This window comes from Zalophus californianus, chromosome 9 (genome assembly GCF_009762305.2).
Source record: "Zalophus californianus isolate mZalCal1 chromosome 9, mZalCal1.pri.v2, whole genome shotgun sequence".
Taxonomy (NCBI): Eukaryota; Metazoa; Chordata; class Mammalia; order Carnivora; family Otariidae; genus Zalophus; species Zalophus californianus.
In genome coordinates this window covers 108284808-109438240 of record NC_045603.1, presented here as the reverse complement: position 1 = coordinate 109438240, position 1153433 = coordinate 108284808, and the positions used below count along the sequence as shown (strand labels likewise).

General features: G+C 40.1%; 2 protein-coding genes, 1 long non-coding RNA gene, 1 other non-coding gene and 2 pseudogenes across 13 annotated transcripts; 3 read left to right on the top strand and 3 right to left on the bottom strand.

The window, feature by feature from the left end:
• Positions 1-189856: 189856 nt before the first annotated feature.
• On the bottom strand, positions 189857-198964 carry LOC113921382. 2 transcript variants are annotated; one of them, XR_003519662.1, is made up of 4 exons: positions 198792-198964; positions 198226-198314; positions 196531-196631; positions 189857-189991 (listed from the first exon to the last, which is right to left on the bottom strand). It is a non-coding gene; the product is annotated as an uncharacterized LOC113921382 (long non-coding RNA). The 2 variants fall into 2 exon arrangements; XR_003519663.1 differs by having other exon boundaries at positions 198226-198311.
• A 116493-nt stretch (positions 198965-315457) lies between these two features.
• Positions 315458-346336, top strand: LOC113922249 (annotated as a pseudogene).
• Positions 346337-434084: 87748 nt separating this feature from the next.
• Positions 434085-1081011, bottom strand: PARD3 (par-3 family cell polarity regulator). Of its 9 annotated transcripts, none has more exons than XM_027592712.2 (25): positions 1080591-1081011; positions 968692-968793; positions 818797-818977; positions 779674-779852; positions 758274-758405; positions 716711-716802; positions 714332-714415; positions 698167-698292; positions 696668-697053; positions 692430-692569; positions 689957-690085; positions 687636-687674; positions 673106-673294; positions 671635-671805; positions 662745-662904; positions 656182-656371; positions 651001-651152; positions 649904-649948; positions 644566-644793; positions 630490-630721; positions 600991-601101; positions 586752-586994; positions 453933-454053; positions 442296-442423; positions 434085-436155 (listed from the first exon to the last, which is right to left on the bottom strand). In XM_027592712.2, exons 1-25 carry the CDS (start codon positions 1080708-1080710, stop codon positions 435759-435761), a joined length of 4077 nt encoding a protein of 1358 aa, XP_027448513.2. In that variant the 5' UTR covers positions 1080711-1081011; the 3' UTR covers positions 434085-435758. The 9 variants fall into 9 exon arrangements, with proteins under 9 accessions (XP_027448513.2, XP_027448514.2, XP_027448517.2 ...); XM_027592713.2 differs by having other exon boundaries at positions 662754-662904; positions 1080591-1081010; XM_027592716.2 differs by lacking the exon at positions 600991-601101.
• On the bottom strand, positions 448511-448614 carry LOC113923239. The gene has a single exon (XR_003520241.1). It is a non-coding gene; the product is annotated as a U6 spliceosomal RNA (small nuclear RNA).
• Positions 575570-581858, top strand: LOC118357327 (ubiquitin-conjugating enzyme E2 E3-like). Its single transcript, XM_035729154.1, has 2 exons — positions 575570-575856; positions 581824-581858. The coding sequence occupies exons 1-2, from the start codon at positions 575601-575603 to the stop codon at positions 581856-581858; spliced, it is 291 nt and encodes a 96-aa protein (XP_035585047.1). The 5' UTR covers positions 575570-575600.
• Positions 1081012-1122508: 41497 nt separating the features above from the next.
• Positions 1122509-1128399, top strand: LOC113922248 (annotated as a pseudogene).
• Positions 1128400-1153433: the final 25034 nt, after the last annotated feature.

The window sequence follows — 1153433 nt, the reverse complement described above, 5'->3', positions numbered from 1 at the left end:
CAGCAATCTGGTGGAAATACTCTATAGAAAGCATGGAAAAGCCAAACCAACAAAGCCAGACTGAAAGGTTTTTAATTAGATCAAAAGGGTTGAATGTGGTCTGGGTTTCACATGAAACATATTCTTTTTCATCTATTTCTCACTCAAATACTATTGTGTTCGTAATCTCTGGGATACATTCAGCCTGGTTTATTTAATTTAATATGATTTTGTTACTTTATTTTATGTTTTATGATATGAATGTGACTCCTTACAAGACTTCCAGATTATTTCCTGGGAGTTTGAAAAGGAAGCTGTCAGGGTCCTTCACCTAAGTTCACTTCACGCACAAAAAAAGTCCTCGATTTTTCATTCAAGTAAAGAAAGACAAAAGAACCGAAAGGGGCTAGGAAACTGGGCCACCCTTTTGTTCGTGGTCAGTACTTTGGATCCCGAGACTTCCTGAGAAGAGAGACAGGGCACAAACTGTCCAAGCAGCAAAAGCAGAGTGCAGCCAATTTTATAATGCTCCAGTGTCCTCAGGAGGACCCCCTGGTGTGACCACTCCGCTTTTCACAGGAGACATGGGGACCCTGGTGTCACTGTTTCAATAGTTAGATACTACCAAAGCCCTCTGATTGCATGCTATGAAGCCTTTCCTCCACGGAAGGAAGGTTGTCCCTGGGAACCTTCCTCCCCCCTACACACACTTGGAGCCTTCGGGACCTCAGGTGTCTTCCTCACCCAGCTGAATCAGGTGAATGTTGTACAGCTTCCTATCCCTCAGCTTGCTTCATCCCCTCAAAGCACCTGTGCGCAGAGAGGAAACAAAGTTGCTCCTTTGGGCTAAAGCTCATTAGTCCAAAAGAACCGTTCTCCTTCCAAGAGTTTTACTCTTCTTCTTTGTTACTCAGTAATGGGCATGGAATCTAATGAAGTTATCACATTTGATGTATTAATGAGGCCACTGAAATTAGACTAAAAGTTCCTAACCGCTCAACTTACATCATCTTCTGTATTTTGCCTTCTGACAACCATGTGAAAATCTCAAGGATGTCAGAATTTATGCATCTATTATTAGGCCTGGGCATGATTCTTCCCATGGAATTATATCCCACTAGGAGGAGGGGCACCAGGAATGCAGCTTCCAAATTGCATCAAAAATCTGTGAAGGGAAAGGCTGTATCAAACCTGCTATTTGCTAAAAGACCAGGACCACGTTTTCTGAGCATTTACTGAGTCTCTGAAATCTGGCCAAAGTTGCTCTCATGCTGAAAAATCCAAAGCTTGGAAAATCATTGTCTTTTTCAGGCTAATGTCCATTTCCTTAGCTCTAGGGTAAGGAAAAGTCCATCATTATATATTTCCACTCTCTTCTTTGTCAATTACCAACATCTGTCTCTTCAACAATTTTTAAAATGTAAATTACTGTATACGCTGTCATAAAATTCCAATTTAATTTACACACATCAGAAGAAAAGGACTGGGAGTTTTTAGGGGCCGTAATGTAGGCGGGGAGAGGGCAGGTATGGTAATGAGGGAAGGAAATTATGGTATTCTGGCCTTTTCTATGCAGTATGGCTTAGATTGCGTGTAAGAGCCTCTCACTGAGCCCAGGTTACTAAGTGAGCTCTAAAACAGCCATAATCCAGAGCATCCTATGAAGCTTCGCTCTTTACAAAATATTTCCTTCCCAAACTCGCAGCTATTTGTCCACAGCTATGAATCCTCGGTCACTGGGAAGAGCTTTTACCACTGGAACTATTTTGTATTAAGACCAAAAAACATGAACAGGTACATGTGCTTTCAACCAGAGTCCCTTACGATTCTTTCATTCTATGACCCTGTACTTCATCACCTATATTCAGAAAGAAGTTCCTATACAGTTCTAAATAGGATTCTTAAGCTATAAGAGAAGTAACAATAATGACCTTTTTTTTTAAAAAAAAAAAAGACTGCTGTCTTATCAGTGTACTGGAATACTAGAATAATAATTGGAGTCTTTCTACTCCCTCCCAACTTGTGGAGTGAGAAGTTCAAAAGCAACAGTGCTTGTTGGCAAGAGAGTTTATTGGGTAGGATTTCACCATCAAAAGTGCTCTGATGCATTTACCTCTCTCTCCGGTATGTAACTCTGCAATTTGTTCTCTGCATCTTTTATTGTCTTCTAAGGAATTGATAAGCCTCTCACTTTTAGTTTAATCTCTAAGGCCTCTTTTCTAGTTACTATATCTCTTTAGATGTTCAACAAAGCAGGATCAACCAAATTCTCCAAGGAAACATGTCAGAGTAATTGTATGAGAACAGAGGATGATCTTTCTCATAGTGTCGTCTATTATTATTAGTGCATGCATAAAAATGCTTAATATTGTAATTCAGAGTGAAGTAAGGTTTTGGAAATAGTCGATTCTCTGGCGGGAGGGGAATGGGAGAGGGGAGGAGAGAGAAACATCTCATCAGAACTTACCGAAAACATTATCACTGGAAGCAGGCTTGAAATGGGGAAGGGAGAGTAGGCCAATAAGATTACCAGGCTTCCAACTGAAAAGGAAGTCTTCTGCTACTTTATGACCAGAAAATGTTATGTGCTAGTCCTCGGGGAAGGTAGAGCCACTATTAAAACCACATCATCATTTTTTTTTAAAAGCCATATCTTGATTAATAGAATCAGGCCCAGATGCTAACTTTCAAGACAGATAAAGAAATCCAGCTTCTCAAACCTAATGTAATTACTCATAAGGGAGAATGGTAATAATTGCACATGCCCAAGATCCTTGCGGGTATAGTTTGAAATTACCTGCTATAAACCAGAAATTTCTCCATAGTTTCTTGTTTTCACTTTAAAAACCTCTGTGAATTGTGCATTCTACCCCATAACATACCCAGGTTCGTTTTAATATAAAAATAATGTTTTCAACTGCCATTTATGTTTCCCTGGCACATTACTGGTATATAAGTGCCTCGATTTAATAAGTACGAAGCGGAGGACATAATTTTGATCTGCATAAAGCACTTGAAAACCTTATTAAAATGCAGGTTCTGGGGCACCTGGGTGGTTCAGTTGATTAAGTGTCTGCCTTTGGCTGGGGTCATGATCCCAGGGTCCTGGGATTGAGTCCCATGTCGGGCTCCCGGCTCAAGGGGGAGCCTGCTTCTCCCTTTCTGTCTGCCCCTCCCCCTGCTCATGCTCTCTTTCTCTCTCTCTCTCCTTCAAACAAATAAATTTCAAAAATCTTTTTAAAAATGCAGGTTCTGATTCTCTATGTCTAGTATGGGATCCCAGTTTCTACATATCTAAAAAACTCCCACGTTATTCCTATACAGCTGGTCCCAAAGCTGCACTCAGAGGATTGAAGCTACAGATCAGCAGGTTATGCAGTGTGATCTCTGATCAGCAGCTTCAGCATCTCCTAGGAACTTGCTAAAAATATAGACTCAGCCCCCATTCAGATTTACTGAGTCTGAAGCTCTGGGGGTGGGGCTCAGGAATCTGGGGTTTTTAATAAGCCCTCCAAGAGATTCTGATTTAAGCTAATTTACCAAAGTAGTAAGAATTTAGTCAGCCAAGAGCAGAGATTATAGGTGTTTAGGTCCTTATAAACCTGTAATACACAGATGGCTTCAAGACCCATGCAGATGACTTAAAACCAAGAAAAGAAATTTCCTGGACCTGGTTTAGGCGTCAAGAATCAGAGCTGGACTCGCTGCGACCAAGGCTGTTGCAACACAAATATACCGCAAGGTAAGGAACCAGAGGGATGATTAGGAGCTGTATCCAGAGAGGAGATCAGGAAGAAGGCTCTAAGAGGAGATGAAAGTTCACCAGAACAATTTCATCCACATGAGTCTGGACTGCCAGTGTCTGAGTTGAGCCTTCAAGCCTGAGAAGTGGAGGTCGGGGGCAGATATTCCTATGGAATTAACGTGCCATCAGATTATAATGAACCTGGCATACAGAACCTTGATCTCTACACATCTGCAGTTGCTCTTTGGGAAAGTTTTGTTTTATGGACTTTAGGGTCTTCATCAGTTTCTTAAGGAAAATTCCCGACCTTGTCCTTTTTTATCTTCTAAAAAATGTGTATGAACTTTCACTTTGAACAGGAAAAGAGATATGTTCAGGTCGAGATATAAATAGCTATATAGAGAGAGGACCAGAGGTCAGGCCTGGGGGGGCTACCATCCAGTGGGGGCAGCAGGGGCTTCTGGTGGTGGACAATCAGAAAAATCCTAAGCCAGCCTCTGGAGGCAGCTGGGATGCTGCTCCCCTCTTGCCCAGAGGGGCCTGCACATGGACCCCGTGCTGCTGAAGATGAGCTGCTTTGCTGCAAGAAAAACCTGGAGTTTCCTCCAGCTTGGGTTAAAGTCCAAGCCTGGAGTCCCAAAATGAACTTGGTATTGGTGCTCACAAATGAGGTGTTTTCTGTGGAGATATAAGGGGCCGCTTGAGGTTTTATCACCAGGTTTTATCATCATTCCAGAGGGTAAGTGACAGAGTTATTGCTCCAGCAAAGGATTGCTTTTTGTCCTGCTCTTTTTGGTGTTGTATTTCCTAAAGGTTTAGGGAGAGCCTTTAATTCATAAGCAGTCTCTATCTTGCATGAGCTTTGAGGGATATCCTGACTGCCCTCCTTTCCCCATCACCCACCCCCCGCCATGGCCCACAGCTCCCCCTCATCCTCTGCCCCGCTGCAGATCATCCCTACTTCCCCTCCAGAGGGTATCAGCTAACCCTGGCCAGCTGGCATGACCAGACTCTGCTGCTCTGTATGAGCAGCCCTAGCCTAAGGGCCCTTGAGGGAGTAGGTCATGGAAAGCACGTCATGGGACTGTCAGAGGCCCCTGTAGGGGGCTTTCTTTCTGCCCCAGTCCCATTTCTGCTCACCATCCTCTCTCAAGAGCCCTTTATCTTCTTCACCAGCTGTCCCCACCCCCCAAAACAATACTTTGGGCAGAGAAAGGTGAGGTTAAAGACAATTGCTCTGAGAGAATTTTGGGGAAAAATATTTATGTAGAAACATACATATAAACAGGTTGTGTCATTGCCCTGACGCTGAAAGGCTCCATTGACAGAATATAAAGATTTAAGTCAAAGAGGTTAACCCCTAAGACCCAACAGGACATTCAGAATGAGAACATTCAATAAGTAGACATACACCTATCAAATTGTTAACAGGCACTAGATACTACAGTCTGTAAGGAGACCGTACGGCACATATGCACGAGGTCCCTTTCTCAACAGCTGTTTCTAGTTATGTTAAGTTTTTCTACATTCTATACACTTTACATAGAGAGACAAGGCCTTTAGCTATAATGAAGAACTTGAATTGAAGCATGAATCAGACTCCCAAAGGAGCTGACCTGGTTTGCCAAATACAAATATTATGAGGATAAAAACTGAACCAAACAGTTTGTCTTATTGTTGTGTTTTCAAAAGAAAAACTCATTAGCCAGAATAGAATGTGTTTCCTAATAATTACAATGCAATGCATAACATTTATTGAACAGTTACTGAGGGAAAGGCACTGAGCTAGTTTTGAGTATAATTCAATCCTTGCAAAGTACTACAGGGCGGAGGTGGAAAGAGGACAGGAACTGCTTCACTATCAGTCAAGTCCACTGGAATGAATGAACTGAAACCAGTTAATTTCCGTTTTTACATCACCCCCTTGCATCCCCTGAGTGAGTTTTTTGATAGGTCAAGCCAAGGGTATGTGCCTGCTCCTTGGTTGTGCTGTGGTGGTGGTGGACTTGGGGGGACGTCTCTAGGGCCATGGTTGTCTTCCCAGCAGGAAGGCAGTGTTCCTGCTCTGCACCACCAATGCTGAGCCCGATGGAAAGGAGGTAACTTCCCAGGGAAAATCAGAGCACCATTAAAAAGGTAAAATGTTGGGTACTCAAGAAAGGAAAAATGTCTGCTTCTGAAACCCCAAAATACACTCAAAGAGGTGAAATGAGTTGTCCAAGTCTACATGACTACAAAAAGTTCACCCCTGGACAAGAAGACAGAATATCTGAAGCTGGGGCACCTGGATGGCTCAGTGGGTTAAGCATCTGCCTTTGGCTCAGGTCATGATCCTGGAGTCCTGGAATCGAGCCTCACATCGGGCTCCCTGCTCAGCGGGGAGCCTGCTTCTCCCTCTCCCTCTGCTTGCTGTTCCCCCTGCTTGTGTGCCTTCTCTGTGTGTGTGTGTGTCAAATAAATAAATAAAATCTTAAAAAAAAAAAAAATCTGAAGCCCAGGGCAGGTTCTACTTGAAATTCTGAAATGACTTTGAAATCTCCGTACAGAAACTAAAAGAAAAAAAGGAACGTCAATGTGTTTTTGGAGACGAACTGATTAATTTCAAACACAGCGGCCCCCTTTCCCCTGCCTTATTAAGACCAAAAATACTTTAAACCAGCCAGAATCCCAAAATGACAAGTGTGTGTCATGAAGGTAATAAGTAAATAATAATAAATGGTGGAGATTTTGAAAGGCTCATATAGATCTGATTTTAAATCCCCCTCTGGGACACAGCACCTTGTGAGTTTGAATTATGCCATTAAGGCAGCGATAGCATGGTGCTTTCCCCTTAGTAATTGTTCAATAAACGTTATCATTTGAACACATATTCTATTCAGATGAACGGGTATTTCTTTTGAAAATGCAGCAATTAAGATGATATTCATGATTTTGGGGTAAGGAAAAATTTCTTAAAATTTCTTTAGTTGGACACATTGGCCCTCGTCATAAAATAAAAGTACAATAAATTGAACTACATGAAAAATTAAGAACCTATGCTTAGCCAAAGAATCAATAATGAGAAGGGAAGCCAAGAGTGGGAGATTTTATAATATATATACATGGCAAAGCCCAAGAGTATTCTAGATGCAAATCTAGAACCTGTAAAGAACTTCTTATATTTTTTAGCTACGGCTGCATTACCCCAAAACTAGTCGCCTGAAACAACAAACATGTACTATCAGTTTCTGCGGGTCAGGAATCCAAGCATGGTTAAGCTGGGAGCTTCCGACGCAGGTTCTCTCGTGAGACCACAGTGGAACTGTCAGCTGGGGCTGCTGTTCTCTCAAGGTTTGACAGAGGGAGGATGTTTCCACACTCACTCACGTGGCTGTTGCAGGCATCGGGTGGTTTCTGGCTGTCACCTGGACACATCAGTCTGGCTTTCAGTAACTCACAACATGGCAGCTGGCTTCCCCTAAACAAGGCTCCGAGACAGAGAAAGAGAGAGAGATCCAGCAAGACAGAAGTCACCATCTTAGGAGTGACATCTCGTAACTTTTGCCGTTTTCTATTCATTAGGAGCGAGTCACTAGGTTCGGTCCACACTCAAGGGAGGGGCACACAGGACATGAATACAGAGCTGAGGCTCATTGGAGGTCATTTTAGAGGCCATCTACCGTACTCTTACAAATCAAGAAGAAGAAGGAAACGGCGATAGAGAAATGGACACAGAATTGAACATGTTACACATTAAAGTATCCAAATTGTCAGTAAACATAGGAAAATGTGCTCATCAGTCATGAGCGAAATAAAAATTAAAACCAAGATGAAATACTTCCATTCAACCAACAGAATAGCTAGTGATAAAAAGACAGAATATCCCAAGCTTTGGCAAGCATGTGAAACAATTGGAATTCTCATATACTTCTGGTGGGAGTGTCAATCTCTACAACTACCTTAAAAAACTGGCAGTATTTATTAAAACTGAGCTATACAGGGGCCCCTGGGTGTCTCCGTCAGTTAAGCGTCTAGAGCCTTAGGCGCAGGTCATGATTCCGGGGTCTTGGGATAGAGTCCCGCATCGGGCTCCCTGCTCAGTGTAGAGTCTGCTTCTCCCTCTCCCTCTGCCATTCCCCCTGCTTGTCCTTGAGCACTCTTTCTCTCTCACTCTCTGTCAAATAAATAAATAAAATCTTAAAAAAAAACCAAAACAACCTATACTTATTCTACGACCCAGCATTTCCATTCCTAGTAAAATGCCGAAGGAAACCGTATATAGTGTGTACCAAAAGACATGTATAAGAACATTCATAGAAGCTTTATTATAATAATCAAGAAACTGGAAACCACCCAAATACCTATCAATAGAATGGATACTATCAGTTGTGATATACACATACAATTGATCATGATGAAGTAATGAGAAGGGGATCAACTGCTATGGTTTGACAATACAAATGAACCTCATGAAATAATTTTAGGCAAAAGAAATAATAAGGAAGATATATATACTGTGCAATTTTATTTATATAAAACTCAGAACCTTGCCAAACTAATCCATGCTGAGGAAATTTTGGAGAACAGTTACTTTTGGTAGGACTTGACTGAAGGGGCAAGTTTTGGGAGTCTAGGGGCCTGGCAATGTCCTATTTTCTTGACCTGGTGGTAAAGATCATTAACTCTAAAAATTCAAAATACTATACCTTTATGATTCATGCACTCTTCTGTATGAATGTATAAAATTTTTACTTAAAAATAATAAGCTCTCTTCCTGCTATGCTTTGCAGAATGGTGACTGTGAGTGAAATTTATGAATAAATAAATTTATTGAAATTTATTGAAAATTGAAAGTCTGTGTCCACTGGAGCTATGTCCTGAGTCCTGGTCCCTAAGGTCTTAAATACCAAGAATTAGCTTTTAATTTAATTCTTGGAAACTAAAAAGATTACTAATATTGTTTGCTTTTCTGTTTCCTACCTCTCCCAGGAGGAACATTAGAAATGTTCTCCAGTTTGGAGGATCAAAAGCTGATCTCCTTCCCATCCTTAATGAGTCCACAAAGCCCTGCTCTCATACCTCAGTCTTAAAATGAAGAACAGAAGAAATGGAGGAAGGGTACAGAGATAAGGAAAATTCAAAAGGAAAAAAATTGATGAAAATGTGTGTGCATGTGTGTGTGTGTGATTGTGAGATCAGAAGAAACTTGAAAAGGAGTGTCAAAATAGGAATAGATGAAGGAGGTAAGAAGAACAGCCAGAAAAGGAAAGACTTAGGAGAAAGGGAGAGAGTTGAGAGATTGATTAGCCATATATTGACATTTCAAATACGCTATCCTATTTTTTTAAAGATTTTATTTATGTATTTGACAGAGAGAGACACAGCGAGAGAGGGAACACAAGCAGGGGGAGTGGGAGAGGGAGAAGCAGGCTCCCCACTGAGCAGGGAGCCCGATGTGGGACTCGATCCCAGGACCCGGGATCATGACCTGAGCCGAAGGCAGATGCCCAATGACTGAGCCACCCAGGCGCCCCACAAATGTGCTATTCTATTGATACCACTATTTAGAACACATAGCTTGATCCTTTAGGTTTGGAAAATAAAGTCCTGGCTGAGGAGTTCCAAATTCTTCCATGTGAAATAATTTGCATGTAATAAATGATAATGAAGAAAATAAAACCATGTAAGTTTGATAAAACTTTGTGTTTTTTCTATGAAAAGATGAAAGTGGCATAAAAGGACATGGCAGCAAAGAGTATAACAAAAATTTGGCCATATGCCACATTTTTAATGCCTTTATAGAACTTAAGACTTAGAATTGACCTTAAAATCCATATAACCTTACCCCAAAGTTGAATTTTGTAACTGTCAAATGGAAGAAACATGATGGGGGAACTTCACATGCAAACTGGATAAATCCATGCATTCATAATAGGACACTTGGTCCTTTGAGAATCTATATTGGCCATTTCCATCAACTGCCACCTTTCCCTACCCCAGTCTGAGACTGATTTTTCCATGAGATTTGAGTGTCCATGTTCTTTTATAGCTTCAACACTGCAGGAAGGTAAACGAGTGTGCACGCACAATGAATGAGCTTTATTCAATATATTTAGGGGCTGTAAATATTTTTTATTTTAAGCAACTTTCACTTATAGCTATTGAAGAGTAAATATCCCATTGGCCAAGCCATTGAGGCTAGTGCTGTTTTAAAAAGCAAACTTTAAAAAGGCCTTTCACCAATGCCATCACCCTTCTTTCCCTCACCCCCCCGCCCTCCCTTTCCATCATAAATGTTTATCCCTAGCTTCCAAGCCATGGTAACACACAAATGACAAAGAGGAAGCTAAATTGTTATCTTTACCTTTGTTCCCCTTCTTTCAACTTGGTAGAAAACTGCTTCAGAATGGAAGCTTTGCACATGCATTCGACATAATTCATTTAAAAATCCACCATATAACTGACTCTTGGTGAGAAGTATTTGCTTTGGTTTAAGATTTGAAATCACTGCTTTTAAATTAGAATTAATGTTTTATATTGAGTCATAGGCATTCATGGCAGAAAATTAATCTGTCCAGGAAGATACTAAATAGTGAAATAAATCCATAGATGGTATGTGCTGTGTATTCCATAGCATATCTTATACATGTGTCTTGGGAATTATACAGAGATGGTGGTTTTTTTTTTTTCCACAAACTATCTGTGGCAAGGACTTGCTTTCTACAAATATGAAGGGCGTACACGCATGAATGCCATATTTGAATATAAACCTCATAGACCAGCCTGCTGGATTCTCAGTGGTGTATCCAGGAAATATTCAGTTGGTTGGGCCTTTTGTAATACTTTCCATTTTTATCAAAAGCAAAATCAAAGCCATTTTCAGTGCAAAACCAAACTCTAAACAACACCCACTAGAATTAGCAAAGCAACATTTCATCAGAAAATCACCTGCAGAATTTAGAATGCAATTTGGAATTACTAATTGGTGTGTTAAATGGATATATTCAGAAAGTACTGAGGAGATGAGTCAACACTTCTGAAAGAACCACAGTTTCAGGATTTCCTGAGTGAGGGCTCCAAATTATAAGCCTACCTACACATTAGTGCAAGGGTTAGAGAAGTCAGTTCACCCAGACACTGGTTGTGTGCATAACTTTAAAAAGAATAAATACTACTTTGGAAATTGCTCTGGCTCATTTTGCCAAAAGTAACACCCTTTCTGGGCACATAGCCACTAGATATTTGCCCTGCTTTCTTTGTGACTATGGAACCCTGAAACATTATTTGCAATTTTATCAAAGGATTCATTGAGTCAGAGTATAATCAGGGAGAACATATTGGCTATTAAAACGTTAGCAAGGTGAGCCTGAGATTCCTCAGAAGAAAGTTAGCTTTTATCTTAATACAGTCTTTTAGTTATTTATTTAAACTCGAATCCTATCATCTCACTACCTTTACTAACCACACCACCTTTGCTTCTTACCACCTCTCATCTGCCCTACTGCAAAAGCCCCCCGAATGGTCTCCTTGCCTCAGACTTGCTCAGTCCAGTCTGTCTTCCACACAATGGCCAGCATGAGCCTTCAAGAGCTGCTTAAACAGCAGAGGCTCCAACGGAAGGAGAGACAAATCCACATCGAGAGCAAGTATTCATCCCCATGAGGACAAACCTCTGCCCACCCCAGATGGGAAGGGCCTCATATAGTCAACTTGCCTCTACAGGAGCTGTCGGTCCCTCTGTACCACCCAGGGGCTCAACATTGGAGTCTGTTGCTGACAAGCTGGGCACTCAGAGCCCGTAGGAGTGAAAGGGGCCTGGGGAAGTGGGAGTTCATGATACTGGACCCATCTGTAGTCTGTCTGTGCCACCATGGCCACTCTTCATGGGCCTGTTGTGCAAGTTCTGGGTGGCTGATGACAAAGCTGGCCAACTGCCCAAGTCATTTTTGTCTACCTAGTTACTTGGTGCCTTTTCTGGGGTGGTCAGGGACTTTATGGTGGGCATGAATGTGTGATACAAACATCTTCACACTTTGTGCCTCTCTGATTTGTCCAGCCACATGCCCCTCCCTCAGAACAACTTGATTCAACCTCCCAGTCCTTTCCCTTCTAGGCAACTGCCCAGTAACCTCTGTGTATTCTCATCTCAGGCAATGTCAGGTTCACCACTGAGTGCTCCACCCATTGGAAAATTGTTCCCTTTCTACTGCTTTTAGTCACCCAGGAATGTGGCTGCATTGCAGCCCTTGTTCATTTTTGGCTGGTACCCACATACTGAGCCAACTCTCTGCAAACCAACCTTGAACATTCTCTGCCTCCTTGAGCTGGTCCTATGTAGTAGGTACACTGGTATAGCCACAGTGGGTGACAGGGGGGTTAATTTAGCCCTGAATGAAAACTATAAGAGGATATTGCACTTCTCACATGAAATGTTTCTGATCCTTTTTCATAATCAGAATAGAAAGAATACATCTTCCAAACCAATGGCTATATCCCATGTGTCTGAGGCCTTATGAATCTGCCTTATTATAATAGCATAATAGTAGCTGCAATGGGGCTGCAAATTGATCAGGCAGTGTATGGTCAACTGAATAAATGGCCGTAGGGGCCTTTGGGGAAGAACTAGGGGACGGTCACAGAATAGACGAGTCATGATATTATAGGAGCCTAGAGGACCTGGCTGCCTCTTCGGTCAAAGGGCTCCAGATCTGAAAATGGGCTCAGGTGTGGGGACTGAGCACCAAATGGTGAGTTTTATTGGGGTGACGTCTCTCAGACTTTTACTCCTTCATTCTTTTTTTTTTTCTTTTGAAATTATAGATATTAAGCAATGCTTTGGTTGACTGCTGTCTAAGGCAATGCTAGGAAAACCATAGCCGAATCTACTTCTGGCCTACCACCTGTTTTTGTAAATAAAGTTTTATTGGAACATAGTCAGGTTTAGGCTTTTTATTCTTTTCCCCTACCATCTGCCAGGGAAACTCAGGCATTTCTACTTTACTAAGCATTGGCCACCATTTCTTGTAGGCTTTTAAAATCCACCCCAGCAATAAGTTTGTCCCATCCCCTGAGTCTTTACTAGGGTGATAAATCCCACATCCTGAGAAAATGTCCCTAAATCAATAAATAATTGTTTATCCAGCTTTACGTTCTATCCTCCTTGATCAAATATCTTCAAAACCTAATCCCAGGAGCACTTTCCTGGCTCTTGACAGTACTGGTGGATAGTTGCCTTAATTCTTTAGGTGTATAGTTTCTTTCTTACCTTATCAGGCCCTACCTGACCACAGCTGGATTATCCTGGTATTTAACCCTAATTACCTGTCTGGCAGCAAGAGGGAAGATGGGAACAGCTCCTAGGAGGAGTGCGGAGCACTTGTATCTTGTGGGGAGAAGGATTCTGCAGCGTCTTTCAGCCTGGCTTAAGTGTTAGCCCTTACTGGGGAAAGGTAGGGCCCCTGTGCATGCCCAGAAGGTGGGGGTGGGAGTGTTGTAGGGTCGATATCAAGGACATCCATCCAGGTTTCTTTGCCTTAAAGAAGTATTTGACTGTCTTTGGAGCGCTGCTATTCTCAAAATTAAGTCTTAACCTCGCCTGTTGTTTATGCCTGCCCTTCAGCTACAGGTGATAAGGATCTCCTATAAGCTACCACCATTACCACTGGAAGCGTTATGGTTCTCACACTTGCCTATTAAGGGCGTGTTAACAGCTCTGTCTCCTTTGCAGAGAGTCAACACACCCAGTGTATCAACCCAGCCAATCGGGCTGTCTTTGTAGGCACTGTTCTCCTATTCCAAATGCTGTATCATTATACCTAACATGGCATTTGCCTCCATAGGGACATTTTCAGGAGTGACCATCAGTGAAATTTTTAGCAACTGAGCTGCATCTTATGCCAGGGAGCAGACATGTGCCCCCTTCTTGCCAAAGAGTAGCTGAGCTAATTCTCTGCCTTCATCTTGCTGTTTTCTCTGACCACTCTTGGTACGACTTGCGTTAATCCAGACCCTCTGAGAAACAGACATAAAAAAAGGGTTACAAGTGCAAGGATTTTATTAAGGAGGAAGCCTGTGAGAAAAGGATTAAGGAGACAGCCAGAAAAGTCTAGGAGAGACGTCAGAGTCCGAGGCAAGTGTGAACCTAAGTGAAGGACAGAGAAAAGGTTGGGTGGATTGTTCTGGGGGGCTAAGCAGTCTAAGCGAGCTCAACAAAGATGACAAGGATTACTTGACTTTAAAATGACCAAAAGAGGAGTTCTGCATCTCCCAGAAATGAGTCTCCTTCAATATCTCTACCACTCTCTGTCCTTGACTGGGGAGCTGCCTGTGACAGGCATCCTCTGGCCCAAATGAAATAATGGATTCCAAAGGACAGCATCTGGGGCCCTGGGTCAATTATTCCCCCAGGAGCAGGAGGTCCATAAGGCATATTTTCCTGTTTGCCACATAGATTTAACATAATTTCAATTAAAATCTTATGAGGAATTTTTTTTGTGTACAAATTGATGAGCTGATTCTAAAATGTACATGGAACTGTAAAAGACTTAGAATATCTAAAAGAATTTGGGGAGGGGGGAACAAAGCTGAAGGACACACACAACCTAATTTCAAGACTTACTATAAAGATACAACAACCACACATACATATAAATCAGTGAAAGAGTATAGAGTCCAGAAATGAATGCATGGTCTTTTTTTTTGAAGGTGCAAAGATAAAGTGGAAAGGATGTCCCTTTTAATAAATTATGCTGGAACAATTGGATATTGATATGCAAAAAATAAACTTGGACTCTTACCTCAAACCACAGACCAAAATTAACTCAAAATGGATCATGGATCTAAATGTAAGATCAAAAAAATATAAAATTTCTAGAAGAGAACTGAGACAATCTTTATAACCTTGGGTCCAGCAAAGATTTCTGAAGATATAAAAATCATGAAGTATAAAATAAAATTTTAATAAATCAGACGTCACCCAAACTACAACTTTTACATTTGAAAATACATTGTAAAGAAAATGAAAAGGCAAGAAACAGATTGGGAAAAAAATATTTGCAAAACATGTATCTGGAATACATGCAGAATATATAAAGAGCTCTTACAACTCAATGATAAGAAGGCAAAAGTTCAATTTTAGAAGAGGGGAGGGTGCAAAAGTTTTGAGCAGACGCTTCACCAAAAAAGACATAGATAGGAAATAACATGAAAATATGCTTAATTTCATAAAACCATTGAAAAATACAAATTAAAACAATAGTATACTGATATACACTAGAATACCTAAAATGAAAAAGACTGACGATACCACATGTTGCCAAGGGTATAAAACCACTGGAATGCTCATATATTGCTGATAAAATTCAGAAGGCTGCAACCAAATGGAAAAATAACTTGGCCATTTTTATAGTTAAACATGCATTTAACATGTGATACAATATCCCACTCTTACATATTTGATAAGATAATGGAAAATATATGTTAACACAAAGACATAAATTAATGTGTGTAGCTGGTTTATTTAGAATGGCCCCAAACTGGAATCAATTTATGTTTTAGCATATCTATTATCTTCACACAATGGACATGCTACTTAGCAATAGAAAGGAATGAACTGCTGATATACTCAACAACATAGATAAATCTCAAAAAGAGTATGCAAAGTGAAAGAGGCCAAATACAAAAGACTATGATTCTATTTATATGAAATTCTAGAAAAGGCAAAACTACAGTAACTGACCAGTGGTTTCTAAGGCCCAGGGAAGGTAGATTGGTGGGAAATGAGAACCAGGGAACTTTTTAATGTTCTATATGCCATCAGTGTGGTACAGCTCCACATATTTGTCAAAACTCACTGGATTTTGCACTTAAAATTGGCCAGTTTTGTTGTATATAAATAATACCTCAATAAGTCTGATTTTAAAAAGTAAAAGAAAAGAAAATAACAGCAGGGAAATGGACCCTAGAATTAAGAATAAGAAAAACTGACTTATTTAATAGAGCATAAATTTGGTCCTAAGGTTTCTAACTGCTATCTTGAAAATGGAAATTCAGTCAATTTACAAATTTGCTGCTCTTGTTTCCAAGACCAAACAGGAATTTTCCTCTACGCATAAAGTGGACACCATTTGGAATCCAAACAATATTATTGTAGTAAAATCAACAGAGTCTGAACTGAACTGTCTCTCATACAGGCAATCTAGTAAAGCAATTTGTGGGAACAGTCATTAAAATGCCATGTAAATACACAGTTCTTTATTGAGTTGTCTTAATTCAAGGTAAGATTTTAGAAGATCTAAATTTATGGAGTACTGTATGACCTCTGATTATCTTTTCCTAAATATTTATTTTTTCAATAGGACATTTTTGAAACACTGGCAATGAGCTCAAGGTTGCATCTCTTGTCATGGGCAGTGATGCAAGCTCCTCAGTGGAGGCAGTGACCACAGTCCCCCACCCAGCACTTGAACATGGCATTGGACTGTAAGTGGAGGTAACCTCTTTGTGCAACCCAATGGCGCTAAAAAAGAGGGACTTTTTATACCTTAAGCAATATTCTTTTTCTGTATTTCACATAAGAAATATGTAGGAGTTAGTGGCTTTTAGCTGTTACCTTCTCTGCAGAGCCTGAGAAGATTAAGTCAATTGTATGTCTTTATGAGGTTCAAATACATTGAAAAATGAAGATATGCCAAAACAAGTCTCTAAATATTGTGATAAATTTCAGTGTTAATAATTAATACCTTACTATGAATGAATAGTAATTTGTAAATCTTGTCTATGTCTGTGTGACTGTATGTTTACCTTCACTTGGAGATACCGTCAGAAATTTACAATGAAGCCCTTTTTGAACAGAAAGTCCTAGACAAATGTCCCTCTTGCAGCCATCCACCCCACCCCACATATCTTCTGTCCTTCTAGAATAAGATATTTAATTACGACCAGCAAAATCCTATGATAAGGGAATGAATAATTTTCTCTAAATGCCAAGAACTCTTCTAGATGCTTTACATGTATTAGCCTCTTCTTTCTTTTTTCATAAACGTTGTGAAAATGAGATTATAATTATGAAATAAATATTACTGAGATGAGGAAATTAAGGTACAGAGTCGTTAGTAACTTGTCGAAGATCACAGCTACTGAATGGGAGAAGGAACTCTAAAATCTGCATTCTTAACCATTATGTTACAGGTTGAATCATGTAAAGTGGCCAGTTGTCAATCATTTGTGGTCTATAAAATGAGCAATTTCATATGGGTCAGCTTAGTATAGTGCTGAAATGGACTCCAGCCATGTTCAAGTGAGCATGCATAGATGGGACACATTTGCTTTGATAGCCACTCAAGAGTACACATCGACTTTTTATCTGAATTTGGCAAATACAGTATTTATATGAGTGCTTTTTGCTCCAGGGCAAAGACATTTTAAAATTCATGTCTCATTTGTGAAGAGGTGGGAGGCATAATAAAACTGATGAGGGCTTAACAAAAAGAAAAACTTTCTAATGACTAGTGCTGTCAAAGATGGGTTGATGGCCACTGTAGGCAGTGGTGGGAGCTTCTTGCTCGAGAGGCACACTCTGAGGTGGAGCGCATGATCATCGACAATGTTTACGAAGGTTTGCTTTCTTGTTACAGCTCAGCCACGGCAGGAGTTGAGCAGCCAGCCCTCCTTGCTCGGGCTGTGGCAAGCTTGCTCTGCTGGCCATGGTGCGATGGATGATCTGATTTTCATCCCAGATGTCAGCCCCCAGAAATCAAAGGCAAGGGGTTCTATTGGAAAACAGGGAGGTTTCTTTCACTCCTGTTGAAAATTTTTGTAATCTATAAAAGATTTAGAGAGAAGTAATGCTATGTCTTTAAGAAGCCCCCATTGAGAGTCCTTAAATTGTGTAGCATCGTCTTGTGGAAAAGAAGTTCCTTTCTTGCCTCCAACAGCTTACTAACTACCTCTGATTTCTTTCTTCTGGACAGAGCCCACGGAGTTCTTTAGACACTCAGCATTGAGATTGAGTAGCACTGGAATTGCTATAAATTGACTTCGCAGGGTAATCTGATCATGCCCATCCCTTGATCTGCATTTTATTGATTGACAGTGCTTACCTGTGTTTACCCTCATAGAAGGGACAAACCCAGACCTGCTCTCGGCAGCCAGCTGAAGACTGTATGACCCTGACTTAAGTTGGAAGCCACAGTAAAGTCCAGATTCCACAAACAGGCTCAACTGACTCATCCCGACTAATAGGTTCACCAGTATGAAAAATGCCTGAAAAAAAAAACAAAATCAAACTGTCCTTGAAGCTGCATAAGAAAAACACGGAGCATTTCTGCAGGGTAGAGTTTTTTTCTTTCTTCCACACCATGGCCACACACAGTTCCCCTGAGCCAGGCGAGGACTGCAAGTGTCCCATTTGCTGTGAAATTTGGTTTTACTGATTACAGCTTGTAATGATCATTCAGCTCAGTGGATCAGATCTTACTTTTTCCAAAAGCCATTTTATATGGGCACTAATGTGTTTGTCCCTCGCTTATCCTGATCAGTGGGGCATTCAGTTATAAGAACCAAATTGAAAATAATGTCTTTGATTTTCCTTTGATGTTTCCAAAGGGAGGAGAGATTGTCTGCATCCCTCTGAGTGCTCCTGATGGCATGGGGAGCCCTGGGACAGCTTGGGTAGGGGTGTCTTATTTTTGACAACTGATCCCTTGATTGACGAGCCAAGATGCTCTGCATGCCCAGGCCTTTTAAAAAGGTGTCTCGGCCACGAGTCACGTGACTTATCCCTCCAGAAAGTCATCCTGTTTTCAAGCTGGTCTTGGATCCCTGGAGCCAGGATAAGAGTTAGATGCCCATCACTGCCTGCCTAGTTCATTCCTAGCAGAGGCTGATAGACCCATTACTTTCCACTCATTACCTTTCCTCAGTGTCTATGGATCCTGAACAGAAGCAGCAGCCAAATGACCCCCACCCATCAAAATGACTGAGAGCAGGACAGTAGGGCCTCTGTCTATCTTGCACTCTTCCTGGGGCATGGCTCCGTGCTGGCCATGTTCTCACTTCCACGGCTGGAGAAGGGCTGCTCTTCTTGCCTGCCAGGCCCAGCCCCCAGGGCCCATGCAAGGTGTCCCCATTCCCCTTGTGTCACCCTACTCCTCCACCCCTAGGGTTTGGAATAATAATAATTTCTGGTTCCCTGGATTGGCTCTACTTTGCAATTTATTATGCACTCTCTTCTCCTTCAAGTTTTCCCTTAATATAGTCCATGCTCAAGGCTGCTGTCAAGTCTTTATCACAGGAGAATTTTCAGGTGTTAAGAGAAGAAAAGACTCATGGAAAATTCCTTTCTCTTCTCCCAGTTAGATCAGAGTTCTTGATAGGAAAAAATAGGAAATATTAAATTGATGCCTGCCATCATCTTAAAATAAAGGCCAAGAAGCAATAATTCCTTTGTGTTAGTGCATGTATTTATTTTAGTCAACAAGGGAAACTTCCATGTCTCAAACACCCTGCCTTTGTATGTATGCAACTGGTCCAGCCTGGAGGCAGGATCTGAGATTACATTCCAAGAGATTGCACCAATACCTTCAATAACCACATCTTCTTTTCACATCCTGATCACATTAGAAACCCATTTACTTTATTCAAAAGAAGTGTGAGATATTCAGTCTTGAGTCCTCGGTTATTATTGGCATTCGTACATGACTGAGCATAGGAACTTAAGCCCTTGCTCTTGTCATCACACATTTATGCACATTTTGAACTGTGATTTTTACTTTTTAACCTGGGGCTCTTCAACTTTCCTAAAGGGAGGAATCCAGATGATAACACCAGACCTGATGCTATCATATTAGCTACATAAAGGAAACAATGGGGAGCAAGAATAAATGAAATAACCAAAGCCAGGTGAGATAATTAAAACCATCTTAATCCTTTCACACTGAGAAAAGGATGTCAGCCCATTTCTTTTTCTTCTTTTTGTTTTTTTTTAACTTTGTAAGCTTCAGCTCTTATTTCATTTCAAATAGCTCTCCCCCTCAGTGCTTGTTTTACAGATGTGAATCCGTGGAATGAATTAAATTTTGCTCAAGGCATTTAGTATAGTAATAATGTACTTCTCAGAGGAAGGAAAATAAAGGGGAAAAAATTAGCAAGGAGCATCCAACCTACAATGCCAGGTCTGTAATGAAATCTACAGATGCTGAGAGAAAAGCACTCCCTCACTAAAGCACATCTCATAACCACGTTTCAAAATTATCACTGAGCCCTACTGGAAAGGGGACGAAGAATCACTGTCAAAAATCACTTGATGTATGAAAGAGAAATGAAAGTCATCTTCTCATGATTGTTCTTCAGTGTGGAAGAAGAATAGAAGGGTAAAGGGCAGTCATTAAGGGACACTGATAGAGAAAGTCTCCAAAAAGGTGTGAGGTGCCGGGCACATGACACCATAGAAGGCCTATCATGAAGAAAGCAAGCCACATGGCTCAGAGTCCCAGGTGGATGATAGTGCATTTATCTTTAATGGCCCTGTGGTGTAGTGGAAGAGCAACCCAAATCAGAATATATCGGGTGGAGCCCAGGCTCCACCACCTCATTTATACAATGAGAAGAGTTAGCCCTGCTCCAGTGGTTACAGTTGATTATGCCAACCAGCCAATGACACGGAGAATCTGAGTCAGCTTTGCCAAGGGTGAAGATGTAGTGCACTAAGGTAGCCTAAAGTTGTGCTCAAGCAACTGTGATTTTACATTAAGTTTGGACAGTCTTTCTTGGCACACTCTCCAAGAGCAGAAAATAGAAGATAGAAAATCGTGCTTTCCGTAGCACATACCCTCAAAAAAAAAAAAAAAAAAAAAAAAAAAACAGAAAAGAAAATCGTGCTTTATTGAAGAGTAGCAGAAGGGGGGGCGAGAAGAGATTTTTGTTGTTTTGGCTCTCGCAAATTTTAGAATACTTTGATAGAATTTTTTAAATGAAAAGTTTTTTTTAAATGAAAAGTTCAAAGAGAAGCAGTTAGAGTCATTTTTCAAAAGGACATCTGGTCACATTATTCCTCTGTGTAAAATCTCCCAGTGGTTTCCCCAATATCTTCAGGAAAAGAATGGAATTCCTTAGAACAGCATACATGGCACACAGTAGGTATCCAACTGTGATGAAATGGGTAAGTGAAAAACCAGTACCATTGGCCACTAATACATGGTAACAACAATAATTAATATGAGAAATGAAAGAATATTGATAATACTATAGTCTGCCCTGAGCCTAAGACAGCCTTCTTCGTTTAAATGAGAGATTAACATGGGTTACAGAGGTGCTAAGGACTCTTCAGAACAAAAATGAGAATTTCTCTTTGATTAATGAACAGGATTGAAAGAGAATTTACAAGACCAGCCTCCACACTCAGGGCCTCCATCTTATTTCATACACAATCCTTCAAAAATCATCAAAAGTCATCTGCGATCTCCCAGATGAAGCCAGTTTTTCTAATTACAGAGTCATATATACATATATATATATATAATTATATACTGTCATGCAACTGCGTACCCTTTATAGCTCTTACCTCACATTAATTTTATGTTCTCTTGCATTATATTTGATTAGACTGCAAGTTTCATGAAGGTACAGAATATGATGGGTTGGTCACCTATTGCATTCCCAGCACTGAACACCATACTTAGTACAGAGTACGTGTTTGATGTATAATTATTGAATAGGTAAATGAATAGTAATTACGATCTTGTGTAATCAGCTGCATAATGTCTACCTTCTCTCCAAAGTCTTTTTCACCAATGCATCCTCAGGACAGAGTGCTAAGCAAACGGTCTTCAATATATCTCTGCTGAATGAATGAATAAACATAAATGATGCATATCTGGAAGCTGTGGAAAGGGTAAAAAGGTAGTTCAGGCAGTAGACTTAGGTTGAGACATGGTCATGGCAGGGCCCACTTGCACTTTAACAGGGCATTTAGTACTTCAGTCCAAAGTTGAGTAAGTTCATCATTTAGGCCCCATGACAAAATCAAGAGGAGACACATCTGGGAAAGGCAGAGATCTCTTCATTCTGCCTTCCCCCCCAGTTACACACCTTTCAGGCAGCTGCTTTCCCCATCCAGCAATAAGGTCAGTCCAGATGGGGGGAGGGCTGGCACAGACTCCACCGCTGCCCCTCTCTACACATTGGAACCTATTCAGTTGAACACAGAAACTAACCTGGAAAGGAAAAATAAAGGGGAACAAATAGAGAAAGATTAAAGCAGACATTGATTAAGAGAGGGAGTTTGGAGGGAATGTGCGGAAGGCAGCCCCATCTGCCATGTCTGGTTAATGGGGGAGAATAGGCTTTAAGATCTAATTGTACATGGATCTCTGTGTTTTGTTTTGTTTTGTTTTTTATGTATTTGCTTTGTTGTTATTGTTTTTTGTTTTGTTATTAGCAGATCACAGAAAGGTTTCCTTGAGGAAGCGACTGGGCTGAGAATCTGACAGAGCTATGTCCAAGGCGGAAGGTTGTTACAGTTAGAAGAGATTGCTTGTGCAGGGTCCCACTTAGGAAGGAACGTGGTAGGCAGCGAGCCAGTGTGGGGATGGAAGCAAAGAGAATTGGATGTATACAAGAGATGTTTAAGAGGTAAAATTCCAAAGAACTTGGTGGTTTGGGTTGGATACCCAGATGAAAAGGATGACTCAAGTTCCTCACTGTGACAACTGGGAGGGTGCTGGTGCCATTCACACAGATAACAAACACTGGAAGAAGAGTGGGTTGGATGGAGATGTACGTGTTAGGCTTCATACCTCACATTCTGGGTTTGGCAGATGAGGTGGCGAATACTGGAGGAGGTCTGGCTTTGGAATGTTGGAGATCAACACAGTTCTGAAAACATTGAATTTGAGGCATCTATAGAGTTCACCTGTACCTGTAAGATATTTCAGGTAAAAACCCCAATACACAGATCTGAAACCTGCAGGGTAATGTCTTCTCCATGGCGCACATGTCCATATAGGCCACACAGACAAAGGCACACAGGCAAAGCCAGAGCTAATCTGAATCTTGGCAGGACTCCTTATAATCCTCTGAGAACAATAGAGGGTGGGGGGCTGCTCTGAGTCCATCTCCTGTTTCCATCCCCCCACTCGCCTCCTTCTCTTCTCCTAGAGACTGTCATGAGATAGTTTCCCATTACCTCCAAGGTTCTGTCGAGGTAGGAGTCTTCCTGTCTTGCCCCCTCAGAATAGAGCCCCAGAATACAAACCTACTTAGCTGGAGTCTAGAGTTGGCTCCTCAGCAACGAGTAGCCCATGACTCATGGTGCTGGCATCAGCCCCTTTTATTTCAGTGTTGGCCTCTTTGGTGTGTTGGACGAGGATTACAGGAAGCTAGCACCTTTGGCTGCTCTTTCTTTTCTGTAATAAACTGTCTCCGTCTAAAAGTAGCTCATTGTATATTTACTGGTTCAATCAGTGAGGCCTTGGCTTTCCCATTGCCTTTTGAAAAAACCAAGAAGACATAAGGGTGAATAGATTTCGAAGACATCAGTGTGTTGTTAGGATTTTTGTTTCTGATGTATAACCCAAATATGATAAAGTGCACAAATCTTAAACGTATAGGGTGGTGATTTTTTTCCATATGTGTGTACCTGCACCCACTCTGCAGGTCATGACATGGGGGACTTCCAGCGCCTGGCTGATACTCCACACTCAGCTGTAACTTCTTATCTCTGTCACCCCAGATTACCTGTGCTTGGTTTGGGAACTTTATACAAATAGAATCCTACAGTATCTAATCTTTTGTGTCTATATTCTTTCAGTCTACATTATATCAGTGAGGTTTATCCATCTTGTTCCTTGTAGAAGTAAGTTGTTCTTTCTCATCTTTCATTGTATTCCACTGTATTTAATATATCACAATTTTTTATCCATTCAAGTGTGATGGATGTTTTGCTTCCAGCTTTTAGCGATTAAAAACATCACTGTTATAAAGATTCCAGTACGTGTATTTGGTGGGCACAAGTATACATTGCTGTTGGATATATGTCAAGGAGTGTAATTGGGTAACTAGATTACTAGGTAAAAGGATAGATGATAGATAGCAGGTAGGTAGGTAGGTAGATAGATAGATAGATAAATAGATAGATAGATAGATAGATAGATAGATAGATAGATAGATAGATATCCTTACTAGGGGCTGTCAGTTTCTCCAAGTAATTGCTTTAATTTACACTTTTATCAGCTAAATGTATGAGAGCGCCAGTTATTCCACATTCTTTCCAACACTTGGGATTGTCAGTCTTTTAATTTAAGCCACTCTGATATGAGCATCATAGTATTTTTTTAATTTTAATTTTATTATGTTATGTTAGTCACCATACAATACATCATTAGTTTTTGATGTGGTGGTCCACAATCCATTGTTTTCGTATAACATCCAGTGCTACGTGCAGTACGTGCCCTCCTTAATATCCATCGCCAGGCTAACCCATCCCCCACCCCCCTCCCCTCTAAAACCCTTTTTGTTTCTCAGAGTCCATAGTCTCTCATGGTTCATCTCTCCCTCCAATTCCGCCCCCCTCACTTTTCCCTTCCTTCTCCTAGTGCCCTCCACACTATTCCTTATGTTCCACAAATAAGTGAAACCATATGATAATTGACTTTCTCTGCTTGACTTATTTCACTTAGCATAATCTCCTCCAGTCCCATCCATGTTGATGTAAAAGTTGGGTATTCATCCTTTCTGATGGCTGAGTAATATTCCATTGTATATATGGACCACATCTTCTTTATCCATTCATCTGTTGAAGGGCATCTCGGCTCTTTCCACAGTTTGGCTATTGCGGACATTGCTGCTATGAACATTGGGGTGCATATGGCCCTTCTTTTCACTACATCTGTGTCTTTGGGGTAAATACCCAATAGTGCAATTGCTGGGTCATAGGGTAGCTCTATTTTTAAAATTCTGAGGCACCTCCACACTGTTTTCCAAAGTGGCTGTACCAACTTGCATTCCCACCAACAGTGTAAGAGGGTTCCCCTTTCTCCACAACCTCTCCAACATTTGATGTTTCTTTCCCTGTCCATTTTTGCCATTCTAACTGGTATAAGGTGGTATCTCAATGTGGTTTTGATTTGAATTTCCCTCATGGCTAATGATGATGAACATTTTTCATGTGTCTGTCAGCCATTTCTATGTCTTCTTCAGAGAAGTGTCTTTTCATATCTTCTGCCCACTTTTTGACTTGATTATTTGTTTTTTGGGTGTTGAGTTTGAGAAGTTCTTTATAGATCTTGGATACCAGCCCTTTATCTGTAGTGTCATTTGCAAATATCTTCTTCCATTCTGTAGGTTACCTCTTTGTTTTGTTGACTGTTTCCTTTGCTGTGCAGAAGCTTTTTATCTTGATGAAGTCCCAAAAGTTCGTTTTTGCTTTTGTTTCACTAGCTTTTGGAGATGTATCTGGAGAGAAGTTGCTGTGGGCAATGTCAAAGAGGTTACTGCCTATGTTCTCCTCTAGGATTTTGATGGATTCCTGTCTCACATTGAGGTCTTTCATCCACTTTGAGTTTATCTTTGTGTATGGTGTTAGAGAATGGTTGAGTTTCATTCTTCTGCATGCGGCTGTCCAATCTTCCCAGCACCATTTATTGAAGAGACTGTCTTTTTTCCATTGCACATTTTTTCCTGCATTGTCGAAGATTATTTGACCATAGAGTTGAGGGTCCATATCTGGGCTCTCTATTCTGTTCCATTGATCTATCTGTCTGTTTTTGTGCCAGTACCATGTTGTCTTGGTGATCACTGCTTTGTAATATAGCTTGAAATCGGGCAACGTGATGCCCCCAGCTTTGTTTTTCTTTTTCAACATTTCCTTGGCGATTCAGGGTCTTTTCTACTCCATACAAATTTTAGGATTGTTTGTTCCAACACTTGGAAAAATGTCATTGGAATTTTGATCGGGATGGCATTGAAGGTATAGATGGCTCTCGGTAGCATAGACATTTTAACAATGTTTATTCTTCCGATCCATGAGCATGGAATATTTTTCCATCTTTTTGTGTCTTCTTCATTTCTTTCATGAGTGTTCTATAGTTCCTAGAGTATAGATACTTTACCTCTTTGGTTAGCTTTATTCTGAGGTATCTTATGGTTTTTGGTGCTATTGTAAATGGAATCGTTTCTCTAATTTCTCTTTCTACAGTTGCGTTGTTAGTGTATAAGAAAGCAACTGATTTTTGTGCATTGATTTTGTATCCTGCCACATTACTGAATTGCTGTATGAGTTCTAGTAATTCGGGGGTGGAGTCTTTTGGGTTTTCCACATAAAGTATCATGTTGTCTCCAAAAAGAGAGAGTTTGACTTCTTCTTTGCCAATTTGAATACATTTTATTTCTTTCTGTTGTCTGATTGCTGTTGCTAGGACTTCTAGTACTATGTTGAACAATAGTGGTGAGAGTGGGCATCCTTGACATATTCCTGATCTTAAGGGAAAGGCTCTCAGCTTTTCCCCATTGAGGATGATATTCGCTCTGGGTTTTTCATAGATGGATTTTATGAACTTGAGGAATGTTCCCTCTATCCCTATACTCTGAAGAGTTTTAATCAGGAAAGGATGTTGTATTTTGTCAAATGCCTTTTCTGCATCAATTGAAAGGACCATATGGTTCTTCTCCCTCCTCTTATTAATGTGTTCTATCACATTGATTGATTTGCGAATGTTGAACCACCATGCGTCCTGGGGATAAATCCTGCTTGGTCATGGTGGATGATCTTTTAATGTATTGTTGGATCCTATTAGCTAGGATTTTGTTGAGGATTTTGGAATCCATATTCTTCAGGGATATCAGTCTGAAATTCTCCTTTTTGATGGGGTCTTTGCTGGGTTTGGGGATTAAGGTAATGCTGGCCTCATAGAATGAGTTTGGAAGTTTTCCTTCTGTTTCTATTTTTTGAAACAGCTTCAGTAGAATAGGTATTATTTCTTCTTTGAATGTTTGGTAGAATTCCTCTGGGAATCCATCAGGCCCTGGACTCTTGTTTTTTGGGAGGTTTTTGATCACTGCTTCCATCTCGTTACTGGTTATTGGCCTATTCAGGTTGTCAATTTCTTCCTGTTTCAGTCTTGGCAGCTTATAGGTTTCCAGGAAGGCCTCCATTTCATCCAGATTGCTCAGTTTATTGGTGTATAGTTGTTGATAATAATTTCTAATAATTGTTTCTATTTCCTTGGTGTTAGTCGTGATCTTTCCCCTTTCATTCATAATTTTATTAATTTGGGTCCTTTTTCTTTTCTTTTGGGTAAGTCTGGCCAGTGGTTTATCGATCTTATTAATTCTTTCAAAGAACCAACTTCTAGTTTCGTCGATCTGATCTACTGTGTTTCTGGTTTCTAATTCATTGATTTCTGCTTTCATTTTAATTATTTCTCTTCTAATGCATGGCTTAGGCATTGTTTGTTGCTTTTTCTCTAGTTCTTTAAGGTGTAGAGTTAGTTGGTGAATTAGGGATTTTTCTATTTTTTTGAGTGAGGCTTGGATGGCTATGTATTTCCCCCTTAGGCCCGCCTTTGCAGTATCCCATAGGTTTTGGACCAATGTGTTTTCGTTCTCATTGATTTCCATGAATTGTTTAAGTTCTTCTTTGATTTCCTGGTTGACCCAAACATTCTTGAGCAGAGTGGTCTTTAGTTTCCAAGTGTTTGAACTTCTGCCAAATTTTTTCTTGTGATTGAGTTCCAGTTTTAAAGCATTGTGGTCTGAGAATATGCAGGGAATAATCTCAATCTTTTGGTATCAGTTGAGACCTGATTTGTGACTCAGTATGTGGTCTATTCTGGAGAAAGTTCCATGTGCGCTCGAGAAGAATGAGTATTCTGTTGTTTTAGAGTGGAATGTTCTGTAAATATCTATGAGGTCCATCTGATCCAGTGTATCATTCAAAGCTCTTGTTTCCTTGTTGATTTTCTGCTTAGATGATCTGTCCATTGCTGAGAGTGGAGTACTGAGGTCTCCTACAATTAACATATTGTTATCAATATGACTCTTTATTTTGGTTAACAGTTGGCTTATGTAGATGGCTGCTCCCATGTTGGGGCATAGATATTTACAACTGTTAGATCTTCTTGTTGGATAGACCCTTTGAGAATGACATAGTGTCCTTCTGTGTCTCTAATTACAGACTGTAGTTTAAAATCTAATTTGTCTGATATAAGAATTGCTACCCCAGCTTTATTTTGAGGTCTGCTGGCATGGAAGATGGATCTCCATCCCTTCACTTTCAGTCTGGATGTATCTTTAGGTTCAAAATGAGTCTGTTGTAGGCAGCATATGGATGGGTCCTGTCTTTTTATCCAATCTTCAACCCTATGCCATTTTATGGGAGCATTTAGGCCATTCACGTTGAGAGTGATTATTGAAAGATATGAATTAATTGTCATCATGTTGCCTGTGAAGACGTTGTTTTTATAAATTGTCCCTGTAAATTTCTGTTGTATATCACTCTTGGGGTCTTTTTCCTTTTATAGAACCCCCCTTAATATTTCTTGCAGGGCTGGCTTAGTGGTCACATATTCTTTCAGTTTCTGCTGGTCTTGGAAGCTCTGCATCTCTCCATCCATTCTACATGACAGCCTTGCTGGATAAAGTATTCTTGGCTGCATGTTCCTCTCGTTTAGTACCCTGAATATGTCTTGCCAGGCCTTTCTGGCTTGCCAGGTCTCTGTGGATAGGTCTGATGTTATTCTGAGGTTCCTCCCTCTGTACGTAAGGAATCTCTTCCCCCTAACTGCCCTTAAGATGGTTTCCTTGGTTCTAAGAATTGCGAGTTTTACTATTACATGCCGGGGTGTTGGCCTGTTTTCCTTGATCTTGGGAGGGGTCCTCTCTGCCTCTAGGACGCGAATGTTTGTTTCATTCCCCAAATTAGGGAAGTTCTCAGCTACAATTTGCTCAAATACATCTTCTAGTCCTCTCTCTCTCTCCACTCCCTCCGGGATTCCAATTATTCTGACATTGGTACGCTTCATGGTGTCACTTATTTCTCTGATTCTATTTTCATGGATCCTGAGTTGTTTTTCCCTGGCTTCCTCTTTTCCCTTTCTGTTATATTGTCTTCCAGGTCGTTTATCGTTCTTCTGCCTCACTTACCCTAGCTGTCAGATTATCTAGATTGGATTGGATCTCATTGATAGCATTTTTAAGTTCTGCCAATTCAGCTTTCGTTTCTGCCCTTAGAGACTCTATGTTGCCATTAATTGATTTCTCCATTCTAGCCATTGTCTTCACAATTGCTACCCTGAATTCCATCTCCGACATCTTGGTTATATCGGCATCCATTTGTAAATCTGCAGCATAAGTCATGATCTCTGAGTCTTTTCTATTTTGGGGGCTCCTCCTCCTAGTCATTCTGTTGATGCATGTTTGAGGGAATGTATAGAGTCCAAATTATTGACCAGAACCCAAGTAAGATGCACCTGCTTTCTTGGGACCTTAGGGTTGCTGGCCTCTTGTTTTCCCAGCCTGTCTTCTGCAGGAGGGGCCTGCCGCGCTGTTACTCAGGCAACCCTGTTTGGGCAGAGTTGCCTTGCCCCCCTGTGGTGGGGGATGGGCTCAGCGGGAATCAGTTTTGGGGGCTTTTGTTCTCTGGTGGCTTTCCCTGTCTCTTCCGTGAGTCAGAGCAGAAAAGACCATTTCCAACCCTCTGCCTCAGAACAGAGAGACCGCAGTCTGTTCTTCAGCGAGCTCTCCAGGCCACACTGTGTCCATTTCTGTCCGTGCTGCTATAACCTGCAGCAGCCTGGGTTGTGCGCCCCTCCACAGTGCCCCCAGTCCCGCCTCCAGGTTGGGGCACGTCTCTGCCCTTTGTGCTTCTAAAACCGCCAGCCGCCCCCAGTTTGCACGTGCGACCCTGCTGCTCTGGGTGTCTGCCGCGGGGGCTGCCCTAAAGTCCTTTCCCGCCGTTACCGGTCTGCGAGGCTGTCGCTCACCGGCAGTGTAGGATCCCCACGGACAGGCACCCTCCCGCTGCCATTTATCCTCCAATATCTGCCCACAGAATCACGGCTCCCCGCTTTGTACCTCGAAACCAACCGCCTGCGATATTCTGTTTGTAGAGATCCAGATCTTCTTACATCTCAGGCTGGTTTCGTGGGTGCTCAGAGTGGTCTGGTAGATATCCAGCTCAATTCCGGGGACCAGTTGAAATGGGGTCCCCTACTCCTCCGCCATCTTTCCTTCCAAAAATCGAGCATCATGGTATTTTATTGTGGTCTTAATTTGTATTTTTCTGAGGAGTAAACACCTTTTCATATATATTTTTTTTTAATTTGGGTATTCTCTTTTATGAAGTGCCTGTTCAAAGTATTTTGCTCATTTTTCAATTAGATTGCCAATCTTTATCTTATTAATCAGTGGAAGTTATATACATACGATAGACACCTGTCTTTTGTTCGATATGCTCGTCCACTCAGTGGTTTACTTCTTTCCTTCTTAATGGCATCATTTTCTGAATAGAAGCTTTTATTTTTAATAAAGTACAACTCACCAATTTCCATTTGTTAAATTGTTTTCTATTTAAGAAATCTTTGCCTACTTGAAAGTGAAGATATTAGCTTATGTTTTCTTCCATAAGATTCATGATTTAATCTTTTGTGTAATAAGTCTATAATCCACTTCTAATTTATTTATGTGTATGGTATGCAGATGGGATCAGAGTCCATTTTTCCTCCTCTATGGATATCCAACCAACCTTCCTATTTAAAAAGACCATTCTTTTTTTTTACAGAATTGTTTCTTCTTCATTATTTGGAAATATTCATCAGTAAAATAACTGTGGCCTGGAATTTTCTTTGTCTGAAGTTTTTAATTACACATCCGCTAGATACAGAACTATTTAGTTTTTAAATTTTCTTCTTGTGTCACTTTTGATAAGTTGTGTTTTTTAGGAATTTGTGCATTTATCTAATTTTAAAAATTAAAAATTGTTTATAATAGCCACATACTAGTTTTTAACATCTGTAGAATCTGTATTTTTGTCCCTCTTTGAGTCCTAATATTATTAATTTGTGTTTTTTGTCTGTGATTTTTGAAATCAATCTTCCCAGGGGTTTGTCAGTTTTATTAAACTTTACAAAGAACCATTTAAAAAAAAAATCTGCCTTCATTTGTGGGTTTTGTTTTGGTTTGGGTTTGGGGTTTTTTTGGATATAATACACCCCTCTTTTTCCTAGTTGGTATAGAAACTTAGGTTTCCAACTTTATTTCTAAAATGTGAACTTAGGGTACCTGAGCGGTTCAGTCGGTTAAGCGTCTACCTTCAGATCAGGTCATGATCCCAGAGTCCTGGGATCGAGTCCCGCATTGGGCTCCCCACTCAGCGGGGAGTCTGCTTCTCTCTCTCTCCCTCTACTCCTCCGCCCTGGTCATGCTCACTCTCTCTCTCTCAAATAAATAAATAAAATTTTAAAAAAATAAATAAAATGTGGATTTAGAGCTAGAAAACTTCTTCTGAGTACTGCTTTAACTGCACTCACAAGTTCTCATAGTTTTACTATCATTCAGCTGAAACACTGTCATTCTCCCCTGGGTTTTTCATTGCCCATGAGTTGTTTAGAAATGTGTTAATTTTTAAACATTTGGTGATTTTCTAATTATCTTTTTATTACTTATATTTAAATCACCATTATGTAGTCCAAGACTATTCTATATGATTTATGTGTTTTGTGTTCTTTTGTGTTTTGAAGAACTTTTTTTATGGCCAAGCACATGGTTCATTGTGGTCAGTGTTTCATGCATCATAGAAAAGAATGATTTTGCTGTTGTTACATAATCTTTATCTTTTTTTCTGTCTTAAGTAATCATTTTGCTCAAATCTCTCTATATCCTTATGATATTTTTGTTTACTGGATTCTATCAGTTATAGAGAGGAGAGTGTTAAAATATTCAACTATGATTGAGAATGTGTCCACTTCTTTTTTAAAATTCTGTTGATATTTGCATTATATGCTTTGAACTTTGTTATTGGGGAAACAAAGTAGAATTGTAATATCTTACTCTTGAACTGAGTTTTTAATCATCACCTCTAGTAAAATGTCTTAAGCCTTCTTTACATATCAATATAGGTACATTAATTTTCATTTGGTTGGTAACTGTATGATGTACCTTTTATTGATATAATTTTTTTCAACCTTTCTATGCCCTTACATTTAAAGTGTTGTATTGTGAAGAGTTTATAGTGCTTTTCCTATCCTGTCTGATAATCTCTACTTTAATGTAATTACTGACATAATTGGATTTAAGTTTACCATCTTGTTTATTTTGTTTGTTTGTGTTATCATGCCACTCTTGACTGATGCCAGGCATTCTGCTCCCTCCCCTTTTTAAGGTGTTGAATGTCAATATTTACTATACACATGACAGCAGTCACAATAATTTAAATGTCTATGACTCAGTCAAGTATATATAAAGCAAGAGGAATCCCTGGGTAAGGAACAAGGGCACAGCAAAAGTGATTTTTTAAAGACTGCCTGAGGAAGAGAGAGAGAACACATAGTTTAGGTCAAGAGCCCAACAAAGGGATTTTTGAATGATGCTAGGGGAGGTCTAATTTTCAGGTAGCCTGTTCTAGTCTGGGGAGATTCATATGGCATGCCTGGGTGCTATGCCTGCACCTTATAAAGATACAGCAGAAGTGAATGCAAGTTGCATTTACTGGTCTCCACCGGTAAATTCAGGTGACCATCTAACAGTTTTCACATTCACTCTGACAGGTATTCAATGGCTTAATTAAATGATTTGATTTAATAGTTTAAGTGTGATTTTTCTGGGGGTGACTCAATTCTATTTCTTTATAATTGGTATTTTCTGTTTTTTCTACTCCTTTATCACTCTCTTTTTTGTTTTAGGTTAATTATATTTTAATGTTTTTTCCTTTATTATTTGTTCAGTTCTACATAATTGGAGCCTTACATTTGTAACCTTAACTTATTATAGGTCACCTTAAGTTAGCATCCTTACTACTTCCCCAAAATTCAAGAACTTTATAACCATGTATCTCCATTTACCTCCTTACCATTTATGTAGTATAATTTACTTCTATATGTCATTAAGCCACGGATATTATTTTTAATTTTGCTATAAATCTTTGCTATTCTATATGTACCCCTATATTCACATTTTTTTGTGTTCTTAATCTTCCTCCAGTTCTGTGTTTCCATCTGGAGTCATTTTTCTCTGACAAGAAGAATTTTCTTTAATATTTCTTAGAGATCCAGTTGTCTGGAAAAAAGTTTCTCATTTTTTTCTTTTCTGAGAATGCCTTTGTTTTTGTCTTCAATTTTGATCTCCATTTCACTGCCATTTTCCCATAGAATTTTATTTATTTCTTTTCTTTTTTTTTTTTTTTTTTTTACTTTAGCACTTTAAAGGTGTCATCATTCCATTGTCTTCTGGGTTTCATGATTCCCATTGGAATGTCAACCATAAATTTCATTGTTCCTCATTTGAATGTAATATCTTTCTTTCTCAGGCTACTCTGAAGATTTTTTCTTCGTTTTTGGTTTTTTAGAAGTTTGACCACAATGTGCCTAAGGGTGACTTCTTTATATATATTCTCCTTAGGACTCACTAAATTTTTGGAATTTATTGGTTTGTGTCTTCAATCATTTTGAAAACCTCAGAAATTATCACTTCAAATGTTTCTTTGAACCTGTTCATTCTCTATCTCCTCCTGGAATTCTACTCACACATATGCTAGACCTTTGACTGAGCCCCACATTTCTACTATGCTTTATCTGTTTTCTCCATCCATTCTCCCCACCTCCACACTGCTGACTTTGTGTTTCACTTTATTTTTTATTGATTCATCTTTGAGTTCATTAATCTTGTATTTTACTGTCTTTGGTCTTAATTTAAATCCATCCAAGAAGATCTTAAATTTGAATATTGAACTTTACATTTCTAGGCCATCCATTTGATTCTTTTTTATGAATTACAATCCTCTGTTGAAATTCTTCATTTTCATCCATTTTTGTACATGTGTTTCTATATTTTCTTTAACACATTAATCATAATGATTTTTAAATTAAATTTAAATATTCATTTTTAATGTCCATGTCTGGTTTTCTGTGGGTATCCTATTGTCTTTTATTCTCTACTGAATATGGGTTATATATTCTTATAACTTCAGTAGTCTAGTAAGTTTTGGTAATATGGACAATATGTATTTAAAAAGTCACTAAAGCTCCAGATGTCATCTTTAACCAGGAAGTATATCCTCCTGTTTTCCTGCTAGGTAGATGAGGCAATGGGATAATCACCTTGATATAGTCATGAGCTCACACAGGGCTGCTTAGTAGTCTTAGCATGACTAACTTCATCTTTTATCCAACTTTTTTTTAGGGAGGGAGTGGTAAATGGCCCTTCTGAGGTTTTTATTAAGAGCCTGACAGATTTCTGCCTCCTCAGCCCTGGATTATTGCAAAGAATTCAGTTCATCACTTCAAAAGTTGTGGACTTAGCTCTTTTGTCTCTTGCTTCCCTCTCCAATACCCTAATTTCCCTCCAATTCTTCCTAATAGCTCTGAAATCTACAACATTAGTAAATATCTTGAGGCAGAGATGACCTGTTTCCCCCTAGCAGAACTTCCTCCCTTAAACCTCCTAAGATTATGGAAGATTTTACTGAGTCTTTGAGAAGAATTTGACATTGTTTTAAGTCTTCTATATGCTATTCCACTTATCTGTTGCTGCCTAACAACCAGCCCCAAAAGTTAGTTGCTTAAAACAGCAACATTTATCTTGATCGTGAATCTACAATTTGGGCAGGCCTTGATGGAATTGCCTCTTCTCTGTCCCATGGAACATCAAGTGAGGGTGCCCCAACTGGGTTTGGAAGGACCTAGTTCAATGATGGCTTACTCACATGTCTGACAAGTTTGTGCTGTTGGCTGGGAGTTTAGCTGGGACTATTGACAGATTTCTCTCCACATAGGCTTTTCCATGGATCTGTTTGGATATTCTCACAGCATGGAGTCTGGGTTCTAAGAGGCAGGAAATGGAGCTGCAAATTTCTTAAAGTCTGGCTTGGAATTTGTTATAACATCATTTCCATACTATTTTATTTGTCAAACAGGCACATAACTTGCCCAGACTCAAGGGTGGGGGACACAAATTCCAACTCTCAATCTCTAAGAAACTGTGACCATCTTTAGTTCATCATGCTCATGCCATCCCATAATTTAATAAATATCCTGTAAGGAAAAAAGTCCACGCTTTTGGATCTCTTAAATTTCTAATAAGGTATTTCAGTATTTCACCAACATCGGAAGCCTTAGTAGTTTCTCTTTCCTTTAAGAGAGTGCCCCTGAGTGAGTCACTTCAAGTGTAACCCTCAGCCTGGGCCCCAAGACTGAAAATATTCCCAGAGATGAGATTACTAAGGATCATCACTCACCTCTGAACGGTATCCCCTTGGCTGGAATTCAAGCCCATCTTTGCTGCATCCATAGTTCTTCAACAACTTGAAACCATGCAATTACTGAGACTGCCTAGTAAAAATATATAGAGTAAGTAGAGAATAAGGTCTAAGAGAGAATTCCAAGAACTTCCAAAATTAAAGGAACAGAGATAAAATTTAGAATGAGAAACAACCGCCAGAGAGATAAGAAGAAGACCAGAAGAGTGCAGTGTCACAGAAGCTAAGGTTGAGTTGAACAGGTGAGAGTGGTCTACAGTATCACAGAGAGGATGGCAAGATAAGGAATGAAATCCTGCGTTGGATTTAGGCACAGGAAGACAAGCTGCAGGAGCTGTTTTGGGGCAAGGATGGGTGTAGCAGCCTGAAGGCCATGGATAAGGAGTGAATAGGAGGTGATTGATTAAGTGAAAACAATGTGAGTGGACAACTCTTTCAATGGATCTTGTTGTGAAGATAAGGAGACAGGGTGATAGGAAGAAATGGATGAGATTAAGTGGGAGTTGAATTTTTATTTAATTGTAGGATAAACTTGAGTGTGTTCAAATGCTAGTGGAAAGATGCCAATAGAAAGTGGATGAATATAGGAGACAAAAGGGATAATTGATGAATAACAAAGCCTCTTGAAAAGCAATGAGAGAGCTGATCCAGAGCAGAGGTGGAGAAATTAGCCCCAGGCTAGGATTAGCATGATGGGAGTGATGAGTGATTTCTATTCAATCAAGAAGCAACAAGTGATGGGCGCCTGGGTGGCTCAGTTGGTTGAGCGACTGCCTTCGGCTCAGGTCATGATCCTGGAGTCCCGGGATCGAGTCCCACATCGGGCTCCCTGCTCAGCAGTGAGTCTGCTTCTCCCTCTGACCCTCTTCCCTCTCGTGCTCTCTATCTCTCAGTCTCTCTCAAATAAATAAATAAAATCTTTAAAAAAAAAAAAAAAGAAGAAGCAACAAGTGAAGAATAGATCCCTATGCAGCTAAGTTTTAGGCAGGGTAGCAGAAAATGGAGGGAATTTCTGTAAAATGGATTCCATTTTCTTAGTGAAATGGGAGCTTAGTTCCTTGCTAAAAGTATAAGAAGTTATGCCAGGGTAGAATATTTGAGGTTAGATGAGGTTTGACATAACCACTGTGGGGAATGAGAGAGAGAGAGAAAGATTGCTGGGCAGCTTTAACTCTAATTGAGGTTATAAATCAACATTAGCAGTCTGAGAGGTTTGTGATATGAGAAAACATAGAAGTCAAACAGTTAAGTTGATTTGGAGTTGGAGCTTTATGGGGCATATGTAACACAGAAGAACAATAGATCATAGGAACCAAGAATGTTGGCAAGTGAGCCATTGGAACAATGGTCCAAGAAGTCTAGGACAGAATGATGTAACATTGAGATAAAGTGGTTGAATGGAATAAATTAGAGCAATCACAGATGTTTGGGTGAGGTCAAAGATCTGAGGTACTGTTAGTAAAGGTTTATGGTGAGAGAGTAAAATGTGGGAAGTTAAGCTTTTCAGAGTTGGAAGAGCTCTGCGTGATGGCAAGATGCACACAGCAATCAGCTGAGTAGACGGCTGAGTGAAGGGGTGGGGAAAAAGCCATTGATGCTGAGTCTCAAAACTTCAAGGTTGGGTAGCAGTATGAGTGAAATCATATAAAATGCTGATAGGATTAGAGTGTTGATAAAGACCTGGCACCAGATTCCCAAGTATATTATTGGGACCCTGTCCAGGGAGTGGATAACTTCAGCAGCAGAAAGAGCAGATGAATACTGGCATAGGTGAGGCATGTACTTACTTTAACAGAGCAGGGGAGAGCACCAGCATGGTGTTGGACAAGGCACTAGGCCTCCAGAAGGAAGGAGGACTCCATCTTCTGAGAATATGGCCCATGGAGTGAGGACCAATGAGCACCATCCTTTTATAAGGGCCACAGACAATAGGAATCTTCATGGAAAAACCAAGTGTATTTGCCACAAAGAGAAGTTCTTCCTGATACTGTTGTGTGCCCTCTGCTATTACGGGGTATAGATGGGCCTTTGCTGAGACAATAGGTTGTTTTCAGATGTGTGCTTGTGACGGCTTACCTGACCAAGAGGAAGCATGACTGGCATCATTCCCTCTCCAAACCCCTCACCCCTTCTGAAGATTGCATAGAGCCCCCAGATCCTGGAGCCTGGAGCTTGTTCATTCAGACAGAGCTGCATTCAGGGGAATGGTCCCCTAGTCTGGACAACAGCTTCTCCCACCTGCTGTTCTCATTCTCTGCTAAAGCATCATGACATTAATTGTCACCGGCTGGTGCAGAAGAATAGACAAACACTTTATACATGTATAGACATTCACATCATGGAAGACCAATGATTCACTGGCATTGTCAGTGTCAAAAATTCATTTTGACCCAGACACACAAAAATGAGGCAGAGACTGAGTCATCCATTGCTTCCCCTGATAACTTCACTGGGGCAAACTGTCCAGAGCATGGTAGCAGTGGTCTTGACCAATTCATACATAGGTGATGTGGTTTCCTCAAAATCGGATTGGACATCTCTTTAAATTAACAATGTTCATTTGAATACCATTGGCTTGATGGGTTTGTTTCTATTTTATTTGCAGATTTTTTTTAAGCCATACATATACTAGCGTTTCTACATATTTAAGTGGCACTATATTTCAACACTGGAATGTGGATTATTTTTCTGGAAAGAGGGTCTGTCTACACATTATTCTATTTTGAAAAACAGTAGTAGAAAGAAAGCCCAACTGCACAGAAGTCTCAGTTGAAGTTCAATGACAGCGATCGTACTAAGCCAAGCCTTGCAGTTGCTCTACATTTGCCTGTGAGGCTTGAAGATGAGATCATAGGTCTTTCAAATCTTTGCTCCAAATGCTTGGGAAAGAAGAGCTCAGCTTTGCAAACATTGTATTGTTCATGTGCTGCTTTAGCTTACTAAAGAAGGAGGTAGGGGAGGGTGGAAGAGATACTTTCATCTGTGTCAGGGGGTACCCTAGGGAACATGTGTATGGAATTACACTGTCTCTTACAAGCACTTTTAGTTTGCTATGCCTGCAATTCAAGGATGGCAGAATGCAAGATACCCTATACTATCAAGATGGCCTCAACTCAAAAGTGCCTGGAAATGCCACTTGTAATCTTAAAACAAAACCCACCTTCCCTCTTCAAGAGCAGTCAGCAGTTTAATTATGCTAAGTACTTTTCACCCCAGGAGGCTTAAGGTTGCTGTATTAAGCAGCAGAACAGCATTCTTCTGAGGCTTAAGGCTATACATTTAGAAAGCTGATGACTGTCTCACATCAGAAAGCCTAAAGTCTTTTAGGTAATTTTCAAGGACTGCATTTTACAAACTCACCTTCCAATTCAAGCGAAGAGATGTGGGAACACCCTAGCTCTTTACAAGAGATCCTTGGCTTTGCTAAGTTGTCCTAGGTAAATATGGATGGAGACTTTTCGAAGCAACAAAGACAAACATTTGGTTCAACATGTAAATGCAATTATTCAAGCTGTAAATTAAATTCAATTACGTACAGTGAGTAGTATCTTAAGCCTCATGCTAATTATACTTGTGAGTTTCAACTCATTAAACTCGGATAATGCTCAGAAAGAAGGAATCTGGCAGCAGCAAGCCATGCATCCCACCGGCCTGACCCCTCTGTGGCTTTCATCACTGTGGTTCGGCATGTTGGCAAAACCAACTCACATCCAAAGAGTCTAAGAAAAAGTAGAGAGACATCCAGGGTGTGACAGTGGTAAGTGTAGCCAAGAATAGAGGGCTAATGTGCACCCTACAAAGGTATTGAAAACATGTTGCTTTGGGGTCCAAGGGAAATGCTGGTACTGGGAGGTGATGAATCTTTCCCCATGGCTAACCATCCCCGCCCCCAGGGCAAGAGTCCAGACCCAGGCAGATTCCATTCCTTCTCTCCTTGGAGGGGGCAATTCATTCAACTCATAGCTGGAGCTCTCCTCAGGAAGCAAAGCCAACTCAGCCACAGTGGGAAGTGTGTTCAGCCCCCTGTTTGGCAACTGGGACCTTGTCACCCCTCAGCATTGCTCCTCATTTTTGCTGTTTACTCTCACCCCAACTTTGACCCCTTGGTGACCGAGATATCTGATAAGTGCATTCACAGGAAGAGGATGACAGTATGCTAACCCAGCCAGGAATGTTTGCATTTTTTAAAAGCCTCATGGGGAGCACAACTTCAGCACAGAGAACAAATTGCTGATTCTGAAATTTCAACTGTTAATCAAGGAGATGTGCAGAGAGAGGAAGCCTTTCCTACAACCTTCAAATCACATTCAGTGGGCCATTCTTGACACCAGGCCAGCCCCGATCACAGACATTGGATTTGTTCAAAAGAGGTTGATCAAGTGGCTCCTGAAAACCAGGCATTGTCCTAGGTTCCTGCCCTGGAGAAGATCTTGTAAGAGAAAGACAGGGCTGTAAGTCTCGAAGACTTACTTTAGCCAATGGTTGTTGTCCCGTCCTTATATGTCTGAGAGAATCTCAGAGATTCTTCACAGTGCTTTGAAGACTTGGCACCGTGTCACTTTATCACGTATCTATTGCCACATAGCAAATCACGTCAAAACATAGTACCTTAAAATAACAACCACTTTGTTTGCTCATTATTCTGCTGAACAGTTCTTATATGGGCCCTAATGGTCTCTGCTTGGTTTGCTCATGTGTCTGTCCTCACTTGGTAAGTTGTCAGGAAGCTGGCTAGTACCAGTGGTCTTACTCACATGGTTGGCAGTTGGCCGGATGTTGACTGGGGCAACGGGAGTGACTAGGCCACGTGCCTCTCACCATTGATCAGGCTAGCTTGGGCTCTTTAGTGTGGTAGAAGAAGGGTTCCAAGAATACCTAGAGGGCAAGTCTAATGTGAAAAAAAAAAAGAAAAAAAAAAACTCTTTTCAAATGTCTGCTTGTGTCAGATTTGCTGCCGACCCATTGGCTCAAGCAAATCACACAGCCCAGCCTAATTCATAGTCAGAGGGTCTACCCAAAGATGTAGATACTTGTGCGTTTCTATTCATTAAACTGACATAATGCTCCGAGGGGAGGAATCTGGCAGCAGCAATAGGGACCATTACTAGAAAATCAACCCAAGGGACATACTATATATACAAGGTTTTAAATAAAAAAACACAGAAATTACAAGTTCTGCCTTCTACAGCAGGGTTTTCCAGACTTTTCAATTCTGTGGACTAACAATATTTAAGAAGAAATAGGAGTGGGAAAACCTATGTTTTACTTGTGAAATTTTTATCTTGTTGACTAAGAATATTAAATAACAAAGAGGTAATTACCATCTACTCTCACCATTATTTTGATAAAAGAAAAGACATTTTAATACCAAAGTAGGAGCAAGACATAATTTTAAAATACTCTAGTTCTCTAAATAAAATAAATTAGGTTTTATGAGAAGCTGTCTACATTGCCTTCATTTTTCTCGTTTCACTGAAGATCAATGGAAACATCAATTAGAATGCCCCTAGTCAGGTGACTGACATCTCAGAGCCACTTGGCTAGAGAAAGATAACAGAGTAAGGCAGGGTTTGCTGATGAGTAGTCATCAAGAGTGTACTGAGTGTGCGTGCTAGCACGGCCTCGCGTGCCTTTAGGAGTGAGACAAGGGTAAGACAGCAATTTTCCTCAAGACCGCTGTAGTCCAGCCTGGAAGTGAAGACTGGGCACTAACATAAATGGTCAAAAATTGGAAAGCAGAAATTCCAAGTGCAGAAAAGAATTGCAAAAATAATAGAGATGAGGCTGGACTATGAGTGTGGTGCCAGCCATCAGAGAAAAGGCAAGAGAAAAGAATCATCTTGTTACTTCACCTAATACTTAATTCATTAATCCCAGTTTAAATGAAGGCTTCCACCAATCACCTCGAAGACTATTTTCTTCCGTATCTCCAGTATTCTAGCTTGTCAGTTTAGATCGTAGATCTCCAGGGCAGAAATATGTCTGCTTCTGAGCTGGGGACAGCAGTGGCCTGGATTGCTCTGGTTACATTAGCCCCGCTGTCCTCCAAAGAAGTGTCATTTTTACATATGTGGATTTGCTGATCACACTGAAATGAAGAATGAGGAAATGGATTTTCCAAGTCCATTGCTCTTTAAGATTCTTAGAATCTTTCTGCAGAAGTTATGCCAGTCGAGAGGGCACATCTATGCAAGAAAGTCACCATTCTTCCTCTTTTTAAGATCCTCTAGTTATTTTTTTTTTTCTAGTGAAATGAAGAGTAGGTGAGCCCAGAGTGGTTTTGCCTAAGTTGGGGAGGTTTTTCCTCATTTCTTGCCTGTGTTTCTGCTCCCCATCACAGCAGACTGGGGCGGGGGTGGGAGGCAGCCTTCCCTTGAACATCAGCCCACCGGAAGCTAAGGGCAACCACTGCTAAATTTTGACCACTAAATTATTACTCAGGGTCATCCTACACTCAAATCAGATGCCTTCTCCCACCTTTTGGGAGAAATCGAGTTTTAGAATGACAATAATACAAAAAATATTCAGTGCACAAGTAGAACCTCAGATCCCATTATTTTGTTCCTTACAAAAATAGCATTCTTTTTCAACCCTTGTCTCTTAATCAAAAGAACAGCACAGCTGCTAAACTCCTTCACTCTTTCTAAGCCAATGGGTCTTTGCTACTCAGAACGCTTTTGATTGCAGCATCATGGATTTGAGAGTCTGGAAAGATCTAGCAAGTTCCAAATCATGCTTCCTTAAGTCTCATCACTGATTAAATATATATATATATACACATATATATATGTGTATATATATATATATGTCCATTTGAACTGCGATGATCTAGTCCAAGTTTGCCACTTCTCAGACTAGGAAACTCAGATGCTAATATCTAACGCGAGAATTGGAATCCAGGTCTTACCAACATCAATGCATTATTCTTTGAAACCTCCTCTCAGTACTAGGCTCCGCCTGAGGAGAAAGCGGTGGCAGAAATCACATGATGTGTTTCCACTTATTCTGAAAGCCTCAGAAAACACTCAGAAACAGAGCCATCTGCCTCCATAAACTGTGCATCTTGTTCACCTCTCCATTCACCCAGAAGCAACTTGTCCCCACAATCATGGAGAAACAAAACCTGACTCCCGGTAGCACTATTTCAATTCATAAACTCAGGATTCTATTAGGAAGAGTCATGAATTTCACCAACACGCTACCTCAGTAATTTGAGAACCTAATCAAAGGGATTTCCCTTTCAAAGTACTCTCTGCTGAGATGCATTCCTCTGGCCCCGTGTGTCGGTCACTCCTGTGAGTGAAGTCGCCCACCTGTCTAGCTCTTTGAAACCACTACCAAATACCATTTTCAGATAAGGAGAGAATACTCACTGCCAGAGGCTTGCATTAAACATCAAAAGATCATTTAGTCCCTGTCAGCCTTTAGCAGGAATACCGTAGACACTAACAGATGGCCTTTGTTATTCTTCAGAGTGACTAACTTTCTGTAGAGGTCACCGTGCTCAGAAGGTATAAGAACAGTCTCTTCTCACATGATTACTGACCTTCTTCTTCCACTGGGCTCCTAGAGTACTCAAATCACACTTCAGTTTCAACACCAAGAAAACTTCACACGAACACATTTTTTTATGAGGATATTGGATCAGAATCCAAATTTCTCGTTACATAAAATTTTTTGCGATGGTGATCAAGTAAAGCTGTTACTTTCAATTCTGGAATGAGTGTCCAGTTTTCCCACATTTGTCTGTAATTAGTACATCAAAACTTGAGTCTATGGGAAGTCAGGCATAGATCAGTGGGACCCGAGGGCTTCATGGTGCGCACTGAAAGAGAGTGATTCTGTGAGTTGCTTTTTAACACTTGTAAGAAACATTAGCCATTGCTTCCTGTGAGTCCATTACCACTCTGTCTTGTGTGAGATCTGGCCATGGTTCAAGGGAACTTCAGGTTTCCACTTGTGGGGATTTGCTTATCAGTTTAAAACCCAGAATAATCGAAAGACTCTCCTTTGAAAACAAATCCAAATCCACTGCATTCTGAAATAGAGCCACTTTTACTACACGATTGCATTTAAAAACAGATTTGCCGGTATCTCAGTCACATGGCTCATCTACAGTGGCTTTTGTGGATCTTCCATATAATTGGGGGAAATTGAGGGAAGAGAAGGGTTTCTCCTCCATTATTAGGTGCGCACCAGTGACAGCTGTCTCCTTTTTCCTTTGGCCACTCCTGCTCCCAAGATTACCTGTGGCAGATAGGTAACATAGGCGACACACATATTTCACCTCTTAGTTAAATGCCCCGACCGAGTCTAGAAGTCCAGAAATGACTGCTTAGCATTTTAGGAGATCAGCCAATCCTAACTGGCTGTGCTGGGTCAGAATGTGAATTAGACATATGTGACAGGGCATCTATTAAAAAGGGGAAGCATGGAAGTGAACCTTTTTGTGAGGAGATACAGAATGTGTAAAGGCATTTGCAGCGTGGTAAATGGAGCTGAGATGGATGGGATGGATCTGAGGAGGAATTTTCCAAGGGAAGAAAATACCATTAGGTTAAGAAAACTGGGCCTTGGAAGAGGTCTTGTATGTGATCCTATGTTTCTTATGCTTTGTTAGTAGAAAAAATAATTTATTGAATAAGTGAAATTAGGCAAACACAGTTTTGTCAGCAAAAAAATACATGCCTCAGTCAGCAAGACACTTGGAGTCTCAGGAATAGTAAAGAGGAAGGAACCATAGAGTTTTGATGTCTTTGCAAAGAGGAACTGGAGTGGGGTTTGGTAGGAGATTTGTATAGCAGGCATAAAATGAAATCACTGGAGGAGAATGTGCGCAGTGGACCAGAGGGACATACTCAAGTCTTCATGCCAGAAAGCATTGTAGCTTGTTACCTCACTAGTGGTCCTTGAGGGCGTGTTTACCACCACCGTAAATAAACCAAGTCTTTGCAGCTCTCATTGGCTCAACTGTTTGCCTGACAGGTCCTCTGATTAAGGGACAGCAAAACTCATGTCCAGGAAGCTTCCAGAGTTGGCCTGAGTTGCTGAAGAGCCAGAGGAGGCAGCCTGCTCCCTGACCACTGTTTTTCATCTCTCTTCCTTCATATAGAGTCTTGGATTGCCTTACCCAAGAGGGCATCAGTGACTGTGCTCAGTCGTTTTTGTTTGCTTATTTTATTGAAGTATAGTTGACATACTATATTAGTTTTGATTCAACAGTTTTATACATTATGAAACGCTGACTACATTAAGTATAGTTATCATGAGTAGAAATAACAAGTGTTGGGGAGGATGGGGAGAACAGAGAACTCTTATGCACCAATGGTGGATATATAGTTGGTGTACCCACTATGGAAAAGACTATGGAGTTTCCTCAAAAAGTTAAAATAGAAACACCATACAATCCATTATTTCCACTTCTTGGTATTTATCCTAAGAAAATGAAAACATTAATTCAAAAAGTCACATGCACCTCTATGTTTATTGCAGCATTATTTACAATAGCCAAGATATGGAAACAATCTAAATGTCTATCAGTAGATGAATGGATAAAGAAGATGTGGTGGGTATATACAATGGGATAGTACTCCACCAGAAAAGAGAATGAAATCTTGTCAGTCATGACAACATGGATAGCCTAGAGGGTATTATGCGAAGTGAAATAAGTCAGACATAAAACAACAAACACCATATGATTCACTTATATGTGCAACCTAAAAAAACAAGACAAATGAACAAACTAACTAGAAAACAGAAGCAGACTCATAAATGCGGAGAATAAGCTGGTAGTTGCGGGAGGGGAGGGATTCAGGGGTGGTAATGGGAGAAAAAGGTGAAGGGGATTAAGTGGTACACTTTCATTCTTGGTTTTTGAACCAAAAGACCCACCTTTCTCCCAACCCATCTCTCATACCAAACCAAGTAAAGAAATGAAATAACAAACCCAGAATAAATGCCCAAGTGATTTAAATCTCAGATGTGTTTCTGACATCATAAGGATCTCTTAGTATGCCATTCACATTCTTGGCTAGCGTGGGATCTGTGTTTGAGGCAACAAACCAGTTCGAGCAATTGTATTTTCAGTTACCTGCAATTGCTAAGCCTGGAGATAAAGAAGGTGCCTGGTCCCAGACCTGCTGGGCCATATGACCGACAATGGCCATGCCTTGGGGCTTTACAGTGGCCACCCTTTTACTTTATGAATGCCTTCCCCTGGGATATGAATCTTCAAGCTAATGTCTTCCTCCCCCCTTTTTTTTTCTCATAAGGCAAATGCCTGCCTTAAACATAGTAGAAAGAGTGCTCAGAGGTGGGACTTCCTAAAGCTTAGAACTGTTGCATGCAAAATAATCTCCTCCAAGTCCTGCATTGGTGCCTGCCATACTCCCATTAGAGTTGCCCACTGGGCAGTTACTTTGCCCTCAGAAGACACTACCGGGGCAAATATGCCACTCAGGAGGCATAAATACCAATCCTCTTACAACTATTAATCTATTCATGCTCATCTTATGTTCTCACATTAGCTGGCAAAGCCAAGGGGAGAATACTCATCAGAATTTCTAACATTTGGGGGTATTTCTTAGTTTACATACATTTTCTAAAACATTATTTTAGCTGATCTTCACAACCCCCCAAGAGATAAAACAAATAAGATTTCTCCTTGCTGATGAGAAATCGAATACGTAAAAGAGTAATAAAGTAAGTATGTGGCAGCCAGCCGGGTATCCTGACTCTGGATGCTCTTTCCACATACATCATGCACAGCTAAGTGTAGATGAATGTGGAAGGACATAGAAAAGAGCAAGGGGGTCTGTGGGTGAGAGAGACCGGATGGGACATTGAGGAAGTGGTGGGGGTAAGACTAATGAATCCTGAGTCCTGAATCGGCAGGTGGTGGGAGGGCAGAGGGGGAAAGGGGAGCTCACCAGAGATGAGGGAAGGAGTCGTGGCCAACATTAGGAGACACAGTCACCAAGAGATTTTGGGGAAAATCTGTGTATTTGGGCTTAAAGGAATGTGGTATAGGACAGAGGATGCTGGGCTAGGGGTAAGAGAGCTCATGTTGGCCTGGCTCTGCGACAGACAAGCCTGGGCATGTGACTAACCACCCTGGCCTCGATGTCTTCAGGCATAAAACAAATGACTTCACTAGGATCATCTCTGAAGTCCTGGGAGGTTGTGACCTTGGCACGTGCACACACATATGACGTGAGCGTGAGGGAGGTGGGTGCTGAGAGTGGCATAGGGCTAACATGGGCCCTGAATAGATCTTCGCAGTTACTCATTTCATGGTTTGTTTCCAGCCAGCCTGGGTGGGCCTAGCCTCTGGTCTGTGGGATCTAGGGATGAGATCCCAGTGACAGTACTTGAATGACATTGGTGATAGGCAGTGACACTTTCACCAAATGGGGACTAAACTTAAACCATTTTCTCAAAGTGAAGTGTCTTTATTCGCCTCTTCCAGATGCTTCAAGGAGGAGGACAAAGATAAAGGGAATTCTGAGAACGTGAGTTAAGAGCAGCCTGGAAGCCCTGGGGAATTTGTCTGTCTGGGCTGTGCTGTGGGGTGGAGACATTTCAACATTCATCCAGCTTTCCATCAGCCACCTTTGACCAACACTAAAAGCCCGTTACCAAGAAGGGAGTGAGAAAAATTTCTCTCCTATTAGTCCTTTCTCCTTCCCAAATGTGGTGCTAGCCACTGGGAGTTGTAATTGCAGACATCACCAAGGACTATGGATATAAATTTCACAAAGGGCAAGACCTTCCATTATGAGTGGGAAGATGGCTTTAATTAAAAAAAAAAAATCAATATATTGTTTCCAATCATTAGAATCCCATGTCAGTGGCAAAAATCAATCCTTTTCATATTAAAATGCTTACATTCACACTCAGATGTTATATTACACATGAGTCATTGAGGGAGGTGAGGGGTGGGGTGGTGTGGGGTGGGGTGGGGGGGTCTGCTTGAGGCCCAGAATGAGCCCCAGCCATCTTCAGGCTAAAGTCATGGGCAGTTGGTGAGAGTCCAATCTCAGGAGACCTGTGAACTGAGAAATTCTACACAATACCACAGAGATTTGAACTTCTGTGCAGTGGAAAGGGTGTCTCATCTTGACAGAGTCTCTCCTCGTTCTTCCAAATCCTCAAATGAAAGCAAAAAGAAAAAGAAAAGCTGGAATCGCATCTTAAAGAGTGGGTGCATTTTCATTTTGCAGTGATTCCCCCTCACTCTGCCATGTTGGCATTTTTACCGCAGGGTTCAACCAAAAGGCAGCAGGGGATTCTAATGTTAATGAAGGGCTCCACTTTTAAAAGATAATTCATCTATTCATGCAAGAAAATGCCTTTGATTTTAATCAGCGGCACGGATTTGGTTCTCTCCTCTCGTTTCCTGCGAAGTAGGAGCAAATGGAGACAAGGCGGATCTCCTGGAGAACGTCACATATTACTGAAACAGACTCTTGACAGCATTAAATTCCCAGAGGTGCTATTCCATTTCCCACACAACATAATAGTAATGATCTTACGGAGAAATTTTGCCTTTATGGAAACTGTTTATTTCTAAGAACATTCTAATGTCAGGCTAAGTGTGAAGCTTCCCTAATAAAGAAGTAAAGGAAAACAAGGGTCCTAATTAAAAACATTGTTTAAGAAGACACTTGTGAGATAAAAGAAAATCACACTTTACATGGAAAACTTAATCATGTATATTGCTAGAACGCACTGCTGAGTATTCAAGCCAATTTCGCAGACTCTGTTCCTTGTCACTATTTATACTCTTCAAGCCCAATTCTTCTGGGCCCAGTTTCCCCCCCTCTCCAATTCAGCAGTTCCTCCCTTTGAAGTCAGTGTGAACCTGATGCCCAAAGGGGAGCTATATGCTCCAGGAATATCTAACCTACTGGTGTCTTTTTCTCATTTCACTGGGTCTGGAAAATGATGGAACAGTCTTGCTGTCAGTCAAGCACTGCCCAGGTTGATTTCCCATCTGTGGAAACAAAGCAGACATGCCTGTGTGCTACCTAGGCACTCATCAGTTAGGGGAATGAAAATGTTTTTATTAGCATTCTAGGAAATCATGGGGCTGGCTGCAAAAGCTCATCTATTTGCCACTTCGTGATTTTGTTCCTGCCTCGGGAAACTGGACTCCACCCGAGTTATTCCTTGCTGCCAACAGGAGCCTGGACTCAGCCAGACTGGATTTGATTAAGAGTATTATTATGCCATTCTTCCACCTTGGAAAGTGACTTTACCTCCCTCTGCCTTATTGCTTCTTCTATACCTTGAGGATAATTCTAACACCTATCAGATAAAGGCTTTTTCGGTAGTAAATCATCAGATTCATATGAAAAGGTATTAATATTATCCCCATGTCACAGAGGAGGAAACTGAGGCTCAGAGAGGTAACTCGGTTGCCCAACACAGAGGGTTTTGTACGAATTTGATGGCACATGGTAGGGTGCCTCCTACATAGGAAGAGTGTGATACGTGTTAGCCATTATCATAATTGTCTTAGATCATCCCAGGAATATTTTAAAATAGTGACCAGAAAGGTGACTACAGAAATACTGCTGGGGAACACCAACCATTAGGGGGCAGGTGAAAGAAGAGGGAAAAGAGCAATCAGTAATATGGACACAAGAACCAGCATCTGTGGTTTGTTTACTGTGCATAACCCACAAATCCAAGTGCCTCACATGTTTTAAGCCATTTAATCTCCATAACGCTTTGGGGGAGGGAGGCATCATATCTGCCATTTAGAGATGAGAAGATGGAGACAGAGAGGCTTGGGAAATTTCCCGAGGTTACACTGCTGCTCGGTGGCCCAGCCTTATGGGCGGTCTGGTTCGGGAGCCCATCCCCTTCAGCATCCCGCTCAGCTGCTGCCCAAAGGGAACTGCTAGGCAGAGCTGAAGGGTTAGCAGAAGAACAAGAGACACCATCACGAGACCCAGGAGGGACTGAGGGCTCGGTGGTATTGTATTACCTGATACAGGTCCTGGTCCTGGTGGGAAAGAAAGGATACCCCTGAAATTGGGAAATTTATGGGAAGTTTAATAAAGGGACTATTTAAGTGTGGGCAGGGGTAGGGAACCCAAAAGTACTAATGGAATACCCAGGGGCAGGTAACAGCAGAGAGTAGGGTCAGTACCTCTAGGCCTAAATAGCTGAGAAGAGAGAGTAGATTCTGGGAGCCTGAGAAAAACAGAGAGCAAGCGTGAAAGTGAGAAAGAGAGAGAACAAGAGAGCGAGATGTGCTATATGGAAATCATAAGGATTTCTGTAAAGAGCAGCTGCCTCCCCTTGCATGTCCATTAGAAAGAAGTGGTATATATACACCTGGCTGTGACCCTTCTCCTCCTCCCACTGTCTGCTGCAGCTTCCGCACTGGCCAAACCCAACTCGCAGCCACAGGACAAGGAAGTCCACTGAAGCCACTGGTACAGTCCAGCTTCCCAGCATACAGAGCAGGGTGCAGAAGCAGGAGAGGAGATTTAAAGGAGTGCACGGATGACATCCAGCAGTGACCCAGAAAAGTTAAGCAAAATAGGGATCAAAAGTTTGCTACTGAGTTCAGCAACTCAAACACTACTGGTAACTTCGTTGAGAACATTTTTCAGTGGAGACATGGGGTGTTGGCGAAGCCCACAGGCCGTGAGCTGAACAGTCCACAGAAAGTGACATGGTACAGGCAGTAAACAGAGGCTGTTTTCAAGACCCAGTGGCTGTGCAGGGAAAGAGAGAAATCAGGGAAAAAGGGTAATGGAGGGAAAGAGGACAGAAGTGACGGCTGGAATACAGACGATGGGCAAGGTCCTTGGGAAGCTGAAGGAGCTGTGAACAGGACACTTGTTCTCGTGAAGTAGAAGGACGAGGGGAAAGAGAAAAAGGGTTTATATGGGAGCAGAGAGATGTGTTCTCCCGGGGTGCAGGAGACAGATGTTGTTGACATTAATTATTTTCCTATATGAGACTGGAAATCAAGGCATCCCCTGGGATTGATGGAGAAGGCATTATGGAAAGTACATGAGTGGAGGGTAGTGCTTGAGGGAACCTTGCAAGAAACAGGAGAAGGAATTAATCACAATCAAACAGAAGGATTACCTGGCTCAGGTAGGAGCAGATAGAATTGCAGGAACATGGATTTACTGCTGTGTTTTTCCTCCAGGGAATCTCATGGGCCTAGACGTAGGAGAGGCGAAGGCAGACAGTCGGTTTGGCATTTTCTCAGTCTGGGACCGAAGAATGAGGGAAAAAGAATGGAGGGCATTGGTGAGAAGTAGCATAAGGGATAGATCCTGGCTTCTAGCCTGAATGGGGAAAGAAAAAACCAGAGGCTGATTAGAGAAACCAGCTAAGGTGACCTGTTAAAATTGAGGGGATGCAAGTGTGCACCTGACCAGAGTGTGGTTGAGAGGGATTGAGGTGGAAGGACAGAAGGCCATGATTAGAAAGTGGGATGCTAGAATTTTTGATTTGAAGGGATGATAACTTCTTAGGTGTGGCTGTGAGTTCATGGTCCTGTTTATTTTAGTCTATTTTCCACAGCTTATCAGTGCTGTAGATGAAGATTGAGAGAAGAAGGTCATCCAACTAAAGAGTGGGGTGGGGAGGAGGAGTGCCCAGCACAGTCTTCCTGGGGCACTAGGATCTGGAGACGGCACTGGGCCCACAGTGCTTAGCCGTGCCCCCACTGGGAGCGTGGAGAGTCTCAGAGTAGCTGGGAGCAGGGTCTGCCCGTGGTAGTGGAGGCAGAGCCAGACAAGGGCAGACAGGGCGGGGTCGGGGTGGGGGGCGCAGGTGCATGGTGAGTGTCTCGGAGGCACTAGTTCAGCTCCAAGACCTTTAAGATGACGGGATTTGGGCCAGAGGCTGTGCACTCAGGGCAGCCCATGGGGAGCATGCCTGCAGAGAAGGCAACACTGCACCACGTGTGAGCTTCCGAAGAGCTGGTGCTGCAGGGGGGCAGGCAAGGCGAAGACCAGTCCCAGAAGCTGCAGAACAACTCCAATCTGGATTTTCGTTCTCTGAGAAAAAAAAAAAAATAGTCTCCTTCATGACACATAGGATAGAATTGGACCATGTCTCAACTCCAGACTTGCAAAGAAGAATTTACCCCAGAGTATTTGGGATGTCACCACTTATTTTAAAGTTTCTCCTTGGCTTGAGGGGTTAGTGGGGAAAGTAATCAAAACATTTCTTTAATTAGAAGAAGCCTAACATAAAGAAGGGGGATCAAGACTTAATTGCTATTTTTTGTTTGTTTGTTTAGCAAAATGTGTACCCAATTAAATGCAGTTGGGCAGTTCTGGGAAGAAATTAATAAATGGGGGGTGGGGGAGACGAGGAAGATGCAGAGGGGAGAGACTGTTCCCAAGCTGAGATTTTGTTTGCCAAGTTTCAACAAAGAGCAAAGCTTAGCTTCGAAGGAGAAGCCCTTGAGAGACGGGGTTTAGAATAGTAATGCAAAGAGAAACCCCAAATGAGGCAAGGTGAGGAGACACTTCTCTAATGCAGTTCATCCTCAACAGGTGCTGGCAACATCTGTAACGAGCCTATCCATGATAAAAATCTTCTCATACCTTAATCCACACTATATTACATTCACAAACACATCGCCACCCTCTTCTATCCTCCTTCCCCTGAGATGCAGGAATAAATAATGTACTATTAAACTCACATTTCGGTTTTCTGCCTAAGAACATTAAAAGTAAAAAGAAAAAAAAAATAGCTTCCACCATCCCATTATTCCCAAGGGAATGCAAGTGGTAAACATGAAGATGTATTCAGGGTGATCCAACAGAAGAAGCCCTCATATAACCAGCCACACTAGCCTATTAAAAAACCTGAAGATTTTATATTGAGCGGATCCTATGAAAGATACAAATAAATGAGGAATCTTAATTTAATTCAAATGCTATTACTGTAATACAAATGCCCATGTTTGGAAAATGGAATCCATTTCTTCCTAAGAGATGCATGACAACATCAGAGCCTGCCTGCCTTCCTTCCTTCCTTCCTTCCTTCCTTCCTTCCTTCCTTCCTTCCTTCCTTCTACAACAAATATGTACTAACCATTTACTATGTGCAAGACACAAAAGTACAGGAGTTCAAAATCTAGAAAAACTCAAGGAAGCCCTGTGTGTCACTTAAGTTTTATGGTCTGTGAAAAAAAAGTGGCTAGTAATCAGAGATTCTCCTACCTCTCCACCTTAATTTACCTACCTTTACTATGGACTTACTGTAAAATTGAGTTAACTAGTTTACAATGTATCTGAAGGTAGAACTTTACAGCCTGGCACATAGGTGCTCTTCTAAAGAAGATGTGCCTGAATTGGTTTCCTTACCTATACCTTGCTTTTGATCCATTCATTCATACATTCATCAAATGTATATTCCTCATCTACAGAACAGCAGAAAAGTCTTGGTGCTGGCAATACAAGCATGAATAAGATAGAGTCTCCCCTTTAGGGGAGCTGATCATAAGTGGGATGTAAGAGGACAGACACATCTCTGCACCAATTCTTACAGGTGCTGGGAGAGCCTAGGCACAGTGGGACCCAAGAGACAAGAGACCATGGGAAGGGGTGCCTGGGTGGCTCAGTTGGTTAAGCGACTGCCTTCAGCTCAGGTCATGATCCTGGAGTCCCAGGATCGAGTCCCGCATCGGGCTCCCTGCTCAGCGGGGAGTCTGCTTCTTCCTCTGACCTTCCCTCCTCTCATGTGCTTTCTCTCTCTCAAATAAATAAATAAAATCTTTTTAAAAAAAAAAGAGAGAGACCATGGGAAGGTCAGGAAAGTTTCAGAAAATGCTTCATCAAGTTCATGGCTTATGCACTGAATTTCAACGACAAGTAGAAATATGGGATGAGCAAGGGGAAAGACATTTTAGGTGAAGGGAATTATGGGAGCCATGGCATAAATGTGTGAAGAAATAGCCTGGCATGCCTGCAGAAAGGTAAACATCTGTTCAGCCAAATAGATGGGTCTAGAGTGGGTGGCAGAGGACTGGAGAACTATGAGACAGGAGGATCCAACAGGTGATGATATTGGGTGATGGGTGTGGGTGGAAGGAGGTGACCCTTGTTCAGTGACAGTTCCTTTCAGCTACAATAGCAGGGATGCCTTTACTCTACATAATTCAAGCCTACTTTCTTGAAGCTTTTTAAAAAATTAATATAGATTTATAAAGAAATATGGAGGACCGGAAAGATAAGATTATTCTGGGATTATTATTTAAAATGATTCTACAGTTTAATGACTGGAACATTTTGAGAAATTGCTGAAATAAAAAGCCTATTGTTTCAAAACAATTGACCTAAATCTGGCAAAATAGAGTTTATTTACCAAAGCAACATGAAGTTTTTTAAAAAATTAGGGGTTGGGCGCCTGGGTGGCTCAGTTGGTTGGGCGACTGCCTTTGGCTCAGGTCATGATCCTGGAGTCCTGGGATCGAGTCCCACATCGGGCTCCCTTCTCAGCAGGGAGTCTGCTTCTCCCTCTGACCCTCTTCCCTCTCATGCTCTCTATCTCTCATTCTCTCTCTCTCAGATAAATAAATAAATCTTTGAAAAAAAATAAAAAAAATAAAAAATTAGGAGTTGATTGCTCTGTAAGAAGTAATATAGAAAATATTTTTTGAATATTGAAAAAAAGGATATGAATAAATGTACACAGAAGAATAAACAAAACTGTATAAATCTCATAGATCTCTGTGAGAGAGAATGTACATACTATGTATACATATATATATTTATTAGTCTATTTTTATACTCACTGGTCTCCTTTGAAGACTAATAATGCTACCTAAACTGACAAAATACACAAGCTTTATAACTCAGTCCCAATTTACACAAAAAACAGCAACAGCAAACTTGGATCAAGCCTGAGTCAAGCAAAGCTCTATTTACGTATCATGCACAGAAAGAGTGCCGGAAGTCCCTATCCCCGGTACATATACGCACACGTTTGGTGATACAACTACGTATTAGCCCTGCTCTGGGTGTTTTCATAACCAAATGAACTTGAAACATTGAGTCTGAATCTATACCACAGTCAAGCGTTTCATAGGAGAGCCATGGATAGCAACTCAGATTTGAGCTGCCATTTTGTTTCACTATGGCTTCCTATGTGAGTCTCTGCTAAGGAAGAGTCAGAAAAATACTTCAGACCAACATCTCCAGATTTCATGAGCTAAGTACTTTTTTACATTTACATGTTTTAAATGTCCCTTTTGTTGTTTTCAAATATGCATCTTCTGTGTCACCAGCTACACTCTGAGCTCTGAGCATGGTATCTGGATCAGGTCTTGGAACATACCAGGCCTATGACAGTCACCAAGTGACCGGCTGATTTTCAATCAGGTCTGAAGCCTGAAACTTCATGTGTGGTGAACTGAAGACAAAGGATAACCTGATATCATTTCATTGTTGTTTATAGAAGACTTCCCAAAGTACTAAACAACTTCATCTAGCAGATCAATTTGCTGAGGTGACCTGAGAGAACATTTTGTAGTTAAAAAGTTGAGCAGGCCTACTGGGGGGCAGTGCTGATCAAAATCAGATACACCACAGGATGAAGCTCTTTAACCAAAAGGCAAAAAACTAGAGATACCTGTCTCAAATCTTCTCAAGCTATAATCGTGTTTGCTTAGTTTTGGCAACATCTCTGGGATCATTTGTATTAGAGTCACCTGGGTGTTGATTAAAAAAAAAAGGCAAAATTCTAAGGTCAAACCTAGACTGCCCCAAATAGACTCTCTAGAGGGGGGCCCTGGAATCTGGACTTATGGGAAATTTTCTAAGAGGTTTTTTTTGTTCACTAAAGTTTGAGGGTGACTAATTCACAGCACCCAAAGAATGTCGTTCTAGACATGAGGACAGACCCATTCTCTACAGAAAATGGCGTCCCTGTCTGCAGAAACCCCTGTAGTCCACCTCACTGGAAGTGTGGGTGCCCTCCCCATGTCACAGCATGCACGAACCTGTCAACCACTCTGCTTTCTCAGATGTCTTCCACCACATCAGTGGTGGTCTTCGGAGAGGCTCTCAGTTCTCCCAGAAAGTCACCATCCAGTCTCTCACATCACAAAGCTGAACATTTCCAGTCCTCTGACCACTTTGAAAATACACCACATTGTTCATCTCCTTCCATCCAAATGATCTTTCCTCAACTTTTCAGTAATTCCCAGTTACCAGGCTTGACATTCTAAAATACGGTGATGCATTTACCAAGGTGACAGCATGTTTGTGAGGTTTAATTAATTAAGGCTTGGAGAGTGCCTGGAGAAGGCTCTTGTATCAGCATTCAATATTATTATTTATTTGCAATACAATTTAGAACTTTCTCCATAATGGGGAAAAATTACAAACATCCATTTAATTTCTCAGGCTACTTGAGAGTAAAAAGCTGGCTATAGGAGAGCAGGGAATTACTGCAGTCTCTACTATAATAACCACCAGCATGGAAATGAAATAAGAATATATTACTCCAGGTGGAAGGTTATCTGAAGCCCCAAATGGGCCTGTTGCTGATATACTTATGGCTGGCACCAGCAGAAAACCAGGCACTCAAACCCCTCCCCTGTTTCCCCTTAAGAGGTCAGCACTGAAGCCCAGAAACACCGAGTGCGTGAAGATGTCAGTGACAATAAATATTTTTTTTTCAGTTAATGGGCTTCATGAATACATAGATTTCAAGTTAAGGCAATTATCTAATTTCAACTCACCAGTTGCTAATTTACTAATTCATTAAATCGAGGAAACGGCCATCCTGTGTGATGCTGGCCTCCTGATGATAGAGCTGAGTCTTGGCAGGGATTTATTTCCAACAACACCAGGGACAAAAAGCATGAGCTATTTTTGAAGAATAATAAAAAATGGATTAAAGGGAACAGAAATAATTTATCACGTGCAGATGTGCAGCACAAAAAGATGGTGGCTTTGCAGCCTGATTCTATAAAAGCACAATTACAGTGAAGGTGTCTCACCCAATCAACAATTTGCTAACACGGGGATCTCGATGTCTGATGAGCTATCAGGTGTACTAGCTTTCCTAAAAATCACCTCATCAAAGGAATAGTCAGCAAATTTCCCCTCTTCTGACTAACTAACCCCAGACCTTGCAGCCTTGATGAGAAGGAAAAGCAACACAAGTTTGGCAGATTCTTTGTTGAAATCCAAAGGCTGTGTGTGCATGTCAGGGCCTCCCTAAGGAGGTTCGCGTCCGCTGAATGACTTGAAAGTCCTATTCAAGTTCTACTCTGTAGGAAAGGATGAAAAAGATACATCCAAGAAAGGAAGGAAATATGGATTGAGATATGACTTGCTGCTTCTAGAATCTTCTAAGGAGGGGAGCACTTCCAAAAAAAACACTTTACAGGTACTTTTCTGCATCTGAGAAGTAAATGAATTACCCAATGAGTCTTATTTTCATACAGGGCTAAAATATTTTATTCAGGCCTTTTCTTTAAAGAAAAAAAGAAAAGGAAAAGTATCATGGTTTCTAGAAAGATTTACAATCACAATAGCTGCAGCATTTTTCAACTTTGTGACTTGCTTTTTATACTCTTAGAGATGCCCTTTGATGAATAATTTGTTAACCTGTTTTCTTTTTACTTAGAGCTTTTCTATCTGTTTTAAAAATATTTCCATACCTAAGGTCATGAGTATATCCTCTTATATTATCTTCCAAAAGCTCTGCTCTTTTGACTTTTACCTTTAGGTCAAGAATCTACTTGGAACTGATTCTTCCAATATGGAGGTTCATTTGTGCCAGCACTGTTTAGTCCTTTCTCTGTGACTCTGCGGGGTCACCTTTGCTGTACATAAGTCTCCATACGTACGTGGATCTGTCTCTGGGTTTTATATTCTGTTCCACTGATTTATCTGCTTATCCTTGCCCCAGTATCACACTGCCTTATCTGCTGCAGTTTCCAGCGAACCTCAATATCTGATAGAGAAAGTACTCCTCTTCCTCTTTCTTCTTCTTCAGAAACATCTTGGCTTTTATCTTTGCTTTTTACTTTTCCATATAAACTTTATTATAAGTCTGCCAAATTCCACAAAAGAAGGGAAAAATATTCTACCTGGAATTGCCTTGCATCTATGGAACATTTCAGGGGGGAATTTAGGTCTTTGCAATATTATTCTTCCAAGACATGAATATTCTGTATCTCTCTATTCATTTAGGTGTTCTCTAATTCTTTTCAATTATGTGTCATGGTTTCCTACAAAGAGATACTGCACATTTTTTTGTGAGATAATTTTTCTTAGATCATTTTTTATACTGTTGTAAAAGAAACGTATATATAGCAAACTATATGTTATGTCTTCAGAATATATTTCTTTTAAAAATCAAACCAAAATCAAAGAGATAAAAAGTCTAGTAGCCAAGACCTCGAGGAGTCCTTATAAGAAAGGCTACCCAAAGGATGAATAAAATCACAGAAGGCCCTCAATCTCATTATCACCAGGAAAATGCAAATTAAAATGACAATGCAGTACCACCCCTACCCCCAAATTGCTACGGTTAGAAAGATTGACAATAGCAAATGTTGGCAAGGATGTGAAGCAAGGGAGAACTGTCACACACTGCTGGTGGGAGTGTCAAACTACTTTGGAAAATAGTTTGGTATTTTTACTAAAGTTGATGATACTTCTACCCTATGACCATTCAATTCTACCTTAAAGAATGTCCTAGAGAAATCTGTGTATTTGTCCACCAGATTATGTATATAGGAACATTCATGGAAACACTCTTTATAATAGCCAGCTAGCAGAAAAAGCTGAAGTGTCTATGGACAGGATGGATAAATTGTGGTAAGTTCATTCGATAGATTATTATGCCAGAATTGAAATGAACAACATTCAGGTACACATAAAAGCCAGGTAAATCTCACAAACATAATGTTGATTGTAAGAGCCAGACAGAAAGTAATAAATATTGTATGATTCCATTTATATCAAATTTAAAAACAGACAAACAGCATAAAGAAAGGCAAGGAGCTAATTACCACAAAAGTCAGCTCAAAGCAGGAGGAACCTGTGGCTGAAAAGAAGAACCAGAGGGTTTTGAGGGGTTGGCAATGGTCTCTTTCTTTGAATTGGGTGATAATTACAAGGGTGTTGGTTCTGTAATAATTGAATAAAATGTACATTTATGTTTCATGTAATTTTCTATATAGGACTGCATTATAAAATATGACAATAAATAAGATTTTTACAATTGAAAATTACACACACACACATTGTACCTCATTGTTTAAAGTTTGTGGGTTATTTCTGTGGGAGTATAAATACAATATGGAGATTGCATGTTGGCACATTACATCCTCAATTGCTCATTTACCAATTCAATAATGAATAACCTTTATGATGTGAACCTCTTGATTATAATACTCAGCTTCTTAAAAAAATTGTTTTAGCACCATATTATATATGTCAACATAACTTTAATTATAAATATATGCCCATAAAAATATTTAAGGTTCATACTTTTTTGTACAAAGGTTAATAAATAGGTAGTTTTGATAATGAGACTTTCTCCTGGAAGAAGCATGTGTCCAATTACATTCTATTTTGCATTTTCAGTTGGGTACTCATCTGGTTTTTTAATTTATAAGCATTTAGATGATATGAATATAATCTCCCATAAAGCTGTTGAATAACTTTTGTATGGTTAGGAACCAGCAGAAATAATTTTATTTCCTTGGTGGCTAAAATAAGACTTCTTGTAGTCTTCATAAATAACAGAAACAACAAAAATGATTGAACAGAGTGGATATCTATTAGATATACACAATGCTGGGGGTGCCCATGTTGCTCAGTCAGTTAAGCACTGGACTCTTGGTTTCTGCTCAGGTTATGATCTCAAGATCGTGAGATGAAGCCTGCTTAGGATTCTCTCCCTCTGTTCTTCTGCTACCCTGCCTGTGCATGCGCTCTATCTCTCTCTCTAACAAAGAAAGAAAAGAAAAAGAAAGAAGAAAGAAGAAAGAAAGAAAGAAAGAAAGAAAGAAAGAAAGAAAGAAAGAAAAGAAAGGACAATGCTACCTGAATTTGGAACACATATTTTCCTTATTTATTTCCTTATTTATTTATTTCCTTATTTATTCATTTATTTATTTATTTTTAAAGATTTTATTTATTTATTGGGGATATATATATAGAGAGAGTATGAGGTGGGGAGAGGCAGAGGGAGAAGCAGACTCCCCACTCAGCGGGGAGCCTGATGCAGGGCTTGATCCCAGGACTCTGGGATCATGACCTGAGCAGATGCTTAACTGACTGAGCCACCTAGGTGCCCCCATTTTCCCCATTTATAGTGTGTGGGGAACACACTATTCTTACCCTCACCTATCTCTTAGAGTGTGTCTTTGATTCACAGAAGCAATTACTCACAAAGCAGCATTATTTCAAATAATAGTAGATTACAGGTTGGTCCTTAAGCAGGTTCTCAGCAACCATTTGAAGGAAGAAAGCAGAGAGAGGAAGAAAGAGATACAGAAGAAAGAAAAGAAAGGAAGGAAGGAAGAGTACAAGAAGATCTGTATGACAAATTATAGCATAAAGAATGAATGTATGAAATACTAAAGAATGAAAGAAAAAAATGAATGAATAAAAAATTACTGATTGATGAAAAATGAATAGATGAGTAAAAGAGTTAGTGTCTGCCTTAAAATCAGTGGATAAATGAATAAATGAAGAAAGAAAATATAGAAGAATAGAAGTAAATGAATGAAAAAATGGATAGATCGGTGAATAAATAAAAATGATTGAATGACAGGGGTGCCTGGGTGACTCAGTCGGTTAAGCATCCAACTGCTGATTTCGGTTCAGGTCATGATCTCAGGATCCCTGATCGAGCCTCACATAGGGCCCCATGCCCAGCATGGAGCCTGCTTGCAATTCTCTCTTTCCCTCTGCCTGCCCACCTGCTCACACATGTGGGTGCTCTCTTTCTCTACCAAAAAAAAAAAAAAATGAATGACAGAAAGTGGAGTGGCTAAATGAATTAAGAATGAAAATAAGTCAATGAAAAAAGAGTGAATAAAAAATGAGAGAATGGGTGACTATTTGAAAGAATAAGAACCAAAGAGATTAGTCTAATGCCTTCATTTTGCATAAGTGGAAACAAGGGGTCAGTGTGAATAAGTGAGCTGTTTCTAATGGTGACCAGAGAGCAACTAGAACCTAGGTTGGCCGAATATGAGTCTTATACACTTCTCATGGAATACTTTAGCTTGGTGTTCCCTAAGATCGGAGCCTGAGCGAGGACTTTGTACAGGCAGTGGAGTGAGGATGCATCACTAAGAACTCCCCTCCCAGAATTGCCTACCCAAGGGATAAGAGGTGGAGCATTCACCCATCAGTGTCCACTCTCCTGCGGTTGAGAGTGGCCCCCAGGGGTGTTAACTCCAGCACACGTGCACCAGACAGAGCGATCCCCCGCAGGTGTGGTGGATCCCAGGGGACAGAAATGAAGGAGGAAGTCTATTTTGAGGCAAAGGTTCATGGTGGGAAGTGAATGAGAGCCCACAATGAACTGTCTACCCAGAGGTGCCTAAAATCAGAGATGAGCTTGTGAGGATATGAGTTATGGGACCAGAAGTTTCAGGAGCACTCTAGCACACTGATTTGTTCTAGGAAAGTTCTAGAAGATTTTAGAAAAATGTTAGGGAAAGGAAGATGACAAAACAATCATGATTTAGTTGTGTGATTAATTAATACATACCCAGCCACAAAAATACAATCAGGTTGAAGTCTGTGTTTCCTTCAAGCTCCAGGCACCTTATAATTCTATGATAAATCATAGTAGTAGTAGTAGATTATTATAATAAAAGTTCTTTTTCTTTTTCTTTCAACTCATAGCAATTATTAAATTTGAAATAAAAAAGAGAAGACTTTTTAAAAGGTAAGACTACATATAGAAACATTAAAAATATAGGGTAACTATTTGCCCTGCTGAAAAACCCTATAACGTCGAATAACAATGTACAGATCATATAGGTGTATGGAAAAGAACTTTCCCTCTATCTTATATTTGTGCCTGGGGCTTGCAAAATAAACTGACAAAAGACAAATTCGCTGGAGAAAAGGCATACAGATCTTATTTGACGGTAATATTTTAATTTTACATGCATGGAAGCCTTCATAAAAAAAAAAAAAAGATGAAGATCCAAAGGGGTGGTTTTACCTGGGGGTTTCTATACCGTTTTAACAAAGGGTGACAACTTTGTGGAGAAGTGACAAGAGAAAAGAAAAGGAGTTTGGGCTTCTGGGAGCAGTGACTTGTGGGAAGATAAACCTATAGGGAAAGTAACAGAAGCTAAAGATGATTTTTATAAGGTTTGTTTGTGTAGACCCATCTCAGCGCTGACTTTACATCTCTAGTGATAATGGTTGCTTTCCCTCTTCCTGGTATGGGAGAGGAGAGGGAGAAAACCTTCCCAAAGGGAAATTCATGTTCCACTTTTAGACAGACGGGAGAGGGACAAGAGCTCTTTTTGAGTTTGCTGTTTCTTATTTACCTTCAGCTCAAAACAATCCTCATGCCAACGTAGCAGATTTGGGGGAGATTTCTGATTCCCCTTCATAGGGAAAGCCCGCTCTCTATGCATTGTTACTTGTCTTACCTCTTATCACAGGTTAGGGCAATTCGCCCGAGGTAACCTTAAACTTTGCATTGGCCATTGTTCTAATCCCAGGACTGATAATGCCAAGCTCAGGACCCTGTCCATTTGCACATGCTCAGAGTAGAAAATGAATACAGCCATTTACTTTCTTTGAGATGCGTTCCTTCAGGCTCCCGCCACCCCTTCTTGTTAGGGCTTCCCCAATCATGCCTTCATGATCCCTGCTTGAACCCCCAATGTGTTCTCAACTGTCTTCACTGGTAAGGGCCAGTGCAGAACTCTGGTCCTCCCTCGGGAAATAGTAACGGCTTTCCTTCCACCCTCAAGGGCTCCCCTTGCCGGACGGCTAAGCTGATAGTCTCTTTCAAACTAAAACATTTAAGGCTGGACCAGACAAATCAGGCCTCCTTCTGAAGTCATGTTTATATTTTAACATGAACTTTGGAGTGATCCCAAATAACTAAGACTACGGAAGTTGCTGTACCTGGCAGGGCCAGAGAGGGAGATCCTGGAGGTCCTGAAAGACTTTTTTTCCCCAAATGCCCATCCATGAATAAGCTTTGCCTGGGCCGATAATTTTGCTCTGAAATGCCTGTTCTGCTGGAAGCCTTCTCCTTTTTTCCTGACTTCAGGAATGAGCATCATCACCAGCTCGGTTCTGAATCCAGAGGCATGGAAATCAGTGTCCACGCGTCTCTTTTCCTAACTTTTCCCCATTCAAATCCTCAGTTTTCCTGCCTATTCACCTTGTGGGATTTTACATTTCTCTCTCTTTCCACTGCTTTAATTCAGTCTTCCGGAGAGGGCCTCGTGGAACTCCTACCTGACCAGGACACCGTCTGCTGAGGTCCACTGCTTCTCCTCACTGTCCTCCAAGCCTGCATTCCCTTCCACAGCACACCTCCGCCGGTCAGCATGATCTCCCACCACCCTCTCCCCACTCTGGAGACCACACCATGTTCTCTCGCAGCTCCCGGTTTCTCACAGACTTTTACTCTGGCATAGACTACTTCCTTTCCTTCCCCTCCTCCTAAATATGGTCAAAGCTTATTCTGAAGTCTGGAAGCTTTTCCTGACCCTCATCCCCTAGGATTTGGTCGGGTGCGCCTACTGCATACTCCCACTGCCCTGTTGTGTTAGTCTCCTGTAGCTGCTCTAACACATTACCACAACCTGGGGGCTTAAGACAACTGAAGCGTATTCTGCCACGGTTCTAGGGGCTAAGAGCCCCAAACTGAAGTGTTAGCAGGGCTGCCGTCCCTCCGGAGGCTCTGGGGGAGAATCTGCTCCTTGTCTCCAACAGTGTCGCTCAGCTTGTGGCTGCATCTCTGCCCCACCTTCACATCGCCTTCTCCTCTGTGGGTCTGACTTCTCCTCTCTTACAAGAATACTTTTCATGGCATTTAGGCCCCACCTATATAAACCAGGATTATCTCCTCATCTCAAGATCCTAAACTGAATCATGTATGCAAAGATGGCCTTTTCCAAATAACGGGACGCTCACCAGTTCCAGGGATTTGATGTGGATATACTGGGGAGGGGACATTTTCAAACTACCACTTCAGTTTAACTCCAATGGACCAGTCATTGTGCCTTCTAATTAGTGCTTATTAAATTAGTTGCCACTCTATTAGACCTGTCAACCTTGTTTGTCTCTGATCTCCATTTGAGAAGAGCTGCTCAAATCTTTTTAGGAGGTCAAGTGCACTAAATATTTAACTTCAGCAGACCCCCCCCAAAACTGATTCTCTGCATGGTCAGCCTCCAACCCTACCCTCAAGACACCCCAAATATCTGCTTTCCCAACAGATTCTTCCCAGGGCAGAAGGTAAAGAAAATTTCCTCTCTAGTCAGGGAAATTCTGCTCTAGCAGATGATCCCTCCTGAACAACCAGTAGGAGCAGGGAAGTGTCTATTTCTCATGGGGTTGATTCAGCCTAGCCCAGCTTGTTTCTTCTCCTGAAGAACTACCCCAAAGGAGTCTGCATCCCTCTAAGGACCATCATGAGAGAGTACAGGTCACCCGTGATTCCAAAGTGGTCCCATTTTCTACCCCATTGGGACCAATGGTGGCCTCCTCCTTCTTCCTTGGCTTCAAAAGGAGGGACTCCATAGAGGTACTACCATGCTTGCCATTGCTGGCCTCACTCAAGGCATCTGACATATACCCTCTCTCAAAATTTCCCAGGTACCTCACCTCACTTCCCAATCCTCACCAGCAGACAAAATTCAAACTCTCTTCAGTCTCCGTAGGCACTCTGTGGAAAAATTCGTGATTTCAGCCTTGGGTTCAAGTGTTTATTCCAAGACTCTCTTCCTCCTTTCCACATCTCAACAAAGCAACCAACCGGTGTCTTGCACTTTATTGGTGGAGATCAGCAGCTGCAGGGATCCTGAATCTGTGACATCTTTAAGAAGTCTCCCTCACACTTTTAGGGCCCAAAAGATGTATGCTCCTGATTTGGGGCATAGAGTCAAGACTCCCCAATGTCCAGATCTAGAGAGTGCAAACACCCTCAGTCACATCCTGTAGGTCCTGTAGATTTTAGCTACATAAGACACAGTGTAGCATAGTGGTTAAGCCAGCAGTCTGGGAAATCACTCAGAGCCGGAGTTTCCTCTAGCTCCACAATAATCCAGCTGTGGCATCTTCAGTACATTTATTTAAGGCTCAGTCTCCTCTTCTATTAAATGGAACAATACCCATTCATAGGGTTACTCTGAGTTTTGAATGAAAACATGATTGCTTAACCAAGAGGAATTTCTCCAAGATACTTAGAATGCACACGATGTTTTGGTCCTCTCTACCGACTACAGGCTTTGCCAAACGGACATTTTTCTTGGCACTTAATGGCTATTTCTCCCTGGTTCTCACCCAGAGCACCTTTGGGAGCTGCAAGCAAATGGAGTTTTCATGTAGCAGTCTTCTGAGTGGGATTTTTTTTTTTTTCTGTTACACAGGTATTGGAGAATAAAACCCACCAGTAAGTGTCAAGAAGTATTAAGTGCTCCATTTTCTTAAAAAAATCCAACCATATTTGTGACTTGTTAGAGACTGAGATTGCCTGCGAGGAAGAGAGACAGGCATCTTCTTTCTTTACTAGATGCTTGCTGAGCTATTAAACTTTGAACCCACTCTGCTACTGCCAAGGGACTGGAGAGGAGTGAGTTAGGGGATTTCTTGAGAAAGCTTGACACGGGTCCTCAGGCATTTAGACATGCAGGTGAACAGAAAGAGAGATCTCCAGAACACCTGGAGATTTCCAAAGAGAGTAGGCTTGCTGCTATACACTGAGAAAACAGTTTGAGAAGGAATAATAGGGTGATGGGCCTTCAGTTCTCCAAGGCCCTTGGAAAAAAGAAGACCTTAGAGGTTCTAGAGCTCCACAGGAAGTAAGATGGCAAGAAGAGAAGATTAGGCTGGAAGTGAGAACTGGTTAGTGTGCTGGTGAGGAGGCCAGGTGAAGAGGGACACAGCCACCCATCCTGACATGGGTCTTCAGCACAGAGAATAAAACTGAGTTCCCACAGTAGACACCTCTATTTCAGCGGAAATAGAAGCCAATCAACCAGAGAGGATCCAGACATTTCCCCACCACGACTATTCTAGCAGTCATAAAAGATGTCACTCTGTCCCTCTATTGCCCTTTTCCTCTCCACCTTCAACTTTTCAAGGGGGCAGGAAGGAGGTGTGGGTATATATCTCAGGGTAATGGTGCCGGAGGGGGAGGAGAAAGGAAAGAACAGATGAAGCTCCTCCTCACTCCATGTGCCACCAGCCTCCTGCTGAACCTACCTTAGGGGAGGGGCACCTGGGATTTAAATTGAGTTTGAGGTTGGCACATTAAGCTGAATAGGCTTTTTTATTATTATATATTTTTAATCGTAATAAACTGTACATAACATAAGATGTATCAATTTAACGAAAGTGTACGGTTCGGTGGCATTAAGTACATTCACATTGTTGTGCAACCATCACCAAAACATTTTTCTCATCCCAAACTGAAACTCTGTCCCCATTAAACAATTACTCCCTATTCCTTCCTCCCCCCTCTCCTGGCCCTGGGAACCTCTATTCTATTTTTTTTTTTCTCTCTGAATTTGTCTATTCTAGGTCCTTCATATAAGTGAAATCATACAATTTTTGTGTTTTTGTGTCTGGCTTATTTCAGTTAGTATAATGTTTTCAAGGCTTATGCATTTTGGAACATGTATCAGAACTTGATTCCTTTTCAAGACTGAATAAATTATATACATATGCTATGTTTTGTTTACCCATTCATGTTTTGGTGGACATTTGGGTTTTGGTAAATAATGCTGTTCTGAATATTGGTGTATAAATATGTGTTTGAAGCCCTGCTTTCGATTATTCTGGGTAATGCTTAGAAGGAGCATTGCTAACTCCTATGATAATTCTATGCTTAACTTTTTGAGGAACTGTCAAGCAGTTTCCACAGTGGCTGCACCATCTTACATTCCTAAATGTGCCAAAGTTCCAATTTCTTCACCATCTTCCCCAACACCTGTCATCTTCCATTTTGGGATAATAGTCACCTAATTTTGACAAAGACTCTCTCTTTGACCTAATTTCAGTCAGATTCCTCTGAGCCCTCTTTTCAACTGGGCCTCATCCTTGGGTCTTGTTTGGCCTGGAATGCCTAGTCCAGTTGTAGCAAGAATCCCCTACCCTTGGTGTCCCCTTCTAGTGATTTCCCATCCATTGATCATCGACGCCTCCAACTCTGCTGGATGGCTAAGTGTCCCCAGCTGTCTTTCTATATTTGAAATGGAGCAGATCTCTCTCCTCCCATTGCAATAGTCTGGACCCCTATGGCAATAGTCCTGAATAAATTCTTCCTTCCCATTTTAACAAGTGTCAGAACAGTTTTTTCTATAACAATGGGTGTGAAGTGGTATCTCCTTGTGGTTTTGATTCCCTAATGGCTAGTGATGAGCAACTGAATGGGCTTTAAATACCTGAAAATATATGGAAATGATGGTATCTGCCCTAAATTTAAGGGACAAGAAAGATTTTTGACAGAATATGGTTGAAGTCAACATACTGAAAAAAAAAAAAGAGAGAGAGAGAGAAAGAGAGACGGATTTATGTTCTCCTTCCACTAAGGTTAGACTTCTCAACAACCACCTCCACAAACTGCCCCTCTCCTCACCTACAGACAAACACTGTGGGGATCACCTCTCTCCTCCTTAATTCTCAAAGCCTGAAGTCTCCATCTAACTGCTCCTTCCCCCTCCCTAAATTCCAAGTAGTCCCTGTTTGGACCTACATTTTTAAAAAGGTCAGGCCAGTTAACTGTTCTTTGTGGGCAAGAAAAACATAGGCTTTCAGCACCCAGCTCACCTCTTTAGGACATGGACCCACCACAAGAAAACTGGATGACAAGTGAGCTGCATGGTGACACGGCTTCTTCCTGACTCCTTCCCCAGGACCTAACCTGAAAACCCTTTTTTCTTTTCATTCAAATAACAGCACCTTCCCCTGGCAGGCAGGAAGACTAGGGAGACACAACTGGTGGGGAAACCCCAAAGAAAAAGCCAATGCAGGTCTAGTTTTATTGCTGGTAAAGATGAGAATGGCTCACCAAGAAGGCCAGGCAGTGTTGGCTATTGGAATTGCAGACGTAAGAACTCTCTTCAAAGAAAGCTACTTCATAATCCCCTATGGGACTAATGTCTGCAAAGTGGCATTGGCCTTTTATGAATTGTATTAATTACACTCTTAAGCCCCATGCAAATTGCAAAATCATTTTTTCCAATTGAGTTAATGAAGCCCGTTTAGTACAGGCACACTGTCTGTCAGCAGAAAATTAGCCAGGCACATTGTTTGTAGATAAGAGAAATTTGGTGGAGGGTTTTCCTGGGTTATGATTGCAATATGTTCTGGGATGCCTGCTTTGCAATTTTCTTTTCTGTGAGTGTGATCCATTTCCTTCTGACGGAGCTGGATGTGCAGGGGACTGTCACACTTTCTGATGGTGTTTTATCTACCACTGGGGAGCTGCAAATTCATTCTCAAAGTCTCAATACTGAGAGATGTTATTATCACTTGGAAACTTTCACTAAAAATAAGGCAGTCTTTGAAGGTGGTTGGCTGCTTCTTGACTGCTCTGACCTTCTGACACCCTGGGCCACCTTTCCTCTTGAACTCCAGGCTGCGAAAGAGAAAGTACCCCTCTCTTACCTTCCAGCTCACCGCAAAGGGACCCCAACTCTGTGAGAAGCAGATTTCCTCCACATTCTTCTGACCTAGCAGTCTGGAAAGCAGTGGACCTGAACTCATGGGCCTGTGCTTCCCTGATGTTTCCAAGTATTTAGGTTGCCTTGGTGAGGCTTAGAAAAAGATGTGTCCCCCAGGCAGGGAGCTGGAATTAGCCACAGTTCTGGGAAGCACCTTTCTCTGCATGGCGGCCAGTAGGATATCTACTGAAGGCTTGTGTAGTACGCAACCCACACGTCTGTTCCTGGAAGCCTTTCCTCACAAAGACTAGTCACAGCATGCAAATAGGTGAAGTTTGTCATTAGTGCTTTATAAACTCCCTATTCTCTATTTCATTTCCTCAGGGATGTCATGGTGGGGAAGCAGATAACCTGATGAAGTAAATTCACATTAAAGCAAGAATGGCTATTGATGGTTTAATATGCTAGCTCCCAGATGATTTATCTCTTCTTGAGAAGCTCTCAGAAACATTCAAATGTTTCTGATAAAAAAAAAAAGATTAAAAATTTGGAACTATCCCCCCGAAGGGCAGCCAGTGAGGGAACTGTATTTGAGTGAAGAGCTTTCTCTTCCAGCCTCTCACACAACTCTGACCACTCCAATCAAAGCAGGAACATGTCACTCGCTTCAACTCACCACCAGATGGGATTTGAGGTTGACTTTGCTGCTGTCCAGTCCCTGACACCAAGGTGACTCACAAACCACAGCTTTTCCCTCTTTCCCCTACTTGGCGACCATGCTGATGCGTCCTTCTCTGCCCCGAGTTTGGGGTCTCAGAATTTTTTGCTTCACTTTGGTCTGATACTTACCCACATCCTCTCTCAAAAAAGTAGAGTTCTCTACTCCTTCGCCCCTGCTGCTGACTGGAGCCCCCTTGCGAGAAAGCTGGTTCTTCTCCCTTCCAGATCCCTAAGTACTGACCCACTGGAAAGGGCCTGTGTTCAGTCAGCATGAGATCTGGCATCCCTAGAGCACCCAGCCTGCATCTTGGCTAACTTTCCAGCTCCTTGTACAGTCTATCTGTACAGTCTATCTTCCACATTCCAGAATGCCCAGTATCTTGAATCTGCCTAAATCAATATCAAACAAGCCTTCTCAGTATGGTTCCTCAAATCACATATGGTTAACTCCTGAACTAAGTTCCAGGTTAGTTCAGGTCATTACACAAAAATTTATTTATTTGATTTATTTTTTGAAAGCTTTTATTTATCCACTTTAGAGATAGAGATAGAAAAAGAGAGGGAGAGAGGGAGTGGGGGCAGGGAGGAGCAGAGGGAGAGGGACAAGCAGACTTTCGCTGAGCGCAGAGCCTGCACGGGGCTCCATCCCACGACCCTGAGATCACAACCTGAGCCGAAATCAAGAGCCAGATGCTTAACCGACTGAGCCACTCAGGATCCCCTACACAAAAATTTATGATTACCAACTCATTTTATCCTCACAATAATCTGAGTGTGGTAGGGTATTCTAGATGAGAAATAATTACTGATAAGCAAATGGAAGTTCAAAGTGACCTGCCCACAGTCACACAGCCAACCAGTGATGACGCAGGGAAGAGAAGCTAAGTTTCCTGGCTTTTGTCCCAATGTCATAACTCTACTCCTTCTCACAATGCCAACCTCATCTCATTGTCTATCAAGGTCGATTTTCATCTAGAGAGATTGTCCCCACAGGAGAGCACGGCACCCTGAATTCCTGGCTCTACTGCTTAAATAATACCTAACATTTAAAGATTTCTTCCAATTTCACAAAACAGAACCAGTTTTACTGGCCAAAGTACCAGTTTCCAGAAAACATAGGAGGTGCCATGTTGGCAGATAATTTAGAATTTGAATTTAGAGGTAAGAAAGACTGTGCTTTAGAGAACCCACGGTGCTCCATGTACTCGGTAGCTGGTGAAAGGCCACTACCCACTAAACTGGGGTTTAGTGGGTAGTGCACACTCATCTATCTGCCTGCCAGTTTCCTCCATGACATCTTAAAGGACATGAGACAGAGCACTCAGGACTGACCCAGGGAAGCACATATTTTTAAATCTATGAATTGCGTGATCGTGAGAGGGACCAGGTATCCCAACAGTCGATGAGTAAAGATCTGAACCTTGTGGAAACTAGAATTTTTTTAACTACATTTCCCTTCCAAGTCCCAAGATAAATGTGATTTGTTTGGTTAATGTTGGTCTTATTTTACCTAAGGGACTAGTTAGTAAATGTATTAGCCTTTGCAGGCCATAGGGTTTTGTAAGTGAAAGGGCGTGGCTCTGCTCCAATAAAACTTTATTTACAAAAACAGGTGGTGGGCCAAATTTGGCCTGGGGACATAGTTTGTCGACTCCTGGTTTAGAATGAGACTATCTATGCATTTCTAAATTTAAAAACATTACAACATTCATTACCAGCAAGGAGCATTTTTATAAACTCCTTCCATGCTTGCTCAGAACCATTATTACAGGCATAAGGGTCTCACAAGAAATGAAAATCCACCGACATCCAGCAAGAAAATTCTCTTACCGAATTCAGAAATAAAATCTGTTTATCATTCCACTCCCAAAATCAATTTATTGCTTGATTAAGAGGGTGTACCTCCATCAAAGATGAAATTAATGGAAACAATTTGCATTATACAAGAATTTTAGAATGTTTGAAGCTTCACCTTCTATAGGGAAAGTGAAAGGGTTTTCATTCACTGACAAACGTTACCTTAGCTCAGCAACCCAATAAAGACAACTGTGACAAAAAAACATGCAATTAATAAATTTTAATTAACTTTTCCAAATTAGCTGCAATTTCTTTTATATTATAAAAATGCCAAGTCATAGATAAAATATAAAAATATCCAAATTTTATAAGAATATAAATAAATAAGGATATATAATCTATACTAAGGATATACATACATATAATATAAAAATATACAATATTTCTCAGTGATTTTTGGAAATGTTCTTTATAGGACAGTAAGCACTTGAGTTGGGTTTAAATGGTCTGAACAGTTCCCCACATTTCCACCTCCTATGGCGGAGAGGAACCTGACTCCTGACCTTTCCGTTATACTGCCTCCCAGAAGTGAGGAAATGTTATTAATGGGAATATGTCACTCAGGTAAATGGTGTCAAGAATGCAGAAAGTTTTAGAAGCTCTGACTAAAGCAATTAGCTCCTGTGCATCAGTGATCATGGGCGGACTTCCTACGTGTTTGGGTTTCCTAGCAGAGGATCTGACCCAGAGCACGTTCAGGTACCGCGGCATCTCTTTTCACTCCAGGAGTTCCCAGTGGCCACATCTTAATGTAGGCTGGGAACAAAGGACATGTTAGAACTGCAAAGCACCACGCTCAGCCTCTCAAAGGCTACCGGCTTTGCTTGCGTCAGACATCAGTGAGGAGACAAAAACACGTGCAGAAAGGCAAAGGTCTGTAACACGCAAGGCTTTAGTAGGCAGCACGGAGTGAACTACGAACAAAAGGAAATGGGGCACAAAAGATGAGGCATCCTGGAAGGACACCTCGAATCCAGTCAGTGTGCCTTTGTGAAGCTCTGCGTCACAAAGGAAACAGAAAACCGAGTCCAGACTGGGAAAGGGGTTCATCTTCTGCCGGTAGAACGTTCTTACTCCCTACAAATTTCCCAAATCTCTAAATGTGGTCTGAAGTTAAGCTCCTCCCAAGACCAGATTCAATGAAAGCCCTGGTTCCGTGCATTGAATTAACTATCTCTGTAAGTATTTGAAATACCGAAGTGTATTGCCCATGCTGGGCATTTCTGCAGGCATACAGAGATCACCAACTTTAGGCAGGGAAGGCGCCCCTTTCTGGTTTCACCCGCAGTAGTTTCGGCAAGTTCTGTAAATGCACACCCTGGCATAGGAAGAAAAGGGCCAGGTTCCCCAACTCCTTTCAAGGTTTTCAGCAGTCTTCATTGAAATAAATGTACTGGAAACAGCAGAAGTGGGAAATGGCACAAAGGCGATAACGTTTGCATAAAGAAGCCATTAGGAAGGTGTGCCAATGGAACAATTGTGTGATGTTGCATAACAAATGCACACTTCCTTTTAGTTATTTTAAAGATTGTTTATCTAGTAGTTTTTTGCATTTAAAGAGCATGATGCTGGATGATTCTCCATTGCTGAGATGCCAGGAGTTCTTGAAAAAACATTCGCAGAATGATTAAAAGCATAATAAAAGAGTAAATCCAATGTAATATTTATCCAGCCTGAATTTTCAGCTTTAATACATCTAAAGGCATCCCATCCCCCAATCTGCGCAATCACAGCTTAATAAAGGACATATTTTAAACGCAGGCTGTTAGAAATCAGTGAGAGAAACCAGAAACAGAGCCTCAGAACTCCCGCAAATGCCTCCAAGATGGAGACTACATAGACTAGAAACTGGACAGAACTTTCTAGGTGCTGCCTTTTAAGACCCTCTCTAAGGTAGGAGCAGAAAGGTCTCCATCCCACCGAAGGCAGAGCAGGTGGTCCTGGAGAGGGCTAAAGTCAGTCCGCTGCTCACAGAAGGCTTCACGAAAATGCTCAATAGGTCTATGGAAAAGGCAGCCTCACAAGTAATCAAGAACACAGATGAAGAGGAGAAATATGTTTCTTGTCTATCAAATTAGCAACTAGTACATGGCCTGCTAACAGGTTTTGCTTCCATACTTGCCACCCTACAGTCTCAGCTAAGATGCATACAGCAGCCTGAGTAATGCTGATAAAATTTGAAAAGCACAGAGTCTGCCTTCTGGTTAGAAGCTTCTCGGGCTTGATTTCCCACTAGGAACAACCCTCCATCACCTCCTGCCCACTGGTTGCCACTCCAAGTACCTACTCAGCTCCTTCCCCCTCTCAGCCAGCCCTTGAAACTGCAGAGCTGTGCCAACCCCAGGACCCTTGTACTTGCTCTCCCGGCTGTCCTTGAATCCTCACAAGGCTTCCTTCTGCTCTGTTCTGGGCTCAGATGTTTCCTACCTCAACTAGTCAGAGAGCACCTTCCCTGAAACAGCATCTCCCCACCAGCCCCTCGCCCTGCTTTACTTTCTTCATAGAACTTATCCCTGAATAACAGTCTACTATTATATATTTATTTATTTTCTCTGTCTTCCCACAGGAGCTGAGTGTCTGGAGGACAGGAAATTATTTTTGTTGCTGTTTGTGGCTGTATCTCAAGCGCCCAAACGGTACCTAGCCCACAGTAAATCTGTGCCAGTGGAATGAATTTAAGTGGCTCACCTCAGGATCATCATGGCTAGCCTGCGTGGGCAGGGATGTCGGCAGAGTCACGATGGGAAATCATCAGGCAGTGCTATCCAACACCTGCAAAAAGTTTTTCTTTTTTGATTCAGTGTACCCACTTCTAGAAATTTCCCCGAGAGAAATAATCAGAGATTCAAAGATTTACACATGAAGATATTTATTCAAGAGTTATTTGTAACTGTGAAAAATGGAAATGATCAGATAAAGAGGAATACTAACTATTTAGAGTGGCTACCTCTTCTTCAGAAGCAATTAAGTGTTGGATAAAAGGCTACGTTTTTAAAATATTCTGCGAACTAGCTATATCCAATATACAGATGCCGGCACTGAGGTTACCTGCCCAAGGCGTGATTTGGTCAGCTTTGTGAGGAAGAGGGCATCAAGTTCTCGCTGCCTGGACTGAGCTGAGAAACAGTAAACTGTGCCCGACTTCGCCCAACAATGCCAAGCATTCGGTCTTACTCGGGGGCAGGCTGCGAGGACCAGGGGCGAGGCAGGGGAATGCTTGAGCAGCAGGGATCATGGCTGCTCTTTTAGCTCTAAACAATCCCAGAGCCCCTGGGCCCCTGCGCAGGGAGCTCGATCCCCACAGCCCTCTGAAGTTCTATGTGTGCAGCACGAGGAGCCTTGCAAACATTTGTCACTGACCTTTAAGAGATCAACATGAAGCAAACAAACTCTTTCCTCTACCCCCGCCTTCCCTTCTTCCTATTGTTGCCAGGGTGGAGGGCTTCCTCTCGAATCCGCGGAGCCTCACTCATTTCCTGTCTGGGGAGCCTTGGCATCCGATCTGCAGGCCAGAAGCGGGCCTAGGCAGCCGCAGCCCCGGAGTCTGTTTCTCCTTATTCATGGGGCTTCTCCGCTCTCCTCCCACCCCACGCACTGTCACGAGAACCAAGCCCTCGGGTAGGAGGCCATCTGGCCCCGCTGCCGGACCTGTCGTTGGGTTGACTTCCACCCCTTGCTCCTGCCTCCCACCATACCCCGCCGTGCCCTCATCCACAAGAGGAAACTTAACATCCCATATGCTTGCAGCTTCGTGGACTCCTCTAGTCCCCAGCTCCAGATGGTCTGGATTCACTTTTCCAAATGGCTCTGCCTCTAATTCCCCATTTACTGTTCCTGTGCTCATTTTAAGATTGTGTCCCATTCAAAAAAAAAAAAAAAATTGCATCCCATTCCATGTTTTCTCCTTCTGCATTTGAAATTATTTTAATTTAAAGCTGATGCTGCTAGCTAATTAATCAAACTTCTGCCAGCCACATGCCCAGATACATCCTCTGTTGAATTTTAGTGTATGTGGACATATGTGTGTATGTGAGTGTGTGAGAGTATGTGTGTGAGTGTGTGTGAGTGAGTGTGTGTGAGAGCGTATGTGTGTGAGAGTGTGAGCGAGTGTGTGTGAGTGTGTGTGAGTGTGTGTGTGTGAGACTGTGAGTGTGTGTGTGAAAGGGAAAATTCCTTTCACATGGCCTCTTGTCCCCAGAAATCTAAAAGTTTCTTTGTCTTGGCGTTGTCCCAGCAACACCACTCTCTGCCCTTTTCTTTGGCCTATTCTCAGGGTATTTTGAAAAAAGCCCAAGGGTTCTCTCAGGGCTGATTTTCACAACAGCGACAAGAAACAGGACCAGGGAGGCCCAGTTAGGGAAACCCGAGTTTACCCAACCAAGGCTTCGCCGGCAGATAAACTGCGAATGCTTCCCATAATGTTCCTCTACTCCCTTTCCTTGCTCCTTTTCGGCAACCCCCTTCCCACGTTCCCCTTACTTCAGACAGTGAAGGACCCCTGACAGAAGGCAGAGGGTACAGACCATTTCTCCTTCATCCCCCTTAAGTTTAATTCCATGGGGTCTTTGTGGGAAAAAAAAAATGGGATTAGTTAATTCAATGAGCGTTCATTCAGAGTTGATGCGCAATAGTAACCTCAGGCAATAACCCTAGCATTTTACATTTTACTGTAGCGTCAGCAATATCTTAGCCAAAAAGTCATTCAGATGGATCCTTCAGTCTGACAGAGTGGGGAAATATGTTTGAGTCACCTCGCTTCTCTTTATCTTTTGGCCTCTCTCTTCTGAGTCTTGACCAGGCCACACCGCCTTCCCAGGCATGAGGTTGCAGCACTGGGCTGGCTGCGCTCTTGGAGACCGCGGACCTTTTCCTGCTACCGTGCACGTTCCGATGAACAGTTGAAAGGTCAAATGAGAATATGGATTTCATTTCTTAGAGTGAGAATCAAGCATGAATCTCCTCCTTAGTCTTCGACTTCAACTGAGGTTTCCCTTTCTCTTTGTTTTACTCAAACCAGGATGAAGCAGCAGAGAGGGAAAGATGGTGAGGCTAGAGGACAGGGCCTCCTTCTTAACACCATTTTTGTTGATGAATTTCCTGGCTCTCTCCTCGGCTGCAGTACACTCAGTTATATTTTCAGGATTGTGTGCGACAGAGACCATCCTGCCTTACTCTTTTTAAAAACTGGTTGGGATTTCAAACAAAGGGGAATGTGTTTTTAAGGAGGAGGGAAAACAAAACTGTTGTGTCTTTCTGATTGCAGGCGAATGACTGGTAAGCTTGCGAAATCTGCCTGGCTGGTATCTTTGTCCGAGTTTCCATTTCTCCAGCACGGAAGGATGCCTGGCCTCTCTGCTAGAGCAGCTTCTGCTCTGAGGACAGGCTCCCCCGGTTACTAGAAAGACAGAAGTCTCCATGTGGACAGGTGTTCAAGGCAGACTGGAGGGTGACCAGGCCCCCATGGTTCTCCCCCACCAGGACAAGCATCAACTCACACAGAAAAACAAAACCCAGCCAAACTAATCTGCCAAGGCCAATAAGTGAAGAAGCCTGGTTGATTCATGTGACTTCAGCGTGGTAGAGTGGGTAGAATGGTCAGTAGACCAGAGACCTAGGTTTAATTTGTAGCTCTGCCATTTGCTACCTGCCCGTCAGGAAACACACCTTTAGTATCCCCTGGAGTCTTCATTTCCTAGTGAGTGGAGTAAGGATGGGAAAATCCTGCCCCACTGGAACCATCAGGAGGATCAGGGAAAATGTCACTTGTGAAACACTAGTTTTAACTGTAAACATTGGGATATATAACTAGTCCATCTGTGTAATAGGAAGTAGTTCAGACTTCAGAGAATGTCCCCCATGCCCATCCCACAAAAGGGAAGGCAGCCTGTTGGGCTCCCCCGTTTGCAGGGGAGAAGAAGATAGCACACAAAATTGGATGACTTTGGGAGTAGCGGGACCATTTCTAACTTTAAAGGAAACCACACATTTCCTGTATACTTTCGTAGATGTTCTAGAATCATCGTGAGGTCCATTCTGAGTCAGAGATTCAGTCTCAGCATTGACCACGTTTCTCAGTGATGCAATGTCTCTGAGAAGAACAATCTCTCTCATACACACAGGGCTTCCCACAGGGCTTCGGTAGATGGAGCATCAAGCTACTCCTTCTCCTGTGAGGAGAAAGGAACACACATGGTTTACGGTAACATGGAGTGTGATCCACTTGCTGGTGCATCAGCTTCTGGCAAAATAGTATTAGCTCTCATAACTACTAGCTAAGCATTTCTCAAGCTAAAATTCATAGGCCTATGAACCAGCTGCTACCTGAGGGATTAGCTAACACACAAGGCTGAGTGGCCCCATCCAAAATTAGTTCCAAAGATATACCTTGGGGATTCATAGTGGCAGTTTCTTAAATTTTAAAATATAGCACCAGTTTTCTGTACTTGAGTCCTTTTATGTTTTCTTGTTACTGAATGCTCCTTTGAAACCAAAGGTATTGATATATTCTACCCTGCAGGGAAATCAATAAAAACTTTAATCACAAAATTAAATAAAAACCAAAGCTACTGACATTACATGGTAACACTCACTGAAGCAACAACTTGAAGTTTTATGGTTCTCCTACGGCTGGACTTATTATTTGTAGGAAAATCAATATCATCTTTAGAGTAATTTGGGATGCATCTTGTCATCATAGAAAACAAGTGACTGGTAGACTTGACTAAAAAGGTAAGAATGGAGCATCAAAATGTGTTTGCCCATGCAGCAAGTGATTATTACTTGATGGCAGGAAAAACACAGGTAGGATGGCCACAAATGACATCTCCAACAGTGTCTCGAAGCACATCATCATGCTGGGCGCTGGGCCACCTTCCACAAACACACTCTGCTCTTGTCGGTGGGTCACAGGCCGTGCCTGGGATGATTAAAAGCCTGGGGTAGCCCATGAGCTAAAATGTCCCCAGAAATACAGCACATGCTTCATAGAACATATAGTAATACGACCTTCGTGATGTTAGATAATGAAGGACACTATTTCGCATTTGGAAAAATAATAAATAAATAAATAAATAAATAAATAATAAATAAATAAATAAATAAGCTTTTGCAAGTCACGGGATCGTAGAATCAGATGAAACCTTAAGAGGCATTAAGTCCAATAAGTCCAACCTCTCTCTGATGCAGAGAGTCTTCTAGAGGGTCCCTGAAGGATACAATTCCTCTTAACTGTTATGTTTTCTTTCTCATCATTTGTGGTAATGCATATCCCGAAATATGTCTATGTATACAACCTTTTATCTTCATGAGCTCTGCGTTTTCCAGTTCTAATGAATTATTAGGCTGCAAGCTTGTTCTTTTCCCCCATAACTGTCTGTGTGGTAAGCCACAGAGTGTAAAGTGAAACCATTGGCAGCCTGAGCCATCAAGGGCTTTCCAGACAGTGATGTGGTAACACACTTTCAATGAACTTTTAAGAGAACTCCAAGTTGCAGCAAAAGCTTACTGGAGTCTCACTCAATATGCTTTAGTCCCCTGTGCTCTTGTGTTAGATCTTCAAAATGACTTCCTTCAGGACTTGGGACTGCTTGCTCGGAACAGAAAGCAGAACCTGAGGATGGGGCCAGTTTACTCCATGGCAGGAACCAGCTGAATTAAGAGCAGAGGTTTTGGAAAGTCAGGAAATGAAAACCAAAAGATTTTGCAAGGGTGAGGCCAATACTAAATCTAGCCAAGGTCAGCATTTAGAGGCTTGGAGTCATCAAGCTTGAATCAACAAATCAGGGCTTAGAATCCAGACACTAGATATTAGGACTATTTTGGAAGGCAAGAGTCAAAGTCTACCGCTGATGATGCCATTCTTGAAAAGCAGTAGCGCTCCTCACATAAGACCATGAGCTCTAAGGTGCTCCATGTGTTTACTGCTTATTGCAGGGATTTCTGATCAGGAAACCAGCTCCAGGAATTAAGGTGGCAGGTAGGTGAATAGAGGGTGTGGAACACTCCAGGTCAGTAAAAGCAAAGAAATCAGGGGTCAATTAGCTACTTGTTGGCTTCTGAGTCAGTACCGTAGGGCATCAGCACTTCTGACCTAATGTTCTTCTTTTTTTGAACAACTTCCCCGATTAAATAACTAAGGCCACTTCAGGATAATTTTCTAAAGGCAACCTGTTCCAGAAGTTTCTCTCAAATGTATAATCCACAACTTCTTCATCTATTGTAACCAGGTGTCCCCCAGCAAACCCACCCAAATATGCTCATCCCCACTCTCCAATCCACAGTCTCCAGCCCAAATTTCCTTTTCTTGTGCTACACACAAACAAGCAAACAACAAGGAAAACTCTATGCATATTTCTGTCACTGAGCTTAACAAAATGCATTAAAAAGGTTGTACCACATGAAATTGCCAATATTAATCATTTTTGACATTAAAAATGGTAATTTCACATGGGGGTTCAAACTAATAATTATCTGTTTCTGTGGCTGTCTCCTCAGCCAGATCATTTTTTGATTTTCTGTTTATATAACCAAATTTAGCATGTCTTCGCACATCACTGGTTCTCAGTCATTGGCAAATGAATGAATGAATGAAGATCCTGGGCTTCAGGACCTGGGCCATCTTCTTGAGGAAGACTGCTGGGGCTGCGTATTTGACAATAAAGAAGTTATGTGACCTAGAAACAACCCTTGCATCTGACAGAACTATAAACAGTACACATTTCTGGATAATCTATTTCCTCAATAAAAACATGACCACACTGACCAATAAACATACTATTTTATGCTCCAGCCAAATGATTTTTCTCTCAGATTAGCAGTTCTTCTAACACCTCATGGAATGGGAGCCAGGCTGTGGGTCTTGCTCTTTCATCTGGTATTTACATGTGGTCCACTGACAACCAAGGCCAGGCATTTTGGTCAAAGACATTGGGTTTAAAAACTTTTGCACAGCGGGCGCCTGGGTGGCTCAGTTGGTTAAGCGACTGCCTTCAGCCCAGGTCATGATCCTGGAGTCCCGGGATCGAGTCCCGCATCGGGCTCCCTGCTCAGCAGGGAGTCTGCTTCTCCCTCTGACCCTTTTCCCTCTCATGCTCTCTATCTCTCATTCTCTCTCTCTCAAATAAATAAATAAAATCTTAAAAAAAAAAAAAACTTTTGCACAGCATCATGTGGGGCAAATCTGGTTCCTGGTTAGATGCTGACATGTGCGCAATTCTTATTTCCTTCCCTAAGTGTTCTCTATATCGAACTCACTATCATGCTATTTTCTCTTCCGTACCTGATTCAGTGAGCCCTGGCTAATTTGGTATTTGTGATCAGGTTGCCTTCATCACTAGCTAGCAAAATTTCTGAAGAATCTTGCAGAAATGTCTTTAAGTCAAGAAATTTTCTTTATGATTATATTCAAACTTTTTCAAAATCAGATGGAGACACTCTTGTAACAAAACATATGATAATTTCTAGTACAAAACCTTATCATGAGCAAAGTCAAATGACCTCAAATTTAAGATCAGCAAACTCTTGGGAAGAAGTCGGAGACAGACAAGGAAGAGAAGTAAAGTCTGAGGTGAAATTAGCAAATTTGTTTTTCTTTCTGGTTGTCATCACTTTGTTTTTCTTTTTGGTAGGTGTTGTGGGAGTGGATTGAAAAATCCAGCAACTTTGGAAAAAGTAAACAAAAGTTCTTGTTCTTAATGTTGAATTTCACTCTAAAGTTGACAATTGTTCTGACTGGGCATCTTTACATCACCAGCAATGAGTCCTGTTCAGAGTTTAAGAGCCAGACACTGTCCAGAGCAGGGGCCATGGAGAGCGGGTGATACGTGTATGTGTTGGGGTGGGGGGTGCTCAGTTACTGCTTCTGAGGCTCAGGGCCATAACCATTCCAGATTGAATATCAGTATTCACACTGCTTTGATTCAAAATGCCAGAGAGAAAAATAATTTTAGAGATAAAGCTCCATATGTTTGTATAGGCATATTTCACACCAACCAGCTGACTTGCACTTGACATTCTCATCTTCAGCACCTTTCCATTAGGAATCAAATCAGATTAGCAGTTTATTAGTACTGAGAGCTATGAGTGGGTTAAGTAATAAAACATTCAGCCCACTTGAAAGTTTCAAGTGGACAGTGAAAAACAGAGTTCTGTTTAGGGACAACAGAATTTTGTCTTCCCCTGCCCCTCTGCGTATGCCTGACTTAGGGGATCAAGAATAACAGGTGGTGAGATCTGGGATAATGTGCATATTTGTGTTATATTTATGGTTGGATTTAGATAACATTGTATAAACCTAAATCTTGGGTTCTCAGGCCCTATAAGTCTGTGGATCATCCAGGGCTTGGGTGACAATCACAGTGGTGTTTGGTGCTGAGACCCCTTCCTGCTTTGTTACTGAATTCCAAGTCCCTCTATGGAGAGAACACTGAGACCTGGGCTGCTTTGTCCTCCTGGGTTGTTGTCACCATATCACTGCTCATACCAGCAGGTGTACCTGCACACTCAGCACTCAGCATTTGTTCTGAGGACAGAAAGACTGGAATCACACTGAATCACACCAACAGCATTCCCTCCAACCACATGCCAACATCTTGGAAAGGGATGTATGCTCTTCAAGTGTCTCTACCATATGGCAAGTTCTTGGCCTTCTAGAGACAATCTGATTCATCTTCCTCAGACCCATTTCATTGAACCATTTAATGCTTCTCTTTTTGTTCAAGCATCTTAGAGTCTTAATTGAGTGTCCTGAGGGCCTTATGAGACATCTCAAAATTCCTTTCACCATTTCTCTCTGGGATGGTGGGAGCACAGGTATTTTATGCATAGAAAATCTTCCTTCTCTATGCTGGAGTTCTTGAATACAGGTGACTTTCCCCTCTCCATATATCTAACATGATCCTCAAAACCATTTCACATCTCAAAACACCCAGTAGAACTCTTCCAGGAATAAAAACCAATAGCTCTGTTTTATAGAAAAGGAAATGGAAACCAAATGCTGTAGTTATATAAATAGGGAACAGTTTGTAAGGATTGGTCATTCATAGAAACTGTCTGCTTAGGAAAGAAGGCAACATGAGTTGCCTGTCATTTGCCTGACACACACGTGCCTGAGAGGAAGAGGCCGTCTCTAAGATTGGATAATATCATCTGCAATGGAAGTAAGGCAAGATTGTCACTTAATGTTCTCTAAGGAAAACTAGGATTTCCTTTAAAAGATGTTCCAACTTTAAAGAACAGGTTCAGACTTAAGTGACCATCAACTTAATAGAGACTGCTATCTGTAGAAGATGTTATATACACATTGAATGGAAACTATAAATCAAAAACCAATAAGAGATATGCAAAGAATAAAGAAAAAGGAATCCAAATATATTACTAAAGAAAGCCAGCCAACAATGAAAGAGAGCAAGAGAAGAAAGGATCAGAGAAAAACTACAAAAACAGCCACAAAACAAGTGACAAAATGAAAACAAATACATATCTATACATAATTACTTTGAATGTAAATGGACTAAATACTCCAATGAAAAGACATAGGGTGACAGAGGGGATAAAAAACCAAGACCCATCTATATGATGCCTACAAGAGACTCATTTCAAGCCTAAAGACACCTGCAGATTGAAAGTGAAGGGAAGGAGAAACATTTATCATGCAAAAAGATATATAAAAAAAAAGCTGGCTTGGCAATACTTATATTGAACAAAATAGACTATTTTTTATTTAAATTTTGTTAGTTAACATACAGTGCAATATTGGTTTCAGGAGTAGAGTTCAACGATTCATCATTTACATGCAACACCCAGTGCTCATCACAACAAGTGCCCTCTTTAATACCCGTCACCCATCTAGCCTATCCCCCAACCACCTCCCTCCATCAACCTTCAGTTTATTCTCTATTGTTTAGAGTCAATTATGGTTTGTTTCCCTCTCTCTTTTTTTCTTTTTTGCAGCTATTCTGGAGAACAGTGTGGAGGTTCCTCAAAAAGGTTAAAGATAGAACTACTCTATGATCCAGCAATTACACTACTAAGCATTTTCCCAAAGGATACAAAAATACAGAATCAAAGGAGTACAGGTACCCCAATATTTATCGCAGCATTATCAACAATAGCCAAACTATGGAGAGAGCCCAAATGTCCATCGACTGATGAATGGATAAAGATGTGGTGTATTTATATCTACATATACAGATATCAATATAGATACACACACACAATGGAATATCACTCAGCCATCAAAAAGAAAGAAATCTTGCCATTTGCAACGACATGGATGAAGCTATAGTGTATTATGCTAAGAGAACAAAATAGACTTTAAAACAAAGACTGTAACAAGAGGAAAAGGAGGACAGTATTTAATCATAAAGGAGACAATCTATCAAGAAGATATAACAATTGTAAATATTTATTCACCCAACATGGGAGCATCCAAATACATAAAGCAGTTAATGGCAGACATAAAGGAACTAATCAATAGTAATACAATAATGCACCATTTACATCAATAGACAGATCATGTAAACAGAAAATCGACAAGGAAACAGTGGCTTTGAATGACACACTGGACCACATGGGTTTAACAGATATATTAAGAACATTCCATCCTAAAACAGAAGAATACACATTCTTTTCAAATACACATGGAACATTATCCAGAATAATCATATATTGGGCCGCAAAACAAGTCTCAACAAATTAAAAAAGATCAAAGTCATATATGCATCTTTTCTGATCACAATGTCACAAGAAAAAAGTCTAGACAGACCAAAATACATGGAGATTTTAAACAACATGCTACTAGACAATGAATGGGTCACCCAAGAAATCAAAGAAGAAATAAAAAATTACATGGAGAGAAATGAAAATGAAAACACAATGGTCCAAAATCTTTGGGATATGGCAAAAGCTGTTCTAAGAGGGAAGTTTATAGCAATACAGGCGTACCTCATGAAGCAAGAAAAATGTCAAATAAACAATCCAAATTTACACCTAAAGGAGCCAGAAAAAGAACAAGAAACAAAACCCCAGACCAGCAGAAGGAAGGAAATGATAAAGATTAGAGCAGAAATAAATGATAGAGAAACTAAAAGAACAAGAGATCAATGAAACCAGCAGCTAGTTCTTTGAAAAGTTCAACAAAATTGATAAACCTTTAGCCAGACTCATCAAAAAAAGAGAGAGAATTCAAATAAACAAAATCAGAAATAAAAGAGGAGAAAAAACAGCTGATACCATAGAAATACAAAGGATTATAAAAAACTATATGCCAACAAACTGGACAACCTAGGAGAAATGGATAAATTTCTAGAAACCTATAACCTCCCAAAATTAAAGCAGGAAGAAATAGAATATTTGAACAGACTGATTACTAGCAATGAAATTGAATCAGTAATCATAAAACTCCCAAAAAGGAAAACTCCAGGACCAGACGGTTTCACAGACAAATTCTACCCAACATTTAATGACAAGTTAATAACTATTCTTCTCAAAATATTCCATAAAATAGAAGAGGAAGGAAAACTTCCAAACTCATTTTATGAGACCAGCATTACCCTGATACCAAAACCAGATAAAGTCACCACAAAAAAAGAGAACTACAGGCCAATATCTCTGATGAACTTAGATGCAAAAATCCTCAACAAAATGCTAGCAAACCAAATCTGACATTACATTAAAAAAATTATTCATGATTATCAAGTGGGATTTATTCTCAAGATGCAAGGGTGATTCAGTGTGTCTCATCTAACCTGTGTGTTTTTACTCTAAGGTCAGGAATAAGACAAAGGTGTCCACTCTCACCACTTTAATTCAACATAGTACTGGAAGCCCTAGCCACAGCAATCAGACAACAACAACAAAAAAATAAAAGGCATCCAAATTGGTAAGGAAGGAATAAAACTTTCACTATTTGAAGACAACATACTTTTTATAGAAAACTCTAAAGACCACCAAAAGATTATTAGAACTGATAAATGAATTTATTAAAGTTGCAGGATATGAAGTCAAAGTATAGAAATCTGTTGCATTTCTATACACTAATAATGAAGCAGCAGAAAGAGAAATTAAGAAAATAATCCCATTCACAATTGCATCAAAAACAATAAAATACCTAGGAATAAATTTAATCAAGGAGATGAAAGACCCGTACTCTGAAAACTAGGAAACATTGACGAAAGAAATTGAAGACAACACAAAGAAATGGAAAAACATTCCACGCTCATGGATTGGAAGAACAAATGTTGTTAAAATGTCTATGCTACCCAAAGCAATCTACACATTTAGTGCAATCCTTATCAAAATACCAACAGCATTTTTCACAGAACTAGAACAAACAATTCTAAAATTTATATGGAATTACAAAAGACCCCGAATAGCCAAAACAATCTTGAAAAAGAAAAGCAAAGCTGGCAGCATCACAATTCTGGACTTAAGTTACATTACAAAGCTGTAGTAATCAAAATAGTATGGTACTGGCACAAAAATAGACACATAGATCAATGGAATTGAATAGAAAACCCAGAAATGGACCCACAACTATATGTTCAACTAACCTTCGACAAAGCAGGAAAGAATTTCCAATGGAAAAAAGACAGTCCCTTCAATTAGTGGTGTTGGGAAAACAGGAGAGCAATATGCAGGAGAATGAAACTGGACCACTTTCTTACATCAGACACAAAAATAAATTCAACATGGATGAAAGACCTAGATGTGAAACAGGAAACCATCAAAAATCCTAGAGAAGGACACAGGCAGTAACCTCTTTGACATCAGCTGTAGCAACTTCTTTCTAGATGTCTTCTGAGGCAAGGGAAACAAAGGCAAAAATAAACTATTGGGACTTCATCAAAATAAAAATTTCTGCACAGTGAAGTGTGCACAATCAACAAAACTAAAAGGCAACCTACAGACTGGGAGAAGATATTTGCAAATGACCTATCCTATAAAGGGTTAGTATCCAAAATACATAAAGAACTTATCAAACTCAAATACATAAAGAACTTATCAAACTCAACCCCCCCAAAACAAATAATCCAATTAAAAATGGGGAGAAGACATGAACAGACATTTCTCCAAAGAAGACGTCCAGATGGCCAACAGACACATGAAAGATGCTCAACATCACTGATCATCAGGGAAATACAAATCAAACCCACAATGAGATATACCTCACACCTGTCGGAATGGCTAAAACCAATAATACGAGAAACAACAGGTGTTGGTGAGGATGCGGAGAAAGAGGAACCCTCTTACACTGTTGGTGGGAATGCAAACTGGTGGCGCCACTGTGGAAAGCAGTATGGGGTTTCCTCAAAAACTTAAAAATAAAACATCCCTACAATTAAGCAATTGCACTGCTAGGTATTTACCCAAAGAATACAAAAATACTAATTCAAAGGCATACATACACCCCAATATTTGTAGCAGCATTATTTATAACACAGAATCAGCTGACACCCAAGACTGATAACAAGCAGAACCAGAGATCCTTCACTGCTTGAACCTAAGAGGCAGTAAATGCCAAGAGCTGACTGGGACAGCACTGGGGCCTTATCTCGACTGCGCACCCATAGGCTGACTTCACGTTTGGTTCGTTAACTTCCTACACCCTTCTTTTATCTTGTTTATTGTGTGGTTTGTCTTATATTCTGCTCTATATGCTGTGTAAGAAGCCAAGTTTAATCACATGGTGAAATGTCATTGAGTTTGGAATCCTGAACCTGCTGTATGATTGTGATTAACTTTGCTTTGTGATTGAATAAAGCTGACATTGTAGAAAGACACAACTCATGTGTGCAACTTCATAGTGTGCTCATGACATAGATATGTATATAATATATATAATACATATATATTTTATATGTGTCTTATATCCACAACACGATGGAATATTCCTCAGCTGTAAAAAAAAAAAAAGAATGAAATCTTGTCATTTGCAATGACGTGGATAGAACTAGAGGGTATTATGCTAAGCAAAATAAGTCAGTCAGAGAAAGACAAATACTATATGATTTTACTCATATGTGGAATTTAAGAAACAAAACAAATGAGCAAAGGATAAAAGGAAACAAACCGAAAATCAGACTCTGAACTACAGAGAACAAACTGATGGTTACGAGGAGGGGGCGATGGGTGAAGTAGATGAAGGGGATTAAAAGTACACTTATCTGGATGAGCACTGAGTAATATATGGAACTTTTGAATCTCTATTTTGTACACCTGCAACAAATACAACAGTGTATGTTAACCACACTGAAGTTAAAATTTAGAAATTAAAAAAAAAAGATGTTCCAGCTTTCTTTAAGTAGAAAAGATAACTGGTCAATAGGCAATTATGTTTTAAAACATCTACTTGGTTGTAATATCATATGGTTTTTAATAGATACATCACCTGAGGCTAAGATAACATTTACAATAAAACTTTGGACAATGTGTAAATGTTCAGTAGGTCATATAAATGCATGGGCTTTTTATATATTTGACTTCATTTGACTTCTCAGCATGTGAAAAGTTATAGTTGCCAACCATACTTCACAGTATCCCAGAAATATTTCGCTTGGGCTTGACTTTTAATTTTTTTTAAATATTTTATTTATTTATTTGACAGACAGACTGCGAGAGAGGGAATACATGGGGAGGGGCAAAGGGAGAGGGAGAAGTGGGCTCCCTGCTGAGCAAGAAGCCCGATTCGGGGCTTGATCCAGGACTCCGGGATCATGACCCGAGCAGAAGGCAGATGCTTAATGACTGAGCCACCTACGCGTCCCTTGATTTTTAATTTTGAAAAATTTTCTTACAGAATCCAGACATTTATGCAGAAGTAAGGGCCATGTTGCATCAGGGGTGATAAAGTATCTTCCTAGAAATCATATGGGTATTTAAAGTCAGGCTTTCAGTATTTTAGCGGGCTTGCCAGGAGCTAGAAGAAGCCACACCAGATGGACTGGCATGAGGCAGTGTAAGGGCCTTCAGCTTTGAAAAAGCATAGGCTAAGAGGTTCGAAATTTTCCCCTACTCTTGGAGCCAACCTGTTGGGAATGATAGAGCTCATCTAGTAAGTTGGAACCAAGACTGGCCTTTAGCACGATTATGGAGTAGACAGAAATTGTCCTTAGCACTTCCTTTCTTCATCTTCTTGGTTCACCTGATACCATGAAGCTATCGATATTTACACGTGCTCTCTTCTTATCACTGAGAATAAAGAATAAAGGTTCTCCTGCAGCTGTCCTCCCCAACCACGTTTTTCATTCTCATGCATCCCTGCCTCATTGCTGTCCGCAGATCCACCCATGCTCCTGGATTGTCTCCTTTGAGAATGTATGTTCATTTAAACAAGGGCCCCTTGAAAGAGCTATTTGCCTTCATCCAAAATGAGTCCAGTCTCAAACATGTGACATGCTGGAAACAAGAGTGGGGCCCTATTTGGGGCAAGTTGAACCCCTGAACCCACGTAAGTGGCTCTCCCTCTGTGACCTGCTTTCACACTCTGAGGAGGTCATTTCTAAATCCCTAAGACACCAGGGATCAACGTCAGTGTGATCTCTAAGAGCTGTTTTTGCTCCAAGAGCAAACAAAACCCTTTCTCACCCAGACTGTCAAAAAGAACAATCTGAATTAGTGAAGGGTGAACAGTGGAATGTGTTCCTACTTTCAAATGTATACAATTTATATATCTAGATTTTTTAAAAGTCAAATAGAGGTCCTGGGGAGCTTGTTTTAATGAACAGATAAGAATGATTTGTAATTCAGGCATTAATTGCTTATATGTAAATAGCTGCTTCTGAATGCTTAAGGGTCTGTTTGAAGCCAGTTTGTTCTCTTTAAACCTTGGCCTGCAATTTAATTTGCATTCTCAATTTACTCCCAAACCCCTTATTTTGTAGATAATGTAAAGGTAAATTTCAGCTAACTCATCTACACATGAGATCCACATTTCTGTGGTTTTTACAGAGTTGCTGGGTTTGAATCCTGGGGTATCTGGTGTTTTATTATGACTAATGCTCAGTTTTAAGGCATATTTAAAATAAGCAATTTTGCTGTCCTTGCTTCACAATGCTAATTTTAGCCAAGGCTGCAGTGATAAAAATCTACATAAATAAATACATAAATAAATAAAACCTACAAGGCTTCCTGGAACTACCATTTTCTTGAAACAATAGTTTCCAGAAATGATTCTAATTAGTGAGTGTTCCATTGGCTCCAGTGAACAGTTTTATAGATGGTTTTCATTTGCGGGAACTTGTTCACAATGCACATCCCACTTTCATAAACACACACACACACACACATGTGTGTGTGTGTGTGTGTGTGTATGCTTTTTGTTAGTTTGTTGGCTTCAGTATGTGCCATGCACTGTTCCAGTTATCGTGAAATGAAATATTAAATATGGGTTCAGTAGGGTCCTGCTGACACTCTAGCACATATCATGGTGGAAATAACACAGAGCTCTCTTTAAGAGTTCTGGTTCTTGATAAATCTGTAATCCTTTTTATAACATTTCTCATACATTGAAAAATAGGGATCCAAGATCTCAGCAATACACACAATGGAAATCCCAATGGCAACGAAGGGGATATTTTGCAGGTGGCCCCCTTTCGTCTTGGGAAAGAGTCGACTTCCCATGTAGCTCTTCCAAACAGCTGGAGAAATCCAACCCCAATGTCAATCAGATTCCAGTGAGTGGAGGTCAGCACTAACATCTGGTCAGCCTGTCTTACTGCAGCATATCCTCACACTCTGCTCTTTCCTGCACGTGTTCGCTCTTCAGGAAATATTTTATTTATTCCACCGTCTGCAAAACAATATGGCCTCTGGAGCATAGATGAGAATTGGACCTCTTCTTCAAATTTATCTTAGGTCAGTGAACAACTGTGCGGCAAAAAGCATTCTTTTTGCACTGACAGAGTGATTAACAATGTTCACCTCTCTTTTTTTGGAGTTATAGCTTTTATTACGTCTCCTATGAGCAAAGATTAAGCCATGAACTTGTAGTGATTTTCTTTTACAGGGTGAGAGAATGACAGCATCATATCAATTAATGTTGGCATATTACCCAGCACAAGAAAAATGAAACTCAATAGCTTTCTACATTAAAGCCTCAGGAAAGCGCTCGCTGTCAGAGTTATCCACAAGACTCATGACAAGCAGCAGTATCACAAAAGGTCCACACAACTGAGACTTCCCGTCACAAGCCCTCTTCTGATACAGAGAGAGGGGCTGCCAGGGGAGCTTGGGCAGTGGATGGGCTCCAGGCGTGAGGGACTCTCTAAAGATGTAAATTTCTGTTTGTTTTGGAGGAGTACCCTAGAAATATTGGCGGATCATGTAAGGATTTTTCTTTTGTTTTGGAACTTGCTTGAATTGAACCAAACTCTGCTGGAATTCTCGTTAGAACAGGCGCTCTCTCATGGTTTCTAGAATTTCCTGTCTCTGGCCAGGCTGCGGCAATCCCAACAAAGCTTCTCATGGTATTTTATCCTGTTTGGACTCCATTCCAGTACAAACCTTAGATCAAGTGGAGGCAATGGAAAACAGAAATGAAAAATTGTCGAGAAGAAGATTGGACCGGCAGGTTGATCCCTGCTAAAAGAGCGAGAAAGTGTATTATTGTGGTTGATTTTAGCGACAGGTCCGAGGAGGGGGACGGACGCCATCTTAAGAGCTGGAGCCCCAAGTCCCGGCTCTTACTCTTGCTGCCCGAGGTTGAATCTGCAAAGCGATTCTGCCTCATCTGTAAAGTACACTGGGATTTCTCTGAAAGTTCTTCCAGCTCTAATGGAGCATATTCCGAGGGCCTAGGCATTTCATTCTGAAAATGCTTAAATATTTGGAAAGGCTGTTTTTCTCACCTGGTTCTCGACCTTACGTCAGAGACTTAATCATGCATGGAGACTACATGACTAGGCATTTTCACTTTGCCACCAATAGTAATATTTCAAGCAGGTACCCTGGGGATTAGTTACAAACACATTGTTTCTAACAATGACAGTTTCGGTGATACAGAAAGATATACAGTTTTTGTCTTTTTAATAATGAGCAAATCTGATGTCAGTTCCCCCTTCAAATCTTTTCCTACATAACATAAAAAGAGAAAAAATAGTATGGATGCCCCTTCCCAAAGTTACTTAGCCAGGGCCTCTCTACTCAGCTCGGGCTGTGCACTAGACAACTCCAGAAGATTCTGTTCACCTGAAAGACAATGAAATGTTGCCTTTTGGCATCATGCAGAATGATGGCCTTGACCCTCACACCTTCCTGCTCCAATCACAGTGTATTACTTACTGTTCCTGCAACAATTTCCCTGCCTCTATATCTTTGTCTACAAGGCTCCCTTTGCCTGAAATACCTCCACTATTGCATTAAAATTATTGCTTTAGTCTACTTCCTCAAACACAATGAAATTCTCACAGGCTGAAGCTCTGCACCATGCCTCACAGCACAGATAAATAAAAGTCTCTGGAAAGCATGCCATCTTGCTATGTTTTGCCCAGTTTACATTACTCAGAAATAACAACTAATGAAGAGAGGGAGAGATTAAAGATTAAACATTTAGTGACATACAATTAAAAATGCCTTGTGGGAATCTACCCAAACACATTTTAACCTGTCTCTTCTTGCTTCTGATTTAACATTCCCAATCCAGTCAGTTTGTCTCTCTTCATTGTCATTACACTAGCTTTTCATCAGGGCCAGAATTTTGAGAAATTCTAAAGGCTCAGTAGCAAGTCCCCATTATCTCTTTTGGTTTCATCTTCCTTCTATCATTCTACATATTTGCATTTTAAGTGCATTACAATACCAAAACAAAACAAAACAAAAAATGAAAAACAAAAAAACAAATACCATAAAAGAAGACCCACAGAACACTAAAACTCAGGAAAGTTGGATAACTGGGTGGTTCAGTCGGTTAAGCATCTGCCTTTGGCTTAGGTCGTGGTCTTGGGGTCCTGGGATCCAGGCCCGCATTGGGCTCCCTGCTCAGCAGGGAGTCTGCTTCTCCCTCTCCCTCTGCCCCTGCCCCCGCCCCCACTCTTGTGCATACACGCTTTCTCTCTCTCTCTCAAATAAATAAATAAAATCTTTAAAAAAAAGACATAACATATAAGGGAGTAAGTGAAGATCAAAGGCACCAGGAGAAACCTAATATAAGCAGAGCCTTTGCAGGGACACAATATAGAGCAGCTGCTGGGGCACCTGACCCACCAATGCCCCAGTTCTCTGTGCCTCGGAATTCTCACCTCTAAAATGGGAATAATAGGGTTGTTCTAGGATTGAATGCTTTAATATACACAGTTGATTCTCATCATCTGCAGTTATCTGCAGTATTTATGTGGCAACTATAAAGTTGCCCAGAACTCTGAATTAGCAAATCCTGGGCGATGGATCCTAGGAGACACAGGGGTAGTTTCCTGTGGGACTCTGGTCACACCTTTTCATCAACTGGCCAATACATAACTTTGTTTTATGTGTGTTTCTATTTAAGGACACCTTATTTCATATATATTGTTGACTTATTAAAACTGAGCTTATGCCAACAGCACTATATCTCATGTCTGAACAAAGCCTGTCGCCACATGTATATTCTCTGTAAGGCACGTCACAGTTATCTTGTACTCAGGAACACTAGGCGGTACTCAACCCTATGCTCTGGGGGTGTGCATGGGGGCATTTTCAACAGCAAAACCACCCAACAAAAAGCATAAAATTACCAAAAAAAGCCTGGCACTACAGAGACAGCAAAAAGGACACTTGTTTATGGTATGAGAGCTGAAACAAGAAGGCAGAATATCACTTTGCTCAACCTTAGCTGAAAATGTGTGGATCAGGTGACTCAAATTTTTATCTGTGTCCTCAAATGATCACCAGAGCACTGCAAGTATTCATCTTGGGGTTCCGAACAAACTTGAGCGAGTAGGTGAATTTGCATAGACAGAGTCCACGAACGATGAGGATCAACTATCTATTTTTAAAGTTAGAATAGTTTCCTGTACATGGAAATCTCTACATACATGTTTGCTTTTATTAAACAAGGTGTATTATAAAAGGTAGGTACATGTGTGATTGCTCTGATGGTTAATTTTATATATCCACTTGGCTAGGTTGTGGTACCTAGATTATTTAATGAAACACTAACCTAAATGTTGCTGTGGAGGTATTTTGTAGATGTGATTAACATCTACAATTAGTTGACTTCACATAAAAGAGATTACTCTCAATAATGCAGGTAGGCCTTGTCCAATCAGTTGAAGGCCCTAAAAGCAAATGCTGAGGTTTCCTGGAGTAGAAATTCTGTTTCAAGATTGCAGCATCAACTCCTGTCTGAGGTTCTAGCCTGTTAGCTTGTCCTATGATTTTGGACTTGCCAGTCCTCCTGGTCACATGAGTTCTTAAAATAAATTTCTTAAAATATCTCCTATTGGTTCTGTTTCTCTGGAGAAGCCTAACTGATACATTTACTTTTGATCGTTTTTCTCTCTTGTGGTGATGCCATCAAGTGGGAGAGACACCTGATTGCAATCAAGAGGTCCAGATCTTTGTCTCATCTTATCAGGGATTTCACCAGCTACATGGTTGGACTGGTCTTGCTCTGTGGGCCTTTCTAGCTTCACGCATCCACAGGCAGAGCAAATGGTGTGAGCAAAGCCTTGCCCTCTCCCCACCCTGTCTTCTAGCTCTCTCATAGAATCATGGAGTGTGAGAGTTGGATAGAACCTTTAAAATTATATCATCCAAGCTCTTTGTTTCTCTATCCTCAAGTACAAATGTAAAAACCCAGGCTCACATTCCCTTTTTTCCTCCTAAAACTGGGCATAAACTCTCATAAGACTTGCTCAGTCTCTTGCCAGATACTCTGAATCTTTGGAAGCCCTGCCAAGTGCAGCCTCAACAACAAAAAATTAGAAGAAATGAGTGGTGGGGGTGGGAGGGGGTGGGGGAGATAGGATTCTTCTAAAGTCCTGAAGTGCTAGCAGAAAATTGATCAAAGCCGAGATGAATTTCTCCCATCTCCTCTAACGAGCTGCTAATATTGTAGTGGCAGCCCTGTCAGGATAATTTGTCACACATGTCCCTGTGTGGGCTGAAGCCCCTGCAGAGGCATCCCCCCAACCCACTGCCACAGGCAACTTGTCTGAAACAAAGCTCTGAGACCTAATGGAGAGGGAAATGCAGGGGGCAGGGGGCAGGGGACAGCTAATGGCCACTGACAAGTCATCTGGGCCCACTCTCCCAGATCTTGTAACCTCACCCAGATCCACCTTCATTATGCTTGAAGAGCCTGCTGCCATTTCCGTCACATTCGTGTTGCTGTCACGACTGCAGTGCCCACTGTCACACACATGCTGTCCAGAAAGAAATACCACCTCCTGAAAAATAACACGGTGTCAACACGAGTTACCAGACCAGTGAAAATGGTGACAAGTGAGACTCCTTGCTGAGACAGGCTCGGCAGTGGTCCCTCAGCCAGGGCAAAGTTCTCTCAGGCAGAATGACTGCCTGTGACCCCAGAGGGACCTGTGTCCAAGCATCCGCTGTGGGGGGCACGGCTCACACAGTGAGTCCATCCATCAGATGAGGACCCTGGCACTTGCTTAAGTGGCTCTTGGGCTTACCATCAATTGGCCAACACTGTTGTCACCATCGAGCTTCACAAAGATCCCATTCTTTCTCTATGCTTTTAACATAAAAACACCAACAAAACATCTGTTGTGGGTAGGCCAGAGAATGTGCAGTGGGTATTGGGGGCAGAAATAATGCCCATGTCATAGGCCAGGTTATACAAAGTCTCTTCTGGACTAAGCCTTTCAATGTGGAAAAGAAAAGACATGATTTCCCCTTATTTTTCCGTATCTTTAACCACATGCCAAATTATAGAGGAATTGTACTTTTTTTTCAAGGAAGATTTCTAAATTACCTATATGTTTATATATCTATTTATATACACCCTACCCAAACCAAGATGCCTTTGAAGATGCATCATTTCTATAACAATGTTAATTGCATAACCTCTTTATGTGGAAGCCACCTGTCTAATGCAAGTTGAAGGCTAGTCACACTCACCCTGGGATGTTGCAGCTAGAAAGTACCTTAACTACCATCCACCAAGCCAGTTCCATCTTTCATCAGAGAAGTGATTTGCCCAGATTGGGGAAGTGACTTTTCGAACTCGTATGCCTAGTGTAGGCGGAACTGTGTTTCAAACCTTGATGTCCTCAAAACCCGGTGTTTTCCCTAGCACTACCAGGTTAATTTTATAAGAGTTAAGAAGAAATGAAAGTCCAAGAAGAGCTCTCTGTAGATAGGGAGGAGTATCTCAGGTTCAAATCCTTATTCAGAGCTCAAAAAGTTATGCCACTTGGGCTAGAAAGGCAGCTAGGGAGTTCAGCTTAAAGCCAGGAGGGAAAGGAAAGAGGACCCCAACTGGAAGGAGAAGTGAAAATAGGAGCAACCAGGAGATAAGATCAACTGAAATAGTTTAGCAGAGAAGGAGCTAGGCTAATGTGGAGTAGTACTTGAAAACTTGAAAAAAAGAATTATTCAGGATATGAAATCACTAATTCCAACTTAAATTTTACACTGGGGAAAGCTGATTCCATACCCATGTTGCCTGTCCTTAAATTTCAAGCTTCTTCTGATAAATCTGCTCAATTTCTTCCCTGTTAGTCAAGGAGGTCCATAACCTGCAGACATGAAAACGTACATATTGCTCATGACCAGCGACCTAGAAGTGAGAGAACATGACATACAGAAGTCCCCACCCAAAGGTGGGTGGTGACAATGTAAGTGAAGAGAGAAGAAAAAAACTCTGATAAAGCTGTAAATAATCTTCCAGAAGGCACAGCAAGTCCACAGCAAGTCTATAGTCCATGGCTATAGAAACAGCAAAGAGTGAACAAATGTTTCCTTGCCCCCTTTACTCTGTTCCCTGCCTTTTCCTCTTCTGTAGTCCCCTGTCTTTTTTCCATTTGGGTTCTATAAGGGAAGGAAGGGAGAATGGGACCTTTGTGAAGCTCAGTGGTGACAACAGTGTTGGTCAATTGACGGCCTGCCCGAGAGCTGCTTAAGCAAGGCAAGAGCAGGGAATGTATGGCAAGTTAATTTGGCAGGTAAGTTTTGGAGGAAAAAGTTGGAGAGCAATATTCCTCTAACCAGATGTTGGAAGTCAATTTACCCATTTTTCTTCTATAGTACGTTTTCCCCCTTGTTCTTCCTCCCTAGTCAGCCAAAGTAAACAGAATCTGGATGTAAAAGATCTATGTGAGGCAGAGTTTTAAAGAGGCCCATTTATCATACACCTTAAAAGCAACTGGGAAGTGGAGGAGTAAAGGGCTCAAATGCATGACCCCAGCAGCTGTGGGCCTCCATGTGCTGCAACTTTCCCGGACAAAAGAATAGTTGCAGAGGTTCTCACCTCTTCTTGACCCTGCTGCTCACTTGCTGAATTCACCTGCCACTTTCACTGACCTAAGAATGACCCACATCCTCAACTGCAGAGCACACAGAGAGAGTCCAAACAGATAAATAAGATAATGATTATAAAGCCCTGAGCACAGGGCCTCACTCGTTGTAAGCACTCAGTAAATGTTCACTGCTGTTGTGGCCATTCTTGTCACCATTTCTGTACTCCTCCTCTTCCTCTTGCCCTTCCTCCTCTCTTTGTCATCATCTCCAACCAGCAATCTGGCTGCTAGGTCACATTCTGTGTTCCAGTTTTGTTATCAAGAATGAATGAATGAAACAAATAATGCAACATATTTTAAGAAAAAAGAAAAAGAAGAAGATAACAGGAGAGGAAGAAAAGGGGAGTATGTCAGAGGGGGAGACGAACCATGAGAGATGATGGACTCTGAAAAACAAACTGAGGGTTCTAGAGGGGAGGGGGGTAGGGGGATGGGTTAGCCTGGTGATGGGTATTGAGGAGGGCACGTTCTGCATGGAGCACTGGGTGTTATGAACAAACAATGAATCATGGAACACTGCACCAAAAACTAATGATGTAATATATGGTGATTAACATAACAATAAAAAATTAAAAAAAAAAAAGAATGAATGAATGAATGGATGGATGGATGAATGAGTGAATGAATGTTAAATCCTATTATAGTCATTCAAATAGTTCTAGGGTCTTTGATGAGTAGGTAGAATGAATTTGGGGAGTAGTTCAGTGTTCCACAGACCCACAGTGATCTCTTTCTCTAACCAAACTTATTTTCTGGGAAGATACAGTGTACTGAATATTTTGAACCGATATATGACTATTTGAAATCACACATCTTAATGATAAATTTTCACTTTCATGGTGTATATTATTGTTTTAGTGACCACTTTTGACAAGTAAAAGTATGAATTACCTTGCACTTAATATCTTTTTATACTATTTTAACTTTCTAACATTATGCAAGTAATATTTAACCGCATTCTCCACTGTTTTTTGCATTCCCTTTCTCTTGGGCTGGAGATTATCTCCTTGTAATTTTTTTCAGAGGTCTAGGAATGGTTAAACTTTTTGCATTTTTTTCCTGAAAATGTTTTTATTCTACCTCTTGAATGACAGTTTAGCTAGGTATAGAATTCTAGCTTTTATAAGTTAGGAATGGCCTTTGGCTACATGAATAGCAATTTGGTCCACAAGGCTGGCATGGGAGGCAAGCCTCCCAAATATCTCTTTTTTTTGTTTTTTGTTTTGTTTTGTTTCATTTTGTTTTTCATGTAATAATAAGCTGGCGATGGGAAGTCTTAGGTTATTGCAGTTGCTCAGGAAAGTCATCAAAAATTCCTTCTACTTTACTAGTCTACCAAGCTCGCCGTGTGGTTTTAGTTTTCATTGTCACAAATGGTTCATATATCTGTAGTCATTAGGTCTAGGTTCTAGGCAGGAAGAAGGGGATAGGATGAAGGACAAGGACAACATGGACAAGTCGGCCATATCTGCCCCTTTTTTACTAGGAACACAGTATACTTCCATGGACTACCACACAAATAACATTCTGCTTGTATTTTTGTGTCTTATGGCCAATCCTAGTTGGGGAGTTTGGGGAGGTGAGTATTTTAAGTGGGTGCATTGATGGTTTTAAGTAATTTTGGAGTTTTGTTAGTTAGCAAGAAGTTAGACTAACATAGAGACTATGCAGAAAACTAGCAGTGTTTACCCCACAGATTCACAATTATTTCCTTTCTGTATAAGATATTGCTCCATATTTTTCTTTTATCTAGTATTTGTAGATGGGAAATCTAATGTTGGTCTTTTTCTTTAAGTTCTCTTCTAATTGTTCTATTGACTCGGTAGTCTTTTATAAATTCTTCCATTTGTTGATGTTATTGCTTCTCTTTCATAATGTTGACTATGTCAAATATTGGGCGATTCTCACTTGAGTGCCTATTTCTGTATTGAGATCCCTGGTTAGTCCGTTGGTTGTGCTGCTGCTTGATTTGAACTTCCATGATAATTTAGGGATCAGGAAGGCCTGCTCTAACAGAGGCACCTTCCATAAAGTGAAAACCTGCACTTTCCGGAAGTTGCAAGCCAGCTGAGGCTCTGTAAATTATCTTTTTCCTAAGATCCTACAGTCACTTCTCATTTATGAGTCAATACATCTGTTACTACTTGTGGAGTAGAGGAGCAAAGTGTAGGTGTAAGCCCACCTGGCCCCTCCTCCTGATGTCTTGTAACTAACTACTCTCCCGGTAGCTCTTGGTTACATTCTATTCCCAGCTTCTGTCACCTCCAGGCAGGGAACCAGTACATTGCAGCTTTGTCCTATGCTCGTCCTGGCCTCCAGCCTCTCTTTCTGGCTGATGTGCCCTCTGCTGTTTTCCATTTGCATTCTTTTAGGATTTGTCACTTTCTGATTCCCTGATAGTTTTGTCTCTTTTATTCCAAGGAAGAGAATGCATATGCATTTATTTCCATGAATTTGGTGTGAGAAGAGGGAGTCTACATTTTATATTTCTCCTGCCAACTCAAAAACTAAAGACTTTTTAAATGTATTATGAAACACATTTATATTTATTCTTTTACAAAACTTTCTCTGCTATCCTATAAAGTAGGTTGTGCAGTTATTCTGAGACCCAATTCACAGATGGGGAAACTAGAGAGTAAGGCAGGAAGAATAATCCCCTGCATCTAAGAAATACTTTTCTGTTTACAAAGCACTTTTGTTTTTATAATTTCATTGCTATATCTCCTTCTGATTAGATTTTCACTCCTGAATTCTACTTGTTGCACCATTAGGGCAACTTGAAAGGCAAAAAATCAATTCTTTCTTTCCTGAGTGATAAATCTGGGGTAACTAACCAGCACTTTAAACCATGTGGTATACCAGACCAAGTCTGGCTCACAGCCTTCTGTTAGGCATGGTGTTCTTGCTTCTGCATGGAAATTTCTACCTTGATCACTCCAGTGTCCTCTAAACCCTCTAATTTTACTTCTCCTGTGTTTCCAGTCCCTCTCTCCCAACTAAAAAGAGTTCAGAAATGTAAGTGGTCTTTGGGTTTGGTACATGGAACCAGAGTTTTAATAGCACAAAATTCATGACCTAACTAATAAAGATAGAGTCAGAAATGAATATAATCCTATCCTTTAAAAAGTTAAAAGGAAGAAATTCAGAAATTCAAGGAAACTAATAACTGTTGTTAATCCCAAGGGATTAAAAGTGATGTTAGAGAATTAAAATCAGAGCCAAAGAGTGAAAAGCTAGCAGAACAGGAATTAACAAAGAGCAACAAAGAGAAGAAGAAGAAGAAGAAGAAGAAGAAGAAGAAGAAGAAGAAGAAGAAGAAGAAGAAGAAGAAGGAGGAGGAGGAGGAGGAGGAGGAGGAGGAGGAGGAGGAGGAGGAGGAGGAGGAGGAGGAGGAGGAGGAGGAGAAGGAGGAGGAGGAGGAGGAGGAGGAGGAGGAGGAGGAGTTGGAGAAGGAGAAGGAGGAGAAGGAGGAGAAGGAGAACAACAACAACAACAGGAAGAAGAGGAGGAGGAGCAGGAGCAAGAGGAGGGGAAGGACACAACCACCACCACCATCACTGTGACCATGGAGTAAGGGCCCTAAGGAATTTTCTCAAAGTGGATTGTAGTACATGAGGCTCATATGTTCTGGCTCCTGGTGACCTGGTCTGTGGGTGGGTTATGTCCGTGTGAAGGTGCAGGGTTAGGGTGAGCACTCCTCTCCTTTTCTCATGCCCTCTCTCTCCATCAGACAAAATAAGCTACTCTGATGAATTCAAGAGAAGATTAATACACTGTCCTCTTCTAGGTAGTATTACCTAGAAGATCTGAAATTTGAGCTAATTTCAGGTCCTAGAAACATCTCTTTAATTCACCAATGAAATTTGGGGGTTGTGTAAGACTGCTGAAGTAGGTCTTTTGGAAGATGTAATAGATAACAGCCCATATTCTTTAGAAATTTGGAATTACTTTGTCCAAGGTGAAACTAGCCAAGACCAACAGTGATTATTTCCAACTATGCTAGGTCCCCCACAACTAAGTGAAGATGATGTGTGTTTAGGCTCACAATAAATTAATGGAAGATATATGTCTACTTGGCTATAAATACCTGTTTCAACATAGGAAAACCAATATCACACGTAATAATGATTAGTGGGAAGAAAGATATTAGCCCATTAGATGCTTTGATAATATTATGAGGTAGATACTGACAGGCAGAGCATATTTTCCCAGTTTTACTGTGAGGGCTGTTTCATCTTAATTATTACAGACAAAAGCCTAATGAACCCAAGGGGTAGAAGACTAACATAACATGCTGTGTTCCTAGCATATTCTCTACTAATGATGCCTACTCATAAATCTTGCCATCTTTCCTGGTACCCATGGCTCTTACCTTCAACCAGACCTAGCAAAAAAGTTTATCTCCTAAGAGCTTGTTTTTCTAACCCCTAAGTCTTAATATGCCTGTGGCGTCCTGAGCTGCAGAGCAAGCAAATGGAAATTAAGGTGACAAAAACACCCCAAAGTAGAAAACTCTATTCTCTAGAACCCTGCAAAATACCCAGGTGCGATCCAGAGAGATGCCCATTTTGCATATTTCTTCAGTAAATTCCTCAGGTGTACTCTAGCACCACCAGCTTTATTATGAAATGACCCCATTTTTCCTGCAGGTTCCGGAGAAGAGAGCCTGAAATGACCCAAGGGATAGACTAATGGTCCCAGGAAGAATGTTTAAAGGGATTGAGGTTGCTCCAAGCTTACTTAAATTTCATTTTCTTCATAAAAATTTATCTGACTACCCAACTGAGGATGCTTTTCCAGTTCTCTGAATTCCTAAAATCTTTAGAATATATTGCATATTCTGATTTTTAGCTTATATCCCTAAGCACTTTTTTTCTTTGGTGTTGGCCTGGAACCTTTCTCTCCCCACTCCCAGAGGATCTTTCCATGCTTAGGGACCATGAGCCCCAGCTCTCAGGGCTGCAGAGTACCCAGAACACTGGGCAGAGGGACTTAGTAAACACTGGTTCACCTGACCTCAGAAAAACGATCTTAATGGTCCTCAAGCCAATAAGCTTTTATTTAAAGGAAATGGAACCATTTTTAAAGTCCACAGAATACTAAACAAAAGGAGTTTGCCATAAATCCAAGCAGGTCCAGACTACATGCAAAAGACTTCCGCAACTGTGGATGGTGCAAATCGGAATGCTGTGTTCCACAGCATGCTGGTGAATAATGGGATATTAACTGAAGGTTTCTGGGGGAGGTAGGAAGCTATTCCCTAATTCTGTTGATATAAACCTACCTAAATCACAGCGTGGAAGTATAAAGGGGACATTAAAATAAATGTTTAGCAAACAAATTCAGCAGAAAGTTTATATATATAGCAAAATTACTGAGGTTGCTTTACAATAAAATGGACCTACAATAAAATGTACTCATTTAAAGTAAGTTCAGTAAGTTTGGACAAATGTAAGCATTCACGTATCCAACACCGCAATTAAGATATAGAACATTTTTGAAGTTCTCAAAGATCTCTGTTCTTTTGCAGTCAACTCAAACTTGCCCTTTACCTCCAGCTGCAGGCAACAACTGAGGTGTTTTCTGTCTCTATAGGTTAGTCTGCTTTTTTCTAGAATTTCATATGAATTGAATCATATAGTACATGCTTTTTTGTGCAAGACTTTGTTCATTCAGCACAATGTTTCTGAGACTTACCCATATCATCGTATATATCAGTAGTCTGTGCCTTTTTATAGCTGAGTGGTATACCATTGCATGAATGTACCACATTCTTTTTATCTCTTCACAATTGATGAGCATTTGAGTGGTTTAGTTTTTGTCTATTAGGAATAAAGCTGTGATGAACATATGTGTTCAAGTCTCTGTTTCATTTGTCTTGGATAAATACCTAGGATACAACTGCTGGGTGCTTGGTAAGTATATTTGCAACTATCAATCTGTTTTTCAAAGTGGTTAGACAATTTAGATCTAGCTCTACTATCAATATATGAGCATTTCATTTGCTCCACATTCTCACTTATATTTAGTATTGCCAATCTTTTTAATGTTAGCCATTCTAGTATGTATGCAGTGGTATCTCATTGTGTTTTACTTTTTGTTTACTGATGACTAGCAATGTTGAACATATTTCATATATTTGTTGACCACTTATTTATCTTATTTTTTAAGTGTCTGTTCAAGTCTTTGCCCCTTTTTAAGTTTGATCACTTGCTTTGTTATTATTGTATTGTATAAGTACTTTATATATTTTGAATGCAACTTGTTTAAGAAATATAGGCATTGCGGACATTTTCTCCCAGTATCCTTGCTTTTTCATTTGCTTAGTAGTGTCTTTTGAAGCATAAATATTTTTTAATGAATTTTAATGAATTCCAGTTATTTATTTTTAATAGTTAGTGTCTCTTTGTATCCTATCTAAAAAAATCTTTTCTTAGTCCAAATTCACAAAAATACTTACATGTTCTTTTGGGTCAGCGGACAACAAAATTTTTCTGTAAATGGTGCAAAAAATATTTTGGGCTTTAAGAAACAAATGGTTGCTATTACAACTATTCAGTTCTGCCTTGTACCATAAAAACATCCTTTCACTATATCTAACAAATGGGAATGGGTGGATTTGGCCAGTGGGCAACAGTTTGTCAACCCCTATTTTAGAAATTGTATAGATTTACCTTTTATATTTAGGTCTATGATCCACTTCCAATTAGCTTTGGAGTATGATGTGAGTCAAGGATTGAGAATTTTTTTTTTTTTTACATTTTACCATACATATATCCAAACATTCCAGCAGCATTTTTTGAGAAGACTATTCTTTCCATTAAAAGAATCATAAATCATGATCAAGATGGATTTATCTCTTGGATGCAAGGATGGCTCAGCATATGCAAATCAAAAAATGTGATACATTGCTTTAACAGAATCAAGAATAAAAATAACATCATTATCTCAATATATGCAGAAAGAGAATTTGACAAAATTCAACATTCTTTCATGATAAAAATTCTCAACAATTAGGTATAGAAGGAAACTTCTGCAATATTTTAAAGGTCATATATGACAAGCCCACAGCTAACATCATATTCAATGATGAAAAGCTGAAAGCTCTTTTTCTAAGATCAGGAACAAGACAAGGATATCCACCCTCACCACCTCCATTTAACACAGTACTAGAAGTTCTAGCCAAGGCAATTGGGAAAGGAAAGGAAATAAAATATATCCAAATAGGAAAGGAAGAAGTAAAATTGTCTGTTTGCAGCTGATGATCTTATATATCGAAAACCTTAAAGACTCCACCAAAAGAATGTTAGAACTAATAAACAAACAAACAGAAATTAAATATACAAAATTAATACATAAAAATCATTTGCATTTCTGTATTATAAAAAGAAAAATAAATCAATATTTGATGATAACAAAAAAATCATTTGCATTTCTATACACGAACAATGAACTATATTTGAAGGAGAAATAAAGAAAAAAGCAATCCCATTTACAATACCATCAAACACAATAAAATACTTAGGAATAAATTTAACCAAGGTGAAAGACCTGTATACTGAAACCTATAAAACACTCATGAAAGTACCTGAGGAAGACAGAACTAAATGGAAAGATATCCCAGGACTATGAATTGAAGAACTAATATTGTCAAAGTGTCTATACTATCCAAAATGGTCTATAGAATCAATGCAATCTCTATCAAAATTCCATTGGCATTTTTCACAAAAATAGAAAAAAAATCCTTAAAGTCTTATCCACACAAGACCCTAAATAACCAAAACAATTTTGAGAAAGAACAAGGCTGGAGGCATCATAGTTTCTGATTTCAAATTACACTACAAAGTTACAGTAATCAAAATATTATAGTATTGACATTTAAAGAAGACACAAAGACCAATGGAATAGAATAGAATCCAAATACAAACCCACATTACAGCCAACTAATCTTTGATGAGCGTGCCAAGAATATACAATGGGGAAAGGATGGTCTCTTCACTACGTGCTATTGAGAAAACTGAATAGTCACAAGCAAAAGGATGAAACTGGACCCTTATTTTACATGATTGTGTTGGAGGAGGGCTGTAGGTGGTGTATTAAATTAAGAATATGCAGATTATGACCTCCTAAATAAGGAAGCACAAGCCATCCACATGGGGTCAACAGGTAGCTCTCTCAGCATCTGAGAACCCTGTGATGGTTTTGATTGAAGGCATAGTTTCAATAAACTCACACAAAGGAAGTAATGCCACAAGATTTATTACTTACAGATTCCAGAAACGGGGTGGAGGGATTGGGGGGGGCACAGTGAACCAGGGAAAGGGCAATCTTCCATCCCAGGTAACCAGTAAGCAGGAGAGAGCAGGCTAGTACACGCCTATTACTTATGAGGTGGTTGGGGCAAAGGTCACTAATTTTTCATGGGCTCAGTTCTAAGTGGTTATTTTAAAAAGGTAACCTGGGAAAATCAAAGCGAGAACTTGGGGCAGGAATTCTAGGCTCAGGTCTTTATCTAAATGTTTGTGGCCTCTGGGTGTGAGTTGGGTTTTCATATTGTAAAATGCCTTGGCAGCAACTCAAAATAGCTGTTTTTTCATTACAACTAATCACAAAAAATAACTCAAAATGTATTAAAGACTTAAATGTAAGACCTAAAATCATAAAACTCCTAGAAGAAAACATAGAGAAAAAGCTCCTTGACCTTGGTCTTGACAATGATTTTCTTGGATATGACTCTGAAGCAGAAGCAACAAAAGTGAAAATAAAGTAGGACTATATCAAACTAAAGTGCTTCAGCACAGCAAAGGAAACAATCAACAAAATGAAAAGGAAACCCACAGAATGGGAGAATATATTTGCAAACAATATATCTGATAAAGGGTTAATATCTAAAATATATAAGGAACTTTTATAACTCCATAGCAAAAAACAAACAACCTGATTTAAAAATGGGCAAAGGACTTGAATAGACATTTTTTGCAGAAGACATACAAAGACCAATAGGCACATGAAAGATGCTCAATATCACTAATCATCAAAGTAGTCATGAGATATCATCTCAGACCTGTTAGTGTGACTTTTATAAAAAAGACAAGAGACAATGTGTTGGTGAGAATGTGGAGGAAAGGGAACCCTTGTGCCTTGTTGGTAGAAAGTAAATTGGCACGGCCATTAAGAAAAACAGTGTGGAGGACCTCAAAAAATTAAAAATAGAACTACCATATGATCCAGCAATCCCACTTCTGGGTACATATCTGAAGGAAATAAAATGATTATCTCAAAGAGATATCTTCACTCCCATATTTGTTGCAGCATTATTCACAATAGCCAAGATATGGAAACAACCTGTGTCTGCTAGTGGATGAATGAATAAAGATAATGTGATATGGATTTTGATTCAGTCATGAGAAAGAAGGAATCTTGACATTTGCAACAACATAGATGGACCTAGAGGACAGTATGGTAAGTAAAATTAGCCGGAAAAGACAAATTCTGTATGATGTCACTTTTTTGTGGAATCTAAAACAAAAAACAAAAACAACTCAAACTCATATAGAAACCAAGTGTAATGGTGGTTTCCAGGGGTGGGGGTGGGAGTGTAAGGGAAATGGGGAGATGCTGATCAAAAGGTATAAACTTTCGGTTATAAGATGAATAAGCTCTGGGGCTCTAACATACAGCATGGTGAGTATAGTTAATAATACTGTACTGTGTACTTGAAATTTGCTAGAGAGTAAACCTTAAACATTCTCACCCCCTGTTCCCCCACACACCAATGGTAATTATGTGAGGTAACAGATGTGTTTACTTGATCGTAGCAATCATTTCACAAACTATACATATCAAATCATGTTGTATACTTTAAATATATACAGTTTTGTCAGTTATAACTCAATAAAGCTGGAAAACAAATTTTAAAATGCGTGAATACACAATAAATATGTTTTTATAACAGACTCCTTTCCCCATTGAATGACCTTGACACCTCTTTCAAAATCAGTTAACCACAGAAGGGTGGATATATTTCTGGAATTTCTATTCTGTTCCAAAGCACATGTCTATTTTTATGTCAATACCCCACTGTCTTGATGACTGTAGCTTTACAGTAACTCTTGAAATCTGGTAGTATACGTTCTTCAACTTATTCTTTTTTTAACTATTTTGGCCTTCATACTTACTTTGCTTTTATAATATTTTATATAATATTAGAACCAGCTTGCCTACTGGGATTTTGATTGAGATTGCATGGAATCTATTGAAAAATATAGAGAGAATTGTCATTTAGACAATACTAAATCTTCCAATTCATGAACATAGTATATCTCTCTGTTTAGATTTTGTTTACTTTCTCTCAGGCTTGTTTTATAGTATTTAATCTATAGGTCTTAAGCATATTTGTTAAATTTGCCTCTAAATATTTCATATTTTGGATACTATTATAATGTATTTTCTTATTTCAATTTCCAGTTGTTCAATCCAATTGCTTATGATACAGAAATAAATTTGTTTTTTTATGTTGATCTTATTTTCTGTGAACATAATAAATTCACCTTTTTAATTCTATTAGTTTTTTTTAGATTCATAAGGATATTTCACATACACAGTTATATTTTCTATAAATTAAAAGTTTACTTCTTCCTTTTTACCTTGTCAACTTTTTTTTCTTGCCTTATAACTCTGGCTAGGATATTTATTATATAGTGTTCAAAAGAAGTTGTGAGTGGACATTCTTATCTTATTCTTGATCCTAGGTGGAAGACATTCAGCTTTTTCCAAAAAGTATTATGTTAACTCTAGATTTTTCATAGACGCCATTTGTCAGGTTTTGAAGTATGTTTCTGTTCCTAGTTTGCTGAAAGATTTTATTCTTTTTAATCATGAATTGTTTTGTTGGATGAATCTTGTACATTTATTAAGATGATAATATCTTTTAAAATCTTTCAATTTGGTAAATTATATCAATTGATTTCCAAATGTTAAATCAGTCTTGCCTTCATGGAGTAAATCCCACATAGTCATAGAATATTATGCCTTTTTAAATTGTGCTAGAATCTAGTTACTAATATTTCCTAAGGGTTTTTGCATTTATGTATGAGGGACATTGATCTATAGTTCTCTTTTCTTGTAATACCATCTATTTTAGGTCTTAGGATAATTCTGAGTTCATAAAATGAGTTTTGACAAATTTTCTCCTCTTCTATTTTCTGAATGATTTTTGTGTAGGATGGATATTATTTCTCCCTTAAATGTTGCATAGATTCCAGTAAAACCATCTCCCTGGAGTTTATCTTGTGGAAAATGTATAAATATGACATTAATTTATTTAATAGATATGAGGACATTCAGATGTTTCTACCTTTTTAAAATTAGTTTTGTTAATTTGTATTTTTCAAGGCATTTTTCCATTACATCTTGGTCAGAAGCGAGCAAAGAGACAGATAGTAAATATTTTAGGCTTTCTTGGCCATACAGTCTGTCACAATAAATCAACTCTGCCACTGTAACATGAAAGCAATCATAGACAATACATATGCAAATGGGTATGGGTGTGTTCCAATAAAACTTTATTTAGTAGTAGGTCAGATTTGGCATATTGCTGTAGTTTGCCAACACATTTCAAATTTTAGCAAGAGTTTTATGTAATATTCCCTCATTATTCTCTTAATGTCTGTAGTATCTGGAATGATGTCCCGTCTTTATTCATAATATTGGTAATTCTCCTTTTATCTTCAATAGTCAAGCTAGTCAACCAATCAATTTTATTGATTTTTTTTTATTGTTTTTTACAAATAACTATCTTTGGATCTCATTGATTTCATTGATTTTTTTTTTCTGTTTTTATTTTTTATTTCACTGGAATCTGCTCTTTTCTTTATTCTGTCATTGCTTCCTTCTATTTGCCCTGGACTTAACTTGCTCTTCTTTTTCTAGCATATTAAGGTGAAAGTTTCAATCATTGACTTTGTTCTTGTTTAATATCAGTATTTAAACCTTTAAGTCTTCTTCTAAACACTGATTTAGTTGCATTCTACATTTTTTTTGTTTTTATTTCAATCTAATTAAAAATATTTTCTATCTTCTTTTGTAATTTTTTCTTTGATTTATTAGTTATTTCAAAGTTTGTTGTTTAATTTTCAAATATTTAGAGAATACTTTAGATGTCTTTCTAATACAGAGTTCTGATTTAATTCTAATGTGGTCAAATACATACTCTGTACGATCCCAATCCTTTAAATTTATTGAGAAATTTTGGTCCAGCCTTTGGTTAGCCACTGAGGAATATTCCACATGCACTTAAAAAAAAAATGTATATTCTGCTCTACATGGGCAGAGTGTGCTTAAAATATAAAATGGGTCAAGTTAATTGGCATTAATCCTTACAGATTTTTTTGTGTATTTGTTATAGAACAAGCAGGGCAAAATCCCCAACTGTATTTACCAATTTGTCCATTATTCTTTTTAGCTCAGTAAAAATTTGCTATATCTACTCAAAGCTGTCATTAGGTAAATACACAGCTATAATGATTGTATTTTCTTTTATTTTTTTAAGTTTATTAAGTTATAGTACAGAGCTTCCAAAGAGGGAGGGACCTCAAGAGGGTTGCCCTAATGATTATATTTTCTTAAAGAATTTTTTTATCATTACGAAATGTCACTCTTTATCCTTGGTAATATTCTTTCTTTTGAAGTTCATTTTATCTAATATTAATATATCCATTAAGTATTATGATTATTGTTTGAGTTGTCTTCCATTTTCTGTCATTTTACATTTATCCAATTGTGAAGCGTGTTTCTTATTGACAGCATAGAGTTGGGTTTTGCTTTTTAATCTAGGCTGATACTCTCTACATTTTAATTTGAATACTTTATACCATTTACATTTTATATAACATAGATCTAGCCTGATTTAAGTACACCATATGGCTATATATTTTCTATTTATTGTATTTGTTTTATTATCCCTTTTACTCTTTTCCTGCCTTTTTCTGAATTGAGTATTTTTAGCATTTCATTACATCTCCACTATTGGCTTTTTGGCTATGTTTTATGTATTTTTTTTTTTGTAATTCCTTTATACAACTTTATTCTCACTCTATCTTGAGATAATAACATATACATTTTACTTCTACATACGTTATAAACCCTACCTTTTTTGCTTTTTTTTTCTTTTTTCCTTTAACCAATCATCTTTTTGAATGGCAGGACAGCTTTTCATTCCTAACATAAATTCCAACTGTCATAATATACAATGATTTTTATATTTTGTTATATCCAGCTTGCTAAAATAGTAAATATATTATTAGAATTTTTATAGTAAAATAGCATAATCAAACAGACTATAATGACAGAGAATAATTAGGGAACCTATATCAAATTAGGTCATCAGGATATTTTTGGAGGAGATAATATAGAAATTGCATCCTACAAGAAAAAAGGAAGCAGTTATGAATACAGTTACCCTTGAACAATGCAGGTTTGAACTGTGCAGGTCAGCTTAAACACAGATTTTTTTTTTTTTTTTTACAAATACACTACAGTACTGTAAAATACGTGTTAATCAACTATTTATGTTATGTAAGGCCTCTTGTCAACTGAAGGCTATCAGAAGTTAAGTTTTGGGGGAGTCAAAAGTTTTACATGGAGTTTTGACTGCACAGGGGTTCAGCACCCCAGACCTCCATGTTGTTCAGGGTCAGCTGTATATTCATCTCAACTCTATCATTCAGTGATTCTGTGATTCTAGTAGAATTAGAAAAGTCTAGTGAAACTTAGGCCAGACCTCTTACTTAATAAGTGAGGATATAAAGCCTAGAGAAAGTAAAGGAGTTAAGTGACTTGCCTAAAGTTTCCCAGTGACCTATTTGTAGACATGGGACAAGTCAGTTAGTCTCCTAACTTTTAAGTCTAGTGATAGATCCATTATACATATGTTCTTATCAAAAAGCTGGTTTCACCCTGCAGTGTCTGTGGTCATTAAAAAAGGATATTGCATTAACATTTGGCATGGTACAGACTGGTTTGCTTCCACACTTCAGCGAGGACTTCAGCATTAGCTAGAGTTTTTAAAATGTTAAAAAATAGTTCCTGACAGAAGAGGAATCTTATATTTTAGGGGAAGAAGAGTAGCTCCAGGAGTTTATTATGTCCCTTCATTTTTTAATTGAGCTATAACTTCCCTGCAGTAAAAAGCACAGATCTTCAGTGAACAGTTTCATCACTGTTAGGAACTAAATATTTGTGTCCACCAAAAATTCGTATGTTGAAATCCTGACTCCCAAAGTGATGGTATTAGAAGGTGGGGTCTTTGGAAAGTAATTAAGTCATGAGGGTGGTACCCACATAAGTGGGATTAGTGCCCCTATGAAAAGAAACATGAGAGAGCTTGCTTCCTCTCAGCTCTCTGCCAGATGAGGATGCAGCAAAAAGATGGCCAGCTGCAAATCAAAAAGCAGCCTCTCACCAGAACTGAATCTGTTGGCAGCATGATCTTGAGCTACCCAGCCTCCAGAACTTGGAGAAATAATTCTCTGTTGTTTAAGCCATCCATCCTATGGCAATTTGTTACAGCAGCCGAAACTGACAAAGAGAGTTCTGATGAATGTGTATGTTCATGTAACTCACAGTCCTATCTCTCTATTGTACATTTCTAATACTCCAGAAAATTCCTTCATGATCCTTTTCAGTTAATTCTCTCTCCCCAGAAGTAACCACTTTTTGGACTTCTGTCACCATGTATTTGTTTCACCTGCCCTAGAACTTCATGTAAAGGAAACTAGGCAGTAAGTACTTTTTTGTGTCTGGCATCTTTCACTCAGCATTGTTTCTTTCTTTTTTTTTTTTAATTCTACCATTTTTTAATTTAAATTCAATTGACATATAGTGTATTATTAGTTTCAGGGATAGAGTCAGTGAATAATCAGTCTTATATAATACCCAGTGCTCATTAAATCATGTGCCCTCCATAATGTCCATCCCACAGTTACCCCATCCCCTCACCCCCCTGCCCTCCAGCAACGCTCACTTTGTTCCTATGATTAAGAGTCTCTTATGGTTTGTCTCCCTCTATGATTTCGTCTTGTTTTATTCCCCCCCCCTTTTCCCTTATGGTATTCTGTTTTGTTTCTTAAATTCCACATATAAGTGAGCTCACATGATAATTGTCTTTCTCTGATTGATTTATTTCACTTAGCATAATACCTTCTAGTTCCATCCACATCATTGCAAATGGCAAGATTTTTTTTTTTTTTTTTTGATGGCTGAGTAATATCCCATTGCGTATATATACCACATCTTCTTTATCCATTCATCTGTCGATGGACATCTGGGCTCTTTCCACAGTTTGGCTGTTGTGGACACTGCTGCTATAAACATTGCGGTACACATGCCCCTTCAGATCACTACATTTGTATCTTTGGGATAAATACCTAGTAGTGCAATTGTCAGCATGTTTCTGACATACATTCATGTTGTTACTTGGATCAGTTTGTTCCTGTCTATTGCTGAGTAATACTTCATTATAATACTATACCAAAGCTTGTTCACCCATTCTCATGCTGATGGACACCTGTGTGCTTTCTAGGTTTACTTCTTCTTTTTTTTTTTATTATTATGCTATGTTAATCACCATACATTACATCATTAGTTTTTGATGTAGTCTTCCATGATTCATTGTTTGCACATAACACCTGGTGCTCCATGCAGAACGTGCCCCCCTTAATACCCACCACCAGGCTAACCCATCCCCCCACCCCCCTCCCCTCTAAAATGCTCAGTTTGTTTTTCAGAGTCCATAGTCTCTCATGGTTCGTCTCCTCCTCCAATTTCCCCCACTTCATTCTTCCACTCCTGCTACCTTCGTTTTTTTTTTTTTTTTTAACATATAATGTACTATTTGTTTCAGAGGTACAGGTCTGTGTTTCAAGAGACTTACACAATTCACAGCACTCACCATAGCACATACCCCCCCCATTGTCTATCGCCCAGGCACCCCATCCCTCCCACCCCCCCACCACTCCAGCAACCCTCAGTTTGTTTCCTGAGATTAAGAATTCCTCATATCAGTGAGGTCATATGATATATGTCTTTCTCTGATTGACTTATTTTGCTCAGCATAATACCCTCCAGTTCTACCCACATCGTTGCAAATGGCAAGATTTCATTCCTTTTGATGGCTGCATAATATTCCATTTTGTGTGTGTGTGTGCGTGTGCGTGTGTGCGTGTGTGTGTGTGTGCGTGTGTGTGTGTGTGTACCACATCTTTATCTATTCGTCTGTCAATGGACATCTTGACTCTCTCCACAGTTTGGCTATTCTGGACATTGCTGCTATAAATATCGGGGTGCATGTACCCCTTCAGATCCCTACATTTGTATCTTTGGGGTAAATACCCAGTAGTGCAATTGTTGGATCATATGGTAGCTCTATTTTCAGCTTTTTGAGGATCCTCCATATTGTTTTCCAGAGTTGCTGAACCAGCTTGCATTCCCACCAAAAGTGTAGGAGGGTCCCCCTTTCTCTGCATCCCTGCCAACATCTGTCATTTCCTGACTTGTTAATTTTAGCCATTCTGACTGGTGTGAGGTGATATCTCATTGAGGTTTTGATTTGGATTTCCCTGATGCCAAGCAATGCTGAACACTTTTTCATGTGTCTGTTGGTCATTTGGATGTCTTCTTTGGAAAAATCTCTGTTCATGTCTTCTGCCCATTTCTTCATTGGATCATTTGTTCCTCAGGTGTTGAGTTTAAGGAGTTCTTTATAGATTTTGGATACTAGCCCTTTATCTGATATGTCATTTGTAAATATCTTCTCCCTTTCTGTTGGTTGTCTTTTGGTTTTGTGGACTGTTTCCTTTGCTGTGCAAAAGCTTTTTATCTTGATGAAGTCCCAATAGTTCATTTTTGACCTTGCTTCCCTTGCCTTTGGCGATGTTTATAGGAAGAAGCTGCAGCTGATGTTGAAGACGTTGCTGCCTGTGTTCTCCTCTAGGATTTTGATGGACTCGTGTCTCACATTGAGGTCTTTCAACCATTTGGAGTCTATTTTTGTGTCTGGTGTAAGGAAATGGTCCAGTTTCATTTTTCTGCATGTGGTTGTCCAGTTTTCCCAACACCATTTGTCGAAGAGACTCTCTTTTTTCCATTGGACATTCTTTCCTGCTTTGTCGAAGATTAGGTGACAATAAAGTTGAGGGTCCATTTCTGGGCTCTCTATTCTGTTCCATTGATCTATGTGTCAGTTCTTGTGCTAGTACCAAACTGTCTTGATGATGACAGCTTTGTAATAGAGCTGGAAGTCTGGAATTGTGATGCTGCCAGCTTTGCTTTGCTTTTTCAACATTCCTCTGGCTATTCGGGGTCTTTTCTGGTTCCATACAAATTTTAGGATTATTTGTTCCATTTCTTTGAAAAAAGTTGATCGTATTTTGATAGGGATTGCATTGAATGTGTAGATTGCTCTAGGCAGAATTGACATCTTCACAATATTTGTTCTTCCAATCCATGAGCATGGAACATTTTTCCATTTCTTTGCACCTTCCTCAACTTCTTTCATGAGTATTTTATAGTTTTCTGAGTACAGATTCTTTGCCTCTTTGGTTAGATTTATTCCTAGGTATCTTATAGTTTTGCATGCAGTTGTAAATGGGATTGACTCCTTCATTTCTCTTTCTTCTGTCTTGTTCTTGGAATGTTCAGGAATGCCACCGATTTCTGTGCATTGATTTTATATCCTGCCACTTTACTGAATTCCTGAATGAGTTCTAGCAGTTTTGGGGTGGAGTCTTTTGGGTTTTCCACATAAAGTATCATATCATCTGCAAACAGTGAGAGTTTGACTTCTTCTTTGCCAATTTGGATGCATTTTATTTCTTTTTGTTGCCTGATTGCTGTGGCCAGGACTTCTAATACTATGTTGAATACCAGTGGTGATAGTGGACATCCCTGCCGCGTTCCTGACTTTAGGGGGAAAGCTCTCAGTTTTTCCCCATTGAGAATGATATTCACTGTGGGTTTTTCATAGAGGGCTTTTATGATATTGAGGTACGTACCCTCTATCCCTATATTCTGAAGAGTTTTGATCAAGAAAGGATGCTGTACTTTGTCAAATGCTTTTTCTGCATCTATTGAGAGGATCATATGGTTCTTGTTCTTTCTTTTATTAATGTATTGTATCACAATGATTTGCAGATGTTGAACCAACCTTGCAGCCCAGGGATAAATCCCACTTGGTGGTGGTGAATAATCCTTTTAATGTACTGTTGGATCCCATTGGCTAGTATTTTGGTGAGAATTGTTGCATCCATGTTCATCAAGGATATTGGTCTGTAATTCTCCTTTTTGATGGGGTCTTTGTCTGGTTTGGGGATCAAGGTAATGGTGGCCTCATAAAACCAAGTTTGGAAGTTTTCCTTCCATTTCTATTTTTTGGAACAGTTTCAGAAGAATAGGTATTAATTCTTCTTTCAATGTTTGGTAGAATTCCCCTGGGAAGCCTTCTGGCCCTGGGCTTTTGTTTGTTGGGAGATTTTTGATGACTGATTCAATTTCCTTAGTGGTTATAGGTCTGTTCAGGTTTCTTATTTCTTCCTGGTTCCGTTTTGGTAGTTGAGACATCTCTAGGAATGCATACATTTCTTCCAGATTATCTAATTTGCTGGCATAGAGTTGCTCATCATATGTTCTTATAATTGTTTGTATTTCTTTGGTGTTGGTTGTGATCTCTCCTCTTTCATTCATGATTTTGTTGATTTGGGTCATTTCTCTTTCCTTTTTGATAAGTCTGGCCAGGGGTTTATCGATCTTGTTAATTCTTTCAAAGAACCGGCTCCTCATTCCGTTGATCTGTTCTACTGTTCTTTTGGTTTCTATTTCATTGATTTCTGCTCTGATCTTTATTATTTCTCTTCTCCTGCTGGGTTTAGGCTTTATTTGCTGTTCTTTCTCCAGCTCCTTTAGGTGTAGGGTTAGGTTGTGTATTTGAGACCTTCCTTGTTTCTTGAGAAAGGCTTGTATTGCTATATTCTTTCCTCTTAGGACAGCCTTTGCTGCATCCCAAAGATTTTGAACAGCTGTGTTTTCATTTTCATTGGTTTCCATGATTTTTTTAAATTCTTCTTTAATTTCCTGGTTGCCCCATTCATTCTTTAGTAGGATGCTCTTTAGCCTCCACATACTTGAGTTCTTTCTGACTTTCCTCTTGTGATTGAGCTCTAGTTTCAAAGCACTGTGGTCTGAAAAGATGCAGGGAGTGATCCCAGTCTTTTGGTACCAGTTGAGACCTGACTTGTGACCTAGGATGTGATCTGTTCTGGAGATTGTTCCATGGGCACTAGAGAAGAATGTGTATTCTGTTGCTTTGGGATGGAATGTTCTGAATATATCTGTGAAGTCCATTTGGTCCAGGGTGTCATTTAAAGTCTTTATTTCCTTGTTGATCTTTTGCTTAGATGATCTGTCCATTTCAGTGAGGGGGGTGTTAAAGTCCCCCACTATTATTGTATTATTGTCAATGTGTTTCTTTGCTTTTGTTATTAATTGGTTTATATAAGTGGCTGCTCCCATGTTAGGGGCATAGATATTTACTATTGTTAGATCTTCTTGTTGGATAGGCCCTTTAAGTAGGATATAGTGTCCTTCCTCATCTCTTATTATAGTCTTTGGCTTAAAATCTAATTTGTCTGATATAAGGATTGCCACCCCAGCTTTCTTTTGGTGTCCATTAGCATGGTAAATGGTTTTCCACCCCCTTTCAATCTGGGGGTGTTTTGGGGTCTAAAAATGAGTCTCTTGCAGACAGCATATCAGTGGGTCTTGTTTTTTAACCCAATCTGATATCCTGTGTCTTTTGATTGGGGCATTTAGCCCATTTACATTCAAGGTAACTATTGAAAGATATGAATTTAGTGCCATTGTATTGCCTGTAAGGTGACTGTTACTGTATATTGTCTGTGTTCCTTTCTGGCCTATGTTGCTTTTAGGCTCTCTCTTTGCTTAGAGGACCCCTTTCAATGTTTCTTGTAGGGCTGGTTTCGTGTTTCCAAATTCTTTCAGTTTTTGTTTGTCCTGGAAGCTTTTTATCTCTCCTTCTATTTTCAATGACAGCCTAGCTGGATATAGTGTTCTTGGCTGCGTATTTTTCTTATTTAATACTCTGAATATATCATGCCAGTCCTTTCTGGCCTGCCAGGTCTCTGTGGATAGGTCTGTTGCCAATCTAATGTTTCTACCATTGTAGGTTACAGATCTCTTCTCCCGAGCTGCTTTCAGGACTTTCTCTTTGTCTCTGAGACTCGGAAGTTTTACTATTAGATGTCGGGGTGTTGACCTATTTTTATTGATTTTGAGAGGGGTTCTCTGTGCCTCCTGGATTTTGATGCCTGTTTCCTTCCCCAAATTAGGGAAGTTCTCTGCTATAATTTGCTCCAGTATATCTTCTGCCCCTCTCTCTCTTCCTTCTTCTTCTGGGATCCCAATTATTCTAATGTTTCATCTTATGGTATCACTTATCTCTCGAATTCTGCCCTCATGATCCAGTAGTTGTTTATCTCTCTTTTTATCAGCTTCTTTATTTTCCATCATTTGGTCTTCTATATCACTAATTCTCTCTTCTGCCTCATTTATCCTAGCAGTTAGAGCCTCCATTTTTTATTGCACTTCATTAATAGCCTTTTTGATTTCAACTTGGTTAGATTTTAGTTCTTTTATTTCTCCAGAAAGGGTTTCTCTAATTTTTTTTTTTCAAGGGTTTTTTTCAAGCCCAGCTAGTATCTTTAAAATCATCATTCTGAACTCTAGTTCTGACATCTTACTAATGTCCGTATTGATTAGGTCCCTGGCAGTCAGTACTGCCTCTTGTTCTTTTTGTTGAGGTGATTTTTTTCCATCTTGTCATTTTGTCCAGAGGAGAAGAGATGAATGAGAGAACGAAATGCTAACAGGGTAACAATGTCCCCAGAAAATATACACTAAATAAATCAGAAAAGACCTGACACCGGGGGAAAAGAAAGGGAAAGAAAGAAAAAAGAAAAAAAGATAAAAACAAACAAAAACGAGACAAAACAGAAAAACAGAATATGATCAAATATGATCAGGCTGTTGCATAGATCAGTGCCACACACTAGATTTTGGGCGTATTTTGGTTAGAAGAAAGTGCCTCCCAAAATTTTAAAGAAAGAAAAACTTATATATGTACAAAAATAAGGGTTAATACAATGAAGGGATGGAATATGAATGTAAAGATGAAAATTATAAAAGATTTTATAAAAGGAATTGATAAGAAGTTGGGTGAAAAAAGAAAGAAGAGGATTTTTTTAAAAAAGGGGAAAGAACGTGATTAGGCAGGAGACTAGAACAAAGCCATACACTAGAGATTTAGGGTATATTTTATCTGTTAGAAGAAACTGTATCCCAAAACCTTAGAGAGAGAACTTATATATATATATATATATACCAAAAATAAGGGTAACTACTATGAAGGGATAGAATATGACTCTAAAAATGAAAAATAAAAAAGATTTTTTTCAAAAAGGGATGGATAAGATGTTGGTTGAAAAAGGGAAAAAGAAAAATTCAAAAAAAAGAGTTAAAAAAAATTAACTTTGAAAGACTAAAGAATCATGGGAAAAAAGCCATGATTTCTATGTGCAGTATTCCCCTAGCGCTGGAGTTCTCCTGTTCTCATTGATCGGTAAACTTGGTCTTGGCTGGCTGTTCACGCTGATCTTCTGGGGGAGGGGCCTGTTGCCGTGGTTCCCAAATGTCTTTGCCGGAGGCTGAATTGCTCCGCCCTTGTCGGTCCGGGCTAAGCAAGCTGCTCGGGTTTGCTCTCAGGAGCTTTTGTTCCCTGCAAGCTCTCGGTACAGCTTTGCAGGACCAGGGTGAAAATGGTGGCCTCCCAATCTCCACCCGGAGGAGCTGAGAACTCGGGGCCCTGCTCCTCAGTGCGCCCCCAGAGAAAAGCAGTCACTCCCTTGTCCCTGGTCTCTGGCCGCACTCCGTGCTCACCTGGCCTGTGACCGAGCGTTTCTATCTCCCACACCCGACCCCATGTGGAGTCTCCAAACCCAGCAGATCCGTGCGGTGCGCTCCCGCGCCGCTCCTCCCGGGGGAGGAAGGGGAGTCTCCCCGGATCTGCTGGTTGTTGGGTCCTTGCTGGAAGAGCAGTGACCTGACTCTGTCGCCGATCACAGTTTATGGCGACCCCAAGCTGAGAGCCCACGCCTCGGCTCCGTCTCTGCAGCTAGCTTCCCCGCTCCGATACCTGGGAGCTCTGCCGCACTCAGGCACCCCCAGTCTTCCTGTGACCCCGAGGGTCCTGAGACCACACTGTCCCACGAGGGTTCCACGGCCCGCTTAGTCACTGGAGCGACGGTCCCTCAGCGGAGCCGACTTCTCAAAGTTCCGATTTTGTGCTCCCAGCTCTATCACTTGCCAGAAGCGACCGGCAGAGGCCCCCTCCCCCGCCGTCTATCCTCCCGAATATCGCCTCGGATTCACTTCTCTGCACGTCCTACCTTCCAGAAAGTGGTCGCTTTTCTGTTCAGAGTTGTTGCTATTCTTTTCTTTGATCTCCTGTTGAGTTCATAGGTGTTCAGAATGGTTTGATCCCTATCTAGGTGAATTCCTGGGACCAGACAAAATCCAGGTCTCCTACTCCTCTGCCATCTTGCTCCGCCCTCCCGCTTTCTAGGTTTTCTTATTGATAATGTTATTTGAATAAATTGCTATGACATTCTTGCATAAGGTTTTTTTTTGATGTCTGTTTTTGCTTGTTTGGATAAACTTCAGGAGTAGAATTGCAGGGTCATAAATAGATGTATGATTAATTTTTTTGAGTGACTATCAACAATTTTACAAAGTAGGCATAGCATTTTACACACCTGCCAGCAATGTAGGAGAGTTCTGGTAGCTCCATATCCTCACCAATATTCAGGGTTGTCAGTATTTCTTTTTTTTTTTTCATTTTAGACATTCCAGGAGGTGGGTTCTGATAACTCATTGTGGATTTAATTTGCCTTCCCATAATAATTCCTAATATTGAGCACATTTTCATGTGTTTATTTGACTTTGTATAGCTTCTTTTGTGAAGTATTTGTTCAAATATTTGCCCATCTTTTTTTTAAAGATTGATTTTAGAGAGAAAGAGCACAAGCAGAGGGAAGGGCAGAGGGAGAGAGAATCCTCTCTCTCTCTCTCTCTCTCTAAAATAAATAAATAAATCTTTTTTTTTTTAAGAATATTTTAGGGGCTAGCTAAAATAGCTACTCCCTGGAACTTTTCCATCGTTACCACCATATTCTCTCTTTGATGGGCTTCTTGATGAAAATGAAGCAAAGCCGGGCTCCCCTGGGAATGCCTATCAGGGTACTACATCTGTCTCTCTGTTGCTTGAGTGTCAGAGTACTCCAGTGTAAAAGCAGAGAGGAATTTACAAAGGACTTGAGTCAATGAGAAGGTGTAGTTTTTACTGTCTCAACTTCCTTGCTCCAAAAGCTGTCTCACAAACTTGACCCTCACACCAGCTTACTACTCTCCTTCCCCATGTTATTTCTTCTAGAACAGTTGCCTCCTCATACCATCTTGTCACCATGGACCACTTGTTCCTCCTTGCTTGACCTTGAACCAGTCTTTCCCCTCAGAATTACCCTATCAGATCAGAACTTTCAAAGGGAATTTTCAAAAGGAAATTTGAAAAAAGGTCACAAACTTAAAATCAAATGTTCTCTATGTGAGAAAGATCCTTCCCTAAACTGACGTCAGTATCCCATTTTGGGGCTTTCCCAGCCTTTCCTGCCCTTTGGAGAAACTCCTCAAGTTCAGGCCTAGGGATGTTCTTCTCCTGCTCCTGTCTCATTCCCCCTTCTCTGTTGGCACTGGCCTGTGCATGATGAAGTTAGGTTCCCCCACTCCTGCTTCTAATACCAGCTCTCATACTTCTTAGCATGAGCTCCGGGTATGTATAATCCAGCTGTGAGTACAAGATGCTGAATATAAATGTGCCTTCAGAAGCCCAGCTGCCTGACCACCCTCTCCCACTGAACATTGATCCGCAGGCTTCTTCCTCCTGCCTAAGGTTTTCAATTGCTCAGACAATTAAGAAGATATTTATTAAAGAGGTCTGCAGTGTCTAGATTCAAGTTGTTGTTTTCTAAGCAGTGGCCACTAAATGAGCAGCTGTGCTCGTTTGGATCTGATTGCTCCACACATTTCCTATTCTATTCATTAAGGGGTGAATCATGTGTTTATTAGTTGAAGCACACCCCCTGAAGTGTGTTCATATTATTAGTCCCATCTGAGAGAAAAGGAAACTGACAGTTAAGTGAAAGGATGTCATAAAAAGGCCTCCTATTTGCGCAATACTCTACACTCACTCACGCATTGCCTTATCTCTTTTCATGTAGACCCTACTTGCTAGGTGAGTCCCTTGCTATTCCCTCCACTACAACAGATGAAGAGACAGGGAAGGCCTGGGCTAAGCAATCCACCCAAGGTTCCCTGGAAGGTCAGCTGTGGGGCAGAAACCAGGATGCTGGCCTCCTGCTTCCTGGCTCAGCCATCCCTCCACCCCCACAGGCTCTTAAATCAGAGTGAATCAGTGGGATGGCAGGGTAAGAACAGATTTTGGAGAGAAGACAAGGAGGCACTGACATCAGTGGACTGAAAGGAAGCCAAACGAAGGACACGTCCTAATTGCCCAGAAGGGGATGCGGACTCCATTGAAGGTTCTTCCTAACTTGAAGGCATGTCTTTCACTGCTGAGGCACAGATCCCAGCCCCAGGGCTTCTCCAACCCTAAAAGATCAGGGGCTATAGAGCCTGTGGCTCAAGCTCTCCTTTCCCACTAGCATCGAAGTTTTGCTGGCAGGAAAGCTGCTCCTCTGTGATTTAATATTCTTCCTCCAGCTTCTCTTCTCATTTCCGCCTATTGAGTATATTTAGTGGAGCTCATCATGAGAAGAACTCACTGGAATGCAAAATGGCATCAGATAGGTTGTTCCCTTGGGGAAAGGAATGTCTCTCCTGTTGCTCTTGTACCAACCTAGGTTTTCAGGGAGGGGCTGGTGCCCATTGCTCAAGAGGAGAAAACTAGACTTTTTTTTTTCCTAATGCTTTTTCAAGCACTGAGAGAAAACTATTTCTCTAGAGAGGAAAAGGGTGATTGTTAGTAGGAAGAAAAAAGTGATAGAGAAGCAAGTCCATACATGTCTTGCAGGAAACTGGCTCAGTATTTCCCCTTATTTGCTCCAGTGGGGAGAAAGTTCCGAAGTGGTTCCAGGATCAGCAACCTACAGCCCCCTCCTCAACTACTTTGAATGAGATTTTGCAGTTCCTCTTGTTTTGGGATTATGGGCAAAAGGGAAATTGGCATTTAAAACTGACATGGGTGGAATTACATTTCAGGATAGGCTCAATTAATACTTGTTTCAGGACTAAGATACAAACAGCAAAGGGTTCCCAATAATAGTAATAATATTTATAAAAATTATTATTAATAAAGTGACCAATTTGTACTAGGTATTTTACCATATCCATTAAGTAGGTATAAATATTCCTCTTTTACAGATCAAAACAAACACACAAACAAACCCAGAAACAATTGCTCAAGCTCAGCAAGGCAAAATGACTTGCCCAAGGCCTAAGGTTGTAAGTAGAGTAACTGGAGTTTTGAATTGACTCTGGCTGGCTCCGCAGACCACAGCCTTTGCTAAATGTTTACATTTTTAGTCCTGTGATCAAAACACATATTATTCTAGCATGACAATTTCAAGGGACCATTGTCCCAGACTAAGGCTCATATGACTATTGCACCTCAGTGGGGTCACCATGTATTTCACACATTGAGCCCTCAGAAACTCAGCTATAGCCATTTATCCAAGGCTGACAAAGCACTGGTGAGTTGATTTGCAGTAGCCAAGTTTACAAAAACCTGTTTTTCATATCAGTATACTGGCTGCTTAGTTTTAGCAGGATGACTTCTTCCTTCTGAACATATTTAGATAAATCCCTTAGAAAGATGAATCTAGCACTTGGAGGTAGGTGGTTTTGGAGTGGTTAGAAATGGAATATGGGGAAAACAGTTTGGGATAAAAATACAAGAACTGGCAGAATGGAGCTGGAAATAGAAGAGGAGGTATTGATAGTAGTCAGACCCTGTGGGTGAAAAAGCCACCTGACTTGGCAACTATCTGATCTTAGGGGGAAAGAGAAAGAGGAATCAAAGATCTTTGAGGTTCCAGCCTGGCAATGACAAGACAGGTGATTCACTTCAGGAAAGAAACTAATTAGGGCATGAGGTGCATTTGGATTTGAAATGGAGACTTTAAAGTTCAAGTAAATCCAAAAGAAGATCCCAACTTAGCACCTAAAATTGCAGGATTAACTAGGGTAAAAAAACCAAGGTTTTTTTTAGGGTTTTGGGGGAGCACTGTAAATATGTAAACTAAAATTTTACTGGGGGCAGGAATTATGGCCATCCTGTTATCCTACTATGCAGACCCTGTGCCAACCCCATTCTCAGCTCCCTAGATGCTGCTGTGACCTCATGTGATGGAAATTGAACAAGCTTTGGTTGATTGATATAGTAAAGCAGCTTTACTGTGGTCCCTTCGCAGTACTAAAGAAGCACTGTCTATTTAGGACTGTCATTTTGTTCTTTTTGAGAGGATGTTTCCCTACTCAGCTTGGATACTGAGCAGTTGCTCTAGGGCCCACCTATAGGCTTCTTTCTATCCCATCAGGGCCGGGAAAAGAAACCCTCAAAGAGGTGGATGCAGCCAGCTGATATATTTGGTTGGAATTCCAGGGACTATAACTTTAGGCACAGCTGGGAGAAGAAAAGAGTTTTAAATACTGTGGGAAGAAGAGAGGACTCTTTTCCCACACTGGAGCTTCCAAACAACCTGGAAATGTCCGTAGGCCAGGCATCTTGCCATAGACAGTATGAGTCAGGTTCCCTGAGGCTCTCAGACTACACATCCAAAAGCCTTGTTTGGCCCATTCTCCTTTCTAATCCACTTGAGATGCCTTAGAGCAAAATCTCACCAGGGTGGAAAACAATAAGGATTCAGTAGGTGCTTCTACCTAGAAGAGAACTAGAAGTCTTTCTCATTACCATAATTTCTAAAGACCATTGCTTAGGCAGAAATGCTCCCGGGACCTCCAAACACATTGTTCTTTCTCCTTGTTAAAAAATTATTGTTATAAGTAATAATATTATTATTATGTCTTATTAATAATAGTTATCTAACAATAGCAATAGTTCACACTTAATACGTGCCAGGCACTTTACAGTCATCATCAAATTTAAACTTCATGACACTTTTCCATAGTTATTTTCACTAGGTATTTTTTATCCCTATTTTGTTTACTATTTTGTAATCCTAGACTCTCAGAAGGGAGAGCTATTTAGAGACTAACCAGGCTAGATTGAGTCATGAACTTGGCTGTCCATGTTATTCCAAGAATAGGCCTGTCTGATTTCCACTTTTTCTAACTTCCTTTAACTTCTTTCTCAGTTATACCTTGGATTCTTTATCTCTTGGAATGCCTGCCACTATCTTCATCTCCTCTACTGCCAAGTGACACCTAAATCCTGCATCCCAAAGGCCACAAGATTCTGAGTCCTTTTTGTCCAGGTAAAAACATTAAACTTATGTATTTCTATTAATCTTATCCAGTGTGCACCACAAACCACCGCTTTATTATAATGAGTGAGCTAATGGTTCCTCCAGATTATTTTGAATTAAAAACAACTTTGTGTGCTCACACAAGCACCCTCTTTTGCTCTACCTGGACATCACTGTTGAGCTCTGGAAGTTCATATTCGGCTCCATCAATCTCTACCTTGCAAGGGTCAGTGATAATCTAGCCACTCAACAAAGAACAAATGCTGGCATTGAAAAGTATACTGCATGAAAGTACTCAAACTCTAGACTCAGAATCTCTTCCAGAATTATAAGGACTCTATTAAATAACGTAAGAACAAAGAATTTGAAATTTCACCTCAAAAATGTTTGCTTAGACCAGATCTGTGTATTTCCTAATATAGGTGGAGTTGGTAATTCTGGATTGTGAGTTTAATGTGATCCAGGTGGGCTTTTACCTGCAAACACTTGGCCCATAGGCAGCTGGGTCTTGGCTTATGTAACCTGAGTAGGTAATCTGTGTTAAAGGATTAATTGGCAGGTGGCATGAGCAGCCCCCTGCTCATGTGGGTACCACTGTGGAACTTCTTGAAATGGAAAGCAAAGAACAAACCTCCATGAGCATGAACTATATACCTTCTTTTGCAAGTTGACCCTCCACAGTGGGTCCACAGTGGGTACCACTGTGGGTACCACTGTGGAACTTCTTGAAATGGAAAGCAAAGAACAAACCTCCATGAGCATGAACTATATACCTTCTTTTGCAAGTTGACCCTAAAGAGGCTATTGTGTCATGCATCACGTGACAGCTCTTCACCTGCGCTGAGTGAGTCAAGAATGGCCGCAACCCACACTGGCAGTGAACTTCTGTTTCTCGAGCACTGAATCCAAAAACTCTGATAGGCATTGCTTTTACTCCCAAATTCCTTGCCAATCCTGGTCTGTTGAACCACACTGATCTATTTAGTGTCTGGCCCTTTTTCTACTAGACTGCTGGAACTTGCAGAGGTAACTGAAGAATGTTATAACTAATTTTATGTTGGTTTTCGTGCATTTTAGTTGAAGAAATGTGAAGTCCTACTGCAGATATTATATTCTGTACTTGGAAATCACAGGGGAGTCCACTAATATGCAAATCACCATGGCCAACTTTGTGTCCTAAAGCCATGTGACCTACGAGAAGAAGGGCAAACTACCCAGGCGTAATTTTCTAAGAGGCATTAACTTAACCTCATCCCAGACCCTGAGGGTTAGGAGTAACATTAAGAGTGTCCAGCTTTCTGGAAAAACTAGTCCCTGTCTCGCAACAAGATGCGCTCATGCTTAGCTTATTTACATCTGACTTTTATTTTTTCAAGTATTCACAATTAAACCACTTTTAAGGGCATTATTCAAATAGTTTTCAATCTATGGTGGTTTCCGTGTTTTTCATCTCCATTTTGCCCATTTTCTCCGCTGCAGAACAAAGGGAGACTTGAAGGGAGACAGATGGGGCAAACATGTGGAAGGTGGGGGCTGCTTTAAATGACAGCTCTGGGGAAGGACAAAAATGGGCTCTCCTCATTATGTTCATGGAACACTAACTATGAAGAAATCAAGCTGCTTTAGGACTCAAACACTTATGGTAGCTCATATTGCATTGGGAGAAAATGTTAACATTAATAGGTTACATAAGAAAAGTGTCCAAGATCAACATATTCGAGGCCAGTATAAATACTAGCATATACATTCAGATATGCAATTACACCATCCTCATGAACACACAGGAAAAGAAAATTCCAATTTGCACAGCTGTGAGGTTTCTTTCGGTTGCCAGCAATTTTGAGAGTGTATTGAAATTTTCAAATTAACTGGGGACATTTTACTCAATTTTATCTCCCAGTGCCTTTGTGTCACTTTTTCTTCAAGGTCTGTGCCTTTTACTGATTGAAATGCTCAAACACTTATTCATTTATCCATTTCAAAGGAGCAGATCATCATTATGAATTTTTTTTGAAAGAAGAGTATCGGAACTTTCTAATATTCCTTTCTGTTTCTTCTCTCCATGTCCTTTGCCTCTTCATAACCCTTCATTCCCTTTATCTCCACGCTCTTCCCCTCCTGGCCCTTGCCTATTACTTCTATGGGAAATTTGCTCAACATCTGGAGGGTCTCTTCTTATTCCGAAAGCATTCGATGGAGAATCAGCTTCCTGAAGTTAGAGCAAAATTCCCTGTGCATGCCTGGGCCTGGGACAGGGTTCAGGAAAAGAGGAAACTTTGGTATATGATCTTAAAATTCAAATGCCGTTCAGTAGCGCCATACCATCTGAGCTAGTTGCAAACGGTAAATAAACCCAGCTTGTAACTTAATGATCCTTGTGTTTGTGTCTGTGAATACATTAAGAGCTCTCAAAGAAGAAATTGTGTAATCATAAATAAAAGATAGCAGTGACTCATAAGCAGTCACACAGAAACAGGACTCAATTCTCCCAATCTATCAGTGTGGATATTAACATGGGTTCTTTCCCCTTTCAGCTTGCTTGGCAGCATGAAACCCACTCTCGATGCAGTAGCACCAGGAGAGGTTTGAAGGCCTTCATTACATATTGTCTCCCCTGCAAAAATCATCTGCTTTACTTGGAATTGATTTCCAAACCAGACTCATGTGGTGCCTGCTATACCACAATAAACAAATAAATTAGCTGCTGTGATATGGAAATTTACATGATTCCGTGTACTTAAAAACTGTTAACTGTGAACTTATTAATTGAAAACCACAGGACAATAATCAGCATGACCTTCAGTGGAAAAGCGAATCTCTTGTTAAAGTGAATTTGTAAGGCAATAAAGATGTATTTTTCAACTAAACCTATGCCTCAAGCCGCTTGATGTGATATTTTTAACTTTATCTTTCGGCAGCCCATGCTTTGTTTGTGGACTACATATTGATTTGTTTCCTGAAAACGTGTAGTATAACTCTACATCCCCACATGGGTTTTTTTTTCACTGCTCCATGCAGGTTATATTCATTCAGTCAATCTTGTTTTTCTGCCTCCTGTCTAGAGAACTTTAATTAAAATGGTCTGCTAAAACTTGAATCTCTTAAAGGGAGAGCTTGGAATCCCAAACTGCGTTTTCATCACAGAACTCCCAAGGAACATACGCCTTCCCCCTCAAACATATGTTCCAAGGGGAATGTTTGTCTAGAAGCTACTAGGTGCCCTGAGGACCGAAACATAACAAACTCTTCAGTGATTTTTATATCCAAGCAATTAATCAGGCAGATTCCTGAGGTTCGGCCAGTCAGAGCCGGCCAGCCCACAATCCTTTATATCACCCATTTGATCTCAAAGAAGAGGTCAGGCTAAGAATGATGTGTCTGTTCACTGTACAATGGACAGATCCCATGGCCTCTTGGAGCTCATCTTCTAAAACTGTCATGCTATCACTGAGCTGTTGGACCAACTGAGCTGTTGGACATCATGATGGTGTTCTGTCTCCTTTGAGAACAAGGGGTCCTGAATGGCAATGTCATGTGATGATAAAAAACATGAAATCTGGCTTAGACTATTTAGATAAAAATTTAGATTTAAGATTTTTAAAACGTCTTTGTTTTACCAACGTTACTGTTTCCTCTAAGTATCATATGGAAATCTTCTCCTTAAGGCTCAGTCTTTTCCTCTGTATTTTACTTTCCTGGTTGACTTATCACGAGCCACTTGTGAAGTGGAAAAGCCATCTGTTGTTCTTGATATCTTCCTTCCCACAGAATTAATCCAGAGAGTGTGTGAGTGTTTCAGAAAGGCCTTGGTGCCATGAGCCCTCAGATCTCTCCTGGGACGAAGTAGTACATTTCCCCCACCTGTAGTCTTCCTGTTAGCTACAGTTTCTGGCTTCAACAGCAACTCCGCATGAATGGCAATGTTCAGGGTTGAAAACCAAACCGCTTTTTAAAGAAGGCATTAATGAAGTACCGCAATCACGTGCATGGCTCATTAGAGCCTTGAATATCACAAGAGACTATAATATACTCAACCCATCAAAGACAATGCTTTTAAATATTCTACTGATTTTGAAATATGCCTCCCACACTCACATGCTAAAACAAACAAAAACTCCATATGGACTGAGCATTACAAATATATAACTCTTATGTGTGTTCATTCTCGCTTTCCCTCTCTGAAGAAAACCTTAACAAAAATATATTTTCATATTATAAGACTGAATAGAAAGAATGGAAAGTTCTCTTTCAGATGCCAGTCAGATACGGTTTTTTGTTAAAATGACCCCAACTTCTTTGACACTACTTCAATTGAGAGATGGGATGTAAATCATCTTCCCTTGAATCTGGGGTAGGCTTGGAACTGTTTCAATCAATAGAGTGGAGTGACACGCTGTGACTTCGGGGCCAGGTTGGAGAAGGCCATGCAACTTCCCTCCTGGTGCTCTTGGAACTTTCTCTCCCTGGATGCTTTATCTTGGACCCAGCCCCATGCTGTGAGAAGCCAGAGCTACACAGAGATGCCACATGTCAGTGCTTTGGGGATTGCCCCAGCTGAGCCCATGTGTCTGACGTGTGAGTGAGGAAGCCTCCAGATGATTTCAGCCCCCAGCTTTTGAGTCACCGGCAGCCATTCGCATCTTCCCAGCTGAGGCCCCCAACACCGCAGAGCAGAAACAAGCCACCCTGCTGTGCCCTGTCCAAATTCCCGAGCCATCATCAGTGAACATCGATAAAATGTTGCTGTTTGGGGTCACTACTTTTATAGATAACCGGAATATAAGAAATAACAGAGGACCATTTTATACATAACAAAAATGACAAGAAATAGATGGCTTAATATATTCCAGCCAAATGATTTGGAAAGGGAGAAAAAGACTCAGAATCCATTGTCATATGCTGAATGGTAGATTCAGTGACTTAGGTGAAGACATGGAAGGTGGCTTTATTTGCACTGCAGCTCACACAAGGTTTAGCAGGATAGAAAAATGTAGGATTATGGAACCAGCTCAGTAAGTTCTTGACAGACTGATGTGATGAACCAAATCTCACAAGATGAAATATAACAGAGATAAATGTAGAATTTCCCATCTCTGTTAAAAAATAAATAACATGAACAATGTGGTATGAGGAAGACGTCACTTAGTACCAGCAAAAAAATAAAAGGTTTGTATGTTGAGAATAAGCTTCATATGAATCAAGAGCACAAGGAGGTTGCCTTGAAAAATAAAGTGGTATGAGGCCACATTAACAGGAAGGGAGTAACCAGTATAAAGGACTGGTTGGGGCACCAGATGGTCCTCCTCTGCTTTCTGGAATCTGGGAGTTCATTCTGGCCATTTCTCTTCAAGACCAACTATGGCATGCACCACGGTGTTGGGGGTACTTGTGGAAACATGTTTCAAGGGGACTGGATGAAGAATCTGGGGTATATACTTGGAAAGGAGAAGGTACGTGGGTTTCCTAACGACCATCTTCAATTTTATGGGAGCAAGTAAAGGAGCAGAGGGTGAGAATCCTTCTGTGCAACCCTGAGGATAGGACCAGGAACATTATGGGTGGAAAGCCTAGGGAGCTTCACTGTATCAACATAAAGAACTTGACATAGTCAAAGTCATCCAAAGCTGGAACTAAGTGCCAAGAATGGCAGTGACTACCTCAAAATAAAAATGTATTCTTGGCAGAGATGGTAGAGAGGGAATTAAAGAACCAAATAATTTTAATAGTCATTTAACTATTGAGATTCTCGGATTCTTTTGACGATCATTTATAGTTCAACTCATTTGAACAAAATGTCATTTATTCACTCACACTTGTCCACTTACTCAACAATGGTTAGATGCCCATGACTCAGGTACTGGGGTTGGGCCATGTAGGGGATGGAAGAATGACTAAAATCTCACCCTACCCTCCAAAATCTCCTGGTATGGTGAATAGCTTGAGACAAATACGGGAGTTAAAAATTGAAAATGACACCTGCAAAGAGGGAGAATCAAACTGCTTTTGGTCGCATGTAGGGTACAGGGCAATGATACCGAAATTTTTTTACTGCTGCATTTTAATGGGACGCTGAGATAGACACTGATAGACTACATAAATATGAGTCTCCCATCACTACCTTATTTGCATCACTTTCAGGCTCAATGTTTGGGTTCTGTTTGAGAAACATATGAAATCTATGTTGACATTTTGTTTTCGAGGCCCTCCTTCAGAGTTCCCCAATTCCCAAATTTTCTGATTCTGATCCCTCGAACAGGAGACCTCAGCAATAGGAGGTAGTAATGAATTGGAAAGGTTATTTAGCGTGTGCGTAGTAAGGAGACATGAATAGAAAAGTAGGGCGGCCTCCGGGGCGTTCAAACCAAACACAAAGATGACAACATTTATTACCACGCTAACAATGTGCCATTAATCGTAACCATCACCTTAATGATAATTATGTCGGTTTGCCCACAAGAACTCTCAGGATCATATAAATTTAGGAAACTTATTTAAGTTTAGTTTAGTTTTGAATATATTGTCTGCTTTCTTATTGCTGAAGCGAAATCTCATTTTCCCCACTCTCAAGGGCAGACTACTGGGTGCTTTGACAGTTGACGTCAGGGCTCTCCGTTGGCTGGTTGTCAGAGGTGCCTCTCCCCCGGAGGCAGCATGCATTATGGAAGTGACACATCTGTGCTACTCTTCATAGCACTGCAACCAAGGCAGGCAGAACTGCGAGTCAGCCGCCTGGGCTTTCCAGTGCAACCAGCTGCTGCACACTGAGCACCCCAGCTCTTCATCTGAAAGAAGAACAAAGAGTGGCAGGGAGGATTCTGGGGCCATCTTAGTTCTGGGTTCAGACATTTTCGGGGTTAGTTCGTTCCACTCCTCAGCCACAGTTGGAATCAGCTACTAAACATTGCTGAAAGGTGACCATGCGGACCACAGAGAGATCACTCCTTCTGGGAGACTCGGAATTCTTTCTATGAACGAGTTGTCTGTATATTGAGTAAGTTTGGAATCCCCATAACAGCTCAGGAGTCAGTCAGAGCCCTGCCCTCTGCAGTCTATTTAGAACATTCGGGAAGAAGCTCGTTTGTCCATTCCCTCACCTCCAGTCTTCTCCATTGAGGCTAAACACCCCTAGCCTCTTTTATCATCTCTTACATGGCCTGATTTCCATCTTCTCTTTCTCCCTGTTGCCCACTTGAGCACTTCCTGATTTCTCACGTGCCCCTGCATGTGGTTTCCGGACTTCGGCCCAATACTGCAGCTGAATTTAACCTCCTCGGGGAACGACCTCCTTCCATGGGGCCCATCCTTCCTAGCTGTGACATATTTATCTTCTATGTCTCTATCCCATGCCTACTTAAGGCCAAGACCGGGTCCCTACAGGGCCGAGGCAGACACATAGGTAAACACCTTCCTCCCTGTACGCACAGACCCATTGTTCAAATGGCATCATTCCACCTAATTTTATTGTCTAAGTCATTAGTTTTCTATCTTCTTCCTAATATTCTTATTTACACATTAACCACTATTAACTGAGTACTAATTCTGTGCCCAGCATGGTGCTACACTTTGTTAAAATCTTTGGTGAAACAAATTTACGTCAAGGCTGTGGGACTTTCCCCCTCAAAGGGGAAGTGAGCTGGGTCTGATATGGGGGAAACCATGCTGCTCCACAGGCAGACCACTTCTCAAGGTTCTCCCAAGCCTTTGCCCCTGAGATGCCATGGACCCCTATGAGCTGACCAAATGGGTTGCCATTACCGGCCTTTCTCATGGTGTTTACCCATCTCTAGCCTCCTGATTCTCAATCTGTAAGTTCTCATGAACTCTGGGATGTGATTCACCTGAGCCTAGGGGTTGGGACCCATTGGAAAGATTACGTGATCTCCTTGGCGAACTACCTTTTCATCTTCCTAGTTCTTGAAGGAAAATATGGAAGCAAATGGGGCTGGGAGGCTCTGTTCCCTCTGACAGCTGGTAACTTCACCCCATCTGCTTCAATCACGGGGCCTCCTTCCTTTCTGCCTCTCCTCTGAACAGAAGGAAAAGTTGTTTCTGATGCCTTTGGTTTCAGCTTTTCCTGACACATGATGCTCTTTGATAATTTTATTGGGTCTCTCCTGGCTCCCATATTTTGTACATGTCCTGTTATCAGAGAATACTGTGAACAGCAGCAAGGATTTCTTTGGACACTGACTCCCTCCTCTTCTTCCTCAATGTAGTCATTTCTGACTTTGTTCTTCGAATTTGGTTTCCTCTTAGACCCTGCCCTCGTAATGAGCCATAAATACATTTATAGTCTGTAACCAGAAGGCCATTACATATTTTCTGTTTTTTAATTTTAATTTCAGTGTAGTTAACATAGAGTGTTATATTAGTTTCAGGTGTACAATATAGTGATTCAACACTTCCATACAGCACCCGGTGCTCATCAAGATAAGTGCACTCTTTCGTCCCCATCCCCTATTCACCCATCGTCCTATCATATGGTAACCACCAGTTTCTCCTCTATAGTTAAGAGTCCGTTTCTTAGTGTGTCTCTCTTTTTTTTCTTTGTTCACTTGTTTTGTTTCTTAAACTCCATATATGAGTGAAATCATACCTATCTTTCTCTGACTGGCTTATTTTGCTTAGCATTATACTCTCTAGCTCCACCCATGTCATTGCAAATGGCAAGATTTCATTCTTTTTTTGTGGCTGAATAATATTCCATTATGTATATCATATATATGATATATGATATATATATATACATATATATGTATACACATATCTCACATCTTCCTTATCCATTCGTCTATTAATGGACACTTGGGACCCTTCCATAGTTTGGCCATTGCAAACAATGCTGTAGTAAACACAGAGGTACATATATCCCTTTGATTTAGTGTTTTCATATTCTTTGGGTAGATACCCAGTAGTATGATTCCTGGATTATAGGTAGTTCTGTTCTTAATTTTTTGTGGACCCACCATGCTGTCTCCCACAGGGGCACAGGTTTGCGTTCCCACCAACAATGCACGAGGGTTCCTTCTCCACACCCTCGCCAGCACTTGTTGTTTCGTTGTTTCTTGAGGTTTTGATTTTAGCCATTCTGACAGGTGTGAGGTGGTACTTCATTGTGGCTTTGATTTGTATTCCCCAGGTGATCAGTGATGTTGAGCATCTTTTCATGTTGGCCATCTGGGATGTCTTCTTTGGAGAAATGTCTCTTCATGTCTTCTATCCATTCTTTAACTGGATTATTTGGTTTTTTTGGTGTTGAGTTGTATAGTTCTTTATATATCACATATTTTCTTGAAGTCTTTGAAATCTGCTTTCCTAAAATCCAATGACTATGCCTAACTGTTGAATATTTAATTTCCTTGCTCCTCTGGATTCCTTCATGATACGTTCACTTAATTCCAGTGTCTCTGTCTTCATTCTCAATAAGATTAGAATAATTCTTGAATAGACTGTATCTTCTGAACCAGGGAATTATCAGCTAGGAAAATCTAGACTTTATCAAACCCCTCCATTGCAGTAATAATAATGGTTAGGTAATTTAATTCTAAAAACCTATTGATGGTGCAAGTAGAAGCATTCCCATTTTATAGATAAAGAACTGAAGTTAGCAAGATTAAATTACTTGCACGGACTCAGGCAGGTTGTTTGGTAGAGACCTGTTCACCAAACCTCTCCCTCTTCTTTCTGGGATTGGCCACATTTCTCAGCCTTCCTTCAAGTTCAAACCATGGAATGTGCATGGAAGCAATGCATGCCATTCTAGGTCTGACCCATTAAAAAATCTCCCCTCATCAAATCTCCCATGTTCTTTCTTCTTCCACTGGTGTGATGCAGATGGTCCTGGAAGCCAGATGTGGAATATGGCAGAGCTATGAGAATAAGGAAGTTAGGTTACTAAAGCTGTGCTTGAAAAAGAGCCTCCCATTAATTAGGAACACCCTTTTGAACTTAACATAAGTAAGAATGAATTTTTCATAAGCCATTGAGATTTGAGATTTTATCTGCTACTGTCACCAATGTTACCCTAATTAAAGGAGTAAGAGCAATTAGAACTATCTGGAATGACTATCCACGTTTAGTTATTTAACCTCCAATGCTCAGGTCCTCCCCCCTTAAAGTAGGGATGATAGCAACATCTACCTCATAGGGTTGCTATGGGTATCGCATGAGATGATGCTGGGAAGGGCAGAGCAGAGGGCCTGACATTCACTGTCCACTCAGTAAACACACTGCAGTGACTAGGATTATCACTACAGTGTACCTCCATGAAACCATATCAGCCAAACTACTTTGTCATCTCTTTATAGTGACATTATCTATGCCATTTTCCTGGCTGAGTGGTCTACATCATAATCCCAAATTCTTTTCTAATTCTCTTTCCTTTTCCTACACCTAGATGTTCTTCTCTCTGTGATTCCAGCCTTTGGATAGTATAGTCCTATATAGAAGCATGAGAGTTTTGAATTGATTACTATGTGTGTCATTTGTTTATTTCAAGATAAAGTATACTCTTCCTTCTTTGTCACCATCAAAACTCATGTTACCAAATATAATGATAATCTTGAAGAAAAAAAAAATCTGACTGCTTGGCTAAAATTTTCCAGTAACTTTAGTCCAACTTCTAAAACAATCATTCCATTTAAGGGCTGAGATATTCTTTTAATAGCAGTGCATCTCGGACTGTAATTTGTACATTAAACACCTAGAGATTTTGCCAGGATGCAGATTCTAATTCTGTGGAGCTGGGATGGAGAGAGATTTTGCAGAACCAGCCAGATCCCAGGGATGCTGATGCTGATGCTGCTGAACCAGGGCCCCACCTGAAGTAGCAAGACTCCAGAGTTTTATAAAAATATTCATCAGCCACCTATTAGGTTGCATTTCATTTAATTCATGCCAGGTGATAAACTTATTCTGTGAGAAATCCAGAGAAAAAGAAAACTAAGCTCTTCAATAAAGAAGAGAAATTAATAGACCTTTTAGGGCCAGAATAAGAAGTCAATACAGAAAATAGAAATCCATTTTCAAAAGGTTTAAGGAGAAACAACCTCATAGTCTTCTATGTATCACATAAGGAAATAGGGAGATATATTAAGAATGAGAAGGGCAAGAGGAAAATGTCTTTTATTAGAACAGTAGTTCTCAAAATCTCAAATTTAGCACACATCAGAATCTCCTTAAGGCTTATTAAAGCACACACTGATTATTCTGTGGTCTGGGACTGATAATTTGCATTTCTAACAAGTTCCCAGATAATGCTGCTGGTCGGGGCACCACACATGGAGGATCTCCACATGAAGGGATGGGGAAAATGGCTGGCAGATGACACCACAAAGTCAGTATATTCTATTTTAGTCTACATGCTGTGAAGCCTTGTGATAGGAGGAAGGAAAATGAGGCAAAAGTAAGAGAAACCCTTAAAATCCATTCCAGGCCCTGACAACTTGAACTACAAATGCTTAAGAACATGTCTAAAGTGATTTCAGGATCATCAGCTATCATTTTAAAGATTTTTTGAAGGGTAAACGATTTGATCGAAGCAGGAATGGAACAACTTAGTTTCTTTTTCTAAATGGAAAAAGGAATGACCCTGAAAAACCCTGGACTTCTAAGTTTAACTCCTCTACATAGGAATCTAAGGGGAAAAGACAGAGGAAATAATCACAAAATCTATTGTCAAGCACCTTGAAGAAAACAGGGCACTGAGTAATAACAAGGATAGCTTTCCAAAGAAAACGTTTTCTTATACGGTTTTAGATTGGGAAAGGATCTTAGAATCACATGACCCGAGCAGCTGATTTTAAAGATAAGAAAACTGATGTACAAAGAGGTCTTTTGAGTCCAAGGTCATACAGCTAGTTAACAGCAGATAAATGACCTGGGTCATTCCTGAAGCTGCTGTGGGTTCTGCTGCCTTTAATCTGTAGGCTCCATTGTACCTAGTTTTTAAGCCAGTCTGATGAGGGAAGGCAGCATTTTGGGAGCCCCAACCTGCATCATGGCCAAGTTCGACTGAGGTACAGTGTGCTGAGTCCTGTTCCCGAGCTTTGTCCTAAGATGCCACGTGGCCACTCAGACCGTTCTAGTCACATGGGACAGAGGTGGCAGAGAGGGGGCTGGCTGGCTGGCCTGGAGAAACACTGGATCGGACTGCCCTGACTTTAATAAGCCTGCTCCTTCTGTCTATAAAATTGACTCATCAATACCTGCAGGAAGAATAGTCTAAAGTACACCGTCATCCAGCTGCCAGTATTAAATGCCTAGTATGTACAGAGGCATTGCATTGGGCACCATGAAGCATCCAAGAGAAAAGACCTCCTTATTCTCAAATGCTTAGTGGGGACACAGCTACCCCATCAAAGGGACGTCCTCACGTCCATAGAACTGGGCATTTAGGACAGTCTTAGGCACTCAGCGTACAAGGCAAGGGATGGTAGAGGTCTTCAAGTCCAAAACCTCCAGGTTCCAGGTGAGGAAATGCCAGCGCAGAGAGGTGAGGTGGCCCGCATAAGGTAACAGCTTCTCGGCGAAGAGCTTAGACTGAACTCTGAAGTCCTGGCTCCAGATTCAGAGTTCTTTCTACTTTACTGTCAAGACAGATCTGCTGACTATAAATTAAAGGCCATCCTATTATTGTCAAACCTAGGGAAGGAAAAGGTTGTGGAATATGTGTTTAGATCATTCTGGTCTACGAGTAAAAGAGGTTCTCTAGGGGAAGCACGGTTTCTCAACCCTTAGCTGGACTTTAGCATCACCTGGAGAGTCTAAAACAACACCGATGCCCAACATCAACCCCAGAGATTTGTATTCAGTTAGGTGCAGTCTGAGTATTGGCAGCTTTGAAAGATTCCAGATTTTAATATACACTCAAAGTTGAAAGAATCCTTGTTCCCTAGGAATTACCCTGAGCCCATTTTAACCTAAGAGAGTCCAGGAGCTTCAGAGGTGATGGTGATGTGGCTTCTTCCAAAGAGAACACAGAATCCACAAAAGGCTGAGATCCAGAATCTCCGGGTTCCACTCCTGAGGGGGACTGCCAGCTAAGGGCAAGTACAGGCAGACCGAGAGTCCTCCTTCTAATCCCTGAAGTTTCACCTCCCCCTACTATCATTACTAGATACTCAAATCCAGCTGCGGCGCAAAGCCCCTTTCCTTGGTTCCTGTGTGTGTGGCTGATAAAAGGCTCTAACTTCCCAAAGGCATGAGTAATATCACAGAGAAGGACAGGAGCACAGAGAGTGCCTGGGATATAAATATTCTGGCTTCCGAAGTACCATCTTCACAGCCTACCTGAGCTAGCTTGCTCCCCGAGATATACAAACACCTTGCTAGTCTAGCTGCGTGTAGAGGAAAAAGGCCTTGTCTAGGGAAGCCCCCCTTCAACTTTGCCTCTTCTTCCCAGTTGAGACCAAGCTGTCCCTGTGACTCTTCAGAGAGCTTTCTGGGCCCGATGGAAATTCCCTGAATCTGCCTTTAAGTAGTTTAAATGTAAATAGTTGCATCTGCCCAGTGGCCAACATATTGGACCACAAAGATGCCACCCAAGACACATTTTGCTATGTGCTATCTTACAGGGTCACTCATGTCAAATTCTGTTCTCAGTACTGAAATGAAAAAAAAAATAGTGCTCTCTTGTAGAATATGTATCAGAAAGATGGGACAGCAAAATACAATCCATGATTGCAACATAAGCTACAGGCTCTACAGCCTGGCGCAGCCACTGCCCGGGTAAAAAAAAGCCTCCCTAGTTTCGTCATTGACAATAACCTCTTACAAACCAACACTTTAATTGGACTGGGGGGAAAAGTCAAGTAAAAACATTGCAACAACCACCTTTTATCAACAGTTCCCAGGTCTTCCTGATTGCTTTTGTATCAAATTACTCTGACCATCACATTCCTGTTACATTAGCAATTCCTGGTTCCACAAATGCTAGAAATAGACATTCGGGATCCCCAAAACCAAACAAAGCAAAATGCCACGGCTTTGTTTTTAGTAACTTAACCTTTTGAACCTCCTGTAGCTTTCATTCAAATGGGTAACATTAAATCCTCAGCTAATCTGAAAGACAAGGTAAGCAGCATTTAATGCAGAGAGTTCAAAAGTAAAGGATTTCTTAAAATCTGCAATTAATATCTGAGCTCCTCGAGCCCCTCACAGTTGCCTTGGCCTGAACTGACTTGTCCCCACTCTTCTGTTTCTTCTTTGTGCCTTCCCTCCTCTCAGTCTGGGAACCTGGACACGGTGGTGCAGAAGTGAGTAAAGCAAGCATGGCCTCTGGCCTCAAATGGCCTGGAGTGCAAAATTCCTTTCACCAGTAACAGTGTGACCCTAGGCAAGGGACTTAGTTCCCTGGTTGCATTTTGTTCTCCTGCTAAACAGGGCTAATAACAGCCTCGTCCATGGAGCTATTTAAGAAATAGATGAGTTCATGCCTATAAAAGGCTTAGAAAAATGCCTAGTACATACTTATTTCTAATACATTTAAGCTACGGTTACCAGCAATATTAAATTTTTAGCCAAATGCCCTGACTTCAAGACCCTCCTCTGCAACCCACTAGTTCTGCAACTTTGGTCTCTCTTAAGTTCCTCCTCTGACTTTCAGTTTATATCTATTGAAAAATGAGAATACAGTCGTCGTTTTCAGAGGATTGTTGTGAAGATCAAATGCAAAAGCATTTAGGAGAGTGACATTAGACAGGAAGTAGAAGTAACTTCCCAAAGGCAAAGAGGAATACTCATATCCATAGGGAAACAGTAGCTCAGCTTTCCAAGAGTCTCCGCGGTGTCAGGATATCAAGGTCCACACTCTGGCCCCCAGATTGGCAGACTCAGAAGTCTGAGTGGTCTGTTCGTGAGAGCAGATCCCCATCACAGGGGGTCAACTGACTGCAGTCAAGTTCCTGGGACTAGAGAGTACAGCAGAACACCAACTTGCTCATTTGTCATTGTAAATATAAGCACCCTCTCAGACAAAAGAGGTCACCTCAGAACATTCTTGCTTTGCACGCGCACAGTGAATAAAGCCAGGTCAGACTGAGACCTGCTTGAAGATCGTGTACTCGAAACAAGGGGGTTTTATGGGAGCGGGAGGTGACCCCAGTGTCCCTCTGTAACAGGATGCCAAGCAGGTGATCAAATTGGTTCCTTCCGTGGGCCTGAGCACTCTCCCTCCCATTCGTGCTAAAATAAGCACTGCCAAAATCATGCCTCCGAGACTCCTACCCTCTTCTGTGTTTCTAGAACATTGCACCGATAAGCGCTGACCAGCATAATGCTTCCGTAGAGACACAGGTGCCCATTTATATTGTTCTGGTCCTGATGACCGGGAAGACATTTGGTCCCTTTTCACTTAACCCCACCCTCATCCATTAGATGTTGATGTCATTTTGTGATGCTCATCGGATAATCTCTTTTCCCTTGTGGCTCTTAGGGACTAATTCTTGAGTCCATTATGACAACAGCCTAACCAAATATGTTATGTTCCTATGTAACTGGTATTTTCATGTTTTAGTTACCTAATGAAAGAATTTGAAACCAGTTTGCTTCCGAGTTGTGTCTGTTTGTTTGCTTTGTGTGCTGGATGTGTTCTCTTTGATCCCCCACATCTACCCTCCATCCTTCTCCACCCTTTAGCCTGCCTCAGAAGGCTGATGTATATGGATCATCAATGGACTACCCTATCCTTGGCTTCCAGTTGGGTTTAGCCAGGGAAGAGCCTTAGCAGAAGATAAAAGGGAGGGAGGAGAATATGCTCAGGTTATTTATTCTCCTCGGCTCCCTTTCTGAGATATTGGCTTGAGCTATTTCTTTTGCTAAGCAAATGCCACCTCTCTCCTCCAGAAAGTTTCCCCTTAAAGAGTCTTAAAAATTCCGGACACCAGACATACTAATGGCTAACAGACACATGAAAAAATGTTCATCATCATTAGCCATCAGGGAAATTCAAATCAAAACCATATTGAGATACCACCTTATACCAGTTAGAATGGCAAAAATTGACAAGGCAAGAAACAACAAATGTGGAGGGGTTGTGGAGAAAGGGGAACCCTCTTACGCTGTTGGTGGGAATGCAAGTTGGTATAGCTACTTCAGAAAACAGTGTGGAAGTACCTCAAAAATTTAAAAATAGGGCGCCTGGGTGGCTCAGTTGGTTAAGCGACTGCCTTCGGCTCAGGTCATGATCCTGGAGTCCCGGGATCGAGTCCCGCATCGGGCTCCCTGCTTGGCAGGGAGTCTGCTTCTCCCTCTGACCCTCCCCCTTCTCATGTGCTCTCTCTATCTCATTCTCTCTCTCAAATAAATAAATAAATAAAATATTAAAAAAAAATTTAAAAATAGAGCTACCCTATGACCCAGCAATTGCACTACTGGGTATTTACCCCAAAGACACAGATGCAGTGAAAAGAAGGGCCATATGCACCCCAGTGTTCATAGCAGCAATGTCCGCAATAGCCAAACTGTGGAAAGAGCCGAGATGCCCTTCAACAGACGAATGGATTAAGAAAATGTGGTCCATATATACAAAGGAGTATTACTCAGCCATCAGAAAGGATAAATACCCAACTTTCGCATCAACATGGATGGGACTGGAGGAGATGATGCTAAGTGGAATAAGTCAAGCAGAGAAAGTCAATTATCATATGGTTTCACTTATTTGTGGCACATAAGGAATAGCAGGGAGGACATTAGGAGAAGGAAGGGAAAAACGAAGGGGGGGAATCGGAGGGAGAGACGAACCATGAAAGACTATGGACTCCGAGAAACAGACTGAGGGTTCTAGAGGGGAGGGGGTGAGGGGATGGGTTAGCCTGGTGATGGGTATTAAGGAGAGCACATACTGCATGGAGCACTGGGTGTTATATGCAAACAACGAATCATGGAACACTACATCAAAAACTAATGATATACTGTATGGGGACTAACATAACATAATAAAATTAAATAATAAATAAATAAATACATAAATAAATAAATAAAATAAAATAAAATAAAATAAAGAATCCCGGACACCACTCCCTCCCCTTGTCTCCTCAGCCTTAGTCATGGTAGCTGCTCCCGGCCTATTAACCCCAGGTTACTACAGTATTCCTTGTCCTTCCCCACATTTTCACAGAGTCCCTTTGTAAATAAACCTTTGAAATTTCCTAATTTGAATGAGCCATCTGTTCCTTGTTGGTGTCCTGAATGAAACACTTTGTTTTGGCTCTTAGTGTTGGTGATTTTCCATGTAGGTGTGTGGAATGTTAGCATTTCGAGTGGGGAGGGAAGGACCTTCCGTGGCCGAAACACTTCAGTGGCACTGGAGGCGTGGAGTCTGGGTTGCCTGGTTCAGACCTTGATGGCGCCGCCCACCACCCGGATGCTCCACCTGCAGCCCTGTACTTTCCCGCCTGCCCCGGGCAGCAGCTGCGTGGGGCGTGAGCCGCAGGGCTGGCCGCGCAGGGGAAAGGCTCCGGTACGTAGTGGGCACGGCCCCTCCCTGGACCAGGAAAGAGCCAGTCGGTTGCACCACCACAGCGGCAGAAGAATTCACATCCAGTGCATTTGCAGAGACCATAGACTCATTTCTAGAGCCAGGAAGTTTATTAGGAGACCCCAATCCCTCATTCCCTGTGTGAGGAAACAAGCCCAGTTCCTTCAAGTCATTGAGCTAAGAGCTTTCAGAGAACCTGGCCAGGGACTCGGCTTCTTTGCTTCCAGTCCAGTGGCTTTCAGGGGAACACGGCTGCTCCCTCAAATTTAAGAAGCAAGACTTCCCTCGGGAGTTTTTAAACATTTAAGACATTTTATTTGCCTAATGCCGACATTGTATCAGCTCGCTCCCACCTTAAGTTCCACTAAAACTCATCAGAAAAGCGTGGAACTATTTTGTTATTTGTGCCTATTATAGATGCACATGTATGTACATACGCGCATGTGTATCCATCTGCATCTATGTGCGTACATATGTACATGTGTGTATAATTCCCTTTCAGCCATATTCTTGGTTCTCATTAGTTTAGCTTGCTTGCTCTAGCCCTGGGCATGTGCTTCTCCTCATGGCTGGCTTAGCATTAACATTTTGGGAATTGTGACAGGCTCTTTCAAACTATGAGGACAGAGCTGGATATTCGATAGAAAAATCACCTATCAAATCACATTTTTCCTGATGTGAGTTAACTCACAAAAAGAAATAAAAAGGGCCATTTCTTAAATTTGCTATCTGAGGGTAAAAAGGAACTTCAGGCGATGCCGGAACATTGAAAGTCAGGCAAAATCGGGAGGGTTGGGTTGACCAAAGCCTTGTCAGACATATTTTGACTTTTTATTCAAATTCTGTATGGAATGATTTTTACAAATTTTAAGTGGCATTTTGTCACTTGAGAATGTCAAAAGTAAACATTTTCCATTTTATAATTTTCCTATTTGGACAAAATCAAGCCTAAAAAGCCAGGTCGAGTTACAAAAGCATATTGTATTTAAACCCCGGGTCTTCAGCTAAATTCAAACCCAGCCACCTGGGGATCTAAGCTCCAGGAGTTGAGGAGTGATTGCCTCATGGGTGACGTGGGATACTCCACACTGCCCGCAGGCAGAAGATGGCTGGCTTTTGCTTCAGCAACAGAAAAAGTGGCTCTTAAGGAAAAAAAAAGCCAGGAAGGGAATTCTCTGGAAGAATGTGACGCCCCTGGAGCTGGGGGCAGCCGAAGGAGCCAACATGGAGGACAGGAACTGGGGCAGCCTGGGAAGTTCACAAAGCAGGAGGCGTCCGGGGTGCCTCTCAACAGAAATTGCCTAGCAGGCTGCCCCAGCCACTTCTTGCCTTAACAGTTCCCATCCACCTTTCGTCATGTGACGGTAGCTTTATTTCTAATTGACCAGACCAAGACCACACGCATGCTTACAGCTCAGCCTTCAGGGAGGGAGAAGTTCTTCCACCTGCTCTGAACTTCCTCAAGAAGAGGCAGCACTAGGTCCCACCAAAAATGCACGCGAGGGAGGACTTCCCCTGAACAGGCAGGGTGGTTAGGTGCTGAACAGCACAAAAAAACCCTCGAAACATGAGCTGAAACAACATCTACTCTACCTCCTAAGGAGGGGATACTAGGTTCAGTGTATGCCACCCAAGGCATACGGAGTAAATGGTTAGTCTGCCAGCCCTGCTGGTATCAGCCATGTCTCCATCAACAAATCAGCCATGGTTCCATCAGCACCAGCCATGCCTCCATCAACAAATCAGCCATGGTTCCATCAGCACCAACCATTCCTCCATCAACGAATCCTTTCACTTGGCTGATCCCAGTTTCCTCCTCTGTACATAGGGCTGACAAATAGTGCCCACCTCTGGGTTGGTGTGAGGATTAAACAAAGTCATCCCCAACCGTCCTTGGCATAGAGTTTAGTCTCGTTGCTGTAGCTCTTTTCATTAACATGAGCCTCCAAAGTGGGGTATATACTGAGTTCAGAATCCCCCAAAGCAGCCTTTCACTGAATCACATTACCACTTCCTAGACCTGTCAGTTATAAATGTCTGAGTCTTCACCCTGGGTAAATGTGGTCACTGACCTCACCTACTAATACTAGAAGCAGCTGATCTCCTGTTCTGTTGCTCCCTCACTGTGCTACCCAAATCATTCCCCAGTAGATGACTTAGGTCTGGTCTTACCACAGTGACACCAGGATCAGTCCCCATGCTCCACAATATTGTCATATATGTTTGGCTGAACTTCTTTGAAACTGAAATTTGGAATGTAGTCAGTTTCTGTAACAAAATTTTTTACCGACCACTCGGTTCTAGAAAAGTTCTTGTCTTTGGATTGAAAGTACGGCTTTGAGATTTGGGGAGGACTGCTACAGGATGGTTTGGCTGTTCTCTGATCTTGCTGCCCTGTGCAGAGAGGAAAGCTCAAGCGTCTGGCTGGATGAGAGTGTGACTGTGGCACCCGGAGAGGGAGAACATTAAGAAATCAACCCAACAATGGGGGGTGTCCAGTGAGCTCATGAGTGAAGGGCAGAGGCCACAAGAAGCTAAGAGGTAACTTTATAACAATACCCTGAGCTTTTATCAATGTTTCCAGGATGATTTCCAGCACCTTCTTCCTGTTGATAAACCCTGACATCTTGGTTCATGCAAAGAAAATAAAACCTGACCTTGATGTACGTTTTTCCAACTTCCCTCCCAGAGCAGCAGTTGCTGGGCTGGGATCTCAAGGCCTGACTCGGTGTGTAGAATGGCTTTGGAAGGGGCAGCAACATTGATCCAGGGGTCGGCGGGGGGTGGGGTTGGGGGGTGCCTGTCTGGAGAATGCAACTCTTGATCCTCAGGTCATGAGTTCAAGTCCCACACTGGGTGTAGAGATTACTTAAATAAATAACTAAATAAACCTTAAAAAATAAATAAAGATAAATTTTAAAAATTTTAAAAAATTTAAAAAGATTCATCCAGAGACAGCATGCAGGCCGAAGCAGTGACTAAAACCCCACTGAACCGTCCAGAAGAAGCATCATTCAGAAGGGGCCATTAAAGGCAGGTCCAGGTGCAAAGCTACAGGACACAAAGCAGACCCAAAGCACGAGTAAAAGGTTGTAACAGGGACAGGAGGTGGCTTCTGGAAGGGCCTCCCGAGCCATTGGAACACAGCAGCAAGGAGGTTTTATGGAGTGCTTAGCATGGGGCTGCAAGACACCTGCTGCCTCAGAGACAGAGGGCCTTGCTTTATGAAGAGTCTTTCTCTGCCTGGCAATTTGTCTTTCTCTCAGCTAAACTTGGGAGCCTACCTACTTAGAAAGCCAAACTGAAAACAAAAGCACAAAGGAAAGTCTAATGCTCTCTCATAAAATTCATTTGCAAGTGTTCGGGTCGCATCTGGAATGTGAGGGCAACATGAATTCAGACTCTGGAACAGCACTGCTGGGGGTGCCCGAGCTTGTCCTCTTCAGCTCCTTCTCACAGAAAATTCTGTGACCTTCTCACGTGGGGCCAGGGCAGGCCCACCTGAACTGCAGTGGCCTTGAGGCATCATAAAGAGTGCCACTGAAAAACTCAGGGATCTTCAGAGGCCAGAGACATCTAAATCTGTGGAAGTTTTATCACATAGACTTTCCCCACCGCTATGCGCAGTGGCCATGAGACTCTCACTGGGAGGAAGGCACCTTATCCTACAGGCACTTGGGGCATAAAATGGATGCAGATGTGGCCTTCATCAGTTATATTCCTGACTTCGTGGTTCCCTGAACTTACCTACCCTCCAATCACATCCCCAGATGGATGTGGCATCTGCTGGGCATCTGCTGACCCTGAGACCTTGGTGAGCTTCACACACATAAACACACATACACCCAGGCCTCTGTTCTTTAACACTGACCACAACCTGCCCTCCTGCGTTTTCCTCTTTTCCCTTTTTATGTGTATTTGTTACACAGCTGCCATATTTATTTCACTTACAGATAAAGATTCTATCAGTTTGATTTTTTTTTCCCCACAAAATTAGACATTTTGGAAGAGGACAGATGACAACAGATTATTTCATGTTGAACTGCCCAAAGGATAAGACCTGGGTATGTTGAAACAGCATGAGGTGCCTGCCCGCCCGGCTCTCAGGATGCTGGTTCTGGTACTGAGAGCCAACCAGCTGAATTTATGTCCCATCTCCACCATGGACTGGCTGTGAGAACTTCTTCCACAAGTTACTAAGCCTCTCGGGGCCTCAGTTTCTGCCTCTGTACAATGGGGACAATGACAGTATCTACTGATGAGTCTAGGGGCAATCAAAGGTGTCTGTATCTGTAAACACTCAGGAGGGAGCATGGTCTAGAGTACTGGTTGGGGATAATAACAGTGATTACACTCCATTTGGTGCAAAGACTTGCCTCTGTTCCAGGAGCTCTGAGTTACAAAACCAAACAGGCATGGAATAAAGGGGATGTTTTCCCTAACACGGAGAAGTCCCTCACGAAGCCTCTCAAGCTTGAAGACTTGTCCCGCTACTGGACTAGTGCATGCTGGAGAGTTTAAAACAAATACTGATGGTTCTGAGGGCTCTGCACTGACCACTGAATGATGCTCTGAATTTCCTAGGGACAGTGTTGAATATCAGCGCCTCCTCCTGACTTACGTGCTGACATTTTTCCCTGAGATGTTGAGACCCCTCACCAAACAGACCGACAAGTAATCACCAAGGATTCTTCCAGGAACCTGTGTTTATTAATGCACCTTCATCTCCAGTTCAGAATGTTTTTAATCTTGTAAATCAGTAACCAACCAAGGTGATTGCTGCTGATTTTAAATACTTCATGTTGTTTTTAATGGGTTTTACAGAGCTGGGATCTGATGAGCATACATGTAATAAAAACACATCCTCCTATCATTTTTTTTTCTCAAACACATTTTCCTTGTACAATTTGGCAAAAAGACAGATACTTATAGAGTAAGTTCTTTTGCTGTTTATATTTCTCCTGGCAGAGCTCCAAGAGCATTTAGCAGTGTATTAATCAGCCAGAATGTGAGCTCAACAGACCACTGCATTTTCCTACGGCACCTGAGAACCCAGTTGAATACTCAGCACTCTTGTTGAACCAGGAATACGTGTTCAATGTATACTGAATCCACAGATTGCATATTATCACTCTCCTTTCCAGGTGATGGTGGGGATCACCAGCAGGACCTCCTAGCCCCAGGAGTGGGGCAAACAGGGAACCATTTTGTCCCTCTGGACATCAGGAAAAAACATGGCGAATTCTCTCCGACTCATATTACATCTTAGAAATGTCCACCAGAACCGCCAATAGGTTTGTAAAATGAGTATGGCAATGAAAATGGCACGGTGTGACTAGTTATCTTGTCATGGTGATGAATTTTAACGGAGGTGGCAGGGGCAAGCCAGACTTGAATGAAACTGAGCTGCTAAAATTTCAAAAAAAAGGAAAATGGAATAAAAGGATGAAATGGATTTTAGATATTTTTGTATAAGAAAATCCAAAAAGTCAATTTATCTTCCTTTATTAGATTTGATGCAGATCTAGGAACTATCATAAATTTAAAGTAATCTAGCAGCTTTTCTCCCTGTCAGGGTGCTGTGGTTTTAGGTCTTCTGAGGAAAGGGCTGATTCTTGCCTTGCCTGTTCTTCTTAAAGTCTTTTTATATAATAAGCGAAACGTGTGAGTTGCCAGCTCTCAATTACACAAAAATAAGGGAACGCTGATCTCAGAGGCACTGGGAGCAGAAGCAATTGCTTCAAAGAATATGAAGTCAACAGCTTTGCCTTCACGAGGGCACTTATCTAGCACACACTGTATGGTGCGCCCGGCTCTGGCAGACACTATTCTAGAAGGACGATCCCCCTTCTGACAATCTTGAGATATCAGCAAAATTAAACCTCTGAACATGAGCATTTTTTTTAATTGGCCTCACTGCCTCTTGCTTGCAAAGTGTGTGTGTGTGTGTGTGTGTGTGTGTGTGTGTGTGTGTGTGTGTGTGTGTTTTAAGGGCATTTGCATGCAAACAAAGCTATGCAGTGAGAACCTGGCTTGGTTTACAAACTGCCCCCAAACAAACTCCCGAGCATAATATTACCTTAAGGATATGTCTTACATACAAGAAAGGCTCATATGTTTGTATATTTTCTCTGACTTTGTTTTATTCTCAGAAATCTGAGGAGTTTATTCCCCGGAGCCTATTTATAATGATGCTTCAGGTTCAGCTGTGTGTCCCCTTTGGCTTTCCTCCTGAAGCGGAGAAGCATTTGCACAGAGCACACCAGGTGTTACTTTCATATTCTCAGACATACTAGAATACATTAACACAAACACTAAATCAAAACATAGCAAAATTAGTGATCATTGCCAGGGTATCTAGACCAAACTCCTTATTACTGCACAGGATCTGCGTACATTGTGTCTCTTCTCGTCGTCCACACGATCGGACAATGTGATGCTGATATTAATCGGTATTTTAAGTGTTAGTTGATGTTCACATAAATTATAGACCGAAATCCATCTCATTTACTCAGCATCATGTCATCCATTTCCTTTGGCTTGTTAGATAATGACATATCCAAAGACTGGGTTCTTGAGGTTTCATTTTGCTGGCCTAAACCCAAAGAAAACTCACTCCTCTGGCCTGAGCCCCAATTTCATGCTTGGGAGCTAAAGCCCATGACAACCATTCATTATTCCCATCTTTTTCTTTCTCTTTTTTTCCTACTATCTGGAAACCGATTCACCAAAGGAAACTAGTAAAACTCTTTTGTAAAACATTAAAGAAAGTGAAGTGTGTGGGTGTAGCTTTCCTACAGACGTCAAACTGCTAAGGACACAGGGTTCCTGGGCATTCTGTAGACCTTTTTAATGGTACCCACACCAGCCATGCTATGTCTGTGCACAGTCCTCTCAGAGTTAGACTGCCATCCCATGCAGCTAAAGCAAAACCATTAATTACCTGCCACCTCTCTATTCTTCTGTAGCATTCTTTCATTAGCACTGATGCCAATGTTTCTATATAAAAAATGTTATTTTTCTAATTGCACTTTCTGAGTTCATGCATGGTAACCAAGCAAAAGGGAATGTATATATTTCTAAAAATCTATCAACTAGCAAAACAAAGTTCCTCTAAGGCACCTCGACTTTATCAAGCACGCGAACTCTACAGAAGCGAGCATGACTGGTTGCCATGAAGAGAGGAACACAAAGGAATCGCATTAGGATTTCTCAGTAACTATGTATTTTCCCTTCCCTGCACAGGAATGGCCACTTTTCCTCTAACAGTGGCAATTCAGGAGGGAAGAAGATCCTGTTTATCCACTTGAAAAAGTCCTGGGGAAGAATTTGATCAACAAGATCCTTGGGAGACTACTTTTCCAGAATCCAGGTGCATCTGTCCATCCAAAGTAAACCCAAATGACATTCCTGAGAAAGTGACTGAGAAGACAGGAGAGTATACTGAATGACGAGTGACCAAAGGAGATAGGGAATTCCCAAAATAAAGCAGAGGAAGATTTACTTATCAACAGGGGAGGTAGATACTGCTAAAATTATTGAGTTAAAACTGTGCCCTTTACTTCACAAAGGAAGCTGGGGAGAGATCTCAGAAGCAGGTGGTAATTTCCCAAATGAGGACGGAGGAAACCCTGGGTGAAAGAATAACAAATGTTCTGGTCTTACAGTCAGTCAAGGACCTAGAAATCTTAGGAAATGTGCGGTTTCATTGCCTGCCTCTAAGTTTCAAAGTAAAAAAGGAGAGGAAATGAAAATAATTAGCCTATTTAAGCTGTAATGTGCACCTATCAGCTTGAGAAAATATTTGGATGGTCTGGATGGTAAGACAAAAGGAATGCCAGGTCATTAGATTATTCTGGGGTCAGCCAGTTGCACTCAACTTCCCGTTCTCTTTCTCTCTTCAACACGTCCTCCGAGGCAATAACCTGCAAAGGAATTGATGGTTGGTTCATGTTCTGGGCTCCCAGGATCCTGACAAAGAGAAGCCTACCACAAACCTGTCTGCATCAGAAATTGCTACAGGTGTTTCATTCTTACTCTGTTTTCAATTTGATTTACTGCAATTCAAACCAAAAATGGACTGGCATGCTCTAGTGCGTGTTAAGCCCCGTGCAGGACTCAAGAGAGGGGCAAGACCAAATCCTGACCATAGGGTGCTCAGAAGGAAGGGGGCAAGAGACAGAGAAACCATCATACAACACGGTGATTTGTGCGATTTAGTGATTAAGAGGAAGAGGAGCGGGGGAAAGGTGGATTCTTAGTCTGCATGAGGGGGTCAGGGAAGGCTTCCCAGAATACATCAGAGATGCATCTCCAAAAAGGCGGGGAAGTTTGTAAGGGAGGGCAGGTTGGAGAATGCATTCCAGAGAAGGGAGCTGCAGGAAAGGCACTGACGCTGTATTGGGAACGTATGGTGTTCCAGAAGCTACAGAATGTTTGATGCGGGTAGGCTTTTGTCTATGGGGATGAGGAGGGAAAAAGAGACTGGAAAGGAAGGAAGAGCGCAGATGGCGCCAGGGCTCACATGCCAGCCTAAGGAGCTTACATGTATCCATTGATAATGAGGAGCCCTTAAAGGACTGTCGGCCGGGAAGCGACGTAGTCAGCTCTGTGTCCCAGTGTAACGTACAAACTGGAATGGGGCAAAACTAGCCAGGTGAGTAGATACAAGGCTACCGCAGTACTCCAGGTAGGGAAGCAAAGCTGCAACTGACCAACCCCCAAAAGTCCTTCTGTTGACCAAACCAGAACAGACTGAAGCGAATGCTCTGCTTTGTCACAGGCCCTGCTCTCTCTCTCATGGGATGGTGCTGGGGTTCTCCACATTCATGCAGGTTACATAGGCAGGTAGACAACCCCTGATAATAAGGAAAGAGCAATGAGCAGCTAATCTGGACTGCAAATGACCTCCAAGGCAAATGATGGAATACTGTCCCCATTAATGGTACCTGCTGCATCGTTCCACTGGTGGCAGCCCTGGAGGTGACCAAAGGCCTCGGCAGCCCTTCGCCAGAGACTGACACTCGAGCAGCTCAGGCACGGGACTCCACATCCTGCCATGGTGCTGGCCAGTGCAAACACTCGCCCTCGAAGGCCCCCTGAGTAAGGGCAGTATTTTGAACACTGGCCAATTTACATCTATAATTCAACTAAAGAGTGACAAGGAACAGTTTTTAGAAATTTTCTTCTAACGTGATTTTCCAAGGTTCAAAATCTCCTCCCCCATCAGCTTCGCCACCAAAGTTAAGACCTAAAACAATATAAAAAAAAAAAATTAGTTTTCCTGATCGCTTAAATAATGTTGTTTTTATCTACCAGAATTTGCTGACTCTCCTAGTCAACGTGTAGACCTTTAGTTCACCAATATACCATGAATTATAGCAGGTTTCGCCAGTCAGAAAGTTAACAATATTTTTGGCATGCCTCCTGGATCAGGACACTTTCAGTTATGAGAATTAAGACCCAATTAAAAGTGGCTTAAACAACTATGCAAATGAATTATCCCACACAAAATGTCTTGCAGAAGGGGAAGTTCCAAGTCTGGTTAATCAGGAGAACTCAACAACCTTGTCGAGGCCCCAGAGTCTTTCTTCTTTCCACTCTGCCATCCCTGGGGTGTTAGCCTGTGGTCTTGAGCTAGCTCCCCTCGGGATGCCAAGATGGCTACTACAAATTCACGCATCGCATTGTCCTTTCCTGGGAAAAAAGATGGTTGTTGCAAAAGCACAGAACATTCTCATTGCTAACAATAACCGGCAACAAGAATAGGAAAACTTAGGATTGACTTAGGATGATTACAATACACCCTCTGGGCCAGAGTGAGGGCCCAGCCTTTCCTGAAGCACATGGTTACAAGATACGAGACAAAATCAGGCTTGTGTTGATAAAGAAGCAAGGGCGGTGGCTGATAGATTGGCACCTAACAATGGCTACCAGTCCCCTAGTCTGAGTGCCGGAGACACATCAGCACACAAGCCCCCCAAGATTCTCTGGCTCTCAAGAAACATCTTCTAGTTGAGGGATGGGAATGCTGGTGGTGAACTTAGAAGAAAAGAGAGGAGCTTAGCTGTAGAGGCAATCAGACTCAAAAAATAAAGTAGTATGATGCATGTGTGTCTCTCTGTGGGTGAATTTTAGTATCATGAAGAGTATATTAAATATATTAAGTATTGTAGAATTGGCTTGGTAATTGCGAGGGGTAAACATTTTAGACATGAGAATGTAATGGGCAAGTAGAATGAGAACAAATCCATCCCCATTTAATTTCCAAACATTTACTGCATGCAAAGCATTGCCCAGGACTCAGAAAAGGTATAAGATATAAAGCTCGGCTCTGAGAATGTCCATGTAGTTGGGCAATGACGTATTCGTGATGGATGTGAAGTGCCGACAGAAGTTCCAAAGAGGACTAGAGATAATGAGCTTGTCACTGAAATAATTCTTGTCAGCTCTGTATTTTGAAAATAATTCAGGAGAAAAAAATGTAAAAGGAGTCCTTTTTTTTAACTATATAAATTGAGGAGTAGCTAAGAGGGAAGGTAGCAAACTTAAAACTGGAAGGACAAAGGGTAAGGGCATAAACTTGAAAATAATCCCGATGCATGTTATTGACTAATATATTTAGGAAAATTAGTTATGTAAGAAAATGTTCTACATATCTCTAGTAGGATCCCACTCAGCGTCACTACTGGATAAATAATACTGACAGGAATAATAGCAGTAGTTAGCGCATGGCACTTCCACATACCAAGTCCTGTGCTAAGCACTTTATGGATTAGCCCACCTAATCATTACATCAAGCCTGAGAAGAGTTGCTACTTTATCCTTATTTTAAGACGAGGGAGGTTAAGTAACTTGCTCAGGGCCACACCAGTAAGCAGCCAGTAAGTGGCAGAACCGCTGGGCTCCCCAGACTCTGAGTTCAACTACTGTGTTAGGACAGAAACAAACCCTGAAAGAGCATGATCAGTAGGGGGAAAATAAAGCACACCTGGAAGGCTTTCTTCTCAAGATGTAGAAGCCAGAGGGAATTTGAAATGCTATTCTTTGTGATGCTGGCCATCTATGTACAAGCTGTTTTGAAAGTGGGGTGCTCCCAGAGGGGTCCCCCTGCTACAGGGACCATGGGGAGGGAAGCAGACTAGTCCTACAGAGGATCTGGTGAGGCTGAGAGACTAACAGGTGGTCCTGCACCTGAGCGGTGGGGAGGGGGAGGCCATCTTGTGGGGTTGCGGGAGCCCCTAAGGGGAGAGTGAAAGGAACAGGCACTTTCGAATAGACCATAGGCCTTAGAGGATGATGCATCCTGTTCCCTCTTACAGAGGATCACAGAATGAAAAGCCAAAGTGGGTCATCGCAGAAAGCTGCAAAGCAGAACAGTCTATAACACAGTCAGGAGGGCATGCTGGAGGATGTCCTGGAGGCTCGAGCCAGAGGCTTAGCCTTCCTCATCTTGCAGTTTTCCCCTCTATTTGGTTGCTCCAGGCTTACTTTTTTGGCATCCGTGTCGCCATTTCCTGTAGTTATCATCTTGTCCTCGGCTGCGTAAAATGACCCCACTGAGCCCTTCGAAAGCTTCTCAACGGCAATTCTGTGACTGCGAATTGGGGCACATTGCCAATATACAGATGCTGAAAAACACACACAAAAAAATCCTTAAATTTTGCCATCCGGATATAAGTCCTTTGGACTAATCTGCTTAGAGACTCTTGCATAGTGACAAGAACACTGGGTTAGTATTTCAGTAGTCCTAGAGTACAAACGCTCAGGGTGATTTCAGACAAATTACATAAATTACATAGCCTTTTAAGTACCTCAGTTTCATCAGCTGTAGTATGACAATAAAATGCCCTGCCTCTTGCAAAGGGTCATAAAGGTACTATGAGAACAAAATGGAATATCATGCATGAAAGCCATTTGAAAGGGACAAGGGCCAGAGGATATTATTCCTTTACTCCTATTACTACCATGCTGTGAGAAAATCCACCTGCCTGCAACAAGGACCCCAGGTCTGCCCCTTCCACCTACCCAGTACCACTCACCAACAACTAAGGATTGAACTGTCTTGGTCAGCTCAGGCTGCTGTCCCAAGATAGCTGGGACTAGGTGGCTGACGCAGCACAAACTTACTTTCTCACAGTGTGGAAGTCCAAGATCAATGTGCCAGCCGATTGGTGGCTGGTGAGCCCTCTCCTGGATTGTAGACGGCTGGCTGCCTTCCTGGTGTGTCCTCACGTGGCTTTCATCTGTGTTGGAGCAAGATGAGAGAGAGAGAGAGAGAGAGAGAGATCTGATGTCTCTACCTCTTATAAAAACACCCATCCTCTCAGATTAAAGCCCCACTCTAGGACCTTGTTTAGCCTTAATTAGTTCCTTAATTGCTCTATCTTCAAATACAGTCACATTAGGGGTTAGGGATTCAACATATGAATTGTAGGGAACCCAATTCAATTTTTAACAAACACCCAGAGAGAGGATCAGGCTTGGTTGAGTCTGCTCAAGTCTTTTTAAGTCAGAAAATCTCTGCCCTGTACAGTAGGGAGTTACCTGGAACAGAGTATCCTAGCCAAGCCCGTGGTGGATTCTATTTTGGCTGTTTCTAGAACTGCAGGATTGGTGACCATTTTGGTATCCATTAACATAAATTAATACGTAGGAGGATGTCACGGCTTTAGATGGAAAGAGGAGGTTTTTGTTAATGTTGCTGTTGTATTTAGTCTGCACAGGACTATCTGAGAACAAGGTAGAATGACATCTGCCCCAAACTAAACTTCATGGTTGGCTTTTGTCCTCTGTAGGGGGTTAAAGGCATGCGTTGAAGGAGGGCTCAGCGCCCAACACTCCCGGTATTTCATAGATCAGAAGTGTGGGTATCCTTGAACTTCAGCACCACTGGCACACACGACTTCTCAGCACAGAGGCTCCTTTGAGCAGGTTCACAACCAGACGGCATAGGTAAAGAAAGAGTTACCTGAATAGGTCAGGTGTAGAGTGGTTTGCTTGCATATGTGACGATCCCAGACTCAAGGGACAAGTGACAGGGGACGGAGATGGAACAGTGATTGGCTCTACAGGGGCAAAAGCAAGAATATTTAAATATCAGTATTTATTTATCAATCTACCAATATATCAAACCTCCCTAAGCTGGTGAGGCCTGGAGCCTTTGGGTTAAGTGCTCACAGTGCTAGATCTCAGGGCACAGAGGAAGGAGATGAGGAAGGAGATGAGGAAAAAGCGGAGGGGAGGAATTTCTAAAGGTGATTGAGGATTATTCCCCGTATATGTAAGATTAATCTTGTGGGTACAATGGAGATAGGTTTCAGGTGGATTCCCCTGGCTCCACATCTGCTAGGATAAGATCCCCTGAAGTGCCTAATCAAGGCACAAGTTGCCAATTCAAGAGTTGTGGCTAAATCAAGGATCCGGGGTCTAAGGGTTCTCTCTCCCTCTTGCCCCTTTGAACCAAGTCAGCAGAGTCAGAATCCCTGTTCTAATCTTGGCCTTTTTCATCTGACCAGGGTAGTTATTATTTGCTCTATCAAGGAACTAGCCACCCTCCCTATCTCCCAGATAGAGTGCTTGGTATAGGGACACTCTTAGTATTTAGTAATGTTTTAACAAGGGCAATGATCACCGTGGATCACTCACCTGTTCATGTGAACACCATCCGAACAAAGCCTATAGGCTCACTGTAGGGGACGAGTGCCAGGAACAGAGCAGCCTATGTGCCAGGGATGGGGCCTCAGGAATACAACTGTGTCATAGGCTCAGCAGTCTCCCTATGCAGGACTCTGTCACCAAAGGAGACAGCCTGAATGTGCAATGACTTAATTAGAACCCAGTACTGCAGCCAACAGGGCAGGTGGGAGCAGCTAAAGAGAATAAGCGGCCACCTCCAGTTTGCTGGAGGATCGTAGGTGGACAGGCAGGGAGGCTGGACCCTGAATGACGCTCATAATCTCAAAAGAAAAGACTCTCCATTAAGATCTCATGCGCACAATCTCTGAATGAGTTCAGATTTATTTCAAGAACATATTTTCCCCCAGCCCTGAAATAAGTGTGAACCGAACTGTGAAAAATAGACCTTGACCATATTGTTGTCACTCCCAATTCACAGCAACAATCTTCAGTTTGGAATTATCGCCCTCTATTTCTTTTTTGCATTGAAGGATTTGGAGATTAAAAAAAAAAAAATCTCTAGCCAAGATGACTCAAAAGATTTCCATTTTTGAAACCTTGATCATTCTTCTCCCAGCCTACAGATCCACGTACATCACACCCTGCGATCGCTGGTGCTCACTGGGACGTGCCTAATGAGAGGAGGCCTTCCCCTGGGCTTCTGGAGAGGTCTCTGCAACATAACTGTGCCCTACATAATGAGAGAGCACTACCTGGGGAATTCTAGTCCTTAGCAAACCTCAAGTACAAACCAAGCTTGTTCTTTTCCATCATGTTCTAAGTCAATCTGAATGCATTACAAACCACAGAGTTGCAAATTGTATTTGATTATTTATAACCAGAAAATAAATGGAATAATGTAAGTCTTGTGATTTTTTTTTCAATGACGGATAAGGCGAGGAACAGAAAATTCCCTGGTGGGGCTAAATGATTAATGTCTGATGAATTCATAACAGTCTTGCATTTGACAACCTTTCTTGAAGGAGTGGAAACCAGTTTCCAGGGTACAATATCTACAGTTTCCACAACTTTTAAGTTTCCTAGCCCTGAGCTCATTCATAAACCACCAGAGTTCAGAGAATTACATAAATTTTGAGGAAGAATACATATTTCTTTTCTCTGGGCAACTCATCTTCTCGTGGCAAAGGCCACAAAATAGCATCCTTTCACCTGCTTCTAATTTGGTATAAAGGCAAAAATAATATGCCTAGGTATTTACTTCTAAGATCATGCTATAAGAATACTTCGAGATGAAAGCAAGTCCAGCGAGTTACTGTCATTCGCTTCCCATGATTAAAGGTAGGTACATATGCAACCTGGGCGAACCACATCAAAGACTTCATTAGGCCGGCAGGTACAGCACCGAGGGTCCAACTGCTGTGGGGCTCTCACGTTAATATGCTTTCATTTGATTAAAGTCTGGACTCCTAACAAAACAGCAACATGGGGACAGTGATGCCGTCTCTCTGTGTTTCCTCCTCTGGATATGTCTCTTGTGAAGCTTCAGATAACTGGACAACAAGACTCTGTTGTTGTCATTATTGCTGCTAATGGCCGACATTTGTTAAGTATGTTTCTGGCCCTGCACCAGATCCTTCAGACAAGTTATCTCATTGAATCTTCACACTGCAACTGGGAGATAAGGAAGGTGTCTAATGTCCCACAGCAATGCAGGGGCATAGCCAGGGCCCCTAGGCAGCAGCGTGAGACTGTGGAGCCCCACTCAGCTAGACTGCTTCCTACTGTCCACTCAGTGAGGGAGGGAGGGAGGGAATCCCAGAGCAGACTGGCCAGTGAGTCCGTTCAAGTCGATGGCCTCAAAGACCCCCCCTGTCTTGTTAACCTGAGAAATGATAGTTCCTTTGGTTTGGAGTAGAAGCCAAGGGGGGAGAAAATGACTGATTCGCTTCTTCTTTCTGCTCCTAAATCTCAAAATCCTCACAAAGCAGCCTACATGAGCCCAAGCCCCACCCTACCCCCCCAAAACCCCCTATTATTCCCTTAAGGGTCACGACAACCAAGATCTTATACTCCATAGAGGGGCAGGGGGAAGAAGTAAATACGAGAAGCTTCCACCCCCACAGTGCAAGAACCCTTTTTGAGAACACCTGCGTTTCCACAGGCGGACATGGAAGCTGTAAGTAATTGCCTATAGAGCAGACATTAAGGCCGAGAGCCCTCCCAACTCTCCCATCTAACATGTGCAAATAGGTTACACATAGGATGCATGGAACGATTCCATTGAGAGAAGTCTGTTCCATCAGCCATAGAAGTACAGCCCAGCACATCTTCTCCCCTGAGCCGGGTTAATGGCAAAAACTCCCCCCACCTTGAAAGAGGATGCTAGAAACTTAGGCACTGCATCTAGACTTAGGAACAGAATATCCACCAGGCCTACACAAACAGCAGTGCAGTCCGAACTCAGACCGCAAATTGCCATGGCCTTTGCTGATGAAAGGAGCATGCTTCCCACAGAGGAGGATCATGCTCACGACACTCTAAGTCGTCACCAAACTCCCGGCCTCACCACCACACAGGCACTGTTTGTAGCCCATCTGCATCTTCAGGTCTCATGGCATTCCCTGACATCGGTCTAGAGTAAACGGTCTGCATTTCAATCGTCTATTCATACTCTTTATTTTCCAGAGTGGAGCAAGATTAAGCAATCTTTGCCCAGTACAAAATGAAATCGGCAGGTATCAAAACACCCCAGTGCTTTCCTCTGACCGACGGTTTGCGTGGTTGGAAGACAGGAAGGTATGCAAAAAAACAGCCAGGACTGCAAGGATGCTGATGTCTCTGAAATTCGGACATTTTTTTTCCCTTCTTTTATTGCTAACTTTCAGAAGTAATTAGGGCACTCATTTCTAAGCTAATGCCTTCTAATGGTCACTTAATTCTGGACAAACTGCAGAGTAGAATGCTTTTGAAACTAAAATTAATTGTTTAAAAGACATTATTGGGATTAGTCTGGTAAATGCGGAGAGAAAAAAAGATCTTTTACTGAGACATTAAAAATAATGAAGTTCCCTCCAGTCCCAGACCCTAATACATTATGTGGGTTTCTTTCTTTCCTTCTTTCGCATTTTTTTGTGAAAGTAATTGGTCGAAAGAGTGAAGCAGTACCAGAGACCTTTACACCTGTTTATGGGAGTTCAGTGATGTTTCCTATCCTCATATCAGATAGTCAGGCTAAGGAAGGAAATACACATGGCCAGAATATGCCAGGCTGCAATTACCATTCTCTCTTTTGCTCTCTCATTTCAAAGGCATCCAGCTAATCACTGCTGTGCTCAGAGTCTCAAGAAAACCTGTAAAAGCACAAAGGGGAATAAGTTTCAGTCCTCTAAACCTACAGTCTACTGAGGGTCAAAGGCATATAAACAGCAAAGAACACTGAATCAAATACTATGATAGGAATACACGCAAGATTCTAGAAGAGTCAGTCAAGAGAGGGAATTTTGAGTGGAAAGGGGCTGGGAAGTCTTGAAAACTTTGAAGTGTGTGTCAGCCGCCAGTGGTTGGATATGGAAAGGAAGGGGATACCAGGCAGAAGGAGCAGTAGGAACAAAGTAGTAGGAAGCTCACCATGGAGCACAGGGGCGTGTGAACGGAAGAGAGGTTGTGGTGGGATAGGAGGTGAAACAGTGGCCATATCTGGGAGAACGCCGAATGAAACGGAGAGAGTCAGGACTTTGGTGTGTAGACAATCATGAATCCTTAGTGGTGTTTTGAGTAGGAAGCTGCCATAATCCAAGTTGTAGGCTCAAGTGGGTGTGGTGCTTCTTTTCTCCCCATAAGAAAGATAAGACGGCTATAAATGAAACTTGATGAGGAAAAAGGAAGAACCACGGGGGAAACAATAGAAGAGCAGAACCAAGAACATCCATGATCCACAGGTTTCTACTCTGTCATTTTGGTTAGGGCAGACCTGTTTGTTCTCTTAACAGACCATGTCCTGTTAAGGGTCGACATTCTCCTCTTTAACTTCATTTCATTATTTCAGTATCACTGTCAAACTCTATCACCAGAGTGGACTTCCATCCTGTGCTTTCGTTCCAAACGTTCACAAGCCTGCTTAGCATATAAAGATAGATACCCTACTGATCTTCAAACATACTGATCTTCAATATAGCCAAATGAAGTTTATCTTCCACTAGATCCATGATTTTCTTCTGCATTCCCATCACTTAACATCACCTCCATCCTCCAAAGTACCCAGACTGGAACTACGAGGGTTACTCTACACGGCGCTTTCTCTCAGTCCATCAGCATATAATACATGGTCAAATCCTGTTCTAAAATCTCTCTTAATATCTATGCATCAACCCCCTTCACTTTATTCCCTCTGGCATGAGTCTATTCCAAGTCCACTGGCTTCATTTCAGCCCTGGACTATCAGATTAATCTCCTAATTGGTTTCCTTGTCTCTAGTCTCTTCCCTTACTAATCTGTTTCTCACTATGCAGCCTAAAACATAGATTAGATGGTGTTAAGCCCTTCCTCACAAATATTTGCTCTTCCCACCACCTATACGATGAAGTGGACCACCTGAGTGTGACATCCAAAGTTTCGAATGATCTGGCCAAAACCTCCAACCACTCTCTCTCTCTCTGTGCTTTCTGGTCCCCCCTTCTCCACACACACCATTGCATGTCTGACCGCCGCCTCCATCTCATTCTCCAGATTTGTCTGTTCAAGGCCTAGCTCGTACATTGCCTCTTACACAAAACCTTTCTGATTTCTCCATCTCAGCTGAATAAATGTCTACTTCTTGTTTGCACACACACACACACGCACACACACACACACACACAAGTCCTCAAGTGTCTTATTTCTGTCATTTATTATTTTCTCTTTGTTTCTCTTCTCAGTTATAAATTCCTTGAGTACAGAGTCATGTGACATTCATCAGTATATTCCCTACTATCTAGCATAGTGCTTCACAAGCAATGGGCTTTAATAGAATGAATGCAGATTTGATCTATTTTTAAATTTGCTCCCAGGTATTAAAATGATTATTTCCTGACCAGGAATCCAATCAGCCAATCAAAAACGGACGCTATGTTCTTACTCATTTGTTAAGTGATTTGGGCCCTAAGTTTCCAGTGGTTAATTAAATCTGTATTGGGTCCTAACTACCCATTCTAATTCATGATTTATTCATTTACTCATTAAACAAATATTTATTAAACATTTACTTTGTTCCTAGGAATGTTCTAGGTGTTATAGATATGGTGATGAATGCGTGGTTCAGTTTCATCATCTCGTTTACAATCTACTGGGGAAACTCACTTCTTTTAAATTAAAATTCTTTTAAAACAAATTAAAACAAAAGTTGGATAAAGACACATGGTAGGCCAAAGATAAAACAGAGTGATAGGATAGTTACGTGGGTGGTCGGGAAAAGCCTTTCTAAGGCGTTGACATTTGAGCTGATAGGCATTTTGTCATTCTGTAAAACCAGGTGCTTGCAGGAGATGGAGGTACACATAAAACTAGTGACTCCAAGGAACCTCAGGCTTTGTGTGTGTGTGTGTGTGTGTGTGTAAGTGGCTTCCTGGATCAGAAGCAATGCTGTTCATTAGACTCTGAGGACACTTTGTTCTCCAAGATGGAAAGCCTGCCACCAGATTACAACTGTCTGCCTACACCCACCAGGGATTCAAGTTTGCTTACTAATGCTAATTACGCTTTTTAGGGTTGGCAGTATCCAGATACACTTTACTGACAAAAGGCCCCGTTGTTGAAGTTATGCTCTGCCTCCCTCCTTGCCACCGTGGTCATTCTGGTCATAAGCCCATTGAGAAGCCTGAAAGAGCTGGGCAATAAGGTTAACTAATACCCACAAGGATACTCATCTTGGCACCCTAAGAGTTGAGATATATTTCCATTGTGGAATCCTTTTCATGAGCACATAATATGAGAAATGAGTATCTCGCTCTGAACCTATTCTAATAGGTCCATCCACACGCTGCCATCCAAACCTCACCGTCCCTAGTCTCCTGATATTTTCCCTTCCGAGTGTCCAACAATAGAGCCACACCATTATCCAACCACTGAGCATAAGCAGATATAGATTCTTAGCTCAGGTTCCTTCTCCTTTCTGACAGTATAGTTGTGAGATCTTTTATTCAGGTATTTGTGCTGGAAAAATACCCTCTTTCTAGTCCCCCATAGGACCACCTGTGATAAATGCAGCTATAATAACACAGCAGTCCAGTTCCGGTGAGACTTACACACCCACACTTAGCATAACCATCTGGAAACCAGGCCTAAAAATGACTCCTCTGTCACCATGTACATGAGGCCTCAGACAAGCTCTTAAGGCAGATTAAAGAGGGTGTGACAGTGAGGTAGTGGGTACACTGGGAGTGTGGGCGTGGCAATGAGGTAGGAGTAGGTACGCTGGGCTGCACAGTGAGCTGCATACTTATGTATGACTTATGCTTTCACAGCCTGCTTAGTCCCTATTTCAAAGATTATTTTCATGTGACGAAGACATGCTGGACATGCCTGATTTTATGGCAATGGGATCAGAAAATCCTTGGTCCATCATAGGCAACGTGGTCACATGGTCACTTGGTGATTGTGACCAGGCATCCGGACTATAAAGAAGCTTTTTTTTTTTTTCAAAAAGAGTAGTATTTTCTAAAGAAGTCATGGTTTTGCTCCAAAATGCTCGTGATTTCCCATCAGGTGTTGCCAGTGTTCTGTGTGATATTCCTATTTTCCAAGGTACTTAAAGCACCAGGATTCTGCTGGGTCATGAGGACTTAAGAGGTGATCTGTTTACCCCCATATCCCCTAGCTGCAGGTGATCAGAGAGCAGCCTCTTTGCTCTAGCTTCCACTCAAGTCTTTTAGTTCACATTGTAAATGGATTAGAATGGTACCTACAAACATTGTATGTATCACCTCCAAAATCCAAGGTGGCCCCCTCTTAGTGATATGAAGCATAGGGTGCACTGCTTTGTCAAGAGCACCTGAAAGTCAGCAGTCCCCAAAATGTTGCCAAGGTGGTCATGCCTGTATTTTCATGGGATTTATCTGAGACCCTCAGATTTGCGTGTTTCTTATTGATGCATCTATATGTCTTACTTTCAGTTCTCTAGGTCACAGCAGCAAAATACTAAAAATTAATGGACTGGCGTGATACTGTGTAGGACAGAGAGAAGATCCATATGTCTTTGGACCATATGTGGCCCAGAGTCAGAGTTAAAGTATAACACTGAGGCAAATTTGGGGAGTTGTATTATAATCTCTGCCAGATGAAAGCAAATGAATTCTGGTGTTCTTTGTTTAATGAGACTGAGATAAAATATTCCTTAACTTAAGACTGTATACCACATATCAGGGGTGCAATCATTTGTTTCTGCAAAGAAAACATTTTTATCTTCCTTTTATTCTCCAATCATCAACATGTGGAGAGTTCCAGCACTCTGTTTGGTGCTTCTCCCTCTTCCCTCTTCAACATATACTTTCTCCTTAAGTGACCTTCCCCAATCCATGACTCCAAATACTACATACACACATATATGTGTGTATGTACATACCCATACACATAAATTTTCACATAAACATATATGCTTCATCTTCCTCCCTGAATTCATATATTCTCCTACTCTCTATCTCCATTTGGATATTAATAAGCATCTTAAATTAATAAGACATTAGTTGATTTCTGCTCCCCACTAGGCAAAGTGGGTCTTTCCCAAGCAATTGCTTCCACCATCTACCTAGTTCTCAGACTAAAAATCTTGATACTATTTTTTATTCCACTCCCATCTCCACATTCACTGTATCCATCAGTTCTTCCTACAAATGGACCCCAAATCTGATCACATTACACAATCACTGCTGTCACATTTGTCTCTACCACTATCATCCTTCCTTTGATTAATGTAACAGACTCCAAAGAAGTTTTCATAATTTCACCCTTGTCTAGCTACAGTCCACACCCTACCTCCCATAATCGAGGGTAATTTTTCTAGACATGAATCAAATCATGTCCCTGCAATGCTTAAAATTCTCAAATGGCTTTCAAATCCAAACACTTCATAGCCTACAAGTGTCTTTGGCTCCTACCTCCTCCTCTCATTTCACCTTTTCCCATTCTCCCCCATCTTCACTTTATTGCAATCCACTCTAACCTTATCTCTCACCCTGGAGGTTGTGACATACTTGTTCTATCTCAGCATTCTTGAGCATCTGTTTTCTTTGTTTGGAACTCTATTCCATGACTGGGTTCTCTTCATAATTCAGGATACAATTCAAATATCACTTCACGGGGCACCTGGGTGGCTCAATCAGTTAATTGTCCAACTCCTGGTATCAGCTCAGGTCATGACCTCAGGGTTGTGAGATGGAGTCCTGCATGGGGCTCTGCGCTCAGTGGGTAGTGCCTGCTTGAAGATTCTCTCCCTCTGCCCCTCCCCCCACTCACGCCCTCTTGTGCCCTCTCTCTAAAATAAATAAATAAATCTTTAAAAAAAAATGATCACTCCTTAGTAACTACCCACACATCACTCTTTAGTATCTTCCATCTTTTATCCTTTTCAGAGCATCTATCCGTTCCAAAAATTAACTTATTTATTTATTACCTCTTTCCTCCACTATAATATAAGCTTCTTGAGGACTCTATCTTTCTCACCATTGTATTTCCTGCATAGAAGAGCACTGATCACATAGTACGTGTTCAATAAATATTTGTTGACTGAATTACTGACCACCAACAATTCCTTACTTTGCCTGGTACACCGTAGTGTTGTTTTGGGCTCCAGAAATTAACGTTAGTTCAGTCCAAGATCTAATGACCCCTGGAATGGTTGGATATTTCCTCTCCCTCAGTGCACAGTTACCCTGGTTAATACCCCCGTGCTGACAAAAACTAGGAGGATGTTTCATCGTCCCTACTTGTGATTTCATTGCACAGTCTCCAGTATTCTGTCTCTTCCCCTCACTTAAAGGGCTCTAGCACTAGCAAAGCTCTGGGAATAAAATGAAGGATTTTTACTCTCTCAATGTGGCTCAATTCAGGACCCTCTTCATGAGTCCCAGAGTTTTGTTTTCTACTTAATATAAATAGGGTCTTTAATATAAAGTAGGACCTTAAAGGAATGCCTATCTCTCTCACTCTTAGGATCTACCATCAATTAACTATTATTCCATATCCCTGTTGGTCAAACCGCTCTGCTTACCAGCGAGGACCTGCAGCTTATCAGGGTTACCTTTCCCACTTTGCCTCCAGCTGTTATTCACTCTTGCTTAATTTCTGTCACCCGGGATCCTTCTGGTCACGTTGAAACGAGGTATTCTCTGTAGAGCTCACAGAAAACAGGCACTAACATGTTTTTCAAAGGTGATGGTAGTTTTTCACCAATGTATTTTTCAAAGTCTTCATGAATAATGTCTTCTAGGCCTTCTCAAGGGGAAAAAAGTGGGACAAGTTACAATAATAATTCACTCCAGCATTTCTAATTCTGAAGAATTTGAGTTCCTTACTTTTTATTTTACCCAAGAATATCCCATCTCAACCCCATTTAACATAATTGAACATGGGTTCAGTCATCTAACTGAGAAAGCAGTTAAGCAACTACTGGGTCTCAAGTTAACTCACTAGAAGAGCATTGTCCCATCCCTCACTACGTTTCCTACAGTGATGGCTTCTCACCCAAGTAGAAAGGGGATTCAGATTCTAGGCAGCTAAAAGAAAAAAAATGTCAAATATAGACTATGAACCTTTTAATTTTATTCTGATCATAAAGAAAAGCTACGGGGTGTTTTTTTAATAGGAGTGGAGAGAGAGGTTGTATGCTATGCAGAGGGTGGATGATGTGGGAAATGAACAAAAACAGGAAGCCAGTTAGGGGAATATGGCAGCTGTCTAGGTGAGAGAAAATGGTGGCGTGGTCTAGGGACATAAAAGGCAATGGGATGGTGGAAAGAGGTAAGACTGGAAATATATTTTGGTCACAGAACTGTGTGGATTTACTGGTTGGATATAAATAGGTAACAAAGAGAGAATAGTCTAGAATGGTGTCTAGATTATTGACTTGGTGCCCGTAACTAAGATGGAGAAAACTTATGCATTACTGGCAAGTGGGAAGGGTATTCTGACTCTGCCTTGTTGCTTCTGATCAATCTGTCAAAAGACACATGTAAACAACTAGCAGAACATAATCTGTGCTGAAGTAGCGACTGAGGTAACCACAGAATCCAGAGGAGTTATGGCTAGCTTTGTTTAGAGAGGTTTCACAAAAGAGCTGAAACGAGAGGATGAACAAGACTTCAACTGAGAAGGATGGAGAGCAGGTACCTGGCACGGGAGAGGAGAGATGACTCATATAGGTCACTGCCTCCAGTTATGCACTGCACACCTCCAGGGGGTGCTGGTCACATGGGCTGTGGGTAAGTTCAGCCTTTAGGTGGGAAAAAGCCAGGCACAAGGCTGGCATGGTAAATAAACCAATGTAGCTAAAGCAAAAGGTAGAGTTAAGGAAGCTTAGTGGAGTTAAGATGTTAAATGAATTCACGATTCAGCCACTATAGGATTCATTTTTAGGCATATTTGAATAATTGTAATGCCACTGAACGCAACAGGCATGGGAAGTGTTAGCAGGCATTCTAAGTTTCCCAAATCCTCTGTTAACTAATTATCAAATATTAGCTCATCCAAGCTCCAGCAGCAAAGGAGCCATAAACATTTTTTATGAGAAGCTTTTCTTTCATCCGTTAAGGTGAGACAGATGAATCCTCTAGTCCCCGTTCCAAGAAAGCACTCTAACTGCTGAGACTAGACTTGGTTTCATCAATAAATGAGCTGTTAAAATTGATTTCTCCTCATTGAAAGGCACTTCATTCACAAATACGCTCTGCCACATGGAGACCATTTTAGCCACAATCTGGGCTGTTCCAAATGGAACTCTTTCATTGCAAGTGTGCCTTTCAGGACTCTTATTGGTGTTGTCACTGTGTAAAATCCCATTTTTCCACATATTCACAGTACCTCGAACTTGAATGTCAGTCAGGGTTTCAGGGCTTTTTCATCCTTAGAAACAATACTTCTGTAGATAGAAACTATTTTATTCCTGTCACGGCCCCCACGGAACTATTTGGGAAGGATAAATATCACTTAAGGAAAGATGGCTTGTGATTGCCTTCTCTATATCTTGTAATAGCATTATTCTATGTGGCACATGGCGACAGAACATTTACTATATTACTGCCATTTTCAGGGAAAGAAAATACCTCTACCAGAATAACATGGGTCGTATTTTTGGAAATCAGGAAAACGTATAAAAATATTGTGTTAGAAAAATAACTAGCCTGTCGAATAATGTCTTCCTGGTTTGATAGACAAGCTATAACAATAAATTAACAAGCTAGCACAGGGTTGGGAGACCTCTGGAGTGGGAAATGCCTTGTGGACAACATGTCCATATCCCATTTTGTCTGCCTGTCTATTTTGTTTCACTTTGAGAGAGAGAACATATAACAATGCACACATTCAGTGGCAAGCACATTAAAAAGATGTCTGGGATCAATCCATTGTGAAATAGATGTAATTATGGATAGTGTCCTGAAGCTGCGTAAGAGGAACTATTTAAATGACTGAGTCACGACGGTAACACTGTTTCACTGGGGCAAGATTCTGGACTCCACAAACTCCTCAACTGAAATCCTGGCGCGTGCTGATTCACTGTTCTCCAGGACAGTCCAAGTCCAAGTCCAGAGGGCATCCCCTTTGCCCTCACTCCGTACACAAAAAGTACTCTCTATTTGTCTGCAGCTAGCTCCATATGTTTCTTCAACATCTGCTAGTATTTCCATCTAAAACAAAAAAAGATTGTTTTAATTCCCAGCCATATCTATTCCCTTTTGGGGTTGTAAGCCATTTTGCAAAGACTTATCCTTGAAGATTGTGATTTAAGTTCCACGTGCAACATCTTGTTTTGTTTCTGTTTTTGTTTTAATGCCTTTTTTGCAGAAATATTTGAAAACAGTCAGGGGAGGGGCACCAGGGTAGAGACATTCCACAATGCAAGGCACTCGTTCTTCAGCTTTTGCTTTTTCTCAGACTGTTGGCAAAAAGGAAGGGGAGTGGGGGCGGGTTTTGTTCCTTAGAAACTAAGAAGGAAAGAAAAAAACGGATTGCCCTTTACAGATAATGGGTGGTCAGCAAGCACATAAAAATGGGGCACATTCAGACGGTCCAAACTACCCCAGCAGCTCAGCTGTACAATGACAACCATATGCTCTGGCCTGAGGGGTTAACTCTTACACTGAAGCTGATTAGCGTAGTCAATCTTCACAGAAAACAACTCCATCCGAACTGATCATTCCCAGCAATAGGTAAACATCGATGGGGTGAGAGTTTGCTTTCCATACCTCCAGCTACTTTCACAACAATATCCAGGCTAAAGGAATCAATTGTCCAATCAGACCTAAATGCACATGCTAACCTTAAGTGACTGTGTTAATAGCACAGGGTTCTAGGGACCTAAAAGGAATCAGGAAAAATCAGAAGGCAGGAGACTGTCCATGAGAGGTGCCCATTCGGTTAGCACATTGTATTCGAGAGGTAGAGCCCTTAAATGTTAGACCAGTGGTTCTCACTGGATCTGAGAGTCACAGAGTTTTCTGGATAACCTTTTCAAACTCTGCCCTCCAGTCTTCTTCCTTGCCCTCTTCGATTCTGATAGGTATCCGTATGATCCAGCTAACTTGTCTGCGTGTGTGTGTGTGTGTGTGTGTGTGTGTGTGTGTGTGTGTGTGTCAGTGCTCCTTGCACTGTTTTTATTTTTTTCTCCAGAATTAGAAAATACACGTGTGCACCCAAATGAAAGCCTGCTTCTTTTTGCGTGGACTGACTAACTGATTTATCCATTCATTCAATGCTGTTTATTGAGACATTGTTTTAGGTGTTGGGATGTAGTGATAAACAAGACATATATAGGAACTAAATAAATGAAGGATATTTCATTCTGGTCTAAATGTAGACTTATCTGGAATGTAAGCTAAGACATAAAGAAGGATGGAGATAATGCCTAAAATAATCTAGATGATGGGGAGGGGGTAAATGATGATACCGCTTATCACTAATAATGACATCTTATTAGTAAATCTAATGTTTATAAGATTTCAATTGTTGTGAACTATTATCATGATGAATGCCATCTGCCTCCATTACATGCATCAGTTTATAATGACATGAATGACTAAGTATCTCACATACTCTTCCCGTGCAGGTGATAAATCCTACGAAGGCAGGTACTGTGTCTTTCATTTCGTCATCTTTCATAATGCCCATCAGTGTGCTCAGGTCAGAGCATGTCCTAAAATATTGCCTCCCATTTACGTAGGTCTTAATAGCTTCCAAATACTTTTTATCTCATTTGATTTTTATAATATTTATATCAATAAAATAATAATGTTTTGTTTATGGATTTTAATGGTGAGAAATGGGAGATCCAAAAAGGTCACATTATTTATTTATGCAAGATCACAAAATTAGTTAGAAGCAAAGTCCGACACCTTTTTGCTTTTCTTTTCTTCTTTTTGTCTAATGCTTTTTATTTTTCATTGTACCATGTGGCCCCTCATACGCTGTGTGTATGTATCAGATTTTTCAGGCATATGATATGTCAGATGTATATCAAATATCTATTTATATACTGTGAGGAATGAACTCATTTTGGGGAATTAGGGATGCAACCAGAGATTAGGTTGCTTGATACACATATCAAGCTGCTTATCTCTGGGTATCCAAGATGGTCTGAGAATTGTAGGAGCAGAGGCAGAGATGTGACTGCACCCCTGCTACGGTTAGGAAGGCACAGTGAACTGAGGGCGTCCTTAGAACTAGTCATGGGGACCCAGCATTGGAGACATCATTCTCCCACCAAAGGCTGCAGCTGAGGGTGTGTCAACTTAGCACCGTGGAAGATGATAACAGAGCTGAAGTAAAAAAAGTGACCTGGGGCACCTGGCTGGCTCAGTCGGTAGAGCATGCAACTCTTGATCTAGGGGTTGTAAATTCGAGCCCCACCCTGGGTATAGAGATTACTAAAAAATGAAATCTTAAAAAAAAAAAAAAAAAAGAAGTTACTGCAGCCTGCATCCCAATTATGCTTTTTTTTTTTTTTTCCTTCTCCTTGTTTTTCTGAAAATGAAATGCCAATACCAGTCTGGGGCTTTCTTCTTAGTTCATGCTGGAAACCCCCAAGGCTTGACAGAATACGTCAGTATATCTACAGAACACATTGTGTGTGTCTGATTATCAAGCAAGAGATGTATAAACAGTTAAAGCTACCACCGACTCTAGAACTCACAATGGGGGACAGAACACAAACAGACTGTTTCTATTGCTTCTGAACACATCACAGTTCCAGCTAGACTGAGCCTTATTTGTTGGTGAATGCACACACCGGAAATCACTCAGGGATTCATGTCTTGCTTTTCTACAATTTGACAGCAAGCATCAGACAGCAGCAATGTCAGCCATGGGACATAACTTTTATGCCAATTTCAGCTATGCCCTGTAAAGTTGCTTTCCCCCCCCCCCAAATCAATAAGGTCACAAAGACCTTCGCCTTCAATAGCATAGCTTAGATGTACAAATTAAAATTCCATTTCCTGTATTCCCTCCATTCATAAGGAGCAATTAAAGTAAAATGTCTAATATACTCTAGGATGCTGGCAAGGGTATTATTTTTCATCTGCCTCAATGGACTATGCCAAAATGCCTCTTTCATTTATTAAAGCCATTTGAGATTGCCACCAACTTTGAGCTGAATGGCATCCCAAGGCCAAATTTGTTCATTCATCCACTTGTTTAAAGAAATAAAAACCACAAAAAAAAAAAAAAAAGAAATAAAAACCACTAGAGGAGCCACCGATTGCTAAACTGGTGGCAGTTCCTTATATAAAGCATCTTTACCTACCTATTGAAACACAATATAGGGTGAGCCTCTGGAAAACATACAAAGCTGTGCCCGAGGCTGCAGGGACATTGTTCCGTAGTTTTAGCCTGTGTTTAGGATACCGAGAGTGTGACTGCCCCTCCTGGCCATACACCCCCAGGAGTCACTGGAGAGCATCAAGAGGGTGACGTCGGAAGTACTAGGAGCCCACTCCCCCAGCCCCCTGGGCTGCTTGTTATTGCAAGCTCGGAGACCAATGAAACAAGCTGGCCCAGGGAAGAGGGCTCGTGGTTTTACCTTGTGGGACACAAGGACATGTACACTCCTCGGTCTGTTTGTCAAGCCCTTTCACATATAGGATCTCATTTATTTCCCATGACAACTACGTCAAGGAGGCATTATTACCCCATTTTGCAGATGAAGAGACCAAGACTCAGAAAGTAACTTGCCCGAAGTCCTAAAGCTAGTAAGCTATAAAACCAAGCTTTCAACCTAAGTCTGGCTTACTCCAGAGTCTGTTTCTACTGTAACAGTTTTCATGTAAACTCAGTAAGATCTCTGAGTCATAGAAACCCGCTTATATACAAGGTACCAGAGTAGCATGACGACTCTAGACTAACACCTAGGAGCGCAATGCAGAAATGTGGACAACAAAGTAGAGAAATATACATGATTTTCCAATGTTATCTTGGATAGTGGAAGAGAAAAAATAACATTTCTTTTGTGTATTTCTTTCAGCTCCAAAGGGCAGTTTTGGTGGATGATAACCAAACACACTATTTTAAGGATAGAAGCTGGGAAAGATAGTCCATCAGAAACTTGAACTTTATGGTAATTTTCTAAATGCTTGTCTGAAGTGAAATCCACGTGATAAACCAGATAGAAACTGCCCAACTTCTGAGAACCCTCAAAATGGGCCTGATAATGATTTGTTTAAAGTATTTGTTTATTTAAATCATATAGAAAATCTACTAGAGGGGTACCTGGGTGGCTCAGTCAGTTAAGCATCTGCCTTCAGCTCAGGTCACAATCTCGAGGTCCTGGGATCGAGTCCCATGTCGGGCTCCCCACTCAGTGGGAAGTCTCCTTGTCCCTCTGCCTCTGCCCTTCCCCCTGCTCATGCTCTCTTTCTTTCTCTCTCAAATAAATAAAATAAAATAAAATAAAATAAATCTTTAAAACAATAAAGAAAATATACTAGATTATATGTCTTAAGTGGTCATGTCCAATTTATCTTTACTCAATGCCTCTCAGGCACCTTGGTGTGTATTGGGTGTTTATTAAGTATTAGGTTTGAGGAAGGAATACCAGCCAAGTAAAACTTACCATCTGAGAGTTGGCATGCTCTTAGTTGGTTTGGCTCGTCAGGCCTCTACTGGAAGCTCACCAGTTCAATAGGATGAGAAACAAGGACACACAGACAGACCTATTTCACCATGGAAGAGCTTAACATCCTAGCCCAGGAAGGACACTTTTTTTTTTTAATGTATACTACAAAAAGCAGAAAACAAAAAAGGGTGACTGTGATCTAGCTGTATAAAGAACTTATACTGGGAGTATCTTCTTAGTTCACAATGATTTCTCTTTCTCAGAGAATTAAGTCTGATGCCCGGACCCTTCTGTAGAGAAAACAGAGAAGTCTCTACGATACGCCCTGTCCTCTTGGCTATATGTACTTCATGCAGGATCCAGCAGTTGGGTGACCAAAGCCAAACTGGGCCAGTCAGATGCCTCTCTGTGGGAAATGAGAATTTTCAGTCAAGTCTCTGTTGGGGTGCGAATCCTTGCATCTCAATAATATTGGTGGCACTCCAGTGAGGACACATATGTTGTCTTATCTCTGAAGTCACTGGAGTTGCACTTCTTTCTTCCCTTCTGAAGTTTTCCTGTTCAGTTCTTCCTGGAATTCTATGATAAATCCCATTATCTTTCCAATGCATTCCTTCTATCACTTGAGCTACTCAGAGGTGGTTTCTATGACTTGCAAAAGAAACGTAATGATTCAGAAGTGCAGATAGATGGCTATAAGGATTGGTGTGGCCAGAACCAAGTTAGTCGACACTGGAAAGAAAATAATATGCAAAGTTGGGCACAAGAAGGAACATTTCTGAAGTACAATAGATTCAAGAAAGCAAGCCACGGTGGACCAAGTGGCATGGACTTTATAGCACAGAGTCACCTGGGAGTAAGAAGCAGAGGTCCCTTGCCAGGAGGAACATAGAGCATCCATGCCAGTATTTGAGAGAAGGTAAAAGTGATGGAGGAGGCTGGCCAGGTATTCAAGGTAAATTAGGTTTTGTTGTTGTTGTTGTTGTTTGTTTGTTTTTGGTTTTGTGTTTTTGTGTTTTTGGTCTGGGGCTTTATGAAGTAACATTCTATTTCTACAGGTAGAGACCATGGCAACTTTACCCTATAGCTTGATACCTCAGAATATTGCTAGTTTTGCTATGTGGATGGATATTTGATGAGGAAAGTCTTGAATACTACTTTAAATTCACTAGACTTGGAGGGATGAGTGGCCCTGGGGGCTGTCACTGGGCAGCTGAACTCCACCTGCAGCCTGGGTCAGCTTGGTGCTCTGACAAGGTCTTCCATGCCATGGCCCTGGACCTCCAGATCCTCCGGGGGCCTGGAATTGGTCAAGGACTGGATGGGGCAGTTATGCTCAGAGCCAACACCTACCCAGGCAAGAGAGGTCACCTTGAGCTACACTCCAACAACATGGGGGAATGACTTGATGTTCAGTTTTCTTTTGAAAGGTACAGACTGAGCATCTGCGCACCCTGAGTGAGTGATGGGTCAGTCCAGGCCGTTTCGGCATTGGGGTGAGGGAGTGGCCCACGCACAGCCTAGTGGGAGTCTAGCTTCTTGAGGTCTTCATCCACCACTACAGCTTTTGGTTTCAGCTCTCTAGTGCCGTGAGCTGAGAGGAGTAGGAGGATTTTGTTACTTTTACCTATGAAACCTCATGGAAGCAAAGTTAAATCTATTTCACATAAGACAAATTTAGTTCCAAGGCCCGTTTTTCATGAACCAAGTTAGTACATATCACAAGCCCAAGAAGTCGGAATATAGTGTGACTCTTTTATCATATCTGTTCCTAGCATATTTTCTATCCGATGAAGTCTTCCAACATGTCCTTTGAACTCTGCTAGGAAACTTTCTTAATCTCAGGAGGACAGAAGGGAATTTTGAGATTGACAGCTGAGTACATTTGACCAGTTGTATCTCATGCAATTAAAAGTTGAGGTCGATATAGAATACTGCTCACCACATTAAAAGCACTAAAAGAAATGGTAACTACTCTTCAAATGACGAGCAATTGTTTTCCTTTCATTTTTTTTCTATGAGCATAAGTTTTGCCAAGGACTACAGTTTTGTTCTATAAATTTAAGTGCTAAATAAACCATATACCCTAAACTCCAGTCCAGGCTCTGTTCTGGCCCAAGGGAATTTGATCAACACATTTTTATTTACACAAATCTTTACATTTTTGAGGGGAGGGGCTTGTTTTTTGCTTTTGTTCTTTGTCGGAATCAGAGGTAGAGCACAGAACTATCCCCAGAAGGCATCTTGTCTTGGCATTTGCAAGCTGGCAGGAAGCTCTGAAAGTCTCCTGAGAGAAGGTCCAATACATTCCTTGAGATTTCCAGTGTACAGTGTACTTATTTATCCCAACCTAAGTCTTATTTTTTAAAAAAGATTCATTTATTCCTAGTCTCAAGTTTCATGCTAGGCTTTTCCATTGACCACAGAAATGTAGTAATAATCTTTGCCTAAGCCTCTGAAGAAAATATTGGGCATCTGAAGGAGGACCATGAATAATAATAGCTCCTAAGCAACAAGTTCATCTTCATAACACATCTTCCTCCCATCAGCTTTCCCAAACCATTCCAAGGCATTTGGAGCCTGTCTTTTATAATTGTTGCTCTGAGAAACAAAATTCATCTGAGTTCCTCCTGTAAGATTAATTAAAATGGACATGCTGTGGAAGCAGAGACAAGACTAGAATTTATTTAATATAAATGCTTGTCATGATAACATTTTCTATCATGTCATTATGACATCTTGCTTTTCTTCTTTAAATATTAAAAAATAAATAAAGGAAGTAGGCTTTTAGTGCGAAAAAAAGAAATCTTACCAGTTACGTTTCTTATCACTAAGATAAAGGACTGGTGAGCTGAAAATCTCTCACCTTTCTCTGATGGGATAAAAATAGCACTAAATAGAAAAGACAAATCTGGTATTAATAAAAGAGGATTATTAGTAGTAATCAATACAAAAGAAATTATTTCTGAAGACCAATGTTCGGCAAATCATTGTGTGAGTAAGCACTTCTGTTAACTTACCCGGGGAGTAAGAGCTAAGAACATGGGAACATTAATTATGAAATTAAAAAACAAACAAACACACAAGTAATACTTTCTGAAAATGGACTTTATTCTTTAGGTTAAGATAATTGGAATAGGATTAGGGAAAGAAAGAAATAGGTCTTCAAATCTGAATATTATATGCAAAGTCAGGGAGACATGGAAGGGACATTCAAGAAAAGTGCAAGGCCCATTTAGTAAAGTGTGAATAAACCATATGGATTCAACTGTTCATTCCATGAATATTTACATAAATGCCAGCCTCCCACCAGTATTGAGCTAAGCCCACAATAATGAGGACAGTCCTAAGCTTCAAGTAGCCCCCAGTTTAATGGTGAGAAACACACATGCACAGAAATTTACAAAATAATGTAGAAGATGCTGATATAACAGAAGCACAGCTAGGGCCTTAGGGGAGCACAGAGCAGGGGAAGAGTGAGGCTATTTCAGGCAGAGGGAACCACACAGCAAAGGTAATTCCATCTTCCCGGAGCAAGGGGCAGACTGGGAGAAATGAGACACTTCCAATCACAAAGGGTCTTGTATGTCAAACTAAAGACATAGCTCTAGTGGGCTATGATGAAACAGGAACATTGTGGAAAGAAGGGGGCTTGATGACATTTCATCTTGCAGAGATGGTGCTGGCCACAGGAAGGAAGGACGTAGATGTGGGCAGCCTCCCTCAAGGCAGAGAGACTGGCTGGGAGACGTGACAGTGGCCTGTACCAGGGTGTTCACGCTGGGGCTGGGGAAGAGACCACAGAGTCGTGGTCAGGGCTGAGCTCATTCAAGAAACTGAGGGAAGGGGATGCTGGGGACACTTCCATCGACTCTGAAGGGTGGAATAGAGGAAGGATTACCTGACAAAGAGACAAAGAGTAAGCATCAGAGTAACAGAAAATTAGGTGAGAGCCACATCATGAAAGTCAAGAGAAGAACGTATCTAAAGTGAGAGTGTAGTCAACAGCATAGAACACTAGGGAGAAGCCGGAGTCTCAGTGCATGGCATCTCAGAAATCACAGCTAATTAGGCGAGAGCTGAGCCCAGAACTCAGGAGTCCTGACACTTGCTGTGTTGTTTCTGCTCATCAGGCTACATCTCTGGTTTGATTGAGCCCAGTCCTCACTGAGGGGAGATAAGGTTTAGAAAGAGAAGTCAAGGCTATGCTGGAAAGATGTTGAAGAGGGAGCTTACATATTATTCTGAGGAATGGGACTCACTAAAGAGTTCTGAGCAGGAGAGGCTTCATAATGAAAGAGGTATTGGAGGAAATTTTATGTGGTAGTGTTTAGGTCCACGGTCAACATTTTGCCATTCCCAGTCACAGCTTAGGCAATTATGAAATAATTGCTTTCCTAAATAATCCACAATAATCCTTAAGTGTATCAGAAATTAATAACCAGTAAATAAGTAGACTCACAATTATGAATTAAGTCATCCCTCACTTCGGTCCATCATACCATCTTAAAAATATCTGCGGGGGAGGTGCCTGGGTGGCTCAGTGGATTAAGTGTCTGCCTTCGGCTCAGGTCATGATCCCAGAGTCCTGGGATCGAGCCCCATACCAGGATCCCTGCTCAGTGGGGAGTCTGCTTCTCCCTCTCCCTCTGCCTCTCCCCCAATTATGCTCTTTCTCTCTCTCGCTCACTCTCTCTCAAATAAATAAACAAAATCTTTAAAAAATACATCTGGAAATAGATCCAATGATATTTGGAACCACCCAGGCCTTAGGTCCAGCCCTGGTGTGGCCTGAGTACACTAACGGCCCATCCATCCATACTTCAGTAATTCTATTTAGACCAGTGATTAGTGCCATGTGGAGATGCATTATTTTATGCGATTCCTTCCTTTTCCTCTTTTTCTTCTTTACATATACATGTGTTAGAAAGATGAAAAAAGAACGATTCCTGTGTCTGAGGAAGAATGCCTTAGGAGAAATGCCCATCACTCAGGGCAGGTCTTCTGTAAGGCTGTTGTCACTGCATGGGCCCCTTGCACTCGGTCCAGCCAAAGCCACAGGGTGAGTGACATCAGGGCCCGGGGGGATGGCACAGGAGCCCCAGCAGCTCTGTCCACTCTCTCGGCTCACAGCATCACAGTTTTGAGATTCTCGAGAGCCTAGATAATGGTCTGCCTCATTCCTGGCGGGTGGAAATTGACCCGACACCACTGGAACCCAAAGGTCCCCTGGTCTCCAAGGTCTGATTAGGTGGTTCATTGCAAGACTAACATCAAGTGATAGAACACAGAACAAATGTCATTCTTAGTGCTTGAAATTGATTTTAGGGTCCCAGCAACCTGCCCTTGTGACCCTGACTTTTAACCTCTTTGCATCTCAATCCCCATGCCTGCCGTTAGTGCGCTCATGCTTGTGCAGACTTGGAGCGGAAGAGACAGCCCCACTTTCCGTGTGCCCAGGCAGAATACTACTGTGGGGCTGTTGCCGGGCAACAGGAGCCAGAACAATTTGTTTGGGGAGCATTTTGAGAATGATTACACTTGCAGGGGTGGGGTGGGTTGGTCGTGTGTCATCTTTTTTTTTTCTTCCTGTGCTACCTATTCCTGGATGTCGTAAATATTCATCCGAATTTTGCATATATGACGGGAAAACATTATTTAAATGAGTTTGGGAGGGTAATTTGCTTGGGTGCATCACTACACTCCCTTATGTTTTGCAGGCAGTCTGCTGCAGAAGGAGAAAAAGCAATTTTGTGACCGTTATTGACATAGATGACAAGGCTATGCTGGTTTGTTTCAGTTAGGTAGAACAATGGGAGCAGAAAAAGATGCGGTGTAGCAAAGGCATTTAGTCAATTGTTGGTAAATGGTGAGGACAAAAGCCCCAGCTAAGTCATCAGGTACATTTCCTCTCTAAGGTGGCTGCAGTTAGTCCCCTGGCCTCCTCTATCCCCATTCAGAGAGGCAAACTTCCTCTTCCTCTCTTTTAGTGATAGCAACACATTGAAATACAGCACTTGGCTAAACCCGGGAGAGCTGACTCTGAAAGGTAATGGGAAGAAACATTTCCTTTCAAAAGGAATCTGGCAGCCTTGAAGGATTTGCTGCGTGCCAATTTCAGATGAGTCAGAGTCGGGTAGGAATTGCAAATACTTAAAAAAATTGTCGGTGTCAATATTGCCCACACCCCTGGAATATTAATATATATACACACCCACGCACCCCCCTGGAGATGTGTTTATTTCACAATTCACAAATGGTAAGGGGACCTTTTCTGAATTGTTTCCTAGGGACTTGGGAGCCAGTATTAAAACTGTGGTTCTTCCAAATGCTTTCCCATATGCCTTAAATACTTTCATTAAAGTCAATTTCCTCAGTGCTCACACATTCTCTGGGTCTTAGTGACCACCTCTGTGCCTCACTAAAGGGAAGCTTTTCTTGAGGCTGCCGTGTCCTCTCTTAGCCATGGTTTGGTCAGGAGCCTCTGGTACCATATGGCAGAAATCGAGGCTGTATTGCCAGCCAAACACAACAGTTGTTTATAGGGCACAGTCAGTTATGGTTTCTATCTCTTCACCCTCAGGGAGATGTCTATGGATATAAAAGAGGTATTTGGGCCATCTGACAATATGGGCCCCAAAGCTGTTGGACTTCTTGTCCAAAATTGCTTTCGAGTAGATACCCGATCCAAAGGATTCCCATCCCTGGTCTGTAATCCCAGAACCTCAGGCTAATTTTGTAGGCTCTCTCGCACAGGAGGCAGCCTTTGGCACAGAACCCAGTAAAGCTCTTTCTGTTTCCTGGTTTGACTCAGGGACACGAGCTAATTACACAGTTTCATTTTCCATGAGGCCACTTAAATATCCAGGATTAAAATCTGGGCAGGAGGGTAGACTGTAAGGAGGCTAGAGACATACAGGAGAAGGAATTCAAAAGTGAACCCATTCTTCACTTTTTATCATTGGAGCTGGTACTGGGTTAGAACAATAAGCCCCTCCCCATTTCAGTCTGGACACGCCCATCAGGATGGCCTTGGAGCCCACACCAGACGAATTTCCATCAGACATCTTTCTGTTTATTGAGACCGTCATGGGCCAGGCACTCTCCTAGGTCTTGCGTGTGCTGTGGAGAGCAAAAAAGGCAGACTCCTTCCTCACGACTGCAGGGCACAGGCCTTCTCTTGGCTCAGGGGAGAGAAAGGCTGCCTCAGGCGTGCATCTGCACTCATCCAAACACTGTAACAGCGGCCCCAGCCCCAGTAATGAGAAAAGGCACTTCAGATTGGAGAGAATATCTGACTCCGTGGAAAACACGCAGCCCCATTTGCTTTTCCTTTCCTTTGAAAAATGCCCTGTGTCTTCTGATTCAAAGTTTACATCCAAGAACAACCCTTTTCTTTTGCTACACCTCTAGGCAAAGAACATATGTCACAAATGCCACAGCCATATTTAGATGTTGTCTGTCGTTCAGCTTCACTGAGCCCGCAGCCAAGTTACCTTTTACATGGCAATTACTCAGGAAATCTGAACACTTCTGCAAATTAGTGTTAGGTTGCTTTCATTTCCCAATTAACTGCCCACCTGCTATTATAAGATTCAAGTTAGTCATAGTCAGCCTTTTCCCCTTCAGCCTTTAGGAAGAAGAAGGAGAAAAAAAAAGTACCCAACTTCTTTATGCAGAGAATAATTAATGTGTGAAATGGTCCACCAAAGGCAACAATGAAACATGCAACTGTGAGTATATTCAAAGAAGAGCCAGACAAGGAAGAAAAAAATTCCATGATACAAACATTAGACAGACAGGTGGATGGGTTTGGATAGACCATATGGCCTCCTTCTGTTTTGAAATGTACTGTGAGCTTATATTTTGCAAAATCCCTTCAAGAACCAAGTTGATTTCTACACAGTGAATTATGGCAATGAAAATGCTTATGACACCTTAGCTATGTCCGTTATTTCAATGTCAGTTTTGTATTTCTGAGGTTGTGTTTTCGAGACCGAACTCACACACTTGTCATACCATAAATGAGGTGGCAGAGGGTAAGGTGGAAAGACAGGGAAGAAGAATTTAGTCTTGTTTTCTTTTCTCAAGAGAAATGGAGACATACTTTCCAAACTCACAGCAGAGGAAAACACCGGTGCCCCACTGCAGCCTGTGGAGACAACCACCGTGATGCGAATCCAACGCATTGAGCTGAACAACAAGACATGAAATGCACCAGATAATGAAAAACAGTGTCATTTCTGGAAAACATTACAGAATAGTTTTCTCCCCCTCAGGAAGGGAGAGCATATGATTCCCATTCTCACATTATGACAGAAATGCTATGTGCACTGTATGGATTGCTGTCTGAAATTCCAGAAACCATACATGACGGGGAGCTACAAACATGCTTCTTCAAGCCCAGTGTAATTGACACCCTGGTTGACAAGATAACACAGTTTCGACAGCATCTCTGCACTGAAAGAGTTTCTCTTCGAATTTTCAAAAAGCCAATTCTTGCCAACAGGTTGGGATACAAGAAATTCACAGCCTTTCAGAGCAACTTAGTCTAAGCCTTTGAAGCACAGCCCATGTTCAGCGACACCACACCAGCCTAGGAACAATAGGGTCACTAATTGTAACAAAATGGTATTGCTCTGTCTCTACCCTCCTCTGGCCGCCCACAGCTACAGACTGGACTGCCCCCACAAACACTCACTCAGAGTTCCCGATTAGGGGACTCTGGAGGTTATTTCCCAGATGTTGAGCCCTCCCAGTACTATGTAGCACCTGCCTTTGTCCTTTACTCTGACTGTTTGCTGACACACCGTCACTTGCTCTAGATGAAGAAGTCACCAATGCCACAGTGGTGCAGGGGGACTGATCCTTCCACCACTGACACCATGCCACTTCGGACCTGGTACCAAAGACTGCAGTGGTCAACGGAAGTGCATCTAACTAAAGGTACCCACAAGGTGCTGCAGTGCCGTAGCAAAGGCACAGCAAAGGCCCTTTTGCCAAGCTGGGGCCCAACGTCACAGCTTGAACAGTTGAACAGAATAATAATTCTACAGTCCTTTGAATTCCAGTGTTATCTGAGCCAATACTAAGTGTCCAATGAGATAATTTAGTAGGTGTTTAGATGACCATCCTGCAAGTGCAAACAGAATTCATGCATCTGTAAAGTGGGATGATTTCACTTTTTCTCTATTCTCTTCTTGTCGTAAATGAGATTACTGAAGAGTGTTGGGAGGTAACATTCCTCCTGAGCTTGGGAGAATCACATTGTCCTCGGCAGAGAAAAAAGCAAGTAACATGATACTAAACGTAGAAAAAAACAAGGAGCTAGTCAGATAGTCTTTTCAATCCTTTGTCTACTCCCCACCCAAAACTAATTTGGACCACAGCTACGTCACGACAACGTATTGGCCAGCAAAAAATTGGGTCATTCAACCAATCATTTTAGCTATATAAGGCCAAACAATTGGTTTGACCCCCTTTTTTTTCCCCACCACTAAATGACTGATACATAGATTTGCTTGGTTGGTTGGCATGTGATAAACACACAGCAACAGTAGATTCCAGAAGGAAGTCATCACCAGTCTCAGTTTAAAAATATCCTCTTGCTTTTTTTAATGCATCAAATACAATATAAATAATTTTGTAGGCACTGTTATATGTTTTCTCAGTTCATTTAATCATACATTCCATATGGCTCAAGAAAGAGGAAGCATGTTTATAATCTCTCAATGAATATGATATTCTTCTAAAGTTATAAAAAAATTTCCTCTAAACTTATAAAAGCAAGTTCAGATCTGGATGAAAGACAAAGCTCTTCAACTATATGCCATTATGAAAATGCCAACAGTATAAACCTTCTTGTTTTACTTTATAACTTAGAGTTACTGAAGCTACTCAAGATGATTGCAATCAATATTTGCTAGAACACCAACACAAGAAAGCCAGCCGTCCTTCAGACCTTGAAAACTGAAGAGAGGGGCTACGTACCCACCCCCCACCCCACACACACACCCACCGCCAAAACAATCTAAAGTCTGACACTTTTGAGTTCATCCTGAGGTTAGAAACCTGGAGATAAGCAACTCTTCTGAAGTATTTTATAGCCTTTTCAACCTTTCCTTGCATCGCTTTACAAACCAAATACAATAACCGATACACCCCCAGACAGAATATCTATGTATTGCTTTTTCAGTTTCTTGTGAATTCCAGGCCATTAAGGATATAATTAAAACACTTCCACAAAAAGAAAGCCCGAACTGGGGTGGCTTCAATCCACAGCGGCCTGTCTCCTCGGAACCTATAATTACTCTGTTTAGCTCAGAGCGTTAAATAACAGCCGCCTGTTATCGGGGGACCGTACTGTTTGGTGTATGTACAAAGAAGCACCTGTATTAAACAATACCCCGTTTCAGGGAATAACAGCTCTTCCTGCACGACACACAGACGACAGATCAGCGCCTCGCCACCTTGGTGTAGTCCCAGGGATTGGGACACAGAAAACTCCCACATTTGTATAAACTACCTCAAGAGATAACAGTGATTTTTAACTCACTTAGCACTCTAGCTCATGGGTCTAAAATATGAGCTCTTAGAAAACCGGGAGAGCTGACGCTAGCACAATCCTAGCGTCACTAAAGTGTGGCGATTGCCACAAGGTTGGGGATTCCAGAGATGAGACATCTATGGAAAAGTAGCAACTTTATTTGGGAGGCCAGCATGAAACCGTGGTCTCTCAAATTTCCCATCATTTCTGATTGACCCAGAGATATGGGCTGCCCTGGGTTATGGAATGTAGTTCAAGTGTTTCTGCCGGGGGCCTGGCGAAGCCCAGAGGTTGTGGGGATGGATTTCACGTAGAGATCCCTCCGTGTGCATCCTGACAGAACGAAGGGGCGGGAGGAGAAAATAATTGTGCTGAAACAGAAGCATTTGCCTGTATCCACTCCCCTTAAAACAAAGCACCAACCAGCACGCTCTCTTCGTGCTACACACTGCGAGAGACACTTGAGATGAGAAGCCTTCAAATGTGCATTACAACCAGGGGCTGGCACATATCCATCATTGGTTGAATCTTTCATTTCTCAGCTACTCTCTGATGCCTAAGTGTGAAAAAGTCAGTATGCCTGAATTGAATTTTTAGATTGCTTTACGTCAATACACATTTGTTTGTTTTCCAAATCAACAACAAATGCAGCACTAAACACTTCTGGCTGCTCAATTGTGCAGCTTTGCCTACTGCCTTGTGCTGAAACAGGGTTCACTCCCCTGCGATCAGGCGCCTTCCAGGTAGAGCCAACGGCGCATGGAGAATTCGAATCCAACGAAGTGAATTAAACAATAAAATGATCCTGCCTTCCAGTGACTTATCATTTTCCCTATAGGATTATAAGCACCCATGTCTGTACGTGCCTCTGTGTGTGCCCACGTGTGTAGGTACACGTAGGCGAGTGTTTCCACATAGCTCAGAACTAGATATGGACACAGGGCCGGGGCACCCAGGTCCGTCCAGGGCTGCCAACTGAAACCCAGCATTTCGTTCTGATTTTGAAGCGAAGTTGTAGTGTGTACTGCCCACAGCTGGAGAAAGTTCTAATCCCCCTGACAAAGCAAGCATGTGGGGAAAGGCTTGACTGGATTGAATATCAGAATTTTGTTTCCAATTAGTTCCACAAATCCCATGGATATAACCTAGAGTTGGAAAAAAAAAAAAAACCTAGAAATATGCAAATGTAAAAAAGATCTATAACTTAATGAAGACAAAAATTCTTCATGATTTCTGAAAAGAATTTCTTCCTAACCAAATAGTGAAAGAAGAACCAGCTGTTCTTACTGAGTGAGGAAAAGTTGCTGTCCTCAAATCCTGGGGAGGCTGCCTACTCCCACGGGAGCACCATCACGGATGCCCCGGGAAATATATCAGGTTGACAACCTTCAGCATATTATTTTAGGTTTTAAAGACTTCATTCGCTCCGGGCGCCTGGGTGGCTCAGTCGGTTAAGCGTCTGCCTTCGGCTCGGGTCATGATCCCAGGGTTCTGGGATCGAGCCCTGCATGGGGCTTTCTGCTCAGCAGGGAGCCTGCTTCTCCCTCTGCCTCTGCTCCTCCCCCTGCTTGCGCTCTCTCACTCTCTCTGTCACATAAATACATAAAATCTTAAAAAAAAAAGTAAAGATTTCATTCGCTCACTCAGTCAACTGTTCTCTCTTTCCCTGTGTACGTATCTACAGATGTCTCCTAAGTGTCACCAGCGCTACAAATAAGGGAAGGGGGGAGATTTAAGAAACCTTACATCATTTTCTCGAACTAAAGTCAAGGAACGTCCTGCCTATGGATAGTTGAAGAGTGAAAAGAGAAAGAAACTAAAAGCAGAAATGGAAATGTATTCCAATTTCCTGTAGTTTCATTACAGCTAGAAAGATCTGACCTTGCAGGTTGAAGCCCTAATGGACTTGGTCATAGTCCACGGTAGAACCGTGAGCAGTCACCTAACATGAGTGTTTCCTGTGGCCTGGATGTCGATGGTTCCACTTCTAGAAAACCTGACTAAAGACAGTCTTCCCCTGAGGACACCTTTCCTCTGGGGCACCCAACTTTACTATACTCACACCTTCTGATTGTGCCTGCATTCAATATTGACCACAAACATTTAAATCCTATGGGGAAAGACTATATGGATGTCATGTTAGATAATCTGCGCTTACCTATTTTCTAGTCAAGATTTTTTACCTGACCAGCTAAGTTTCTCCACCCAGGAAGTAAATGCCTCATTAGTCAGAGGTCATCATGGTCTAAGACAATCTGACTGTCTTTTTTTCTGAGCGTACATTCTCTGTGGTCTCCAGTGTTAGATCATGAACATACAAAAACTCCCATTGAGACTCAGGTCACCGATGAGAGGCTGGTGTGTGCAGAGGACAGTGCAGCATTCTGATGGGTTCAGGGTGGGGAAGGAGGTAGAGGCGGGGCTTGGGTGCAGTATTTCCTATGACAAATTACCACAAACCACAGAAATGTATCTCCTCACAGTTCTGGAAGTCAGAAGTCCAAAATCAAAGTGTCAGCAGGGTTAATTCCTTCTGGAGGCTCTGAGGAAGAATCTGCTCCATGTAGTCTCCTAGCTTCCAGTGGCTCCTGGGGGCTCCTGGTAATCTCAAGTGTCCCTTCATTTGTAGCTGCATCATACCAATCTCTGTCTCTGTTGTCACGTGGCCTTCCTCCCTCTGAGTGAGTGTTCCTGTGACTCTTCCTGTCACAAGACTACCGGTCATGTTGGATTAGGGTTAGGGGCCAGCCCTACTGTCCAGTAAGACCTCATCTCAGCTAATCACATCTGCAAGGACCTTATTTCCAAATAAGATCGTATTCACAGGTATCAGAAATAGGACCTGAATCTTTTTGGAGGACACAACTCGTCCTATGGCAGGTGGCAAGGCAGATTGTAGTAAAGGATCTCTGTTTACTAGTATTAGGTCTAATTTTAGTACTATTGAGGAGGCAACACAAGAAAACTGGGGAGAGACATGGGCCAGCTAACAAGAGAGGAGAAATCCAGAGACCTAGAAGGAGGCCACTGAGGCGGTCCGGCAGAGGAGGTGTGGTCGAAGCAGGGGCCCACCATGGCGGGTGGAGGAGAGGCTGTTCCAGCCACAGATGCACTTCTGTTCGCCCATTCTGTAGACAGAACATTCCACACAGAGCCACTGTTGATAATTTGGACGTAATGGTCTGCTCACCTCACTTCCAAAGTGTAAAGTTGGGGCCTCCTTAACTCTCCTCTCCGATGTATAGTTTCACAAGATCACTGGGGGCATTGAACCTACAACTGGCTACATGTTTATAATGCAGCATCTTAAAAGACACAGACAAAATAACAGTAACATTTCTAACTAACAGCAGGAGGAATCTGACTTATTGGTAACTTTGGGACCTTGAAAAACTCAAGGCGAAGGGGTCCTTCAGAGCTCACATGACCCTGACCCGGGAAAAGGTGCGCTTGTGTCTTCTCAAGGCTAGCCTGGGATGGAGGAAGGCATAGGGAGTGAGGAAGGGGACCCCATCTGGCCAGTCCCAGTCTGCAGGTGGCCTTTGCTCTCAGCACGAACAAGGAAACCGTATCCAGCCGGGGCCCTCGGGGTGGGGGGAGGATGGAGCTTCCAGAGGAGACTCTCGAAGCTGCAGCTTATAGAGAGGCCGGGGGCTGCCTGTCCGAGACGAAGGGCCAGACGATGGAATGTTTTAGTCACAAGAACTCCTGTCTCCTGTGGTGTGCTCTGGTACTGCAGTCTGTTCAGCGTATGCTTTTCATCAATTCGTGTGGGTGGAAACCACCTAAGAAAGACATTTTTTAAAAGTTAGGAAATTACCCGAGAAGGGAAAGCTAGAACTTGTCGGTGCTGGCTTTCATTTGAACATCATGCTGTGGTTCAGTTGGCGGGGACAGGGGTGAGACTAACATCATTATTTGACGTGAGGAACCCAACAGGGCCACATAGTGGAATTAAAAACCAGAGCCCCTTACGTTCGCTCTGAGGACTGTCCCATAGATTCTTCCGGCTCCCCGGCCCTCTTGCCACCAATAGAGATGGAGTCTTCTATTTGTCCCTCAGCATAAAACACATTGTTTTTCTTTTAATTGTGTTAAATTTCACTCAGGTAATAGAATTCTGCAGGCTGCTGACTTGTGAGAAAAGTAAGACAGCTGTTTTTACGTGTTTAAAAAGAAGTTGGATCGACAGTTAACATAATGTACTGTGAACATTTTTCCCCACTGTGGGTAGATAAATATGTTTGGATTCAGTCATTAAATCTCCAAATTTGCACATATGTATTGATATGCAATGAGCTGCAGAGAACTAATTGTCCTCAGACTAGTTTGGCAGCTCACTTTCAGTAGGACACTCTTCCTCTGGGTCAGTCACCTTCAAAAAGAAAAACAAATCTTATTTTTTTCCCCTTTCAGCCAACAGGGACCACTCCTGTGTTCTTTTGATGAGATGTGGACAGACCTGTCCATGAGGGCTCATGTTGAGACAGAGCAGGAGTCAATGCCCCTGTTCCCCAGAGAGAGCAACCCTGGTCCAACAGCAGTGAGATCCAGACACACCATGGGAGAAGCAGAAGCTCAGAGAAGGGAAAGCAGGCATGTCGGTGGGCTGGCAATAGGCAGGAAACTCACCAGACTCTTCGAAGTTTCAAAATGCCCAATAGGAGGGCAAAACCAGAAAAAAATAAGCATATGCTAAAGCTAAGGTGGGGAAAAAAACTTCAGCTTGACAACAAGGATGGAGGTCTGTGATTCCAGGATGCAACAAACTGAACGGTGAGCTGCAGAAGAAACTCTCACCCATTTAACAGTGTCTTTTCTTTTTTGGCAAAGATTTTCTTTATTTATTTTAGAGGAGAGAGAGCACGGGAGTGGTGGGGAGGGTCCGAGGGAGAGGGAGAATCTCCAGCAGACTCCCTGCTGAGTGAAGCCGGAGCTTAGGCTCGATCCCACGACCCCAAGGTCATGACCTGAACTGAAATCAAAAGTGGTCCCGACTGAGCCACCGGGCACCACGACTTAACGGTAGTTTTAACTACATATATTGATCACTTGTTGTCTGCCTTGCTCTGGAGAGCTTTTCTTTACCTTTTTAAAATAGATAAATAAATAATATAATGAAGTAATAAAGTAATATCAAAAAGTAATAAAAATTAAAAGTTCTAAAATGAAAAGCAAGACATACAGAAATAAAATACGTAAGTAATCAATAAATGTTAGTTATCCAAATTAAAAACATCACAACTAAAGCTAAAGTTCCCCTAGACCCACCCTCCCCCACTACACCTAATTTGTTTCAAAAAAGTGTGCAACACACTAGTCAATTTTCTCTGTATTTTTCCGGAACTCCTCCTTACACACCCATATACACATACCACCAATACGGATAACTGGTGGGTAGCATTCTGTTCATATATGATAGACACTATCCTACTATACCTATTATTCTATACTTACAATTTCTCATTCCAAAAATATACATCTTACCCATCTTTCCATGTCAGTATACATTGATCTACCTTTTGCAAAGTATTCCATAATGTGGATTTTAATAGCGTATTCAAGTATTCCTTTATTGTAGTTTTTAGGCTGTTTGTACCTTTTGCTATCACAGGCAATTCTGAAAGCGCCGACTTACAGCTGCAGCTTATTAGAGGCCCATTTCCCCCACGCTTGCCAATACTTGATACCGTCACAGGGCACTTTAAGAACAAACTAGACAGCCTCATCTGTGCTGGGTGATTTGGTCATTCACTTACTGAAAGAAGAACAGAAAAGATCTCTCCAGGGGCACCCGGGAGCCTCAGTCGGTAAAGGGCTCAGTCGGTTAAGCAGCTGCCTTCGGCTCAGGTCATGATCTCAGGGTCCTGGGATCGAGTCCCTGCATCGGGCTCCCTGCTTGGCAGTGAGGCCGCTCCTCCCTCCTGCTTGTGCTCTCTCTCGCTCTCTCTCTCTCTCAAACAAATGCATAAAATCTTTAAAAGAACAAAAAGAAGGAAAGAAAGGAAAGATCTCTCCAGGTCCATGCAACTGTGACTCGATGACAAAGAATAAAAGCATTCTATGTGATGTTTTACAGAAAGATCACATGGGATGGGCATATTTTTAGAAACGATATTCTCACTTTAATTTTAATACGTACTCTCACTAGAGGAAAAAAAATTGGCTTGAGGGATCAGTGTTCTGCTTCAGAATTAGTTGGGGAAGCCCCTCTTCCCAGATTTTTGTCTAGCGCAAATCTGGGTGCCATGGGAAACGCCTGTTATTTTAAGGCTATTTCCCATGGACCCCTGGTCACAGTGTGGCGGGGACAAGTGCTGGGCTCTGGGGAGAGGGAGATAAAGGAGACATTGGTGGTCCCGTTGCATAGTCAGAATGCACTATCTTCCAACATAAGCCACAAAGAGAGACACAATGGAGTCCATCTTGCTGAGGAGAAACAGGGCTGTTTGTGTGGATGCCTCCCATGCAAGTTCTGAGTGCAATTGTATTACTAAATGCCTGATAGTTTTTTATCATTGACATTGTCAACTGCTTCACCCCCAGACACATCCTCTTCTTAGTCTGTGTTGTCAAGTATACCTGGATTCCACATCAGCCACCTTATTAGATATGCTGTTTGAGGGCAGCCTGGGGAACCAGCAGCTGTTGGAGCAGGGATTCCCTCCCACCCTGAGAATATCGTAATCATTGAAAACAGAGAGGCTACGCATCTTTGTGACCCAGGGGAAAATAGATGTACGCACAAAGTGACCAACAACCCCAGGTCACTGCCCTCCTTTACGCTTTAAACTAGCCTAGACTAAGAAATCCACTGTTTAAATTTTGAAAACCAGAAGAAAACCACTATCTCTTGTTGTGAGGATAAATCACAGGCACCAACTTTATAAACGAGCATATTACTTAAATTGGTACTTAGGTACTGACTCAATTAAATTCACAGGTGGTAAAATCTGGATGTACTGTAGACAGAGCAATTTATCTATAGATGTTCACATTTTGCCAAAAATAGAACACAGCATCTTCTACTGACGCCCTTCCTGTGTTAGTTCTTATTTTTCTAAAGATTAATTGCTTCATCTAGTAGACATTCATTATCCTTCTCCCCCATCCAGATAAGAAGGACATTTGAGGGGAGAGCAAGCAGTTCACCTGGATCTCCAGGGGCAGCTGGGGAACTGAATGAGAGACACAGCCGTCTGCCCAAAGTTGACATATCCAGCCAGCATCTCAACTGCCACCATTGTTTCTTTTGCTCATTGTAGATGAATGGGCCTTTCTCCAGGGTCCATAATGAACTCTGGGCAGGTGGAGGTAGAATAAGCCCTGGATGGAACCCACTGCTGCCAAACTCACACAGAGGCTTGTATGTGCCAATTGGGATGATACCCATCATAAGTTGGAATTGCCCATTATGATGGTCCACCCTTGCCAAAGGAAACTGGCCACAAATCAGCAGCTCCTGGCATCGATGACTTTGGAAAAACTGACCTAGGATCCAAACTTGGATTGCAAAAATGCTCGTAATCTTTGACCTAGTAATTCTGCTGCTATACAATATTCCAAGAAAATGGTCTATTTATCTACACACCAAAACCTATACTAACGTAAAGATAAATAAAGATAAGTTTGCTCATTAAGGGCTATTTTACACTAACTAAAAATTGGGAAACCCTAAGTGTCATATAATGGAGTATTAATAACATTAATTTTGGGATATCCATAAGAATAATAATTTGCTCAGTCCCCAGAAATCATGTTTCTTATATATAATTAATATACAGTAAATGCTCAAGATAGAAACTAAGTGGAAGAAGGTGGGCATATAATTGTACTTTTAATAGGATGCTAACATACTTTGTTTATGTGGATGTGTATTTCTCAGCCAGCTGCCGGAAATATTTAAAGCTGGTAGGATTATAAAAATTCTCTCAAAATGTTCTTCTCTATATTCTTCTGTATTTTTCCATTTTTACAATGAACATATATTACAGGTAGAAAATAAATATGTCTTTAGAAAAGATTTCAGTTTTATAGATGAAGACTTGCTTTTATCACTTGGCATCCCTTGAAGACATTTACTCAACTCCTAATTGTATTATTTTAAAAAGTGCAAACCTCAATGGTAGCAAACTAGCCCTTTGTGAGTCTATCATAAAGATACTTCAAGTTCTACAGAATTTTAAATTTTACTTTATTAATCCCATAATACTACCTTTAAAACATTTAGCAGTTTCAAATATCCCTCTACCTAGAAGGCCAGCAAATGAAAACAATCTGGTTCTCTCAAGTTCAGAAAGTAAAAGTAGCAGTCTCAGCGAGTCAGAGTCCTCAAATGTTTTACTTATGTCCACTTATCTGTATTCTTCACAAAAATACCTGCAAAGCGAACAAAAGGAACATCTTAAAACAGGAGGAGTTGCTTTAAAGTTACACAAAATTGGGAGAAATTCATCTGCAGACTTTTGCAAACATACCCATGGGCCATTGACTATATTTGCAAAGATTAGTTGCTGTTCAGTTTAATAAATTAATGCATATTTTAAAACTGCCTCTGTGATGTACAACATTAATTAATTAGTTAACTAATAATATGTAAATTGCAGGACAACACAGTTAGAAAATCGTTAAAAAAAAAAAACAAACCTGTCATTTCCGAAGGAAAAGGCAGTTACCAAATTTATTATCCAAATGATCTCTGGTTTTTGGGGGTTTTTTTTGTTTTTTTTCCCCTTTCCTTGTTTTTACCTCTCAAATATCAGTGTTAAGTTCAATAGTGGATCCGGGAGAAAGTATTCCCTTGGTTAGGAACAAAGCTGCCCTCGACAGAATGGGGAAAGGCCAAACACTTTCCCTTCAGAGTTCCGGGTTCTACACCTCCTTCCCACCCATTAGTCCCTCTGGCCCTGCTTCATTCAAGCTTCTAGCTTTTACCATTTCTTCCCTCAAAACAGTATGAAACTCTGTTTTCAAAGAAACAAAAGCAAACAAACAAAACCCGGAAACAAATTCACTGTGAGTACAGTGGAGGGACAGTTAAATTCAAGAATCAACCAATGAGTAGGAGTCAGTTTTGGGGGAAAGACAGGTGAGTCAGGAGAGAAGGGTAGGCAATGGGGCTGTCTTAACACCTCACTATCTCATGGGGGCAGCCCCCAGGTGAGGCCAGCAGCGGGGTGCTTGGGCTCCCATGCCCAGAGCCCTAGTTTGACCCTTTGGGGACCTTGAATAAATGAAACAATTTGAGCCTCTGTTTCCTCATCTGTAAAATGGGAAGATGAAGCAGAATTCTGTACCAAAGGCCCTTGCCCAGGGCCTGGCATGTAAATAAGTGCTCAGAATGGCTAGTGTCATGACGATGCTAATTAGGGTTATTTCATACTTGCAATTACAAAGGGAAAAAAGGAATTTTCTCTATTCCTACAGAGAAAGTGAATTCTAAACCCCAGGCCACTGCTTTGAAAGTTAGGAGAAAATTAAATATTTTTATGTTTGCAAATAAACCTTTCTTGCTACAAGAAAACTTTTATTAATAAAATAAAAAGCATGCATATCTATTACCTTCTAAGGGAAAAGCCTACACAAAAGAATGAAAATAAAAACAGGATCATTCCCAAGAAAAGTACTGTGATTCTTCTTTTCTCTTTTGCCCAATATCTGCCACTGCTAACTAATCTTAGCTTGTTGTGCACTTGGAGCCACTGCCTAATTTTCTGTCATCATATTTTTTAAATTCCACAGAATGTGGCCTTGATCTCTTCTGAACACCCACAGCTTTGTCTTCATGCATAATTTATGACAATTCCCACATTCAGCCTGGACCTGGGGTTGTCGTCTTATGGCTCCGCTCCCAGCCCCTGACCAGGCCACCCTGGCTCCGCCTCATGGGCCATAGTCCGAACCAGACTTTGGTCCCCTGAGAGTCTTTCATACCTAGACGGGGCTTTGGTCCACAAGGTAAGTAGATAAGAAGGGATGGAGGAGGGTGGCAAGAGGAAGTGATGAAAAGAAAGAAAGTAAAGAGCAGATATTTGACATCTAACTTCCCATTTATAGATCTAAAAATCAGCTTTCTGGCTGGTTAGAGCCTACAAAGAGGAAACAGTGCCAGATGACCCTGAGTTTTATTCGCACTGTAGGTGACACCAGGACTCTACTCATTTCATTCCATTCCCTTCTCTCCTCAGACCCTTTGGAAGCAAAGGAGTGAGGCCTGAAGAGGGCCTCTCCTGGTCTTTGATACGAGCTGGGAGCTCCTCAGCTCAGACACTGCCCAAAGCCCACAGCCGATGAGTTCAGGTCCAACAGGCAGTTTACTCTGGGGTTAATACAGCATTTGCAGTGACTCTGAACATTTACAATAGGCTGGAGGCCTTCATATAAAGCACCTTGTCATTTTTATTGCCTCTCTTTAAAAAAATATTTGCACGACAATTTTTATTTTATAAATAGATATATTTTGCTTGTAGCAAGAAAGGATTATTTGCAGACACTAAAGTATTTATTTTTCCCATAACCTTCAAAGTGTTGGCCTCGGGTTTGGAATTCACTTTCCCTATCAGGAAAGTGGGATAGAGAGAATTCCTCAGGCTCCACCCGTAAAGATAAACAGGCCAGGTTGGGAGCTTGCTTTTAGCACCACCAGTCATGGTCACGTCCCTGGCTTGCCAGAGTGGAAAGGGCACATTCTTCCTTCTGTACACTACCCTCTCTCATCACCATGCTTCCTTTTTGAAGGAGCCCAGGATGCCCACATACACTGAGAGTCAGAAACGACTCAGAAGAGGCTAGCTGAAAAATCTCCTAAGTTAATGAACAAAGATAAGGCAAATCAAAAGGAATCAACAAGCCAAGCATGTTCCTGTTAAATTAGACTTTTAAATATGCTATTGATATCAGAGGGGTTTTATTGCAATTGTCTGCTTAAACTTGGCAGAGAAATCATTAATCATTTGATGTTAAATGTATACAGATTGTTGAGTAAGTGAGTGACATGAGACCCTCATGGTGGTACATCAAAAAGGAAAAAGAGAGAATTGGGGCGAAGGAAAGAGAAGAAAAGGACTGGAAAGTCCTCCTCGCAGGCCACTCGGAAAGCAAATCCAGTAGTCCCGGCTGTTTCAAGCCTCAATCTTGGGACTCCTGCCTACGTAAATGGCAAGTAGTTTTAAGAGCTTAAAAGAGTTTGTCAGGCCCAAAGATAGAACTTAACTCTGGTATCAGGCAGCTTTTAATAGATGTCAACTCAGGGGAGATCTTGAGCGTTGCATAACGTCCGGACTCACGGCATCCACATGGTTGTCATTTGATGAGCTGCCGCCTTTCCTGTCATCACTGGGCCACAGTGAGCACCGTCCAGATGCGGAATGGTGTGCAGGGGACATGGGGGCTCTGCTTTAATGGGGTTTCATGAGTGACACTTTACAATTTTTGACCCATGTGGTTCCCAGGTGAAATTGTTTCTCTCTGGCCTCCTAACACAGCCATACAAACCCAGCTTTAGAGACACCGTGCTCTGCTTTCTCTTGCTGTTAGCCTAAACGGTGGAGTGAGGGAAAGCCAGCCACCCATACACATACAGACAGGCAGATCGGGTAAGCCAGAGAAAGAGAAGTCTGTTGGAGAAAAACGTTCCTTGGAACAGGCTGTTTTTGCCTATCTTCTAGAATCTGGCCATCTTACATAGTTAACATTGTCACTTTGTCTAAATCTTTAAGAGCAAAATCCTGAACCTGCCATCCTGGGCCTGCTTTGCCTTATGATTATATTGTCCAAAGGTTCCGCTGCCCCTCAGTCAATTGCCCACCAAATTTTTTATTGAACACCCATGCACTCAGGTCAAAAGACTGTAAAGAATACTAGAGGGCACACAAGGATGGATGATATACGGTCCCTGCCATCACGGACCATGTCCTTACCAAGCTTACTGTTCATTCTCCAGCAGGAATCCCTAAATTCCCTCTCCCTCCAGTTGAAGACCACCTGCGTTATTTTCTTAGGCATCTGAGACTCTTGCAGGCATCTTACTTGGCGTATTAAGCCATCACCAACCTTCTTTATCCCCCCACTACCCCCCCCGAGAGGGGTTTTCCTTCCAGATCTCCAGGCCATCCCTCCCAGCCCACACACTCACTGCTTCAATGACAATGGCCTCCTCACCTGTCTCAGGACCTCAGCATCCACCAATCGTCCTGCCTCGCCCTAGCAGCTTCATTGTGCAAAAACCCCAATTCCATCATATCACCTTCCCGAAGGACTCACCAAAGTTCTCCATTGCCTACAAGATCAAATCTATATTCCTCCGTGGACGCTCAGAAGAGAACCCCATCATGGCACTGATGTAAAATTAAGAGATGCGGCGTAACTAAAATAATTTAGCCAGCAGAAATCCCGGCCAGGTCTGAACGTGTTAAGTGAGAATCACATTTGAACTGGCCTCACCTGCGGTATTTGGGGCTGCATTAATTTTTGTGAGTGGCAGCCCACCTTTGTGCATATAAATTGGGTAATTACACTAGTAAATTGGAATTTTTGCATTTAGAATCAGCACCTGTAAATAACAGAAGGATGGAAAAAGAAGGCCAACTGAATCTTTGGCCCTTAATATTTGAAAGCAGCATTTTGTAGACAGCTTGAAGACTGAGAGGTTTGAAGGGACCTCACAGGAAAAGAGTGGGGAAAAAAGAGTACCTAACCATTTTGTTTGTACATTATTTTCTATTTAAAGATAATAATGTGGTGCAGAAAAGTTGAAACAGGAAAATTATATATTTGGTTGTCTCATCTCAACTTCCAGCAGAGTAACAATTGTCACAAAATTACCACACTTGTGTTGGACATAATTTGTTAGAAGTTGACGGCCTGAAAGCTCACTTCTACCCCGGGACCCGAGAAGAACGCGAGAACGCGTTGTAGAGCGAACCAAGCTTTCTGTCTCTCTGGAAGGAGCATGGATGGCAAATGGACTTTGTTGAGAATCAACTTTGTCGATGAGCCATAATTTGTAAAACGCTGTCAACTGATCTACAGAAATATCTTTGTGTTGATCTGGAGTTAATTGCTTAGCCTCCCAGAAACTCCTCTCTGCCATGAAGAAATTAACTATGTGGGTGATGAACTGACATGGCCAGAGTGTGCCTACCCTGCACCAGCGATTTCCCCCACTGGCGTCATCTTGGCCTGATGACATTGCAAGCTAGATACTATTATCCCTGTTTCACAGATTCAGGAGCCTAAGAGAGATTAAATTACCTATCCAAACTCCCGCAGCTGGTGAGTGGCTTAACTGGGGCTCAAAGCCAGTTGGTCTAGGTAAATGATCCCTAACCAGAGATGGAGAGCTAGAAGGAGGCCTAGGATGTCTTCAGACTACTTCCCTGGGCTGGATGCCTGGGGGAGGGGGGGAGCGGCACCGCCACCATTGCTTCGAGGAACACTCCTCAGGGATGTCACTGTACAAAGAAGGCAGGGAGCCCTTCAAATTTCTGACACTATGTGTCTCCCCACCATCTTTGAGGTCTCTTCCAACAATAAATTGTTTTAATCAACAGTCATGAAGCTTAGGTCATTCAGGACCTTTGGACTTGGGACATGCATCATTGGATCTCTAATGTTATTTCCAAAGCCAACACTCACAGCAGTATCCCCGGACTGAGAGACAGGAGAAACAACTTCTTGAACAAGTTTCCCCTAGTCATCTGGACACTGTGCCGCTCCCCATGATTCTCTTTTTTGGATTAAGGCATCACTGACATTTGATAAAATGTAAGTTCAATCTGGGAGCTTAATGAGTTCAACCATTCACATCCTCTGCGCCCTCCATGCTTGTGCTTCTACACACACACACACACACACACACACACACGTAACACATGCACACACACACAGTCTGTGGCAACTAGATTTAGCTGATTGGATTATTTTTAATGCATGCAGAGTCTTAAGGGGGCAGGCAAGAAAGCAAGTTGGTTTTGATGAAAAATCAGATGAGAAGAGAAACAGCACCCTGGGCCCTTCCTATGATGCCATCAGGGTGAGGGCCACCGAGCAGGCCAAGAATGGGGGGAGCTGGAGCCAGGAGTCCTGAGGGAGAGAGCAAATCCTCCTGCTTCTCAGCCCTCCCCAGAGCTGCCTCTGAGGAAGCTCTGGTCACCTACGCTGTGACCTGACAGACTGAGCTTTCAGGAGTTGGGCTTTTTATAATCCATCTTCTAGACAGCTGGTTCTTTGCCAAGAAAGAAGGAATGTGGTCACCATAGCACCTATGTGAGGGCGCAGGTGCACTCGTGGTGGCTTGTGATCCAATTGCTTGAGAGAGTTTACTTAGACACTCTTCCAGCTCTTAGAAGCCATCACCCACATGTGAGTGGGGCTGAGTGTGTTTACACAAATATCCGACCCTGCCTTAGCCATGTTTTATCAGTGAAATTCTTAGTAATGATTTTGAAGAGCCAAATTTGGCCCTGGCAGGGGAATTTGACCAACTATTCATTGGAATAGTGAACGCTACAAATGAACAGCTCTTTGTAGGCCTTGTGGTATCTTTAATTTCAATAGCCACACTTATATTCTTCACAACACATACTCCTAAGGAAAATAAAGCAAGCCATAGGCCAAAAAGCTACTCCAGAGCTCCAGAAAATTACTGGAATAGATGCTGTCGATATAAATCAGTAGTTAAGTGAGACATTAATGGTATTTAAAATTATGACAGAGATTGCAGTGAACTCCTCCAAGCGAGTACCATGCACTTGCTAACTCGTTCAACTCTCCCAACAACCAAAGGGGAGAGGCACCAATATTATCCCTGTCGTATGGATGAAGACACTATGGTACAGCAAGAGTAAGTCAGTAAGTTTACACTCACACAGTGAGTCAGAGGTGGAACCGAAATTCAGACCCAGGCAGCTGGTCTTTACCTTCTTGAGGTCCGAGTGACACATGGCCATTCTGGGCTACATCATCTCTTTGGGGTCTTGGAACTCTGAGATTCCACAGGAGAACATCTATTCCAGTGGGGCTGGGGATAGAGGTATAAAATTAGAAGATAATGCAAATGGCCTGAATCTGTGTTATTACGTGTCAAATAACGATGTTGAAAACTTCTGGAAGATCTAATTTTTCACTTTTCTTCCTCTTGTTTGGCATTTTATCGGAAAGGGCTCTCAAATAGTGGGCTTATAGATGATGGAAGCCCTTTTGTCAAAAAGAGCCTACAGTGCAACAAAAAGGGACAAAAACATGAAGATAAAAACTAATGAATGGTTTTAAGGTTTATCTCTAGGAATGGAATTTTAATATATGCAAGATTTCTGTTATCTCTGGCATATTTTTACAACAACAAGAGATCTTCTTTCTTCTCCCCAGAGATCAGATGAGTACTGGGAGGACCAGCTGTCTTGGGAGAGGTTCAGTTTTACTAAGGATCTACATTCCTATAAAGGTGAGTTACTGTCACTTCTGAGAACTAGTATTGACCCTGAATGTCCATGACAGGCTTTCTGAGATGGGCCAAGCAGGTAGTCACTTAATACAGATCTCAAGATATGTTATTCATATAGAATTGTAGATAGGGTATGAGTTGGGAAAGATGAGAAGCCTAAACTGTATCTGAAGACTAATTTAAAATAATAAAAATGCTATCTTCTTTTCTAATCAGGCAGTACTATTTTCTAAAGAGGTTTTGGAATAATGATCTTGTCTTGATTCTATGTAAAGTTTGTGCTCAAAAATGACCATAACATTTAGTTACTGTGGTACCGCTAAATTGAATCCAATTTTGACAATAACCCTTACTGGCATAGTGGCCTTTCCATAAACCATTAACGCTGCCCCAGGTTTCCATGGACTAAAAGGCATCATTTGTTCTTTTAAGCACTGGCACTTTGCCATATTTTCTCTCTCAACTTCCACATTCACATGCCTGTCTGGTGATGGGCTTTCCTGTTTTCTTCTCCTTGCTCCACACTGATGTGCCTTGTCCTATGGCAAGCTTTTTTTAATTGACTCTCAAATGATCTTTAAGGTAGCTTATGAAATGAGATCCCGGGGCTCCACATGTGACCTCCATCTCTTACAGCTGTGTATGAATTTTTAAACAGCTTTGGAAAAGATGTGTGTAGGTACGCGCACGTGCGTGCATGTATGTGTGTGTGTGTACAAGCTAATTCAAACATCACCCAGAGACCTTGTATTCCCCAGGCCTCCAGTAGCCTCAAGGTATGTTCCCTATTACGGATTTATTTTCCTCTAAGAAGTGATCTTTCTGGCCCCCGAAAGAGGTTTTATTTCCATTAATGCCTGTTAGACGCTCTCTAAGACTGGGTTGAGCAGGTGGTCTCAGAATACAGGTTTCAGTGCACATTATTCATACTGAAAACAAGATCAGGGCTGAGAAAATCCAGTTTTTAAGATAGGTAAGAAGTCTAGTTGTCATTCTTGTTTGATCTTCGACAATTCACTTACCCTATGTCTTCACCCCTCAAGATAATATAGGGAAATAGTTCCTGACACCTTCCTACCTCATCAGAACATTGTGTAGGTTTTTGGAGCTTTTCTGTACACTTGCCTTGGAAATGTAAGAATTACCGGTATTATCATGATCCAGCACTTACCAGTGGCCCTGTGTGAGATGGGCATTCTCTGGCGCACATGCAAATAATAATGGGTCCAATTTGTTCCACGTGCACCAAGGCGCAGCCTGCTGATAAACAGAAATCCGGGAGTCACACACAAGCTAGCCTCAGGTAAACCATGGTTTGGACTCTATTTTCAGCAAATGGAACTCTGCTGAAATATGTCATCGAGTGCAAATCTCTTACACACTTTCTCACCCATGGCTCAGTCTCGATCACACACGGTAGGTCACATTAAGCCATGTTGAGTCATAAAAGAAAACTCGAGCCCACGTTGCCAATAGCCATACAAATCCAAAGAAGTCATTGTGCCTTTCTGGGCAGCAATCTATCCAACTGTCTCCCGGGCCTTCTCATCAGGAGGCCTCACCAGCTGCCCAGAGCTAACACAGGGAGGCCAGAGCTCATGCTTCTTTCTGCTAAGAACCTCACTTTCCCCGCACAGGCACACACTCAATCTGAGGTAATTATTGGCCATTTCACTTTCCTCAGCAAATTGTCTCAATTTGGTTGTTTCATGTTTCCTGCCACAGCCAAGCTCCTACCTATTGATTCTGATATGTCTTTCACAGAGCCTCCTTTTCATCCCTGCCACTAGAGTCAAAATCCAACAGACAGATTCTTCTCACGGTGACAAAGACAGTGTCTCTTCAGCAGTCTCTTCAGGTCTCAATCTCCTGAGAAAACAGCCCCCTCTCTCCAGACTGCTTGCAAAGATCACTACCATCCCCTTTCAATCCCTCCACGAGCTCATCCTGGACATCTTTCATATGAGCTCTGAAAGGGCATCTTTCACCTGTTGCCTGCCTGTGTGTCTCTGGGCAGCCTCTCTGTCAGTTGGACAAAGCCTTCTGCCCCCGTAGGCTGCCACCAAGTTTAATTTTAGTGCTTCACAAATTACAGTAAGTCCTGCTAAGCATATCAAAGCATTCATCCCTGCATGCTGGCCAGACTTGGGATGATTCTTTTCGACATAGCAAAGAACCTCGAAAATTTCTTATGAGTCAGCTAAGGAGCGCTCAGGCATGCGAAATCATAGGACAAGTTCACACATCCAAACATAACGACTCGGGAGGATCATTTAACATGAAAGTCATGCTCACACTCTTGCTGCCACCTCGGGCAGGGCTGAAGGACAGACTTTTGCAGAAATGCCTTTTCAGAGAGTCTCATATTTAGGACATCCCTAAACATTTTCGATTGGGCAAATGTGGCCTTTGTCATGTTAGTATATTTGATGTCCTTTTGATAAAGAAGCCCAGCATCTCCAAAGCCCAGAATGCCTGGTCAGTCCCTGTCACCTGTTAGTACAGGAATTTCTTTCTCAAGCTCTTGGATTGAAAAACAATCAATTGAATTTTTCTGTAAATATTATAATTTTATTCATGCCCACCAAACTCTTTAGCAAGGAAGTGATTTCTTTGTATCACCTTGTTATTGGCCTATTTTGCTATTTAAAAATGGCTGAGAAGTCTTCTTGCCTCTGCCCAATAGCATTTGGGAAAGTAACGTGAACACACAGTCCACTCCTGGCTCTTCTCTTAGAGTATCTCTGGTATCCCAAGAATTTAAATGTTAGGGATGTTGACAAGAGGGCTGACATTTCCCATCTGAAGTCTGGAAGGAGATCAGTCCTGTGAAATAGACAGGTTGATCTTGAAATAAAGTTCACTGGAGTATGATTAAGGGAAAGACTCAGAGGCCAAGTATTATCAGGTAACAGAGGTGACCCCAAGGCCCACTATGAGCAGCGAAAAAAATCAGAGAAGTTGGTTTTTGTTCCTTTTTCCACATTCCCTTCCTTCATGTGGAAATGTGATGAAGGCAGATCATTTGCTTTTCTCCTTCCACTCTATCTTCTACATATTTTATTTATTATCTTCTTATATTTTAACTTTATTACAGAAATACTTTAAAGCTCCAAATTAATTAAAATTGGATTAAAGTCATATGAATGATGAAATACACAAGACTATAAGATCTGAGAAAGCAAAGACCACCGCGTTCCAGCACTTTGCACAGTGCTCGGTATGTAGTCACTAAATATTTGTGTAATAAATGAATAAACAAAGGAATGGAAGAAATCCACTTCATAAGCTTGGGGTAAGTATTAAATGGGACGACTGTTCCCAGCACAGAGTAAGTATTCAATATTTTCTCCCTTTTTCTCCACCAAACAGCTGGAGACAATTCTCTCTATTCCATACCACCAAGAAGTTTTGATAGATAGCAGGTCAAAGTGTTCAATTCATTACTCTACTGGTCCACCAAAAATATCCGGGTCAGCAAGCAAGACCCAGAATGCCCCGGAGGAGAGTCTGAACTCCGATTACAAAATCAGATAGTGCTCCATCCCTAGCTCTGGAAGCCCCCTGAGAGGTCTTAGCAAATACCTCCCAGTAGGAAGGATGTGTTCAAGAGAGGCCTCCCTCCCTGAAGTGAGGGCTCACAGCTCAGCCCTACTCAGTGTCACTGCCCATGGCTTCTCTTGTCCTCACGGTGTCATGCTCCAGGGGAAACTCTGAGGAAAGAATGCAGTTCCGGTTTACTTGGCTGGCGACAGAAGCTGAGCCACACAAGGATATGGGAGAACTCCAGACTTCACTGCACTTTTTTTTTATTGTATATGAATTATATTTATTAAAATGCAAACAACACAATAATAAGCATTCAATAAGATGAACTGATAAGATACATATATTAAAGATTAATTACAATTATAATTTCTTATTCATGCGATATTAGAGTTTTGAATTTAAGTAGGTAAAATAAGACATCAAATAGTGTGGCATCTTTCTCTGGGCAATATTCTTATGAATTAGTGTCTTATTTTCATAACATGTTATTTATTTATTTATTTTTAAATTTTATTATGTTATGTTTGTCACCATACAATACATCATTAGTTTTTGATGTGGTGATCCATGATCCATTGTTTTCATATAACACCCAGTGCTCCATGCGGTACGTGCCCTCCTTAATACCCATTCCCGGGCTAACCAATCCCCCCTCCCCCCTCCCCTCTAAAACCCTGTTTGTTTCTCAGAGTCCATAGTCTCTCATGGTTCATCTCCCCCTCCGATTCCCCCCCTTCGTTTTTCCCTTCCTTCTCCTAATGTCCTCCATGCTATTCCTTATGTGCCACAAATAAGTGAAACCATATGATAATTCACTTTGCTTGACTTATTTCACTTAGCATAATCTCCTCCAGTCCCATCCATGTTGATGTAAAAGTTGGGTATTCATCCTTTCTGATGGCTGAGTGATATTCCATTGTATATATGGACCACATCTTCTTTATCCATTCATCTGTTGAAGGGCATCTCTGCTCTTTCCACAGATCGGCTATTGCAGACATTGCTGCTATGAACATTGGGGTGCCTATGGCCCTTCTTTTCACTACATCTGTGTCTTTGGGGTAAATACCCAGGAGTGCAATTGCTGGGTCATAAGGTAGCTCTATTTTTAAATTTTTGAGGAACCTCCACGCTGTTTTCCAAAGTGGCTGTACCAACTTGCATTCCCACCAACAGTGTAAGAGGGTTCCCCTTTCTCCACAACCTCTCCAACATTTGTTGTTTCTTGCCTTGTCCATTTTTGCCATTCTAACTGGTGAAAGGTGGTATCTCAATGTGGTTTTGATTTGAATTTCCCTGATGGTTAATGATAATGAACATTTTTTCATGTGTCTGTTAGCCATTTCTATGTCTTCTTCAGAGAAGCGTCTTTTCATATCTTCTGCCCATTTTTTGACTTGATTGTTTGTTTTTTGGGTGTTGAGTTTGAGAAGTTCTTTATAGAGCTTGGATACCAGCCCTTTATCTGTAGTGTCATTTGCAAATACCTTCTCCCATTCTGTGGGTTATCTCTTTGTATTGTTGACTGTTTCCTTTGCTTTTTATGTGAACTATAAACTGACATCTTTCTCAGATGGTTTGAGTATAATCCCTTTCAAAGATATGGCAACAAACTTCAGACCTTTTGAGTTTTTTTCATCCCTAGAAATCTTTGAACAACTTTTTTAAATGCTCACGTATTGACCTAAGGCAGGGAGGGGGGGAATGTGTAGACGGGCCTACTTCATTCCTCCACTGGAAAGCTTTCTCATTCGGTAGGACCCAGATTATTACCTAGCATGCATGAATACAATTTGGGCCAAAGGAAACCATTGTTAAACAAAGTTTTCCATCAAAATCCTTAAAATAATTCCTACCAACCACTCATCACTTTCCTCAAGTAAAATGCCAAGACCAACTGTAAATTTTACTTAAGTAAATGACAATTCGTTAAAAAGTAAACACGGAAGATTCAATATTTCTACTCTAACCTTGGATCAGTATTTGCACCCAGGAACTAAAAAGAAATGAAACTATTATGTAACAACTTTATTTTTTCCACTTAACGTTTCATTGATGGATTATATTTGTAGTACACACATATATATAATTCATATCTGTATATATAATACACACAATTCATTTTATATGTACAAATGTGAACATGCATAATTGAAACTTTGTTATGAGATTAAACTTTCATTAGAAAGTATATGTCCCATCTTTCTATGAGTCTATTCTGATACCGATTGCTATATTACAATGCAATTCTGGCACTAACCACCTGGACTTAAAGGGCAGAATACACAAGATTTCCCTCATTTCAGATGCCAGCTACAAGTGGTATCCCCGGGCCACCTGCTCTTTTGTCCAGCTGACTACAAATCCGGGGGAGGGGTGTCCCATGACTCCCTCAGGTGTGATAAGTTACCAGAACGATTCACAGAACTCAAAAAAGCACAGCATTTACAATTAACAGTTTTGCTATAAAGGACACAAATCAGGACCAGCCAGATGAAGAATCACACAGGGAAAAGTCTGAGAGAGTCTTGACTGCAGAACTGCTATGTCCTTTCCCTGTGGAATTTGGGAGTGTTACCAATCTAGCACATTAATGTATTCACCAACCAGGAAGCTCTACTGAGCTTCAGTGTCCAAAGTTTGTACTTAAGGTTTTATTACATAGGTATGATTGAGAACCTGATCTCCTGCCTCTCTTCCCTCCCTGGAGGTCAGGCTGCCTCAAAGCCCCAACCATCTAATCACATGGTTGGTCTTGCTGGTGACCAGCCCTCATCCTGAACCATCTCATTAGCATAAATTCAGGTGTGATCCAAGGGAGTCATGAATAACAAAGATACTCCTATCTAATGGGAAATTCCAAGAGTTTTAGATGCTCTGTGTCATGATCCATGGACAAAGACCAAACAAATACTTTATTATACAAAGCACAAACCAAACACAGTCAAGTAAAGCAATTCTTTTTAAATATATATATATGTATATATATTTATTATTTATCTATTGGGGGGACAGACAGAGGGAGAAGGAGAGAGAGTCCCAAGCAGACTGTGCTGAGCACAGAGCCAAATGCAGGGCTTGATCCCATGACCCTGAGACCATGACCTGAGCTAAAACAAAGAGTCGGACACTTAACTGACTGTGCCACCCAGGCGACCCTCAACTAAAGCAATTCTATACATAGCCAGCCTATCTTGGTCCAGGTACATGATTTTCTTATGGTCTGGCTTGAGAAGTGTTAATTTTAGAGCATCAACAAGGGTGAAATGACTTACTTATCTTTCCAGCTGTCCTTCATAATTATTGACTCCCTCAGCTATATCTTTAAAATTTATATTATCTAATTAAGACCCCTAAAAAGTTACATGTGAGGAGAAACCTGGCCGGCATTGGCAGAGCCAGGTCATCCAAGTTACCATCACTACCACTGGGACAACAGACATCATGTGCCTCCTTATACAATGCACTAAGAAGGATATGACATCACTTCTGTAGTATTACCACCTAAAATTTATAACTTGAATCTATTCATGAGGAAACAGATAAACATACACTGAGGAATGTTTTACAATATAACTAGCCTGTACTCAATGTCAAGGTCATGAAAAACAGACCAAAAAAAAAAAAAAAAAAAAATAAAGGCTGAGGAATGCTTCCAGAAAAAGGAGACTAGAGAGATAAGACAACTAAAGAAAAAGTAGTCCTGTGACTATCAGGTCAATTGATGCAATTAGTATATGGACTGTGAATCAAATATTATTATGCCGGTGTCGTATTTCCTGGTTTTGATCACTGTATTGTACATTGAGATGTATACACGTAAGAGAATTTCCTTGTTCTTATGAAACATACACCGACATATCGAAGAGTTACCATGATCCATCTGTACCTCAGTCTGAAATGATTCTCCTTGAGAAATAGAAGGGGGGATATGGTGAATGATAAGGCAAAGGGGGTAAAATGTAAGCAATAGTGATATTCTTGGTGTAGGGCATACAGAAGTTCTTGGGATCATATTTATAACATTTTATTAAGCTTAAAATTATATTAAAGTAAAAAGCTAAAAAAAAAAAAAAAAAGCCATGTATGAAAAGGGAAGAAATATGTAATGTTGCAGAGAAAATACATAACTGGCCTAAAAGAAGTACAGACAGAAATGCTGTGATTTTGATAACCACTCTTTATTTTAACTTTGGAGATCTTAATAAAAAGATGTTCTCAGATACTATCTTAATTCTTAAGATTTTTTTGAAACTTTTCTCAACTTGAATCTCTGTTTCCCCCATTCTCATTGAATGGGGAATTTTCTTTCTTTTCTTCTTTATTTTTTCTTTTTTATTGGTTTGCATTTAGAATCCTGTACTTTGCACTTCAGGAAACACAGCATTGAACAAAGTATGTTTCCTACTCAATGAGCTTATAATTTTATAGAGCAGATAAGCCCTCTCATATTGGGTTGTTTACATGTGGTAAGAATTGAAAAACTAATAGTGATACAAAAGTGCTATAAGAGCACATGAGTCTGAGGTCCTGCTGAGTTTTGAGATGAAAGGAATTGATAAGGGAAGAAGAAGATGGAAAGCCATCCCAAGACATCTGGTCTTCCCCAGCTCTGGGCAGCCCTAACAAACCCTATCACTACCTTTTATTACAAAGGAATGTTTATGTCATTTCCTCCATATTTCTTTCTGAATCAGTTTTTGATGACTTAAAGTTGAAAGAAAGTTTCATAATAATTTCTTCTTCTATTTTTCCTCTTAGGCTCTTCTTTCTTCTCTGTCCCCCAGTGCCTTGGCAGAGTAAATTCATGCCTAATCATTCATTCAGCAATCAGTGGGCAAGAATTGGAATTTAGCTTTGACCTCCTATGAGCCTGGGCAATATAATCCAGGGTTCGGTTTGGCTAGAATCATAAGCAAAGATAAATGAATCCTGACTCAGGTAAGAATGAAATTTGGTTAATGACTTTTTGACAGAATCAAGAGGAGATTCTTGACTGGTTTGGTTGCAGAAATTTTCACACACTAAAAGTGAACACCATCTGCTGTCTTTCCTTATATCAAAGCAGAGATACTGGAAATGAACTGAGAAGTCAGAGATGGTCAGAATAATTCTTGACATACATGTTTTAATGCTACTAAATTTGACCCATTGAAAAATGTTACATTAGTTATACCAAGTTTAAATAGGAGACACCAAATGGATTCCCATAATATACAGTTTACAAATCCACCCTAATCCTCACACTTCCTGTCTTTGAGAAACTACAGAGAAGCAATAAATGACTGTGACATATCAAAAGAGCGCTTGTTCATCCTATTAGAAGAGCTTGAGAAGAGCCACATTTTTTTCAATAGTAGGTGTGATCTTTAGAAATCATGGCGTCTCTCTATGATTTTTCCACACCCATTGAGATAGCTCAGACCAACTGAAATAGATGACTTCAAAAAATATAAAAGAAGTAGAAGTAGTACTTTTATTTTGTCAAGATGGATGAAATCAGACTCCTGACATTTGGTACTATCATGACACAATAGGAACAATTTCAGCTTCACTATACTGCAGATTTATGTCTGGAAAGCATTCTTCCTTCCCTTGGGCAAGAACACTTGGCATTATTAACAACAATGCTGTGACTATTTCTTGGCCAGAAGTTTTTGTAATACTATTGGTCTGGTTCAATTGACTAGGTGGAAAAAAGGCACTTTGGTTTAATAATAGATAGATGATAGATAGATCAATAGATATACAGATACAGATACCCAGACACTGAGGGAGGGAAGAAGAGAGAAACACATGGATTGGAAGATCAAATATTGTGAAAATGTCTATGCTACCTAGAGCAATCTACACATTTAATGCAATCCCTATCAAAATACCATCCACTTTTTTCAAAGAAATGGAACAAATAATCCTAAATTTTGTATGGAACCAGAAAAGACTGCAAATAGCCAAAGGAATGTTGAAAAAAGCAAAGTAAAGCTGGTGGCATCACAATTCTGGACTTCAAGCTCTATTACAAAGCTGTCATCATCAAGACAGTATGGTACCAGCACAAAAACAGACACATAGATCAATGGAACAGAATAGAGAACCCAGAAATGGACCCTCAACTCTATGGTCAACTAATCTTCGACAAAGCAGGAAAGAATGTCCAATGGAAAAAAGACAGTCTCTTCAACAAATGGTGTTGGGAAAATTGGACAGCCATATGCAGAAGAATGAAACTGGACCATTCTCTTCCACCACACACAAAAATAGACTCAAAATGGATGAAAGACCTCAATGTGAGACAGGAGTCCATCAAAATCCTTGAGGAGAACACAGGCAGCAACCTCTTCGACTTCAGTCACAGCAACTTCTTCCTAGAAACATTGCCAAAGGCAAGGGAAGCAAGGGCAAAAATGAACTATTGGGACTTCATCAAGATAAAAAGCTTTTGCACAGCAAAGGAAACAGTCGGCAAAACCAAAAGACAACTGACAGAATGGGAGAAGATATTTGCAAATGACATATCAGATAAAGGGCTAGTATCCAAAATCTATAAAGAACTTCTTAAACTCAACACCCAAAGAACAAATAATCCAATCAAGAAATGGGCAGAAGACATGAACAGACATTTTTCCAAAGAAGACATCCAAATGGCCAACAGACACATGAAAAAGTGCTCAGCATTGCTTGGCATCAGGGAAATCTAAATCAAAACCTCAATGAGATACCACCTCACACCACTCAGAATGGCTGAAATTAACAAGTTAGGAAATGACAGATGTTGGTGAGGATGTGGAGAAAGGGGAACCCTCCTACACTTTTGGTGGGAATGCAAGCTGGTACAGCGACTCTGGAAAACAGTATGGAGGTTCCTCAAAAAGTTGAACATAGAGCTACCCTACGACCCAGCAATTGCACTACTGGGTATTTACCCCAAAGATGCAAATGTGATTCAGTGGCCACGTGTACCCCAATGTTTATAGCAGCAATGTCCACAATAGCCAAACAATGGAAAGAGCCTAGATGTCCATCAACAGATGAATGGATAAAGAAGATGTGGTATATATATACATTGGGATATTATGCAGCCATCAAAAAAATGAAATCTAGCCATTTGCAACGACATGGATGGAACTAGAGGGTATTATGCTAAGTGAAGTAAGTCAATTAGAGAAAGACAATTATATGATCTCACTGATATGAGGAATTTGAGAAACAAGACAGAGGATCATAGGGGAAGGGAGGGAAAAATGAAACAAGACGAAACTGGAGGGGGAGACAAACCATAAGAGACTCTTAATCTCAGGAAACAAACTGAGAGTTGCTGGAGTGGAGGGGCGTGGGAGGGATGGAGTGGCTGGGTGATGGACATTGGGGAGGGCATGTGCTATGGTGAGCACTGTGAATTGTGTAAGACTGATGAATCACAGACCTATACCCCTGAAACAAATAATACATTAGGTTAAAAATAAATAAATAAATAAATAAATAAATAAATAAATAGAAGAGAGAGAGAGAGAGAGAGAGAGACAGAGAAAGGAGAGTTTTATAATTTAACCCCAAAAGGGCTTTACATGCACAGTATTGTGCATTTTGTCTTATATGTTTTGAGTAATTAAAAAAAGACAATTTCTTGGGGTGCCTGGGTGGCTCAGTCAGTTCAGCATCTGCCTTAGGCTCGGGTCATAATCCCGGAGACCCAGGATTGAGCACCGCATCAGACTCCCTGTCCTTCTCCCTCTCCCCCTGCCCCTCCCCCACTCATTCTCTCTCACTTGCTCACTCTCTAATATAAATAAATAAAGCCTTTAAAAATAAATAAGATAATTTCTCATTATAAATATTGCGAAGTTCCAATTTAGTTCGGAGCACTTGGAAATTGTGTACTTACAGCTCTCCAAGAAAGACCTCTAAAGTTAATATCAGCAGGGGGACTGTGTTTATCTGTAGTTAAGATGACCACAAAAATTGAGGTAAGATATTAATCATACTCTTTTGACATACAGTAAATTCAGTTAGAGTGTAGTCGAGCATTCAAGAGATTATGTTGGTGAGCTGTAGGCCTAAATATATTCTTTTTCATGGGAGTCTTCAAAGGATACTAATTATCTGTGTTCAACTGGCTTGGAACCTCCTTTTTACAGTTCCTTTCTTTCCCTTTTTCCATCTAAAGCCAAATGAAAAGGGAGATGAAGGAAGTTGCGCACGTTAATCCAGGTTAGCGGCCCTAAAATCAATGAAGGAAATCATTAAGCAAAAAATAAAGTCCTTGGGGGCATACCAGAGGTGCTACTTAAATATATAAATTGAACTAAATAAGAACTTGTGCTTCTGGGCTTACATCTTCACCTAAGGAATGCCCATGTCGATCATCAACATCCTGTTGCCTCTTGTCTGATTCAAGTGTTCTCTCCATCCCTTTGTTTTGTTTTGTTTTTCTTACCTCTTAATGTTTGACTTTTTCAAACCCTATTTTTTAAAAAATATTTTTATTTATTTATTTATTTGACAGACAGAGAGAGTGAGAGAGCACAAGCAAGGGGAGAGGCAGAGGGAGAGGGGGAAGCCGGCTTCCCGCAGAGCAGGGAGCCCGATGCCAGACTCGATCCCAGGACCCTGGGACCATGACCTGAGCCGAAGGCAGACGCTTAACTGACTGAGCCACCCAGGCGCCCCTGTTTGACCTTTTCAAGACCCTGTATGATAAGACATATCACCTCTAATACAGTTGATTCTTGAGCCATGCAGGGATTTAGGGTGCTGACCTCCCACCACAGTCAAAAATCTATGGTATAACTTTGAACTCTCCAAAAACTTAACCCACTAATATCCTACTGTTGACCAGAAGCCTGACTGATAACATAAGCAATTGATTAACACACATTTTGTATGTTATATGTCTTATATCCTGTATTTTTACAATAAAGTAAGTAAGAAAAAAGAAAATGTTATTAAGAAAATCATAAGGAAAAGAAAACACATTTACAGGACCGTACTGTATTTATCAAAAAAGAAAAAAGAAAATCTGGGTCTAAGTGAGCCCGCACAGTTCAAACCCACATTATTTGAGGGTCATCTGTACTTGAACCTTCTTGGTTTCTTCCCCTAAAAGCCTCACAGTGCTTTTCTTGCCTTTTTGGTTTTGCTTCAACTATCGTTACCTACATGTCAGTGCTGTCCTCCTCTTATACTATTTTCCATTTCCCTTTTTCTCATCTGCTGTGACTTTTAACTATATTGCAAACCATGATGCACTTGGATGCAGGTTGTACGGAGAGACCATGTTTACTCTCCCCCATGGGCTGGCTTGAAAGAGGCATTTCCTTATTCTACCATTCCCCTCACTTGCTTAGTTTATTCTGAGCCCAAAACCACAAAGTTGATGAGACACACTCCGGAGAGAAATTTTATAAATTATTACAGTTTTAAAAACCCAAAGTTTCATGTTTGTTTTTTACAGGATAGTGAAAGATAATAAACTTTAAATTAAAGATCATTAAAAAATGATTTCTCTAATTAGGCAAATCTGTGGTGGCTATTCCTGTTAAATACTCTTTGGGTCCCAACTTTAGCAGTATTACATGCGACAGCAAAATGGAGAACGGCTTTTCCACCCGCTTAAGCTGAGAGCCGGAAGAATGCATTTTGTTCGTAGAACTTGTTGTAACTCACTGCCAAAGGGAGAAACTTTGTGGAAGTTTGTCATGGTAAATCAATGTATTTGTCATGGGTTAAATAATGGCAGAAGATACATGAAAACCTGATGCTGATCTCTGAGTTACAAATGACTTGCAGATGTTAAAATGTGTTTCCCAGTAAAAAATAAGACAAAACGCCAGGCTGCCTGGCAAGAAGGGGCCAGACACCTGCCTGAAAACAATGAGAATCAAAATAAGCAGCAACAAGCGAGATATTCCTGAAACTTCCTTCCTAAAAGCTAACAATAGCCCCTTCCATATTCTTTTTTTCACATGAACTACAGATTCCTAGACTGAATGCACATACAGTGTGTAATTGTAGTTTCTTTCTCAGCACATAGGAGATGTACTTGTTTGTGCAACTTTTATGACATTGTGATTTATAAGGGGCCTGATTCTAATTCTCTCATGTCCATACCAGTGGCAAGGCCTTCCTTCAGAGCAGCCTTGAAGGGCCTAGCGTCAGGCTCCATATGACTAGCGGCTGCCTGTTGGCTCTTCAAGATCATCGTAGAGATTCAGGAGTATTTCCATAACGTGACAAATGGTATTGTGATTGACCCTCTGGTTCTCTTCCAGTTTGAGATACAGATCAACTTTTAAATGGATTTATTTCTCAAAAACAGGCCAAGCAAATTCTTAGGAGGCATCTAGCTTGAGATTAAGGAGGTACAGGTCATCCACTGCAAAAATTAAGTTTATTTCTCAGGTCAAGAGGCAAATACCAATTACCTTCCAGAATAATCAGACCTCTCTGAGACCCAAGTTTCGTATTTATAAGCAAGCCTAATGAATGGATTAGTAAAAGGATTTGCAGACTCCAGGAGCACACACAGGAGAGAAAATGGATTATGAAAATCCACAAGGATTAATCAAATATTCTGAACTTCTTATTTTACTGCGGAATGTTGTAAAGACATCACTATGACATGGTTCAAGATACGTTGTAGTTAGGCTATGTGAATATGTAAGACCAAAACAAAGAATCTTTTTTAAAATCCTTTTAAAATAAATGTAGGAAAATACCAGTGTCAGTAAACTATCCAGAGAAGAAGATTATGGCTAAGCATTACTGTTAAAACAAATAGCCCCTCTCCCCCCCACACACACAAATAATGGAAAGTGTTGTTTCTTTATTCACATGCTTATACCATATTTGTGTTTTGAGAGGATTTCAATTTCCAGTAGCAATTGGTGGGGGATATCTGTAGTTTGGGTTAATGTTTATTCTTCAAAGATTTGTTTGGGTTAAATGTGAGTTAACTGTATTTAAACCTACTTAAAAGATATAATTAAAATAGCTAGGATGTTGAGGCCAAACATTTTTAGAGTCTATTGCTTTGGTCATTTAATTTCATGCAAAAAACCTCACAAAAACCAAAAAACAAAAATGAAGCCCACTTAAATAAACACCTGCTCAAAGAAGAGCCTTGTAGAAAAGATCATGTCTGAAATCAAGTAGAAGTTTTAAAAAAACTACATATGATAAAATGATACATCATTACTCTTGATAAGCCTATAATGAAATAATGAATATTTATACAATACAATGATGAAACAGAATCTAGATAACCACGTGGTCATTTTTACTTCCAGTCTCAATTAATCACAATCATTCTTAGTAAAGCAATTTTCAGGTGAAAATATAAACAGATATAAAAACCGTTAAAATGAAGATATTCATAAATTTATTCATATTCTCATATGGTTCACAATGCATAATAAAAGTGCACATGCAAAAATCAAACCAGCAACTGAAAATGTTCTAGAGAACTGCCTTATTGAAATACTTTTCATTTACCACATTTTCAAAGTTCAGTTAAAGGGTAGGCTGTTTATTTTTTTTATATCATTTCTAAGGAATTCTGTAAATGTCATTTGCTTTTATCAACTTAAAAAATAAGAAAAGCTATGGCTCGTCTGGGATGTTATTTAGACACATTTCCTCAAATCCCATTCTCTAATAGCTATTCAAAATATTTTCATTTTAAGATTATCTGTTTTACATTATTTTTGCATAACGTAAGGCTACAAATCATATTTAAGACACTAAGGTAAGAAAAGATTTTACCTTCTCCTTATGTATAATGATTGGACCATACTTGAAACATTTCTCAAAATAGAACCAAAATGTTTTGGGCAGAGTCCATGCATGAAAATTGGTATTTATTTCATTACAGCAATGTTTTATCTGATGTAGAACATGTAAGCAAAATCACTGTTGTGTGGCCCTTGACTCTATTTTGTTTTTAACTCTTAGCAGAAGATTCCTGAGTTGGCATCCAAGTTAGCAAACACATCACATGAAAACTGTAGAAGCATTCTGACCAACATTTTCAGGAGTCCTATCAACTATGATTTCTACAGAGCAGTGTTATTGGGAAATGTGCTCTTGGAACATGCTTATAGTCTTAAAGAGCTGGCATGGCTCCTGAGGTGACTTCCAGAGTTTATGGCCCAACCTTACAGAAGAGGAAGTCTTGATAAGATTTTGGTATTAGAGGAATAAAGAGCAAAACAGGCTTTTCCTGTGATTAGTCCAATGGAAACATAGGACTATTTTTATTTATTCCATGTTATTAACAAAGACTTTAAAAGGCTTTGTGTACTCGAATTCCCCTAGAAACACGGTGAGATTGATAAGAATTTCCATTAGGTTTTATAAATACCGAAGCGGAAGTGGAATGTCTGGCCTAGGGGGTCCACTCACATTTAAAGGATCCTCATGAACTAGAACGGCCCCAGAGATACACGTGCTAACCCAATGGCCACATTCTCACAGGAACACACTGAACAGAAGGAAAGGCAGCTCGAGAGCCATAGGCAGCGGTTTCTCCTGTAATCCGTGCAGTTCCTTGCTGCCTGGAAGGAGACAAATTTGCCCAGAGAAGGGACTGGCTCCTGAAAAGTTGAAGAAATTGAGAGGGGGAAATCCATCATCAGAAAACAGAAGTGCTCCTAGTCCCCACAGCTGGTTAGTTACTAACGACTAATCCTGACCAAGGTGTTAATCAAGGCTCAAACACTGACCTCTCTTAAACCTTTTAATATGACCTTTGTGGAAAAAATGGTCATCAAAGCTCAAGGCAATAAATTAATAACAACAATAACAATATGTGTTGAGAGGCCACCATAGGTCAGAAACTCCACATACTGTCTCCCTTAAATTTCATAATAACCCTACTGTCAGGGAGGAAGACCTTCTTCTGTCCGTTCATCCTTCTAGCTGGACTTAGAATCAAATTGATATGAGACAGATTAATGGGAGAAAATCACATTTAACAGGTGGATGTACATATGGAGAGTCCACACAGACAAGATTCCAAAGACAATGAGGCCCAGGAGCTAAGGAGAGGGGTAGGGTCTGAGGACACACAGGGGAGGAAGGCCATTAGCAGGAAGGTGAAAGGAGATGTTTGAAAAACAGAGCTTGCCCTATTATGCAGACCAGTTTCTTAGGTACAGGGGAGTCTCTGTTAATAGGTCTTTTCCTGGTACAGGCTCTCCTTTCCAAAGTAAATTTAGGCAGTTGAGGGTTAAGCAGAGAGCTTTTCCTGCATCCACTGGTTTCGGGTTACCATCCACTGGTTTTTGAGCTAAAGCTCAAAATAATCTTTGTGCCAAAGTGGCCCATCCTGGGGCAGCCCGCCCTGGACTCCTACACTACTAACTAGGAATTATTCTTAAATGTTCCAGGTTAAGGTTTAGAGAGGTAAGGAATTTGTCCAAGGTCACACAGCTCATAAGTGGCAAATCTGGGATTTGGACTTAGGGCTGATGCCAAATCCAATGTTCATTCGACTTCACTACACTATTCCATGATGAACTTTCAGAATATATGTGACAGAAGATGGGGGAGACATTTTTTCATAAAGGGATCCTCTTAGTACCCCTTTGTTCCCCTCACGTAAATGAGAGCCTACCTACACAGCTGTGGGGCCCAATTTCTTACAAGTGTTAGTCTATTTTCATATTGCTTTACCAAATCCAAGTACAGGTGGTTAAACCATATGTGACCTGGATCCTATCCTTGGATAAAAACAACTTTATAAATCACCACTAGAATCGGGTGAGAATTTATGTCACTCAAGTTGCCCCGAACAGAGAATTTCATTTTGGGGATCAATTTGGTAATGCAGGGACTTGCTGCACTACAATAGCTCTGTAAGTCCTCTGACCCGGATTGGCTATGATCAGGAAGCCATTTATGGCTTTTCCCCTCACAGTATAGTGTATGAGAGACTCCCCATAGGAGATGAGCTTTGTCTCATTACTGCATTGTATGAGTTTCTGTTCCCTTCATTGTCTATTCTGCTCCACTACCCCCACAATCTTCTTGTGTACTTGCTGGGTAATACTCTTGTGTGTCCATTAATTCATCCAACGAATATTTATTTTCTAATAAGTACTTGACACGAGGGATACAGGCAATGATGAAGACTTCGTTCTGCCCTGAGTTCTTATCTTACTCCTGACCAACTTGGATGGTCAAAATCTGACATAGAGCCCGTTTACACATAACTAGCTTTATAGGTTCCCATGAGTCATAGGCTTGGATGTGGGTTTAGATGTGTGAATTGATTAAGGGTTAGTGGTCATTTCCAAAGCTGTAAAGTGCTATAGGAAAAAACAGTCTTCTTATTGCAAGAAAGGCCAGTCTCTCTTGAAGAGTGGTTTCTTCTAAACATCTGGGCTTAGATGATTAAAGAACTTCTCTAATCTTGATAAATTGTTGCTTGGTCCTGGATATTCTATACATGGGTTTGATAACATCTTTTTATCTGACAGTAGAAGGGCTGCTGATCCAGAATGGCTTCAATTCACATGGTGGATGATTTTCTCTGGAAAATGAAGAAAGGTGATCTGCTTGGTTTCCTTTGATGCTTTTGGACAAAACAGATGATTATCCTGGGTCCATGATTCACAGGTATGAGAGGCTTTCCTTTGTAGTGAGGAGTTTCTTCCAGTGTCTTCCCTGGAATGAAGTTTTATCTTGTAGTTCCATCTCTAATTTGAAATTCCTTGTGAATGAAATGAATAAATCCATGGCTCCTGAACTGTATGATCTTCTTGGCTACTTCAATATTGAAATTAATTCTTGAGTAAGATCTCTCAGATGACAATTTGCATTAATTATGATCATATCTGAAATTCTTGTCTTGACCATTCACTAAAGTCTAATTATTCCCATTTTTGTATTCAACTTAAAACAGAAGGAAATGAGATCATAGATATGAAGATTTGCATAGAAGGTATTTGGACCAGATAAATTATTTTTAAAATGATTTTTTTTTTTTAGCAGTATAATTCCTTCTTCCAATAATATTAAAAATCGGTATATAAAACACATAATAGAAATGTTTTTATTGAAATGGAGAACAGAGGGGTGCCTGGGTGGCTCAGTCAGTTAATGTCTGCCTTTGGCTCAGGTCATGATCCTGGGGTCCTGGGATGGAGCCCCATGTCAGGTTTCCTGCTCAGAAGGAAGCCTGCTTCTCCCTCTACCTCTGTGCCTTCCCCCTGCTCATGCTCTCTCTCTCTCTCAAATAAGTAAATAAAATCTTTAAAAGAAAAGAAATGGAGAACAGATCTTTCTTCCATTGGTCCCTGTTTTCTTTCCCTCATCTATGTTTCCTCCCTCATCATGTGAGACACCTAGCAGGGCATGTATGGACATCCACAAGTAGAGTTTGAAAATCACAGCGCTAGCCTATCTACCTCTATAACTGGTTTTAGCTCTAAAATTAATGCACTGATTCCTAGGTCTGCACAGCCTTTTTACAATCATGTTTTTCCAATTCTGCTATTTCAAGATATTTGGAATGTGGGTTTTTGTACAGATTATAATTACCATGCCCTACACAATGTTAGCTGTTCTTTCGTGGTACCATGTTATGTGTCCTGTCCCCTGACCTGTCCCAATAAGATTTTATCTTTCGTAGAACCAAGCATAGAATTAGATACATCATATATTTTTTTCGACTTATAGATACTTGGACCCTTACAGTTGAAATGCTTGTAAAGTCTAGGAGGGCAAAAACCATGTCTGTCTCCCTCACCTTTGGAGTCCCAATGGCATAGTAGGTGCTCAATAAATGTTCATTAAAAGAATAAAATTAGTTTACATTAATGTACCAAAAATGTTCATTGTACCTAGCTATTTTTCTAATGTATGTCACTTTATGCTTTGATATTTTCATCTGCAAAACAGTGTCTAGTCCACGAGTTTACTGGAGGAGATTAAATGTGAGTGATGCATGGCATTTGGCACAAAGTAGGCGTTTAGTCAATATTTGTAAATAAGTGAAGAAAGCTACCTTTTACATAGGCTAAGTGTTTGAATTTACTGATTTAGTCATTTGCTTTGTTATCTTAATGTGGTAGAGTTGTTCTGTTTTCTTTTACCTAGAAACCAAAATAATCAGAAAATAGTAAGAAATTTGCCTTTTACATGATTTTAAGTGTTATGAGGGTTTCTTGGGATAACTTTTATTTGTTGAGCTTTGCAGAGATTATAAAATAAAGTATTTTACAATGGAAATAGCCTTTTTGATTTAATTCACCAATAACTCAGAAGCAGCTGCAGGCAATCTTCTTATGTTCCAAAAAGAAAAAAAAAAATTTCTGGCCTCAAAAGAAGCAAGGAAAATTTTAACCCCAAAAGATAATGTTTTGAAAAGTTTCAATGGAGTGAGACTTGGAGTTACAATAGAAATTTCATAGAAACCTAACTACAGCTTACATTAAAGTGAATAACATAATGTATACTGTGGTACTCAACTTAATTTACTCTGTAATTGTATGAGACAGAGAACAGGATACAAACAAAAAGAACAGTGATGCCTTTTTAAAATGAACAGCTGGTAAGAGAATATTGACAAAGGGTATTTGTCAGCAAAACCTAGAAGTGGGACCTATATGTATCTAGTTCTTTCCTCTATTCCTTTACAAGGTATTCATTTAAAAGGAATTTGCTATTCTCTCATGTAGTTGACTTGTCAGATGGTACAATTACAGTTATTTCGCAGAGTCGATTTTCTGTTACATAATCACATAGACTTGTGTCTAATGCAACAGAAAATTGCCTGTGTGGAATAACTTTCAGGTGTTGGTTGACTCCAGGGGTTTTGAGTTTGCTTTTCGGTCACAAAGTTTTACTTTGGTTCAAATCTCAACCAGAAGTCTTCTGTCCCAGCACCACTCGGGAGAAGCAGTCTACACAGCTGTTCAGAGAGTCGGCATTACGGTCAATTATAAAGCTGGGGTGGCATTACCCGTTCTGCCACTTACCTGTCATTTATTTGTGTGCACATCTCCAGCTGCTAATGCACGTCGTGAAGAGACAGAGCTGAGTTCATTGTTTACTGAGGTGAGGAAGAACACCACCTTTGAAGGGCTCTATCTGATAGGGTTTGGGAAGGAAAAGGGCAAGATTGGATGTTACTGAGAATCTGAAGTTTGGTTTAGAATGCTTTTTTCAAAGCTGGTCCTTGAGAAGAAGCGGGAAAGACCACAACACAACAGTCCAGAATTAGTGAAAATCATGAAATGAACATTTCAAGATCAAGAACTCAAAGGATCTTATGGCACAAACCGTCGATACTTGCCATTGAAGGGGTAATAGATCTTGTTGGTAAATTCCTGAAATGAACCACCCAACCCCTTGCCTGACAAGAGACGCCTCGGAAGAGTCAAGTAGTGCTAACTCTACCCTGTTGATAAACTTCTTGAAAATAAGCATCATGCTTCTACAGTGGTCTGTGCCACCGAACCAAACACACTGTGTGAACTCAAGGAGGAGCTGTTGAACAGAATGGGCTCCCCTCCCCTACCCCTCCCCCACTCTATTCACAGACAGAGGGTAGAGCAGCAGCTTAGAAGATGCCGTGTTTCCAAGGACACGCTTGAGCTGTATCTGCTTGACATTTAAACAATTTAGTCAAATTCAATCTAAAATCGAATCAGTCCAGATGTCTTTAATTGGGGAGACAATGCCTAAGCCTTCTAACAATATGGCTTTGGGAAACATGCCTTCAAGACTGTTTTCCTTCTTTCAGTCGACTAAAATAGCCGGGAGTTGGGGGAGGGGCATTAAAGTTAACACCAAGTACAGAAGACTCAGGTTGTCCTGCCCAGAAACGGGCCTCACAGTGGGATCTTGGGAATTTCGGCAAGAGTCAAATTGACTGCCCATTGGACTTATTTGCAAAAGATGTCCTGTCATTGCACATTCTCCTTGAAAGTCACATCCCTGGCTGGGCCATGGTGTGAGCAGGATTGAGTTGTTCCCCTCATTAGAATCTCAAATGTCCTGGGCGAAGAAAAGAGCCATTGTGTCCAGCACACCTTGGTGCTATCTGGTCTCTGTTCATGTCTGCCTATTTATTTCTCATGCTTTCTTTTTCTTTTTTTGAGGTTCCTTGGTATTATTCCAGCTCTTAATAGGCTACCTTTTGATGTTTTCCCAAACAAAGCATCCTTTGTGTCAACTGTCAAATACTTACATTTGACTTTGCTTTTTGGACAAATATGAAGAGGTTGTTTGAAATTTTTTTTCATTCTTTTCATTATTTTAAAACAGCAATTAAGACACCAACCAGAACTCTCTTGTGCTCTATTGGAAACAAACCCATCATATTCAGCCTTCCCTATAATTGAATTATTGAAGCTTGATGTCATTTTGGTTTCCATGCAAGGACAACCCCTTAAGAGCAATTTCATCATTTCTTAGGCCTGATAACCAGTCCTAGTGCCAATTCTCCAAGGTACCTGAGATCAAATCTTACAAGGCCATAATTTCATTTTCCTTATCTGTATTATATCATTTCTTGCCACATAACTGCTCTTAACATTGTGTGTATTGTCTTTATTATATCTGTGAGTGAAGTTAATAAAACTTATGCCATTTAAAATTCTTGGAAGATTTCAAAATCATTTTTATAAAATAATTTGAGCATGCCTAGTGGAGTTGACCTGGCTCTTCCAAATGATACTGTAATCATGCCGTTCCAAAACATAACATTAGTTCTTTACATGTTTCTTGTTAATTAGTTTGTCTTGTGATCTAATGTGTTACTTGCTCTATACATTTCTGTAAATCTAAGACTACCAACACCATGTTCTTTACATATTTTCTGTATGAACCCTTTGAAAGAGTCCTCAGAGTTGAAAAATCAGTCTGTTTTCTTCTAGATAACCAATTTTCATTATAATGGAAAAATACCAATTATTTTAATTGTACTGTTCCTCCGATGGAATCACCAATCAGTGGCTCTGGAAGTGGTCTGACCTTCTTGGCTGCCTGTTGAAATAACAGTCCTATTATTACAGAGAAGAACAGAATCTGGGCTATCATTTTAACTCAATCTAAAAGGCAGAAAAATGTTCTACAAATTATTGTCACAGAATGGAAGAAGATTGTACTGCCTTGTGACTAGTTTCCAGGAAACCAAGATGCACATCTGTTCCTGAAGACTTGCCCTTTAACTTTCACTGAGCGCTCAGGAGCCCTTTGGAAGGGACAGGGGCAGGACCCTCGCATTATGCACAAGCTGCCTCTGTAATCTGTCACTGTATTAGCATTCAGGGGAGCCAATTAAGTGACGGTTGAGCTATGGCAAATTATTGAATGAACTCTGCTATAGCCACAAGTGTTTTATGAATTGAATTCAGGCAATATGTTGTGATCCGAGTTTGTGAAGGATGAGCTATACCCTGTCTTCAAACTAATTGTTTAAGTGCAGAATTAATAACTTGTGGGACATTCAGTGCCTTGCAAATCAAATCACAGCACTCCATCTCTATTTGAGATTTAATGAAAAATTCTATCCCTTTCTGCCAATGCACTCAACTTCCAACAGTTTTCACATATCACAAATGAACCTTTTTTATTTCTGGAACAAATCTGTTTCAAATATTTTTCAGACTTGTCTTCTGACAAAAAGAAATTTCTCTGTGATTTTCAGTGGAAGAGTAATATTCCAACTGAGTAGAAGTCTTTCTGTTATATAAGAAGAGGTCTCTCACCACTTTCTGAAATGCAGAGTCAAGTGCTAGTTCTCCAGATATCACCAATACCATGTTAAAAGGACAAAGCTGAGTTTATTGCTGGGGAGAGAGAACACCACCGCCACAGATCTTCGATAGCTTCTTGGAGTGGGAGAGACAAGGTTGGATTTTCCTGAGATTTTTGAGTTTGGTTTTGTCAGGGAGGAAAAACTTCTCTATGCTCTTCAGTTTAGAAATAGAGGTATGCAAATTAAACTGATAAAAGATAGATTAGCGAGTAAAAAGACAGATTTTTATTCACATAAGTATGTAGGAGTTCAAAAAAATTTGCACTTCAAAAGGTGATTAGAATTTGGGGCTTATATAACCATCTTAATAGGGGACAAGGAAGGAGAGAAAAGGTGCTTACAGGCAAACAAATATCTATTAGGAGAGAAAAATGAGCCCTTAGGGGAACAGATGTGAGATATGATAGTTTTGTGACTGTCTATCTAGGTGATTTCTTATACTAGCACCAATTTCTGATTTCTTGTGTCCAGTGATAAGAGTCAATCTCTTAGTTGCAAAACTCCCAGGGAAGGGATTTATGACAGTTGAATTATTTGGGGAGGCTCTGCTTTTAGACAGATAAGGAGAGTTCAGGAAAAACAAAACAAAACAAAACTCTCTACAGTGGTATATTCTGGATCCCATCAGGCTTAAGGTAGGTCTTTCTTGGAGGGAGCGGCAAAAGGAGATGCGGGATGATTGCCTAAAGCTCGTGATGTTTAGGGTTAATGGGTAACACAAGGAGAGGAGTTTTAGGCAAAAGTTTTAAACTTGGTATGAAAACTATACTTTCTGTAGAAGAACTGCCAAGTCCTGTAAATTGTTCCTATAGCGGACAAACGTATTATGTGCCTGGGAAAGGGTATCCCAGAATAGTGAAGTTATGCTAATGAATACAATGAAATATCAAACTGAGGCTAATGTGGACTGTAGGCTGCACTGGAGTAGATGGCTTCAGTTCTCATCAGCGGGCACACTGGACTCCTGCTATTTCTTTGGCTTACAAAACAGCTGGTGTAGCCTTTTTGTCTGCCTGCCTTTGGCAAGACCCTTTCAATCGGTATTAATTGCTTTTGATAATAATTCCATTTATACTTTGAAAAAGTTGACCTTTCGTCTCTTTATTCTGCTTTGGAAATGTTCTGACATCCAGACCACTGAAGCTACTTTTTACACCAAACCTTAATGATTCTATCAAGATGCATCACATAAAATATAAAAACACCTCAACGTGTGCGGTCTCACCGATCTGGGACTCTGTCACTTTCAGTTATGTCACTTGGTGAGTACCCCAGAAATATTTGAATAATTTCCATTTCGTGTATTTCTAAAGCCCAAGAGCCTTTCCCTTTCCAGTTTATAAAACTTCTAACCATATTAACATTCCATCAGAAGAACTCTAATGAGGTACAGTCCTCTGGAAAGAGTAGAGAAGAACAGGCTGGACATGGCTGGCTCACAGGACCCAGGCCAAATTCTGAAAGAAGGAAGTCTGATTCTAGCAAACTAAAGTATGTCCTTCTCCCTCCTCTGACTTCTCCCATCTGTTGCTTGATCCGTGTTATCCTTCGTCTCCCCAAGCTCTTTCAACCTGAGGCCAGATTTAGATCTGCACTTCTCAGCTTGATTTTAGCTCCTTCAGAAGCAAAATTAACTTGTCCCCAACTTCCATGATTCAGGATTTTGCTCGAGGATAACAGTTACTAATAAGTTAGTGGGCTATCCCTCCAAGAGAATACATTCATACTGTGTTGGGGGGAAAAAAAGCCCATTTTCCCTCTTGTGTTTCTCCTTTACTCTCATACGACCACCATACACTTAGAGCGCCTTGACACCATGTCTGGGGCACGTCGCCAAGCAACTTTGTGCCACCAGGGTGTCCTACAATTTAACTCAGTTCTGACACTAAATGCCTTGAGATACTATCAGATCCCACAGGTTAAGGGCTCAGGCCCACTTCAGGTGCCAATTGCAAATAGTAGGTCCCCAGATTCCCTGCAACTCTGTCCGCTTGGCTACAAATAAGAGATTCCCACAACCCCCGCCGTGAGTTCCAGTAATTTACTAGAGCACCTGACAGAACTCAGGGAAACACTCACTTAAGTTTACCAGTTTATTAAAAGGCATGCTAAAGGTTACAGACGAGCAGCCAGATGAAGAGAAACGTAGGGCAGGGTCTGCTGGGCAGGCAAAATGCAAGAGTTTCTGTCCCTGTGGAGTTGGGGTACACCATCCTCCTGCTACATGGATGTGTTCACCAACCTGGAAACTCCTAAAACCCCATACCATTCAGATTTCACGGAGGCTTCCTCATGTAGGGTATGATCAATGACTAACTCCTTTCTCCCCTCTCTGGAGAATGGGTAGGGCTGAAAATTCCAAGCTTCTAATCATGGCTTGGCCTCTCTGGTGACCTACCCCCACCCAGGAGCCATCCAAGATCCCACCCAGAGTTGCCTCATTAGAACAAAAGACAGTCCTATCCCCCAGGAAATGCTAAGGGATTTAGGGGCTCTGTGTCAGGAATTAGCGTCAAAGAGCAAAGAACAGAAGGTGTGCCTAGTGCTCTTATCACTTAGGAAATAACAGGGGTTTTAGAGCTCTGTGCCAGGAAGCGGGGGCAGAGGTCAATATATATATTTTCTATTATCTCACATATATGGAAACAAACACCCTCAGGATCCTCATCATAAGGGACAGAAGCTCTCAGAGCCCTGAGCTGGAGCTAAGGTAAGTGCAAGCAGGACCGCTATATACAGGTGTAGACATTCTGCACTGCACAACATAAATTGAGTGGTACCCCACAAGAGTTGCACAGAGACTCTGTCCCAAACAACCTTTTGGTGGTCCCTCAAATGACGTGGTACAGATGCTACCATGTAGCCTTGAATTCACCATAAAAAGAACACATGCTTTGCTTTTCTGCTAGTGATGCTGGATGCAAACCTACTGATTTCCACTCCCTTTGTCACTTTGAAAGATAACTGGCTGGGTTTTAGGGCTCCGAACCAAAATCTTCTCTATGCAATGCTCATATGAGGGAGAAGGAACTTTTCATCTCATATTATCTGTTATCTTCCATTATGAATAATATACTTTATATGTCGCAATTAATATGAATTGTGAGTAGGCAAGAGAGGCTTATCAAAATTCTATGTAGAATGGGAAATTATGTGTGATTTCAAAAAGCTATAACATATATAGCTTTTTATATTTTGGGAAACTTATTTTTGGCAACATAATGTGAAGAGAGCAAAGGTTGACAAAATCTTCCCTGAGGGTGATGGATAGAGGTGATTCTCAGGCAGGTGGGATGTTACTTCTTCAGAGAACATATTGGAAACCCTCATAGGAGAAAAAGACAGCACTTTTTTTTTTTAACAAAAGGGCTTACAGAAGAAACACTCTGTAAACTCTCATGGGTAAATAACCTCCAGTAGGACTAGATCTCATATTTGCAAACATGTCAAGATTCTATCAGAACATAGTAATAAATAATAGGAAAGAAAGCAGACTTGCAATCAGACAGACGTTTGACCCTACCATTCTTCAGCTGTGTGATCTTGGACAAATAATTTAACCTTTCTGAGACTCAGTTTTATCATATTAAACTGGGATTAATTAGTCTTCATTATCTCGGAGGGAAAATGCTAGAAAACACGATGCATGGAAAAAGCAAATCCCAGAAAGCACTCACTAGATGGTAGCTATTATTTTGACGGCCATCCTGAACATTCTAAACCATCTTTTGATTTCATAACTGTTACCCAAACTGTTCCCATTCTAAAAGAAATCGGAGATGCTGAATCTGTCTTATGTGTTTAAGTATTTTAATTTGAAATGCAAGGGACATTTGCCTATATCCATGGTGAGAGAAAAATGACCAGGGGCTTAGCCTTCCACCAACCCAGCCAAAAGAGACAAGTAAGAATCTCTGGGCCTCCAGGACCCCCTCATGGTCTTTGTAGGCCAGAGAACAAATTTCTGGAGAGAGAAATTACTGGAAACCCTGGAGTAGAGAAAAATCACTGGGCAGAAGAACCAACAGGGTGCAGTTAAGACCATACTCAAGGTGCTGCTTGCAGAACACAGCTCTGAGGGGTGCCTGGGTGGCTCAGTCGGTTAAGCGTCTGCCTTCAGCTCAGGTCATGATCCCAGGGTCCTGGGGTCAAGCCCCGCATCGGGCTCCCTGCTCAGCGCGGAGCCTGCTTCTCCCTCTTTCTCTGCTGCTCCCCCTGCTTCTGTTCTATCCCTCTCTCTCTCACAAATAAATAATAAAATCTTAAAAAAAAAAAAAAAAAAACACAGCTCTGGATTCTTTTCCAAATCCAGATAAAAGGGAGAGATACTAAGCCAGCTCAGGCTCTATCTAGTTGACTCACAACGCCCACCCGTATTCAAAGACAGCCAAAAATCTGGGTATTTTGGCACCGTAGAGATAAAATACTCATTTTTAAATTGAATATTTCATATTTTTATTTGGATGTGTGACAGCGTGTACTTATTTATTTATGTATGCCTTACCTAATTCCCCAAAGGGTTTGAGATGGCAGCATCATAAAGACAGCCTTAGGTTATAATTTGCTCTACAAAACCTCCAGCACAAGCCTTACAAAAACAGGGTTTGGAGAGGCGGAGATGTGGGCTTATGTAAACATAATGGCATTAATTTAAGTAGTAAACTAAAATAATAAACAATATATTAGGCGTAAAATTGTATCTGCAATTGTATCTTAAAGTACCAGCATAAAAACAATAATTTTAACCAGATGAGAACACTCTTCATTATAATAAACTTAATCTGTAAGCCTATCTGCATGATTCTCCATGTTTGATACCAACACAATTTCCAAAGTGAGCTTCCTAAAAACTGAGGTTATTGCCACACTACTCGGGTCAAATTTGGCCAGAACAAAAACTCAGTGTGTCCTTCGTAGGAAGAGAAAGAACACATTTTATGCCATGATAGGACTAAGGCTTTGCTCATTCATACAGGCAACCATAAAAGGAAATCACCGACTAAGAGACAGCAGCCGCAGCAGAGACGGCAACCATGTCCTGCCCGGTCCCCACAGTCCAGGAGCTTTAAATACACGGACTGTGGGGGGCGCCTGGGTGGCTCAGTCGGTGAAGCGTCTGCCTTCTGCAGAGGCCCTGATCTCAGGGTCCTGGGGTTGAGCCCTATGTCCAGCTCCCTGCTCTGCGGGAAGTCTGCTTCTCCCTCTGCCCTCCCCTCTGTGCTCTCTCTCGCTCTGTCTCTCTCTAATAAATAAGTAAAATCTTCTAAAAAAGTTAAAAATAAATAAATAAATAAATACACAGACTACGGTGGCACCAAACGAGGGTCTGCCCCTGAGTTTGGGTCTGGGACTTAGTATCGCCAGATTTTCACGGTCATTATTATCTTTTATTAATAATAAAAACAAAGGGGTGGGTGAGGTTGCAAATTACACGAGCATTAAATCCCAGTCGGCAGTGTAAGCAGCACTTTGCCAAGAAGGCATTTTCTGAGGCTGACAGACGTAACCCTTCATCTGAGTGCGGGCGTGCGCACAGGGCCAGCCGCCTGGCCACCATTCCAGCACTCTCACCACTCACGTATCTCTAGCTGCCTTTCCAGAATGCTTCTCGGGACACACCAGGCACAGGAGGAGCTCTTCTGGCCTTTACCACAAGCCTGTGAGGGAGACATTAGTGAGTGTGCTTGCCTTGAAGGGGAAGAAGCTGAGGCTCCAAGACGAGAGCCGAGTCCTGTCGGCTGGTCCCCAGAGGCCATGCTCATCATCACCCCACTGCCCCACCCTGTCATAACACTCTTATCCTTTCATTCTTCTTATTTCTTCATGTGGCTTCTTATTCCCAATACCAAGAGTATATAATGAAGTAAAACTCACTGTCAGATTTTATTGTTTTCGTCATTTGTCTTGTAAGCAAAATGAAAACCCTAAAATCTTGGGCCTGATGTTCAGCTCTCTAGTATGCACGCCTGTAGGTCTGACCACACTCAAGGAGGCCAATCCAGTCACTACCAAAACGACTCAGGGAAATCATCTGACAATTGCCATGTCAGTTTTTGGCGACCAGAATGTGAAGCCCCCCTTTCATTCACAGGTAGGCCCCATTATGCTTCCAAGAGATTATCAGTTAATGGAGAATAAAGACAGTGTCTTATACCTTAATTCTTCCAACAGATGCTAAAACATGCAGCATATCCCTGTGCTTTGATATAGTGGGTTGTATATTATTATGTGGTATGTCTAATAAATATAAGCTGAACTGACTCTATCCTGATTGCATCAAGTCTGTGAGAATCTCGTCCACAGCCTTCCTCTTCATCGCAAGCCAGCTCAGTGCCTCATGAAATGGGGAGTGAGTGACAACAGATATAAGCTCCAGAGTCACTTGAATTTAACCTCTATTATACTTCAGAAGCCCATGCTCATCACCACACTCAGTCTTTTTTAATAATCACACAGAACTGCTTCAGTGTTAAACCGCCTCCTGATCTTCCCACTATCTCTCCAAATTCCTCTGTATTAATACAGTCAATCATTCAGCAGAACTTTAAGGAGCTGCAAATGCTGGGCCACGTGGTAGGGAGAGAGAATATGGAGATGCAAAAAGACTGTGCCCACCTTCAAGGGCCACACCATCTGGTGGGGGAAAAGATGAGAAAAATATCCATCGTGATCTGAGAAGGAATGAACCAGGTGCCGCGGGGACCACAGTGAGGGGGGCCTTTCTGAGAAAGTCAGCATGGCCCCTCCCCACCCCACAAACAACCTGAGCCAGCCCAGCCATCTGCCTCCTCCCCTTCCGTCCTGTGTGCCAGGAGCAACACCGAGGGGACTGGTGCCCCCGCACTCAGAGCATCTACGTCCCTGTCTGTCCCCTCACACTTGGCACTTGGCTCAGCCCCCTCAATGCCAGAAAAGAGAGGCCACAAGACACAGAGCCCTACACTTCTTACACCTTGCAAATACGTTTGTCACAGCGTGTACTCTTCCTCCCCTTGGGCACCTCCATGGAGCTCTGGGTGGGCCCACTCTCCTGCCTCCTCAGGGCACTCTCTGCATTCATGATACCCCATCCCAGTTACCCGAGCCAGAAGCCAGTCCCCCAGGGCCCTCGCTTTCACAACCTCCCCTTGAATCAACTATAATATTTGGTTAAATTCATCTCTTTCCAGAGATTTTTCTTGAATACCTCTTGAAACTGCCCCCCTTCGTCTTCAAAGAAATAACAACATGAAGTCAGATCATGTGACTCTTCTTAACATATTTCAGTGACCCCCGTTGCTTTTGCATTGGCATTCAAGGCTTTATATCCCTTAAGTCCTGCCTCTTTCCAAGGCTTCAAGGCTGCCTAACTTTCATTCAAGGTCTTTCATTTGACCTGGCCTTCTTTCTCACCACTTCCCTTTCTAAAAGCTACGTTCCAGAAACCCCAAAACTCTACTGGTCTCCTCTTATCCGTGGTCTCACGTTCCACAGTTTCGGTTACTGTGGCCAACGCCAACAGGAGGCAGAAGCTCTTCCTTCTGACGAATCAGGTCAGTAACCTAACGCTTTGTCACCCACCTCACTTCACCTCTTCGTGGGGGCATGTGGGCATCTCACATTATTGCAAGAAGGAGAAGGGTAAGGACAATGAGATATTTTGAGAGAGACAGAGACCATATTCGCATAGCTTTTCTTACAGTATATGGTTACAATTGTTCCATTTTATTCATAGTTGCTGTTAATCTCTTACTGTGCCTAATTTATAAACTCAGCTTTATCATAGGTATGCATGCAAGGGGAAAGACCTAGTATATACAGGGTTCGGTACTGTCTGAGGTTTCAGGCACCCACTGGGGGTCTTGGAAGGATCACCTGTGAATAAAAGGGGACCACTGTACTTACAGTTCCTTAGATACATCATGCTTTTCCACATCCTTGAATCGTTGTTTGAGATTTTTGTCTGGATTATCTTAGACTTCCCCTGTCTCCTTCCCTTTCATGACCCCTTAGTCACCACATCCTGCTAATTCCATCTTAGGTGGTTCTGACCAAGTCCTGTTTGCCTGCAAAATTTCCCTTGAAGTACCCACTCGTCTGGGAACCCTTCCCTGGAAGCCTTCTTACAAAGGCTGCCTTAGGTGGCTCTCCTTGGTCCTCATTTCACAAAGGATGACCTCGGCCTGGTTAAATCAGGTGGTGGTGGATCTTTTGAGGAAGCAGTAGCCTTTCTGATCTGCAATCTCAGTGTCTGCTGTGGTGTCTGGGACATAGTTAAGCTTCAGATTGTTGCAGAGTGGCTGGGCGAGGTAGAATAAGGAGAAAGAATGGAATAAAATGGGGGAAATTTGGTTCTGCTGGCTCTCTGTCCACTGCCAGCTAACTTTTGGGGTTTTAGCGTCTGTTCTCAGGCAGGAAATGTAAAAGGCCCACATTCACCCAGGGTCTCGTCCAATCTCTCCTTGCCTTCTTTAGCAGTTTGTTGTGTGTCGCATACTGACCACCGAAAAACTACTAAACTCAAAAATATTGGATGGGGGGAGGCAGAAAAACCATATATGGTTGAGAGAAACCAACACGGTTTCATGTACTCAGTGTGATAATTTCAGGTTTGAAGTAAGCCACTTACCTCCTGATGCTGGTTGCCTCTCCTTCCCCTAGGTTCTGGAGGTGTCTGGGCTACTGACAAAATCTCTCCATAGTCTTGTCCATCCTGTAAGCGTGGTTCCTCAGCTTTTCTCCTTTCGCTCTGCTCTCCTTCTGGAACTTCTCCACCTCATACCACATCTGTACCTTGCTTGCAACTTTGTAATTCTTTTAATCCTGATGCCTTTCTATCATTTTCCTTCCCAGGCCCTGGATATCAAATCATATTCCTGTGCATCATCTCTTTAAGGTCTTCAAAATGCATGTCTCCTTTTAAAACATGACTAACCGTGATATTGGCTATTTCCTTTAAAAAGTTCATGCTCTCCTATTTACATTTTATTTAAGATAATTGTGTGTAAGGATGGAGGAGACCACTTCTAAATTCAATCTCCTTTTAAGGAAGTTGTTTGAATCGTCTCTTCACTCCATTGGTGAGGGTGGGGTTCTCACCCAGGGTCATGGGGATGACCAAGCCCACCACACCTGAAAGGGGACAGATGCGATCAATAGCAGCTCATTGGTCACATATCCTCACATCCCAGAGGAAGAGAACACTGCACGGCACCCGGGAACACACAGGGCTTGCACTTGGGAACCCAGCGAACCACCAGGGGGCTGTGGGAGACAGGCCTTGAAATATCAAGAGGGTGAGGTGAGCCCTGGTTCCTACAAGAGGATGTGATTGGCTGGCTAGAATATTTCCTCAGGCCACCGGGGAACTGAAACTCACTATTCAGGGAGAAGCAGGACCTTGCCTCACCCCATAATGAGGAGGTTTGTTTGGCTAGGAGGCCTTAGCCCCAGGAGCAGCGTGAGGAAAGGACTCTGACGTTAGGTTTCCCCAGATGACAAGGTAACATAATATCGGGCCCTCATTTTAGGCCTTGCACACAGGAATGGACATGCTACCTAAAGAGAAGAGGAAATTCTCTTTTCTCGCATATCCAATAGAATATAATCACGTATTAAGTGTGAAAAGCTACTCGAGAGCATTGTTTATAATGAGTGGGGGGCAGAGGACCCCTGTGGGGCCTGGAAAACTGAATCCAAGTGTGTGAAGACAGGGGCTCATCTCCTGGAGTCTCTTAAAGACCGGTGCTCTCAGCATCCAGCGTCCGCAGAGCTGGCAATAGGAGGGATGCCGACCGTCCCCCGAGAGAGATGGGACCGCATGCAGCCAGGAGCCCTGCCCTCCCCGTCTCCCTTATCTCCAGAAGTGCTGTGAGAACATGATATGGGGGATTCTCTGTGGTGAAGCTGATGTGTCTAATTGTAGCTAGGCACCAATTATTCTGCTCTGTTTGTACGAGAACAGCCAGGGAGGCATTTTTACCACAAGGAACCAGACAGAAATGGCAAGTCGGTAATATCTCACTCTCCACGGCCCATGTGTTCTCTCAAACTACTCCAGAATTTATTGTTCAGATATTTCTACTGCCTGGAAGACACAGGTCCTTCATATTGACAGTGAGCATCCTCATGGCTTTTCTCCCTTCTTTCTCACCTCTTCGATGTGCTGGCCTTGCCTTTGCCAGCAGTGGGTGAATGTGAGCCAGGGGCTACTGTGTGAATTGAGGAGGGAGCAGCGGGTTCCACTCAACCGGGCTGATTTGTGTTCTCAGGTATGGTGGTGTGCATTTCTTTCCCGTTCAAAGAATACCGACTTTTTTAAGCATGAATCTTTTTCAATGGATTTTTCTTTGAGAATCTCGAAGAGACAATGAAAAGCTGCTGCTAGGGCACCTGGGTGGCTCAGTTGGCTAAGCGACTGCCTTCGGTTCAGGTCATGATGCTGGAGTCCCGGGATCGAGTCCCGCATCGGGCTCCCTGCTCAGCGGGGAGTCTGCTTCTCCCTCTGACCCTCCCCCTCTCGTGCTCTCTGTCTCTCCTTCTCTCTCTCTCAAATAAATAAACAAAATCTTTAAAAAAAAAAAAAAAAAAGAAAAGCGAAGAAAAACCCCTGCTAAACTGTGGGAACAGGTAGGTTATCCCATAGGAACATGTGCTGTTTCCTTCCTGCCATTCTCCCCACTTCTCAAGAATAGCAGGTTTTCCCATTGTTTTTGAACACGGTTGAAAGGGTTATCTCGAAGTACCATTTGTGGTGGCCTCCTCGCCGAAGGTTTATAGTAACCACTATTCTTACAGGCCATATCCTGTCATTGATTTTTACATAGAACTCCCCATTGATTTCAGTAGGGAGTTTTTCCCCGAGATTGATGTCAGGGTACAGCTAGTAACATTAAGCATAGATAAAAGACCCTTGAGTTAACTGTCAACAGAGTTAAAATTTAGATGTAAACTCATTTAACAAAAACGGGCTTTCAAAGATTCATCAGAAAAGAAAGCTTTCCAAAATGGTTTTTTTTCCCTCCTTAAGGCATTGTAAATAAGATTTCTTATTCCCAAATGATTCTGTCCTTAGAGTTGTCTTTTTGCTTTTCATGTTTATCAAAAGCCCATTCTCATTAGTACCTGTAATTGATTTAAAAAAAATTTTTTAAGCAATGTTTGGCCTCAAACAATACAAGATGTAGGAAGGAGGAAAGATGGGTATACATATAACTCTAATACAAAGTGGGAGGGAAAAAAAGTACAGAGAAGGGAGAGAGTGTTTCAAACCCCAGGGTGTTAAGAGCAATTTTATTATGGATACACATTCTCAAATAATGGAAGTTAAAAATTAAAAATTTGACCATCCAAATTTTCTGAAAGTAGGTGATACTATCCATTTCTTAGCCCTATTGGTATTACCTATATTTCAAGCCAAAAGTAGGAAATCACCTGCAGCAGAATGGGGCCATTAGTAGGATAACCCCACTCACCCAGAATTCCTGGGACAGCACAGTTGCCCCTGAGGTCCCATAGTAATTATCAAGGGCACCGCCTTACACTCTCGGAAGTGAGCCTGTTTAGCTGATGAACTCCACAAACACACTCTAAGCAATGCTGATGTCAAGAATCGATCTTAGGGGGCCCCTGGGTGGCTCAGTCATTAAGCATCTGCCCTCGGCTCAGGCCATGATCCCAGGGTCCTGGGATCGAGCCCCGCATCAGGCTCCCTGCTCGACGGGTACCCTGCTTCTCCCTCTCCCACTCCCCCTGCTTGTGTTCTCGCCCTCGCTGTGTCTCTCTCTGTCAAATAAATTTTTTAAAAAATCTTAAAAAAAAAAAAAAAGAATCAATCTTAGTTGTGGCAAGTCAATGAATGAGAAGGGAAAAGGGCACCTATGTGCCCATCTCGGGTTCAGAGCCGTGGGGGTCCGAGCTGAGTCCAGGGTTAGGCTGGGCAGGCAGTGCCTGGCAGTGCGACACCCAACACCATGGGAGGCTGTGCACATGGGCACTCCGCTAGGCTCCACGATCCTGGGTTCTTTCCATTCCTTTCTCTCCCTTTCTTTCTTTCTTCTTTTGTTTTGTCTGTCACGGTCTTTTTTCCCCCCATTCTGTTTTTCCTTCTATCCTAGAGTCATCAGCTGCCGGATAGTTATTCCTTAAGACATCTGCTCTGCTGCCCTGAGGCCCAGGAGCGTTGGGAATCTCTTCCTGATTGTCGGAAAGCCCCCTTTCAGATCTGCTAGCTAGTCAGTCCACCCAGGTTTTACCGAACAACTGTTCTGCGCCAGGCAGAGGGCTAAGTACTAGGGTTATAATGGTAAAAAGGTCAACCAGAGCTGTGACCATTTACAGATTGGGATTTTTACATAGGTCACCATGCAGGACAGATACCGCATAAATGCGATTTCAAATGCACTGGCAAACATCCGTTTTTCAGTCTGGCAGGTAACAAGTTTGAAAGAGGCCACTCCAGCCCCGCAACAACTAAAAAGCCGAAGTGAAAAATCAACACTTCTTCTTAGATCCCTTAGAGGAGTGAGGCCCCAGGACAGAGCCCTGCCCGCACCTCCCCCCCCCCCCCCCCCCACGCTCCAGACTGGAGGTACTGACAGGCAAATACAGTGAAGCCCAAGGCCCGGGCGCAGAAAGCCACAATGAGCCAGCCCCGAGGGAACCAGCACCTGCTTAGGAAAACCTGAGCTGCAGTTGACTGGTGCTGAACTGAATTGCTGGAGGCTCAGTGTGGACAAGTCTGAGTCACGAACTCCAGGGAGGCCCGGCCAGAGAGGGGCCGCCACACTTTTGTGAGTTTTACCTCCTGGAGCTCTCACAGGTTCTCACAGTGAAAGGCAGAGTAAAGTCCCCTTGTGCTTCCACCACGGAGAGGGGGTAAAAGAAAAGAACCGTTTTGAAATATGCCAGACCACTCTGTTCTAGTGACAAGGCCTGCCCTCTGGAGAGCCTACCGGCTGGGGCTTTAGCCGAACCAAACCAACCCCCACCCCCACCCCCACCCCCACCCCCAGCCTATCCCATCTAAGGGGCGGGGGTGGAGAGTGAGAGGCACCTGTGAAGGTCACAGTCCGGACGCAAAGGTAAGGTTCACTACAAGACAAGACCTAATCATAGCTTCCAGGACTGCTTCCCCTCCCCACACCTCACCACCACATGACTAAAGGCGGACTTAGAGCAGTTCCTTCTACTTAGTACTCCACCGGTCAAGCAACACAGTACACATTTGCTGACAAATTTCTGAAGGTAACCATGTAATATTGTCTTGAAGTTTTCATCAGTCCGAACAACGCAGGTTGTAACCAGCAACTCTGAAACATTTTTCTAATTAGTGGGGGATCGTATGAGGTTGACTCATGCATATTTGAAATTGACATTAATCTCATTCAAACATGTTTAATGAACAATCATTAAAATTTGATATAAGTAGACTTCACACATCTATTTCATTTTTTGGAAAGGAATTGTGTGGCTAAAATGTAACTCAATAGAGTAGCTTTGCTCTTTGGACCTAACAACATCTGATTGACAGATTAAAAAGATTCTATCAGCCTAATGTGTAGAATTTTTTTTTTTTTTTTTAGTTTTAGGTTGTTTCTTTATTTTCCCCATGTTCAGATGTCCAAGTAATGAATCTCAGATTTTACGCAAGATAAGCTGCTTATGTTGATACTGTGGAAGTGAAATCTTAAGTTTGAGGAAATGACTATGAACACAGGCAAACTTCTACTTAATATATTTCAGACGTTTGGCTTCCAGAAACTTCAGCTAGTAAAAGGAAGTGTATATAGCTTTTGAAGTTATCTGACAAGAAACCGAGTTGTATAGCTCTTCCATCTCATTATACTCACCAAGTCTGCCCACTCTTTCGAGCATCCAGCAATTACAAATGGGCCTGGATCTGGACATTCAGATGCAAGAGTGGCATTTGGATTTAGCCTTATTTGTAAACAGCATGATGCACAAAAACCCATGTGAATAACAAAAGGAAGCAGACAGAGCTGTGTGAAGCTTTAATTAATGTGAAGCTAACCCGAGGATGTGCAAACTGTCAATTTCTTCCTGGCTACATGGGAAGCAGTGGCTAATGTGTCAGCCCTGATTCAAGAACAGTTTGCAATCTCAATAAAGCAATAATCATGCATAAGATTGGTAGATCTGAGAAGAGGTATCACAAATGATCACTCTCTTCTTAAGGATTACCCTCTGGGTGAAGAGTGAAGAAAACACGCTCATTTCCCCCAATTCCTTCTGTGCCAGATAAAATCATTAGACAAGATTAAAAACCCAGAGGGTGGGAATTGCTTCCCTACAAGAAAAGTCTTTCCATTTCTCTCCAAGCCTCGGTGCTTCCTGCTGCTGTCCTGAGCAGACAGCCGCCTTCCTGCCTCCTGAATAAGACAGTTCGATTCCTCTCTGCTTCTTTCTGGCTCAGAAATCTCTTCAGTCATATCCAGTAGCCGCCCCAGCTTGTCTTCAGCCCAGCAGACAGGGGTCCATAGAACATGAATTAAACAATTCTATTACAAGTAAGCCTCTAGATGCATAAGCGCTTTATTTGGGTGCTGGGGTGGGGAGGGTATAGGTTTTTATCTTTCCTTAGAGTTGTCTGTATTCAGCCTTAGCGCCTCACTTTCACATGCACACACACAACACGCAAGAAATTAGAAAAGGCTATCTGGAGTTTTGTCGTCCCCTCAATTGGTTGCTTGTACACATTATTTCCATCTGTGAAAGTCCTAGGTGCTACCTAGCCTGGTAGCATATCTTCCTGGATTTTCTTCAGGGCGTAAGGTAGGACTGCAATTCCTTGCCCTCCTAGCCAGGTGTGGCCCTGTGATTTGCTGTGGCCGGTTAAGAGAACAGGAGTGCTGTGCATCCCTTCCCGAGAGGAGCTTTAAAAGCCAGTGTGTCGGGCACCTGGGTGGCTCAGATGGTTAAGCGTCTGCCTTAGGCTCAGGTCATGATCCCAGGGTCCTGGGATCGAGTCCCGCATCGGGCTCCCTGCTCAGCGGGGAGCCTGCTTCTCCCTCTGCTTCTCTCTCTCTCTCTCTCTCTGTCTCTCATGAATAAATAAATAAAATCTTTAAAAAAAAAAAAAAAGCCAGTGTGTGAACTGCCATTCTCTCTTTTTTTTTTTTCAGCAATGTTTTAGCTGGTGGTTCTTCTATCAGATGGGGTTCCTGGAGATAGGACAATGCAGAAGGGAAAATGGACAAGCGCATGGACAGGAAATACACCTTGTTTTTCTAAACTACTGAGATTTAGGGGTCACTTGTCACCATAGTTTAACCTCGCCTCTATGGCTGATAGACAAACCTCAAAAATCCCATGGACTTCTAAGAAATTCTCATGTTTACACAGCCTATCTTGGAACAGACTCCCAGAGACCAACACTTTATCTGTGTTCTCTCTTTGAACGGGATCGATGGAAGTATCCTGTCATGCAAGAGCCAGCACACACTCCCGCTGGTTCCCATACCAGCGAACTGCTTTGCAAAACCTGCCCAAAACTTTTGACATAAGATCTAGACTGCGCACTCTGCAAAGAAAACAGGTCACTTTAAAAGTCCATGCCTTTTGTTTTTTTTGAAACCAGCTCTTGGTGTTTACCCCTTTCCTACCTGAACTTACTGCCTCATAAATTCAAACGAAATAACTAGCCCAGCGGCCATTAATAAAGATGTAAGGTGGCCTATCCATTTTAGGAAATACCCACTTAGTCCTCCATTTCTCCACCTAACTATTCATCTGCCCCCACTTCCAGGAATTATTTCTGTTGAGAAAAGCAATTATTCATTCCCCACCTCCCGATCTTCCTTGGCTGAGCCATCTCTCAGCTCATAATAGGGCGACTTGAAACACAAACGCACTCAGGAAGTGGACGGGCTCGAAGCAGGTGCATGGCTGCTTGGTTTCGGCCACGTGCCCTCTGCTGGGGCATCAGCGGCTGGCTTAGGATTCTCGCCTTCCATCAGCTCACAAATAATAAGGATAGCATCTCCAAATGCAGCTTCCCGCAAACTTTAGATTTATTAGCCCAAAGTTTAAAAAAAAAAAAAAATCCAATCGACGATATCAGAACCTACCCTCTCCCACAGGCTATAGAAGAAAAGAAACTTAAGGGTAAAAAAATATAGTGATATGGAAATATTTAAATATGGGATTTGCATGATAATGGGGGAATAGATTACATTTTTCACCATTCTACCTGCAAATGATTACAGAGCAGGATAATCGTTTGCACAGCAAAAGCAAATCATATTTAGATTAAATCCGGAGGTTCAAAAGATTGATGGAAATCTTTTGCTCATTTCCAAAACAAAGGCAACAAAAGATACCAGAACACGGCCTTAATAACTGGTGTACATTTCCGACCTAAATACCTGAGCTTTTCATCTTATGTCAGGGCCCTCTCTGCTGAGACAATCTGTCAAACAGATTTATGCCACCTTGACCCGAAGACATTTCTGTTCAGGAGAAGTCACACCTCCCTTCTGGTTAGGCACCCCTTCTTTAAGCTTCTTTATGCTTTATAGTAAGTAAATACTCACTGCATGCATCCGTCTCTTATATGCTGCTCACGAGGCATGGGGCCCGTCTGACACCCTTATCAGACCGCACATTCCTTAAGGGAGGGGGCCACAGAGGATTTCATTGCTACGTCCTTGGCAGCGAGCATCATGCCTGACACAGAGCGGATACTCAATGAATACTGAATGTTTAGGGCTTCTTCATGATACCCCTTTTGAGCATCTCAGGCTCTCCTGCTATAGGACAGGAGTCTGGGGAGGCCCAGAGTCCCCTCACTGAGCTCTCCTCCCGAAAGGAACATGTCAGGAATGGGGAAGAAACCTGCCCCTTGGCTCAGCCTTCTCACCACCATTTAGGGGAAAATCAGGAGAACAGCCTATCCACTAATCATCTTAAAGGCCTATAGTAATCACAGTGAGGAGCGCCATTTCTTAATCTTTTTTTTTTTTTTAAGATTTTATTTATTCATTTGACAGAGAGAGACACAGCGAGAGAGGGAACACAGGCAGGGGGAGTGGGAGAGGGAGAGGCAGGCTTCCCGCCGAGCAGGGAGCCCGATGCGGGGCTCGATCCCAGGACCCTGGGACCGTGACCTGAGCCGAAGGCAGACACCTAACAACTGAGTCACCCAGGCGCCCCGCCATTTCTTTATCTTAAAGCTTGACCTCTAGGGAAAAAAAAAAAAAAGAAAAGAATATATATATACACACACACACACACACACACACACACACACACACACACACACACACACATATAAATGCAAACATTTAATTCTGCATTTGACAGATTAGAATCACAAATACACATACACATCATTTATCAAAGGCTTCCCATCACCTCCTTACTATAAGTGATAAGACCCTCATGATCTGAGCTTTAGGGCCCGCTCTCTGAACCCATCCTCTGTCCCCTCTCCCCTCCCCCATCCTACCCCCACTTGCTCATTCTATTCCAGCCCATTCCATTCCAGCTTCCCAGACTTTTTTCTACTCTGGGCTCACACTAAGCACATTCCCATGCCGAGGCCTTGAAAACATGATGTTTCCTCTGCCTGGCACACACTTCCACTAGAACTTGGCATGGCTCACTCCTTCCCCACATTCTCATGGCTTCCTCAGAGAGGCCTTTCCAAACCACCCGATCTCTCCCTCTCTTTCACTCTTGATCCCTGTCCTGGTCTGCTTTCACGCACAATACTCATGACTTCAGATGTGCGGGGGTTTTCCCTCATATCAGTCAAACCTCCAATTCTCTGTTCACCAACCGGGTGTCCTACGTACAACTCAATTCATTTCAGACACTAACGACCCAGAGTTAGCAGCGGATCCCACAGGCTTAGTTCTGCAAGACCGCCCTCACTTCAGGTGCAAGTCTTGTGTTCCCAGGTTGCCCACATGCCTACCCAACCTGCCGACAAAGTCTGGGGGTTCCCACAACCCCCCCAGGTTTGATAATTTGCTAGAATGGCTCACAGGGCTCAGGAAGGCAATTTACTTCCTATCACCAGTGGATTATCAAGGATACAACTCAGGAACAGCCAAATGGAAGACACGCATAGGGCAAGTCATTGACGGAGAGGTAGAAGAGTTTCCATGCCTTTTTCAGGTGCATTACCTTCCCACAACCTCAGTGTGTTCACCAGGCTGTAGGGAGACTAATGGGGGTGGGGAAGGGGTTATCATGTAGGCATGATTGATTAAATCATTGGCCACTGGTGATTAACTCAATCACCAACCCTCTCCCTTCCCCAGTTAGGAATTGGAGCTAAAAGTTCCAACCCTCTAATCACTCCTTGGTCTTTGGGGATCAGCCCCCATCCTAAAGCTATCTCTAGGGCTTCTCAGCCACTAGTCATCTCATGAACATACAAACATATGTAAGAGGTACTCTTACTCCGAAGAGCCCAAAATTTTAGAAGCTACACCAGAAACCAGGGACACTATTTTCTTTCTGACACTGAATGCAATGACATTTTTTTTTACCCGTTTCCCTGTTATTTTTCAGTCTTCCCCTCCTAGAATGAAAGTTCATAAAGGGCCAGGACTTGGGCATACTCAGCAGAACACTGGGTGAGGAGCGTGTGAGCAAGTGAGGGAGTAAATAAACCCGAGGCCCACAGAATAAGCGATTGCTCAGAGCCACGAGACCTGGATATTTTGACTCTTCCTTCCAGGCTCTGCCTCTAATATGGAAGGCAGGCAAACAGGAGTTCCAAGTTACTGCCTCTTTAGTCCAAGGAAACAGAACGTCCTTTGCAAGCTCTGTATTCGTTTCCTAGGACTGCCACATAACAAAGCACCACAACTTGGTGGTTTCTTTTATTCTTTTTTTTTTATTTATTTATTCATTTGACAGAGAGAGACACAGCAAGAGAAGGAACACAAGCAGGGGGAGTGGGAGAGGGAGAAGCAGGCTTCCCAAGGAGCAGGGAGCCCAATGCGGGGCTCGATCCCAGGACCCTGGGATCATGACCCAAGCCGAAGGCAGACACCTAACAACTGAGCCACCCAGGCGCCCCCAACTTGGTGGTTTCACACAACAGATTATTCTCCCACAGTTATGGAGGCTGGAAGTCCAAAATCAAGGTGTCGACAAGACCATGCTCCCTTGGAAGGCTCTGAGGAAGAAGGCTTTCCCAAATTTTCTAGCTTTTGGTGGTATCAGCATCCTTGATGTCCTTCCGCTTAAATCTGCCTCACCCCAATCTCTGCCTCCATCTTCATGTGGACTTCTCCCCATGCATGTCTCTTCTTTTCCTCTTGTAAGGACAGCGGTCATTAGATTACGGCCCGTGTCATAAAACAATATGTCCAGTTTAACCTCATCTTAACCTGACCACATCTGTAAATGTATCTATTTCCAATAAGGTCATATTCACAGATACGGGGGTTAGCACTTGAAATCTCTATTTGAGGAAGACAGTTCAACCCAAAAGTGTTGATTAGATCATTTCACATAGAGCATGTGGGCACCACTTTCGGAATTAACTAGTCCTGGGTACCTGGCTGGCTCAGTTGGTTAAGTGTCTGACTCTTGGTTTCCACTCAGGTTATGACCTCAGGGTCATGAGATCGAGCCCCTCATCTAGCTCCACGCTCAGCACGGAGTCTGCTGGTGATTCTCTCCTTCTCCCTCTGCTTCTCCCCTGATTACTTGATCACTCTCTTACTCTCTCTCAAATAAAATAAATAAATAAAATCTTAAAAAAAGAAAAAAGAATTAAATATTCCTTCTGACTTGGTCACAAAGTGTCTCCCAGGGCCACAGGCAAAGGAGCCTCTGTATCACATCTTTTTATCAAGAAGCTCATCAACCTCATACACCTGGAGTTTTGGAAGGAACTGCAGTAGAGACACTCTGTGAAATCTTTACTAAGTATCAGGGAAGGGGATAAACAGAATACAAAGAAGTATTAGGTAACGGAAAACTGTAAACATTAGAAAGGAAACTAGTGTTTTTAAGAAGGCTAAGATTTTAGAAAAGTGATGGGTCCAAATTTTTAACAGAAAAACAAGCAAGTTTAGGGCGCCTGGGTGGCTCAGATGGTTAAGCATCTGCCTTCGGCTCAGGTCATGATCCCAGGGTCCTGGGATCGAGTCCCGCTTCGGGCTCCCTGCTCCTTGGGAGCCTGCTTCTCCCTCTGCTTCTCTCTCTCTCTCTCTCCCTCTGTCTCTCATGAATAAATAAATAAAATCTAACAAAAAAAAAAGAAAGAAAAACAAGCAAGTTTAGTCTTAGCAATAAAAATCTATTTACCAAGTGCACACATTTCTGGAGCAGAAATGTGAGAAATGACCCCAGAAGCTCAGACAGCAAGTGGCTATTCTCTAAAAACAAAACGAAACAAAAAACAAATAAAAATAAAAACTAAAACTTCATCCTAGTAATGCCAAAACCACCAGATGATAGTGCATTTGTTCTATATGACACGAAATGTCCAACTGTCATGCGTTTGTTGTTGCTGTTTTTCCATGGAACTCATAGGCTGACCTGGTGTCGTGCAGAGTATATGAGAAATTAAGGTTGTCGCCATGCCTTCTGGCTGTCCCACAGGATGACCGGGATCATCTTTAGTGCAAGCAGACTTTGAGGTTCTCCCTTGACCCTGCTGAGGATGGCAGAAGGCTCACTTTTTCCCCTCCCTGCCCTGACTGCCATGGAAGGGTCATGCGACCAGCACCACGAAGAGTGTTCAATTATCAGGGGAGTTGTGGATCTGCTGGAAAATCAAATTCAGCAAAGAGTGTAAAGTCCGTGATTATTAAATGTGAATGTGTTCCACTCCTAAGTAAACTGGCAGCTTGATTTGAGGCTCATGAGAAGTTACTGAGAGGGGACATGCCGTCTATCTCTAAGATTCCTGTAACTGGAAGACCTTAGGAAGAGAAATGCATTTCATTTGGCTCAAATGTGCATTCTCCAAAAATAAAGTGTGCTTCCACATAAGGTAATGGGTGCCTAATTTTTTAAAATATACGAACAGCAACTGTCTAGGATACTGTAAAATGAATTCCTGTAAAATTGTGGGAAACAATCTCTCATGCTCCTTCCAACTCTAAAAACTGTGTAACGTTGAAGATTTATTTCAGTCCCAGAAGATTTCAGATACACAGATATTTCAAGTTCATTGAAAGAGAGATCAGAAAAGAATAACGTTATAAATGATATGGAGGGAATTTAATCATATATAGAGCACACAAAATGAGCAGCTGATTCTCTAAAGCAAGGGTCTGAGGGAAGAAGGAGTGGTTGTCTTCACCTTCAGAGGCCCATCTGTCCAAGCAGATCAATTTCAGAGGGTTGCCATAGGATGGTGTATCAAAGAAAGTAAGACATACTCTCCCTCTAAAAGAGCAATAGAAGTTGTCCTTTCTTCAAGAGTTTATATATATTATAGCCCTGGTTCTAAAATTGAGGAAGAGGGTGTCAGAATGGGATGGAGAGAGCAAACTGGATTTAACTCAGGAGTCTTTTCAGATGACATGTGCCAATCCCATGGAATAGGAAGCCGGCAGGCAGATGGTAGGAAGTGGTGATGGGGCAGCAGCGTGTTTGAAAAGGCTCCTCAGGTGACTCTAATTATCTTACCTGTTTCAGAATCATGTCATATGAACTAGAGTAAAAATAATTCTCATTCTTTTCCATCTACTTTGTTAATGACTTTTCCTCCAAATTTGGCTTTACTTTTTGTATGGCCTGACTTTTCTTCTGTGTGGTAGGCTATTATGGAAATCACAGCAACAATTTACTCAGTAAAACTGTCTTAGCCAAGTAGAAAGATTTTTTTTCCCCCCTCAAAAACTCTACTAATTTGTGGTGATAACAATCTTTCACATCTTGAGAGTTTGGAGAAGAAATGCAAAAATATATGATTGCCAAAAAACATGGTAAATTCCCTTTTGTGTTGCTGCACAAATATGAATTTACCCCAACCAGACCTCCCATGTTTAGGGACTTTCCTCAAACCCCTTGACTTTTTAAGATTATGAAATGTGTTCTGGGTACAACTCCCATAAGTATCCACACCCTCCCACTCCATGAAAGAGACAGAACATCTGCTCCTCAGCTCTCTGGGAAAGTATATTTAATTATTGGATACTTTCCTTTTCAAAATGGGGCTTGCTTCCTTTCTTTCTTTCTTTTTTTCTTTCTTTCTTTCTTTCTTCTCCTGGGCAAAAGCAAAATAAAATCAGCCCTTTGATGTTTAAATCAGGTAATAGCATCTGTATCAACACAAATAACAGCTAAGAGCATAAAAGTGTGTCTTCTCTACTTGCTGAGAAGCAGAAGTCAGCATCAGGCATTGGTTTTCTCAATATCCGTGCAATGACACTAACTTAGGAGACTTCTAGAAGCAAGGGATGCTGAAAATGGGACAGTGGGGGAGTAACGGAAGATTATGAAATCTTGCAAACTTGATTATGGAAACTTGCAGAATCTTACCCATAATGATCAGCTTTTGTTTCTCAATCCTAGCAGAATCTATCAGAAAATTGAGTGTGTGTGTGTGAGAGAGAGAGAGAGAGAGAGAGAGAGGAGACATGATATTGAGGGAGACAGGGAAAGAAACTAAGCATGTGAGTCTTCTTCCTAAAAAAACTTAATGCCTTCCACATCATGGTATAAAAGACTGATAAAATGAGAAGCAGAGATTTCACTGGAGTAAATCTTTACCAAAAAAGAAAAAAAAAAAAAAAGTCAAGCAAGTGTGGGTCTGGCATCATTCACACTTAAACAACCAAGGAACAAACAATATTACAGATTTTTGTAAGAAAAAATTTTTTTGCAGTTTTGTAGTTTCCTAGTGTCTTATTTGTTTTAAATCTTCCTTCTTCAAAAACAAACAAAAACGAGCCAAAAAGAAGTTTGCTTTTGTTTTAGCAGGAGCAGGAGAGGACAAAGGTTTCAACTGAGTTCAATCAAATGAGTATCTTGTGAACCACTTCAAAGCCCGACAGAGTTCCTGCCCTCACGAAGTGGACGTTTCCTGGGGAGACGTACAATTAAAGACACTGCACTTCAGCTGTCACCAGAACGACTCAGAATCGGAGGCACAGGTCAGGTGGGTCCCCGAGAAGGGATACCCACGCGGGTTTCCCAAACTCCGCTGCCCTGCACAGGGAATCTCTAAGACAGGACTTATGCTCACAAGTTTCCCTGGGGGAGAGCGCAGCCAGCGGCGCACCCCTGCCCCCAACCCACCCCCCGCGGGCTCCGGCGGGAGGAAGGCCGCCCAGCCCGTAGCGCAGGGGGGAGGTGAGAGGGGCACAGGTTTGGAACCGCGGCGGCGGGCAGGTGACTAGCACTGAGGGACGGAGATGAGGCAGCCAAAGCAGGAGGGGCGCGGTGCGTTCCCCTGCGGGGGCCGTACTTTCCCCACAAGGCCGCTGCGGGGCCAGGAAAGGGAAGGAGCCGCGGGGGCGGTGGTTGGAACACGGCAAGGGAGGGAGGTGTCCCGGAGCCCTCCTCCCGGAACCACGGCCCTCTCCAGGGGTTCTCAACCGCCCAAAACCAGTTCTGTGGCCCTTGTTGCATTTTTTTTTATCTCCCCCACACTTTCCCTTTTATCTGTGCCCCCGCCCCCTCCATTCACCACTGGGGAAAAGAGATGAGGTGTTAATATGCTTATCGTTAGGGTCAGCTGGGACACTCCCACTTGTTCACCCGCACAAAAGACATGGACGCAGCTTCACCAAAGAGGAAAGTGATGCAGCCCTAAACTCCTTCCACTGGGCCCCTCTCAGGCTTCCCCGTATGACTCTTAACTCTACCTAAGGCTACTCTAGATGCTGGCACTTGTAAGTAAATATTATGGTTTGTTTGAGCCCTCTCCCTCGGACAATGGTGGTACCCATGTGCCTAAAACATGCCACATGACAATATACATACTGCCCTCCCTTTGTCGTAGGACCATATCCTCATGCTGCAAATCTCCGTGGCTTTATTAGAGTTGAAAGGTAACAATTTGAGTGCCCATGACAATAAAGGCTGAACTCTAGGTCCTCAGGAGCCCTCTTGACTTCTCAACCACAAGAGAGGAAAGGTAGGGTCTTTGGTCTTCGGGTTCTAGCCAGCCTCACCTCCCTGCTAAGATTCATGATGCTAGCCCACCTAGCGAAACTGGCCGTCGGGAACAGACGTCAGATGGAAGATTTAATAAGAACATTTAGTGGTAACAGGTCAAGAGATAGATCTTTTGAAAACCACAAATTTCTCCCCAAGCCTCTGTTTAAGTGAATACACTTGCGCTAATAAGAAGTGAGGTTTCACTGAGCAGAGAAGTAAGTGCAAGAAAACCAACCTCTGGATAACAAAGGTTATTGTCTATACCAGTCACCTCATATAAACTAAACTGCACTGGGGGGACGATGTAAAGACATTTCCCTCTGTCCAGAAGGTTTTTAAACAGGACCATTGTTAAAAGAATTATTCAGGGTAGAGAATCCCAACTTAAACATACCTCTGGACGTTGGCCAGAAGGTCACTCATTATCCACACAGATTCTTGTAGCTCTATCTGGTGTTCCCGATCTTTTTTTAAAGATTTATTTATTTATTTATTTATTTTAGAAAGAGAGCACAAGTGTAGGGGGGAAGAAAGAAACTCAAGCAGACTCCATGCTGGGTACAGAGCCCAACATGGGGCTCTATCCCAGGACCGTGACATCATGACCTGAGCTGAAACCAAGAGTCAGATGCTTAACCGACTGAGCCACCCAGGTGCCCTGGTGTTCCTGATTTTAATAAGCCTCCATACGTTTCTCCAGAGAGAGCTGGGGACCCAAGATGAAGAGGAGAGTGATCAAAGAATGACCCAAAACTTTGTTTTCTACTCTAAGTCTATCCCAAACAAAAAATTTGAACCCAAAATCGAAAGATAGTCTCCTCTACCCAGAAGTATTTTCTCTTAAAGCCATGTCAGTATGTTGGAAAGAGTGTTCATAGTTTGAAAACATTTCATAAAGTTCATTATTAAGATCTAGAAATGTATTTTGGTGAAAGAAAGCTTTCATACAACAACTGATCCCAAGGGGTATGTAGAAGTATCTTTGCATTAGAATCTTGTTGTGGGAAGAAAAAAAAAAAAAAATCCCTCAGTGTGAATTGAGTTACTGTTCTATGGCTGTAGTTTAATTTGTTGAATGAAGCCCGATCCAGATTAAAAGTAAAGCAATTCAAAATACAAATCTAAAAGATGAGCTCCTGCCTGAACTCTCTAAAAAAGAGAAAACCTAACACATAACCAAAGCACCACAGTTTCAAGCTATTCTTCCCAGGAGATGGAAAGAAAAATGGAGCAATAAACAGAAACAGAGAAATACAGGAGAGAGTAGGAAGTCAGAATATTCTGTTATCCATGGGCTGAGAGCTTGTCTATGTCTCACACTTCAATTGAATCCGAATTCTGAATATAAGTGAGATAGAATAATAACTCTTTACTTGGGTGTTTGATACAGTCTAAAGCTGGTGAATATGGATTCAGAAACATCTGTCTTCAACATCATCTGTCTATGGCTTGCCTTAGACTAAAATCTTGGGTGGAACTAACTAATAGCTCCAGTCATGCAAGCCAATGCCTCCAGGGATAGGAGGTGAGAACACAGAAATATTAATACAGCCATCAGAGAAACGACTCGAAGCCAGCAGCTGACACTGTTTAGTCTCACTGACTTATGAGGACTGGGTAGTTTTAAAAGTGAATTATGAAAGTGGTTAAGGGCTAGCTTGAGGAAAATGTTGGCAGGTATCAAAACCAGACTGCTTGTGGCCACTTCTAAGATTTCAGTTGACATGAGTTTGTGGTTGAGAAGTCAAGAGGGCTCCTGAGGAGCGAGAGTTCAGCCTTTTCTAGTCTGGTGCCAAATCCAAGCAAGGCATGAAAACCAATTTTTATAGTCAAAGACACCGCCAGTATATAAAGTTTTATAATCTGATGTGTACTACATGATCCTTGCTGTTTAAATTTCCATCATGCTGAGAATGCAGAATGGAAGTCACCGAATGAGGCGGGCAAGTCTAGACCTGCTCAGGGCCCAGGGGTTAAAAAGTTTATATGAGTAATTACTTAGGCTTTCAGCCTGAATAATTCAATATCAGAATCAGGGTTGGTCCTAAAGAGAGAAGCCAGGGCATGAGAAAAGCTGGAGAGAGAGGAAGGCATGTGGCTATATATGTATATATATATATATAAAATTGCCTCAGCTGAGTTGGTTGGTTCGTTTGATTTGTTTTTTTTTAAGATTTTATTTATTTATTTTGACAGAGACGGAACACAAGCAGAGGGAGTAGGAAGGGGAGAAGCAGGCTTCCCGCTGAGCAGGGAGCCCAGGACCCTGGGATCATGGCCTGAGTCGAAGGCAGATGCTTAACAACTGAGCCACCCACGCGCCCCTGGTTTGATTTGTTTTCTATACCTTATCACTAAATTGTTCTTTGGAAGGAATGGAGGGGAGCTTCCTAATACGGCCAACTACATCAAGAATACTAACATATTGTTGAGTCATCTCTCTGTCTCTTCCGCACTAATCGGTTTCAGTTTTACTCTATGCACAATTGCAGTTTTGTGCCTTCTCTTCATCAACCTGGGAACTTATTTTTTCTCTTTTTCTGAACCCGATGCACAGTTTCCTGATCTCCTTTTTCTTTATCTCTTTGTCTTATTAGACCAATCCTTCAGTAACTTTTGTAGAAAAGATGCATGTTTTGAAACTTCAGTATGTCTTTAAGCATCCTCACTTATGAGGTGCCTGGGTGGCTCAGTTGGTTAAGTGTCTGACTCTTGATTTCGGCTCAGGTCTTGAGATCAAGCTCCAAGTCGGGCTCTGCTCTCAGCAGGGAATCTGCTTGAGATTTTCTTTTTCCCTATCCCTCTGCCCCTCCGCCCACAGCATATGTGTGTGCTCTCTCTCTAAAAAACAAACAAAAAATCCTCTTTTATTTGCTAATTTGACTTGATAAAGAATTCCAGGTTGGAAAACATTCCTTCAGAATTTTAAAGACATCGTTATATTTTTTCCAGCTTCCACTGTTATAACTAAGATGTTTGGTTCACTTCTAAAACTCAGTTGTGTGTATCTGTGTATATGTGTGTGTGTGTGTGTGTGTGTGTGTGTGTGTGTTTGGTTTGGTTTGGTTTTTAATCTATAGAAGCTTGTGGGGTTTTCTTTCCTTCCTCTTGCTCTGAAATTTCATAATAATGAATGTTGGGTGTTTTGTTGTTTGCCGGTGTTTGTAATTTATTACTTTGGAAACTCAGTGTAGAAACTCATGTTCTTCAGCTTTGAAACTTTTTCTTGAATTATATCTTTGATAATTTTCTCCTTTTTTCTCTGTCTCTCTGGAATTCCTATTAATTCAATATTTTATTTACTGGATTGAGCCTCTACTTATCTTCTTTTATGAGAATAAAAGTTGTCTTTTTTTTCTTTCTTATACATTTTGAACAATTTTCAACCTTATCTTTTTGCCTTTCTATTAAATATCTTATTTTAATTTTGCTGTATTTAATTTCTAACAGCTCCTTCCTGTTGGAGACTACTCTTATTTGGTAAATGCAGTATCTTCCTTTTCTTGCTGAGGATAATACTTATTGAGGCATTTGTTTTGCTTTAGTTTGAGTTTCCTTTCTTTGAAACTCCTTTTTTTCTTTCTCTGGGTTTGTTTTACCTTTCCTGTTGGAGTCCCTTCTAAGGAACTGGTGATGCTTGGCTGTCACTCATATTTAAGGGAGAGGAACTAGAGCACTAATTTTAACCTCAGTGTGCCTCAGTGGGGTTTATGAGCTTTGCATTCGGGAGTGCCAAACAGGGACCAGTCTTTTCACTGGATGGTCCCAAATATCAGTATCAACAAGTCTTTTTTTTTTTTGCTTTTGTGGGCCAGTTTCTCCAGAGAGAACTCTTCCGATGTCCAGTTACTGCCAGGGTGCTGGGGACCTCTTCAGGGAAGTAAGACATACTCACTGAATGCCCTCCTGGCGCTACTGCAACATACTGCATGTTTAGCTGCCCCTGGTGAGCGAGAATCCAGGTTCTCTGCTCCAGTTTCTACAGAGATTATGCTGGCCTCTTGCTCAGGTTGCCAGGAATAGTCACCCAGCTGGGTGTGAGAAAGGGGAGACAGGGTTCTAACTGCTCCATAAACAGAATTTCCAGCCTGCTGAAATACCTTTCCTGCCAACTCTTGAGCCTGTCCCAGATTCTATGCAATAATAAAAGGACTCCTCATTGTCATTCCTCTCTGATAAGTCTCTTTCTGAGTCCTCTCTGCTTCCCATCTTCCAGAACTTCATTGATACTTCTAGTCCACTCTTTGCCCTCTCTTACTCTGCTTGTCCTTTGGTCTTAAGCCTTTTAAAATTACTCATGGTCAGCTTTGAAAAACTTGGGAAGGAAAAGAGGCAGCCATGTGCATTCAGTCTACCATGGCATTTAATAATGTTACATATTTTACTATCCTTGTTCTTAATACATAATAATATTATTAGCTAACATTGCTGTTATAATAACCATTGCTCATGTCCTCCAGTCACTGTGAGTATAAAGAAGTTAAAATAAGGAAGTACTACTGGGGAAAAGTAAAAACATGGGCATGTTTTGTGTAACTCAGCCTGGCTCTGAATAGCTCAGCAATGGAACATTCTTTCTCCTCACTCTCAACTAAATGGTACCTCTTCCGTGGCTTTCCCCAAGCTTTTTGGGTTCCTTTCCTATGGTAACTTTTCAGTAGGGCCCCTGACTACATTTTGACCTCCCGGTGGCCCTCTGGCTCCTTGCAAGTCCTTCTCTCACAACCAATCTCAGCATTTCCACATTTCCTTCATGTCTTACTGTTTCCACGTGCTCTGGTTGGCTTTCCCCTTGTCAGGTCATCGGCAGGTCTCGATAATTCGGCTCACTGATCACTGACCCAGCAAGGCAGACTTGAACTTCAAATTAAGTCCTTTAATTGTGGCATGTTCTCCCAAGCTCCCCAGAGAAAATTCTCCATGTGGGAGTGAAATAGTAAAAGAAGTAAGAACAAACCATTGTTTTTCAAAACATTTCCAACAATTCCACGAGCAAGCATTGAAGGAAAAATTGGCATGTTAACCCTGGAGGGGTGAGAACCCAGAGTGTTCTACAACCTGAGGTTGTAGATGAAGTCCTGCGCGGGGGTGTCATGGAGCTCAGTGGAGACCTCGAGTGTCTCCTGGATTGTATGAATGGGGAGGAATAAGGATGACCTCTCCCCTTCTTAACTTGGAGTTGTTCGATGGGACAGGCCAAAATCCTTTCTTTGCCTGGAATATGAATTACTGGCCGTTCCCCCATAAACCAAAGGGGCTTTGGTTTATGGGGGGTTTGATACAGGGGCTCAAATTCCTGAAGAAATCTTCAATTTCCATTCCTGTTTCTGTCCATCTTTCTCTCTGAGTACTGCATAATCATCTTGAGAACTGGAATTCTGACTGCAAGTGAGATCTCTGCTCTGCAGAACATTTCCCTTGACTTAGGATCCGTCAGCTTATTTGTGTATATACTACCGAGATGGAAGTGTCCTGAAAAAACAATGCTATGCACTAAAACCACTGGTTTTATGCAGAAGCTCTCAGCCCTCGAGTGAAAGGGTAGAGGAAAAAAAAAAATGTAAGGAAATGACAAAGTGACACCACCACCACAAAGCAAAGGCGCAGAGCCTTGAGGTGACATGTGCAAAGGGGTAATTGTTTGGCAACTTCCTTTCTACCAAGAAACAATATACTGTAAGATCAAGCTAGGGAAACTATACAGTTAATCATCCAGCATGTGAATAAGGTTAAATAATGGAATAACTTAGGTAAAGATGCAATAGTTGGCTGAAAACCTCTGAATGGCAATTGTTTAATACAAAAGAAACACTGGCAACATCTCAAGTCAGAAATCCCTGGTTGATTGAACTCTCCATTCCCACCGTCCCTTAGCAAACCTCCCAGTAAGCTGAGGAGGTTTGCCAGTGCCACAAAATATTTTGGTTTCATGGAAGATTGTTTATCTTGGCTGCTACAGTTCCACATGTCATCCCTTACCTTCTCTTGGGTTGAAAAATACTCAACTCACAGACGAGATAAGAGAAGTTGCCCTTTGGAATAAAATAAAGAAAATACGTTTTGATTTACCAGATATTTCATAGAACGAGTGAAGACTTGCATGTTCCTTAAATGTCCCCTCACCGTCTGTTGCTTTCCCCAACTTTTACCTCCCCCAAAATAGGCCTTAGTAAGCCCAAATAGTGGGAATTTATACCAGCCTTGGACCATTCAGGATATGACCCCCCCTTTTTTTTTTAAATAGAACGGCCTCTTTTCCCAGTCACAATACTGAGTTAATTGTAATTTCCACCATCAATACCCAATTGCGAGTAAAGTAATAAAAATAACAGAGTAGTTTATCACAGAACTGACTTTCGAATAATTCTTTCGTCCACATTTTTTTTCTGGTAAATACAGGACCTTTGTAATTTCTGTAGGAAAACTGAAGTGATTTATGTAAAAGAAAATATGAGAGGTTTAATAAGTTAGGGGAAATCATAACCAATGAAACAAAAAAGGGACAATGTGGGGAGAGGTATTTAACTAACTAGCCCTCGTTAAAAATGCCAACATGGCCGAAGGTTCCATATCTTTCTGTAAGTGGTGATTGTAAGATATTTTAAAGCTTGCACCACCCTCGCAAAGATGCAGCTGCTGTGCTGTTTTTCTTGGCAAACGTCAGGATCCTTTGTGGGTACTGAATAAACTTGAGCTTCGAAGCTAAGCAACTCTAGAACCAGACTGCTGGATAGTTCTCCCGAGAGTTCAAATATTTGAGTAAAAAAATGTGTGTAAAACTCACTTCTTGTTTGGATGCAAGGAAATATGGACACTTAACCAGGTGTGAAAACATGGCTGAGCTTCTGTAAATGTAGTGTTGGGTATCCCTCGTCTCAAGGGATGATGGGAAATGAGCCTTCCCAGGCCACAGACTCTTGGCAGAAAAACTCAGCTCCCCAACATGCACGAAGAAGTGTCCATCTCTACTTTGTTGACCCGGTTTCCTTGGGGCTTTCAATTAGGAGCACATTCCTTTTCTCCCTTTACTGTTTTCAGGTTTACTCCAGGTCAATAAGCACCTGAAGCTTTTTGGACAGCAAATAATAAGCTTAATCAGCCTCCTGATGAGTGAAAATGCTCTCGGAGTCTTGCAGCACTTGAGCCTTTGGCATTTTCCTATTCAAGATAAGCCTAGATAATATCTGGGATCAAATGTAGTTGATGAGGTTTGAAGTGCCCAAAAGCTTACTCCTTTTTTTTCTTTTAAAGAGAACTTAGCCCTATTACACTCAAAAAATTAGACTATTAAGTACATGGTTTCCTCACTAAAAACTTCTTTTTTTAAACAAGTTTTCTTTAGAACCAAAATATAAAAGTGGCAAAAAAAATTTCTGCAGTAAAGTTAGTTGCTCATGGGATGCAAAGAGGCTAGGAAGAGAATATTTTAACCTGGCAAACAGCCAAAGTACACACTCTTAATATCTGTAGAAGTTACTAAAATCTTTAATTTGAGGAAGACTGATTAAAAAAGAATAGTTTTATAGAGATAAACAATCCATAAACAATGCAAGGGGGCCCTCTCAGATATACAGCACCCATGACTTTCTTTGGTAAATTAACCTAGTTCAAGTTACTCTTTGTAAATAAAAGAATGCCTTAACCATTTTATTTTTACTTATAGTTGATAAAATTAAATCCATATTTCTAGGGTTCTTCTTTCTATCTATCCTTCTGTCTACTAGGTAGTCCCAGGCACTCTGCATGATTCCTCACTCAGATGGCTTGCAGGAGACCATCACTTTTCCTGATTACTACAGCATCGTTCAGTGCACTGAAGTCATCGGCCTTTCGAGACGTATTTTACGCTATCACTCATTGTTAATGGATAGATGAAAACATGCACAAGTCAAATATATTCCTCGTGAAAGAGCTAAGAGCCTCCTTTTTCTAGACAGGGTCTCGAAGGCCCTGGATGGAACAAAAGAGGAAGATCTGAGTCAGCCCATTAAAGGGGGAACTTGTTTCAGTAAACCTGGCAACGAAGCCATCTGCCTAGAAGAAACACTTTCTGAGGCACCTGAATTGCATTGTCCTTGGCTAGCTACTGCTTTCAACTTCTGCTGCAGACTTGCAAGCATGACTTCCTCCCGAGCCGGTTTCCTTTGCCTGCCTCTGATCCCCCACAGCCCAAGATCCACTGTCTGCTCTGCACATGGCTGAGGCTCGCCCAGGGGCATGCCAGAGAATGGTTGCCTCCTCGCTACTTCATAATGATGATGAAAGTGTATAGCCATAAAGTAAGCGTTAATTGGGACAAAGTGGAAATCATCTCTGTGGTACCATGGGGAAACTGAGGAATGATGCATATCCTTGTCAAAATTCACCTGCCAACAGACCTTGGAGATAAATATAAAGCGAGTTGGGGTTTTAGACAAAGCCAGGGAGTGTCGGTTTGAAAAACAAAGCAGTGTCATGAAGGCTGAAGTCCCCACCAAATAATAATGTTTCAATTCAAGTAAATTTAACTTACTCAATATTAGATGTTATAGGAACCCAGAGAGAAAAAGATGACTTCTGATTAGAACGTTGGGAAGACGTATGAAGAAGGTAGCGCTAGAGCAAGATTTTGAAGATGAGGCTGAACGTGGGCTCCTCACAAAAGGATGTGAGAAGGAACTCGTGTGGGACAGAAGGACCAGTGGCAGCAAAGGCAGAGGCAGAAAGAGGAATTGGTGTAGCACGGAAGGGAGGAGAGAAGCTGGAAAAGCAGTTTGAAGGCCCTACCTTGGTTGGTCTGACTTCCACGCTTCTTCTGTAGACAAAGGAAAGTCTTTGACGGTTTCTGAGCAGGAGATTGTCAGAATCAGAGCAGCGTTCTCAAAAAGTGAATCTGGCCATGCAGGTGGATTGGGGTGGAGAGAGGAAGGACAGCAGCTAGGTGGCTGGTACAGTAATCCTCAAGTGAGGTGAGGGTCTGAGTCACAGATGATGTGGGGCTGGAAGTGGGGGGCAGACAGGAGAAACAGAACAAAGGATCGGTCACAAAGACCTGGACATGAGCTGGCCCTGAGTGGGGAAGAAGGAGGCAACTACAAGGTCACACTGAGGTTGCAAGCCCACGTGACCAGGATGGCTCCATCACTAAGCATGGTCACAAGAACTTGTCTGAGATATATTTCACCTAAAGGAACATCCAGGCATCTAAGTCCAGCCTTGAAAATAGGGGACTGTGGGAGGAAAAAGGGCTAAGAGCCAGAAGTGGTGGTGGGGCAGGGGTCTGCCATAAGGTGGGACCCCAAGACAACTAACATAGTGTTGCTCACTTAATCAGTATCAATTGATAAATATTAATTAATTAAATGAAAGAGAGTAGAGAAGGGGAGAAATATATCAATATATATTTACAAGCCCCACTTGTAGCAAAGATTGAACTCAGTGAAATGCAGATACAGGTAAAGGTTGAAAAGTATAAGAGACCTGAGGAAGTAGGTACTCTAAAAAGCTTAAATCGAGAGTATTTCTGCCATCTAGAACTTACTTAATAAGATAGACATACCATGATGTAATTGTATCACAGAGCATAACTTGCATTAATGAACTATGGCAACCACTCACAGAATCCAAGAATATTTTTTAAAGTACCAAGAGTACTGCTTTGCTCAATAAATTATGTAATCAAAATGAACCTATGGCATTCTTCTAAAGTAGTGGAATTTCTGAATCTGAGAATCCGGGCACCCTGCTGCCAGACATGGCTCATTACACAGGAAGTCCAATAGTTTGAGTCTCTCACTGAGAACGATGCTTCTGTTCACCAATTGTTGTAAATAGTTTTGTTTTGTTTTGTTTTTTCTTCCTCCTAAACAGCTAAGTTGGAGACAATGGTTATTTCTCCAAGCACTTGATTTTTTTCTCTCTCATTTCTTAAGAGGTTGGGTGCTAGTGGAAGATAAGCGTGTGTACTTGTCCAAAAAATTGTCAGTAGCAGAAAAGAAGTGGGGAATGGTGATAATATTACCAATTTGTATTTAAATAGCATCCTTTCATGGAAGAGCTGAGAATGATCTTAGAACTATTTCATTACACCAGCATACATGGAAAATATTATGGTATTCATGTTATAGATTTTTTAGCTTAGTCAATAAAACTTCCTGTACACTACCCATAAAGAGCATTACTAGGGTGTCAACTTTTAAACCCAAGCCCTCTTTGGTCAGTTCTTTCTAAACCTCCAGAGTAAATACATCATCTGAAATGATTTTCACCAAAGTTCCCTTGGCTGCAGAACTAAACAGGATTAATAATTTGAAGAATCATGGTTTTTCATTTTCGAAGAAAATAATTTCGCTACAGGAGTGACAGTGGGAAATCGAGGTACAAAAGAGGGAGTGAGCTGGGTAAGCAGAGATGGGAGTTACATGACCATATGCAAAATTTAGTTCTTACCTATAAATAAACAAACAAAAAGAAAAAGGGCATTCCAATTCTGTCAGTGAAGTCCGGAAATTTCTGAGTTACTCCTCACCTCTACTCAAGCCAGCTGCCAAGGATAAGGTAAAATGAGTTCCAACTAATGGAATTCATAAATCATTTGTTAAAGTGTGAGCATCTTTCAATTTCAACATTCTTTTGTGTGATTCTCAAACAACTTGGCAGCTAAGGCATTTAAAATACCTCTCAGCCACTGTCACCTCACTGCCACAAATCTTCAAAGGAAGGAGGAGATGGGGGCACTAACCATTCTGCCTTGCCGGGCTACTGAGGGATTTCCCCAAAGGCAGATGGTAGCAGAGTCAGGATCAGTCCCTGTTTTGAAAAAGGAGTCAGTAAAGGTGAAAAAGCACAGCTCAGACAGCCTTCCATTTAGTCCTCAGATATTCATAGAGGAGCTACTTTGATGAGGGATTCAAAAATGAGTAAAACAGAACTCCTCTCCTCAGAAGACTAGCTCAAGGGAGGAACTAGGGAAACTGCCCATTTGTTGCCACCATTGGAAATAGTGGGCCAAGGGACTCTGCTCAAGGCCACCTGGGCTATTGTAATCCTCCTACTACAGCTTCTTCTCAACCTACGTGAAGTGACAGAGCAAAAGTATGAATTATTTAGTTCATCTTGGCCCCACTCCTTTCTCTCCTTCCAATGCTGCTTGCTGTCCTTGCCCTAGCCACGTCAGAAGCACTGGCACCTAGCTCACACCTCCCTCTCTCTCTCCCAGGAGAGGGTCTGAAGTCAGTCATTCAACAAGAACTGCCGTGTGGTTCTCTTGTGATTAGCGCACAGCAATGCATCTTGAACAAGGGGTAGTCACTCTAAAGTAAGGAGGCTGATTTTCTTGCATGACTTATGGAAAGCCAGGTCCTCCATTACTTTAGAGCAACCACTGCCTCCAACCTTAGCAAGAACTTAAGTCCCAGGGATGCTTGCACTCAAAACTTTGGTCTTAGTCAGCCTGGGCTGCTATAACAACTCACCACACTGAGTTGTTTAAACAACAAACATTGATTTCTCATGGTTCCCAACATTGGAAAGTCTGAGATCAAGGTGCCTGCATGGTCAGGTTCTGGTGAGGGCCCTTACTGGTTTATACTTCAGCCATCTTCGTGCTGTGTCCTCCCGTGGTAGACAGCAGAGAGAGAAAGGAAGCTCTCTCCTGTGTCTTCTTATGAGGGCACTAATCCATTACATGAGGGCTCCACCCTCATGACCTGCTGACCTCCCAAAGGCCCCACCTTCCCATCACATGGGGGTTAGGATTTCAACTTATGAATTTGGAGAGAATATATTCAGTCCATAAGCAGCTTTGTTGCCACTGAAGCTATTTCACGAATTGTGAGCTGGTGGGTGGGGTGGCAAGTTTGGGGAGAGGGCCCTTCTTAATCCTTGGAAAATCACTCCATTCACTTGAGCACATCCATTGTTCTACCTTTGAGCCTGCACTCTCCCTCACTATGATTACGGTACCCGGTAGCCACCATGGCTGTTTGTATTTAAATTAATTAAAATTAAATGAAATTTAAAATGTAGAGTTTCAATCACTTTAGCCATATTCCAAGGGCTTGCTGCCTTAGGCAACAAAGAACATTTCCATCTTTGCAGAAATTTCTATTGGACAGCACTGCTCTGAACCCACATTCAAACAATGGCTGAGGATCACTTTCAGATGTGAAAGTGTGAAGTGTGTGAAGTTCACACAGCAGCAATTTAACTATTTATATAAAAAATCAGCCACAATAAAAAAATTTTAAGCCATAATTATACAAGACAGTTTATTCACCCACACATAAAAAGACCAGAGACAACATTTTTCATTATACACCAAAGAAAGAACATAAAGACTTCCTAGAGACAGTAAGAACTGAACTGAAATGAGTTAGGAAAGAAAACAACTTATCTTTTCAACAGGCTTAGTCTCTGGAGATCTATGTAAAGAGGTACTTCATAATTATAATAGTCCTCACACAGTACTCTAAAATGCACATAAATATTTTAATCCATATATTGTTGCTTCAGTGTCTAATAAAAACACATATGGGATGCCTGCAGAGTTAAAATTTGGTACATCATACATAAAGCACGAGACAATCCCAGCCAATCAGTTATGGGGCCATGAAGTACAATACCCAGAAGCAAAATGCGTAGCCCTTAGTAAAAAGAAATGTCATGTGACAGCGCTCATAAAGACTCTCCTCGTGTTCTAGCAGTGGGGGAGCCTTGTCTTGCCTCTTAAAGCCCTGGTTGGTGCTCTCTTGTTGGCAGCAGAATAGCGGCTCTTCCAGACCCGGGACGCTCTTGGCCTTTTGCTTTCTGTGGGTCTTCTCTGCAGCTTGCCAACAGCCTGGCCAGCGTGGGCTGAAGAGGCTACAAAGGTGGCAGCGAGGTAGAGCTGTGAACTGCAAGACAATGAGATTTTGAGAATAACCAGCTTGGAGGCTGAACTTCAGAAAGAAACCTATTTCCATTTCTGAAACTCCTCACCCCAACCCCAGTGTGGATTCCCTCTCTATTTCGAAACCATCACTGAACAGAATGATGAAATTCAGAAGTGCAGAAGGGAGGAAGCCAAGCATGAATTCTATAGGAGATCCCTCCCGCTTCCTCGCTTCTTCACCAGATTCCCAAAGCTAACTCCCCTTTCCCAGGGTAATTCACACCAAGGGCAGCTTACCACTCCTTGGCACACTGAGTCAGTTTCTCCATTTTAGGTATGAGCTAAAATCCATCCCAAAGATCCTTGGTCTGCCCTACCTGCACCCCCACATCACACTAACTCTCCCGGCAGCCCATCATGAGACCTGAAGAGTAAGCATTTACAACTGCAGCAATCAGTCAACACATATTTATGGGCACCCCTTAAAGACCCAAGCTCCTTGCCCTTCATGAAGGCTCCAGACAAAAGAACTCTCTTCTTAAAAACGCAAAAATCTGAGAAAGGAGACTGGCATATAGTCACTAAGGCCTTAGCCATTGATGACTGAGTATCTAAAGTTGACAGTGTGGGGAGGGGGTTTGAGGGGCCCAAGGAGGCCATATTCGGTTGGAATGGCCGTGGTAAGACACTGAAAGGAGGAGGAGAAGGATCATGAAGGTCCCACCTGGCATAGCTGTGGTTATGTGTGTGGCTTGGGCCCCCCTCCATTTCACCAACAAGAAGCTTCTGGGGGTCAGTCACATGCATCTTTTCCTTTGTTTTCTCCTTCAGTTTTGTTCATGGTTTCCTCAAATATTTAAACACATTTCTACCTAAAAATTACACTTAGAGCATCCATTAATTCTCTATAATTCATATTAAGACACAGCTGCTATAGGTGCAATATTTGTGCCTCTCCAAATTTCATTTAAAACCTAACCCCCAGTGTGATGCTTTAGGAGGTGGGGTCTCTGAGAGGTGGAGTAGGGCCTGAGGGTGGAGTCATAATGAACGGGAGAAGTTGCCTTATAAAAAAGGCCTCAGGGAACAGCTCCCTTGCCGCTTCTGCCATGTGAGGCACCAAGAAAGCGGTCATCTATGAACCAGGAAGCAGACTTTCACCAGACACCAAATCTGTCAACACCTTGATCTTGGACTTTCCAGCCTCCAGAACTGTGAGAAATAAATTTCTGTTGTTTAGAAGCAACCCAGTCTCTGGCATTTTACTACAATAACCTGAACAGACTAAGACAAGAGCCCTAAAACAGTAAACCTTCCTCTTTATCGTCCTCTACTCATGACAATAAGTAGCATATCATCTGTGGTATCCGCTCTAAGATGGCTCTCATGCTCAAAGGGAGAGGTGTCAAGACAAAGCTGATTGGTTGGGAGATACCTCCAAGCACTTGCTTGTCTTCCAGACTGGATAGGAACACTGTACTGAAAAAGATTACACAGGGCTGAGCATGTTTTAAAGCTCACAGGCAGAGGTAGGTAAGATCAGCTACAGAGCTGCTCTGTGACTCCAGTAAGATGACAATTTTAATTGCACTTGGCAGATGAGCTAATTATGGTCAGAGAAAGTTAGCACTGGGCTTGCGATGAACGACACATTTTTTTTCTGGGAAACACAGCACACAGGTGACCTCCTTATGCAATTCAAGTGTTTCTTCAAGAGTTTGGAAAGATATTTAAACCAAAAGAGTTCAAGATAAAGGGGAAGGGGGGAAAAAAGAATATCTGTGTGCGACTGTGAAGGTTGAGTGGTGAGCAGGAAGTGGAGTTCAAAAGAGGTAGAATAATGGCTCACAAAAGGCAGCAATAAGTGGGAAGAAGCAATTAATTGGATCAGTCTGTTAAGGCTCAAAACAGTCTGATAGAAAGACGACGTAATATCCTGATTCCCGAGTTAGGATCCCAAATCTCCCATATGACTAATAATTAAGGCCAGCTCTTGGGAAATAAATTCTTGTATTTGTATATTCAAAAGGGGGAATGCAGTTAGCCCTTTGACCTTACTCCAAACTTTTTTAGGGAGTAAATTCTTTAAGATCCTCCAGAAACTGTTTGGAAGCACTCTATATAACCATGACGAATGTAAGGTCCTCATGAAAGGTCCAGGAAACAGCCTTTGCTTCCAAATGTCCAGCCACATCCTATACAACCCCCAGAGTTCGCTTTTGAAGACTCAACTGCTAGCCTCAGCATGTACATCAGGAAGGCTTACCGACGATATTGTTGGGTTTTCTATTTCTTTCTCCATTTTGTGACCCAATATTTATACTTGCAGGCACAGACACACATACACTAAAGCCACCAGGAATGTTAGCAGGAGCAGGAAAACTAGTTCCGCCACTAGTTCCGAGCAGTGGCGAAGACCAGACCAGTGGTTTGGATCTCAGAATGGAAAACATGCACCTCGTCTAGTTCCCTTCCCCACTCTCACCTGGGCAGAAGCCAGAGGAAGAATGACCCCGGTCTCTGTCAAGAGTTACTAGCACAACTGTGCTCAGTGTAGAAGGTTCTTTTCATGCAGTTTTTAAACTGGAAAATGACCCTGCCTTCACCTTTGGGGAGGCGAGTTATCCAATTCTGTGACTAGGAACGAAATAAATGACAAAAGGTCATTGAAGTGGGTGGCACGGACAGCTTGAGAAATAAAAAGAAAGAAGTCAAGGGTTCTTCTCGGCCCTCAGTAGCAAAAAGGGAACCATGAAGTGTTCCCAGTGTTAGGGAGAGACAGTGGAGGATGCAGTGCACTGTGGGTAGGGTGGGAGAAGTCGGCCAGTGGGAGTCAAGAGCTGAATGACATCACCAGGGGCGGTCTGTGAAGGAGGGTTCCGTGTGGAGAACAGCTGGAAGCAAGGCACTGGCAGAGACCAAACCAAAGGTTTAAAGAGCCCAGGGAATAAAAGGCAGCTTCTGGTCGGTATTCAACATCCTTCAGAATCGGCTGTCATCACGCATAGGGCAGTAGGGGTGGGGGAGGGCCTCAAGCCCCAGAAACTGATTTAGTAGGTCTGGGCTGGGGGCAACAAATGTGTATGTCTAACAAACTCCGAGGTGGTGTCCGTGCTGCCGGTGCTGGAGATAGACACATTTTTGCAAGAAAGCTTGGCTGATATTAAAGACGGAAATATTAGAGGAAACTCAGCCTCCGTGTCCCTTTACCAGGCAGTGCAATGGCATATTCCATTAAGCCACGTGATAGAAAATAATGTTGACTTGCTAGCAGGTGAGAAGCATCGTTCTGTCCAGGGGAGCCCATGTTCCCAGGAACTAGCAGAGAGGGCTAACTGCCAGGTGTTGGCTCTCTGTGATAGAGCCATCTCTGTCATAAGGGTCCTATTGGGAAAAGCTTGGTTCAAATATATACACAGCTTTTTGAACACTTCCCTAAATTAATGGAAACCCATGTTATTCTGTTATCCCACTTCTTCATGTTCTCAGCCTTTAAGACAAATCAAGATATCCCTGCGTATAATACCAGAAATTTTTGTCTCCCCTTCGTTGTAAGCCATGGCTTATAGCTAGGCCTATTAAAAGTCCTTGGAGACTTTTGCCCACCTGTCAAGAGAACCAAGAATCACATTAGCTCTGGAAAGAGAGCTGAGATTGTTCCACACATTGGCTTTGTTGGGTGTTGAACTTGATTTGGTGGTGATGGGCTCAGGTGCTCTCAAAGGGAAATTGCAGGGATATACACAATACTTTCAACTGAAAAAGTCAATGACTCCCAGACAGGTATATTCTGATTGGCCATCGAAAAATTGTGTCCCCAGGTGATCTGAGCGGAACAGCCACTTTAGCTATTGGTTGAAAAGCCTCACTTCCACTGTAAAACCATTTCAGCACTTGTTCATTAAATGTAAAACATCAAAGAGGATTTGCAAATCTGGAAAACATTTATGAAAAATTTAAATGGGGTGTCACTTTGGCAGTGTAAGTGGCATGAACTGTTTGGTTTTCAACTATTTACAGATGTATCTGACTCTGGGATTAATGCCTATATTTTCCAGGAGAAATTGTGTATGCAAAGTTTTGACCAAATTTGCCTGTAAGAGGAAAATTAGTTTAAATATATATAATATGGACCTATTCTCCTGGATGTAGCATGTCTCTCTGTGTGTATGTGAGAAAGGAGACACACCTTTTTTCAAATTTGTATTATTTTATAGCTCTTGATATCAGAAATTCTGCATCAGAAAATTTAAGAACGTAATGTTCTATCCCCATTTTTGTTTGGAATGCCTAAGTTCCAAAGTTGCCAAATCCTTTCTTCCCTTGTTGATATTTATGTTTGGGAACTTTCTTTAAATAACTATCTGGAAACTGGTCACATAAGACAATGCCAAGAGACAATATGAACTGGGAACATATCTGGTTTTCTACAAGTCTAGAAGTTTTCTTAAATATTGTTTTTCTGCTGGATATTGCAGTAAATCAATGATGCTATGACTCAGAGCTTCAACCCTTGGGGAAAAAAAGAGAGACAATTCAACTCTTAACCTAGAATCTTTTGAAAGACTAAGTGTTTTCTGAATTTCCTATTTTAGGTATTATTTATGTCACTTCTTACCCCTACAATGATTTGATGTGACTTACATAAGTATATATAATACTTTTAAAATGAAGCCAAGAAAATGAGGAAAAAGAAAAAATAATTGCCATAAATATACTTCACTAAAAGTCTACTGCATATTGGAATCTGCATTTTCTAGCAGCCAACCCAGAGAAAGAAACACTCTCTGAAAGTATTTTTAAAAAAGCAATTGCTCAGGAAAAGTGTAGTTGGTCCTGGTATTGGTACTAGTAAGATCTTGTGAAAAAATTTTACATGGGTCAATATAGGGAAAACACTCTATAATTTTCTCAATAGCTTTATGATATATTGACTTTTTACTTGAGTTTTATACATTCCTCAGTGTAGGTCAATGGCTGAACCCTAGAGAAGAGCTCAACAGAGAACGGCACGAGGTGGTAGAATAATGCCTTCCAGAAAATCAGGGCACACTAGCCTGGTTTTAGCTAAGAAGAAAATTTTGTGTATCTAGCAAAACGAAAGTCCTCCCTAGAAACTATTATCTCAAAAACAAGCCTTTGAAAAATGTGGAACGATGTCGCACAATCCTCCTCCTGCATACCACTTGGGGAGCTTTCTAAAAATGCAGTCCTCTTAATGATATTTCTGAAATCTTAATCCCCTTTCTCAGTCTTCACGAAGCTTCTCCCTGTCATGGCCCTCGGTCAGGTCATCGTTGCTTCTCTATCTCCTTCAGTCTGGGAATACCTTGGGAAGACATCTCAGGACAACTTGGAATAGTTTAGATAGAATTAAGATTTAGATTCCTAAAGCACACCTCTGACTTTAAAAGTCTTGCTTTCTGGGCACCTTGGGTGGCTCAGTTGGTTAAGCGACTGCCTTCGGCTCAGGTCATGATCTTGGAGTCCCGGGATCGAGTCCCACATCGGGCTCCCTGCTGAGCAGGGAGTCTGCTTCTCCCTCTGACCCTCTTCCCTCTTGTGCTCGCTGTCTCTCATTCTCTCCCTCTCAAATAAATAAATAAAATCTTTTAAAAAATAAATAAATAAATAAAAGTCTTGCTTTCTTTTACCTACCGGAATAAATGATGACATCTTTGGATCTCAGTCTGCTTTCTCAAACATCCCTGTCCCTCACAAATTCTGCACTTTCCCGTAGCTTTGTCAATGCTCACACTGTTTCCTCTGGGGAACCCTCTCTGGGATCCCACCTCGCGTTCAAGACCAATCCACTGTGTATTCCTCACCTCAATTAGAACAATGTCTTTACCAAAGTTGGAGATCAATTAATATTGAATGAATGAAAAACAAATGAGTGGATAAATGTTCATCTCAGTATCTTCTCTTGGCTTCATTATGCAGGAAAGTAAGTTTTTTTTTCATTATTTTCCATTTGTTTAACTCAATCCTTTCAGAGGAAAACAGACTTTTTGGCCTGCTTTGTCACTCCTTAAAAACCAAAGAGAAAAGCTTTCATATCTGACCCTTCACAGGAAGCAGAAAACCTTTCACATTGTATCCTCTTAAGGAGACCTTGCTTCACACCACGACTCGGAGCCTCTGCGAGGGCAAGTCTAGTCATGACACAGGGAAATCCACAGGATAGGTATTTGCTCAAGATCTCAAGACCAGGCAGCTTCAGCATAAGAGCAATAGCTCAGTGAGGAAAGAGGCATGGGGGTTCAGGAACATCATTCACTCTTCACCTGCCTGCTATTACAGGTGCAGTGACACCACAAGACACTGTGATTTATCAGAGGAAAATAGCCTGGTAATAGGAGTAGAACTAGACCTCATTAAGATGAAGCAGTGTCTGATATCCTTGAGTCAGACAAAAGAGAATATGAAATTGATGTGGTCAGCATTACTGCCAAGCTGCATTTGAAAAGAATCAAATGAAGTGGCAATTGACGGCACTTCAGGAGGAAAATACCCACAAATGAAACAGAACCTTGTTGAATGTAAACCTCTAGTCTTAAATGCATTAAAATATGACTTTGCATTTGATTTCCTTCCAAAGTGAGATCATTTAGAACAAATCTATAAAAGGAACAGGGTGTGTACATTTAATATGCTCTTGTCAAAGCCCTACAGCAAAGGGTGGTGGTAGGATTAATTTAATTACCAAACTCTCATCTTCTTAAAATAAGTGTGGGCATGTTTCTGGTGCTGGGAAGACAAAAGTGCTTCGTGAAAGGGGGACAGGGGAGTAAGCCTCGTGACTCCTGATTCAGAGAACATTTCTGGCACTGGCCATAGCCCTCAAAGATCCTCAGCTATTGAATAAAGGGGATATCGGTTACCCAAAGTTACTTCACTTTCTGCCACCTCCCAAACGGTAGGTAAGATGGAGGCGTTTGTTTGCAGTGCCCCTTAGCTAGTGAGCTACGTGGTCTGTAAATATGAATAGCCTTTATTCAGGTGAAAGTCTATTCTTGAGTTGCTTCAAAAGAAGATGGTCAACATGACTTTGAGAAGCAAATAGCAACTGGTGGCCTTTCCTCCATGTAAGGTTTGGTATTGCTTGCTGTTGTTCAGTGTTATTTACTGATTAACAGGAGAAAACTTGGTGATCATTTTTTTCCAGCAAAATTATCTTTTTTCATGTTTTCCATGCAAATCTTCCAAAGATACTATACCTCATCTCCCACCCAGGGGATCATCTCTAGTCTTTTAAATTCCATTTTTTTTTTTTTTTAAGTAGGCTCCACACCCAGCCTGGAGCCCAACGCAGGGCTTGAACTCACGATCCTGAGATCAAGTGGGACACTTAACCAAGTGAGCCACCCAGGCGCTCCTAAATTCCAGTCTTTGATGTATGCCGCCACCGCTACCATATTTCTAAAATAGCCAAGGAGCAGCATCGGGCTAAGGAAGGCCTTCAGGCTCCTTGGGTTGCCTCAGGGGTCCAATCTATTCCAGAGACCCAACCTTGAGGGACTGCCACAAAGAAGGGAGGGGCCACTGCTCCCTCCTGGCTACTATGTTCCTTCTTCCTTCTTCTGGTTGTTAATTTTTTTTAAAGTAAGAAATTTATGGATTTGAAATAAAGTGAGACCATATTTTAAAAAGCATGAACACATAGCCTACTCCTTAAATTTAAAAACCTCAAGTTAGATATATCTATATGTGATAGATATTATAGTTTTTAAAAATAACTTTCTTAAAAAAATAAAAATGACTTTCTTATTGTTAGACTATTTCTCTAAAACAGAATGTTTTTGTATAGAATAAATCTTCAGAGAGCATCATCTTATTGGACATACAACTCTTCATCAGTCAACTGTGACAATAATAATAAAGGGTGAAGTTCTGTGCTGTGGGAAAAGACAGAGTAAACCAAAAAGTGCAATATGTTCCTGGTAGAGATTTGCTTTGAAACACAACCTATAATAATTGCAAAAGAGGGATCTACTTTCCCATAATTCTTTAGAAACCTAGCTCATCTGAACAGTTGATTTAAAATTAAGAAACAATGGTTTTTTCTAATTTTAATCCTACTTCTTTAAAATAAATAAATTCTTCCAACAGGGGATAGGGGCAATGTGGTTAAGGACAAAACAATGAACTGGCCATGTACATGCAGTTTCAGTTCTGTCTCTGGGTGCCCAGAACTCCAGGATCAGTTGCTGAATCTTTCTGATCATTGACAAGGTAAGATTCAACAACTGACTTCTCATGGATTGAGAAAATTTCACAATAATAAGAAGAAGAAAAAGAAAAGTTCTTTTGAAAGATTCTGAATTTTTGTGAATACTGAATTCAAATCATAGCATTTGTACTGTTTTAAGGAACTTTCTTAAGGGATTTACCTTCCTAGGTTTGACTGTCCTGGTAATTTTTTCTAAGGAGAATTATAATAAGCAAGAGGGTTAAAATTTTTTTCCAGATCCTAGAGACAAAATAAATATGGTATATGTGACATACAACAACAGGATGAGAGGAAAAGAGCAAAGAACCCCATGTTGACCTGCTCCAGACCCCTCTGCAAACGCACCCCTGTAAGATGATATTACCAGGCCAGGCAAAATGGTAGTTTACTGCAAAAGCGAAGCTGGGCTTAGAAAACAAGCAAGCACGGCAAAAAATCATAGCCCTTTAATTTTCACTGTGAAATATGAACATTCCTTTTTCTCTCTGCTTAGCATGCAGTGAAGACTTATTTGTTAATGAGTTCTGTTTGTGAAGGAGTTTTTGTATGTGATTTAGGGAAAAAAATGTGAAAACCCCACAAATAGAAGAACCATCATTTCAACATTAATATAATTCCCTTTCCCACCCATTTCTCACAATCATGTACTCTTGATATATTTAATCTTTTGCAATGGTTCCCATAGCAACTCCTCCTGGTAGTGGCTGAGCTGAAGGCTACTGGAGTCTTGAAACCCAGCCCTGCCCTGGGCAGGTTTTTTTTTTTGTTTTTTTTTTTTTTCTTTTCTCTCTCTCTTTTCATTTATTTGTTTATATTAAACCTTGGGTATCTTAGAACTCTCCTTGTGTTGGCCATCAGAATCCTGCCGGAAATAAGAACATGAGATCCTTTTAAGGACAAAAGATGTGTTATTTTTGTTTTGTTTCTTTTTTTTTTTTTTTTTTGGTTTTCAAAGCAGGGGCCCTGATTCCTTTAAATCTGCTCTCCATCACCACTTGCAAATTTCTTAACAGCATTTCCAAATAGGAGGAGGGGCTCCTTAAAGAGGTATTAATTAAAATGTTTCCCTAAAGAGTGAAAACATCAACTCTCCTCTACCCTCAGTTTTAGGGTGACCAGGAAAACAAGATGCTGAAAATCCTGTGTAAAAATTCATGGGGTGACACAAACAGAGTTTGCAATGGCAGCTCTGGGACTATGTAATGCTTAAGAATTCAAATGGTAGGACATACTTCTCATTTCCTTCCTGCAATTTGTTTCTCTGCCCCCAGATAATACCAGCTCTGAGGAGTGGGCTCAGGGACTTGAAAATCAAATATTATTATTAATCACTGTAATTACTTTTCTTGGCCCAACTGTGGGGCTGGAAAGCAAATGAAATTCTCTTGAGTGCCGTCTTAACTAAAACATGTTGCTGAGCCACGATTACCTCATCCTTAGTCATCTTAAACTAGAAAGAGTATTGCTGCAAAAAAAAATTTCTAAAATATAATTGAGCCTGTTTATTTACATACTCAACTTTTTCCTAAAGATGAAGGTAAGTCTTGTCTCTAACTCCCAAACATCCAAAAGAATTCAGTGTAAATAAAATGAGTTTAAAAGGTACTTACACACATCCACAGGAGAATACACTTTTGTTTACCAGTTGAGCAAGATTAAAATTTCAAAGTTAATAATACTGAAATATCTTGCTTGAAATTATAGCAGTTATACATCTAATAACTTAGTGGTAAATTCTCTTTTCTGATAAATGTACATCTGGGCCTCGATCGTTGCAAAACTCTGTAGGGTGCCATTCACGTTGAAAAAGTCTTGGTATTTCTTACGACCATTCTCCAGCAGATGGAATTAAAGTCTTTTGATCTTAAACAAACCAAAAACAGCTTATTGTGACAATTTTCTGCAAGTGGAAAGTAAAGAATCCTGAGGAAAGTATGCCTTTTTCTAATTTACACAGAAGCAAATACTAAATATATTAAACGCATTCCATTTAAAGCCATCAATATGGACTACAGGATGTACCACAAAATTTTGATTGAGATTTATGGTCAGATGAAACTATTGGTTATTTTGTGCTATACTCAACAATGATTAGAAATTGTTTAAATTTTTCAACCAGTGGGTTTACTAGTAGCCAGTCAGGTTTGAGACCACATGGATGCAACATTTTGACCATTTATTAAAATGTCACTGTGACTTAGCTTCATGGGTGGCAGGAAACCCAAACTTTCATTTTGTGAGCTAGTTTAGACACCCTGCATTCTTACATAAGTTGGAGCACATCATTTTACCCAACCAGTCTTGTTTCTTCACCTAAAAAAAAAATTATTACAGAATTCCTAAGGTCTCTTTGATTGTATATTTTATAAGATTATAAATTTGGTCCATTGATACTTTCAGGAATATATAATTGTATCATAGTCAAAGACACACAGCCTAAAAAAAATAAGAAGTTTTATATGTTGTAGGTCAAATGGCAGCACATGAAACATTCAAATAAGTCAAATCCTATTTTCCTTTTTTTATAAAATATATATTGAGGTATAATTGACATATAATAAACTACATATAATTAAAATGCACAATTTGATAAGTTGTGACTTATGTAATACCCATCATCACCACAATCAAGATAATGAACATATTCATGACCCTGGATCAATTCCTTATGTTCCTTTGTAATCTCTTCTTCCTACCCCACCCCTCCCCCAATCCCATTCCAATCCCCAGGCAAACACTGATCTGCTTTATTTCACTATAGATTAGTTTGTATTTTCTAGAATCTTATATAAATACAATTATATAATATAAATTCTTTTTTTGTTGAGCTTTTTCCACTCAGCATATTTTTTCTATTTCTGAGAGAAACTCCTTTACTAGAAATGTTGTATTTGAATCCATAAAGACCAACATGGAGCTGTCTTAAGACATCTGAAACATACCTTTATTGGTAATCAGCAATATATTTTCTTGTTGATTTTGAGAAACATAAAATAAAAATTGTCTGAATTTTAATAAAGAACCATATTATGAAGTGAGAAGACCTCAGCTCCGGAAGGCAAGGAATCTTAGATTTCTAGTTCTGTCTCTAATGCCATAGTGTTCATTTTACTTAGCAAGTAACAGTAACTGTTTGGGTTTTTTTAATTAAATCTTTTAGTTTAATCCCAGCATAGTTAACATACAGTGTTTTGGGTGTACAATATAGTGATCCAACGGTTCTATACATTACTCAGTGCTCATCATGATAAGTGCCCTCCTTAATCCCCATCACCTGTTTCACCCATCCCCTACCTCCCCTCTGGTAACCATCAGTTTGTTCTCTATAGTTAAGAGTCTGTTTCTTGATTTGTCTCTTTTTTCCCTTTGCTCATTTGTTTTGTTTTCTTAAATTCCACAAGTGAGTGAAATCATATGGTGTTTGTCTTTCTCTGACTTCTTTCATGTAGCATAGTACTCTCCAGCTCCATCCATGTCATTGCGAATGGCAAGAGTTCATTCTTTTTATGGCTGAATAATATTCCATTGTGTATGTATACCTCATCTTCTTTATCCATTCATCTATCAGTGGACACTTGGGCTGCTTCCATAATTTGGCTTTTGTAAATAATGCTGTAATAAACATAGGGGTGCACATATCTCTTTGAATTAATGTTTTTGTATTTTTTAGGTAAATACCTGCTACTGTGATTACTGGATCAGAGGGTATTCCATTTTTAACTTTTTGAGGAACCTCCTTACTGTTTTCCACAGTGGCTGCACCAGCTTGCATTCCTACCAACAGTGCATGAGGGTTCATTTTTCTCCACACCCTCGCCGACATTTGTCATTTCTCGTGTTTTTGATTTTACCCATTCTGACAAGTGTGAGGTGGTATCTCATTGTAGTTTTGATTTGCATTTCCGTGGTGATGAGTCATGTTGAGCATCTTTTCATGTCTGTTGGCCATCTGGATGTCTTTGGAGAAATGCTGGTGCATGTCTTCTGCCCATTTTTTAATTGGATTATTTGTTTTGGGGGGTGTTGAGTTACATCACTTCTTTATATATTTTGGATACTAGCCCTTTATTGGCTATGTCATTTGCAAATATCTTCTCTCATTCAGTAGGTTGCGTTTTAGTTTTGTTGATTGTTTCCTTCACTGTGTAGGAGTTTTTATTTTGATGTAGACCAAATAGTTTATTTTTGCTTTAATTTCCCTTGCCTCAGGAGACAAATCTAGGAAAATCTTGCTACTGCCGATGTCAAAGAAGTTACTGCTTGTGCTCTATCCTAGGATTTTTAGGGCTTTGGGTGTCACATTTAGGTCTTTAATCCATTTGAATTTATTTTTGTGTATGGTATAACAAAGTGGTTCAGTTTCTTTCTTTTGCATGTAACTGTCCAGTTTTCCCAGCACCATTTTTTGAAGAGGCTGTCTTTTCCCCATTGGATATTCTTTCCTGTTTTGTTGAAAATTAATTGACAATATAATTGGGTTTATTTCTGGATTTTCTATTCTGTTCTATTGATCTGTATGTCTGTTTTTGTGCCAGTACCATACTATTTTGATTACTACAGCTTTGTAATATAACTTGAAGTCTGGAATTGTGATACCTCCAGTTTTGTTTTTCTTTTCCAAGATTACTTTGGCTATTTGGGATCTTCTGTGGTTTCATACAAATTTTAGGACTGTTTGTTCCAGTTCTGTGAAAAATGATGTTGATATTTTGGTAAGAATTATATTAAATCTGTAGATTGCTTTGGGTAGTATAGACATTTTAACAACATTTGTTCTTCCAATCCGTGAGCATGGAATATTTTTCCATTTCTTTGTGTCATCCTCAATTTCTCTCATCAGTGTTTCATAGTTTTCACAGTACAGGTCTTTCACCTCTTTGGTTAAGTCAATTCCAATTTATTTTTTTATTTTAATGGTGCAGTTGTAAATGGGATTGGATTCTTAATTTCTCTTCATGCTGATTCCTTATTAGTAGATAGAAATGCAACAGATTTCTATACATTGATTGTGTAGCCTGTGACTTTACTAAATTCATTTCATCAGTTCTGGCAGGTTCCTGGTGGAGTCTTTAGGGCTTTTATATAAATAGTATCATGTTGTCTACAAATACTGAAAGTTTTACTTCTTCCTTACTAATTTAGATGCCTTTTTTTTTTTCTTTTTCTTGTCTGATGCTGTGGCGAGGACTTACAGTAGTATGTTGAATAAAAGTGGTGGGAGTGGACATCCTTGTCTTTTTTCTTTGTATGATTTTTGGTCTTTATTAGGTTAAGGTATGTTCCCTCAAAACCTACTTTGCTGAGGGTTTTTATCATGAATAGATATTGTACTTTGTCAAATGTTTTTCCTGCATCTATTGAAATGATCACACGGTTTTAATCCTGTCTCTTATTGATGTGATGCATCACCGTGATCAATTTGCAAATATTGAATCACCCTTGCATCTGGGGAATAAATCCCACTTGATCATGGTGAATGATTTTTCTTAATGTATTGTTGGATTCAGTTTGCTAGTATTTTGTTGAGGATTTTTACACCTATGTTCATCAGAGATATTGGCCTCTTTTTTGTTGTGTCTTCATCTGGTTTTGGTACCAGTGTAATGCTGACCTCATAGAGTGAATTTGGAAGTTTTCCTTCCTCTTCTATTTTTTGGAATTGTTTGAGAATAGGTATTAACTTTTCTTTAAATGTTTGGTAGAATTTGCCTGTGTAGCCATCTGCCCCTGGACTTTTGTTTGTTGGGAGCTTTTGATACTGATTCAATTTCATTGCTGGTTATCAGTCTGTTCAAATGTTCTATTTCCTCCTGTTTCAGTTTTGGTAGGCTATTTATTTCTAGGAATTTATCCATTTCTTCTAGGTTGGCCAATTATTGGCATATAATTTTTCATAATATTCTTACAATTGTTAGTATTTCTGTGGTGTTTGTTTTTATTTCTCCTCTCTTTTGTGATTTTCTTTTTTTAATTTTATTTATTTATTTGAGAGAGAGAGAGAGAGAATGAGAGAGCAGGGGGGAGGGGCAGAGGGAGAAGCAGACTTCTCCCTGAGTGGGGAGCCCTACTTGGGGCTTGATCTCAGGACCCAGGATCTCAACCTGAGCTAAAGGCAGACGCCCAACCAACTGAGCCATGCAGGCGCCCCTGTGATTTTATTTATTTGGGTCCTTTCTCTTTTTTTCTTGATGAGTCTAGCTAGAGGCTTATCAATTTTATTGATTTTTTTTAAAGAACCAGCCCCCAGTTTCATTGATCTGTTCTGTTTTTTGGGGGTTTTTTGTTTTGTTTTTGTTTTTGTGTTTTAGTTTCTATATCTTTTATTTCTGCTCTAATCTTTATTATTTTTTTTCCTTCTGCTGGTCTGGGATTTTGTTCTTCTTTTTCTAGCTCCTTTAGGTGTTAGATTAAGTTGTTTATTTGACATTTTTCTTGCTTCTTGAGGTAGGCCTGTGTTGCTATAAACTTCCTTCTTAGAACAGCTTTTGCTGCATCCCAAAGATTTTGGATCATTGTGTTTTCATTTTCATTTGTTTACATGTAATTTTTGATTTCTTCTTTGATTTCTGGTTGACCCACTCATTGTTTAGTAGCATGTTATTTGTGCTCCTTCCAGATTTTTTTCTTGTGGTTTATTTTTAGTTTCATAGTGTTGTGGTCAGAAAAGATGCGTGGTATGACTTTGATCTTTTTTAATTTGTTGAGACTAATATGTGATCTTTTCTGGAGAATATTCCATGTGCACTAGAAAATTATGTGTATTTTGCTGTTTTAGGGTGGGATGTTCTGAATATATGTTAAATCCATCTGGTCCAGTGTGTAACTCAAAGCCACTGTTACCTTCTTGATTTTCTGTTTGGATGATCTGTCCGTTGATATAAATGGGGTTTTAAAAGTCCCTTACTATTATTGTATTACTATAAATTAATTCTTTTATGCTTGTTATCAACTGTTTTATGCATTTAGGTGCTTCCATGTTGGGTGCATAAGTATTTACAATTGTTATATCTTCTTTTGGATTGCCTCCTTTATTATTATATAGTGCCTTTTTGTCTCCTGTTACAGTCCTTGTTTTAAGTGTCTTTTGTCCAATATAAGTATTTCAGCATAATTACATTGAGATTTATCCATGTTCTCACAAATATTGATGAACTATTTTTTTTTTTATTGCTGAGCAGCATTCTATTGAATGGAGATATCAGTGTTTATTTACTTATTCACCTGTTGAGGAACACTGCAGTTGTTTCCAGTTTGACATTATTACAAATAAAGCTGCCAGGAACATTTGTGTATAAGTCTGTATCTGACATATTTTCATTTCTAGGAGAAGAGTGGCTGGATCATTTAATAAGTGTGTCTTTAACTTTTTAAGAAACAGACAGATTTTTTCCAAAGGGGTATGCACCTACATTCTCACCTGCAGAATGTGAGCATTCCAACATTGGGCCAACATTGGTATTATCAGTCTCTTTCATTTTGGACATCCTAATCAGTGTGTAATGATATGTCACTGTGGTTTTAATTTTCATTTCCCTGCGTTCAGTGTATTTCCACGAGCTTATCTACCACCCATTTCCTTTGGTGCAATGTCTATTCACATCTTTTCTCCATTTTGCTTTTGGCTCTTTATCTCCTTATCACTGAGTCTTGAAACTTCTTTATATATTCCAAATATAAGCATCCTAGCTGATAAGTGATTTACAAATATTTTTCCCCATCAATGGCTTTTTCCTTTTCTTTACAGTTCTTTTAAAGAGCAGAGTTCTTAAATTGATTAAATCTAATTTATCAAAATACTTTCTTGTATGGATTGTATTTTTGATGTTATATGTAAGAATTTTTTTTCTTTGAATGGGAGAGGGAGGGCATTGAAACAGAGGGAGAGGGAGAGAAAGAATCTTAAGCAGGCTCCACATTCAGCACAGAGCCCAACACAGAGCTTACTCTCACAACCCTGAGATCATGACCTGAGCAGAAACCAGGAGCTGGACACTTAACTGACTGAGCCACCCGGGTGCTCCAAGAAATCTTTGCCTAATCAAACATCACTAAGATTTTCTTCTATGAAGATAATAATTTTCTTCTAGCAGTTTTATAATTTTATGTTTTATATTTAGGTTATATGATGCATTTAGAGTTGACTTTTGTACATGATGTAAGATGTGAACTAATATTCATTTTTGCACATGAGGTTATCCAATTGTTCCAGTAAAATTAGTTGGAAAGACTATCCTTTTTTTCACTGACTTGTCTTTGCAACCTTGTCAAAACTTCATTGACCATATATGTGTGAGTCTGTTTATGGACACTTCAAAATTTATTTATCCTTGTAGTTCTATTAGTTTTTGCTTCCTGTATTTTGAAGTTCTGTTATTAAATGGATTAGCACTTACATCGTTATGTTCTATAATAAACTGGCCCTGTTATCATTATGAAATGAACTTCTCTATCACTGCTAATATCCTTTGCTCTAAAACTGCTTTGCCTAATATTAATATAGCCGTTGAAACTTTCTTATGATTAGTGTTAGCATGATATATCTTTTTCCATACTTTTACATTTAACCTAATTGCACCTTTATAGTTAAACTGCATTTCTTGCACACAGCATGTAGTGATTCTTATTTTTTGCTTGTTTGTTTGTCTTTCCATCCAACAGTTTCTGCCTTTCAATTGGAGTGTTAATCCATTGTGATTTAATGTAATTATAGATATGGTTAAATTGTATCTACCATCTCATTATTTTTATTTGTCCCATCTATTTTTTCTTCCCTTGTCCCCTTTTCTCTGCTTTCCTTTGGAGTCAGTATTTTTAAAATTTACTCATTTATTTAAGAACAATTAATTGACACCTACTTTGTGTCAGGCATTATGCTAGGCTTTGAAAATACAATAGTAAGTAAAACAGAAGAGATCCCTGCCCTCCGCCTGGGTGGCTCAGTTGGTTAAGCGACTGCCTTCGGCTCAGGTCATAATCCTGGAGTCCCGGGATCGAGTCCCACATCGGGCTCCCTGCTCGGCAGGGAGTCTGCTTCTCCCTCTGACCCTCTTCCCTCTCGTGCTCTCTATCTCTCATTCTCTCTCTCTCAAATAAATAAATAAAATCTTTAAAAAAAAAAAGAAAGAAAAGAAATCCCTGCCCTCTGAGGTCCCTCTTTTGGGTGGAGAGGTAACAAGGTAACCAGCATGGCTGGACAAGGTATGCAGGGAGGAGAGTGGATGACACTGAAGTGAAAGTTTCAGTCAAGGGTCAGATCACACTGGGCCTTGTAGATCATGGTAGCATCTTTGGATTTTATTTTTTGGTGTGATGAGAAGCTACTGACAGGTTTTGAGCATTAAAGTAGCATGGTCTGGTTTACATTTTAAGATAATCACTCTGGCTGCCATGTGGCAAAGCTAGAGTAGAAGCAGAAAGTGTAATTAGGAGGCTATTGCAGTTTTCTAAGGGAGAGACAAGGGTGGTTTCGAGGAGGATAAAGTGGTTCAGATGGTGAGTGGTTGGATTCTGGCTATGTTTTTAAGGTAGAACTGATAGAACTTACTGAGCAATTGGATTTGGGAAAGTAAGAAGAGAAATCAGACATGTTTCCTAGAGTTTTATCTCAGCAACTACATGAAAGTTGGTGCCATTTGCTGCAGAAGATTAGGTTTTGTTTTGGACATATTAGGTTTGAGATGTTTATTAGATATTCGGATGGAGAGATCGAGTAGGAATTTGGATAGGAGCCTGGAAGAGGAGGGGAGAGGTCATGCTAGAGAGGAAATTTTCTGAGTCGCCAGTGCGCTTGTGTAAACTTTTAAGAAAATATCTCAATTGTGGGGCGGGGCAGGGTGGAGGGGGAATTCATATTCTCACGTTACGAATGTGGATGTTTCTTTGCACTCAAGTCCAACACACATCCTCTCTTAGTGAAGGTTATTTTGACCACATGCAACAGAAACTAACTCTGGATAGCTACAGCAAAAAAGAAAGAAATTAATGGGAAGGGATTTTTCAGTACAATCTCAGAATTGAAAGAATATTAAAAACTATAACGCGGGAAAGGCAGCAACCAAGGCTAGAGCAGAGATCTCTGTGACAAGTATTTGAAGGATTGTTATCAATAGAACTCAGATCCAATGGCTTCCGGCCTTCTAGAGTCATTGCAATGCTCTAAAAAGTCAGGAGAAGGGCCATCTATTCCTCATCTGTTAGAAAGAGCGATTGAAACAAATTCTTGCTATTGAAAACATGGTCCTTGGATCAGTAGCTTTTTGGAACACAGGACCTTAGGGCCCATGTAAGACCTAATCAGTCAGAATTTGCATTGCAACAAGATCAGCAAGTGATTAAAATACATGATAATTGGATGCCTGGGTGGCTCAGTTGGTTGAGCATCTGCCTTTGGCTCAGGTCATGATCCCAGGGTCCTGGGATTGAGTTCCACATCGGGCTCCTTGCTCAGCAGGGAGTCTGCTTCTCCCTCTGCCTGCCACTCCCCTGCTTTGTGCTCTCTCCCTGACAAATAAGTAACTAAATATTTAACAAATATTTATTTATTTAATAAATAACTAATAAATAAATAAAATACATGTTAATGATTGGGAAACACTGAACTAAATGATCTTCCAACCATAAAATTCTCTGATTGTCTGAATTGGGCATGTTTTTATATAGCAGCTATATCATAGAAGCTTCTTTTGGATTCTTACCCAAATTAACTTTAGGATTTCTTGTTGATTTGTTTATAGTGGGTTTTTTTTTTTAAGATTTTATCTATTCATTAGAGAGAGAGACAGAGAGAGCGCAAGTGGGGGTGTGGGGGGAAGGCAGAGGGAGAAGCAGATTCCCCGTTGGACAGGGAGCCTGATGCAGGGCTTGATTATGTCAAGATCAAGATCATGATCATGACCTGAGCTGAAGGCAGATGCTTAACCAACTGAGCCACCCAGGTGCCCCTGTTTATAGTGTTTTTGAGTGCTTTCTGTATAGTTTTCTTGTTAGTTGCTCTGTGTGGATATATCTCTCTTATTCTCATTTTTCCTGTCAACATTTTTATCCACTTCCAGTGAAATTTAGAAACTTTAGGTCCCTTGACCTTACTGGCTTTTAAGTGTCATTATCTTAAGTATCAGGTGATGTGACAGTTTTTGTTTAAGTCATTAAATTTGATTTATAAAAGTCATGAACAGAAGGATCGTCTATTGTATGTCCATCTATTTCTGCTCTTCCCATTCTTTCATCATTTCCTTTCTGTTTGTAGAACTTCCTTTAGTCATTCCTTAAGGGTAGGTCTGCTAGTGACAAATTCTTTTAGTTTTTCTTCATTTGAGAATGTGTTTATTGCCCCTTCATTCCTGAAAGATAGTTTCACCCACAAAGTATTCATGGTTGACAGTTCTCTTCTTTCAGCACTTGAAAAATATGGGCTGCTTCTTTTGGGCCTCCATGGTTTCAGATTACAAATCCATTGTCATTCAAATCAGCATTTCCCTGTAGGTAACGTGTTTTTTCTCTCAAGTGGGTTTTCAAAAAAAATTTTTTTGAAATATGTCTTACATGGCTTTTTTGGGTTTTGTTTTGTTTTTTTTGTTTTTTTGTTTTAGTTTATACTATTTACAGTTTGCTCAGCTTCTTGAACCCGTAGTTTTATTTCTTTTGCCAAAACTTTTAGCCATTATTTGCTCAAATATTCTTTTGGTCGCACTCACTTTTTCTTCTCCTTCTGAATTTCCACTAATATGAATGTTAGATCTTCTTTTATTGTCCCATGAAGTCCCTGAAGTTCTATTCATTTTTCTTAGTCTATTTTCCCTCTATTGTTCAAATTCAATAAATTCTATTGACCTGTCCCCAACTTCCCTGATCCTACTTTCTGTCATATCCACTCTGCTATTGAGCTCATCCAGCTCTTTTTGATTTCTCTTTTTGCATTATGTAGCTCTACATAATGGTTCTTTTTTTGTTTTATCACTTTAATTTTTTTTTTCTCAGATTTTCCTATTTTTTTCATTTGGTTCAAGAGAATTTATAATACCTTGGTGAAGCATTTTTATGATGCCTGTCTTAAAATTCCTAACTCTTGGTATACAGGTGATTTTTTATTATATCTTGGACATTTTGGTTTTATGTTAGCAGACTCTGGGCCTTTTTTAGATCTTTTATGATAGCAGGCAGTCGCTATATTAAGGTTTAGCACACAGGTCCTGGTCTGATTTTGTAAGCTATGGTTCCAATGATAACATAATTATCAGAGCCATGGAGTGCTGTTTTCCTTCTGCTGGTACTGCTTAGGGTGATGGGGTGTATTTTACTCAAGCCAGAGTAGCTAGTATTTCTGGGTGGAGAAAGGGATTATCTGTCCAGGAGGACAAGGAGACTTCCTGAACCAGGTCCCTATTGTGGTGTGTCTCCTTTCTTAGTGCCACCCAGCCACTCAATGTCTTTGGTGAAAGGTGGGAGGGAGTCTCAGGTCTAGAGGGGAATGAGAATGCCTCCTGCACCAGCCACTTTTTGGAGTGGGATCCCCCTTGCTAATGTCTTCCAGTGTCTTTGGTTAGAGAAAGGAGTCTTGGGTTCCCACTGAGGAGAAGGTGAATACTTTCCCTAAACACTTATCATTAGCAGGGCTCTCAATCAATCCCCTTTGCTGTGTTGCTGAGCTTGCCTGTTGTTGCTGGCAGGATTCTCATTCAATCCAGGAGACAAATGAGCCTACCTAAAGCTACCTATCTGAGGTTGGGGGTCAGAAAAGGCCAAGCCTGAGTCACCATCTTCTGTTAGGCAGGGGGATTATAAGACAACCTGATGCTATTTTTCCCATAGTGCTGAGGTCCCTAATCCATTGCTTTCCTTTTTCTACCATTCAGAGTTCTCCTTTGGTTGCCTCTTGCCTTATCTCCAGGGTTTACAGTTGTACCTAACAGGGATAAATGAGTCTATACCAATTTGCCAAACCAGAAGTCCCTGGATTGAATAATTTTTTATTGATTCTATTTACCCCCTGTGTTTTCTTATTGACTATAACTCTCTGTGGCATTATTTTTATAATTGTTTTAGGGTTCATAGTATAGTATACATCATACATCATTACCTTATCAGAATCTAATCTACCCTTCCCATATAGTATAAGAACGTTACAACAGTATACTTCCATTTCTCTCTCCCAGCCTTCATGCTATTGCCATCATACATTTTGTTCCTATATATTACGTACCCTCCACAATACACTGTTATTGCTTTAAGCAGTTGATTCTTTTCAAGAGATTTAATTAGAAGAAAAAACTCTTTATAGTATCCACAGAGTTGCCATTTCCTGGACTCTTCATTTCTTTGTGTGGACACAGATCTCCATGTGGAGTCACTTTGCTCTGCTTAAAGAACTTCCTTTATCATTTCTTCCAGTGTAGGTGTGTTGCTAATAAATGCTTTTAGCTTTGATTGTCTGAATAAGTTTTATGTGCCTTTATCTTTCAAAGATGGTGTTTTCACTGGTAAATACTCCATTTTAGTTTTTGTCCTTGAGAACTTTAAGGATGTTGCCCCTCTGTCTTCTCACTTGTTTTGTTTCTGGGGAGAAAACAGCTTTCCTTTGTTCTTCACATTTAATTTGGCCTTTTACTCTGGCTGTTTTTAATATATTCTCTTTTTCACTGGTTTTAAACAATTTGATTATGATGGGACTCGCTGTAGTTCTCTTCGTGTTTCTTGTTTTTAAGGTTGCTTGGATCCATTTGTTTATATTTTTCATCAAATTTGGAAATATTTTGGCCATTATTTCTACAAATAACTTTTCTGTGCTACACCAATTACACAATATTAGGCCTACTAAAATAGTTCCAGAGCTCACTGATGCTCACTGTTTTCTCTTTGTTTCATTTTAAATAATTTCTATTGCCATGTTTCCAAGTTCACCAATCTTTTATTATGCAATGTCTGATCTGCTGCTAGCCACATCCTGTGTATTTTTCATCTCAGACATTGTAGGCTTCATCTCTAGAAGTTTGATTTTGTTCTTTTTTTTTTCTTACAGATTGTATTTATTTATTTGACAGAGACAGAGATGGTGAGAGCAAGAACACAAGCAGCAGGAGTGGGAGAGGGAGAGCAGGCTTCCTGCTCAGCAGGGAGCCCAATGTGGGACTCGATCCCAGCACCCTGGGATCATGACCTGAGCCGAAGACAGACACTTAACGACTGAGCCACCCAGGTGCCCTGATTTCGTTCTTTTTAAGAATATTTTCTGTATCCCTAGATAACACATTTATTTTCTAGCTTTTCCATCACATTAAATAGAGTTATGATAACTATTTTATTATCCTTGCCTACTAATTCTATCATAAGTATCAATTCTGAGTCAGTTTTGATTTTTAATCTCATTATGTTTTGTACTCCCCTGTTTGGTGGTGGTAGTGCTGTTTTTTTTCCTAATGCCTGGTAATTTGTGATTGGATACCAGACATTGTGATTCTTATGTTATCGGCTGCTGAATTTTTCTATAATCTTATATGTTTTCTTGTTTGTTTGTTTGTTTTTCCTGGGATATGGTCAAATTACTCAGAATAGTTTGATTCTCTTGGGTCTTGCTTTTAAGCAGTTAGGCAGGACCAGTTCTTACAAAACCAGAACCACAGAAGCACTATGCCTAGGGAGAATTTTCCTCACTACTTAGACAATACCCTTCTGGTACTCTATTCAATGAAGCATAAATTATGAGGTTTTCCACTCTGACTGCAGGGAATGGGCATTATTGTAGGTCCTAATTGAACTCTGGGTATTTTTCATTCTCATCCTTTTGACTAGATCTTCCCCAAGCATGGGTAGTTTCCTTGCAGACATACACTCATCGCTATTCAGCTGAACACTTGGGGAGAACACCCAGCAACTCTCCAGAGCTTTCTCTCTCTGCAGTTCTCTCTTCTCTAACACTGTTGTATGAAATCCAACTCCCTCGATCTTCCTGTGCTCCCAGCTCCCCTTCACTTAATTCAGAAAGACTACAAGGCTCCATGTGGCTTCCCCTGCCTGCATCATGCTAGTAAGTTAGGTCATTCTGAGACTCATCTTATTTGTTTCCTGTGTCTCAATTGTCTCTTATCTTTTATTGTCTGGTGGCCTGATGTCCAATTCTTCACAAACTTCTGTTTCATATATTCTTTATGTAGAACAGTAACTAGAAATTAACAAGAGTAAAGGAGGGGATAACATTTAGGAGGCTATGTCCAGGAAGACTAGGATAATGCAGTAAAGATGGAAAGAAGTGGATAGATTTGAGAGATTTAGGAAGTTGGTGACTGATGGGCTGTGCAGGAAAGGCAGAGGAGGGAGAAGAAAGTGTTCCCAGGCGCCATTGGATGCATGGTGACACTGCTCACCGATGTAGGAAACTCTGGAGGGGAAGCTGGTTGGGGGTGAGACAAGATCAATTTGGGAGATGTCCAACTTCATTGTGATGGCCGGAGTGTTTAGAAAGTGAGGAGGGACTAAATAAAATATAAGGCGAGGAGAAGAAATAGTAAGAAAGAAACCAGTTTATAAAGGACAGAAATAGAAGAAGAAAAGAATCATTATCATGCCTTTCTATGGGATTTTATGGATCATTTCTACTCTCATTTGTAAGGGCCACTTATTTGGCACTTAGAAACATAGAAGTTTCACTGACAATACTGACTACTTCTAATATGTCAGAAAATAAATAAAAATGGCTTCAACTTCTGGTTTTAGAGTTAAGAATGTTAAAGATTTTTATTGATGGAGATATTTTATAGTGAATTCTTTGCATGTTGCTGCTTTTACATAATTGAAAATTCTTGATTCACACCCTCCGGTTTTTGTGTTATAAGCTGCTACATTCTATCAAGAACACACTGACTTCAAATGTAGATGGCAGACTAATGTCCAGAGAGGGGAGAGCACTGAGCCAGATTGACAAAGTAAGGTACAAGAATTCACCACAACACTCAGAGAAGATGGTGGGCTTGGTCGTAACCCATCAAAGAGAAAAAAGGAACTTTTTTCAGATAGGTAAAAATAATAATGTATACAGAATTCATTATAAAATATTTACTCCATGAATAATAATAGCAAAACTAACATCCCTAATTCTAAAATCAGAAGTTGAAACCATTTTTATTTTTTATTGACATGTTAAAAGCAGACAGAATTGTTTCAGGCTGCATCTAAATGATCTGATTATGAGCCAACATCAAAAGTGTAGACAGTTCTAGGCAGGAATAGCAAACACCTGTTGAACTCACCATCACGTTTAATGTTGTACTGAATTTTGAGATATAAGATCAGTTTAAACACTTGTCTCACAAAACATCGGGCTTAAGACACTGACCTTTATTTGTCTAAAACACATAGAACACTCTCTCCTGTTGATGAGCATAGCTGTCAAATGCTCTGTGTGCAGCCACTAAATACTTTCAAGATTGCAAGTTGAGGCATGGATATTAAGTATACATTTAATCAGCTGGAGAAGGTGAGAAGAAGCATTATACTGACTAATTTCAGTTGTAACTGTAATGGGCTCGTAATTATATTTAGTGTCTGGTAGATTCATTTAGTTGCTGATTGCAAGACATAGTGGCAAATATTGAGCAGTTTACCTCTCTTTCTAGACAGTGCACATTTTAAAAAGAAACCCACATTCTCAAATCACGTTTCTGTGGATGTAACTTGAGGAAACATCTTTGGAGGGCAATTTGGCAACACCTATCAAAACTGAAGCATGTTTCTATTTCTTTTGACCAAGCGATCTGACTCTGAGACTTTATCTTAGAGATAATTTCACCTGTGTGCACAAAGACATATGAACATATGAACAAAGACATATGAAGATAGTCATTGCAGAATGGAAGACAATAGCAAAATATTAGAAACAGCCTCGATGTTTATCAGCAGGGAATTGGTTGGATAAAGTATGGTATTTCTATGGAATAAAGTGCAGCTATAAAAATGAGACTGTACTTATTTATATAATGATTTGGAACATCTTCTGAGATATATAGATATGTGAGGAAAACCAAATAGAAGGCAGTGTGGAAAGTACTACTGTTTGTGTGAAGGGGAGGAGCAAGCATCAATACTATGCAATATACGTGTCTGTTTATCTGCAAGGATACACAAGGAGTGAGGAATCCTGGTCCATGGAAAGGAGAAGTGGAAACCGAGGGCCAAGGATGGGGAAAGGTTTGTTTCTCATGTATATCCGTATCTCCTTTATATGCTTCGAATATTTTACTACATAATATATAAACTATTGAAAAATGAAAAATTAAAAATCCATCAAATATTTAAAATTATATCAAGCTCCATTATAAATTCTGACATAGCTTCAGGAAAAAATGCTTGGTAGAAGATGGAGTAGAGGTATTTAAGAATGTGCCAAATCCTGTAAAGATTACATATTTAAAGGAAATTAGAAGTTTCTGTTAAAACTAAAGATCATTAAAAAGAAGTCGGAAATATAGAAACAAAGGAGTTAGGATATTTTCCTTGCCAGGCACATTAGATTCAAATTCTGAAAGAAAAATCTTGACAGCTTCCTGACAAGGAAAGACAAACCTGAAAGTCATGTTTCCTCTCTCAGGGTAGCTCAGACCCTGTGGCTACCCAGCTTTCAGTAGGCTTTTATCAATAAACACATTGGCCTAACCAACAAGGGAAGGAGAATCAGGAAAATGAGAAAAGAAACCATATGAAATGAAATTGTGCATGAACAAAGAGCACGTTTACTGAGATAAAATGTTTTACTGGAACAAAAATACTAGTATAAAAATAGTTTTTCGAATTTCTATGGAGCAAACTATAAATATCTGTGTATCAAAAATGACCTTCATTTGCATTCCTTGTAAGTTTGTGGAAGAACAAAGGCTATATACAAGTGTTTACAATAAAATAGGTTGTGGGTGTAGTCACTCCCTAAGCAGCCATACAGAACTTGGTAGCCAAGGAGAAGAACAGGTAGGCCACAGTGAGTACTTGTTTGTAAATTTTATTTGAAGATATAAAATCTAAACTTATAATTAGTGTTTCGCATTTATAAATATTAGAAACTCTATTAATATGTCACTTTCTATCTCAGAAAGTGTTTTTTTAATGATCCTGGTTGAAAGTCTTAATATATCAAGGGAGCATTTTTTTTTTAATTAAACCCAAAAAATGGTGTTTTGTTTTCCCTTTTTGGCCAGTTTTAACAATTATGGGCTGCTGGGCTACAAGGCCTGAGGAGAGCAGCCATCAGTTAAAGAAGCAAAACACCAGGGGACGCCTGGGTGGCTCAGTCAGTTAAGCCGTCTGCCTTTGGCTCAGGTCATGATCCCAGGATCCTGGAATTGAGTCCCGTATCAGGTTCCTTGCTCAGCGGGGAGTCCGCTTCTCCGCATCCCTCTGCCTGCCATTTCCCCTGCTTGTGCTCTCCCTCTCTCTGACAAATAAATAATTTAAGCTTAAAAAAAAAAAAAAGAAGCGAATCACCAGGTCAAGGACATGCTTCAAACATCAAATTGGCCTGATCACGAATTGTCAGGGAGAAAAGTCACTTCTCAGTTCAACAACTGTCTTCATCGAAGTTTGATCATATTCCACAAGTTGTTGGATGTTTTCTTGGGCAGATTCCACTCTGGTAGAACTTAACTCATTCTGAATGCAACTGGTGAGAAGTTTAAAAGCATATGCTCCCTAACACTCACGAATGGAATGGATGCCAAAGACATCTTCACGAATGGAATGGATGCCAAAGACAAACAGCAATTTCTATGGGAGAAACACAAAGAGAAAAGAAAAGGAAAAGCAAGAAATAATGAAAAGAGAGCACACATCAGAGAATAAAAAATGTTCATGTCCTCTGGAGGAACCCAGTCCTTTCCTTCCCGCCTGCCTCCCCAGCCCCGAGCAGGACAGCCCCACTGCAGACTACAGACTCCAGTCCCCCTTCCCGTCGCCTAATAAAAGCCACTCTTCACCACTTCGCTCCCCACTTGAGTATGTCTCAGGCATTCTACCTGATCTTGAGAAATTCTTCTCACCCCACTTGGTAGCCATTTATGGAACATCTCCATACATGTGGTTTGTAAGATGGAAGATAAGTAATACATGATTCAACATCAAGCTCACAATCGAGCAAATGTTTTGTAGCTCTTAACTCTGAAGCTTGAACTCAGTTAAGTAGAACAGGCTTCAACACAATCCTCTTTACGCAAAGGTCCTGCCTGTTCTACTAACTAGCGTCTAGACAGACTGCTGAACTGAAATATCTCGCCTTATTTTAGTTATTATTATTTCTGTTCACAGATTTCCTGCAGCTCCAAATAGTGGGTATCTGGTATTTGTGTTCCTTTCTGTGATTCAACGAGGAAATGCCTCATCAGTGACATGGGGAGTTAGAAGTTGTCTTGCAAAACTCTCTCAGCCCTCCAGCTGCATACAGCTATGATTCTGGCTATTGGGGAACCAAAAGTCAGCATGGAGCCTCAGTAAATTAATCATTCATTGATTCTACAACATAGTTATTGAATGTTTACTGTATGTCAGATGCTGTACACGGCCCTACAGATAAAAATGTGAATAAAAAATGGATCCTGCATTAAAATTGCAAAGGACTTTGAACATGAGTGGAATGCTGAACGGAATCAAAGGGTAGAGAAAATCAGCAACTCAGTAAAGACTGTTGCTGTGGCTTTCAGGGGTGGAGGAACCCAACGGAAGGAAACCTAAGACTCAGGGTCAGGGAAGATTTCCGGGAGCAAGTGCATCTCCAGAGAAATCATGTAGGACATATGCGAGTCTTCGTCGGAGAAGGGAGAGCAGCTAACAGAGCAATCAGAAGGAGTGTGCCCATTCTAGAGAGAACAGAACAATATGACCAGTTTGTTCACTGCTTTGCCCCACTTTTCACACATCGTCTGCCATATCCTGTGCCATCAATGAACACTTATCAAATGAATAAATGTCTGATGAATCATGGAATTTGTTCTATACACCTGTAACATAGAGTCAGGGAGCAGGGAGTGTTAAAGGATGAGGTTTTGTAATAGGAAGGTCAGAAAGAGACCTACGTATCTCTTGGAAAGAATTTGTAGTTTCTTCTACAGGCAGCATGAAGCTATAAAGAATTATCTGCAGAAAGAGACATAGCAACAAGCATCATCCTTTTTCCTAAACGTTAAATGCCGCATAGTGCCTGTTCCTGCTTCAGTCCTCAAGAGCGTGTGTGACAGCACCTGGATCCCAACAATTAGTTGGGATTCCTAAAACCCAACTGCGCTGGCACATCCTTCTTTGATGGAAGCTTTCCGGAAGGAAGCTCAAAAGAATGAGGATCAGATTATATGGATCGGTACTGAGTGCAGACATATTCTTGATATAACCCTAACACCTTGCAAAAGGAGAGGTGTTGGGGGGATCTTACCTTACTTGCACACCAGTCAATTAGCTTATCACATGGATGTTCACAGAAACCACTTCTCTGGGTCGGAGACAACAGACCTTGTTGCTCACAGCACAGCAAGCAGCATTCATACCACGTGTTTTCACTGGTTCCTTTGCCCTCCTCAGTCTCATGGACCCCCAATGGCTACTGTGCACACAGCAGGTTTATCACGACCGAGGAACACCGAGTTTGGAGAACCCACTGCTTTTAAAACAGTAAGCCAGCCTGCTCAGAGTCTGGTGACAGATGCGACCTTAGGACTAAAGTTGTCAGCCTCAAACACAACCCTGAGAACTGGCCCAGGTAAGGAGCCACTAGAGTCTTACGCCCAGGATAAGATGTATTAGAGCACAAGAAACCCAAGAAGGGCGGTCTTTCTTGACAGGAGGCATATATTTCCTATGTTGGGGGGGAAATGAAAACGATTTAATTAATATTACTATTTTGGGGTTTTGTTATGCCTTCGGCCTCTGCCATTCCAGTGTGCTCCTCTCTTCAACGACAGGCTCCCTGAGGGAGCAGCATGGCCTGCTGCCGTATTTTGTGCTTCAGGACTTGGTAAGAGTAAAGATATAATAACGTATTTTATTTACGGCGCACTGTGCTAGTACTCACATGAATTGTCTCATTTACTCCTCACAGCCCCACGTGGTAAGTTCTATTGACTGTCATTCTCATTTTACAGATGAGGTAAGTGAGGTGCAGAAACACTGAGTGCTTGTCTAAGGTCACTTCCATGCCAAAGCTGGGTGCTTAATGCTGTTCTGACTCACTTCAGAGCCCACTCATTGCTGGGAAAATGTTCTAAAGTACCAAATTGTTATTTCAGGACCCGTAAGCACATGCTTATCATTCTGTTAATTTTAACACATCTAATGCTCAAAAAAAAAAAAAAAAAAAAAAAAAACCTTCTTCTGGTAATCAAGGTGGTCCTGAGGATATTCATGGGTTTGCCACAGAGGAATTGCAAGTCAGGTTCTCATGGTGGAGAACTCTGGGCGGTAAGCAAGACAGGGATTCTCAGAATGGAGAGGTGAGAGCCATGAGCAGATGAGAAAGTCTAAGAATGAGCGTTATCAGAGGCTATGTTCAAAGAATCGACTGAACATATCTCACAATAAGGATGTGCCTAGACCAAGGACGCGACTCGGCTGTCTAGGCCTACCTGTGAGCGGGGCCTGGCCTGAGTGTCGCGGGTCTTCATGAGAGTGGTTCACAGGTGAGGGAGGCTTGACCAGTACGAGTCAAGAGGGATTCCTCAAATGGTTGTGCACGGAATACCTGGTATGGGAATTGGATTAGAAATCAAAAAATGGGATTGGCAGAAAAGACAAGGAAGTAGCAGCTTGGTGCTTTGCCCTACAGGGGTGGATTGGGGGTGTTATGAAAGGATCTTGGGGACAGCCACAGAGTAAGATGGTACAAAATGTCCGTTGGAGGGGTTCAGCATCTGTGTGTCCAGGTGTGTGTGCAAGGGCAGGCCTGCAAGGGCTGAGCTGCTCTCCTCCCCATGTGGATTCCTCAAACCCAGTAATACCACACTTGGCAAAATAGAAAGACCCAAAGCAGGAAAACACTCAGTGATCAGAGAGCCTGAGGGAGATAGACTTTTAAAAGACCAAGACTGCTCACCAACGTTATGAGTTTCCATACCCAATCCACAGATTTATCATTATTCACATCTTTGTTCAATAACTCTGTCCCGCTGCATTTAGGAGGATGCACACAGTGTGTGCGCCCTGGAGGGGGGTAACCGGCACTGTCCGCAGCAAGTACATGAAGAAGTCATGCTCAGCGACAAGGCTCTGATTCCAACTACACATGGCTTCTCCCGGAAGGCTGTAATCAAAACCATGAGTATACAGATGGCTGTTTAGGCACAGAGACACATGCAGGTCAGAAACAACACACATGTACCTACTGATGTCCAACCATGTGAAGTCTCTGGAAAGTTCCAGATAAACTTCCTCATCTCGGGTGAAGCCACCGTCTGTCCTATCACTTCTTCACCACCCCGCCATAATTGTGAAACCTTTCCTGTCTGGATGCTTGATTCAATCGGCATTGTAGTTCTCTGGTTTCTTAGGCAGAAGACCTTGACAGTCTCCAGTTACTTTAGAAGTAGTATTACAATATTACAGGGAACAAAGCTCAAGTATGAAGCCACTTAGATCTCTGGGGGGAAATTGCTAGTTGCTTTCTCTTCGTCCTTTTTATATTTTATGACATTAGAAGTAGATCGGGTTCTTTGTTTCAAGTATTCAGGACCAAAATAGAAGATAGATATCTTTCCTCACCTTTATTTCGACTCACTGCCACTAGTGGATAGTACTTTAGGGTTAAGAATCAGTAAATTCTGTAGTTAACTAGAGGAAAGCACTTTTATGGTTGAGAGGAGTCCCAGTGTATGGAACCCCACATATCTGTAGGGGTTCACATGCACAGGTCAGTTATTAAACAGAACACTGACTGGGGAACATACCCCAGGACAGCTCAAGGGCAAATCATAAACAGTAACAGAGGTGCGGGAATTTATAACCAGGGGCTGTCACCCCACTGTTAGTCATACATGTTTCTGCCTACCAGAGGATCCACTTCCAGGACTTTATTCCAAATTCTACAGTATAATTAGCCAATTATTTGTCACCTGGTTCAGGGATTATCAGCAAAGAAACTTTGGATGATGAAAAAAACCTGGAACACCTGTCTTAAAATTTTACTTTTTACGATTTAAGAGAAAAAAAAATATCTTCAATTATGAAGGGGAGAGAACCCAGAAGATGTTAATGACTAGCTTCCAAGTCAAATCACTTAATTCGGTGTTATGTGCTAAGCTAATTTCAGTTTTCTTGTGGAAGAATAAGGCTAATTGAAGGTTTATCTGACGTGTCTTCCCTCGGTGCTGTGAGTTCTTTCCCTTGCCATTTCTCTCTGGCAAACCGATGCACACCGTCACTTTCTGAGCACACTTGGAGGCAGCTGCTTCAGCACAAGCTACATTTTGCTGAATTCCACAGACTGAAGCAGCTATCCATTAGAGAAGACAGCTTTGGCCCTGCGACTGGGGGGAGAGGCTTCTAGTCTCAGCTCCTCTAGCAGCTTGCTGTGTGACCTTGAAGAACTCATCCCTTCTCTGGGGCCTGATTCTTCAGATCTAATTTAAGGGGGTTGCCCAGGATGGTCTCACCCCCCAGCCCCATCCTAATATTATGTTCTGTGGTTAGAGGAGAGAAACCGCCATGGGGAGAAGAGACAACAAAGATAAGAGGCAGTGGCCAGAAATGAAACGCATTTGAGCTAAAAACCCAGGCCAGCAATTTGATCCAAACAAATGGCAGGTGGTAGGATTGCAGGAGCCTGTTTTTCAGCTTCACAGTTCCCATCCCAGATCTTGGAAAGCCAGCAGCTCTAGTCTTCTCTCCCTGTTGGCGTCCCTGACTCCAAATCAGCCCTGAGACCCACCATTCGCTCCTGTGCCCTTAGTGGGAGGCTCTGCTAGGCCACACTCCATCTTTCTTCCCGCGTTGTTGCTTGCTCATGTTGACATCTCAAGAGCACGATGAGTGAAGGAGCCCAGGAAAAGAAATGAAGATAATTGATGCGCACGCAGCAGTGAAATAATGAGGGGGAAGGAGAACTCATGTCACAAAAGAATCCAAAGCAGACAGCGTTTAGATGAAGCAGAAATAGAAGATGCCCCCCCATCTACCTGGTCTGTAAATCTCAGAAAATACCAATAGGAGAATGAGTGAGGATGCACTAAGCGCAGCACCAGCCCAGGCACTCCCAAGAACGATTGAAAAAAATCCAGAAATGGGAGAGGGGGAGGAAATGCCAAATCAAGAAGAGAATATATTACCACCTCCCCGGGGAAGATGCTGACGTCCTGGTGCTGGCATCATTCAAATGTAGGCAAGTCCGGGCCTCAGAAAGACACACCAGAGGGAATATCCACCGGGGTCAGATTACCAGGCTGCATGACTCAGCGAGTCTTTCCTTGTTTGTCTCTTTGGTGCATAGATTAAAGCCGGGGCCAGGGTCCTCGGAGCTCCAAGAACAAGAACAACGTTGGTGAAATCATTTCAGTTGCTAGAGATTGCACCTTGGTTTATGGGGCTGGGGTAACAAATTGCTAGTTTGGGCAAACACTATTGTCAGATGTGAGTGTATTTTGTCTGCGGGCACTCGAGTTCTTCACTGCGGGAAAAGCAAATGGCATCTTCACAACCAACACAAATTTCGTAAGAATGCTTGGGCCCTTGTGGGTGAAGGGTATGTTTGGAGAAGGAAAGCATTTTACATCCGATCCATCTAGCTAAATGTAAACAGCATTTTTCCAAGCTCGATAACATGAGGAGGCTATTCTGACAAAGCCCACAGCTCAGTGCTGCTGGGGGTCGGGAGGGTCTGTGGACGGAGCAGCCTGAGTCCCCTCCACTGCAAACAGCTCCCGAGTGCCTGGCCACGAAAGGACACTGGTAGCTTCATTCATGGTATCGAAGACCAGCGATGCGCACTGGAGCGCATCCAAATGTAGTCCTGTTTCCCCAGAGGACAGTACTCTATGACAGGAGAGCCTCTGCTTCTAGAGACAGGGAGCTCCCACAGTGCTACAAAACAGGTCTGCCAGTGAACTCTGCTTTGAAACTGAAGCACCAAAGAAAATAGGTACCAGAGCAAAACCACACAGACAGCAACCCTGAGCCCTAGGTCCCCTGCTCCCCACTCCCCAGAATGGATTTTTCTGCAGCTGTTACGAAACAAGTCAGTTGCTAGCTAACAAGAATTCTGGATTCACTTTCCTTGGGGCAGGTTCTAACCAAGCTCCACTGGATGGAGTTCTTAAAATCTAACAACTTTTCTCCAGGAATGTGGTGTCCTCCAGGATAAAACCTGACCTCCTTCTTAAACAGCGTGGATCCTAATGAAAGCTTATAAGAGACTATAAAAATAAAGTTCCCTCCCTAGAAATCTAAACTTTTTTGCCCAGTAATAAAATCCAAAGGAATCAGACTGGCTATTTAAAGTTTTCCCTGGGTTCATTAGAGCTTCGATATCATACCTACTGCTGAGCTGATGACAGGTGGGGATTTTACAGAAATCGGTGGATCCAATTAGCACCAGGGGTCCACAAGTCAAGCACTTCCAGGCTACAAATTATTGGTGACATTTCTAAACACAGATTGACAGCTGAAGCCAGGACAGTCTTCTCTACACCTTTGGAACATGATTAGGAGCAAATACCTTACCCGACTTTTCTAATCTACTATACAAAAAAAGAGCTTCTTATAAATTTTGTTGTCACACTGACTCATATGCTCAGAAGACTGGGGTATGCTTACTCTAATGAACCCACAACAGGTTTGTTAGTGATGTTTACATTTTGCACTTTCGGGAACATACATAGCCAGGCACCCAGACTGTATAAAATGCCCCATCGTGTTAAAATTATGTAGTTGTTTGTTGATGACAGAGTCCCTTCTCGACTCTTCTCGCCCTGTAAAATTTCAGACATCAGTCTTGCAATAAAGGAGTTAGCATCCACTTCTGTTTTAGACTTGTCATTCTCAAGGTGTTTCCATAAAATAATAGTGCTCCATAAGCTGGGGTAAATATCTCACAAGTAATACCAATAATGTCCTACCCAAACAACCCCTAGAAAAACGTTGTAGGGAATGATTGTCAAGTTAATGATAGTCAAGGTTTTCTCACATATATTTTTCTGAAACCTTTGGTGCTTGCTCCCCACATGTCCATTAAGAAAACATTGGCAGCTGACAAAATGGATGAACAAAGAGCAAATAGACAGAGGGAAACTCAGTAATGGCTGACCCTGCTGGTTCGACACTTTCATTTCACATGTGTATGCGTGTTCATAGTTGTGGCTTTATATCACAAACGTATAACATGCTCCCATGAAGCCTTCCAACTTTCACAAGAGGGGTGACATCGTAAGATGTCTCTGCCCACAGCTCAACCGTTTGAAAATATATGTCTACCTTAATAGGAAGAAAAACCGCATATGCACACTCTACATACTCAGCAGGGACTTGAACTTGGAACTCACTGCCTCTCTGAGGTAAGCAAAACTCACCTGAGAAAAACAAGACTGAAAAGATATGTAGTCCATCCCTTTCTCAAGAATCTAAAGCAGGGGCAAGCTTTATCTGTAAAGACTGGCTAGTAAATATTTTAGGCTTCATGGGCTGTATAGTCTCTGTCACAACAGTGGAACTCTGCTGTTGTAGCACATTTCAATTAGTAGCTCATCGTTTCACAAGGCTTTACTCACATATAGCACCTTCAGGAAACAAAATGTAATATTTACTTGGTAGTGCATATTTTTGTACATGTTTGGGGGACTGATATTGCCCCAAGGTGATAAAAATTGGTTTTTGGGAGGTAAAACCATCTTAGCTATTACAGTGGTTTGCTGTCAGACGGAGGGCCACAGTATAAAAACAGATATATGGTATATCTGAGGTATTACAATTTCATGAGGAAAGGGCGCGATTAAGAAAAAATATGTCTAAAAAGGCTCAAGGGAGGGAAGAGAGGCTATTAATGAGAAAAAAGTTGAGAAACACTATTTCAGTGGACTAAGCTGATACTAACTCGGTGGCAGAAAAAGCTCAGGATACTCAGATTAAAGAGATTTTAAGGCAGAGCCATTAGAATAATACTGATGCCCACTAAAGGATTCTGGAAGGCCTCAGAGCTTCTGGAAAACATCATAATTGGCAAAAGTTTCAAGATTAGCTGCAGGATGGGCTTAAATTAAATCAATGCATAGTTAAGTGTACTCCGTTGTGTTCTCTGTTAGATCAAGGCCTTAAAAAGCCTTATTGCTGAAAGCGGAGGGATCATTTTTTAAAAGAGAGAAATCCACTCTGTATTCTTGAATTAAAAATGATGCCCCATGAATTCTAAACTATAACAATAGCTACAATAAAATGATTGAGCTGCCCAAATTCATCTAATCACACATTCTGCCGGGTCTATTCAAGCACACACGCTACACAAAAGAGTGAGTCAAAGCCTTACTTCTCTCTGCTATCCGTAAATAGGAAAGAACGTACGAAAGGTTGTGATCGAGTTCCGTCATGAATTTTTGCCTGTTTCATATTTTCACAAAATGTACATTGCCTTCTGAAGCCATCAGCTTGAAATTTAGTTTGTTAAAACAAGGTGAAAATAAAACGCCAGAAGTTTAAAGGAACAATATTAATATTCTGTTCAAATCGTCTCTTGATTTCTATTTTGAAGGGTACCACAAGACAGCTTGATTTTTATTATGGTAAGGAAAAATAAAATGACTCCCTCCCATTAATCAAAAAGAAACGTAAAAATAGGTTTCACTAAAAGCTACGGGAAAGTTTGATTTTGCGAAAAGATAAAGAATATCTTCAGAAGTCTTACAATCAATTCTGAAAAACTTAATTCTTTTTTCTTCCCTAGCTTTCCAGCTATCGTGATCTTCCATCCCAACTGCTTCTTTGAGTGATTTTATTCCATCCCGAAGAAGAAAATGAACTATTTAGCTCCACACTTAATGGCAAACTCCATTTCAGCATACGCATTAGGTCCAGCAGGCCCTGATCAATACATTTGGTTATGAACCAGAGGCCCTTGTGCAGCTGGAGATCCTCGCTGGAGATAAAGGACTGAGAGCTGTCACTGATTTATGCTCTCTCGGCAGGACACTGACAAGCGATGCCCTAGGAAACAGAGTAGAAAACCATATGAAACCACCGACGGGTCCTTGGGGAGATGCTGAGCAGCACAGACCATGGAGCGCCCCTAAAAGCCAACAGGGCTACGCCCGGGTGCAGGGCATGGCGCCCCAGCTGAATATGCACGCTACATCTGGTCCAAGCTCTCCTGTGAACCGCCGCTTCTCTGGGCCTCAGGCTGAGGAGCTGGCGCCCGAGGCGGGACCGCGGAGGTGCTCATCAAGTAGGCTGCTGGCCTTGAGCCGCGTACTCACACCCTGCAGCTTGCTTGGACTGGCCCCTGTGATGTGAAGAGTCACTGCAGCCCCCTCCTCTCAAGTCTTCGGGCACAGCCTAAGATAGCCTGCAGATCAAACCCTTAGCAGGATAGGTGACAACAGAGAATAATCGAAGGTGGCGTCCTTAATCACAGGCAGTGCTCCAATGTGACAATTCTGCTGGTTAAGAAGCAGTTTTATTTCACCAGACAGGTACGGCATAATGCAGAAACACGTCCTTCTTCCGAACAGCAAAGAAAACAGGCTTTTCACATACTGTGCCATTTTGCTGGAGAATGGAAAGTCCTTTCCAAGTTTTGCATGGAGTGAGAGCCGATCAACCAGATAGCTAGCAAGCCCTGGGGAAGAACAGTGAGAGAAAGTAGCAGTCAGTAACATTTTAGCATCTGGACAGGGATGACCCACTCCGGTCCAGAGAGTGAAGGAATCAGAGGTCCTGAACTTAGACTTTTGTATCTTCTGAAGAGAAACCACAAATGGTTTTTAAAAATCCCCATATATGCGTAATACTTCAAATCGAGGGTCGAAACAGCTAAGTCAAACATCCCAAAGCTTTCAACTAATACCGGGCTGTTAAACAGAAAGAAAATAATTAGGGGGCAAAACATGTCTCCAGGAAGAGCGGACGTGGAAAACCGACATTATAATTCAGAAGGATCCATTTGGACAGACTTGGACAGGGAGCACCTGAGAGGATCACCACTCGCCAGAGCAGCTACCCATCACAGTGGTTAATAATGTAAGCACACAGATGCCATCTTTCTCTTAGCAACTTCACTCGATATAAACGCTCAGTGGAAAAAAAAAAAAATGCTGTCTAAATTAGATAATCCAGGGGCGCCTGGGTGGCTCAGTCGTTAAGCATCTGCCTTCGGCTCAGGTCGTGATCCCAGAGTCCTGGGATCGAGCCCCGCATCCGGCTCCCTGCTCCGCGGGGAAGCCTGCTTCTCCCTCTCCCACTCCCCCGGCTTGTGTTCCCTCTCTCGCTGTGTCTCTCTCTGTCAAATAAATAAATAAAATCTTTAAAACAAACAAAAACAACAACAATGTATATGTATAGTGAAACATTACATTGAAAAAAATCTTAAAAAATAAATAAACAAATAAATAAGATAATCCATATGAGAGTGGCCGGCACACAGAGTAGGCAACTGATCAAAGTTCGTTCCTTTCCTGATCCCGGAGAGGTCAGCTTGCTTATTTAGAGTACATCCGCCCAGCACACACAGGCCCTATTCTACAGGGAAAAAAGATGACCAATAACAACATCGCCCTTAGCTCTCCCAGGAGACCCGTATATATTTATTCCAACACAGGGGCCCAAAGATTGCCCCTCCAGTTTTGAGGTGAATTCTGAGCAGAAGCATTATCCATTTGCCACTGTTCCAGATAAACCATTTGAGATGATATTTCTCAGAGTTTTTCCTTGCCTTGTTGTTCTGGTTTTGTTTTTAATAACAACAGCTGCGCTCTGAATCAGCGTCTTTTTGCTCCTTTTAAAGTGACTGAAATCTGGGGGGTTTGAAAGATTCTTCTTCATACCATTGATCAAAGATTCTTTTCCCTGAGAACTGGTTTACTCCCTCACTGTACATTAATCAAATCCTCCCTTTTTCTCAAGCGCCAAAAGTGTTTTTCTTCCCTCCCTCCAGCTTTAAGTCTGATTCCACATTAGGAAAGTTGATGAAGTGGCTCTGTTGTGAGGGAGACCCAGAGGGGCTTTCATCTCAAAGACCATAGATCCCATGTCCTCAGTCAGACCCTCTTACTAAAAGTCAGGCTGCGCCTCATCTGCTGCCTTCCAGCCCCTCCACCGTGGGGCTGGAACCAGCACCTGGGACCGGGCAGCGACCGGGCAGCGACCAGCCTTGTGTGTCTGTGAAGTGAAGACCTATAAGGGACAGCCTCCTGTGGGACGTGACCCTTGAACACAGATCCGGGATCTTTTACCAAATGGCAACCCTTCGCTCTTGGCTGTCAGCCTCTCTGCCATTTGTCTTCAGCGAGTCATTTTATCTTTTGTGATAAATTTTTATTGGTCATCTATAATTCTCTCAGACTTGAAGCTCTAATTAGGAATCATCTTGGCCTCATAAAGCTTTCTCTATCTGAATAGCCTTAGGTAGCCATTATTCCACCTACACAGCGAATGCCTCATTGTATGCCCAGCATTCCGCTTCCTCATCACACTCGAATTGCCGGCATTTGTGCCCTTCCTGGCTTAGCCAGTCTCATTCTGAGAGCAGTCATTCTAATTCACAATGAATAAGTAAATAAATAGCTAGTATTTGTCAAACCAAAACAGTGCTCCGGTCCTTTAAGAAGTGAGAAGAACTCAGCTCTGAAGTCTGTTGCCTAGCAACACGGAACTAACTTTGCTTTCCATTTTCCAAACCAGTTGATAGCCTCCTCTTGGTTTGTCAGCCTTCCAATGTAAAACTTTCCCCTCCTTTTTAAAATTAGGAAGGAATGTTTGGCTGTTTAGTTTTCAGGGAATTGACTTGCACCATCACGACTTGTTTCTGAATTTCACAGTAATCCCGATTTCCTGGTTCTCAGTAGGTTCCAATTTGTTATCCCTCCCTGATAGGAACTACTTATTCTCCAATTAAGCACTTTAGCTAAGAACAATTTGCATATTTCCCATGAAAGGACACAAGCCTCAAATAGAAGTTTAATTGATTTTAATTAATAATAATCACACCAGGCAATTAAACGGCACTTTATGCTCTGCAAAGTTCTTTCATGGCCACCAACTCATTTAATTAAAATGTTAGATGCTTATCCAAACTTCTTTGGCTTATGACAACAGCCTCAAAATCTTTCGAACTATGGTCGAGAGGTTTGTGTTGCTGTCTTTTGTTGTTTTGCTTTTAATGAGGAGACAGTATCTGGTGACTAGGCTTTCACGTGGTCATTCTGGTTCCTCAGTCCGCGGTCTGGTCAAAAATCTAGAGGAAAAGCAAAATCAGATCTTTCATCTGTTCCTTTTTTTTCCCTCCAACGCAGAGCTCCCTTTCACAGGTGATAAGCCTTGCTCAGAAGACCCGCATTTCTCTCTCTTCTTCCAGCCCCACCCCCTCTGGGTCTTTGCAGGGAAGCCATGACCCTCCTGTGCTCACACTTATCTTGATACCTTTTTCTGGCTATTCAAGGTCTTTGAAATTTTCTCCAAACAGAAAGTAAAGAGATTCTGACAAAGCATCACTCTGTATTTTATAGCACAACTGTTTTCAGTGCCACTACCTCGTCAGCTGTGTTAGAAGGTTCACGAGGTTTACTTTTGACTCTGGCCCTTCTCCGCAACACTCACTTCACGTTGGCTTCCACGTCAGCTCCCAAATCAGGGGCTAGTGTTAGGACTTCAAAAGCCCTGTGATTTCCAGTGTTTGTTAGATGAGTCAGGAAACGCTTTTCTACAAGGCTGGCCCAGGTAAGGCAAAAGAAATGGCCAGGTGTAGCGAAATCACCCGTGTCTCGTCTCTTCAGGAAAAGTACAGAGTACTTTGCTTTTAGAAATTGGAAACAACTTCAGCATCACCCATCATAAAAACCACTCAAATAGTCAATGTAAAAATGTGAATAAATTAAATTAGATGAGGGAATTTTCACTTCGAAGTACTGTGTTTAGACATCAACAAAATGTAAGAGAAACAAATGTGTCCTAAAATATCTACATCCTTTGGCAGCTGTATTATTTGGTTTGCATTTAAGGATATGTGAATATGTAATTTTGAGGCTACAAATATGGAATATAAAGAAGTAGAGAAGGAATATACCTAAATATGAATCCTGACTTCCCACAATGCTTTCACTGACCAAGTAAATCTTAAGAGAAAGTATGTTTCTTTCATTTGCTTTTTTTTAATTCTTTCACACCAGAAAAAGGATTTCCCAAGAGTCTTTCTCATCCTCTTCTCTCATTTTCACTACAACAGGCCACTAGTCTAGTCTCACCTCTGAGCGGCTCATGTCTTTGGAAATCGAAGGCAGAAAGCGCTCACACAGGTATAGAGGACAAGACTACGCCACTGAGGGAACGTTTTCTGACCAGAACATAATGTGCCAGCAGGGGGCGGGGGGGTGGCAGACTAACATGAAAAACTGGGTCCTGATTTCAAAAATTATTAAGAATTTCCAGGTGACAATGGTAGAGCATGAAACCCAGCCCAGGGCTCATGTCCGAACGGAGCCCTGGGTGACTGCTCAGGTCACACACCCGTGAAGTGCTCTTTGCCTCTGGCAGAAACCCCTGTTATATGGGGCTGGAAACTCAAGAAACACACAGACAAGGCAGCCAAGGAGAGGCTTTTCGGTGGGAACAGAAGTGAGAAAAGGGAGCGGCTACTCCCCCTCAGCCTCCTCACGTGCTCCTCTTTGTTAGTAGAGAAGACTGTTTGGGGCCAAAGGGAAAGGAGAAGAACATTGATCAGCATCAAGCACGATACAGGGCGGTTGTATTTAGGGCCTACTATTGTATTTAACTCTGTAACAACATTCTGTGGAAGGTTTATCAATTTAACAGATAGAAGAACCGAAAGAACATGCACAACATTCCCAAATTTTGCAACTTGAAGATGATAGGGATTGTATGTGAAGCCCAGGCTGGCTTCTCCCACAGCTTGCCCCCACTGTTGTCTTCTGTACGCTCAGGACAGCTCATTCTTAGTCACCCTTCTCAGCACTAGAGACAAACCCTTTCCACAGAGTGAAGGAGGAAAACTAATGAGCTGATGAGTATGTTGGCTGAAATAGTGTGTCCGCGCTGCCCTAACCCCTTGCCTGCATGGTCCTGTCTTGGGCATCCACTCTCTCTCTCCAGGAGCCCAGTATCCTCTCGGTCTCCCAGTTCCTCCACACTTTCCCCGTGGTGCATGCCCTTCTAGATAACATCCCAAACCCTGGACCTTTCCCAAACTTTCTTTCCATCACAATATCACTATCCCACATCCCACTCATGGAAGGAAATATTGTCTGCCACGTTAACTAATCATATCAACACACTGATGAATCAATTCCTTCACTTGACCCTTCCCCCCAAAAACGTTAATAATGTGTGAATTTCAAGGCTTTACAGCTAGCTCAGTGAGGTGAACTTTTTCCCCTGAAGGATCGTTTTATGAATCCCTCAAATTATATCTCCTAGCCATAGTGCACCTGTAGTCAACAGCATTTTTATCCATATAATACAAGATAAATGATTTAGCCATGATTGTCAGGTTTATAGGTTAGGTAACAGGTTGTAGAAAGTAACCTCAGGTACCACAGAGCTTTCCCAGGCAGTGGCGATAACACACTTTACATCTGATCTGTAATATCCTCTATCCTGTTAATGCTAGCCCTGCAGTGAACAAAATTGCCACTTCTGCCAAATTTCATGGTCAGTGATTCTGTGATATAGAGAAATGTTCCGTATAGATTAAAATGAAATCATCAAAGGCCTTGCACTGATGACCTATGACAGACTTGAACCATCTCTCCCAAAAAGTACATTCATAACTGAAACCACTTCACCATGGAGTCCACTAAAACAGTGTAAAATTACTTGAGAAAATGTTCATATAAAAACATACATAGTCTCTTCAAACCCTCAATTTTGTCCTTATTGGATACCATGTACTTTTATCATAGGGGTTCCTGATCTTAATATTCAAATGTTCATCTTGGACAAGAAAGAAGCTATACCGTGCATTCGATCTGGTACATGCACAAATTTCCAACCATTTAAAAGAATAAGCCATTCATTTATCATTTGGATTGGGAATTTGGATTTATATTTGGGTTGGGAATATAACCTAATCCTCATATTTAAACATGGTTGTGTGGTGTATTCTAGGAAATGACTTCTAACTAGATGACCAAGTCATACTCTGAAGATCTGATCCAGAGGAATCTGGGAGGAGTTTTCTGGGCATATTCCTTCGCTTGTCCTCTGTAGGATTTGCCATTATTTGCTCTCTTTTGAAACTTTTTTCCTGACTTCCATGACACTGTACTTTATACACAGTAATTAAGTTTTTCTTCCCTTTGTCTCTTCCTCCTTTGCAGTTCCTTTTCCATCCTTCCCTCTTCCAAAGGCCCACCATAGGTCTCTCCCCACCTCTACTCTCCCCTCACCATGGACTAGCTAGCTACGTGTCACAATGTCACCTCATCTCCTTGGCTCCAAATCTTTCTTTCCAACTGTAATCTCTACTGACTTAAAATCCTATACATTTCCAATAATCTGAACAGCTTCTCTCCACCATGAACTCAGGAAATCTGAAGCAAAACTCCAAAGGTAGAACACACTGTTTAGGAGATAGAATGTTCCCTATTATTGGAGACGTCTGTCCTCATGTGAACATTCTTTTGGCAAGATGACGTAGAGCGAACTTGAACACTAGCATAGGGTTGAACTAAATAAGCTTTAGTTAAGGTCCCATTAACAACGAGACTCTATCATTTATTACTTTTTTTCTCTAAACCAGTTTATACTCTTGAAGTTTTTTCTGTTGTCCCATACTCAAAATCATGGCATCACCATTGTACCTTATTTTCCTTTTCCTCCCACGTGGAATTAGTAGCCAAGTTCTGTTGATTCTCCTACACAATCTTGTTGGATCCCCCCTGCTCTCCATTCTCCTCAACCCCAGCCTCATATAGCAGCAAACTTAAGCTGATGCTGAATCTGGGATGACGCTGGAGCCAGAACCTCTGTAAGCGATTTTTTTTTTTTTTTACCAGCAGGTAAAGACTCTCAGAGTGAGTTTGGATAAAATGAACATTAAAAAGGAGGAGAAAAGATGGGGAAGGGGAACAAGGGGGTAGGTGAGCTCACAGCCTCTCCTCAGTCCCCAGCCGGCTGCTCTGTCTTCAGAATAAGGGACTAAACCCTCTGCTGCCCTGAGTCTACAGAGCCCTCCTCCCCAGTCTCAGAGTGTCTGCTTTGGTAAGTCTATCCCCTAGGAAAACTAAACTCTCCCACTTTCCCTTGCTATCCCAAAACTTCTCACATACTTAACTAGATCCAGTTTCCCTACTCCCCAGAAAGAAAGGGATTATCTTTTCATCATACTTGGGAGTCTCACATGAGACTCTACATCAGATTCCATTTCCACTCCTTATCCCACCAGACTGTTTATCTCAGTCTTAAGATACTGCAACTGCCTTCCAGTCTCTTGGAATTCTTAGCCATTGTGTATGCTGATACCAGATTAATCTTCATAAAATATTTATTTGTTTGTGCTTGTTTTCAACTCAGAAATGCTCATCGCACAGAGTCCAAAGTCTTCAGCCTCCTAGTTAAAGCCCTCCAAAATATCTCCCACTGCATTTCCCCAACAAACTCTCCGCCTAGTGTGGTCTCTTTCATGGTCCCTGACTACCATGATATTTCACTCACTCTAACTTGGCCCCCATCCATCTCACTGAATTGAAGGCCTACTGCTACCTCCAGTTATCAAGATTCTGTGCATTCTTAAAGACCCAACCAAATATATCCTTCTTTTCTAAGCTTCTTCCCCAGTTTTAATCAGAAATAGTCCCTTCCTCTTTGTTTACCTCCTAAGATTGTTGTATCAGGTATGTGATGGTGTTTCACACCCACAGTACTATAATTACCAGATTTGTGTGATTTTTGCACATATCTTAGCTTTTCCAGTAGTTCACTTCCTGGAGCTCTAGCTAGTATTTCTTTGTGTACATCACAGTGTTAAATAGTATCTCACATGCAGTAGGCATTTGAAAGTTTCTTTGGTGAACTAAATTAATGAATGAATAAATCTTCCCTGGCAACAACTCTTGCTAATAGTAGACTTTTTTCCTAAATAGCTACAAATTTTGTTCTCTCAATATTCCTAGAGGGAGGTAAGTATTTTGGTTTCAAAAGACTTCTATGCATAAACAAACAGAGTTGAGATGTGGTAATTAATTATAATTATAATTAATATTAGTTACTATCAATGGTGAGTATACAGTTCTTTGGTTTATTAAGTGCAGTACTTACGTAGAGTGGGTGAAAGCAAGGTTTTCCTTAGATAAATTAATTCACAATTATCTAGAGTTACCAGGGTAGCTATATGTGTATACTCCTATCCTGTCATTTCTAGATGCAATTAGCAAGCTTCTCTCCAACAAAATTATTATACCACCACTAAGTTTAAAATGTCAGCTAAGTCTAGGCAAAACAAGACAACTGAAAACACATAAAATATAAATGAGACAAGATCTCCACGATCAACTCTGACAAATGCTCATGTAAGTTTCACACCACTCTCCAAAGATTTACCATTTTTGTTTTTTTGCTCTGGCACAGTTGCTGGCTGAGCAATTCCTTGTCTCCTCTCTCAGAGACATGGAAGTTTATCCACTGTGATAATATCAATTGGAAAAGAGATTTTATTAGGTGCTACTTGTGCTTGATGAGTAAAGAACCATCTATCTGGCATCAAAGCTGGTATGTTCAAAATGCCAAAAAGCTTCTACATATTTAAGACCCAAAGGACATACAGACCAATGATATTGCTTGAGTTTTTAGAACAACACTGTGGGTAATGCCATTCCAGCAGCACTTCAGCCAAGGCTGTAGACTGCTAGTGTCTATACAACGATACCAGTTATTTGTCTAAACAGTTGACAACTGCCAGATATTGAGGTAAGTTTTAAGAATAAAAACATGGACAAGACATGGCCCTAAAGCAACTCTCATTCTAAGCTGAGAAAGAGACATCTAAACTAGCTCCTAGCATGAGGGAGGTGCTTCACAGAGGCATGCTCCAGATGTGATGGCAAGACACGAAGGAGGTAACCCTAAACTCTGCCAGGGAAGCAGGGAGAGAGAGAAAGAGATGGAGAAGGGAGAAGAAGTTACAGGATGCTTCACCTAAGAAGGAGCACAGAATTGGGTTGTGAAAATGAGTAAGATTTTGTCAAATGAAAGGAAAGCTATTACAGGTCAAGTGACTAATAAGTCTAAGGCATGGAGAACAAGAGCATGCTTTAGTATGTACTTTCTAAATCATCCAAAGTTAAATCATGTTTAGTATACTGGTAACATCAAATGAATTGTATTTTAATTATGTAGAATTTTTAAATAGTAGTATTCCCAGATAAAGAGATTTTTTTTTAATTTGTTGTTTTGTTGTTTGTTTAGTTTGTTGTGTTGTTGTTGTCGTTGTTTTAACCAGAAAGCTCTAGCAGTTTTCTATGAAGACATAGATTCACTATGATCTGGCAAGTCACTAGTACAACCTTTACTTATTCGTATCTAGAGCAATCATAAGATTGCTGGGGAAGACATGAGCCAGTGTCCATATACACTGGAGCATAGGCATTGTGTGTGTTAACTGAAGGAGCTCTATCCGTGGAGATGCCAGGAGGCTGTACTTACTTTACAGGGAGAACCCTGGCTGTGTCTGACCCTGGGGAGAGCACCTGCTGCAGCATTAGTCACTCTGAACACAGCTGCAAAGAATATACCTTGGTACAACCTCTCAGGAAAGAAATCTGGCAAGGTGTATCAGAAGCCCAAAAAAGAGGGGTTCATTTCCTTTGACCCAACAATCCAATTTCCATGTTCAAAATGATTCTCGTGGACTAAGATATCAACAAAAAGATTATTAATGAGGAATTATTTATTATAACAAAACAATATAAAAACAATTAGGAGAAACTCTATGGTTCAACTGTTAGGTTATGACTGTATAAATCCTGCAACATCTAGAAAATAAGCCTTATTTTAAAGGGGTGCCTGGGAAGAGCTTAAGACAAGAGAAAATGTTAATGATATCATGCTGAATTAAGAAACAAGAAGCCTCTGATTGTGTGTGCAGAGCATGATCTCCACTGGCCAGCGATGGCTCCTGCTGGCTCTGCTTATCTCTCCCTTCTCTCATTCTACACCCTCTATGCCATACGGTCTTGTCTGTGTGTCAGTGACAAGTGACTCGTGTGGAGTAAGCACTACATGAGTATTTTTTGATGAACAAAATAACTCTGTAAGCAGCACATATGTATTCTCTTACTAAGCATTTAACATGTGAATGAATTAAAGGCCTAACCCATTAAGAGATAGCTCTGACTATTAGTTTCACAAGCACACGGTAGAGTTCAGAGAATGATGCACACAGGATTTTTTTCTTTCCCTCACCACCTACAAGTCCCTACAAAGAACTCCTAGGAGCAGGGAATGTGAGCACAAGCCAGGTTTCCCTCTCTTCCCCCACCACACGCTCCTGACTCCCCTGGGGAGTCCTGAAACAGAGCACCATTCCCCAGGCTCTCTTCCTTCCACTTGGGTTTTCCCATTCCAATCAAGCCCGAGAGGAAAATATTTACAAGGTAAAAAACAAACAACAACAAAAAAACCTTCTATTACGAAGTGAACCATCTTTTACAACTCCAATGGGCTAAAGGTCACTGTCTTATTTTTCTCAGCCTTATGAAAGATCTCTTTTTGTGTGTAACTTATAACCTATATGGGCCAGTGCCCATATAGGATTGAGTAGGTGAAGAGGGAAGAAAACCCTTCACTGTCTGGCATGCAAAAGCCTTGTGAAATGACTAGGAGAGTTCTATACCAAAATACCAAGAGTGTTCTTCTCTGGGCAGTAACGTTACAAATTATTTTCTATTGTATTTACACATGCACTTTTTTTTCCATTTCCTACAGCGGGCATATAAAAACTTTAAAAACAATAAACATTTTAAAGCTACTCAACTACATTCACTAATAGTTTTCAACATCTTTCTTTATCGGTCCACAGGCCATAATTGAAAGAAGAAAATTAAGGTGCAATTAAGACAAGCCCTACAGAGCAGTGTTTTGTTGGAAACCACACCAAACCTGAATGGAATATCACATCACACTATTCTGTGTGCTTCAATCAGATCAAACCTCCCGGATTATTTGGAGGCAGCACACAATTTGTACACAGTTTATCAAGCATTCACTTTCTAAAGATTCCTCCCAAACCTCCTTGATTTCCTGCAAATCAATTCCTCTGGAACAGTGAGTCTGAAAGCACGCCACAGCCCTTCGGCTTGAAATTCTAGTTCAGTATTTCTTAAGAGATCTGGATCTCCACACGGGGCGAGGAAATCAGAATCTCAGCATCAGTGATGAAAGTGAAAATTACTATGGTAGACAAGGCTCGATCTTCATGCATTTTGCTCGTTTGACTACTCATTGAATACATACCATTTGTGGAAACCAGAAACACTTGGGGGGGCATTTATATATTTGTTTATTTACTTTAGTTAGTTATTTATATTACCAAATACAAGTCAGTTAAGCTTCATTCATGCTGCTGACTGTTAGGAGACAACCAACAAATAAATGCAAAGACAAGTCACTGCCTACTCCCCCCAGTGTACAGTTCTTTACATCTCCTGCGAGGCGGTCGCACACTATCAATCATAACCATCTTCCCTAGCAACTTCCACCCCTTCTGAGGCTCATTTCGCCCCAATACCCACATTCTCTGGTTCCTGAGAACAGATTCATCGAGAGAGTGAGTTGTGTTAGAAAGTACGATTTGCCTAAAAATGAGATTGCCATCTCACTCATTAATTTTACATTACCATACTGTGCTTCTAGTGATGTTATCACAATGCTTTCTAGAGCTACTTACTGTCATTGCAAAAATACACAGATTGCTCTGTCATTAAGAAGAGTAAACGGTTTTTTGAGTGATGCAAGGAAAGGAAAACTTTGAGGATGATTTTCTCTGGCTATAGCAAACCGTTCCATGCGTACAGTATGTGTTTGCATGTAAAGAGTCGTGTGCAATATACATCAATGTGGTCGAGCTACTTCATTGCTCTTTTACTATCAAACTGTTGAAGATGTCTTCCTGTCATGCAGAATGTTGGCTTAATGGCACATAAACAAAAGAGGCTATTGACTTTGTTATCAAGAGGGGACTCCATCTCAATTTGCCCTCTTATTCTTAAATCATTTAAAAATGGGTGAGAAACGATGGCCATGGTATACCTACTAGCATAGTTGTTTTCCTGTAGGACTTATTAAATCTGTAAATGTCAATATACAAAAAAAAAAATCACGATGGAACAAATTTTGGAAACAAAAATACTAATTTTCTGTGGAAAAACATTGGACTGAAAAATCAGAAAAAGGGTCTCAGATCCCAATCTGTCACTTACTTACAAAACTCTATAGGCAAGGATAACGTGTTCAGTTTTTATTAATAAATAAGGCAGGCTTTTGTTTGACCAGAGACTCTACCACTTACACCCGTGTGACCTTGAGTATATTACTCCCTCAGTGTACTTTCATCTATAAAAGAGAGACAATAATAGCCTCTCATAGCCACTTATGAGGCAGTTGTAAATATTAATGCAATAATGCATGCAACATGATTAGCGTGGTGTCTAGTGGATAATAATATACACTACAAAATCAGTATCATTATTATTATTGTTATTAATTATTATTATTATTATTTTAAAGATTGTTTATTTATTTTAGAGAGAGTGTGAGTCGGGGGAGGGACAAAGGGCAAGGGAAAGAAAGAATCCTCAAGAAGACTCTCCACTGAGCACAGAGCCTGACACTGGGCTTGATCCCAGGACCCTGAGATCATGACCTGAGCCAAAACCGAGAGTAAGCTGTTCAACAGACAGCCACCCAGACATGCCCACTGTTATTATTAAGGCATTATTTCTGGGCAGCAAATTCCTCAGATCTGTAAGATAGCTGTATGAAGCTATATCTGAGGGTTCATCCACTATAAGACTCTATGATTGAACTAGAGAATGATTATGCTTTACAAGAGAATTCCTCACAAAAAAATTCAAATGATAAAAATACCATCACTTTAGTCCCTATGATATTAACCTCTATTTTAGAAGTCTTATCTGAGGTAAAGATCTTATAGTAGGGGTAGTGTGTGCAAATTGAGATCATGCTTCTCTGTATTTATTTGTTACTCTTTTCCAGTAGACTGTAAAATTTCTGGAAGCAGGGATTGTGTCTTACTCATCTTTGGAATCCCATGTTCAGCTTATTGAGTGATTTAAAACCAATAAGTAAGTGAATGAATGAATTTGATGAAAAGAACAAGCAGCCTAACAGCTCTACCTTTGTGGAGAATATAGTCAAATACAGGTGCTTTAAAAAAGATATGGAAGAGGTTTAAAAAAAAAACAAAACAACCTTGGGCTGAAATTTGTAATTTTAGTTAGAATGGCCCAAGAAAGCCTCACTAAAGATACGATATATGAATAAAGAAAAGAATGCAAGGGAGTGACCCACTTTGATGTCTGAGGGAAGAACTTTACAGAGGGAAAGCAGGTGCAAAGGCTCAGATCCAGGAGTCTGGTCAGTGTATTAAAGGAGTGAGAAGAAACTGGTGTGGTTGAAATGGGAAAGCAGCAGGGAGAGAGGCAGGAGAAAAGTCAAAGAGATAACAGGGAGGAGGGGGACATGTGGTCTTCCAGGGCCTTTCCAACACTTGGGCTTTTACTCTGCATGAACAGCAAAGATTGGGGAGCTTGAGCAGAGAGGTGGTGTGAGTGGATTTGTTGATTACTTTGGCTGCTCTGTTGAGTGTAGTTGGGGCATGCAAGTAGAGGAGGAATATAAAGGGCATCAGTTAGAAAGCTACTGCTTCTTGGATAGAAAAAAGATAATGGTGGCCTGGACCATCATAGTAGAACTGATGAAAACTAGTCACAACCAGGATCAATGGTAAAAATAGAGATGTAAGATTTTCTTGCAGAACTGGTGCAGCCACTTTGGAGAACAGTATGGAGGTTGCCCAAAAAACTAAAAATAGGACTACCCTACAAACCAGCAATTGCACTACCAGGTATTTACCCAAAGGATACAAAAATAGAGATTCGAAGGGGTACATGTACCCTGATGTTTATAGCAGCATTATCAACAATGGCCAAATTGGAGAGAGCCCAAATGTCCATCAAGTGATGAATGGAAAAAGATGTGGTATATATGATGGAATATTAGTCATCAAAAAGAATGAAATCTTGCCATTTGCAATGACGTAGATGAAGCTAGAATGTATTATGCTAAGCAAAATAAGTCAATCAGAGAAAAACAAATACCATATGATTTCACTCATATGTGGAATTTAAGAAACAAAACAGAAAGAACATATGGGAAGGGGCGAGGGGGAGGAAAGAGGGAAACAAACCATAAGAGACTCTTAAAGATAGAAAACAAACTGAGGGTTGATGGAGAGAAGTGGTTAGGGAATGGGCTAGATGAGGGCACTTGTTGTAATGAGCACTGGATGCTGTATGTAAGTGATGAATCACTAAATTCTACTCCTGAAACCAATATTGCACTGTATGTTAACTAACTAAAATTTAAACAAAAATTTTTAAAAATATTTTCTTGCAGATAAAATTTGGAATAAGAGAGGAAGAGAAGAATTAAAAAGGAGCAACTGGAAGGAAGCAGTGTCTATTGGTTGGGATGTGAAGATGGTGAGGAGAACAAGTTTGAAGGGAAATAGTGAGAACTCTGTTTTTCATTTGCTTGGTTTATGTACACCACAGACGTCTAAGTAGAGTGCTACATAGAGAGCCAGATAGAGAGTCTGGAGTTCAGGGTGGAAGTTACAGCCAAAGATATAAATTGGGAATGATCAGTGAATAGATGATGCTTAAAGCTATGGAACTGAATGAGATTAGAAAGGCAATGTACACAGGTAGAAAAAGAATGATCTGGGATCTGAGCCTGGAAATACTTGAACATTTAGACCTAGCAATGTTTGTACCTAAAAAGAAACCAGCAAAAGAGTCCCAAGAAGAATTGGCTAGTAAGGAAGGAGGAAAACCAGTAAAGTGTGGAACATGAAAATCTGGTCACAAAAAACCTCAAGGAAAAGAGTGTAGGCAACTGTGTCAAATGCTGCTGGTTGGTCAGGTAAAATGATGACCAAGAAGTGACCGTTGGGATTAGCAATGTGGAGGTCTTTGGTGACCTTGAAAATGGAAGCTTTGGTAAAATGTTTTGAACAAAAGCCCGATGAAGAGAGTAAAAGAGAGAATGAGTGGAGGGAAATTGGAACGTGTATGGGAAACTCTTGGTTTCTTTTTTAAAGAAAAGGAGAGAAGCAGAGTGGTCCAATAGAGGAAGTGGTCTCTAAAGAAAGACTTATTGTTTGTTTATCTGTTTTCTGTTTTGTTTTGTTTTGCTTTTTCTAAGATGAGAGAAATAATCACATATTTGTGTGCTGATAAGAATAATCCACTGGACAGGAGAAAATGATGAGGAGGAGAGAAAAAAAATTCTTAGAGTAATTTCCTAGTTTGAGAGAGGATAAGATCTAGGGAGACAAGTGGAGAAGTTGGCTTTAGCTAAAGATCAGGGACAGTTCCTCCATAATCTTCAGCCATAAAGAAAAAAGAGAAATGGGCAAGTTTAACCTTGGTTCTATATTTTCATTCTTCTCTAATGATGACAATAGATTGGCTTCTTTCTTAAGTTCACATATGACTACCCCAGAATAGCCCTGGAGTTATTATTCTAAATTGATGATGTTATGGAAATAATTTTAATTCAACAAATAACACTTTAACCTGACTTTTTAGGAATGCATCTATTGCCTGAAGTAAATTACTCCTAGACAATATAGCTCACTTCCAGAACCAGCCATGGAACAGTGATTTTTGAGAATAGACATTTAAATATAGATTTAGTATATAGCTTATGCTCTGCTTATAATAGAAATCTGTATTATCTTTCTATATTACGAAACAATAGTCTTCGAAATTCCTTTTAATTACTCTCCATCTTCTCAGAATGCTATTAGTCATTATCATATATGTCATTTATTTCACACTTTACCAACTAGAACCTTGTATTGTTTATTTCATTTTTGTATGATATATCTGAGTGTGTGCACACATATCAAGGACCATATTATTATAACTAAGTGTGGAATATGGGTCACATTTGCCTATATATCTGCTTTAGTGATAATGACCGAAAGAGTGACCTAAAAATAAGCAAAACCAGAGAAACATCCATTGTCATATAGTTATAAAATCAGAGGTAGAAAATAAATATAAGCATGAGTCCATGGACAAATAAGTCTCTTGGACTCACAGGAACAGATTGTCAACAGTTTGTCTCATTCTTCAAAAGAGAAGGAAATTTCCCAAAACTTGTATCAGATCATTTTTTAAAAGAGTATCTTGCTTTTAAAAATTGGTCAAAAAATGTTTCCTGGGGAAGAGAGAACTGGAAAATAAAAATTTTAGAACTATAGGTCTTTCATTATAAACCTCGTGTAGAGAAGTTGTCTGCCTGCGTACACCAACAATGAAAGGTTAAATATAATCCCACACCTATAGGTTTTCATTGGTCTACCACCGGAGGTAAAACTTCTATCAAGTCTTCTTTTCCCTGAGGTTGATCTGCCTCTGCATCGTAGATCTTACCTCTCTGTTGTGGGTTTCTCCAGGGAGTCAAATACCATCTTATATCATGGTATCAGGCACAAGAAAGCACTTGAAAAAATCCTTGTTAAATTCAATCTTCACATAGAAATCTAGGGATAACAAGTATTTTTATGGATTGCAATTCCTAATTACTGGAGAGTGCATGTTAAAGCAAAACTGTGACCAGTGCTATTTGTATTAATAAACTATACAGTAAAAACTACTATGTTAATCAATAGCTCCTTAAAATGTACTAAAAGTGATACATTTTATTAACATTTATTAGGCTTTGCTTTGTTGGCAAAAGTTACAATTCATTATAGAACAGTTGAGAAATATAGAAAAACACAAAGAATAAATTTGATATCATCATCCAAAATCCATAACCCAAAATAAATTCATTATCATTTTAGTATATCATCAGAATAAATAACTTTCAATCTAGCTGGGATTTTATAGTACCTCTTTTATAACATAGTTTTTTGACATAATTAATAATATAAGGAAACGGTCTTCCATGTCATTAAATAGTTTCCTAAAACACCATTTCTAATGGCTGCATCAGTATATTGATAAACCGTAAGTTATTTTTCCAATTCTCTATCATTGGTCATTAATGTTATTCCTAATTTTTCATTATTATAAGTGATGCTGAAATAAACATTTCTATGAATAAATTGCCCAAATCTAAGTCTATTTCCTTAGGTGAAAATATCACAGTGGAATAAAGAGCCTAGGCATCATTACATATCTATATATACTGAATATATGTGCTGCCAAATGGTTCTATAGGGAGAGTGAATAATTTACACTCATCACAGAATATGAGAAAAATATTGTTTTCTCTGTCATCTGATTATAGTCAGAAAAAGTTTCCTCCTTTAAAAAACCAGAACAGTATTAATTTTGAAAAATTTGACAGCTAAAAAATACCTCATTGTTTGAATTCACATTTCTTTGAATGCTGGTGAATTAAACTTTTTTTTCAAATTTTCTGGCTGTTTACTGTTCATATTTTGGAAAAAAAGTTTTTTGAGAGAGAATGAGCACATGTGTGTGAGGGAGGAGGGTGGGGGGAGGGGCAAAGGGAGAGTGAGAGAAAGAATCCTCAACAGGTTCCATGGCCACCCTGTAGCCCAGGGTGGGGCTCCTGTGCGGCTGGATCTCACAGCCCTGAGCTCACGACCTGAGGAGAAATCAAGAGTCAGATGCTTAACCGACTGTGCCACCCAGGTGCACTCATATTTTGGAAATTCTTGTTTCTATCTTTTGCTTTGGTATGGTTCTTTTTTCTACTAATAGTCTCCTTTTACTTTTCATTTGTGTATTTATATTTTTAGGGTATCAGCCTTTTGCTCTCACACATGTCCTAAATAATTTTTATTTTCTCTTTAATTGTATGAAAAGGTGTTTTTTGATGTTTTGGTTTTTAGATTAGCAAACATTTGTATCTTGACTTCCTAGCATCCATTTCCTTGCTTGGCAACATTCCAATTGCCTTTCTTCCCCAGTGGACCTAGTCTAGTGGGACTGTCATTAGAAGCTGCACTGCTCCTAGCCAGACAATGGATATGTGATTTAAATTTAAATTTAAATATGTGAAATAAAACTTAAGTTTAGTGTCCTGATTCTACTGCTTTCTGCTACAAAATCATTCCTGTAATATTGATTTCCTAGTCTCCAAAGTTCTTATGATAACCACCATCTACCAAGCCAGCCTATTTGCAAGCATCCACTCTTGTGAGCTCCTGATACTAACTCAATGACTACCTTTTTCCTTAATGAACCTGTCAGCCTAAGCAGGGCTATGCCAAGGTAACAAAGAAGCCGACAAACCTCACCCAGTTCACGTCTCACTCAAGTTCTATGCTGGCAAGAAAGTTCTGTTTCTCAGAGCCACTTAGGACCCAGCTGACAGAACTTAAATATTTATCCATACTTCCAGGGATGGGAAAATGATTACTTAAACCCCTCTGAAATATTCTGCCCAGACGTGGCACACCATAACTTTTTCTTAATTTTCATTGGTCAAAGCAAGTCCCATGGCCAAGCCAGATGTTACAGAGGCAAAGAAGTACAAACTTTCCCCAAGGAGAGATAGAAAATACTTGGAAACAAAATTGGAGTCTGCTCTACTCAGTTAATCAGAGAGGTTTCCTGTTGTAATCAAAGGACCCTTAATAATACATTTCAAAGTTCTACCTTTGATACAATGTTCAGAAATACCTTCTTACTACCAAAGTTATAAAAATGTTTATGAAATTGTATTCTAGTTTTTTGAGAAATTTTAATCCAAATTTCCCAAATCAGTGCTTTATTTGAAAATAAAAATAGTTCTACATAATTATGCCAAATGTTGCATTATAATATAGCTTGTGAATTCACAGCACACATTAACATCATTTTTAGAATTTTTGCAGTAAAGAAACCAGTTTAATTTCATTTAATTTGACACTTCCCAAACTTATGCAGCCAGAGAACTATTTTTTTTCATGTTAACCTTATTAACAGCCCACAGGTTGGTATAGTGTTTCTTTGAACACATTTAGAAAATGTTATCTTCTCTTATTTGGAATTTATTTTGTTATCCAGAACGTAGAGTCCTACATTTTTAATCCAAAGAGTTAAGCAACTGTTCTAGCATCTTCTAGCATCATATATATTAAATAAATCTCACTTTACCTAGTAGTATGTTAACTTTATCAGACACCAAATTTACCCAATACTAGGGTTTGTTTCTGTGGTTCATACTCTGTTTCAATGATCTTTCTTTCAGTTCTGATTCAAGCATGATAGTTGTAATCTCCCCAGTTTTGCTGTGTTTACCTGTTACTGCAGGTCCTCTGCTACTCTTTAATGATGTTTTTCCCTTATCATCATTCAATATTCCACAAAACTAGAGTACTTGCTAATGTGAGGAATTGTGATAAGCAAAATAACATACAGGTAAGACAAAAGTGTCAGCACCCTTGAGGCTTATATTCTAGCAGGACGTAGAGTCAATAAATGTTTAATTACACCAAATTATTAACTAGAATTCTGATACATTCCAAAAAGGAGTATGCGGCCATTAAATTAAACAAGAGGAGTGTACCGAAATCTTCCTTGAAATACATGACGTTGAACTGGTTCTTCGAGGAGAAAGAAGACATAAGAGATTCAAGCAGAAGGAATAGCAAAGACCTTGAGGTGCAAACACACTAGCCTTCAGTAAACTAAAACCGCCATCCCTGCAGGGTAGAATATGTCAGGGAGGGAAAGGAGCCCAGATGCGACTATCATGTCAGACAGAGGGCGCCATATTCCAGCCCCCTGAGGATGGCGCTTCTGTTTTAATAGTAATAAGCTATGGAAGAATTGTAAGCAACAGAGTTACAAGATCAGATATTACTCTTACTATTGTTTAAGAAAGAATAAAGAATGGAGACTGTCGTAGACAGTAGTCGAAACGTAGACCATTTAGGAGGAAATCCACGAGATAGCAGTTGCCCTGGTGACTGAAGAGATGTTGTGATGTGGAGAGACCCAGAAAATATTTAGGAGAGAAAATCAATTGGATTTGATAACTTATGGGATTTTCCCAGATCAATTCAGAATCGAAAACCCATTTGGATTTGATTAGGATTGAGTGCAATCTCTAAGTAGATTTGTGGACAAGTCATATTTTATACAAACTCTCTCTCTAAACAGGAACATGGTTTGTTTTTTCATTGATTCACACCTGCCTTTCTGTTCCCTCAGCAATATTTGCTTGTCTTCTTCAGGTAAATCACACATATTTCTTGCAAGGCTAACTTTTAGAAGTTGGGGGGTTTTGTTGCTATTATGAATTAGAATCTTTTTCCAAATGTGTATTTTTTCACCTGATTGTCACTTTGGTATACAAGGAAGATTTAGACTTTGGTGATTACTTTGTAACTCACCACCGTACAATAGTTTTCACTATTACATCTAATTTTTTTCCAGTTGATTATCTTCAGGTTTCTGCAGATAATGATTATTTAATTTCTCCTTTCCAGTGGCTATACCTCCCTCTGCCAAACTCCTTCTCCAACTTACTGCATAGGGAAGAAGTTCTAGAGATGATAGCAAATATTCTTGTCTTATTCCTGGCATTAATTGAAATACAAAGTGCAGTCCTTTCCAAAGAACACTCCATAGGATCTAATATATGGTTACAGAAATATAGGATTCCAGGGTCAAATAAGCTTGAAAAATAACATCTTGAGCAAAATAAAACTGATTCCTTGACTGTATTTGATTTCTCAGAAGCTTTCTTATGTTAGTGTTCTTTTTGAGTTTCAAAAAAAGAACCCAGTAGAGAGCTGTTCCCAAATTTATTTGGACACTGTTACCCCCCACTCCTTTTCTCCCCTTTTTAGTATCCTTCAGGCCTCATAGTTTATAGGACACAGATTTGAAAATGCTGCCCAAATATTTCACCACTGCTTTTTTCTAGACTGCTCAACATAGTTCTTTTCCCAGTCTTGGCCCCAAATTCCTGGGATGGGGCCATCTATTGGCCCAACTAAGGCCAAGGATTCACTTCACCCCCAGGCCTGGGACAGGTCCTATACTCCTGTTCCATAGACCCATCCTGAGATTGAGAAGGGTCAATTCTCAGTCCTCCAAACTCTGTGAAGTCAGGCCACCAGGCAAATCATCAATGTTCTGTCCTCCCATCATGGACATATGAGGGTTACTCAAGAGATGTCTAGAAAAATCCCCAATGGATTACCTGCATATGCCCTTGGATACCTCCAAACCACTATATGTGCTTTAAAACTAAGGAGTAAGTAATTTGCCCTCCATTTCACCCAGTGATCTATGCCTCTAGCATTACCTAACCACTTGATACATGTCTCGGGCTGAGTGGCAATTGCGTAAATGGGAATAATAAATATTTAGTCTTTTTAGTGATGGCACAATTTTAGCGTTGTCCTTGTCCACTTATGACAGTTTTCCAAAAATTCAACCTACTCTTTCAGAATTAAACAGAAACACATTATCATCCTTCAGTTAACATGGCATTAAAAAAAAAATCTATCAAAGCCATCCATTCACAGTACCAAATGTAACACAAGTTGAATGGATGTGTTCAGAGAAAAATGCACACCTCCACTACTGGCTGATGAGGAAACCTACAGGTAAGTTCTCTGGACTGGTACCACAGTGCTTCAAAAATGCAACCTTCATCTACAAAGGGGTGTGCTTTTTAAGACATTAGCCGTCTGTAGCAGTGTTCCTACAGCAGCCCTGGTCTTTTCTTCCTAGCTCCTAGCAACTTCTCCATGGTGCATGTTCCCGCAATTACGCTCAGAACTCAAATTGTTTCGCATCCAGAAAGCCACAAAATATGAATACACATATATACTATAAGAATAACCAAAGACATCGCTTGAATAAAGATATTTTTATTGCCACTCATTAAATTGCTATGTTTGAAATGTCTCAAACAAATGCTTTGGAACAGTGTCATGCCAAACGTTACCCACACAAACAGAAAGGCAACTCAGCTTAAAAAAAACAAAGTGCTAACAGCCACCATGCTCTGATTGGAGTCACGTGGTACTCTGGGAAGCCTTGTGCTGCCTTTTCCACCCAAATTAACTTGGAACATTTCCTCCTGAGGGCCCCTCGCTCCCATTTCCTTCCCCCTCTGGTTTAGAACACATTCCAAGAAACTTGAATGCTCTTTATCCTTTACCGAAGCGTAAAGGACAATGCAAAATGATTATGTTCAAATATAAAAAGCTGGTTTATTTTGAATCCCTGAGCTGTCAAGACTACATTTTACCTGTTCAAATAAAGACCCACCCAGCTACCAGTCGTCATCAGTATAAAGTTAGTTTTCAGGAGGATTATGTGCCCACCTGAGGGCAGATAGCCCTGGTGGCTGCCTGGAGCCCTGGGTGTGGGGATGCAGTCCTCAGTATGAATGCTCAGGCTGCCTGGGGCTTCCAGGGGCTGCCGAGGCAGGAAGCCTGGGTACACTTCTAACTGGGAACAAGGTTTGGCACAGCACAGCCCCAGCCCCTGGGGAAAAAAGATGGAATGATGAAAACACATTTTACAGAGGAAGCAACTGAGATGTGAAGTTGATTTAGCTTGTCTGGGATCTCACAGCTCCCAAGAGGTGGAAGGAAGCCTAGGACTGAGGCTTAACTGACCCAGAAGCCCCGACTGTGTCGGCTCAACCACTGGGGATCCTGAGGGCTGCTCACAGTGAGGTTTCACTTGAGCAAAAGAAAATAGTATATTTCAAGCACAAAACAATAAACCATTGATTTCATTGGATGTCAAAGTTGCAATATTTAATAGTTGAAAAGCAGAGTTTTACTTTAAAAACCTAAATCCCTTTGCTTCCGACCTGATTTGGACAAAGCGTCTGTTTCACTACACCAGTACTTCCTAAGTGCCACTGCACGGACCTTCGAGACTTCCCCCGAGGGTATTGTCCCCATGTAATCGATGAAAACACTGTCTGAGGACAACCAGGACACCCAGTTGAATGCCCTGTAGCTTGGTAACATTCGCTGCAAATGAGAATCCTGTAAAGATGGTGCCCCGTTCCTGCAGCTCATGCATGCAGATCGCAGAGCCCTGAGACGCAGTAAGTCAGGGCCATACACTGAGCACTTGCAGGAACACGCGTGACATTTGCACGTCAATTCTCACCATATTGCCTCCCTGCCCCTTGGCCTCCTGCAAATGCCTGGACCTTTCCTGCACTTCAAGCAAAGTTAGAAGCTGCTCATCTGTTGCAAAAGAGAACTCAAGGATAGCTAGTCCAAGCCAAGAGAACATATGGTCTAATTTCCTGGAAGAAAGAATGGAAGGAAAGGGTTCAAAGGGTTCTCAATTTATTTTTAGAGGAAAAATGTATTGAACAGGGTAGTGAGTTGGCCAAATTGTTTTAAAGAATAATTTTAAAAGACAGGTGTGCTGGACCAGGTGCGATGTTTCCGGAAAACAAATCACATCATCAAAAAAAAAAAATCTTAAAAAAGAAATGCAGGTCAGTGTGTCATTCCCTTGACATTGGAAGCAATAAGGTTAACCATTCGCCTCACCACCTCCTATTCCTTACCCACCTCCATCCCCCGCTACTACAACCAGGCAGGAGGTAGGACAGAGGTCTACAAGATAAAGAACACTTCTCCCATCCACCCAAAGGTATGAGCTTTCAAACCCTTCCCATTACCAAAGCTTAACATAAAAACACAAAAGCTGTTGGTAAAAACCTAGAGAATACTCAGAGGGAAAAAGCAAGCTGCAGGATGGAGAAAATAGAGAAAGAATTTCCCAGGCCATAATCACTGATGGCTGGAGTATGGAGAGTGGATGGGGAAAGCAAAGCCTCCTTGAGAGCGTGTTTGTTAAAGATCTGGTCCTTAAGGCGAAATTGGAAAAAGAGCAGAGGCAAAGGATGAAGATTTCCTCCAGCTTGTTCTAAGGACCCCGTTATATGAAGCATGCACCCCAGGGCCAAAAGCAAAATTGTGAGAGACCCACAAAAAAACAAATTGGGGGGGCTGAAACAGGAGCAATATGGGTTGGATTCTAACAGAACATGTTCTCATACCCAAACTAGGTTCAGTATTCCCACCAATTCAAGCTAAGAAGAAATTGAATGGGGAGGGGGCAAAAATCCTGATAAATGGTAGTATCAGGACTGGAACACAGACCAATCCATTTGTTGCATAATGACACTTGATTGGCTATATAGAAACTGCATAGGATCCTCATTCCATTAGTGGGTTCAGTCATCAATTGTTGCTGCTATTGTTGTCTGGTGTCAAGATGGCTATCTCACTTGGGAGGTCTGGCTCTCCCAACAGAGATGCTATGGCCCCAGTGGGGGAAACCAGGTGGGTAGCTCTGCTGATGAATGGCCCAGGCTGGCTTTAGTCAGCATGTGCTACACCTGACGTATAGACAAATGGGAAATGTGCATTTTTAATAACTACATTACATGTTTATTGCATTTTTAAACACAGTCTTAGATCATGGCCTTTCTGTCTCCGTTGTCACCCCACAAGGGCCCGACGCCCTCTGCTATGACCACTACATGCCAAGCACAGTTCTCAGAAAGAGACCTCTCTGGGGGCAGAGACCATGGCTTGTTCATCTTTGTAGCTCATACCGCCCTCCCTCCCCGGGCTACTCCCCCAATTCCCACAACAGTGGCTCCCACAAGGCTGGCGCTCAATAAATATTTATTGAAGTCAATCTGCCATAACCTTCCTCATGCTAGCACTTTGACAGTGCTAAACATCTAAGCCAGTCATCTTGAGAATAACAAAACTGTTTTTCTAAGGAGGAAGCATATTTTCAAATGACACTTGTGAGTTGTTTTTTTTTCTGATTATAAAAGCAATACATATTCATTATAGAAATTTGGAAAATTCAGAAAAGCATAAATAAAAAGTAAAATAATTAATAATCCTGTCATCTACAAAAGAATGACTGTTAACATTTTGGTGCTTATTCTTCCAGGTTTCTTAATATTATGCCTCTATACATATATATTACAAAACTGAAATCATAAGGATTACTATTTTTAATCTTTTTAACATAACTTATGAGCTTTATCATGCATGTCCTTAAATATTCTTGAAGAACGTGATTTCTAATGTTTGCAATGTGTTCTACCATATGGATGTTCCAGTATTCTGTAATTTAACCAATTTCCTTTGTTAGGTATTTTGGTTGTTTTTAATTTTCCACTATTATAAATAAAGCTTCAGTGAACATCCTAGTACATAAATCTTTGCATCCATTTTAATTATTTCCATACGTGAAATTTCTGCAAGTGGAATTGTTCAGTCAAAGACAAAAAGCAAGTCTATTTTGGAAGATGAAAAATGATACACAGGCCAGAATCTAACTTCACCCATTTAAGGAGATGAGGACCGGGTAACAACCTCTTGGCCTCATGGCATGACCCCTTTGAACCCTGATTTTTTTGGTTTGTGGACCTACCATCTGCCACTTTATGAGAAAACTGTCTTCTATTGAGAGTCCTTACCACATGACGAAGAGACTTGGCCCTGAAGCCAGCCAGGCCTCTGTCTTAATCCTGATATCTCCATTTGTTAGCCACATGACTTTGGTCAATGCACTGACAATGAAGACTCAAAGAATGCTAGTTATCGTCCCAATATTTGTATTCTCCTTCATTCTTCTGTCAGAGCCCTGTTTTTTATTTGAGGAGGCATTGCATTGTACTCTAGTGAATTTATGACAAATTTCCCTTGCCTCTGGGCGTGGCTTTATGTATTAGTGCTTAATCACAAGAGGTAAGGGAAAATTGTTTGGGGACTCCTGAAAAGACTTCTTTTTTTCCCGCTTTATTGATATATAATTGTCCTATAATGATGTATAAGTTGAAGATGCACCGCTGATGATTTGATACAGGTAACTATTGTAAAATAATTACCACAATAAGCGTAGTTAGCACATTCATCACTTACCTTTCTTTGAATTTGTGGTAAGAACAACTAAGATCTACTCTCTTAGCAACTTTCAACTCTACACTACAGTATTTTAAAGATTTTACTTATTTATTTGACAGAGAGACACAGCGAGAGAGGGAACACAAGCAGGGGGAGTGGGAGAGGGAGAAGCAGGCTTCCCGGGGAGCAGGGAGCCCGATGCGGGGCTCGATCCCAGGACCCCGGGACCATGACCTGAGCCAAAGGCAGACGTTTAATGACTGAGCCACCCAGGCGCCCCTACACTACAATATTTTAACTATAGTCCCCATGCTATCTGTACTACCCCCAGAATTATTCATCTGATAACCGGGAGTTTGTGCCTTTTGACCAACATCCCTTTCCCACCCCCATCCTCTACTCCCCAGCTCTGGCAACCCCCAACCTGTTCTCTATTTCAATGAGTTTGGAACTGTTAGATTCTACATATAAGTGATATCATACATATTTGTCATTCTATATCTAACTTATTTTACTTAACATAATGCCTTCAATTTCCTCCATGATGTTGTACATGGTAGGATTTCTTTTTTTTATCCATTCATCCGTGGATGTATACTTAGGCTGTTTCTGTGTCTTGGCTATTGTAAATAACGCTGCAATATTTTTTAATGGCTCAATAATATTTCTCTGTGTGTGTACACACAAATGTGGCATTTGTATAAATTATATATATAATTTTCTTTATCCATTCATCCATGGATGTACACTTAGACTGTTTCTGTGTTGTGGCTATCATGAATAATACTGCAATGAACACGAGAATGCACATCTGTCTCTCTCTCTCTCTCTCTCTTTCACTTTTTTGGTTGAGGTATAATCAACATACAACATTATATTAGTTTCAGGTGTACCACCAAATGATTCAGTATTTGTGTATATTATAAAATGATCACCACAATAAGTCTAGTTAACATCTGTCACCATACAGAATTTTTTTTCTTGTGATGAGAACTGTGAAGATCTACTCTCTTAACACCTTTCAGATTTGTAACAATATTAATATTAACTATAGTTACCATGCTGTATGTACATCATATCCCCATGACTTAAATATTTTATAACTAGAAGTTTGTACTTTTTGACTCCCTTCACCCATTTCACCCACCCCCACCTCCCAGATACCTCTTTGAGACAGTGATTCCATTTTCTTCAGCTGTATATTCAGAAGTGGGATTGTTGGATTTGTATGGTAGTTCCACTTTTAATTTTTTAAGGAAATTCCATACTGTTTTCCATAGTGGCTAAACCAAATTATATTCTGGGAAGATTTCTTAAAAGCAGGAATAGTTGGAGAAAACCCCTTTTGCATCCCTTTTTTCTGATGCTTGAAACTCAGGTGTGATGGCTGGAGCTCCAACAGTCATCCTAGAATCTTAAAAATGAAGCCACACTCTAAAAATATTAGCGAAGAAAAGCTGATGCCTGACTCACTTGTGATACCAAGGAGTTGCTACACCTGTCCTGGACTGACTCATTCACATGCTTGAACTGAGAGAATAAACCCTGTTTGGTTAAGTCAGCATTGTTTTGAGCTCTTTCTTACAGGCAGCCAAGCCTAATGCTAATTGATGAGAGTATCTCTATTACATAGTCACTGTAAGATTAAAACAAAGTAATTTACTAATATGCCTGACATATAGCAGGCTCTCGGTAAAGATTAGGCCCCTTTTTATATAGTAATATCCAGTTTCTGTTCCTGGAATATGCTAACCTTCTGCTGACCCTCTCTCCTCTTCCCTCTTCCCTCCCCATGTGAAACCACCAAAGGACCTCCTCCTCTGACTTCCCAGTTGGGAATTTCTCCCTGGTAATCTCAGCAGTCTAGCTTCTGACATAAATTTCTCTTTCTCTCACCACTTTCTGCCTCCCTCCCTAAAGCCTAGCTTTCCACTAATTTACTGGGATTTCTGGACTCACTTGCCTCTCTTAGAAATACAGAACCAACTCTGATTTTCCAGCAAGTAACTCAAAAATTTACTTAATATTTCTCATCAAAACATAATCATTAATCATACATTGCTCCAAAAAGCTATCACATACTCGGATATATTTGTGCCTGAAGTTCTAATTTATAGTTGGGTTACTTCACTGATCAGATCTGACCAATTCCCTGGTCAGAACAAAGTCAGAAAATTTTCTCCTCAATTTGGAAACCAGAAAAATAACTAATTGTGCCTTTTTGAGATCCATCTACCTATCTATCTACAACTTTCTCTTAGTGGACTGGGGATTTGAAACTATAACCCGGGCAGGGCTTATATGTTCTTGAATGATTGAAATTAAATTATTTTAACCAGTCAACAAAGTGATTGGACCAAACTTGACCAGTTGTTAAACAAAAAGCAAAACAATTGTTTGAATTCAAAGACTTCAAGTCTGTTTGCAAATGTGTATGCAATTAGAAAAAGTACTAAATTGTATTTACCATAGCATTAGTTTTAATAGTGAAAAATTGGAAACAATTTAAATGCAGCAAGGGATAAATAAATTACGTTGCAGCCATAGATATCACCACCAGTTATAAAAGTTACATTTATAGGATAGATAATAACAAGGATGACGTTTGTAATATTAGGAGAAAATGAAATACACAGATGACATAAGCAATGTGACCATTTTGTCCATCCTCATCACTGTTATCTGCCGATTTTTCAGTTAGTCTCACACATTCATGGAGCATGTTGGCAGCCCTCATTCTACTCAGTCTTCCTGGATGACATGATTGCCCTAGGATAACATACATCCACTAGTCTGGTCTATGGTACTTTGATTTCCGGAATTCCAATGACCCTCTGTCCTACTTAGCAATGTACTTTCATCATCACTCTGGGATCGTATTTACAATAACTTTTTTGTCTTCTAAATATGATATCCCATTTATCGACTAAAATCTCCTATCATTATGATTTTCTTATATTCTTACTACCCACACATCTATTCTTTGAACTGATTTCTCCTCTGATCCCCTAACCACTCCATTTTAGCCCCTGATCAATTCTTCTCCATCCTCTCCTTTCTCTCTCCAGCTACTATACCCATTATTCTCCAGCGATCCTTCAGGTTTCTGATCCTTTGTCCACCATCCCTTCTCTCCTAGGAAACTCCAGCCTTGGACTAAGCCAAACATTAGAGTCCTTTGATTCTACTCCTGGGCTGTGAAGCACTACTGGAGAGATCTGCCCAGTCATACAGACTTGTACTGATTTCTGGTTTCCAAACTCCCCTGAACCCAGTGCTCCCTGTTCATTCCAAAATGCTTCTACTCCTAATTCCCTCAGTAAAAAAAAAAAAGCTCCTACATTATTGGTGCTCTCTTTTTCTCCCTCCCTTGCTGGCTTCAGTGAAAGAAGAGTCCTTCCTCTGTCTCAAGCTCATCCCTCCCTCTTTTCAGCCATCTTGTTTCACTCCATGGGACACTTCTCTATCGATTACTACCCATCTTTGGAGCTTTTGCCTTTTTTGTCGGCATCAAAACTACTCAGTCTCTTCCATCTCAACAAAGATGTTTTATATTTCATATCCATTGTGGCTGCCATCCTTTGCTTCCTTTCAGAGCCAAGCTTTTTTAAAAAAATGATCAACACTTGGCCCCAGTTTTTGCTCTTTTTTTGCTTATCAACATCTCAAGTCTGCTTTCTCCTCCCCAAAACTGCTCTTTCCAAGATGACTAAGTAAACACCTTGTTGCTAAACTCAATGGAAAAATTCTCATTTTATTAACTACCATGTAGACATTGATTATTTTTTGGTTGGTTGTTTTCTTGGTTTTTTGCTTGTTTGTTTGTTTCTTTTGGTAAGAGCTTTATTGAGATATAATTCACATATCATATAATTTGCCCATTTAAAGTGTACAATTCAATGGTTTTTGGTTTGCTCTGAGTTGTGTAATCCATCACCACAATCAATTTTGGTACATTTTCATCAGCCCCAAAAGAAGGCCCAGACCCTGTGGCTGTCACCCCTTTCCCTTTCATCTCTCCTCCTCAGCCCAAGGCAACCATTTATCCACTTTCCATCTCTATAGATTTGCCTTTTCTGGACACTGCACATACATGAAACAATAAATCATACAATGTGTATTTTTTTGTAACTAGCTACTTTCATTAGCCCAAGGTTTCCTATATTCATCCATGTGGTAGTATGAATCAGTATTTCTTTGCTTTTTAACGGCAAGTAATATTTCATTGTGTGAATATCCCACGTTCTTGGATGGAATGTGGATTCTCTTTATCCATTCAACAGTTGATATACATTTGGGTTGTTTCACTTTTCAACTATTATGAATAATGCTGCTATGAATGTTTGTGTACAAATTTTTGTGTGGACTTATGTTTTCTTTTATCTTGGGTATATACCTAGGAGTGTAATTGCTGAGTCATATGGTAACTCTATGTCCAACCTTTGGCGGAACTGACAGACCCTTTTCCAAAGTGGCTGCACCATTTTACATTCTAACTAGAAGCATAGAAGATTCCTGTTTCTCCACATTCTCACTAACACTCACTATTATCCTATTTATTACAGCCATCCTAGTGGGGTTGAAGTGGTATCTCTTTGTGGTTTTGGTTTGCATTTCCCTAATGACTAATGATGCTGAGTACCTTTTTTGGTACATCTTTCTTTATTGAGTTGTAAGATTCTTTATACATTCGAGAACCAAATCTCCTATCAAATATATCATTTGCAATTTTTCTCTCCTGTTCTGTGGGTTCTGTCTTCACTGTTTTCATGATACCATTTTAAGGACAAAAGTGTCTAATTTTGACAAAGTCCAACAGATCTTTTTTTATTTAGTTGTTTGTGCTTTGGTATCCTAAGAAACTATTACTTCATCCAATGCCGAAGATTTTCCTCCATATTTTCTTCTTAGAGTTTATACTTTTAGCTCTTACATTTGAGGTTTTGATTCATTTTGAGTTAATTTTTATAAATGGTGTGAGGTAGGGGTTGATCTTGACACTCTCAGTCTTGAACTTTCTTTGCTCTTGGCTCTCAACATTAGCTTTCTCCTAGTTTCCACCCTACCTCACACTGAATGTGAATTCATTGTTTCTATTAAAAAAAGTTTTCTTTCTTTTCCAGAAGTCTGCATTATAATTATCGAGTCAATTTGGACTCCCTTACTTGGTGTAAGTTTGAAACAGAAAATTCCTTATTTGACTTTATATATACCAAAACTTCTGACAGCACCTGGAACTCTGTGTGTATTGATCCTTGTTTCTGTAAAAAAAAACAAAGATGGCATCAGGACAGAGTCCTGAAAGTAAAATAAATATAGAATGTGTGTATGTGTATGTGTGTGTGTGTGTGTGTGTGTGTGTGTATCTTGCCTTAGTTTCTATTCCTTGTTTTCTATAATAAAGATACATGGAAATAATAGGAAAACATCTGTATTTAAGGAAAAGAGAGAAAGGAGTTAAAACTTTTGACAAGCAAACAAGCAAAAATTTAAGTCACTGTACTGACAACCTCACTAGATTATGAGATCCAATGAAACCATGTCACTGAAAGCAGCTTTTATGAAAAGCACTATGCAAATATAAAGTAAAGCTCTGCACAAACCTCATCTATTGAAGCCCTGGTCATTATCTGCCAAGTCTGAATTCCTTTAGGGCAGGATCCATTTCATGCATATCTCCAGCCCTAGTTTATTTAACTAATATGTCTTGAGTAGCCACCATGTGCTACAAACTGTGAGCTGTGCTGGAGAATATAAAAACAAGGGAAGCATAGTCTCTGATGGTGTAGCCTATTGTGCAGTTAAAACAGGGAATAGATTTATATCCAGCAAAATTAAACCTGCTTGTGTTCTTCACGTGTTGTCTTAAAAATTTTAATTACAATGACAACATATTCAAATAATTTTTAAGAAAGTTGAAGAAAAAACAAGGAAATACTAGTGCACTGAAACCTAGTAGGCATTTATAGAGTGCCTAATCGAGGTGAACCACCCTAGAGTCGGTAAGGAATAAAAAAACATGAATGATAGTCAGCTCCTGCCCTGTGAAAGTGCAGTTGATAGAGGGGTAGACAGATGTATACACAGAGAGCTCTAACCCATAGCCATCTGTGAGAAATGCTGTGATGGAGGGCCGAACAAAATACTGTGGTAACTTAGTGTAAGACAGGATTACAAGGAGAACATCATGTTATCCTCAAGAGGTTTCTGCTCATGTCTGCCCATCTGACAACTTAGGCTGGAGCAGTTTCACTCACAGATTTGAGTATCTGTGCACCCACAAAGCGTGTTCACCTCCCTGCCCACACTGATGGGAAGATGCCAGCTTTAGGAGTGATTAAAATGGTGGGCTCCTGTGAATGTGCAAGGCCTGGAGATGGATGGGCTTCCCATTTCTGGTGAGGGGTGGGTTTTCTAATTCTTCTAGAATATATGAGATCAGAACCATAGGGCAGGAAAAGAAGCTGGAGACCATCTATTCCAACCTTCCCCTCCAAGCATCATTATTTGTTTGGTTGTTCAATCTCTGAGCCTATGTCAGTGCTCAAGGACAAGTGTCCTTTCAACTCCTCCTTCCAGGAGATCCTTGGATTTTTGAAGTTACCCACACTTAAAGTAGAAGTAGAAGAAATGAGCATTCAATTAAATATAACTCAAACAATCTGTTTTATCAAAGCAAGTTGATCATAAATCAGAAGAATAGGTGCAGTCAAAATTACATAAACGAGACAGTAACTTGGCAGTGGCCCCATCTTGGCAAGCTGTCATCCCAGGTCTACACAAGGTCAACATGGTAATTCATTTCCTGAAATTACTTAATTCCGCTGTCTGTAACCAAACTGTTATTTATCTTCAAGTACAGAAGCATGTCATTTCAGGTAAAATTGATACTTGGAAATCCAAGTTTACACTCGGGTGAATTATTACTATACCATAAGACTGACTCCTTTGCAGAAGAACATTTCTTAAACATTCTAAAATAAGATTCCATTTACAAAAAAAAAAAAATTATTTTACACCACCTTTCCTGGAACATAGTAATTACATGGAGTTGGATATACCTCCATAGAAAAACTTCCCACTACGGTCGACAGATAATATTTGTGCTGAGGCAAGTTCCAAAATTTTGAGTCGTAAAAGTCTTGATGCTGCCAAGTCACATTGCTGGAGGTCAATTTTAACTTCCTTTCAAATTATAGTAATTAATAACAGATTTTTTTTCCCGTTATTGACCCAGGCATAAATGCAGGCTTGAAAAATAGCCAAAACAGATCTACACGATGCCCTAAAAGAAAGCTTTCCTCTATGGCACCGATATAAGCCTTATTCCAGATTTCTGGCAAAGCTTGTCTCAGTTGCCTTCCTCCAGCAAAGTGGGCCTACGCATACTATAAAATAAACTCAGAGAATGTTCAGCAATCTGCTGGTGGAGGTGCTTGTGAAGTGAGCATCTCTCCCCTCTGCAAGCTGAAGTGTGATCATTTCTCTGTTCACCTCGTTTGCATTATCTAATGAAACATGCACAACATCGGACTATATTTGAAGCTACAAATTTATTAGACCTTTGCAACAAAAAGCTAGACCCAGTCTGGATGTCTTCAACCGTATATGTGTTAAATGAAACAGTAGAGCATATACATTATTTGAAGATGTTGAAATCCTTTATCTACTTCTAAAAGTCCATGCGCTTATTCAATAAACACTTAACAAACACTAAGAAGACAACTTAAGGACCTTACACTTTGTAAAAAGATATAAACTTGGACTAAAATGGAGGGCCAGACATGCTCTAAGACAAATGGATGTGCCCTCAGGAAAGAGATCGATTCTATCTTGGGCCAGAGGCTGGACGGACTCTTCATATATTTAATATAAAAAGTTGGAAAGATCACCTAACCAGGAGACTCTATGAACGCCGTGCCTTCCTTATTCAAACACGAAAGCTTTCAAATGATGGTGTCTGTAGCAGAGATACAAATATGTTTTTTTCCCTAAAATTGAAAGTATGTTTGGAATAACTCAAGGGATGAGTTACACTGAAAAGTCATTTTTCCAAAAAAGAAAAGGAGATTTTATTTTATGCTGATGCATTACATGGGACAGACTTCCTTCCTATCTGCATTGTGCTCACCTTTCTAATGTAAGTTATATGCTGCAGGTGAGCTGACGATACTTTCCCCTTTTCTCTTTTGAGGATGAAAATGACAGCTGTACCTAGCACAAGGCATTGCCATCTGTATGCATTAAACTAAGCCAATTTAATTTTTAGGATAATAGGACTTTCCAAGCCTTCAAAGCTAAAGACAAGAAGAGGAAAAAGACCATCTCAGGCTTGCTCAGATTCTGGAAGTGATTTTTCTCTCTTATGTGAACTATTAAGGTAATGGAAACTATCAGTATCACTGTATTTACTCCATAGATCCTGTCTTGTAATAGTATTTGAATACATATTATAACAAAGGAACAATAAAAGGTAAGGTGGGATGATCTGTCAGTGTTGGAGCTAAAGAAAAAACACACTTCACTGCAGACTGGGCTTCTGTGTGGAGGGTTGTGAACGTCAGGACATATCAAAGGGATCAGGAACAGTCAGCAAATCCAACATGTTGCAAATGTGGGAAGTCGTTCTGTTTCCTATGGAAAGGCACAAGTAGAATCAATCAAATTGGGCTTTAATTAGGACACGAGTCAATCAGGAGACTAAATTCTAAGGCTAATTCTAGCACGGTCCAAAACAAAAACAACAACAACAACAAAAAGGCTCAATTAGACATTGTCTTCTGGTCCTCAGCTAAAACGAAAGCATCTGCCTAATTAGAAAAAGACATCATTCATCCAACACAAATTAGGAGATTCATCCATGAAGGTTGCATGCAAAATTATGGGAAGATGGGTAAGAATTTCTGTAACTCCCAAGAACATATTTACAAAATTATACAGCCTTTGATGAAATTCTCATCGCATCCTGCTTGCAGAGCTGTGTGAAGGCAGTTATCCTTATCTTTAAATGAACAAATGCCAAGAATATCCCACCCCAATAGCCTCTCTCAGCAGAGCAAGAAAATGTGCATTTTTTTTGACTGAATGCACATTTAGCTTCCTTTTTCTGAGTTGATTATATTTTCAAAATTCATTTTTATTGAATTGGTCCAACTTAAAATTTAATTGGCTTCATATAAGACAAAAATAGGTCTTATAACAGTTGTGCTGAATTTTAAAAATGCAAAATTAGAAAAATAAAATAATCTGAGCACATTTATGCAAGGGTGCCAGTTCTTCCCCCACATTCTACCCTACATGTATGTGGTTTGGTCCACACTGCACATCGATCATTTGAAGGTGCCCAGAAAATTATTACACACATGACCATATTAAACAACTTACCATTTGCTTTAGAGGGAGTAAGATTATCTACGTTACAACTCTGCATTTTAATATGAAGAAGGCCAGTCAGTGCATACAGTTACACATTTAGCAAGAGTTCCTCATGTAAGAACACCTATGAAGAACCCACCTGCATCCATTTTTTTTTCAGCTCAGATTGCACTCTTCTATTAAGATCTTAGGGCTTTATATTTAATAGAATGACTATGTGAGCAGTTATGTCTCTAGTTACCTGTGATGGGTTGGTTAAAGTTCTTGTACTCTTTAATTATGAAAGATGTGTCCTCATTTGATAGGAAGTCAGGATAGTTCATGTGAATCACAGCCCCAACCTAGAGAATGGCCCAGTGGGTGAATGGCCATGGAATGACTCAATCCCCCCCACACAAAGGAAAATGGTAAAAATGGTCCCCCCATAAAATCTCTCCTGCCTCTTGCCCAATTTCCTTTATAGAACAGATGTAAGCTCTCGAGATACTTAGAAGGGAAAATATTCTCTCTCCAATATTTCTGTGGAAGATTGTTACAAGGCAAGAAATCACCTGCACTCAGAGGTGCTCATGGCAGGGAATTCGGTATAGACCAAATTCTCCATGAGCACTCCAAAGAGTAGGTGGCACCCTCCTTTGCTTCTGCTCTCCAAGCCTCCTTCTTGCCCTAAGGGCCTCTTTTTTCTTGGCCTCTAAAACATCCCTCAAATCCCCTCCTCCAGCATGGTCTAAATTCCCCTTTCCCTAATGTAAAATGTGATTCAACCATTCCAACCAACTATCTTTACTTCTTCCAGAATATGTCTCAATAGAATTCCTCACCTCTTTCATTGCCAAAACTTCCAGTGTTTGCTCCTTTGACAAAAATACCTCAACGCCTGAATTCTCTCTCTTCTTTGGTTTGTGTGATACATTGAACATCCACACTGAATTGGACAGGGTTGAGGTATTGATAAAGCCAGTCAAGGCTGTATTTCACCTGCAATTAACTGCCCTGCCCTCTGCTACTGCTCAGCAGCACAGCCCTTGGGCTGCTTTTTATCCAGAGATGTCTAGTGATAGGACAAATGGAGATACCCCACAGATACTCCATCCAGAGCTCAGCACGGTGTCATGAATAGCCCTGACCAACAGGGTCTATGGTAAATAATGTAGCCAGACTGGCTTGGGGGATTAGGGCTGGACATATAAGAAATGTTGAATTGGTATGGATAGTAGAACAGAACGGGAAGGAGACATCATGACAAAAATATTGTGCATACCTCAAGAGAGCACCTCACCTGATCTATCTCCATTTCCATAGCTTCAGTATGAGCCAACATCCATCCAGAGTGAGTCTGTTGCTTAAAATAGAAAATGCTAATTAAATATGTACTAACCCAACCACTTTGCTTCACACTTTATCTCCTTCTCCCCTCCCCCTACATCCGAAAATCCCAACACTGTTGCTAATGATTCTAGAAACTTCTCCCCCTCGCGCTACCCCTGCTCCTTCAGCAATGCTCCCCCCTCACCAACCATGGAGGTTGTCAGAGAAAGCTAAAGGCAACAGTTGTATTCCATCTGCTGAGTACAAGAAATGTTCTAAAGACAGTTTAGTTAAAAAGCATTGGCTAGCTGAATATATGTGAGAACAGTTGGGAAAGTTGTGTATGAAAGATAGCAAAGAAGCAGTTTGTGGGGGAGGCTGTACCTAGGAATGCAGTGAGGACCAGAATGAGCAGACATGTATTAGCTCAACCAGTTTCAGAAGGCAGTCTAAGCAAATGAAGAAGATTGGAGGTAAGAACCAATAGTTAAAATCTGGTTCAAAGTAGTCTTTGGAGGCCTTTAAACAGGAATGATCATTGAAGAAGTACCATTTGAGAAATGTGACATGTACCTGAATGAAGATGGCTTTAAATGATGACAATTTTCACCTCACTGAGTATAATTGGCAGATATTTCTTTCCTGGAAATCTTATTTTTATGTTTATTCTTGGTTCCTGATATCTGATTAAGAGCAGTGGAATCAACCAATCTTAAGTTGTGGGAAGGACTGTTTAGCACTATGCTGGTGTGCAATTTGTTATCTGGGCCCTGTTTGCCACACCAGTGACAGAAACACAGCTTGCTCTGCTGTTCGCAGTAGTCTAGTCCATTTTGACAAAGGATAGAGCCTGTAATGAACTCAAAAAAGGAATGAAATTTGTGTTTTTATGGTAAAATAAATGCCTGTTTATCTTTTCCAGCCAAAAAGACTCTTTCCTAAAAACCTTTTAATTTGATTCAACTCTGAAAAATTAGCCCATTTCCTTGTTCTCCCTGGAAGATGGTATTTTTATTTAATATGTAGGCACTTTGATATCTCAACTAAGTCCTTATATCCTGTGTCCCAGCAAGCAATACAGTAGAGTTCCAACGGATTATGGGGCTGCTCTTCTCTTTCTCATCTACTGCAGGACCCATTGTCAGCTCCTCCAAACAGCTCTCGTCCGCAAAATTCATGGATACCAGGAAGATCCCACAGATAAAAATTCAGTATAGAATGCAAATATGTGAGCTGAAGGGAACCAATCAAAGTGGATTTGGCATTAAAATCCCCATAAAGGAAAAAACCCTATCTCTTGACATTTACTTTGTGGTTGGAAATTATTCCTTAAAATCAATCAAACAACAACAGTAACTACTTGATGGTGCTTGAACTAAATGAAAACATCATTGGCTCTGCTCAAATTTTGTAATTACCTCAACTCTCTCAGGACAAATTAATTTTAATTTATGTGTGTCTGTGTGTATGTGCATGTACAACTATAAGTTTCACAAAGCACCTGCCAATAAACGAGTGGCATGAAAAGCATCACAAAGCCAAAGAATACTAGAAACTTTATTAAAATTTGGAAAAGACTGGACTCGACAATGGGCAAAACTTTTGTCTTACTTTTTAAACAAAATGCCACTCTATCCACATAATACCCAGTTCTCACGCTATCACCTCACACTTAACAGAGGACAACTTCAATATGAAATAGAGCAAATCAAGATGCAGATCATTCTGGCTCTCTTTAAAGATCGCTGCGAGCACAGGACTTTAGGGTCAATGCCTGGTCGGGAAGGAGGAGTCTCCTCAGGCTCAGACATCAGGCCACAGCGGGTGGCCCTGCTGCGTCCCTGGCCACTCTTCAATCCCTCTGAAATAGAGTTATCCTGGAGAGTGACAGATTACCGGCCCTAGAGGCTACAGCCCAATGCTGCCTCCAACAGACAGCCGGGACTGCGCAGAAGGACGCCACAGCACCTAAGCTGTGACCCAGAGAAGCTACTCTAGGGAAAAGGAGTGGCCACATTTCAACTGGATCAATATTTGGTCTTTGTTTTCAAAGGTTCCCTGAGGCTACAACAGTTTTACCCATCTTTACTTTTGTGTGGGCTTTGGAAGATTAAAAAGCGTGGCCATTTCCTACAAATTGGCTTAAAATGATAGGCAGTTTCAAACCATCTCAGCTGACATCCGTTGAATAAATATTTCCCTGATAAGAAACTATTGCCTTGGCATTCCAAACCGTGAGTGGGGTTCACTTTAAAATTGAATCCCTTTTAAGGAATACAGTCTCTGTTCTTGGCTCCATTTACCCTAACATAAAAATGATAGAAAAATATTAGTAGAAGTATGTTACTTTCTCCAATCGTGTGTTTTGGGTGTCTGAAGTATGAAGTGTTCTGATATCTGATACATTATAATGATTATTTATAAGGAGAACAGGATCTGGCTCCCGGGTACAAGTAGCACATACAAAATTAGTTGACTTTATCAGTTATTTGCATTAGAATCAACAGCTCTCCCAGATGGCCCTCCTTCCCAGTCTGGTTACCTGGCCTGTTACTTTACAGACGATGTCAACATCAGCATCTCCATGTTAATATCCTGCCTTCAACATATAAAATGTAACAAGGTGGTCTTTTTTAATTCTTACTGCTCTGAAGCAATCCATGCACTTGTGTCTCAGCTAAAACTGTCTCCCAAAACACCCATCTAAAGAATCTTCTTCCCACTTAGATCCTAATATGTTAAAAAACAAAAAAATCAAAACTTTGCAACAAATATTTATCTGAGTTCCACTATGTGAATCACTGAGGCATGACACCATACATTATTCATCGATCGCATGCAACTTGGGAAGACAAAGACACGATTTGTCACAAAGACAAATTGTGAATTTTATTTAGGAAAGAAAAGCGATATGTACCTAAATAAATATTTAGGACATAAAAAATACCTCGTAAAATGTTCCTTTGTATGCCGATTTCTCTCCTAATTTTAACCCAGTAAAGTTGATTTACTGAGTAAAGAACAAAGCAGCTTGCCACTTTCCTCCCACCCAATGGATAAATAAGCGTAGAGACAATTACTTTGTGGTTTTCAAGTTTTGTACATTTTGGCAAATGGATCACAGAAAACCCTTATTTACACCATTTCCATTATCTAGTTAGCTAGTGCCAGGTCTTTTCAGGAAAAGAAATGTTGAGAAAGAAGTCATACATAGAAAATGGGCACTGCCAGGGAGAATATTTGGCTATCTGACTATTAAATTGCATTTCACGTGAACTTAAAAAAAAAAAAAAAAAAGAAGGGAGGGAGGGAGGGAAGGAAAAAAAAAGAGAGAGAAGAAAAACATGTCCGGTATTTTTGCGGTAGACATCTTTGTCACAGACATTTTCACCGCATAACTAATTGGCCATTTTGCCAGTCAGTGAAAGATAAAAAAATAACTGGTTGTCAGTTCAATTTGATAGTTTCATTTCATCAAACTGGTTGACATTTTGGTTCCATTTGTCCATTGATTATGTACTCCCATTTTCATATTATATAAATCCTAGCCCTCACAATGGTCTATATGGTGGCTCAGAGGTTTGAGCCCACATTTCCCAGAGAACTTTGGAACATCAGTCAACAAACACACCATGATATGCCCTTCTACAGTGTAGAAGGGTTTCACAACACAATACAAAGCACAGTTACAATTATGCATCTTAGTATTTGGGAACTGATACCTCCCTTCATGAAGAAAATTTTAGCCAAAAAAGAAAAAGTGCAATGCCGAATGAGGGGACAAATCAACAAAAAAAAAAAAAAAAGAAAGAAAGAAAGAAAGAAAAGTATGATACTATGATGAAAGACTGAAAACAAGAGCTTATGTATGTACAATCCACAAAATGAAATCAGTCATCTGCCCAGGATTGCCATGAGTCTACACTATACATTTTGAATGTCTTCAAACACCTCACAGCAAAGTCTTGTTATTAATTTCTCACATTTCATCATGTCCTTTTTAATGAATGTCCCTCTTTTATTTTCCGTGATTTTACCTTTTACAGCAAAATTGCCGTACAGCCAATTAGTTATGCAGCAAAAACGTCTGCGGCAAAAATGCCTGTGGCCCAGATGCTTATGGTACAACTCCTTGCAACCGAAATAAACACCTTTGAATGAAATAAGCCACTTCCAATATGTCAGACAAACATAATGCATTTTGTTCACACCTTTTCTTGTAACAGGTTTCTTTCAAAGGTAAGGTATATTTTTACACGAGCGATTCTTTTTAAGATCAGTAAATGCTGAGTTAAAAAAAAAAAATCTGCAAAGTACCTAATTCACATATGGACATTTTAGGAGGGGATGGAGTTGGTTAGACTCAGAAGACATTCAGCATTTTCTAAGTGCATACCAGTTCATCACTTTCCTCAGGAGGAAAGGTGAAAGCTGGCTTGCATTTTCCCTTGCTGTAAACATTGGTGTATTCATTTTCTGAACATAAAATAATAATGATTTATAATAGCATCCCCTCCTGGTGTAGAATCTACTGGCTAGAATCATGTTACTAATGGAATTTAAGCTCTTTTCACTTATTATTCATAGTAATACTCAGGTTCAGCTCCAGGCAAAATTGTTAAGTAGGCAAAACTTATCTTTGGTGCCTTCCTCTTCAGTAGAAATTTCCCCCAGTGAAGAAAGCTGGACCCATACTTACTAAAGTGTTTATAACTAATGCAGCAAAATATTCAAGATTACTTCCTCTGGGAATATTTGTACACTAATAAGGGATTTTTAACATTCTGGGAAAACAAAGTGACTGTAAGTTTGAGGTGTTAAGTCCTAATGGCCAGCGAGAAGTATTTGGTCCAAAAGAGCTCCTTGGAAACACCTTTCATTGTCCACCATGCTTTCCTGTCAATATGGAGGCTGACTCTTGTAAAAATAGCAAAGCCCTCAATTTCAAACATAAATCTAGCTATTACTTACAGGTACATTCAACATTGTAGAATAGCGCTTTGCAAAATGTTATGCAATCTGGGGGCACCTGGGTGGCTCAGTTAGTTAAGCATCTGACTCTTGATTTTGGCTCAGGTCATGATCTCAGGGTCATGGGATAGAACCCCACGTCGAGCTCCACACTCAGTGAGGAATCTGCTTGAGGACTCTCTCTCTCCCTCTGCCCCCGCTCACACTCCCTCTTTCTCTAAAATAAATAAATAAATATTTTTAAAAATGTTACGCCGTCTGGTTATGAATGTGCATTCCTATTCTCTATGCTTTTTCAAAGTACAGAAAACAAAGCAATTACCATATTTTGTTCTTTATTTATCTTAAAGGAAACTTCCATGAACTCAGGAAGAGAAAAAACTGTAGACTACAAACAATCTCCCTGGCCTCTTACTTACCTATCTACAGATATCTCATTGATTGAGAAAGAGCAATACAATTTCCACAGACCTGATTGCCAAGTCAACTTTCCACTTTCAGAATCACTCCTGGAGAAAGAAGACAGTAGAATGGAATAAACTGGGACTGAGAAGGAGAGTTCCAAGTTCAAATCATGGAACCAGCACTGTGAGATCTTGAGCACATCACATCTTCCTGGGCTTTAGATTCTCTTCTAGATGAAGGACTAGCTTTCAAAAATTCCTGCCAGCACTGGAAAGCATCTGGAGTTTAAGAACACAGTAATGGACAAACATGAACAAGAGTCCACTTGAAACCCCAACGTGGACTTACAAAGTGTGACTTTAGGTTTTTGAATCACTTGAAATAATGAATGGCATTCTTACTTCCTCATCCACATGTTCACCTTGCACCTAATACAGCCTTCCAATTATGATTCATTCAGAAGGGGAAAAAAAACTCTTTCTTCCTGATTTCGTGAAAGGCTCATCTTAAATGTAATTCAGGTCAAAGTTTCCTTTTCTGTGTCGGGTAAAATTACATAACTAACTCAGAAATAGGATTATAGAAGGGTCAGATAATAGCATTTCCAATAATTAATGAGTCTGGTTGTCTTGGTCTACACAGTGAACATGTCATACAGATCTGTATTTATTCTCTAGTCAAATATAGGCCAAAATGAGACAGATAGATAGCTGAATACCAATTTTGGTTTGTACATCAGAGTGGGGGGGGGGAAAGCCCTGCCAACAGCACTGCTTTGCCTTATTTCCATGAATTGCTTAATAACACTTAAGTGGCTTTTGAGAAATTGGATTTTCCCCACTTCTTCTTGGGCAGGAACCAGAAACAGGAAGAGCTCTAAATACAGTTAACAGGACCCTTTCCTCCAGACTATTTCCTGAAGCTGAATACAGATCATAGGCCATATTGGTCCCTTTATTGTCATTTAACATCATCTTCAGATGAACACTTTTTAATAATAGACTACTCTTTGAGTCTCTGATTTAAGTAGTGACTATTGATTGACTAGTTAGAACTTCCGTGCTTTATGAATTGTTCTCTAGAGGTGATGAAATGAGGAAATCAATGCTTTTATTTGCGTTTATAGTCAGGCTACAGAGTGAATTGGATTTTCAAACCAAAGGATATTTTAGAATGCCATTAGTTAAGGAATACAATTTTTTAAAAAGCTAATTATATCGAAGTAAATGTTGTTCAAAATATCCCTAAATGTTCTGAAATGGGTGATTAATGTGAAGAAAGCCAACCCTCAACCACTTAGATATAACTTTCTTTAAGACAGAAATTGTCATATTCATCATTTTCCCCTTGCTACTTAACATTTGCAAAGCAAAAACATCTGATGAGTAAGAGCATGGGCTTGGAGCCATATAGAACTAGTTTGGTCCTGGCTCTGTGGTCTTAGGCAGGTGGCTTAGTTTATCTAAATCTTAGTTCCTCATTATATCAGATGGAATAATAACAGTTCTTCTTCCTAGGACTGTAAGGAAGCTTAAATAAGGTAATGTACAACACGATGTCTGGCTTACAAAAAGCAACATCTCTTCCATTTGGACCTTTGGTGTTCATTAATGGTATATGTTCCTCCAACTAGATTCACCTGAGCCCTTTATACTCATCCCATAAAACCAACACTTCTCAGCTGATCATGACCATCAATGCCCTAGGTTTAAACCCTACTTTGATGTGAACTTCTTTTGTGCTTAAATCCTAACCATGCTCAGCTTTAATTCCCTGCAGGCTCACTCCATCCCTATTGGCTGCCCTGGGATCCACTTCTACGTTTGACTTTCTGGCTCACAATCCTCCCTTCAGTTCCTCCAATACAGCCAGTGACAATTCCTCAGTTCTTCAACATTCTTAACCCTAGAAATATTTGTTCACACTCCACTATGCAGATTAGGACCGCATCAATACTCTGAACCCATTTCTCCCATTTCTTCAAGTCTCTGATTATGAAATTCCTATATCTTCCTGTCCTTCCATATACCTCATTCCTTTAGTTACACTAAATTGACTTTTACTCATGAATACTGGTATCTAGATTCCTCCCTTTTCTTCCTGGCCATTCGCTCCTGCTATCCTCCCTTACCTCCTTCTCCTCTTCCCTCTCCCATCATTTCAATGAATTTCTTTGCAGAATCTTCAACTCACTTATTTGTCCTTCTATCTTCTCATGTTGTGAATTCCTAAGTTTAGACAAACCCCCATAACCCTGTTTTTTTTTTTTCTTTTCAGATCAGAGGAATCTACTGAGTGAAGCATTGAAAACACATATGATTTCCCTTTATTTGGCACTCTGCTTTGTTTGGCAATGTTTTTATTTATCTTTAATTTATTTCTTATCACCTTTCCCAAAGTTCCCATTCACGACCCTTCTGTTGTCCTCAAACCCTACTCTGGTCCTGACGTTTGTAGAAATACTTGGGCCTCTCCTTAACACACATGCACGCACACACACACACACACACATACACACGCACACACAAGAACACACACACATTTCTTTAATGTTTCTTATTTCAAAAGAAGTATTTCTTCTTTGCAAAACCAACTCCATCTCTCACGACCCTAACCAATCCTTTCTGCTTGTTGTTGGTTCTATCTAAATTCATTATTTTCTTTCCATTTTCTATAATTTTTTTCTCTTGCCAGAATCAGTTTCCTTACTTTTTGCAAAATATGGTCATATCTGCCTGTTACACATAGCTTTTCAAAAGTTTAACAAATTATCTCATTTGACTACTTTATTTATCTGCCATCATCAACATCTACCAATTACTCATTCTTCTACTCTTCCTAAAACTGCCTACGCCTACCATTCCCAAATCACCTTCTGTCTCAGAGATAATCAATGAGCCATGAGTTCTCCAATGTCCAACTCCCATCACCTTGATTTCTCTGCAGCATTTAAAAATATATATCCTTCCTCCATGAAACATTCTCTGCCCCTTGCTTCCAAGGTGCTTCTTTTTTCTCCACATTCTTCTCTGCCCCCATTTAGTTGATTTTTATTTTTTGGCTGTCTCCCAAAATTTTATTCTTGCTCCTCTTATCTTTCTTATTTCTCTCCTTTGGCCATTTTATCTACTTCTGTCAGATCTTTGAGGGTAAGCCCAAACACAAGCCCCTGACCATAAGGCATATCCACAGGGGTGTCCCCAAACCTTATTCACAACAAATCCAACAGCTTTATTCATATATCTATTTATTTGGAAAAGCTGGTAAGAAAGCCCAGATGTTTCTCCTTTGGTGCCAGTGAGAAGTTCAAACCCCCACACAAAAATCCTTTCCACTGTCCTACCTCTTAATCGCCATAAAAACTTCAGGCCAGGTTCACATGACCTTTAGAGCTGCCCTGCTCTCCCTCATAGCGCCTCATTACGTGAGTAATGGAATTTCTTATACCTCTTGGTGTGTGTGTGTCAGTATCCATATTGACATCAAAACCAAATTTTGGGGGAAGGTCCATCCTGGTCCTGCAGAGTGGTCACATTTACTTTATTAACCTTCTATGTCTCATTACAAATGTGTAATTACTCGGCCCACCCCCAAGTATTGCCTCATTAAATCCATCCAACATTCTCCATGAAGCTCAGATACATTTTCTTCTCACTTACAATATTTCACTTTTGTCTATTGCCTCCCAAATAAAATTTCTGATCAAGAATTCAAAACTTTCCATGACTAAATTCCAACCAAAAGATCTATATTTTCTATTCTCCTTCAGGTATCCTAAAATTCCACTAAATTATACCATCTACCTTTCCTCAACAATGCCTGCATTTCCTAGAGTTGGCACTTGGTTTTCATTCTGTTCCTTTAGATTAGATTGTCTTTGTCCCCTTGCTTCCTGTCCAAATCCTACCTGGATAGATTAGCTAGGACATTTTTTAGTTGCAAGAGACGTGGAATCCATCCCAGACGGGCAAAATGATAACATAATTTATTGGCTCAGATGACTTTAAAAATCCAGGAGGATTTCAGGCTTTGGATGAGGCTTGATGTCGAGGCTCATACAATACCCTTAGGACCCAGTTTGGTCCCTCCAACTCCAAGTTCTGTAACAATTCCAGCCTTACGACTGCAATATTCAGACCAATAAGAAGGTGGATGGTCTTTTCCCCAAGTTCCTGAAAAACTCTTGAATTCATTCTGATTGGATCATCATAGGTGACATGTTATCCTGGAGCCAATAACAGCTAAGAGGAAGCAAAGTACTGAATGGCTCTAGCTGGGGTTACATGTTCCATCTGTGGAACAGGAGGCAGAAGGCCACCCGGAACACAAGGCCCAAAAGAAGAAAAAAGCTGGATTCCCACAAGAATTCAGAGATGTTACAGGAACAAAGGGAAATGGATGCTGGGAAGGAAAACGATAAATGTCCACTAGATTATCTGTCGTGACCCAGCTCACACACAAGGGAAAAAAAATCCAACTATGTAGGATGATGGATATTAACTAGACTTATTATGATGATTATTTTGCAATATATGCATGTATCAAATCATTATGTTGTACACCTGAAACTAATATAATATATAACTAATATAATGTTAGGTATTATATATATTTCTAATTTTCTAATTATACCTCAATAAAAAAAGACACAGCTCAAATTTCACTTCCTTAATGTATAATTAAATTCATCAATATTGAAAATAATTTCTTTCTCCTCTAAACTCTCATCATATCTTGTACCTACCTTTCTGATAATATTTGATAAACTGTGTTTTGTAGAGTATCATTTCTACAAACTCCCAGGGCAGAGACCACCTTATACTATTCTTTGTATTTGCCTCTTAGTGTCCCATTAAAAATAGTGTTTCATAATGAAAGTATTAAAATCAATCATAATTTTCATTATACTAATGGTTATTCCATTTTCATCCTATCATTTTTATTAGTCATTCAACTTTTTCATTAGCCACTCCCTCTGAGAAAAGAATAAATAATGACTTGCAAAAGCTTGAATGGCTAGATTAAAGTGCAGGTGAGTTTATAATATTCTCACCTTTGGGTATATATCAAACTAGAAGTGGTTTTCTTTCTCTTTTTCTCACTGTATTCTCTGAAGGAAAATGGAGTCATTTTAATGTTCATGTTCATCAATGAAGGAATACTGCTATAGATTTACAAATAACAGTAACTGCAAATACACTCTTAAAAACTCTCTTGGTCATCCTCTGATCTTAATGGAAGTGAGAAGCAGGAGAATGTTAACAAGAAATTAGCTGTATAGTATTTCCAGGGGGCAAAATTTCTTCCTGGGAACAAAATCTCTCCAACACTCCAAAGTCTACTGAGTGTAGGGCAGACCAGGGAGAGAAGTAGGGAAAGATGGCATCAGGGGAAGGCTGAGGGAGCGCCAAGGAACTGAGGCTGGATGTGCTGTCTTCCAATTCACTGCTGTTCCTCTTTCCACTGGGGGAAGACATGTCCCAAATGGTTGGGCCAGCAAGAACTGAAGTGGGAAAGAATGAAGGGTGTGTGGAAGAGAGATGACCAAAAGAAATAAGTGTGTGTAACTAAAGGTTATCTTCTTTAATTATCATTACAATTAAAGGTATGAAACATGCCAAATTAAACTATAAAACATCCAAAAGATCTAGGAAATCATTGGTGTATCTCCCCATCCAATGCTAAAATAGCCAATAAACCTTTATACTTCTCTGTAAAATAAACATCATTACTATACTCATTAACAGGATCTTTTAAGTGGCTGGTTTTAGCTCTCGAGGTAAGTATTTAATCACAAAGGTGTATTTCCCATTCCATCTTGCCTTGTAATAAGTTGATCAGAGTAATACTGCTTAAAAGTGTGTTCGAATTACCCATTTGACACACTAACACATTTTGTAATTTTCATTACAAACATTTTGAATGACTTTTCTCCACAACCAAAAACTCCACATATTGTATTTTACAGGTCCTTCCCTTACATCTACTAGCCCAGGAGCCACTTCTAAACCACCTGAGCAAGAACAGACTAATCAAAACCTTTAAACAGTTACTGTTTCAGGTAACAACCTGTGTCCACTTACGTTATCACAACAGATCCTCCAGATCCCTGATGACATTTGTTATTCTTTGAATTACTGGGAGTATAAGACAGCATTCTGTTAATATTTTCTATGAACTATTTTGGTCTCATAAGTGTTACCAGTTTAAATGACTAAGTAAGTTCCAGCGAGGCGAGAAGAGTTTTAGGGGCAGTTTTGTGGTGTTATTTTTTTTAATTATTTATAAGGCTAGTAAAATCTATGCTCAATGTTCTGATTTCAATCAGAAATACAAGTTTCCTCTCATCACTGCATGTCAGTATTTCTTAGTACAGTCAGCTTTACAGAATTTCATTCCATTTAAAATAATCTTATCTTACAAGTAAAAGTGACAGGTCTGAGTGAAATAAAGACATTTCCTTCAGTAGAAGCAGTGATTATTTCCATTTTTCATTAAAGTAACCCATTCAGTAATAAGGATCAGAGGAAATAATTTAAATTATAAAATAAAATTGCCATTAAAGCAGAAATGAGCTAACAAAAGGAAATATATAAATAAGATGAATACTTCTGAAAATTAAAAAAACAAGCAATGATAAACATTAATAACAAACACTTTGCATTTCTAAAATACCTTATATCTAGAAACCTTAAGGATCAAAGGCAAATGAACAAATATTTATAATACGTAGGAAGAAAGGCGAAAGAAGATAGCATTCCCTCCAACCTTTAGCAAAGGGAAATACAATCAAAAAGGAAAACAAAAACTCAAGGAGTTTTTTTTTGGTTTTTTTTTTTGCTGCTGCACTCTTCAAACTTGAACATTTTTCTGAGAAGTGAGTTTTCTTTGAAGATATTTTTCTCTCAGTGGGTTTTCTATACCCCACCAGCTCCCTTGGATCTCAGAATAAGATAGGCTTCGTGTGTTGGGGCCAAGATGGAAATGTGTGTGTATTTTGGAAGAAATACACTCTTTTTTGCTTTGTGTCATTTTTCCTCTTGCTATGGTGTTTCTGAGTGGAGGGCAAAGACAGAATGGGAAGGCAGGAACTAAAATCTCTCCAGGCTAGCTATGAGTTCTGTGGAAACCTCCCATGAGTGACTTAGGCCCATGCCAAGCTTATCTGAAAATGGACAGCAGATCTAGAAACTACAGCATTGATTGGCTGTGCCAGGTGGTAGCTCTATATTAACCCAGTCTTCTGGTGGCATTTTCTCTACATATGCCAAGACGTACCTTTACCCCCAGAATAAACTGTGGCTGTACTTTTTCCCACAAACTAGAAATTCTGGAAAGATCTTAATCCCAGTTTAATTTAAAAACAAAACAAAAGAGGAATCTCTTTGTTTGTTTGTTTAATCTCAAAATCCTTACTCAAGATGGTAGAAATTTTATCTATTCTTCTGGGTATCTACACTTTTAAGGGAAAAAAATGTTAAAGAAAACAGTTCCCAAAACAAAAATAAATGCTGACTTTTGAGCATTCCCACCATATATGGCACGTGCTCCTTCACCATCATAAAGCACTGCCTCAGCCGAGCAAGCTAGAGCTGCCGCTGAGAGGCTCTGTCAGGCTTGAGGGTCAGATTTCTCACAGGCGAGCTTGGGAAAGTCACTTCCCTTCTCTAGGCTTCAAGTTCCTCAACTGTAAAGTGGAAATTAAATTAGATAATGTGGCCTGACACATAGTCAGTGCTCCGCAACTGTTCTGTATTATCAGTCCTAGCCAGCGACCATTTAAGAAAAATGGGGAACACCAGACGTGACCCAGGCCCTGCGGGAGCCGAGATGCGGGTTCCAGCTCCTGGAGTCGGAGGGGGCCTGGCGCGCCCAGCCCCCAGCCCACCGCGACCATGCTGTCCCGCGGCTGAAAGAACACCTGGCCAAGCCGAACGAACGCAAGGAGCTGCAGGAGAAGAGGAAGCGAGAGGCCATCGCTGCAGCGACCTGCCTGACAGAAGCTTTGGTGGATCACCTCAATGTGGGTGTGGCCAGGGCCTACCTGAACCAGAGAAAGCTGGACCATGAGGTGATGACCCTACAGGTCCAGGCCACCCAGTTGGCCAAGCAAACAGGCCAGTGGATCGGGAGGGTGGAGAACTTCAATCAGGCACTCAAGGAAATCGGGGATGTGGGGAACTGGGCTCGGAGCGTTGAGCTGGACATGCACACCATTGCCGCCGCACGGGACTATGTATCCAAAGGGCACCTGCAGTCTGCCCCCTCCTGGCCTCCCTTCCCTTCCCTCTACCCCGCCCCCCCACCTCCCCCTGGGGGAAGCTGACAGGCCAAGAATAAAACACAAGCCTCCAAAAAAAAAAAAAAAGAAAAAGAAAAGAAAAATGGGGAACACTGTATGTTAACTATACTGGAATTAAAATATAAAACTTAATCTAAAAAAGAAAGAAAAAAAGAAAAATGGAGGAAAGAGGGACATATTAGTAATAAAGAGGCAAGTCTGTCTTAGAAACAGTTTTTAGCTCACAACAAATTTAAATTTTATAATGAAGAGTTGTTATCCCTCAGCTCAAAGGGGAACCAAATGTAATCATTCTACTGCAGTATTAAGTAAAAGGGGGCGTGATAACAAGCATAGGTTCAAATGCTTTCTTGACCCCATTATGAATTCCCCCAGATTCTCAAAAACCTATGAGTCTTCTGCACAGCAAAAGAAACAGTCAACAAAAGGAAAAGGCAATCTACAGAATGGGAGAAAATATTTACAAATCATATATCTGATAAGGGGTCAATATCCAAAATGTATAAAGAACTCATACAACTCAATTTCCAAAATAGAAAAAAAATGAAAAAGAAAATCCAATTAAAAATGGCAGAGGAACTGAATAAACATTTTTCTGAAGACATACAAACAGTCAGTGGGTACATGAAAAGGTGCTTAACATCATTAACCATCAGGAAAAGGCAAATCAAAACCACAATGAGAGATCACCTCACACACGTTAGAATGACTGTCAAAAAAAAAAACAAGAGATAACAAGTGTTGGTGAGGATGTGGAGAAAAGGGAACCTCGTGTGCTATTGGTGGGAATGCAAATTGGTACGGCCATACAGAAAGTGGTATGGATGTTCTTCAAAAAATTAAAAATAGAACTAACATATACTCCAGCAATCCCACTTCTGGGTATACATCCAAAGAGAGTGAAAATAGGATCTCAGAGAGACATCTGCACCCCCATGTTCATTGCAGTTTTATTTATAACAGTCAAGATATGGAAACAACGTGTCTACCAACAGATGAATAAATAAAGAAGATATTGTATATACGTATATCTATCTATCTATACACACACACACACACACACACACACACACACACCATATAATGGAATATTATCCAGTGATTAAAGAAGGAAATCCTGCCATTTGCAACAACATGGATGGACCTTGCGGGCATTAGGCTAAGTGCATGAAGGCAGATAAAGAAAGATAAATACTGTGATATAACTTATAAGTAGGATATAAAAAAGCCAAACTCACAGAAACAGGGAGTCAGCTGGTGATTACCAGGAGTTGGGGCAATGGTGGGGCGAGTGGAGAGAGATGAGTCAAAAAGGACACACTTCTAGTTAGAAGATGAGTAAGTCCCGGCGATCTGAGGTACAGCATGGTGACTACAGTTAATAATAACACAGCAAGTCACACAGACAAAGGTAAATACCAGACGATTTCACTTTTATGTGGAATCTAAAAAACAAAAATGAACAAACAAACAAAGCAGAAACAGACCCATAAATACAGAGAACAAAATTGATGGAAGGGGGTAGGAGGATGGGCAAAATGAGTAAAGGGAAGTGGGAAGTACAGACTTCCAGTTGCGGAATGACGAAGGCACGGGGGTGAAAGGTACAGCATGGGGAATATAGTCAGTGGTGTTGTGAGAGCGTCATATGATGATAGATGGTGGCTACCCTTGTGCTGAGCATAGCAGCGAGTTGTCCAATCACTGTGTTGTACACCTGAAACTAATGTAACGTTGTGTGTTGAAGCTACTTCAACCACAACAACAAAAGTACTGTATGTACATTTGAAAATTGAGTAGATCTGCAATGTTCTCAACACACAAAAGAAATGGCAATTATGTGATGTGAAGGTGTTAGATAATGCTATGGTGGTGATCATTTTACAATATGTAAGTGTATTAATGTATACCTTAAACCTACACAGTGTTATATGTCAATTATATATCAATAAAGCTGGGAGGGGGGAGCCCCGTGAGTCATTCCCCCAGATTCCGCTAATGGCCGTGGAAAGCTGTGGACAGGAGTGACATTATGTCTTCTGGACAGGAACGATACCCTAAGAGACACCCACTGAGAAAAGCTTGAGGATTGCAGGCATTCCGCTCATGTCTCTCATACATCTCTGCAGCCTTGGGCATGTCACGTAAATTTTTAAACAAGCCTCTGCTTCATCATCTATAAAATGGTGATTTTAGCAGGATCTCCTTCATTGGTTATTTCAAAGGGTAATGTAAACTCCAATGCTTGGCAAATAGTGGGCTTTCAATAAGTATCAGATGCTGTTTATTAATATTATTCCTTCCCTCCTAAATTTAAAAAGTTAGACAGACTTAAAAAATATTTTCCTACTGAGGTCATTTCAAAGATGCTGCTCTTGGCCCCAAGCCTCTCCATTCCTGGACCTACCACAGCACAAGCTCTATGGTAGAATGGCCAGGTTAGTACCACTTTCAAGTGAGAGATCAGTTGCCTTCTCTGAAATCTGAACAAGGAGTGAGCTCCTGGCTTTTGGTTATAAAAACAGGGGTGCCTGGGTGGCTCAGTTGGGTAAGCCACTGACTCTTAGCTTCAGCTTGGGGTCGTGAGATCGAACCCTGCATGGGCTCAGGCTCAGTGAGGAGTCTGAGATTCTCTCTCCCTCTCCCTCTGCCCCTCCCACTCATGCTCTCTCTCTCTCTCTCAAATAAATAAATCAATCTTAAAAAAAAATGCACACACACACACACACACACACACAGTACTCGCCCTGTTCATTTTCATACCACTCTGACCCCTCCCACAGATCCTTTCCTTTCTTGCTTGCCCTGTAACAAGGATGTCCCACCGGCCGGTAATACCTGGAGCCACCATGACTTCAAAGTGAGGAGGAAAGTGCGGTCAGTAGTTGGCAGCTGCGTTATCTTTTAGCAGATGCCTAGAGTCCAGAGGCGATAATCATTTCAAACTAGCCAGGAGAGGGAGAGCGAGAGAACTATAATAATGTAGTCAGGTAGCGGTTTCCACCTTATCAGCCCCAGCAGATGCAAACCTGCGCCAACAAATACTACACCAGAGGGTAGGATAAAAGCAGAATTAGAAAACAACTACCTTCAGGAGATACCGGGCTCCCAAATTCGATATGCAATTGTAATATAGATAACATGGAAAACCAGATAATAAATACAACTTTTAATTCAAACATGACCTTCAAAGAGCTTTTCCCTTAGAAACACAAATGAAAGGCCCCCAGACCTTTGAAAGAGAAGATCCTGACAATAAGCATCTTCCCTTGCCCCCCCCCACCCCCTGAATGCAGGGCACAGGGACCACTCTTCTCAATAATGGCCTTGCAGCATGCTTTTATCACATTTTATCACATATTCAAAAGTTCTTTATCACATTGGAAAGATATGCTTCCTTTACCACAGTTTATCTCATTCCAAAGGTATCTTATCAATATTCACTGGGTGAGCCTGTGAGTATTTCTAAATGACAGCCCAGAACAGTATATGATAAAATGGGAACATTGCTGCCACTCTGATCAGCAGGCAAGATAAAGAGAATGTGGCCAGCCGGAAAAATCAGCTGGGCTTGGCTGAAGTGTCAGGATCATCTGTAATGTGGCAGGGAATGATGCATCACTGAGGCCGGAGACCCTCCTCAAAATGAAGAGGACCAAGCAGTACAAGGTCAGAATGGTCCAAGTTTCCTGGAGAAGTGGCTTCTGACTGCAGCCAAGTGGGTGCCACCTATTGTCCTTGAGAGGTGAGTGAGTCTCCGCATTAAACTCTTTCTCTCCTAATGCCATATTTTATGGGGACCGGAGTGTTTTATTTGAGCTGAACTACGGAGCACCAGCCTCTCAAGGATCATGCAGTCTCTTCCCACCATGACATTGAAACAGAAACTGTTTCTGCTCCTAACAGTTTGTAAATCACAGAGAAAATCCTGAAAGGATGGAGACCCCCCAGGGTCCTTGATATCTCAATCGCTCCCTCTTCTGGGCCCCATCTCTGGTTTTCATTCTGAAATGGAGCATTGGTGTCTCGTGTAGAAAGCTTTCCATGTTGATAAGAGGGATAAATATGCAGCTTGCTTTCTCAAACAAGCATTCAAACATTCAACTGCTTTACGAATTTCCAACAGTATTATCAAATATAATTTTTAAACAAAATCATGTGAATTGTCTGGTTAAGAGACAATTACACAAAGGACTTAAATTCCACCAAATATAACAAGATACACATTCTCATTTCTGATATGTTAGGACCTAAAGAGCATTCTCTGATTAATCAAAAGGCATGAACTCAATCGCTAAAGGGAATTTGATAGTAATAATGAATATGTCAGTTGAGCCAAATGCAGATGAAGTGGTACTGTTCAGAAAACTTCCTGATCTTACCAGTCCAGTGCTTGCAGACCAGGTGCAAAACCAGCCAAAAAGTTGTAATGTTACAGATGACCTAGAAGGCAGGTCAACGACCCTAAAAGACACCAGGATCCCTTTTGCTGGACAGAGGAATAGCAATTCACAAGCAATTGAGCGGAAATTATTTCCTCTCTGGGGCAGTTGAACTAGCATAACAAAATCACAAATGCTGTGACTGGGTTAGCTTAGATGTTTCAAAAACAATGCTAATGATGTCAGGGTTGCAGGGTCAAACCCCATATGGGCTCATTGTCTTTGGAGAAGGAGAAATGATGTTCCATGGCCAGAGTGGCATGGCAAATGTCTCTGGTCAAATGGTGACCCAACACCACGACTTCACCACAACCCATCAGTACTACTAGAAAAGCAAGTAGTTCAAAGTACAGTGTCTCTCTACCTAATTATGCCCAGTAAGTATGATCTCTGAAAGGAAGACACAGGTCATGATAGATTCGTGTCAACAAGAATACAAAAGAACAGGGCGCCTGGGTGGCTCAGTTGGTTAAGCGACTGCCTTCGGCTCAGGTTATGATCCTGGAGTCCCGGGATCGAGTCCCACATCAGGCTCCCTGCTCAGCAGGGAGTCTGCTTCTCCCTCTGACCCTCTTCCCTCTCGTGCTCTCTGTCTCTCATTCTCTCTCTCAAATAAATAAATGAAAAATCTTAAAAAAAAAGAATACAAAAGGACGGGGCAATGATATCATTTTACCTTACATTATCGAAGAAATTAGAGAGCAGAAAATTGAAAAATCAGGACCTGATCAGGCCTGATTGCTTTAGGAAAAGGTTCTCTCGAAAATAAAAATCTGATAGAATGATCACAAATGATCCCAAAGGGGAGAACAAGAAGGACAATTTTAAAAGGCCAACATGGCCACACAATTTGCTCCAAAGAAAGGAGAGTCTCTCACAGCAGCTCCGGACACTCAATGAAACGCTCACTGTAAGGGGCCCAGCCCCTAACCCCACAATCGCAACACAGTCTCCCCACTCCACCACTGAATCACACCACCACTTTGCAGGTAAAACCATTTTAAGAGACATGGCTCTTTCCCTCTGGCTATGATGCATTCTAAGTTTAAAGCACAACTGCAATTCAACATACGACTAAACATTTATGAATAAATGCTACATTCTAAAATAATTTACTTATCCTCTTTTTCAGTTTTGTTTTTGCATCATTGCTAATTAAAGATTAACTACCACTTCTAAACAGAAGTTTGGTGAGTCAGCTCCTGGAAAATAAATTATTCCAACAGCGGCAACATCAAAGAGCTGACAGATAAGAATCACCGCCAGTTCAGAATTCAACCCTTCTCTATAAATATGTTTAGACCCTGCCTTCCTGCCAGGCTGCTGGATGTGCCAAAAACAATCCTCAATTCCATTTAAAAAATGAAAAGATGGAAAGGGACGAGTTGGCTGGCGCACCACTAGAAAAACTTAGGTTGGATCCTGAGCGCTAGCATTCCTCCAAGACAACATTTACCAGCAGAAGGCCATTCTTAAAAATGTAACATACAAATGGTGGGAATGTCAGAAAACAAGCAGTGGATATAAGGCCACGGGACTGAGATTTGATAGCTAAGCATGAGATATCTGTTGGGTGTGTCTGTGAAAAAGTCAGTAATTCAAATCTCAATTTCCCTCCAGGATTCCCCCCATCTTCAGACCTACAAATAAACTCTCTGATAGCTGGCATAGACTTTATGATCAAGATGTATGACTATGGGAAACAACACAAGCCCTTCTCTCCATCCTGGACCATTTCATGGCATCACCATCAGAAACAAGTGGGGGAAAATTACTTCCAAATCATTCAGACCTTTAGGACAGATTCACAGAAAGCAAAACCAACAGAGAAATCCAGACAACATACCCTTATATATGGAAACTATGATTCGATGAATATTCTTCAAATTGCTTTCCTTGAGAACATATTTCTAGCTCTAACTGGATGAGGAGAGAAAAGGTCAACAGCCAAAAAGATAGTGCTGACATGTTAGAGGTTCCAAATAATCAACTTAAAAAAGCCTGGGTTTAATAAAGAAAATGAGAAAGATGTAATTAAGCTTTTTCTGTTTTATTGTAAACAGAACAATTTACTCTCTCTGCATCTTACTGATGGCCTGCTACATACCTGGACAAAGTGAGGCTTTCTACAAATGGCTCAACCCCAGGAAACCTTATTTCATGCACGTTGTCACACCTTGTCCGTCAAATGCTTCTTCTGACTTATTGTGTCCCCACCATCTGACTTCTGCCTCAGCCTTAACTCCAGTACCTCCTAGGAACGTGTGATTATTGACTTGATGCTCGGGAAAGACAGATAAGGAGCAGAGGGGTTGATTCTGGGGCTGGCCTCCTACACAATGAAGTCTCCTACTAATCTTCAAGCTCTTTCCTGACCATCCCAGCCCAAAGTCACTGCTCTCTTCCTTCCTTCCCACCAGCTCTTATCTCTAACATTCACTTGTACTTACCCTAACTGGTAAACTTAGTTGTCTGCTTACGTAAACCTATCATTCTTTCAGTGTGGACAATAAACTAGTTGACACAGGAACCATTAAAATGAGATAACACAAGTGATTAATGTCACTCCCCCAACTCCACCTAGCACAATACCTCATATAGTAAGGAATCAATAAATATCTGCTGATTAAGTCGATATAAGCAAGGCATTTTGTTAGATAAGCAGAACTTCATTACTCAACTAAAAAAGTCAGGTATTTAAATTAGGTGATCTTTAAATTCCTTTTGAGCTTTAACAGTCTATGATTGTTATTCATTAACTTGCAATCAAACATTATACTAAAGTTTACCTTTGCACAGTCTATAAGAAAATAGTGTTTGCTGACAAACTAATAGAATCTAACAAACAACACTCTAAAAATAATTAAGTGAAAGTTTTGTTTTTGTTTTTGTACTTCTGGTCCATCTATTTGGTTCAAATTGATAAGTTAATTATAAATCCTTCTTATTCACTTTGATAATTGTTTCCTATGATGCTTTAAAACAATAAAACAATATTTTTAAAAAATATAATCTGTGATTCTGTGTCTTGATTCCTGAAATAAATTTCACCCCACCTAGTTAGTGGCAAAATCAAGCTTCAGTCACTGATTCATTCCTCCAAGACCCACAGCCTTTTAAAAATACTCCAGGGGGAAATATCCAAGCCACCCCCTTAAATTGGCTATTGAAGTCACCATTTTGTATCTGTAAAATCTAATAGTTCATTGATAGCCAATTTAATAAATAATAACTAAGAAGCTATTATCTTTCAGGCAATGTATAACACGTTAGATTCAAGAAAAATTAGGCAGAATTATATAGGCAACTATGACTCAGTGACCACATGCTAGAGAAGAGCAGAATGCTTTCCTGGCCTCAGGAAAATTTCCCAAAAGAGAAGCTATGCCAGGGATGCCTGGGTGGCTCAGTTGGTTAAGCATCTGCCTTTGGCTCAGGTCATGATCCCAGGGTCCTGGGATTGAGTCCTGCTTCAGGCTCCTTGCTCAGCAGGGAGCCTGCTTCTCTCCCTCTGCCTGCTCTGCCCGCCACTCCCCCTGCTTGTGCTCTCTCTTTCTCTCTGACAAATAAATAAATAAAATCTTTTAAAAAGAGAGAGAGAGAAGCTATCCCAGCTGAAATCAGAAGGAGTAGTGGCATCTAGCAAGAAGTGATGGTTTTGTCAAGGCATACTTTCTACACAGGAGGAACTGGTCATAAAGAAGTGAGGAGTTAGGAAAAAGTCTGTTGTTAGAGGAACAGTTTTAAGTTTAAGCCAACCTGGGGTACAGGGGTATAGAAAGGGGAGACGTGAGGGGGGAAAAAAGAAACAAATGAACCAGAGAGATGAGTAGTTGCAAGATCATGCCAAGATCTTGTAAGCTATATTAAGAAGCTTAGACTTTATCTTTTGGGTAATGGAAAAACCCACTAAAGTAAAATGATCAACTGGTATAAAGTCATAGTGTGGAGAATAAGTGGAAGACAGTCAAGACTTGGCATCAGGAAGAAATTAGAGCATGAAAAGATGGTGATCTGGGCCAGAACAGTTATCAAAATAGACAGAAGTGGTTGGACATTCCAGACATTGAAGAAACATCTGCAGGCATCAGTGATTGGTTGAATAGGGAGTGAGCAAGTGGAGAAGTTGAGGATGACGGCCAGGGTTTTGCCTTAGGTAACTGAGTAAATAGCAACAACCACTAAATGAGAAGAAAGGAGGTGGTAGTTTTGTAGGGGCATGAAGAAGATGAGTAGGGAGGGCAAGGAGATAATAAACTGAGGTTCCATGTTGTTGAGTTTCATACACTTGTGGAACAACCATTTGGAGATGTCCAACAATTGACCATGTATGTGTGTGTACAGATCAGACAAGAGCTCTGACTTGGAGAAAGGATCTAGGATTCATTAACTTATAAATGGCAGTGGAAGTTTTTGGAGGACAGAAACAGGAAACTCGAGGAGAACAGAAACAAAAATCTAATTAACAATAATATTTAGTAATGGTTGGAGGAAGAGGAAATCAGAAAGAGGACAGAGTGGGAAGAGTTTGAGAAGCAGAAGGAAAACCAAGTGAATATGATCCCATAAAAGCAAATGAAAAGAATGTTTCAAGAAGGAGAAAACTATTGATAGTACTGAGTGTTACTGATAGATAAAGATTAAAATATGACCATTGGGTTTCAGGACAAAGAGATCATGGGCAGCCTGGTTGAAAACAATTTAGTAGAATGAGGATTAAAGATCAGGTTGTAGCATTCACCTTCCAGACCTCTACGCAGTGCTAGCAGCAGCCGACCACTGTCACCACACTGATTTCCGTTGGCATCTGGGTTCTGGCATTCTGTTGGCTTCCTTCCTCCAACCCACAGGGATCATTTATTCCATCCTTTTGCTTCTGCTCCCATCCACTGAGCACGAGCACCCTCCAAAGTCTATCTAGCACCAGGCTGTTCTCCTCTCCCCCACCTTTCCTCTCCTTTCCTCAACCCTAGTCAGGAACGGCATCTTCATACCTCCGTGGCTTCCATGGCCAAATTTTATCTCCTATTGCTGCCCTCCAAGCCTCTGGGTCTCCCTTTCTCCCTTCCTCCCTTTCCTCTCCCTCCCTCTCTGTCTCTGACGCAACCTCTGTGCCTCACACCACAACTCCAGCTACCTGTGTACTTTGCTTCCATACCTTCATCAACTGAAAGCATCTGAAACTCGAGATAGCCCAACTGAACTCTTCACTAGCCTACTTCTCCCCACCTCCCAGTTCCTCTGTTCCCCACTTTCCCTATTTCAAAACAGGGGAATCATTTTTAACTTACCTTTTGGTCCCTGCAACCAGTCTTTTGAGAAATCACATCTATCTTATCTTCCCAATTCTATTCACATCTTTCCTTCCTTCTGTCACACATCTCCCAACCTAGTTCAAGCCATTCTTACCCTTTCCAATACTAAAATAGATTTCAATTCAATCTTTTTCATTCTGCCTCTTGAATATGCTGTACATTTTGGCCTGAGGTCCAGCTCCAATCATGTTTATCCTGCTTAGATGTTTAATGTCTCCCCATTGCCTGTTGAATTAAGTACGCACTTCTCTGATGTGCCTTCAGAACTCTCCACAATTTGACATTTTATATCCTAACTTTCCATTTACTATTCTGCTACCTGCTCTTTAAGTCCCAAGCCATGAGAGTACTCACGCTTCAACCAATTAAACCCCCATTTCTCACCTGGATTCTGTCCATTGTTCCTCCCTAGAAGTCCTTCCATTCCATGAGGCCCATCTTCAATCCAATCCACATCCACCATGCACCCCCTTCCAACAACACTCCAAAAAACTCCCTCACCAAAAAAAAAAAAAATTCCTCATAGCATATTTATTGTACATTTCTTGTGGCACCCATTATTTCTACCTTAATTACAATCATTTGTGTCTTGAAATTATCACCCTCTACTCAATCCAAAATTCCTGTAGGTCAAATCCATGTCTGCTAACCTGGGGCTTTGGGTGGCCAGTGACTGTTTGTTGGCAGTAATTAATGGGATTCCACTGCATATGTGTAAGCATTTGTTAATAAGAATTAATTTTTCCTTTTCTAGTGGCATCTAAAACAGAGGTCCCAATTTGGCAGCTGGAGGCTGAATCTGGCCCACAGATGTGTTTTGTTGAATCTACAGTTATTTTTTTAATTGAGTCAACATTTTTAAATGGAATATTTAACATAAAATGCCAGATTTTCAGCTTCTCTGAAAGCAGACTCTTCTGGCAACAGTGGGCCTGTATTCACTTCTGACTAAGCAACTGAAACACGGGCCTGCTTGCTCCCTTTAGACAGAGTGTATACGGGTTCGCTTCATTTTGCTCCCCCGCCCTCCCTGGTCCAAACTCCTCATTGATGTTGCCAATGTGTCCCGTGTAGACATTAGAAATGGCAACTCCTGGTCTAAAGTCCTTCCAAGGGCAATCTGTAGAACCTATGTTGACCCATGTCTCTAGTTGAGGACTGTTTCTGGAATCAGATTTGCGTGGTAAATGAATAGAATCATGGCATTCATTTTCCTTTCTGTGAAAGTTCTCGGGTGTCCAGCTGGAAAACCCTTCTTGTGTAATGTGTTATGCTCCTTTCGCATCAAAATGTACCTGCTTTCTAATGCAAGGTGGATGATTAATATGTGTTCCAATGTTAATGAATTAATAATGATATTTCCTGCATGAGTATAAGTATGACAAATCTGTGTCAAGAAAGATGTAGTGCACATGCACACACACACGTGCTCATACACACACACAAACCATGGCAGATATCACAAATCACAGTGCTCTTTCCAGCTATTCCAGACAGCCCTCGGAAATCATGTCAGTACAGCACTTCAGGAAGCTGCCACCAATGGCTTGGAGCTTGCACTAAAACAGGCACCCTGCATCCTTCACGTAGATCACAGCTTGACTTGCACAGCAGGAATGTGTGGTGGACAGAAGAGGTATTATCATTTTCATTTTGGAGATTAAAAAAAAAAAATGATTCCAAGAAATCTGTTGCTTGTTCAACATGAAGTAAGATAAAGGTATTTGAGATAAATTTAAAATCCTGCCCTAGGAGGATTTTTCACAATCAGCTCCCCTGCAGGAAAGGAGGAGAATGACATCATCTTACCAGGAAAAGATTTAGAGCCTTTAAGTTGATTTTAACTCAAAAAGAATAAAATTATGATGTGGCTCCCCAAAATTTCATGCAAATTTAGACACTTACATATCAAGAGTAGTGATGTGCCTGCCCTCTCCATGCTTCTCAGGGCACCTATGACGAGCACTGTAAACATCCTGGTTGCTTCCATTTAGCAGAAATAAATATGTCAGGGACAGACAGCAGTGTGTGAGAAGTGTTGAAGGGATTGAGGGTGTCTCAGAAAAGAGAAGGGGCAGTAATCATATAAAAGATACGAGAAAGCTGACCTGGAATCCATAAAAAAAGAACATTTAAATGAACAATGTTCCTCGCTTTGTGATCCTAATTATTGGAAATATTCAAGGTTTTAGGAAAATTTCATACACTGGTTACAAGCCTCTAAGATTCCTTGCATTGCTAGTATTCTGGGCTTCCATGTAAAGGTCACTTAGCTGGGAAGGGCTGAAGCCAAATTTGCTGATTCTTGGTCTGGCACGCTTTCGTCCATATACTATAAACCTTCTCAGATAATATATTTGCATTTTAATGGAGAACATCAATGCCTCAGAGCAAAGGAATGTATAATGTGGTGACTTTGAACAACATGACATGCCAGAGCCGTACAATTTCTGCTCCTTTATTGTACAGGGTAAGTTATCTTTCGTCCCCTACCCTACCTCATAGCATTCTGTCTTACGTCTAACTTACTAGACATAAGCTCCATCCTGCCAACAAAACTATAAAATGCTCAGGGATATTTGCCTTCCAAAGGACTCGCAAAATATCAGGCCACTAATTGCAATTTTGGGGTGCCTGGTCCTGAATTTTGCGTCAATAAATAATCCACTTGGTGGCTCTGCTCTACCTTTGTGGTACCTAGGGTTCAGAGGCGTGAACCCACGAACTAGATGGGCTGTGCAGGGTGGGGGCGAAGCAGCTAACAGAGAGTTATTACTGAGAGTGGGGCCTGCAGACAGAGAAGCAAGATCAGGCCTCCCTAACTTATAACTTGTATGGTGTTAAGACGGGGGTCCGGATTCATTGTTTTTGCATGTGACTGCTGGTTTTCCCAATACCATTTATTGAAGAGACTATCATTTCCCCATTGTATTTTCAGGCCTCTCCACAGGTGGACAGGCCTGGATCTGAAAAGAGCTCAGCCAGAGGGCAAGCAAAAGAGCACATTACCAGAAGCAATCGTGAGCATACACAGTTGCTTGTTTTACTACAATTTGTTCCAGTTGGCCTTTTATTGAGGTATAATTGACATATAACATTGTTTTACACAGCATAACAATACACATATATATTGCAAAAAGATTACCTCAATTACTCAACATCCATCTCGGTAGTTACAGTTCTTTTTTCTCGTGATGAGAACTTTTAAGTTCTACTCTCTTAGCAACTTTCAAATATACAATACAGCATTGTTAACTATAGTCACCATGCTGTACTTAACATCCCTAGAACTTACTTATCTTACAATTGGAAGTTTGTAGCTTTTAACCATTATGACCCATTTCCCCCACCCCACCCAAAACCTCGGGCATCCACCCATCTGTTCTCTGTTTCTATGAGTTTGGTTTTTTTTAGATTCCACATATTAGTGAGATCATACAGTACTTGTCTTTTTCTGACTTATTTCACTTAGCATAATGTCCTCAGGGTCCACCCATACTATCACAAATGACAGGATTTCCTTCTTTTTATGGCTGAATAATATTCCTTTTTTTAAAATACATATTTTTTCTTCTGTTTTCTTCTAGAATTTTTATGGTTTCAGGTCTTTTTTTTTAAGATTTTTATTTATTTATTTGACAGAGAGAGACAGCGAGAGAGGAAACACAAGCAGGGGGAGTGGGAGAGGGAGAAGCAAGCTTCCCGCCGAGCAGGGAGCCCGATGCGGGGCTCCATCCCAGCACTCTGGGATCATGACCCAAGCCGAAGGAAGACGCTTAATGAATGAGCCACCCAGGCGCCCCTATGGTTTCAGGTCTCATGTACAGGTATTGTGTCCATTTTGAGTTGACTTTTACGTATGGTGTAAGATAGGGGTCCAGATTCTTTTTTCTTTTTTGCATGTGACTGCTGGTTTTCCCAATGCCATTTATTAAAGAGACTATCATTTTCCCATTGTATATTCTTGGCTCCTTTGTCATAAGTTAATCAACCATATATACATGGGTTTACTTCTGGGGTCTCTATTCTGTTCCATTGATCTCTGTATCAGTTTTTATGCCAATACAATACTGTTTTGATTACTATAGGTTTGTAATATAGTTTGAAACCAAGAAGTGTGATGCCTCCAGCTTACTTCTTCTTCAAGAATGCTTTGGTTGTTTGTGGTCTTTTATAGTACAGAAAAATTTGGAATTATTCTTTTCTGTATCTCTGAAAAATGCCCTTGGAATGTTGATAGGATTGCTTGGAAACTGTATATCACTTTGGGCAATGTGGACATTTTAACAGTATTAATTCTTCCAATCCATGAATACAAAATATCTTTCCATTTATTTCTGTTTTCTTCAGTTTCTTCCGTCAATAGCTTATGATTCCCAGTGTACAGATCTTTCACCTCCTTGATTAAATTTATTCCCAGTTATTGTATTTTTTTAAGAGAGAGAGAGAATGAGAAAGAGTGCAAGCAGTGGGAGAGGGGCAAAGGGAGAGGGAGAGAGAGAATCCTAAGCAGGCCCTATGCCCAGCTTAGAGCCTGACCCAGGATTCAGTCTCACGACACTGAGATCATGACCTGAGCTGAAATCAAGAGTCAGATGCTTAACCTACTGAGCCAGTTATTTTATTATTGGATTGTTTTCTTAAATTTCTCTTTCTGATAGTTCATTTTTAGTGTATAAAAATCAACTGATTTTTGTATGTTGATTTTGTATCCTGCAACTTAATTAAATTCGTTTATTAGTTCTAACAGTTTTTTTGTGTAGAACCTTTAGGGTTTTCTATATATACTACTTTGTCACCTGCAAATAGAGACTATTTTACTTCTTCTAATTCAACTTGGATGCCTTTTATTTCTTTTTCTTGTCTAATTGCTCTGACAAGGAATTTCAGTTCTATGTTGAATATAAGTGGTGAGAGTATTTCTGATTTGAGAAAAAAAGCTTTCAGCTTTTCAGTAATGAGTATATTTGTTGTGGACTTGTCATATATGGACTTTATTATGTTGAGGTATTTTCCCTCTATAGCCAGTTTGTTGAGAGTTTTTATCATGAAAGGAGGTTGAATTTTGTCAAATGCTTTTTCTACACATATTAAAATGATCATAGGATTTTATTCTTCATTTTGTTGATGTGGTGTATCACATTGATTTGTGGATGTTGCACCATCCTTGTATCCATCAAATAAGTCCCACTTGATTGTGTACAATCTTTTTAATATATCACTGAATTCAGTTTCTAATATTTTTTCATCCATATTCATGAAAATATTGGCCCACAATTTTCTTTCCTTGTAGTTTTCTTGTCTGATTCTGGTATCAAGGTAATGCTGGCCTTGTAAAAATGAGTTTGGAAGTGTTCCTTCCTTATATATTTTTTGGAAGAGCTTAAGAAAAATTGGTATTAATTCTTTAAATGTTTAGTATCTGGTCCTGAACTTTTCTTTGTTAGGAGATTTTTGATTACTGATTCAATCTCATTATCAGTCATTGGTCTGTTCAGATTTTCCTTTTCTTTGTGATTTGGTCTTGGTAGATTGTATGTTTCTAGACATCAATTTCTTCTAGGTTCCAATTTTTGGCATGTAATTTTTCATAGTAACTTCTTACGATCTTTTGTGTATATGTGGTATTAGTTATAATGTCTTCTCTTTCATTTCTCATTATATTCATTTGAGTTTTCTCTCTTTTTGCTTGGCAAATCTACCTAAAGCTTTGTATATTTTGTTTAGCTTTTCAAAAAATCAGTTCTTAGTTTCATTGATCTTTTCTGTTATCTTTTTAGTCTTTATTTGATTTATTTCCACTGTGATCTTTGTCATTTCCTTCCCTCTACTAACTTTGGGCTTATGTTGTTTCTCTTTTTTCTAGTTCTTTGAGGCATGAAGTTGTTTATTTGAGCTCTTTCTTTTACTTAATGTAGGTAGTTATCACTATGAACTTCCCTCTTCGAACTGCTCTTGCTGCATCCCATAAGTTTCAGTATGTTGGATTTTCATCTTCATTTGACTTGTTATTTTTTTTATTTCTCTTTTGATTGTCATTTGACCCAATGGTTGTTCAGAAACATGTTGTTTATCCTCTACATAATTGTTAATTTTTCCAGTGTTTTCTTGTAATTTATTTCTAACTTTATACCTTTGTAGTCAGAAAGATGCCTGATATGATTTCAATCTTCTTATAGTTATTAAGAGTTGTTTTTTGGCCTAACAAAGGATCTCTTCTGGAGAATGTTCACATTTACTTCAGAAGAATGTGTATTCTGCTGCAGTTGGCTAGAATGTTCTGTAAACATCTGTTAAATCCATTTTAAGTCCAATTTTTCCTTATTTATTTTCTGTCTAGATGATCTATTGCTGAAAGTAGTGTGTAGACGTCCCCTACTGTTATTGCATTGCTGTCTATTTCTCCCTTCAGGTCTGCTTATACTTACTTCATATGTTTAGGCAGTCCTGGGTTGGGTGCTTAAATGTTTACAAATGTTATGACCAGTTTATCATTATAATGACCTGGCTTTCTCTCTTACTATAGTCTTTGTCTTAAAGTCTATTTTATCTGATATAAGTATAGCAAACCCCATTTTATTTTGGTTTCTGTTTGCATGGAATATCCCTTTACATGCCTACACTTTCTGTGTGTATCCTTGCATCTGAAGGGAGTCTGTTATATACAGTTCCCTTATACTTAACAAGTTGTTTTTCTTTTGCTGTTTTTAAGATTCTCTCCTTGTCTTAAACTTTTAACAATGTAATTATATTGTGTCTCACTTTGAGTCTGGAGCCATCTTTTTTTAATTATTATTTTTTGAAGTAAAATTAACAGTGTTATATGAGTTTCAGGTGTACAATATAATGATTCAACAATTCTATAAATTGCCTAGTGTTCATCAATATAAGTGTACTCTTAGTGTTCATCAATATAAGTATACTTTTAATCTACTTTATCTATTTCACCCACTCCCTCTCCTCTCACCTCCCCTGTGGCAACCACCAGTTTGTTCTCTGTATTTAAGCATCTATTTGTTTGTTTCTTTTTTTCTTTGCTTAGTTTCTTAAATTCCACATATGAACAAACTCATATGGTATTTGTCTTTCTCTGAGTGACTTAATTCACTTAATATTATACTTTCTAGATCCATCCATGTAGTTGCAAATGACAAGATCTCATTCTTTTTCTGTCCCTTTCTCTCTCCTCCTTCTGGACCCCTATAATACAAATTTTGGTTGACTTGCTAGTGTCCCATAAGTTCCTCAGGCTGTCTTCACTCTTTTTCATTCCTTGTTCTTTTTTTTTTTTCTCCCCTCTGATTGGAGAAATTCCATGACCCTGTCTTCAAGTTCATTGATCCTTTCTTCCATTTGATCTAGTTTGATATAGATCTGCTCCATTGAATTTTTCATTTCAGTTATATTCTTCAGCTCTGTGACTTCTGTTTGATACTTTCTTATATTTTCTATCTCTTTATTGAAATTCTCACTTTGTTCATGCATTGTTTTCCTGATCTCAGTGAGCATCGTTATGACCATTATTTTGAACTCTTTATCAGTTAAATCACCTATCTCCATTTCATTAAGATTTATTTCTGGAGTTTTATCTTGTTCTTTTTTTGGAACATATTCCTCTTTTTCTTCCTTTTCCTTGACTCTCTGTGTAGGTTTTTGGGCATTAAGTAAAACATTCACTTCCCCTAGTCTTGACTCATCTACTGAGATGAACCTTATTGTTCAGCCCAGCCCTAGCTTTTAGTTGTCTCTACACATTTGTGATTGTCCAAGCTTCCTTCTTTGTGGTTCCCAGTTGTTGCGGGTATGCCAAAACAGGGCAGTGTCCCAAAGGGAAGATTCTCAGCCAGTACTTGGATGTAGGCTAATTAGAAAACAGACCCTCAGGCAACAACATTTAAAATATGCAATTATACCTCTTTCAGACTGGGAGATTGCTGTTCTGTCTGCTCACTCCGCATTAAGCCCTGATTGAGAGTGGCATTAGCCAGTTAAGAACTCTTTCTTTGTTTCATACAGTCCTGTGGGACCCATGAATACGAGTCCCACTGGTCACCAGAACCAGTGTACTCAAGGGTTGTGTCCCTTGGATGACAGTCAGCCAGGGCACCAAGCATGCACAAACTCCTTGCAGAGAGATATCAGCTACCTGGAGCAGGGAAAAGGGAGAACATGGAGATGGCTCTCACTGGCCTCCTTTATCTTCACAGTTGGCCCCTAGATGTGTACTGAAAATAGGAATCTGACCTTCAAGTCACAGGTTTTTGGGTATACAAATGGGCCTCATTCAAGGAAAGACTGCCAGATGGGCATTTCTTTTTGCTCCCTCTGCACTGCATCCTGAAAAGACAGCCATGGCAAGAACTCACAAGCCTATTAAGAACTAGTTCTTTGTTTGCTATAGTCTGGTGGGTTTCTTGGATGCAAGGTTTTCACATCTAGGTTCATTGGGGGCCTATCCTTTAGGTGGAAGTCTTAAAACTAATGCCTAAACAGGTCCTAGATGTTGGGTCCAAACCTTCCATTCTTTAGGGAGAAGCTGAGAGATGTAACTTTGCTTCAAACTGTATGTCACTATGTCAGGGGTGGAGTTTATGGTGAGAGTTGCGTTTCAGCTTTTTCTATTCATTTCAATGTGGGTTTGTTTGGTTTTGTTTTTTTTTTTCTCACTCAGCTGATGTGTAGGAGTCACTTAGCTAGTTTCTGGATTTCTTTCAGAGAAAATTCTTCCATGTATGGCCATAGATTTGGTTTGTTCATGGGAAGAGGGGAGTTCAGAAGCCTCCTGTTTCCATCTTGAACCAGAGCCCACAAGCATGTTTTAGAAACCATGGTCCTGAAGTCATTTTATTATCTTAGAGGAATATAATTATTCCATTTAAAATATGTTGTTTCAGTCGCCTGTGGCAGTCCTATACCATCCTTGTACTGCTTGGTCCTTCCTCACAGCCAAGGTACATAATGGTATATAAATGTTGAAGCTGGGGCCTAGGAAGGCTCAGAAGGGCTTTAGATAGATTATCACTCAGGTTGCACCTGCAGCCTAAAAGGGGACTCCAAGAAATCAGACACTAAATAATGGGACATGCTATTTAGTAAGGCCCAGAAAAAGACACCTCACAGAAACAAGATAACTAACTCTAGTCCAAAAGGAGCATAACCAGGGGACTACAGAAAGGAAGTTTCAGAGAAGCAAGGCAGTCAGCAAAGAAGGAAACATTAATGGTATATTATTGCCTTTCTATTAACACTGGGAATGGAGTGAGGGGATGGTTGAGAGTACAGAGTTTTCTGAAATAAGATATATCAGGCAGACCTGACAGTAATTCTGAGGAACCAGCACTGATCTGTGTATGGAGGCAAAGTTCTGAGTCAGCCAGGAGCTTTGGGTGTGCTTCCTGTAAGGTCAGGAGCCAAACCCACAGCCATTGTAGCCCAGAGTTTAAAGGGAGCAATAAGAGAATATGTTTGCCAAAAAAAGAAAGAATGTGACAGCTCTAGAACAATTCTAACCCGCCATAATGGAAACCATCCCTCAGATTCAGGACCTTCTTTGCAAATTCCTGGTCATACAATGTGTTGTCTAAGGTCTCTAGAACTTAGTTTGGAGAATAGCAATTACTTTTCCAAAGCTGAGATATAGTAAGTACGTCATGGCCAGTGTATATGCACATGTTCACGTGGATCCCCACACACCTGCATGCACACAGATAGAAAGACTTACACACACATCAATACATTTTTTGCTCTCTGGTACTCTAAGCCAAAATATGGCTCAACTACATAGCTTGACAGAAACACAAATAGGGGACATTAGAAACAGAATATTCCCCCATGTCATGATCTGGCAATACTAATCTTACTCCAGTCTACCTTTCCGGTGGCCTCACCTTCTGCTAGATTTTCAGTAGTGGTAAAAAATACACATTCCCAGGAAGCAAACACTTGTCTGCTTCCTATGTGGCCGTGTCCTACAAAGAACAATATGCAGGTGATTGCCTATTAATACCTTTTAATGATTCTGGTGAGATACCAAGGATCATACAATCAGTGAAGAGATAGTAGGTCTTCTGGTCTGTATTCCAAGCTGTGCTGAATCCTTTTAGCACTTTAGGTTTAATCCATGGGAGAGAATGGGTTAATAGCATCTACTTTCACTTGAATAGTTAACCAAATGGCTTTGTTCAAAGGCAAACTATAACAAAAAAATTAAAGAAAAAATTTTGCTTGTAGAAAATTTTAAAAATAGTGATTAATGGATATACTTAACAGGGTATTGCCTACATTCATCTCTGTCAAAAGTTGCCTTGATAGCTTTTGGAGACCTTTATCTGTGTTAATTTTGAAAGAGATTATCATGAGAAGTATGTTTTGAGACGTCACCTTTCATTTCTTAGGACTGGGTGGTAAGCTCTCCAGGAGTGTAGCCTGAAGCTTAATGAGGATGCCACCTCTGTGCCACCATAGCACAGAGGATTGGAAAACATTGCCTGCTCTTCTCTGAGCAGAAAATGCCACTATTTCTTCCAGGCCCACATTCAGGGGCAGGATCAATGTCTATTTCTAAGTCAGGCTTGAGTAATAACTCAATATTAAATGCTTGACTGAATGGGGTTCTTTCTAATCAGCTGTAGTATATAATCTAAATCCCCTTTCTAGGAATACAGAGGCAAAAAAAAAAAGAACAGAGTCCCAAACAGTACATACCTGTATAAGGAAGGGACATGAGGTCAGCTGTTAATAATCTGGTTGGATTAGGTTGGCATGACCCTAGAGCCCTATAACTCTAATGAAGCTCTGTCATAATTTGAGGAACTGCTATGAGGTGACAGAGAACTCAGGTTTAGAAGCTGGAAATCTTGATTTTCTTTCTGAGTGTCTTCTAAAGTAATGCAGATTTTGGTATACCACAATTAAACTTATCTTATAGAAGTAATCTTATGGACCAAAATATTCAACTGAGATTCACTGACCCACTACAACCTACAAGGAAGTTATGGGAAACAAGATAAAATTTTAAAGAAAGAACTAAAAAGAAAAGGAAAGGCCAAGCATGTCCAGTACCCTTCCTGAAGCTTGGCATCAGTGTCTGCTTCCACTGTGCTCTTTGGTTGATGGATGTAGGCCTACCCACACACATTCATCACCACACTTACAGTCACCATGCTGCTCAGTCCAAATTCGTAGGTCATCATCTGAGGCTGGCTTTATAGAAACAGAGACTGATCCTTTCCCTAAATGGGACATTTAGGAAATGGTAGCATTTTCCATCCAAACAATAAATAGCTATTATACAAATCTTGATATAATGTGAACAACATCACAGTTATCTTTTCACTGTTGGTTCATAGATTCATGCCTGTAATGACATTTTACCAATTACTGACCCAGTCCCCTGATGGAAAGGCATGGTCATGTGTTGCTCATTACATGTAAAATGCATCTATGAGCACTATGACAGAGCTAAGGTTTTTGTGACTTTACCTATGAAAGAACTGGGCTCAGATGGGGATAAGTAACTTATCTAGTGCCCAGGGCAAGGAAGTGGCTGAACTAGGATTCAAACCCAGGTCTGCATGATTGCAGCGTTCATGCTGTTTCCACACAATACTCATTGCCTTCAACTGGTTCACTCTAACTTGCTCTCTCTGAATGGGGAAAGGCCAGAAAAAGAGAATGAGAAGGGGAAAAAAGATCAGGCAGCAATGTGTCTAAGACTGAACAAGCAAACAATGTTCAAGATGGCAGTTAGGAAATTCAAGTCAAGTCAAGAAATCCAGAATCCAAACAAAGATTGCCAGGGATTGCTGAGCAGGGTCGGTCATGGAGAAACATGGCAGATAAAGTGTCGACAGCCCACATCCCTACAAGGGTGAGCAAGGGCAAGTATAGCTGGAAACTGGACACACAGCACAAGGGAGAGACATAACTCTGATGCCAAGACAACAGACTGCCCCTGAGACCAGATGCTTTTATTCTTTTCTCACCTTGGTCACACCAATCCTCAGTAAGTCTGGCCTAAAGCCCTACAGGTGAGAAAAATGGGAAACAGCTGATGGATTAGAGCGTGAGTGAACAGGGAGCAGACCCTCTTCTCTGGCAAAGCCATTCCCCTGACAGGTGGCAAGAGAAAAGCCTGTTCCCAATCAAACCGAGTTGGATGGAAATAGCTAAGATGAAAAACAAACTCGATGCCATCCCTTCAAAATCTCCACATGCAGTGGGAAGTGGCTGCTGAGCTGGACCTTGGTGGGAGAGAAGCAGACCTTCCCAGTGGGGAACTGACACATAAACACCTGTGGCCAGCTCCCTGCGGGCAGGAGAGTCCTAGATCCAGATGAAATCCTGACTCATAGAATAGTCCTGATAATAATAGCCACAACACATACTGAAATCTCCTTATGGCCAAACACTTGGCACACATGTCTTTGTTTTGTCCCCCCAACAATGCCGGGGTTTCCCCATTTTCCAGGTAAAGATCCAGTGGTCCTCAATGGTTCAGTGACTCACCCACTGTACGCAGGAGCATACACTCCTGTAGAAGAATGTCCCCAAGTGTGACTAGAAAGTCAGATTCCAAAGCTTATGCCCTTTCAACTGCCGCCTATGAAGGTATTCTTCCTGAACAAGATAGTAGAACCTGGGGCGCAGGGTGAGAGGGCAACGGACCCACAAGAAGCCTCTGTCTCCTCCTGGGAAGCCCTTCCCCCCTCAAACACACACACACACATTTTACATCAAACTTTACAAGTTTCAAAGGCATTTCCAAATCTTCTTTTCATTTTTAAAATGACCATACCCATCACTTTTCCTCCCAAAAGATATATGTTAAAACAAATTTAATTAGAAACACAATTTTTGAACAGGAATATAAAGTAGTTCCTTCCCTTTCCCCTTAAGGAAAATTTGCTTAATAATCTTTTCTCAGAATTTCACATTTTTAAAAATGGAAATCTTTTTTTTAACTTCAAAAGAATAATACATCCATTTTTTAAAGATTTTAGACTAAATTATTTACAAGTTTCTAGATCCAAATTTTTGAACCAATATTTCTTAATTATTCTAGCTGAATTCTATAATAGTTAAGGGACTTGGGAGTATTTTACAGAAATATTCCCAGCTAGCAAATTAAACCCCTGATTTGGGGCTAGAAATTGTGGGATCTACCAGTCAAGATAGAAGTTACTTCTGCACAAGAAAAAAATTTAAAAGACATTTTCCCCATACCATTAACTAAAATGTAGACTATTTAGCACTTTTGGCATATCAACAGGACAAGAACTAGAAAGCTTCACATGAAAAAATAAATGTATTTCATTCGTTGATCTGAAAGCTCCATTTCTAATTTTAAGCACACTGCATCTTTAGAAAATCTGTTTCATGGAAGTTGCTTAAATGGCAACATACACATTAGTTGGTTGCCCTTATCTCTAATTTTACTACCAGAACCAACAAGACCCTTCAAAGAAACTCCCAGGGACCACTGTGCCTAAAAGAGCTTCATTTACTCGATTGCACTGTCTTTGTTCCCAAATGCTCTTCCTAACAAGCACAGAAGCTGAAAACAGCATCAGAAAAATATCCTGGAAAATGGTTCACAACATTGTAATGGCTTACAGATGGGTTGGGAACCTTCCTGCCATTTTTATTGTTTGCTAGCTTCCTTTCTTCTGTCCGGAGTTTTATTGCTTGCTTTCCTTGTTAGCTCCCTTGATGCTTGAATTAACCCACTGAATCTTTCCACACCAGTGGACAGGGCCAACAACCCTTTGCCCTCCAGCCAACTGAGAGGGTCCTCAGGCTTCGGATTGTATTTCCACAATATGGAACAGAGGATACTCATATTAGTCAGGCCCAGCATGGTGGTGAGAAAGTATATTTCTGTAAAGATATTAAACTTACTTTAACAAAAAAAAAAAAATTTTTTTTTTTAAATCCCCACAGTTAGAATAATGTCCTTGGAGACCAGGGAAGCTTATCCAGATCAGCTTTATTAGGTCGAATATCAATCAGCACAGCTCAGGCTGCCAGAGGATTATTATGTTAGGAAAGTAAGTCAGCATGTTAATGGTTCTGCCTGCTAGCAGTGTTAACTGGTTCATAAGACTGGGAAGGATTATTACCCGACACTTGTATATCCTTACCGAATTTGGAATGCAACAGCTCAAATCCAACCAAAATTAACTACGTCAGATGTCGTGGTCATGGAAATAAAAACTGATGAAGCCAAACAAGAGGAGACAAGATGGAACTTGGGACATGTGCTGGATCAGGAATCAGAAAACTTGAATTCAGTCTCAGTGATCATACTCCGGTCTGCAGGAGGCACCTCCATGGTGTTTGCCCAGCCTCCACCCCAGTTTCTGCTAGGAAATGCTCCTCTCTCCCACCCCACCAAGTGCTCCCAGTGGGACTGGGGGTCAGATGCTCACTGCACATGGCACAAACCACCAGAGCTCTGCCCTCGGATTTCTTGCTTTGAACTAAAAGAAGTTGGCTCTCTGTGCTCTGCAGCAGGATCTGAGAGCCCCCCATGGTCCTGTTTCCTCCATGTGAAAGCCCCAGTTCTATAGAAGGGAAATAGGTGGCTGATGCACCAAGAGCCACAGAGACAAGAATCAGAATATCCAGCAACTGCCCAGTTCCAATCCCATCATTCTGAGGCCTCGATCCAGTGTGACGCTTCCCATAGTTTGAGTCCATGAGCCATTCCATTCCCCTCACACCTGAGCCCACTTAATGTGGGATTCTCTCACTTGAAATAAAAAATGCCTGATGGACAAGAATGCCATGAATTAATCTCTCAGGGCCTTGGTGTCTTTGAAAAAACTTTAAAAGCGCTGTATTACTGGGGAGGTCAGTCTCTCTTCTGTCAAAAGGACCTGAAATAACAGTTTCTTACTCACAGGTAAAACTTCAAAGCTGGCTTGCCAGTCTGCTCTGTGAATTTGGCAGGGGCCCAGGCTCTTTCTCTCTGGGGATGCTGACCAAGGAAATGACTGCCCAGCCAGGGCAGGGACTTGTTGCTATTTCTACCTGACAGGATTTGATCATAGTTAGGGACCAATGACCATGCATGTTTCCTCTTCTTCCCTCTTGTGAATGGGAGTTTTTACTGTCATTAATCTAATCCCGCACTATCGCTGCATGCTGAGTCTAAGGAAGAAACAGATGACTTGTTTTTACTATGGAGAGGAACCTCATCTAGATGTGACAGAGATGACAACACATCCCCCAGAGATCCTGGACTCTGAGCTGGGTGCAGGGACTCAATGGAAGGTTAAGATGGTCTCTTCTGGGCAAGGGCTGGGTATGGTCTACGAGCGAAGAAGAATGCATGTGGATATTTGAGTGGCCAAAATGGGTATGTTGACAGAGACTGCTACTTGTTCCCAAATATCTCCTTTTTAATAGAATACCCAGCTTTTAGCCGAATAAAGAGTGCATATCCCAAACTCCATGCAGCTAGGATGGCCATGTGACCAAGTTCTTGTTAATGGGATACAGCAGAAATGACATGCTCACCTATGTATCATGCTCCAAAAGGGAGAATCACGCCCCCTCTCCCTCTTACCCTCACTCCTGATAGCTGATATGCCAACTGGGTGGTAAACCATCTAGGACAGTGCAGATGCGACCAATCCCTTAGGGGTGGTGAACAACTAGACAAGAGGATCCTGGGCCCCCAACACATATCAACCCTGGACTCTTACATAGGGGAGAGAAATACTTCTGTCTGGTTTAAACCACTTTACATCGGTCTCTGTAAGGGCAGCTTGATGTTATTTCCTAATGTCACAAGTACTATGTAAATGCATATCCAAGTAGGTACTCATTTCAAATTGAAGTTCCTAGAAGTCAAGGACTAGGGCCACTCGATTTCCAATGTGAATGGGAAACTGTGATACATGCTGAAGACAAGAATTTAAGACGATTAAGATGGGTAGCAATGCTTTCATCTGGTCCTCCTTCCCTGGTTCTTTGGGGCAGCCATATGCTTGCCTTCTTCTTGGAAGTAATTCCTGCCCAGGATCCCCCTCTCTCTTGCCAGGGCATGAAAGGCACTGGCTGCCTTGGTCTCCTGAGGCCAGGCAAAATTTGAAGTGAGCTTTCTTCCATAGAATCAGATTGTGAAAGACACAGGTATGGCTGCTGGGACATAGCAAAATGGTAGGGCCTCTGTGCCACTGTGGTGGGAGTGAGCCTGGGGCAGTCCTGAGAGCAGGACTGATCCTTGTGCTCCTTACCCCCATCTTACCCCATAACCCCATTCTACCACAACTAAAGGATTAGCACCTGACTCACCTGGTTAGCAAGGCTTGCCAGGACCTTGCTTCAAGGCTAAATCTAGTGTCTGTTTTCATTTATTGGACCCCAGGTATGTGAATAATTAGATAGTTTGAATCATCCTTACCTGTGTGTACCAGGCTATATTTTTCCATCCACCTGTATGATCAGGCCATTCAAATGAGTTTCCACAACTGGATGTCCACTTAGTTCCCCTGCCTGTTATTCCTTATTCACATTGGAACTAGAGCTCTGTCTTCAAACCCATGTCCCGATACTCTGCCGTATTCTTGAAAATTCCCTTTTTCTTTGGGTATAGTTGGGTCCTGCCATGAACGGAAGAGACTTTTAATGCCCTTCCTACCTGCCACCTTGACTCCTATGGCCATGTGTAGCTCCCCATATGGGAACCCCTTCACAGATACCTACCTAACCACACTTGGGGGTGTTGTATAGATTGTAGTTGAAAGCCTTGAAATCAGGAGACCTGGGTTCAAATCCTAGTTCCAACACTTAAAGTAATGAATGTGGCCCTGGGAAAATTAATCTTTCTAAACTTCAGTAGTTTTATCTTCAAAGTGAAAAGTGGCTGTCAGTTAAGCGTCTCTTGATTTTGGTTCAGGTCATGATCTCAGGGTCATGAAATCGAGCCCTGTGTTAGCTCCACTCTGAACATGGAGCCTGCTTGGGATTCCCTCCCCCTGCCACCGTCTGCCCCTCCCCCCACCCGCGCTCATGCATGTGCATGCACTCTCTCTATCAAAAAACAAATAAATAGGGTCACTTGGGTGGTTCAGTTGCTTAGGCTGCTGGCTCTTGATTTTAGCTCAAGTCATGATCTCAGCATCCTGGGATGGAGCCCCAGGTCAGGCTCCATGCTCAGCTAGGAGTCTGCTTCAGGATCTTCTCTCTCCCTCTGCCCCTACCCACCCCCTTTCTAAAATAAGTAAATAAATCTTAAATAAATAAATAAATAAATAAACAAAAGGAAAAGTATAATGCTTACTTCATAAGCTTGTAATTAAGAATTGAATGGGCATGCCTGGGTGGCTCAGTCAGTTAAGTGACCAACTCTTGATTTCAGCTCAGGTCACAATCTCAGGGTCCTGAGATCAAGTCCCATGTCAGGCTCTGCATTCAGTGGTGAGTCTGCTTGAGATTCTTTCTCCCTCTCCTTCTGCCGCTCCCCCTGCTCACATGCGCATGCTCTCTCTCTTTCTCTCTCTCTCTCTCAAATAAATAAATCTTAAAAAAAAGAATTGAATGATACATAGTAAGTAGTCAAGAAATGGTAACTGATCCATGTGCCATCGTAGCTGAGTTCACCATCCACCGGGCTATTACTCAGCCGTCAGGCTGTCTCTCAGCAGTCAGCGTCCACAGGTGAGATATTCTCCTTGATCCATCTGGTCCTGGATTATGTCCCCTATCCTATGTGATAGTGTTGCCAATCCCCAGGTGAATGTGCTCAATCCCACCCAAAGCATGATGACCTTGTTCATGGCAGGCCCTCAGCACATGTTTACAGAATCAATGAATGACCGAGCACATGAATTAAATATGGTGCTGATATCTATTGTTTTCTAAATACACATGAAATATCTACTGTAAGTAAAGACCTGTTCTAATTGCTGTGGGGAGTGCATGAAGTTGATAAACATGGTGGCTTCTCCCAAGGTGTTCAGCATCCTTTGTCCCTCAGTGTCACTGTCAGGAAGGACAAGATGAGTCAGTTGACATATCATCTCTTCATTCTCCACACTTCCACCAACATCCCAGAACTCACAGGAAGAGAACCACCACAAAGGGCGTTCATATCTGCTTCTGAGTTCCGGGGATTAACCTAACTCTTATGCTCTGGTGGCTTCTGTGGTAGACATGAGTCAGTCAGAGCAATCTGTTCCCTCTCCTACAGAGGAACTGCCTCACTGAATGCATTCATGGAGGCCTGGCCTACTGAGGGGCCAATCAGCGGGGAAGAAGGAGGTAACAAGGATGTGAGTGTCACTGCGAGTTCCCCTGCAAGGAAGGAATTTCCAGGCTCTGGCACAAAATCCAAGAGCAGCTGCTCCTGCCCTGGGAACAGTGCAAGCCTCTGGTACTGATAAAACTGAGAAAATGTCAGAAGGAGTAAACTTCCCTGCTTTTGGACATACAAATATGCCACCTGTTCCATGAACTGGGACAGGTCCCCATACCATCACCTCAGAGCCTCACCCCTCAGCACAGCCCTAGCATTTAGAACAAATAAAAATGTTTATTTGGCTTTGCTCCAATGATTATCTCAACCTTGCCTTGAGGATCTGTATGCATAGATAAAAACCATCTCTTTCCCTTTGTTCTCCATTCTCGAGTGTAAGTATCAAGTTCGAAAAAATATTTCCATCATTTTAGAAGGAAGTGGGAACAAAAATAATGTTAGGAAGGACCAGAGTAACAAAGGAAGAGAAAGCAATTTGATGAAAGAAGAGTGAAGATTGGGATAAATGGAAGAAATGGAAGAATTAATCCTGAAGGAACCAGTTGGTGCTTTTACATAATCAGGAAAACACAGGCCAAGGGCACACTGTTGGGCTTATGGTTGCAAGAACCATCTACCTGTAGACATACAGATGACTGAACTTGGGGTCTGAGTCCATCAGGGAAAAGTCAGAAATGCCATCAAACTATTTGCACAATGATTTTCCTCCTCCGTGGCTACAAGCACAAGCAGCGTCCATGAAGAGATTCCAACCTATTAGGCCTGTGGCTGCTAGTTCAGACTTTCCCTGTGGATACTCTCTCCCCTCTTCCTGCTCACACAGCCTCCAGCCACTGGGTTGGCTCCAGGCAGAGCCATGTTCTGCAGACCATGTCCTGCGACGTGGCCCTCCAGTCTGGCCTAGAAGGCAAGCATGTCTGGTGGGCAGAAAGGAGATTAGTGGTGCCTAAGGAATCAAGGCATCCTGTGGGCTCTGTCCACGTTGGGCCCAGACCTGCATTTCCGTATAGTCTTTAAGCCAACTGAGTGATAAAACAGGAGAGACAGCCATTCATTCCGGCACTTCACTTTATTGATTGCAATAATTGATTAATTGCTGTTGCATAGTAGCCTTTTTCTCTGCATCAGTTAGATGGACTCTTAAAGGATAAGGACCATGTCCTAGTCATGGGTGTACAGTGGTGAGCAGGGTAGCAGCTGTGTGTTGGAATGTGAGTTTAAATGTAGACACGTGGACTTTGATTCTCTTTTCAGGCCTAGTTCCCCATCCTAACTGTCCTCTATGTGTGGAAATATGACTTCCATCTGTGGCAAAGGAGCATGAAAGTTTGCCAAAATTGTCCCTGCTGCAGAGCTTCTCTCTGGCCAAAAATGACTCAATCAGGTCTTAAGCAAAAGACCTGGAACGTCTGTCACTTCTAGGGGCCGCATGCCAAGCACAGGATGTAAAAGCTCGCTTCTTACTCTTGCTGCCCACTTCTTATTCTATCCAGCATAAATCTCCTTTCCACCCTCAGATGACCTTCCTTTCAGAAGTACAAAGGCACTAGCTCACTTTGGGCTCAGCTTTGCCAACAGTCACAGATTTCTGCACCATGGTGTCTCCTCTCTTTCCCTGAAGAGCATCCCAAACTTCCTCTCACCTTGGAATATTTTGGGCATTGGGAACTGGATAGGGATAACAAAAAGAAGGGCTCAAAGTAGCTGAGCTTCCTACATTCCCTTCTTTGGCACAGTGAAAGTAGAACCAAGGGTAATCGTGGGCAGCATCTAGCACATAGAAGATGCTCTATAAATAGCTAGTGAAGTATTTGGCACAAAAACACAAACTGTGTTGGATTTTCAAGCATCACTGAAAGAGTGTTAGGGAAGTACCTTCCCTACAAGATACCTCCTGGAATCTTGTTAATTAGATTACTCTTGAAACATGTGAAAGACGACAGTAAGTACCTCGTATGGGACATACATTCATATAAGTCAGTAGTCATCAAAGAATTATTGCCCTATTATTTCAATTAAACTCAGCAAACATCAAGGGGGGACCACCACATACAAACCCCTGTGCTGGGTGTAACACCAGAATGAGAAGGACACAGTGTTTGACCTCACAGAGCACAACTCTATTAGAAAGATGTGTTGAGACCCAAGTACTGTAACGCCCAGTGCCATGATTCTCCATGGAGGTGGGGTTGGTGGGTGGAGGCAGAGCAAAGTTGGTTTAAAAAGTGATGTTTCCCTGGGCTTGAGTGAGGGCTAAGATTTTCCTAACCCTCAGAGGTGCGCACTGCATGGCTAGGGGTGCTGCGGTGGGGAGGTTGGTGCAGGCTGAGTAGGGTAAGTGAGAGGAAGAAAGAAACAGTGCTCCTGGCAGAGGAATACCATGAGCAAAGGCATGGGGGGTGGAGACACATGGACTGTTGGGGAGCAGTGGCTACTCTAACATGCCTTCAGGGGAGGGTGTGTGGACGGTGAGGAGTGGCCAAAAGAGCAGAAGTGATACAGTGGGTTGGACAGTAAAAGGCATTGCACTCTGCACTTGGGAGACATCCTAGAGGCCCCTAAATAATTTGACATTGGAAGTGACCTGATTACAACTGTGCTACAGAAAAGCTAACCCTAGCAGAGGGGTTGATATCCCCTATTAATGAACTACAAGAGATTATCTACTCTCACCTCCAACACCAACGTATTGGCACACAGATGGCCCCATGGCAAGGAAAATTAAGGTGCCATCAGTGTGCCTCTGTAAGGGGGTGTGTTTTATACTGTCTTGGCTCAGGGGCCACCCCCACCCCCCCGCCAAGTACAGGTGTAAGGAGTGCCCTTTTCCCTTTCATTGCCCAGCTACGTGTCCAGAGCCCCACATCTTTTTCTTCAACATGTCCAGGGACATCTTAGGGAAGCACTCCACCTGGGGTTAACCAGCGTGGAAGGCACTGGTGAGGACACAGGTTAGCCCGCCGTCAGCCAAACAGCTGTGAGAGGGCAGCGGCTGGGGCTTGTCCCAGAGGACGCTGGGCCATGCGTGCACTGCTTTCGCTGCTGTCTGCCTTCTCTCTCCTGCTCCTCGTGGGCCCTCCAGCCCTTCATCCATCCATCCCTGCTCTGGGCCTGGACATCTGTCCTGGTGCAGGAGGCTGACGGACAGGGAGGTTGAGGCAGTGACCTTGCTCTTACTCACGAGGTTTTCGCACACTCTTGTCTAGGTCACTTCCTTGCTTTGCCCATTTTTCTCTGCTTCCTACTTTTTTAAAAAGATTTTATTTATTTTTGCACAGGCACGCACAAGGGAGAGAGAGCATGAGCGAACATGAGGGAGGGGCAGAGAGAGAGGGAGAAGCACACTCCCTGCTGGGCAAAGGGACCCTGGGATCCCAGGACCCTGGGATCATGACATGAGCAGAAGGCAGATACTTAACCTGCTGAGCCACCCAGGCGCCCTCTGTTTTCTACTTTTATTTCCCCTTCAAGAGCTAACGGCCACAGAATAGTCCAATAGCTTGAATGGGGCACAGGACAAAGTAGAAAAAGGAACGACTGGAGAAAAATTGTTTCATTGTCACATCTCAAACATATTAACCTACAGCAAAGAGACTTTTTTAATGTTATTAGTTTTTATGAATATGTTTATTGTATTCATGAAATGCAAAATTCTTGAAGTGCATCAAATACCATCCTATAGGCTTGTAAAGTACCCAAGTTACTGGAGCATAGGTATTTATAGACCAGTAGATACTAGTAAATCCATGTGAATCTTAATTAATACAGTTATATTTTCATGCAGACAAAACTTCAGAGTGCTTATTATAATCATTCAACTAGCTGGCTGGTTCCTCCTCAACATCATCACTACTCTGAGTAATTGTGCATAGAAAATATTTTAACAAATCATTAAAAAAAGAAAATATCTCAAGATACAGAGATAATTCACTTCATCCCTCATCTGTAAATCCTAATCCAGTCTAAGTATATTCACATCTTTTTTAAATAGTCTCTGTAGGCCCCTTAAGCTTTCCAATCTCTTCTTTCAAAAAACTGCTCAGTTGTGAAAAATGTTTCTCCTGGCATAATACCTGGTCCCGTGATTTCTGCCCTGGACTCCTACCAATTCTGAAGGCCCCACCACTAGAAACCACGTCCCTGAGGAGCCAAATCTGTTGGTAAAGTCTCTGGGATGCCATAATACTGTTCTCGCACCATATTTCACCCCCTGAAAAAGTGCCAGAAGGTTTTATTTCTGTTCTGCTAAATGACATGGTCCAAAATGTTTGAACAGGATCACCCTAAGTGTGGTCCACCCAGGAACTCACCCCACACAGTGACACAAATGCATTCACAGCACGACAGAGGTGGGTTTTTTTCATCTTTAGATAGATCATTTTTAGATAGATTTTGGATCCTCTCCAGGTTCAGAAGAAATTTTCCAGGAGTAAATGGGAGCCAGTGAAGTAATCCATTGAAAACTCTTGCCCTGGCTTTATTTTTCTAGAACTAATACATATATTTTTGAAAACTTATCCTTCTGCTTGGTCGCCTAATCCAGGCTTTTTTTCTGGTGATAAGAAGAGAATAGTCTGAGAAAGATGTCCTTCCTTGCCTTGGTCTCTTTTCATTAACTGAAATTAAAGAATGCTGTATCTCTTGCTATTTTTTAGTATGCTTGATTTTCATCTTACAGTGGTCTTTCCAAAATGATATGTAAGTGGAGTAGTTATTCACATGGTATGGTGACAGGTAAGAAAGCCCATAATCACTTCAAAACATTATTTATGCACGAGTAAGTGACTGTGTGTGTGTGTATGTGTGTGAGCAATTTTTTTGCTTAAAAGCCCATCATTAATGAATCACTCACTTGGAATTAAAAAATGTATATTCTTGACTGTGAAAGAAAATTTTTTAAAGTATACCTCTAATAGGCCTAACTGATTAAGTCATTCTGTCTTCAAGTATCAGACTTCCCCGGAATGTTCTTTAAAATTACAGCTTTAGGAAAACAAACAAACAAACAACAACAACAACAAAACCCTACAGCTTTGGGGCCCTACTCAGGCCGACAAAAGCAGAATGTCTGGTGAGAGAGGCCAAGGATCTATGCTTTTAACAAATATTCCAAGTATTTTTAAGAACCCTAAAGTCTGAGAATCACAGAATTAAATATTAAGAATAGCTACTCCATGGCTAAAATTAACAACTCAGGAAACTGGCTTTTTCTTCGCTTCCCCAATGTTCATCTGTTTTGTTTCCACATATGAGTGAAATCGTATATTTGTCTTTTTCTGACTGACTTACTTTGCTTAGCATAATACTCTCTAGTTCCATCCACATCATTGCAAATGGCAAGATTCATTCATTCTTTCTGATGGCTGAGGAATAGTCCATTGTGTATATACACCACATCTTTATCCATTCACCTGTTGATGCACAGGTGTTGGCAAGGACGTGGAGAAAGGGGAACCCTCCTACACTGTTGGTGGGAATGCAAGCTGGTGCAGCCACTCGGGAAAACAGTATGGAGGTTCCTCAAAAAGTTGAAAATAGAGCTACCCTACAACCCAGCAATTGCACTACTAGGTATTTATCCAAAGGATACAAACAGTCTGATTTGAAGGGGCACGTGCATCCCCATGTTTATAGCAGCAAAGTCCACAATAGCCAAAATATAGAAAAAGCTCAGATGTCCATCAACAGATGAATGGATAAAGAAGATGTGGTGTATATATACAATGGAATATTATGCAGCCATCAAAAGGAATGAAATCTTGTCATTTGCAACGATGTGGATGGAACTAGAGGGTATTATGCTAAGCAAAGTAAGTCAGAGAGAGACAAATACACGATTTCACTCATATGTGGAAACAAAACAGATGAACATAGGGGAAGGGAAGAAAAAATAAAATAAGATAAAATCAGAGAGGGAGACAAACCATAAGAGAATCTTAACTGTAGGAAAGAAACTGAGGGTTGCTGGAGGGGAGGGAAGGGGGAAGATAGGGTAACTGGGCGATGGGCGTTAAGGAGGGCACTAGAGGTAATGAGCACTGGGTGTTATATGCAACTGATGAATCACTAAACTCTACCTCTGAAACTAAAAATACACTATATGTTAGTCAATTTATTTTAAATTTTAAAAAAAGAATAGCTATTTTTATCCTAGCCTATGTAATCTCTCCACACACACACACACACACACACACACACACACACGCACACACACACAAAAGTCCTGGGGTCTCCCAAGATTTAGTCTTCATGTGGACTTGCATTCAAAGAAACAGTCTGATACCAGATTCCACAAAAATATTTTACAACAGATCTCATGATAATGGGATAATGGCAGGGTGTGAGTCTCACAGAATAATTTACACCAGAAACATTCCCAACTACCCTCTTCAGACATCTCTCCCTTTCCTCCAATTTTTCTACTCTCAAAAAAATATATATATCCATTAAAAATCTTTCCCTCTTATTCACTCAGAAACAAAAGCTACAAAAGAAATCTCTGGATAGTTGAAGAAATATGAACATGAGCTCTACGTAGCTCATACTATGTTATTATAGAATTGTTAGTTTAGTTAGGTGTGAAAATAGTCTGGTAATGTAAGTGATGTCTGTAGTCTTAGGAGATGTATTTGGGGCTGAGGTACCATGACATCTTCAATTTACTTTCAAATGTTCAGAAAGAAAAGTATAAATATGTGTATTTGTGTGTATATACACATATATATGCATATATACACACATATGCAAATACATACATGTGTATGTGTGTGTGAGTGAAAGCACATACGGCTAAATGTTAATGATTGGGTTAATCCAGGGTAATTATATTACCTTCTAACTATTTTGTAGATTTAAAATTTTTCAAAATAAAAAGTTGGGGAAAAACAAATCTCCTTCTATTTGTCTTGCTGCTCTGTCCCACCTCCCATGTCCCATCACATTCTGCCCACCTTCCACCCAGACATGACTACCACATCGTGACCACACCAAACTACAAACCCCATACCTTCCAGGCTTCCCTTGCAAGCAATGGAAGCAACTTGAAGGATATTTGTCTGCTCTCACTCTAATGCTCTTCCCAAGAAATTTCAGCATATAAAATTCTCCACCTACCAAAGCATGGGTATGTTTCTCACTTAGTCACCAATTAGTAGCTAACTGAAAAACGTGGAGAAAGGGGAACCCTCCTACACTGTTGGTGGCAATCAGGCCCTTAGGACCTGGAGAAATAAAATCCTGCACATAATCCAGGATCCTATTGGCCTGATTGCATTTTTAGGTGCATGTGTAGAGGGCACATTGGTATCTCTGGTCTAGACGGGCCATGAGAATTCTCAAGAACAAATAGCTTCCATTTTCCACCAAACCTACTCATCACTGAAATCCTTTCTCCTCCAACCACTGCTCTCTAGTACATTCTCAGTCCTCAATTAGCTCACGAAATCCTTAGCATGATATGGCTAAGTATGACCACCCTTGAATGGCGAGAGGGATGGTTTCACAGTGTGCTAGGCAGTGGCTTGTTATTTGCCTCTGTCAATTGCAGCCCTGGAGAGATCTCAGGGACGACAGGCCCAGCACCCTCAAAATCAAGGGAGAAGTGAGATGCCACATCCAGCAGCCATCGTGGGGTATCCCATTAAGTAGGCTGCTGGAAGCCAAGCCTCATTAGCAATACTGTGATAAATGTCACTGTGGTTAAAGGCACTCTGATTATGTGTGTGATCCCAGAAAGCAACACCTCAAAGGAGAACCTCATCGGAGGAGTTGGGCTAGGGGAAGGGGGACTGGGAGCCCCCACGAGACGCTAGGGAGCAAGAATTAAGATGAGACACAAAACCTAAAAGAGACGCTGCCCCTGGGAGAACAGATACTGCCCTGAGCCATCCCACGGGGGGCATTTTGTGATTCCTTAGTGAGTAGGAGTTTAGAAATAAATACCAGAAACCAACTGTGGTGGTGTGAAAAATTGGCCCCCGAAGATATCCCAGAATCTGTGAAAATTACTTTTCACGGCTGACAAGACTTTGAAGGTGTTAAAAATCAAGGATCTTGAGATGGGAGGATTATCCTGGATTATCTTGGTGGGCCCTAAATGTGGTCACATGAGTCCTTCTAAGAGAAAGGCAAGAAGATCAAAAGAGAGAGAAGGCCCCCGTGATGATGGTAGCAAACGTTGGAGTGTTGCAGCCCCCAGCCCAGGCCAAGGAATGCCAGCAGCCTCTAGAAGCTGGAAGTGACAAGGGACAGATCCTCCCCTGGAGCCTCCAGAAGGAACCAGCCCTGCTCACACCTTGATCTTCGATTTCTGACCTCCAAAACTGTAAGAGAGTAAATTTGTGTTGTCACTAAATTTGTGGTTAATCCGTTACCATGGCATCAGGAAGCTGATACACCAATCACACAGATGTTTACTGTATGTGGTAATGCTGAAGGCAGCTAAGCAGCAAACCGTAGCTCTCATTTCCCAGCATAGGTTCAGTATTTCTCATTAGCTCCCACTTTCTGGATCTTCATAAAATTGTGCGTTAAGGGATTCTGTCAAGAACTGGTATAGACTACAGGGAGTTCTCTGGAGGGGGTGGACCCTACCCACTCTGGCAGTCAAGGCGGACAGACTCCCGCAGCAGCAGGAAGAGGCAAGGGCTCTATCAGAGCTCTCTCCTGGAGCCGTCCCCATCCTCACAGCTGAGCCCACTTCCTTTTCCGGCTCCCGTCTGGCCACAGCACGTAGGCCATCATGGGCTCCTGGAACCGGGTGGGGGCGGGCGGGAGCCTTAGGGTTGTTTGACAGCAGGGCCCCAAACAGACCAGTGAGAGACAGTCCACGTGCTAGAAACGGAACAGCCACCCGTACATTTGAATCCTAGCCCCACAGCGACGAGCTACAAATTCTGAGCTTCTCTTTTAGCTGAAAATCAGATAATAATAATACTTCTTACTGACTAGCTTTCTTGTGCAGATGAAGCCAGATTACAGAAGTAAAGGCCCTGCCCTAGCATGGTAGCTGTTCAGAGTGTTGTTATTAATAACAGGAAATGACTTGCCCACGCTCCCACAGAGCGTGACGCCAGGGGCGGGACCGCCTCCCACAACCCTGGACAATGGCCCTCTGGCTCACTGAGCATGACACCATTTCAGCAGTCTCGGGTTGCCTTGGACTCCTCTGGAGCAACTATGCACGCTGCTTTCCGGCCGTTTTGCTGGCCCACGGCCGCTGCCCAGACAGCCCTCTGCTCGCTGAGGCAACATGGGCAGTGCAAGCGGCGTGACACAGGAGCACAATTCACGCTGGGCCGGGGCCCACCGGCACTTGGATGAGCCGAACAATGCTCCTTCCTCAAGGAAGTTCCACTTGAGAGTGTCTGGACAAGAACAGAAATAGCATTTATGGGGTAGAGTGAGCAGAAAGCCAGAAGAGGGGCAGCGCGAGGTACCATGATCAGCTCGTGGGCAGATGAAAGGCTTCAGGAGGGCTGTGATTTACGTGGGCCCCGGAATCGGGCAGGACTGTGACAGATGGTAGAGGGACAAGGAAGGGGTGGGAACATCTGAGGCCCGCTTAGACAATGGCAAGCAGTCTGCTACGGGTGGCATTTAGGGACAGTAGACACGCTTCTACCCACTGCACTCCAAATGCAAACACCATTCCTCGGTCAGGAGAGTTCTGCTTGATTCTTTACGGTCACTGCAGGGCATTGAGAAGGGCAGAGTGCTTAAACCAATGCTCAGCTGCTTCCCTTTCTCTAGGTATAGCCCACAGGTACATTTGGGGCTGATTTTCACTCTTTGGGGAGAAACAACTTTGTCTGCTTCTCTGAAACAATCATAGAGCCAGCAGGTAACCCCTGGCAGGAGGAAAATCCTCAAGAGACATGTGTGGCTGGAAGAAGGCATCTCCAGGGACTCTTTGATGAAGAGCTCTGCAGAGGGACTGTGCCAGTTTCTGGGGAGATCCTAGGCCCTCGTTTCCCAATTCTGGGAATCAGAGAAGCTGGCTGACACGGGCTAGGGGCCTCTGGCTGTTGTCTGAGGCCACAACAGAAGCCAAGGATGCCAACAGGAAGTTTACAAGAGGGAAGGGGGTCTGTGGTGGTGATGGAAGTTCAGTCAAGTGCCTAAGGGTCATGGGAGATGACTAGTCCTGGCAAGGCAGGGGCCTAATGCTCAAGGCCTTTTCAACCCAAGAGGCTAGCACAGTTCAGCGTTCTGGAACAAATGCCTGGGAATGTAGGAACGAAAAGGGCAGTGATCCTGGAGCCCAGTCACTGTGGCATAATCAGGGATCCACGCTGGGGAGGCCACCCCCCAACCCCCACCAGCAAAAGAGAAGCATCCACCAGACAGGGCAGGACTATTCTGGGCGCCAACTACTTCCTTCTGAGCAGGGAAGAAGCTGTGCTGGGCTAGTTAGAAAAAGACAAAGGTGTTGATTACATCCGTACTGGCTGGTCAGAAGGGTCCTGCCATTTCCACAGGTGTTCGGTGTGCAATTTGGTGCGCAGATTTCAGCACGCCACTATTTACGTGCAGTCCTGTATCAATGCCATGGCTTCCACGAGCTAGACTCCCAGCAGGGACTCTGGCTGTTAAGCAGGCATGTTCAGCATGGAGGGTGGCAGCCACCCAGGTGCCGGGATGCTTTCTGATGAGGACATTGACGAGCCAGTACTTGTTAAACATCTTAAAAGTCTTTCCTAGAACAGGTTCCGCGTAGATGATATTAAATTCATAAGTAAAATCCTTGTCAATTTGTCTCATTTATATTCAATCCAGATAAAGGTCCCTTTTCTCCACAGCTTCCTGTCACATATTATTTTTTAATCAGATAATTTAACATCAAACTACACTGGTGTGGAAGAAAGCAGATGACTAGAAGGGAGACTGGGCTAATTTCAGTCAGTCTTCAGAAGTTCATAACAGGGTGTTGGATGGAGCATCTGGTCACATTCCTCGGAGTCTCAAATTCACCCAGATCAATAACTATACTTTCTCTCTAGCCCTCCTTATCTTCAATCTGTCTCCCGAACTGCACCACTTAGTGTGATCACAGAGTGAAGGATGGCTTCCCGGGCCCTTCAAGTCAGGTCCTTGTGGGACTTCTACCTTGAAAGTTGCTATCACAAGGAACTGCAGGGGAAGAGTGACCATGGCCCGGGGCTGTTGACCTAGGGGGCCCTGGTTCCCCATTTTGCCAGGGAGACACAAGGACAAACAGCTGCTCTGGGCATGTCTGTGTATATGTAAATATCTACATACTCACTCTGAAGTCTGAGAGCAGTCTGGCCATCTGCCACCAATTCAATGTGTGTCTCAACTCTACGGTCAGGGTCGCAGATGGAGATGAGGTAAGCAGTGGGCATCTCCACCCCAGTCTCAAGCATGCAGACAATCCCAGAGCTGAATTTCTGAGCCTTTGAGGTTTTCCCATCATACTATTACAATAAACAGCACAATTCAAATGAAATGTTGTCTTACTGTTCCATTGTTCTGAACGGGGCAGAGAAGTGCAAAAGTGTTATTAAGAAGACAAGGTTGAAAATGCCCAGACAATGAGACATCCAGATACCCTTTCCCTGTCTTATCCAAAGCTGTTCTCTAAACACAACCACTAACTCTCCCTCTCAGATCCAAATCAACAGCCCATTGAAAAAAGTTCCTACTTCATATCTCAGAGACAAAAGTAAAGAGCCACGTACAGTCCCAAATAAATCCTATTATACCTCCTCCTGCTCTCCCTCCCTCCCTCCCCCACCTCAAAGCTTCACCATCTTAGCTGTTCTGTCTTTCACTGGATTCTCAGCACTGCTGCCTTGTTTCCATAGAATCACAGAAGTCAAAGCTAAAGAAGACTTTACATGATTTTTCCCTTTACACAAACCTCCAAGGGCAAGATGTTACCAAACTCCTACTCCTAGATCCACAACAGACTTTCCTGTGGGAGTTGGGCCTGAGCACAGAGTCACACGTGATTGAGTCTTGTCATACACGTTGGAGAAAGGCATCAGGCTTGGCAGGTTTAAGATGGCCATGGTAATGTTTTCCCCTTCCAAAGGAGCTTTCATGCCTCTATTCGGCTCTCATTTTCTGCTCAGGATTAGAAACCTCAAGTTCATGCACGGTTCTGAGCACTCTCATGATATACTCTATCTTTTACTAGTACACACGCATACTCCAAGCCAAGAAGCACTCAGAGAGCTGGATGGGGCAGAAGACAGGGAAGCAGGAAAACTCCAGGAAACTTTGGCCTGTCTGTTCCATAAGGTGATCTCAGAAGGGGGCTCTATGTGTACTTCCCAGGCGCATGCAAGCAAGCAGAAAGCCAACTGTTTAGAAGACGATGATACTTCAGAACACCTGCCTTGGAGGGTTGACCTCCCGTGATCCAGTTATAGGCCCTACCTTCCTTTCTCCAGACCAAAGAGGACCTGCCTCTTGTACCATTCTTTTGGGGTCTGCCTTGGATGGTTTTACAGTATTAGAAAAATTCAGGTTGCATCTTAACACCTTTAATATCTTAACAATAAAAAAATTGCCCAATGATAGAAATGTAGGGCATTGAAAGCTGGCCAGTGCAAAAAATATTTAAAAACCCCCAATCATGATGGTAGATGACCATCAACTGCATGGGGGGGGGGGTTCTTGTGTTTATTCTTAAACAATAGAGGGAATATTACATTGATTTTTCAAATGTCCTCCCATTGCATTATTTTTCCATCACAGTTTGGGAGGTACATCAAGTAGGTAGGCAAGAACAATAAGAAAATATCTCCAGACCTTTCTGTCTATCAGTCTAGCAATGTGGGTATGTCACACGGCCAAGGACAAGTCTTTCCTTCTGGACCAGCTCACCAGGGCAGCTTGGCCCACTGACCCTGTCCACCAAGAGGGAGCAGGTTTACACACAAAGAAGGAGCACTTTATCATGAGCTGTCCATTTTTGAAACTAGGAGTTTGCTCTCCACACCTATCCAAAAATTGGCCCTTGTAAGAATCATGATCAGACTATATTGATCACTTCTCTAAGCATCTCTTCAAGTGATTCTCTAGACACACTTGACTGAGCTGGATTTAATTTAAACACTTTGCTATCTACAGATTCTATCAGCTTAGCTTTGTGAAAATTATGACATTAAGGACCCAGCTTCCCTAAAGAGGTTTGAGTGCTGATGTTCCTGATGTCTTGAATTTCCTCAGCTCAAGGAAAGATTTGGGTAAGTCTGCCCCTCCTTTTGAGGCGAACCCTGCATTGTTGTCACCTTCCTCACATTATCAGCCATGCTGTCTTGCCACCCAGATTTCTCTTCTTGACAAGCAGTAGGCTGAGACCACATACCCAACACCAACACATTCTATTCAACTGAGAAGCAACTTCCCTGTCTACAGAGAGAAAAGAATGAAGCAATGTGAAAGAGCCAGATCCCCTTCCTACCCTTTTTTAAAAAATCATCTTTGACACCTCTGGAGAAGGTCATTGTAGCTAACATCTGCTGGCCCGGTTCTTTGATTCGTTGACAGTGGGGCAGAGTGGGAATTACGGGTGTGCAGAGGAGATAGATTTTCAACCCCTTTATTTTCTTGAAACTATTTCCTCTCATAGTGTGAATGGAATTTTAAAAATGATATCTGAAGCACAGCAGGAAAATAATGTAAATCTAGTGCTGGGAAATTCTTCCCTCCAGGCACCATTCAAAAACCAGGCTCTTCTGAGAGAAGTTCCAGGGGTTCAGGACAGTTGAGAAGGTTCTTTCTTTGCCTTGTCCGATGGCAACAAGGAGAGAGAAGAGAGTGTGTGGGGAATGAGCCCTGAGATCCTGAGCTCAGAGCATGGAGCGGTGAGTCAGCCCTGGAGCTACCACTGAAAACAAGCATTCAGCCTTGTTGAGATGAGATCTGGAGGCGTGTGTAGGTGGATCTTGTGTTTCAGATGCTTTCAGAGTATTTTGTCATATCATTTGTTCCATTAAGATTTGCTTCAGGGAAAAAAAATCCAGGAAGCTAACGTCAACAACTCAGAGGATTTTGTAAATACCCTTCCTCCCACTTCAAGCGGCAGTGCCTACATCAACACTTACCATATATCAGTAATGCTTTTGAGAGGAATTATGCAAAAACAACAGTCAAAAGTTCCTATTATTTCAGGAAGCTTTTACCAAACATCTACTTTGATTTCACACTTCTGAACACAAGTAGCCATGACTGTACTCTTAAGTGGCAACCCTGTCCTGACATGGATGAGTAATATCGCCATGACACAAACGCTGGTAAACAGGGAAGCACAAATGGGACTTGGGAAAGTGACTTCTGTAAGAGGCCATCCTCACTCTAATATAATATGTAATGTGGGGCAAGCCTGGGTGATTATATAACCTGAAAAGGATGTAAAGCTTTTAAGTAGCAATAGGGGCTGAAAGTTCCCCCAAGGATGGGATGGTTGTAGTAAGACACAGAAAACACCAGAGGTGAAAATGAGGTTGAATGAAATGGTAGTCTTTGGGGTAACACTTCGACTTTTGTTCTTGCTTTGTTTTTCTCATCAAAAACTGTAGTGTTATAATCCTTCCCCACTGCATCAGCAGGAAGCATTGAAGGTTGTGAAAGTTCTATTTGTTTGTTGGATTTGGGAAGTGTAAGCAAAGACCAGAGAACAGTAACAAGCAGTAACAATGCAACTGATGAACGATGTGAAGCTGGGAAAAGAAATCTTTGCCCCTGATGGTCAACTCAGAGAAAAATGCAGAGGGTGCTCATCCACTAGTACCAAAGCAAGAGCATCCTAGTGTTACTCTGGGGTTTCTATCTTATCCTAGGGATGGGGTTGAAGCCGGCTAACAGTTGGGGCTTATTCAAACTAATTGGGACAATCTTTCAAACTAAAGAAAGATTTGTATTCCACATCATAAAAAGCTTGTATGGTCCTTCCTATCCCTCCCTTTTCCTGAACGATCCAGTACTAGAGCTAATAGATGAGGCAGAGCAAAAGATGGAAAGAAGGAACCACAGGGGCCCAGCGTGGGGTGAGGAAGGCAAAAAGGACAAGGGGCGTATTTGCATACAAGAATCACCTGCAAGGGATGTTGGACTGCAAGCAGGGCAAGGAGGTCATCCAGATGGGGGTGGGGCAGAGGAAGCAACAGTGGTCCGGCTTAGGGGATTAGAGCTCTAGTGGGGTGAAGGGTATCCATGTGGGGATGGCATCAGTGGGGACTGGATACATACAAAGAGATTGATCCAATAAGCAAATGTGCTAAGGACAATAGGATTCAGGTTTCTCATTGTCTGAGAAGGCAGTTACAAATAAGGAAAGAGAGGAAACCAGAATAAACCCCACAGTCTTGGTTTGAAATTGGAGGTACTGATGTTATTCCTTGGGATTTTCAAAACATATGGATAGATAAATACATGTAAAGACATATGAGGTTATAGGGATAAAAGTGTCTTACATATATATATGTATTTTTATATATGTATGTGTGTGTGTGTACATACATATATTTCCTGCAGACATATATACTCTATCTCTGTCCACTGAGAAAGCAATATTCGAGGAGCAATGAGTACACCTAGAACCCAGATGTTGGCTTCTAAATACCCTTCTCCGCTAAAAAGAACCAGAGCTCCTTTGAGAAACAGATGATTCCACGGCCAGGGAAGGAAAAGTAGTAATGAGTCAGGAACATCTAAATACAAGGAAGTGTTCCAATGATGATTGGGGACACATCAAAGTGTAACAGAAATTAGTTGGAAGGAACACCTCCTGGCCAAATCCAGGACAATTAGAGAATCTAAATAATGTTAGTAATGGATCATATCCCAATAAATAGCAAAGAAAAACATGAGTCCATATTGATACAAATAGGCATAAACCGGAACTTAATAGAACAAGAAGATATTTACACAGTTTAAAATTGCTCCCTTCACAATACTTATTAATTACAAAGAGTAAAGGAACAAATTTGGTGTGGAGAAGACTGGCAGACACCATAATCAAGTATCTAAGTGAATAGTATCATTAATGGGACAAATGGACTTTGTGTACCTCCTGATAGGATGCATTGAGAAAAACACAGCATCACCTCTGATATTTCTGCCGAAAATGCATGACCAAAATCTAATTATGAGGACACATCAGACAAACCCGAATTGAGGGGCATTGTACATTACACTAGGCCATCATCTTCAAAAATGTCAAGATCCTGAATGTCAGGCAAAGACTGAGAATCTATTTGAGACCAGGAAATTAATGTGGCATGACAACTAAATGCAGTACGTGATTTTGGGTTGGATTATCTTGCTACACAGGCCATTATTGGGACAATTGATGAGACCGGAATGAGGTCAGAGGATTAAATTGTAGAAATGTAATATATGCTAATTTTAATGATTATATTGCGGTTATACAAAAGAATGTCCTTCTTTGTAGGAAACACACACTAAAATATTTAGAAATGATAGAGTATTAAGATAGAGTATTAAGTTGGCAACTTGATCTCAAATAGTTCCAGGGAAAAAAAGATTTGGCATTTGCAACTTTTCTCTGTTTGAGATTTTTTTCAAAAAAAAATGTTTTTAAAGACTCTTGTAGGAAAAATAAGTTCTACAAAGATCTTTGCTTCAATTAATACAGCACTGGGGTTTTCTGAATAGTAATTCTAAGCCAACAATCATAACAGAATTATCTAAGGAATTTTTCAAAACATACACATACACACACAAATATACACAAATGCACGCACACACACACAGAAAATTACTCAAATTTAGCCACTGATCCTAGCTGAGTGAATGCTAGTAAGGAGACATTGATACTGAACCAAAGAACTGGCCTGTGGTTATGTGTGCCTATTATTGCAACACAAATAAAGGGTTCAAAGACCTTTTGAGTCACTGAAGAAAAGCAATGACTATATTTTCTTATTGATATGGTACCCAGATTAGCACATAAGAATGATAACTTCTTTTATAATCTACATGGTTAATTCTCAAAGTTTAGGTCAGCAAATAGCAGGTGCTTAATAAATGGCAACAATAACCCTTACTGTATGCCAGAGGCTGTTGTCCCAACTCTGCACAACACAGCAAGGCATATATTAAGGGAAATATAATTACCCCCTATGTGAAAATAACCTGTCCACTTGAAGTTCAGTGAGGCTGAGGCTCTTGCTCAATATCACATAGCTAGGAATGTCTTTGGTACTTTCTCTTCTTGACTCTGGTTGGAGGCCAGATTGCCCTCCCTCTCAGATACCCTTCACTCAGTTGGGTAAGCCCCACTCCCTGGGTAGGAAAGACCTAGAGAAAAAACATAGAGGGATTCTCAGTGTCCCAAGGGCCAAAAAAAAGAATCCTTTCTCCCATCAGAGCACCTCTGAATTGAGTAAAGTCCCTTCAGTGTCAAGACACATTGTTGCTACCCAACCTGGGAAAGGGACTGAGGGTATAGCTCTTCACTTCCCTGCTAATGGAGTCACACCACAGCACTGGGTGGGAACCTGAGATTTGTCTGCTTCCCAGTCTGTGTGCAATAGGTAGAGACACACTTGTCCCCACTGCCCATTCTGGATTCACTCTACCTTTCCTCTAACTAGTGCCATCAGCTGCAGTCACTGCTTGGCTTCAGAGTAAACATGACTGGGCAGATTTTGAGGACCTTACTCTCATATGGCTTCTTTATCCAAGCAATTCTAAAGCCTTAACACATCAGGTCCTTCTGCAGCACCTGAGCAGTGCTGCCTAGCTAGGTTAAATTCTTTGCAATTTTATGAGATAGACTTACATTAGCTCTCAGCAAATTTCCAAAGGAAAATCCCAATAGCTGTTAGTCAAAAAAATCTGGAAACTGGATTTCAGCCCCTATCCCTGACCTGATTTGATAGACAAGCAATTTCCCTTAAGAAAGCAGTTCTTGGATCTTCTCGGGTTTTAGAGGATCCCATCAAGTAAAGAGAGGAAAGCAGTATCGGGACTTTATAGGCAATGTGAAACGGGAAGAAGTGCAAAAGTTTAAGTGAGGCAAAATGGATTCCGTTTCAGCAGTTACCTCCCAGGGGGTGAATAGTCCAATTCATATATTCGACAAATATGAATCAAGAATCTGCTACATATCTGACACTGGTCTTGCTTCTGTGTATCTAGAGATGAACATGACCAAACAAATCTCTGTCTTATGGGGAATCAATCGTTCAGTCATTCACTCAACAAATGGTTATTTGCTCGTACAATATTCCATGCCCTGGGCTAGTATAGTTTGCTTACTTCTGTCTCCCCAGCTACAGTTCCATCCAGCTACTTCGCTTTTTAGGCTGCGGTGGCCACCAGTGATCACCTCCTCCTGTGTGATATAGTCATCAATACAGAAGCAACAATACAGAAGTCAGGAGTTGACAATCTTGACTTCTAGCTCAAAGAGAAGCATGGTGATACCAGATGCCACCGTCATGCAAAGCTTTCGAGGATTTCTTTCATGAAGAGCAACTATAGAGGAGTTGTACAGGGTCACTTATGAAAATCAGGCAGTCTTGTTTACTCTATATGGATACTAGCATCATCCAAATGTAAAGATTTTAATGCTCTGGTAAGCAAAGCTAAGATTGGATGCCCTTCTGCAGTTTGAATAGAGTGAAACCCACCACCAGCTGGCTCCCATGGCCAATTCACTGGCCAGCCTGTATCCTGTCTGGGTGCAATGAGACAGCTCTCAATGAATTCCACTATTTTTATGGCAAAGACAAACTTCGAGAGTTGTCTGGGATTTATTTCAGACCTTCTTTATGATGGGAAAGTAAAGCCTCCCTATTTGTACAAGCTACTGCGTGTTTACAGAGGGATTCTAAACATACTGCCAACTGGATAGCATGGGGTTGGCCTAGTTTCGAAGAGAATCTTAATTAGTAACACCAGCAAAAATCCCATTTGGACCAAAATTTCATGTTCCAAAAGTTTTCATCTCAACTCCCCTTAGGCTTATGGATGACTATTTCTAGAACGGTTTAGTGAAGAGAGAGTAAGAGAATCCAACACCATATATTTATCTCATTATATCAAAGTAAAAAACTCAGGCAATTCCAAATTCACAAGTTGGAGCATGAGAATGAATTCATATAATCACTGTTGATCCAGAGCTTTGTGTTTCCTTGAGCGGTCCTTCTATCTAAGGAAAAAATTTTCCAAGGACCCCTCAGCTTCCCCCTCCCCAGGCCACACGATCATTTCTCCAAACTTGGCTGAGGAAGGGCATCTTCAGTTAGAACAACCTATCTGCTTTCTAGGTCAGCATTTCTCAAACATTAATGTGTATCTGAACTACTAGAGGATCCTGTTAAATTTCACATTTTGATTCAGGAGGCCTGGGATGAGGCCTGAAAACCTACATTCATAAAAAGTCCCAAATGATGTTGATGCTGCTGGTCCATGGAATAGGGAGGTTCTAGGTAATGACTATGAGTGTGAAAATTTGGTACCACTTCACTCAGAAGAGGCTCCTAGACAAGTTAGAGGGAGGATGCGGTGATGGAGAGCAGAGTGATTAGACTGAGCAGACCGAAAGAAGAATGTACTCTGATTCCTGGAGCACATAGCCTTCTTGTATGGCTTCTCCCAGCCTCTCATGAGAGATGTCCACCAACAGCATGTCACCTGCTCCCCAGCAGTAATGCTTCCAACATCTTTTCCCATACCCATCCAGGCCTGCTCAAACCTATGCTGCCAGAGGACAGGGGATCCAATGTGTGGCTTAGCTTTACTATTTAGAGCCTTATTTGGGGGATTTTCTCCACTAGTACAAACTGGCTGACTTGCCTTACTCTTCATTGAACTGAGCTGCTTTGAGGAAGGGACCCCGCCTGTTCTACTTAGCAGGGCCTGTATGAAGAGTCCTCACCTAAGACTTGAAGCTATCGGTATCTCTGGTTTGAGGATTTCCAGTATCTTTTCTGTTCCCCACGTCTCCCTGACCTGCAGGTTGTTGCTTGGGTAAGCCTGCAAATGGCAGATCTGACTTTATACAGGAAGGAATTGCTCTCACCCACACACCTGATTCTTCTCCCATCTAACAATTTACCTAACTAAAAGATGAAGCTTTTCAAATAAATGTGTTTTCTTAAAGGGAGCAAGGATTAATATAAGGAAGGTTGATTAAAACAAAAACAAAATGATTGATCTTGAAAAAAGAAAAGAAAAGAAAAACAATTCATTAGTTGTGTTCAATGAAAGTAAAATGCAAAACTGCTGACTGATTTTGGTTTGGGGTTCTGCTTTCATAGAAGATCATGATGCCTTTTGCTTTACTCACATTTCTGGGCACCAGGGAGATAATTCCAGTTGTGAGGACATGGGCCTGCTGTGCAGCTATAAACAATTGCATTGCCAGTTGAGATGGTTCCTTTCTCGATATTCCAGTTCTTGTTATATTCAAAAAATTTTCCATGTGTGAGAAAGCTTGATATGGAGAAAGAATGCTGATCCATGTTCACTGTGAAATGTTCTGAGCTATAGACCTTGCTACTCAAAGTGTAGTTTGGGGACCAGCAGCACTGAGGTAATCAGGGAACTTCATAAACAATAAAAATTTCTAGCTTCACCCCACACCTACTGAATCACAACCTTCATGTTAACAAGTTCTCCATGTGATTGATAAATGCATTAGTCTTTGAGAAACACTGCTGTGGAGTTCCTGTGCTTATGTAATATAACATTTCCTGGAGCACCTGAGTGGTTCAGTTAGTTAAGTGTCCAACTCTTGATTTCAGCTCAGGTCATGATCTCAGGGTCGTGGGATCAAATCCCGCATCAGGCTCCTCACTCAATGGGGAGAGTCTTTTAGAGATTCTCTCTCTCCCTCTCCCTCTGCCCCCACCCCTCTAAAATAAATAAATAAATCTTTATTAAAAAAAAACATATGGGCAACTCTCATGTGAGGCAAATTTTTTTGCTCAAGGAAGCAATTCTGTAATTGCAAATGAACTGGCCACGTACCTTGCAACTCCAGCCCACAATTTCCAGTGTAGGAAATAAGACCCAGATGCCCCATTTCAGACAGATTCTTCTAAAGAAAATGAAGATTTTGTTTTAACTGGCATAGATATTCTAAATTATCTTTTAAAATACTTTCTAGAACAGACTGAAAAATGTCCACAAATTCTACTGGATAGACCATACCTAATGGATTGAATTTTACCCAAACTCATATTATAATTGTGGCATTCTGTATGCCCTAGTGACACAAAGATTTGAAATATGGGATTCGTTTTGTGTCATGGCACAACAAAGTGTAAGAAAAATCTTTCTTTCACATGATTGCCTCTGGTCATACTGCAATGGTCTGTCTCTCTTGCTAACTGTTCCTAAAGCACTTCTTACATTAGTCCTTTCCCTGCTCCAAACGATAAAAACAGAGGTGCATTCCTATTTCAAGGAATGGTAAGGCAGGTTATTTGGGTCAATCATTCTGCTGAAACCAACCAGAATTTGCTAAAATTTACTAAAATAAAGAAACTGTCTTCTTAACAGTTAAGATAGAAAGAAATATGCCCAAAGAGGTAAGTAAACACAAAAACACTTTTTCCTGGAGAGCCTTTGCCAATCTGGGCAGATAATTTTTATTTTGGTAAGTCTGTGATAGAGGAGAACACAAATCATAGTTCCAACTTCACAAAAGGTGTGGTGGCCCCCAAATGGTGGCCAAAAGAGGTATGATCTTAGTGTAAGAGTGTACCAGAAGTAAACAAAACCTAAAGATTTGCATCCAGGTTCATAGTACCTCAAGTTTTACCCTTGGTTTAAATGTCAGAGTACTTTGCAGAAGCAAACATAAACTCTTTGTGGAGGAAGATATCTTCATACTAAACCTCAAATGATTCAAAAAACAATTTTCATAGGCAATGACTAGCACTCAGTCAAAGATAACCAGGGGAACAGGGAAGCAAGACACCATGTACAGAAACCAAGAGAAGCAAGAGACTTCAGATATTGGAATCACCAAATCATAATTATGACAACAGCATTAATTATATTAAAAATCAGAAAATGTTACCTAGATTGCAGCACAGGGAAACAAAAGATGGGGAAAAAACAGAAGTAAGGTTAAGAGGCATAGAAAACAGACTGATAGTATCTAATATATATTTTATTTGATATTTCAGAATGGTAAAAGCAAGAGAAGGGGGAAGAACAAATTTTAGAAGAAAAAATAACCAAAATGTTTCCAGAATAATATAAGATGCCAAATCACAGCTTTAAGAAGAACAATAGATCCCAAGTAGAGTAAATAAAAAAGACTCACACCAGTAAACATTACAGTAAAACTTCAGAAAATTAAAGGCAAAGAGAAATCTGAGAACAATTAAACAATGAAAAGGAGACAGACTGATGGCTGATTTCTCAAAAGTACCACTAAAACCTGAAAGCTAATGGAAAATATGTTCATATACCCAAGGAAATTACTGTCAATGTGGAATTCTATAGCCAGTGCAACAATCTTCCAAATATGCAGGTAAAGTAAAAACAAAAATCTTGTCACCAGCATACCTTCGTTAAAGGACATCCTAAAGCAGTACTTCTCAAGTTTTCTGTGGCAAAGGACCAGGTTTTTGATTTTGTCTTTTTTTAAATTTCTGATTGGTCGTGGACTTGGACCTTTGGTTTCTACCTTGATCAAAAAGTCCAGTACACTGATCATGCACTTGGATATTGCAGCAATGTCCAATTGCTATATAAACTTTAGATTCCCACGTTCTGTACTTATCTGTGATGGACTTGTAACTAAGAGTTTGCAGACTGATAACCATCCTGTGGACCACACTTTCAGCAGTACAGTTTTAAAGAATGAGCTGTAGGCAGAAAGAAAATGTTCCCATATGGGTTGTCTGAGATACAAGAAAGAATAAAGAGCCAAGAAAGTGACTGATCTGGTTGAGGACACACTCGTAAGAAATCTGAATGTCAAGTTTTACATGGGAACAATTTTACATCTCCTTTTAAGTTAAATGAAGCTGAGCTATCTGAGGTGGCTCATTAAAGCAGTTTTCACCCTGCTTTTCCTATATGGCAGGAAAGAGTGAATCTCATTGCAAAGAGAAAGGGGTGGGGAGATTTTCTTTCTCTTTTTAAAATCAAATACATTATATAATGATGCAGCCTTTTAAGGATTATTACATTTCCCTGATGATATAGGTAATTGCAAAAAACCACTTGAGAAAATTACTCCAGAAAAGCCTACTAAAACAAATTCTAAAATCAACTATATTTTCTCTCATATTGTCAGGAACAGCAAGCTCAAATAAACTGTGGCTGTAGTGCTGCAGGCTATGGAGTGTTCAGGTAGGGATCCAGTTGGGACATGGCTGGATCAGGAGAAAAGCTTCTATTTTGATTGCTTTAATAAATAATAATGTCAACATGTAAAAGAAACATTTACATCCAAGTCTGCTATACTTCAAAATGAGAGTTTAAAAATAAGATTCCTACCGTTGACTACTGAGGAGTTCATTCTACCACCTAAATCAGAAACTGGCATTCCACTATTTCATGTCTTTTTATATAAGAATACCAAAAATATATATATTTGGATCTCATCTTTTTCTTTTCCCTGTCTCAACTAATTAATTAATTAATTCCATTTTATCCTCATATGCCACTCCCACTTCTCTACTACTCCACACTGAAAGCCATTCAATTGTGTTTAATGTGTGTATAATCTTATAAAATATATAGTCTTACAAAATGCATATTGTTTTTTTGTGCACTAGTATTTTTATTACATGCAAATGGTGTTGTATTATGTATTTTAAAAATCTGGATGCCTCCTAATTTCATTGACTCACAGATCCACAAAAGTTAAGTCGACCTTTGAAGTCAAATGCATCCTTCCTCCCGAGTCAAATGCATCCTTCCTCCCAGGATGCCCTTGCCCTTACATCATCCATATGACAGACAGGATGGATGTCCAGCCAGGCTGAAACACTCTGAGTAGTAGGAATTTCCACTTTGTAAGGAGGCCAATTCCACGGTGACAGTCAAATCCACGAGAGGTCTCTTCCTTCTCCTGAGCTAACATGCCAACCTAAAAGCCGCCCGTCTTACTGACTCTGCACAAGACCCACTACAGCACCGTAACAGTGGCTATCTAACCAGGTCATCATTCTGCCATCTAGTTTCCCAGGCTGAGACTTAGGGATTGGTTTTTTAAAGACCTAGTGCCTGACCTATCTTTATTAGCTTTATTTCCCCTCACATCATCTCCCCGTTCAGAACTCTTCCTCGGCTCCTCTGTTTCTGCTGTGCTGTAGTGCCATTTCGATTCTGGCCCCTTACACACCCTCCCTCACTCTCACACCTCCCCTGTGCATACCTGCTGCTAGACTTGGGCGCTCTCCTCCCTGTGTCACATGCGCATTTTGCTTGTTCCCGCCATCACAGCTTTGTTCACACTGCTTGTTTCTCCTGACACCTTTTTTTCTCTCTCCTCCAAGACTCAGGGCAACTTCCATTTCCCCCGTGAAGTGTTAGAGACACACACTGAGGGAGGAAAAAAATCCACAGAGAAAAGCAGCTAAAAAAATTGCCCAAATTTAAGAAGCCTAATGTAGTATGTGCCCGTGATTGCTCTTTGCTACAAATAACAGACTCCAACTTAAGTTAACTCAAACTATAAAAAAAGTTGTTATAAGGCTACCAAGTAGCTCTTGTTCAAAACTAGAAAACACAGTTTGACAAATGAACTAGAAGGCAGAGTGGGGAACAGAGCTAAGACTGACCATGAAGCCATCTCATTAGATGCCACCATCACCACCACATCACCGCCACTGGTAGGTACTCGGCACCATTGCTGGCTCCCAAGTGAGACTGGTGCCACTGGACTCCTGCTGCTGTAGGTAATTTTTCAACTGTCAGTCCTGTTTTTGACTGACTTCCTTGAAGTTCAGGATCCAGGCAAGAGAATCTGATTCCCAGGCCTGGGTCTTCTACCTACACCCCATTTGTCAGGAAACTCTCTTAGTTCGAAGTGAGGTTCTACCTCCCACCAAACTTCACACAGTTGGGATGCTAGATAGCCAGAAACTAAATGTTCACAACAGGTAGTTAGAAATTTTACTCATTTTTTTGAGGTAGGTCCCCTTTTCCCAGCCCGATGTGTAATACACATTTTGGGGAACTTGTGAAAACAACCTCAGATAGGATTCTTGGTCACAGAAGGAAAGTCAAAGATTTGCAGCTTCTTGAAAACATCTTACTTCCCTCAAAAAGGAACCTAAGATATTATTAACATTTGATGACTATAAAAAAGGAGTATCAGCAGCTATGTGAGAATAGGGACTGTAGCTAGTGCTTCTGTTGTGTTTATTGACGCCAGATGAGAGTGGAACACATAGAGGATGTCAATTACACGGAAGCTTCTGTTGCAAAGATCGTTTCTTATTTTTCCAGTTTGACCCACATGAATACTTATTGTCATTTCAGACCTTTTACACGATCCTCTCCAGGAACCTAGCTAGATAATTAAAACCCACTTGCTGTTTCTAGTGAGGTCAAGTCTCAAGGCCCTCCTTGAATAGACACAAATGTCACTCTTGGGAGTACACCCAGAAATACCTCCTGCCACTGTTCACACAGTCAGGTGCTAGTAAAGCCTAGAATGCTCACGGCTCTGTCTTGTTCAAAAGGCTGGAGGCAGCCCAAAAAGCTGTTATTGGAGGTGTCGTTTAGGAGGAGCTGGACCCTGGAACTAGTTCTTCCCACCGCTCTGTGGCAGGCTCCAGGGGCCACATTATCAGCTGCAAGTGTGGAGGAGAAAGGAAAGCAGACTGGCACAGGGCCCACAAGGAGCACACAGTTCTCTGGCCAGTGGTCAGCCTCCATCTCAACAAGTGAGAAGAGTAAGATGCTACAGAGAATGCTGCATGCTGAACCAGCACCCAGCTCCCTACTTCCCTGGTACCAGCACACCTGCCCTAGTCAGTGCAGCCACGTGCCCAGGTGAGTGTCTATATGGTCTCACCACTCTTGCAGTTAAGAGTGGACAAAGGAGATGTAAATGGAGAGCACTGGATTTCTGGGAGAGCCCCTCTTATAGCTGCTTGCCCTTTCCTTTCTTGTTTAGAATACGGACATAATGGCTGGAGTTCCTGCAGCCATCTTTTAAAGCTGAAGATTTCAGAGTCATCTTAAAGTAAGCCACACAGAAAGATTAAGGGAGCTTGAGCCTTCGATGACTTGGAACCCACCACAGGTGTCCTGGACTGCTTACCTCCAAACTGGTTTGTTTTTTTCTTTGTTTGTTTGTGTTCTGTGAATGAATGAACTCTTAGTTTTCTTATGTCATGTATTTGGGTCTCTGTTAGCCCAGCAATCATGAAGATTGAAGGATTGAATCATACTCTGGACAAAAAGAAGCAGAGGGACAAGAGAAATTCAGAAGCTCAAGCAGGGCAGCAGTTGCAAATGGCAGAGAAGAAGGTCAGTAAGAAGCAGGGCTTTAGCCACCACCCTCTGTGAAATGAAGGGCTCTCTCCTCAGGCTCCCAGGGAACTGGGCTGCTGGTCATTTCAGCCAGATGCAACTTAATCTAAGGGGCTAAACAACATCCAGTTTCCAGAATTTGTATACACAATCAGAACTGAGTTCCCGGAACAAAGACAAGCACAGTTATGGGGACCAGATGTGGCCCATGGTGAAAGTTGCATGAGTAGCAAAAGGGATTTGATGCCAAGTTCTTAAACCCCTCCTGTCTGAAGACTGGTCCAGAGATTAGAGTGAGGGTCAGTGTGAGGACAGATGACAAGTGTCTTCACTCACAGTAAGGCCCAGAGGGTGTTCCTTTCAGGTTTGGTTAATTCGTCAGGGCAGTAAGTCACCAAGGACTGAAGTCCTTCCTGCCCAGCTCAGGGACCCTCCACCTCAGCCTTGTCCCCATGGCCCCAAAATGGCTGCCACAGTTTGTAGCCTCATGTTTGTATTAGAGCCTTTCTCAGACTACCCTTGTATCAATTGGCCAAAATTAGGTCAAATGACCTGGCTGCAGGAGAAAATGTCAAAATAAATATTTGACATTTTTTGAGCCTTTTGTGAGAAGTGGCTTCTGCCAGCGAAGGAGGGGTGGGAAATGAATATTGAGCAGATAAGCAATGGTATTCCCATGAGGAGAGTAGGCACTGCTCTAGGAAAAAGGAACAGCTATAATTTAAGGCCTGAGAAACTGTTCAGAGACCTAAGTCATGAGAATTTCCCAGTATGTTTAAAAACGGTGGGATAGAAAGAATCTGATGTCTTCCTTTTCCCAGTCCTGAAAGAATCATTAATCAAGGTGCCCTCTGCTCTCATTAGCCAAGAGCTGGGCACATAGTCTTGGCACTTGGAAGTGACTTCAGGTATTACAAGTCACTCAAAAAATCTTTTGTCAGTCCCCTTTCATCTCCCCCTCCACAAAATGGCCCCTAAAATGTGTTTGCTGTAATACATTCTGACAATATCAGCCCCATAAGTCTCTCCTACAAAGAAATTCTGGAGCTGCCACTTTACAGCAATTGAACAAATTATTCTCTCCTAATGTTTGAATCTCAAATAATAAAAATTGAGCACATGGTCAAAGTTACTATATTCAGATTTAGGTGTCTTTTAGGCACCTTAGCACATGTTCTTCTGGATCCTTGGTTGTTCAGACATTTTTTTAAGATAGATGAGTCACTCAATATCACTTTAGTAAACTCCTTTTCAGTTTAAGGTCAGCAGAGTTGCTGTTGCTTGCAATAAAGCATCTTTACTGTCACAGATGGAATACCACCTGCTAGCAGGGGAACAGAGAAGGGGATATAACTCTCCTTTTTTCAAAAAACAACTCTAGTTCTAGCCACTAAAAGATTTTTAAAAGCCAACTTTTGAACTACTTTCATGTTATTCAAGCCACACCTTTAACACTAAAATCAGCCCATCAAGGTGAGAAACAAAACATCTACTTAAGGTTTTGTACTAATCGACATCCTCAACTTGATTGTGCTTATATCTGATTTCTTAGCAAAAAGATAGGTGCCCAACTTTGCAGCCCACTATACCTGTGTGCTAGAAAATTGCCTGGTGAACAATGCATGAACCCTCTTCTGTCTCTAAAGTAAAAGAACCCATTAATTTATCAGGGCATTCCGAGCCAAGATTATTTGCCTGCTTCTCTCCCCTCCCCTTAGAGATTTGGCCACTGTCTCTCAGTTGTGAAAAACAAAAGAGAGAACAATTACTGTTAGGAATATTAAACTTTAATCTTCGCTTTTTAAATGACACTAAAATCCTTTCTCCAAAGAGATCTTCAATCAGGTACTCATTCTACTACAAAAAGAATCAAGGATGCCTCTGTTAAGCAGGGATTATGAGATAAGGTCCACAATAGACCACCAGCCCTGTTGAGGTAACAATTTTTCATTACCCTGCATCAAACTAATGCACCATTATAATGATCTGATCATTAGGATAGTGGCTCATTCAGACTAATAGCCCACAAAATATCAGTCTATAAAACAAAGCCAAGGTTGGTTATGGGCACAGAGGCAGCAGGGCCATGTCCCAGCTATGAGGAAGGAATCTGGCATTTGCAATCTGCAAATCAATGCCTCAGCACCTTGGGAGGAAAATCTGGAAAGATACTCGTGTATTATGACTCCCTCGTTGTGAGAAATGGTCTGATTGTCACGTGGGCACTGTGCTCTCCTCCCAACATCTGCATGGTCTATTATCATACTAGAGACACTCAACCCAAGGTTCAGTTAAAAGGGGGTTTCTTAGCAACCAAAACAATATTATTGTGCAGCCAGAGGAAAAGCATCAGATTAGCAGAAAATCCAGATTTCAAGTTCTGAATCAGGACTTCCTTTCCCGCCAAACACGGGTTCTGCCCTTGATGTGAAGAGTTCTCCACCATTCTACATGAGACTTTCCTCCCTGGGCACAGCATGGCTGGCATTCTACAGTGGGTGGGAGCCAGTGGAGCACCAGTTACCAATGCTGGAAAAGAGCCTAAGGCCCATAAGTGACCAGATGGCAAGGGTGGTGGAGGAGGTGGCCCAGAACTCACTGTCCCAGAAGGACCTGAAGGACACTCACTGTCACAGAGCAAGCTGCAAGGTCCAGATTGTCCCAGCACAATCCCAGGCCTCCTTGTACTTTCTATTTCTGGAGCCACCTCCCTCCTGTGTTTCTTGACACCATTTTGGTGGGTGTAACATGATGTCCTCAGAGCTCTGCTCTTTCCACAGCTTGAATCCCTCCCCCAGGGAGCTGGCAGCTGCCCTAATCCCAAGGGAAATTTGCTGGAACTGAATTAGGAATGAGTCTCTCTGGGAGGAGGGAGTTGGCTCACTGGAATTCTTCTGCATGAGGCCCTGTGGAGGCTCTGAGGAGGCTCTGGGTGTAGGAAAAGGATGGAAAGTAGTCCTCATATCCCACCTCCCTCTGCCACTCTAGACTCAAGGGAGGGGGGCAAAATAGCACAGAGACACTCCTGGACCCTTCCCTGAGCCCCAGGTTTGGTGAGATGGCCCCCCACCACATGTTTTCAGAACAACCTGTGCTTTTTTTTGTTATTTCTTACTGTGGTAGCACCACCGCATCTCTGGGTATTGAAAATGCCCAGAATCTCTGCTTTATGAGAATGAAAATTGGTCTTAGTCACTGCCTATCCCCTCTGCGTAATATAAGCAATACCTGTCAGGAAAAAGAAAAAAAAAGAAAAGAAGAAAAGCAAAGCAGGAAAGAAAGAATGAAAGAAAGAAACAAAGAAAGAGGAAGGGAGGGAGGGAGGGAAGAAGGAAGGGAGGGAGGGAGGAAGGAAGGAAGGAAGGGAGGGAGGGAGGAAGGAAGGAAGGAAGGAAGGAAATAGAATTCACGTCACACACAGCACAGTAAAGCTGTGTTGAGGAGGACACAATGGTGTCCTTGCCCTCTAAGAGCTTGCAATCTAGGAGAAAGCGGGTTGTGCCTGAGTACAGAAATAAGGACTCAGGTACCCACCATGCAGTGCCAGACATGCCAAGGCCAAGGAGGAAAGGAGTTGGCAGAGACACTGAGCAGCTGTTTGCAGGTACTCACAAGTTGGGGAAAGGAAACAAAGCCTCCCAAAGAGGGAAAAACAAAGTGTGTTCCTTTCTTCGCTCCAGAGGAGCCCTGTAAACACTGATTGGTTAAATTTTCACTTCTAACATTTTATGTCTTTCTCCCCAGGATGCTTTTGAAAACCAAAACTCAAACTGAATTAACAAATGAGGAAATCTGCCATTCCACTTGGCAAGGGGTAGAACAGTGCAGGCACCTCAGGCCTCTGGCTTTATGGCTCTGCTCTTTCCCCTTCAGTCTTGGGCTCATCCTTGGGCTGCTGTAAGATGGCTGGTGCAGTTGCCCGCTTCTTATCAGACAGGGTGTGTGGGCTGAATTGTGTCCCCCACATTCAAATGTTGAAGTCTTTACTCCTAATACCTCAGAATGTGACCATATTTGGAGATAGGTCTTTAAAGAGGTACTTAAGGCAAAACAAGGTCATTATGGGTTGGCCCTAACCAAACTAGTGTCCATGTAAGAAGATGAGACTGGGACAAAGACACAGGAAGGAGACCATGTGAAGATACAAAGAGAACCATGACCAGTGACAAGCCAAGGAGAGGGGCCTCAGGAAAAAAAAAAAAAAAAAAAAAAAACCCTGCTGACACCTTGATCTTGGACTTCTGGCCTCCAGAATTGTGAGACAATAAATTTCTGTTGTTTAGGCCATTCAGTCTGGTACTTTGTTATGGTTGCCCTAGCGAACCAATACACAGGGCTACATCCAGAAACACAAAGGACACACTCTCTCTTCCTTGGGATTCTACCCCCAGCAGACTTTGCTTCACGTTTCATTGGCCAGAATCAAGTCTCAGACTCCTTCCTGCCCAATCTGACAAGATGAATGGGATGGCCATCATCTGAGATGGAACGGATGCAGGGACATAAACCCCCGGGGTCACTGCCCAGACCCAGGAAGAACAGTTCTCTCTCTGCTTCTCTGTCCTTTACCACTTACACCTAGGATATAGCAGGATAGACAGACCCCGAATGTGAGAAATATTGCTTATTATGGCTAATTTTGTTTCCCTTTTAAGTTCTTAAAGTATGCAGGTCTATTTGATTTGTATGGCAACCAACAATTATTTACCTTTTGAAATCAAATCTTATTGTAAAGAAAGATGCAGACTCTATGAAAAGAAGAATCACTCAACATTTGTCCTTTGAGATTACATGGCAAAATTTGTTCTTTGTCATCTGTTTAAGATCATCTGGGCAGTTCACAGTGTCTTAAACATAGTTGATACTCCATAGTTGAATGAAGATTCCTGGTTTCTTTAAGAACCTTTGTTTTATGAGAAAAATGGAGAATTGAATGAAAATCTGGGCTATGTTTGGGAACCAAAGAGAATCAACCAAAGCCAACCAACAGAATGAAACATTCCATTTTATCCCTCAGCAATGACTATAACCAGAATTTTGTTGGTCCCTCTGCCCAGAGATGACTATATAGTACCTTTGCAAACAGGTTGGGAATTTTGTAAATTTGGGGGAAGACATCAGATATATTGTCCTGCTATCACCACATACCTCAGTGCTGGAGTTATCTACCCCAGAGCCTACCTCACCTACAGCACCCACTGAAAGGAAGTCCATAAGTAACTACCTTTTAAGTAACACATCCCTTCTCCACAGCTGCATTATACGGGATTATCAGTAGACAACCAATCCACAGGCAAACCAATGTCTCTGCTGGTCAATGATGTCTACCTCAAAAAAATATGGATGTGCTAATCAGTTTTTTTTTTTGATTGAGAAATCTGAACTGTGAAGCTGAATCAAGTCAGCAGCAAAAACAAAGAGAATGCTCCCAGAACAGGGGGAGCTCTACATATTCATTGAAAGGGTGAAAGGAGCTGGGAGGTAAAGTTGGGCTCATGGCAAACGTAGTTCTGAAGAAGCAGAAACTAAAATATTCAGAGTGGGTGGACAACATGGCTGCCCCCTTCCAAAGTCAGCTCAAAATGCCGTACTCTGACAAATATGTTGCTGCAGCTTACACTGTTGCTGGAAACTTCAGGGTCTTTCTTTAGGGCAGAGTGTTCTTTTGGGTAGCCCCAAATGTGTCATGTTTTTTTCTTGATGCTAGATTTGCCTTTATCCCAGAGTTAAATATGGCCAAGTTTTATGCACATCATTCCTGAATCAACCAGCTAGAGAAAATGATTGAGCCTTTCCCTGGGCTTCAGTTTTCAGATCTGTAGATCAGGAGTGTGGACATAAGTCATCGAGGTCTATTCAAGTGCTAACATTCTGTCACCATGATTTTCGCCATTGCTTTCTCTTCCTCCCTGTTCCTAGATATGAAAAAATACAGGAAAATCTTCCAGGAGGATGTGATCTTTTAAAAGGTAGATATTGGGAAACTTGGTGAAAAACACAAAATATAGAAATCACAGCTATTCCCACCAATATCAGCCAGACTATTTTCTTCCTCGGCTTCCCTGAGCTTCCCCACCCCTGAGTTTCTGGTCTTGATCCAGCATCACAGGCCACCCTTCTCTCATGTCCCTGGCTTTCTTCCGGGCAAGGGATGGTTGGAGTTACTTTCCTTAATATCTCCAAGGCAGGGCAGTGGGATAACATACCACATTTCCAAAGGACATCTCACCACGGGAATGTGTGATTGCAAACATCAACTTTCAATTTTCTGATTTCCTCTGTTAACATATTTCCCATAAACCTAATCCCATGAGTACAAAGACAAAAACACAAATTGAACCAAAATTCTCCAGAAGAAGGAATCCAGGGAGCTGTGGAGAGAAAAACAAAGACACTAATTCGGGTTGCTCTGGGTGGTTGTGAAAAGAGAAAGCAGAATACTGCTCCTGGTTCAGTGCTTAGAAAACTCGTGCCCAGTTCCTTGGCAAATCAGACCACAGCATTTTCTGGACTCATCTGGCATTCTAGTGTTTTCTTCCTAATCTTCTTTGGTATTGGCCCGTCTTGTCATTTGGGTCCAAAGCTGAGGGTAGAGATTAGACATGACAATCTCCCCTGTTATGGAGGCATGCTGTGGGGCACACGTTTGCTCTCTCCATCACCGCACTTTCAAATGCCTCTAGAAAATGTCAGGAAAAATGAGGTGTAAAAGATCTCAGAAGTAAAGACTGGTCAAAGGGAAATAGCAGGAGTTCTTTATTTGCCTGTCTGCTCCGACGGGCCACTGGAGAGTGATTCTGCAGTCAGATTCAGGACAAAGCAAGGTGGATGGCTGGCCAGCTTGAAGGGGAAAATGTATGCAAGGCAGGCTTTGGGACATCGTGTGAGCTGTTTTCTATGATCCTCCTCACTGACAGATGCATACAGTTGGGAAGGATTTTGTCTTGCAAGGTAGATAGAATTGAAAACCCTTAGGAGGAAAAAAATGATAAAGGAACAGTGTCTATAGCTCAGTAGCTTTTCCAGGAAGAGCTGTTTAACAAAAACACCAGGCTGACCTCCACGTTACGTGATGGCATTGCTGCCAGTGGGTGAGCGAAGCTTCCCAGCACGAGCCATTAAGGCTGCTCTCACTCGAAACATGACCATGCTGAGCTGGTGGCCTGGTAGCTGGGCAGAGGCGGTGGTCAGAGGCTTCTGTGACTGACCGCTCCAGTCACTCAGCTCTCAAAACCTTGGGGTCCCTCCTACTCAATGGCAGACAAAAAACATATACCTTTTATGAGGATGTAGAACTGGAACTCTCCTCCACTGCTGGTAGGGATGTAAAACGGTGCAATCCCTCTGGAAACAGTAGGCAGTTTCTTAAAAAGTTAAACACCCACTTACCATAACATCCAGCCACGCCACTCCCAGATATTTACTCAAGAGAACAAGAAAGCTACTTCCATGCCAAGACATGAATGTTCATAGCAGTTCCAGTTATAATAGCCAAACCTGGAAACATCCCAAATTTCCAACAACAGGGGAATAAACAAATGGTATATCCATACAATGGAATAGTACTCAGCCAAAAAAAAGGAATGCGGCATTCGTACATACTACAATAGGGATGAATCTCAAAATGACGATGCTGAGTGAAAGAAGCCAGACCAAAAAAAGAAGACATGCTATATAATTTCACTTATATAAATTTTAGAAAATGCAAACTCATCTATATTGACAGAAAGTATGTCAGTGGTTGGCTGGAGACAGAGTGGACAGCAGGAAGAGGTTACCAAAGGGTGGGAGGAAATTTGGGGGTGATGGGGGTATTCATGATATTTATTGTGATGGTGATTTCACAGATGTGAAATTTACACATGACAAAACTTATCAACTATATCCTTTTAATATGTGCAATTTATCATACATCAATTATGCCTCAATGAAGCTTTTTTTAAAAATATGTGTCTTTTACATTTATCTGTGACCACTTTGTGTTTATCTTAAGCAGCCATCAGCTTCTCCAGGAAGGTTTCTTGACTACTGCCCCTCTTCTCTTCCCCACACACACTCTGTTGAGGCCCACACTGTGCTCCCTCTCCTTCTATAGTAACACTCATTACAGTGTTTTTAATAAGGATTGATTGGTTGGTGTGGTACTAAATGTCAGGGTTCCATCTTTCATATTTGTGTCTGTGGCACCTATCATGATATCAGGCACATAGACACTCAGTGAGTGTTGAATTATGAATAAATAAAAGAATTTTAAATATTTACTTTGTATCTTCTAAAACACTAAATATCAAAGTTGGAACATAATACATACTTAACATTCAATAAAGAATAGATGGAAGGATGGAAGGATGGATGGATGGATGGATGGGTGGGTGAGTGGATGGATGATATACTGGCCTGATGACCCCCGAGCCGCTAGCTTCTGAGGCTATATTTCTCCGTGACCTAGAGTTAGCTTCTGAAATTTCCCCTTGAAACCTTCTCAGTAGACACAGTGCCCCCAGCCCAGCCGCAGTCCAGATTCCCTGCTTCCTCCATATCAGGCTTCAGTAGATCCAGTCCACCCCAGAGCCTTGGTTCGATCTCTCTTGTGACATCAAGACTTTTTCCAGGCTTTTCCAAATCAATACTTCACCTGGAGAATGTTCTACTTTGTGATGGTGCTGAGTAGGAGGAAAATGGAGTAAATTATTCCAGTCTGATGCCTTATTTTCTTTCTAATAAACCCCAACTTCCCAAATTATAATTAAAAGGAAAATATTAGAGCACAAACAGAATTATAACATTGAATTGCTGTATTTGATGGCGTTTCCTCTCTAAATCCACATCAATAGGCAATTTAACAATAGGAGAAATCTCAATGGGAGTTCAACAGATGAAATTAACACAGCACACAGCTCTGGACTAAAATATTTCTTTGCCCATGTAATTGCTTGCAGCCACCCTTGTGTAAAAGCCCCCATCAGATTACAGGATTTGTTGTATGTAAATTGAAGACTAAATGGTTGGTGGCACCTTTCAGCTCTGCAATGCTGGAAATGAGTTTTTTAATAGGAAATTAGATTAGTAATATTTTAGTCAACAAAAATGTGGAAAAATTCTGCATAAAGATGAGAAAATCATTCATGCAAAGAGACTTTTAAAATCAAGAGTGAACAATTGTTGAAATTTGTGAATGGTTATTCACAAAAGAATTCCTCTATACTTCTTCTGGCCGAAGTCCAGGGCAGGGAAAAAATGATTTTCTTCAAACCTTTATCACAAGATTCCAGTACAATTAGCGTTCTAGATAATTACAGTATGTTCCCTTCCTCCACAGATCCTTACAGTTTGCCTATAACCTGGGAACTTAAATCAACTGCAGGGCAAATAGTGTATGCCTTTTGCATCCTAAAGTATGGGAGGTCAGCAGGGATGTATCCTAGAAACATTAGGTTGTGGTCCCTGGAAGGCTAAGGGTGGGGGACACAGAGTAGGGAGGGTGACAGGGGTAGGGAAGGGGTACCTGGCTGTCTGGCTTCCTTGCTCCAGCAAATGGACCTGGCTGGGAATAGCCCCGGTCCTAGGAACCAGGCCTAGGCAGGCCTTCCCTCTTGTTCTAGGCCAAAAGTAAAGGAAATTTGATACATGGGTCTCTCTCTCACCACAGGAAAAGTGGACATGGGAATTTAGTACAAAGCCTGCAGTCCCAGTGAGGAGAACAAAACCAAGGCAGAGAATAGTACTTAAAGGTCAGTCACAGAGGCCCCAAGTGCCTTGCCAAGGAGGAACATGAGAGGTTTCATTTTTGGAGACAATGTCTAGAAGGAGCACTTGAGCAGGGGCAAATCTAGGTTTTGTGGAGTATGCAACTCATACAATTAGGGGAGCTCTCTCTATAAAAAGAATAGAAAATTATGAACATCCCATTGGGCAGAAGGTCTTGGAAGGGGCCTTGCTAGGGAGTGGCTCTGGAACTTAAGCTTCATGAGCTCTCCTGTGAACCTGCCTCTGCCCACAAACCATACTTGCAAAGAAGGGAGAAACTTTATGAGCCTGTGACCCATGGCTAGAGAGCAAACCACAGCAAGACACGGGTTGTTTTTCCTTACTGAGGTTGGGTGATGGGGAGTGAGTGGGCAAAACACTGGTGTCTGGGCCTGGTCCCAGACAAGGAACATTAAACTGGCTGGAGGTGGCCTGTCCAGCCCTCCTCTGCTAGAAACAGAGAACAGATGGTGTGTGTGCTGCCAACAGGCACAGGCCTGAGAAAAGCTGCGACTCTCCCATCAAAATGGCCATTCAGAGAGCTGCGCGGAGGCAGTAGGACAGCCGAGGACTAGGTAGAACCAAAGGGCCAGAGGAGCTTGAGAAAGCGTATTTTGGTTCCCTCCTGCTGCAACTGGGCAACTCTTTAGGGATTATTCTGTCCTGTGTCCAAGGCTGACATGACCGAAAGGGAGGGAGAAGGGCCCAGTGGAACAGCCACGTGAGAGGGAACTTTAGCAACCAGAGCCAGTGATAAGACCACGCCAGCCACTTCATGGAGCTATCTTTCAGACCATCCTAGCTCACTATCTAGTTTTGTCATGGAGGAGAGCATTGACTTTCCGTAGAGCTACACTGCCCAGGTCTGAATCTCAGCTCCAGCACTCGTGAGCTGTGTAAACTTGAACAAATAATAAACCTTTCACATCTGTAAAATGGGTACTATGATAGCATCTACCTCTTGTAGAAACCATCTACTTAAAGCACTTAGAACAGTGTAATAATAAATATAAGGTATTATTATTACCTATTCCTTTAAATGACAATTATGCAGACTGACTGATGTATCTCAAATGTGGTATATCTTTGCAGCAACTGGCAACACCTTTTTTAAGTAAACCTTTTATTGAAACGTGATATGCTTATAGAAAAGCACAAACATGATAACTATACAGCTTTATACATTCTCATGAAGTAACTACCATCCAGACCAAAATAGAACATTGCGGCAGGTGATGGGCTTTTTAGAAATGCAGACTTTCTAGCAATTTCCCAGAATTTCTGATAGTAGAGAGTAGCTTTAGAATTTCCAGTCTCCCAAACTTAAGCACCTGCTGGAGACCAGGCATGATAAGGAGGTACTACAAATATAGATGGGTCAATCAGTCAGGTAATATTTTTTAAATTGTCTAATTCACTTGAAGTGAATAATGTTTGAGGCATCTAATAACAGGTCAGATTTCGGCCATAGGAGAGACCACATTTGAAAGGGATCTTACATTATTTAAATAGTGCTCCAAAACAAATGACTCCCCAAACAGAATTTGCTGTCTCAGACCTTCTGTGAGTCAGGAATCTAGGGAAGACTTAGCTGGTCTCTCTGTCTCAGGCTCTCTCAAGGCTGCCATCGCAATGTCAACTGAGCTAGGATATCATCTGAAAGCTCACCTGGGGAAGACCTCTCCCTCACCTGGTTGCTGGCAGCATTCAGCTCCTCACGTGCTGGACAGCGGAGGCCCTTGGTTTCTTGTTGGATGAGCCTCTCCTTATGGTAGCTTGTCTTCTCAGAGGGAGCATGCAAGACAGCCAGAGAGAGAGTGTCAGCATGATGGAAGTCACAGGCTGTGATAACTCAGTTGTGGAATAGACAACCCAACACTTTTGCTGTAATTTATTCACAGCAAACAGGTAGGTGGGGATCATGGGAAGCCATTGTAGAAGCTGCCTAGAACAGCTCTCTTTTCTAACTTAAACCTTTCTTCCCTATTTTTTTTAAGATTTTATTTATTTATTTGAGAGAGAGAGTGAGCAGAAGGGAGAGGGAGAGAGAGAATCTAAAGCAGGCTGCCCGCTGAGCTCAGAGCTGGACGCAGGGCTCAATCCCATGACCACAAGATCATGACCTGAGCTAAAATCAAGAGTTGGATGCTTAATCGTTTGAGCCACTCAGGCACTCCCACTTCTTCCCTTCTAGACTGCTTCTTAGGAGAGGAGAAAAGTGGTCCCTGGCTACCTGGGGGCTGCTCCAGTAAAGACCTTCTCTGCTCTGGTGCACCGGCCAACCTGGTGACTAGATGGACTGGAGCTCTGGCTGGGCTGGGAACCATCTGTGAGCAAGTACTTAACTTCTCTTAGTGAATCTTCCTCTGTGATAGGAAAATAAGGTATGCCTTGCAAAAACCATAAGGATAAAATAAGTTGGCATCTACATAATGCCTCATCAGTAACTAGTATTCAATCATTTTATTTCCCTTACGTGTTTTGAGGTATTTCTTGTCCCTCTGACAGAAAAGACTGTTCATCCTGTCCTTTTCCCTAAAGCTTTTCTGTGACCTTATAGCCCCCTGAGGCTTTTCCCTGTGCCTCCCTCCCTGATCTCCCCACATCTTGGAACCCACCCCACTTTCCACCTATTCCATACATCTCAACTTTAGAGTTCAATCAATTAGCACTTTAAAGGAATATAGTGTTTTATTTTTGGCTAATAATGTTTCCTAATTCTTCCCTGTTGGAAATGACATCTCCTCCTAAACAGTTGGCTGTTTGAAGGTAGAGACTGTCCCCAAGATATTTGCTTGGTTAATATTTGGCACAGTGTTCAGTCCATGGTACCTGCCCAAATGCTGAACTGACTTGAACTAGTTCTTATCCCTCAATCAGAATGAAATTGATCCTATCATGTTGACTTTCTGCACTGGTATTAGGCAGGGAATTATGGGACTGACAAGCTGACAAGTCCCCCAAAGAGTCTGGACTTGCTTTAAATTAATCAGTGAATCAAGACCACGTCAGGAAAGCCACCCCAAGGAAAGCACCATGGGGAATAGAGAAACACACAAATATAGTCTTCTCCTCCAGAAAGCCAATAGACCAAAGACCAATAAGATGTGAGCACACAAACGCATTAACAAGAATAAAGAACCAAGCATAAGAAGTGCTCAGTGGGTAGAATATGTAATCGAATATGTAATTCTCTGTGTGGAGAGAAATCATGTGGCTGGAGCAGGCAGAGGGAGTTTTTTATAGGAGATAGAAATGGTGTTGGACTTTGAGGGGTGAAAAGGATTTGGGAAGGAGATTGGCTGATGGTTAGGGGTGGGGTGGGAGACCTTCCAGTCCAGAGTGATGTCATAGACCCAAGAATCAGACAGGAATACAGAATGCCATCTGATAGGAGGGCTGGTTTAGAGATGGGATGTAACGGGAGAAAAGGCTAGAAAGGTAAGTCTGGGTCATAGCCTCAAAGCCAGGCTAAGGAAGGTGGACATCTTGTCATACACCATGAAGATTGAGCCACAGAATGCCTTGATAATATTGGCTCTGAGGAAGGATGGTCTGGCTCCAAGGTATAGCCCAAACTGGAAAGTCTAAGTGTAGCTAGCACTGAAGAGTCTAGAAAGTCACCCCTTGGTCAGCCTGGCCCTGACCACCAGGGACTATTCAGGGTCAGAATGCTTGTGTTCCTCAGTGCTTGGTGTGTCCACCTAAGCCGGACACTGCTTGTTCACAGTTGGGCGTCACTGCTATATGCTGGCCTGTTTTCATGCACAGAGTCCTTCTCGTTGCAAAAGAAACAAAACAAAAACAAAAGCAAGAAAGAGTCATTTGAGAATTCTTGCAACATCTGTGCAAGCTGGGTAATGGACAAATATTCTCTTACCTGAGACCATATCTTCACTGAGCTGCAGAATCAGGAAAATTAAGGAATGAGTAGACTTAATAGGTTTTTTTAGTGTGTCCCCCCAGACAGTACCCAATTGTTCCCCACAGTATAGAATTAAATTACTCTGAAACACAGCTACTTCCCAAGAAACCAGATAATTTTAAATAATTTAAGAAACTTAAGGAGAATAATAAGCTTCAAAAAACAAATTACAGTTTTGTAGTTATTTATGCAACCATCATATAAACATGTGGGGAAATTCCCTCAGAAGCATAACAAACCCAAAAAGGAGTCAGAGTAAATATCCTGAATGCATTCACCTAATCCTCAGGAAGCAACAGTGCTATCAGTCATCAGCAGGCCTGGCAAGACGAGCAGGTTCTTCTGGGAATGAGAGTTTCTGCTCATGGAGTAAAAGTCAAATCCTTAATCCTGGAAAGATGATTGGGAACCAGGTCCCAGCCTGGGTGCAGGTGCTCTGAGCACATGATGAACTGCGACCCAAAGCTTCCACCAGTCAGTTTATATCAAAATCTGCTGGAGGAGAGGAGGGAACAGGAAAGAGGGACCAGTGGATGGGGGATGAAGAGCAGAGAGATTGTCTGTTCTTGATATAGTTTTCTGAGCATCCCTGTACAAATCCCTTCTGAGCCCCTTAGACAGAAGGGGACCACCCTGGGAAAAACCTAAGGAGATACTTTCACAAAGGAATGATCTGTGAAGAATAAAAACAAACATTGGGGGGGGCACTTGTTATGTTCTAAGCATGGAACTAAGCAGTTGTATTATCAGGTAATCCTTTAAACAACCCTGTGAAGTAAGTACTATTGCTGTCCCCATTTCACAGATGAGGATACTGAGGCTTGGAGAGGTTAAAACCGAAGATCATCTAGTGAGTAAGTGGCAAAGCTGGGATTCAAACCCGGGTCAGCTGACTCAAGCCCATGCTCCTTGACATTGCAGTAAATTGTGTCACAAGCAAGGCTAAGGACAATTCTACCCGCAACAGGGCAATCAGAGGGGAACTGTGAGCCCCAGTGGGGCATTGAGGGCTCCAGGAAAGCAGGCCTCAGGCATAGGCATTGGTGAATTCAAAAAGGCCCCAGCAGCAGAGGCAGGATCTCCCTGGGCCTCAGGCAAGAGCAAGGCAGGCCAAGTGCAGACCCTGAGAGAGCTGAGGGTCACAGAGATACTGGGGCTGGGAGCCCTTGACATGAGATGGCACAGGAAGAGGCTGTGCAGGGAAGGGACAGAGTGAGAGAAGGCGGCCCTGGACAGATGCCAGAGGAGGACAATAAACAAAGGGATCTCAAATCAAAACTGAGAAGGAGAGGGTCAAAATTCCATCAACCCAATTTTATGAAAATGTGTTGAATTTCATTAGGGATAGCTCACAAATACAGTCACTCAAGTCCAAGAGCATTTGTCTTAAGTTTCTCTTTAGAGTCACACCAATATCTCTTTTCCTATAACTTCTATTCCCTATTATTGTTTACAGAAACACCACATGATCGTTTTAATTGCAAAAAGGAAAATTGGCCCCAAAGGAGAAACATTTTTTTAATTCCTTTAAGTAAAATTTCATACAAAGCATTCACTTGACAAACATTTATTGAGTGCCTACTATGAGAAGAAAACCAGGAGCAGCCAGGTTAATTTCACAGTCAATTAATTTCCTAAAGTCAACCTATCGGAAGTGATAGATGTAGTGCCCTTGGCTGCTATCTGGGGACAACAGAGTGTCATCCAAGCCTGGGGTACATTTGGAGAGAGTTTGAACCATTTGGTCAAACCAAAAGATAGCAGAGCATGGGTCACCAAAGAAGGACCTGCTCAGTATAGAAGTAAAGCCAAAGCCAGAAATAAGCCTACAACCCATACTAGAATTAAACAAATCCTGAGGTTAACTGGGTGAAAAGAACAATATGGAGACCAAGGCATCAGAATCATGCCTTAGAGCCAGCCTGAGATCAAGAACATAGGATGCACTAATGGGGTATCAAAGGGCTCCAACTATTTTTAAAACAGTGGCCCAAGGTATCGGCATTTAGTTGGACCTGAGTCCTGTGGCATGCAGATGAATCACTTCATAAGGTGTTGCTACAAGTCCTTGGGAATTTCACCTTCAGATTCCCAAAATGGGATTTAACATGTGGATCCCTAAAAATCCTAGTTTTCATGTTTTTTTTTTTTCCCCAGCTGATGGTCCCATTTTCACAGGAAAAAACCACAGATCTTAGTAAGGTTTATTTTCCAAAAAATGGGCGAAGAGAAGTTGCATGATGATTAAGTCAGACTAAATAAGGATACAGCATCTGAGGGCACCTGGGTGGCTCAGTCAGTTAAGCGTCCGACTCTTGATTTCAGTTCAGGTCATGATCTCAGGGTTGTGAGATCAAGGTCTGCGTTGGGCTCCACACTGGGCATGGAGCCTTCTTAAGATTCTTTCTCTCCCTCTCCCTCTGCCACCACCCTATGCTTTCTCGCTCTCTCTCTCTCTCTAAAAAAAGGAAATACAGCATCTGAAATGAAAAAAGAACAATAACGGGTCCATTAAAGTTACACTGTGGCAACAATCAGAATGTAGATTTGGGCGACAGATACTCCTTAATGTAGAGATTTCTTTAATGTAGGCTATTAAGCGTGCCAACCACCTTAGGCCTTTGTTCTCCTTCATAAGAAACTTTTAATCAGAGAGGGAGTCGCATTTCCTACCACTCAAGTGTGATCAATACTCCCACCTGTGCCAAGAGGCCATCTGCCAAAGCCAGCATTTTTGCCAGTCTCTTCTCCAAGACTCGAGAGGAAAGTTGGCACTCCTAACCAGAACATGAATCTTTGACGGTCTCCTAATGGCCAACATTATTAAATAGTAATCATGTGGCTTGAGACTCCTCAGCTTTTTGTTATCTCAGGATTCAAATTGCCATGTGCTCGTTCCTTGTCCTCCCAGGGATGAGCTGGGAAACTTCTACCCCAAATGCCCATTGTGCTACATGAGTTCTCTATATCTCTGGCTCACTCTCCATTTGAGCTCTCGTGAAAAATAGTCATCGTGTGGACATATTCTGGAAAGGTTGTGACTTGGACCATAAATAGGAGGAGAGAGATCCTGGGGTGATCTTTGCCCTGTGGAGAACATGTGTATCCCACAGGAAGCTCCAAGTTCCTCCTCTACTAGAGTGTGACTCTGTCCTGGAAATCACTCAACAGCTAAGTGAGAACTCTTCTTTCTGGTATTTGCAAAAGCTGAACCTTTAAACAGTTCTTTTTTTCTGATTAAACTTTAAAATCTTTCAGTAAAGGCCACTCAGAAAAGATCAAGCCAAAAGTTCATCATTGCAAGAGAACTTTTGCTTGCTCTGGCTACTGAATCCATGATTAAGGAAAGGGGCGAAGAGGATGTTTTGTTTCTGAAACAGCCTGAGGGTGGTTAGAAACCCTCTGGGGCCTTTTGCACTTAGCTTTTTTCAAAAAAAAAAAGGGGGAAGGAACCTCTCCCACACATGCTGAATGGCAGGTAGTTTCTCTATTCCTCCCACAGTCTAGGTCACTGGTCAATACCAACAAATCCCCGCTGAGCAAGTGGGTTTGGAGAGCAGCCAAACTCATTTTGATCAGTTATGCTTACCCACAGAACATGGAATGGTTACCAGTTAAGAAGAGATAGTTATTCCCAGACAGGAGCCAATCTAAACATTAAAGGGCTTTGAGTTGGCAATAACCTGGGGGTGGGGAGGAGCAGCCGTCTCAGATACAGAGTAGAATATTTGCTGCCCCCAGCCTATAGGTTAGCACACTCAACGTTTTGTCCACTGGAAATGGTATTAGAGCACATCTTCTTTCTCTGAGGCATCTTGTAACATAGACTCATGAAGAGAGACTGCTTGAAATGTGGCACTTTTTATCATTCTACGTGGACAATATTTCCAACTTCAGTTACCAATCTTAATAGTAAGCAATATATTTCAGTGTATCAGAGAAAAGATCTTCACTTCTTAGAACTTTCATGATCTGCATGGGTGTTTTACTGAGGAAAAATTAACCTCCTATACAAAAGTACATTTATTATATTATTGAGGTATTGTTACACTGTAACATTGATAATAAAAATAATGATTTTGAGCTATTTTGAGGAAAAGAAGATAAACCTGAAGACACCTGTGGTAAGACAGTACCCCTCTGTCCTGCCATTTGGTCTCAACTATGTTCTAAGATATGTGACAGGTGGGAAGGTATCCCAGGCAAGAGGGGCTTATATCAACACAAAGTCTATTGGATGATAGATGGAATGCAGATGATTCAGGAAATCATCATGAATGGAGAGTTACCACCATGGACCTGGCTACCATGAAGGTGAGCCTCTGGGATTCTCTACTAGACCCCCAATGTAGTTGACTGAGGGTCCTTGTTCCAGTCCCCTTAAAATCCACCCATGCCTTTGTATCGAGGCCACACTTTCCGGGAGCTTCTCCCAGCCAAGAGTGTAGCACAGATACTAATGCACACTTGCTTTGACTCTCCTCTGACAGTTGATTTTGGCACAAGGACTCCGCATAGGCCTTATGAAACTTTCCTAGAACTTCACCATAGTCTATGGCCTTTCTTCCTCCCCTCTCTTCCTCACAGCACTTGGAATTGCATCACGGTCAGATGACTCTCCCAGGTTTCTCTGGTTCCCTCCGGTCACCCCCCACCAGCATTCCCCGCAACTCATCTATCATACATCCAAGCTCATCTTGGTGACTGCTCCTCAAAGACCCAGACTAAGGCACACAGTACTCCACTGAAAGAGAATCATGTCAATATGTCCAAGACAAAATCCCTAAACATCATCACTGCCACCAAATATCTTAAGTGGGTCGCTCATTAAATCTCCATTGCACTACTGGGTATTTACCCCAAAGATACAGATGTAGTGAAAAGAAGGGTCACATGCACCCCGATGTTCATAGCAGCAATGTCCGCAATGTCCAAGCTGTGGAAGGAGTCGAGATGTCCACTGACAGATGAATGGATAAAGAAGATGTGGTCCATATATACAATGGAATATTACTCAGCCATCAGAAAGGATGAATACCCAGCTTTTACATCAACATGGATGGGACTGGAGGGTATTATGCTAAGTGAAATAAGTCAAACAGAGAAAGACAATTGTCATATGGTTTCACTCATATGTGGAATTTAAGGAATAGTGCAGAGGACCATAGGGGAAGGGAGGGAAAACTGAAGGGGAAGAAATCAGAGAGGGAGACAAACCATATGAAACAAACTGAAGGTTGTGGAAAAGGACGTGGGTGGAGGGATGGGGTAACTGGGTGATGGGCGTTAAGGAGGGCACGTGAGGTGATGAGCGCTGGGTGTTATACGCAACTAATAAATCATTGAACATTACATTAAAAACTAATGATGTACTACTATATGTTGGCTAATTGAATTTAAATCAATCAATCAATCAAATCGATCAATCTCTTGATAAACCAAGTTGCCCTCCAAGAAATTCAGTTGCATTTCTTTGGGTTTCTGCAAGTACTGATACTGTACTGTGTGGCCTTCCATCTTTTAGCTAATCTTTCTATCCATCTACCTGTACATGTTACGCAGTTAATTTTCCTGAAATGTTGCCCTTATCCAAACTATTCCGCAGCTTGCTCCTCAGGATGGCTTCCCCAGACATCTTCAAATCAACCCAGTGGGGGCATGAGGGAGCCATGGATGTTCCTCATGAGTCAACAGTGAGCCCAGCATCCTCGTGTGAAGACAGGCCTTCTTTCCTTCTACGGGAGTCAAGAGGAGGCCTAGGCTCAGCGTGTGCCGTAGCTTCACCAGATCACTTCACTGACTCCCCTAGTCATGGCCCTGCCACCATGAAGCCCATTTTTACTGTTTATGACAGTCATTGCCAGAAGCCCCAGATTCCCAGGGCATGCCTCATCCCTCACATTCTAAACCTGAGAAAGCTCTGTACATCTGCCATTTTGTTTTCAATTCCTGCCAATTTCTTTTTTTTTTTATTTTATTTATTTTTTTTAAAGATTTTATTTATTTATTTGAGAGAGAGAGAATGAGAGACAGCATGAGAGGGAGGAGAGTCAGAGGGAGAAGCAGACTCCCTGCTGAGCAGGGAGCCTGATGTAGGACTCGATCCCAGGACTCCAGGATCATGACCTGAGTCGAAGGCAGTCGCTTAACCAACTGAGCCACCCAGGTGCCCCAATTTCTTTTTTTTTTAATTTAATTTAATTTTATTATGTTAGTCACCTTACAGTACATCATTAGTTTTGATGTAGTGTTCCATGATTCATTGTTTGCGTATAACACCCAGTGCTCCATGCGGTACATGCCCTCCTTAATACCCATCACCAGGCTAATCCATCCCCCCACCCCCTTCCCTCTAAAACCCTCAGTTTGTTTCTCAGAGTCCATAGTCTCTCATGGTTCGTCTCCCCCTCCGATCCCCCCCCCTCACTTTTCCCTTCCTTCTCCTAATGTCCTCCACGCTATTCCTTATGTTCCACAAATAAGTGAAACCATATGATAATCGACTTTCTCTGCTGGACTTATTTCACTTAGCATAATCCCCTCCAGTTCCATCCATGTTGATGCAAATGGTGGATAGTTATCCTTTCTGATGGCTGAAAAATATTCCATTGTATATATGGACCACATCTTCTTTATCCATTCATCTGTTGAAGGGCATCTCGGCTCTTTCCACAGTTTGGCTATTGCGGACATTGCTGCTATGAACACTGGGGTGCATATGGCCCTTCTTTTCACTACATCTGTGTCTTTGGGGTAAATACCCAGGAGTGCAATTGCTGGGTCATAGGGTAGTTCTATTTTTAATTTTTTGAGGTAACTCCACACTGTTTTCCAAAGTGGCTGTACCAACTTGCATTCCCATCAACAGTGTAAGAGGGTTCCCCTTTCTCCACAACCTCTCCAACATTTGTTGTTTCTTGCCTTGTCAATTTTTGCCATTCTAACTGGTGTAAGGTGGTATCTCAATGTGGTTTTGATTTGAATTTCCCTGATGGCTAATGATGATGAACATTTTTTCATGTGTCTGTTAGCCATTTGTATGTCTTTTTTGGAGAAGTGTCTGTTCATGTCTTCTGCCCATTTTTGGACTTGATCATTTGTTTTTTGGGTGTTAAGTTTGAGAAGTTCTTTATAGACCTTGGAAATAAGCACTTTGTCTGTAGTGTCATTTGCAAATATCTTCTCCCATTCTGTGGGTTGCCTCTTTGTTTTGTTGACTATTTTCTTGGCTGTGCAGAGGCTTTTTATCTTGATGAAGTCCCAAAAGTTCATTTTTGCTTTTGCTTCACTAGCCTTTGGAGAAGTATCTTGAAAGAAGTTGCTGTGGCCAATGTCAAAGAGGTTACTGCCTATGTTCTCCTCTAGGATTTTGATGGAATCCTGTATCACATTGATGTCTTTCATCTATTTTGAGTTTATCTTTGTGTATGGTGTTAGAGAATGGTCGAGTTTCTTTCTTCTGCATGTGGCTGTCCAATTTTCCCAGCACCATTTATTGAAGAGACTGTCTTTTTTCCATTGCATATTTTTTCCTGCTTTGTTGAAGATTATTTGACCATAGAGTTGAGGGTCCATATCTGGGCTCTCTATTCTGTTCCATTGGTCTATATGTCTGTTTTTGTGCCAGTACCATGCTGTCTTGGTGATCGCTGCTTTGTAATATAGCTTGAAATCGGGCAACATGATGCTCCCCACTTTGTTTTTCTTTTTCAACATTTCCTTGGTGATTCAGGGTCTTTCCTGATTCCATACAAATTTTAGGATTGTTTGTTCCAACACTTGGAAAAATGTCATTGGAATTTTGATCAGGATGGCATTGAAGGCATAGATTGCTCTGGGTAGCATAGACATTTTAACAATGTTTATTCTTCCGATCCATGAGCATGGAATGTTTTTCCATCTTTCTGTGTCTTCTTCAATTTCTTTCATGAGTGTTCTGTAGTTCCTAGAGTATAGATCATTTACCTCTTTGGTTAGATTTATTCCGAGGTATCTTATGGTTTTTGGTGCTATAATAAATGGAATCGTTTTTCTAATTTCTCTTTCTACAGTTGCACTGTTATTGTATAAGAAAGCGACTGACTTCTGTGCATTGATTTTGTATCCTGCCACATTACTGAATTGCTGTATGAGTTCTAGTAATTCGGGGGTGGAGCCTTTTGGATTTTCCACATAAAGTATCATGTCATCTGTGAAGAGAGAGAGAGTTTGACTTCTTCTTTGCCAATTTGAATACTTTTGTTTCTTTTTGTTGTCTGATTGCTGTTACTAGGACTTCTAGTACTATGTTGAACTATAGTGGTGAGAGTGGGCATCCTTGACGTGTTCCTGATCTTAAGGGAAAGGCTCGCATCTTTTCCCCATTGAGGATGATATTTGCTGTGGGTTTTTCATAGATGGATTTTATGAACTTGAGGAATGTTCCCTCTATCCCTATACTCTGAAGAGTTTTAATCAGGAAAGGATGCTGTATTTTGTGAAATGCCTTTTCTGCATCAATTGAGAGGACCATATGGTTCTTTTCTCTCCTCTTATTAATGTGTTCTATCACAATGATTGATTTGTGAATGTTGAACCACCCTTGTATCCCGGGGATAAATCCCACTTGGTCGTAGAGGATTATCCTTTTAATGTATTGATGGATCCTATTAGCTAGGATTTTGGTGAGAATTTTGGAATCCATATTCATCGGGGATACTGGTCTGAAATTCTCCTTTTTGATGGGGTCTTTGCCTGGCTTGGGGGTTAAGGGAATTCTGGCCTCACAGAATGAGTCTGGAAGCTTTCCTTCTGTTTCTATTTTTTGAAACAGCTTCAGGAGAATAGGTATTATTTCTTCTTTGAATGTTTGGTAGAATGCCACAGGGAATCCATCAGGCCCTGGACTCTTGTTTTTTGGGAGGTTTTTAATCACTGCTTCCATCTCGTTACTGGTTATTGGCTTATTCAGGTTGTCAATTTCGTCCTGTTTCAGTCTTGGCAGTTTATAGGTTTCCAGGAAGGCCTCCATTTCTTCCAGGTTGCTTAATTTATTGGCATACAGTTGTTGATAATAATTTCTAATAATTGTTTCTATTTCCTTAGTGTTAGTCGTGATCTCTCCCCTTTCATTCATAATTTTATTAATTTGGGTCCTTTCTCTTTTCTTTTGGATAAGTCTGGCCAGTGGTTTATAGATCTTATTAATTCTTTCAAAGAACCAGCTTCTAGTTTTGTTGATCTGATCTACTATGTTTCTGGTTTCTAATTCGTTGATCTCTATTCTCAATTATTTCTCTTCTAGTGCATGGCTTAGGCTTTGTTTGTTGCTTTTTCTCTAGTTTTTTAAGATGTAAAGTTAGTTGGTGAATTCAGGATTTTCCTATTTTTTTTGAGTGAGGCTTGGATGGCTGTGTATTTCCCCCTTAGGACCACCTTTGCAGTATCCCATAGGTTTTGGACTGATGAGTTTTTGTTCTCACTGGTTTCCATGAATTGTTTAAGTACTTCTTTGATTTCCTGGTTGACCAAAACATTCTTGAGCAGAGTGGTCTTTAGCTTCCAAGTGTTTGAATTTCTTACAAATTTTTTCTTGTGATTGAGTTCCAGTTTTAAAGCAGGTCTGAGAAGATGCAGGGAATAATCTCAGTCTTTTGGTATCAGTTGAGACCTGATCTGTGACCCAGTATGTTGTCTATTCTGGAGAAAGTTCTGTGTGTGCTCGAGAAGAATGAGTATTCTGTTGTTTTAGGGTGGAATGTTCTGTATATATCCTCGAGGTCCATCTGATCCAGTGTGTCACTCAAAGCTCTTGTTTCTTTGTTGATTTTCTGCTTAGAGGATCTGTCTATTTGCAAGAGTGAAGTATTGAGGTCTCCTACAATTAACATATTATTATCAATATGACTCTTTATTTTGTTTAACAGTTGGCTTATGTAGATGGCTGCTCCCAAGTTGGGGAAGTAGATATTTACAATTGTTAGATCTTCTTGTTGGATTAGACCCTTTAAGAATGATATAGTGTCCTTCTGTGTCTCTAACCACAGTCTTTAGCTTAAAATCTAATTTGTCTGTTATAAGAATTGCTACCCCAGCTTTCTTTTGAGGTCTGTTGGCATGGAAGTTGGCTCTTCATCCCTTCACTTTCAGTCTGGATGTATCTTTAGTTTCAAAATGAGTCTCTTGTAGACAGCATATAGATGGGTCCTGCCTTTTTATCCAATCTGCAACCCTGTGACATTTTATGGGAGCATTTAGGCTGTTCATGTTGAGAGTGATTATTGAAAGATATGAATTTATTGTCATCATGTTGCCTATGAAGTCCTTGTTTCTATAGATTGTCCCTGTAAATTTCTGTTCTATATCACTCTTGGGGTCTTTCTCCCTTTATAGAACCCCCCATAATATTTCTTGCAGGGCCGGCTTAGTGGTCACATATTCTTTCAGTTTCTGCTGGTCTTGGAAGCTCTGCATCTCTCCATCCATTCTAAATGACAGCCTTGCTGGATAAAGTATTCTTGGCTGCATGTTCTTCTGGTTTAGTGCCCTGAATATGTCTTGCCAGCCCTTTCTGGCTTGCCAGGTCTCTGTGGATAGGTCTGACGTTATTCTGATGTTCCTCCCTCTGTACGTAAGGAATCTCTTCTCCCTAACTGCCCTTAAGATGGTTTCCTTGGTTCTAAGAATTGCGAGTTTTACTATTACATGCCGGGATGTTGGCCTGTTTTCCTTGATCTTGGGAGGGGTCCTCTCTGCCTCTAGGACATGAATGTTTGTTTCATTCCTCAAATTAGGGAAGTTCTCAGCTACAATTTGCTCAAATATATCTTCTAGTCCTCTCTCTCTCTCCCACCCCCTCAGGGATCCCAATAATTCTGACATTGAAATGTTTCATGGTGTCACTTATTTCTCTGATTGTATTTTCATGGATTTTGAGTTGTTTTTCCCTGGCCTCCTCTGTTTCCTTCTTGTCTATGAATTGGTCTTCTAGATCACTAATTCGTTCTTCTGCCTCACTTACCCTAGCTGTTAGATTATCTAGATTAGATTGGATCTCACTGATAGCATTTTTAAGTTCTGCCAGTTCAGCTTTCATTTCTGCCCTTAGAGACTCTATGTTGCCATTAATCGATTTCTCCATTCTAGCTATTGTCTTCACAATTGCTACCCTGAATTCCATCTCTGACATCTTGGTTATATCTGTATCCATTTGTAAATCTGTGGCAGAAGTAGTCACAGTCTTTGAGTCTTTCCTATTTTGGGGGTTCCTCCTCCTAGTCGTTCTGCTAAGGGGTGGCTTAGGGAATGTACAGAGTCCAAATTATTGACCACAACCCAAGCAAGATGCACCTCTTTTATAGGGACCTTACGGTTGCTGGCCTCTTTTTCTCCCAGCCTGTTTTCTGGGGGAGGGGCCTGCTGTGTTGTTACTCAGGCAACCCTGTTTGGGCAGAGCTGCCCTGCCCCCTGTGGCGGGGGATGGGCTCAGTGAAAACCGGTTTGGGGGTGCTTTTGTTCTCTGGCGGCTTTCCCTGGCTGCTTTCAGGGTCTCTTCCGAGAGTCAGAGCAGAAGAGATCATATCCAACCCTCTGCCTCAGAGCAGAGAGATCGCAGTCTGTTCTTCAGTGAGCTTCCCAGGCCACACTGTCTCCATTTCTGTCTGTGCTGCTAAAAACTGCAGCTCCTGGGCTGTGTGGCCCTCAGCCCCGGTCCTTGCCTCCAGGTCAGGGCATGGGGGCACATTTCTGCCCTTTGTGCTTCTAAAATCGCCAGCTGCCCCCAGTTCACATGTGAGCCCCTGCAGCTCCAGGTTTCAAGCCGGGGGGCTGCCCTAAAGTCCTTTCCCAGTTGCTACTACTCTGCGAGTCTGTGCCCCATCCCCAGCGTGGGAGGCTATCGCTCATCGGTGGTGCAGGATCCCCATGGCTCCCTCCTCCCTCCATTTATCTTTGGATATGTGCCCACGGAATCATGGCTCCCCGCTTCATACCTCGAAACCAACCACCTGTGATATTCTGTTTGTAAGATCCAGATCTATCTTCTTACATCTCAGGCTGATTTCATGGGTGTTCAGAATGGTCTGGTAGATATCCAACTCAATTCCAGGGACTGGTTGGAATAGGGTCTCCTACTCCTCCACCATCTTTTCCTTTCCCTGCCAATTCCTGCCTATTTCATTTCAGAGACCAGCCCCAGTCTTAGGAATTCACTGAATGCAAAGTCTGCATTCTCAACCTCCTCTCTGAACCCCAGGTGTGTGAGGCCTGGCTTCCCTCCATAAAGGGGAGCAGTTGGCCTCCTGTACCTCACAATCCTGGGCCTGGAGTGTGAGTAGGCCTCTTCCTTTACCCCCATGATGGCTCCAAACCTACCTTCTCTCCTCAAAACTCTCCTCATCTTTGAATCTCATTCCATTGGACCCCACCCCACCCCAATCACCCTACACGGGTCTCATTGTATCCCACCTCAATGCCACTTTCACTGGTGTGGCTCCTGCCTTCCTTTGTGGTGATGTTGGTATTCATGGTGACAACATCTCTCCCTTACACAGCAGTCTTCCAGTTATCATTCGCGTACCTTAGCCACTCACTCTAGGACTCGTCACTACCAGCAACTTCAGCCCAACCTTCATCTGTCCTTACACGGCTCAGAACCTATTTTCCAGCCTTTGCGTGAGTGAGGCCTCATGATGCTTGCTGTGACCCCCCCCCCATTCAGTACTGCAACCAGCCCCCACCCTCCACAAATGTGCCTGCTTGCTTTTTCCCGACTATGCAGCACTCTTCCTACGCTGTAACATTTACTTATTGAGTCAGTTGCTTATGGTCTTCCTCCCCCCAGTGCCCAACTCCTCCAACACATACTCAAATGTCAGCCAGATGAGGGCAGGGATTTTTATTTGACCTGTTCACTAATATATCCCAAGCTCCTCAAACAGTGCCTGACACACTCAACAAGAATGTGGTGAATTCATGAGTAAGCGAATGCTCAAGAGCCTGCTATTTCTCCCCCAGTGGGCCCCTGGTGTCTAAGCGCCTATGCAGCTCGCTCCGCTCCCCCTCCCCTCCGCCTAGTCCAGCCCAGGTGCCCACATCTGTCTCCACACAGCTGTTGACACTCACACGGGTTGTTAAGCCCCACTTCTGCGAGTTGCACATGGTGGTTTTCCTCACAGGAGGGCTCCTCCCTCCTCTTCCCTCCCCAATGCCACCCTTTCGTGAAAGCACAAACCCATGACTCAGCTCCTCCCCGAGTCACCCTGGATCACCTCAAGCCAGATGAGCCTCCCTGTTCTGACCTTAGACGTTTTCCCCCAGCAGCCAGCAGGCCCGGCACCCTGGGTGTTCAGTAAACCCTCGATGACTGACTACTGCCATCCCATGTGACCAGCTCCAATGCCAAGGAGGGAGTGAAAAGACAAAAGGTAACTACAAAGTTTAAATTATTTTTTAATTTAAGAAAAACTGTTAAATAAAGTGACCGTCTTTATTTCAATGGAGACACAGAAAGAAGTAAATACCAATCCCAGTGCAAACACTCAGTGCAAACTCTTGTTAGTATCAGGGGTACTTGTTCCCTTCCTTCACCCGTACACATATGCACACACATGTGCATACATGCATGCATGCTGGGGCACAATCTCATATCCCCTTTTTAAAAACATTTTTTATTTAAATCCAATTTAGTTAACATATAATGTATTATTAACTTCGGGGTAGAATTCAGTGAATCATCAGTTGCATATAATACCCAGTGTTCATTACATCACGTGCCCTCCTTAATTTCCATCACCCACCTACCCCACCCCCCCAACTCTCTTCCCCTCCAGCAACCCTCAGATTGTTTCCTAGAGTTCAGCATCTCTTATGGTTTGTATCCCTCTATTTTTACCTTATTTTTCCTTCCCTTCCCCTATGTTCATCTGTTTTGTTTCTTAAATTCCACATATGAGTGAAATTATATGGTATTTGTCTTTCTCTGACTGACTTATTTCGCTTAGCATCATACCCTCCAGTTCCATCCACATCGTTGCAAATGGCAAGAGTTCATTTTTTTTTTTATGGCTGAGTAATATTCCATTGCCTATATATATATACCACATCTTCTTTATCCATTCATTTGTTGATGGACATCTGGGCTCATTCCATAGTTTGGCAATGGTGGACATTGCTGCCATAATTTTTTAATTGAACCTTATATTGCCATTTTATTTCTGTGTCAGTGAAATGTATTTATCAGCATTGATAATGACTGACAACACAGTGCTACATTTTATACCATAATTTACTTAGCTAGTTCCCTATTTTTGCATGTTTAGGTTCCAATTTTTCTTTTATAAGCAATGTTTTTGTTTTTGTTTTAGTTTTTTTAACAGCTTTGGGTATAAACCTCTGTCCACCTTTTGGGTTGTTTCATTAGGTACATTCCAGAAAACGCACCCTCCGTTCATCCTCAAAGGGGATGAGGTTTCCAAGTTCTTGATATATTGTCAAATTCCTGTTGGGTTTCCCGAATTCACCCTACACATCCTTCCTCCCAAACTTTCACCGTCCTCAGCCTGATTATGTGCCCTCCTCCTGCTCCTTGCTTACAGCAACTTCACTTTGAGAGACTTTGTCACAGTTTAACATACTACATTTATTAATGTGTTTATTTAATTAATGTTGGCTTCTGCCTTTGAACTGCAGTTTTTATGAGAACATCAATATCTCTTTAGTTCAGCAGTGAATGCGCAGTGACACACTTTGTCTGGTATCCATTAGCCCCTGAACGAGTGAGTGACTAAATGTGCAAATACGTCTATCGTCAAGACACAGGCACACGTGGCATGAAGCAGGTTTGGAGATTTGGGGAGTTACAGCACTCTGCCCCAACGCAAGGGGCCCCTATAGTCCTTGCAAGACTCCTGACTCTCAGCACCTGAGAAGTAAGCAATGATTAGAACTGAATTTCTACCACCCCTCAGAGACCACAGAACTCGATCTTGCTCTGTGTCCCTTTTACCTCAGACCTCAGAAGCAGCCCAAGACCTCGAGGGGACACTTGTTATGAGGTCTGATGCCCCTAAAGGGCTTTGCCCATCCCCCACCTGCTTCTTGCCCTAATCAACACCCCCAGGCTTTCCAGGGGTGGCTGGTTTTTGCTCACACAGCACATATTTGGGGTTTAGAAATGGGATAGGTGTCTCTGTCACTCCTTATTGACACTGCCAGGTCCTGAGTCCTCCTTTCTCCCTAACCGCCCACCCCACCCCTACCCCCACACGCCTTTGAAGCTCTTAATTCGGTACAATATGTTTTACTTCACTCTTGGTGGCGGTCTTCTATCAATCTTCACTCTGTGAGGATTTTAGCACCTGAATCGCTGTCTTGCAACCATATTTTTGCCGTTGCTGTTGATTTCAAAACCCACAAAGAAGATCCTCCTAACGTACTGGTTTCTCTGTTGCCTGCCTCACCTCCATTGATCTTGGCTTCTGCCTCCTGGTCACACCTATCACTATTCCCTCCCTAATCTCTGCTCGAAGTGTCCACTCACTGAAGACTCTAATTCCCCAACTCCAACCATCCCTTGACCAGAATCCGTTGACAAACATTGTTGTGTGTCTTCGCCTGACTCTTGTCCTGACTTTTCTCCTTGTCCAGCTCTGCTCATTATCATAAAAACCCTCCTGCCCCTGTCTCCCTCAGCCACCGTCCTGGGAGAGAACACGAAGCCCGGCCCCCATACTGTGCTGTGAGTGTCCCAGGCACTCTGCTGCCTCAGGTATTTGCACTGGCAGTTCCTTCTGGGCATGCTCTTCCTTCAAGTAGCCACGTGATTCCCTCACCTCCTCAGATCTCCGCTCAACTGAGATCTTTGTCTACTGGCTCCTTTTCATTTTCTATCCAATAATCCCCCTTTATTTTCTTTCTGCCAAGTATCACCCTGTGACTGTTACAGAGCTTTTCCCCTCTACAATATGACTGTAACATTCTCTGGTGGATTCTCAGCATCTAGCACAGCACTTAGCATATAGCAGGAGCTATAAATGAATGAATGAATGAATGAATGAATGAATATGAGATAATTATCTTTCCTAAACTGACTCCACATTCTACATCGTACATTTCAGGCCATATAAAGTGGCATCTTCCTTAAAAATCAATATTGGCCTCTCCGTGGCCTTACAATTACCTTGAACAAATCACACAAACAGGATATCCATGATTTTCAATTAATCCAGAGGGAACACCTAAAAGGACCGAAAGATACTAGCATAGTATATGAAGTAACCAATCAGAGATTAGAAGTCCCTGAGGAGCCATCCCCTACTGAATGGAGAGAACATTTCCTGGCTTACGGGAAGGAGAGCCGGAGCCAAGGGAAGTGCCTGGTTCAGCTGGATTAGTTATTGGAAAACTCGTTTCCTTAGGCCAGCCAGTTCTTCCAGACACTGAGTCTGTGGCTGTCTATGTCTCTTCTCTAGGGACACGGGATCAGAGGAGAGGGGCCTGGAGCACCAGCTACTGGCTCCGGCCTCACAGTCCCGCAGTTCATTTAAAGGAGCAAGGAACCAAGGGTAGACATGACCCTCCTCGCAGAACCCCAGGGAGCGCCCCAGGCAGGGCTGGTCCTGGGAGCTGCCCACACTCAGCCCGCTGCTCTGAAGCATCGCAGGAACGGCCCCCACTTGCTCTCTGAGACACTGAACTGGGTTTGATTAGGGTCTTGAGTGAAATAAGCCGCTTGTTTCACTGGGAATATTTCAGAGCTAGAAGTTTCTTTCTATGCATAATTAATATTCTGCCTCTTTGAAGATAAATTTTATCTATCCAACTCTAGAAATGGATCATTTCCCCTTGGCTATTACTATGTCGTCTCCTTACCAAAAATAAAATAAAATACAAAGAATAATGATATGTAAAGAAAAAATCATCACTAAAAGTGATTTACATTTTTATTCCCAATGAGAAAAGCTTAAGAATGTTTTTAATGTGTGTCCAGCTTGAAACCCGCTGCAAATGTCTTACGACGTTTCATAACAGGCTTTTCCCATCTGTGCTGAAAACAGCTGATGATTTAATGCAAATTGTGATTGTTTCACAATCTCCCAGCCATCTTGTCTATTTTGTTACAGGAGTTGGGGTCTCTTCTGCATCTGCTTCAGAAACCCGGCCGTGAGGATTGGTTTTTTGTTGTGGCCACTCTCTGTTCTATTGCCTCCTATTTTCCTCATGTTTCAGATCCTACTCATTTAATTTTTTTTTTTTTAATTTCCACTGTCTTCAATCTCATGTGACTCTTTTCTGAACGTGAAAACCTGGCTTAGACATGAATACCTTCCGGTCAAAGAGATTTAAATAGTGAAGCAAAGGATCCAAAGCATGGAACAGTGGTTACCAACAAGGGACCCGGTGGGGTCTGCAAACCCACATGGAAACCCGGCATTGTCTATTTCAATAGGTATTTGAAATTCATAAACACTGGGCCTAAAGTGTGAACAAGCCATTATATTTGAATCATATAACGTGTATATTTACAACAGGTAATATGCATTTGTGATTTTCAAGTGTATGTAAATGGTATTGTGATTAATAAAATTTATTTTAAGGCATTGCTAACTTCATAACTCCTTGGACATTATGTCGTGTTTCTTTACCCAATCAATGAGTTATCATCAAGTAAGGAACTTAACACTGCTAAAAACAAAAAGCTTCTCTTTTGATAAAAACTTTACACTGCAAAGCTGGCTGTAGTCAGGACAATGGGTTTTGTGTTCTGATGGAGCTGCTCACTGCTGGTAAGCACAGACTCAGGGAGGCTCGATTTCCTCATGTGTAAAATTGGACTATCACTTCTCTAACCTGCTTCATGGGGTTTGGAGGCTCAAAGAGAAAAGAAGAGAATGTTGTGCACATTGTAAAGGGCTACATGACTAAATCAAGCAAACAGAGTGGGAACCAGGGGCAGCTTATGTACTCTGATTGCAGCTTCAGATTTTGTAGAAATGCTTGGGTTGCCTGGACCAGAGCAGAGGCTCCTTGGGCTCAGATGGGAGTCAAGCCAAGCAGATAAAAGGAAGGAAAGTTTGGAAATGGAGTTGAAGGTTGGGGCATGTGTAGGGCAAATTCATTTTGAGGCTTCACAAGGCAAGTTCAAAGGTTCGCATTATTCCAAAATACCCAGCATTCATTGGCGAGCCCTAATCTGACCCGTCTCTGGGTTCTTAGGTTAATGTTTTCACCCATTTCGTCCCAGTATAAACAACTGTGATAAGTATGTTGCCACTGACAGCTAGAGCTGAATAAAAGCAAGTCAGATACGAATTGAACCCTGAAACCAGATCATTAGCCAAGGTCACGATTGGTTTAGAAATTTGTGTTGTTTTCCTTCCTGTCACTTGCCAGCAATATATGGCACTTTTCCCCCTTGTAGTTTGCAGTCGGCTGGGCCCTGAGCCATGGAGACTGTTTTTAATGGCAAAATCTTCAAAGTTGTACTTAAAATATTTTCATCATAAAATCCCTCGTGGAAGCCAAACTTCAGCTTCAGGAGGAGCCTTCTAGCAAGTGGCAAACTTGCCTTTGGAGGCAGGAGAAGGGCTCCTGTCACCAGTACCCCCTTCCCACCGTTGATCCGCTGAGGCTGATGACACCCTGGGGAAGAGCGTCGGATCATTGTGAGACATCCGCACTGTCTGGGAACAAACTCCAAATGGCGTTTCTAAGCCAACAACAGTGTGAGGTGACTCAGCAGTTAGTTGAGCAATTCAGAAAAACGTGTTTTTCACACATTTAATTGATCCTGTGAGCAAATAAGCACTGAGGATGAAAGATGAGTAATTGTTCAGACTCACTGTGGAAGAGCTTCGCCCTTATTTCTTGCACTTTTCTCCTGCGTCCAGTATGGAACAGACCTATCTGGGCAGTGACGGGCTAGTGCGCATAGGATTTGCTTTAAAAAATTCAAAGTCAGAAAACAAAAACCGATCACTTAAATCTGAATTCAGAAAGGAAAAAAGAAAACAACCTGTCTTTAGCAAAGGATGCTTGATCTTAAAGGACTCATAATGGAATCCTTTAAAAATGAAATTCTGTACTATGGGGTTTAACCCAAAGAAACAACAAGTATGGACAAAGGATACCCATATATTTTGTTCTTGGCTGCATCGGATGTGGAAGCTGGAGGAAGAGGAAGATCAGGGGAGATGAGTGCTGGCTGGGAAGATGGTGAATTTTGGAGAAAAGAACCCATCTAATGGGAAATAAGTCCCTTCTATGCGGAGTGCAAGGACACTCTTCCCTCTTCCCCATGAGATCTAATGTAAAATATCGGTTTCTTGTTAAAAAAAAAAGAAAAAGAAAACCTTATGCTCGGAATTACAACCCTCATCCTCCATACATTTAAAAAAAAAGTCAATTTAGCTCAGCCAGCTCTGTGATCTTGTCATTATTCAGAGCTGAAGGGGGTTTCCCATTAAATCACCCATCACTCGCACTTCTGACCTGTGAACGTTCTTATTAGCTGCCTTATTAAGATGATATCCTGTCTCTGAAGTAAGAAAGGAAGATTGTCTCCTTACCTGACATGTCATCGGTGGAATAATCTTTGTTTAAAAAAAAAAAAAAAAGACAAAGAAGAAGGAAAAGAAGAAGAAGAAGAAAGAATTGAGTTACATAGACATTGAAATTCCTGGCACACTGTGTTACCCAAGGAAGCCTTCCAGGATAGGATATACTCAGAGGTAGTTCGTTGGACCTTACTGACTTACTCTTCCATGACGAGCCACCAAAACCAGAAACAAAGTACTCTCTGCTTCATCTTGGGTTGATTTCAACTAGGGCAAGGCCTGTGTGTGTGTCAAGGACTCACAGGATGAAATAAGAAACACATTAAACTAACCAGACTAATAGAGACAAATATAGAATTACATGTGCCTTTTGCACATGCTACGTATGCCTGTTCCACGATATACGTGGAAACGTGTACTTTCTGAGAAAAACTATTGGAGAAAGGGGAGCAGTCTGGAAGACGGTGGCCGTATTTGGGCAAATCGCGAGCAATGATGTGGACAGAGGAGCCTGGTCTCTTACCACTGGCCTTGTTTTCAGTCTCACGTGGGCACATGATCTCGAAGCTCGCTGCTGGCAAAGTGGTCTGTTTACTTATTTGCTGCCCTTCCTCAACACGGGGTTGCAGTTTAATCAATTGCCCCCACACAAAGAAACAGAAAATTCATTTGGTTTACGGTCTCTGATTTGATGTATTTGACTTCTTTGGCAGGAGAAGTGAGAAGCCAAGGTCCCACTTTCCTTCCTATCAGGGGGACAGCCCTGTCAACTGTGGGATGCTTTGACATCCGAGCTATCTCTGGTCTAACCAGCCACAGGGAGAAGAGATGGTGGTGGTGTTTAACTTACATATGATACAGATACATTATATGATAGTATTTGATAATTTATATTTGTAAGACTTTCTAGAGTCCTAAGGGACCGAGAGTGGTGATAATGTGACTGTGGGACCATCTTTTCTAAGGGACAGCTGACTCACTCCACTTCTATCCTCACCTGAGTGTGGGCCATGGTGGGGTCGCCTGCCCCCTCGCATGGATTGGGACTCCTCCCGGAGGGAGCAGAGTCCAGTGTGCCTGCTGACCACAGCCGGCCTGGCTCTTGCTATGGATACACTTTGCCTGTGATCCCAGAGAGTCCTTGGAAAGTGCTCTGGAGCCAGAGGGCAGTCATGTAGACAAGACTGCTGGTAGAGCATATTCCCACTTCTGTGCTGACTCATTTTGAGTCCTACTTCTCCTACCAGTGTGGCTCAAATTGTCAGTTTTATTTGTGATTTGGGTCCCCACAACATTCAGTATTACCTCTCTTGTTCCACCTCTCACTGTCAGTTGAGACAAACAACCTGCGAGTTTTGGCATTTGCAAAGGCCTCCTGGTCAGTAAGAAAATTAACAGATCTGTCCATCTTCTCTTCGCTACTTTCCCACACCTTGCATGCAAGAACCCAAGCCGTGTTATTTTCTTGGCTTGCTATACACCTCTCGTTACTAATCCTGAGGTGACAGAATAGGATTTAGTGACAGGCTGAAGGCTACTATGACAACCAGCTGATGCAGGCACTCCACACGGAGGGCATTTTCCACAGGTCTGTGCAAAGCTTGCCCTCTCGGTGGGGGCCACGTGGGTATTTGTGCACGAGACATACCTAGGGATGTAGTGCCCTTTATGCCTTCAGAACACCAAACACATGTTAATGAATCTAAAAGAAATAGCAAAGCCTTATTTTGTAATTTGGGAAATAAGAACCGGTTGGTTTTGGAAGCGGAAAAGAATCTGGACCTTTCTCCGGGCTCACAGTATGCAAGGCTAGGACTCCCTCAAAACGCTTGGCTCGCTGAAGTGATCCAGAGGGAGCAAGGGACAATAATGGGAATATGATGTGGCTCTCTGTATAATTTTTCTCTTATGTAGCTCTAGAGTATTGGCTCCTTCAATTCTGAACTCCCTGGGCTCCTTTTGGCAGCCTGGGTCTTCCAGTAAACTCATTAAGAAGGTCCCTTTTTCTTTCTTTCCCCCTCTCCCCTCAGGTGTTCAAGTAAGCAGTCAATCACCCACCTCCACGTCTGCACACAGACAGATAGAAGGAAACTTTCAACTTTTTCTAAATATGAAAAAAAAAATCACATCTGCTAATACACTTAAAAACAAAAACAAAAACCACCCAGCGAGGAGTTTCCACAGGAATACTACAGACACCACAAAGAACAGGAAGAAATATGCCTTTTATTAAAAGTCTCATATGTACAGGGAAAGCTGTTTCTCACAGCTCAGGGAAGGCTGGGAGAAAGAGCCACTGTCATCCAAGGTCACCGTGCTGACATTGGTAACACCGTTGAGTATTGCCACACATTGGGAGCACATAGAACCGTTACACAGAAATGCGAGAGACAGTAGGTACATGTGGACACTTGACATATTTTCTAAAAACAAGTGGACACAAAAATACAATGTGCCAGTAAAAAAAAAAAAAATATATATATATATATATATAGGCATATCAGTACATGTCTTTTTTTTTGTTTGTTTTCTTTTCTTTTTTGTTAATACACGGTATGCTGAGCTTTCATCTCAAGCTTTTCTCACACCAGGATGTGCAGGCACTTTAGCAACCCAGCCATGGTTTACACGCGATGTTCAGACCGACCGCTGAAAACACCGGAGCATCCGAGGTCCTCGTGACCCACACACACCTTACAATATTGTAAAATATTGTAAGGTGTGTGTGCTTTTGTTACCACTGTCTGGGGACACCAGAATGTTCGCTGTGTGAGAGAACAGCTTTTCCCTATTTGTCTTGTTTCCGGGCAGAATTACTTAGGAGCTCGGATGGCATCACCAGGCAGAGATACAGCATGTGGGTGCACTAGACAAATGTCATTTCCAACTGACTTTAAAAACTGTAGAGAGCAGATGAGTTTTGAGAATCCCAAAACGACTGTCTGATTTATCTTTGTCCCACTCTATGCCCTTCCTGCCAACCTGTCAAACGAAAACTAATTAAAATAATTACTGGGATGTTGTGGGCCAGAAGCTCATCCTGGGAGAATTCTTTTCTTAGCTCCCACCTCCCACATCACGATACACACAGGGCCGGTGGGCAGGCTCCATCGTTCCCCAACCAGGAGTCACTCCCTCCCCTACGCCCCCCACACAGAGCCGCGCTGACTCAACACATGTGTCAGGAACATGACTGAACAAGTGTATTTATAAACACAGACTAGAATGATCGCTTTCTTGGTAATGTCGAGTTATAAGGCAGTTGCAAAAGGACCCCCATGGTAACCAGACAGTGTTGGATATGGCTTAGCTTCTTTCAGAGGATGAAGGAACTTTCCTGTGGTGAGGAGCTGAGAGAGAACAGGGAAAACCATGCTGATTACAAAATACTATCAATGACTGTGCTGTGAAGTACCATAAGGCCCCAATTTCTGGTGTCTGTCACCCACTTGGATCCACCAGAGATTGGGACGTCGCCTCACATTACAGAAAACTGAAAGGGGGGAAAGAGGGATCAGTATCACCCTCAACTTCAAGGTAATTTGTCACCACAGATTGTCAGGGGCTGTAACACAAAGCCACGGACAGCTCACAGTGGGGGGTGGGGGCCCACGGTCCTGGAACTTCAGAGAGATGCAGAGCACATGAATGCCTTGAACAGATGATTGTCGGATGGCGGCAAATCCTTCCATGAAACAGACACTTGAGACATAGTGGCAAAGACATTAAGGCCTTCCATTTCTTTGCCCATACTGCTTAAAGGCACTGATACCAACAACAGAAATATTATTCCATAGTACCATCGAGGTTTTAAAAAAACTCCCAAGATACAAGTCTTCGTAAGAAAATGTCCTTTATTGCATGACATGAAGCCTCCACTCTTCTCCTGCTCAGGAATAGAAGGGCTTCCCTTTCTCAGGAGTCTGGAGTCTGTTCAGCCTGGCGACCTGAGAAGGGGAGGGGGGCACATCCTGCCGGAAGGGCCCCTTGGGAGGGGTGTAACTGGGGTCCTGGACTTTCTTGTATGAGTCATAGTTGTTGAGCCCCTCCGGAGGAGGGGGCTGCTTCTTCATCTGCTGCTCTTTCCTCCTCTGCTCCTGGCGAAGGAGCTCCTGGGTCTCCAGCATCACCCTGGCGTTGAAGCCGTGCCCGCCCAGGTAGCCGTTCCTGGAGCCTTGGTAGCTGGAGTACCTGGGGTTCTCCTTGGCACTCTGGAAACCTTCCCCAGGGGGGTAGTTCTGCTCCCAGGAATCCTGGGACACAGAGCTGGCGTTTTTCCTGCTTTGCCTAGAAAGCAAATCCCAAAGGTTAGTGTATGAGGGTTGGGAGAAGGGGAGAGAGAGACAGGAAGAAAGGAGGGAGAGGGCTGGGGGTGGGGTGGGGGGTGAGAGGTGGGGGAAGTAGAATATGCATTTGAATCTCTCAACCAATGTTGAGTTGCCGTGCTGCAACTGTGCATCAGCCACAGTGACCCGGGGCCCCGGAGGATTAAAACAGGACTGTCCTTGACAAACAATGGCGAGACGGGAGAGAGAGCTATGGGATTCGGTGGCATCCAGCAGAAGGGTCCTCTGACTGTGTCTGGGTAGGCACTGCTTGTTCTGCTTAGGGTAACCGTATCTCCTCCCATTTAGACATGTTGGCAAGACACTGTACGGGAGTATTAGAGATCTGGCAGCTCCCGCCCCAGCCATAATTGCTTGTTTTAGAACGTTACAATTCAATCCTAAACAAGCAAAACAAATATTTTACACAGCTGCCTCCATAATGCCCGAGACTCGAGCTAATACAAAGTGACTATAATGGATTACAGTATGGGTTCAGTTATGAAAGATTTAAGTCTAGATGCCCTATATGATTAAACACGCAACAGGCAGTCCCTTAAAGCCCCGGCTTTTGAGATGTATATGTCAGCAACCGACACTCTTCAGAAAACATGCCCATCACACTGGTAAAACCTGGAAGGCTGGAGAGTAAGCACTATTTTCCTATACACCGTACCCTCACCGAAGGCTGGGATCACCTACTTCACTTGCTTTCTGTCACCCCAGGATAGGGAAATAGATCAGAGTCATACAGAAATTTCAAAGTCTTATCACTTCTGCAATAAAGTTGCACATCATTTTCAGGAAACATTGTTTTGAAACATCTTTAATTTACTATCAAGTCTCTAGATGTTTTTATGAATTTACAATAAGATTGGCTATGATAAAGTAAGACAATTTTGTGCCAGAAAGGAAGACATGTCCTAATTTTTCGCCTTAAAAATGGAAGAGAGGAAGAGAGAATTGAGTAATAAAACAAAATATATTGCTCCATTTATCAATAAGAAAATCATTTGGCGACAGTATGTACTGCTCAGCCTTTCACATCCACACACACGACATGACGGAATGTTCAGGAAGACTCGTGTGCAGGGAAAATAAGGTCTAGGCAGCCATGGGGCTCCCACGGGGATGGAGCAATTTGCATTTTTGAACATTCAGAAGTGCCATCAATATGGTTCGGGATGAAATCTGCCCATTTTCCACATGGTCTAAAATGCAGCTGGGGATGTTTTCAATAAGGAGAATGAACTAATGTCCAGCATCATCTCTGGATATGACTATGATTAATTGAGCAGTCCCCAGTATCTCTATCTGGCTCTCTTTTAATGGGAATCGGACCATTTGTACCATCAGCCCAGGCAAGAATTCTTAGATTTGATGGAATAGTTTATTTGCCTAAAGCACTGATTATCTTCACTTAAAAAGTCATAAATTAATCTGCCCAGGGACATGAATGATGGAAAGGGCCGGCATGAAACCAGGGATTTGACATTAATCATGAAAGTTTAATTAAAACAACGAACTTGTTACCGATGTTCCAGCAACAAAAGTGGAATTCCTTCATGGGTTAGTTATCAATTTAAAGATAACCAGAAGTGGGCTGCAGAAATGTCAACTCTTTTTCATCCTTAGCCTACTGAGATCCACTAACCCTGTCCATCCCCCAACCCCTGACTCTATAAAGCCCGAGGCTTCGCTCTATGGCACTCACGCACCAGAAGTTGAATTCTGAATCATTTCAGGAAGAGAGTCTTTTTTATTTAAATACATTGAGAAGTCACTAAAGGTCTGTTAGGGATAGAAATGATGATGATGTGAGAGAAGGAATTTCTTGTAGCTAAAGTATTCTTCAAATTAGGCAGGCCAGAGGGAAGAAAGCAGACCCGCCTGAGGTATGAAGTAAGATATGTGGGGAAAATACATACGCATAGATACATGCACACGCACACACACGCACGTGCACATGCACGCACACGCACGCTTCCTTGGTAACTTGGTAAGGAAACCAGTAGTATCAATGAGCCCTTGATTAAAGAGAGGACGAGAAATGAGAAGCTCATTGAGAAACTCGAGAAAACAGCAGACAATGAGAGTTTTCTACACTAGGCTCAGGACCAAGTAGACAGATTCCAATCCTGTCTTCCACTCACCAACTGTGTGACCCTAGGAGGATTATGCTGTTTGGGCCCAAACTGTCTCATCTGTGAAACAGGCAAGATACCTAACCTCATAGGATAGGGGGAGAAATCAAGGAAAGAGGACGTGTCAAATGCTTACAAAAGTGTGGCACACAGTGAATGGCTGACTAATGGGTGTTGGAAGTGTAGTCTGAAGGCCAAGTCACTTTACCCTCAAAGATGAGCCTCCGGGTTTTGGGGGGCATCTTTGTGACCAATGGGAAAAAAATAAGCAAAAATACTAGCTTTCTGTCCTTTGTCAGAAGAATTGGGCCGAGGTCAGGAAGCAGGAAGAGGCAACAAATAACTGAGGAAGCTTCACTAAGTGAAGGCACCCCCACTTCCTCAGAAAGCTTTCGACTGTCCCATGACTGCTTAGTCAAAAGCCACAAATTAACAACAACAGCAACAAAATATCAATCTCCTTTCAATGAATTCCTTTACAACCAACACACAGGCTTGTTTGGTCCTAGAATGAGCCCACTAGAGTTTTCTGAATCCACTCAAAAAGCAAATGCCCGGGTTTGGCAATAACGAACACTTAATGATTACAACCACTTTCAATATGGCCTGAAGACCACCATCCTCTAGAGGGCTTACACCAGAGACCCAATGCCTTAGGAAAGCCATTTAGTCACTGAGGTGACACGGCGGTGAGGAGGACATAGAAAGATGAACGGTATAAAGACCAAGGCGGACATGTTGACAAGCAGCTTAGAGACATAACGAACGGGCCTGGTGGGGACACCGTGTCCGGGTGTGGAAGACAGAAGGGAAGTGAGGTGTGCGGAGCAGGGAAGTCAGTCACCAACAGATGTGAAGCCACGGGAGAAGGAAAGATGACGAGGAAATGGAGGGACAGCAGGAAAAGAAAAAAATATATATTTAATAAAGGAGCTTAAATAAGTCTTTCTATCCGTGACTATAACTGAACATATCTCTACTCAGTTTTAGAGTTGCCTTTTGAACCCTAAGAAACTAATCTAGAAATGTTAAAAGGATTTAAAAAAGAAAGTAAAAAAGGAAACAAAAGAACTAATTTAGGAATAAAAAAATTAAAAAAGAAATCCTCGTCTGATTGTGAATTAAGTGTGAGTCCACTCAGGTCTTCTTACTACCTGACTAGTTTCTTACTGACATTTCAAAATGTAACTTGAATTCTGTCTAGAGTTTTGTTAATTACAGTTAGAATTTACAAACCACTCCAGCTTGTATACATCCCTCTAATTCAAACCACCTTACCTAGTGCTACTGATACAAAGAATGACCATTTGTTTTATTTTATGCTCCACTTTGCAAGAGAACTTCTGCTGTGTGTGAAGTCTTTTTGGTATCAAATCCCACACCAACTTGTTTAGATGAAACTCTGCTAATTGTCAACATCTGAAAGGCAGAGGTCAAGCGTCTTTGAGGAATCTCACATGTCAGAAATGTGGGTTTGACTCAAGCCCATGGAGGTTGTTACAGTCTCCCTCTAAGCTCCTGTTTGGTTTCTTCACCTTCCTCCAGATCTGCACACAGCCTTTGTCAAGTGGCGCCACCCTCCAGGGATCCAAGCTGTGGGCAAGGTTCTACATTCCTGAATCTTCCTCACAATAGCCACTCCCATTGAGAAACTTCTCTGACAGAAGAGAACAGGCTGTAAGAGGCCCACCAGCCCTCTTGCCTGAAACTGCAACTCGTTCTTTTTGGAATTTCTGCTTTTCTCATACTGACACAGAATACAATGCCTGGTCATAAGGGGGCTTTGGTGAACACAGAGGGGGCTTTTGTTAACTGCCAGCAGGGGTACCGGCAGCAGCCCTCTCCGTGAATCAGATCCTTCTGCCAGGTGCTTCAGAAAGGAGAGGGACAGCAAGGAAGGCAGCTCAGAGGTCCAGGAGGTGAGCAGAGGCTCAGTCTGGAATAGTGGGCTACCTGGGAGCACGACCAGGAGAAAGTCGGAAGAAGCACCCCATCCGTCTTTGTCCTCTTGCCCAGGACGGGGACCCGATGGGCTCTTCTTCCACCGTGTGTCCTTCCAGGCGCTCGGCCACCATCTCTCCCACTTCCTTTCCTCAGCCCCGTGCATTTCCCAACTCACCCCACCCCTTACATTACGCTTTCTGATACTTCTCCTTCATCTCCTATACTCTTGAACACAACATTTATGAAGCCAAACAACTTGCCAGTAAAATCAGATCACAGCCCCTGCACAGGCAATGGCATTCCCATGGACCGCAATGTGCTACTGACCACCACCAGGCAGGTCAACTGATCCACAGGGTCGCACTCATCTTTCTGATGGAAAGCAAGCCACACAGGCGGGCGGGTAGGGCTTTGACACAGAAGAACCTTTATGTAGAATCCTTGAACTGTTTCGCATTTGATGCATTGAGCTGATTCATACAGGGGCCTTCTTCCAAATGCTAAGGGCAGTAGAGCACAGAGAGAACCTTTACACCTACACCTGTTAGAATTCCAGACTTGGGAACCAAAACCTTTGGTAGCAATGAGCCTTATGAAATTAGGGTTTAGGGCATGGGCAGGTTTGGGTTTGAATGTTGGCAGAATTACGTACTGGCTGTGAGACCTTGGGGGGAAGGTACCTAATTTCACTGAGCTGCTTCCTTGTAGGACAACATGATTTCCAAGGCCCTGTCCAGACTCAAATTTCAATGAGACTCTTGCCTAGAGTGGGCTAAATAAATATTCTCCCATTTAAAAGAAAAAGCAATTCTCCCATTTAAAAGAAAAAATAATTTCGTTTTCTAAGGAGATACAGCTTTATAGATTAAAAAAGAACAACTAAATGAACAATACTACAATACTAGTAATACTACGATTACAATGACTGTAATAACGGTACTCAGCCTGGTACAGATTTTCATTCATATCCTCATTCCCTTGTCTGATCTACAGCAATGAAGCCAAGTCCCTCATGGTTATTATAGTGATTATTTAACATTTAAAGGGGACTCCTCATTAATAAAAATTAGAAGCAAATCAAGACTACTTTTATGTCGGTCAGTCAGGCTGACAGCGATAAGCACTTGCCGCCCCCCACACTGCTCTGCTCGCTTTCCAAGCGATCCACCTGATACAAACACGGTAAGTGTATTTTCTTTCGCACGCAAAATGTTTTTGTCACCTGGTTTTGAAATAGAACAAATGCCTGTAATAATTGTGATTATAGGAGTGCCTCGTGGGAAGTTTGGGAAGATGAATGTTTTTAAATACTGTTATTCTTTACTGTGCATGGAGGAAATACTTAGATGGAAAAATGGCTATCATTGCAGTGTATTAGGGCTCAGTAACCTGAGCACTCTCCAGGCCTCGGGCAGAGAATCCACGGGGGGAGCCCAGCTGATAGACCCTTCCAGCTTGTCAGCTAATGAGGTGGGCATCCCTGGGGCTCTGAGGACCAGCACCCAGCAAAAGCAAGGATGGCAGGAGAGTAAGAGAGATCCCACCTGAGCCGAGACCATGGGGCATTCACCCCCACCCTTTCACAGAGCCCTACATCTACACAGTACCCGACAGGCCAGTTAGCCCAGCAGCCAGGCAAAGTAAGAGTTAGCTTTCCATTTTTCAGAGGAAGAAACCGTCTGGTCCACGGCTCCCCCGGGGAAGTAGCAGAGCGAATACCGGATCCCAGGTGTGACCCCCTCAGCCCAGTACTCCTGCATCCGATCATCTTGCTCTCGGCTGGGGAGCTCTGGGGTAAGAGTACTGGCATCTCCTGCAGCGCCTCCCTTTCCAGTCGTCTTGCCACACGGTAAGGGGGCCACGCAGGCTGAGCAATGCCTCCCCCACCCGGCCGGCGACGGCTTCCCGAAGGGCTGCAGTGGGTGAACGGGTGAGCGGGAGAAGCCGGGGCGGTGTTGCAGGGAGGGGTTTGCCAAAGGAGCGGGAGGCCGCGCTCTCAGCCGGGGCTCCGTACCGGGGCAGGGAGCTGTACTGGCGCTGCGCCTGCTGGAAACCTTCGCGCTCCTCCTGCCGCTGGCGCTGCATCTGTACCTCCACGGACACCGAGTGCCGGCCGCTCTGCGCCGCCGCTCTGGAGTTTGGCTGAAGGACGGAAATGCGAAACGGTTAGCAAGACAGGAAGCATGGAGAGCGCGTGCCGGGTTGACCCAATTTCCATGCTTAAGGATCGACTCCGAAGCACATTACAGAGGCTGCGACTTTTTCCAAAAGTCCACTGCCATGTGCTCGAGTGTGAACAAAGAGGCATCTCTCCACTCGTTCTTCTGAGCCCCAACTCCTCAAGCATCTTAAATTTTGATTATGGCTTGAGGACGGTCTGAAATTGAGAGGTCAACTTTTCTCGTCTTCCTAATGAGGTTTGGCAAATACCAACATTAGATACCACTTTTTATCCCTTGTCTCTCCAGCAAACATAGGGGAGCGAGGCTGCTCAGAAGACCAGAAGAAGCCAAGGCCAAAAATAAGTAAGTCAATCAAGATTTGCTACAATAATTCACAAAAGTGGGAAAGTCCTTGAAAGTTGGCTGTGCTGGTGAATTTTTTCAGCAGTTACATATTTTAGTCTAGCAATAGACTACCATATAGCTGATTCCCCTTTTATTAAAGGATGACAGTTAAATTTTGAACCGAGATTGGTTGAAACCAGACACTGCTAGCCACGGACAGGTCTCCTCCAACCCACAGATGGTGGCCACATGGGAACGGAAACACTCATCAAAAGAACAAACTCAAAAGCTAATAGCTACTTGAATGGGTTATGAGATAATACATGCTGCCTTACTTATTAGGAAATGGCATTTTTTTTAACCTGGGTTAATTATATTCTATGGAGAAACTTTCACTCCTGGCTAAATACACTGGTCAGCAGGTCATCTGCTGATTGCTGCCTCTCAGCAAAATCAGATATTGGCTGTGTATAGTGTGCTGTGCGGATCAAGCCCCTGTGGATGCTCCAGCTTCTCACTGACAGCTTTTAGCTTACCTTACCTTCTAGATCTGCCCTTTTAAAATGAAAGTAGCTCTGCTCAAAATAGACAACGATGCCTCTAACTTTACAAAACACTCAACAATGGTTTATCTTAGTATCAGTAGCATTCACTAAGTAATCCATTTTGGCACTTGCAGACCTCTGTTCCCTTTTGTGTTACGCAACATTGTGCAATAGGCATATTCTGCGTGAAGAATGTCTCTTAAAAACAAGCTATCGATTTTCTTTGAGAGTTGAAAACCAATGGCAGACTTTGACTCGATACTAATTTCCTAAAATAACAGAGTCTTCGCATTCATTCGGAGAGAGTTGTAAGATAACACGTGGGCTTGCAACTTAAAGAGTAGCTCCTGTGGTTGGCTTTTTTGTGAACAGAAAGCAAGCATCATCTATTGTTCTCTATCTACCTGGCCAGTGTTATCTTATTTGTTGGTAAGCAATAATAAGGCAATATATGGGACAAAAATTTCAAAGCATATGGGCATAGTCAGTGAGCATATTAAAAATATCCCGATACAAAAATAACGTGTGAAGAGATTAGGCTTTACAATACCCCAGTCTCTACTAGTGGATGTTTATAACCACACTCACTGGAACAAATGTGTGTTCTGAGACCCGCTCCACAACACCGTTCAAATAACACATCAGCAGTGCCTTCAGCAAGGAAAACACTTTGCTGAGTGAGTTCTGCTTATGCAAACAAAGCATCAACCAATTGTTCATCTACTCCATTAAAGAAGACATTTTCTTCCATTACACTCGATGAGGCTGGCTAAAATGAGAACTGAGCGGTTCTATTGTTCATGGTGAGGCATGGGAAGCTTGAGAGAAGCCACGGGACAGAGGGAAAGCAAAGCAAGAAAATACTACACAATTGCCTTTACACCCTCAAAAAAGAACCACGTTTCCCTTTCCTTTTCACTCAGTATAAGCTATATACATGTGTCAAGCAGTCTTGAAAGATCTGGCATGCTGCAGTAGGATTTAGTAACCAGCTTTTTAAGCTCATGCTGTTCTGTGACACACTGCTTGTGGAGATGTGAAAAGAAAATGCAAGGTCTTGTAGAAATTTCAGGTGTATTTTTAAGTTGTTTCTCCCAGAGGCCTGAAAATCTGATTCTGACAGGAAAAAAGAGGAAGAAGAAGAAGAAAAGAAGAAGGAGAAGAAAAGAAGAAGAAAAGAAGAAGAAGAAGAAGAAGAAGAAGAAGAAGAAGAAGAAGAAGAAGAAAAGAAGAAGAAGAAGAAGAAAAGAAGAAGTTGTTGAAGGGCCTTTGTTTCCTCCAGTGTTTGGTTTCTGACACTGTTCATCTCAAACCTTATCGGTGGCGAGCATCTAGTTGGATCTTGATGAACTCCAATAATAAAATTATCATCACACGGGATCGGAAAACTCAACGTGAGTGAATGAGTTTGGTATCAGCAAACTGATAGATGTCATACTCGTCTGCCCGCTACGATGAAATATAAACCTTAGCCTTACCATGAATATTTTATTCCATTTCTCTTTTCAAAGCATGCAAACGGGTAGGTTCTTAAAAAGAATCACCCTTGTCTTTAAGATGAAACGTTAATGAGCCTCAGATTTCCAGGAAGATTGTATACATGAGCAGCCCAGAGCAAAAACTAGGTAAATTCATCCCGGCAAATTTCGTACTTGGCCCGAATCAAAAATAACCTGATTCATGATTTCAACGACAATTGCATAAAAATGTAAATTGCAGGAACAGTATTAGAATGGACAATCCTGACTTTTAAATACTGTGGTTTCCATCTCTCTGGCAGATATAGAATAATGTATCTGGAGTCCAAAATCACAAAAATGAGGAAATGAAGAAAGGTTACAAATTATGTAACCCCAGAGAGAAGGCAGGTTTTCAAATAAAATAGTATCAACAACCACAACAACAAAGTAACATGTATACAGGGAAACACACCGGTAAATTATAGTCCTAATAATTCTGGAGATTTGCCAGACAATAAGGCAATAGCCCTGTTTTTAAGAGTGCAAATTACAAATAACCTGGCCTTGTTTGTGAGGAAATTTGTGACAAGCAATGACCTTCCAAGTAAAAAAATAGCCAAGGTTGCCAAGGCCATAATAATGTAGAGATTGTAAACAGAAATAAATACGTGGTTATCTATTACACAGTACACTGGAGGGCCAGGATGTGTGAATCTCTTCAGGGCTCATGTTTAAAACCACAGTGAAAACGATGTTACTTTCGGAAGTGAGTTGCAAAGTACTGGTCTTTATTGTGATTATAGAGAGATACTATTTAGACTGTACCAACAACTATATAAAGTTTGGAAAAGCTACACAATTTGGCTATCATTTACTAGTGTAAAACAAAATATTAAAAATATCTTCTATACAGTTTTTATTACATTAAGTCATTAAGCATTTTTCTCAGTTTAACAAAATCATTCTTCTTCTTCCAAAGTAAAACTAAACAATACAAAAAATAAAAACACAAAACCAAAACTGTTAACAGTTAATAGACTAAAGAAAGAAAAATAAATACACACCATACAACGTTTCAGTGCCAGTTAGAACTAGGCAATATTGTAAGACTTCTAGAGCTTAATATACGAGTGCATGGGGCAACTGCTAATCTTGGTAATTATTTTCTGTAGCAGACCCACTGGAAACTTTTAATCAAGACAAAGTTAACTTTTGTCTATTGATCCTGCCTTCACAGCCCTCCCCCTCTACCCAATCACCCAAGATACTTTCACAACTATTGATTGAACTCTTGTGGGTTCTGAATGTTGAAAACTTAATTGCTACTAATGATGTGAGTAATGCTTGAAAAATCTGCAGAGCATACCAGTTTCCCTCATAAAGTTTTTATAAATACATGTTCGATTTTTTACACACCGTTTGTCTCTATCTCCTATTTCCCCCTCATCCTTAAACAGCAGGTAGGTTGAAAATAGAGGCTGGCTCTACAAAACAAGCCGGTTCTCTACTGTCAGGTGCTGATGATGACCCAAAGCAGCTTCACTCATTTCTACTACCTGATGCCTCTGTGGGTGGCATGGCCCAGTGGTTGTGGAGCCCTTGGCTGGGGGGACAGGTCCTGGGGCTACAAGAAAGGGGTCTACTTTGCAGCAGCACGAGGCTTTGGCCATGAGTAAAGGGCCCCCCTTTGCTGCAGGGAATGACTTTCTCCAGGTTGACTTCCAAGGGAGGTGTTTTCCACCCAATGTGAACTGCAAGGCTGTCAACCGAGAAGGCATTTGTCGAGTCAAGGCATGGGACCCCATTATAAGGAAATCACAGCAGATACCCTTGAAGTCTTAAGAAAGATGAAAACAAAAAACAAAAGCATTGTTTGCTCAAATTCCCCAGGTACAGGGAAGGCATTCTCGGGGTGCGGGGTGGCTGTGTACTGCAGACTGGCTTGCTAATTAAAAAGGGAAGAGGAGCCATTAAAAAGTCCAAGACAGAAAAATGGAGAAAAGGACAGATTTTTGTTGCTGTTGTTGTTTAAAGACAGCTAGGAAGAAAGCTTGGGGGAGAAGAGGGTATTCACATCGCAGAGGATCAATTTTCCATCTGAAGGACTAACCTACTTTCAGTCACTACCAACCCAGGATGGAAAGGATTTAGCAATATAGCTATTAAAGGCTCCATTATCCCATCTATCAACCGCCTCAGCCAGCAAGTCTCCTTGTGGGCAACACTCAGGTATCTGCAAAGTTAACAGCATACTGTACTTATGTCTGCAGCCTGCAATTTAATTCTTTTAAAAGCAACACTAAGTCCTGTCCATATCTGAGCTCTGTGATAATAACCCTAACCTCAGCTATTGTTCCATTATCTTAAGAAAGATTTAAAACAACTTGCTGCTTTATTTATGTTGCACCTGGCACGACACAGGGGAAGAAGTTGCTTTTTCTCCTTCTTCTTCTCTCACCCAACTAGGGAGAGAATTCACTTTAATTATGGAGCTAAGGAAATTTTCTGGGCCTCTGCTCATCTAAAGACCTTTTGTGCCACAAAGCGGCTCCCTCAGGCCCAAACATTATTTTGAACAAAAGCCCAGGAACAGGTGCATTCCACACTACTAGAGTTTAGGGAGAACATTTTGAAAATGGATGAATTGAAAAGGGCTACTTGGATGAATTTTCTGCAGCATCGCTCTCTGTGTGTAAAGTAATTGGCTTGGATCTTTTTCTATATGATACATCTGGTTGCACTTTGTGTGTGGCATTTCCAACAAGCATGGCAATTTCAACTACTATGGACTAAGATGGACACACAGTTTGAAGATGAGTTTGTGGTTCCTTAAAACTAAAATGATTACAAACTGTTCCAATGGGTGAGATCACATTCTCATCCTTTCCAAACACAGTGACCTTTCAAGGTCAGAGTACATACAGGAAAAGAAAAAAAAAAAAGACTCTAAGACACTCAAAGCTCATTTTGTAAAACACATAATAAAAACCATAGACCCAGCTACATTTTGAACAACTGAGCAGCTCTTATTAAGGCAACAATGAAAACTAGCATGAAAATTAATACACTAAGGAGAATTACAGTCACTTTAAGCTCATTTATATGATCAGTAGAAAGGAGAGTACACAGCAAGATCCCAATTGTTTGGAAATTAAAAAAAAAAAAGAAAAGAAAAGGTCTGACTTCTGACCCACAATTTAGGAAATTATTCCATTCCTACAGTAATCAGCTTGTCATCCAAATAATTCCCCGCTCACTCATTACAGGAAATGATAATACAAGCCAAGTGGTCGGTCTAAAGCTGCTACAGCATTTTGATATACAATAATTTGGCCTATGACCTTCAGCAGGTGAGTTTCTGGATGTGTAAGATTTTTTCAAACATTTTTCCTAACATGACTGTATTAAGTAGATAAATAGAAATGAATGCCAACATATTCCCCACCTCCATTAAGAAAAAAAAATCCTTATAAAGGAACCAAAATGGATATCAAGTCATCTCCACATCTCCCAATGAAACATCTACAGCTACGAAGTAGGAAATGCTCAGTTAGCCTCAAACAAACTTGGACATTTGGCACGTGGATACAATGTCACCAACCAGAAAAAGTCCAATCAATCTTAGTTCCCAAATCTATGTTTTTCTCTTTCTCAAAGTTACGTATTTAAAATATATTTTAACTTCAATGAGGTGTTCTTTCTTTTCTTTCTCTTTTTTTAAATGTGGAACACTTCCTGCATTTTCATGACATCCTTGTGCAGGGGCTGTGCTGATCTCTGTATTGTTCCAATTTCAGTACACGGGCTGCCAAGGCGGACACTGAGGTCTTCTTTCAAGCCTTTCCTAACCACCCACGCTGATTTGGCCATGGTTCCTCTGTGCTTAATACTCCATGCACACCTGTATCATAAACTGTACAAAATATTCTTTTCCTTTGGGTCGGCTTGACTGTAAGGGTAGTCTCCTTCCCGTCTTTGTCCTCCAGCACCAAACACACTGACTGGAACATAGTAATAAGCACTCAATACATTTGATCAATTAAATAATTAATTAAACAGTAATGTTGCAAATATGCTGGTTTGTGGTTTGAAATCCACATTCCCAAGAAAAGGAAGTCAGCATTCCGCTGCTCCTCACAGTGTGGTATGGGGACTGAGAAACTCATGCAGGCTTTTGCAAGGTTAGAACTCTGTGTTTGAGAACCATTTTCATATAGGGTTGGTTGTTTCCTTTAGGTGGCCACTGTACTCTTTCCTTTTTTCAGCCTTTCTGTGAAATATACATAGCTAAGGATGTTTACCACACCTCAAAAAAGAATCCTGCTTCAAATCAATTGACATGATATATCAGTAAGAGAAAGGGTAGAAACCATATGATCATTTCGACAGATGCAGAAAAAAAGCATCTGACAAAGTACAACATCCATTCACGATAAAAACCCTCAACAAAGTAGGCCTAGAGGGAACATACCTCAACATAATAAATGCCATCTATGAAAAACCCACAGAGAACATCATCCTCAATGGTGAAAAACTGAGAGCTCTTCCCCTAAGGTCAGGAACAAGACAGGGATGTCCACTCTCACCACTTTTATTCAGCATAGTGCTGGAAGTCCTAGCCACCGCAATCAGACAACAAAGAAATAAAAGGCATCCCAGTTGGTAAGGAAGAAGTAAAACTTCCACTATTTCCAGGTGACATGACACTATATATATAGAAAACCCAAAAGACTCCACCAAAAAACCATGAGAACTGATAAATGAATTCAATAAAAGTCAAAGGATACAAAATCAATGTACAGAAATCTGTTGTACTTCTATACACTAATAAAAAAGCAGCAAAAAAGAGAAAATAAGAGAACAATCCCATTTACAATTGCACCAAAAACAATGAAATATTCAGGAATAAGCTTAATTAACCAAAGAGGTGAAAGATCTGTATTCCAAACTATAAACTGTTGATGAAAGAAATTAAAGAAGACACAAAGAAATGGAAAGACATTCCATGCTCATGGATTGGAAGAACAAATATTGCTAAAATGTCCATACTACCCAAAGCAATCTACACATTTAGTGCAATCCCTATCAAAATACCAACAGCATTTTTTCACAGAACTAGAACAAACAATCCTAAAATTTGTATGGAACCATAAAAGAGCCCAAATAGAGAGAGCAACGCTGAAAAAGCAAAAGTAAAACTGAAGGTATCAAAATTCCAGACATCAACTTATATTACAAAGCTGGAGAGATCAAGACAGTATGGCACTGGCACAAAAACAGACACACAGATAACAGAATAGAAAACCCGAAAATGAATTCACTGTTACGTGGTCAGTTAATCTTCATTGAAGAAGAAAGAGTACCTAGTGGGAAAAAGATTGTCTCTTCAACAAATGGTGTTGGCTAAACCGGACAGCCACATGCAGAAGAATGAAACTGGAAGGACGCCTGGGTGGCTCAGTCGGTTAGGCGTTTGCCTTCACCTCAGGTCATGATCTCAGGGTCCTGGGATCGAGTCCCGCATCGGGCTCCCTGCTCAGCAGGGAGTCTGCTTCTTCCCTGTCCCTCTGCCCCTCCCCCTGCTCATGCTCACTCTCTCTGTCTCTCAAATAAATAAATAAAATCTTAAAAAAAAAAAAGAAACTGGACCACTTTCTTTCACCATACACAAAAATAAACTCGAAATGGATTAAAGACTGAAATGTGAGACCTGAAACCATAAAAATCCTAAAAGAGAGCACAGGCAGTAATTTCTCTGACATTAGCAACCTATTTCTAGTTCTGTCTCCTGAGGCAAGTGAAATAAAAGCAAAAATAAAGTATTGGGATATAAAAACTCTTATCAAAATAAAAAGCTTTTGCACAGCAAAGGAAACAATCAACAAAACTAAAAGGTAGCCTACCAAATGGGTGAAGATAGTCGCAAATGACATATCCGATAAAGGGTTGGTATCCAAAATATATAAAGAACTGATACAACTCAACACCCCAAAAACAAATAATCCAATTAAAAAATGGGCAGAACACCTGAACAGCCATTTTTCCAAAGAAGACATCCAGATGGCCAACAGACACATGAAAAGATGCTCAGCATCACTTATCGTCAGAGAAATGCAAATCAAAACTACACTGACATATCATCTCACACCTGTCAGAATGGCTAAAATCAACAATACGAGAAACAAGTGTTGGTGAGGATGTGGGGGAAAAGGAACTCTCCTGCACTGTTGGAGGGAATGCAAACTGGTATAGCCACTGTGGAAAACAGTATGGAGGTTCCTCAAAAAATTAAAAATAGAACTACCTTACAATCCAGTAATCACATTAGTGGATATTCACCCAAAGAATACAAAAACACTAATTCAAAGGGATACATGCACCCCAATGTTTATTGCAGCATTGTTTACAATAGCCAAATTATGGAAGCAGCCCAAACTTTCTGTTGATAGATGAATGGATAAAGAAGAGGTGGGACACACACAATGGAATATTACTCAGCCATAAAAAGGCATGAAATCTTGCCATTTGCAATGACATGAATGGAGCTAGAGAGTATAATGCTAAGTGAAATAAGTCAAAGAAAGATAAATATCATATGATTTCACTCATATGTGGAATTTAAGAAACAAAACAAATGAGCAAAGGGAAAAAGAGAGAGAGACAAACCAAGAAACAGACTCTTAACTATAGAGAACAAACTAATGGTTATCAGAGGGGAGGTGGGTGGGGGCTGGGGGAAATAGGTGCTGGGGATGAAGGAGTGCACTTGTTGTGATGAGAACCTGGTGTTACATGAAAGTGTTGAATCACTATATTGTACACCTGAAACTAACATAACACTGTGTGACTAATACAGGAATTAAAATTAAAAACTTAATTAAAAAAAAGAACCCTGCTTTAGGAAACCTGGTAGGAAGAGACTGAGTCAATTATGCCAAACAACATAAATAAATTAACATAATTTTGTCATGTTGCTACCTGGGAATGACTCAATTTACTTGATCATCTAAAAAATAAATGTTTTAGAAAAACAATACCATTAATAGTAATATTGTTGCAGAAACACAATTAGAGATTTTCTTAGATATTATATTTGCTAAACTTGTTTTATAATCTCCCAAGGTTAGGCTAGGATTGATTTCACAAGGACTTTTTACTCTTGGATGTTGGTCTCATATTGCCGATTGCCCTCTCTAAGGCTCGCTCCACCTTCCTCACTTGAACTGAGGTAAAGCCCTTCAAACTAGCACCGCTTCTCCCATTTTTCCTTCTTCTTTCTCAAAATTATCTTCCACAGACTCCAGTTTGATCACTAAACCCCATGATCAAAATGTTTATAGGTTTCTGGCCTTGTACAGAGTATATTGAGGATGTTGGATTTTAGAACAAAAAAGGACCTCAGAGATGATTTAAGCTGTAGTGCAGTGCTTCTCCAAGTTGAACAGGCTTCAGAATGACCCCTCCAGGGCTTGTTAAAATATTAGATTCCTGGGTCCCACCCAGAGAGGTTCAGATCCAGTAGGTCTGAGGCAGGGCCCAAGAATGTGCAATTATAACAAGCTTCCAAGTGATGGTTCAAGGTACTGGTCTGTGGACCACACTTGGAGATTTGCTTGTTATCTACTTTGCCTTATGCACTCAGCTTCCTCTTAAATTTTCATTTTAACAAAGGATTTAATAACTGACACTCAACCATCTAGTCTAACTCTCTTGGTTTACAACATAAGAATATAGGCCTGAAGAGCCATGTTACCTGGCCAGTGGGCCTATACTCTGTCCTGATACCATTTTTCTTCAAACTTCCAATCTAGCTTTGAAGTCTCCAACTACATTTCTACCTTTATCTCTGCTTCCCTGCAAAATAAGCAACCTCTCAGTTCTGGGTCAGTTGGGTACATGCCCTTTCCCAAATATCTAGTGTAATTATAATCCAGCACTTTGAACTGAACTCATTAACTTTTTGGACCTTAAGCTCTTGTCTACTTCAGAACTCACATGGATGGCATTCCTTTGACCTCAAATCATCCAGAACTGTCCCACCTCCAAGATCCTGGACTCCATAAGAATACCGTTTTGACCACGGCCCCCTAGGCTTTCTAACCCCTAGACCGCCATCCCTTCTGGTGTCCTCCCAGGCAACTGGGGTAATGCTTCCTTGACCTGTACTCACCACCCTACCCAGCCTGGGCAATGCTCCACCAGCATCTTCCCCATGCCTTCAGTGTGCCTTCCCTGACTTTCTGTCATGTCTGTCTTGCCAATCCCCACCACCAAATTAATCAAAAAATTGTTTTTCTATTCCCAGTCCTTTAAGCATTGCTGGCTATGGTCACAGTCCCATGTTGACTAGACTTACTAATACTCTCAGATAGAACTTCCTACCTCAAGCAGCTTGTATGTTCATCTCTAATTGACTCTTTCTCAAGTTTCCAAAGAGATTCTTCAAAATTCCTGTCATCTTGAACCCCCCCACCACCCCGCCGCCAAAATCTCCCCCAATGCCTCCCATTCCCAGAAGTGTCATCATCTCCAAGGGAAAAGGTAAGAACTGAGCGCAGGTCTGGGACTGGACTTAGGGGGATTAGCGCCTCTCTCTCGTGGGCCTTGAAGCCATTCCAAATATTGCTTTAGAAAAATCACTGTGATGGCTGTGAGCAGGATACACTAGAACAGGGACATGGGCAGATAAACAAGAGGGATTCAATGAACACACAAAGGGGATGAGGGAGAATAAAGAACCAAGAATTGCTAAATATTATACTTCGTGTATAGTAGACACACTATAGACATATGTTCAACTAATTTATTCTGGCTCTGATTCTGAGAAAAATGTATATAGAAAAATATTTACTAAAGTTAAAAAAAAAGTGCATCGTTGAGAGCAAGAATCCTTTTGCTATGTCTTGTCATAAGGCAAATGAAACTGATTATGCAATGGACAGATGGTGCAACAAGATATAAAATGAAATTAGCAATGATGAAACCCAGATGGAAATGAGGAAAAGGTCAATATGTTAAAGGTCAAAGGAATTTGGCTCCATCTTGTCTTGTTTCAAAAAGGACGAAGGTCAGAGCTTAGTGGCTCTTACTGTGGGCAAGTTGTCAGACTCCTCGCTATGCTGCAGAACCAAATACTCACCCAGGGTTGTTCAAAGCTATAGGTACGTCGCCGATCTTCTACATCTTCATCCTGCTTCGCTTGCTGAAATTCTTGCCGTAGACGCTGTATCCGATCATGGTTGCTAGGAGTTGATCTGTTGCTAAAAGAGAGAAGGGGCAACAATGAACACCCTTTGGAGATACAATCTGTGAATTGCAGTTGCTAGGGAAAGAAAATGGCAGCTTGCTGCGGAATGACACTGTTTAAGAGGCAGTGAGTTTATAAAACAATATCTGGGCATTTAAAATGCTTTCATTTTGTTCTTATGATTAAGACTTATTGAAGTTCTTTCAGATATTCAAGAAAGCAAGCAGTATTTTTAGACAATCCTGTTTTATACAGTACTTTAAAAGCCTCATTTCCTTTCTATAAGCTGGCAAGGTGCAGCAACATTTTTTTGGAAAGGACGTTGCATTAAAAGTCAGAAGTATCAGGTCCTCTCCTTGCTCCTCCACCTTCTTAGACTAAGGCACTTAATACCTCTGAGTTGTGGGGCTTTTTATATATATGAAGTGGACATGATAATCATTTTTGCTCTAAATACCATAGCTGCAACAATCAAGTAAGGTAATACCATATAATATAGCCTCACAAACGTGCAGTCTTATTTTCATAAGCTATCATATAAAGTTCCTATTTAGGAGTTATCAGAGGTCTGTACACAAAGTACAGTTCTCACAGCATAAATGACAAGCATTTTAAAAATAACTTTGGGTGGTAGTTTGATTTCACCAGTTAGCTGATAATAATGTTGCCTTTTTTTTCTTATAGCATTAAATTTTAATTCTCAAAATGCTTTTTAAGATAGGTACAGATGGTAGTATCTCTCTCTCTCTCTCTCTCTCTCTCTCTCACACACACACACACACACACAGAAACTGACGTTAGAAGAAGATAAGTGACTTGTCTGCAGTCTCCCAGCTTGTCAATGGGGAGGTGAGGCTGGAGTCCAGATTCTTCTGGTATCCAGTCCAGCCCTAATTTCACTGAGCCGTGTTGTGTCAATTAGTAAAACATGTATAAAATATATATATATATCTCTATATATAAAATATATATAGATATATATCTATATATATATAAAATCATACAGATTTTAAAAGCAGAATTTTGCAAGAATTGAAGAGATGGCCAAAGTGAAAACAATCTTAAATCTCATGGCACTTTTGGCCTATATCATCCCCTGAGGACGAAGGCACGTCCTATCAGGAGAGCTATTCAAGCACATGAGGTACATGCTATCTCCCCAACAAAACATCAGACTCCTTGAGGACAAGAATTGAGCCTTATATTTATCATCTATACCCACCAAGCTCCTTGCAGAAAGGGGAGCTGTAAGCTACTAGAAGACCGGGTCTCTTCACTGAAAACATGTTACCCTGCTTACTTAGCGTGATTCTGAGTTCTTCTGGCTGCATACCCTCCAACCCCAGGTCATGTAATTTGTCAGAGGTAGCTTGGAAAGAGAAAGTCTGCATAGTAGAGTATATAAATTCTCTAATATATATTTTCATATAATTCCATGTGTTTTGAAGAATTCCAAAGGTATACAAATCTCAAATTGAAAATATTCGCATATAGGGCAATATTAATATCTTCCAAGAATATGGGATAGTATTTCATCATTTAATCTACTGGATAGATCCCTATCACCTTTATGTTGCTATTAATTTCATTAGAGCTTCTGGAACATTCTGTCAATACTCTGTTTGATTATTTTTCCAGTCAATAAAAGCCTGTCTTCCCTTTTTCCTTCTGACAAATATTTTAAATGGATCGCCCTGAGAACATTAAAGGTTAATGGGTCTGTAAAATGTGCTACTTGACAAGGCTTCAGCCCACATTTGGATATAGCTTAAAACTTCCCCTCCATACTCTTGAGCTGAGCAGGTTGTTATTCCCACTGTTTGTTTGTTTGTTTGTTTTTAATTTTTTTATTAACATATAATGTATTGTTTCAGGGGTACAGGTCTGTGATTCATCAGTCTTACACAATTTACAGTGCTCACCATAGTACATATCCTCCCCAATGTCCATCACCTTGCCACCCGATCCCTGCCACCCCCCTCCACTCCAGTAACCATGTTTGTTTCCTGAGATTAAGAGTCTCTTATGGTTTGTCTCCCTCTCTAGTTTCATCTTGTTTCATTTTTCCCTCCCTTCCCCTATGATCCTCTGTCTTGTTTCTCAAATTCTTCATATCAGTGAGATCATATGATAATTGTCTTTCTCTGATTGACTTATTTCACTTAGCATAATACCCTCTAGTTCCGTCCATTTCATTGCAAATGGCAAGATTTCAATTTTTTGATGGTTGCATAATATTCCATTGTATATATACCACATCTTCTTTATCCATTCATCTGCTGATGGACATCTAGGCTCTTTCCATAGTTTGGTTATTGTAGACATTGCTGCTATAAACATTGGGGTGCACATGCCCCTCAAATCATTACATTTGTATCTTTGGGGTAAATACCCAATAGTGCAATTGCTGGGTCGTAGGGTAGCTCTATGTTCAACTTTTTGAGGAACCTCCATACTGTTTTCCAGAGTGGTTGCACCAGTTTGCATTCCCAGCAACAGTGTAGGAGGGTTCCCCTTTCTCCACATCCTCGCCAACATCTGTCGTTTCCTGACTTAATTTTAGCCATTCTGACTGGTGTGAGGTGGTATCTCATTGAGGTTTTGATTTGTATTTCCCTGATGCTGAGTGATGTTGAGCACTTTTTCATGCGTCTGTTGGCCATTTGGATGTCTTCTTTGAAGAAATGTCTGTTCATGTCTTCTGCCCATTTCTTGATTGGATTATTTGTTCTTTGGGTGTTGAGTTTGGTAAGTCCTTTTTTTTTTTTTAAGATTTATTTATTTATTTATTTGACAGAGAGAGAGAGAGAGAGATACACACAGTGAGAGAGGGAACACAAGCAGGGGGAGTGGGAGAGGGAGAAGCAGGCTTCCCACTGAGCAGACAACCCAGTGCAGGGCTTGATCCCAGGACCCCGGGATCATGACCTGAGCCACCCAGGCACCCTGAGTTTGAGAAGTTCTTTATAGATTTTGGATACTAGCCCTTTATCTGATATGTCATTTGCAAATATCTTCTCCCATTCTGTCAGCTGTCTTTTGGTTTTATTGACTGTTTCCTTTGCTGTGCAAAAGCTTTCTATCTTGATGAAGTCCCAATAGTTCATTTTTGCCCTCGCTTCCCTTGCCTTTGGTGATATTTCTAGGAAGAAGTTACTGTGGCTGAGGTTGAAGAGGTTGTTGCCTGTGTTCTCCTCAAGGATTTTGATGGATTCTTGTCTCACATTAAGGTCTTTCATCCATTTTGAGTCTATTTTTGTGTGTGGTAGTTTGAGTAAGAGAATGGTCCAGTTTCATTCTTTTGCATGTGGCTGTCCAATTTTCCCAACACCATGTGTTGAAGAGACTGTCTTTTTTCCATTGGACATTCTTTCCTGCTTTGTCGAGGATTAGTTGACCATAGAGTTGAGGGTCCATTTCTGGGCTCTCTATTCTGTTCCATTGATCTATGTGTCTGTTTTTGTGCCAGTACCATACTGTCTTGATGATGACAGCTTTGTAATAGAGCTGGAAGTCCAGAATTGTGATGCCACAAGCTTTGCTTTTCTTTTTCAACATTCCTCTGGCTATCTGGGGTCTTTTCTGGTTCCATACAAATTTTAGGATTATTTGTTCCATTTCTTTGAAAAAAGTTGATAGTATTTTGATAGGGATTGCATTAAATGTATAGATTGCTCTAGGTAGGATAGACATCTTCACAATATTTGTTCTTCCAATCCATGAGCATGGAACGTTTTTCCATTTCTTTGTGTCTTCCTCAATTTCTTTCATGAGTATTTTATAGTTTTCTGAGTACAGATTCTTTGCCTCTTTGGTTAGATTTATTCCTACGTATCTTATGGTTTTGGGTGCAATTGTAAATGGGATCAACTCCTTAATTTCTTTCTTCTGTCTTGTTGTTGATGTATAGAAATGCAACTGATTTCTGTGCATTGATTTTATATCCTGCCACTTTACTGAATTCCTGTATGAGTTCTATTCCCACTGGTTTTTAAGAAACATATACAGCATCTTTTATTTTTGAACCCATACATTTTCAATAATGGCTTCCCAACGTAATACCCAACCCCCCTGGAACTCATGCTCTCCATGTGAAGCTGTGATAATGTAGGCATGAAGATAGTTCCTGAGATAGGAAGTGAGCATTCATTAATCTCACTGCTGTCTCTCCAACTGTGACTTTTTTGTTCCTGGACTACTTCTTCATGGCTTTTAATAGGAGGATTGTAGGAGGCTTGACTGACAAAGTATTTTACAGGTCTAACTAGAAATATTTCCCTATTATTTTCATGTAGCATAGACAGTTTTAATCCTGTAATTATTAGGTTCATGAAGTCCAAGCCATTGATGAAAACTGATCTCCTACTATTTGTGGTTAATTGAAAGTGCAACTCTCCCAACACAGGAAGTCGACCCAGTGTCCTTAATTTTAAATTCTGGTGACCTCAATGTTTTCCACAGTAACAGCCAAGTTCTGGAAGTCACTTCTGCCCTTATTTCAAATCTCAGCTGCTGGTGAGATACTGCTTCATTCTCTTCCTTTGCTTCCTTTCTTCCTCTGCTCTAGAGAATGGCAACCCACTTGCCTAAGACTAGCAAAGCCACTCTAAGGATTGAAATTAAAAAACGTGCTGCAATGGTTTTCATGATTGGTGATGACTTCCAAAGACTGGAAGACCATCAAGCAACCTTGGCGACAACAGTTGGCAGTCTGAAGGTGAAATCCTGGCTTCAAGAATGAAACCCTTGTAACTGCTCATTCTGTTTCTCAGGCCAGTCTATAACGGGTCAATGAGTCACATTTGGACTTCTAAAGTTCTTGGTTAGCTCTTCCACCAAGAAAGCCAAAGGAAATTTTAAATATTCATTAGCATTAGCGGCTAATCCATACACATCCCAATCAACTTATATTTAGGTTCATTGCCAATTTAAAGTTGCTCATTTTGTGTGTGTGTGTGTGTGTGTGTGTGTGTGTGTGTGTGTGTGTGTGTGAAGAATATAACAAAGATACCACATGAGTCAATCAGATGGGTGAGAGAGACAATACAACTCTTAATGACAAGCCAGTAAATCATAATTTCTACAGAAAGGAGGGATGAAGAGGGCACTTATAGAGATGGTTTTTTCATAAAGAATCCACACAGAGAGACAGAAGATAATTTAAGTCTAACACTAATGCAGCCTTCCCTTACACATTGTTTTTTTTTTAGTTTTAGTCCAACTGGAACTTTCTTTTATACTTTTATATGTGTGTGTGTGTGTTGTGTGTGTATTTGTATATGAATTTTAAAGTAAATAAAGGTGGTTGGTTTTGGTTCAGTAATGATCTGGAAGTCTTTCTGACAGCATTCAAACAAGGATACATTGGATCACCCACTACAGAGATTCCTCTTTCGGCCTGTACAGTGTAACCTTGAATTATATGGAACTCAAATCTTTCCCATTCATAATTATCATGGGGTTTGTACCCTCTCCTGTCAGAGGCAGATCACACAGAGTGCTAGGCTTTATACCCTTTGGAATGGACCACTGCAACATCCTTTGGAAAAGCAGCTGAGCATACCAATTCACACTAACTGGAGCAACGATCCTATATGTGGGTGAGCTCTGGAGTCTGTCCTGTACCTGAGCCCCACAGGCTCACTATCCAACTATCTCCTTAGGTACAGCGACTGAGAAAAGAAACATCAACAGCCATTCTCATGCGTGCTTGAGAATCATAGAGAGTGCTTGCTTAAAAACGCTGATTGACTAAGACTCACCTAGAGAAATTCTCATTCAGTCAGTCGTGGGCAGGTCCCAGTGTATCTGAAAACACTGCAGGTTCTATATGGACAACACTTAAAAAAGAATTCAGCCTGCAAACGTCATAGTCGGGACAAATTCCAATGCCCCTGGGGCAACTGACTAACGACCTAACTACAGAAGGAAAGCCAATGGCCTTGGGAGCACCCATGTAGGTTCTGTGACAAATGGGAGTAATATGCATGGTCTGGAAAGGGAGGCCCTTACTTGGTTCCAGTAGATTTCTGTCCTGAAGGGATGTGAGCCTGGTGTTGCCTTCTAATTTTTTTAAAAAAGAGAAGTCAGAACTATAGTTTTCTCTCCTATTCCGTGAATTTTAAATGTTGGCTTACTTTCTTTTTTTGGGCCCAGGTGAGACAAAACAAAAAACCAAAACCAAATTGGTCTGTGGGCAGCTAGCTTGCAAGCTCTACTTTGTATTCTGCAGATGCTGCCTGTTTTATATGTTGCTTTTCTAGGCTATTTACTTCCACTGCACCAAGATAAGGCCAGTGATCCCCCTAGTAACAGGCCCAAGAAAGAGAAATATTCTTTAAAAGAGACAACTAGGCACTGGCCATCTAGTCTTGCTTCTCTGAAACTCTCTGCTCCTTCTGATCTAACACTGCGTATACTGCCCTGCTGGCTGGAGTTCTGACCTATCTTCTCAGACCAGCATATGCTGAGAGAGAGGAGTTTGTGATGTGACTGATTAATTCTTTACAGACTAAAAATACCTTAACATTTGCATTTTAATTATGCAAAAGAAATCTGGAAAGCTGGAATAGAGGTCATAGCTTTAAGATCCAGAATTCAGTGGAAGGGATAATGACCACTCATTGTTTTGAGCAAGAAGGTATACCACCTTGGTATATAGTAGTTTTCCCATAGAAGGAAGAAAACCATGAAAGGGGAAGGGAAAGAGAAAGAAGAGAGAGAACGAACAGTGGCAGGCCTTCCACGGTGCCCAGAATGGAGAGATGATTATAATCTCTAGCACAAGGGTGCCTGGGTGGCTCAGATGGTTAAGCATCTGCCTTCGGCTCAGGTCATGATCCCAGGGTCCTGGGATCGAGTCCCGCATCGGGCTCCCTGCTCTGCAGGGAGCCTGCTTCTCCCTCTGCCTCTCTCTCTCTCTGACTCTCATGAATAAATAAATAAAACATTAAAAAAAATAAAATAAAAAATATATAATCTCTAGCACAAGAGGAGAGGAAGAAGGTAAATTCACTTGTATCTTTCTTTCCATAATATCTTCTCCTTTCCTTCCATCTTCTGATTCTACCAGTAAACATTGCTTTACAGTGTTTATAACTTACATGTGCATGTGTTTCTCTTTCTTAAGCTCATGACTTCATGACAATCATTTAATATATATATATTCTGTAAGTCAAGTCCCTGAGGCAGGGTAAACCGTTACACAAATACTTGTAATGGATAGACTTCAGGGTAGCCCCACAATCCCTGCCTCCAAGTATCCACACCTTTGCACAACTCCTCGCCGCTGAGTGTGGGCAGGGCCTGTGACTTGCTTCTATCAATGAAATGAGACAAAGGTCAAGGAATGGATATGATTACATTTGTGTGATTATATAAGAATGCAGTGCCCATCTTGCAAGACCGTATCTCTCTCTTCTGGCTTTGAAAAAGAAAGTTGCCCTGAATCCTACAGCTGCAGAGAACAGAATGCTATCAACAACTCCAGGAGCAGGAACTCAAATGTTTCCCTCGTGGAGCCTCCCAGTGAGACCCCCGTCTGGCTGACTTTGATTGTACCTGGATGAGACCCTGAACAGAGGATTCAGCTGAGCCGTTGCTGGACCCCACATCCACAGAAACTGACAGAAGAAGCTGTTAAGACTGTTAATTTGTTATACAGCAATAGAACGAATACCCATTGATGTTGGCCTTGGCCATGTGTCTTGATTTTGCCCACAGGATATTCATGGGTGTGATGCAAGTAGGGGTTTGAAATGTGATTGCACAGTGGGTTTGCTTTCTTGGGCTCCATTGCAACAAAAGATAATGAACAGACACTCTAAACCTCCTTCCCCTAAACCACCACCACCACCATATCACCTTAGACAGTGCTGGTGGGGTGGCGGGGGCGGGGGCTGTACACGCTTATTAAATGAAGTAAAGTGGCCTAGAAGTACAAAGACCTAAGCCCTGCCCATGGTTGCAACCAAACAAATATTGCCTGTTGCAAAAGCATGCTGGTTAGAAGAGCAGAAGACAAGAGAAGAATCGTATTTTATGAATGAGTTTTACCACTGTCACTTATATGGTTAGTTACTCCAAAGTTCTAGTCTCTGAGAAAAACTGCACAAAGTAAATAGTATTGCAGAAGATGTCCCTGAAAGATGGTTACTGCCAGAGCTTAACACAAGAAACCAATGAAATGTGCTTTCTACTGAGCACCAGTATATCGCCAAGAACACTCCATGGAAATCTACCCAATTGCTTAGGGTGACTCCTTCAGTCAATCTCCTCATCACTTCACCCAAGATACCCACTTTGGCTCTGTGATCTCTGAAAAGCAGTCCTCATGAGACCAAAGCAGCCATGTGGGTGTTTTCTCAGAGTGTGGTGAAAATAGACCCCCCAGTCAGGTCATTCAGCAAAATTGAACTCAAGGGCTCACTCCTAGTTACTCTTCCTGGCAGAGATAGGTGACCTGCCAGGATCGGACATAAACTCACACAGAGATATTCCTGGTTAAAACTGGTTTTACTTAGTTTGTCCAGAGTTCGGCACTTAACATATGTCCTTCAAAGCCCCAGTTTACAAAAGAACAGGTACACACAGTAAAGATTTTGTTAACCACAGCAGCTTACATCCTCCGCCTTTCCATTTTTGCTATACACTCCTCAGCCCTAGCAATTTACTTTTTGGCCTAAGTACAAAATTCTATTCCAAATGCTACTGGATTTCACGCATGTACTTGGCATCCAATTACTGGAAATGCAAAAGGACATTGCTCTTCCCAATTAAAAAAAACACAAAAGTCAATTTTCAAATTCTATCTGAGATCTCGGATATCATGCCACCCCACACTCAGAGCGTATTCCCAATGACTTATTTCTAGCACTCCCCCAGGGGTCCCATGCTACACCAGAGGGGGGGCGCCTAGAGTTCTGCTGACTGCCAACTTCTCCCCTTAAGGAACTCTTTCTTCTCCACCCACCAGTGTCTCAAAGTCCTACCGTCTCCCAGACTCTGGGATCTTGCAGTCAAGACTTCGGAAATATCATTATGGTCTGCATCCCAGCATACTGACAAAGATGAAGATAGTAAGTTAAAGCTTTCAGGACACCATTCATGACACTCCAAGAACCCTGTTTTCCTGAACTCTGGCTTTTCCGAGCCTTGAAGCTATCTGTGGATAACTCGCCCTTCACAGGAGGTCCCTGCATTTTGGTCCACTTATTTCAGGGAAATGTATCACTTTTTTGACTTCCTTGGTAGTTACACACAAATGAAAAGACTGACGATCCAGTATGTTATGTAAACAACCCATCCTTCCCAGATACTATTACTTTTCAAAATATTTCACTAGAGAAAAATTAAAGCACCTTTCCCTTCCTTGTCCAATTACTAATTCTTCCTGCATCCTAGAAAAGGAAAAACGTTTAGTCCCTTTATTTGTACCAATGGCAATTCTCAAATTCAGCTATTTCAAGGATGTCACTTCAAACAGACACCAGGACCGGAGAAGGTAAAAAAGTGACACTGGAGGAAACATATGTAGGGCAGACCTGTCACACAGCTTTAGAAACAGGCAGCCAGCAATGACCACAAGCGTCTCAGATCATTAAGCAATGTCTTACTGTGATGTCATGCACGGATGTACAGAGCTGTAATCCTTTCAAAACAGACAGATTGTCAGCATGATAAAGTGGATACAAACAAGTTCTTGAACAGTGATGACTACAGTGTTGGAGGGGGGGAAATGTCACTAAACTAAAGAGTGTTGCCAGCACAACTACTAGGGGCCGGCGCCATTGAGAGACTCAGGTACTCCACATGCTTCTCACTGAGCTATTTCTCGATACTGATTAGCAATTCTAAAAACTATTCCTGATCTTGTAATCGCCAAATAGTTATAATCTACAGATGTCAGAACTGAGTTCTTAATTGCTGTAAATTAGTGAGCAAACACAGGTTTCTCATTAAACCCATTACACCCTGTATGTTAAAATGGAGCCCTTGTCATGTGTTTTCTTTCTTGGCACTCACATCAGAGCATTCTTGGTAAAACCCTAGGAGCAGAAAAGCAGAGCGATCTTGCTAGGGTGTGTGTGGCAGGCTCCCATCCCTGAAGGTAGTATTGATCACTGAGCTAGAAACCTTTAAATGGCACCACATTTGTTGCCGAGATTTCACCATGAGCTACACTGTGCCTACATCTTTGCTTTCTTAAGACAGATTCAAGTGGTGTCACCCCTCTTTGAAGGCTTTTGCTTCTCTTAGAGGAACCTAGAGTGCTGCCTCCCACAGCACTTGGGTTTGCTTCCTGTTACCTGTGCAGGTGAAAAAGCATAAATTGCTAGATTAAAAGGGAAGGGAGGAAGGAACGGACTGAAATGTTGTGAAAAAGCGTATCTGAATTTTCATACTCGGTAAGCACTAGTCTTCTGGCTAAAGAGACTAGGGCTTTCTACTCTGGCTCTCTCTCTCTCTCTGAGGCTGGAAGATTTATGACAAATGGGGGAAAGGCTGGGAGGGTTAAACCAAGAAATGTATCAATTACCAAACTACAAATAAAAATAGCTCCTCTGCACAAGCTTCATTAAGTTTTATCAGCAAGTATCTTGGGGTTTTACACTCAAACCACAGGTCATAAATTCACAGTAAATCCCCCATATGTTCACCAAACACCTGAATTCAATTTCTTTTCTGGTTGTGAAGTAGGAATATGGTGCTCCAATTAATTATGCATGCAAAGTTAGTTTCTAAGACGGGGAGCTTTTTTTTTTTTTTTCAATGCTGAAGGTATTTATAACATCCGAAATTTGGGGATAGATCTTTCTTCAATCTTCACAATTTTATATTGGTGTGTAGGCATAAATTCTCTTTTCCCTGTTTGAACAGTGAAAAAGTAAAGTTGGTAAATACTTTGTTATAATGTATAATTTTTCTATAGATAATCTCAAACATTTGTGAGATGTGACAATGGTCTTAATACTTAAGGTTTTTAGACAAATGTTGCTGTGGGTATGTACAAATCACTTTGAATTACAGAGAAAAATCTAAAGTGAGGCTAAATGGCTATATTTATATGTGTCTATATGTACATGTGAAATTAGCTGCTTAGGAAATATCACGTCATTTTCAGTTTATTTTCACAGTTTTGCTCATCACTTGTAATATGAAAAGAATTATGAGAAACTTATGCAAATCCTAAAGGCACTCACTTTCCTCAGCTGATAAAATTCATTTTCAGATTTTTGACACCCATGATTTGTTGTCCATTTCACACCAATTTCAATGCAATAAATCATAACAATTTAAAAACATACAGCTATGTTTTCTGGGTTAAAAAGGTAGTCACCAAAGCTGTTAATACTGCATTTGCTTCTGATGTGATGAGTCACAGGGAGGGTCACCTCTCTCCATCAGAAAGACTGGGGACTGGATCTTACTCTGGGTCCCTGTGTGGTCATCTGGTAACAGGCCTATCATTTTATAGGCAGCAAAATCTCAGGAATGTACCCCTCACCCCATTTTATTACTATCATCACTCTTCCTTATTAGCCTGTCACTGGTCTCAGGCAGGAGTGAGAAAAATTTAGCTTTACTTTTTCGAGGGGAATTCCTCCAGCTACAAAGAACACACACGTGCACAGACATACATAATTTCAGGACCCAACAATAAATACACGAGAAAAAACATTCTATTGTGAGCCTGAGGTCAATTTTCCTGACTAGTAAATTTCACAGAAATAATCCAAGTTGTTTTCTACCCAGAAAGATTGCTAAATCTATTGTAGTCACACCTCCGATGAGGCATTTGCTTAAAACTTAGCAAAAGTAACATTATTTAGCAAGCTTTCAAAGACCATCAATGAAAAACGATTTATCGAAGTTTTCGTTTCAGAAATCATGTTCTCATAAAACTTTCCAACATGTGAGATGGAGTGATGGAGCCTAAGACCCCAGAGAAGGTGCGAGAAGCCAGAGTGAACCTCCCCAAGCCCCTAAAGGAAAATGGGCAAGGGGGCAGGGGGAGAGAAGTAGCCTACTCCCTAGTAGGCTACTCTGCAGGGCTTTAAACGAATAAATGATGGGAGAGAAAATGTTTTCCAGGTATACCTATGAATTTAAATGCTTTCTTGAAAATACAACGTTACTGCCTCTAAGAAACCACATATGTCACTTCTCTTTGCGCAATGCAAGATGCAGTTATAATTTGGAGATAATGCCCCAAGTGCACTTTCTTTTCATAGATCACATAATTTTCATAAACCGTCTAATAAATGGCAAGGACATATAAGGTATTCTATTAGGTTAGAGTGTTGAAGAAAGTTTATGGATTATGCTATTCATTCAATAAAACCACTGGGGATATGAAGGTTAGCCAGTTGTGACCCACAGTAAAAGTCTGTGCTTCAAACTAAAGTATACTTTATGTGTCTGAATAAAGAGCAAAGGAATTCAAGAGTATTCAGGTGAAAATTCTGGAGAACGAAAAGAAGAGTGAAAATCGGGACTACATTATGAAAATTTGAAATAAGAAAGCAATGGAAATTAAATTACAAAACCTGATGGGTTCTGATGACAAAATAAAACGATTATCATGTTCCTTTTCATATTAGAGAGGTTTTATCATACAAGCATAGAAACTAATTATAGAACCATTATTTTAATTCTTTAATCATGAAATGATTACATAGAATTCAAGGTTAACATTCTTTTTTTTTTGCATTCTCTGTCTTTAATGACAGCATAATTGCAAAATACTATACGAAACTAAGCTGTTTTTTTCTTTCCTAAGACAAAAATTCCAATGCAATATGGTGCTTAATGCTCATGTCAATTCTAAGTTTTGGATAAATTCTATATGGCTTTCCTGAAATGATTTAATGGATTTAATGGAAATGATTTAAAATGGAAAATAATGTAATAGGAGATATAGGAGATATGTGATTTCATGACTGGCTAATTCTGAAAGTTTTCTGAGAACTCGAATAAAAGCAGAAACATATTTAGTCATCTAAGAAAACAGAATATTGGATGTGCCCAAATGAAGAGTTTCTACATATTATTGATTTTTAAACATTTTAAAAATCATTGGAATACTTCTATTGACTGATGGTTTTTTTTTGTTTATTTATGTCTTAATTAACTTCATAATTATTAGCCAATAATTTTTTAGGCTCTCCTTCAATTTACGATTTGGCCATGGCCCAACTTACAAATAATTTATCTGGATAGAGGAAATAAATGAGATAGAAACATCAATCAGTTTAACTTCTCAATTCATGTTCAGTTAAATTATTATGAGAAACACAAAAAGTGTGACCATATTGGTTGGAATTATTGATAGCTTCTGAAAATGGCCTGCATCATTCTTTTGTAAATTACATTTTCTCAAAGTAAAACTTGCATATGTAGGATTGATATTTTTAAATGCTAACTAAAAGTCTTAAAGTATCTTCTGCTTCATCGCCTTGCGTCCCTCTGACTACCCAAACCCAAGATAAACACTCTTAAGGCTTTTCACTGTTTCTACAACATTTCTTTTTTAATTCAAGCTCAGATATGCAGAACGGATCAATCATAATTCCTGGTTTGTGATACACTCTTGTTGATGATTCTCAGCTCACTTTCTTCCATACAGTTAACGATTTTTAATACTATACTCAATATTACTAAGAGTAAATTATCAGTATGATTTATTACATAAAACAAAAGCTAGGGATTTAACAATAAGCCATATCTAACCAAGTACCTCTGGCATTTCCCTACATTTTTCCGAACGATTTTAAACATTATCTGTTGACTGCCTGTGAAGGTACCGGAAGCATTAGCTCTCTTATACATTGCAATCCCAATTTCCACTCCCTATTTTCATGACCCACATCCTCCCGATCCAGTTGTAGCAGAGCCTTTCAATGATTTTTTTAGTATTTATATTATTTATATAAATACTGTTCATTACTAATTCAAACGGAACACTGTGATTACATTTCCTTTCTTCTATGACATTCTTGGTTTTTCTTTTGCTTAGTGTTCTTAAAGCCTGTCTCTAATTTTTTCCACCCTCTGTAGTCTTTTTTTTTTTAAGACTATTTTTTAGAGCATTTTTAAGTTCACAGCAAAATTGAGAGGAAGGTACAGAGATTTCCCATAGACCTCCTGCCCCACATGTGTGTAGCCTCCCCCATTATGAGCATCCCCCACCAGAGTGGTAGACAGGTTACAACTCAAGAACCGACACTGTCACATTATTAGTCAAAGTCCGTAGTTCACATTAGGGTCTATTCTTGGGGTTGTATAGTCTATGGGTTTGAGCAAATGTATAATGACATTTATTTATCATTATAGTATCATACAGAGTATTTTCTCTGCCCTAAAATCCTCTGTGCTCTACCTATTCATCCATTCCTCTCCCACCCTCCCTGGCAACGACTGATCTTTTTACCCTCTCCATGTTTTGCCTTTTCCAGAATGTCACATAGTTGGAATCATATAGTATGTAACCCTTTTCAGATTAGTTCCTTTCACTTAATAATAATATGCTTTAAGTTTCCTCCATGACTTTTCATGTCTTGATAACTCATTTCTTTTTAGTTTTAAATAATATTCCATTGTCTGGATATGTCACAGTTTATATCCATTCACCTACTCAAGGAAATTTGGATTGCTTCCACATTTTGGCAGTTACAAATAAAACTGCTATAAACTATTCATGTGCAGGTTTTTGTGTGACATAAATTTTCAGCTCTTTTGGGTAAATACCAAGGAGCACAATTGCTGGATTTGTAAGGTATATTTGGTTTGGTAAGAAATTTACAAACTTTGGTCTTCCCAAGTACCTGTACCATTTTTGCACTCCCACCAGCAATGAGTTCCTGTTGCTCCACATCCTCGTCAGCATTTGGTGGTATCAGATTTTGGCCATTCTAATAGAGATGTAGTGGTATCTCACTGGTGTTTTAATTTGCATTTCCCTGATGACATGTGACGTGAAACATCTTTTCACATGCTTATCTGCCATCTGTGTATCTTTTCTGGTGAGGTGACTGTTAAAGTCTTAAAGTCCTTGATCCTTTTTTAAAATTTGGCTGTTGAGGGGCACCTGGGTAGCTCTGGCAGTTAGGCATCTGCCTCTTGGCTTCAGCTCAGGTCATGATTTCAGGGATGTGAGATGGAGCCCCACATCAGGCTCCACGTTCAGCGGAGTCTGCTTGAGATTCTTTCCCCCTCCCACTCCCTCCCTCTCTGCTCCTCCCCCCACTCACACACTCTCTCTAAAATAGGTAAATAAAATCTTTAAAAAAAATAAAATTGGGCTGTTTTTCTTATTTTTGAGTTTTAAGAGTTCTTTGTATATTTGGGATAACAGTCTTTTATCAGATAGGTCTTTTGCAAATATCTTCGCCCTCTTTATAACCTTAGACACATTTCCACATGATCCAACCTATCATAACCTATCAATTCCTGTTTTTTTTTTTTTCTTGGAGCCCTCCAACTTAAGTGTTCTTTCCACATGCTCCAATCTGCACTGGCTCTCCAGTGTTCTGCACAGGGGATGTCCTGGCACCTCCCTTCATCGTCATCCTGGGATTTGTTAGAGTACATTGTATAGCTTCCTAAAAGGGGAAGTATTAGAAGCAAAACAAAACAAAACAAAACAAAAACTTATATCTTTACATGCTTAAACCATCACCACTTACTGACAGTTTGGCTAGGGATGGAACCACAGATTAGGAAACAGATATCTTCAATATTTGAAGATGTGGCCCTGTGGTCTTCTAGCTTCCAATGTTGCTGCTGAGAAATCTAACATTCTGATTCCCAACTCTTCATTGTATACTTTTCAAAAGGATCATCTCTTTGTTTCTGTTATTCTGAAACTTCACAATTCTGCTTCCTTTTAAAATTGATTTTTCAGGGCACTAGTTCATTCTTCAATTTAGAATCTTAAGTTCTCCATTTCTGGAAAAATTTCTTGTGTTATTTCTCTAATAATCTCTCCATCATTATCTCTGTTCTTTCTAGAAAACATATTAGTTATATGGTGGACCTTCCAGAATGAATTTTTGATTTTCTTCCTCTCTCTCTTTCCCACTATATTGATCTTTGTCTTATGTTCCATGTTCCACAGCAAGCTTTAGAATTATTTCTATATTATTCTTTGATATTATATATATGTTTTATGCATATAAATGACTTTTTAGAATATATATTTATACATGCTATATGTTTATATATTTATATATAAACATATATGTAAATACATATGAATATGTATGTGTGTATATATATATATATATATATATATACTTTAAAAAATATTTCCGTATATATTGACTCAGAGACTAAATTTTTAAAGCATTCAATTTGTAACCTACAAAGCTCCAAATACAAGCAAATCTTATTTTTATGATTTAGCCAAGTCTTCCAAACTTTTCTTCCACAAACACACGTTCTGGAATTATACTCCAAATAGTTTTTTCTTTGACATGTAATGAAATTCACAGTTTGGCTTCAGATGTTTATTACACAAGTTTACACCCACTGCTCAAAGTGGTGATTATGATCTATAATTTTTAATCCTCTGTTTCAATATTTGCTGGCCTCCACTCTTAATTCTCCTGCCAAATAGTGACCAGCTCCCACTTGGATCTCTTAAAATTATCCCATTGGTGTTCATGGTAGAATGTTTCATGACTTTTCCCACAGTACAGTCCTAACTATAGGTACCGAAGCATGCTTTGAGAATACAGTCTGGGGCTCCAGCACACCCCCACCACACACAGAGCTGATGCCATTTTCTAAGAGATTTAGTTCTGTAGCTAGTGCATGTGAATTAATATAAGCAAACTGAACCTGGTATAAGGTCTTGAATAATCAGTCTTAGAAGAATCAATTATACTCTGATTAACTAAGAGCTTACCAAAAGTCCTTTTTTGGTATGTTTGTTATAATCCCTGCATTTGAAAATCTTTTTATTTTTTAATTTTTTTTATTTTTGAAAATCATTTTAGAAAGCACAAAGTCTCTTCCCCTTCTTGGATAGAAGGAATAATGGATATCATTTAAGTTTTTTAAAAAGTTTTAAGATTCTCATGACCTTTAGTTCTCATTACTGAATATCTGAGTAAGAAAAATAAGTAATTTAGCTGAATCTTATTCCATCAACTACAGGATAAAAAGCTCTTTTGCTTTCTCACTGAGTTTTTTGGACATACTCCCAATAGCAGCACTTTTGTAGGCATCTACCTCTTTCTTCTAAAAGAAAACTTTTGCAAACATATTGGCTAATTGTGGGTTTGCTTGGTTGATTTCTAGTTAATTGAGACTTTATTGTATCATATTACTTACACATGACTTTAAAATTATACTGTAGCTGAAACAAATGAAAAAATCTTTACTTATTTTGTGGTATAGGATTCATAGAAGAGGTTCCCTTCTCTAGTTTGACTTTTTCTCTATTTCAGGCATTTGTAAATTTCTAAAGAAAAAAATCAATAATACTGACTTCCAGACACAAAATGTTTAAAATGTGGATAAGAAACTCTTTGACCTTTATAAGTTGATTCATGTAGTCAAATTTTCACTTCTGTCTAAAATGTTGTTCAAAGACTTTGACACTTACATTTAAAAAATTATTTTAATTTTTTCAAGTATAATTAATATGCCATTTTATATTAGTTTCAGGTGTACAATAAGCTTCCAATTTAATGCTTTCTCTTTTAATTTTTTAAGGTTGTATATTAATTCAAGTTAGTTAATATGCAGTGTAATATTAGTTTGAGGTGTACAATGTAGTGATTCAACTTCCATGCATCACCCAGTGCTCATCATGACAAGTGCACTCCTTAATCCCCAGCACCTATTTCCCCCATCCCCCATCCACCTCCCCTCTAGTAACCATCAGTTTGTTCTCTATAGTGAAGAGTGTTTCTTGGTTTGCCTCTCTTTTTTTTCCTTTGCTCATTTGTTTTGTTTCTTTAATTCATATATGAGTAAAATCATATGGTATTTGTCTTTCTCTGACTGACTTATTTCTCTTAGCATTATACTCTCTAGCTCTGCTCATGTCATTGCAAATGGCAAGCTTCCATTCTTTTTTATGGCCGAATAATATTCCATTACATATATATATGTATCAAATCTTCTTTATCCATTCATCTATCAATGAACACTGGGCTGCTTCCATAATTTGGCTTTTGTAAATAATGCTGTAATAAACATAGGGGTGCATATCTCTCTTTGAATTAGTGTTTTTATATTCTTTGAGTGAATATCCACTAATGTGATTACTGGATTGTAAGGTAGTACTATTTTTAACTTTTTGAGGAACCTCCATACTATTTTACACAGTGGCTGCACCAGTTTGCATTCCCACCAACAGTGCACGAGGGTTCTCCTTTCCCCACATCCTTTTTAACACCTCTTGTTTCTTGTGTTGTTGATTTTAGCCATTCTAACACTTGTGAGGTGATATCTCATTGTAGTTTTGATTTGCATTTCCCTGATGATAAGTGATGATGAATATCTTTTCATGTGTCTGTTGGCCATCTGGAGGTCTTCTTTGGAGAAATGTCTGTTCATGTCTTCTGCTCATTTTTTAATTGGATTATTCACTTTTGGGGTGTTGAATTTTATAAGCTCTTCATATATTTTGGATACTAACCCTTTATTAGATATGTCACTTGCAAATATCTTCTCCCATCCCATAGGTTGCCTTGTAGTTTTGTTGATTGTTTCCTTCACTGTGAAGCTTTTTTATTTTGATGTAGTCCCAATAGTTTATTTATGCTTTCATTTCCCTTACCTCAGGAAACCTGTATTTGGAATAAAGGTGCTACAGCCGATGTCAGAGAAATTACTGCCTGTGCTTTCTTCGAGGACTTTTATGGTTTCAGGTCTCACATTTAGGTCTTTAATCCATTTTGAGTTTATTTTTGTGTATGCATGTGGCTGTCTGGTTTACCCAACACCATTTGTTGAAGAGACTGTCTTTTTCCCATTGGATACTCTTTCCTGATTTGTCAAAGATTGATGATGGAGTTGTGGGTTCACTTCTGGATTTTCTATTCTATTCCATTGATCTGTGTGTGTCCACTTTTGTACCAATACCATACTGTCTTGATCACTGCAGCTTTGTAATATGACTTGAAGTCTGGAATTGTGATACCTCCAGCTTTACTTTTCTTTTCCAGGATGGCTTTGGCTATTTGGGCTCTTTTGTGGTTCCATACAAATTTGAGGATTATTTGTTCTTGTTCTGTGAAAAATGCTGTTGATATTTTGATAGTGATTGCACTAACTATATAGATTGTTTTGAATAGTATAGACATTTTAACAATATTTGTTAGAACAACAAACAAAGCCTAAAGCCAGCAGAAGGAAGGAAATAATAAAGATTAGAGCAGAAACGAATGATATAGAAACTAAAAAACAAAAGCAGAAACAAAAAAAACAATAGAACAGACCAATGAAACTAGAAGCTGGTTCTCTGAAAAAATTAATAAAATTGATAAACCTCTAGAGAGACTTAATCAAAAGAAAAGAGAAAGGACCCAAATAAATAAAATCACAAATGAGAGAGGAGACATAACAACCAACATCACAGAAATACAAACAATTGTAAGAGATCATTATGAAAAATTATATGCCAACAAATTGGACAAACTGGAAGAAATGGATAAATTCCTAGAAACATATAAACTACCAAAACTGAAACAGGAAGAAATAGAAAACCTGAATAAACTGATAACCAGCAAAGAAATTCAATCTGTAAATAGAAAACTCCCAACAAACAAACAAAAGTCCAGGGCCAGTAGGCTTCACAGGCAAATTCTACCAAACATTTAAAGAAGAGATAATACCTATTCTTCTCAAAATATTCCAAGAAATAGAAGAGGAAGGAAAACTTCCAAATTCATTCTATGAAGCCAGCATTACCCTGATACCAAAACCAGATAAAGACACCACAAAAATAGAGAACAGCAGGCTAATATCTCTGAGGAATATAGATGCAAAAATCTTCAACAAAATACTAGCAAACCAAATCCAACAATAGATTTAAGAAAAAATCATTCACCACGATCAAGTGGGATTTATTCCTGGGTTGCAAGGGTGGTTCAATATTTGCAAGTCAATCAGCATGATGCATCACATTAACAAGAGAAAGTATAAGCACCATATGATCATTTCAATAGATGCAGAAAAAGCATTTGATAAATTACAACATCCATTCATGATAAAAACCCTCAACAAAGTAGGTTTAGGGGGAACATACCTCAACATAATAAAGGCCATATAGGAAAAACTCACATCTAGTATCATCCTCAATAGGGAAAAACTGAGAGTTTTCCTCTGTGGTCAAGAACAAGACAGGGATGTCCACTCTCACCACTTTTATTCAGGATAGGACTGGGAGTTCTAGCTATAGCCATCAGACAACACAAAGAAATAAAAGGCATTTAAATCAGTAAGGAAGAAGAAAAACTTTCACACTTTGCAGATGAGATGATACTATATATAGAAAACTCAAAAGACTCCACCAAAAAAACTGGTAGAACTGATAAATGAATTCAGTAAAGTTGCTGGATACGAAATCAATGTACAGAGATCTGTTGCATTTCTATATACCAATAATGAAGCAGCAGAAAGAGAAATTAAGGAATCAATCCCATTTACAATTGCACCAAAAATAATAAGATATCTATGTAGGACTAAATCTAACCAAAGAGGTGAAAGACCTGTACTCTGAAAACTATAAAACACTAATGAAAGAAACTGAAGACGACACAAAGAAATGGAAAGACATTCCATGCTCATGGATTGGAAGGACACTTTACTAACTTAAATAACTTTGTTTTGGGGAAAATCACTCAACATGATTGTAGATTATAATAAAGATTTGTTTTCTGCAATAAATACAGAATTTCTGATCTTTCAATGACTTTCAAAGTGCTGGGAAACAGGCAGAGTAAGTACCTAGCCAGAGCACTACTGAATCATGAGCAGAAGGGGCAGAGGTCATAGGAATTCGGGTACACATTTCCAAACCAGCCTTGATGCCTGAAGACTCACCAAGGCAGGGGTAGTGCCAGCTTATACCTGAGGACAGAGGAGAAAGGAATGGAGCAAGGCATCTGTTAAAACTCAGTATGACCCTTTACAAGCAGATTGCAACACTGCCTTCCCTGTATTTTTACGTTCAACTGATGTCCAAACACTAGTGTGCAGAGAAGCTAAGCCAAGACCAAATAGAACTAATTATGTGTGCAGTAGCAACAGAAGCCCAGAAGGAATATAATCAGAGATAGACATAGACATTGATTTAGATCTAGACACAGGCAGAGATGTAGATATAAATATCAGCACGAACACAGACATTTATACTAAAGAATCAGTTTTGGATAGTTTCCTGAGTTGCAAAAAAAAGATTTAGAAAATGTATACAGACAGTCCCCCCCCAAACTTATGATGGTTTGACTCAATGATTTTCTTTTTTTTTACTTTATGATGGTGTGACAGTGATCAGCATTCAGTGGAAACCGTACTTTGAATTTTGAATGTAGATCTTTTCCCAGGCTAACAACATGCAGTGCGATACTCCCTCATGGTGCTGGGCAGTGGCCAGGGACACAGCTCCCAGCCAGCATAGGGATCGCGAGGACAAACAACTGATACAATGGTCATGCACCTATCCAACCATTCTGTTCTTCACCTTCAGTATAGTATTCAGTAAATTGCACAAGATATTCAGCACTTTATTATCAAATAAGCTTTGTGTTGGATAATTTTGTCCAACTGTAGGCTGATGTAAACGCTCTTAGCACATTTAAGGTAGGCTAGGCGAAGCTATGAGGTTCAGTAGGTTAGGTGTATTAAATACATGTTTGACTTATGATATTTTGAACTTACAATGGGTTTATTGGGACATAACCCCATTGTAAGTAAAGCAAGATCTGTATTGAAATATTTTCCGTGTTTGTCACGAGCCCATTATCTCACATGAAGCTTCACTGAGACTCAGAAGTCACAGGCCTTTGCAGATATCATTTTGCTTTGTCTTTCCTCATATTGTAATGTCTCTACAGACTGCCTCTGATATTGTTTCATTTTGATATCATAATAGTGTCTCCATGGATTTTGGCTGACATTTTGTTTTGACATTATGCTACAATAGACCTCCACTGACATTTCATTTTGTCACTGCAACATTGTTTCTATAGGTTCCCGCTACATTATTTTGTTTTGACATCAAAATGTCATCTCCACGGTCTTGGCATGACATTATCTAGAGAACTTTATGAAGAGGTATGGAGTCCATGGAATAGATGGATAAAATGCAGAACATCTAATAAACCTGAAAATATTTTTGATAAACACAAATTTACATGAAACAATATAAATTTGCTAAACTGTTTCCATAAAGTCATTCAGGTTTCTTTTAACATGGATTTAGTTAAGGTGTTGATTTTCCATCTTTCCAATAATACGAAGCCATACAACTCCTTTTTATATCAACGCTTTCAGAGAAGTAACCCTCCACCCTTTTGTGGCCAAAATCAAGTTTTTTGTTTTTGTTTCTATAATTAATATGGTTTGGGGGTTTGGGTGTGTGTGTGTGTGTGTGTGTGTGTGTTGCAAACTGAACTCAAATGTATGAAATGAACAATTATAACTGTATTTCACTGAATTTAAGAAATCGATCATGACCCATTTGACAAATCTCTAAGAAAGGAAGAAAATGCTGACAATCAAACTGGCATTGATTGGAAGAAATATCTTGATATTAGAGATTTTAAATTGGGAAAAATTGTGACTCTTATAATTGATAAAAAATGGCGGTAGTATGGCATTTGATAAAATCAATTTACCAACATGGCAATAAAAATAATTGATGACAGTTTGAATATTCTTATAAACCATGATAAAACATGAACACTGAACTGGTTTTGCAGTTTTAGATAGAAATTGTTGGTGACTTTCCTGAGAGAAATCTGAAACAGAATTTTTCCTTTCCTGGTGGTCTTCCCTTTTGTTTGGGTATTTACAAAAATCTTTTTTTTTTCTTCTTTTTTTAAGATTTTATTTATTTATTTGACACAGAGAGCAAGGGAGCACAAGCAGGAGGAGTGGCAGAGGGAGAGGGAGAAGCAGGCTCCCCGCTGAGCAGGGAGCCCGATGTGGGGCTGGATCCCAGGACCTTGAGATCATGACCTGAGCCGAAGGCAGACGCTTAACCGACTGAGTCACCCAGGGGCCCTGCATTTACAAAAATCTATATGGGCATTTTACTATTCATAATAAGGCCAAGAATATTGATCAGAAAACTAAATACTTCTACATTATATTAACTTAAATTCCCAGGGAAATATTTTTACAACATAACAAATCTTCAACTTTGGTCAGAAGTCTATATGACAAATGGTTATAATATGAATATTTCTGTGCTTTAGGCAACCTATATTCGCTAACGTTATTCAATCTGCGAAACAATTTCTATTTTGGAAAGTACATATGTAAAAAATTGCTCCTAACATAAAATGCCAGAGAAGGTATTTCTAGAGATGCTCTCATATATTTCCATCTATCACATACACAATTGATCATAATAAGAACATTCATGGATCTTATACAATCCTTCATTTGCAAATTGTCATTTTGTTACACAATTTTCCTTTTACAAGTATGTATGTTAAAAATGACCTGGAAGTTAGTGCTAGTGCAAGCATTTCTCCAGCTGAACATGTATTTCCTTTAGTTACAGAGCAAGGATTTTATGTTGTCCTTTTTGCCTCGGCTACCAGGAATCTCCGAGATAATGTTCAAGTATACTCACTCACACCAATATCCTAGTATATCTTTTATCTTTTTGTGACCTTTTAAACTTTGTTTTGACAGCTATTTCTACAAACTGCTTCAAATAATTTTTGAAAATCAGATAGGCATAACTTCTACATGAGTCAACTTTATGTCCTAGAGGGTCACAGTAACCACTCTCCTGAGTATGGAATATAAAGCCTAGAATTTCTCTTTCTATTTTGAGCAGTGATTTCTTCTGATTCTTCTAACAGAAATAATAATATCTATCTCATGTGCATGCATATAGTATGAGATGAGGCATGAGAACGTCTCTAACCCAGTGCTGAGCACAGAACAGGCACTTCATCAACGCTGAGGACAATGAATTAAAATGACATCTTGACAGAGACACGGAATAGGCTGTTACAAATCCAGGCCTGCAGCTCAGGAGAAAAGTAAAATCGCAGATACAGCTTCAGTAGTCATCAACAGATACAGAGTATAATTTAAGTTGTAGGAGTGGATCAGATCACATGCAGCCAGGATGTAGAGGAGGGATGAGCATGTTTGGTAACTCCAACCAACACCCCTACAAAATAACCATTGTTACTTTTCACAGTGGCTATATAATAGCGATAGAGAAGCAAAAAGGAAGATCGGGTTGCTCATGAAGTGGGGACCCATGGGATATAACGATGTGCTGTTGGAGAAAGAGCTGCCCCTCTAGTGAATTGCTGGGCTCTGCTGCTACAGGCTCACTGCAGGGAATCCCCTCCTGTCTCTGCTCCCACCAGGCTGGGCCCTCATGGGCGCTCAGGTTTCACTAATCGAGAAAACTTTACAGAAAATCAAAATTTTAAATGAACTAAATATGACAGCCGTCATGTACTGCTGTCATGATTACCCTTTCTAAGTCCAACCCTCGAAGATTCATCTTCCCATTTTCCTGATGTTATATTAATATTGTTACCAAGTATGTTCCTCATCCCACCTATAGTTTGGCTAACGTTTCTCATGAAAAGAATAGAAGCCACAGTACAGGGTGTAACCCTCTCCTGACCCAAGACTACTGTTCTCTGTAGTCTCCGCATTTTTTGGTAGATGAGCTATTTGGCTTATGTAGGTTCTAAGTCCCAATGGATATTATTACGAAAGACATAATATCTTTTTAAAAAGCTAATTGGACATCTTCAATTATTTAACAACAACAACAACCAAAAAAACTTGAGAAGTTTTATTTTTTGTTCTTGTAACTTAGAACCATGATTCTCGGCAGGATCTTAGCAGTAATTAAAAATATTCGGTTAAAGATGTCACCGATAACGTTAAGTCTGATTAATGACAAACAGGAGCACAAAAGGACAACAAGCTTTTGAATTTTTAAGAGAAAAGCCAGGATTTATCAGTAACTATAACTGTAGTCTACGTTTGGAATATCAAGATGTTTGGCATTGCACAGAAGAGAGATCTTCTATTTTATAACATTTCAAATTAAATTCTCATTCCAAAAACATTAGTGTATAAATGTGTAGCAAATTTTCCAATTAAGGCTTAAGTTTGACTTATACATTTACTATCCTTTCTGTATGCACTTGGGGGAGGGGCTGAAATCCCACTCAAATCCAATCCATGAGCAAACTTCAAACTAAGACACACTGCTCACATCTTGCCAAGTCATAACTGATGGTATAATGAGCTGAAAAGCTTAAACTTTAAAAAACGCAGGCATTCTCTACTTTTCACCACAATGTGAAACTGCATCATAAAGTGGATCACATTTTCCCATAGGAGCAATTTTATAATTGGAGGTTATGTTTCTGACCAAGGAGTTGGCTCCAGATAACTCCAGGATATAGCAACAATGGATCCCATAAACAAAGACATAACAACACTAAATCTTTACAGTAATGTTGATAGTAAAAGTCGATTGCGAGTACTATAAAGAGTTTAAACATAGTCTACATGTAACTTACACAAGACTCATATATGTATATGATAATATATATATATTACTAAGAGATTTTTAGAAATTGCCATGAAATGAACATGGCAACTAAATACCATAATACTTTGGCTTTTTTTTTTCTTTTTAACTTAAAATCGCTTTATGGAGGACGAAGACTAGATTTTTTGAAGAGGAAGAGAGTCACCTTCTAGGTAAACCCTTTAATTTTACCCCGGAGACCCAACACGCTTTTTACTAAATTTTTCACAGGATTTTCCTTTTATTTTTAAAAACATTTCCCTGTAGCTAGCAGAGACGTTCCAAAAAAATCATCCCAACCACTTCAGAACTATTCCAAAATGCTAGAGCCAGGCCATCACAGATTGCTTAACTACATATTTGAGGGTGTGTTGGTCTCTATCATGGCATTTAATATTTTATTCAAATGCCATTAAAAAAAAAAAAACACCCTGGCTTAAAAAAAAAAGGAATATTTAATCCTTACCCAGATAACTGATAGAACTGGCAAAGAACGATACGCAATCTGCACTTGGACCATTTACTTTCCTTTCTTCTAGTTCAGACATGGCTGTGAAAAGCACTGAATGGAAAGTTAAAGGCAAAGAAAAGGAAAATTTAAGTGTTAGTTACACGGTAGGGAAGGAATGGCTGACCACTCAAAATCTTATACTATTAACTATACTCTGTGATCATAATAAAGTCATTGCTTTTGGAATTAAAGAACATTCAGATTTTAAAGTAGCTCTGAATTCACTGAGACCAACCCCTTCACTTTATTGATGAGGGAACTGGGGCCCAGAGAGAGAAAATGACAGGCTGAGGGTAACAAGCTAGAGATGACAGGCCTAGGACAGTGCAGATACGTGGATTAAGTTTGGCTTTATTTTGGCTGCTGTGTCCACATTCTATTGCTCAAATCTGCCTGATGCAAAGAAATTAGGGGAAAGCTTTCTGATCTGAGCCACACTTGAATGAAGAGATCTCTCCCCCTCTCCTTCCCTCTCTCTCTCTCATGCACACGTATATATAATAAACTTTCAATTCACAATATGAATATAAAGTAACACGATACTTTTTCATATTTATTCCACGTGGGATCAGCCACTTGAAGTGTTTAATGTACACCATTTCTAAAAGAGTACCACATTTGCAGTATAATAAACACAGAAATAAGAAAACCAGCCTTTGGCCAATTTAAGTCAGACCTTCTAAAAGTAAGTCAAATTCATATAAATCCTTTGTCCAAGTTGTGTCTTTTATTAGTAATCAGTTCAGCTCAAAGTCTTATAGAAAAGATCAATTAAATATTAATCAAAGTCCAGAGAATTTTAAGTGTCTGTTCCATTATCTTAAATGCAACACCAGACAAACCACCAAAGCAAATCTCTTTTTCCCTCCTTATCCTTCAACATAAATAAGCTTTTTAGTCTTTTCCCTGATGGTATAACTCATACCAAATGATGACACTATTTACAGTATCTGCTTTAAAAGGGCATAGCTTCTATTCCTATTTCAATTAAAGCCATTGTGCAATTATGGTTTCAAGAAACAATTAACAGAGGGAAAAACCATTTCCCTCGCTCCGGCCTTTTTAGAGATGGGTGGTGAGGACCCCTTCTTACCACTGGTGGCACTGAAGCAATTACTTAATGTTAAGGTTCACTTCCTCGGATGTAAATTTTGGTTTTAGTTGACACTAAAAAGAAACATCAATTTATTAGGAGATAAAACTTGTTCTCTAGTAATGGAGCAGCTGTGTACATAAATTTATTGCAGTTTAATGTTCTCACACATAAAGCAATTAGAGTTTTCTGACAAACAGACTTGCCACAGAAATGACGGTGTGCACAGTGGTGGGGACGGGAGACAGCGATGAAAAACTCTCTGCGGAAATGTAAAATAATAATGCAGGTTGGGCAAGCTCAAGTGAAACTCTCTTTTTGGTGAGTGCGAATGAAAAGAAATGCTACAAGCTTTATAGCCATGGTGAATCCCCTCAGCACCCACATGTGGTAGCTTTCCTGGCAGTGGACTCACTTAGTGATGCCTGGAATAGAGACTGCGTGGACTCTGAGCCCCGGATGCAACAGACAAATCCCGACAGCATCACCTCATCGGGAAGGCACCACGGTGGCCAGGTGAGCGGTTAAGGTAATTTCCAAGCGCTGAATGTCTGGGCCACACGTGGAAGAAACTAAAGCACATTTGCTCAAGACTCTGTTTCACTCCAGACAGTGTCCCCCTCTTTCACATATCACCTTTCATTTTTAATGTGTAAGAGACAGAGTAGCACAGGCGGCCGCGACACCCTCCCTGCATCCACACCACCCATGACACCAGGTCTGCCAGTGTAGCGGCCACCCCCCCACCCCCTGGTGTTGGTCCTCACTGGTTTGGGTTGAGAATGTGTCTTCCCAGTTCAGATTCGTTAAGACTTAAAACTGCTATAACATATTTCCATAATTTGTAGTGACAATTACCATTGTTATTTATTAAGCGTTTATTAAATGTCGGGTAATATGCAAATTGTTCAGAATACCTAAATGTGCAAAATGGTTCCTAAACTCAACAGTCAGGTAATATAATAATAGATAAGGTCGTGGGGCGCCTGGGTGGCTCAGTCAGTTAAGCATCTGCCTTCGGCTCAGGTCATGATCTCAGGTCCTGGGATTGAGCCCCCGCTTCAGGCTCCCTGCTCAGCGGGGAGCCTGCTTCTCCCTCTCCCTCTGCACCTCCTTCTCCCTCTGCTTCTCCCCACTCCTTGTGCTCTCTCTCTCACTTGCCCTTTAATAAATAAATCTAAAAAAATAGATAAGGTCATAAGTGGAAGTAAATGTATATTTTTTTGTGAAAATAAGAGGGGGGTCTACCAATTCTTAATGGAAAGGTGAGGCCTGGGCCAGATGTATTTCAGACTCCCTGCACTTGGGATGAGCGTGGAGTGAGAAATCTGTGTGGGCCAGGCTCAGAGATCAGACCACGTGAAGGTGAGGCAGATTTAAGAGGCAGCAAGAGGTTTGGGGTCCCTGCCTGAATGGAATTCTTCCTAAAAAGAGGTTTCTCAGATGCCCAAACATGACAGACTGAACTCACACATGAGGCCAGATCTCTTCTAAAACCCCACGAAAATGACAACAAAGAAACGAAAAAGTCTTACAAACACAGGGATAAAGAGAGTCACAACAGAGGAAACCACAATAAATGAGATGAGGGGCGCCTGGGGGGGCTCAGTCAGTTGAGCGTCCGACTCTTGATTTCATTTCAGGTCATGATTCTCAGGGTTGTGGGATCGAGCCCCAAGTTGGGCCCCACACTCAGTGGGGAGTCTGCTTGAGATTCTCACTCTCTCTCCCTCTGCCCCTCCCCCCACTCATGTGCACTCCTCCCCCGCAAAATAAATAAATAAATCTTTAAAAAAAATAAATGAGATTTTAGGAGCTGGAAGGCTAGTGAGACAGCATACTGGGAAGGAGAGAAATCTAAGTCCGGGTCAGGGGGAGATGCTCAGAGTCAAAGCACCGGACCTGCATTTTCCAGAAAGACTCAGGAACTGAGGCACCAGGAAGCTATGAAGATGGGTGGTGGGCCAGGATACACCATCCTTCAGGCGTTTTTGCTTTACACAGTTTTCCCTTTCACCATTCTCAGAAACCACAGCCCTTTAAAAACATGTGTGGGTATACATATGTGTGTATTTATAGTCGTGTTTTTGACTTCCATGGTAGCAGCAGAGAACCAGTGGAAGGAGCCCAGTGGAGTAGTGATGGCCACTGGAGGACACAAAGGTCCTCTGGGAGCTGAGCGTCTGTCTATATGCTGGCGCAATCTGTGCGGACCATCCTGCTCAGAAGTAGGAGGCAGACACAACACTGCCCAACCTCTGCGATCTCTTTGCTAAAGCAGGATAGCAAAACACAGCTGTTCAGCGTAGTCCAAAAGGGTTGCGCGGCTCTCACCTCTGACTGGCTTCCTACTCTGATAACTGCAAGGCACAGGACCGAGATGCAAGAGACAGGCATTCAAATGAAAGATTATACTTCATATCTTTATAGAGCAACCACAACTTCAGATATTCTATGTCCATAAACAGACTGCTCATGGTCAAGCCACATGTCCTAATTTGTAAATGGGAACTAATGGTCAACAGGAGGTAAGGGGTTAAAAGGAAAGGGCTTTCTTGTAAGTGCTCCCTCAAGAAAACTGAGAAGTGATGGGTGAGAGTTGCCAGTCAAGGTTCTATGTGAACAGGTCATGCTCCTAGCCCCCACCCAGGTCCCCAGCAGGAGCCAGGCTGCTGGAGCTGGTCGCTTCCAGGTCTCAGCCTCCCAGAAGCGCCTGGCTCCAACTCGCCTGGCTGCCATTTTGATATTCTCTTCTCATTAGGCCAAACCACCGCCCAGGCACTTCCTAAATTCCTTGTATCTTTGGTTTACATGAATGGGAAGAACAGCTTCTGTACATTTAATCTTCTTACTATAAATACTTAAGTGAAGAAAAAAGGTGACAATGAAGGCTCATCCCACTCAATTTATTCCTGTTAGCATTCTTTCAGTGGAAAAAAAGCAGCCCTTGAGTATGAATGTAACATGAAAAAAATCTGTGCTGAATCATGAACATGATTATTCTATAAAAAGACTCAAACTGAATTTTAAAATCTCATTTTATAGCTACTTATAAATCCTAGGAATGGCTGTGCATTGATCTCACTGAACTTTACATAAGAACATACACTATCAAGGGCAGAGATTTTCAACTTGGTGGGGAAGATGAGGGTGACGTGGGGCAGAAAATTCTGGTTTGACAAAGCAAGGTCTCAAGGATGAAAATACTCCTTTTCTGGCTGAGTAAGACGCATCTACACCTACCAGCCCCCTGTGTTGTCTTATACTTGTGTGTGTTGCAGGTGTTTGCTTACTGGACTTGTCTCTCTGGAATTAGACAACAAGCTTTTTGAAGGGAGGGACCTCACCATATTCATCTTCGTGGGCTTAGCCCTGATCCCAATGCCAGTTAAGTAAGTGCGCCATGAATTTGTTGAATGAATGAGAGCCTCTGACCTATGCTTTCCAGGGATATGCTCTTCTTTACCTTCATTTTCCTTAATTATCTTGTACAAGTAGTTATAGTCTGTGTGTGCACCTCCCAACACAGAACATTATGAGCACATAAACAATATTCCCCCCGTAAAACCAACCAAAAAGGATTCCTTCCACTCAACTCTGCAAATTTCACAACAGAACTCTTCCCATCACATATTTCCAAGATTTCCAAACTTGTGGCTCCTACTTAAGGATTTGGGACCATCATCTGCCTTCTATATAGGATTTTTCATGGTTCTGATACCCATAAAAGGATGACATAAAACATATGACAAAGCAAGTGTAACACTATTATGGAAATAGACATCAGAAAATTAGAAAAAGAATTCTACTTATTGTGTTAACTATAATTCTAACTCAGTATTATTCAGACTTTGACCGCAGCCCACAATATTTTACACAGCAACCAGTATAAATGTACATAAATATATAATATATATAACTGAAGTAGAGATTATAAAAAAAATTTCTATATCTAGTATACGCTGATATTATCTATTCTATTCTACCTCATTCTCCTTAAAAATGGCTGACACCAACCTACTAAGATGATTTCATAACCCAACGATGGGAGGTGACTCATGGTTTAAACCTAAAAGTTGTCCATCTCTCATTTCCTTCCAAGAAAGAAGTTTTGGTATGATTCAAATAGAATCACTAAGACCCCAAAAGTTGATTATCACTTTCATGGAAGAAGTTAAAGATCCTAGAATCTTCTGGAGAAATCTCTCTTGGGTTTTTTCTCTCTTCGGCATCTCTGCCCCTGTGATTCTCTTGGACAGCTTCCTTTCTCTTCCATTTCATATTGTCCATCATGGTTAAGAACAGGCAAGGCACAGGTGGGGTACGGGAGAAACCAAAAAGTAGCCTCTACTCAGGCCTGACTCTGGTCAGCCCAGGTTTCATTCTGAAAGGCAAGAGGAAGCCTTGAAGCTCCCCAGATCTCCTGTCCTATGTACAGCAGTGGACTAACAAGGACACAGATCCCAAACCTTAGCTCATAATACATGTATGTATCACATGTCCCTGTGAATATCCTTCTACAACACTGTCCAAATTTCTGCCATGATGGAAATATTCTACATGGGTGCAGTATGGTCACCATTAGCTACATATGTCTATTGAGCACTTGACTTGGCTAATTAAAAGAAAATTTGGATTTTTAACTTCATTTAATTATAATTAATTGAAATTTAAAGAGCCAGTTGTGGCTGGTGGCTTTTATTCTGGACAGGATAGCCCTTGAACCTACTAAAGATGGGTGGAGTGTTGAGGTTGGAAGGCTTAAGGGCAGGTAAGAACTTGGAGATATTCATCCTGATTATATCATTCCATCTGATATTTCCAAAAGTAAGGATGGAATTGTGGCATTTAGCTTTCTCAAATCTTGAAAAGAGAAACGGAGTATGTGGAACCAAACAACCATAGAGTTTCAAGTGTGGGATTTTGTCATAGGTGATAAGCAATCCCTTCCAACTAGATCCATGGTGATAGGTGTTGTACAAACAGTTGCATGTTCTTTGAGGGGTAGGGGAGGCAAGAATCTAGTTCATTGTATGGTTTTAGAAAGGCCCAAGTTTAGATTCTGCTGGCTATGGGAATGTTTTTTTTTTCAGTTTCCACAATTAGTGATGTGCTGTTCTGAGTTGTCGTGATTTGGTGTAAGGGAAGCACTCAGAGCTATGGTTCAGGGTGGGTGGTTATTCACAGTACTCAACAGTGTGTGCACATAGGCAGATATGCAAATAACTCTTACTCTAGTTTAGGCTAACTACCAATTAAATTACATAGGTCAATACAAGGCTGACTCTACTTATTCTACATCTGTGTGACTTCTAGAAAAGGGTAGAGTAATCTAAAAATTGTGGGAGACAGGAAAATCAATCTACACTCTTAGTAATCCTCGGACCTAGAATATGACTGGCCAAAATCTGAAGGTCTCTGAGGTACCTTATCCATTAGTTATCCACAACAAAAACAGCTAATACAGCTATTTAGCTCTTTCCATACACTAGACACTGTCCTATGCACCTAAACCTCACAGTTCTAGAAAGGAAGCACTATTACGCCCATTCAACAGATGAGGTAAGTGAGGAGAGAAATGCAAAGATTAAGTAACTTGCCGAAGATCAACAGCTAGTAGGTAGCAGAACCCGGATTAAAACAGAGTGCACATTTATAATCACTATACAATACTGCCTTCACATGAGGAGTGAGGGCTATATGGATGGCAGCCAGTCATCTTAACATATTCACCCTGGAACTTGGATGTAACATAACACAGCATATTAATAGCATCAAAGACACAAGACTAGATGTGAAAAATCATAGATGACTACAGATGAAGCCTTATAAAAACAGACAAAAATATTTTAACAATCTGTTAAGTCTGTTATTTACTATAAGAGCAATCAGTTCTTTACATCTTAATAACTCAATGGAATAATCAATGCAAATAGATGACCTAGAACCATCAAGTAAGGTTTAATTATCATTTGAGTACACTGCTGAAGAAGATAGGGAATCATTAAAAATACGTTAAAAGAATTCCTATTGGGGTGCCTGGGTGGATCAGTCGGTTAAGCATCTGCCTTCAGCTCAGGTCATGATCCTGGGGTCCTGAGATTGAGCCCCATGTTGGGCTCCCTGCTCAGTGGGGAGTCTGCTTCTCCCTCTCCCTCTGCCCCCTGCTTTTGCACTCTTGCTCTCTCTCAAATAAATGAAAAATCTGTAAAAACATTCCTATTAAATACTAAAGATAATATAGAAAAAAAATTTGGTTCCTAAATGTAGCAAGCTTTGGTTATTTGGAAGAGTCACCATATTCAACGTAGGACATAGTTATGTGAAATTAACAAGACTTCAGTAAACAAAGAAATTGATCTCAGTGTCCTCTAAGTGCTTAAATTGAAAAAAGTGTGTACAGCTTGGTGCAATCAGTAGGCACCAACACAACAGTCTTCAAGAGAACTGCAGTTTCAACACTGCTGTTGGGTACATTTAAAAAAAATGTGCTAAAATAATGGGCAATTGAGGCATTCTGAAATTAGATCTAACAAGGTGAGTAATTGCTGTGCAAGTCACACTATATTTTGCAGACTGTGTTCTCACACTGAACAAGATGCAGAGATTGCCTTTAAAAGGTATAATCTTCTGTAATCGTTTTTTGGTGTTCAAAGCAATTGCTTTCCAATGGTAAAAGAACACGAGAGAACAACGGTACATACTCCCAGACATCTTGCCAACATGTAAACTCTGACGGCTCACAGCGTGCCATTATTGACCAGCTGGACGAAAGGACAATATAGCCATTAACTTACTGCAGAACTTCTCAGAAAAGGAGAGAAGTGCCTTTGGGACCTGTTTCTAGTACACAGGCCCAACTGAGGGAGCATGTGGAAGAAGACTTAATCATCCCAGGTGAGGTTCATTTTTTGGCCAGTGCAAACTAGGGAGAAGCATCATAAAAGAGAACAGCATCAGCATGAACTGAGGGGAAGACCTCAATTAAAGTTCAATGCCAAGAGGATAAGGAATGGATTCATTCAAATGTGTCTACAGTGTACAGTGAGTAAAAGGCAGTACGTTACCCTGTAGGGGATCAAAAGATGAGTAAGACATAGTCACTAGAGTAGGAAAGATAGATTTTATGTGTGTGTGTGTGTGTGTGTGTGTGTGTGTATACACAAGTATATATGCTGATAGTAAACTTAACTAGAATTGTGCTAGGAAGGTGAAGAAGAAGGTGTATTCGCGCTGAGGTAAGCGTATAACGCTCACTTGAATTCTAACTTCACGAGGTAAGCAGAAGTAACTAGTAAGGAAACGCCACTAAAAGTTGACCTCATGGGCTGGAAGGATCCTGCAAGCAATGAAAGTGTCCTCTGATGGGTGTTGAAAGCCATCGGCCGGCCGCAGACTACTGGCAGGACTGTGAGAATTCAGACTCATCTCCCCAACTCTGGGGCAAGCTGCTCAAACAGAGGCCACGACCACATAGGAATCTGAAACCCCATTATTTCAGAGCTGTAAACAGTTGCCCAAACCGGCAGATACAGTTTCTGTGCAGGGCACGGAAAGCTAGAACTATCTAGGGACTCCATTAGCATAGATGAATTTAAATGCTTTTGTGATTATCCGGTGATTTCATGTGGTATTCTTTGACATCAAGAACAAGTGATCTGTCACTCACTAGGCTGATGATGATGGGGACTGAAGCCCAACAGCCTGTGCTGGGACTCACAGAACAGCCACACCCGGAGGGCTGAGCCCTTATTATCCTGGAAGTTAAGTCTGGGGAGAGGCCTGTGCTCATGGACACACTACGGACTGGGATAGGAAGAACACAGAAAATGCAGGATAGACACTTAGATTACAAGTAGAGTAATCCATGCTGGTGGAATCAGATACGACTTCTTGGGTGAGAAAGCACATGTGTTGAATCTTAAAAGGGAAGAAGAATTTGCAGAGGTCAGGAAAGGGCATGAGATGAAAACACAGGCATGATGAAGGATACATTAAAAAAAAAAAAGGAATGTCAGTTTGGCTGGGACACAGGATGCCCAACTGAAGAAGAGTAAGACAAGAGTGGGAGATAAAACTAGAAAGACACAGAGCCCAAATAATTTACAGTGGGATGGAGAACCACTAGCAAACTTTTTTCTATAAATAGCCAAATAAATATTTTCAGCCTTATGGGCCAAATAGTCTGTTTCAAGTATTCAACTCTCCTTCTGTAGTGCAGGAACAGCCACAGGCAAAGCCTAAACAGATGAGGGGCGCGATGGAGGGGTCATTTGGTGTGCGGGCCACAGTCTGCGGACTGTGCCAGAGAGGACTTTGGAGAGCTGGGACCTGCACATGCGCTGCTGCGGGACAGCGAACCAGGCATGCGCGGCAGTAAGGCTCCCCCCGGAAAGGGATCCAGTGAGTCACGTTAGCGCTCTGTGATGGCTTCTTGTTACTCTCATACCAACGGGTTCCAAAAACAGTAAACACCCCAGGGAAAGCGGTAATAAGCAAAGTAATTAAACTGGAATATTATTTTATTTGTTCTTTTATATGAGTACTACTTTTTTAATACATAAAAAAGTGAACATGGAGCAAGGATTGATTACTTAAAGCACCACAGACCTTGGTCAAATTGTGGAAAGCAATGAAGAGCAAATCACTCACGGAGCCTTTGCCTGAAGCAGAGACATAAACAGCTTTGTACTCAAAGAGCAACCAAATAATGAAGAGAAACGAAGGGATGTCCATAAAAAACATTCCTTCTGTTTCTGACTAACCTGTAAGAGATCAGTGGCAAAGTTCCTGTTTATCTCCACTGCGGACTCTTTTCACTGAACTGTTAACATTATTAAGAACATCGAAGCATGATCACAGTTTATTTTTGTGATGGGCAAGTGCATACAATTTCTGCCTGCGACTGGTGTAATTCTTGTAATCTCCAGGGATTAACACAAACTGGATAATTTCAGGTCATTCATTATCATTAGAATACGTTTACAACAAACATAGTCTGTAATCTGTCTGAATATTCTGAAGCTTTTAATGAGGAATCACACCTGTGAGTTACTCTGACCAGAAAATAAGACAATGCATGACAAAAGAATCAGGTCAGAACTGGAGGTCTGAATGAACTAGAGACCTTTTTTTTTTCTTTCTCTCGCTCTTTTTTTTTTTTTTTTTTTGAGAAACATTTAAGCAAAGTCCAATGACAACTTCTGGAGACATGTTTTATAGCCACTGCTAAAGAAGACCTGTATTTTCACTGTCTGCAAACAATCTAAAACTAACATATAAACGCTGTTGTTCTTTTTTCAAAAATTCATTAAGTACGACTTTAATGTCCCTTCTAGAGACATCTCACACACACACACACACACACACACACACACACACACACACACACACCCCCCACACTGCTTTATTTCATAGTTTTTGTATGGGCTAAAAGAAAAGCAAATAGTAGCATTTCTCAAACAAATTTCACCCACTGAAGTTATCAAGTCACTAACTGGAAAGTTTTCAAGAAATCACCCTGCTTTGATCCTTGACTTCAGCCAATTGAATGTACGTTATTTAAAACAGTTAAGCTTTTTTTTTCCCCTTAAAGATTCTCCACAGCCCGTTAGAATCCCATCCTAACGTTTCTTCAAGTTTCTAAGACACAGACGAAAGAATCGCCTTTAATTTAAATTCATTTCCCCTTATTTTGGCTTCCGTGGAGAGTAGGGGAAAACTGGCCAGACTCATCCTCATGGAACTTGTGTTTCTGAGAGTAAGAATGAGGTCTCCACCCAGTCTTCTCTTTGAAAAGCTAGATAAATCTCAGTTCTGTCACTTTTACATGGAGCCTCTCTCCCATCCCTGTTAAGCTTGCTAGCCCTTCCAATTCCCTTTTGCTATGCACACACCAAATTTTGCTTTGGCCTTCCTTCATGCCTCCAGCATGCTAGAACATGCTTATATTTAAATTGGCAAAATCAGAAGTGTTAAAAGCCAGACTCGTGTGTTTACTGAAATCTTACTTAGTATCTCCTATTTTACAAGGTGCTGTATGGGGACAAACTTCATCACGGCCCAAGAGGCAAAACCGTTCTGGTTGGTAACTCTGTCTTTGTATCTATAATTTCACAGTCCCCTCAACCCACCTGCCAGCACACCTCCGTTTCCACCTCTGCTCATTCTGGATGAGTAATTGGGACTTCACTGCCCGAGTTACTTTCCCCTTGTATCATCAATGCCTCCTTCCTTGCTGGCTGATTTATCTCAGCTTCATGACCTTTTCTTGGCCTTCCTATTCAATTGAGTCATAAATACCAAGTTCCATTCCTACCCTTCTCTACCCAACATTGCGTGAGGGTCACTGACATTCCACTCCCACGTCACACTGTCTTCTCAACATCTGGCAATTTGGTTTCAGTGGCTCCCACTGCAATCTCAAATGATTTTCTAGAAGCTTAATGCCGTGAGTGGCTTCTTTTTGGTCTTCATGTTTCTTGCAAAAATCGACCCTGCCAACTCTCTCTCTTGAATAAAATGGGAATTCTCCTTATTTTTGGGGGGAGAACCCCAAACTGACTCATTTTTTATCTGTTCGCAGCCTCCATAGGCTAGTCCATCCCGTGACATCAATAATCATTTTCATGCAGGGGACTCTACGTCTCCAGCTCTGACCTCTCTTTTAAAAACCACATCCATTAACCTAATTGCCTGCTGGGTATCACACCTGGATATGCTGACAACAATTTGAACCTGTTATATATAAAAATGAAATCTTTCTCCCCAAGCCTTCCCTCCTTCTATTATCCCTATATTGGTTAATGCTCTCACTTTGTCTTGAAAAATCAGCCAATTTTCTCTTTCTTTCCATTATCCCTCCCTTAAATTCAATGAGCTGGACTCAAAGATATGAAGTAGGAATAAGGGATTCTACTTTATTGCTGATAAAATGTTAGCTTTGAAAACAGTTGTTCTATTGGATAAAATTAATTGGAAAACAATTAAATTTAGTAATAAAGCTTGGTGTGTGCCAAAGCATGGACTGTGCTCTTTCTTAAGAAGTACTGATGAATGTTAATTCTTTCCCTGAGTCTCAAGATGAAATTCCATTTTGAACTGGCAGATGGAAACACCAGAAATTTCACTTGCATTAAAAAGAGCTCAGGAGGCCTCAAGGACTTTAAGCCCGTGGCTGGGACAGATGAGAGGCCACTCAGAAAACTCTGCAAACACCTCCCCTACTCCCCCAAAACCCAATCTCTAATTCTCCTTAAATACTTCTCTTTTAGAAACACAAAGTAAAGTAAACCTTAAAGATCTTGGTAACCTGTATTTTTCTGCATTTCTGGTTAAGGAAGGGTGGTTGGTATAATTCAGTATCAACATCCTGCATTTTCCATCTGAAATGATACACTCTGTCTGGGTCACTATTTGCAAAACAAAACTATCAAGATAATTAAGAGAGTGATTTGTGAGAATAAAAAAGCATGACCAATTTGTCTGGGCAGTAATGATGTAAACCTGGTGTACCACTAAAGATTTATACCCACTGCAGTGTTGGTTCAGTGTTTCCACTGTCTTTAAATCTGTTTGCCAGAGGGCCCGTGTCTGTGTGTCCGTCTGAAACAATAACCTGTTGGGGGCAGGTGGGCTTGGCTGCAGAAATCTCCCAGTTATCCATTATAGCCAATTAAATATGTTCACTAATTATTATTCATATATCTTACTTCCCAAATGTCTGACTATAATGAAGTATCCTTTGCCCAAAATCATACCGAACACCTCAGGGTCATTGTGAACATCCACCATCATTGCTTGACTCTGCCAGCATGCGCATTTTGGTGGATGATGGGTTGTGATGCATGCGGTGCCATGCATAGTTAGGCTCCCAGGAATGCCCTTTCATTATGATCGTCTACACTAGAAACACTATGAAAAGGTGGTCCATAAGTGACAAGACATTTTCATTCTCTAAAGAAATGTTAAAAAAAAAAAAAAAAAAAAGCAAAAACCCAACAACTCAAGAACTGACTCCTATGGTTTGCAGAAAATGGAAAAAAGTCATATTCAGGTAAATGGAAAGAAGCACATCTTCTGAAAGGAAAAAAAAAATTAGAAAGCACATAGCAAGCAGAGCTGAGTAAACTAGGAAAATGTCTTAAGGGTCATTTTTCTTTGATATATTCCAAACTTATTCTACCAACTTCAAACAGAATAGCTTGTTTAGACTTAAACATGTCTCTAGTCATGGAAGGCAGTTTCATGACACATTAATTTCTAATTTGTTTTCTAACTTGATTATTTTTATAGCTACTTATTTGTGTCCTTTGGTACAATAATAGACTCTTGGTACTAATTGAAATATCCACTGACCCTGTGTCCTAGAATCATGTACCACCATTAACAGAAAGGGCTGCCCTTTGGCCTTTACTGCTCCCAGGGGTGCAAGAGTGTTATGTTGAAACATGGATCTTTTGAGCAAAGGTCATGCCACTAGTAATGGCTTGATGTGGGGTTTTTCTTTTCTTCTTTTTTCCTTAATGAAAAGGCTAAATATTTGACAGAACTAGAACATATAAGCTATCTGCATTTTATAGCTTTGGTATCAGTTGCCAAAAATAGAGTTCTGAGATGTGTGCTTAAATGTTTAATAAAAGATGTCTCCCCCAACAGAAATGTTAATAATAACATGATACACTAAGTTTCAGAAATAGTTATTTAGTATTACCTTTGTGTTTATCACGGGGGTTTAGCAGATAATTGTCTTGCTGCATACTATGATTTAAAATGGAGTGGTTATTTTTTTTTCTGCAAAATTATGTTAGTATAAAACATGTCATAGTAAACTCTAATTTTAACATGAGTTTCTGATCTTGGTGTTTTTTTTTTTTTTTTCCTTTAATCCAGAGAACTGAGAGTATGGTTTTGGGCTATGCCAGCATATCTTGCCAAAGCCTGGTTCTGATGTTAAATATTCAAGCCCACACATAGCTCTGTGGTTCCACTTAGCCAAACACTTCCTAGGACATCAGGGGAAATCTCCAGGACAGGCATACAATTTGGTAAGTCATTGTAAGGGTGATGCGCTTCACTCTGATTATCCTGACAGGCTCTTCCCTGCACAGGGGTCCTTGGCTCTGAAAAGAGCATCCAAAATCAACAGCTGTATCCTGATGTTTTGCCACTCTGTGCTCATAAAAACATGACATTTGGTAACATATTTCAAACACAGTTTGCCTTTGTCTTTTCAACACCAGAACTCTTGCTTCTGTATCTTCTTTCATCCAAGAATTCCTAAATAGTTTAAGGGCCTTCGTTATGCCATACAGAAATCCCTTCACAGTAATTACTGGTGTTACTGTTATCCTAATTATCTGTAATACTGACAAATTCAGTTTCTATACTGGATTGCACCATGGAAATGCACATAACAAAACACACTTTAATGCTACCTAGAAATGTCCGCTGCCTTGTTGACGACTAAAGAACTCTGAAATGTATATACACTGCAGACTCCTCTGTTCCGCATTGTGCTTTTCACATTAAATGTCGGTGCTGAGCTTCACTTTCTAAAATGCCTCTGCTATATACAGACTTTTCCCTATGAGTTGGAATGAAGTTTACCAGCTACACTTTTTGATCAATTTCAGACAAACCGGGCTAAGGTACATCAAAGTAAAGAGCAGCTGCTAAAAATTCAATTTCTAGGTACTAGGCATTGCAGACAATGCAAAGAAGAGTCATGCCATCTCTGCTTTCAAGAAGCTTACAATTGCAGAGGAAGACCAAATGCAGGACAGAGTGCAGGAATACGTTCGGTTTCCCAGACGGTAACAAAAGGACACAGGAAACAGTGAGGGAGAAGACCCGTAGGAGAGCGGGAGGCGACCAAGGAAGCTGGGTATTCTGGTGATAAACTTGGGAGTTGAAAGTTCAAGTTTTATTTTCACTCACAAATATAATGAGAGATTTTTGGAAACCCTAAGGAGATGACACATGATCCAAGGGACGAAGAGAGAACACTTTGAGGTGGCCAGCTGTCCCCACCTCTACTGGGGACCAAAGGGAGGAAAATGGGCATTTTGGGATTTAGATGAGAGCAAAAGAATATATTTCTGACAGAGAGACTTATTAAACAAATAATGGAATAGATTACAGAAGGAAACTGTGAAAATGTCATCTGTGAAAGTCTTTAAAACTGGGACATGTTTTCAACAATGTAAAGAATGGAGCAAGTGAGGTATGGGGCGTGCTGGCCTAATGGAAACCACACAGCATTTACCTTCCAACAATTGAACAAAGGCCCTCTGGGTACATCTGCTTGGGACTCTTTTTCTAGTCATGATGGCCAGAGTGAGCCACCATATTCCTTGACACAGCCTCCTCGACCCCACCGTGGGTGTCCGCAAGGTAGCCAGCAGAGAGGAGCCCAGACTCTACTCAGAGAAGCAAGGTTGGGCTTCCATGTGACATGAACCGACAACACTGGGTTCATCTGTAGAACGCTTAACAAATTCAATCCATGAGCTCAGATTTTAAGTTGGGCAGCCCTAGAAGGTGGTTAGCTTTGAAGAGCTAGTCTGAGATACTGCTCATGTCACAGATTTATTCATTCAACAACTTGACTGAGTAATTACCTTGCATTCAGTGGTGGGCATAGAGGTACAGAAGGCAGAGTCCCTGCCCTGGGGAAGACAGGCATAGAAACGGTTAATTATACACCAGAATCACCAATGTTAGAAGAGAGGTAAGCCCAGGCTATGTGGAAAGCACAGATGGTGGGTGCTGCCTCGAGACAGAGGGCAAGGGAAGGCTCACAGACTAACATCGGGGGATCCTGGAAGGAAAGAGTCAGGCAGCTGATGACAGAGGAGAAAAGCTCTTTCTCGAGAAAAAGGGCATGGCATGTTTGAAGGCATTACATGCCACAACAAAAGATGATCATGTGAATGCCTACAGCAAGGGGAAAACTGGCAAAATCGCAATCTTGGCTCGCATTTGCTTTGCCTTCAAGCGCCAAGGTTGCTTTTTAAAATATTTAAGTAAGACCTTCAGCCTTGATTAGAGCATCTGTCATATGAATATGTATTTACTGGTTCCCTGGAATAATGTGTTAGAAATGGAATTCAAATGCCCTTTCGTTTATCAATGGCTACTAAGAACTGTAATCAAGCCAAGTCCTCTTATCTAAACAAACTCACTAAACGTAGGGACAGAGGTCTAAATAGAAAACATGATTCATTTGATCACTGTTTTCTCCCACCATAAACACTCACTCTTCATTCATGACATATATTCTCGTGTGTACACGTGCATTTAAACATACTATCCATCAATCAAAAAAAAAAGCTGTCACAGTGAATATATGATTCCACGAGCAAGATCACAAGCTTTACCAAGAGGCATAAAGAAGCTTAATGAATTTTTAAGATTCTCTGGTTATACATCAGCTCAAACTATAATCAATACTCAAAGTGAAGATCATCAAAGTTGCTTCTTTCATCCTGTCACCCACGGAGGCTTTTCCAGCAACTACGGGGACAGAACTTTGTCCCCTTATGCAAGAGGTTGGTTCACGGGGGTCACAACACAGCCATCTCACATAGTGATATGGATACAGTTGGGAGGAAAGGGAGAGATGTTAATGTACGGGTAGTAAAAAATAAGGATTCTGTCTATGCTGCATGATGTACACATGCCCCTGTTTCTTCCCAGCACATGGGACTGTGTCATCCCTCCCTGTCCCTGCCAAAGATGTGTGAAACAGAAGTTGTCCGCACACGGACTCTGCTCAGACCTGCCTCCAGCTTCAGGGTGCTGAACCCCAGCCCCAGCTGCTCTGGGCTCTCTCCAGTGGCTTCTCCCCATTTCTCTTTTCCCCATCTTCTGATCCTTATGAAGGATTTACTAAAAGACTGAGATTTTTTTGGACAGGCAATTGCTGTTGTAACACAACCTTCTCAAGGGTTAAGTGTAAATGAATCAGAAACATGTGGCTTAAATTTCCCACAAAATTGAATTCATATGGACTTAGATATAAAAGGGAAAATGGTGCTTTTCAAAACATGGTTTGAGTTTTGAAAGACTCCAAGTGCTGGGAAAATAGTTTAGGTATTCACTTAACTTTTAGCGATGGCCAGGATCATTCATCCATAATACTACAAAACTTTGTTCTATTAAATAACGTGTCACGTTCAGAGAAAACTACAAATAGAGTGATTGAACACCCACCTTCACAATTTTGTAACAAGCTCCAACAGAATCAGATCAGAATGGAACACAGAGTGCTTAGTGAGAATAGCTGAGAAAAGTGATTCTCACCTTTGAATGTGCATGTGTATTACAGGGGGATCTTGTGAAAATGCAGATTCTGGTTCAGTGGGCCTGACGTGGGGCCCAAAACCCTGCACTTCGCACAGCTCCCAGGTGACACCAATGCTGCAGGTGCATGACCCACGTCTGAGCAGCAAGGCCTTTGGTCACCCATGCTGCATGTCACCAGCACTCACTACACAAGTGCCTTCATACTATGTTACATATCTCTGAGCTTCCGGAGATGCCTATTTGTTTGGTGATAAATAAATAAATAAATAAATAAATACATATTCAAGCAAAATTACATAAATGGGAATTAAAATACCCTGCTAAAAAGGTATAGATAATTGCTGTGAAATTTACATAACAATATCCACTGATTAGAAGTAATGAGTAATGTATTCATTATTACACATGAACAATGAGAAAACAAATAAGAAACAGTAAATATTCATCATTACCAGCTCTGCTACTACTTTATAGCCTATTCCCACTGAGAATCCTTTCATAAAAATCTTCCAGATCGCTTCAGACACAGGAGATATGGCCTGTTTGGAATTCGAGCACATTGCTGTTTACCACGTGACTAATTAGGAAGGAATGATCTAGCTCTTCTGCACGCATTAATCTTGCACATGTGGATGCCTTATTTTCACAAAGAGATTTTCATCTCTGTGAGGGTGTGGCTTGTCTTTTCCCTTTCTGAATACCCCAGAGTCCCTCAATGTGCTTCCTTAGTTGACAATGAAATAAGCCCTACGTCCTTTATCACCACCTAGAGTGCTGGCAAACCTCGGCTTACAGTTTTTCAAGGCCAATAGCCATGCCCATCTCCACAATGTTAGAATTCATGCTGCTCAGTTTGTAATAAATCCAGTTCTATTTGTCAACTGGAGGTAGGGGTTGAAGGCAGGGGACAGATGCTGGAGGTGGGTAAGGAAACATTTGATGTTTGAGAAAACATTCAATACTGATCCACAAAGCTTGATGAAAAATTTGTAACTTCTTTCCTCCCCCAGGGGTTGAATGGGCCCATTTTTCATATATGCAGCTTTACAGGAAACTTGTTAAGATGAAGAATGTTATCATTTTCCTCTTGGGCAAACTTAACAGAGAAGCAGCTTACTTTTATGTATACCACACACACACCCCCACAATGGCAAAGCTAAGAGAAGTGTTTATCAAACCGTCCAACTTCCAAACCATTATTCTCACTCTCCTGGAAGGAAGGCATATATTTAACTGCCTCTCTAAGGGCAAGGTCATTCCCAGGTTCTGGAAAACCCACTCACAACGCCCTGCCACTGAAGGGGCCACTCAGTCACTGCCCTTCATTTTCCACATGAGAGTGCCTGGGCTCTGGATATAGGAAGGTCTTTTCTCACCGCAGACGAAGTGTGGCCCAGAGAATCCTAGCTCTCAGCTCTCATCCCTGCACTGAGTTCTTCCACAGCCAAAGCCCCAAGGCCACAAGCCCCCACCGTGAAGGGAGCAGCATAGGTTCTGCTGACCCTCTTGGGCCAGGACAGGAAGCATTTCCTCCCCTCTGCACATTACATGTGGCTGATTCCAGAAGCAATGTCGTAAGTGACGTTGGTTGGGTGGGTGGGGTGGACCATCAAATCTCTGTATCAGGTCTGCCACCAAGCATAATTGAGGTCTCTAGGAAAATGAAGGCTGGCTTACATATGCCCGAATTGAAATAAACTGAAGTATTCAAGTAGGGCAGCTCAAATGGATTTTTTGTAAGATAGGACTGTCATAAATTCCTCCTTCATTAGCGGAACAGCAACTACATGCCCAGTACTATGCTAGGTTATGTGTAGGGAGAGTGCTGGGGTTTTTTTCTTATTTTTTACCCAAAGAAAATTTGCAATTGTGACGGGAAGACAAGACATACACATATAAGCAGTTAAACAGCTTTACAGAGCCAAGAATATTAATGTTCTGAAATGGTATTAATTATAAGAAAGAAGTGACTGAGCTGTGTCCTGAAGGTCAAGAACAATGTGTAGGGGCGCCTGGGTGGCTCAGTTGTTAAGCATCTGCCCTTCAGCTCAGGTCATGATCTCAGAGTCCTGGGATCAAGCCCTGCATTGGGCTCCCTGCTCAACAAGAAGCCTGTTTTGTTTCTCCCTCTCCCACTCCCCCTGCTTGTGTTCCCTCTCTCGCTGTGTCTCTCTCTGTCAAATAAAGAAATAAAATCTTAAAAAAAAAAAAAAAAAAAAAACAATGTGTAAAGAAAGAGGAGAGGACTAGGAGTCCAGATCGGGGATGTGCAGTTATGAAACTCTGCTGCTCAGGACACAGTGAGTCAACCCATCTGGCTTGTGCAAAATGGACAACATCAGGTAGAAATTTAGGTTATGGTTAAAGTAAAAAAATTATCAAATCAACAAGTTTGGATACCATTCAGTAGGTGGATGTTTTTCAGACAACGTTCCTCAGAATCCTAAGATTCTATAGACATGACTCAATATTCTCAGTGGCTGATTTTTAAGAACAAATAAATGTAACACTTTTGACCAGAAAACTAAATTTATGCCAAAAAATACAATTGTTTTGACTAGTTTTATATGCTAAAATTCTGCGTACAATTCTATTGAGAAAAAAAGAATGACCTTGATAATCATCAGCTATCTTTTGAATTATCACAAAAAAGAATGGCACTAGTTAATTGAAAGCATCTTATTTTATTTATAATGCAAATTCACTTCAAAATTAATTTAAAATTCATTGTATTTAAAAAACAATACAAATGCTTAATTTGACACTTGGAGTTCCAAGGATCCATAATGGTAAAGTTATTATTGACATCATTATTAAAGATATCAATCTGGCTGCATCACATTAGCTGATGAGGACTAATAGATCAGAGCATGCACCATTATGGGATTTAACAGCACACAGTCAAAAAGAATTGCTTGCTTCCCCCAGTCATGCATCCTGGTATATACAAAATCCATATTAACTTCATGGAGAGCTAAGCATCAAACAGGGCTGGCAGATGATGGGCTTTGGTCCTTGATGACTCTAAAGAAAGATATTAATTTCAGTTTTGCAGCTCATTCAGAAAATTGCCCTAATAACTTGGAAAAGCCCTGCTGACCCTTTCTGCTAGTGGGGGGTGTGTGTGCACGCTCGCACGCATGCATGTGTCTGAACCAAAAGAAACCATACCAGCCGTAAAGGAAATTAAAAACAAACTTAAATATGCTTCCATATGCCAATGCAGGGGCCCCAGAGACTTGATCATAAACTTGCACATTTAAATTGTCTACATGAATTTTTGATTCAAAAAGTGTACTAAGCAATTTTATCAGTACAATCACATAAAATAAAATATATTTTCACTTGGGGAAAAATACTCCTCAGGCAGGAAATGGGATATTTTATTTAGACATTCAAGTATCAATTTATAATAAATGAACGTTCTGGATTTTAAAAAGCCTAATAAAGCTACTACTTTCCCTTGTATGAGGAGGTAATAGAGAGTGAATAATACAAGAGATATAAGAAAAGGAATTTAAAACAATCAATTTTATGGGATGATTGAGAATTTTAAAGTAAAATTATATTAACAATTTAAGTGTTAAATCCCCATGTGTCAATTCATTTAAATCCCCTTATATTCTTAAACAGAAAACAGGTGTTGAATTTCTTATACTCTATTTTTCACTATTCTCTTCCTCTCACTGCATTAAGATAATGTGCAAATAGTGACTTCAGGTACTGAGCATCCTTCATACACTGACTGAAAACAACCCACAAATAAATAGTATGTGATTCAAATATTTAACAAATACGTTTCTCTAAAACCTTATTTAATATTTGTGGACAAAAGTGATCTATTGGACGTGATTTTGAAATAAATATAGTATAAAAAAGGAAGCTACTCCCATGCCCTGAAGATGACAAGGTCTTGTATGCATATGGACTTCTGTGGCTGCCACTTCTTTACCTTGATTTATTAGAGCCAGGAAAATAAAAAGAGTTGGATCGATTTAATTTTAATTCAATTAAAAAAATGTGCCACACAATGGCACATCGAATGACAGCCACAGACTTTTATGTCAAGAGGAGGCAAAAATAGGAATATTAAGTATTACTAATATGTAACGTTATTAAGAAAAATTTTAGTGAGCATAAATAACATGGGGGAAGGGCAGAAGAGCACTGGAGATTAAATTCGTAAAAATGCTTGTTAGCAGGAAATCCACTTGTTTATTGAGAGACAGCCTCAATTAGCTGATTGTGGAAGTGGATAATTTGTTTATTGTTTCCACTTTGAGGAAAGGTTTTCTTACGTATTTCCAACCAAAATAATGGGCCCAGTGGTGTTGTGTTCTGTCTCTTGGGCAGCTCTTGCCACCTGTACCCAGCACTGCAACCCCCACCCCCACCCCCAACTCTATCTCAGGCTTGCCAATCACTCTCTCTAACACCACAAGAAGCCCTGGAAGGGGCCTAGACTTCTGGAGTAAGGGACTTAGGTGTTGCAAAGTCTGGTGCAATCAGATCCGAAAATGACTGCAATTAAAAAAAAAAAAAAAAAAAAAAAGAGCTTGCAAAGGGGGAAGCCCTGATGTAGGGATGAACATCAGCCAATCATCAAACTCTAAATGACAAAGGAACTAAATTCTCAGGGCTTTCCCTGGTTACAAGATTGTCAGTGGGAAGTGATTTGCAATTGTGCACAATCAAGGTTGTTTTTCTCTTTCAAAATCCGTCCTAGGAGGAGTGGCGTTGAAGGAACCTGTGCCACTATTTGCTTTTATTATAAAGGTATCGATCTTAAAATCCAAGGTTAGTATATATAGGCGTGCTGAAGGCAAGAGAGTACCAGAAGGACTTGTAGTATTTAAAAAACATAGCAAATATTTAAAACCTCGCTCCAGCAGAGCAGAGGTTGAAGGTGATACCACCAGCGACTCAGGAGGGTCTGACCCTGTGGCTTGTCTCCCCCCACCTCCCCCATGCAGCTCGGCACTGTTATTCTTTATGTGGGAGCATACTTGGTCTCAGCCTCTTTTTGAGCTGGGATTTTCCCTCGTGATCTCATGGAATAAGAAAAAAGAGAAGACAAATACCGCAAATCAATTTGGCAAGTATTCATCAACCAGATTTCAAAGTGTTTAAGAAAGAATACCTCTATCTTAGACAAAATAATTTAAAAAAGGAAGAAGAAGAAGAAGAAGAAGAAGAAGAAGAAGAAGAAGAAGAAGAAGAAGAAGAAGAAGAAGAAGAAGAAGAAGAAGAAGAAGTAGCAGCAGCAGCAGCAGCTCTCCTTCATCCGCTCCGGTTCAGTCTGCTCACTGGGTTGCCAGTTTTCAAGCCTGACCCTCCCCCGATATCCACTTATTGTCCCCAGACCTCAGCCCACTGGGCAATTAGAACACAAGAACCGCTTTCCAACCGCCTCGATTTAGTTGAATGCATGATCAAGGCGTTCCCTTGAAAGAGCGGGAAGCCCGCATCAGTCCCAGCAACATCACAGCTGCTTTAAAGATCTGGCGACATCCGCCCCTGCAGTTAACAGAGTGACCCCAGAAAGAGGGAGTCCTCGCTTCCTTGGCCCTCGCCCCTCAATCTGCTACACACAGATTTTCCCTGGTGAGAATTTCTAGCTTTCAGCCAATCTATTTGCTTCAAGTGCTTCCGACCTTATCAACTTATTTACACGAATTACTATCACTGGTCCTGGGAGGTACTATAATTATAAAATATACATATCAAGGACTGCAAAGTATTTTCTACTGGCTTTGCTATAAAAAATAACATCAATAAAATTTTTATGTTTGACAAAAGCAATCTAATTAGAACAACACATTTTTAGCTGCAGATCTCTGTAAATTGTGCATTTACAGAGAGGAGAGAAAAGCAGCAGCGTGAAGAAGCCGAGCCTTCTCTTATAAAATGACAGGGACACTGATACACTTTCTGCTAACGTAATTACCTACAGGGAAGTTGGTTTCTTTTATTCATAAATCCAAGTTCAGCAAATGGAAATCCTAAGAATTCAGTAGCAAAAGGGGAGATTAATGTCAATGAAGGCATTCCAAGGAACAAGTCAGTTCAGTCAACAGACCACAGCCCACTTTCCACCAGACCACAAAGACATGAGTGCCAACATTTGTTTTTCCTTTTTAATAAGATAATGAATTTGAATTTCTCTGTGAAAAAAAAAAAAAATCCACAAGAGATAGCATGCTTCACAAACAGACCTTTACTGTGAGGATTTCTCCTAAGGAAAAACAGGAATAAGAAAACAAAACAAAACACCTCATGGATCCTCCTTACTACTAAGTGGCTTCTACTGAATTATCTGCAATCACCGTGTAGACTGGACTGACCCTGCCTCCATCTATCCTCGTCACGAAATGCTGAACCTTGAGGCGTAGGGGTCAGGGTTTACAAAGAGATGAACATTTGCCAAACTCCAAAAAAGAACACTTGGTGGTGGAATGAAGGGGAAAACTAGTTTGGTGAAAGTGGATATAATTTTAACTTCCCATGATTTGCACAGTGGTCAGTTAATACAGTGCTTTTGAAATTTTCACAAGAACCGACTATATGACTATTTTACTGATGATGGAATTGAGGTTCAAAGAGGACAAGGGATTTGGTTAGGATGTGATAGGAAAGCAGCCCGGGAGTCAGGACTTGCTGCCAGGTTTGAAGCTGCGCAATGGCCTGTGGCCTCTGCCAAGTTTAACCCAGATAGCCAGGCAAACACACTGACCCTGCCTGAAAGGCCTCACCTCCCCCAAGAACTGAAGGAGAGAAAAAGCAAGGAAAAACAAGAAGACGAGAAGAAAAGATGTTGATATATCTCCCTGCCCTTCTAACAGAAATAACACATAGGAAATTCATTTACAGCGGGCATGCACGTGCGCGCGCACACACACACACACACACACACACACACACACACACAAAGTTTAGGGACTGTATTTTTAAATTTACTGCAGGTCAAAGAGGCCCTAAGTAGAGGTATCTATAAATAGCACGGAGATCTGGAAGGATAGCCCTCTGGTGGAACATTTTGGCTGTGTGACTACTGCCATTTCACAAAATATGTGTGGACACACTGTCATTCTTCAACTTGAGAAAACCTCGGAACTCAGGAAGCATGGAGCCGAGAGAATGGTTTCTATCACTGTGGTAACATGAGAAACCGGAGTGTTTTAGCGGAGGAAACGCAAAGCTTCATATAAATCAACTCAAAATGTAAACATACCACTTAAATATTAATCAAGGTAATTATAGAAAAACAATCCAGAAAATCTCTGTAACAATCCAAGATAAATAAATGTCCCCAGACTGAAACGAAACTCAGAACTCATTTGTTCATAACATCAGTGGACTTTCTTTGCTAGCTCCTACCAAATACCATATGCTTGGCTACATCAGTCCTAAATAAAAGTATCTTGTAGTTGCTATTTTTTTTAAGATTTTATTTATTTGAGAGAGAGAGACACAGAGATAGTGAGAGAGAGCACGAGCGGCAGGCAGAGGGAGAAGCACGCCGAGCAGGGAGCCCGATGCGGGGCTTGATCCCAGGACCCTGGGATCATGACCTGAGCCGAAGGCAGACACTTAATGACTGAGCCACCCAGGTGCCCCTTGTAGTTGCTATCTAATTGGAACTCAGCAAACCTACACAAAAGTTTATGAAAGGGGAGGACTAAGTCCAAGGCAAAAAAGCCATGAAAATAATCACAATATCCCTCAAGCAGAACCACTTTATATTTTTTTAATAAGGCCTGTTTCTCAACTGCTTCCTTTAGGAAGGTGTAAAGAGGAGAACAGGTGCGTGTGCAGGGGAGCAGGCACATTTAAGCCAGACTGCTCTTCAAACTCCTTCCTAATACAGAATGCCAGTGACTGAGGCGGGGAGAGAAACAAGAAAGGCTAGTTCTCAGCATCTCTGGGGAGGAGAGTCTCTCCTGAGTGGTCTGAGATGAAATTTTGCCGAGGCAGTGTGGTCAGTGTGGGCTCTCACAAGAGGAGGCAGTTGAGTTCTAAACAACAGAAGGTACATCTGTATTGCATGGTGATTTGGGGAAACAATTGCAGACAGAAAAAACAGCAAATGCAAAGGTCTTGGGGCAACAACAAATGTGTGTGTGGAACGGAAGAAAAGCCTCTGTGGCAGAAGCATCATTAGCAAAGGGAAGACTGTCCAGCTCAGAGCTTGCTATTCTACTGTGTAGACTCAAGATTATTAGCTTCCTTTCATCTTCTGAGCTCTTTAAAATTGGAGGAGGGGCTAGGCTAAATTATCCAAGATTATTACCTAGGCTCTAATATATTTCTGGTCACCAGCGGAGGCAACTAACACAGGAACTTACTAGCTGTGTGACCTGGGCCAGCTACTTCACCTCTCTGAGCCTCCGTGTCAAATGAGGTAATTACTACCATCTTGATAGGATTATTGTGCTGTATGTGTGTGTGTGTGTGTGTGTGTATAATACTTATATATATGGCACACAACTGGTATACAAAATTACTCCTGACACAATGTAAATATTTCTGACTTGACCAGTCTCTTTTAAGAACTTTCTCTATGGATTTTGTCTTAATGGGTCATTAACTTCTTGAGACACTTCAAGCTAAAGCAGTAAGACCAATGACAACAGCAGACCAATTATAAACACTGATCAGTCAGCTCTGAAGTCTTAACTTAGCGGGAAGCCATGATTCAATTAATAAACGTTGGATTTGTATATTGCTGTTCGAAACTCCAAATCTGTATAATGTCCATTTAATAAAAACATTAAAAAACATTCGTCCGCTAAAATTCAGAGACAGATTCTGATTGGGCGTCAGTCTCACAATTCCCGCCCCCCCACTTCTGTAAAGTGCTGCCGAAGAAATGAGCTACAAAACCATGAAGGGTGCTTTCAGAAGGTAAATACAATTAGAGCCCCATCACCTCCATTCGTACTTGTTTGGCAGGACATATTCTAGTAGATAAATACAGACTCTTCTACTATTTACAGATTTTCTTTTCTTTACTGCCTCAATCAGTTAACACCAAAGTCTACAGCTCTTAACAGCAACAGGTTAACAAGTCATCTTTTTGGAACCTGCTGACATCTGGTGACATGGGATTGCTCTAAAACTTCATAATTCAGGAAGTTCCTACAGGAAACATTGTGTTTGACCTCTATGCAAATGACTCTGGGTACTTTCAGAAATCACTACTGACAGTGCGTTTGAAAATCCCACGAATAGGTATAGCCTGTGAATTTCAAAACCAGGATTCCTCCAAAGGCAGGGTAAGGAGAGAAGGGTTGCACAGTTGGAAACAAGATTCATCCTCAGAAATTGCCCCAACTTATCACATTAAGGTCAACTAAATGTGTCAGATAAGAATTTGGTGAATTTACTTCAGTGAACACTGCTCTCCTTCGGAGTACACACGGCTGATGAAAAGCCAGATGTTTTCAATCTGTAAAGCTTAACACTACCGCACAGCAAAACCAGCTGGCAACAGCCCGAAGGAAAGTGTGTGTCTTGCTGGGAGCAATCCCAGCCCTGGAGTGTTTGATCTTGCACACACACCAAAGAGAGCTCTCCCCTTCCTGAGCCCACTCCTGTGTCGCTGTCCTGACGGCTGGCTCTAGCAACGACTTTGGGAGCAACAGCATGATCTCATTCTTTTTCCCAGAGTTCAAAACTACTTGGAAAAAAAATAATATACATTTTACCCCAAATAATATTCTCCGTAAAATGATTTAACCCCCCCAAAATGATTTAACCATTTTATCTGACACCTTAGCAGAGACACATGTGTGTGAACACAGCACAACAAACCACATACCACTAACTCTTACAAGCTGGAAAGAGATTGAAGGTGGCATTTGTACTAATACATAAAGAGCTGTAGTACAAATTATTTGAATTTTCTGAAAATCTCATACAATGGGAACCTATTATAGGAATGAAGTGCTATAAGCAATTCTCTAGCACTTCAAAAATACCCATCTGTTCCAGCTGATACAGGCCAGAAGATCACAAACAAATTTTATCTACCCAGGACAAGCAAACTCCTTAAGTATCACCAACAAGCAGCACTTTGCTTCAAACTACATTTCTTTAAAGAAAAAAAAATGAAAGAGCAAACCACTACATTTCTTTTTTTAAAAAAAGTTAAAATTTGAACTTTTCACAATTTCCAACAGGCCCTCTATCTAAGAGGCCACACTGAGTGAGATTTAACTAGACACATAAATGGTTCTTTTATGCCACATCATTACTATCTTCTATGCACAGTGTGTCTTTCTCATAAGAAATTCAAGTACATAATGTTTATTGGTAAATTACCTCCAAATTGCAGAAACATTCCAATGATCCTAACATCTATGTCAGATAAACAAACTGGGGAAATGAAAATATTTACATGACCTGGAGAGAATAAAGAATATAGCATTGAGCCACTAGCCCAGGAGCAGGGAGTTGCTCTTCTCCTCTACAAGTCCTTGGGGATAATCCCAATGCCTAACAGGGAGCAAAAATTCAAAAACCCATGTTTTCAAATAAAGTAGTTATTGAGTGAATCAATCAATTGATGAATCTTTGAATTGACTTATTATGACAGCTACAGAAATACTGATTTCCAGTATGGCCCAGTTGCTGCATGTCCTCATGTACTGGGCACAGGGGAACTGAGCCCTGATTTTTTCTCTGGGCTTTTAAACCAAGTTCAAGCAGAGCTCTGAAAACGAAGAAGACAAGTGGTCACAGAGCCTGCCTGGAATCACAGGAGAGAAACCTAAGTGTTGTTGACAGACCTTCATCCACAGTCATAATATCCAGGTTTATTTCCCACACAGGCTGATCAACATTCTACCTTTGTTGTTCCTTCTCATAAAAATTCCACTCAACCTCCTTGGCTCCCAAGCCCGCAGTGTTCTCGAACTTGCATATCCACTCTGGCAAGATTCACTGGCCCTCCTTCATGATTAGTTACCGACGGCACCCCCTGGCTCACGGGGGGTTTAGAGAATTAATTAATGTTTGCAAAGTGCTTGTAGATCCACAAGCCAAGGGGTATTATATAAATGCAAATTATTAGCATTATTCTGTTCTCTGATGGGGCAGACTGCCCAGAGCACTTATTCATGCCTTATAAGAAAACCAAAGTCTCCTTAACTAGGTCTTCCTGCATTAAAGGGATTGTCGATTTACAACCCCAGATCACCATGCCTGCACATCAGCCTGTGTTCCAGGCCTTGGGGTTTTTTTGTTTTGTTTTTTGGCTCCCCACCCCACCCCCCTGTCAAGGAGCTATTTTTGGACCCTTGGTTCTTCCCTCAAAGCCTGCAAAATAGATGAGAACCTATCATTAAAACAAATCTCACCTCCAGAAAGGAGTTTCACATCTCACTTTCTCATCTTTGGAAGGAGATAAGACAGAGGTCTTGACTTTTTAGAAAGTTCACTGTGTCCCTCGGTGGGAATACCACATTGAATGATTACGTTCTGCTCACCTCAAGGTCCCCTGCTGCTCCAACTGCATGTAGTTATTTATTGCTACTTCCTGCCCTTGAATGTTTTGTAGGCTTCCCCCGTTCTGTATAAACAAATGCTGCGTTTCACCTGTCACAGCCCCATCCTCGGGAATAAAGGGCAACAGGATATTCGACACCCTGGCTATCACTTTTAGGGCCTAGAATGCTGGTTTATTTTGTTATGTAGATCGGATGAGCTATTAATATATCATGTTTACACATGTAGTTTCTGCCTTTATCTCTGTTATTTTCACTTTAAACCTGGGAAAGCAGTTGGAGGTTATGTAAGCATTACCCTGGGTCCTGATCCACAAATACCTCTGGCAACTTTCATTGGTCTTTGAGCATTCCATTCCTTTGTACTAAGGAACATGGTCTTTCATATCATGTCGTTAGTATTACACAATGTTCGGAGCAAAGCTGTCAGAAAGATCTCCAAACACACTTAGAGGAAGGAGAAATGGCTTTAAGTTAGTCTTCCTGTATATTAAAAGCAGAAACAAAAACAAAATGCAAAAGGAAAAGAGAAGAAAGAACAAATCATTTCAAGTAATTCCTTCATTTTCTGGACGCTTATTGAGCTAGTATATGCAAAACAGATATGGCATTGATTTTTATGGTATTTTTACCTCTCACATTTCTGCTCTAGGACATGTAAATAACTTTGGTAGGGAGAGGATGGGTGGGCAATGACACAACTTCTCATCAGGGCTTCATCTTAGAACTAGAAAAGTTAGTCACAGGGTGCACGGACAAGGCCCAAGCGGGCAGCAGCTAAGGAGGAATCAGAAAACTAACAGCTAAAATGGCACTTTGCATATTATTACATACATGCATACGTGCACATATATGTCTACTACTGTAGATTTTTGCAGTTCAGAAAATGCTTTAATAGCTGTCTCATTTAATGCTCACAACAACCCCATGAGTGAAGTATTACACCCCTTTTACAGACAGGAAAACTGTGCCCCAAGGAGTGACTGCCTAAGATCAACTGCAGAGCCAGTCAAGGTGCACATCCTGAACTTGAGCCCAGGGAGCTGCCAAGAACTGGAGAAGGGTAGCCCGCACACACCAACCGAAGGATGGGCAGGGTGTGAGACAAGTGAGAGAAGAAATTCAGGAGAAGTGGGTGGGACGAAAGTTCAAAGTTTGGGCAATACAACAACTTTCTTAGAAACTGGCCAGCTTGCAAAGTGCCCCCACTCAGAAAGGTCTCCAAACACTGACTGGCATGTTCGAGTTGACTGAGTTGTCCCATAACTGTTCTGACACTCAGTCACACCTCACTGTCATAAGATCCCTGGACTCCATCAGCTACTCTGAGAGTCATTCTGAAAGAAGTCATCACAGAGACCATGGCTGACCCCAGTGCTTCAGTTTCCCTCTCCTCGGCCTAGACGGAGCCAGTGCTCCCAGAGAGCACTGAGGGAAGCAGCTAGAGGAGGGTATAAACAGAGAACGCCTCAAGGGTCCTTGTTGATCGGCCGGTCCTCAGTGCTGATCTGGAGTGACCCCTCAGCCTGTCCTTCCTCTTCGCTGGATGTCAAGGACCTCGCCCCCGTCCTTCTGCCCCTCAGCCCTTCTGGGGCCAGCCCCTTCCCTCCCACCTTCCTACTATCCGATGTCTCACGTCTCCACTCCAACCCTTCCTGATGGGGCTGGGACTGCCTGTGGACAGAGGCAGGGCCTCATTTTTCTTGGTCTTCCCCGTAGTGCTAATTCCAAGCCAGACATTCCAAGAATGTCTGTGGGACTAGCTCCTGAAAATACCCCGTGTCCTTTTCAAGGTCACTTTTCCTCTCTCCCACTGTGTAACTGATAGTATGAACTCTATTCCGTGCTTAGGAACATTACCTTCTAGAGACAGGACCCTGGGCCAGCTGTTAACAATTAGTTGGGGTTTCAGTTTATGGGTAGGTGAGGTCTTGGGCCCAGGCTTTGGATGTCCTGCGATTGGAGGCAGTTGGAGAGCTAGCCCTGAAAGCTGCTGAACGCCTTAACAGTTTGCCATTTGGATAGGTTGCAATAGCAACAAGAAGCACGGAGTTGGGCAAGAAGCATAGCACAATGTCCCAATGTTAGTTGAAGGGCTTCTACAACGACAATTCAGGGAACTGTCGTTTAAAATTCCCATCTGTTACAATCATGTCTTAAAGTCCCAAGCCAAGGCCCACACATTCCTGTACCCTCCACAAGTACAACAAAAACAGATGCTTGGAAGCTCCACTGCGGAACAAAGGCAAGCTCATTCCTGGTGCTGATTATTTTCTTCTGCATCTCTTCTCAGAGGGGAAAAAAAAAAAAATCAAACCACAACATTCATCAGGACAGTGCCTGAAAGGACAAAACAGCAGATCCCAGGTTGGAAAGCCTGAGCATGAGGAAGCCACAAAGCAACTCCAACAACTGCAACAATTCGGGAAGTAATATAAGCCGAGCCCCTGAAACACTTCACACCTTGATGTCCTTTCAGTGATTCTGGTCTCCTCCTGTTTAACGGACTTAGATGACATTCACTATCTGTAATAGTAAACTGCCTTCCCACTGAATGGAAATTAACAGTATGTTCCTTCTTTTTCCAGGGTGAGGCTAACTATAGTCTACAAAGTAAAGCCACATGCTTTGTTTTTAAGGCATTTAACTAAATCACTTTCCATCAACTTAGTCAATCAGAGATGAACTATATATCATCTTTGTACCATAGTAATGAAAAACTTCCTGTCACCCTTGCCAGAATGGGACAGCCAGTTACCTGGGTAAATATGGCTAAGAAAGGAATACGGAGCTGCAGATAATTAAAGTCCCTTAAACCACTCACCAATTGATTTTCCTCTTGTAAAGGTAGCTCAATTGAAATGTTCAGAATAAATCATGTGTTAGAATTATCTTCTGAAGTAAGAGCTGAGAGCATATTGATTAATAATTATTTGCACTAACAGACTCAACTAAGGCAATATCATCAATTACCTTAAAAATTGGCTCAGATCAATCACAATGGAATCAGCCGAGTTTGAAGATTCATTGTCTTCTGTTTAGTATTTTTAAAGAGATCAACAGAGAGGCAGGGCTCCTGAATGGAGTCCTGAGCAAACACTATGAGCCTGGTTAGAAGGACTTGTGATAATTCTGAATATCATATTGACCTAGACCTCTTAACTGAGTAATGAGTCTCCCAAGCTTCCACTGAGTGGGAGGTCTCCATGGTAAACAAATGTTCTCCCCTACGATACAGGCTGGACGTGTACAGTCCAAGAAATGTGCTGCTGCTGATAAAACACAAAGACACACTGGCCCAGAAAGTAATGATCTGGGAGGCTGACGAGCCAGAGGCGCGTGTCTAAATCGTACCCTATCAGAACTGTCCATTATGCCCAGGTTTGTTTCCTGAGGAACATCTACAGAATAGAAATAAGAGCACCCCGAAGTACCTTCAACCTAGTACATCCATGCAACTGAATGTGATTTGAGTAATGACACCACTCCAAAAGTGTTTAAAAATTTAGGGCTTACTCAATCTGACACATTAATTGGCAACTCAAAAATACATAGCCGGTTTTTGGCATTAATGTCCAGTTCCGACTCCCTGACTCCCCACAGGGGCTCCAAAGTCTCCACGTGACCCTGTCACTCGTCCCTCATGCCCTTCCCGGCCCAGCACTGACAAACTCTGCAGCTCCCATCAAGGGGCCTTGGCCTGACTCTCTAGTCCCATGGTGCTCAAAGTCCCCAAAGAGTGTGCTCTGTGGACTCCTGGAGGTCTCCAAGAGCCTTTCAAAGGGTCCACAAGGTCAGAACCATTTTATGATGATGATACGACATTATTTGCCCTCTTTGCTGGATTAACATTTGCACAGCCAGTGCACAGACAGTGGGCAAGGGGGCACCCTGGCGCCCATCAAGGCAGCAGCACCCATAATCCTGGTGGTCATGTATTCTTCCCCTCCAGGCACTGGAAGGAAGATAAAAGCCAGGTTCACTTAGGTATACCCTTGATGAAGCAGTAAATATTAGTTTTAGTGAATCTTGACCCTGAGGACATACCTTTTTAATATTCTATCACAAGAAACCAAGTACACACAAAGCTCTTGTGTTGCACCGGAAGTATGCTGTTTGCCTCACGCAAGAGCACACCGTGATTGAACTGCAAGCTTACCTAGTCATTTCTTCTCACAGAGCACCATTTTTACTTAAAAAGAACAACTGACAAAAACCTGTTATTCAGACTTCGGGACTTACCAGGCATTTTGAATAACAGAACAAAAAGTTTGTCCCCGTTAAGTTTTTGTTTTCACATTAAGATGGCATGCGAGAAACTATGGCTTGTCAAGTTTTTGTGTAGAAAGCTACCCACAACCAAGGTGGACCATCTGCATAGACTTCAAACAAAACAACCTCTGAAACAAATAATACATTATATGTTAAAAAAAAAAAAAAAGAAGATAGTAAGAAGGGAAAAATGAAGGGGGGAGAAATCGGAGGGGGAGACAAACCATGAGGCACTATAGACTCTGAGAAACAAACTGAGGGTTCTAGAGGGGAGGGGGTGGGGGGATGGGTTAGCCTGGTGATGGGTATTAAAGAGGGCACATACTGGAACACTTACGTGGACGAAGGGGGGCAACTGGAATGGAACACTGGGTGTTATACGCAAACAATGAGTCATGGAACACTACATCAAAAACTAATGATGTAATGTATGGTGATTAACATAATAAAATAAAATTAAAAAAAAAAAAACCCACTGATCTGGATCAAATGTAGAAGCGGTTATGAGGATCCAGCTGTCTTCTCTTAATGAGCCAGACATTAAAGAGCTTTCTAAAAATGTAAACCAATGGTGGTCTTCTCACTACATTGTTTTAATTCTGAAGAAGTTTATTTTATATAAAATTTATCATTTATAGTAGCAGGTAGTGGGTTTATTTGTGTTGATTTTAAAGGAATTAATAATTTTTAAATTTCTCAGTTTAAATTTCCAATATGGTAGATATCAATGGATATTTACCCACAAGATAAAGAAAAACCTCTTGGAGGCCCTCAATAATTTTTCAGAGTGTAAAGGGATCCTGAGACGAAAGAGTTTGAGAAGCATGGCTCTGGACTTAGCCCTGGGCACCCCCTCCCCAGCGTACTTCCTGCCCTCAGGAGCTCGCAGCCTAATAGGGAGATACGCCAGCAAACAACAATTGTGATGAATGCTGTAACCAGAGGCTCGGAATGCAAGAGAGCATGACAAATTCAGCCCTGGAGGAGGGAGAAGGAGAGCCCCCACCGCCCCCCTCAGAGGAGCAGGAGGATGAGGAGGAGGCTCCCAGGAAGACATGGAGGATGTCAGTAGGGAAGAGAATTTCAGGCAGAGAAAGAACAGAGGCAAAGGCACAGACAGAGGAACGGCATGGCGCATCGTGAGTCCTGCAGTGTGAGCAGACTGGGCAGAGAATGTGAGAAAGAGACAGGGAGATGGCTGGCAGGGCAGGTAGAGCCCAGGGCAGCCCAGACCGGAAACATTGATGATGGGTCATCAGAAAGCCTTTAATTGGGGATGTGACAGAAGATTTGGGTTTAAAGCAAAAAAGTTGTGTCAACAGTGTGAAAAAGAAAGGAGTGGAGAGGCACGTGATGAAGAGAGGGAGGAGAGAGGTAGGAGGCTACCACAGTAAGTTCAGGTGAACAATAAAGCCTAAACTCAGGCACTGGCAATTTGGGAGCAGATGGGGGCAGGCTAAGGCATCTTTACCCAGGAGAGATCTGGAATTGGGAATGAGCCTGTCTGGAGGAAAGTTTTTGAGTTGAGTTGGGTGTGTTCACCGTGCTGAATGTGGGACCTCCAGGAAAGACACGGGGTAGGCAGCTAGATGTATTCAGTGTGGTGAATATAGCAATCACCAAACCCATCACTGGCTGAGACTCCATCAAAGTACCAAGGAATTTGAGAGGGAGAAGGGCCCCAGTGGATAGGCAGGTACAGTCCAAGGTCCACATAGAAAACATTCCCTGGCCCAAGGAAGATACCCCTGGGACTTTTCAGGTTACTGAACTTGAACCAACTTGCTGGATATTCAAAAAACAGACGTGACCAGCCAGAAGCTGCTTTCCAATTCACAATCCCGGGGGCTCAGTATGTGCTTCAGCCTCAACGGTGGTGGTGAGGATGGGGACTGAGGCACGAGGGGAGGGAAGGGTAAAAGCAGACTGGTGTTGATTCAGAAGGATTTCTGTCCCTGCTTAAAAGAGAGAGCCAACCGTCCAAATGAACAGCGACAGCACCAACGTCGCCTCCTGGTTCCCATGTCAGACACATACAGAGGAATTTTGGATGAGGGAACCCAAGACTGAGGGAGTTTTGTATCTTACATGTGATCAAAACTGTTTCATAACAATGAACTAATTTTATCTCCGAAGCCAGGAAGCAGATACTCTGGGCTAACACATGGATTCGTTTGAAATCCAAGGACTCGGTCTAAGCACACCGTCTGGTGGAAAGTAAGAGCTCTTATCATGTGAAGTGGACTTAGCAGAATGCTTCAAAATCAAGCATTCAGAACCTAGCCTGAACTACTTTTCTGTCTGTTTTTCTGTCTGCCCGTTAGGCTGTTGTGTCTGGGGCAGGAAAAGTGCTACTCTTGTAAGATGGTTTCTATCTTCTCAACACAGATCTTCAACTTTTCAGTAATTTCCTTGTTGCTTTCTGCTTTGTAAAACGTTCTTCCATTTTTTAAACCAAAGGCTTCGAACTGGAGATCTAATTCCTTGCCTCTTCTGTCCTGGGCGGGGCTGGGAGATGCCTGACTGCTGCCAGAGAGAATCGAGACTGTGTCCCCCCGCAACCCCCCAGGGGAACAGCATGGTGGGGTTGTTGATGGCATGCGTCTGCATCCTTTACGTCTTACACGGAAAACCTTAGGATCCAGGAATAAACTAGCTGGCTCTCCTCTATGTGTCTAAAGGCTTTCTATGAAGGCATGACATGAAAGTACCATAGGGGCTCCATGTGAATGGGACAGCAACAGTGATTCCCACACCCACCATCCTCCCTGTAAAAGGATCACTCCTGCCTCTCCATCTGTGTTAGAGGTAAAGGCATTAAAACTAGAACACATTTTTTTACAGCATTCTTTTAGGTTAAACTCAGTTTTAAAATATAACTGAGCCAGTGTGAACCCCTAAACCTGATTCTGAAGGAAATGGGAACACCACTAAGGACAAGTCTTCCCTGAATCATACAAAACACCTTTTGAATTAAACAATGCTTTCCACTGAAGTATCTAATTTGAATTTAAACATTTCTTTACATGCTACCTTAATTAGATGCACGTTTCTCTCAGCATCTTAATTTTATGCATTTTACACTTCTAAGCAGCTTGCTAGTGAGGATTGCTTATTTGCATTCATTTACATACAATTTGCAAGAAATGTTGAAAAACCTAGAAAGGGAGAGATTGTAAATTCATGGATTTTTTCCCCTAAATAAAAATGTCAATTCTATGAAGAAACAAACAGTGCATTTTTTCCTTGCTTACCTATAGTACTTTCAAGACTACTTTTAATATTTGTACACACAAAGAGATCTATTTAATGAATACTGGAATAGGAAGATTTTCCCCTGCAAGTTAATAACAATGATGAAAAAGGCTCCAAACTTCTAATCGCCTTCTTAATAAGAACATGAAACATTCTCAAGCAGATGATGCCTCCTGAAAAAATATTATTTGCAAAGTGCATCTTCTCATACAGTAAGGACATATTTTATCAATTCTACTCTAAAGATTCATCCAATTTAAAACTATTTCTTTTAGCAATGGGTAGTTTATGCTCTATGACTTTCACTCTAGTTAATTGGATTTTCTCCGCATCCCTCTCCTCTCTTGAGCTCGAATTTATATTCACAATAATTCCGCCTTCCTTACAAAAATGCTAACCAAAGCTAGAGGACCGGTTTGGGCCACTCTTTATGTCAGAAAATTCAGTTGGTTATTTTTCAGAGATGGAAGCTGTTGATACTTCCCTGGTTTGCAATGCCTTGTATTTCTCTTAATATCACAAAATATGGGGTGCTCCTCTCCTTGTGACCTTGAGCATGGAGCATGGGCTCAGACAGGGTTCTGGGAATAGATCTACAGCTGCCATTTCTGCAAGGACCATAGAGGGAGCAAAATGGTAGAAAACACTTAAAATATAAGTGCTCTCGACATTAAAATTTTATCTCCCTAATTTCTTGGGAACATGTCAGGGAGCTCCCCCCGCCCCAAGCCTTCATAAATAACGACTGCACTTGCAGAAGGCTCTCCCCTCTACATACTGAAAATAATTTTAGGTTACTGATCTGAGCTTCATAAAAGAAAGCTGCCTGTCCAAAATAAGACATGCTTAGGCAAAAATTAGAGTTTTGACATTCTTCTAGTTGTAAAATAATGTTATCTGGCAGATGGGGTTTATCCTTGAAAAATACTGGAAAGGCTAGGCATGGAAGTTGCCTCTACAGAGCCAGAGGGGAGGCAGGGGCAACAGTGTTTGGTGGAAGTTCCTGGCGCAGCAGGCTCCAGGAGCTTCCTGTGTGGGCTCAAGCTGGTCACGTGATTTCCCCGTGCCTCAGTCCTCCTGATGTAAAACCAAGATCTTGCAGAAAAAGCAAAAACAGATGCTGCACTTGAGATGATCTCTCTAAAGTAAACAAATTAGAGAATTTATACATCAACTCTGGTCTCTGGAAATCAGTGAGAACCGAGTTTCTTAAAATAATTCAAGAAATCACTATGAATATCCTGTAACATGCCAAAGCTATTTTTTTTTTAAGTAAACACTTTTCTCCCCCCATTCTCAAGGCACTGTTAGGTGGATGATGGAAGATGCACCGTGGATCACGGATGAAACGTTACCTAAATTATCACCCACAGTCCCTGAAGACTACCAGTGGAACTGCGTGAAAGAAAAAAGAAACACCATTTTTTATCTAAGTGATTAAGAAAACTTTGTCTTTGTAAACTTAAATATTACAGCAGGTGTGATTACATATATAGAGAAAGTAAAATTTGGTGAACTTCTCTATTAAGCTAAAATTCAACATATGCTTATTTATAAAACAGATTTGCTATTTTTGCTCTAGCAGAATCATTGAATAATTAAATAATTCTCACTCTTGATTTTGTAACATCCTAAATTGTCTTCAAATATCTCAAGATGTGCCCAATTTCTCTATGCTAAGTTAATGGGAGACTCCAAATTGCTTTATTTTACAAATAGTATTCTCAACAGTGTCTCTTAAGGAAAAGCATATCAATAATTAATCCAATAGAAGAGTTGCAAAAAAGTTGAACACGATTGATCCAATGTTTGTGGGTTCTACCTTAAATTTTCATCTTGTTTAATCCCAATCTTAAAATAGACTTGATTTTTTTTTTTTATTTGCCCATTTGTAATCTTAGACAAATGATAAGATCGTCAGCACTACAGAGTGGACTTTCTTCATCACACTGAGCAAGGTGCCTGCTCTTTTCTTTTCTGTTCAAGCAGTGTCTGGCACTTGGAACAGGTCCTCTGTGAATATAATGTATAATAAGCGCATTCATAGAATGTCTGCATACACATACACATTAAGATACAAAGTGAATATTAACTGACAATACACAGCAACATGCTAGGTGCTTGTCAGAGAAAAATTCTTTAAAACAGACAAATGATAAGGATAGACATCAAAAGCAAACATTTATAGTGTGTTTATGTGTTGGGACAGGAGACACATTTACCATCTTCAAGAAATTAGCTCCAGTTAGGAGACTGGATATATTTATATAACTAAGAATATAAGGCATCATATGTTACATAAAAAATGAGAAGGGACAGAAGGTACCCTAAGAAGCAACACTTAAAAATGTATTTAGAGTCATGTGGATGGGCACAAACATCCCAAACGGAATTTTAGGAAGAGGTGTGTGATGTCAGCAAATGGAACGCGGCAGGGTGGGGGGAGGGCTCGATGTATGCATACAAACGAATACATATTTGCATCACTCACAAGCAGAAAGCTTGCCACTCCTTAGCTACAAAACCTTGGGCAAGCTCATTAACCAGCTCTTTAAACCTTAGTTTCCTGATCTCTTAACTGTGGATAACAGTACTAACTCACTGTGAAAGAGAAATGTTGTAAAAACCAACTGAATGCACGCAAAGCGCTTATACAGTGCTTGGTGCACAGACTATGCTTTCAAGAAATATGAGCTATAATAGAACTGATTTACATTAAACTTACCTCACCCCCTCTTAGCCCAATTATTCATTCTTATGTCATTTAATTTTTTCTCATAATGACTTTTCCCATCCCTTTAATCAGTCTTGTTGCTGGCCTGGGAGCCCCCTTGTCTACACTTTCTAGAAATAAGTGACCCAGACAGAGTTCAGTGTTGCGGTGCTCCCCGGGGTTACAGACTAGGCAATGACTGCATCTCGGCTCTGTGACATAATGCTTTTATAGAGCACACTGAACTGTGCTAGTCTCTACCCTATCAGATCTAATTAAGGAGCACTATCATTTGAGAGTCACTCTTTAAAATCATCTTTAGGGGCGCCTGGGTGGCTCAGTGGGTTAAGCGTCTGCCTTCAGCTCAGGTCATGATCACAGAGTCCTGGGATCAAGTTCCACATCAGGCTCCTTGCTCAGCGGGGAGTCTGCTTCTCTCTCTCCCGCTGCCCCTGCTTTTGCGCGCGCACTCTCTCTGTTTCAAATAAATAAAATCTTAAAAAAATAAAAATAAAATCATCTTTAGTCTTAATATCTCTGAAGCTCCTTATATTGTGTACTAGTTCTGGTGTTTATGACAACTTTTGATGCAATACAGGGATGGTCCTACCTCCCATCTTATGCTGACCACTGTGTGAAATAAATAGGCTCTCCAGGGAAGCTTTGACCTCATTCTGTCACACAGAATTTCACAATCCTGGCATTTCTCCTTACTTTCTTTTGACCTGTAGTATCTTTTAAGTTAATACTTCGTAATACTTAAGTTAAATACTTTGTACTCTTCCTGTTCTGATTACTAATGAAGTTAAGAGGAAGATCAGAGCCCAAACCAATATCTATGTAACATCCTATGAGGTGCCTCCCTCAGCCAATTTTTTGATGTTACCATGCAATGTCAGCTTTGTATGTTGATCTTATGAATTGGCTGGTCATGTCTGGAAGCAGGTAGACATTACACTTTACGACCTTGTGCTTTCCCATCTATACTCGCTAGATGAGAAAATATTTAGCTCCAAACTAAGTTAAATTAATTTGAATAGTGCAATATCTTGAAACAATATCTTCTATTCCAAATTTAAAATGTGTGTGTGTATGTGTGCACTTACACACACACACACACACACACACACACACACAGCTCATAATCTTGAACAATTTATTGCAGTCACCAAATACTATGTATGTATTCTTAGGAAAAAACACTTGCTTGTTTTTAAGATTCAGTTGGCTTCTGAGTATTCACAGATGGTCTGAATGTTTTAATTACTCAGTCTGAGGGACTGATTGGCCCAGGAGTGGAATGAAACCTCAACCTCCTGGTTTTCGTCCCACTGGCACTCAGTTCAGACTGAACTCTTAGGACAATACATTGTTTTCCTCTAAGAAAAAACATAGACCACCTGTCCACCTCCACCAAACAAATAAAAACAGCACAACAATAACAAAACCAACCTCCAAGTTCCTGGTATATACATACTCTTTTGTCAAACCTTCAACAATGCAAACATCATTAGTTTGTGTTTAATTACTTTAGGACATCAAAGTTGCTCTAGTCCTTCTCTCTTACTTAGACCAGGTGCTTACTGAGTGAACAGCAAACTCAGGACTCCAGGTTAACACATCAAAGTATTTTATTTTTAACATAAATTATCCAGTTATTTGCTTGAATTCTCCCCCATAGTTTACTGTGTAACCTTAGCTCCTACTACAGAAGAATGTGAATCTGGGGGCACCTGGGTGGCTCAGCTGGTTAAACATCTGACTCTTGATTTCAGTTCAAGTCATGATCTCAGAGTCGTGAGATTGAGCCCCGCGTCAGGCTCAGCACTGGGTATGGAGCCTGCTTGAGATTCTCTTTCTCCCTCTGCCTCTGCCCCTCTCCCCACCTCCCACACCCCGTTCATTCCTGTGTGCTCTCTCTCTAAAAAAAAAAAAAAAAAAAAAAAAAGAATGTCAATCTGTTATTATGTAATGAGATGCATGAGAAATGCTCTTGGACCTTGATGTCCACGTTACAGCTCTCCACATTAACAATGATAGCAGCAAGTTTTTAGAAGATGATGCAATAATTAAAATTGTGAAAACATTCTATAAGCATAATTTCTGGCCAAATTAAATTTTAAGACCACTTTATTTTTTGATTTTCAAAGAACCCTAATGAATTCAGATAATAAACAGAAGAAGATAAAAATCACTAGTAATCCTGACAATTATGATTTTAATGTGTTTGGTCTTTTTTTCTTATAGTCAACATTCAATTAAGCAAAAGATTTATCATATTTCAATAGGTTCTACCTGGATACTGATTTTTTTTACTAAAATTAATTAAAAATCTAGAAGAATGCCCATTTGAAATCACTAGTTGGCATGAGCATATACACATAAAGGGATATTTGGAAGGCCTGCCCCAGAAGGATCTTGATAGAATATGGCATCATCTTTATTTTTTTCTTTATGTTTTTCTGCATTTTGAAGTTTTATAACAAACACTATTCCTTTTATTATTTAAAAAATAGAATTATTCTATCTTGGTAGAACATTTTCACTGGCTGTTATTTTGCTTTATGACGGTGAACTGAATGACAAATGCACCCTGGTATTCTCTTATAGATTACAAAATTGTCAAAAGCAGTTAATTCCCTCAAAAGGTGTCATAAAATAGGCAAATACAAAGGGAAAGGCAAATTGCCAGATTAAATCCCAGGCTTTGAATTTACCTGGGCAGTGACTTGATAGCTATGAACTCATCCTAATATCCCTGTCACCCTGCTCTATGTGTTGGGGGGCTGTTTTAGTAAAGACTGGCCTCAGCCCGGAGATACCACAGAGCAACCACATGCAAAACTGGAGAGAAAAGTGCTGCTGTGAGGACCAAGAGTCAATAACAGTTGCTCTAAGCTGACAATCCCCTGTGGCTGGTTAGCACAGACAGAGCCCAGCTAATGAGGCCAAAGTCATGGTTTCAAGTGGGTGACCAGGGAGCTTTGCTCTGCTTCACAGCCATTGAGGGCACTCCTAACTCCAGTTACCTTTCTGCGAATGCTGGCCTGTTGGGTTGGGGAAACCTGAAAAACAACCAACACGAGCAGAATAAAGCAATCAGAGGATGAAAAATTCACCTTCCTTACCAGGTGTACAGAGCAATAGCACCTCACTCCCACTTTCAAAAACAGAAGATGCAGCCTTTCTCTTCTGAGTGACTAATCAGAACAGGAGAATCGGCCGGGCCAAAAGAAATGTGTGAGCTCTAAGACACAACCTAGTTCTACCTGACATCTTCCCAGGTTCCTTACCACAGATGATTCTTCAAATGTGAGTAGCAACTGCACAGCCCAACAAAAAGTAAAATATTATATCCACGAAAAATGGTCCAGTGGTTCCAGGAGATGACATGTATATCCTGAATTTTGCTGAGGCAAAGAAATAATCAAGACAGCCATGGAACGGGATCGGTAAGTAAAGACCTGCTCAAAAAAGCAGAATTTTGTATATGAACTATCCTTGAGGCTCTGGTCATGTAGACCTTTGTTATAAATAGTGATGATAATGGTAGCTTATTGACCTCCAGCTCTGTTAATCAGCTTATGTTCCTCGTCTTATTTAGTCCCCCAAGCCCACGAGACAGGGAGCACCTCGACTCTTCCTTCACAGCACAGCGTAGAGAGATTAAGGAACCCACCCAACGTCACCCCTTGAGCACTGATTTCCACGTCCTCCTAACAAGAGAAGAGGAAAGCATACATTTCCCGCAGACAGTTAGTTTCTTTAGGGACGGGTGCTCTTTGCCGACTGGGAGAGGAGGTTGGAGGAGCATGGCTGCTGATGTGGAGCTTCTGACAGACACTGAGGGAGTTAAAACCTCACAAGAGGGAAGAAAGGTGTCAGGAAACTCATTGGTGGCAACACACAACACACATCAATCCGCCTGTGTTCATCTCTAGTTGAGGAGTTTTAGTCTGTATCAGAAAAAGGAAACTGTTCCCAGCCCTCTGGCCCAACCATCACATGGCTTAGAAGTTACTGAATTCTGAGAAGGTATCAATAGTGCATCGGTGCTGGTCCAACTGCTCGGCTCAGTGTACAAGAAAGAACCGGGGCTAGCCGGGACTGAGCATCGAGAGATAGCAAGTCGTGATGGCAGGAAGGAGGGCACAAAGCTCTGGCCACTTGGCTACTGGCTCTTTCCACACTAGGGCCACTGCTGCATTCTAGAACAAAAGCTCACATGCGGACACCAGGGTACAATAGCAGATGGTTTTTCAGCTGGCTGCCGTGGTCAACACAAGCATCTAGATGAGGCTGGTTGTGCCTGCACCAGCCTCTGCTGTTTCATAAACAGGGTAGACGTGGAACAAACTCTTTGGCAGCTTCTTGGCAAATCTCCCCTTTCCCTCCCTCCAGTACGTGTGTGCATGCCCATGTGTGCACGCACGCGCGCACACACACACACACACACACACACACACACACACAACCTGCCACATCATCTTTATCAACGGTATCTATTCCCAGGGAGGCAGCCTGGAATGGGAATGGTGTCGGATTCGGAGATAGAGCCCCATCTCTGTCCTCATGGACTAGGCAACTCTCTTACTTCTCATGTCAAAGAAGGATATACACTCAGGCACACTGAGGGAGTCCGAAGGATGATGTAAAGTCCCCCGTGTTAGCAGCTAGCAGTGTTTGGTACACGCTATCCTACAGGAGTGCAACTCACTAATATTCTTGTTCATAGCTGCTTCTCAGGAAATGCTGATAAATCTTATTTCCACTGTGAGAACCTTCTCGGAAGAAAACAGGTATTCTCTCATTACTTAAAAACAATATTTTATAACAGAGGAAGATCCTTGTCTCAGAATACATAAAATTTATTTAAATAAATTATTAGAAGACCAAAGAGAAATATAATTATAGATTAGAAAGAAATGAAAGTCACTTCTATTAAGAGGGCTAAGATATTTTGGAGAGAAAAATTCCAGCTGCTGGTTCATCTCTTCAGAGTGCTGACAAGTGACTCTTTCAAAATGAAAGGTTTTTTTTTTGAAATTTTAAATCAACATAGAGTAAAATTGAGTTTTTGTAGGCTCTGTATGTTAAAATCCATAGAGCCATATACCAAAAAATGTCAATTCTGTCATTAAAAAAATTAAATGAATTTTAATATACCAAGAGATTAAAACAAAAATAAAATTCAAAAGTAAAATGAATTAAAAATAAAAATATGATATATTTTAAAAATGATTTAAAAATCAAATGAATTAATTTAAAAACTAATTTTAAAAGTAAAATGCCTTTTAATACATCAAAAATGGATTTAAAAATAAAATGAATAATGAATTAGGGGCACCTGGGTGGCTCAGTCAGTTAAGTGTCTGACTTTTGATCTCAGCCCAGCTCTTGATCTCGGGGTTGTGAGTTTAAGTCCTGTGTTGGGCTCCATGCTGGGTGTGGAGCCTACTTGAAAAAATAAATAAATAAAATGAATGAATTTTTAAGGAATGAAATTTACCATATTAAGAGACTCATGTAAGTATCCAACAATCAGGATACAGAGCTTTCAACATCCTAAAAACCAAAGGGGAAGCAGTGGGGTTTTCTAGTAACTGAGTGCTGAGTGCTTGCTTAGGCTGGTAAGTGTGCTGGGGACTAGGGAGACAAAACTGAAGGACAGGCTCCCTGCCCCAGAACATCACTGTGTTCGGAGAGAAGGATCAGAGATCTTCTGTAATATTTTAAAGACTTTTCAAGCATATTCGTTACACATCCTTTCTCCATCTTACAGATGAGAGGTGTGAAGAGCTTACTAAGATTGATATCCACTCTTTGGAAAAAGAAAGCATCACTTCTTGTCCAAACATCGCATTGTATACATGAAGCATAAAACAGAGGTACAGAGAAGCTAAAGGACTTCACACAGCAGATCCAGAACCAGGGCCAGTGACCAAAACACTTCCCAATATATCTGAAAACTCAGTAAGACAAACCTCCTGTTCCTTTTATTTCAAGTGATGTTTCTGCATACGGTGGCATTCCTTATATGCAGTGATACGATCAAATCACATGGTAGAATCCATTCTTTTTATGAATCTATCCTCAATTTCATAGCAGAGGAAAAAAGGAAAATAGATCTAAGTATTTGTTTACTATGTTACTTTACCGGTAATATTTAAGGCACGATACATGGATCTCTCTCTCTCTTATTGTTATTCACATATGAAAGACAAGTGGCTTAGATCCAGAAAAAATAAAATTAGTAAATCCGCTCAGTGACAATGGCCATCTGAGCTGGCAGGGGTTGGGCATGTCTGGCATTCTGAGGGTCCAGAGCTTGAATCCACCGAGGTCTGTGTTTGAATACAACCCAGTGGGCACGGCCACCTTTTGCTAGTGTCACCTTCTCCCTACCCCATCCCTGCTGCCAGTGTCAGCTCCAGGGTACACATCTCCAGTTTCTCCCTCTGCCTGTGCTAAGACATCATGACAGTTTTAATTTTGAAGGTCATTTTTGGGGTGGGTATAATGCAAAACAGAGCTCTGTTTCTTGCTACCTCTACCAAGAGATAGAATAGCAAAACACTTCGGTGTGAAGCAAGTGTGCCCAGAGTCCGAGAAATCACTGCCCACTGTCCACACACTTGAGTTCTGCTATAGATCAATGGCTGGGTTTGCTATAGTAGAAAATACAATCAGGTTATTAAATAGGGATGGTGTGAAAGTGTTGTGTTCATATGCAAGAGAAGTTTAGGAGATGCCTGATCTATTTTGAAGAACATTTTGAATGAGTTAAGGATGCCTCTCATGTTCTGATTAAAGTCAGGGGCAGGTGGATCATAGTTAGAATACTCATGAATTGAAGTTCTATTCCATCCTTTGATTAGAGGTTTCTGAATAGTGAATAGTATTGACTAAACCTAGATCTCACTTAGAAAATGGAAGGTAAGTGGAAAGCAAAACATATTAAATTTGATAGTACTGATTTCAATGATGGGAACATGTCACCTCTTCAATGAACATTGGAGAGAATCTGAATTAATTTTCCAGTTACCTTTTTTGATGTGGACATTAGCCAGCATAAGATTTTTCTTCATAAGTAGAACAACTGTCTGTTTAGCAAACTTTGGATTTGCTTCTCTTGTATCTAATTACAAGCATATTAATTTTTATAATCATATCAAAATAAAACTTTCAATGACTCAAGGGAAAGGTAGCTTTAGACAGTCAACCATAATTAAGCAAAACAATTGTACCAGCATCATTATGACAAATGTAAGGCATAATTTGAGTCTGGGGACAATAATCTCAAAAAACAAAACAAAAACAAAAAAGAAAAAAGAAAAACAACATACCTAGACGTTTGCATCATAAGCACATTTCGTCAACAGCGAAACAGCCTCAGGGCTCCAGTAAAATCAGTTAGATGTGTTATATATATTTAACAATGGAAAAAAATCTTTGATTTTGTATTTCTCAGTGGGGAGACATCTGATGCTGGAGTCATTGGAACTTTCAGGTGAGAATCAGCAGGAGCTGAGATCTTTAACACCTGCTTGTTGAACTTGCCTTATCTGACTATATTTAGTCTGTTATACTGATATCTGAACTCATTTTAAAAATACTCCTATGCTGACCTAAACTCTCTTAAAATGCTACACTGCCTAAGTGTATGAGGAAAAACTTTTCCATGTATTAGAAAAGAAATTAACAAAGTATTCAAATCCTTTTGTAGTGTTTAAATTGTTTTTTAAATATGTTCTTCCAACTCTATTCTCTTGATCCATTTTCAAAAGCAAATCCATGAACTGTAATCACCTATGACTCTGGTGAGGTGTCAGACACAAAGACAGGCAAACGGGCTTGGACTTGGAAGAAGGATACCAAGCCCTGAGGAAGTGGGGTGAGAGGGCAGGAAAAGAGGGCACGGTGAGAGAGAAGGTAAAAGTGGGGGCAAGGAAGGAAACAGAGACCAGGCCTTGAAGAAATGCAAGGACTCACCTCCTGATGCTGTTCCTCAGGCTCCTCACTTTTTCAACCTCACCTGGGGCCCAGGAAATGCAATAGGTCCCGAGGATTCTCTGGCTTGTTTCTGCTGTGGGTATCTCGAGTGGGAGGAGGCGGCACACTGTGGTGTGTGCTTTGGAGAGAGTCCTCCCACCCCCTGGGCTGGGCATCTGAGGGTTGCTGTCACCAAACCCCCAGGGGGTCATGGCTGAGGACCAATGTGAGGGTGGGGGCAGTGGGCAGGGCAGGATGGAGGTGGCACACCCTTGCTCAGGTATACAATGACAGTCACATATATACCTCACTGGACTCTCAAACTCTTACTTCATTCCTGTGTGAGACAGAAGGAGCGGGGGAGGGTCCAGAAGCAGGCTGCTGGGTGACAAGGAGCAAGCACTGTGCCAGATACAATGGCGCAGAGACAGCAAGTAAAAAGAACAGTGAGCTGGCTGGGCAGGAGCCCCATTCCCACTGGCTATGAAGCCCAGATCTGTAGTGTGCCGGGTTATGAAACGAGAATGAAAGATCTCACCATCAGGGCCACCATGACAGTGTTCCAGCAAATCCAGCACTGTCAGGAAATAGGAAATAGGTTACCTTAGCCTTGAGTGAGCCCCTAAGGCCCTTTATGCCCCTCCTTGTGCTGTTGAGATTTGTCAGGCTCCTATAGGATCCAGGCCTTGTCCCACTTGTATGTTTCTGGAGGAAGTTCTCCTGAATTATAGTCAGAAAAAATAGTGGTACCGCCCTATAATTCAAAAGGCTCAATACTGGACTCCACGAGTTTCATCAACCAACAGGCATCTAGATGTCACTCCGTTTGTGCCCAGCATTAAGCCAGCATCTGTCATGGTGTGTGCCTGCCTGCAGGTATGCTAGTCTGTGTATTTGGTGAGTCTGGGGCGGATGATGCCTCCCTGTTTATAGTTTAATTGGATAAACAAGATTTATTAATCCTATACCTGCAATTTGCTCCTAAAATATATTCTCTCTTTATCTTACAGAGAGACTCATGATTTATTAAGATTCAGTCTTCTGATTACCTCCCATTCAAATGGTTGTTTTGCAACACTTGGGTTAAAAAAAAAAAGTAATACATAAAAATAAGCACAGAAGCAAGTGTTTTTCAATAAGCAACCTAATGCTAACTGCTGGATGTAGCTGATGTCCTGCAGGCTAATTTAATGTAAATAAATCAGTGGGTAGCAAAAGTGAAAGTCCAGCCATGGGGTCCCTGGTGAAAGCATTTCCAAAGTGGGTGGAGAACAACTACCTCCCCCACCCCCCCACCCCCGGGGCCCTCAGAGGCAATGTCAGAGGTCACTGCTGCTGGAACACCATGGATTGAGTTTCACTTACTTGGGACAAAGCTAGTTAGACAAATAAGGCCTACGGTCACTGAAGGGTTAAATGCACATCCCACCTTTCTTTTACCAAGAAAAGATAATTTTCCTTTTTTCCCCCCCCAAATCCCCCAAAACACACACTAAACCTTATGGAAATTCTCAATTGATATTTATCAAATGGGTTTCACTTTAAATTTCTCAATCCCAACTTGAAATAAAAGTAACCCGTATAATTCTAGTTCTTAAGCTGATTTGATGTGGACAGTGAAGCTTTATTAGAAAAGTCTGAATGGCTGATAAAAAAAAAAACGAACATGTGCCTCCCATCCTTTTTCAGAAAGTAGAAGTTTATGTCAAAAGAGGCAACGACCGGGGCGCCTGGGTGGCTCAGTCGTTAAGCGTCTGCCTTCGGCTCAGGTCATGATCCCGGGGTCCTGGGATCGAGTCCCGCATCGGGCTTCCCCGCTCCGCGGGAAGCCTGCTTCTCCCTCTCCCACTCCCCCTGCTTGTGTTCCCTCTCTCACTGTGTCTCTCACTGTCGGATAAATAAAAAATCTTAAAAAAAAAAAAATAAATAAAATAAAATAAAATAAAATCCCAACAGATATTTAAAAAAAAAAAAAAAAGAGGCAACGACCTAACTTTTTATAAGAGGGAATAAAAGCAATGAGCTCTCTCTGGACAAAATATGCCTGGGATTTTCATGCAAAGAACATCTCCAATTTTTCAATGCTTAAATATTCTCTATGGTGTGAAACAATTGTAAGTACTTTTGCTAATTAATGAGCTGCTTTTAGCTATAAGTCAGCAGAATTGCATTTTTTAGAGACACACAGCGATGAACATAAGATTTACTTTTTCTCTTTTATGTATCATTTTTTTAAAAAATTCCATCTCTGTCATGGACACAAGTCAAATCAGGAATAATGAGCCATTCTCCAAAGTGCAAATCATAGCATTCATTAAAGAAGTGTTTTAGTAAAGAAAAGTAACTGACAATAAGGATGACGCCTAAGTGAAGACTGCCTTCAGGTGGCCCCCATGTGGGACGCCGAACGGAATCACAGAGGTTTTGCGTGACGATTTATTTGGTTGCTCAAGACGAGAACGGCAGTATTAGTGAGTTCTCAACTAATATTACTAATGACAGCCCTCTGTCTTCTATCTTCAGAAACCTTGCCAGCACCACCCCTGGGGGATGCCAAGGCCCTTAAATACATTTTTAACGAGGCTGTTTACTAATCGATCACACCTCGTGGCGCAGGAGTGTCTATAGCCGATTTCTTGTGAGCCTCATTGCGCACAGGGCTGAAGGTAATGGGGAAGGCGCGGTGTGTGATGCATGGCACGCTGCTTCCCTAGTCCCCTCCCTGGAGGCAGCAGAGCCGCAAGCAGGAGCTGTGTCCCCAGCCACACGGGGCTTCATCAGCGGCCACACTCAGAGCTTCACGCACAGACCTCCGCAGCCCGAGGCCGGCAGAACCCGGCCACTCCGCAGCTACCCGCGCGGCTCCATCCCGCCCCCGGAGGGCCTTTCCAGTGGTGACAGTCATAGGTTTTGAGATCCTAAAAATTGCAAAGGGATTCCACCATTTTTCAGCGAATACTGAATGTTTGAAACCGTTTTAAAAAACAGACCTGTGAGAACTTCTCCAAGAACTTAAATTTCTCAAGCTCCTTATACTTTCAGAAATGTACTAGCCTGATATATATATGAATATTTTGGCTAAAGGACAAAGATAATATTATATGAGGATAAGCACCACTTTATTTAAGGCACACTAAATTTTTACATATTTTGATCAAAAACAAAAACAAAAAAAAGGAAAACAAACCTTAATCCTGTCACTTAAAATTAACAAGGGGGTTGGAAAAATGACTTCGGATTTTCTTTCCACTTCAGTAACCTAAGAATCCCTGATTCCTTTAAACTCCATTTCTTGGCTCAAGAAACAAATAATATATGAATGCACTGGTTGTTTTAATGAGAAACAAACTTCATTTCACAGGAAACCTCTTCTCATCAAGAAGTCTAGCAGAATATTTAGTTGGACGATTATTTGGTTATCAGGAGCCCAGAAAATTCAATATTACCTCTCTTAATATGCTATTAAATATTCTAGAAATGAAAGAGGGGTAAAATCACACAGAAGCATTATCAGTGCCAGTGTCCAAGCTTGGGCAAGGAAGCGTTCTGGGAAGCAAAGCATCGTGGATTCTGTTCTTTGTGAAATAATATTAAGATGAATGTTAAATACTAATTGGAGAGGAACTACCCTGAGAGTCAAAATTTAACATCTTTTATAAATAGGGAAAATATTTCTCAACTCCGTTTTCTCAACCACGAACAAAGACACTGAAGTCAGAGAGACACGGGTTCCAATGCTAACTTAGTAGCTCCGGGAGCTCAGCTGAGTCACTCCTCAGTCTCGGTAAACTCTGTGTACTACAAAGTGGTTTCCCAAAAAAGTGCCCACTTCACGGGGATGCTATGAAAACTAAAGGAGGAAATGTATGCAAATTCTTGCAAGAGAAAGCACTTAATAAAATGTTAGCTATTCAGCAATGTCCACAATAGCCAAACTGTGGAAAGAGCCAAGATGTCCATCGACAGATGAATGGATAAAGAAGATGTGGTGTATATATATATAATGGAATATTATGCAGCCATCAAAAGGAATGAAATCTTGCCATTTGCAACGAACGACGTGGATGGAACTGGAGGGTATTATGCTGACGAAATGAGTCAATCAGAGAAAGACATGTATCATATGACCTCACTGATATGAGGAATTCTTAATCTCAGGAAACAAACTGAGGGTTGCTGGAGTGCTGGGGGGTGGGAGGGATGGGGTGGCTGGGTGATAGACACTGGGGAGGGTATGTGCTATGGTGAGCGCTGTGAATTGTGCAAGACTGTTGAATCACAGACCTGTACCTCTGAAACAAATAATGCATTATATGTTAAGAAAAAAAAAGAAGAAGATAGCAGGAGGGGAAGAATGAAGGGAGGGAAATCGGAGGGGGAGACGAACCATGAGAGACTATGGACTCTGAAAAACAAACTGAGGGTTCTAGAGGGGAGGGGGGTGGGGGGATGGGTTAGCCTGGTGATGGGTATTAAAGAGGGCACATTCTGCATGGAGCACTGGGTGTTATACGCAAACAATGAATCATGGAACACTACATCAAAAACTAATGATGTAATGTATGGTGATTAACATAACATAATAAAAAATGCGTATAGTAAAAAAAAAATGTTAGCTATTATTAGTTATCATGCCATGGTAATTTTTATCACAAAATTGTAATGACAGAACTGGATCAGATAAGATATTATGGCCAAAAATCCCAGACAGGCACCCAGTTTATCATGAGTGCATAACCTTCACCTTCAGTTGCCAAAAATCATACTTAGTAGAGATCAGATTCACTTAATTTTTAACATATATCTTTCTAAAATTATCTACATATTGCAAGGATAGGAAGATTTTTTTAGAATTTGTCAAACTGTGAGCATCTGCACGGTATTGTCTTTTTGTGGTATATGTTCAATGCAAGGCCAGGACTAAGGATTTCCCAACATATAACATAAGAAAATAGCTCCCATACTTCCTCTGTTGCCACAATAAGTGTAAATACGGGTTGTGTGTGTCACACCCATATGTGGTGCACATGTGTATGCATGTTGTATGCATGTGTGTGTGTGTGTGTGTTGTGGGTGGGAGAGAGAAGAGAAATTGGAGGAATACCAGTAGAGTTGACCCTTAAACAATGTGGGGTTAAGGGTGCTGACCCTGTGTGGTTAAAAATCTGTATATAACTTTTGAGTACCCCAAATCTTAACTACTAATAGCCTACTATTGACCAGAAGCCTTACCGATAACATAAAGTCAATTAACACACATTTTTTATGTTGTATGTATGATATACTGTATCCTTACAATAAAGCAAGCTAGAGAAAACAAAATGTTATTAAGGATATCATAAGGAAAATACATTTATAGTAGTGTATCAAAAAAAATCCATGTATAAATGGATCTATACAGTTCAAACTGTGTTGTTCAAGGGTCATCTGTATTGGGGTTTTCTTTCTTTCTTCTGTTCATCAAGGTTGTGGTTTGATTCCTCAGTGACATGTTAACATAAATCAGAACTGTTCGTTTAGGGGTGGAATGCCCCACATATTTTGCATGTAAACGTTGGATGAGGCATTTGATAAGACCAGTGACGATGGAAAGATTTCTTGTAGGACACCTCTGCATTGAAGCCTGTGGTTTCTATAGCATCTGGAACAGCTCAAGTTGTTGTATGTACAAGGAGGGAAGCTATACCCAGTGGTACGAAATGGAAATAATTTACCGTTCTCTCTTGAATGACATAATAGATATGAATGATCACAAACTTGCTACCTGAGAAGATGCTGTTACTGTGACACAGGCGTGACCTCACCTCTGTGCCCATACCTCATTGCCATTACAGCCACAGCCTGGACTCATTTCCCAGGACATGTGGTGGTCTGGGACGATCTCAACCATCTGATCCCTAGGAAAACTACAATTCATCCCACAATGCCATTCAGAAACAATTTCTTTTTAATTTTTCAACACAGTGTGGTGGTAAGGGGTATGGTGACTTACCCTGCTGTGATCCCGCTCCCCCGAGTTCTAGGAGAAGGTGACAATGCATTGTTTCCTACTTGCTGTACCAAGGTCTTTATGTGTGTTATCTCATTTACTCTGGCCTACTTCACTGGGTTGTCATGAGAATTGAGAATGGATACACAGCCCCTTGGCCTTTGGCCTATAACTGGCACATTATAAATACCGATAAATGTTCCTTCTCTTCTCTTGACCCTTAATTCTTGTATTTCTGTGAGGTCAGTGTAATTGCCCCCACCGACAGACATGGAAACATGTCTAGGGTCCTAAAGACAGGAAGTGGCTGAGTAAAGATTTAGGCCCAGTCTGGATCATCTGACCCCAAAGTGTGGGCAGGCCCTTTCCTCCCTGCCCAGACATCTCCTGCAGAGTGTGCGTTTCCTCTTAAAGTTCACAGTCATGATACTGGGAAATGACTGTACACTCAGAAATGCTCAGAATCTGGGGAGGGAATGTTAAGCAGACAGGAGGGAAGACAATGGCAAAGCAAAAAAAAAAAAAAAAAAAGAGAGAGAGAGAGAGAGAGAAATAAGAAAAAAGAGCAGAGAACACTGCATTTCCTCCTTTCCATCAAGGGGAAAGGCCACTTTGTGGCATATCATGTAGCATGTTATTTATTTAGAATCTGCCAGTGCCTTCGACTGTCTTTCTTTTTTGCTACCACGTATTTTTGCTCTGTATTTTGCTCCCATCTATATTTCTGCCCATTCCTCCTGTTCTTAGGACTACTTAAGTGTGCTCAAATCGCTATCATCCTAGCTGAATTTATGATACTATCAGTCGAGCGATAACTGGGAAATCTGACACTCATAATCATTATTCCTCCCCCATACTTTTATTTCCCGACATCCCCACAACTTCACCAATAGACATTTTAAAAATATGTCAATAAACTCATGCCAGACTTTGAAGTCCTGTTATCTCAGCCCATTCTTCTGGATCTTGTGACTGTCAACACTTCCCCAAGCTGCCTTCCATCTTTTACACTGTTCTAGCCTGATCCCTCATGGCGATCTCTTTTAGCCCAAATTAGCCCCTCACGGAATAGGGAACGATGGGATGTTGGTGGGAGAGTTTGCAGGGGTGCTAGGGGAGAGGCTGCGGCAGGGGGGGTGAGAGCATCACATTCACTGTAAGAGTTTACGATGTCTGGATAACAACCCTTTAGCTAACGGGCTAAGAAAGGCTGTTCATGAATCAGGAGAGAGGAGAAACTCGTGACTAAAACCATTAGGAAGCTCTTAGAAGAGCCTGGGAAAGAGACAGATGTCTTACCATCAACAACGCTTCTAACAGGTTCACAAGAATCATGAAAGCCCTTTCATCTCCAACATCTTTCCTCTTCTAGTCCACCCTTAATTAAATCAACCTCAAACTTCAATGGCTTCTCTTATACTCGTCACACTACCTTAGGCCTTTACAATGTGCTCCCCTCCCCCTAGATCTTCTGGGAGATGAAGCCAACCTTCACTCTCTCCTCACTCCCCACATTCCACCCAGACCGAGAAAAAGTATTGGCCTAACTTGATTCAAGTCCATGATTACATAAATGTTTACTGAGGATTCTAAGTGTATGGCCTCCTATTTGGTTTGGTTCTGTGGGGGATGTACCGAGGTCTTCCAAGAATCCACCGCCCTGGAGTAGCTATAAGATGGTTATGTAAATAACGGGGATGAGGGCAAGGTACGAGCGCCCAGGTAGCCCAGACGGCAAGAAGTGCAGTGACCAGTGTAACCCCACCTTTTAGGGCTGTTTCATTTGATGATGAGAAACCACTGACTTTTCTGATCCACATTTTCCAGGTCCTTTTGATTTTTTTACAGGGTAGCTTTTCATGCTGATGTTTATACATAGACTCTTTTGATTAAGTGGTGTGCCTTAATTTGTAGCTCTTTGGGGTCCACAGATTGGGACCGGGTGGGTGTTTGTGATTTCAGAGAAGCATAATAAAGTCACTGCCATTATTAGTGTGGCTATCCATGCAATTCTTATGAAAAAATTTGGTAATTCTTCCTTCGAAATCACCAGTGACAAGGGAAACTGACCATAGAGACATGTGCGGTCTCATGCAATCTGGATCAGGCGTGTCTATTCTGCGCACAGGAGAGAGCAACACATGGGTCTCCCGCTTACCCTTCTTTCTAGTTGCTACCACCACTATATGAATGGGGAAAAGACTGTGGTGGCTTGTACTGTCTGTCATATAATGAATGCCTAAAATATCCTATATGGAGGGGCCTTCCACAACTCTTTTCAGAAGAAGTCTAGCATCAGAAAGCGGTATTTTGAAGATAATGAAAACCTTTACAAAACCAGGACTTTCCAATAAAGGAAGACTATGCCATGAGTTTTCAGCATTTCCAAGAGTCTAGGCGACTTGAAAAACTTAAAATGATCAGGCCTTATTTCCTTTAAGTATCAGACCCTGTCAGGAAGTTAAGCCACTAGCTTTGCTAACAGATGTCATATTAGCATTAATTGTAATGGCCCATTTTACTTATTAGGTCCCTCTCGCCTATTGGCATTCCAGGCACCTTGTATAAATCCTGCAATAAAGCCAATTAAAATCTCATTAAAAGATAAAACCTAAAACTATGCCAATAAATGCTAAATACATTTTAAATACATTCATTTTGTATCACTCTTGGAAGATATAAAATAGAAAAGAACGGTGTAAATGTTGCAAACTTTTATTGAGGACAGTGCCAATCTCAGGAGGTCAGTCTGGAAAATACAATTAAATTAGTCAAATGTGCCCTGATTTCTCAAATTTCCAAGTCTGGTTTTCATCAGGACTGTATTAAAGGGATTTCCTACATTTTGTAGGAAACTCTGTTTCTACCTGTAATAAAGTAAGGGAAATATTTCTGGGATAAATGTGTATTGAAAAATACATAAAATGTCATGATAGGCAAGCGGAAATGCCACTTTCAAAAATTTACCCTTTCATTCAATTCATAGCACGTATGTCTCTCATCAGAAAGCACAGAATTTGCTCTGAACATCTCTTATAAGAATAGGGAGTTATATGTTAGGTATGAAACTTAACAACTTGCATGAACAGACCTAAAGAGCTGACCCATCAAGAATTTTTCAAGATTGCACCTCCATGGATGAAAAAATGCGTTTCTGTTATTCTCTACAGAAGTATGTAAACATAGGCTCATCTTCTGTCCTTTCTATAAAAATAAAAATAAATTATATTCAGAACTAGATGAGTGCTCAGTAATGTGTGCACGTTATGTATAGTGGGGGGAGGGGGAAACATTTTATTTTTTTAAAGATTTATTTATTTGAGAAAGCACGAAAGAGAGAGAGCATGAGTGAGAGGGGCAGAGGGAGAGGGAGAGAGAATCTCAAGCAGACTCCATGCTGAGCATGTGCTGAGCCCAACGCAGGGCTGATCTTACCACCCTGAGATCATGGCTCGAGTGGAAACCAAGAGTCGGATGCCCAACTGGCCGCGCCACCCAGGCGCTCCGAGACACACATTTTAAAATAATACCTTTAAAACATGTATCCAAAAGCAAAATAATTATCACTGGGTGATGACACCTGTGGTTTTCCTTGTGCCTTTCCATTCAAGATATAGTATTTAGTATTAGGAAAGTAAGTGCTCTCTAAAAACATATGAGTAGGTATTAGAAATATAGGAAGTTAGTTGACTAAATCTATTCAGTTGGACCCAGAAAAAAAGCAAACAAAATATCCAAGTCAAATGGCTGACATTTATTTCTTACATTATTTACATTCTCTCACTTGGGCCCAGCTGATGGTCTAAGATGGCTCCACACCATTCTTGACCTCCTGCCACCCAATCCAATAGCTTTATGCAGATATTTAGGAACCATGCATGAAATTGAGCAAGTGGGTTACACTGCTTTAACAATAAGCATTCATAATGCTATTTGTACTACTACCTGCAGAGAATAACACTGGATGGTCTCTTTGGAAATTTTATAAATGGAACACTGTCAAATTTATAAGCAACATTTTAGACAGCAAATATGTTGCTTGGATTTTAGCAGTCTTAAACACTGCAAGCAGCTTAACCTTATCTCCCAGTGCCACTGCCTTCCTGGAGTAATTGATGCTTGGAGTCCCCAATTTCACATAAACCAGGCCACTGTGTTATTGTATACAGCAATCTGACTGCTGGCAGAGACAGGAAACTGCACTGAACCCAGATCAATAGACATGTCAACAGTAAGCTGCTTAATCTAATTCGGCCTATCTCATCTCGGGGCACAGAGTTTGCAATTTACTGTTGGGTCCCTCTGGCAGGAAATGGTTTGGAAAGTTTAGTCTTAAGAAGTTTAAGTGATATGCTTATCCTTCAGACTCTTGAATGTTTATTCAGCAGAATAGCTGTTTTAAATGTTTTATAAATGGCAGTAATGTAAACAAGGCACTTCTGACTTCCCTCACATGTGAAAACTATAATGGTGATTTCCTTGACTATGGACATAGAGATTAACACTACAGCCAATTGCACTTTAGAGGAAATTGCTTTGGTTCACATGTTCTGGGCTAATATCTTCTTTAAACTCTATCCCCACCTCAACCACTGGCATTCTTCTGAGAAAAAGGAACTATTTGTTTAAATAAATACTTGTTTCCTCTTACACTACATTTTGGACAAATGGCTTCTCTGGTTATGAAACCTCAGATGATTACCCATCAAAGCATTGTTCTTGTTCCTCAGAACAGGTGATCAGGAACTACTTCAGGCATGAAGATCAGAGTCTAAAATCCATGAATTCTGGCCCTCCTCCAGACATCCCCATCTCGGGCTGGAGTAAGCCGCCTCACTGCTAGCCTGTCCCGGAAGCCCAGGGGCTCTCTCCAGGAAGGCAGAGCTGGATACTACCGTCATCACTCGGAAGACGGTGAGTGCTGAGTCCTTGTTCTGCCTGCAGCACTGGTTCATGTTGTCCTTGAATTATCGATCGTTTTCCACACTCTGTACCAGACTCAGTACTTTTATAAACCTTTGGAAATAACAATTTATCATCACTGTCATCCTTAAAATGACCTCTAACAGAGATGTAACAGGTGATGCGATCCTACCTAATGAATGGAGAGGGCATGGAGGATGGGACTGGAGAAGAAGGGCATGGAGGACAGAGAGGAGGGCGGAGGGCAAGGAGGACGGGGTGCAGGGGTGAAGGGCAAGGAGGACAGGGGTGCAGGGGTGAAGGGCAAGGAGGACGGGGATGCAGGGGTGAAGGGCAAGGAGGACGGGGGTGCAGGGGTGAAGGGCAAGGAGGATGGGGGTGCAGGGGTGAAGGGCAAGGAGGACGGGGGTGCAGGGGTGAAGGGCAAGGAGGACGGGGGTGCAGGGGTGAAGGGCAAGGAGGACGGGGATGCAGGGGTGAAGGGCAAGGAGGATGGGGGTGCAGGGGTGAAGGGCAAGGAGGACAGGGATGCAGGGGTGAAGGGCATGGAGGATGGGGATGCAGGGGTGAAGGGCAAGGAGGACGGGGATGCAAGGGTGAAGGGCATGGAGGACGGGTATGCAGGGGTGAAGGGCAAGGAGGACGGGAGATGAGAGGGAAGAGGGCAAGGAGGACGGGGGTGCAGGGGTGAAGGGCAAGGAGGATGGGAGATGAGAGGGAAGAGGGCAAGGAGGACGGGCATGAGTGAGGAGGACATGGAGAATCAGGGATGCAGAAGGAGAATGGGGGTGGGATGGGAAAAAAAGGATTTGTTTTCAGTGGCATCAGATCATAAAGATATTTTAAGGTCGGGTCTCTGCTTTTGGAAATTAATTGAGGGCTCCTGTATTTAACTTAAACTAGCCTAGCATTTTCTAAGGCCAGACAGTGAGGAAGCCAAGCCAAATATGGGCTGCGGGGCGCCTGGGTGGCTCAGTCGTTAAGCGTCTGCCTTCGGCTCCGGTCATGGTCCCGGGGTCATGGGATCGAGCCCCGCATCGGGCGCCCTGCTCCGCGGGAAGCCTGCTTCTCCCTCTCCCACTCCCCCTGCTTGTGTTCCTGCTCTCGCTGTCTGTCAAATAAATTAAATCTTAAAAAACAAAAAACAAATACGGGCTGAAAGGAAGCTCACAGAAGTGGTGAAGCATTCAAGAAATTTCCTATCGAAAGAGATGAGAATGGAAGAAATCAAGTCAATGCTGGTGCCCAGCAGTAAGAGCTCTGAAAAGTAAGGATTAGCAAGGCCAGTGCGTCTGTAATAACGCACCGAGGGCCTAAGGCCCAGAACGCCTTCTGCAGGGGAAGCCAGGGTAGACAAGCTGCTTCCCAATTTCTAGTCTCCAGGGACCTTATTCCAGAGCTGAAGCTACCACACAAGGCCACCCCTCAGGGTAACACATGCTAGTCCATGGATGACAAAAGAAGAGCTTGCTTCACTGATGGGTGCCTGAATTTCAATATTTTAAGATGGATATTTGTCAAAAATTCATGTGTTAAACCTCACTTTTATTAATCAAAAAGAGAGGGTGGCAAGCTGGGAGGAATAATGACAAGTTTTCCTGCCTTGGTAAGCACTCAGAGTAATACCCCAAAAAACAGACAATACCAACAGCAAAAACGTAAGAAAGAAACAGTCATTTTCAGTGGAGCCCATCACAACCTGAGGTGATTCTCCACTCAAGAGTACCCTATTAGGAAAATTTGTAACTCAAGTATCCAAATTTCTCTTTTCATGCAGGGACTACTGAAAGCTCTGAAAACAGAGAAGACAGAAACGTCAGTGTGTGTGTGTGTGTGTGTGTGTCTGTGTGTGTGTCTGTGTGTGTGTGTGTGTCTGTGTGTGTGTGTGTGTATCTGTGTGTGTGTGTCTGTGTGTGTGTCTTGTACCTGGCAGGGAAATGCTGTTCTTAGCAGAGCAGGATCTTTATTCTGAAGCCTTTCTCAGAATTCCTTTAGCCTCTTCTCATACAGCTGCCCATGCTGCACACTGCATAAATGTGCCATATTAAGTGGGCAGCATTTGCATCACAGACAATGTCAATGTGTAACTGTGGTGACAACTTTAAGGTCAGAGACCTGACCTTAAAGTATCCTGTTTTAATAAAATGCCACAGAGAGAGGAGACAATGAATCTGGAGGAAGGGGTGCCTTTTCTAGGAAACAGGTACAAAAGTAGCTCCTTGGAGGCCTGCCTAGCAGTGTATCCAGTTCAGGAGGTGAAAGAACAGAGCTGGACCAGGTGACACACGAGAAAGCTTTGGGTGTCTGCCCAAGTTCTCACCGCACTTCGGCTCTCCTGAGCATGTGCTCCCAAGTCTGCCAACTAACATTGAATAAGCAGCTCAACCCCCTACCGTAGGAAATGTCAGGGACAGGCCAAAAAAGTAGCTACAGCATTCACAGACCTACAGAAGGAGGAAGAACCCACCACCCTCAATGTTCACCTTAAAACTCAGAACCCATTGAAGGTTTAGGAATTATTAGTTCCCCTTCTCAGGTGGGTTTGCTCATTTAAAGCAGGTCAAAATGAAAGGATCTAGTAACCTTTCTTCTGGATTTCTAGATAATCTCAGCCTCTCTTGTCCTTCAAGGTTAATCACGCAAGGCAATCCTAGGAGGCGGGGAGGGCAAGGCAGGAGGAAGCATTGTACAACACTTCCTGAAAAACTGAGAAACAAAATAATGACAAATCCTATTACCAGAAATAAAATAAGAATTCTAGAAGAAACTGGTTCCATTTATTTATGGTGCATAATCTTAATTAAAGAAGAGGAAGAACCCTGAAGAAATATGCCATTAGCTCTTTCACTTTAGCTGGAATATGTGTCCCCCCCCTCCCCCAGTTATGAAACAAAGTGCACCTTTATGTATACCTGGTGATTTTCTGTGCCTGGGTGTAGTGTAATGTACAACAGGGATTGTTTTAATAGGGCCGGTAATGAGATCTGGGTGGAAAATCTCTCTGTTAATTTAGCAGTCCTCCTGAGATGTTAAAATTCTAGTTTGCAGGTGTTTTAAAGTTCCTCGCCAAGCATGACCCCAGCCTGCCCCCTAGTTTTGACATTAGGTTTTAAATATCACCTGAAAATCTCTTCCTCAATTTGTCCTCATCAAAAATCACTTCTATTCTCTTCTTGTCTCTATGCCAATGTGAGTTTCTTTTGCTTTGCCCAATACTATCTAAAGTGTTACTGAATTAATAATTTGATGCTATAATAATCCATAAATTTTGAAAACAAGCTTCTACAGTGTTTTTACCCTACAATCTGTCCCATCAATGGCACAGCAACCTCAAATAGCCAGAACCAACTCGAGCAGCTGCTGTCACTTCTTGACCTTTTTGTTTAAGGAACACATCAGTCCCTGTAAGCATACTTAAATAAATGACTTGCAAATTAAAAGAAACATTTTTATGATTCACTGCAGTAGCTTGCTTTTTGGGCTACAAGGTTAAAAGTGAACAGTAAACCTTTTAAGGTTATTGAAACTAAATTATTAACGCTGTGTTTCACCTTCCTTTTGTCCTCTTTATGGCGTTCTCCCTGATTACTCACTGCAACTCCACTCCTACAAGTTGTAAATCAAATGAAAAATCTTTAAAGCACAAAAACAGCTGATTAAAATGTTCAACCACAGGGGAACTACAGAGATGATGGGGAGGGACACACCGCACTTTTTTTTAAATATGAAGCTTCTGATAGCTTTTGAAGAAATATGTTGTGAAAACCGTGCACTTTCATCTCCAGAAGTGAGCAAAAGGGACAGTCCTGCTTTGGAGATCCATTTGCAACCTTCAAAATAATGAGTACTTTCTTCCACTTGCATTGCACCTGGTACCTCACACCAGAGTGCTCTTCACCTGTATGGTTTGATGCTCAAACACGTACTGCTTCAAAAGGGGCTGGTGACTGGTGGCAGAGGATGGGGTTTTCCTCACCCTCTGATTAGGGATGACTGACAAAGCTCTGAAATCAGAAGGGGGGTGTGTGCCTGTAATGTAAATGAGGAATGCCAAGTTCCATCCTACCTATGTGGAGCCTCCATGTCCTCAGCTGTAAAATGGGCTGATGACACTTTCTTTGTAGGTCCTAGTTGTGAATATTATTTACACCTCTGAGTACACACTCAATAAAATATCCATTGGGTAACTCAGGCTTTACACGTCTTCTAAAAGGAGGGTTCTATGCTTCACAAAACCGTTTGAATTTGTTAAGTGTATTCTGATTAATAAAGCAAGTCCAATCCTGCCCAGGGCACCAGCACATTACATCTGGGATTCCCAGAGGAAACTCCGAGAAGGGAGAAATGGAGCAGAGTGGAAGCTGGGCCAGACTTTGGGGGACAAGACTGCATGACTCCATGCGGTCCGAGTGAAGGGCCTTTCAAGAGCAGCGTAGTCCCCCATATCTTCCCTTCCCAAAATGCTGGGTAAAGTATCTACCACGAGCAGGGCCAGGCCCCTGGCTGTGCATCCTGGGCAGAAGGGTTCTGCTTTTCCTTCGTGAAGTCCTTCCTAATTTATCTGAACTTGTGTAAGTGGAGTCAGATGAGACGATGGAGCGTGTGAGGAGTGGAGATCCTGCAGTGCACATGTGCTGCGTGGTTCCTATTCGTCCCGTGAGCACGCGCCATTCCTGATGGTCCCCGAGCCCAGGATCCGGGTGGACCCTCAATGTGTGGGAGTTCAGCGGAGGTGCTACCACCCGAGAAGCTGCTCTTCCCATTCAAACCAGAACTTGCTTTGGATGCAGAAGGAAGGCAGTGGTGTTTTGAGAAACAGAAATGACCAAGGAGCCCTAGCCTGTCCTTTCCTACTCTTGTTAATTTAGGTAATTAGCCAAACACACTGTCAAGGACGACTCAGAAGGAAAGGGAAAGATGGAGCCACCCACAGATTCTTTCAATCCTCCCTTATTCATCAGTAAGTCAGAAGGAGAGAGTGTGAGCAGAGTGTGGGCTTATCAAGAGGAGAGATATCAACAGCTGAGTTAGATTTGTGCAGCGTTTCCCCACGTGGTTGACAAGGCAATATGTATGCGTGTATGAGCTGTGAAACACGAATTATGTAATTTCAGTGATTCCGCATGCAAGGGAGATGCTCTTGTATTTGTATTTAAAACTGGCGCCCATCCCAACAATGTGAATGTGCTTAGCAAAACTGAGCTTAAAAATGGTTAAGATGGCAAATTTGATGTTACATGGTTTTTACCACAACAAAAAAGAATGGCATTACAATGCTATCAAGATGAATGGTAAAATCCATGCTAATAATTTAAAACTTCAGTGTTTCTTTACTTAGAACAACATTCAATAGCAAATTAAAAGCATCGACAAGCCGGAAAAGAAACTATAAAAGAAAGGAACAAGCTTTCTATTTTTGTGCCTTTAAGGGCACAGTTTTCTTGCCTTTTAAACAAAGGACCAGGAGTTTTCATTTTGCACTGGGCCTCACAAAGTTCGTAGCTCACACTGACCATGAGCCAGTTATCTGAGTGAAAGTCTTTGTCCTTGGCATGACCTAGGGAAACCAGGACTGGCCCAGGAAGGACCAGGAGCTGCCCTTCTTGCGGAAAGCAGCGGAAAGAAGAGCACCGGGCCCCTCCTCCTGGGGACTGACAGTGTCAGGCGGAGTCACGGTACAGACTTGGAACCCTCCTCTATCTACTCTCCTGCTCTGGCAGTAAATGCGAGAACAGAAGCAAAAGTCAAGGCAGCAGCTTTCTGGCATAACCAGGAAATCAGCACATTGAGAGAGGGAGAGATCCATCTGGTGGTGGTGAAGGGAGAGAGTCGCTTCTTACCTTCCCCAAGGCTATCCCAGGTCTGCGAGCATCTGCTGGGTCCAGAAAGGGCTTGCCAGGGGCCCAGGATGGACCAGCATTTGAGCTCTGGGAACAGAAGCCACCAGCAATGCCCTTACTTGACTTCTACCCTGAAAGAGAGCTTTTCCGCTCGTGTGGCCATTCAGAATCCGCTGCCTTGGTCTGCAGCTCCGGTGTCTTGGCTGTACAGCTCCTTCTGGACTCCAAATCGCACAGGGTAAGACCAAGAAAGGGAAACAAGACACCCAGCCCTCTAAAGCATGTGCTACCCTGGACGGCTCTCATTTAGGATGCTCCCTCCTGCCGTTCTCTGCGGCGTCCGCCAGGCTCCCCTCTCCCGCATCTGACCAACAGTCCTCTGCATTTTGGCTGTGGAAAGCCTTTTTGGAGGTCTACCCTGTGCCTAGAATTACTGACCTTTATCTAAATCATCTCACTGGGAACTCCTAGCCATCCCCTGTGGTGTGTATTAGAGGTCTCCCATTTTAGATGAGAAGCAGGTTCCAAGAGATGGAGTAGTGCTCGTGATGTCAAAGAGAAGCAAGGGACAGAGTAGCAAATGCACCATCTGCAGACCATGCTCCCAGCACATCACAGTGCTCCCGGGTCATGAGGACACACCCGGGCACATCCACAATACGGAATATTATGAAACAATTGGCCCAGGCTCTGCACAAGTGGTACCGTCAAAAGACATAAAAAGGGAGTGGGGAGAGAAAGAACATTCTAGATGAGAAGAAAGTGAAAAAGGCACTGCAATGATATGCATAAAATTTAATTGGATCTTGGATCAAAAACAAACTATACTAACTGGGGGAACTTGAATATGGCTTATACATTTGATACTATTGAATCAATATCAGTTTATTGGGGGGTAGTTTTGAAAAATGGACTAGAGGACAAAGACCAACTTCAGGAAATGTCTTAAGGGGGAAAGGTGAATGGAATGCGAGACATATCTGACCATATCTGTAATGTGATTTCTCTAATAAGAAATGTAGGGGTGCCTGGGTGGCTCAGGCATTAAGCGCCTGCCTTCAGCTCAGGTCATGATCCCAGGGTCCTGGGATCGAGCCCCACATTCGGCTCCCTGCTTGGCAGGAAGCCTGCTGCTCCCTCTCCCACTCCCCCTGCTTATGTTCCCTCTCTCGCTGTCTCTCTCTCTCTCTCTCAAATAAATAAATAAAAATCTAAAAAAAAAAAAAAGAAGTGTAAAGCGCGCGCGCGCACACACACACACACATCAAAGCAAGGGACACTATATGAGGCACAGAATGCTGTGGAGGGATCCTGCAGGCTCAACATGATCAAGTTCAAGTCAGCACAGAAGTGGTTAAAAACAGTAACAATGACAGCCATTAATTAGCTTATTACACACCACGCTTAGATCCACACACCTTCTTTATATTCTTTAGGTAGCCTTTATAACTTCTCTGAGACAGATGTGAACCCCATTTTTCCAAAACAGGATACGGGCTCAGAGATATCATGTAACATGCTCAGGGACACACAGCCCAAGATTCCAACCCACGTCTTTGTGGTTCCAAACCCCAGCCTAATCATTATTCTAAACTGCACATTTTAAAGTAGATGAAAGGTGAGGAAATAAAGGTGGATATTAAAGAACTTGTTCTGAAACCTTGAGGATGTACTTGATTCCTACAGTTTGATACGATCAAACCTCTGAGTAGGTCAGCCTCAGGAGGGAGAAGTCTCATTCTTAGAGCCTTTGCCAAATCCTAGCATCATTACTGCCCTTATATTCCTGTCTCGAGACAACAAACCTGAAGAGATTGACTTAAAAGCTTTCCATAAGACATAGTTAAGAAGATCAATATCCAAATACATTGCTCACTGAATCCTGCCTAAGTTGACAATATGGAAAGATTATTTTTCAGCTGGATTTGGGAAAATCTCACAAGATTTTGCAGAGGCACATGGGGAATTGGAGCAATATTATCAGTATTTCTTCTTCTTTCATCAATGTTTTAAACATATTGAACCCCCCCCCCACTTAGGGGGAGGGCCATCCGTGGGTATATGTGTGTATCTTCCACAGGACACAGGGCACAGAGCTTAATACATACTAAATCCTCAGTAAATATCTGTGGAGAAAGTAAACTAGAATCTCTCTCACCTGATTATAAATAAGTCAATCAGAGAAAGACATGTATCACATGACCTCACTGATATGAGGAATTCTTAATCTCAGGAAAGAAACTGAGTGTTACTGGAGTGGTTGGGGGTGGGAGGGATGGGGTGGTTGGGTGATAGATATTGGGGAGGGTATGTGCTACGGTGAGTGCTGTGAATTGTGCAAGACTGTTGAATCACAGATCTGTACTTCTGAAACAAATAATGCAACATATTTTAAGAAAAAAGAAAAAGAAGAAGATAACAGGAGAGGAAGAAAAGGGGAGTATGTCAGAGGGGGAGACGAACCATGAGAGATGATGGACTCTGAAAAACAAACTGAGGGTTCTAGAGGGGAGGGGGGTAGGGGGATGGGTTAGCCTGGTGATGGGCATTGAGGAGGGCACGTTCTGCATGGAGCACTGGGTGTTATGAACAAACAATGAATCATGGAACACTGCACCAAAAACTAATGATGTAATATATGGCGATTAACATAACAATAAAAAAATTAAAAAAAAAAAAAAAGAAATACAAACAACCTTTTATTGCAGAAAACTTAGAATAAATCCCCGAGGCACTGGTTCTCTCTCCCCTTGTGCATAGGAAAACCATGCCCAGGTGCCATGCGGAAGTGTACAGGACAAGGTGACGGAAAAGGGTGCATCTCTGCCATCAATACGGACAACGAAAGCCCTCAGCAAACCAGAGCCTAGAGTGACTGCAAGTAAATAATAGAGATGGAGCTGGTCGCACGTCTGCCGTCATCTGAGGGTTTCCAGGTTTCCTTAGATATGCTATTTCATTAGGGCTGTAGCCGTTATCCATCACCCTGTTCAAGTCCCATCAAATCACTGTCCCTTTTCATATGTCTATCTCCAAAAGCTACAAAGCAGCTCTGCAGAAATCTGGGTACTGTCAGCTAGAATGATTTATTCCTTTTCCTGAACAAGCTGGTTCCCTGGACTATTTTCATGGTTGTTGCTGTTTTGAATGCTTTTAAATTTTGAAAGACACACACACACACACACACACACACACACACACACACACACACACACACAGAGTGGGGGGAGGGAGAGGAAGATTCTCAAGGTTCACAGAGGTAGATATTTAATTAAATTCAACCAAAAATATTTCAGGTTCTACTACATTTCCCCACTGAGAAAAGAGTGATAAAGAGGCTCACATTCTAGTAAGGGAGACAGATGTAAACACATCCTGACAATATAGGGTTCCACATTCAACACCAGACAAATGTACAAAGAGATAAGGAAGGAACAAGTTCTATCAGAGTAGAGAAGAGAGGACACAGAAAACATCACAAAAAAAACTTAAATATCCACGATGGGTTCCATAGGATGAATGGAATATTGTCACACAGACTCTTGTCTATTTTGACTTAATTATTAGCTAGGATATCCACATGTGCATGAGATGACTTCAGCTCCTTACTTCTCACACCATACACAAAAATCATCTCAAAATGGACCACAGAACCTGAATGTAAGAGCTGAAACTGTGAAACTTCTGAAGGAAACATAAGAGGAAATCTTCATGGCCTGGCTGGGGGTAAGAGTTCTTAGATATGGCACCATAAGCATAATCCTATAAAGAAAAACTGATAAACTGGATTCATCAAAATTAAAGACTTTTGTACTTCAAAAGACGTCATTAAGGAAATTGATAAGTGTCCATCGATGGATGAATGGTAAAGAAAATTTACATATACATACACATACACACATACAATTGAATTTATTCAGTCATAAAAAAGAAGGAAATTCTGCCATTTGTGAGGACATGGATGGCCCTTGAGGGTATTATGCTAAGTGAAGTAAGTCAGAGAAAGACAAATACCTATGATCTCACTTTTATATGGAATCTAAAAAACAAACAAGCAAACAAAAACCTGAACTGGATAGATACAGATGGAGAGATACAGAGAACAGATCCATGGTGCCAGAGGTGGGGGGCAGGGGGTGGGCAAAATGGGTGAAGGGGGTCAAAAGGTACAAACTTCCAGATATAAATAAGTCATGGGGATATGATGTACAGCACAACGACTATACATTTGAAATATGTTAAAAGAGTACACATTTGAAATTTGCTAAAAGAGTAGATCTTAGAAATTCTTATCACAAGGAATAAAAACTGTAACTATATGAAGTGATGGATGTTAGTAGACATGTTGTGGTGATCATTTTGCTATCTATCTATCTATCTATCTATCTATCTATCTATACACACATATAACTGTTATATTGTACACCTGAAACTAATATAATGTTATATGTCAGTTATAGCCCAAATTTTTAAAAAATGTTAACTGCAGACTGTAGGGTATTTAAAAAAAATTGACAAGCCACAGAATGGGAAAAACATTGGTAAGTCACATCTGTTAAATGATTTATATCAAGAATACATAAAGGACTCTTAACTACTCAATAATAAGAAGCCAGTTCAGCCAACCTTATTAAATCAGAGTCAAAAAATATGAATAGTTTACAAAAGAAAAGGCACACAAGTGGCTAATAAGCAAAGATGTTCAACATCATTAGTCATTAGGAAAACGCAAATAATCAAAATCATAAGATACTACTTCACAACCATTAGGATGGCTATAATAAAAAAACAGACAATAACAAGTGTTGACAAGGATATGAATAAATCAAAACTCCCCTCTACTGGTGGTGGGAATGTGAAATGGTACCGTCACTGTGAAAACCAGTGCAGTACTTTTTTAACAAGTTAAACATAAACTCACTACACAACCCAACAATCCCACTCCTGGGTATGTGCCCCAGAGAAATGAAATGTGTGCACACAAAAACTTGCATGGAAAAGTTCGTAACAGCATTATTCATAGTAGCCCCACGCTGGAAAGATCTAAATACCCATTTGCTGGTGAATGAATAAACAACGTGTGGTCTATCCACACAGTGAAATATTACAGAGTAATAAAGAGGAGGAATTATCGATACACGTTACAATATGGATGAACCTAAAAACATTGTGCTAATTTTAAACCAAATACAAAATATATGTATATTTTATAGTTCTACTTACATGAAATTTGAAACGTCAAAAAAAAAAAAAAACAAATTTAAAAAGACAGAAAACAGATAAGTGGTTGCTGGGGTTGGGAGTAGGAATAGGGTTTAGCCTCCAACAGGCACAAGGGATCTTCTGGGGATGATGCGAATATTCTAAAACTGGATTAGGTGATGGCTGCACCACTCTAAATATTTACTAAAAACAACTGAATTGTACACTTAAAATTAGTGAATTTTATGGGGTGTAAGTTATCCCTCAGTAAAACTGTTAAAAATTACTAGTTAGGATGAACATCGGAGGAAAAGACAAAGATTTTTAGGAAGCATAACAGCTGACTAGTCTGGTGTGTGACAAACATTTTTAAATAAATGAACAAAAAATGAAACACTGAATGGCCATCATGTCCCCGATTCATGCTGATAAATACTTTCTAGCATGTGAAATTCTTCACACATGTTCCTGTGGTATCCACGTGGGCTTTTGTGGCTGGAGGGTAAATCTGGGATTTTTTAATTCTTTCTTCTTTCTGCTTTTCATTTCTATATTTGCCTTACTGTGATTGCTTGTTCTTCCTTTTATACCCAAATTACCCCAGTCCTGTGGTCTCTGTTTCTCTTGAGCCAGATAAGATGAAGGGGTCAACCAGCCGTTGTTCCCTAACCAATTTCCTCAGCCTCAGAACCTCCAGACCCCTGTGCCTTCTGGTCTAATGCCTCATCCCGCAAAGCAGCTACTCTGTTCCTGGGGAGTGGGCATCCCATGCCCAACCTCAGGACTCTCTCTGTGGGATGCTTCCCTTTCTTGCAGGAGCACTTTATGTCTGTTCCTCCAAATGTAGCTTCACACTCTTCTTAAACACATCCCACAACTAGTAAGCCTAAAGATCAACCTCTTTAATGGTACCATTTTGCTCTTATTCATATGGCCCTTTGTTATTCTCCTCTAGTTGGGGGTAGTATGTGTGCATGCGTGTCTGCAACCAGATGAAAAACTCTAGACCATACACCACGTCCTGCCCCACAGTTCTCATGCTTTCAGCACACCTAACCCATCTTTATGTTATTTTTGTTGTTGGGCAATAAACAAGCGGCCACAGGTAAGAAGGAATGAGGCGGTGATACAACAAAGAGACATTTCTTTCGTTTTAAGTGTTTTTTATCCAATTTGCCCATTTGAACACCTTTGGTTACCCACAAAAAGTCGAAGCAGGAACTTCTCCTCCACTACCCTTACTTATCACGTGGCTCTCATATTAATTCCTACCCACATTTGGGCAGTTTGAAAAGACCACAGCTTCAGTTCCTATTTATGCATTTGGCCAGCTATGGGGCGAGACGGAAAATGCTAACGCATTAGCGTGAAATATGAATAACCTTTCTTTGCCTGGCTCCGGGTAGACCCTGAGCTGAGGAAACAGTTTGGCCTTTTGGCTCTATTTAATACATTGAGCAACCACAAATCAAAGACTGCGACCAATAAGGAAACACACACACAACAGAACATAAACCAAGCCAGCCACAGAGACCAGGAAAGCCTCAACCTGGCCATTTCCTGAGCAGAGAGAAATGCATGAGGCACGATCCAGTCCAGACCCCAGCACAGGCTGGGGCCGGAAGTGCTGCACACCTGCTCCATCTTGCCCTCTGTCTCCACCCCACACTTGCACTACGAAGACTGATTTCTTTATAAGACACGTTGGTGAAGCTGAGCCTTCTGTTTATGTTTGTCAAAAAACATAATATAGCCAATAGCAAGGTGTTTACTTAGGGAAGAACAGATTGGAAGGTTTCCCTGTCTAGCAACTCCCTCTGGACACTTAGACCGGGAACATCTGTATCTCCTCCAAATTATGCTTCTTTTAGTCAATTTCATACTGGAGATGTCTTGCCCTATTTTGGTCAAAAGTAAAAACTTTTCAATGCAAATCAGCCACCTGGAAAACAAGAACCCTCTTCTTTTATGCTCCCTAAAATGACAAGTTTAGAAAGCAGAGGGGAAAGTGTACAAGCAATAACTTAAAAAAAAAAAAAAAAAAACCATGCACATCAATTTCTCTGAGATTGCTCCTCATCCTTAGGTTACTCTACCTGTATCCAAAAGGAGACACTTGGCCCAGCCATGAAAATCTGCCAAAGTCTGCCAAACTCGATATAGAAATCCACATATATACAAACACACACACAAGCAACATTTCTTTGAAGTCAAATTATATCTCCTCTTACAGGAAAAAATATATATACTACATGGGATTTTTTTCCCTTTTATTTGATGACACATGCTTTAGTGTTATGATCCTAAAAGACAAAAAAAAAAAAAAAAAAAAACTTATTCAGGAACTATTTGTTATGAAGAATCAACTTTTGGTGCTGAACTTTATTATTTCCAGAAGTCACGCTAGCTGGAAATGTATTAGTTACCTCTGAAGGTCATAAAATTTCAATCAATTTTAGAATGTCAGCGCTGTCTGTGGCATAGTCCAGAACTCAACATTCAAAGTGGCAGTTGTGGCCTAAAGATGATCCATCTTTCAGGTCCATCACTGACTTACACAATTTTCACAGGGCAGAGATGCACAGAAAACTTGTCTGTATCAAATGCCTCCTCTGGAAAGTCTCCACCACTCTCCCTAAACAGCCGCCCATTGTTCTCCGACATGGATCAGTCTTTGCTTTAAACCTTCATCTTTTTTTTTTCCGAGGCTTTCTTGCTTGTTAATGCCCTGACCTTGGCATCTGTGCTCAAACGACAGCTAATGTGATCTGCTCCAACAATGCTGACTATTGGCAAGGAATATAAGCATGCTCAGTGATGTCACTGAACTCATTAGGGATATATTTGACATTTTGGCCCAAGAGAACATACTTATTAAACACAACCTTAGTGAACAGCAGTGTGGCCTGTTGATAAGTCAAGTAAAACAATGCATGTTTTGTCTTGCTATAAAAATAGCACTTTGACCAAGAAATAGGTTTCTGCTCTTGTCTCTCTAATTATGGTAGCAAAGCAAACTGAAAGATAACTTACGTGAGGAGAGATAATAATCTGAAATTCTCAGTGCTAGGTTAGACATTTTACAGACTCGAATGACGGTCCCAACCTTAATCAATCACTTGGCAAACGATCCCTTTTCCAACCCCGGCCCAAGAGCAGAGGCAGCTGAGACAGTAATACTTGAGAAAACGTCTTATCCGTAGACAGAGCAACATCTCAATTATGCTTTTAGTCTAGATGGCCTATTTGCGGACTGATAAAGCTGACAAAATGTTGGCTTCCAGCACCTCCAAGCAAGCGCGGTTTTACCGCCCTAGCTGTTCCGTGAAGGTGGCTTGCCCTGGACGTGACCACCGGGGAGGGCAGCTAGAAAAGGTCAAGGTAGCACCTCTGTGTTCCGGCATCAGAGAGTAGGCCCACGCGCTTTGGAACCCAGCTGACGCGGCACCGTGGGCCTCGCCTTCTGGCACTTAGGAAAGGCGGGCCTTTCTTTAGCTCCTAAAAGAACAAAACATTTTCTGAGCCGTTTTGTCAAACAAGACCACTTTCAGACATGTGAGTGGAGTCTTCCTCATTTACTGAGCAGTATGACTGGAGGAAGCTGGTCAGAAAATTCAGTAATGGATGCTGGGCCATGTAAACAGCTACTTGGTCCTCAAATTATCTCCTCAAAGGGAGAGCAACGTGGAAGAATGGTTGGGATCTTGGTCTCGTGGCGAGTATAAAATAAATGCTAGCCACACTCTCCGAACTCAAATACATTAGCGTCAAGTATGACTAAGCATTTTTCGCCCAGCTCTGCACTGGGCCCTGAGCTGAGGAAATCCTTTGGCCTTTCCATCCCCCCTCAGGAGACACCGTGTCACAATGGAGCATGCTCGCCTTCTGTAGAGACCCTTCCATCTTCCACCCCATCAGGCATGTAGGCAAATGTCTTCATGTGGCTAAATCCACAGTCATTCCTCTGTCCACATCTTAGTCTGTCCACAACTTACTTTGCAAGCACCACTGCACACAACTGACCACTGCCTCCTTCCCATCTTGGTTTCTTTATCACCACACTCTCTCGACTTCTCGTCTAGTATTCTTTCTATCCTGTGTCAGTTTCCTTTGTTCTGTCCCACTCCTGCACTGATCTCTCAACACCAGGGAGCCCCAGGGCTCAGAACTAGCCCTTCCTTCTCTTTATCCTCTTCCTAGCTGGTACCATCTGTTTCCATAGTTTTAAATACCATCTGAAAGTTGATGATTCCCACATCTGGGTCTCCTCTGACCACCATACTCACATATACAATAGCTTACGTGACAGCCCACACTTAACGTGCTCTTCACTCAACACTTAGATTTCTCCCCGCACCTGCCCCTCTGGATCCCCCTACTTTAAGAAGTGGTGCCACATACGCTCAGTTGTTCAAGTCAGAAGCTTGGGAGTTAATCTTGACTTCCTACTCAGTGAAACCAACCCACAATGGCAGGTCCTATTGGCTCCAGCTCCAAAGTCTCTCTCAAATCCATTCATTTGTTATCCTACTACCCATTCTAAACCATTTGTTTCATCTCCAGACCAGCGAGTGAAAGAGCTTTCCTGTGCCTGCTACTGCCCATGGTGCCGGGTAGTAATCTGTTGTTTCTGCTCCGAAGCCACATTTTTGTCCTCCGCTCTGTGTTGTCAGAGCTGTTTTCTGCACCTATTATTTCTAGATACTTCCATTATCTTTTTCCTCTTCTAACCCCTGTGCAACCAAGCCCCTTTACTAAATCCCACCTGCTTGAAATCCCTAATATAGTTTCTGTGTTCCCGGGTGACATGCCCACCTTATAATCTATTTTCCCCACAGCATAATTTTTAAAATTATAAGTCAGATGCTCACAAGCTCAAAAACACTATAATGGCTCCCCTAAGAGCACCTTAAATAAAACTTATCTTGTAAGCTTTGCCTGGGTAGGTTTGATTTCCACCTACTGCTTTGATTTCATCCCATACCACATTAGCTTCCTTCCAGTTTCTGGAATAGGCTGAACTTTTCCCTGCCTTTCGCTTGGTTCATATAGCTCCTTCTGCCTGGACTGTTCTTTCCTCCATGTCTGACTTCCTTGTGCCCTTCAGGATTCAGTTCAAATGGCATCTTAAAGAAATCTCCTTCCTCCTGAAGTATTTCAGCACCCTGATTAAGTCCCTGTCATAATCTGTAATTAAATATGTATTCATTAATTTTTTTTTTTCAGTTAACTCCAATCCCCCTGACATAAAAGGCGGAGACTTTGTTGAACTCACCAGTCTGCCCCAGCACCATGACCTCAATATATATTTGTTGAATGAAGGAATACACGAATGAAAAAGTAAATGAAAGACTACCATTCCTGTTTCTGTAAATGAAGAACTTCCAAATACCACAAATAATTCAAAAATCAGAAATATCTCTATTTCTTACAAAGGATGATTTGCAAGGCAAATGAATAACATATATACACTTCAGGGAGAAAACCACTTAAAACATACTAGTCCATGGTGGATTCTTTAGAAACACTGTTTTATTTACCCACTGATGTACTATCGGTAATTTTTTCTTATCTATTTACCAAAGCAATTTCTCCAAGGAACTCCATGAATCTGAAAGCAATTAAATTACTATTAATTTTTTTTAAGAGTCTATAATTTAGACCACTGATTTAGTTTGGTCTTCCTCTTACTTAACGTGACTTTAGTGAGTTTTGCTGCATTTTCTGCATTCATTTTTTTTTAAATATTGTTATGTTACAGAAGTATAAAAATTCTTTTAATCCCATCAGTTGGAATATCACAAGTTTTCCTAAAAATACCAAGTCTACTGTTTGGTGCGATAGGGAAGAAGCGGGCAAAAGAGCCGCAAAGTCAGCTCAGCGCTGCACTAAGCATGAAGATGACTTGGGTCAGAATCAGCTCAAGGGCTGGGAAGATTCCGGGCAGTCCTCCAGAGTCTCCCACTTTGACTTTTGGTATAACCTCATTCAAACTGTTTGCCTTTGTAATGTTCTCTCCTACTCATGGATATTTTTGTGATGGATATTTACATATTGGACATTCACATAATATTATTTACAGTTGGTCACTATTCGTGGATAATTTGCTTTTTTCCAATTCATTTATGTGTTTATAAAATGCCACATTAACTATCACTGCTGTTTAGTTACTGAGTTCTAATGACTGACATAAACAAACAAATGTGTGTGTGTGTGAATGTGACTGGCATGAAATCAGATCTTGCCGAGTTCTGACTAATGATATACCCTCGTAATCTTATTGGTCTAAATCTGAATCAGTGACGCATATTTACAAGAGTGAAGGTTACAATCATTGCTTTTGCATTTGCATGCCTTGGATATTTTACATAGTATTAAATGATTTTGATTTGTTCTAAGAAAATGTCTGACGATATCCACTTTGATGCATTTTCCATCTGAAATGCTTCCAAACACAGTATTTCTCCTCTAAAAGTACTGAACCATGTAAGAACATTCACACATTTTTACAGGTGTTTATATTAATGGAGACAGAAGCTACCAAGGAAATCCTGCACAACTAAAGGTTGCTAGTAGGACAATGTCATCTGTTCCATAGTTGGTGAAATAGGAAATGCTAGGATGAGTGTTAGAAGATAATCTTGGAGATTATGCCTAATCCAACCATCTACTGAAGTACGAGGCCAGTTTTAGGGTGTGTGATGGCCATGAAAGGAATAATCTACAGCTTATGATTGAGGGAAACAGGGTGAGAGCACAGGGACTGGAAGGTTAATGACTAAGTTCCACAATCTAACAACCTACTGTCCAGTGACACAATATCAACCAAAGAAAACTATACTGAGTAACAGATACTATATTTATTTTAGTACTCACTGTAACTCCCTACCCCTCTTCAGTTTCCAGGGCTGCCTGATCATTTTAGTTTTACTATCACTTTTACTAGGGTTTTTCTCTCAATTATAATAAAGAACTGGTAATTTATTTAACTGTGTCAAATGAAGAGTAAAAATAATGACACTTCCCTATAACGAGTATATGATAATTAATAGCTTAATTATAAAAAAAATAGTCTCTCACCTCTAGTAAAGTAGAAGCCTTTTTGTTGTGGTGGTGGTTTTTTCTGTTCAGCATTATATAAAAACTGTCTTGAGCCCTGACTGTCTTGCAACACTAGCTCACAGGAAAAAATGGCTCTAGACCCATGGTGATGCTCAAAGCCTAAAACTGTTAACAAATGCCAACATTTCTGAACCAAGACAAAATATTCAAAAGTTTTTGTGGGATCCAAGAAGGAATAATGTGGGATAGACCTTCACAATTCCCCTAGCCCCAATCAAGTCCATTCTTGAACAAGTCTGAACGATCTCCATTATGTGAACATGCTATTGGCACATGTCTGTGGCTCTTTTCAGCAAGGGGGAGGGGATGGGGCGGGCTGAGAATTATGATCCTTAGAACATTTGGAAACTTTAACAATAATTTAGCTCCTGGAAAAGAGTATTGCCAATATTTATCATAGTGGATGTTAAAATAACATAGAATTAGATGCTCTACAAAAAGAGTTTTTTGAATTCCTACTAAGAACAGAGAAGCTGTAGCTGACAGATGCTGAGGTCAAGCCACGCAGCCTTTTACAGCTAATACAAAACCTATTACAGCACTCAGTACACAGTGTTGGTTGTCAGAACGAGCATGTGTCTTTAAACTCTTAACCACAGATTAGAGGCTTGCTTCCTGAGGGTTTTTAGTTTCTTTTAAACAGATGGTCCAAAGTGAGGATGAAGGAAGCTGTTTTGATCCATTGTGTAGGTACAGAATGTTATCTTTGTTTTGTTTAAGCATTACACTACCTAGAGTTAAATAATTGGGTGACAATTCTTCAGCTTTACTTTGAAGCTAGAGCACATGCGAACAAAGTGTTTGGTAATTTTTCTTAGCATATTTGCATAAATGTTTACTCTCCTGCAAATATGAATGTAAATACAACTATCCTCAGTATTTATATAGTTATTTAAGGGATGGGCATGCTTCTAGACACATTGTTCATGTATTTTTTTAAGCAACTGTGATCATCTTTGGTAGGAAGGAGAAAAGCTGTTGTTTGCAAAGTTTAAAGATAGGAGGCCATCGCCTTATTGATGTTTCTATACAAGATCTCAAACAGCTTTCAAAAGGTAAAAAGTAAATCTTCCTGACACATCTTTTGATTTTACAAACTATGAACACATGCGTGTGAATTTAACTCTGAGATTTTGATACGTCTGAGCATTTGCATACGACACTATTCTGATATACATTATAACCTGAAATTACATTGCTAAAATAATAAGGCTCAAAGCAGTACTTCTCCATGAACGTGGAATTAGGAATAAAGAATACTGTCTTTCTAAGCTTAGCATTTGAATGCATTATTTTATATGCCTCTCCTGGCTTGGCTTCACACTGGTAAATGGTGTTTCATCAGCCCAAATGATTGGGAAGATGGTTCATGAATTTAGTTTATGAATACTGACACATTTCAACCCACAAATAGGGATGTAACACTGCAACAAAATGGAGCTAAAAGAGGAAAAAGAATACAGCAGCCAATGGGAAAATCCAGATGAATTGAACAAAGGCACTTAATTTAATAATGAAAACCACTCCAATGTACAATGTACTGTACTATACCTCTAGCCATTCAATTATTAAAATAAATGCATATTCAGATGTTTCCCAAAGATGCTTTCTTTCTCTTTCAGATTCAAAAGAACGCCTTTCTAATCCAATACAATTCTTTTCACTCTGCATTTCAGCAGCTGTCTTTCCTGATTTCTAATCAAAGCTGATGATAACTGGCTTTGGCAACAGACTGTAGTATCCCAAATGAGTAATTAAAGCTATAAATGTGCTCACTTCTTCCTCAAAACCCAGGGTGCATTTCATAGCCTAACAGTTTCAGGCTCAACAAGGCTCTCCTGGTTTTTAAATTTGGTCGGGATCTTTAGTGCATTAATAAAGGAAGGGCTGAGGTTTTGTGTTAGCATTTTTCAATAGCCAGTTCTACTTAGACAATACAAATGTCAGAAGGGTGAACAAACTCCTTCAGTCTCCAAAATCTCCCCCACATATGGGCCCAGGATGAAGAAGCTGACAGCCAATAATAGCATTCTACTAAGAAAGAGAAATATGGAAAAAAAGAGGATATAGCATTTTAAAGAAAAACAGAAGAAAATATTTTCCAAAATCAGAGAAAACGTTTAAACTATGCAGGGCAGAACACTTTCGCTCTCTGTCTGAGAAACAGTGGTCAAGGGAGGAGATGTCCACTCTGAAATGCACTCTACCTTGAAGGGATCTAACCTACCTCCTCCCCTGTAAGAAAGCTGAACTCATAAAATGGAGAAAAAAAGTAAAGATACACTGTGTCAATGTAAACCCTAAACAGCATTTTCCTTCCAGTTCTTAATAAATGCATGATACGACCGTGAATACATGTAGGTTTTTCATATATTTAATTCAGAACAGACACTTAACTCTGACATATTTTAAAAGGGGAGTAGACCTTCATTAGAAATAGAGATGGGTATTTTTTTAATCCAAAATAAGAGAAACAGTTCCACATTTCTAAATGTGTTTACTTACATGCTTAACTGAATGGAAAAAAAAAAGACTCAAAATAAGAAAAGTTTACTTTATATTAAATCGAACAACTTTTATTGAAGGTTACATGCCCTCTTAAAGTATATTGGTGAACTACTCAACTCTGAGAACAATTTCTTTAGTCTCAGACCACCCTGAGGCTAGCAGCCCAATGAGCCCTGAAGGGGGATAAAAAATGAGAGAATCCAGAAGAGCAAGGCTGGCCATGATGGAGGGGCACTCTGCTCCCGGCTTTCTTTCTGAGACAGCCAGTGGAACATCAACCTTTGGCAGAAGGTCAGATCGAAGAGGTGGCAGAGGCCAAGGATGAGATAGAGAAGGCGAGTAGAACCAACTTTTACTTTCAGGTGGAAACTCCTGAAGCAACCTCTTTTATAAAACCAAAGCGTTCTTCCTTTGGGATTTGCCTTAACTAGAAATGCCTTACTATCTTTTGATAATATCATTTGAAAATAGAGAAAACGTGGATTTTTAGAGTTTAAAAATGTGTTATTGATAAAATACAATTACATATTCAAATTTGTAAGAGAGTATTGGATAGATCAGAGTGCATTTTAAGTTGTTAAAGGATAGTAGGAAATTGATAAATATAAACAGCAGCTAATAATCACTGAGTACTTACTATGTGACAAGCACTAGTCTTGGCACTTTACGTGCATTAGCTCATTTAATTCCCTTATGCTATTTAAGGCAATATTATTATTCTCTTTTACAGACGAGAAAACTGAGGCTTAGGCTGTTAAGCCCAAATTAGTTTGACCAAGATAAACCCATAAAATAAAATACTGTAGCCATTTAAAAAATACTTTTGTAGGAGAACACTGGCAGGGAAAAGAGGTCTGTGACGTACTAAGTAAAAAGGCAGGTCACTAAAGAGTTATGTATAATATGATTCTATTTTTAGTTTTGAATAAGTACACATTTGTAAATATCGATCTGTGTATGTGTGTGTGCCTAAAAATGTACTCTAAAATGTTAATAATTATTATTTTGGGGTGAGATCATCTTTCCTTTTTTTATTTCCTTTTCTATTTTCCAAGTTTTATACAAAAAAAGTGTTACTTTAATATTAAAATAATTTTAAGGTTTAGTAACAGGAATCATACCATTAATGTATATTAATTCAATGAGAACAGTTTCCAGAAGACTTCGTTCTATATTTTCAAAGAAGAATTTTTTTAGAAGGCATGTAAGAAGGGTTAAAAGCAAAATCTCTGACAAATAGGTTTCTAAATACAGCTGAGACAAGGCAGGATTTTGAGTTTGGTGAAAAGGAGGTGCTTTAAAAACCTGAAACAGAAAGCACCATAAAGAGAAGACTCATTTTTGCTCCTGGTGGGGACCATCTCCATGGCATACCCAGTGGTCAGCAACTGCCACCCAGCAGGATTGTCTGAGAGTAGGTAAGAGCGCTTCCCAAGCAAGGGGAAGGAAGCGCACACCCCATACAAACATACATATATCCACACATTCATAGAAAGACACATACATAAAACCTAAAGCAAGGATCAGCTGGCACCTACTGCTTGCCCGCCAACTACAGGAGCTTGCAAACAGACAGACAGGACACGTGGGGTCTCTGTATTCAAGAGGGCAGAATTAGAAATAATAAAACACATGAATGAATAGGGCACGCTGAGATAAGGATACGTGTATGCAAACATTAAAGAAGGGTAATGGGCCAGAGAGGGGCTGGGGGGTGGGGCGGCCTGTGGAACTTAGATGGGGAATCGGAAAAGACCACCCTGAAGAGTGAGCCGGGATGACAAGAAGAATTCAGTCATGTCCAGATCCAGGGCAGGGCATGCAGCAGACGAAATGCCAGGGGCAGTGGCACGAGCATGGGGACACTCTTGTTGGCCAGTGTGGCTGGGTAAAGGGAGTGCTGGGGAGCATCAGCCCAGACGGCAGTGACCCCAGCCACGGCGCGCTCCACCAGGCGGGCCACAGGAGAAGGAGAGCAGAGCGTCCAGAGTGCACGGAAGTGAAAGGGCGAGGCTGGATCAACAGCAGGAGAAATAAAGAAGAAAACAAACGAGAAGGATGGAAAGCAACACTGGAATAGATGCAGGTCCAAGGAAGCAGGAAAACAGAGTGAGTGCTTAATGCAGAGCAGGGTCAACGTGTCTCAGTCATAACTGCAATGAGCGGACAGCACGATGTTTAAGGAGACTCTGCAACGAACTGAAGAATGGCCACAGACACACAGCTCAGGGAGCCACCACCACCAGGGCCAGTGGGGGTGAGAAGGACGACACAGAATTCAGAAATGGACCGGTATGTCCAGACTAGAGCACCTTTCTCAAGCTCTAAAGAAGACAGGATGGTCCACAATGGAATCATGCTGGCCTTGTCCACTCACAGACAGCTGTGTCTGCTTAATTTGACTGTGACGTCAACAGGTTATAATTACATTGTACATATTGAGCTCTTAGGAAAAATTTTTTTCTCACTTGAAGTCCAGTTAGACCCTTACCTGGGTATTGCTTGTAATAGAAATATCTAAGTCCAGGAATATTCCAATAAACCACTAGTATGGTAAGTTATACTCTACTTTTCAAAGAGGCTGCATCTACATCTTTGAATTAATGCATTACTCAACATAATTCTAGAGGACATGGAAGTCACCAGGCAGGGGTAACTACAACAGTGTGACACAGACAGGCAGACCTTTATATTTTTAAGTACACTTTCACATATATACTTTATTTCATATATACTACTACTTTCACATATATAGTATATTTATATACACTTCCTTTTTGTAACTGGCAGACCACGTATGATTCTATCTGTTTTATAAATTTGTAGAAGACTACTGATAATCAGGTGACTCACACAAGGCAGCAAGCCTATTTGAGGACAGTGGTCCCACAGGCCCACAGGTTTCCTGACTCTACATCAGCTGTTTTTGCCACAGTACCCCCACCTTTAAAGGAAAGATAATGATATGCAGCAACCACCCTCGTCAACACCCCCACCCCTCAGTTCCCACTTCTGTAAAGTAAGGGGCTGTTAAATCAAGTCCTCCCAGGGGCACCTGGGTGGCTCAGTCGATTAAGCACTGGACTTTTGATGTCAGCTCAGGGTTGTAGGATCGAGTCCCATGTCCAGCCCTGTGTCTAGCTCCATGTCCAGCCCCATTTAGGGCTCCGTGCTCAGTGTGGAGTCTGCTTGTCCCTCTCCCTCTGCTCCTCCCTGCCCCTGCTCGTTCTCTCTCTCTCAAATAAATAAATAAAATCTTTAAAAAAATCAGGTCCTCCCAGCAACCGTAGAAACTGTAGAAACCTATGATTCTAAATAAGTATATTTTAACAAAATTTAATGAAAACCAGTATTTCATCATCAACAAAAGCAACATTACAGCTGTCAAACCTTTACTACCCCTCGACGTTGGAAACTGAGAAATGATTACCACCTTAAGGACCTTGTTAAAAAGTGTGCACATTAAAAGTAATTTACAGAACCAATTCTCTGTTTGCAGCCACAGTTTAAGAAACAGGAAAATGTATTTGCATTTCTATCTTGTTAATTCCCGTGTTACACTGGTGTTACTAATAACATAAAATATTTAAAATTTGTGTTACACACAAAGCCAATTATAATTATCTAGCGAGAAAACAATTTTATATGGGAATCTAAAAATAATCTATTTTACCACTGCAACGGATCACACACATTATGAAATAAATTCTATCACCAATTAATGTTAACAGTGTTTCATCTACTGACAGTCCAAGTTTGAAATCCTCTCATCCCAGCTGATGCCCACATTCACAACACATCACTCAGAAAATACTGGATACAAAATTGTTATTACACACATGCAACGTATATTAAGTACGTTGCCCAATATGTCACGTTCAGGGATTATCTCATTTTATTTACTCCATAGTTTGGCCAGTAGCTTATATAGATTAAATTCCATTTAAAATTAAGTCTAAGATTTTATAATGTACTAAAACTAAATGCTTCTTCAAGTAATTGTACCTCTCATTGAATTTTCAAGGTCTACTTATTAAAAGGGTTGCTTTAGCATAATATATTTTTGTCAGATTTTTGACCTACACCACAATTAAATATATTTGTAATAATGCAAGCAGGCTTTATGCCAAATGCTTTATCTATATTATCTCATTTATCCTACACAATTCTACAAGGTAGTGATCATTATTACTTATTTGTATACAGTTATTTCACTGTACAGATGAGGGAATAGAGGTAGTTTCCCAAATTCACAGTGTTTAAGTTTGAAACTTATGTCAGTACATAGTCCTTCTTTGTGGTTGGCCAATTAAATTGATAAACATGCTAATAAGCTTAACATTGTTTCTCCTGCACCTGGACTTCAATATTGCAATATGGTAGCAGGACGCTCCTTTAGACAATGTTTAATTACCAGCCTTTTGCTGAGAATTTGAAACTAATTGGAATAGGACTTTGTTTAGTGTAAACAGACATCTCAAAAGAAGCTGATTAAGGGATAATATGTTTCTTACTCAGGAAGCATTTAAAGGAAATCAGCAAAATGTTGTGCCTAGTTAAATGTAGTGCCCCATAGTGCTTGAATATCTGCACAGGAAGAAACACAGACAAGAGCAGAGATCTTGAAGGGTCCCAAAATAACATGCATTCTTTGTTTCCTTGGGATTCCTAGACTTGAATCCAGCATTATCAGCAGAAGGATATATCATGGTCACTAGCTTATGAAATGTATCAGGGAAAAAAATCTGCATATATATAAATACACACACATACACACACACCCCTTTAACAATACTGAATTCGAGTTATTTTGTCCTAGCCAAAAAAAAAAAAAAAACTTACAGTGTAATAATGGATTTGTAAAGTGATTTATTCTGTTCCATGTCACTGATGTTACTGCAAAGTTATATATAACTAATTTGTATAAACTGAATCACACTTAGATGCTGAAGTCACATGCTACATAATCTCCTTAAATCAATCAAATCACTCAACAATTTAAGCCAATTTTTTTTCATTTATTCATCCACATGCCCACCTTTGAATTCTCCAAAAATGTGCAAAAGCATCTGGAGGGTATAAGAGTGAAGAAGTCATGGCCCTGAGCCTTATTTCCTTATAAGAGAAGTCAGCCACATGAGAGTGATCACAACCCCATGCATGAGATTGCTTTCTAGCTGCAATCTGAGTCTAAAAGCAGCTCTCAGGGAATGCCTTAATGATTTCCCACCATCACTAAAGAAGACATCTAGAACAAAATGAGAAAAAATGCAAATCATGCAAAAAGTGGAGGGAATGCAGATAGCTTCTAACTATCCTATACAAACACTTACAGAAATCCTTCAAAATGTTATGAATCCAAGAGAAAGGAGAGACTCATTCCAAGTAGGTGTACTAAATTTGCAGAGATGGCATCTGGAAAATTAGGATTTTTAACAATGGGGATAAAGACAGCCATATGCGTCAGTTTCAGACTGATCTGAAAGAAAAAAAAAGCTTATGTGATGGGGACTATGGTAGGAAAATGCTTGACACATTCTGGGATAGGAAATAGCCTAACGTGACTAGAGTTTTGACAAGGGCAAACACACAGGATTAAGACTGTGGTGGTTCACCAGGAAGAGAACACCACACTCGATAAAGTTTGGACTTGATTCTGCAGTGAGTTTTTCTGAGCAGGAGCAATGCCACTCAAACTAGACTTCAGAAAGGTGATGCTGACAGGACTGTGTAAGATGGATCACAGATCGTTGAGAGGGGTGTAGAAGTATAAGTGCTGCTACTTCACTACACCAGATAAGGGATAATATATTCCTGAGTCCGGACAGTGAAATAGGTGGGGAAGAATTGGTTTGACAAACAGCACAGAAACAACCAATAAAACCTCATCACTAGATACAAGGATGAAGGAAGGGGATTCGGGACGAGCACAGGATAAGAGAGCAGGATGGCAGAAAGAGTAGACAGAGTGGACACCATGGTGGCTATGGTTTTGATAATAGAGATAACACTAGATTTGTTACTGTTGAGAGTTTGGGCTCCTGTAAGTATACCCAGAGAGAGAGGTGGGGAGCAGGGCTGGTACTCAGAAATAGATCAGCTCTGCTTACAATGACCTCGGGAATCCGCTACATATAAGTGACAGTTGAAGGCACACTAGGAAGAAAACTAGAACAGAAAGTAGATACTTGAGAATTACAACATGTAGCGGACAAAAGAGCCACCCCCCAAAAGTGGTGGTCAACAACGAAGACATAAATTAGAGCGTAAGAGACAAAGGAAAAAGAGTGTCCCATAAATCCAATGTGAATGCCTTTTCAGGACGATGTGGAGGAGTGGTCATCAACACTAAATATTTCAGAAAGAACAAGGAGGAGAAAGACTATGCTCTGGTCTCAAGATTTGGCAATTTTGTCACTTGGAAAGAGCCTTCCTTCCTTCCTTCCCACCCTCCTTCCTTCCTTCCTTCCCTCCCCACCCTCCCTCTGTAGAGAGAGGGGAGCCCAACGTGGGGCCTGAACTCATGACCCTGAGATCAAGACCTGAGCCGAGATCAAGAATCAGATGCTTAACCTACTGAGCCACCCAGGCGCCCCTGCAAAGAGTCTTTCTGAAGCCAATTGTGAGTGGTTTAGGAGTAAGACTGGGTGAGTAGAATGAAGACACCCTCAGAAGAACAACTCTTTAAATATATTTTAAGAAGTTCCATTTCTGGCAACAAGAGTGTATAAGTGGTGTAGCGTTCCCTTCATATTTTAAGCAACTGGAAAACTGGAAAACTATAAAAACTATTTTTAGAAACTGGGTGTGAGGAAGACTAGGACTGTAATCCCCAAGAAAAGGAAACAAATGAGGTGAGCCCTACCAGGACCCAGGCTTTCTGTCTGCTGGCAATTCCCACACTGCAGTGCAGGGAGGGGGACGCAAATGGCACTGTAGTCCCACAGACAGAATTCCGAATTGGGGGAGGCTGAGGTCGTCAGAATTTGTGGGACAGATTTTCTGAGAGGAGAGATCTACACTGAAGAACGAGCTCCAGAAATCTCCATGTGAACACCAAACTGTGCTTGGGTCAGGTAAAACCCCACGAGCCTAGACAGGAACAACTTCTGTACAAAAAGAAAATCATTCCCAGGCAGCAGTAAAATGAACAATTTGGGGCACTCTTAAAGTACCAGTAATTGGGCAAGTTTTCTCCAACCGGAGGAAGAGACCTCATGGAGTACCTTGGCTGACCACACTGAGTAGTCCGTCAAGAAGGGCCACATCCTGGAAATGGGGTTAAGTTAGGCCTCAACATGAAGGCTACTCTCGCCCTGGCCTAAAAGAGATTTTTAAAGCAACCTAAAAATAAGAAACAATCAGCAAATAATTTAACTGCTTGCCAGGAAAGATCCAACAGTCTCACAAAAGAGAATAAAGCCCAGCTCTCAATATAATAAAATTCAAAATGTCTGGCATCTGATAAAAATTTATTAGATGTAAAAAGGAGGAAAATGTAACTCACAACCAGGAGAAAAATCAGTCAATAGAAACAGATCCAGAAAATAGAGTGATGGTGAAAATAGAGAAACAAGGGCGTTCAGGAACTAATTTAAAGATAGTGTGTATGGTAAAGGACATAAAGGAAAACACAAACCTGATGAGGAGAGAAACGAAAGATACGAATATTTTGAGGGTTCCAAGGAAACCAGGGACGCAATGAATACTTAGGAACTGATTAGGGGAGAAGACAATCTAATACTGTCATTTCACTGCTGTTCAAAGAAATAAGTGGTATCATGATTCAGAATGATTTGCACACTGAGCCCTTTATACAAATGAGAAAAGCACAAGGTCATGCTACTTTAAACCTTGACTATTTAAAACAACACATTACTGCTAAGTATTACCCAACTCCCATGTTTTATGTTCTTCGCATTACAACACCATTCAAAACCTGGAACCGTGTACCCACAATCAACTGATTTAGAGTAGTTTTATAACATTTTTAGGCATCCCCAATCACACAGTAGACATTCTTTTCTAGATCATTTCACATACTCATTGACTACAGTTCTTTGATGCAACAAATTTCCAGTGACTGATGAATGATAATCTGTACTCTATCTTTTAAGAAGGGTGTTTATATCACCAAGAGCTTGGAAAATGGATCAATTCAAAATAAAACATTTTGCTAACAACTTTCATGGTTCACTGGCAGAGAAAAGAAGGCTTATTAGCTTGGCACTCTAGATATGGCCTTGTCCATATGGTAAAAAACATACCAGATTTTTAAAAAGTCAATCAAACCATTCTGGTCTAGCTATTAAAATAAACAGCATGGTCAATAAAACTGGCTGTGTTATTTAAATCCGTCTGTTATTCTCCCAAAAGACTAGAAGAGCATTACCATCAGAGACTGGATCTGTATTTCTCTTTTAGCCCCAATAGCTTCTAACACAGATCATGATGCATGGTTATGAAGAACATATTTTCTAAATATAAAAACCGGGACACAGCTGACATATGGTCTAACAATGGGACAAAAAAATTTTAAATACAGATGAATTTAACGAGGCTCACAGAGGTTAAATAACTTGCCAAACATCCAAGTAAGTGGCAGAGCCAAGATCTGAATCTAAAGCCACAATGGTCTACTATATCACCCTGCTTCACTCGCTCATGCCGGCTTTCACACGTCAATCGAAGGCTGAAAAGCAGGACAGGCAGGTTGAGAGGATCATAAAGATAAAGTCCAGTAAATCTATCTTAAGCTTCTCCCAGAATCTTGAAGAGCATCATATGCAAAGCCTAGAATTACTGAAATACACATACTCACACCAAGCAAGTCATGGTAATGCTGATATGTAAGAATAAAGTATTTAATAGAAAGAGTTATCAACAAACATTCCAAAGGTAGGCAAAATGTAAGGAATAGCTCTGGGTGAAAAAGGATTAATAATTTTTAATGGTGGATAGTATCTCCTAACACATAAGCATTCTTTTAATTCTCCATTAGTAGATGTTTATATATCTATTGGTGGCTCATTAGTTTTTGGGACATATTTCTGGAAAAAATAAATCTGGGACATAAGGAAAGTCAGCATTAAGTTTTCTGGGAAATATTAAAAAGAATGGTTTCGATCCAAATGAAAATATTTATAATTCTGTACACATATACATTTACCAAATTTTTAAGTACACAAGTTTCTATTTCTTAATGCTTAGCAATTTTTGCTCAGCATGAAAACTGTTACAGCTAGTGAAAGTTAATAAGATGTACTTTACACAAAAACTGCTTAACATGGCTGTGGAAAACAGACATACGCTATTTCATAATCAATCTCAGGAAAATGAAAATACCTATCCATCCACTTATTTTTCAGTGCTCGCATCAGCTTGTCAGAATCAGTGCTAGGCATGTTTTGAGGTTTTAGGTTAGTTACTTCCAAAAAAAAACCTAAGGCCTATGTATACATTTAAGTAGAGGTACTTGGAATTTGGGGTTTTAAGAGGTTCTGATCTGATGCCTACGTGCTGCGTGGGCTGTGTCTAGCTGCGATCAGTCACATGCAGCCAGGGAACAATTTAAGAAGAAAGAATGGCTCTTTCCTGCTTATGCATCATATGAACAGGAGGGCCCAACTCTTGGCTTCACTGCGACAGAGCCACGCTCCCTAGGTGGCAGCACAGAAGCCTCAGACAGGGCCACTCCCCGCAGACACACAGGCACACTGAGCATCTGAGGATAAGTGCAAGTGTGCGTCAAAAGCAACCAGAGGCATGTTCTGAAAATAAGGTATATGCACAGATAGTGATCTCATCTGCCGAGTATGCCACACACAAGATGCTTTGTTCTTTCAAATTGATGGCATAGTCTAAGAATGTGTCCAAGTTATTTACTTCCTGACTTTTGCATATGATAAATCAGTCCTTAGTCTCGGAACGTATGAAACAGAAAATTTGCACGTTATCATCAGCTGTTCAAATGACAAAAGAAAACTGCCTAAAAACGTGTGCGCTCACGTGCGTGGATGCATGCACGTGCACATACAGCTTTGCACAGCCTAGAACTCTTAGCTTTAAGTACAGTTAAAAAAAAAAAAAAGTTGGATCAATTAGCAGCCCTGTAAAGAATGTTGGAAACATCTTAACAGTGTCTCAGAGATGAAAGAGTATAATACAGAATGAGAAAAAGAGGGAAAGTTAAATTATGTCTGCAGTCATAATGAATCAAAGCCCAGAGGGAGGTCTGCAAATCAGCGGGTTCTAATGAAATATTAAGGTAAGTGATTATTGATGAAAAATGAATAAGCCTTTTTGATTTCAGCAACCTTTAAATCACACCTAGCTAATTAAAACAACTCAAACGCATTCATTTATTCCTTGATGGGCATTTAGCTATCCTTGGGTATAATGAGACCTCATTTTGTGAGGTATGTATGTAGCTAATCCCAGGTAAGCAGACAAAATGTGCCAGAAAAAGGCATATCATAAAAGAAAACAATCTAATCCCTTCTCATATATGATTTATCGTTTCCAAGCAGGGAATAAAAAAAAAAAATCACAAGGGACATTTCCTGTTTACCATAAATAAAACATCAGTAATATTCTCTACTACATATTTATTAACACTGAACCTTATTTTAATTAATTATCATATAATGAATACAAGGCATTTATAATACTAATATTATGCAATTACATGGTAGTTTTTATTTAAATATATCACTAAGCTATTTAAAATGGCCCTATTATGCCATCCCACATTCCTGGAGGAAAACGATAAGTAGCCTTCCTAAAGCGGGGGAATCACCCATGGGGTGCATCACGAGCTGCGGGAGGATCTCACCCAGCCCCAGGCCTGTGCCGCTTTCATTCATGTCCTCAAATATCATAACTCTCATTTACTTTAGTCTCCTCTTTTGGAAATGAATCTGTGGCTATTCAAGTTCAATACTACACCAAATTACTGTAGATTAAGTTGCTTCCTAATTACAGAAATCAATCAAATGTCCACAGCAACACACATTTTGGTACCAGCATATAATGTAAAAAGCTGCAGACGTCTATAGTGGCATCAAAATAAAAAGTTGAGAAACCTACAATAAATTTTTACACATAAAAGATGCTAAAAAAATACAGAATCATTATATATCATGCTCACAACAAAACAATTTATGCAGCAAACTTTTTAGCTTCTAAATGTCCTTAGAATGCAAGAATACAGGGGCGCCTGGGTGGCTCAATCTGTTTACCGTCTGACTCTTGATTTCGGCTCAGGTCATGGTCTCAGTCATGAGACTGAGCCCCATATTGGGCTCCCCGCTCGGCGTGGAGTCTGCTTGAGATTCTTTCTCTCCCTCAGCCTCTCCCTCCATCCTGCTCTCTCTTTCTCAAATAAATAAATCAATAATCTTAAGAACTCAAGAATACAGATGATGATGTAGTGGTAGCATAATAACAATGATGATGTTGATGATGGTAATGATGATAGCAACTAAGACTTACTGGAATCTTCTATGTACAAGGTAGTATTCAAAGTGCCTCGTGGGTAGTCATTAATTTGATCCTCACATACATACACAAAAAATCCCAATGAGGTCAGTAATGTCAATATCCCCATTTCACAGGTGCAAAAAGTGAGGCACGGAAGGCTAACTGGCAGAGCTGGCATGAGAACTTAGACTGTGCCCTTAACCATACATATTTCATATCTACCTTAGGGTATCACATTGCATAATACTGCATCACATCATCTCCCTCTCTCAAAATTACATATGTTCTAGGAAACCTGGAAGAATTATGGACCTAGCATGAGCAAAAGTGATTTTAACAATTAAAATGCTTAGCTTCCTTTTGCAGGTAGAAATTTCACACTTCTTTTCTAAAGCAGGCCCTCTCTACTTGCATAGAGCTTACAGTTTTCCTTTTCTGACACCATGCCCCACAAACTGCCTTTTCTGTGCTGATGAAGAATTTGGTTTATTCATTCATTCATTTAACATATTCGAATGCCCATATGCCAGGCCTTGGAATACAGCCATGAACAAAATAGACAAAGACTCCTACCTGAAAGTGGAACTTCATTCTAGTTGCTAGAGATGGATGATAAACAGCATTTTTAAAAGTATGACTAGGCCCTATCATAACTAGTAAGCACTAGTCATAAGCACTAGTAAAAAAAATAAAGCAGGGAAGGTAATTAGGGAGTGCAGGGAAGGAGGGGGAGCATTGCAATTTTAAATTATTTGCATTTCCTCACATTAACCACCTTTAGTCACTGCTGGTGGCTCGGCCTGCTTCCCGCCCCGAGCCCCAGCTGCTGCAGGGACAGAGCCAGGACCCCTCAGAGGCAGCTGAGGCCTTCACAGGTGACAGCTCCTGAGTGTGGCCTTCCGCACAGAAGCACCTGCGACTCACTCCCTCCTCAGGGCTGCAGGGCTGTGGCACCTATGATGCCCTAGAATTCGCCTAGGACGATACACCAACTTGTGTCAACTGGCCTGTCTTCCTTGCCCTGACTAGCCATCTTCCTGGATGCCCTCCTTCCCACTGTTGGCCACACGAAGGTTCAAGCCAGGGAGCCATGTGGGAAGACTCGTCATGCCCTGGTGGCTGGTGCAAGCCTGGGAAGAGCCCGGAGAGCACTCAGGAAGGACATCAGCCCCTGAGGAGGGATGATGCCTGGCCCTACATCGATGGGGAGAAGGCAGAGGCCCTTGCTTATATCTGCCTCAGGCCTGGGTTCTCCCAAGACAGTGGAGTTTATCACCAGATTTTTCATCTCGTTAGGAACACAATCTCATCCAACCTACATACACATATGTGTATGGTCTTGACATAGCCATTTGACTTGTAAACGTTTTCAATAATGTATTAGACATAAAAGTGGGAAAGTCATGCTCTCGTGCGATAGCTGTAAAGGATGTCCCGGTAAAACCCAGAGCACCTGCCCTTCAAAAGATTAGCCAACACATTGTTTCAGTTATAAGTCAGATGGGATTGTTAAACATCACAAGCCCCTCAGTCAGCAGCAATAACACTATACCTATATCCAGTTTGCCCTAATCTTATATAAAAGATAGAAATAGAAAAACCAAGACAATTCAAAGATGTGCTGATCATGGGGTGCCTGGGTGGCTCAGTTGGTTAAGCATCTGACTCCTGATTTCAGCTCAGGTCATCTCAGGGTTGTAAGATCGAGCCCCACATCTGGATCGGCACTCAGGGCGGAGTCTGCTTGACCCTCTCCCTCTGCTCATCCCCACTGCGCTCTCTCTCTTTCTCAAATAAATAAATAAATTTAAAAAATATATATATTTTTAAAAAGATGTGCTAATCTTTAAAAGAATCCAGGATAGCATATTTTGGATTCATTTATCACAAAGATGGATTACTGGGACTCTCCCAGATGCAAAAAAAAATTCCTTAAAAATAATATCAGAGGGACAATGAGATGTGCCAATATTTTTGAACTGGCCTGGCAAGGTAATCTGTGTCTAGCAGATGTTCAACAGATACTGCAACTAACTGATGGAGTCCCATGTCCCTTGATGATCCAGGCCTGGAGATATTGCAGACCACATGCCATTCACAGCCAAGAAGTGCCAAAACAAGAATTTTAGATTCTTCAAATGCTTAAAGCCATACTGTATGAAAAACAAAAATATTCTCACAGACCTATTTTGGATCCATAAGGTCAATATCACCAACCACAGCTCCCCCTCACGGCCCCTGAATCCTTGATCCGCTCTCGCAGAAACCACCTGCCTGATAGGGGCAAAGCACCTCTGCCTGTCCAGGCTCTACTTCATTATCCTGTAGGCCTCAAGGCCCCACCTAATTGAGAGTTGAAGACACCAAGGGCCCTAAAGGCTAGGTAAGCCTCACTTGCTGAAATCCATAAATCCTTCCAAAGAATCAGACCACTCAGAGAGAAAAGCCACAGCAGACTACCAGTGGCTTTTAGGGGCAGGAGGTATTAAAAAATTTACACAGTAAAGTGTTGACCATATTTAATATTTACCAGGAGCATATATATAAATCCAGTGATTTAACTAGCCTGCACAGTCAGTCAAAACCATATAAATATATATGTAAAGATTTTTACTTATTTTTTATTTTATATTTATATAGATTGTGTATATTATATATTTATATATTATATTATACATATAATGTGCACATAATAATATATATTACATATATTTATATAGAGAGAGATATATGTATATATAAAAGCTCTGACCGACTTAGGATGCAGCTCAAGCACACCACGTCTTAGAAGCCCCTCCTTCCCCAACCTGAGTCAATCTCCTTAGCACCCTATTTAATTCCTATCACTCTGTGTGCAATATATTGTATACAGTCTGTCAGGTGACACAAGTGAGAGGACCTTGGGAGGTAAATGAGGTCTTGCTCATTTCTGTATCCCATACAAATTGTATCCACAACTTGCGGCACCCAGTAGCCCCCGGGATAATTGCTGCGGCAGGGGATGACCAGCCACAGAGGCTGTAAGATGGGACGTGTACAAAAACCTTGGGCTTATTCAAAAATCTTTAAGCCCTTGAATATTTCACAAAGCTTAAACATACAGACTAAAGGAAAAAAAAGGAAATGGAAAAGAGGATAATTAGAAATAAGTATTTATCCTCAGTTTTAGTTTCTGTTACAAAAGGGGTGATTTTTTAAAGTTATACTAATGCAACTTGCAAACTCAAAAACAAAACTCTTCTGTATCAGAGTTATAATTATACAGAATTTCAGTCATTTTTCTAAGTCCTCCTCCTTTCCCCCACAGGCCACATGGTGACTTTATGAAATTTAGAAAAAATCCTCATGCCTCCTGTCACCAACTGCCAACTGCCAGAAAAATCACCCTAATTGTCCACATCCACAGTGACTAGTTTTATGGTACTCCTAGGGATTTGCACAGTCCCTAATTCCTTCACCTATGTCCCCCCAACACTCCCCGGTTCCATCTGCATTCCTCCCATTGCCCCCCCAATCTTGTTAAAGAATTCTTTAAAACAAACAACGACAACAACAACAAAACGCGGGGCTTGAACTCACAACACTGAGATGAAGACCTGAGCTGAGATCCAGAGTTGGCCACTTAACTGACTAAGCCACGCCCCCAGGAATTCTAAGTGACATTAGAATTTAAGATAGATTTGGACTTAAGATTTTACTTTACTATTTCTCTGCCTAAGTGCCTGACGCAGGTCCAATTTATTATATAACCTTCAAAAGACTAAGCAATTACTGCTGTTCAAACTTTGTACCCGGCATTAAATGACCTATTAAGTAGCAAAGCAGAGACCAGAAAAGAGAGGCAAAAGATATCTGCTATTTGGTTGTTATGCAGATTTATTTGGAGGGAACTGTGCTCCGGTCATGATGATCAGGAAGTTCTTAAATGGCAAACTTTGTCTTTTAAATCACATTTTTCTTCACGAAGACAAAATGTTTTTATTTTTAAAATATATTTTCACAATTCCAGAATTATACGAGGTCAACATGAAACTATAGCAGTATTTTTTGTAGGTGGGTGGTTTACAATTATTTTAGATACCACTATTTATAACCTTTGAAAATCTATAAAGGAATTTATCTTTTCACTATCAAATTTTTTTCTTTACAAATTTATAGCAGAAATGAGATTTTAGGGGGACTTATTTGAAGGGACTTTAGAATAATAATTTCCTAATCTGATTGTATTCAAATCAGCAAATAAGTCTCCTCTAAACAAAATTTAGGCAAATTTGATTTATATCTAAATTAGAATAAACAAAATGCATGGTAAAGTTTACAAAATAAAGATTCTCTAAATGAAACTGTTAGCCCTTCATTGGAGCTGCTGGATGTGCTATAAAGTTCAGAGTATGGTATCTTTGAACATACACTTTAATTCAGACTTTATACCATTTCCTCTGTTCAGATTGACATTACTAAGTCACAAGATTTTAGACTGAATTCATGCACATGCAGGAAATCCTCTAGACTCCTGAAGGTAGTATTCTTCAGCAGTTCACTTGGATAATCTGAGTTCTGCTGTGAGCTGAGTTCAGTGGCCTGTTGGTCTTTCCTTTGCTCCAGGTGCAATCAGCACCTGCCCCCCCACATCCCCATACCCCTGCCAGGAAGGTTAACAGCACCTGGGGCTGGGGCCAGGCAGGCCTCTCACAGAAGTAACCAAGAATTTCAGGTAAAACAGGGTACTAAAAAGTACAAGTTCAGGTTAAGATTCATTTCTTGCCCAAAAATATCTATTCAACTTCTAAAATTATAATACATTTGTAAAAAAAAAAAAAAAGTTAAGCTGAAAGAGCCACCCACCCACCCCGACACCTCACCAAAAGGAATCACCTACGAGACACTTACCTGGCCCCAAAGTATTTTCTTTTGAGAACAGACATTTTAAAAACTCTGAATTCCTGCCCACCCCCCCCAACAGCTGCCTCCATTTCCTTAAGGAAGGGTTTTTTTCTCTCTCCCTCCCCCACACTGTAGCGGCGCAGGAGCGGGCCGGGCGGGCGGCTGAGTTTTCCAAGAAATAACTTCACCAAGATGTCCAGTGATAGGCAAAGGTCCGATGATGAGAGCCCCAGCACCAGCAGTGGTAGTTCAGATGCGGACCAGCGAGACCCAGCCGCTCCAGAGCCTGAAGAACAGGAAGAAAGAAAACCTTCTGCCACCCAGCAGAAGAAAAACACCAAACTCTCTAGCAAAACCACTGCTAAGTTATCCACTAGTGCTAAAAGAATTCAGAAGGAGCTAGCTGAAATAACTCTTGATCCTCCTCCTAACTGCAGAGAGAGACCCAGCGAGAGAAGGAACACGAGCAGGGGGAGTGGGAGAGGGAGAAGAAGGCTTCCCGCGGAGCAGGGAGCCCAACGCGGGGCTCGACCCCAGGACCCTGGGATCATGACCTGAGCCAAAGGCAGACGCTTAATGACTGAGCCACGCAGGCGCCCCTGTAGTGATCTTTTAAGGCCCATTTCAAATCCTACATCTTGTGAAGCCTTTCCTGCACATCTCTTGAGAGACTTATGTATTATTTATTCTCTGCTAGTTACTGCCTCTTGTCATTTGCCCTTTCTTCCCAACTAGACTTGGGTATGGGTCTCATGTTTCTTTATATTTTCATCTCTTGGTGTAATGTTCTTGCGTTACATTTTAGAATAATTTTAATAAACTTGTTAATATGTTAAACAACAACAAAAAAAACCTCTGAATTCCTAAGGTTTCAATCCTGTAACCCCTGTATAGTCTATGAGGTAGAACTAATAATAAAAGACAAAAACTGATATAGAAAATTCAGTTTTAAAAATATTTGTGAGTTTTACAGAATATATATATATACACTCTAAAATACAATGATTTATTGATCCATTCATTCTATGAACATGAGTCCGTTTTATGCAATTTCAAATATATATTCAAGTAATTACTACATATTCATAGAATATATGAATTATCTAGTCATTTTCTGTACTGTAACAATACAAAAAGCTTAGAATTTCCACATTTCTATATAATCATCTATTTTAGTGGAAGATGCTAAGGACTTCCCAAACACTTCCTTAATTGGAAAATACAACAAATATTTTTCAATCAACTACTATTTCTCCTTAAGTTACACAAAAGTCAACCAATGAGGAACTGATGAAAAGAAAAGGAATGAAACAGCAAAAAAGAGACTAATTGGGCAGTTATCCATACTCGGGGCTGGGGGGCCAGAGGAAAAGCTCTAGAACATCTGGGAAGTTAATTTAAAAATGGATTTTGGAGTCAGGTCTTGATAAAGTCTCCCCAAGAGTTGAAAATGCATCTCACAACAGGGCTCCATATAAATCCTCATGAATTTATATTAAGAGTTGACTGATATTCCAGCTTTGTTCAGGAGAAAGAAAGAAAATAATACCAACCGAAGACCACTATATACCAATAAGATTGGTACTTGAGTCCATGGGTTCGGACTGTCTACAGGACAGGAGGACCAGGTAGTTGGGACAGAATAAAAAGATGAGTTATCATGCCAAGTTGCATTTAAAGCAGGATCTTGGAGCTTCTGTTAGACGGCTAAAATCAAATGAAATACCAAAACAGCTCAAGCAGATTTCAACCACAGTGTAGCTAGCTCATCATCAAAGCCCCAGAAGTTCAGTGCCCTGCAAAGGGGAAGACATTAAAACAAAAGCCAACACACTGTGCTGGAAAATTATTTGCCTGATGACTACCAAGGTCTAAGAGAGTTTTCCCTTATCCTCATATTTCTGTGGAATATTTAAACCTTCTCTAAGGCTAAAATAAATATATAAATAAACAACCCCCATTACACATTACTTCTACAAACAAATTGTGGTTTCAGGCAATGTTAATCAACAAAAAGAATTAAACAAGAAGTCTTTAAAATTAGCCATGACCTTATTTATGGCTTCATTACTTTCAAGATTTCATTTGTTGGGTTGTTTATGTCACCTCAGCCTTTAATTTAATTGCTGCATCTCTAACTATATTAGAACAGCTTAATGAATGGTGATTGCTTGTTTTTACCCACCAAAATTTTTTTTTTTAAAGATTTTATTTATTTGACACAGAGAGCGACAGTGAGAGAGGGAACAGAACAGGGGGAGTGGGAGAGGGAGAAGCAGGCTTCCCGCCGAGCAGAGAGCCTGATGCGGGGCTCGATCCCAGGACCCTGGGATCATGAACTGAGCCGAAGGCAGATGCTTAACAACTGAGCCACCTAGGCGCCCCATTTACCCACCAAAATTTAACATTTGCACAACATATAACGACCAAAGAACCACTTAATTCACCCATGTATCTCATGAAGTTGGATTTATACTTCTAGAAGATCCTCTGTTTTGAAAGTAGGATGTGAACCAATATGACACAGTCTGATATAATTAGGAATGAGGCTGAAACAGGAGGTCTTGGAGGCCCACAGACGCTGTGCTGAGGGCTCAGACTGCATCGAGGAGACAATGAACAGCCACAGAATAATTTTAACCAAGGGAATGAGATGTCAGATCTTTATTTTGCATAGAAAACTCCAGGTACTGGGAAAAGTAGGGATTTGAGGAGAACAAGACTGGAGCGCAGAGAGGGAGATGAGTTAGTAGACCCCTGCCAGCCTACGTGTCGTGGTGCAGAAGGAGAGAAAGGATTTGGAATTATTTAAACTGTAAAACTTGTAGGCCTCCATCACTGAATGAGGTGGGAGGGAGGGGGAAGGGAGGCTGGCTGCCAAAGAAAGATTTATGTCTTGAGCAAATCTGGGGATCTTGGAGATTCGGCTCATGAAACTAGAAGAGGCTTGGAATGAAAGTGATGAATCTGGTTTTGGATAGGTTGGGTTTAGGTACCTGAGAGACACAGGAAGCCTGCACTCCCAGCTAGTAGTTAGCTCCAAGGGTCTGGGGCTTAAAGGAGAGGACTGGGCTAGTGCAGGTTACCCATCACCAGTGCTACACAGTAGTTAAAACTTTAGCCAAAACACCACATAGGGAGTAGCAGTGGTCCAGAGCTATTTCCCTAAAGAATTCAAACTTAGCAGGAAAGAAGAGAATCCTTAAAGGGACAGTTAAGAAATAGTCCTATAGGAAGTAGGAAGCAAGAGGCAAACGTTGCACACACAGAAGCACAGAGAAGAGAGTTTCAGGAATGCCAGAGTGATCCCGAATGGAAAGAACCGAAGTGTTTACTGGACCAGGAATCTCGGAGACCATTAGGAAACTATAATTACATTGTGGTTTGGGAGGTCAGAAGCCCAAAATGGGTTTCACTGGGCTAAAATCAAGGTGTCAGCAGTGTTATGTTCCTTCTAGAGGGTCCAGGGGAGACCGTTTCCTTGCCTTTTCCAGCTCCTAGAACCCACTTGCATTCCTTGTCTCATGGTCCCTTCCTGTCTTCAAAGTCAGCAGACCGGCATCTTCAAATCTTTCTCTGATTCTGACTCTCCTGTCCCCCTCTTTCATTTAAAACGACTCTTATGATTCCACTGAGCCCCTTTAGATGGATAATCTAGGAAAATCTCCCCATTTTAAGATCCTTAATTCAATCAGATCTGCCATGTCCATTTTGCTGGATAGATAGAGCAACATATTCCGAGGTTCCAGGGATTAGGAAATGGGCATCCTGGGTGGGGGTGGAGGGCATTATTATGCCTACCACGAAGAAGGAATGTGATGTGGGAAAGAAGACCCAGCAGTTTATATCAAATCTAGATTAATCTTTCAAGAAGTCTGGATTAGAAGTGAAGAGGAAAAACAGGGCAGAAAATAGCTAGAAGGTAAAAAAGGATTTTTTTTAACAGCATGATAAAGACATCTGCATGGTTACCCACTCTGTGGAAGAGCGAGCAGAGAGGCACATGCTGAAGAAGGAGCTGAGAAGGACTGATGGAACAGGCTCCTTGCAGGGTGGGGTTGGCAGAGCGCACACAGAACTGGCCTGGAAGAAGGAGAGCTGACCCACAGCAAGTAGGGAGAGGGAAGGAGCCGGGGCACAGATGAAGGTGGGTGGTAGGGTTGGACAAGAGAGGCAAGTTGGAGGGAACAACCCAGTTTGGGGCATTTGCTGAGGTGGATGGAGCTGGCCGAGGTCGGCAGGTCAGAAAACGATAGCTAAGGACACTGAGAAGGGCCTGGGGTAGAGCACATGAGTCAGCAGTGGCACCAACTTGCAAAACTCATCATGACAATGAGATTTACTACCTTTGAGAATGACTTTCTCATATTTCAAGAAAAGCAGAGATGAAGTAAATGTAAGTAAATAAAGTGGTATTTGACTTTTTGAATATAGCAAATACAACTTTGTTATGTGACCCAACATTTTAAAAAGAGCACTTGTTTAACAACTACCTATATCTAAGAAAATTAGCTTTGTTCTCTGTTTGTCACACTTCCTTTTGACACAACTGGATTTCAGTTTTAATGCGGGGAAAAAAAAAACAAGTTCAAAAGGGTCTTTTAAAATCCACATTTTCTTTTTAGTGGTAAAATGCATGCAAAAAGCATATGATTATGGTATTTATGTTTCCATTAAGGTGTCCTGAACAAGCTGGGGGAGTCTAGCCTACTATTTTCCTGCTATTTAGATTTATAGCAGCACAGTACCTATTTTATTTCAATTATATTTGAGGACAATGCACTCTTGGTGGCAAATGATTGCCTGGTGACAGTCAGCAAATGTCCATTAGAGCTGTTTTTCTGTAGTTTTTAACTACAGATTCTGGTATCTGGATATAAAAATATGAATTGCTTGGTATCTTCAAGTAAATAAAAATATGATTGACCAGCATTTCATCATTTCTTTGTTAGAATTCAAAGCATACGAAGCTTTTAAATTTACATGAAAAGAAACTTTTGGTAAGTGTCAAGAAACACTGAATAAAGTTTATGAATATCACACCTGTAGTTGACCTTTTAAACAAAATGATTATTTAACCATAGGTGAACAGTGGACATACATGAATGCCAAGATAAAGCTATGCCCAATATGCAAACTATAAATTATTTCATAGCTTCACTGTTAGCCTTAATAAACTAACTTACATTAGAGATCCATTTCATCTTGTTTGTCTGTCTGTTTGTTTGTTTCATTAGCCCAAGAGTACTGCTTTCCAAAGGGCGAATGGACCGGTTGCATTATAGTCAACTGAGGTGCTTGTTGAAAATGTGGTTTCTTAGTCCCCGACCAGACCTACTGCATCAGAATATGAGGGGAGGTCAACACACCGGCATTTGTGCGAAGCATTCCAGGTTCCTCGTATACATGCTAAAATTTGAAACTTCATTATTCCAGAACGCAGTCTGTGACAGTTCTTAAGATTGTGATTCCTGCCCATCCACCCTACCTGGAGATAACCTGATGTAAATAGAAATGTCAAAATTTTAGACAAGGTTTAAGAAGTTCAAGTTTCTGTATCTCCATGGAGCTTTGCAAGCTTGGAATCAGCAAGAATTTCATGAAAGTAGAACACGAAGAACTTCAAAGAATTCCATGAAAGTACAAAATGAAGACCTTCAAATTGTCAAAGGACTGAAATCAAACGAGAGATCACATTCTTACACAACTATTCCCCCTACTTATTTCACTCAACTAAGCCATTTTACAGTATCCAGCACTTACAAGTATTTACAGAGAAGAAGCACTCCACAAGGCCTCATACTGAACCCAGTACGTCCTAATTTAAAGAGGAATGTTCATGATGTGATGTGATTTATGGAGAACACCTGGAGACTAAGCTATTTAATGACTCAGTGGTATCAGTAGAGATGCATGCCCACACTTTTACATGTATGTTACGTGTAAGGAATAAAACCTATCTTAATTTATTTCAATTCCATTCTTGGCTTGTTTCTGCACCCAGGTGGGGATGGGAAAACACCCATTTCCTAACAAACAACAGCAACATCAAACACTTAAATAGGGTTTATTGTGGACCAGGGACAGTGCTAGTGCTTTTTATGTATTTTTTTATTATGTATTTTATACAGAGAGAGAGAGAGAAAGAAAGAGCACACATGTGGGAGCAGGGGAAAGGGGGCGGGTAAAAGGGGAAGAGAGAGAGAGAGAGAAGCAGACTCCCTGCTGAGTGCTGGCCCCACCCCACCCCCCCAACCACCATGTGGGGCTTGATCCCATGACCCTGAGATCATGACCTGAGTCAGACGCTTAACCAATTGAGTCACCCAGGCACTCGGGTGCTTTATATGTATTAACAGACGTAGTCTTCCCCAAGCCTGATAAAGTAAGTGTCATTGTTATCCCTATTTTACAGATGAGGAAAATGAAGCAGAGAGTTTACACAGCTGATGGTGGAAGAACCCAGAACCAAACTCAGGCAGTGTGCTCCACAGTTCAGGCTCTTGTACATTACACTTTATAGCAGGATTGTTGAGAGAAGTAAGAGCTGCCAGGAGATGGTGCTGTATCGGAGTGAAGAAGGATGTATGCTAGCAGACATTTAACTAATAACATTTATTTAAGTACAGGCTAAATAAAGTGAAAAGTAGAAGAGCTAACTGAGCAAGACTAGAAAACTTTGCCCACTATTTAATTTCCCAAAATACCGTGGAGATGATTTGACCAGGGCATAGTTCTCCAGACAGTCTTGATCTAAGGATGATTATTTCCTTTGGGCTCTTGTGTGCATAATTTACTAGGTTCCAAATGCTATTTGGCTCCACAGAACAGAAATGATGGAGCGTGACTTAAACAAGTAAGAGGCTCAAGTTGCACAGGTCACAAAGAGGGTGGGCATGCCGGGATTAGAACCGTAGTTCAAGGGAATGGGCTGCTTCCCTCTTCCTCCATGTGGCCTTCATCCTCAAGATTGTTAGATAAACCCTACCTTGGAGCACCCACCCAAGTTCTAGGCAGGAAGAAGGGGAAATGGCAAAGGGGAAAAGCTGAGTTGGCTCAATTTTTTCCAATTAGAAAAAAACTAGCTTTGCAGAAAAAGTTCCATCCAGATCCACTTCTAACTCATTAGTCAGAATGATGTCACATAATCACCTTTCACTGCAAAGGAGCCTGGGAAATTGAATTTTTATCTGGGCACATTGCCAGCCTGGACAAAACTGGGATTCTATTAAGTGAGGAGGAAGGAGAGAACAGGTATTGGGAAGGCAGCCGGCTGGGATGTCTTTCACAGCGGGGGACAAGTGTATCAGAGAGCACTGTATCAGACTCTCAAGTATCTAGGCACCTGAAGATATAATCAAGTAGGAAATACAATCTTGCCAAAGAAGTATAGGATTATGAATCATTTACATAGCTAAATCTTTGAGGTCTCTGGTTAAAATCAGAATAAAATGTAAGTACACCAATATTTTTGTGAGTTTAAGCCTTATTATTCACATAAAACAGAAGGGTAGGGTTGACTTCTCTTTAGCATCAACCCAAAATGAAAAGCCAAAATGTTACCGAGGGCATTAATGAAATGTAGTAACAATGACACTGTGACCAACACATACAGGCAGATAAGAGTTCAGGTGCCAGTCAAATTAAACTGGCATGGAAATATAGATGAAGGTACCCCATTAAAAAAAAGCATTTTATAAATAGTCTGTGGAAACTGAGAAAGTATCCTATTTTGACACCAAATTCACAGCATTTAATGAATTAACTCTGGCTATTTCTGTGGGGGGCTAACAGATGCATATTTCTAACTACACGATCAATCAAAACATTAAGCAGTGAAATTCCAGAATGCTGCTTTCTCACCAAACAATGAAAATCCCAAAAACAGATGCAGGCTACACTTCAGATTGTCAACTGACTACCTATAGTCCCATGAAGTCCAAACATTTGAATAGTAAATTTGCACCAGTTCACCAATTACAAAATTTGGTGAAGTTTAATTAACTGATGGGAGTTTCTTTATTTGGTATATTCTTCATACAGGAAATACATTCTGAGGAGTGTTAAGTTTTATTTGTTTTCATTTGAATGATTATTTCTTAATATAAGCATTTCTAGGTCATCTTATAAGTGTGTTATCTCACTGTCTGAATTTAAGTTTCCAAACACGAAGGCACCAAGAAATGGCATTTCCGTTGTCTCAAGTTACTGATACCCAAAGCAAGTTGGACGTCACATGTAAATGATGCCCTGATGTGGCATGGAGACCAAAGGTAGCTGGGTGCAAGCATGCAAAAGAATCGCAGAAATCTTACAGAGAAAAGGGATGGGGGATGGAGTCAGCCCTTGGCTTGTGAGGGTAGGCACGCAAACTCAAATGAACCTGCCATGGAGCAGCTACCACCATATTAATGATTTGTGCAAGAGTTTAGATTTTAAAACACATTATTGGCCACATTAAATTAACGTTGTTCATTTGAATGTAATGGTTTTGCTGTTTTGTTTGTATTTAATTTGTAAAGATGTTTGGTTTTATAGTTGTATAATGGCTGTAAACAGAAGGAGTTTAGCCGTATTTTATTTTTATACATATTCAAGTAACATTATAATCAAAACTATTTAATTCTGTACTGCAGTATCAAGAGATTGTCCTTTAGAAAAGAGTCTCTATTACTACTCAAGTCTGAGAACCACTTTTCCACCACTTTCACTCTGACAGATAAAGACAATGGAGGTGATACTGTTATTTCCAAGTCAAATTCATATTCGATGACAGGTTGGTAAAGAAGTACTTTACAGGTGTGATAACTCCCAACTTTTTCTATTACTAATGTCATTGTTTGGTGGACATCCTGTTCTCTGTAAAAATGAGAATTACAGAAAACTAAAAAGTTCCTGTGATCCTTTTTAAAGAAAAAATAAAGTCTCTCTCTCTTGAGTTGGCAGTGCCTTAGAAATCCTCTAGTCCAATCACCCTTTGGGGGCACAAATGCATGAACTTGAGGTCCCCAGTGGTGCACAGCTGTCTAGGCCATGCCTGAGTGAGGCTGAGGGGGGCTTCTGAATACAGCAATGTCTATGATGTGATTTTTTGAGCTGTTCACTGCCTGGTCTGACTCATCCCCAAGACAAAAGTCTCTGCTGAAACGTCTTGCCGAGTGGGTTTTTGATAGAAATGAGTTCAGGAGGCTGAGTTTCTGTGTGGGGTCAGCCGGGTGCAGAGCTGAGACTGCAGGCAGGGATGCTGGAGCCCAGGAGGAGATGGTGCTCTGAGCACTTACATCCTTTTGAAAATTTGCAGAAACTGTCAGGGGAGATTTAGACTCTTGTGGGGCACCAGGTTTTCAACTGGGGTTTAAACAACCGCTTCTGGCCTTAAGGGGTTGGAGAGGTGCCTCTGGACTCCCATCTCTCATGTCAGCTGGGACTTCGAAGCCCCTACAAGCACATGCACTACTTACTAGATTTCCAAACTAGATGTGGGAGGTGCTGGGAATGACTAATATTTTTATCAATGATCAATACAACATTAATTTTCTTTTAGTTCTTCCAAAAGTTACTAACAGGCAATGCCAATGTTTCTGCTGTCCTTTCTCCCAAAAAAACCACTTTCAATGGGACAGTCATGGCCTTGAAGTGCTATTTGACCTTCTACAAGCAGCTTTCACAAGTAGAACAAAAACCAAGTAAGAAGTTTCTTATGAAAATGTCACTGTTACTGATAATGACCTTATTCTTTGAGCCCTGATACATCAATGTTGATTAACAAGCACTTTGAACTTTCTAGGTGATCACACCAAAGGGGTTTAAATAAACCATAATCCTTCTAATGTTAACTTACATTACTTAACTCATTACAGTCAACATCAAATAGATTTTCATAAAAAAGAAAACCTAAAACCAAACAAAAAAGAGAAAGAAAAAAAAGAAAAGAGAAAGAAAGAAAGAAAGAAAGAAAGAAAGAAAGAAAGAAAGAAAAAGAAAGAAAGAAAGAAAGAAAGAAAGAAAGAAAGAAAGAAAGAAAGAAAGAAAGAAAGAAGGAAAGAAGGAAGAAAAAAAAAAATAATCGGACTAGAGTTTTACCCTAAGGCCTGCTTATCCTTTTGCTACTCTTTAAAATGCTTCCTTCTGGGTTTGCCTGAAGGTTACCTGTTACATCTGCAAACCCCCTATTAAAGCTGGAACTAAATAACTAAAATAGACTGCTTGCAAAACGTAGCAGCCAAATCACACATGGGTGCTAGAGATGAACGAATTCCATCTCGTCTCTAGTCTTGCAGGGTCCATAAAGTGCAGTACCAGAGACCAGCAGCACCAGCCTCAGACCAGACAACTTGTTAGAAATGCAAATTCTAGGCTCCACTCGCTTCTAGGCCCGCAGAATTGAAATTCTGGGGAAGGGTTAAGCAATCTGTGTTTGAAGAAACCCTCCAGGCGTTCTGATGCAAGCCAAGCTTGAGAACCACACCCTTTAAGTGAAACCTATTTTGAATGTTCAAAGCCTAGCTCCCCTCTAGAGAGCAATGATTATAAGAAACCATTATAATATATGATGAGATTAGTATATTGTTTATGATAATAACATGCATATGTTTCAGATAAAAATAAATGAGAATTATTTTCCTCCTGAACTAAACTTTAAAGGTGTTTGAACACAAAAATGGATAGGTGGAAAAATATGTTTTTAAAATGTTTCAGAATTTAAAATAAATATATAGCCATTAATAAATATATAACCATAGAGTTAGTTAAATTTTGAAATAAGTGTGCAGTCATTAATACAGAGTCAGCCTTTCACTCCTTTGTGCTATACTAATATACATAATCACACCTTGGTCTGTGGCTATTAATAAGCAATTTGGAGACTGGCTATATTATACATTTCATCACTAATTCTTTCATAATAGAAAATCATGTCACCAAAAAATGAGGCCCTTTAAGTAAATCATAATTCAAACAAATCAGGCCACTCTCCACCTATTTAATTACTGTAACTAGAGGCTCTGTTAGCAACAAAAGGAGATACAGCTTAAGTAGAAGAGCCATAATTTCAAGTTTGCTTTTTATTTGAGTTACAAACTAAAGGTTAGTTCTCCATTCTAAAACCATTTTAAGGACAAGATGAAATATGTTGGAATCATTAGAAAAGCTATCAAAACCTCTGCTCCTCTTTCCATTAACCTTCGATTTGTGTAAACTCAATACTTTTAGACACAACGGCTTTCTAAAGGCCATTAATAAAAGGCAGTCCTGGAATGAGAATTGATGAACAATCCACTCCCTTGTCAAAAACTATATAAAAGTTGATTTGGAAGCAATACCTTGATTGCTCCTGGAGCCTACCTGTCTACAGATGAAGGTTTGGAATTCCGCGGCTTCTTCACTTGGGCATACAAAGCATCCATCATATGTCCTTCTCTTGGGCTCTGGGGTCTGGCATTGAGAGCCATAGAACCTTCATAGGAAGACATTCCCCCATACATCAACTCATCATTACAACCCAATGTCCGATGAAAATCTTGGATTTCAGCATAGTCACGCTCTCGAGCTTGTCGCTCTCTAAATTCACGAGTTTTGGCTTGAATCCTGTAAAATTAGAACAAAGTTGAAAGAAGAGAAATGATGCCTTTTCTAAGTAAGAACTGCATATAGAAACATTCATCAAAATATGTCATCAAATACATTTTATTTCATGCAACTATAAGAAGATTGATGGTATAAACAATGGTATAGTCGTTTTAGATTGTCAAGGTAATATCATGGATGCTCCAAAATAACTTTAGGTAGCTTTTGTTCATGTCAATAAGATACAGTCATGACTTACATCTTAATTTAAATTGCCACTGATTAGTTTTAGAAATTCACCAGGAACAGACAGTTTTAGGCATCCACCTGAGTCTTACTCATGAATTTTTTTAAAGCAAGAAGTGATTTTTTTTTAAAGTTACACACACAAACACGCACACATGCATACTATATATGTATAGATTTATGTGTGGGTACATATTGTATACATCTTACTTATAAATATATCATACACATACAACATATTATGAAACCTAAACATGAATCCATACCATCATTCTCTATTAATGGCAAAAGAAGATCTCAGTTTAATGACACCAGCTTTGATTATATGCGATGTATACAGAACTGGCAAATCCTGAGACTAAGGACAAGAAGGCACGTATCCAATCAAATTCTGAAATAAAACTTTTCTGTGTTATAACTAAGAAACAGATCTTAAATAACCACTTTTACTGAAGATCGTTTAGATATTTCCTAAGATTTTATTGAGCTACTTGGTAGAAAGGCCTTTTCAACCTATAATATATTGATGTAATTCATATCCTAAGTTGATCTTAGCTACCTAAAAATAATTAAACGCCCCTCAATCGAATTTTAATGATTTTTGTTGGGGAAAGTAGTTCCATTATATACTTACAAATTTAGCTGTGTACTTAAAAGTGAAGTCTTATGTATATAAAGCAATATGTTAGACTGAATTTAACATTTTATTGCAGTTACTTGCTTTTTTCATATTTGAGGTAAACCACTGCGAGCATTCCTGACATGTAAGTATATATTGAAAATACAGAAAAGATACAAAAGCCAGATAAAGATAGTATAAAAATTAAAAAGCAAAACTATGAGCCAATATCCTTCGTGAATATAGAAACAAACACCCTTAACAAAATATTACCAAGTAGAATTTAGCACTATATAACAAGATCATACACCATAACCAAATGATGTTTACTGCAGGAATTCAAGGCTGGTTCCATATTCAAAAATCAATCAATGTGATCAACAAATTAGCAGGTTAAAGAAGAAAATCACATGATCATATTAACTGATGCAGAAAAAAGCATCTGACAAAATTCAACACCCATCATGGCAGAAGCTCTCAAAAAAACTAGTAAGAGAGCATAGCTAGCTTCCTAAACTCGATAAAGAACAACTATAAAAAACCTGTTAGTAAAGTCATACGTCACACGTCACACGTCATATCATATGTCAAAGACTGAATTTTAAGATTAGGAAAAGGCTAGGGATGTCTGCTCTCCCAGAGAGCTGGAAATTCTAGACAGTGAAATGAGCCTAGAAAAAGAAATGGGTGGTATATAGAATAGACTGGAAAAAAAGAAATAAAACTATTCGTGTTTGTGGATGACATAATGGTGTCATTGCAGGTCTACATTCATAGAAAACCCCAACGAAGGGGTTTAGAACTAAAGATAAATTCAGCTAAGTAACAACATACAGCATCAAAAAAAAACCCCAAATCCATTGTATTTCTATATGCTGTCAAAGAACACAGATGCTGAAATTAAGAATACAATGCCATTTACAAGAGCTAAAAAAATGTAATATATACACAGATAAAAACTAAAGGTTGGTTTATAGATATGTACAAACATATAGAGATATCAATCTAACAAAACATGTACAAGACTTATATGCTAAAAACTACACAATGCTGATGAAAAATCACAGAAGATCTAAAAAATGGAGAGACTCAACATAGTAAAGAAGTCAATTTTCCCCAAGTTGATATCCAGGTTTAATATGATTCTTATAAAAATCCCAGGGAGATTCCTATAGATATAGACAAAATTATTTTTAAATTTATATGGAAAGGCAAAGGATAGAGTAGCTAAACAATTGTAAAAAGAATAATAAACTGGGAAAAACCACACTTAGCCATGATAATCAAGACTGTGAAATCTATGGAGGGACAGACACACAGATCAATAGAACAGAAGAAAGAACCCAGAAATAGCCAAGTAAGGTTGACTGATTTCTCTTAATTACACAAAAGTAATTCAATGAAATAAAGCATTCTTTTCAACAAATAGTGCTGGAACAATTAAATGTCCCTAGCCAAGAACAAAAACAATACAAAACAAAGCACCCTGGATTTACACATCATACCCTACACAAAACTAATCCAAAATGAATTACATATTTAAATATAAAAATGTAATACTATAATACATTAGGAGAAAATCCTTAGGACCTAACACTTGGGGAATAACACCTAGAAATGATACCAAGAGCATCATCCATAAAGAAAAGGCATATAAACTGAACATTATCAAAACTAAAAGCATTTCCTCTCCAAAAGACTCTATTAAGAGAATGAAAAGATAAGTACAGACCAAGAGAAAATATTTGCAAACCACATATCTGACAAATAATTCATGTGCAGAATATGTAAAGAACACTTAAAACTCGACAATGAGAAAAACAATCCTATTAGAAGAGAAAAAGACAGGAAGCAGTATTTCTTTGAAAAGTATATACTGATAACAAATAAGCACATGAAAGATGTTCAACATCCCCAGCCATTAGGGAAATGCAAATTAGGACTACAATGAGCTATTACTGCACACCTATTATATCAGTTAAAATAAAAAAGTGATAATATCAAGTGCTCGCAAGGATGTAAAGAAATTGCACCTGTCATACATTACTGCTGGAAATGTAAAATGGTACAACTGCTGTGGGAAACAGTCTGGCACTTACTCACAAAACTAGACATACACTTACCATACCACTCAGCAATTGCACTTCTAGACATTTATCCCAAAGAAATAGAAACTTGAGTCCATGCAAAGACATGTATGCAACTGTTCAAAGACTCTTTATTTCTCATATTCAAAGATTGGAAAAACCAAAGGATGCAACAACAGGTGAACAAATAGACCAAAGTATGTCCTTATCACAGATCACTACTCAGCCATACAAATAAACAGACTATTGATACACACAGCAACTGGAATAGATCTCAGGGACATTACGCTATGTGGGAGACAAAGTCAATCTCAAAAGGTCACATACTTTTGAAACAAAATAAGATTTCATTTATATAGCATTCTCAAAATGACAAAATTAAAGACCAGGTGAAGAGATCAGTGGTTGCTGAGATTTAGCAACAGTGGGAGCAGAGGGGTGGGTGTGACTAATAAAAAAGTAGCACGAGGAAGATCTTTGCAAAGGAATAGTTCTGCTTCTTGATTGCAGTGGTGGTTACATGAAGCACACACATGATCAGATGACACAGAACTATATACACACATGGTAGCAATGCCAATTTCCTGGTTTTGATATTGTACTATAGCCACGTATGTTTTAGCAGCTGGGGAAAACTGGATGAATGGTACACAAGACTTCCCTGTATCATCTTTGCAACTTCTTGTAAATCGAAAAATATTTCAAAATAAGTTTTTAAAAACCTGGAAAACTGGGGCACCTGGGTGGCTCAGTCATTAAGCGTCTGCCTTCGGCTCAGGTCATGATCCCAGGGTCCTGGGATGAAGCCCCACATCTGGCTCCCTGCTCCGCGGGAAGCCTGCTTCTCCCTTTCCCACCCACCCCCCCACCCCGCTTGTGTTCCCTCTCTTGCTGTCTCTCTCTGTGAAAATAAATAAATAAAATCTTTAAAAAAAAAAAAAAAGCTGGAAAACTGTCACATAGCATTGCAAGCAAAATGTGCATTTTTCTCCCTTGTTTTCTTCTTACATCGAGCCTATCATCATGAGGCCAGTCTTGTTTATCCAAATTTTGGAACTGCCTGGCCAATTTTTTCTAATTTCTTTCATTTCCCAGCTATAAAATGGAAGTACCTAAATTCACCTAGCTCAGTGTTCCTCAACAGGGGTCCAGTGACATTTGAGAAAGGGTAACTTGTTATAGTTGCAAAACTTCACGCACAACTGCTTCCAGCCACATGTCACCAAGCAGTGCCCCCAGCCATGTGGGCGAGCAAAAATGCTGCACGTGTTCCCCAAACCATCTGAGAAGGACCTTATTTCCTGAGTTGAGAACCAAAAATTGTCTTAATTCATAAGAGACTATTGGGAATTTGCAATTTTTATCAGGAAGAGTCCTAGATTCTAATAAGTCCCACAAAGAGAATACCCATAAGAGAAATAGCAAGTCAAATTCTAATGTCAAATTTAGCTAAATTTATACTGGATTTCTTATTATAGTCTACTTACTCACTTAGGAGTGATTATGACAGTCAAGGATGTTATTATAAAAGCTGATTACCACTAAATACTGGATATTCATGATGAAAAGTTCATATAAGTTCAGAGATCATTTTATTCTCTGCATCATACTGTCTTTTTGACTCTGTATTCAGCCAGAAAAACTACAGAAGAGAGAAATGACTTCTTTCTTCAACTCAATGGGATATTAATTTGAAACTCAATTATGATCACTCATCTGACGATCTACATTACTACTATATTTGGTCACCATCAGAGAATCACCTAGCTACAGGGTGGCTGGGCATTCACAGAAGTCTTGAAGTTTGGGAACCTGTAGAAATTTGAAGCGCTACAACAGAAATAAAGCCAAAATCTCTAAATTTGGAGATCTCCTGAAATCAAAAGGTAACAAATTGGTTTATAAATGAGTGAGCCCTATGGTACTTGAACTTCAGTTCACTAAAAGTGAAGAAAAAAGTGAAGAAAATTATGTTGGAAAATGCAGGCCTGTTCAGAAAAGAAGCCATCAGAAAAAAAGAGTATGAACATTCTCTTCTCAAGGGAAGCATGAAACCTAAATAATCTCCCCAAACTTCTTGCACAATAGTTTCAATATATTATTGATGGGTCCTGAAATTGAATGTTCTTTTGTTCCAAATTACACAGAAACTAATCTTCATTTTGGGAGTCAATTTCTAACAAGTCAATTGCTCAGAAGAAGTGCTTGGCAGCACGAGCTACTATTCATAAAGCCCAGCTCTCATCTGCTTTCTTTTACTCAAATTTGTACTCTATTACTAATTGCCACTAATCATTGAATCCAATAAACATTGCAGTCACATCTACAGCACCTTCTAAAAGCATTAATTTTTTTTCTCAGTTCCAATAACATAAAGACTTATATTTTTTATCATTTATCTTGTCATCACCAATGAATTCATCCCCAAAGCCATGAAAGCTGTTTGCACCCCTCCTTCCCTCCCTGGTGGCTCACCATCCTGCTGAAAGCCTCAGAATGGAACTCCAGCACACCTGTGCCCCGGAAGTGGGGCTAGAGCTCCAATAGGTGAATGAATCCGGTTACCAGCTTGGACCAATGTGCGTTTTAAAGTTCATTCTAGGAATTATTGCTAATGAGCTTGCTGCCGTGCAAATGGCACTGAACAGATTTTTAAAACCGGGAATGCACTATGGTTTTTGTGAATTTTCGTGACAATTCACAGTCAAATTAACAAAAGACACAAATGATTTTGTTATATACTTTTATACTTGAATGTCTTGTTTATTCTAAAGTGAGAAAAGGGACTTAGGAACACAATCATGTTATATTTACATGTGATATATTTTCATTCTCTCTGGAGAGACTTAATTAGAAAAGAAATATTTGACTTGAGGGAGAAAATATTTTTGGTGTCTTAATAAAAATAGTATAGTTTCTTAAGGAAACTTTAAAAAAAGATAGTGAGTTCACTGTAGTTCAGCCTTTAATAGTTCCAGATGGTCAATGCTCTAAAAGGACACCCCCTCTATTCTTTTATCGTGACCCTGAGGTCACAAATTATCTCTAAGATGTAAGAGCCATTCGTTTTTCTGAACAGTCAGGTTGTTGTTTAGCATTATCCATCCAATTTATCTTGGGCCAAACCTCAGCAATGACAGAGGTAACTGATTAGCCCAAAACGTAGCCAAAGAAATAAATGTCTATTGCTTTAAGCATTTCAGACAGTCCTTAGTAGTTATAAACAAGAGAACTATTCTGAGGTCTAAATGATGGCAGACAGCTGTAGTGACGGAGGTTGATAGGGAACATCATCAGGCACGATGTCCCTATTCTTGAAATATAAAAAAAAAAGAAGAAAGAATATTTTAAAAACTTTTAAGACTTTTAACAAGTGAAGAATTTATCATGTCAATTTGTTATGTTCAAACATATGTTCAAACACCCTTTCTTTTTGTTAAAAAAAAGTATTTTCCATTATGATAATGAAATTGCCTTGAACCTGCATAGACAACAATACACAAAATAATGTAATATACTAAATAAAGTAATAAGGTTAATTTCTTTCCTGCTGTTACTAAATTCATGCTAACAGTCTCTCTTCAGCTTGACATCAATTAATGATTTTAATTCTAGACTCTTGTCACAGTGTTCACCACCCTTTTCTCTAATTAAAATGGATGATGCATGATGAAGATAAAACACACAAGACTTCTGTTCTTGTAACATTTCTGTTCATTAGGATTTTTGCTTTTACAATAAATGGCTTTTAGCACTAATTGCAGTAGAGTAAGATGAAAATAACTGTTTTATGGCTATGAAGTATGGTCTTTATAAAGCCAGAAAAGGTACAGGCATGGAGATCACTACTGAGTGACCCGCTCCTCGGGATGGAAATCAATGGCGTATTTAAGTTAGTTATATCCCAAATACTCCACCTCCAAAGTTACAAAACTTCAATACATGGGAACACCCATGGTGCATTTTTCAAAACATTCCAAGAACCTGAAATTGACCTGTTGATGTTAATTTAAAAAAAATACTGTAAATGTGTACAGAAGATAACATATACTAATATCAGTTTATCAGAGAAAAATAAAATGAATTTTGGATTGCTACATATTAGATAGTTGTTAAATATCTTCAAAACAATGTTTAAGACCTTACAATCAACTCTTTTAGGAAACATTTTACCCCCAACTCATTGCATTGCCATCCAGAAGCCTCATTCTGAGAACAAAGTTCCTGGAGGTTCTTTTCCCCCACAGTATTTCCTCTCTCTAAAAATCAGTATTACAGACATTCATCAAATAAAACCTAAAGGTATGGCAGAATGAAATTTAAACTACAAGATAACTGAAAGGAATGGTTCAATATGATAGCAGTTTGTGTCAACTGAATGAATGCTGTATTTGCCACTCAAAACACCTCAGCAAATGGCAGACTTCGGAAATAGTGTGGCTCAACCCACCAATCCTTCAGCTCTCCCTGCTACAGAAATCTAACTGCCACCTCCCAATATGCATGCTTCCAATTTGGCATCTATGCCGAATTCCCAAAAGGGGAACAATATTCCACTACATGTCTTACTTTGAAAACAGTCTTATTTTAAGTGGGATTTTAACCTCTTTGTAATATTGAGGTAAAAGTGGAGTGAGAAGAAAAAACTTCCATATTCTAAATGGGTCCTGAAAAAAACTTTTTCATGAGGAGGACCAATTGTTTTGAAGGCACGTTTCCCATTCAAGGGAAGAAGGCCAAGTTAGAGATCTACAGAGGAATCATATGATAGGTGGGGGAAAGTTAGGCTTCATCCCTTAATGTTCAAGTGAAATGATATCAGTTTTAAAATATAAAATGGCTAAAAGTTGAAAAAGAGATCAAAGTAGTCAAAGAGACACCCTAATGGCTAATACAACCACAATTTGTAAAGAATCCAAGGAGTCAAAAGAATGCCTCCTCCCTGTGAGCCCCTGTGCCTGAGCACGGGTGTAGAATTTGTCCACTTTCCTAAATAGGTAAGTTCTTGGGAACTAGACCCCAAATGACCATCTCCAGGAAGTGTTCATTATTAACTCTACCCTGTCAATCTATCCCCTTCCCAAAGCTCTGCAGTTACCTAATCAGTTACCACTGATTATATTGCTTTATATCAATTTTCTAATGTTAACAGGCTTAAATCTTTTCCCCTCTTAACAAATACAAGAGATCCCTAAGAGAGGGTACGACAATATAATACAAAATTTATACCATCATGTTGTGTACTTAACATATTGTGAAACAAAAACTCTTTTACAATGATTAATGGAACATTAGAATAATATTTCACAAACCAAAACACACACACACACACACACACACACACACACACACGCTCACACACTCCTATACATACTCATTCACTCACATTATGTTCTGACTTTCACGAATATCAAAGCACCTAGTTATTTCCAACTTGAAGAGATGTTGCAATGCCAAATACATCTAAGACAGCTCTCATCAAATATAAAATTGCCTTTTCTTACTCCAGTTACAGTCTGTCAACAAAATTCGTCAATACACACACACACACACACACACACACACACACACACACACACACACACACACACACACACACACACACACCCAAGACTTAATGTGCCCGAATACTGGTCTAAGTAAGTGAACTTCCACATAGTCAATAGATTCTTTAAGATTTCTGTTCACCTGCAACAATACATTTTTCTAAAAAATGCCTGATGGAACTAATCTCAGTGATTCAAGCTGACTTTTCTGAAGGATTCAAGAGGTCAGAGAAAATATGAAAAGCTCTGCTATAGAATAGAAAAATGTATATTTTTCATTAAAAGGTTAATTTTTAGAAGTCAAGCCTTGTTCAAATGACAATATACGATCTAAATGCAAAGATCATCCAGGTTATCTGGGTTCTACTGTCAGAATTCAGGGAGACTGAATACTAAGTTTCAAGCTAAAATGAGTGAAAATTTCTTTTTTCTTTCAGATGCACAGGGAATACACCCATTACTGCCTTCTTGATTGTTCCTCCTATAATTTCATGAACTTTCCACTCATGCACTTTAAACATTACTACTACATTATGATATTTTAAAATGTTAATTTCTGCAAAAACTCATAAACATATATCATCTTTTGAAAAGGATTTTGCCAACTAAGAAACACCACAAAAAAGTTTTTATCAAAATTTCAAGTAATTATGTAAAGCAGATATTGGAAACAATTGGTAAAACCAAAAAAAGAAATGCTGGTGAATAGGAACCACGTGCAGAAATGCTGCACAGAGTTGCAAATGAGGCACCAAGAAGGGGGAGTACCACCTGTGGGCACAAACAGTTCAATGGCCTAGTACTGAAAACACAAAGCTTTTAAGAGTGATTATCACTTTGAATAATGGAACATTTTAAGCCATACATTTCCTTAGCAGCTTTATAAATATCCTTCACATACTGGGAAAATTTCGTAAGACATTCATTTACCTTTTTCATGCCTCCACTAGAAGCATTCAGTCCCTTTGAAAATACTTCCAAGTACAACTTACTACATAGCTAACAGATAAGAATATCAGAATAGGTATCCCTTGCTGAGTAACTACAAAACACAAGCCAGTTAACATTACGTCTAAATTTCATTTAATAGAATGAATAACATATGAGGTAAATTTTGAGAGTTGGGGAATCTGGTCAGATACTGCAGCTAAGATTTCATCTTTCAGACTGCCTCTTTCCTTCTTTCTGTCCTTCCTTCCCATCCATCCATCTGTTCATACAAACTTGGCCTTGTTCCAGAAAAAGTTCAACATGGTTTTCTAAGAATGTATAAAAATGCAACATAATGGACTCTGAGAAACAAACCGAGGGTTCTAGAGGGGAGGGGGGTGGGGGATGGGTTAGCCTGGTGCTGGGTATTAAAGAGGGCACGTACTGCATGGAGAACTGGGTGTTATACGCAAACAATGAATCATGGAACACTACATCAAAAACTAATGATGTATTGGATGGTGACTAACATAACATAACAAAATAAAATAAAATAAAATGCAAGATAAATCAAAATGAAAATAGATGTGGGGCAACTGGTTGGCTCAGTCAGTTAAGCGTCCAACTCCTGATTTGGGCTCAGGTCATGACCTCAGGGTCGTGAGATTGAGCCCCGAGTCGGGCTCCATGCTCAGCGGGAAGCCTGCTTGAGATTCTCCCTCTCCCTCTGCCCTTCCCCCTGCTCATGCATTCTCTCTCTCTCTAAAATAAGTGAATAAATTTGAAAAAAATGAAAATAGATTTAGCTTTTTAAAAGTACGCATGTGTGGAAATACATATTTTATAGGAAATAAATTAGAAAGGCATAGACCAGTATGTTAACAGTGGTATTATGACAGATAAATTTTTATTTTCCAGTTCTAAATTTATGTTTTCTCTTTCAAATTTTCTATAGATATAGAATTAGAACACATTAGAATTAGACCTTAAAAAGGTATGTGTTTTAAACAGGTGAAAAACATGTGGGAAAGAGAAAACAGAAAATGAAAGTTCAGGAATAGATTCCTAACTACACAAAACAGAAGCCATAATGTAGAGGCAGTTCCCAAACACTGGCTTTACACTTGCTCATGATTCTATGAAACAATCAACCCGGAGTTCCACAGCCAGTCAGATGAGGGAGCTGGATATGGCTGACCCAGGAGCCAATGTCCTTTGCTTGCCACCAGTATTTCCCCAGTGATTGAATTCTGAGAGATGTTGGTATTTCACAGAAAACAAGTGAAGGGGGATGTTCTGTGAATAAATAAGTTAGAAAATGAGGAATCTCTATTCATTTCTTTGGTGACTCACAAGGTACATTAACCAAAGTAGGGTTTTGAGAAATAATGGAGCAAAGAAATATGCATAAATGGTTTAACCAAGTGTTTCTCAAACATATTTGCATGTGGAACCCTTTTTCGGCTACTAAATACTGTTTGGGGAACTCCCCCACCACATGGCTTATATGTCAACCTTTAGAGCCTAAGTAGAGATACCACTGGAGCACAAACACAATAGAAAGCCAAATGTTACTTCAGACACTTGGTCAACATAATGGTAGGGAAGTGGGCCTGAGTGACACAGATCATTGAATTAAATATGTTCTGTTATGGGTTTGGAGCCCAATCCTTCTGAATGGTGGAAAAGACCCAACAGGGGCTTTGTCCCTTGGCATGCCCGAAAGACAAACCAGAAAGAGCAGTAAGCACTGAATTCATCCTTCGGCTCCAAATACCCATCACTGCTTCGTTCCCCCACCTAGCCCAACAGTGGTCAATAGCATCTCTGAAAGGCTAAGGTGCCTTGGTTTGGAGCCTGGAGCTATAAGTCAAAATAGCACATCACAAGACCAGCTAACTTTACCCTTGGCGTTATCCCCATTCTCCCAGCTTCTCAGGAAGAGAGCCCAGGCGTGCAGGCCTGGACTGTTGGCAGGGCAGGATGAGTAGAGTCAGAGGACAGAGCCATGCTGGGGTCTTCCTCATCCATTTCTCCTAGGAGGACAGCATTTATTCAAGACCCCACCTCCCAGGGATGGCAGCAAGTGGAAAGAGAGGGGGAGAAGTTAGCAAGGATGTTCACGTTCACGATCTAAATAGATCCTAACCTTGTAGGAAAACATATTTCAATTCTATTCATTGTCCTTTCACTTGTTCCATATTTATATCTTGAGTCATATTCAGACTTCATGGATGTGTATGGACAAAAATATTTTTGTATATGGACATATCATAATTAATAACCAGGGGATGTCAAGTTTTCTCTTTTTATATGAAATAAGCCAAAATAATTTTGGGGACTCAAATAGCTACAGTGGTAAATGATGTTAAAGGAGGTGCTTCGCTACTCATCTGCTAGTACTCATCATAGCAAAAGCTATGATGAGAATATAAGCAGTGCTTTATTTATTTTTATCTATTCCTCCACCCAAATTCTTCCCAAAGAAGTTGCAATTTCCATTCTCAAAGCATCACCAATGCCAACAGACAGAGAGAAAGGAGGACATACAAAAGAAGGTTTGCCCTACCCAAATAACAAACACTAAACAAGCTCCACTTATGTAATTCAGTAAGTCTCATGATGCACTCGCTCTATTACAAGATCCATGAGTTTAAATAAAACATACTTGTAAAAACTGTTACTGAAATACAAAGTCAGAGTATAATAGTTTTCTTAAATTATGAAGCTAATTGATTTTTTTTAATGCACCATTCACTTGTTCCTTGACCCTAAAAGATTTTTATTTTAGGCCTCCTGTACATTGTAAATTCATTATGACCAATCTAGTTCCCAGAAGTATTGCATCATTAGAGGTACAGAGATGGAGATTAAAAGCAAAACTGAAAGTGAACTGTGCCTTAGGCAAATTAATAATACAAGTGAAACCATTATGTAAAAATCACTGTTTGGCTGCAAGAACTTGACTACGCATTATAACAAGTATCTTGGAAAATGTTGATAGAATTCTGCATTCACAGGAATCATCTTAAACTGCAGGAAAAGGATATAGCAAATATGAACAATGGTATGGGATTAATGAATCTATCCCCTATGGTTGGCATCAAGATAGGGGAGAAGTATAATGTTTCAATCACTCAGATTGTTCTCTAGCTAAATCACATTACTTGCCTGTGGATAAACCTGAGCACATACATTTAGCTGGTATACACTTTCTTCTATACTCTCTTAGGATAGAAGTTTATAGTACTGAGCAATTAACCGCCATATTGTACACACTAAGGAATACTGTGTGCCCAGGCCTGACAACGGTGAGCTTATTAATAAATTTGCGGATCTCGAAACTGGTGAGGATTAGAAAGAGTCCTAGAGAGCAAGAAAATGGAAGGATTGGGAAAAAAACTGGGAAAAAACCAGAAGAATAAACCCAGATTTGCATCACAAATTACAAATCCCTATCCTTCCCATGTATTTATTTAATACTCTGAAAAGCTACAGAGAATCAGAGTAACTATCCTAGCCTAAAGCCTCAGACGTGGGAGAAAGATGAGTGGAAAAATATCCAAACATTAATCTCTTCTAAAGAAAACCATGGTAGAATATTCTTTCTAGTTCTTTCATTCATTAAGAATAAGACTTGAAAGTGTCCCAACTCCAGAATTGTTAGCAAGAATCTGGAGTTGAAGATGCTAGGCTCTCATCTTAGCTATGGACACTATTTAGTCTTTTCGCCTTTATCAAGGCACCCTCATTACCCGGATTATTCCCCAAGTACAACAGGCATAGTGTCTCTTGCTGTGGGGGGTTCTGAAACTGCGAAGTAAAGGATCCAGAGGAGCTCACTGTGAGCCTGTAAACACGAATAACAGAAGTTCGAGGAGGCTTTCTCATCTCCTGGGCATTACAGCAAGAGAAATTCTAATCACTTATAGAAATGGTTTTCAATTATCTGCTTAAAGAAACTTCTCATTCATTTCACTGGTCTTTGGGTTCTTACCACGGAATGACTCAACAGATGACAATCTTTTTGGAAGAGATGCAATCAAATTTAAGTGGAAAATGTCACAAAATAGGATAAGGAAATAGAGAAAAAAAAGAAACAAATGTCAGGTTTGAGAGGAAAACAACATAGCAAGAAAGCATTATCAATTCTTATTATAAATCAAAATATTTTAAATGAGATATAAAAATTCAAGGTTTTATTTCCAGAGAAATAGTCTTAAAAATTATCATAAAATGCTATGTACTCATAAACGAATGAAATGGAATTATAACTATTTCTTTGTGATTTTAAAAGTGATCATAAATTCAGTCTTAATGCTTATTTAATTCATCTAATATGCTCTACTACCTTCTAGGCAAAGATCTTAACCATTAAAATTCACTTAATGCCTCAAATAAATATATGGTTTTTTCCTTTGGATCTTTCTTTACATTTTATTTATCCCACAACCATCAGTGTTTGGACTTATACAGAAAAACTAAAAACTCACTGAGTATAAATTCTTCAAATTAAAAAAAAAAGAAAAAAGAGTAGAAAGGACAAAAAGCTCTATCTGATGAGGTTTAATCAAATGACTGAAGTCTACCTCTCCTGCTCCTGCTTCATTCGTATCCTCTCCTCTTCTGACGTAAGGGAGTCCTGTATTTTTATTTTACCCGTTTTCTCAATCTTGTCATCTTTTCGATGTTTGCCAAACCTGTTGATAACAAAAAATTCTAACTTGTCAATATATACAAAATGAGTTTTCATTCTTTTGTGACAAAGACATATTTACTCAATGAAATGCGACCTTCCTCAAAATGAGGGCCAAGAGGTCTCCTGCAATTCTCTGGTTTTTGCCCAATATGAATATTTTCAATCAGATGATTGGATTCATTTTTAATTAGAACTTTCTAGAGACAACCCTTTTGAAAATGGCCTCAATCCCCATTTTTCCTTTGGCGAAACAAAAATAAACAACTTAGCAGTTCATCCTTACTGAACAAACAATTAATAAATGTATAGGGCTGAGTGCTGAATACTTCAAAAGCTAGAGGCCAAAAAATCTGCATTAGAATGGGTTGCTCTTATGACTAAAGAATGGTAATCCACAATTATCTACTTAATAATCTCTCCATAAACAACTATTCTTATTTTCACAGTCAGATTTATTGGAAACATTCATCATAGTTTAAAAACTGACAAACAAGGCCATGTTTGCATGGTTTGAAGTACAAAGGATAATTTACACTGTTAGAACACTTTGAGCTTATTAAGTTGAAAGCTTTAAGGCATTCTCATCAAATACTATTCCGAAATCCGATGAAAAGCAATCGCTGAATGTGGCATCTTTGCCTTCGAAATCTGTATCTGATCAAAAACAAACATGAGGAACAGACACATGATTCCAAACTGGTCCACACAAACTTTCACAGATGGCCACGGAACTGGAAGCTCTCTGCGAAAACACTAATACTCTGTTCTGGCATCCAAAATATCTCAGGAGCCTAGATTTGCTATCAATTCTTTGTCCTGCTCTGTTGCTTTCCTCTAGAAAAGACCATGTTGCCTGGAATGCATGCACTACATACATTCTCATCTTAGTGACTTAGTCACCAGATATTTCAAAAAAGAAATCTTTTATAGTTACTAAACTAAGCATTCATAAATATATAAAATATATCGAGTATTTCTTTCAGAGGACAAAATAGGGATCTAGCTTATGCTGAACAATTAATCATATTGAAAAGGAGGAGAGTTAAAAAAAAAAAAGGTAGTCCAAAACTGATATAAAAGAGAAAAAAGGTATTTTAATTAATGGCCTGGCTGGTAGTATAGGTCTTTCTCCTATTAACATAAATCTGATTTCAAATACTGGTTTATACGTGAAGTGTACATGGGAATATCTTACACGTTTACCAAAGTAACACTGTTTGCAAAGGGGTTTATAAATAAGGAAGGGGGAGCATTCTTAAAATGTTAAAATAGAAAAAAGTTAAAACACTACCACCACTCTTCCTTTAAAAATTATGTATATTATTAGAGAGCATTCAAAACTGCCCATAAAATTAACTTCTATAAAGCAAATCTATCCTTAAATTGTAATGGTATTTAGAAATTGGAAGATCGTTCCAACTGCAAAAAAGAACAAAAGAAAAAGAAGAAAAAAAATCCCTAAGAACTTAAGCCCAGAATCTGATAACTTCTCGCAAGGGATTAAATATGCACTATACTTTTAAAACAAATACAAAGCATTAAAAATAAAAACTTTCTCTTTCCTTTATTTTTGTCAATATATCAATAATGCCTAAGAGTTAGGCATAATGACTGACTTTATAGAATGAATTAATAAATAAATGAAAGAGCAAACATAAAAAACTGATACATCTCAGTAGGAGCCAACATCTAAAACATAATGTTCATTCATTTGACAAAAATTTATTAAGCATCTACAGGGGGTTCAGGAGAGAGGACAGGGCTGGACAAATTAATCTGAGCATCATCAGCATGTAGATGGTATTTAAAGCCCCCATGAATTCCCATCCTGAAAATTCTGCAACACTGAAGCATCTGGAAATATAAAATGTATTAATTCTTACTTCAAGAAAAGTGTAAGTTCAAATCTTATGTATGATATTTACTTATAAGAGAGCTTCCTAAAGGTAAATCGTTTTAACCATTTAGTTTTTCAGTTCATTAATATCCCTCAAATGATACAATGTTACCATGTTGACCTGTTTTGTTCTGCTCTTAAAGATGTGTGCTGGTTCACATTCTAGATTACACACATTCAAACCTGTATCCTATTTAAGAAGCACTATGCCATGACACAAGATACACAGTTGACCCTTAAACAACATGGATCCACTTATACCCAGATTTTTTTTATAAATATAGTACAGTACTGTAAATATATTTTCTCCTCCTTATGTTTTTCTTAATAACATTCTCTTTTCTCTAGCTTACTTTACTGTAAGAATACAATATATAACACATATACAAAACATGTGTTAGTTGACTATTTATGTTATCAGTAAGGTTAATCAGTTGGCTATTAGTAGTTGAGTTTATGAGGAGTCAAAAGTTACATATGGATTTTCAACTGCACAGGAGGTTGACACCCCAATCCCTTTTTTTAAGAGTCAACTGTATATCTATCTGTACCAAAAGGTATAGTTTAATCTTAAGAGAAGATCATGTACATCATCCCTTTGAGGTAATAATATGAGGGAAAATTGAGAGTGGTTGACTTTTCCGTGTTTTAAAACAGTTTAGATATTTTTGGTCCCAAGCCTAACACTGAGTTTAATTAGCTATGTTAGATCTTTTTTTTAATGATCTCGGCCCTACTTTGTGGAAAAAGTTTCAGTTTTAGATCTCAGTCTATCAACTTTCAACTTTCATCTGAAGTATACATGATTAAAAAGAATAAAAAAGAGTTAATCCTGACTCAGATTTAAGAACTGAATTTTTTCTCATTTGTTTGATATTAAAATTAAATTAGTGTCCTAAACTGCCCTGAATCGCCAGAATATACTGTTTTATTATTTGTAAATTTATTATCAAACTGTTACAGTATACTTGTCTTTTGAAATTAAAAATTCAAGACTGATACATTAAAAAGCAAAGAAAGCACAGATAAAATGTTTATAGGTTAGCATTTGGACATTTCCCTTAATGCCTGCTTAAGTTAATAAATTATGTGATTTCTTTAAGGCATACTATAAAAGCACAGCATATTATTTATAATTGGGGTAAAAATGAATCCCTTAGCTGTAATTTTTTGAATAAAATAAAGACTGTAGGTGAAAAAAATATACCAACTGTTCTAGAGTGTAAAAAGAACATAGCTATGCCCTCATTCACTCTCATTGCCAATATATTGTAGTGTTCTCTTAATTTGTAGTTATTTAATTCTTCCTGCAAAAAGGGGTACAACTTTCAGCTACACAGGTACTTTCAAAGTCAGTTTCACAGCTGAAATCAGTGATCAACCTATGAAGACAATCATTTAATAGCAAGCTGCTTAAAACTTGGAAGATTTCAACTACATTTATTTTATTATCTTTTAAAAGCCACAGATGAATTTTGAATGGGTTGCGTTCCAAAGAATGGCAAGGCTGAAAAAAATCAGGTACTAATGGTATGTCCAGAAAGCAAACCCATTTTCAGCAAAGGATCAGTTTTGGAACTGCCTTCTGACTAACCTCCCCCCCCTCCAAACATGTTCAAACGGAAAACTCCACCATCCAATGGGTGTGATGCTAGAATAGAAAGTGGTCATGGACCTACCACCCCAGGAAGAATTTGCTATTCATATCTTAGGATATATTAATGTAAGGGAATGACTTTTTAAAAACATGGACATAGGGGTGCTGGGGTGACTCAGTCAGTTAAGTGTCTGACTCTTGATTTCAGCTCAGGTCATGATCTCAGGGTCCTGGGATGGAACCCCAAGATAGACACAGCGTTCAGCAGGGAGTCTGCTTGAGATTCTCTCTCCCTTTCCCTTTGTCCCTCCCCCGTTCATGTGCTCACTTGCTCTCTCTCAAAAAACAAAAACGAAACACAAAACAAAAAAAAAATGGAGACAAAAAGAAAAATAGAAAGCTTGAGAAAAAGTTGATAGAGAAAAATTTCAGAGGTACATGAAGAAGGCACAGTGAAAAAAATGCCACCAAGCACTGAAGACTCCTTCACAAGATACAGCTGGATGAGCCCTGTCTTATCAGAGGAGAATTGATTGTAACATTTCTTAAACATATGGCTTTCTTCATAAAGAATACAGCAATGTTTTCATTCAGCTAAAGTAATCTCCAAGTAATCTGCTAAATGGGTTTCACTATGACTCGTTACAAATGAGATCATTGCTGTCTGCCAGATCGGCCATATTTATTACTATAGTAAAGAATAAAAGGCAAAACATGCACTTGTTGATAAAAGAGGAAAGAGAAAAAAAAAAAAAACAAAGGATTGCAACAAAATTCTGTTGTTTTCATATACAAAGGACTGTCATTAAAAATTTACTGGTAAGAGTTTCGTGCTATTGAACCATCATTTCAGTTTTTAAAAATTAACCTAATTCTCTCTGCAGTATAAATAATATTGAAATATCTTACTTTAATATTACTACTAAAATTAGAGACCTTCAGAAAAAATTATGCTGAGTGATATAACACACAGCATCCTACTGTAAATAAAATAAAAATATAATTGGATTTGTAATGAATGGATTTTCCTAGTATCGTATTTGAAAATGTGATATAGTAGAAGTCTTAAAAATCTTCTTCCATACTTAAAAATAGATGAACAGAATACCCAGCACCAATTAGCCTGTAATCTTTGAGGAACAATTTTTGAAAATCACTGACATGTCACCTAGAAAGTTGGTATTTGTCACTGCTAATTACCAAGATCTTCATTTCTAAGGAGGGCTTTGCTATAATACTTGCCTTACTATTCACCCTAATGAACATGTAGGTTAAGCGATACTGCTTGCCTGGGGGGAAAAAATGAAATGGCTCAAATACAAATTTAGTGTCAGTGACTAGAAGCCACCCGTCCTCCCCCAACTTCTCCACTGGAGTGGCCAACATTTAACTCAATACCCTGCCCTGCATTTTGCCCCTCATTTTTATCTATTTGCAGCATCGCATGACTTAATAACTTCCTTTCTCTGGGAACTCATTGTCTCTTTCTGGAACCTTCCAGGTGCTTCTCGTAGACGCAGTTAGTATAGCCATTATGCTAACCTGTCTTTGACCACTGCCTGATGTGATAATGCTGCCATTTACCCTAAAGATGCTTGAGAGAAACCAGCTGTGCAATGAGCTGGATTCAAGATTCTGTACAGCAAAACTGAATACCTTGTCCTGTGTTATTCCTGTGTCCCAATCAAACTCTCTGAAATGCCTCAGGAACATACTGTTCACTCAAATCAAAGCAAAATCATGAGTTTTTAACACTATTCCTCTATTGTCCTTTTGTGTCATACTTTTCCTAAATGGTTTTGATCAAGTTTCTCCAGAAAATCTTTTTAATTGATTCTGGCTCAATCTTTTCACACATTCTTGGTGTCAGCATTGAGTTCTCTCAACCCATCACTCTGGTCTCTAATACAATTATGAACTTATTTTTTCAAGATTTTATTTATTTATTTGTCAGAGAGAGAGAAAAAGCACAAGCAGGAGGAGTGGCAGGCAGAGGGAAAAGCAGGCTCCCTGCTGAGCAAGGAGCCCAGTGCGGGACTCGATCCCAGGACCCTGGGATCATGACCTGAGCCGAAGGCAGACGCTTAACCGACTGAGCCACCCAGGCGTCCTCATGAACTTATTTTTGTCTTAAAGCCTTAAACTGTTCTAAATTTTAGTTGAAAAGAAATCTAGCTATATATCTTTGTAGATTATTCTATTGCACTCTTACCCATATGCACTGAAGGTATATGTGCACATTTCTGAAAATCAAAGTCTAAAGATTGGTCACCCCATTCAATGTCTGTATTTGAACAATGTCTGTATTTGTTTCTTTGAAACAAAGAAACTGAGGCCAAAGGGGTATGCAGAGCTGCCCAAAGTCCCACTGCAAGCTAGGAATAGAGTTTAGGTCACCTCATAGCTAGTTTAAGAGATCTCAGTGGATCTGAACTTGGATACTCCTAGAGAAATTGAAATTCCCAGACCTATGAAGTTCACTTTGTGTAAATCCTAAGTGAAAGATATAACTGAACACCTGTTGAATGCTCTTTTGATTACTTAATTACATTTAACTAGAATTTATTGAATTTTTATTATGTACTTTATCTCATTGATTTCCACAACCAGCACGTGAGGTAGGTGTTATCATCCTCTTTAGGAGAAACCTCAGGGGAATTTAATGATTTCACAGGCCATATAGCCAGGAAGTAGCAAAGCCAGACTTTAGACCTAAGACTCTTTTTACCACACCCAGCCACCTCAAAAATTTAGGGAACCAAAGACAGTCACTCTTACGCTTTTATAAACTCAGAGCAGCTGGTTAAACCATCTTTGTAGAAATAAATGAGATAAATCTTGCATTTCCGGCAGCAATGAGGTCCAAAGGACATTGTTCCCAAATGGAACTTGTCTATGAAGGCCAGGAACCTGGACTCAAGGTCAAGAACTGATCCCCAACCGTTGGAAAGGATTGTAAAAACTACCCACATACCCACTGCTAGGACACTGCCAATATTTCTAAATACAACAATACTCCACGAGTCAAAATTGTCTGTACTGATATATGCAAATTCTTCCAGGCAACAGCAGAAGCATGTCAAACTGTCCAAACCCAATCAGAGGGGAAAACAGCAAGAACTCACCGCAAGAGTGAATAACGTACTTTTAGAATAACGCACTCACAGTTTCTGGCACTATTTTTTGTGTGTGTGTGCCTCAGCCTCCATTTTATAAATAAGAAAAAAACAAGTCACTTCTAACATGTCCTTCCCATATAGATCTTATATATTTTAGTGACATTTTAAGAAATCGCTACCATGATAGCACACTGATTTGCTCAGCAGTAGATTATGGCAATGCTGGATGAATCAGGGAAGAGAAGGCTGATTATGAAAAGCAGAAAGCTCCTATTTAGGCAAAAAAAAAAAAAATCGTGGTAATCAACAATGATGAGAACGGAGGCTTAGAAAGGGTACATGACAACTTGATAGTGCTTTTATAAAATGGGATGCAGTTTTAACTTGGCAGAGTTTAGCAGGGGTTCTCTTTAAAAGGAAATTCACAAACTTGAGAACCATTATTTGATTGTGTACAGTTTTCATCAGTGCTAGTCTGATTAGATTTAATAAACTAAATTTGGGTTGCTTGACATCCAGAAAAAAAAAAAAGAACTTTTTTTTTTTTTGAAGAAATTATAGCTTCTATTTAACCAAGCTAGAACAGCCTTTAGACATGCAGTGTATGTACCCTTAATGGACAACAGACCCTTTTCAGGACTCCCATTAAGTGTCCTTTTAAGTGCACTCTTCCCCTGGTGAAGCCTGTGTTATCTAATCAAGGATGCACTGATATGCCTAGTAACCCTACACTTCAGGAGTCCTGGAAGGATATGGAACAAGGAAATATTAAAACAACAATGAAGAAATTGAACACAGCACATTATCAATGTTAATTTTACAAGAATCATTATAAATCCCAAATATCTTAAATTAACACCAAACCCAAACCCAAACCCCGCGCCCCCCACACACAACCACACGATCTAGATAGACTTAAGAAAAAAAAAAAAAAAAGCAAACACAGTAATCCTTCAAAACATAAGATAAATACATAAATAACTCTGAAATAATATTTATAATCTATACTTAGAGCCATTCAAGGAAAATGACAGAAGATGAGTGGAAGTATATCTTAATTATGATGTTAAAGCTTTTCAGGCATCAGCTAGTTCATGGACTACATGACATATTTTCTGTAGCAAATAAATTCCCTTTGTAAAATGGGGTCAATTAGTAATTACTGTTCCATACAAGATTTTTATAAGGCTTGATACACCTTTCTTTTTTCAACATATACCCACACAGGTAATCAAACCACACAAACCCCATAACACCAAACGTGCAGATGCAAATAATATGCAGAGTATATTTTTTTGTTTCTCCTGTACCTACATTGACTTTATAATAAATGATATATATATATAATATATAAAATAAACACACACACACCTAAACACAATAAAAACAACACATAATTCTGATTTTTTTCTAAATGCTTAATTTGGCATTGAAATCAGTCCTGTCCACTTACAATGATTTTGCAAGTGCCTTTCACACAACTACTTCTCTGGACCCTTTCTTTACTACTATACTCCTAATTCTTGCACTGTTCATTTTAATGCATTATTGTTTCATAATACAATACTCCAAATTGCAAATTACATTTGGCTCAAGAAGTGATTATGAAAAATACTATTACTGCTGCCTTTGCTCGAATAACTCTGATAATAATGAGAGATTGATTGAGCTCTAAGCAGCCCAAGTGATGAGAAGGGTCAATTTGAACATTTCTATTAAGCTTCTTTTGTTAAATCCAACACTTTGCCAGGTCAGAGGCAAATAATCATACCCTCCATCTGGTTACCATGGTTTTCCTTTTCCTAAAGCATCAGAACAATTTAGTAAGTGGTACTGCCCCAAAGGCAGTCCCCATAAGAAATGCTAATGAGACCTAAGTCAAAAAACACATCTATTCAAAAGGGCACTTGAAAAAAAGAAAAAGTAAAAGCTAGAAAGATATTTACTCTACACCTTTTTTTCTATTAGGACAAAGAATCAAGAGTATTTAGTACCAGAGATAATCCTAATAATTTCTGTTCCCATCTGCCTGATACTCAAATTGGCATCCACATTGTAAATGCTTCTGCGGCAATGCAAACACATGCACAATTAGGAATATCTTTTTTGAGTTGGAAATATTCACACTCCATTAAGCATGCACTGCAAGCCAAATTCCAAGTTCTCACTACTGATTGGAGGTATTTAGTTACGGGTGTATGTTCTATACTTCTATTGTTTACAGAGCAAAGGGAAGTGACAACAACAGAAAATACGATCATTGACGACTGGGGGAGGAGAGGGGCAGAGACCTTTTGTATAGCTCCTGGAAACTTTGAAAGATTAAAACTTCCCCAAAGATCTCATTATCTGTAAAGTTAAGGTGTCAGTCAGCACTTTCTTCTGTTGATGAGAGGAAACAATTTCTGTTGATTCACATTTCTTAGAGAACGCTCTCTACAGAGTAAATTAAGAGGCACCGACTTTCATTTTTTATCTTTTGCATATTTGGATTTAATAGAGAGCTGACACATTTGATAAGGCCCAACAGAGGGCTCTGTGGGGCATGAGCTGGAGGTCCCCCTAACTCTGGGAGCAAAGAAGAGCAAGCAGAATCCTGCAGAGGCCGCTGGCTGCCCAGGCCTCCCTGAATCACCGCATCCTCTCAAGGAACGACGGCCTCAGGGTCCCATAGTTGGGTAAAAGTCAGTGTTCCTGCAGCACGCCTGGGGCCTGACGAGTTCCCCACATCCAGAAGAGGACCAGGTGACACAGGGAAAAAGGCCCCTCTCCAGAAAAGCTTCTTTCCTCTTCCGCGCTGTGATTCCCTCCACTGGAGGGACACACAGCACTGCCTCGGTGTTATGACTCAACTGTGGCTCAGAACGCAGCTGGTGAGTACGATCTGAAATCTTGGGATGGCTCCGGGGCTCGAGTGACAAGGCCTCAGAGTATGGAGACATGTTTACTGTCTCATCTCCAATCAGCACAGCCCCCACGGAACAGGGAACATGAAATGTGACAAATGGCAAACCACCACATTTTTCCTTATTTGACGAAATAGTTCAACAAGTGTTTAAATATAGAACTTGTTGATTTGTGCACTGGCCTGGAATTCCTCTCACCCCAGCTTATTTCTGTCTCCTCAGCACTGTCTCGTCGGCACGGCCTGCTGTGTGGTCTCAGGATCCACCGACTCCCTGGCAGGCGCAAGCCAAAAAGCCAAGCTCGGCAAGAGTGCCCCTGTTTGTCCAAGAAACCGTCCTGGAACCAGAGCCGATACCACGGATATCAGTTTAAATTCTCAAGTCTCCCCAGTTACGGTTGCTTTTACGGGAGATCATTACGCTGCTTTTCCTTGGCTGAAGTTTGAAACTGTCTGGCCAAAACGAGTATGTATAATCATGGGGTATTAGCAAATGTCACTTTATTGAGGATAGTATATAATATATAGAGAGACACTTCTACCCCAAAGGATAGAAATAACCCATACATCCTTTTAAGCAAAAGCACCCAGAATATCTATCTAGAAACTAATAAACTAATGCAGGAATAAGTAATCTAAGGGAAGAAAAGCCTGTGAGAAAAGAACTTAAATAACACGAGCTGACAGATGCACAGCACCTTGCAATTCCAAAAAGCCTTCATCCATATTCTTTCATTTAGTTTTTAGAAGAACATGAGAAGGAGATGTGTGAACAGGAACTCGAGGCTGAGGGGTGGTGGGGCTGGGTTGGGAAGACAGAGCTTCAAATCCACATCCCCGATTCTTTCTGCCACAGAATCCTCTTCTCCCCCTTAGACTGACCTCAGGCTCTTTGAATGCCTCTTAGGTTCCTCATGTTATTTTATATGCTGGCAGTTCATGAAGTAAAATCTTTTATTTATGACACTGAAATCATATTAAAAATAAACTTTTAGAAAGATCCTTATGTAAGCATCTTCGACAGTCAAACACCAGATAGACTGCAACATACTTGAAATTTTCAGTGTAATTTTAACTCTTAAGCATCCACCCAAATGCACAGGGCAGGGTTCCTCCACACAGAATAATAACTGAAATGAGCTGCTCACAGGGATCCAAGGACAACCTGACATAAGACACAGAAGCATTTGGGTAGCTTGTCTGAAGATCAACAACTCAAGTACATGTCACAGAGCAGTTGGGACTGGGCAGGGGCAATGTTTTTCCAACCTTGACATTCTTGAAATTTTGGTCCAGACAATCCCGTGCAGTGGGGGGCGGGGGGTGGGGGACTCTCTTGTGCATCATAGGATGTTCAGCAGTATCTGTGGCCTCTAACCATCCCTGCTGCTAGCACCCCTCCCTGTGGATGACAACCAAGTAAGTCATCAGACACTGCCAGAAGTCTAGGGAACAAAACCCTGGGGGTTGAGGACCACTGGGCTAGGGTTTCAGATAAACAACGAAGTTCAATGAGACATCTTCATTATTTACAAAGAATAAGAAGAGGACTCACAGGAGAGTAAAAGGTATATCCTCACCCCACAATGCCCCATTTATTTCAGGACTACTTCCTAAACACTAAAGAAAGAAGTCTCCTTTTACTGAGATGGTTAAGGTTGAGTGTAGATGACCCTCTAAGTCCCAGAAAGCATGATCTAGCATGGTGTAACCCAAGAATACATTTGGGGAATGTATCCATAAAAACCAGTTAGGTTAAAAAGGCACTGAGGTCAGTATAATCAACATTAGGACAATGATTAAGAGTTTGTTTTCCAAAATCAGAAAGACACAGGTTATTTGATGTATGACAATTGGCACTATTAGAGTAGCAAAGATAAATGCAATCATGTTTTAAAACATGTAGCACCCTGTAGGCAGAAATCACCACTCAATAAATAATAGATATGATTTTCTAACAAAAATATCTATATATTCCTTCCTTCCTCCATGTCTACGTAGCTCCTCTAGGCTAAGTTGGGAAGATTATGACCATTTCAAGTGGTAGATATAATAAGGGTTTCCTGCATTTGTGGCCCACTCCCTGTCTTTCTGGTTCAGCCTACACGATCGGGCCAGTTAAGGTTGGTCTTGGCCAGCACAGTAGGAGGGTGAAGAGCAGCCCAGTGCTATAAAGCTGCTGCAGTTTCAGAGGCCTGAGACCACCTGCCTTCAGAAACAGTGATTCGGAAAGATAGTTCCCAGGAGCAGACCCTCCACAGCAGGTGCTGCTGACATCCACTCTCCTTGTCCTCCTCAGAAATGGAACTCTGATTTGGCAGGGACAGGAAATGTGCCTACTTGAGATAAAACTACTTTCCCCAGCCTCCTTTGAGAACGGGAACAGAAGACAGCAGAAGACAGTTATGAGCATAGATACTGGAGGCGGATTTCTGGGCCAAAATCCCAGCTTTGCCTTACTAGCTATGTGACGCACCGCCACGCCACTCACTCTGCTTGGACAACTCGCGTTAACTTCTCTGAGCCCCAATTTCCTCTTTAGTAAAATGCAACCACCCTCACAGGTTTATATGGAAAATTAAATGAATTATACATGCACTCTGCATTGACACCAATAAGCTCTCAATAAATATTAACTATTTTATCATTATTGTTATTGTTAAATTCTGGCTCATAGAAATTGATATGGGACTTCTGGGAATGATCCGTAGAAAGGGGACCGATCCCACTGAAAGTTCCCTTTCCCCCTTCCTGCTTCCTCTTGCTTAGAATTCTGACAAGATGGCTAGAGCTGTAACCGTGAAGTGACCACCAGGGTAGAAATACATGTGTAAGGCACTCGTGTTCATTGTGACATTATTCGCACAAGCTAAAAGATGGATGCAAACTAAGGGTCTGTCGATGGATGAATGGATAAGCAAAATGTGAGAGATACACAGAGTGGAATATTATTCAGCCTTAAAAAGGAAGGAAATCCTGTCATATGCTACAACATAGATCTGGAGAACATTATGCTAAGAGAAATCAGCCAGTGACATAAATACCTAATGGTTCCCCTTATATGAAGTATCTAGAACAGTCAAATTCAGAGAGACAGAAAACAGAATGGTGGTTGTTACGGGTGGGAGAGGGGGAAAAGGGTTTGGTGTTTAAAGGACACAGAGCTTCAGTTGTGTGAGATGAAAAAGAGTTCTGGGGGCGGATGGTAGTGACAGTCACACAGCAAATGTGAATGCTAATGCCCCTGAACGGGTACACTTCAAAATGGTTAAGATGGTAAACATTACGGCTATTTTACCACAATTAAAAAAATAAAGAAAAATGTAGTAAGGATGGCGGAATAAATAGAAGGGGGTGACGCTGCTGACACTCTGGGCCCAGCATTCAAGCCTTGGACTGCCTATCTCCAGACGTCTTTTAAATTAGAGACAAATAAGCCTTGTTTCATTTAAACGACAGTTCCTTGGGTCTGTGCTGCAACCAAAACAATTTGTCACAGATAAAGTCATGGAGATAAGAAGGCAAGAAAGAGAGTTTCCTTTCATATATTTGCTTTCCAAACAGAAAAGGAAAATACATTCTTCGCAGCATCTTTGTAAGTGATCCCACCCTCCCATCAATACCTCACTATTTAGTCCCACTGTTCCCAGAAACTAACTTGGTCTTCAAGATGTCACCCTCAAGGTCAACCCCGGGTGGCCAACAGGTGGCAGGACGGAGCCAGCAGCCTTTGAAGAGTATAAGAGCAGAATTAAGGGAAACAACTAAAAATAACCACCCACAGGAAGCCTCATCTCTTTAGGCCAACGCTGCAATTCCAGCTGAAAGACTTTCAGTATGAAATCGAAAAGAAAACAACCTTCCATGAGTCAGAAATGATTTTCACTTTCTCCTCACTGTTGCTGATGCTATTTGGATATGCTACAGTTGGTGACTAGAGACTCCTTCACACACTTTCTATTACCTTGGCTGCTAGTAAGTGTTTCTCTCTAACTTAGATGGCTGCCTGTCGGCCGCATGTATACCCAGAACAGAGGACACTTCTAAGTGAAAAGGGGTTTTCCCATGGCTGACCAGACTACCTGGAAATAGTATGAAAATTCTGCTTTAGTGAATTACCTAACTTCCATCTCACACAAAAAAGATGACATTCAAAGGAATTTTGCCAGACTCCATCGAGAGGGGTCTGCTCTAAGAGTAAGAGCACAGAATTTTGACAGTAAATATACTGTATGTATATTATACATACATACATATATGTATGTATAAAACTATATTTAAATGTGGGAACTTTCCAAAAAAGAGTTCCACAGGGAAAACGTTATATACATTTTTTTTTCTATTTGTTCAGGAAAATTGAGAAGGCAGATCTAAAATCTTAGTAATAAACTCTCTAAAGACTGTAATGGTATCTATGACCAAACAACAGCTAACCGGTTTTCTACTTTTTAAAAAATACTTAGTTTATAATATTTTATTATTGAAAAATATAAAAGAAATCAAAATCGTGTCACAGCAGAAAGTACACATAATTCTATACTTTCATGGGAAATATATTCCCAGAAAGAAATCTAGTTGAAATGTTTTTCAATGCAACAATGACTATAAAGGGCATAATATACAGAATGATTCATGATATTAAAAATGCCTGTAAAAAATAATAAGTTTTTGAAAAATGATGCAGATAGGCAGAGAGCACAGCTAGGAATCCTTCAGGAAAGGCAACAAACTAAAATAATGGGCACATGCTCAATATACCAATTTCAATAGTTTACATAAAGCACTAATAGTTTGAATATATCCCGAACTATATATATTCCCTTGGATAGAACATAAAAGATGAACAGTGTTGCCTTAAAACCCAAAGATATCTGTAAATGGTAAATCAGTTTGTTCTTTTTTTTTTTTTTTTTTAGAAGCCACGGGAATGGAAGCACTCATGAATCTTGAGAAAATAGGTCCTGGGAAACAGAGTCTGAGAATGTATGCACATATAGAGTGAGGACTCCTGCTTATGTGTTATAATGGTTAAATGCCACAATTAAAAAAAAAAAAAAAGGCTTTCAAAAAAGGTAATTTTAAAGTTGGCACTGTGAGGAACCAAGCTATTTATTTGACCTAAGTACTTTTATTGTTTTGTAAACATGAGAGAAAACTGGAACTAAGGTCCTATTATAATTTTGAGCAGCTGATGTCATCAGGATCCATACTCACTCTGGTCACATGCTCAGCAGTAACACACCCGCCAACACATAGGAGGAAAGACAAAACGGAGAGAGGAATGAGAAATTCTCTCACCATGGAAGGAAGAACTGATCCCACAGTCAACAAAACCAATCATTAAATTTGTTTCTCTTCCAAGTTATATTTTGGTAACAATTTACTTAAAAAAATTAATCCCTCACATCCTAATTTCTGTAATTCTTTGTGAAGATCTGCAACTGGGATTAATACGTCACTTAAAATGTTATTTCTATTGCTCAAAAATATAGAAATCTGGCACAGGTTTCTGTGTTTGTGTAGAGTGTTGGAAAAAAAGAGTTTGCTTCTTACAACAGGAATGAATGTATTACATCTCTAACTTGGAACAAGCATTAGCGTCAAGAGATTCTGTGTGCACTGGCATCCTACAGAAACACCAAATAGGTGATGTAAAACGGGTAACCATTCAAAACTGATCTACAGATGTTAGTAATTCCTGTGCAGCCAGGGCCATGAGTCTGTCTGACTTCTCGGCAGAAACACTGTTGACCACGTCCTTCTAATTAATAAAAGACACACTCTTGCCTCGGCTTTAATGATCATAATCTTCTGGTTTTCTATCTGCAGCAGCCTTTCCTCAGTCACCAAAATCTCCCACCACCCCACTCCCCACCCTAAGCTGCCCCCCAATATTTAAAGAGTCCCTGGAACTCTGGCCTTTACCTGCTCCTCCTCCCCTTCACACACGGGTCCCAGACAACCCTTCCACAAATGCCACGGCTTCCACGGCTTCAAATGTCCTGACTTCCAGGTCTCTACAGCTGCTCCCACTCATCTGCCCCCTGCTGATCTCCGCTGGGGTGTCACGGACAAGCACTAGTCTGATTCAACAGGTCACATTTCCTCCAAATAGGACTTTCCTCCAGGGTTTTCTCGTCAGTGTAACCACTCTCAATCTAGTTTCTCAGGCCAAAACTGGAGGAATTATTTCTCTTTTTTCTCTCTCTGATTTTTTACATCAAATCACCAAGTCCCCTAGATTCCTCCTGAGAAATACATATCTTATCTCTGTCCCCATGGCCACCCCCAGGGCTGGCCATGATTTTTACATCAGCTGCCCGGCAGAGTTCCTGGCCCGTCCTCTGGGCCAGCTCCCTAGTTCACTCCACACACCGTCGCTACAGTCCTCTTTTAATTTTCTACAAAATGTAAATGTATCAAGTCATTCTCCTGAATGGCCTCATTCTTCTTAGCATCAGGTGCAAACTGTATCATGAGTCCTTTATGAGGCCACCCGCCTCCCTAACAGCTCATTCCCCACCCCCACCCACTGCAAACCTACAGGATTTCCACCACCTAAATAGTATTTTTCAATTGTGTGTTGCAACCTGTTAAAGATTCAAAATCGATTTGGTAGGACTCACCTAGCATTTTCAAAAAAGTGAGTTACAGCATAGTAACAGTGACATCAAGAGCAGCTAACATTTACAGTGCTTTCTTTCTTTGTACCCGGAGGGGTTCTGCGGTGCCTGGGATACATTACCTCATTTTAGCTTCCAAACAACAGGGTGAGGCAGGTACCATTATTATCCATACTTTATGAGTGGGAAAAGTAAAGCACAAGGAAGTTCATTAACTTGCTCCAAACGCAAGGCTGGGGAGTATGCAGCTGGGATTTGGATCCAGGTGATCTAACCTCAGAGTCTAGGCTCTTCACCACTCAGCTGCCTCTCAGCAAATACACCAGAGCACAGCACACGGAGGAAGGGCCAGTATTACTCTGTGAAATGTTTGTTTTAGTGACTTGTGTGGGTAGGTCCATGGGCTTGCAAGGCAAACAATATTTCTTACTGAGGATCATTATCAAGAGTCTGACTCCCACCGATGCAAAATACTCCTCTCCCCAAAAGCCCCTTGAAAAAGAGAAAACATCTTTTGGATCTCAGTTTTAGTGCCGTCTTCTGGGTGGAGGTGATTCTGAGTCCTAGTGTGGGCCGGGCGCACTTGCTCTGAGTTCCCCCACCTCCTCCAAAGGGCCACTGTAGTGGGGCCTGTCTTCGCTAAGTTACACCCGAATCCCAGGCCCCTAGTATGGGGCCCAGGAGACAGTAGCCCCCCACGAACACCTGTTGAATGCACACATGAATGGTTTTACCTCAAAATTACTAAGAAATCCTATACACTCCATAACCAGCCTTGAAAAAACTCCACTTGCTCACCATTAGAAACAGTGTTTGCCAGGTAAGTAGTAAACTGCTCTGAAGTCACTGCACTGCCCCCGTTATTCTTTGCACGAGGCATGTGGCTGCACGTTCTCCTGTGCTTGCCTCAGAGTCTACGCCACCCCAGCTGGCAGGGTGAGACAATGGATATGGTAGGAGAATGAAGCCGTTCCCCGGAGCAGTGATCAGGGCCAGGAGCCCACACCCAGCCCCCACCAGGAAAATGGCCCTTCCTGCCAGAAGTACCCATCGAGGAAATGCAAGGCATCAGGCTACACTTCACAGGCTGCAGACTTCCTGGGCTCCAGATCACTCTCACCAGCCAATTTGCAAAGGAGCAGTGAAAGTTAACCTTGAATAGGATACTTATCATTAAGTACTGAAATATGATTGCTCTTAAGGAGATTTACTGCTCATTTGCAAATATACGTACCTGAATGTTGAGATGCAGCAAACCAAATTCGTTTGAGGGCAATTGCCTTTCCTCCAGTGTGGCTAGGACAACTCAGGTGTGCAGCAGACAAAGTCCTGCATAAATGCTTTGCCACTGTGCTCTAAGTATCTGCCTGTTGCTATGTTCTAGAAGGTTCATCAAGGGAAAATGCCCATCCTGTTGGAATACCTATCTTAAAGTGGGTCCAAAGTTTACTTTCTTAAAACTTCCAGAATCAACCTATACTAAGATTAAATTGATGCTATCATTTCCTCAATTAAAAAAAAAAAAGTTTTTAACACTTTACCCTAAAAAGATAAAAGAAACCTGAAATTCTAGGCATTCCAAAGTAAACTTGGGATGCTTTCCTAATGACTAAAGCAGTTATAAAAGCAGGAATTAGATAAAAGATTGTTTTCCAATCCAAGCAGCGGTGGGAATTTGCGAAGGCCAGGTAGGAGGATCCAGACAGACAGGATGAGCAGAGGTGCCAGAGAGGCAGGCAGCCCCGATCCCCACTAGTCCACTAGTCTTCCAAGGGGCAGAGCCCTAAAGGCTGTGCCGTGGTCTCTGTGGCATGTCCAGGAATTGGCAGGATTGCTGATGCATGTGGCATCGACAGGGCATGGGTGAAAATGACAGGATGATAGGAAACATCAGAAGATTCACAGAGGAAATAAAGACTGCAAACACACATGGCCTCACGATTGTTTTAACAGTGGAAAATGAAAGAAATAGCAGCAGCTGAGCAAGGTCTGAGGTACAAGAAGGTACACAGTAAGGGGAAAGGAGGTATAAAAACAGGAAAGGACTTAAAGCATTTATAGGACTATATGGCCATCTTGAAAGAAGAGAGCAGGCACAGAGCTAACCTTTCCTTTCATCATCACTAGCACTCGGGGTACAGTACAGACAGGTTGGAAGGTCAGGTGTGGGAGAAGGGTATGGCAATTAGTAATTTTTAAATGAACAGTGAAATTCCTGACGTCCTTAAAGAATTATTTTGGGAGAGAAAGGAGCACAGACAGAGGATGCTAAGAAATCCAATAGGAACAAAAATTAAAAGTCTGGTTCAAAAGATACTCTAACTTGCACAATTCCCAGCCAGCAACAGGGATCTCTAACTTTTCACAGCACAGATTAGCAATGCCACTTCACATGATTAACCGATCTTGGCTCTCATACACGTGTCAGGGCAGCACAACACATTGGAAGAGGCTAAGAAGGTTCAGTTGGTCCAGCAGAGTGAGTAGGAATATGGCCTTAGGGGTAGACTGGTGTTCAAATTCGTTGTGGCTCTACCACTGGACCCCCGTGTGACCTCGGTCATCAGTACCCCCCTGAACCTCTGTGTTCACTTTATCTATAACAGGTGATTAAAAGGAGCACCTACCCTATAGGGTTATTATAAGGACTAAATGGGTCATTGAAATAATTTTCTTAGCGGACACCCACCAATATCAACACTCAATGAATGCTAACTGCTTGCCATAGTACCGGTAGAAGTATAATCCATGAGGGATGCTTTCTCTCTTTCGGGAAGTCCTCACGACCAGCATGTAACCCAACAGAATCAGAAACGGGCACCCAGAAGTGATAACGGATAACACGCTAAATTACCGAAGAGTAGAAACAGAGAAACCTTAATACAGAGAGTAGGGATGTTATGCAGTTAGCTCGTGTCAGTTCAGTTCATTTCAAAGTCTCTGTTCCTTTGTTTGGACAGAGTACGTAAACTTGTTCTTTTATTCTTTTTTTTTTTTAAGGACTGAAATTGTTACATAAACTAGAGATAGTCTTTTTAACACATAAGAGATGTAAATTATAATATATAATATATAAATATTAAATATGGTGTTGAAGGAGCAACTAAGGAGGTACGGTTGTCTCCACCCCCAAGTTACACCTCATTGAAGAATCAGGAATAGCCCAGGCCACGGGAGGCTGGTTCCCAGGTGCTCAGTCAAGTGTCCTCCCTCCAGGGTAGGAAAGGAGAAAACTCCAGCGCGCCATCTATGGGTGGTAGCCTGCAGGGGACGCAGGCTGTAAAGGCCGTGGGTGTGGTCTTCAGAAGGGAGGGGTATTTCACCAGCTCATTCTCTGCTGCTCAGGAAGCTTGTGAAGAGGAAAACAAGGGCTCTGACTTATTTTAGGGACAGAATCTTACACCATCTCCTGAGCCTGATATTTTAAGGCATAGGAAGGCATTAATAGGGCAATTTCAACGTTTACTCCTTGCTGGAATCTGTGACCCCTCAACGCTACAACCCAAAGCCTGAAGGTTGGGGGATGCTTGACATGAAGGATTTAATTTGGAAATTGTATCTTTTTTTTAAAAGTCTGATGTAATGGAGAATACTTAAATCATTTATGGCTACTAAGAGCAAGGAAAACAGTAACTTGAACAATAAACCAAAGGACATGATGTTAGACCTGTGGAGCGTGAAAAGGCCTGCGCTCTGGGGACTGTCTTGATCAGTCACGGACAGTGACATCATCTTCCAAAGATGGAAGCAAACACCAGCACTGCCCCATTGTGATAGCTTGTCATAAATTGCAAAATTATTCCAGGTAGAAGTTCCTCACCTACACTGCCACCACTTACTCTGGCCACTTTATTTATTCATTCATTCAACAAACACACCTGAGTCTGGATTTCAGCAGCAGCAGATCCCGAGACAAGGATTCAGGGTAGTGGTTTAACGGAAGGGTCGGGGGTGCAGACTTCGTGGGGGTGGTGGCTGGGGAGGAAAGGCAGCCCAAAAGGAGTGTTCTCAAGACTGCTGCCACTGTGGCCAAGGGGAGCTCAATCCTGCAGGCCAACTAGGGCCACAGAGCCTCTCCCCCTGGGGTGTGACCAGGAATCTCTAGGGCTGTTAAGGGGCAGGTTCTGATGTCAGTCGGTCTAGGGTGGGGCCTAGAAATCTGAATGTCTGACAGGCTCCCAGGTCTGCTGTGCTCCAGGTCTGAGGACCGCACTTTCAGGACGAAGGGAGCAGACTTATGCCTGAGCATTAGAACCCTCTGGGCCGCAGGGACGGGAAGACTTTCACAGTGGCTGCCTTGAGTCCTTGGTTGCCGACTGCTCTGAGGGGGTGTTATCCCAAGGCACTTCTGGCAATCCCGCACAGAGAAGTAGAGCTCTCTTCCACAGCCTCCTCAGGCAGAGGCAGAGACTGGCCGCTGGAAGTTGGGAGGACGCACTGAAGACATACGGGCGTCCTGACCTCTGTTACACTTACTGGGCCCTGATGACACACCAGGCAGGGGCCAAGGTTAACGATCCCTGCCGCTGTCAACCAATTATTAAACCAAGTGTGAGAGTCGTATGTTAGGCAGTGGTTAAGTGCAGAGGAGAAAAGTAATGCCAAAAAGTGGGATAGGAGGTGTAACGGTGGGAGGGAGTGCTGTTTGGCGAGGTTGAAGTCACCCCAAAAAGCTGATATGCATGAACCTGTGGGTATCTGAGAACAGGTGATTCCAGGAAGAGAGATGAGCAAGGACAAAGGCTCCAGCGGGCCTGGCAGATGAGGGAGGAGAGGCCAGTGCAGCCAGAGTGAAGTTAGCAAAGGCAAGAGAAGGAGTGAGGTCGGAGGGGCTGGGAGTAGGAGGCTAGTCCTGGGGGGTCCCACAGGTGACCCTAAGGGTTTCGACCTTTCCTCTGAATGACTTGGAAGGCTGCTGGGGGTTGAGCAGAGGAGGGAAATGACGTGACTTCCAGCTGCACTGTGGAGAATGTACTGCCATGGAAGGGGAAAGCGGGCAGAGCGGCTGGAGGATTATTGCCGAAGTCCGGGAGACAGAGGATGGGAGTACGGAAAAGTACCAGGGCTTTATAGAAATTATAAACCAAGTGGGCCTTTGCTTTTGTACCTCAATAAATTGGATGTGAAATGTAAAGAAAACGTAAGAGTCAAGGATTACTTGAAGGTTTTGGACCTAACCAACTGAAAAAAAAAAAAACAAAAACAGAGCTGCTATTATCCAAGAAGGGAAGAAACAGGGGTGCCTGAGTGGCTCAGGTCATGATCTCAGGGTCCTGGGATCAAGCCCTGCATCCGGCTCCCTGCTCAGTGAGGAGTCTGCTTCTCCCTCTCCCTCTGCCTCTCCCCTTCCTCATGCACGTATTCTCTCTCTCTCTCAAATAAATAAATAAAATCTTTAAAAAAAAAAAAAAAGGGAAGCAGTATCCAGAAACTGAGTTGGAAGCACGCCAAGTGTCAATATTCAAGTGAGCATGCAGAGATGATGTAGGGCCTACAAATCTAGAGTTCAAAGAAGATGCCCAGGAGATGTAAATTTGGGAGTCATCTGCCCATGGACTATATTTAGAGTCCAGAGGCTATTTCCTAAGAATATAAAAACTCTGTGTTACTGAAAAGAGGAAAAGAGAAGAACACTAAGGACTGAGTTTGGGGGGGGAGGGGGGCGGCTCGCCAATATCTGAAGGACAGAGCATGACACAGAATTGGCAAAGGAGATGGAACTGGAGTGACCACAAAGGCAGGCAGAAACCCCGGCGAGTGTGATCTCCAAGAAGAGCAACTGTCAACGTGCCAAGTGCTCCAGGCAGACCCAGGTGATGTGAGGGTGCACAGGGAAGACTCCCCCATGAAGAGGTCCCTGGTGACCCCCCGGGGAACAGGCTGTGGAGCCCAGGCAGATGAGGCCTCACCGAAGGGAGTTTCAGAGGGAAGAGGAAGATGGAGAGGACAAATACAAATTTACCAAAGGGTCTGTGTGGCTGTGCAGGAGAGAAAGTGAGGTAGCAGTTGAAAGGGTAGGGAGGTTAAGACAGACTTTCCTCTAAGCTGGAGGAAGTAACAGCACAGTGTAGGACAAAGTGAATGATCCAGTGGAGAAGGGCAATCCTTCCTGATGCCAGGGGGCGAGGGGGGGAAGGGCTGGAGCCATGTGGCAGAATGGGCAAGAGAGGATCAGAACGGATCTAGGGGTCCTGGCCTTACCTTAAAGCTCATCCATCCTAAAAACAGATAAGTAGAAAGGTTAATGGGAGACGTGGTCATTTCACTAGGATATGAAATTTAATCCAATTTTAGTCTTTTGTTTCTAAATTGGCTATTATTAAACAGGTCAGAAGAAAACCATCCAACATTCAATTATGTAAGAGGTCACTTTGCCAGGGAATTCTTTAAAAGACTATTTGAAATAATCAAACAATTACCCTTATGTAATAATTTGTGGTTTGGTAAAAATATATTTAGGAATACCAGGTACTTGGATCCATTATATTTAATGTGAAAGATACAGAACCTCTAATGGTAACAAAATAAAAACATTCAGAAAGAATATTCCCAATATATGTTGTGGTAAATGTCATTAGCCTGGCCTGTCTTCCAGTACATTTTTCAATGGTGTGATCATATTTATTTACCCTGTGTTATTAGAGAGTGAATAGTCACTAGCCTTCAATTTTCACATCAATTGCAGAAAAAAAGATTCCATTTTCTACACCGTCTGGAATTGAAATTGACTTAGCATCTCAGAACTGTCAAAAATTTCTTTTACGAAAAGGTTTGCTTTACAGAGACTATAAAGTAGGTGTCATCCTTGACACTGGCATTCTATATTCATGCCGCAGGTCTGTGGAAAAGCAGCGCTAAGGAGCATCAGGAAAGGTCTTAGAAAGGCCTCGCCGTCACGCTTTGTGCCTCCGCTGGCTTCCTTGCAGTCCGCTTCCGTGCTGTAGGTGTCAGGGGCTCTCTATTTAAAACTGCTAACAAGAAAAAGAAGAATTCGAGAAGAATATGATATCAGCTACCCTAGAACTTGCCTTTGCTAACAGGTCAGCCTGACACTTATTTTCCTGTGTTAAAAACGGGAACCTCTGTTTCCATTCGCATTAGTAGAAGCATACATTAAGTCCTCAGGATTTACAGATTTGAAACTTATTCCGAGGGATCCTGCTCGTATGTGTACTCACACAACAAGGCTGGTCTCTGTCCAGCTCACAAATGAGAAACCAAGTAAAATTACGCAAAATCTCTCCTTTCAAGTTCTTTCTTTTCTATTACAAAGTATTGTGCCTTTCATATAGATGGGCAGACTTTTCCACAGATGCATTTTAACTGCATTCCCTAAATCAGCAGCAGTTTAGACTGAGTGCCATTTAACGTTACCAATGTGCAACTGGTCACGTTCGTCCACAGGGCAATTAGGCCTGAGCCATAAAAATCCACAAGCCCCGCTATTTCCGACATCAACAAATAAGCAGGGTTATGGGAGCCTCCTTCCTGCGATTCAGGTGGGGGTTGTTGCAGTTCCGTCCTCACAGGCACACAACCCAGCTCCACAACACCCTTTATGAAATGGTTCTCTGTTTCATCATCACGTTTATTTTCAAGTACGATAGGATTCCAACATCCTCGGGGAATAAAGCTAACTAGATAGGGTCCTGCCTGCAATTCTGAAGACATGAAGAATGGAGAGGTGGTGACTTAAGACTTTTTATATGCAGAAGGCTTCCTCCTAAAGGAAGGACAGGCTGAGACCCACCCGCACGTTCAGAGAGCTGTGATTACATCACTTGGTCAGGCTGACTCTTTCCAGAAACACTGTTATAAAAGGGTGTGTGCTCTTAACTGCCTGTGGCCTCAGCAAACCTCAGAATTACTATTTGCCCGAGTATCTCTACTTTTTCCCAGGAAGGACTTGCTGGGTCAGCCACCCCCAAGCACAATTATCTCTTTTCCTAACCCTCCATCTTTTGTCTAAACCTGGGTCAGCCACCCCCAAGCACAATTATCTCTTTTCCTAACCCTCCATCTTTTGTCTAAACCCTGTAAACTATGAAGGGACTAAAATTTGCTCAAAAGTACCTTGCAAACTGGCCAATTTGGTTATCAACTGGTGGGTGACAGTCCCAACCCACAGGCCTCCCTGCCCTGGGACTGCTCATCTACCAGCTGCTTGTGTCCTCGGCCACCATGTCACACAAACCAAACTGGTACGTTACATTGTCTCGAAAGCAGATTCTAACATTGGACGGGTGTGTGCTGATGATTTCTGAATACGCCAGCAGCTAGACTATGGTTTTCACTATGAAAAGGGGCTAATAAAAATGAGAGGAAAAAACACTTCTCTGCCTTTTCAAGCAGTAATTTAAACCCCCAAGCTCGAAATCAAGATGAAAAAGTTCCAAATTGATTAATATGGAAATTACCAAACCATCGAAACTGCTGATGTCGTAAACAAAATTCGTCAACAGCCACTAAGAATTCATTAAAAGTAAATTTATTGTTTGTTTAAAAATCAACTGTGCAATATGTGCTTCTCGAGACCTTTTTGAATCTGGTTTGTTGTTCATCTCTTCTCAGGCTTCAGTTTGGCAAGGCTAAATGAGAAACACGGTACAGACACACAGTTAGTAAGTACACGTAAGGGAAGCAAAAATCATTCCTGTTGTTATTCTCTCAAAGCCTAAAGAGTGTAATCCAAGCTATAACATTAAGTCTTCAAATCTGATCTTGTTCATTGTGTTCTGAAAACTATCATATTCTAAAAGGGAAAAGATAGCAGTGTATCTGATTTCAACCAAACAAGGTTTCAAACTAAATTACCTATTTCCTCTTACAGAACTAAATAAAACAAGGCTGCAGGGACCCAGGTAATCATTTTAAGTGTAATTGGAGGATTCAGTTTTAATGGTAATATTGCAACATTACTTTTGCTTTAGCTTTCCATAGCGATAGGTTCTCAGCGGTCACATATGGACAAAAGCATAAAATGAACCTGAGATGTGCACAGTGAGGTCACTTCTAAGAAACTTTCAGTTTGAGATGGATACAATTCTACATTCAAAATAAAAGTATTCTAATCTTTTAGGCAAAGCAATATCAAATTGTACTTACTCCAGAGCTGAAAAAAAGGGCAACACATAATTTTTAACACTTACTATCTGAGAATATTGTCCTAATACAGGGTTTTATTACTGTGTGGATTATTTCAATTTGAAGATGGAAACCAGGCAAAGCATGTTGCTGAATAATGCTGTTGCTTTCCTTCAAACAGGAACACACTTTAAAACATTAAATAATAGATCTCTCTCCTTCTAAAGGACAGATTTAGTTTCTTCCCTCTTTAAGGACAATTTCATACAACTGCAGAATTCTCAAAAATATTTTATAGTATTAAATTTGAATAGCCAAGCATCTGAGAATCAAACATAAACAAAGACTCAAAATTCCAGACCCTCCCTCTGTTCTGCACTTTGCACAAAGAATGATTACATTTACAAGTCATGTTTACCTATTTAGTAAGCACACTCTGGTTTCTTAGCTACAAAGCCATTTTAATTAAGGCAATAGGAGTTCCTTATGTGCAAAAGAAGATGTAGTATATACAATGAGAAACTCATACAAACGTAAAACACTACATTTATTTGATTTCTTATAGCTTTAAATTTGTGATTTAAAATGTGCATTAAGACCAGCTTTTGCACTTCATATACTCCATAATTTATAAACAGAAGAGTGATTCATATGACTCAAAACATTCTATCCTAGAGCTATTTATCAATAATTAAATCATCTTTGTGACTACCATTCAATGTGTGAAATAGAAAACTATGTCATCTGTATATACCAATAAATAAAAATACCTACACAAGGTGCCATGGTTTCCTCTGGTGCCCTTTTAAAAACAGGGTCCGTATATTTGGCCCTCTTCAAATTGAACCCAAAATCACAGACAATCTATAGGGGGAGGAAGAGAGTGTGTGTGTGTTTGCGGGGGGGCTGTGGAGGGAGATGGTGAGGAGAGCCGGTGAGCCTGTTTTTAAAGGAAAACATATTATTACCTCCTCGAGCAACTAAAGAGAGAAAGCTCATATGCTCAGAAAGTTACACTCCCAATATCTAATGTCCCTGACCCTTAGCTTTTTCTTTCTGTTATCTGAACCAAAACACAGAAACAAAATCATAACAACACATGCACAAACGCACATGCTCTCACACAGACACACGCACGTCCCTGCTTTGTACTTCAGGCCTATGTCGGGCAGCCGCACTCGAACCTCCTTACAAACGGTCCTAAGAAATGTATATGCGCGTACACATTTTGATTAAGCTATTTAAAAGCAACACTGCTAAGGAAATCACATGCTATTCTCCATAAGAGAACAAAAAGAAAGGAAAAACTAATTTTAAAATCGGACTACATTCCCGTTATTAAAAAAAAAAAAAACATAAAAGAACCAATCTGAGAGTGTATTAGTCTCGAACAGTGAGATCCAGTAAGTATGAGAGGTAGTTACAAAATGTTTTGAAAAATCTAAACAACGCTTTAAGAGTCTTCTCCAATACGAAGAACATAATATAATGGTGTGAAGGATTAAGAGCCAAGAATCAATCAGACAAAAAGCTTATTTTATGTTTAATAAATTATTCTCAGATCATTTTCAAGGAGAAGTGTTTGGCAAGCTACAACCATTTCCCAAAGGACTGAGGCAGTGGTTTGTACCCAGATGGAAGACAGCCATGGTCAAGGAAACTAGACAAGATACTGAGACTCTGCTTAAGAGAGATTTACATTCTTCACTTGGTGGCATCTTGTTCTCCTAGGAGAAGTGGCTCTGTTTTGTGGAACTCATACACTTCCATGGTGTAAGTTCTCCCAACACGGCTCACATTCAACCAGCAGCATTATGTCTTAAAGGTAGAGCTGGTGAGAGCCGTTTTTGCGCCCCCGCGTAAAGTGTTAGCACCGTGCCAATGCAAGAGGGGTAAATAACCTCAAACGCAGATATCGTGGTAAAATGTGATAAAATAATTAGGAACTGGTAAATTTTGAGTACTGCTTTTGATTTTCATAAAACTTACTTAATTTTTATAATGGCTGTGTTTAACAACCATTTGGCAACATTTCTAAACATTGCGCAACTGGCTCTCAGAAGCCAATGTGGGCTGATGCTAGCAAACCACTGATGCTATGTTCCCAAAAAAGTATGAATGTCAGTGATTTTCTTTAATAGCTATTCTTAAACACTGGGAGAATACAAGCTAATTTTTTAGGGGGGGAAAAACCCTTTAGCTCCTGCACCTAAACAAAGAAGTTAGTTTTCGAAAATATGCAGGCCTTTGAAATTACAATTATCACAAGGCTGGCTTTCACTACAGGGTGCAGGTATAACCCATAGAATTTGGTCTAGAGAAAACATCATATAGTATTTTACAGAACTTTTAGCAACAAGGTGGTTCTTGAGTTACAATTCAGGGTCCCTCTGAAACATACAGGTCCTCATGGCCCCCACACTGTCCACTCTTCTGGCCTCCGAAAGGAAAAACTCTACCATAAACCCTCTCTTACTCTGGAGTTGTAAATTACAGAAAAAAAACAATTTATAATGAAAATAATTTATAACATATTTTATAAAGACACACCAGAAATTTGCTTATTTTTTTTATTCCATGAGAAGAACAGAGCACTGTAATCTGTCAAGATAAATGTTGGCTGACAAAGGAGGAAAACTAAGAGGCCATTGGCTTTCAATGTGACTTCAGGAGGACACCTGGAAACAAGACCACACTACTTGTTGGATGTGTAAGTCTCAGGGAAGGTACCCTCCCATCTCGTATTCTCTAATTTAAAGAAGATAGTAGTACACAGTTCTTAAACTTTAATTGATGGGCAAGGGCCTTATGTCGTGTGTTACGCAGGTGCCAACTTATGAGATGTCAGTCTGCATATACAGAAAGAAAAGCCCCCTGGCTAGCACAGAAACTGAAATAAAGTGGCCGTTAGAGCAATTGCATCCCATAGGTGTTCTTGGACACAGCATATAAGGAAGAAAGACAATCTGACTGAAAAGCACTCAGGAGTAGTACATAAACAAGAAAAACTCTAATGTAAAACTATGAAAGTCCCAATGCTTTGAAGCATCAGAGATGGAACTCACATCGTATTTAAATGAAAGCTAATGCCACCAATGGACCAGGCTTTGTTTTATCTAGGTCTATAGTTTACTGCTTCCATGCACTCAACTTAATCAGACATGTACAGAGCACATCTGTTGTGTTGTGTGGCCTGCAGGCTGGGCCCCTAGTCCTCAACTTTGCAGGCTTGACATATCTTTAACTCCCTGAGTTACTGAGGTCAACCTCAGGATCATAAATCAAGAAATTCCAAGAAAATAAAAACTCTTGTTCACATTTTGCAATTAAAAAAAAGTTAAAAGGAAGGGATTCCTAATACAGGGCAACTACTTTTTGAAGAGTCAAGTGGCTGTGCTGTATGTTTTTAATTTGAAACCATCGTCTTGATATGTTTAGGGGTTTAATTTATGGAACAATTGAGCAACCTTTATATTTAACATTAAATGCCTGAATATTATAAATCATCTTAGATGAACATTTATGGGAGAGTTTCAGTGCAACTTCTGAACAACTTGTCACTTTTACTGTGGAGCAATGATTTGTAAAAAACGATATGCTAAGTAATCCCGGAGCATAATTTAGGGACACAAAAACAAGTGTCAGGAAACAGCCAGAGCCTACATTGAATGAAATCTTTACAGACTTAAGTAATAGGTCTTAAATTAATCAACACAGCTTAATTGAAGCTATATTTGTAACATTTTTTATTAGACTTGTTATTAATAAACCTCTAAATGCTGCCACTAACTTGAGCTCTATGTTAAATTTAAATAATGAACCATTGTTCACACACACAAAAGAACACAGACCGCTTTAACAGCCCTTTGTCTCCATGGGGCTCTTTCTCTCAAGCATAGCTAACATGAAGACTGGTCCTTCCTTCCTCACACGGTTATTTACGTGGCTGGCAAGATACCATCTTTAAGGCTGCTACCATGGTCTGAAATAACTGAAGTGAAATCCTTGAGAAATTACAAGTGCAACAGCAAAGAATGAACATTAGAAAACATTTTTGGTTGCCCTCAAAGATAACATTTTCAAATCTGGGCTCGTAGAATTCTGTATTAAGCTCACACTCACGGATGTCTAGGGATGATCCGCTCTGGGTTGGTAAAGACTTACCTGAACATGTCTCCCAAGCCCTTCAGCATTCCCTTCTTGGCTTTCATTTTCTCTTTCTCCTTGTCTCGGTCTTTCTTCTTCTCTTTGCCAGCTTTCTCCTTTCTCCTATCCATCTTATCGCCTTTCTCTTGGTTTCCATTCATGTGTCTCTCCAAAGAATGTGAAGGCTGATCACTGGCTGTGGATACAGACTCTCTCCCTGATCTTGAACTTTCTTCTGTGTCTTCTTCCACTTGGAAGGGAAACAAAAACAAAAATGGATAAGGAATACAATGAACCAAAAGAACAAAGTGAAGGAGGCTAAAATATATGTGCAGATTTTGCTTTCCCACATTTTCTACCGTTGTTCAGCCCTGCTATCAACGTGGATTGCAAAGCTATTGACTTTTTAAGTTTTTATTTATTTAAGTAATCTCCACACCCAACGTGGGGCTTGAACTCACAACCCTGAGATAGTCACATGCTCTTCTGACTGAGCCAGCCAGGCACCCCTGTGCTATTTACTTTTGAGGAGAATTAGAATTGAACATGTGATGTGGATGACTACCAAGCACATGGGTATTCCTATGTGAAGATCATGTGCCAATGGTAAGAGAGAAGCAGCTTCCTGGCCAGATACTGATTCTTTCACTAGGGTTAACATCCTCCTTGATGCAGCCATGCATTGCTGGAGGGATTAGTAGGTCCTTATCACACAGCATAGACCCTGTGTTCTGTACTTGCAAGATGCAAAGAAAACAAGCAGCCCCTCCTCAAGTGCTTTCTTTCCTCATGGGTAAGGATAATGTAGATCCACTCTGGCCCCTTATTAATTTGTGAGACTACACCATTCACTAGTAAGCACACCAATACTAGCACAAGGACTTCTTTCTTCAGGCTCCCAAATATGTCCATTTGTGATTTCTGCACACAGACAACTGGATCTTTACAGTCTCTGCAACTTTTCCTCATACTGTCATTACATAAGGCTAACATCATAAGCAAATGCTACTGTATCTTCTAATCCTAAATAACTCTGCATGTCCATCTACACAATGACAAGGAAACAAAAATGGATAAAACCATGAAAATGTGTAAATCAATAACCTCACACTCCCCTGAAGTTTGCAGATACAAGACCTACTTATTGATAATGATATTCTATTCTTTGAACCAACACTTGGCAAGCATATGGTTCAAGGGCACTTCAATACCCCAAACTTTTTGATTTGAAAGAATGACAAGTAACTAGGGTATGATGTTTCCACCTACCAAAAGAATTTTAAGAATTTCTATATTAAGTGAGAAACAATATATGTACATATTAGCAGCCACTCTCATTAATCTTTTCTGAGATTGGTTGCCTAAGATTTTCTTCCAAACAGAGTAAGAATTATCAGGGCTTCAGATTATCCTTTGACTTCTGAGGTCATTTTATTCTCCTGCATCAACAAATAAAGTATGAATCAATGTTTTTGAGCTTCTCCTAACACAGAACCAAATAGAACAGTTAAGCCTCTTCCCAATATTTCACAAAGAACTGACCTCTAAGTCAAGTTAATATATCTTCAAGTGAAATTCAGTCTTGCCTCTCCACCACCAAGGGACACTTGAGTTAGTAATACACAGTACCAAAGTATAATAAGACCAGTTAAAACAATCTCAGTATCTTAGTGTTCTGCTATTAAACCCTCACAAATCTGAGAAAAAGATTATCAGTAATGGCATGACCACTTCAAAGTAATACAGTTCAAAAAAAAAAAAAATGCCAGCTACTTAGCATAATACCAATTCCTTTTGTTGGCACATTTGGTTGAAAACATGAGCCAACATATTTCTCATGCCAGCAGGTCATGCCTTCGTACAGCTCAAGAATAAAAGCATCACCATGTCTAAATCCAGAAGGTGCTTCAGAGGTCATTTAGACCGATACCTTCCATTTCTTGCTGAGGAAACATAAAGGTTTAGGGCCAGCATACTCCCAGTCCAGGGCTCTTTCTAGTATTATGTCCCATACAGTTGCACTTCAGCAAGACCTTCATGCATTTCTTTTCATCGACTGTTTGTGATTGCTCAATTCCATGCTTCACACAACACACATCGAAGTAATCTATCACCCAGTCACTACACAATCTGCCCAGAAGATAATTCCAGCGGTCAGCATTGTATTTCAGAAACCTATTGTCAATCCTATGTATTCATTTAATGCCGTGACTCGTGGTTAATACTGATGAAATCACTAAAGAAGCCAGATCAAATGCACACAAAACTCTAGGACTGGTTAGCAACCACAGAAATGACTTTAGAAAGGTCTGCCTCCTTCTGCACAGGGTTATCTACTTGTGAACCACTCTCCTACTCCAAAGGGCGTGGTAGATTTTTAAAAATTTGTTTTTCCTCTCAGTTAATATATAAATAGGAATGACACAGATTTGATAGAGAAAGCCTGTTACAACTTTCAGATGGGCACTGCTAGTGAAAATCACTAGCCTTACAAATAAATGCTGAGTTAAGGCTATACTTTTTTGTGGTCTACACAGAGCAGTGAAAGAATATCCTGGTCAACTAGCCCAAAGACATGCTAATTATATGTACCTTTTCACACATGAGTCTCCTGAGAGAGTATAAATATAGCCTTAGCAGGGATGAAGCACCTTGTCTGACACCCGTAAACATGGCTGTGCTCCGTCTGATCGCCAACTGCTGCTTCAACCCTTTGGAAAACAGGTGTGGCCTCATCTTTGAGACAATCATCCAAACCATTATAAAGCAATTCTCGTAAGTTCTCGGGAACTATAAAACCTAGGTCTGTTGGTATGCTCAAGGTAGATAAATGGATGCTAGTGGATTTTCTAAAATTCCCAACATGCAAACTTCCTTTTACCTATACTTTATAACTCTTGGTAACTTTTATTAAAACCGCCCTCCCCGTACGATACGATTATATGTCTGCCTCCCATTCTCTAAACTTCTTCTAAAATGAGGACTGCCAGGCAGACGCAGACAGCAGATGGAAGACTGTGGGTAAACCTGACTCATGACTTTATCCCAACCAAACAAACTCTTCTCCAATCTCTGGGTATCCCCATTCCTTGAGTTTTAGAACAATGCCTACTTTCCTCTAATCAAGCCTGACAAAACTAGCCACACCCCAACTACAACATGGGGAAGCCTCATTGTACTTGGTTTCCCTCTCCTCAGTTTCTGGTATCTTTTTATGCGATTATTGTTAGTGCTATATGTGTTGTCTAATGGATTTTAGAACCTTCTACAATAGCTGAAACTATAAACAAAAAAATGAGCTCAATAAATGTAAATGACTTAGTCTTCCACAGCAACCATTATCATAAATCATGAATGGAAGTATCAGTAGCCATTCTGCTAGTTTTCTGCCTAATAGTTTTGGCAGAAGTACAAGGGGCATATGTCTGCTCCTGGCTCAGTAACAGAATAAAGGCAGTGCCTTCACAACTGACTATATGCTGAAGTCAGATTTGTTGCCAATTCTTTTCATATTCACAATAATTTTCTGGTGTATGTAATACAACTTATTTTCTAAATTGGGTGAAACAGAGAAAATTAGTATTAAATTATTTATTAACTTCGGGTTTTGTAACCTCATTTTATAAAATCAAAAATCCCTGCTCCCTTTCCTACCCCAAGCAAGTGGACTGTTTTAAAATGATACTTGCACGTTTGAGAATTCTTTATGCTTATTCGGAACATTCTAATTTAGATATTACATTATCACAGAAACTCTTCTGGGGGTGTACCGATTTAACTAATCCCTCCGAATGCCAAATAATTAAAAATATTTAGCAATATGTGGCTTCATATGTACAAACATAAGATGTTCTTTTAGAGTATCAAAGTATATATACTTCGAACTCTAAAATTATTTGATAGAAAAAAATAAGAATCTCTCACTTGACCCTGTCCCCATGCAGAATTATGGTGGTTATCAAAAGCTTAAATAAATTGGTTACACATGTATAATTGTTTTAAATATGTATATTCAAAGTCACTGATAATACTGGTGAGATTATTTTTTTTAAAGTTTTACAACCAATCTTTGTACATTTAATACCACCTTTATAATAAGGTACATAAAATACTTTTATTCCCTCAAACTTAAAAAAACAAAAAAATTCATATAAACAATTTTTCAAGTAAGAAAAGTACTGGCAATATATTAGCAGTAAATGGCTTGATCGATTGTGTTCCTGCCGTAAATTACAATGCAAGAACTAATCCTAAACTTATATTTAGATGATCTATTTAAATGCTAAGTTTTACGTTTTTTCTCTTTAATTTTCTTCATCTTTACAGATTATTTGATTTCCTTCTGCAGATAACCTACACAAAGAAAGATGATTACCTCCTTCCAAACAGAAATTTCTATTTTTGACTAACACTTCTGCCTATTTTAACTTGCTCTATGCACTGAACTTTCCCACGTGATTACCTAGGAAGGCAGATACTTTAAGTTTCTCTTTCTGAAGAAGGTTTAACGTGAAGCTGCTCATTTCTCTTTAATGCAGCACCGTCATTCTGCAATTAAAACATACCTAATTACCATGTTTTCAACAGATGCAAATGCAGCTCAATTAAAATTCTAGTCCATGTTACAAATTAAGCTACTTAATTCTGCAAGGTATCATGTTAGGACTGGGTCACCAAGAAGTTCGGAAAAGGTTGGGCACTTATATGTTAATGATTATGGAGGAAATGACATTAGGTTTCAGTTGAAACTCAAAGTTATGCAGCTCCTGCCATAAATAAATACTTCTATCTAGTTATCACAAACGTTTTCCGATCAAAAATTGACTCTAAACCACATGGTCCTGAGAGTATTTTCTCCCCCATTGCTACTGTTGATACTGTTAATGATTTCTGTTGGTTGCTTATCCACAATCCATTTCCCCCTTTCTTCTTCCTAATGGAACTCTGACCATGTTCAGGAATGTAATCTGGCTCCAACAGGTTAATTCAGCAGCAGATCAACCTGCCCCTTGATTTAATAGTCCAGTGTTACTAGTCTGAGAATGGCCCCCTCAGCCTGCATAAACACGCTCCATGCTTGGGGAGATAGCTCACTCCCTCTGTTGGATATGGACAAGAAGGCAAAAGCTCAGAGCTCTGTGATTACCCTCTGGATAAGGTGAATTATGGATAGTGCAGCCAAAAGGACAGGAAGATGGTGGATCTTTGGTAACACTGCTGGCATATGAAATCAATGGTCCCTGAAGCTGCCCAACTCCAGAGCTCAGCTATGTAAGACAGTGCATTTCCTCATGGTTAGAGCTGGTTTGAGTTGGATATTCTATTAAATGCAGCTGAAAGCATCCTAACAGGTACATTGTGTAAATCAAACTTTAGAGCAGCTGTGGAAGATCTACAGTCTATCACAAGTGTAAGAGTTGGCAGTTAATGTAATTCTGGGTAACTGTGACAACTTTGCCAGAATTAAATGATTTGTTCAGACTTGCTACTAGAGTTAAATGAATTGTTCAATAGGTATAAACAGGGAAACACAAAATGAAAATGATAATATTACTTCTTAATCACCAGTAAACAGGTCCCTTCCTCTGAGGGCACAGCTCAAAGAAGCATCATTAAATATTTGTTGAGTGAATGACAGAATGATTAAACAAATAATCATATGGAAAACTATCCTTTATTGTTCCCTACTTATGGAGGACTACCCTAGGTATCAGTAATACCTAATGATTGAACCACATGTTCTTGAGTAATTTACAATTTATTTTAGAAGAAATAGAATTAAATGGAGTAATTGCATATGGGATGACTAAGTCTTCAGAATTTATCTTCTTAAAACTTAAAATGAGTAAGTTCAAATGAGACATCAGTAATTGGAAAATTTCACTAGACATAGCAAATCCACTGACCCCTACTAATTTCTACTGATTAATCTTAAAGAAAAAAAAGTGATAAAAATTAATGAAGACTGGACTTCTGGGCACTGCAAAGTCCTATGCAAGATTCAAGAACTTTGGGGATATAAATATTATTTTTGTTTCTTATTTTAGTTGAATATTTTGACTTTGGAAAGGAAGAAAGATGTGGAAAATGAACAGCTAGTGATACAGATGGTGTCGAATAACAGGATCTGCTTTTCTGGACTCTGACTTTTAACATTAGAATGATGAGCTCTTGGCAATGGAAAACTTAGCTTTTTCAAAATGCTAAAAAAAAAAAAAAAAAACCCAAAAAGCTGCCACCAAACATGAAAAAAGAAGAACGAAGAAGCTTTTACCCTAAAATGGGGGGTGGGAATAATAACTGATACGATGAAGAAGCAAGAGTCTGACTATGAAAGGAGAGAAAGATAGGAAGAACTCATGTGACATGTGCCATGTGCTATCACAGAAGTGGTTTCAGCAACGGGAGGACTGGTCAAATAGATGATTCCAAAAACATTCTATTCTAAAAGTATGTTTAGTTCATTAAAAAGAAACAACAACAATAACTGTTTATGTTGAAGAGTGGACAGAAGGGCAAAAACAATTAAGATCACTCTTCCAAAGAACTAAAGACTTATTACCAAAAACCTTTTGTTTCGACTTTTTATTCTAAACTTCTCTTTAATGCATCCTTCCAAATAAAACAGGTAAAATGCTCCTGAAGATGCTGGTAGAATGTCACCTCCTTTATCCTTCCCTTCCCAAGAGAATGCTACAGAACAAGTACAATGAGGGTTACACCCTCAATTTTCTGAACCCTTTCACATTAACTTCCAGCATCTAATTGATTTTTGCATTCAAATGATGGTCTACAATGGATACTGCTTCCTGTCCATGGGGACAATGTATAATGAAGCTGAAGGTGTTCCTTTCGACAGACAGAATGAATTGGTTACACACCAAAATGATAGTATTCATCACTCTACTGTTGGAACTTCCACTAAAAATTTTACTTTTAATCAAGGAGTGAGCTTGGTGTTGAATGTATGTTTTAACACTACACAGAATATTATTTAGTGTCAAAGAAAGAGATTCCAGGTCACTGCTCTGACTCTTTTTAAGTGAAAAAAATACAAAAACAATAATTAACAACACAACTATGTGCAAATGTGACAAAGTAGTGACTGGCTAGCAATGCTCTATTTTGCTATTTATTGAGAAATCAAAATCACTGTCCCCCAAAAGCCGGTGTTCTAAACTATCAAGCCAGTCTGTACTGGGGAATCCACAAAAACTTCTTGATGTTAAAAAAAAAATGCTTTATACTAAAAAGTCTCAGACACATTCTATATAATCAGGGTTTTAGAAAGTCAAGGGAAGACTAGATTGCTTGGGAAGAAGTTTCCTGAAGAAGGCAGTCGACTGTACCCATGAGAGGGTAGGGGCAAGGGGGAGGAAGAAGATACACCTCATGGAGATTACATGGTCTGGGCAAGAATGACCCGGGAGGCTTGAAGGACTCTGAGAATGTGATTACAGAGCTTACTCAGCAAATCTAAAGACAGCAAGATCAGTTAGGAGATCCTAACAATAACTTCAGATATTAAATAATGAGGATTTTGGCTAGATTGAACAGAAGGAATGAAATTAGATTTCATGGGGAAAAATTAAGAAAGCTTGGTAATGGAGTGGTTACACAGTGTGATGATGATTCTAAGTTTCAGAGCCTAGAAGTGCTAATGAGAAAAATCACATCATCATCATCCATCTTTATGTGTGAGATGCTAAGCATGTAAATGCAGTTTCTTCCTTTTCTTTGGCACTGCTAAGCATCATTACTCACCTGGATTATTGCATTACTAACACAGAACTGATTTTCTTGCCACCGGTACTGCTCACTTACCATGCCATCCCCAATAAACATTCTCTAACCTACATAACCCCAGCAATCATACTCTTTCTTGAAATTCTTCAAAGGTTCTTTAAGGTCCTTCGTATAAAATGCAAATAATTTAAGTAAGGTTGTCTGTGATTTGTCTTCTGCTTTCATCTTAAACCTCATTCCTCATTATGCTGTCACTTGCACTATACACATCGACCTTAATCAAGCTATGGAAATCCAGAGAAGGTCCTCACTCTTTATGTTCTGTATCCTGCTACATGCCCAGGTGAAGACCATTCAAGCAATGGTACTCATCTCCACTAATACTTCTTCTGGGAAGCCTTCTCCCCACTACCTCCCTTTCTGCTCTAAGTCCACATAGGCTAAGTGGGTACCCCAACCTTCGGTGCCATGGTAACCTGTGCACTACAGTGGCCCTTAACCACATTACTTCTTAAGGACTGTTTTATCCACTGGGTTGAACCACTCCATGGCCCCCAGGAACTTACAGCCCAAATACCAGATTTTAGGAGCCACAGCTCATGAATACACACTTAAATACTTTAAAGTAGTTTTAGATAGGGGCTTTCCGATTTGGAAGTTTAGTATTCTGGAAAAATCACAGGACTATGAATCAGAAAGTATGCATTCAGTATGATTCAGTTTCCCAAGTATGCTCTTGGTCAATGACTTAAATACTTTTTCCTTATCAAAAAGTGGTTAAAATGAGGATGCTATAATTCAAACACTTCAGATATGACTTTTCATTGTACTTTTAGCTTAAGTTAACATTCACCTACAAAAAGAAGTGGGACGAATAGCTTTGGCTCATTCACACGCTTACACGCATACTGCATTAAGAAACTTCCTTAAATTAATCAAAGCTCCTTTTCTTAAACTGCAGGTGATACTTAAGTATACTAATTGGCTTAAAAGGATAGGACAGGCTATTCCTAGCATTTCAGAACAAAAATTTTTATAAACATCTAATTACCTATATTAATCAGTTAGTAACCTTTTACAAAGTACTTTGACTTTGAAGCCCATATCCTGAATTGTCACAGCAGATTTTCTATAATCTAATGGGTTTTGTTTAAGATAAAATTAGACCTGGTTTGCATATTTTGCTCGAATACATAGTACTGAAAAGTGCCTAGGAGTGTGCAAAATGCCGACCATTGAAAATTTGAGATATCAACTGCAATATGCTGTTTTATAACTAATAAACAAAAAAATTACCCAGGAATCTCTCATATTAGCTGATTTACTAACCTAAATTTACCTTCTTCAAATCTCATATGGTTAACCTAAGTTATGTATATTTTAGAGCTATGCCTTTTCTTATATCCTGATAAGAGACTAAAAGAAAGTGGGCAAGCTACTCAAAAGCAAGTTTTCTCGACATACAGTTTTCACATTTAAAATTATAAACTAGATCTATCTTAAAATCAATAGGTACAATTAATAAGACAGTATTTGGTTTCACTGTGTTTCACCTCCTGACCCCAACAAAAAGCAGTTTCTGTATTGATAGGAAGACTTACAGTTTGACAACTTTTAACAGGAAAAAAAATGGGACCATATATTTTTTAAGAAGAAAACAAAGCATGTTGTTGCATGTAGCAACAGAAACTGATTTATTCTGGGAGATGTCGAAGCCACGTGCTGAGAGCCAGGAAGGGTATGTAATTTGCATAGAAGAGGGAGCAGATTGTGGATGCCCTGACCTGTCAAGCACAGGTAGGGCCTCAGAGATAATGGGTCCCAGAATACAAAGCTCCATCTTGATCCAGACAGACACACACAACATGGAGAGGCCAGATGGATTAAATGAGAGACAAAAACGCTGGCTTCTGCCATCTCCACAGGAAGAACGTAAGTGTTACAGAAGATGACAGATACCAGATACCACATGGAGCCCGCCCCAGTCTCTTGGCCCCCATTGTTGTGCCCATGCCATGATTTCGACACTGCTGAGAAGAGGCAAGCCTGTTCGGAGCCATGAAATATAGTCACCAGGGAGATGCTCGACCCAACTGACAAGAGCAATCAAGCATGCCTATGCCTCAGCATCTTACTTGAAGGGCTAAGGTGGGAAGAGAAAACAGGAGACCGGAGCAGTATTGGGGGCCATCTGTCCTGATCCCCAGCCTCAGCTCACAGCCTCACAGCCTCACAGCCTTCCAACGACAGCCCACCCTCCATCCCCACACGTCTGGGGCGCACTGGCGGGGGAACAAAAGAACTGTTTGCTAGGAGCCACGTTCAATAGTGAAAGGGCATTTTCACTGCCACCGGCAGCTGTAAGGGCATCAGACCACAGCTCAGGAAAGCACCGTCTGCCAGGGGCCCACAGAGCACAGGCAGTGGCAGGATAGAGACTCGCTGGCCACAGGGGACAAGGCCCTAGAAGGCAGGGATGCAGAGTACAACCAGAAACAAGCATGTGGATGCTGGGAAGCCATGGTGACAGAAAGCATGTGGACCTGGCCATGAGAATCCAGAAGCCAGACTCTGACAAGGATGCTGTTTAGGAAACCAAAGGAAGAGCGGACTGAGCTGGTCTTTCTCATAACGGGAGCCACAGAACACTTTTTGTATCTAGTCATATGTAAAGGTGACACTCTAATGATCAGCGGCAGTAACACCAGACCGGAGGGACTTTTTTTTTTTTAGACTTCGCTTAGGCACCAGAGGTCTAGTGCATGCAGGTTCAGCGTGCAATACAAACAGGGATGGCAAAGTGACACCACCATCCCCCTCTTCCTGCAGAGGGAAAGGCTCTCTCTCTCAGAGACACAATGGCACTAGTTAAGCAGGAGCTCACTTATTGACGTAATGAATATGCACTGAATCCTATGATTTGCCAGGCCAAGTGCTCAGTTATGCAGGATTAAACCAGACATGGTGGTGTCTTCTTTCGTGGGCCCTACAGAGGTGAGAGAGCTTAGAAGGCAGGATTTAGGCAGGTAAGTGAACAGGTACACAGAATCATGGAATGTCAAAACTAGAAAGGACCTCAGAAACCATCTAAATCATCTAAACCAGAGCTTTTTAAGAATTTTCCAAAAAACTGCGAACTACTATTAACATTAAAATTTACAGACAACCACAATGTATTAAAAGTAACTTTCAAAAAAAAAAACAAACCCCAAGTGCTAAGGCAATAGAGGGGTGACAGCAGGGTGAGGGGTGGAGCTGGTGGCTTTGCAGAGGCCCAGCTGCTCAGCCTCCCCCTGACTTCTGGACTCCCCCAAAACCACTGAGGCTCCCCTCCTGACCAGAGGTCACAATATACAACGTTGAGAATCAATGATCCAGTTGTCCAAATCTTCAGTTGCACAATGAGGAACTTAAAGCTCAGGAGTTTTAAGTAGCTTGATCAGAATCCCAAATTCATCAGAAGAACGTGGACCAGGATGCGAGTCGCCTGATCCCAGTTCAGTGCCCACTCCACTCCACTAATGCAATCTCAACTCGGACTGCAAAAGTGTGAAACGTACAAAAACGCTGTTTTTCTTTTGTATCCTGAGTTCAACAGACTGGTCTGGGGGAAAAAATTATAAAATCAGGACTTTTGGAAAACACAGCACTCTGTGGTTGTAGATGCACATGTCACAAGTCTTTCCCATCTCTTCCAGAACTTCCTCTTTGGTTTACAAAGTGTAATTTGTCTAATTGCTTATTTTTTGTCTCAATGGCAGCTGAATGAAAAAGTTTTAACATAATGTACTTAAACCAGTTATTTCAAATTATAAAAGCAAACTAAGTTGATATAGGAACAAATTTAGTTGTCTATCTACACTGCTAAGAAACTCTGAAGGCTGTCCCTATCAGAATTAAAAACATGCCTTGTATTTATATGTATTCCATTCCCTGATGCATTTGAAATGAGTGTTATATGTGAGAAAATTACATTTTATGAGTGAATTTAAATAACATTTTAACGAGAACAAGAAAAAAATTCAAAGGCATCATAAATTGTAGAAGCTTAAAAAAGAACTAATAGGGGCCAAAGTACCATGTCTTATTAAATATACACCCAGGACAGGCAGAAGCAAGATGCTACCATAGTAGGGCTGCACAAGAGATACTGGTTAGACTGGAAAGGAACCACTGATACAGTGGGGAAGAGCTCAGGGGGTTGAAAGCGCGTATGACTCAGGATCTTGGAGCCCAGACTTGGCAGCAAAAATAGGAAATATGTTCTTCATCTGGCAAGAATAGTTGCATACATTTGAAATCACTGGCTGGTTAGAGTGAAAAAGCTCCATCCAGCCTTAGATGGAGAATGAGGTAAAGGGCTGGGAAGGCAGGGTGGGGTAGAGGAGTGCTCTCCCCAAGTTTTGCTCTGCATGCTACATTATGGCAGAGGTATTGGTCTTCCCAAAAACATTATATGTGCAACAGGCAAAAACTATATAATTTCACTTTCAGTCTCCTCGAATGTGATTTTTATCTAAAACTTTTCTTCCCCACCACTTTCTTAGGTATTTGTGATAGTAGCAGTTCACCCAAAAGTTAAATTGCAAATAAATTACAATCCACTTCAATTATCTCTGGTCTCTGCCTGAACTTTGAGCGGTAGTATCCCTTCTAACAACAGTCAGATGCATAGAGTCACATTTGAACTTAAAAACTAAAATATAAAGTAGTAATTATGAACAACAGAAGCTAATCAACAGCTTTTACTATTAGGACTCTTTAGTTCTTTCTCTTTTAAAAAAAATTTTTTAAAGTACATCATTTATTAGATATAAATATGATCTCATTAAATTAAACACAAGCAAGAAAGATGACAAGAAAGTACACCAAAATGCTAACTGTGGTTCTCTTCCAGCAGTGGAATTTCATTAATTTTTTTTTAAATTTTATGTTATGTTAATCACCATATATTACATCATTAGTTTTTGATGTAGTGTTCCATGATTCATTGTTTGGATATAACACCCAGTGCTCCATGCAGAATGTGCCCTCTTTAATACCCATCACCAGGCTAACCCATCCCCCACCCCCCTCCCCTCTGGAACCCTCAGTTTGTTTCTCAGAGTCCATCGTCTCTCATGGTTCGTCTCCCCCTCCAATTCCCCCCACTTCATTTTTCCCCTCCTGCTCTCTTCTTCTTCTTTTTTTTTTTTTTTAACATATAACGTCTTATTTGTTTCAGAGGTACAGGTCTGTGCTTCAACAGTCTTACACAATTCACAGCACTCACCATAGCACATGTTGTTGTTTTTTTTTTTTTTCTGATTTTTAAAGCCAATGTAATGGTTATTTTTATGCCATGAGTGTTTAACTATAAAGATAACTCTCTGTTGGGGCACCTGGGTGGCTCAGTTGGTGAAGCGACTGCCTTCAGCTCAGGTCATGATCCTGGAGTCCCGGGATCGAGTCCCACATCGGGCTCCCTGCTCAGCAGGGAGTCTGCTTCTCCCTCTGACCCTCTTCCCTCTCGTGCTCTCTATCTCTCATTCTCTCTCTCTCAAATAAATAAATAAAATCTTTAAAAAAAAAGATAACTCCCTGTAACATCTGAACATATTTATAAATATTACCTTTTTCTCAATATTCTATGGAAAACATACTGCTCACTCATATTAACCTTTGACTTTCAATAATCTTCGCTTAAAGTATTTTGCAATTTTGAAATGTACACATATATAAATATGTTAGCTCAGATCAAGGAAAGCAAGAGTAATTCATAAAAATAAAACAAAAATATGTTTTCAAAAGCATAGATCATTACATATGTTCACTGGAGATATCACATTATAGCCGTGGTTTTCAAACATTTTGATCTCAGGATAACTTTAAATTCCTAAAAATTATTAACGACTCAAAATAATTTTTATGTGGATTATCTCTTACTGAATTGAAACTGAGAAGATCTAAAAATATTACTTTATAAAAAACAAAATTTATGTTAACAGAAATTGTTTTTTTATAAAACGATAATTGTATTTTCCAAAAACAATGAGTGCAAACAATGGCACTGTTTTATATTTTAGCAAATCTCTTCATTATCTGGCTGAAAAGGCAGATTCTTCTACCTCTTCTGCATTCAATCTATTACAATATCAAATGACTTGTTGTCTCTAGAAAACCCAACTTTGTACTTGTGAGAGAAAGGACACAAAGATAAATAACTTCTTATTATTATGAAAAGTTTAGACCTCAATGATCTCTGTGAAGGATAATGGGAACTCTTAGGGTTCCCTGGAACATACTTGAAGAACTGCTGCTCCACAGAGCTGTTCGTAACTTCTGTTCTTTCAGACATTATAAACTTACACGTCTCCATGCCTTCATCATCATCATCTACCGCAGGTTTATCATAAGACTTGTCGATGGCAGCTCTGAAGCTCTCATTGCATCCCCTTCCTCTGATTATCCGCGGCCGTGGGCGGTGGAAAGGAATATCCCCATTCAAAGTCACCTCAGCGACTGCCGTCTGTAGACTCTCTAATGAGCTTGACTTCTTCAGACCCAGGGAAGGTCCTACATCTCTGCTGGGGGAACCTTGGAGATTAACAAAAACGAAATGTTAGTTAGAATTAGTGGTGAATATGATACACCTGAATATCTATGAACTGTGGAAAACATCAGGGACATAAATTATTTGCTCACTGAGTTTTAAAGTGTGGATGGAAATGTTAAAAAATAAAGTAATAGTGACTAATTTTAATTTTTCCCAAATATATATTAAATTTAGTCTGTTTTCTCTATTTTCATTAGGAAAAACTCTTAAGTTATTAGTCTCCACTTTTAGCTCAAGAGATAAAATTTTGGTCAAATCATTTGCTCCAAGTATGTAAATAATCTAAAAGAACCAGAATAAACCAGAAGCTCATTTGAAAAGCAGGGATGATGTGAAGGCTAAGATAAGCAACCAAGAGTAAGCTTTGTAACTTAACTGAAATCATTTATTGACAGTTTCAAATTATTTACAGCAGAAATTAAACTTTTGTCTCAATGAATTCCATGAATTCTCTTCCTCATCACACAGCTCAGTAGGTGAAACGAGCACAAAAGACTACTCGTCACCAAGACAATTAGGGCACCCTGGCACCAGGCAGAAACCAGATTCTGGGAAACATTAATGTTCTCTGGAAAGAGCAATGCAAAATTTGAATAGAAACAAATTACATAAGGGCAGGGAGCAGTAAAGGAGGTGAGACTCAAGAGCTGAACATGAGGACGTATTATCTCCAGGCTGGGGAGTAATAGCTGCTTGAGGAACAAGTAATGAGCAGGAGGAAGAAAACTTAACAATTAACGAAGACAATTTCAGTAGGATGGCAGGGGAGAGTTGGGGGAATGAACAATTTGGCTGTTTCTGGAGGATATAGGGCAGGGGGCCTGAGAGAATACCAGCAGTACCAAGCTTTCGAAGGCAATCAAAATGGATTTCTTTAAGCAAGGCAGACAGCCTCATCCATCACTGCCTGACCCGGCACTCAGAGGTAGATGAAGTTTGCCTCTCGATGACTCAAAGACCAGCTCTATACCACCACTGGGCAACCCAGGTTTTAGAACTAGCTTGTCACTTACACTGTGAAAAAGGTACAAAAAAATGGGAAAGTAGAAGAGAGCAGGTCGTTGATCTGAATATGAGGTCATTGGCGCACGTGTTAATCAATAATTAAGGCATAGCCTTGATATGTTATTACCTAAAAGGCAGTAATTATGACATGGGCTTTGCATGGCTCAGGGTAGAAGATAGAATAAAAGTTACACTGAGAGTCAAAACAAGAATTATCTTTTTAAGATCCATTTATATTACATCTTTCACCTGATTTTCACAATGGGGTAGCAGTTTTTAAGTTAGAATAAATGTCAAAAATGTAACATAGGCAGAAAGGCAGACAGATGATTCTAATAAAGAAATAATCCATCAATTATCGTGCTTAGAAGAAAAAGATGATTTACTGAACTTTCTCAGTGCAGGATTGTATATATCTTATTACTTTATGACAAAAATTCCCAAGAAATGTTTCTTTTTAGGATGATCAATCTTACTTTTTCTCTTGATAGCACTATAATTTTTGACAAGTTCATGTTCTAAATACTCGTAAAAGTCATGTCACAGGAAGCAAAATGAATTTTGTTCCAGAACTAAACAAAAAGTAAGAAATCAAGGAATCAAAGAGAACAGGAAAAGATCACTCGTAGGCAGGGACATTTACTTTATATTTCCTAGAATTAGCAAGGGAAAATCTTTTTCTGAGTAACTCATGTATATCAATTTTCATAACCTACCAGCTGCATTTGGGTTCTATAAACACTTATCAGGCAAATATTTGGCACTTTTTTGGGAGCATAAAGGACATGCATATGTATATATGTATGTGTGTATATTCATATCTATCTATATTTCTCCAATAAAGATTTCATGGTTCCAGTAAAGATTTTCATAAAAATATCACTTAGGTATATTAAGATTTTGTTTATGAAAAGTTAGCTGAGATTTGACTTAATATACTCACAGCACTAAACATTTTAATAATGAGATCCAGAAATAGCATGAGTATTAATAAGTATATGTCTATATATACACATGCATATAAGTATTTATATATATATAAACATATATGTATGTACTAAAATACATAAACAAAGGCAAATCTGGTGAAAAAACAATGATGAAAATATTAATAAGCAATAGATATTTTGTAAGCATAACTTAAGACTTACCTATCTACGCCACCCTCTGAAATTATAACATGGTAGTGTAACATTTTGGCCATGGTGTGTATTGTGTATACAGCGAATTATTGCCTCTATATTTATGTATGGTTGAAAATCCTCATAGTAAAGTTACACAAAAAGTCAAAATTTGTAATTTGTGAACCTATAAGAGGGATCAGCCAACCATGGGCCTAACCTGGAATGTCCATTTGTTCATATATATTCTATGGCTGTTTTCATGCTACATGAGAATGAAGTAATTGTTACAGGGACTGTTTGGTCTACAAGGCCTACATTATTTACCATCTGGTCCTTTACAGAAAGAGACTTCTAATTTGTAACATGGATATGATACATTTAAGTATGATATTTCACAAAGGAACTTTAACAAAGATTTTGTTAAGTAAAAATGTTAAGATTCCTGAATGAGGGTTTACTGAGAACCCTGACATGATAAACTTAGCATTTACTAGGGGGTGAAAATTAAAAATGCCTTTCTCTAAAGAAAGTATGGGCAAAAATTAGTCTTACTTACACACACACACACAAATCAGCATCTTTTAATTTTAAAATAATATTCTAAAGCTCTTTATAAATCAGGTCATTAGGATACTTTGCTTATTTTTTATATTCAAAGATCAAACTGTTAGAAACCCAATTCTCTTCTTATTCTCTCTTTTCTTTCACAAAGAAAATTTACCCCCAAATATCAAAAAGGATCCTTAAATCCAGAAATAAAGGGGAAAATTGTAATCATACTATTTTTCCCTAGGCCTATTTTTCTACTACCTACTAATACCTCTCTTGCCAAAAAAAAGTAGAGGATGTCTTTTGCAAGGGCGAAGGGAAATGGAATTCAATTTTCATTACGAAAGGCTTATGGCTAGACAGATGATCTGTGCTGAAATGCCACTGCGGCTCTACCAAAAACCTTTGGACTGACCTGTAAACTCATGATCATCTTAGCAATTCAAGTGAACTGAAGAAAGAAAAATAACTGAAAATCTGTTCACTGCCCAATATTTCAGGGTGGAAAGGATCTAGTTTAGACATTTTATTCATGTAGATTTAAAACCAATAGACCAAAAAAAAAAAAAAGGTACTGTGGTGTCTATTTAATAATTTTGTGTCCCAAGGTTTTCTAGTTTACTTTGGTAGGATCGATGGCACATAGTGGGGGAAATAAAAGAAAAAAGGAAAACTTTCTTTTTTTTTTTATCTAGGATCCAACATTTTAAAACACAATAAAAGCACAAGATTGAATTAGATTATAAAATCTGCCTTCTCTCGATGAAAGTTATTTTATGTGTTCAATTAAACTCTGAATATCATCACTATTTTTTTAATTGCACTAAGATTACCTCTTTTCCTTTCAGTAAAAGTGAGTTGGTCAAATTAAAAATTTTTCTGACTCTACCTGACTGGCATAGTATATGAAGTCATGTTCTTTAACCTGAGCAGTTTGAGTTGGTTTTCATGAACATTAACTTGGACAAGGCTTACTTCTTTAAAAGTATTGAATACTATTAACTCCAAAACTAATTACTAATTTACATATATGAACTATCAAGTAGTTTTTCTTTAGCCCTGTTTCAGAATTTCAGTGAATTTCATGTTTGATCAGAGAAATAACAACATAATAATGGCTGAAGCTATAGTTAATCGCCTTCCACTATGGTTAATCTTACGATTTATTGGATGTAAATTTTATAATCTATCTTTTACTCTACAGAATGTGAAAACTCCAACCATGTCCACAGTAATCTTTACATATGTATATGGATACACATACACAGGCTAAAACTAATTACTACTGCAGGTTAAAGAGGTGAATTGAAGCTAATTAGTGCTAAGTGATGTGACTACATCATACTGGATCTAGAATAATTAGAACACTATTCCAAACTTATAATAATAAATCATAAATGTGCCATTGTACAAAGCACATTATTTTAATTACACATGAAGACTTTCCTGTGATTATTTTCATAAAATAACATAAAAAGTAAATTCTTTAACGTAATGAAAACCCAGTTCAATATAATCTATTGACGCTACATAAGAATCTAGGCAGCATTTTAGAAGTAAGCCCTAATGAGTTAAAAAAAAAAATAAAACTTTAAAATAGGTTCACAAAGCCAAGACAAGGAGGCTGTGTACATTATATAGTCTAACTCAATGTTAGACAACTATGAGCTAATTCTTGCATCTGAAGAACTACAGTTTTCTGAGCATCTAAAGATAGCAACAGTGAACACTGTCCTTCAGTGAAAACTATTTATATTTATGCTATTATCCTTCAAATCAAAATCACCACTTTGAGGATCATTGTTTGGACATCAAGCCAGGCATCTAATAAATGACTTAGACACTTAAAGCTCTACTAGAAGAGATCCTGTTTTCAAGATTTTGATTTTTATTTAATTGCGACAAAACATTCCTACACAAATGCTATTAAAATCTAGATTGTTGGGCACCTGGGTGGCTCAGATGGTTAAGCGTCTGCCTTCGGCTTGGGTCATGATCCCAGGGTCCTGGGATCAAGTCCCACATCGGGCTCCCTGCTCCTTGGGAGCCTGCTTCTCCCTCTGCTTCTCTCTCTCTCTCTTTCTCTCCCTCTCTCTCTCTCCTCCTGTCTCTCATGAATAAATAAATAAAATCTTTAAAGAAAGAAAAGAAAAAATGAGTTTAAAAAAAAATCTACATTGTTTTAGCATTTTTGAAACACTAAGTTATATTTGCACTTAGTATGTACTACACTGATGAATTCCCTCTAACAGAAAATTTTTCTTTTCTTGCACAATTTGATTTCCTACAATGAAAACATCCATGCAAGACTGGAATATTTATGTTTACATGCAATATGATTGGCAGTTCTATAATTATTATCAGCTCCTTGGACCATAGTTTCTATGGCAACAGTCTAACTGTCCATTCTTACCTGCTTTCTGGTCATCCACTGTATTGAGTTTAGTCTCGTCAGCTACTGTTAAAAGGTAAATGTATACTGGTTAGCGCAGTTAGTTCCCACAGCCCAACATGCTTCAACCATTCCCGGATCTTTTCAGTTAGGTGATCATTCTTAGGTAATATTTCATGCAAATAATATGAAACATCAAGCAAACATTCATAATCAAAAAAAGGGGGGAAAAGCAGTGTCTCCATGCAAAATGCCAGTCATTTCATTTCACAGACACGTGTGTTATTTTTAAGTTAGCATATCATAATTAGCCAAGGCAATGCATCGCCAAATTTTTCTTTTATGCATGTGATAAATTAATACTTTTAGTCTTGAAGTACAAACAGCCACCAGAGAACAGCATAAATAAGTTACAGTTGATTAACAAAGGTTTTGTAAATCATCTGATCAGTTTATAGATATAATTAATTATTTTACTTTTTTGTTTGCTTGCTTTTTGGTGGATTTTGATTTAAAAAGAGACACTACCTGATTGGTGTTTGAACAACTATGATTATTTTTCTCCTCCCATTTGCTTCCAAATACTTTCTACAACAAATATTCTCTCAAATTATTACTTCAATTACATGCCTTAATTATCAACACATAAGAGTATCTATTAAGTAAACCTTAAAGAATAGCAGAGAAAGATATCATGAAGTAACCAAATTCTACACATGGATTGAGATAATGGTTTCTCTCCAAAACTTCTCCTTCTAGTTCAAGAATCCCACAGCCAACCAAATTCTATTTCAAAAAATTGGTTTTAAACAGCCAAAATTTAAAACATTTCATCTTTTCAAATAAAGATGCAGGAATATAGCATGATATGCATGTGTTTGTTTCTTTTATCATCAGGAAACATATATATTAACATACTGCATATTATGTAAACATGCCACTTATGAGAAATATGGTTATCTCAAACTCAAAGAAAAACTAATTTTTGCCAAATTGTCACATTTCACATTTATTTTCTCTATTGCTTAAAGTAAACAGACATGTGTTTGGGACTATCAATTTTAATCTGAAAGCATCTAAACCTTATTTAGATAAAGATTCATGGAGATTGTACTCACTACCTAAATCCATGCTTTTTGATTTTCGCGTTTTAACGAAATCCAATTGACTGGCATCTGAAAATTGCTTTGTGCGTTTTTCTGACATACTCTGGCGTCCAAATCCTTCTCGTTGAAAAGCAAGAACTGGATCAACATCTGGACTCAAAGAGCTGTTGTGAAGAGAAAGAAAAACATAAAAATATTTACTATAAATAGAGGACATCCAACTTTAGGAAAGATCATATATGCCTGTGTGTATGAAGGTATGCATATGTGTATTCCTCAGAAATGCTGAAACACAAATACAGTCCATTAAAAAAATCTGTGGCTGAATAAGAAGTGATGGGAAAATACAAAATTGATTTACATTTAGAGTAATTCTTTCTCCATGCGAGTTCTCTCCTCCTCTATTTCCTTCTGTTTTCTCACTGTTCTCCTATACATCATTATTTCTAAGGGATTATAGAAAATAAAGCTGATGGGGGTGGTGGGGTGGCTCAGGCAGTTAGGCATCCGACTCTTGGTTTCGGCTCAGGTCATGATCTCACGGTCATGAGATCAAGCCCTGCATGGGGCTCTGTGCTCAGCAGGGAATCTGCTTGTCCTTCTTACTCTGCCCCCTCACCCCTACCCCCCACTCACATGGGCTCTATCTAAAATAAATAAAATAAAATCTTTTTAAAAAAATAAGGCTGATGTCTTTTAGACATTAGGAGGATTGAATATTTGAGGAAAACTTTCATATATGAACACAAATATTGGCAGCAAACAAGTGACTATACGAATTGCAATCAAATAGAAGTTTGAAAAAAGAACATGTCTGGTCTTCTTATATATCCTTTATCCTGTGTTTCAGAAAAGAAGAAAAAACACCGTTGTGGCATTCAGTTTCATGAGAATATAGTTTCTCATCAATATTTATTCAACTGAGAAGAAACCAACTCAACACATCTTCATTAGTACCTATTCTGATTAATGTGTCGTGCTGGGGACCAAAGTTAAAAAAATAAAAACAAAAAGATCTCTGTTCTCTGCAAACTCCTAAGAAAAAATACTACACCAGAACCACCAAGCCAATGCTGTGGATGCAGAGATGGGGGAATGATCGGTATCAGGGGGAGGCAGGAATAGCATGACTAAGCCCGGATAACATTTGATTTTAGTGACACCAACACAGTAGTTCAAGCAGAGATGATGAAGCCCATGGCAAATCATTGGTAACAGGATACAGCTGGAAGAGTTTTCCAAGTGGACGTGGCAAGGGATGACACAGAACCACTCCTATTTGTAAAAATCTGTGAACACTTTGAAAAGTACTACTAAGTGTTCTGAGCACAGTTCATACAGTAAGAATGGTTGTTCTGTGCTCTGGGCACACTGAGTAAATATATTGCTCTCCTGTATCAGTACCTAGCCACCTTCCCTATCTGGCCAGGTAGGAGAAAATGCCTCCACAGCGAACTAAACATACTAGGAAGTGAGGGACTGCTTCCACCACATCAGCTGAGTTTATGATAGCCTTCCTTATGCTTCCGGTGGAAGCAAACTTCTCTACCCTTTATGGCCGTAGATAATTACCATCCATACTGGTAAAGGAGAGTGATCTGGTTTGGATATCCATCAAAAATGTAGCTGCAGTTTACTGTGCATGAAATGATAGCTGGCTTTGGAGAAGAGCTAAAGCAAAAATTGTAAAAAGAAAGACATCAAGGGAAATGCTTCGCCCTCAGGTTAAGTCACCTGAAATGTGTCAGGCGCATGTGTATTAATATGCTCTATAAACAGAATAGCGGCCTCACCTGTCTGACAAGGCCAGTAAGAGAGTTCAAGGACATAATATGAAAGCGCTTTGTAACTGTAAACCACCATACAAAGTTATTATCACCCCACAAAGACTGTCTATCTCAAATAATCAACATAATACAAATTATGATAACAGAAATAGGGTCCTTAAAAACCACACAGGGGAAGTGCACAATCCTTCCCAATCTTTTCCACCAAGTACAGAGCAGGGCCCCTAGGATGAGACTAGGTAGGTGCCCATGACTCCAAATTTAAGGAAGCACTCACTCTCACGGTCATGCAAGTTCAGGGTGCACACCTGAGAGTGACTCCTTCCTTATATTTTGTATCCTGGGCATCAGCTTGCCTCCCCCTGTCCTGGTCCCAGTACTGAGAAAAGAGAAGCTGTATCCCACGGGCACTGGGAATTCAGCCCAGAGCAAGAAGAACTTTATTTGGTAAAACTCTATGTTATGTCCTAATAAATGTTCTTTTCTCTGCATTCTATATTAAATCTTTTCATTTTTAATACACCATATTTTTTTCTGTAAAACTTTGAATACATTTTTGAAACCCTCGGGGCCCCTTCACATGCTACTATGCTTGCATACCGTGTATATATGTATATATGTATGCATGTATTTATAACTATAGCCTATATTATATACATAATTACATACTGCTTATACATATTTCTCAATTTTTTTTGCTTTTTTTAAAAATTTTGTTATGTTATGTTAGTCACCATACATTACATCATTAGGTTTTGATGAAGTGTTCCATGATTCATTGTTTGCGTATAACACCTAGTGTTCCATTCAGTACATGCCCTCTTTAATACCCATCACCAGGCTAACCCATCTCCCCACTCCCCTCCGCTCCAGAACGCTCAGTTTGTTTCTGAGTCCATAGTCTCTCATGGTTCGCCTCCTCCTCCAATTCCCCCCCCAATATTTCTTAAATTTATATATGCTTGCATATCATCTTTATGTAGTAGTATTCAGATTCTACTATGCTTACTATATATGCTTGTAATTTCCACATATACCAATTGGAAAAGACAGACCTAGAAATGAAAACTAAAAACCCATTTGATAAGAACTATGACCCAATTTTGCAACAGCAAACTCTAAATTATATATTTTCAATAAGAATAATAATAAAACCTGACCTCTTCAATCATTCTGCTCATGAAATACATTTTTAATAGAAATTATTGATAAGAGCCTTTCCAAAGAAATATAAATCGTTGGTGCCAGTGTTATTCGAAAACCACATATTGGCATATCTTTTACACATATCTTTGGAATTATGTTGCTACTAAGATTAGAATCTGCTGTTTTACCTTGTTTCTCCTTAAAAACATCGCTAATGTTCCCTAAATCAATTAACGGATTGAAAAAAGTACATTCTATTCGTTAACAAAAGTTCAGCCATTTGACATATTTACCTTCCACAATTGTGCAGTGAACTGTGAACATGCACAATTTAAAATGTCAAATGAGTTTGTGAGCTAATAAGTCTTAAAGTAACTAAATATTCTTAAACCATGACATAATTAATTCTTCCCTATCAATATGCCCATTAAACTAATTTCAGACACAGTAAACAGGACACTAGAATACTTAGCAAGTTCGAGTGCAAAACTGACAGCTGATTCTTTAAAGGATGTAACCATACCCTGACCCCCAATGTTATTAAAATTCCAGTTATTAATCCTGTCTTATTGCCCTTTTGTTTTCATAACATTTTCATCAAAGATTAGGGAGATACTGTCAGGCTGGAAAAGCTCACATTTCCTGCTGTGATTCCCAACAGCTGCCTTTCTTATTTGGATAACCCTTCATTCATATTCTTTTCCTTGCTCCACATTCCCCATGGCAAAATCACGCAAGTCCTCCCCATTTTATCAATGCCCTTAGGGAAATTAATGCCACAATCTATTCCTGCTAGCTACTTATTTATTTTCACCAATACAGTGCTTCAGAAGTCCCCAAACCAGATCTATTCCCATGGCCACCTTCACAATCCTCATCACGGTGGAGATTCAAAGGCTTTTGTCCCCAAGTTGAATACTGCCAATATCTAATCCTTACTTTCCCTGTTGTTGCTTTCACTCTCAGAGACACAAACTGCAGCAGTGAATGCAGCAGGATCTGCAGATTTCAAATAGGATTTTACTTTATATTATAGTTTCCCCTTCTATGTTGAGCCAAAAACCTCATTCACAGATATGCTATTAATCATGCAGGCTGGAGTGTAGCTCTTTTTTAAACCCTGTGGTTTCAGTAAGAGAATTTTTTAAAAAAAGAAAGACAAGACAGAGACAGACTTTTCAAGGATCCAAATTAACAGGTGAGACTATTCCAAGAGATCTGGAGAATTCCCAGTTACACGTGCTGGATGTTTGTGTGTTTTGTAAGGAGCGGAGTAGGAGGGTTGGGGAGAGGGCGACTTTGCTAAGATCACCACTAAAATGTTAACACAAATCAATGTCGGGCCTCCAGACTCCTCCAATCTAATACCAATTTTTGACACAAGTCTGGGTAAGAGTACAAAAGAGAAACAGGTAGGTGGTGAAGGAACAATGCTGTAACATTTAAATACCATTTTGTTGATGTATTCACGGAACACCCCCAGAGAAAGGGCAATAAGAAAATTCTGGTATAATGCTTCACGTGGCTTATGTTAATTATCACTACAACCTCACAAGGTCATCCCTGGGAGGGACTTGCCTTTTGGCTTATGGATGTGCATAATTACGAGGCATGCAAATTAAGGCACACATCCACACTCATGGACCGTGCATTGGCTCAATAATATCAAATGCTTTCTTCTGTTTTGGAAGATACTGGAGAAAGAAACAGCATTAGGCTGCCTCAAAAGTCACAATGTTAGAAGCAAGCGGGAAGCACTTAAAATGGCAGGGTTACAGCACTCTAAAAAAAAAACAAGCAAACCTTTACAAAAGCCTCCTCCCACTCCCAGAGCATAGCACCTATTAATTTGACCAAAGTCATCTAATTGTCACAAACTTTCAGTCACCTCAGAGATTTGCTTAGAACTGATTCAACAACAACAACAAAAAAAACAATTCATCAAATTAAAACAGATCTAAAATAACCAACAGCGGAACTTCACAAATGAGTAGGTCTTTTTTGGTGAGTGGTAGTTCTGTTGTAGACTTGGCTGAGTTAATAAGTACAGCCCTGGACATGCTAAAACAATGGGGCAAGTTTATGGGGTGGAGGGGAATCTTTTATTAAAAGAGTGATAATTAAGAGTATTAAGACCATGAAAACAGAACACGGCCATAAAACAAAACTGATTAACTGTGCTTAATGACAGACCATTTCAGCATAAAATGAAGGTGATTGCAATTAAGTAATGGTTCCCAAGGCTGGAGTGCGATCTTACCAGTCTGCTGAATCACTGATTGCAGACTTTGCCCACGTGCCAGCATCCGTTGTCACAAAGCCCACATCATCGTGGGAGCTGGAAGATGACTGGTCAGACAGATGTGGAGGGAGCACCGGCAGCCTGTCATCTTCTATAATGACAGTGTCATCTTGGGGCATGTTCACCGTGGGGGACAGCTGGTATTTACCTGGCCAATGGAAAAAAAAGGAAGAGAAATTCTAGATATCGATCTAAGGGCTATGCGTACGAATGGCAACACATTACAACATTAGAAAAAGTCTAAATTTCCAAACATCTGCTCAACCTGGTGGAACAAAATAGAATGAAGGAAATTTATTTTTTCACAAATAAATGGCCAGTGGAGGCCTAGAGTCTGTTCCCTTCTCTGACTTGGCGGCTCTGTAGCTCTTGGCACAGTGTTCAATTTCACTGGATTCAGGTTTCATAAAGCCACAGATGATCTCCAGAACGTCTTCTAATGTGAAAATGCTACACAGATTCTAAGTTGTGAAAGTCCTTTGGAAAATTTTACCAGGAAATTTATAGGGAAGCCCTGCAGAGTTAGATCAATCATTCACCTACTCATTCGCTGGGCACATACCGCATAGCAAGGATGTAAGAAAGACTTAAATCTCTGCCCCCAAACAGCTCACACCCTAGAGAAACAGACATACAAACACTGATAACTGACTGGTGGCGTGAAGGACGTGCTAAAAAGACTGTGGCCTTCACCTGGGTGGCTGGAGGCAGAGTACACCGGGGATCCTCACCAAAGTTAACCTCACAGTTGGGCTTTGAATGATGAATATGATCTTTTCTGCTAGGAGAAATGATGACATTGGTTTTACACAATGGCAACAACATCATTAAATTCATGATGGAGAAACGCTGCCGGTACATTCAGGTGACACTTCAAAGATGAGTACATGCAGAATCGAGGCCTCATGGGGAGATGGCAGAGTGATCTTAAAAAGATAGGATCTAACTGCCCAAAGATTTTCAGGCTAAGACAGTGGGGTCTGTACATTTTTATTTATTCAATTCGGATATAATGTTCTTGGTAAGGAAAGACTCACAACTGTCTATACTGATGAGTTGCTTTTGGGGAAATCTGCTCAGGTGCATGGATCAGCATGACAGACGTTTATATTTCTTGGGACAAAATTACGATTCAAGCCCTGAACTCTTAAAGATAAAGCTGGGGTCCAAATGATGCCATCTTCCTCCCGAAAACATCCATACTTCTTCTGGCTTCCTCCTCAAATCTTGTGCCACACTTCTGAGTTAAGACCTCACTGGACAAGGCTTTGGTCCAAGTGGATACATCAAGAGAGTCCATACTCACAAAAACACACATCAGGATATGATGGAGGCCCACTGGCCTGGCTCTCCCAACAGAGCAAGAATTGACAATTTCCCCATCACCTTACAGCGGGATGGGAAAAGTCTCATTTTAAGTCCAATATTCAAATCTGGTAAGCCAGCTCTACTGGCTCCAACCCAAATAAAACGGATCGCTGTCCTTTCCCCATACTAGCACCATTTTACACTTTACACAGGGTGCTCTTTTCCTTTATTATAAACCACTTTTTAAAATAGCACCACAGCAACATGTGGAGAGATTTTAACATTTTAACATCAGGCTTAAGATCTAATTTTTAAAATAAACATTCATAAGAATGTGCAAATGATGACTTTTTGTTTTAACACGGTTTTGGCAATTATGGGATGGCATATATAGGCTTGAAGGATTTTTAAAATACATATTATTCTAGACACTCAACAAAGGGACAAAAATTAAGTTGTTGATACGTATCTTTTCAGGACAACCCACAAAAGGCGGCATGCTAGACGTTTCAAATGCGTTGATTATTTAGCACCAACTACTTTATTATAGAAATACTGTATGTTCACTGAAACATTAACACAGCATTTTATCAAGAAAAACACTCTATTTTGATTTGAAATGCATTCATTTTGACAAACTGTGAAAACTAGCAACTTTTTATAAATGCTCATGATTATAAAGCACATCAAATTTAACTTGTTTCCCTCTCCTGAATTCAAATTATTTATTTACTACTACTTGAGTTTTAATAAAGACAGAAATCTGTCTAAAAAATTACCATTCATAAATAAGGTTGGACATCCTAGCACTATCACCAAAAGAAATATTTCCTTCTCAAGACATACTTTTTTGCCCAAAAAGTGTACAGAATGACAAAACCAGAGTTATCCCTGACAGCTCACCACTGACAAGGCACGTGTCATAGCATTAAATGCCAAGTCCTCACAAAGGCAAAATTTACTGGAAGGAAAAATTACAATATAATTATAGTGTACTCGCTTTTCAACACAAAAACTAAAACTCTTGCGTTTATACAATATATTCTGAGAGACAGCCTAATAAGCAATATGGAACACTGAATGGTTCTTCATATGACAATCCTTTTTTTATAATATGCTGTGTTGAGCAGAAATATTGTACCTTAAGTGATCCAAAATTTTATACATAAATGGTAAGAAATTTTCCTAATAATAAGAAAACAATTTAGCTTTTTCCTCTCACAAATGATTCTAGGGGCTAATATTTCAAAAGATGTGAGAATTCACATTTTTCTTCAGCTTCCCAACTTCTTGACATGCTCACCAAGAATTACAGTTTTCGAATCTGGATGCAGGAACATATTGGGAGCAATGGACAACTAAATTATCTCACTCCATGTTCTACCAAACTCCACCTAGACAATACCTCTTAATGATACCTGGGCACATCATAAACGTGAAACCTTCCAAGGGTGACCTGAGAAGCGTTTGATCTGTTTTTTGATGGATAAATATATTTCTCCTTCCTCAACCTAGTTAACCGACAAACTACAAACTGAAATTTAAACCAGTCAATATCTTACAGAGGAGTGAAACAATGAGATACGAAATGATTGTTTACTAAACATTTATTCATTGGTACATTTACATAGAAGGCAATACCATTCATGACACTAGAAACAGATGAAAACTTTTCCAGTGATTTGACTCACAATAAAAACATTAATGTTCCATTTCTCAATGTTGAATTTCTAACAAGATAAAAATATGCTGAGCATAATTATTTTTTAAACTCACCACAAATGTATGAATATAAGAACTACTGAGGTTAATCTCTAAAACGAATACACCAGATTCTGGTCTTGCTTTAAACAGAAAATTTCTTCAGATTAAAATTTGGAAAAAAATTAAGGTTCCATGTTCCCAAATGTCAACTTCTGATGTATTTTAGTGAACGTGTTGGTTAAATTAACCATGCCTATTATTGTTTTATGATTATTATAGTTAAGACAGTCCAGCAATTTAGGATTTTTTTTTTTAAGTCTTTTAACATGAAGAAATCCTAGGTAGGCTCTCTAGAGATTTCTTTTTGATGAATATCCAGGATTAAAATTCATGATTAGTGGCAGGTAGGCCCATACAGAAGACATCTGGAGAAATCTTGTCTTGGTCCCAACTCTGGATGACCTGACCAAAAACTAGGGAGACCGATCCAGGTTGAAGTAATGTGGGACTCATGACTCGGGAAAATACACATCCTAACTGGTCCAGGAACACAGAAATCTTGTGGCTTCCGACTCGTCACTGGAATTTCTCTGGTTCCTAATTCCTCTGAACAGAAGATAATTCAGCTGGAGTAGATGATTTCTAAGACTGTTTTCAGAGATGAGCTTTTCTGATTTTTAGAACACAGTGACCGCCAAAAAGGAACAGATTCTGGTGACTGTCTAACGCCTTTTGCTTAAAGATTCAGATAAACTGATGTTAATAAAGAATGGACGTGACTAATCCTTATTGTGTGGTCTCAGTATGCCCTAGAGAGGGGCTACTTTTAGAAACAAGAAATATCCAAAAACAACATAAAACAAAAAATCACCAAGGGATCTTGTGACAATGTTCCTTTATCTGTTAAGTGGGAGAGTGCGGCTAATGACCCCTGACATCCTGCCAAGTCTTACATCTTTTCCTTTTTTGATTTATTTTTTTTTTTAGAAGCTTCTCTCCTGAGATATGTTCCCATAGAAATGAGTTAGAAAGCCCCAAAGCTCCTTTTGGTCTAGAGTCTCACATGAGGGTTTTTCTAGGTGAAAATTCATCCTGTTTGCATACAATTAGTCATTTCTTAAAGTAATCAGCTGTAATTTCAATACAAAGCTCTATTTGAATCAGAGCAGATCATAAAGTAAATACCATCACCTCCACTAGTGTCTACATAAGAGTTATTCTAAATATATAGAAGACAATCAGCAACCAAACAAGATCTACCTGAGAGATTTCCACGTACCTAGATACTGTGCAAATCAATAAATACTAGTGCTACTGATTTAGGTTAACAGTAATTCAGTGCTCTACTATCTTATATTTGGTACCCTGTATTTTGTTTTAAGCTAACATCCTTTGCAGGACTTCTAACTTTAAGTGGGAACTGACCTAGCAAACCATTTGTTTCTGAGGGCCACCAATAATGGAATACGGACTGATGAAGACTGAGTTCTCAAATTTGTAAAACTCAAGACAGATCAGGTTAAGCATATGCATTTCTCAGGGTAAAACTATAAAAGATCCCTAGTTTCCAGTAGAATATGTAAAAAACTATGTTAAGAAAATACCCAAATCGTTCAACATTAACTTGGCCTACCAACAAAGGGTAAAGAGTCTTTCACCCCCGACCCAAAAGGGCACGCACAGTACATCACAAAGCACACAGCTGGGAGGGAAGCTGCTGCCCCGGGGAAAGCATCTGGAGCCTTAAAAGTCCATTACATCTCTAGAGAAGGGAAGGGAAAACAACAGTAATGCAAACGGAAGTGGACTAACGAAGCCACAGCTAACAAAATCAGGGTAACAGACTATGAAGAAAATGAAGGAGTCCTCAACCCATTATATACAGCACTTCAAAAGGTCACTAGGTGAATTTTGGGGTTTTTTGGTTTTTTAGTTTTAGTTTTTCAGCCTTCCTCTGAAGCATCAGGGATTGGAGGCAGGACGCAGGTTACAGGAACTGGTGGACCAATGGTCTGATTCAGTATGGCAAGTCCTATGTTCCTATAATAAAGGGGAAATTACAGCATATCACTTTGTATGCACACAGATCCAGGGACACATGCACGCTCTTTCTCTCTCAAGGGGTATGAATTTTCATTAATGAAAAAAGTATAACAAAGATAAAGTTTTACACCAAAACCAAGAAAGTATGGAAAATGCAACGGCAGTGAAGAGAATGATCATTAAGAAGCAAAGATTAGTGTGGTGATCTCTGTGCACTGTGTGGCATCTGACAGGTACACAGTGGTTTTAGCATCCTTCCCCTACTTCCATTTATGCCAAGCAGGCAAAAAAGAAAACTATTGACAAAGTAAAACCAGAGGGCTGGCAGGTCTAAGTCCTATGTGCAACAAAATAAGGAATTGAGAATTTAGCAACTTCTCCAAACTAGAAAGCTAGAAGGACCAAAGGAAGACCAGAAAATTCTACTAGTCATGTTTATGTGTTTTTCCTGTCATGCCCAGGAGAGAGTTCTTTGTAGGTAGAGATTGTGTCTCACTCATTTTTGTATCTACAGCAAAAGTGTGTACACAAACGTCTTGTCAATAGTAGGCTTTCCATAAATGTCCACTGGCGAATGAAATAAATCCTTGTTCCAATGAAGCTTCATAATGGAAACTTGAATTGTATTAAATCTTCATTAAATGTTTCAAAATGGCATTAAATTTAGGGTTTTATTTTCGAGCCTTGTGAAACACACCAGCAATAAAAGTGTTTTATGTCAGGTGCTATTTTAATCGAAACAGCTGCTTATATTTTAAATTTGAAAACTCTCACAAGTTAATCCCAAGATGAGCAACTCAGTAAATCCAATCACTCCTGTGGCAAAGCAAGTCTTTATTAACTGGATCTGTTAGGAAAGAGCTGCACTTCTGCTGAGCAAGTGCTAATAACCTCAGTACCCACTGGGGGCCGAGCAGACAGTATGGTGCCGAATCCAAACAAAGGATGCAAAACACTAGCTTCCGGACTTTAAAATCAGGGCTTTGACAAAGTAGAGATGCAACTTAAAAACAGTAACATCCTATTAAGTACAAGCCAAATAAATGTGAATATTTCATCTACGTACGAACATGTACAGCTGCATCTGTTCCTCTCCCTGTAAAAAAGGTGCTGCCGTGAAAGATACGTGACTTTGAATCCTCATCATAAACCACTAAATTCTGACTTTCCTAAAACATGGCTTCACTTCTACTCTCAAACGAACTAAACACATCTTGATCGCTGAACATATTTCCATGTGACCCCTTCCTTTGCTGCCCCCCCAACATGTTACAGGATCTAAAATTCACTTAACAAAATCAATGTATTGATTCAATCTCTTCACTATTAACACTTCCTGGATGATAATAATGAACTTGCTCTTTTTCCTCTTGAAAACACGGGCCTCCCTTACATTAATATTACATTAATAACCTCCCAGTGAACCGGGAAAGCATAAAAATAAGATGTGATAAACAGAGTTTTACCTGACTCACCCATTATCCTGCTGAGGGCAGCATTTCTCGTGGGTGATTCATCAAGCCCCTCAATCCCACTGTACAGGGAATGGGAGATTCTTCTTTCTCGATCATCCAATACCGTTTCAATGGGCAGCTCAGGTCCAGAGGGGCTCCCAGGTGACTTCAGCTACAGAGAAAAGGGGGCAAGGGAAAATCAGTACTGGAGGCCCATTAGCAGCATGGGGGAATTATAACAACTTGCCCAAGGCCTGCATCCAACTGGGTACCAAATGAACTAGAACTTTTCACCCTGTACCAAAATAATTTGTGATGACAGCTCTGCCTAATGACCAACTTTCTCTGCCTCTTTACACTGTGCCTCCCATGAAGTTCTGTCAGATTGCAACCATTGGAGGAAAAATATGTACATTAAAAGCTTTTTTTTAAACTTATTTTGCTGCTTATTTTTTCAATTTGACTGTTAGTATCTGTTGAAGTCAATTTAAGTTATGCTTTAATTCAGAATTCTTCATGAGATGTTGCTCTGCACAAAGCGTGCTTTATCAGAATTGAAGCTGGAACTAAGCTATACTTTTTATATCTATAATAGGTAAATACACCTAACAATTAGCACTCATCTCCATGTGTGCTGATAGAATTACTACCTACTCTACAAGACCTAAAGATCACTTGTGAGCTCAGGTGTCTCGAGCAATTCACTAAGCCTACATTTCTTCTGCTAGAAATTAGTTAAGAAGTCATTCTATTCTCTTACTATAATCTTAAATATAAGATAGGGAGTACCTGAAAAAACCACTTTAATGGTATATAAACAATACAGAACTAGGGACCAAATAGTATAATGAAGCAAAGATGTGTATGTCACAAACAAATATGATCTAATAAATAAGCAAAGAATATAGGTCAATTTCCATCACCATGAATTAAAACAGTATGTGGCATTCTTTCAAACAGCTGTGCCTCATAAGTCAGATTCTGCACAAAAGTAATATGAATAAGGAACCTATGTTCCTACGGCCTTGAAACAAATCTGCTTCAAGGAGGGAACAAAGCACACTTAACAGCAATCCTCCAAATGTGGGCTCTGAGGTTAACTCCATGGACTAATATCTTATGACGCTCTGGTCCTGGCTTGTAGCCAGAGACAAAGAGGCTTGGTGGGGGAGGTGGGGAGGTGGGTGCAGCACAGCACCACCAAGTGGGAGAGAGGACCACACATCCCAAACAGAGGAAACCACAACGGTTGCGGTTCCTTCATCGGAACAAATTATTATTTCTGTTAGAAGCTATCATCTGTTTAATATAAATGAGATATTTAATGAAGTTCCAAATTGTAGACTTATCTCTCCCAGTTTGATAAGCACTGGGGAGATTTAATGCATTGAAGGGTCAACACAATTACAACTGGAGGCACGTCAAACTGTAGGAGAATAATAAACTTGTGGCGCTAGTGAATTAGACTCAATAAGGTTTAAATTGTGAAATGAGGATTTGTTTTATTAGTTTTTTTTTTAAATTGCAGATTACAACTGACAGCTTCACAGGAAAGTAAATTAAATATTCAAGGTCTCTGATGTAGAAAAATAAAAGAACATTTTCTGAAAGAATACTATGCCTCAATTCCAAAATACTTTGGGGAGGTAAAAACAAAAACAAACTAAAGCAATACCCAATGCCTTTAAGAACAAGTACGTCTGAAAATTTTAAATGAGCACATACACTGAAGAGACTTGTGATCCAAATCTCTATATGAGATCTGCTTGCTGTACAATTTACTTTGTAAGACAAACGACATATCCTCACATTTGCTTAACAGATACATTTAATTGAACTAGATAACTGAAATTTTCTAGATGATAAAATCCTTACAAAGCTATTCATGAGAAATCCCTAAATACTCTAAAAGGCTATTTTAGAATATTAGAAAATCAAATAAAAATTCCATTTAAAAAAAGCAATGCAGGCTTTCTAGAGAAAAAAAAAAAAACAGTAAGGTGCCTGTTCAGAAAGAACCTCACAATTGAACATTTTCATGGGAGTCTACACCTCCCCTACCTTCTTAACCATGTCTAATTTACATCTCAAAAGACAGATTTAAATGAAGACATCAGTAGCCTACTACATAAATATTTAACAGAAGATACAATGCCTTTTAATTTCTTTAAAAAAAAAAAACCTGACTGGGGAGCACAGTTTTGTTTTAAATCTTTTGATAATTTTTTTGTTGTTGTTGCAAGAAAAGGAGTTTAAGAAGGAGAAACACACCACGGGGGTACTATGGCGGCACAGTGGAGGCAGAGCGAGGGGGTAGAAGAGAGGGCCTGGGTGGTCTGCAACCTAGGCTGGTCCCAGGCCCTGTAAGTCTCCTTACATAAAAACCTTCTTCAAATTAAACTTAATTAGAAGAAGAAACTAAAATAAAAGAACTACAATTTTCACTTTAAGGTGCAAAAATATTCTTCAATCTAATTTATTCAGTCCCAGGTAGGAGTAGTTGTGCTCAGCCCCCTCAGCTCCACCTCTGGAAAAATAGGAAAGCCTTTTCACCTATTAGAGAAAAATTAGCTCTCGGTTGCAGCAAGATAACTTCTACTGGGTAGCAGTGTAAAGAGATACAGTCTTTTCTAAAGTAATACAGAAATGTATATCACAGGTCCAAAAACATCTTATACTCCTTGACCCGGCCATTTATTTCACTTTGTGGTCATTGCCCTCACAAAATAATAAGCTACACGAATAGTAAAGATTCATGTGAATCAATATTTATCATAACATTATTTACAAAGGTATAAAATTGGGAATTACCCCAATACTGAAAAACAATATAAATGCAGTCCACACTTAGAAAAGATATTCAAATGATCATATGTTGCTTTTATAATCAGAAAATAACAAATGATACATAACAAAAATTGGATATTGTCCAATGAATATGCTTTCCATTATATACTTGGACTACTTTTCTTAGGAAAAGCTAAAATCTTGGCTTCTTTTAAAAAACTGGTATCTTTTCTGCAGGGTTTAGCAAATTCTGTCATTGTAAGTAAGCATGAGCGGGTCAAATGATGTCTTTCACACAGAGAAATTGTATCCCACCATCTAAACCATAAGCATTGAAAACCTGGCATAGACATGGCCCTGATCTCGGCAGCAAATTAAAGACTGGGTTCTAGTTAGTAAAGGGCATAATCTTATTTTTCGACATTTCAGTATTTTTGGGTTTATTCTATTTTATCCCCAATGCCTGGCACAGAGCAGATACTAGGTGAATAAATGGATGAATAAATTAATTTCCAAGTGAATGACTCAGATTTTCCTCAAAATGGTTTGGAGATCTTATACACACTAGGCCATGTGGAAGCAGGCCTAAAGCTGAGGGCACAGCACAGTATGTAGCCTAGATTACGATGATATATTGTGGAAAGTACTAACATCCAAAGGACAGGTAAACACAAAACAATGAATAAAAAGACAGGCTTGAGTCTTGGAGAAGAGTGGTTGTAGCTTTAAGGTCAAGTTTCAGGTTCTGTTGTCATGTAGAACAAAAATTCATCTCCTTCCCATACCGCCCTCCCCCCCCCCCCCCGACCCCACCCCGCCCATCCATGGGCTACAGCAAAGATCAGAGAGGTACTGGAACCTCCCCAAGTCATTCTACCTGTAAGCGGCAGACCCAAAATATAACTGTCTGATGCTAAAACCCATGCTTTTATTGTATGCTACTTCCTAACACAACCAGAATATAAATTGCCTGAACAACACAATCACAGTCAATTAAGGCCCACTCACATTGTGGTAAGAGGAATGGGCACCTTGTTTCTAAATTACTTTGCCCTACCTTGGGCTTGCAGCCATTACGCAAATCATTTGACCTCTCTGCATTTATTTCTTAATACATGAAATGAAGAGAATCATAAATGATACCTTAGGCCCCTTCCTATTCTAATGTAGCTTTCTAATTCTAAGAGGATTAAACCTACAGAGAGAACTCATTTTAAAGTAATCCCTGGTGACTATATCCTTCAGTATGGGGTCTAAGACAAGGCTCACCTGGTCACATTCTCTACTGGTACTAAGACGAGGCTTCATATGTAATCATTTCTAACACAGATACAATTAGATGACCGCAAGCTATGTTAAACCGCAGTAATTTCTACAAACATTAATTTCCTTGGAACATCCACAATCAGCATAATTGTCAAACACAGGTTATTTTCAATCTTCAAGGAACAATGTCAAGTACTTACTCCCGTTTCCCTCTACTATCCTTCCAAGTCCTCAACAAATGTGTCCTTTGTGATGATAACCAACGTTTCTGCCTCTTGCTTTATGTATTCTATCCAATGGAAAAGATTTAAGAAGTTTTTCTCCAATGGGTGCCTGAGTGGCTCAGATGGTTAAGCATCTGCCTTCGGCTCAGGTCATGATCCCAGGGTCCGGGGATCGAGTCCCACATTGGGCTCTCTGCTCAGTGGGGAGCCTGTTTCTCCCTCTGCCTCTCTCTCTCTGTCTCTCATGCCTCTTTCTCTCTCTCTCTCTTTCTCTCTCTGTCTCTCATGAATAAATAAAAATCTTTAAAAAAAAAGTTTTTCTCCAAAAAAGTTAATCCATCAATCAGGAACACAAAACAAGGGGAAACCATTTCTTTTTTTTTTTTCCTAAAGAAACAATTATTGTTGATGAGAAGTTTTTAAATGTACTTATGAACATTAAATGTAAGGAAAGCAAAAGAAATCCAGAATCCCTGCCAAAATATTAATTTGGTTACCATGCCTGGGTTTTTTGGTGTGTTTTTTTGTTTTTTTAGAACTTCAGTTTCTAATATCATTAAGTTATCTTTTCTTCTAAAAAGGCCAGCCTCCCTAGGATTATTTCCCTTGTCATTCCGTTCGTGCTTAGGTGTCAGCTCTGGGTTGGACATCAAGAAATGAAGAGGTAGGGACATGGCAGATGGACAAGGTCCCAGCCATCTCAGAAATTACAGTTCCCATGAAAGAAAACCCAAAAGGAAACATGACAAGGTAATTGCTGCTAGATGAAGGTAAGTACTCCGACTACGGAATACTCTGGTGAGAAAAACTAAAATCTAAAAGCTGTCTTTGTGAGGACAAGGACCAGAAAGGGCTCATGGGGCAAACCCAGGCTTGAGAGTACCGTGCGCCTGAAAAATTGCAAGCCGTGCCGAGGAGCTCACGCAGGCTGCAGGGGAATGCACTGCAGGGACACAGACGCGGGTTTCTGCATGTCCTGGGGGGCCATGGGATGGAGACTGACACCTGTCCTGGAGGGGATGGAAACCTCCTGAAGGGATTTCAGCCGGGAGTGACAGGAGCAATGTGTTCTGTAGAAAAACCTGCCTTCCTGCAGTGTGGAGAACGGATTGCAGCAGCAAGCCCTGTGGGACAATGGGGCCTGAGGTGGGGCGACAGCAGAGGGGCTGGAGAAAAGTGGCTCGAGGAGGGAGAGATTCTGGAGGCAGAGGTTACCGAAACAGGGAAGGCATTTGAGAGGTCCAGAGTGAACCCCGTCTCCAGCTTCTACAACCACGGAGTAGCGGTAGGGGTTGCGGGGGGATGGGGCAAGACCAGGGTGGATGAAGTACTCAGGGAGGAACCGATTTTGAAGGAAAAGCATAAATAAAGTCTCGGGCACCTTGTGACTTTGGGAGCCTGAGCGCCAAACCAGTAAGTATCTGGACCTAAAACAGAATTCTGGGCTGGAAACGGGGTTGTGGGATTGGTCATAACACGGGCAGTACCTGAAGATCTCCCAGGGAGCATGCGCAGCGTGGAGGAGCGGGGCCGGGGTGCGGGGGGTTGGGGGGACGGAGGCGGCCCGGGGAGAGCGCCGAGACACGCTCATGGTGACAGAGCAGGTGGAAATAAAGGAACCTCAGAGGAGGGAGAAGAGCCAGAGTAAGGTAGCAGAAAAAGAAGGAGAGCAGATAAGAAGAGATTCAAGATTGGTGGCGTTCCAAGATTCCTGAAAGGCCAAGCAAAAGAGACTGAGCAACAACTTCCGGAGAACGCCCCAAATGTGCTGTAGCGTGAAATGCAAGGTAAGGGGACAATACCTACTGTGGAGAGTTGACAAGTAGTTTTTGAAAAAAAAAAAAATTAAGATAATATATGGCACTTCCTACATACAAGAAAAGATCACGGAAAGATGTGACAAAGTACAAACTGTTTTCTTTCTGCAAATTCTCATCTCCTCTGGCTTGAAATTAGGTATGCAAACCCTTGATTTAAAGATGAGTTAGTAAAATATAGTTTTGTGATACTGTCCAAGACCGGCCTCTGGCTGACTAATAGACCCAGAAGGAGGGAACTCAAGCACATTATTTTGGCTTGAGGTTCATTCATGACAAGACACCGTATGCTTCTATCAATATTTACTGTGACATCATTTACACATACTCTCTCATAACTCAGGGAGATGTTTTTCCAAAGGTAACATATAATAAGTACAATAGCAGCAAAATCATGTCTCATGCCTTATGGGAAGCCGAACTGAGCTCTTCTGTCTTCATATAATTCTTTAGTTAAACCCTGTCAGTACTAAAGGCTTCTCGGTAGTATTACAAAGAAAGCACAGCACTCGTGATAAGATTTTTTTTTTGATATAATTGTTTTATAAGCTTATACTCTCCTAAGAAATAGCAATAACCAGCAATGTATGAAAATGATACCGTAAGGAATACTGAATATTAAAGTCTATTACTGTCTATTGCAGCTGTTCCCTTACTTAAATCATTTCATTCACATAAATTCATATACAGAAGTAAATGAGACCCAGAGATCTTTCAGTGGGATTTCAATTTCATGTGTTTTACAGGACAACAGGGAATAAAATCAGTGCTTTTATCAAAACATTTTCAGGCTGGTACAGGTTTGCTTTGCTACTGTTTGGGGAATGACAGGGACTCATGTGAATCAGAGGAAAGCATGTCTGGATTCAGGATGCTGGTCTTCAGTACATTTCCTAATGTTTTAAGTGACCCCAGAACATCCAGTGCTTTTCTGTGAAAGAAAATTTTGAGAAGGTGTTTACAAATTTTATTTTTAAAGAGACTGAGAATATGATATATTCTCCAGTAGAATATAAGTTCTGTGAGAGAAGGAGCCCCATCTGTTTTTACTTACTGCCATATCCCAAGGATCTAACACATTTCTTGAATACAGTAGGTGCTCAATAAACATCTGCCAAACAAATACTGTCCTGTGAATGTGAAATTATTCAGTTTTAGAAAAAGACCTAATAAAGAACAATGTGCTTGTGAACTTTGGAGAATTTTTCAACTAGCACTTTATAGGACTTATATTAGAAAGGTCAGTTAATAATTTTTGGCAACGAATAAAAGCTCTATTATTCAAAGAAAACCATTCCAGTAGCCTACTCAGAGGGATTAGCATTTATATTTATCTTATGAAAGTGAATTTTTTTTCCCAAAGATTTTATTTATTTATTTGACACAGAGAGACACAGCGAGAGAAGGTACACAAGCACGGGGAGTGGGAGAGGGAGAAGCAGGCTTCCCGTGGAGCAGGGAGCCCGATGCGGGGCTCAATCCCAGGACCCTGGGATCATGACCTGAGCCGAAGGCAGACGCTTAACGACTGAGCCACCCAGGCGCCCGAAAGTGAATTTTTTTATGTCCCACTGTTCTCCATTCTGAGAAGTTAAAGGTTACATTGTTCTCTTGTTGTTACGGAAATTAATGCATTAATTATTGTTAACAAATTCTCCATTTGAAAAATAAAAATAAAGAAGTCAATAGTCAATAACCATCCCAAAGTTGGTCACCTGTACATTGACTACCCAACAAAACAACCTTCATTGCAAAATATGAATGTAGTACGGGATGGCATGAGTGATCAACACAACCTGAATAGCTCACTTTAGATATATAACATAGATTTTTAAATTAAGAAAAACACTTAAACAATTTAGATATAATTTTCAGTTTGTATGATTTCCTAGTCATTTCCTTTTAGTTGATTTAAAAATGTGGGGAGTTGAGCATTGATTAAAAGCAAAAACAAACTCTACATTTTTAACAAGCTTTGCTCTATAAATTCTCAGCTCCCACCTATTTCCTATAGATGGCACATAATTTATAATAGATCTATGAACCTGGATTTTTTTCAAGTTCTAATATTATCAAATCAATATATAATTCCTTTTAAATTTTCAAATACCCCACTGTGCCAGAAAGTATGTTTCCACTTATTATTTTTTTACTATTTGGGAAAACAGATGATCACAACCTTCAGGAGAGGATACTCTTCTTACTCATTCCTAATTACGCACTGCTGCATATATTTAGAACCAGCCATGGCATTGTGCAGTAGTTCTCTCTCAAAAAGCATGCTATCAAGGGGAAAATACTCAACCCTATAGTGAAGGAGAAAGGGGACACAGGGAACAGAAGGGGAGACTTACACCTCTGACAATGTCACAAGAGAAAGAGACTCTCCCCTGTCAGGGACTTTGGAAGAGGCATCCCATTATAGATAAACAAACGAACTAGCCCTTGCTGTTTCATTGTTTCTCTCTCCCAGGTACAACACTACTGAATAGAAGAGAAGCTGTTGGCTCCCAGCAGGAAGGTATGGCCCTGTTTTCAAGAAGAGAACCCAGCTGAAGGTGCTTTTAAGATTCCCAGTGTTATTTGTTGAGCTGGCCATAGAAATACTAATGCACACTTAGGAATACTTTGATCGTGGAAGTAAGAGAACAAATCACAGTCCACAGTCAATACAATAAAAAGAGCAAAGATAATTTTATAATATTTTGAAGGGAAGTCCCAGGACCTGCCATTCTTTATCCATTAGGACAAAAACTTAGTCTTACAATTTCAAATGCTAGTGTCTTCTTTTTATTTCCTATGCTTTACCTCATTGCACTTGCTTATTCGCCTCGCGACAATGAGCTGGATCATTCCTCGCTTGTTCCCTTCAGTGGACATAGACCTTCTGAGGGTTTCCATGGCATCTTGGTTTGTCTTGCCCAACAGGGATTCTCCATTCACTGCTATCAGTTGATCATTCACCCGAAGCCTTCCATCCTGGGAAGAAAACAGGTAGAAGTAAGTGCTATTAAATAGTCTGTTATAAAAGAAGTTGCTCTCTCTTTAGTTAAAAAAAAATAAAAAATAAGAGAAAGGGGGCTTTAATCCTAATGGACTGTGTCCAATTGAACAGGAGCACAATAATGTCTAAGCAGCCACTGCAGCCTGTGTGTCTATTTCAATCATTTATACATTTGTAAATCAAGTCATTATCATAATCTGTTTACCAAAACAGCATACTAATTCAAAGGACACAAAGTGATTACTTTCTTGCTTCCAGAGACAACCATAGAGGTTATTTACAACCCAAGACAAGAAAAAGCTCAAGGCTGTAATACAATTGCAGAGAAGTGCCCCCTTGATGAACAGGGAGGAAACTTGCTCTCCACTGGCAAGCAGGCTAAGTGACCCACAGGCAGGGGAAAGGGGAAAGATGAGCCTTCCTGTAGGGCAGCTCTGTGCCCAGAACCTAAGCTAAGTCTTTGCATGGATTATCTTCTTTCAACTACAAGGACTATGGCTTGTAAATTCTGTGAGACAAAAAAATGGGGACTTGAAGCTATAGATTCCATCCCAAAATGCGAGATCACGGAGATTTCTATTCGCTTGATCACAAATGGGTTATTATGAAGAAAACAAAAGGCGTTACAGGGTAAGCGTGACAGGGTATCAGAACACGCCACTCCAAAACACGCCATTCTGGCACAAGGACTCTTTTAAGCTGAAGTCAACTGAGAACTGGCAGATGCTGGAGGAGCTCTCTGTTCTCCGCCTTGCTGGCTGAACACAGAGCTCCTCTTACGAAGATGGCCCCTCGCCTGTCCTTAACCAGGAAGAGAAGGACATCACCAGAGACAGCGATGACTCTGAGATTAGCCAGGCGACAAAACAGACCGCGCACATGAAACCTTATCTACCACTAGTTTCTGCCATCTATTTACCATCCCACAATTGACCTGAAGCCCAAATGTCATTTTTTTGTCTAATTACTGTTCTACAATTTACTGCCTTTTGCTAAAATGGTATCTAAGCTTCTGAGTTTTCTTTAGATTTTCTTTCTTTTCTGTAAAGCCCCTGTACATGGAAAAATTTAAATATTAACATCAATAAAATCTGTAAACATGTTCTGTTCATGTGTCTTTTGCCAGTTTAATTCACAGGCCATAAGAGGGTGGAGGAAAGGAGCCCCCTCCACACACACACACACACTGTGTATATGTTCCCAAGATAGGAATAGGGTTGTAATGAGATATTTTTGTTAATGGGCATAAGCCGAGTAAGGGTAACATTTGCTTACTTTAGATGCTGCTCCTCCATTAATAATGGACTTGACGAAGATTCCCAAATCCGCATGGTTCTCTTTTGACCGGTTACCTTTGACGCTGACACCAAGACCGGCTGATCCTGAATCGTTAAGTGGAACTTCAAATGTCAGAAATTCCCTGGTGCCATCAGGTGTGAGAACAATATCCTCATCTTCTGCTTTCTAATAGGAAACAAAATTGCATGGCACATTATATTCCAATGTTCCCTTCTCATAGCTATTTTTAAAGACTGCTAATGAGCAATCTTTGATCCTAACAGGCACAGTATTTCCACCAACGTTCCGTGGCAAGATCCATGATAAGTGCATCTGCACCCCCTCCAGATGATTCCTGGAACCAGCTGTTAATATTTTTATGTGGCACTTGTTTCAATATTGAAACAAACTCAAAGCAGATTCTGAGAAATGTAGGGAAAAATACACCTGAAGACTGAAGACATGTGACTCCTAGAGTTTGGGACTTTTTTGTTGTTGTTCTGTTCATATATCCTAAACCACAGGAGAAAAACAGTCACAGCAGGACTCAAAATAAATAAATATAACTCATTTGTCCTTTTATTCATTAGGAATTTTTGATGTCATTAAGAGTTTAATGCTCACTAATGGTATATCATTTTCTTCACAATTAATAATAAGTTCTGATGATACAAAGCCAGCAGAAACAGGTATTCATTTTCAGAGAGCCACTAGAGAGCTTTAACCTTCAACATCCACCCGTCCTCAACACGTAGTGTGCCTCAGACAGCTGGGGGATATTCTCCAAGCAATACGGCTTCATTAATTAGTGGTGTCTGTAAGCTTTGATTTCATAACTGTAGTCATCACTGCATAAGAAGACTGTTTCAGAACATAACACATTTAAGACACACCAAATCCTGCCCAGCCCCCTTAAAATTTGAGGAAGAACAGGAAGCTGAAAGTAGAGCCTGATGAACCACAGTCAGAGGATGTGTTCTGCCACTACAACACTGGGCACGGGGGACGAGGCAGCCTGCCCACCTCCGGACTTCTCTTCAGCAGTCCCACCATGACCAGGACTTGAACCACTCACATCTCTACCCTGGTCATCTCCAAACAGGTAAGGACTCAGTACTTCCAACCACATAACAGCTAGGTGACACTCTTCAAATCACAGCTAAATGCCTTGTCTAGTCCTACCACACGTTCCTGCTCCTCTTTCTCCAATTTTGGAATATTTCTCCAGCATCCACCTAGTCACTCAAGCTGGAATTATCAAATTATAATTGAAAGATGGCTAAACATCTAATGGTACATAATTAGGCTAAACTATAAGGCATCCTTTAAAGTGTGCTTTTAAAGAATGTTCCATCGCACACATGAAAGGAGGCTATTGCAGAGCAATGTGGGTAGACTTCAATTTTCTTCTGTGTCCCAACAAATGTTTAAATTTTTCTAGTAACAATAAAAATTAATATAATAATGATGAAATAATTTTTTTTTTACAAATTTGGGGATTTAACTTTGCAACCAGATGAAATAATTTTTGGAATTATAGCATTTATCAATAAAAGATAATTTCTTACTGCAAAAGATATGTTTTTTTAAATCCCCAAATCCATAATAATGTGATTCATAAAGTGAGGTTTCCAATTTACTAATATCCACTATTAACATTTTATGGTAGGATGTTCTTTGTGCCATCTTTCCAAAAGACAACCTCATAGTTATCAGGACAATGTATGTTTCAAAAAAAATAAAATCACTAATATGTTAAAAACAGGAAAACTATATAATAAAGAATGCAAAATAAGAACAACTTGAAAAGATACAGGGCAATAGCTATGTTACTATACAAAGCAAATACATTTCAGTGTCAAAGTCAAAGCCTGCTCATTATAAAAATGTTTATACTGAAAATATTCCCAGAGAATAATTATAGCTCAAATAAAACCAGTGTATTGGAGAGAAAGAAATACCAAATACTCATATCAAAATACTGATATAGCACATATTTACTATGCTAATACTAATATGTTTTATATTCTATAAACTTTTATTCATATGGTTCAGAATGACTAAGAAGTACTAAGTAATGACTTTGTGTGAATTAATACAGCTATCTCAATATAAAATCTGTTATAAAAACATAATGTGTAAGTAAATTTTGATGTCTGCAACACAAAACAGTATCAAAACACACCATAGTGTCCTTCAGAGTTACTTCAAATTCAGAAGTAATTAAAGGTAAAACATACGTTGTGAATGAGAATCAGTATTTATATTCCTGGAAAAGTTGCATTTAAAAAGGTATAAAAAGCAAAGATAGTCCTCAGCTGGGCACATTTAGGTCTGATCATTGAGTACATTTGTTTGCCTTAAGTCTAGAAGGTTCTTAATTGTCACTTACTGATTTAGATCTTCGGTTTAGCTTTTTAATGTTTACTGATTTTCACATTTCCATAATGTTTTACTAAGGCTTAAAATTCTCATTATTTTTCTACTTGAAAAATCAAGATAAGGAGCTGACTGAATATATGAAGAAAAATTTTAATCAAGTTGGAATCATTTCCTGACATGCCCTACTCTGAACCTGTCTTAAAGGAGACTATTTTCTCCACAGGAAAGTTTCATTTATTATGAAAACTACAGGATGGGAATGATATTCTTTTTCAGCTTTCTTATCAAGTCTTAAGTCATTATTATCATTAAAAACATTTAAGTGAGAGATAGTACTTTCCTTTGATATTTCATTATTAATCCATTTGGCTCTTGACATAAGACTGAAATTAATGCCAGCTTTTAGAACTTAATTTTCTGGCAGCAAAATGTTTTAAAAAACTTGCTCTTCAAAAACCATTTTAAATGCCACATTATAGAGAACTTTTTATGGAGTCTTCTAGTATAGAGATCTCTTCATTCTGATACAAAGGAGAAGCTAATTTTCTATCACCTTGATGGGTTCCATCCAGATTGTATAATTTACAACTGAGTCAAATTCTTTCTACAAAAATACAACAAATGTATTTCCTTTGCCTCTCAAGTCATTTGCACATGACCATGTCATTCAAGCTCATATCATGTCCCTCATGCACACACGTTTGAACACTCCAAGTGATTTTTTGCATTGATGCAACCTGTCATTTTTTACTTTGCCCACTACTCCACTGGCATTTTTGTTAAGCATACTAGAAGCAAGAAGCCTGCAGAATGGGCAGTATGAAAGCTATCTGCTTTCCCACTATCCTCAGAATAGCAGAAAAGATGCACACTTCTATCTGCAGTGAGACAGAACAATAACCACAAGTGTGCAACACGAAGGCCCAGCCAGGCGTCCTTTTTCCCCGGACAGCAGTACCAACAGCTGTGGGAAACAGTGGGCCCACAGGTCCTTCTGAGCCTGCTTAATCTGAAAAACGGGTAGATCCAAAGAAAAGAGGGGAAAAAAGTTGATTATCTGAAGTAGATGAAAAAAAAATCACGAGCAGAGTCATCTCTGAGCCTCAATATATCAAGATTTTAATAAGAGTGCACAAAATATTGTGAAAAGACGCGGTATGTATCCATGTCGTAGGAGGCCCTAAAATCACAGATGTGAGTCCAATAGCTGATTTCAGGCTCTGCAAAGAAATAAATGATTCAACCAACATTCTGCCATTTGTGAAATAAAAGGAAATAAATATAAATATATAAAATATCCCTTCAATGCCTGCTATTATATTTGTCTTTCACCCCAGTTCCTGACACAGAGCTCCTAAATCCCTTATAATTTCCTAGTAAGAGTATTGGACACAGAGCTCCTAAATCCCTTGGGATTTTCCGGGTGTTAGGGCATCTTTTGTTCTAATGAGGTGACATTTGGTGGATTCCTCAGTGGCTCCTGGGTGGGATCTGGGCAAGCCATGATTAGAAGTTAAGAACTTTAGCCCAAGCCCATTCTCCAAGGAGGTGAGAATGGCTAAAAACAGAGTTAATAATTAATAACTGATCATGCCTTTACGATGAGGCCTCCATAAAAATTGCAAAAGAACGGGGTTCAGAGAGCTTCCGGGTTAATAAACATATCAATTTACCAGAATGGGGGCACACCCCAACTCCAAAGGGACAGTAGCTCCTGAGCTTGGGAACTTGTAGATTTTTGCCCTGAATATCTCTTCATCTAGTGGTCTGTCTGTGCCCTTTAAAATATCCTTTGTAGGAGCGCCTGGGTGGCTCAGTCAGTTAAGTGTCTGCCTTTGGCTCAGGTCATGATCTGAGGGTCCTGGGACTGAGCCCTGCATTGGGCTCCCTGCTCAGTGGCGAGTCTGCTTCTCCCCCTCCCTCTCCCCCTGCCTATGTACTCTCTCTCTGTCACTCTCTCTCACATAAATAAATAAATCTTTAAAAAAATAAAATACCTTTGTAAGAAATTGGCGACAATAAGTAAATTGTGATCCTGGGCTCTGTGAGTTGCTCCAAAAGATTATCAAACCCAAGGAGACGGTCATAGGAACCTCTGATTTGTGACCAAGTTAGAAGTTGTGGGTAGCCTGGGGATCCACTACTTTCTTATGGCCTCTGAGTGGGGGGCAGTCTTGTGGGGCTGAGCCCGTAACTTGTGGGGTCTACACTAACTCCAGACCGTATAAAGAAGTACATGGTCTGGAAGACTCACACATTGGTATCAGAAGTGTTGTGAGTGTGGGCAGAGAAATAACAGCGAAGTTTTTTGCTGCTCACTGCTCCACTATAATTTATTGACTTCTCTCTCACTCCCTTTTCCATTGAGTTAATTTCATTACTGCACAAACATGATAAATTAATAACAAAAAGACGAACACTCCCACAACAAATAAGGATATGAATGAGCAATTCATTAAAGAAAGATGAGTGGACCAAAAAAATAGGTAATCTATTTGCAACAAAAAAAACACAATCAACAAAAGTTATCAAACTACTGAAGAAAACTGCTTTAAGTAATGATATCCAAGAATGCAGAAAGGATGGTGAAATGGGCACTTTCCTGCACTGCTGCTGAAATATAAAGATACAACACTTATAGAAGTCAATTTGACAATACTTATCAAGAGCCTCTACATTTTTTAACCCAAAAAATAGTATTTTAGTAGTATGTCCTAAAAAACTGTGATCAAGAACAAAGATTTAACTGTCAAGATGTTCACTGCCTTGATAGGACAGCTAAAAAATAAGAAAAACCTACATGTATGATATTAGGTAGATTAAGATATACTTACACAATGTAATACTATTCAGCTATTAAAGTGTCTTTAAAAAGTATCCCATTTGGTGGGACAGAAAAACATTTGTGACTGAGAAACTGGGTTTTATCCTGTAAGCTTTCTTAACTTCTGATACTTCATCCATCATAAGCCTTGAGATCCTATTTTAATAAATTGTTTAATGTCTGCCCTCTCATATCAGTAAAAGCTTTAGGAGGAAGGGACTTAATCAGTCTGTCCTTCTGCTTTGGACATGACATTTATTAGCTACATGATATGTGCCTGGAACATGATATATATATATTAGCTACATAGGTAAAGAAGAAAATCGTAAAAAAAAATACACATCAAAATGGTGACACTGAAGTCACATAATTGCAGGTGATTTTTTCTTCTATACTTGACTGATTTTTGTAACATCCATTATACACTACTGCTTTGTAACATAAAAATCCCACTGCGTGCCATTTCTTTAATTCTTCTTCCTCTTAAAAAATCAGTGTGGGAAAGAAGGGTAGAAGCATGCTTATAAATGTTGGGCAGGGGCTGGTGCTCAGAAGGGATACCAGAGTTCTTACAGAACCATTATGCCATGGTGACAGAACATCATATTGTCAAGCTAACAAAAGGTTTAAAGAAGCTAAAGGGAAACTACATTCATTCAACATAAAGAGATTAAATAATATGCAGTTATCACAAATAGGAACGATTCCTGTTTTTAATTATGAGGAGGATTTTTTAAATAGAGAAGTTATCTTGGTTTTATTTTGTTTTTGCACAAAAGAATGACCCTCCAGTCAAAGTTTCTTTAAGTTATATATTTTATCCCACATGTGAGATGAATGTTTATACACATTATCTGTGCTGATATGTTAATTATTCTTATTAAAGTCAAAATGTCACATTGGCTTTATTGTGCTCTATTCTAAATCAAGTGGTAGATGTAAAATAAGTAAAATTTAAAGAATTTATTGGCTCGATAATACAAATACTGATAATAAACGTTTTATACAGTTATTAATCTATAATGTTGTTAGAAAAATCCTTATCAAATTAAAAAAATACCACACAAACCCAAACTGAGGCACATTCTCAAAGTAACTTGCTCTTCAAAAATGAAAAATAAAGGTAAACTGAAGAAATGTTCCCGATTACATTAGACCGAAGAGACATGACAACTAAATCCCACATATGGTCCTGAATTGGAAGCCAGACCAGAATTTGATTCTTATGTATCCATTCATTCATTCATTCATCTCTGCATGCTATAAAGGCCATTAACTGGGGCAAGTGGTAGTACAAAACTTTCAAGTCAATGTTAATTTCATGTCTTTGGCAACTATACTGTGGTTGCATAAAGAAAGGTCCTTGTTCTTAGGACAGACACACTGAAATATTTACAGATAAAGGGAAATTACATTTGCATTTTATTCTCAATTCAGAAAAAAAATATAGTGGGAAGGAACAAAGGAAAAAGTAGAGAGAGGGTGGAGGATGAAAGATAATTATGTATTAAATGTGGTAAAATATTAACAATTGGGGAATGTGGTGAAAGGCATACTGGAGTTTCCTGTACTGTTTTTGAAACTTTCCTAAAAGTCTGACATTTCAGAATGAAAATGGTACATAGTAACTAATCCAGAATACTTCTGCTATATCTAAAACAGTTTTCATTTTAAAACAGGTATTTCTACCAACATAAAAAATAGCCTAAGAGTTCAATAGCAAGAAAAATCATACAATAAATTTTTAAAATACTAATTTTATTACTATCTACAAAAGAATAAAAAATAAGATATATTTCTCAAGGAAAAGCACATCAAACACTAAGAAATCCTTATCTTACTATAGTAATAATAAGCAATTTCACATGAATTGACACAGATTGACTATACAAAATCATTACAATTTTTATATCATGAAAATATTATTCTATCCCAACTTTGGAGAAAGATCATTTTAACGTAAGTTTGAATCAGGGCGCCTTGGCTAGCTTAGTCGGAAAAGCATGTGACTCCTGGTCTCAGGGTTTTAAGTTCAAGCCCCATGTTGGGTATAGAGATTACTAAACAAAGAAAGAAAGAAAGAAAGAAAGAAACTTAAAAAAAAATGTTTGAATCATCTGAATTCAAACTTATTTAATTAATTTAAATTTAAACTAAAAAGTTAAAAAAAAAGTCTGAGCATTTAAAGCACTAAAAATAGCACAAGACTTTATAAAATGTTTTATGACAATAGCAACATTTGCTCCTCAAAACCAAACTACTAAAGCCAACATGATTAGTGTCTGATAGTATTAACTCATCAAAAACTCAAAAAAAAAAAAAACACTTTAATGTGTGTTCTCTACAGTATCAACATTGATTTACATTATAGGGACTATAGAAGTGTTTCATTATTAATTTAACCCGAAGAATTTGTACAAAGACATTGATAAAAATGTAATGACTCAAAATTCACTCCCTCATTAAGCTCCCTATTTGCTTTGTCTGACTTGACTGGATTTTTTTTTTCTTTCCAGCTTTTTTGAGATATAATTAATATATAACATTGTATAAATCTAAGGTGTGCAATGCGTTGATTTGATACAGTGACAGATTGAAAAATGATTATCACCATAGTACTAGCTAACATCTCCATCGCATCACATAATTATATATTCTTTCTGTGGTAAGAACAGTTAAGGTCTACTCTCTTAGCAACTTTCAAGCATATAATACCATATTATTAATTATAATCACTATTCCCTACACTAGATCCGCAGACCTTAGATTCATCTTATAACTGGAAACTTACACTCTTTAACCTACATCTCCTCTTTCCTCCCATCCCCCAGGCCCTGGTAAACACCATTCTAGTCTGTTTCTATGAGTTTGGCTTTTTTTTAGATTCCACCTGTAAGTGATACCATACAGTATTTGTCTTTCTCTGACTTCTTTCAGGTAGTGTAATGCCCTCAAGGTTCACCCATGTTGTTGCAAATGGCAGGATGTTCTTCCTTCTCGTGACTGAATACTATTCCAATGTATATAGATGCCACATCTTTATGAATCTACTGATGAACACTTAGGTTATTTCCATATTTTGGCTAATGTGAATAATGCTGCAATGAATAGGGGAGTGCAGATATCTGAGATAATGATTTCAATTCTTTGGATAGACATACTCAAAAGTGGGATTGCTAGATCACACGGTAGCTCTATTTTTAATTTTATGAGGAACTTCATACTATCATCTATTGTGGCTGCACCAGTTTACATCCCCACCAAGTGTACAAGTGTTCCCTTTTCCCATCTTTTCCCAACACTTGTTATCTCATCATTTTGATGGAAGGCACTCTAACAGTCATGAGGTGATTCTTGTGGTGTTGATTTGCATTTCCCTGGTGATTAATTGACATTCAGCATTTTTTCATGTATTTCCTGGCCACTTGTAGGTCTTCTCTGGAAAAACTTCTGTTCAGTTCCTCTGCCTATTTTTTAATCAGATTGTTGATGTTTTTGCTATTGAGTTGTAGGAGTTCTTCATGTCCCTTGGATATTGACCCCTTATCAGATGGAATGATTTGCCAACATGTTCTCCCATTCTCTAGGTTGTCTTTTCATTTTATTGATTTCCTTTGCTTGCAGAAGCTTTTTAATTTGATGTAATTGCCATTGTTTATTTTTGCTTTTGTTCCCTTTGCTTTTGGTATCAAATCCAAAAAATCATCAGCAAGTCCAATGTCAAGGAGCATGTTTTCTTCTTGGAGTTTTATGGTTTCATAAATCCATTTAAATCCTTAATCTATTTTATGTTAATTTTTGTGTATGGTGTAAAATAAGAGTTTAGTTCATTCTTTTGCATGTGAAGATCAAGTTTTCTCAACACAACTATCCTTTCCCCATTGTAGAGTCTGGGTTCTTTGTCATAAATTAATTGACCATAATATAGATGGGTTCATTTCTGGGCTCTTTACGCTGTTCCATTGATCTGTGTGTCTGTTTTTATGCCAATGCCATATTGTTTTGATAACTGCAGCTTTGTAATATAGTTTGAAATCAGGAAGGGTGATGACTCCAGTTTAATTGTTCTTTCTTACTATTGTTTTAGCTGCCAGGGTCTTTGGTAGTTCAATGTGGATTTTAGTCTGACTTCTATGTCTGTGAAAAATGTCACTGGAATTTTGATACGGATTGCATTAAATCTGTAGATCACTTTGGGCAGTATGGGCATTTTAACAATATTAATTCTTTAAATCCATGAGCACAGAGTATCCTTCCATTTATTTGTGTCACCTTCAACTTCTTTCATCAATGTCTTATGGTTTTCAGTGTTCAGTGTTCAGATCTTTCACCTCCCTGGTTCACTTTATTCCTAGGTATTTTATTCTTTTTGATGCTACTGCAAATGGGATTGTTCTTTTAATTTCTTCTATAGTTTTCTCATTTTACAGTGGGGTCATTATGGTAGCATTTACTTGATCTCCTATAACCATTAGTTAAATGAACCTCTTAATGACAATGCTTATTACCTACCTCATTAAATCTCTAAATCAAGACTAAATCTTCTGAAGTTAGCCTATCAAGATGCCTCCAGCTCTTCCAGGAGGTTCTCAAAGACTCCCCACTGTATCCCTGCATTTTCCATAGGGAGAATCCACTAACTCTTTTTGGAATGCATTTTGAATTCATGACATTTAAGTATATCTTACCTCTGTGCTCTAATATCATCTCTAAACGATATTATTTTCTAAAGGCCTACTTTTATCTCATAGCCCTGAATGTGTTTAACATAAAATTATATTTTGACATGGATCCTACTCAATAGCTCTTTGGGGCTTCCTAACCAGGTTTGCATTAGTCCTATTTGAAGCCAAGGAAGAAACTGGCACTTTGGTAAGTCAAGGCCTTATAGCCAGCAGGTAAATGCACTACACCTCACTGTGATGTTAATTTTATATATCAACTCACAGGGTGTTTTTGAATGAGATTCATATTTAAATTGATGAACTCTGAATAAAACAGATTGCCCTCAACAATGTGTGTAGGCCTCATTCAATCAGTTAAAGGCCAAACAGAACAGAAAGATAGTCTCCTTGAGGAAGAGGAGATTCTCCAGCCAACTGACTTGAGACTGAATCTGCAACACTGGCTCTCCGGGGTCTGCAGCGTGCTGACCCACACTGCAGATGTGGATTTGGTGGCCTCAACAATCACACGAGCCAAACTATTACACTAAATCTCTTCCTATGTATACACATATCCTATGAGTTCTGTTTCTCTGGAGAACCCTGATGTATTATCTTGTCCTACCAGGACATCCACATGAGATGCCTTATATTAAGGGAATAAACTTCTCAAAGACATAGAGCAAGTGGTGGTGAGCCTATGCTAAATAATTAGGCTTTCTGGCCAATTTTGAATGGGTAATTTGCAACCAGAATTTCTAATTTTGAAAGAGGACTTCAACTATTTCCATTTTGACCTCAATCTGTACTTTCTAATGGATTAAGTTCTTCTTTTCAGTTTAACTCTTAACTCAGGCAAAAGACCCTGCCAGCAAAGCATTACCTAATGGGAGACAAAACTAACCCCCCCCGGGGGGCAATAAGGACTGCCCTGAGCCAGCAAGACCCAAGTGTGACTGACCCCAAGACAATGATCAACCTGACATTCACTGCCCACCTGTATGTGTTAGAGACATTCAGTTAGGTTCTAACAGGAGGCCTGGAGGCCAAGAAAAAGTCAGTCATGGCCAGCTATTGACAAAGTCAGAGGCCTGTCCTGGCAACACTCCAGAACAAAACCACAAGAACCTAGGTCAAACCAGACAGGCCCAATATGGCTGACAAAGTAGGCTGGAAACCCCTGCCCAAATAAGGAAGAAAAGGCTCAAAACCAGATTCCAAGAAATCCCCACCCAAGTAGTGAATATTCCACAACTGTCAATAAAAGATAGAAACCCAACCCCCCAGGATAATCAGCTCACTCACTGGCCTTCTCACATCTGGAGAGTGTACTCTCACTTTAATAAACATTCCAGCTTCTGTCTCTAATCTGTGTTGTGTCTGTCCTGTAATTCTTTCTCATAACAAGACCAAAAGACTTGGGTGACATCTTTGGGACAGGCTGGGTTGAAGCCTCGGGACCCACGTCTCCCGGGTTCACCTGGCAATATATGTATGTACCAACCTTTGCTCCACATTCTCCTTATATAAACCTGGAAGTATTTTCAGCACTTTGGAGACAGTCTTTGAGATTATTAGTCCACTGTCTTCCCAGTGTTGGCCTCACTGAAATAAATTCTTTTCTTGTTTCCCTACCATTCATCTCTCTGCCTCTGGATCCTGTCAGCAGCAAGTAGCTGAAACTGGTCTGCCTGGACCCCAAGAGCTAGGTGCTCTGGCACCCTTGTGCCCCAGCTACAATCTCCCACTCTCATTAATTAAGATGATACTTAGAAGATGTACAGGAAACTTCCATCTCATAAATGCAAAGGTCTACTAGTCATTGAACTTATTCATATACCTTAATGACATGTTTTCAATTTCTCAGACTAAATCAGTATGGGTCATTGTAATAACCAACAAACAAATTAATTGACTTTTATGACATGTCTATTCTCAAGGTGCTTACAATTACCTAAAAGTTTAAATAATATCAGAGAATTTCAAGACTTAAATGAATTTAATGACTTGCCCTCAAAAGGTACAAAGACAGGCAGCGACCCGGGAAGTCATTTTTTTTTTTTGTAGTTTCAAATGTAACATGAAGCCTTTAACAACCCAAAATGGTATTCTCTTATATATTGAGCAAGAGCAGAAACAGAGGCACAGATGTGAGAGGATATATTAAAAACAAGTCAACAACAACAAAGAAACCAAAAAGAAAATATTTAGAGAAAAACAGTGATTTCTGACTGAGCTTAGAAAAACTCTCATCAGAAAAAAAATTTCCATTTGTAATCAGACATCAGACACACATACATGTGTATATTTCTTCTTTTGTTAAGGTGACTGAATTGTCATTTGCTGGGCAAATTTTCTCATGAACACAGGAGGCTACTGGGTAAGCAGTGAACTGAAATGGACCTTGGAATTCTCAGTGGAATATGGCATTTAAAACCAACGCCACATCTTCCCTTCAGTGACTGAAAACGTCAGGGCTAATCATCAATTTCCTCACCAGGACTGCCTAAATGTTTTGAAAGACATGCCTATCTTTACAGCTTATAGCATGATTTTCTATCTCACGCTGTCCTGTACTTCAACAGGTGCTGATTATGGGCACTGTGCCCTCACACAGTAGAAAATCCTCATAAAACTTTTGACTCTCTATAAACTTTACTAACAGCCTTACCGATAACATAAACAGTTGTTTAACACATATTTTCTATGTCATATGTATTATATGCTGCATTCTTACCATAAAGTAAGCTAGAGAAAAGAAAACGTTATTAAAAAAGAGAAAATACATTTACAATATGGTACTGTATTTTATTAAAAAAAAAAAAAATCCACATATAGGTGGATCCATGCAGTTCAAACCCTCATTCAGGGTCAACCGTACTTTATTTGTGAAATCATTCCGTTTTCCTAAAAGCTCTATGATGAGATCCCAACAATAAAGGGGTAGTTATTCACCAAGGGTCACAGTGCAAAATATTTAGCATTTATTTTATTTAGCATTTATCACTATTTCATGGTATGGTTATTGCTATACAAAAGTTTTCTACAGACAAATCTAAATCTATTTATCTAATGAACATTTGGGTTTTGCCATGCTTGGACAGGCATTCACTATCCAAAGTTAACAGATTTTTCACATATATTTTTTTATATTTTTGTTTATGTTGTTTTTTGCATAATTTTTTCTTAAACATTTTAGTACTTTTTAAGGTGTAATTTCATAAACCAATTGGGATTTATTTTGGTGTATGGTGAGAAAAAAAAATCTAACTTTTTAAACTGAATGGTGAATTACTTTAAATATGAAATAAACAATCTTTTACAACTATTTGGAAATGCTGCCTTATACATACATATATATGTATATGCATATATACATTAGGTCTATCATTGCTAATGTGTTCAGGCACTCTCTTCGTCTATTCCCATAACAATATCATGCTATTTTAAGTATTTTGGCTTTTTATGAATCACACTTGCGCCCAGTTTAAATTCTTTAAAAATCAATCTAATTTCCTCTTCCCTTTCAACCTACCCACCATACACATACACAGATACCATTTTGATTTTCATTAGTTATCACTGACCAATTGATTTTATGAATAAAAATTAAGACCATAAATTTTCTACAACCCATACTTATGAATGTGTAATAATATTCTCAAGACTGTTTACCAATTTTCCTGAGGTCTGATTTGTCACCCATGTTTTTAATTACGGAATATTTTTAAATAACATTTTGTTTATTAGGTTCAAAGCTGTCTGTTCATGAATGTGTAAAGAGAAACCAAACCTGTTAAATATGTTATTCAAATTCTTCATGGTCTAATTTTTTGTCTACCTAATATGACAATTTTTTCACCCACTGTAGATATGGTTTTGGTAAATTTTCTCACTGCTTATAAGAGTTTGGGATATGTTTTTATGCCTTGTTGTTGGTGTATAAAGGATCATGACTATTAGAATTTCTATTGGATATTACATGTCAATATAAAACACCTTCTCTTTTCACCCTACACTGTACCTCCACACTAAAACCATACTTTCAAAGACTGATACGCTGATACGGCAATTCTTATTTTCATTACATTAGCATTGCCTGTTAGAACTCAACTTACTCCTTTATTTCTAGTCTGTATTAGGATTTGTCTCAGGACACAACTAGGTTTGCACTACTATGTTGTGCCTAATTACTGACCTATCACTTTATTTTTCCTGCATAGGATACACTTTTATTGTGCTTTTATTTTTTTTATTTTCCTGTGCCTGAATCAAGTTTTTTTTTTTGTCCCTTTTTTTTCCCTTTGTAGCCACTTAAAATGTAACATTTCACAACTCACAAAGTCTTTTATATTTATATCAAACTACTACACTTACCAACTTTTGGTCCCTCTTACTCTGAAGGTCACAGGAAACTACTCTAACGTCTGTCTCGGTTCTATCCTTGTCTATCCAAAAGTAATCACGAAATATTCCCCATCTGCAGTAGTAGCAAAGTCAGTTTAAGATGAGACCACTTTGGAATTTAATGAACCTACACAGTATCTATTATGAGCCAGGAAAAGGGAGGACAAGTAACTTCATATATAACTAGTCAGAAGTTAGTTCCATTTATCTTTCCAACATCTCTGCACCCTGCAAAAGACAAAGCTCTTACCGTTTCTTTTGGAATCTGCATCTGGCTTGGCTCTGCATTCTAGAAGAATTGAAGAAAAATATAAATACAGACTGACCAAAGCCATCTTCAACACACAGGGACACAAAGCTTGACTTTAAAGGAAATTTTGTTGGTTCTTAAAACCCACGAAATATACAGAGGGTGATTATATTATGGATGATGTATGACTGTCTTCCAAACTTGCACTGATGTGGTTATATTATCTTGTGTGTATGTTTTAAGAAATTTTTCTGATGTAAATTTTTACTTGCTCACTCACATTATATCATGACTTTATTATTTGGAGGAAAACAAATCTCACCAGACTGGCTCTCTATTCATGGCACTGTTTTGGTTTTTTTAATTTCCCCAACTACATCTAAGGTATATTATAATTTGATAGCTACACCAGATAATAACAGTCTGAACCACAGTCTGAACCACAAGTATTATACTTTAAAATATTACACAGATTATAAATGTGATTTTTTTCACATATTATAGAGTTGTTTTAATTACATAGATATTTAAAAGGTTGATTTATAAAAAAGGCACATATTGATAACAGTATTTTATTTTAGACACAGAATTTAAACACAGACAGCAAGAGGAAAAGAGTTTTGTTAATTGGATTCAAAGATCATTTTAAATGCACCCCCTCCCCTTTAAGTTTCAGAATTTTATTCTTTGGAATCTTAAAAAGCAGCTGCAACATGAATAATAGACTGACGGCCTACTGGCTCACTCCTTAATGAAAAGCTCACAAGCAATAAATTAAATAACCAAGGAAAAAAACTAGGCAGCAGAAGGGGAAAACAGAAGCCTGGAAGATCAAAATTGGACAAGAAGAACCTGAATAACCTTAAGCTGGCTAGATGTTGGCAATGAGTCTGGGAAGGGCTGCTGAAGAACAGTGTTTAAGCTTTGGCAATCTGATAATGCTAACTAGTACCCAGGCTAAGATATACTGACGAAGAATTAAAGCTTCATCAAATTCCATCTAAAGCTTAGTATTTTTTTTTTAAGGGCTCATTTACAATTTAATAGAGACATCTCCAGATTTAGGATCAGGTGGCATTTTAAGCACAAAATTGGATAACAGTGGGGGGAAAATGGAAAACCGAATTTAAATTGGGAAATAATGCATTCAACATTTCAAAATAGAAATAAAGATGTTTTTATAACTTTCAAAATTTACTTAAAACACAAGCATTCAGCTTACAGCCCTATCACAATTGGAAATTCCATGAAATCACAGTAAATTTGTGTAACCAGGGGATGGGGTATTCCTACACTGAAACATAACTGGCTCATAATAAAAGGAAAATTTTACTAACCATGACACATCCGCACTTGAAATACTAGCCTAAGAGATTTAGGGCTATAGGACAAATTTGGGAACTGTGCCCCTAAAACCTTGCGTTCCAGTATATACGAATTAATTGTTGCTTAAAGCTAAAAACTGACTGAAAGAGATGTCACATGCTCTAAAATGGCCCAACTAAAATCTGTTTTGAAACATTTAAAATACCACTTATGCTGGAAATAAAACAATTTTCTTACCACATTTAAAAGATAAAAGTGATTCCTCCCATTATGTTGTTTTTATATAGTAAATGAAACCTGGCACTTGTTGCAGAAAAACATTCAAACTATGTCAACTTAGTATACATATTTCATTCACACCAATACTATGTAAATACATCTTATATTTAGACATATTGATACACATTTAAAAAATGAAATGAAGTGCAAACAAATGCCTTTTGATTTCATCTATGTCATCCCAAGTAATGTCAGTATTGGTAATTAATGGCCATGGGGCTTAGTACCACTCAGGTCTCCTTACTTTCAACAGTAATACTCTAGTTAAGGTACTCCTTTTCATACAACAGGAAGCAAGAAGCTTTATTTGGCTTAGCTGGATGCACTATGAAAATCTGAAATATGAACATTTGTCATATGTAGTGGAGGAGATGGCAAGTTTTCAACAACAGCCTTTGAAGTGACAGTTATGAAGTAATCAACGTCTCTGTATTCAATCAGTCCATCTGAAAGTGTTCCCTCATAAGCATTTGCTGTCCTAGAAAATATCCTTGCAATCTGATTTTTAAATACCCCTACACTCAATATTGTGGAGATCTATCTTCAAAACTGAGCAAATATAAGAAAAGAATGCTTATGCGAAGTTAAGGCTGAAAGAAATATAAAATATAGAAACTGTTTGGAAATGTCTCGATAAACACTGGCCATCAGGTGACTAGCCCAGATCCCTGGCTCGTGTGCATCAGAAATCTTTCATCTGCTCTAAATTTACACACCAGTTCCCTTGGGTGGAAGGCATCTTCTTGGCGAAAGACCAGAAGGCTCACGGTCCCTTCCATCTTGGTGCTTCTCAACAGGGAAACAACTTCCTCCTGGGATTTGCCTGCTAAATCTACTCCATTTACCTAAAACAAATAAAAAGTTTTCAGCTGCAGTGCTGTGCAAACATATGACTGAAGAAAAGACACACATCCTAGAATGTATCATGTCTCCTATGGAGCACAGCTCATTTTGTGGATTCTCCCATGATTTGGTAGCTAATAAAGAAACACAGCCTAGGTATCTAGAAGTAGGACAGGAAGTAGTAAATCTTTTAGCACTCATTAATAAGCCAAAAGCCACAGCCACCAGAGCATTAACAAGTAACAACTAATAAACAAATATATCCAAATTATCAGGTTAACACAAAACTTGGGAGTAAAAACACACTTTACTTGGGAGTAAAAACTGTGGGAGTAAAAATACACTAAAAATATTTTGGTAAAACTTTCAGTGAAATTTTACTGAAACTTATGAAGATAACTTTTTATCCCTAAGAGACAAACATTAAAGAATACAAAATAATAATTATATTTACAGAGGGGTAGCAATATTTTGAGGTAGCAATACCTTGATATTTTTCAATGTTTTAAGAGAATCTTACAAAAAAAAAAAAAAAGAGAGAGAGAGATTTGAAATAAACAATTTCTGGGGAATCTCATTATTTTTACCTTTAGGAAGTATAATAACATTACCAGAAAGCACTATATATTTAAAAGAAATAAGAGTGAAAATTTCTTTTATAAACTATTTGACAGTATTCACTTTAGAGAAAAATAACATTTTGTCCATGACAATAAAGTATATTATTTAAATTGTAATATCAAAATTACCCTGTAGTTAAAATACCTTTTGGAACATTTCCCTCTCCACTAAAAACCATCTTCTACTGCTCAGTGTACTACTATTTAAGTGATTGCACAAAATAGATAAGTAGTAACAGGTTCAAAGAAAGGAAAAATTTCTAGATTAAAAAAAAAAGAGTGACTTGATACTTTAAGTATGCTTCCAAATACCCACATGCTCAGAAAAACCGCCCACAAAACTGTTGACACTGGGTAGATGCAACTACAGATACTAGAAAGTTAGGTTTAAGACTTGTGAAAATGCAGTTTCAAGTAAAGCTGATAGCTACAGAAAATAGAGCCTAACTCTGAAGAGACAGAGGTTTCAGGCTCTTCCCCACTGCTCAAAAAGAAAAACAAAAGCCTTTGTGATGTGCTGAAAGCAAAGTATTATGGGAGGAAAGAGACTCAAAAAGAAAGGAAGAAGGTGAGGCTGATGCCAGAGACAGGAGGACAGACATGTTTTGGACTCAGGGGCAATGATAAATTCAAGTCCCAGCTGAGCCTCCTACTACATAAAACAAGCTATAACCGCAAACTTGGACCAATACTACTCAATTTATGCACCAAGGACAAGTGGCCCTTTCTGGAAACAACACCCTAAATATAATTTATACTCGAACCTTTTCTTCTACTTAGCCTCTACCAGTGCCCCTTTAAAAAATGGTGTCACAAGAATAAGACACAAAGGAAAGGAACAAGATTTAAGAAATCTAGGCACCGTATGTAGCCATGGAAAAATCCTTTTCCTGGAAGGCAATCCTTTGCTCCATTACTTTTCAAGAAATCTTTAGGAGAGTTTGATCTGGAGAATTCGAAACTACATATGAAGCTACAAGTAAAGAAGAAAGGGTAATGCCACAAAATGTAGTTTAACATTAGTGTCTGAACAGTAGTTAATAATTAGGGATGGTGGTATCTGTGGCTAAGAATACAGACATGTTTTCTGAAGAAAACACTAAGAAAAGCGACTGATCTATTTTTCTCAATCTTTCTTCCTTTTACTTCTATATACACAAGCAATCACAAACACAGGAATGTCTACGTATGTTTATGTATATCTAAGATGGCCTCAAAGACCAATGAACCGAAACTCATGAAGTACAGAAAGGAAATTTTGAAAAACTATTTTTTTCTGACATTTGATTTTTATGTCTCAATTCATTCTCCACGCTGCCATTTCAAAATTTCCTCTCATCAAGACACACTGTTTTCATTTACTTCATTTGTCTCTGTTCTGATTACAAAGTAGATATCATTTCTATATTGCCAGACATAAATTTAAAGCCACCTAGAAATAGAACCTAGCAGACACTGTACTTACATAATGACAAATGTTATGTTATCTCATAAACTGAATGTCTGAGTAGCTAAAAATTTATGAGTACACTCAATGAAAAGATATTTCTCATCAAATAACATGGAAACAAGTTGAAGTAAAGCAGAAATACACTGCTTTATGATGCAAACTTCTACTAAAATATAAAATTTAACTGCATATTTATGAAGATATGAAAAAGAACTGACCCCTGAAAATGGAACTTTTTAAGAATTATGGAACTTCTGACTTAGAGAAGTCACTCACCTCTATAAGTCTATCTCCTGCCTTAAGTCGGCCATCTTGGATGGCAGCCCCTCTTGGGAGGATGTTTTTCACATAAATTGGAGCTGAGCCACCTATTGTTACATCTCGGGAAGTGATGCTGAATCCCAAGCCTTCTGTACCTAAATACATAATGATAACGAAAAAAGTAAATAAAATGAGATACCTTGAATTTCAGAGGTATATGGCACAGAAAGGTTTTGTTATTCTCTACCTCAGCTTGACATTCTGTAATTTTCACAATGGCCTACATTGCTTTTAATACTTTAAAAGTCTGAATAGCTTTTCCAAAACAGACTAAATTAGGGAAGGTTTAAATGGCTTATATATCAAAATTCCTTAAGAAGAAATGGGAATCTAGTCCAAGACAGACGAAAGGTAATATACAAATGTGACTGCTAAAAGTTTCTAAACTGGTCAAAATATTTGACGTGAAATAAACTTAATTTCTCCATGTGGAAAAAAAATTCTATTAAAACCCATAGTACCATAGTACCTCAAATATCAATTAGTATTGTGCAATCATGGTATCCAGATTTAAAGGGTAGGAGGAGGAGTAAGGAAAGAGAAAACGATCAGGAAGATGGAGAAGAAAGAGTGAAAAGAAAAATTTTTCTAGATAACAGGCCCTCCCAACACTATAATTAAAACAATTTACTGACAGGATGAACCATATTGTATTTTCCTAGTTCTCTTCTATTTACCTAAATCTTACCATATATATTTCTCAACCAATAAATAAAATTGTGAAAATAAAAAACAAAGGCAAATTACCCAGGGAAGACCCCATCTCAGATCGTAGCTACCAAGTCTAAGGACCATCATATTATGTTTAAAGGTACTGAAATTAATGAGGCATTTACAAATCACTGTGCTGGTCTGTATAGTTTTAATTCCAGGCTCTTCAGCAGCTTTCCTGACAGGCACTCATAAGCGCAATACAGTATAGAAAAGGGGTTGCATGTTACTAGAACCGACATGCAGCAAGCCAAAATGAGCCAAGAAAAAATGTCAAGACTACAACAAATTTCTAATGAATCACACAATTTTTATAACACTTCTAATAATGATTAATTTCTACTGGAGCTTTTTAAAAAATTACTTTTTAGGATATTAGGTTCCATTTCAGTCAAAGTGATACTAGGACAAATACTTGGCTCATGTCGGAAGAATAACTACATAAAGGTGAAAAATCTATGGAAGGATACCATTAATTTGATGCAACACTTAGTACAAAACTAGAAGCAAGAGTACAAATCTGTAAGTAAATAAATATGGGCAAGTAACTATGAATGAAAACACGGGTTAAAGAAGAGACATAAAGTTGATATGAAGAAAACACCCCATAGTTATACCTGTAACAGAACCTACCCTATATATTCTCAAGTACAAACAAAACACTCATTTACTTCAAGCCTGAAGTCACTTTAATGTGCCTGGACTGTTAATTTCCTGACTCTTCTGTGCTGAAGACTTGAATGGCATCTTGTCTATATGAAATTTTCCTAATTATTCTGCTGGGACTTTTCCATATGTCTCTGTGCTTTCATGAAACTCTAATGACTTGCAATAACATTTATTAAGAAAGAATTCTAAATTATTCTCCTTTTGCAATATTAATTTGTATGAACTACAAAGACTGACTGTTATATGAACCTCAATACTATTAAAATATCAGCAATAACCCCTAAATCTGTAAGCTGAAAGTTCAGGCAGTGACCTTTAAAAGAAAGATAAATAGATATCAATTTTCATTTAGCAAAGCCAACAAAACATTTTGCACTGACTGAAACAGATTACTGACCTTCTCCTCTGACTTTATTAAAAAGCTAATTTCTACAAAAGAGCAGCGTATCTGAGAATGGCAAAATGGCAATAAATATTAAGAAATCATAATTATAGGAGCAAGTACATAAGGGCTATTCTATTTTGTCATGTTTATATGACATGGTTCCTAAATTATGCCTAAGAATCATTATCATGAAGGCTTCTCCATTTAGCACATAGAACTGATCTCAGTTTATGAAAGAACTGTCATTCAAAGCATGTCAGTTCACTCTGAACTGAGTTTAAAGTTTAACATGGACACACCCTATGTTTTTGATATACTTTATTAAAAATGTTAAATGTAACAATCGTACTGGTAATAATCCTATCAGTTAGCTACAATGAAAGCCTGTTCAGTTGTCATACAATCATTATTATTAAAATACCTCTATTCAGTACTAATCAAAGAGAATCAGCATTCTGCACTCTTACTTATCATAAACTTAATTTATTTTTCATATAAAATATTTGTAAGTATTGACAGAATGTACAGTTGGTTTCCGCCTTTTGTCATACATTCTCACAGTAAATTAAAATCAAAATAGAGCTATGAAGCTCTATATCATTTAGAATACTCAAAGTCAAAAAAATGTTTAAAAGAAAACCACTGTTTCCATTTTTCTGATCTTGATGATTGAGTGCAGTCTTTGTCAATTAGCTCTGTCAACGTAATCATCTTTTAAAATGCTATTAAAATAAAACTGTTAATTTCTGTATTCAAAAGAATGCCTCTTTTAATGTCAAGCAAAATTTCACTTCATTTAAAAGTTCATATTGTATCATAAGTTGTTAAAATATAATTGTGTAAAAAAACATAATTAATGAAATAAATATGCCTGTTAGTGTAAAAGGGCAAAGATATTTATGAACTAATATCTTTATGAGAATGGCCAAGTAAAATATTTTTCCTCTGTTGAGAGATCCCAAGCAGAATTTTATTTTTTTTTACAATTCCATTTGTGGTTCTTACCGTATTTTTGCTTAAAAACAAGGGCCTGTTATTTGAGTAGAGAAAGAAGAAGACAGGATCTGATACTTATCTCATTTAGGAATTAATGAAGGTAAAAGGGGTTTATGCCAACAAAATTCGGCATTTGTAAGAGGTTTCAAAAATGGAGTAAAGCTGTCAATTCCTGATCATGTCAACCAAGTATTTGGAGCTTAAAAATCAGTAACCAGAAATAAGGAGTTTGTGGTTCACATAAAGTTCAATGAAAGAATATGATTAGAAAGGAAACAGGAATCTCAGAGTTTACAACCTTGTAAACCCTACTCCAAATGGAAAGAATGGTCTAAATGTCAGGATATGGAAAATGTTCTCGTAAGAATCTGCTGCCAACAGCCACGTGACTTGGGGAAATCACTCAACCTCTCTTGAATTCACTTTCACCTAATTGTAGGAGTTGGTTGAGCTCATAAAAAGAGAAATATTCTTTATGACACCATTTTGAAAGAGATGATTTTAAAATATATCTGAATGCTCAGCTAAAACGGATGATTAACAGCAAAAGTGTAACTCAATGCCTGGAGGGGACAGTGTTTGGAAATCAGAAAATCAAGCCTAGCAGTCTGCCCAGAGTCGTCAAGAAGAAAATGGAAAAGCATGCTTCCTGTATACAAGGATGCATAGTCTATGGAAAGGACACTTAAATAAATAAATTGACATAAGGCGTATGTAATAAAGAGTTAGCAAGGTCCATTAGAATTTCCCTTGTCATCTTAAGGAAGGAAAGCAGTATAATACTCTGAAAAAGTAGCAGACAAGGAGCCACCTGATCGGTGAACCTACTCTTTCTTCCCACGAACCACGACAGCTTCCAATCAATCACTTGCCCTTACCAAAATGATGGGGTTAAAGTGGAGGAGCTCTAACGTCCTCTTTGAGAGTTATGTCTGGACATCAAGTGGGGTGATCAGAACAGTCAAGTCCTTACTATTGTTTTAGGTTTAATAGTATATCCTAAAACCAATTTTCTCCCTTACCAAAAAGTTTTACCACAGTAGTAACTGCTACCTTCTTCACAGAAACTTATTTTTAAAGCCTTATTTTCTCTGAATTTCATACTTTAATTCTGATACAGCAAAATGAATCTGAAAAACTTAACTACAATTTTAAATACATTTTTACGTTGTTATATCAGTTCTTTCCTCTAGTAATGGGATAGTTGATTTGATTTTTAAAATAAATTCCATAGGGGTGCCTGGGTGGCTCAGTTGATTAAGCATCTGCCTTCAGCTCGGGTCGTGATGGAGCCCCCGCATCGGGCTCCCTGCTCAGCAGGGAGTCTGCTTCTCCCTCTGCCTGCCGCTGTGCTCTTCCTCTCTCAAATAAATAAAATCTTATAAAATAAAATAAGATAAAATTCTATAAAACAAAACAAGGTGGGTCATACCTTTCTTCAGCTGGATATTAAGCCTCTTGCCTATTTTTTTGGTGTTATAACCACTGCTTACATTTGTACTAAATACATTTTGCGGTGCTGGGGCCGGAGCCGCCGGCGGTTTTCCAGAGGGGTGTGTGCTCTGAGGTAGTAGTCGGGGGTGAGAGTCTATCTGCTCAGGCGGGTGGTTCAGTCTAGGAGCTCTCTGCAGTGCTGGAAGTCCTGCACTATTCACACTCCTGTTATCCATATACTGGCTATCCGGACTGAAGCGGCTTGAATAGTAATTGTTCTTCTCACTCTGGGATAGTTGTTCATACTGCTCTTTATTGGCTGCAGGAACCACATGGAACCAAATGATGGGTGTACGCATGGCTTGGCGAAACATATGTTGTGCTCTGGGTTTGAGAAAGAATGGAAAATTAGCAAATTAAGACCGGCAGACTAGAAGATACTATGAGCTTAATTAAGTATACTAATTAAGCAACAAGAACTGACAGACTTTTGTGAAACTGAAAAACAAAATTTTAAAATATCCCATTTATCAATCAAAGTTTGCAAGCTCCGATAGAAGCACTGCTGTTTCTCCAAATATAAATTTCTCGTTCTCTTAATAAAAATGACAAAATTATCTATAACTACAGAGAAGATACTGTGCTCTCAATCACAAATTATTAAGTAATAGTTTTAAGCACAACAGGGGTATTATAATTGCAATAGAGATGGAAGTTAAATACAATCTTCTCTCCACAATATTACCCAATATGTTTAAAAATTACATTTTATTACAAGGGACCACTTGAGTTTTTGAAGAAATAAATATACTTAGAAAACTATAGAAATCAACTATCCATCATCAGCAACATGAATTCAAGTCTGTGTATCCAAAATTCTCAAGAACACCAAGGCGGCCTCAGTGACGCAAAATGCGAAGAGTTTTGGTCCTGGTGCTATTCCAGGACCAGCCTGAGAAACTGTTTCTCCTCATGCTGGTTCCCAACTCAGATCCTACACAAAGTCCTTTTGATTTCTTCTCACTCTTGCCTTGTTTGATAGGCACTGGACAACTTTTATCTTTCTAATTGAATAAGGACTTGAATCAGGACAAAGAAAATCTGAGTGGACCACACTGTGGTTCAAAGGAGCTTTCTCTGCTTATTTATATGGGGAGTCATTACATGAAACAAAGTTGGAAATGTGAGTTGAAGTATAATAAAACCTAGCACGCTGGCAAACTGTCCAAAAGGAGAGGCAGTAGCAAAACTGTGAAGTCTAAATTGGGCCCATAATATTTTAAGAAGCGCTCTGTCAGTCGGAGGGCATTTTGAAATATAGTCTAATGGTAGTAATTACCTGGAGTTTGATTAAGTTTTTAAAAGCTAGATAATGACAGCAAATACTCCTCTCTAGTATAAAGACAGACACAGACGTGTTGTTTGAAGCATTTCACTGGGCTGCACTCTCTCAAGCCGAAAGCATGAAAGAACAGAGTGCAGCTGACACACACTTACTGTTCAAATCTTCTATTTCGAAGGTCGCCATCATTAATCCTGACAATGCAATCATTCTCATGAAAAAGGTTTTCTTGTTCAGCTTTACCACCTTTCTCCAATCGTTTTACTAATAACCCCAGGGTTCTGGAACATTAAGAACGCAAATCATTACACATGTAATATTTCTACCATGCACAATGCCCTCCTGCTTTAATGCTGGTACTATATTTACAAAGACTTCCTGATAAAGGAGTGCATTAAATCGTTATTAGTACATTTGAAAATAACACCAACACAAAAAGCACAACAGTATAAATGAAGTGCAGAAATGGAGCCTTTCAATAAATGTAATAAATTGTTTCTGGGTGTCAAGATTATGTTTCTGAAACAAACCCTGTACTTCTCTGCTTAGAACTGCCTCAAACAGAGCTCGCCCGATGGTTCAGTGGATAGCACAGTGTGGAGCATAGCTGAGCGTGTAGTTGTGGATAGCTCTGGCAGTTTTCGGTCTTAAGCCAGCTGGTACATGGCTGATGGCAATCCTGTCTCGCCGTGAGAGTGCAGGTAACCAGGAAAGGTTAACCTCAATGTACTGTACATTGGCCAAGAAAAACAGGAAAGTTTCCGTTCTTGACATCTGCATTTGATGGTGCCTAATATTCTGAATTTCAAAACTTGTTAGGTCTCCCAAAAGTAAAAAAAATTTGTTGCCATTTATTCCCATTTAAAGACAAATAAGAGAAAGCCAGTGACAGGTTCAAATGTCAATAGTTCAAACCTCATCAATGTGTGCTCCAACTGCAGGCTGAAAGAAAAGCCTGAATGAACTTTTAGAGACCAATGAGGAGATAAAAAAGCAAAAATTATTAGCGTACTTGGTCTGGGATACTAATGTCTTGACTGAGAGAAAGAACATTCTAGATACTCTGGGACAAGCAGCAAACATTATGGGACCACAGCACAACAGGCAGGAATCTTTACATAGTTCTGGTGCTGTGACTGACTTAATGGCTAACATAAATTCTATATGATGATCATGTTAGAAATTTTTATGAACTTATTTTGGGCCTGTCTGAAGCTTAGGTTTTCTTTCATAATCCTAACATTAAGAGATACTACCCATATAGATACTCAAATTTAGAAACCTGTCAAATAAACGTTGACGATATTTCTAGTAGCCCAGATACAGATATAAGCTTCCAACAGAATACAACTTGCCATGCCCTATACAGGCTTTCTAGTAAAATAGACGGCTTTTGCTTATAAACGTTTAAAGTAACTGTTACTTGTTCTGTGACCATTCATCTTGCTTCCCTGTAACTGTTACTTATACACACACCTCCTCTCTACTAGTGCATGGTCAGCTCCTGGAAGACAGAGAAGATGGCATTCGGCAAGGCGCGCTTGAGCACCTAACTAGTAGCAAGGTCTTGACGAATGAAAACTGAATGAGTTTAGCTGAGGCAAACAAGTCTCAACTTTCTAACAAACTTTCTGCAAAACAGAATATGAGTGAAAGGAAATTTAGATTCGGATCCTTTTTTTCATGAAGATGTTATTTCCACGAAATATATGACTGAACTGAAAAAAACGGATTTGAAAGAGTCCTTTTTCACTTGTCATTTTGCAACTTAAACTTGCTTCTTTCATGAATACATTCTTTAACTTCATTTTAATTTTTATTATTAAGTACAGTATAGCATGTTTTACTAAGGTCAAGTCCACCAACGTGCAAAAATAATCAGGGGAGATAATATTTAAATCACCTTTTGTAATTACACCATTTGAAGATTAGTACCTATTAAGTGTAAGAGTCTAAAAGTCTTAGTGACTGATAAAAACAGTATTATGTAGGTAATTTTTGGTAACTCACTACCATCTATTGGAATTAAACAAATATAAAAATCCTCTCAGTTCAAAGGTAAGAACAAAGTACACTGACACAGCTGCATGAGCAACTTAACACTCTGAGTCCTATTTGGAAGAAAGCGATCCCACACAATACGCCACCCATAATTAAGTTACTGTTAAAAAGTCATCATGCCCACGATCTGTCTCCCTACACTTCCCTATTGGGTAAGTGTGTTTCTACGTGCAATGGATTAAGTGTTCCATGAGAGGAATCGAATTATTAAGATACATCTACAATTCTGTGGAGTCAGACAAAATAATTTGAGAAGGCAAATTAAATCACAGTTATTGACAGTATGAGAACTAGAAGGCATTTGGCCACTTCACCATCAAAGCAACCACGTTCAGGGAACCACGTTAAAGGAACACCCACGGACACTCACAAGCAGACATGTGGTGCCACACTTGTTGCTAAAAGCTACCTCCCCTGGACTGAGAGCGCTTTGTCAGAGTACACGCATTCTGTGTGCAGCAAAAGTAGGCCTTCCCAACACTACTCCAGGTTAATTAGTTTTAAAATGGTGACATCATGAGCAGTTTCTCAGTAAGGTTACAATATCCCTGCAATCTAAAGTGATGAATAATGATTGTGCTTTTATGTATTCTGAAATATTTTATGTATTCTAAAATAGCCCACAGAATACTTTTAGAGAGATATATATATACATACATATATATAGAGAGAGAGAGAGAGAGAAGAGACAGAGACAGACTATGTTTAATGAAAATTACTTAGCACTTAACTAGTACTGAAAATTTGTTTAAATTTACAAATTTACCCCAGATAGATCCTTTTGGTGTTTATCACAGCTTAAAATAACACAACTTGGAAATATGTAATTTAATTCTACAAGTGCCATCAATATTTTTCAGATGAATAGGCCTATGGATTTATATTCATCTAGATAATCATTTTTCTTTTATAATCTACTCCCCCCACCGGGGAATCATTGTAGAATAATAATCCGAAGTAAAAAAGCATGGCATGCTTCATTTATTCAATGGCTTGTCTTTCTGAATAAGTCCTCATATATGGCCTAATTCATCAGTAATCCTAATACACAGTGAAAAATGTTACAAATCAAAAATACACCATCACATTTACATGGAACATAAACAGAAGTTTATTAAATGAGGCTTTTAGAATCCAAAGTTATTCAAATAGACACAAAATCTTGGAGTCCTTTTTCTCAGTGCCAGGGACTAGAGAACTGATTGGGGGCTGGAGGGGGAGTGGGGGGCGGGGAGGAAGAATTTCACCCTGAGTAACACAGCAAGTGATCAGGGAATCAATGGAACAGACTGAATTAAGGAAAAGTTAGTAGCCTGCTGATTTCTAAGTACTTGACCACACTATTAGAATCATTCTCTCAAAAAGAATGGATTAATTTAAAAGTAAAGTGGTACAATCTGCAAAATTATCTCATTTGCTTCACTAGGTGAAAATGATTACAAAAGGAATGGGAATGAACAATCAAAAAAACTTCACAAGAAAATTGAACTGATAACGTAACAGCTGAGAATGAAAAGTACCCTCTGAAGGGAAATCAACAGGAAGTTGTAACACTTTCATCTTCCTGAAAAAGGTGAGTGCAAGCAGATAGATTTTCATACCTCCCACGTTCAATTTAAAGCCTTCTCAAACAGTATAATTAAAAATAAATTTTAGGTATATAGTTTGCAAATTCATCCAGCAACTAGTATTTATTTGTTCTGGAGTAATAAAGATCTGACTGCCTATGGTGTTGTGGTCCCTACAACACTTATTAGACACATAACTGAAGATAATGAAGTCCCAAACATTTTGGCATGTCCGTGTGCTGGGATAGAGACTAGTTTTTCTTTTAGGCAATTAGTACCAGAATTCCTCATCAAGGCAACCATTTTCCATAAGAAGTGACTTTGCAAAAACTATGAAGAGAAAGAGGGGAAAGAGGCAGTGAGGTGAGCTCTACATGAGGAACAGTCCAGGAACAGCCAGACGAGCTGGCAGACATAGGAGAAAGGATGCGGTGCGCTTATTAATGTGGAGGGACAGATTTATGAAGGTATGTCTGGAGGGTTTGGGGGTGTAGAAACAGAACTTCCTTTACCTCCTGTGTGAATCTAATGTAAGCTCAACTTGGCACATATGGCTTTTAGAGCACACAGATTTTTTTTCTGCTAAATCTGAAACATCCCCAAGCCTACCCCATTTCTACTGTTTCCTATATTTTTTCAAAATTTTGGGAAAAAATACTATATCCACTATGTACAATTCTCACTTCTGAATAATTTTCCTACACTAAAAATATGCAAATCTACACATATTTCTTTAAGCCCTTTCCTGTGGCTTTTGAGCAATGTTTCTTACCAATAGCGGGGGAGGGACAAAGAAGAAGAATATAGTCACAGAAAGCAACCCATTGAAATGCTGCATCTTTGTACATGATTTTGGATGTATAATTAGAAATTTAACTGCTTAGATTATATTAAGGATTGCACCACTACATTTTTACAAGGTTCATTAGCCTAATTATACACTTAATTAAAACAAACTCAGTCATACATGGTAACATTTTCAATTCTAAGTATAAATTACAACCAGTGATAAAACTGAAAATAAGTAACAAATGTTTTATTGACATCTAAATTGGCTAAGCAAGTCTGAGTTTTGCTTTGATAATGTAAACTCCCACAACCGCCACCCAGCTGTATGGAAATGATCATAATTCATCTTAATAAAAGCTGACACAGTATAAACACCACCACTGTCCTGAAGGCAGAGCAGGAGCGGGCAGAATGGGATCGCATCAGCAAGACCCTCTCACCTCACATGAGGAGCCACCAATTACCCACATTTGGTCCCTGAGAACCACATCCACCAACATAGCAGACACAAACAGAAGAAAGTTCAAATAAGTTTCAAGTTAAAAAAAAAAAAATCCTTAGTTTCTTAAATCTTTAAGAGATGAGATGAAGAAGAATTTCATAAAAAAGGTAAATAAAAATAGAGAAATCCTTCAGCTTAGGGCAGAAATGACAAGCATCATACTTCTACATTTAAAGAAGCAAGATTTATCTAAATGTAAGTTACATTTTTCTGTCTAAAACAAATGTATTTACATAGTCCTTTATTAAAACAAACAAGTCTACAACTAAGAATGCACAATTGAAAACTTTCAGACAAAGGGCTACAGATTCAGTTGATAAAGTTAAACTGTGTTTTCTCAGAAGTAAATTAAAATTGAATACTCAAAGAGCATATTTATTCTTTCAAAAATGATAACTTCAGAACTCTACAATGATCTGAAATGAACTAGTTCCATGAAATTCAAACTGGCTATAATTCTTCATTAAAATATAAACTCAACTAACTAAACTAGTGTATACAGTTGACCGCTGAACAATGTGGAGTTAGGGGTGCTGACCCCAGTGCAGTAAAAAATCTGCATATAACTTTTTGACTTCCCAAAAACTTAACTACTAATAACCTACTGCTGCCAATAACATTAGTCAGTTAACACATATTTTGCATGTTATGTGTACTGTACACTATATTCTTAAAGTAAGCTGAAGGAAACAGAATGTTAACAAGAAAATCATAAGAAAGACAAAAAACATTTACAGTACTGTACTGTATTTATAGGAGAAAAAGCCATTTACAAGTGGACCCACACAGTTCAAACCTGTGTTGTCCCAGGGTCGGCTGTTCTTGTGAATCTTGAATTTATGATAGCAGTAAATTCTCATCTTGGGTTCAAAACAGAAGAAAAAAAAATCATCATTTTCCACTATTATATAGACTAATCAGCACCTATCTAAACAACCAGAACAAGCAACACGGAGGGAATTCCAAGGCACATAACAGGAAGATAAATGGATGATAAAATAGCATTCTTATTAATTGTCAATGCCAAGTACTTTGTTAAATGTTATATTGTAATCACATATATTTTCCTATTTAAGCCGTACAAAATCATAGGGGTGTCCATCCCTTAGATGGGAAGACTGAGGCTAAGCGAAGCTAAGTTGCTCAGGCTACACTCTACCAAAACACAGAGCTGGGTTCTGGACCAGGGATCTCTGGTCTTAAAACCTGAATTGTTCTGAACAACCCCTCTGCCAATAACATGAAGATAACATGTGGTCAAGTTAACCATTGACAGAAAGGTAACACAACATTTCTAACGAGAAATCCTGGAAAGAAATGAACTTTTTGTTTTTAATGTATTATAAAGCAAAAAGTCAAGGGGAAGAAGTCATTTTGAAAAGAAACTTTACTACAGCAATTGGAAGTGTAGTGTTGACTCTTCACCTGATACTCTAAATATTAAATTGAAGATCAATATCTTCATCTATATAAAGTGAGCTGAGACAGGATTAATAAGGCCTAGCCAGCATGAGCTGTTAGCAGAAAGCTACACACACACACACACACACACACACACACACACACACACACACACACACACACACACACACACACACCCACCCACCCCCAGACTCTCCCTTTCTTACCAAGGGCTGCTGCTTTCCCAATTAAAGACTTAAGAGTCTTCCTCAATTCTCATGATTGACAATCAGATATAGGAAGAAGAGTTCTGTGAATACTTATTACTCACTGGAGGATGTTCAATGAGTTTTGTTTTTTTTAATTTGCCTTCTTCTGGAAATTCCTGAGATTTAGGGGTATGTGTTGGTGGGAAATTAAATATACAGTTACAACAGAGACTTTTTTATCAACCAGTAAGTGACAATGAAATTTTGGACTCTTGCCCCCCCCCACAAATATTATGAATAGGAAACACAGAAGAAGGGATTTTAGATACAAAAAATACTAGAATAGAAACTCCATGATGACAGGCATTTTTATTTGTTTGGTTCTCTATAGCAGGGCTGGCAAATTACGGCCCACAAGCCAACATTCAGCCTGCCACCTATTTTTATAAATGCAGCTTCACCGGACACAGCCACACCCATTTGGTTACACATTTCTTATGGTGGCTTTCATGCTGCAATGACAGAACTGTGTACTGGCGACAGAAACTCGGTGACCCACAATGCAACAATGTTGAATATCTGACCCTGTAAAGGGTTTGCCAAGCCCTGATCTACCGTACGCTCTACTGTACGCAGAGAAACAACAATACCGCCTGGTAGATACAAGATCTTTTAAAAACAAAAACAAACAAAAACTTGCTGGATAAAATAAAGACAAGCCTATAACTACTATTCGCATAAGAAAAAGTACTGTGGAAGAACACTCCAAAGACCACAGGTCTAAGAATAAAGAAAAATAGATATATAAATGGGAAATGTCCATTACAGAAAAGACTCAGAGAAACAGACCGCACTTTATTAAGAATAATATGCTTTCCCTGGGTGGCTCAGTCGGTTAAGCGTCTGCCTTCGGCTCAGGTCATGATCCCAGGGTCCTGGGATTGAGCCCCGCATCGAGCTCCCTGCTCCGCGGGGAGCCTGCTTCTCTGTCTCTGTCCCACTCGTGCTCTCTGCCACTATCTCTGTCTCTCTCTCTCAAATAATAAAATCTTAAAAAAAAAAAAAAAAAGAAGAATATGCTTTAGCCATACTGGTTTCCACAGGGGAAAAGATGTATAATATCCACTATAAGTGATACTATGGAGTCCAGGTAAAAGAATAACTATTATTTTTTTAAGTGGTCTTATTTCTTGAAAACCTTTAACAATTTCTCCATTATTTACTGAATGAGGTCTCATCGGTCACTCGTAAAGTGCTTTGTAACAATCTCTCCAGCACTATCTTATAATAAATTGTTTCAAATCCTCAACTCATTATTTCTTACCAAATCATGCACATGTGTATGTGGCATCTTCCTTTCATATATTCTCCTCCGGGGGAAGAGTATCATTCCAGAATGTCTCTAGCATAACTCCTGTATTTCCTTCAAAGAACAGATCAAGCCCCCCTGCTCCACTGCGGGTACATCACGGCACACCGTATCCTATCCTTCTGCTAAATCCCAAGGGCACTTGTGCGTGCAATTCTTCTGACACAGAGCATAGATTTTTTTTTATACACATTTTTCAACTGGAGTTTTAAGTTCCTCAAAACCAAATTTAAATCTTATAATTTCATAAACCCAATGTCTACAGTATACATTTTTTTACCTTGCTTTTTAAATACCTAACATTACATTATTAGAAACCTCAGAAAAAACTCATTAACAACTACCAAACCAGGATATGTCTTTATTTATCTATATCTAACATAGCAATGCCATTTGCTAATATGGGTAGGCACAGGTTCATTCACACTTTTACTCTGTAAGCTTTACTGAGCAATACCTATGGGTTAAGTCCTAGAAATAGAAAAAAATAAAAAATAAAACATAGTTTCTCTACCAAAGGAAAAGACAATTATTTGGCATAACCACCCTGAAAGTAGCAGCATTTGTGATTTAAATAAGAAGGGTATGTTTGACATTTACATCAGGAGGAAATCAAATTATATGTGTGAAGTGAAAATTGATTTCAAGGTAAGGAAACTGTGAATCAAGAGTTCTGGATGGGAATCAGTTAACTTTATTTATTTATTTATTTTTAAGATTTATTTATTTGACAGAGAGAGACACAGCGAGAGAGGGGACACAAGCAGGGGGAGTGGGAGAGGGAGAAGCAGGCTTCCTGCTGAGCAGGGAGCCCAATGCGGGACTCAATCCCAGGACCCTGGGATCATGACCTGAGCTGAAGGCAGATGTTTAACCGACTGAACCACCCAGGTGCCCAGTTAACTTTATTTCTGAAATACACATAAGATGACGAGTAAAGTAAAACAGCATCACAGCGAAGGAAAAAATCAATAGAAACTACAAGGCAACCTACAGGATGGGAGAAGATATTTGCAAATAACGTATCTGATAAAGGGTTAGCATCCAAAATATATAAATAAATTATAAAATTCAACACCCCCCAAAAATGGGCAGAAGACATGAATAGACATTTTTCCAAAGAAGACATCCAGACGGCCAACAGACACATGGAAAGATGTTTAACATTATCACTTATCATCATCAGGGAAATACTATTCAAACTTAGAATGAGATAGCACCTCACACCTGTCAGATGGCTAATATCAGCAACACAAGAAACAACAGGTGTTGGCAAGGATGTGGGGAAAGGGGAAACTTCCTGCATTCACTGGTGGGAATGCAAACTGGTGCAGCCACTCTGGAAAAGTTTGACGATTCCTCAGAAGGTTAGAAATAGAACAACCCTACAATCCAACAACTGCACTAGTAGGTATTTACCCAAAGAATACAAAAATACTAATTCAAAGGGATACATGCATCCCAATATTTGTAGCAGCCTTATGTACAACAGCCAAATTGTGGAAACCACCCAAATACCTGTCCATCAACAGATGAATGAATGAAGATATATACACACACACACACACATACATATATTATATATATATAAAATGAAATATATATTACTCAGCCATCAAAAAGAATGAAATCTTGCCATCTGCAATGACATGGATGGAGTTAGAGAGTATAATGCTAAGCGAAATAAGTCAGTCAGAGAAAGACAAATGCCATATGATTTCAGTCATATGTGGAATTTAAGAGAGAAAACAAATGTGCAAAGAGAAAAGAAAAAACAAAGCAGAAGAAGAGAGAAAGGCAAACCAGGAAACATACTCTGAACTACAGGGAACAAACTGATGGATCCCAGAGAGTAGATGGGTAGGGAATGGGTTAAACAACAGATGGGGATGAAGGAGTGCACTTGCTGTGATGAGCACCAGGTGCTACATGGAAGTGCTGAATCACTATATTGTACACCTAAAACTAATATTATACTGTATGTTAACTAACTGAAATTTAAAAAATAAACACTTATAAAGAAAAGCAGCATCAAGGGGGAGGTAACACTGTCTCTGTCTAGGTACTGAGGCAGTGGTTGGGGGATGAGCAGCCATATGCTAGCTATCGCTGATGCCTCCAATCAGAAAAGACCATCTACTTTACTCCAGAAAATAGTCTTTTTAAGTAGGCCCAGCAAGATCCTTACTTAAAAAATTCCATTATCCCTCAGGCCATATCAATACTTAAGTGGTTTTAAGAATTTCTCTAACATTGACTTCACATTTCTTCCTATTTTCCTGAATTATATTATATTCGAGATGTCCTGCATTGTATGTCGTCTTTATGATATATAATTCACATCCCACATTGTTCCTTAGACTTTTTGACTTTGAAATCCAAATCAGAAAGCAATACTGACATATATGGGTCACTTTTACAAAAATAAGTATTCAGTAAGTGTTATTCAATTAGTCATATCTCCAAAATTGAGAAGGCCCAAGTGTGACTGGAATTTTGTACAAGAGAAGTTACTCTTGGAAATTTCAACTTACATCCCATGAATATGTATTCTTTTATTCCCACTAGATATATATGCAATTTCTTCACGAGTTCAACTTAATTTCTTCCTTTCTGCTATACTCCATTGCTTAATTTGCCCTTGCAGCCACCACAGAGCTGATGTAGCTCCCTTTATAAGCTGTCATCACATTTAAAATCATCTTCTGCAACAAGCCAGCTTCAGTTACGTAATTCAGACAATTCTTCCTCTATCAATTCACAGAGTACCTATTATATATCAACATTTATCACATAATTATAGTTGTGTGATTTCTTGGCCATCACTCCATCTTGACTGCAAATCTCTAGAGAAAGACTGTGTCCTGTTCATCTTTGTTTCCTAGCACCTAACACAGGAATTACCACACGGTAAATGCTTGGGAAGGTTTCTGCCTGAATGAGAAGAATCCACCTATAAGCATTTCTGAGAACAAGAACCATGGGTGTGTCTGCCTCCTCAAGATTGACTTCTATGATTCTGAGCAGCCTGCTCAGAATCTATTTTTTCTCTCCCAATGACAGCCTAACTCTGAATAACCATTACTATCGAGTCCATGCGGAAGTTTAAGAATGCAATACAAATATTGAGAAAAAAACAAATATTTCTGTTGTTTCCCAATATGAAAACTGGTAATGCCTAAAAAGAGTTTATAAAGAACCTGATTTTCTTCATCTCTTTGTCCCTTATATAAGGAAGTTGCACAAGATTTTCTTCTTTAAATGCCAAATCAACAGGGATTAAAAATGACACAGTTATAAAACAACTTGTAGTTCTGCAAAGGGATACTTCTCTACTTGAGTGTGTTCAGTATCTCTAAACACCATGGTAACCAGTGCCTGATGGATTCTGTGAAACTGCTTCCATTGAATTAATCTATACTACATTTACTTTTCTGTCTTATTCTCTTTTTGGTCTAGGCTTTTCATCTATTTGTTTGATCCTAATATCCTTTCACATTGAGGGAGGAAATGTGTAATAAATGACAGAAAATGACATGCTTGTGATTGAAATACTGGTTAAGTCCCATTTAAATGGGAGGGCAAAAAGTGGTTCAAGAAGGCAGTGTAGGAAGATCCTGAACTCATGTCCTCCCACAGACACAACACACAAACAGCTCCATATGGAACCGTTCCATCAGAAAAGAACTTGAGAACTACCTGAATAGCTACTCCATAAGAAAGGACGAAAAGAACACACAGACATGTGCTCTTGCCAAAACCCCCAGCACAGTGACCCACAATTGGGAAAAAGCTTAAAACACAACACAAATATGAATAAATATATACATACATAAATCAATACATATACACAGCTTCTCCCTGAGGAGCAAGGGGTTTGTACTCCATGCTAGATACCACAACGCTGCGGGCCTGAACCAGAGTGAGGAAGCCCCAAATGTCTGGCTTTGAAAGCCAATGGGAATTACATTAAGGAGAACCACAGGGCATTCAAGAACAAAGATTTCCCTCTTAAGGGGCTCACATGCAGGGACCCAGCTCAAAAAGCAGCAGTCTGAAAAAAGTCTAGACCACAGATGAAGGAGGGTAGAAGTCTGCTGGTATTCTCCTCAGGGATGGAATGCTGGCAGATGCTATTTTGACGGGTTACTTCCACACTGCCAGTGATAGTATTGTGGGTGCCATGTTTTGCATCTCATTCTAGCCAACTAACAGTTATGGGAAAGCAAGCCCTTCTCCCCACTGCAAGCACCTCCAGATGCAGCAGGTGAGCAGACCATGCCTTCCACCCTTCGCTGCTCGTGCGACCCTGCCTTCATTGAACAGGTATGTGTAGTGCACACGGGGAATGTCCCGTGAGCACCAGGCTTAGGTGTGCTGGGGAGGATTGGGCTTCTGGACCCCATAGAACTGAAACAACTGGAGAGACAACTCAAGAGACAACCAAGAACAAGGGTCAGGTTAAACATTAAGATTCATCTCCTACACAGAGCCACTCCCCGAGATAGGGAGATAGAGCTGTTTTACAAAATACACAAAACCAGAGTGAAGTAAAATGAGGAAACAGAGGAACATGTTCCAAATGAAAGAACAAAATAAAATCCCAGAAAAAATCCTTAATGAAACAGAGATAATTTATCTGAGAAAAACTTCAAAGTAATAGTCATAAAGATGCTAACTAAAGTCAGAAGAAAATGGATGGCCACACCAAGAACTTCAACAAGGAGATAGAAAAATATAGGAAAGTACCAAACGCAAGTCACAGAGCAAAAGAATACAATAACTGCTGTGAAAAATACACTAGATGGAATCAAAATGAGGCTAGATGATACAGAAAAATGGATCAGTGATCTGAAAGTCAGGGTAGTGGAAATCACCCAAACAGAACAGAAAACATGAACAAATAAATTCAATGGGGATATATTTAAGGATCTGTGGGAAAATATCAAACATACTACATTCACATTATACACATCCCAGAAGGAGAAGAAAGAAGGGGGCAGAAAACTTATTTGAAGAAATAATGGCTGAAAATTTCCTTAACCTGGAGAAGGAAAAAGACATCCAGGTCCAGGAAGCACAGAAAGTCCCAAATGAGATGACCCAGAAAGATCAACACCAAGACATGTTGTAAATAAATATCAAAAGTTAAAGATAGGGGCGCCTGGGTGGCACAGTCAGGTAAGGGGAAAAGACAGTCTTGTCAACAAATGGTGTTGGGAAAAATGGACAGCTACATGCAAAAGAATAAAAAAAAAAAATGAAACTAGATCACTGTCTTAAAGCATATGCAAAATTTAACTAAAGATGGATTAAAGATTTGAATGTAAGACCTGAAGCCATTAAGATCCAAGAAGAAAACATAGGTGGTAAGCTCCTTGATATCGGTCTTAGTGATATATTTTATTTTGGATCTTACTCTATAGGCAAGAATAACAAAAGCCAAAATAAACAAATGGGAGGGGTGCCTGGGTGACACAGTCAGTTGAGCATTTAACTCTTAATTTCAGCTCAGGTCATGATCTCAGGGTCCCGGGATGGAGCCCCGCAACAGGCTCCTGGCTCAGCAGGGAGTCTGAGGATTCTCTCCCTCTCCCTAAAATAAATAAGTAAATCTTTTTAAAAAATAAACAAACAAATGGAGTATATCCAATGAACAAGTTTTTGTAAGTGAAGGAAACTATTAACAAAATGAAAAGGCAATGTACTAAGTAGGAGATAATATTTGAGAATCATAAATTATAAAAGCAGCTAATAATATCCAATATCTATAAAGAACTCATACCACCCAAAAGCAAAAAACAAAAAAACAAAACAAACCCAATTAAAAATGGGCAGAGATCTGAGTAGACATTTTTTCCAAAGAAGACATACAGATGGGCCAACAGGCATATGAAAACATGCTTGACATCACTAATCATCAGCAAAATGCAAATCAAAACACAATAAGATCACCTTACACCTGTCAGAATAACTGCTATCAATCCCGCCCCCCTACATACACATACACACTAAAATAACAAGCATTGTTGAGGATGTGCAGAAAAGGAAACCTTCATTCATGTTGGTAAGAATGTAAATTAGTACCCACTACTATGGAGAACAGTACAGAGGTTTCTCAAGAAATTAAAAATAGAACTACCATACAATCCAGCAATTCCACCTCTGGGTATTTATCCAAAGAAAACAAAAACACTAACTGGAAAAGATATATGCCCCTATGTTCATTACAGCATTATTTACAATAGCCAAGATATGGAAGCAACCTAAGTGTCCATCCATAGATGACTGGATAAATATGTGGTATAGATCTACAAGAGAATACCACTCAGCCATAAAAATGAATGAAATCCTGCCATTTGTGACAACATGGATAGACCTTGAAGTTATTAAGCTAATGAGTCAAACAGGGAAAGACAAATACCACATAATTTCACTTATATGTGGAATCTAAACACAAAACAGATGAACAAACAAAACAAAGCAAAACCAGACTCATAGAAAACAGACTGATAGTTACCACAGGAGAGGGAGTTGGGGGGTGGGTAAAATGGGTGAAGAGGATCAAGAGGAACAAACTTCCAGTTATAAAATAAGTAAGTCATGGGGATATAATGTGCAGCATGGAGAATACAGATAATAATATTATTAACTCTGGTGATGGATGGTAACTAGACTTACCATGGGGATCATTTCACAATACATACAAATGTCAAATCACTACGTTGAACATCTGAAACTAATAGAATATTGTACATCAATTATATTTCAATTAATAACAAAAAAATGAAATACTGGTTCAAAGCTGGTGCATACACAATTAAATCTCATTTGTAAAAAGTTATATCCCATAGGGAGATAAAGGTACACTAATATTTGGAAGCTATAATCCATGCACTTTACTGTATCATTTTTTTTCTACTCATGAAATAAATGAAAAAAAGATTTAACTTTTGAGATCATTTAAAATTATGTTCTTTAAGGAAATAAAGGCAACGGCCATTTTTGAAAAAGAACTAAGCGTGTTTAAATGAAAGTACCTTGAAGAAATTTCAACGCTTCTCCAGAGTTTAAAAATAAACAAAGACGAGAAGGAGGAAAAAACGGAAGCAGTCACAGCCCTGTGAATACAACACCACCTCAAAATTCAAGGGGAATTTCACAGCTTGTTATATAGCACTAACTATCAAGCCTCTTACTCCAGCAGAGTTCTAGGTAAACCAAAGGCTCAGCTTCCAGACATTCCATAAGGTATGTGCTTTACCAAAGAGGTGAAACCTGGAGTCACCACCATTAGGAGCATTCACCAGGAAGGTAGTACAATTGTTCAAATACTCAATTAACAAAATTAAATAATTTAACCACACACTTATCACTGACAGCCCATCTGTTTGTTTTACAAACATACTAGATGCTTGTAATTAGCTGGGCAACGGTGTAAACCATGTCTCACGTTCTCAGTCACTGGTCTAAGGCCACTTTCCAGCTTTCCCCTTTCCTCTCTTCTTCCTCTTAAAGGAAGTTAAAAATAATAGTAATGATGATGACAACAAAAAAAGAAAGAAGTTCAAAATAAGAAGCCTAATAGTTCCTAAGTATATTTCACTGGGTAATTATTGGATGGGGCTTTAAGAGAGGATACAAGTAAACTGCACTTAACAGCTCAGTTCCCCAGGACAAGGATGCGAGCATTTCCCGGGTTGTTGACAGAGGCCCATCAACCATGAACGGCAAAATCAAGTCACAGTATTTAAAGATATTAAAACAAAAACTTTTAATAAACCCAATAGTTTTTTCACAGAAAGAAGCAGCAGAATAAAAGAAAGTCATACAACATTTGAACTTTTTAAAGATACACATTCTTTAAAGTAACAAAGTCATTAACAGTACAAAAGTTTGACATTTGAGTATGTAGAGATTGAAGAGAAGGAGCCACAGACCACATGGTGGGAAATAAATCAATAGCTTATTTAACTTTTAAACTTTCAAACATAATCATAAAAATCTTACAAAAATTTAAGAACTAAATCAACCTAAAAATGAATCATTACCATAACTTATCTAGATCATTTTTATTGCATAAGTTTTTCCAGAAAACTGCTTTAAGCTCTCCCTTAATTCTGCAAATTCGGCTGAGTGCTGACTCTAAAGTGTTTCAACAATATCCAGCAAAGTAAAATGTTTGCAGGGATGTGTGATGACCAATAACATTATCAGAATAATTTAAATGCTTGATTTCTTCATCAGCATAAGTGCTTTCTGTGATTATGATGTATACGTATGAATGAAGGAGCAGTTGGCCCCAAATGAAAATGTCCCTATTAAGCATATGCTAAATCAACACCACTCTATATCTGGGCATAAATGAAGATAAAAACACTCAACATTATGATTCAATTAAAAACCTCCAGGATACATTACCTGCGCCCTCGAGCACTGAAAGGCACTACATGGATTCCCAGAGGCCCTCCATCGTTGGGGACTCGTACGAGCTTTACCATATCACTGTGAGACAATGATGAATGAGGGAGCATGAACATGACTGTAAACAAACCAAAACCGAAACAAAACAAAACAACAACAAAAAAAAACTGCTACAACACAGACACACCATAAACAACAAGAGAACAAACGAAATCTCACCAAGCACACACGCATACACATACACATTCTGGAATATAAGCGTGGTGATGCGAGCAGCAGTAAACACTACATACCTGAACACTAGTCTGATGGCTTGGAGAGAGAGCATTCCTCAGAAATAACTACATTAAAATGACACAGAACCCCTTCTCTCGGACACACTCTTTTATGTGTAATACAAGTACACATTTTGTAAGTCAAACCTCTAGACTTCCACTGAAAATTTTCCATCCTGGTATTTATTTCAAGGATAATGAAGATTAAATGAATAAAGGTGTTTTGGCTGCACAGCACTTTAAATTTACAAAGTGCTCCTGCGTAGGTCACATTATCAATCCTTCCAACAATCCAATGAGGTCAAAGCTTTTGTTTTGCCTCCATAGGTGACAGGCCAGATGTGATCCAGCTATCTTTATTTCCCACACTGTTCCACAACAATTCAAAGTCCTAAACTTCTGTAAGTGTACCACAATGCCGGGAATGAAACTCATTCCTCAAAGCCAATAGATACCTGCTAAAAATCAAGTAATTTCTGTGTTTGTAACTGAACCTTAAAGTCATGAAGAGAGATATAAGTAACATGAAGTTACTTCTATTACATAACAAAAGTACTTTACTATTAATAAGCCTGAGATTAATGAAAACTGGTTGTAATTTTGAGAATGTAAATTTTCTAAATCTTTTAAGTGCAATTTCATTTTCTTTATAGAGTTTTCCGTGTGTGTGTGTGCGCGTGTGCGTGTGTGTAGTACACAGAAATCTAAGGTCTTATCTGACAATTTTTAAAAATAGTATTTCAACTAAATATCTAGTAGAAGCAACCTGGACAACTATAAAGATTACCAATGGATTTGACAAAGATTGCAGTTTAGTTTTTATATAATGGAAATGCCAATTCTTCAACTGTATTTCTAAAATAAAAAAAGTTATTGTAGATACTATTATGTAATACAAAGAATAAAAGAAAATTATGTAATACAAAGACTAAAAGAAAATTAAAGACAGTGATATGAAACAAATCAAAACAAAATTAAGAATTTGGGCATAGATGTAATCACATATGCTAACTAGGAAAAAATTAAAATTTTGCCAAACTGCCAAAATATTTACTGAAGTAATACTATTTAAATGAATTTTTTATCTTTTCATAGAATTTCACAACTTCTATTTTAGATACTCTTACATATCATTTGAGCATCTATTTAATGATTAGTTTGTCAATTGAAAATAGCACGGTAACTTTAATAAATTTATTTTATTCCACATTCTATCTAAAAAGAACTAGGACATGGCAAGTACTTAACTTGCCAAGTACTTATTACTTAACTGTAATAGAGAGTGCTGGTTGCTGTCTATCTAAACATAACCTGATTCTAGACCTGTTTAATCTCACTGAGAAAGTTCTGAGAGCCTTCCTTTGGAAGACCAAGAAAAGACAAAATTAAGAGTTTACACATGCTAATATCTAGGCCTCCTCAACTTTTACCCAAAGTCAGACAAAACTTCAGAATGACTGCCCTCCCTGGTCTAAACTACCAAGGGAAGAAATTCTGAGAACACCTTCCACTTAAACATGCCAATACTTCAGATAATTGTAAAGTTGTGATAATATAGTAAAGTTTTCTTTGTCCTTTTATATGTAAAGTCATGTTTAAGGGCCCTAACCTATGACTCTAATTTTTCAACAATTATCTTGAGAGATTCCATTTCAAAAAAAATCGAAAAATATATACTAAAATGACTAACGCTTACATGATCCAACTGGTTTTTCGAGTAAAGTATATCTACACTTTTTTTTAATTTAGCAAAGTTGAAGAACAAATGACCAAAACACTGACATAGAAAGCAATCTGAAAACAGTTATAGTGCTGTTAACACAACAAACATTTTCAATCAAATACTATTTTTATTATCATTTAATAGTATTTGCCAAGGCATGAAACCAGGACAGGTACATGTAAATTTCCATGCTATACTTCTTACATTAGGTAGTTACAACTCAATAGATGAAAGATGCTCTTTGGAAAACAAACCAATGCAAGGCATGTTTTTAACTAAGCACAAACATTCCGCATGCCATATGCTTTTGGAATACTTGCTGCTATCAGTAATGCTACACGTATATTGCAAATTTAGTCAAAATCATCAGTAACTTACTCCAAAGAAAAGCTGGGTATGTTCTCCAAACCAGTGTCAGCATGTCCAACAGGTTCAACGCGACTGTTGTCTTCTTCTGTCCCATCCTCATCCTAGAGACACACAGCACAAAGAAGAATACTCTGTGTTAGGTTTACTTCCAGAATGTGAAAGGAAATTGGATAAAACTGGAGTTTAGTAGGCATTCTGATCATGTTAACTAGGTTCTTCTTCTAGGGAGGATCAGCTTTAATGATAAGATGGGTATGTGTATATGCCAAGCTGTATTTTAAAGCCATAGTCTCCTGAGTTAGCATATCCCAGGTGATGGACAAGACACCACTGCACTAAGGAAAGAACTTCTACTTATGTGAATGTTCTTATAATTCTTATTTCACTCTTTGGTTTATGTTTTCAGGAATAATTATGCATTACCACAATGCTACGTTAATAAATAAATGTGCAGGGTACAGGTGATACTTGTTTAAAATTTTTACTAATCCAAATAGTTAAGACCATTAAAAACCTTAACAACTACCAAAATCTTCAATGTTCCTCAGTTCCTACTAAACCAGCTTGTCAAAATGAGCATGCAGTAAGTACCATCCTAGACTCAAATCTTTCATCCTCTGAAATTTCACATAAAGTTACCCTAAGCCAGCTGACTGGTTATCCAGAGGTATCTATGAAGGCATTAAGATCTTAGCCACAAAGAACCACTTCTGTTTACTCCTATTATGAAGGACCAACCATAGGGAGAGGGACAAACAGCAAAATAATCAACCCCCACTTTCATATCCCTCCTTTTATGAAGGCAATATTGTAAGACATTATGTTCCAACATGTTGTAGAAACTGGGTGAGTACGCTGGTACTACAAAAGGTGCATGTGAAATAAATGTGATGGCTCCTAAAAATAAATGAAATGCCACTCAAGAATATGCCTCATTTTATAACCTTGACCATCATCTTTTCATTAAGGAGTTCATAGTTAAGTTGGCTTTTCAGGATAATTCAAATGATAAACATGGCTGACTGATATCAAAGGTCTTTTTAACCAAACTAGAATATTTGGAAAAGACTTGGAATCTCCAATCATAGTGGCTAAGTGGCTCAGTGTGCTTCACCTTGGATCCACAGTATCTGGTACCCAGTAGATACTCTATATATTTTGCTAATAAAAACAAAATCATCCCTAGAAATCTTTGGGGTAATAAGTTTCCAAATACACATAAATAAAATTTATTTAATCTGTTTCTTGGAAGTTTGTATGTATAACTTATACAAACATAATTTGTTAGGTCTATCCTTTCCACTATATAAATTTAGTAACGGTGATTTTCTATGTGAATTTATTAAACCACCTATATGGGAATCTACCATTAAAGAAAAATTTTATATTTTTAATCATGTATTTGAGAGACTCAGAGTAGAAATTTATATGCCATCAACAAAGACATCAATCAACAAAATGGTAAACAAAGGTTGTAGGTTCAGCACAGTGTCAAGCAATATTTTAAATTCTTCACGCAATATTAAGGCAACACAGAGCAGCTGATAATACCTAATTGACAATTCCTCTGCGAATCCACCAAAATAAGGTGAAGGCACCAAGTTTTTCCATGAGTTGTAGACAGATGTGTCTTCAATGGCAGTGTACTGCATGAAGTAAAGGTACTTGAAGATCGATGATCCTATGATTTAAGAGGCTCTAATATGCACTTCTTAGTCATCTATCTCTTTTAAGCACAAGCACACAATACATTTCAAAGGTTAACCAGCATCTTGAACCTGCCTAAGGACCACACTTTAAATGTAAACAAGAACTCCTGAAATTAGGCTTTTCCACTGGCGGTGGGGGTAAGGAGGAGAGCAAAGTGATTGTTTATAAATCAGATGGAAAACACAAAAATAATCTTTCAAGTTAAAAACATTTCATTTCAGGATTCATTAATAATTTAAGCCCCACTGAAATGTTACCATGATGTATAACCAGTGAAAACACCTAAGTTATACTATGAAACAGCCACATAAATGAAATGCCCCAAACTACAGTGATAAAACAGTAACTGATAATTTACACATTCTTTGTTCCCAGAGTGGCCATTATCAGGCCCCCAAGAGCATGCAGAATATTATTTCATGCTGCTGCATATGGTGTTCAGTTTAGATCACAACATTCACTGCCCTGAGGCTGAGCTGCAATTGCTATGGGAACCACAACTTAAAATTTCCCAACTTCTGGATGGGTAAATATCAACTCCTGTGCTGCTTTATTTTGTTGTTTTGTACTTCTAAAAAGCTGTGAGTGAACATAGTTACTTTTAGCACAAGTTATATACTGAATTCCATTATAGACACAGAAAATGAAACTTGGCTTTTATTTATGTCAAATCAATACTGAAGGCCTAAAATATTAATTTAAACTACACAATGTTAAAAACTTCCAGGTGAGAAAATATTCTTTTTATCTTTTCCCTTCTCTCCATTTTATAGCATTTTATAGCAGAGTTTGGGTTCAAGAATTAAAGAGAGTTGGGTGTGAGTACCAACTCTACCATTTGCCAATTTTATATCCTTAGGCAAGTTACATACCTCTTCTATATTTCTATCCCTTCTTCTGTAAAATACAAACAATAAAAACATCTTCCTAGGACTACTGAGAGGGATAAGATAATTTGTGTAACAAGCATAACATGGTGCCTAACACATAATAATTGCGCAGTAAATGTTAGCTAGTACTGAAAAGAGAAATAAATAATACATGACATATAAGACATACCGCAAATAAACAATTTAAGGCAATGTTACACAATTATATTTTAAGAGTAACATATTCATCCATTCATACTTTTTGCCTTACAAGACAACTTAATATTAAACATATTACCTACTCAATTAAATACAAAATCTACATTTTAGAAACATTCATAAAACCTGATATTTGTTGCATTTTGCTACATACAAAGTACCTTCGTTGTAAAATGTCTTTGAAATGAGAATACACATTAAAAAATACAAACAGCTAAATGATGTATACAATCAAATAAATGGCACAAGGAGGAAAACACTACGGGTTACTGGTTGAGGAAATTTTCAGAGGAAAAGCAGATGTCAAGAACTATGAAGAGGTATGCCTGGGTGGCTCAGTCAGTTAAGTGTCTGCCTTCGACTCAGGTCACGATCCCAGGGTCCTGGGATCGAGTCCCACATCGGGCTCCCTGCTCAGAAGGGAATCTGCTTCTCCCTCTGCCTGCCACTCTCCCTGCTCATGCGCTCACATGGTCTCTCTCTCTCTCTGACAAATAAATAAAATCTTAAAAAAAAAAAAAACCCCACTATGAAGAGTCTATGATTTTATCCCACTTAAAAGCTCCTAAGTTAGCCTGCATCGCTTCATGGATGCTAGTGGGAAAAAATGAGACCCCCTGGGTCTGAGACAAAGGACAGTTTATTACGGCAATGAAGTATCATCCTGTTACACACTTTTCTGCAGCTAAAATTCTTACAAAGCGATGTGAAGAGAACCAGGAACACTGGTGCACACAGAATAAACCTAAGCTTAGGGAAGGCAGCAGCATGTCTGCCCATTACTATGGAGGGAGACACTATATTGATCTTCCAAGGCTGTTTGCTGTACATACATCCTTGCAAGGATAGTCCACAACAAAGGCCTCTGCTCTCAAGACATACGAAAATGGAAGAGAAAAACGGAGAATTATCTCCCAACAACAGAGCTTAATCTAAGCATTGCCAAATGGTAGCATTTGTATGATTGCTAGCAAACTAAAACTAGGACTGTCAGTAACAAAACGCCTTATCCTAACAATGCTTTTTAAAGTAACATTGAATTCTACTAGATAACAGAGTCATACCTTCTATATTAAAACAAATTTTTCAGTGGGGATTTCTATGTTCAACCAACCAAACAAACAAAAATCAAGTATGAAAGTTGAAAAAAAATCTTCAGATATGCGAAGTCTTTATTTCCCATGGACCCTTTCGTAGTAAGCTATTTTTGGATATGCTCCAGCAAAATCCAAGAAATTCAATAAAGCAATGGACAGAACCAAGGAAAGTCCCAGAATAAGGTGAAAAGACAGCTCAGAGAAGAAGCCGCCAAGTCAGATTAGAGCAACAGGATACAGAAGTCTGGAAAGTCTATCTCCCTAAGAAAAAAAGAAATTAATAATTGGTCTGATATTTTTGAACATTTGGGAATTATTTTTTAACAGACCTGTTAGAGAATGTGGGGGGAAAGTTCAGAAATATAGAGATAAAACAAAATAGATTTTTAAAAGGTCAAAAGCAATGGACTCCAGGAACAACAAAGGAAAATGTATAGGGGGGAAAAAAATCAGAGTACCTACTTGGTCATGCAGTGAGCCACAAACTGCCAACTAATGTGACACTGGCTACTGACTTCACTTAGACATCTGATGTAACACTAGCGAGGAGATGGGAACACAGCAGTTATTAAGTGGCAGAAAAGGAAAAACCTTCATCTCCCACAGTGCAAGTCAACAGATGTCAGTAACTGGTAGCCAGGAAAGAGCAACCTAAATATTTTATTTAGAAACATGGAAGTAAATACAAGAATAAATATCTACATAAAAGGTCCTCTGGGGAGAGTGACTGGAAGAATCAGGAGGAGAAGAGGGTGCTCACTTTTTCATTAAAAGCCTTCTAGTATTATTTTTGTATTTTTATTCTGACTACATATTTGAGATGCCCAAAGTACCGAAGGCTGAAAGCCCAAACTGCCAGCAAGGCAGCATCCTTGGGAGGAGCAGTCCGCGTAACTGTCCCGGAGCTACTCCGTGGGTCCTAGCTCAGGTGCAGGAAAAGACTCCCATCAGTCTGCTCGGGCTTCCAAGCCTCAGGCCTCAGAGAAGTAGGTACCTCAAAACAACACCACTGGCAAAGCTGCTTGTCACATGTTTATAGTTTTCTGAGTCCATATGCAATTTACTAATCAGAGATCACTTTTACCATATGAAGACAGTGGATGGAAGCCTTTATCAGGTTTTCAGAAAAAGAGAGCCAAAAAATAACCGAAGTTTAAATTCTCATGCAGAAGAAGGGAAAAATTTTGTTACTCTTTTGCCTTATTACCATATTATACGGATCTAAGCAGAATTTTTTTTTAAAAGATGGAAGCGTTCTAGTCAAAGGAGAGAAAAGAATAAGAGAAAGTGAAAATGTGATAAGCTTGGGTGAGGAGGATGAGTTTTAGATCTGGTTAGGAATGTGTATTAGACAAGTGGAGATGAAGACATATGAATTTATTTGTTCTCTGCTTCTAGAAAAAATTAATCTTATTCTCTTCCATACTATGAATACTATCAAGGCTAACCCTCAACTTAAAAAGCCCTTACAGAACCAAGGGACGATATTCTGAAATCACAAGCACTAACATGAACTATGTGTTTAAAGAAAATAGAATTCGGCTAAACTTCTTTTTCAAAAATTATCTAGTTGTATTTTTTCCTGCTTGAGTCCTAAATATCTTCTCTATAGTCACAGATTTAAACACACACACACACACACACACACACACACACACACACACACACACACACACACACACACACACACACACACACACACACACACACACACACACACACATCCAAAACTGTAAGTAGAAGTCATTGCAAAGAAGGAAAAGGATCTGTAATTAGAACACTTAACTGAATGCTGCCTCCATCGATCACCATACGAAATAAGAGGACAAACTTGTTAACTGGTTTGCTTATAAAAGCAAGGAAATGAAAAGCACACATTCTGCTTTACAGCAACACAATAAAACTTTATCTAGAAACCAACCACCTGTATATCTATATTTAAACTCCGAGTTCCAAGGAATTAAATATTGTGAATAGTTATTACTTGAAAAAATGCCTATAATTTTAAGAAATAATTTATCATTTTAAAAACATTTTATAAAAAACTAGTTATTTGCCTCCTTTAATTTCCTGCACAGCTATCTTTGATCTTTATGTTTAGGAAACACAAAAGGAAATTAAAGTTCTGATGGTATCTTTTTAAACAAATTTACAATATTTTTCGTGGTTTTATTATTCTTAACAATAAATAATTTAATGGGTTCAATTATATTGCTACAAAAATGCTCAAGTAAACAGTCTTTTTCACACTTTTTAGAATGCCTCCAAGACTTTCCAAACTTAATGAGAGACACATTAACTACTAATGAGCTACAGCATCTCCCCCCAAAAAATTTTTACTTGGATATTCACAGCATGAATTAAATCACTTTTGGGGGGATCAGATTTGGAGAAAAATAATTCCACGGGGAATCTCTTTCCACATCCCCTAGGTATTACAAATAGGATTCCAGAAGGCTTTTGTGTTAATGTTGCCACGACTTGATTTAATTGGTCAAATCACCAGGGAAAAGTGATTTCCCATCACATGTGGAAAACAACTGAAAATATCTAGGGGAGGGGGATTTCTCAACTGAGAATGGTAAATCTATAGCAACCTCCTAAACAAACAAAATTAGGAAATGTGTAATATAATTTTACTTCATGGTCCTTATATTCTACTTGAGTAAAAACATTTATGAAAAAAAATGATTCAAATCCTTTAAAGATAAACAATACTGGATAATAAGACCTCTTAAAAATATTTTCTTGTACTATATTGGGGAATTAATAACCGTTATACTTTTAAATACAGTGCAGTTCATTATAACATAAACTGTACACCAAAGAACCCAGAGATCAACACCAAATAATTGTGGCTTATATTAGGAATGATTCAATACTTGTGATGTCGAGTATTAAATGTGAGCTTCATCCCCTCAACAGGATTCCAAACATTCTCATCTCAAGCTAATACTGATCAAATGTAATGGCAAACACAGTATTTTAACACAGCCCATGAAATTTTCATTTACTACAGAAATGAAACATTTCCTGTCTTGGAACATACACAACATGACTCCACACAACCCAAGGCAAGAGAAGAGTCTTTAAAAGAAGAACAGATGGTGCTGATTTATGAAAGCTATCTCACTACAGAGAACAACAAAAAGTATGTATCTTTGCACCTGTTACACGCAGAGTGGAATCTCAAAATTAAGTTCCAAAATGTAAGTCTGCTTCTCATAGATTATTAGAATTTCAGGGCATGGAGGAATCGTACTAGAAGACATCTGGTCCAATATCCAATCATATACTGGAATCTCTTCCTTCACTTAATTCTTCCATTTTTTCCTGTGCCCCCATGAAACACAAAAGAAGCTTTACATATTAATCCTTACTAAGAATCACTGAATTCAATAACTAACCCCAGCATCCCACCTGGCATTATCTGCCTCACTCCTATCCATATTTATGCCAAAGAGATGACCACTCGAAGTGTCTATCACCACGTCAGCAATTACTGAAGGCACCTGCTATGCATGAAGTGCCTCTGTACTATTTCTAGTCCCCCCACCACACAGGAATGGCCAGGCAGCCACCCATTAGATGATATGATTTTAATCAACCTTATCAATCTGGTTTCATAGGGGGCTTGTGTACCAGAATAACACCCAATTGTTTTCTTTAAAACATTCCTAAAAAAACTATTCTAATTTATGGATTGTTGAAATGTATGGATTTTGTCATCTGACCATCTTGCCTTTCTAATAACATTCTAAACCTTACTGAGGTGACATTTTAAAATGTTTTATTTTGGGGGTGAAGTAAGTAATACCCAGGTAAGTAAAAAAGACTTATCTCACTCAGTGGTATATTAAAATAACATATGTTTAAAATATGTGTGTGTGTGTGTGTGTGTGTGTATTTTTTTTCATTCAAAAAACATTTTCTCAGGGCACCTGGTGGCTCAGTCGTTAAATGTCTGCCTTTGGCTCAGGTCATGATCTCAGGGTCCTGGGATCGAGCCCCACATCGGGCTCCCTGCTCTGCGGGAAGCCTGCTTCTCCCTCTCCCACTCCCCCTGCTTGTGTTCCCTCTCTCGCTGTGTCTCTCTCTGTCAAATAAATAAAATCTTAAAAAAAACAAAATTTTCTCCTTGGCTTAAAAATGATTTCAAAATTAATATTTGAAGGAACTAAAATAATTTTAAAATAAACTTTCATGGGCGCCTGGGTGGCTCAGTTGGTTAAGCGACTGCCTTCGGCTCAGGTCATGATCCTGGAGTCCCGGGATCGAGTCCCGCATCGGGCTCCCTGCTCAGCGGGGAGTCTGCTTCTCCCTCTGACCCTCTTCCCTCTCGTGCTCTCTATCTCTCATTCTCTCTCTCTCTCAAATAAATAAATAAAATCTTTAAAAAAAATAAAATAAAATAAAATAAACTTTCATTTAAATCAATAAAAAACTGAAACAAACATTTCTTGCTAGTCATCAGTGCAAATCACTTAAAGAGGCAAGAAACTTACAGATTTTATAATACATAACAAAAAATAAAAATGATAATTGCTAATATATATTGAGGACCTACGATGTGCCATTTAGTAGAGAATCTACTTCTTTAGTCTTCGATACAACCTCAGTTTAATCCTCAACACAACCCTTAAGCATATTCTAATAAACAAAACAATAGGATTTTAGTTTAAAGATGTATTTTATTTTTTGTTTTAAAGATTTTATTTATGTATTTGACAGAGAGAGACACAGCGAGAGGGAACACAAGCAGGGAGAGTGGGAGAAGAAGAAGCAGGCTTCCTGCTGAGCAGGGAGCCCGATGCGGGGCTCAATCCCAGGACCCCAGGATCATGACCTGAGCCGAAGGCAGTCGCTTAACCAACTGAGCCACCCTGCGCCCCAAGATGTATTTTATTTTAGAGAGAGAGAGTGCATAAGCGTGCAAGTGGGGGCAGGGGTAGCAGGCGAGAGAGAGGGTGAGAGAGAGAGAGAGAGAATCTCAAGCCAACTTGGCCCTGAGTGCAGAGCCCCAGATGGCGCTTGATCCCAGGACCCTGAGATCATGACCTGAGCCAAAATCAAGAGTCAGCCACTAAACAACTGAGCCACCCAGGTGCCCCAAAATATATGGGACTTCTAATGAATTACATGTGAAACTTTTTCCCAAATGTAAGTTAGCAACATAACCACATGACAAGTACCCAGTAATCTATGCACAATGCAGTTTGGATAACAGAGCTGTGTTGCTGACATGCAAAGTATTTGTTAATAAGGTTTACTACACACTCTACGTGAGATTATGTCTAGAAATGTACTGGGTATGCCCAGCATGTGCAGCGGTGCAATGAATGACGGAGCTGGGCAGAGACCCACCCACCTCGGCTACATCCTTATTCATGTCACCACACCCTACATTCCTAATTGGAATAAAGGAAGTAACTTGATCTGTCTCGGAAGCTGTGAGCGACTCAGAGATACCACTATGTGCACAGCACCTTACGTATAAAAATAAAATTTTTAGAGAAAAGATAAAGAACCAGTTTTACTAAACATCTATAACACAACACAAACTGCATATACACTTTTTCATTTAATCCTCACAACAAAGTAGGAATTCTCATTATGAGAAATTAGGCCTAGAAAAGATTTCACCTTTCCCTGCAGTGGCTGAACTGGGATTTTGAAATTGGCATCAAAAGGCCTATGGTTCGAGATGTGCCATGTTTTTTCACTCCATTTTACTCAAGGAAGAGTGACCAAAGCTAGTAAGTAATGCATGTGATCCTAGCCAACTAGTTAGTGTCAGGGTCAGGATCTATGAGAAAAGAAAATATAATAAAATTTATGTTGTTAAAAAAAAAAGCCCACAAAACATTAAATTCTGAACATATAATAAATGAACTTTCACATGGAGTGAGAATTACTATCAAAATTGGGGGATGGGTGTCATTTTAAGATAAACACAGGAAGAATGAACATCAGGAAATTTTACCAGTGGTTATATTTGGGTGGCAAGATTACAAGTGATTTTTATTGTGTCTTTATAGAATTAAGTATTTTTACCATGAGCACAAAATCTTCTTACAATAAAGGCTATTTTTATTGGTTTTTTTAAACCTTACAATACTTTTATAAAGGATTTTGTATTACATAATATCACTACATTATAATTTCTCTGAAAAGTGACTTTGCATAGAATCAAGGGCCTAAAAATAAAACAATCTTATAAGGAAGTATAAAGATGGGATTATGCATTGGTATTGATATGTATCATATTTAATCAGTCTTAGAAATCAAGCAGAGATTTTTTTAAAAATCACTTTCTGGATGTAGTATTCGGAATGGGAGAAAGATTAAGATGAGAAAAAGACTTCTTAAGATGCCATATAAATTAGATAACCAGAAGAAATTTCAATTAAACAGAACCAAAGAAAGAACGGATGTGTGAATGAGTGAAGAAGAGTCACACCCAGGCAAGTTCATCATTGAGCCCTGTGGTGCACAAATACCTAAGAGGACTTTCATTAAGGACCAAGATACATATTTTTTATTCTGTTTTCCTAAATGATAAATACATATTTCACCATTAATAATTTTGAAGGGCTTACTAAGAAAACATATAGCAGTCCCCAGAGTTCTACATTATTTTAAATTGTTAATAAGCAAGTAAAGAGTAACACATAGGTCCTATAGCAAAATCCATGCATGTAAACATATATTAGAATGTGTACTGGTTTATTACTTCCCAATGCAATATTATAATTTCACAAATGAAATGTAGTCATTAACTTACTTGAAACCAGTAAATAGCTTGGATAAAGTAAGTAGCTTAAAAAAAAAATGCTTTCACTCAATTTTCTAGTTGAATTCAATGAAGTAAAAACTAGGTGGTAGATTTCCTGGGGATTGAGAGAATGCATTCTCTTAAACAAAATGAAACCGATTATATGTTTGACACAGGGTACATAGCAATGATTAGTTTGAATGCCAATTTTAGATCATGGTTTAACAGTTTATAATAACATTAGAGATTAACATTAAAAAAACTAATTAGCTATGCATTACTGCATTGTCTCTAATACCCAGAATGTGATAAAAATGCCAAACAAAATTAAGATATTAAAGAAATACAACTAACCTAAAGTATTAGACATGTGTTATATTTGGTATAGCACTTTAGCCTGGTGGTTAAAAACATGGATTCTGCATGATTCTGACAAATTATGTAACTTCTCTGTGCCTCAGTTTACTCATTTATAGACTGGGAAGAGTACTACCTACTGAGTTTCTGACAATCATAGGAATTAATTAATGTCAAATACTTGAAACACTGCCTCACAATGATTAAGTAATAAGACCCCCCTTGTACATAAGTAAAACTAAATCTTTATTTATAAAGTATCATTTGGTTTTAAAAATAAATCTGTCTTCTATCTTATACGAAAGTTTGGTTATAATTATGATAATAATGATTATAGTATGTCATGACTGTAAGTAATGACATGATTAAAGTATGTCATGCTCCCCAAGAAAACAATGTACTGATCAAGATGAGTCCTAGCTTTCTCACCTTACATTTGGTATTTCTAGTGTTTTGAAATCATATTTTTCTTTGCTTACACAGGAACAGCAATAAAATAGACATGTTTTAATTGATGTATTTTATTTCAAATTATACATTTTTAAATGATTTAATATTCCATCAATTCACTTATCATAGGCTACTTTTCAACTCCAGTCATCATAGATTTCTAAATAAAAACATTTCAATATTTAGGATTATGTTCTCTGAAAGGAGTCTAAAATAGAATGCTTCAAATGACATCATCATTTTAAAGAGCTCAGTGCTCACTTATTTTCTGAAAGGACCAAATCAATTGATATTTCTACCAGACTCATATTAAACTGTCCATTTCACAACTTTTATGGTCTATACTGGAAGACAATTCTCTATCAGAACCTGGCATATTTGCAAGTCTTGAGAACACAGGTAGTACCTCCCTCCCAAGGGAGGTACCATAACTGCTATAACATAACCCACAGAGTATGCAGGCCTTATTTCTGGGCCATTGGTGACACTTCCATGAGTTTGGGGATAAGAGGAACCGAACCAAATATGCTGATGCTCGTGCTGCTGCCTGTGCTGACAGTCGTAAAACCTTTCATCTCTGACCCAGAGTCTCGTCCTCCATCACCATCCACGCAACTGTAGCAGGCTAACTAGTTAGCTTGTAACAAGATAAAATTTTAGACCCTTCTCAGTTCTTGACTGGCTACCCTGAGACAGACACACACACACACACACACACACACACACACACACACGCGCGCGCGCACGCGCGCGCGCGCCTTAGTTAATCTGATCAACAAGAAGCCTTGTTGTCATTCTAGTTTGAATTCAACATTACTAGTGAGACTGAATATATCACCATGTTTGTGAAATGGTCACATACCCTCCCTGTAGATTTTTTATTCATTTCAATCATTTATCAGGAGCTTATCTTTTCTAAGAATTTTAACAAAATCTTTATAGACTAGTAATATTACTCCTTTAAGATGTCATCTAGATGACCAATTTATGGTTTGTGTTCATTTTGTGTGAAATGAAGGAACATACCGTTCCTTATAAAAGCAATTTTCTCCTTTCACTGCTTTCCTTCTGCCTTTTAATAAGGACCCCTACTTTCACTTCCTGTCACCTTTCCTTTCACCCATGTCCCAAAAGATATCAATTCTCTCCTTTAAGGTGTAACCTTTAGAAATATTTCCAAGCAAAAACAGTCTAGAGGAAAGATCTGTTTAGGAGCAGTGACTGCCTAGAATGTCCATTTCAACACATTCACTTATTACTAAAATTTCTTGAATCAGAGAAATGAATTAAATTCTGGGAGATCATTTCATTAGATTTAATAACCATATCATTTGCTTTTGATTACACAATTTGATCCATTATGTCAGTACTTTTGGTTTCCTCAGGTTGTTCCCTTGGGATATAATTAAATCTGGAATTCATGATTTGCAAATGGACTAAACAACTTCAGCTCATTTTATATGAAAGACTGTCTTATCAATATTTACCAGAAAGAGATGCCTTCAGAACAAAGAGCCTCATTATAATTTTTAGTATAAAATGATTGAATAAATGATATATAGGACAAATAAAAAATATAAAACACAACAGACACTAGTTACTTTTAGTTACAAAAATAAAACGTTTGAAATATTTATTTAGGTCATACTCAGGGACAGAAACTGTTTTACTCTTGAAATATTCCAGTAAAAGAGTATCAAGCTGTCCGCCCCACTTGTTCTCCAAATAATAGACCAGGTTGATCTGGGGTACTTGCAATAGGAATTTTCCCTCTCAAAGTTTATCAGTTTCCATCAGTAGGAAACAGACTTTGTAACTAATAACAGATTAAAATAAATTTTAAAACATTCAACAGTAAGTATATTTTTAAAAGCCACAACACCTATCCATTTAATACCAGGACTCTAGAGGGTAGACATGTTTATGCGCATGAACAATGTGCGGCATCTTCAGATAAAGACAAAGAAGAGGGAAGTACATTCAGAAGCCTTTCACACTTTTCCTGTAAAGTCAGCTCAGCCTTTGTTATTCAGATTAGCTTTTCAAGGGCCAGAGCTACCTTTTTTTTCCCCTTATTTAAGAAATCTTTTGAATACCAAATACCATTTCCTATTCAAAACCCTGAATCTGTCATTAGGCAATTTCTAAAATAAGTCTCATCGCTCTTTCATCCTGATTCTTCCTTCTCTCCGTAATCCCCAGTTGCCCGATTCAGGGATCTGTATCAGCAGGTTGCATTTCTCAAGCTCTGGCCATCTCTTGGACATAAAATGTGAAACCCACTCCTCATCTGGCCACACCCCCTTGTCTCTGTTCTCCATCACTGTGAAAATCATCTTTACATATGAGAATTCTTTGTAAAAATCGAATTGCAGGGAACTTGTGCGGGGGGAACCTATAAATATTCTTTAGGGTAGGAAGTCAGGTATTAATACAATTCCATCTTCTTAAAAGAATCATTAAACCATGTGAAAATTTGTGACACCAGTAATAACGTTGCCAAGGTCAAAGCAGTTGAGTCAAACGTATGTGACTAGGTCAAAAGAGACGTGCACTTACAGACCTCCTTTCTTCTGACAGTTTAAAGAAACACCATCAAGATCCAAATCATGTTTTTTAAAATAGGAGCACATATATTGTACTCCACAAGCCTAAGGAGAGGCCTGCTATGCTGCAGGTGTCTTCCCAATGCACTTAAAATTCTATGACACCATTAATAAAACACCCCTAAAGAACACCTAGCCTTACCTTGCTTCTCTAATAGGACTAGAAAGCTTAAAAGGGTTAGTTTTAAATTACAACCTTGGACAAAATCCTGAGGTTTCTATCAAAGCAATGCCACTAAGAAAGCACTGGGAAATTGTAACCTGACCCAACACCCTTCTGGCAAATCTTCCAGGGCCTCATGGAGAGAGAGGTGGGTAGGCTGGTAAAAGCAGTAGACACATACATGAGGAAATCCACTTGGGATAATCAGAAGTTTGACCACTCAGGTTAAAGAAAAAAATCAATGCAATGAAGGACTGCCAAAGCAGTGACTTGGAGGGGTAGCCAAAAGCTTCCGGCAGTTGGTGTGAAGATGTGACAGAAACAGGAAGGCACTGATCCATGCCTAACAACTGGCTCTCAAAGGAAAAAAAAAAAAAAGACCTAATTTGTAGCATTTGCCAACACCTGTGATACAAATACCCCACCCCACCCACAGACCACAAGCTACTGACATTGTGTCATCGAACAGAGCTGGGAAGACATCAGCACCATCAGGTAGGAGCCAACTGTGGGCTCTGACTTACTAAAGTAGTCGTGAGTACTACTAGAAAGAAAGGTGAGTTCTTAGAAGATTAATAAAGAAAATCAATAATATAAAGTATCAACACTCCTTTTGACACTTAATCATACTTGGCCAGATTATTGCTTCCTTTCGTTTTACATCCTAACAGGGATATTCATATACCAAATGTTTAAATCTTATTTGAACCAACCAACAAATGAATTACTATCAATGAATGCATTCATAACAACAACAAACCACTCTAACAGCAAAAGGACCATTCTTATCTACCATCAAACATGACTTGCATAAAAGGCCAGTGAGAAGGGGATTAGACACTGTAGCGCCTCTGGTCACCCCTCTGAGACTAAAGAAAGGGGTCCCCTTGGAAGGTTCACGAAGCTGGGGTGCATTTCACCCCAACTATTCCCTTCAGCAAGGCACCTACCTAAATACGAGGGCCTCAAGTGTAACATTTATTTTTAGTGTTTAATAATTACACCTGTTAGGGACTCGGAACAAAGCATTTTATTTTATCTTAGGGATATTTTAGTTAAACACTGAAAAATACTTTATACGGAACAATTACCTCACAGGATGAAGATGGGTAGAAAGAGAGAAAACATTTATCTAGAGTGGTCATAACATTAAACACTTTCATGAATGTGCCAGGGACTACATATAGATGCTGTTCCTGTTCTACAACTAGAGAGCTGAATGCTCAGACTGGTTAAGTAACCCATCCTTTGTCACACAGCTACCAATCCACTAAATCAAGTGTGCACATATAAATCTATCATAGTCGAGGGAGAGCATTCTGAGAGTGGGGCAGGTGACCTGTAAAGAAGACAAACACACACATGACCAGCACCACCACAAGGTGTAAATGCAAAATGGAGCTTGCCTGGTGAGGCTCTCCCCAGAGCACTCAAAATTGCCCAGCTCTCGTCACTTCACAACGAGCTATGCTCTGAGCAGACAGACGTGGAGGAGATGCACCGCTGAACGAGGCACAGGAGATCAGTCCCATTCCCATGTCTCTTTATACATTCATAAGGAGGGCTGGGAAAGAAGCTGCAGAGAACATCACGAATAATGAATAGTAAGAGCTTCCTGGACAAAATGAGGCCAGGTCAGAAGAAGGCAGCCTGTAAAGATAAGAACTTCTTCCAGAGAGCAAACTGAGCAATTCGTTAAAGCACAACTCCACAGTCAGGTTTTCCTCAGGCATCTTGGTGCTCTCAACATCTCACTCCATTCCAGATTCCAGTGTTCTAAACCTGAAGCTTGGTTCTCCTGGAAGGCACTGGATTACTAACAGTAACAACCTAGAGAAACATGAATTTGAAAACACGGCCAGAATCAAGTAGGTACTAATATCAACATCCATGTGTCGGAGACAGAATGTGGGAGACTATAAACACAAGAGAAGCAGCTGCAGATGAAATTGCCCTGAGTTCTGTGACCTTCTATTTCTTACAGAGAAATCATAATTGGGGACTGTGAACTACTTTTTACCTCATGAGCTGAAATGACCATATTCAGCTAAGAGTAAATTCACTTTGCTGTTTTAAAGAAAATGTTAAGAACGTGGGTTATATATAATTTTCTTTTCCTAAAAAATAAATGTTTTTTTGGAAAATTTCAAACCTACAGAAAACTGAATAAATATATTCAACACAATGTACCTTGCATCTAAATTCACTAATTACTAATATTTGTCTCCTCTCTCATATAGGTTTCATTTTTGAACTATTAAGTTGCCATAGATATTCTTAAAGGTGACTTGAAGATAATGAATTACTTTCAAAAACAGAAAACAGAATCCAGTTGTCGATTTATTTTTAATTTGGAGAAATTTTTGTAAGGAACGGGTAAGAGCATATGTCTTAATGGCTTTCAATTACCAACTGCATTTATTTTGTTTAGCACAAAAGAAAAATAAAAAGGAAAGAAGTTCAGTTTAAACTGTAAAAAACTAGAAATTTAGGACTGGAGACTCCACAGGTACTTTTCAGTATAGTACAAATAAAATATCCTTGGTTTAACTGATTATGATGTGATTGTATAAAAGTTTCCACATGGAGAAATGACCAGTGACCAACCTGGAAAGGATAAGAGTTGGATTTCAGAGTATGTGAAAAGTAGCAAGGCAAGTCTAAAAACAAATTTTATTTTTTATTTTTTTTAAGATTTTATCTGAGATAGAAAGAGAGCGAGCACGAGTGGGATGAGGGCCAGAGGGAGAAGCAGGCTCCCCGCAGAGCAGGGAGCCCGACGCGGGGCTCGACCCCAGGACCCTGCAATCATGACCTGAGCCGAAGGCAGACGCTTAACGAACTGAGCCACCCAGGCGCCCCTGAAAACACATTTTAAAGAATATATAACTTTTGTTTACTAAAAGCATACCTATTAAAGTTTTTAAGTCTATAAAAATAAATCTATTTCATAATTGTACATTTTCAAATATTTGGATGTACTGATTCTGAAAAAAATATTCTATGTGCTAGGATGGCTAGATAATAAACTTTGAGATTTAATAAGTAAATTTTTAGAGGTTTATCATGAAACTCTTCAAGACAGAAGAGTACCATGGACGGTGCTTATTATATGTGCTTCATTTTGGACATTATCCACATTCTTAATGGGAATGTGAAACAACTGTTATTCTACCAGACTTAATCTTTTGTCTTATAAATGGGAACAAATAAATTAAAGGTTCATTTAATATCTATCATTACTGTTCCTCAGAAAACTAATCTGCTTTAGAAATCTCTAATTTGCTAGTCTTTATCGAGTTACTACCTTCAAATCATGGCACTTGACACAAAGATGTTTATCTGGTCATGTTCCATTTGCTAAAAGGAAGTGATTCCAAGCTTGTCCCAAGAATGAATTCAACTTTTTAATAAAAGACACTATGCATTTATAAAAATAAATTTAATTTTAAATATTAAAACATTAATTTTAAGTTAATCAAGTAAATTTTAAAGAAGATGTTAGATGTTGAGGGAAAAAATGGGAGAGAAGTAATGCAAAGAAACATTATTTAAAGCAAAGGAAATCAACCCACCTCAGCTTTGGAGTGTATGTATCTCTTCAGCAATTTTTTTTTAATGTTATAAAGAGTGTGTCCTCATCATTAAGTCATCTAATAAAAGATAAAACTAGTGCTAAAGTATACAGAATAAAATATGGAAATCCCATTTCACCCATATAATTCTTTTTTTTTTGCATTTTTTCTATTTTATTGTGTTATGTTAATCACCATACATTATATCATTAGTTTTTGATGTACTGTTCCATGACTCATTGTTTGCGTAAAACACCCAGTGCTCCATTCAATACATGCCCTCTTTAATACCCATCACCAGGCTAACCCATCCCTGCATCTCCCTCCCCTCTAGAACCCTCAGTTTGTTTTTCAGAGTCTCCCTCATGGTTCATCTCCCCCTCCAATTTCCCCTAACCCTAGCCCCTATAATTCTATTCCAAGTTGCTCCTTTAGAATTAATCATGGTTGCAATTTGGAAAAAAAAAAAAAAAATCCCTTTAATTTCATTTTTATATACATAATCAGTCCATATACTCAGGTATAATCTTTATATGAAATTAAACATATTATATATACTCTGTGAAACTTATTCTTTTCATTTAACAGCATGTCTTAGAAATCTTCCAATATCTACACAGCTATTTTTACCTCAACTGTTCCAACGGCTGTATTCTATAGTACAAATATAAAATAATATGGCCAATCTTCCATTAAATGGCAGCAATAACTTGTTTCCAGTATTTTACTACTGTAACAATGACATACTTATCCATGTGCAAACATTTCTGTGGGTAATATTCCCATTCATAAAATTTTGAAATCAAAGGCAGATATTGCCAAATTCACTTTCAGAAAGGCTTCATCAATTACATTTCAATCTGTAGTTACATGAGTGCAGCTATTGGACCACATCATTGCAAACACTTGATATGAAAAGTATTTTTTTTTAAGATTTATTTATTTATTTGAGAGAGAGAGCACACACCGTGGATAGGAGCAGGGGAAGAAGGAGAAACTTAAGCAGACACTGCGCTGAACATGAAGCCGGACAACAGGCTCCATCTCACAACCCTGAGATCACAACCCTGAGATCACGACCTGAGCCAAAACCAAGAGTCAGATGCTTAACCGACTGTACCATTCAGGTGCCCAAATATGACAAGTATTTTTAATATTTGCTGAACTACAGCCAAAAAAATCAGTATCTTAATTTGCAATCCCATGATTCCTAGCAAAGGTGAGCATCTATTTATAAGACAACTAATTTTTCATTTTTCTTGAAAATGAAAAAAATTTTAATAAAACGGCTTAATTAAGCCACTACTAAAGTGAACAGGAATTTTTGAGGGCGCCTGGGTGGCTCAGTTGGTTAAGCGACTGCCTTCGGCTCAGGTCATGATCCTGGAGTCCCTGAATCGAGTCCCGCATCAGGCTCCCTGCTCAGCAGGGAGTCTGCTTCTCCCTCTGACCCTCCCTCGCTCTCATGTGCTTTCTCTCTCTCTCATTCTCTCTCTCTCAAATAAATAAAGTGAACAGGAATTTTTATTCCTACCCATTTTGATCAACAGCACTCGAAGTTTTAACCAGGTCACATGTGCAAGACAGATGGGGCAAAACAAGAGTGTGTGATTGTCAAGAGAATGAAACAGATGATCCGATGGCTCGTTATCATGAGCCCAGAACTCAGTGGGCCTGAGCTATATGATGCATCTGCAATACATGCTCCTGTTATCTGTTACACAGCATCATGGCCATTTACATGACTGAGAACATGACTCTGCTCTTTGTCCAGGAGATGGTCAGTGCCTAGCACAGTTCATAGCATACTGTACATGTACAATTCTTGTGGAATTGAATCGAGACACATCACATGTGCACATTAACAGAAAGAAGATATTAGATTATAACTGGTCATTTAAAATGTGTACTTACAGCATTTAATGTAGTATTAACTCCCACCACTGGGCCCTGCCGAATCAAATGGTGACGCTCAAAATTTATACAATGTTAGAACAATGTTATCATTGGACAGGAATTTTGTTACTCTTCAATCTTTAATTTGAAAATACAAAACACAATTTATCTTTTCAAAGTGATCCCAAGGTAAAGTTTAAACTGAACTAGTACATACTAGTTCTCTATATTATTGATTTCTATGAATCATATACAGCTGAAAACCTGGTATCCATCTTTTTTTTCAGATGAGATATAGCAGACATAGAGCATTATATTAGTTTCAGGAGCACAACAGAATGATTCAGTATTTATATATATTGTGCAATGATCGCCACGATAAATCTAGTTAACCTCCATCATAACACACAGTTACAGATATTTTTTTCTTAAGAGAACTTTTAAGATCTACTTTTAGCAACTTTCAAATATACTATACAGTATTATTAACTATACTCACCATGCTGTACCACTGCTCCCCCAGGTTTATTTATTTTATAACTGGAAATATGTACCTTTTGACCACCTTCAATAATTTTGCCCAACCCCCAAGCCCCTGGCAACTATCGCTCTGTTCTTTGTATCTACAGTTTGCTTTTTGTTTTTCTTTTGGATTCCACATGTAAGGTGTGATCATATGGTATTTGTCTTTCTGGGCTGGACTTGTTTCACTTAGCATAATGCCCTCAAGTTCCATCCATGTTGCCACAAATAGAAAAATGTCCTTATTTTTTTATGGCTGAATAATATTCCACTGTGCACAAACACACACCCCACATCTTGTTTATCCATTCATCCAGTGATGGACACTTAGGTTGCTTCCACATCTTGGCTATTGTAAATAATGCTGCAATGAATATGGGAGTACAGATTATCTTTTCAGATTACTGTTTTCATTTCCGTGGGTTTTTTTTTTTAACTCAATTTATGAGCATATGAATCACTACCCATTAGGGTAGACACTGGGCACAGTCTGATAAACTGAGAACTTGATAAAAGCAATGAACACTTTTCCTAGGAATAGCCTCATCAAATAAGATATTTTCCTTATGAATTCAGGGAGTTCTCATCCATCTAACCACTTATTTATCAATTCAATGACTGAATGCCTATGATGTGCCAGGCACTGTCCTAGGCATTTGAGACATGAGTGAATAAAACAGATAATATTTCTTTCCTCCTGGAACATATATTTTAATAGGCAGGACAAAAAAAAATACCAAAAAAATGTAATAAATAACTTATGTGCATGTGAGAAAGTGTTATTAAAAACAGGCTAAGGTAAGGGGAGCTGGGAACGGAGAAGGTGGGAAAAGTGGATGCAGCAGTTAAAGTTAACACTGTACACTGAGGTGAGGAAAGAGCTCAGTGAGAGGAGGGGAATCCAGCAAAGATCTACAGGACCAGGGAGAGTTAAGGAGGGAGTGTCAGGGGAAAGAGCATTCTAGGCAGAGGACCAGAGCAAAGCCCCTAACAGAGCATATGCATTCAAGGAACAGACCTCACAGACCTCCCAAAACACATGCAGGGACACAACCCCCCTCCCAACCCGGGGAATCTCAGTTCATGGAGAACTGATCGTTGCCTATACAGTTATAGTAAACTAGACAATGGCATGGGTTTCAGAGCCAGAGAAACCTACAGTTAGATGTAAATTGTTGTACTTGTTTTGTGACCTTTAGCAACTTATAGGACTTTTAAGACTCATGTCTCTCATCCAGAAAATGGGGATAATAATGTGAAACTCTACCTTATAGGTTCCACATAAGGATAATGTATATAAAGAGCTTAGCACTGGGGATCTAATGCACAACACAGTGATCAGAGTCAACACCACTGTATCCCAAACTTTAAAGTTGCTAAGAAATTAGACTTAATTTTTCCCACCACAAAAAAAGAAATAATTATGTGACATGGAAGAGTTATTAATTAACACTATGGTGGTGATCATACTGCAAAATATAAATGCATCTTTTAATACTTTGTACTTCTTAAACTTACAGTGTTATATGTCAATTATATCTCAATAAAAATAAATAAAATAAGCTCCTACTTTAAAAAAATTTAACAAAGTAGGGCGCCTGGGTGCCTCAGTTGGTTAAGCAATAGTCTTAGGCTCAGGTCATGATCCTGGAGTCCCGGGATCAAGTCCCGCATCAGGCTCCCTGCTCAGCAGGGAGTCTGCTTCTCCCTCTGGCCCTCTTCACTCTCCTGCTCTCTGTCTCTCATTCTCTCTCTCTCAAATAAATAAATAAAATCTTTAAAAAAAAAAATTTAACAAAGTAAAATTCAAGATACTGTAGATCTTGTAATTATTATTAACCAAAAATTATCGCAATATAATACACACACACACACACACACACACACACACACACACACTCACTCTCGGGGTTTAAAAAAAAAAAGCCAACCCATGTTTTTATTATTAAAATTGTTTCTATGAGAACTGAAGTATCAAGAAGTTAAATTATGTAACAATTACTGAGGTTTTCCAGACCACCTTAAAAATCACAAGGATTTTTTTAAATTCACAGAATCATTATTATAGTTCAAATATTAACAACCTGGTAAATTTATAATCACATGGGAAATTGAAAAGTAACTATGAAACTGGTCCGATTTTTATCTTCTTATTTACAGAAAGTCCCTAAACAATATTAGTGTAGCAAAAAAAGTTCACCACAGACTGAAGATTAACCTTTATATTCTCTTTTATTTTGAAGCTCATATATTTCTGTATTTTCAAGTGTTATATACTATAAAATATAACACTTTACACATTAACGTGTTACTTAATAGTAGAAAAACAATAGACGAGAAAAGCGAAAATTTGGTAAGTAGTTCCATCATCCCATTTCATCAAGCAATGCATGCACAAGGTAAAAAATAAAATCATGAGTCATATCATATTTTCTAACAAACAAACATTAAAAAGTTCCTTAGCATGAACAGGGATTTTAACAGTCAGAATCCCTTGGGAAAAGAATCAAGCCCAATGTTATTTAATACATTATAATATCTGGTTTGGAAGAAATAGACAACAAGATATATTCCAGTAACACAAAACCATTTAAGTCAGTAGAAACCAGAAGGGTCTTTGAAAGACTCCAGAAGGAACTAATCAAATATGAAACATGATGAAATCTGGCTTATTAAAGCAAGGTAATCAAGATTCTCTTTAACTCTACATTTCGAGCAAACAGCCCTATCAAACAAGCAATGGCTTCTTCCCATCAGCAGGCAACTAGGCAACAATCCCTCCTATCATTTGAAAACAAGACAAAACAAAACACATCCCTCCTGTTTCTCTTAGCATTTCCATGTCTTACACCTCCTATTTATTCCTCAACCTCCTAGAAATCTGGTCATTCTCCAAAAATTGTCACAAGCCACTTTTAATGTCTTAATCATAGGAAATCACATCTTGATTACCAAGACTGATTCTAACCTCCTCCTATCAGATTTATTCTTTCTACCTCTACTGCAACAGCCTAGGTTTAGGACATTATTTTTTATCATCCTAATGGGCTCTCTCTTCCCAAATCAATGGCTTTAATGGTTAAAGAAACCTGTATTCAAAATCAATGTAACAGACTCAACCCCTTGTCTTCATGATCAATATTGTCTTCTCCAATTATATATTTGGATACTTTCACAATCTAGACTTAAGTTCTAATATCCAACTATCTACAAAGGAACACTAAACCCTCAACACAATTACTCACCAACAAAAATTATCTCGATTTTCATGTTTCCGTAACCTTGTTCTACCAGGTTCCCGCTATACTCCTTCAAGACCCAAAGTGAATACCATTTATCCAAAGCAGTTCCAGTGTTTTGGAGCAAAGTCCCCGAATACATGCCCAAATGTCACATCCACCTGAAATGTACACATAACACCTTTCACCCCTCCTCTGTTACTTCATCACAGTCATGATGATTCTAGTCCTCTTTTGACCTCATAGATTATAAGGTATCTGAGAGCAGGGATGGACTATTTAGTCCATGCCGTGCACCAAAACCTATAATCAATGCTACAGCAATATTTAACTAAACAAAAACAAAAGGGACAATTTAGTATTATATTTTCAAATATAGAACACACTGGCTTTGAAATCAAAATTTAATGGTAAATATTCATGTTGTTCAAATGAATGCTCTTCTTTGCAAATGTACCCGACTCACAGTATTAAGAATGTATGAGGCTGGATTAAGTTCTAAGATTAGTCACACCATGAAGGGGAAGCAAATGAGAGTGATCCATGCCATACAGAGGCTAGGAAAGCGCAGCGGGGGAAGAGATGGTAGCTATACAGCATAGGAAGGCAGAAACAGTCAAACACCCCCTATTGGCATGTGGAAGCGAGGGAGAGCTGGATGAAGAGTCAAAATATACTGTGGCAACCAGAGCTAGCTATGAGAGAGAGGACAGGTAGACCAGGTCCTGCAAGGTGACAGCTGTCAAAAACATGGCTTTAGGCAATAAACCCATACCCTAGTGCCCCTGCACGGCTGCTCCAACGTTCAACAGAGGAAGCCTAATTGAAGAAGAACCTCTCCCAGCTCCCAGGGATCCCAGTTATCATGAAATTTTTTAAGTCAGTGTGACTTACAGCATTGTAGTTATGAATTGGCCTAGTAAGATTAGAGACAATGCAAAAAGCCCAAAGTCACCAACTCTCCTTGTCTTCTCACAAATACCTATGACTGCTTTATTGTTAAAAATACATAAAATTCTACTTTTATTTGTAACAGTTTAGAAGTGAAAGACAGAAATGCACAAATGAATTATTCAAAATAAAGATGAAAATGGTGTGGCCCTTCACTGTTTGGGATAGAAAAACGATGCTGTCATACAGATGTGACAGGTAGAAAGGTCAGAGCCCAGGCAATGGACAAAAGGACCAAGCAAGGATACAGAGCCAGAGACTCTCCGATTCAAAACACAAAAGTGGGTGGGGAATGTGGAAAGAACAAAAACTAGTTTATTCTACATTACACACACACACAAACACACACACACACACACACACGCTAAAAGTAACTATGGAAAAATCACTGAAAATTTGTTAGCAATGCAAAATGGTAGCCCAGGCTAAAAGTGGTTAAGAAAAAGAACACAGTAAATTACTTCTTTAGAAATCAAAGGATATATATGGAAATTTTATTTTAGAAGATACAGTCTTAGTTTTTAGAATCAGAGTAAAATGCTTAAAATGTAGCTTAATTTGTAAAAGTTCTAAATAAATTTGAAATAGAAAACATCATAAAAAAAATGCCTTTATATTTTAGAGCCAAAAGTAGTTACAGTGTAGAACCTAAAAAGACTATTAGTTTGAATGAGGAAGAAAAAAATATATATAGCCAAATCCCAGAAGCTGGGAGACCAAACTTTTATATAGCATAAGTACTGGATAAAATATCCATAAATTGAAGTAACTGGGATATATTCATGAATTGAGGTTCTGGTTACATTTACTTCAACCTCTTTGAATTTAAATAAAAGATCAACCTACATGAGAAGAATTATAGCTCCAAGTAAATAACAATACTTAAACGTAAATAAGAATCTGCTATACCTACATAAGAGAAGCTTAGCCATAATGCTTGTACTTCTTCGCAAGATACTGAAAAACACCTTATCTGAAGTGTTTACAGTTCTACTACAATCAGAAAAACATGCTGATGTATATCTTGGCTACATTTTTATTATTGTCAAAGGATTTTAACCATATATATAATTATATGAAAAGTATAACCACCCAATACATGTGGAAAATACAAAGATTACTGATTATATACTTCAAAAGTGTTTCAAATACAAAAAGCATAATCTAAAACTTTTTACAGTAGAATAGACTGTTGTATGTCATTTACTTATTATCCTATCTAACAAGACCTTATATTTAAAGATAGGAAGCAAGCTGAGTTCCCAATGATAGAACATGACTATTGAAAATTTACAGCAATCACTGGGACAGGGTGAGTGGCAGAGAATAACAATAAATTTTACATTAGGTTTTGATCAGCATGTTATGTAATTAAAATAACATTACTGCATATTGAGCTACATTATTTTACTAAAGTCCACCAGATACATTCTACTGTCTACTTTTTTACAAATAAGAAAATTAAAAAAAAAGAATCAAATCCACATGACCAAAGTCACGCAGCTAAGGGCAATAGAAATCTAACTTTTTCTGGTCAAGGACATAAGCTACTAACCACTACGGCACGGTCATTAAAGCTTCCAAACAACTGTACTAGTAAGAAAGATGGAATTTCCCCAATTGCCCACATAAGGAAATGGCAGCTCAGAGAGGTCAGGCTAATAAATCCCTCAAAGAGGGAATCAATTCTAAGCTTTGTGACTGTGGGCACACAATACCACTTGCTCATAGGGTTCTGCCCACAGAGGGAGCACCAGAACATCTTTTACTCAAAAGAAATGAAAATAATATCTAAGTCATGTGATAAAAACTGAGTGGTATTTTGTGGAAAGATCATTAACTGAAATAAATGATTTGGATTTCCTCAAAATTTTAACACACTCCCTTTTTCCCAGAGATACTTTTAGAATATTACTTTTCAATAAATGAGCATTTCAATCCAGGTTCTCCTACTCCAAGAAACTGAAGATTAGGAGGCTTATTCAATTTTCTATTTAAGAAGGATGAACTAGGATCCAATTTTGGTCTACTTGACTAATATTCCTGGCCCAACCATCCCATTTTCAAGCACAGTGATGTCATACAGCAAGCATCCAATGCACACATGACTAGAGACTAAATTAATTAATGACATGACATTGATTCAAGAGTTGGGGGGACATATGAGCAAAAGCAATAGGATATTTATTTAAAAGGAATGAACAGTAGTCCAATAGAGTACAGGATATGCATGAGATCATGGTAGGAGATGAGGCCTAAAAAAGTTAAATTGGATTTTGGATTGCAGAGTACATAGAATATCAAGCTAATGAGTTTAATTTTAAATGAGAATGCAGTAGGGACTTTCTTTGTGCTCTTAAACTTGGGGGTGATGCAATATAAGTGGTGGTTTGAAAGATAATGCAAATAGGAATATGCAGAATTGACTAAAGAAGAAACAGATGGTAGAAGGAGCTACATATGACATCAGTCTGGTCAAGAGGAATATGGCTGGGATGAGAACAGGTGCTAAAAAAGTAGGAAGATATGTATATATGCAAGAGTAAAGGTATAATACATCATACCTGGCAATGGATAAAACATGAAGGAGAACAACAAAAGTTTGAAATGTGGGAGACTCATGGCAAAAATTACAAGAAATGAGAAGGTCATAGACAATTACAGAATTTTCTAGGTTTAGGAACTATCTAGAAATTAGCGACATGAAATTTCACAGGGGATGAAGGTCATCCTGGCACGCAGAGGCTGTGATGAACTGCACAGCTAGATACAGAGTTAGCTCCAAAATAAGGAGTTTCAACTCACATTGTCCTTTAGACTAGGGCCCACTTCCCCTCTGCTTGGGAAAAAGTTTAAAGATAGTTCAAAGACATCCAGGAGAGAAGGAATCAGCTAGTATTTGTAGGTAAGCACAGGCTAGAGGGACAGGAACAGATACTAAATGATCACACCAAGGAAGAGCATATAAAATCTCATCTAGAGAAGTGACCTGCATGCACGCAGGCAGAGCAAAAGACAGACATTTTTCTGTAAATAATACCAGTGAGCTTAGAAACAGAATGTCAGAGAATCCAAGGGCAAGTCTTCCAGGGATACAATAGATTCAAAGTGATAGCTCAGCCACTTACTAACAGCAGGAGAAAAACTGCGCATGTACCTGAAGAAAACTTCACCATCAATAAAAATTCCTCATATATTTTACCATTTCCAATATATTTAAGAAAACGAGACACAGGATTCATCTTTTTATAATCCACAACAATATTAATTAAATAATAATGTATATGCTAATATAACTTGCTTTCGTCGTCCTTATATTAAGGCACAGAAAATACCTTAAATCCCGTCCTAAGCCATGTCCAACATTAGACAACTAAATTGGCATAAAGTTTAAAACACAGCTCAATGGAAAAATCTCTTTAAAATAACAAACACATTATTTTTATTTGAATTAAGACCTATTTTTCTTGGCCAACCAACAAAAGTACGTTTCTTTTTCTAAGAGTTCAGAACATTAATGCCAAAGTCTCAGCCAAAGGTTTATAAAAGTATTAGTGAATCGGGTCTGTTTATGATTAAAATACAAAGTTCTCATGAAAATTAGTCCCTCCAGGGACTTAAAATATGAGTAAGTCCAAAAGCCTAGATTTCTGCTGATATAATCTAACATTCTTTGCCCTCCCCTCAAACTTGCTCCAACTTAATCTGGAAGAGACTCTTGAAAAGTCAGTCAGTATGTGAGGAAAGATAAACTATCTATGGAATAAGATATTCTTCATCCAAATGCTTGCTATAAAAATGTTTTAGGACAGAGGGTGGGGGGATGGGTTAGCCTGGTGATGGGTATTGAGGAGGGCACATTCCGCATGGAGCACTGGGTGTTATGAGCAAACAATGAATCATGGAACACTACACCAAAACAAATTATGTAATATATGGTGATTAACATAACAATTAAAAAATTAAAAAAAATGTTTTAGGACAAGTACACAAATTAGAGGCACAAATTACAGGCAAATAGCCCCTTCCGATTACAAACACACTCAATGAAAGCATGGTGCACAGAGATGCAAACGTCGTGAGAGATCCAAGGCCACCGGCAGTTTAGTCACACCTCCCTGAGAAAGACATGAAGGAAACCCTGAGACACAGATATGCGCCACGCTCTCATTAAGAGAGAAAGAAAAACACGTGATCATAACGAACCATGGAAGTGCTATGACAGAAAAGGAGAAAGAAACCACTACACCCACTTTACTTGGGTTTTGGCAGAGGCAGGCAGGTGGATAAGGTAATGGCTGCAGGAAGCAGGTGTCAGACACCCAAGCCGAGAGCAGAAGAACGGGACTCAGTAGAACAGCGAAGAGCCGGCCGGCTCGTTCAGGGGCCCGCGATGCACGCACAAGAGGAGTCCGGAAGGCAGGATGAGCTCGGGGAGCCGGCAGACCTGGGGGCAGACCCGAGCAGCAGATCCGCAGGTCAGCAGAGTAACATCAGGAAGCCCTCATCACCAGAAAAACACCAGCATCAAAACTAACGTTTACTGAGTGTTTATGGCGTGTTAGGTACTGTTTTAAAAGTTTTATAAGAATTGTCTCATCTAATCCTCCTGATCCCCTGAAATACGTCTTAGAAAGTTATGAAACCTGATCGGGGCTTAGAAACTTGAGGAATTTGCTCAGCATTAACACACGCTATGAAATTCCAACATGGGTCACTCTGACTTCAAGCAGCTAGCTGTTAACCACTTCATCCCCCACTGATGCTGAGGATGGTCAAAACCCTAAAGGGTGGTAAGCACGATTCTTCATGTCACATCACTCTGACCTCAGTGGAGACAAGGGTGACAGGCGGATGGCTGCAGTGTTGGGGCAGGGACCCAGGAGAGAGTGGGGGGCAGCCTGAACTTGGGAAGGAGAACGGGATGGAGAGGAATGAGTAGGTGTCTGAGAGGCATTTAGAAAGAGAATCTCCAGGACAGGAGGTACAGTGAAAAAAAAAGAGCAAAAGTGAGGAATAATACTCAAAATGTCACAGGTTGGTCAGTGATGCAAGCAACAGGATCCCAGGCTATGTTTTTTCTTTAGTAAAAACAGCCTCAGTAATAACCACCACATTCATATAGCAACAGGTACTCATATTTACACAAGGCTTTTCTTGGAGAAAGTCAGATTCTATATTAATTTATGTCAACTATGGCATTTAATAAATCAGAACTTGATCTCTGTGTAAAAGAAAGAAAAAATGACATAAAGTATCTAAAACCAAGCATCACAAATGGTGAAGGGCCTTTTGAATAGGGACACACATTCCACCTCTCTAAACACTGAAATGTAATTTCACCAATTTCACATTTGGTATCTACAATTAATATAATATTTATTTTTACTGTATGCATACCCATTCCTAATCTACATACTGATGCTACAAATAAAAAATTTGAGAAGAAAATCACTGCTTTTATAGCTATCTCTGATACTTTCACTTGTAACTGCAGAGGCCAACACCTTACCATCTTAACTTTCTAAACAAGATAGAGAGAGAAGTTTGAAAACAACAAGAATAATCATACCAGTTGCTTTGCAGAGTAAACTAATCCGTACATCCAGAAACAGAGACAGTTCTAATCAACCAGGACCCCTCAAACACTCATCTAAGCCACTAAGTGGTGGAATAATGAAAGAAAAAGAAAGAAAAGAAAGAAAGAAAAAGAAAAAGAAAAAGAAAAAGAAAAAGAAAAGGAAAGAAAGAAAGAAAGAAAGAAAGAAAGAAAGAAAGAAAGAAAAGAAAAGAAAAGAAAAGAAAAGAAAAAAAAAGAAAAGAAAGAAAGAAAGAAAGAAAGAAAGAAAGAAAGAAAGAAAGAAAGAAAAGAAAGAAAGAAAGAAAGAAAGAAAGAAAAAAAGGGGAGGGGAGGGGAGGGGGGAGGGAGGGAGGGAGGGAGGGAGGGGAGAGAGAGAGAAGAAGGAAGGAAGGAAGGAAGGAAGGAAGGAAGGAAGAAAGAAAAAGAAAAGAAAAGAAAGAGAAGAGAAGAGAAGAGAAGAGAAAGAAGAGAAGAGAAAGAGAAAGAAGAAAAGAAAAGAAAAGAAAAGAAAAGAAAAGAAAAGAAAAGAAAAGAAAAGAAAAAGAAAAGAAAAGAAAAGAAAAGAAAAAGAAAGAAAGCCTGGTCCAAAAAAAGTGATAAAAGAATAAGAGGATTTAAATTGTCAACAATCCCTCATTACTCATGGTGGGAGTATAACTTGGCCCATCATCTACTGAGATCACTTTGGAAATATCCACCAAAGTTACAAATCTATATACTCTTGTATAAATCCACAAATGTACTATTTCATCTTTAAGTATCTAAGTATCACTTGGATAATGCAAAATGGCTTATGTACAAAGGTTATTCATTGCAATACTGTTTCTAATAGCAAAGATAGTAAACAATCCAGATGCCATCAGCAGACAATGGCCCATCTAAACAAAGGAAAATTACTAAACTATTTTACTTTTTATGTTCTACTATGGAAAGTCTGCCAAGCCATACTAAGCAAAATATAAATAAATAAATAAATAAACCACAGAACATGGTAGATAGTATTTACATAAATACATGAAAAGAAGATAAATTTTTACATTTTCTCATAAAAGAATGATAGTATATGAAAGGATCCACAAGAAACTAGTACCAGTGATTACATATGGGGAGGAGAGCTAGGGACTGGAAGGCAGCATGTTGCAGATGCATGAAAAATGTTTGATTTTGGAACTGAGTATATGATCTTTGCAAAAATCAAATAAATAACCTTCTTCTAAAAAGTAAAAAGAAAAAAATCATGTTATCAACTTCATCCCCATATAGTCCATGAGTTATACTGTCTTCCAATCTAACAGGGAAGAGCCTCTAATTCTAAACACTCGTCTCATTTAGATGTCTAATGAGCCCTGAGGATGGGAAGGAATAAACAGGGACATCTCTCACCATTAACTTTAAAAAATTTAAATTCTATACAAGCTTGTGTAGTGTAATCTTCTTATCAGAATCAATTCCTTTAAAAAACTTGCTGGGCAATTCCATCAGAAACAAAGGATATTTCTTCTCTCTTTGAAAATAATTTCTAGGGGCGCCTGGGTGACTCAGATAGTTAAGGGTCCTGGGATCGAGCCCTGTATCGGGCTCCCTGCAAGCAGGGAGCCTGCTTCTCCCTCTCCTTCTACTGCTCCCCCTGCTTGTGCTCTCTCACTCTCTCTGTCAAATAAATAAATAAAATCGTTAAAAAGTAATAATTTTTAAAATTCAATTTCATCATATCAAATATCTAATTCTATCAAATATTCATTTTATAAAAAGAAACTTGTACTCAGAGAACTGAATGAAGAAAATAATATCAAAAAGCTACAGACTAGGTATAATATGCTAATTAATGGTAGATCAGAATTCATCACATCCATGTTTTATATAGTGAACACATGAGTACCAAAACCAGCTTGAGGTCCCAGAGTAATTGTATAATTCATATTCATTCTAATGAAAATGAAAACCCTCAGAACTCTCTGGGAAAAAAAAAAAATCTAAAACAGCAAAAAACAGCTCTCAAATGAAATAAACATACTTAGAAGAGAATATTAACCATATTACTTTCAACTCAATTGCTTATAAACTATTACATATTACCAAATGGTTTGTTCAAATAGATTTTTCTAATTAAGTGGAAAATGTATCTGTCACTTCAGTTATGAACAAATTTACTATTTTCTGATAATTAAATATTTTCAGAACTATAATAGAACTGATGGCTATGCTGGGCCCATAACAACATTCTGGGAGGCCTATTCTTCCCTGTGTCTCACTAAGGCTCGCTTAAGTCACGGCAGCTCTTAGCCTCGATACCATCACCTCCTCTATGAAGCTTTTACCCTCCCAGGTGGCTTCCCCGGGCTGCTGTGATCAACTATAGTTCAGTAGAAATCATTAGGACACAGGCAGCCTGTTGGTAAAAGACTGACAGTGTTCACTTTTCAACACTTAAATCTATGTTCAATTACAAGACATTCTCAGAGAAAGATCAACTTGGGCACAAGGAAGGCTGTGCTCTCCATCGTATCATCAAGCTCTCTGAAGTAGGAACACTGTTTTACCTAGATTTCCCCCCTTCCTTGGTCCTTTGGTCTGAAATAATTTTCCAGTCTTTTTGCCATGTGCAGATGACAAGCAATGAATCAAACATCAGTGACTCACAAGTATGACTGTTTCTCAGGTTTCCACAGGTATGTGTCTTAATATTTAGCAAGTTTTCTCCAATTTATTTATAATCTGCAATTTTTAGCTCATAATTAATGAAAATCACAAGATCATATCCAATGGCATTATAAAATCTCATCCACCTAACAAGGAATCTACCCATAATTTGGAAATCCGAAAAAGTGAGGACATTAAAAACTTTTTCCTTTCAATTTACTGAAACACTCATTCACCCCAAAAATTCATGGAAGCTTACTAAGAGATCCAAACAAAAGTAAACACAACAGTGCCTGGACCATTTCAGTGCCTGGAGACAGACATAAACGTTATAAAGAATGGTGAGAGAGGAGGCGATAATGAAGGCAGCAGGGACGTCCCCCTCTTTCAAAAATGGGAACTAGGAAAGGTCTCCTGAGGGAGAGGATGTGACCGGATACATGAAAGATAAGAAGGAACCAAATCTGTGATTTGGGAGGGACAGCAAGCCAGACAGAGGTGACAGTAAGCCAGAGGCTTGTAGGGAGGGGAAGTGTGAACTGATAGAAAGATCTAGCACAAAGAGACACACACACACACACAGTCAGGACTGTGGAAAGAGGAGTTGAAGAGCAAGTCCTAAGACTGAGGAGGGAGAGCAGACAGAGGAGAGGTGACGATGTCAGCCTTCGAGAGGCCTGGGAAGCTTCTCCCACATCTGAGGAGGGAGGTCTGTAAGGGGGGAGGCACACAAGGATACTACTAATCCTGCTTCTATTTTCTCAGAGGGCTGTGATGTTCAATCACAGGAGAGCCAGTTAATGGAGAATTAAAGGGATCACCAAAGGGAGGAAGAGACATTATGCTTCTCAAAGGGTTTACCTTGATTCCAATTGATACTGACATGACAATTTTTATCTTATAATTTGGGAACTACAGTAATGCAGAAAAGAAAATTGCTCAGTTTTCTAATCTTATGAAGTTTAATTTACCAAAAATAAAAATATTTCAAAAGTTGTATGTGCTTACCATGGAGGAGTATAAATAACACAAAACATGGAATGAAACCTGAAAGCCCACCCTAACCTCCCCTCCCATACCATCAGGGCTATGTTATAGAAACTACATGTTTCTTTTCAGAACTTTCATTTCTTTAGAATTTGTCACATATTAAAGAAAGCTCACAACAACCTTTTTTCAGGCACATGGGCAGAGAAAAAAAAATGGATCACAGATTTACAACAGACCCAGTGAAAATACTATGGGGCACAAACCTCAGTGGGGGGAAGAAGAACATAAAACCATTGGGCAAAACGGTTTAGCACTTAAAACAGCCCATTTTTCAGGACCATTTCAGATCCATGCTGAAGGTAGCTGGAAAAAGCCTGTGTAGGGCTGATTTAAAAAAAAAAAAAAAAAGAAAGAAAGAAAGACGTACCTACCTAGATCATAACATTCCAAAATTAAAAATGGCTTTTGAGTGATTCCATTTGTAGTGGTTTCAGGAAATGGGCAGTGAAAACAACATACTGTAAGCTGAAAATGTTAATGTAATTTCTTAGCCAGTATTTTTTAAAGAATAGCACTTCCACTGTTCACCGAACACAGAAATAAAGAACAAATTTTCAAAAAGCAAATGACATACAGATTGGTGGGAATAAAGAGAGAGGATAAAGCGTGCATTCTTTTCATCGTCATAGTTAATCGCACAGCTCACAACAAAAATCTTCAAGACTGCCCCTGCGATGAAAATATGAAAAGACACCTGAGGGTCATAGCAAAAAATGAAAATGTATCTTTATCCACAGTGCATGCTCTAAACATCTGGTTCTAGCAGCTGTATTCACAGGCAAGAAAATCATCAGCTAACAGACTCCCCATGAAGGTTAATCCACATACCACCAAAGGTTTTTCACTGGGTAGAATTTCTCTCTCACTTCCTGCTGCTTGCAGGCTTTTAGCTCCATAGGCCAAACAAGCAATAAATAGGGCCAGTAATAAAGGGCCAGGAGAATTGATGAGGACACCCCAAACTGCACAACTCGCTCCAAAAGCTGGTGAGTCAAACAGTGCCTCCTTGACTCCATTCACATCACAGAGGGACCCAGACGCTTAGCCAGTGGCCAAGCAGAAGCCCTCGTAAGACACTTAACATTCCTAAATGGTATTCTTAAGATTTAATTGCATTTAAGCCACACGTGCTTGCCAAAAACAAAAGGGAATATAAAAAATGGACACAGACACAGAGATTAACGCTAATGTCATTTTTGTGTCAGATTATGTTCTTCAGAAAAGAACCAGAGATGATTTAAAAAGATTAAATTTTATTCTAATTCTGATAAGATGCCACAGAAGCAAGAATCCAATTCTGAAAGGATGATGAGGGCCATTAGAAGTACAACCAGGAAAGAAAATGAACCAGCCCAGCATACCAAATGGCATTTCCAATATGCAAGGAGAAGATAATATGTAAGAAAATAAAAGAGATCCTCCATACTAGAGAAAGTTGTTGAGGTGTCACCAGTAAGTCTGTTCTTACCTAAACTAAAGAGAGGGGAGAAAGTGGCATCCAACAAGTGTCTCCAATACACCAGAAACTGGATCTGCATTTTACGTATTCTAGATCACTTAATCCTCACACACAAAGTCAGTACCTGCCAAATGGGTGTTATTTTCCCCATTTTGTACACAGTGAAAATGAAGTTTGTAGAGTTTATACCACCTAGATAAGGCCACACAAATGGTGCGTTATGGGTCAGACAAAAGGACCCACTCATGGGAGGGGCAGGTTTCCAGTTCTACACACACTCTGCAGGCTCACGGTGTCTTTTTGCCACTAAATGTAAGGAAGGGTAAAATGCTGCTTGTCGCTCTGAACAAAGAGCCTCCAAAGCGGCCCTGTTGTGGCTGGCAAGGCTCCTCAGGAAATTAACGTGTCCTTCTCAGAAGAATGTCTACCAGGGTCCCGGTGCTCTAGTCCCCTTCTTCTGCCTGATGCTTCCTGTCCACAGTTCTTTGATAATAAAAGTAGAAAACGTGCAGGGCTGATGGAAAATAATATGGCACATACATACAGGATGCTTCCACTGTGCTTGAAAACACAAATAATTTTAAGACATGTATTACAATAATCATCTTGTTATTAAAGCACAACAAAATCTATTGGCATTAATATATCCAGGTGACATGAAAACTCTTTTCAAAGGTTGTTTTCGTTCTTTTTTTAATGTTACTGTGAATATAAAAGGTTTCTGCTTAAAGAAAATCTCTGGCATTTTATAATGAAAACTAAATTTAATTCTAAAACAATCTTCATGTTTTTAGTTTCTATATTTGCTGTTGAAGTAAACACAATGATGTCTGCTTCTGCCCAAGTTCTGCAGAAGTTTGCCAATCAGGAAATAATATGAATAAATTCTATTCCTTTTAACAGAAAACTGTAGAATTTTAGAATTTGGAGGCAGAGGGCTTTGATTATTTTTATCCAGATAACCCTAGCAGTGATTTGGTTTCTCAGTGTTTAGGGGCTAAAGAAGTAAAGCATAAACAAACACACACATTCCAGGGACCATTTGGCAGCACCAGAACCTAACCCTATGTCCCATTAATGAGGCAGATGCTATGAGGCCCTGCCTCTGCCCACATCAGAATTTCTATAGCCCTTCCATGTTTGAACAAGATGACCCCATAGTCAGTTCACTGACTGGTCTGCAGCTGTTGTAATTAGATTGCTAAGGAAGCCATCTCCTAACTTTGTAATTTAAAAAGTCTGATCATTTCATATTCGGAAACCGACTACTTACGTCATCTGGATGGTTCTAGGTGTCAGTGAAATGAGCTGGGGTTTTGTTTTATTTTGTTTTTCCATTTAGGAAAGGCTCTTAAACATTTGGGAAAGGAAAAGGATCTCCCCATGTGCAGGCAGGTCAGAGGAAAAACCAATTTCGATGAGAGGTATGGAAGCAGGACCCGATCATCCCAGACACCCATCATCCTATCACTCCAAGGTAAAACAGGCAACACCCATTACCACAATAACTTATCGCCTGGCTTGATTATTCTTTTTTAAACCATTCCCATATAAAATCTGGATCAGCTTAAAAATGTTTCCTCACTACAGTATGTTTAACACATCCAAAACAGTCTCTAATTTTTAAAATTTATTATTGCCCTAGATGTTCAAAGATTTGGACTTAATCAAATTATAATGAAATGCAAAAATGAAACCCTGTCATAGAATCTCACCTTTTCTCATTGTGTATCATGTAAATAGTTACAAAGCATAAATATTTTCAAAAGTTTAAAAAGTATCAGAATAAGCCGTCAATGAGCAGAATTCTTTTTTAAGAATAGGACAAATGAAAGAAATTTATTCTCAAGCATTATTTTATTTCAATATGACTTCTATTGAGAAGCACCTGGCTGGCTCAGTCCGTAGAGCCTGAGACTCTTGATCTTGGGGTTGTGAGTTCAAGCCCCACACTGAGTATAGAGCTTACTTAATAATTAATTAATTAAAATTTAAAAATAGAAAAAAGTATGCTTTCTATTTAACGTTCAGCTATCTTCTACTTCTAATATCTAGGACTTGACTCGGGCTAACGTAAAAACAGACACTATGCCTATATTAGCCATCTTCATCTCAGAAGGAATAAATATCAAAAGTCAGGAATGTTCTCCACATGAAAAAACTTGAAGCAGAAGCATCATGACTGTAGACAGTGACAAAAGTTCACAAAATAAGAAGAAAAGGCACTGTCATTGTTCCTTATACTCATGGCTGTGAGACAACACTGAATGTTGGGGACCAGAAGGCCAAGGGACAAAGGTGAGGACAGCGCGCACATCCATTGTCACACGTGAACTGGATCACCACCAAACATTTAAGGTAGTTTTCCTCACAGTTTGCCTCCCCCAGTATAATCTGCCAATTAGACAAAGTTTTTGCTTGATGGAAAAAAAAAAAGCCCTAAAACATAGATTTTTCTCTAAAGGTCAGGGCAGTCATTCCCCTATAACAGAGCTTAAGTGGCGGCTGGAATGTGCCTTGCACCTCCTGGATATTTCTGTTAATTGGCTTCAGGCCTGTTCACCAAGTCAAGGTAGTGAAAATGGCAGGCTCCCAATTAGCTTAAATTTCCCTGAAGGTCCCTCTACTTTCAGGCCTTAAATTCCTCCAATAACGTATTGTAAAGTTCCTGCCTCCTTTTGTGGAATTTATTAGTTGCAATAAACTGTAGGGATATAAGAACAAAGTCAGCTTATGATCTATTATCTGCCAATATTAAATTATAGTCTACACAGAGTCAGGGAAATGGTAATGGTTAAAAGGAATTCAGATTTCTTAAAGCATTGCCACACGTCAAAACTAAGCCTTTTGTTGATTTTTATTGTTGTTGTTTCTTGGGTCTCAGAGTCAGAATTTCAGAAGCATGAAAACTTTTTCAAGGCAATACCACAACAACCCATTTAGTATTGGATTCTTTGTGCTTCCTCTAAGAGCTCACAAGAAAAGGATGCTCTTTGAAAGATACATAGTCCTCTACCTTCTGAGAGGAACCTGATGTAGGATTCAGCTACAGGCTATTCTGAGCAAGAATTAGTCACTGAAAAGCAAGACGTCTATTTCTGGAAATCACGATGAGCTTGAGTCCAAGTGCTTGCTGGTACAAAGTTCTAATAAAATACATCCCCTACCTTTGATTATATGAGTGTGTACCTTACGAATATTCTAAAAGAGGGAACGATTCAATATCCCCTTATAGGGGATCAACACCACAAAAAGTGAAAGCCACCTTCAGCTACCAGAGGTGCCTACTAGCTCAGCACTTTAACACGCTCTCTTGTGCTTTTTATTCCTACTGTTTATTCCCACCGGCAAAACTGATCTGGTCAGAATTGCCTTCAAAAAATCAGATAATGAGATGAGCAATCTAGTAGGAAACAGAGCAAAAACAAAACCACTGAAGACATATAAAATCTAGAACTCTGTTGACCTCTTCAGTCCAGATGGCGTAACTCATGGAAGGCAGTTCTACCCTGGTGATCCCAAATTGTAAAGGCAGGGGGGTGATTTTTGTTTTTTACCATATAAAACATTATTTTTATCTATGCGATGCTCATCTCTTATTATATTTTTAATGGCAAAAACTGAGGAGGAAAAAAGCCCACAGAAGAGACATTTGGCTATTAAAGCCAGATGACTCATGGGAAACAGTTAAAAGAATAAATGCACAATTAAATGAGACTCTCTGGACTAGATTTACAGTATGTCTAGCATAACCTCTTTGTCTTCTTCTGCCCAAACAATTGTGCCTACTTTTAGGCAAAGTTTTAATACAGATTTTGTGTTGTTTTTGCTATTCTTGTCTAGTTAAATAGATTTCAGTTTGGTTAATTATCCTGCTGATGTGAAATCATCAAATTCAGTGAATGGATCATCATTTTTTAAATTTAAGCCAAGGAAGAAGATGTTTTCAGGCTCAGGAATCAATTAACTAATGCCATTTACATTATACTACATAGACTAAGGAAGTACTTATTTTTTAAAACCTGCTTATCAAGGAACAAATGCTTCAAATAACTTCAACAGAAGCAAATCAAGGCTGAGTCTTTTGAGAAGAAAAAAAAGTATGTGGCTTCCCAGTGCAACTCCTTTTGTGTAAAAAGAAACTATTTTATACCAAAATTACAAAGAAAAACTATATTACCTCCTTAAAAACACATCTACAACCACAACAGTTAAAAAAAAAAGTGTATTTTTAGAATACAACTAAATATATCCTACTTTAGAAACTCTGGACTGCCAATTTTCTCCCCTAATCTTGTAATAACAATAATCATATTTAGCACAGTTAGCTAACCATACCTCCCTTCTTGCTTTATGGGAACCCTGACTGTATTCAGTGATGAGCAGCTGTGTTTAGGGAAGACAAACCGCCACACCCACACCCCCAGCTCCAGGAGATCAAGCTCAACTAGTCCCAACCAACAGCTCCCTTTTTTTAGAAACTGGTGTGCAAGTCATACAATGCTAGGCAACACAACGTGAAGGGCACCTATTTGGGGAGGGGGGAGGGGATTGTGGGAAAGGTTTGTCTGCTTTCAAAAAGAGCCACGCAGAAGATAAAGGCATCATGTCCTCTTCCATAAAGGACATGATGTCTGAGGCTCTGACAAGCTGGAGCACACAGACATGGAGGCCCTTTGTTGGGCTCCCAGCAAATGGAGGATCTGGATCCTCAGTGAGGTCCGCTGGGTTGTGGACTACACCACCAATCATCCCTTCCTCCAGATTTCTTGTTAAATGAATAAGGAGTATCGTCTTCTTAGGCAATCTAGAATTTCTGTTCTTGGCTGCCAACTTTTTTTCTAACAAATATATTAAGACACACAGTTTTCCTGGGTACCAGGCATGATTCTAATAACCCCTTGGTAGGTATTCTATCACTGGATGCAGCAACTGTAGGAGCAGGTTCTATGATTATACTCGTTTGATAAACGAGTAAACTGAAGTATGGACAAAGTAGCCACATGCCCAAGTCTCATTTATGGTGGATAGCTGGTAACCAGCCAGTCTGACTACAGGCCCATGCTAAACTAATCCTTTAAAATATTTAGCTCAAAATGGTAATGAAATAATAACACCAATGAGTTTAAAATCTGTATTTTGAGAAAATAATGTTTTTCCTAAGTAGGACTTCCATGGTTTTTTAATTATTTAAAATTATTTCCATCACACAATGCTTCTAATGTATTCTAACATTTACGATATGATAAAAATCAGTACGTTTGTGATACCGTACATGGTATCAAAGGCAAACTGTCCCTTTTTTATTGTTTCATATTCCAGCACCCCCCCCACAAAATTATTTTAGGAGGCTTATGCTATAAAACACAGACTAAGATGAATTAAAAGTAAAACATTTAGGACTTCTTTCCACTGACATCATTAATCTAAATTGAAAAACAACTATTCCACTATCTAGGCAATAATTAATAATTTTAGAAATTACCAAAACAGAAAACAAAACATTCTTAGTATTCACTAGCCTTCAATTTTAAATGAACTTTTTTAAGAAAATAAGTGACAAAGTAAGGAGGTAAGTGTGTTTTTAATACAAAAACTGTTTAAAACAACAAAGAAAACCCTAGAATTTCCACTAAAAAGAAAATACTGTGACTAACAAGAAACAATTCAGACTTTAAACAACAACACTGAAAGAACTTGTTTTTTATGTGTCACAACTAACCGGATAAATTCTTAGTCTTCATGTGGTGACGGCTTCTCCAGCAGCGACATAAGAAATTTGTAAACAGCTGCTTTTCCCAGGACACAAACCAGTTACTTACACTGAGTGGTAAACGATTCTGATTTCACGAATGGTAGATGGCCAACCCTGCAGAGTAAACTGAGCACCTCTAAAAACTTACAAACCTCAAATAGTTCCCTGACATTTATGAAAGGGAAAGTCCCCAAACCCAATGAAATCATCGAAATTCTGAAATAACACTATAGAATGTATTTCTCCTATAGAGTGAAGTCAGGTAAGATAGAACATTTTAATTTGCCTCTTCAGGTCCTTTGACTTACTGCTTATCAATAAAGAGAAGAACCTATAAAGTGGTCTTGAAAGTCTACTCAAGCCGTACTATTCACTGCCAAATGTCTATGCCTCAGCAACATAACAAGTTCGGAAGTCATGATACTCCAGGATCCACAGCAAATATTCATAACCGCTTAGGAGAAATCTTTGATCCAGGAACACCACAGAAATAGTTTATACTCATATTAGACAAACTCTGACAGAGAGCCTGGTACTTACCTGAAGTTTGTTAGAAAAATTTACCTTTAATCATCACAGTGATGGAGGGAAACATCTTTCAGGGTATAGGCTAGGAAGTTACACCAATGACATGTGTAGAAAGATTCATTTATGTTACCTGTTCTTGCTTCTCCAGCCACCTATCCACCATTGGGTGACTGGCACTCAGAGATGAGCGAGCATTGTCTCTCTGAAATTGGTGAGACCAGTTACTAGCATCCCGTGGAAGGCTTCTATAGTTTTCATCTTTCTATTCAAAAAGAAACAAAAAGGTGTCTTGTAAAAAACCAGACTTTGCAAATTAACGATGCATTTGGTCTTCCAAAAGTAGCAGAAAAGTGATTCTGCATACTTAAAATATTTTTCCCAAACCTACACAGAATAGCTGATTGAGGACATTTCACCCAGATTAGACCTCATGAATGCAGTCATCCGTCTAGGGTTAAGGGAGTGTAATGACTAGAGCAGGGAAGGCAGCCACATATATACCGCACACAGGAGACAAAACCATTTTCCCTGCACTCCCTCCCAAATCAATCTCCCCAGGCCAATTACATGCACTAGAAAATGAAAAGTATTTCTCTACAAGACTGTTGATACCTCTCAATCATGGAATTTCCTCTTCTTTCTAGTCTTATAATAATATTGTGAGATATTTTCTATAATTCACCAAAAATGTAAAATAAAAAGATGAATGAATTTGCTCTTTATTTAGATCTCTGTAGTTGTGTGACTTTGGGCAAGAGACTTAAGATTCTCTAGACTGTTCTGTTAGCTACTTCACGAGCTAGTTGTATGCATTAATTCAAATATCAACTGAAAGGAAAAATTAATTTATCCCAATACATGGTACATAATAGATACATAACTGCTCATCCCAAGGTGCTTATGGCAAGTGAAGTCTTTACATAAAAACCTAGTTAGCTGATAAATATTTACTTAATATGTCCCAAAGTAGGCACCTGGGTGGCTCAGCTGGTTAAGTGTCTGCCTTAGGTCATGATCCCAGGGTCCTGAGATCGACTCCTGCTGTTGGGCTCCCTGCTCGGCGGGGAGTCTGCTTCTCCCTCCACCCCTCCTCCTACTCATTCTCTCAATCTCTCTCTCTCTTTCAAACAAATAAATAAAATCTTAAAAAAAAAATGTCCCAAAGCAACCAAATGCTACTGGATATTTCTTTGAAATAATAACTTATAATAATCTGCTTTGGCTTCTGGGCTGCAAAACCTAATTTCAGGGGCACCTGCGCGGCTCAGTCGTTAAGCGTCTGCCTTCAGCTCAGACCATTATCCCAGGGTCCTGGGATCAAACCCCGCAACAGGCTCCATGCTCTGCGGGAAGCCTGCTTCTCCCTCTCCCATTCCCCCTGCTTGTGTTCCCTCTCTCGCTGTCTCTCTCTCTGTCAAATAAATAAATAGAATCTTTAAAAAATAAAACCTAATTTCAATGTCCTAAAGAGAAATGAGGAAGGTAGGATAAGGCAGAGAAGTCAAACATTTTAGTTCAACATGTAAATCTAAATATCTCCTACAAGAACAAATTTAAAATGTTAACCACTTCGGCCCACTTACATCAGCGCCCCACTTTAAGTGAAGGACCAAAATATTCTCCTTAATAACTCTGTTAAGGATGATCTGGCTGTATACATTATACACATGACTGTTTCTTATTCCTCATGACTTAAACCATATGAGCAGCAAATACATAGACACGAAAAAGTATAATGTAACAGGTTTGCACTGTACAGACCTTAGCAATAGACCAAGATACAGTTTTCTGCTCCTTCATGAATTCCATCAGAGAAAAAAGCTTCAAAATGAATTGACAGTCCGGAACCTATGCCAATATTGTGGTGTACAAAAAAATCTTTTTAAATCTATAAATATTTACCAGTATAAACTTCAGTATGAAACTTTAAAAAGTTTTCTTTTTAATATACCTAGATAAGAAACTAAAACCTCGAAAGAATTAAACATTAGCAGCAAGTACTTTTACTAGAAAACCTCTGTACATGTCTGGTTACTGCAGCTCAAGAAAGCTATAACACAGCATGTAACTGCGAGCACAAGGAAAACACTGTAGGATTACGATGCTGCTCCACACCCAGGAATCAGGGACTGACCTTGCTTGCAGGAACATGGAAATGGTAAAATAAGCAAAGGACACAGGCAAAGTCTAAGGAAAAGAATAAAGCAACTGAAGAAACCGAAGCTCACTGTATCTCAAAATACTAGGAGCTCTGCCTTAAAACCCGCACGTGATAACTTGAGAACAAAGCAAAGTTAGCTGACTTAATGCCAAGAAATTCAAGTAAGTCATAAGGGGTAGATAAATGTATTACTGAGAGAATATTAAATATCCACGAAGGGAGGAAGGATTGGGAGTGCAGAGAAACACAAGTAGAATTTTTGTATCAAGGATCTTGGGGCTGCTGCCATTGGCTAAGGACCTGGCTTCTCTATTCATTTTCCACCATTAGAGGTGATTACTACATCAACTCTTTACTTTGAAAATGAATAATTAAACACAAAGTATTAAAAATCTATTCTGCCTTTTCAGGAGAACTGTATTTCAGGGAAACCAACAGTGCCAGTCGATGAGGGGAAGCTTGTCTTTTCAGAAGAATGCCACGTAATGCAAACAGAATAATGAATAGATTTAGAAAACTCACCGCATACAGCTCCTAAAGAAATAACTCCTTCAGGCAAAGATAATCAATGGATTCTATAACTGTTAGATGAAGAGTTGATAGTGAGCTGGATGTTCACATAGTGACAAAATACCACTTGCAAAAAGGGAAAAGTAGATCTATAAAATGAAGAGACCAAATGACACAAAATGCTCATTTTCCTTAGTGTCTAGAATCCAGGATGTGACTGGTACTTTCTTTTGATTCCTTCTGAATCTCCACCATTATTTTTCTTTCCTGAAATGGCCCTTATTAGCTCTGTCTATGGCTTGCTCACTCCTGTCTCCTTAGCCAAGCTCAAAAAGTGTATCATTTCAAAACCTCCCTCCTGACAACTTCCAGGCATAGGTCATCAACACTAAACTTTTCCTGAATTCATGATCTAAATTTCCAACCAGCCATCCCAAAGATAACTCCAAATCAACAGATCCAAAATGAAACTCACTTTCTCCATCAATCCTGGCGCCCCTCTGAAAAATGTTCATCATGCTCTTCACCTCTTTTGACTCATCTCTCATCTGAAACTAGTACAGCAACTTTCGAACTGGAGGCTGGCCCCAGCCTTAACCTCTCCAACAGTGCTCTCCGCCACTTCCCACAGAGGACTGTTCTACAATGTACGCTGAAAGCACATCACCCATGGGACAGACACTGCAGGTAGCCCAGAGGAAACTGCACACAATCACGCTTGCTGTGCCACATGCCTCTTCACCTTCACTTATGCTCTTTCAGAGCCTAGACTCCAATAACATTTCTTCTGTAAAATCACTTACCATTTTTCAACACCCAATGCAATCTCTACTTTCTCTAAGAAGGATTCCTGGCCTTTCAATAAACATCAGAATGTCATGTTTCTTATTACCACTATATTCTCATTTTACTTCTAATTTCAGTTCTAACTTATAATTTAGTTAATTTTTAAAATTGCTATTTCCACTATTACATCGAAACCAAGGCAGAAGATCACCATTCACCTTTAAACTCAAGCACTTAGCTCAATGGCCTATACCAATATGGAGGGCTTTTACTTCAATATGTGTTGTATTTCCCATTTTTACATGGTTCAGAATCCCAGAATTTTCAAAGAACACTTCTATAAGTTGTTTTAAAAATTAAAAAGGGAATGCTTTCAAAAGGCATCACTATAAACATCAGTGAAACGCATTTTCACTGAAATATGATTGTACGTTTAGATTTATACTACAAGATGTATAACTGTTATATGCCTATTTCAATTCAATGTCACACCTACAGTATACAATGTCTGTGGATAATGTAATTACTTCCAATTGCATCTAAAAAGCAGTGTGACATTTCTCCAATTACATCAATTATGACATGTAATTCATGTTTCAGGCCACCACAAAATAATCATATTAAAGGAGATAAGGGCTAAAGATTTAAAAAAAAAAATCTGTCCTTTTGAACTCCACCCAAAAAATTCAATTTTATATTTGTAGAATCAACTTTGAGTAGTTAATAGATAAGAAAAATAAAATCGATATTAACCCCTCATAACAAAAAAATTTTCCTAATTCAATATTGTTATGGTAATGTCAATAATGAATTCATACATTAATTTATAATGTATGAGAAGCCCAGCTGAAGTAACCTTAGTCATTATCAAGAAAGTGAAGAATTTCTAAAATATATTATTAATCACTATGCAATATATGCTTTACTTTGTTGATAGCATCATGCAGGTACTACTAGCATTTCACTCATGTTCTCCCTCACAATCCTGAGCTTGATCCAAAGTTCAGACAAAGACTGTAGTCCTATAAAGTTGTGATTCTGTATTTATAATGTTAGTATAACAACAAATACTGTAACATGCAATATGATTTCTCCTTCACAATATATGCTTGGATATTCATGATTTCCAATTGAAATGTATACAGTACATATTATTTTCAGCTTAAAAATACTCATTTCAGTGTAAATGATTTTAAAAACATAGTAGTCTTAAATGTAGTGATCTGAAGGGGCACCTGAACCCCAATATTTATAGCAGCAATGTCCACAATAGCCAAACTACAGAAAGAGCCCAGATGTCCATCAACAGCTGAATGGATAAAGAAGATGGGGGGGGGGTGTGTAATGGAATACTACTAAGCCATCAAAAAATGAAATCTTCCCATTTGTAATGTCATGGATGGAACTGGAGGTCATTACGCCAAACGAAGTAAGTCAATCAGATAAAGACAATTATATGATCTCACTCATAGGTGGAATTTAAGAAACAAAACAGAGGATCATAGGGAAAGAGAGGAAAAAATAAAACAAGACGAAATCAGAGAGAGAGGGAGATAAACCATAAGAGAATCTTAATCATAGGAAACAAATTGAGGGTTGCTGGAGGTGAGGGAGGTGGGGGGATGAGGTAACTGGTTGACAGACATTAAGGAGGGCAACTGATGTAATGAGCACTGGGTATTATATAAGACTGAGGAATCAATGACCTCTGCCTCTGAAACCAATAATACATCATATGTTAATTAACTGAATTTAAATGAAAAAAAAATTCTTTAAAAAAAATAAATGCCATATCATCTAGCAAACTCTACTACATTATAAGCTTTGGAGAAAGGACCATCTTTCTATCCCTATGATGCCCAGCACAGAGCCTTTCACAAAGTAGGTACCCAACAAATATTTAATGTACTTAATAGAAGAATGAGAAGTTAATGAGAGGCCATAATAATAAACAAAAAAAGAATCCTTCAAAAAAAAAGTTCTCATTATTAACCTTGCATTGACGCTGAAATATCTGAACGTCCAAAAGATCTGATGAGCATTTCTCAAAACATTCCCAAACTCACTGATCTGATTAGCAATGAATCTAAACTTACTACCTACATGAACTTTGCATAGGAGTGAGTGCCTGATAGTACATATTGATAAACACACTGCTTTTTTCTTCCAAATTATATATGTTAAAGTACTTGATTTTTGAAAAGAATTTTCTCTTAGCTCATTTGTGAGTTTGCATTCCTATGTTCCCATTTTTTAATTAAAAGTTAAAAAAATTTTTAAAAAAGTATGAAGGCATGGAATGCAATACATAATGCTGTCATTTGTTTCTGAAGGAAAGAAGAGTTTGTAACTAATAAAGTCCTTAGATGGATAAATAACAACAAGAACAAAAACAAAAACATGGTAGTCTTAATATGTCTATGCAAGATTACCTACATTTTTAATGGATCAGACTATTGTCAGCTACAAAAAAAGTCAACATTTTTAAGTGAAATATATTTGCAAAACCTATATTTTCTAACCTAAAGAAAAAAATCAAACCAACAAAAATCTTTGCCATTAATATTTTTGCAACAAGTTAGAGCTGTATTTATTTTTAAAAATTTGAGAATGTGACTTTAAATCTATTTCATTCTATGATCAAATTAATGCCTCCATTCTGTATATTGGTAAACTTCAAGGTAAAAACAGAAATCTTGGGGCGCCTGGGTGGCTCAGTCAGTTAAGCAGCTGCCTTCAGCTTGGGTCATGATCCTGGGGTCTTGGGATCGAGCCCCATGTCTGGCTCCCTGCTCAGCGGAGAGCCTGCTTCTCCCTCTCCCTCTGCCTGCCACTCGGCCTACTTGTGTTCTCTATCTCCCTGTCAAATAAATAAATAAAATCTTTAAAAAAAAAAACACAACAGAAATCTTTTTCTTTAGACTTACAAAAATCTGTCATTAGTACCAATATGCAAAATCCTAATGATTATTAAATTTGCTAATGACAAGAAATAATCTATTATACTAAAGCCATTACTACTTTAACAATTTTTATTGGAAAAATACCATAAGGAATTACTCTCCTTTTTTTTAATTACAATTTTAATCCTTCACTCATGAGGCTGTCCCAAACAGCCATTCAGCTTTGCTATCCTTCTTGCCAGAAAAAAACAGATGTTCCTGCTGTGATCAGGGATTTTCCTTATCATCTAAATATACTGCCATATCATCAGGTGTCAAAAAGCCACCCAGGCTGAGAAATGCATATTAATTTGCTGCTCCCTGGTAGCAGTACCCTAGTTATGCAGTAAATCTCTTTCAGGATAGGGAAAGTAATGTCCTCTCTCCCCCATCACCCCTCCCCAAGCCAATTACAATTCAATAAAAAGAAACCACACAGAAGCCACCCAGTGCCTTGGGATAGAAGCTTATTCCTCGCATACTAAGCTGCAACTCCAAGGCTTTATCTCTCAGAAACAGCTACTTAGCTGATGGTCAGATTCCTTGGCAAGCCTACATCCCTATGCTGCAGAAATATAGGAATATTTCATCAACATTACAGAAGTACCAGATATTTCTATGTTAGCATAAGAAACCCAACTATGGTTCTACTTTTTTTAATGCAAAAATTCCAAACACCTTTTGAAAGACCATTAGGAATTGTGTTATATTTTGACATACTGAACGTGCAATGCATATAAATTTAACTTTTGTACCCTCTATGCATCCTATGGTTTCTAATATTCCCATGTAGTTTTCAGATTTTAAGTTTACAATTATTTTTCTTTTTTTTAAGATTTTATTTATTTATTTGAGAGAGAGAGAATGAGAGACAGAGAGAGAGCGCATGAGAGGGGGGAGGGTCAGAGGGAGAAGCAGACTCCCTGCTGAGCAGGGAGCCCGATGTGGGACTCCATCCCGGGACTCCAGGATCATGACCTGAGCCGAAGGCAGTCGCTTAACCGACTGAGCCACCCAGGCACCCTATTTTTCAACTTGGCAATTCTAGTCAAAGAGAGCTCAATTTTCTGCTTTATCATTTCCCCAAGAAATGATACACAGACACAAAAGAAACCATTTTCAGGATGTCTAACCTAAAATTTTAAGACTGAGGTGAAATTAATAATTATGGCTTAGAAATTTTTTAATTACATGAAGCTTGCTAAAATCATCAGTAATCATATTGTTGATTCAATGTAACAGACCCATTCAGGTCTCTGTGGCCAGAGTTTACCTTGTGTGCCTCCTGATGGCTACACCAGAGCATGACCTTGGAAGGAAGGCCAAGGCTAACGCGTAGCAGAAGATAACAACCACAAAAGGATTTTTGTCAATGTACTTTTCTGACCTTCAAATCGTCCTCTAGTTAGTAAATGAAAAAGAGAAAAAAGAAAAGAGAGATGTGGGTTTGGGAATAAACTGACTCACACAAAAAATTACAGGTTCAATAACCAACCTGTAAATGAAGGCAGAAGGTCTGGCAGTCCCTATCCATTTAAACCAACGACATGCCTATTAATATATTTTTTTAAATAAAAAAAACACAGGATTTTATTCCAAACACAGTATTATCATCACTTATCCTAGACACATGTCTATTTTGAAGTGTAATATCCTATATGGATTGCCCCAATGTTGTTGATCTGCAGTCCAGCAAATCCATCGCATTAGCTAAGCCCATATTATCTGTAATTCCTGCATATATAAATAAGTATAAATACTGGGGGGGGTGTAATATATATACTATAGGAGATATATATCTGTATATCTCCTACTTTCTTTTTGGGTAATTGCTTTCTTCCACATTCTTAATCATTAATGAGAGGGCTAAAAGAGATAAAAGAGTTTGTATTTATAAATTTGCTCCTATTTCTGAACAGAACTATGACAAGACAAAGAGGAAATTCAAACATCCACACATTTCTGTCAAAATTCTATTAGTAGACTACTTATCATTAGTGATAGTCTACAAAAGTGTGGTACAATTTGTGACAAGACATCGATTATATTGACAATGTAACTTTTTAAAAATTTAAAAATGAAAAAATCAAAATGCAGAGATTTTGAATGCCAAAACATTATTAGAGCACCTCTGTAGCCCAAATTCATTAATACATATTTTATTTTTAAATCTCTATTTTAATTTTCATTCTAAACAGAATTTAAATTTTGAACAGGAATTAGTAGCAAAAATTGAAAATAATTTATCCAAGCAGATTTTTTTATTAATGTACAAAATCAAATCTCCTATAATGTACATCAAATTTTATTAGTTTTTTTCCTTTGAAATATTAAAGGTACATAGTTCTTAAAACTCATTCTGACCTGAAAAATCTGAGCAATAACTCATGTCTTTTCCAGTCTTCACAACACGTGTTCAGTAGCTTCTAGATCACAGAATTACATTTAGATCAGTAGGACACTCAAGAATGCTGAATATGCCAGGGGAAAAAAATTCTTGTTTGGAACTCTCTACAGAAAGTACACATTTGAAAATTATGATTAATTTGCAAGTAAGTTTCCTGTTACACAGCAAATCCTTCCGGTTGATATGTTGACAAAACCAGAAGTATAAGATTTTAGTTTTACCTCACAACCTGCAACTGGCCAGTACACCTCAGTAACTGTTGTAATATCAGGTAAGAAAAATAACCCCAGAGCATGGATCTGCACCAGACTATGAACATAAAGGGATCCGGTATGAAAACAGGTTGGCCAAATATCTCACAGAGATGTAGGTCAACTTCTAAAGGCTGTGACATTTCCAGGGGTGACCATGAGGGCACAGATTTCTCTGAAGCCACCAGATCTGGTCATGGAGTAGACAAGGAAATCTAAGGAAAAAGATCAGCAAAACTCAGTCTCATTCAGGCTATTTATTTGAACCAATTTCTTCTGTTGTTTTTAATCTAGCTCAACAGTTCAGAATGCCATGAAAAACTTTAGATACAGAATTTTTAAATCTGGAAGGAGATTTAAGGAGATCCAGGAGAAGGGCGCCTGGATGGCTCAGTTGGTTGGGTGTCTGCCTTCGGCTCGGGTCATGATCTCAGGGTCCTGGGATTGAGCCTTCACATCAGGCTCCCTGCTTGGTGGGAAGCCTGTTTCCTCCACGTTCAGCAGGGACTCTGCTTGAGGATTCTCTCCCTCTGCGCCCCTGCCCCTGCCCCTACACGCTCAGGCGTGCACATGTGCGTACACACACTCCCTCCCTCCCTCTCTCTCAAATAAATACAACTTTTTAAAAAAATTTTAAATGGTTTTAAATTAAAACAGTCTATTTCAGGTATAACTGAGATTATCTCCTTTATCCTATGAAAATATCCATAGAACATAGGGAGAAGGTAGCCTGGGAGGATAGTTTAATATTTTTCAAATTACAAAAACATTATCTCCATCTGGATTCTGAGGAACTAAGGAAAAGAACTAAAAGGGAAGCAGTAATAACAGGAGCTTGCATTTTATTTCTTGGACAGTACTTCATAAAAACCAACATGAATGGGGCACCTGGGTGGCTCAGTAGGTTAAGCATCAGACTCCTGATTTCGACTCATGATCTCAAGAGTTTAGGGATCGAGCCCCCATCCAGCTCTGCACTGGGCATGAAGCCTGCTTAGGATTCATATTCTCTCTCTCTCTCTCAAAAAAAAAAAGAAAGAAAAGGTCACTCAATTGCCATATGGCCATAAACATTCCACAATCAGCAAGTATAAGGAATAGAGAAAAGGGACCACCATTTTTTACCCTACTCTTTCAACAAAGGCAAGTGTATAAGAAAAAAATAAAATATAAATATTTCAGATCAGGTTACATTTTGAAGAGCCTGGATCATTTTCCAAATGACAATAAAAGTGAAGAGCAATATTTGACTAATGCTGCTTGACTCTGAAAAACAAATTTAAATCTGAAACAATTTTAAAACATTTTAGAAGGTGCTACATATTTCTTATTTTGACAGCAAGAAATACCTACCCACATTTCATTTTCTTCCAAAAACATGTAACACTAAACACTTATATCCCTCAACTAAAATTATGAATAACAGTACCATTTTGCATCAGGAGCAATTTGCACAAACACTAAGAGAAGAAGGGAAGAGATGTCGGGGAATGAAAGAGAAAAAGTAAGGTACTTAAAGTAGTTGCCTAATTCCAAAATATCTACAGTCTTACACATTACCTATATGTGTAACATAAATCTTTTATATTTACCTAAATGTTTTTCACCTTAATTTAAAAGCAATATATTCAAAGAAATCACTAAAATCTGAAAATCAAGGGACTTGCACCATATATAACTAGCCTGCCAATGTAAATACTAGCACTTCCTTCTTATATTTTTCAGTCCACAATCATAACTTCAATGAACTGGGTAGATTAGCAAAACAATTAAGTTCTGTGCAAGTCCCTAGGTACAGTCGACGATATGACTTTCTTAAAGTTTTCCCCTTAATTGTGAAATTGCCTCCTCAGGTAAATCATCTCCACAGATTTTTGAAAATGTAGAAAAATTATTTTCACTTATCATAATCTCATCCTATTTATGCTCCTCATAATATCATAATGACTTTTCTGGAGAATTCCATCTCCACACGAAAAGCATTTACCATAAAGAAATTGATAGCTCAAACTTCTAAAGAATTAAGTCCTTCTCTCCAACCCCATCAGCAGAAAAAGCATGTTCTCTAAGCTGGATATTAACTTTCAAGGAATCTGTTTTTGTCCCCGAATTATAACTGAAAATCGTAACTTTAGAAAACATGATTCCAGAAAATTTGGAGTAATTCCTGTTGAAGCCCCTCCTCTGTCCCCTCAAAAAACCTTAACAATCTGAATAACGTGACAACAAAACAGCTGTTGCACCAGGATGTCTCAACAAAAATTAAAGACACAAGTGGGAGTATCCAGCCATGAAAATGCAGCAGGTTTAAAACTGGTGAGCATTTCTCAAATTCAGTCTTGTCGTAGGGAATGGTACCAACCATCAATCAGTATTTAATAAAATCAGTTGAAAAGCTTTCATTATAACCCATTTCCAAAGAGAAAACTACATCTCAGGGAATGACCAGGTGTGCCCAAGGGTTCACAGAGACCTGTGGCTGAGTCCTGGTTCCTCACATGCCAGGCACCTGTGCAGGAAGTGCCATCTCTGATTCTCAGCACAAAATGTGCCTTGTAAAGCTGCGTTTTAAAAAAACTTCGTGTGATGGAAAAAAATTTAGATTTACTGAAAAGTTGCAAGATAGTACACAGAGTTCCTACCCAATTTTCACCCAACTTCCTCCAATGTTAACATCTTATATAACCTTGGCATAGTTGTCCAAACTAAGAAATCAACTGATACGATACTATTAACTACACTAACAGATGTATTTACAATCCATCCATTCCCCCCAACCCCCATTTATGTCCTTGTTTCGTGCCAGGATCCCAAACTGTATTAAATCCTCCATCCCCTTAATCTCCTCTGACCTGGGACAGTTTTTCAGTCTTTCTTAGTTTTTTATGACCACAATATTCTTGAAGAATACTGGTGAAGTACTTCATAGAATGTCCCTCAGTTCTGATTTGTCTTGAGATTCCTTACGATTAAACTGGAGTTATGAGTTTTGGGGAAAACTCCACTGAGGTGAAATGCCCATCCCACCGTACCATTTCAAGGGTTCATGACATCGCCATGACTTATGATTAGTGATATTAATCTTAATCACTTGGTTAAGGTGAGTCTGTCATTTCTCCATTATAAAGTTAGTATTTTTCATATTCCCTCCTCTCTTCTTTGGAAACAATTAACTACAGCCAATCCTCAAGAGGAGGGGAGTTAAGCTCCCACCTTCTGGAGGGGGACATATTATTTATACTATTTAGGATTATTCTGTAAGAAAATTTGTCCCTTTTCTCCCATTTACTTTTTGTTTAATCATTTATTAGTATCAGTATAGTCTTATGGATATTTATTTTGGTTTTTGGATTATAATCCAACTGTATCATTATTTACTTTGCTGTCATTAATGCACATAAAATATCAAGAAGAGGGCCAAATATATAAATTCTCAGTAACAATAATACCAATCAGGATTAGAGAAAATAGACAAACACAAAAAATTCCTCAAAAAAAGGGAAAGAAATGGAGATCAGTTAACATAATCAGATTATTAGTACAGATATTCATTAAGCCAGCATATTTTTACTTAAGACTAAAATGTTAAGATATAATATAGACTTGGTGAGGTTTTAAAAAAATATGCCAGTTCTAATAATAAGCACATGCTCATTATTCTTATATTCATGTCTTAACTGCGTAACAGAAAGATTGAGAGGAAATAAAAAGGTTATTGTGAAGGGGCGCCTGGGTGGCTCAGTTGGTTAAGCGACTGCCTTCAGCTCAGGTCATGATCCTGGAGTCCCGGGATCGAGTCCCGCATCGGGCTCCCTGCTCAGCAGGGAGTCTCCTTCTCCCTCTGACCCTCCCCCCTCTCATATGCTCGCTCTCTCTCTCATTCTCTCTCTTTCAAATAAATAAATAAATAAATCTTAAAAAAAAAAAAAGGTTATTGTGAAATATTTTACAGTTTAAATTATTCAACTAAATGAACACTGGGCATAAACGAGTAAAATCTTTAACAAATAAAAAAATTTTTTTAAATAATTGGGCAATGTATAAAGTCTGTAAGCACGTTGGGATGTGGGTAGGATATCTGTCAAAAGCACAGAATTTGAAACTGCAAAATCTAGATTCACATCACAATTTTATCACTTAACAGTTGGTTTAACTATTAGGTGACCTATTTAAACTCTTGAAGGTTTTACCTCTTCATCAATAAAATGGGAACACCAACAATAAACAGTAGAGGGGGATTAAATGAGATATAACATGTAACACACCAAGCACAGTGTTTGGCAAGAAGTCCTCAAAACAACTTGGCGATGATTACGTGAAAATATGGCATAGTTAATGCCATAACTATGCCAAAAACCTCAAAACCTCAAAACGATACAGTTTAGAGATGAGATAGATGGGAACCACTTCTACCCCCACACTCTAAAACACCTTGACTGAAATGCACTTCTCCAAAGGCAGACCTGGAAGCCATGCAAATTACAACCAAGGTTGCCAGTCCAGCTAGAATGCAAGCAGCAGGTGGCTCTAGTCCTGAGCAGTCCCATCTTCTACTTTTCTTGTTAACACGAGGACATGAAGTGACTACATCTAACTTTGTGACTTGAAGGAAGTAGGTTTATAAGCTAAAGTATCAAAAATTAAAAACAAAAATCAAGTAAAAAGATGAAATAAGGCCAAAATATTTTTTTTAAAAGATTTTATTTATTTATTTGACAGAGAAACACAGTGAGAGAAGGAACACAAGCAGGGGGAGTGGGAGAGGGAGAAGCAGGCTTCCCGCAGAGCAGGAAGCCCGATGCGGGGCTTGATCCCAGGACCCCGGGATCATGACCTGAGCCAAAGGCAGACACTTAACAACTGAGCCACCCAGGCGCCCCAAGGCCAAAATATTTTTCAGTGTATAAAAGCCATGCAAATGTTTGTTCAATATAATTCAATCGATGTCATTCTCAGTTTTCTGAGTTCTCCCCCCAAGTCAAGAAAAACAGGTGTAACATATTCATTTCCCTCTCTATGTAACTTTGAGACTGCTCAATAAAGATTTTGACATTACTTTGGTTTATATTTCTGGAATGGTTTGTGAACTCTAAAAATACCACACATCCAGTCTCAAAAATTTTCTCAATAGCACCTTAGGATTTTATAACTTTGAACACAAATTATAATATTCAAAGCAAGTGAAGACAGACTATATTCCTACATGTGGCACAGAAATAGATGAGACTAGGTTATTAACAACTCCAACTAGGTGAGCTTGGCAGTTGAAGCTAGCCTATTGTAGAAATGATTATAACCACCACTTACTAAAAGCACACAACTGTACTGCAATCAAATGAAGATCTTTAATATGCAAAATGGAAGGGTGAAATTTATAGTTTCAGAGGCCTTTAACGGGAAATACAAATGTTGCTGTAGAATAGTCTAACATCTAAGTCTCAGCTGGATCTCCCTTGAAGCTAATGCCCCAGAAAATTAAACACAGCTACAGGATTCTCACAGAGGAAACATGTGGTTTTAGGGAATGATCTCAGCTCATCCTCTGAGGTTTTTAGATGATTACTGTAACTAGCTAACACCTATGACTGGCTCATAAATAACAAAAGACAGACAACGTTTTTCAATAGCCAACTGGTCAAACGCACTAGCTTGAAAATAAAATAGCCTACTCAAATTTGCCAATATGACTGGCCTTATCCAAAACAAAGCATAAAGGAGAAGCAGAGACTCAGAAGCCAAATGGTTAAGAAAGGGATGAGGAAGCAAACAAATAGGTAAACACAGACCACAACTCTATAAAAAATGAATGAATGAATGAATGAATGAATGAATGAGCAAGCAAGCAAGCAGCTACTTTAGAGTACCATGAAGTAGGAGCCAATGTTAACTGCTAGTATACTGTCAGCACAGCAACCGCCAAATTTTCTGACTCTGAATAAAACAAGAAGTACGCATTTTCTGGAAGTTCCTTGTGTCTGAATTAGCACTGGTGACTTCACACATGATAAAGAGAATATGGTGTCTTGACCCGATGTATTCAAATGCACTTTAAACTAACACTGGGGGTGGAGGACAATATGGCAAGGAACAACAGACAGGTACATTATTTGTATCAGAGCTTCTATTTAGAAAAGATATGTCCTATTCCAGTTTGTCATTTACAGGATAGGATCCAATAGCCCAGCAGGTCGTTATAACTCAAAAAAACTCTTAATGGACTTTCAATTGAAAATTATAAATTTGAGCAATCTAAGTATGAGAAGTAAAATATCACAAAACCAAATATGGTAAATGTTCCAGATTTTATTCTGCTATGATAGAAAAATTAGCCTAAAAGAAGACATTTCAAAATAACCATAATACTCTTATTTACCCTCTCTTAACAGGCAAACAAGCACACTTTTCTTTTTCCTTTTCAGTTCTAAAAACAAACAAAAACAAAAACAAACCCTGCCCTGAAATCAGTAAAGCAGCTTTAAATAAACACACAAATCTCCTGAAACAGGTAAATGAATCCACTGTTAACAAGTGTATTTCGTCTTTTAAAAGTTCACAGGTGATTCTAATGCAGAGCCAAACGGGAGACATTAAACTGTACAGGAAGACAGTACGCCCCAGAACTCAGGAACGGTACCACTTGCTTCTTTGTTCTCTTTATTCTCCCCCTCATCCCAGAGCTCACTCCATCGGGGACTTCTCACAGTGCTTTATACAACATAAGCACCTTCCTCTTTATTAGTCGTGAACTTATGTGAAACAATTATCATAGCTTTAAAAATATCCATTTCCTTGGTCAAATAAGTCTACTTCAGGAATCTGTTCTAAGAAAATAATCAGAGATGTCAACAGAAATTAATATATAAGGATATTTTCTGAAGGGTACTTCTAAAGGTTACTTATTAGAGCAAAAAAAAAAACCTGGCAAAGTATAAATGTCAAGCAACAGGAAAATCACCAAATAAAATGAATAAACACCAACTATAAAAAAAAAATCAGTACATAAAAGAACATTATGCAAGCTATCTATATTTATGAGACATGGGAAAATGCTCTCAATATAAGACAAAATTAGGTAAAAAGTCAGGAAATTAAACTATACTCATTCGATGATTCCCCACTGGTAATAAGGACAGCCACCAGATACACAGAACTATGCTCCAGAGTCCCAAGTTAATACACCAAACTGTCAATATTACTCATCTACACAATTCCAAATTATTTACTTGCTTCTTTATACTTTTCAATACTTTATAAATGCAAAGAGCAAATAGTAGTATTATAAGAAAAAGACTATTTGAGGAATCTTAAAATATACTACAGAAATGTTCATATAAATATTTTTCTAAAGTTAGAAGAAAGATCTCATAACTCTTCTAATGAACAGAAAGATGACAAAGACATAATTAAGACAGCAACTCTTCCAAGAGCTTGTATATATGAGGAGTATTGGAAAGATACCAAACATGTCAAGCAACTAAATCAAAGAGAAATATTAAATCCAGGGTGTCAGAAATATTCTAAGGTCTCTTTTTAAGAACTTTTAAAAATAGGGATGCCTGGGTGGCTCAGTCGGGTAAGCGTCTGCCTTCGGCTCAGGTCATGATTCTAGGGTCCTGGGATCGAGTCCCACGTCAGGCTCCCTGCTCAGGCTCCCTGCTCATCGGAGAGTCGGCTTCTCCCTCTGCCTGCCACTCCCCTTGCTTGTGCACTCTTTCTCTCTCTGACACATAAATAAATAAATTCTTTGAAAAAATAAAAAAAGAACTTTTAAAAATAAAAATGTACAAGATACTGATGCTAATATAACACGTTCTCTTATTACTTTCTTCCCTTTACCCTAACATCAAGATACGTTCTTAATGCTACCTTTGTTTTTAGCTACCCATGTAAATTTTATTTGGTGGGGCAAGGGAAGGGGGGTCGATGAAAGGGGCAGATAACTTAGAAAAGTAACAGCTCTTGGTCTTTGGGGGAAAGGAATAATGGCTTACAACCAGTGCACAATGAAATAATGCACAGACTTTATCCTTGAAACTTCATGGTTGGCTGATTCTGGTAAGTGCCTCAATACATTGTTCTTGATGGAATGAATCAAATGCTCTCCACATACTAGTTAGACTTTATTTGCAGGGACAATGACTTAATAAGGATGACCAAAGAGGTGGCAAAATGATTTAAGTGTTCACAGTGATTGAAATACTCTTTCCAAAGATGAAATATTAAGCACGTGTAAAATCTCAAATGAAAATACATTTTCTAGCAATATACTTTCCATATTAAGTGTGAGCAAAATGTTCGCTAAGAGAGTTGAAAAAGCAATCAGCCACAAAATGCGGGGCAACAGAAGTGAGTCAATGTTCCAACGAACTTTTTTAAAGAGCCAAGACTCTCACAGGGGAAGGGAGGGAAAAATGAAACCAGACGAAACCAGGGAGGGAGACAAACAATAAGAGATTCTTAATCTCAGGAAACAAACTGAGGGTTGCTGGAGTGGAGGGGGTGGGAGGGATGGGGTGGCTGGGTGATGGACATTGGGGAGGGTATGTGCAATGATGAGCGCTGTGAATTGTGTAAGACTGATGAATCACAGACCTGTATCCCTGAAACAAATAATACATTATATGTTAATAAACAAAAGAAAAAAAAATCCAAGACTATCTTCTATTCTACATCTCACTTCCAAATTAAAGAATGAAGAATTGTAAGAAATACAGAAGCCCACAGAAGCCCACAGAACCCTTGGTCTCTCCAGGCTCTCACCTGGTTTAGTTGCACCAGAATCTGTCTACATTGCCCTCTAAATTTAATAGTGGAATGACTACATTAACTGGGAAGACTCCATCTCTCATTTTGGTTTTGAGCCACAGGAGCAAGTTCAACATGGTAGCATTCCAAGATACTTGAATGGAACTGCCTAGTTCAGAAATAAGAGATTTCAACTAATTGGTGACATTATTCCAAAACTGTTTGTTTTGCTTATCAACTTAGAAGAATAGTGGTCACTTAACTATGTTGATGAGTTATACAAGAATGTCAACTTAATTTTAACTATTAGAGATCAATGCATCACAAGACTATGAATCCTTAACTCCTTTATTTCAATGCATTTATACAGAAAACCTAAGCCACTACATACTCATAAAAATGTGTAACATCTTGAAATTGCCCAGCATAGGCAAGCTCTCATGGCCTCAAGAGAAGTAAATCAAGTTAATACTGATCAGCAAGTATACTTTCCTCCAAGTACACGTTCTGAATGCTGAAAATACAGGAAGTCGTTTTATAAATGAAAATAAGATAGCATTTAGTGCAATATACACATACAAAAAAGAAAATCTCTCAGATTTTAATACAAACAGCTTAAAATTTTGACAGCAAGCTTAGGAAATGGGTAGTTGAAAAGTAAAGCCAAAGATAATTCAAAGGACAAATTCATTACACATTACCCTTTATGTGTGTTGTATGCAAACATGATTTCATCTAAAGATGTAGAGGTAAATCAAGGTCTTTCCTATGAGGAATTGTGGGCATTTGGCTACATTAAAAACTGTTCCACATAGGAAAAAGCTTATTGAATGAATAACCATTTTTTAATTTTTTTTAGAAGATTTTATTTATTTATTTGAGAGAGAGAGAGGATGAGACAGGGAGAGCATGAGAGGGGAGAGGTCAGAGGGAGAAGCAGACTCCCCGCTGAGCAGGGAGCCCGATGTGGGACTAGATCCTGGGACTCCAGAATCATGACCTGAGCCAAAGGCAGTTGCTTAACCAACTGAACCACCCAGGCGCCCATGAATAACTTTTTTTTTTTAAAGATTTTATTTATTTATTTATTTGACAGAGAGAGCAAGAGAGGGAACACAAGCAGGGGAGTGGGAGAGGGAGAAGAAGGCTTCCCACTGAGCAAGGAGTCTGATGCCGGGCTTGATCCCAGGACCCTGGGATCATGACCTGAGCCGAAGGCAGACGCTTAACAACTGAGCCACCCAGGTACCCCTGAATAACCATTTTTAAAACAAAGCTACATTCAAATTTGTCTTGCAACACTTATATTTATTATGTGAAAAAAATGAAAATAGTATAAATGTCCAACAAGAGAATGATAAAGTATATTTTACAATGAGATATTCTGCATCCATTAAAAATATTTTTCGGGGCGGTGCCTGGGTGGCTCAGCCAGTTAAGCGTCTGACTCTTGATTTTGGTTCAGATCATGATCTCAGGGGTTGTGAGATTGAGCCCCAAGTTGGGCTCCACACTGGGCATAGAGCCTGTTTAAGATTCCCTCTCTCTCTCCCCCTCTGCCCCCTGCCCCGATAAATATATATTTCCAATAAAATTCACACCAGGGGAAATCCCTATGATACGAAAAAAAAGTAGAAATAATAAGGATGCAAGTGTTGACACAGTATGACTCCAGCTGTGTGTGGGTACATATATGTGTGTGACAGTATGTGTATGTACATCTGTGTGTGTATTCCTTATTATCTTAACACTAGGTGTTGCTAAATTTTAGCATTATAAATAATTTAATTTTGTATTGCACTAGTTTCCCAAATTTGTTACAATGATAGATACATGTTACTTAAAACACTCAGTGAGGTTACTAATTGACAGTGTGTACCACAGGCCTCTGGCAGCGGCCCGCTCTGCCTCAGCTGGAAGGCCAAAGTCCATTTCCTAAATCTCCCCTACACGTAAGGATCTAGAGGAAAACAGCATTCTGCACATTTGCATACAAGAGCCTGACATTTAAATGACGGTTGTGAAAGAGGGAATTGTCCTGGGCTGTTGTGTTGTGAGGGGCAAGCCTGGTGATGGAGAGGATCAAGTTGGCTGAGGCATTTCTGGCTTCAGTCCTAGCTTCACAAGTGACAAGAGACAAGGTGAGCACAACTGGAGACAGGGCACTAGCATCAGATGGGCAGATACAGGGGGAAGGATCTCAGTTTACTTCTCTCCTGGGAAGATGTGCTCTACTGCATTATTCAGAAAGTCCTTGGAGGTCCAGCCTACAGCCTGCTCTTCAAGCTCCTCCAATGATTTTCTGAGATTCCAATTCTAAGTATTAAGTTTGTTTGTGTTTATGTTTAAAATAGCCACTGTGGTTCTGTTTTGTGCAACTGAAGCTGACTCACATACCCAGGATGTGGGAGGAATTAAAATGAAAACCCTGATTACCTCAATGACTTCTGACCCACTATCCTTAAACCATGTGAAAACCTTTTCAATTATGATTTTTTTAAACTGTCAACTCTACTTGTTTATACACTTCTAAATATCCATGTAAATTAAATCTATTCTGAACACAAATTAATTGTCATGAGGCTTATTCATAAACTGGATTCTGCTTCTTTGGATGGTTTACTTCATGATCAAGCATTCTAAAATTTCAAGCTAATCTCAATGAGAAGATACTCCAACTTGATTCCTCATCAAATACGTAATGAAATATTTCAGAAAAGTAAGCCTAACAGTTAAACTCTTAATCCAAAAAATCAGAGACTACAGCACACTGTTTTTTCCTGGTAGATTCTTCCTAGTTAAGGTACTCTAGATGCTCTATGTATTTTTTTCCTTAAATGAACTACTACAAAAGAGTGTTTGTAGAAATGCAACAAGTAAAAAAAAAAAAAATTAAAACAGGTACTTTCACATAAATGCAAAGGATAAATCAAATATTAAGCTATATTCACTTTAATATTAATATGTAATTAGTATAGTTCAACATACACATGGTGCTCAATTACTGTCTGCATTGAAAAAAATATTAATTCATTCAATACTGAGACTCTACAGATTCAGCAGTGAAAATGACAAACACAGCTTAAAGCTCATTGAGTAAAAGGTTAGAGGTATAACAGAATGGGATGATAAGGGCTCAAAAAAATAAAGTTTATTTTTTTAGACTAAATAAATTAGGTCATGGACTGAAATAAATTAGCTCAAAGAAGAAAATGTTATTAAGACTAGGCAGTATACTTCCTTTCTCTAGGAAGAAAAATTTGTCAATAGAATAGATTATGGATTCTACTTTCATCCTTAGAAGTCCATAATGCTATAACTTCTTTAATGTACCTCATGAACCAACAGGAATATCTGCCAATACATGTGAAAATATCTTTGCAAGTACATGCAAAAGGCTAATAAGGGGATTACCCCTGAAGGAAAACAGGTGACTAGGAGACAAAGTAGGAGATGGACTTTACATGTACACGTTTCATGTCAAAAGATTTCATTTTTAATCATAAATATATTATCTATTCAAAAAACGGATACATAAATAAATCTATTAGAATGAATTTTATCATAAAATGCAAGGGCAATATAAAATAAGAAGTCATCTAAACTTTGATGCAGGTGATACGCACACACACAAAGGGCCATAATGAAGATGGGCTAGAAGCAAAGGATCCAGTCAGCAGCTGACATTCATCATTGATACTAAGAAGACACAAAATAGAAATGGTTACCTTCCTGTCACAGGTTTTAGGGCTCCCAGCAGTGTTTTGCTTAAGGAAGCCAGCTGTTGTTGACCAGCGTGTGGGATTTTTCCGTGAAGGCTCTTCAGAAGAAAAATTATTATCACTAATGGAAGTTGAAAGGCCAATTAAAGCTGGGTCACTGCTTCGTCGGACATGAAGAGGCATATCTATAAATACAAAAAAACATTATATTTTTTAAAAGGTAACTAATGTCTGAAAACTACATGTTAGGATAAAGGTAGTGAAATCCAAAAGATTAGAGTAACACTTAGGTGACAGTGGGTTACCATTCTAAATAGAAATTCCATTAGTTCCTTTAAAACACTTTATGGCAAAAGAAATGTAGTATGCATGGGATAACCTGCTCTGGAGTCAGACTGCCCAGGCTCATATTTGTGCTTCACCAACTTAGTATCTGTCTGGTTCTGGGCAAGTCGCCTAACTAGACTCTGCTTCTAGTCTCTTCCTACGCAATAAAACCCTCCTTCTTCCATAAGGGTATCTTGAGGACAAAATGAGATGAAGTGCTTAAAACAGTACCTGACACTCCATGCATACTCAATATACAGGGGCACCTGGGGGGCGCAGCTGATTCAGCGTTGGACTCTTGGTTTCGGCTAAGGTCGTGATCTCAGGGTTGTGAGATCAAGCCCCACTCTGCTGAGCGAGGAGTCAGCTTGAGAGTCTCTCTCCCTCTGCCCCTCTTGCTCATGCATGCACTCTCTCTCTCAAATAAATAAATAAATCTTTTAAAAGATATATATCATACATATTCTAAAGTAGAAATAGTGATGTGAGCCATGGAACAAACTTTATCTAACTTTTAACCATGTCGGGATTAAAAATACACAATCTAAATTTCTTGGCTCATCTATTAAAGAATTCTGTTAAATAAGATAATTATCTTGTTCAAAGAAGTACTATCAGAAAATATAGAGCAAAAACACATTTCTCATCCTTAAGATAATGGAAATCTTGAAAGTAATATGCTAATATACAGGTATCTGGCATATACCCACATACACAATTACATGAAAGACAGTGTTTCAGCAACTGTATTCACTTAAGAGAGGGGTCTGTTTGCAACTGTGATAACACAATCATTAACAAACTCAGGTTAATATTTGTATCAATAGCACTGAGCACATCTTAGCAGATACAATCATTGATATAGCAGAGAAGGAACAGAACTATAAAACCAGAGATAACAAAAGCACAGGAGTCTGTAACACTGGGAATCAAAACCAAAAACTCCACTTACCAACTGAGCAAAATCACTCAAAAACATTAAATATAAGATGAAAAATTTAAATTATGTTAAAAACTAAATAAATAATGTTAGAGACAATCCGTTTTCAAAAACTAGAATGCAAGGTAAATATTTCTAAAAAGTCTCTAAAAAGGGTGCCTAGGTGGCTCAGTCGGTTAAGTGTCTGACTCTTGGTTTTTGGCTCAGGTCATGATCTCAGGGTCTTAAGACTAAGCCCCACGCGGGGCTCTGCGCTGCTTAAGATTCTCTCATTCCCTCTCCCTCTGCCCCTTCCCCCACCTCTCATCCTCTCAAATAAACAGTTTCTGACAAAACGCTTTAATGGTGGAATAAACTCATGATTTACTCTATGAAAAACATTTTTGGAACATTGATGAATTGATTAATCGTATGGCTATACAGATCCTAAAGGATGGATGCTCAACTAAAAACAGACTCTACATACTGAGGGTGATCTTTAAACCACTGTCAATCCAATAGTCTCCAAAATGTTAAAGCAAATTAGAAATGATCAGAGGAAACAGAAGCATATGAATAAAATATTGCTTTTAACATGTGCTTCTACATCATGAGGATTTGATAATAAGAAAGCCTGGGTAATATTACCAGAAAAAGATATGCTGAACATTTAATTTAATATTGTTAGTAGTTATCTTAATTTGCTGGGAGAAACACACACATGAAAATTATAGAGAAGAATAATTTCCAATTTTTAAGTTTAAGTAAAAAACTTGTGATGGCCCTTACTGCTTATACATTGCACCCAAAAACAAAACACACCAAGAACTATATAGTCATTCTCAAAACAAGTTCACAAAAATATACATCTAAGAATCTATGTGTATTAATACTACAATGCTCTTACTATAAAAAAAGACTTCCCTCCCAAATAACAAAACTGTTCCTAGATTCATCAAATCAAAAATGTTAGCAGAAAAGCAAAAACAGGAGGGGAAAGAATAAAACAGTTCTGACCAATTATAATACTGCTTCTTGGATATGAGTTCTGTTGCTTTCCAGTTACTGGGCTGTTGATTATTTAGTTGTTAAGGAACTCTACACACCTCAACTTCTGTGTGTGTGCACGCATGCCTGCACGTGAGCATGTATGTGTGCATCTGTGTGTAAATCTAAAAGCAGCACTACTCACAAGAGATGGTCTTTAAAAATGGAACAGAAGTAATGACCACAATAAAACAATCACATAAAAGTACATTTCCACCCCAAAATAAATTCAGGAACTATATAATTTCATTGAATTTGCTTAGACAAAAGAAAAGAGCTTCTTATGCTTGCTTTTGAAAATTTTTCCCAGAAGAAATAAATTGCATATAAGGATGAATCTTCTGATGGGACATGATCACTGTGTTAATCTATTAGTCTGAAACAGACAAAAATAATTAGCCTTCACCTCTTGTATCTGTAACTCATGAAACTGAAGGTGTGTGGGGGGAAGGGGGGGCTAGAAAGGAGATAAGGTGCAGCAAGGACTGCAGACCGTGCAGGCGGAGCCTTCTGGGTAGATGTGGGGCACTGCACTGGGGCAGCAAGTATAGGACCTGCAGTGTGACAGATGTCCCAGGAGAGGCGCTATCAGCCAGCCCTTCCTGTCAGTTCTTTGCACCTTACACTTTCCGTTTTCATTTTAGTGATGTCCATAAAAGGAAATAATATAGTCTGGATCTTTTGCTTGTACTACCTAGTAAGCAAGTACCCTGATGCAATTTCAAGGCCACATATTTACAATTCTATTCACAGTCACACGCAGGAAGGTGATTTGAGTCCCAGGCTAATGAGAAAACTCAATTTAAAAAAGTAAACAATGTGTTCTTGTAAACAATGTGTTCTTCATAAAAGAATGCCAAATGATACCATAATGATCTTGAAATCAAGGTTTTCTTGCAGTTCAATGCGCTAAAAGAACTGAATCCTAGTGCACACCAGCAGCATCACTAGGTCCAAATGCAAAGCCCCCGGGCCACACAGCATTGGTCTACATTCATGGTGCCTGTGATTCAGACTCAGCAACACACTGATGGTGTGAGATTTGCATTTGTATTGGTTTATAATTTCTTCTTGGTTTTATGGTTGCATGAAAACGATAAGGCATTTTTATCCAGTTTATACACATACCTAAGTAACCTTGGATTAGAACCACTGATTTAACTTGCAATGATGAGTCTTTTTTTTTTTTTTAATGAGACTCTACATTAATCACAACAGAGGAACATGTGACTCACCTCACAGATGAGTAAGCCGAGGCTCAGCGAGATGACAGGAGGAGCTCAGGAACAATTTCCTGGCGCCTGGGTCAGTGCTGACTCACTACCCAAATGATGAAATTAGTTCTATTAATCAGCAATTCATTGGAAAACAAATTCCATTTCTAGCTACTTGGAGATAAAAATGTGAGTCTCAATTTTGTAAAAGGAAAAATATTTGTTGTTTTCTAAGTAGAATTATATATACTGAGAAATCATACACTGATTTTTAACGAATAGCAACATATGATTTTGGAGACTTAAAGAAGTATTAATGTTAGTTATGCATATTAGATTGAAACAGCAGCCATCCCAATTTCAGAAGTGTTAAAGAAAGAAAAACCTCCAGGTTAAGTAGAAGTACAATGTATAAGATAATAAAGTACTCCCCAAAGGAGACCAGCCTAGACCAGTGCTTGTCAAATTTTGATCTCAGGACTCTTTAACTCTAAAATGTACTGAGGGCCTCAAAGAGCTTTTGTTTATGTGGGTATAGCTAGGGACGTTTACCATATTAGAAGTGGAAATGAAAACAATTTAAATATTTATTCCTTAATTCACTTTTAACTTAAAAATAATAAACCCATTTACATGTTAAACAACAGAATTTCAGAAAATTCTATTTTATAAAACAAAGTTTATTTAGTGGAAGAGTAGCATTGTTTTACATTTTGTTTGATAGATGACAGCTGGATTCTTATCCCTACTTCTGATTTCAATGTGCTGCAACATGACAAGCATACGAAGAAAAAAACAACTTCACAAATACTTAGCTGGAATAGTATTTTAATAATCTTTCCAAAACTGTAGATACTCTTCTTTGATACCACACCAAAACTTGACAAATGAGAGTTTCTCAAAGGTTAGCTGCAACATGGAATGTAAACTTCTCATTCTTTGTACATTAAAATCTATTTGTCTGTCTTACTTTGGATCTTTTACTCATCAAAAAATTCTGTAACATTAGCTATTTGGAACATATTATTGGCTTATATCACTCTTAAAAAGGTTGATATATTTCTTCATATCAGAAAATCACATATGTGAATATCACTACCCATTTCATGAGAAAAGTCATTAAATGGTGGGAGAACTTGTGTTTTCCAAAATCTAATTTTCACTAGAAGGCTTGCGTGTTTTCTTTGGCAATAAATACTGTCCGGTATTTGCCATGTAGTGACAGGCTCACTTCATTCATTTTCTAGAAACTCTGCTAGACATCAAAGTCTGAAGAACCACAGTTTTCTGTCCTTTTTCAAAAAAATAAAAAGAGAAAAAAGAAAGAAAAAAGAAAACACTGTGTTCCACTAAAAAAAGGGCTGGCTCAGGGCACCTGGGTGGCTCAGTCGTTAAGCGTCTGCCTTCCGCTCAGGTCATGATCCCAGGATCCTGGGATCGAGCCCTGCGTCGGGCTCCCTGTTCAGCGGGAAGCCCGTTTCTCCCTCTCCCACTCCCCTTGCTTGTGTTCCTGATCTCGCTATCTCTCTGTCAAATAAATAAATAAAATCTTAAAAAATAAAAATAAAAAAGAATATGCCTTAAAAAGGGGCTGGCTCCTCTTACAATGCCCACCACACATAGAAGTTTTTCTCAAGACAACCACTGATCTTCAATATGTACAAATACTTTATGCCTACCTACCATTTTAATCACACAAAAATTAAACTGGATACTCAAAGGCCAGTATTTAGTAAAAGCTATCATTTTTGCTGCTTTCCCAAGGAAAGCAGATGGAAATGGCTTGTGTTTTAAAGTGTGAGTGTGTTGGGTAAAAAATACATTTGGTGCCAATGTCCTGATCTGTGCCAAGGGGCCTGCATTTTACCCATCAGTGCCTGAGCACCACTGGTGCAGAAGATAACCCAGTGAAAAACACAACACATATTTTGGTAATACTCTGAAAAACAGTCTTGCCCTAACAGCCTCCTTGCAATGATCTGAGTGTTTCCCAAGATGCCTAGGACCACACATTAAGAACAGGACAGCGGGCAGCCTGGTATGTCCGTGCCCTCTTCAGGCCTCAGGCTCCTCAGCTATAAGACCAGAGGTGGCACTAATGGGGTCTGAAATTTTTTGATGCTAAAAAAATGTGTGATTCCTTATATGTTCATACACTATACCAGTGACCCCCTACCAAACCTCATCCGTTGAACTAGAAAAAATACATTAAGTGTTTCAGAGCAGTATCAAAAGCCATTGTCAGGGGCCTCTAAACAGGTTAAAGTATTACAAGCAACACAGGAGAAGGAAAATACCCGAGTTATAGGGAATGGTGTAGAAGCAGCCACAAACGGCATGTAGTCTTTTGACAAGTTGAACCGGACTTTAAAGGAGATCACTATAAACATCTGGCTTTATCAACAGAAATACAACTGCCGGTTCATCTGACAGGTTTCCCACCTTTCACAGTCCTGATAAAACATATGTTGTAAAAAGAATACAATTTTGTCTTCGCCTAAGAAGAATATAATCCAAATACAGCCTTTTCCTCCATGCTTTGCCCATGGGCTATTTCAGCATTCTAATGACCTGATGTAATCTGTGTTGTTTACAGTAATTAGAAATAACAGAAGCCTCTTGTTTAAGGTAATTTGGTCATTATTATTACAATTCCTCATCCTCAATTTTAGGAAAATCAATGCATTTTAAAAACAGGAGAATAAAACTTTCCCCGTAATCTTGTGATTTATTTAATATATAGATTTTCCAAGTACATCCTCTGAAATATTAAAAAGAAAATTCAAAGACGAGGATCTTCAATAATTAAGCTGCTGGATGGAACACAGGGGGACTGGTGCGATGTGACTAGGTCCAGGATTATAGTGGAGACCGTTTGATGTGTGCATTCCTTTGAAGAATGGATAAAACAGCAATAAACCCTCATCACAAGATTTCAAATTCTCTGTGTCACTAATGCACTGTAAATATCGTTTTGCCTCTCTAGGTAAGGTGCCTTTTAAATAAGTGGAAAATGGCAAACCTAATAATGAATTAGAGCAAATACTAAAAGGGCAGATATATACATTTTTAACTGTTAAATATCACACCCCTACCTACTCCTAATCAGCTTTCCCATTTGCTTCTCTTCTTTCATTCTTCTAGTGACTTCTAAATTATTTAACCACTCAAGGCAATGAATAAACCTTTTCCAAGAAGACAGGCATAAGCCGTCGAGGTATTTAATGAAATCTAAAAATAATATGCAGTTACATGTGTTCTATTAGAACTTACGATGCAAACAGAATAATTACTCTTGATGCAAAATGAAGACGGTCTCCCCGATCTTCAGGGCAATTACACATTTTCTAAAGACACGTCTCACAGTGAGAAGAACCAAGTTATTAACACATGTCATGGGGATAAAAACCTGTCACCAATATTGCAAAGTTGACCTTCCAATATATTTTGCCCTTTTTATAAAGGTGCTTCTCAGTATTTCACTGACTGAGGTGAAATCCTTGAAGAAATGTGTGGAAGGCAAGGCACAAAATAAGCTCTAAAAAACACTGAATAACTCACAAGGATATATCACCCTGCTATTAACTATCTGTTCATATATATATATATATGCAATAAATAAAGAATACTATAGCTGGAAGGTGCCCTAGAAACAAACTGAAATATTACATTCACAGATGAGTGTACTGCGGCCCAGGGAGGTAGTTTCAGGGCTGGTTCAAAGGTCACCCTGCTCCTGGGTGATCCAGCTGTACCTGGAGTACTTGTTAACTGACTCCCTGTTCTCTGCAATTTGGCTATAACCACACTGCTCTCTCGGGAGAACTGAGGCGTGTCAAATCCACAATATGCTTACACTTCACTAGAGAGAACAGGTGATTTTCAGGGGAGGTTGAGTTTAAAACACATTTCTGTAGATAACAGCATGTTTTCAATGGTCCCACTGAATCTTAGATACATATAAGAAGGGAAAAGAAAGTCAATGCTATACGAATGTTTCCAAAGAAAAACAAAGAATTTTTCTGAGGCACACTTGAATTCGTAACATCAGAATTCTCATTCAGAAACTGGTAATATAACCACTCTGATCAAAAACCCTCCAAATAGTCATAGGAGTACAAATGGGGAAATCTGAATAAAATAGGTGGGTCGTATCAATGTTAATATTGGGGTGATGTAATACTACAGTTCTTCAAAATCTTACCATTGAGGGAAATATACAAAGAATTTCTCTGTTTACTTCTTACAACTGCATGTGACTCTGCAATTATCCGAACTAAATAATAAATAAATAAATAAATAAGCAAGCAAGCAAGCAAGCCCTCCCAAGAGTTCAACAGAAAATCCCAGGAGAGATGGGATGGGTCTTACTGTCAAGGCCTGCAGCAATCAGGACTTCAGCAATCTTCCAAACACTATCTCCTATAATACTCTTCTCAGGGCCCAGGGCTCAGCCGCCACACACGCCCTGTGCGCCCCGTGGACCATCCACAGTGTCAGCTCCTCCAACAAGCTCCACAGTGCGACATCTCTGTGCCTCAGCAATGCCAATGACTTAAGACTGCCCAGCATCTGCTCTCCATCCCAACCACATCCCCCACTGTTCAGTACCCTAACTCCTCAAATCCATCATATCCAGCGTCGGTGTTCCAGCAGCAAACAGGTGGCTAATTCAGAAAGGGGTCATTGAGGAAAATCCAAAGGAAGGACTATTTACAAATATATGGCAGAATTAAGGAAAAACAGCAAGGGATCAAGTATCCATGAGGCTTTTACCACCCCAAGGCAAGGGGAGCTGTGGCTTTCACTGCAGGGACACAGCTCCCAGCCAAACACAGCTAGGCAGGGAAGGAGCCCTGGCATGAGGCCTGTCCACTCCCCTCCCGCACTCCATCAGTGCCCTGCAGGTGCACCCCCCGCCTGACCTAGGCACAAGCCAGACAGCATGGAGCCTGACTGATGCAACATGAGCAGCTGGCTCGTACCCCGTCAGCCAGTGTGGGCGGAGGAGCACAGGAAAGCTAGGTAGCCCGGGATGCTGGTGGAATTCCTCTGCCCACCTTCTCCCATTGCACTTTGTTTCCACCTCTAACAGCATCAGCCAGCTACTTAACCAGAGGATAAGCATGCACCCGACTCACTGTCACTGCCCTTCTGCCCCTCCCTCAACACACACATGCCCACACACACACCCAAAGCAGGAACTACAATTTTTTACAGTTGGTTAAAATACATCAGTCAGGAACAGAAAACTTCCCAATGGTTAAAGATGCAATCCAGGGGTTCCTTATTTGTCATCTCTGAGGGTAGGGAAGAATAGTGAGGATATGGAAGAAACAGGCATCAGAGGTTAAAAGCCTTTCACATTTACCTTTCTGCTTCCAGAAGGAGAGGGTAGGGCCTAGCCAGTGGTAAATAACCAGCAGCTTATAAAAATACGCACTGGCTACTGAATCCTGTATATGAAAACTAAGTGTCCCCAAATCCTTTGCTAAGGCAGTTACAGCTCAGGTAAAATGGTTACTTATGCCAGAATCCTGAGCACCTGCCAAGAGCCCATCGGGGAGTGTTCAGGCCAGCCCAAAGAGCAGTGAAAGCAAAGTTTCACAGGGTGATCTTTTCCCTTTTATCTAATTTTGGTGTCCCTTTTTTGTTTTGCTATGGCAGGTGTAATGTCTGGCTACTTCAATCAACAAACATGTGTGAGCATCTATGAGATACTACTATTCTAGAGATTCTAAAAAATAATGACTATGGAGCCAAGGGGTTTTTGAGAGTCACTTATTGTGGAAAAATCACTCCAAGTGAATCTCACTCTGAACATTCAAAAGGGAACAAATACTCTAACAGACCACCACCTGCCCAGTAATAAAAAGATGTTAGTAAGAGGAAGAAAGTAAAAGTAAGAAGAGTGATACATACAACACGGAGCCCAGATGAAAATAACCACGGGGGGGAGCAAACTATTTGAACTGCTGACACCAAAGGCTTTCTTTGGGAGAATATTGTGGAAAAAAAATTTTGGCTTCTTTTTGCACTTTCAGAAAAATACCTCAATGAGCAATGAGGGGAATGGAGTTGAGAAGATGAGAATGAGCTAGAAAGAAACAATGAGAGACAGAAAAAGACAGAGAACAAGAGCAAGCACCCAGGAGCATGCACGCAGGCCAGAGCTACCTAAGTTGTTTTCCTTCAAACATGAACAAAATATTCAGAGATGATAACAAAAGAAAAAGGGAGAACAGGGCGGGCGAGTGGGGCTTCTAGGTTATCGTTACAATGTTTTCCCTCGCAGTAGTGTGTTGAGTAGTATTTCCATAGATCCAAATAGCCCCAACTAGAGGTTGAGATCCATGAGGGATCTTGATAAGCAATCTTTTAGAAAGAAGATCTGGCTGCTTCATCTCTCAATTTTTCTTTAACCCACTATTATTAGCTTCCTCCCCACTGGTCCACTAATACAGCTTTTGACAAAGAGTACCATAACCTCTTCTTTATCAACACCTCCCTACGGGGTCTCACGGTATGCACAGAGCTGGCCTCTGCCCTTTGGACTCTGCAGTGCCATGGAGAAGGCAAATTATCCAGCCCTTTATAGAGTGCTCGTGGTGCTTCGGGAGAATAACAGAGCACTACCAAACACCTAAGAGGGGCACCTTTTCTAAGAACATAAGCCAAGCTTCAGGAGAGAAGGGACAGCTACATTTTCCCTGTTGTCCATTTAGATTCTCTTTGTATCTCCTCTCTTAGAAAGCCTCTGACTGATTCTTCCTGTTTCTTTTATGGCCTGACTGTTCCTATCCTGGCACTTGCCACCACTGTCAATCAAAAGTTTTAGGATCTGCCTCCGTTTAGTACACAGTTCCCAGAGAACAATACTGCCCTTCTCACTGTCACAACCCTTAACAAACATTTGCTGAATCAACCAAGACTCGAATGAAGAGGACAACAAAGCTGAAGTTTTTGGTCTGTTGGTTTGGGGTTTTGTTTTGTTGGAGTGGTGATGCTGATGTCTGGCCAGTGCAATAGGAAAAAAGAAGACACGTACTCAGAGAAAACTGCAGAGGCAAAGGCCAGACACCAAAATTCTAGAGAATTAAAAAGACTGGAAAACAATCAGTATGGCTAAAGTGTAAAGATGTGACATGGGAAAGATAAAGCAAGGGAGGGAGACCTGGATGAACCAACATAGGGACCTCATTAATTTGAGAGATTCTGCCCCTACTCCCAGCCCAGCAAAAGGCATTTAGGAAATGTTTGTTAAACTGTTACTGTATCTCTAATCTTCTCACTTTGATTGTCTTAAGTATTATAAGGGCAATCTTTTTAGCAAAGAAGAAATAAATATTGGATGGCCAGAGAAGACAAAAAGTAAAAAAAAGGGGTTTTGCTCAAAAAGTCCAAAGAATTGCTGCTTCACATATTGGTAAGGAATACTGTAGCTAGAAATCCCAATGACATTTTAGGGTTTTTCTTTTGTTTTTTTGTTTTTCACTATTAACTTTGAACTATTATCCTTCGATGCAGTGTTTATCACCTATGAGAATACGTGAGTACAGCAAATCTAAATTAATTCTTCACATATAATTTTATATGTATATCTGTATCAAATCCCTCATATCACTTTCACATTAGCCATCCAGGTCAACAATCATGTAATTAAATTTTGAAATTATCAACTTCATCTGACAAGTAATTTATCTTTCAAAAATGGATGTTGATTATTGATTGCATTGAAGATTGTCTCTAAATGCCCTTCTCCTTGGACATTTGTCTTCTATTATTTTATTATGGATTCAAGTATCTCAAGAACTGTCAAGTTAACCTTTGATAAGCATTATTCTCCCATTCCTTTATTATTATAAACTTTATCCCACAATACTATACAAAAGTGTCATAATTTTCCCCCCTCACAGGGGACTAGAGATTCACTAATTTCATTAGCCTGCTTTCTGTTACTTGAGGATGTACACTGGACGCTCCCCACCTTACCATATTTTTATACTTATTTCACTAGCACATTAACCATCTTCAACTACCTCACAAAGGCAATCCTTTTCTTAATGCCCAGGCGTTAAACGTCCACTAGGGTCTCTACGCTTAATTTTGGTCATTTTGAACTTGAATCTTCATGGTACTAAAAAATATTATATAAGCATGTACCAAAAAGTCATTCATTCAAGACAAGGATCTCTTAAGCTCTCCTCCTATGTGCTAGGCATTTTTCTAGTTGCTGGCAGCAAATAACCCCTCAACGATGTGACATTTCATGGTAAGAGAAGAGCAATGGGTCAATAAGTACAGATGATGTCACAAGGCAATCAGTGATATGAAGACAAATGAAACAGAGCAAAGGATTAGGGGCTCTTGGAGGTTGAAGAAATGCTATTTGATACTGGTGGTATGACAGAAACACTTCAAAAGTATTCAAACAGCTCATTATCCACTTTTCTGTCTTGAGTGTTCCGGTTTCAGATTAATCCCTTACCACAGAGCCTTGTACATACTGGTTATTAATAAAGCCATTTGGCACCAACTGGTTGCTCCAAGGCGGCAATAAGACGTCATGGTTCTGGAACATATGGCTACATGTCTGTTTATATTACCTTCAAAGTGCAGAGATCTTTCATAGCTAATCTAATCCATTCAAGGAAAGAGTAATGTAAAAGTAAATACATCCTGATCATTTATAATAAACCAATTAAGCTTGTAACCACTGACATATATTGAGCATTTACTAGGGGTCATGCATGTGCTAAGAACCTTAATATATTAATTGATCATACCTCAAAATAAAGCTACAAAATAGGTTCTATTATTTCTTTTTTTTTTTTTTTTTTTGGTAGGGAAACTGATGTTGCAGGGATAACATATCCTGGCTTATTTATTTATTTGAGAGAAAAAAAGAGAGAGCATAACTAGGGGGGGAGAGGCAGAGGAAGAGAGAGAAGCAGACTCCCCGCTGAGCAGGGAGCCCAACAAACAACGCGATCCCAGGATCCTGACATCAGGACCCAAGCTGAAGACAGATGCCCAACCAACTGAGCCCCCCAGGACCCCTAAAGTTAACCTATTAATAAGTGGTAGAGACAAAAATCCAGCCTCAATAGTCAAGCCACAGAGAACACACTCCTCTCCAGAAAGGATGAAATCCTCGAAGACCAAGAACTTAAAGACAGGGGCTCTGATGTATTTGTAATTTTCTCACCGACTTCTACCATCATGGTCATCTCACCATGAGCCAGCAGGAAATGTGTATTAGCTGAATTCACTCACACTGCACCTCAGAGCTGGGAGGAGAGTCACTGGTAAGCAGCCAATGACTCATCAGATGCTGGAATCTTTGCAATCATTCTCCACAGGTAAAAAGAAGGTAATGAAAAAATTTAAGAACGAGACAAGTTCCCTTTCATTAAGACTGGCAAACAACTGAGGCTTTTAACATCATCACAACTTATTTTATTTTTAGGAGATTTGTGGGAAGGAGTGGGGGAGTGGCACATTGAAGGAGGGTACGTCATGGAGAGAGAGAGAGAAATTAAATACTTCATATTCCCTTTCTACGTAGGGAACAACTATTTGGATTAAGCAGAAATGCTTTGGATTAAGGGTTCAATCTACATTTTCACACAATATGCCACTACAATCTTGTGAGTGAAATAGGCTGTATTTTCACCAAAATGAGTCTTTTCTAATACTTAGTCAATTTAAGATAGTAATATGGAGCATATGCAAAGTACTTATTTAAGAACTCTCTTTCTCCACCTATCCTCCTCCTATATTTGACCTTAACAAAAGGTCCAAAATCCAGGTCAGTACTAAAAGATCTCCCCATCCTTATCTCACATTATGGGTACACCCTTTGAGTTTTATCAGCGGTTCTACATCAGCACTGTTCATGAAAATAATCAAATTGCTCTCTAGGCAATTCAAATATGCAGCCAAGACTGGAATCATTACTCTAGCTAGACTGGAAAGTGCTGCGTAACAATCCTAAGAGATCCTGATAAAAATAAGAGATTCTGATTCAGTAGATGCAGGATGGGGCCTGAGATTCTGCATTCCATCAAGTTCCCAGATGACGCTCTGGAATAGCAAAGCCCCTGTCTGTTACATCCAATACAGCACCCTCAAGCCAAACTGGCTAGTTAAATTCAGTTCCTCAGTCACTGCTGCCTCATTTCACGGATTCGACAGCTACATGGGGTTCGTGGCCATCACAGTGGACAAACACAAATGTCTCTGAATTTTTTTTTAAGTATTACATAATTTTGTAGGACTCTGAATTTTTTAAGTATTTTTTAAAAGATTTATTTATTTTTAGGAAGAGAGAGAGAGTGTGTGCGCTCTTGTGAGTGGAGGGGAAGGGGCAGAAGGAGAGAAAGAATCTCAAGCAGACTCTGCACTGAGCAGGGACCACACGTGGGGTTCAGTCTCATGACCCCAAGATCATGACCTCAGCCAAAACCAAGAGTCAGACATTTAACTAACTGTACCACCCAGGTGCCCCTAAATTTTTTAAAGTATTACATAGGGCAAATGACCTGCATTTTATAAGATCTCATTGGATTTTTAATGTAATATTTTAATGTTTATATGTATTCCATGAGTCACCAAAGTAAATAAATATTTACGTAAGAATTTTTTATTAAAGTGCTATATTTGGAACTAACCCACTGTGACAATTCAAATCCTACTACAAATGTGTATACAAAACAGAAAATTCCAATAATAATCAAGGGGGGAAATCCTCCATTATTTTAAGAAAACCAAACAACCGCTTGGCTGTTTAATTGAGGAGATAAAGCCCTTTAACATAGATAAAACATTTCTAATAGTTATTCCACTTTTACAAATATAAAGCCAAGAACTTTACCCATAACTCTGACAGCCTGACAACCAAGCAAACAAAATTCAACCCAATAGTAGTTTCCTAGGCAACAAGCACAGATACAGGCCAGTGGGAAAAAAATGAAAACAAGAAAAAGCATTGCAGCATTTCCAGTAGGCTTGAGAAATACATTTTAATTGTCAAAATGTCACAAAGACAACAATATTGAAAATCATTTCATTGAAAGTGATTCAAAGCAGAATGCCATTTTCATTACAGCAAATGAGGTGTGGAAAAATAGAAAAATTAGATTCCCTTCCTTTGCTCTGAATTAAGTAGGGATGGTAATCAATCTTGTTTGATTTTACAAAATTTATCTGCATTAGTACAGATTTCTAGTATCTCTCCTTAGTTTTCTCTGCAAATGTGACCCTACACTGGTTTAACATACAAAAGAAGGGTCACCCAGGAAGGAGGGGGCAGCAGGAGAGTGTCCCTGGGCCACCACTGTTATAAAGCTCATACATGCTTAGGTTTTAATTCAAACAGTAAATACTTCAAAACACACATTAAAACAGCACTGGGCTCCCCATAGTCTCACTTGGCTTTGGTTTTCTCACCTAGAACAAAAAGGACATGGATTCGATCTTAAAAACCTCTTCAGCCCTAACAGCTTTGGATTTTTGGAAATACAGAAAGGCTATTCTGTCTAGAAACACTGCTTATAAAATAAATACTCTATCCTAGGATGTTTTAAAACTTTTTCTTTAGAGGACCTAAACTCTGACAGTTAACCTTTAGAAAATAATATTGGAAATGTCCTACTCCATGGCTCTTAAAATGTCTAAGTTTTACATCAGCTTTTGTAACCATGATGACATTTGCTCTTGTATCTATGTCAGGAACATTTACTTGGATTAAAAGAAATGTGCTGGATGCCCTTAATCTATACTTTCATACAACCTGTTACTACAATCTTGTGAAATCGTCTTTATTTTCTCCAAAACTGTCTTGTCAAATGCTTAGTCAATTTAGGAACTTAGGTTGAATTGATCAAGTAATTCAGGCAAAACTACCAATTTAGTAGCTTCAGTAGCAAGTGTTTTTTTGATAATTCACCTCTCAATGATTGGTAAATAAAAAGTATAAATAGCAAAATGGGGCTTCCAAGAAAGAATATGTTTATCATTTTTTTCTCTATCTTGTCTCTCCAACAAGCAAGATTAATATATTATCATTCATTCCCCATTCATCTACCACTGAACTCCAGCAGATCCATGCTAATGCCTTCATGAATCAGGTGCCCCCACTGGAGTGGTCTTAGATATCTACATGCACTTGCATATTTCCTCTTTTTTATATAAACTTGTTCTCATGTAAAAACTATTACAACGCAAAGCATGCAAATTATAACAGAATTAAGTTGATAATTCAAAAGCAAATTCCCAGAAATAGTAGCACATACGATGGTGAGTTTGTTCTTGTGAAATTAATTTCAACTCACTTGTATTTGTTTTGTTGCTCTTTATCTTTACTCTCTAGATTCTCTTACTGTTTACTATTCAGAACAGTGGACATCATCATGCTTCCACAGAAATAAGCTCTTTCTTGCATGACTTGTAATCAGCTCAAAGAAAATTTAAACAGTATGGTCATTCAAAGAAAAATAAAAAGAGTAAATCCTAAAAGAATCTCATGTGTAGACGGACTAAAATTGTGTATGTCTGCCAGGAGTCTGACAGAGCTTGTGCTGGTCAGGAGAGCTGGTAAGGAAGGAAACATTAAAAGATTTTTCTTATTTCCCTTTACACATTAGCTGCCAGGAAGCAAACGCAACGTTTTGTGGACCGGAATGCTAGGTGATAGATGGAACAGATAGAGAGTACACATACATAAAATTCCCTTTACCTTTGTCTTAGTTTTCAACTTCAACTTACATTTTCCTTTTGCATAATTCCCTATTTTTATTAATTACTGTTGTTATCGTTATTTTAGAGATCAACATAAACCCATATCTACTAGATAACAGAGTATATATGCTATTGGGTCTATACAGTATCAACTACGTATTTATACAAAAGAGAGTAAGCTTTAAAATACCAAAATTAATGGGATATACACAAATGATTTATTCTAACATGTCTAGAACTTAAAACTGCTCAGTGTATATTGAAAGAAATTAATTAATTGGAATTTATTTATTCTAACCAAGTCTTCCAATTATGTATCATGCATTCCATAATAGGCTTGGGGCTGAACACTGGTCTTCCTTTATCAAGGGGTAAAAGAAAAGAGAGAGAGACGTCAAATCTTTCAAACCGTTGAAACCTCCAATGTCAAAAAACCTCACATACTCAAAAGCAAATTATGGGTAAAAATTATCATGACCTAAGGGGAGGATCTTTACAAGAGATTAAATAATGATTTGTACTTGCACACTCTTTTTATACTTGCACTTGTAAAAGGAGAAAATAGAAATTCCTCTGAAAAGAAATAGTATGCAGCATCTTTATGAATTAATCATAGGACCCATTAAGAACAAACTGTCTATCAGAGGGCTGGCTCTATCTCAAAACACATTTACTGAGTTAAAATACCAAAAATACACATTAACTATTTTTATATGACAGACAAGTCACTGGAAAAGACCAAAGAGAAAAAGAACGCTTCCTTTACTTCTCATCGGGTTAAAATTTGAGATGCTGATGTGTACCACTGGGAGCACATGACACTGAGCACGCTGTCATCTCTGCTCCTGGGAGTCCTGCAAAGGATCACCATCCAAAAGGGCTTGGGAAGGTAGAAAGTCACAGCTGAGGTTTATCTTTACCTTTTCACACATAAACAGGCATAGATGTGATATGAAAATAAATGCCAAGGGGCGCCTGGGTGGCTCAGCCGTTAAATGTCTGCCTTCGGCTCAGGTCATGATCCCAGGGGTCCTGGGATCGAGCCCCGCATCGGGCTCCCTGCTCCGCGGGAAGCCTGCTTCTCCCTCTCCCACTCCCCCTGCTTGTGTTCCTTCTCTGTGTCTCTCTCTGTCAAATAAATAAATAAAATCTTTAAAAAAAAAAAAAAAAAGAAAAGAAATGCCAAGAATGACATGAAAATAAAAAGCCAAGAGGGAGGGGGTGGTTATACACATTTTTATCAGAATCTGAACATTCTCTTACCCCCTTTACCCAATCTAGTGTCTTAATACAGGTAATCTAGAGATGTATCCACCTTTTAACTTTTCTCTCCTTCCTCCATGGACCTATCCCAAAATTGCTCCAAGCACCTCTCGATTAGAATTGTCTACAGTAACTACTTATCATATTTATCTTATTCCACTGTTTCTAACCAACTCAAACAACATGACTTGTCTGTGCTTGATACAAAGGATTTCTAGAGATGGCTCATACCATCTCACGAGAAAAGATTACATTTTAAATTTTTGAGAGTTGCTTATTAGAGTCATTATTAAAAATGAAATTATAGAAACTTACAATCAAATAAATATTTTACATTTTATCATTAACTATACTCCTGATGCACCTACTGCATCTGTCTGGTAGAAATCCCCTATGACAGGATGCTACTATGCATCTCCTAAGGATTCTATTCAGTAACATAACTAACTTGAAATTGGCCACAATAAGAGTATTTACACTATGGAAATGGACAAATGCTACAAAGCCACGTCTTCTTTGGTTTTCAGAGATTCGGCTGGAAAACATTTACCAGTGCAGCAGTCGTGTAACCAGACAAATTCCCTATGCTCCTGGACTTAGGGAAAGTACAAGGCACCACACAGCAAATCGATGGAATCAGGGCAGACCTATCAGAGAAACTGTGACTTCAGCAGAGTCCTGAAGGTTAAGTTGAGGTTAGCCAGGTGTGCAACAAGGACGGAGAAGCAGCTTTACCACAAAAGGAGAAAACGGGGTGCTTGGAGCTAAGCAGACCTGCACCCAAACAAGAAACTCATCAAAGGGCGCTAGTTACAGGATCCAAAGAGATGCAGTTGAAAAGACAGACACAAAAAACAGTTCCCACAAACCTTAACAAAACACACTAATATTCTTAACTTTGTAAAAAAGTACTGAGAAGCTTTTGAAAGTTTTTAAAGCACTGGAGCAAAAGGAAGAGATGTGACTCTCTCAGCAAGCAGGATGGACAGAAGGGCTGATGTAAGAGGTGGGCCAGGAGACAGGTCTGGGAGCTTGAGCCTCTCCTGACAATACAGCACAATTAGAAAAAAACTGCTTGACATGAAGCACTATAGTGGTTTTATTTATTTACCATTTAAATGCATGCTCAACTCCAAACAGCATTAAACACATACAAGAAATGATAAATTTTAAAATATGAGATAATAAACACAAAGTGTATGTAAAGATCTAATATCCTATATCCACACTTCCATGATTATGCATCCCACTTCAGACACCACCAGTGAGGCCACCCTTGGAAGAGGAACTGTAGAATATAAGATCACTAGGAATGTGGGAGTTGGAAACATATGCCATTCTCAGGGACAAGCAAGCTTGTGCTAAGACACACCAGACTGGGGAAAAAAACCTCTCCAACACTCAGCAATCCAGGCTATGACCAAATTCCCTCACACTGTGCCTACTAAAGATATCACAATAGTTTGGCCAAATTTTCTTGCCACTCCACTTCACCAGGGACAAATATCTCATTAACTGAGATGCCATTTCTTCTTCACTACTTGAAAAAAAAAAACAAGCAAACAAAATCTTAAAACCTTGGCTACCAGTCATTGTAAAAATGTCCTGGATTCCTCTGAGATGCACCTCCCAATGCCGGCACAATGGTAGATGTGTGTTCTGGCATCCTCCTGAAGGCCAAGCAGAACTGCCCATCAGTGCTTCTGACACCTGACACCTGCCACCTGCCAAGTAAGACCTCATCAAATGCATGATCCTAAGTGCCCATGGGAACATTAGTCTTACAGTTACTAAGAAGTTCATCAGAATCCAAATAAAGGAAAATTGGAATTGGCATGGAGAATTCATGTTGATTGATCAGTGCCCTTAAAAAGATTCATCTCTCTCCAGTTATGCAATGAATAAGTCACGGGGATAAAAGGTACAGCCCAGGGAATATAATCAGTGGTATTGTGATAGTGTTGTGTGGTGATAGACGGCAGCTACACTCACGGTGGGCACACCATAAGGTACAGACTTCTCTGGAATCACTATGTTGGATACCTGAAACTAATGTAACATTGTATGTCAATGAGACATCAATTTAAAAAAGAAAAGCAATGTATGCAAAAACAAAAAACCTCAAGGAGGGGGAATTGGAGGAAGGTGGTCAAAAGGCACACACTTCCAGGTATGAGATAAACGAGTACTAGGGATGTGATGTACAGCCCGACTACTGCTAACTGCCGTGGAATATATAGGAAAGTTTGTAAGAGAGTAAATTCTAATAGTTCTCATCACAAGGAGAAAATTTTTCTTTTTCCCTTTTCTTTAACTTTTATTATACCTATATGAGAAAATGGATGTTAGATGAACCTGTCATGATCATTTTGTAACATATGTAAATCAAACCATCACACTGTATGCCTTAAACTTAACCAGTGATGTATGTCACTTATTTCTCAATAAATCTGAGGGAAAGAAATTAAAAAAAAAAAAAGGAACTCTCAAATAATCACAAGTAGATTCACTACACTCTCCAGCATGACTTCGAAAATTGAAATTAGACCGTGATGTTCTTGATTTTAACTTACTTTTAAGCTTAGGAAAATAAAAACAATGTACCCAAATAGTGATTTCTGAATACCCTTTCCTAATAACAGGACAAGAATGCTTAAGGAAATGACTGATTCCAGGTATGGGGCAGAAAATATATAAGATGAGCATTTAATACATTGTCATTGCAAAAAGCAAGGATGCTCTTATCAAAAGCATTCAGGAGCCCATCTAGACAGGTGTCACTACTATAAACACGGCAATTTGAGCACAAGTAAGAATAATAATGCAATAGACTGAAACAATAACTATGACATGTTTTTAAGTTCTTAATGACACGTTTTTTTAAAGGAGGGGGGAGAGAAACCAGGAGGATGTTAGCCTAGAAAACCAACTCATTATTCTGAAAACTAGTAAAGAAAGAAACGGAATTAAGCATTTGGTCTGTCTTTCCTGTACAGAAGGTACCACAGGGTAACAAACTAGATGACAAGGAAAAATTTCTCTTTATAGAAATATTCTAGCTAATAAGTGAAAGACAATTAGAATATCAACATGTTGAAAATATAAAAACAAATAATGCATAGAGGAAGTAATCACCAATGCTGCTAATATTGCAAAATGAGAAACAACCGGACTTTACTCATCTCCTGATGGAACCACACAACACCACCTAGAGATACTACTGTGGAAAAATCAAAACCAGAATCAAATCAAGACTCTGTATCTGTATTATACAGGGACATAGAAACACAGTTGATAGCACAGTTGATAGATTCAGCAAAGTTCAGGCAGAGAAAAACCACAGGAAAAACAATACAATTTCAATGAATAAATCATAATGTACGTGTGTGTGTGTCAAATGCAATGCATAAATTTTCTTTGGGTCCTGATATAAACAAACCTAAAATGAAACCACATTTATAAAACAGAGTGATTTTAATAATATTACATAGCATTAAGAAAATACTGTCTTTTCTGAAACAGTATGGGATTATATTAAAAAGTTTCTATCTTTTAGAAATACATACTAAAGCGTTTTTAGAAGAAATTATATAAGGTATGGAATCTACTTCAAAATAAACCCATTTGGTGCAGTTAAACACGAAGCAAGATTGGTCATAAATCGGTAACTGTTAGAGAGGTGGATGCGACATTTCATTACACTGCCCTCTTTAGTCTTGTATATGTTCCAAGTTTTCTGTAATAAAAAGCTTAAAAGATAAATGATCTTGCAAAATAAATAATTATAAAGACAAGTGAGAAACACGCAATGTAGCAATATTGAATATTAGTCTTTTTTCCCGATTAGGGTTAAATTTAAAAAAAAAAGAGAAGCTGTCTAAAGCTGCATATTCATCATGATTTCTGTAATATTTACTGTGCTACAGCTGAATGAATCTCCTTAGAACAGACTGTGCTGACTTTATAGAACATTCATTCAGAAGTGGCTCAGTTTCACTGAAAAGATTTCCTAATTCAAGCCTCCTAAATGCTGTTTTTCAAAAATTAAATGACTTAAGATGCAACAAGAAATTACTTCAATTAATTTAACAACATGATTAGTGGGTCTAGATGTGGCCTAAACCCCATTTAAATTAGATGTGTCTTGACTATGAAAAGGCAAGTAACAAATACTATTATAATCTGATTTCTTACATTTTTCAGAAAGATGAAGCACATTTGATCATAATCAAGTTACAGAGACAAAGCAATTGTGTTTTACCCAAATATACTTAGTAGATCTTTTCAAGGAACACTGGAGTGGTACATATAAGTAATGCTGAAGAAATGTGAAAAATATTCTTACATTAATTTGATGTTTTTAAACTATATTACTAGAAGATACTCAAAAAGACAGTATTTACCAGTAAGATTAGATGAGTACACAAAATTTTCAAATGTGAGAAGCATAAAAATTAGAAACTTGCAACCCATAGGAATTAAAAGGAAATTATAAAAAGCAGTCAGATGTACATAGACTTCACTATTAGCTTCATCTGATTAATAACTCCCTTAAAAATCTTTCTATGTATGTGTCACGTGTGTGGGGTGTATTTATTTCAAGGACAGAGTTTATGAAAGTAAATCAAGCAGGAAAAACTAGGTTAAAAAATCTAGGAAATATAACATTTCATTTATTTAAAAACATAGTATATTAATCATATGGAAAAAAATGTCCGATTAGTTTTATAAACAGTATCTTCCATTTCATATAGTATTCTTTAATATTGCTATTATATTCTTTAATATAAATACTTACTTGAAATTTTAAAGGCAAAGAATCACTGCAATGCATACACACACACACACACACACACACACACCCCTTTCCAGACACTTTTTTTTTTTTTTAAGATTTTATTTATTTATTTATTTGAAAGAGAGGGAACACGAGCAGGGCGAGTGGGAGAGGGAGAAGTAGGCTTCCTGCTAAGTAGGGAGCCCGATGCGGGGCTCGATCCCAGGACCCTGGGATCATGACCTGAGCCAAAGGCAGTCGCTTAACTGACTGAGCCACCCAGGCGCCCCTCCAGACACTTCAGTACACCACTGTAATGGAAGTTCTGACTCTTGCATAAGAAAACAGATTATACACATCAACATTTTGCATCACCAATGATGGTGAAGCATCATTTACTGTAGATGAGTAAGGCGGAATCAAGGTCTACAATAGCCAAGTTCTGCAGAATACAGTTGTGCCATAGTAGTTACTTAATGGGTTAAGTTCAAAACTATTGTTTTATTTTTATTTTTTCTCCAAGTATACACTCTGTCTTTAAAGTTGGTAAGGGAAAATAACCACAACTATAAAATTATCTGTAGCTAAATCAAACTTCTCTCCTGAAGCAATCAAGCCTTGTACTAAGATCCTAACAAAAATGCAACAATTTAGTATGTCTTCATAATAAAAGAAGCAAATAAAGATGGATGACGTAACTAAAAGGAGACAGCAATCATTTTAGTTGTGCTTTCAGCAGATATTTTTTCTAATTAAGGATCTCAATTTTCTACGCTAATAAAGTATTGCACTGGCCACTAATCACACATATCCAATTGAGTATATAGATATAGAAGGTTATTTGTGATGTTTCCATATAAATTTACAATCTTGGAGAATGTACAAAAATTAAAATATATATAAAATTATATTCAATAGAAAATATTATAAAACACTTCTTCAGTGTAAAAAACATTTCTATTAAAGGAATGCTAGCACAACCGTAAGTAAAATTGAAAGATCAAGTACACATTTGAACTTGGATCTATACAAATTTTATATTCAAAGGTATGAAGTCTTTCATCACACTGGATTATTTAGAAATCGAATTGACTAGACTGTCTACCCCTCTAAATCAACTGTGACCAAGTCCATGCTTTACGCCCTTCCTCTTGATACCACTGTCATGCTCATGGGGCAGAGAGGAAAGGGGCATATACTTCTTGAATGCAAAGCATTGAGCCAGTTTCTGCATAGTGATGACGAAGATAGGATTCTTCACTTTATAACAACTTAAAAGCTAGAGAGGTACACAGTGGCCACAAAATGAGCAAAATATAAGAAAACCCAAAGAGAAAAGGATGCTAAACTTAAGAAAATGTTTAATTCTTTAAAAGATTGGTAAATGCCCACGAATCCACTTCTTTACAATCAAAATAAGAAAACAAGGTGAAGTAATACCCCAAAAAAAGGCCTGTAGGTAAATGTACTCATGAAGAATCATTAGAACTAGTCTTCATCACTTTAAAGCCTCTGTTCAAAACAGAATGATTAGCAATTTGTAAAACAGCTCAAGAATGGAACCTGATATTGAGGTTAAATAATGAAAATTACACCTAATATTTATAAGTACCATCAATGTCTGCAATAATCCTCAAAGTCATTCTCCAGATCCTTTATGGAAAGGTCTAGAATGTAACTAAAGTAAACATCTACATGGGGCACCTGAGTGGCTCGGTCGCTTAAGCGTCCGACTCTTGGTTTCGGCTCAGGTCATGATCTCAGAGTCATGGGATCAAGCCCCGTGTGGGGCTCCACACCAGTGCCAGAGTCCGCTTCAGGTCCTTTTTCTCCCTCCCGCTCTGCCCTCCCCACTCACGTTCTCTCTCACTTTCTCCTTCTCTCAAATTAATTACAATCTTTAAAAATAAATTAAAAATAAGCATCTATATAACTTTTATGGCTTAAAAAAAACAAAATAAAACATAAGAAAGGGAAGAGGGAAGCTTGAGCAAGTAAGGGAGAGTACAGAAAGACAGTAACATTGCCTACTGTTTTCAGTATTCACAAATTGTACATAATCTTTCTAATCAAAATTTCACACTTATTGCAAGCCAATTATTATGAAAAGTTCTTTTAATTATGAAAAAGAGATAAATATTAAGCAAATTTGTTACTACAGATTTTTTTTATCAAGCAAACCCTAACAATGGCTAGAGTTATATTTTTATAAATATCGTGCCACTTGACTTAACTAAATAAAAAATGGTCTCAAGGAAATACTTCTAATGAGGAGGTATTCATTACTTTCCTTCCCTGTGTACTTAAATCAAAATGACCATCCCATGAGTGTTTTTAGGCTAGATGCTCATTGTCATACCCAGAGTAACCTGATCAGGACAGATGATGCCTTCATACTGAAACAAATGCTAGTAGTATTTTTTCAATCTACAATATTAAAATGTATACATATTGTGGTAGGCAGCAGAATGGCCTCCAAAGATGTTCACATGCTAATCTCTAGAACCTGCCATGTTACCTTACATGGCAAAAGGGCCTTTGTCTGCGATGAAGGTAAAGGCTCTGACTTGAGGAGATTATCCTGCATTATCCAAGTGGGCCTAATATAATCATGAGCCCTTAAAATGGAAGAGAAGGGCAGAAGAACACAGGCAGATCTGATTGCAGAAGGAGCAAGAGCCCAAAGAGAAGCCAGGCTGTTGATGCTGGGCATAAGGACTGCCCAAGCCAAGGAAAGCAGGTAGCCTCCAGACGCTGGAAAAGGCAAGAAAATGGATTCTCCCTTAGAGCCTCCAGGGTAAGCAGAGCCCTGACAAGGCCTGGGTTTTAGTTCAGTGAGATCCCCACAGCACTCTGAAATGCAGCACTGTAATAAATTTGTGTTGTTTTAAGCCACTAAGTTTGTGGAAATTTGTTATAGCAGGGCTAGAAAACTAATCCATATATACCCTGCTCTTCAAACATGGGGGCAGATAAATTTTATATTAACTCCATTTAAGCTAATGTCCCACTTTTGAAGAGAAGAGGTGGCAAATTTTAGATGAGGAACAGAAATGAAAAAATGAAAATTGTGGACTGGTAACCTTTCTAGCTGAAGCAGAGATACAGATGCAGGCCCGTACATACCCCTGCCCACTTGGCTCTCCCTTACCTCCTCGGAGTAAATGCATAATCTCTCAAGCCTTAACCAGGCATCCCAGACCCGTACTCAGAATTCAGTAGTTTTCTCCTAGGATTTTTTTCATCAGTGACCTTGTTTATGCCTCCCAGCCCCAACCCCCTTACTCTGGCTACAAAAGAAGGGCTATTATCAAATATCAGTGTCTACTCATATATTCTTATGCAAGCTGATCGTTGTACTAAGTCATAAATCTTTATGCTGTAACATCTCTGCCAAGCAATGGAATACTCTTTTCCAACTCATTAACACAAATTCTATATTTAAAATAAACACTTCTCAAGCTGCTTTAAATAACAAATTAACTAATGGATCAGCCATGTTACAAACTATATTTTAATTAAATTGATGATAGGTTGAGTAAACCCAACAGTACTCTTTTGAAATGCCTTTTCCCATATTATGGCTGGTCTGAGGCTTCCTAGACTGATCCCATTGTAATTTTCCATCTGTAAACATGGGGATCATCTTCATAAAATGATTTATTTTCCTAGGTTACTCTTATACTCCTTCCATACATAAGCTCACTAAATATCAGCTGTGCATATGTATACATATATTCATACAAACATATGTATACGTGTAAGTTTCTAATTATTACCCGGGTACCATTCTGCGAACAAGAAAGTGTTGCTGTATGATTTGGTGGAAACCCAACTGCAGCATTTCTCCGTCACTCTGTAAGAAAGAGCTGAAAATGGTGGCTGCTTAATCCCCAGGACTGACAGAAAACGTAGGGTGCAGAAAACGTTCTACAACTTTGAGAAAGAATACAAAGACAAAGGCAATCTGTGCTGGGAACACGGTGTGACAGTATTTAAGGAGAGAGATGGTCAGTGGTTTGGACTGAGGAGACCAAGGAGAGAAAGGAGAGGAGACAGTGAAAGCATAATGCACTTTTTCAAGTTTGAAAATTCTAGACTTAAGTGCTATCAACTGCCAATATAAGGGAAATATTTAAAGGAAGCATCAAACGTAAGACATGGGAAGAGCTGAAGAAAAAAGATCTCTGTGAGAAGGCACTATCAATCCTTTCTCAGATGGGTTCCTTGAGCATGAATACGCTTTCGTATTTTGAGCCATACTAGGTGCACACACTGCGGCAACCAGATTATAAAGGAGAAACACTATTTGTTGAAATGTAGGGAATGAACTGATCACTAAAAATTGATATAGGATTAATTTATAAGTCAATATAAATGAATGTAGTAAATCCAAAGTAACAATGAATTCACACACTGATACAGACCTAAGCTTTTTCTTTCAAGTGTGGCCCTCACAGAGATAGGTAGTAACCTATGCATTCCAAGAAAAAAAAAATATCAGAAGGGGTTAAAATATCACAGGTGCATTTACCAAGTGCCTCGTGCCTTTTGTGTAGCTTCCTCTCGGTCCTTCACTACTTGGGACTGACACAATGATTCTGAGATATTGAAGCCCATCTCCAGCCGGGTACAGGAGCAAACACAACTGAGAATGCAAAGCCATTTCTGACATTAAAAGCAATGAAAAGAATAAATAAGCAAACACAGTCTCAAGAAGTTAACAAGAGATCTATATCAAGTGCAGCAAGAAGAGAAGAAAAGATTTTTTTTTTTAAAGATTTATTTATTTGACAGAGACAGCGAGTGAGGGAACACAACCAGGCAGAGAGGGAGAGGGAGAAGCAGGCTTCCCTGCTGAGCAGGGAGCCCGATGTGGGCCTCGATCCCAGGACCCTGGGATCATGGCCCGAGCCGAAGGCAGACGCTCAACGAATGAGCCACCCAGGCGCCCAAGAGAAGAAAAGATTTTATCTGCCAGGCTTTCATGCTGACAAAATAATCCACAATATGGGTCTCTCTGTGACACGCGCTAACAGAAAAAAGAACCTACATATCTGGTTAGAATGGGAAAATGAAAGAGAAATCTTGTTTACAATCTAATCTTGTCTACTAAAACATTTTCATACAATTATTTTCTCTATGTATTACACTTCTTACTGCCATTTGGAAATGGGCTTTCTTGCTTTGATTGAAACTGTACTTTCTTAATACATCCATAGCTACATTACCTTTACAAATATTCCAGTGTCAGCAAAAATTTCTGCGTTTGATAAACAGATAATATAATTGGGCAAATAAGATAGAATCCCATACAAAAGCAAGAGTACAAGGCAAGACCTCAGGGTCAAGTAAAAAATAATAGCCAAGGGCAAAAAGAGGGAGGAAGGAAGAAGTGTTCAGGCAGTGGGGAGATCTTTTGGGGGGAAAACAAATCTGTAAGAAATGTTCTTCTCTTACAATTTCAGCAGGTTTTGACGGATATAGAGAGCTTCATGCAAGAGGGGTCCAGTTCCACATGGTTTGGGTCTAATTTCAAAGGCAACTTCTGGTGAAGCCTGTAACTCACCCCTTCCTCAAGTGCCTTGTGTCAGAGGTGTGGAGATCCTGCCGAGGCAGCACCGTGAACCCCCTACAGGCAAGCTTTTTCAGATGAAAACACTGTCCAAGGATCACCTGCTAACCACAGGCTAACAGTCCACGTGATTACATGAGGCAGAGAATTTCTAAAAAACGAATACTCCTCTGACTAATGGACTGAGAGTCACTATCATTAAGATACTACTATATTCCATATGTGTAGGGATTTGTTAAAAATTAAGTGCTTCACATAGATATAAAGAATGTAAGGAGCAAATGTTTATTCCGCTTAAAGATATCTCAGAAATACTGATGCCACATAGGAAATGCAAAGATGCTTTGACTCCAAGTCAGGTGTTGGAAATGCCACAAAGAAACCTAACAAAAAGGATCTTGAGGTACAGTAAGGGCTCATACATTTTCGGCAGTATCTCAGCTTGTCTTGATCATGAAGCCCTGAGCCACTGCTATGCCATAAGCACAGACTGCATTCGTTTACTTGAGACTAAGGTTCCCAACAGTAAAAATAGGGCAGGCAGACCTCGAAGTTTAGGGACTGCTACAATTCTACAAAGACATGAATATCTTTTTCAAATGCCCCTTAGACAATGTAATATACTGACAGCCTCAAAGGGGAGAAGCCATGCACGTGTCTAACTGTTCATGCGCTCAATGGGAAGGAAAGGATTCTTTGGTAAAGTAAGCAGATAGAAATGACACGGAACATTGAAAAGACTACAAAGTTACTTTGGAATGTTCCAACATAAAGACCACAGATGAAATGTTTCAGCCTAATGAAGCAAGTGATCACTTATATTTTATTAGTGTATTTTAAAACCTAATATTACCTGGGTACTGATGTGTGGAAAATATATTTTGTTCATTTTTTTCATGGATGCAACATTTCACAAGTTTAAAATAATTTGCAAACCAAAATCACCATATGTTGATTACTGGTTATTTAATTGGAAAACTGAAGGATAAAGGAAGCATCTTTGTGATACCAATATCGAAAAAAAAGATTTTATTTATGGTATTTAAATGTAGTCCTCTGGAACAAACAAGCTGGTTCACAGACAGTGTGCCTGCTGCTGATCTGTTGTCGCCTGACAGCCCGTCTTATCTGCCAAATTGCTCATTAGGTTTGGCAATTTTCACCTGCGCCTCCAGTTTATATTTCAGCAGGGAATAAACATCAGTCTGCTTTTACCATCTTCCACAGTGAGCTCCCAACACCCCCTCAGTAGCTCAGTCCCCACCCATCTGCAATCCTCCAAACACATGCACCTTGTGTACATACCATTATTTTTAAAATGTCAATTTGGTTTCCAGCTTTGGAAGCTAGCTTAGCTTAAATAAAGCAAAAGTACGAGAGAGAGAGAGTATGCAAAATAAAGCCCCATCTTATCAATACTAAGTGGGCTAACAAATAATTCACTTATTTTTTAATACCAAAAAAAAAAGGACACACAATCTGAATTTAATTTTAAAAATGCTTATTTCAGGGACTATTTCTAATGTGGCACAGGTGACAAGAGAGCAGTGAAGACGATCCGGCTTCCAGTTGGTTCTGACCCATCCAACCTTTATTATACGTCTGAAAGGAGATACTCCAATTTATAAATAAACAATAGAGGTAACGTGGCAACCAGAACAAAGAGGTAGCTAAGAGTACTACTGGGCTCTCTGCCTGTGCCTGCTTCCAATGATCCCTTCCAATGAGCACTCTGACATTCAGACGCAGATCAATACACAAAAAAATACAAAAGAGATACTTCGTGGGCAAAAAGCAACAAAGATATAAAACAAAATGTCTGAAACCCCATAAAACAACTTCTGATGGTATACTGTTTTTCATTTTGCAGAAGCAAAATATTCACCACCAACCCTGCAATTAGCTAGAAAATTACAATAATTACAGCAATTTTGTATCCCATCTCCAATCCAATTAATAGATATATGACCTTGTCAACATGTAATAATCAGATTGCATCTACAACAAAACTGGATGAGTCTTATATGCTGAATAGAACTTGCACAGTAAGAAGGTAATTATTTGAAATACTGAGAATACCATTTGTATGCCATGCTCCACTTCACAAGTTAAAAAGGAATACAATAGGAATATTATTTCTATTTTTCAATATATATTTAAATCAAATCCAGAAAATAGTATTCTAGTACCAGTTAATGTTAAGAGAACAGATCTCTAAACCAGAGATCTTGGATCTCTTAGCAAGGCAAAATCAATCTGTATATTCTTAGGTAAGAAAAAAAATTAAGAGATCAAGGAAGGGGAGTGGGTGCTAATTTTAGGACCCAATCCTTCTGTAACAATTATTACTATCTCTTTGAGTTCTAAAAGTTAGGAAGCTAGTAAAACCTTACCAATTAATCAGACAGCACTACTCCAATAAAATGTTGCCAGCAATGGATGAAAACTAACTATAAAATTCACACAGCTTAGAAATGTTAAAAATGTTTTAAAGACTTAAAACATAGTAAACCAATCTAATAAATCAGATACTTTTCTCAACATTCCTACAGCAATACTATTTCCAGAAATTTTAGAATTACTAAGGCATGTGCCAGTTCCAAAGGAATCTTGAATCTTCAGTCTGGATCTTCCAGAAGAAATATTAAAAAATTAGATTTCTGGGGTGTAAAAGAATCCTGCCACCATTCTAAGATCAGGCTACCATGGGATGTCTGACCTCTACAAAAAGTCTTTGATTAAAAAAGAAAGAAAAAAAATCAGAGTGAAAAAATCACCAGACTCGAATTCAATGATTTATTTGCATAGGAAATGTGTGCCCCTGAGCACATTAGGTCTCTCTAAGCCTGGGTTTGAGAACACTAAAAATAGAGAGAGTTAAACATGTATCACAGAATTGTGAGGTTAAGAGAGAAAGTTCTAGTCTGATTCTGTGTCTAAGAGAGGCAGTGTGTCCTAGTCAAGAATGTATGTCCTATCAGGGTCCCTGGCTAGCTTAGGCAATGGAGCATGTGACTCCTGATCTCAGGATTGTGAGTTTGAGTCCCACATTGGGTATAGAGATTACTTAAAATGAAATCTTTAAAAATTAAAAAAAAAAAAAGAATGTATGTCCTATTTACTTGGGTTCCGTAACTTCTCAACCCTTTAAAACATCCATCAAGTCTGTACTCAAGAGACATCTTTTATCATCATCACCATTCTACAACTGTCTGTTACCTGTGCTTATTGTGTGCCCCATACTGTATTAGGACTTTAAAGACTTCATTTACTACTCACAACAATCCTGAGGCAGGCACTTAGAGATTGAGGAATTGAGGCTAAGAGAGATAACTAAACTTGCCCAAATGTTCAAAATGATGTGACGGTGTCTGTAGTCTTTCTAAACCATGAATAGTACTACTCTATACTACTGCTAGAAAGGAATTTTTGCATAGCAAGCTCACGTTAAAAGCATAAAGTAGAATATGTTCCCAAACTCTAGTTTGAAAAAAAAAAAAAAAAGACCATTTATGCAGGTTACCTGGTATGTGGTTATTTCTAAATCAAAGTCTGCTTTTGCCTGAGAGGATGCAAAGACCATCCAAGGGATGCCAGGCCACCAAAAGTTTCAGGGATTTGAGGTCTAGATCTTCATATAAGATTTGCATCTTTCCCTGAAATGGCTCCATTGTCCTTAAAATAAAGGGGTCAAGGTGAAATGCTGGCCCTACCCATTTCTCCCTTGTCAACAGCCCTAAGGGCTGATACATACCCAGGAGGCAGAGGAGGCCCAATGCCTGGGACCCACAGTGCTTTTAGAGGCCCAAATGCTTTAATTTCTTTTTTTAAAAAACAGATTTTATTTTTATTTAGAGAGAGAGAGCGTGCATGTGAGCAGGGGGAGGGGCAGAGGGAGAGACAGAATTTCGAGTAGACTCCTCTCTGAGTGAAGAGCCCAATGCGGGGTTCGATCTCATGACCCTGAGATCATGACCTGAGTCAAATCAAGAGTCGGAAGCTTAACGGACAGCGCCACCCAGGTGTCCCTTAATTTCCTTTAAAATCAGAAGGAAAACAAAATGAACTTTGAGAGATAAAGAAACTGTTTTAATTTTTTTCCTCACATCATATGGAAATGATACTTTTAGGGCCCATGAAAACTATGAAATTTTGCATGACAGAAAAAATAAAATACTGAAATATTTAAAATTATATGAATATCATTTTTATTATTGATATTATTACAGCAGGAGGAGTCCATGAAGACAAAAGTGCCTAGAAGCTAGGAAAGTCCTAAGGATGCTCTGAACAGCTTTTCTACCTCACAAGATGGGGAACAACAACAACAACAAAAAAACACACACATTTAAAAAATTAAAAAATTAAAAAATAAGCATCACCTATCCTGAATCTTACAATTGATGAGATATACCACTGCACTTAAAAACTTCCATGATGGGGTGCCTGGGTGACTCAGCTGGTTAAGCATCCAACTCTTGGCTAGGTTCAGGTCATGATCTCAGGGTCGTGAGATCAAGCCCCACATGGTGTTCTACACACAGCATGGAGTCTGCTTGAGACTCTCTCTCTCTCTCTCTCTCTCTCAATAAATAAATAAATAAAATCTCAAAAAGAAAAAAAACAAAACCTCCAGGATGCCAAACAAAGGGACATTTTGAAATAATGGCCTTGCTGTTAAGAAAGTAAATGACTCAGGGTAACAAATCCTTTTGCCACTCAACGAGTTTCTAGTTCACTGCTTTTAACAAAATGAAAGGAAGACCTAAGCCAGTTGTCTTTCCACTGATACATCAATAAAAATAACTTGATGAAGGATGACAAAATAATGTCTGGTGCTTAATTTGGAGGGAGGTCGAAGAGTTGGCAATAGCACTGTAATAAACTCCATCTACACCCTTCTACTCACTTCTATGAACAAGATTTCCCAGATAGCAATTTTTTATTCTAGAAAAATTTAACATTTTTCAGCAATTAGAGTGTACTGTCTGGGGAGAAAGCCCCATTTAAAGAGATACATTTATAATAAAAATAATTTCTGGAGCACCTGGGTGGCTCAGTCGGTTAAGTATCCAACTCTGATTTCGGCTCAGGTCATGATCTCAGGGTCATGAAATTGAGAGGGGGTCGGGCTCCATGCTGGGAGTGAAGCCTGCTTAAAATTCTCTCCCTCTGCCCCTCCCCCACCCTCACATTTTCTCTCTCTCTCTCTCAAAAAAATTAATAAAAATGGACAATGACCAGACTATACATAAAAATGAAAATCTAACCCACAATCTGCAGAAACCAACCTAATAAGCCAGTCTGCTACCTAGAGTAACCAGTCCAGGAAATTAGACTACTATCTGCAACAACCAGTTCAGGAAGCCAAGCAATAACCCCTGTAACAGTCAGCCCAAAATAGACAGGATTTGAATAATAATTGACAGCTTCCCTAACTTTTGACTCTGCTTTCAACTTAGGAACAACCAGAGAAAGTCAAATATGCACCTTTAATCAATTATAAAGGATACTCTGCTTCTAAGTAGCCCACCTACAGCTACTCTATGCCAACAGCTACCATCAGGGCACATTTAAAGCCTCCCTTTTGTTTTCCTATAAAGCTTTCCCACTTCCCTGCCTGCCAAATACAAGTGATGGTGGTTAAATCCCTTGCTATGGCAAGTTCTGAATAAATAGCCTTGGTATGGCAAGCTCTGAATAAATAGCTTGTTCTCATTTGGATGTTCTCATTTATTTCCACATTAATAGGCAAATTTTTTATATTGCATATTTATGCTACTTTGATCAATTATGTACTAATAATGATCACCAGTATATTTGCATTTTATAAAAAATTTAAGAGTTAACATTTTAGATGTATTTTCTTTTTTTCAGAGAAACATGAAAAGATGATCAATGAAAGATATTCAAGCCTAAAAATATATTCAGTTAAAACTCTCGAGTTACACTAAATGAAACAAAGTTCAAGGAAAACAGGAATTACATAAACTTTGAAAGTTTTAAATAAGCGTTTTATGTACGTGTTTCCTTTAAAAACACACACACGTGCACACACACATACTTTAATTTAGAGTAATTTTAAACACATACAGAAGTAGAATAGTATACTGAATCCCACATAGCCACTCAGCTACCCATTCCCCACTACCCCAGCCTGTTTACTTTGAAGCAAATTCCAGATAGATCATTTCCAACCATACCTACTTCATTATGTATTACAAAAAGATTAAGACTTAAGAAAATAATTTCAATAACATAGCACACCTAAAAAGAAATAAATAATTGCTTAAATCAAATACTCAAGCGGTGTTCAACTCACCAATCAGCGTATGACTGCTATTCTTTTGTTGTTGTTGTTTCATTTAAATCAGGATTTATACAAGATTCACAAATTATGACTGGATGTTACGTCTCTTAAGTCTCTATTAACCTGTGTTCCCTCTCTACCTCTTTCCCCAACCTTGCACCTGATCTATCAAAGAATCTGGGTCATTTGTCTTGTATAGTTTCCCACCATCTTGACTTGACTGATTGCATGTCTATGGTGTTAACATGCTTCCCAGTGTTCAGGATTTCCTATAAATTGACATTTGGATCTAGATTCTTGATTGGATTTAGGTTTAATTTCTTTTGCCAAGACTACTTCATAGTGTTATATTCTTCCATCAGGAAGATCACAATACTTAGTAAACTCCCAATTTACTATTATCTTTTTATATTATCAGTGATTGATGATAAATGCATCGATCCATTATTTCATCAGGAATGACAAAAAAGTAATATTCTTCTTCTATCATTGCTTCTTCATTTATTAGCTAGGATACCTCTATATAGAGAAACTTCCCCTTCATCTACTATTTTGTTACCCAGTAATACCATTCATACAGGAAATATACCTTATTCTTTAATTCTTTTATCAGTTTTCCAAATAATAAGTTGGTTCACTAGCATCCCTTACCTTGCTTACTTATTTATCATTATGAACTCATGAATGCATTGCTATTACTACCCTTCCTGATGTTCTAATCATCCCTCTTGGTCCAGTGGGAGCTTCAACATGACACCTGGGCAATGCTGACACAACCCCAGTCACCTTTCATAGCTTTCCTTATTTTCTCATATGGCAGGATGACCCAGAATCACCTCCTGCATTTCCTGCCTGGATCAGAATTCAGCATTTCTCCAAAAAGCTCTGGTCCCTCTTAATAGAAAATACTATTTCCAAAACACAATCTGGACATCAGGAATGCTCAGTTACTGGGTTGGAGTGTTAATTCAAGACATATTCAGTGAACACATACAGGATTTTCCCTTCCTCCCTCCTTCTTGTGTGTGTGTGTGTGTGTGTGTGTGTGTAATAAAACATACCACAGATTCATTATATGTTTTTTCAAACTGAGGACCATGGAATTTTTACTTATTCTCCTCTAACTTACATCTGTACCCTTTTCTTCTATATTCTGAATCCTGGATCCTCGATGGCACAAGGAATAACAGAATTAGAATATTATTATAATTCCTCATTTGCTCCACCTCATAACATCCACCCAACAATCTAAGACTAACAGGACCAATTTTACCAACAACAAACTGTTTTAGGGTTCTTGTTTGTTTGGCAGTCCTCCCCCCCCCGCCCCGATCTTCCTTTGGTGGTATAAATTACTAAGTTTTACAGTCATCTGAAATAGTTAACTCGTGGATGAGTGAGCAACCAACTGGATATATAATTTATGTGTAGTTCTGTTATATGATTTTTAAGAATTACTATTTAACTATTAATATTATTATAAAGAATTTTATTTTTAAAATAAAATTTGATTATAATTACATAAAATATAATATGGTTTGAACACCAAATATACAAACAAGAGGTTGCCTCACTTCTATTCCACTTCATCCATCTTATTGTCTCTGTTCCCCATAGCTACCTATTCTTCTTTATGGTTATCCTTTTTTATTTTATTTCTTCAACATAAGAAGCTTTTATGTAAATAGTCTTTCACTGTGTGGTCTATTTTATTCACTTTCTCATTTTTTAAAGCACATTTTTTGGAATTTTGGAAAATTTGTATTTTTACTCTAATAAAATATGTTTGTGTAATATTGCCCATAATTCCCTCTTTTTTGTTATTATGGTCTCTCGATTACCTTCTATGAGCAATATCATTATTAGCTGGTCATCATGTTTCGTCCTTCAGTTTAAGGGCATTACTCAGAATGTTGTTCAATATACTGGGCTCAAGAAAATTCTTCTCAAGTGTCAGTTTGAGCTTAGATAATTGCTATTTTTGACCATAAGGACAATGATTCATTTAATTCAGGGTTTCTCTACCTCAGCACTATTGACATTTTGGGCTGGAGAATTGATGTGGATGACGTCCTATGCCTTGTAGGATCTTTGGTAACATCCATGGCCTTAATCAGACACTCAGAGTATACCCCAAATCTTTATCAGTTGTGACAACCAAAAATATCTCCAGATATCATCAACTGTCCCTTGTGGGAAAATATCAATCATATCTGAGAACCACTAATTTAACTAAATCAAGGTTCTCACTTTATATGTACTACAAGGACAAATTAGTGGCAACTTCTAAAAAAGCATGAAAAGATCTTAGGATGAGAATTCTGTGTATTAAATTCACCTAGGCTTTATCTTAATTCTCAAACTTAATATCCACTGTTCTAGTGACAAAAAAATTGCATACTTTTCTTAGCTTCCATCAGTTCTTCATGCAAAGAAGGAGAGGAGTGAATTCAATCATAGCAAGACTTGGAAAACAGAGGAAAGTTATCACTTTCTTTCTTCAAGGTAAGCATTAGGAGTTTATCTAAAATCTTTTATTAACCATGCCCCTAATTAGAGTTGATTATTCCTCAATTCAGCAAATTTCTACATATTGCTGGCTTCTTTATTTTCCTATCTATAAATCAGGAAGACCACTAAACATAAATTCCTTGTTGATAAAGACTAGGCCTTATTAACTCAACTCTGGACTCATTTTGTGTAAAAACAGCATTTAAATTTTAACACACAGGACCAGCCAAATGTGGGTGGTGGTGTTTAAGAAATGTTGTTGCATCCAGAACAAAAGACAGAAATTGATGGAAAGTATGCCATTCAAATTCTTCTTAACATAAAGACAGCATTTACCTTTCCTCTTAACACTTTTTTAAGGTGCAGTTAAATTAAATGTGCATCCTTCATAAAACATGAATTAAAAACTACAACAACACACAAAAAAGCTCTGTATTTAATTATATAAATTAGGGTGTAATTATTCACATAAAGACACTATTTTCCAAATACCAGGCACGTGAATACCTGTACTATTATTTAATTAAAATTTATTATAAGTCACATTTAGAAATAAGTCAATCAGAGAAACAATTATTATATGATTTCACTCGTATAAGGAACATATGAAACAGGGCAGAGGACCGTAGGGGAAGGGAGGGGAAAAAAGAATGGGAAGTCATCACAGAGGGAGACAAAGCATGGGAGACTCTTAATTATGGGAAACAAATTGAGGGTTGCTGGAGAGGAGGTGGGTGGGGGATGGGGTCATTGGTGATGGGCATTAAGAAGAGCACATGATGTAATGAGCACTGGTCGTTATTCAAAACTGATAAATTATTGAACACTACATCAGAAAATTAAAAAAAAAAATCACATTTAGGCAATCCACTTTTTATAAATGAGTTTATTCCAAGAAGATAATCATTAGAGCATGGGCTTAATGAGCCGGTATGCAATCAAAGAAAGTAAGGTAACTGGTGTACCACTTATATATTACCTTGCATACCATACATGGTACACACCTCACATTTGGAAAAACACTGCCCAAAGCAAATCCAAGATAAGATTTTTAAAAGAGCATATCCATGCAGTAAACAAATGTTCCACAAAATTAGTTTAAAGTATGTTTGTACATGTGTACAAACCTAAATTTTATAAAAAATAAACTATATTCTAAATATTATCTAACTATATTCTATATAGAATTTTGTATATTATTATATATTATTACCTATTATATATGAAGATCTACTGATGACTATCAGTAAAATCACACGAGACTACTGGTAAGATTAGGGGCGCCTGGGTGGCTCAGTCAGCTAAGCACCTGCCTTCGGCTCAGGTCATGATCCCACGAGCCCCGCATCGATCCTTGCTCAGCAAGGAGCCTGCTTTTCCCTCTCCCTCTGTCTGCTTCTCCCCCTATTTGTCTCTCTTTCTCTCTTCACATAAATAAATAAAATCTAAAAAAAAAAAAAGACTACTGGTAAAATCACACAACATCTGAAAAACTGCAATGTTTCTAACTAGATGTGACTAAAAGATAAATGATTTTTGACTTACCCATTTCTTGAAATGGACCTTCTTATTCTTAAAAACTACTCAATTATAAGATTAGACCATTACAAACACTAAATTTATTTTTAGCAAAAGTTCTTCACTTTTGTGTAAACCTGCCAGGAAGAGCTGACAGATTTCTTCAGGCAAGTGTCCTAGAACTTGAGTCCTCTATGTCCCTGGGCTCCTCATATAAACTCACTAAGCCCTGTATTTTCTTTCCTTGAGACAGTATTCTAATAGCAGCTCTTCCAGATCTCTGACAATAATTCTGGCCCTGACATCTCTTCAGATAAAGTTCAAGTAATGGCTGTATCCAAGTTGATTATCCACCAAAGATGCTATGTTTGAGTTCAGTGTGAAGGCCTCTATTTCCTATTTGATCTAGCATTCAGATGAAAAACATGGAAAGAAAAATCCAGGAATATGGGCGCCTGGGTGGCTCAGTCGTTGAGCACCTGCCTTCGGCTCAGGTCATGATCCCAGGGTCCTGGGATCAAGTCCCGCATCGGGCTCCCTGCTCCACGGGAAGCCTGCTTCTCCCTCTCCCACTCCCCCTGCTTGTGTTCCTGCTCTCGCTGTCTCTGTCAAATAAATAAATAAAATCTTTAAAAAAAAAAAAAAGAAAAAGAAAAATCCAGGAATATAACTTTAACTATTATCCTTATTTACCTTTAGTGAGCAATTAAAAGTCTACCAGTCTGAAGTAAAGTAAGCCCAATGTATTGAAATGTGAAGCATCTTGTCTACCTCTCCAGCAAAAGACATTTGCCCAGGTTCTAAACTTAATCAATTTTTGATAAAAACAGATAACGAATTCCATTCACAGGAGCATGGCTGGATAACAAGAGTTGGCATCCCGTAAATTAAGATGAAACATGTAGAGAAGAAAGAGCTTTCACTTACTTGCACGAAGGACTGAAGGTGTGACCTCAATTTCACTTGTTGCTTGATAAGGCTGAAAGGCTGAAACACTGTTGGTGCCAAGCTCACTGCCAAATATCTCTGGACTCTGGGTACCTGTGGAACTGGCACTGGTGCCGTCACCTCCATGGTGTGGGTCTTGCTCGTCAAACACTGCTACCAGCTAGAAATGAAAGATACGTTTGCATTTACAAACAAAGGCATTTAAAACTGCCACCAAACAACTGGTGAATCACTGAACTCTACCTCTGTAACTAATACATTATACATTAATTAGCAGAATCTAAATAAAATTAAATTTAAAATAAAGTAAAACAAAATTGCTACTAAAGTTACACCACATTTGACATAAATCTACAGAGGAAAAATACTGACATTTAAGCACCCAGGAATATTATGTTTTAGGAAGCAAAACTTCAAAGACATCGTCTTCCCCTGAGTTTTGATGCTTTACTTTTGTATTTCTAAGTTATGCATTTCATATCTGAAATTCTATTGGTGAAAAATAATAAAATGGTTTTATATTACAGAATGCTAAGGGAGATGGGGTAGATTTAAATCTTTTTGTAAATGATATATTAAGTGGAAAAGCAAATACATTTCTATATATAATACATATATATGCTCTGCAGTACTACATATATATAGCAAAAGATATAAGGTACCTTTCACATAGGAGGAAGGAGTAGTAAAAACTACACATGTGTCTGCCCATTTGTGCATAAGAAATATAAGAAGGATAAAAGATATGGTTGTCTCCCAGGAATTGGTAAGAACAGGGATGAAAGAAAAAGAAAATGGGAGCAACAAGGTTAGTGGGAAGGAAAAGACTTAAGTAATTTTGGAAAACTATTTTCACTGTTTACTGTTAAGGCTAGAGACAAAAAAAAAAACTGTCATTAACTTGTTTCTCACAAGCATATGGTTTAGAAATCCTCACACTACTACACACACACACACACACACACACACACACACACACACACACACACACACACACACACACACACACCAGGAATGAATAAAAAGAAAACTATTTTGGATAATGAGTATCAAAATTCTCCCTGTCAGAAACAGAAGTTACAAATAAAGAAATAAACTCCGTGATATTAGATTAAAATTAGAGGCATCAAGATGAACACTTGTTTTTTTATAAGTGGGTAGGTAGGGGGACAGATAGGTATGAATGCATGTTAATGTATGTGTGGTTCTTAGCTCCCCCCCACTGAGAGGTCCTAGAAGCAACCACACACAGTATGAAGGAACACAAGCACCCGGATCTTGGATTCTGTTACCATTTTCCAATAAATAAACAAGGGCTCCTTAAAAAAATAGTTAATCCAGGATTGGGGCAGAGAAAATACATGATGGGCCTGGAACACCTCTGAGGTTAAAAAGTAAAGAGCACTCGAAAGTGAAAGAGGCACATCAAAGGGAATCAGGTGTCGACCCAAAGGAGCTCCCAATGGCCAAAGCTGGGACAACTCATAAACAAGTCAATAATGATACAACTGGATCTTAACTCAAAAACAAACTAAATACCTCTAAGGCCATAATGATACAAATAAATAATTGAAGAAATAATTAATGGTGGAAATAGACCACTCTTCCATACTGTAGCATTCGATTTAATAAAAAGAGAAGGAATGATGGAAATAGAAGTCATCACCAAGCAATCTCCACAGCAAGAATTGCTGCAGGTGAGATCACCAATGGAAGCTAAAATCACTAGGTGAGCATATCACGAGAAACAGGGTATTTGCCTATCTCAAAGTATCTCCCCACAAAATACTTTTTCATTAAAAAGAGAAAAATGGTATTTTTGCAGGGGAGAAACTTGGCAGACACCACTTTATCAAGGTTAACATCACCAGTAATGAGTCATATCACCCTCTGATAAAATGCATGGAGAAGGAAATAAAATTACTTTGGTGGTATTCCTGCTAAAAATGCATATCTTTGATCTAATCATGAGAAAACATCAGATAAATCCAAGTTGAGGGACAATCTATAAAATAACTCACACTCTTTAAAAATATTAAAGTGATGAAAGCAAAAGAAAGGCTGATGAAGTCGTGTAAATTGGAAGAGACCGAGGAGAAACAAGAATTACAGGCAGCATGAGGTCCTTGCCTGGATCATGGACTAGAAGAAGGACACCGGGAGAAAAGAGGCAACACTCAAATGAGGGCTGTAGATTGGTTAACAGTATTTACTCAATGTTAGTAGTTTCCTAACTTTGATAATTGTACTATAGCTATGTCAGATTTTATATTCGAGGTGGATGAAGGGTGTATGCAACTATTTTTGCAACTTTTGTCAAGTATAAAAGTATTTCAAAATTAAACTTTCATAATACAGCATTACAAAATAACATGAAAATTAAAATTCAATCTATTTCTTCTGATAACCAAACAGTGACAGCACTTTAAAATCTCAGAGTAATAAAGTTCTAAGGGCCAGCACCACTTTGGTCATTCACATTACAACGCTATGCCTAGTAAACTACACGTAGCATTCCAGGGAAAGCAGAACCATAACTAACCCCAAAAAACCCACTCCTACCTACCTCCAATTCAAGCTTCTCCAATGCTAAAAGTCCTATCAATTAAAGGATGGTATGATAAATTTACAGAACATGAGAAGCATTTATAATTACAATCCTCATTTCATAGATGGTTTTGTCATTTTGAACAAATGATATTTCCAAGAACATTTATGTATTTTCCATCAATTCATAAGACAAAAAAAGAAAACCATCATAAGGTCATAGAGACATGGAGACAACAGGAAGCTCAGAACCCTGTTGTGGCATCATCTATAATTGGCTGATTAAACAACATGGAGGGAGGCTAAATGGTAAGAAGAAATTAAAGTAGGATGAGCAGTTGGGCCACTCAACCTTAAAATAAGCAACACAAGTGGGAAAAGAAATCCTTAGCAGTTATAAATAACAGAAAGGTGTCTGTATGTATGCACCAAAGTTTCCATAAACAGAAATAAAATCAGCCTGTTTACCTGACATTGACTGGGAACAACTCCCAGGGTTAGTGACAGACATTCTGCTAGATGAGCAGTCAGTAAACTTCTGAAAGGTCCAAAGAGTAAATACTTTTGGAGCTTTGCAATCCATGCAGCCTCTGTCACAACTACTCTATTTTGCCACTGTAGCACAAAAACGGCCACTGGCAATACATAAATAAATGAGCGTGACTAGGTTTAAATAAAACTTTATTTACAAAGCAGGTGATGGACCAAATTTTGCCCATAGGCCATAGTTCGATAATCCTGCACTAGAATGCTCATCCATCCAGTAACACCCAATTTACAATTTTCAATTTGGGAAATAAAACAATGAGACAAGGCACCCTGGTAACCCTGATAAACTACCAATATCTATTTCAAGCTCTTCACTGAGATTTTGAACTTCCATACTTGATTTTAATATCATCAGACTTCTCACAAGGTGTGTGGCTTAATATGGATTTTGAAGATATTAAGTTCTGACATTTGGTGTTTAATTGGAAGCAAATGAAATGCAAGTTTTGTTATTAACTTTTTACATTGGTATGTTTTCTCAAGAATCAAGTCCTTTCTGCAAACTGAGAATGGAGATTACAAATTACAAAGAATGTGTCTTTAAATGCCACACATGGAAGAACTTATACATATATATTAGTTTCAATAATTATCTCCAGCATTTTTAGAAAACACAAGTATTATGAAATCTGGACTGTGTCATGAACAAATGCTGTTGAATTTCAGTGGCAGAATCACAGTTGGTGATTTGCAATATGCCAATAACATACAATTTCCACAGCTTTCTTTTAAACCAAAATTTAAGTGCCAGGTGCAGATATGAAGCAATTTTGTGTTAAATTGGGAAGGGTATATAATTTTAGAAAATCTACTCTACAAGAATGCATACAGTAGCACAGCAAAAGAAAACGAGACCTTCACAAAACATCACATTAAAAATCTCTATCATGCCCTTCAAAAAATAAAGGAAATGTCTGCTTTTAAATTGGTGAAACATGACTCATATCCATATCTTAACAGATGGAATCTTCACTGCTGTCCATGAAGTAGATCATTTTTTGAAAGTTCATTTTTACTTTCAATAGTTATGACTTAATCTCTCTTCCAATCCATTCATCCATCAAATCTCCGTGAGAACAGACATGTTGAATTTAGGGTAACACCCACAATTTAAGACAAACCCACATTCAAATAAACTCCAAACTTGGCCATACATTCCTCACCTACCTCAGGAAAAATGATTTTAACTCTCTGAAACATCAGAACCCTCCAAACTGCTTTTATTTTTTTTTCAAGCTATTTTTAAAAGAGCACATGCAAACACTTATAAACCACTGGGATAGAGGGTAGCCCCTTTAATGGGCAAAATTATGTGCTGAAAGCCCAGAGCTGTGTGTAGCAAGATGTCTAAGAGCATAAGATTCAGAATCAAACAGACCTCCAATCAAAAATAGCTCTGATCTTACTTCGTAGATGGGTGTTGGTAAATCTACTGGCCTCTCTACCATCTCTCAGTCTTATAGTCCTCATCGCAAAAAAGAGGAAGGTGGTGGTGGTAGGCAGGATAATGCCCCTTGTTGTCTATGCCCCAAACCCCAGAACGCGGGGATGTTAACCTTTCATGGCAAAAGGGACTTTAAAACTATGATTCAGATCAAAGACCTTAAACTAGAGAGGTTATCCTGGATTATCCTGGGGAGGCGGACATCTGATCACTGAAATCTGGAAAAGCAGAGAACCTTTCCCAGCTGTGGTCAGGGAGAAATGTGACAATGATTAGAGAGATGCTACATTGCTGGCTTTGAAAATGAAAGGAAGCCATGAGCTAAGGAATGTAAGGGGCCTCTGGAAGGCAAAGAAATGGATTCTCTCCTAGGACCTCCAGAAAGGATCAGAGCTCTGCTCACACCTTGATTTTGGTCCAGTGAGGCCCATGTCACACTTCTACTACGGGACTGTGAGTTCATCAATTTGTGATGTTTTAAGCCATGAGTTTGCAGTAATTTGTTATGGCAACAATAGAAAACTAATAGAACGCCCTTGCCTACCCTCCTACAGCTGTTGTGACAAATAAAGAGATAGGGTATATCCACTTTCAGAACACAATAAGCACACATTTACCATTAGCTATTTTTAATTTATATTGTGCTGGTTGATAAATACATACTTTTGTAAATCTGAGGATCAGTTTCAAGAGTAAATGAAGACTGAGGCAAAGCTCTCGCACACACCAACAATGGTGGGGGGGTGGCAAGAAAAGGAAAGGAGGAGCCTTGACGGGGCGCCTGACAGTTCAGTTAAGCGGCCGGCTCTTGATTTCGGCTCAGGTCATGATCTCAGGGGTCCTAGGGTAGAGCCCAGCTCGGGCAATGTGCTCAGGAAGGAGTCTGCTTCAGGATTCTCTCTTACTCTGCCCCCTCTCCCTGGCTTACATGCTCCCGCTCTCTCTCTAATATTTTTATAATACTTATTTAGTATTAAGTATAATTATAAGTAAATAAATATTTATTTGAGAGAGAGAGAGAGAGAGAGCATGAGAGAGAGAGAGAGAGAGAGCATGTGAGCAGGGGGAGGGGCAGAAGGAGAGAAACAAGCAGACCCCCCACTGAGCTGGGAGCCCAACAAAGGCTCTACCCCAGGAACGCCAAGATCATGACCTGAGCCAAAGTCAGACAGATGCTTAACCGACCGAGCCACCCAGGCGCCCCAATAAATAAACCTTTAAAAAGAGAGAGAGAGAGAAGTCTTGCTAGAAAAATTCAACATCACAATAAGCACAAAAAGAACTTCTTTTCCAGGTGCTCTACATCCTCCCCTCAACTCCTCACACAAAAATGGAGTTTTTATATTTCATTTCACAGAAAACTGAGACTCAGAGATTAATATAAGACCAGAATTTAACTATAAGTCAGTACAGAATGAATCTGAGAACTGGAAATCAAATCTATCCAACTTAAAAGATCCTTTTTCTCCCAAACCTTCCGCCCCTGGAACATCTGACACATTGACAGCACAGGCACTGGGAAGCTGCAGACTATCATCACCCACAAGGCTCTGAAGAGGATTCTGTTCATTCCTGATTAACCAAAGGTAATAATCCACCTGACCAAATTAACTTTGATACCACTACCTAAAATTTTCTGAATATATCTGAGGGGAACCAAGATAATTTTAAATAATTCCAGGCTGGTGATATCATCACTTGGTCTTAATCAGAAGAGCTTTTTAAAAGAATCAAAAGATCTTGTAGATTCTGTCTCTTCATCCAGGAAAATGGCAGGTGACTTAAGTAGTTGACTAAGTGAGACCTCAGATCCCGCTAGGTTCAGGCCCCACACAGCCTCAGAAGCCATGTCACTGCGTCCCTCTGTCTCTGTTGATTTCGTTCATATGCAGGCTGAACATACCCAGAAGAAACTGATTATGATGGGTCTCAGGAATGTCCTTTGCATACTCAACCTTAATATACCAAACTGTGTGACTTTGAAATAAAGACTTGTACTTCTTTAAAAGAGAAAGGCATCACCACTATTAGCCCTGGAGAAGGTCCAAAGCATGTGGAAAAATACTAAAAACCACAATGAGCTTGAAGACTCTCTTTTCACCTACGGAACATGAGTGGCCTCAATGAGGAAGCCAGACTCCCCTGAATCATTTGGTTTATAGTATCAAAACAAAATCAGCAAGAAACGCAAAAGAGAAAATGCACTTGATTGTGCTTCCAGTGGGGAACTCTCTGTGTTTGCCACATTTTTCAATATTCTTCCTGCCACAGCAGTATGACGATGATGATGCCCCAAAATAATGACAGCATCATGTAACACATACCTCTGGGCAACGGCAGGGAGATTTCATGGGCAAATCTGCCTAAAAGAATAAATGCAACAGAAAGAAAATGGAGTACAAATGTGAGAGCTACAGCACAGTGCAGTAAGTTTCTAAAAATAAGAAAAATCAAGTGGTTGAAGACACATGTATTTTATGACCGAAGTGATACTGTTCCAAAACATACAATTCTAAACTCTCATATTCCAAAACTGCCTTTTCTTTCCCACAGGTCAACCTGTGAATTTCTACAATTAGGATCACACATACCAATAGCTCCACTTTTTCCCTTTCACTCAGGGATGTACTTTTTAAAACATGTCAAAGTACATCAAGTAGTTGGGCTCCTGAATTCCCCTTCATCCATCTCTTGAAAAACAAAAACAAAACAAAACCTTTCATTTATAGCTGTCTCCCATACAGCACACTTAATAACCTATAGCACATCTATAAAAGGAGAATTACCAGATAGTAGCATGATTATATAGATTAGCATAGTGTGTAATCTACACATAAGCAAGGAATCTAATGAGGTAAATATTTAATAGTGCCATTTCAAACAGTACATCATGTAGAAGAGGGCAAGACATTCCCATTGCTACCTGCACAACCAAGGAGACTAATACCATCACACACATCTACCTGTCCCACAAGAGCTAGTAGCAACCTTTAAAAAAAGTCGTAGATACCTAAAAAGATATTATGCATCATCTGGAAATCACAGTGAAACATATTTAGCTATGACATTCCCCAGCTTATATTTCAGAGTTGGGATTTAATTCTGTTGTCCTTCAGGATGATACACTCGATCACCCACTGAGCCTTCGGACTAATTAGATTCCCAATTTAAGAGTAATGTTCAACTAATAGCCTTGAGTATGTCAACCGCAAACCACAATGAAAATATGCAAATGCCGTAGCCATAAGCTAGCTGACCCCCTTGTCAGATATAATGTAAACCCCTCTCCCTCCCATCCCCAGCACCAAGTACCACTGTTTCATTTGTACCCGTCCATGAAGTTACAACTACATTACACTACTGTTTAAGTGTTAATAAGACTGCACAGTAAGATAAAGCAAAATAACTCTGAAGTTGGCTCATCACAGAGAGATAGGTTGACTCCAAACTGGAGGAGGCAGCATTTCTTACGATTTTTATCATCAACACATGCAGCTTTCTCTCAAAGAGATGACAGTAGGTAAAACCAGGAAAGAAGCAATATGAACCTCAGAATCAAATGTAATGATGTAATAACTAATTATTATATAGACATGGAGAGAAAAACTATTAAATCAATTTGTAAGCTTTCTGATGACTGAACTTATGTTAATGACATAGAGACAATACTAAAAATCCTTAGTCATTCTTTGAGTCCTACCTGCTATCATGGTTCATTAAAAACTCCTTTAAACAGAGCTACTGTTTTACTGGATGAGTAAGCAGAACAACAGTAAAAGAATATGTTTGAGCCAATGATGTTTTGTAATAGTAGTAATACAACCTATACCAATGAAAACTAACTCACTACAGAAGGAGCATCTCAAGCTTGCCATTGAAAAACTTTAAATGTTACATTCACTAGATTAATTCTGTGCTTCATCAGCATTTCAAGAATTAAGTATATTTTGTCTGATGGGGGGAAAAAAAAAAGACCCAAAGCTTAGCAAGGAACTCTAAAATGACATGAGCACACTGAAAGCAAGCCACCTTTCATACTGGCTATGACAGGAGCCCCTGCCCTACTCTGTTCCATGAGAATGGACCTCAAATCCACACCAACTGCCAGCCCCACAGCTTGAGATTTTACAGGCAGCTGTTCCTCACCTACAGCGCCCTCCCCACCTTGCCACTCTGCCACCTTTCCAACATATACCTACCTAAAAAGCAGGTAAGATGTGGAAATAGATTCAACAGCAAGGTGTTTCAATCTGTAGACAATTTAATGCTCAACTATTAATACGTGTTACATATTGATTCACAAATAGCTTTTCAGGAATAATACTCAGGAACAGATGCATTAATGAATGGGAAATGACAGGCTCCCTCAAGAGTAACTTCTTCTATGAATGCCATAATCCAGGAATTGGGGATCTAAATTTAAAAAAAAAAAGTTTCATTAATCAAAGTCCAACATCATGGAGGAAACAGGGCATAATGAGACAAGCCAAAACCATACACACATAGCCTTTCAATGCCTTGCTCTAAACTGTAACCAAAACCCACAGCACCAATCATGATGTTTCCTGAGCTTTACTGAGCACAATGATCTTTGTCCCACAAAGACGAGCCATTGCCCCCTTCACTCCCAAGTCTGTCACCATGCTCCAATCTCCCCAACTCCTGATCCAGAGGCCCAGGAGTTGAGAAGATGCCGATGTGATTCCTCAGTCCAGAAACACAGCACCATAATTACACTGCGCAAGACCACAGAGTCTTAGAAGGTTAAGAGGCTCCTGCCCTGCACTCTTGCACATCTGGATTTCTGCCTCCATTTGGTGAGTCCACCAAAGCAGGGCTGAGCCCTTTGGTTAGGAAGGTGCCTTATAGGTTACTTCCTCAGCGAGCCAGGTAAATCAAGCCAGGTCCTGTTCCACTGACCTGAAAACCTTGTCTCAAGATGCACACACTACCCCCAGCTCCTCCTTCTACATACAGCTAGCAAATTACAAATGTTTGCACCAGAGAAAAGGAGTAGTCCAACATAAGCCTCCAGCTGCTACTATATTCTCCTACCACCTTGTACATACAGCCCTGTGCTGGAGTTGGTACAGGCGCTTTTAGGCACACAGGCGCAATCAGCCCCAGTCTTTCATCAAGTAGCACCATCTCACAGAACTTAGACAATCACATACTTTGTCTAATCAGCCCATCACTGACTGATTCCATTGTTGAACATATGACAAATGACTCATCACTAAAATTTCTTGCCAGTCAAATCTGGTGAACTATATATAATACTTTATTTTTTTGGCAATCAGTAGTGGAAAACTTCCGATCCTAAAATAGAAATTAGAAGGATCACTTCCGTAGTTCTAAATGTTACAAATCATGTTTAAAATTAAAAGCACGAGAAAAGGAAACTTGGCTGTGGCTCCAGTCAATCAATCAGTCCCAGAAGTCGATAAGCAGAAAACATCTCAACACAATGTTAGACCGAAAGAGGATGCAACAGAGGTAAGCAAATCATCCTCTCTGGCATTTAAAGGCAAGATAATATTTCCAACTCAAATAACTAGCTTTGTTTCCAAGGCAACTTGGCATTTGTATAGGGAACTCACTAGGGAGTTAGTAATCCCTTAACTGCTGACTTCACGATCTGAACCAACCCCCACTGATACCCTAGCTTCCATCTAAGAGCATCATCAGAAAAAGAGAGTTTAACTGCTGCAAAAGAAGAAAGGAATTCAGATGACTCTATTAAGACTTTGGGGAGTGGGAGGGGATATAGGAGAAAAAAGTGCCCTCAGAAAAGCAAGCTGGAAGAAATAGGCGTTGCTGTTTAACAGTGATTTCTTTTCCAAGGAAGGTGCATAAAAACCTACTAGTTCTGTTCGCTCAAAGTTCTGAATGAAAGTTCAGTTTACGCTGATGCATAATAAAACGTCACTATTCATTCTGACAACCACAAGCCAATATTAGCAAAAGATCAAAGTTCAATAAATTTGTAAAATATAACGATAATGTTACATTACAAAATGCCTTTCAGTTTCATTTGCATGCAAAAAGGGTAAGTGTGATTTTTAAATATCCACCCAGAGGCAGAGATGAAAAACTTCAAACATTTTCTGACTCCTTTTTGCTATATTCATTATTTCAATACCTTCCACAAAGGAAAGATAAAGGTGTCCTTGACATTAGCCTAAATTATCTTCAGTATGCAACACAATGCTGATTAAATTAGGCTCATTTTAATCAACTGGCAGGTTTATTCAGAAAGTAACTAAACAATGAAATTCTTTATAACAACTCTTCATTAGTATAACCTGTTTTAGCAATTTTTTTTTAGAGTGAACACAGAAAAAATACTAATTGTGTGTCAATCCTTTCTCCCTCATATTTGACAGGTAAAAGAAATAGCAAGTTAAGCATTTTCCCCAATCCACAAATCACTTTCATACTGAAACTTAATGCAAATCTTTTGAAATCTAGTACCATCTAATGGATGTAGGTAGCCAAGTCCAAAGAGTTTGGAAACCTTAATTTTGATGAAAATATATTCCGAGGAAAACCAAAGCCTCCGCTTTCCTTTCATTTACTTCTCACACGCAAGAAACGACCCCATCTGTGACCTGGGACGGTGGAAGTGGAGACCCGTTCGTGCTGGTGTTTGCAGGGCACTCCACTCACTCCATTACCATGAGGCTGCCCATGTTGAACTGGTTCCCCAAAAGGAGTCAGGCTCTGAGAGGTGATTCACCAGTTGTACGACCCAGGGCAGCTCCAACATTCTAGGTCTCAGTACTGATAGGTTTGTTGCGTATCTGATTTAATCCTGACAAACTGCACACAACAGTTCTGCAAATGGCAAGTACTCAATAAATGTCAACTATTATTATTATTTGAGAGTTTCAAGAGACTGAGGTTATCAACAGAGGAAGATGAGGGACATTGGGATTAAGTTAAATCCTATGAACTTTAATCCTAAAAACTGTGGGGCATCCTTGAATGCAAACCAGTTTAATTCGCATTTATTCTTCAGGTTTCAAGGACTATGAAGAAAGGACCAGAAGGGTAAACACAGCTCCTTAATCCAACAATGAAGAAGTCATGAGAGCCTAGAGGAACAGAAAGGCAACGGAGTGAAGAGAGATGTAAAATGTATAATTATTAAAATGCAGAACTGAGACTTATTTAAAAGGATTTGGTACATGGTAGGGCTGGTACTATGAAGGAGGGGATCAATCCAAAATGTCTAGGTTTGTGGTTTGGGTGGTTGGGCAGAGAGCAAGCGAAAGGAAAAGAAGTTTGGGACCAAAAAATGATACATTCACTCTGAGGTGAAGCTCTCATATATTCAGTACCCAATTCCCAGGAGAGAACTGGAAATGGGAGTCTATCATGCAAAGGCAAGTTTATGGCTAAAGAAATATAATGGAGCAATGTCAGCATGTGGGTGGTAGTTGAAGCCATGAGTTTAGTTAAGGACCCCAGTCTGAATATGGAGCATGTACAAAACCTGAATAAAGCTGAGACTGAAGGTTTCTCTTCCTTCCCTCCAATTCCACTTCTGAAGATATTTGAGAAGAACTGACAAAAGAATGTTAAGCAAACTCAAGGCAACATGGTTTCACAGAAACTAGGGAAGTAAAAGTATCAGTAGGGACCAGTAGTATTTAAATACTATAAAGGAGGCATATTAAGACGTTCTCAGGAAGGTTACATCAATACATATTTTCAAGAAGTAGGGCCTAGTTATTTTACACCAGTACTAAAATAATTTCAATAATAAGGATATTTTAATATTTAAATATTTTAAAATATGAATAAACTTAATTTTTACTTCACTGATGATCTGAATAGACATGCAAATATTTGTTCAAGTAGCACTAACCAGATAAATTCATCTTCACAACAGTAGGCTTGTCTTAACAGATGAGGACTCTGTAAACAATTCTTGATTCTCTTGTGAAAGGGTCTTATTTCACTAATTTTTTGCTCCTGCCTATAAGGTGCCCCGACAAATACATGGTGAATCACTATCACTTACTATATTTATTTTGCAATCCCTTTGAAAAGTGTAGGCAAGTTAATACAAGTAACTAATATACTACAAGTCCTCTGGGCATCATTCCCTAACCTCACCCCTGTGCTTATACCCAGAAAACCAAGCTCCTTTCACAGCCTACAAAAGAGAGAAGGAGATTGTGGCTTGTACCTTAGTTCAAGGAATGATACCAATTGCCCATGTCACAGTCCTCCCACTTCTCAACACTGACCCCGATCTTATTATTCTCTCAAGCCAAAAGTATTCTTGAAAGAGGCTGAGCCTAGGAAACAGCAGATTAATGCAAAATAAGAGCCAGCTCACATTCTTGCAGTCCTTGACGCCTCTAGCCTCTAGTTTCCACTTTGCCCCCATTGGTGTCACAACTTTCATTTTTGATTAGACAATTTTGCACCTGCTTAGAAGGCTATGGTTCATCACCTATTTAATTTACATTCTTTCATACCCTATGCCAAGTATGTGCCAAGAGTTGTGGGACATACAAAAGTGGTTTTAGACCACTTTGTTACTTTAACAAAGGCATGAACCTTCACAGAAAAAAAATGCATAAAGGCACTGAATTCTGGATATAGTTTCAGCAGGTTCACAAAACCCTGCTCTAAGAGAATGAAGAGAGAATTAAAAACACATTTTCTGATATTCAATTAAATATCAATATACATTTCTTAAATTCTTTTACATCACTCTGATACCACAAAGATATCTATTAGCTGACTAGAAATCTCTTCTAAATAGCCTCAAGTTCTCTTTATTTTTACCTTCAAGTATTCCTGTTAGTTTTTCTGTTGTCTTCCCATTTTACTATATATTCAATGTTAAAACCTAGAAACAAGGAATCCCTCTACATCGATTAACACAAAAATCCTATTTAAAAATGTGATCATGAATAAAGCAGAAGCAGTAATAGCAGCTGCGTAATACTAATGGGAGTAGCTAACATTTCTTACCACCCCTGTGTTTAGACCTTTTACACATTATCTTATTTAACCCTCAAAATACAAAGAGTACTACCATCATATCCATTTAATACCCAGGGAAACTAGAAACACAGAGGGCTAAGGTAACTGGCGGTGGTCCACCACCACGTCTAAGTGGTGGAATTGCCCACGTGTACATGAAGCCAATGACTTTGCCTAGAATCACTGCACGACACTGTCCAGCATACAACCTCCATCATGGCCAACAAGCAGAGGGGTCATTAAAGGATGACCACATCAAGGAAAAGGAGAGCCACAAGTCTTCCTGTAATGGGAGACCTAAAAGAGAAGTGCCAAGAGACACAATCTTCCCAAAGTGTGTCACTTCTCAATTAAACTCAGCCTTCCCTAAACATTTACATCCAACAGAATAACAAAATAGCCATTTGCGATGTTACCTCTCAGTACAAATGCTCAGCTTCAGAAGGCACTCAGCAGGCTGCCATGAGATGGTAAACACCCCAAATTCCATGAGAAACTGCATTTCAATTTCAACCAAGCCCACAGGGGAGTTTTTAGAGGATGATATCCCTAGACAGCAACAACCGCCAGTGTTTGGAGGTATCGAAATACCAAAGTGGTATGAAAGCTGTGAGAATCCAGAAAGGAGTCAATGTGGGTGAACCAGAATGAAGAGCAGCCCTCAAGGATGAAGAGTGGCAGAAGAAAGCTAAGAGGGCAGCCTTTGAAGTCTGGGAGCCATTGGTTCAAATACAAACTCTACCACTAACTAGCTGGGTGGCCCTGGGCGAGTTACCTCTCTAAGCCTCCATGTTAAAGTAAAAAAAAAAAAAAAAAATGGAGAGGATAGTAATGCCAACCTTGTGAAGTTGTTATAAAACTCATGCGGTTGTCATGAGCAAACCTGAGCCCGTATGTGTAAACGCTAAGCAAAACCACAAGCCCACAACCAGTGGGCGCAGGAACCGGGGCAGCAGGGTAGCGGGAGTAGTAGTAGTGGATGGGGCTGTCTTCATGAGGATCCCCATATTCTGTTTATTTTGAAGACTAAGTGTATTACTAGGCAAGATACTCAGGGCTTAATATTAAGTTCAGCAAAAATATTATTTAACAATTTAGAAAAATGATACATTACTAGCTGCTTTGAACACATTCCTAACATTTCTTCTCTGTAAGTCTTAAGGAAGTCTAATGGCATGAGTAGAAACAGGTAAAGATGGGGAGAATGAAAACAAGAAAAGAAAAAGAACAGCTTCTAGCACGGAAACAAAAATGCTAGGGGCTGGGAAAGGGGCCAAGCGGTTTATCAGAGAATGCTGCTTCAGTACATGCCAAATCCAGAGCTTGCAGGAGAGAGAGGACTGGCTATTTCCTGTAACAGGGCTACAAAAAGAGTTATGAGACAGTCCATGCAATGAAAGGGTTTTTTTCCACTATCTTACATGACTAAGGACAGCAACAGATATTAAAGAGGAGCTGTGTTAACGTAAAACAATTTTAAGCATCTGACTCTTGAGCTCAGCTCTGGTCTTGATCTCAGGGTCATGAGTTCAAGCCCTACACTGGGCTTCACACTGGGTGTGGAGCCTACTTAAAAATGGAAAGAAAAAGAAAAAGAAATTTTGAAAGCTAATATTCAGTTTGCAGTATCCTGAAAATATATTTAGGTTTTTTTTTTTAAAGATTTTATTTATTTATTTGAGAGGGCCAGAATGAGAGAGAGGGAGAGAGAGAGCACATGAGAGGGGGGAGGGTCAGAGGGAGAAGCAGACTCCCCGCTGAGCAGGGAGCCCGATGCAGGACTCGATTCCAGGACTCCAGGATCATGACCTGAGCCGAAGGCAGTTGCTTAACCAACTGAGCCACCCAGGCGCCCCTATATTTAGGTTTTAAAAAGCCAAATCTGACCACAATTAATTCAAAATGCTCAGTATTTTCTTGGTATTGGTACAAAAACGTTTTTCATTCACAGAAACTAAACCTGCTGGGCAACTACCCTAACCAGTTTTTGGTACATGAATCAAGTTAGTGTTGTTGCTAAATGTTTGAAAACAATGTGACAATGAAAGGGTAGGGCATTCTGAAGACAAAAGGACAATGAAACGTTCCAAAAATAACCCATCTGAGGTTCTTCAAAACTAATTCACTTTGGTGTCTATCACAGCATTCAGTTCAATCCCTAGTTAAAACCTACATTTCCATAAATCAGAGCCAATGACTAGATCCTCAGTATAGCATAAAAATATTTAAACTATTCAGAGAGTTTTCACTGCCCTCAAGTATATAAATATATATTAAAAGGTATTTAAATCACTGAGTGTTATCATGTCTTCAAGTCTACAATAACTCATAAATTTACTAAATATACGAAAATCTGGAGAAAAGTAAGGCTGCATTAACAATCACCCCCACAATCTATGGAAGGAGTAATGGAGTGGTACCATATGTCTTCCCAATGCCAGTGTGTCTCAAACACCATAAGCCTATCAAGGAGCCATGACGAATAAGGACTTAGCTCATTAGATGGTCAAGCATTCAATTTTCTAAAGATTTTTTTTTTAAGATTTTGTTTATTTATCTGAGAGAGAAAGTGAGAGCACGAGTGGGGGGCAGGGCAAGGGAGAAGCAGACTCCCCGCTGAGCAGAGAACCTTACGTGGGACTCCATCCCAGGACCCCAGGATCATGATGTGAGCTGAAGGCAGACTTCTTAACTGACTGAGCCACCCAGGCGCCCCCTAAAGATAGTATTAGAAAAACTACATAGAGACATGGTAAGGAAATATAAGACAGAACCATTATTTCCCACTGATCATCACATTTCCTTGGACAATGTCCTAAAAACCTCCCACAACCTTTTAGAAGACGGTGTCCACACCAGAAAACCCAACACCACTGTGAAATCCTGAATTCTGTTCTCTCTGGGAGGGCACAGTGGACTCGGAACATCACCCCTGCTCTCCTCTGGGGAAGTCAACGTAGTCAATACCTTGGACAGGACACAGGAAATTTAAAACATAACAACATGAATGACCAAAGGAGTTAAAGAAAAGGTAAGAGAGACCACAATGCAAAAAGTTAGAATAGTACCAGAAGAGTTATCACAGGAAAGGCAAGCCAAGGAGACACTGGGTATTCACATCCTCGATGGCAGACCAACCCAGACTGTGACTGCTGTGGGGTCCACACTCCTCATCAACAGTTTTATCTCTGAAACCATAAAAAATGTTGACACTGTCTTAATGACCCAGAAGCTGGGAACTGCTCAGACAATAAAAATCACTCTCACACAAAAGAGACCCCACAGACCATACTAGAGGCATAATAGCAAATGCAGAAAAGGCTATTGCTGGGACATTTAAAAACAGTTCTTACATCTTTATATACTAGCCTACAAGAGAGAACAATAGAAACTCAAAAACTGGTCAAATTAGCATTTATTTTAAAACAGAAATCTGATAGACAATTAACATCAAAATTGCCAGGAATAAAAACAAACTTCATGTAAACAAATCATTAACAGGCTGTTGCTTTTTCTTTGGAAAAAGAACATTATTTATAAATTGCTGCCACCTAAAAACTGACCTGATTTGGTACTGTCAGACAATGAACTACACTTAGGCAAGTGGTAATTTATGAGGGAAAAAAGTCACTTCACAAACTGTGACATGTCTCGAAGTGTAACAGATGAATAAAACAAAATATTGCACAACAAGATTGTGAAATCTTTAATACTATTCATGCAGAGAGGCTGAATTAAACTTCTATATAATGTTGTCAAAATACGACTTAAATTCACTCAGTAGTTTCCCATCATAAAAAGGTAGTATTAATGGAAAATCCCTGAAATTAGTGATTCAGAGTTCCTGGTGTCAAACAGTCCCAGTGGAACCTTAAAAACTCTAAGAGAGTCAGGAAATCTGTGTGCCCAGCATGTATGGGCACTCCAGGAAGACGGGCTCATTGCCTCCTGTTCCCTAATGTAGCTTTATTTCTGGATGCTAGCACCAGCTGAAGCCCCTCAAGATATACGCTCACTGATAAACAAGACACGAGAGATGTGCAAGGAAATGGGCAGTAACTGATTACAATCCACCTGAAGTACTGGAAAGAAAGGAAGCTTTGCAAAGACACAAACATCAATATCCCAAGCATTCTGTAGAAATGCATCTCTACTGCTGGAAATCGCTATTCAGAGGCAGCTGTAAGTTCCATTCCACTTCCTGAAGTATGAACTCATGGGGCTGGACTTGAAAATTTGTGGCCTCTGTATCATCAGTGCATGGCAGGATACAGCAAACACTGGGTAAAAAGAGCAGCAAGAGAAGGTTGTGTAGCAAAAAGAAGAATCAGGATCTACTGGGGTGAAACACTGAGAGAAGTGGGGCAAAGAAGCTGGGCAGAAAGAATGAAACACAGGATGAGTCTGGAAGGTGGAGGGAGTCACAAGGCAAGAGGCTCCTAGAAAGAAGAGCCAGCCACACAAACGCAGGGGCTCTGTGCATCTTGTGCAGGGAAGCCGTGATCCCAGTAGGACAGCCCACTGAGTTTATTCTCTTTCATACTGAGAAAGCAAACACAGATAACAAATCTCGATTTGCAAACAAATAATACAGCCTCACAGTGCCTTATCCACAATTCCAAAATCAAAAAGGCTCTAGAAACAAACCTTTTCTTCATAAGTTTGTAAGAAAGCACATTTTCTGGCAAAACCTAATCTGTACTAACACAAATTTATATGTATTTACTCAACCTATTGGTGAATATTCACATGTTTTGCTACAGAAATATCAACAATTTGATTACAGAGTTCTGCCTCAGACATCAGAGGAGGTATTATGGTACACCTTCCATATTACCTTTCTAAAATCAGAAAAAAATCTAGATTCTAATACCTGGCCATAAGAATTTCAGACAAGGTATTGTGGTGCTCCTGTATGTTGGAGCTGACGAATACTCTGGCTCTCAAGAACTGATTGTTAAATTCTCATGACTTTTACAAGTCCACTGTTAACGTAGTCATTATTAAAAATTAAATTGTGCAAATTTATTAGATTAAAATCAAATGTAGTAACTACTTCAAACTCAATTACATTACTGTAATCTCATCTGTACAGTAGAAAAACTCTAGGATGGTATGTGACTACGTTTCCCAACTCCACACTCAGTGATGTCACATCGGCTTCTTGAAATAGGCCACGCAGAGTATTTACACCACAGAAACTGGCGAACACTCCATTACCAGTGGGTGGTCAAACATTTACAAATCCATCAATGCTTTAGGCTCTCCTGAAACTGTGAAGACAAAGATGAACTCATGACTACCTTCAGTATCTTATGTTTAGAAGGGGTGTTCCAGTGTACAACAGATAGACAGAGGTCAAAATTTGGGAGCCAGGGTCCACAGAGCAGAAGCTTCAAGAACCACAGCACCCCTTCCTGTTGTTTGGTTTACCATTAGGCAACAAGCCACACAGGCAGGCTTCTGCATGCTGGTCCTCTACCCCAGTCCCAGTGCATTAAGTTAGAGGTTAACCTCCCAACCCCTACTAGCATGTACTAGAACAGAGATTGTTGTCCATTTTATTTATTTATTTATTTAGATTTTATTTATTTGAGACAGAGAGGAAGAAGGAGAAGCAGACTCCCCGCCAAGAAGGAAGCCCAACATGGGGCTCAATCCCAGCACCCCAAGATCATAACCTGAGCCTAAGGCAGACGCTTAACAGACTGAGCCACCCAGGAGCCCCTGTTGTCCATTTTATTCAATGCTACATCCCAAGGGCCTAGACCTTATACACAGTAGATACAGAGTAAATATTTACTGAAGGAATGAATTAATTCTCCAAAGCACCATGTGGTTCAATACACACTATATCTCAAGTCCCATAAGGTAAGAAAAATTGCCAGTCAAAGAGACCATCTGCTAAACCTTTTCTAGTATGAGAACTCATTGAGGGTGGGATAGGGGGTAAGGAGGATGAGTACTCCCTTATATTCATAAAGACAGAAGTATATAATGTTTCCTTTACTTTCTGGTTTAAGTAAGTTTCTTGATTGAATCTGAAATCCATTATTTGCAATATTGTTTCTATGAAAAAAATAACATTCCAAATAATTTATTTTAAAATGAAGTGTTAGAGCACAAACCCATTCCTAAGTTGGAGACACCAACCCTATATTTATAGTCACCATAGCAACTTTATCCTCAAGATCTCATAGCCTTGATTTTAAATAGAGGTAAAAATTTTAAAGCATCCTTCATCCTGCATATAACTGCAGTTTAACTGATATTTCACACATGGTATTTGCATAAGAAATACAAATGCAAAGAGAACGGAAGGACTTCCAATGCTTAAGTACCTAACATTATAAATGCTTCTTTTAGAGAAATGAAAATTTAAATCCCTCTAATCTGTAGGAGACTCAAAAAGGCTTCCACTTCAAGATCCAATCTATATTCCTAAAGGAATAAGAAAATTCTCTCACTCTCTGAATCCTCTACAGATGATTTCTAAATTTATAGGCAACTTTCAAATTGAATCTTATACAAACCGCTAGATCCCAAGATGGCACACAACCCTCTCATACAGACAGCATAACCTATGTCTCCTAAGAGAGGCAACCATAAGTTTAGACCACACCCCTGACGATCTGTCCAACGTGTTAGGTGTCAGATAACTGGGGATTACATGCATCTCTACTGCTGGAAATCGCTATTCAGAGTATTCAAGATTACAAAAATATTGTAATATGCCCTTTCAATATTTTGTAAATAAACTGGTATGGAATGAACAAAATAGAATAGGAAATATCAATGTACATTTCAAGCAGGGAGGCTGTTTGAGAGAGAGAGAGAGAGAGAGAGAGAGTGTGTGTGTGTGTGTCTGCACACATGGATTTGCTCACTGGGCCACCAAGTCAAATGTACTTCTTACTATAGGGCAGTGGTCTTCAATGAAGGCAAATTTGCCCCAGGGAACACTAGCAATGCCTGGAGACACTTGGTTGTCACAACTGGGGGAGAGTGCTATTGACATCTAGTTGGTACAGGTCAGAGAAACTGCTAAACACACTGTAATATACAGGACAGTCCTATCCAGCCTCAAAAGTGTCATTATGCTGAAGAAGTCAAACTCACTCTTCACAGATGACTTGATACTCTACGTGGAAAACCCTAAAGACCCCACCCAAAAACTGTAGATCCAATACAGGAATTCAGCAACATGGAAGGATATAAAATCAATGCAAAGAAATCAGTGGCATTTCTATACACTAACAATGAGACCGAAGAAAGAGAAATTAAGGAATCAATCCCATTTACAATCATAACAAAAGCGATAAGACCTAGGAATAAACCTAACAAAAGAGGTAAAGGATCTGTACTCAGAAAACTACAGAACACTTATGAAAGAAATTGAGGAAGACACAAAGAAATGGAAAAATACTCCATACTCATGGATTGGAAGAACATATATTGTTGAAACGTCTATGCTGCCCAGAGCAATCTACATATTCAATGCAACCCCTATCAAAATACCATCAACTTTTTTCACAGAGCTGGAACAAATAATCCTCAAATTTGTATAGAACCAGAAAAGACCCCGAATAGCCAAAGGAATACTGAAAAAGAAACCCAAAAGCTGGTGGCATCCCAATGCCTGACTTCAAGCTCTATTACAAAGCTGTAATCATCAAGACAGTATGGTACTGGCACAAAAACAGTTACAAAGATCAATGGAACAGAACAGAGAACTCAGAAATGGACCCTCAACTCTATGGTCAACTAATCTTTGACAAAGCAGGAAAGAATATCCAAAGGAAAAAAGAAAGTCTCTTCAACAAATGGTGTTGGGAAAATTGGACAGCCACATGCAAAAGAATGAAACTGAAACATTTTCTTACACCATACACAAAAATAAGCTCAAAATGGATGAAAGACCTCAATGTGAGACAGGAATCCATCAAAATCCTAGAGGAGAAGACAGGAAGCAACCTCTGTGACCTCAGCCACAGCAACTTCTTGCTAGACAGGTCTCCAAAGGCAAAGGAAACAAAAGGAAAAATGGACTACTGGGACATCATCAAGATAAAAAGCTTTGGCACAGCAAAGAAACAGTTGACTAAACCAAAAGACAACCGACAGAATGGGAGAAGATAACTGCAAACATCTTTTCAGATAAAGGGCTGCTATCCAAGATCTATAAAGAACTTATCAAACTCAACACCCAAAAAACAAATAACCCAGTCAAGAAATGGGCAGAAGACATGAACAGACATTTCTCCAAAGAAGACATACAAATGGCCAATAGACACATGAAAAATGCTGGACATCACTCAGCATCAGTGAAATACAAGTCAAAACCTCAATGAGATACCACCTCACACCAGTCAGAATGGCTAAAATTAAAAAGTCAGGAAACAACAAATGTTGGCGAGGGTGTGGAGAAAGGGGAACCCTCGTACACTGTTGGTGGGAATGCAAGCTGGTGCAGCCACTCTGAAAAACAGTATGGAGGTTCCTCAAAAAGTTAAAAATAGAGCTACTCTACAACCCAGCATTGCACTACTAGGGATTTACCCAAAGGATACAAATATTGTGATCCCAAGGGGCACCTGCACCCCAATGTTTATAGCAGCAATGTCCACAACAGTCAAACTATGAAAAGGGCTCAGATGTCCTTCAACAGATGAATGGATAAAGATGTGATAATATATTATATACACAATGGAATATTATTCAGCCATCAGAAAGGATGAAATCTTACCATCCGCAACAATGTGGATGAAACTGGAGGGTATTTTGCTAAGCAAAATAAGTCAATTGGAGAAAGACAATTATCATATCATTTCACTCATATGTAGAATTTAAGAAACAAAACAAAGGATCATAGGGGAGGGGAGGGGAAGATAAAATAAGATGAAATCAGAGGGGGAGACAAACTATAAGAGACTCTTAACTCCAGGAAACAATCTGAGGGTTGCTGGAGGGGAGGCCCCACCCAGTGGGGAGATGGGGTAACTGAGTGATGAGCATTAAGGAGGGCACGTGATGTAATGAGTACTGGGTTTATACAACTGATGAATAACTGAACTCTACATCTGAAACTAATGATACACTACATGTTAATTAACTGAATTTAAATAAAATAAGGCAAAAGAAAAAATAAGTGTCATTATGCCAACATTGAGAAACCCTGTTTTAGGAGACAAAGTTTAAAGGCCACTAACTGACCCTATACTTCACCCTACTGAACTGTCACTCCTATAAAACATATACGAATTTATATGTTAATTGCCTTAAGTGAACTCAGCTAATATTTAAAAGAGTAAATTAACAACTGCCTCTCCAAGGACACTGTTAAAACTTCGTGACAAATATTTTTTTCTAAATATAAAAATGCTGAATGCTCACTGCAGAAAATAGTGAAACTAAAAGAGAATAAAGTATTTTGTGACAAATTTATGAAAAGATAGAGCAAGATAGGACAGTCTCATAGCCAGAAAGTAAAAACTCCTAAGATATACGGATTGTGAAAAAAAATGTTGGTTTTCAGATTTTGTTTAAACTTTACAAGTTTTCACACAGGAACTTTAACGATAGACAACGCTTGCTCATATCATCAGAAAATGCCAGAGATAGATGTTAGAGTTGATTTTAAGAAAAAATCTTAAAAGATGGTAAGTGAGCAAGGCAAGGCCAGGAAGAGAAAAATAAAGAAGGAAAAAGACCAAAACAGGAAAAATGGGCAGAAACCTACTTCTATTCACCACGCATGCTTTTCAAGCCACAAAGCAACTTGGGACTTTTTTGTTGGAAACTGCTAAGCATCCCACCTGCAACCTATTTGCAGATAGAGGCATTACTATAGAAAAACCTCAGACTGGCGAAGGACTGAACACAGACAAGCTGCTATTTGCTTTTCAAACTGCTGAGGAAAAAAGACCACACAACAGAACAACAAACTGTAAAGTTCTAAGTTGAGGATTTTGTCAAAAATGTTTTTTTTAAAATCACAGTCTGATAAATTTTAGTCACTGTATTTAAGAGAATCCTAATTACATTCAAAAGAAACGTGGAGAGGCTTGCTGTCACTAATGAGATCTCAGAGCATTTGAATTATTTCAGAAGCAGCAGCTAGTATCCTAGGATGCATTTTTTTCATCATTTGCATTAAGCAGAAATTTTATCAGAGGCCAATTAATAGTCAATTTAATAGCTTTGTGGAAGAAGTACTAAGTTAAGTGTGTCAACACCGTATATTCAGTGCCTGCCCCTGTCTTGCACTCATCAAGAAAATTACATGAGTGACGGTCCATTCCCAGAGATGATGGCAGATCACCGGCAACTCACAACAATACTTGGTTGACAATTCCAGTTGTTTTAAACACCTGGTAGAAATAATGCCATTCAAAGGACCTCAATTCCTTATCTTTTGCAAGTAAGCTAAAAAAGAAAGACTAAAACTCTCAGCCTAATAGTATTTAAAATTTAGAATTCTGAAAACAAATCCATGCTCAAATGAACTAGATCCATTAGAAACACATAAAGAGAATCCACATCAAAGGAAAACAACTTTTATGAAACAATTTTGATTAAAATTAAGCCAATATAATACACATAAACTGAATCGCTATCAAACTCCTCAAAAATCTAGATCACACTAGCCCTAAAATAACTAGTTAATTCTAGCTTTAAATTTCTGTAATCATCCAAAACAATTAAGATTTGACTAGTTGGAAAAAACGGGACTAGATGATAACAAGTTTTTCCAAGAAATGATTTAAATGTTATCCATGCAGGTGGTTAAAAAGAAAGGGTGATATAACGTACTGGTTCCAAATAACACCTGCCCTTATAGCTGCCTAACCCAGAGGTTTCCAAGTGCGGTCCCTACCAGTAGCATCATCTCCTGGGAACTTGTTAGAAATACAAATACAAAAGAGGGCACATTCTGCATGGAGCACTGAGTGTTATACAAAAACAATGAATCATGGAACACTACATCAAAAACTAATGATGTAATGTATGGTGATTAACATAATAATAAAAAAATTGATTAAAAAAAAGAAAAAGAAAAGAAATATAAATACCCAGGCCCTGCCCCAAACCTATTAAGTCAGAACTTCTGGGGCTGGGGCCTAGAAATCTATTTTCACAAACTTGCCAGACAATTCTAACACAAATTCAGGTTTGAGAAACACTGCCCTAACCTTCTAGAGATGGTAAGATGAGACTAAAGAATAAGAACAAAGACAAACTGGAGTGTGTAATAAGACGTATTGGACTAAGCAGCATCCACGATTTATCTCATTAAACCCTAATAACAATTTTATGATATAGGAGCTATTATTCTCATGTACACTGGAGCAACACCAGTTTGGTGAAATTAAGTAACTAAGCCCAAACTCTGAGAGGCCATGTAGAGCTGACCACTAATACACGGCCCCAGGCAAGCAGCCCGTCTCTCCCTTCCTGCTGGCAAAATAATGAATTCACCCACTCACTAAATTACCAAAGATTTTAAGAAATGAACAGACTCCATCAAAATTTAATTTCAGTCTTGGGGTGCCTGGGTGGCTCAGTTGGCCAAGCATCTGCCTTCAGCTCAGGTCAGGATCCCAGGGTCCTGGGATAGAGCCCTGCATCGGGCTCCTTGCTCAGCAGGGAGCCTGCTTCTCCCTCTCCCTCTGCTGCTCCCCCTGCTTGTGCTCTCTCTCTCTCTCTCTCAAATAAATAAATAAAATCTTTTAAAATAAAAAAAGAATTTAATTTCAGTCTTGACCACATGGGCATCAAAACCCCACCTGTGTTGATGCCATTCCCCTCCGCAAAAAATTGGATGTTCGCTCTAGATGGCCCTTCGATTTCTCTTTCATCAGCTCAAATTTTTAGTAACTGCTGCACTCAGAACAACCTGCCACACAGCCCACCTCACCATCTTTGTAATTTGACCACTCTTCCTGAATGCAGGCTAAGTGTCCACAGTTGGCCCATCCCTAAACAAAATCCCAATTTCCCCCATCTAAAGGGACCGGGTGGGAGAGAGAGAACTTAACAGGCACTCCAGGAAGAAGCCTTTACAGTGGCATCCTCTCAGACTCAGGGGAATGAGAGATGTTAAGGCCCAAACACCACTATCTGCTCTTGCTGAGAGGGAAAAACACACAGACAAGGGAGCAGTAAGAATCTATCCACATGGATGTTGACAGGAAAAATATTTATAATGGTTCTACTAGAAATGTGGAAAAATGCCCTTTACTGTACACAATAGGAGACATAATACAACACTGTACAACCACAGTATTTAAAACCTATATAACTATTAAAATATATATCCACAGGCATGGAAAGAAAACCAAACAATAAACACCAAAATATTAACATATTGTATTAAATATTTAATACTGTAAAATTACAAGGGATGTATTTATGCTTTGTGCTCTTTTTATAAGGGATGTATTTACGCTTTGTGCTCTTTTCCTCCCCACAATATAAGCATGTTTGTAATGCAAAAGTATATTTATAACACATTTAAATTAGAAATAAATACAATAAATGTGTCCTATACTTTTAGAAGCTAGCAAATTATCAGCATATACATTACTATTAAAAGTAATGATGAAAAGCTGTCTTAAAGTTTGAAGTTAACAATTTATATTAACAGTCAAAATGTGGCACACTTTAATGAAACTCACTACTGCGAAACACTGAATATATCAGATAAATACATTTTCATACAAAGAAGAAAAATAAGTACTTTGCAGATTATAGCAATTACCAATACCCATCTCATCAACAAGTTTCAGGGTTCCATGGGGAATAAATACATAGCTTTTGTTTTCACTGGAATTAACTGAGCTGCTTTCCTATTCTTTCATATTGTTTTAGAGATTTAATTTATTCTTGCAGCTCAACACAATGAATGAATACATTAGAATTTAAGACCATCCTAGAAGGACCCCTGACAGCCAGATAAAACACAGTTATTACTGTCAGAACACAAATGAAATAATCTGAAAAGGCAAGGAATTATTAGCCTGCTGTCTAGTTTTCAAACACACAAAAGCAAGAAATAGCGTTTTTTTAATTTAAACCTACTCTAAAAAGTTGTTTTAATGAAATTTTATTATTCAATATTTGATAATAACACATAAATTTCCTACTAGAATGGCTAGTGAAACTTTCCAATCATCATGTAAATTTAGGAATGGGTGACATTATTGAACAGTTCATCAAAAAGTTGGAGGGGCATTCCCATTGCCAGCCAGCTCCCATTAGCAGGTCAGTTGAATGAACATTAGCAATTTATAGTAATTTACAAGAGGAAATCTATAGAAACAAGACTACTTACTCTGCTTAGTTTCTTTATTTTCATGCAACCATTTAAAAAATAGAACAGTGGGGATTTCAAAGTCAGAGACACCCAGCATTTTTTACCACACATTTTAAGCATAAACAATATAAATAATCTGCCAGACATCATTCCTCCCCGTGGGAAGATTAAAATGTTACACATACTGTATGTATTAAATAATTATGACTAGAGATAATCACAGCACACATAAAACGTATGCATCACTGCCAAGAATTTGTCTAGAGATTTATTACATTGAGACATACAGCTTTTAAGCTCTGTAAGGAAATCACATGGTTAGCTCTTAATATTACATAGAAACGATAACAAAGATTGGGGTAAGGGACAGTAAGCATTTGGGTGAGTCTGCAATCACTTGGGTTATGACTGAGAACTTTCTTCTCAGACCTTAATCTGACATCTATTCCTCAAGTGGAAACTCAAATTAATGATGAGAAAAAAACTACACAGTGAGGACAGGAAAAACGTATTGCAGGCAATGACTATGCTTAAAAAAATGCCTAATTAACCAGTAAATTTTGGCCATCAGTTCTAATAACTACTGAAAAATTAGTCTACATTAAATAAAAAATTTCCCATGACTTCATAAATGTTGTACTTCTATGGTTCTAAAGCTAATGAGATGGTGACAGACAAGTTACACAAAAGGGTTGGCGTCCTCACGCAATTCAATTTCTATTGATCAAGCACATAGTCTTTCCATTTGATGTTTTAGGTTATGCCACTCAGCCAGCCTGTACTTGAAAAACTTGTTTGAAAGCAGTAACATTTATTAACCTTGGAAACTCAGTGCTCTGTAAATCAAAACTCTCTTTAACTCTTCATATTTATAATTTGTTGCCTATAGAAGTATGTCTACTATTTAAAATACCATGGAATTCGTTATTCAAATAGAATTGAGGTTTTACCCTAAACAAAGTCACTCAATGAATGTGATTTATGAACAGTCTTCCTCAACATTCCAGTCTTCTAAATAGGAAGTGCCATTCTTCTCTAAAATTCCTAAACCAATGGTAAAAACTAAAGAAAGGGGCAGCCTTTGATTGGCTTTACTTTGTAAATACTTTGAACAAAATGTCTGTCACTTCCCACAGTTCCTTCTTCAGTCTCTATTGCATCCCAAATCCAATTTCCTGCTCATCACTCACAAAAGGTAAGTCATCTAAAGCAGTCAACATTCAACTACCACAAGAGGAATAATCCAGGTATACCCATTCTTGGACTTTGCTTCTGTTGGGTCCAACTAACCTAACTACCCAAGCATCTCTACAGAGGATGGGGCAGGAGAAGGAAAACTGAACTGCAACCATCACATAACTCAGATCTCAACAGTTACATTTTTTAATGTTTTAGCTGATATCTTCCAACAATAGAAACTTCAATCCAGTATGTTTTTCCATACATTAATTGTGATATCTTTTAAAATCCAGTACCTTGGACATTGCTTGCAATCGTATGGATTCCCACACAAGAAACCCTCTGAACTAGGAGCCCTGTTGGGATATGCTGCGATTTGTGTCTCAACAGAACTCTCAGTTGCCTCTGACCTGGAGCACTTGACAACAAAGTCTTATTTAAATAACAAACAAAGTCTGCTCTAAATAATTTTCTCCTCTAAAGGTCTTACTTAGATTTTATGATACATCCCACTGCCTAACATTCAAAATAAATTAAAACTTCTTTTATCCATATAGCCCCTGCCTTCCCTTTACACAAGTGAGATCTCTTCTGTTCTGAATCCTTAAAATAGTCCACAATCCACAATACAAAGATAGAACGATTCGCAATGGGATGAGCTTTTTTGTTAAGTTGGTTTTCTGCATTATGTCAAAAGCTAGCCAATTCCTGAAACCCATTGATACAATTTTGCCTTTACGTCACATTGGTTGCTATTTTAACAAAAAATATTTATAATATCTCCTAAAATACATTGATCTTAAGCACTGGTTAGAGTTGTACTTAGAAGGTTCTGTTGTTCTTTCTTTTTAAATTATCATCCTACAGGATGATAATCCGCAAACAGGAATACATTTCACTGAAATACTGTAGACAGAAATTTTATTTCAAAAAGTAAAATCACTGTGTATTTATCTTTCATGGGGTAATGTTCTTTCACTTGCTCCTTCTATAAGTGAAGTAGCATGTGGTACTCTGACCTCTCTATAAGAAGGTTCTAGTGACAGACTGGACAGCACAAATATCTGAGCCAGTCAACACTTCTGCTCCTTCCAGGTGACCATGCCCAGACAGTTCAACAGGCAGACACCATCTGACATACAAAAGTATACTCCATGAACGAAAATCACACCGTCTTTAATCAATGATCAATCCAATGATCTAGTAATAAGGTGAGAACTTTCCTGGACCTTCTCACATTTAAGCCAACTAAGTAAAAAGAAAATCCCCCAAGCTCTGTGAAATAAGTTATGGTTCATTTGTTGATCCCTTAAACAAACAGTTGGCGTACCTGACTGTGTCAAAGCTGGAAAACACAGTCTATGCCTACCACCATATGACATGCAGATCATTGCTGAACACTCTCCATCTTTAATGTATCAGAACTTAGACCACATAGAGAAACTGAATCTTTCCTTTAAAAAAACACATCACAGTAAAACATAAAAAATGTCAAGGAAATCACATCCACAGAGGCTTAAGAAAAACAAATGTCTCTCCTCAGGGCTTATATATTTTACAATCACTCCATACTTGGAGATAATTAGGATTTTTTTTTTCAACTCAGAAAAAGGAAATCTTTATTGTGTTCTTTTAACTATAAGTCTAAAAATAATATGGCAGGAGTACAATATTAAAAGTTTTCACTTCAAAAACATTGTTTTTCATTAAATAATCTACCAATTTTTTACCTATTCATTACTCTTAAAGACAACATAAAACATCATAAGGACAATGTATTGTAGTAACACACGCCCTTCACTTTAGGACAAGAGCTCTACTCATGTCTGTCAATTTAATGCCATGAGGACTAGAGAAATTCTCTCACGATTATCTAGCTCTCCAGAGCCCCAGCTATAAAAATATGTTAGAACTGAATGTCTTCTTCAAAATGCATGCCAAAAAAGAATGATCCTAAATCAACTGAAGATATTTTAAAAAGTCCCATATAAATTATGTAACACACATTGAAATTTTATAGCCAAGTATTTATAGCCAAGCTAAGTCACAAAAGTTTGCATAAACACACCTCAAATGGGGGGAAGAAATATTCATGTTCTGATGCACACAGTTGACTAGTTTGGTTCTCCTGGGAGCAAGGCAGGATGACAGGAAGTATGGTCACCAACATCAGCAGCTCCACCCTGGGAGCTCAACTGTTTTTAACTAACCACCAAACAATCAAAATATCTTAAAAGTGACACATATCATATATAAATAATTTTCTAACCCACTGGGTTTATTCACTTATTCAAATATATGCAGGTAACAGAATCCAACAGGTTACTTCCGTATGAAAGAAGAGCCTGGGACTTGTGCCCCTACCGGTAGCCCTAAGCTTGAGGAATATCAAGACAGCTGAGAAATTTGCCCCAGTTACATCTACACACACATTTTAAAGTGAAACACCAAGGAGGAGTGCTGGAAGTAGGGCCTGATGAAGAGGGAGGCCCCAACCACCCCAGCTCTGGACCAAGACCCTGACACCAAGCAGGAATTAGTCCAGGCAGGAGGAATCACAATAGCTAAGGTGGGGGCAGAAGCTTCCCCACAAATCAGCAAATACTGGGGCACCTGGGTGGCTCAGTCGGTTAAGCGTCTGCCTTCGGCTCAGGTCATGACGCCAGGGTCCTGGGATCGAGTCCCACATCGGGCTCCCTGCTCCGTGGGGAGCCTGCTTCTTCCTCTGCCTGCCACTCCCCCTGCTTGTACACATGCACACTCTCTCTCTTTCCCTCACAAATAAATAAAATCTTTTAAAAATTTTAAATTTAATTTTTTCAAAAAGCAGCAAATATTATAGCTATGGCTTTGGTCGGATAGGGATGATGGGCATCAGCAACCTCAGCCACAGATGAGGAAAGAGGCCAGACCCTAGGGCCTTCCCAAGACAAAGCAATACCACCACAGGCAGAAGGAACTGGGACCTCACCAGGATTATTCAACGCATTTGGGAGAGACAAAAATCTCTTAGAATAGCAGAGCAGCAAGAGAATTTTATCATCACTCCCAAAGTTTGGGTTTTTTTTCCTTTTCTTTGGCCTTGCTACAAAAAAGAACTGTTCAAGACCTGAGGTGAGAGAAAGGCACCGTATAACCACATATGTTCAAAATTGCATCTTGGGCAACAGTGTCTCTAAAAACACCTATAATCGGCCTCAGTGTTTCACAAAATAAATTTAAAAAAAACAAACAGAAATAATACTCAAGCAAATTATCATTTAAATCTTAGTTTTCAGGAATCAAACAATTTAAATATTGCATATGACTGATTTTAAGCTTTAAAGGAGCTTAAGTAAATGGACTGAGGAAGCATTTAAAATGTGAAAATAACTATCAGTAGACTGTAACAGTAAAACCTACTGAAAGTTTATGTCAGGGATGACTTGAAGGGACTCCTTGCCCTTCAATAAAGTTGCACTTCAAATACTCAAACCCACTATCAAACAACGCCGCATAATACAACTGAACACCTATACTGTGTGACCGTACTTTAAAACAGACGGAGACATGTGCTGGGTGATCTCCTGGCGAGAATTTAGGAGAATGGTGGCAAATCATCCCTAATCAACCTTCCAGCCCTTATCTGCAGCCAGGTCCAGGGCCGGGAAATGACAGGCCGCGTGGCGCACTGGTGGCCAGACAGGGTTCATGGGTCAGCGCCACCGCAGGAGCACGGCGGGCGGCAGGCAGCTTCCCCGCCTCCTCTTCAGTGTACCGAATCTGAGTCCCCAGAGTGGGATTCCGAAGAAGCCATACAAAAACATGGCCTGGGGACTGTGCTTCCCAGCCAGGTTTTATATTCAGAGAAAATAAGGCCTTTGAATGTCTCTGAACAACAATAGAATAACTGCAAAAATGGTGTATCGGATAAATGGGAAATCTCAGGTTAACGACAAAGAGGTAAAAAAGGATAAACGGATGAATGTAAAGGATGCCTGGCTCAGTGGAACATGCTCCATGTGCCAGAATGCGTGTTTTTTATGGAACATGCTAATGATAGCAAATTACTACAAAAGGAAATTGGGGAAGAAAAAAAAAAACACAGAACAATAAGCCAGAGACACAAAAGCTGATATTAATCAACTACTTGGGTCTTAGAAGAAAAGTCGGGGTTTTTCTAACCCCACTAGACCAAATGAGCTGTAACACATAAACAGGCAATGTTTTGTTCAAAAGAGAAGACAGACCCTCACCATAACATTTACAATACTACAAAAGACTCTATCAAATTCTGTGAAGGCAGACCCAGCGGCTGGCATCCTGAGGCTCTGGTGAGGTAAACACTAAAACTGCCTACTGCTGTTTTATGTATTTTACTGTGAGACTATTGATGCATTTAACACACAAATGCCTGCCATTCCAGACCAGGATACAAAAATTTACTGTGGATGTGCTTTACATTAATGTTGATTCCAACAGTTTACCATCCATCAGCTATTCTCGTGCCAATTAGCACCTTAAAAATCATGTATAAATATTTGAAAAACATGTTAGCAATTAAAGGGAGGAAATATTCCACATTAAAATCAGGAAGAGACTTTAGGTTAAATACTAAAAGGTAACTGCATTCTCAGAAAACCAAGTTTCACAGCACAACACAAAATGCTATATGCACTCTAAACCAAAAATACAACATGTAGATCCTATTTAAAACTCTGCAAATGCCAATTATTATTTACTGCTTTCAAAGCTAATAGGTCCTCTAATTGAATATAAGAGGTTTTAAACTTTGTGCATCATTAACTTATACTCCATGTTAGTAATAGTGTTGACAAATGCTTTCAGTGAACTAAGAATGTGAAAAATTCTGAATAATCGCAGCTTAGGATCATTCCTTGTACTTTCTAATGTTTGCCTTTTTTAAACAACAGGAAAAGTTAGAGTGTCTAGCTTGGTTTAAAGTCAAGCTTTATTCTTAAGTAATCTAAAAAGAAGAACATAAATTTCTCATAATTTAAAGACTTTCCATTCCAAGCAGAATAATCCTAACAGTTTAAAAAAAAAAAAAGAATTTTAATATAAACGGAAAGAAACTTAATATACCAAGTTACCAAGTTATAATTATGGTCAATGACAACAGCTTTTCTGAGGAATGAGAACTTCACACTATTAGGGCCATTTTTTTAAATTACTGACCTTTAAAACTGGAACAAAGGCTATTAATATCAGGAATTGATACATTCCTATTAAAACCACACCAAATGTTCAGAATGAGAAAAGTAACCAAAAGCATTCATTCATGGGGAAAGTCTAGGAAACTAATAGTAAGATATTTAGATGGCACCGAGAAAAGCATTTGGTTTTTGGTTGAAAATGGATACAGTCTTTTAAGAACAGTAACTCAAACATTAGCTTTCAAGACATGAACAATGTGGCCCCAATCCATTCAAATAGAATGACAGTGCCACTATTCTACTTAAAGAAAATATGGGAAAGTTTTAGTTCTACTTTATAATTCGATTAGAAGACAAAACCTTGTACTTTGTATGTATGGGAAGATGATCTCCCAGGAAAAATTTAAATCAAAAATAACCAAGAAACAAAATTTTAGGATCACATAATAATAAATATTCAATTTTTGCTTTAACTATTAGAAAACCTTGAACCAAGGAAGCGAATCATGTAACTTCCATGCCTGAATGTGTATTTTACATTATTATTTTACCATCTTTATTTTTCCTAATGCTCTTAATATGTGTTAGTCTTTCCTAAAGGCGAAAAATTTATACGATCTGAAGTCTTGTAATCATATGCAGCTTATAAGGCCAATTCATCCGAGTTCAGGTGCTATCCCCATTCTCTGAGAAATACCTCTACTCATCTGCACATCTACCTATGTACACCCATCCAAAGGGGCAGGCCCCTGCAAACACAGGTGTTCCGTGTGACTATTTTGTGACACCCCCCCCCAGCCATTGCCATCATCACTGCCACCACCCTGCACCATCCCCTTCCAGCCACAACTGATGAGATCAGGGCTGGACCTTTGATCTAAACTGGACCAACTGCATTATCTCCCCAGAGAAACTGCAAGTGAGACTGAGAGAAGACAGGAGGCTAGGACTTCATAAGGAAACATTAATGATGTGAGCTAGACAAATTATAACATGGAAATAGAGACAAAGAAAGCTGCCCTCTGGGAGGAACAATAAAGTAGAATTCCAGAAGAAAGCAAGAATCAGGGACTGAGCAGAGGTCCTGCTGTGGTTCCTAACATAACACCATTTTAGTTCTTATTCCCATTGATTTCCTATGCTAGTTGAGGCTATGAAGAACCCCTGTAGTATCAACTACAATTTCATTCTTTTCTACTTGGGTAACTTGATTTGACTATTATTATATGGACACCAACTGAATATACCCTAACATCCTACATGCAACAAAGATTTAATATATACAACTGTGCTACCACTCTTCAATCCCTTGGCTTGTGATATTTTAGATGAGCGAAATTACAGGGTTTGTGTTCTGTCCATATCTATTTCAATCATGAACTTCAAGGGTTATTAACTAACCCTTCCCATACACTCCTTCCCTTCCAGTAGTCCACTGTCCATTACTGTGCTAAGTTTGACTCCTTAAGTATCTATAAGAGGTTATTTCAGGCTCACAGATTGTCTCTATTTCATACAAAATCTCTCTGCGCACATAGATATGCCTGATCACAACCTACCACTAAGCACAGATGGTAAAGGAAGGTATAGTATTGGTTTAATTTTCTCTCTCAGTCACTAGTACAGCAACAGCCAATGGATCCAGTGGTTCAACCCGGACAGAGGAATACCCATCACCAAACAACGCTAACTCTATAGTCTCCTTCTCTCCACTCTTTCCAAAGCGGGTCACTGTTCGTATTAGAATGTGTTTTTATCTGAGTGGTCTGGGGGAGAAAAATAAGTTAGAATCTACTAAATTATATGAAAAAGAGGGATTATGTTCTATTCAGTTTTGTATTCCCAGTGCCCAACAAATCATACAGGGTAGAGTACATGCACAGAGAATAATTAGCAATCAGAATAACTAGAAAATATAAAAGGTATGATGGAAGCATGATTATTACCTTGCCAGGGCTGCTTCACAATCAAAGATGAAGATGACTGTGGTGTCACTGGCTGCATATAATAGGTAGGGATAACGTAAGACCTTTCAAACCTGCGTCCCTGTACAAGCTGCCAACCATTCCTTAGCTCCTACTTAATTTTGCATGTGGACTACACATCTCTCTGCTCAAAAATATTAAGTGAGCCATTATATCTCTCAGTGCTACAACCCCAAATGATCTAGCACTGCCTTTTCAGAGGCTTATTAATACTTGCTCATTCCAAAACCAATTCAAGTGGATGTTGTTACAAAGTTTTTGGTAGCTATAGGTCTTAATAGAAATTCTGCTTCATTGTATTAGCCATATGAATTATAAGCAAGAATCACATAGTAAACTGTCAAAATTGCATTGATTTTTAGAACTGATAAAAGACTTAGTGTTCCTACTAAGTCATTTCCTCAAAGCGTTAAGTCATACATAATTTGAGAATGGGTTCTATCTCCTTCCGGACAGTCCCCTTGACTCCAGAATACTACACTGCAATGGGGTAAAGCTAACCTACTACAAAGAAAGGGTCTGCCTTAGCTTCCATTACATAATGTCCCCGCCCTGCAAAATGTGCAGACTTACCTTCCCATTACGCTGAACTAATGATTAATTAATAAAGGCATGCTGCTTCCAAATCCACACAGTTGCTATTCTATCTGCCTGGGATAAACTCCTCTCTTAGTATTAAAAGCATCTTTGGGGCGCCTGGGTGGCTCAGTCGGTAAAGCGTCTGCCTTCGGCTTGGGTCATGATCCCAGGGTCCTGGGACTGAGCCCACATTGGGCTCTCTGCTCAGCGGGAAGCCTGCTTCTCCCTCTCCCTCTGCCTGCCGCTCCCCCTGCTTGTGCGCTCTCTGTCAAATAAATAAATAAAATCTTTAAAAAAAAAAAAGCATCCTCTTTTTTCTTTATCAAAGTCTTAAGTATTCTTGAGCCCCTATGCCAAAGCACTCTCTCTTTCTAATTCCTCTGTTGTACTTCCTGTCTTTTTAGTGTTGGTACCATACTCTGCCTTCTATTTCAGTTACTCATATACATCTTACAACAGCTCAGTTTGACTGAATTGATCTTATCGGCAAAGTAGTATCTTTCATTGATCCAAGATGAAAAGACTTACAGATTAATACAAAACTGTAATACTTTTGATAACCCATGCCTTAGGTGGAATGCCTTGGCCGATGACTTGTTAACTGCTAAGTACCTGGAATTACCCATGCATTTTTAGGCAAGGGCTACAAACTCTAGAGAATTAGCCAGAGATGTTTTTCAAGTCCAATTTTATTTTAAACTGTAAGCCTCTAGAGCTTTCACAATACTTTCTGAAAGAATACTCTCACTTTCAAAAACAGTGAGAGTTGCATTAGTTACCAGTCAGAAGAATGGACATGTATCAACAAAAGAGAAAACAAGATTGCTACCTTTTTAACATCCCAGAAAATCAAGATTCCTTAAGTGAATGCCACTCGTCAATGCCACAATTTCCTCTGTAAATCATTATTCCACAGTTTAATAAATAGAGTTATTCACCCAACAGAAAGACACACAATAACTAATGAAAAGGATGACTCTCAGGAGAGCAATAAAATTTGACCTTACTTACTCGGTGAGAATAGAAGTGACTGTAACAACAAAAATGCACTTCAGAGGATTCTTCAGCTCCCACTTGTCAAAGTGAAGAAGAGCGCAATGGATGTCATTTAAAATGATCCTGGGAGCTGAACTCAGATTGTTTATGTTATATGGAACCAGGCATTTAAAATGAGTCTGTGAAGAGAGAAGTTTTCTTTCTTAAAATATCTTTCATAAAGTAAAGGATTTTGAAAGTTTGAATTAGAAGCTGACTTTGGTCCTGCCTTATTATCAGCATCATAAAAACCAGGACATCCTCCCAAGCGTACAATGTCAGAGTAATTCAGAATCTTGGTAAATTTTTGGCTTCCCAAGAAAAATTAATTAATTAAATTTTAAGGTTTAAATATGAGAAACCATAGCTAATCACGATTCCTGAAGAAGGAATCAGAGCCCAAAAATAGCATTTGTGGAGACTTTCCTTGACAATACAATGCAAATTTTACTATGCTCTGAATATTTTTTCAGAAGGTTCCATACTCGGGTACTGGTACATATTGCTATTTCTCAAACTCAGAATAGTTACTGTTCAAAACTAGGCCATTCAGGAAAAGTTAGATGCCACAGATACTTGTCAAAAGCAGATACTTTTATATATATTCTCATTCTAATGCTTAAAGAGTGTAAGGGGTTGTTATATGCTTAGGACTCCGTAATGAAAAAAGGACAACAGCCTAGTAAAGACGATGACACAGAAAACCAAAACCATCTACTATATGAAAATATGTTCGTTTTTTTGGTTTCCTCCATGTTATGCATCTTCACAATTTTACTTTGATAATGCCTCTAGCATTAACAGCAATTCCTATGTTTGAAAATTAGTGTCAACAGATGCAAGATCTTTATTTTAAAAATTCCAGGGAGACAGAGGCCTTCAAGAATAGGGGCCTACAGCCTATAATCTGGGGTGGAGAGGGAGCATTTGGGAACAAAAGAAAGCACAACATGCCCACTGAGTTATTTTTAAGCCTTTTTCTTTTGAGATGATGGTGTTAAATTATGATCACGTTTTGATGAGTTGCTAAGGATAGCTAAGGGAACAAAGTGTCAGCACCGCATTTTGACTGCCGAGGTATTTGGAACTAATATAGCATTTTCATGCCAAAATAACAGAATTCTAGATCAAATTCATCTCTGTCCTTTCCCTCTGGGCATGTACTCAGGTGAAGGCTCCCTCAAACCACTATTTGGGGTAAAGCAAAAAAAAAAAAGTCCTGGTGGTAAAAACAGGTGTCACTGCTACTCAGCATCAAACGTACAACAGATGAGGTGCTAATCCTAAAAAGGATGAGGGACCAGGAAACACTATTCTGATTACTCCAAATGTCTGGTGCAAATTATACCCTATCTGCAATCTTAGGTGTGGTGAGGTGGGAGGTGGAAAGAGAACAACAACAAAAAAAGTCCCCCTTACCACCACCCGAATATCGTGCTATAGGAATAAATTACTTCCCCATGGCAGTCACAAAGGTGAAATGCTGGGAACCTTACCTCACTAAAGGTTGACCAATTGCTCTGCATCTGTCCTTGAATCCCAAACCAGATTTGATTTGTTTTAATTCCCATTTATCCTTATCCAAAATTGTATTCATTAAAACCAGGTACAGTGCAGAAGCCACGTGAAAATGTCATTTCCCCGATCAGATGTTCTAGTAATCAGTGAAGTACATTTAAGACCTTCGATCGGTGGTCTCAGTCCAGGCATAAGGGCCTCAAAGACCTTCCCTATGGCATCAGCAGCACCAAGCTCACACGAGTGTTTACTCTACTTGTGTATTCTATTTTCTGTCTTCCAAGTCTGTCAGAAATTCTCTGGATTTTACCATTTAAATTTTTTAAAAGTCTATTATTCTTATAAACGTTAATACCACTTTTGTTAAGCCAAGCAGAACATAAATAATTTCAACTAAATGAATCATCATCTTATGGAGGGAAGAGAGGCACAAAGGGAATATGGTCTTTTTAAGCTATGATTAATCTCAGGAAACAAACTGAGGGTTGCTGGAGTGGTGGGGGGTGGGAGGGATGGGGTGGCTGGGTGATAGACATTGGGGAGGGTATGTGCTACGGTGAGCGCTGTGAATTGTGTAAAACTGTTGAATCACAGACCTGTACCTCATAATACATTATATGTTTAAAAAAAAAAAAGATAGCAGGAAGGGAAAAATGAAGGGGAGGGGAATCGGAGGGGGAGACGAACCATGAGAGACAATGGACTCTGAGAAACAAACTGAGGGTTCTGGAGGGGAGGGGGGTGGGGGATGGGTTAGCCTGGTGATGGGTATTAAAGAGGGCACGTTCTGCATGGAGCACTGGGTGTTATACGCAAACAATGAATCATGGAACCCTACCTCAAAAACTAATGATGTAATGTATGGTGATTAACATAATAAAATTTTAAAATGCAGTTGAATAAATTAAAAAGTAATGATATTTATTTAATTTAAAAAAAGAAAAGTCTACCTTTCCATGAACACCAGTTAATTCTGTTCTGTATTAACCGTGACACTACAACCATTCATCCTTCTAAATACAACCATTCATTGTACCACCATCCTTCCACTTACCCATTATAAACCTAATAATATATTAAGTTTAGACAAACAACAAACTTTTGGTATTTTTATTTTAACATCTTGAAAATTAGAGTTCAAAACAGGTGTTTTAGAAGGAGCTGATAGAGTCACAGGGCTAAAGAGGAATATTTACATACTACTGTATAAGATATTACGAAGCATTTCACAAATTCTATATCAAATTTATATTTAGCAAAACAGTTAATTCATTAGGAAAAATTTTGCTAATATAAAACACTGTGTCTTGTATACCATCTGTTCATACATAAAATTCATACCGGTCTTTAAAAATAACTAAGGTAAATCAGTGTTATGATAAAGTAAGATTAAGAACAGCTTCTGATATCCTGATGCCCAATGAGAATAAGAAATTGCACATTATAATGGAAAGAGCTTAAACTTTGGAGGATCACAAATCTGTCAGCAATTACTGGTTTTATTGGTCAGTAGTGACCCTCTCCATCCATGAAATGAAGTTAATAATTTCTACCTCAAAGGGTTTTTATGAGGAGAAATTACATATACATACATACATATATATATATACAAATTAATTAATTCATCCTCTGGTAGGTAAGTTATATATACCCAAATATAGGCTTTTTATTGATACACAACTGTTATTTATCTATTAAAAATATATAAATACAACAACAGAAAATGTTACTTAACTCAATATCCATTCTACCCTCCTTTCTAACAGAATCTCAATTTTTTTCAGGGAACTATTTTTCTCTGCATAGCTATGTGACACTGCAATTTCATTTCATGTTCAGGATTTGCTTAGGAAAGGGCAGGAGACTCAATTATAGCCCACAAGTCATCAGATGAAGTCTTCTGAGGGCTTTGAGTGTAGGTTTCCAACTCACAGAGCTGGAATGTGTAAGATGGAACTGCTATAATTCTCTTGTGATTCTGAGAACGAGCCTACGTGCTGAGGATGACTGGAACAACAACAAAAAAAGGAACTGGGTCCTTGACAACATTATCGAATTACATAACTAATAAAACCTCACACCCATTTGGGGATATGTAATTATGCAAAGTATAGATCCTCTGTTTGAATCTCTTACGTGCATTTTCTATTACATGTATATTTTGATTGAGTAGACACATTTGGAATGCTTATATTTTATGAGAATATGTAAACACATTTTATTATCTCAGTCTATAATTGCAAGCTATCAATATGATAATTTTCATGTATTTATGGAATAAAAATAGCCAACACTTCTGGAACACTCGCTATAATTCATTCTTACAACAAACTTATGAAGTAGATACATCTCTTATCCCCACTTTAGAGGCATGTCAACTGAGGCCCAGAAAAGCCAAGTAACTTTTCCACGCACACAGAACGACTAACATAGGGAGCCAAGATTAAGCTCTGGCAGGATGGCTCTCAAGCCCACTCTTATAATGTTCAGCAACACTATCAAATAAGTAGCATTAAAATAAATTTAGACCATAAGTAATATTAATTGCTGGCCAGAAACCTAAGACAATTTATTGTCCAATTAGACCCAATTATGAGAGCTAGTTTAATTATATCAAGACAGTTCTTCATCTGGTCACTACTGAAGACCATATGGCCAGACAAAAGACATAATATTAAAAGATTTAATCACGTTTTTCTTAATTCAATAAACAACTTGCTCTTTAACAACTTTGTTTTAGATCACTTATTCCCAATTCTTAAAATCTGAGTTTTTAAAAAGTGATTTTGATGCACAGTATGCCTGAGAACCTCCGCTTTAGGTAATTATGTATCTGGCATTCACTTCTCAAACACAGAAGGACAGCAACCCTTTAAGATCACATGTAAGGTTACACCAGACACTAATCACATCACCAGGTTTGGGGCTGAGGGAGAAAGGCGGGTAATAACCTCCAAAAAAATGTATGATTCAAATTATCATGATAATTACATTTTCATAATTTGCCCATTTTCTAAATCACAAAATCTCATGATTCAACTGTTTTTCCATCTTACCAAAAAGAAAATATCGGTCTTGATTTTCAATGATTAAACACAGTCCAATTAACTGACCATGGACAACTCAACTCAGCACATTCCACTGATCCAGGAGTCACCCCAAGGAGAAAGCAAAGGGGGGGGTTCTTCTTACTACATGGGGTCCAAGGCTCAGTCAACAACCTCCTGCAGCGAGTTGCGGGGAAGGAATAATGCCCAGCCCTATCAACATCATAGCACAGGGTGCCTGGGTGGCTCAGTTGGTTAAGCGACTGCCTTCGGCTCAGGTCATGATCCTGGAGGCCCGGGATCGAGTCCCACATCGGGCTTCCTGCTCAGCGGGGAGTCTGCTTCTCCCTCTGACCCTCTTCCCTCTCGTGCTTTCCATCTGTCATTCTCTCTCTCTCAAATAAATAAAATCTTTAAAAAAAAAAAATCATAGCACATAACGAAATTTTCTATTTTGCAAAAAGCTTTGAACTTTTTCCCAGAGACTGACAGAGCATGTGCAATCCTGAAAACATGAAGCACCTCTGTACACCATTTCTACAACAGGTTGTTAAAAGCCTCTGCAAAGAGGAAAACGTGCATCCCCTCAGAGGCTTAATCTTACAGCAAAACACAGATTTGACTAGCTCCAAAAACAGATTAAAACCTTAAAAACTAGGTCATGGTCATGGCTCGGCCCTTTCTGACAGGAAAGTGCACAGATATCCTGGGGGTAGAGGGTGGAGACTCCGAGGTATAATGAATAAAACGTATCATAAATATATTATTAAGGAAATGTAATAAGAATATCTGACCAAAAGTGGTAGAGAAAATGGTATAAAATGATCATAATGCAGAATTCACCTGTGTGTTACCAAAAAAGGAAAAAGCAGGTTTTAAATGAGGTGCGTGTCTTCTCTTTCCTAAATGTATCTTTGCTTTTACTGGAAAATACCACATAAAAGTTCCACAGTACTTCGTTTATAGTATTCTATCTAGATAGTGATTAAACAAATTAATGTAAGTGTTTCTACAGTTGGCACTATCCATTCCTGCAGCGGGCCAAATAAAGCACAAGATGCTGATCTGACTGCTGTGAAGGCCAATATTGCTTTAAGATAAGAACGTATCTTTAAATGTTATTATTAAAACTCTTTTTTGCAGGTGCTATTTTAAGGGATAAAAATAAAAGATTTCTAAAACGAGATACTTCCAGGATTTTTTTAAAATGTATTTTTAGGATAAAATTTAACTTTTCTATTTATCATCACTTCCCCTATTAACTAGTTCAGAACAACTGCTACACAGGAAACTAATAGCACAAAAGCTGTGAGTACAGTGGTCCACGCAAAAAAACATGAAGTGGGGGCTCCTGGTGGCTCAGTCGTTAAGCGTCTGCCTCCGGCTCAGGTCATGATCCCAGGGTCCTGGGATCGAGCCCCACATCAGGCTCCCTGCTCCACGGGAAGCCTGCTTCTCCCTCTGCCACTCCCCCTGCTTGTGTTCCCTCTCTTGCTGTGTCTCTCTCTGTCAAATAAATAAATAAAATCTTTAAAAAAACAAATGACATTAATGGGATGTTGTTGAGTTAGAGAGGATTGCTAGTTCACGGGAAGGAGAGGAAAAGCACATCAACAAAGTGTGAGGATCAACATCTACAACATTTCTCTTACACCATGTACTGAGTTACTGTGGGTTCTGAAAATGAAATATTCATCTACTAGATTTTTTTTTAAAAAACAATGTCAATATAGACAAGCACTCATTTTAAAATAATGATAAAGAAAATGGGAGATGGGCATTAAGGAGGGCACTTGTGATGAGCACTTGGGTGTTGTAAGTGATGAATCACTAAATTCTACTCCTGAAACTAGTATCACACTATATGTTAACTAACTGGAATTTAAATAAAAATCTGAAATATAAAAAAAATAAAAATGACAGAGTTGAGACTTTTAAATTAAATATTAAAGATGTGCATATATATTATATATACGTACATATATGAAATGTTTGCTTCAGTGTAATGAATATTATTGCTACTACAAAATTTTAATCACCAAGTCATTTCTGAAATACTTTAAAATGTTGAGAAAATTGTCCTTTGGCAGCATCTTCTTTTTACACTGATATGACTTAACATTAAACAACTGGTCTGGTTGGAATTTCAAACATTCATCCATAGAGCACTTCTCACAAATCATTAACACAAGTACAGAGAGACGTAAACATTAGTTATGTGCTTTGACAACTTAATCTAATTTAAAATTTTTCAGTGGCCTTTAAAGTAGTACTAGCATTATTCATTTAAACAATAAGATTAAAATAGGAAGACCAGAAACCAGCAGTTACAGCTGGACACTAAAGCTATCAATATTTTACCAAGAAGCCTTGTACAACAGACTTGACATTACCATTTCCAGATTTATGCTCTAGCCATCTGTCCTCAGAATTGTGTGATGGGTGTGATTGTTGTAGGATCTAGCTAGTGAGCATGATTAGTTTACTAAAGGCACATGTTCCAGAGTTCTGTATCCAACAAAATATAATGGAGTTCTGTCCATTGGAGAATTACTGATAGCTAGTTAAGGAAGGAAACCAACTGTTTTCCATCCACTTTGCATTTTTCTTTCTGTGGGGTAATCAAATACGCCTGCTCTCTCACCTTTCCCTTCCACACTCCATCTGTAACCACCCTGAGCAAAACTCAAGTCAGTTATCCAGGGTTCCTAGAGAACAGAAGAGTTTTTGTAGGCAGTTAGTAACTGCCTTTAAGAAATTCCCTGGACATGACAGTTGAATCAAAATTCACTCAATGGAAGTTAGCATTACAACTGTGAATAATGTTCTCCATTCTGATGATCACACTTTTATATTCAACCAGCCTTATAGTAATGTTTCCATTACTGGCAAATGAGACAGCCTCTGAAGAGGTTTTAATTCATTATGGATTTTAAAATACTTTTGTTAGGAATCAAAACCTTGTTCATTTTGAGAGTGTCTCTATAATAAAGAAGAAAACTGCTCTCTCCGATAATTACACCGAAAAATCACAAATCATATTTAAAAGATTTTAAAGAAAGAAAAGATAAAAAAGGGATTTTATACTTTTTAAACCTTAGAGATTATTTTCATAAATAACAAAACTCTGAGGTCTAAGAATAGGACCATTATAATACTTAATAATTTAATAACAGTCATGCAACTAAGGGGTGGCAGAGCCAAGGGATGACCCAGATGCAGCAATTTGCAAGTTAAAGAACAGAGACACTGGAGCCAGAGGAGCACTGAACTCCAGCTCCAGAACTTGCTCCCTAACTTCAGGCAAATTAACCTCTCTGAACTTCAATTCCCTCAACTGTTAAAAGGATGCACTCAAATGTCAATTGCCCAATTCCCTTTCCTAACTTTTTTGTCTAATAGTATTGAAAACGAAATGCTTCAACTGACACAGACTTAATTACATTTACAGTGTGTATTATCTTGAAATAAAAATTAAGTCATCCAAAAAAAAAAAGAATCACTCCTTAGTGTGAATAAAAATAGGTATTAATATTCAAATCTAAACTCACACTATTCCAAAGTTCTCTTCATACTACCTAAAATATATATAAAAAACTTTTGAATGCCAGATAAACAGTATTTTAAATAATATCTAAAGAATAACTATATTTTCCTTCAAAAAAATTATTTGTAGAGTTCTCCTGAGTAAGCAATGATAGTAACACAAGAACCAAATGCAAAATAAGAAAAAACTTTATCACATTAAGGTTTAAACACGAGCATATAGAAAACTGTAGAGAAATGCAAAATTATTCTATATAAAAATGGGGAACTCAGGAGGAGCTGATCTTATTACCACAATAAAATTTACAGAAGACATTTAATTTGGTTTTTATTTTTAAACATTTTTAAATTAGGAGGGAGAAAATGTCTCAAAATAAACTTGCAATGATTAAATATAATACTGTGTTATAAGTGAGTTGTTTAAAAAAAAAAAGGTCAACATGAGTCAACATCACTAAATGCTACTACGACTTTTTAAAAAAAACTGGTATTACCAGAAAAAAATGGTGAAACTAAGGTCATCCACAGCTGTTTAAATGAGGATTAACTGGCCATTGGTTAAGCAAGCCTTTCCTTCCTACTCAAAAACTAGTAACAATAGTAACAATAGGTGAGATAATAAATATTTTCCACATCTTTACTAAAGATCTCACTAAAATAAAAATAGGAATAGGTGATGTCAATGCCACAAATACACTTTTTTTAACTTCCCTCAAAAAGAGACAAAATAGGCTCAGATAAAACTTTCTAAAAATAAGAAAACAAAATAAAACACATGAATCTAATCTTGTTATAATTAAAGAATGTTCAGTTTGGGGATGCCTGGGTGGCTCAGTCAGTTGGGCATCTGCCTTCAGCTCAGGTCATGACCCAGAGTCCTGGGATGGAGCCCCGCATCAGGCTCCTTGCTCCACGGGGAGCCTGCTTCTCCTTCTCCCTCTGCTTGTTCTCTCTGGCTCCCTCTCTCTCTCTCTCTCTCTCTGACAAATAAATAAAATCTTTAAAAAAAAAAAAAAAAAAAGAATGTTCAGGGGCGCCTGGGTGGCTCAGTTGGTTAAGCGACGGCCTTCGGCTCAGGCCATGATCCTGGAGTCCCTGGATCGAGTCCCACATCGGGCTCCCTGCTTGGCAAGGAGTCTGCTTCTCCCTCTGACCCTCCCTCCATCTCATGTGCTTTCTCTCTCATTCTCTCTCTCTCTCAAATAAATAAAATCTTTAAAAATAAAAAAGAGTGTTCAGTTTTTAATTCCACAAGTTGCTTACTCTCCTAGTTATAGCCAAAATACTCAAAACTCCATTCAAATTTCTACATGAGTCATTTCATAAACAAAGTACCGTGAATTATGTTAGGTCACAACACTGCCTAGCATGTTTTTCTTCTTCGCACTGGTGAAGATGGGGTACAAAAAACGATTCAAGAAAATTTAAGATATGATCAACTGCTTCTGTTTCCATTCAAAACTCCAACAGCTTATTAAGTCCCAAGTTGTGAGGGAGCATAGAAATTTATTCTTACAACTAAATAAACATGAATTAAAATTGGCGCTCCTCTTTAGATATGAAATCTGGGAATCTAATGATGGGTAACAACACAAAAACAGGTTTTTAATTTTTTATCCTCATGCCTTAGTGAGCAAACTGAGTTGTAAAGCTCAGCCTCCCACATGGGACATAGGAGTTGTGGTTTGCTCCTCATGAGGTTAGACTCAAGTTTAAACGCTCCAGTAGTATTTATGTCCTTAAAAATTACTGAAAACTCCATGGAGCTTTTGTTTATATGGGTTCTATCAATATTGCCCATTTTAAAAATTAAAACCTAGAAAATTTTAAAACAGGACAAGCACACATTATCACAAGTACACTCAGGGCAATGATGTTGCCACATGCATGTAGCTTCTAGAAAAATGCACTGTACACTCTAGAGAGAATGAGAGTGAAAACACGAATAACATTTTAGCATTATTATGAACACAGCTGTGACCCAAAGAACCCCTAAAAGGGTTCTGAGGACCCCAGATGTGCCCAGACCACACGAAGAACCACAGTGCTTTGTTGCTCATAAGCCACATAGAATCACCCTCCGGCATCAACAAGCAGCACAGCAATAGACAGATGAAGCACCTACAGTCCCGTTAACAGCAAAGTTTTTTAAAAAGTATTTTAATTTATTAAAAATTCAGTAAAGATTTATTGAGAATGTTAAATTTCTTCTTCTTGAGTGGCTAGAAAGATGATAATTAGTACAGATGATATTAACAGACTGATGATGGTGATGATATGACCAGCTAACATTTATACTGCACCTCATACATTTATTTGAGAGTGCACCTCGAACAACATAAACATTGCTCCAACTCTTTTACGTATATAATTCATTTGGTCTTTACAACCCTGTGAGGTAGCATTAAGCACTGTAAATCAGCTACCATAAAACAAAGAGTCACAAGGCTTCATCTTCAGCATGAGGTAGCAACACTAGCAATAATTTTAAATGACAAAAGCAAAAATCTTATATATTTGGGAAATAAAGCAAATGATGCTCCAAAGAATAATAAACCAAAAGAACAGATGGAATTGAAACTTTTGTTGAAGAAAGCAGTGATTGATTCAATTAAGAATGTTAATGCCCCTGGTATAATTGAACCATCAAGTCAACTTTTTGGAACGCTGGCTGGGGAAATTACTCTCCTGTTTGATGTAGGAATTCAGATTTAGACCAACTCAATGTGCACCATTTACACAAGGTTAGCTATTTAGGTTGAGTTTTTTTAAGTTACCTAAAAGGAAAAATAATGCCAGACTCCAGATTGAGTGAGAGAATGCAGACAAATATCATTATGCTCTATCCAGTAAGAAATTTATCTATCCTTGCATTAACTCAAGCAAACAAGAATTTTTGCAAAAAAAAAAAAAAAAAAAAAAAGTTCTCAAATTGTGATAAATCTGAGTATGTAGAACTATGAATTACTAGAGCCAGCAATTATTAACTCTAAATGTTTTTTTTGGTTTTTGGTTGGTTTTTTTTGAGAGAGAGAGAGCGAGCCTGAGTGCACCCTGCAAGCAAGAGGGAGGAGCAGGGGGAGAGGGAGAGAGAGAATCTCAAACTGACTTCCTGCTGAGTGCAGAGCCTGACCTGGGGCTCTATGACAGGACCCCGAGATGGTGACCTGAGCCAAAAACAAGAGTCTGACACTTAACCAACTGAGGCACCCAGATGCTCCAATTAACTCTAAATGCCTTCTATAAATTTTTGGGTATCTTGAAAATATTACTGATGTTCTAAGTAAGAAAAATATGTGTTTTACTAACAAAACTAATTGATACAGGGATTTTTCAAAGAAAGAATGTGATTTGAAAAAATACAATATAGTAAGTTAAGATAAATTATTAAGTAGAAATGGACTAGCATCACATCTCATTGTGATTGTTACCTCCTGCTTGTCATCTCTTATACAAGACCTTAAAAAATTATTTTCTTTCTTTAAAAAAAAAGAGACAAAATCTAACTACTAGTTGTTGTATTAAAGTAAGTGGTAATGAAGTTGTTTAAGCTAATGATGCAATGTAATATAACATTTATTTGGGTGGCAGAATTTTTTAAGTAACAGTTTATTTTATATTCTACTACTATCCCTAAGGAGATACCTCAAGTTTTTTACCTTATTTAACATATTTTGTGAGGGCACATCATATCATATACTGGTATTAAAATTTCAGCTGTTTAAAATAGTCCCCATAGTTAAAATCAGGAATTTCATGGCTCTGTTATAGTTGTGGCGTGGAAGGAATTCACAAAGTCAGCCTCCAAGCAGTTTCTGAATTGTATTTGTTTCATGCATATACTTTTCATAAACTGCCATCAGGAAGTATTAACTTTAAACAAGATTGCTTCAAGAGGAACTGCACCACCTCCTGGAGGGTTGTGAGATCATGAAGTCATCTGTTTTCCAGTTAGGTCAAGCTTGCAATGTATAGTTTGGAATGACAGTTTTATTATAAGTCATTTCCTTTGTACTTAACTTTTATTTTGATAGGTCACCAATTAGCCTATAATACATCCTATAACTGTTAACATTATAGATAATATATAATAATTTAGGTACTCAATTTTTCTACCTATTTATCTATTAAACTTATAGTTAGGTTCTATTTTCTATGAATTTCATCTCAGGATGCCAAAAAGAAAAGTCACAAAATAGTTATTATAAAAAGGGGATACTGGGTCTGAGAGTTAAAAACTACTACTCTACATAATAAAAAATCGTGTGTTCCTAAAGATCTCAATGATGTCAAACCTTCCTAGATTCCTCCCTCAAATTCACTGTTACATTAATAGACACATCTGTTCTTCCAAGCTTCTGACCAGATCATATCAAGATGTTTGTCCGTAATTCCTGTGTCCTCCGGGTCCTTGCGAACACAACACAGCATGATCCACTAATCAGTGTCCCCTCTACGCGGAGGAGACTGGAAGTCCTCAGCATTTTCCAAGAATTACACACACATGCAAAATTTGACATTATATAACTCCAAAACAGGGACCTACCCTATTTCGGGTTGGGTAAAAAGATAGTGTAATGTGGCTGCAAGCTCATTAAAATAGGCTCTGAGACTTGTTAGTTCAAATGAGAAGTGAGGGAGTTAAGTCCAATTATCTGCAAGACCTTTTGAGCCTTATGACTCTATGAATAAAGTATTTATGCTGGTGCTACCTTTAGACAAGGAATAACAGAGCCTGTCTATTCCGGAACCTGTATGTTCTCTCTCCCTTCCTGGCAGGACAAATACCTCTCAAAACAGAAAAGTGATAGGCCTAGAGGATCACTACGAACTTTAGAATAAAACATTTTCAAAGACTATCAGCAACCAAGAGCCAAGTTCCTAGACAACCCATTCAGAGCCATCAGCCATTCTGGTACCACTGACAGTAATAATTTTATCCAGAACAGTTTCTACAAGATTCCTTATATATGAACATGTTCATAAAATGAAAAAGATTACTTAAATGTATTTTTAAAGAAACAAAATTCTGAGAATGCACAAATTCTTAACAAATCAAATTCAACATCCCAGAATATTTATTTTATGAGATCTCATATATACTCTCCAATAGACTTTAAACCCTTAGGACATAGATACTAGTAGGCTTTTTCTTTTTCCCTTAAAAGAGGCTTTAATGAAAAACTTTGGTAGACAGAGACATGATTTTGGATTCCATCTTCTACTCTTATACACAAAGGGCACACTCCACGTCATTTTGTGCAATCTAAAATCCCAGGTCTGACTCAAGAACTCGTAACTTAAGACCTCCTCACTTAAAGGAGTAATGCTTTTCAGCCATGGCTCAGCATCATGGCACTTGTAAAGAATCAGGTATTTGGGTCATTCCCAGTAGGTTCTGAATGAGTATAAGCCAAGGATAAGCTTAGGCAGCTTCCTTTTCCACTAAATCAGAATCTTCGAAGAGTAAGCTAGGGAACAAGCATTGCTTTTTCAAGCTCTGCAGGTTATTTTAATGCACAGTCTTGAATAAATAAGAACCAGTATTAAAGATGCTGGACAGGAGTAAGAGGTATAAGGCCTCCCTGCCAAATCTCAATCCAGTAATTTCAACAAGAGTCCTTGATAAAATACACTATGGCAAAAGATACTCTAAATACACAAGTGGCTTAGGTGCTACAGAGAACTGGAGCTACGGATCCAGAGCAAGACAGTACTGCCTGCTTGCCTCTGGCCTCTCTTCCTTACCCCAATTCTACCCATCCCTACCCTCAGAGAGGTGTTTTGTTTGTCTGTCTAACTTTTTCTCATTAGCAGTGTTCTCGTTTCTTTCAGCTCTTAAGAGTTCATAATAGCCAAATCAGAGCATCTCTAAAAATGAATGAAATCATCCACAGACACACATTGCATTCATTACTTTACATTTTAGGGCAAGACATCTTTGAAGATAACTATCTGACAAGAAGCTGGGGGGGGAGAAACAGACAAAAGCATCTTTTGGACCATATAAAATTGGAGGTAACCAGATGGTGCTGGTTTCCATTTCACTCCTCTATCCACCCCCAACATCGCAGGTCACCCCCTGACTGCACTAATCAGAACTCTATCAAAGGAGACGGCTGTGTGCATTTATTGGAAACCAAAGAAATCACTACAGAAACAGTCTCCAAAACCCAAAGATAATCCCGTAAGCTGACCAGTGTCAAGATCTGAATACTAAAACATACAAATCCAAATTTAGATACCTCTATAATTTTAGTTACAGTGGAATGTGTTACTGTATAGTTTCTCTGCATCTAATTCATAAAAATGAAAGGAAATCTAGTTTTCAACATCATACTCCCACTAAAACAACTCGCAATCAATTAATGTTGTCAGCAGCAAAACTCAATTTTCTCCCCTGCGTGTGGAGGTGAACGTACAGAACAGATTGATAATTCCCGTTGCGAGTGTGGCTAAGTGTTCCTAAGCAACTTTGCTCCATCATCTTCTCTGACAAAAACAAGGGAAAGAGTTTGAACTGCAGGCTGATGGAGCTCTGAATACTAATGATGAGGCAAGGAGGAATGCTTCATTACTGACTTTGGAGAGAAAAACAGGAGCAACTTATAGCTGTAAATAAATTCTAATTAAACTTAGTGTGCAGTTCATATCCCTGAACCCAAGCCTGCAAAGGAAGTTCCTTCAGTGACTGGCCATTCATGTGAGCTGGGCTCATTAATACACCTGTATTTTTAGTTTAGCAAATGATTCGTGTGTGTTTTCTGGAAATTACTTGGAGGAAAAACCTTCCAAACATGTCCATTTATTTGCCGTGGAATTTGTTTAATACCCTTAGGAGCATTTAGACTGACAACATTCTTAAATTAGCATCTTTGCCCAAGAGACCTTTCTAGTCACATGCCCTGAACTACATGACAACCCAGAATCAAAATTAAAAATGTTTCCACGGCTGGCCATGCTGCTGAACACCACAGAGCACAACAGAATGAACCCATTTTAGTGGGAATCAAGAATGTTTTTCTTCTCACACCCTTTCCTTCTCTGCCCAAATCCATCACTATTTTATAAGATGAGTATCTTGACTCATCTGACTCATCTTCCCTGTCTATAAAACAGGAATCAGAAATAATATTTCCCAATAAAAGCTCCATAGAACTACCAGAAAAAAAATACATACATATTTATATGTATGTATTTAATTTTTTAATATCAGAGTATTATGCTGTTCAGAGATATAAATCATTTAATGTGTCAGTTGATACCAGAACAAACTTCTTAAAAAGTCTAATACCTCCTCAGAATACTTCAACTATTGTGCAATAAAAATATCACAGAAATTCCTGAAAAGAAAAATTTAAAAGAAAAATCTTTTAACTAATCATATTCTGGGGACACCAAAAAAAAAAATCTGAGAGGAATCTGGCAGACTTTTTTTTTATAAACAAACTATAAAAATTCTCCCAGTATTGACTAAATTTTTATTTATTTAAAAATTCTTAAAACATGCCATTTTTCTTAAATCAAATGAGACAGTATTCCCATGGCAAAGAACAATAAAATTATCAAAGAATACATTTTTTTAAAAAAACAAGGTAACTAACACTTTGCCAAGCACTATGCTTGTCATTCAGATACATGATCTCATTTTAACCTGACAAGGAAGCTGAGTTCTATTAGCCTATTTAACATATGAAGTAACCAAGACTCTAGGGCTCACATATCAAGTACTTGGTGGAGCCAGGATTCAAATCTAGATTCTCTGTCTACAAAGCCCGTGCCTTTACCCACTCACAATGTTCCCAACTTTCCAAATGCGCTCAATTTTTGAGGTAACACACATGTCTTACATTTCTATGAGTATCAGTATGTACTGAATTACATATGCTAATCAGGCTTTTATGCGGGCACAATTTTTATTTTCTGATTTTTCTGAATCAGTTTAGGCTGAATTTATACTGAGGTAGGTTCTGAGGTAGACAAAAAGGGGAAAATGTGCTAAGCATATACAATTTCAAGAGATCTGACTAATCAAGAAAGCAAATTATTAAGCCACTTTGGCAACTTCCTTTTCAATTATCCCTGGTATCCATGAGTACTCTCTCGAAAGGGTGTGAGTCAAACCAGCTCTGGGGTCCCTAGAACCAGCCTGCAACTTTGCCTTCCCACAACTTACCCTGGATGACCTTGGCTTCCTCACCTGTGAAACTTTGAAGTTTTTGTAAAGATGAAATGGGGGGAAAAAAAAAAAAGTAAAGAGGCTAGTTAATCGCCAGACGGTAGGCACTAAAGAGTAGTTACCATTTTCACTAAAGAAGTTAATTTTAAATCTCCCAATTAAGCATTCTTGATAAAATCTCAAAAAATGCTTCAATCTGTTTACTAAGAATTGCAAAATGAAATCTCTCTTTTTAAAAAAATGGTATGTAGGGGGACACCTGGGTGGCTCAGCTGGTTAAGCATCGGCCTTCGGCTCAGGGTCCTGGGATCAAGTCCCACATCAAGTCCCGCATCAGGCTTCTTGCTCAGCGGGGAGCCTGCTTCTCCCTCTACCTCTGCCTCTCCCCTCCGTTTGTGCTCTCTCTCACTCTCTCTCAAATAAATAAAATCTTTTCAAAAATAAAATAAATAAAATAAATAAATAAAAAGTTGTATCTATTCCCCTTCCTTTTTCTAATCCTGGCTATTACCTTTAAAACCTATTCTAAAAACCTGGAATCTGCCATACTTAAATTCCTTAAACTTGAAATCCTGATCAAGTGTAGGCACATATTTACACCCTAATTCAAAAAGTAAACAAAGATTACAGTGGTGGAGCCGCTTACAGATACAATGTGTCCACAACACTTTCCATAACTTCAGAACAATCACAGCTGCCAATAAAATAATACAGATATAGGGGTGCCTGGGTGGCTCAGTTGGTTAAGCGACTGCCTTCGGCTCAGGTCATGATCCTGGAGTCCTGGGATTAAGTCCCACATTAGGCTCCCTGCTCAGCGGGGAATCTGCTTCTCCCTCTGACCCTCACCCGTCTCATGCTCTATCTCATTCTCTCTCTCAAATAAATAAATAAAATCTTTAAAAAAAATAATACAAATATAAAGGAATGTTATCAAGGAGGTTGATATGATTGTGTGCTGACTCTTCAAGTGATTCCATCACCCCTCCTTGACTGACTTAAGTTAACACACTTCTCTGATAATACTACATTTCTAAAAGAAAAATGTAAAACATGGTTAGATAGTAAAAGTGTATTTTTCTGTTTCAGCTTTTTTCCCCTCACAAAATCTATGTATCATGTTAAAAATTAGATCATATATTTGAACTCATATACTCAATATCAAACATTTCTTGATTTAGATTCCTTTTTTTTTAAAGATTTTATTTATTTGACAGAAAGACAGAGAGAGAGCACAAGTAGGCAGAGTGGCAGGCAGAGGGAGAGGGCTCTCTGCTGAGCAGGGAGCCGGACGTGGGGCTCCATCCCAGGACCCCAGCTAATAAGCATTACACTTCTTAAATATAGCATCCTTAAATATAAATTAACATTTAGGTGGGATTCTTTGGAATATACGTTCTAGAATTTTTTTAGCTTATTTAAAAAAAAAGCCATTGTACAGAGGTTTAGAATTTCAGAAGCAGAAGAAAACAGTATTTTAACTCAACCTCTTATTTTAAATATAAAGATACTGAGACCTCAAAAGACACATCAATTTGTCTGATTTTAATAGGACACCTAGAATGAAGATCCAGGGCTTTGAGAAAACAGGACTTGCTCGCTCCTAATATACAGATGAACCAGATAAAAACAGATTGTGGCAAAGAACTGGACATGCTGGGGGTCTGTAAGAGGCAGTGGTGGAAAGGAGGGATTTTGCTGGTTATGGATGAGAAAGAGAATCTCATAATAACATTATGGGCAATCCCTCAAGTGTCTAAACGCTACTATTTAGCATGCCTGACAACCGAAACAAGCAAGAGTTGATTCATTGGCTAACTAGAAGGCATTCTTCGTAACACAGCAAGCTGTTTTCACATTAGCTCTACAACTAAAGGAATATAAAGAATAAAAACTATTTAAAAATTTACGCCAAGAACCAAGGAATTCCCCAGTAGAAATATAAAGACTTGCTGGAAGTTTCATTATGTGAATTTATTGCCAATTCAGTTGTCTTAAAAGTTGTGCTATAAAACATATTGTCCTTTGCTATTCCAGATCACATTTGAAAGAAATAATAACTTTCTTAAGAGTGTTTCTGGAATTTTCTTCTATTCTCTAAAGCCAAATCTTAGACCCTTAAAGAAATGGTAAGCTGGCATTTTGCCCATTTTTCTCCAGGCAATTTTTAGTTCCATTAAAGAATGAGGGGCGGGAAACACATAGAAAACTCTGCTAGCATCAAGTTGCTTACATTTCCTCCTAAAGACTTTGGAAATTGTGTGGTGGTCAGAAGCAATCCAGAAATCTAGTGTTAGGGTTACTGGTTAGAAAATGACTTGTGAGGGGCGCCTGGGTGGCTCAGATGGTTAAGTGTCTGCCTTCAGCTCAGGTCATGATCTCAGGGTCCTGGGATCAAGCTCTGCGTAGGACTCCCAGTTCAGCCAGAAGTCTTATTTTGCCCTCTCCCTCTCCCTCTGCTTCTCCTGCTTGTGCTCTGTCTCTCTCTCTCAAATGAATAAATAAAATCTTAAAAAAAGAGAGAGAGAGGAAGGAAGGAAGGAAAGAAAAGAAAATGACTTGTGAAAACAAATATACTCTCCAATATCCTCTTTTACCCACTCGTTTATAAATAAAGTGACTGTTCTAATATATCTGCATCTATACACGAAGAGTAGTCAGTCACAAAATCTTAACCATTATAAACCAACTGGTACAGCCCAAAACAAATGAACTGATTACACTGAAGCATGTTCACTACTAACTAACCTGCTGTGTATACTCCACATTTGACAGAGACTGAGAGACATGTTTACACCGACATCCATTCTTCTCTTCCTCCACACTAAGGAAACCCTGATTTTTAGCTGAGTAGTCATGCACTTGCCTCACAACAAGCTGTTTTCACATTAGCCCTACATCTAGAACATGATAAAAATAAGAATGCTATGTGGCACTTCACAAAACCATCCTAAAAGAGAAACCAGGTGCCCTTTTTCTTCCCTCCTTTCTGCTGCCTGAAACGTGAACCTGATGGTTGACACTCAGGCAGCCACCTTGGACCATCAGGTGATGTGCTAAGGATGACCCTAAAGTGAGGGAGGTATTTGGTTCTCTGACACTGGGGCTATCATATAAACCAGTACTGGACTGGTGACTGCATGATTTCTTTTACGTAAGAGAGAAATGAACTTTTAGCCTGTTTCAGCCACTATTATTATTATGTGGGGGATTTGGGGTTACCATACTTCATCCTTAACTAATAAGGTAAAATATTTACCAAAAAATATTTCTAACAAGAAAGAGATCTGAGGTTTTGTCTTAATGCTATTAAATTTAAATCAAGTTTAGGGATATGCCAGTGAAACAACAAAACTAAGAAGAAAATATAAAGTTGTCCTTGTGAAAGAGATATCCAAAGTATTCTGCTCTTAAAAGTTAGTCAAGAAAGCTGCTACTCTAAGTGACAGAATCAGAGACACACATGCTTCCTGATTTCATTGCTTACCTGTGGGTTTTGTTCTGTTTTCAGCCTTTTGGGAAAAATGGATGAGACTGCTACTCAGTAAATTATGTCAGGAGTTTTTATTTTTAAGAATCCTTGTCACTTCTTTCCCTCTGCATCTTGAATGTTCCACCAAACAGTTAATCAGCCAAACCTTCTAAATTGAGGAAACAGAGCTCAATCTGCTCTTAGAGTTAAAAAAATAGACGTTAAAAAGCGTAATTAGGAAACCTTATCTTCCAGAGGTCATTCAGAGATGAAATATGAGAATATATGTGAATCCACTTTGTAAACACTCAAGTACAATACAAATGATATTAGTATTGATTCTCTATTAAAATAATCAAGAAGGGAAAACAGATTTTCCCTACCAGGAGAATATACTTTGCAATTTTCTATCACTTTAATTCTCCACAGGTTTCTATAAAATTGATGTTTTGTTTTTTTTTTTTTTTTTTAAAACAATCCATGCAAAGTAGGGGCTAATTTTAATTCCTTCATCTCCACCTCTTTAATTCATATCAATAACACTACCATTTCTAGATATTTATAAGAGCCTTTAACATACATAAATCATACAGTATGACAAATTCTTGGTATCACTCAGGTTATAAAACCTATGCTTGATAAACAAATTTAAAGATATAAAGATGCCTGGCATGCCTACTCACTTTTCTATTATTTTTCAAACTATTACTTCTCCTTGGTCCAAAGTGGACATGCACTTGTTGATGTGAGACTCTTTAAGTCGAAAAGGCAACCCATTATTGCTTTAGAGACTGAAATCTTACCCTCCTTGTTGTCCATGCAGACACTTACCCCTTATTGCTTCCAAAAATGAAGAATGAACTGATGTCTCTGAATATTCCCATGCAAATTTTTTTTCCAGTGTAGTAAGGAAGAAAGAGCTCTGTGCTTAAAGCAAAGACCCATGGGTTTCAATTCCATTTCAGCCACTTACTATCCCTATCACATTTGGTAAAACATTGCAACTTCTCTAAGCTTAAGCCTAAACATGTGTAAAACAGGGACACTATCTATGGCTAGGTGCATTCAGATGCTAGTTCCTCCACCCCACTTCATCTCTTCTCAGCAGTTATGCTCAGTACTTAAGAGAGCTACATGGTGCCCAAGTAATCTAAAAGTTGAGTATCCTAATAATTCATATGAAAACAAGTGTCATCTAGCTCCACAAATTTTCATGTGTGTCTCTACAACGTATGTCTCCTTTTTCTTTTTTCCTTTTTATAGCAGTAGAAGTTCTTGGTTTGCTCAATCACAATGCCATCTAATGACAGATGGGTAACTAAGCTGAAAAAATATATTAACAGTATTCCCAGATTACTACTTGATTTTTATCATATAAACTAAAAAACTTAGGTTAATTGTACTTTAAGATCATATCTAATTCACATAATAATCAATGGTCATTTTACTGCCTCATCTCCTAAAACGGTCATCTAGTCACTAGGTTTTCTCCTCCCTTGATCCCATGGATTTGATGAGTTCTCTCCAAATACGATAGTTAGCTTTTTGCAAAGAAGTCTACTACACCTTGGGTACCTGGGTGGCTCAGTCCATTAAGCCTTTGGCTCAGGTCATGATCCCGGAGTCCTGGGATCGAGTCCCACATCAGGCTCCCTGCTCAGCGGGGAGTCTGCTTCTCCTTCTGCCCTTCACCCTGCTTGTGCTCTCTCTCACTCTCTCAAAATCTTTAAAAAAAAAAAACAAAAAAAAAAAACCACCACAAAAATCCAGGCTCCTATTAAAAAAAAAAGTCTATTACACCTTTTGCTGTTATATTAAACTTGCTTATTTGACCCTAGAGGTTCATTTGCATGAGCACTCATAAAACAAACAAACATACAAAAGGCACCTGATTCACCATTATCTGTAGATGTCATTAATATGCTGCTTAGCTAATTCTTCCAGATCATTAAAAAATATATACACATTATCTTGTGATTCTCTTCAATTTGATAGGTTTTTCAATAATCATTACCTCTTTGGACAGTTTATTAAGCATTTATAATTTCTTTATTCAATTCAGTTAATTTGGTATGTGAGAATTCAAAAAGAATTACTTTCTCAAAATCATGATATTTAACATCTATAGCCTTTTTTTTAATCAAGTAATTCTATAAAGCTATCAAGGAAAGCAATCAGGTTTTTGTATGATGATTACTACTTTAAATCCTTGGTTCTGCTTCCATTATCTTACAGATGTTTATACATTCTTAATAATGTTATTTCATCAGTCTATTAGGAATTGAAATTAAACTGGATGCTAATTTTTCTTTTTAAAAACAATATACTAAATTTCCCCTGCTAATTCTTCATTATTTCTAGTACTAAAACCCAACACTTTTTCCTAGTATTTTTCCTTTTTTTTTTTTTTTGGCAAAACTCTGAAAGATGACACAGATAACAACAACTCTATCGGAAAACAGGAAAGATGACCATCACCCATGGATATGATTTGAGATCACTGAGCACATCCCACTACCTATCATTCAACTTGTTCTGCTTTCATTGCTTTCAGTCTTGAAGGTTTTTGCCTTTTGTAAAATCCCAGAACATTATGTAATTTTTTACAAGGTGTTTAACAGTGAAAATTGTTTGTTGTTTGTATAAAATGAGGGAGAGGTGCTTGCCTTTGTTCATTTAAGCCTAAACGAACTCTAGGGGGCACACACAGTCCCTCTAAGTAAGGAGCTAAAAGGCTTAGAGATATTACTTATAACTTTTAAACTCTGAGCCATGTTAATACGACATTTATAAAAAAAATTCCAGACCTAGAGAATCAGAATCCTCCACAAGATGTTTATCAGAATTAAAAAAAAAAAAACTATGTTCCCTAAAATCCCATTATATTCAAATATTCATGAGAGGAAAATAGATTATTATCATCAAGTAACAATTACTACATTAATGCAGATTTGTTTTCAGCCCCAACTGAAGGATACAGAAATAGGATACCTGGAAATGAAGATATGCGAAATTAGGTAGATGGAACCAAGAATATAAAAGAAGGAATGACCCTATGGAAACCTGATCATTTTCTCTGAAATAATTACTTGATTAAAGGAACTCAGTATCAAGGATTTGGAAAAGCACCAAGAGGCAATCAATCTAGTAGGATGAGTAGGAATAGACCTCAGACCATTTTCATCATACCTCAAATTTCTCCTTGGGCTAATCCTAAATGAAAAATATTTCCTTGGCTTCCAGAATTATATGCCTGCACAGTTCCCCTAAGGTAGGGAAGGGAGGGGGGAAGGAAGCAGAAAAATGGGGAAACAAGTCTAATGATGTATGACTCAGCACTTCGGTATACTTGTTTCCTATAGAGAAAAACTGACAAATCCATGTGTATGTGTAACCAAGCATTTTAAAATCCATTTTTGTAGTAGTATTATTATTATAATGATCTTCAATTCAGAAAAATGGAATGAATTTTGCTCCCAGAGTTAAATATTACCATTAAAAAGCAAGTACAGTGTTATCTCAAGGACAAAGAAAAATCATCATTTGGCAGAGGAACTCATGTGTCGTGGCCTAGATTCCTTTGAAACTTTCCAAAGGAAGGACAAGTTATATATAATAACCACTGTAGTGTTGCTAGTAAAATTCTGTTTTACAAACGAAGATAATTAGAGTGACAGGAGCAACTCACTTTGTTTATAGCTCCTGCATACTAACACTTCCACACGTTCTGAGAGGAAGCTTTGGGCAAACACTGTGTAAAACCTTGATTAGTTAGAAGTATAAGGATTTTATCACTGACCCATAAAAGTAATCATTTCATAAGCCAGTGTGATAATCATTTTTGAACAAGGGACCCACGTTTTCATTCTGCACTGTGACCTGCAAACTGTGCAGCTGTCCTGGTCCGGCTTCTCGAGGTACGGTGTGAGGGTCAAAAGCATCAGTATCACCTGGAGAACTTGTTAGACTCTGGTTCTCAGGCTCCATCCAAAACCTACTGAATCGAAATCTGTATCTTAAGAGGATCTCGGCAATATTAACACATGTTAGAGCAGGAGGAGTACTGCTCTATTAGAAGTAATTCTACATTAAGATACAAAGACCTTTCAAAAATACCATGCTATGCAGGGTACATGACAAATGGTTCAAAAATCAAGCAACCTGTGACATTAAACAGTAACTAATGAAGTGAAGTTATTTTGTTTTACAGAATTCAATATAGGGGCACCTGGCTGGCTCAGTCAGGATAGCATCCGACTCTTGATCTCAGGGTTGTGAATTCGAGCCCCATGCTAGATGTAGAGATTACTTAAAAATAAATCTCAAAAAAAAAAAAAAAGTATAGTACTGTTAAAGGCTATTTGTTTTCCCCCAAAATTCATATGTTTAAGTCTTCTTTCCAGCTCTTCTGAATATGACGTATTTGGAGAGAGGGTCTTTAAAGAGGAAATTAATTTAACATAGGTTTTTAGGATGAGCCTTAATCCATTATGGCTGCTCTCCTTACAAGAAGAAGAGACCGTAACACAGACACCCACAGAGGGAAGACCACAGGAAGGGACAGAAGAGAGAAGACGGCCAAGGAGAGAGGGCCTCAGAAGCAACAACAACTCCACCAATACCTTGATCTCAGACTTCCACCCTCCAGAACTATGAGGAAGTAGGTTTCTGCTGTTTAAGTCACTCAGCCTATGGTACTTTGTTGTGGCTGCATATCAAAATACAGTTTCTTTCTGACAATGTCCATGAACTGACTGTCAACTTTCAATTCCTAATTCCATTTAATGGAGAAATGTTATCAAGTGCTGTTTTTCAAAATTTTCAATTGGCCCGGCATATCAGAATCCCCAATGATTTCATGCATAGGAGTGATATGTCAATACAGCAATAGAGATTTCCTCATAATTCCTAATGGCTAAACACCTAGAAATTGTAAGGGAAGGAAGCAGGAAAATGACAAGTCATCTTAAGATGGCCCAATACTAACCTCTATTTCTGCCATTTAGACAGACTGTAAACATTACCCAACCAGAATCACTTCATTCACTTATAAAATGTATGTACAAACTTAAGAAATTTCATACACTTACTTTTCCACGAAAAGCCAACTGCCGTTCCCACTCTGGGTTTTCCTAACATAGAGATAATTATAGCTTATATGAAAAATGATCTCAGTAGAACATCCTTCTCAATCTTCTGTTAATCTTTTCTCCATCACTGCAGATGGGCAGTGGGTCACATTAGCCAGGGGGATTCATATGCTCGTGGCAACTGGGACTGTTGACCAACCATTCTCCAAATCTAATTTAAAATTAGTGCTAGGGGCACCTGAGTGGCTCAGTCGATTAGGCGTCTGCCTTCAGCTCAGGTCATGATCCCAGGGCCCTGGGATCAAGCCCCACATCGGGCTCCCTGCTCAGCGGAGAGCCTGCTTCTCCCTCTGCCTGACACTCTGCCTATCTGTGCTCTCTCTCTCTCTCTCTCTCTGTCAAATAACTAAATAAAATCTTAAAAAAAAAAATTAGTGCTAAAGGGGGAACAAGGCTCAGAACATCCACTCAAAGGGTCCTAGAAATTGTGAGAAATCAAATGTGATTTTGTATCTATTTCTTTCTCAAATACATGAGGTGCTTCTCTGTTTTCCCCTGGCTACCAACTTCCCTCTTGCGGAGCAGAAGAAAGGAAAGACAAAATCCTTTACTTGAAAATTGTGATCGTAAATAACCCATAGTTGACTACATTCTCACTGACTCAGTATAATTCTGTTACTTATAATTTTAAAACTGGGGGGGAGGGTGTTATAGTTGGAAACTCAACTAAATACGAGCAAGGAAAACACTAACTTTGATTTTTCCTGTTAGCAAAGAAGAGGTCATCATCAAGAGCACCAATAAACATCCCTGTCCAATAAGGATTAAGTTTAAACATTCATCCTAGTTTGCAAAGAGAATCATTCCTAAAATGGATCCTAAAAGCAGAAACTATAGATGGGAATGTCCACAGAGTCTACATGTGTCCCTTATGTTCTTTCCTATAGAAATCCAGCCTCTTATGATACTGAACTTATGAATACACGGACTATGAAGACCTAAGCTTTGACTCCTACATAATTCCTACACAAGAGCTAAAACCCCTTTAAAAACATGCATAAGCTAATCTTTAAAGCCTGTGTCTAGGAGTAGCTGGATTGGGAGAAGACACCTCAGGCAGACTACCCAGATACCTAAAAAAAAAAATCTCTTTCTGTCATTACTGTGGTCATTTACTAAATCTCCCCCACCCCCTTCTTCCCTCTGCTCCTGGCCCAGAGACTGGAGTGCATTGGTAGGATTGATATGAAACAGGGACAGGAAGGAGGAGAAAATAAGCCCCACACACCATTCCAGAGGCCCCCAGGTCCAGTCATGAGGACGAGCATGTCCCCAGGCCCCTACCACACTCTACTTCTTTCATCTACCTCCAGTAATGAAACAACCACTTTTGAGCCTAGACCTTCTTTCAAAGAAAAAAATAAATCTTACTTTATCTCTATGTGCGCCCAACAGTTCTCTATTACCAAATGTTTGTAATTAATAAATGTGATCTTTCTGGGGTTTTTTTAATTAAATATAAATGGAATGAATAAGGGGAACGAGACACAGAAAATGAAGTATAAATGTCTTCATTCATTCTCTCATCCAACCAACACTGGAGTGTCTACCATATGTCAAACACCATTCTACACATAGGGGATACAACAGTGAGCCAGACAAAAATGCTACTCTCATGAGTCTACATGACACTAATGAGTTGGTATCAGTAAAGTAAGAATTTAAAAAGGAGGATGTGATGGAGAATGACTTGATCAGGAAAGATGTGTCTGAGTGTCAAGACTGAAGTCAAGCCCCAAGACAAGGAGGAGCCCATGGTTATCAAGTTGAAGGAATAGAATTCCCAGCAGGGAGATGAAGTAGTGCAAGACCCTACTCTAGAAATGAACATGGTAGGCTCAAAGAGCAAAAAGATATCTCCTGTGGCTAAAGTGTGGGAGAAAGGTAAGCTGAGGGAGATTTGGCCAGGGTTAGGAGATTCTGAACTCAGTGTGGCCAAGCTTAAAATCTGAATTTCCCTGCTTCGGGGACAAGACAATACAGTCACAGTTATAAGAAATCGTACTCTATGCTATAGTGGGCATAAGATGAAATGGGTAGTAACACAAGCAGAGAAGCCATAGGGTCATTACGCCACGGGAAAGATTAACAATGACCTGGGATACAACACAGGGACCAAGATTTCCAATATACTCCAGTTAGCAACATCATGATTAAGTTCTTCACTCTCAGATTCCAAAGTTTCTCTTCCTAACCTTTAGTCCTACCTACAGACCCAACCTTTAGGAAACCCAGACTATCCACCAAGTTAAGAAGAAAAATCCTTATCCTTAATTCAAGGCTCTCCACAAAATAGACCCAACTTATTTTTCCAGATTCATAATGCAATACTCCCAGTGAAGCATTACACACTCACTCTTTCCTTCATACTACTTAGAACTTGCCTATATTCTATTATCTGAAATAGAACTGACACAACAAATTCCATGATAATAGAAGGTCAAGTCTCCCTACTTTGAATCACCTGGGACATCAATTTTATCTCTCTGGGTGGCCACTAAGGCAAGGATAAAAGTTATAACCCAGACTGCGTAACTGACACACCTCTTCAGCTAGAATACTGGGATGCATTCTATTCCATTAGCATTCTATTAGAATCCTCCATATAATACTCAAATAGAGCCTCCTTTGCTAAGCCTACTATTAAAGCCTACCATGTTCTAGGCAACACATAAGGAATGTCATTTATGTAATCGCACTTAAATCTCTTGATTCAATGACCTAAGCGTAAAAACGCATATTCTGTAAATAATGAACTAAGTCTCAAGAGATAAAACTGGTCCAAAGAAACACAAAAAAGACAGTGTCAGAATTAGACTTCCCTAGGATCTTGGACACTGCTTCTTCCCAGTCCCATTATACTCATTCAATAAATGGGTTACTCCAGGCCAGAAACTGCTCTGATACTATAGATGCAAAAGGGAATAAAAAGAAAGACAAATGGAAGTTGCACCCTACTGTAACTTTTTAAAAGAAATGTGCATTTATGTTACTAATGTGGGTTTGAGGCAAAATGCTATGGGGTAGAGAGTAGGGAGATAATAAAAAAGCAAGAAAGTAAAAGAGGGAAATGATGGATGGGGAAACTAATGTTTGCATGACAGAGGTTCATAGCCTAAGTAATCAAGTTAGAATAAATTCTGAAGCTGCTTCAAAACACATTAGGTGCACGTACATACACATACATACATGCATATATATTTACAGGTTTTTTAAAATTCAACAAATAGTTATTAATCACTACTTTTTTATTGGGTGTGTAAAATAAATGTTACAATGACAGACACAAATATACCATATTGATAGTCACCATAGAGTTAATACACACCGTTATGATATAGAAATGTGTATCATTTGTAATCACCTCTTTAGATTAACTAGCACGTGCACACACACATACACCTTCCAGCACTGGAACCTATAAATCACTGAATACCTCAGCACTATTAGAAAACATTAATTCAATTCCTCCAGCTAAATTACGTTTCACAATTTCCATCAATGGACTTGAATAGAACCTTGAGATGATTAATGTTTTATCAGCGATTACCCAGACAGGGGAACAGAGAGCCTGCCATTTCGAATTTAGAATGTTAGTTCAGTACCACCGATGAAGTAAAGACCTGAGCTATCATTTGCATGAGCATTATTATTTAAATTTAGTAAAAAGTTGGAGAAAGTTTAACTTATTTAGGAATTCATTTCTGTCATTTAAGACTGGATATTGTTTTTTTTGCTAAAAGCCAAGAGACGAAGATTTTGAGAAGCCTTAGAAATCTCAAGGCTGAGTAAGGTGGATAATTCTATGATCTGAGCTCCAGAAAGGAATGTTGGCGTGGCTTTACAAGCTTCCGCTACTCAGCCGTTTGCAGCTAAACCATTTTTCATGGATTTACACTTATTATAGCCTACAATTATGACTTAGGCCTCTTCCCAAGCCCTCAGACTATAGCTTTCTTTTCTACCTCACAGAGAGCAAAAAAAAGGTTTATTGCTTTAACAGTCAATCGTATGCCCTAAGGACAACACAGAGTACAGGGACATGTTCTGTTAGAAAAGACTTTCTGTTCAATCGAAGCATGCTATTTGAAGGACCTAATATGTGTGTAATCAATTTGTAAAAAATAGTGTCTTTGAAATGACCCACAATTTACACTTAATTTAATGACTATTACATTTAAACTTGTATTTCCAACTTCTAGAAAGCCTTAATAATATTGTATGCAGTCATTTCTGTTACACAAAAATGAACTTACATGGGCTTCTCCAAGATTTTTCTTAACTTTATGACCTATTTATACAAATATACTTATCACTGTAGCCTGTATAAAAAGCTCTTCACTCTCTGGCTTTCCTAGAGACCAGAAAAACTCAAGAATGCAGACTAAGTAATCTCAGGTGTGATAAAGATAGAATTACCCTACCCAAAAGTCCTGTAGGCAGATGAGGACAGTAAAAGGACAATGGGCTTTAAAACAAGTCAGATCTAGGATTTTATCCTAACACTGGCACTTCGGATGTGGGGCATCTTGGCAAGGGGACTCTCTGGACTTTAGTTTCTTTCTTACAGCACAGTGGGCTGTTTGCCTCTTGAAAAAGACAGTAGTCCTTAAAATACCTAGGACAGAGACATGCATATAGTAGACACACAGTAAAGGATCCGATCATTATTTTTATTATTAATTTGCTTATCAAAAATACTAAACTTGAAGCTGGAATTCTACAGTTCAGGAATTTATAAGAACTTCTTAAGGCTTAAAAATCAAAATATTCCTTAAAAATATCAGGATGTCAGACTCGAACCATAGTTTGTGAAATTCTGTCTTCCTGTTCTAGCTTTAAAGAAGTCAAAACGGCCTCTGATTAAATTTTAAAAGTTCATTCTTGTGGGATGGGGGAGAGAGGTAAGAGATTTTTCTCTCAGCATGGCAAAGATTAATAAACTGAAAATACTAACCAGTATACAATAGAAATTTCTATTGCAAAATATTGGCATAAGTATTTACTAAATGTCCATTCAGAATTTTAAAGAAATCCTTTGGAAACCTAAAAATAAAAGATTTTTCTACTTGCAACTAGAACTTAAAATCTACTACAAAGTACTACAGAGTATGACTACACCCCATAAAGCACCCTACAAAACATGATGTCTCCAGTTTGGTTGAATTTCAAGTTGATTTCGCTACATTTTCTTACTTTTGGTTCATGTGTATGCAGTGGCATTCCAAACGCCAATTATAATAATGCCTTTCAGTCTTAACTATTTCAAGAAAGGAGGGTGGCTAATACCATAACTTAGTCACCTTTTAGGACAAAAGTTAGTTTATGTATGCTGCGGTGTAATAAATTGATCTTTTCCAATGAAAGAGACACAAAATAAAATTTTATTTTTCACTTAGTTATTTCATTTTTTTTTAAGATTTTATTTATTTGAGAAAGAGAGAGAGAAAAAAAAGGCATGAGCAGGGGGAGGGGCAGAGGAAGAGGGAGAAGCAGGCTCCCTGCTAAGCAGGGAGCCCCGCGCAGGGCTCCATCCCAAGACCCTGGGGAAGACCCTGGGATCATGACCTGAGCCAAAGGCAGACACTGAACCGACTGCGCCACCCAGGTGCCCCTCACTTACTTATTTCAAATTTTAAAAAGCTCATTATTTAGATTAAAAATATTCTGTCTCAGTTTATGCATTAGAATTATCTTGGTTTTCTTTTTCCTATTCTTGTTCAAATGTCAAATAACCGATGAGGATAAAAACTTTATTTTACCCTTATGATGCGCATACCAATTCTTTCTATCATTTATAAGTGGAAGTAGATACTACATTAACCCTTAAGAACGAAATTCTGTTCCAATTATTGCTTTTGTTCCTGACATCTAATACAAGTTCAATACTATGGAGTCACTATGGATCAGGTGAGACTTGGCACATCAGCGCAGATAACCTCAGGGGCACCCAAGTTTGCATGCAACGTTCATCTAACCCTAGTCTTTAACCCCTCCTTTTTTGGAAAATGTGCTCATGTGAACATAACTGAATACAGACTTTCCTTCTCTTACATATGCACAAATTGACAAAGCCCTGTAGAAAATGTGAACTCACCCCACAGGCGCCTAGCCCATTTCCAGAGCTGGGAAGACGACAGAGGAGAGGAGAAGGTTAAGGACAGGTGTATCCCTTTCATGCAGTACTCTCAAAGAGAGCTGAGGCTAAGCAGCGGCAATTTTTAAAATATTATCTCAATCTTAAATCTAGAGAGACACTGCAAAAGAGAATAGGGACTTAACTAGCTTTAGGCACATAAATAAGAAATCACTCCCAGCTGGAGAGTTTAAATATAGAAAGGACAAATTTTACACCCCCAGAGCCAAAGAAATTCCAAGAATGTGCTTTATCAGAGAAACACCGAAAACCCCAAAAGTTCCTAACAGAATGGTCAAGGAAACATTCCTGGAGATTTAAGTTCCAGCAAGGATAAGTTAGGAGCTGATGGGCCCTGAAGATTATACTAACATAAGAAGAGCTGGGAAGGAGAGCAGGACAGGCAGCAAAAGCTGCTACAAGAACCGAGACCCTCAAAGGCATAACTGTACCTCCGCTACTATGTTTATAACTTCCTCATAATTTTTTGGTTTTGCTTATATTTATATAATATGGCTATATATTATACAACATGTTATTTGTATATTTTTTTATTAAAATTATCCCAAAGTTTTAATGGGACAACTTGTTTAGAAAAACAATTTTCACTATACTGTGATTTAAAACATTGCTTCTGAGGGAAAATAAGCCTAAGAAATAATCTCATTTTCTATGTGTGGCAAAGATACAGTTGGGGCAAACTGGAGTACACATGTGGTGAGCAGAAGAGGAGAAACCAAAGTCCCTGGGCATGGGGACCAGGAAAGGCACTCTGCCCAGCCACCCTGTCCCGTAGCTGGTTCTCCGCGGAGCCACGCTGGGGAATCACTGTCTCCAGAAGCGTCAAAGTTGACTGTTACCTTCATAAGCAATTAATCTTAAATAATTGCTCTTGAAAGAACACATGATTCCAATTTTTGTCATTTGGGGGTCAATTACTCTCTTGTTTGGTTGTGATTCTAAAGCAGTGACTTTCTTGCAGACCCTGCACCCATCTCTTTAAGAACCTAGCAAACCATAACCCATGAACTCCAAAATCTTTTTTTTAAACTTTGAAGATCTTTATCTACTTCATAAATGAACTTACAAGTAACAACCATTACCCACAAATGTCCATCTACAAGAGTTGAAAAGAAATCTTTAGCTATGAACTGTAGGATATATTTAATTATGCATATATTCATATCATCTACTTAAGACACTGAAAGAGAAAGGGAATTCTACTATGTTCTGAAGGGCCAGAAGTAATCTCTGAAGTTGCTGCAAAATGAAGGTGAGGCTTAGTAAGTAATGCCTGTTGAAAGGAAGAACACAAAGATACAATTATGAAAAACACACATGACAAATATAGGGAAAGTGGAATTTTAAATACTAATAAAATATTGGAATATGAAATCAACACCAGATGTCAGATTAAAATTAAACTTTCAGCTGTATTACAAGGAACTGTCCACCCTGGAATAATATATTTTAGTATTCAAAAGTAAAAAGTAGTGGGGCATCTGGGTGGCTCAGTCAGTGAAGTGCCTGCTTTTGGTTCAGGTCTTGATCCCGGGGTCCTGGGTTCGAGTCCTGCATCAGGCTCACTGCTCAGCAGAGATCCTGTTTCTCCCTCTCCTTTTCCCTCTGTGATTTCTCCTGCTCTCACTCTCTCTCAAATAAATAAATGAAACCTTAAGAAAAAAAAAAACCCACAAAAGTAAAAAGTAGAACATTCGATTCATGTAACACTATTAAGTGTCCAAACCACTTTCTTGATAATATCAGGTTAAAAAAAAAAAAAGAAAAATGAAGTGAGCAAAGAAAGAATGTTCGTATGTGAGGCTCTTCTTCTAAAACATATATTAAATTTAACTGTTATCAGGCATGCTTCAGTCTACAACAAGACTTCAGGATCAGGAATAAACTGGGTTGTACCCCAGCACCAAAACCATTGAAAACTGTAAAAAAAAAAAAAAAAAAAACCTAGGGCCAAGATCTCGAGCCATCAATAAACCCTGGGGTTACCAAGAGTCAAGAGTTATGAACAGCTTCTAATAGAGGGCACAATGCTGTTGCTATGATGATCTGAACACTCCCCAGTGTGCCCAGCATGAAAGCCTAAGCTACTCAGCGCAGCTCAGAAAGCAGGCTTCCAGGATCCAGCCAACCCCCTGCCCCTCTACAACCAGAACCGCACAGACTCAAGGATTTCAAACACAAAACCATGTCACAGCTTCTCCCTTGGCCAGGAAGATCCTTGCTCCTCCTCCTGCAGCAAAACTGACTCAGTCCACATTCAGCGGTCAAGTCAAGTCTTCCTCATTCACCATCACCGCTCTCTTGCTTCAACATGCCCGCAAACAAAACAAGTCCCACACACAATTGGATTAAATACCCCTTTACTGTCACCATCTCTATACTCTGAGCACATCTCCATCATAACTCCTAGCATGGCTTGGAATGATCACAGCTATAACTAATCTCCCACTAAAAGCTAAAACTCTGTCTTAGTCTAGACTATACACCCAGGTCTGAGTACAGTGTCTGACACATTAGGGGTAAACGGATGATAGCTAATCTTCACTTAGGCCACACCTGAACCCACAGCTCACACCATGATCCACTTCCAGTTATCACTTGGCTTCTGTTACTTACTAACCTAATCTTGGACATGGTCAGTATGACTTATATTAACAGTCATCTGTTACTTCCACTCCTCGGCAGATTATATCAGAACAGGATTTATAACTAAAGTCTAAACTACTGGGGTGCCTGGGTAGCTTAATAGGTTAAGCATCTGCCTTTGGGTCAGGTCATGGTCCCGGGGTCCTGGGATCGAGCCATTTGTGGATAAGACAAAGTAGTGTGTTCAACATTGTGCTGAGGTCCTAATGAGTGGAACAAAGCATAAAGAAGAAATAAAAGGTGTAAGGACTGGAAAGGAAGAGTAAAACTCTTTCCAGAAAACATGTGGAATGTCTAAAATGAAAAAAAAAAAAAAACACTATTGAGTGTTGAGATAATAAAAAAGGAACACCCATATATCCACCAGTAGACATGTGTAAGAATGTTCACAGGAGATGTACTCAGAAGAGCAGAGAGAACTGGGTTCGTGTGAAGACGAGGGGGATGGGTGGTCTACCCCAGGTACGGGCAATAAGGAGTAGATGCAAGAGAATTTTGAAACAATTTTTTTTAAGTAGCTCCACACCCAACATGGGGCTTGAACTCATGACCCTGAGATTAAGAGTCGCATACTCTACCAACTCAGCCCCAAAACAATTTTTTTAAAAAAACACTAAAAGTTAGGCTCCTTTTTAATATCACCAATTACTAGCAATTTCAAACAGTATCAATGATAAAACCTCCTCCCCCAAAGAATCCTTTTACTGGTCAAAGTTCTAAATCATTGTTATAGTTACTGTTAAGTGGTTTGCTTTTTTTTTTTTTTAAGATTTTATTTAAATTGACATTTAAATTTATTTAAATGGAATTCTTATGACTCTCTGCCAAACGTCTATTGACAGAGAGAGAGAGAGAGCTAGAGAGAGAGAGCACAAGCAAGAGGAGCAGCAGAGGGAGAAGGAGAAGCAGGCTCCCTGCGGAGCAGGGAGCCCAATATGGAACTTGATCCCCAGACCCTGGGATCATGACCTGAGCTGAAGGCAGACGCTTCACCGCTTCACCACCTGAGCCACCCAGGCGTCCCTGTTAAGTAGTTTTCATATTCAAATTAGCATATTTTTGTTGCTTATGTCTTAGTAAACACTGTTTTTCACCTGGAGGTTAACTCAGGGAATTCTAGTCATGGAGCTGCCCCACCTCCTCCCGCCGATCGCCGCTACACAGACTTGTTTAGAGTAAGTTCCTAACAGCGTGAAATCATTCAACCTTGCACCAGGCACACTGTGTTTCTCCAATCCCTGTGGTTTTACATGGATCTGAATTTTTAAAATGATGGCAGAGTGGTTGCAATAATAAATATGGCTGGAGTTATTTCAGTTCTGTCATTCTATGTAGGTCCTTGGACTTTTTCTTGGTGCTTAACATTTTTCAACTGCGGGGACATCATCTGAAACTCACTAGAACAATTCCCCAAGAAACAAAGACATTGCAATTCTTGGAATTTATCGCAAAATGGAATTCTCATGACTCTCTGCCAAATGTCTATCTAAGTTTAAGATTTTTCCTAAACACTTACTTATATAGAGGTTGTTGCTTTTTGTGAAAGAAAATTTCCAAAATTAAAAATTATAATAATAAATAAGTGTTCTTTGCTGAACCACCTACAAAGGTAGACCAACAAATCTGGCTATGCTATCTAGTGAATATGAATATAGGACATAAATTCCGACAAAAGGGGAGAAGGCAAAAACAGCAACAGGCAATGTACTCCTCAGCACTGTGATGGACCAAGATATAGGTAGGTATACGATGTGCACTTTTCAGGAAAAAAACTTAAATGGAACTAAAACCTACTCATCTATTTCTTTCTTTCTTTCTTTCTTTTTTTTTTTTTTTGGTATGGTAGTCTTTTTTTAACTGACATGATTAAATACTGGAACTCCACTAATGGAAAATTTTCACCTCATTTCTCTCCTGGCAGTTATCATTGTGTTTCATGTCATAAATATTCATGAGAATAATTTGGTTGTATAGTAGGGTGGTGTACCACTGGCCTGTGCTGGGGTCAGACACATCAGGTGCGCCACTGATGTGAAGCAACCCCAAACTGGAAATAATTCAAATGTCCACCAGCACTAGAATGGATTTAAGAAGTGCCATAATCACACAGAATGCCACACAAAAGTAATACTGCCATATCAAACAACCTGGATAAATCTTACAGACATAATAATGAGCGAATGCAGTCGGAAACAGGAGCGCATATAACATATTTCCGTTTCTGTGAAGTTCAAGAAGAAAAAACTAATCCATAGTGATGAATTAGAACAATGGACAGGGCTACTGACTGCCCTTTGGCAAAATGGGCACAAGGAGTCTTCTGGGCACAGGAAATGTTCTGTATCTTAATCTGGGTGGCAGTTACATGGGTTTAAAACCTACATAAAAATTGTTCAATCCTTCACTGTATGTACACTCGACTTTTTAAAGATCTTCTGTACTGTCCATATATGCCTACAATTAACAGAAAGAGACACTGAGGTTCAAAAAATGTAAAACATGTATCAAGATCAATAGTACTTAAAAAATTGTTAGGTATAGTTAAAAGTAGTTGACAAATAGTAGTGCTGTGGTTTTTTAATTTCAAAACACTGCATCCTTTAATGTGAAGGACGGTTTGGTAGTGAGAGGTTAATGCAAAGAAGCAAGCAGTCAAATACCAGAGCAGCAAATGGCTATCAAAATTAAGCAGAGTGTACAGGACTTGAGAGAGTGTATCAGAAAAATAAATGTGCTTTGACAATGATTCTTTGCTGGCACCTTGTCAAAGTGCCCCGGCTTGAAGCAACAGTGCCTTGGTGGGCTGCAAGTTCAAATTAGAAAGGACCACCTACACAGTATTTTGCAGCTCTGGTGTTAACAAAGTTGCATCCTTGTCTCCCTTAAGAGCTCATCTTTGTCCGTGATGGCACTGTGCCCTTGGCAGAGAAGATCCAGCACATTCCAAGAGTCCCAGGGGTTAATATTCTTTGCCCAAGGACAAATCTGCAAAGGTTGTCCCTTCTGCCTAGTTCCCTCCAAAATAATGCAAAAAGGAACACAAACAGTAAAGGAACGCATTGAAAAGTGGATACTCAATTCAGGATGGGACAGTCCCCTCTGTGTTTAGGGAAAGAATCTACAGTCTATCAGAGTTCAGAACTCAGAACAGAACCACAATTATCAAAGCAATTAGCAAAGAGGAAGAACTCCAACAACTCACTGCTTTGCCAAGACTTCATGACCAGAAGCCATGTGAGACCATAATATACATCCCAGAATATAAGACAGAAAGTAGAAGGAGAAGAAAGGGAAAGTGAGGATAAGATGCAAAATAGGAAAATATAAAATATACATGTAGCAGTCATGGGGAAAAGAGAAAGGTGGACAGATGCTCAGCTGGTTTAGGCCATTGCTCAGAGTTCAATGAAAGACAACATGTTACACAGAGAAAACTGTCCAAGTGCCCTCATCCCCCTCAAGACCCAAATCCTGGAGGAGGGTAGTAACAGTCAAAGGTCCAAGACACATTTAAGAACAAGAAATTCAAGAACTCTCTCATTTTCCCCCCACAAAACTGCTACCTTGAAATCTTATCAAAAGGGTTGATTCCCTCATTTCACAAAAAGGGCCCCCAAAGCAAAAGGTCAAATGTCCAAATGAAATATATCTCTGGGGGTTATAAAGCTGTTACCAGTCAATAAATGCCAGTAATTTCTTGTTAGTCTTGCCAGTTTTCAAAGGAGATTATATATGGATACACATGTGGGTGGGTGTCTAAAGGTATACACTCAGGTGGGAGGGGAAGATGATAGGAGAGCATGGGTACCTGAAACCTAGGCAGAGTAACCAAGAGAAAGGAGGAACAGGAAAAAGATGAGGCTGAAGTAGAAAAAGCACGCCTGATACAATTTCCTTCATCAAGGTAGCATGCTGTGGAGCAGGATTTCCCAGGATTTCTTTGGGCTTACTGGTTTTTTATGAGCCTAAGTGGGTAAAGAAGCTACATTTCTATAAATGTTAACATCATCAGTAGAACAGCCCTACCACAGCTGAGACATGTAAGGAGTTGTCCAGATTTATAGATAGATGCATTATTTTTGTGGTAAAAAGGCAAACTTGAAAAATGTACTTCGGCACAAATCTTAATCTTTGGGGGCCAATCTAAGTTCCTCGAAAGGCAGTACCAAATTTTCTGCATTTTACAGATTTCAAAACTGACAGCTTCGCCCCATCCCACCCACAAAGTCATTACTCCAGATACATTAAAACCATAAAAATATTCCATCATTTTTCAGATAAATTCACAACACATGCAATCCCAATTTGCAAACAACCCTCCAGGGTACACACAAATGTGCTAAAAACCGCAATGCTTCACAGTCATATCAGAAATAATAGATGAGAGCATTCCCAAGATGAGGCTTAAGTGATGGGTTTTGTGCCAACAATAGGAATTCTTAATGTGTAACAACTAGAAGAACCGTTGAATAATTAAGTAACTTCCTGGGATATTGGGAGAGAAAAAAAAGTGTAAGTGGAAAATAAACAGATTACAAGAACGGGATACTTTGTGTGGTACACAAACTGTGATAATTACATAAATTCTGAATGGCATTTACTCTAGGTGACACCTGTTTTTATAATGTTTTTTTCTGTGTTGAGAACATAGAGGAAAGGTAAGTTCATCTTTCGACACCTATCAGACATTTCTGTTTGTGTCATTTGGCACCCCTCAGAGCTCATTCTGCAGTCCGCGGGAGGGCCGGGGGTTAACCAGCAAGCAAGCATCCAATTCAAAGACAGGACAGACAAAGCTAGGTCAACCCTACCCTGCTCCGCTCTCCAGTATTGGAACCAAGAAAGCATTGTGAGAGTAGAAGCATGGCAGGCTTCATGGGAGAAATCCACTCATGCATTAGCTCAGAGCTTTACACTTGATTAAATCGCTGTTGTCAACATCTTGAAATTCCTAATATTTTTTTTTTAAACAAAGTACCCTGCATATTCATTTTGCACTGTGCCTGGCAAATTATGTAGCCAGTCCTGAGTAAGAGTCTGGTTTGTCCGTAGGCGCTCACTTGTCTCCCTAGCTGCTATTCAGACCCTTCCATCCACTACCATGCTGTGTAGGCCAGATTGTGTCTCCGTCCCAAAAAAACAATAGAGAAGGGCAGTTCTCATCAAAAACTAGCTGAGCATTGTAGGAACAGGACACTCTTCAAACAACTAAACCTTTATGCAGAAGGTATTAACAGAAATCTACCCTGAGAGGACAGCTAGGAATGTTCCCAGATAAGCTGAGGTGTGACGTACAGACTGGTATTACTCTTCAAACGAAAAAAAGCATGTACATATGAAGACTAAATATAAGGAATATAAAGATCATGGTTGAACTACATTCATTCACTAAAGAATATTTGTGGAGTTCCCAGAACACACTAGACATGTTAGAAGTTGCTTTGTTTTTTTTCTTTGACCATGTTGGTAGTGATAGTATTTTGTTTTGTTTTGGTCCATAATCTTTATTGATTCTGAGTAAAATAAAATTGACAAACACTTACATGAACAACTCTAGGTTTTATAAAGTGTGCCACCCAACAGGACAATTAGAAAATACTCATAGCTTTTAGGGCACCTGGGTGGTTCAGTCAGTTAAGCGTCTGACTCTTGACTTCAGCTCAGGTCAAGGTCTCCGGGTCCTGAGATGGAGCCCCGCTTTGGGCTCCCTACTCAGCGGGGAGTCTGCTTGAGACTCTCTCTCTCCCTCTGCCCCTCCCCAACCCTGTCTCTTTCTCTCTCTAAAACAAATAAATAAATCTTTAAAAAAATACTCATAGTTTTTGATTACTGAAAATATATACAAAGTTTATTTATATTTGCACGTTCCACTGACTAAACTGTGTGTGTGTGTGTGTGTGTGTGTGTGTGTGTGGCAAACTTGAAAATTTTCAACTCTTCATGATTTTAGAAAGTAAGCAGCGCCCATTGAAATACATTCATGCAATGACAAGAAAAAAAATGGGTGATTTTTTTTTTTTAAGTCCTCAATGCTAAAAACATTCTAGTCCCTGAACAACTTAAGAGACTTGAAAACAGTCTATTTCATGTTGCTTGCCAAACTCAGTCCTAAAAATGGAAGAAAATCATGAATCTGGAATTACACAAAATAAGGACCAGTCTATTCTTACATTCATTAATGCTTAAATGGCTGCATAAAGTAAAATTCGGAGGTGGCAGGGAATATAAATTATAGCTTTCAGGGGTATTCAGTGTTTGCTAGTTACTTGCAAAATGCAAGGTAATACAAATATGAATATTTTCCAACCCAATTCTGTACCTTATAGTAGACATGTTAGTGCCATAACCTTGCCTAGCAGCTGAGTTACTTCACAGTTAAATAACCATAGTCCTCAAACTAAAAATGGAAAGGAAATAAGCTAATCAAAATGTGAAAATTTCCTGGAAATATAAAACATTTTACAAGAAAGCATAACCCTTTTAGAGACATTATCTAACCGAGCATTATCTGTACAAAACTGAAAGGTGGAGCAGATTAAATACCACCCCACCAAAAGGAGTATACAGAACTCACACACAGAGGAAAGCTAGGGAAAAAGCAGAAGGGAGGAATTTTAGGCTTTCCTAACACCCTTTCAACTTAATTTCAAATACAGCCAGGAAAATTAACTTGGCAAATCACAAAATTAATACCATTTTCAAAATTCCTTCTTCATAAACTCCTAATAGGGCAAATCAGAATAAAATTATAGGAAATCCAGAGAAAAAACTGGATTTTGGGACAACCACAAGAATTCCACCATTCCTAAGGTTCAACACACAATTTTTCATAATGAAACTGGGGGGGAAGGGGGATGCTAAAAACTGATAAATTTATTTTAATTCATGTCCATGAAAATGGAAAATAAATTTAATACCTGACATTTAAAATAAAGAGGCTCAAAGACGGTATGCATCTCAGTCGGTTAAGTGTCTGCCTTTGGCTCAGGTCATGATCCCACAGTCCTGGGATGGAGTTCTGCATCGGGTTCCTTGCTCAGCAGGGTGCTTATTTCTCCCTGCTTGTGCACTCGCTCTCTCTCGCTCTCTCTGACAAAATCTTTAAATATACACACACACACACACACACACACACACACATATATATAAACATAGTGTGTCAGCAATATCTAAACATAAGCATTAGTTAGAAATGTGTGTATTGCCCAAGTATTCCAAAGCTATGTTTAAAATGCATTAAAAATGCAAAGATCAAAAACATATAAAATCTTTTTTCAAATACATCCCAAAATCCTTAAATATATACACATTGTCCCTATCAGAGAGAAATTATCCCTTAAGAAGAGGACAGCCATGATTTTAAAACAAACAAAAACAAAACAAAACAAAAAAACCTAGCCTGAGACAATGTAATGTTTAAAAAAATGGGTTTCAGCTCTTTATGCACTTCTCCCATATGATCATTATGGATCTAGAACAATGACCACAAGGTGAGAGGTATGCTGGGTGCTCTGTTTGCATTGTCCTAACTCAGTGTAACATGGGGCAAGCCATGAGAAAATGATGATTCATTTCCTTCTCTGGAAAACCGGGGCAAGTATTCCTACCCCAAAGGGCAGGAATGAGACAAGGGAGGAAGAAAGCTTTTTAATTCTGGTGTCCAGTACTGGACGTGAGGAATGGAAACAATTATTGCTAATCATCATAGCAACACAGCAAAGTGGGTGTCATTCTAATCCTGGGAATAATCAGAGCATGAGACACGAAGTTATACTTGCCTGGTAAATGATGGAGCAACGGTGAGCTGGAGAACAGCTGAAGGGGAGGTAAATGTACCTGACCAGCCAATCAAATAAACTATTCTAATCCATCCTAAATAAAAATGAAATTAAGCTGTTAAGGTAATGTACATAATTCTCCAAGCAGCTATATAAAACCTAAGCCCACACAGGTGACATAAATCAACCAAAGCTACCTACAGTACAAATATTAATAAACACGTATGTGTACTTCATATCCAACACACAAAGCAACTCTTTTTCCCTAAATTTAAAAGCATGCTCGGAACCCACAATTGCTCAATCACTTCAACCATTTTAAATCATTATTTTATAATTATTTTTGCACTTTTATAAAATAGTATAAAAACACAGTAAAGTGAACAATATACAGGAAAGTAAAAGTGTATCCTGATTAATGTGTGTGCGCACGTGTGCTACTGACCCCCTGCTTTCTTTTTGATTCTGCTCTTAGTTTTCACCTTTCTTAGGTCTAATTTGTGAAGTACCAAGATAAATAAAACCTTATTTTCATTAAAAAGCAGTCCCAAAACTTTTACGACTTGAAATTTGAGCTCAACAACATCTGTGCAATTACAAAGTAGATCTTGTAGGAACAGAGCTATGTATCGCAAATACATACCAGTAGCACAATGTTAAGATCATTAAGTTTTATTTCATTACAATCCACTCTCTGAAAGGCACATGGTCCAGCTTACAATTAATCATAATTATTCAACCCCACAACATAGCACCACATAGCATCAAGAGGATTAGCAAATATGTGGCCTTCTTATTCCTTCTGCCTGTTTTAAGACAGAAGGAAAATTCAGACAACATGGCACCACAGGAAAAGGGCAAACAGATTCATTTCCTGTAGAATAAAGAAAAGGTTTAAAGGATAGTTTTCTGTCCAATATTCTATGGGCTCAGCTTCCAAGTTTCTGAGTTTATGGAGGAAATCATCTTGGGTCAATGTGCCAAAACCATTTTGCATCTTTTTTTGAAGCTTTGTTCATTTTTATTTTAAATTTGCTTTTTAAAATTATATGGCATCACAAGCTGCAGGTTTATAATGCCAAGCAGACCCTTTTATCAACCAGTTTATACAAGTTACTGAAACTACGGCAATCACTAAAAATATACTGCTAGGCCATCCTTACAGGAAAAGTTTATAAACATTGAAATGTGAGAACATGCACACTCACACACACATACTCGTATGTGTGTATTTGCAAGCCAGATCTAGGTTTCAAAGGCAAATAGCTAAATTGGGAGAAAGGAGAAAACAAAAAACATTCTTCCCCCTTTAAAAATTGTTTCTTCTTGGAAACAGTGCTCCTCATATTTTAAGTCAACCAACATAAGTCATTTGAGTCTGTGACCTCTCTCCTTTTGCTCCACTGCCTAGGACAGAAGGACTAATTCTCTCCGAGGAAGGGGCAGGAACCTCTGGGAAATTATTTCAGAACCAGCCCTGAAGAAGAGCTAATAAGAACTGAAGCTCTGGAGATTGCAAATTTGAGAATACCTATAAGTTCTCTATGAGTAGTCAGAAGACTGAGAGAAAAAGAAAGAAAAATTATAAACTTCAAAGAAAATCAGGATGAGACCAAAAAAAAAAAAAAAGTAGTGTTCAAGGGTAATAAACTAAGAATGACAGAGTTTATTAACAGATTATCTAAATGTCTAATTAATATTTAAAACATTCTTAATACTGGTTGATATTTTTATGTAATTTTTAAAAGAAATTAAGTATATTTCAATTTGTCTATAAATAAACTAGTAATTTGTCCCATAGACCAAATTAATTGTTTCACAAACTAAAAGAGCACAAAAGTGGGGTTGCACAAGGAGTTTTAGTAGGATGGGTTTTATAAATGTAAATTCACAGAAGGGACAGCCACCTTCAAAGACTGCACGGGTATACTCCTGGGACCCAGAGAGCCTGGAGAGATCAAAATTATATCTTTAAATTATTATTCTTAAACACTTTAATTTCTTAGTTAAGATGAAATTATGGGCAAAATGGGTAAAAAATGTAAAAGATGTAAAATGTAAGAAGGTAAAATGTAAAAGACACATGATTTGGTTTAAAATTTTCTAAAAAGGAAAACATTTTAGGGGCGCCAGTCTGGCTCCATCAATAAAGCATGCAACTCTTGATCACAGGGTCGTGAGTTCAAGCCCTACATATAGCACAGAGTTTACTCAAAATTTTTAAAAAAATTTTTTTAATAATTAAAAGGGAAAACGTTTTAAAGTATTAGCTATGCCTTCTCTATAAACACTGGTACTCAACTACATTTTCTTGTGAGAAAATTGTGTAATTACAACAGAGGATCCTCAAAAACTATGATTTTTCTAAACCATAACCGTGGAGCAATTATTCATCAATTAATAACAAGCACACCTCCTCTATATCACCTCCTTTAATATTTAGGCTTCCTAATCTTTATTTTAAAATGTGAAGAACTTAACATACAATTTTATTTGTTTAGTAAGTGTTCAGTGATGTTCTACTATTAACTACCTATAAACAAAGAACAATAAAATCCAAAGCCATTTAACCTACCACCTCCCAACATTACAGAATGCACAAATGTCCAAGCTCTTTAGAAATCCTTAGCTTTTCTGAAGATTCAGTGACTCCTTTAAAAACTGAAATTTTCCACCCCACTTAAAATAGCTTTTCACAACTCTTGGTGACATCTTGCACCAGTGAAGCCAGCATGTGAGAACACTTCCATAACAGTGACAAAGTAGTCACACACAATTCATGTAGAAATGAGAAAGTGACATCTCAGAAAAGGAAGAATAGCACTCTGGGAAACGCCTATGAATCCATTTTAAAAGAAAACAAACCCAGAAAAGAACAGACCCAAAATGAACCAAATGTATGTTTAAAGCAGCAAACAGACGAGCCATTTCAAAACAGGTAACATTTCAAAACTTCAAATGTCTTTTTAGATACAATATCTCCATAACTGGTTATTTACAACTAGATCTCCAAAATATCAAACTCGCCATGTCTAAGATTACATCGTTTTTCACCTACTCAACATTTCTGTCTGACAGAGGCATTTGCTTTCAAACCCACTAGAGCCACACACACCTCTCCCTCCATTCCCAGTTACATGGTTACACCTCAGTACGAGGCTAATACTGCAGGTCAACCACTATGTGACTCCAGCCTCCTTTCCGTTTTCACCTACTACCACTCCCCCGAGGTCTGTTGTCCACCCACATGCCCCACCAGTCCTGTAACCTAGCCCGTCCCACTCCATGCCCCTCACTGTGTTTCCAGGAACACTTGATGGTCTGACTCAATCCTGACCCTGCCTAGGTTTTGCTGTTCTCTCCAGCTAAAAGAAGGTGCCGGCACCGACAATGTTTATTGCACTCAAATATTTACTGAATGGACGAATGGTTTAAAGAGTCTGAATTTTATCACATATTTATAGTCTGTTATTTTCTAAATTTCATTTTTTTTATTTTACCACCAAAATGACCTAGCATATGTAGGTATCTCAATGGTTAAAAGAGAGAGAGAGAGTCAACAGGCTCAAAATGGAATCACTTGTGCTAAGCCCACATCACCAAACCAAGACTTAATATCTCAACTTAGTTTCCATCAGCCAGATGGGATGCTGCCCAATTCATGAATCACCGAATAAAGCCAATAAGATTTTAAAAATTTACTCAGTTGAACTTTGCTTTTTTTCCTTAATAAAGATTTTATTTATTTATTTGACAGAGAGAGATACAGCGAGAGAGGGAACACAAGCAGGGGGAGTGGGAGAGGGAGAAGCAGGCTTCCCGCGGAGCAGGGAGCCTGATGCAGGGCTCGATCCCAGGACCCTGGGACCATGACCTGAGCTGAAGGCAGACACTTAACCAAATGAGCCACCCAGGCGCCCCTTGCTTTTGTTTTTTAATCACATTTCACACTGCTGAATCTCTGCCCACCACCCATCCTCCCGTGACTCACACATTGTTACACAAACAGTAGATGCTCAAATATTTAATGGAATCTCAGAATATAAATAGCATTTTAGAATCAGCTTAACTACCCATTAAAAATATTAGAGGACCCTCTCCAGTATCTTCACCATGGCTTCTGCTTGAACTGCCTCCCTCCATTGCTTCCTCCAGCCATCTTTGGGAGCTCTGACTTTAGGAAGCTTCTCCTGACACAGGATCCTGGCCTCCTCCTTGCCACTGTACTGAACAAGCTTATCTCTGCTTCTGCATTATCGAATGAACTTCTAGCTTTATCACTTCATTTATTCATTCAACATATATTTACTGAGTACCTACTATGAACTACTATCACTACGCCAGGCACCAGGACTATAACATACACACACACACACACACACACACATACACCACCTCTGCAACCACTACCACAGTCCTTGCTCACGTGGAGTTAAAAACAAGTTAGAAAATATGGACATTGGTCAGAAACCCACCCATGAAATACATTCCCAGTTCATCAACCACTGGCACACAATACAATCTTGCTTCCCTTTGATCATCTTGACACCTTGCTCTCAAATGCTACCAATTTATTACCAAAAATATTTTTGCAAGAAAACACTGCCTGCAACCCTAACAACCAACATGTGACTCTTACTCCATCAACTACCCAAGCAGCTAAACTCATGTCCATTTGTGATCTCAGATTCCATTCATATTTTCACGCTTCTTTCCCAGATTTACTTTATTCCGAATTCACTGTCACTGGAAAGCAAGAGGTTTTGGTAAAGCAGTTCTTACTCTTCATTCAATCTGAACCAAGAGGAGAACTCACTTTGCAAACAAAACCCTTCACAGACTCTCAATATATAAACTAAAATCAGTATTAGCATAAATTTATCTTTTCATTCTGGAATATACATCATTTTCTTATTAAAAAAACAACTGAAGAAAACAGTGAGGCTGTCTGAGGACTAAAACAGTTAAGTCAAAATTTGGATGCAGAATTTTATCAACCTTGGAATCCAAATTGTTTCTTCATTTCTATTCTGCTTATATATTATCAGCTTAAAACTCTCACAGATAAAGTTTGCTTTACAATTTCAGGACATTCTTTAACTAAAGCGACTCAAAAGCCTGAGAGAGAAGTGAGAAATTTCTGATTCAAAGTTGAATCACTAACAATGAACCAGCTCTCATTCCTTATTTAAAAAAACAAACAAACAAACAAGCAAAAAAAAAAACCACCCACAACCCACATCCTCATATTGCCATGTATTCCCTTGTTATCACACAACAGAATCACCTGAACCATTCCTGGACTTCCCTGAGCCTGGGTACAAATGCCACCATAGTAAAGGGAATGGTACACGTGTATCACAGCCTTCCCTCAGCAATGATACAATAAGAAAAACCTTTGCACAAAGATGGCAGGAAAGCCCCTCTCTTCTAAGGTTTGCACAGAAAGATCCAACGTAGCGGAACACACTGAAGAATGGGTCGTTTCCAACATGTAACATTGGAGCATGACATATTCATAAATGCCCTTCAAGAACATCCTTGAAAACTCCTACGACAGAACCCAAACAAGTGGGTTCACAACATGACTGGAAATAAACAGCAGCTTTACCTTCATACCCTTTCACAATCATCATGACACTGATTTTTTACTTAAATACTGTACTTTCTAAAGAGGCACATGCACTATGTTTCTACTCTCTAAAAGTCTTTGTGGCAGACTATTCTGATAAGGACAAATGCAATCCTATTATGCACAGAAATAAAAAAAAATTTTAATGTCAGATTTTTTTTCTTACTAAAGCTGAATAAAGACTGTGTACCTAAATATACCCTCGTTTAAAAGGCATGTTGACAAAATAAGTATCCAGCCCATAGTGCTTAGGTTTACATCACGCTGTAAAAAAAGTGCATGCTGAAGAAAGTTCTCAATTAACACGTGAATCTCATTTACTTAATCGTTACTGACTTTTCATACATTTCTTAAAATTCACTAGAAGAAACAGGTACTTCTAATGGTGGCCATTCCTCTTTTTTTCAGTTAGAGAATTTTACTTAACCCAATCCAAGCTATTACATTTGACCACATTCCTTGCTAAAAACAAATAGAAATCCTCTAAACAAGGCAGCATTACACATCTATTAGAAACACATATGAGGAATAGAGGAGCAAGATGGCGGAGGAGTAGGAGAACTAAATTTCGTCTGGTCCCAGGAATTCAGCTAGATACCTATCAAATCATTCAAAACACCTACAAACTCAACAGGAGATCAAAGAAAAGTAGCAGCAACCCTCTGAATAGAAAAGCAACCACTTTCTGAAAGCAGGGACCCAACAAGCGGCAGATCCGAGAGACTCCCCTTCCTCCCCGGGGAGGAGCAGCGCGGGAGCGCACTGCAGGATCTGCTGGGTTTGAAGACTCCAAACCGAGTCGGGTGCCAGAGATAGAAACGCTCGGTCACAGACCGGGTAAGCAGAGAGTGCATCCGGAGTCGGGGAGACACGAGTGACTGACTGCTTTTCCTGGGGGCTCACTGAGGAGTGGGGCCCCAATTTCTCGGCTCCTCCGGGTCAGAGATTGAGAGGCCGCCATTTTCACTTGCTGTACTGAAAGCTTTCAGGGAACAAAAGCTCCTGAGAGCAAACCTGAGCAGATGACTTAGCCTGGACCAGCAAGGGCAGGGCAATTCTGCCTCCCGCAAAGACATTTGGGAACCACAGCAACAAGGTTCCTCCTCCAGAAGATCATCAAGAACAGCCAGCCAAGACAAAGTTTATCGATCAAGGAGAACGGGAAAACTCCAGCGCTAGGGGAATACAGCACATAGAATTCATGGCTTTTTTTCCCATGATTCTTTAGTCTTTCGAAGTTAATTTTTTTAATTTTCCTTTTTTTTCTTTTTTTTTGAATTTTTCTTTTTCCCTTTTTCAAACATTTTATCAATCCCTTTTTTTAAAATCTTTTTTATTTTTCATTTTTAGAGTCATATTCTATCCCTTCATTGTACTTAAGCTTATTTTTGGTATATATATATATATATAAGTTGTTCTCTCTTTAAAATTTTGGGATACAGTTTCTTCTAACAGACCAAAATATACCCTAAGTCTCTAGTGTATGGCTTTGTTCTGGTCTCCTGCCTGATCACATTCTCTCCCTTTTTTTTTTTTTATTTCTCTTCTTTCTTTTCTCAACCAACTTATCAATTGCTTTTATAAAATGTTTCATAATTTTCATCTTTAGTCATATTCCATCCTTCATCGTATTTACCCTTATTTATGTACATACATAAGTTTTTCTTTCTTTAAAATTTTGGGAGGCAGTTTCTTCTTATGGACCAAAATACACCCAAAATCTAGTGTGTGGCACTGATCTATTCACCAGCCTGATCATATGTGATCATATTCTTTTTATTTTCTTTTTTCTTTCTTTCCCTTTCTTTTCCCCTGGTTTCAGGTCTCTTGTGATTTGTTTAGTGTATATTTTTCTGGGGTCGTTGTTACCCTAATTAGCATTATATTCTCTCATTCATCTGTTCTCCTTTGGACAAAATGACAAGACGGAAAAACTCACCTCAAAAAAATGAACAAGAGGTAGTACCGACTGCCAGGGACCTAATCAATACGGACATTAGTAAGATCTCAGAACTAGAGTTCAGAACGACGATTATAAAGATACTAGCTGGGCTTGAAAAAAGCATGGAAGATATTAGAGAAACCTTTCTGGAGAAATAAAAACTAAAATCTAACCACGTCGAAATTAAAAAGGCTATTAATGAGGTGCAATAAAAAAATGGAGGCTCTAACTGCTAGGATAAATGAGGCATAAGAGAAGAGAGAATTAGTGATATAGAAGACCAAATGATGGAGAATAAAGAAGCTGAGAAAAAGAGAGATAAACTACTACTGGATCACTAGGGCAGAATTCGAGAGATAAGTGATACCATAAGACAAAACAATATTAGAATAATTGGGATCCCAGAAGAAGAAGAAAGAGAGAGGAGCAGAAGGTACACTGCAGCAAATTATAGCAGAGAACTTCCCTAATTTGGGGAAGGAAACAGGCATCAAAATCCAGGAGGCACAGAGAACCCCCCTCAAAAATCAATAAAAATAGGTCAACACCCCAACATCTAATAGTAAAACTTAAAAGTCTCAGAGACAAAGAGAAAATCCTGAAAGCAGCTCGAGACAAGAGATCTGTAACCTACAATGGTAGAAACATTAGACTGGCAACAGACCTATCCACAGAGACCTGGCAGGCCAGAAAGGACTGGCATGATATATTTAGAGCACTAAACGAGAAAAATATGCAGCCAAGAATACTATATCCAGCTAGGCTGTCACTGAAAATAGAAGGAGAGATAAAAAGATTCCAGGAAAAACAAAAACTAAAAGAATTTGCGAACACGAAACCAGCCCTACAAGAAATACTGAAAGGGGTCCTCTAAGCAAAGAGAGAGCCTAAAAGTAACATAGACCAGAAAGGAATAGAGACACTATACAGTAACAGTCACCTTACAGGCAATACAATGGCAGTAAATTCCTATCTTTCAATAGTTACCCTGAATGTAAATGGACTAAATGCCCCAATCAAAAGACACAGGCTATCAGATTGAATAAAAAAAAAAAACAAGACCTATCAATATGCTGTCTGCAGGAGACACATTTTAGACCCAAAGACACCCCAGATTGAAAGTGAGTGGGTGGAAAACCATTTACCATGCGAATGGACACCAAAAGAAAGCTGGGGTGGCAATCCTTATATCAGACAAATTAGATTTTAAACCAAGGACTATAATATGAGATGACAAAGGACTCTATATCATACTTAAAAGGTCTATCCAACAAGAAGATCTAACAAATGTAAATATCTATGCCCCTAACATGGGAGCAGCCAATCATATAAGCCAATTAATAACAAAATCAAAAAAACACATCGAAAACAATACAGTAATAGTAGGGAACTTTAAAACCCCCCTCACTGAAATGGACAGATCATCTAAGCAAAAGATCAACAAGGAAATAAAGACTTTAAATGACACACTGGACCAAATGGACTTCACAGATATATTCAGAACATTCCATCCCAAAGCAACAGAATACACATTCTTCTCTAGTACCCATGGAACATTCTCCAGAACAGATCACATCCTAGCTCACAAATCAAGTTTCAACTGGTACCAAAAGACTGGGATCATTCCCTGCATATTTTCGGACCACAATGCTTTGAAACTAGGACTCAATCACAAGAGAAAAGTTGGAAAGAACGCAAATACATGGAGGCTAAACAGCATCCTACTAAAGAATGAGTGAGTCAACCAGGAAATTAAAGAAGAATTACAAAAATTCATGGAAACCAATGAAAATGAAAACACAACTGTTCAAAATCTTTGGGATGCAGCACAGGCAGTCCTAAGAGGAAAGTATATAGCAATACAAGCCTTTCTCAAGAAACAAGGAAGGTCTCAAATACACAACCTAACCCTACACCTAAAGGAGCTGAAGAAAGAACAGCAAATAAAGCCTAAACCCAGCAGGAGAAGAGAAATAGTAAAGATGAGAGCAGAAATCAATGAAATAGAAACCAAAAGAAGAGTAGAACAGATCAACAAAACGAGGAGCTGGTTCTTTAAAAGAATTAATAAGATTGATAAACCCCTGGTCAGACTTATCAAAAAGATAAATGACCCAAATAAATAAAATCATGAATGAAAGAGGAGAGATCACAACTAACACCAAAGAAATACAAACAATTATAAGAATATATTATGAGCAACTATATGCCAGCAAATTAGATAATCTGGAAGAAATGGAGGCATTCCTAGAGAGGTATCAACTACCAAAACCAAACCAGGAAGAAACAGAAAACCTGAACAGACCCATAAACACTAAGGAAATTGAAACAGTAATCAAAAATCTTCCAAAAAACAAGAGCCCAGGGCCAGATGGCTTCCCAGGGGAATTCTACCAAACATTTCAAGAAGAATGAATACCTATTCTTCTGAAACTGTTCCAAAAAATAGAAATGGAAGGAGAACTTCCAAACTCATTTTATGAAGCCAGCATTACCTTGATCCCCAAACCAGACAAAGACCCCATCAAAACGGAGAATTACAGACCAATATCCCTGATGAACATGGATGCAAAAATTCTCACCAAAATACTAGCCAACAGGATCCAACAGTACATTAAAAGAATTATTCACCACAAACAAGTGGGATTTATCCCTGGGCTGCAAGGTTGGTTCAACATCTGCAAATCAATCAGTGTGATAAAATACATTAATAAAAGAAAGAACAAGAACCATATGATCCTCTCAATAGACGCAGAAAAAGCATTTGACAAAGTACAGCATCCTTCTTGATTAAAACTTTTCAGAGTGTAGGGATAGAGTGTAAATACCTCAATATCATAAAAGCCATCTGTGAAAAACCCACAGCAAATATCATTCTCAATGGGGAGAAACTGAGAGCTTTCCCCCTAAGGTCAGGAACATGGCAGGGATGTCCACTATCACCACTGCTATTCAACATAGTACTAGAAGTCCTACCCATAGCAATCAGACAACAAAAAGAAACAAAGGGCATCCGAATCGGCAAAGAAGAAGTCAAACTCTCACTCTTTGCAGATGATCTGATACTTTATGTGGAAAACCCAGAAGACACCCGAAAACTGCTAGAACTCATAGAGGAATTCAGTAAAGTGGCAGCATATAAAAATCAATGCACAGAAATCAGTTACATTTTTATATACCAACAACAAGACAGAAGAAAGAGAAATGAAGGAGTCAAACCCATTTACAATTGCACCCAAAACCATAAGATACCTAGGAATAAATCTCACCACAGAGGCAAAGAATCTGTACTTAGAAAACCATAAAATACTCATGAAAGAAATTGAGAAAGACAAAAAGAAATGGAAAAACATTCCATGCTCATGGATTGGAAGAAGAAATACTGTGAAGATGTCAATGCTACCTAGAGCAATCCACACATTTAATGCAATCCCTATCAAAATACCATCCACTTTTTTCAAAGAAATGGAACAAACAATCCTAAAATTTTTATGAAACCAGAAAAGACCCCAAATAGAGCAATGTTGAAAAAGAAAAGAAAAGCTGGCGGCATCACAATTCCGGACTTCCAGCTCTATTACAAAGCTGTCATCATCAAGACAGTATGGTACTGGCACAAAAACAGACACATAGATCAATGCAACAGAATAGAGAGCCCAGAAATGGACCCTCAACTCTATGGTCAACTTATCTTCTACAAAGCAGAAAAGAATGTCCAATGGAAAAAAGACAGTCTCTTCAACAAATGGTGTTGGGAAAACTGGACAGCCACGTGCAGAAGAATGAAACAACCATTTCCTTACACCACACACAAAAATAAACTGAAAATGGATGAAAGACCTCAATGTGAGGCAGGAGTCCATCAAAATCCTAGAGGAGAACACAGGCAGCAACCTCTTCGACTTCAGTCACAGCAACTTCTTCCTAAAAACATCGCCAAAGGCAAGGGAAGCAAGGGCAAAAATGAACCACTGGGACTTCATCGAGATAAGAAGCTTTTGCATAGCAAAGGAAACAGTCAATAAAACCAAAAGACAACCAACAGAATCGGAGAAGATATTTGCAAATGACATAGCAGATAAAGGGCTAGTATCCAAGATCTATAAAGAACTTATCAAACTCAACACCCAAAGAACAAATAATCCAATCAAGAAATGGGCAGAAGACATGAACACATATTTTTCCAAAGAAGACATCCAAATGGCTAACAGACACATGAAAAAGTGCTCAACATCGCTCGGCATCAGGGAAATCCAAATCAAAACCACAATGAGACACCACCTCACACCAGTCAGAATGGCTAAAATTAACAAGTCAGGAAACGACAGATGTTGGTGGGGATGCGGAGAAAGGGGAACGCTCCTACACTGTTGGTGAGAATGCAAGCTGGTGCAGCCACTCTGGAAAACAATATGGAGGTTCCTCAACAAGTTGAAAATAGAGCTACCCTACAACCCAGCAATTGCACTACTGGGTATTTACCCCAAAGATACAAATGTAGTGATCCGAAGGGGTACATGAACCCCAATGTGTATAGCAGCAATGTCCACAATAGTCAAACTATGGAAAGAGTCAAAATGTCCACCAACAGATGAATGGATAAAGAAGATGTGGTGTGTATATACATATACAATGGAATATTATGCAACCATCAAAAAACTGAAATCTTGCCATTTGTAACAACGTGAATGGAACTAGAGGGTATTATGCTAAGCGAAATAAGTCAAACAGAGAAAGACATGTATCATATGATCTCACTGATATGAGGAATTCTTAATCTCAGGAAACAAACTGAGGGTTGCTGGAGTGGTGGGGGGTGGGAAGGATGGGTGGCTAGGTGATGGATACTGGGGAGGGTATGTGCTATGGTGAGTGCTGTGAATTGTGTAAGACTGATGAATCACAGATCTGTACTTCTGAAACAAATAATGCAATATATGTTAAAGAAAAAGAGAGAGAGAGAAGATAGTAGGAAGGGAAAAATGAAGGGGGGGAATCGAGGGGGAGACGAACCATGAGAGACTACGGACTCTGAGAAACAAACCGAGGGTTCTAGAGGGGAGGGGTGTGGGGGGATGGGTCAGCCTGGTGATGGGTATTAAAGAGGGCACATATTGAATGGAGCACTGGGTGTTATACGCAAACAATGAATCATGGAACACTACATCAAAAACTAGTGATTTACTGTATGGTGATTAACATAAAATAATAAAATAAAATTTAAAAAAGAAAGAAAGAAACAGCTATAATGAAAGATACACTATAGAACTTAATTTGGAAAACACTCCAAGAACAGAAATCCAAAATCATCACTTATTCTGAAAAACTTCATTTTTTCCAATTTATACATTTTGTATAAATTGTATATAAATGTCAATTTTGGATTTACAGACCAATGCTGTTTTAAATTAAAACCCAGAGCCTCCAGATACCATGAATTAACATATAAAAAAGGATAGCAAATAAGAAAATTATATGTTTGAAAGGAAATAACGGGTTTCCTTGTTTGAAATTTCTGAAAATTATTCTACATTATAACTCTCACCTGAAAAGCTAGCCATTTCAATTGTATTGTTTTTGTTTTTTTTTTTTTAAGGATGAATTACATACTATCTACCACAAGAAAAGGTATTTTTTCCCTTTCTATGGTGGAGAAGAAAAGGTCACATCAGAGATAAAAATGAGTTTGTCTCTATAAGCAAGCTATCAATTACAATTAGCCCCATCGGGCTACATAAAAACACTGAATAAGCGATGGTTAAATGAATTTATTGGATAAACTTCAGTCAGTTGTTTTTAGCTGGTTTTATAAAAACAAGAAGCTTTTGGCAAACAAGATTATTTTGCTAGGACAAAATGCACGCCAGGACTAATACTGCATGGGCTGTGCTTTTTTTGTTTTGTTTTGTGTTTTTAGTCCACAGGACACTGACATATTAATATCGTGTCCTATAATCCTCCTGAAATAATCCCTGGTGAGGAGTGTGAATTCTGCTCTCTGAGGAGCTCTGTCATTCATTTTATCTATTTTTTCCCCTGACAAATGGACCACGGTGTCTTCCTTCTTCCAGCCCCCAGCCGTGGAAAAGGGGCTTCAGAGTTTGCGGGTCATGCGTGAAACTTCAGGGTGTCTGGCCCTGAAGACAGAGTAAGAAAAGTGATGAAAGAGGAAAACTCTACCCCAGGAACATAGACACACATAAGCATATGGGAATATAAGTGGGGCTTCCACAGCCCGAGAGGGAAAACTGAGACTTCCACGCAGCTGTGTTGTTAACACAGGCTGTAGAAGCCACACCACGCCACCTGAGGCTGTTCCCACAAGTGAAGGAACTGCATTTCACCCCCGTCTGACGACATCTATTTTTGGCAGACCCCATTTCTCCAGACACATGATTATGTATGCACATTAGATATGCATTATTTAACAGTGCTGCAAAACCAAAATAGGAGTCTTCCACGTATCTTTTAACAGGCAATCAAACTTTTTCCCCTAAATAATGATCTCCTGTTTTAAATAACTTGTATCTTCAACTTTAGCCAAAAACCAGGCATTTGAATTTAAAAACTCTGGGACAAGAGTGTTTTACCACTGTACAAAACAGGTGGTTGAAAGGGGAACGAAGAGACAATGCTTCCCACGGTCAACCAAAAGGAGCGAGAAAACATTTTAACGGGGCACATCTCAGCAATCCATCCTTCAACCCTCAACTCCATGCCCTGCCTCCCAAGCACCGGCCTGTGGGGCCACTCCGGCCCACACCCATCTCTCCTTCCTGCACTGACGGCCTCCCACTGTCTGGCCCACAGAACCTGCACACGACCGTGCGCCCACTGCCACCCTTTGCACATTTACTGTTCGTGTCTTACACCATCTCCCAGGGACCCAACATCCTTCAGTGGCAAACTGTCTCCCTGTATCACCCACTGTCATGTTTGTGCCCCTCTGGGTGTAGGCAGGAAAATGTATGAAAAAAGGTAAAAGACCTTTCTGTTGGAAAAGTAGCAGTTGGAATTATAAGCCAAAGCTTTTTTTTTTTTTTTTTTAAAGAAGGCTCCATGCCTAGCCAGCATGGAGCCCAATGCAGGGCTTGAATTCATGACCCTGAGATCAAGACCTGAGCTGAGATCAAGAGTCAGATGCTTAACTGACTGAGCCATCCAGGTGCCCCTAAGCCACAACTTTTATATAATAAGCATGATATTTTGACCTCTGCCCCACAACTGTGAGGAAAGGAAAGAAGAATTTTTTGAAAAGAAACTGTGTAGAAACCACAAAGAAGAGAGTCTGTGATGACTGGGGGCAGAGTCTTCTCAGATGGATTTATTTCTGCTCAAAGCCACAAAATGAGAATAAACAATCCCAGTTTGTATACATACCCAAAGCAGAAACAGAGTAAGTAAGCCACGTCACCCCACGGTGAGGTGAGACTTCTCGGATGCCACAAGTGCCCCCAGAGGCCAACAGCGTCAGCAGGACCCACATTATGATGATGGGTGTTGTGCCCAGAAGGGAGCATCCCCCACCCTGCCCCAAGAGGGCGGCCCAGCAGAGCCACAGAGGAGGAGGATGGTCAAGAGGCTGGAATGCTAACACCAGAGAAGGCACCCAGAGAACCCCCACTCTGCTACACAAGGTGAGGGCCACCAGGCACCATGTCCTCCTGAGCACCACACCCCACTGCAGGGAGGCAACACTCCAGCCAAGCTGGGATAAAGCCTCCTGCATAGTATTACCTCAAACAGAACCCAGGCAGAGGCCCAGGGCACCCTGCTGGGGGATGTCAGCTTCTCAGGGCTCAGGCCAGGGGTGTGGGTCACCAGCCTTCAACAAACGTGTATCAAAAGCTCTAAGCTCTGGGCTGCAAAGTCATGCAAGAGCCACGAAGGGTGACCTCTCATGGAGTCCACAGTCCCTGGCCATGCTTAGCCATTAAGATTCCACTGAGAGACCTTACCACGTATTTCTGAATTTGGGGAGTGATTCATTTGATATTTTACCATTCTCATGAAGGTTCCTAGTATCTCTTATGAGTAGAGCAGGCAGGAATTATTTTTCTCACATAACAAGATGAGGGAACGGAAGATCAGAAAAGAGTTTATAGAACATATTTACTGAGCACCAATTACATACCTGGCACACTTCTAGGTGTAAGCCTTGCTCACTAGTGAAACCCAAGTCAGGGAGAGCCCATTTCTAGGCACAGACCTGTAACAGATGCCTGCGCTCATTGTCTTGCACACTCACACACCTGTGGCTTTTTTGGTCTAGTACCCAAACTGACATGGTATCTCTGGAGAAATCCACATTTAGTTATATCACATTAATGAGACCTGAGTCGGAGGGCTAGTTAACTTCAAATCTTGAAAATAATGAAATCGAAGAGATTCAAAGTAAAATTACAAGTCAATTTCACCAGAACCCTAACTTAATTTGGGGTAAGTTCTTAAGCCTAAGAGAACAGATGGCTAAGATTTTGTCTATTTACTATTATTTTTCAAAATCTCTTCAAACTGCCCAGCAGTGGACAGATTGCTTTTGGTTTCGTTGCCTAAAACACAAAGTAGCTGGCCTGTGTTGAAGGGTCAATAATAGACCACTCAATCCGCCCCCTCCCCCAAAAAAGGAAAAAGAATGCTATGTAAATATTGAAATTACATTCAGTGCAGCAAGATGCACACTGGGCAGCCAAAAGGAGCTGGAACCAAGGCAAGAGCAGACTCACACCTCCGCGAAATGCTCATTTCCAGATGTGTTCATTGAGTGGAATGGCAGGTGCACTTGGCAAACTTTTGAAATCACTCTCTTTGTGCATGCTTCCTTTCTCTCTCCTCCTTCTTCTCTATGTGGGGAAGTGTCCTCTCTGTCCACCTGTTTGTCTGTCTCTGACTTTCACGGGCATAAAGCTTTTTAACCTCTCTTTCTTTATAGGGAGGACAAGGGAAGGAAACAGAAACAAAGAAAACACACAGTATAATTGGACATTTTTCTGTGATTAATTCATAACTCTACATTTTGGCAGTGCGTAGTCTCACAAACCACTCAAAGAGCATGCATTATATATGTTATGACTAAAATGTAAAATTAAGAAGAAAATTCTGACTGGTCAGAGGCCCTTAACTCATACTTGGATACAAACATCTGAAAATTAGCCAAGGAAATGACAAAAATATGAGAAGAACGTGGCCATGACCTTCACATCTAACATACTTGTGTATACTGTAATTTCAGAGCAAGCTTTTCTCAACAGTCCCTTCTTTCTAACCACATCCAAAAAAAATAAATGACTAAAAGTACATATCCAAGGAATATGTCACAACTAATGTAATCAACACTTAACGTCCATTTATGAAGCCCAAGCAAAGTCCAGCAACTTTTTCCCCAATCCTTCCCCTTTCATCTGGAGAGGTACTGCACAGAAGCTTACACAATATTTGCAAGTACTAATGATGTAACAGAATGACATATCCTATGGAGTAAACTCAAGCTCCTCCTCTGATACATCTTCACTCCAGGGTGTACAAGTAGCCCAAGCAGCAGGGACCAGTGGTTTTGTGTCTATATTAATTAACACATGGGTGGGAAACCGTTAATATGTTAATTAGTTCAACATTTATTGAATACCTGCTATGATTTGGGGCAGGGGTCAGCAAACTCTTCTTGTAAAGAACCAGACAGTAGGTATGTTAGTGACCCACGAAGCCTCCGTCACAAGTACTCAACAGCACCCACAGCTGCGGCAGGACGGTCTACAGGGAGGGGACCGGCTGTGTTCCAATAATGGCCAGATCTGGCACCAGGGCGACCGTTGGCCCAGTCAATTTAGATGATGGGGGTACAAGGCAGCCTTGCCCTCAGGAGGCTTCATGTCGCCTGAGAGACAGGGACCAGCAAGCAAAGGGCTTTGACAGTCCCGCTACCCAACACTCACGGACATCTCACCGGTGGGGGGGGGGGGGCACAGCTGTGTCCTAAACACTTAATTTTGGTAAGGAGGAAAGGTGGAAAAATTGGAGGCCAACAAAAAGGAAAAACAAAACAGAAGGGAGAGGAAAAATGAAGAGCCAGAAAGAAAAAAATACATCACAGATGAGAAGGGTTCAAGAGACACCATTCAATGTCACAGGAAACACTAACATTACTTGCCTATATATTTCAAATATGCTTTTTAAAAATCCCCATGAAGAGCCAAATGACCTACAAATGGGAAAAGAATAGGTCTTTAAACCCTCCCCCAAAAGGGATAAAGCGAGGTGTTAAATCCCTCCTTCACCACAGTCCCTACCAACCATCTAATATGGCGGAGTTATGAGGTGAGAGTAATATACATGATTGGCGCTGTAATGAAAAGTCCCCGGGCAGAAACACACGTTCCCCACACCCATGCACTGCGGACATCTATTTTAACAAGGCTGTGTGTGATTTACTGCCCCTGATTCTCATATTAAACATTTTCAATATCTTTTAGCAGTTTGATAAAACCTGTTAAAATTAAATTCCAACCACAATGCACTCATCCACCTTAGGAACCAAAGGTTATACTAATGTGATCTCTCTTTATAGCCCTTTCCAAAAAAAAAAAAAAAAAAAAGAGGAAGTCCTTTAGCCTACATTACTACATTACCAAAGTAGTAATACAAAAGCATGAAGGGGAATTTCCCCCTTCATTTACACACACACACACACACACACACACACACACACACACACACAAGTTAAGGTCCACGCACCTTATATTTGAGAATATGCTCCATTGCTCAGAAAGAACATCACCTCCAATCTGCTACAGGAACATGTCAGAGAAGGACCCCCAGATACACACATTTCATACACAGATTGATCAAAATTAATACTGCATTGCATTATTTAAGACCCATTAAAAAGAGACCACCCAGTAGCTCAAATGTTTGAGACAGAACACCTCATATGGTTGTCATAACCCGCTGTTTAGTGCCTTGTTTCAAACTACAAGTGCCAAAATATTCAAGGCCCTCAGCTTTCATGAGGAGTTTGAAGACTGTTTTTTGAATAACTTGTTTTCCTGGGGCCCAGAGTCCAGAGTATATATTCACCAAATACTACAGATAGAGGATATTTAGATGTAAATATTTAGGTAAATATCTAATGCATGAGATAATTAAAAACAAATCCACAGGAGAACACGCAGCCATCCCCACTGTGGTCAGCCGCACGCTGACTTGTACTCCCCATGCAAACGTGCAGCTCCTACCCAAGTTCCTAACCGTAGAGCCTATCAAACTGGAGGGCGGGGAGGGAGGGAATGAGACAGGAGATCTACGATGGCAAGCACAGTAGTGATAATCCAGGACTCTAGAAATTAAAATCACTTCAACACCCTGTGGGCCCTGAGCTTAGTCAGCATGCAACTGGTTCCCTGACCCCCAAAACTAGAAAAAAATCAACACACCACCTCCCCTGTCCTCTCCAGGGATGACGTGGCATCCCCACATTGTCTTACCCTAATTTCCTTCTGCATGTGCTCCAGGCCTTGTTTGATCCCATGGAGGTTTAAGCCACAGGCACAGCACCCTGCCCGACGGCTGGGCCCTGCAGCAAGAAGGCACCTCTCTCAGGTCCAGGCCCAACCTCCAAACACACGGCCAACCACAGCCATGAACCCCGGCCTGGGCATCGCAGTCCACCCTCAGTCTCTCTCTGCAAGGGCACACTACAGTGAGCAAATGAAAATCTTGACTTTCCAATATTCCAGTAACTGGCCGAAATGATCTCTGAGTCAAAATGCCCTTGTGATCAACTTTCCAAACGTACTCACTCGGCCTCTCCCCTGCTGCCCTCCAACCACCCATCCAGCACTTTCTCTTCTAACTTTGGCACAAAAACACAATCCTATGATATGGCCTGAAAAGGTAAATGATGTCCAGGCAAGTATACAGATCGGGCTACGGTGAGAAGCAAGGGGCAAGTGTAGAGAAAACATTCTGGGGCCAAACGATCAGTGTGCACCCTTGGGAGGGGACTGCGGGAAGAGGTGGTCTGAGAGCTCCGTTCTCTCTTGCAGCGCGAGGGACCTGGCCCCACTCGCCCACCCACTGTCTGCCCAGGTAACTGACCCCCACAGCATCATAGGAATGACCAAAAGGCAGAGAACGTATCCTGCTGCTCTGGCTTCACATGACGCAGGGCTGGTATGTATCTGGGAACATTGGGCACTTATATTTAAACATCAGTATGAGACATGTAAACATTCACAATGTTCTCAGTTTAAAAAAAAAAAAAAACTAACTAACTAACTAACATTAGTAAGACCTAGGCAAACGGCTCTTTGCTGATTTTCCCTATTCCATATCCCAGGTCTCCTCCTATCCCCGCTCACCCACGCCCAGACTCCAACCCCACAATCCATGCCACAGGGGCCTGCACGGTCCGCACATCAGTTAGCAGACTTATTAACATGCTTGCAGCTGGCTTAGAATGAGGGAACCAACTTTAGTTTCAAGGGCTAATACAAGACACACCAGGAAGCACTATTTAAAGAGGGGAAGGGTATGTACAGTTTCACACAGACAACTGCAGATAAATGCTTCCAACACTAGCTTCTCCAGCATTTACACCAGGTAGATAAAACTCAGAAATGCTGCTTTTAGAGAAATTAGAAATGGGTTGGCTAAAAATGTGTAGTCTGAAAATGAGAATCTTATGCCGTCAAAAGCTAATTACACCAATTATACACAAATACAAATTGTTGATAGCCTACAGTTCTAGAAAATAAACCTAGCAAGCTATCACGTCATAAATTTAGAATATTTACACTGATTCAAATATAAGGAGCCAATTATAATTTTGTGAATTTTCTAACGCATTGAGTGCCTTTTTACTTCCTATTAAATGCAGAGGTGGCTCCAGAGAAGACAGCTCAAGGCGGCAAGGTGACGGTCCAAGAGGGGGGCCTGGGTTGTTGGCCAGATAACTGGGCAGCACCCTCATCCTCAGCAGTCCCGAGATGGGAGGCTCTGGCTTTGAGATTTTGGTGAATGAAAGATTATTACCGTATACCTGGGGTGCCTGGCTGGCTCCATCAGTGGAACGTGAGACTCTCAATCTTGGGGCTGTGAGTTTGAGACCCACGTTGGGCGCAGAGATTACTTTAAAAAATTTACATAAAAATTTTAAAAAATAAAGTTATTACTGTATATCTTCACCCCCAATTCCAAATTCGACTGCATTGGCCTCTCTCATTCCAGCTTGAATTCTGTGGCCTGCCCTTTTCTTATTAAAAAGGTAACTGGTAACACACATAGGCAACTGACAGCTACGAAATGTTAAGAGTAGATGATGTTAGCAAATGAAAACTCTTCCCCTAATGAAAACAGAACTGGAAGAGCACTGAAAAGAGGAAGTGGCATGGGGGTGAACCACAGGAATATATCCAAAGGATCTTTTTTTGTAACCAAGAAAATAGGGGGATTGTAAGAAATTATCCCCTAACTACTAAGGAGCTGTTAACAGATGAAGTCAATCTATATTTGCTGATGCAGAAACATATCCAAGATATATTGGCAGAATAGTATGTATAGCAGGAAACCATTTGTGTGTGTGGGTGTGTTTAAAATGCTCATATATGTGCAGAAAATTTCTGAAAGGATACAGCCTCCCAAAAAAAAGATAATTGTGTTTTCCCTCCAGGGGAGAGAAAGGGTGTGGTACACAGGGCACTTTTATTTATTTTTCCACTTTACACATTCTCTACTTTCTTTTTCCATGAGTATGTACTACTTTTCTAATTAAAACAAACAAACAAACAAACCAACCCTCAGGCTTTAAAGGAACAGAAAGATTTGAGAGTAAGGCAGGTGCAAAATTTCCAAGAATTGTTCTGTTTAAAAAGAAGGAAAGAAACAAAAACATGGCTAAAAGCCTCTTCACATGCACAATAAATAACTGAAAACAAAAACATCTCCAAATGAAACATGGAGACAGCTTCATTGTTTGCAGAGACCCTAAAGTTGGTGCTTTCAAATACATGACGGATTGAATGAAAGCCGCCAAATACCATTCCAGAATTGGGAGCCTTTTCAATTTGTTGGGTGATTTCTAGTTAAGATTGAAGCTGTAGAGCTGGGAACAAAAGCCATCAAAAAGCAAGGAGGTGACATCCTGAATATGAATGAGGTGAGGTTAAAGCTAAGATGGCATCACTAAAGGCGACGGTATGCACCCGGGAACACAAAGGTGCTTTAATGTCTAATGCCCAGCTTGAAGAATGGGCTCCTCCACTGGGTGCCCAAATCCTAACTCCTAATTGCAGCTCCTGAGCACGCTCAGGGACTTTCACAATGTCCCTATTTAAAACGCTGCTCCAAACAGAACAGGGAGAACTAAGGCCCACAGAAGGGAAGGGACTTGCTCAAGCCCAAGTGTCATGGACTAGATAAAGGTTTCTCTCCCGTGGGTGCTGGCTCTCACCCATACTGCCTATACTGATTGGACTCACTGAAAAATGTGAAAGGCACAGAATTTCAAGGTGTGATAGCCAGAAACTATTAGTGAGTCTATTTTTGCTGAGGTCAGCTCTGGGCTACCTTTATGAGTGAGCGCGGTGCTGGCAGGGCTGTTGAGGGCATGGGACCTGGGGCCGCACAGGGGACATTTGAGTCCTGACTCCTCCTTTTCCCAACATGGGAAAGTTTCTTAACCTGTCTGTCCTGAGTGGCCTCAGGGTGAAGTGAGGATAAGAGCTGTAAGGAGTCCCAACTTGAGAGTGTTGTTCAAGGTCTAAGTGAGATAATAAAAGCACTTAGAACATGACCTGATACAGAGTCAAGACTCAAAATTGTGTTACCTATCATCTGAACACATCAGTCAAGGCTTCTAAACTGCTCATTCCTTAAGGTTAACTAGCATGCAGGAAATACTGTGTTTTAATTCCTATTCTTTGCCATTAATTCAATCTTAAGAGAGGATGCAGAAAGGGAAACAAACAAGTGAGCACCTGCTGGTATGTACCAGATATTGTGCAGGACTTTTTATAACAATCTTCCCATGAGCCTGTGGGTAGCAATCATACAGACAAAATCTGGGAAGGTTCTGGAACCACCCAAGATGACAGTGGTGCTGGCATGTAAGAGACTGGACTCTTAGAGCCCGTACACACCCCACCATGCATGTCACACTCCAACAGTGGATGTTTGGTTCCAGTGATGATAAGGATTGCTTTTCTCAAATTACTGTTAACACACACACACACACACACACACACACACACACACACACACACACAGTCCCCCCGCCCAATTCCCTCTCCAATGGTTGTTCTTATTCTCCTAAAGGATAAACTTAAGTCTGCATGTGTTGAAGGGCTCGGCTTCATCAGGTTAAGCCAAAGTAACAATGAGCCTGGCTCCCAAGACATCGACACACCACCTCCCCTGTCGTCTGCAGGGGTGACGTGGCATCCCCACACTGTCTTACCCTAATCTGCCCTCAACTCTACATCGCCTTAGTGGTCCAAGTCCACATCGGCCTGCACACCACTCCACGGGACCTCCCCCTTCTCCACCAGGGCCTGTGGCCGACACTTCCCTCCTTGCTGACACTCACTGGTGGTCACTCCTCTTGATACTTCCTCACCACTGTCACCTTGCCTGGCCTCCCCGTCCAGCTGATGAGAAGCTCTGAAAGCATAAGACAAATAACTGAGATGCTTCCTGCACAATGTATTCCTGCCAGGCAGAAGGAAAAAGAAAAATCAAATGGTACCTCAAGTAATCTCACCAAGAGTCAAAGTAATAGGGATGCTGAAGATAATGTGCTCATTCCCATCAAGCCTGATGTTGTCAACCAGTTAGTAGAATAAATTAATTTCTTTCATAATGGGCTCTGTCTCTGCATTAATTGGCCTGATGCTGGAGTGGAGGATTAGTATATAAAGAAAAGGTAGGGCAGGGTGGCGGGGCTAATACAACAGGTCCTGCTTGCTGTGATGGACACGCAGGAGCAGGAATATGGGCGCAGGAGCATCTGTGCACGGTTTGGGAAAGGTATGTTAAATGTGAAAACTGAAGAGGGTGGGGAAATTTTGCAGTTGCTCACAGTATCAAAACCTATCAGACAACTGTTTGCCAAGCCTCATCACATTCAAAACTCTAAGTTTGGCAATAAGAAAGTTGAAAAAAAGGCACGAATCCCAAAAAAAAAGAACTAAAAATCAAGACGGCAGTCTTAAGACACAAGTCACACAAATGATATAAAAACAAATCTAATACTATTTAGATTTGCACTAATGCACTCGTTTGCAAGGATTTACTATGGTCCAATTTTGTGTCTGCTTCATCTCCAGAAATCAGTAAATAAAATAAACCTGTTAGCAAGGACTCAATCAGGTACTATGAGCACAGTTCCTTGCAAGATGGATAAAGTAATCCATATACCTTTATTTGCAAGTATTTTCCACTGGATTAAAAAACAAAGATGAAGCCAGAGAGCAAGCTTTCTCCCAACTATCTTATTTTTATGCCTCAAAACTCTTTAGGGGATTAAAAAAAGAAAAAAAGCTTGCTATCAAAGGCCTAACACAGAATCTGAAAGTTCTACAATGAGGTATCCATTAACATTATAGCTCACCCCCATCCACAAGTGCTAGTCTTATACAAGTGATCGAGTGTAGCAGGCCTTGCCGTGGAGACCAGTCACCAGGACTCTGAGAATTTCCCGGATCATGTATTTGAATTCACTACGATGCTTTGTCACTGGGGGTTTCTGTGTTCAGTAATAATGTGCTTTGTTCTCACAAGTGCCCCTCGCACCTGCCAACTGAAAAGAAAGCCACGGAGACTTTTGCTGGACAGTGTGCAGTCGTGCTGCCCTCTAGTGGATGCTGTCAGCACAGCATTTCTAAAGAAGGACAGAGCAAGCAGGGAGAAAAAAGCCTGACATAAATGAGTATAAGGAGAAAAACAATGGATACAAAAGTTAATCTATGAAAATATATAGTGATCTCTCCTAAAAATTCAATGGTATTCGGTGGGCATCAAATAATCAGGTTTGCAGGCATGATTTATACTCAAACTCAAACGTACAGACACATCTACACATGACTTTAAAATTTTACACACTGAAAAACTTATGCAAAGTGTATCTGTATCTCTCCATGTACATACATAGACAACACACACCAACACATACATTTACTGCACCCTACCAATCTTACACTGAACAAAACAGGGACAATCCAAGGTCCACAAGATATACCGGCTGTGTTAGTCTGGTAGACAAAGAATGCAGTTCAGCACTGTGGGAAGGAGGGAAGATGGAGGGTGGACTTAACGAGGCTGTGTAATTCTCCACTTCAAGTGCAATCATTTGCCAGCATTCAGGGCAGGAAAAGAAATACTTAAAATTTAAGAACAATTACCAATCAACAGGAAGTCATGAAGCCAGCAGTAAAAAAAAAAAAAAAAAAAAACCACACACACAACAAAAAAAAAAATCGTACCTTCTTTTGCTACATATTAAAATCACACCAAAAACTAAGTTTGTCTCTTAAATTCACAACTAGTAAGATTTGCCTTATAAAACAAGAGCAAAGGGAGGAGGGGCCAAGTAGGGAATCAAGCCACCTTTTAGTACTAGTCCCCATAGTGTGTTAAATTACACTAAATAGCTAACTGTAAAATATTCAGTACATCTAGGTAGCAAGAAATCGTTATATCTTCTGAGATACCTTAAAAATGCTATTATGACACCTATAATAATTTTCATGACAACATTCTAAAATAAAATCTAACTATTTTCACATCACACTCAGACCTGTTTCCTCTGGAAAGCACTGCAGGCTCAGCTGCCAGCAAGAGCATTTAATCACAAATGGGCAGTGGCCTCTGCTGGCAAGTCTGTGAATCACACCCCACAAGGCAGAAGTCTTGACTTTCATTTCTGGATATTTTGAAATAAAAATACCACAAAACAGCTCAATTATTTAGTCTTAAAATAGTCCCCTAACCTGGTTTTACAAAGCACTTTAAAAGCTTACACGTTCAGTGGGTGTGTTATGATTTGGAAATCAGTTATAAACCGAGTTCAATCATCTACAAATAACTTTGTTAGTATTTATGATTTATAGTCCTCCCTCTAGGGAAAATAAAATTAAATTCCTTCACAATTCTTAGGGGAGAAATATAAAATATGAAATAAGGCTATGTGAGGTTATCTCAAAGAATATTTCTTACTAGGCCTAGAGTCCTCGTGCCATTAGCATAATACTTAAAATTTTCTCCCGTTTCAAATTCATCCTCATCTGTGAAAGAAGATGGACATTAGGCATGAAGGTGGACAGATAAAGATGATACAAAACCTCTTCTTGAAAAGGTGTGCACGGGAAAACACAGTACATATTATGACCACCGTTCCTTTTAATACACATAGGAAAACACAAGAAAAAAGAAAACACGTGCTTTTACAAAAACAGGACTGAAGCATCTCTCCCCTCAGCATGGTGATGAGGGAGCAGAGGGAGAACCAGATCTCAGCTCAACTATATGGTAGGTGAGAGGTTTGGATCTCAGCTTGCAAGCAGCCGACCCAGCAAGGTTCTTATGAGAATCCATGTAAGTGCTGTGCCTAGCACATATGCTCGATAAACACTGGATTTTATATGAACACATGCCAAAGACAGACATTCCCTCCATTTCCTTCCACAAAACTGTCCAAGGTTCTATACTAAGGGCAGAAGAAAACCCCACCTCCTCGGAAGAGCCTCCTCCTGCCTCTTGTACAGTTTAGGAAAGAAAAAGGAGGACCACACAACTAGCCGCGAGGGTCCCACAGAAGCTGTGCGGCACCTGTGCACCCTCCCTGGCCTGTCCTTTGGAAGATTTTAATGTTCTGTGAAGCTAGAACTTAACATCACCTTTAAAAAGGCATTTTTACCTATCTAAAATTTAAAAGCACACTCCCTTTGACCTAGCAACTGCATTGCCAAGTCACATATTCAGTGGTATATATTCAAACAGGTTCACTGCCATGTTGTTTTTATAAAAAAGGGAAGGAGAGAGGAGAAGACAGAAAACTGTGATATATTAATAAACATGGAATACTTTGCGATCATTAAAAAGAACAGAATGTGTCTAACATGTACTCATCAAGAAAAAGATCCAAATGACACATTATATTTAAAAAGGAAGGTGCCTGGGTGGCTCAGTCGTTAAGCGTCTGCCTTCGGCTCAGATCATGATCCCAGGGTCCTGGGATGGAGCCCTGCATGGGGCTCCATGCTCAGTGGGAAGCCTGCTTCTCCCTCTCCCACTCCCCCTGCTTGTGTTCCCTCTCTCACTGTGTGTCTCTGTCAAATAAATAAATAATCTTAAAAAAAAAAAAAAAAAAAAGGAAGGGGCGCCTGCGTGGCTCAGTCGGTTAAGCAGCTGCCTTCGGCTCGGGTCATGATCCCAGGGGGGTCCTGGGATCGATCCCCACATCAGGCTCCCTGCTCAGCTGGGGGTCTGCTTCCCCCCTGCCTGCCGTTCCCCCTGCTTGTGCTTGCTCTCTGGTCTCTCTCTCTCTCGCTCTGTGTCAAATAAATAAATAAAATCTTTAAAAAATAATAAAAAGGAAAACTGCATTAGATAATACTTTGTAGGCTTATCTGTACATTTAAAATTTTAAATTTCTGGAGGTATCTGCCCAAATACAAAAAAAAATTATTCATGATTAATTCTGGGGAGTGAAATGTGGGGAGAGACAGGGTACTGCTAGTTTCTACCTTTCGTTATTCTGTGAGGTATGACTTCCTTACCATGCGCATGCTATATTTTATAATTAAATGAACGCCAATACTGAATTCTTACTTATGTTAAACACACATCTGAGGCCAGAGCTGCAGAGCAATTCAACCAACCAGGTCTTCCTGAAGGCACCTGCCAGCACTTGGAGAATCAGAAGAAATCCTGGAAAGCCTGTCTGAGGGGGTGGCTTGGGCCTATCTCTGCTTCTTCTGCAAGAAGACATGGTCCTACCCACACTAACTTCTGCCAAGGTGGAATCTAAGAAAATTTGAGTTCTGAGTTCTATGTTTTAGTCCAATCTTTTACTAGACTGAAATATTTCACTGAACAGTGGCGTTTACTGGCCGACTGTGTACTACAACAAAGTCTCAGGGTCTCTGGGCTCTCCTAGAGTGATACATCCTGGACACACAGAGCACACACTGGAAAGAGAAGGAAGCACCAACAGGACCTTTCAGAACAGGCCCCTGATGCCCTCTGCCCCCTCCGCGCTACTCTCTGCGGCACACACCCCTGTGTCCCCAAGGGCCTTGGGTCGCGCCAGCCGATGGTTGCGTGGCCACGAGTAGCCACACGCAAACCTGGACGCAGTGCTTCACCTGAGCCCGCCCCTCATCTGTGAGATGTGGCAGTAATTCACTAGCTGGGAGTAAGGTGCTTGGTGAGAAGAGCTCAGCAGGTGCCTGCTAACGGCAATACTCAGCAATGTAACAGTAACCGAATGTATGCGCTGTGTCAAGAGGGGACAGGAGGAGGCACACGCACCCCCACTGCTTCAAGGGGAAGAGAAGACGCACTGACGCCCCACCTACCAGCTCCGACTGAGCAGGCACTTACAAAAACAAATTTCAAGCCGTCACGGATATGCATACTACCTCTTCCACACGGCTACAAAAAGGATTCCGTGATAACCCATACAAATTACAAACGGTAGGCCAGGGGGTGGAGGTGGGGAAGGCCCAGGCCCCTGTGCCGAGGCCCCATCGCCCCCGTGCACACGGGCCCACGCCCTCCTGACTCCTCCGCACCTTGCAGGCTGCATTACCATTTGCCATTTGTGTCGTCTACCTTTTCCTCCATGGATCAGTCCAACTACCCCATTCGCTCGCACAGTTGTCACCATTCCTCCGAAAAATGTTTCTTTTGCTTTCTGATCCCTCCTAAAAGAAACTTCTCCTGGGATCCTCCTCCTCCCTCCTCAGCCGCAGCCCTATCCAGATATTTACCTTCAGAACCCCCAACCCCACTGCTGTGATCTCAGGTTCCTCCCCTCCCACTCACCGTGAGCCCTCCCCCGCCCTGTGCATCCAGCTGTCCACAGGCCTCGACCACGGCCCCCACAGAGATGCCCCCCACCTCCTCTAGCCCAACCCAGCCTCCCTGTCTCCGCTCCACAGCAGGGGCTCATCCCCCGACCCCCATCTCCCCTCCCTCACCCTTCCTCCCCACTGGCCCTAGTGCTGGAGGCCCCAGGGCTCGGCCCGAGACCCTCTTACCTTCACACACTCTCCACACTCCACAGAAAACGCACCTGCTCCTCAGTCACGCCCACTTCATTTCTCCAGCCCAGATCTCTCCTATGAGCCCCAGATCTAATGACCCGCGCAATACCGCAATTTCAATGCCACACTCCAGACCCACTTGAGGTATCTGAAATTTCCCTCATGATCACCCCCCTCCTGCCGAAACTTGGTCCCCCCTTCTCTGTTGCACTTGCCAGAAACCTAAGGCCAACAACCCTGACACCCTTTTCTCCCACACCCCACAGCTCTCTGTTCACTACAGCCCGCCAACCAATCTCTCAAACACCGCCTCGCTCAAACCTATGCCCTCCCGTCCATTCCACCCTCTTTTCTCTCCTAGATCCTGCAAGATCTCTGAACCCGTGTCATGATCCACCATGGAGCCAAACTGCCTTTTTAGAACACTCATCTGCTCACTCCCTAGTAAACCCCTTCAATACTTCCACTCTTATAATTGATCCAGAAACATTAATATGCCTACAAGGGTCTTTGCTGAAATGTTGCCCCTTCAGAGGGAAAAAAAAAAAAAAAAAAAAAGGACTGTATGAAACAGCACTCCACACCCTGGGTCACTAGGGTCCCTACCCATTTCCTCACACTGTCAAGCACTTATGCCCTCCTGACATACTTTATTTCTGTAACTGTCCACTGCCCACCTCCATAACATAAAGACCACAAGCACAGAACCTTGCCTTTTTTTGCCAAACCTAGATGCCTGCTGAGTGGATGGATGGGCCCACCATCCTTACCACCTTCCATTGAGCCCTCTCCACTGCCTCCAACTCTGCTGGCCTTTCTACCCCGGAAGGACAGATACCCTCCCATGGTCATCTCCCCTTCCCAGGTCTCCCCTCCTTGATCCTTCCACCTGGTGACTCCTCTCCATTTTTCTTTGGTTGATAAGTAGCCATTTCACAGATGGCTTCCCCGATCATCTCCCCCAGGATGAAGCCAAGTATGCCTTTACCTGCCCTGATAGCATGACTTCAGCTCTGTAACAGCAAGATTCAGCTGTTACAATGGTCACAGTGTAAACTCGATTATGGCAGGTACAACATGTGTCCTTTGCACTGGTGTTTGCCTAGTTGTACCCCTACCAACCCAAGTTCATGTATAGAAAGATCTCAAAGCAATTAGTCAAGAAAAAGAAATAAAAGGCATCCAAATTGGAAAAGACAAAATTGTCTCTTTTTGAAGATTACACAATTTTATCTACAGAAAACCCTAAAGACTCGATCAAAAAAGCAGAATAAACAAATCCAGTAAAGTTGCAGAATAAAATCAACATACAAAAATTAGTTGTATTTCTATACACTAACAGCAAACTATCTGGAGAAAAAACAAAGATAACAATCTCACTTACAATAGCATCAGAAACAATAAAATACTTAGGAATAAATTTAACCAAGGAGGTGAAAGACCTGCACACTGAAAACTATGAAGACATTGATGAAAGAAATTCAAGTCGACAGCACAGTAAGTTGGAAGATATCCCATGTTCATGAATCAGAAGAATTAATATTGTTAAATAGCCATACTACCAAAACCCACCTATAGATTCAGTGCAATCCCTACCAAAATTCCAACGGCATTTTTCACAGAAACAGAAAAACAATCCTAAAATTCATGTGGAACCACAAAAAATCCAGAAGAGCCAAAGCACTCTTGAGAAAGAACAAAGCTGGAGGCATCACAATCCTGATTTCAAACTATACTACAAAACCATAGTAATCAAAACATGGTACCAGCATAAAAACAGATACATAACACAATGAAATAGAATTGAAAGCCCAGAAATAAACCCTCACACACACAGTCAACTAATATTTGACAAGTGAGCCAAGAACACTCAATGCGGAAAGGATAGTTTCTTCAATAAATGGTGCTGGGAAATCTGGATATTCAATGCAAAAGAATGAAACTGGCCCCCTATCTTATACCATTCACAAAAATTAACTTGCAGTAAATTTAAGACTTAAATATAAGGCCTGAAATCAAAAATCTCCTAGAAGAAAACATAAGGGAAGAGCTCCTTGACACTGGTCTTGGTGATGATCTTTTGGGTATAATACTACAAGCACAAGCAACAAAATAAAATATCAACAAGTGGGACTACATCAAACTAAAATTCTTCTGCACAGCTAAAGAAACAATCGATAAAATGAAAACATAATGTACAGAATGGGAAAAATATTTGCAAACCATGCATATGATAAGGGGTTAATATAAAACATATACAAGGAATTCATACAACACAAAACAATGCCTGAACAGACATTTTTCCAAAGAAGATATACAAATAGTCAACAAGTATATAAAAAGGAGCTCAACATCAGTAATAATCAGGAAAATGCAAATTAAAACCACAGTGAGCTATCACTTCACACCTGTTAGGACAGCCATCATCAAGGGGACAAGAGATAACAAATGCTGGTGAGAATAAGGAGAAAAGGGAACCCTTGTGTCCTGCTGGTGGGAATGTCAACTGGTGTAGTCATTATGAAAAACAGTATGGATGCTCCTCAAAAGATTAAAAATAGAACTACCGCATAATCCAACAATCCCATTCTTGGACATATATCCATAGGAAATGATGTTACTATCTCAAAGGGATTCCTGCACTGCCATGTTCATTGCAGCGTTATTCATGATAGCAAAGACATGGAAACAACCTCAGTGCCCATTAACGGATGAATGAATAAAGAAAATAGGGTATATATGTTCAATGGAATATTGGTCAACCATGTGGAAGGAAATCCTGCCCTTTAAAAAAACACGGATAAACCTTGAGGGCATTATAGTAAATGAAATAAGTCAGAGAAAGACACATACTGTATGATCTCACCTATATGTGGGAATCTAAAAAAGCAAAACTCATTGAAACAGAGAGCTGACTGATGGTTGTCAGGGGCTAGAGAGTAAGGGAAATGGGTGAAGATGGCCAAAGAGTACAAACTTCCAGTTATAAGATGAGTAAGTTCTAAGGATCTAATGTATAAGATGAGGACTATAATTAGCAATACCACACTGTATACTCGAAAGTCGCTGAGTATATTTTAAATGTTCTCATCACACACACACACAGAAAGTCATTCTGTAAGGTGACGCATATGTTGACTAAGGTTAATATAATCATTATACGATATCTAAGTGTATCAAATCATCTTGCGGTACACCTTAAACTTACACAGTGTTATATGTCAATTATATCTCAATAAAGCTGGGAAAAAAAAAAAGAGTTCAAGGGACATCTGTACAGTGAGTGAATAAAACAGTCCAGGCACATGATAGTTCTACAAAGTCTAAATCTGTGAAAGCATCCATCACTAACTGAAATACAAAGTAAATAAAATGGGCAAAAAGGCCTTCTCTAATTCTGTTAGTTTGTGCCTCCACATTTATAAATATAATGCCACCGCAATTCCCTTAATTCAGGGCTCCATATTTTAAAAGAACATCATTTCTCATGTAGATCTAAAACAGAATTATAAAACACAGAAAAGTGTAAGACTCCATGAGGACGAGATACGTATGTGCTGTGTGTGTGGAGTTCCAATTTTTATTCTATTTACTCTTTGGATACATTTTTAGGCTGCGAAACACCACAAAGCTGTCCACGTGACTGGACATTGAACTCTGAGCCAAACAAAATTCAAAACCGTTTCTCTGTGCCTCTGGGGGCTTTCCGAGTCAGAGCTGCCAGCCACACAGCCTCAGGCCTACGATGTCAGCCCTGGAGAGACATCTGCCCCGCAGCCAGAAACTGATAAAACAGGCAGAGACACCCAAAGGACACAAAGTCCTTATCTAGCTTGGTGGGAGCTTCCCAAGCTTTGTATTTTAGAAACTGCTGCATAGAAGCAGCGGCGGAGTCCCCAGGGCCTAGCTCTGCACTACGACAATTTTCTGACTGCCATGACTTGAGCGCGGGTTATTCTCTGGTGCACAGCTTGGCTGCCCCCCTGGCACCGCCACGGGCAGCCGGGGGAAGGGCGTCGTGTTCAGGGGCCCAGGCACCCGGGCTGCTTCACACACCGCTGGTGCCCACAGAATCCTGGAATTCCTCCTGGCAGCTTATGTCAAGAACAAATCGAGGGCGCCTGGGTGGCTCAGTTGGTTAAGCGACTGCCTTCAGCTCAGGTCATGATCCTGGAGTCCCGGGATCGAGTCCCGCATCGGGCTTCCTGCTCAGCAGGGAGTCAGCTTCTCCCTCTGACCCTCTTCCCTCTCGTGCTTTCTCTCATTCTCTCTCTCGCAAATAAATAAATAAAATCTTTAAAAAAAAAAATCTATAGAATAAGGATAAGATGTACCCCCTTGAGAGTGTGACCTCAGTTTCTGGAGAATGTTTAGGGGGTACAAAAACCACCACGCAGTCTTTGCATGTGGCCACGTGAACTCGGCCCTGACTGGTGGGGACCGGGCGTTCATCTAGCAATGAGGCTCTGCTAGCCCAGCAGCAGGCTCCGTGACAAGGAAACTGGAATTCAATTTCTAAATAGTTTTTTTTTTTAAGATTTTTATTTATTTATTGAGGGAGAGAGAATGGTAGAGAGAGAGCATGAGAGGGAGGAAGGTCAGAGGGAGAAGCAGACTCCCTGCTGAGAAGGAAGCCCGACGCAGGACTCGATTTCAGGACTCCAGGATCATGACCTGAGCCGAAGGCAGTCGCTTAACCAACTGAGCCACCCAGGCACCCTGGAATTCAATTTCTTACATAGTTTATGAATTTTAAGAAATCTGTTTGCTGAGTGAGGGTAAAAATACACCTTTTATTTTTTTTTTTTGATTGAAAGTATTTATTGAGTTACTCGGTTACTTTGTCCATTATTCAAGTATAATATATACAATTATTTTATTTGTATTTAAAGCCTTTAATTTATGTGGCTCCAGTGGGTAGGGAATGGAATATTTTCTAAAGAAAATTTAAAAATACACCTTTTAAATGAGTAAAATGAAATACGTTTCCTGTGGTACTGGGATAGTCACCTAATTTTCTAAGAGGGGCATCTGTTAGGATCGGACCAGCAAGGGCGTGTGGTTTAAAAGAAAATGGCATTAAATGAAGAACCAAAACAACAGGATTCTAGACTCAATTATGCCACTAAAAGCAAGTAAGAGTTTTTGGTAGGCATGTGTTTTCACTCGGACATGAAGAAAGCCAGTGTTTAGAGCGTAGGAATCGTGGCCCTGGCAATGGGCCCGGCTCGGGCTCCTGGTCTCTGTCCCTGGAGCTCAGGGGAGCCTCTGCCCAGCCCCTCCGTGTCACCACGACTCCCTCTGCCCAGAGAAAGCAGAGGCAGGACTGCGTATGGGAACCTGGCAACGCTCAGCTCGCCCTGCCGGGCAGCCTCCTCAGCCCCTGCAAGGCCCTCGGGGTGGGGGCAGCAGGACCAAGGCAACCAGGTGGAGTCCTCCAGTTCCCAGAGGGCCCGATGCCAAGGGCCAAGAGGCCCAGCACCGCCTGCACACACAGCCCCGCGGCCCCCCTCAGATGGCCTTAAAGGCGATCCACACAGCGCCCTCAGCCCATACACCGCGACGGGGTGGGGCCGGCTGGCCGGCGAGACAGTGCCCGAACCCTCCGGACTCTGCAAACACTGGATCCGTGGATGAATAAAACTCTCCTAAGAAATGAAGGGGGGAAAAAAAAGTAGAAGCGCAAATGGGGAAGGTTACCAACTAACAGATTTTTAGAGCAAACTATAAAAATGTATTATTTACATTTGACCTGTTCTGATGTTGCTATATTGTCATAAAACATTTTGCTACTAAGAATGAAACTGTAGGCTAAATTCTGAAATGGAAAAGACAATCTCTTTAATCGATTAGCTTTCTGGAGAATCACTAGGATAATACCAAACCCTGATAAAAGTATACAATATAGTAACTAAGTCACAACACCCCAAAACACAGTCCAGTGCAAAAATAGTTTTTCAGGAAAGAGGCAAGTAAGAATATGGTTATAATATCTAAATGTTTACAGTCAAAACTAAATTATGCTTTTCCCAAAAACTAGCATCAAAAACTTTTCATTTTTGTTTCGAGATTAGTACAGACGAGTGCCTATAATTAGCCAACCTTTTTCTTTTTTGGTAATCATAATTAAGTCCAGGTACATGAACAACAGATTCTCCTCTTTCATGAATAGTTTAAAAAATAATGTACTTTTTTATTGAAATTTTGCCCTAAAGCTTTCTCTGCTATCCAAATAATTTCCCAACTGCCTTTCAAATTAAAGTTTTCATCCCTCTCCCCTAGGGTGTTCTGCATTACAACATATTTTACTATGTTTAAATGATAGCAGTGTTATAAAGTGTTATTTCCCATTGAAAATGGTCATTAATATCACTTCATACCTCAGAGAGCACAACAGTAATTTGGCAATAAAACAAAGTATGATCATCATCCACTAATAACCTGAGAGGGAAGTCCTGCTAGGACTTCATGTCTATCGTGGAATATTCTTCACATTAGCACATTCTGGTCATTATTCAGATGGGAACATTTCCCATGTCCCATCTCTAATTCCATAATTGCATGTTCTTTATAGCATTCCTGTCCCCCTCTCCAAATTTCCACACACCTGTCATGGTCCCCTTTGACATCAGAACCATTAGCCCGCCACTTAGGTATTTGTTTTGTGGAAATGTGAAAGTATTTGCTTTTCTTTAAGTAAAGAGCTGTATTTAATTACCCTTTCATCTCATTTGCTATCCCACACTTTAAGAGAAAGGAGGGGAGCCTAAGTTGCTTTCAATAAAGATAGCTTTGTACATGTGGAACTTTGGGTGGTCTGCACCCAACCCGACTCCCACTTTGAGCAATCTGTTACTCAGACCTTCCCGTGAATACCTTCACACCATCCACAGCGAATTGGGAGCAACAAGCCCAAGCGCCCACTCGTGCGGGCAGGGGCTCTGTCCGCACTCACTGCGACACCCAGCAACGGGAAGAGCACTTTGTAAAGACTCAATCTACAGTTACCACTGGAAGAGTGGAGGAAGTAGGTAAAGACGACCACTCCAAAGCATCCGTTGGGCAAAGCTTTCCCAAGGACAGCACTCCTACCCATACTCGTCCACAAACTTTACGCTGTTCTGTACTCTGAAACATAAACAGTAACCAGGGCAGTAAACACAGAAACTCTCAAGAGCTCTCTTTCAAGCTCACAGGAACAGATCTACTCCTGACAGAAAACCCAAAAGATCTGAAAAGTCCTCTTTTCTTCACATAGTCAGCATACCAGACTGACGGGTAGCATTAATTTCCTTGTTATTTTTCAGCTAAAATGCAAACGAGCATCACAGACTTTAACTTTTTGCCTTCTAATCCAGAGGAGTGGTTTTGGTAGCACGTCTGAGAGAAATCCGAGGGTGTGTCAGCTTTTTGAAAATATTCAATCAGGAAATGAGAAACACACCCGGACACCTAGCTTTGTACATTTTGAAACTAGCAGGTGGGGGCGAAGCATGTGCGCACTGCTTCAGGGGCTCGAACGGAAGCCTCAGTGAAGAGGGGCAGGGTGCAGTGCAATGAACCTGCCAATGTTCCGTTATTCCTCTCTGCGCGTGGAGAGATGTACCAATTCCAGACAGAACCTCAACATGCAAACCACATCTAAAATACTCATGAATACATCTGTTCATGAATAGAAACACTTTCTTCATCCTAATATTGCCATGTGGCGTGCACATGCATCTGAGGGCTACATTTGATTTTTATAAACAGACTACAACTGCATGTAACGTTATATCATCTTAAAACGCACATGTGAACCCAAGATTAAAAACCTATAAAGCCAAGTTGAACTGCAGAGCAACTGTAATAAATGCAACCATGTTAAGTCAGCTTCAAAGGAAATTCATAAAAGGAACTCCAAAAACTTTCATGAATGTTTTATAGTGTATTTTTAATATTGATGTATTTCATCTTAAAACAAATGCCAAGAGCTGTTGTGAATGCTCCTCTTTTCATGTCGGTGAGGCCATGAGGAGTCTTTGATAAGACCAAGAACACCGTGTGATGCTGCAAGATCTGAAGAATGCTAGGCAAACCAAGAAATGTATGTCCCTACAAGTGATACTCTTCAAGCGGCTCTCTTAGACGGCTGCTGACCACTTCTAGATGGGCTGAGATTCCTGCTGCCCTTTGGGAAGTGGTCAGAATAAACCTAGTACACTCACTGACAAATGAATCCCCCAGAATCAGATCACCAGTTTTAAATATGGCCATGCAGCTCTGTGTGCTAAACATTAAACGGACCACATTCAGCAGCTTCCTGAACGTCAGGATTTACAGTCCCCAACCAGTCACATCTGATGGAAAACTGCACACATAGCGTACAAAGGCATCACATGAGCATTTGTGTCTACACATGAGTTGTCAAGGCCAGAAGATCAAATGTGTCTTGTGGGTGATGAACTCAAGTGCAGTGGGGAGCTGAGTGTCTGTGCAGAGGAGGAACCCTAGAAATGAAATGGAATTTTTTTTTTTTTAGTTGCTTAAATATCAGAGAAAGCATAGGAACACTAAGAGTCTTCAGGGTGGGCTGTTGGAAATTGTCTTCACAGTCAATTCACTCATTAAAGTAGGTGTCACAAGCACTCAGGTCAGAAAGCACAAAGCAATACTAAAATGAAAAATAAAAAGGGTAAAAATTAGCACACTTGATCACATCTTGGATCAATTCAACCTTATGGTGGCTAGATAACCTCAGCCATACCCACCGAGTATGTGAGGAATTGTGTCTATCAGTGTGCAGGGAACCATGGAATACAAATAACGTGCTCCTGGCATAACTTGCACAAAAATGACATTTTTGTTCCAAAGGGCAAAAATCAATATAGTCGAAGACTTCCCATGTATTATTTTGTCGGTCCAAGTAGAGAGAATGACACGTACTTTCTCTCAAGATCAGAATCTTTCCCTTATATACTGAGCATAACAATCCCTTAATGCTTTTTCTAAAAGGGAATGTTCCCAGCTACTTTCTCTGTTCAGAGAAATTCCTCTCACAAAAAGGTTCTACCACCCACACATGAGGAACTACACAGAAAGCAGTAGGCTGCACATAAAGACAAGAAGGTCTACACCAGGAATCGGGGAAGTTGGATGCAGAAGTGCTCCACCAAGGATGGGGCACATCCCGACTGAGACTCCATTCTGCCTGAGCTTTGAGCTCTCCTCAGGGAGAGTGTTCAAGGTCCCCCGGAGAACCTGTCCCATACGACAGACACAATAAGCCCTTCTTCAGCATGTGTCCTTCCCACAGAGCCTAGATACCAGTTGGAACACCTCCAACTCCCCAATTCTGAGGCTGGCACAACACTGAGATCACCCTGTAATGAGGACATGGGAAATGATGAAGCCAAGAGCTGTATCTTCTAGAGCCAAGTGATAGTCCATGACTAAGACTATAAACACCATAGCAGGGTCACTAACGGTGAAGCCATGGAGGTTGACTTTGGTGAGCAATTTTAATACTGTATGCTTGTAAGACACGTGGATCTTGGAAAATCTACATTAGTTACTTTAGACCCTTTTCATTCTGGAAAACCAAGATGGGGGGGGGGGCGCAGAACACAGTGGGCTGACTAGTCCCTTATCTGCTGAGCACAATTTAGATTTCAGTGCACACAATCTTACTCCTGGCAAATTTTACACTTCAAAGTGTCATTACTTGATTAATGGCTGGCCCCTAAGTAGAAGCAAGTTCCATGAAGCAGACACGGTATCTATTCTTGCTTGACAAACAATCCCTGTGGTCTGTGTGCCTGGCCCATGCCAGCACTTTTTTTCCTCCTGGTTCTCACTGAGTTCCCAAGCAAGCTGGCTGTAAGTTGTGTAGACACGTGCATGATTTCAGGCCATGCAAGCTACTCCGCCAGTCCACTGCTGGCCATCAAGGAGCACACCAGCATCTCTGAATGATCTGGGCTGATGGTTGACAAGAACAAAATGATGGCCCAAAAAGCTTTCATGCCTTTGTTTCCTTTTAAACTCTGTTTCCTTAGGGGATTTGAGGAAGAGGTCTCTCTTCACTTTCTTCCAAAGCCAAGCACTGGATCCCAGAAAACAGAGAATGCACCCAGTTAAAACATTCTGCTGAATAACCACAAGGATGTTAAGGCCAGAGGTGAAGACCTGATAGAAAAACTAGGACTCCAAAAGGGCCCAAATCCTTCAAGTTATGGACAAAAGTACAGATACGGGAAGAGCTAGAGGACAACGTGGCATACGAACAGTGCACTGACGGAGCTACGTGTCGTCCGTGGGGGGGGGCGGGGGACGTCTCACTCACCCGGCACAGAGACCTACCACTCTCCATGAGCCATGGATACCACATGGAAAAGACAGATGTAAATTCTAAAGAACGAAACATGCTCATGTCCAAGGCTTATTGCATCTATGCCCTTCAACTATGCAAATTCTTTAAACTGTAACAAGGAGCTTATGTATAAAGTAGCCAACTGTGTAAGTGGGTTGACTCCAGCTTGTTATACAGAGCTTTGCATTGCAAATAAAAAGTTGGTAACTAAAGCAAATGGAATGAAGAGCTGGGGGTGCATCAAAACAGATGTGTTCCTTTAAGTGATAAACTGTACAGCTCTGAGGCTGAGCACAGCATGGCGAAACACACACACACATTTAAGAGGAAAAAACTGTGTTAGCTTAGATCACTTTTTTAATTTTTTTATTATGTTATGTTGATCACCATACATTACATCATTAGTTTTTGATGTAGAGTTCCATGATTCATTCTTTGTATATAACACCCAGTGCTCCTCACTTTTAAGGAAGAGAAAGGTTTGGAGGGTCTTATATAAGGACTAATAATCAGAAAAATTTTATTTGAAGCTAGGTTACAAGGACTGCAATCTTAGAATGGAACAAATTACGTTCAAACATTAAAAAGGAGACAATATTTGGATGTAGAACCACTTACGCAAAAAAGCCCCAGCTTCTGATTCCACTCTGTAGTCTCCTGGTCAGCACAGATGGACTCCGCTGGCCCTTTCCTTCACCCATTCCCTAACAGCTTCTCCTCAGTCCCCGATAGAAATATGTTCATTGTGTTTAAGACCTGAAAAATCCTATCTTTTCATTTTCTCCCGTTTCCACAAACTTCCCTTCCTCTGGGGGGGGGGGGGGGAAGCTCCCACAAAGGAACATAAAAACAGCATGTGTAGCATGAGACCGTGAACCCAAGTTTGGAAGGACACAGGAAAACACTCAGATCAACAGCACACCTCTATATAAAAATACGTAAGGAGACTGAATTTCTGGCCTTGGCAATCCCTGACAGAGGACCCTGAGAGAGCACTCGCTGTGTGCATCCACCAGGGCACCTGGTCTGTGAAGGAAGATTCTGCCCTCTGTGCCGTACTACTTGGAGACACGATCCCAGGGCAGAAGGATGAGGAGAGAGAGAGACATCTGTGCCTGTGTACACTCAATTATGGTAGAATTCTTCGAAATTGCTTCACATTAACACAGAGGCATGAGTTAACAGAAAATTCACACCCTGTCTTTATTCCTTGCTCTAATATTAAACTGACAACCTTTATAAAAATACGAACGTGATTACATGGCTCAAATAGGGAATATGTGAGGATAAACACATTTGATGCCCATAAAATTGTGAAAAACAGTTCAAAGAAGTATCGTAAAGATAACTCCACCACTGGTTTCTGGGAAAGGCTATGCAAATCCAAAAAAAAATGACAATAATAATAGCTAACATGTATAAGGTGATATCATCTACCAAACACTGTCTTCACCTTCACAACAACCCCCTTCTGATACAGATACTATTATCACCATTTGCAGTTGCACTGAAAAGTTAGTTAATTTCTCCAAGGTCACACAGCAGATAAGGAGCGGGGCTGAATTTGAAATCAAGCCATTTGAATCCAGACTGTGCTCTAGAGCCCAAGATGCACTGCTTGCCTTTCTATGGGAAAATATCTATGACTCTCAACGGAAAAGCAAATGTTCCACGGATGAAAAACAAAAACAGAGCTCCATGGTTCCACGAGAACCCTATACTGCGAAATCATATCAAACTGGAGACCAAGTCCAATCACAAAACCTGTTTAACTTCTTTTTTCTCCATTTTCCTTATTCCATTCACCTTACCAACACATGGTACTCCAAAACTCAACTCTGATGCCTGGCTTTCAAGATCTTCCATTTTATGGCTCTGCCTGAGCTGTTCTCTAAGGCAGGCACTCTACTGTTACAAGGACACATGACACACATTCTCACATCTCTGCTTCCCTTCATGCTGATGTGCAAAACATTTGCTGACCCTCACCTCTTCTTTGTAAAATCACAATCTGTCCCTGATTGCTCATGACTGTATCCATTTCCCCCTTCTAAACCCCAAATGCCTTCTAGTGAGAACCATAAAATTAAGTGCTTAAAAATTACTTTGTATTCTTTCCTAGTATGAAAATAGAAGAGCACAGGACAAATGTTTTTTCTGAGCCCAACACTCCACCCAGCATTTGCTGAGCACATTTGCAATTCAAACCTGTTGTTAAGAAAACAGCCAATTCCCTTATACAAACAAGGGATTTTTGTGTACCTTAGCATATTCACTCTGCAGTCTTACTTGTGTTATACTGTTTGAAAGAACAGGCAAACTCAGCTTCTTATCAAATCATTACAAATTCCTAAAAATCGGAGTTTGAATTGTACGTAACATAAAGACTTTATATAAATTTCTTTTCTAGAGCCACCTGCTTAACTTTTTCACAGTGCACAGTGTTTGTCTATAAATCTTTCTAACGTAACAGTTCACATCAATTTCTTTGTGTGTTTTATCTGTAAAAGACAGTAGGATAAATCCTATCTGTTTAAAAAAAATTAAAAAGAAAAAAAGAAAAGACAATAGGCATGTCCTTAGCCTGTGTTTCTCCTGATCATGTAAGGGCCCAGTGGAGTGGGGGATCATATGCAGGATATCACCAAAAAGACTGAATATCACCAAAAAGCCTGAATATTCTGAAGAATACGGCCATTCTCACTTTTTAAAGACAGTAATGAACTTGGCATTAGGTGTTGTTTTAGGAAGAGCCCTGGGAAGGACATTACAGAGAGTGGACACAAGGGGGAGCCAGCGGGTCCATCTTAAAGCTAACTGGAGTCTAGGAAATTTGCTTTTAAAAACCAAAATGTTCACTTAACGGTAACTTTAAATTCTACTAAGACAAGCCACAGGAACAGGAACGAGCAAAGATTAACAAGAGAAGCAGTGCGAGAAAGGAGTAAAGAGTAAGAGATACAGAGATTTCCCATGCTCCTCAGAACTGAATTCAAATACCAAAAAGATTTTTTCGTGTAATCTTCAATGCAAGCTCAAAAACACTTGAAATGATGACTTGAAAATAGCTCTCCCACACAACAGTAAAATGTCAAAAATTTTCATGACATATACATTTGAGCTTGAAGAAAAAATTTAAAAAAGACTAAAAATTCCCTTCCTTTGTCAGATTTATTTACCACCACTGCCTCTCATATGCCACAAGAAATATTTTTGGGTGGGTTTGGTTTTTTTGTTCTTTTGGGGTTTTTTGTTTGTTTGTTTGTTTTTGTATTTTATTTTTAACCTCCAAAATGTTTTTTAAAAAACCATCTGAAAGACATTTCTTTCCAGTATTTTCTTGAGGTTCCAGATAACTGACCTTAATTCCAGGAACTGTTCTATGATATTGTCAGTAAAGATTTAAATATTGTTACTGAAGATGTAATTATAGATGCTCAAGTTTTCATACTATTGAAGCACATTAATTAAAACTTGGCACAGTTGAAGGAAATCAGGGAACAAATGAAAAGGGAGATGACGTGTATTTCATATTGAGTGTAGTATAATTATTACCTCTTTTTGATAAAGATGTTCCAGAGAAGGCACTAGCGCTGTGCCTGTAATCACTTTAATCATCATTCAATACAAAAGAACCAATCCATCAAAATCCAAAGGGATTTGCTTATTGTTATGCTTTTAGAAAGCTCACCAGGTATTTCCAAATGCTTCCTAATGACAATAATTAAGCATCTGGTAATGGTGACCTACTTGTGGCTGCTGAACTTCCTTGGATACTCTTTGCCATTAATTATGTACATGCTGGGAACAGAGAGAAAATTTACATTATGAATAATAACTCCAGACCGCAGGAGAAGTCAGAAACCGACAGGAGCAGCTCCCCGCGGTCCTGACTGCTATCTGTATTAAGGCCTTGTTAGCGCCCTTGGATTCGGGAACAGATGCTACATAAAAATTGCAAAAGCACCAAGCTAAGGCATGCATACAAGCTGGATGTAAACATGTTGTGAGGAAACAGCCTTTTATTAAACATTCAAAACGGTGCCCAAGGGGGAGAAGAGCCAAGCTGTCACATTTCTAAATTTCACTCTGTAAGGAATTATGTGCTGATGCAAACGTTGACCCTAAACTTTCACAAATATGACCAGGTCTTTTAGATCCTTGGCAACAGCCCAACTAAGAAACAAGAACCTGCCCACTTTTAAGCACTATTTCCTGGTTCCTTACGTGTAGGGGTGAGAAGACCGGGAGAGAAAGTTTTGTGGCAGTATGAAATTCAGTGAGAGAAGAGCTTTTGTCCAGAGATAAATAAGTCCACTTGTACCTCATTAAAAATCAACTGATATCTATTATTCTAATTAGATCAGCATCTTTCCCAAAAGCCACAAGATTTCACTAACATATCACAGCTACCTCCTACTTTCAGCTTCATTTAGCAATTCTGGGGATCAATAAAGAAAGTGGCATCATTCCATTTTTTTTAAAAAAGACCGTTTAGGTTTTACACCCTTTGGTAAATTTCCAAAAATATGTGCCAGTATTAATAACTAGATACTAGTTAAAAATGGAGTATTACTTAGAATAAATTTACAAAAATTATTTTATTACCTAAATTGCTTAATCCTGAATATCCTCTAATATACACCAAAAGTACAGTCAGGATCCAGTGAGGCAAACAGAAATCACAACCAAGAATTTAATATAAGGAATCGGGTGAACAGGTGAACTGCCGGAAGCAGCTATACCCTTGAAGCTAGAGAACCAGAGGAGACTGGGGTGGGCAGGATCCGGAAGCCTGGGGGGAGAGGGGGTCCTGGGCAGTTACCGGGCCCTTGAGGAGAGGGTGCCGCACACCGGGCCTGGGATGTAGGGAGGTCAGCGGAAGAACTTCATGGAGCTGGGGCGCTGCCCTCTGAAGAGGAGGACCACGAGGCTGTACTGGTCCTCTAGGCGCTTGGAGGAGGGCCTATGCAGAGCTGGTGCTAGGAGTGCTCAGAGCAGGGGGTGCTCAGCCTGCTGTGGCTACCTCCTGGAGGCCTGATGAAGCTGGTATATGGGGGCTGCCAGACAGAAAGCTGAAAACCTGAATCAACTGGCGCTTAATGACCAAAGTTGGGCAATGCAGACAGGAATAGCAAACAAACAAAAAAAAAAACAAGTGCCACCTCCCCCTCCTTCCTTCCGGTGCCCACTGATAGGGAGCAACTAAGGCAGAAGATGCCGTGCAATCCAAAACTAATGATGTACTATATGCTGGCTAACTGAACATCATCATCATAATAACAATAGAAAGAGAGAGAGAAAGAAAGAAAAAAAGAAAAAAGATAAGAAAAGACGCCGTGCAGAGCATCAGGAGCAGAGTCGGGGAGAAGTAACAGCTTAATGCTGGCATATTAGCATGGTGCCTCGAATTTCTCATCCATGGATTGGAGAAAATACCAGAACCTGTTCAGAGTGGTTATCAACCAGTTTGTTAAAATTCATAAAGTACTTATAATGGTACCTGGCACAGAATAAACACTAAAGTCATATATATCATTTTCAAAGGATTAATTTCTACAACTTTATTGGTTAGAATTCATCCACAAAATCGCTTTTAATAGTAAATATTAGTGCAATACAAGAGCACACATAAGCATTGGCTTGGTCTATACCCTAAGGAATCTGATCCTAAAAAGCAGACAGGTATTAAAGAGCAAGGAGCCAGGAGTCCTGGGCCCCGTAGAAGGCTCTGCCTCCAAAAGCAAATCAACACATGCCATCTGGGCCTGTGTTTCTTCCATTAAAAGAGGGAGCCAGGGATGCCTGGGTGGCTTGGTCGGTTAAGTGTCTACCTTCAGTTCAGGCCATGGTCCCAGGGTCCTGGCATCAAGCCCCATGTCAGGCTCCCTGCCCAGCGGGGAGTCTGCTTCTCCCTCCCTCTCTTCCTCTGTGTGCTCTCTGTCTCTCAAATAAAAATAAATAAATAAATTTAAAAAAAAAAAAAGGAGCCAGATAAAAATTATTTCCAAGGCTCCTTCCTGTATTTAAAATATTTATAATTATAAAAACTCTTTTCAGTTTAATTTCAAATTTAAAACTAATTTCTAAAAGTCCTTGATTTTAATTAAGGTTTGTCAAAGGGATAGGAGTTTGGTCAAAACACACATAACATCTACATAAATGCCTATGTGATTTTTCTCTAAACACGGGCAGTTTAAAAACTCAGAATAAAACTTTAGAACATAAAGTATATTTTAAACATGGAGTATTTTCAAGGGGTTTCCAGAGATGTAGATAAGTGTGCCACGTTGCCCAGTGGTTTATGGGGTAGCTCCCATGGAGCTATGTGGGACAGGCCTGTGTGGCCAGACACAGCGGCCCCAAATGCACAGCTGCTGAAATGCACAGCTAAACTGAGCAAAATTAAGATGCATGCGATAATAAAGTGTATTTATCATTCCCTCACTGACCCAAATAGACACCAGTGAGCACATGGACAGAGATCCCCAGGGTTATAAAGCATAGGTTCAGCAACCATAAGGCATACCTTGGCTGAAACTGCCAACCCCAGATCCAATCAATACCAAGTATGATAGCGATTCTTGTTCAGCAAAAATGCAAATAGATAAGTCACTTGACAGAAGCTATGCTCAGATATTTCCAGACTGAGAAATTATTTTAAAACATGAGACACAGCATGTTCTATTACAATATTGTTAAAACATTTTCTGTGATTATTGTGTCCCAATTTGCCCCTCTTATTTGATACCGTCACTGAAGAACTCAATCTACTAACCTAATGAACTAGCAATTTAAATAAATGTAACTTTTACAATCGAACTGACAATAGATATTCTTTCATACATTACATTACCTGCCAAAAGTCACCTTTTACGTGTAGCAGAAAGGGCTACGATTATGACTAACTGAACTGGCAGAAGTAATAGGATTGTGTATAACAAAGACGCTTTCATCTTTTTATGTAACATAGCCCTTCAAGATACTGGGAGTCAAGTCAAAAACCTACTTCCTAACTGAAGCTATAATTTTTCTACCTGAGAAACAAAACACAAAAAGATTTCATGTACCCAGTATGCTGGCAAAGCCAATTCACTTATAACTAATAAAGGACAGTTTATGATGAAATAAAACCTACTTTCAAATATCCTAAAACAAATGTACAAATAAAGCAACTTGAGACATTCATACAGTGCAAATGTCAACCTTTTAATTGAAAGGCCTGATTAAGGTTATTTTTTTTCCCCAAACTGCTAGCATTTGATGGAAGGAAAATGAGTTGGCTTAACCACCACTTCAGTGGCCTGAAGGAGTAGAGAAACATGTAGAGAAACGGGGTAACCTATTTGCTCTGGAGCTTAGAAACAGAAAGTTAAGAAAGCATAATCTTTGCACAGGATAAAGGGGAAAGGAAAGACAACGGACATGATCTAGTTCTTCATCTCCAGCCAAAACTGGGCCTGGATGGTGATGCCCGTGGAGGAGGTGCAGCGACTGAGAATGAAAGCATCAGGGATGAGATACCACATCTTGCACAAACAACTCAACCTCTCCATCAGAGGAGGGGCTTTCCTGATGGTGAAAGAAGACAACACAGATGAGAGGCTTTGACGTTCAGACACACCCTTCAGAGTGGAAGGTGGAGCATTTTGTGCAATTAGCGTTGCATGAAGTTCCTTAACATGGAGCAGTACCTGCTTAAAAGGTCTGGAGTCCCTGGGGAGAGTCGCATGCTGTTTCTTCCAGCACAGGCCTGTGGCAGCACCTAAAATGTGCAGCCTACTGCCAGGAACAGTACCACTTCCCACACTTTACCAAAGATACATCTGACCAGGAGGAGGTCGCTACTTTGTCTATGCTCAGACAGCTCAGCTGCCCTCTCAGAAGCGGAGAAATGAATGGCTGGCCCCCCTTCTCTCCATGATCAGTTTTCCTGTTCTCACAATGCTCCCTCTACTTCCAAACACCTGACTGTGGGCAAATATGGATCCAGCAAACAGGCACACTGAACACAGGGGATTAGCTCACAATTTAGGAGCCACCCATGCCTGAGAAGTTCCACGTGTGTTAAACATTTTAAAGAGCTTGTGTCATTTTTCTAGTTATCCACAAAACTTTTCACTTTCCATTTTTCCAAAAAGAATTCTTTCAGTATATTTAGTTATGTCAATGTCTGTATCAATAACAAATGCAATCAAAACCTTTTTCTTAGCCAAATTAGTGACTGTTACAGTCTGTCAGTCCAAACAAGATCATGAAGAGGTACATCTGAAGCAAGTCTTTCTCTGCAAAACATTTAATAGCTTTTTCTAATTCACTCCTGAGTTCTTAAGCATACTGTGACCTATTCTTGTGTAATGGCTTACACTGAATATGCAGGTAATACAGTACTGCTTCATGAATCATACAAGTATTTATGTGTATGATATGTAAATATATACAGATAGAGACAGAATGTCCAAAAGAGAAAATGAGCACCTTTCAGGAAAGGCACCCTACCAAGTAGGGAGCAACATAAATAAAACCGCAATTACAAAAAAAAAAAAAAAAAAGTTTGTTTTTTTTGTTTTGGTGTCTTTTGGTTTTTGTTTTTTTTTAGTAAAAAGAAAACTTTCCATAAAAAGAAAACCTGGAAACTTTCCTGTACTTAGTATCATCTGTGAAAGTTATTACTAATGAAGATTTCTAGAATGTATTTATCAAAATAAGTATAGTAATTCAAATAAAGTATAATCATACTAAAAAAATTCTCATGAACCACATAATTTATCTCTAAGTAAAAGCCACCCCCCCCAAAAAAACGAATTAAAGTATAAAAGGTACATTACTGAGGCATTAATGATTTTTAAACCCTCGTATGTGTATTCGTGCAATATATACTAATTATGTGGCTAATCAAGTAGCAAGAAACTGCTACTGACTTCAATCACTGTAGATTCCCAATACAATACAAAGCATCTAAGAATCTCCTTTTCTTCCATGCTCTTTGTCAAAGCTCAAAGGTTAATTCAGTCTTACTATTAGACTCTAGATGGCACTCGAGGAATAACTCAACAAGACTGAATCCACTCCTAGGTTTATCCTCCTACCGTCCACTGGAGGGTGCCTCACTTGCGCTTCTGCTTCTGAGCTTGCTTCCCTTTCCCTCATCCTTCAAGGCAGGAAGGCGGGAAGCAGAGCACGCACACATAATATGGAATTGACGGTTCCAAAAACTAAAAATGAAAGTTCTGAACCAGACCTTGTCTGGACCAAATCTGAAGCCAGACTTTGATCTGGATACCAAACTCTCCACCCTCAACAACAACCAATCTATTCCAGCTCTTTCAGAAACATTCTAAACTTAATTACAAATAGCTAGTGATTATTGACAATGATTATTGACACAGATTGAGAAATTGGTTTGGAAATCCAAGAACAAAATCTAAACATTAAAATGAACACATTAACAAGGGCAAACCAAGCTGGCAGAAGCAATCTTCCTGTTAAAGTAACAAGAATTCCATTTCTAAGAAAGAGTGACTGTGCTCCAAGTGTCATTCCAGAGAGTTTCAGAAAACACATTTATCAACAGCCAAAGCACCCCGGAGGCCAGCAGTGAGAAGCCCAATGGTGCCTTGCTCTGCTATGGCATTCACTATGGCTACTTCAAAAGCAGTGCAATGATTTAAAGCTGCCTTGTTGTAATCGTATTCATCACTAGGCCATGAGAACATTATGCAAAAAAAGAGAAATTTTTATTTGACACTTTTTGGCATTGAAAAATGCATGACTTAAGATGATTCTGTACCTGGCTCCATTTGAGATATATTTGCAGTAAACGGTTCTGAAGCATTAAAGGACTCATATACGGGTGGCAGGGGACAAACCTAGGGTGCCCATCTCTCCAGTCCAGGCCAACTGGACAAACCAAAAGGCGGGCACAGCCCGAGCCCGATCCCCAGCCCCGGTGGACTTGGTCTTCATAAATGAAGCAGCATGGTAATGTCAACTACTGTAGCTGATGTTCATTCTTAAATTCCATAGGAAATACTAATTACACTGTGATGATTTTGTTAAAAGTAATACATCATAATAAGCTCTGTTCTCATTTGTGGGGCCTGAAGGAAAAAATACCTGCTGTTTTCATGTTATAAGGTCACATAAAAGGGAGTGAGAAGCAGAGATTTTCTGAAAACCAAGGACAGAAGATGTCGCACACTGATGCTGTCTCATCTTCTCCTTCATCCTTCAATGTCCTGGGTGGACTGGCAATGGATACAGATTTCCCCCAGGCAGCGTGGGGTGCTTAAGGTGGAAAGATGTGTGGAAGAGTAATTGCTGCTTGTTCATTGATCAAAAGCAATAAAACAGCTGTCCTTGGCCACAACTGCAAATGCAAACAGTGAGAGCTCTGGGACAGTGCCTTGATAACCGCAGCTCAGGCAAACTTCTTGGCCGTTATCAAGAAAGTTCTGGTTCTACCAGCATAAAAATACCCTGCTACATAGAAGCCTTCTTATTCCATGATAGTAGGTCTGTAGTGGGATTCTGCAGGTGCTCTGTATCCGACACAACCTGTTCACCCAGGTCACGGCTTCACTGGCACCACACTCCTACTACATTCCACGGAAGATGTGAACTAGAAAGTCTCTTTCACATTTCACACATCCGTTTGAGTAACTTCAAAATCCTAGAAGAGCTGAGAGAGAGTGAGAGGAAAAAGAGAAAATTCTCTTCCTCCAAACCTAGCTTTACAGGATTTCATGATTGTGACTAACACAATATAAATGTCTTCAAAAACAGGAGAGAACACTGTTTGTAAAGCCTTCTGTGTAAAGTTATACTTACATGTAATAACAAATATTTAATTTTCATGGAAATCAAGAGAAGAAAAATCTTATTTGCCCAACAGAGCCTTCTCAAGGCAAAGACACCATGGGTATTAACTCATTTCTATTCATTTCATCCTTTCATTCAACAAATACTGAAAGCTTCCTCTGTGCGGCGCGGCGCACCCTGTTCTAGGTGTCAGGGACACCGCAGTGAATACAGTAGATGAAAACAAGGGAGACAGAAAGGGTGGGAGGAACAATACCTCTAACGATTAACAAAACTATGCATGACCAGGGGAAAAAAGGCGATGACTGGCTTGGAACTACTGAAAAGAAACAGGACCTTTGACAGGAGGGCTGTTTTCCCATATTTTGATGACTTGAATATTCAAAAGCATTGGCATCAAAGGTGAGTTTTTAAATATTTTACCTAAGGTACCTAAATTCCTCAGAGGGTCTTCAAAATATAGGTACAAAAACATTCCAAAGCTGTTTATTAAAAATTTGGCTTTCAATCCTATAATGAAAATAAAAGTCTACTATGAAGAACTAAAATATATACTATATGACAAAATTACTTACGTATCCTACCAAAAGATTATACTGAAAAGCTATCCAAAGCCAGATAACCAAAGAATGACTGCTATTAATAAAGTCATGCTTTGCGTTAGAGGGTCAGAGATCCTTTTCTTCAAGTTTTTTTTTTTTATAACTGACATTCAATATTGTATTTCAAACTCCTAATGAACATTAAAATCAAGAAAAGTAGAAATACCAAGGGGCTGATGTTACCATATAATGCTTCAAGACATCTTTGAACACTGGGGTTAGGAGAAATTGAAAAGGGTAAAATGCTTGCCAAAATATGATTATATGTATTTCCAAATCAAAGAGAATTGATTCTTTAAGCACTAATGTCAATCCTTCCAACCATTACGAAGATCAGCATTTGCTACATAAGCCAGGACTGCTGTTAAGAATCCAGAAGTAGCATTCCTAAAGGGAAAGAGAAGTAGGTCATAAATTTCAAAAACATGTTTTATGGTTTTAAAGATACAACTCTAAAATCGACGTATTGCTAAAAAAAATCCTCGGTTTAGTTACATATGGCTTTTATTCCAAAGGTTAACCGCTCTCCCTTTTACCACTTACACTATTTATGTCAACTTTTTTTTATCTTTCTCACCCATTATGATCAAGAAAAAAATTGAAGATTTTTAAAGCACAAATCAACATAAATTACAGTGCACTTAGTTCACAACCCAGAATGGTAAACAAAAGATTTACCACCAGCTGAGCACCCACTCTCACCAAGCAGCTACCTGTTCCCACGTGGCAGACACAATCATCTTTTTTAATCTGAGACAGGTCCTCATTGTGATCATGTATAACCACTAGTTCAGAATATACATTATATTCCCTCCCTAATCAACTGCATTGTATCCGTTCTGTTTTAATATGCTCCCCGTGGAAGAACTGTTGCCTTTCAAAAAATATATACTGATCCTCCAACTGCTTAAGTTTTTTATTCAAAATGAGCAATATTTCACAATGGTTCTTCTGAAATTTGGTAGCCACTGCCTGTCTTGGTTATATTAGGATGTGGTGAAACTGCTATCTGAAGTAAGGGATGCAGAGAAAGCATAAAGCTAGAGACCTTAGCCTCGCTTCATTCTTTCTAGAAAACTGTATTCAACAGTCTTTTTAAAAAATACCTTGAGGATAATAAATTCCATCACAGGAATTTATCACCTACATTTACTTCGCCTACGTGCACTTCACTTCCCTGTAATATTTAGGTCTTAGATGCTCTGAATTCATCTCTTTTTAAATCCACAATTATTGCAGCCTACTTTAAACTTGGCTGCCATTTCAGAACAAACCTTCTTAATAAAGAAATGTCAGTGGAGAATGGTGGACTACAATTAACACCTAGTGGCCGACACAACATTTCCCTAAAGATAACTAAGGAGAGCCTGCTTCCATGTAAATCAGAAATCTCTCAAACTGGGATAGTGTGTTTTGGAAAGAAAATTTATCTGCCCTAGGATAATCTGAGGGTAGCAAATACTTAAAGGTTTATATTTTTTAAACTAATATTTTGAGTACAATGATATGTACCTAATTACACAGGGTAAAGATAAAGTTAATATTTAAAAAAATTACATGCTACTCTTGAAAACATGAATTGTATTTAAGCTTAGGAACTTCACATTAACTGAGGTGAGAAAAAGAATATACAACTTTGCAACATAAGAGTAATAACAGATCAAATTCGATAATCTTTTAATATCGAAACAGCAATGTCCCAAAACATATCAAGAACACATTTCCCTCCAGAGGGGTGGGGGGATGGGCAAAACGGATTAGGGGGAGTGGCAGATACAGGCTTCCATTTATGGAGAAAGTCACAAAGAGGAGAGGTAAGGCATAGAGAATGTAGTGGATGAAGCAGCAATGGTGTTGTGCAGTGACAAGTGGTGGCTACACTTGCAAGCACAGCATAAAGAACAGTTGCTGAACCACGATGTTGTACTCCTGAAACTAATCTAACACTGTGTGTCAACTCTACCTCAATTAAAAACAAAACACATTTCTCCTTTACATCTGTGTGACATTAGTAGCCAAAACTATCTTTTCTGCTCTGATTAGGAAACTGTTCTGGTAAGGAAGGGGAAAAAAAAAGACCACCCTTCCAAGTTGTCCATAGATACACATTCTACTTTCCCATTTAGCAATCTAAGTCACTCTCAGAAGAAGAAGAAAAACAACCACCACCTGTGTTATAACCACTTTATAAAAGAGAAGTGCTATATATTCCTAACTTGTTAAATATTCTTAAGGAGTTTCCTATTGGCACTTAACGAGAACAGATGTTTGAGGGTTTTGTGATCAACAGGGTTGTATTATGCCAAACAATGAGGGGCGCGTCTATAATGGAGAGAATAACTGGCATAAAAATACAACTTTGTGTGTACAGTGCTAGATTCCGATTAACTGACATTCTTCCACATGTGGCTCTTAACAGAATATGGAAAATTACTATGTTAACTTCTCATACACACACACTAGACAGTGCACATTTCTAAAATGTTTAATAGAAAACCCACCCAATGGGGCGCCTGGGTGGCTCAGTTGTTAAAGCGTCTGCCTTCGGCTCAGGTCATGATCCCAGGGTCCTGGGATCGAGCCCCAGCATCGGGCTCCCTGCTCGGCAGGAAGCCTGCTTCTCCCTCTCCCACTCCCCCTGCTTGTGTTCCCTCTCTCGCTGTGTCTCTCTCTGTCAAATAAATAAATAAAATCTTAAAAAAAAAAAATTAAAAAAAAAAAAACCCACCCAATTTCCTTTGTTGTTTACCTGCAGATAAGTATCAAGGGGGTTCAAAATAATCACCTTTAGGCCCTAAAAGATCAAGGCAGCATTACTTTGAGTTCTGGGTATTCTACTTACCAAGGAAGGCTTTTTAATAAACTATAAACTGTGTATCTAACTTAAAGCTCTTAAGCTTTCTTTTTGTTGAATTTTTTTAAAAATCCTCTTTCTGAGTTAGTTTTCCCACCATTAAGCAGTTTTGTCAGAATGCATCATTCTGCTGACTTCTACATCTAGATTGTAATTTTCTATATGATCAAGATCTAGAAGTCAGCATATACAGATCTACAGGTAAATAATCACAGCACTGGTACTGAAGAAAATGACTAATCCATACACACTGGATCATGCACACATCCTGATGCATGAATTTCAACCATTTACTTCAAAAACCAGGTTCTGGTTTTGCTGGGGCAGATTTTTCAATCATACATGCTTGCAATTCAATCCCTTGCCTTGTGAGCCCAGCAAACTGTCCAATATATGACACTTCAGCTTCTCTTAGCTTTCTTTTTCCATTTAATACATGATCTCAATTCTCTCGACAACTCTCAGAGGTATCATTATACTCTTGTTCTAACTATAACCTCCCCCCCCCAAAAAAATATATACAAAACAATGATTTTGAAGCTTATATTTTCTACAGAAACCTTTGCTTAAGCAAAGTGATGCACAAAACTGAAATTATATGGCTGCTTAAATGTCACACGCTGGCATCTAGCAAAGAAATGATGTTCTATACTTGATCATAGCTAAAAGGTTGAGAAATGATGTTCTAAAGAGGGGATGTATCTTGCTGGGGGAGGGGGGGGGGGACACACACGTGTCTTTATCTTACTAGTGTTATATACTCTCATCCACAAATTGACCCCGAAACTTGTGCAGGAGGTCTAACTGAGCTCTTTATCTACACTGCCAATGTCCCCATGCACCCTCCAAAAGACCACATCTCATCTTTAAGATGAAAAAGGAATACATTTTACCAGATAGTTTAGAACTTAATCATTTAAAAGCATGTTTACAAGAGCAGAATACCATGCGTACTATTACTACCACTGGAACTACAAGCAATTAGGAGGAGTTTAGGGCAGGAAGTTAGAAATGCTCAGCAGAATTTAATTAAACAAATCGGATTTTGGCAGAGAACTACACCCTACTTCTATAAACAATGCCACGGAATCTTTAATGACAATACAAGGCACTCATATTTAAATTCTCAAGTATCAAATGCCAACACATAGGCCCCCACCCTTGAGTTCAAGCAGAGTTTTAAATTCAATGCTTCTTCAAGAGGGAAGAGAAAGGATTTTTCCAACTGAATCAGTACCCTTCATTTCCTCATTCCTTTCCCGTGTTAGTTTCTGTACATTCTACATAGAAGGTTTCATTTCTTAAAAACGGGTTTTATTCTGTGTCCTTAACTCAAAACTATGTTGATCTGAACATAAACAGTGTCACACTGAAATGATTCAGGATTGTTCAAAATTCTCAACCAACAAACATCTATCATGGTTGTGATTTCTGCTAGAGGAAATATATTAGAGATTTGGAACATCTCAGCACTTGATATGCTTCTGATATGTAGTATTCTCCATACTCATAAGGAAAAGCAAGGGAAAAGATAAAACTAAAACTACTCAAGATTTAGCAGAAATTTGAGGACCCAAGTATAGAATGGATGATACAAAATAATCTCCAGTGTCCACTTCTATAGATCACTGAGAGATGTTCCAAAACACAATCAATCATAAACTTTCCAGATAAATACTGGGCTGAATTTGAGCTATAAAAGAAGGAATTAGTTCTGAAGCATTTAACTGTAATGTTGAAAACACAATTATTCACCCAGTAGGGACATGGATATTATTTAATGGAATTCAAAAAGAACCATTCTACCAAAAGGCCATGGGGGCGCGTCCAACAAAAGATTATAAAGGAAAAAATTATATTTTGTGTGTGGTGTGTGATTATGTGTAATTTTTACCAATTATTGTTGTTTGATAATTGAAAAATAGCTCCAAGGATAATAACATTAAAAAAGGAATCTTCTCACTTCTAACACAGTACTTTTAAAACACATGCTACGTATTATTTGGACAACCTAAAGTTATATGTTCAGCACATAAACAGTAAAATAAAACATCAAGAAAGCACACAGCCAGAATCTCTTCCTAACATTTATATTTCCATTCAGTAGCCTCAAAGTATTTTTTAGGAAAAATAAGTTTAATTCCAAACAGTCTTCTGGAACAATATTCCTATGAATTTGTATAAATATTAATTTGCTTTTATTCTAATATTTTGTTTATACATAAAAGTCAGTAATCCTTTCAGTAAGATGTTGGGTAACATGGGGGTCCTCCTAAAACAATGTTTTAGTAGAAGAGTTCATAGTAATTAGAATCTTCTGATAACATTACAAATCTTGTGTTGTAACACACAGTAAACAATTTAAACCCATGCAATAAATCATAAACATACACACAATAAACATCCACAAACGGACTGATGGCACAGAAAATATCAATGTGATTTCATAGCTATAAAACAATGTTCAAAGAAATCAAGAAACTTTTTCAAAAGACTATTAAGAAATAAACACAAGGAATGTTACTTTTAACTCCAAAGGGAATATAAAGGGATCAGAAATTTCTGTACCAACCTGCCTTTTGCGGATTTCTGAAGTCACTCTTCTGAGGTTTGAAGACCTTGAAAACCTCAGCGCTTTCACTGAATCCTTCCGAGAGGTACCAGAAAAAGTGTAGTACCTCTTTGCAGGTTTCCTCTTCAATCTGTCTGCCATCTCAATCCATTAGAAAGGCAAAATCCACAATGACTTAGATTCCAAAACTCACTACAGAATAAAATTATTCCCAAATAAATAGCCTCCAAAACCCAGATAGAAGATCTGTGTTCTGCTCAGTCCTCCATAAAGGGTAACAAATTGAAAAGAGGTGGGTGATACAAGACAGAATCCATTCCACACACGTGACCCTCCATGGAGGCACAAGCTTTGCATATGGCAGCATTGAATGCGGGCTCACCACGGAGATCAGGGACAAGCTCCACCACACCAAATGAAAACAACCATCACCAGTTAAACAGGCCACTGGTAGTTTGTCAGGAATAAAACAGGGTGTAGCAACACATCCTGGAGTCAGCAGGGTGTGAGTAAACACACCAGGTTCAAAGAAGTCTCCTTAACTCATTCATTGCCAAAACCCACAGGAGGATAGGATCAAATCACAGCTCCTACTTCCAAAACAGGAGCCCTCCTAGCATGACTATCTGTCAATCTCCTTGAACATTCTCTTCTTCCAGTGAATAAAAAATGAAGTGATCAAGTCTCAAATATCCACCATTTTTTCCCCAAATATACACCTTTTACTCTAAAAATATAGGACAAAATACTCACAGGAAAAAACGAATTAGTTGTCTGAAATACCTCTGCTGTGTCCCAGAAAGGAGAGGAAAGGTGTTCTGATGTCCCTTCAAAAGGCATCAAGAGCATCTTTCTTTCTCTTTATCTCAGGTCTAACTGAACGGAGGCTGAGTGTGAGGAGAGATCACGAAAATAAGATACACGAGAAAACAGAGAACTAGGTTTCCAGTGAGTACTGAACACTATGAATATCTGCAACACAATTAATACTCATTACTATTAATACTAGAGTCTCACAAAACTCAATACTCAGGACATACACAAGCCTAACCCAAGGGTTGACAGCTATTACTTTCAAGGTCATATTTTTTTAATTTAGCTATAATCTTAGGAGTTTACTATTTTTTAATAAGCATGCATTAATTTTAAAAATACATATATACCAATTATCAAAGAAACTACAGAACCAAACATTAGCCTATACCAGAATATCTCACTGGTAAATGATGCAAACAGGAATTTTAAGGGCAACAATATTAACAGAGTTACATATTGCAGTGCTGTTGAAAGTGTTATCCCAGCCTCCAGTGAAGTACAGAAATAGAGTAAGCTTTTGGAAACTCTTAAGCAATTTGACAGAATTCTTTTATGTCTGTTAACTCTAATTATATATGAAATAAAAGCAAGCAAAACACAAGACAATTTTTCCTTATAATCAATTTACACCGTATTTGATAAAAGTATTGGTCTGCCACAGTACACAAAAAGAAAACAAATCCAATCCTCCATCAAGGTAGTATGAGGAGCAGAGATCTATTGTGTTAACAGGTAGAAGGTAGACTATCTGAACATAATACTGGCAGAGAGGGAAAATCAGAACTGGCACCAGGGATTTAAGGAAACATTTCTGGTCTGTAGACTGACCAGAACAAGCCTCCCAACTTATCCTACCTGAATATTCCCACCTACATATGAAATATTTCCTACTGTAAAAGTACTCGCAATTATTTTAATTCCTACTAGGAAAAAAAGACACAACCAAATTATAGAAAACTGTTTCACCTGAAAAATATTTTGTCAGAATTTTCATCTTCCTATTTCACAAAGGATTCCTTAAAGGTAACCATTCCCTATTCATTTCAATCTCTCAAGTTCTGCATGGAATGGAAGAGATGCTCAATAAATATGTCTGGGCTAAATCAAAGAAAATGATGCTGTTATAGAAAATGTTAAGTGTAGCTTTCTTTCAGTCTCGAGTTCCTACAACAGAAATCTCTACACGTTACTGCTAATAATAAAATGCCTGAGAACAAACAGTCTTCGTGTGACTATCCCCTTAAAAAAGAAGTGTTGCTCATCAATTTTTCATAAGTAAACAGGTCAAGCAATATACTAGATATCCCAGTGCAAGGAATATCAGAATTCTGAAACACAGGATACAGAGTCTATAATTTCCTCATTCCAGGTGACTTTCTAATTTTATACTATGTGCTTTTATTATATTAAATAAGCTCTTTCCGGGGTGGCAGTCATGTGAATGCCTTCCAACATTAAATGGCTGCTTATAAAACTCAAATTTGTAGAAGCTTTCAGAGTGTGATTTTCTGTACATATCTTAGAAATAATATTACCACTGTCTCGTGTCTAAGGAGCAATCTCCCTGCACTCTTTACAGCCTTTTAAATTCAACTGTTTTTCTCGAAATCTAAATTTTACCTTATTTTCATTCAACTGTGTTGATTCAGGAGAACTTGAGTTCCTTTTCCACATTTTAATTTCCTAATTAAAATTTACTAGTATTTTCCATCACAAGCAAGGCAAGTATTAAGTCAAGGGTGTGTACCAAAGAAGAAGCCAATAAAGATTATGAGGTTATTATTGCAAATGTTTGCCACATGGAAATGCTATTTAAATACCATTTGTTCTATACAGTGGTGATTTCCAAATTCTTATTTCCAACTCTGATCTTTACCTTGAGCTCCAGACTTCTATGTCCAACCACCTACTTGACATCTCTGCTTGGAAGTCTCAAAGGCATTGCAAAATCAGTTAAATGTCCCAATAGGAAGGAGATTTGACTGCCCCCCCAACCCTGTATCCTTATTCCATTCCTGAGTCTTCTACACACACCTCCCACAGTAAATGGAACCTCCATAACCCCTACCCCACTTGCTCCAGTTAAAACTCTAAAAGTCACCCTTAATACCATCTTTGCCCTCATTCCTCACAGCCTGAGATCCTAGAAACCTAACTCCAAACATATCTCAATTCCACTGATATTTCCCCAACTCTACTTGATGCTCAGCCACCACCAACTCTTCACTGGATGGCAGCCCTCTCAATGGTCTTTCTCCCCTTTAAAGCCCACCTACTGGGGCACCTGGGTGGCTCAGTCGTTAAGCGTCTGCCTTCAGCTCAGATCATGATCCCAGGATCCTCACATTGAGCCCTGCATGGGGCTCCCTGCTCCACGGGAAGCCTGCTTCTCCTTCTCCCACTCCCCCTGCTTGTGTTCCCTCTCTCGCTGTCTCTCTGTCAAATAAATAAATAAAATCTTTTAAAAAAAAATAAAGCCCACCTACAACGCATTCTTCCCAAAACAATCTCCTAAAAATATATACCCTCTGCCCCTTCCCCTGTTCTCTCTAAAATAATAAATCTTTTAAAAACAATTTAAAAAATAAAAAATATATCTAAATATATCACTCCACAGTTTGACAGTTCAAAGGCTTTTTGTTGCATTTAGTATCAAGTTTCAAACTGCTTAACAGAGTCTTTAATACTCTCCCTTTCTCTCTAACCCCACCTATTTTCACCCTCTCAGTTGCTTACTGCAGCCAAGCCCCACTCATTCCCTCTGGATCCATGAATACCTCAACCTTTTTCCAATTCAGTTTGTTGTACATACTGCTCCCTTTGCCTAGAGTCCTCTGCCCCCAGATGTTCTCATCGATGGAAATCCAGCCCACCTGTCTCCCCCTGAGAGATGTCTTTCCCAAAACAGGTTAAAGTATCACCCCACCCCACCTCTTCTGTATCACACACCAGATTCACTCCCCTTGGTTTACTTTCCTCATTGCAAGGAGAGCTCTGCAAGATCAGAAACCCCTCTCCCCCATATAGCCTCAGCACCTCCAGCTGTTTCTCAAATATCTTAGGGACTAAAAGGTATTTATTGAATAAATGCTGAGAAGATAAAATGAATGAAATAAGTGAATCTGTAAGATCTTCTTAACCTTTGCTCAAACAAATGCTACAGTGTTGGTTTGATACATGAACAACGAGCATCAATAAACATGAACTGTGGTACAATTATACATGACACTAAGCTCTTGACTTTTAATAGTCATATAAGAAGACATAGTAATTTAACATAACTGAATATAGTTAAAATCCACATTTTACTAGCCAGACTAACTTCTTTCTCCAACCTCAAACAAGAATTAAAATGTTTGTTATTTGGGGCCAGGCAGTAGCCCAAAGAAGTGAAAGAAATATGTAAGCTAAGGAAACATATTTGGCTTGCCCACTTTTTAAAATGGGGACACTACCATATCCATCTTGCAGCGTTGATACAAAGGTGTAACCATATCCTGCCACAGTGTATACTACAGTAAGACTGAACTCGACTTTTTAAATTTTTTTATTCTATTTATTTTAACTAAAAAAAAAAAAATTACCCATTTCTCACTGCCCTCCTTGTAACCACCAATCTATTCTCTGTATCTGTAAGTTGGGGGTAAGGGGTTGTTGTTTTCTTTTTTAGATTCCACATATAAAGAGAGATCCTATGGTATTTGTCCTTTTCTAACTTAGCATAATGCCTTTGAGGTCCATCCACGTTGGCACCAATGGCAAGGTTTCATTATTTTTAGGATTGGATAACATTCCACTGTATATATATATGCCACAATTTCTTTACCCATTCATCCATCGATGGACACTTAAGCTGTTCCCATGCAGTGGCTACTGTAAATAATGCTGCAATGAACACGTCACATATCTGTTTCTGAATTAGTGTTTTCATTTTCTTCGGATAAATACCCAGAAGTAAAATGGCTGGATCACACAGTAGTTCCATTTTTAATTTTTTGATGTGTTTTCCATAGTGCATATGTTTTCCATGGTGCACCAATTTACATCCCCACAAAGAGTGCACAGGGTTAGGGTTAGGTTCCCTTTTCTCCACAACCTCACCAACCCTGTTAGTTCTTATCTTTTTTTTATAACTGCCATTCTAAGAAGTGTGAAGTGACATTGTGGTTTTGACTTGCATTTCCCTAATGATTAATAAGACTGAGCATCTTTTCATGTACCTGTTGTCTTTTTCTGGAAAATGTCTATTTAGATCTTCTGCCCATTTTTTAATCTGACTGGTTTTTTTTTCCATTGTTTTTGTTTTATGGGGTTTTTTGGTTCTTTTGCTATTGAGTTGTAGGAGTTCTTCATTTATTTGGATGTTAGATTCTTACCACATATATGCAGAAGCTTTTTAGTTTGATGTTCCAAAAAAATTTTTAGTTTTATTAGTTGATTTATTCTGGAATTATATGAGGATCCAAGGGTACAAGCCCTGCCAATTTTCTTCTGCTTCCAATATAAAATCCAGAAGAAAAAAAAATCTGGTACTTTCTACAAGATTTCTATCTATCCTTATGAGTACTTATGTGAATGAATAAGGGACATTCTTCTTTAGTGTATATAATTACTTCTCTGAAATTACTTCAAAAATTTTAATAAAGAAGAAGAAACCAACAGCTATCGATCTTCCTCCTTTCTTCCCCTTCATGGGGTAATGGTTTGTTACATACATGAAAAGCTGAGTTTTACATATTTCATTCAAGATATGAAAGGAAAACTTAAGCTAAATATTTTTAAAGATGCATTATTATTATAAAGCAGCTTTTGGTAGTATTTATTCTGGAGTGCTTGTTTTGAGATGTGCTATTTTTCTGGAGAATTGTCATTGTTGACCAGGTAGTATTTTAAGATTGAAAACAAGGCCTGCCTCCCCACCTCCTGCCCCACAGCTGTACTGAGACATAACTGACACGTAACATTGTGTAAGTTTAAGGTGTATAATGTATTGATTTGATACACCTACACATTGCAAAATGATTAATACCTTAGCATTAGTTATTGCATCACATAATTATCATTTCTTCTTTGTGGTAAGAATATTTAAGGTCTACTCTCAGCAACTTTTAGTGTTTAATACAGCATTATTAATTATAATCACTATGCTGTATACTAGGTCCCCAGAATTTATTCATCTTAAGTTTGTACCCTTTGACCAACATCACCCCTTTGCTCCCTAGTTCCCAGGCCCTGGTAACCACAATTCTAGGCTCTGTTTCTAGGAGTTCAGCTTTTTTAGATTCTATATGTAGGTGGGATCACACAGTTATTTGTCTTTCTCTGTCTGACTTATTTCATTTAACATAATGCTCTCAAAGAGATTCATCCACGTTATCATAAATGGCAAGATGCCCTTTTAATGGCTGAATGATATTCCATCTCTCTCTCTCACACACACACATACACGAGAGATCTTCCTTATCCATTCCTCTGTTGATGGACTCTTAGATTGTTTCCATACCCTGGCTACTGTGAACAACACTGCAGTGAACATGGAAATGCAGCTATCTCTTCAAGATAATGATTTTATTTTCTTTAGATATATACCCAGAAGTGGGGTTGCTGGGTAATATGGTAGTTCTAGTTCTAATTTTTTGAGGGACCCCCATAGTGTTTTCCACAGTGGCTGCACCCAGTTCACACTCCCACCAACAGTGCACAAGGGCTGTCTTTGCTCCACATCCTCACCAATGCTTGTTATCTCGTTTTGATGATAGCCATTCTAACAGATAGGAGGTGACATCTTATTGTGCTTTTAACTGGCACGTCCTTGATGATTAGTAATGTTGAGCACCTCTTCTTCATGTATCTGTTGGCAATTTCTATGAATTCTTTGGGGAAATATTTATTCAGTTCCTCTGCCCATTTTTTTAATTGGATTTTTTTGGTTTTCTGCTATTGAATGGTTTGAGTTCTTTATATATTTTGGATATTAACCCCTTATCATATAAATGTTTTGCAAATATTTTCTCTCATTCCATAGGTTGTCTTTTCATGTTTTTGATGGTTTCCTTTGATGAGCAGAAGCTTTTTTACTTGATGTATTCCCACTTGTTTTGTTGCCTTTGCTTTTGATGTCAAGTCTATTTGTGCTTTGTTTTTTTAATGACACAGTTCTTCTTGGCTCTCAAACACTAAAAATTGAAACTGGCTCTTCCCTTTTTTTCTGTTCAGAAGAATATGCATACTGATAGTACAATACACCAGAAATCCTCAAATGTCAAGGATTCAGAAAATAATGTATTTCTTTCAACAACTATCACTGAGTAACTATTACCAAGCTCTTTTCAAATTGATAGAAATATTAAAAAACAAAAACAAATTAAAGTATTATAGAATTTCTGTCATTAAAAAATACCCAAGATAACATGGCTTATTTGTTTTTAAATCATTAGAAATTAGCATTAAAAGAATGAGAGTTAACATAATTCAGTGATGACGGTGGTAGTGATATGACAGCAATTACCGTTTACTGAGGTGTTATTTTTGCTAAAGAGTGCTGAAACTTAACACAAATCCCCAGGTTTAGACTTAAATTTAACACCACCTTACCCAGTAGATACAATCATTACCCTCCATTTAGAGATGGGAAAACTGGGGTTAGAGAGATTAAGTAATTTGCTGAAGCTCATAAAGTAATCATGGAGCTGGGATTCAAATACAGGCTGTGTGGCTTCTTATCCCCCCAAACAAGATGCCCATCTTTGATAAGTAACATAAAAGGTGCAACAAACCAAGAACCAAGCCCTGGCCTACAATTAATATGATAACTGGAAGAGTGAGAGCCTCTGTCCCCTACCTTCCCTAATTTTTTGTAGCAGCCAATATTGTACAGGCTGTTCCCAATTGCAAAACCCCAAATGTTAATGAGAAGCCTTTCCAGTCAGCGGGCCATGTAGGAGGCTAAGCCCCCTTCTCTGTTCCCTCCACAAGCACTCACCACCACCACCTCTGCTACACCTGGCCCTGCACTCCCCAACCCCATCCACCCACAAATCGACGAGCTGTGGGCAAACCAGTACCCATAAAATATCTAAATGTTGGGAAATCATCTCTCTGAATTAATTAATTAGCCATTTGGTGCTCTACTCAGCACTTAATTTAAATATTTTCTTTAAAGCCTAACTACAATAAATCCATTTAGGAGGAAATTAATCAAATCATCTAGTTAATGAAGTCTATTTAATACAAATCATTTCAATTCCAAGTCATCAAACTCTTTAAAAAATCAGTCCTTCCCTCTGCCAATTCACATTAAAGTTTAAAAAGATGATTCTATTCTCAGTTATATTTAGAACTGTCTAATGCTTTCTTCATTCTGGAATTAGGAAGACCTAGAAATTACAAAGAAACTTAAAAACAAAATAACAAAATCCCCAGTTAATCACATAGTCCACTCTCATTGCTAACCACGGACATTTTCCGGTGTGTCCCTTCAGACTTTTTTGGTATACAAAATTATTTCTACTAAAATTAGACCATATTTCCTATGTTGGTTTAACCTGAATATTAACAAATTTATAACTGATTCATGAGTTTATCTGCACTTCAATTCCAAATATCAAGGCACCTCCAAGGCACCCGAAGTGTGAATCCCTGATCTCCCATCCTGTCCCAAATCTGGCCATCATGCAGCACTCCTGGCCTTGGTAAATAGCCCCACCAACAGAATTTATATCACTCTCCGATCTCCCTACTCCCCACCAACTGCACCTGGCCCAGCCTCCATCAATCTAACCCTTCCTTTGGCAAAACCTGCTAAAACCGGGATCCCTGCATCCACTCTGCCTCCTATCCATTCATCCTCACACTGCAGCCAGGGAGACATTTCTCACATGTAAATCTCATCACCTTACACTCTCCATATTCACTTACCTGTCCTTCAGATTCAGCCTGATTGTATCTTTTAGGCAAGTCTTGCTTCACCCTGACTCGGTCAAGACACTTTGTTCCACCTTTTGTGGCATGATTCCTTTTCTTCAGACCATTATTTGTTGGTAATTCTACATTTAATTTCTGTGATTTTTTAATTCTGACTCTCACAATACACCATGAGACCCTATAAAGGACAAACTGTGTCTACTTTTGTTTGACACTGTATTATAGCACTAAGCATAATGCCTGGCACATAATACGTGTTCAGTAAATTAGTTAAATTAAAAATAAGACTAAAAGTCTTATTATCTTTCAAAGGAAATTATTATATGTGCTGCCTTTTAAAATTATATTATTACTATTCGGAAATCCTAGTTCACAAAAATTCTCTCACATGTTTAGTGATAACTAAGGAATGTATTCATGGGCCAAATCTTCAACAAGAAATTAGCTGGGGGGAGGGCAAAAAAAATGGGTGAAAAGTTAAGTTATCCTAGGAACTCCTGAGCCCACTCCTACCTCCAGGATACAGATACTCTAAAAAATAACTGACCTTATGCTGCAATTCAGTGTTTTAGTCTTGACAACAAAGGAATTTAAATCTCAAAACCTTCTCTTATCAGGCACATGCTTGGCATGCGTTAAGTAAGGAGAAGAATCGAGTCTTTAAAGAAATTAAAATTAGATTTGTTTCAATTATGAGCTGTGAGCTCTCACTGTAATTTAAGCATCAAGCCATTTCTTCAGAGCTTATTCTTCAGGCTTATTAATGTTTTAGAAACTCATTTCAAGGGGTGCCTGGGTGGCTCAGTGGTTAAGCATCTGCTTTCGGCTCAGGTCATGATCCCCGCGTCTTGGGATCGAGCCCCACATCGGGCTCCCTGCTCAGCAGGAAGCCTGCTTCTCCCTCTCCCATTCCTCCTGCTTGTTGTTCCCTCTCTTACTCACTCTCTCTCTCTCTCTCTGTCAAATAAATAAATAAATAAATCTTTAAAAAAAGAAAAAAGAAACTCATTTCAATATCACCAAATAAATTCATTTTAATAATGCTTATTTCAGATCCAAAAATATGTTCTTCATTATCATCTAACCAGACAGTGACTGTCTTCAGCATAAGAACAAAACAGTGCTTCTCTCCACCTTATCAATAGCTAGGGCACAGCATGTATAACACCCCTTTAACGTAGATGTACACATACGTTTTCCACAGAGAAGCAGGATGCGCTCCTATCATCACCTCCCTGGACACTGATTATTTTTCAATGACTTGATGCCAAAACAAGTAAAATAATGATTTACACATAAGTAACAAAAAATAACACCTAAAACAGTAGAAAACAATGAACTTTTAAAATTAAACCATGTCCCTTACCTGAAAGTTGTGCCAGGCATGTATATCAAAAGCCAGATTTATTACAACACGTTTCAGCAATACTAGTATCAGACATCTGATGGGGCATTAACATTGTGAACACAAGAGGCACAAAAACTACATCAGTTTATGAGTTAGGAGAATGATGAAAATGTGTGATATATGCCTCAGTACTTGCTTCATCCAAAAATGCAGAAATAATTGCTTGCCCATGATTCCAATAAATTTTTGAAGTTTCCTTTTCTCAACATGTTTCTAATTGAGGACACTGGCCAAACTGTCCCCCAGGAAATCCTGGGTTCTTCCCAACAAGCAGCAGCTAGCAGTCTCTACAACAATCCTCCGCAGCCCCTGGCCTCCAGTGCCCACTCTTCAAGCTCGTACAAACTTTCAGAAAGAGTTTAAGTTACTGGGCACCTGGGTGGCTCAGTTGGTTAAGCGACTGCCTTCGGCTCAGGTCATGATCCTGGAGTCCCAGGATTGAGTCCCTCATCGGGCTCCCTGCTCAGCAGGGAGTCTGCTTCTCCCTCTGACCCTCTTGGATCTCATGCTCTCTCTATCTCATTCTCTCAAATAAATAAATAAATAAAATCTTAAAAAAAAAAAAAAAAGAGTTTAAGTTACTATTCCATTCAATCCTTCTTCCACAAAGAACAAGGAGCAGATAGTAGAAGACATTTCCTGGGCGCCTGGGTGGCTCAGTCAGTTAAGCATCTGCCTTCGGCTCGGGTCATGATCTCAGGGTCCTGGGATCGAGTCCCATATGGGGCTCCCTGCTCAGCGGGAAGTCTGCTTCTCCCTCTCTCTGCCCCTCCCCCCACTTGTGCTCTCTTGCATGTGCACGCACACTCTCGCTCTCACTCTCTCACTCGCTCTCTCAAATAAATAAGTAAAATCTTTAAAAACAAATTATTTCCCAAGGTCATCACAAAAATAGCACATACATGACATCATTCCTGGTCAAAACAAAATTACATCCAAGGATGACAAAGGAAATGCTTGCTACTGCATCTTAAGTGACTTTCAGCACCAAAGGTATGGAAAGGAAGACAGTGACATACGGAAAAGGCTTTCTTCTTGCTGATCACACACGCAAAAGCACACTTCCCCCCAACTTTAAGTTCTTGGTCAGTCCACCTGAAATCTCTGTTAATGTTCCTACAATCAGTCTCAGGTGACTGCATGCAGAGGGAAGTGAATTTTTATATAACAAAACATTTTTATTCTGTAATCTATTTGGAAATTTCAAATTTTACTGTAGTACACGGAGGAATAGCAGGAGTGACCTAGACCTATCTGAGGAGAACTGAGGGAAGGTTCACCTAAGATAATAAATAATAAATAACAAAGACCAAACTAGAAAGAAATTCAGACAAGAAACAGCTTGGCCCTCGGGAAAGCACATACAGACAAACACATTACAGCTGTTCTAATAGGTGCTACAGATAACATGGAAACCATTTCAGTTTTTCATCATTTGGCAAAATGTCAACTGAGAAAACTGAGAATAAGACACTAAGAGTAAATAAAACACCATGACAGTGTACACACTCGGATCCTCTGTTCCCTTTTACTGGAAAGCAGCAATGTAAAGGGACAAACAAAACAAGGCATATTTATATGCCCAAAGTAGATCTAGAATATTCTCTCAGAAAATCAAACCTACTCCAAGAACCCAAGATAACCCATGCTAATACCATTCTGAATAAACTTGGGTAAATCCTGGTCATTGGAATTGTATAGGCACTAAAAGAAAACTTCCTCAGTGCTGTGCATTAAACTCTAATAATTAAAGGATAATAAGCAAAATTAGGCACTAATTAGGTACTTCAACTTCTTTTGCTATCATTTAAATTACTGCCTCTTAATCCTCCTATCCTTCTATAAAAAATAATTTTTCATAATTTCACAAATTCACAGCAACCGGGTATATAATTTACACCTTTGAAAGAAATTTCCCCATTACAGAGACTGATGGCAGGGCCATTACAGCATGGTTTCAAAGTTTAGTGGGCCTAAATACCACCTGGGTGGTTTATAAAATGCAGATGCCCAGGCATGGCTAATGGAGACCCTATTTCCCTAGGCTAGGTATCTGCATTTTAAACATGACCAGGGAATTTTCATTAAACAGGACACTTTTTAGAGCAATTTTATTGTTTAAGAGAACTGTAATGCCTTTTTTAACTTAAAAGCAAAACAGGTGTCAAAATCCTTACTCAAGGAGTAGCTGCCAAAAATAGTTGAAAATACTCCAGGATGATTAAATCAGTCAAATTTCAAAGCCATGGAAAGGAGCCATACAACTGACTACATACAAGCGTTCATTCTGAATAATGCATCTGACAATACCATGAATTTGAGTGTTGAGATTCTGAATTCTTATATTTTTTTTATAGTTACAACTTAAAATGGGTCCTTTAAGAAGCTCATTCAAAAATTTAATCACATATATATTTAAATATTTCTGAACATAAATAAACACAAAAAATAAATAATAAATAAATAAATATCTCAACAAATGAAACAATGATTTAAAAGTTCTTTCAGTCTGTGGTACATGGTATTCTCTAGCATTTTTCTATTGGAAACTGAATTTAATCTGCATGATATAAAACTCCCTAAAAACTTATTTCCTTTATTAATATTTAAAACATTCTTCTTCAGGGTCACCTCGGTGGCACAGTCGGTTAAGTACCTGACTCTTAATTTCAGCTCAGGTTGTGATCTCAGGGTCATGAGATCAAGCCCCAAGTGGGGCTCCATGCTCAGCAGGGAGTCTGCTTGAGATTCTCTCCCTCTCTCTCTCTCTCTGCCCCTCCCCACCTCACTCTTTTTTCTCTCTCTCAAATAAATAAATCTTTAAAAAATAAAAAATAAAAAAAGTTTAAGTATCCTCTGATTTTAACAGCAACTATTTTAGAAGATCATAATTTGTCTCTTCCTCCATTTTTGTGTGTAACCCAATAGTTAATTGTGTTGAAAGAAGAGTATTATTTTCAGTTGCTGCGTAACAAATCACCCCAAAGACCTAAACAACAGTATCAACCACCTTAACCTAACTGATCTGTATAGAACACACAATCCAACAACTGCAGAATACACATTATTTTCAAGTACAAATGGAACATCCACCAAAAATGTCATATACTGAGCCTAAAATAATAGTACATTTCCAAAGATTTTTTTAAATCCTACTGCTAAACATCCACATCTCAGTATTCTACCTATTCAAAATGTGAACACTGTTGAGAGGCTATGTGCTGGTTGAGGCGCTAAGGGGGAGGGTGAAAAACTGTAATCTGTACTCCATGAACCCATAAAGCATGTCTGCAGGTGCTAAGTACACAGGAGTCCTCTGAGCTCAGTGGTCTCGAGCACTGAGACAGTGAACAGCCCCCCATCCTACTCATACAGAAACCCGAAGTCCACAGCAGGTTATTCTAAGAAACACGCCAGAGCTAGGCAGACCGCAGAGGCAATCTTAAAACATTCTGATCCACTCTCTTGAAAGGCACAACACGTCAATAGGATGATACCAACCTGAGGCAAAACCTGTCTGTACACAATCAAAAAGGAAACACAGGTGGAGAAATCCAGGCATACTCATCACTGCTGCTCAGAATGCAAGAATGCCAAAGACAAAAGTACACAGGTGACTGACCACCTCAGCTTTCTCCACAGTAATCTAAGTATCCAAAACAAGTACAATAACGAGTACATCAATCCGTAAAACGGAACGCCACATGCAGCTACAGTGGCATGGCCACCATTAATGGGCATGGAAATATATTTATAATCAACTCAAAGAGAAAAAGCAGGTGACTATTCAATCATTTCTATTTAAAAGAAAGTCTGTGTCAATATCTGAGCAAAAAGAAGAGTCAGGATGCAAAGCCCACTCAAATAACGCCAGTCATGAGCTTTGGGCAGCAATGTGATCACGGGTGATTATTTCCTTCTTTATGTGTTTCTTTCTCTTCCCAGGAACTATATTATTTTTAGATTAGAAAAAGCAATAAAAAAAAAAAAAAAGAAAGAAAACAAGGAAGAGGAGGAAAGAACAGGAAAATACTAAAAGATTAATATAACATGAGTTCATCTCTTTGTAATATTATAGCTGGGCAAGAACACCTGTTTGAATTCTTCATAAACCTCGATAGTTGCTTTAAGCTTTGAAGTTGAACCACACAAAAAATTGACTATAATTTAAGTTGCTAGATAAGTGGATGGCAGGAAAAGGATTTTTTTTAAAGATTTTATTTATTTATTTATTTGAGAAAGCGAGAATGAGAGAGAGAGAGCACATGAGAGGGGGGAGGGTCAGAGGGAGAAGCAGACTCCCCACTGAGCAGGGAGCCCGATGCGGGACTCGATCCCAGGACTCCAGGATCATGACCTGAGCCGAAGGCAGTTGCCGAACCAACTGAGCCACCCAGGCGCCCAGGAAAAGGATTTGAGAGTCACCTTATACCTGGCTCACTGAAAAGCCCAAAAAGGAGAAGTGACACCTAGAGAAATAGCAGCAAATCATAAATGAGCAGAAAAGTTCTGCATTTTTGATATAATGCGGGAGCCCACAGAAGCTACATGGGACAAACCCGACAATGGCAGGTGCTAGCGAATCAAATATCCCTGAACTTACACACTATTTCATACCTGAGATTTTTCATTTTCCTTAAGATTTCAAGAAAACAGGGCACCTGGGTGGCTCAGTTGGTTAAGCGACTGTCTTCGGCTCAGGTCATGATCCTGGAGTCCTGGGATCGAGTCCCGCATCGGGCTCCCTGCTCGGGGGGGGACGGGGGAGTCTGCTTCTCCCTCTGACCCTCTCCCCTCTCATGTGCTCTCTCTCTCATTCTTTCTCTCAAATAAATAAATAAAATCTTTAAAAAAAAAAAAAGATTTCAAGAAAACACAGACTATATCTGCCCATTCTGAACGAGGTACTATGCTGTTGGGGAAAGTAGGAGTAGAGAAGACAAGACAGCTGCATTCAGCCAGCTCCCAGCAATGGAGGGAGGATGAAGCAAGGGGCCAATGGGGGGGGGGGGGGGGCGGATGAGGGGGGCGAGAAAACTCAGAGACCGTGCGTTATCACATACGGAAATGGACCTCAGCTGTCAAGAAAGACGGTTGGGTTGGTTTGGTTAAGACAAAGGAAAAAATGGCAGGGGTTAAAGAGATTTCCATTCAAAAAGTTGGAATTTTAAAATTCTAAAACATAGTAAACTTAAAACCCAGGTGTCAAGAAAGCATTATACCCTAGAGTTCAGGATAGTGAAGACTCAAAATACTTGTTATAAAAACAAACATACCAAAGGGAGTGGCCCACATTAGACACTTTAAAGTGTCTAATCAGAAAGGAAAGTACTCCCACCTAACCACCCCCCACCCCAGTCTTCACTAAATGCATCCTGAAATGGCTTCCCTGGACTTGAACTCACTCTGTCTTTATCATCTGCTACATCACAGAGGGTATCATCAAGGTCCAGTATTCCTCCGTCTCCATGTTCAAGTCGGTGCACCTGTATCCAGTAGTTTGGATCCTGTAGAGAAGAACAGAAACATCGAATACAGCAAGTCAGCATCACCAAAAGGAAATGCAACAGCTTAAACTGTGGTAATCTGCCCATAAAAAGGAATCGACAACATCGACAATACTACAATTAACTGAAAATTCAGGTAGTTCCCTATCTCCGCTGTTGAGTCAATTTTCCTTTTCTTTTATGAGGGATTCATACTCTTTCCTTTGGCTTAGCTGCTGATACCCTGTTATGACAGGACTACAGAAGCCAACACAAGTTGCTGCCTAAGAAATACTGGTTTGTTAAAGTACGCTGGCTTTCCCATTGCCCAATATGAAACATGTATTAGTCCTCTCAATCCAATCCATACAGGTACTCTAATAAGCAACATATATTGCATGTCTGAAAAACTCACGACACAGCCTATCTGGGAAAAAAAGGAGTTTGTACACCCCGGTAGCTCAACGTAAGCCCAACAAACAGGTCTAAATATACTGACACAAGAGAAGGTTGACAAGGCCATTAGTGAGCAAAAGCAAGCTCAGAATAATGTGTGTGGTTTGACTCTATTTCTGTAAAGACAAAGTTACATACAACTGTATATGTACATATAAAAATGTCCCCCAAAATGCACACTAAAATGTGCAGTGGTTATATCTGGGGAGAGGGCTTGGGGGAGAAGGAAGACAAAGGACTCCATTTTTAAATTTTGTACACTTCTTCATAAGGAGGTATGTGCACATTAACATATGTATACACACATATACAAAGACACATGTACTCATATATACATATCCACACAGGCTATAATATAAAACCATGCTTTAAAATTATTTGAAGAGAACATAGTTGTTTTAAATTTCTATAATCATTCTCATTTGCACACACAAATGAAAATATACTAAACTGTATCTTTTACTATTAGCTACTGTATTATCCACAACACAGAATTACTAATAAAAAGTTCAGAGGCGCCTGTGTGGTTCAGTCGTTGGGCGTCTGCCTTCGGCTAGGGTCATGATCCCAGGATCCTGGGATCGAGCCCCGCATTGGGCTCCCTGCTCAGCGGGAAGCCTGCTTCTCCCTCTCCCGCTCCCCCTGCTTGTGTTCCCTCTCTCACTGTGTCTCTCTGTCAAATAAATAAATAAAATCTTTAAAAAAAAAAAAAAAGGTTCAATTCATGTTAAAACTCCACTTTTCCCAACTGAACAGCAATGTTCAGTAGGGCTCTTTCCCATCCACGTACTAACCAGGCCCCACCCTGCTTAGCTTCCGAGATCAGATGAGATACAGCATGTTCAGGGTAGTATGGCCATAGATGGGTATGACTCTTTTTTTAAAGTAAAGACTGGTGGAGAAGAGGAAAGATGAGTGATTTTAGACTAAAGATTCCTGAGCCTACCCTATATCTACTGACTCACACCTTGAGGCCAAGGAATCCATATCCATAAGATGCCCTCTAAGAGAATCTCTAACACCTGAGAATCACTAAAACAGAACACTCACTAAAAATGCTGAATTACCAATCTTGTCACTTTTTCACCAGCACAGAAAGCAGCTCAGACCCTAATTCTCAAAATTATTAAACATTACCACAAAAACTATTAATGCAAATAGCGTATAGGTATTCTGCACCCTCATTTATCTGGACTTCTTTCAAAGGAGAGTCAGTACTCAAACTGACGGTTCATCCAGAACACGGAGACTAAGTTTGTAAAAACACATAACGCACATCTCTCTCTCTCTCTCTCTCTCACTGTGGCATCCATCTTCATTCTTGAGCCTTACTCTGCATGATTCCCAGATTACAATGCTGTCCAATGTTGCTATGGGTCCAACAATGCTCCAGAATTTGTCATTTCTACATTTCTGAGCCACCCAAGAACAAAGTCCCCAAACAAACCGTACTCCTACTCTTCCTTACCAAATGGTATTAATCCTCCAAGGGAAATCAGGTGTAATTAATATTCTGGGGGTAAATAAAGAAAGCTGCACCCTAACCACCATTCCCTAGCCCATCAGAACAGCGCCATCCTGCCCTCCGCTTCCCCCGAAGAAAGCTGTTGGATGACCTAATCAACCAAAATATCAACTTTCATTTCTAAAACACTTTTAATACACAATGAAGCAGAGTGACTTCTAATATGCGGCTTATAAAAACCTCTTCTTGCTTCCCAATCCTCCCCACACTCTCCATATGAGATCATAACCTACAGCCTTTCTATAACATTTAGAGCTACTCCTTTGAAATAAATTCCCTCCTAACAATTTTCTCAACCTCTTGACTTTTCTATTTCAGAACCTGCCATGTTCCAGCCTTTCCCCCCAGTTAGTTCCCCTTTCACAGCTGCTATTAAGTCCTGAAAAAGTGCCCCCACTCCCCACCTTGGAGGCCCAGTGCCTCCACTACCCAGAGTCCCACCTTATTGTCCAGGCTGACCCTTCTCACCCATCATGACACACCGCAGTCATTATCTTCTCCAAGACCTTTTCCTAACCAGAGAGCTCCCGAGACAGTTTAGAAGTCTATCTCCAGCCTCACTGTTAATGTTTTTAAAAACCATAATAGTATGGAAAATAGTACTCAGATGTAAGTGCTGAACCTTTAAAAGCTGTTGATGTCATATTTTACATATGCTAAAATGATTGTACAAAACCTTCTGTTGACCCTACTTTACCGTTTAGTCACTCTACCAACTCTCTAATTCTCTTTACAGCAAAATTTTTTACAGATTTGTTGTTTCAGATTCTTCTTCTCTCATAATCCTGTTCCAATGAAGTTTCCTTCCCACCACACTCCCAAAAATGTCCATCAAGGTTACCAAGAGTCTCCATGTTGCTTAATGCAATGGTCCATTCTCAAGACTCATCGTCCTTGGTCTATCAGCAGAATGTTATACCATTAATCACTCCCCCCCCCTTTCAAATACTCTATAAAGCTAGCTTATAATCTTCCAAACATCTGATCAAGGCTTGTCTAATTCTGAGATTCGGTTCTTGTCTCCTCCCTCCAGAAGGGTCCTGAATCTATGGTCAGCTATACCAAGTAGCCATGACAACACCATGTCAGAACATTTATCAGGACAGCACTTATTAAATGCCACTCCATAATACGTGCTGAATAGAAACTATCTGGAGAGAAAAAACTGAGAAGGAAATCAGCACTAATCCCAACAGAGCACACTACACACACACAAAAAAAATATCAGATCTAAACAGGGCACATAAAAATGACCTCTTCCCACAAGAGTATAAAATCCAGGAAGGATATTTTTGCCACTGAGAAATACAACTCCTTGGAACAGTCGTCTCTCTCAGGAGATTTTAACTGGCAGCTTTCATCAACACAATTCTCTCTCAATAAACAGAGGATTTGCTATATTTTCAACAGAATAGTGAAGAACCCATCAGAAAAACTTTCCTTAAAAAGAGCTTATTTGTTGATTCCACTTTGGTAGTTTACACTAATAAGTTTGAAATATTAGTAGCAGAAATCATTATTGTCCCAGCTATAGAAACTTAGAAATGTAAATGAACAAAAAGTTGTGATTAAGACACTTTTAAAAATCCAATAAACACTAATTCTACCATAAGTATACCTGTCATTGGGTTAAAAAACAAACATGACATAACACTCAATTTAAAAAAAACAAGAATCTGTCTCACTTAGGATTAGTACATTTAAAATAACCAAAGATCTAAACACTAAACAATAATTTTGTGTTATGACAACCAAAAATCCCTTACACATGAGCAAGAAACAAGGAATGAAGTTCATCCATCAAGTAGATGAAGACAGAGCTACCAAGAAGCAAATGTCCTGGCCAGACAAGGGTCCCCAAGGATGGGGCCACCCGCCATGAAGAAATCTAGGGACCAAACCACATGAAGAATCACTGCTTCTCACCCAGACTAAGAACAGGGGCTGGAACCTGGCCTAAGGCTGGAGGGAAAGAGGTAGAGGGGGAACATTTCTAAGACCAGCTGAGAAGGAAAGCACAGATGTGTAATTTGATAAAATTCAAGTTGCAGTGAATGGTGTTGCCCACTCTCTTCCAAGACATAATAAGAGCAAACAGTACGGGGAAAACCCTAATGAAAGACTGGCTCCGTAAAGAAATCCCTCCAGCTCTATAGAGAGCATCATCACATTACGCAACAAAGCCATGAGCTTCTGTGAGCTGTGATCTGTGGAATACACACCCTCTGCCTACTTTACACCCATGCAAGTTTCCAGAAAAGTATCTGCAATTAGAAACAGTAGTACTCTACTCTTGCAATGACCATGCATATAGCAGTGGTCTATATCCTGTCAAATGAGAATATATATGTAAATATAAGACTGTAAAAAGATAACTGAAAATTCATGTTAATTTGAAAATTACTATTTGCAAAGCACGGGATGAGAGCAAAGCAACAACCACTGTCCTCTGTGAGAAATTAAAATTTATCAGATAAGACAACAACAAAAAGTCAAAAGGAGGTAGACCATGCGTCATAAGAAAAACAGACATAAAAATGCTTTGAGTTCAGAGGAAGGAAAGATTACTTTTGCTTGGAAAGATTCAGGAAAGGTTTATAATGAGCAGGCTGGAGGAAGAAAAACACAGAGATCATTCGGAGCTGAAGGACAGGTATGAACAGGCAGGGAGGAGTGGCAGAGTTTATTCCTTAAACAGGGAGCACAAAATTGGCTACACAACAAAAATGGAAGGTAAAAACATCTTATCAAAGAAACCCACATGTCTTCTGCCTCCCTCCTGAAATCCCACTGAAACCTCAGTAGTTACATATTTTTCAAGGTGTATCCCCACAAAAACAAAGAGAACAGAGAGAAACAAGGGTAACACAACCGCGGGAGGCTGAGAAGCTGGGCTAATGATAACACATGGAGCAGACCCAAGAAAGTGAACCCCAAGCTTGACTGCGTGGGAAACCAGGCAGCAACGTGACCTCCTCAGTAGAGCCCTAAGCTGCTCTGGAATTGGGGAAACCAAGTACCTCAGAAGACAGGAATGAACATGGGAAGAAAAACAGCAGGATCGGCTGAAAGTCTCTTTAAGCAGCAAAGCCCAGTTTCCCTCCTGACCCCACACAGCACTGTGACGGCCCCAGCAGCATCCTGGAGGTTTATTCTCCAGAGAGGGTAAGACGGCTGAGCAAATGCAGAGGTATTTGAAAATGGGGGTTGGGGGGGGAGAAGATGAGTGAACATTTACACACTGAAAGCTGAGAAATCCAGCTCTCTGCTTCCACGTGTTCCCAGAATGCTGGCAGCTGGGGTCAGGCCACCTAGACAAGAGGCTGGAAGATCTCTCCCTGGGCATCTGACCACCTGAAGAGCAAAGGCCAGAGGAGTCTAGACAGCCAGGGGCGCCTCCTGTGCAGCTCATGTTTCCGAGCCCTTGCCTGCACACTGCGGTCTGTGTTAGAGTTAGCACCCTTTACTCAGCCAGGAAGCGAGGAACAGACCCTGAGGAAAACCCCAAGGATGGAGAAGAGGCCAGAACAAATAGGAAACACACACTGAGAAAAACAGGCAGTAAAAAAAGAAGATGGTTGTAAAAAAAATCCATCATTGATACCCAGGAGAGTTCAGATGACAGTACATCCAGGTAGCAAAGGAAGATGAAAGGAGAGGGAAAGAGGAGAGCCAAACAAAATGCTCTTAGAAGTTAAAAACACTTCAAGTGAAAAATCATTAGGAGAGTGGAGAGGAGAAGTCTCCCGAGAAAGAAAAAAAAAAAAAAAAATGAAAGAAAGAAGTGGGCGATAAAACAGAAGACGAATCAAGTAAGCCACGTGCTAAACCGTAGCTCTAGAAAAAGAGAACTGGGAAAACAGGAAAAAAAAAAATTTCAAGTTAGCTCCCCAGAATAAGAAGAGTTTCCATGTTAAAAAGGCTCGTAGAGAACCCAACACAAATTATGAAAACAGGCATACACCAAGGCATATCAGAACAACAGAACAGAGAAGACAAGCAGAAGTAAAACAAACAAAAACATTCCAGAAAGTAAAATGCAAGTACTATAATGAATGGATAAGGAATCAAATGAGTTCGGCCTTCTCAAGAGCCACACTGGAATCCAGATGACAATGGAACACTGTCTTCCAAATTCCTAAGAGAAATGGTTCCCAACCAAGAATACTATACCTCACCCAACAACCGTCAGTAAAGTGCAAAGATAGAAAAAAATTTTTTAGAAATTCTGTTTCTCCAAAAATTACTCTCTCTGCACCTTTCTCAGGAAAGTTCTGTAAGATGTGTTCCGAGGAAATAAACCACGAATGAGTTTGGCATGGCATATGAAAATAGGGGACATAACACAGAAAAGAACGCCCAGGACAATGTGAGGTTGACTCAGGATATCAGCAGGGCACCAGGTATAGAAGGTGACCAGTCCACAAGGGAGCAGGCCAGAAGCTCCAAAGGAGATGTCTTCAAGATGAAGCTGAAAGAGACTGTAACTAAACATGCCCAGATGTTACTTTTTTAACAACTGGCGGAGCTGGAGTAGAATTGGCTGTACACTCACAGAAGACCAAAGGCCAAAGTATTGTTCATTCCAGGGAAAACACGAAAGTGATAAGGAAAATGTCATCAATACACAGTTCAGCTCTGAAAAGCTTTTAATAATAATTCAAATAATGGGAACATTGAATACTTAATCAAATTTATAATTACTTTTGAGGGAAGGAAGTCTAAAAAGTGTGTGCATGCATTCGTCTATGTGTGTGTATGTGTGTGTGTGTGTGTGTGAGAGAGAGAGAGAGAGAGAGAGAGAGAGAGAGAGAGAGAGAGAGAGAGAGAGAAACCTCTCTCCAGACAGAAACAAGAGACCCAATGAGTGGCTGCAAGAGAATAGGGGGAAAGCACACATGGGGCAATGAAATTGGGTTAAATCTTCCATGTTAAGTCAAACCATGACAACAGCAACAAAAAGCAATATAAGCAGTTTACGCAGAAATATGGAGGTAATACCGAAAGAATCAAGTGCAAGAATTGGAAAAGGCCACCTCTCAGGGAGCAGGTACTGCTGTTTTCCTAAAAATCCTAGCAGTACTCTCTGACTATGCACATCCATAATGTTGGGAAACAAAAAGACTGGAGAGAAACGGTTTGAAAAATTCCTGAAAATACCAGGCACAGCACACAGCTTTAAGTGTAGCCTCCATCAATCTTATTAGCCAGAGGATAATTAGGTAGCCAAGACAAAGGAGGTCAGTTAATGATATAACAAAAAACATTTCATTTTTCAAGTCAAAAGAAGAGCCCAATGGATAGAAATTAGGCCGCATTCTCGATTCCCTTGGTAAGTATCTAATTTACTTAAGTCCAAAACAAAACATTTTTTAAAAATACATTTTGTAGTTCTTTTTTAAAAAATGAATCATTGGTATTTCAAGATGTGATATACACAGTTTTGAATTTACCTAATCAGCTCCATTTCAAAAATGCCTATCTTTTAGTATAAATTCAAACCAAAGGACCCATTTTCAATTTTGTTGTAACACTGTTGACATTAAACAGATTTTTCTGTTGCCTTCTTAATAAGGACTGAAAACACAGATGGTCAGAAAGCATAACTGATGTTCAACAATAAAATAGTGACCTCTATCACAATAAAGGAGTATCTAATATTTAATGGCAAGTGCACTCCTCTGCTTCCCACTTTTCCATCCCAAACCACACCCAACACACATACCACCACCCACCCTCCACACACAACACAGAGCAAACCACAAACCCGATGCCTTCCTTGAAGGTGACTGGCTTCATTTAATATGTCAATCGAAAAACAAAACAGCAGCATGAAACCAAAGGTGAATCCCAACCACATGGAAATAACTTTCTGGCATTTTGTTTTATTAGAACTAGTACATAATCTCTTACGGAGTCACACCATAGCCCAGCAATGTGAGCAACCCGCCCATTACCGACCTCTAGCTCTGACCCAACTTCCACAACAACATAGAGATCACTTTAGTCACGGCTGCCTGCCCCCCAGCCCCTGCACAGAAATAGAGGGAAGAGGGGAGGGATCAGGGGCTGGTTTGGTATGGCGCCAGAATGAGCACCGCGGTCACCACCAGTTATGTTTGCATTATGCTTTACAATCTTAAAAACGCACTCATGTGCATCATCCAATGTGGTAAGAGGGTTTATGATCCTTGCGTTTAATGAGAAAACTGAGACGCGGAGAGCCTAAGCTGCCGAAAAGAGGTCACAATGAATACATGCTGTTGGCCAAGTCTCCAGGCGAGGTCCGCTAATTCAAGCCTTTCTCCAACCCACATAGATTCTTTTCAAACAAGAGCATCAGAGTGGCTGTCTTCTGGTTATGGCCCCTCTTCCTAATCTCTTTATACATTCTGCATAATGGAGAGGTACATAACATATTTTTTCTAATAAAAAGTTTTGACTGTTAAAAAAAAGTTTGAAAACCACTCACCTTAACATTATATTACATGTTCTAATCTCATCTATGATTTAAAGCTGTGATTCTCAAAGTAGTCCATTCCAGCTTTATCACCTGGAAACTAGTCAGAAATGCTAATGCTCGAGCTCCACCTGGCCCTACTGAATCAAAAAGCTCTCAAGGCGGGGGCGGGGCCCAGCAACCTGTGTTTTAACAGGCCCTCCAGGTGATCCAAATGCACACCAGAGTCTGAGAACTCAGAATCTGTGATTTAGAATTGGGGCGGCGTGGGGGCTGATATACTTTGAATTTCCTCTACATATTATTACACATCATGTTTAGCTCATAAATTCATGGGTTCAATGCTTTTACCCACACTTTAAAAAAAAAAGATTTTATTTATTTGTCAGAGAGACAGAGAGAGAGAGAGAGAGAGAGAGCAGGAGCAGGGGAAGAGACAGGCAGAGGGAGATACAGACTCCCGGCTGAGCAGGGAGCCCGATGTGGGACTTGATCCCAGGACCCTGAGATCATGACCTGGGCCAAAGGCAGATGCTTAACTAACTGAGCCACCCAGGGATCCCTCACCCACACTTCTTAAATCAAACAGACGTTAGTTGCTACATCTTAAAAATGGTTACCACGCATACACACACACACACATAGTTCCTGTGATAACCATATAGATGTATTTCTTCCTTTCATCTCCTGTCCTGAATAATGTAATTACTTTCCAACTCATCTCACTGCTTCTAGACTCCGACCTTTTCATTCCTGTCCTGCATCTTTGCTACATAACTATCTTTACAAAATACCTATTTCATCATGTCCCTGTCGTGTGACAGGAGTCATCTGCAGTGACTCACGACATTCCGAAAGGTTAAAATCCAACATCCCTGTCCAAGCACCCTCTCTTCCCAAGCCTGCGTTTCCAGGCTTCCCTTGGCTCCCATCACAGCCCATCAGTCCTCCCAGACAGTCCTCCACACCACATCCGGGCCTTCAATTATTCTACTCACTCATAAGTCCCAAGCACTAAGAATAGTGCCTGAGACAGAGTAGATACTCAATAAACATCAGTTTGGGAACTAGGTAATCCTTAAGTTTTTGTTCATTTTATTCTACACACCTGGAATACTTTCATCCCCACAGCTCCAACTATGCGAACTGTGTGTATCCTCTCAAATCTGGATCAAAAACCACCTCCTCTGTGAAATGCACTCCAACCTCCAAGTAATTATCTAGACCACATATTTGTACTGTTTGTTTATCTCTAGTTAAGTTCCTTGACGGCAGGAACCATCAACTTTTTTTTTGCACAGAACAAAGAACAATGCACCATGTTGTATAAGTAATGTGTAAAAAATAAAGATAATAACCTTATTAGATAAGAGAAAAAATTAAACAAGAGTTTCTCAGAGACTATAGTCAACACACACAGACTTGTACTCTCCTAGCTGCCAAAAGAAAGCCACGGGCATGCTGTGCCATGTCAGGATCAAGAGGCCCCGTTCACACTCTAGCTTCAGACTCCCAGAGCTGGCTTTAGAAAGGCCGTGGGGTTGTTCTAGCTAAAACCCAGGCAACAATCTTAGATGTGGAGAAAGAAGACAGCCAGGTGCTTTTCCCTTGCAGTAAAAAGGAACCCAAATACCTTCATCCTCACCCACACAGGTGAGTCCCCAGCATCCCTGGGCTGAAATGCCAGGCAGAAGTGAGTTGAAGCCTGGATAAACCTGCCTAGAACCCAGGGAAAGGAGGATAAGACCAAAGCTCATCTTTGCTCAACTTGGCCAAGCACGTTCTCCCCGCTCTAGTCCTGGTGAACGTAAGAACACCCAAGGGCACGGGGTTGGGTGGTATTGTTACCTGATGAGCTGGTAGTCGGTTAACAGAAGGCCTTTCTAAAGGAAGGGAAAATGTGCAATAGATCCAAGCCCAAGTCCCTAAAAGACAATACAGATCTATAAGATATTTGCTCCAGAACTGAAACCTCTGTTTACAAGCTTTGCAACCATCAGCACTATGGAAGTAAGCACCTGGCTCTGGGCCCTCCTCCAGATCCACTCCATTCCTTCACCCTTACTACACAAAGGGCTGGGGGGTGGGGGGCAGGGGGCACCAGGTACTGAGCACTTCCTGTAGATGAGAGGACTGAAGAACAGGAAACTTGTTTGAGTTATCACACGTGTAATTAAAGTTGAAGGGGGAAAGGAGCTCAGATATTACTCCGACTTTTAAATTCCTGCTTTGCCCTTTTTTGCACAATTATCTCCTGAAGAGGATCAGAACAGGCTTGTCAGGGGTACACATTTGGAAGGGAAAAACTGACCAGGATAAAATTCTCTTATTTATTTGAAAGAGAGAGAGCACATGCAGGAAGGGGTAGAGTGGGAGGAAAAATCTCAAGCAGACTCCACACTGAGCAGAGCCCCATGCAGGACTCAATCCCACAATCCATGAGATCACAACCTGAGCCAAAACCAAGAGTGGGACATTTCACTGACTGAGCCACCCAGGCGCCCCTAAAGTCCTCTTTTCTTTCTTTTTTTCTTAGAATAGAAAAAAATGAATAATGAAAAATATATCACCTACCAGTTAATATACTTGACTAACTTCAACATGAGGACATAGCGCTTCATACCACGTTACCTATCAAAAATATACCGATTTAAGAAGTACTTCATTCCAGTCATGCACCAGGCAGTGCTGGAATAAAAACTGCAAAAATAAAAAAATCCATAAACATTAAAATAGGGCCTAGGATACCTCAAGGTAGAGACCCAATGTGTGACAACCACCGTGGCCCTCAACATATGTGCAGTTATGACAATACTATACAGTGTGAGAGCTTTTAAAGCTAATGAAAATGCTAAATGTTTTTAATGTTTACAAAAGAAATAACCAACCTAAAAAATCCTTAAGGTTACTCACCCAGCCTAACAAAAGAAAAACCTGCCCTCGTGTATTTACTCTTCAACCAGCAAACAAGAGAGGCTGACTCAGACCAGAAAGAATTTCTCTGACCTGGAAAGAAAGCCTCACTGCAACACGGTAACTCTAAATAGCTCAGAATTCTAAAACAAACCAACAAAAACTAGACCTCAAAGCAGCTCTCCATTAGCCCCTCATATTACTTAATCCAAAAGCCACCTCCCCATTTTTCTTAAAGAAATTATCTCCAATCACTTTAAAGTACAGGACTAATTCCTTACACCTGGCAGCACTAAACATGTGTGACTCAGAAGAAATCGTCCAAAACAAATACGGGAGAGGAGACTCAAGGAAACTGAATTTTGACACAGGATTTGGCACCTACCTCCAATCTTCTCCTCAGAAGGCGAGGCAAACAGTTACCCAGCTGTGCCCTGTGGCCCCTGCACTCCAGGCCAGCACACCCCATATTGTGTGGGGTCCGGTGCAGAGTTACACAGCACCACAACATCACAACACGAATACGGCCCCGAGGCAATGGACGCCAGACCGCAGCGCTTAGAATGTGGCTCAGACCACAGCCACCTGGGAGGGTGGAGGGGCCTGTTCCTGATGTCTCCTCAGGACTGCTGTCAGAGGTGGGGCTTCCTTCTCCTCCCAGAATACCCCTATCATCAGTCAAGGGAGGGATCCATGATGGTATCTTCAAAAGATGTGCTCCTGACTCTTATTACCATGGACATCTCTGCAGGCAAGGAACATGTGTCAGCTTTTAGGAAAGATCTTCAGCAGGGAAGGGAGCAATACAGACAGACAAAGGGTATTCACTCTCACACTCACACTCACACACACACACACACACACACACACACACACTCAAATCCCAAGATACAAGCTAGTCAGCGCATGGGATCTCCTGGTCACTCACACTTGTCAGAGCTTGTCTGTACCATCCTGGAAAGCCATACTTATCTCCTTGCTTATGAAAACCTTACTCAAATTTCAAATCCTGGCTAATATCTCTTTGCAATGTCAGTCTTCAATCCCACTTTATCTTCTGCCCTATCCCCCCACAGTATGCACAACAATGTCTTGTAGATGTGCATGTTTTATAATTTATCACTGTACTGAATCTGTAGACATTATCCATTCATTCAAATATTTATGGAGCATCTATTATATGGCAGGCACTGAACCAGGTACAGGGGTTACAGCAGTAAATACTCCCTCCCTCCCAAACTCTCTAGTCTAGAATACAAAACAACAGGGACCCTCTCTTAAACACAACCCTCACACCCCAGAACATTCACTAATACATGTTACTACTTATCTCAAGCCAAGAACCCATTTGTATTCCTTTACTAATGTATTTATTTGAAAATATGTTGGCACTTAAGATTTTTCCTGGAAATCCCTAAGGACTCAAGACCTTATCTGGGACCATCTGGTCAATTTCAAATACATCTGAAATGGGGGCGTTTTTAAATAAGGACTCCAAGATACCTTATGGAATACATGTAAAGGAGGTTATATTAATGCCATATAATTTCTTAATTTCCTTAAATACATGGTTAGTGCTCTATCCTTATATAGTTTATAAAGTTTTCCCTTATGAGGTATTTGAAATTTAAGTACCTGTGCCTTCAATTTATTCCTTTTAAAAAATTATGGTGTATCTGGTACATGTCATCTAAGAAAAAAAAAATTAAGCAGCACAATCCAAGCACTAAAAGAGAAAACAGCAAGCACAAATACAGTAGTCCCCCTATAGTTTCCCCTTCCATCATTTCAGATACCCACCATCAACCACAATCCAAATACCATCTGGTTAGAATTAGCCTAACGCTACATCGCAATGCCTATGTCATTCACTGCCCTGCATCTCAACTCACGGGCATTTTATCATCTCACCTCATCACAGGAAAGGTAAGGACAGTACAAGAAGATATTCTGACAAACACAGAGAGAGAAACCACATTCACATAATTTTTATGACAGTATACTGTTATATAATGGTTCTATTTTATTATTAGTTATTGCTGTTAACTCTTACTGTGCCTACCTTATACATTGAACTGTATCATAGGCATGCATGTATAGGAAAAACCCAGTGTAGTTCAGTACTGTCTGAGGTTCCAGGCATCACCTGGAGGTCTTGGATCTTGTCCCCCGTGGATCAGGGGGAGTGCCACACAGCTAATCTGTCCAATCACTATTCTGTAGCATACTTAAAAGTAGAGCTTCTCATAAAAACCCTGCATGGAAGCGAAGAAACAAATTAGCTCTATGGAAACTGAGGCAAAACATAATTACACAAGTAGTAATTAAAGTGTGAAATGGACTACCGCAAACAGTAAGAGTTGTCAGTATAAACTTATCAGACCAAGGCAGGGGGACAACAAAACAGAAACGAAGCTGGTTTGTGAAGCTTTGAAGATGCACAGATAGAGTGGCTGCAACGAGAAACCAGGGTTTGACGACAAAGCCATCTGTGGGCACATATCCTGTCTATCAGCGGCCACAAAGAAGGACAATAAAACAGCTCAACAGGCTAAGTGGCCTGCATTGCACAAGTCATTTCCTCTTTGTGGGCACCCAAGGCCTTTGTGTGTAAAAATGAAGGGACGAGTGAGTTATCCCTGAGGTTCACCTATTGCTCAACCAGTCCGTGATGCTGTATCAGGAAAACTGAACACACTCAGGGCAGCTTTCCCTCCCTGAGCGGAAATAAGATAACCACTCCCATGACCACCATCACCTGATCTTGAAAACTCAAAAAATTAAAACTACCTAACCTTCCCTACAACATTCTCCATCAGTCATATGTTTATAAACATGTGAAACAGCAGAGTCCTAAGCTCTATAGATCCCATCCACCTGGAACAGTTTCCCAAAGCTGAGAGCCTGCCAAGGGTCTTGGAACCACAACTCTGAGTCACCTAGACTAAGAAAGCACGCTGCAGAAAGCAAAGCCATGGGCCCATCCAGAGCCCTGGAAGAGTCCTGCACCAGAGCTAGTGAAAGGCATGGAAGAATATCCACATGGAGGCTCCTTGAGACTGAAAACATTCCTACACCTGCTACAGACTTGAAGAACAACTGCAGATAACAGGATGGCATGTTACCTACTACCGGTCAATGAAGAACTTAACAGTCTGAAAGTGGCTGTGTTTTGGAATAAAGAGGGTACAGCCAAGTCTGTGATAACACCCCTGTTCCCCAAGACATTAATATCCATTTGGGGAGGCAAGCCATAGGTATGTGGAAAGTTCACTAACAATACCCAATTATCAAAATTAAATGCCAACCAAGTGGTAGAGGAATTACAAAAATTCAGAAAACACTGAAGACAAAGAACCCTTCATGAAGGACTTATTTCATTTCAATCAGGACAAATCTTAGGACAAAGGTGGGAAGGCCAAAACATACATGCCATGTTTGAGCAATGGGGAACGAGGCCTGGACACGACATCAGTGTTCAACATTTGTCTTTTACTTTCTTTCTTCTTTTCCCCCAGGACTGGGAAATGCTGAGCAGAGCTGGCCACACAAGATCCCTACCAGGGCTGGGCCAGTGCAGAGACCTTTCAGACCTGCAGAGAAATCGCTCACCTGAGCCCCAAACTTGATGTCATCTCAAGTGTCGTGTACTAAACAACTATTAAAACAAGGTAATAAGTCACCAAGAGAAGCAGCAAATGTGAACCTACAATTTGAGATTTGAAGAGAAAAAAGTACTTCAAAAGACCCCAAATCAAAATTTTTAATTCTAAAATTTTAAGGATTTTTGTGATCCTACATTCTAGCCCCCCTCTTTTTTTTTTTTTTTTAAAGTTAAATCCTTTCTGGATGAAACTCTCATTCCTCACATTTGTTTAACAGTTCCTTAAAACACTCCCTCCAAGTATTGGAGCAGCTCTTCCTGTTTATCAAAAGACTAAAATAAATAGCAGGTCAACAAGACCAGACAAGGAAAACATAAAACTCGTTTGACAGTTGAAGCCACTAATGTGTTCATACGAGTTCAAGAGAAACAACCCACCTTTTTAGGTAGCCCTACTCAATGTCATACAGTAATCAGGCCCTTCTTACCTTCTCACCACTAGGACATTTCAGGCCAATCTGAGATTTGGACCAAAAATTTAATGTCAAATTCAAGACTTTCAATTTTCAAATCACAGCTGAGTAATGAATATTACATATATGATTTAATTAGCATACATTTAGCACATCCACATATGTGCAATATAATGCCAGGGCCCATATTTACTGAAAGTTTATGATGCCAAAAGAGAAGCAAAGCCCATATGGTCTAAGTGAGTATTTATTTTAATGCAAAGCCTCCACTTTCATTCTTGTATGGGTCTGTCTCACAGTCAGCTGACATTCCTGCAGAAACTTATCTCAGTTTTGGATGGACATGCAAACAAGGGTTGGCACCAAAATTTCAGTTCATGGTGCAAGGTGTGTTAGAAAACTTCTCCCTCAAATAAATAAATACAGCATGGATTACTGACATTCGTGGGGTTTTTCCTTACTTTGAAAAAAATTGCCTTGGAGATAATACCATTTTGTATTGTGTCAAGAATTCTTCTCAACTCACCTGAAATAAAACTTAGAGATATAATACAAGTATAGACCACTAGAGTCATAGAAATATTCCAAATTATTTAATAAGGCAAAATCTGTCATAATTTAAATAACTTGCTTTGAAGTAAAAGAAAACACTTTTCAGACTAATTAGAGGACATTTAATAAAACTCTGCAGCATAATATCAGAAAGGCAATATAAGTATCTTGAGATGGGTGGTTAGTTTAGAAATCTATACCAAATAGTCTAAGTACCCTTGAAAAAGTTTACCTAAATGAATATGATACTGAAGCAGAGTTGATTTGGTTGTATATAAATCTTAAGCAACATCACACCCTTTACAAAGGCCAATGGCAACCACAAGAAATTAATTCCAGAGTTAAGAGGATTGCATTGTAAAAATAACGGAATCCTAATCTTCAAATTAAATTATTTCTTTCCTGTATCTCCATGTTGTCTTTGAAAAAGCTCAGACAAATGTGGAAAGAACAGAGTATAAAGTAAACCACGTGAAAATTAGAAAAAAAAAATAGCGGCTAATACCATAGGAATGCTTCACCAGCATAGTGGATCTGCGGGACAGGGAGGGTGAGGACAGTGAAGGAATCTGACCCTCTCCCCCCACCCCCATCACAGCGGGCAGGCACCCCAAGAACACTCCAAGTTGGACCCAGGAGACTGTGAGGAGGGGCCCGTCCCAGGGAGTGCCCGATGCCCACAGCTGATGAAAACATCAGCTTTATTATTTTCTAAATAGTAGTAAGATCTCAGCCACCACCATCCTGTCATCCACCCTTGCACTTTCCACTAGACATCCCCTTCCCGGAAAACAAATTACAGTTTACCTACTCCCGGTTTTAATAGTAAACTGGCTGAGTGCTTTCGCACAGGGTCACTGTAAGCTACAATCATAGGCAACATCCACAGAAGTGCTAGGACTCAGAAGGACTGAGGAACAAGGCCTGGCTGCTTCTCTCAAGTGGGAGGATAACTCAGACTTGATATTCAATATGGCGCCCCCTGTGGTCATTCCATCTCCCTCCTCACACTGGGGCACAGCAAGCCTCACACTTCCTGTGCACACTCACCGCACAAGTCTCCTGCCCAAGCTCTCAATGACGTTTAAGGCCTCAGTCTCAAAAACTTTTAACAACTTCATATTGTTTGCCTCTATATTTGGAATATAGCAAAACATTTTTAAAACTCCCTTCCATATTAAGCAGCCATCAAAAAAAAAATGAAATCTTGCCATTTGCAACGACATGGATGGAACTAGAGGGTATTATGCTAAGCGAAATAAGTCAAACAGAGAAAGACAAGTATCATCCGATCTCACTGATATGAGGAATTTGAGAAACAAGACAGAGGATCACAGGGGAAGGGAGGGAAAAATGAAACAAGACAAAACCAGAGAGGGAGACAAACCATAAGAGACTCTTAATCTCAGGAAACAAACTGAGGGTTGCTGGAGTGGTGGGGGGTGGGAGGGATGGGGTAGCTGGGTGACGGACACTGGGGAGGGTATGTGCTATGGTGAGCACTGTGAATTGTGTAAGACTGATGAATCACAGACCTGTACCCCTGAAACAAATAATACATTATGTTAATTTTTTTAAAAACTATAAAAATGAACTTGAATGCTTTGGGGAGGACCCTATGAAGTGAAGTCATGAGGTTGCTACCAAATAAGGTTATGGCAAGGGCCCATCATCAATTTGAGAAAAAAAATTGTGAACTATAGAAAGAATCTGTTTTCATGGTGATATCCAAATATCTTTCCATTTGGGCCCCACCTCACTAGGAAGAAGAGGAATTATATAGGTGTGGTTTGTGCAAGAAAGATATCACAAGATTCTAATCAGGGATCAAAACTCTGAGAAAGGCCTTGGTGCTTCCTTGTAAGATTGATAAATGAATCCACAGTGTATAACTTATAATAAAACCTTTATAGTGTGAAAAAAATAATAAATAAATAAAACCCCCTTCCAAAACACAGAATTGTCTTTACAAAACCTAAAAAGAGTGTGTTAATATTCCCATTTGCCAAAAGCACATATTGACTTGGAGGGGAATGCACTTGATTCACGTGTATCCAATAAAACCTGAAGATGAAAAGTAATCAATTATAGCTGAATCACACACGCACACGCATGCACGTGCACACACACACCCTCCAGCGAAGTCATTATGCCTATGCTGGGGGGAGATCACCTTAAAGGAACATTGTACCTTAATGACTCCCCAACTTTCAAAGCCAGTGTCTTGTCACAGATAAGATGATAAACTCCTTTCGGCTTAGATTACTGTGTATTTCAAACAATCTTTTAAAAACCAAAATGTATTAGGTATTAATCAGATAAGAGTAATTAATCTCAGCTTTATTATGTCAGAAAACTTTTAAACTCCCTCTTTTCCACAGCTAGTTCCCTGCTTAGGGGAAAAAAACCCAACCACCTCATAAATTTTGCATTATGCTAGTACACTGTGTTTTAAAATATGCTCAAGTATTGATCACAGTGATGCAGCAGGGGCACTGAAGGCCCTTGGGCCTGGCAACTCAGCAGGGACACAGGACCAACAATGGGGGCTGTCTTATATTCTAAGCCCCACAGCAGAGGGGTTCCCTGCTGGGAGCCAGGCTTTAGAGCTCCTCTGACTCTCAAGTTCATGTTTCCCACTTCTGCACTTGGTGATGGGTCTCTGCCTACTATTAAAATCCAAAGCCGCCAGCAGAGAGCACTCTATGAGCACAGAGGTTCCCTATTCTCCATGGACGAAAACAGTTCACCCCATCAAGGCAAAAATGCATCTTAATTGAAACTTCACAGTCAGCATGGGGACAGTTTAATCAGAAATTAGAATAAACTCATGTTCATGAGAAAATAAACAGGCGATTTGAGAATGTTGCAAAACTAACCTTATATTGCTTAAATGTTTCTCTATATAAACACTTTGGAGGGAAAAACACAATGCAGTGCAACTGCAAGCTGCATGATCTATGGCTTTCTCCATGCAATTAAAATGGCCTTCCAAATCATGCCCATTTTTATTTATTTCATTTGGGAGGTGCGGGCAGATGGAGAGAGAATCTTAAGCAGGCTCCACACCCAGCACAGAGTCCAATGCGGGGCTTGATCTCACAACCCTGAGATCATGACCTGAGCCAAAATCAAGAGTCAGACGCTTAACTGACTAAGGCATCCAGATGCCCCCCCTTTCTTTTGGTTCTTAAGAGAGAGAAAGAGAGAGCTGGGGGAGGGAGGGGCAGAGGGAAAGGGAGAATCTTAAGCAGGCTCTGAGCCCAAGGCAGGGCTTAACCTCATAACCCTGAGATTATGACCTGAACTGAAATCAAGAGTTGGAGGCTTAACCACCTGAGCCACCCAGGTGCCCCCAAACTATGCCCATTTTTTAAAAGCTTCTATGAGCATCTACTCTCTTGTAATGGTGGGCACAGTACTATTGTTTATTTCCCTTCATTTCTCCTTCATGACTAGTTTTTTCCAAAACCTGGTACATTTCTAGATTTGCTAGTAAAATAATTCTATTTGTTAGCAAATTTCCAAGTTTTCTGTTTGTGTCTTAATTTTTTACTAGCAAACTGTTCTGTTCCTGATCTCCATAAATTATTTAAAATCATTTTATCAGGGGGCCTGGGTGGCTCAGTCATTAAGCATCTGCCTTTGGCTCAGGTCATGATCCCAGGGTCCTGGGATTGAGCCCCATTCCAGCTCTTCTCTGCTCAGTGGCGTCTGCTTCTCCCTCTGTGATCTCTCTCTCGCTTTCACTCTCTCAAATAAATCAAATTTTAAAAAAAATAAAATAATTTTATTATCACCACAATAAACATAGCACATAGGGTCACAGGACATACTAGTAAAAATACTAAATGGGCCATAAATCAGAAAACTGACCAGACCTAAGATATTTTTTTCTCTTTACTGCTGTGCTGTGTTATTGATCCTTAAAACAAAAATACCAAAAGGTGGGTGGCAGGGGTGGGGAAGCGCTCTGGGGATAAATCAGCCTTGTTGTATGACCGATGGCAGCAGAGGTTTCCACAGAACTACTCATCACACAGTCTCCTGAATGCTGTAATCCAAGGGACAAAGCCCAGCTGTGGAGCAAATGCCCAAGCAGTAGACAGGCCAACACTTTAAAATCAGCTTCTTGAGCTATATGGCTTGTTAACCGTAACTACAAAGGAAACATGAGCCCCTTTGACACAAGCAATAGAGCTCAGAAGCTAAGGAGAAAGACCTGGACCTCATTGGAACAAATTACTTAACCTCTCTCTGCCTCAATTTCCTCATCCAAGGAATCTGAGTAACAACAGCACCTAACTCATAGAGGACATAAAAAGATTAAATGAGTGAAAAAGTTTAAAGCAGTTAAAAGAGCTCAAGACACTGGGCACCTGGGTGGCTCAGTTGGTTAAGCGACTGCCTTCGGCTCAGGTCATGATCCTGGAGTCCCGGGATCGAGTCCCGCATTGGGCTCCCTGATCAGCAAGGAGCCTGCTTCTCCCTCTAACCCTCCCACCTCTCATGTACACTCTCTCTCATTCTCACTCTCTCAAAATAAAAATAAATCTTTAAAAAAAAATAGCTCAAGACACTTAGTTACTGCTCAGTATTAGTTACTATTATTGGCCAGAATTAAAAAAAAAAGTCCCTTCCTCAACCATGTAGGGGCACAAATATCTAGTGTCAGTCTGTCTCAAAAGGGAGTGGCGGTAAACACCAGTGGCTCTCAATCCTGATTCATCAGAAACACCTGGACAGCTTTATTAACTAGCTACCTACCACCCACCCACCCTAACCCAGAACAACCAATTTAGAAACCAAAGTGATACTAACGTGTGCCTAGCACTGGGAACACCACCGCTCAAACCAGGATCATAACTCAATATTATCAAGTCACTTTGCAAATGGGCAAATTCTCCAGTACACATAAAACATAATTTGCTTGATTCCACTCTCCTGAGTGAGTACACTCGCGGTTTAAAAAAAAAAAAAAAAATTCCTTTGTTCTCATCCACGCAGCAGCTAAATGCAGTATGTGAGCATAAATTTCTCTAGACTGAGACTTGGTCAAAGTTCTTCCCACGTTTAAGGGTCAGTACAGGTAATCAATTTGCACCTCACGGATTTCTGCCTAAATATATCCATCAACAGTCAACTGTTCAGAAATGAGGCAGATGCAGTACAACTTCGTAAAACTTCCTATAGCTCACAGCATTATTTTTATACTCAGGAGTTAGCGGTTTCCTAAAATAAAAGCCTTCCCTCTCTTATATGTATAGGAAACTAGTCCACTAGTTTCCGCAGACTGGGAATCAACTCTAGTCCCTGCTTTGCCAATGACGAGCTGTGTGAGCTCGGGCAATTCAGAGCTCCAACCATTTCCCCATCTGTAATAATAAAGGGGCAGTGCCAAGATCTCCGGGCCCCACTACCCTTAATATATTATCCTTTAAGCCCACAAAAACCAGACCATCCATTCCCACTTCACACAGTGTGGTGGGCTATTCCATCATTCCAAGCAGTCAAGTTTTAAATACTTTGGTGCACAATCCCAAGCTCACATGCCTACGGGAAATAGGAGTAAATGAAGGGGGCGGGATGGGTGGGTTCCTGCAGAGTGGAGAGCAAAACCACATCTAAGGAGCAGATGCTCTAGGCGTGCAAGGGTGTGAGCTCACTCCTGCCCGGAAGCTCCAGGTCTTGGGAAAAGCTGCACATGCTGATGTTTTATGTGGCATCTTCTCTTTTGCTCAGGCTGGTTATGATGGACAGTTTCTGTCTGCTGTCCAAACCACCTCCCTCTGCAGGCAAGGTAAGCTGCACAGGACCTTCCTCCCAGATGGCGTAAGCCTGAAAGCACAAAGAACCACCACCCTGTACTTTTCCTAAAGAGGATGAAATTCATTTAACTGAAGCAAATCTGACCACAGCAATGAGACTGCTGTTTGTTTTTTTAATCAATAACTATGCAAGTTTCTAAGCATGATGATTTATGGGCACTTTGAAGCCTTTTAGATTTTCTGTCCCTGGTCTCTTTCTCCATTCCAGATCCTATACACTATTGCCAGAATAAAATTCTTCCAGCCCTGTTATTAAACACTCTCTTGTTTCAGAATTAAAAGTGGGTTTCCCTATTGTGTATAACAAAAGTATTCAACCCAGCCCCCACCCACGCACATGCCACTCCATCCATTCCCTCCACACTCTTCCACTACCATTTACTGGGCACAGCCTGTGGGCCCCTAACATCTAACAAGAAATGTTCAGCAAGGTTAACACTGAGATAACACAGGACCCTTGCAATGGATTCCAGATCAAAGACCAAGTTTATTCAGTCTATTTTATTAGAATCTAAGTGTTTTGAAGCTTACTAGTGCTTATGATGGATCTGTAAGTGAGCAAAGCAGAACAAAAGCCCTTCATTCTCCATTATCCTTGGTCAAGAATTTATAATAATTAGTAAAACAGTTTTTAGGAAAATCTTCAGCTCTCAAATAATTACATAATACTTTAAGTACATACAAAAATGTCTTAGGAAACCCGTGCATTAAAATGCAACAAAGAAAATTTCTAAAAGACTCTGACGCTGTCATTTCTGAATGTTTTCACAGATTAGAAAGTCACATTAGTAACCAACTGACCCCCAATCTTAAGTATTTCCAAGATGGTGATGGCATAGAGCACTTCACGAATAAAAGCAGCAAAATTCTGTTCAATCCTGAAACATAACCTAAAACATAAATATTGAAAGAATGGAAAATATGCACCTAAAGGTGCCTCTCCACTTTTCAACAAAGTGTTATGTTAGTTTCAGGTGTACAATACAGTGATTGAACATTTCCACACAGCACCTGGTGTTCTTCACAAGTGCACTCCTCCATCCCCCTACTTCCCCTCTGGTAACCATCAGTTTGTTCTCTATTAGTTAAGAGTCTTTTTCTTGATTTATCTTTTTTGCCTTTGCTCGTTTGTTTCTTAAATTCCACATATGAGTGAAATCATATGGTATTTGTCTTTCTCTGACTTATTTCAGTGAACAGTATACTCTCTAGCTCCATCCATGTTGTTGCAAATGGCAAGATTTCATTCTTTTTGATAGTTAATAATACCCATTCATCAGTCGATGGACACTTGGGCTGCTTCCATAGTCTGACTATTGTAAATAATGCTGCTATAAACACAGGGGCGCATGTATCCCTTTAAGTTAGTGTTTTTGTATTCTTTGGGTAAATACCCAGTAGTGCAGTTACTAGATTGGAGGGTAGTTCTATTTTTCGGTGTTTGAGGAACCTCCATACTGTTTTCCAGAGTGGCTGCACCAGTTTTCATTCCCACCAACAGTGCACAAGGGTTCCTTTTGCTCCAGATCCTCTCCAACACCTGTTATTTCTTGTGTTGTTGATTTTAGCCATTCTGACAGGTGTGACAGTGATATCTCATTGCAGTTTTGATTTGCATATCCCTGAAGGTCAGTGATGATGAACATCTTTTCATGAATCTGTTTGCCATCTGGATTTCTTGGGAGAAATGACTGTTCATGTCTTCTGACCATTTCTTAATTGGATTGTCTTTTGGGTGTTGAGTTGTGTAAGTTCTGTATATATTTTGGATATTGGATGTCATTTGCAAGTATCTTTTCCCATTCCATAGGTTGCCTTTTAGTTTTGTTGACTGTTGCCTTCACTGTGCAGAATGTTTTTATTCTGATCTAGTCCCAATAGTTTATTTTTGCTTTTATTTCCCCTGACACAGAACACATATCTAGAAAAAAGTTGGTATGGCCCATATCAAAGAAATTACTGCCTGTGTTCTCTTCTAGGATTTTTATGGTTTCAGGTCTCACATCTAGGCCTTTAATCTATTTTTTATTAATTTTTGTGTATGGTGTGGAAAAAAAAAATGGTCCAGTTTTCCCAACACCATTTGAAAAGATTGTCTCTTCCCATTGGATATTCTTTCCTGCTTTGTCAATGATTATTTGACCGTATAGTTGGTTTATTTCTGGGTTTTCTTTTTTTTAATATTTTATTTATTTATTTGACAGAGAGAGCACAAGCAGGGGAAGTGGCACGCAGAGGGAGAAGCAGGCTTCCCGCCAAGCAGGGAGCCCAATGCGGGGCTCGATCCCAGGACCCTGGGATCATGACCTGAGCCGAAGGCAGCTTAACCACTGAGCCACCCAGGCGTCCCTATTTGGGGTCTTTTGTGGTTCCATACAAATGTTAGGACTAGTTCTGTGAAAAATGCTGTTGGTATTTTGATTAGGATAGCATTAAATCTATAGACAGCTTTGGGTAGTAGAGATATTTTCACAATATTTGTTCTTCCAATCCATAAGTATGGACTGTCTTTCCATTTCTTTGTGTCTTCTTCAATTTCTTTCATCAGTGTTTTACAGTTTTCAGAGTACAGATCTTTCACCATTTTAGGTAGGTTTATTCCTAGGTATTTTATGGGTTTGGTGCAACTGTCAATGGAACTGGTTTTTGGTTTTGTTTTTTTTTTTTAAGATTTCATTTATTTATGTGAGAGAGAGAGAGCACAAGCACGGGAGTGGCAGGCAGAGAGAGAGGGAGAAGCAGGCTACCCGCTGAGCAAGGAGTCAGATGCCAGGCTCAATCCCAGGACTTTGGGACCAGAGCTGAAGGCAGATGTTTAACCAGCTGAGTCACCCAGGCGCCCCAGGACTGTTTTCTAAATTTCTCTTTCTGCTGCTTCATTATCAATGTATTGAAATGCAACAGATTTCTGTACACTGATTTTGTATCCGGCTTTACTGAATGCGTTTACCAGTTCTAGAAGTTTTTTAGTGCAGTCTTCTGGATTCTCTATATATAGTACCATGTCCTCTGCAAATAGTGGAAGTTTTAATTCTTCCTTACCAATTTGGATTCCTTTTCTCTCTTTTGTATGATTGCTGTGACTAAGACTTCCAGTACAATGCCAAATAAAAGTGGTGAATGGGCATCCTTGTCTTGTTCCTGACCTTACGGCAAAAGCTCTGTTTTTCCCCCCCAATATGCCTTTAGAAGGCATATTCCTTCTTTTTTTTTTTTTTTAAGATTTTATTTATTTATTTGCTAGAGAGAGAGAGCACAGGCGAGAAAGAGTGAGCGAGAGTACTAGCAGGGGGAGCTGCAGGCAGAGGGAGAAGCAGGCTCCCTGCTGAGCAAGGAGCCCGATGCAGGACTCGATCCCAGGACCCTGAGATCATGACCTGAGCTGAAGGCAGCCACTTAACCGACTGAGCCACCCAGGCATCCCGAAGGCATATTCCTTGTAAACCTACTTTGTTGAGAGTTTTTATCATGAATGGCTGTTATACACTGTCAAATGCTTTTTCTGCATCTACTGAAATAATCGTATGTTTCTTATCCTTTCTCTTATTGATTTGACACATCAGCTTGAATGATTTGTGAATACTGACCATCCTTGCAACCCAGGAATAAATCCCACTTGATCATGGTGAATGGTTTCTGTTTTGTTTTGTTTTTTAATGTATTGTTGGATTCAGTTTGCTAGTATTCTGCTGAGAATTTTTGCATCTATTTTCATCATGGATATTGGCCTGGAGTTCTCTTTTTTAGTGGTGTCTTTACCTCGTTTTGGTATTAGGATAATCCTGGTCGGATAGAATGAATTTGCAAGGTTTTTTTTCCTTCCTCATCTATTTTTTGGAACAGTTTGAGAAGAATAGTCATGAACTCTCCTTTAAAAGTTTGATAGGATTTGCCTGCAAAGTGATCTGGTCCTAGATTTTTATTTGTTGAGAGTTTTTTGATTACTGACTCAATAGCTTTGATGGTTATCAGCCTGTTTAAACTGTCTATTTCTTCCTATTTCAATTTTGGTAGTTTATATGTTTCTAGGAATTTATTTCTTCCACATTGTCCAATTTGTTGGCATAGAGGTTTTCATAATATTCTTTATAATTATTCATATTTCTATGGTGCTAGTTGTTCTTTCTCATTTGTGATTGAGTCGTTTCTCTTTTTTTCTTGGTAAGTCTGGCTAGAGGTTTATCATCAATTTTATTGATTTTTTCAAAGATCTAGCTCCTGATTTTATTGATCCATTCTACTGCTTTTTTTGGTTTCTATATCATTTTATTTCTGCTCTAATCTTTATTACTTCTTTCCTTCTGCTGGTTTTAGGTTTTGTTTAGGTGTAAGGTTAAGTTGTTTATTTGAGATTTTTCTTGCTTCTTGAAGGTAGGCTTGTATTGCTATAAACTTCCCTCTTAGAACCTCTTTTCCTGTGTCCCAAAGGTTTTGGACCATTGTGTTTTCATTTTCATTTGTTTCCATGTGCTTTTTTATTTCTTCTGTGATTTCCTGGTTGACCCATTCATTCTTTAGTAGTATGTTATTTAGCCTCCATTTATGTCTGGTCTTTCCAGATTTTTTGTGATTGACTCCCAGATTCATAGCACTGTGGTCAGAAAAGATATGCAGTATGACTTCGATCTCCTTGAATTTGTTGAGGTTTGTTTTGTAGGCTACTATGTGATCTCTGCTAGAGAATGTTCTGTCTGCACTTGGAAAAAAAAAATGTGCATTCTGCCATGTTATGATGGAATGTTCTGAATATATCTGTTAAATCCACCTCTTCCTCTTTAAAAAAAAGGGGGGGTGGTGGGATGCACCCAGGTGGCTCAGTTGGTTAAATGTGGGTCTTTGGCCCAGGTCATGATCCCAGCACTCTCTCTCTCAAATAAACAAAATCTTTAAAAATAATAATAAGTAAATAAATCCACCTCTTCCACTGTATCATTCAAAGCCATTGTTTCCTTGTTGATTTTCTGTTTAGATGACCTGTCCATTGATATGTCTGGGGTATTAAAGTCCCCTACTATTATTGTATTATTATCAGTTAGTTCCTTTATGTTTGTTATTAACTGTTTGATGCATTTTGGAGCTCCAATGTTGGGTGCCTAAATATTTACAATTGTTATATTTTCTTGTTGGATTGTCCCTTTATTATACTATAGTGTCCTTCTTTGTCTCTTGTAACCATCTTTGTTTTAAAATCCACTTTGTCTGATATAAGTACTGCTACTCTGGCTTTCTTTTGACATTCATTTGCATGATGGATGTTTCTACATCCCCTCATTTTCCATCTGCAGGTGTCTTTAAGTCTAAAATGAGTCTCTTATAGGTAGCATATAGATGGGTCTTCTTTTTTTTATCCATTCTATCACCCTATGTCTTTTGACTAGAGCAGTTAGTTCATTTACATTCAAAGTATTTATTGATAGGAATGTATTATCATTTCATTATTTGTTTTGTGGTTGTTTCTAAAGATTTTCTCTAATCCTTTCTTGTCTCTCTCTCTCTCATGGTTTGCTGATTTTCTTTAGTGATATATTTGTATTTCTCTTTATTCTTTGCATATTCATTAGTGGTTTGATATATGGTTACCATTAGGTTTATATATAACCTCTTCTGCATATAGCAGTCTATATTAAGTTGATGACTGTTTAAGTTTGAACCCAATCTTTACTCCTCTCCTCCACACATCTTAGGTATATTTGGTCTTATTTTATAACATTTTATGAGTTCCTTGAGTGATTTTTTACAGAAATATTCATTGTTACTGCTTTTGTGTTTCCTACCTCCGTACTGTCACTTTTGACCTCTCCTTTCCACTCAGAGTCCCCTTTAATATTTCTTGCAGGGCTAGTTTAGTTAGTGGTCATGAACTCCTTTAGTTTTTGTTTACCTGGCAAACTTTTTCTCTCCTTCTATTCCAAATGATAGCCTTGCTGGATAGAGAATTCTTGGCTGCAGGTTTTTCCCCTTCAGTTCTTTGAATATATCATGCCACTCCCCTCTGGTTTGGAGAGTTTCTGCTGAAAAGTCTCCTGCTAGCCTTATGGGGTTTCCCTTGTATGTTACTGTCTTTTGTCTTGCTGCTTTTAAAATTTTTGCTTTATCACTGTATTTTGCCAATTTAATCACAATATGTCTTGGTGTGGATCTGCTTTTGTTGATTTTGTTGGGGGTTCTTTGTGCCTCCTGGATCTGGATATTTGGTTCCTTCCCCAGATTAGGGAAGTTTTTAGCTATTATTTCTTCAAATAAATTCTCTGCCCCTTTTTCTCTCATATCCTTCTTCTTGGATTCCTATAATGTAAATGTTATTACATTTGATGGAGTCATGGAGTTCCCTAAGTCTATTCTTGTTTTGCATAATTTTTTCTCTCTTGCTAACCTTGATTACTTTCCATTATTCTTCTTAGATCATTAATTCACTCCTCTCCTTCTTCCAGCCTGCTGTACATTCCATCAAGTGTGTTTCTCATTTCATTTATTGAGCCCTTACCTCTGCTATGTTATTTTTTACCTCTGTGTTAAGGGTCTCACTCATGTCTTCCACTTTTTTCTCAATTCCAGTGAGTAACCTTATGATCACTGCTTTAAATACTGTATCAGACATTTTACTTACATCTGTTTTGCTTAGATCTCTGCCCAGGGCCTTTTCCTGTTCTTTCATTTGGGATAAATTTCTCTGTCTTCTCATTTTGTCTACATATCTGTGCCTGTTTCTGTGAGTTAGGAAAGTCAGCTACATCTTGAGGGTAATGGCCTTATGAAGAAGAGCTCTATAATGCCCTACTGGGTAGTGTCCCCTGTTCCCCGGTGCCTGGCACTTCCGGGAGTGCCTCCAAAATGTGCTGCATGTGCTCTGCTGTTGTGCCCTGGATGCCTTATCCTGCAGGCCAGTCCTCTGCAGTGGATCTCTTTACCTCCTGTGGGCAGTTTGGTCCCTGGCTTGAATGTGGCACATTTTAACTAGGTATGCTCTGGTCTGCTTGTGAAATGAGACCTGTTGCCATTGCTGCCAAACTGAGGCTCTGTAAAACCGTTGAGTGGGAAGATGCAATGTGAGCTGGGGTTTGGGCCAGTCTTTTGGGGGAGGGGGTACCACTGCACTGGGACAGAGGCAAGTGGGATTGGGAAGAGCCATTCCGCCAGAGCATGGGAAGCAGGAGAGACGGGGTTTGGTGTAAGCCAAGTGAGGTAGTGAGTATTGGCACTGCCCTGGTCCCTGCAGGTAGCCCTGCACTTATGCTGAGGGACAGGGGAAAGGGCACCAGCCAGTTCCGTTGTTCCCAGAAGGGTCTCTCCATGAATGCTGCCTCTCTGGAACATGTTCCAAAATGAGCAAATAACTTCCCCACTGTGTGCTCAAGAGACTTTTCAGATCATGGTTTTCATATTGTATATCCACAGGCTGTTTGCCTGCCTTCTCTCCAAGAGCAGTGCAATGCCCTTGGGGCTCTATTCCAGCCTAGCCCACTCCAAGCTTTAAGCCCCACTGGTTGCCAGAAGTCACAAAATTTGGCCCATCTTGCTTTCCAAGCCAACTGGTATGGGGATTCATTTTCTCTATGTACCTCCCTGTGTGCTGATCTCTCTCTCACCCTTTTCCACAACCACAGCTCCCTCACCACAGTAGCAACCACGATCAGTTTTTCTTAAATCTCAGTTTCTCTCAAATCGTGTGTCCATACTTCCTACCTTCTTCGATGTAGCCTCGTCTCTACCTTTAGAGTTTGTTCTGCCAGCCTTCAGGTCAATTTCTGGGGTATTTAGTATGACTTGATAGTTATCTAGTTGTATTCATGGAACAAGGCAACTCTAAGGTCCTCCTACTCCACCACCAACTTCCCACTGAGAACCGGTGCCTCTCCACCTTAAAATGATTCACTTTCATTTGTGCTAATGCTTAGCTAACCAGTTTATAGTACGTATGTCACACTGTTGCCTATTTTTGAAGTTCTCCAAAATCAGATAATGTCACCGTAGTCTCCAGTAATGTATTTTTATTGCCCAGCAGAATACAATCACGTGTATACTTGCCGTTTCTCATTACCTAGAAATTGCAAAGATTCCCAGTTTTTAGACAGTACATTAACGTTTAAAATAGTCTGTCATATTTAGTGTAATATTCTGGGTTTTCACATTAGGCAAAATCATCAAATTATCCTCATATATAAATCCTTAAAAGGCTAAAGTAACCTTTTTTGAAGATATAATGCTATGAATAAAAAACTCTTGTGAGAACTTGAAGTATTCCACATGTAAAATGTAAGTTAACATCTTCATATAGTATAACTTGATTTAACATAGAAGGGTCTGCTACAAAAAGCCAACAAGTGCATGCACAAAATAATTCCCACTTAATTAAAAATACACTAAGGAAGTTACACACAACAAATTAACTTCATTATACAATGAACAATCTCCTACAGGAACCTGAAAGTAATCTGACAGCAGATCAAGTAGATCATTGTGCTTTGCTCCTGGCTGTGTGGACCCATCTGTGATCCATCCCCAGGGAGAGATTAAATTTAGAAGGATGGGGAAAGAAGGAAATATACTTCCTGATAAAACCCACATCCAACATTCCCCTTACCTCCCTTTTGCCAAAATCAGGGGCTTTCCCATATGTGTTTTAGAGAATTTTAATAGGTTTTCTAATCTGAATCAGAAATAAAGAATAATTCATAAGAATTTTTTTAGTATGTTTCTTAAAATGCTCAATAAAATAACTCTTTAGGGCTACCTCCTAAGTGTTATCACTCATGAAGTATCTTATAAAGAAAAAACATGGTTTGTCTTATGAGATGTGCAATACTTATGACACCTGTCAGCTCTAATCTCTTAGCTCATCTTTTAAAATTTTGCCCTTCTAGACAAATAAATGTACAGATACAGGAATGCAGACTGTTGAAAGTGAGAATTTCTAAGCCCAGAAATTACATTAAACTATGTCAAAAGACAATGAAAATTTTAAGTTAGCAAGGTTTCCAAAAAATATGGTAAATATTACAAAACTTTCAACTAGTTAATAAATCAGTAGATGAAATCAAATTTTCACGGAAGTGCCTCTTTTGCCCTCATGTGTGAACAATATATTAGTATTACTAGTATTGAATTAACTGGTCAATTTTTGGTTGCCGTTGTGATTTGTCATGATTTGTAACTATCACAATCCAGTAAAAGGAATGTGCTTTTTTAAAAATCCAATGTCTAGGGATTAGTGAAATTCAGTTGGGTCAATATTCCTAGGAATGAAAATTTAATTTATGCTGCCAAATGGTTGTATTTATTTGATAAAGAACTTAGACCAGCAAGGAACTCTAAGAGAATGTGATGAAAATTTTTCCTGACTATCCAAAGGTGTTTTATTCCACCTGCCTCACTCCAGCTACAAAATTCTAAGAAAAGGCTCAAGGCATCAAATTTTAGTATTTATTTTAATAGGAAAATGCAGAGCGGATACACTGTCATTTCACAAAACAGTCTGAGTTCACCCACTTATGAAATTATCATCCTTAGAATACGTATATTGCATAAAAGACTTACTGATGAAAGAAGAAATGTCAGTAAGACAAATCATATTTCTATTATTTTCTGAGTTGACAAAAAATGGAAAGTGAATTTGCAATTTGAGGAAGGAACCACTTAAGCAATCTTCCTTCAATAGACTAAAATTGCCTCCTATTTCATTACACTTTTGTAGTCAATCATACATAGGAGGGACCTCCCTGACCCCCTCCCATACAAAATACACCAGCAAAGTCACTATGAACACATCAGCCTGCATTACTCCCACATCTAAGCCTGAAGAAAGGTGCTGTTTTGTTCTGAATCCAACTTGTCTTTCCTTTTCTGGCTAGAATAAGAAACAAAAAGGGTTTCAAGTGCCCACGGAATACTCACTCAGATAACCAGAAGCTGAGTCATAAAGGAAGTCTCAGTAAATTTCAAATAACTGAAATAATACAGCCATATGTTCCCTAGTCACAAAATTAAATTATAAATCAATAATAAAGATATTTGGAAAATCTCCAAATGTTTGGATATTTGAAAATTAAGGAGTATACTTCTAAATAACAAATGGGTAAAAGAACTCACAAGGGAAATTAGAAATTATTTTAACTGAAAAAAACTCAACATATCACAAATTGTGAATCACAGCTAAAGCCTGATGGGGAATTTATAGCTCTAAATGCTTATATTAGAAAAGAAAAAAGGTTTAAAAACAATTATCTAAGTTACCACCTTAAGAAGTCTGAAAAAAAAAAAAGCAAATTAAGCCAAAGAAGAAAGAAATAGTAAAGCTCAGTGAGAAATTGAGGAACTAGCAAATGGATGAATATAGAATATGAGCAAAACCAAAAATTAGGCCCTTGCAAATCAATAAAGCTGATAAATCCCTAACCAATACTAATCAAGAATAAAGAGAAATCCAAAATTAAGGAGTGCAACGGGGATATCACCACAAATCATACAGATATTAAAAGAATGGAATATGATGAGCAACTTTATGCCAATAAATTTTGACAACTCAGATGAAGTGGCCAATTCCTTGAAATACACAAATTACCAAACCTGATACAAGAAGATTTAGAATTGAAGAACCCTGTTATCTGTTTTAAATATAGATTCATAATTTAAAACTCTCCCACAAAGAAAACTCCAAGTTCAGATGGCTTCATTGCTGAATTCTCTTACAAACATTTAAGGAAGAATTAATGCAAATTTAATGTAAACTCTTTTAAGAACTAAGAGAGAACACTTCTCATTTTGAAAGGCCAGCATAAACCTGTTTAAAAATCAGATTTAAAAATCAGAGGAAGACATTAAAATATACATATTATCTCCCTCATGAACACAAACACAAAAAATGTTAACAAAACATCAACAAATTAAATCCAGCAATATATAAAAAGGCGCAATCCGTGACACAAAGTCATTCTGTCCACAGCCACAACGCTCAAGAGCCTCTCCCTCTCCTTCCCCAAAATCCAAATCTCCTGTTTTCTAAAGGATAAATAGTTAGGTCTGGAAATTAAATGAATGAGTTTACAGACTGAAAACTTCTCATTAACATTACATTGTACTATACAGCTACAAATTTGCATAATGGAGGATTATTTTTAATAATAATCCAAAAACAAGAGCAGAGAAATTTAGAAAAATAAGGTAAAATCAAAGGCAATATTAAAAATGTACTCCATGAGGTCTCCAGATGGGCTGTGAAGATTCTAGCAGCATGTGGATGCCTGAAACTGCAGACAGTATCAAATCCTATATATTCTATGTTTTTTCCCTATACATGCATACCTATGATAAAGTTTAATTTATAAATTAGGCACAGCAAGAAACTAAAAATAATATAGAACAATTATAATATACTGTAATAAAAGTTATATGAATGTGATCTCCCTCAAAATATCTTACTGTACCTGAATTCATCCTTTTTGATGATGTGAGGTGATACAACACCTAAACAATGAGATGAAATCAGGTGAATGACGTAGGCATTACGACGTAGCTGTTAAGCTACTAGTGACCTTCTGACAATACATTAGAAGGAGAATCATCTGCTTCCAGACTGTGCTGACCACGGGTAACTGAAACCAGGGAAAGCGAAACCCGGGATGAGGGGGGCTACTGTGCATACACTTAAGAAGAGAACCACAACTGTATCTATTACCAGGAAGAAACATCGTTTGTGGATTCTCAAAGAGAATGCTGTGTGAGACATAGTAAACCATGTCCTCAAAATCACTCTTTTAATAAATCCAGCACTGAGTCTCGTAGGTATGCTTATTCTAACACCTCCCAATTAAAGGGAAATGGCCTAACGTCAAAAGCAATGGGGGAGGGAGAGCAGCTATAATTTGATCTGGTGACACAGACCTACACAGACCTGTAAATTACAAAACTCTGTTCCCCAAACTTAAGAATTTTACAGCTACAAATGTCCATAAGCAGGGTCTCGGTATTATAAAGATAACTTTTTCTCCAAGGATGTACACATGACAAAGTCATCATTATAAACATCTACAGCATATGCTTTGCACTATTTCTCTTAAATTTTTTCTCTCCACTTTAATATGGTCTTCTGATTTAAAAAAGAAGTGAAAATATAAAATTATGACCATCTTCTTTCACGAGTTCTTTCAAGCTGGTCTGAATTTTAAGTTATAATGCAAAGAAAGTAAAGTATATTCTTTTTTTCTTTAAGATTTTATTTTTATTTGAGGGGGGTAGGGGCAGAGTGGGAGGGAGAAGGAGAAAGAATCTGAAGCAGACTCCACACTGAGTGCGGAGCCCATATGTGGGGCTCAATCCCAGGACTGTGAGATCACAACCTGAGCGGAAACCAAAAGCCAGACATCTAACCACCCAGGCACCCCAAGAAAATGTATTCTTGTAGGAGATCCCCAGGTACCTGATAAATTTCACTACTCTTACTTGGAGAGCTGTTCTTTAACAGTCTTTTCCCTTAGTCTTTTATACACTAATCCTTTACACTAATTGCTGACATTGATAGTTGTAAAAGTTCCACTTATTCTCTAATGCTGGCTTGATATCATAGTACCTGAACTACTGCACCAAGTTTATTCAGAAGCAACACAAAAACCTATAGTCATATGTTCTATGAAATTAAGGTTCCTCATAAAACACTTTCTAAGCCATAAAAGAATATAAAACAATTATTTGCCATTAAAATCAATGAACTTTAAGTGAATACAAAGACTTGGAGGTAGGAAATACCAACTGAGAAAAGTTAAGGGGTCAAAACCAAATAGCAATTGGATAGCAAGATTTAAACCTTCCATCTCCTAACTACTAGCCCAATATTTTTCAGCATACCACGTTTTGCCAAAATCTTTATTTTTAAGTTAAACCACAGGGAAAGTAAATACTGTAATGAATTTGCAAATATTTACGAGAGGCAAAGAAGTAAGCCTACTAAACTCAACAAGACAAGTAAAATGGGAAATAATCCCATGGCTCACTTTTCTCATCTTCTCAGAACTGATAGGTTAAAAATGAAGGGAAAAAATGTTCAAGACTAAATCTCAAAAACAGTTTTTTGCAACATTAATCATAGCTATTAATCCCTCCTTGAAAACTAGACAGCAGGGTATTTTCCCTGTCTCTAAGGAGGAGGAAGCTATTAGAGGAAAACAGCATTCCGTGCCACCACTGAGATCTGCAAGCTTATGAAAATGTTAAACCACAGAATAGTCACCAATAGCGTTAAGTACATAGTCAAGCCTGCAACGCAGTTCACATTCTTCTTCTCAAGAAAATGTAAATGCAGTAAAATACAGGGCATTCTATGGTTGGAGTTCTGATGAGAGCCGCAAAAACCTTTTCTCCCCTTCCACCAGTACAAAATGTCTTTCAAGTCTCTTTTGTTGGGGTATCTTGATTTTATCTTTAAAAATGCATATATAATTTACAACTTACTCCATAATATCTGTATTTGTCTTAATAAAACAAACCTGAGCCTTCCAATAAGTGGGCAAGCACTCCTGACAAACCCACACCTCCCCACGCAGTGCTCGCAGCCAACGTGAGACATGCCATGAGGCCAGGACAAACCGCACAAGGTGCCTGAGGGAGAACCATCCACCTTTCAAAGCCAGGCGGACAAGAGACTCCATGGAGGAGTCCTTCATGAAGACCCTAGTCTAGCATCTCTTCCCCAACTCCCACCCATTCTTTGGCTCTCCCTCTCCCCTGCCCCCTGGAGGAAATGAGGTGACACTTCAAGGAAGGATTCGGCTGGCAAGAAGCAATGAAACACAAAGTTTCTCAAGAAAAACACAGGTGCTGGGCAATACATCTCTATCAACTACAAACATAAAAGGCTCACTATTAAAATGAAACATTTGCTTCCCTCTTAGACTTTATACCAAAGTTCAAAGATAACACCATTAATCATACACAAAAGCATGACTAACCAAGTCATTACTAACCAGTCATTTCCTGCCTGCTTACGGAAGGTGAACCTCCCCAGTATCACTGCCCATTACTATCACTCCTCAATGGGTTCTTTCTATTTAAGACAAAATTTTAGAAGAAAAATTTTCTTTACTACTAACTGTCTAAGATTTTAATGCAAACATACTTACTTCCATGTTGTCACTAATAAATTAGAAAAAGCATCCAGCTTTAAAAAAAAAAAAAAAAGACCAAAAAACTGTGACAAGCATGATCACAGATTTTATCAGGTTATCTGTTCTGGTAAGCAGATTCAAACTTAATAAAAATTATCTTTCTCAAAATCCCTAGTATCAAGCTAACTGCAATCCACAAAAGGAGTAAATTATGCTTCTACAAAGGTAAAGTCGAAGTTGTTTTCCACCTACTTCCCATCGACTAAATGAATCCCATAAATAGCAAAACCATCGCTTATTCAGAAAAAATAGTATGAAGAGTATGTATGCAAACCATGTACTTTTAAAAATCACAAAAAATGAACTGCAAAGTATGCCCTAATCTCATTTTATGATTTAGGAAACTTATTCTCAGTTTCAAAAAATAACTCCCTTTAAAAACTTTTATTATAATCCATCAGTATTATTCAATCCAAAAAAGTAAACACATGGTATGTCAACGAAGTACTTCACAAAAGCACTTAGATAATATGCTTCTGCACTTAAAGAGCAAATTCTCACTGGTGAAGATTTGCCCTGAACGTACACAGAAATATACGAGCACTTTAAAAACAAAACAGACACAAAACAAAAACTTGAGATACTGTGTCAAAACAATTGGTTCTCCGCTTCGGAAGCAAGGGTGAGGGAGGGAAGAATTTAGATTACTCCTCCCCAAATACAAAATCAATTCCAGATTAACCCAAGACTAGATTCTACATGTTTTTGCTTTATTATTTTTTAAGTATTAAATTTTAAAACAGGGCGCCTGGGTGGCTCAGTTGGTTAAGCGACTACCTTTGGCTCAGGTCATGATCCTGGAGTCCCGGGATCGAGTTCCGCATCAGGCTCCCTGCTCAGCAGTGAGTCTGCTTCTCCCTCGGACCCTCACTACTCTCTCTCTCTCTCTCTCTCTCTCTCATTCTCTCTCTCAAATAAATAAAATCTTTAAAATATATATATATAAATAAATAAATAAATAAATAAATAAATAAATAAATAAATAAATTTTAAAACAGAATACTTTTGCAGTTAGGGTGAGTAAGGTCTTCTTAAGCAAGACTCTAGATATAAAACCCCAAAGCCAGAAGCTTAAAAATTTCTGTAGAGTGTGGTATACACCATTAAAAAAATTTAAACAATGGAGAAGAGACCAGAAAGTATATTTTCAATATGTATCACAAAAAGTTACTATTATAAAGGGCTCAAAAGAAAAACAACCTGAAATGGATAAATAGAAAATTGTGAGGAATAGATATAAACTAAGGGAAATTAAAATAACAATATGTCAATTTTTGACTATCAAATTAACAAAAAAATGATAAATAGGTAACTAAGTCTTCACAAGAGGCAGAGAGTATAAATTATCTTTTTTAGTGCAATTTGTCAATATCTAATAAAACATAAGATGTGTACTTCCTTTGCTCCAAGCAACTCATTTATATTCTAAAGGAAAAACTCCCACACAGAGAATGGATCTATAAAGATGCTGTTGCAGTTGTTATTTATAATAGAATACTGGAGAAAATATTAATCATTATCATTAAGAAATGGTTACATAAGTTATGATACCTCCATATTATGAGATACGCAGTGATGACTGAACCCCATAGTAACTAACCACAATCTAAATTCTCCGCCCATCTCCCCTACTCTTCTTCCTTCTCAAATCATCTGTTCCAACTCAATGGATCCTCTTGCCAGCTCCCAAATTTGGCTTCTACTTCAAGCATTCCATCTCCCTAACTTCATCAGCAATGTCTATCAAAGTGCTACCTAACCTTACCAAATAGGCTTCAGAGATTTTTGCCTAAGAAAACAAAGTACATGCAGCAAATAAGCATTCAGAAAGATTCTCATCAGACCCTTTATAATAGGAAAAACAAAAGAATCCAATTTTTATTCATTTCAAATTAAGTGGCAAATGGCAATACACTTTGACTATAATCCCTTCAGCAAGGCAATACATGTAGTATAATCCCAATTTTTAAGTGAAATATTTTGTATATGGTATTTATATAAATATATATGGTATTCGTATATTTTTTTAAAGATTTATTTTGAGAGAGTGAGAATGAGAGAGAGAGAGAGAGTACATGAGAGGGGGGAGGGTCAGAGGGAGAAGCAGACTCCCTGCCGAGCAGGGAGCCCAATGTAGGACTCGATCCCGGGACTCCAGGATCATGACCTGAGCCGAAGGCAGTCGCTTAACCGACTGAGTCACCCAGGCGCCCGGTATTCATATATTTTATGTGCTATTTGTGTAATAAACATTTTTCTTGGAGTGATAAAATCAGATTTTTTTCCCTTGTGTTTTTCTCCAAATACTTTGCATAAGCAATTAAGACTTTTAAAAATCATACCCCAAAATGAATAATTTTGAGAAGGAAGTCCTAAAACATAAATAATCCAAGAGTTGCTTTCATCCCCTTAAAAAAAATACACTGTGCAAAGAAAATGCAATTTCGCAACAGAATATATACACATTCATGGTTTTGACCCATCAATGAAAGCTTCCCCTTTCTTTTGCCTAAAACTGAAAACAGAACAAGGCAAAAAAATAGCCTGTGCTGATGGTATGATCTAATTCTTATGCTAAATTCCTCAACAACATTAAACCCTTGAACAGAAATTCATTGTTCAGTTAGACACTTTGAATCTCGCGTATTTATCCGAGCTTTCCCCTGGCTACCCACAGGAGGAGCGAGGCAGACCGTGGTAATCTTCCCCAGGGCCTCATACTGCTGCTGCACTCTTTATTACAAAGAAAACGCCTGAGGCCAGTGTCTTCAAACTGTAAAATACATATTTTGTTAACAACAAAACCTTGCATTACACATAAACACAAATTAAAAAAAAAAAACCTATTGAACAGTCTTACTATTTGTGCAAATACTTCCAATTCTTTTTTAATGCTAGTTTTATCCACGAATTAAACACATCCCATTTACTTTGGAACATTTTTCTCCCACTATTGTATTCGGAAACTATCCAAACACAAAAAGTTCAAAGAATTGTACTATGAACAGCTGTGTACCATGCTTAGATTCTACAGTTAACAGCTTCCCACGTTTGCTTTATCACACATCTATCCATCACTCTACCCACCTATTAGTCCATCTTATTTTGTGATGCATTCCCAAGTAAATCGCAGACATCAGTACACCTTTCTCCTAATCACTTCATCGTGTATATCAATGACCAGAGATCAATATTTGAAACACTTTTCTATTCAGGCGTGTTTTCTTCCATTTAGCAAGGCAGTAGCAGGAGTTAAAATTTTATGCAGAAAGAAAAGAAAAAAAGCCCATAACCGTCCCCTCCACTGGGAGGATGTACTCTCAGTAGGGAAAACCAAAACAGACTGCAGGCTTAGAGACCCAGAGCCAACCATGCACACTGAAGGGCTGCTCCCCAGAGACCACGTCAGCCCTGGCCTCCCACCCAGCAACATGCAATCAGTCCTCTGGACCCCAGCCAAGGCGTGGCACATGAAGGCGTTACATGGACCCCTGCAGTTCAGAGTTAGCTTAAATCAGTCCCATCATAGTTTCTGATATTCTGATATTCTAACTGTGCATTTCATCTCAAGTATTTTATTGCCTTCTAAAATGAAGGAACATTCTCTGCAGCATTTAGTAAGTATAAAGCATGGTTTTAGCTCAAATATGTGGTATAAACCTAAAACGAAGGCCCAATATTATGTGCTGTGTTGACATCTGGAAAACCAGGAAGGTCTCAGATGGCCTAACTGCAAGTTCCCCTCCTCACTCAGACCTCACAGACAAGGTCCCCTACCCAAACAACCCTCCTTATCACGGGAGCAAGCATAGTTCCTGCTTATCCTGAGGAGCCTGCCATGGCACAGAATTATTCACATAAGCTAGTCACATCCTCTTCAGGGAACCAGGGGCCACCCTACCCTCTCGATACTGCAAAGCCTGCCTCCCACAGCCCCTGCTTGTTCTGTTTCCAAGTGTTCCCCCTGACTGACTGTTCTCATCCCTGGGCTGGAGGCATATGTGAATCCAGTTATACAAAATCAACTGTCATCAAGCTCACCTGTCCAGTGCCAGGTGTCATGTGTTTGGTCATCCCCACAACCCTAGGGCAGGAATCCCTCCATCACCAATGGAAGGGAAGAGGAAATGATTACCTTTTTAAATAATGTATACATGATGACTGGGAGGAAAAAAATGACCATTATAATTTCAACAAAACATCAAAATTTTAAAGTTATGAAACAGAAAATTAGGAGGGTGTAATGGTAAATGGATACCAAATTTTTGACTTTACTAAAACAAAAATATACTCCTGGTATCTGAAACTCAACATGGCCAAATGCAGCTCTCTGAAATCCCTCCAAACCTGCTCCTCCCTAGACTTCCCTATCTCAGTGACCAAGACCACCATCCACACAACTAAGCCTGTGAGACCAGGGGCCTGGGTTTCCTATTCACTGCCATGGCCCCAACACCTAGAATGGGGCTTAGCACAGAGTACGTGCTTTATAAATGTCTGTGGCATGATGAGTGAATGAACAGAGAAATGGTTTCCTCTGAAAGGTAAGTTCACCTTCCATGCACCCCTATGCGTTTATAATACATGCTTGGGGGGCGGCTGGGTGGCTCAGTCGTTAAGCGTCTGCCTTAGGCTCAGGTCATGATCCCAGGGTCCTGGAATCGAGTCCCACATCGGGCTCCCTGCTCAGCGGGAAGCCTGCTTCTCCCTCTCCCACTGCTTCTGTTCCTGCTCTCGCTCTATCAAATAAATAAAAAAATATATATATATATAATACATGCTTGGTTCAACTCAATTTAGAGTTGATTTTTGTCATTAATGATAAAAGAGGTGAGATAGAAATAAATTGCTTAAATAAGTAATTCTGCACTATTGTCTATATTCACTAAAAAGTGACAACGACAGACAAGGAAGTTTAAGGATTATTTTGAAATGTTGTAAATAGGTTATGTTAGACATTCCAGAAGGTTCAAAGCAACAAGTCTCATGTTTCCCTCCCCTTTTAAGCCACTGAAACCCTCCACTATCCCAACTGAGAACGTCAAGATCAAGATCTAGTCATAGAAATGTGAATGGCGAAAGGCACACAGAGAAGCAGGGGTTGACGTTGACCTGGTCCCAAGAATTCATTCTACAGTGTGTTTAATCTATTTAATAGTTGTGAGGTCAAAGGTATCTCACTCCTACATCTGCCTTTCACTTTTCAACAGAAGCCAAAGTTTATTCTGTGATTATGTGGCCAGGCAAAGAGGATTTCTTATTTCTGTGCTCCCAACAGTCAAAGGCAGAAAGCTCTTCTCAAGGTACTTGGCTACATTTTGCCGTCAAGGACAGGTGAAGTCATATGGTTAGCCTTGGCCCCACCAGGCACTAAAAAGATCTGTCACAAACATTACTGAGCCGCACTTACACCAAGGCCAGAGAAGTAAAGGTCATATCCCCTTCCTCAACAAGCTTATTATGTGGGGAGGCAAAGCCAGAGCAAGGCAGCCTAGATACACATTTAAGGAAATAAGAAGTCTGGGACAGCAGGGTGGCTCACAGGACCAGGATCCAGGCCGAGCATCCTTGCAGTACAGGATGATGCACATCGGCAAGGGGCCAGGAGGAAGCCAAGACCAGATGTGGACATCTTGCTGAAGAAGCTGAGATGATGAACATTATCCTAAGGCCTATGGCATTACTACACCCGACTACTCAAATATTTTCTATTTTATCCTTTTGAATGCCAGTTTTAACACAATCCCCCTTCACAAACATGCACATACATGCGTGTACACACACACACACACACACACACACACACACGACTAATCATCCTACATGACACACAAATCTATAATTTTAAGTAAAATACTTTTACTAGATAGCTAGAAGGAATGATCTGGCTTTTACAAGTACCACCGGTCCTGGGAAAGCTGGTACTGGACTCATCTGGTCACACAAGTAGAATCCCATTTTTAATCAGCTCCATGGCACATCGAAACTATGTATTCACAACCTCATTAAAATGGAAGGAAGCCTATTGCCACTTCATTCAAAGTACTGCTAATTTTATTTGTAAATACAAAGCATTTTTTTTTAAAGATTTTTTATTTATTTATTTGACAGAGAGAGACACAGTGAGAGAGGGAACACAAGCAGGGGGAGTGGGAGAGGGAGAAGCAGGCTTCCCGCCGAGCAGGGAGCCCAATGCAGGGCTCGATCCCAGGATCCTGGGATCATGACCTGAGCCGAAGGCAGACGCTTGACAACTGAGCCACCCAGGTGCCCTGTAAATACAAAGCATTTAAAGAGCACATAGTACTTAAAAAACATCAAACCAGAACAAGTACAAGTGGGGATACTCAGTAAATGGTTATGATTGATATGCCTGAATGGAATATTCACAAATGGAAGAAAACACTACAGCCAGGAGAAGGTAACTCACTCTCCCTTCCATCCCCCTAAACAAAATTACCAACCACTGATATATACATAAGTTTATATTAACATACAGCTGAAAACTAAATGTATCCTAGTTCCCAGATTGGATCCTGAAAGAGAAAGAGAACATTAGTGGGAAAGCTGGTGAAAACCAAATAAATCCCGGAGTTTAGGTAAGTAACATACTGTTGTTGGTTTAACTTTGGACAAATGAGCCATGGTGAGGTAAGATGTTTAGCAAAGGGGGACTGGGTGAGTGGTATAAAGGAACTCTGTGTTATCTTTGCAAATTTCCTCTAAATAGAAAATTATTCCAAAATAAAACATTTATTTTTAAAATGTAGTTAATAAATACTGGACCAAAGGTTGTTCAAGAAAAGAGGAAGTAAGGAACCACAATTCAAGTGCTGCTGAGGGATCTAGTAAGCAAAGTGGCTTAATATTGCCTTATATTAATTACATGCTGAAATCCCACAGGTGCTGTGAGAGGGGGAGAGGGGGAAGAATAACAGGAACTGTGCTGGGGAGCCGTGAAAGGCCTCAGAAGCTCTGTCCCAGAACTCCAGTCACCATGAGAACCCCTCCTCCTGTGCCAGGACCCCTAGAGGGTGCCCTCCAAGGATCACCTTTCACAATTACCAGTCACCAAGTCTAACCACAGCAGTGTTCCAGAAGACTCAAGAGTGAACCAGAAGATCCTGACAGCTTTTCCTGAATTTAGGAATGCATCCTAAATTACTTATTATACTAGTACTAGGATGTTTACTCAACTGAGAGCAGGGACAAGAAAGTCTACTATACTGTGTTCTCTTAACTTAAACCCTATAACCAAACACAAATTCTACACATACAAGGTCTCTGGATATAAAACAGGATATTTTCAGGATCTGTGGTGGGAAATATTCTCTATATTCTTTCAGAGAAACTGGGAAATGGTAAGTCAGAAGGAGAGTGGACCAAAACCTCAGAATGAGCAAATGGTAAACACTGGAAGAAGTGGGCACACCAGCCACCACCAGGGCTCACCCTCTCACACACTGGCACTGTGAGCACACTCAGAGAGAAGCAAACGGGAGGGAGGAAAGAAGTCAGATGACTGGAGCTAAAGAGAGAAAAAGAACACAAAGAGGGCAGCTAGGGAGAGCCAGCTCCCCTCTCCCCCCGCCCGACCCCAAGAGGAAACAAGAAGGATATATGAAACCACTGCATGAGGAAAGAGGTGGGTTCCCGCCTAGCTGCCTCTTCCAAGATTACCACCAGTGCAAGTCAGGACTGAGAGGCAGAGGCATCATATGGGGAAAAGCTCTAAGCTGAGTGGCAGGAGAGGACTCTAAGAGCTCTCCTAGATTTTGAGATAGCAGTTAATTCAAGGAGACACAGATGCTCTGAATGCAAAATGATAAAAAATGTATCAATGGATTTGGTCTCCCTATAAACAAATTCACTGTTAGGATTCAGCTTCTTTCACGACCCAAGTATCTCAGTCATCAGCCTTTTGAGTCAGCGGCACTAGACAACTTCCTTTGTCAATTATGACAAAATGGAGATTTCTCATTGTTCCTGACAGGACTGTAAAAGGGGTGCTCAGAGTTGAATTGTTCTTGCGGGCCCCGCCCCCCACACCTCCCACTCCTTCCATGGGTCATCTCTCCAGGTCTCCACTTTCATGTCAATCTGTTTTCAAGCTGCAAAATGTCTCCCTCACCAGCCTCTTTTATTGTAAGAACAACAAATTATGTTCCTTCCCCTCTCCTCCTAATGATTCAAAGCCTGAATCTTTATTCTGAACCAAAAAAAATAAATTGACTTTTTTTTAGATCCAGACTTCACAGAATAAGAAAATCAATTAATTTCAACCAATTATACCAAGTATAATAGGTAAACAGTGCTTTAAAACATTTCAAATACAAAACTTGACTTTTAAAGTCACATTTCTGTAGAAACATCACTACGTCAATAATCTGGTAGGTACATAACACTGTAGATGTCTCAAATCACAGACTCGAGTTCAACTTTTAACAAAACACATGGAAATAACAAATGAAAAGAATGTATTTACACAGAACTTTTTTTCCCAAAAATAAATATTGTGACTTAATGGAACCGGCCTATTTGCAGATGAGCAGACCAATAGGCCTACCTCAATACAGTATCTCCAAACATACAAAAAAATGCCAAACTTAGAAATAAGGTTACTGCCCATGGAAAAGCCTATTGCTGTTTTGACAAGGCAAGTATTTTTATTTTAAAAGAAAAAAAGTTTTTAAAGATTTTGTTTATTTGAGAGAGAAAAAGTAAGTGAGACAGAGAGAGCAGAAGTGGGGGGAAGAGCAGAGGGAGAAGGAGAAACAGACCCCCCCCCCCGAGCACGGAGCCTGAAGCAGGACTCGATCCCAGGATCCCAGGCTCATGACTCGAGCCCAAGGCAGGTGAGTCGCCCAGGTGCCCCTAAAAGAAAATTTTTGATGAACAAAAATAGCTAATTCCAATTTGTGTCATTTTTTGGACACCAAAAATTTTAATAGTTTTGAATGGCCCCAAACACGCCTCCAAATTTATGCATTAGTGACAGGCCCTGTGCAGATGAGTATAGCCATCCGCAAATGGACCGGAAACCACACAGAATATCCAACTGTCAGCACAGAAACTCTTCCCGTGGGACTCATGACCCTGGGGTGAAAGATTCTTGGATACCATCCCGTATCACGTTGGAAATCAGTATGCTATACGTGTCACTAAGAAATATCTTCTGGCTTCACAGAAGTCAGTGAAGCATATACAACACAGGGAAGTGAACCAAAGTTGACTGAAATGCTTCAATCTGAAAAATGATGACTAGTTTTGTTTTAAAACTCACAAGACAATTCTTCAGATTTCTAAACCATTAGGAATATAAAAGTTTACAAAACTTATTAAAACATATAACAGTAGGCAAATCCCTAAGAAGCAGGTTCGGTGACCATACTTAGTAGGAATAAAAGCTTTTCACCACACCATGCAGCACGAGAACTGCCTTTTTAGTTTTCGAGAGGTTTACCTTCATTGTCCAAACCTCCCCGTAACACCCTTGAGAGGAAGGAAATGCACGTGATACCCCGTGTCACTGATGTGCAGGGAACTCGCTGCACCTGCTGCTACACTGGATCTCCTGCTCCCCAGTTCTTGGCTTGACTGTCCCTAAACAACATCACCTTCATGGGCAGTCTTCATCTCACAAATCCTGCAGCCCAAATTCTTTACTCCTTTTCAGTCTCCCTGTCCTTAAAATGTCCTGGCAGGTTATGAGTAAACTCTATCAGAAGATCCAGCGTCATTACTCTGAGGTAAAAATGGCAGAGAAGCTCACAGACGATGTGCTGAACCCTGTCCCACCAGGCCAGGGCAGGGCAGTATCTCCACACCCCTCCCTCACTGTGCAAGCAGAGTAGAGCACAGGGGACACTCCAGCTTCTAACACTCACCACCAAGGAGAGAAATTGGTGAGGACAGAGTGCATTCCCTACTTCTTTCATACTGCTTTCAGTTTAAAAAAAAAAAATGTATGTATTATTTTTAAAAACCAATTTTTTTGCAAGAAGAAGGGAAACAATACAGGCAGGTCTCCTGTGTCCATAGCAAAGAGTCAAGAACCAACAACAGGGAATGGCAACTTGCAATCCCAGAAACTGTGGACCACACGTTCCTGCCACCGGCTCTTCATGGAAAGCTGAAGCTTTGGAGTCATAGAGTCTCAGGCTCCATCCAAGCCCCTGTCAGCCATTCACTCACATCACCAAGCTGAAATGTGCCCTTGTGTGAAATGAAGATCACACCTAAGTCGTCGGGTCATAAATTCACATGCTGAAGGCCCAAGAGAATGCAATGCATTAGCAGATCTTCAACTACATCTTTATTATCATCTTTTCATGGTTATTTTTCCATGATATGTTTCTCCCAAACGGGACACCTCTGGGAACTTCTGGGTTCCATGACCACACGCACACGGAAGGGGCCAAAGTCCTGGCAGAAGCCCGCCACCAAGGGGTGGTTCTCCAAGGAACCAGACACCACAACTTGTGGATAGTTTTAGTCCTCTTGTCTACACGGCTCCGACCAATGACCCAATACGGCTCTGTCATCTTAGAAGAGATGGCGGTGGCACAACTCCAAAGCAGCCTCTCTGATAGGCCTGATAAATCTATCCTAACAGGACCTCAACTTCATCAGAACCTGCCACACACACGGATACACCTCACGCCTGCCTGTCCAAACGGATAGAAATCTACACTATTTCAGACCCTGAACTCTCCTGCCAATTAATGCAGAGCACAGAACCACCGAGAGAAGGAGCCAAGTCCTCCCCTATCTAAAATCTACTCTGAGCCACACAGACTTCCAACTCGTCTTGACAGATTTTATACGTACACCACTGACTGACAAAGGAGTCCCTGAGGCTGAAGTGACTTGTTCCATTTAACATGAAGATTCAACCTGCATATCAGCTGTCAAAAGTCAACGCCAAGGTCGGAGGAGGGAAGAGGAAAACAGAGCCGATCCGAGAGTGCTGGGAAGACACGTGGATGCCTGTGATTCCTTGGCAGCCTGCTGGGGGCATGGTGGGCCCTCCCCCCGAGGCCCTTTCCCTGCCATATATAGCAGCACGGGGCACCTGGCACAGACACCCTGGACGCTCATGGCCGCCTGTAAAACGGTTCGGGGTGAAAGCATGTCTCTGCTAGTTGAGGAGATCCCCAGACACTCTGAGTCCGTGGAAGAAGCAACAAACAGCCAGGCCTAGGGCCAAACCAGAAATCTCAGCTGTTCAGACTAGTCAACTCGAGCCCCACTCCTACATCTCACTCTGGTCTAATGGCTCGCCCCGGTGTCACTTAGAAACAGTAAGAAATATAGCACAGGAGGTGCCTGGGTGGCTCAGTCAGTGAAGCGTCTGCCTTTGGCTCAGGTCATGATCCCAGGGTCCTGGGATGGAGCCCCACATCGGGCTCCCTGCTCCGCGGGGAGCCTGCTTCTCCCTCTGCCTCCAGCTGCCTCTCCCCATGCCTGTGTGTGCTCCCTCTGTCAAATAAATAAAATCTTAAAAAAAAAAAGAAATATAGCACAGTAATTTTAGAGTTAAAAGGCAATCAGACAGCTCTATTTCTCCTAACGTACCCCACTTAGGGGAAGATTTGCATATTCCATGTCAATCTGGTCGTGTTTACCAGGAGAAAACCCGGTTTTAAAACTTGTTCACTGTGAAGAAGAATTCCAGACCAAGGATATTCCATCAACCACTTCAAAAGTCATAAAAATTTTCAGAAGTTCATCTAATATTTGGCTGTTTATCATTACCTACCAGGATTGAAAAACTAACAGGCTTCTTTCCCTCGCCAGAGAAGAGACTGGAAGCTCTCTCCCGGCCTGCCTCACAGCTGTTTTTATGTCAGGTTGTTACAACTGCCATTGCCCAGCCCCGACATCGGCATGAATAAGCAGTTGTTTACCAGCATATCATTGGAATCTCTTGTTTAAACCTCTAAATTAGTTGGCTTTGGTAACCACTTTTAATGACATAAGACAAAGAATTACAGTCTTTCAAGGTAATGATCAGAATAAGGCTAGGACTTGGGATGAGGCAAGGGGTAGCTGCCTCTGAGACAAAATTTAAAGGGGTGCCAAAATCCCACTAGTCGTGAAAAATATTTTAATGTAATTTTTTAAAAACTCAATGCTAAAAACCCATGATAAACACAATGTCAAATTTTTAAATAAAAAGAGGATCACTTGGGGGTCCTGACTGATAAGAAGGAAATTTAGAAAATTTCTCACCAAATGTTCATTATAATCACAAGCCTCCCTGCTCCCCCTAGGGGTCAGAAGAGGGTCAGTGGGCTTCGAGAAGTAAGTGCATCCCCCAGGAGACCCAGGCACCTCCCAGAGCTTGCCTCTTCACTGCCGACTTCTGCTGAGGACTACTACCCCCCTCACTCCTCCACCACCACATAATGAGGGACTGGAGAATCAGCTGGAGGCAACAGTGGTGAGAGGGACCCTTGGTGTCCTCCCAGGCATCCAGTCTCCATCCTGACCCCAGCAAATTAACAATAATCAAGAGACCAACCTCGTCATACACAAATGAGGGAAAAAATGGGACTCAAGAAGTAAACTTCAGAAACAAATTAATACATGCGCTCTGGGCCCAACAATTACTGGTGTAAAGGCCTCTAAAAGTCCCACCCAGGGCAGCAAGCACACCCAGCAACCCTGGGATGAATTGTGCCAGCCAAGGGGACTCAGCAATCGTGGACACGCACACCTTCTATTTCTACATCTAAAAAAACTTTTACTATGTAATTGTGCGATAGTTGTTAACCTTTAAATTTTTCCAGGTAAAAAGCTCTCATTTATCCCCTCATGATTAATAGTCTTCAAAAATAAAAACCAGGAGTAGCAAAAATAGTCCTCTCTACTATAACGGAATTTCTAACAGAATTATTTGCCCTGATTTAGTAGGAATAGCCTTGGGAATTCATATACGCAACTTCATAAAATTTCACTTTTTCCAAATATATCTAATACTTTAACATACCGGAGGTCATGTTTAACAATCATTCTGCATTATACTTTCAGTTCAAAAACTAGAGAACTAAATCTTAATACCCTGGTTTCTCTTCAAAATGCGTAAATCTTTCGCCTTTCACATCTTTTTTAAAAGCAGATTACGGTTTTACATATGTCAGCAAATACGCCCAACAGTTTGCAAACATCGGTCTTTAGCACAAAAACCCACAAATGCTCTCTATCCCAATATAACCATAAAGTGACCAAAACATTTTTCTTCAAGTACCAATGTTTCTCCCTTTCTGTTTCCCATTATAAGAAATAACTATAAAATGCATTAGGGTTTTTTTCTTAAATCACTTTGGAGTTAGCAATCAATATTCACATTTTACAAAGATTTGCAAGTTCCAACACAGAAGTCTTTGCTAAAGTTATCTTTTATAGCATGGCCTGTGATCATGTGTGGTCTATAATTCCTCTAATAAGTTCCCATAAATGTTACCTTTAGAATACAAGCATCTCATTTGGGGAGACAAGTAATAGAACCTTGAATTCTCCGACTAAGGAGAAATTCCAGGCTCCTCCTCCCCCTCAATGCTAGAGATTCCTGCACAAAATGTCCTCGCCAGTAAGTGATGTCCCATCACCACACAGCCCAAAGATCTGAATTTCTCCAACCTAGCCAAGAACTCCAGAGTCTGACATTTTTGGGTTGAAGCCGGCCTCTCTCACCTACAGGCTCTGTGATACTGTGCCAATTACTTAACCTTACCAGGCCTCAATTTATCCTTCTATCAAACTAGGGATAATACTGCCTACATCGTAGAATCAGTGTGCAGACATAATCAAGTAATGTACACAAAACCCCTAAAATGTAATAAAATTGGGCAATAAATATTGTCCATCCCACAACAACCTATCAAAAGTCTGTCCATTAGAGGTACTTCTCTAAGCAGCTCTGTGCTAACAATCCACACAGGAATGCGATATAGGCACAGGACCATGAGCATTTTATATAAGCACTTAAGGATTAAGGATTCTTTTTTTTTTAAGATTTTACTTATTTGACAAAAAGAGAGAGAGCGCTTGCACACAAGCAGGGGAAACGGGAGAGGGAGAAGTAGACTCCCTGCTGGACAGGGAGCCTGATACAGGTTCGATCCCAGGACCCTGGGATCATGACCTGAGCCAAAGGCAGATGCTTAACCGACTGAGCCATTCAGGTGTCCCAAGATTAGGGATTCTGAAACCACCTTGTACCAAATTCAATAAACTTCATGGTAAAACATACAATTCCTTTCATAGTTTCTTCCGACTTAAATACTGTAGCGGGACTTCTTTTTTCCCTACACTGATAAAATAATCTTCCACATAATTACCATTGATGAACTTAAGTGACCTTCTTGTGTTTTGCAAAGGAAATAGCACAGAAGCCTCTAAGAAAAACTCCACTATCTAAAAAAAATTTGTTTTAAGATTTTATTTATTGATTTGTCGGAAAGAGAGAGATCACGAGCAGGGGGGAGCTGCAGGCAGACGGAGAGGCAGGCTCCCCACTGAGCAGGGAGCCCAATGCAGGGCTAGATCCCAGGACCCTGGGACAATGACCTGAGCCAAAGGCAGATGCTTAACCGACTGAGTCACCGAGGCGCCCCTAAAACATTTTAATACTATTTTCAAAATTGACAAAATTACCGACAACGTAACTTACCTTTAAAACCATGGAAGTCAAATGTCTCAAATTTAGGTTTCTAAAAACATTTGCAAATATGCCCAAAAGTAGCCCAAAATGTTAGCCAGCTTTATATAAACTAGAGAAAAATCACAAACATCTCAAACAAATAAAAACTGTAAACTTCACTGATTGAACTATTAAAAAAGTCAGCAAATTATGAAAGAAACTCAGAAAACCAGCTATCTAACATACCCAATTTCCTTTCTATGTTAAGCATTAGGTCTCCAGGAATCTCCTCTGAAAAACAGGAATTTATTTACTTCTATTAGTGAGTCAGTGGAAATTAACTTACGAAACATTAATAAGTTTCTGACATTTTTACTAAATGGGAACCATATCCTACTTTAGATAAAGGGAGAATAATCCTTAGCTTTCACTAATATTATGACAGAAATCTGTTCATTGGAAATCAATGTTTCCATTGCTTACATTCTCTAATTTGCTGGTTTTTCCCCTTTAAAAAATAGGAAAGGGGACCAGGAACACCACTTGAGCCAAGATTCTAAAAAGCAGCTCCAGCAACTGGGTGTGACTGTGGCTATAGAGAGCAGAGGAGACTCCAGAAAAAGGCACTATCTCTGGGGATGACGAGGGTGCCAATTCCTTTCCAAACTGGACATTTTTCTTCGGGATCTATTGCTAATCCAAAGCTTGCAGGGTTTTGTATTTTAATAAGGGAGGCATTTCCTCCTTTAAAAACACAAAAGCTAAACACTGGGAGCTGTGAAAGCAAAGTCAAATCTTCTCGTAGTAACTTCCACTGGCACCTACATCACTCAACCAAAAGTGAAAATGTGCATGTCGTAATTCCTCCTGGCTGAGATTCTCACTGAGGAAAGGATACCTGGCCAACTCCCTCAAATTGAGTCCCAGAGAGGTGGCATCATGATAAGGAGCTTGGGGCTCAAACAGGTGGCCTTGGCTCTTCCCAGAACACCTTCTTCCCCATACCCAAAGCAGTTATTTTCATCACATGTTCATCATACCAGGCTTCCCCACAGGAGCTCACTTAATCAAAGGTTCCATGACTAACAATGACTGAAAAGCCACTTGGGAAAGATGCTGAAACATGTTCATAATGCAGTGGGTGAAAGAACATGAGTTACAAAAACAGCTTTTATAGGATGGTTCTGCAGCCCACCCTGCGACGGACTGTCTCAACATCCATCCCTAAATTCCTCTGTCCCTTGCTGTCTTCACCTAAGGTGGCTGGAAAAGCTAACATCTCATTCTCACTGTTCTGGGATCCCTTGGAGCTGCGTGTGGCCACGTGATGCAGTTCTCCAACCTAAACTGGATTTGGTAGAAGAGCAAGGGGTGGAGGGCAGGAACGGGTATAGAGGTACCACCTTGACAATTCATTTTCCTGTCTTGCACATCATGGAAAACATAGACAGTGTGGGATAAGGCGCCTAAGCCAGCCAGCCACACAAAGACTGCAATCCACATCTCAGCCACCAGAACCCCTTCCACGCTGCACAAGTTAGAAAGCTCTGCTCTCTGCCACAGCTGCGCCCTCCCCTCAAAACTACTCTCCCTCCCTCCTCTGCAAATAATTCACACTTCGAACAGAACAGACCTGACCTGAATCCTGCTTGTAGTAGTTCATGTGGATCAAACTCTTCCATCAAGTAGCGGAGAGGCTTTTCCTCCCCCTCTACCAACAGAACCTAGCTCAGCTCCTCCACAACACTGGCCAAAACCACAATGAGCGGTGACCTCTTTCATCCATTAATATATACCTAAGCACCTGCTCTGGGCCAGGCACTGTTCTAGGTATAGAGAATGCAGCAGTGAAGGTGGACCAAGTACCTTCTTCTAAATCCTATGACAATTTGTGCCTCTATGACACACTGATAATATGCAGGCTTCTACTGCATTGATCACTAAGGGTTTTCCCTTCCACAATTTACAGAGACCATGTCACAGGCCAATCATGAAAGAATGTTATCCTCCTTGTCTTCATAGTATCTATCAGATATAACACTGAGCCTGATGGATAATGATTATTAAACACTACCTGAATCACCAGAGACCCACAACATCAAGTGTAGCCCATTAATTTTCTTCCATTAGATTTTTCCCATTATTTACCCTCACAAACTCTAGTCCTGTTCTCTTCTTCCTCCCGTGTACTTTTGTTTTTATTTTCTCTTTATCTCTTTCCAAAATTGTAAGTTACATGTTTTTTGTGGTAGACTTGAAATCCTTACACCAAAAACATTATTATGTAGTCTAGCATATAGTTAGCTAGATTCTAATTAACACCACTATTAATTAACACTTTTCTGGAAATGCCAGCCAGTGCAGCTAAACAGAAAAGTAAATATTTGCCATAAATACAGAAAGGAGACAAATTTATCATTATTTGCATATGATAAAATTGCATACCTGGCAAACCCAACAGAATAACTTGAATTACTATAAAACTTAAGGGGCACCTGAGTGGCTCAATCAGTTAAGCATCCGACTCTTGGTTTCAGCTCAGGTCACAGTCTCAGGGTCGCTGAGCCCTACACTGGGCTCCACGCTGAGGGGAGTCTGCTTGGGACTCTGTCCCTCTGCCTCTCCTCTCTCTCTCTCTCTCTCAAATAAATAAATCTTAAAAAGAAAAAAAAAACCACCACGAACAAGTGGGATTTATTCTTGGGCTGCAAGGGTGGTTCAACATCTACAAATCAATCAATGTGATATACATCAATAAAGAAAGGACAAGAACCATATGATCCTCTCAATAGATGCAGATAAAGCATTTGACAAAATAGGGCATTCCTGCTTGATTAAAACTCTCTGCTGTGTGAGGACAGAGGGAACATACCTCAATATCATAAAAGCCATATACAAAAAACCCACAGTGAATATCATCCTCAACGGGGAAAAACTGAGAGCTTTCCCCCTAAGGTCAGGAACAGGACAGGATGTCCACTCTCACCACTGTTATTCAACATAGTATTGGAAGTCCTAGCCTCAGCAATCAGACAACAAAAAGAAATAAAAGACATCCAAATCGGCAAGAAGTCGTCAAACTTTCACTCTTCAGAGATGACATGATACTTTACATAGAAAACCCAAAAGACTACCAAAAACTTGCTAGAACTGATACAGGAATTCAGCAAAGTCGCAGGATATAAAATCAATGCACAGAAACCAGATGCATTTCTATACACTAGCAATGAGGCAGAAGAAAGAGAAATCAAGGAATCAAACCCATTTACAATTGCACCAAAAACCGTAAGATACATAGGAATAAATCTAACTAAAGAGGTAATGGATCTGTACTCTGAAAACATTAGAACACAAAGGAGGGAGGGAGGGAGGAAAGGAAGGAAGGAAGGAAGGAAGGGAAAAACATTCCATGCTCATGGATTGGAAGAACAAATATTGTTAAATGTCTATGCTACCCAAAGCAATCTACACATGTAATTCAGTGCAATCCCTATCAAAATACCATCAACATTTTTCACAGAGTGGAACAAATAATCCTAAAATTTGTACAGAACCACAAAAGACCCCAAATAGCAAAGGAATGTTGAAAAAGAAAACCAAAGCTGGAGGCATGACAATTCCGGATGTCAAGCTGTATTACAAAGCAATAATCATCAAGACAGTATGGCACTGGCACAAAGACAGATCAATGGAACAGAACAGAGAACCCACAAATGGACCCTCAATTCTATGGTCAACTAATCTTCAACAAAGCAGGAAAGAATTTCCAATAGAAAAAAGGCAGTCTCTTCAACAAATGGTGTTGGGAAAACTGGACAGCAACATGCAGAAGAATAAAACCAGACCACTTTCTTACACCATACACAAAAATAAACTCAAAATGGATGAAAGACCATGTGAGACAGGAATCTATCAAAATCCTAGAGGAGAACACAGGCAGCAACCTCTCTGACCTTGGCCACAGCAACTTCTTGCTAGACACGTCTCCAAAGGCAAGGGACACAAAAGCAAAAATGAACTATTGGAACCTCATCAGGATAAAAAGGTTTTGTTGTGTTTTTTTTTTTTAAGATTTTATTTACTTATTTATTTGAGAGAGTCAGAAATAGCAACAGAGAGTATGAGTGCGGAGGAGAAGGAGAAACAGGCTCCCCGCTGAGCAGGGAGCACAATGCAGGGCTCGATCCCAGGGTCCTGGGATCATGACCTGAGCTGAAGGCAGTCGCTTAACCAACTGAGCCACCCAGGCACCTCAGAATAAAAAGCTTTTGCACAGCAAAGGAAACAGTCAACAAAACTAAAAGGCAACCAATGGAATGGGAGAAGATATCTGCAAATGACTTATCAGATAAAGGGTTAATATCCAAAATCTACAAAGAACTTACCAAACTCAACACCCCCAAAACAAAAAAATACAGTCAAGAAATGGGCAAAAGACATGAACAGACATTTCTCCAAAGACATACAAATGGCTAATAGACACATGAAAAAATGCTCAACATCACTCAGCATCAGGGAAATACAAATCAAAACCACAATGAGATACCACCTCACACCTGTCAGAATGGCTAAAATAAACAATTCAGGAGACGACAGATGTTGGCGGGGATGCGGAGAAGGGAGAACCCTCCTACACTGCTGGTGGGAATGCAAACTGGTGCAGCCACTCTGGAAAACAGGATGGAGGTTCCTCAAAAAGTTAAAAATAGAGCTACCCTATGCCACAGCAATTGCACTACTAGATATTTACTCCAAAGGATATAAACACACGGATTCGAAGGGGCACATGCACCCCAACGTTTATAGCAGCAATGGCCACAATAACCAAAATACGGGAAAAGCCCAGATGTCTATCGACAGATGAATGGAACAAAGAAAGAGTCCAACACACCTTAATATATGGAATATATGACATTTTGGGGGGGGGGGAATATATGACATTTCGAGCAAAAGCAGAAAGGAGTGATTATTGAAATAAAAATGGTCCAGCAACTCCATTCTGCAAAGCTACAGTCATACTTGTAGTATCACCAAAATTGGAATTAATCTCTCACTCTCTGTCTCTCTCTCTCTCTCTCTCTCTCTCACACACACACACACACACACACACACACACACACACACACACACACACACACACACATAGCCCTTACCTAAAAGCCTAGAAAGAAGCTACGCAGAAAACAGTTACCATGTTTACACTTGGAGGAGAGGAGCTAGGAGCAAAGAGCTTTCATGTCTTGTCTGTACTGATTAAGTTGTCTAAATGTTTCTACACTTTTTATGTCAATATGGATTATTCTTGAGAGTGACTAAGAATCATTTTTCTTATTATACTCTTTTGGGCTGTAAATTAGAGGTGGGAGGCACATAGAGAAGCACAGGCTTTGCCATCAGACAAAAACAGGCTCAAACCCATTGCTTCTGTGCACTGTTGACATGCTCTTGGAGGAGTTGTTTATCTTCCACAAGTCCATCCCTTCGTCTGCAAAGAGAGGATGATACCATCACTCAGTTTTAAGTATTAACTGCAAGAAAAACACTCAGCCTCATACCTGCCTGGCACTTAATTGCCTAATAAATGGAAGTGGTTGCTGCGTTAATGATGCCTATAGTCAAAAGAGCAATGCCACCTCGAATCCACGTGTAAGACAGGAAAGTAAAGTTGGTTATACATCGGAGAATGTAGTTCTCCTAACTTGTTAATCTCATACCGTTCCCAGTACACTACATTTTAGTCATATTTTCTTAGAGAATAACAATTTATTTTTGTGGAAGATCTTTCTGTGGGACAAGAAAAATCCAGCTTCTAAGGTGCCTATAAACTATACGGTACCAGTGGGGGTGAGCTAACCAGTGTAGAACAACTCAATCTTCTAATCACAGTTATGGCAGAAGTATATAATGAAGACCATCTCCCTTCCATCCCAAGTTCAAAATAACATTCAAGTCAGCATGCTGCCAGCATTCCCAGTTCGGCAGTAAGCACAGGTTAACATAAATGAGCCTCTGTATTATTTATGTGGTAGGCTTTTTAAAAGTCATTTAAATGCCCCTGAAACCACAGCAAAAGCTAGTAAACTTTTGCAAATAATAATAATAATAATGCGTGTGTGTGTGTGTGTGTCTGTGTGTGTGTGTGTGTGTGTGTGTGTGTGTATCTGAAGCTAAGTTGGAGCTGATTGACAGACCGGTCGTGGAAATTGAGAGTGTTTCATGTGATCCATTGTAATCACCTACATCAAATACTTACTGTACCTCAATTCAGGGGAATCTCTTTACAAAACAGTAAACAAAATGCAAGTGCCAGATCATGCATACAATGACTTACAACAGACAGCTGTCCTTAATCAGAAGGGGGATGCTATTATCTGTCACACAACTAAAAGTACAAAGACTGGTATTCAGTAATTGCCAAAAGACAGCGGTTACATTCTCCATTTGCAGAGCCAGGGGCTGTCTGAGAACACCTCAGCCAAAAGCTTTGTCTCAAGGAAGTTTATCCTTACTATACCAAAGTAGTAACAGGGATTGGCCTCAAAGTCAGAATGGAAATTCTTTTTTCTATCACTACCTATTTTTGCAAATGTTCCATTGTGGGATGTTTCTGAAAACAGCCAGAGCAGCACATAAGCCCCTCTTCAATGCACTGGGTCAGCTCGTTGGGGTTTCCAACCCCAGGGGTACATCCTCAGGACCAGCCCTCACAGAATCCAGCCCAGTTTACCAGAACTGTGTGTGCAAATGAAGCCTCTCCTCTTCACACACACACAACTGAGGAGTGGAACTGGATGACACACTATCCACGACCCAGGGGCACTTGGACTGACAAATGGAAAAACAAACCAAGAGCCCAGGACACCCCTGGAGAAGCTGCCAGCCAAGCTCCAGGCAAAACTCGAAGAATAGGTAAATCCGTGTCAACAGTGAACCCACCCAGTGCCACATCTAACTGAACACACTAATTAATTTTACCTTTAAAGACCAGATCACCACAAGTAGAGCCTTGGAATGTAGTCATTTAAAATGTCAAAGCACAAACGAACATTTCTAAACCTTACCAAATGGAGTGGTAAGTAACACACAAAGTAACTCATTCTCTGGTTAAATAATACAACTTTATATTTTACTGCTGCCTGTCAAAATACCAACTGAGATAAAAGTAAATATTTAGCTATTTACAACAGTTGCAATAGGACACCAGTCAGACCATGATGGACTTTTAGCAGAGGACTTGAAGCAAAGTTTTAGACCAAGATTGAAAGGCTAAAAAGAAATTTTTTATTTCCGAATTAGTTGGTAGTAAGTTTTCTTCTCCTCCCCTCTCCCTTAAACTTAACCCACTGGAATGAAATACATACACCAGTTATTTCACATCATAAAATGCAAGCTTTCTTGAATATGGTTAAAGCATTCTTTTAAAGAATTTGTGGATTTCCCTAAATGGGCACTTTCAGTTTCCAACCTATAAAATCCTCTGTTAATCAATGTGATCTGGGCTGAATTCCTTGGTGGAAACCTTCATCCAAACACAAGATTATTTCATTCCTCCTCAGTGCCCCTACTTGTTCCCGTAACTAGTGTCTTAGTCTTGGTTCCCAAGACCCCTGACAGCTGCCCACAAAGAGAGAATGCCCTCCCAGCCTAACCTCCTCCCAGGGTATGGGAGATAGCTGTGTGCACTCTGGGCATTCAAATGTTTGATTAATAAAATTCAAGAGGACATTTGCTCCAAACCCTTATCTATCTCTAGACCAGCAAATCCAGCACCGAGAGAAGCAGAGAATCAGAGGTGAGTGTGCTGTGGAAAAGCTGGGGCCACAAAAGGGATCTCAAAGTACTGGAGGAAGAGCTGGGGCAGGGAGTTCAAGGAAGGAAAAGCAAACAAAGAAAGAGCAGATATATCTAAACTAGGATACATTAGAAAATATCTGAAAATAGGAATGCTTGTTAGGTTTACAGCATGTTAACAAAACAAAAATGTCACAGTTATATTGAAAAACTTCAAAGGTGGCTTCTCCTGAATAACACACTATAAGTGGTTTTTATGATACTGTAGTAAAAAAAAAAAATGTTATGGGAAAGAGATCATGTAGGTTTTGTTTTGTTTTGCTTTATGTTGCTGGATCATTGATTTATTGAGAAATAACAAGCATCTATTCAATAAAAACTCTTCCAAGTTATAATGGTTATTTCTACAACCCCTGCCTTATATGACATCTTATATCTTGTTCCTTACCTCCCAACATAAGCCAAGTTCCGTAAAAGCAAAGACAATTATTTCATATCTACCTATTTTTTATGCATCTACATGGCTACACATGACATACTCAAACACCTTATTTGTAATAAAACATATTTTATTACAATGAATTTGTCCTTTCATATCAGATATACCCTTGCTAAAAGTCACTGATTTCAAAATCAGGCAAACTTTCTTTTTTCATCTTCTACTAATATCTATAAATTCTAGACTTCTCTGAACAAATTAAACAGGTGAAACGTAAGCCATACCAACTTCCAAAAGTTATTTCAGACTGTGTTAGATTATAGACAGTCCCCTGACTTAAACTACACCCAAACATCTCACTACAAATATTCATAGAAAGAACCTTCCTCCTTTTAATAAATGACACTTACGAGTAGCTAATGGCAGAAAGACACACTTCAAATAAGCCAAAGACGTCAACAGTGAGGAGAACCCGGGTTGTGCTTATGAGCAAATACCTCTACCATCGACTGCAGAGATGCAGGACCACATCCAGGAAATCCCTCAAGCTCGTGAACAAACTGAGGATTTTGATCAAGGTGGCACTGTCATTTTCCCAAGTCCTTAAAACAAGAACAGTGAGCCAAAAGCAAAAGTTGTCAGAGGCAAAGAAGGGACTGACAGCTTCAGTAATAACTACTGGGCCTAGCATGAGAGGCCAGGTGCCTGGGCACCTGACACCAGAAATCCTCCCTTCGTGAGGTTCAACTGGCAATTCATGAGACCGTAATTGGGAAATCTGTACTGTGATCCAGACCTGCATCTTTGGTGATAACAGACAACCTAAAATGACCCCTGAGGTCAGCATCTGTGAGTATTTCTTAGCAAATTTCTAAACAAATGATTCCCAAGAACAGTCTTTCCTCAAGAATGAGGGTAAGAATTGGCATTAAAATGAGAATGGAGATGAAGGATGAGAAAAAAAAAAAAAAACACACCCTAAACATGTACAACATACTCTCTTCCATCTTTCCCTTTCTGTCCTGATTATCTAATTACAGAAATGAAAAAAAAAAAAAAAATGATGACAACGCAAAGGGATCATATAGTCATTAATCTCAAGACTGGAGGCTGGCTGTGTTCACCTGCCTCAAAGAGGACAATCAGAATTATATTCACTCTCCCCTCTTGCTCTAGTCCTAGAGATTGAGAGCTTCCCCACATTCAAGGAGATGATCTAGGTCAGTCGCCATGGGGTCAGAGAGGAGCACCTAACTGACAGTAAGATGTTAAGTAAAACCACCAGAGGGACAAGGCTCCTCACCTGGACCGACACCCTGTCTAGGCAGACAGTGTTCCCCCACTCACTGTCCCCACCCACCACCACCAAAGCCACTTTTTAAAAAGACAGTTTTTATCCTTTCAAACCAATAAAATGTTTACAGTGCAAAGCTATTAGTTTCTGGAGAGCTGACAGGCTAAAAAGGTAGATGGAACAGTTCTAATAGATTCTCACCTACTTCTTTCTCGTCTTGAAATTTTATTCTTCTACTTATCTTTCTGCATGAATCTTCAAGTTTTAGACTCCAGTCACAAAAAGGTACTGCAATTTTCCCAAAAGGAGGCTTCTAAACAAGACGAATGACATAATTTCTTGAATATTTGTAAAAGAAAATATCTCCTTGACTCCTTTAGTGTGTATAATTTCTTTGTGTGCATGTGTGGACCAAAGCCATTTTTGAAATCTGTGATATCATTTTGAATCCTTTACTTTTAAGCTTTCATTTACAAAAAAACTTCCTCAGTTCTAAAATACATATTTCAAGATATGTGCATAATCGATTCAAATACAGTGATCACGACTGAACTTTATAGCTAATTATCAGTCACAACTAAAAAAAATTACAGTTTGCACCCTCATCTAACACAGTATCTGGCTAATGAAATTCACAAAAGCAGTGAGCTCAGACATGGTACAACCTGCCCTTCATCTACCTGTCTCCTCATCCACTCAACTGAGACTCTGAAATCATCTCTAGGAAAACAGTATCTCCTGAAAACCACTGCAACCTCCACCCCCCAGACAAACTAGGACCATGCCCACGATCCACATCCCCAGTTAACCCTGTAAGAGACACATTTTTCTGACAACTATTGTAAAATATCAAATAAATGATGACTCATTTTGCCCTCCCATTGGAAGAATTTCACTGTTGGTGCTTCATGATGTTGTTCTAAAATACGCCCTTTTAAGAAAAAGCTGCCTATTTAGACATGACATTTTTAGGCATGAAATTTAATTTCCTGAACCAGCCTCCTTATTGGTAACTCAGTGATGAGCCCACCTTTGATCTTTACTTCTAAACTGCATCTACCCTGACCCCACATAAGCACTCGCTGTTTCTCTATTGTCCAATATCTACCTAAACTATGAAATGCTAGAAAATGCCACAATTATCTACCTGCACCACTTTAACAAAACCTTATACAATCAGGTCTTAGCATGGGCACAGGAAAAGATCAGCTTGAAAATGTCTGAATAAAATTTTTAAATCCCACCAACTGTTTTTGAGTACCTACCAATTACCCCACCCTGTGCTAGATGTTATTTCCTACATTCTTATTAACCTTCAGCAAATCTCTTCAAGAAAACCATTCTACAGAGCAGAAAACCCAGGTTCATAGAGATGGAGTAATTTCTCCAAGTAATACAGTCAGAAAGTGGCAGAGCATCATTCCAAACCCTCCCACCACACTGCACGTCTACATCTCATAATGAATTGCAGGAGAGTAACTTTGAAATAAAAGACGTTAGGGGAGCCAAGTGAATTGTGAGAGTCACTGTTTTACCTGCAATTTCCTTTTTCCTCTATCATGTCATGATCTCCACAGAACTACACCTCATGATGAATCATGTTCTAGCTGGGGCAGTCAAGCACTATGGACCTTCAATAGTCCTGGGAGTTTAGATTAATTTCACTGTTACTCATTCACAGAAGGAAAAAAAAAAATCCCTAGGAACAGCTTCTACCTAAAAACAGCTTCTCTTCTAGCAAGAACTGGAGAGTCCAGCCCCGCCCCCTGGAAAGGCACACCTTGAACCTCAGTAAATTTAAGTTGGGTGACAGCTTAACAATGCTGGAAATCCCCCATTGTATAAATTGTAATGGGTGTGACCAAAACAGCCAAATCAAGTCATGATAGAAGGCTGTGTCAGACAGAATAGGTTATGCAAACAAAGGACAAACTGAAGATGATTTTTGATAGTCAATGATGCCCAAGAGGAGCAGAATGGGGAAAAAAAAGGAAAGCTACAGAATCATAGGCACTGAAGATAAATGAAAACTAAAATAGTCTAATTCACTGAATTTAAATTTAAAAAACTCAAAAAAAGAAGAGAAAACACTACTGTTTCCATTAATCAAACCTCAATACAGAAAACAGAAATAATTCAATGATCACTGGATATTAAAAACTTATTTTTTTCCATAGGAAACCAAAGAAATATACTACTGCATAGAAAAGTACTACAGCATAGGTTTGGCAGAGGATTTTAATTGCATTTTTAAATCTCTAAACTTAGGACCTAAATGGTCTTATCACCTTCAAAGAAAAATGGCATATAAATTTAATCAATAAATATTAATTGTCTACCAGATACAATGTACTCCAGAACTGTTTCACCAGCACACTGATTAAGAATATCACATCATGGTTAGAAATGTCCAGATTATTTCCACAAGCAGTTGTCATTTGTCAGCATCTCGGAAAAAAGGAAAAATAAACTTCTAGAACTTTCTGCCTCAAACATTCCATTTAAGGATGATACACTTAGCAATAATACATTCCAATTTAACGCAAGTGAAAAACTTGTAAAGAAAAATTATCAGTATAAAAAAAGAACTGAGTTGATTTAGGAGCAGCCAATTAACACTCACCCAAGACCAAGGCAAAACTCTTTTGAGCAAGCAACATGTTAAGCACAAAAATGTCAGCCAGCATAACAATGCTGAGGTAAAAACTAACATTAAAGAGGATTATGCAGGGGTGCCTGGGTGGCTCAGTGGCTTGATTTGATTTGGCTCAGGTCATGATCTAAGGGTCACCGGATCAAGCCCCACATCGGGCTCCACGCTAAGCAGGGAGTCTGCTTGAGATTCTCTCTCTAGTCTGTCCCTCCCCAACCACATGCATGTGTGCTCCCTCTCTCTAAATAAACTTAAAAAAAAAAAAAAAGGTCCTACTTATGGTTTAATGTTTTGGGGCGCCTGGGTGGCTCAGTCGTTAAGCGTCTGCCTTCTGCTCAGGTCATGATCCCAGGGTCCTGGGATCGAGCCCCACATCGGGCTCCCTGCTCAGCGGGAAGCCTGCTTCTCCCTCTCCCACTCTCCCTGCTTGTGTTCCCTCTCTCACTGTCTCTCTCTCCGTCAAATAAATAAATAAAATCTTTAAAAAAAAAAAAAAACTTATGGTTTAATGTTTTAATATAGTGAGATGCTCTGCATATACCATTGAGCTTTCTGCTTTCCCTTTAAAGATAAGCTCATAACATTTATGAATTTAAAAAAATACTTCATTTTCCTTAGAGCAAGAATTCTTTATTCAGTTTCACAAACATAGCTTTACCTATCAAAATTTTGTATGCTGCCATGAGGTATTCAGGTTTCAACCAGTTTACTATACTTCCAAGTTTTAGCAAACTATATAAGTAAATTTAATGTGGTAGGCAGCCTTTAAAATGCCCCCCATGCACATGCACCCCAATGTTTATAGCAGCAATGTCCACAATAGCCAAACTATGGAAAGAACCTAGATGTCCATCAACAGATGAATGGATAAGATATGGTACACACACACACACACACACACACACACACACACACACACACAGAGAGGAATATTATGCAGCCATCAAAAAAATGAAATCTTGCCATTTGCAACGACATGGATGTAACTAGAGAGTATTATGCTAAGTGAAATAAGTCAATCAGAGAAAGACAATTATCATATGATCTCACTGATATGTGGAATTTGAGAAACAAGACAGAGGATCATAGGGGAAGGGAGGAAAAATGAAACAAGACGAAACCAGAGAGGGAGACAAACCATAAGAGACTCTTAATCTCAGGAAACAAACTGAGGGTTGCTGGAGTGGTGGGGGGTGGGAGGGATGGGGTGGCTGGGTGATGGACATTGGGGAAGGTATGTACTATCGTGAGTGCTTTGAATTGTGTAAGACTGATGAATCACAGACCTGTACCCCTGAAACAAATAATACATTATATGTTAATTTAAAAATAAAATAAAAAGTAAAAAATAAAAAATAAATAAATAAAATAAAATGCCCCCCACCATGATCTCCATCTTCTAGTTTTCATGCCCCTGTGTAATCCGTCCCTTTGATCTACTCCTAATGAGTTATTATATAGCAGAAGTGATGAAATGCCACTTCCAAATAATGTTAAAGAAAGTATGTGGTTTCTATTTTGGGGACTCAATGGCTCTCTCAGATTACGATGAGGAACAGAGGCACCTGCCAACAGCCACATAAGTGAGCTTGAAAGTAGAGTCCCCAGCCCCACTTGAGCCTTCAGATGATTGCAAATTCATGAGCCAGAAACACCCAGAAGAGCCACACGTGAAGCCCTGGCCCACCAAAACTATGCGTTAAGAAGTGCCTGGGTTTGTAAAAAAAATAAATAAAAATTTAAAATAAAAATAATAAAAGAAGTGCCCAGCTTTGTCAATATAAAAAGAAGTTTTATAAAAAAACAAAGTTTTGGAATAACTTCTATATTGCAATAGATAAATTACATAAATTAGATAAACAATATATTCAGCTTTACATAATAGTCTGTCATGGAAGATACAACATTTGGGCATAAGGTTCAACCAACCCTTAAAAGAAAAGATACAAATGCATTGTTTCTGAAAACAGAAAGAACCCTAATTTGGATTTATAATTTTTCAAACAAACTAAAAGATCCAATGTATATATTCTGGTATCCAGGGTGGTTTAAAATTAAACAATTTGCAGTTATTATATTTCTACTCTAAAAAATGACCAGTAAACATTTTAGAAATATAGCCAAATTATAAAACCCTAGGAGATTTCCAGAAGTAAATAATGGCACTGTTCTACTAATTCACATGAAATGATTCCAGCATTCCTCCCATGACACTTAAATGAGGAATATTTCCCTGGAGAATCAATGTTAAGCAAAGACAAATGCCTTCCTACCATGATATCTCTGTAGTACTTTATGCTCTGTCATGCCACTGCATTCCTGTGACCACTGCAAGAAGGCTGGGTGACTGGACTATTAGTGCAACTTCCTATGAATCTATCATTATTTCAAGATTAAAAGTAAAAAGAAAAAAGAGCTGTTGAGTCATATAGGGTTGAGATCTACCACTCTGAACCCATCCACCTTAAGATAAGGGACTCCATCCACTCCACTCCACCAAGGCCAAAGCAATCTTCATCTCATTTACAGCCCATTCCTAATCCATCTCCTACAAATGAGGAAATGAAAAAAGCTGTATTCTAGCCAAAGGCTAGAGATGAGACATAGGTACTCCAATCCACATCTCCTGGCTCCCAATTCAACACCTGTGCTAGAATATAGAATGCACCATGTCCTTCTCTGCCACCATATTTACTGTGCAGAATTATTCCCAAACTCTAGGTTTCACGTACAGCTTTTTTTTTCAAAGTTTAAATAAAGTCCACTGACTTCATCCCCTCCCAGCACATATCTACAAAATAAAATGTAAACAGAGCAATCTCTCTCAATTTTCATTTTCCATTCATGTGGCCATCACCAATTGGCTGTGATCCCCAACCCTTTTCACTCCATTTGCTTATAAAGAAAATGGTATCTGTGTAACAACCTGAGGCTACTCCTCCTGCCTTCCTGAGGACCAAGGGGCATGGCCATCCTATACTTTGGGAAGTTCTGGACTACCCCAGGCATTGGCCAAATATCATCACAGGTTTAGAATTCTCAAGAGACCCAGTAGAAATTTCTTTATCAATAGGGGTCTGTCCACGAGACCTTCAGAACAATGAGCAACGTAGGATTCCTTTGAAAATTCTGAAGGAATATCACCTAAATCTGGGTTGCTCAGTAAAGACAAGATCTCCTAATTATATAATTACTTGCCATGTTACGGCCAGCCTACCTCCTTCCACCAGTGAATGCAATCTCCATGAATGAAAAATGATGGCTGGAAAACATAGTTTAAAATAAAAACTTTGTAATAGTCCTTATCTTTGAGTGACACATACAGAAGAATTTATAGGGGAAAAATGGTATCTTTTCTGGGATTTACTTTGAAATCATCCAGCGGGGGAAGGGAGTTGGAAATAAAATAAGACAGGCATGTGTTGATAGCTGTTGAAGCTGGGTGAAGGATACCTGAGGGCTCATTATTCTATTCTCTACTTACTTATGTTCGAAAATGCCCATTAGGAAAAGTTACCCCCCCCCCACACACACACACACAAATAGCTTGGGGCATGTTGAGCACAGAATGGAAAGAGGTAAATGGTGGGAGCTGCTGGGAAGGAAGTGAGGGCCACACTGAGTGGGAGCGGGCAGGGCTTCCTTCTCGGTGCTGGCTCCATGCCACATTTTTCTGAGCTAGGCTACTTCTAGATGAGTACCTTGCTGTCTTGAGATTTTTATGAGTCCAGCACGCAGCACTCAATCAAAGCACTATCAGATAAAAACAAATTTATCATCATAAATACACTGCATTGGCAGTAAGGCTCTTCCCCTTCCAGTCAGGCTGAGAAGTCTGACAAAGTGGGATTAGGGTTCATAGCACAAAAAACACCTACTTGCCGATTAGTAGACTTGCACACCCTCTCCATGTTTGTTATCATACAGGCTAAAAGCAGTACCTAGTATTGAGAAAGAACACGTATCTGCCCCAAGAAAGTACAGTTCAATTTCTACACACTGGTTTTCTCACACCTGTATTCAACAGGTCTATCCTCAAAAAATATATATGAAATTGGAGGATGAAGCTCAAACCTAAACAGGATGTCGAAACACCTACCCCTTTCAACTAAAGCAGTCCCTTGACACGACATGCATCCTAGGAAACAGCTCACTCAACCAACACCACAGGGGAAACAAAGCCCAGTCGGGTGGGCCACGCATAGGTTTCAGCAGAGCACTTCCTATTAAGATCTGGCACTTCTTCCAGCCTCTGTTCTTTGTACATGAGCAGTGAGCGCCCTTATTTTGCAGACGATGATGATACATTAATGATACTAAGAGGAGAGCCAACATCCCTGTAGTGGTTGTGAGGAGGAAGCATTCTCAGCACTTTTTGTCTATAAACCCATGTAATCCTCACTCAATCCTAAAAGTGAGTACTATTACTACACACCCTCCCCCACTCCCACTTTACACATGAGGAAACTGAAGCGTAGCAGTGTGAAGTCATCTGCCTCAAGTTACACTGGTCTTAAGTGACAGAACCGAGTTTCAAACCCAGGCAAGATCACCTGCGGTCCGTGCTTCAACCACTGATAGCACCACTCAACAATCTGAAGAATCCAGCTATATTGAATTGTAGTTACAACTTTAGTGTTCTAATCAATAGGTCATGTTAACTGTGTATTAATGAATCACTGCTTACCGAGTCAATCAAGACATGGTACTTGCGTTGGAATAAGTGTGTGGATTAACCAATATTGAGTTATTCATGTTTTATTAGTTACATTTTATCAGACTTCTTTGTAAGAATCTATGTAGCCATTTAGTAGGGGAAAATCACCCAAAGCTGAAACAAGCAGGTCAGAAGTGAGTATTTGCCAAGGGAAACACTTCAAGGTACAAGAGCAGATTAAAATGCTCTGATTCAACAGAGACATCTGTTCTGCCATAAGCGACCATCTGCTTCATATCCCAGACAGCAAAACATTTCAATAGGAAGTGTCAAATCTGACTCCTAATCAGGAAACAATTATCTGCATTTGCTACTAGCCCCAAAGCTGATTTGAAACTCCTGGGGCAAAAGTTAATGGGAAAACCACAGTATAGGTACACCTTCTAATGAGACTAGATACTGGCCAAGATTCCTACCAGCTCTAACATTTTAAGTATTTAATTGACCAACAAAATATACAACTTAAGATGTATGATGAGAGATATAGAAAAAATTTTCAGAGGAAAAAAAAAAGGAGTATGGGAAACAAAGATGTTTGAAGGAAAGATTCAGTGGCCTCAGCACACGGAGTTGGGCCACGAACTGTGGGTGAGCTGAGTCCTTGACCGGAAGGAGCAGAGACTACACACACCATCACAAGGCATTTTTAAGATGTTTCATAAAAGCGAGTACTAGAGCCAGTCAGGGTGTTAGGAAAGGTTTCACGGAGGACAGAAAAAAAACTGAGTTGGGTCCAAAAAACTCAACATTTCCCCAGACCAAGAGTGAATGTAAAAGGAAGCACTCCAGGAAAACGGCAGCAGCACACCAGGAAAGAGGGCACGGCATCTGGGATTTGGAGACGTAAATTCATGCAGATCGTCTGGGAAAGTACCTTGGGGCAAACTGGACATAGGGGTGAATGTCTGCACTTGTTTCCAAGGCAACAGAAAGCCTCTGGAGGTCATTCAGTGAACATATATTCAGCAGCTATTATGAGCCAGAATCCTGGGGATTTAGCATGAACTAGAAAAACTGAGTGCTTGTTATAACAAAGCTTGGATTCTAGGGGAGCAAGACGGAATCAAAGATGTAAGATAATTTCAGTTGGTAAGAAGTGCTGAAAAAAGTAAAATAGGATAAGAAGATAAGAGAGGGTGGGCGCCTGGGTGGCTCAGTTGTTAAGCGTCTGCCTTTGGCTCAGGTCATGATCCCAGGGTCCTGGGATGGAACCCCGCATCGGGCTGCCTGCTCAGCGGGAAAGCCTGCTTCTCCCTCTCCCACTCCTCCTGCTTGTGTCCCTGTTCTCACTCTCTCTCTCTGTCAAATAAATAAATAAAATCTTAAAAAAGGGGGGTACCTGGGTGGCTCAGTTGGTTAAGCGTCTGCCTTCGGCTCAGGTCATGATCCCAGGGTCCTGGGATTGAGCCTCACATCGGGCTCCCTGCTCAGCGGGAAGCCTGCTTTTCCCTCTCCCACTCCCCCTGCTTGTGTTCTCTCTCTCGCTGTGTCTCTCTGTCAAATAAATAAAATCTTAAAAAAAAAAAAGAAAGAAAGAAAAAGTAGAGAGCGACAGGCAGAGCGCTACCTTAGCTACCCCAGCAGCTGGTTAATACCACATCTTGCTTCTCTGAAAGGTGCTTCCAGGGCACAGGGAAGAGAGGAACAAACATTACTCTGGAGGCATAAGTAATACGGCCCTTGCAGAGTGCTCCAGAGCACCCATGCAGCCTGAGAGACTTGGCTGACTCCATGTCTTTCTGATTCAACCTCATTAACTGAGCTAATGAGAGGCTTTTCAATAATGGCTTCTTGTTAATAGAAGAAGCATTTTTGAAAAATGTCATCAAGCTCTCTTTGGGGTTTTGGTTGACAAACAGTTCCAATCCTGTTGCTGTTGCAATCCAAAACACTGCTCCATGGGGCCCCTGGGTGGCTCAGTTGTTAAGCGTCTGCCTTCGGCTCAGGTCAGGATCCCAGGGGGATCGAGCCCCGCATCAGGCTCCCTGCTCCACGGGAAGCCTGCTTCTCCCTCTCCCACTCCCCCTGCTTGTGTTCCCTCTCTCACTGTGTCTCTCTCTGTCAAATAAATAAATAAAATCTTAAAAAAAAAAAACACTGCTCCATACAAGGTCAGCAGGGGACACCGTCCCTCGGGAAAAGTTTGAGAAAGGAGAGGGCAGAAGGAGGCCTTTTTTTTTTTTTTAATTATAATTTTCGAACATATGTAGCAAAACTTTTTACATTATATTATTAGATAGATAAAGATGGATTGAAATGTGTACTTTGATACAATGATGGTGTATGCTGGTGGGACCATAAAATTGCAGCCTTTTGAAAAAGCATTTATATGGCAATATATATAAAGTTTATTTCCTTGAGCCCAATAATTCCTCTTTTGGAATCTAAAATAGTATTGGATATTCAGAGAAGTATTTGCATATAAACAAATTCTGTGCAGGTTTATACAAAGAAAAGTTATATAAAAATTATACCCATACAAAGAAATGTGTAAGCCAATAAGAATGTTTAAAACACTAATATAAAACAATATATTTTTTTAAAAACAGGAAATGACCATACTTAGCGTGACCTCCAAATTCATGAGAATGAGAGAAAAAAAAGATGAAAATACAAAATGTTAGTGATGAGATTCCAATCTCTCCATAAGAAGTATGAATTGTTTTAAGACACATGTGCAAATTTTTTCTTCTCTGTAATTTTTCATCAACTTAGCCTCCTTCCGGTGTCAGTTCCATCACTGCACTGCACTTACATGCTCTCCAGATCTTCTAAGGTTGAAGTTCTCCATATATAGCCGTAGCACTGTTACTCTGAGTGTCACAGACAGAATGACAAAGGGCATGAGATCTGACTTGGCCCTGGCCCACCTTTCTCCTCTGCACACGGAACAGTGGAGGCCAAACGGCTCAGTCCCTGGCTCCTAGCCCTGGCTGCAGCCCTGCACACAAGCCACCACCTGCTGAGCATAATCAGGGTGCGGCTCCACCCCAGGCACGGTGACAGAGCTCTGATGGGTGCGATTAGCCTGGGTATAAGCAAGTAAATATCTAGTTCCCAGCACTGAATTCTAGTCCTCTGCCAGGCTCAAGGCACAGCCTTTACTGCTCAACACCCCTGAGAGTACGCAACACCCATCACCTCCCCCTCCTTTCAAGGTTCCCATCAATAAATTCCAGTGATTTCTGCCTCCTGCCAAAGCTGAATGAATTCCATTATCCCACCATATCTCGACCTCATAGGGAGATCACTGTCAACAAACCTTCCTCCCACAGAACCACGCCTCCGGCCCACATTCTGCTCATTGTCATGCTTTGCCAGCTATCTGCATAGATGTGGAGAGAGAGCAGAGTGCAATCTCAGGACTTCAGTAGGCTGGATGCTGGTGGACTCCAAAGGACATGGCGTACCACAACACTCGGACCACCACTTTTTCCAAATCTGTCACCACGTATGTATCCACCCCTATAGCCAAGTTCTCCCCTAAAACACTGCCTTCAACATGCTTAACCAAAAGCATCTGAAAACTGAATGCCAAATTTAGCATCAGCAAAGAACGCAGTCAGCCCTGCATTCACTCTGCCTGCCCCTCATATTCACGTTCACAGCCTCCATTTGGTACAAGCCTCCCTTCTCTAAAATGATGAACAAGAATTAGGTCCACCTTTTTCCTGCCCTCCAAAATTTCTTCAACAACTTTTCATTTAGACTTTGCCTCAACCATGGACACTGCCCTTGTAAATTCTGCCGCTATGTCAATAAAAGCCCCCTTGAGGTCCAGCACATGACTAACCTTTACTGTGTACCTTCAAATGCTTCATATAGCACTGCATACTCTATGAGTGCTTTGAAATAATCTATCTGAAGGCTTTTTATAAATATTAACGTATGAAAATAAAGAGGTCATCAGATGCCTTTCCATAGGGCTCTGCCATTTTCTGGATGATGCGGGCCACTTTATAGCTCTGAGCCTCACATTTCTAATCTGTGAAAAAGGGAAAGGATACAACAACAGTATCCACCTCCTTCAAGTGTTGGTTGTTCTGCGTATATTACAGCAATTACAATAGTTTTCATTTTACTCCCAAAAGCTCACCCCAACTTCACTGTAGATATATATTAGTTCATCCATTCATTTGACATCTGTTGAGCACATACACACTGGGGTGCAAGATGAACAGGAACTTGGCTCTCAAGGAGTTTATGGTCTGACAGGATACACATGGGTAAAAATATGTCTAAGAACACATTACCATGTAAGAACACTGGAGATGCTATGGGATTGCTAGGGAAAGCAGGGTTGGGTGAATGATGAGAAGGAAAAAGAGAGGGGGAGGGAAGGGGGCATCTGGGAAGGGTGGGTTAGGTCAAAAAAGACTTCCTAACCAAGCAATTACGGAAAGTAACAGGGAAGACAGCAATAACAGAACACAGAATTGATCTCTTCTCCATTAAGTTATTTCAACTGTAAAAGAATTATACAAATGAGCTGGCCTCAATTTTTCTCAGTTCTTTCATTTTAAAAATAGAATACTTTTACCACTTTGCATACCAGGAAAAATCAACCAAAATGCTCTAAATAACTCAAAGGTCTTAAAAAAAAAAATAGGTTATACACCAGCATAGTCATTAACCTTGACAGACTGATTACTGAGAATTTTAAAGAATTACATTGAACAAAAATCTTCAGTGTAAATTTTTTCTTTGTATAAAACCACATCTAGTATTCTTAAGTTACACACTTTCATGAAATTCACACACACGCACCCATAACCATTCCATACTTATGAGAAGGATAATTTCCTTTAATGTGCCTTCTAATTAACTTGGTAGATGCTAGCCTGAGCAGTCACAATTGCTATCATTTATGTTCAAAGAGCACTAGTTTTGCTCCAGTACATGCACTTCTAGATTGACAACATCCATTTGTGTCTGAAATTGGTTGTGAGCCCTAAGTGCCTCTCTACCTAAACCTCCAGCTGCTGAGTTTGTGAGGCTTTTTCCTAAATGACATTAATTCAGAATGTGCGTTGGGGGAGGGGGTCCCCCTGCTCTCCTGTTCTAGCCCACCCCTACCACCAAGCAAGCTTTATCCTGTTAAAATACAACCCCTATACCTTAATTTCCATGCTCAATAACTTCAATGGTTCCCAATTCCTTCCTAAGTATCAGCTAATGATCCTATAATCAAGACCCTCTATTATGATCCCAGTCACTTTCCAGCCTTATTTTCCACCTGCAGCTGTAATATCCAGCCAGATCTTTCCTGCACCTCAAACATAAGCCATCCCTTCATTTCTGCGGTTCCCCTTGGTATTATCCCAGCCAACATGCCCACACCTCTGTACTTAAGATCTATTTGATGCCATCTCCCTCCAAAGCTTTTCCTGGTTATGACCAATGATCGTCTCTCATGCCTTTTAACTGCAAAAGCACTTTCTATCTTTGATAAAAAGTATCACTTTTGCCTGGTATTCTAAGTATTTCTGAACTAATATTGTACCTCTACCCCTTAGCTAGCTCATAAACAACTTGAAGTGCACAGCCCTGAAATCTGACTCATCCCATCAACCCCTACTAAGTACCCTGCACATAGAGGTATTTGATAAATAAAAAGAGGATTTGATAAAGTAACTTTCACCCCAACTTTCCATTAAATAGCCCTGAGTGTCAGGAGGTACAGTGTGTAGGTAAAAGGGAGCCATGAACATTTTTGAGATGAATCATGTGATTGGAGTTGCAATTCTCGGAGGATCAAGGTGACTGCCAGATGGAAAGCAACAGACCTAGAGTCAAACTCACTTGCTATTTAGTAAGTATGTAACTTTGGACAGATGGCTCACACACACCCCACACCCCACCCCCAACCACAGGAACCTTATCTAGAATTTTTGCTCTGAGAGTAAATTAGAGGGCCAATAAATTGTATCTCAAGTTCCACTTCCAATCTCCTGGTGGGGACTGCCCACAATGAAATAAAGTCTCACAGAGACTCCGGGGGCCGAGAATATGTTGCCCATTCTCAGGATCCACAGCAGACCTGGAAAGCTGGGTAGCAACATGAGGGCTTGGACCTGCCATCCCCAGACCCTATATGATCTTTAATGGCTAGTATCACTGGGTTTGGGGAGGTTTGTGATGTTCCCCTAAAACTCAAAACTCTAAAAGTTTACGAGGCTGTCCTGGAATGAAGTTGAAGTGTTCCTCTGGGAGATGAGAAAGGAGGGAAAAGAGGGAAGGAAGAGAGATAGAAGGAAAGGGGGAAGGAATGGAGGGGACAGAAAAAGGGAAGTGAAGGGAGGAGAGGGGAGGTAGGAATGGAAGTGAGGAGGGCCTGGTATTAAAATGTGTCATTTTTAAAATATGTAAGCATTCATGATTTTAATCAGGAAACTACACAAAAATAAATTTATAGTATTTTTAAAAGCTTATGTTCCCTTGATCAAATGTTGACTCTTTCAAAGCAAAGATGAAGAAAAAACTGCAGAAGCGGAAGCTATTCCCAAGGGAATTTTTTTTTTTTCTGAGATTTATTTATTTATTTATTTGAGAGAGAGAGACAGTGAGAGACCATGAGCAGGGGAAAGGGAGAAGCAGACTCCTCCCGGAGCAGGGAACCTGATGCAGGGCTTGATCCCAGGACCACAGGATCATGACCAACTGAGCCACCCAGGCACCCTCTCCCCCGCCAAGGCAATTATAACAGAGAGAGACACAGCGTGGCTCAGCCCATGCGGGCATTTTGACTCAACATCACTCAGCCTCCTGGGTTCACGTTCAGAGGAGAAGCAGTAATCACGCCCACAGACAGGATCACAGTGAGATCACAAGGGTCTCGTGGAGCACAGTGCCTGGCACACAGGGCATGCACGGTTCATCTTCACTGCAACTACAATCGCCATTATCAAGATCATTACCACACAATTAGGGTATTTCTGCCCACAGTGCTGTCAATGCAAAATAATTTAAAAAAAAAAAAAATATACAAGACTGAGAAAGAAAAACAACATCAGCTAGTCCTACCCATGTAAGTCTTACAAACACTTGCTGGCTTTTCTTTGGTGTCTGGTTTTGATGCTAGCCAAGGACAGTTTTCACTCCCTCTTGTCAATTTTGTGGTGTATCTTATGAAGCAGTAGATGCTTAGGCAAATCCACACGCGTGTCCAGGCTGGTGTATTTAAAAGAAGTGATCTGAGAGAAATGAACATCCTGTCCTTTTAGGTAGAAACAAAGGAAATTTTCCACAGAGTGAGCTCACACTTTGTTTAATGGAGCTTCACAGAAATACAGCAAATTTAAATGACACTATTTCCTAACAGCTCATGGGATAAGCCTACGAAGGTCAGTCACACCTGGAAACATCTTCAGGTCAGCCCTTGGCAGTTGGTCAGAAAGGAGAATGCCAAGGAAGTTCTTCAGTATGGAAGGCAGGACTGCCTACATTCATCCTGACTGGCAAAGTTCAAGGATGCGCCTTTAAGGGTCTCTGCTTTCTTTAATGACTCCATGATGCCTGGGTCAGTCCTATGGCAGAAATATGTTAAAGCCCAAGCTCAACTCACATCAGATTATAATGCCTGCACAAGATAGACACTCAAGTCCATCTGATTTAAATGAATAAACTAAGTAAATATGGTTGATATAAACAGGATCAAATGATATAAACAGATCTTACACAATGCGTATTATCAGGTTTGAAGCCCATCCTCACAAGGCAACCAATCTCTCCTAAACCCTCTGTGTTGGGGCAACATTTCCCACATTTGCTATTGAAGCAGTTGCTAAAGCAACTGGCAAGCAATCTGGTCCATCAGCAGCTGTCAGTGCTTACTGAACCAGAGTGCAAGGAATACGTTCACTACATTAAACAGTTGACTTCGTATATATACATATGGTTTGGTTGTTGCCACTAAGGATGGATGACACTATGAGTGTGTAACTTTTTATAATAGCCTGGACGAACATTAACCACACTTGATGGCTGAACAAAGAAAATTACAATAAAGTTGCTAAAACTCAAATTGTTCCCTGAGAGAAATGGAAAATAATCCGAATGTTTATTTTACCAGAACTTAAAAACATTTGATTTAATATTCAGAAATGGACCCACAGCTACACTTCAAAGAGTTCAAGTTTTGACCTCCACATTCTAAAGAACTCTTAACACAATAAAAAGCAGACATCAATTTAATTAGGTCAGCCTTTTTAAGGGACAGTACCAATACTTTGTAAGTATCTAAAGCACCTTAAATGTAAGTGACAAAGCAATTTTTCCAAAATGTACAAGCAACTCAATGAAAATGGATGTGGAAAGCTGGACTTATTTAATGCTTTCTTGACTTTTTTAAAATCAATTTTTCTATATTTTCCATTATTTAAAATGCCTACTTACAGACATTTCTCTAAAGAGATATAATCAGGAACCAACCTCTCAAAGAAAAATTTCATTCTCTACCCATGATTACCTTCTTAAGCAGCTACAATCACTTTTGCTTCAAATCATTTGGCACCAAAATATGACAGATACACACTAATGTTTTAAAATTCACTAATCTGGGGCGCCTGGGTGGCTCAGGTGGTTAAGCGGCTGCCTTCAGCTCAGGTCATGATCTCAGGGTCCTGGGACTGAGCCCTACTTTGGGCTCCCTCCTCAGTGGGCTTCTCCCTCTCCCTCTGCCCCTCCCTCCAACTTGTGTGCACGCATGCGCAATCTGTCTCTCAAATAGATAAATAAAATCTTTTTAAAAGATTCACTAATCTAATTCCAATATTTTTTACAGGATATTTCATTCCTGTGAAATATTTTATTTGAAATAAAAGAAAGCCATTTTATTTTAAACTATTAAAATAAACCCTAATTTTTTTCTTGGATCTACTCTGAATTGCAACTTGCCAAGAATCATTTGGAAACATACTGTCTTTTTATTAAAAGCTCTTATTAAACAATGTTAGTTTCTTCAACTCTGCAAAGTATCACTATGGAAATGTCAAGTTTATTTTAATAGGTAAAACTTTTCCTAAGTATTAATATTTCTGTAGTGCAAGCTCAAGAAAGAGGGGGAGGAAGGTATTCTTTTTGATGTTTCAGCAATAAGGAAAGCACAGAGCAAACAAAATCTGCCTTCACAGCAATATTAAAATAAGACTAAAAACCTGAAGCAATGATGTCCCTTTCAACCATCAAAAAATGAATTAATTTTCAAAGTATATAATTTAAATAGAAGCATACTTCCTGGACAGCCTTACTACTCCTGATCATTAAAGGTCCAGGGGCATCAGCATCACCTGGGAACTTGTTTGAAATGGAGATTCTCAATCCCCACCCTAGACCTGCTGAATCAGAATCTGGATTTTGATAAGATTCCCCAGTGTACACACTGAAGTTCAAGAAGCAGTGCTCTAGAAAAGTATGGTATTTAAAAAAAAAAAAAAATGAACTTACAGATACAGAGAAGGGATTGGTGACTGCCAAAGGCAGAGGTTGGGGAGTGGGCAAATGGGTGAAAGGTGGTCAAAACTCCCAGTTATAAGATAAGTAAGTCCTAGAGATGTAATGTACAGTGCAGTGACTGTAGCTAATAATACTGCCTATATGAAAGTTGCTAAGAAAATAGATCTTAAAAGTTCTCATCACAAGGTAAAAAATTGTAACTATACAGGTTGACGAATGTTAACTAGACTTATCATGGTCATCATTTCACAATACACACAAACACACAAATATCGAATCCCCGAAACTAATGCTGAATGTCAATTATATCTCAATTTAAAGAAAAAAAAAAAAACTTCACTGGATCCCCATTTCTTAGAGAAGGGAGAAATTTCAAAATCTGCTTACGAGATCTGCCACACTTTTTCCTACCTTACCTTCCATGACCACCACCAACTACCTTCCGTGACTCTGTTCTGCAAACCATAGCTCACTGCACCCTACAGACTCCAAGCTGCTCAGACTTGTCTCCTGACCTGAAATTTGTTACTCAAATAATGCGTAATCTTCAAGGCCAAGTCCCACTTCCTCCATGAAGCCAAAGCTACAGAGCTATATTCCCAAAAAATCCTGAGAAAATTAATTTTCATTTTCACCTTCCATTTCACCTTCTTGTCCTCTACTGTCAGAGAGCTGCTATAAGATTCATCAGGATAATGACTATATTCTGAATCCTTTTAAGTGACAAGCCCACTAGGGAATCAATAAATAAACTGAGGAGTAAGTAATGACTTGTTGAGCCTGCAATAAAACGAATCTCTTCTAAACTGGTACCAAAACTCACCCAACTCAGTAGAGACTGGTAAACTGTTCCTTTTCTAGAAGGGGGAAAAAAAGGATCTCTTATTGAGATTTTTTTCTATATCAAATGTTATACTAATAAGAGAAGTGTGTCCCTCACTAATTTTTAAACTTAGGTCTTATAAGATGCCAATTACTACATTCTAGAAGCAAAGTCTCATCTTATTTTCTAAAATATCCTCTAAAATACACTAGTGTTAGTATACCATTTATCTCTGAGCACCTCCCAAAGTGCCTGGTACCTACTAAGTGCTCAACAAACATTTATTGAATCAACAGATGGGGTTTTCCTGTTTTCGCTAAAGAAGAAAAAACACACACAGCCATCAAAAGTTTCCATATAGTTTTATCAAAGTCACATTTTCTCTACAAAGTCATTTTAAGTTTCTTCTAGAATAAGGAAAATATGTACAAATAAAAATGTAAGTGGGAGGTCACTAATGTATGGAGTGAATATGCCTCTTTATTAGCTAAAATCCACCTGTACTGTATAAATAAGAATTTGTGAAAATTTCAACCTTCATTATGTGTGATCTTTGTGTTTAATGGGGATAGGATATCTTTGAGAGATGTGTAGTATAGAAAAAGGGAGTAAATACTGTATATTTCCTAAAAAGCATGAGCCATTAATTACAAACTACAAATCTTTTTTTACATGTTGATATCAACTGACAATATCGAAGGTAAGTATCTTTGCATATAAAGTAAATAAAAATAATCCGAAGTCTTAAAATAAGGAGTAAGAGTCAAAAACATACGAAGATTCAAAGTTATTCTAAAACACTCAGGGGAAAAAAGTCTATTTCTGCATGGCTCCCTGGCTTATATTCTCAATAGAGCAAGCAAGCTGCAATAAATACCTTTGCAAACACAGGCGCACTCACCAGATGGAATTTGAGCTTTAAAATATGACCTTACCATGTTAATTTAACTATCAAAATTACTTCTCATTCATACCAAGGCATCTAGAAAAGCTGTAACATTTACTCAGCAAATGAACTGCAGAGCAGAAGTCAGCGGCACACCAAAGGAAGCTGACACATCCCCTTGGATTAAGAATAAAGTCATGCCAGCATCTCATTTTCATCCTACCATAGCCTTATCTAATTCTTTAATGTTCTCTTTACCTTGATGAAGATTTTAATTATAAACAAAAGAAACAGAAAATACACCTTTAAGCCCTCCACCCCTCAACAAATAACATTTGGGTATTACCTCAGCTATAGCATGTTTAACATTGTTCTAATTATAGTGTACACTTAATTTTGTACCTTTTTTCACTTAACCTAGCATAACCTTTTATCACTTTGTTGTTGTTAAATCCATTTAATGGCTACATATTATTTCTTCTAGAAGATAAACTGTGGCTTGCAAACCATTTGCCTGTTATTGGACCTTTGAAGTCATTCTGATATTTTCAGAATTTAAATAATACAGGCCAATAGCCTCACCCATAATTTCCATTTCCAAGGGATAAACAATATCCCAGAGGACAGTATTCCAGAGGACTGAGTGACAGGTTATAAACAAGTCTGTGGATCTTGATAATCCTGCCCAAATGCTTTCTGAAAGAGACGGACATTTCTGCAGAGCACTAGCAGTGTCCAAATGCAACAGGCTGCAGGGACTTCGCAGCATCATGTGTATCGGGCATTTTTCGTTTTGGCAATTTAACAGAAAAAAAGGATAATATTTTAATTTGTCAGTCTCTGAATACTACGTTTATTCAATGTTTTCCCACGGCTTTTTACTGGTTAATTCCCTCCTTTGTGAATTGCCCATTTGGGTCCTTTAGCTAAGCATCCATTGGGCTCTTAACGTTCTTCTCATTAGTTTGATGGAGTAAAAGTGCCCCATAAGTGCCTTGCATTTTCAATTAGAAGCTTTCATATTAGAAGAAGAATAGAGACTTCATTTTATCACTGATCAGTTGGGTAAATGTTCAGAAGTAAACAACATGTCACTACTCCCAAGGACTCCCACTTCTGGGAAACAAAATGTGCTTTACTTTAAACCAGAGGCTCTTTATTTAACACAGCCCACATTTCTCAACCACTATTACTTTCGAATAGCAAACAAACTCAAATGACAAAAAAGGACTGTCGCTGTATAAACAAATTGGTGAAAAATATACATCTATTTAGAAATAGCTCCCCACTGGAAAGTCCCCTTTCTCCTCCACCCTCCTCCTTTCATATTTGAAAAGCAAACCATACCTGGCTTAAGTTCTCATTATTAGAAAATTATAACCCCCAAATACTGATAATAAAGTGCATCACTACATCCTGTAGATTTGGCCAAAGAATTCACAACAAATTGCATGGAGTCACCTTTCATGAAAGGCCTGGCATCTAGAATCAAGGCTAAGGCTATGATAAAATGAGGCTTGAAAATTATTTAAGTAGACCACACAGTACAGCACGTGTGGTTTTCCGAGTACTGCATTCTCTCCACAAAGCCCAAGGCTGCCAGTTTTTCCTGTAGTGTTGGAACAGACTGCTGTTTCTTTGGTTGAAACCCAGAAGAAATGGGTCTGGCTTATATTTAAGGGAATGTTGCACCAAAAAACAAAAGCTAATTATTTTTCAGCAAATGTTGACATTTGAATTAGCATAAGTTAAATGCACATGATCCAATGCCACTCTAAAGTGATAATGATGAAACCAAATGAATTTATAATTTAAAAGCAAAACAAAAGCAGCAACTGAACATCATGACCGACCAAGTCAAGACCACACTGATGTAATACAGCTAAAACATCCTTCTCAGAATTTACTTGAATTAAAACTCTGTGCATGTACATACCTGTCAGTTTCGCAACCTTGCTAAATGACATCCAAACTTTAGAATACTGAACTCAAATCTCACGCACATTTTTTATGTATAGATACAAATTCCAGTAACTCTAAAATTTTACTTAGTTTTTTTAAAAATGAAAGTATAGTTATAAACGGAACCATCCAAGAGAGGCTCTGCATTGACATTTAAGGCCTGTCAATAATTATGCTTTGAAAATCACTGCTTTGAAGACAAAGGCCAACCAGAGAAAGGAAATGCAATCTGAGGAAAAAGTGAAGGGAATTTTTTTTTTAAAACTCCAAAAGCCTTTTATTCTGGAGACTTGTACAACACAGAAAGAAGTAGCATAGGACGCAGTAATTCAAGGTTCATGTGGTAGAGAAGCTGCTCGATATATAGCAGTTCTCTGACCTCTATGGGCCAACAGACCAAGACTGACCATCAAAAAGAACAAATTTCTTCATGAGACCAAGACTGGACAGGGAAGTGAATGCAAGGCTGCCGATTAAAGTGACCCTATGCTGAAAACATGTATTATGAGAGGAAATGCTACATGCACTTGTGCGAGTACAAAATTTGCGTACAAATAAGAGGGAAGCAAAACAGACAAATCACTGCCATAAGAGTTTGGCACTTACTGTCCAGAGAAACCAAAGATAAACATACTTAACTTTATTTTTTTAACCACAAAAGTGTACAGAATCAAGATGTAAGGGGAAACCTCCAGGTATCATTCTAAAATTTTAAAAGCATGTCATAAGAACTCTCAATTTGCTTCTGAAGAAGCAGTAAGAAAAGTTACCATCCTCAACTTCATTCTTTTTAATTAATAATACTTTACTGTTTAACAAAGTACAAGTTCATGGGAGAAATTTTGAAAAAGTACAAATGAAATAAAATTCATCCATAATTTTGACCAAAAAGAAATAAGCAGTCAAGTAATCAAGAAACCTGGAAGAAAGTGAGAACACAATTTTGAAGCTAATAACAAGACAAGGGAATGATAAACAAACACAGCAGACAACATCTCCAGACTCTAGAGAACTAATTTTGAGAAGCCTAAAAAATATTTATTACACTCCTAAAAGAGACTGCTGCTTTTGTGCCCCAGGAGACACTAAAATATGGCAATATGAGAAACACAAAGCAGCATCACCCAAAGCAATTAATCTAACTGGGTAGCTAAGTTTTTAAAACAATCTATCTAAAACTTGGAGAGGCAGGCACATGGCCAAGGAGGAAACAAAAATGTGGTATGAACCACAAAGAACTTTGTCAGGAGATAAACCCCAGAATTAGTTGAAGTGCAGGAGCAATTTTTTTTATTATTAAGTAGAGGAAAGTAAAGTTCTAAGCTATATTTGGAGGAAGGAAGAGATAAGCTGCAGTATGGAGAATGTAGGCTATTATTAACCAATCATATTTTCTGTTGGTCTTTTATAACAGAAGAAGAACTTGAAGCTAGAAAAGGAATAACAGGGGGCGCCTCGGTGGCTCAGTCATTAAGCATCTGCCTTTCGGCTCAGGTCACGGTCCCAGGGTCCTGGGATGGAGCCGGCTCCCTGCTCTGCAGGAAGCCTGCTTCTCCCTCTCCCACTCCCCCGCTTGTGTGCTCTCTCTCTCTCCCTCTCTGTCAAATAAATAAATAAAATCTTTGAAAAGAAAAAAAAAAAGGAATAACAATATGAACAGAAAATGAGTAGCTTCTCTGTCCCTCAAAAAAAAAAATTATTTTAAGGAGAAAATTTCCAAGGCATTTTGAGTGATCTTGTGTCATTCCCCCACTTCAGAACCTTCAAAGACTCCCCCACTGGAAAGCAATTAGAAATTCTTCTGCTTGACAATAAGACCCTCTTCCAAGCTGTTTTCCTGCACCACCAGCCCCCTTTCTCCTCCATCCTCCTCCACTGTCAACTTGTCCGGACAGTCTCTTCCTCACCACCAGCCTGGAAGGAGTTAAGAAGGCCTTCCCTGTGTCCCCATGATAGAGCATATGTGCATCTCCCACCTTACTTCCACCTTTGCTGGGATTGTTCCTCACTGGCCTGGGGGTGGAGGGCATCTTCACATCACTAGCACCAGGAACACAGTAGGAGATGTGCACTTGTTAATTAACTAATGGCTGATTCCCTGAGTCAGGATCATGAAAATAGGAGAAAATCAAGAGGTGTACTGCCTCTCCCAAGGATGTAGGAGAACTCTACTAGGCTACACTGTATACGCAGCTGAGTTAGAGCTTTATTCTCCAACACCCTTCAGAGGTAAGCAATACCAGGCCCTTAAGAAAAGAATAAAACTGCCACTCAGTGGTTGAGTAACTTGGCTAAGATCCCACCGGTTAAGTAATGGGTCCGAAGTTCCAAACCCCATGTCCATAAGCCTCCAAAACTTACTCCAGAAGTAGATTCTAGCGACCTCCGTGAGCATTCGCGAAGAGTGAGGACACGGTGCCCTACCTGGGATCATTAGGGCCACGTTCATGAAACTAGCCTCCCTCTTTTGTATAATATGGTTACCAAATGTCAGAAAGTGCTTTTTACAATGTCCCGAGTAACTATTACAATATCAAGTGGTAACACTGAATGAAGGGTAAATATCCTTGAGCATTCAACCAGGTCAAAACCATAGTCACAAAAACTAGCAACTTTACAACTTGGATATCAAAGTACCTTTTCATTATTGAATCCAGACCTGAAACAAAAGTCACTGAACTCAAAGCCAGCATGTGTGGCTTTGGGCAATATATTTAAGCCTGTGGGGTCTCAAAGTGTTCACCTGTAAATGGGCAAGGGAGTAGAGAGGCGGCCAGGTAATCTCCAGGTCTGCTTCCCATCTGTTTCATTCTAGACCCCTTGGGCCAAGGACAGACATTAGACCACAGCTGGTTCAAATCCACTCATCTGGGGGACCTGAGTGGCTCAGTCGTTTAAGCGGCTGCCTTCGGCTCAGGTCATGATCCCAGGGTCCTGGGATCGAGTCCCGCATCGGGCTCCCTGCTCAAAGGGGAGTCTGCTTCTCCCTCTCCTTCTACCTGCCTCTCTGCCTATTCTTTCTCTCTGTCAAATAAATAAATAAAATCTTAAAAAAAAAAAAATCCACTCATCCGGCAAGGAGTCAGCAATATCACTGTGCTGCCCCAATCTCATCACAGGTCCTTAGCTTCAAGAACTGGTATTCATAAAGGAAGGGGGAGAGACTAGATCTGTGTTGCTGAGTGGCAAACAATACGAATTAGCAAGGGTATAAATGAAGCAAATATCAGGCCAACAGAGCATTTTCCAATAAGAACTGTTAACCTTTAGAACTGGCTTCTCCAAATGGTGCTGAGCACATTACCACAGGCATTATCCCCCAGCAAAGACATGGTGTAGAAAATATCTACCCTGTTCAGAAGGTCTCCATATTTAGAAACAACCTCTTAGGTTACCTTACTACTCTAAATTCTATTTTATGAATTATATGGGGAATTGTATGGATGCTGCACCAATATAAATGACAAATCATATTTTTAACAAAGAGTTTGTTCTTTTTTAAAAGACCTAATCTGATTTTATTTGTAGTGCATCTTTTTTTAAAAAAATCCATCTCCATTTCATCCATCGAGTTTCCTCAAAGTGAGGGAAACCAGCATTTTTGTTCCCAGGACAGCCAAACAAGAGCTAATTGACAAAGTTGTCAGATTCTGACTTAGAAAAAGTTAGCATCCTACAGCATACACGGTATATGTAATTAATCAACATTAATATGTATAAAATTACAGTCACCATTCAAATAACATAAAGCAACTATGCAAAAATCACCAGTTTCTGAATTTGCTACTAGAAACCCACTTGGATCAACTACTCTTATGAGGTGAGGTGCAGAAGTGCAAGCAGAAGACACTCACTCATTTGCTATAAAATCTTAATTATGTATAACATAAAACTGCAAATACTATCCTGATGAGATTCGTGCATAAAAAAATCCAACATGGCTCTCTCACTATTGGCACTTTCAGGAAGATATTCTCATTTCAGAGAAATTTCTACGCACGGGCAAATTCTTCTACAGTATTCTTGGGTCCCTGTCTTCCTTGGATCCCTTCTAGCTAATTCAGATGCTTGGAAATGAACGATGACATTAAAGCCACCGAGTGACATGTGAAATCAACATTCCCCATTACATTCTCCTACTTCTCTCCATCATCATCTTTCTACAAAAGATGCCTTGCACCTGTTGGTGATCCTCTTGGAAACACAAGGAAGTTCAATTCTGTTAACTTTGTTTTGTTTTGTTTTTTTGAGACACAGAGAGAGAGGGAACACAAGCAGGGGGAGTGGGAGAGGAAGCAGCAGGCTTCCCACCGAGCAAGGGAGCCTGATGCAGGGGCTCAATCCCAGGACCCTGGGATCATGACCTGAGCCGAAGGTAGACGCTTAACGACTGAGCCACCCAGGCGCCCCCAATTCTGTTATCTTTCAAATGAATGGTTTTAAAAGTTGCTGATACATATTCATAAAATAATCATTTTGCCCTTGACCTAACCTAACCTCAAAAACCAATCACCAAATATTTACCTGGTTTCTATTTCTTCCCCCTCATACCTTTTCAACAATAGAAGTGTGGGTACAATTTGTTAGGTGCTTTGTGAGTACTCTCTGTAAGTCCAAGTATTAGTTTATGATAGAACTCTTGGAAATTTAGTTCAACAGCTTGCTCAAAACATTTTTGGAATGATGTAGACTATAAAATAACAATGCACATAATAAGGTGCGTAAGCACTTCCCTCACACTATTATTTATAAATATTTATGGCAATATATTAATAAATATCTTAATTATTACAAGCCTATAATCAGAAAGATGTCATATGAGTACGATCCTAAGGAATTATTTCTTGGAGGTTATCGAGAATCACAATAGGAGGAAATCCTGCTCTGCTGTTAAAACTCTACTGGGATTCATTAATAAAATCATTGCTAAGTAAAAATTCAGTCTTCTTTGGTCTCATGCCTATTTTATTCCCAGGGACAACACTACGCCCCTTCTTACCTCCTGCCATGGTTTTTACAGAAGCTGTATTTTTTAAAATAAAAAGGGGGAGAGCCACAGTTCAAAACTGCTATTATTTTTCTGTTCTATTTCTCTGGGTAAAACAAGACTTCTAAACTAACAAAGAACAATAATTAGTGCAGATGCGAGATACAATACACGGTAATAAGGAAATACTGAAAACTAACATTCATAATGCCACACATAAAAAGGGGCTGAAACTCAATGTTAAGGCTAAATTGCAAGATATTATTTCACACAGCTGTGAGAGGAACATAAAAGCAACTTGAGATTTCCTATATTTGAAGGGATGTACTTCCGCTTACTTTGTACTTTTCTTGAACTTGGGGCAGATCATTTTTCCATCCCACGCTTCTCAGTTCCAGCTCAGCATCCAAATAAAGCTCTGCACCACTGGGGGCTTGGGGAATCCCTCCCCACCTAACCCTGCGGGAACACCTCCATACCAAGGCTCACATGTGCATAAATCAGGGAATCTGGATGACACCAAGCATTTCTGAGAGTCCACCCGGCTGCAGATGCCGCCAGCTGGACAGGAGAGACAACCTTTGCAGAAGGCAGCTGTGGTATTTTCCTCGCCCCTCTGACCAGGACTGCAGTCCTGGGATGAGCTGTGGTGCTTGGCCAGAGTAACTGGTATTTCCTGTCTGTTCTTTAGTCACTTCCCATTCTTTTTATTGGTTTCTAGTGGTTTCCACATTTGTAAAAAAGAGCAGAATCAAGCAGACCACCAGATTTCAGCTTTCTTTCACAGCTAATACCTGATTCAAAAAAGGAAATTAACAAGAGAAAACTTAAAACCAAGAGTCTCACATCAGAAAAGGTCAGTATGATTTTATAATAGAATGTTAAAACCAGGTTGGATCTGATTCTCTAAATATACCATGCCTTTTCCTCTAAGACATTTAACTTCAATTATTTGTTCCTGAATAAAAAAGGGCTTCTGGGAGGAAAAGTTGGGGGAGGGGAGTAGAACAGAAATTAACAATTTCAATTGCAGTGCTCAGCACTTTACCTCTACACAGAGTGTAAAAGATACGAAATATCATCACTGACCTAGCCATTCACAGTTCTATGAATTAAAAAAGCCAACATGTGAACTGAGAGAACACGGCTATACTAGATAATCCAAAACTGAACTATATGGATCGAGCAATCACAAGGTAACACTAGAGAGGTTTTTGAACTTTTTAGAAAAACAAAACTAAATAATTAATGAAATTTTCTCTTCACAGTGCTTAAGCACTCTAAAAGGTGATACCTAAATCTGGCACCTACTGAAAAGTTACGACACAGTTGCTATAATTTTTAAGTATTTTTAACTTTTAAAGAAATCAAAGTAAGGGAATACACCTTGACTCAACTATTACCACACAGTTTTCCTTCAAATATCATCCTAGCTAGCTTCTAAATCCAACTGCATCACAAAGGAAGACACCAACAAATTATGGAGGCCTGATTTAAGGACAGTATGTAACCCAAACACATTTTGACCAGGCAGTGTGAGAAGAGCTGCCCTTGTACTCGTTACAGATTCGGAGAAGCTCTGGGAGAGAAGAGGCAGCCCCCAGCCTCCTCCACTGAGTGCTGGAGTCAAGTTTTAGAAAGGCTCCCTATGGAATCTTGAAGGAAGACCACAACACCCTCAGAGGGAACCACATGTGTTCAGTCCTGGAACTCACAGAAAAATCTTCACTGAGGATCCCTCCATGTTTCATAATCTCAAAATGTTAAGATTAGCTCTACACCCATTCTGTTTAAATAACCACAATTCTCACAATGACATCAAAACATCTGAAGAGCTGACCACTCCACTTCTGGCTGATCTGAAGACTTGCAATACCAACAATTATTTTCCCTACCAAAAAAATGTTCTTACCCTCAACCAACAACTTACAAAGGTTAATTTCTTTTCTCCCTATATGCCAGCTTTATTCCGAGAAGGGCTTAAAGTGAGCATTTAAACCTTATTTAGTTTAAAACATTTTTAAGAATACCCTCTTTGTCAATGTGCTAAAAGTTAAGATTTCGTTAAGTTGAATTTATTTTAATCCAAAGGACAACAGGTAAAAAGCATTAATTTGGAAATTTAACATAGTGAACGATATAACTCCCATACAGAACTTTTGCCTCTAAATATTCTCTTCAAAGTACATTTATTTATTTATTTTAATATTAAGGTTTGGTTTCCTGGACAAAGTGAAACAAGGGGGGTATTTTTGTTTTTGGGGTTTTTTTTAAGATTTTTTATTTATGGGGCGCATGGGTGGCTCAGTCGTTAAGCGTCTGCCTTCAGCTCAGGTCATGATCCCAGGGTCCTAGGATCGAGCCCCACACCCGGCTCCCTGCTCTGCGGGAAGCCTGCTTCTCCCTCTCCCACTCCCCCTGCTTGTGTTCTCTCTCTCTTGCTATGTCTCTCTCTGTCAAATAAATAAAATCTTCAAAAAAAAGATTTTTTTATTTATTTGACAGAGAGCTAGAGAGAGAGCACAGATCGGCAGAGGGAGAAGCGAGAAGCAGGCTCTCCGCCAAGCAGGGAGCCCGATGCGGGGCTCAATCCCAGGGCCCTGGGATCATGACCTGAACCAAAGGCAGACGCTCAACTGACTGAGCCACTCAGGCGTCCCTCAAAGTACATTTATTTAAACTTTTAAATATTTCTAACTGACTTCAATTTTAATTTGTAATAATTGTGTCAGGGTGTATGTGTGATTATTTAAGATAACAAGTCCTATAACACATTTAAAATAAAAGCAGGAGATTAAGCAGTTTTAATTTCATCACAAAAATATAACCAATCACATTATAAAAACTTTAGAAACAAAAAGAGGGGTAACCACCATACTCCATCACTCTAAAACAAATATTATTATTGGCTTAGTATGTTTCCAAATCATTTAATGCATTCCTGTAACTATTTGGAAGCATACTATATATAAAACGCACATCTCATAAGTGGTTTATGAAGCTGCTGGTTTTACAACCGTCATTCTAATATTAAAAGTAAGTATTCTAAAAAGTTAATAATAGTCATTTAAGCCATACAAAATAAACAGCAATATGTAAAAATTAAAGAAAGTAAAATCTAGCCCCTTGTGAGATGAGAGGAGAAAAAGGACCCACATGTTTTAGGATGTTTTACTCTACCCTAATGAAGATCTGGAATATCAACAAAAGGGCAAATCTAAGTGGAGATAAGCTTTCTCCTGGTATTTTCAAATACACTTTCTAAAAGATTTTCTTCCCTTTTCTTTTCCTGTCTCTTCTATATAACCTTGTAGAACTTTGGGAAAGTATCTTAAACTCTCTTACACTGTCAAGTGGGGACACAACTGTTCATGGGCATGAAGACACTCTTACATGCATCATAATACTAACGTTACTAGTAGTCATTCATCTCAATCTTTACTTCTGAATGTCCTATTTGAAAAGTTGATACCAGAAATCCAATCACCAACTAAGTTTCCTCATTGCCTCAGAACTGCTGAAAATGGTTACATTAGACACCAGAGATTTATTTCAGTCCACACAGTGAAGCTATGGGATGGGATGTTAGGTTTCATTTTTACTTACACAAATGACAAATGATTTTATCCTTTTAAATATGAATGGTTCTTCGGGGCACCTGGGTGGCTCAGTCATTAAGGGTCTGCCTTCGGCTCGGGTCATGATCCCAGGGTCCTGGTCAGGCCCTGGTCAGGCCCTGGTCCTGCTCGGCGGGAAGCCTGCTTCTACCTCTCTCACTCCCCCTGCCTGTGTTCCCTCTCTCACTGTCTCTCTCTCTGTCAAATAAATAAATAATATCTTTAAAAAAAAAAAAAAGGTTCTTCAAATCTCAAATGACCTCAATCACCAAAAACTTGCACAAGTATCACATAATTATGCTTTTGAAAACCCAGAAATCTAAATCCATGATTTCAACAGTTTTGTCCTTATTTCCTTAGTTTTGCACTTTGAAATCCATACCCCTGTAGAAGTTTAGGATAACCCACATGACTCTTTCTGTGAACTATTTTGTGTTCTGGTCAAAGCTCTGACCCATAATCATTGACTAAAAGTGGCCAAGTGATGGCATAGCATTAGATGCTGGACTAGCCCAAATAAACAAACAATACCCATTGGTTGTGAAAATACAAGTTTTCCAGCAGTACAGGCAAATGACAAGTTGCCTATTAGGTAATGGTAGAAGTCCTCTGACATTCTTAAAGGCATTGTAAACACCACTGCCACCTGAGAAGACTGACCAACAATTTTATGAATGGCAATTGAAAGTAACTATAGTCAGAGGCATCTCATTACATCTGGGGATTAGAAAGGAATGGAGAGGCCTGCCAGTGTATGACGGAGGAACAGCATATGAGATCCACACACTGATCCAATTAATGTTTCTATTTAAATACCAAGCTCTAAAGATCCACTTAAAATGTATCCATTTCTGATGCTTACTGCTTACTTCAGACATTTTTTTTAAACTTAAAAATGAGTTTTGTGATTGTATCTTTCTTTTCCAATATATTGCTTTTCCAACATATTGGTGTGTTTTTAGAAGTCCAAAAATGTCATGCAGATGACAAAGAAAAAGCAACTAATATTTTAAGGACACCACACACCAAAAACAAGTATACGCAGCTACAAAGCTTTTAAAAAGTTCTCTAAAACAATTAGTCTAAAAAGCAGCACCACATCCAGCTCAGTGTCAAATAATTGAAAAACTACTAGGTCTTTTACAGCTTTTCTCAATATTGGGAGACTTAACAGAAGTCCCAATAAATCTAGTGTGTACCTCAAGAATACAAAGGTTAAACCCAGTTCATATGAATAGTACTAAACAAGTACAGAATAACCCAAACACAATAGATAACAAGGACAAATTCCTCACATATAATGGGGGAAAGTGCCCCAGACACAAAAGAAAAGGACAAAATAATAATGATTCCAAAATGTCAGAATCTTAACAAAAGACAAGGACTGATAAGATAAGCAGATAAAGTTATTTACCTCAGTCAGAGGTGAGTAGCCAAGTAAGAGCTGTCAAGGAAACTGCTAAGAGTAGACGTACTTTACAACTGATTGAATAAGGTTCCAGAGCATTTCAGCAGCTACATGAACAATGCTGCAGTTACTTAGCATTTCTGTGTCTCGTTAAAAATGGAAGGAATCCTTGAAGACCAAAGAAGCAAAAGAAATCTATGTCTAAAAGCAGGCAAAAGACAGACTTCATAGCCATAATCCAGTCAGACTAGCAGAAAAGTCGTGAGAAAATGTCATCCCACACCCAAAGCACAGAGCAAAGAGGCACCTGACATGCACTGACAAAGCCCCCAACAGGCCAGACTCATGCAAGGTCTGGTAAGACAGAGCTGGGCCAGGTGGACAGATGGGAAATTATCTAGACACTAGGAAACCTTTGAATTCCACTCCACATAAAACTTTCAGGAAAGAGTTTTGTTTTTTGGGGTTTTTTTTAAATATTAAACACTGGTTTTTGAACTATCCTATGTAGAATCCCCATTCCAAGAGGGGCTGTCTCCCTGAAAGTACAGAACACATGGATGTAGTTACCTTTTATCTCCCACTTAGTCACTCTGCTCCATTAACATGGAAGAATCCAGACACTGGACATAATAAGATCATTCACCACCACAGCTACCATGCACCAACTGCCTACCTTGGGCCAAACTCTACATCAGGCCCTTTTCATATCTATCTCTCATTCAATCTACACAGAGAAGATACAGGAATTACAGTCTGGCTAACAGATGAACCAAATGAGGCTGAAGACCTCATTCCTGGGTCCAGGGACTCATGGCTACAACACTGACCCAGGAGGTACCCCCGGAAGACGCAGGAAGCAACCTCCCATGGCAGCCAAGGGCATGCTGGCTCACCTTCTCTGGAGAGCAAACTGGCAGAATGTATAAACTGAGAGCCTTCAAAATGTCCATGACTTCCCACCCAATAATCAGATGCCTAACTTAAATAATCCAAACTCTGGACCAAATTTTATGCACTGAGATTATTATACTATTTTTATATGGTGAAAAATAGGGAAACAAATTTCCAATAATAGGCAAATAATTAAATATGTATATATCTGTACCAAAAAAGACTATGCAGACTTTAAATTTATTATGACAATTTTTAAAGACATGGGAAAGTGCAAATATATCAAGTAAAATAAGCAGGAACAATTATATATGAATCCTGATCTCAACTGTTTAAAAAAAGCATCTGTGTTTACACATACACAGACAAAAAGAAAGACTGAAAATAAATACTAAAATTTTAGATTATTCTTGATGGTGAAATGATGGTTGACACAGTCTTCTATACAATCATCTGTACATTCCAAGTTCTCTGTAAGTATGTGTTTATCTTATTGGAAACAATTAATGCTTAACATTTTTCAAGAAAACGTTCATTCTGCTCACTCAAACCCATGCCTCTGTGGAAGATCCTGTGCTCCGGATGCTGAATCATGAAGTTCAGAGAGATTTCATCTGCAGGAGCAGATTGTCTGAAACACTGTGCAGCTTTGGGTTGGGATAAAACTTGTCATATTCCTGGTTAATTATTGATGAATCTGGAAGTTGCCTCATTTATTAAAGACTTATGTGCTTTCAAAGGCAAGAGCCACACACTGAAGCCTGTAATCTGGTGTGAGCAAGCAGTTTCTAGACTGTAATAGGATTACTTGTGGTGTTCTCATTCAAAGGACAAAATCCAATAAAATAAATTGCAGAATGTATCTGCCTAAATAAAACACTTGCATATTGTCTTCCACTTCCTCTGCCAGCACTCATTTACCCATCAGTCAGATCCCCAAGGATGCATGCACAGTAATGATGCTGATACATAACCAAGGGGGGGATTATTTTGCTGGCAACAGCACAGAACAGCCCACGAGAGATTAGTTTAAAGTAACAGAGAATGGAAACTTAGAGCCCTTGCCCTCCCCCATGATAAGGGGAGCAAGCTCTTCATTGCCCTGATTTACTCCCCACCCCACTGGAGCACTGACTTCTCTCATAGCCAGTCCCGCTGAAGAGCCAGCATTCATGCAATACAGTGGTTATAAGAAAACGAGGGGAAAGGGGGGAAATAGTGAGTATCCTCTTTAAAATGAAGCAGGAAAATTCAAGTTATAGCTGAGGTAATACCAAAAAAAAAAAAGAAAAAGATGAAAAAATTTTTTCCTAAATATTCAAGCAATGAAAGGCAAGATAGATTTTTAAAAGATTTACTGAACCATATAAAAACTGACTGCATTTCTTTAATTCATGGAATTATATAAGAAAATCATTTTCTTATACAAGAAAATTCAAACAGTTACAAAAAGCCCTTCCATCCCAGCCTCCCACGTGCACACACACACACACGGATGGATGCTCATACATGCAGATGTCTGGAACACAGACACACCCATACATACATACACACGAGCACACACTCAGAGGACACATACATGGACACACACACTTTGGTTGATAATCTCAGACCATCATAAAATATAAGAGAATTCCACCGGAAGAAACAAAAGTGAGAGACTAACTCTATTTTAAAGTGCTTCTTCCTCTATTCCGTTAGGAAAACCAAATTTGTATTTTTTCTGTAAGAACATTATAGGACCTGCTCTGGCCAGGCAGGCATTCCCATGTTCTCATGTTCTAGGCCACTCTGAGAAGTGCGGAAGGCTGTACCTGTCACCACAGAGCATCGGCCTGCAGGAGGCCACAGCCGGCTCAGACCACCCTAAGCGAAGTCTGGGGGGCCAATCGAGCCTGCTGGCAACCGCCAGACCAGGCCTTGCAGAACTCCCAAATCTGGTGCCACCCAGCGTGACACCCTCAGAGTCGTGAGAGTGCCCCAGTGGCCCCAGCCCTGCCCTTCGCACACGAGCCCGGGGCCAGGACTTCCCCTCAGGCAACTGTGGTCCAAGCCAATGCTATACTCTCATTTAAAGGACAAGTTAGTTCTTCATAAGGACTGCTTCCACCTTGTTGGGAAGAGACAAGAATGAGGGACCATGGGAGGTGAGAAAGGCCAGCACCACTTCACACCAGTGAGCCCCCTGGCACCTCCTCGGTCAAGGGCCTGGGAACTCTTAAGAGGCCATCCTTGGGCTGCATGTGGACTTGCTCTTGTGCTTCCTGCTTTGACAGCTTCGTCTAACTTTCCCTGCCCTCTCCGGATGCCTCCAGGATGGATGGGGCCAGTCCCTGCAGAAGGCACATCTGCCCCCACACACTCCACATGGATCTCTTCCTTTGCGTGATGCTGGTGCTGGGAAGATCTGCAACAACAGAATGGAGGCCACAGGGTCTTCCCAATTCTGAGACAGAAGGTAAGCGATGACAGTATTTCAAATACCCAGTTCAAGCCACCAGTTCACTTTGCTAACTCAATTCAAAACTGTCTTCATTAACATAGCAGCACCTGTTCTGCCATTATCCACGTTCTCAGAGATGCCACTCCTCACGGTACAGCTAATGCAAAGAAACACACCTTAATATTCATTCAGACTTAATTATAAAAGATAAAAAAAAAAAAAAAAAGCTTTTGGCCCCACACAGCCAAAGGAGGATTTCTTAATTAACTACAGCATTAGTCATGGTTGCCCTGCAGTCTTCAAGGACCCCCATTTTTCCACAAAGGATACATTTCACCCTCTTTTATCCACTTTATGGACAAGCCATCCACCACCTGGAATGTGTGTATCCACCCATAAGCTTCATGGTGACATCTGAGCACAGTAAATCCAGCGTGTCAAGCCACCGTCGTCAGCAGCGTAAGGCAGAGAGCACTATGGATCCTGCACTGGAGACAGGCAGCTAGAAAGAGCACCACACTGAAGAGAAACATTGAAGAAATCCCTCCCAATGGTATCTGCTTATTTTCTCTTGAAAGCTCATCTACTTTTAATTATTTACAAGTAATAAAACACGTAATAACACAGTAGAAATTACTGGGGTAACCTCCTTTCAAAAAGCACATGTTCAGATAATGATTCCTTGTATCCCTTTTAACCTGACTTATCGAATTTTGAATCTCTCTGGGCTGTGGGTGGGGAGTAGGGGAAGGCACCATTTGGGGCAGGGCTATGGCAGTGGGCCAGCGTGGCCCCAGGCCATGCACGCGGTGCCCAGAGGGAAGGAAGGCCAGGGCCAGTCAGACAGCCCCGAACGCCACCCAAGGGGGAGCAGGGATCCTGTCCTGACAGTAACAGGAAGCCTCTTAAGCTTTCGGTGCAAAAGAGCATAGCGCCGGCGGCAGTGAAGAAAGAATGGAAGGACCAAGGTGAGAGAGAGGAGGAGGAAGAGAATCCCAGGCCAGGGGACGTGTACATCATCAAAGGAATCGGGAAACTCGACACAACCCTGGGGAAATCGGGGCACACTGAAGAGGGGTGCAGGGAGATAGAGGGGAAAAAACAGGCTGGGGTCTGTTTTCAGGCTGACAAATTTGAATTTTACTTGCAAAGCCATGCAGAACCCATGGACTTGTCTGTACTAGAGAGTGCCGTGATGAAGTTCCCACTGCTCGAAATACATAGGGTAGGTCATTTCACATGGGGTAGATGTTCGAGAACCAGGAGCCAGCTGATACAAATTGTGGCCGAAGAGCCGTTTCTTCCCAAAACCTAATGCACACCAATTAAATGTAAAGTGTTTCATTTTAAGCAAACCTGAACGAATGTAAGCAATATTACATTTAGAGCATTACAATGGAGTTCCATCTTACTCAAAGTTTAGGTTCTAAATGGCAGGGATAAAGTAAAGTTAACAAACAATTAAATTATCCTTAAAAACTCATAAGCACAGGCACTAGGAGGTGCTCCCACAACGGGGCATGTAGGGGGGTGGATACAGGTGGATACAGGTTTTCTCACCTCCAATGTCACACGTCAGGCCACACCACATATTCACTAAGGGGACGACCCTCTAACTGCCTTACCTTTTCCACTCTGTCTCTTTGCTGAGCATGTAGAATTTAATAATACATTAAAGTGAAACATCCCTATGATACAATACCCATAAGCTTCTACCAAAACAAAACACATTAGAAAAATAACTAGCTCTCCTTTAAACATGGCACTTCTTTGGCAAATGGTATATAATTTAAAACATTGCCAAAGTACAAAAGTCAATCTCCACCATTTTCCAGAATCACATTTAAGGAAGGTAAACTCATACTCAAGTTCTAATCAGTACGTGGATCTGCAGAAGACAGGCTTCTGAACACTGTTCACTGGCAGATTGATGAAACTACTTCATTTCTTCCTCTGTGTATGAGCCTGAGGGGTACTATGGCTTATTTACTCAGAGGACATGCCAATAAAGGAATCATGAGTGGTACAAACACTTTGAACCTCTCAGAGAAGATGCCACATAAACTCAAGGTGTTATTACCATTATCTCTTTCTACTGAGTAGCCTGGGAAAGCTGTCTGATCTTTGAACTCATGAGTTATGAACACAAACTACTTCTTAGGTTTGTCAGCTTCAAAAGTTCAGGATATACATTTTATGACCAGTGCCCAGGCCGAGAATAGGACAATTTTAAAACATGACATAAAACAATAAAAAGACCAAATGTTTAATGTTACATGCAACACACACACACACACACACACACGCACGCACGCACGCACTGCATTCACACATTCCTATAGCAGAACAAAGATGGCCACAACTCAAATTAAGAGTTGACCTCCTTGCATTCATAAGTGGAGTGGATGCCCTCGCCCCTGGAATCCAGGCCACTTAATGACTGGCTTGGTGCATGGAAGAGAGGGGTTAATGACACTGTGCTGGCTTCTAGGCCTAGGTCTTAAGAGTGCCCTCTTCCTGCCTCTGTAGGAGCCCCGAACCACAGCATAAGAAGTCCAACCACCCTGAGACCCCCATGCTAGAGATGCTATGTGTAGGTGCTCTTGTTTTCTTCTTTTTCCCACATACAGTTTATTAACATGCCGTGGAATAAACATGGAGAAATACTGGCTTCAATGAGTATGAAAATGATCTTTATATCAAAAGAAGGGCTGAGGGGCATGGGAGGGAGGTTTGGGAAAGAGAGGGCTCATACACTTTTAGACTGGGATTGAAAATTTGCCTACAGCAACTTATAAATCCAGGAGCCACACAAATCCCTCAGGGTCACAAACACTCAAATACATACAGTGTTCTTGGGAGCATGTGCACAATCCCTCACACTGTATCCTGCTCCTGCTGTCGTACTGAGAGGAAGCTGAGCCCAAGCTTCCAGCCACCCTGGCCAAGCACCACACATGTGAATGGAGCCATCTAGGACCCTTCAGACCAAGACACCTGCCAGCTGAATAGCCCCACATAACCCCAAATAGAGAAGAATCACTCTGCTGAGCCCTGTCCAAATTCTTAACCCACAAAATCACAAGATATAATTAAATAGTTACACCACTGATTTATGCCACTGAGTTCTGGGTAGTTGGTTATGCAACAATATCTAAATTATCTATTAATTTTCAAACAACATATTTTTACTAACCAACTTAGGGTTGGTGTTATATGGTTAGGTGTTATTTGACACTGCTGAATAAGATAAAAAATTCTTACATAGGCATTGCTGTCAGGGCTATAAAATTCAGTACTACCAAGTTCTTACAGCTATAGTATATTTGAAGGCAACGTTTTAAATATTACAAAGAACTGCACTTTGCAGCTCTGAAAGCACCCCTGAGGAAATTCCTGTTGTGATCACCTCTCACCAGTCATGCCACAAACACTGTAAGCACAGTGCTAGGCTCTCAGCTTGCTAAATGCACAGCACAGCAGGGGCACTGGGGAAGAACTGAAATGGCCTCCAGAGGAGTGGTTACGTGAGCCCAACCCAACAGCACAAGCAGTCCAAAGGAAGGCTGGCAAAATCTGCGTGAAGAATGGCAGCTTGGGAGGCATCACAATTCCGAACTTCAAGTTATATTACAAAGCTGTAGTAATCAAAACAGTATGGTACTGGCACAAAAATGGACACAGAGCAATGGAATAGAATAGAAAACCCAGACATAACCCACCTTTTAGTTGGCCAACTAATCTTCAACAAAGCAGGAAAGACTATCCAATGGAAAAAAGACAGTCTCTTTAACAAATGGTGTTGGGAAAACTGGATGGCTACATGAAAAAGAATGAAACTGGACCATTCTCTTACACCATATACAAAAACAAACTCACAATGGATTAAAGACTAAATGTGACCCCTAAAACTTAGGGTTTTTATGAAATCCTGGAAGAGAACACAGGCAGTAACTTCTTTGACATCAGCCATAGGAACTTCTCTCTAGACATGTGTCCTGAGTCATGGGAACTAAAAGCAAAAATAAACTACTGGGACCACATCAAAATAAAAGGCTTCTGCAGAGCAAAGGAAATAATCAACAAAACTAAAAGGTAATCTATAAAATGGGTGAAGATATTTGCAAATGACATATACAATAAAGGATTAGTATCCAAAATATATAAAGAATTTATACAATTCGACACCCAGAAAACAAATAATCCAATTAAAAATGCACAGAAGACATTAAGAGACATTTTTCCCAAGAAGACATCCAGATGGCCAACAACACACGAGAAGATGCTCAACATCACTAATCATCAGGGAAATACAAATGGTGATTAACATAACATAATAAAAAAAAGAAAATCAAAACTACAATGAGATATCACGTCACACCTGTCAGAATGGCTAAAATAAACAACACAAGAAATAACAGGTGTTGGAGAGGATCTGGAGCAAAAGGAACCCTTGTGCACTGTTGGTGGGAATGAAAACTGGTGCAGCCACTCTGGAAAACAGTATGGAGGTTCCTCAAACACCGAAAAATAGAACTACTCTCCAATCCAGTAATTGCACTACTGGGTATTTACCCAAAGAATACAAAAACACTAACTTAAAGGGATACATGCACCCCTATGTTTATAGCAGCATTATTTACAATAGCCAAATTATGGAAACAGCCCAAGTGTCCACTGATTAATGGATAAAGATCTGGTCTATATACACAATGGAATATTACTTCAACCATAAAAAAGAATGAAATCTTGCCATTTGCAACAACATGGATGGAGCTAGAGTGTATATGGTTCACTGAAATAAGTCAGAGAAAGACAAATAACCATATGATTTCACTCACATGTGGAATTTAAGAAACAAAACACAGAAAAAAGAGAGACATCAAGAAACAAGAAACGGACTCTTAATTATAGAGAACAAAGTGATTGTTACCAGAGGGGAGGGAGGGGGTGGGGGGACGAGTGAATTAGACGATGGGGGTGAAGGAGTGCACTTGTCACAACGAGCACCAGGTGATGTACGGAAGTGCTGAATCACTATATCGTACACCTGAAACTAACGTAACACTGTATGTTAACTAAGTGAAATTAAAATAAAAACTTAAAAAAAAAAAAAAGCTTGGTCATCTGTCCACCTTTCCCTACTTCCAGTAATATGGAAAGAATTTAAAAACATAGGACATAAGGAGCCTTGTTAAATATAATAAAACTGATCCATGGTCAAACAAAGCCTCTGACTCATGTTCAAGATACTGAGGCTTCAGACCAGAAGGACATATTTGCCAGTATCAGCCAGGCCACCCTTGGCACTCTGGTGTGGGAATGGGAAAGGGTCCATGAGAATATTCTAAGAAGCAGAGGATAAAAGTGTGTAAAAGGAATCCACTACTGGCTTTCAAAGTGTGCCTGTGGGCATTATTTACTCTTATGGAATTGCAACACCCTAAAATGCAAGGGCCACAGCAGTCTGTCATGGTGTAGTCATTCACAGTGCAGGCTTTGTAGTCAAAGGGGTCCGCCTAAGAAGGCCAAGCCATCATGCATCAGATGTGCAACCTTTTGCAACTTTCTTATCCTTTTTAGCCCAAGTGTCCTTACCTGTAAATTTGGGATTGCATCAATACCTCCCCCAACTCTACTGGATTAACATATACACACAAAGCCACTGAGCCCAGCATTTAGGGCCTGATACACAAAATGCCCCATAAATGCTAACCATTACTGTTGATAATGGTATAACCACCACTATTTCTTGATACCACTGTATCCTGATTCTCCTCCTACCCCTCTGAAACTCCGCAATGACTTGGGGCTGAGAAAACGTGATAGGTATCACAGTTAAAGGTAATTTCTCAACATCTACCCAACCTGATACGCAAGTAAATAATGCCTCAATACAAGCACATCTTGTGTAAGAGCTTTCAATCATCAGTGCTGACCTAAAAAGCTTAATAACACCAAAAGCAAAGACTAAGCTGAAAATACCACTCCCCTGAAATCTATACAAAAAGCAGCTTCCCTCCTCATAGGTAGGAAAAACAGCCGAGGACCAAAAGCTCTTCTGCTTCAGCTTAACGATCTGAAGCACACCATCCACCTTTCAAAACAGACTACGAGCTGTCTCAAACTCCCCAAGAGAATAGAAGTGAAAAGTTCTTACCAAAGGGGGGGGAAGGTAAATATGTGAGGTGATGGATGCAATGTATTAACTAAATGGAAGCTCTTCACAATGTATATCAAATCATCACATTGTACACTTTAAATGTTACTATGTTATCTGTCAATTATAGCTCAATAAATTGGGAACAAAAAATAAATAAATACTCCAGAGCTTGTTTCTCTACAGTTCTGTTATAAAACTGGAAAGTTATTCTGGAAAGTTTTTGAAAGTACTGTTCAACACTTTCATTAGCAGAGCACAAAAACTCAGGAAGTTGTGAAGGGAAGAGAGAGAGAGAAATTCCAATCGCCCATGCGGCCACATCTCTGTTCATGTTGTGTATGAAACAAAAGCTTTCAATTTCAAATGCACTCATGTGAAACAATGTTTACAAACAAACACTGGAAGGGATCAAAGCCAAAATATGAACACTGCACAAGGAGATAAAGTTTTACTATTTTAATCACTACCTAGCAACCGTCCTAAACACATACGGAGAGAGGGAGAAACATTATTTTAATAAGACTTTTAAGGTCCTCAAACAGGGAAAAATAACCTTCAATACCGTAGTGTGGAAAGATCAGAGGAGGTGATCCTCTTGAATAGGAAGACAGTCCATTGCTGACAACTTGGCAAGTCAGACATAGCAACACTGCCACGCCCAGAACCTAGCAAGTCTTCAAGACACCACTCCCTATTTAGTATGATAAATAGGTCAACTCTTGGGTGAAGTCTTCAGGTGATTGGCACTGGGTGCCTTTAGCTGAACGAAAGCATTAAAAGTTGCATCAATCTGTCAATCCTTCCACCTACCTACCTAAGCAAAAGATGTTCAATGTTCATTTATTGCTGATTTAGCTCCCCAAAGTCACCTTCTTAAGATCCAGAGAAGAGTAAAGAAGTAGCATGGGTACATGAATTATAGAGGCCTATATAATAAAGGATTACAGAGGTCACAAAAATGTCAGCTTCCCCATTTTATTTTACAACTCAGATCTCTTTGAACTCCAAGGTATTCTCAGAACTACCACTAGTCAATAAATGCTTAAGTTTTTAAAAACATTTCCGTATTTTACAAGTATAAATACTATTTATAGTTCCTTAGTTTTAGTCTTTCCAAGTTTCAAAAGATATTTTTAAAAGGAAAATGTATAACCAAAGTCTTTTAAAATACAGCAAAGAAATTTTACATAATTTCCTCTGTTCCGGCAGAATGGTAGCTACAATTTCAGAAAGTAACAAGGGCTAATAGTAAAAGCAAGTAAGTAAAGGGTGACACAGGCTAAGATAGCTGGACAAACATATTTCTCCTTGATCTGGAAAGAATCAGCTTTAACCACTAGGTGATCAGAACATTTGCTTTCCTCTATTTCCAACAGATTCACTAGTAGATACTAATACTGGAATTTCTATAGTACTTTAGAAGGGAAAAGCAACGCTTTAACAAATCATCCTGAAAAATGACAGTTTGGTATCACAGATCAAATAAAAATCAACTTCACTTTATGAATCAGCCATTAAAATTGTGCCTAATGTATGTGTAAAACGTGAAGAGAAAGAAAAAGATCTAATACTAAGAGTCTGTTATATGAAGAAGCATTATCTACATTAAGTCCCTTAATGTTCATTCCTGAAACCAAAAGATAGCATTCCCAAATTACAGATAGGAAAACTGAGGCTCATAGAGCTTGCGGGACTTGCCAAAGTTCAAAACTACTGGAACCAAAACCAAAAACTGGAAAAGCTATTCCACTGTGGACATCGTGGAAAAATCTAAATCAGTGTCACTGGGATTTAACTTCTTAAATTGCAGAAAAAGGCTTCCATGTTTTTTTTTAAGGAAGAACAGTTTTACCACAAATTCAATTTCCCACATCCAGTGCGGTTCTAATGAGGATGAGAAGAAACAATTTAGAAGGGTTGATTCAAGTGAGACTTAATCACTGGCAACCACTCTGCAAAAATAAAGAAGAGTGCACCTAACATCTACTCCATTTTACCCTGACGGTGTTTTTTTTTACTTTCTCTCTTCGAACCCTAACAACAATCCCATGAAGTAGGTGTCACTAGAAGCCAAGGATCCTGGGCTTACAGGGGTTACCCTTCTTGCTCTCAAACACACAAATGACATAATCTGCAATCTGTTCTTCTGAATCCTGGTCCAGATTGTGTTACTCTGATAGGCCTGCCTCCTAGGAGAAAAAACATCCATAACCAAACTTTCCAGCTTCAGCCAACTGTGTTTTTGCAAACATCTGTGTTTTAAAAAGTGGATCATAAAATACAAAAGATAAAACTGACCCCACCATAGAAAGTTCAGGGTTTTATTAGCTTTCCAAGTTTCCTTGAAAAAAAAAAAAATTCATGACAGTATGTGCCTTCAAAATTTAAAATATACTCCCTTCATAGTTCTCAGACAATACAAATGCTCAAATACCATCATCTGCCAGATGTAGTTATTTAAGCAGTTTTCAATCCAAATGATGTACTTTCACTAATAGATCCTCTTGATTTGCTTGAAGGGTTTTTTCCAGATCTCTAACAAAGTGGTAAAAGTACCAAATCCTACGTTTAACTTTAATGGATTCAGTGATTAGTCATATCCTGTGTGGTGGTACATCAGGAACCAATATCCTGTACATTTTACCTCCCTCTTCTGCAGGTGCTGCTGGCTGTAATAAGAAATTTCAGTTTAGAGTATAACCCTGCTGGGCAGGAACCCAGCTAACTATTATTCACATATGACTTTGCACAATGGGTTTCAGAATTATAAATTATGCATCTTAAATGCCTTTGTGGTAGAAGAAAGTTTGTTCCCTGGAAAATAGTTTATTTTTTAATTCTAGATTTAATATTGGACTCAGAAAATTAAAAGAGAAAAAATTTTCCAATATTTATTGTATACTTTAAAGAAACAGAAAAAAAGGGGCGCCTGGGTGGCTCAGTCAGTTAGGCGTCTGCCTTCGGCTCAGGTCATGATCCCAGGGTCCTGGGATTGAGCCCCGTGTCGGGCTCCCTGCTCTGCGGAAAGCCTGCTTCTCCCTCTCCCACTCACCCTGCTTGTGTTCCCTCTCTCGCTGTGTCTCTCTCTGTCAAAAAAATAAAAAATTGAAAATTAAATAAAATTTAAAAAAAGAAAAAACTCAGTCTCATATCAGCCATCTACATGAAAATGATACTACCTTCTTTAATCTGTTAATACAACATATTTTTAGTATTTAGTAATATTAGGTTTTTGAGATATGCAGCAAATTTTTTTCTGAAGTGCTAGAGAAGGAATTTTTATTGTATGAATTTTTTATTTTTATTGTAGAATATCTCAAAACAGGCTTTTTTAAAAATATAAACACTATAATATAGGTTAGTTTTCTACTCTAAAGAGATGTGATACAAATAACAAAAACAAGAAAAACCATACACCAGAAAAAATGACTAAGTTCCAAAAAAAAAAGTCAGAGTCTGAATATTAAAGATAATCAAAAGGGGAAAAAATATTGACCTGTCATGTCTAAAACCACTTAAATTTATACTACCATAAAAATAACAACTTCGAGACTATATATGTGTATGTATGTGTATACACATATCCTACATTTAGTATCAGGCACTGCCATATACTTAGTTATACTTCACAAAAAGGGATAGTGTCATTAAGTCACTTCTGAGCATGTAATTTATCCTAAAAGACACTTCTCTTGAGATGGTAAGGAATTCTGAAGGACACTCCAGGCAAAATATATCCTCACTTCCAACAGCATGTGTTTGACCTAGGGGTCAAGCCCCATCATTTCAAAGTAAGGGAAGCAAAATATTTTCACAGGGAGGGTGGGTGAGTAAGAGATTCGGCAGGCACCCTGTCTGCCCCTCTGAAAAGCCATTGCACATCACTCATACCTCATGGTTCCACGAGCACCATAACGAACATACAGATTAGGTAGAAGCGTCTCTAGCTCTGGGGACCGGCAATAGGAGCCCAGCCCAGAATTTCTGAATATGGGAAGATGAAGATGGGAAAACTGAGCCTCACAAGCTTGTGAGATTTGTTAAAGCTCAAAATGACTAAGGATCAAAATCAAAAACTGGAAAAACTCTTTCACTACAGACATCTTTGGAACCTCCTAATCAACCTTCATGCAGCAAAGGCAGCTGGTGAGCTAGGGGGGAAGGAATCTCTGGCCGAAGGAGAACAGGAGAACTGTTGGGGAAGCCTGTAAGGAAGGAGAGAGATTAATAAAACGAGAGTCCAGGGGACTCGGAGGCTCCGCAGTGAACAGCTTACTGGACAGCAACAGGACAGAGTGAGAGGCCCAAGAAAGTAGGTTTACACATTCTATGGAAAACTCCTAAAAATAGCCAGTTTTCACTTGAGATTTCTGAGCATCTCTGACACAGTAATACATGTTTTATGGGACTCTCAGAATTATAAAATACCTAAAAAGTGAGCTTTGTTCATAGTGACTTATGTAGTCTATTTTTTAACATCTTTACTGAGACAGAATCACAAACCATAAAATTCACCCATTTAAACTGTACAACTCAAAGATTTTTACAATATTCATAGAGTCATACAATCACCACTACTATCTATATTTAGATCATTCTCATTATCCCCAAGGCAAACCCACTAGCAGCCACTCTCCATTACTCCCAACACCAGCCCTCAACAACCACTACTCTACTTTTCTACCTATAGATGTGCCTATTCTGGTCATTTTGTATATACGGAGTCATATAATACATGGGCTTCTGTGACTGGCTTCCTTTCACCTAGCACGATGTTTGCAAGGTTCATCCATGTTGCAGCATGAGTCAGTATTGCATTCACTCTTATGGCTGCGTAATATTCTAATGTATGGATAAGCCACATTTTGTTCTGTTGGTTGGACATGTGGGTTGTTTCCATTTGGGGGCTGTTATAGATAATGCTGCTATGAAGACTCATGTACATGATTTTTGGGTGGACATGTTTTTATTTCTATTGTATGTATATTTTATAGCCTATTTCTAAGAGAAAAAATTAAATTGATACTTCAAGTCATTTGGATAAGGAGATTTCAATTTTATTTCTAAGTTCCAGGATCAGCGGATAGAAGAAAAAGATAAGCAAAAGTAATATTTAATGTCGTAAAGCACCTAAAGATGGCAAGCCAGACACAAGAAGACACAAAGCTATGAAAAAAAGTCATTTGTACATACTTCTTCCAAGTGAAAAAAATCTTAAATAAGATAAAACAAATGACTAATAAACAAAAATCACCTTTCTACCATGTTCACACAACTCTGCATTTTTCAAAAGCTTTCTCTATTTTCCATGTAAAACAGAAAAGATATCAAAAATTGGTAAAATTATATAAATTTACTGATCCCCTACCTCTCTCTACTGCCACTGACCTTGGTCTTTGCTAGGCGTGTTGTATGAATGGCCACATAGGAGGAAAGCACACTTTGTGGGCTGAACCAATCATTTTACCCTGTGCAAAATGGACTGTGGAAATCACCTCCCTGGACCAGTTTTACACATTTCTTTCCATCCTTGAAAAAAATGCATAAGGCTCCAAACATCTATTATGTGTCCAACATCACTAAGCTGCATCCAGTTCTACAGGGAGGTAAAAACCTCCCATGACAGATGCAGGATCCACGGGTTAGTGGTACAAGTGAGACTAAATATTACCTCCGTGACCAACTCATCCAGGTTCACCATGAGCCAAGAAGGCACTTCACGTCAGCCAGACTCTCTCTGTGAATCTCAGATCCTAAACATTTCTATTTACTGCTGGCATTTACCCAAGGATCCCAACTGACAGAATTAGAGGCGTGAGACCCAACATAGGTATGTTTCAGGGCCAGATTCCCACACTGCTCTGGCCACCTGCCTTGAACCAGGCCCAATGCAAACCCTGTGACTATCCCTCTGCTTGGTCTGAAAACAGACTGAACTCCTTCAAAAGAGCTAACACAAAAGAATAACTTCCAGATATTCCAAATCACACTAAATCTTAGTGTCAATTATAATCTGTTTGTACCAATATGCCAAACACACCAAACCCTAAAGTGCCGGTTATACAGTCTTCCAAGTAAAAGTATACTTTTTATGTAATAATGTGCGTGTTGTGTTTATTCTCAATTTTTTATTTACTGAACCTGTAAGATTCCTTTGCAGCAGATGTTGACTATACAAGTAAGACTAAGGCTGGGCCACTGCCCCCAAGCATTTCCCTGGAGGATCTCAGTTGTGTTCTGTAGGTAAACACACTAAGTACCGCACAGTAACACTCATTCATCCAGGTCAGTACAGGAGCTAAGGCCCCAGAAGAAGCACAAAGTGGAGAACCTCAAACAGCCTGAGATGCAGGGCTAGCCTTCCAAAGATGGCTGGTCTGAGATGAGTCTCAAGAGATGAGCAGGCGTAGAAGCGGATGTGGAGGAAGCAAACGTTCGAGACAGAAGAAACAGACAACACCAGAGCAGAGGCAGGAAAGTGCGAGCAAGTCCAAGTGGGTGGATTATGGGATGGGGGAGCCCAGTGAGGGACAGGCTATGCTGAGGTGGCAGGACCTGGCCTCTGGGGAAAGCAGGTGCAGAGGCACTTACACAGAAGAGTACAATGAGATTTGCATTTAGAAAGATCAGCCTTTCAGACACATTGCATTTCTTTTTCACTTTTGAGAGGGAAGACAGAAAATGTTAATAAAACAACATTTATTCCATTTCACTATTTTTATGCTTGCCTCTATTGTCATTCAAACTCTACAATATCACTCTTTTCCTAAAAGTTTCAATAAGCTTGTAAATGTGTAACAGTTATAAATGTATTTGCAAGAAGATCTCACATCAACTGTTAAGATTTTTCATAAAAACAAAGACTTACATGTTTTTAGTAATCAACAGTCCTCCGCCTCCAAAAATAGAAAAGCACATTTTCAAAAGTTACTGTCTGTAAACTCAAGTTTGTTTGTTTTAATAACAAATCACTATTAAACAACTCAGGTCTCCATGCTTCAGGGACAAACGCAGTGGCCCAAAGGCCAGAAGCCCAGATAATCAATCTAGAGTAAAGCCAATATTGGCAGCATTTACATCCACACACGTATGCACAGGCACACACACGCGCGCACACTTTGCTCTTGATTGCAGCGCCGCTTAGGCAAACATTAACATTTTTACCTATTCTTTAATTAAATTACACACTACCTTCTTAAGAAGAAAAAACCAAACAGGAATAATAGGATACTTGGGAAAGTTTCCCAGCAAGTAAAACTGGTGAGTAAAACATTAGTGATTCAGCTCCAGTACTGAAGAGTTTCACATTCATCATCTGTTCAGTACTCACATTAACCCTGCAAGGGAGGAACCCACTTTAGACATAGGGAAATGCGTTTCTGTAGGGTTAGTTTGCCCAAGGTTTAATGGTAATAAAAAACAGTATTTCCAATAATACATCAGCCTAGGTCTCCAAACCCAATCCAAAGCTCCCACCACCCCCCAAGAGGGCTATGGGGGAAAGCAGTGAGTTAAGAGGTTCTGGCAACACCCCCTCTTCTTTACCCTTCTATTCCTTACTCAGCATTCAGCAGCAGTTTAGACTGAAGGCAGATCCCATCCAAACAGCTGTTCCAGATATCCTCCCAGAGGACCATTACTCCATATTGCTGCCCTGCCCAAATACCCTACTCCTTCCGGTACTGACCAACTGTACAAAGTCCCAGTGTCATGCCCTGGAATTCACAATCTTCCTCCTGATCCTGACCCACTATCTGGCATGAGTGCTCCACAGGAGCCAAACTAGCCCCAAAAGCCTGAATCACCTGTGTTCACACAATCCCCTCCCTCCCACCTCTTAGGATAGCAGCAGATGCTCTCCAGAGTCTCGTGCCTGGACCCCACTGCAGGCCTTCAGAACCAGGACATCTTAGCCAGGCAGGCGCTTTCTGAGATCACTCCACCATCCACTTAGGAAGCACTGCCCTCTCATAGGGCTAAGCCCAATACCAACTCTAGGACCAAACAGGATCCCCCTCCCAACCCAATGCCATAATAACCACTCACACCTCTGAAATCCAGAAGCAATTACTGTCGTACCACCCTGTTGCCAATTAATGCTCCCACCTACTATTACTATTTTATGTACTCATCTGGTCTCCTAGATTATATTCTTCTCGAGCACAAGAATTTCATCTTACATTTCCCCATAGAGCATAACGTTTTGTACACAGCAGCCCTCCAAAATATCAACATGTTTTTGAACTAACACAAAGATTTTCTTATCTTTCTCCTAACCAGATTTATGATGTACAGCAGGAAAAATGGGAAGCCTCCAGGGCCAGACTTGATTCACTCAAAATTCAAGAGTGGCCAGCAAAGAAAACCTCAGAAACCAAGGGCACCACAGTAAAAAGTCACTGCAGTTGGTGCTCTGCACCCTGTGTCCATCAGGACTCAAGGATGAGTCAGGCTGCAGGCACGAGAAGAACGAACAGACACATATACAGCAGTCTTCCGATTCGAAGCGCCCGAAAATAGTTCCTGCAACATAATTCTCGATGTCTAGCAGAACACCCTCCTTAAGCAGGGTCTGGGTGAGGATGGGTGGGTGGAGATGGGACAGCCAAAACATTTTCACCCATCAGTGATCATAAGCAGAAAAACATTTTTTCACTAGAGGAAAAAAAATGCTATGACTAAGTGTAAGCCTTTAAATATCTGCTTATGGAGGACATTTCTGGTATTAAGTCACACCACTCGACTGTCCAGAAAAAATTGATTTGTTTAACCTGAAAAGAGCTCAAATATAATGCCAAATATAATAGCCCCATCACACTACAAAATGCTTATTCCAGAGAAAGCCTTAGTGACTTGGGATCTTTCTTTCCCTTTTCCTTTGTTTTTTTTTGGGGGGCGGGGGTTGGCGGTGGGAGGGAAACTTAGTTGACTTTTATACAAAGCCATAAACATGATCTTTCCACATTTTTCCCCACCAGATGGGAGTCTGTGTCAAGCCACATGTCACCTAGCAACTTAAACACCACTCCAGAGCTAGCCAGCTACCCAATTCTTCATACAAAATTTACCTTGTCCTATTAAACAATAAGAGATAAAAAAGAAAAGAGTTAAAGCAAGTGTTAATATGTGTTAGCTTCATAATCACCTTAAATAAGGTGGGAGAAAAGAGAAGACTAAAGTTTAATCTTAACCATTACCTAACAATTTAAGAAGAAAAAACACCAATGAACCTGGACGACACTCAGGCTCTTGCAACATCTAAGAGTCAACAGTCTTGTGATCCAATGATTAAACTCTGTGTACTACAAAGCCCATCTTAAAATTCACCCACTGAACTGTGAATTGCACTGAAAGAGGCTTTAAATAATTTTAGAACACCCTGACTCATCTCTGACTCCTCCTCCTTCTCATTTACATCCAGCTCCCATCCTACCATCACCCTGAGAATCACCCTTCCTTCCATCTCCACCTGGTCATCTCACACTTACCCTCTAAAAACTGAGCTCATACACCCCTTCTCTTAGGCATACCTCCCCAGACTCTCTTAAGAAAACTCCATTCTCTTTTCCATGTTCCCAGGTCACTCTGAAACAACTACCGCTAATATTTAAAAACAAGGTCCAGATGTATCGCTAAGACCCCTCAGTTACATCTACCCAACATCCCAGACACATTTCCTTCTCCCTGCACCACAGCATGATAGTCCACAACACCGCCTCCTTCACTTGAAGGACCTCGGAGCCTCTCGTCCTAGACTCTTACACTCCCAACTTCCACAAAGCAGCCAGTGGGCTGCCTGGATGTCCAGCACCCAGAACAATGCCTTGAACAAGTAAATGCTTCAGAATTTCTGCAGAAGGAATTAAGGACTGGATCAATCAAACAACTGCATTTTTATCTCCCAAACAGGCTTTTCGACCAATGTCTACGGTGTGCATAGTGAAACACAACTAATTTTAACCAAGTAAAATTAGTAAAATGAAAGGAAATGTCCTCCCTATTCAGTAACACAGACACACTGCCTAGGTTATATTATTGTATTTCTCTTTCCTTTCACAACTTATTTCGGTCTCCAAAGTGCATAAGCAACCTGATTATTGATTTAGAACATTTAGATCAAAAACTACCACTTATAAACAATCTTTTAAAATGCTAAATGTAGGTTTAGAGAGTTATGTTTCCCCTTGTCAGCACTGCAAGATAAACGGGTGCCCAATTTCCATTAATTTTATTTGATTTTCAATAACAGTTAAACCAACTGTAAGGAACATTTTAGAGCTGTTAAATATAGTCAACATCTTCCCTCTTTATGTCAGGTTCGTAAACGTTCCCCGGATGATCTTCAAAAGGCCAAATTTACCCTATTCTTTCCAATATATGCTAAAAACCAAACAACGGTGTAAAAAGTTTTTCTCCCTTAATTTCAGAGAGAACTGGAGGGCGCACCCTGTATACACCCAGGCTGGCAAAGCCACCGGCCCCTTGCCTGCCGCCCCAAAGCCCACAGGAGCTAGGTCACTCCACTACCGGAAACAAATGAGAAATTTTTTAAGTGAACATGCATTCCACCAAACGTTACTCTACAGCAAAGGAAATATCCTCAGGTGCTTGACAGAAACTTCGGAGGCGTAGGCTGTTGTCAAACACAGCCGATAAAACAATTTAACAAAATGCCTTTTCACTTCTGACACATTGTAGAGGAATGCAGTTAAGTGGAGACAATGTTATCACTCCACGAAGAAAAAGGGAAATCTACTCCACTCCGAAATCAGGCCCTAGCTCCGTAGCCCCGGCACCATATGGAACTAGTTCCAGGTGGGTAAACGCTGAGGTCCACGCAGGAAAACTTTTAATTCGGTGACTGATTTCAGGGTTGTGCCTTTTAAAGGAGTCCTGCACGGGAGCCCCTCAACACCGAGATTCCGTGCCCAACCAATGTCCGCGAGCCCATGGAAGCGCGTGTCCCTCTCCGGGCTGCCGGCGACTCTCCCCCACCATCTGCCCCCAAACCGCGCCGCGCCGGCCCTGACCGCGCGCGACCGGGAGACGAAAGGGCTTGTGGCTTCGGCTCTTTCCCCGCCCGGACGAAGGCAGTGTTGGAGCACACATGCAGCCGCTCTCCGCCGTGTGGGGAATAATTAAACTCTCCTCCAACCAAAAAAAGTTCCTTTTCTCCAGCCTTTGCCGCGGGGCCTGGGAACGGGGAAAAGCCTGAGGCTGGATTTCAACCGCCCGCAGCCTGGGGAGAGGCGTCCGGCCAGGCTTCGCCCGCGCCCCGGAGGGCTGGGTTCGGGATCGGCTCTTAGGACAGGCTCCTAAGGGGCGCCTGTGGCCGACGCCCGCCCCGCGGCCGGAGCCCCGAGGGAGAGGCAGGCGGCGCGCAGCCCGGGAGGAGCCGCGGGGTCCCGCGCGCTCACCCGGGGCTGCGCCCGCCCCACCCGCCCGGCCCGCGCGGAGAACTTTACCGCCCGCAGCCCGGGGCGGGGGGCGCCCGCGAGGCCGGGCCCGGCCGCCGCACTTTCCCTTTCCCCGCCTCCCCTCCGTCTCCCTCCTCCCCTTTCCAGGAAGCGCCATATTGATCCCGGCGCCTTCCCCCTCCTCCTCTTCCTCCTCCCTCTCCTCCTCCCCCCTTCTCCCGCCCCCACCCCTCGAGCCCCGTGCGCCCCCGGCCCCTCACCTTGGCGATGGCCTTCCGGTAGCGGGTCACCGCTTGCTGGATGAGGCTGAAAACTTTCATGTGGCCGTCTCCGCACGGCACGACCACCCGGGTCCTCCCGAAGCACACGGTCACTTTCATGCCGCCGCTGTCGCGGGCCGGCCCGCGCCCCTCGCGGACCGCGGCCGGAGCGGCCCCGGGCAGGGGCGGCTGGACGCTGGGCGCGGCGGGGCCGCTGCACGGGCGCGCGGGAGGCTAGGGGCGCGGGCAAGCGGCGGCGCCGGGGGGCCGCTCGGATAGCATGCCCGGCCCGGCCCGGCCGCCCTCGCCTGGCCCGGAGCTCGCCTCGCCTCTCCCAGCTGCGGCGCCCGCAGCCTCCGGCCACCTGTTCGGCGTCTCGGCGCGCTGGACGGCGGCGGCCCGGGGCTGTGTGGCGCTCGCGCTCACTCGGGGCCGCTGGGGGGAGGGGACGGCGGCGAGGGGAGGGGAGGAGGAGGAGCAGGGCCGGGCACACAACACCGCGCACATGCGGCAGGGGGAGGCGCGGCCCGCTCCCCGCGCGGGGCGGAGCGCACGGCCGCGGCCCCACGCCCCCGCCGCCTCCTCCCCAGGGCGCGGGCGGCCGCGGGACCCCGACCGCACGGCCCGCCCCTGCAGACGGCCTTCCGCCGGGGCCCGCCCTTTCCCGGGCGCCGCCACGGAGGTGGGAGGCCGGGGCGCCCTTCCCCCCGCCCCGCCGACCCCCGCGCTTGGGACCGCGTCCCCCACCCGCGGGCCTCAAGCACTCCAGCGCGCTGCGGGGGCTGCGCTCGTATCGCTGAGCCCCTCCTCGGGAGCGCCGCTCCACACCCCCCACCCCCGAGGTCTCTCCAGAGCCCACCCCCTTTCTTTGTCACTTTTAATCCCCTTCCTCCGGCTAGGGGGTTCGGGAGAAATCGTTTCTAGAGAAAACACTTCACTCTTGGCGCCGCGGACTCAGCGCACAGAGGCGCTTCGAGAGGAGCCGTCCCCACGTTCCCCCATGAGGACAGGGACGGGGCTGGGCCGGGTTGTTCCAGCCGAGGTTTCTCCTACCGCTGGGGCCCTCGCGCCGCCGACGTCTCCGCCGCCCCCGCCCCCGCCCTCGCCCCAGCCCTCGCCCGGCCCGCATCTTGGCAGGGTTTTTACACTGGCTCGCTTGCCGGGCTGCAAGGCCGGGCGGAGGTTGTTATGCGTTAAAAGCAAAAATTAATCGTCTGCTCTAGGGAGAGGTTGGTGAAACTCTGACTCGACCCGGCCTTTCTCCAGAAGCCATACTATTTATCTTGAAGTTTCCTGTGACCCGGTGATGACCCACCCACTTCAACATGTAGAATTTAAACCTCTGCAATTTTATTTCTTAAAATTCTGCAACACAAGGAATCCTAACGCAAATTCATGAACAATACATTCAGAATGCCTTGGGGGAAAGCTGTGCAAGGGGATCCCCACGATGCGCCGGCGCTTAATGCGGGCTCTTAAACCCCAGGAAAAGAAAGAAACTCCGTAATGGGTTGCATGCATGCGGGAAGTGAGATGGTTTTTTTAAAAAAGTGGACGGAGTCAAGAAAAGTAACTGGCGCTCCTCTCTTAGTTATGAGCTATGATTCCTTAATAACGGGATGTCACTGTGTTTAAAGAATGACAAATATCAGCAAAGAGCCGTTTGTCCTTGTCTGTCCTAAATGGTAGTAACTTCATTTTGTCCAGTTATTCCTAGGATATGTGAAAGCAATTAACAGCTCTCTTGAGCTCAAGTGGAACTTCAGCATTTACAGCAGGAAGAGCAGGTGATCATCCCTCCATCCCATCCCACCTCCCATTTTAAAATAAGGAAATAGATCATCTGTTTTCCAGAACCCCTGCACTTTGCCCTGCCCTACATTGCCCCAGGTATAGTGCAATTTGTCATTTAAAAAAAAAAAAAATTATACTTCCTCTCATCTACAGCCCTTGACCAACGTACTCATCAGTCCCAGCAAACCAGCACAATAAGTAGGTGCTGCGTGTCATCATCACCATCTTACCCCAGGATACTGACTGAGTGTTGAAGTCGCTTGCCCAAGGCCACAGAGAAAGCTTGAGGCAGACCCAGAAATAGAGTCCAGGTTTCCTTCTGCGCATTCATGGGAGAGGCTCATTATACTCCTATTTGGCTGCAACGTTCCACATTTCTACCCAATAATTAAGTTTGTGATAGTTTGTAACTATGATAACAACCCATGCCTAGGTCTTCTTGTTTCTTGTACTAATAGTTGGATCCACAGCAATTACCCGTAATTGTAGATGGGTTGTTTCTGTTTTAATGCATTGGGGAGGGAGGAGTATACTAGTTTAGAGTGGGGCTTTCTCGAAATAATTCTGATTGAAAAATAAGTTGAAGAATAGCCAGAGCACATCAGACACAAGTCTCTAGACTCAGATCCTGACTCTACCAATTAACTAGTGCCTTAGACATGGCACTCAGTCTCTCTCTAGCCTCAGTTTTATCAGCTGAAAAGAGGGCTGATGATCTCCATCTCATCAACTATAAGGATTAAATAAAATAAAGTGTTGACACTTAGCACAGAGCCACCACATGAGAGTGTGTAGTAGAGTCCAGTTACCATAATGTAGGTGAAGGGGGACAAAGTTCAGGACAGGATAGCAAAAGATAATGTTGGGGGGAAGGAAGAACAGAGGCAAGAGGAGCCCAGGGCTCAGAGAAATCGCCGGACTGGTGGTAGAGCTGCTCAGTGACTGGACCAGGGTTCGTGACTCCCAGGTCTCTACTCAATTCATTTTAATTTGATTCCACATGCAGTTAGAGAAGAGCTTCCATATGGAAAGCACTGGCTAAGTATTACAGAATTAGAAAAGTAAGAAAAAGATAATATAGAGGTTTGGAATAAGATAGTTATTCCAGTAACTGTAATTCAAGATGTTAAATATTAAGTGCCAGCAAAGTGTTGACGGCAGTGCTAGGATGGGAGATCTGTCTTCATAGAAGAGGCAGCATCAGAGTATATGCGTACCGCTTTATTTATGTCAACTCCTTCCATTATTCAATAGTTAATAAGGGTTCAGACAATTTTTCAAAAATACGATCCATAGGATTGTACGGGCACCTGGGTGGCTCTTGGTTGGGCAGACAACTCTTGATTTTGGCTCTGGTCATGATCTCAGAGTTGTGGGATGGAGCCCCACCTCAGGTTCTGTGCTCAGCAGGGTATCTGCTCAAGGATTCTCTCTCCCTCTACCCCCCAACTCCCACTGCTCATATGCACTCTCTCTCTCAAATAAATAAATAAATCTTTTTTTAAAAATACGATCCATAGGATTAATAATTATAATGTCTATTTAACTAACCAGATAAAGCCTTAAAGTTTTATCTAAATCTACCTAGTTTTTCCAGATATAGTGATTCCCTTTATGTTAATGATTGATGAAAAACTAATGCTGTGTTCATTTTAGATACCAGACTCTTGGGTATCTTGAGTCAAATTCATAAAATTTCCTCACAAATAATGAATCTACTCTCACCGATGTACTTAACTAACATCTAACCATGAAGATGCATTAGAGCCAGGCTACCTAATTGCTTCTGGTCTGAGTAGGCATAAAAGCAAACCCAGTCCTGATGAGAAGCAAAACCATCAAAGTCAAGGGTGAAATGTTATATAAATATTTTCTAGTGTGTTTACTCTCTTAAATTCAGCATATTTCAGGTGAAAAAAAATTGTAGCCCTTATCTTACTTGTACTTCTCCTTTACAGTTGATTGATTCGATTGGTTTTAAAAACCTCAGAGAATTCTGAGAATTAATTAACTGGGCTTTGTGCCTATCTGCAAATGAAAACGGGCAGGTGCGACCACCTGGCCTATAATCTCAACCATATCTGGCAGCACTCACGTGCACCATGAAATAGATACACACACCACATGTGCGTGAACAGTATTGTATTACCTAGCATCTTCCCCTTAGAAAGGTAATAATTAGGAATTAAGAAGACATTTACAAGAGTTTTTAAAATTCAGTCATACATTGAAAATTGAAGTTATCTCTGGGATATTTCACACATATATTGAGTGCCTGCCTACTCATAAGTATTATACTTAAGATCATGTTAACACTTGTGTATGCCAGCCTCGCACAAGCGCAGTCTAATAGAAGAATTGGATCAGTATTCACAAATGATTGTTGTCCACCTCTTTGTACCAAGCACTGCACTGTAGGCTGGGTATGTAAGTTCCTCTCTCGCGAGGTGCTCAGTCTGGTAAAGGTTTCAGATGTGGACAGGCAGCCACTAGAGAATGACAGGTATTACATATGAGGGACAATGGCCTCCAGAGGAAGTATACACTCCTTCTGGGGGGAAAGGGGGAGAGGTGGAAGCAGGCCATCTAGAAGAAAGCAGTCAAGAGAAACAAAAAGCAAACCTCATTTGTCACGTCACATCTTCAAGTAGCTGCAGATGAAATTGATTTTAACAATGTCTTTTATTTAACCCAATAGATCCTAAAAATATTATCATTTCCACATGTAATGAACTTTTTAAAAATACTAATATTTTTCATACACCTTTTCGTATGAATTCTTCATGACCTTCATGTGTAGTTTATACTTAGAGTACATCTCAATTTGAACCAGCCCTCCATATTCATTCACTCATGCATGACTCATTCATCAAACACTGAGTAACTAGCATGTGTCCAATCTCATGAGAGCTCAGTGGCTGCCTGTGGCTCGTGGCTACCGTATTGGACAGCACAGCTCCGGAGGACGGGACTGCTGATGGCTGGAAGCCACAGGCACCGTCAAGGAACTTACAAACGGATGGAGCTCTTTGAGGGCAGAGACTGTATTATTCACAGCACTTCCCCAGAATTGCTCTGGGGTGGGGGAAAAGAGGACTTCTTGACATAGATATGAATCACATAGTACAGCTGTGTTTAAGGGAAATGCAAAGATTGGGGGAAATAAGAGCTGCACTTGGGCTCAGTAGAGCCTCCCTGTTGTGTAACATTAAACATCAGTCTAGTAACCGTGGTTTTTCTAATGAAACATGAGCTCATATGAATGTACGGGTGAGAGAAATGGCCAAAAAAAAGAAAAAGGAAAAAAAAACAAGAAAGGAAAAGAGTAAGAGAGGAAAGGAGCCTTAATGATCCCCAACCTGCTGAAAGCAGTCATCAGACACGAAAAGTACAGGGAGTGACTCGGTTCACAACAAAAGTAAATTGTACAGGACAGGGCGGGCCCTGCCAGGCTTCCTCAGCCCATCTCCTTTCCCCCTCACATCCAACGCTGCGTCTTCACCCTTGAGGCTAGTATAATCCAAATGGCTCCAAATGGCATCTGACTCACCAGCTTGTGATTATAGGATGGGGTAGTATTTACTTTTATACCCTGACCACACATACCCAAATCCTCACCTTCAAAAGATCACAGGGTCACCCTCAACTGATCCATCAGCTCTAGTCACCACATTCTTACTCTCCTGTTCCAGTTCCCAGAAACAACTGGAAGGTGTGTCAGCACTGCCCTGCTGATACAAACTATCTTGAAAAAGCTAGTGTCCAGGCTGAGATCACCTCTTCTAGATGTCCCCAGTGTCACCCAGCATCAAAGACTCAGAAAAGGCCTGGGTTGCCTGCCATCTTTTTGACCCTGTCATGATCCACCACTCAGAGCCCGGGTCCCCAGTCAAATGCCTCTCTCCTTTGCAGGCTCCAACATCAAAGAACAAGGGAGCTTGTTGATGAAGTCCATGAAGACACATCCACCAGGGCACGGAGCAGGGGACAGACTGGTGCAGACGGTGATATTAAACTCAACTACAGTAAAGACAGATCTGTAGAAAGATCAAGCAAAGCCATCTGAACCATTTATTTCCTGGTGGTCCAGCATCACCCAAGGCACATTGGATTGAGAGCATCCAGTGGCTGGAGAGGTGTTTCCACATGATGCTTTATAAATGCCAGTCCTTTCAGCTGAAACTTTGAAAACAAAGTTCAGGGTCAAATTCTCTAGCAAAGCCTAGAATGCTGACCTTCTAAGTTGCCAGGGAAATCAGAGGTGTAGGGAGCAAGATTGCTACTGTCTGTGGGGTCTTAGAATCTGAATTGGGATTCTCTGCTGGGTAGGAGGCCATTCTGCCTTCTCTCCAATGTGGGCAGGGTTCTACCAGGAACACAAAGTACCAGAAGTCTTTTTTTGTTTTGTTTTCTTGTTTTTAATCTAAAAAACTCAGAGAAAATGAGGTAGGAATAGGGGAAGATCAAGGGAATAATTTTAAACATTCCTTAAGAAGTAAAATTCTCCTCACCCAGAGGACACTTGATGTTTGACAACTAAAGAAAAAGGGATGAAATGAATTCACATAAAGCCTCACACCGATGAGTTAAATCTCAGCTCTGAAAGACTTCTGGTAAGGGGATAGGAACAAGGTTTTAAAGGCTATTTAACAAATGTGGCTAAGCAGTTTCATTCAGTACAGAGAAAAAGAAAAGCAAATGCATTGAGATTGATAATTGGAACAACGTGCTTTTTCTTGACCCTGTCAAGTTTAAATGGCTAAAATTCTCAAATCGTGAAACAATGAGGATGAATAAAGGAAAAGCTTTAACTGGAGTCAGCTAACTATGTGAGGCCTTCTCAGAGTGTGTCCAGGGCCAGGGGTATCTGGGTTACCAGTGTGAGACACTATCAGTGCCCCCCACCCCCCAACGCATTGCCAGCTGAGGGAGGAAAGTGCTCTTCCCCCAGAGCCAGACCTGCTCATGTCAGAAGGAGGTGAGTGGAGCTGAGGCTGCTTTGTGACCAAGCCCAGTCCTAAGGCCCCTGGCATTCTGTGCAATAATTCAGGTATGCTGAACCCATGCACATCCAGCCCTGCTGATCCTCTATACCTGATTTTAAATGGCCAACTCATCCTTCTCTCCTTTGTCAAGTTACTCTGTTAAGCTAGGAATTCAATTTGAAAAGCTTTTTCTGGTGCTTTGGAATTTCATCTGCTCAGTGTCTAAGCAAAGGCTGCAAGCTTGTTTCAGCCAGTGAGGTTTCCTTGGGTGAGCATGACACAGTGGGCCCCCACCCTGGACCCAGAGCTCGCAGAAGTAAAACACCTTTTCCTGACAAAACAACAGACCCTCTGCCGTCGCCCAGCCCTTCCTCCAATGGGTGATCTTTTGAGCCAGACCATGTCATTTCTCTGCTCAAAGCCCTCCAGCACTTTCTCTTTCAGAAACAAAACCAAAGTCCTTATAATAGTTTTTGAAATATTTGCTATCTGGCTATTTACAGGAAAAGTTTGCTGACCATGGTTTAAAGCAATGTACAGTGATTAGAAGAGAAGAGGCAGTTTAGAGTAGAAATAGCATTTGGCTGGAAGCAAGAGAGGAGACTCCTTCTACATTTGCCTCTCATTCTTCTGAGACCTTAACAAGCTACTCTCTTGGGACTTCCATTTCCTTATCTTCTGTGGCAGATACACACTAAAGCAACTCCCAGAGAATTATACCCTTGCATAATCCCTTCCCCTTGCGTGTGGGCAGAACCTGTGACTTGCTTCTAATCAATACAATATGGCAAATGTGATGGGATGCCACTCCTATAATCACATTCTATTCCATAAGACTCTATCCTAGCACACTTGAGAGAGACTCTCCCGATGGCCTGGAGAAATCAGATTGCTATGTTGTGAGTGGTCTGTGGAGAGGGTTGTGTGGCAGGAAACTGCCTTCAGAGCCTGAGGACAGCACATGAGAAGCCAAGGCCCTCCATCATACAGACACCAGGATATAAATTCTGCCAACAATTCTATGAGTTTAGAGACAGTTTCTTCCCTAATTGGGCCTCCAGATGAGAACACAGCCCTGCTAACACCTTGATAGCAGCCTGTGAGGACCTAAGCAGAGGACCCAACCAAGCTGTGCCTGGACTCCTGACCCCAGAAACTGTGAAATAATAAATGTATCTGTTTTAAGCCCACTAAGGTTGTAGCAATTTGTCACATAACAATAGAAAACTAATACATCTATTCAATAAAGTTTTTGAATTGTATTTTAAAATACCTTGAAATCCTAAGGTTCCTCTTAAAGCCATGTAGCCTGAGGCTGAGAATCACATAGGATGCTTCTTAATATACAGATTCCCATGGCTTTCCCCCAGAGATTCTGATTCAGTAGGTGTTGGGTGGGACCCTAAAATCTGTATTTTTAATCAGCATCCTGGTTAACTCTTGTCACCAATTAAGTTGAGAAAGCAGTGACTTTGTTGTCAGAAAAATGAAAGAGGAAGAGTCACCGTGGGCTAAAGTGGTCAGAACTGACGTGACTGGGGCCTTGAAGAATGGAAGATGTGAGGAGATATTTTCATGACAAACATACCATGTTGTTCGTGCACTTCATGCCAGCCAAATGGTGGGTCCCCTGGTTGGGACACTCATGTCTGATTAAAAATTCCTGTTAATTCTCTCACATACCTCCTCCTCAAAACTGTCATCAAAATCCCTTTAAAGGACACTTCTCTCATTTCTAGGTTCCCGTTATATTTGCATACAATGCTATCATTCATTCAGCTAGTGTTCATTGAGTGTCTACTATGTGCCAGGTGCTCTTCTAGGCTCTAGGAATATAGTCATGAGCAAACAGAATAGAAATCCCTCCCCTTACTTAGCTTAGATTCTAGGATCTCAAACTGTACTCTTAGAATGTGTTAACTTTCAGCAGTTGTTCTCAAAGTGTGGTTCCCTGGACCAGTAGCATCAGCATTGCCCAGGAACTTGCTCAGACTTTCAGGCCCCACCCCAGACCCACTGAATCAGAAACGATCAGGATAGCACCCAGCCATCTGTATTTTTAAAAGCCCTCCTTTGCATTCTGATGCATGCTAAAGTTTGAGAACTACTAGTTAACAGGTCTGTCTCCCAGTTATACCTAGGCCTTCCACGGTATTCTAGTATCTTACTCACATTAACCTCTAGAAACTGTCAGAGAAAATGTTCTGAATTCATGTGTTGAAGAAATTATGCAATGGATGACTGAATTTATAGTCATTCTTAGAGTGATATGGGCCCCAAAGTACTGGAGAACTAACTCAAAATAAATTAGTTTTATGTTATTGAAATCAAGTTAAAATTAATGTCGAAAGATCACTTGATGCAGAGTAAAGTGTCTCAAAAGCTTTAAAATAAACAGTGAACTGCAACCTAAGAGGTGGCTGTGGGAAGTGTGGAGTGTGGACCTCCTTGCCTCAGACACACAAGAGGCTGTTCTGATCTATGTGTGTGCATGCATTTGTGCATGCATGCACAAGCTCCCTTTTGCTGCTCTGGGTCTCTGCTCAGCCCAGCTAAGTGTGGAGCATTGTTCCCTGCACCCTTAGGGCGGTTCATCCTGAGATCATTCAGGCAGGGAGGACCCATGGAGCCAGAGCAGGAGGCAGGATGACTTGGGCCTTTTTTCGAAGCAGTGCTAACCAGACAGGTCTTGTGGAAATGGAGGAATCTTGGACATGAGTGGCTGGAGGTAAAGAATAAAAGGTATTTGGGGGGACCCACTAAAGTACACCTTTCATGCTAAAATTTCACAATTGTTCAGTAGTGAGTGAGGAATCTTAGAAGGGTTTGAAGTACAAGAGGGGGCTAGTGAAAGTGTCTGGTGGACCAAGGACTGGGATAAGCTAAGATTGCCTCCCGACCTCACCATCATGCCAAAATGGTAACAAAAGGTCATTTGGGGGCTCCTCCCTCCCCCACAGCTAGGACTTAGGAGAGCACCCCAGCCCAAATGGAAAGTATCTCCTTCCCCAGGAGTGCACCACCATTAGCTGCTTGGGCCTCTGGTTCATTCTGCTGCCCTCCCAGGTGTGACCACTCATTCATGGTCACTGCCTCCTGGGTGTGTCCACAATGTCTCCCTGCACTGCTGCAGCTCACCCCACCTGCTCCTCACTGGGACATCCTGATGCTTCCCAAGGCCTGGGGTGAGCCTGTAGCTTGCCCACCTACCTCACTTGCCACAGCTAGAGGCTGGGACAGCCATGCTTTCTCTGAGGTCCCTCAGAAAACTTCCAATGGGCCTAAAACTGGCCAGAGCAGGAAATGAGTGGGGCTATGTAGGCTGTAGTGCTCCAGCTAGCTCATTTTTCCCAACCCTGGAGCAATATTTTAGCTCCTTCTCTTTTTCTGAACTCTCTCAGTATAACTGGACCATAGCCCTGCATCCTGGAGCCTGAGGCATCTCCCTCCCTCTCCTGACAGCTAGCGTCTCTTGCCCACTTCTGCACAACCAGATTTCACATGGTCCAAAGGTGTCCTTGTAGATCTTTGAGTCTTTTGTGAAAAAATTATTTATTTACTCACTCAACTTCTATTGGGAAATTAGTATTTTGCAAAGCACAGTGCTAAATAATAGTAAAAAAGGTAAGACGTAATCTTTGCCCTCAAGGATGTCCTTTTCTTGGGAAGGAGGGGACTGGAGAGTGATGTAAATAGGCCATTACCACACAGTATGCAGCTTCCCATGAGAACCCAAAGGCTAGAAACCTCTGTGGTCAGATGTGGTCAGACAAAGCTTCCAGAAAAAGGTAATTTTAAAAATGGATGATTGGCAGAGAGCCACTTAGAAACTGACATGCCCCCAAGTGCGGTGGGCCCAATCCACTGAAATGGATTATGGACAGATCTGTGAGTTCCTCCAGGAGACAAGCAAAAAGACTTAAAAATGATCCAATGTGGAATAAAATGAGAAGGATAAATCAAAGCAAACTGAAGTTTGGAACAGTGATGTTGGAAAAAGATAGGGTCATTGACAGGCATGGAATTCAGCGGGATATCCATGTGAAGATGGGGTAAAAGGTGAGGTGTTAAATACATAGAGATTCCAGTGTTCAGAGAGGAAAGTGGAATATAGTTCAACAGACTGTTTTCACTGCAGGCTGCATCCTGCCTTGTCCACTAGGGCACCATGCGCAGTCCCGTGGGGGTGGACCAGGGAAATAGAGGATCTCCTGACAGCGAAATATCCTTGCAGTGCAGCACTCTGTGTTGTGAAATGGGAAGAATATGGGACTCACAGCCAGAAGACTTGAATTCGAGCCTTCTCTTTACTAGCAGTGTTGTTGGCCACGCTAAGCAACCAACAATTATGACACTCTGCTTCTACATCTGCACAATGTAAATAATTCAAATGCATAACTCTAGGCTTGCTGAACAATCAAATGAGATCGTTAAAATGTTTTGCAAGATGTAATGCATTCTACAAATGTTAGCTATGATGATTGCTATGTCATTTTTCAGCTCGCTCTCTTTCCCACCAATAATATTTTAGTCATGGAGTTGATTTTTTCCCCCTAATATTTTAGATGGGCACATCTATCACAGTGGCTTCTCTGATTACAGAAGTAACCATGCTCTGCTTACATAAATCAGACATAATGGAAATAGATAAGAGAAAAAGGGAGCAATTTCCAGGTCCCACCTCCAGAGATAACCAGAGTGGACACATCCTCTTTTGGGACAGCTTACCTTGTTTATGAAACTGCTCTTTCCACAAAGCGCAACAAAGGAATGTAAGAGAAACCACCTTATTTTTGTCTCCCTCTGTCCCTTTAAAGTTTATTCAGGGGGAAACTTTCCTCTGCCACTGGCTGAGAAGTTGACAGGCTCCTCAATTTTCTTACTCGGTTTTTAGGTACCACCCTGTCAAGCAATCACGAAGTACAGGATCCAATCAGAAATTAGGCATCCAGCCCAAGATTTTATTCATCCGTTCAGCCTTTGTTAAAAAGAAAGACTTTTCCTTTGCTGAAGGTGGTGGGTCTGGTTTTCTTTCTCTATTCTCCTCTTTCCTACTTGCTCACTTGGCAAAGTCAAGGGGTTGGGAAAAGAAGAGAAGCAAGAAAGACAGACCCCCTTCCGTGGCTGCTGACTGGAGATCTCTGAGCAAAGGCTTAGAGCCAAGACCTTCTCTCCTGGGTGTTTCTGAGACGTCTTGGAGGGCCCCCGCTGGGCCCTTCAGGCCCGGGTGATGCTTCTTCAACTGGCTGGAGCCCGCTTCACCCATCAGGTCTCTGAAGATCTACTCCTCACTCAGACTCTCACTGATGGAGGCCCGCGCCCTCCCCAGCATTCCTTCTGGACTCAAAATGACTTACGTGGTTGCAGGCTGGCTCTCTCCCCCTCTTGGCCCAAGGTCTGTGAGAAACAGCCTTGCATTCCCTGTCCATGGACCTGGATCAAGGGAGCACAGTTGCTGCTCAGACGCAGCCTCCATTCTCCCTGCCATAAGCCTTGTGAGCTTTCTCGGGTAGGAATCAGGCACCAACGCATAGGGCCCTCCAACTCAGGGAATACACACCGAGGTCTATTAGTGTCTTTAGAAGCCCATCTTCTTGCAGCCCCAGATGAAGGAACTAGCACTTCCCCACTCCTGGCACTCAGCACCAGAACTCTTCGAGCACATTTCCTCACAAAGCCCTCTATCTCTACTTTCTCATAGTCTCAAAATGAGAAAGAGGATCCCAGTACCTGTTTTCAGCATTGACTTTGAGAATTCGTTCAGGGCAGCCCGGGACACCTTCCTTACGGTATGTGACATCGACCATACCTCGATGATTCGGTTGAGACTTCGATGGTAATGCCCGGTTCCCCGTATTAATATATATGTAAATGTAATTTTTTACAAAATGTTATCATACAATGGACATGGTTTTGCAGTTTTTTTCATGTCAGTACCAGTAGGTGTAATCTATATAGCATATAGCCTCTAGATGTCAATCAATTCCATTGTGGTTTTAGGACAATGCTTCTGGTACAGAATGGTCATCTAAGACAGGGTTAGACTTTGGCGGGGCAAGGGGGTGGTGGCCAGGGGCCTGGGCTGGGCGGGGCTGCAGTGAGTCGGTGGGTGAGGAGCAGTGGGTGGTAGGTGGCCAGAAGGAGGGTGGAAGTAGCCGGACAGCATTCCCCGAAGGGGCTGTAATTAGAGGAGCAGCTCCACAGAGCTACACCCAGTCCCTGGAGTGCACTGAAAATGTAAACGATGAGATGGGACTAAAGGTGCCGTCCTCCTACATTTTCCCAGGTCCTAGATCAATCTTATCATTGTTTAATGGTCCAAATACATGTTGGAAAAACACTTTTAGCCTCCAGGCCCTGCTGGTCTCCCTTTCTTTCCCCCTCAATGCTTGGGTTGGGGAAAAGAGGAGGTTGGCAGGGAATGTTAGTAATTGGGGTTAATGCTGAAGCAGGAGGGATGATGTTACTCAGGGGAAATAGGGACCATCAGGAAACCTGAGTGGGGGAGCGCTTGGGTGGTTCGGCTGGTTAAGCGTCTGACTCTTGATCTCAGCTCAGGTCTTGATCTCAGGTCCTTAAAAAAAAACGAAAACAAAAACAAAAACAAAACCCAAATGCGGGGAAGTGGGAAAGAAAACAAGGGCAAATATTTTAAATCATTCTAGTTTTTTCCTCTCTTTCCTTTTCTGCCTCTGCCCCACTACTTCAGATAGGGATAGGTGAAAGGTTTTATCTTAGCTCCAAAATTACACAGCTTAGAGAAACAGGCAAACAAAAAATAAACCACTAATGAAGCCTCACACATGACCATTATCACATCTCCTTTGTATGTTCATGCCTCTTTCGCCATGCAGTTCATCAAGGGCATAAGTCATTAACTATCTGATTGTCAGGGGTTGCAAACATCCAACGCAGATGTGCCGAGTGGAGATGCAATCTCATGAAATGGGTGGTTTTCATGGAAACGATGTTGGAGAACGGCTTCCATCTCAGGCAGAGCTATTCACCAGGGAGGATCAGCCAGTGTTAGATTTTTAAAACTGAAGACGGAATCTGCAAGGTGATGCAAGACAGGTGCTTCAAAAAAGAAAGATTTGAAAGTCAAAGGATTGAGAAAGGCAATTGGGGAAACTGGTAACCCTAGGGGATATTTTTGTAAAAAGGGTCTTTGTCTGACCAGACTGTAAAATCAGCCATGAAGTTTGCTGTATTATACAAAAGTTCACCCCCTCCCCAAGTAAATAATTCACACATTCTTGGCTTATTCTGACACTTGGCCCATCTTATCATATAATATAACCTGAACTTTCTTAATATAAATTAAAGATTTGGGGGAGTTTTTCACATTATCTAGTTTCATTTTTCCATATAGATCCCAAACATTTAAAAAATTTAATTAATATGAAATTTTGTTCCCCATTGGAAGTGGATTCCATTTAAGTAGCTCTTTATGCTCAGAGAATGAGGGCCTCTTAAATGGCATACATGCACAAAGAACAGCATATTTTCAACCTTTAGGAACTGATCATTCCCCAGGTTGTTAAAAATGGGAGGAGGGCTTTTTCAATCAAGGGTCCAATCTAATAAAATTCTCATTCCCCGGAGTTTTCATGACCTAGATAGGAGGGAGCTCAGTAAAAGTCAGCCTTCCACAGACACTTTCCTTCAACCCAGCAGCGTTCCACTACCGAACATCTTTTCTGCATACCAAGCTCTAAGAGAAGCATAAACGAAATGTAAAGTAGTAAAAACAAACAAACACACAAACACATAATTCTTGTTCTCAAGCAGATTGGGCTACAAACATACACATTTATTTATAAACTCCAAATAAAGAGGCTTTAGAAAATATAAACAACCTTAAACACAGCTTGTTAGAACTTGTCCAGAACCAAAATTTATTCCTACAGGACGTTTTGTTTTCAGGCAACGGCTGGTATGTGAAAACAGCTCTTGCATTAGCAGTGGTAACCATTTTAGTCATGGGAGACAGAATGTAATAATTTCAAAAGGAGAAAAATGAAGTTGCTTCTAAACAGAACTCTGTAACAGGTTCCCAGTACCTTGGCAACCGTCATACGTAGCTAAGCTGGGGTGCGCTATGGTAGGAGCTCAGGGCCCGTGGGGTTTTGGGAAACACAGCGAGGAGGGGCTTTGAGAGGAGGGACTTGCCAAACCTGCTGTCTGAGCATCTTTGGGCAATTGAAATACTTTGGTGCCAGTTGGGCTAGACTTGGATCCTAGATCTGTCACCTATGCATCATGAGCACATTAAACTCTTTGAGCCTCAACTTCCCCATTTTTCATCCCGGCATTGTCTGAGTGATAAACTAAATAAAGCAGCTGAGTACTTGATTTATAGAAAGTGCTCTAAAAATAGTTCTCTTACCACCATCATCATCACTATTAGTAGTATTTATTTTATAGCCCAGAGTTATGGAATAACTGATATTTTTTCAAAGTGAACTTTAGTAAATTGAAGTTACTAAATTGAATTTTAGTATTGTTTTGTTGATAACAACCCAAATTCTATGTTTCTTACCTCCTCTTGTCTCAAGAATTGTGATGCCAAAATTGTTCATCATAGGTATTTCCCTTTCTATTGAATCTTTCCCATTAGCATACAAACAAGTTTCAGAATCTCAACACTTTTCTCTTGTGCCCAGAGAAAGTGCTCCCATTTCTCTGCTGCTCCTTAGAGCATGACTTTGCAAAGGCCTGGTTTGGTCTTTCCATCTTTACTCTCACTTCTCATTTTCTCATAAACCTTCTCAAATCACATTCCTGTCTCCACAATCCCAATTCCTCTTGTCAAGGTACATGTAATTTCCTTGTTTCCAAATCCAATGGCCCCTTTTCACTTGACCCTTCAAGCTATTTCTTCCTCTTGAAGCATTTATCTTAGCTTCCATCCTTCACACAGAAACCAAATGATCTTTTTACAAATGTGAGTCACATTGTGCCATTCCTTTTTAAACCCTTAAATGACTTTCTACCACGCTTAGAATGAAAGTCTTATTTGATCCTATGAGACCATTTATGATCTGGACCCTGCCTACCACCTCCCCACATTTATTCCCTACCACCCACTACACCCAGCAGAGCTGGCCTCCCTTCTGTTCCTCTCTTCTGCCCTGGACCTCTGCTTTTCTATTCCCTCCATCCGGAATCTTGATCTTTCTCAAACGCTAGCTCCTCCGACAGGGTTTCCCTGACCACCCAATCAAAAGGAAGCCCATTACTCTCTATCCCATAACCTATAGCAATGTATTTGCATCACATGAATGTATGACTACCTGGTATTTTCCTGTTCATTACCCTCCTCTCACCAGAATGGGGGCCTCACAGGGAACATCCTGTTCACCATCCACAGTGGCCAGCACAGGTAAGGCATCTGGTAAGTTCTGTGGGATGAAAGTGTCATCTACCAGTCAGTTGTCAGTCAGCCGGGTGCAGATATGGTCATTAGCAGTATCAGCTTAGGGTTTTAATCCTGTACCTTGAAATAGGTATATTGGTGGTGACATGTGCTTTTCATTTTAAGGGAAAACCCACACCAAAAAAATGCCAAGTAATTTTAGTATTAGATGTCCCTCTCCCTCCCCTCCTCAGAATTTATATACTATTTCAACGCAAAATGAAATTAAACACAGATAAAATGAATAACACAGGAGTTCATTGTTTTAGATGATCCTTGTTAGTGTTTCCCCAAACCACCTTCCCTGGGTATGGTCTGTACTCTTCTAGTACATGCGACCCACAAGCACCACTGAGCACCTCCTCTGTGCCAGACGCCGACCTATGGAGGGGGCACAGATGAATGGTACTCTGCCTGCCTTCAAAGAGCTCCCTAGGGGACAGAGAGACATAGAAACACAGGGTTCCAATCTAAAGTACTCCTCATCACCCTAGAAACAGGCAGAGGATAAGTTGGAAGTCCCAGGCAGGGATACCTCGCTAGAGATCTGAGATCAAGGTGTGGGCAGAGTTGGGTTTTCCTGAGACCCTTCTCCTTGACTTGTAGATGGCCATCTTCTCCCCAAGTCTTCACATGGTCTTTGCTCTGTACTTATGTTTGTACAAGTCTCCTCTTCTTTTAGGACACCAGTCATCCTAAACTAGGGTCTGCCCTAATTACCTCATTTTAACTCAATTGCCTCTTTAAAGACCCTGTCTCCAAATACAGTCACAATTGGAGATACTGGGGCTTAGAACTTCAATATATGAATTTGTGGGGAGGGGGAGACAAAATTTAGCCCATAACACTAGAAAACAAAGAAGGAAATGTTCTTATAGAGGTACCAGGATGTCACACAGAATGCAGCTGAGCATGTCAAAAGTGTCTCTCTCCCTCCCCTCTCTCATTCTCCCATCTCCGCTCCTCTCTTCTTCATGTCATTGTATATATAGAGCTTAAAGAAGAAGAAGAACCGTCTATGTACCTTCTCCCTAAGAAATGGATCCTTCTTAGGAATGCTCTGTTTTAAGCAAACCACCTCTCAATGGCATCCACTCCTTCTCTTGCTTAGATTTCCTGTCAACTACAATTTTCCCTTTTTTTCTTTGTTTTATTCAATAAGGACATATCCCTACCCAAAGCAATATATTTAGTTTTGTCTATTTTATACTTTGTTGAAACGAAATTGTATAGCATACAGTATATGACATGTTTTCTTCTTTGAATACTGTATTATTAAGATCCAAGCATGTTTCTGTATGTTACTATAGTTTATTTTCACGCTGTGTTATGTGTATGACCATCTATCCATTCTATTTGTTGTAGCCATTTGGGTTGTTTCCAGTATTATGCTGTCATGAACAAGACCACTATAGATTTCTTGTATAAGTCTCCTGGTGCACATGTGCTAGAAATACTCTGAGATATATTGATTAGGAGTAGAATTTCTTGTCATAGCTTCTGCACATGTCGACCTCACTAGTCACTGCCAATTATTTTCCAAAGTGGAAATTCTGTTTTTCTACATTCTCTCTGAGACTTAGTATTGTGAGATTTTGTAATAGTTTGGTGAGTGTGAAATAGTATCTCACTGGTGATTTTTATTTTCCTTGCCTTGATTGCTAAATGAGATTGTGCACCTTTTCATCTATTTATGGGCCACTTGTGTTTCTGTTTCTGTGTAGTACTTTTTCATGCCTTTGCCCACTTTCTATTTTCTATTGGGTTATTTGCCTTTTTCCTATTGGTTCGTTTAATTAATTTATATAGTATTTTGTCAATGATATGTTTTGCAAATGTCTTCTTCCAGTTTGTTGCTTGTTTTCTTTTTTACTCTCTTGAGTCATCTTTCAATGAGCAAAGATTTTTATTTTTAAGATATTTGAATTTATCATAATTTTCCTTTATAGTTTGTGCTTTTGAGGCTTCTTTTAAAAGTCTATACATAGCTTAAGTTCCTAAATATATTCTCCTATTTGTCTTGTAAATATTTTCAGTTTTGCCTTTCGATTTGAAGTCTTTAATTCATTTAGAATAGGTTTTTAATGTATGAGGGACCAATCCAGCTTGATTTTTTTCTATATGGAAAGTCTTCATATAGAAACGGGACTCGATTCCGGGACTCCAAAGGTGGTTCAATAGCACTATTGAATTGTCCATCCTTTTTTCACTGATCTGCAATGCTCAGTCATTAATAGAATTTCCATATTTGCATTAGTCTCTTCCTGGGTTTTCTATTCTCTTCCACTGGTCTGTTTAACCTTGTGTCAATACTGATGGTCTTTATTACCTTGCCTTTATAATATGTCTTGATATAATAAACCAAGACACTTTTTCAGGAGTCTCTTGACCATTCTTTGCCCTTTGTGCTTCTTCATACATTTTAGGATCAGTTCCTCAATTTCTAGACAGGGAGGGATGGGGAGACCCTTGGGGACCTGGATTTAAAATGAACTGTCTAAAGCCCAGGATGTATATTGTCAATTAACCTTCAACAAAGGAGGAAAGAATATCCAATAGGAAAAAGACAGCCTCTTCAACAAACAGTGTTGGGAAACTGGACAGCTACATGTAAAAGAATGAAACCCAACCACTTTCTTCCATCATATACACACACAAAAACTTCAGATGGATTAAGAACTTAATGTGAGACCTAAAACCATAAAAATCCTAGAAGAGAACACAGGCAGTAATTTCTCTGACATTGGCCATAGCAGCATTTTTCTAGATTGGTATCCCGAGGCAAGGGAAACAGAAGCAAAAATAAACTATTGGGACTACATCAAAATAGAAAGCTTCTGCACTGCAAAGGAAATAATCAGCAACACCAAAAGACAACCTACAGAATGGGAGAAGATATTTATAAATGACTAACTCAATAAAGGGCCAGTATCCAGAATATATAAAGAACTTGTACAACTCAACACCAATTGTATTATACAATTAAAAATGTACGTGAACAGACATTTCTCCAAAGAAGATGTACAATGGCCAACAGACACATGAAAAGATAGTCAACATCATTCATCATCAGGGAAATGCAAATCAAAACTATAATGAGATATCACCTCACACTTGTTGGAACGGCTAACATCAACAACAAAAGAAACAAGTGTAAGTGAGGCTGTGGAGAAAAAGGAACCTTTTTGCACTGTTGATGGGAATGCAAACTGGTGCAGCCACTATGGAAAACAGTATGGAGGTTTCGCAAAAAATTAAAAATAGAACTACCCTCCAATCCAGTAATCGCACTCCTGAGGATTTACCCAAAGAATACAAAAACAATAATTCAAAAAAAAATATGCACCCCTATGTTTATAGCAGCATAATTTACAATAGCCAAATTATAGAAGCAGCCCAAGTGTCCATCGATAGATGAATGGATAAAGAAGAAGTGGTATATATACACAATGGAATATTAGCCATAAATAAGAATGAAATCTTGACATTTGCTACAGCATGAGTGGATTTAGACAGTATAATACTAAGTGAAATTAGTCAGAGAAAGACAAATACCATATGATTTCACTCATACGTGGAATTTAAGAAACAAAACAAACAAACAAGGATATAAAAAGGCAAACCAAAAAACAGACCCTTAAGTATAAAGAATAAACTGATGGTTCCAAGAGGGGAGGTGGGTGGAGGGATGGGTGAAATAGGAAGGGGATTAAGAGTACACTAATCTTGATGAGCGCTGAGAAATGCACAGAATTATTGAATTACTACATTCTACACCTGAAACTAATATAACACTGTATGTTAACCATACTGGGATTAAAATTTTTAAAATAAACATTAAGGCAAAAATAAAATCAAATAAAATAGTCTGTATTCCTATACAATGGATGCTGAATCTTTCTGTTTATAAACACAGAACATCTTTCCGTTTATTTAGCCCTTCTTTAATATCAGTCCACAAAGTCTTAAAATGTTTTCATAAAAAGCTTATTTATTATGGAAGATTTCTCTCTTGTTACTTCATACTTTTGCTGCTACTATAAATGACATCTTTTTTTCAAAATTATATTTTCTAACTACTTCTACTGATGTATAAAAACGTAATTGGTATTTGTGCATTGATTTTATATTCAACAACCTAGCCAAACTCTCTTAGCGATTTTCATAATTTTTCTATAGATTCTTTTGGGTTTTCTATGAAGACAACTGTCTCATCAATAAATAATAAGAGGTTTATTTTTTTCTTTCTAATCTTCACAAATGGAAAATACTTGAAGTTATAATCAGAAAACCTTGAGATTTTTTGGGCTTGAAGGGAGAGAAAGAGGGAAGAATCAAAGATATTTCCTTTCCCAGATTCTATATATGGTGGCAGATAATGTCTCTACCTTGAAGGCTACAAAAAGAAAAACACCTTAAATTAAAGAAAAACAAATTATATACACATACCAGTGATTAGATTTGTTTTACCCAGTATGGAATTAAGAAACCGTATAGAATGGAATCACGTTCTTAGCTTTTCCATCACCAGCTTTTGTGAATGATATCGATGGAGTCAACATTCTATATTATGTGACTGCGCAGTACAACATCTATAAGACATAACTGTGTAGATTTTCCTAGGTTCTTTGGAAAATAAATATATTATCATCACCACACTACCCATAGGTCTCCGTTTAAAACTTTACCAAATCACTTCAGTCAGCTTAAAAATTGGGACTTAAAGTGTGGTAATACATTCACTATTGAGATTATACACATTGGGAGGTATTTAATTTTCAGTGGTCAAAAATTACCCTCCGAGAAAAGCTGAAAGGTTAATGGGGGTCAGGGAAAGGGGATCAATCTTAGATTAGTGACTATATGCTGTTGGGAGGGAGGGAGATCTGCCCTTGGGAGGACTCTAGGGATGCGGAGGGGAAAAGTTCTCAGCTGATATTTGGAAATGTTCCTGAGAGGAGAGCATGATTTGTCTAGTTAATTGGGGAAATGCAGAAGTGGAACATGGTCTTTCCCCCTAAACATTAAAGATGTGAAGCTCTGGATTCGAAAATTTGAGGTTTGGGTGGCCTCACTGGCTCAGTCGGTGGAGCATGTGACTCTTGAACTCAGGGCTGTAAACTCGAGCCCCATGTTGGGTACAGAGATAACTCAAAAAGAAAATCTTTAAAAAAAAAGAAAATTTGCGATCTGCCTGCACTTAGATATCCTTAGACCCAATCAAAAGAACATAAAATAAATCAAAGGTAAATACTTAATGTTTTTAACAAAAAAACTTGACAGAACTAAAACTTATAAAAATTATCCAGTAAGAAAATATATTCTTGGTTTTTTTTTCAAAGTATCTACCTTTACAAAGAATCTATTACAGGGACGCCTGGGTGGCTCAGTCGTTAAGCATCTGCCTCTGGCTCAGGTCAAGATCCCAGAGTCCTAGGATGGAGCCCCTCATTGGGCTCCCTGCTCAGCGGGAAGCTTGCTTCCTCTGCCTGCCACTCCCCCTGCTTGTTGTGCTCCCTCTCTCTCTCCAACAAATAAATAAATAAAATCTTTTAAAAAAAAAAAATCTGTTACAATTGCAAAAAGAAAACTGCTGAAGAACTTTCTATTAAAGTTAGAAATAGGGGCACCTGGGTGGCTCAGTTGGTTAAGCGACTGCCTTCGGCTCAGGTCATGATCTTGGAGTCCCGGGATCGAGTCCCGCATCGGGCTCCCTGCTCAGCAGGGAGTCTGCTTCTCCCTCTGACCCTCTGACCCTCTGACCCTCTGACCCTCTTCCCTCTCGTGCTCTCTACCTCTCATTCTCTCTCTCAAATAAATAAATAAAATCTTTAAAAAAAAATAAATAAAGTGAAATATTCAACCAAGATCATTGTTTGAAAAATTAAAGTAGTTGATCTGCTTTTCACTTGGGAGAGGGCTTTCTAAATTAGTTTGCAGGATAATAATGGGTCTTGGGATATGACAGTTTCATGGCATATTTTTCTTTTTTTTTTTAAAGATTTTATTTATTTATTTGAGAGAGAGAATGAGAGAGAGAGAGTACATGGGAGGGGGAAAGGTCAGAGGGAGAAGCAGACTCCCTGCCGAGCAGGGAGCCCGATGCAGGACTCGATCCCGGGACTCCAGGATCATGACCTGAGCCGAAGGCAGTCGCTTAACCAACTGAGCCACCCAGGTGCCCATGGCATATTTTTCTACAGATTGAAATAAGATTCAGATTTCACATTTGCGTTGTCCTTCTCAAATGGAGAAGTTGTCCAAAAGAAAAGGGGCTTTGTCGAATTTCATAAGAATAGTTTCTAATAACTCAGCTAAATTTGAGGTAGTCACAAATTATATAGAAGTATTTTCCCATGTTAATCATAAACATTTTCTAATAGGAAAAATAATTTTTTTGAGAGGGACAGCGTGGGAGTGCAGGTGCGTGAGTGAGGGTGGGGAAGGTAGGAGAGGGTGGGAGAGGGGCAGAGGGAAAAAGAGAATCTTTTTTCTTTTAATGATTTTATTTATTTATTTGACACAGAGAGACACAGTAAGAGAGGGAACACAAGCAGGGGGAGTGGGAGAGGGAGAAGAAGGACCGTCGCCAAGCAGAGGGCTCGAACGCAGGACCCTGGGAGCATGACCCAAGCCAAAGGCAGATGCTTAAGGACTGAGCCACCCAGGCGCCCTGGAAAAAGAGAATCTTAAGCAGGCTCCATTCCCAGTGCAGAACACATCTTGGGACTCGATCTCATGACCCTGAGAACATGATCTGAGACGAAATCCAGAGTTGGATGCTTAACTGACTGAGCCACCCAGGTGTCCTGGAAAAATAATATTTTTTAAAGAATGTAATTGTAACTTTGGTTTTCTACTAATATAATTTGGTAATGAGTTAGCAAATACACAATGTCTGAGTTACCTGAGAGATTGTATGAGATGATTATTAAGGTCTTTCTAAGAGTCTATGGTTCTAAAACTGAGCTTTTTGTAAGGAATTGGTGTAACTTATAAAAATTACTACTAATAAAGGACTCTGTTCAATGCTATGTCCTTATTCACATGTGCTACTGAATGACAGTCTGAAGACCTCCAAAACAAAAGGGAGATGGTCACGTACCCAGCAAAATTTCACTACCTCCTCTTGCCATCCTCATCTTAAATACGAAAGGACTGACCAATCTGTGGGAACAGTGATAGCTGGAGCATGATTTTCATGAGCTGGGAGGGCACGAGGGGTAGGAGATGGCAGGAAATCAGATGGAAAAGGTGGAGGGTAGAACTTTATCACATAGGGAAACTTAATGCTGTAAATTAGCATGTTCAAAATGGAATTGAAAAAATTCCTTAAGGAAACTCCACAGAATACAGTGGCAAACCAGAAGTTGCCCTCACTTTTCCTTTGCCTGAGCAAGAAAACTTAGACATATCCAATTTAAAAGAAGTCTTACGAGAAAAAGGATTGCTCAGCCCAGGCTGCAATTTGTAGTTACCTAACATGGGTTCACCTCTCCAGTGGTAAGTCTGTACCGCTCTAAATGCAGTATCATTTACACATTACATATCTGATTGCTTTAAAGAGATAAAATTGCCCTGAAGAATTAGGAAGCCTACATAAAAATTAAAGAATAAAAACTTAGATTTATAATTTTATGGCCTGGGTAATTCTGTGCCATATTACTTACTTCTAAAAAATGGTATTTATACTGTGCCACAGAAAAAAAGTTGAGTATAAACACATTTTTATTTAAAAATCATAATAGCTTAGCTTGTCCTTAAAAGAAAATATAAATTTAGGATCCTCCCTAAAGTAATATTTCTATTCTCCTGTCTTAATTGTTCTCTGCATGTAAATGAATTCAAAGCCCTTTGGCATAAGCAATAAGAACATGGTATACTGTGTGCTTTTAAAAGAACAAAGTAAAAGTTTTCTTTTACGTGTAAAAAAGTCTGATAAAATAGATTGACCTGTTGGAAGAACATTATGTGGAAGTCAATGTAGCGAGACTAAGGAAAAACTAACAGTGGAAATAGGAAGCTTGAAGACCAGTTGTATTAGCATGAAAGAGTGACAGTACGCACAGAGAGGTAGATTTTGGAGTCAGACTGCCTGGGTTTGATTCTGCCTCTGCCACGATTGTGCACAAGCAAATTAACTTCTCTGGGACACCGTTGGCTCATCTGTAAAACAGGAATAATAATAAATGCCAACATCACAGGATTGTGATCAAGATTGAATGAATCAGTAAAGCACTTAGAATACTGCCTGCCCAAGTGCAAGCATGAGGTTGTTCATCCATCCATTCATTCACCAAACATTAATGAACATCAGCTGTGTGTCGGGCACTATTCTAAGTACTGTGAATACGTCAGTGAACAGAATAAGTGAAAATCCCTGCCCTCAGGGAGCTTACATTCAAGTGAGGACCAGACAGACTCCGATCCATTTTGAAAGTAGAGAGCTCCATTAAGTGTTAGCTGTGATGATGATAAAAGTAATCACTAAAGAGTTTTGTATTGCTTGAGCTTAGTGAACGTAATAAAGCATCTGAATCTAATGGAGGAAACATTCAGTTCCCTGTCCCTGCGGTGAACTGAACACCCATCAGGAGCAGGTGAAGGCCGCTTGTATACCAAATGCAGGAGAGCCCGCCACCCTGGGTCTGTGGAATGTTCTCAGGGCTCAGATCAACTGCGCTCCTTGTTTTTCAAAACAAGACGGCCTGTTCAATCTCCGCTCCCTTGTGTCATCATGTCATCCCGGGGCTCATTCCACTTCGTTACTTCAGATTACATCCAGGCACTTGACTATGTTTTTGTGTTTGGTTGTTTTTCTGCTGCTTCCTGGATTTCTGTCAGCAATCCAGTTTCACAAATTGCTTGGCTGAGATTTGTATTTGTCGTCTTCCTTTGAAACTGTGATTCACAGTGTACACCCTTTAAACAGAATCCTCTCAGCCCGTGAGACTAAAAAGCTTGTTTCAAAAACAAATTGCAGAACAGGCTGCCTACCCAGGGTTTTCACGCAACATGCTCAAATGGTCAAAGATAATTAAGAGAGCACATTCAAGATCTCTATTTGTTAAATTAGCCAAAATTAGCCAAAATCAGCATTTTAGATGCTGATCAGATGGTGATGTCATTTCACACCTCCAGGGTGCTGGAGACAAATCCAGTCAGCTGAGAAAACAAACTTCAAATTAAAGAAGATGTTGGCCATCTTCAAAGTAGCCTTAGAATTTGTGTAAGGTGTATTCAAACTGGACTTTTTGATTCAATATGAAAAAAGTGGTGATCACAATAGGCTTATAGGATCCTCAGTTCATAAGCTTTTAACTCGGGACAGAACTTACGGATATCTCTTCTCGGCCCATTCTCTCATGTGTAGGATGGGGCAATAATAGCATTTACCTCTTGGTATTATTTTGGTGGTTAAATAAGAGAATATACATCGGGGCGCCTGGGTGGCTCAGTCGTTAAGCGTCTGCCTTCGGCTCAGGTCATGGTCCCAGGGTCCTGGGATCTAGCCCCACATTGGGCTCCCTGCTGGGCGGGTAGCCTGCTTCTCCCTCTCCCGCTCCCCCTGCTTGTGTTCACTCTCTCGCTGTGTCTCTCTCTGTCAAATAAATAAATAAAATATTTAAAAAAAAAAAAAAGAGAATATACATCAACACTTAGTGCCACACATGGGACAGAGTGAAGTGCCAACTGGGGCTGGCTTTTATTGTTCTTTATCACATAGCCTATGCTCTGTGCTCTTGCCTGAGGAGAAAAAAAGGGTTATGATAGCAAAACACTGTCCGTGACCCTGACCACTGGCAGAGTTGTAAGAACCTCAACCTTTTGTAGATTATTCTCCAGGGTTCAGAGAAGCCCCCAGGAGTGTCATGGATCTGTTTGAGAGGTCTCTTGGCTGCTACAGAAGAGACTTTATTTTCCTCCCTCTAGCCCCTGGAGCCATCTCGATGATGGCTAAGTCTGCCAATGCTCTGACAAGGTCTACGCAACCTCCTATCCACCCTGGGCCTCAGGCCTCCAATCCTCCTGAGACCACCTTCACCGGTCTGTTTTACCGTGTCCTAAGGAGACGTGTGTGAAACAGGCCTTTCATTTTTCCACCTGCTGTACTGTCTCTGGGGAAACATGGGCTGTCCATCAGGAGCACATCCTCTGCTGCCGGGGGCCTTTCTCTCTCAGTATCTTCCCTCCAGTGAGTTATTTGCTTAGGATTCCTCAGCCACTCATGCAAATAGGCTCTAGTGGATCTGCTCAAGCTATCCTCCAAAATCTGGGAATAATTCAAACCTTTTTTTCCCTATAGATTTTGTGTATTTAGTTGAGAGAGAGAACTTGAGAGCACAAGCAGGGGAAGCGGCAGGCAGAGGGAGAAGCAGGCTCCCCGCTGAGCAGGGAGCCTGACGTGGGACTCGATCCCAGGACCCTATAATCATGACCTGAGCTGAAGGCAGATGCTTAACGGACTAAGCCACCCAGGTGTCCCTAAATCAAACTTTTTTAAACCAAGATTACTTCTCAGTATTCCAGGAAGGCAGGAACAGAGGTGAAGAGCAAGGTGGCCATGGGTCCCAGACCTAGCATGCCATGTACAGTTGTGTAAACATGGGCAGCTCCTTCACCTCCCTGTGCCTCAGTTCCCCTGGTCTTCATTGGAGTAGTCCCACCCCGCTTGCAGGGGTACAGTGTGAGCAAAAGCACTAACCCATGTGAAACGGTGAGCTCAGCGCCTTGAGAAAAGTTAGCTCTCTGTGGCTGAGCTGCTCCAGGCTCCACACTTAAACCCCGGCTTCCAACATTGCCCAACCCCAGCCAGACTCTCCCTGAGCACTGTCCTCGGCAAAACTGTTCCTCCTTCCCCACCCTCATCCAGCGTTGCAGGGTCCTGAAATGCCTCCATAGTCTATCTATCCCTCTTCTCCATCTCCAGTACCAGTCTTTCTTCAGACCTTGGCAGGGGCCCCAGAGGCACTGCAACGCCATCTTCACTAAACACGAGTTCCTGTCTTGGCCCCTTTCCTTCCCAAACCTACTCCACACTGCAAAGGTGTGAAGACAGTCTACCAGCTCGCTTGTGCCTGCAGGAAAAGGCAAAACTCAACACCTTGGAAAGACATAAAAGGCACTTCACAACCCCAAGCCTGCACCTCTCCGCCCCCAAAACTCCTTGTTTACTTGCATCTGCACTGTCCTGGGCCTTTCGACGAATCCTGCTGGCTCCTGCAAGCATCGCCCCTCGGGCTCACCGTCCCTTCTGGCTGTGCCGAGTTCTGCCATGACCCTTCACTCGGGCAACTCATTTCATAAGCTTCTGAGGCCTGATCCTTGGTGGTTCTTTTGGAGATGTGTTAGTATCCTCCCTCTGGGTCTGAGCACCAGAGCTGGAGGTAGTCACTGCTCTTGCCGTCTACTCAGCCCTGAAGAGTATGGCTCGGCAGGAGCAGCTATGCAGTAGAAAAGAGAGGATCCCATGCCCTGGTCACGCCAAACTTCTCGCCCATATGCTCAATAACCGAGGGCCTTTGCTGACTGTTGGCCCTTTGCACACGATATATCATTTTTCTAGAATGGCCTTCTCTACTGTTTTCATCTTGGCAAGCTTCTATTCACCCTTCGAGAAATAATACCACCTACTCAGTGAAGCCTTTTCAGCCTCCCCAGATCTGGCTTACAGCTCACATCACCATATTTGGATGTCCATACGGTTCCCCTAACTAAATTCCTTAATACCGATTATGTCTTGTTCATCTTTGACATCTAATTCCTAGCAAATGATACAGTAAGTTCTCCATAAATATATGATGAAAAACTAAATGAATGAAAGCTGGGGTTGTTATGCTCCCCTTTATGGATAAGTCACAGGTCCAAGACTTAGTATTCAGGGAAAGTAGAAAATAATTCTTTTCCGAAGGCAAATTCCCAAGGATGAGAAACAACTTTTCAGATAAATCTCGTACTGGTAACCTGACTAATTCTCTACTTGGTTTTGTGTGTGAGAATCAGGTCCTCGGGCATTTGACAAGAAGGACCGGCTATTGCAGCTTTGGAAGGTCACGATGTGAATCTAGACCTCTGGGCTGGCTCAATAAAATGCAAAAGTGCCTGCTGTTTTAGAACTTCAGTGAAACAAACTGAGGCCTTGAGGACAAAGTTGTTCAATCTATTTAATAACAGATTAATGTCAAATTTATTTGATGCTTATGAGGAGACAAGCATCGAAAGTGCTTTATTATATGCATTAACTCATTTAGCCCTCACAAAGATCATGATACATGACTTAAATTCTTTTATTAACCCCACTTACAGATGAGCAAACTGAGGCCATTGGCGCAGGATTTGATCCCAGTCTGATTCTTGGGCCCCAGCTCTTAACGTTATACAAACAAAAAAACAACAGAGAGAGGGAATCATTTTTCATGAGACAACAGTTCGAAAACATTTAAAATCGGTCTTACTATTGTTTACCACAGCATCACTTTCTGTTTTGCTTTGTTTTTATTTGCTTTCTTCCAGTATACTTAACATACAGTGTTATGTTAGCCTATCACTTTTTTTTTTTAAAGGGAAATTCCAAACAGTGTTAGATCTTCCGACCTAGAGTCTGTGACCCTAACGTCTGACAGGACCGGCTCCGCCTGCGCACGCACAGGGAGGCCACATGATGACTGCCCGCCCGCCTGTCCTAAGACCTGAGGGGTGTCCTCCAGTAACCATAGCAGTGCAAGCCCATCTGTCAGCAGGGCAGAGGGGGAAAGGAAAAGCCCAGCCAGCATTTCTGAATTTGTCCAAGAACCACTCTGGGCTCCTCCTGTTTCATGACAGGGGGTCTGGTCAGACAGGACACCCGCGGGCCCGCCGTACAAGTCCTGGGAAGCTCACCTCATTGCCGCTGCACTTTTCTCTCCTTATATTCAGTTCCCTCGGGGGGAGAAACTTTCTACCTGCTTCTTCGATTCGTACCTACTGATCTTCACACAAAAGAAGAGTCCATAACTTAAAGGAAAAAAAAGGGGGAACCTTTTCTTATGATTCAGTGCAGGAGCCTCAGGGTTCCCCCATCCTGGGCCTCCGAAGTAGATGAGGGGCCGCCAGGCCACCGAGGGGCCCCTCGGTACTAATGGGTATAGAAGCTGAAAGAATTACAATGTCAGTGGCAGGATATTCTAGTTTCTCTTCAATGCTATGTATTTATCAATATCTACACAGCGTGTGTTTAGGGTCTCGGAAAATCCGATTTTGCCATTGGTTAAAACCAAATAGGACATCACTACGGGAAAGACTTCATCAGCCGACCCCTTATCCTATTTTCAAAACAAAAAGCAGCTCATTTGACTTGTGGAGGCAAACATGACTCTCGGAGCTGCCTCTGAAACCAGCCAGCTTCTCCCGGGTGTGGCGGGCCTGCCTTCTGTACTTACATGTCCCGAGAGGCACCAGGCCGCTCCCTGAAACCCAAAGCCACATGGTGTCAACACACTACTCCGGTGTAAATATTTGCTTCAGAGAACACGTCTGAAATGCCTCTACAACTACTTTTCTAGCAGGTGGTAAGATGAAAAGGAGAATTAATGCACGTATTAAAAGATTTCTTGTGAGAGCCTATCCATCGCTGCGCTACCTTTGTCCCAACACTTTAAGGGCGTTTTCCTACCTCCCTCTCCCTCCTGTTCCCCTCCCACCCGGCTTTGCTAATGAAAAGGTTCTAAGTCTTTAGCTCTGCTGGCAAGGAGAATTAAATTGCTATTTGCCACCTGGTGTTGTCTTACTTAACATATTTCTAAATTGCTCTTAATCTCCCTTTGGAATTCTGAGTATAAATACAAGAAAGAAGGAAAGGGAATTAGAAGAGAGGACAGAGGAGGGAGCAAATCCACGTAATTTCTGTTGGTTTTCTTCGTAACAGGCCCTGGTCTATGTTTCCCTCTTTGCTTTTATCTTCTGCTCATCCCATTCAGCTTTTCTTCACATTCATCTCCCCCCGCGCCCCTCCTTTTTATTCTCCAGAATTTTACTCAAAGAAGAAACACATGTTTTCCTCATGGCAAAATCATACTCAGGCTCAAAATGGGATGGCCTGAATGTTTCTAACTGATTTTGATCCCAGAAATTCTGAGCTCTTGCCCACAGTCACTCTCTCTTAAAAATTTTCAGAGTTCCTTTTCTCCTTTTCTTTCACTTATTCAGCAAATATTTGTTGAAAATCTACTCTTGCCTGGTGCTATGCTGTCTTCTGACTTACTTTATTTTTAGTTCAATTATCACCTGCCAGGAGTGAGTAAAGTAATAAAATACAAGAACTCCCGCAACTGAGCCAAAGTCCATTCTTCGCAACTGCAAGAGAGTCCTCCCTCTGCAACGTTCGGTAATATAATACAATGAGGAATTACAATTAGCAAAAACCTCTATAAGACTTATCAAATTACAAATTCTTAATTTCTATCAAAATGAGTTACTTTTCAGGGGCAGGGCGGAGTCCCCTCAACAACCATTTAGAGTGATGTTTGCATTCTAAATGGGGTTTCTATTTGCTCCCGGAGGCCCTTTGGAAGCTGCATTTCATTCACTATAATAGCAACTTCCTGACCCTTAAACAAGAAACAAGGACAAAGTCAGTTGACAAACCAGTAACTACGGCAGAATCCATTTTCGGGCCCCTTAGGGAATTTATTATCAGAGAAAAAAGATAATGGGACCCACAGATGAAAACAAACCATAATAAAGTGCTACACTTGGCTGAAGGATGGCCTCATCATAGGAACAAACCCCAGCCACGGATGTACCCCAGGGAGGGAAACCGAAGTTTCCAAATGAAGAACTGGACAGACTTCAGGTGGGGAAGGAAGCTCTCTGACGTGTTTGAACTCATCCTGTTAAAGAGAGGTTTAAGACGGTTAGAATTCAATGACTATTCAACGCGGAGGGAGAAGGTCTGCATTAGTTGAGATTTAAGGGCAGTCTCATTTCTGTACTTCTCCCTAGAGGGCAAATTGGTATCCCTCTAACTAAAGATGATTGGGAGAGCTGAGTCCTGAGTTTTGCCGCTTGTAGAAAACCAGAGAAAAGGCCTGAGTGTTGAGAAACTAATAAAGGCTTGGGGGCATTTGAGGCTCATAGCAAGGAGCAGGGAAATGTTAAAAAGGTAATTAACATTTGTATTCTAAGGAGCAGTGAGTACAGGTTAGAACAGATGGTTTCAGAAACCATAAAAATAGCCTGAGATAGTCTGTAGGTGGAAGAAAGAGCTTTAAGTACAGGTGAGCGACAAGATACTACAGTAAATAGTTCATTAGTGTTTTCTCTTAACATGTGCTTCAACTTGGTAGTTCGGGCATTCATAAGACAGTGGGTCATGCATTGTTGTCTAAACGAATAATTTCTTTGAGAAAAAGTACTTGTAAATGTAATGAGTGGTGTATCTTTGCATCTCCATTCTCTCCATCTGGTAGTTAAGCCTAACCTCTGTCAGGAACTGTTAAGAAAACATCCCAGCTACCTGTCCAAAAGCCATATAGTGCACAGCATATCTTGTAGGAATGCTGTGTCCTATGAAGTCTTTTACCCTGAAAATCTCACCTTACACAATTGGCAGTTGGTAAAACTTAGAGAACAGGGATCAGTTCATATATAAAATCAATTCAAAATGTGTCAGCAAAAATACAACCGGAAAAGGCCCATGCAGTTAAGTACAGCAGTTATGCAAAAGCTGGTAGAACGACTTGCTTTCAAAAAGCTAAATTCTGAACAGCAAAGCATTCACTGATTCTGGGGACCTTTTAAAAAAGCTGAGTGTTCTATGCTTCAGAAGCACCTTGAATTTTGAAGAGAGAGGAAGAAAGGGCAGAGTGCTGAGAGAAAGCATTCATTCAGGTCTGCTCTTGTTTTTCTGCCTAATAAAAGTGCTCCACAGGATTTTTGAGTTTTCAGTAAGACAGAATGACATTTAAAAAAAACAACTCGAACCAAAACAAACTTCATTATCGTCTAAGACAGTTATCTGCATGTGTTCAATCCCCATTTTAAGTTAAATGCCTAGAGTTGCTTATTTTCCTTGTGTCATTGTAGGTCTTGTCCCAAGTGCTTTCTGTCACAATATTCTTTATTTACAGACAATGAAGTTTATAAATACAGGTAATGATTAAGGCATGGATTGAGGAATTAAATAACTAGGAGATTTTTGTCTAGAAAATTCCCTAGGGTTATAGCAACTAATGTGCAATTAAGATAGAGCAAATTCCCAAACTATGTATTTCCACCACTAGGATGTGATCCACTTCTTAACCTGCTAAAATATCTGACCAGGTACAGAGGCTATTTTATTTATACCTTTGATTATTCTGCAGCTTTAAAATTTGATTTGCAATGTGATCATGGTAGCAACAGGCAGATGTTAGCATGGTGTTTGATAGAAAAAAAATTTCAATGGTAATTAGCAAGCAGTAGTTCTTTACCAAGTAATACTGAACATTTTTATAAGTTTTGGAAAATGGGAGATGATAATGGTGAAAAATTAATGTAATTCAAGAAAGAGAAAAAAAAAACCAATATGGTGCTAATTATCCCTGACACACCAATTTCTCTTTGTAGTTTGCACAGAGCCTTCACAAGGAGGTGATACTATTTCTTGAAGCATGACAAGGTATTTGGAGACTGAAAGCAAGATAAGAAGATACTCTAGAGGCGGGTGTAATGTAAGCAGAGACGTGGTCATCGGGACAGACTCTTGAAGGACAGCCTTCTCTCTGCTGGGGGCACTGGTCTCCCTGGGTGTACAGTAGCCCAGTTAGAGGGAGGAACAAAGTTATATTATGAAAAAAGAAATTGGGCTTCAGAGACTTTATGTATTCGGCCAAGTTCAAAAATTATCAAGCGCCTGGGTGGCTCAGATGGTTGGGCATCTGCATTCAGCTCAGGTCGTGATCCCAGGGTCCTGGGATCGAGTCCTGCATCAGGCTCCCTGCTCCATGGGAAGCCTGCTTCTCCCTCTGCCTCTCTCTCTCTGTCTGTCATGAATAAATAAATAAAATCTTTGAAAAAACAATTATCAAGCAATGAAGTGGGATTGGAGAGCAGTACTCAGTGTCCCGCCCCCAGACCCCACCTCATAGGCAGCAGGGGCGGGGCAGGGGGGGGCAGTGGTTGTGGGTGACTGTCTCTTCTCATGTTGCTTGTTTGCCATAAACTAAAACAAGTATAAAAGAATATGAAGAGGGCAAAACAATCATGGAACTCTACATCAAAAACTAATGATGTAATGTATGGTGATTAACATAACAATAAAAAATTATTTTAAAAAAGAATATGAAGAGGGCAAAGCAAAACTGCAAAGAAAAAAGGATTGTTGTTTTTTCCTGTCCCAAACCTTTTAAAACCATGTAAGTTTTAGGGCAGTTTGACCATATCATCTTCTATTCTCTGGGGAAGAGGGAGAGTGGGCTTAGTTGGGTTTGAGTTAGGAAATGAATGTTGTTTGATCTGGATTTTCAGAATGTCCTGATTCTACTCAAGGAACATGCTGAGGTGAAATGTAAGGAGTAGTAAAAAGTTGACAAGATTTAGTGACATGTGATCAATTTCATACTTGGTAGAACTACCGTTACCCACACTCAGGGTCATGGATGGTTTTATGGCCATGTATTTACAATAGTTAGATCTCTTTATTCTGTTTTTAGGTGCTTAAAATAATAAGACCATGAAGCACAACAACATACAGTGTATGCAATACAGGAAAGAGCCCCCAAGATGAGGTTGTGTATTCTTTGTTGGGGGTGGAAAGCACTCCTATCCCCAAGAACCAAATCTATTCGTGTGCGAGTAGTGCTAGACCAGTCATGAAGGGCACTGAAACTACTGAGAACATGGCAGGTGGCGTCCTGAGGGAGGGGGTCCGGGAAGGCAGTGGTATTGATGGATAATATTAAACAGCTTCCACCCCCCCACCCCACCTCCTGCCGACTGCGGTGTTACATAAACTCCACTCGTGTGGCAGATGGCATAATTTAAGTTGTTGATTTAGGCCAAGGACTCTATAAAATGCCACTCTCAAATCTGACCAACTTTAACAAGTAGAACTTTCAGAGAGAAAGTGGAGAATATTTTTGTTTCCTTTTCACATCAAAGCAAACGCATGTGTGATGTTAATAAAATCAAAAGAGCAAGGGAGCCAGAGGCTGTGGGACGCTGGGAAGCGCATCCTTTGGGAAACAGGAGTCCTGCCTGCACCTTCAAGGAAGGAAAGGCATTGCAGGAGAGTTGGGTCTATGGACTCAAGAAGGAGAGCCAGTGAGGATGCCTGTAGGAGAAGGTGACTTCGCTGACCCAGAGGGGTGGAATCTAGGATCAAATGTTAGAAGAAAGGGTCCATAGGGATACTAGCATCCTGGGTCCTTTAAATGAAACGAAATTATTGAAGTTAATTGATGTCATACCAGTGAAGTCACATTGTCAGCTAGTGACCTCATTAGCAATTCCTAGAACAGTAGTAAGGGGTAGGTCTTCACATATATCCAGAATTCAACTACCACCCATTTCTGCTGCCACCACCCTGGTCTAAACAACCTGCATGGTTCACCTATTGAGAGATCGTACTTGGCATGACCCCTTCTCTTACCACTCCCCGTCCTCATTCTGCTTCTTTGCTCCTTCTCTGACTTGACTCATTCCCCAGGGCCTTTGCACTCATCATTCCCTCTTCCTGAAGTGTTACTCTGCAAGACACTAGAACTGTCCCCTAACGCCCTCAAGTCTAACACAAATGTCACCCTCTCAGTCAGCCCTCCCTGGCCATCCCTAGGTAATGTTGAAACCCCCTACAGTCAAATCCCTTATCTTCCTCCCTGTTTTATTTTCCCCCCCATAGTTCTTAGTTTTAAATCTGTTTGTTTTGCTGCATTACCCCCAATACAACAGTGGCACATAATGGGCACTCCATACATATTTGTTGAGTGAATAAATGATTGAATGAATACACTAATAATGGCAAATAAAGGAAAAGTATTCCTAGGCCTTAAACATGATCAAGCTGTAGAGATTTGAATAAGGAAAGGATTATAGAAATAAAAGTGAGCCTAAGTATAAATAATATACTTCACAAAGTAGATGTAATATTATATGTAATATATATGTATATATATTTTTAAACACAACAAAGGGATTACATCAACAAAGTTGAGGATAATGTGTACATTAGGAAGACTAGGTATTTTTCAAAATCAAATAATGCTTCCTAAAGAAATTATATGATAAAGTAGAATAATAAAAAAGTACATGTGTTCTGCTAAGAGCCCATATTAAAATAGACTAAAATACAAAATAAATCTGGGGAGAAACAGAGCCTTTGAGCAGAGATGGGTGCAGCTAACCAGCCAGGTTCCCACTTGGCCAGTCCCTAAGAATGCCAGTCCCTGGAGGATAGGACAGCTTCAGATGAGAAAGACAAGACAAGCATGTGTTTATATAGACAGATTTGGACAAAGTTGGGAGATCATAATAAGGGCTTTTATGTAGCAATTTCCGGTTTGAAAAGAAGTGTACACAGCATTTCTCTATGCGGTTCTTTTCAAATGTGTATGTTTCAAGCGAAGAATGGTATACAATATTTCTTTTGATCCTCAAAGAAACCCTGTGAGGTCTAGAGGTATAAAAAACTAGTTTTCAGAGCAAAGACTTGACTTGGGTCACCAACCATCATCAACCACCAACCTGTGCCACCATCCTGGACCGCCTGCCCAAGATGCCCTCCCTCCCTTCCCACGGGAAGATCATCTTTCCCCAGAGCATCCAGGGCTCTGGGCTTTGGCTCCTGCCCTGCTAATATTATACACAGTCATTATAGCTACAATTTTGGGGGCATATTCTCCCACTTGTAGGCACTTTGCTCTGCTATTCATATAGGACTCCATGTAATCCAACAACTTTTTGAGGCCCACAGGTACTGTTAGTATCACCATGGACAGATGAGGACATTGAGGTTCAGAGAGGTGAAGTAACTTGTTCAGGGTCACTTGACCAGTAAGGGGCAGAAGTAAGGGACACTGCATCGATTTGCTCTACTTTGGCAACACCAGACCTTTTCTCTCCCATTAAAATGTACCTGTCTTCCTTCATTCTTTCTAATAGCATTTATTGAGCAACTTCTATTGTTCTAGGTGCTATAGATATAGCAGAACAGAGAGCAGAATGTGCTCCCTGGAGCTCACATTTTAATGGGGCTGGGGAAGAGATTAAACAAACAAAAATATGTACTAGGTGATAAATGCTAAGAAGAAAACCAAAGGAAAATAAGGACATAGAGAGTGATGGGGGGGCGGGGGCGATGTTAGACAGCGTGCTCAGAGAAGGCCTCAGTGAGGGTGACATTCCAGCAGAGACCTGGCTAAATTAGGGAGGAGGGCGAGCAACCACCTGAAGAAGGCAGTTCAGGCAAAGGTCTCTAGGCACAAAAACCTTGAGGGTGTTCTGGAAACATCAGGGGTGGCCATGGGGTTGAAAGCCCAGGAGGGGAATGGGAGAGAATGATAAGAGAGGAGGTCAAAGAGATAACCAGGAATCTGACCATCTATGGCCCTATCAGCTAGATTAAGACTCCCCCCACCCTAAGAGGTACAGAGGAATTTTGAACAAAGGGGGCTGTCACCTATACTGGGCTTAAAAACCTCTCTGATGGTCAGGCTGAAAGCCAATGGCAGGTGGGCAACTGCCGGTAATTAGGGGGCCACTGACAATCTCAGGCCTGGGAGCTGGTGGGCAGTCAGGGAGTGAGAACTGGTGGGAGAGGTGTTTCCTTGGAAAGTAGAGCCAACAGCGCTTCTACTGGGTTGGATGTGGGTATGAAAAGAGGAGAGGTCAAGGAGGTCTTGGCCTGAGTGTCCAGCTCAATCTTAGCTGCACATTGGATCACCTGGGAAAGATTCAGAAATCTGATGTCTACACCACACCACACACCAAATAACTAGAAACTCTGTGAGACCAGGCATTCAAATTTCTTTTTTTAAGATTTATTTATTTCAGAGAGAGAGCATGAGCAGAGGGAGGGGCAGAGGGAGAGAGAGAGAATGCTTGAGCAGACTCCCTGCTGAGCTCGGAAGCAGACACCTGGCTCCATCCCAGGGCCCCAAGATCATGACCTGAGTCGAAATCAAGAGCTGGCTACTCAACCGACTGAGCCATCCAGGGGCCCCCAGGCATCAATTTTTAAAGCCCTCTGGGGGATTCCAATGTGCAGCCATGGAGGAGACCCACAAAGGATGGAGATGCCATAAATTGAGATGAGGAAGATGGGAGGAGGAGCAGGCTTCTGTCCCATTTCCCCAGGGACCTGGGTCCTGGTTAGAAAGCTGATGAATACGCGGATTAGTATAATAATGGCCGTTAACACGTTAATGATGCCAGTGTGCTTGGGGAAGCTGCAGTTTAGCAGTTGATGTTTCAGACAGCTCTTTCATCTAAAGTAACTTCTGATTCTTACAGCTGCATGTCATCCCTCTTCCCTCTCATGCCCACTAGCATTGGACCCATCTGTCATAGAACTGAGCACTCACAACGTTGTATATTTACCAGAACTCAGGACCCATCTCCCCTACTTGTCCATAGTTGCCAGAGGTTCCATGGATGTGTTTCGTGAATGGATGAAGGACTTGGGGTCATGTGTATTGGTAGCCCCTTGGGATCACTTGGCCTGAGAAAGGGGTTCCCAGAAGTTCCTCCCAAGGAAGAGAATGGTGTAAGCACAACCTTAGGGGGGATTGTTGGAGCTGGGAAGGACTCCAATTTGTGCCTGCTCTGGGGTAGGCAATGGATAACCAATCCAGGTTTAAATTATGGCACACACCTGGTCAGTGTGCTATAATTAACAATGGACAAACATATGTTTTGTGAGAACCAGAAGCAGAATATGGCAGTAGAAACTATGAAGATGGAATTAAACTAGGCGCAAAGAATTTTCTGTTAGTCTAGCCAAATGTTTGTACAATATCAGCTGCTATAAGACAACAAGGGGTGTTGTAGGAGGGTTTCTACTTGGGGCACCTGGGTGGCTTAGTCGTTAAGCGTCTGCCTTCGGCTCAGGTCATGGTCCCAGGGTCCTGGGATCGAGTCCCGCGTTGGGCTACCTGTTCTGCGGGAAGCCTGCTTCTCCCTCTCCCACTCCCCCTGCTTGTGTTCCCTCTCTTGCTCTGTCTCTCTCTGTCAAATAAATAAGTAAAATCTTAAAAATAAAAAAAAAGAGGAGGGTTTCTACTTTGGGTGGAAACAGGGTAACCCAGGGTCCCATTTGCTAACACTAAGGTGGGTCTCAGGATGCGGGGAACTGGGAAAGTCCCCCAAACCCTAGCTGGTTGGTCACCTTGGCTGGAAAGCTGAACCAAGGATTTGTCCCAAAGCCTGGTACTTAGTAGGTGCTCAATAAATATCTGTCAAATGAATCAAATTCTAGGATTCTAGGAATTTTGGCCACTTGTAATTAGGGAATAACATTTCTTTTTTTGTAGGGAAAGCTTGTTTTAAGAATTATTTAGTTTAAAGTAATAGAACCCATCCACGTAAAATGGAGATCACGGGAAGATTATAAAGGACTCCCACGAATTAAAAGTCAGAAAAGTAGGGAGGCCTTAGAGGTGTGGGACAGAGAAGGGGAAAACTATTTGGAAATAAGGTCAAAGTCACTTCCCCTCTGCCTTCCCCCTCCCCCTTCCCTGTCCCTCCCTCCTCTCCTCCTTCCCCCCTCTTTCTCAGGTACAAGTTTCTCAGGTGCCTCTTTCATCCCTTCTTGCTGTTCTGGCTCATCATGGCCACACCCGGTAAAAGGCTAAGCCCTAAATTAGCATAACCTGTCAGTTTTGCTCATCACAGCAAATTAACTCAGGCCCTCAGTCGCACATTCCTGAGGAGCAGCAGCTGATTGGCCCGGGTGCATCAGGGGCTCACCTTTGTTTAATCACCTGTGGTGGAGGGGGAGGGGCAAGATCCTGCGGTGTGTTGCGCTATCACTTCAAGGACTGTTTCCTTACATTTAGAACAAAGGTTACCTCAGGTGGGAAGGAAAGGGGGAAGGGGTACACAGGTAGCTTCAATTACTCCAGTTTGGATTTCTTTCTTAAACTCTATGGTGCATTTCCTGGTGTTTATTATATTATTTTTCCTACCACTTTGAATGTCTGAAATCTTTTTGAAAGTTTCAAAATAAAAAGAAGGGCTCTTCTATATTAAAAAGAAGAAATGCATAAAATTACATGTGTATAAACACATACATAGTCAGCCTTTATTGGACAGTTTCTTGTTAATCCTTTGGTTCTCAAACTCTTGTCCTAGTTTACTGATAGACACAGTTTTATTCAGGAGTTGGTGATTCATTCATTCATTCAACAAACGCGGATTGCATGCCCACCATAAGCCAGGAGTGGTGCAAATCCCTGGGTTTACAGAAAAAACAGAGGACCTGAGGCGGAAACAGGGAGACAGAAGCAGCTAGGCAACACTTGGAATGGAATTCTATTTTTTTCAAATCTGAAATGAACTGCTATTTATAAGTGTCCCACAGTTTCTATCTAGGAAAATTCCAGTTATTCGGGAGAAAATTGTCTTTGCATCAGAAAGGGAATCGCTCGAGTGGCCCCTCCTGGTAATGGAGGGCAAGTGGCCCCGTGGCTCGAGGGCAAGGAAATAAAGAAGCACTTGTGTGCATGTGCCAGACAGAAGCTGCTTTTCCTAATTCCTCTGGGCCAGCTCGGGAGGTGGGCTAACTCAAATGGGGGACCCAGAACTTCCTGGGATGAAAGGGAAGGAGGCTGTGGCCATGGGTGCTGTGTTTCAGAAACTGTCCCATCAAGATGCCTTCAAGAGAGCTGCAGGTAGAGAGAATATCAATATGAGGCTGTGAGGAGTGTCTTGGATCCCCCTCCAGGGGCAGACGCTGAGGATTCATGGGTAAGTGGTTTGCTGAGCAGGCAGGGCCAGGGGAGAGGGGAAGGGAGTGAGGAGCGGAGGGTGCATGTCCTCCCAGGCAGTGTTCCCAGAGGGTAGCTTCTGGGGGATCTCACAGGGCACTCTGGAGTGTAAGCTGTCTACACTGAAGTGGGAGGGAGGGGTCCTAATGGATCTCAGCAGAACCCTGTCATTAAACACCACAAAAGGGTAGTGCTGGCTGGTGAACAGGGTGTGGTGCTAGGACTTGTGTGGTCACAGGGTGGGTGTAGGCACTTGGGGTCTAGGAGCTAATCTTGGCCCAGCCTGGGGCTAAGCCGAGGAGCCAGGCGGGGCCCGCCCATCCTGACACACTGAACCCAAGCGAGGTCTGGACCGACAAAGTGAGCTGGGCGCAGGGCTCACTGACCCACCACAGGGTACGGGCTCGGTTTTTAACAACAGGAAGCAGTAATAGTTTAACAACAACAGAGCCAACTACGAAAAGCATTCAGAAGCTCCAAATTATTCTTGTCAAGGTATTTGGGCTCAGGACTAGCCTCTTCAAGTTGAGTAAATCTCTGAGGTTACTGGACAGCTGGATGGGGGAAGAGCCTCCCCACCACCCCAGGAAGGGAGTAAGCTTCCTGGAAGTCTGGCAAGTGGAGACTAGAGCTGGTGCTGACATGAAGCATAAAGCGCAGTGACTTCACTTTCACCCCAAGCTGGTGAAGCAGGTCATACCAGTTACACACCGAAATAGGAAAATAATTTCAGATTGTGATCAGGGCTATGGCTATACAACACAGGTTAAAATGAGAGAGAATAATGGGGAGTTATGGTTGGATTTGGAGAAGAAGGGGTCAGAAGCCTCTCTAAAAATGCGGTATTTCAACAAAGCCTGAAGAGACCCAGGGCGTGGGTTGGAGGGACAGCTGGTAGAGGGGAGCCTTCTGTATGATGCAAAGGCATGTGCAAAAGTCCAGGGGCAGGGCATCGTTTACATACCTGAGAACCCAAAAGTGAGTATGGCCCTGGAAGAGTAAGTTAGGAGAAACTGGCTCCAATGGGACCAGGTCACGTAGAGCCCTATCTGCACGATAGCAAGATTCGTTGTTGTTTTCCCCTAAGGATCGTGATGATCCACTGAAGGAATTACAGCAGAGAACTGACCTAATAAAATCTACCTTTAAAAAAGTTGCTCAGGCTGTTGTGTGAATAAGGCCAGCATTCAAAGATCAGATTACTTGGATTCAAAACCCAGTTTTACCACCTACCAACTGTATGACCATGGGTGAGCTACTTAACTTCTCTATGCCTTGGCTTTCTTGACTCCAAAACGCAAATAAAAATGGTACCCATTTTACTGGGTTATTATGAGGAATGAAAGACATAACATTTTATAAGCATTTTCACACATAGTAATCCTGGCACATAGTAAACACTCCATAAATGTTGGCCGATTTATGGTTTATTATTGTGCTATTGTTATTACTGTTTTCAGTGGGAGGAAGAAGGCTGTTGGAGTCTTAGGAGATAAATGACAACAACCCTATCTTCTCTTTCCGAGTTTGGAACCAGTTGAGAAATAAGACACAGAAGATAACAGACGGGTATCTATTCCATCTTGCTGATACCTACTCTCTACCTACCGTATGCACATCTTGCTGATACCTACTCTCTACCTACTGTATGCACATCTTGCTGATACCTACTCTCTACCTACTGTATGCACATCTTGCTGATACCTACAATGAACACAAGCAGAGGAAAACTTCTATCTAGCATGGGTGAGGGTGGGGAGGCATGAGAGCAGAAATAAGCGAATGGTTAACTCGGTAAGTTATATTGTGCTTTAGAAGGTATCTCTTTTATTACTGATATTGAGAAAATGTGCCTTAGATCAGCAATCAGAGCTAACCTTCTACAGTTTCCCCCTAATGAGACAGACTTACTCATCTAATCAGAGAGCCAAAAGACCACAACCTCTTCCTCCCCCCATTGTTTTCAGGGCTGTAGCGTCCCCTGACCTGGTCATCTTTCTTAAATCAACTGTAATGAAATGAGCCCATTTAAAGTATGCAGATAGATGAGGTGTTTTTGTTTTAAGATTTTATTTTTAAGGGTGCCTAGGTGACTCAGTCAGTTAAGCTTCTGCCTTTGGCTCAGGTCACAATCCTGGAATCCTGGGATTGAGTCCCCCGGTGGGCTCCCTGCTCGGTGGGGAGTCTGCTTCTCCCTCTGCCTCTTCCCCTCCCCCACTCGTGCTCTCTCTCTCTCTCTCTCTCAAATAAATAAATAAAATCTTAAAAAAATATTTTATTTTTAAGTAATCTCTATACCCAATGTGGTGCTCAAACTTACAACCCCTAGATCAAGAGTCACATGCTCTACTGACTGAGCCAGCCAGGTGCCCTGGAGAGAGATGAGTTTTGACAAATTTCTACACCACCACAATCAAGATATAGAATATTTCCTTTACTCAAAAAAGTTTCCTCAAATATCTTCACAGAACCCCCCCCCAACATATACACAGACAGCAACCATAGCTTAGTTTGCCTCTCCCAGAATTTCTTAAAAATGTAATCATCATACGTACTCTTTGCATCTTGTTGCTTTTGCTCAGCATATTTTTGAGACTAATCCATGTTGTTGTAAGTAGTTTTTTAAATCATTTTTTAAAAAGATTTTATTTATTTATTTGAGAGAGAGAGAGTGAGCACAAGCAGGGGTAGTGGCAGGCAGAGGGAGAAGCAGGCTCCCCACTGAGCAGGGAGCCCCATATGGGACTCAATCCCAGGACCCTGGGATCATGACTGGAGCCGAAGGCAGACGCTTAACCAACTGAGTCACCCAGGTGCCCCAGAAGTAGTTTTTAATATCTATTGCTGAGTAATGTTGCATTATATGGATATACCACAATTTGTGTATCTATTCACCAGTTGACAGATACTGGAATTGCTTCTAGGTTTTGGCTATTATGAATGAAGCTGCTGGGACGATTCATGTAAAAGTCTGTGAAAGCAAGTTTTTGTTTTTCTTGGGTAAATGCCTAGGACTTCGTGGGTCATATAAGTATATTCTTAACTTCATAAGAATTTGTGAACTCTTTTCCAAAGGGATCATAGCATATTGTACATTTCCACCGACAGCTCCTGTGTGTCTGCATCCTCATCAACATTTGATTTGCGCAGTCCTCTTAATTCTATAGCCCTCCTGGTGGGCCGCAGGAGTATTTCACTGTGGTTTAATTTACATTTCTCTGATGACTAATGATATTGAGCATCTTTTCATGTAATTATTGACCATTCCTGTGTCTTTTTTGTGAAGTGTCAGTTCAAGTCTTTTGCCCATTTTAAAATAAGACTTTCCAGGAACCCTCTTACACTGTTGGTGGGAATGCAAGCTGGTGCAGCCACTCTGGAAAACAGTATGGGGGTTCCTCAAACAGTTGAAAATAGAGCTACCCTATGACCCAGCAATTGTACTACTGGGTATTTACCCCAAAGATACAAATGTAGGGATCCGAGGGGGTACGTGCACCCCGATGTTTATAGCAGCAATGTCCACAATAGCCAAACTATGGAAAGAGCCCAGACGTCCATCAACAGATGAATGGATAAAGATGTGGCATATATATACAATGGAATATTATGCGACCATCAGAAAAATGAAATCTTTTTTTTTTAAAGATTTTATTTATTTATTTGACACACAGAGATAGCGAGAGAGAGAGAGAAAGAGAGGGAGGGGAAGCGGCAGGCAGAGGGAGAAGCAGGCCTCCTGCATGAGCAGGGAGCCTGATATGGGGCTCAATCCCAGGACCCTGGGATCATGACCGGAGCTGAAGGCAGTGGTTTAACCAACTGAGCCACCCAGGCGCCCAGAAAAATGAAATCTTGCCATTTGCAATGACATGGATGGAACTAGAGGGTATTATGCTAAGCGAAGTAAGTCAATCAGAGAAAGACAAGTATCATATGATCTCACTGATATGAGGAATTTGAGAAACAAGACAGAGGATCATAGGGGAAGGGAGGGAAAAATGAAACAAGACAAAACCAGAGAGGGAGACAAACCATAAGAGACTCTTAATCTCAGGAAACAAACTGAGGGTTGCTGGAGTGGTGGGGGGTGGGAGGGATGGGGTGGCTGGGTGACGGACACTGGGGAGGGTATGTGCTATGGTGAGCGCTGTGAATTGTGTAAGACTGATGAATCACAGACCTGTACCCCTGAAACAAATAATACATTATATGTTAATAAAAAAATTTAATTTAAAAAATAAAATAAAATAAGGCTTTCCCCCACTTCTCATTATTGAGGTGTAAGAATCCTTTACATCCTCTGGATACTTGTTATTCGTCAGATGCTTGGATTGCAAATATTTTCTCCTCTCTATAGATTGCCATTTCATTTTTTATTAAATTTTTGAGGAAAGACATTTTTTAATGTTGATGAAATAAAACTTGTCAATTCCCTTCTTTTGTAGTCTGTACTATTCCTACCTAAGGAATCCTCACCTGCTGAGCATAGATTTTTCCATTATGTTTTCTTCTAGAAGTTTATTAGTGTTAGCTTCTATATAGAGGTTTGTGATCAATTTCAAGTTAATTTTTGTGGGTGGTGTGAGATAAGAGTGAAAGTTCTTTTTTTCTTTTCCATATGGATATCTAGTTGTTCCAGCACCATGGTTGAAGGGACTACCCATCCCACATTGACTTAGATTGGCACCGTTGTCAAAAATCAATTAACCAGATATGAGTGGCCTTGTCTCTGGACTCTATTCCGCTGCATGAATTTATATGTCTGACTTTATACCAACACCACGTGGTCTTGACTGCCTTATGGTAAGTCTGAAGTGAGGTAGTATTAAGTCCTTCAACTTATTCTTTGTTTCAACATTATTTTGCTTATTCTGGCTCTTTTACATTTTTGTACAATTTCAGAATCAGCCTGTCAGTTTATTTTTTAAAAAGCCTATTGCAGTTATTGCAATTTATATTGGGATTACATTGAACCTGTAGATCAACTTGAGGAGAACTGACATCTGACCAATACTGAGTTTTCTGAACTCATGTGTTCTCTCTCTGTTTTTTGAAGGCTTTTCTCTCAGCAGTGGTTTGTGTTCAGTGTACACAGCTTGCCCAGATTTTGTCAGATTTGTTTTTAAGTATGAAATGCACCCATTTTTCATGCTATTATCAATGCAGTTATTTTTTTATTTCAATTCCTAATTGCTTATTGCTAGTGTATAGAAATACAATTGAGTTCACATCTTGATCTTATGTACTGCAACCTTCAGTACTGTACACATGCTGAAGAAGGGGGCATGCCTCTCCCCACTTCACTATACGGACTTCTCTGTCAAGAATGTAGTTGGTGAAAAGTCCAGAAAATCTTGCTATAGTAACGTAAACATATAATGTTATCACTATTAAGCAGCAGTGGTTTCCAGGAGAATCTTTTAGCCCTTTCCTCATGGTTGCCAAATAGGTCCTACAATTGCAATCCTCACACCCTTGGTCAAGGCAAGAAGACAGAGAGAGAAGGAGGGACCAGACACATTAGTTCCCTACCAACAACATATGATTCTCTAAAACAGCAGTTCTCGACTGGAGGTGATGTTACTACCTAGGAGACATTTGACAATGTCCAGAGATGTTAGTAGTTGTCACAACTAAGGGGGTGCTCTTGACATGTATTAGGTAAGGAAGCTGCAAAACATTCTACAACACAGACTCCCACAATATAGGATTATCCCGTGAAAAGTGTCTAAGTGCCAAGGTTGAGAAACCCTGCTCTAAACCACGCTGACAGACTTTCACTTAGGTCCCATTGGCCAAATTTTGGCATATGGCCATCTCTAGCTTCAAGGGAGACTAGAGTAGTAGGAAGCATTGATTGTAATGATTAGATTATATCTATGGTGCCCCATAACCTGGGGCCAGACGTATTGGTTTCCCAACAAAATCAGAGTTCTGTTAGCAAGGAAGAAGAGGGAGATGGATAGTGAGTAAGCAAATCAATATCTGCTATGAGTATATAGTAAAGAAAATCTCCCCAGCTTCCCAGAGTCTCCCAGGGACCCAGATAAGAACATTTTCCATTTTTTTTCAATAAGTCCTCTGTTCCTAGGCCTCAGAATTACCAGCACATAGATGCATGCATGAAATTTCTATATAATGTTCTAGATTTCTTGAGAGAATAGAAGTAGGTACTTCTAATAATTTTTTTTTTAAACTTTGAACTGCATTGCCAATATCTTGGGCATGAAGAAAGACTTTATATTGTGCTTTGAGCCTTAATTAAATATAGGCTAGTGGGGTAGGTGAACATTTAGCTGTTATTAAGATAAAGAAATCAAGAAATGAAGTAATTTGCCATTGGCCACACAATACCGAGTCAAGATGAATACTATATTCCTGTGCTTCACAGCCAGTCTGCAGGCTCCCCCATACATTCTATGGACCCTGTGCCAATTAGATTAATCAAAATGAGAATTTATTAGTTTTCTGGGAAGACTGGAATACAGCTAGCTACAAACCAAGCTGAGTCCTGATGCTCAAAGGATCTTACCAGGTTCATTTCTGTCTCTTGGCTCTGTCTGGTGACTTCCAGCAAACCCAGCCTTACCTCCTTTTCGGGGAAAGAGAATGTATCTACCAGAGTCCTAACAGGAAACAAAGAGCACACTCAAAATCAGATGACATGAGGACAATTTAGTAAGGGTGATTTGCCGTGGTGAGTGCAGCTTTTGAGGAAACCAGCAAAAGCTAGTGTAGAACTTGGTGCCATAATCCACCAGGAGCTGTTGTTATCCCTGCACCTGAGGGGCAGGGGAAAGAAGGAGTTACTGGGAACTGGAGTGGGGGCTCTATGGAGAAGTCTTTCTGACAGGAGCTGTGGCATTTGGTAGAGGGCCCAGGCTTTCCCCAGTACCACCCACTGGTTTGTCACCTGCATCAACCAGCCACAGTTCCAGGCCGTCCTGGGGGAGGTGAAGCTCTGCGAGAAGATGGCCCAGTTTGACACTAAAAAGTTTGCAGAGAGCCAGCCTAAAAAGGACACCCCATGGAAAGAGAAGGGTTCTCGGGAAGAGAAGCAGAAGCCCTAGGCTGAGTGGAAAGAGGAGAAAAAGGCTGTTGCCCCTGCTCCTGAGGAGGAGATGGATGAATGTGAGCAGGCACTGGCTGCTGAGCCGAAGGCCAAGGACCCCTTTGCTCACCTGCCCAAGAGTACCTTTGTGTTGGACAAATTTAAGCGCAAGTACTCCAATGAGGACACTCTTTCTGTGGCGCTGCCGTATTTTTGGGAGCACTTTGATAAGGATGGCTGGTGTCTGTGGTACGCTGAGTACCGCTTCCCTGAAGAGCTCACCCAGACCTTCATGAGTTGCAACCTCATCACTGGAATGTTCCAGCGGTTGGACAAGCTGAGGAAGAATGCCTTTGCCAGTGTCATCCTCTTTGGAACCAACAATAGCAGCTCCATTTCTGGAGCTTAGGTCTTCCGAGGCCAGGAGCTTGCCTTTCCGCTGAGTCCAGATTGGCAGGTGGACTACGAGTCATATACATGGCGGAAACTGGATCCCGGCAGCGAGGAGACCCAGACGCTGGTTCGAGAGTACTTTTCCTGGGAGGAGGCCTTCCAGCATGTGGGCAAAACCTTCAATCAGGGCAAGATCTTCAAGCGAACATGTCTTGCCATCGCCTAGCTGCCTGTACCCACCCTTCAGGGAGATGGGGGTCATCAAAGGAAACCGAACATTGAAAAAAAAAAAAAGGCAGCCTGGCCTCTACCCTCCCTCTCACCGATCTGCTGGTGGTGCCCCCACTGGCTCAGTCCAATGGGAAGCTGAAAGATAAGGGAGGCTCCCAGGACAATGAAGAGGTGACCACATGGCCAGAATATGTCTGGAGAGGCTAACAGAAGAGAGCCAGTACAGAGGTTTGTTTTCCCTCTCAGATCTGTTACTCATCGCAGAACAGAAATTTGACTGGCTTGCTTGAGCCGCATGCCTATCTCTGTGGTCAGATGGAGAAGAGCCTTGTGACTGACCAGATCCACCAGTGAGAGAGAGGTGACTCCCCGAAGGAAGGAGTGCTTTCAGGTAATTACAACATGGCCACTCCAGACCCCAAACCCCTGCCTCAATGAAAGAAAACATTAAGGCCATTGCTTGAATGATTAGAGAAATCAGCTAGAACTTTCTTATTTCTATAACTTTATTTCTTTATATATTTGTTTGTGTTTGTTAATTAGAAATACCATTTCATAATAAAAGCAGTACAGACTCAGGGGTTAAGGATCTACCCAACCAAACTGTCAGTCATTTGTGAGGCAGAATAAAGGCATTTTTAGACACATGACATCTCAAAAAATGTACTTCTTATGCACTACTTCTCAAGAATATCCTCAAGAATATGCTTCCTCCGAATGAGGGAATAAAACAAAGAGAAGAAGATATGGGGCCAGGGACCAGGAAGGCTAACAGAGCAGGGGAGAGGGATTCCTTTGGACAATGAAGAAGGATGTCATAGGTTGGCAACCGTACAAAGAGCAGCTGGGCAGGAGAGAGCTGAAGCTGGAGAATTCTGGAAGACATGTCTTCAAGGGGGAAATAAACAACAACAACAAAATCAACAAATCACTTAATGACTCTGAATGTATTGAGAGATTTATAGTGTTGTCAAGAAAGTCAGAAAGTAAATTAATGATAGGTAATTTGAAAGAAAAGTGAACAAAAACTCACATGTGCAAACGAACTAACAAATCTAAGTCAATTACTATCTCTAGGGGGAAAATAATACAAGAAAGAAATGTATTCACAGTATACTCTGTGGCTCTGTTATCAATAATATTGCATGTGGTGAAAAATATGGATAATCAATATGACTTTAATAAAAAATTGTGACATAACCATACTGATAAGATGGGAGTGGGGGTAGAAAGTGATATATGTGTATGGAATGGAAAAATAATGAAATTTTTTCCCTCCACTTGGACCAGTGTATTGAATGAGTTAGCACAGAGAAACTTCAAACCACTGCCCTTTTTTCAAACACACTCTATTTGAAGTATTTTTCCCTACACATGGAAACCATGTCACACAGATCCCATAATCACTTTCAGGTAATGACAGGAAGTCTGTCTTTTGGGTGTTAAAGTCTAATCATGTCCATTCTGATATCAACACTGTAATCAAGATTCTGCTTTCCTTCCTTCCTTCCTTCTTTTCTTCTTCCTTCCTTCCTTCCTTCTTTCTCTCTCTCCCCCTCATATCAGACTCTTCATGCCAGTTAGCATTCTCCCTCTGGTCATTCTCAGGCTCCCCCCTCAAGCCCCCCTCATCAGTGAGATTATTAGTGATCTGTGCAGAGTGAGACAGCAGCCACTCCCTCCAGCCCTCCCAGCTTTCTATAGCTATTTATATGGCAAAATCTCAATGAAAGGTCTCCACCCTAAAAAAAAAAAGATCCTGTTTCTGGTACGATGGACTAGGACACAGACAAGCCCCTCCCCTCTGCAGAAAACAATGATAAAACCTGAACATGATCCAAAAAGCAACTACTGAAAGTACTGGAGAGTGAAGAGAATCTGACAGACTCTGGCAGGGAGTACCTGTTTGCTGGGAAAAAGTGAGATGGCGAGCCACACACAAGAAAATTCCCAGCTCTGTGGCTTTTCACCTGTGGCTAAGGGCAGTCCACATAGCATACATAAGCACCAGTGGTGGCATACATGGAAAAACCCCCAGGTTTTCTGGCCTGGGAAACAAGAAAGATGAAACCAGTGAACCAGAAAGATGAAGCCAGGAAACAGTGAATGCTGAGGAGAGTGGGAGGGAATGAGGGAATAAAACAAAGAGAAGAAGATATGGGGCCAGGGAACAGGAAGGCTAACAGAGCAGGGAGGAGGGATTCCTTTGGACAATGAAGAAGGGAGAAATTCAGAGACGGGATGCTCAAACCCTGTGTACCCATATCTCTGACACACATCTCAACCATGTGTATATGAAACAGGCTTAAAATGGCTCAGCTAAAAAAATAAGATCTGAACTGAGACCAGAGCTACCATCTAAAAGTGGAGTTTTCACACAGAACTACCCTGCAAACACATGGGAAAAAAGTACTCACTGAGAAAAATAACAGAATGCAGAATCTCTACAACTTAACATTTATAATGTTCAGGATCAATCTAAAATTACCTGTCACATGAGGAATCAAGAAAATAGAACTCAAGAAAAGAAAATCAGTTAGGCCATACCCCAACATGAACCCAAATTGGAACTCAGAGATTTTAACATGAATATCATAATTATTGTCAATGAAGTAAAAGAAACATGCTTTGAACAAATGAAAATCTCAGCAAACAGGAAATCTCACCAGAGATATAGACACATTAAAAAAAAACTAAATGGAAATTCCAGAACAAAAAAATACACTTTCTGAAATAAAAATTTCACAGAAGAGACTTAGCTGAATAGACATACCAGAGAAAAGATAAAATGACATGCAAGATAGGTCAATATAAATGATCCAGAACGAAGAACACAGAGAAAACAAAACTTTAAAATATTTAAGCAGAAATTCAAGGACCAGTTAAATGATATACAATGATCCAATGTTCGTGTAATTTGAATACCGGAAGGAGAAAAGAGAAATAATGTGGAGAAAAAAATATTTGAAGAAACAAAAGCCCAAATTTTCCTAAATTTGATTAAACACAGAACTTTGCAGATACAAGATGATAAACAAACACCACACAGATTAAACACAAAGAAGCCCCTGAGGTACACCCAAGTCAATGTGTTGAAAACCAAAAATAAAGGGTATTTTGAAAGCAGCAAGAGAAAAACAACATATTACTTACCAAGGAATAGCAATCCCATTTACCACTAACTTCTTATTAGAAACCATGGAGGCCAGGAGAAAATGGAAGAACATCTTTAGAGTGCTGAAAGACAAAACTGTCAATCAAGAATTCTATACTCAGTGAAAATATCCTTTAAGAACACAGATGAAATAAAATCTTTTCCAGATAAAGTAAAACAAATGGAATCCATCACCATCAGATCTACACTAGTGAGAAATGCTAAAGAAGTTTTTTAGACTGAAGAGAAATGAAATGAAAAGCAGTGGAAATGGTAACTACTGGTTAATACTGGGGTATACACAGAAATTTGGATTCTGAAATTGACAAAAACATTATAAAAAAAGAAAACTACAGACTAATACCCTTCATGAATATTGACAGAAATCTTCTTAACAAAATATTCACAAACTGAATTCAACAATACGTAAAAAAACAATACATCATGTCCAAGTGGGGTTTATGTTTGGAGTTCGAGGTCATGTTTGGTTAATATCCAAAATTTATTCAATATCATTCATCATTTTAATAGAATAGAGGATGAAACCATATAATCATTTCAATGGATGCAGAAAAAGCATTTGATTAAATTCAACACCAACTCGTTATTTTAAAAAAGTAATGTCAAAACTCTTAGCAAATTAGGAATAGAAGGAAATGTACTTCACCCTGATTAAGGGCATCTGTAGCAAACCTATAGCTAATATTACACTCAACAGTGAAAAACTTATGAAAAGCTTAATGATTTCTACCTAAGATCAGGAACAAGGCAAATTTCATTCTCACCCCTTCTGCTTTGTACTGAAGGTCCTAGTTAGTGCAATAAGGTACACACACACACACACACACACACAAAGAAATAAAAGGCATAGAGATTAAAAATGAGGAAAACTCTAAGAAATCTATAAAAAGTCAACTAGATTAATAAGTGAATTTATCAAGGTTGCAAGATACAAGGTCACTTTTCAAAAATCAATTGTTAATACTATTGATTGGCAATGAATAATTAGAACACCAACCCTTTTTAAAATTTTTATTTTAATTCCAGTCTAGTTCACATACAGTGTAATATCAGTTTCAGTACAATATAGTGATTCAACACTTCCATGCAACACCCGGTGCTCGTCACAAGTGCCTCCTGGATCACCATCATCTATTTCACCCATCCCCCCTCCCACTTCCCCTCTGGTAACCATCAGTTTGTTCTCTATAGTTAAGAATCCACCAATGTCCGAGGGGCGCCTGGGTGGCTCAGTCGTTATGCATCTGCCTTCGGCTCAGGTCATGATCCCAGGGTCCTGAGATCGAGCCCTGCATTGGGCTTCCTGTTTCATGGGAAGCCTGTTTCTCCCTCTCCCACTCCCCCTGCTTGTGTTCCCTCTCTCACTGTGTCAAATAAATAAATAAATAAATAAATAAATAAATAAATAAATAAATAAATAAAAGAATCCACCAATGTCCGAATGTCAAGAGAGCAAACCAAGAGGTTTGTCTCTTATTTTTTGTTTGTTTTGTTTCTTAAATTCCACATATGAGTGAAGTCATATGGTATTTGTCTTTCTCAGATTGACTAATTTCACTGAGCATTGTACTCTCTAGCTCCATGCATGTTTTTGCAAATGGCAAGATTTCATTCCATTTATGGCTGAATAATATCCCAATATATTTTTGTTCACATCTTTTTTTTAAGATTTTATTTATTTATTGACAGAGAGAGACACAGCGAGAGAGGGAACACAAGCAGGGGGAGTGGGAGAGGGAGAAGCAGGCTTCCCGCCGAGCAGGGAGCCTGATGCGGGGCTTGATCCCAGGACCCTGGGATCATGACCTGAGACAAAGGCAGATGCTTAATGACTGAGCCACCCAGATGCCCCTGTTCACATCTTCTTTATCCATACATCTATCAGTGGATACATGGACTGCTTCTATAATTTGGCTATTGTACATAATGCTGCTATAAACACAGGAGTGTATGTATCCCTTCAAATGAGTGTTTTTGAATGGAATATTATGCAGCCATCAAAAGGAATGAAATCTTGCCATTTGCAACGATGTGGATAGAACTGGAGGGTGTTATGCTAAGCAAAATAAGTCAATCAGAGAAAGACATGTATCATATGATCTCACTGATATCAAGAGTTCTTAATCTCAGGAAACAAACTGAGGGTTGCTGGAGTGGTGGGGGGTGGGAGGGATGGGGTGGCTGGGTGATAGACATTGGGGAGGGTATGTGCTATGGTGAGCGCTGTGAATTGTGTAAGACTGATGAATCACAGGTCTGTACCTCTGAAACAAATAATACATTATATGTTAAAAAAAGAAAAAGAAGAAGAAGAAGATAGCAGGAGGGGAAGAATGAAGAGGGGGAAATCAGAGGGGGAGATGAACCATGAGAGACTTTGGACTCTGAGAAACAAACTGAGGGTTCTGGGGAGGAGTGGGGGGATGGGGTAGCCTGGTGTTAGGTATTAAAGAGGGCACGTTCTGCATGGAGTACTGGGTGTTATATGCAAACAATGAATCATGGAACATACATCAAAAACTAATGATGTAATGTATGGTGATTAACATAACATAATAAAAAAAATTAGTGTTTTTGAATTTTTTGGGTAAATACCCAGTAGTAGAACACTAAATCTTTCAGGCTGTAAAGTAACATCAGAAACTACTTAATAAAATTAAAGAAATGTATTAAAGAAATATATATTGAAAGCTGCAAAACATGGCAAAGGGAAATTAATTAAGAGCTACATAGATGGAGAAATATGTCATGTTCATATACTGGAAAACTCAATATTGTTAAAATGTTAATCTATAGATTAAGTGCCATCCCATTTAGAGTCCTAATATACTTTTTTGAGGAAATTGACAAGATGATTAAAAAATTCCTATGGAAATGCCAAGGATAAGAACAGCCAAAACAAGTTTGAAAATGAAAAACAAGGTTAGAGAACTGATACCCGTACCAAGGCAATACTTCCTGGATTTCCCAGTGTTCCTGTATAGTCCAGACCTTCTGAACAACAGAAATAGATGTGCTATAAAGACAGGGAATATCTACTCTTGTCCCCTGGTGACATTTGCTCCTCACAAGTTGTGGGCATTGAAACTGACCCATTTGTCTCCTCATGGTAGAGCCCTCTGCTCCCATTCAAAGGGTCATGAAGCTCTTTATCCCCTCTGAATCTGGATGCCTATATTCTGGAGTAGGGACTCCTCCCTTCCTCCCTCAAATAGGGGAAAGATAAGTTCCCTCTTTCTCTCTTTCCCTCTAAGGGGAGAAAGAGGGATAGATATTCCTGCTTCTATATAAATGCAGAAATTCTTGCGTACCTTCCTGTGGTATGATCTCATTGTAAGTGCAGGCCACATTTGGCTGTCATCACGGTATCTATGAGACAGTGATACTATGGACACTATTGAATCGTGAGTAAAGAATGGTGTGATTTCTGACTCAGAGCCTTGGTGCTTCTGTCATTTTCTATACATCTATCTACACTATCTATCTATCAATATAAAGCTTGGAATGTAAGGTAACATCTCAGATTTACAGTTTCTGACTTAACATTATCTGATTTCAAGGCTCAGCATGCAGCTAAGTAATCAAGAGAGTGTGGTATTTCAGTAAGGATAGACACGTAGATAAATGAACCTGCATATATATAGTCAACTTATTAATTTTTTTAAATCAATAGACTTCATTTTTTAGACCACTTTTAGGCTGACAAAAATTTATTGTAAAACACAGAGAATTTCTACAAACTCTTTCTCCCCCCGACACATAGTTTTCCTTATTATTTACATCCTGTAATAGTGTGGTACATTTGCTACAATTGATAAACTAGTATTGATACATTATTTTGTTATTTTTTAAAGATTTATTTATTTATTTGAGATAGAGGGACAGAGGGAGAGGAAGAGAGAGAATCCCAAGCAGACTCCCCACTGAGCACAGAGTCTGACGCAGGGCTTGATCCCAGGACTCTGAGGTTATGACCTGAGCTGAAAACAAGAGTTGGATGCTTAACCGACTGAGCCAGCGGGTGCCTTTATACATTATTATTAACTGAAGTCCATTGTTTACATTAGGGTTCACTTTCTATGTTCTACATTCTATGGGTTTTGACAAATGTATGATCATACACATTTCATAATAGTACAGAATAGCTTCACTGTCCCCAAAAATCCCTGGTGCTGACCTATTTTTTCCTCCCTCCCTTCCCCCTGGCAACCACCAATTTTTTTCCTGTCTCCATAGTTTTGCCTTTTCCAGAATGTCATCTAGTTAGAATCACATAGTATGTAGCCTTTTCAGATTGGCTTCTATCACTTAGTAAGTAGTATGCACTTAACTTTCCTCCATGTCTTTTCATGGGTCCAGAGCTATTTCCTTTTAGCACTGAATATTCCATTGCCTGGATGTACCACAGATTATCCATTCACCTCCTGAAGGACATCTTAGTTGCTTCCACATATTTGCAATTATGAATGAAGCTGCCAGAAGCATCTATGTGCAGATTTTTGTGTGAACGTAAGTTTCAACCCTTTTGAGTAAATACCAAGGAGTGTGATTGCTGCGTTGTACGATAAGAGTGTATGTTTTTTTAAGAAACTGCCAAACTATCTTCCAAGTGGCTGTACCATTTTGCATTCCTATCAGCAATGAATGAGAGTTTCTGTTGTTTCACATCCTTGCTAGCATTTGGTGTTGTCAGTGTTTTGGATTTTGGCCATTCTAGTGGGCGTGTGGTGATATATCATTGTTGTTTTAATTTACAATTCCCTAAAGACATATTATGTTCAGCATCTTCTCATGTGCTTGTTTACCATCCTTATATCTTCTTTGGTAGGTGTCTGTTCAGATCTTTTGAATCTTTTTTTTTTTTAAGATTTTATTTATTTGAGAGAGAGAATGAGAGATAGCACGAGAGGGAAGAGGGTCAGAGGGAGAAGCAGACTCCCCGCTGAGCAGGGAGCCCGATGCGGGACTCGATCCCGGGACTCCAGGATCATGACCCGAGCCGAAGGCAGTGGCTTAACCAACTGAGCCACCCAGGTGCCCCAGATGTTTTGAATCTTTTAAACTAGGTTACGTGCTTTCTTATTGTTATGTTGTTTTGTTTTGTTTTGAGAGAGAGGTAAGGAAGGGGCAAAGGGAGAGGAAGAGAGAGAATCTTAAGCAGGCTTCATACCCAGCATGGAGCCCAATGTGGGGCTCCATCTCATCATCCTGAGATCGTGATCTGGGCCAAAATCAGCAGTCGGACGCTTACCTGACTGAGCCATCCAGGCGCCCCTCTTATTGTTGAGTTTTAAGTGTTTGTGTGTTTTGGATACTGCTCCTTTGTGTCTTGCAAACATTTTTTTCCCAGAATGTGGCTTGTCTTTTCATTCTCTTAATAATGTCTTTCACAAAACAGAAGTTTTTAACTTTAATGAGGACCACCTTAATGATTTTTTTCTTCAAGGTGTTGTGCTTTTGGTGTTAAATCTTAGACAGTTATGCCAAAGCTAAGGTTTTGTCATGCTGGGTATAACCAAACCTAAGATTTTCTCCTGTTAGCTTTCAGGAATTTTATGGTTTTGTATTTTAAATTTAGTCTATGATCCATTTTTTTTTTAAAGTAGGCTCCACACTTGGCATGGAGACCAATGCAGAGCTTGAAATCACAACCCGGACATCAAGACCTGAGCTGAGATCAAGAGTCAGACACGTAACCGAATGAGCCAGCCACGTGATCCATTTTTTATTTAATTTTTGTGAGGGGTATAAGCTCTCCACTTGGAAGGCTGGAATTGGGTGTTTTCCTTCTTCTGGGTTGATTAAGCTCTAGTAAAAATAGTTTCCACTGAAGGAAAGTCTTGTTAAGGAGAACAAAATGCTCTGGGCATATTTCAAACAGGAAATGATTCAGGCATTTGAGGTACTGTGACCTGTTAAGAAGGACATTTGGGAGGCTAGTAAAGCATCTGCTGTCCTTTGTTTTACACAGCATGAGTGATTTTCTACAGCTTTAGCAGGCAATCTACTGTGTCAGCACCGGGGCTGGGGAATGGCGCTAAGGATCAAGTCATTCCTAGCTTGTTGGGATAGTTGTAAAATCAGCATATTCCTAGAAGCATCTTATCTAAATCACGACTGTCAGGTTCTCGGTGCATACTTGATTATCCAGTATTTCAGGGATGTCTCCCCTTTTCGGCTGTACCTAGTTGAGAACATGCTTGTGAGCATAGGTCTTGGTGCCAAGGATTACTGGGTAACCCATAGCCCTCTCCCTGCCTGCACCTGAACAGAGTATATCCCGTGGGCTTGAAAGGGAACCCAGGAGACAGAACTAGCAGTCACTATCCTTGGGAAGAAGCCTCTGCAAACAGTTCTCCTGTCTGGTTTGGATCCAGCTTCAAAGCAGTGCTGTTGTCCCAGAACATCACCCCCTACCAGGCTGGGGATGGACAAGTATGAATGTCCAAATACTCACCACCAAAGGAGGTTTAGATTTGTTGGTTGCTTTTGTTTAACTTATTCTGCTCATCTTTCCTCTCACCAGGGCTGTGGGCTTTTAGGCAGTACACAGGCAAAGAGTTACTTGTGTTAAAAGCAGGGAGGGGTGGGGGGAGGATTTGGTTTCAGGGGGAGTTTTCAGGGAAAAAAATCAGATTTATAGACAGAAGCAAGGTAGAAAGCAAAGAATTGGGAGATTTTCATTATAAAGAACATTATAAAGAACAGACCACAACCTCTCTTAGATGGCAGCTCTACCAGGATTAGAGGGGAGAAGGCGCACCTCAGTCACTTCAGCCAGGACACAGAATGAAAGCCAGCTTGCAGAGGGCAAGCTCAGACTTGCACGGCCTTCCCTCAGATGGGGCTGGCTGATTACAGCAGCCTCTGCCACTTTGAGTAGAAGAAAGTAGACATGCAAATTAGAAAAACAGGAGATCACTCTAGAAGATCAATATTCAAATACTGGCAAGCATAAACTGGAGATCTTACCCAATCAGAACACCTAGGGCTGTGGCAGGAAGCAAATCCCATTTTTAAAACAGCAGGAGAATTGCTTTATTTCTGAGTACTTTGACGGCTCTACCACCTTAACAACAAAATCCAGGGGCACCTGGGTGGCTCAGTCAGTTAAGCGTCTTGATTTTGGCTCAGGTCATGATCTCAGGGTTGTGAGATTGAGCCCTGTATCGGGCTCCATGCTGGGTGCGGAGCCTGCTTAAGATTCTTTATCTTTCCCTCTTCCTCTGCCCCTTCCCCCTCTAAAAAAAATCCAAAGACACTTTAGGATTGGTGGATATGTATCATAAGCCCTACCATTTTCAGCTCTTCAACAAACTTGAGATAAAGAAATGTTCACCTGAGTTTCAGCCATAAGAACAAATATGACTAAAATTGACTTAATTCCACTGGAATGTCCCAAGTTCAAGTCATAAACATAGGGGACACCTGGTTTACGATAAACCTTGCCCCCATGAGGAACATTTGTGAAGAAGTCTTGGCATCCTTAGCTGGTGGTGGGCTCCACACTCTGATGGTTTTTGGTGCCTGACCTGTGACACTGGAATGGAAGCAAAAGCTCCATATTACAAGCGTATCAAGTGCACACAGCATGTCCAGAAGGAGGAGGCTGACGTCAGACAGACAGCACAGTATGACCAGTGGACCAGAGGGAGCCCTCAAAGGCAGGCCTCGTGTCCCTGGGATTGACCTGGGCACTTCAAGTTCCTTGTAAGAATCAAGGAACAAGCAAGTTCCTCGTGAAACGTGTGAAATGACAGGGATAGAGACCCCCACACCTCCTGTGGAAGTGTAACAGTTAAAATCCACTAATACCATCCTAACAAGAACAGAAAGGCTTCTGAAGCACATTGGAGAAATGTCACCCAGTGTAACGCACACCACTACTTGGCTAAGCCCCACTACCCCCTGTGTCTTATTTGCCAAGAGAATCTGAATTTTGTCATGATGTCCACGTGTCACCTCTGTGACTTGTGGTTAAACTTCATTGTTTTAAACCAGCGCTAATTGTTCTATTCCCCTTGGCGGTGATTTATCTAGGAATGTCCCTGTGCCCATTTCTGGCCACACATGCATTAAAGGGAGGTCTTCTGGGGAGGAGGAGAGACTTCTAAGGAAATATTTTGTTTATAAAAAGAGTCATGAGTGAAGGGACAGTCATTTTTCTTCCAGCCATGTTACCATATCTGGATGTGAGGCTGGGCCATTATCTTGTGAACATGAGGTGAAGTAGCCAGAATTCACACTGAAATTGGAAGAGTAGAGAGATGGAAAGAATGGGGCCTCCTGATGACAGCGTTGAGCCGCTGAATTAAGCAACCCTATAGCCACTCTCCTCTAGACCTCTTGTTATGTTGAGTAATATATTCCCTAATTATTTTAGATAGTGAAGTTGGGGTTTTCTGTGACTTGTATCCAAAAGCATTCTAAACTGATAGAAAGAGAGGAAGAAAAAAGCAAGCAAGGAAGGAAAGAACGAAGGAACAAAGGAAGGAAGGAAAAACGGAAGGGTGGGTTCCTAAGCAGAAATGCTTGCTGCACCTGTAGGTAATGGTCCAGACCACATAAGGCAAAAATTTCAGTCCAGTAATATGGGAAATGGAAACCTGTCCCCCACCTCACTAAACTTGCACACCTACGTCAGAAGTACATCTCCTACAGGAACTAGTGTAAACTGATATAAATGAAATTAATATCTTCCCAGAAGATTTTGCCTCTCAACGAATCGATACCTATTCATTGACCAAATAGTCTGCACACAGCCAGTGGGGCAATATCAAAGGAGATCAAAAATTTGCTCTCTGAAAAACTGTCAAGAAGCTCCAACCCATTTCCTGGTAAGAATCAAGGAAATTTGAGCTTCACAGTATCCTCACAGCTCTTTTAAGCATTATTTTTCTATTTCTCAGAAGATTATAAAATGCAGACAAGGAAACTATTTTAAAGTCTCACAGGCCCAAAGAAATGAAAGGGACCTTAGAAGTTACCCCCAGTCCAGCTTCCCCAGGTGAGATGATCCCCTGAGGTCACTTATCCCAGAACCCAGGTCCTCTGCCTGCCAACCTGGTGTGCTTGTCATTTTGTTCACTGGAAAGAAAAAAAAATTAAAAGCAAGTCCTTTGCAAAAAGACACTCTCATAGGCTTCCCTGCCCGTGTTTTGGACACATTCAAACCTGTGTAGTTTGAAACAAAGTCACTAATCACACGTATTAGACATGAATAGCATTTGCTAACTCAGGTATATCAGAAATGCAACACTTTATATGTTTCTATAATTAAATAGGTTATTTGATTATAGACACATAATTTCTGATTGGAGCCCCCCCCAATATATCATCATGCATTCTATGGGCTTTGAGTCCTTTTGAAGGACTTGCAGCCCCAAATGCTAAGTTTGAAACTCTGAAGCTGGGCTCTTAAACACTTTGAGGGTCTGGTGAAGCCCGTGGACCTCTTCTCAGAAAATGTCTTAAAGTGCAGAAACAAAATCCATAGGATTACAAAATAAAACAAATATATGGAAATATATTTATCAAAATATTTTTAAGTTGTTACATAATGCTTCTATTTTAACCCATTAAGTAATCAGATCTGGCAAACAAGTCTAATGACTACCATAAATTCCAATGGGTATAAATGATAACTAGAGATGTCTGCAACTTTGTGATTTAAAAACATCTGTGATCTCTATTGGTAATCAAGTCACAGATATTGTCATTACCTCTGTGGTTTGTTGCAACATTCATAATTGAAGGAAATGCTAAATTTCAGTTAGAAGCTATTGAAAATACAGATATGATATTTCTCCCATCCAATTTCATGCAGTCTTTGAATTCTATCCACAGACCCCTCTAACCAGTCCAAGGACCCCAAATGAAGAAAATGTGAGTCTAAAGACTTTTCTCTACCTCTCTACTAATATAATTTTTGCCCTAAGCCATGACTGTAACTGACCAGATGGGGGGAAAAATAAAAATAAAAGGAAGTTCCAAAACCAAAATTTTGTCCTACTTCAGCTGGGAGACTAGCTCCTCCAGCTCACCAGGGTGCTGAGCACACCCCTCGCCATGCCAAAGGGGAGAACCTCTGCCTCTTCCCTCCTGTTACCACTGCTAGCAGAGTTTCTTCAGCAAAATTGACTTCTGGTTAAATGTGATGAATTGGTCGCATACGTTTATCTCTTCTCCGTTTGGAATGAAAAAATACACAAAACCACAAGGACAAAGATTTTGGTAGAGGAGACATCAGAAGAGAAAATATTTGAACACGTTTTTGAGAGCTAATGGAGGAGTGGCCGAATGAAATCTAGCGGAATGAAAGAAGACAAACTGGATTAACAGCTTGGTTTGCAGAGGGGTTACTGAAGAGGGCACCAGTTCTTTCCGCTAGACCCCTGAAAGCCTCCAAACCTGAAGACAAGGAGGCAGGAGGTGGAGTTCACTCCTCCACCCCAAGGAATCGAGGAATCAGATGTCTGCCCCATCCTCCGCCAGTGCACGACTGTCACCTCCCCGAATGTCAAGAGAGCAGAAATTTATTCTTTGGAGGAGATAATTAGAAAGAAAACAGGGGCGAGCCTTGGGTTTGACCATAGGAATATTAAATGAAATCCTTCAGTGGACTTCCTTCTTTCCTAATCTGCTTCCAAAATACTAACAGTATGCCCTCTGGTCCCCTGGAAAGGAAGAGGGGAGAGAAATTGCAGGATTCTTTTAGTGCACCGATCGTGTTGACATGTAGTGGCCTCTCCAGTGAAAGGCCACCTATTCACCCAGCAAAAATCTCCTCAGTTGACAAGCTTGCCCTGCAGAGAGTTTCTAAAGAACTTTTTGGTGTCTCACTCTCAGATACGAATGGACGGGCAAGGAGTGCCATAGCCTTTGAGAAGAAGCTCCAATGCAAGTTGTGCAAGGACTCAAATTTACCTCCCTTATGTTCTTTCTCGAGAATGAAGGATTTTCCCTTCCAAATCAAGATCGTAAGTGAAGAAGAGCATGCAACCCAGGAAATGGGATTCAACGTACAACAACGGTAAACAGTATTTCTATGTACATACAACGTACAACAACGGTAAAGGTATTTCTATGATGACAGCTTTGCCCAGGCCAGTACCATCTGCAACAGGAGAATGCAGGGCTCTGGGAGGAAGATTTCCTCCTGGCCTAGGGTGGGAAGGGCAGGAGGAATGGAAATGAAAGATTAACTGGTTTCTTTGAACCACTTGGAAAATAATACTGAGATGTTTATATCTTAGATGAAACTTGTGGATCAAATTAAGGTGAAGTTTATAAAATAGCAAAACAAAACCAAAAAAAGTAATACAGTGATTATGTTTTCCAGGAAAAATGGAAAAGATGTGTAAGAAAAAAAAAAGCACAGTACACTATATGGCTCAGCAGTGAACAGCATTTGAAAGGTCCTAATCATGCTAACCCTATTCCTACAGCCTTGTCTTAAGATACAAACGCATGGGAGAGGGAGGGCAAGTGGTGTTACAGTGTAGTTAAATCCTCAGCTGCTAGAATCAGGAGTCAGCAGAAAATGTCCAAACTTGATGTATTAAAACCTAGCAGAGTGAGGACACTACTGAGAAACACTAAGGCAAATACCAGAAGAAAGAGCTAGAAGAAATTTCTGAAGTGTTTACCTCTGGGGAGAAGCCTGGCTGGTGGTACCACCGTCACCGGTGAGCGGGCCTGGCTTGGGGAGGGTGGTGGCGGCTGCAGACGCTGGGTGGGCACGGGGCGCCGTGGCCTCGGCCGACGGGCAGCTTGCTCCCCCCCCAGCGTTGAAAGATTTAGGAATAGAAGTGAGCAGAAGGAGAAGGGGAAATAAAATAGAGGGGAGGTTGGGACAGGGTGTGGGGGGCAGAGAGGGAGAAAGGCAGTAAAGCCCTGAAGACAAAGTTGCGATGAAAATGAAAAATAATGTTCATCGACATTGAACGTCTTATGGCTCAATCTAAAAGGACAACAGATGCATGTAAGAATATATTTCCCTTACAGTGATGCTAAGAACTAGCAAATCTCGCTCGATAAGAGCTCAACCTAGGATCCGCTCCAGTAGGGTCACACGTCAGGCAAACGGCTGAGTGGGGAGAAAATGGGCTGGGAGTCACTCGTGACTTCAGGTGCAGACTCGGCTGTCACCGTCCCTGGTCGTGGGAGGCCTGGCTGTCCCCTGGGCTTGAGGAGGAATGGGGTGTCGCCAGCGGACCCGGCGGGGGGCAGTCTGGTTCTGAGTGGTCAGGGGCTGCCAGAGGCCACCATGCTTGGACTGGACGAACTGTGCCAAAAATCACTTCTCCCCAACTTTGTCCCGAGTCCCACTGACTCCTAAGAAAGAACCTTACGTCATAAAACCTATCCTATCGGAAAGAAGGTAAAACTACAGTCAACAAAATCATACAATCCTAAAACAACATGGGCTTGGCCGTGGAAAGTATCGTTATTGCTGTAATGATCTGCTTAATAAAATGTCTGAATTTCCTGAGGAAGCAGGTGATTGGCTCAGAAGTTAAATTTCCTGGTCCCTATAGAGTAGATTAAAAAAAAAAAAAAAAGTGTATCAGGTCAGGATTTGAAAATATTTGTTCCTGGAAAACTACCACGTATTTCTCTTCCTTGTTGAGGTTGTGCCTGTTTCACATCATTAGCCTGTCCTGTCTTTGGAGGGAGCAACTTCTGAGGCATTGCTGGCTGTCCTTGGAAATAGGAAGCAACACGAGAGTAAAAATAGCAGTAGGCGCTCTTGTCCTGTGTAATATTCATCACAGCGAAGTGATCCTGCAAACTGGATGTTAGTCCCTCCAGTTTGCATGTGAACAAACTGAAGCTCCAGGGAACCCAGCGATTCTCTCCAACTCACCGAAGCCAAAGCTGGCTTCACCCTGAACACCATCTCTTCCCCAGTAAGCCTGTGCAGATATTTAGCTGGAGAGGAAACCGTGGACTAACAAAACTCAAAACAGGCTTATTGCTGGCTTTGCTTCTAGCATCGGGGAAGAGAACTAACCAGAACGCTCAACTCTACTTTCCGAATCTAAGGTACGGTTTTGTACAAATACCAGGGCCTGAAATAGATCTTCTGATAAATAGCAGCACAATGAGTATGTGTGTGTTGGGGGTGGGGGTGGGGGTGGGGGGTGTACCCTGGTCTTATAAAATAATGCTTTTCTATTCCAGGAACATTACATACATCGTGTCATCTCCATCGGGGTAGGCATTATTATGTTCATTTTATAAATAAGGAAACGAGAAAGTTCATTAACTTCCCTAAGGTCACAGGTATGAGCAACTGAACCTAGATCTGAGGCCATGTCTGTGTGGGTCCAAGGGTTGGGTTTTTGCATTTAGCTCCAGTGTGCACGTGCATGTGTGTATTTCCTGATTTTATGACTTGAGAAGAAAGAGTGTTGCGTCAACTCAGAATACACCCTCTGTGAGAGGAGGCAAGATTAAGGAAAAGTGGGAGGTAAGGCAAGAAACCAAATCCTCTGCATCAAATCTCAGGCCCGACGCGGGCAGTTCACCACCTACCACCACCTGCTCGGGGGAGCCCAGGGGCCTCAACTCCTCAGGCAGATGCTGCCTGGCAGAGCCCAGAGCTCTAACCAGGCTCAGAAAAAAACACTGCTCCCTAGACCCGCAGTGGGGAGGTGACTGCCCCTACTCCCACTTGATTAGCTCACTTTTTAACAAATGAATCAGAGTTTCAGATGAAGCTCCTATAAAACCCTGGGCCACTCGGTGACTGCAAATTGCTAACAGATGTCTCTTTGGTTAGACTACAGTCATATTCTTGCCAACGATAAAAATGAGAGGTTAGAGAACAGATCATTTTATTATCACATAAGGAAAACCAGCCAGTTGAGTGTTCATGTTTTTTAAGCGTATGTGACATGGATTTTGAAATCTCCTGGCAAAAGGACTGTATTTTAATAGCTAAAGAAGGCCTTGTCTATTAGAGGCAAAGTTCTGTGCATCTGAATTTTATTTATTTGAAAACAGGGTAAAATAGAGTGTGTATATCTACATCGATTACACATTAGGGTAGGGAGATTTTCTTTTAATATTTATTTAAATACATTACAGACCACTCCAACATATTTTATTTCTAAAACTTCATCAGAGCCTAAACCATTTCCTTCTTTGTTCTTTTTCTATAATCATATACAATAAATTATAGGATTTCAGCTAAAAAGATTTCAGCCTATATACATAGGCTATAATTTTTCCTTCTGTGGATAATGGGTAGAGCTTTACATTGCATATTTTTACTTATCAGGCTTAGACTGTGGTTATCATAAGATTTCTATTTTGAGAGTGTTTATTAGCCTGGTGAAACACTCCTAAAAATGTCAATTGTCAATAACCTTTAAAATTAATCAGCCAAGCTTGATTAGGGGTAAGCTTGAGTTAGCAATTAATCTGACCGTATTGTCTTTTATTATATAAGAAAAGCTTATCATAAAGAACATTCTTCTGGGGGTGCCTGGCCCTGTCTCAGTCATTAAGTATCTGCCTTTGGCTCAGGTCATGATCCCAGGGTCCTGGGATCGAGCCCCACATCGGGCTCCCTGCTCCACGGGAAGTCTGCTTCTCCCTCTCCCACTCCCCCTGCTTGTGTCCCTCTCTTGCTGTATCTCTCTGTCAAATAAATAAATAAAATCTTTAAAAAAAAGAACATTCCTCTGTATAATTATTTTTGCCAAGTGCAGGAAATACAAAAATCAAAAACCATACATTTACTGAGTCAGCTCCAAAAGTAGGGATGGCAGCTAAAAATGTCTCCACATGTAATGAAATGTTCAGCATTAAACCTGAAGACAAAGATAAACATTGCAATTTCAAGAATTCCAATGAAGTTACACTTCTTTTGTGTTGTTCAAATGTACATATTTGCTAGCTCCTTTACAGTAGAAGACTATGAAGCCCATAGGAAAAAAAGATGACCATAGTTCTGACTAGCTAGTACCAGAAACCAGAAGGCCTATAACCCTTGTTTTTTGTTTGGTTGTGCATGGCCCTGAGCCACAGAAGATTGCAGAGTGGCCTTGGCCTGCCACACATAAATGCTCCCTCCATGCCCTCTTAATCCTGAGGCTTTGAGTGTTTGGGTGCCCCTCTGCATTTAATCATACAAATACGAGTCTCTCTGAGCTGGGACTCTTGGATGAAGAAGTTTCTAGACTGTAAGCCAGGTACAGCACAGCCCATTCCTCAGTTGCATGCCACACCTCATCCCCTCCTTGGAGGGATGCATCACAGTGACCTAGGCAAAGAGCAGGGACCTACAATCAATCAACCAATTAGCCAGTGAATCCATCAATCAGTCAATCTGTCTTTGCTAAGCATCTGCCGAGTGCCCAACACTTGCTCTCAAAATACATCTCTGGAGATATAAGATGAGTGAGCACAAAGGAAGGTCTACAGCCTCACTACGAAACCAAAACAGGATTTGCTGACTTACGGCCAACAGCCTAATTTAAAATAACACAGAAGAGCACAATGTGAGGAAGACATTCTAGGAAAGGTGTAATGTTCAGAGGAGAATAAGGGTGAGTGGGCACAGCGTGTGAGGAGCAGCGCCATCCCGGAATGAGTAGAGTGGGGGTCGAGAGCACTCCCTCTGCACTGGGCAGAGCAGGGAGGCCCCCCCCACTCTCCTCTACCCGTGGAGCCCTGGCCCCACACTCAGGGCCAGCACCGGCCAGAAGGGACTTGGGGAGCTCTGCCCCATGCCACATAGTAGGATCCACACGATTATCTAGGCATGAAGCCTGGCAAAGAGACATTGCCACCTGAGCATCTAGGAAAAGTGCCAGCTGAGAAGACTGTCTTGAAGTGTCAGCTTCAAAAATTTCATTCCAATGACTAACTCCTCCGACTGAACTCACTGGGACGGTGTTCAGGCACTGTTGTCGCTGACCACAGCCAGAAACCTGGACCTTTAGCTTCTCGCTAGTGCAACCTCGTGCTGATGGCCGACCACCTGGCCCTCCCGTGAGAGGGTGTGGCCTGTGGGGCCATTTGGAAGAGTGAAAGGCACAATTTATTGCCCTTATTGATGAAAAGTGATCATTTCATAGTTTTGTTGCAATGTATTTTCGCATTAGCCTACATATGGCTAAACTACTCCTGCATAATAAAGAAATGTGCATGGAAAATATTACCTGGCCTCTTAAAAAAAAATCAATGTTGTTTATCATTTTAAGTAGATCAAGTTTCCTTGAGCATCTCCTAAGCAGAATCATAGAGAATGTAATGTAACATCTAGAGAACTAGCACAAAAATTTTCAGGAACGTCACCTTAACGATGTCTACTTGCGTCTTTATGCCAAACTGAAAACTTGTTTCACTTTTCCTGTCATAGAATATGCAGGAAAAGTCTCCTCCATGTTCTAATAGGGTATTCTTACCCAGCCTGCCAAGAACGCTTTAAGATGCAAATGACTCTCTGTATTCAGAAGAAAGCAGATCTCACAGACCATAAATACTTCTTGAAGAAGTCAAAAGATAATGAGTTATTTCTACACATGCTCTTCCATTCCAAAAACTAGTTATTTGTGGATACAGGATATAACTGATTCTCAGGGAAAAAGAAACGTATCAGCATGGAAAACTGTGTAGTAACGTGTGGAGAATAATGGAAGCAAAAATTGTTCCCCAAGTAATTCACATCTAAAGCAATCGTAAAACCAGGGAAAAAACCCCTCAGAATTGGGGTGGGGGTGGGGATTGGTGCTCTTTTTATAAGCTATACACAAAAAGCAAAGGTGGATCCTGGATGGTGAGCTTGTTTCTACAACAATGTTTTGACCACCTCACAAGGGGAGAGGGATCTGGAAGGAGTATCTTTTAAAGAAAATAGAAATCTTGAAGATAATAAAGCAAGTTATTCTCTACTCTAATTGAATACCAGGGTTCCCACATGGACCATGATGGAATGTACTCTCAGATTCTTAAAGACAGAACTTGAAGACTCTAGCTTATATACCTGTGGCCGTTCTTTTCTTCTGTAGCCCTGGTAGAGCCGAAGCCGCGTTCGACAGCAAAGAGAGGGGCTCCCTGGAAACCACCCTGTCTACATACCAAGGGGCATTTTCCATTTTTATCCAAATCAGAGTTCTTTTAAGCTTGGTCCAGTTCTGTTCAGGCCCTGAAACTGTTTGTCAAAATCAGTGTGTGGAGCAGACTTACATGTTGTGAGTTTTGATGTTGTAATAATATAAGAAAGAAAAGGAGAACAGGGTGAATGTTTCAGGACTCAGCATCTGAATTTATTCGCTCCACGTCGGATGTACCTAAAGACTGCCTCTGAGTGGCACAGGGTGGGTGTTTCTGCGTGTGTTTAATTTCTTGATTTCACTAACAGCTTGGATTTTTTAATAGTGCTTCTGACTCACTCACATGTGGTTGCCTGACATGCGCCCACACACCACTTGCTCGCAAATATGTGAAAGACCGAAAACACCAAGAGCCTTGTCCTGAAAAACCTGGGCCTGGATTACCAGGAAGCCCTTCTGGCCACTCTGATATTTAGAAACTTCCTCAGCTCTCAGCTCTGTTTCAATATCACGGGCGAACCTAGAATCCTCCCTTACGAACATGCAAGGAGTTTGGTAAGGTGTCACGTTTATATGGTGAACTCTGAATTAATGTTAGGGATTTTTTTTTTCTTTCTGGGTGCTGGAGTTAGGTCCTAGGGAGGATTATCCCAGTCTTCATTGGATTTTATTTTTTAAAGCAGTTTTAGGTTCACAGCCAAACTGGTCAGAAAGTACAGAAATTGCCCATTTGCCCGTGTCCCCCCACACTTACGGCCTCCCCACTGTCAACATCCCCACCAGATGCTACATGTATTACAGTCGATAACCTACAGTGACACCTCATTGTCACCCACAGTCCATAGTTCATATTTGCGCTCACTCTTGACATTCTATTCTACATCTCTGTGTTTCAACAACTGAATGGGGACAGATCCCTACCACTGCAGGATCATATCGAGTAGTTTCACTGCCCTAACAACCCTCTGTGAGCCGCCTACTCTGCCCGCCCTCTCTGCCCCTAACCCCTGGCGATCACTGATCTTTGCCCTGTTTTCATAGTTTTGCCTTTTCTAGAATGCCACATAATTGGAATCACACAGTGTGCAGCGTTTGAAAAGATCGACTTCTTTTACTTAGTGATATGCACTTAACTTTCCTCCATGTCTTTTCATGGCTTGATAGCTTCTTTCTTTTTAGCTCTGAATAATATTCCATTGTCCGGATGTACCAGTTTAGTTATCCATTCACCTACCGAAGGACAAGTTGATTGCTTCCAAGTGTTGGCAATTATGAATAAAGCTGCTATAAACATCCACGTACAGATTTTTGTGTGGATGTAAGTTTTCAATTCATTTGGATCAATATCAAGGAGTGCAATTGCTGGATTGTATGGTAACAGTATGCTTAGTTTTGTAAGAAACTGCTAGACTGTCTTCCAAAGTGGCTGATCCATTTTGGAGTCCCACCAGCAGTGAATGAGAGTTCCTGTTAATCCACATCTTCATCAGCATTTGGTGTTGTCAGTGTTTTGAATTTCAGCCATTCTAATAGAGATGCAGTGGTATCTCGTTGTTGTTTTAATTTGCAATTCCCTAATAACATAAGCTGTTTGGCAACTTCTCGTATGCTTATTTGCCATCTGTGGATCTTCTTTGGTGAGGTGTCTGTTCAGGCCTTTTGCCCATTTTTTAATAAGACAGTCTTTTGAAGTTCAGTTCTTATCCTAGTAGATTATAGGTGCCAGAGAGAAGTGCTGGGAAGTTACATGTGGGGACTCTGGAGCCAGAATGCCTGGATTTGAGTCCCAGATCTGCCCTGTCCAGCTATGTACTTTGGGCAGTTACCTTGCCTATCTGTGCCTTCATTTCCTTATCTGTAAAATGGGACTAATATTAGTAGTATGTACCTTGGAGCTTGTTATGAGAGTTATGCACATTAGTATATGTCACCTAGTACATGTCAGAATAGTGCTGGGCACAGAGAGTGCACTCAGCATTCAGCATGCCTCCCAAACAAAGGAAGATACACTTCCTTTGTAATGTGCTACATTCCCAACATCACATCAGGACTTACCAGTAGTCATGCTATCAGTTAAGAGCATTGTTCTAGGTTGCAAATTTTAACCATCTTATCTCCATTTGCTAACTGAGGGGAAACAATGAGCCCCTGTTGGACAGCCAGGGAGGGGCAGCATGGGGGTTTGACCTCAGGCCTATCCAGATGAGACTGGGTTCCTAATTACTTCTAAGCTCCCTTAAGCTATTAACTAGAATAAGTTTATCTGTTTCTTTTTTTTTTTAAGATTTTATTTATTTATTTGACAGAGAGAGACACAGCGAGAGAGGGAACACAAGCAGGGGGAGTGGGAGAGGGAGAAGCAGGCTTCCCGCTGAAGCAGGGAGCCTGATGTGGGGGCTCGATCCCAGGACCCTGGGACCATGACCTGAGCCGAAGGCAGATGCTTAACGACTGAGCCACCCAGGTGCCCCAAGTTTATCTGTTTCATTCAGAATGACATCTATTAGGTCAACTATATGAGCTTGCTGATGGTTGACCATTTTTGCCCTACACTTTGTCTAGTTTAGCCTAGTAGGGAAAAGCTTCATCATTTAGACTATGACCCATGAAGGGGTCTCAGGCCACTAACTCCTAGGGGAGGACACCCGACAGCTAGACCTGGGGCCCAGGGTGAGGGCGGGGAGGGCAGTTATGGGGGGAGAGACCAACACTCTTCACTTCCCCTGCTTTGCCAAGTAGTCCCTGTAGGCCCACCCAGCTAAACACTGCGGCAGGGGTCTCAGCCTTTTGGAATAAAGGAAAGCAAATTTCCTTACTATCTGAAAAACTATGATTACTGTGCTTTCAAAACTAACTCTGAGAGCAAGAACCATCTTACTAGATATCCTATAAATGGTATTTGGCTCATTGTGAAGGCTTAATAGATATTTTAGAATTAGAAGAAAAGTCATAATAAGTCCCTTGTTTCTGGAAACAAAAGCGCTCTCTGGCTCTTGCTGTCCCCACTTCCCAGCTCTGATGGGGCTTTGCAATGCCCAGACGCACACGGCGCCCACCGTCTCATGTCACGCTCCTTGCACTGGCCAGCCTGGGGCTCTTCTACGTTTTTCTACAGGGAATGATAGTCCCACCACCTTCTCAAAGGAAGCCACTTTACTTCCAACTTGGGTAAGAATAGCAGGAAACCCTGGCAAACTATTATATCATGTCAACAACAGCATTTCAATCCTGTGATTGGAAAAGTAGGTGCTTGGGTATTGACTGAGTCTCCCAACTGGCTACTGCAGCAAGACAAGTGTGTATCAAGCATAGTTTCTGCCTTTCGGTGCTCAGGAATCTACTCGGCGAGCCTTGGACTGACTCGCAGGGGTGGTTAGGGAAGGGTGCACTGTCACTCCTGAGTGTCAAGTTGCATGCTGAGACAATAAATTCAGAAGCCATCAGGGAGAACTCTTCTAGAGTAATGGATTGCAGCCGGAACAGGGACAGTAGGATCTGGAAGCTGGTGGGGAGATGGGCCCAAGGACAACGTGAGGAAGGATCCGGATGGGAAAGATGGGTCATGTTGGGGAGGAGCGGCGTCTGAGGGAGAACGGGGACAAGCACCCATGTGGCAGAGAGCCTCCAAGTCCTCCAGGCCGAGAAGGCCACCTGCCATTTGCACTGATGGACAGCCGTCAGAGCACGTCTGCAGAGCCCACGGTATTTATTGGACCCCACAACAACCATCTCGGGTACATTGCTGTTCCCATTATAAGTGAGGACGCTGAGCTGCAGGACTCGCCCACAATCACCCTGCTGGGAAGAGGCAGAATCTGGACACAAACCCGGGTAAATCCGATGTTCTCCGCACGAAGGTCCTGCTAAAGGAGACTGCCGATTCCCCTGCCCCGAGTGTAACCCATCATAGTGACGACAGTACCCCATGCGCATTGAATGTATACTTTTATGACATGGCGCCATGTCTATGACTTAGATGTGACTTACGCATTCGAGATTTTCTCTTTCCAAAGAGCCAATACCAAATTACGGGTGAGTGACATGAAAAACTGCATGTTCTGACAGACCACCGCTGCCAAGGAAAAACCATCCTGGTCCTTGGTAGCCTGGGTGGCAGGGCAGTCGGGGCGAGAGGGTCACCCCCAGGAAGAGGGGGTTGAGATGTCCGTACGATACAATGATGATTAGAAGAAGAATGCTTCCCACGTCCCTGGACTTGAGCCATGCTTCAATTAGCTGAGTTTTTACAGGAGCCACAGAAGCGTATTAACCTTGTGACCGAAGGACTCGCTCAGAAGTGGGTTCCTTCTCCACACTCCCGGCCTCTGTGGGCGACTGGTTTCATCTCTTAATACCCATCGTGAAATGAAATATGTAAAACAGTAACCAAATCACTGACACCAGATGTGATGCCAAATGCTCGGAATTGCCCAAACAGCTGAATCAGGGCGGACGTCCACGCTTCTCCAGCTTCCAGCCCTGGGGAGTGACCCAGTGGGGGTGTACCGGGCTGCAGCTGTGCCTGTCACCTGGCAGCTCCGCTCCGGGAGCCCCGCCCTTCTGCACCTGCCAGCGTGGAGGCTACCCGCGAGGTGACCCCGGAGGCTTCCCTTCAGCTGCTCCCCTCTTGTGTAGTCAGTTGTCCTCTGGGGTTTATCGCCTCCTGATAGGACTTCACAGCTGCTCCAGGAAAGAGCCCCCCCTCCCCCACTTTCTTCTCATTCCATTTTGCTGAGAAGTCAGGTTTGCCCACTAATCATTGCATCATCAGTCTTACCAAGATAC

Bases quoted from the DNA above. Each gene is read 5' to 3' on its own strand.
- PARD3 (XM_027592712.2), bottom strand. From the start codon at position 1,080,710: ATGAAAGTGACCGTGTGCTTCGGGAGGACCCGGGTGGTCGTGCCGTGC. The intron at 662,905-671,634 runs GTAAAGCATAGG...TTTTCTCTGTAG, and splicing joins GAATAAGCAAGTGCAATGAG to CTGAAGTCACCTGGGAGCCC. The intron at 649,949-651,000 runs GTGAGTACAATC...ACCTTTTAACAG, and splicing joins AAAAAGCATGGATTTAGGTA to TAGCTGACGAGACTAAACTC.
- LOC118357327 (XM_035729154.1), top strand. From the start codon at position 575,601: ATGTCCAGTGATAGGCAAAGGTCCGATGATGAGAGCCCCAGCACCAGC. The intron at 575,857-581,823 runs GCGAGAGAAGGA...CCTATTTTACAG, and splicing joins TAACTGCAGAGAGAGACCCA to ATGAGGAAAATGAAGCAGAG.